This window comes from Phyllostomus discolor, chromosome 3 (assembly GCF_004126475.2).
Source record: "Phyllostomus discolor isolate MPI-MPIP mPhyDis1 chromosome 3, mPhyDis1.pri.v3, whole genome shotgun sequence".
Taxonomy (NCBI): Eukaryota; Metazoa; Chordata; class Mammalia; order Chiroptera; family Phyllostomidae; genus Phyllostomus; species Phyllostomus discolor.
Genome location: NC_040905.2, coordinates 200,019,973 through 201,173,405, shown reverse-complemented (window position 1 = coordinate 201,173,405; position 1,153,433 = coordinate 200,019,973). Strand labels below are relative to the sequence as shown.

General features: G+C 45.0%; 3 protein-coding genes, 3 long non-coding RNA genes and 1 other non-coding gene across 17 annotated transcripts; 1 reads left to right on the top strand and 6 right to left on the bottom strand.

The window, feature by feature from the left end:
• Positions 1-16,926: 16,926 nt before the first annotated feature.
• On the bottom strand, positions 16,927-27,008 carry LOC118499789. Its single transcript, XR_004902324.1, has 3 exons — positions 26,980-27,008; positions 25,875-26,490; positions 16,927-18,157 (listed from the first exon to the last, which is right to left on the bottom strand). It is a non-coding gene; the product is annotated as an uncharacterized LOC118499789 (long non-coding RNA).
• Positions 27,009-58,385: 31,377 nt separating this feature from the next.
• On the bottom strand, positions 58,386-71,000 carry TLR4 (toll like receptor 4). Of its 3 annotated transcripts, XM_036022138.1 has the most exons (4): positions 70,608-71,000; positions 67,793-67,852; positions 66,283-66,449; positions 58,386-63,032 (listed from the first exon to the last, which is right to left on the bottom strand). In XM_036022138.1, exons 1-4 carry the CDS (start codon positions 70,698-70,700, stop codon positions 60,770-60,772), a joined length of 2,583 nt encoding a protein of 860 aa, XP_035878031.1. In that variant the 5' UTR covers positions 70,701-71,000; the 3' UTR covers positions 58,386-60,769. The 3 variants fall into 3 exon arrangements, with proteins under 3 accessions (XP_035878031.1, XP_028385115.1, XP_035878032.1); XM_028529314.2 differs by lacking the exon at positions 67,793-67,852 and having other exon boundaries at positions 70,608-70,999; XM_036022139.1 differs by lacking the exons at positions 66,283-66,449; positions 67,793-67,852 and having other exon boundaries at positions 70,608-70,999.
• A 240,642-nt stretch (positions 71,001-311,642) lies between these two features.
• Positions 311,643-1,133,255, top strand: ASTN2 (astrotactin 2). 3 transcript variants are annotated; one of them, XM_028509080.2, is made up of 23 exons: positions 311,643-312,260; positions 427,314-427,501; positions 491,932-492,316; positions 549,453-549,605; positions 595,693-595,800; positions 642,047-642,193; positions 669,952-670,119; positions 695,251-695,335; positions 695,844-695,918; positions 696,684-696,809; positions 785,655-785,805; positions 816,541-816,707; positions 833,152-833,340; positions 895,894-896,018; positions 900,129-900,233; positions 903,239-903,418; positions 958,284-958,549; positions 988,833-988,966; positions 992,552-992,700; positions 1,087,575-1,087,716; positions 1,118,487-1,118,587; positions 1,120,268-1,120,451; positions 1,131,321-1,133,255. In XM_028509080.2, exons 1-23 carry the CDS (start codon positions 311,825-311,827, stop codon positions 1,131,556-1,131,558), a joined length of 4,002 nt encoding a protein of 1,333 aa, XP_028364881.1. In that variant the 5' UTR covers positions 311,643-311,824; the 3' UTR covers positions 1,131,559-1,133,255. The 3 variants fall into 3 exon arrangements, with proteins under 3 accessions (XP_028364881.1, XP_028364873.1, XP_028364890.1); XM_028509072.2 differs by having other exon boundaries at positions 696,672-696,809; XM_028509089.2 differs by lacking the exon at positions 549,453-549,605 and having other exon boundaries at positions 311,644-312,260; positions 696,672-696,809.
• LOC118499787 lies at positions 392,215-393,654 on the bottom strand. The gene is made up of 2 exons (XR_004902322.1): positions 392,353-393,654; positions 392,215-392,315 (listed from the first exon to the last, which is right to left on the bottom strand). It is a non-coding gene; the product is annotated as an uncharacterized LOC118499787 (long non-coding RNA).
• Positions 727,804-727,939, bottom strand: LOC114514502. The gene has a single exon (XR_003686069.1). It is a non-coding gene; the product is annotated as a small nucleolar RNA SNORA21 (small nucleolar RNA).
• Positions 925,056-937,239, bottom strand: TRIM32 (tripartite motif containing 32). 7 transcript variants are annotated; one of them, XM_028509116.1, is made up of 2 exons: positions 937,117-937,239; positions 925,056-928,066 (listed from the first exon to the last, which is right to left on the bottom strand). In XM_028509116.1, exon 2 carries the CDS (start codon positions 927,987-927,989, stop codon positions 926,028-926,030), a length of 1,962 nt encoding a protein of 653 aa, XP_028364917.1. In that variant the 5' UTR covers positions 927,990-928,066; positions 937,117-937,239; the 3' UTR covers positions 925,056-926,027. The 7 variants fall into 7 exon arrangements, with proteins under 7 accessions (XP_028364917.1, XP_028364934.1, XP_028364909.1 ...); XM_028509133.2 differs by having other exon boundaries at positions 937,177-937,227; XM_028509108.2 differs by having other exon boundaries at positions 925,056-928,069; positions 937,117-937,225.
• LOC118499788 lies at positions 925,056-939,070 on the bottom strand. Its single transcript, XR_004902323.1, has 3 exons — positions 939,057-939,070; positions 932,077-932,081; positions 925,056-925,328 (listed from the first exon to the last, which is right to left on the bottom strand). It is a non-coding gene; the product is annotated as an uncharacterized LOC118499788 (long non-coding RNA).
• Positions 1,133,256-1,153,433: the final 20,178 nt, after the last annotated feature.

Genomic DNA, 1,153,433 nt, shown 5'->3' with positions numbered 1-1,153,433 from the left:
GTCAGGGCTCAGTGGTCACTCCCTGCCTCCAGAATCCTGACTGTGGACCCCCCTGTAAGAGTATTTGCCCCTCTGACTGGTTGTCCTTGCCTTGGCCAGCCCTGTGATGGAGGAGCTCTAGCCAGCAAAGAGGCAGAGCCCAGGTCCCCAGAGAGGCTGGGCATACACCCCCTTGAGCTAAACAAATCCTTTAGGCCATGCTCCCTAGCCCCTCTGTTTGGGCCTGACAATTAGCTCTGTGTTTACAGACGGAAGCAGGCTCCAGCAGATACCATTAGTCCCGACCTCGTGGGGATTTATTCAGCCTATTACCATGACTCATGCTTTAGTAATGAGGCCTCTCTTCCAAGGGTTCAGTGCATTGCTGCTGGCACCCTTCCCCTCGCTTCCCCCAGTGTCTGTGTTTCCCCCAGAATTTCCTAGTTTCCTTCTTAGTGTCAGCTACCATTCTGGGGTGTCTGTAATTTCTACCTTGCAAAGAGTCAGAACTTCAGAGTCACTCAGCTAGATCAAGTCTAGACACAAGTTGTGAGGAAATCACATTATGAAGAAGATGGGCTTATTTTCTAGAGAGACCAGAGGGAGTCTTGGACCTGCTGCCACGAAGCCAGATCTGGAAGAGTGTTTATATCCCTTTACACTGTAATTTAGAATGTCTGAGGTGGAAGAGAACTTAGAGACTGGTAAATGTCTCAGGACACAGAGGCCCAGGGTGGGAAGGAGACCGACCCCAGATCTCACAATGAGCGGCAGTTAGGTCTTAAACTTGTGACTTTTGATTCTCCTTTCCTCCCTACTCTTTTCACTTATTAATTCATGTATCCATTCAAGCAAATATATGAATCAGGTGTCAAGGGTCAGCCGAGACTCTTAGAAAACTTCCAAGACTCTTCAGGTTAACTTGGTCCTTACCTACTTTTTGCACCTCCTGAAACTTGCACATATTTACCAACATTATGGGCTTTAACGATGCATTTGTAATCTTTCACCGAGGTGGGTGCATCTCCTCCCTTAGACTGGGATCTTCGAGATGGAGCCCTGGTCGTATTCACTTTTGTATGCCAGGCACTGGAACAGAGCAAATGCCGAGTAAATGTTTGATGAATGAATGAACAAGCTTTGATCTTCTGATCACCCAGCAAGCATCAGGGAGCACTACAGGTTCAGGAGACTAACCCCTTTCCCAACTGCCTCCTGGAACTTGGTCCCAGCTCTTCTGTGGGCAGACATCACCCTTTCTGTTGCCCTCCTGATCCTTGATTTTTCTCAAACTCCCTGGGGATCTGTGCCACCTTCTCTCAAGAGCCCGATTAGTGTTGATTTAGAAGCTGATGGAGATTTATTTGAACCTGAAGTTAAAGCAATAAGCCTTTGATCCCCTGGGAACAGACATGGCTATTTCCAAGGTTCAGAGTTCCCTTTGCCTATTTTAGTGAATCACGGAGGGCAACGTGAACCAAATACAGCTTTGAAAAGAAGCAAAGCTGGGTCATTAAATTCTAGGACAAAGAAGGAAAAAGAAAAAACCAGAGGGGTGTTTAACTTACCTGCCAACCTGATCTGGATGCTCTTGGGGTTACCCAGTGCTTCCGAAGTCCAAGGGGAAGGATGGCTTCAGGGGAAAGATCCATCCCACTCCCGAGACAAAGATCCACAGTGGGCTCTGAGTGGGCGAGTCCCAGATAGGCAGCCATTTCCACCAGGTAGGCTATAAATCCAGCCTTTATTACCTTTTATTATGTTGTTTCAACAGACTCTTAAAGACAGCACAACGGTCGGTTGATAGCTGCACTAAATCTTTTTCATTTTCTCCCCATATTACTTTCGCCTCCTGGAATTTTTTTTTCCTTTCTCTCTTCATGAGTCAAATTTTATTGGTCTTCTCTAGAGGATGGCAGTAGAATAGAAACGTTGTTTATGATTGGGAAACAAAACCCAACAACCCCCCAAACCCCAAAACTGTGAGCAAGCAGTGAATGTGTATAACCTATATAATGTATACATTTTATTTGTGGCTAAATGTATCAGAAAAGTAGACAAGTATAAATCCAATTACAGGGGTGGGGGGGTGGCAGGAATGAACTTAGGGGCAATTTACTGCTGAGGTGTCAAAAGGCTGAGATGAAATAAAAATAAACTAAGGATTACAATTCTTAAAAGCCCTGCTTAAAGAACAAAAAGTTTTAAGGGCTAAAAAGTAGTTCCAAGAATACTGGGGGATAGTAAAGTGGGGAAGAGAGAATAGAAGGGAGGGGAAGAGAAGGGAGAGGAAAATGAGAATGAGTTAGGGAAACAGATTCTAGGATCTTTCTGTCTGAGAAACATTGTCATTGCATTGGATGAAGCAGTTATTCATCAGACATATCTTCAACCAGTTCTTCTTTCCTTTATCTATCAATTATTATCACTTCTTAGGGGATTGGCTACTGAATGCCTGTTTCCTTACTAGCCATTGTTAACTAGGACTCAGATACATACAAATACCACTCCCCACCCCGAAGCAGGTGTTAACAGTCACCATTCATTGAAAACCTTTCAACCTACCTTCCACTTGCTCTTAAAGAGCCAGCTGTCCGCGCTCATTCTTAGGACTGCCCCCACTACTCCGATATTTCTCTGAGGCCCCTGCCCTCTCTTCATGCTGTCCCATGACATTTTTGGTCCACCAGACTTGGAAGACAGGTTTCCTCTTTTAGCGCTGATTGTCAGTTCTTTGAGAACTTGGAATCACGTACCTTCTTGAGTTAGGCTGCCTTGTCCAAAGCTCGGAACTATCATTTACTGGTTGTGTGATCAGCTGCAAGTTCCAATCCCCTGGGAACACCTGCTAAATGGGGGAAATTCCATCCATGTTGTGGGGTTGTAGCAAAGATTACATGATACCACAGATTAAACATAGTGGTCCTGCCCTGTTGTCCAGCTCTATGACCCTCTCTGGCCAAGAGGCAAGAGGTTCTGAAGTATGTTTTCCTTCATTATGAAACCAGAAAAGGTGGTGTGCCTGCTGCCTGTCACTACCAGAACCAGTAAGTAGAGACAAGGATTGAATCTTTATGGGTGCTTTATTCAGGTGGCTGGTGACCTGAGAAGATGGCAGCTTATGTACCCTCAAAAACTATCTTAACATCTCATTTCAAGCCAACTTTTTTATAAGGAGAAGGAAGGGTAGGTAAGGGTTTGGGGAAAAGGCTAATTGGATGAGTTGCAGTCCCACAGTGATTTGCCTAGTACTTCTTTATGTGTTGATCAGCAATTCTTTATCTGCAGCATGGGCTGTCCCTCCCTGTGACACAATGGCTCAGGTACTTGCAGACCCCCTGGGCACAAAGGCTATATTGCTTGTGAGCCTCCTATCTATGCATTCTAGTGCCTAGAATAACAGCTTTCCAAAAGCATTAATCACTTAAGCCTATCAATTAAGGCTAAAAATCTTTAACTCTTGAGTTCCCCTATTAATTAGAAAAATAAATACAACCATAATACAGTGGCTATAAGCTCAGCCTTGGTACCCAGATTTCATGGATTTGAATACAAGCTATATCACTTACTACTGTATGACTGGGCAAGTTACTTAACCTCTCTTTGTTTTATTTCCTCATTTGTTGGAGAAACTAACAATACCTACTATATAGAGCTCTTACAAGGATTAAATGAGTTACTTCATGTAAAGTGCTTAGAACAGTCCCTGACACATATGAAAGTTTTAATACATGTGAACTAGTATTATTGCGATTTAAATGAAATGATACACATGAAAGACCTAGGCACATAGTAGGCACTCATCATTTATAAGATAAAGTCTTTCCATTCCTAGAGCTGAAGTCTATTAACTCAGATAACACATTGCAAGGAAATGGAATTTTTATCTCCTGTACTCAAGGTGAATGATAATCCCATCATTACCAAGTATTTGCTTTTCATTTGTATTTTCCTTATGCTTCAATATTTTGTTCAGGTAGAGCACCCCATCAGAATATGCAAGTGCCCAGAACTTGCATATTCACCAGAATGGAAACTTTTGTTGTTCTAATAAGGAAACCAATTCTTCAGGCCTTGTTAGAATTGCCAAACAGGGTTTCCTGCTGGGCCGTTTCATTTAGTTGGCATCTCCTACTGAGAGACACTGGTACCATTCACAGAATGGGGAACGGGGAAGACAGACAACTAAATGAGAAATGCCAATTTAAATTTGTCATCACTTTCCAGAGAATACGAACAGATTTTTTTTAACAGAATGAGTTTTAGGCGTTAGGCAAACTCATTGCATTTATATATGTCAGAGTTAAACAATAAACCTTAGAAATCATTTAATCCTACAATGGCATAGTTCCAATTGATTGATGGCAGCTACTGGGATCAGTAAAGAGAGAATGATTCTGAGGCTACTACCTAGCTTGGTGGGAAAGTGCTGTAATCCATTAGTGATGTCTGCCATGGGGAAGGAGTTAGTGTTGGATTCAACTTGCTGTGGTCTTGCTATTCCCGATCTAATCCAACATGTTTTTACAGATGGAAAGACTAACTAGTCTGCTGATATTTTCAGATTCCCTATATTGGAAAAAGAGAGGTTTAGACTACGTTCATTTTTAAATGCCATTTTGATACATGCAAATTTACTGAGATATAAAGAAATGAATATAAATAAGAATGATTTGTGTATTTTTGGCAAGCAATTCAATATGGCTAAATAGATTTTATGAACTCTTGAATAATCTCTGATTTCCTGAATAGTTTAAACCATCTTTTTTCCACTCCTTTTGGTAGCTTTGTTTTCAATTTTTATTGCCTATAAAACATATAAAATAGTCTAATACTTGTTAAAATCTCTGATTCTAAAATATGAAGATGTCTAAATAAATTAGACTTTACTAGGAATTTAGCAATAAACATAAAAAAGAAAAGCATAAATGATATTCACAATAGTCTTATAAGAGCTTTAACTTAAAGAGATGTTTTTCAAGTAGTTCAAGGATTTGTGGGGTTTTGTTACAGTTTCTGTTGTTTCCCTAACAGTAATATTAACTAGAGGATTTTTTTTAAAGCACTCATCTTTACATTCTCATTTGGTCCTCATATTAGAGGGTCAAGTGTATGAAGGAGGCATCAGAAGTGGTTGTATTCAGCTTTATTCCTCTTTAACAAAGGAGAAGTTAGGCTTCAGAGATAACTGGTTGGAAATACCAATTAAATAATTTCTCTCTCTGTCTCTCATTTTGTGAGGAAATCAGAGATTACAAAAACTAAAGTCACTAATTTGATACAAAAATCTCAGCCTCCTACATCTCTCCCAACAATTCTAATAGCCTTGGTTGCAAAATATCAAATATCAGGTTGTAAAATATTAAATGCTAGATGAAAGGCAAAGAATTCCAGAATAATTGAATGAGGAAATTTCCTTCTGGTGGTGGAATCAGAGAAGGATTCATGGATTAGAGGGGGCTCGAGTTTGTTGTCAGAATTAGATAAAACAGCCCCAGAGAAGTTTCAGGAAAATGGTATAAAATTCTTATCTTCAAATATAATAGAGAAGAAGATACTACACAGTTGGAGTTAAATAAGAGGAAGGCTATGTCTGCCTCCTCATGTTTCTGGGCTGTTATTTTCAAAACGGACATGCAGCAGCTGAAAGAAGTCCTACTGTAGGCAGTGACCCTGCTCAAACACAGCACAAGGTTTTTAATGACAAACGGGACTGTTTCTTCAATGAATTCATTCTTTACCATTTGATTTCACTCCTAGACCTTTCCTCCATCCCACTCCCCCCCCCCATTTTTCCCTTGCTTTTTGCTTCATCATCCTGGAAAGAACAAGGATGTCTATCTCCCAGTGTTGGTGTGAGGATCATTACTGACATAAAAAGAGCACCTGGCAGATAGTATGTGTTCAGTGCATTCATTTTCTTCCTCATTTCTCATTGTCAGAGGCACCTATCTGACTGAAAAGGAAATATTTTCAGTCAGAAATAAAGAAAATATTTGATTTCCCCTGAGTAGAACCAAGCCTGTAGATGAGAATATCAATGCTGACATTGAACTTTGTGTGCAGATGTGACATAGGGTAGAACATTTCATCAATTTCTAACACCATTCAACTGGAGATGTAGGTAGATCGAGAGAAAAGCATGGAAATAACTCTGAATTAAGTCAACCTGGGAAATTGTTTAACCATGAAAAAAAATCACTTTATGTCTACAATACTTTCCAACTTGCTCTGGCAGAAGTCATTCTTTAGAAGTTTTACTAAATATTTAATGAGCATGAGGCAAATAACACATATAATATGTATAAGAAGAGATAATGCTGCTGTGATAGGTTTTATTTCATTGACTAAAACAATTATTATTTTTATTTTTATTGAATGTGTTGGGGTGACATTGGTTAATAAAATGATGTAAGCATCAGCTGTACAACTCTATCACACATCATCTGTATAATGTACTGTGTGTTCGCCACCCCAAGTCAAGTCTCCTTCCATCACCATTTACCCCCCCTTTACCCTCTTCCACCTCTTCCTACTCCCCTTCCCCCGGTAATCACCATACTGTTGTCTGTGTCTACGAAACTTCATTATTAATTATTATTCTTCAAACTTAATATGAACTCAGTGTACTTAGGAAAGAAAAACTGGAATTTTTGGATTTCATGAGGAAAAAAAGATATAAACATGCATCTTTACCTAGATCTATGCTTGTGTAATATGGATGCATTTATTTTTTTTCAGATATAAATGGTACATCTCCTTACTATATCAAAATAATTTCTCAGTAAAAATCCTTGCAGGATAGATAAGATGTTATAATAATTAACACACTACTTAATACAGTACACGTGGAAGTTTCTAAAGTACAAAGAACTCATTTCTACTATTAAGCTGTCTTATCATCACCTGCCCCACAATCTTTTTAACGCCGTATGGTTTGCTAAATAAAATATTTTCAATAGTATGTATGAAGGCTTATTTTAGCTGGCAAGCTACGATTTTACAAACTGCCACTATCAATCAGTGTTCCTTGGATACAAATGTTCAATTAGGTATTAGAATAAAATTTCTCTTTGAAGAGGTAACATGTTGGTCTGCCATTATTGTAACTTTGGCAGTTTATCAGGTATCATCAGGATTTTAGTAGAGACTAAAAAAAAAGAAGAACACATTCTGTTTCTCTGGGAGGATGGCTGGAACATAAGAGCTACCTAGAGAAAGTCAAATGGTTCAGTGGTTGTTTGGAGTGGAGGCTGGGATGGTGCAGGTCATCTGAAGTGGGATAGATATAGGTAAGGGAAGAGAGTTGGTCGTAGGGCTAGAACCAGGTATTGGGCACAGGTGCCCACAAACTTTCTTTCATTCATTTATTTAATAAATATTTTTGAACATGTGCTATGTAAGCATTATGTAACACATGCATACATACATTTATATAACAGAATCTGTATGCAATAATAGTAAACGCAAAGAGCAGAGCCCTTGTCCCTTAGAGTTTATGGTCTAATGCACTCTTGCTAAAAGTGTGGTTCCTGGACCAAAAGCATCAGTAACATCTAAGAGCTTTTTAGAAGTGCAAATTCTCAAATCCCACCCACGATGCTTCAAGAAACACAGGGTGGGGCCAGTAATCTGTGTTTTAATAAGCTCTTCTGGAAATTCTGGTCCCTGAAGGTGAGGCTGGCACAAAAAGTGTGAATAGGCCCTGGCTGGCGTAGCTCAGTGGATTGAGCGCGGGCTGTGAACCAAAGTGTTGCAGGTTCGATTCCCAGTCAGGGTACATGCCTGGGTTGCAGGCCATGACCCCCATCAACCCCATATTGATGTTTCTCTCATTCTCTCTCTCTCTCTCTCTCTCTCTCTCTCTCTCTCTCTGTCCCTTCCTTCTCTCTCTAAAAATAAATAAAATAAAATCTTTATTAAAAAGTGTGAATAGGAGGCAGAGCCTAAAGCGGCATGCAAGCTCTGGATAAGGTTCCTTGATTTCTTGCTTGTCTCTTGGCCAACACATCATTTGGTTCTTCTGTGATGGTGCCTTATACCTAGAGTCCCAAATTTTCTCCCCTAAAGAATTCCTGAATGGTCCCTTATTTATTCCTTCCTTCATTCATTCACCCTACAAATACTTGTGGAACATTTCTGTTAAACACTGTTCCAGGCATGTAGATGCAATAGCAAAAAAGGCAAGTATTATCCTTGCTCTTCTGGAGTTCAGGATCAAAATGAGATCTCAGAATATGAACAATAACAATGAAATAACTATAAACATTATGAAAGAAAAAGTGTTATGAGACAGAACAGACTATGTGTGGTTAGGGTTGGGCACAACTTAACTGGAGAGTCAGTAAGTACCTCTCTGAAGAAACCATGTTTAAGCGGAGATGAAGGATGAAGAGACATTATCCAAGAAGAAAGACTAGGTAGTGCAAAGATCTTGGGAGCGAGAACAACCTCAGCATGTTCAAGAAACAAAAAAGAGCAAGTACAGCTAGATTGCGGGAGGTGTCTGGTTTGAGATTGAAACTGTACGGGTTGGCAGAGAACAGAGCATGCAGCCTGGGAGGACACCATGAGCAGGAAGGAGATTCAATTGAAATGATCATTATGGTGGCATGAAGGAAAACGGATTAGAACAGAAAAGTGAACTCAGGAAGACCACCTTGGAGGAGACTGCTGCTCAAGTTCGTAAATATAATGCCCACCAGAATGGCATAAGAGGAGAAGGGGTCTAACAGGTGATACAATGGCCTAACAGGCAGAGTTCCTGTATCAGGAGCAGGCTGTCACTCATTGGAATGGCTGTCAAGCTGTTCAAACTCTGAGATTCACCCCAGACTTGATAGCTGAATAGAGAGAAGAGTGTTCACCTACATGGACCTCTTGCAGTGAACCTAGGCTCAGATGTCTTCTTAGCCCATGTGCCATAACCTACACTTACTGGTTAGTTTAGTTCCCCCCTTAAGTGTTGCCCTCTCACTGTTCTTTTAAAGTGCAAATCTCGTGGGGAATTAAAGCTCTGAACTGTCTTTAATAATGCTGAGCACATCACTTTGCTCCTGACAGAAGCAGGTTACAAGTTTCCTTGGTTAGGACGTTAAATGCTCTGACATGACCTTGGTTTCCCTCTGACCCAGGTCAGGACAAGGATGTGATGTGACTGACACTTCTTACCCCGCACGTGGCCCCTGGTGACTGGAGGTTGACACCTTCACCAGCCCTCCCCCTAGGGTGCCCAGTCATCTCCCCCCGAGGAGCTGACAGCACATCGGCAATGCTGACAAATGACTCATTTCCAGCCACATAAAATGGATCCAATCTTCTTTTCTTTGAAGCCTCACAGATTACCTCCTTCACCTCCAGCTTTTCTGACAACTTCGCCCCAGCAGTGCATGATGTTAAAAATCACACTTATCATGAGAGAGCGGATCTGGCACAATTAGAGTTCAGTTTTCATCACGGATGTTGATACACTGGAATGGCTTGCTTAGATCTCCGCTCTTGCAGGCCTGGGACTCACACAGGGCAGAGTACAGCACCCATCGCCCTGCCCACTGTACAGCACCCCCCCAGGGGGCGGGAAGAAACTGTCCCCCTGCATTTAATTCTATTTGATTGCGGGGTACCTCCATGAACTGAGTCACCCAAGCCCCAAAACGAGGTACTAACTCAGATTCCTTTCACACCGCTTGGATAACCTGTCACCAAGCTCCCTTCTTTCTGTTGCTTTGGCATCTGTCCAGTGTGCACTACCATGCCCCTGGAGCACATTGTCATCACCCTTTTTTAGAATATTGCAAAACCCTTGACATCCGTCACTGTCTTCAGTCCTGCCCCGGCTAGTACACTCCCCAAAGTAATTGTTCTAAAATGCAGATTGGCTCATCTGCACTCACTGTCCCCAAGACTTGGATAGCTTCTTACAGACTCCGGTATGAAGTTTTCATCTTGGAATTCAAGGTTTTCTGTCATTGCCTCGCATGCCTCTCTATCCCAGGTCACCTCCCCCTGATCCTTTAATGCCCCTAAGTTACCGAGTTACTTGCATGTTCCCCTCTACATCCTACTCTTGGATTTCCTTGCATTTTTGCTCAAGCTCGTTCTTATCTGGAATATTTAGTTTTCATCTTTCTTAACCTCAGTAATACCGTCTCATTCTGCAGGGCTCACTTAATTTCCAAGAAAAGTTTTATGACATGCCATCCCAAAGGGATTAAGGGCCCCTTTCTGAGGTTCAAAGACTCTGTGCCCCCATCTATCCTACCATGAATCTCATTAACATATTGGTTCTTTTACTTGTCTTTTCCCCCTCTGAACTATGACCTCCTTAAGGGCACAATAGAGCCTTATGCACTTGCTATACCAGAGACGCACACAGTGAACAGTGGTTAACTGTAGAGCTCATCCTTTAGGCCTGTAGCTCAGCCCTGATCATGGTTAGTGTGTGTATTCTGACCCTCCATATATGACACATTTTAGCATCTCTCACCCCACTTGATCTTTACAACAAATCTATAAGGAAATAATTGTAACCAATTTTACAGACAAGAAAATTGACCCTCAGGGAGGTTGAGTAACTTCCTTGTTTTCATGCCATTAGCACACAGAAGCGTAATGCATGTGTATCCACCAGGGGAAATCGACATGGATTTGAGTACAAAGTGGTTATAATTATAGAGCTAGACCTGGAAGAATAAGAAGAAATGTGTCAGTTGAAGTGTGGTGATTGGAAAATTATTCTGAGAAAAACAAAGAATATGTTCCTACAGGTTGATAACAACATGGTCACAGAGCTGAAAAGGAGGGAGTTAAGAAAATGTTCTGTCTGAATGTATCTCTTACTGTCTGTGTGATCTAAGCCAGTTTCTTTGCCTCAACTTCCTCATATGTATAATGGGAATAATAAAAGCTCCAAAGTTCTGAGATTGTTCTGTAGATATAATAAAATAAAAGTATATCAATCCCTAAGAACATTCTCTGACGAACAGCAATGGCTCAATTTATGCTTCCAACTTTCTATTGTTGTGGAAGAAACTGCTTCAAAAGTAGTGCTGCCAACCACTTTACTCTGTGCATGAGGGTTGCAGGCAGAGCTCAGCTGGGCAGTTGGTCCATGAGCCATGTGGCATTGACTGAAGCATCCACATCTAGGTTGACCTCTGCACTCAACGTCTGGCACCGAGGCTGGTGTGGCGCTTGTGCAGGGAAAGGATGTTGGCTGTCAGCCCGACGCTCAGCTCACGCTGTTGACCAGACCAGACAGAGAGTGGCCTCTCCGTTGGCTTGGGAGAGGCCACTGTGATTTATTTCCTAGACAGGAGAGAGAACTGAGCGGAGCCAAGGCTCTCATTAGGCAGCCTCAGAAGTTGTACAGTGTCACTTCTGACACATTCTCTTGGTCAACGAAGTCATTAAGGCCAGCCCACAATCAAAAGGAGGCAATTAAACTCCACCTTTCAATGGAAGGGTGACAAAGAATGTATAGCCATTGTTAACCTACCATACAAATAGCACTACAGGAGTGATTATAACATTTAGAAGCAAGAGCTCTCTTCACTTCTATGAAAATATAGAATGTGCATGGAAAAGGGACATAGAACTGCTGAGAAACTACTACGCCAATGTGGTAGAGTTGAAGGAACAGCGCTATTTCAACCTCTCCACTACACCCTGCAAAGCCAGTGAGAACGAAGCCAGTGGATTTCCCAGCCCCAGGGGGTGCATATATAAACCAGGGACTCGGGGGCAGCACTCTCTGCACAGAAGTGAGAATGCTAAGAGCATCCCTGGGATTTCTTTTCTGAATCACCTGAAATGAAGCAGGAGACTCTTTCCAGCCTTTTTCTGTCTCTTACATGATGGAGGTCACACTGGGTTCTTTTTCCAAACTGTCGAGGTAAGAGGATAAAAGGTCTCAGCTATCTTAGCCATCACAAGCTAGAGTTACTCATGGGGAACAAAGCAGGAGGCATAAAGAGGACACAGCAAAGTGGATGTTGTACATAAAAGACACTTGCTAGCACATTGTGGTTCACATTTCTTCTCCCTACTGACTGCTCACTTTTTTAACCATGCTGGGTTTTGTTACCACAAGATATGCATGGCCTCTTTTCAGTTCATTGATCTGGTTTAAAAAAAAACTTTGGGGGCTCTGACTTGCTCTTATCTGTTAATTCTATTTATGCTGCTATTACAAGTTTATACCCTGAGAAAGACATAAGTAATTCAATGATTTCTACTGTTCCGTTATTCTTATAAATTCCTGACACCAATAACATATGTAAGTAAGTAAGCACAGTATCCATTCAGAGACATACTTTCTCATACTCACACGTACAAACACATGCATATGGGCTATCAATACGTCCTGGATCACCAGAGCCAGTCATGGATTTGCCCTTCTTCAGGTGTAATTATCACTCAAACACGTGCACACTCACACATTTCATTCTCAAACATGTCCCATGTGGATGATAAACCATAGTCACCTTAACTTTTAAGTATACACTCCCCAACAAAACATATCATACAAACACACAGAGACACACATACAGACATACAAATACATACCAGCACACTGAATTCCCCTTCTCCCTATGAACACACATAAAAACATTCAACAGTTCTAAAATGCACGCACACGCACCAGAATGCACAGATGCCGTCAAATTCTAAAAGCACACTTTCAAATTCTTACCTAAATCGTCCTTCCCACACTAAGAACTCACACCCACTCACACGGACACTCACAGATTCTCAGACCTACAAACCTGTAAGACAGAAATCTAGGAAAATTTTGTATAAAGAAAAATGAAAATAAAATACACATAGACATGCATGCTAACACACCCTTCACTATTTTTTATGCCAGTGGCAACTTCCAGAAAGCTATAGCCACCTCACGAACACAGAAATACCCATGCCCGAACGAACGCCTCACACATACACATTCTGCAGACAAACCCAGGCATGTACTTTTAAAAAAATATGGTAGAATCAAGCAGCTACTTGTGTATACAAAATCAGGTCTAGAACATAAAAGAAATGCACCTGTGCACAGACATCCACACTTCAACACACACAGACAAACACACTTCTGACCACAATCTCCTTCTGCCCACACTTTTTCCTCACTTCATCTTACAGCCCAGACTTCAGTCAGATGAACATCAGCTCAGAAATGTCCCTAAACAAATGAGTGTGACCCAGACAGACCTCCCAGTGCAGGTAACCCCTTGGCCTGAGATGGCTCCTACCTGCCTTGTCACTCAGACTCACTTCCCTGGCCACCAGCATAAACTCCAGAAACACTTTTGCAGATCTTTCATTGGTCCCCATCGGGACAGACTAGGAGTGCTAGAAACCTCCGAGGGCACAGAATTTTCACACAAGGAGGATGACAGTCAATAATGAAAGCAAAGGCCCCAGTGCCGAGGGAAAGGACTGAACTTGTAGTCAGAACCTTGGTTGCAGGCATTTCTCTGCTCTGAATTTAATGCTGGGGGACCTGGGGCAAGTTCCTGTCACTCTCTGGCCCTGGCCTCTCCACCTGTGACCTTAGAGGTTTGGACTTGACAGTTTTCTTCATAAACTCCCTAAAGCTGTAATTCAAAATATTTGAACATTTCTGAGTCAGAAACTGCTAGCACATAACATGCCCTTATTTCAAATAAGGGCACTGAGCCCTTCTGCCTGAGTGGGGCAGGAAAACGAGCACAAAATTTGGAACTGAAAAGCCTCCGCTCACATCTTTGTTCTGCCTTGAATTAATTAAATTACCCTCTAAAGTATTTATTTGGTTGCTACCCTGTACCAGGTGCTATGCTTGGCATGGGACAAAGATTGCATGAGACAACCCCTCTGTCTTTACCGTTTATATTGGGAGAATGATCCATCAACAAAGAACCTGAGTATAAATTATTTAAGTGCTGTGAAAGAGATATGATCACATATAATTTCAACCCATATCATTATATTATATTCTACCATATTATTACGGTGTTCTCATATCTACAAAATTCCACCTGCATCTTCTTTTTCATATCCCCCCACTTCTTGTCACACACATCTCGACCTCTGATGAACTCCAGGCAACCTCCAAAGCTGCTCCCCAACCTATCCATGTTTTGGCATTGAGTCTCTATTTCTCGTATGGCCAGAAGGGCTGAGCAGCCCATATCCCGTTCCTGAAGTTGTACAGCATTGCACGGCACTGATATTTAATTTCATTACTTTTATTCATCCAGCCTTGGGTACTTCAGCTTGTTGGGTTCCAGCCGCGATTAATTGGCAGATCTCCCACTGACTCCTGATTAGCTGTTTTTGATTAGGGCCTAATGACTTCATTCGGTCCTGAATTCAAGGGGACAAGTTGCAAAACTGCCAGCAAACTGCTCAAACAGAATTACATTTGCTCAAGCCCTGAAGACATCACTTAAACTCAGCATACACTCCCTCGTTCCGCTTCCTCATTTCCTCGGACTGCATGGCACAGATGTGAGAGACAAGGGAAGCTGGCGATGCAGCTCCTGGCTGCTACAGCAGATGTCACGAGAAGAAGGCCTGGAAGCTGACAGCCTGGCTGCTTGGTGGAAGCCACCCGCCACAGCACTAACGCCCACACCACACCCAAAGGGAAGGCTTTAGCATGTAAGCATTTCCCTGAAGTCTTTGCCTTTCACACGCACTGCTTATCTTCTCCCGGAACAAGATGGACCCCCCTGACTTTTCCTGGGAACAAGATGGACCCCCGACTTTGCCTGGATCATTGGTCAAACATCTGGGATTCCTCAACCTGGAAGCTTTGACCCATGGCAAAGATGAGAGACATGGAGAAAACAATCCCTACCCAGGATCCAAACTGACTTCCATTGCTGCAAGTCCCAGACCACAGCCTCTGATGGTCCACACTAAGGAGCAAGATGGTCTGATACATAATCTCGCCTCAGCACGTGAAACCCCCTGGGTGTGTGCTTAATATACAGAGTCCCAACTTCAGAGGCCCACCTCAGAAGAGTCTTGTCTAGTCCAATATTTTATTGTACAGATTTCTTTATTTTTAAAAGTAAGTAGTTTGACAAACATTTATTTAACACTTAACCGTGTGCCAGACCCTGTGTTAGGCTCTGAGAAAACACAAGACTCCATCCTTGCCCTCTGAGAGCCGCTGTGTCCTGGGGACACAAATTCTTTGACTGATAAGTCCACACACTCTAGTAAGTGTCTAGGACATAGTGAGTGGTAACTACAATTTGATCAAACTCTACACACACGTGCACACACACAATACACATACATGAGAATCTGCTAAACTGCAAATCATTTCAAATGCAGTTAAAAGGGAAAGAATTTTTCATTACTCCAGCCCTCAAGGTGTTCTCCCAAGAGAAAACTGTTGTTAGCAGTCACTTTCAAATATTTCATATTTATATGCACACATTTTTTAATGAAAAAAAAGTGAAATTCAAGGAGGGAGAGAAAACAGGGAGTTGCCCAGAGTCACAGAATGAAATGGTGATAGTGGAGGTCACTATGGTTCCCAGCTTTTCGGTTAGGAGAAAACTTGAATGGCTTTGCCTGGCTCAAGAGACTCGTCCGGCAATCTTAAGGTTGGTAGATGCGGGCTTAGGAGCACTACACCTTGCAAACTAACAAAGAGCTGAAAGTAGATTGTGGCAAGGACACAGGGTGGTGGGAGGCAAGCCACAGAACTTCCCAAAAGCTCCTGTGACTAGAGGACATCATCCGCGTAAGTTCCTTCCAGAACTGCCATGCCGCCTCCCTACTTCACGTCTGTTTCCATCTTACAAAGGTTAAGCGGGGCATTGGGTAGGTCTTCAGAGTCTGGTGCCTACCCTCACCCGGCCTTCACTTCTGCATCTGAGCCAGCGTCTGACCCCAGGCCATCCCTGAAGCTGGCTCTCCCTCTACCACTGGATGATGGGGTTCTATTCCTGCTCCTATGTTTCCTGAAACCCCAGGCCTTGTCTGTGAACGCTTGGTGTATGTTGGGCCTTTGACACTTCACAGAGTCCCCTGAGTACAGCGATTGTCACAGTAATAGATGATATATATAGAATGGCCTTGCAGTGAGTAAGGTAGCACAGTGAGAAAAGCATGAGATTTAAAAACATACGTACCTTGTCTCTAATTCCAGTTTTGCCATGACAATTGACTAAACATTCATCAAATTACAGAGCTCCTATAAAATGCATTTTTTGTATAAAAAGAGAATTCTCATATTTACTTTCCAAACTTTTTTGAGGATTAATAACACAAGGAACTTGTAATGTGTTTAATGTCTAGTGGATCCTCCATAAATAGTAAATATTTTAAAATTTTATTTACTAATATCTCTCCTACCCAGTAGAACATAAGCCCTCAAGTCCAGGGGTCACTCTTTTTAATGGATTTAGTAACCCCAGCATTTAACACTGTGTATGGCACATAGTAAACCTTTAATAAACATCCACTAAAAAAGAATGAATGGGAGAATGAAAAAAAATGGCAGTTTCTGATTACTGGCTAAATCAGAACAAAAAAAAAATGAATTGTGGCTTTGGTTTGGAGAAGGATGAAAGGCATTTCACGCTAAAGAAAGCTTCCAGGCAATGGCAAGTGAGTGTGAGAAGCCAAGGCATTTTAAGGGAATGTAGAAAAATCAATGTACGTGAAATATAAGATTCATACACATCACTCATCCGTGAGATGTTACTTAAGACAACATATCATACAGAGCACATCTTCAATACATGTTTGATAAATGATGCTGAAAATAATCACCCTGCACTGATGAGAAAGGCTTAAGTGACCAGAGCAACTTTACAGAATTCAGTCAGGACTCTAGGGTGGGGAAGTCACAGCATGGGGTCACTTTGTGTCGTTTGCTAGGGCCCCCGAGAGGCTGACACAGCATTCCAGGCAAACAGTGGGGCCCGCCCATGCCAGGCAGTAACAAAGCAAATAAAGGTGCAAGGGTTGCTGCCGCAATAAGACTGCATTTGGGTCCTGTACAATCTTAAACACACTGTAGTTTGCTTTCTATGTCTTTAATTCTCTTGCCCTGTACAAATTGAACAAATGGAGGTGGCAATACATTGATGAGGTGCACCAAATTGCATTTTCTTCAGTGTGCTAAATTAAAATTTCTCTACCAGCAAATGAAACAAGAGGGATTTCAACCAGGCACTATCCCTGGGGGAACGAGTCATGCACACTTAGTACATCTGAGTCGGAACGTTGGAATTTGTTGTAATGTGTGGAGACAGGCAGGAGACGGGCGGCATTTCTGAAGGATGGGAGAAGATGGAAGGGGTGGAAGCAAATAAGCTGGCCCTTGCCGAACCTCTGCCATGATTCTGCTGTGACTCGTGTCTTCTACAAGAGCATTATTTGTCATTAGACCTGTCATTTATGGAGCACTGGCCAAGCGCTATGAACTATATACTAAGCACTTTACACACATTATTGAAGTTAATCTCCAAAACTGCCTTGCGAGGAATCAACTCCAGGTAACAGATAAAGAAACTTGAAATCAGATGGGCCAGTTCATTTGCCTGGTGTCACATTGCAAACTGGTGACGAACTGGGATTCTAACACTGGTCCCTAGGATTCCAGAGCCTCGGTTCTTTTTCTTTTTTTGTTTATTAATCCTTATATGTAAACTCATATTTAACAAAACAGCACATTTATATTTTCTTTCTATGCAAATCAATAAGGTTTATTTTTCAATTACCCTTTGCATTTGATATTATTGTGTATTCATTTTGGGTGTACAGCACAGTGATTAGACAATCAAATACTTTACAGAGTGGTCCCCCACTATTGCAAGTACCTACTTGGCATCATACATAATCATTAAAATATTATTTGCTGTGTTCCCTATGCTAAACTGCATATCCCCGTGGCTGTGTTGTAACCACCACTTTGTACTTCTCGACCCCTTCACCTTTTCCACCCAGTCCCCCACTGCCTCCCTTTCGGCAACCATCCGTCCATTCAACGCCTGTGTTCTAAAGCTTTCACTCTGCTGCCTTCTCTTGCAAGGCCTGGTGCGAGGCTGTGCTGTAGGGCAGAGTGAGGATTTTTCTTCAGCGATGAAGCAGACTACAGTGAGGAATTATGTGTTTGTCAATATCCTACTTTGCAACCCAGGAAATTTGAAGCAGCTTTCAAAAATACCTGCAATGAAATTGAAAACTATAAATACAGGCCAAATAGAGGAACCTGACCAGAGTAAAAAAAATACTGGAAGCTAGATATAGATGTCTAACATATAAAGGTTATTAAACTTAAGCAGCAAAATTAGTTTGAGTACCTTGTCTGATGAAGCAAAAAGGAAAACACAATTGGTTCCTTGATGTCTAATATTTATAAAGAAATATACCAATTCTTCAGTGGAAACATGTGGATAAAAGTTTATCATCCAGTAAAAGATGATAGTATAATCAACAACCATGCACTGAGGGTTTACTACATGTCAGTCATAGAGCTAGGGGCTAGGTATGTGGTGAGAAACTAAACAGGCATGACGCCTGCCTCTTACAGCCTACAGTCTAGTGAGAAGGTAGCTCTAAAACAAGCACAGTGGAAATTTCAACTATGCAAAGAGGTGTTGATACACCGAATTACCTAACTCAGTCTGAGGAGACCAGGAAAGATTTCCTAGTGGAAGTGATATTTAACTAGAGGCAGAAATTATATTTAAGCAGAGGTGGGACGATGCATATTAGTTAGGCAAGTAAAGGATAAGGACTTGGTGGCATTGGTCATTGGGCAAGGGGATGTGACTAGCAGAGAAATAGCATTTGCAAATGCCCAGAGGTATAAGAGAGCATGTTATGTTCGAGAGCCAGAGACATCCAGTGGCTGTAACAGAATAAAGGACAGAATGAGAGAGTAGACCAGGACACCCAAAACCAGAGTGTGCTGGGGTCAGTTCGTACCAGCTGGCAAGAGCCCGTTGTGCACATCTCTTCCGGCTAGGGTAGTAGCTTGAAATCAACCATCGTGGGGATATTTGTATCCCGGGAACTGACGAGCACTATGCATGCAGGACTCTTTACTTTCTCCACAAGCACTGCATGTGATTATATTTTAAAGAGGTAATCCTGCCAAAGAAGTCCCTTGGAGAGAGAATCAGCTGAAATTGAGAATCAGCTAAAATTGAGGAAATCAAAGAAGGCTTCTTGGAAGAGAGAGCATTTGGGCTGATGATAACTGTGAGCAAAATTCCAATCCAGCAGCTTGAAGACACTGAATTCAGAGATTTAGTCAGCAACCAACAAGTGGGAGAGAAGCACAAATGAGGGAGAGGCGATGTGTAGAGATGTAGTATCCTTCTTAGCTACTAGGGTAGTCCAACAGAAGTTGGTATTGGGAGATTCAGTAGGCAATTATTACTAATCGATCAGCAGTCTGATATTCCAGAAAAGGAATCTGTTCTCCTGAAAGAGGAAGCAAGACCATAAAATATCAAGCAAAAGTAAGTCCTGCAGTAATGTCAAGCTGCATAGATCATTTAGACAGGGACCCAAGGATATCTGGGGCCCACAGTGAGGGTTTCCTTCCCAAGAAAATGCAGAAACCTAATAGCTAGGCCATAAGGGGGCAACCTACTTAAATGTAGAATGCTCTCACCTCTGTTTGGCATCTCCATACTTTGTGATGTGTCAGGTAGGTTGGAGCTGAGGCTGCATGGGAGGTTTGTAAAGAGAGGCGGCAAAAGTAGGAGTAGGCGAGGATGTGGTGATGCAGGGACAGGGATGACTGAGCGAACAAAGGGCGAAGGCAGGGAAGAGCAGGGGAAAGATGCACAGCAGTTTTGCTTAAAGAAGAGTGGCAGTTCTAGGAGATAAAGTTAGAAAGGTTAATTAAGTCCAAGATGTTAAATGCCTCAGATACCTAGCTAAGATGCTTTGACTTTATATAGCAGTCAATGGGAAAGTGGGCGGGGGCGGGGGCAATGGGATTGTGCAAGTAGAACCTAGATGTGCCCAGGGCCACGCTCGGAGACTAGTCTTGTACTGATACACGTGCATGGGACTGGACAGGAGAGAAGCTGGGGGCCATGCGTTCTTACAGAACTCAAGCAGCACTACAGTATCAGAGTGCATTTCTTTTTTTATTTCTTTTTAAAATATTTTATTTATTTATTTTTAGAGAGAGGGAAAGGGAGGGAGAAAGAGGGGGAGTGAAACATCAATGTGTGGTTGCCTCCCATGCACCCCCCTACTGGGGACATGGCCTGCATCCCAGGCATGTGCCCTAACTGGGAATCGAACCTGTGATGCTTTGGTTTGCAGACCTGTGCTCAATCTACTGAGCTATACCACCCAGGGCAGGGTGTACTTCTACAAAGTAAGGAAAACAGCATTTGAGCTTGGTGAGCATCATTCCTCACTACTTTAAGATCTTTTGCTCTTCTCATATATCCTTCCTCTGTCTCAATCCACCTATCACTTTCTTGAAAGCCTTCTTTCTTTCTTTCATATGATTGTTGTATGAGAAACTCATGCATTAGGGAGTTTGACTGTCTTATAGTTTCCCTCAAAATGTTAAGTTCTGTGCTATGTAATGTGACCATGGTCTTTTCCAAAACGCATATACTGTTTTTCTGTGTTTTCCTCTCTTAAACTGAGACAAAACATCGGCAATAAGGTTGTTAGTTTGACAAGGAGCCCTCTTATTCCTTCTAAATGGCTACACGAGATGTCCTATTACGATTACAGAGAAATAGCACAGAAGCAACTTGACCTCAGAGCTCCATCCTTGGCATACTTAGATGTCATCACTATGGAGATAAATACTCTCAAAACCAAGCATTCATGGTGTCAACAGATGGGTTTTGGCATCAATTCAATGCCAACAGGAATCCCCAATATGGGGTGCATGGAAGGAGGAAACTTTATTCAGTGCCAAACACCTCAATTGTGAAAATGACATGGCTATGAGACAGCCCCGGGAACAGAACCCTCTCATGTTAGAGAGCTCTGCTCTGTTCCTTGCTGGTTTGCGCTGCTCTGGCAAAAAGACCTCTTCCATGTTTCAGTTCCACTGGGAAAATGCAATCTTTGATGGAAAAAAGAAAGTGTGCTCTCAGGGCCAGAGGGAAGCTTGCTTTTATATATAGAAAGAAGGCATAGCCCCTGGTCCCTGATTCGTTTATCTTCATGCAAATGAGGACTTCAAATCCTTGCAGTTTTATTGGTCCAAACAGCACTTTCTTGATTGATCAGAATGGAGCTGCTCTGGTTGGTTGGTGCTGCACAGCTTTGATTGGATGGTGAAAGCCTCGATCCTGTTGGTTACGAGAGGACTCCAGTAACTCCTTTATAAGGGCTGGCTCAGATGACAGAAACATGGTGCAAACAGGCAGTTCAGTGCAGAGGCAGAGGGTTCAGGGCAAACTTCTCCCTGAAGTGCAGTTTGCATGAGAGACCCCTGTGTAAAAATGGCTGCGAGGCTCTGGGGTATTTTTTTGGTTGTTGTTTGTTTGTTTTCATTTGAGCCCAGTTAGTCACCAGGAGCCCTTCTTAGTAGATGTCTTTTTTCTCAGGGTTCCCAATGAGTATAGTAATATTCCTGCATTTGAGTCAGAAGATCTGGATTTAAATTTTGGCCCTGCCACTTTGTAGTCTGTGATTTTATACAAGCCTTATAGCTACTTTGAGCCTCCGTTTGTGCCTCTTTAAAATGGGATGAATAGCTCTGCCTGGCCTGAGAGAGTTATTGTGAGGATCAAATGAGGTAACACACAAGAAAGCTCTTTTTCAAAACTGCAAAATGCTGCTCAAATGACAAGAAGCAATTCCGTCATCGGTGGCTCCTTTTCTTTGGGAGTTCCCATGTACGTTCAAGACCAAATGAGAAGCCTCGATCCACACAGTGTATGTTTACAGACACTGGAGGGGCCGGCTGACCTTGTAGACCTCAGAGAAACCACAATCTTCCTCTCTTCCTGGTACAGACTTTCTCTCCCACTTGAAAGGTGAGTTTCAAGGCAGAGATAAGGAAAGCGGCCTCAGGTAATAAACCCCCCTCCTTGCCCCCACTTGCCTGACTCAAGTTGTAGATGGCTAAGGAAGTGACTTCCCTGGCCCTGGGAGCTCTCCCCTCAGCCACTGCTGGCTCTGCCTTTTGCAACCTCATCCTTGGAGGCTGAGAAAGGGAAAGGGTGCAGCCTCTGCAGCCTCCTGTCTGGTTGGATCCAGGAAGGATATTGTAAGCTCTTCTTCCAAGACTAGGCATCTCTTTCAGAAGATCTGAGGAGACATTTATCTTCCTGACACACCAATCTGTCAGCCACAGATGAAGATAAGGAGATAATGAGCAGAAAGGGAAGGGAATGCATCCAATCTGATGGGCAGGGAGTATGTTCTGGGGGTCATGGCATCCTCCCCATGCTTGAGAAAGAAGGACAGCTTACACAACACTCATGGAGGTGGAGGGAAACATGGCAGGACACCTGGAAAGAGAGTCAGAAGAGCTGGATTCAAATTTCAGCCCCTTCTCAGCTGGGCAATCTCTCTGAGCTTCAGTTTTGGGTCCATGAAATGGGAATGTTACTTTCCTAACATTACACATTGGTCTGACAATTCAATGATGTAAGAGGTATAAACGCATCCCCCACTGTGCTTTCCCTGTGCTGCCATAATGCCATCCCTCTGAACTGTAACCCAGTCATTGCATCAAAACTGACCTGTCTGTGTGGTTGATAAATTTACCCACCAGTCTGGGCACCTGACCATGTTGGTGCAAATGGTGAATTTTTCACCCTTCTGATAAAATGCAGTTGCACATTGTCAATCACCTGGTATGTCTTCATTCTTTGTTCCGAAACTAAAAGGGGTTTTCCAGCATCGTGCACGTCTACACAGGATGAGAGAACAGCCCTGGAGAAGACTGAGTGGACAGGCTCCATGAACCTGACCCCCACTTCAACTAGAACAGACCCCTCACCTGTGTTACATAAGCGATTTCCTAGCAGGGTGGCTTCTGAGTAGTACAGAGTTGCTACAACGGGGGGGAAATGAAAATATTTGAAAACTACCTTGGAAATGCAGGGGTAGTGAGGGGACAACCCAGGGCAGGTCTCTCCAGAAGCTTGCCCAGAGCTTAGCATATCCAAGGTAAATGGGTTAGAAGTAGGGAGATGAATAAACAACGATTGAACAAATGTTTTAAACAGAAGACGGAGCCCACGACGGACGCAGGAAGCTCAGACATTACCGACCTGATCGCATCTCGCTGCCCCCACACATACACATCACCCGTCTCTGCCGCTCCCCCAGACGTCACTGCTGCTGTCCTGCGCATGTGGGCTCCCTGCGCCCCCACAGGAGCTGGTGAAAGGGAAGTCAAAAGCACCGGCATCCTTCAAGGAAAGCCCATTTTCTAGGTGTTATACCAGGAGAGCTTTGGAATCTCCGTGATCCCCCAGAAGACGCAGGACAATGTAAACAATGCTACCCAGCTGGGCCCAAACCCACCTTTCCCTTCGCAAATGAGCGTCAGCAGTAACAGCAACACCACCCACAACAGTGGCGTGCCGGGCTGTGCCGAGTGCTTCCCTGTGCTGTCCCTTTCCCCGTGCTGTCCCTGCAAGGCAGACATCAGCACCCTCCCTTTTACAAAGGAGAATGAACAGTGGGCTCAGAGCAGTGAAGAACCTTGCCCAAAGTCACATGCTGTTCGGTAGCAACGCTGACATTTGAGCTCAGATCTTTCTTGCACTCCCAAACCTAATGTTTCTATGTTATACTAAGCTGACTTGCTCGTTCGATATGGTGTTAGACCATCAAACAACCCTGGGTACCACTTCTCTGAGAAACGCAGTGTCACACAGGTTTCAGGCTACGGCTTCAGCCCCCTCCAGCCCCTTTCACTGACTCAGACTGGTGCCTGCATGCAGGAGTCCTTAGATTTCTGCAGTGATTCTGGTCAATGTATGATGCATTTAGTCTCTTTTGGCATAATCAGTTAAATATTGAAAATGGGACACCCCCCCCCAAAAAAAAGGAGTGAAGACTTGCATGGGTAAGTGAGTAAAGGAGAAATTAAGCGAATGAGTGATGAATGAGTCAGGCATCCTACAAAAGAGGGAAATCCAGCTGTTGAGTGAATGAATCATATAGTCGAGGCTAGAATTTAGGATGGAAACTGGAGGATTATATGATGAGCAAGAAGGGGTGGTTATAGAAGGGAGGCACAGAAATTCTCACAGGAACAATTCACAGTGGAGGACACAGGCTTGTATCATATAGAACAGGATGATGGCTGCAGAGATCCGCTCTGGGGCTGCTTTGGATGAATGTGACAGGTAAACAGACACAGGCAGAGCTTTCAACCCTGGTGGAGAAGAGCTAAGACGCCCCGCTTGGTGCCTTTGGCGCAAATCTCGCCGCAGGCTTCGCTCCAACCTGTGTCATCAGGAACAGGACCCAGGTAATGGAAGAACCACAGGTCCTGGGAAGATCAAACACACACGCTTTTATGCCTCAATTAACATTCTCCTTTTAAGGCATTCAAACACAATTTAGTCTTTCTCCACTGGGCTGGGCGAGACATAAAGACATGTGCAGGGTCTGTTTGGAACACAAAGCCACGCGTGTCTATAATTAACAGTTTCCTCCTCCTAAAAAGGAATGGGGCTTCGGTCTACAACATAGCCCGTGTGTAAGAATGGAAACCGTTCAATTTACCGGGTACTGAGTGGGCTGTCTGCCCGGGACCGTCTGTCAGAGCTTGATAAAGCTTCCCAGGCACAACAAGTTTGAGGCAAGGAATTAAGAGATAAGCGTTCTAACCAGGAAGAGGGAAGACAAGGGGCGGGGCAAAGAGAATGAAGATTCACCACGTGTGGGAAGAACATCCACTCGGAGTCAGCAAGCCTATATTTAGTTGTGTACTGGAATTGCCACTTTCTGGGTCGCCTTGGGAATTCATACAGATCCTTAATTCCTGCTTTCTTGCAAGAAGGAGATAACAAGACTGCCCCTGGGACTGTTGCATTGAATTTATATTCTTTTTTTTTTTTTTTCTGGGAAAGTGGATTTCAGTATGCTCTTCCAGGCTTACACCGATTCACTGATAAACTTCCTGTGAAACCCCGAGAAGGTAATTGTCCTTCAGACAGAGAAGTATCCTGGAGCAGAGTACTAACACTTCTTTTTTTAAGCCAGTACAATCTGCGGAATGACTTGGGGTGTCCTGGGGTGGACCCATGCTCCTCATACGGAGAACTGCGTGCCGCTTGTGACAGGGCTGACTTGGAACGAGTTGGGTTTATAAAGGAGCCTTGAAGAGTGTTAAAGCACGTATCCTAAGGAAGGGCACCGCAGAAACGAGCTGGTTCAAAGGAAAGCACTGCAGATCTGTGCACTGATTAAACACACACACACCCCAAAAACAAGCACTCCCTCCCCAAATCTCAACCTTTGTTTCAGGGAGAACTGACATAAGCTACAATGCAAAGGTGCCGTCTTGTGCTGCTGAGGGACAGGCTGATAGCTACAGTGTGTCAGGCATTTTGTCACTGCATGTCACCACTGTATTCTCCCCGCCCCCCATTCCCCCGCCCCTCCCATTCCCTGCCCCGCCCCCCCCCCCCCCCCCCCAATCCGGTTGTGAGTTAGACAGCTCAATCAGGGGCCAAAAGGCCTGGGACAAGACAGGAAAAGGGGGTTGGTTGTCAAGACTCTCCCGTCCCCACCACGTACTGGATTTCAAAACCCCCAACGGGGTTTGAACCGTCCTATTTAACTCTACAGCTATCTGTATACCGTTTCCTTCTCCAAACGGATCCTTAACTAAAACGGCATCACTGAGTTCTGAGACAGAGAGTCAGAGACAGAAAATTATATATATATCCCAAAGAAAAAACTTTCAATGCGCTCACTTCAAAGAGTCCATTCATCCCGCAATGACCAGTGGGAACTGCAGGAGTCCGACGTTTCCTTGGTAAATAAAGGGATGGGAACGGTGCGCAGGAACACCCACCAGACAGACTTCTTCCTTTTATTCTTTCTATAAACGCAGGCGAGAGCCTCAGAGGCAGGCCCTGGGGGCCACCCCGCCTCCCTGAAAAGCAGAAACTGTTCTCCAGTGCAGAGCCGAGGGAGCCCAGCCTTTCAAAGCCCCGGTTTGAAAGCGGCCGGCGTCTTGAAAGGAGGCTCAGGTGGAATTTGCTTATTGGTGCGGGCTGCACAATAGGCAGCATGCCGGCCGCATCCGGGGCCCTGCGAGCGAGCCCTGCCCTGGCAGCCCCCTTGCATCTCCGCGTACCTCCGCGCTGCCCCGCGGAGGCGCTGGGCTCCAGGCGGCCTCCAAGCCTGGATCCCGGGCATCGCCCGCCTGCATGGCACTGCCGGGGAAGAGCCCGCACTAATGAGGTCCACCAAGAGTGGTTCCTGTGGCAAGGCTGCCCTTGGGACTTCAGGGCATCGGGCTGAGTTTTCGGTTCTTCTTTCAAGGTCACTTACTTGAAAGTTTCCGTGTGAAGCTGTTGAGAAAGCCTGATAGATGTCAAGAGAAGAAAGGACAGCAAGACTTAAAAAAAATAATAATTTTTCAAAATCCCAAAACATCTAAAAAATACTTCAAGCAAAGAAAAAGAAAGATAATTTTAAAAAAAAATTGCTCAAGTAATTGAAAAGGAAACACTGAAGGTACTAAGAGGCCTCCCCCACCCCCATACCTGGCCCGTTACATTCTAACAACAGCGAGAGAGAGAGAGACTTGGGTGAAGGATTGAAGCTTTGGACTCCCAGCAATCGAGGTAACACCCAGTCCAGGGGAATTAAAAGGACATGTCACCGATGAGAACTGCAGTGGCTTCTTAGCATAAACCACATATTTCCTCTTCGGTGTACGGCCAAGTAAGTGTGAAAACTGTCCTGCTAATCACTTCCCCATATTGCTGGTGAATCTTCAAACACAGGTTTCACTTTGCTCCCACCACACAGGAAATCAGAGCTCAGAGAGGTCAGGTGAGGGTTACTGACCCAAGTTAACACCGCCTGTAGCGCCGAGGCCTGGACCCACACAGGGCCCTTCGTTTCTCAACGAAGCCCATCCTTCATCCTGCAAGTAAATAATTAACTAGGACAATAAACAAGCACGTGAAACAAGGAAGAAAACGGGGAAAGCACTGGCTGAGATCGGGCTCCAACCCAATACTCTAAATTAGAGATGCAAACCGCGATTTAGATGCCCAGCTCTGTAAACAGCATCCGTGGAGCACAAAGGCCCTGCAAGCCTCAGTGGGAGAGGGAATAAGAAATCAAACAGGGTTTCTGTGCCCTAAAACTTCATTGTTTAGTAGAGAAGTAGTATTTGCACACACACGTAGCAGAGGTAGCAAGGAGAGGAAAGAACAGGACCTCACCTTTACTAGGAGAAAGGTTGGTCAGAGTGATGGCTGGTGATTATCAAGCAGAGGCCAAAAGTGATCAATCCCGGCGCTACGGCCTCCTCTCTGTGTTGCCTTGGGCACATCATTTAACCTCTCCGTTCCTTGGTATCATGAACAATTGAGTTATTATGAATTGTAAAATAAATAATATAGATGAAATACGTAAACCAGTGCATACTCTGTTTTAACTGTTTCAAAATGTGAATTTCTGTTACTTTCTCCAAGCCCTGGTGTGAGCATTTTGCATTTATAGCCTTGTGAAGTCTCTATGACAGCGCCATGAGGTATGGGAATATGCCCTTAATTCCACAGGTGAGGAAACTGAGGCATTCAGAGTTTCTGCACCCCCCAACTCCCCCCCCCCAAGTTCACTCACCTAGTAAATAAGGACTAAACTCCAGACCCAGGTCAGTCTACTCACGTTTACTCTTTCCATAACTATTCAATATTGCCTCCCTGAACTTACACCAGGAGTGCACATTTAAGCTTGACTCAGCCACAGGGTTTTAAACACGATTTAAACATTTTCCCTGTGCTAGTCACCTGCTAAGTGTTGGGAATGCAGAGAAAGACAACACAGCTCTTAGATCCACATTCCCAAGAGAACATCCCATCTATCATATTCCTGTTGCAACTGAAGTTTGCTTGCTTGTTTGTTTGTTTGTTTTTTTAAGCATTCCAACGCTAGCGCCCACAGCTCTCCAGTGCAAGCCTTTACTTCACACGGACTCCTGTCTCAGGCTTAGTTCTTTCTCCCCCAGCCCACTCTGTCTACAAGATAAGACTGAAAAATTTGAAACTCAAGGTAGTAGTAAAACATGACCCAAAGAAAGGGCAGTTAACTCCCACAAGAAGATGTAATAGACCTCTCAACCAATACAAAGATCGTCTTACAACATCCTCATGGTTCCTGGAAACTTCTAGCGACAAGAGAGTGACTGCCTTTGGGGACAATCCCTTTCCATAGGCACACAGTTCCAAGTCCCAAGGATGTTCTAGTGTGAACCTAGCGTGTAAATTCCACCTACAATTCTAGTCTGTCCATTGGAATGAATGTACCAAATTAGCATGATTGCTCTTACCCTGGCTATTTTTTTTAAGGTGTGCCTGTCCCTTCCCCACCTTAATTTTTCATTCTTTGAAATTGGCATCTTGAAATTGCCAACATACTAGGTCCTTCCTCAGGGAATATGATTTTCAAGCATATCAACATCTCCAATCACTCTCCTGAATAGGGTCTACAACTGGTCACCGTCCATCCCAAAGTAAGAGAGGGGCAAAATTCTGGTTCCACGAGAGCTTAGTAACTAAACTTCTATTCGGCATTTTACTTTTCCACATGCTGTCTAAGTTTGCATTCGCTTTCCTCCACCTTGGGAAGGGAGGGTTTGGTGCCAGCAGCAATATTGTTAGTTCATCTGCATCTCTGCTGGGGACAGGAGGAGCAGGTAATTAATTGTTTCTCTTCTGGGCTCGGCAGCGGGCTTTCTCTGGAAAAGTTGAGCATCCCTCATCCAGCAATGGTTTCTGCAATTAAAGCTATCCACAGCCAGGAGTTTGATTAATAGCTGGGAGGTTTCTCCTTTGCTGACAAACGGAAAAAAAAAAGAGAGGGGAGAGAGAGAGAGAGAGAAATCAGATAGGGGGAAGCTGAGCGCATTTGCTTAGCACAGGGCCTGGCGAATGTTCTTTCCCAAGAAAGAGCTGCAGCACGTTCCTAGGGACTGAGGGGGTGGGAGGGGGAATCCCTTAAAAGTTTGCAAAGTAATGGATCCAAAAACAGATGTGCCTGTTCCTTGGGAGCAGAGCAGAAAGGGCTGTAATCGGCAGTCTCTGGAGCCGGAGAGGATTACTACTTACATGGCGCAGATGGGAAACTAGGGCTCAGAGAAGGGCGCTGAGTTTTCCCAAGGTCACACAACCTGCCAAAAAATCAAGGCCAGCTGTTGCCGAACTATGCATTTCCCAAAGTCATTGAGTCCCTTTGTTCCAGCTGGAAGGGGCGGGGGGGTAAGACAGTTAGGTTTGATGATCGTAATTAAACAGACTAAAGCCCAGAACTCTGCACCCCACCAGTCCAGCCCTCTCTATGCCACACCACAGCCCTCCATGGCAGTGGATGTGTTCAGTGACTTAGAACGAGATCTGCAAGAGAGAATTTGACCACTTTATAAATTCCACTCACTGTTCCTCGTTTCTCCCTCTAGAACTGTCCTGAGTAATTAAAATGTCCTGTTTCCTTGGAGATTAGAAGACAATGACCCTCTCCTAGGCAGGGACTTCTCTCCCTGTTGAGCTTCCCAAGTTCCCAGACCTCTCCTGAAAGGACCTGGAGGGGATGGGTTGGGGGGCTTGAGAACAGCTGGCCAGTGAGGGACGTCTATGGGCCATGGGGCTAAGCTGTCAGCCCCAAGGCAGGCCAGCGAAGGCGCGTAGGAAGCAGAGACTGAAAAGGTAGATGGAGGCTTTCCAGAATTTCAGGGGGCGTGGCAAGGGTCAGGAGGCAGTGCACGTGTACATGGTGTTATATGTCAAGGCAAAGAGCAAATCAGAGATTAGGGCATTCAAGAGATATCAGGGGAGCCAGGTATGTAATGGTATGTAAGGCCATTCCCTGTGAATTCTTGTGGATGCTGTATTCACAAGTATCCACAGAGCCAATGAGATGGCTCTTGAAAGTCCCTAGGCCCTATTCCCACAGGCGTGCTTCTGTTAGATTTAATGGTCCTGCCCTCTGAGAGCAGGGTGTGATACAACCTGGTGGACATAGAGACTCTCCGAGGTCAGAGGGCTAGTGTGTCTAGGAGAAGAAAAGCCATACTGTGTCTCCAAGAGCGACACAGACCCTGGATGTCAATGTCAACTGTTCTTCTGAGTGACATGACCTTAAAGAACTCAATTTCTGAGCCTTTTTTTCCCCTCAGCTCTAAAGTGGGTTTTAGTAATGATTAAATAGAATGATATATTTACAGTACTTAATATGGTACTTGACACAGTTATTGGTAAAAATCATAATAGTATTTACTGCTACATGTAACAATAGTGATAAACTAAAACTGGTAAGCCTAGTAAATCCCCTGGGGTGGAATGCATTGTTCGCGGCACACGTTAAATAAGAAATGGCAAACTCCGGTCTATGGGAGCAGTTCAGCTCACCACCTGTTTTTGTAGACCCTGAGAACTAAGATTGGTTTTTAGACTTTTTAATGATTGGAGAAAACGCTTGAAAGAAGGATACCATTCCCTGACCTATGAAAAGTATTCAAAATTTAGTTTCCAGTGTCCATAAATAAACTTGTACTGGAACACACCTGGCCGTTCATTTACATTTTGTCAGTGTCTGCTTTTGAGCTGCAAAGGCAGCACTGACTGACTGAATAGTTGTTACTGAGATTGCAACACAGTGTGGCCCACAAAGCCTGCAATATTTACTTTAGGTCCTTTACAAAGGAAGTCTGCTGGCCTCTGGATTAGATCCCCCTGCCGTGCCTCTTGCCTGCCATCTCTTTTAAGCTCAGTGCAGCCCTGCCCTCCTTGGCTACACAGGCTGTGCACTGGGGAGTTTTGCAAGCTCTGGAGGGACATGGTGACCCCCCAGGTACAGCATCTACATCCTTTCTCACAGGCATGGTGACAATTCTCCGTGGGAATGTGGGCCGATAGACCAAGGTCTTCAATTAGCTACAGGGAGTTGAAATAACTATTTTCCCCAGAATGTGTTGCCCCGCCCCCCATGCAAACGCACGTGTTCCTCGTAAGGTCCTAACAATTCAAGTCATTAGTGGAAAGGAATCTCACCCGTTTTATTGCTATAGTTACCGAGATTGCAAGTTTAGATGCTGTATTAGCAGTAAGTGCATGGTAACAATGGAAGTCAGGGAGGAGGGGACAAAAAGGATTCTGGCTCCAGTTTCTCCCCACAGCATCCTTCAGGGCAAATATACCAGAGACAGTTTGCATGAAATTGCAAAGTTGGCGGTTTTCTTTTTTAAAAAATAATCCAAATAATTGCTTTAAAATCTCCTGTCTTCCCCTGACTGGTTAGCCCTCACGCGCAGCTCACCTCATCCTGAAACAATGAAAAGGAGGTTAAAAGAAAAATAAGTGGTCAGGGTTACCATGGAAACCAAAGTGGAAGGCAAGTGAAAGTCAATTTCAGGTTTAAATGCATATGAAGCAGATGTATGTGTGTGGACACATTTGCATATAGATACCCATCTCCCCTCCTCTCTGCTATCCATAATGTGTTCTGTTCTTCCTTCCAGGCCCACTTCAGGACCCTCCACCTCCAGGGAAATTGTCCTGACAATTTCAAGCCCCAGTAATCTCTCTCTTCTGCAACTGCATGTGAACTGCAGTCTGTACACAGGAACTGACCCCTACTTATGCACTGCCCTGGTAAGAAATCGTAAGAACATTAGAGGTCATTGAATAATCCTTTATATATATGTGTGTGTGTGTGTGTATATATATATATATATATATATTCCAGTAGAACTAATACCACTGAGTGCAGTTGGTAGGGTATGTGAATGTCTTACACGAGATGAACAGCAATTTGAACATTTCACATAAAATGTCGTGTGGTGTGCTTTGGTGTGATATTATTATGTTACAGAAGCACAATAATAGATTTTGTAATAACAGATTTTTTTAGGTGATAAAAAAGAGGTTTTATTTGTGCTGCACCCTGTATATATAATGAGTTGATTGATATTAGAACAAATAATTTGCGTTGCAAGGCCTAGGTCAAACACCCATTTTCATATGCCAAGAACAATTGCTAGTTATTATTATTGTTGTTGCTACTAATCTTTAAATGCACAATGATAGCTTTCCCCTGTTGATTTCAAGGGGAAACTTGAATATATCAGAAAGGTGCAAAAAGGCAAGATGAAGGAGGTTGGGGTGGGGGAAACGTTAGTGTATGGAAAACAGGTGAAGGACCCTGGAGCTTGGATACAGAAAAGATGCTCAAAAGAGGTGTTTCACTGAGTTCAGTTCTCAGAAGCGAGACTTGAGACAGAACATATCCTGTGGCACTTCAGAGTGCAAGAACAGGGGCAAGAAGTGAAAAGGATGGGCCAGAGTTTGTGTTTCTCAAGGAAGGACTTACAGAGCTTTAAAGCTGCTCAACATTAGAAAAGATTATCCTGTGAAGTAGTGAGTTCCCCAGCACAGGAAGCATTCAAGTGGATATTGACTGTATACATGATGACATTGAGGAATAATTTATTAAGTACAGGAAAAGTACCATGTATTTAATAAATTATAAAGAGGAAGTAGAGTTTGGAATGATGGGGGTGGTGGTGGCAAAGAGTGATGAGAAATGTGCAGAATTGGGTCAAAGAAGCTAAAAATGCAGCTCATAGATGGAGCACAAAGAACTGTGTTTTGGTTTAATAATATTGTTGCAGGCATAAGGACCCATGGAAGGGTTTGAGTAGAAAGCGACATGATCATTGATATGCTTAGAGTAGATTGCTCTATTGTCTGTGAACAAGAAGGGGGGCTGGAATGTGCCCCAAGAATGTTACACAGCAGTACAATAGCCCAAGTGATGGAGGCCTGGATCAAGGCAGGGGCAGCAGGGAGAATGAATATCTGGGGTGGTAGGCACTTATATCAAAGCAAAAGAGACAGGCGGTATCAGCCAGTTCTCCTAAACTGGTCCCACTCACCGTCTGCCACTCCCATGTTTTCCATCCTGCAAAACAAACCAGCCTCCCTTGTTTGCAAGAGCCGGCTCGGACTGTCATCTGGGTTGCGAAGGTTGCAGTCACCTTGAGTGGATTCCCCACGCAGCTCAGTGAGGAGCTGAGCCTCCCCTCCGCTGCTCTGTCAGCTCCACTTTGCATCAAAACTGCTTCATATGTCACCAAGTTAATAAAGCTGAGGATTGCAGTGCTGCGTCAGGCGATGCTGTGCTCAAACTGGGTCAGCAAGAGCTGTCTCTCCAGCAAGACCTGGGCTCCTGGTGTCCCCACAAGCCAGTGACTCATTGGCCACCTCTCCCCAGCCGGCTTGGAGATGAGGTTGTGATAACTGCCTAGTTCGTCCCTTCTATTCAGCAACTCCAGGGGTGAATAATTCCAGACACTGTCTTTGTTTGTGCTCACAGGATGGCAAGATCTTGCTTTTTCAAGTGCCTTTTGAATCATTTCTTTTCATGACAGAACAGCTACAAGAAGTGAAGAATCAGCTATGTGAAACCCAAACATGCAGGTTTCCCCTCTGCCTCTCCAGGCAGCCCAGGGACAAAAGGGGATCAAAGGGGCACAAACAGATACATCTTAAGGAAGAGACACATAAAACTCCACTGTGGAAGGAACGGTCATGCAGCGGGGGAGACAAGGATTTTCAGGGCATCACAGGAGAACGCTGTCAGAGCCAAACAGGTCTTTATGGCTCCTCATCCCATCTGCCCAACTCGTTTTACAAGACAAGGCCATCGAGGCCCAGACAAGGGAGGTGAACTGACTACAATCACACAACTAATTTGTACTAGAGTCAGAACACGGCCGATTATCTTAGGGTTAATAATTACCAGCTTCCATTTTTGAGTGTTACATTTGATTTACACTAATTTCCTCAGAACGAGGCTTATGTTATTTGCTGGGGTGGGGGGAGGACAAACAGCCCAACCATTAATGCCCTTCTGTGCGAGCGTTAGAAAGCAACCCCTATCTTGCCGTTTTCTGAAATGTGGAAACTGATGCCCAGGGAGTGCACACCCCACAGCTATAAGGAGTGGAGTCACAGAATTGAATTCCAAGCCCTCGACTTTTGTTTCAGGACTCTCTTCCAAGCCATCGTTTTTCATTATTCTTGATGTGTCACACGGTGTCCCCATCGTACTTTGCGTTCAATAAATGCTTATTAAATGCATAGTTGAACCATTCTATTCCATAGATTAAATCATGCTCCCAGAAGGACACAGCCCACTTGGTAAATTGCTGATACATAATAATCAGAAAAATGTTGGTATTATTCACAAAAGTGTCAGCAAAGCATGGTGGATGGGGAGGTATTGTAATTTGAGTTCACTTTTGTTTAAAAAAAATCCCATTATATTTTACTTTTTCTCTGTCATTTTCATAAGTATGAGAAATAAGTACAAGGAAATAAAATGAAACATTATAAGTTGTCAAAACTCCAAATTGTCTGGGAATTACTACTAGAGACAGCCAAATTTACCAGATTACTCTACTGACTTGCTTGTCTTCCCGCCCTGATTTGCTCTGATGTTCAAGTCTGGGGCCATTTAACCCTGGACCGATACCCCAGCCTGCTGCACACTTGGGAACGAGCTCTGAGTCCAGCCTGTAGACATGTGCAAAGTCCAAATCAGCACCTCAGGGCCTCAGCAGCCAGGCAGTCAGCCTGCTGGGCCAAGTTGGACCTGGTGCTACATGCCAAAGTTGAAGCTTGGATGGCCCTTACGTATGCCCCTGCCTATTGCCCGATTATGGATACTGGGTCTTTGTGTTCATTCATTCATTCATCACAAACTTAGAGTGAACACCTGCCAACTGTCTTCATTCTTCAAGTTATTAATAACTATAGAGAGAGAACACCTACTATTTGCTAGGCATTGTGTCTGGTACTGAAAAAACGATTAAAAAAAAGGCAGTTCTCCAGCAGCTCACAGTCTGAAACAATGTGTAAGCAGTATACCTGAAAGTAAATTGACAGCTACAAAATGAGGTGATGAGACCTACTAAGAAACCATGGACAAAGTCCTCTGAGAACAGAGAGTGGAGGGTAACTGGTTCTGTTCAGAACAATGGGGAATGATCAGAAAAGGTTTTGCAAAAGATGCAAAAAAAAAAAGGAGTCATGAAAGACACATTCCAAGTGGGGGGAACAGCAGGAGAAAAGTCAGACATGACATGCATGAGGGGCATGTCACTTTGGAGAAAGGCAAAAGCATCCCAGTATTGTTAACTCTCAGCACTGAGTGTGTATGATGGCATAAGCAATGAGTTAAGTAGTTTGCACACATGATCTTATTGAATCATCCCTTTAATTCTGAAATCATCTGTTTCATAGATAAAGAAGGGTTTGCCATTGTGAGGCAGTTGGTGACTGAAGGTTGCATAGCTAGCAAGATGAACCAGCAACTGCACATCCATCTGTCCACCTCCAAAGCCTCATTCTTAGACCCTACACTGGGCAGCTCCCCCACTTTGTTGATGGGAGAGTGGAACCTACAGAGGTGAATGCCTTTTTTGAGGATGACATGGCGGTGGCATGTAGAATCTGACACTAGGTCCGGGTCCATGTTCTCTGTGCTACCTAACCTGTCACTCTGTGCAAGATTTGTTAAAGAGATTTCAGTGTAGAGACGGGAGCATTTTCTCCCTACAAGTTAGTGATGAGAATCCAGCTGCTCAGCCCCTAAAATGGGTGTTACACTTATGGTGCATAACACTTACATCAATGCAAATTGCCCCGAGTTCTTTGCAACATGAAAGAAAAAAAACACCCAGCCAGACGAGTTTCAGGGGGAAATGAATGAGAAAGACAAATAATGGGCTGATGGAAGAAGGATTTGGAGGTCCTTCGGGAAGAAATGGGAAAGATAAAGGCAAAGGATTTTAGGCTGAAGCAGTGAAAGCACTTGGGAGTTGGGGAAAGGGGAGGCAGGAAGGAGCAAAGGATGTACAAGATGTAAGAAATAAAGAGGACAGTGAAGGCTGCTCTTGTGTAGAAAAGCAAACAGCACACATCAGTAAAAATGGCTTGGTCTGAAACCCACAGAGGAGGAATGGGGAGGGGAATTGTGAGAAATTAATGGAGGAAAAAGAAGAGAGTTGAGACTAAGAGTCCCGCTGGTGATGGAGCGCACGTCCCACTAGGAAGAGAAATGCATGACTGAGGAAGTTACTGCCTGAGAAACAATGTATTAACGCAAAGGGGAAAAGCTAAGAGGCTTAGAAAAGAAGCTCTGAAGGATGAAAATAGAATTGCAGATACACAGAAATCACAACTTAAGGTAAAGGGCATATAATACAAATTGGAAACAAAGTGTGTAGACTCTGAGTGGCAAACAAGTGGAGATAATTTGAGCATAGGAAAGAAGGCAGTGTAGACTGAGAAAATATAAATGATTCATGAAAAGAGCAAAGATCAGTAGCTAACATTTATTGATCACCTGTGATGTGCTCAGTATTTTACATATGGCCTATCATTTAATTCTCTTAACAGCCCTACCTTGTCAGCATATTTAGCCATATATTCCAGATCTGGTAGAAATTGTGTCTTGACTAAGCTCACACCTCTAGTAGTACTAGAGCTGGGACCAGAACTGAGATGTCCCTGTGTCCAGGGACACAGCAGTGTGTCCAGACACACTGCTTTTTCCTCGTTTCACCCATCTTTCATCAGGATCGGTGAGTGACACACTGGTCACTATGGCAGAGTCACGTAAGTTTGGAAATTCTACGTAATGTACACTTTTCTGTTAAAATACAACCAATGGACAGACATTTCTCCAAGGAGGACATACAGAGGGCCCAGAGACTTATGAAAAGATGCTCAGCATCATTAGCCATCAGACAGATGCAAATTAAAACCACAATGAGACACCACTTCACACCAGTCAGAATAGCCATCATAGACAAATCAACAAACAAGTGCTGGCAAGGTTGTGGAGAAAAGGGAACCCTAGTGCACTGTTGGTGGGAATGCAGACTGATGCAGCCACTGTGGAAGACAGTATGGAATTCCCTCAGAAAACTAAAAATAGAACTGCCTTGTGACCTGGCAATTCCACTGCTGTAATTATACTCCATGAATCCTGAAACACCAATTCAAAAGAACCTGTGCGCCCCAATGTTCATAGGAGCACAATTTATAATAGCCAAGTGCTGAAGTGCTGGAAGCAACCTAAGTGCTCATCAGTAAATGAGTGGATCAAAAAATGTACTATGGTACATTTACATAATGGAATACTATGCAGCAGAAAGAAAAAAGGAGCTCCTACCCTTCATGACAGCATGGATGGATCTGGAGAGCATTACGCTAAGTGAAACAAGCCAGGGGGTGAAAGACAAATACCATACGATCTCACCTTTAAGTGGAATCCAATCAACAAAACAAACAAGCAAGCAAAATATAACCAGAGACTTTAAAATACAGAACAAACTGACTAACCAGAGGAGAGAGGTAGGAGGTGATAATGGCTGGGGGGGGGGGGGGAAGGGTCAAGTGAAGGAACATGTATAAAGGACCCATGGACAGAGCCAAAGGGGGTTAGGATTGAGGGTGGGAGGTGGGGATGGGTGGGTTGGGGGAAAGTGGAGGGGGGAAAATAGCGACAACTGTACTTGAACCACAATAAAAATAAGTAAATAAATTTTAAAAAATAATAATAAAATAAAACCAATGGACATATTAGACGATATGAACTGATTTTCATAGTCCCCAGAACACAAAGATCACTCCATAAATGTGGATTTCTACAATTTTACTTAGACATCAACTGGACCCTGAAAATCGATGTGATTTTTGTGTGAGCAAGAAAGACATTTTAAAACTTAGAGGAAAAAATGTTATGACTTCTGATCTCTTGGCTACTGAGAGCTGATCATAAGCATCTCTTCCCAACTGCATGTTTAGTGACACCATGCTGGTGTCTTGAAATTAGTCACGGTGGAAATCTTTCCACCACAAAAAAATGGCAAACCTTGGCCCAGCTTTCTACTCCCCTCCCCCTGCCCCTGGGGAGCTGGCACTAAACATGCACCAGCACATCAACGAATGTTCCTCATCTAGGTGGGAAGATGCGTGGTCGCCATTATATAAAAAAAGAACAAGCATAATTTTTTTTAAATGAATTTGCCTTTCCCCCAAAGAGACATACAAAAGTGTACTTGTATAGACCAGATGATTTTCTTGAAATGGTGGAATATGAAACGGTGTAACAGATTTATTTGGGAGATTTTTAAGTATGAAGCTAGATGTTTAAAACTGGAATTGAACAACAGATATTCAGACACATGTTACAATTCTGAAGCACAGTAGTGATGTTTAAGAGAGTAGCTTCTAGAATAAATACCTCAGGATTTAAATTCTGGCTTTGCCAGTTACTAGCCGTGGGATCTTAGGCCAGTTAATTAACTTCTCGGTTGCAATTTCATCTGTAAAATGAGGGTAATAATATTCCTGGGAGGAAGTCAGTAGGACTCTGTGAAGCGATGTAGGTCAAGCGAGTCACACAATGCCGGGGACACAGAGATCACTCACTAAGTGCTAGCTTCCAGGACTATACTGAACCAGAGACGGGGCCTGGGAAATTAGTACAACGCACATGCAAGTGAGAATAGAAATGGTGAAAGGCAACAGTGCTCCTTTCCTGACCATTTTAGGGTAATAGCTGAAATTATTCTTTCAGATGCTGGAATATTTGACCACAGCATGTAGGAGATGCTTAAACTTCTCTCAAAGTAGAAGACTGAAAATGAATGAAGAAGTTCTCTGTTTTCTCCCCAGGGGATAAGGCAGATGGTCTCTATCAGTGCTTCTTAAGTCTGCTTGATTATCAGAATTGCCCAGGGAGATTTAAATATATATACACACATCCTTCTGTCCCTAACTCAGAAAAGTGTCTCTAAGTCCTTAGGAGCTGGAGTTCATACACCTCTCTTTTTTCCAAGGCACCTTCTCCTCAGGATATTTTTGACCAGCCAGGATTGGTGACTGTCCAACTACATCGGAGCTCTGTGTCTATAAATCAAAGCGAAGTTTATTTCCTATCCAGCTGCAGGCCCGGCCACACCCCTGGCAGTTTGTCTTGCACCAACCCCTGCTCTGGCCCTAAGGGCCACTGACAATCAAGGCTGAGCACGATCTGGGGAGTCACTGCTTGCAGGGAAGTTCCTTCCAGCATGGATCTGATCAGGTTCCCACAAGAACGCTGTCTTGTACTGAATCTATGTCCACCGATAACATCCATCTGTCACCATTTGATCTCTCAGAGAAGGGCGGAGCCCAGGCAGAGTGTAAGGAAGCACATAGCCCAGCACCCTGGGAGTGTTTGGAAATATCCGGAGGAGCCTTATAAGCCAGGAATCTTACTGGAGTTCGACATTGACAGTCAGCGAGATCTGCTGTGGTAGGAGAAGTCTTCCCAGCCGACATGGAGTTTTAGCTGGCCCTTGAAAGGCAGAAGGGTTTTGAGGAGCTAGAAGCTGGGTGTTAGGGAATCCTAAAGCTCCTGATTCTAGGAAGGGACAAGATCAAAGATGAGCTTTAGTTTGTCACTCATGGGATGGTGTGGTGTTTGGATCGAAGAGGAGAATAATGGAGACAAGCGATCTCTCCTGCAAGAGCTTTGCATACCTGGAGAAACCCACGGCACCGGCAAGTGAAGGCCATGAGAGCAGTGGGGACATTTCTAGAGACCCTAGTACATGCCCCATGTACCTCTGTTGTCTAACTCCACCCCGACCCCGCCCTGAGAAGGTAAGTACCCTTATCCTTACTTTACATGGGAACACCTTGAAGATAAGGAAGGTTCTATGGCTGTTTCAATGCCACAGACTCAGGAAGTGGAAAAAAATCAGCGTTTGGACCCAAGCTGGCCTATCTTTAAATCTCAGGAGCCTTGAAGCGTATGATTACACCCCAGCAACACAAAGGAAAATGTGGCAGAGCAGTCATTTGCAGAGGAAGCAAGGAGAATATGTAGATAAAGAAGAGGAGGAAGTTAGAAAAAAAGAGAAACACACACACACACACACACACACACACACACACACGTGAGAGCCCACCAGTACTTATTACAGTCTAAGCAGGCCTGTTCCACTGTCCTCTGGCTAATATATTCTAGAGTGGCTTTAGAGGATCTCAGAGAGAATGACTTGTCACCTTCCGGGAGGTGAACAATAGCATGGGAATTACAGATAATCCCACTGTCCTCTTCAAACCCTCCAAGAGACTAAGATATATATAGGTTTGTGGTTGTTTTTTTTCTTTTTCAGGAAAGGTTTTTTATTTTTTTTTCCTTTTATAAGCACTGGCTTAGATTGTCTCTTTTCCCTCTCTGTTTGGCCAAATACAACTGGAGACATGATGAGAATGAGCCTTTGCTAGAGGGTAATGAAATAATAAAAAACAAAGCCATGCACATTTACATTCAGAAGGGGCTCCTATCTCTTCCACTTGGGGCCTTTGCTCAAGTTAAATTACCGTCTGCCTGTTGTCGGCCACAGTTCTCTACGTGTCTAGTACCTGAGCTATTAAGATGAATGAGTGGAGCCCACGTGTTGGGTCAGTCCACAAGAGACATCACGGGTGCTGCCTTCTCTCAAAAGAACAGATTCTCTTTTGGTCCTGAAGGTCCTACTCCATGCTTTTTGGGATGGAGCTATAATGAGCCAAGTTTTCTAAGGTTTCTTGATCTCTTCGTTCCTTCTGAGACAAGATCAGGAAACTCTTTGACATTCATCGAAGCCGTTGAGGGTGCGGCCTCCATGTTCTACTGCCTGGTCTTTGACTCCGGTGTTTCCCTCTTTAGTCCATCCACCACACGTCCCCTCAATGACAGAGCCAAAGCTCATTTCTGGTCTCATCCCATCAGTGAAAAGCTTTACCATTTCCCAAAACCTTAAGAAATTTCAGAGTCCTTCAGGATCTGCTCTGCTGCCTTTCCACCATTTTCTCTTCTTTATCTCATTTATATTTTCATCATTGGAAATAATTATAATAATAGGTATTACTTACTGAGGGCTTACTATGTGACAGTGTGCCTGTCACATTCTGTTCACTATAGCCATTTATTTTATCCCGTTGTAATTCTCATAGGCAAGTATCTGCATGATGATCATTTAACCAGGCAAGGTGATAAAACTTAGGAACAGAGAAGTTAAGCAACTTGCCCTGGTCACACAGCTGATGAGTAGTAGATGTAGCATTTAGGTCTGTCTGTCACCAAACCCCATGCAATTAATCAGTGATCTTTACCCTCTATGTATCATACCCACAAGGTCACGTCTCTCTTTCTTTCAGCTAAATAATGAACTCTGACAGATTAAAAATAGTGGGCGGGGAGGTTTCCCTGGCCAGATGGCTCAGTTGTATGGAATGTCATCCCATAGACGAAAAGGTTGCAGATCTGATCTCAGTCAGGACACATACCTCACACCTAGGTTGTGGGTTTGATCCCCAGTCAGGGCACATATGGGAGGCAACCAATTGACGTTTCATTCTCACGTCTCTCCCCCACCCGTTTCTCTCTCCCTAAAAATCAATAAATATATCCTCAGTTGAGGGTTTTTTTTAAAGAAAGAAAGAATAATGCTTTTCGTCCCCATTGTTTTCAACCCTAGCTGGAACAAAAACATGGCAGGCATTCGGAAAATGTTGTCCAAGTTGTATTATATGATATTCTATCTCCTAGTGGTAGGGAGAGACATGGCGAGAGCCAGGGTCTAGCTCCAGACTAGTTCAAACCATGCTTCTGTGACTGGATTTGTAATGAACTAAGGCCACGTTGGCAGCTGCTCTGTGCCTTCCTTTCCTACCTGTGCAATGGGGTTTCGGTGAGGAGTAAATGTTTTCATTCACATCTATTACTTTGAAAGCCCTGATTATCAGTTGGCTGCCGGATGACCCAGAACACTTTGCATGCACATTAGGAATGTACCCATCACACTGCTCTCCTCTGTCTACTCTGCTAGACCTTGGCACTCCAGAGTGAGGAGGTCATGCTTTGTTAAGGTTTTTATATCACTCCCCCCTTCAGGGCCTGGCACATAGTGTAAGCTCAGCCAAGGTTTTCCAATGAGTAGTCACAGAATTCTGGAGTTATGGCTGTTTTACCACTTAGGCTATCCAGGACAAAAGGCTAGCAGATGGGGATTCTCGGTTGCCCCCCCAGCTTCCAGGCCTGTCAGAATAGCATTCCACTTCTTCCTGGTGCCACACTCAGCATTCGCTCAGCAGCTAGTTACTAAAGCTGACCATGCAGGGACCATGTGCCAGGCATTATGCTGAGTGTCTTACACACCTCACCCCATTTCACGTAAACACTTCACATCACACCCAGTGCATTAGAGAGAAACTGGTGGACAGCACAGATGAACTACACTCCCATGGAACTACATTCCCACAGATGAACACAGAGGAACTTCTGTGTGCTTTCATTTAGCATTTCCTACCTCCCAGAAGCTCAGCCAGTGCCTGTGGAGAGTCGAATCGCCAAGCTAGATAAAGAAAAAGCCTCTGCAGGGGGCTCCCCCTAGAATGGTGTCCCTTCGCCAGAACACAGGCTTTCTGCCGCAGCCTGGCCCGGAGCTCCCGATGAGTAAGGGCAGGATCCGGCTGTAATTGCCCTTCTGGATAAGCCTTTATTTCCCAACCAAACACCTCTCAGGAAGCAACAACTCTCAATGCTTCTTCCGTATCACACGTAAAAATGATGAACCAATTCTCATGCGTATTTGGCTGATTTGGGCTACATTTAAATATTTCTATCTGTCTGTCAACAGAGCTGTCAAACAGTAAAATGATACCCTTGAGGGAGTAGTGAGTCCTATTGTTAGAGTCTTGAGCATAATCTGAACAATCATGTATAAAAGATATTTGGGGGCAAAATGTGGGAGCCCAGCCTTTGGAATCAGACACACATGGGTTCTAGCCTTACATCTATCTCACTAACTGAAATTCACTAGCAAAGCAATTTGAAAGAATCAGGTCAATCTCCCTCAGCATCAGTTTCCTTCTCTGCCAGTGGTGGTGATGACCTCTACCTCCCACGGTTTTGGGGTGCATTAAATGGGGTGATTGGTGCATGTAAAACACCCAACATAGTGCACCTGGTAATTGCTCAAAGATTTCTTTGTTTAGTATCAATGGAATTAATATTTTTCATTAGTATAGATTTTATTCTTATTCTCTTATGGTAATAGAAGGAAGTCCTACATTGGATATAGAATGTTGACCAAAAGCCTCTAAAATTACCACGCACACACACAGTGACCAACAAGAGCTAAATGCTTAACAAGAAACCCCAAAAATAAAACGGATTCACGTAGAGCTGCTCCAATGAATCCCTCCCTTGTTTCCCTACCTTCTTTCCTCCATCTCTGCCCTTTCCTATTACTATTAACAGTAGTAATATTCATAGCATTTCACTGCTACAGGTGTCTTCTTTATACACAGCAGCAGTGTGCAGTGGGACAGTCAGATCTGGCTCAGACCCAGGTCAGGCCTCTCACTGATGCTATGACTTTGGTCACAACAGGAGGCTAGCTGAGAGACACAGGGGAGCCCAGGCCTGAGTCTGCCAAACCAATGTGCCTGTCATCCAGAGCTCTTCGGAAGATGTGTTTTCTTCTGGTGCTTCACATTCTGTCTCTGCTGCTTAACTGGCATCCCCTTGAGGGCAGGAGGCAGTTGTCTCTTCTCTGTGTACCTTTCATCATCTGTTCTAAAACTTTGCATTCTATAAATGCCCTCTGGCTGCTGTCTCTATAGCTGCTAATTTCTAGATGATGGATTCTATTTAACTGAAATGTCTACTCCAGGAAAGCAAAACTGCCCTGTCATGAATTTTTGACACTTTGGCACAATAATAGGGGAAGGAGAAATTACATAACCCTGTTATGCAACCGGCAGCAGTTGTACAGTCAGTGACACATTACCATCATCAGGGTGACTCTCCATCCCTGAGGTCGTAACGACCCAGAATGGCTCCCTGTTTCTTGAAAGAGAGGGTGGGGTCACCTCAATTCCCGGAAAGCTTTAAAAGCAAAACAAATAACAAGTCATATTACTTCAAGTCTGAGTTATAACTTCTCCAGCTTAACAGCAGGTTCATAGCAACGTGAGAATGAGAACTTGGGCCTCTTAAGTTCCCCTTCAAGTGCTACAATCCAGCAGTCTGAAGCAGGGGTGTCCAACCTTTTGGCGTCTCTGGGCCACACTGGAAGAAGAAGAGTTGTCCTGGGCCACACATGAAATACATTGTGACATGTAATAAAACAAAATCTCATATTGTTTTAAGTAAACTTGTGATTTTGTGTTAGGCCACATTCATAGCCATCCTGGGCTACATGCATAAGGCCTGTGCAACGAAATTACCTGGGGCCGATCCAAGATGGCGAAGGAGTAAATGAAAGCTACCCTAACCTTCTCCCAGGACCAACCTGGAATTACTTCTAAATTGTAAAGAAATCATCCAGAATATCCAACTGAACACTATCTGGAGAGAAGCCTTATAACCACAGACAGATAGAAGATATCACTTTACAACAATGTGATTCGTAGGACTTGCAGAACAAGCACCAGAGTGCTGGCTGGACTCCCATGAGCAGCACCTGAGGTTCCGGAGGGATACTTCAGTGGCCAGGGGTTTCCCCTGAGAAGCGTGGGGTCTAAACCCCAAGCTGGCCTCCCCAGCCAATAGCACCAGAAGTGGAAAGAAACCAAGATAACACCCAGCTGTAAAAAAGCAGCAAAGTTTCTGTCTGCCAGGCAGAGGTAGCTGGAGATACAGAAAGCCTCTTAAAAGGCCAATGCACAGAATTTCATTTGTAGCCACTTACTCTGGGCACAAGCAGAGGGGAGGCAGAGTGGACTAGAGATGCTTGAGGAGAGTTTGGGGCTGGTGGCTCTGGGGAGAGAACTGAAGGAACAGCTATCAGGATCCCTGTGCTGAGTCACTCCCCAAACTGCAGGAGTTGTCTCTCTCAGGCAGAGCAAATCCCTCCAAGTGGCATCAGCCTGAGGGGGAGCAAGAGCACCAGCCCCTACAGGAATTACTCTGCCCTACCCTGTGAAGCTTAAGCCCTGCTGCTACTTACAACTAGATTATATTAGCAACTGATCAGTTTTAGCAGCTGATCAGTTTAACATCTGAGGCAAAAAATTCAAAGCAGCCAAATGGGAAGACAAAGGAATGGACCCCAAGTGAAAGAACAAGAGAATTCTTCAGAAGAACTAGATGAAAGGGAGGCAAGCTATTTATTAGAGAGAGTTTAGAGTAATGATTATAAGGATACTCAACAGCATGGAAAATATATAGAAACCATAAAAAAGGACCAGTCAGAAATAAAGAATGTAATATATGAGATAAATAATACACTGAAAGGAATAAACAGTAGGTTAGAATCAGTGTTTTAGAAGACAAGATAGATAGACATGCAAGCAGAGCAGCAAAAAGAAAATAATAATTTTTAAAAAATGAGGAGAGCTTAAGAAACATTTTGGACAACATGAAGTCTAACAACATCTGCATCATGGGAGTAGGAGAAGGAGAAGAGAGTGAGCAAGGGATTTGAAGAACATATTTGAAGAAATGACCAAAAACTTCCCTAATCTGGTGAAAGAAAAGCCACACAAGTCCAGGAAGGTCCAAACAAGTTGGACCCAAAAAAGGCTTATACTGAGACACATCATAATTAAAATGACAAGGCTTAAAGACAAGGAGAGAATCCTAAAAACTACAAGAAAAAGCAGGTAGTTTTCTACAAATGAGCGACAAATAGACTGCCATCTGATTACTCAGCAGAAACATTTCAGGCCAAAAGCGAGTGGAGTAAAATATTCAAGGCAATGAGAAACATGCACCTACAACTGAGGCTACTTTACCCAGCCAGGTTATCATTTAAAATCGAAGGAGAAATAAGGAGCTTCCCAGACAAGAAAATGTTAAAAGAGTTAGTTAACACCAAACCAGCAGTGCAACAAATGTTGAAGGACTTGCTTTTAGAAGAAGAAGAAAAAGAAAAAGAACAACAACAACAAAAACAACAGAATGATACAGTCCAACAATAAAATATCACTACATATGTATCTATCAATAATCACCTTAAAAGTAAATGGCATAAATGCTCCAACCAAAAGACATAGGGTAGCTGACTAGATAAGAGAATAAGACCCATATATATGCTGCCTCCAAGAGACTTATCTCAGACCAAAAGATACACACAGACTAAAAGTGAAGGGATGGAAAAGATATCTCATACAAACGGGAAAGAAAATAAGCTGGGGTAGCAGTACTTATATCCAACAAAATAGACTTTAAAACCAAGGCTATATAGTAAGAGACAAAGGACGCTACATAATGATAAAGGGAACAATCCAACAAGAAGGTATAACCCTAGTAAACACTCAACATAGGAGCACCTAATATGTAAAGCAAATCTTGTTGGGCATAAAAGGAGAGACTGACAGAAATACAGTCATAGCTGGGGAGTTTAACACCCCATTGACTTCAATAGATAAATCTTCCAGGCAGAAAATCAACAAGGAGATGGCAGCTTTAAATGACACACTGGATCAAATGGCTTTCATTCATATCTTCAGGGTATTTCACCCCAAAACAGCAGAATATACACACTTTTCAAGTGCACATAGAACGTTTTCTAGAACAGACCATACATTGGGACACAAAAATAAGTCTCAATAAATTTAAGAAGATTAAAATCATATCAAGCATCTTCTCTGACCACAATGCTATGAAACCAGAAATCAATCACATGAACACTGAAAAACACACAAAGCCATAGAAGCTAAATCATGTTTAATTAAACAGTGAATGGGTCAACAATGAGATCAAGGAAGAAGTCAAAAGATACCTTGAAACAAATGAAAATGAGGACACAACAATCCAAAAATCTGTGGGACACTGGGAAACCAATCCTAAGAGGGAAATTCATAGCGTTAGAGGCATAGTGAAAAAAAAACAACAACAACAACAACAAAAAAAAAAAACAAGAGAAAGCTCAAATAAACAATCTAACTTCACATGTAAAAGAACTTGAAAAGGGACAACAAACAAAGCCCAAAGTGAGTAAAAGGAAGGGAATAATTAAGATCAGAGCAGGAATAAATGAAATAGAGTCTGGAAAAGATACAAAATCTTAATGAATCCAAGAGCTTGTTCATTGAAAAGATAAACAAGATTGACAAACTTCTAACCAGACTCATCAAGAAGAAAAGAGAAGGGACCCAAATAAATAAAATCAGAAATGAAAGAGGAGAAATAACTGACACCAAAGAAATACGAGGGTTGTAAGAAAATATTATGAACAATTGTATGCCAACAAACTGGACAATCTGGATAAAATGGATAAATTCCCCAGACCATACAATCTTCCAAAAATAAATCAGGAAGAATCAGAGAATCTGAATGGACAGATTACACCTAATAAAATTGAAGCAATAATCAAAAACTCCCAGCAAACAAATGCTCTGGACTGGATGGCTTCACAGGTGTATTTTACTAAACATTCCAAGAAGAACTAACACTCCTCCTTCTCAAATTATTTCATAAAATTCAAAAAGAGGGCGGGCCCCTAAACTCATTTTATGAGGCCAGCATTATCCTAATCCCAAAACCAGATAAAGACACTACAAAGAAAGAAAATTAGAGGCCAATATCCCTGATGAACATAGATGCTAAAATCCTCCACACAATATTAGCAAACTGAATACAGCAATGCATCGAAAAGATTATATATGAAGATCAAGTGGGATTTATTCTGGGAATGTGAGGTTGGTATAATATTCACAAATCAATAAATGTAATTTGCCACATAAACAAAATGAAGGATAAAAACCACATGATCATATCAATAAATGTAGAAAAAGCTTTTGATAAAATCCAGCACCTATTTATGGTAAAAAAAAAAAAAATCTCAGCTAAGTGGGAATAGAGGGAACATACCTCAACATAATAAAGGTTGTATATGACAAACCCACTGCCAGCATCACTCTCAACTGGCAAAAATTACCAGCATTCCCCTTAAGATCAGGCACAAGACAGAGATGTCTGCTTTCACCTTTCTTATTCAACATAGTGCTGGAGACCTAGCCACAGCGATCAGACAAGAGGAAGAAATAAAAGGCATCCAAATTGGAAAGGAAGAAGTAAAACTGTCTTTATTTGCAGATGACATGATACTGTAAATAAAAAACCCCAAAGACTTCACCAAGGAACTATTAGAGCTGATCAATGAATTCAGCAAAGTAGAAGAATACAAAATTAATATCCAGAAATATGTTGCTTTTTTATATACCAATAATGAACTATGAGAAAGGGAAATTAAGAAAACAATACCACTCACAATTGCTTCAAAAAGAATAAAATACCTAGGAATAAACCTAACAAAGTATATAAAAGACTTGTACAGACAATTACAAGGCACTGAAGAAAGAAACTGAAGAAGATACAAATAAGTGGAAGTACACACTGTATTCATAAATAGGAAGAATTAACATCATTAAAATGTCCATGCTACCCAAAGCAATCTATAGATTCAACACATTTCCTATAAAGATTCCAATGATGTATTTCACAGAACTAGAACAAATGTTTCAAAAAATATATATGGAGCCACAAAAGGCCCCACATTGCAATAGCAATCCTGAGAAAGAACTAAGTTGGAGGAATCATGTTACCTAATATCAAACTATACTATAAGGCCATAGTAATCAAAATGGCCTGGTACTGGCATAAAAACAGACACATAGGTCAATGGAAAAGAATAGAGAGCCCAGAAATAAACCCACACCTTTATAGTCAATATTTGACAGAAGAAGGAAGCACATACAAAGGGCTAAAGAGAGTTTATTCAATAAATGGTGTTGGGAAAACTGGACAGATACGTGCAGAAAAATGAAACTAGACCACCTTCTTACACCACACACAAGAATAAATTCAAAATGAATCAGACTTAAAGACCTGATTTGTTTTGAAACCATAAAAATCCTAGAAGAAAAATAGGCAGCAAAATCTCAGATATTGCTTATAGAAATTTTTTATCAGATATATTTCCCCAGCCAAAGGAAACAAAAGAAAAAAATTTTAAAAAATGGGACTACATAAAACTAAAAAGTTTTGCACAGCAAAGGAAAACATCAACAAAATAAAGAAACAGAATGGGAGAACATATTTGCCAATACATCTGATAAGGGGTTAATATCCAAAATTCATAAAGTACTTATTTACAAAACTCAACACCAAAAAAACAAACAACCCAATTAAAAAATGGGCAAAGAACCTGAATAGACACTTCTCCAAAGAGGACTTACAGATGCCAGTAGACATATGAAAAGATGCTAATGTCACTAATCATCAGAGAAATGCAAATCAGAACCACAATATGATACCATTCACATCTGTCAGAATGGCTATCATCAATAAATCAACAAACAACAAGCACTGGCAAAGTTGTGGAGAAAGGGGAACCCTTTTGCACTGTTACTGGGAATGCAGAATGGTACAGCCACTGTGGAAAGCAGTATGGAGATACAAAAAATGAAAAATGGATCTGCCTTTTGACCCAGCAATCCCATTTCTGGAAATATATCTGAAGGAACCCCAAACACCAGTTCAAAAGAACATAAACACCCCTATGTTCATTGAAGTGTTATACAATCACCAAGATATGGAAGCAGCCCAAGTGTCCATCAGTAGACGAGTGGATGAAACAACTATGGGACATTTACACAATGGAATGCTACTTGACCATAAAAAAGAAGAAAATTTTACTCTTTTGCAACAGTATGGATGGACCTGGAGAACATTATGCTAAGGAAATTAACCAGTCAGAGAAAGACAAATACCATATTCTTTCGCTCATATGTGGAATCTGATGAACACACTGAACTAACAAGGAAAATGGGGACAGACTCACAGATGGAGAGCAGGCTGACAGATATTGGGAGGGGAGGTTAGCGGGTACAGGGATTGAGCTAAAGGGAAAAAGGACTCATAGACATGGACAACAGTGGGGTGATTGCTGGGGGAGAGGGGTACAAAGGGACTAAATGTTAATGGAAAAACAATAAAGATTAAATTAAAATTTATTTTTGGAAAAAAAAGTTACCTTGGGTTTTATTTTGATTGTATCCTCCCCATCTCTCAACAAAAGAGATGACTGAGTGATTGCTAAATGCCTTGCACTTTGCTTGTATTAACTCATTAAATATGTGATTCTTAACTGAAAGTTGAGCCAACTGAGACAGCTTTGATAAGTGACTTTGCCAGGGTCAGCTGATGCCAATTAACTCTTGGCATATAGCTATGTCTCCTAGAGTGTCTCTTTCTCCACGCTGTGCTATGGCCACACTCTTCTGCCCATGGTTTCCCAGACGTATCCTTCACATTCACGCCACTCCCTTTTCTAAGAATTCCTCTTCCTCATACTCCACCACAGTCCGTCTGCAGAGCTATTCTTTTACATTTCCGGCTCAGTAGCACCTCCTCTTTAAAGCCTTCCTTGACTGCTTCTGGGCAGAACAAACCACATCCCATGTTGACATAACTCTGTGTGTGCGTATGGATGTGTGCATGCGTGCCAATTATTCGTTGACACACATCCCTCACCAAATTGAATCTGGGAGCGTATCTTTGTCATTTATGTTTGCAACCTCCTGTATCATGCAGTGTGCTCAAAACAGGATGGCTTTTCCATAAATGTGGGATGGAAGGATTAAAACAATGAAAAACTTACAAGGAGAAAAAGTAAGGCCAGAGCTTTACTTCAACTAATTAAACTGCCAACAATCTGAGAAGCAGACATTAGTGTCCTCATTTTACAGCCCAGGCAAACAAGACAGATACTATAAAAGTTAGCATCAGAACACAGATCCTTCTGATTCCCAAGCTTGTGTTCTTCCCAATACATTAGAAGAAAAGGCACATTCTTTGGGGAATGCAATAGGCATTGCCACATGCAAAAGCAGTTAATGGAGTTTACAGATAAGAAGGGAAGGAAAAGAGCAAAGCGAGAAAGAACATCAAAAACTAAGGATGGTGGACTACTGACAGTTCAAGGCAGAAACGAGGACACAACATCCTAAGCAAGGACCAATGTAGTGCCGATAAGAAAGTACAAAAGAAGGGAAGATTGCAGCGACATTTAGACAGGTTAGAATGGCACCGGAATGGAACCCCGGGTAATTGGACAAGTATGCTTCAAAATTGTGTCAGGAGCCAGAAGAGGGTGAAGGGCAAAGACAGGGCCCTGCAGCAAGCGAAGGAGGAAGAATGATTTAGAGGCAGATGCCACAGCTCAGGAAGGGGGCACTTGACCCCGTCGCTTGAGAAGGGAAGTGCCTGGAGGTCTGGCAGCCTGGCCACTGAGTATGTCTTTGCTAGCTGTTGGCAGTGGCATATGGATGAGGGATGATAGCAGCCCCACAGTGATGGAAGGGATCATTGCAGATGGCATTTTAAGAAAGAGAGCAGGAAGAAAGGAGGAAGCAAAGGTCTCTGCTATTACCAATCACCAATTGTGAAATTTATGCAGAGTATTCACTGTCAACTGGCAAGAATTCACAGATGGCAAGAGGCAACCGGGCTTGAACAGTGCCTCCGTAGTGAACCATTCAGGAGCCTGTGAGATACCACTTCAAATATGAAGTGTGGGAAAGAAGGGTAATTGCAAGCGTTATAGTGTAAGCAAGTGCTTGAGCGTAGACACACTGTAGTTTTCTCCCTAAGATCATTCAAATTAGCCAAGTAACACATGGCTGGGCTTATAGAGATGACATATGGATTAATGTAAAAGTTTCTTAAATGTGGAGGCAAAATGGGAGGCATTCTCCGGATTATATAGTTGAACAGAAGAGGGGCCCTTCCTTCAAGTAATTTTAAATCCAGTACATATTCATTTCTCCCATTTATGTAGCACTTTTATAAATTTTGCTGAATCCTCTGTTCCATTTGATTCTCCTAGCTGTCACAGAAGTGACTCCATAAACCATACACCCCTGAACAAAGACACAGAGACGCAGGGACAAGAGATCAAGGGACTGAAATGAGAGTGGCACGGCCACCTCACCATCCCATTATCTTAACCCTTTCTTCCGTAGTCTTTCGCCTGCCGCTTGATTTGGTTGATGACTGAATCTTTTCCAGAAATGAGGGAGAACTGGGGCAATTATAAATGCAGGAATAAACCACTTCTAAATTATCGAGTCTTGTATTTTCATACAGTGTCAGGAGTTTTTAAATGCTAGAAGCACGTGTGAAGGGTGGTGGAATAGCTGTATGATAGAGTTCCACCTCTAATCACAGACTACAGTTGCCAAGAAGGACATTTATAGATAAGGAAACCAGTCCTGGAGAGGTAGACATGCTAGACTCTCAGAGCTTGCCTGACCCTCAGTGGCTGTTGGATCCATTGCTTTCCAATAGGCAACCTTTTCTCATGGTACTCTGAAACCTGTTTTTACATTTGCATACTTCTTATATTATTTATTTTGTTCTCTGTTTTTATAAAGGCCCACATTTTAAACTTAAATACATATTTTAAGGAATCATATTCCTCATGATTCATAAAACCTATTATCAATAGAAATTAACCATAAAATATAGACATAATTATTAAAGTTAATATGCTCGTCTGTTAGCCACATAGGTCATCTCATTTACCAACATAGCACATTTTAGAAAATGCCAATCCAGCCCAAGTGTCCCATTTTTCAGTAAGAGACTTAAGTCTAGAGAGAAGGTCTGAACACATGGCCACCACCTCTGCTCACTCACCTGATCTCAGCAGGTAATATTCCAGTAACAGTGACGCTCAATTCTCCTACATGGACAAGACGCTGAGGCCACAGCCCCTACAACCAAAGGTGATGTGTGCAAAGGACTGAGCAAGACCCAGCAGTGAGCAGAACAGCTGGATTCACCATGCTGCCACCCATTTCCAAGGCTATTCTTTGCAGGTAGGAAGTTTCTATGGCAGGGTTTCCTGCTGGGGAGCAGTAGACACCTCCAGAAGACCCATTGGACTTAGAGGGCACAGTTATGGAATATCAGCTTTGAATGCTCACTGCCCAAGCTCCCCCCAGCAATATTGAAAAACAGTTCTCTGGGAAGAGACTGACAAGGAAGTCTTTGCAAGGGAGATGCTGGTGTTTCCCAGAGAAAACTATTATTGGAATCTTGATAGTCAATGTTAAGCTGAATAATCAGTTTGCAAAAGAGAAGCAGACAGGTTTTATTTTGAAATGGAACATCAGAAATATAAAATTGGCAGCAGATGCCACAAAGGGAGTCCAGGGCAGACCAAGACATTTTTCTGGTATGAGCTGATGCTCGGTCTCAGCTATCCTAGAGCATGAAGAAGGGAAATTGGCAACACACTAGGAGGAACTAGGAGAACTAAACAATTGCCATGGTCACAACATCTAAATGGGTATTGTAAGGTCAGCATCACACGGTCCAGCTCTGGTATTCCAATGAGTCTGAGCTAGTGGGATCAAGAAGCAATTTACAGTGTAAAAGAAAGAGAAATTATCTGACCAATGGGGTGCCTTCATTCCTTTCACAATAAGGATTATCTATTCCATTCTGTTGACCTTGTCTTGTCTGTTATGAATCTTAGCAATGAATCTCAAGGACAAAACTAGCAACCATAACAAATGTGTGGGGTATTATCCTCTACCTTCTATTATAATTGCCGTTCCCAGGTCTGTCTGTGCATTGAAATGACTTGGGGAATATTTTAAAATACAAATTCCTTCAACTCAACCTTTGATTCTAAATCATAATTTCCAACAATAGGGATCACAAAGTTATCTTGAAAAAATAGATAGGCATATACAGTATAATTAAAGTCCTCAAGTGATTCTTAAGTCCAGCACTTCTTAAAAAGTCAGAGTTGGTAAGCTTGATCATCTTGATATATTATTTCCACTTTTAATGGTTTTATTGAAACCATCTCAAATGTAAGCTACCTGAAGTCCTTGGTAAAAATAGACTGAGTACAAATGAAGGTTGAGGGAAGAGGCTAGAAGAAGATAGAGTATATGAGAGAGAGAGGGGAGAGAAATTAGGCAGTAACTTCAGGATCTTGAAACAGAGATGACTCTCTAACCTTTGGAGAGAGACTTGTTACCCATCTAAGAAATGAAGTTAGAGACAGTTTCTCTGGGGATTTTGTGAGAAGTTCAGAGCCTCTCAAACTGTGTCACATAATTCTTTTTTTAACTCCTTTTTTTCTATAAAGTGCCTCCCAGGAAATCCCATAAATAGGAAGACTGTTCACTCCTTTTTGTGAAGGTGGGAAGACCACCAGGAAAGAGTTATAGAGAAAGATGAGACTGAGCCTCAGGACGAACTAGGGCCCTGTGCCTGTGTCTGCTAGCAGGGCCTTGGGAAGATGGAGGGAGAAAGTGCTCAGAAGCAGGGAGTAAGAACCAGGCCGGGTTATTTTAGGTCAGTTCTGCCTTGCATGGCTCAGGGGAGATGGGGTGTTGTTAGTGAGAGACAAGAGCTCAAATTGGCAGCTGACTGGTTTTGATTTAATTATATAGTGCGATAGTTTCTTAAGAGCATACAACACATTCTCTTCTCCTAAACGTGGGTTTAATGTTCAACAAAACACTTCTCGCATAAACAACATGTCGTTTCTAAACCCTTATTGCCATTCCCAGAACTGCTTGCAGCCTTTCAGAACCCATTATTTTATAATTATAATCAAGACTATTAGGACAGGACAATTTGTGCCAAAAAGCCCATTTACACTCAGAATTGTCACTTAGCACTGTCACAGGGAGGTATCATCTCTATTTCTGTAGAAATCAAGGAGAATAGCAGACGTTGCTTTTTAAACCTTCAATTTCTAAAGGGCATGGGAGTTACTGACCTTGTTTAGATTATTTTCCAGTCACTTCTCTGACTTCCTCTGGTAGTACAGCGGGGACACCAAGGCAGCTATTATTGTGGTGCAAAAAATGCACCCCTGGGAATCGGGCCAGTTGGTTCCACATCCTAATTCTCTCCCTTCCAACTGGGAATCTCACTCTTTGCCCTCAGTTTTTCCATCTGAAAAATGGCATAGCTACCAATACTTGCCAATCGAATTTTTTCCTCTTTTTTAAAAAATTGTTGTTCAAGTACAGTTGTCTCCATTTTCCCCCCTCCGCTTTCCCCCACCCCACCCATCCCCAACTCCCACCCTCAATCCTAACCCCCTTTGGCTCTGTCCATGGGTCCTTTATACATGTTCCTTCACTTGACCCTTCCCCCCCCATTCCCCCTTCTACCTGCCCTCTGGTTACTGTCAGTTTGTTCTTTATTTCAAAGTCTCTGGTTTTATTTTGCTTGCTTGTTTCTTTTGTTGATTGGATTCCACTTAAAGGTGAGATCGTATGGTATTTGTCTTTTACCACCTGGCTTGTTTCACTTAGCATAATGCTTTCCAGATCCATTCATGCTGTCATGAGGGTAGGAGGTCCTTTTTCCTTTTCTGCTTCATAGTATTCCATTATGTAAATGTACCATAGTACATTTTTTGATCCACTCATTTACTGATGAGCACTTAGGTTGCTTCCAACACTTCAGCACTTGGCTATTGTAAATTGTGCTCCTATGAACATTGGGGTGCACAGGTTCCTTTGAATTGGTGTTTCAGGATTCATGGAGTATAGTTACAGCAGTGGAATTGCCAGGTCAAAAGGCAGTTCTATTTTTAGTTTTCTGAGGAAATCCCACACTGTTTTCCACAGTGGCTGCACCAGTCTGCATTCCCACCAACAGTGCACTAGGGTTTCCTCTTCTCCACAACCTTGCCAGGGCTTGTTGTTTGCTGATTTGTCTATGATGGCTATTCTGACCAGTGTGAAGTGGTGTCTCACTGTGGTTTTAATTTGCATCTGTCTGATAGCTAGTGATACTGAGCATCCTTTCATATGTCACTGGGCCCTCTGTATGTCCTCCTTGGAGAAGTGTCTGTTCAGGTCCTTTGCCCTTTTTTAATTGAGTTGTTTGTCTTTCTGGAACGGAGTCATGTGAGTTCTTTATATATTTTGGAGATCAAACCTTTGTCTGAGGTATTATTGGCAAATATATTTTCCCATATGGTTGGTTCTCTTTTCATTTTGTTACTGTTTTCTTTAAACATGCAGAAGTTTTTTTGATAAGGACCCATTTGTTTATTCTTTCCTTTATGTTCCTTGCTCTAAGGGACATGTCGGTGAAAATATTGCTGCGTGGATTATCTGAGATTTTCCTGCCTGTGTTCTCCTCTAGGACTTTTATGATGTTGTGACTTATATTTAAGTCTTTTATTCATCTTGAGTTTATATTTGTACATGGTGTAAGTTGGTGGTTGAGTTTCAATTTTTTACATGGAGCTGTCCAGATCTCCCACACCATTTGTAGAAAAGACTATTTTTATTCCATTTTATGCCCCTGCCCCTTTGTCAAATATAAATTGACCATAGAGACTTGGGTTTATTTCTGGGCTCTCTATTCTGTTCCATTGATCTATATGTCTGTTTTTATGCCAGTGCCAGACTGTTCTGATTACTGTGGCCTTATAATATAGTTTGATATGAGGTATTGTGATACCTCCTACTTTGTTCTTCTTTCTTGAAATTACTGTGGCTATTCAGGGTTGTTTATGGTTCCATATAAATTTTTTTAAATATTTACTCTAAATCTGAAATATGTCATTGATATTTTAATAGAGATTACATTGATCTAATTTTAACAAATTAATTAATCACAGATTAAAGCAGTGGGTCATTGGTATACATGTAGAGAAGATCTGGGCCTATCTGGATGGACCTGTTGGCACTGGAACCTCCTGGGAAAGAATTTACTCCATCAGAAAAGAGAGTTGAAGTAGGAGAGACTTAGTCCATCGTTGTTGGAGAAAACGGTTGGTTTCAAGTACCTGATGCCTCTTACAGCTCATCCTCCAGCCTGACACCCATCCTTCAGTTTAACAATCATACCTGGCTCTAGTGTTGAGCCCTGGCTATAATGATGGGAAAATAAAACTAAGGAGCAGTAACATTCCAATCTGCATATGAAACGGGGGGAAGGCATTAGAGAAACCATCTGACATAGTTAGTTGGCCTTTAATATCAGGTGCTGGGTTTAAATGCAAGCTCTGAAATTTACTACCTGTGTGACTTTAAATAAGTTACTTACAGTTCCAGACCCCTAGTGGATAACAATACTGATATTACTAGTGCCCATCACATAGGCATGGTGTGGGAATTTAAATCAGATGGCCTACATAAAGCATGAGAAGAAAACCTAAAAATAACCATTAAAGATAACTATTATAAGGCAAGTCCTCTTCTCCACTTCTGCAAAGTGACTTTTGAAATGTTTGGAGTTAAGGAACCACATGGAAGAAGTGACTGAGAAAATGGTGGATAACAACAGACATAAGGAACAGCAGAGGAAGTCAAGAGCCCCCAAACTACAGTGGTGTGGGGGTTGGGGTCCTTGTCTGGGAAGCACAGAGGACAGCACGCCCTATAGAGATGGTTCTTCATTAACTCATCAATTCTTCCAGTAAACAAATGCTGACCATAGGCCATCGAGCTTAGGGCTGGGAAAGTGAAGGATAAACAGACATGCTCTCTGTCCTCACAGAGCTCTACCATTCTTGTGAGGATTCTTTGTGAGTTCCTGTAAGACCTTCTAGAATCCTGTTGGTTGTTTCTAGAAAAGCTATATAGTCCCGAAGGAGGCTAGGGTCCTGACAACCCCAGGGGTGTAGGCCAAGTCAGAAAGAAACTGTCTGATTCCAGTCACAGGCCTCCTGTGGTCCCACAGGTTGGGAAGATGGTCATAGCTAAAATGCTGTTATTGGAAAGACCACACTTAGTATTTTTCTTTACGTCATCTTTATAAAGTCCCAGAGGATCAGTCACTGATACAAATTGTGTACCTTATATTAAACATGTATTATTTTAAATACTTACAACAGCTTTACAGAGTAATAGTCTACCCTCTTTGTATATTTAAGTAGATTTTCAGAGAAGGGAAGCGCAAGTCACCTGTGGGAAATAGTAAATGTGAGTTTTGGCTTTCTCCAAAAGCCACACTGTTTAAAACTAAACTATCTCTCTGGAGTTTGGATGGGAAACAGTATGCTAAGGGTTACTCTTGGTGTCTTTCTTTCCTCTTTTTGTTCTTCACCCAGCTTTTTGAGTTATTATTGATTAAACGTATTGTTCATATATACTATGGTTGACTCTCCTTCATGCCCTTCATGGAAAGAAACGTGTTATAAATAAATCATGCAGTATATATAATATATACACGTATGCATTTGCCTAATGATTCATGGTCTCAGTGAAAAATACTTGACAAGTGCCAACCACACACAGAACAGCCAGGGTTTCACTTCTCATTTGCCAGCGCTAAGCGTGAAGCAGCAAGGGGTAGTGGAAATTGCGCTGCCCCGAGAGACCCAGAGGCCCATGTGCAGGCCCAGCCACTCGCTTATTCTGTGGCCTAAGGACAATACATTTACTCCCTTGAACATCAGGTTGCAAATCAGTAAAATGGGGAGACTACTTCTTAGCCTGCTGTTTCACCTGGATAACAAGAGATTCAAGTGTGGTTACAACTGTGTACATATGTTCTACTTTGCAGGGTATTACACACATTTAAGGCTTTCTAATTATATTAATTTCTCTATTCTACCCTTCATGTCTCTTTAATCCAGAGAATTTAAATGAATTCAAAAGCCTGACCTGGGCCTACCTTTCCTTTTTCTTCCCCTTCTGCTTCAGTCATATCATTTCTTTCCTTTCTCATCTGGGAAATTCTGAGTTTTCAGAATTCCCATCTGGGAGAAGGGGCTTATGGGAAAGAGGCCTGTATACCAGAACCACCCCAGTCATATTTTGATTTTCCTCTTTGGAGCCTTGTATATTTGCTTAAACTGAGACACATATGCAGACATATACTCAGATATGAGCCTGAGCACACTTCACGTATGGCCTGGACATACACAAAGACAGGCCTTCAGGCTACTCAGATTCTAACGCTGGTACCTGTGTTTAAACAATCACATACACACACAAGAGTAAAGAACTCAAACAGCTATAGAGTTCCACATCAATGTGCATATCACCCTTGCAAAATACACATTCTTGCCCATCCGGATATGACCACACAGGCACACCTCCTCTTCGTACACACAGACACAGCCAAGAACACATAGAGGCATGTGCACAAATATATGCATCTACTTTCACTAGCACATTAAGACCTAGACACACACCCAGGCATGTTCAGCAACTCCAGCCATACTCAGACCAAACTATATACTCTGAAACACTCAGGCACAAACACATTTCTGCACGTGGCCGCATTTCCAGTTCTGACAACTGTATTTTCCAAATGTCCTCATTGCTTCCTTTGATGCACCATTCTGAGAAAGCTGCGTGAGTGTGCTTTTCTGAGAACTCACCTTACCGTGACCCACCTTAATCCGAGGGGCATAATTTTCAGTGAGAACATCTACTCTTTCATAAATGTGGTCACAGAGCGATGCCCAACAGGAAGAACAGTGTGTGCTCCCCACCTTGAATCATCTCACAGTCCCCTGAGGGATTCACTGTCTCATCAAACGATGCTCATTTAATGCAGAAGAAACCTTGGCTTCAGCTCCTGTCATGTGGTCACCCTGGCTGCATCAGTGCATGTTGTCCCCAGATCGTCAAGAAGTGCTGAGCTCCAGAGGCCATCCTGCCCTTCTTGCACCCCAGATTGCTCATTATGAGACCGGGAAGATGGACGTCTCTCCCCCATTACAATAAGCACCACTTTCAACCAAATTATTTAAATGCCACCTTTATGACTGTCATACCTTAGTAGGCAATATATTTAAAATGACATCAAGTGACAAAGTGACAAAGTGCATTTTACACATTTGCTTGAAAGACAGTAGTTAAATAATGCATATTTCCAGCATATCGCTGACAACCTTATTTAGTTCAAGGTTTATAGGGAAGACGTGTAAAATGAGAACTGAGTTTATAAAAACCAAATATATCAAGGACTATTAGTTAATAAATAGAACACGCTAAAAAAATGACCAGGATTTTTGTGAATATGTGTTACTCAGGTTTCCTTAGGAAACTGGTGCAAGGTTTTAACCTTTGTAAGGACACTGACTTGAAGTGGAGGGAGGATCTGAATCATCATCGTGTAGAATTTAAATTGTATTCAGTAGAAAAGGGAAAAGTGAGCAAAGGCTCAGTTTAGTTGAAAGTACCACTACTGCTGTGTTTTAAGTTGGACACAGTGTAAAATACAAGGTGCTTTCCATTCCAAAGGCTCAGGTGAAGAATTACGTCCTTTTCTGATGTCACAGGGGCCAGTGTCTTAGTTATAATTCAATTGTGTGGAGTAACAGTTGAGTTGACTGTCTCTATCATGAATACCTTAGCTGAGTTGGTTAAACCATCCAACTGGGTGGAGATTCTGTATTTCAGCACAGTATTTACTCCCTTTGCACTGTGAACCCCATGAGATCAGCAGGCCTGTGTATCTTGTGTACCACTGAATCACCTTCCCTGAGTGCAGTGCCTGCCATGTTGCAGTTGAACAAGTAGTGAGTCCATGAGGCAAGAAGCACTTGAGGAGTATTTGATCCTCAGATGGGGGTTGTTGCTTCATGGTGGCTGCTTTCTGCATCCTCCGTTCCTTCTGGACTCCACGATTTACCATCCAGCAAGGCTTTTCTGAGTCGTCTCCAAAAGATGTGCCGCCCCAGGACACTGTCCTCCCACTCCAGGTAAGTGTTCCTGCTGAGAAGGCGATACAGCTCCACCTGCTGCCGGAGCAAGGACTTCTCCAACTTCTGCAGGACAATGAAGATGATGCCGGCATGACTGCTCAGAAACTGCCAGGTCTGGGCAATCTCATACTCAAAGATGCACCAACGGCTCTGGATGAAATGATGGGACACAACAACAATAACCTTGCGGCTTTTGTGGAAACCTTCCTGGATGATGTTGGCAGCAATGGCTACACCAGGAATAAAGTCTCTGTAGTGAAGGCAGAGCTGAAAGGGGGGCACTCCCTCCTCCAAGTTCTTGACCAACTCATTCCTCACCCAGTCCTCATCCTGGCTCGAGTAGATAACAAAGGCATCGTAGGTGCACTCACCTCGGCCATACTTTTTGCAGCCAACCAGAAGCATCAGGTGGAAATAGAACTTATAGACCAGAACTGCTACCACAGATACCACCAGTACAGAGAGAACTGACACGCTAATGATAGTCTTGCTCATCTGACAGGTGGCATTTCTAAAACTGAGCACAGACATACCCTGCATCTCGAAAGGTTTCGCACACATCATTTGCTCAGCTCCCGCCAAGAGATTTCTGTGGTCCTGGACCCACTGCAGGAAACCCATGTGTTCACAAACACAAGCAAACTCATTCTGGGTAAGATTTAAGGAAACTAGGCTACTTGGTAAATACTGTAGTTCTTGACTCTTGGCAGCCACTATATGATTAAAACTGTGATCCAGAATCTGGAGAGGGAGATGTTTATAAGAAAGTATATCCAAAGAAAAGAGGTTGTTGTGACTCATATTCAGCAACTGAAGTTTAGGGAGTGAGCCAAATGCCTCCTGGGACACTTGTTCTAGTTGACAGTCAGAGAGGTCCAGGAAGGTCAAGTTTGTCAAGTCTGTGAAGATATTTGGAAGGAAGTCATCCTCAAAAGTATTGCCAGCCATTTTCAAGACTTGGAGGCTGACCAAGCCTTTAAAGATGCCCCGGAAGGCAACTCGTGTGTTAGTATGAGAAATATCAAGGTAAAGGAGGTTTTTGAGTGATAGGAATACTGAAAAAGCACTGGCCTGTTTCAACTTGGAATTCTGGAAATCCAGATATTCTAGTTGTTCTAAGCCCACGAAGTTTGTACTCATGGTAATAACATCGTTGAAGCTCAGATCTAAGTGTTTCAGTCTGGTTGTCCCAAAATCATTGTGATGACAGCAGCCCTTAAAACTCAAGTCATTTCTACTGAGATCTAGAAACTCAAGGAGTGGTAAATCAATATCAGTAAAAAGGGATATACCTTTGTTGTTAGTGAAAACAAACTCTTTGAGAAAGGCAAGCTCCAGTATGGGAAAATGTTTCAAGTAACAACGAGTCAATTTTAAGTTTTGCCATTTGAAATCTTTAGGAGGAGCTCCTAACCTGCGCAAACGGAGATTCACCAGAGAAATTGTAGAAACATTTGCCAAACAATCCAAAAAGCCAAGGTCATCCTCTGGGAAGTCGTCGAAGTATGCTATTCGGAATTCTTCAGTAGTCAAATTGCACAGTCCCTTTAGGGCAGATTTGTCCAAGTTTGGTATGATCCTTTCATTTTTAAATTCTCCCAGAACCAACCGATTGATTCTTAAACCAGCCAGACCTTGAATACAAGTTTTCATTATATCTGAACTATTAAAATTACTTCTCAAAGTCAGTTCACGGAGCTCAATTTTTTCAAAGGCACCTGGTTCAATAAAGTCTAAAGGGTTGAGGGACAGATCTAGAGCGACTTTGAATGCGGGCATCTGACGTAGAACCTGCGTGTCTCTATGAGAAATATTTTGGATGTTGTTATTGGAAAGGTCCAAGTGCTCCAGGTTAGTCAGGTTAGAAAAATATTCGGGTAACTTGAAGGAATTGATGAGATTGTGAGCCACATTAAGCTCCTTCAAGGTTTTCAGGTGTCCAAGGGGCAAGACCTCCAGAGATGCCAGGTTTATCTCCACAGCCACCAGTGTCTGTAAACTTGACAGTCCGGAAAAAGCTCCCACGCCTAAACTCCGTATAGGGTTTCCCGTCAATATCAAGGTGGAGAGATGGTTTAGGCCTTGATATGCATCATCTGCAATCATTTCGATTTCACACCTACAGGAAAAACAGATACAGATTATATGTTTATGATGGATAGAAAGCCCCAAATGGAAAAAACATCCCCAGTCCCCTAGCTTTGACATGCCATATGATTGTGGTAGGCAAAGACATCAAACAAACCAATGAGGGCATGAACAAATAAGAAGCTTCACAGCCTTGGTATTAGCATACTAGTCACAATGACAATCTGGTTTTTGTCATACTAGGTACACATGTTAAGCAGAGACACCACATCCATCAGTAGGAAATCAGTTAAAGATCAATGACTGGAGCACATAAAGAATGTATGGCTGATAGAGTATGTAATAGCCTTTGGATCGACTTTTGCCATTCCCTGCCACAGGTAACTGATGGTACATCTGATCGGTACAGATGATACACATAGTTGTTAGTTGTTAGGTAGAATAAATGACTGATGAATATCAATTTCCAAGATATAAGAAGGTATATACCTAAGTGCCACAGATACCCTTAGTGCTGATGAAAGGTTGTAGTTATCACAGGTAAGTGCTAGTAACAGGTGATAGGGGTGAGTTTTGTGGAAGAAAAGTCTGCTAAGAGAGGCTACACCCAGAGAGCAGAATCAGACAAAAGGGATCAAAGCAGGTTTCTCTGAGGACACTTAAGTTGAAATTTGTAAGATGACTAGGGATTAACAAGGGAAGGAAGCAAACACAACAGCAGATACAAAACCCTCAACTTAGAGGGCAGCCACCATACAGGGAGCAACCATGAGAAACGGCTTCTTCGTCTGGAGTACAGAGAGAAATGGGGAGGGGTGTGAGATGCGGTTATGGAGAAAGGAGGTTACAATAAGGCCCAAGGCTTTCAGACCAGAAAAAGGATTTTGAATATACCCCAAGTGAGATGGGAGCCATGCTATAAACAACATTCATCAAGGTGTCCAGGACATAAAGCTTTTATCCAGCCAACAAGCAGGGAGCTTATGGTCAACTCTTCCTGGCGCAGCAAGTGCCTGCCAGTCACAGTTTGCAAATGAGCCCTTTCCAATTCCAACCAAATTACATTTGTAATGGTCCTGCTTGCCCTGTCCCCTTCAAGAGGTTCACGGGCAATAAAAGCATTTCAGTTCAAGCTTTTATTGTTGCTTGGTAACGGGATAGAGTGTAGTGGGTGCAGTAGAGAGGACAATGGAAGACAGATCCAAGAAATGTACGTTCTGGTGTCTCCGCCTGTCCTTTCATATTGCATGATCTTGGGAGCTCCTTTTCCCCTCTGCCACATTTCTAAACGAGGCAACTAAACATGGTTGTTTCTCAAGTTGGTTTTAGTTACATGATTCCATAGCCCACAGTCTTGTGTATATTATCACTCTATGCATCGGGCAAGACTAGAAGAGTCTTGCTGTGTCTCTGTCTCATCAAAGGCTGCTCACCACTTTAGAGAAATAGAGTGCTAAGATGAAGAAAGCATTGAACTTGGAAGCAGGAGATGTGAATTTGAATCTCTGCTTTGTAGCCAACAAGATACATGACCATAGATAAGTTACTTAAACTCTCCAAGCCTCAGTTTCCTTGTCTATGAAAAGAAAAAATTATATCAATAGGATGGAAAAAATGGCTTCCTGGTCCATTGCAAAGCATCCTTAGAGAACTAGTTAAGTTACTGTATGTGAATATTGTAAAGCAATAGGAATAGGCAAAGAATATCCATTATACTATCATTTGTCCTTGCCCTAATTCAGAATATCTTACTGGCTAGCCAGAGGGGAAGCTTGAGCACATATTTAAGGCTCTGAGGGAAGTTTCTTGGGTAGGTGATGAATCACAGATGAATTATAAGGGACACTGTTTGATGAAAAAACTACTTATTTTAAACAAGGGGAGGGTTGGTCTGTTGACCTCAGTAGAGTTCTTGACAAAATTCTTAGTGAGAAAGCCAAAGTTTAGAAAGTCATGAAATGCCATAATAGTAATAATGCTTTATACTTACAAAGTCTCCTTTATTAAGGTTTTCCATATATATATATATATATATATATATATATATATATATATCATATTAATATTCATTATCACATTGAATCCCATGGGGTAAGTTTCATCATTTCTATTCCACGGCTATGAAAACTAAGACTCAGGGGAATGAAGTGACACGCCTCAGGCCATGTGGCTGTAAATGTTGGCGAGGACCTAGCTTAGGTCCTCTGACCCCACAGGGCTCTATAAACCACACCACTGCCTTTAAAACGCCCAATGACATGCTCTATCATGAAGTTGGAATATGAAACATCAGGTGCTCATTCTTCTACAGAGATATCTACTCTAGAAGAGTGTTTTAATACTATGCTGTTAGTCTTTATTAGGACTTTCCATAATAAAAAGCCGTGTATGAAATGCTTCTCTATTTTTTCACAAACTGTTAACAGAGAATACAGTTCATTATCTAGTCCACCAGCTAAACAAAGTTCACTATTTTTAATAAGGCTCCTAGCCAATTTTAAGATTCGGCCCCCCCTCCCCAAATAACGATAATAACTGAACCTGCCCTAATGAATGATAGAGTCCCTGCATCAGAAAAGAAAATCTTAGTCACTGTTTACTGGCCACAGCAGATGTTTTCCTCTGATCTTGTCATCTTTCTCCTTGTGTCACTTGTAGCTTCCTAATGCACTATCCTCTACTTCACTTTCAATATTCCAGACATTATTTTAATCCTACTCATGAAATTGGTCTTGACTATTCAGTGCAAAAAAGACCCCTTTCTGAAAAACACAATGTGTTGCCTCTCGTTTGCTTATCACCTAGTGTTGTACGTTGCCACACTTATCTCATGTTCAAAATCCAAAATCAAAATCAATGATATTTGTTGAATGCCTATTATGTGCCCAGCACCATGCTCAGGATTTTAACAAATTAACTCTTTCAAGTGGATATACCCTCCTTCATAGCTGGGGTTAATTATATATCAATGTACTCTTGTTTCTAGAAGAGCGTTCAACATATAGCAAGTGGCCCGTAATACTTGCTGATGAAAGAGTTTGAGTCAATTTCCTCTCCTGACTTAAAGGAAAATTCAAAGATAGGATTATCCTTAGAAACTCTCTGGTTTAACTAGTCATGTCCACAGATTTTTATCTGTGAAACTGAGAACTGTAGATAGCAGGTAGCTTGCCCAAAGTTGTAGAGCAGTTAAGACATCTATTGAATAAATGAATAAGTGAATGAAATGATAGAACAATGAACATTTTACCTTGTGCAGTGTCTAAACACTCATTCATTACCTGGATAAATCCAGCACCTGCAGCTCTGGGAAGCTGGAAAAGCTATGGTTGCCTAAACACCTCAGGGCGTTAAAGCTCAGGTCCAGTGTCTTGACTGATGTGGAGATGTTACCAACGATTTCGTAGAACTTCAGCTCCACGCACTGGTAAGTGATGTTAGGAGCCACCTGCAATGACCATACATTAGAAGCAGTGTCTTACAGTATACACTGCAACAGACCTTTCCCAGCCTAGGCCAGAGTCTGAGAGGCCTCTAGTGCAAACACAGGGACCAGTCAGTCTTCTTTCATCCATCCTCATCCATCCATCCATTTATCTACTCACTTCATACTTCTAAAACATCTTACTCTAGATTAAGAAGAACACCCACCATGTACCCAATATCCTAACCCCTACTATAATAATAGCAGCAGTTAGCAAGAAGCAACAGAGTATAGCGATGAAGAGCTGAGGCTCTGGAATCCGAAAGCATGGGATTTCACCTCAGCTCTTCCATGTGGTTTAGGGCAAGACTTTGTTTTCTAAGTAACACCCCGTTTTATACAGCCTGGGGAGACTGCCAGTCAAAGTGCCCAGACCTACCTTAGTCATAGCCCAAGTTTTGTCAATTGCTTCTGCCCCTTGACTTAGTGACATTTGAGCAGGTGATACAGAAATGGGAAAGAAATCTTGGAAGTGCATGGACTCCGATGGTGGAACCTAGTAAATAATGTCAAGTGCTTTACTCAGCCTTGGTTCCTGTGTTAGTTTCTATTGTATTTTCTCAAATACTTTGTAAGCCTCGTTCTCAAAAATCCCGTTTAATTTCTGAATTCTCTGAACACACAACCCCTGACTATTTAGTCAGGGGCACTGACTTCTTTTCTCTTAGATTCTCAATGTTTTTTTAAAAAGGGGCAACAAAACACAAGAGTCATCCAGTATGAATGAATCAAAATTATACCTATTTTTTGACAGATCAGCCAAAAAAAAATGTCTTTTGGCGTGCCACAGAATTGTAGTAATTAGTTTATGTGTGCCGTGAGAGGACAAGGTTGAACGTTGCTGTTGCTTAAGCCAACTAATTCTGACTTTCTGTTCTTAACACCAACAGCATCTGTTAAAAGGATTAAATGAGATAAGGTATTTAAAGAGATTATCTCAAAGCCAATTACAGCGTAAATGATCAATACACATTACCATTTACTATTATTAGTTGTTATTAATTCTTTACTATATACCAGTGTATTTGTTGTTATGTGCTTTAATTTAATTTTCAAATAAACTTTCTAAAGAAGAATTCGGAGATACAAGAGAAGATGCATAAAGTCTCACAGGGCCCACGTGCAGGTCCTCACTCTATTCACGTCTGTTTAAAGGTTAACGGGAGCTTCCCGGACTACACTGTCTCCGAGAGGGCGGTGCCGGGCACTCTTCTCTTACCCTCTTTTATCCTCTTTCATAGCAAATACCCCCGTCTAACATTATGCCGTCCACGGGATTGCTCCAGATTATTGTTCATCTCCCTTACCCAGTTGCAAGGTTTGACGCTCTTGCTCACTGCTGTGTCCTCAGCACTCAGAACGGTTGCCTGGAAAGTGGCCGATGCTTAATAAATATTTGTGCAGTAAGTGAACGAGTAACTGATTGAATGGAGGTGTGTTTAAATCCCAGTTGTAGGCATTTTGTGTTTAGTGTTTGGAGCAGTACAAAGACCCACGCGATGTGGCTCCAGGCCTCAGTGAACTCACAGTCTGGAGTAAGGGTTAACACGGGAGCACAAGTCACACTACTGAAAAGGGCCAGTAAAGCAGGCTTGAAAAATATTTCCTCGGGCTCAGAAAACATAGGGATCAATTATGGTTCAGAAAATAAGGGAGATCAGCTCTGCGTCCAGGGATGGTAGAAGGCTCTGAGAAAGAGATGATTTCCAGGTGGGCCTTAAAAGGATGAGCGAGATTTGGATACACGAGAAGAGGGAGAAGGGAGAGCAGTGTGAGTACGGAGGGGGGAAGAACTGGGTCGTACCAGCCGGCACGTGGACGGAGTGGTGAAACCCTGAGCCTGAGGGGAAGCCAGGTCTGGATAAGGAGGCCCTTCTACTTTTTCTTGTGGACATACTTTTAAATCTTTTGTCACAAATTGTGCGACCACTGTGTGCTAAGAACTGAGATACAGTGATAAATAAAGCCCAGCAATGACCTTGCCCTCTTACAGCTTCTATTTCAAAGGGAAAGAACATGAACAAATGAGCAAATACACATAACACAATTAATGCCCCTTTTTATTGCAAAATCATAAACATGTAATTCTGTACCATAACAATATCATACTGAAGCATACCATATGACATTTTAGGAGAAATGTTCAAATTGCTGTCTTTGGTAATAATAAATAATAAAGCCACACTCAAGCAGGCGTTACTTCTGACAGACCCTGTGTGTGTGTATCTATACATACACCATTGTGTGTGTGGGTATACACACCATTATATATATATAATACACACACACACACACACACATACCATTACATATATCTATATAACACACCTATATGTATATATGTATATGTATATAAAATGGTATGTTATAAAAAAACAGAATGGCATGAAAGATTAGAGGCAAATATTGGGATGGGGAGCTAATATTGGAGATGAGGTGATCAAGGAGGACTGCCCAGAGGTGGTGACACTGAACAGACATCTGAATGAAATGAAGATTGAGTCATGAAAAGTTGTAGGGCTGCCCTGTCCTAGGTGGTAGCCACTAGCCAGTCACCCAAGGCTACTGAGCATGAGAAATGTGGATAGTCTAAACTGAGATAGTAAATGTAAAATATATACTAAAGGCAGTACCAAAGAAAGAATGTAAAATATCTTATTAATACTCATAGTTTAGTATAAATTACATGTTAAAATATTTTGAATATATTGGGTTTAAAAAACTATGTTTTAGTTAAATGTATTATCTGAATTAAGTAATGTCATGAGGCCTACATGATATCACCACTGGGCAGCACTGATCTGGTGGAAAATCATTCCAGCTGGAGAAAATAGCCAGTCAAAGGCCCTGTGCTAGCATACGGTCCTGATAGCAATGGAGAGTTACTGTATTTTTAAGGAGGGTAATTTGTTAGAACCAAACCTCAGGAAAAAACAGCTGCAACAAATAAATAACAAAAGAAAATGTTCAGAGTAGATTAAAGGAAGGGGCTATGGACTCGGGAGAGTAGTCCCCATTCAAGAGTCAAGGCCAGGGGAACTGAGGACCTGCCCTAGGTTGGCACTGAGGGCAAGGGCAGGCGTTGGAGACAGAGAGACCATAAGGCAGAAGGAAAGGGAGTACCCAGAAATGGGTATGATTTTATCCAGGGGTGACCCTGATTGAAGGATCTCTTCCCCTCAACCTAACAGCAAGAGAGTCACAGAGCAGGGGACAAGGTGTAGGGCTGTGGGCAGGGAATTGGGGAAATAGAGGACTCCAGGATAACAAATTCACCTGTTACACACTAAAGTCTATTTCCCCCAGGCCCTTCACTTCAGGACTCTGGCTGGTTACAGTTTTATAGAGTTCCTGACCCCGCCAACACCCTCAGTCCTCTGACTCTTTGGGTGTTACTATGGGATTCCAAAGCAATTGCGAAAACTAGAGATCCATCATGAATGTGATTACGAAACAGCTGGTTGATGTTTCACAAAGAAAGAAAACATTGCATTGGCTAACATTTTATGTCTTTTCTCTTTCTTTTTTTTTCCCACCCTCTCTTTATTTCTCCCTCTTTCTCTATTTATCTCTCTCCCTTTTTAAGTCTCTTTTCTTTTCGTCCTTTGGATAGAACTATGACTAGGTTCAGAAGTATGAAATCCACTTGGAAAGTTTCTTTCTACGAAAAGACAAAAAAAAAAAATCTCCCAGAGATTGAAAGGGGCAAAGCGACTGCTTAAAGCTGAGTACAGACCACCAGCAGAAAGAAATGACAGGAAACAGGCGTCTTCCAAGTCTTTCCTGAAGTAGGTATCATTCCCATTCCTTTAGAGATGGGAGAACTCGTCTCAGGCAGGTTTTATAACTTTTTCAAGGTTACACAGCCCAGAAACCTAAGAACAGTGACTTTAAGCAGGTCCATCTGATCTTAAATCTTAGATGAGACAGGGGATGAGCTGCCTGTCAGTGCCTTATAACCAGGTTTATTTGGTCCCTGTGGCTTCTCAAGTCTTGAAGGTAATTCGAGACCTTTTTAGAAATGAAACTAACCAGGGCATACAGTGAGACGTTCTGGGCAAAAGGCAGTTTTTCAGAAACGAGACAAAGCGCACAGGAGATGAACGGACCCCGAACACATACCTGCACGTAAGGGTCCCAGCTCTCAGGCCTCAGGCAGGAGAGGAAGGCCATGGCTGGGATCAGAGTCCCAGCCAGGCGGGTGGCAGACATCATCCCGGCATTTTCTGCAACCAGAACCGGCTCTGCGAAAGCATGACGAGCTATAACTGCCTTCCCCCGGGGCAGCCTCAGGGGCACTGCTCTCTTCTCTCCCTCAATCTGGTGCCCCAGAGCAATTAATGTATTCAAAGCAGCGCTGGGCTAGGGGCAAGAGGAAGTGAGAGTGGCAACCTTAGCATTCTGGACTTTTGTTTCTCTAATATTTCTCTCCCCTTTCTTAGGAGGGGAAGTTAGAAAAAGAAGCAAGTGTCTGAAGACCAGTGGCAGGACGAACAGCAACAGGAAGCTGGCTCTCATCCCAGTAAATCACCTGATCTCTCAGCATTCGCGAACTTAGGAAAGCAGTCAGACTGGTCCATCTGTGTAACTGTTTAGGATGGTGGCTTTCCTATAAGGTTTCAGTGGTGGAAACTTTCTGTATTCCTTTACTAGGGCTGCTATAGCAAAGTATCACAAACTGGAGGGTTTATACGACGGAAATTTATTGTTTCCACACAGATCTGGCAGCAAGAAGTCTGAAGTGTCAGAGGGGTTGATTACTTTTCAGGCTCTCTCCTTGGATCGTAGATAGATAGACAGCCACGCTCTCCCTGGGTGTGCACGTGGTCTTCCCTCTGTGTGTTCCTGTGTCCTAATTTTCTCTTCCAATAAGCACACCAGTCATACTGGATTAGGGCCTGATTGTATGACCTTATTGTACCTTTAACTGCCTTTTCAAAGACCCTATCTCAAAATACATCCACCTTCTGAGGTTACATCTTTAGCATATGAATGGAGGGGGTGCACAGTTCAGCCCACAGCTCCATCCACCCTGGGAAAGAAACTCCTGTCTGTGCAACTGATGCAAAATAAAGCTCCAGGGACACAGAGTTTGAAAAGTACAGAAATGGAGGGAAAAGATTAGATTGAAGAATCAAGTGTACTGAAACGAAAATCCAAGATGGGTTATTTATGCCCTTATGTCATTGGTCAAGGCATGTGAAGTACCAAGTCTTAATTTCTGGTCTGAAGAATGGAATAACAATTTTAATTATAACAGAAGCTGAAATCTATGAAATTCATAGACTTAAATCCATGTGACAGGAGTCAAATGATAGAAGCCACTAAGCCTTAGTTTTTTGGTCTTTAAAATGCAGATAATCACATTTGTTTTGAATGATTGTAGTAAGTTAATTTACATAAAATGCCCAGTCTAGGGCATGGTTCATCTGTATATCCCATAAATTGGTAGCCATTGTGATGATTAAAAATATGAATAAAATGGGAATAAATATGTATGTCCCTTCAAGGATTGTCATGGAATTAAATAAATGTATTTGTAACGCTTTTACAACAGTGCGGGGGATGTTGCAAGTACATGTACATTTCTGTTAAATGAGAACATAGTTTAAAATGCAGACGTTACTGGTACTGTGTCCTAGATAGTTCTATCAAGATGTCCTGCGGGTACCCCAAATCCAACATATCTGAATCAGGTTGTGAGGGAGCATGTCATAGGGGACTGGGCACCAGCTCTTGTAGGCTTCTTCCACACAGCTGTATGATTAAGCTAAAAGAGTCCCCGTGTCAAAACTTTGCTTTAAGGGTTCATTGAGACCACGTTAGGGTCTCAGAGTAGTGCCTGGCCCACAGTAGGTGCTCAATAAAATTTAGTTGTCTGGAAAGTGAATGCCATTTGACATCCACATAGTCACCCGAGATGGGAAGCTCTTTGGCTTCCTCCTTTCTCTCATCACATGTATATTAACTATATTTTTCTTATTTTCTGTATTCTTGATGCTCTGGCACGGGGTCTGCTGAGGATAAACTGTCCCTCCCAGGGCTAGCCCATTCATAGAGATAGCAAGTGATTTCCCTGGAGTGAACTTTCATATGCAAACTAACCAATCCAAAGCCCATGGCTGAGCCACCTCCTCCATTTGGCTTTAATGCTCTAGGAGGCAATATTCTTCTGCCCTTATCATCAGAGGGCCAGGTACCAGGCAAATATAGAAAGCTCTTAAACCGCCCCCACCCCCACCACAGAGCCTGCTAAAATTATTCAGAGTAGCCAATCTTAGACCTGCTTACCCTGTCTTTCCTTGCCTTCCCTGCAGAAACCACAATAAAGTCTCCTGCCCATGCCTCGCCCTCTCCCCTTCTGCCTCTTGAGGACCCCCAGTGCTTCCCCATGTGGCCCTGCATGGTGTGGTGTGCCCCCTCCTCTTGGGAACGGTGAGTAACAACCTTTCAATGGTAATCATTACTTGATCTATACTTCTCACCACACCCCAATAGTAAGACCTACATTTTAAAACAAAACATTCTACCAAGTGAATGTTTTTATAGAGACTTTTTTCTATAAAATAATTCTAAAATGCCCATCTTTATTTCAATTTTTATTACTCCCCTTTCTTGTCTTAGGTTAGCACAATACACTGTTGTTGATGGGTTGCCCAGGGACCAGACTCACCTCTTCCAGTGTCTCAACTCTAGCAAGCCACCTTTATCCGGAAATTAAAGCTATCTTTCTAAAATGCAAACTGACTTACCGTAACAATAATATTATAATAGTGTTCTGAGGCTGTGCACTGCCCAGACCTCAAGCTTCTTGGCCTACCCCCAGCCCACTACACACACACACACACACACACACACACCCCACTCCACTTCATAAGAAAAGAAAGTGTGTTATTTCAGGCCAGACATAACTAGCCCCTGTAACGAGGACACAGCCCTTAAATGAATAGAGTAATATACATGTGTAATGGTGCAAATCCTCTTTCTTCTTGCATTTGAAAGAAAACCCTTTGACAGTCAAGATGAGGCCTGAGAGAAGGGGTTCAAGACAATCTCCTAGACTGTGTTTTATGAGATAGTACTCCATGATTAAAAGAATTTGTGCTAGTCTAACCTTGTAAAGAATGTTCATTTTTTATGGGATTACCACACTGCCGTTTACTGACCTGAATCAAAGATATCTTGGCTCTGTGTGCCTCTTCCAGGAGATGGGCTATGTAGCAAATACAAAAGAGAAACTTTAAGCCCTGGTTATTTGCTTTGGTCGATGGACCCACCACTGCAGTGTTACAATGAGATAAGACACCAGGGATTGGCTACCATCCTGAGCCCATAATTTCCACTGCATTACAGTCGTAATGACACCTTGGGCACAGTGTAGAGACTCGGCCAAGGGCATGGGAAGCAACTCGGTTTTCTAGAAACCCTCTTCCTGTGGGGCGAGGTCGACTCAAAACCAATCATCCTGAGTCAGTGGAAGAATCCTATCTTCACCAGCATTCTGGAAAATGTATTCACTATTATTTGGCAGGTACTGAAGATTCAGTACTAAATAATGATAGAACAAAACTGACCTGTGTTAGATTAGGCTAATTGCTGTAATAACCCCCAAGCTTTAGTGACTGAACATAATAAAATTTTATTTCTTGCTCGTTGAATTCTCAGTGAGGAGACTCCTGGTCAGAGGTCCTCTGACAAGGGTTCACGGGTCCAGGCTCTTTGGCTTTCACTCTGCCGCCATACTCAGCGCGCGGCCTCCGAGTCTGCCGCACTGTGTAAAAAGAGCGTGGGCCAGACACACAGATATCAGCTACCCCTGCCCAGACCGGGCACGCCTCCTCTCGGCTCCCACTCCATTGGCCAGAACTAGTCCCAAGGCCACGCCCAGTGGCCAGGGCTCTCTCTCTATCCTGAGTTTCAAGCCTCTTACCTCCACCCGAAAATCATTCACACGTATGCACACACATGCGTGTATGAAAGCACAGAGTCACTGATGGGTAACACTTCACAACACCAATTGTATTCCGTACGATGAAAGGAAACACGCGCCTTTGTTGTTGATCGGTGGGTTTTCTGTGTCACAAACCTAGTAACCCGGAGTATCTGTGAAATGATGAAAGGAAAATAATGAGGGCGCAAACACAACACAGCCTGGCTCAGTGCAATGAGGCCCCCGTAGTTTGGCATATCTAAAAACCAAGTCTGATGCTACCCGACAATTCTACGTTTCACATTTTTTCACATTCTACGTTTCACATTTTTTCACATGTTAACGTGTCTCATAGATGACAATATATGGCCATTATAATTGGCAGAGTTTTTTTTTCTTTAACAATGGCAAATTAAGTAATGGTACTTTTTACAGGCTATAGTGTCTTACACTTAATGAAGAAAAGTTTGTCCCTAAGAGGAAGAGGAAATACAGGCTCTGTTGAAGAACAAAATGGAAACAAATGGTTAGACAGAGAATAAAGGGATCTGTTTCCTAAGGACACCTTAGGGCATGTACTCAACTAATGTGTATTTTGCCTCTAGAAAGGGACATAGAATCTCAGTGGTGCCTATTTTGACCTGTGTGAGTCTCCTTTATCCTTGGATACCCAGTATCAGTTGTGTCTATTAACACGCCATGGACCAGTGTTCCTATGGTCTATAGTATAGAATTGCTGCTCTTAAACAGAGGCATAAAGGGTACAGTATTCTCCTAATCCGTGTGACCAGACTTCCTGTCTCCAGGGCTGGGTCCTCATGTTGAGCACTGCCCTGTGCACCTCAGAAATTTTCTCCCTAATACCCCTAGTACCTGAGGCAAGTGAGTGCACCCCCACCAGGGCTAACAGACTAAGTAATGCCTACTCCTTCCCGTCCCAAAATGTGTGTGATGTTTCCTGTGTTATTTTAAAGTTATGTTGAATTCCCCGTGTCTGTATTGTCTCTCCTTACCAGTAGAATTGAAACTGCATGAGGGTAGAGGTTTGTTCAGTGTCCACAGGTATTGAGTGCATGGGTAGGTGCTTAGTAAATAGTTGATGAATGAATCAACAAATATCTGAATTTGTTTTCACTGTGTAGCTGGCATTTTACAGCACTTATCATCTTTCCATATCAAGTAATGTAACTCTCTTATAAGATAAGGGGTTATTCTAGGGCTTCTCTTTACTTTTGTACCTTCTACTATTCCTTGGGATTACCTGTGCCCCAAGTTAAGCTACACAGAGAAGCAGAGACTCATAGCAAGTGGATTAGGATGAAGGCCCTTGTTGCAGTAAACACCACCCCTTTCCTGGGGTAGAGAAATCCTCTTTCTCCCTTTTAGTCATGACCTTGAGGCAGAAGCTGGTTCGTTATGGCCAAGAGACTCCTGCCTCTCTTCTGTCTCCGTACTTCCCCAATCTCCCAGTGACTCTTTGCTCGTCCATTCAGACCCAGGAAAAACATGCTGTAATGTGGAGAGAGTTATTTTTAAAACATTGAGTTATTTTGTTTACTTCCAAGCATCATTTCCCGATATGACTTATTTTTAACATCACTGAGTTTCCTTAACCATGAAGCAGAAATTACCAGAACCAATAAGGAAGCCACTGTGGGAAACCTCACGGGTGGCCGTCTCTATCATGGACTGCATTGTAGCCCATTGGAAGGACTTTGCATCTTCTTGACACCTGCCCCAGCCTTTCCCAGACTGACATTGTGTCCACACAGTGACCACCTGCCATGCCCGAGAGGGACTGTCTGCCTCTCCCACCAGGCTTTTAGCTCCTTGATGACAGCAGCCAAACTTTGGAAGGTTAATCTCCAATATACTCCATGTCCATCACAGTGCCTGGTACCTCGTAGGAGCGCAAAGCATATTAGTTTACGTCCCCGACTGTGGCAATAACTTGGGGTGATAATAGCAACTGATAACTTCATAGACAGGCTAATAAGATCCAAGAGAGGACAGATTGTATCTGTCACATTTATAGCTGCAGCCCCAATGCCTAGTCACTACCAGGTATAAATTAGTGCTCAATGAACATTGATTGAATAACAAAGAATGAGTAAGTAACATATAATCAGCCTTTCCCTTGACTGTTGGTCAGTCAGATTTCTCCTCTTCTTTGTAACTTCTCTCATAGAAGATGAAAAAATAAATTGAAAAAAGAATCTCGGCCCTTTTTTATAGAAAGCAACCTATGGCAAAACACGCTGAGCTCGTGTCTGCTACAATCCTGTGCTAGACTTGCAGATCGCATCACAGCACATCCTTGTGGACAGCACAGGCTTGTGTAAGCCAGGGCACAGAGCTCTGGAAGGAAACAGGGATGGGCAAGAGCTGGCTGGTTAATAATTCCACAAGTAGCTCTCCTTTTCTCCTGTCTCCCACAGTAGAGGAATCCAGGAATCTAGAGATGATCAGATGGGAAAGTGATGAACAAATATACAAACTGGGCAAACAGACATGGAGCACAGAATAGTATGTGGTGAACACCTTCAGGTTCAAGAGACATAATTTAATCAATACTGAGTGTTGGAGGCGATGCAGGACTCAGGCTACCATTCCTAGAGGGGTTGGCTTACCTCCGCACCCTGCACAGATCCCCAGCTTTATCCCTGGCCTTTACAGAAGTCCTGTGTGTGTGCACCCCCTTCCGCTGCAGACAGCGTCATCCCCAAACTGGTCCACGGACCCTGGGTCCTTCACAATTCTCTTCCTTCCAAGGTCTAGGCGTTATGTCAGCTACAGGATGCAATATAAGTTGTTCATTTTTTCCTGCTTGCCAGTGGGTAAAAGAAAGGGGAATCTACCAACCCCAAGGAGAGGAATGTGGGACAAAGAAACCCTTGTGGAATGGCCATTGTGGGCTAAAAAATAAGAAATAAAAATTTAAAAACATAGACCAAGCGAATGGATGCTTGCATGGTGAAGGAGAAACTCTTTTCAGCCAATTATATTATATTTTATGCTCCTATAAATACTTGCCTCCTTCTTGCTTTGAGTCAAAGTTGGAAAAAGAAAAGAAAAACATTTTCTAGCACCTTGATCTTAGAAGGTTTAGGCACCAGGGAGTAGGCAGATGCAGAGAGAGAGAAAACAAAAGGCTTAATGTGACACTGTGGAAAGGAATTGTGCTTTGGATAACATAAAATGTGTTTAGCATTCTAAACATAAATATTCTTCTATTTTGACTCTGCCCTTCTGATCCACACTAAAGGGACCATGCCTTTCTCATCTTTGTCTCCCATAGAGCTCAGCCCAGAGGACTGTTCAGAGTAAATATGCGTTAAATGTTTCCTGAATGGCACAATAAAGGAATAATCTCAGTGATGAGACATGGAATAATAACTGAAATGCATGGGCTAAGCATTCAATTGGCAATCTCTACTTTTAATACTCCGTCACTGCCTACCTGTGTGCCTTCGGCCAAGTCACTTAACTTTGGTAGCCCTTAGTTTCTTCTATATGCAATGCTCCTTTTAAGGAGAAAATGAGGTGACATAGGCTAAGACCATGACAACTTATATTTTTTGATTTATCTTAATACTCACTGGGGAGTTCTCATTGCTCATGGAAGAATAATATCCAATGCACCTTTCTAATCACAGATAGCTTATTCTGGGTTGATTTCTTCATATCTTACGTCTTTGAGTTGATTTGCATTTCCCATGATTTGAAAAGATGGAAAGTAAATGGCTGGTGGAGTTCTTATTACTTTGTATGTTGCAGTTTAATTCCCACAAACTATTTTCTTCACTAAAGGAGCACACGCCACCTTAACCAGGACTACTGGAAGTAGAGTATGAAGAGGAGGTGGGGACTCAGTATGTCTGGGAAGAAACCTTGTCTTCCAAGGCTTCAGGCTTCGTTCAAAGCTGATGTGCATGCAGTTGTCTGGCTCCTTCTCCAGCGCTGCCTACTCCTAGCCGATATACCCACACATACCAGGTCACAGTGATCTCTCTCATCTTTCTCTGAATTTCTTTAGGAATATTGTCCCGGTCTTTATACGTACTTATCTTTATGGAAAGGCATCTTCTCATAACTCATATCCCTTCAAGAACTCGTCCAGGATAGGAACCTTACTTTGCATATATGTGTATTCTACATAGCACTTCAGCCTGTAGTAAAAGGTAACTCATGGTAAAAATGAAGATGTGGAGAGAGGAAGAGAAGGAAAGAGGGAGGGAGGGAAGGGGGGTGGGTAAAGGAAAGAAGGGAGGGTAAGTTTTTAAAAGTAAAAATTGAAAAACTGCCCTGGCTGGCGTAGCTCAGTGGATTGAGTGTGGGCTGCGAACCAAAGTGTCGCAGGTTCGATTCCCAGTCTGGGCACATGCTTGGGTTGCAGGCCATAATCCCCAGCAACCGCACATTGATGTCTCTCTCTCTCTCTCTTTCTCCCTCCCTTCCCTCTCTAAAAATAAATAAATAAAATCTTTTAAGAAATTGAAAAACTATGCATAACTCTCCCAAAGTAAAATTATTTTACATTACAATATAGCACAATGAGAAGTTCAACAATTATGCAGCTAAAAAAATGAAATCCTCGTTCTCTCCGGAATGAAGTGAATGCACTCTCCATTTCCATGCACTAGAGGCATCTGGGACTGCAGAGTCAGGGCTGCACAACAAAGCTCACCCGCCCAGCTGCCTGGGGCCTCTCAACAGACATTTGCTTTGTTTACGCCAACCGCAAGCCTCTGCTTCTGCCTCTGCCCCTGCCTCTGCCCCAGTCCAGCTGGAGAACACATGCTGGAAGATGGGCCATTCTAAAATTTCTCCTACTCTTGGTGGGTGATTTCCATGAAGTTCCCTCATTTCCCTGTAACTCCTTCACCTTTAAATGTGCTGAAAATGAGTTTGAATTAGACTCAGAGCCATATGGCCAAGCCGAGGGGCAGCATATGGCTGTAGATTGCTCAGTGCTGATCTATAGCATCTTTAAGCTCTCTTTACACAGGAGGCAGTGCTACAGTCAGAGTTCTGTATATCAAATTGCTCTGTCCTCCATGTGGGAAAATAAGACTCCTAGTATGGCATCCACGTTAAAGCTTGTTTTAGCTTTCTTGGTCATGGTGTGGGTAGAGTACAGAGAAATATTAATGGGAAATAAATTGTTAGGGGTAGAGATTCAATCTGTGCCCTTGAACTATGGGCAGCCCGATAGAAATGTGACTTGAAGTCAACATAAACTATGTCTCACCCGCCAACATATGCTGTAGATCAGTCCCACGGAAACACGGGACTTCCTGCTCAACAGTTAATCCAATGAGATGGCAAATGAAGAGACGAGTTCTGTGGTCAAAGCATGGAAGCTAATTTCTTTTACAAACCTAAAGATCTGAAGAAGGGGAGTACAGAGGAAAAGTGGAGAATGAGCTACAAGGAATCAAAGAGGAAGTTGAAGCACACATAGGGAAGGACACAATTGAGGGTCTGTCTCTGAAAACGCTGGGCCAGTCTGTCTCCCTCGCCTCACTTCACTAGCAACACCATCCATATTGCGAGGACAAAGAACACTCTCCTAACTGAGTCAGGTTCCAGAGAGCTTGACTGGGATCATTGCTATCGGTTTGACTATGCCCCACCATTTGTCTCTTTTCAGTCAGGTTTTCAAGGAGGGAACCTCTTGTTTCCATGAGTAATTACACTTTTATAAATGAAACCCAAAACTTAGTTATCCATGTCAGCTGGGTACTGGAAATATCAGAGGGAACTCCTTGTAAAGTATATGATTGTCTAACCACTATGCTGTACACCTGAACCTAATACAAAATAAGGCTGAATATAAACTATAATTGAAAAAAATTAAATTAAAAAATAACTTAGTTACACAAATATACTCTTTCATACAATTAAATCTGGCAGAGCCAGAACTCAAATCCAGATTGTTTAAAAATTTCAGGTGCATATATTATCTAACAAACCAGCCAACTGGATGATGGGGAAATAAATCCTTTAACCTGGAAGGAGGAAGAATCATTCCAGAATACCCTGGGAAAGAAAGACAGACAAGGAGAGAGAATGAGTTTTAGAATTTTGAAATACAATAAATCAGTGTGATTCTTGCCATCACCACTGTTGCATTTTTGAGGTCCAGTTTGTGTTTCAGAGAACAGCTTTGCTAGCTGAACCATAACTGGAGCCCTAAACAGCTTTATTGAAGCTGTGCATACAATTCACCCACGTAAAGTGTGCAATCAATGGTGTTAAGTATATTCCTTTTGTATGGCCAAATAAAGTTATATTGTTGGGTATACCACAATTTGGTTATGTAGCTATTAGTTGATAAACATTTGGTCTGTTTACATCTTTTGATATGATTAGTAAGATTGGTATACATTTGTGAACAAGTTTTTGGATGAACATTGTTTTACTTCTTCTTAGGTACATACGTAGGCGTGGAATTGCCGAGTAATATGGTAACCGTATTATTAATCATTTGGAGAACTGCCAGCTGTATTCTAAAGTGACCATTTAACACTCCTGCCAGTGGTCTAGGATGTTCCTGCATGTCCTCACCAATGCTTGCTGTCATCTGTCTCTTTTATTATATTCATCCTATCAAGTGTGAAGTGGTATCTCCCTCTGGTTTTGATTTGTATTTCCCTGGTGACCAGTGATGTCAGGCATCCTTTCAAGTACTTATTGGCCATTTATATACCTTCTCTCAAGAAATATCTATTCAAGGTCTTTACCTATGTTTTAATTGCATTGTTTGTCTTTGCATTATAGAGATGTAAGTGCTCTCTATATATTCTGGGTGCTAGTCTTTCATCAGATATATAATTTGCAAATATTTTCCCTTATTCTATGGGTTTTCTTCACTCAATAGTATTCTTTGAAACACAGTGCTTAAGTTCAAATTATCATTTCATTTTTTTTTTTTTGCTTATCCTTTTGATGTTACATCTAGGAATCCATTGCCAAATCTGAGGACATGAGGATTGGTCACTAGTTTTCTCATAAGAATTGTATACGATACTGTCCAGAATTGGACTGAATCTATAGATCAAGTTGGGAGTTATTGTCATCTTACCAGTTTTAAGTATTTCAATCCAACTAACAATCTAGTGATTATCCCATTTCAGTCATTATACTTTTCAACTCTAGATTTTTCATTTCGTTCATTTCTATAATTATTGGACCTATAGTTTAGTCTCTATCTCCAATAACTTTACCAATATGTTCCCAATTGTCATCCATCACAAACTCTATTGTTTTTGAGATAGCTCTTGAGAAAGTCTCCACCCTCCTTTGTAAATGAAGTCAGTTCTTTCCGGAAGAGATTAGGAGCTATCTGTTTAAGGTTTACCTCTCCCCTATGCAAATCTCTGAGCCAGGGCTCTGAAACTGGAGATTGCCCAGCTTCTCTCTGAATAATAATGCTCCCAGTTGTGGGAGTGGACTGCCCAGTGGAAGGTGGTGACAGAAGCATCAGGTCTCCCTGCCTTTCTTCTCCCAGCTTGGAAGCACTGCCTTACAAGTTGGCGCAAGGGAGACTGGCCTCTCAGTACTCTCAGTGGAGCATGCGCAAGGTAGCCTCCATCCCGCTCACGGAGGCTGAGCAAAAGAAAAGAGCAGTCACCGCTTGGCTGCACTCACACAGCACGTAGCCTCAGAACAGGTAGGTGGGGACACAATGGGTAATGCTGACACAGGGCTCCCCATGGAAACATGGCTTCTCGACTGGGTGCCTGGGGAAGGTAGAGTCCTATATTCTTGATAGCATCAACCTGGGGTCCATTTCTTTTTTTTTTATTATTTTAATCATTGTTCATATACAGTTTTCTCCTTTTTACTCCCAATCCAGTCGCCCCTCCCACCCTCCCCATTTCCCTCCCATTACCACCCTCCCCTTAGCTTATGACCATGTGCCCTTTAAGTTTGTTCCTGTGAACCCTTCCCACTGTCCCCTTAAATTCCCTCTTCTCTCCCCTCCGGTCACCGTCAGCCTGTCCTCTATTTCAGTGACTTTGGTTATATTTTGCTTGTTTCTTTGTTTTGTTATTTAGGTTCCTGTTAAAGGTGAGATCATATGGTATTTGTCTTTCACTGCCTGGCTTGTTTCGCTAAGCATAATGTTTCCCAGCTCCATCCACGCTGTTGCAAAGGGTAGGAGCTCCTTCTTTCTTTCTGCTGCATAGAATTCCATTGTGTAAATGTACCATAGTTTTTTGATCCATTCATTTACTGATGGGCATCTTGGTTGCTTCCAGCATCTAGCTATTGTAGATTGTGCTGCTATGAACATTGGGATGCATAGGTTCTTTTGAATTGGTGTTTTAGTGTTCTTAGGATAGAGTCCCAGCAGTGGAATTTCTGTCTCACTGAGGTGGGAGCGGGAAGTGAGGGAGCCTTGGTTTAGGTAATATGGATTCTCACTATTCCTTCATTTTCTTAAGTAGATGTTCCTTTATTTGCTCTATGACCTTTGGACCACTTCCGGAGAATAAATTTTTCAAAAAATAATTTTCACCAGTTTCTAAGGGAAGTATGTCTACAGACCTCCTCATACTGTCAACCAGAAGGGGAACTTAAAAGTAGGTAATGTTTATACTAAAGTTAATATCCTAAAAATAAGGCCAATTATAGCACAAGCAATGGGCAAACAGAAGAACAATTGAGAGAGGGTAACTGGCGCATAAAAACAAGGAAAGAGATGCAAGAAAGGCACATAGTGGAGAGAGAAATGACAGCAAGAAGTCAGGAAAAGCAGATAGAAAAAAAAACAGTGCAAACAGCCACATTTGACCCAGGTTGGGCCCAAATGAGTCTGGGTGTGGAGCCGCTGACAGGATGGCATTGCTCACTCAGCCCTTCATCACACTGACTCACCTTCCAGCATCACCCAACTATGTTACATGTTCATGTGTCAAGCATCCTAAAAACGATCTTGAATTTTTATAAAAAATACGCTCCATCCCCCCTTCTATTTCAACATGGAAACCCTCCTATCCTTGAAGGGTGAGCTCAAAGGTTGCCTCCTCCACAATGCACCCCTTATCTCCCAGAGCTGCTGCGAGGTCTGTTCTCTCCATTCTCTGATGTTTCTGAATAACTTACCTGTATCTCTTTGGGGAAATTATTACCTTTTCCTTCCCTCCAGACTACCTTTGCTCCTGCTCATTCCCCAACCTATTTATCTGACAGAGATCCTTCCAATGCAATTCTATTTTGTTATGTAAACCAGGGCAAACTAACAATTAATGAGCTTAGTTAGTACAGATACATAATTTTTTTAAAGTTACGGAGTGAGATTGGCACAAAGGTATGCTCATAATCAGGCTTCACTCCACCAAAACAATAAGTAACATTGAATGAATGAATTGAACAAATGAATGTCAGAAATAATGAGATGAGCACGTTACCAGATTGGCAAGCTGAGAAAAGCAACTCAGTGACCTTGTGGAGAGTGGAGCAAAGGCAGAACAGGGAAGGGGGACTCTGTTCTTCCTGGTGCTGTCCCTGAAACCTGTCGTGTGATCTTGAGCAAAGCACCTATGTGGGTTACTTCATCCACGGGGTGTTTCCCCCCCCCCGTCCAGCATTTCTGGTGTGCTATGCAAAGAGGACTATAATGAAACAAAATAGGAAGGGTAATAAATTCCCAGATTCCCAGCTAACATAAGCAAGACCATTTTTATACTAAATGAAAACATATACAGAGAAGATGTAGCTATAAGATATTACATACTTTACTTCAGCTTCCAAAAGGACGTTTTGCTCCTTCTCCTTCAATTACACAACCAACTCAAACAAAGAGCCTATAACTACGAATTTTTTTTTAACAAAGAGAGGACACTGGCCATAATATCACAATTTGGAAAATCTTAAAGCTCCAGAGATTTCAGCCTAGATAATTGGATTAGCCTCTCTCACAAATGCCGCTACCTCCCATGCCCATGGAGAAATCTGGTTTCAAATTGCCGCTCAGAGTTGTGAGGGACCCCAACATCGCAATTAAACAGCTGATATGAGAACGAGGAGAGAGGAAAATGAGAAGGTGAACTGGATAATTCTGGGAGGAAGGGAATTCAGTTCCTTCACTACACAAAATATTATCTTCATTTAAGCACAGGTTGTCAGATACAATCAGCTCCAAATACAAACATAAAACTACAGCAACAGATAATTTAACAAAAAATATCCAATTTCTTCATGGGGGATTAAAATTTTAATATCGAACTATACAAGAGAAATTGAGGCCTATTGGATTTCTCCCAGCTCGCAGAACACACCACTCGTGGGTTTACAATAAAGACGCCTCCAAATGAAGCCAGGCTTCCTAATGACAGTTTGCCGGCAGCTGTCTCTGCCAAATGCCAATAAGATAGCAGAATCCTACTGACCTCGAGAAGAGAAGATACCTCCTACAGATGTGACACGGTAATAGACTCATCATGTCAATCCCTGACCTTCCGAGAGTTTCATCTAGAATTGCTTCTCTGCTCAGAAGTCATGTGGCATTATCTATTGAAGGAAGAATCTACTTCTAAGGAGAAGGGAGGGAAGTTTTCATCTTGCACTGAAAATAATTCCTCCCCAGACAGTTTAGAAACATTCCTTACACCTTGGAGAAGTGGTTTGGGTCAAATCTGGGGGTGATAAATGGTGAGGAATGGAGAAAAATTCATATAGCAGATTTATTCCGCTTGAGTAAAAACATAGTGGCAGAATGGAAATAGAGCATATTTTGGATACAGGAGGATTTGAGTTTGAATCCCTGTTTCACATTTACTAATTGTGTAACTTTGGGGCCTCACCCTGTCTCCATCTGTAAAATGGGGGTAAAAGTACTTGTCTTATGAAGTCGTCAAAAGGATGACAGAATGATATGCAAAACATCTAGTATAATGCCTGGCATATAGTAGGTATGCTAGAGGTGCAAGATGCTATCTTTTCATGGTTCTTTTATTTATTTATAACTTAGAGTGGTCCACACCCCTGATTTTTTTCTCTGGATATTATTGATGGGGATTAAAGCAAATATTCATGGAGACCCATAGCCAAGATTGCCCAATCTACCCCACTGCTCCCTGTTTAGCACTCCCTTTATCTTGGATGTATACTAAGCCAGTGGCCTTAGGGATAGAAAAAAGGGCATTAGATCCAGTGTCAGGAGACTTAAATTGGTTCCCTCATTCATTCACACTATGACCTCAAATACATCACTTGGCCTTTCAGAAAATTAATGATCTCACCTGTAAATAGGGATGCATCATCAAAACTGTGCACTCTGCTGTCTTGCTTTCTAAGTCTTCACTAACCTGCATCTGTTTCCCAAATTACACAACTACCCTATATAAAATTCCCAGCCCTTCTCTTAAGTCTGGATAGCCTTTTATATTTAGAAAGTGCTTCCACACTCACTGACTCATAATAAGCCCCACCAACTAATTCATCTGCCCAGCACTGTGATGCAAGGAGCTTTTCACTTGAATCAGACACTTGAACATTTTCAATGAACTAAGAAATGAGACACATACATAAATGTACTTAGAATAGTTCCAGATGCATAGTGAGGTTAATAAATACAAATTACACTTATACTTTAAGTAAATTATAAGATCTTTGGTAAAAGAGGCCATATCTTTTATCTCCCAAAGCAGTTCTCTGCAAATCACAAAGTGCATAGGACAGAGCTGGGTATAGAGGGGATGCATCCAAAACATCAATACTAACTAAATGAGTAAATTGTTTGTAGAGATAATCTTGGAAGCGAAACACCTTTTAAATAGTCAATAGTAGAGGTCTTCAGGAGTTAGGAGAAGAGAACGATCTCCCTAGAACAACAAAGAGATTAAATAATCCTGTGTGGGTGGGAGGGGCTGTTCTCTGTGGGTGTGCATGTGTGAGCACTTCCTCCAGTCCATGTCCAGCTAACAAAAAGACAGCAAATCTGCACAGAAGTCTATGTATCTGTTTTCTGAAGCATTCCTGCTGAAATAAATGGTAGCCTTCATGAAATCCACTGAAAATGGACACCTTTTGGGGCTCCTAAGACTCCACTGAGGAATGCGAATTCAAGAGCATACCCTGGGGTTGCGTAGTCTTTTCCATTCTTCGTGATTTTGAGTTCTAATGTCATCTCCACACAGATTTCTCACAACCCATCTAGAAGTATCTGAACCTTTTTCTCAGCTGAGAGGAGCACTACCTCTGTTTCTCCTCATTTTCGCATTTCTTTCATTATCTGATGTTATTTATGCACATGTCTTATCTCAAGGCAGCACGTGTAGTAACAAGGGTATGCGTTTCAGAATCAAGCACATCTTGGTTTAAATTCCAATTCCATCACTTATCATGTGAGTATCCTTGGGAAAATTACCCGAGTTAATGGGAATTACATGCAAGAGCCACTATTGGGAGAATAAAATAAAATAGTACATGTAGACATTCAACCAATGTTCCTTTCTTTCTTTTCATCCCCTTCTTCTTCTCCTAACTGTATGACTGTGTATTCCTTGATAGCACGCATGCTTCTGCGACAGTAAAATGCCTTTCTCAGAGAAGGCTGAGCATTTATTTAAATTGTTCTCCTCCTCCAGGCACACTCTGAGCATCCTTCAGAGTGTTGAATACCTTTAAGACACAGAAACTATCTTCCTACTCCCATCCAACCAAAAGTGAGGTATAGAGCCCTCTGTTAGGAAGGAAGTTAACCCTTAGAGGAGTGGACAGGTATTAACTGAGAAGAGTGGGAAGGATTAGCATTTTGGTTTCATTCTTTTCTAATACTTTAAAAATCAAATGAAACAAATAAGCAAATAAACAACCCCCTGTAGGTACATACAGTGATTATTCCTGAAGAAGTAAAACCAATTAGTTCATAGAAGACTCCAGTGAATTGTTGTAGAAGACATAAGATTAAATGAAAGAGGACCATAGATTATACCTGACTTCACATTCAACAGAAGTATGTGATTTCATAAGTGATCAAGGGTTAGGAATACCTGTTTGAAATATAGTTTTTTTTCATGCAGTGGTAATTGGCATCTATAATTAATGCACACACACAGAGAGATTCAAGTACAACATAAACACATTCACATACACACACCTGAGAGTCAGGGACCTAAAGCAGTCTGTACTCCGGGGGGAAAACAACTAATTAAACTGACAGGTAATGAACATCCAAAGATAATTACTGATAATACTGAGACACACATCTGATGATTAAGAGGAATACATTCCATGCAGGTGATTAATAAAGAGGCAGGCAGTGTAGAGATAATATATAAATGATTAATAACAAAACTCTCTTCGATCACTGAGGGAAGGAGGAGGGAGGACCCAGGAGTTTGTCTTTCACAATAGCTGTCACTAAGAGGGTTGTGTGGCATTGAGAAAACCAGGGAGAAACTGGGAACAGAAGTTGCAAACAAATTATCGAGTGAGTCGTTGAACCACTGTGTTCAGTGTCCTCATCTGAAGATGGGACAAGATGATAGCTCTGGCCTTTTCTGGCTTTATTGAGAGGCTGATTATCACTGACTTCTTTAAGCGTCTAGTTTCAGATAATGAACATACTGGGTGAGAGACTGGAGAAAGAATATGTCGAAATGTTTTATCCTAAAGATTAAGAGAAGCAAATGTTGAATATTTGCCAACATTTGGAATCAAGAGTCTCTCAGGTTCAGACTTCAAAGTGCTGACTCAGGTACCGGAAAGCACGTGCTGAATAGCTCTCTGCCAACCTCACTTATTTGTATGTATCAGACTGAACATGGCTCCATCTTCTTAAGGATGATGCTTTTTCAAAGCTTAGTTTCCTAAACTATTTCAGCAGTAATTTCTCTTCCAAAAATAACTATTCTTAAATGGAATGGAGACCGATTAGAAATCTGACTCTGTTTTTTAACATGTTATATGTGGAATTCTCGAAAGTTTTTCCTTAGATTTCCCTTGCTTTCTTTGACTTGTAAGTCTTTGAATCTGATACACAGAAGAACAAAAAGGAGAAATGAAATGTTGCTCAAAAATGTGGATCTAAGTAATTGCGTGACAAGGATACCTTTGGCAAAGCCTCTAATGTAGTCTTTCCAATTTGCTGACAAGGGAAATGAAAACATTAGCTTGATTTTTGCTAACGAGAAGTAGGTTGGAGGAAACTAGGTTAAATCTAGCCCAATACTGAACACAGGACTCGGAATAAAAACATTTGGGACATTGGCCCCTATTCCGGTCACCATGAATTTGAGAAAGTGACATAAGCTCTCACTGTATCAGGTGGTCTTCAAGGGTTGGCAGTATAGAATTCCAGAGTTCTGGGACTCTTTTGGGATTAAACACATTCATGACGAACAGAACATATTGGTGTCAATCCCAAACCAATGACGATAGGAAGTCAGAAGGATTTTTCTCTTTCCAAACAGATTCTCCATTAGTATCCCAAACAGAAGGAGGGCATCATGATGGACAGATCCCTGTCATCTCCGGATTATTTTCCCTGATACTATTAACTCCTTGACCTTTAATTTTTTTGAAGAAAGTGTATAATAGGGGAAAGAAGGGAAAGGGTCATCAAGGAACATGTATAAAGGACCCATGGACAAAGCCAAAGGGGGGGAAGGACTGAGGATGGGAGGTGGGGGAAGGATTGAGGTGGGAGGGTGAGGGGCAGAAGTAGTGTTGAGGAAACAGAGACAGCTGTGCATGAGCAACAATAAAATAAATAAATAGACACACAACAAGCAATAACACTTAAAAAAAGAAACTGTTCTGTTTCCTTAATATGTGAAGATGTCTCAGAGGAAAAGATGTTTTGCTAAATATTTTGAGATGGTGGCTGCTTAATTTGATTATTTACAAGATTTGTACACATTTTTAAGATTTCACCCTGCTTGAATAAATTAATTAAAAGGTTATCTGTTATGTAACTGCACACAAAACACTCTTCCCAGATAGAGCCACTCTTGGATGTATTTTTTGCTAACATTATAAAAGCCAAATTTCCCCCCCAAACCTTGTCCCTTTAAGTAAAAGCTCCTCCATATTTGGCAATTAAAACTGGGTTGAGAATAAACAAATCTTTCTTGCACACTTCTTATTAAATCCCCAAAACCTCTTTGTAAATCACCCTTAATGCTTCAGGCAAAATTATATTACTAAAAATGTCCAGCATTACCAGAATTTATTACTTTTTTCTCCTGGTCATAAGACCTGCAACCTAGGGAAAGTCTTCATTAGGATCTAAGCATTGTGGGTTATTTTCCAGAACCTGTTAGGAGTTAAAGCAGGAGAAAGTATATACACAAAGAACAGACGTGCCTCGCCATTTTGATGTTGTCTCTATCATCACCGTCATCCCCATAGCAAAACTCTCACAGCATTCTTCTCTTTCAGGCACTGTTTTGAGTGCTTTACACATATTAACATCATGAAGTAGAAATAAAAATGTATTCACAGCTTCCATTAGAAAAGCTTAACTTGTAAATGTCCTATTGAAAATGTCCTCTCTTGACCACTCAAATATATATCCATCCTGCAAAAAGCTGTCCTGGATTAAAAGTGCCACTCAGTGGTGATGTGTTTGTGCATTAAGGGTACTTCTTTCTTCTTAACACTTTCCTTACCCACTCTTAGCCTGAAAGGTGTTTGACTTCCAAGGTATCTCCACAACCAATCCAGTAGGCATAGTCGTATTGCCTCTCGCTAAGTGGAGGTTTAGTTGTTTCAACCTCAGAGCACCTCTCTGTGGTAGATTGTAATATAGAATCATGGTTTCCCTTCCCTCCCAACTTCTGTCATTATTCACTGAGGACAAATTACACTTCTCTACCCCAATGACTGGGGGTTTGACCGTGCAACTTTCTTAACCATGGAAACAAGTGTGAATGTCAAGGACAACAGAGCAACCAGAGGCTTTGTGTCAGCGTGTCCTGTTCTACTTTGTCTCCTGCACTCTGGCTTTGCACCATAGGAAAATCCTACCCTTGTAGGTACTACTTCCTAAACATAACACCTGGGATAAAAGACAGATGGGGCCAACCTGAACCAGCTCATAGCCTGAACCAGAGCCTCCCAGTTGACTTGCAGACATGTGAGAGAGAAATGAATGTTTGGTACAAACCAGTGAGATTTGGGGCATAGTTTGTATGCATCATTATTGCAGTATTGCCCACCTAATACATGTTGATATGTCCATAAGTATGCTCATTAACTCATTTGCTCCCCTCACCTTCCGCTCCCAAATCTTGCTCAGTTACCTTCAGTAAATCTACTTTCTCCCTTCAGTTTTTCCTCCAGGTTCTATTTATGAGTCTCCAAAGTCTCTAACCATGATTAATAAACATGAATAAGTTCTGCTGATAAACCGTCATCAAATAAAGAGAACTACAGTATAGTTAATTAGAAATTTAAAAGATGGTTTTAAAATGACTCTATATACAATGTTGTCATTTTCATATTTTGTGTTAATGCTATTTTTGCAACACTAGGTCCAGGTTGCCTAAGCTTAAAACCTTCCTTCAACCCTTAATAGCTCTGAGATCTAGACAAGTTTCTTAAACTCTAGTGTCTCAGCTTTCTCACAGATAAGTGGGAATAACAATAATATTTACTGTGCTAAGTTCTGGGCAAGATGAAGTGCATTCATAGATATAAAATGGCAAAGCAAACAAACAAAAAACCCATAAACCAGTCCTGTAAAATACTAAGAAATCCAATAGTTTGGTTATTAATGCCATCATGACCATCATCCTCATCATCTATAACATTTCAGAGCTGGTGCATGGTTTTAAACCTACCTTATGTTTTAATTAGGTATTTGTGAATGTGCTTGAAATGCGTGGATGCCTCTAATTCTTTCTTACAGGAAGATGTAATTATTACCTCTCATTCTAGATAGTATATTGCTAGATTCAAAGTACTTTAATTATTTTGAAATAATATCCTAAGGACAACTCTCTAAGGAAAAAAGGTCAAGTAGTAATACTCAAATTTTAATGATAAAAAACATAAAGCTATAAAGGATTCAGAGTGAAATCTCCCAAGTAGCTGTGTCAGAGCTTAAACGGAAAGAACTGGTTTATAAATAGACTCTTGGGAAAATATTTGTTTAAAAAATGAATATAAAAGTCTTTAACAGGCTGGCTTCCAGGGCCCATGTGCCTCTCAGAAAGTCTGGATCCTTTTTCTCTTCTTCCCCCTCGGAAATTCTTGTTCATTTCTTGCTATCAAACATGTTGAGCTGGCTTTGAATAAATCAACTAGGGAGTAAAATTAGGTCTTGGGACTTGGTCTCCAGGATTTCAACTGTCCCTCCGGTATTGATTACTTCTGATCTTTAAACCATCTACTGGATGATTTTCCTCTCCTCTGTAATATTCCAACCTTATGCCTTCAATGTTGTAGACTGTCCCCTCTGGTTCATCCTGCCCGGAACCTGTCTAGGTATCATGTTCATTTCTCTTTGCATGTATCTACCTTTATCATACACCCGACCAGGACTGCCTCCAGTTTTCTCCTCAGCGGGACAGCATTTCTTCAAGAACTTGTGTCAATGTAATTGCTTCCAAAAAAGTACCTCTGCTTTGCCCCAACTCATGCTGGCCCATCCTTTTAGCAAGCTGGCTCATCCTCTTAGTTTGTAAGCAATGAACACCTCTCTACAGTAAATGTCCCCCAAAAGTCTGAGAATGAAGTGATGATTAAAATCAAGATGGAAAAATTTCCATATGTGTGGCTATACATCTGATGATGATTTTTCAAAAGAATTAAAATATAAAATATTAAGTACTTTGAAGAAAAATTAATTTTTGATCAGTCATGGTGCATTTTAGTATTTTTATGAATAAAGATGACTAAGGAGAGCAGGGTAATATCAGTATTAATATTTTATATAGTGTCCATCATATTTTTCAAATATCTCTAAAGCAATCACATTAGCAAAGTTTAATAGACATTCATATTTTAAATGAAAATATTTTTCTCACTATAAAATAGTAATATGTGGCCACCTGGAAAAAATGAAAATAGTGAGGTAAAAATAAAAGTAAATTTTTAAAAACCCTTCTTTGGCTTGTTTGGCTCGGTTGGTTGGAGCATCATCCAGCAAACTAAAAGGTTGTGGATTCAATTCCCGGTCCGGACACATGCCCGGGTTGCGGGTTCGGTCACCAGTGGGGGCTCGTGCAAGAGGCAACTGATCACTATTTCTCTCTTGCATCGATGATTCTCTCCCTTGCTTTGTCCCTCCTTTCACCTCTCTCTAGAACAAATAAAATGAAACAAAAAATAATAATAAAAACACTCTTTGATCCACCCTAGTCTGCATGTGGTACAACATGTGACATAATTTTGCTAGTGTTTCTCTTTTATATTACATATTGCATTTTTTATTTACTTTGTCTGACACCAAGTTGGAAATACGTAGCAACTGTATAGAGAACTATGGTCTACACTTCACATATAAAGGAATTTCAGCTCACAAAGATAAGTGACTTACTCAAGTCAGCATGTGGGAATAAGCCTGAAAAATGCAATCTTTTCCACGTCCTATAAATACCGTGTTCGTGTCTTCCCCGTTTTTAAATTCTGCCTACAGCCTCCTTCTGTGTGTGGAGAATTCCCTCTGCCTTTTCTGCCTAAGAAATTATATAAATCCTTAAAACACACATCAATTCAGTAAGTAAAATTTACATTTGGAGTCCATGACTGGTAACCGGTGGAGCCAGGATTTAAACTAGGTCTGCATAATTAATTGTATTGTATCACGCTGCCTCACAGAGATCAGAAGCTCCATAAAAGCCCCTCTTTCCCAACTTCCCCCTAGGATTGTCTGCATGAAAACCATGCCTGTAACAAAGAAAGTGCTGTTCCCAGATATGCCATGCTCTGCTCTGCTGCCTGGGCCCAGTTCTAAGCCTATGAGACTCCTCAGTTCCCATTTGCAAAATAGGAATACCGATAGCGCCTACTTCCTAGGATTGTCATAGAAATGAAATAAAATGATGCAAGCCCCTGGCACATATGAAGACTCAATACATTGGAGATTCTTTTCTTTTACCGTGACAACAACAATAAAATAATTGGTGATTATATCCAGGGGCTTTTGTGTTTTCCATGACTTCCTTTGGCCTCTATAATTTTCAACGCTAAGCTGGAAAATACCCTGGGCTTGTTATCATTCCCCCTGAGGGATGTCAGCAAACTTCCTTGAAGGAAAGAAAACAATTCTAATGCCGGTACCTTTATGCAAAGAGGAAAAAAATGAAAGAAAAAAAAGGCAGGCAAGGGGGTCAGGTTGTCACAAGAGCTTTCCCCAGAGCTGGTTGCTCACCATCTGTCGTGCTGCTCTGTTGCATCTCACACTTCCAGTACATCTAGTCCTGCATGTGTCTTTGCGGGAAAGGATGAAAAGAAAGCAGAAAAAAGTATTCTTTCAGCTTAACACAAGGGGCAGGACAAACAGGACAAAGGGTGAGGAGACAAGAGGAGAGGCGTATTAGCAGGCTTTGTGAGGAGATTAGGGGAAAGACAGGGGAAAAAAGGGAAAAGAGAAAGAAATGGGGGGAGAAAGAAAAGAAAGAGGAAGTAGAAAAGAGAGGAAAATGAAAAAGTAAAAAAAGAGGAAGAATATGAGCAAAGAAATAAATCATAGGAAAGAGAAAGGTGAAGAGGAAAAATTGGAATAATAACAATAAATATGCACCCTGGCTGGTGTAGCTCAGTGGATTGAGCAAGGGCTGCAAACCAAAGGGTTGCTGGTTTGATTCTCAGTCAAGGCACATGCCTGGGTTGTGAGTGAGGTCTCCTGGGAGGGGGGGCACGTGAGAGGCAACCATACATTGATGTTTTTCTCTCTCTTTCTTCCTTCCCTTCCCCTCTCTAAAAATAAATAAATAAATAATTATTAAAAATAAATAAATAAATAAATAAATATTGGAAAGGGGGAATGGAAATGAAATTGAGGAAAAGAAGACTCAGGAAATAGTAAAATGAATAAAAGTTGAATGAATAAGTGAAAAAATGAAACTGATGGGAAATAATGTGGAAATTGAAGTGAAAAAAGGAAAAGACAAGAAAGAAATTAGAGAAACTGAAGGGAAGGAAAATAAATGTAATGAAGGAGAAAACTGACATAGTGGGTACTGGAAATTAAGATAATTACTACTCATACTGTCTTCATAATTCAGCCTGTCATAGAAAAGGCCATAGATAGGGTGGCTTCAACAATGGACATCAATTTTCTCAAAGTTACGGAGGCTGGAAGTTCAAGGTTAAGGTTTCCAGCATGATTGGTTTCTGGTGCAGACTGTCTCCTTGGGTTGCAGAGGGCCACTGTCGTGCTGAGTTATCACACGATGGAGGACAGAGAAACAGACGCAGAGAGCTTTCTGGTATATCTTCTTAGAGGAACACTGATTCCATAATCAGAGCCCCATCCTGAGGACCTCATCTAAGCTAATTATCTCCCAAAGGTCCCATCTCCAAATATCATCACCTTTGGGATTAAGGCTTAAATACATGAATTGGTGTAGGAATGCACTTCAGTCCTTAGCAATTATTATTGATAATAATACACACACTAATAACAGACAGTGGAAAGAATGGAGTTATGGAACTTACAGAATCAGTGTTCCAAATAATACACTCTAAGATAAACATGATAACTTTGCAAAAGAATTAAAGAAAGATATCCATATTTTCTCTTTTTTTGCTTCTAATAGTATATAAGAAGTTATTTTACCCTGAATGCTTCTCTCTTGGTGCCACAGTAGACCAGTCCTCTTTTTCAGTTTGTGATTTTAAATGTCTTAGGTGATTTTGCTTGCCAGGGGTCATTCAATTGAAAGATATTTCAGGATATTCCGCAAATAGCTGAACTTCCAAGGTCCCAGTAAGTGTTTCTAGGCAGACACATGGAGGGGAGAGGAGAAGCTGGGTGGCCTCTGTTCAAGGACTTGGAATACTGTTTTGACCCGAATCATTTAACAAGCACAAAGGGAGCTTTTGTATGAGGAAGTATCTGAAAGAGATATGAAGTAATCCTGGATAAATGAAGAATAGTCCACAAGAAAGACGGAGCCTAAAACCAAGAATTGCATCAGTGTATAACCTCACCTTTTAACCTTGATCAAAACCATCCTGTGTAAATAAGCCCTATTCTTCCCAGCTCTGAAAAATGTAGCAAGTTGAGATCTGCTCAATTGCATTTACTTGAACAACAAGGAGAAACAGCAACTTCATTAAAACTTAAAATCTGCTTACCTTGATATGATTTCAATGAATTACACCACAAATACTTTGTTAATTTTTATGGAAAGGAAATCCCTGAAAACTCAGTAGCAGATGCTTGAGTTGAATAAGCCCCAAACAAGCCGTATTATATATCATTACCCAGTGCTGGGTATAGAATGTACTTCTGTTAGGGAAAACATACTAAATACAATATTTTTTCCCAAAAAAAAGAAGAGAAAGTAAAAACAGAGCAAGCTTACTTCTGGGAATTAATCTTACAGTGACGTGCAGAGAAAAGAGAGCACCTGGCAGACCACAGGTGTTGCAATCCAAGATCTTTAGGGGTTGAGTTAACGGAGGCATAATTTACGCAATTTGATGTCCTTGCTGAAATTCCACAGACAGGGAGAACACCATTCCCTATTTTAACGTTTGGAACCATATACCAATAATAATAATATCAGTTAAAAGTTTCCAGTAGTTACTAATATGTCAAGGACTAAATGCCTTATATATGTTAACATACTTATTTCTTGTAATATGAGATGTGACCGTTCCCATTTTACAGATAAGAAAACTGAGGCACAGAGAGGTTAAGTCTCTTGCTCAGTGCTTGCTGGGATAATACTCTGAAAGCTGACTAAATAAAGTACCTTGAAAGTGTGACACAGAGAATTTCTTGACCCACATCCAACGAACAGGTCTGGGAGTTGTTGATCGATATATCCTCATAAGACAAAATAAACCAAAGATTCTGTTATGGACTAAATTGTGTTGCCCCAAAGCTTATTATATGTGAAAGCCCTAACCCCCAAAATGGCTATACAGTGGTCCCCCTTGATCCAAGGTTCTGCTTTCTGGTTTCAACTTTTATCCAGAAATAATGAATGGACAATTCCAGAAATAAACAGTCCCTAAATTTGGAGTGTCATCCTGAGTAGTGTGACAAAATTTTATACTGGCAGCTCCATCCCACCCAGAGCATGAATTGTCCCTCTTGTCCTGGCTCTCCTCAGTCCTCCAAACCTGAACCTGACCCTGAACCTGAGAATCATCAGTTAGTGGAGTAAGGAGGGGTTTGTCTCCAGCCTGTATTCATATCCCAAACACATTAGAATTACTTAGGCCCTGCCTACTGAGGGTGGTCCACAGAACACCAACATCAGCATCACTAGGGTGACTGGTAGAAATGAGGAATCTCAGGTCTCGCTCTGGATCTACAGAATCAGAGCAGGCATTTTCATGAACTAACCAACATTAATGTGCACATTCAAACTGAACAAGCCCTGGGTCAGGCTTTATATAACAGAGTTGCTTGGAAGGGCAATAACAGAGCTTAAGGAGAAGGGACACCACCCTCATCCAAGTCCCTGTGGACAGAAACTCTGTTAGAAACAATGCACCAAAGAGCTCTGGGGAGTCCCTAAAATCACCATATTTAAGAGGGGAAGTGAAGGATTTAAAGGGGGAGGAATAGGAACAATTAACTTAAAGTGTTGTTCCCAAAAATTAAAAAAAAAAAGTGGAACCACGAATACTTTGAAAAAAATTTACAGAGAATCAAAATATGTATCACGTATAAGCACAGCTGTTCTGCCTGGAATAGCACAAAGAACTTCAGGACTCTACCCAGTCCAGCCCGTAGGCACCTCCACAGAGGTATAGTTTGAAAACCACTGGCCTCGATGCACTTGCTTTCATGGGTCAGTTGAGGTGTGAGCCTGGTGGGAGGGGCTTGAACTTAGACTCTTGTCCTGAGCTGAACCAAGTGAACAAATCAGTTACAAATCAGGGTGTTCTGTGCACTTGCACCTAGTTTAGGGGTCAACAGATGAATGCTCACGCCATGTGACTTGCAGGCCACTTCACGCTGGGACACAGCAGATCTGTGGGTGGTGCCAGCACTCAGCTAAAGCATTAAGGCATTCATGGACAACCGAGACAGACCAAGCAATATATCACCTCAGTGCCTAATGAAGTGCTTCCCAAGACCTATTACACAGACCTAATACACCAGGAAGCAGATGGACCTAGGAAGGAAATGAAACTCACAATCGCTTGTGCAATCATTTAAATCGAGGGAGTTGGGCTTAGAACCAAATTATCATTGCTGGTCCCTCAGACACATTTTGAGAAGTCAGGGAGAGGAGGAAGTTTATTGCAAGGCATTACCATTTTTTGTAAATGCAGGTGGAAATAAAGGGATTTCCAGGGACGAAGGCCTGATTTTCCACTCGGCTTCATATTTAATGGAAATGAGAGGCTGAAGCTGGGGTCAAATGCAAGGTCCCATGGAAGATGAAATACATGCAAATGTCCAGAAATTCAAATGTCTGGTCCCAGTGGCCCCTGAAACCTGCAAAGGGCTGTGCAGACTGTCAGTATTTGAAAATTACATATGTACAAAGTAATACATATATCTAATGGATGAAATATATTTTTGGTAATTTTGAATATATAATATCAATGCTAACTATAATTATAACCAAGTTTCACTGAACGGCAATGGCTGATCTGCTGTAATTATTGGTAGCATGTGGCTAGCTTCTATTTATTGTGTCTAATATCTGCCAGGCATTTCGTGTGTTATAACCTTATTTACTGCTGATTCTCCAGTAGCTAGAACATTTCCTGGTGCATAATAGGGGTTTGACATAGATATATGAAAAGAATGTATAAATAAATGAAAATTCTCTCCCTAGTCCCAAAGGATAGTTAGTACTATTTTCATTATATGGAGAAAGTAACAGAGACTTGGAGAAACAAAGCATCTTTCTCAGGATCAAACAGATACCATGTGTCAGAATCAGCATGGGGCTAGACCTCTTCCCAGGCTACTGCAGGGACCTGTATACATGTGCACATTGTCACGACAACTAGGATTTTGAACACTTACTTTGTGCCGGATACTCACTACCAGCTTTATACATTTCATTTCCTCTCATCCTCCTCCCAGTTTTGTATAAGGTCGGTACCAGTACAGACGCTCCTCTACTTATGATGGGGATTACATCCCCAAAAAACCATCCTAAGTTGAAACTATCATTTAAGTCAAAAATGCATTTAACACATGTTGCCTACCAAACACCATAGCTTAGCCTAGCCTGCCTTAAACATGCTCAGAACATGTACATTAGCCTACAGTGGGCAGAGTCATCCAACACAAAGCCTACTTTATGATAAAGCGTTGGGACATCTAGGAATTTATTAGTATCACTTTTGCACCACCATAAAGTCGAAAAATCGTTAGGTGAAATCATTGTAAGTTGGAGACCATCTGTATTCCCATTTATAAAGAAGGAAAACAGAGCTTTACAAGACTAAATAATTCCCCAAGTCTTCCTATAAATATTTGATACAGGCAGATGAAGCTGACTCCAAAGCCAAGATACTCATCACTATGCCACTCACCATGTCTTCTCCCAACGTGCACACAAAACACACATACACAACAAGGCATCCATTACAATGCCGACAGGTAACAGTACACCTTGGTCTGAAATGTTAACTGTGGATACAAGCCTTAGAAGAGTTTATTCAAATGTGTGCGAAGAGCTAGTGAGGAGAAAATCTACCTATTATCACAGGATAATAAATAGGTAGAATTGTTATTCTAACTTAGAACGCTCCAGTTGGTTTTCTTTGATCTGGCCACTAAACATTATGCAGGCTTTACTAAAGAACTTACGACACATCTCCCATGTGTACTATTTCCCCAGACTTTGAGCCCTTGAAGAGCAGGAACTCTGCTCTTCCACTTTCGTCTCCCCTAGCGCGATGCCTGCCACACAGAGGTTCTTACAAAGTTTAGAATGAAACAAATTAGCAAAACAATGGCTAGTGGATCTGCCTGTTCTTCCTTCCAGTTCCAACATTATTATTGAACATGATTTGAATAATCTTGAGAATAATAATACTCCCATGCTAAGCCATCCCTTCTTGTTTCCTCTTCATAGTAGCCCTAAAGGAAGCATAAGAGGCATTTCATGGTGGCCAGCCCAGATGAAGAAGTTAACAAATGGAAAGAATGAGCCCTGTCTTAATAAGCCCAGGCCCCAAAAGTGGTGGAAGAGCTGCCACTGAAACTGGGTTATACCATGAATCTAGTGAAGCCAGATAAATGACTGGCCACTTTAATGGAGATTTGGCTAGTTCCAGTCATTGCCAAGAGCACAAGTAGTTAGTTCTCCTTCGGGAAGTAATAGCTGAGTGATGTTCTCATCTGTACCCTCTTAAGCAGCAGACAAATGTGGGAAGGTCCCAGGATAATATTGATGTAGCACTCGACAACCTAGCAAGCACTTTGCTTTCTTGATTCCATTTGATCCTCAGCAAGCTGGGAGAATGCACACGTGGGGAAAACAGGTCCAGAGAAGTTATCTGATTTCCTCAAGTGCACAAAAAATACTGTAATACATGGGATATTCTGGCCCTTCCTAAACATGAAGCAGGTTCCATCTGCCTCCTAGCATTCTGCGGTCTAGCAAAGCCAGCACTACTTTGATACCAGACAGAAAAGTTCAGGTGCATCTCTGACCCTTACCATCAGCATAGGTTTATGTAAATAATTTAGGAGCATTAACTCCCTCAGCCATAATATAGGATGGTACTCTCTTCTTCCCAAGGTCAGTTTTGAGGACTAATTATGATGGAGCATGACATGTCCTTGCACATGTTAAGCTTACTAGCTGTAACATCTATATCTGTGCATAGACTTATAGATCTGTTCTTCTTTGCCTTCCTCCTGAAGAATGTGCTTAGTGTGTAGCGTGACCACTCCAGTGGCAGAGGGAGAGGTTCTGAGAAACTGTGGAAACAGCGATGCAGGCCAATGGTGGACAGGACCAAAAGGCAGACTCCCTGCTAGCATGCCTAAGAGGCTACATGCACTGGGGTTTTTTAAGAGAGGAAGCAGAAACAAAGTCTTCTCCCTTATGGCTGGGGAGGATCAATGTGATTGCAGAGGGTCTACTTCAGGACAACCCAGAAACACAACAGGAAGTGGATGGCTCACTCCAAAGAGGGCCCATTAAAGGTTCACTAAATTCTACAGGGGACTCTTCATTCCCTTCAGAGATTCGTGCCTTAACTCTCACCTGCATCCAGAGGCGGATGGGAAAAGAGATGACATTCTGGGGAAAGAATCCTAAATGATATGAAGAAGAAGCACATACGGCACTTTGAAGTTTCCAAAATGTTTTTCTCAGACACATGTTATGGCATGTGGCTCTCCCAGTGCTCTGAGGAGCAATTACTACCCCCTCCAAGGCAGAGATGGAATTGGAGGTCACTTGATAGAAACCATGAAGTTAGTCGGGGACAGAGGTAGGGCCTGGGCCTGACCCGTGGGCCCCCTCCTCAATGTTTTGTTATTTTTAGAACACGCTGAGTTTTCCATCCCCCAGAGGTATAGGATAAGACACTACACTGAAAATAGAGCTATATTTTTAATATTACATTATCGTGTCTGAATCATAGCTTATTGAGGGAAGATTGTTTTCAGGTTAAGGTCCAAATAAAAAAAAAGATGACCCAGATTCCAGCATCTAAGTCTTACAATTTTATATGCCCTTACCTATAAACATCACATGTAACACTATTGTGTGAGTGTTCTTATGCCGTCCTCAGACTCAAGGACTCTATAAAAAACAGTCCCAGCTCCTTCTCTTTGGTCCACTACCATGTCTGCCAACCTAGAAAGAAAGAACTGTGCAAAAGACGCTGCAACTGAAAATTCAGTGTCCTGACCTAACAGCCATATCCATGTAGCGTGTGTTGTTTGAGGAGATCCTAATGGCTATTAGGAAGCATTAATATTTTATTTCTTCACATATACATTTTATTTTAAGTGCAATAAACCTTTTTCTCAGTTATAATCCCTAATAAATCCAATGAACAACTCATATCAGGCTATGGCTAAGTACCGTTTGCATATTTTCATAAGCAAATTCTAACAAAAGTCTCTCATTAAGATATATGAAGAGGTACAAAAAATCCATAGGAAGCTTTTTCAGCCACTATATTAAGTTCAAACAAATGACATGTGCATAGAGTTACATGTTGTTGAAAGTCTAAAATTAATATCTAAAAGATTCATTAAATGCTCAAACATTTAATTCTAATAAATAGTGATTACCTTCCCACCATCTGTCCTTGTCAACATATACAAAATAATAGCATTTTTCCCCACGATAACTGGAAGTTTGCGCATGCAAAGGATATCCAATAAAAGCCCAGCCAAATAAATTCTGTAAATGCAAAGACATGACTGGCTGGGGGCTCTAGGCCTTCTCATCCTGGCCCCCATCGGTAGCTCAGTGGGGTCTCCCAAGGGACTGTACGATCTGAAGACATGTATCCCATTTCAGTTCAATCCAACCAGAAGACTCTCATTTAGACCCCAACTTTCTCAATATATAAGCCCACGCAATGTGGCTTCCAGGTTTCCGAACAGGTAGAAGATTAAAAGCAAAAAATTAGAAGCTGGGTAGAAGGTGATTTCCCGACAGTAAGCAAGGAGACAGACAAGTCATAAACGGCAGGCAGGGGGATTTAAGAAGCTACATAAATGGAGCTATTCAGTGAAAGGGCAGAAACTCTGCATGCCTCGAGAGCATGTCCCTCGTGAGAATCCAGTGAGATAATGGATGGGATCATCACACGTGGTGCCAGGTGCGGCATAAGCACTCACTGCATAGAAGCCACTGAAAGATGCTGGAAGTGAGGAGTTGGTGGCAGTGCTGTGGGTAGGGTACGGTGTCAGAGCACATGCTCTCATGCTGAATTCAAACCATCACACAAAGACAAAAGGAAATCTCTCCATTGCTACTGAAGCTCTCAGAAAGATTATAATCGTTTTGAGAGATTCCCATAAAAATTAATAAAAAGGAGAGCATGTTCTCTAGAAAAGACTAAGCTTCAGGTTTTGAAAAGCGTCATGGAAGTAAGACATTTCATTTTCTGGGAATGCCAGATGAACAGTAAAGGTCCTGTACGTGTTCCCCATTGCAGCCTGCTTTTACCTTTGATTAGAGGTTATGTGTCTCTAATCCCAAATCACCAATTTTCCCATCCAGCAGGTCAGCCAAGCTTTTCACTCAGGGTGCTATTTGCACTTGGTTCTTGTCTGCTTTCCACATTCACCCCACCCACTCATCTAATGTATGGGTACATTCATGTCTTTATGTATTGCCTAACTCATTCCACAGAGGGTTCCAGGAAAAACATACAAGCCGATAGAAATAAAAATGAAGATCAGAGAATGTATTTCAGTGGAAATATCTGCTTGCAGGTAGGGGCCAGTCATGGTGGGCATGTCTGGCACACAGGTGGCCCAACTGTAACCTAAGTGCTCAGAAGCACTCTGGGAGGGATGGGGTGGTGGTAGTGAAGGGAGACAGTGGGTGGTGTGTTTGTTCTACAGGAAGATAAAGACAGCTGAGTCAACTGACCCAAGAGTGAAATCTAATCATCAAAGGGAGTGACAATTTTAGTTATAGTACTATGGTTGTTTCTCACACCTAGCCAGCCAGCTGGCAAGGCGGGAGTGCTATAAGTGAACAATACAGATTCTCATTCAACTAATTCTGTTAAGCCTGGCAGAACCATGTACACTGCTGTAGGTCCTCTCGGACAGACTATAGCACAAAGAGGGAGGGGAGTTAAATATCCCCTTCAACTCACCTCACGCTGCCAAGAATCTTTTGCTCTGTGGTGACTCAAGTGTCATGGCATGGTGACACTTGGCAGGCGGGTCAATTGTAACCATGAGTAGGAAACTGAAAATCATCAGAAGAAACTACGGTGCATGGTATACAGGGGAGCAGGAATTCCCTCCCAGGAGAGCCTTACTGCGTGGAAAAGATGGCAGCCGGGGGGAGGGGGCGCACAGCAGGTGGTGATAAAGCGGGGTGGCCACCAGTCAGGGTGTGGTTCTGTAGACTACTATAGATCTGTGTGGGGCCAGACTTCCTAGCCTTGCCCTCCCTGCTGCCCATGTATGGGTCCAGGCTTTGCTCTCCCCTTTATTCTTGCCCTCAAAGGACTGCTTTGCCATTGCTTTACTGGCCCTTCGCATGTTTATGATACAGAAAATAGAGAAAGAACCACAGAAACCAGAGGCATGCAGCAAAGAAGAACAAGAGGTCGCGGGCTGTGCTGGAGACATGTTCTCCTGAAGCACAAAGCAAGGCTGCACAGAAATGGGATGGAGGAGGGGTTTTTTTTGTGTGATGGTGAACAAGCTAGGATGTAAGAGATGTGCCCAGGAGGGAAAGGGGGGATTTTAATGAGTGTGAGTGTAGTCCATGCATAGCTTTGCTATCACGGTGTTTGAGGACTACAAGTAAAGATGATGATGAGGTGTGTTTGGAGGGCAGGACCATGTTGTCCCCTGTGGTGCTCGAAGACTGGACCATGAAGGGCATGTCTTCAATGGTGTCATCCCACCAATGTCTTTTTGACCTTCTGAGTGTGATTCCGCTGTCCAGCAGAGCCACAGCTCCTCATGGAGCAGCGGAAGCTGCAGAAAATGTGTTCGTGAGCATATGTGAGAAATTCCCAGGGACTCAAAAGCTGCAACAAAACACTTAACAGGGGAGGGAAGGAGAGGTTTTCTTCCAAACGAGAAAAATTGTGCAGATTCTGTGTTAGCAGGTGGATGCAGGAGCTACTGCAATGTGAATTATTGCTGTGAGTAAATTCACCGGCTGGGAAGGTAGGAAAATGTGCATTCTGTGTACATTATAATAAGAGGGTCCCCCCATGTATTTACAATGCGATTGTTCCTGATCACCTGAAAGAAACAGAGAAATTGCTTTAGCATGGAGGAGGAAGCACGCTATGATTTGGCTGGCACCTCAGCCTCATCTTTCATGCCTCCTTCCCTTGCAGTCTGCATTCTAGATCTGTGGTTCTCAGCTATAAGAGACGTTTCCTCCTCAGGAATATTTGGCAATGTGTGGAAACCCATTTGATTGTCACAGCTGGTGGGGGAGAGTGGAAAATATACTCGCATTTAGTAAGGAGAGGTCAGGAATGTGGCTAAACACCCTGCAATACACAGCACAGCCCCCAGAGGGCAGTCCCTACAACTAACCCGCATGCCTGCAGCATTGAGGGGGAGAAATATGACTCCAGATGCATCGAATTTCTTGTAATTACTCAAACATGACTTGGCTGGGCATCTCCAGGTCTGTGCTGTGACTGTAATAACGCTTCCTTTGAAGCATTTCCCAGACCCAAGCAACCGTCAAACAGTCATTCCTCCACACTTCCACCACCTCTCACCATCTTTCCAGACCTTTCGCAAAATAACTTCTTGGGTGCTCTTCCCTGGATTTTGCCATTTTGTGTATACTTTCATTACGGAGATATTATAATTATTGGTAGTTTCTTAATATCTCCTCTCCCCCCTCTACTACACTGTAAGTTCACCAAGGCAAGTCGGGGCTAGGTATTTTTAGTTTTTAGTTTAGTGTTTTTTTCTTTAATCTTTGTATCTGCAACTCTTGGCATGGTGTGATCAACAGTAGTCAAATGGATAAACAAATAAGTCAATTGATCTCTAGAAAGGTATCTTTTATTTTTGAAATTGGACAAAATGATATCTGTGCTGCCTTCTCCACATATTTCTTGTCATGATTGAACGAGGTGATAGACAGTCAGTTTGTTACTGAATGTTTCATCATGATAATAGCTTCCATTTACCAAGCACCCTGTATGTGCTTGCCACGGGTAGGATGCTCTGCCTGCAACACGTCAAGGAATGCTGTTATCCACCTCTGGCCAATAGGGACAATTATGCATAAGCCATTAAAGTGATTTATCCAAGGTCACGGAGTTAGTGAATAGCAGACTCGAGGTCCAAACCCAAATTTTGGGAGTGGGGAAGGAGTATAGACCCTGATGTCACTGCAAAAATCCAGGGGTTCAAAGATGGGAGACTTCCTAAGGATAGGACATTTATCCAGTCAAGGAAAACATTTTTTTTCTGTCACCTGACCCACACTAAAACCTTTCTCAGACAACCTAGAGTTTTAAAAGCACAATTACCCCACTCGATTAGTGAGAAATGCTGTTCCTTTATGTATGAAAGATATCTCATTGTGGCAAATATGCATTAGAAAGCCATAAGATATGCATTTATTCAGTTAAATCTAATGTATTATTTAAGGTTTGGTGTGTGATATTTACCACTAGCAAATGGTAATTAATACAGATTATCAGAGTCTAATTAGGTGCACAGCTTGTGAAGATAGCCAGTTGCTTGGAAGGTGCAGCTATGACATACTCTACTCTGGGCCAGTATATTACAGGGTCTGGCCATCGACACCAAATGTGCGCTTGACACCTGGAAGCAGCTTTAGAGCAGATGGCTAGACCTCACACCATGACCCCTGCAACTGCTTGCGCAGGCCACTGCCATACCTTGGAGCGGGACCGCTCACTCGTGAGAGTTTCCTTAGAATCATGCACCCTCTGAGCATCGGTGGCCCCATCAGTCCACCAATCAGAATTAGTGTTCATTAATAGTTCGTTGCTTTCTCATTAAACCACCCATCTACAGGCTGCACGTAGGAGACAAGGGAGTCCTTGCGACATTCTCTCTGTAAGCAAGCACTGAAAATCTGGCCTGTGCCAGACTTCACACTCAGCTCAGAGAATACGGAGTTGGATGCGCCAGGGCCTCTGTGTTGGGGATCAGGGTTATACAAACTTCTAGGGCACAGATTTTAGCATCCCACAGTCCAGAGGGATTTATCAGCTATGTGATCCCAGGCAAGCCACTTTAACCCTCTAGTCCCCAGTTTCCTCATCTCTTTCAGGGAAGAACCTACACCTACTCCTCGGGTTTTTGTTTAGTGCCACTGTTTTTGACACTAGATACCAACCCGCCCCCTTGCTCACGCAGGACCATTCTTTGCGGCCTGCTTCGTGTTTCCCCCCGATATTCAATCACACCCAATATTACTTGATTTTTTCTTTGTTCAGACTTCACAAAACCTTAGGTTTTCCCGTGAAAACAGAGTGAAGCATTAGTATTACTTGTCTCATAGCGATATACCCTTGCTTAACATCTGTATCAGAAGCCTTTCTCTCCCTGGGCTCTCTGCTGCTTGCTCTATCCCACCAGGTACGGCTTCTCTGCTCTCCGCGGTCCTCAGCTGTTTGCTCTCATCTCGGTCTTCCGTGCTTTTCATCTCAAAAAGAAATTCCTGAACTTTCTAGGTCACGACTCGGCTAAGGGATCCTTGAAATATCCTAGCCCCCTAGGCTGAGACCTTGCCCATTTGCATGGGACGGACTGGACTTGATTTGGGAAAAGATGGGCTTGATAAACTTTCACTGGCTACGATCTGTTTCATGTGAAGAGACGATTTCCTTGTGACTGAATGAGGAGGGGAAACAAAGAGTTACACAGCCTTCCTTACCAGATTTAAATCTCACAAGGCGTTGTAAAAGGCAGTCTCTACGCTGCTGGGGTAACGGTGCCTTGTAGCTGTGGACTATTTTTGTTGTCAGGCTGGAGGGCATTTTACCAGAAACAGCTGCTGAGATGAAATATTTAGCAAAATGAAATAGAACAATGTAAGTGATGACTGTCTTAGTATAACTATTTCTTCCCGAAAGAAAAGTTGAAATAATTGCACTTGCCACCAATTACTCTTCACCAGAACCGTGTAATTAACATTCTCCCACATTAGCGTCACAGTGAAGCGAGCAAGCCCTCTGAAGGAGGGACATCCTTCCACTCGGTCGTCCTCCATTCCTCACTCACCCTGTTTTTCAGCAGACGGGCACCTCCCTTAATCCCATAAACGCCTTGCAATTGCCCCAACTTTTGTTTTTTTCTCTCGTCATTGCCTTAGTCTAGAATGATCTCCCCGCCTTCCTCCATCTATACCTGTCCAAATCTCACCCATCCTTCAAGGCCCAACTTAGTAACAGTTAACTTTTTTTGGGTCCATGCTACATCTTAGACACTGATTGGCTGCTTTATACTTACTGAATTGTCATGTCAACACTGAGGGAGTACTGTTGTTATCCCCACTTAATGGATGAAACAATTGGATGAGAGGTTGATGGACTAGCCCCATATCAAACAGCTAATATGAGGTGGAGCTGGGATTTGAACCCGAGGATGGAACCCCAGAGTCTCATGCTCCAGAGCCTTCTGTGATTGCCCCTAGAATGCTCTCCTGCCCTTGGACCTTCTTTGACACTTACGTTCACTTCTCCTAAGACATTGTTGTTATTCTTCCTTATTCTGAAATTATGTCCCTCTTCCCTTTCCCCTACTAGACTAGATGAGGGCCAAATCTACCTCAGTTTTACCTGTTTAATTTTTTAAAGTATACATAGTAGGAACTCAATAAATATGAAGCATTGAAATGGTGGGCCAGAACCAAAATGCACAATTTTTCTGCAGAATGGATGGATTCATTTTTATGTTCCAGAGGTTGCTCTTAAACAGCATAAATCCAGGGACATATTCTGTGGTTAAACAAAGGCTTCTGCCTCTCATTTCTTCTATGCAATATTTAGACTAGAAATGTTGGTTTATAAGCAGACTGATTATGTGTGTATTGGGGACTTAAAAAAAAAGTAGGAGATTTGTTTCCACAGCAGGAAATAAGGCGGAGGAGAGGAGGAAACTGAAAAGAAGCCAATTTGTTTTTCTTTTTTAAACATGAAAATAAAAAGAATATAATTTAACCAAGAAATTATCTTCAAACGCCCAGGGAACACCCGGCCTGTCCAAACAGACGCAACCTACAAACGTTCTGCATGTCTCTGTGGGTTGTTAATTTGGTGCTGGCAGAGGAGGGGGAAGCATTCAAAGTCCAGAAACGCTCAGAGGCAAGACAAGAGGCAGAGGAGCCTGCAATTGAAGTGTGTGTGAAGCTACCAAAGCTGTGTGTCCAAAGACCCAAGGTTGTGAGCAATTTTCCGTGCTGGTGGTGTGACAGGGGGAGGGACTTCTGTCTCTTAATGACTCCAGCAGCTCTTGGATATAAAGTGCCTTAGACCGTGCCACCTTGCTATTAAAAATCACCTGGGATGATTACTAAACACATGGAGTCCCAGCCTCCATCCCCAGCCTGAGTCAAAATCTCTCCACGAGGCACCTGAGAATCTTTAAATTTGTCAAGTCCTCCCTTGTGGCTGAGGACCAACCGAGACAGGGAAACCCTGCCTTGGGTGATGGACACTGAATTCCTATTTTGTAACAGGTTGGGGTGCAATGTCCAGCCTGAATGTCCACATGGCCAGGGTAAGGTAGCGGAAGGAAGAAACCTGTTATTCTTACAGGCACAGTTTCATGTCATCTTTTTAAGAGACAGATATCACTATTCCCTTTTCATAGACAAAGAAACTGAGGTTAAGAAAAGTCGAGCAGTATTATCCATCCGTCTGTGGACATTTAGGACACTTCCGTACCTCGGTTATTGTGAACAGCGCGGCAATAAACATGAGAGTGCGGGCACCTCTTTGAGAGCCTGGTTTTGATAGGAGACTCAAAACTTGGAAACTTTTAGCTTAAGGCAAAAAGTTATGTCTAGCAAGTAATGTGTATGCTAAAGCTTTTGTCTCAGAAACTATAGATAAGGCCAGTCCTGGCTCCTGGGAAAGCAGCCGACCTCCTGGGGCACAGCTAGAGATTACCACCTGGGAATAAGTTGGAGGCACCTGGGCCTTTGTGTTCCAGGGAGCGCAGAGGGCCACCCTCCTGGGAACAGCCAACTGCCCAGGGCAGGAATGTTGCAGCTTCTGAATCTCAAAGCCTTATTATCCTCCCCCACCTTATAAAAGGACTAGCCTAAAAAGAGAAGGGAAGATGGTCTGTTAGGGTATGAACCCACCATCTTCTCAGATCACAGGCCATCTGAATAAAGCACTCACAAAGATTCAATCGCTGTCATTGCTTATTGGGTTTGGTAGTGACAGGCAGCCTGAAGGCCGGTGTCTTTACCAGTTACGGTTTCAATTATGTTGGATAAATACCCAGGAGTGAGAATTGCTGGATCATATGGTAGTTCTACTGCTAATTCTTTGAGGTCCTAAAAAGGAAGGAAATCCTGCAACATGGGACAACTTGGATGGGTCCTCGATGACAATACGTTAGGGGACATAGGCTAGCCACAGGACAGAAACCGTATGATTCTAGTTCTGCGAGATTTCTAAAATGGTCAGTCTCATAAAAGAAGAGAGTGTTTGCCTGGGGCTGGGGAATCGGGAGTTGCTGTTCAGCGAGTGTCCAGTTTCAGGTATAGAAGATGGTAAGTCCTGGAGACCTGCTGGACCACACCAGACCTGTAGTTCACAGGACGGAACCTTGCCCTTGAAAATTTGTTAAAAGGTTAGATGTCATGTTAAATGTCCTTACTACCATTTTTACAAAATTCTATACTTTGGGTCTGCTTACTGTTGCCTCTAGACACCGTGTATCTATCTCAACGCATTCCTGGGGGAGGGAGTTCCATCTCACTTGGCCTTGGCCTCCACCTCTGTGGGAGGAGAATGGGTCAGGCAGCCCCTTGATCTGGTTGGAGGTAGCGGGTGGGCTGCACGCTCCACCCAGGCTGTCTGAGCCTCAGTAAAATGAGGGCGATAACAAGTGCTTCGCAGAGGGTTTCAGAGAATTCACTTCCACAGTGCCTATGCCATTGTTTCATACATCCTAGTGGCTAGCACCAAAGTAAATTATTGTTTTTATCATGTTATTGTGATCTGGATCTACACCAAGCTCACAGAGGTTATTGTATTAAAAGAGCCAATCATAGCGGCCCACCCAGGGTCCCCGGGAAGGCCCTGGCTTCAGAGGCAGTGCACGCCATCCTTCTGTCCCAGATGCCGCAGAAACGTTGGATAGCTGCTTATTATCTTCCGGCCGTAATTGATTACGGGCTGAGAGTTGTTTTGTCGATCTTCCCCCACAGTCCTTGAATAGAAGACTAGTAAATAATAATGCTAATAAAAAAACACACCCACCACACACTCTCAAATCCCACCCACACAGCCTCCTCCTACTTGTGTCTCTTTGAAAATGCTATTTATGAATACCAACGTCTGGAGAAAATGTTTCTTATGTTGCATCACCAAGAGTAAAAAGAAAAATACAGTAAATGGAAATGGTTACCTTGGCTCCCCACCTCTGGGACCCTCCCTGGCAGTAAGCCAGGGACCAGAGGGGAGAGAAAGAATGGGAGGAGGAGGGAGAAAATCCATGCCCGGAACTTCCAAGCCAAAGGGACATGTTATTTTTCTTTAACATTAACAACACAAATCAATTTCACTCAAACTCTAAAAGCAGAAATGAATGGGGGAATTTGACTGGTAATGTTTAGAAATAAATGATGTCTAGAAATTGATTGTGATTTTTAAAAATGAGAGCTTCTGCTCTTTTAAAATAAAAAAGAATAGCTACAATTTCCCCCGACCCCCACACACACCCTCGAACACCTATCTCATCGGCTCCCCACGCCCGTGTCCTGCACATGGACCTCCGCTCTCTCCGCTGTAGCCGGAAGGCAGGCTCCCCCCTGGGCAGCAGCGTCCCAGACTCGGGCGAATCTAGGCTTTCCCCCACTGCTCCCACATTGCCTCCCCCCTCCTCCGCCCCCAATACCACGCACACAGAAGCACGGACCCTTCCAGCATGCTTTTCTTTCTCTCCTTGGGGGGACTGCCCATCCAGACCCTAGTGCCTCGCTCTCCCACCAAGTTTCTATTTGAGAGTAACAGAGACGAGGGGAACCAGGGGTGATGGAAGGTGGAGGCGGGGGTGCTATTCAGACAGGGAAAGAGCAAGACAGACATGCGGGGAGAATGTGAGGGGGCTGTGTGGGTCTTTAGGAGTCAGAGAAAAACACAGCTTTAAAAAATCTAACTGGAAACGCACTTTTTACCAACGAGTCTAGTGAAAGCATTTCCCTAAACCTGGGAATATTCTGGGAATCTATTCTCTCCCTCTCTCTATCTCCCTCCAGTGCTCTCCCCTTTTCTCTGTCCCACACCCCACACACAGAGAAGTGGCCTGAGCTACGGCCCATGGCAGCATCGCCACCTTTCGTGCTATCACATCTGGACATGTGCACACACACCCTGTCACACACCCTCACAATATCGAACTCACAATTTGCACTCACAATCTCACACACCATCCCAGACACACAGCCTCACATACAGTCACACACACACACACACACACAGCCACACACTCCGTCTCACACACACGGTCACACGCTCCCCTCATAGGGTTGTCAGGGGAGCAGACCACTGAGGAGGAGCCCTGAGTGAGGCAAGCCCAGACCGAAGGGTGGGGGCTGGTGCCCTTCCTCCACCGTGTGCTCCCCCAGGGGCTCTGACAGCCTTTCCGTCTTTTCCACCATCACCTTGTTCCTTCTTCACCCACGGTGGCAACAAGCCACTGCCACTCAGCCACCGCAGACACAATCTGCACAGAGCAGAAAACATTTGGAGACACTGAGGGTGGAGTGTTATAAGTCAGTCCTCTTATTTTTAAATATGGGTATAACTCAAAGGGGCTTCTTCCTTCACCGGCTACACCTCAGAAAGCATACACATTATTTCGAAGGATTCCGAGCAGACCAGAGATTTAGAATGACGGCACCTGCCCTCCCAGCTCTGAAGGCTGCTGTCGTCTCCTAGAAGCCCATTCCAGCAGCCCTGGCCTCCGGTCTGGGGCACACTTGTTTCCTGGCCTTTTTTCAAACGTGCCCTTTGAAAGGGCTGGAGGCTGCTCAACCCTTTTGTGGCCCTGCACTGCCATCGCGTGGCCTAAGATAGCACTGCAACCACTGAAACTATAAAAACCACTGACGGCTTGAGTGGGTCTGCGATGTGGAGGAAAACCAGGGCTGACCTCAAACAGATGCTACATAGGATGCCTTCCTGTTCCTATAAGGAGTTCTGGCATATTCTGAAAAAGGCATTTGGATGGCTTTTACACGTCTTTCCATCCGCTAGTCTCTTTTCATGGACTGCCTCCCCCAGTCTCCTCTTAAGTACTACACTAGAACACAGACAATGAAGATACCGAAATTGTTCAAGAACTTGCTTACCTTGGGTTGGTATTAATTCTGATGGAAACTACAGCCAAGCAATCAAGAGAAGGCTGAGACTCAGAAGGGCAACGGTGGCAGAATTAGAGAAGATCATTAACAGCAAAGATGAGTCATTAGAGACCAAGGCTAAGATCAGTCACACCCTCGTATTCCCAATTACTACTATGCACGGATGTGGAAGATGGACGGTCAAGAAGGCTGGGAGGGAAAAAAGCTTGATTTACTTAGTTATAGCATTGGGGGAGGGCTCTGTGGATACCCTAACCGCCAGAACGATGAAGAGGTGGGTCCTAATGCGGATCAAGCCTGAGTCATCGCTGGAGGCGCAGAGGACAAAACGGCAGCTGCCCTGTGTTGGGCACGTTCTAAGAAGGCAGAGGTTCTGTGGGGAAACACAATAAGGGTCACCGGCAGGACACTGACTGTGGAGGTCACTCATTCCTAGGGTCACCGGCAGTCGGAGCCCTTACACGCACACAAGAAACTTGCTCACGTGCCCAAGCACAGTTAACCTCTCCGACTGCCAGGCACCTGTTTGGTTTCACTTCCTGTGATCGTAGCACTTACCGAAATTCTAAACTGCACGGAGATTAACTGTGGGTGCATCTCTCTCCCCTGCCAGGCAGTGAACTGGCAGATGGTCGTGTCCATGTTTTTTCGCACTTCGCAAATAGTAGGAAGCCTTTAAATGCATACCGAAGGCAGGGGGAAATACTGTAAATGAAGGACTCACTAATTCCTCCTCTACCCCACACCGACTTGCCGCTGACCCCGTCTTTACTCGCCCCAGCACAGTGCAAGTGCCGTGGAGGATACCGCTAAGAAGCCCTGCACTGGAAGTCAGAGCCGGGTTTTGCCTGTAGGAGCTTGGTGTCCTTGGGCTCATCACTTTCCCTCTCGCTCGGCCTTGGTTTTTCCAGCTGCAGAGGGCGGATGGGATCAGACAAACCACCAAGATCCTATTCAGGCAGAAGACAGGATAGTTTTTTGTTTGTTTGTTTGTTTGTTTGTTTTGTTTTTTAATCAGTGTTCAAATACAGTTTTCTCCTTTTTACTCCCAATCCAGTCCCCCCTCCCACCCTCCCCACTTCCCTCCCATTACCACCCTCCCCTTAGTTTATGACCATGTGTCCTTTAAGTTTGTTCCTGTGAACCCTTCCCACTGTCCCCTTAAATTCCCTCTTCTCTCCCCTCTGGTAAGACAGGATAGCTTTAAACAATCCTGTGGCATAACTAGTGACTTTAAGTATACTGGGTGGGTCAAAAAGTCTGTGTGTTGTTGTTTTTTTTTTCATACGATGGCTCTACTAGTGCTTAGTTGTCTTGGACTTCACTTGAATCAATTTTATCTGAATTGGGACAGCTGTCATACCAGCTTGTATTTTTTCTTTTCTAATCAAAATTGTTGAATTTTTGAGTGGCCATTTTCATACTGTACACAGAAGAAAACATGCAATATTTTCAGCATATTATGCTTTATAATTTCAAGAAAGATAAAAATGCAAATGAAAAGCAAATAAAAAGATTTGTGCAGTGTATGGAGAAGATGCTGTGACTGACCAAGTGTGTCAAAAGTGGTTTGCAAAGTTTCGTGCTGGAGATTTCTCTCTGGACAATGCTCCACGGTCAGGTGGACCAGTTGAAGTTGATAACAGTCAACTCGAGACATTAACTGAGAACAATCAACATTATACCATGTGGGAGATAGCCAACATACTCAAAATATCCAAATCAATAAAGTTATTGTTGAAAATGAAAAATGTGTCTTTTATCTTACGGAAAAAACTGAACGGACCTTTTGGCCAACGCAATAGAAAGTGAGACAAGAGGCACCATGGTTTCAACCCTTCCCCACTCTCCCGCAGGCACAGGACTTGGTTCCACAGATTCGGCACACAAGAACTATCTGGAAGAACATATCTGGAAAAAAAAAACAAATTGCAATGAGACAAGCAAAATGGCCACAGAATGGACGTGCACGGCCAATGTCACCTAACCCCATTCACAATCGCCTTTTCTATCTCCAGACAGAAGCCGGCTGCAGCAAAATGTGTCCTTGGCTGATGTAACCTGTGGTAGACCCTTCAGACAAAGCCTCTTAAAGGACAAGTCACACTACCAGCTAACAGAATCCGGCTCTGATACAAGGGGAGGATGGCCCGTGGGACACAACAAGGATCGGCCAGGGAAGGCATGACAAGGCAGACATGAGCCGTGAACAACAGCTACTAGCCCCTGACTCTCAGCCTGACTTCAGAAGCCTCTCTCAAGCTGTAATGCAAATGGATACCACCTGGAAAAAATCACCCTGTTCCTGTGACCAGGAACCTGAGCAGAAATCTGTGATTGGTCACATCCTGTTTCATAGATTGTTAGACAGAGTCCAGTCTAACCTTTTATTTTCACAGGAAAATAAAGCAGGAAAGCAGGAAAGCGCAAGTGGTGTCCAGAGAGACCTCGTCCTATGCCTAGCAGCGGCCCAAGCACATTATGTGTGTTTAATAAGTCACTCAGTACAATGGCCCATTGGCGCTCTTCCTTCCACAAATACTATCAGACATTCTAGCATTAGCTGGGAACGAGGTTAGACAGATATCTATTCCCAGTGCGACCACTTGAGGAATCATTACCCTGGACGCACAGAGCCAGAAGCGTGGATATTCATGGCCTCCAGAGAAATAGTCACTGTGAAGCCCTCAGAGTTAGTCGGTGAAAGGCTTAGAGCCGTAATACTAATCACTGGCTTATGCATCCCTTCTGCGTATGTTTGTCTGATAAACAGGGTTATGATTATTTCATTTGTAATGGACCAGAAGGAACTGATTTTGCCGTGGCCGATGGCCAGGAACTGAGGGTACTGGGGCCATGCATTTTTCAAAATGCATCTCCAAATAAAAGAGAGTGGCCAGGAGTCTTCCTTTCTTCTTGCCAATATTGCATGCGCTTCTTTTCCTATTGAAATGGGATGGATTATCTCATCCCATTGCCCTGTTGTCTCTGGGTCAAGTGAGAGGGCAGAGGTCATGGTAGACTCCTAGGAGCATGGAGTTCACAGGGACCGAGGAGATGGACTCATCAGGGGATGAAAAACATATGGTACCAGTATTGCCATGTTCTCAGCTTCTACTCGCAGCGGACTTGCAAGCCCATCAGGCCATTTATATCTTGAAGCATCTCCTCAACACACTGTTCCACATGAAACAGAGTTGGCAGTTGAGACGCAAGCTTTTTTTTCAATTACAGTTGACAATACACTATTACAGCGTATTACTTTCAGTTGTATAACATAGTGATTAGACATTTATATATAACTTAGGAAGTGATCACCCTGGTAAGTCTAGTACCCACCTGACACCATACACAGTTATTACAATATTAGTGACTATATTCCCTATGCTGTACTTTACATCCCTGAGACTGGTTTTGATGACTGGCAATTTGTAATTCTTAATCCCTTCCCCTTTTCACCCATCCCCCCAACTCCCCTCTCATCTGGTAACCATCAAAATGTTCTCTGTATCTATGAGTTTGTTTCTGTTTTGGTTTTTTGCTTTGTTTTGTTTTTTTAGATTCCATGTATTGTAGTTGTCTTTCTTTGTCTCATTTCACTTAGCATAATAACTTCTAGGTCCATCCACGTTGTTGGAAATAGCAAGGCTTCATTCCCTTTTATGGCTCATATTCCATTGTTGATTCATACCACATTTTCTTGATCTCTTGTCTATTGATGGACACTTAGGACAATGCAACCTATTTTTAACTTCTGAACCAGAGATCTTCGTTGCAGTTAGGATCGGAGCTAGACTCCGATGTTCTAATATCTAAAATATTCCTTCCCTTTCTCTCTCAATTGCAAGCTTCCTGGGGAAGAGCATCATTTCCTTTTTTTAACTTGAGATTAAAGAAGATTCAATCAATACAAGGGCTGCATTTCTATTTAGCTTCTGTCCACCCATAATGGGGTCTAGAGCAGGTCTCTGCACTCTGCCTTCAGGACGTTACCAGTCTGCCGCATGCAACTCTGGATGCCTCACTGCCATTTCTCAGGTGGCGGTCAACGCTGAAAACGTCTCCTGCACTCCTTCTACCTGAAGCTCTGCTCAGGTGCCGCACTAGCCCTAGGGATTCCAGGTTTGTCTTTGTATAGAACCATCTTTATCCCCAGTGAACACTAACTTCTGCCACCTTTGTTCTTACGTAACATTTTGTTATGCACCTGAACTAGACTTCACTTAAGTTACTTGTGTATTTGCCTATCACTTCCACCAGACTATGAGTAACAAAACTCTAGAAAATACTTTATTTGTACAACAACTACAGGGTGCTTAGCATAATATAAGCTTCCAATGAATTTTAGTTGGATTAAATAGAGTTCCTAAAATCATTACGAGTAAATGTATAATCACAGAACTTAAAGCTAGAATGTCCCTTAGAGACCATGTGATCCAGGAGGGGAAATAAGCTTAAAATTAATCCTAATTAGTTGCTAGTGGCTGTCTGGAGCAGCATCTTTTACATGACTCAGGTAAAGTTCAAGTTCAGTAGGAAAGAGTATTGCACTGGGTTTGTGATGTCTGCCAGGAGTGAGAAAGGAGGAAGTACAACATGTAAGCCCCTAAGGCCATCAGGGACCAAGTCCACTCCCTGCTAGTGAAAGCCTGCATAACAGAGTAGATGACCTGGAATTTGGACTACAATGTTGAATTGGGATGCTCCACCACAATACGGTTGTATCTGTTTATTCAAATCTCTCACTCTCTGGGAGGTTTAGTTTCATCACTAATGAGATTAGTGTGACAGTTCTTTCTCTCCTTAGCTTGCCAGATTCTTAGGATGGTTGAGAACATGGCCATGAAAGTATTTAACAAACCATAAAATAATGTATAAATGTGTGATGTTCCCATAGAACACTGACCTCAGCGATCATTCAGTAAGGGTAAACAGAGACTCCAACCCCAAATACATGCTATTAGCCAAAGCTGACAGGGCACTTAGATATTCAGGCATGCTCCTGGTCTGAGACTGACCTCTCATATGAGAGCTATTCACATTTGGCCATCATATACCCATTAACCTGAACTCTTTTAGGGAGCGAAGACCATTCAGTCCAGAAAACAATTGTCTTGTCACTGGTATTACTCACTGGAAAATACTTATGTCTCACTGGTTACTAACCAATGGCACTTGTACCAAATGAAATTTTTTTCATTCTCTCTCTTCCTCTAGGTTCTATGGCTGGGTCCTAGTTCATGGGTTCCTTACCTCTATTTTGAGCTATTTTGAGAGCTTGTTTGGAGGTTCTAGCAAAGGAAAGCAGCTACTTGTATACCCTTGACCAAAAACTGGCCATCTCCTCTAGTTGGAACGGTTGTCCTCTTCCACCAAGCACACAGGTTTGGGAGGGATGCACTTGGATCAGTGAGGGAGGAAGGGGACACCGGCCTAGCCAGCCAGATCAGCCTAACCAACCCTGGCAATCAGTGGGGTGACAGATGTCACAGCCAGATCACCCTCACATCCTATTTTGAGCTATTTTAAATGAGGCTCCCATTTTCTACTATGATCCCACTGAATACAGCCTTCACAGAACCATCTGAATGATCCTTCAAAAATACAGTACAGTGCCCTGTTACTCCTCAGTTCAAAAATCTTCAGTTGTTCTCCAGTGCCTTCAAATAAGGATCTGGCAAAGAAGCCTGCTACACAGCAGCCTCTGTGCACCTCCCAGACTCACTTCCAGCCATTCTGTACTCATTTAGTTTTGTAGAAAGATCCTTCTCATCACCTTTTCTGATGTTCTCATATTTCATGGCTCTGGGTCTTTGTTAGCATTGCCTTCTCTGACTGATAGGTCCATCCTTTCGTCTCTAATTGGCAAAATTTCATTTATTATTTAGGATAAAGTAGGAATGTCATGTCTAGTAGGATTCCGTTGTTCATTCCCCTAGGCAGAACTTGTCACGCCCACCTCTGTGGTACTCCCGTCACTTTGTACACACTCTACCTAGCTGTTCCACTCAAGTTTTGGCTCTTTGCAGGGTCCAGTTATCGGGCAACAGATTGGATCCGATTGTGCACCCCTTTTTTGTGTTCTGGAAAATTCATTTAGCATATTTTGAATGATCCCACTGTAACACGATCATCTGTTCAAATGCTGATCTCCCCTATGAGACAATGAGCTTTCTAAAGTGCAAGACCCCTTTCCTTCTCATCTTGCAGTCAGTACCCACACAGCAGCCTAACCTGCTTCTAAATCAGATCATTCTACTCTCCTATGCAAAACATTCCAAACTTGCAATAAGATCCTAGTTCCCTGCCACAGCATATGAGGCATCATCAGGTCCTGCACAAGCTGGCCCCTTTTAGGCCTCCAGCCTCATCCCTTCTCACCCTTATCCTCACGCATTGAGCTTCCCTTTGTTCCCGAAAGTAAACTTCTTTCCACTGTAGGTCTTTGCACTTGTTGTTTTGATGCTCCCCCTGATTGGAAAACTGTGCCCCAAATTTCCACAAAATCCAGTAGCTAGATGTTGATCTACCTCTGAATGAGAGGTTAGATATGAAAGAAAAATTAATAAAAGTCAAATTCACCCAGGCTAGGAGAGACGGACAAGCCAGGAGAAAATACTATTTTAATGACAGAGATAGACTAGAAACTGAGATGACTTATTAGTTTTTTTATTCCACTTGCCCAGCTCTTTCTCCGAATTCAGTGTGCCTTAGCTTTCAACTCTCATGTCACAGCTGTTTCTTTGGCAAGGTATCAGATGACCACCATGTCTACACCAGCTCCAACTCTAGGCCCTTTTCACCTGTTTTATTTCCTGCAGATCACTTACCACTGTCTGAAAGTATCCTTTCATTTATCTGTTCAGTGCTTATACTTGTCTACTTTCACTAGAATTCAAGCACCTTGAGGATGGCACGTCTTCATTTTGTGCATCCCCATGTTCCCAGGGGCTAGAAGCGTGCTCATACGAGGCACTCAATATGTACACATTTGTTCAGTGAGTCAATGACTTCATCTGGTTGCTCTGTAAATGCCCGGTGGATGAATTAGTTAATAATACTTCTTAGGAGGCAGCAAATGACTTTTTAAATTTTAAATCAAAATTGTTTTCAGTAACCTTGGGATAAATTATTCAAGTTGTAGAACATCCAGAAAGATTCTTGACTCTTTCTCATGTGAGCCTTATCTCTGTTAATTTGTCTTTTTAAGCAGAGAATGACAGAGCAGATGCTCAATCCAATCACAGTAAGATCTTCTTAGCAGTCCTGGACATAAATAAACTCTCTTGTTGGTGCCGGGGTTAAACCTGCTGTCCAAAATGAAGTTTTAACATTTTTCAAAGACTTTATTGCATTTCCCTTTATTTCAATTTTCATGAATTTTTTTCCCACCCTTCTACCCCCACCCACATATAAGCCCAGAGAGAATTTACTTCACTAAATGTTTCATGGGCCCAAACCAGCAGCTGCTTACCCAAGGGCAGTAGAAGGAAGGGAGAATCAGAGCATTAGGTGAGTGCAGGTGAAAAAAACAGTCATTGAAGAGTATGCAATCGTCCATCTGGCATATAGCCAGACTCCCTGCCACCTAAGATGTCTCTACTCCAGACTCTACATGCAGGCAGAAGGGAAAAAAATAGATTAGTTTTTCTTCAAAAGCAGAGAGCAAGTAAACCAGAGAGATTAAGTGACTGGCCCAAGGTCACCCAACACTCTATGTCCAGCTGTGAGACCTGAGGAGGTCCCTCCAATCAGCAGGTCTCCCTATGGCTGTTCTGGCACTTGGCTACCTGTCTGTAATATTCCTGGCTCTGGATGAGAGGAGAATTGTGGGGGGAAATAACAAAGTCAATACAAATCAAACCCCCTCAGACCCTGAGGGGATCGACAGACCAAAGGAGACCGTTTATTAGTGTGTGAGACAGCACAGCGAGTGAATGCATTTGTTAGTTATTGGTTTACACTTACCTGGGTCTTTCTCAGAGCTGCCCAAGGCTCTTTCAGACTTAATTTTAAAGTTCTAGAGTCTCTCATGGACCTTTGTGGGCCTAGATGCATACAAAAGAATGGTGCAAAGATTGTAAACAAGGCCTGTTGGGTAATATTGGGCATGTAACTTGAACATGGGGGCTGAACCTGTTTGCATACCAAAGCCTAGAGGAGGGTGCCATGGTCCAGGCCAGGACAATTAGAGACACCCCAGCTCTTCTCTTCCAGGCTACTGTGATTGGTTCAAAGATAAGCATATGACCGAAGCCCAGCTAATGATAGCACTCCCTAGGATTTTTTCAGAATTGCCTATAAAGATGTTTTCCTTGCCTAGGATTTCAAGCTGTAAGGATAATGTAGGCTTGGAGCTATGGGGTCAATATCCCAAGGTCCACAGAAGCTCTCTGCAGAATGTGGAGACGAGCTTCAACCGGGCTGAAGATTTGGGATGCTGAAGGGATGATATGGGCTTTATCAATAAATTTGCAGAACCTTCAGCATCTTCTACACACATACACACACACTCCCAAAGGTGCCCACCTTCCTTGTCCATGGCAGGCATCCCCTGCTCCACTCTCCTGGGGATGTGGCTTCAAAAGCGCCTCTCTGCATTTTTCGCCATGCATTCTCTCTGCTCAGTGCCCTTCATGTGTTGCTGCCTCTGACCTCTTCCAAAGGCTCTTCCATCTTCACACTGTTCCTCCTAGTCTCTCCCTACCTATCACTGCTCCTGACTTCCCCCAGGGAGGTAACCACGTTTCAGGTCCTCTTGGGTGCTGGCACCATTCCTTAGAGCTTGTCACTGCCTTTCACTGCGTCTCCCACAGTATGGTAGTGGAACACGAAGGTGAAGAAAGACACCAAGTGCAGACTGGAGGGCTTCCCCCTGGTAAAGTTGAGGACACTAAGGCCCAGTGCATTTCAGTACTTGCCTAGCAAAATGTAGCTAGTCAATAGCAGTCTTGAGACTTGGACCTGGTCTTCTGACATTAAATGCCATGCTTGTAATGCTGCAGAAGTAATCTAAACACTGAGAAAGAGTTTTTATTTCTCTTTAATGTTTTTTATAAAAAGGCTAAAGAGTGGTACATATCATTTGATAATATTTTTCTTTTCACATTAAAAATACATTTTCTATAACAGATTTCATAAATTTGTCTGATTATAAAAATCACCCAGGGCACACAATAAAAATACATCTTTCCATTCTGCTTTCCTGGAGATTTTGATTCATTAAGTCTAGGGTGGGGCCTATGCATTTATAAATTACCCCAGAGACTCCTATGATCAGACAAGTTTGTCAAACATCCGACACGAAATGCTTTTTATTGGCTGTATAGGATTTAATTATGTAGATATTTCACAATTTAATTTACAGTTCTCTGCTGGTAGATTGTGGGTTTTAATGACATTTTAATACTGAAACAGCACTGTGACGATCAGACAAATGCACATCTCCAGTTATTTCCGCAGAGAGACGTAGCACTTTCACTCCCCTCCCCAGCTCCGTGGCTGAGTTTCCTCTGCCTGGAGACCTCGTCCCAGCACTTCTCGAGTGCAGGCAATTCCAACAGTGTGGCCATTCAGGGACTGGATACAGGCTACAGGTTAGGAAAAAGGAGGCACACCAAACACAAATGTATTCATTTAATTGTGTTTTTCTTAACATTTGCAATTTATACACATAAATACCCATTAGCAGTATACTAGCTACTTTCTTATATATTTCATTTGATTATCTCTGCAGTCCCACAAGAGAATATTACCCGTATTTTACAGATGCTTATAATTGAATTTGAAAATGGTAAACTTCCCCACCTAGTAGTGATATATATATGTACATATATACACATATATATGCCATATATACATGTACATATATATACATATATGTGTATATATATGTGTGTGTGTGTGTGTGTGTGTATATGTATACATATGGTTTTCCAGAAGGTATCCGGCCATGAACTATTAAAAACAGGGACATTTATTGAAGAAGATACAAGAAACATTGCACATAGGACAATGATGCCTAAGTCCCCTTCAAAGTAGGCGCCTTGGTACCTCACACAGTTCTCCCAATTGCCATCACTTGCCCTGTTATATTTCCTGAATCTCATCAATGGTCTGAAACCTCTTCCCTTTCAAAGATGATTTTAGTTTTGGGAAAAGCCAGAAGTCACAGGGAGCCAAACTGGGCTGTAGGAGGGCCGAGACACCTGGGTGATTTGAAGTTTCGCCAAAAAATTCTGCACGAGACGTGATGCGTGAGCAGACACACTGCCGTTGTGAAGCTGCCAATCACCAGCTGCCCATTGTCGTGACCTTCTGAATCGTCCAAATAGCTTCCACAGATCAATGTTCAAACATAACGCAAAACTTGATGCAGATTCGTTATTCTACTCACTCTGTCATTTTCAATGTGACAGCCACACAGTACAAATGCTCACTCAGTGGCAGCTACTGGGTGGCATCATTAGTACAGTGAACTCATCATTGTTCACACATGCACATTCCGTTCCACTCTCCTAGGCTGCCAAGTTACATCCATATCGTGCAATGTATTCTCGTTATATTAACAATGGTTGGACATTTTCCAGACAAACCTCATATATATAATACTATGTTATGTTAGATATATATATATATATAGTGATATGTAATATATAATATTGTATTATATTATGGGTCAGTACTAAGTATGTATCTATTTTATATCTTTTAATCTTCAAGAAAAATATGTCATAAGGTATATACTTATAATAATTATTATTACTATTATTATTATATCAAAGGTAGAGTTACTACTATTGTCCTCTTTTTTCAAATGAGGAAATAAAGAGAATCTCAAAGTATTTGACGATGTAGTTCATTTGTAGATTGTTTCTGTTTTCTAACACACTATAAATGACTTCAATTTGGCTATAATTGAACACTTTTTTTATATTAAAAGTATGTCCCCTACACCTTCCCTAAAATTCCTCTGAAATATGTAACTTTCAAAAGTCAAGGAGCCATCAGAGGGCTTGCACTTCTGGAAAATGAGGGAGCCAGCCCCTATCACCTGAGTCTGGGATAGAGATAAGGAGTCTCTCCCATTCCATTTGGCAGAAACCAACTAGAGTCCAGAGAAGAAAAATGAGTGTTGCGCTCTGAATGGGGCTTCCGTGTGATTTCAGCTTCCTGTGAAAAACTGAGGACACTGAGGCTGTACAGCAGATGAGAGGTGAATAGGTGGTTAGAGAACTGTATGAGTTTCATCTTAATTTTTGTAGGAAAATACATCAGGTAACCTTTGTTCCTACTCTGCTATTCTCAATGGAATAATAGCCTAGTGGTAGCATAGGGAGAGGGCAGACTTGGGGGCCACATAGCTATAGATTTGAATTTCTCCTTAATAACACAGTGAACTGGAACTGATCCTGTCATCTCTCTGAGCCTCAGTTTCTTCGTTTGCAAAGCAAGACAAAATCTAATTGGAGGATGGTTGTGATGATTAAATGTGATTATGTGACTAAAAGGCACAACACATGTGGATTCACAGTGCACTCTTATTAGATCATTCCTTGCTTTCCCCCAAAGCTCCTTCTTCAGAGTGTGTTTGCTTGCCCCCCCCCCAGCAGACTGTGTTCAGGGAAGCCCTCTGTGATACACAGGATGGTTTCTGAGGAAGGGCTCATTAGACAGAGGCAGCTGTTACCAGTGCTAGAACAGGAAGACCCCTCAGTCTTCAAGTTTTCTTTTGTAGACCTGAAAAAGTTCAGAGCTTATAGCAAGGAGACAAATTCCAATACTGTAGTTTCAACCCTGATCTTAACTAAAGAAGGGTGGCTAAGTCACTGTGGCTATGAATGGTATTGTTCTTAAATGAAAAAATGATAATACCACCTTCAGAGCAGGAATATGATGCACGCCCAGGGAAACACTGGTGTGCACATGCAGGGTTAGCACACCTTGGCTCTCATTCCGACTCGACTCTGCCACACTGCAGCTGGACCCGGACACTCTGGGTCCCTAGACCAATATCTACCTTATTACAAATAAGAGCCTTGCAGCTTATGGTTAAAATCTCTTCTAGTTCCATTGTGTGATGCTGTGACTTGACTAAGGATCCACTAAGATAGAAAAAGTGTACATTGTCACATCCTCAGTCTGGGTATTTCTACTTTATATGGTTCTATCAGCTCAGAGATTTGTACCTTATGGATTTCTGCTTGTTGGGGTTTTTTTGTTGTTGTTGTTGTTGTCTTGCATGCTATCTCCAAAATGCAACCATTTCTAGATTCCTGGAAAACCCTCATTTCACAGGTGTCCTAGGGGATTCACCTACTACCCCATCAGTGGTTTCTCTTGCTGTGAAGTTTATCTAGTTTAAATTCACAGTTGTTTCTTTTTCATTGTTTATCTATTACAGGGGTCCCAATTTTCCCCCCGTTGCTTCCCCCCCACCCTGCCCACCCCCAGCTCCCACCCACAGTTAATCTCTACCCTGTTGTCCATGTCCACAGGTCATTTACACGTGTTCTCTAACTAGACCTTTAATTTATACTATATTGATTAAAAAAAAAACCTTATTTTTCACATGTCAAGAGATCTGACTTTAAGTTCCATCTATTCTGCTATGTGGTCTATGGCTAGATGTTCCCTCATGGAAATCTCTCAGAGGACATAAGTTAGAAATTTCTAGGTCTACCTTTCAGTGAAAGAGAGAAGAATGAGTCATTGCCAGTGCAGCAAGCAGTTCAACGCCCAGAACTCAGACGGTAAGTCTGGGTGACATGGATCGATGAATAGCAAAATTATTGTCTAAATTAAGTTATTCTTGGGAATTGATATAGCTTAGTCTATAAAATCACACAGTTCGAGATTCCTTTGACCTGGAAAACATCGAACTTGACACAGGATGTGGAAGTCAGTGAACCCTGAGCACATTTCTATGACATGTAGCAGAGATAAAAGTTACCTGTGCCTTTATCTCAAATACATCAATTTCTCTACTTCCAGGGGCCTTCGGAGAACTGAAGCTAACGCACACCTGAAGGAAATTCGCATTGTCATTTTTCTTCCATCCTCGGTCCCTGCCTGAGTTTGAGCTAGCTCACTGAAACGTATTTCCCTCCTGCACTCAGGTTTCTGTACACCTAATCTGTTGTAACAATGCATGTTTTTCTACCCAGGATCTAGTCACTTGAATCCAACTCTGCCTGATATCCAAATCTGAGTTTTTTATTTCTAAACACATGAGCCATTATATGGCTTGTTTTTTCCCCAGCCTGTTTTGAGTTATGGTCCTGTCTCTTGCAAATGCTGCCCAGCGAAAAAATTTTCTGCCTAATTAAAAAATAATATTTGCTCTTTCTACCTCATAGGTGTGATATAAATAGCAGATAAATGAGTAGATTTTGATCACTAGCCTTAGTTTCTGTTAGAGGCACCGCACTAGGAAATGAGACTACAGTGGAAAACAACACAAAGTTCTTACCCCAGAGGAGCAGACAAGTTGAGCAGACCAGGGACCACAGAAATAACTACAGCACCGCCTGCCTGGCCACAGTCCTAATAAAGTTATGAGACAAAATGAATTGGTTTCCCTAGAGAAGATAGAAGAGGTGCTACAACAGTGATGACATTTGGACTGGATATTGAAGGTTGATTAGAAGTTTTCAAGTAGAGCAATGGCTCTCAGTAAATGGCATTCTCCCAGACGTATTTCTTCGTCCCATCTTGGGGTGCAGCAGGGATGCTGCAAAACATCCTAAACCTCACAAACAGCCCTCCCAACAAAGAATTATCCAGCTCCAATGTCATTAATCATGGGGTTGAGAAATTCTGAAATAGAGACATTAAAAGAAAACATTACAGAGCAACATGAACATACAGCCAGGGATCATGATTATTCCAGAGTGATGAAAATATATTAATGCAGGGAAAATGGGTTGGAGGCAACTGACAACTGATCTTTGACAGTAAGAGCTTTGAACATCATCCTATATGTGCAGGAAGCGAGCACACTTCTTTCAAGGTGGCAGTTAGAAAACAGGCATGTGGTGGTGGGCATACTGGTAGGGGAACAATTCTACAAGGTGACCAGTTCCTCAGTCGTGACTTTGATTGTGTGCGGCTACTGAAAATTGGTAACAGTCCCTACCAGAGACGATCTTAGAGAGCTGTGAGGCTAGATCAGTAAGTTACTCACTTTACTACTGAATTTTACTAAAATGATGATAGACCTATTGATGATACAGGAAACCACTGAGTTTGGTTTTTCTCTAAAAATGTTTATTGGATTTTAAGCCAAGCAGAAGGCCTCCCTGCAAACAGCCTTTTCCACCTCCCCTGTGCCATTTATTCCCTCTCTTTGGACACTCTGCCAGTTCATCTTGGAATAATTAAATGTTTTTATAATGAATCAGATGCTGGTGACAGGAGCCAGATTGACGACTCTGGAGGAGGAAGCCTGAAGTACTCACGTTCCTCACACCAAGATGACAAGGAGAAGAGTTATGTGTGCTGAAAGATTTATCATCAAGCTGTCCATAGGCACCTCGTTGGCCTCCAGAAAGTGGTTTAAAATTAGACACAATCTGGAAGCCTGTTAGAGCCAAGAAGGAGTGCGTCGTCATGTCGATGGTCTTTTCTCTCGTTACCTTTGGTGGAAGGCTTTTGTGGCTTGTATTCAAACAAGGTCTAAAATTACACTCAAAAGGCTGCACTTGGCCTTGTCCCACCTCTCTTCACGGCCATCTCCCAATTTTAACAGTCACTGGGTTTTAGAGTTTGAAGAGATTACAAAGATCACATAGCTCACCTGTTTCATTCTACAGACGAGGGAAGTGAAAGGCAGAATCAGATTCGTGACTTACCTGGGATTACCCAAGCTATCATAGAGTGAGCTGGAGAGAATTTCTACTTCTTTTTTCTCTTTTGAATGCTGTCCCACTCTACTTATTCTTTTTTTCCAGCTTCATTGAGTATAATTGACATAAGATTGTGTGAGTATAAGGTATACAACATGATGATTTAATACACATGCTCATACATATTGTAGAATGATTACTACCATAAGATTAGTTAATATATACTTTACCTGACATAATTACCACTTTTTTTTGTTTTTGTTATGGTGGCTGTAAGAACATTTAAGATCTATTCTCTTAGCAACTTTCAAGTACACAATACAGTATTATTAACTATAGTCACCATGCTGTACATTAAATCCCCAGAACTTATTCATTTAATAATGAAAGGTTTGCACTCTTTGACCAACATCTCCTCGTTTTCCCTGACATCCAACCCCTGGCAACCATCAGTTCCCTCTGTTTCTATGAGTTTGGCTTGTTTAGATTCCACAAGTAAGTGAAATCATATAGTATTTGTCTTTCTCTGTCTGACACATTTCACTTACCATAAATGCCCTCAAAGTCTATTCGTGTTGTTACAAATGGTGGGATTTCTTTTTTATGGCTAAATAGTATTATATTATGTATGTCTCTCTCTCTGTATCTCTCTCTCTCTCTCTATCTATCTCTTTCTCTCTCAGGCCTGTTTGGAAATAGTCCAGTCATTATTAATAATAACAAGAATAATTTGTGTGACATTGATATAACCTGGCAGCCAAGGAGAGGGGACTAGAATGTGCATTCATAAACAATGACGACTTCATTGTACCAGTTAGTGGGGGCAGTAGACACTGTTGGGTGAGCATGTGTATTGTACAGCCATTGCATTCAGAATGACTGAGCAAGTAGAGCAACAAATCTGCATCAAATTTTGTATGAAGCTTGGACATTCCTCCACAGAAACTATTCAGATGACTCAGAAGGCTGCAGCTATGGGGAACTGGTGATTGGCAGCTTCATCACAACAACATGCCTGCTCATCCATCACATCTTGTGCAGAGTTTTTGGTGAAACATCATATCATCAAGTGACTCAGCCCCCCTCTTACACTCCATATTTTGTGCCCTGGAACTTCTGGCTTTTCCCAAAAATAAAATCACCCTTGAAAGGGAAGAAATTTCAGACCATCAGTGAGATTCAGACAAATACAGTGAGCCAGCTGATGACAATTGGGAGAACTGTGTGAGGTCCCAAGGTGCTTACTTTGAAGGGGACTGAGTACGTTGTCCTATGTACAGTGTTTCTTATATCTTGTATCTTCTCCAATAAATGTCTCTATTTTTCATATTACATGGATGGATACTTTCTGGACAGACCTCTTGTGCATGCACACACATATATCACTACTTCATGATATCATTTTCTTAGGGTTTATTCACAGACCCAATTTTTCTTAAGCGGGTGTCCCCTTAGCCAACCTGATTCCCACAACTATGAATGATAGTAAAACTACTATGGAGAAGCTCGTCTGAACTTGACACCATGCTAGGCTCTTCACCTGTATTAACCCTGAGTCTGTAACAATCTTGGAAAATAAAAACTACTATTACAGTTCTATAACTGAGATGAAAAAACTGGGTCTCACAAAGCTTAGGATGCCTAAACAGCATACAGCTAATTCAAAGTTCAAAGACAAAACATGTATAATTGTGTTATGCCATATAGTCTACCCAGATCTGCTTCGAAAATGATCCCTCTATTTTTTCCACCATAACAACTTCCATGTCCCAGTGGCCCTTTTCTAGCAGATATCAAAGAATCAAGCTGATTGACAAAATTCACACTTTTTTAAAAAAGAGAGGAGACATTTTCCCCATTTCTGTTGTTTCTTTCTCTGTTAAATAGGCTAAATTTGCATTTTGCACATGGTCTTTCTCCCCTAGTTTGTTGAGTTTTGTTATCAGGAAGGGGTGTTAAATTTTGTTACTTCTTTTCTGCATCTGGTGAGATGATCATGTGAATTTTCTCTTTTATTCTAGTAATTTGTGTAATTACGTTGATTGGTTTTCAAGCTATGTAGAACCAACCTTACATTGATGGGATTAATCCCACGTGGCTGTAACTGTAGTGTGTAAACATTTTTATGCACTGCTGAATTTGGTTTCTAGTATTTTGTGGAGGATTTTTGCAACTATATTTATAAGGGATACTGGTCTCTCTTTTTTTGTGATGTCTTTGGTCTCATGGAATAAACTTTTCTTCTATTTTTTGGAAGTATTTGAGAAAGATTGGGGCTAATTCCCATACAAGAGAAATTACAGTGACCTATCAGCTCAGTGTGGAAAGAATAACTGGGTATATGCAGCCTCCCTTCTCTTTCTTTCCCTTGTGAGTGGACTGCCCCTCAGAAGGGACATGTTCTTTTCAACTTCCAGTGTCCTTGTAACAGGGTGCATGCAGCCGAGAGGGGAACCCCAAATAGAGGTTTGTAATAAGATCCAGAAGAGCTTGGAGATAATTAGCTCCACACCACAGGGCACACCTGCTCAGAACGCTGGCAGCTGTAGCCAATTATGGGAGAAGCTGGAAATGGGGCTGCAGAAGATTGGCGCTGGGATTTAAACCCAGCGAAGCAGCCATTTGGGGTCTCTCTTTGGGACCACATCTCTTCTCTTGAGAGCACGCACCTCTTCTTTTTTGGGACTGGACATCTCTCTTTTAGGACCACGCATTTGTTTAGGACCACGCGGCTTTGGTGTCTTGGTTGAGACCATTCGGCTTGGGTGAGAGTCAGGACCACGAGGCTTTGGAAGTGTTCCCTTTTGCCACATGGAGGGTGCCAGGAGGACTGTGTGCATTTGTGGGGAACAATAGTTTGTTATTTCAAATGAATAATAAATCCCTTTCCTTTTCACTGAATCTCGGGCATTGAGAGATATCTTTCCTTTGGCGGCTGACCTAATGAACCCCGGGGGGTTCCTTTCCGGGAATAGTGTATTGCCCATTGAGGCCCCCCTTGTTGCTCTGTAACACCCTGAGTTTCAATAAGGAGAGGCCTGTCTGGGCCTAACATCATGTTAGTGCCACTGTCACTGGTGTGTCTTTGTCTAACCCTGGAGTCAGCAGTAGAAAGACCACTGCCTTGCAGCACAAACCATGTCCTTAATATCTCCTTTATAACCAAGTTCATGCTTTGAACTCCACCTTAAATCCAAGATCTCCTCTGGGAAGAAAGATTTTATACATCGTTCAGGTCTCCTTGGACTCTGAGAATATTGAAAACAGAAGTTTCTGATTATGTCTCCCTGGAAGGGGAGTAGAAATAATCAGACACAGGCATTAACAGAAAGAATATGGGATTTGGAACTTCAATACTTGAATCAAGATGCAAAATAAAATACGCCACATAGTGTTTTGCACGTACACATGTTTTTAACCTCTTCGCTCCCCCGTGGGCTAGCTGTTTAAAATTCCATCCTGCTAAGCCCCTGGTTCCATCTCTGAAAACGGGAACCAAGTTATACAGTTTTAAGCCCCACACGTTGTCTAAAGCAGGCGCTGGAGCGTACTCTCACAGGCTCGGGAGGCTGATTTCGCACGCCGCTTCCCATCTCCACTTCTGACTGGTGAGCCGAAATCCACGCTGGTGGGAGTGATTTCCCTAGGACACCAGGAAATGTTATGCAAAGGCTTTTTTTTTTTTTTCCACCCGGGGAACCAGTTGCTAAACACTTCGCAGCACGCCTAATCCAACCTTGTTTCTCACTAGCATATCCAGTAGTCCCCCCACTTACCCAGGGTTTCACTTTCCAACCTTTCAGTTACCCACAGTTATCTGTGGTCTGAAAATATTCCATAACAAATTCTAGAAATAAACAACTCAGTAAGTTTTGAATGGCACTCTGCTCCGAGAAGCATGGTGAAACCTCGCGTGACCTGAGACGTGACTTCCTTGACTCAGCGTCTCCGCACTGTAGCCACGCCCTGCCCTTAAATAACCTTGATCTGGGTCATCGGATTCAGCGCAGAGGTACGGCAGGGCCTGTGGTCCAGTCACCCTTATTGCACTCCCCAGTGTCTCCAGAGCCCGAGAGTAGCGACGCCTGTCAGTGTAGCTATGCCAACGAGAAGCCGGAACGCGCTTCCCACAAGAGAACAGGTGGGAATTCTCAACTTCATAAGGAGAGAAAAACATCCTATGCTGAGGTAAGATCTATGATAAGGGCAAACCTACTCCTGAAAGTGTGAAGGAAAATAATTTCATGCATGTTTCGCTGTCACACCTCAAACTGCACAATCTATGACCGCAGTATGTGAGAAGCGCTTAGTTAAGATGGAAAGAGGCACTGGATTTGTAGGTGGAAGACATGAAGTAAAAGGGATACAGCTGGTCCTCAGATAGCGTTGTTCCATTCAACATCGTTTTGTTATACCATCAGTGAGGGAACAAAAATCAATTCCTGGCCTGGGCCCACCATCTGTGTGAAGTATGTAGGTTCTCCATGCCCATGTGGGTTTTCTCCAGGGACTCCCGTTCCCTGCCGCGTCCCCAAGATGCACATGGGCGGCGAATTACCATGGCTCAGTTGTCCCTGTCTGAGTGACCGTGGCCGTGTGTGCGTGGCCCTGCGATGGAAGGGCACCCCGTCCAGGGAGGGTCCTGCCTGGTGCTCTGAGCTGCAGGGAGAGGCTCCAGACACCCACGAATCCCAGCGGGAATAAGTGGACTGGGAAATAATTATATTCCTTGTTTTTATCCATCTTTCTTAAATGGGTGACTCGTTCGCATTTATTTCAATGTTTAATATTAGAAGTGCTTGGGGTCTTTATTTAGAAGTTTAGTGATGTTTCTGTGAGCAGAAATATGCTCTGGGAACTTAACTCTTATTTATATCCATGAGTCAGTGGCAAAATTGGTTCCATTACATGTCGTTACACTTAAGTCGCGGTTTCCTAGAAGATGGTGGTGATGCTGAGTGAGGACTTAGTAGGTATATCTGTATGTATAGGGTTTGGGATTATCTGCAGTTTCAGGCGTCCACTGGGGGATCTTGGGACAGGGAGGAAATACGGTGCATAAAAGCTGATACTGCCCCTCTGTCCTCAGCTGAAACTTCACTGTGTCGAATTTATATCTTGTGAAAAGACAGGCGAAGGCAAGAAAAATGCAACTCCACTTAGTTTCCTAAGAAACGCAGTTTCTGTGATTTAAGATCCCCTCACTCCATTTATCTCTTGCCATCTGCAGGTTAGAGAACTTAGTCATCCACGTGAATAGATGTCTTCCAGTTTCTTTGTGGTCCCTTTCCAACCAATTCATCTCCCGGGCTACTCTTGCAAGGATAACAAACCAATAATTAGTATGGCAATTAACAGTTTACAAATTGCTGCCAGAGCTCTATTTCATTTTATCTGCACAACTCTCCTATCGGTGGCGGCTTTATCATCTACATTTTACATTGAGAAAGCTGACTTTCAAGAGCAAATAAAACCCCCTGTGCCTTTGAACTACTACTCTCTTTCACAACCTTGAGGTAATCAATCAATTGTACCCTTTATCTTTATACTTAATCGTTTCCTTTTGAGGATCTTTTCCCCTTGTACTATAAACATGCTCAGGTCTCAGGTACTCTTTAAGAAATAACCTGACCTACGGTTACTCTCTATTAATCACCCAGTCTATGTCTGTCCTTATCGGTCTATTTCTAGGAAGACCAGGGCACGCTGGCTGCATTCATGGGCCCCTCCCCTCTTCTCCCATTCACTCTCCAACTGCTCTTCAAAAGGAAGACAGGGTAGAGATTGTATAAAATCATACAGTCTCAAGCGAGACAGATCTGCACTGAATCTGAGCTCTGTAACTGATCAGCTTTGTGACCTTGAATCAAAAACTCTTCTGTAACCCTTAGCTCTGGCCTATCAGTGGAATTATGGTACCTATTTATTCAGTCTCCTTGGCTGCCAGTTTATATCAATGTTGCACAAACCATTCTCGTTACATTAACAATGGCACTCTTCCTGGACAGACCTTGTATAAACACACACATCTATATCTGTGTGCATATATATGTTTCTCATGTGTGTATTCATTTCACATTACTAAGTGACTATATAAGAAAAATACTTTGGAACAGGATAATAAGAGATGTAGCTGTCAATCACACAATTATAAAACCGAAGGGAACTTAGGCCCAATCCCTTTATTTCACAGAGGAGAAAATTGAAACTCAGTGAAGGGAACTGACTGACCTGTGACTACTCGGTGAAATAGGGCCGGAATTGAGACAAGAACTCTGGTCAGCTGACACACGGCCTGTGTGCTTTTCCTTTTCTATCCCTCAATACTGAAGCACAAGATGTAGCTCTGACTTTCTCTGAAATGTTTCTAACTCCATTGCTTAAGACTCTGAAATGATTTATTTTCTCTAGGCACTTTTCAGTCGACCCTTAATCTCCATCACTCTTGCCAGTGTTCACATGAAATTTTAAAATCCCATTCTCTTGGGAATGAGGAAGATGTGCTATCCAAGTGCCCAAGTTAGAGGGGGTCTCTTCAATGAGTGTGACCCTAATACAATCTATAACGTGACCAGGGTCTGCAATTGTGGTGACAACTAAAGAATTACCCCAATAAATATTTGACGTGATTTTGAAAGCAATACAAAAACATTTCATTTTTTTGCCTACAGCTTCCTCTGGGAAGTAGGAAAGTAAAAGGACATTGGAAGGCAAGATGATAGTGACATAATTCTTTCTGGGGCAACAAGGGTTGTCCAGCACTAGATAGATTTCTCTTCAGATACAAAGAGGTATCATGCTGGGCTATGAGTCACTGTCCTACACATCAGTGATTTTAGGATACTTGGGATACTATCTTGTGAAATGAGTCATGAGGTTTTGATAATGAACAATTTCCTGAACTTTGCCATCACAATTTTAATAAATAATCTTTTCTGTGATGCATCAATTCTTGACATTTGGTTTGTTTGCCTTTTCCAGTACTTTAGGATTTCTATTTTTGATCTCAAAATTCAAGGATACAAGAGTGTGAAGGAGGCTTAAAGCTTATGCCCATTCACCTCAGTCAGTTGATTGGATACTCTTTAATATCGCTATTGAGAAGTCACCAGTCAGAGTTCGTGTGGATTTTTCCATTGGTTAGCAGCTCACTAACTCATAAAATAAACCCAGTTACTTCATGGTAGTGATGACTATGAAAACTGTCTACTTATCTGAGCTGTACCTTCTATAATGTTCGATGATCCTATTTCTTTCCTTTAGAGCCATGTAGGTTTAAATCAAAGTCTCCCTTCCTCTGACAAAACATTCACTTCTAACTGTTCACAGACAGACCCCACTGGAGACTTCCACAGCTTCCACTATGTCCCAAAGGGGGCCAGCACTGAACACTGGCTGATACAGAGAGTAGATGCCCATTGTCTTGGTTTAGATTGCCCTAGAACCAGATCTTGAGATTCAAGTTCAAGTAGTTTATTAGAGAGGTGGCCCTAAAAAAAAAACAAAAGACTATAAGGGGTTAAGGAAGTGAAACCAGGTTAGGAAGAAAACCACTGGAAAATGACTTATCAAGCAAGTTAGCACTAAAGCCAGCTGGCACCCATGTGGAACACACGCCTCAAGATTAGCCACGAAAAGAGGGAGCTGGGATTTTTATCCACCCCCTGCTATCAGTCATTGCTTGAAAAATGCTTGAGGGTTGCTTTTTGAGAAATATTAACTCTCCACTGCTTCCAACCTACTACTGAATAGGGTGGCTCCAACAGCCAGAGAAAACCCTCAAGCAAAGGGGGATATAGGTGCAGTCAGTTGGAAGGCAGCCAGTTTCAGTGAAAGCAATATGGGCTAAGGAGATATGGATGGACATTGACAGTTTCTGCGACTCCCATTCAACGTTAGCCTGAAGAATGGCGACATCCAACAGTGAAAACACTGCAGCCTGGTCATGGGCCGTCATACGGGAAATGTGTATCTCCCTTGGCCCTGCTCCGCAGACAGAAGACATAGAAATGGGGGATAGATGGTGTAAAACCTAGACCATGTTCTCCATCTACCTCTTCTAACTCCAAATCAACTCAGCAGGGATCTAAAAACTGTGGCCAGTGGGCCGAATCCTGCTGGTTTCCATTTGGCCCATGAGCCTGGTTAGAAGAAAAAATTGTTTTAAAGAATCTAATTTCAAGACATTTGAAACTTATATAAAATCAAAATCTCAGTGGCTATAAATGTCATTGGAATACAGCCACACTCATTCATTTATGTATTGTCTATGGCTGCTTTCACACCACAACGGCAGAGTTGAGTAGTTGCAACAGAGAACATATGGCTTACAAAGCCTAAAATGTTTATACTTTGTCTCTTTACAAACAAGCTTTTCTGGCCTCTGCACTAGCGCCTTGGGTAGGTCTAGACTGTACCAGCAAAATGAGAAGACAAAAATCTAAAAGAGAGTTTGAGGTTAACACTGAAGCAACTGGGAATAAGAATTGATTATGGCTGTGGTGGGAGGAGAGTAGGAGGCTAAATGCGGACAACTAATTGAACAACAATAAAATAATTTTCAAAACAGAATCGACTATAATAGCTAGAGTGCTCTAGTATCTAAAACTGGCTCAGAAGTAAAGGAACAAGCCCATGATGTTTTTACTGAGACTTCTGTAGAGTATAGTTGGGGAAGTTGTTGGCAGAATTAAAACTACTTCATGTTTACACTCAAAAGAGTATCTGTTCATAGACTTGCATGTTATTATATAAGGTCTGTCCGGAAAGAGTGCAGCCATTGTTAATATAAAGAGAACTGTTTGTGCAACATCAATGTAACCTGGCAATCAAGGCAAGTGGACTGGAATGCACATGCGTGTCCAATGATGACTTTCTTATACTAGTCAGTGGGAGTGGGGAACACTATTGAGTGAGCATGTGTACTGTGTGGCTATCACATTCAAAATGACTGAATGAGCAGAGCAACGAATCCATGTCAAATTTTGCATTAAGCTTGAACATTCATCCACGGAAACTATTTGGATGATCCAGAAGGCCACAGCTATGGGCAACTGGTGACTGACAACTTAATCACGACAACACACCCACTCATACATCACATCTCATGAAGAGTTTTTTGACGAAACATCAAATCACCCAGGTGTCTCATTGCCCCTGCAGGCCACATTTGGTGCCCTGCAACTTCTGGCTTTTCTGAAAGCTAAAGTCACCTTTGAAAGGGAAGAGATTTCAGACCATGGGTGAGATTCAGGAAAATATGACTGGGCAGCTGATGGCTATTGGGAGAACTGTGTGAAGGTCCCAAGGTGCCTATTGAATTGAACAGGACTGAGGCATCACTGTCCTATGTATAATATTTCTTGTATCTTGTATTGTCTTTAATAAATGTCTCTATTTTTCATATTACATGGTTGGATACCTTTTGGAAGGAACTTGTATATGTTTACATTTTTTTTGATGTCTCCTTCCATTTCCAATGAAGCACCGTGACCTTATAAGCCAGTCTTCAAAGCTGGCTCCTGTCTACACCTTTGACCAGATCACCTTCCACCCTCTCCTTTGCTCTCTAGGATTCATTGTCCCCTTGTCTCCACTGTGCTTTCTCTTCCTCAAACACAGCAAGTTCTCCAAGCTCTGTCCTTTTTTTTTTTCCTGTTCCTGACATCCTTCTCCCACAGTTCTTTGGCAGGCTTATTTATTCTTGTTTCAGTTCCCAGCCTAGTTGTCACCCTTTAGGGAAGACATCTAAACATGCTTTTCTTCACAATACTATTTGTTTTCTTCAGAGCCTTGATCTTTATCTAAGGTTACATGCATATTTATTTCATTACTTCTTCATTATGTGTATATAACAGACTGTGAACTTCAGGAGAACAGAGGTTTTATCTCTTGTTCATCACTGTATTCTTGGCACCGTAAAAAACTGCATATTGTTCTTCTCTCAGTTTTGCTGTGAACCTAAAACTGCTCTAAAAAATAAATACTCTTAAAAAATTTAAAAAGATAATTGGCCATTTAAAGCAGATACAATAAGGCATTTTGGGACTTATAATTAGGAGTAAAATGTCTGAGAAAACTACAACAAAGATCAAGAAAGAGACGTGAAAGCATACTATGGTAAGATTCTTATACTGTACATGAACTGGTGTGTCATTTGAAGGTAGATTGTAATATGTTACAGTATAAACCCTAAAATAACCATTAAAATAACATAGCAAAGAGCCTTATCTAATAAGCCAACAAAAGAGATAAGACAAAATCATGGAAAATGTTCAATTAGCCGAAAGGAAATCAAAAGAGGAAAGGGGGTTAAAGAATAGTTAGGACAAGTATTAAGAAAATACCGGCCCTGGCTGGCATAGCTCAGTGGATTGAGCGCGGGCTGTGAACCAAAGTGTTGCAGGTTCAATTCCCAGTCAGGGTCCATGCCTGGGTTGCCTGCCATGACCCCCAGCAACCACACATTGATGTTTCTCTCTCTCTCTATCTCCCTCCCTTCCCTCTCTAAAAATAAATAAATAAAATCTTTTTTTAAAAAAAGAAAATATCAAGTAGTAGCTTTAAACCAAATCACATTATTAATTACATTAAATATAAGTTATTTCAATATTCCATTTAAAAGGTAAAGATTCTCAGAATAGATGAAATAATAAGACCCAACTATATACAGCAGGTTCTTGACTAATTTTGTTTTATTCAACATTGTTTCATTATAAAGTTGATGAGACACCTTAGGAACTTAATTCTTGCTTATATCAGTTAGCCTCCAGTAAAATTGGTTTCATTACACATCATTTCACCTAACGTTACAGAACCTATCAATGACATGAAGTGAGAATTTACTGTACTATCTGCAAGGAATAAGCTTTAACTATAAGAAGGCACAAGTTACAAGTAAAAGGATGAGGATAGACATACCCCGCTAATCAAACAAAAGCTGGAGTGGCCTTATTTATATCACACAGAGCATCAAAAGAGACAGCCGATCATCAAGAAAGGTGGTAAAAGTATTCATTCCTTTGTATAAGTTTGAAAAAAAAGCATTACAAATAAAAAATGGTTGTATATATTAGGTACTCGTTAAATCCTTGTAGAATAAATGAATGAAGGAATAAATGAATGAATGAACAAATAAATAAATGAATGAATGGCTTTTAAGAAGTCAGAATAGAAAATCATAGAACATTTAAAGATATCATTATGGTACAGTTGGGTTGGCCTTACAGACCTGGGCATGAACCTTAGCTCTGCTGTTTAAATTAATATTTAATGACAGAAGGCAAATGTCTTCATCTCTTTGAACCCATTTCCTTATTTCTGAGTTGAGATAACAGTACCTACCTATGTGAAAAGTTGTAAAAATCTACTGGATTTTAATGCTTGCAAAGTCCTAGGTAGAGTAAGTATTCACTTAACATTGTCAATAGGTTCTTGGGACTGCTGAAAATTAATGTGAAAAGAAACCAGTGTTACCACAGGCTAATTGATATAATCAGGCATTAAGTTCCTGTGGCATGGCATCAACATTCTAACAAGCAACATTGAACAAAGTGACATTATTCAAGGACCTGCTGTACACAGTAGGGCTAAGTACAGGGTAGCAGTTCCTACCTCTGTCATTATCATTAATTTTAGGCTGAGGCTGAGAAAGGTTTTCTACAGCTTCCAAGGTTTCTAACCCTGGCTCAAATCCTGTTGCTACAAAGGCACAGAGACCCAGGAGCAGAAGGAGCTTAATCCCAGCCTCACTGCAACCTCAGCTGCAGAGCCAAGACAGGGTGCAGATCAACCGTGTCCAAGTTCTGTGCAATTTTTACCTTACCAGCCTGCTTCTGTCTTAACACCGGGCATCGACGGTGGGTGTTCTCCAGAGATCTGGGAAGTCAAATGCAATGTCATGGGTGAAAAATCCCTTTGCTAACCAAATAATGTGTGTATGAAACATTTTTGCAGCAAACCCAGCGCTGGTGTCTCGCATTCCCAGAACAGCTTGCAGCCCAAGCAGAGCTGAGCCATGCTGAGGGTTCGTATCATACTCTGATTTTTCTAGCACTTATTTAATATTCCTGTTCAAAGCCTTTCCTTATCCTAAGACTTTAAGGCTCACTCTAAACAAAGTAGAATGATGACTAAGTCATCTTGGCCCTGCTCCCTTCCCCCTTGAATATGTCATGAGAATGAATCTTCTAATGTCTCTGGAACAAACCAAGTTCTGCAGACAGAAGCTCTCTGTGATAGCAAGGAAGGGGAAGGGTCGAATCAACAAACATGGGTATAAATGACCCATGGGCATGGACTGCAGGGTGGGGATTGACTGTGGGAGTGGGGGGGGGTAGGCAGGGCAGGAGAGAGCAACGGGGTAAAACTGGGACAACTGTAATAGAATAAACAATTCTAAAAAAGGAAAAAAAAGTGAGGATTACTCTGCACTAAATAATAATTGGCTCAGAGTTAAGATTTGACTATACTTCTGTGTGGCAGTGAATTCCCTCAAGAATTCAGGGGAAAACATGATAGACCAACGCTATGTGTTAGAAGAAGCACTGGGCGCTGGACTGGGAATTCAGAGGCCTGGGTTTTAGTGTTGCCTCTGTCAAGAGATCTCTGAGTGACTTTGGGGAGCTCCTGAAACCACTTTGGAAGTCAATAAGAGGAGGAGGTTGGAACAGATTGTCTCCTTCCCTTCCTAGTCTGTCTTGCTGGAATCACTCACCAGATATGAAAAGGCGAGATGAGAGATGAGCAGGCATACAAGGCTAAGGGGCAGATGCAAAAAGGAGTGAAGAGGGGAGCAGAAAACCAAATTAGAAGGAAGATGGGGTGAAATGAAGACTAAGTCAGTAGGGGGAGGCTGGATGGAACTTGCAGATCACTCTTAGAGATGCAGTGCACTAGAGGCTTAGGAACCGGGCAGCTGAGAAGATGGGCTCACACGCTTGAAGAGCCTCCGTGAGAAATTGTGTTAATGGAATTTGCACACAGTTTGCCCCTTCCTCATACCTTCTGCCGCCTGGTGGATTATCATCCAGACTGGAGTGTTTCTGATCTCATCTTATTTTCTTCCGAGAAACAGACAAGGGCACCAAGACCATCTGTTCTGGTACTCCCGTCTGGATTATTCTCCAGCAATGGGCTTGCTGAGGGAGGGAGGGAGCTATGTCCTCACAGTTTCTCTCCTCTTGCAAAAAAAAAAAAAAAAAAACCAAACAACAAAACCTGTAAATCCAGTCTCACATGCACTAGCCTCTTGTCCCCTGTCAAAAGCACCGCCTTCACCCTGCCACCAAGCACACAGCTGGCAACAGTGCTGTTTCCATGGTGATAATGAATGGCAACAGGCAGTAATCAAAAAGGGTCACTGGAGTCATAAGTCATTACAGATTGCATTTAAAGGGATACAGCCATCTTTACAATGATAAATGATTTCTTTATAGCCTCTGCCTGCTTCAGTCTCCCAGAGAAGAAAGGTTTACTAGCCATTTGTTTTGCATGTTTACAATTTTTGTATGTCTTGCCACTTGGAGAGTGGAATCATATTGGCCTATATTTCCATCAAGATTTCCTAAGCACAGTTGATAGCCTCCTGCACGCTAAGGTTTAGGGCGCTTAGAGAGGCAACTCAGCCAAAAGTCAAGCCCTTCCCTCATCCCAGGAAGCACATAAAATTTCTGTGGCAGATTCGTCTATCAGGTTCTTCACGGCATTGGAGTTCCAAGTGTCATAATGAAAGTCAAATAGTTCTAGGAATTTGACATCTGCTGACATTTGAACTACATTTCAGAATAAGAATGATGGGAACCTATGTTGAATTTGGGCTCAGAATGCATGGGGTTTGAATGGCAGGCATGGCCCCAAAAGGGTGACCTTGGGCAAGACCTGTAAAATTTTGAGCATCAGTGTGTTCATCTTTAAATTAGAGATGATAATGAAATTATCATCTTAGCTTGGAAGGTTGTGGTGTGGGTCAAATGAAAGAATAGATTAGGAAACCGTATATAAACCACACAGTGTTTTCTTAAATGTAAGATACTTTTTAAACATTATTTTAAAATGCCAGGTTTAGAAGTGACTGTAACATTTACGTAGTAAAAAAAATATTTTTCCTGCTTTAGACGAGGCTGGGTAGGGACAGGGTACTTTACTGTGTGACTTTGAGGACATCACTTGTCTTTTCTGAATGAGTTGTTCCCCATTCTGTAAAATGGGGATGTTAATTTCGGCTCTGCCTGATGGATGGCTAGGTTACAGTGAACTTCAGACTAAATAACACATATATAGGTGTTCCACACACAAACTGTTCAGTATTACCTGAATGTAAGCCACATCATTTAGCAAGCATCTTGTAAAAAGAGGATTGGATGGGTAATCACATTCCACATTTCTTTTCTTTCTACAAACCTTCCATTTCTGACCTAAAGTAGTGTCTCATTAAAGTCCAGTTCTCCATGATGTTGAAGATAAATTCCTCATTTCATCCTTTAATTTATACTTGTGTCTTTACTGTTTCTTCTCAGTCTGCAAAACAAAATATTCTGTAGTAGCTATTGACAACTTGAGACCAAATGAACATGTTAATATAAAACAGACATTCATTTGATCTGAGGAGCAAGGGGATTGGTCCTCAAATGGTTTTTACATACCAGATATTCCTCACAGCTAAACATACGATTATTTTTGAGGTCTCTTAGTGAACTAAGATGTGGACTAAATTGCATGCTATTAATATTTCTCTCTGACCGTTGGTCTGTTTTTTAATTAGGCAACAGCCAAGGCAGGGTGCAATTTAGATACACAATGATCCATCTTCTACGTTAAGAGATATTAATAATAATATCTGTGATTAATTATGCATGTCACCTAACAGACGTCCTAATTCAAGTACAAATCAGCCATAGCAACCTGAGAAATTCAGCTCTGCTTATTCACATATTTGGAAATGTGTGGCTGTGGCTTCTTAGTATCTTTACTGCATAAATCTTATCATTAAATTCACCTTTCAAATTATCTCATATTCAGTGGCTATTGTAAAAAAAAATACCTTCTACTGCCTTGCATCTGGAACTATAGAAAATTATATTTTATCTGAAAATAGCATCACTAAAGGTTTTAATCACATAAATTCTTATATTATTATAGAAACTTAATTTGGATTCTTTTATGTCATCAAACACATCAGGTTAAAGATGATATATTTCTTGAACCACTGTCATAATTGTTAGTATTATCATCATTGTTATTGTTGAATTTCTGTTACTGGGACTGATTTGATCTTATATTTCAATGCTGTAAATTAGCTGTTCCATTATACAAGAAATGGTCTTATAGAATTTTGCATTTAGTTGTAGCAAATCTCTGTTCCTGCTCCTGGGAAGGGTGATTACCACATGTGCTTTCCTAATAGAAAAGAAAAGTGGAGATGGCCTAGAGAACCTGCAACCGTCCTCTTCCACCCAAGCCGACCCCCTCCCGTGGGCATCGCCCCACTCTCCTGCTGAAGGCCAGTCTGCGCCCACCGGCCGGTACAGCCCAGCTCCTTTATCTTTCATGCTCATTTCCTAGTTTGGAGCAAATCACATGACAGAAGGCATACTCGGTCTTGAACTTCTCCTCTTGACTTGCAATCCATCCTGCTTTCTTCTGGCTGACGTCTATTGACTGGAAACAGCAACTTGGCACGTCGTTTTTCTGTTTTCAGCCTTGCTCTCATTACTGCAGTTACAATGCAATCTTCTCAATCTTGGCACTATTAATATTTTCGGTCTCATAATTCTATGTTGTGGGTGGTTGTCCTGTGCACTGAGGAATGTCAAGCAGCATCCTTGGCTTGACCCATTAAATGCCAGTAGCGTCCCTCCTTCCAGCTGTGACAACCAAAACTGTCCCCTGGAGGCCAAAATCACCCCGACTTGAGAACCACTGGCGTAAAGGGAGGTCCGAACCATAATATCAACAATCCTAATATTGAGACAAACAATAAAACCCTGTTTAGTAGATTACATAGGACAGTCAAATGCTGGTTAGAATTTGAGCTATTTCAAAAAGATAGCTTGATTGGAAAATGAATTAAAGTGGAGAAAGATCAGAGACCAATTAAGAAAAAAATGCAACAAGCCAGGATCAAACTAATTAGAACAATAAAAGTTGTTGGGCTCAGTGAATAATCATATGGGGTTAGAGAGGCGAAAAGAATTGAGGTGACCTAAAGCTTTTGACTTGGAGGACAGGAATAATTGTGATTCTGTAATCAACCCTGGATTTATAATTATCTTGCTTTATTAAAACAACCAGGTAACATCGCATCTCATTTGCTATGCAGTGAGCACCCGGAGGACCCGGTGTGTGTCCTACTTACCTTGGAACCCCTGTATCTACTCCATACCTAGAAGTAAATAATACTAGTAGTTGCCTTTTATGGAAAGCTAAGCAATGTACTAGTACCTATATTAGGTACATCTCCTATAATTCATGCGGCAGTCTTTGAAAGGTCAAGATTTATCCCCATTTTATATTTGAGAAAAATGAGAAGTTGAGAAGTGAGGAAACTTGTCCAAAGTGACATAACAGATTAGTGGCAGAACCAGGCCTAAAATCTCAATCTGTCCAGTTCATTCCTTCCTTTCTCTCTTTCTCTCTCTCTCAAATTGATTTTAGAAAGAGAGAGAGAGGAAGGAAAAGAGAGAGAGAAAACATCAATTTTTGTTATTTTACTTATCTATGCTTTCATTGGTTGATTACTGTATGTCCCCTGACCAGGGATCAAACCCACCACCTTGTATCAGGACGACACTCTAACCAACTGAGCTACCTACCAGGGCCATCAGCCTCTCTTTTAATTAAAAGCTTGCCCTGGTTTCATTTGTCTCCTCACCCCTCAGCTAGATGACACCTCTTTCCCCTTTCCTGACTTTGGCAGAGTTTGGGGCTCTCTTCTCCTTTTCCTCCTTCTCTCCCCTCCTCCCCATCCTCCCACTTTCACTCCTACTCCTGCCCCTCCCCTCCTCCTCTTCCTCCTCCTTCTCTCCCTCCTTCACACCCTCTTGACTTAAGAATTTCTATCTTCTGCACAGAAGGGTGATTTTCCCCTCTCTGAAGCACAGAGCAACAGCTCAGCAACTGCCCTAAAGGCATTGGAAAATTGGACGGTTTTTACAAGGCCAGAATGTTTGGGCTGAATATCAATGAATCTAAAACATGATCCATTAATGTACCTTTCACCACCACATGTGAGTTAAATGATTAGGAGCAAAATTGCTCAGAGCAAAACTGGGATATTTGAGCAGAGCGAGAATGTTAGAAAAAAAAAAATGGCTGCAGTTGGTGTTTTGCAACAGCGAGTCTGGTTGGTTTTCCACTTCTGCAGCTGAATGCTCAGCACCTGTATCTGTGTAGGAGTCTTCCAGGGAAGGGGGGGTTGCGTGAGCACTGAGAACGCTTTGTCATCTTTGTGTTTCATCCAGAACAGTAAGTAAACATGATGAAGACTGCACTGTGAACATCCCCCTGGAGGAGAAGGGGGTGGGGCTGAACTAGCCAGCTTAAAGCTAAAGCTGGTGAATTCACCTCATAAAATTGTATACCCAAAAGTCAAGGGTTAGGTGGCCAAGGGGTCTCTGGAGGTTGTGACTTTCACTCACTCGGTAATGCCATGTGTCTCCATCATGGGTACTTTTGTGACTGTGAATTAATGAGTCTCTGAGTAAAATGTTTGACAGATATTGGGTGTTCATTAAGTGTTTTGTCTCTACCTCCACTTAAGACATATATTTTTATTTTACTGAAGTGTAAAGTACATGCAGAAAAGTACAAGGCTCGTAAGTGTGCGGCTCAGTAAGTGTTCAGAAATTGAGCTCAGTAAAATGTTCAGGAAATGTCCACAATGCTCTGATCAAGTAACAGAATGCCACCAGTCCCCCTGAGGTAGCCTCGTGCCCACCCCAGACACTGTTGCCCCAAGAATGAGCCCTCTTCTCCGTTCTAACGTTATACACAGGAGTTGCCTGCTTTGGAATTTTACATGAATGGAATTATACAGCATATACTCTTACTTATGTCTGACTTCTTTGGCTCACAATTACACTTATGAGAATCCTCCATCTTGTTGAGCATAGCTGTCTCTTCATCCTTGTTGTTGCAGGCGTGTTCCATTCTGAATGTGGCCGTGTATATTCTAATAGATGGATATTTAGTTTCTTTCTATTCTCAGGCGATCAGAGATAACTGCCTCATACACATGGTAAACGTGTATACATTTTTGGTAGAGTATATATCTGGAAGTAAAATTGGGTCATACTATTGGCATCTGTGCAACTTCAGTATATTCTAGCAAAGAGGTTTCAAAGTGTTTGTGCTGATGACACATGTCCATCAGCGGACCCTAGAGCCCCATTTGCTTTTTACTTCTGTCTGCCTTAATATCATCAGTCCTTTACATGTTAGCCATTTGGGTAAATGTCTAGTGGCATTGCATTTTGGTTTTAATTTTGATTTTCTTGATGAAGAGTAGTGTTGAGCATATTTTCAGATAATCATAACCTTTTTTATCTTCCTTCATGAGTTCCCTAGCACTGTTTTCTTATTAGCACCCAGTTCTTAAAATGGACAGCTGAGACTCATTATTCATGAACTCTGTGATGTTCTCTTCATGAACATGTGCAGAATGGTGAAAAATTTTATTCCAATGTGCATGCTCCCCACCCAAGATCAAACAAAGTGATGCTCTGCCTTCTTCCTGCAGCTCTCACACTATAAACAAGTGTCCTCCTTTGTGCGGTACATTTGGTGCCATGCTTGTTGCATTTCTGTGCTTTTGTTGGTGATTTCACTGGTTAAACGGTGCCTAAGCATAGTGTGGAAATGCTGTCCAGTCCTTCTAAGCTCAAGAAGACTCTACTATGTCTTACAGATAAAATAAGTGAGTTAGATAAGCTCTTGTCAGGTATGAGTTATAGTGCTATTGGCCATAAGTTTAATATTAATGAATCAACACTATACATTAAATCAGGTGTCTTTAGAAGAAGCGCACATGAAACGAGTTGACATATTGATTGGTTGATGAGAATGTTGTGATCAGAGCCTCAGTTTGCAGTAATTTTATAGAACATAACCACTGTCAATAATGAGAATGGACTGTACTTGACAGATAATTCCTCTTAGCAATCATGTGGGCTCCTTAGGATGGGCATTAGGTCCCTGTTTGACCGATGAGAAAAGTGAGGAAGGAAGAGGCACCTCTCTTTCCCAATACTGCACAACTAGCTCATTGAAATTCCAGCGACATACCCAGGCACCTGGACTCCCTGCCATGATTTTCTTCAGTGAGTTGACCTTCGTGGTCATCTCTCTTCAGCTGTATTCTGTGGACTCCACAACAGACATCTCCAGATCAAATGAACATTTGAACCAATTTCCTTATCAGTTTGTAGGCTGAATACAAAGGTTCTCTTAGTAACTTCTCTCTAAAAGAATGGGCTTCAGCTCCCGTGGTTTGTAACTGATTACATAAGTAACAGCAAAACAAGCTAAGGCTGGGCTCTGAGATCCAGCACAAATTCTGCCACTTACAAGCCATGCAGCCTTAAATGACACAAGCCCTCTGAGCCTGTTTGCTCAGCCATATGAGGAGGGGACCCAAAAACTGGAATTTATTTATAAAAATTGTGCACTTACTCTTACATGTTTAAACTTCGGTCACCTTCAAAGTGCTCTCCATTTGATGCAATACACCTATCGAGACCTTTTTTTCCCCGGCTCAAAACAGTTTTTGAACTAGTCCTCTTTGATGCCTTTTAGTGCTCCTGCCATTTGTTAGTTTGCTTCACCTCTTCCACATGGACAAAACATTTTCCTTTGAGGACTTTTTCTATCCAGGGAAACAACCAAATGAAAAAGTTACCCTGGCCAAATAAGGAGGGTGAGGCATGGGGTGAATAAGGAGGGTGAATAAGGAGGGTGGGACGTGGGAGGGGGGGTCATGCTGTTTTGGTCAAAAACTGCTGAACACTCAGTGCGGTGTCGGCAGGTGCGCTCGTATATCTCTCATCATGAAAATGGGCAAATGCATTGACAGAGTCTTCAAAACAATGCCGGCAGGTGCACTGCTACAGATGGGTTTCTAGAACACGCACCTAGCAGGGGAAGCCTGTAGGACAAGGGCCCCACCCCCCCGGAAGATAATTCTGTTTTGAGCTCCCTCCCTGGTAAAATAGGGATGGTAGTCCCTGCCTACCTTTCCTCAGAAAATCACTCAGTTTCTCAAATTCAATGGGCCAGGCACTGTACTAAATACGTGGAGAGATACAAAAAACTAAGTAAATACAACTGTGCCCCTTAGGAAACTGGCAACTTATCAAACAGGATAAAGAATATATAACTGATAAAAACAGTATATCATATACTTGAGAAAGCAAAGTGTTATTGAAACGAGGAGAATGCTTTTCTTTTGCAGGTATCAGGAATAACTCCAGGAAGAGGAGAAACAAAGTGTGAGGTAAGTCTAGAAGTATCAATATTAATGTTGATAGTTGGCACTTATTGAATGTTTACCATGTGCTTAACCCTTTGCAATACCCTATTGTGCCCATCTAGCCAAATGAATTATGTTAAATTCATACCATGGGCTATGGCACGGCCGGGTTTCCCAGTCTTGGCACTACTGATATTTGGGCCAGATACGTCCTTGTTGTGGGGGACAGCCCTGTGCATTTTAGTAGCAGCATCTCTGGCCTCTCTACCCGCTAGATGCCAGGAATGCCTCTCCACAGTTGCAAAACCAAAGTTGTCTCTAGGCATTGCTAAATGTGCGCTGGGGAGCAAAATCACCCGGCTTGCAAACCTGTATGGTAAGAAGTAAATACACACGGTGTGTTAGAAAAGGACGTGATTGTTCACGTCAGACAGACTTGGTCATTCAAATGTTCTTCCATTTGGGCAATTCTGGGATGTCTTTGCCCCCCTGTTTCCTCACCTGTAAAATGGAAGTAGTAATAAGAGCAACTACAACAAGCAACTGAAATAAGATTTGTAAAGTGCTTGCTTTGGCACCAAATAGGCATTGTAGAAAGAGTATTATTTTAATTTTCCTACTATAATCTAAGATTGAGAATTATCTCTATCTCCATGTTCTAGATCAAACCAGGCACAGAAGGGTTAAAGCATTTCCCCAGGGTTACTTTGCCCTCAAGGTGCAAAGACCTGTTGACCTGCCTGGGTTGCTATAACCAATAAGGATGTTTCAGGAGATCAGGGTAGAGTTGGCAAGAAAGGAGCATGGTGCATAAATCAACCCAGGAAGGCAGGGCCTTGTATGGGGTGCAGACCAGTAACCGTCATGACACCCCATTGCTACGTTTTAGGTATGAGGGGAGGAGGCTCTTAATATTTTCACTGGAGAGAAAACTTGGACCAGGGGAGAGCAAGGAACAAAATGAATGGAGAAGAGTGTATTGAAATTTAAAATTCAAACCAAAGGTATAATTTTATCAGCTCTCATTATAAACACCTAATCATTTGCAAAATAACTCTTAAAAACAAACCTGGAGGTTTAATGAGTCAGTCACACCTTCAATTTTTCAGTGTCAGACTCCGTGCTGTTAAGAAGGGATACCTGTTATTACCCCATATTTTTTATGCAGAGATGCAAAGCAAGTAGCACATGGAAGAAAAATAACCGTTTTATTAAAGGTGGCAATAAACAGAACAAAGGCGAGATTCGCTTTCATTTAAGCAGCAATGAGAAGTTCCTGGGCTCTAGTCACAGCTCTGCTGATGGCAGACTCTGTGACCCTAAGCATGTCACCTCTCCCAGCCACACCCTCTGGGCCTCAGTGTCCCCACCTATACAGTAGAAAAAAGGAATTGTGTCCATGTGACCAGGTCATGTTCTGGCTAGGAATCTGAGTTTGCTCCGCACTTTCGTGCTCAGTGGCACCCTCTTCAACTGTCTGCTTGTTTGTCTGTTTGTTTGTTTTTGTTTTTTTATTATTGGTCAAGTAGAGTTGTCTCCATCCCCCCCACCTCTCTCCCCCACCCCACCCACCCCCACCTCCCACCCATAATCCTACCCCCCTTTGCCTTTGTCCATGGGTCCTGTATACATGTTCCTTGATGACCCTTCCCCTTCATTCCCCTGTTATCCCCCTTCCCCTTCCCCTCTGGTTACTGTCAGTCTGCTCTTTGTTTCAATGTCTCTGGTTGTATTTTGCTTGCTTGTTTGTTTTGTTTATTAGGTTCCACTTATAGACAAAATCATATGGTATTTGTCTTTCATCACCTGGCTCACTACGCAGCAGAAAGAAAGAAGGAGCCCCTACCCTTCTTGGCAGCATGGATGGAGCTGGAGAGCATTATGCCAAGTGAAATAAGGCAGGCTGCCTGCTTGTTAAAAGGCTGCCATGTTGCAGCCCTGGCTTGGCAGGGCACTGAGATTTCCAGAAGGAAATGCAGCCCCGCATCCTGCACTCACCACTCCGACCCACTGATCTACCCCATTCCATCTTTGATGACAAGGCAGGCTTTTATCCTGTCTTTCATCCTTTCTGCTTCCTACAGCCCACTCAGCTAAGAACTGTTCAGTTTCCAGAGCCAACTCAGGCAGCTACAAAGTATGGGAGCAAGTTGTCTCTCCCATTGCTATCTCAACACCTCACAATTAGAAAGGTTTTCTCTAAGCTCTCAGACATCCATAGCATTTTAGAACAGAGAAGGATCACAGAAACATCCAGACTTGCTTTCCAGGTGAGGAAGCTGAGGCCCAAGGAAAAGACAGGAGTGCCACAGAAGACAGAGCTGGTCCTGCGGCACTGGGTGTCTCAGCTGTCGGTCTGGTTTTGTTAGTCCTCTTCTGAGCAACCAGGAGTAACATGTTTTATCTGGGCTTTATTTCTTATTTCTTTATAAACAGAGAGTTTTAAGTTTACAATTTTTTAAATGGTAGACAAAACAAAGAAAAAGAGATGAAAATTAGTGGAGTCTGCCATGATTAGCTCCTGTTGAAGAACTGGGAATGTTTACTGTTAGTTGACATAAAATCTACCTTTGATTGACAGTAACTAGTTCCTAGAATGCTGCCCACTGCAGGGCACCCACAGCCCGCGGGGCACGTGCAGCTCAGGATGGCTATGAAAGGGGCCCAACACAAAATCATAAATTTACTTAAAACACTGTGAGATATTTTTTGTGATTACATGTTGCAATGTATTTAATATGTAGCCCATGACAACTCTTCTTCTCCCGGTGTGGCCCAGAGACACCAAAAGTTTGGACACCGCAGGATTACAGTTTTGCATTAAGCACCACACATCTGAAACAACATGCTCCCATTCAGGTTTTCATGCTGGGGAGGCTCTGGCCTCAGTGAGGGTCTGGAGTTTTGTTCGCTAATGAATCCCAAGTGCCTAGCACAGTGCCTGACACATGACAGGTGCTCAATTAATATTTGTAAAAGGGCTTTCTGGTTCACACGGAAATGTTAGCACAGCTTGTTTGGGTGGATATCGGGTAGAAAAAACAAAAATGCACTCAACATGACACCAAAATACCTGCCTTCTACCCTCAACATCCTGCCATTTACTTTTTACTTGGGCAAGGCATGTTTTCTCACTGAAGTTCAGTTTCCTAAAAATGGGAATAATTATTACTAATTTCAGAGAGTTGCAAGGGTTCAGTGTATTAATGGATGATAAAAAAAAACCCTTCAAGTTAATAAATGATAAAATGCAGTACTGGATGGAGGGGCAAAAGGGGAAAATCAGGGACATCTGTAATAGTGTCAGCAATAAAAAAGGATGAATATGTAATGACACAAAATAAATGAATAAATAAATGTAAGTATGAGGTATTCAGACTACATAAAATAGGTTTTCTTTTGGTTCACAGGCTCGCACTCAATCCACTGAGCCACACCAGCTGGGGCTAAAATAGGGGTTTTTTTTAACCTGAGGATTGACCTCAGTATTATATGGTTTTATTTATTTTTCTGAAAAATGGTTCTCAGCTATTATCCAAGTCTCAAGGACATTCAAGATATCTGAAATTAAGCCACTATCCATATATAGTGAGTTTTTCATAATGGCAATTGGAAGTTATTTAACACATCCTGGTTGGTACGTAAACTCTCTGATTTCTTGGCTCCTCACCCAGATGGCTCACTTCTTCTATCCTGTTATCCAGCTCCCAAGCCCCCACACTTGTGACTTTGCTGTCATAACTACCTGTCTTCTCCAATGGCACCCACTGGTGGTGCCTCAGCTTGCTCAGTTTCCCTCTCCAACCTTGTACTCCCAATATCTGCTCTGATTTCAAGTGATATTAACCCTCTGCTTCATTCATACCTTCAACTCCTTTGGTCAAGTTTCAACTGCCTTGGTTGGATTCAAGGCCATAACTGTAGCTGCCATCCACCTATAACTCATGCCTGTCTCATTGTAGCATCATCTTTCTTTCCTGCCTGTCTCCCTTCAGCAAAGACTTATGGGCACCATATACTATGCCATAAATTATTTATGAGTTAATTAATGCACTCATCCAACAATTATCATCTGAGTGCTTATTATGTGTCAGCAATCAAAAATAAATCCCTTCCCTCTTGGAGCTTACAGATCAGAATTCGGGGTAGAAAGATGAATAAGATCTGGGTGCAGCCTTCACGATGGACACACACTCTTTAAGGTTTTGTGGGGCACTGATTTAGAATAAGGCCAAAAACTAGCCTTTGCTTTATAGACAATGGGGAATCGTTGAAGTTTTTAAGCAGGAGAATGACATGTGCAAAGTGATATTTTAGGAAGTATAATCTGGTGATAGCTACGGGGTAGACAGAAAGTGGCAGATCCTGGGAGCAGGGAGGCTATTACTGTAATTGTCAAGGAGAAGGGTAATTAAGGTCTAGGCTAGCACAGTGACTTTGGAAATAGAGAGGAAGTGCAGGCGTATCACGAGGAGTCAGTACGATGGCGTGCGGAACAATAGAAGAACGAACAAAAGATGATCCCAGCATCTTAACAGACAAGTAGCAGAATTTCCATCCCATCTCCTCTGCTCTCCTGCCTGTTCTCCCCGATCCTAGGTAGTTATGTGGCTTTTAATATTTCCTTGGCATATATTTTAAGCTTCAACTGCCCTGTCTTCATCCATCGCCCACACTGTCATTAGAGGACTTATGTGAAGAGGCTGAACGTGAATGGAGAAAATTGCAGGCTTGGATCGCTCAGGTGTCACCCAGAAAAGATTCTTTCAAAGGTCATCCCCTCCTCCCTCAGTATCTAATGACCCCTTCACTTCCCTTAATGTCCCGTCCCTCATTGGATATCAATTCTTTATTCAAAGGAATCAACAGAATACCCCTATTTTGTCTGCTGCCCCACCAGGGCCAGCAAGAACCTGAAGAAAACATAGAAAGGCAACCCGAAGAGAAACAGCCAGCAGGACAAGAGATGGAGGACATGGGAGGGACTGTCACCTGGCATCACAGCCTGCTGAGCATCGGAGTGCATCTGATAATTACCAGTTGGCAATGGGATCCTGGCCCTTCAAGAAGGCCAGGATCTGGGGAAGTATATAGTGATGCTTGAGGCTTCCTTGTTGATTCCTCCTCACGTCTCCATATGTGACTCTCCCAAAGGACCCCCATCCCCAACACACAGTGGCCACTCTTCTTTCAGTATTTCAGACTCTCTCAAGGACCTAGGATTCATCGTGACCTTCAGTCATGGGATCCTGAGATGATCTTGCCCTTCTCTCTTTCTGCCCATATCCCCAACAGAGGAATTGGTGGTGTTAGGGATGGGCAGATCATAAAAACCTTGCAATTCTATGAAGATCTCTATGTTTATTATCTGCCTGGAACCCTCTGCTACCCTTGTCCCTGTTGTTGGGTTTGTATTAGAAGTAGGGAAGGCAGCCAGACAAGGGTGTCAAAGAAAATGTAGATCTACCTTGATCACATCAAGGTAGAAGGCAGGATCACCTCAACAGTGTAGTCACCATTAAAGCTGCTTCACCTCCAAAGAGTTTTTGTAGGCATCATCTGATTTAGGCCTTGCAATGATCTAACCTGGGAGAAAGCACTTACTCCCATTATACAGCCTGAGAGAAGTCAGAGGATTGCTCTGTGTAATAGGCCCAGCCGGTACCCTCAACCAAAGCTCCAAAAGTTTGGTGCTTCTCCCATCCCCGTTTTCTTAGGGACATGGGGGGTGAGGGAAGGTTAAGTTTACTGACTTTCAGACTTTTCCTGGAGCTCATTCTGTGCTCCTCAGTGCCTCCAGGGTGTCAGTAGATCACTGTTGGGATGACACACACACACACACATGCACGCACATGCATGCACACAGACACACACAGACACACCCAGACACGTGGATTGGTAAATAAGGCAGAATAAAGTTCAGTACACTGTTGTGCAGTTTACTCTGTGCCTACTATGGAACTGAATTGGAAAGGAAGAGGAATCTCATATCCCTTCCACCTGTCAGGACTCTTCTGCTTCTATGATCTCATGTAACTGTGTTAGGTTGCTCCAGAGAAACAAAACCAATAAAAACTAGGGATGGAGGTAGAGACAGAGACAGAGCTAGAGACAGAGACAGAGAGGTCAAGATAGAAAGATATACAGCGGTGGGCAAAGTAGGTTAATAATAATAAATAATAAACTCTATTTCATGTACCCCTGTATTTGAGGGGCATTTTTATTATAGGAATTGGCTTAGGCAGTTATGGAGGCCAAGAAGTCCCCTGAGCTTCCATCTGCAGTGGGAGAACCAGGAAAGCTGGTGGTATAACTTAATCCCAGCCCAAAGGCGGAGAATCAGGGGAGCGGAGGTGTAAGTCCCAGGTAGGAGAAAATAGATGTCTCAGGTTTCCCCTGCTTTTGCCTTTTGTTCTATTCTGGCCCTCCAGGGATTGAATTACCCCGACCCACATTGCTGAGGGCAACCTCCTTTACTCAATCTACCTATTCAAATGCTAATCTCTTCCCTAATAGCCTCACAGACACACCCAGAAATAATGTTTTACCAGCGACCAGGGCCGCCTTAGACCAGTCAAGTTAACACAGAAAAGTAACCATCACACTGCCACGGTATTCTTTAGATTCACAGCCATTCATTCCACTGATGTCAATAATTGGCTGCCATTATTGCACAGATTGCTAGGACTATTACCTTAAAGTGTCCTTGGAGGTGTGTACCCAGAATAGGCACTGAAGAGTTAGGCTGGAATCTTTCATTATGCTCTTTACCCATGAGAGTACTGATGTTCAGAGAGGTCAATTTATTTGCTCACGGTTATAAAGACTACAGTAAACTCTGCGGTACTGAAAGGGAGCAGGGTCCATTGTTCATCCAGGTGTAAAATAGTGTGCCTAATATATTGCTATTTGTGTTGGGGGCGGAGTTTGTTTTTTGCTATTGCTATATACGTGTCTCTGAGAAGAAAATACAAGATATTGGTAACTCAGGTTAAATCCAAAGAGGAGCTGAAAGCTAGAGAGAAAGGGAAATTTAGATTTCACTGTCTACCCTTTGTACCATATGAATGTTTTGGTTTGTGTATATGTATTATTTGAAAATAAAAACATAAAGCTTGCTGAAGTTAATAATTCATTGAAGTGAGATTCAAACCCAAAGCTCAATATACCTGGAGAAAAATGTGTTGAAATAAGTTTTACTGGGAATGTAATAAGAAAAAGCTTAGACTGGGCCACACAAAAAAAAAAAGGTCGGGAGCAGGCTTGTAGGCTGTAGGTTCAAATGGACCAGGATACAGAGGTGTGAATGGCAGTGGCATGTCTGGAAAATGGTCTTGCTAGGACAGCTGACATGGGACATCCCTGCCGGTCTGTAAGGCTGAGCGGAGGGAGGGCGTCAGCTGCTGAGGGGCCCAAAGCCTGAGCTTCCCACTTTGGACAGGACTCAAGCTGTCGCCAGAAGAAGGTTATGTTTGAGAGCCACTTTCCTAACTGTGAGCATTATTAGCAATTGTGTCAAACTGCCTTTTCCTAAAGGTCTTCCCAGGGCTGCCAGAGCTTTAATGTTAATTGGACAGATTGTCTTTGGATTTGAAACACAAACTGTGATTAATGAAACAACTGTGAACGAGTGTGGCCCGAGGTGGTTTCTCCACCTTGCTCCTCCCGCTGGTACCGATCTGAGGAGGGCTTGCTGTGCTTTTTTGACCACAGTGCCTGGTGTGGGGAGATGGGCAGCCTGCTCTGAGAGGGGTGGGATTTTTGACCTGAAGCTATCTCCGAGATCTCTCCCTTCCTGCCCCTCATTTGGAGATGGGCAAAGTGAGCCTCAGGAGACAGTCTTATCTAAGGCAACACAGGGAGTGGTAGCAAAGCAAGGCTACAACCTAGGACCAGGGTTTTGTTCTGCAAATATGTTTAACTCCTCTGTTCTCAGGCTTTTCTAGCTTCTTTTCCTTGCCTTTCCCAGCCCTTTTTTTGATCTGACTTGCCTCCATCGCACCAACCCTCATGCTCTAAAGTATGTCACAGGTGCATCGTTTCCTCCATCTTCTTTAGGACAGGCCTTTCTTTACTCATCATTGGTAAAAGGTTGTCTGGTGACAGAGAAATACTGACATTAGTATCACAGAAACCAGGATCTGTTGTTCATCTCTACTGCCTAAGAGCTCTGTGATTTGGGGCAGTTTCCTTAAACCTAAAAGCAGCATAAAATGATAGTTACCTTATAGGATATTACCAGAGGTAGGCATTTGATGTGTGTGAACTGTTCAGCACACAGCCTGAGGATCGTGGGTGCTCACTGCATGGCAGTCACTTGTCCCACCTGCTTGGTTCTGTTTGCTGGCTCTGGTTTTGCCTCTCACCATAGATCCGTCCTCATATGGCTGCCACGGGCACCAAATTAGGCTTGTGCTGGCCCTTGATTTTTAGTTCTGGCATTATGGCAATCTGAACCAATGCATACTGTCTTCCCTTTGTCTATGATGCCTAGAAATGCACACTAACTTCCGAGAGCAAGTAAATTAAAGACAGAACTAAGTTCTGTCTTAGAGAAAGAAAGCATTTGGGTGAATATAGTTCATGGTATTGACCAGGCTCAGGGAAGGGCAGAGTTTCAAGACAGAAGACAATTGAGTTACCCCATGAAGATAGGCCACCTATCAAGCAGAACTCTTGGCTTGGATTGTTATGTTAGTGAGAAATAATATTTATTGGATTAGAAACTAAAATTTTAGAATCTATTAGTTAACTATAACAGAGCCAACCTCAGTAATAATAATACCTTACCGTAGGATACTAGATGTATATTTATACTGTATATAAAACATGAATTACTTACTTTTATATGTACATGAATTATTCATAATATTCTTGTTGCTAAGTTCACATTAAAGATTATATAAAAGAAGCAATCTGCCCTTACCAGTGTGACTCAGTTGGTTGAGTGTCGCCTGCAAAATGGTAGGTCGCCAGTTCAATTCCCAGTCAGGGCACATTACTGGGTTATAGGCTAGTCCCCGACTGCAGCACGTGTGAGAGGCAACCGATTGATGTTTCTCTCACACATTGATATTTCTCTTTCTGTCTTTCTCCCTCCTTTCACCTTTTTCTAAAAATAAATATATAAAATCTTTTTTTTAAAAAAAAAAGAAGTGATCTGTGTCGCACTTTTGCTCAAAACTTAAGTACGGCAGCAAGTGAAAAGGCACATATTTTGTTCTGTTTTATTTTGTTTTAGGAGTACCTCTGTGTGCCTTCTGATAACTCAATTCTTTCACAAATTTTCCTTGTTCCAGTTGCCAAGAACTACCTGTCCCTATAGCTTGTCATGGAGCCATGTGGCTATCAGATGTGTCATTTATTATGAAGTCTTCTGCAGTACAGTTTTCTCATTAGCCTGCAACATTTAAGATAGTGTGCCACTCCCCTTCACTGAATCATTTTCATGATGTCAAGTTAAATTCTTAATTTATCAATTAAGTCAATAAGTTAATTTCTTAGTCCATGAAAATATCTTTTGATTACGACCCATTGCTGAGATTAAGTGATTTTTGTCATTATAAATGCTGAAGTACTAAGGAATACAATGGCAGATGCAGAAGAAGTATTGCCATTTTGACGTTAGGATGTGCAAGCTACATGCCGCCCAAACTTGCTTACCAACACAGGGAAAGTCAAATGCTTTCACTTGGCACCATAAGCTGGCACTGACATATTTATAAAAAACAAGTACAAATATGGGCTTTGAAATTAGATGGTAGTCTCAGTTATAGCATCGCAATTTGGAAAATCTAAGGAATGCTAACATTAATTATTTTTAAGTCATCATCTAAATGCTCACTCCCCTGCAGATCCAAAGATAAATATATTCTCTTTGACTTTTCATTGTAATTGTACAAAATTGAAAGCAAGGTAACTACTCACCAGACTAAGACAACAACTTCTGGAGTTAAGCTTTCTGAGTTTGAATGCCACCCACTTTAAGATGGGTGATCTTGGGAAAGCTCCTTAGAATTCTGTGTTTCTCTTTCCTCAAATGTAAAACAGTAATGGCCATTTTGCAAATAGTGTCTGTCCCTATTCATCTGCACACTACCCTGACCTTCTAACTTCTCCCCTGTATCACAAGGACTTGCTGAGTAGAAACTATATTTCCTGCACCTCCTCACAAGTAGGGTTCCAGTGATAGACCCCACGGTGGCAGTGATGCTGGGGGCGGGGGCAGGGGGCCCCAGACAAGGAGCTTTTTCTTCAGTGAAGGTGGTTTCCAGTTCTTCTAATTACTGAGTAGCTCAGTTATATACACGTATATTTGTATTCTTGCTTTGCCTAAAATACCTTAACTGGTTTCTGTTTTTGTGATTCTACATTGCTGATCAAGTTCTTGTATCAACATAACAGGGTTACCATGAGGGTTCACAGAAGGGATGTAAAAGTATACAGAATATGGCCAGAAACAGACAGCATTCACTAAACGTTAGCTTTTGCTGTTGCCACAGTCATTATTCCCTTGAGGATGTGTCTCATGCTGCTTTTCGTTCATATATGAAGTCATCTGCGGTGATTTCCTGGATATTCACTGGAAATGGTGTTTTGGAGATAGTAGATTCTGCTACAGCCTTCAAAGACTAAGGGGTTTAGTTTGCTTTAGAAAATAGAAGATAGAAGATAATGTGGCTGGGTGCAAAATGAAAACTCTGTCTTTTAGCAGCTCAAGTCTCAGTTCAGTTCTTTTAGCCATAGCTGGTTTATTGAAACTCTACCCAGTGCATGAGTGATTCAGCTATCAGAGATTTGGGAAGAGTGTATATATGGAATTGGGGCTCTAAACCTCTGTGTCTGTCTTTTGTAAGATTTGTCTCTCACGTTTCAGCAAATGTGATTGCTACAAACAGTAGTCTCTGTTTGTGGAGCCAGAAAAGCTATAAACATTCTATCAGAGCTCTGACTGCCCTGCGTGGTGCAGACCAGGGACTGCCCGCATGCTAAGATAAGATATGAACAGAAGAACCTCATTTTTCTTCCAAGTGTCTACTCTCCCTCCACAATAAGCCTACTTTTTGTCACTCTCCATTACCTTGAAGTATGTATTTTTGTCCATTGTTTATTGTTATTCACCGAAGGGCTAGTCTGATGGAAGTTTATTTGGCCATTTGTGGAAACAGCAGCTGCTATGCACACTGTTACTATTTCACTGGCATAAATATATATGCGTATTTCATTATCTATTGCTGCACAGAAAACTACCTTGGAACTTAGTGGTTTAAAATAACTCACAATTCTGTTGGCTGACTTGGCTCAGCAGGCGACGTCTTTTGCTCCTTGTGGGGTTGGATGAGGTCTCCTTCTCAACTGAATTCGGCTGTAGATGGGAGGGGCTAAAAGAGGTTAAAAGAAGACTTGGATCACATATCCAGAACCTTGATGTTCTTGCACCTGGCCTTTCATGTGGCCAGCTTCACGTGGGTTTCCTGTCTATACAGTGATCTCGGGGTAGTTGGCCTTCTTACATGGCAGGTGGCTTCACAAAGGGTAGAATCAGAAGCTTTCAGATTCCTTAAGGCCTGGGATCAGAAGCCCAAAATATCACTTCTGCTACATTCTGTTGGTCAGTACAGGTCACAGGCCCAGATTCAATGGACTTCACCTCTTGATCAGAATGATGACACGAGCATGCAAGAAAGAGAGAGATGCATAGCAGCCCTTTTTATTTTGGTGGACTGAAAGAAGAAAGAGCTGTTCAGGAGTTTTTCTGTTTTACCTGTCATATTTTATTTCTTAGGTGTAAGGCAAAAGAATAAAATCTAAATATTTGTTAATTCTGAGTAGCTGAATAGATGGTGGTTTGCTATATTACTCTGCAGTGCTTTGTTTGATTTGGTTTGTGTGTTTAAAATTCTTCCAAATAATAGGCTCATAGACTTTGTGAACCCCTCAGGCTGTATCTGTGGGAAGCACTGACTCCCCTTGATTGACACAGATTCACAGGTTCTTCCTCTTCTGTCAGTCATGGTACTGAGATGGAGGGGAAAGATGACCCGTGAAAGCTTGTCTAAGCTCTGTGGTCCCACGCTCTTTCTGCTGTGTCTGGGATCACTTCATTCCCAACGTTGCTCCTTAATCACTCTTCTAGTCATTCTAGTCCAGAGCAGCTTTTTGTTTTCATGCCCTGATCTCTGCTCCTTGCTCTACTCCCCACCTCATTATCAGAATCTGCTACTCTAGTTTCGATCACTTAAAAGCAATCTACTCTTATAGCTGTGTAGACATCACCCAGCCAACAGGCATCTAGCTCCTTCAGTATCCATCAAGCTAAAGAGAGTGATCAGAGAAATTGCAGGGACCAGGACACTCTCCACAGGGGTCACCCTGGCCATTTTCATCCTGTAGTCCTACAGAGGAACATTTCAAATGGATCACTCTGGAATCCACAGGCCAAGACTTCTGAGAAGCTTTGCTGACTTATAAAAGAAAATTCACATATTACGCAAACTTTCTATCTGCTTAAATAGAAATAATAATAATCTAATATAGGAAAATATCCTACAGAGTAAGTTTAAAGAGCGTAGGTGTAAGGTATCACTCAGATTTATTTGTGAGACTAGAGTATTAGAAACAGCCTAACAGCCTCTGTGTGGGGGAAGAATGACATAAATCACAGTACTTCACCATTTTAACAATTCAGGTAGTATCATGGGAGAGTGCCCATACTGATTTAAATTAAAGTTAAAATTTGTATAACAGTTTTTAGAGTCTTATAATATGGTCCTGTTAAAAATAGATTTTATTTGAGTGTATGTATTGTTATAAACACAAGAAAGAAACACACTAATAATAACCTCTTTATTGAATGCCTCCTATGTGTCACATACTGTGTGTGCAATGTGCATACACCAGCTTCTTAGTCATTCCTCACAACATGGGGTTCTATTATTGCCATTTTACATACCTGGAAACTAAAGGTAGGAAAGCTAAGGAACTCATCCATGGTCCGGTAGGTAAGAAGTAACAAACTTTGTACACACTCTTTGATTTGCTTAACATAAGTGCCTGTAAACTTGGCCAGTTTACAATATTGCTGAACATCTTACTTTTCAATTTCTATCACAATAATGATTATCTTACTTTCTGTCTTTGCCTGTACTCTACTGTCTTCCTCCAATATTGTTGGCAGACTTCCTGAAACCCTGGTGAAAAGTTTTTATTGGACCATTCTAAGATATGGTCATATTGGCTGGAGACACTTAAATGTGTGTTTTGAATAGCTTAAAAATATCCATGAATATAAAAAGGATATATTACCCCATCTCCCAGGGGCTCTGCCCCCAAAATGGCCAGTATTTCCACTTTCCTGTGTATGTCTCCCTGTTAAAATTTATTCATACCTAAGCAAATAGATATTCCTCTCCATCTTTTTACACAAATAATAGCACACAATTCATATTAATCCTCATTTTCTATATGCCAATATGACTTACAGATAATTTCATCCCTGAATGTGAGAAGATTCCTCATTCTTTTTTATAGCTTCATAGAATTTCATTGTATGCAAGTCATCTATGTGTTTAACAAGTCACCTATCCATGGGCATAGAGATTGTTTGCAATTGTTTGCTCTTACAAACAACGCTATCATATTTTTATTATTTTGCATATTCTCCATACACTGGGCAATTTTTTTTTGCATTTCAGTTGCATTTTTACCTTTCTTGAAATAATAAAGCATATATACTGAAAATGCATATTTTCTTTCATCTTCAACATTAAAATGATACACAAAACTCACCAATTTTGATAAGTTTTTTTTAATGCACACTGATATGATAACTGTCACAATACAGTCTAACACAATTGTTTCTGATGAAGTTAAAGACAACTAAAAGCTGTGAGCCTTCTTATAAAAAAAAAACAAAAAACAAATGAACTTTTTGGCCAACTCAATACGTTACACTCAGCATCAGAATACACATATTTGGTCAAGCACCAATGATACAAATATCATAGTAGACCATATTCTTGGACAAAAAATAAGTGTCAACAAATTTAAAAGAATTGAAATGATATAGAATGTGTTCTCTGTCTACAATTGAATCAAACTAAAAATCAATAACAAAAAATAAGAAAAAACTATTTTTGAACACTTGGAAAACAAACAACAAACTTCTAAGTTATTCATGAGTCAAATGGAAGTCTCAAGGGAAATAAAAATATATGTTGAACTTAATAAAAACAAAATTACAACAAATCAATATTTCTGCATCAGGAAGAGAAAAATTAATACCTATAGCACTTATATTTAGAAGGTGGGAAAGATCAAATAAATAATCCAAACTTCCACATCAAGAACATAAAGAACAAAATAAACCTAAAGCAAGTAGACAGCAAGAAATAGCAAAGATAAGAGAAAAAATAATGTTGAAAACAAAAACAATTTCTAAAAGGATGAATAAAATTGACAAATCTCTATCAAAACTGACAAAGAAAACAAAGGCATAAATTACCAATTTCATGAATGAATAGGGGTATGAGATCCTAGAAGACATCAAAGAGTAGTAAGAACACTATTAACAACTCTGCACACATAAATTTGACAACTGTAGATGAAGTGGACCATTTCCTTAAAAAACACAAACTGTAATATTTCACCCAATATAAAACAGATAATTTGAATAGTCTTAAAAGTAAATTGAATTCATAATTAAAAACTTCCAAAAATGAATCTGCAGATTCAAATGCTTTCAAGAGAGAATTTTTCCAAAGGTTTAAAGAAAAATTATTATTAATTCTACACAATGTCTCCCAGAAAATAGAACAGGGGATAGCACTTTCCAATTCATTTTATGAAGTTAATATTACTCTGATTCCTATCCCAGACAGTACATATATTTAAAAAGGAAGCTACAGGCATATTTCCCTCATGAATACCAATGTGAAAAATTTTAACAAAACATTAGTACGTAGAATTCAGGAACACTTAAAAAAAGAATTACACACCAAAATCACGTGGGGTTTATCCCAGAGACACAAGGCTGATTTGATATTCAAAATCAAAGTAATTCACCATATTTACAGACTAATGTAGCAAAATCACATGATTACATTAATTGGTACTAAAAATCATTTGAAAAAATCTAATGCCCATTTATTACTGAAAAACTACCAGAAAAAATAGAAATAGGAGTGAAATTTCTCAATTTGATAGAATCTACAAAAGATAAAACAAAACAAGACAAAAGCTAATCTAACATTTTACGTAATGATAAAAGACATTTTTTTCTGCCTAAGATCAGGAAGAAAACAAGGATGTTCATTCTCAACACTCTGATTCAACATAGTATTGAAAGTTCTAAGCAAGAAATGAAATAAAAGTCAAACACATTGGAAGAAAGAAATAAAACTGTTGTGTTTGCAGATGACATGATTGTCTATAGAAAATCCAAGGAATCTACAACAACAGCAATAAAATTCTACAACTGATAAATGAATGCACAGAAAGTTCCCAGGATAAAAGTTAAGCATACAAAACTTAACTGTATGTTTTTATATATTAGCAATAAATACATTGATATCAAAATTAAAAGTACAAAACCATTCAGAATCACTGAAAAGTACTTAGGTTTAAATGTAGTGAAACATATATGGGGCTTGTACATTGTAAACTATTAAACACTAAGGAAAGAAATCAAAGAAGATTCAACTAAATCACCATTTCATGGATTGAGAGACTCATCATAGTAAAAAATGTAAATTTCCTCCAAATTTACATACAAGCTTAACAGAATTTCCATCAAAATCTCAACAAGGTTTTTTGTAAGTACAGACAATATTATTCTAAAATTTATATGAAAAGACAAAGGACCCACTACAGTTAAAAACAATTTTGATTAAAGAGAATAATGTGAGAGGAATCAGCTGACCTGATTTCAACATGTATTATGTAGCCATGGTAATAACAAATGTGCAATATTTGTGGAGAAATAGACACACTGATCAATGAAACAGAGCACATAACTGAGAAACAAATCCACATGTCTGACCAGCTGTTTATTGACTCAGGTGCAAAGGCGATTCATTGGAGGAAGGATGACCTTTTCAACAAACGGTGCTTATGGCAGGTGGGCACCCATAGGCCAACAGAAACAAAGAAAACACACACGAAAACACCAACCAACGCCAAGAATTTTGACATAAACCACACATCTTAAAGGACTCAAAGTAGATTACTGACTTAAGTGTAATGTAAAACTTTTAAAAAATGTAAAAAAATATCAGTGGGATTTGAGCCTAAGCAAAGAGTTCTTATATAAATGTGCAAGCACCTACTAAACGAGGTGTGGAAGCCACAGAGCACCTAGGTGTGAGTGAGGAGTTCTTCATGCTGATACCAAATGTATGATCCATAAAAGGAAAGGAAAATAATTGTGAATTTATTCATTGGACTTTATCAACATTTAAAACTGTTTTTCTGCAAATGCTCCTGTTAAAGGAATAGAAAGATGATCTACAGACAGGGGGAAAATACTTATAAGCCACATATTTAACAAAGGACTCATTTCTAGACTACATAAAGAACCCTCACAACTCAACAATAACAATGAAAAAATTCATGTAGAAAATGAGCAAAGGTCATAAACAGATGTGTTACCAAAGAAAATATGCATATGATAAATCACACGTAAAAATAAATGTTAATGTCATTAGCCATCAAGTAACTACAAATTAAAATCACAATGTAGTTACAGTATCTTAAGCACCTACCAAATAGCTTAATTAAAAATAGTTATATTAAAAACTGGTTAAGAATGCTAAGAAATGGAGTGACTCATATGTTGCTGGTGGGAACATAAAATGGTACACTCTGGAAAATATTTTGAGTTTCTTTAAAAACCAAATGTTCAGCTACCAAAAGACCCAGCAATTCCACAGCTAAGCATTGATCCCAGAGAAATGAAAATTTATGAGCACAACAAAATCTGCACACAAATGTTCCTAAGTTCATAGCAACTTTATTCCTAGTATCACCAAACGGTAAACAACCCAGATGTACATCAGTGAGTAAGTGAATGGTTAAACAACTGTGGCACACCAGTATCGTGTGCTACAACTCAGCAATGAAAGGAATAATAGATACACACATCTCCGGATAAATCTCCATATAATTATGCTGAGTGAAAAATCCCATCCCCAAAGGTTACATCTGTATAACCCCATTTCTATAACTTCCTGGAGGTAATAAAGTTATAGAAACGGAGAACAGGCTAGAGGTGACCAGTGGTTAGGGAGGATGGAGGTGCGTGTGCCCGTAAAAGAGGGATATGTGAGACCGTTGTGTTGATGGAAATGCTGTACCTTGGCGGTATCAGTGTCAATATCCTGTGTGTGATACTGTAATATACTTTTGCAATATGCTGTTATTTGAGAATATTGGATAAAGTATACATGGGATCTTTCTATATTATTTCTAGCAACTGTATGGGAATCTACAATTACTTCAAAATGAAAAGTTTCATTAAAAACTTACTGAGCTTTCCTGTCCAAGAGCATGGTCTGTCTGTGCTCTGGGTCAGGTCTCCAAGAACACTGTCCAGTTTTCCTTGACATAAATCTCGGACATTTCTTAGCTGGTGCTTCTTTAGATTGATTCTTTTCTTCCATTATATTTTCTGTGTGTTATTTGTATTTATGAATGTTACTTATTTCAGTATATTAATAATGGTCCCATTCACTTTATTGAATGCTATGATTATTTATAACAGTTTTTATTTTATTGTCCTAGGTTTTCCAAGAATAGGATCATATTATCTGCAGTAGTGATAGTTTTACCTATTCATTTCTAATATTTATGTTTTTGATTCTTTCTCTTTTGCATAGCACTAACACCTTCTAAAAAAAGATGAATTAATAGGTGTGGGTTTTGTTGCCATTGTCGCTTTTGTTCATGGTGGGCTCTTTGTTTCTAACTTTAATGAAAGTGCTTTTAGTGTTTAGTGTTTCTCTCCATTAAGCAGAATATTCATCATATTCAGGAAATATCCACGCCCAAGAAATGTTGTTAAATAGCGTTGCATAATTTTAAAAGCCCCTAGTGAAACATTACTGAATAGAAATATAATGCAAGCCATAAATGCAAACCACATAATTTTAATTTTTCTAATAGCCACATTTGAAATAGTAAAAATAAACAAGGCAAACTTGATTTTAATAATAGCTTTATTTAATTTGGTGTATCAAAAATATGATTTTAACATGTATTCACTAAAATAAGTTTTTATATTCCTTTCTAGTATGACGTCTTTGAAGTCAATGTATATTTAACAGTTTCAGCACTTCTCCATCAGGACTTGCCACAGTTCAAATGTTCAATAATCCTGTGACTCTAGTGGCGACCTTCCTGGACAGCATGGCTCTGAGAGGGCTTCATTATTTTCAGGAGAAGGCCTAAACGCCTTGCCTTAGCATCAGATGGCCTTCACAGGATGTCTCCTGCTGGGCAACCTGTGTCATTGCCTCCTCTTTGGAGCTCTGAGCATCCAGCCCCTCTGCTTAGGCACTCTTCCACCTCCTCTTGACCTGGTTCGCTCTTATCTACTCTTCAGCTCTGAGCCAACCCCACCTACTCCCAGGAAGCCTTCCTTGCTTCATGTCTGGGTTGAGTTCCTGTTCTCTGCATTCCCATCAAAACCTGCTCCCATTGTTTTTCCACTTGTTCTTCCTGAGATCGGGGATGTGCTTCCCACATCCCTCACACATAGCACAATACACATAAGGTAAATGTAGCATAATGAAAGGCTGTTATTCCATGAGATACAAGTCTTCACGCAGAAGCGAGGAAAACAGTATGTCTTCTTTGTCTTATGAATAAAGAAAGAGAAAGCATTAAACACAGCAAAGTAGGAGGCAGACTTAAAATGGAGTCTTAGAGGTGGGTGGATTATTAGAGAAAAAGAGCAACATGTTAGGCCCAAATCAAAACACGTAAGCCGTGACATCTCGGTATCAAGGTTGCAACGTTCACAGAGGAGGTGCAGAGTGTATGGGTGTATGTTCACATCTAGCCGGGAAGGGAGATGTAACTTCTAGGGAGAAGATAGTAAGATGTATGGTTTTCTCCTTCAATGCCCTGGGCCACTCTAGGTTTCAATGCTTCTTTGTTCCCTTGGTTGAGGTAATGACATGAATAAAGTATCATCCAACAATCACCGCTCTGAAACTTTACAGTTACAGTGCCCCATTGGGGTGACCTTTTAATAAGGGAGATCACTGCACATGGAAACCTGGAAATGGTGTTACTGAAGTGTTTCAATGCTGTCTTCCTCTCTGGATTGATCTTTTCCATTTCTCACTTTCTAAGGCATATTTCATAGTTTCTGGTTCATCCTGTCACCCTCTAATGGAAGGAAGATGCATTAGCTTTCAAAACTGACAGCCAGCATGACCCTTGTAGTTTGTATCTTTGGAAAATTACTGAATAATAACAACAATAACAATAATAATGGACACTGTGTACCATACAATATGTGTCAGGCATTGAGCTATGCCCTGCATCTACATCATCTCATTTAAATGTCACAGATTTTACAAATAAGTAATGTTCCCAAGGTCACACAGCTCATAATTAACTGAGCTGGGACTTGTTCCCAATATGTCTAATTCTGAAGCCCACACGTTCATGCATTATAATTTATTACTTGATATTTATCAAACTATACAGAATTCTATTACTGAAAATCTCAGCCATCAATCTTTGCTTTTGGCCAGCACCAGATCATTTAGATTTCATTGCAATTCACTTCTCTTCAGGGAGAACTTCATCCCCGTCACATTTGGCATTTTGATTAGACCAAGGAGAGATGCTTCAGTGTTTCTGCTGCTTTCTCTCCCGTGAGAAGATGGGGGAAATGATTGACTCAGACCCTTCACATATGGCGCCCACAGCAGCTCACAGTCAGAGGCCTTCTGTGTAAGGGTCAATTAAGATGCGTGCTTCATTGTAAACCAAGGAAATAAAGGACAGATGGAGGAATTCGGTCACAGTGACTGAAGGCACTTTGACAGCTGCTGCGGTGATTACATCACCAACCACTTGGCTTTTGGTGAAGATTGTATCTTGATAACTCTTGAGGAAAAGCAAAAGCATTTGTCTTTGCGATATCCATCTTTAAAGGTTAACTCATGTAGGGTAAAATTATTGCCAGGTCCTAAATCAGTGGCACTAAGCTTTGACTATACATTAGAATCCCGGGTTACACATCCCAGACACCAACTTCATCAGAATTGCTGGGGATGAGATCCAGGCATCAGTACTGATTATGGTCCTCCTGGATGATTCCAATGTTCCTAAGTCAATAAGAGAACCACCACTCAAAATAAACATTTCTCTTACCTTATCTTAGTTGCAAAGTTACATATGCTTCTACAGTTTTATTGTCAAGGTCTGAATTATTTGTATTGCAGAAAAATATGGTCTGTTCAATATAAATCCTTTGAATATTTGATAATTTTTTCTATGAGTAACTATGCCATAATTGCATACATATAGAGAGATGATTTATAGATAGATAATGCTATATAGAAGTATACTTTGTATAATTTAGAAAGTTTATATTACTAATTTTTGTGTATAGTCTATATACATACAGGGTGGGGCAAAAGTAGCTTTACAGTTGTCCATATGGTATAAAATACAATAATAATGTAAACTGTGCTTCATATACTCACAGCTGTAAACCTGCTTTTGCCCCACCCTGTAAATGGGTAAGTGCTCACACATATGTCAAAACTTCTTAATTCTGTTTACTGCTTTCATCTGTCTCATCTATCAGTTTTTAATAAAGTTAATAAAATGCCCCACTAATGACAGGATGTTTGCCAAATGCAAAAAATGATACCAATTTTTTAAATTTTGAGTGTATCTTAAGTGCAGCAACATTCTTTAAGTTCTTTATATATTTTGGAGATTACACCCTTGTCTGGGGTATCATTGGCAAATATGTTTTCCCATACAGTTGGTTCTCTTTTAATTTTGATACTGTTTTCTTTAGCTGTGCAGAAGCTTTTAATTTTGATGAGGTCCCATTTGTTTATTCTTTCCTTTATGCCCCTTGCTCTAGGGGGCATGTCAGTAAAAAAGTTTCTTCGTGAAATATCTGAGATTTTCCTACCTACATTCTCCTCTAGGACTTTAATGGTGTCACGTTTTATATTTAAGTCTTTTATCCACCTTGAATTTATTTTTGTATATGGTGTAAGTTGGTGCTCAAGTTTCATTTTTTTGCACGTGGCTGTCCAGTTCTCCCAACACCATTTGTTGAAGAGGCTATTTTTATTCCATTTAATGTTGCTGCCTCCTTTGTCAAATATTAATTGACCATAGAGACTTGGGGTTATTTCTGGGCTCTCTGTTCTGTTCCATTGGTCTATGTGCCTGTTTTTATGCCAGTACCAGGCTGTTTTGATTACAGTGGCCTTGTAGTATAGTTAAGTGTTGGGTATTGTGATCCCTCCTACTTTACTCTTCTTTCTCAAAATTGCAGCAGTTATTCAGGGTCGTTTATAATTCCATATACATTTTTGAAGTGTTTGTTCTGACTGCACTCTAAGAAGACAAGGAATCCAATTAAAAAGTGGGCAAAGGACTTGAACAGATACTTCTCCAAGGAGGACATACAGAAAATCCAAAGACACATGAAACGATGTTCAATATCGCTAGCTATCAGAGAGATGCAAATTAAAACCACAATGAGATACCACTTCACACCAGACAGAATGGCCATCATAAACAAAACAACAAACAACAAGTGTTGGAGAGGTTGTGGAGAAAAGGGATCCCTAGTGCACTGTTGGTGGGACTGCAGACTGGTACAACCACTATGGAAAGCAGTATGGAACTTCCTCAGGAAACTAAAAATGGATCTACCTTTTGACCCAGCAATTCCACTGCTGGGACTCTATCCTAAGAATACTAAAACACCAATTCAAAAGAACCAATGCACCCCAATGTTTATAGCAGCACAATTTACAATAGCTAGATGCTGGAAGCAACCTAGATGCCCATCAGTAAATGAATGGATCAAAAAACTATGGTACATTTACACAATGGAATTCTATGTGGCAGAAAGAAAGAAGGAGCTCCTACCCTTTGCAACAGCGTGGATGGAGCTGGAAAACATTATGCTAAGCGAAACAAGCCAGGCAGTGAAAGACAAATACCATATGATCTCACCTTTATCAGGAACCTAAATAACAAAACAAAGAAACAAACAAAATGTAACCAAAGACACTGAAATAGAGGACAGGCTGACAGAGACCACAGGGGAGAGTAGAGGGAATTTAGGGGGACAGTGGGAAGGGTTCACAGGAACAAACTTAAAGGACACATGGTCATAAACTAAGGGGAGGGTGGTAATGGGAGGGAAGTGGGGAGGGTGGGAGGGGGGACTGGATTGGGAGTAAAAAGGAGAAAACTGTATTTGAACAATGATTAAAATAAAAAAAACATTCTTTAAGTTGTATTTGCTTAGTAATTTTTAAAAATTTTACTATTAAGTAATGTATTTCTTTATCTCTAGTAATGTTTTGCCTTGGATTTCATTTTGCTGGTATATTGCCTCATTATGTATCATTGTGTTAATACTTGCATAATATATCATTTGCTTTGCTTTTCAAACTTAATTGTGTGACTTTAAGAGGTTCTCTTTTAAGGAATATCATAACAAGATTTTAAAAATTTGTTTTGGTAGTATATTTTATAATGGCAAATTTTATTCACTTGTACTGATAGTGATTACTTACTATTAATCACTATTATGATTACAGATATAGTGGTTACAGATATATTTAGATTTGTTTCCACCTTCTTTTTTCCTTTCCTTTTTTTATTCTGCTAGGATTGATATATTTTCTGTATTTTTTATTCCCCTCTGAAGTTTGAGGAATGTATTTTTTTCAAATACATAAGTAACTATAAATTTTTAAGCATGACTATTGTATTTAGAATTTTTAAAATATTTTTCTGAACAAAGAAAATAACTTAGAACACATTATTTACCACTGAACTCCATTCCCAAATGACAATCATTTTTAAGAGTTTGTTTTACATTTTTCATACAAAATAATTATTAATTTTACATTTAAAGTTAATTAAAGGTACTAGAATTTTATCAGTTCTGGTTCACAGAATTTTTTCTATTATTTTTACTCTTTTGAACTTTTACCATTGTTTCTTAATCTCACACTTTCATTTTGGTTAGCATTTTTTTTAAATAAAATTTATCTGTATATTTTTCTTCCAAAAACAGTCTAAAAGTTTTAATGTCTCTTAATATTTGCATTCTAAAAAATGCTTTATCTTGCCTTCATGTTTGACTACAAATTTAGCTGTATATAAAATTTTGAGTTGATACGTACCTTCCTTTAAAAGTGTGAGATATTATCCCGTATCTTTGCGTCATAATTGTCAAAGGGATGGGAAATATCTCTTTGCAGTCTAAATTTTATTACTCTGTGACCACTTTGTCTTTTATCTCGGGTAGTTTTTAAGAGTATATTTCTGTCCCTGACTGGGTAGTTTAGTCGGTTAGAGTACCGCCCCAATAAACCAAGGTTGTGGGTTCGGTTTCAGGTCAGGGCGCATGTAAGAATCAACCCATGAATACATGAATGAGTGGAACAACAAATCTCTCCCCCGACCTGGCCTTAGTTCTTCCACTACATTCAATAAGTAGGTGTTTTTGTTGTTGTTGTTATAATTTATTCTTTCCTGTGGATCTTTCGATCTGTGGACCTATGTTACCTCAGTTTGTAAAAGGCCATTAATTACCTCTTCAAGTATTTCTCCTTCCTTTACCTTCATTAAATCTTCTGGAACTCACCCTGGCTGGTGTGGCTCAGTGGTTGAGTGCGGGTCTGTGGAACAAAGGGTCACCAGTTCGATTCCCAGTCTAGAGCATGTGCCTGGGTTGTGGGCCAGGTCCCCAGTAGAAGGTATGTGACAGGCAACCATACATTGATGTTTCTCTCCCTCTCCTTCTCCCTCCCTTCCCCTCTCTAAAAATAAATAAGTAAAATCTTTAAAAAATAATTTTAAAAATCTTCTGGAACTCTTATAGGGCTTAAGTTGGAGCTTTTCCAGCTGTATTTCAGATCTCTCTTTTTCTTCCTTAGTTGCTTCTTTGTAGAGAATTCTGGGGAAAGTTCTTGTTATTCCATTCCAAACCATTATTTTTTATTGCTTATTAGCTAGATTTTATTCAATCTTTGTTTTCTATTTAAGTGTATTCATTTTTGAAATTTCTAATTGATTCCTTTTTTTTATGTCTTCATTCTCCAGTTTCATTTTGTGTGCTTGTTTTCTCATTTCTAATGTAATTTTAAGTATTTTTTTCCTCTGTGGTCCACCTACACAGTCTTATTATGAATCCTTGTCAAACATTTTAAAGAAGTATTTTAATTCATAGTGCACTCATGTTTTGATTATTCATTTTCTTAGCTAATTCTCTTAATATTAACTTGCCTCGTCGGAGAAAGTGTGTGTGTTGGTAGTGTGTGTTGATGTTTCCCTCCCTATTCCTAACCTCACCCCTCCCAGTATCCTCCATGCATTTCTATGCAAATACTCTCTGAGTGACGACTGTACACCAGTTTCCACTGAAGCGCTGGGGATATCAGGTGTGCAAGACACACAAAAATGGAGCTTCTGTTCCTTAGGGAGGACACAGACAATAAATATAACACATGTAAAAATCATGTCGCAGGTTAATGATCTTGTCACTGCTCACACTCGTTCCCCCAGGGCTCCCAGCCCAGAAGGCTGGTGGAGAGCTCTTGTCCTGCAGTGACATGGAACGGCACCATTCACAGTGAAGATCAGAGGCTGGTGCGGGTCCCTGACCTGTAACCTGTTCATGCCCAGGCGAGTACAGACCTTAGAGAAAGGCTCTAAAAAATACAATTCTTATATCAGTTTGACAAAGCAATTTTATTTTCGTCAGATCTAACACCGGGAAATTTAGCCTTGTATTTTGTATGTCTACTTTTTATTTCATTTTTCAATTTGCTTTCATTGTATTTTATTTTTTTTAAAAAATGCTCTGTGATTATATAAGAGGAGGGTGGGGAAAGCTGTGTTCTTTCAACACAGAGATTCTGAGAAGCATCGATATAGTTCTTTGGATGTGAGAAATAAGCCAGTAGGGGCTTTGTTAACTTCTCGATCGAAAGGTTCCGGGGGTATGTCTGTGTCCTCTCCCCTCCGTAAGCACGCAGCATTGTTGAAATCATAACCCGCAGTGGCACTTGAAATCCTGTGTTGTTCATCTTCCTTTTGTGGGGTGAGCACCTGAGCCCCAACTTTAAGCAGTTAATTTGCCACAGAGCATAGAAAGGATTCTCCAAATATATCTAACTCCGCAATTTGACAGAAATACAAGTTATTTTTATTGTAGGACTTCTGCTTCGTTCCAACAGATCCCTGAGAGAAGGAGGGAAGAGAGTGCTAAACCGACTGCCAAAACTTCTCATTTCAAATGTTGGCTCCTCCGACAACTTCTTGATGACCTCTGAAAGTCACTTATCATCTACAGTGCAACCTTTGCAATTTTTACAATTCTTTGAGACAAGTAGGGGTAGGTTGTTATTATTTTTTCTTCCTTGTAGATAACAAATGCTAGCCTGTCATAGTTAATTTGGGGATTTTACTCAGTTTTTGTTCCCTTAAAAAAAAAAACTCCATGCATTCATAATCTTATCTCTTCTGCTTCTGTACATTTTCTTTTTGTTTCTTTCATTTTTATCTTCTTCATAAAATATACAACTTTTGTATAAAAATTTTTGTCATTTGCTTTTGGTATCATAGGGTTTGTATTTTTGAAGATTGACTGACTTTTCATTAAGTGGTTTGGTAGAGTGGAAATACTTTAGTCCAGGAAATGTATGAGTATTTATTAGTTTTATCTACCTCTGTTTGGGTTTTTTTTCAAAGAACTGGGGATACAAAAAATTTTAAACACTCAGCAATCCTTTAGTGCGGCAAATGGCACCAGAAGCAGGACTAGGGAAGCAAATGGAGAGAAAGGGCATTCTCTCTCCCTTCATAGCTCTTTGTTCTGTTTTTTAACATTGTAGCTATTTAATTCTGTGGAGAGTTTAAAAATGCACTATATCTGGAAAATGCATAGAACTTCAAGTTGTGCAATATTATTTATATCTTTTTAAACAGAGTAGTAGCTAGCATGTGCTTTAGACCCAAATGTCTACTTATTATATGCAATAAATTTAGTAAACTCCTAGCTTTGCTTCCTTTTTTTTAAAAAAAGGCTTTTTTATTTATTTTTAAAGGAAACTTTGGAGCCACATATCAATGATAGCACCTAATAAAATTTTACCTTCGAGCAAACCTCATGTATATAAAATCAGAAACTATAGTGCCAGGGCTTTCTATTAGTACCATCCATTTCATTATCATTTTTCCAATTTAACTTGTGTTACTCTCAGCATACAATGCCTATTTTAAATATTTAAGCACTTGCTGTTGACATAAAAATAATACTGAAAAATTGAGTTGACACTTCTGTTGAGGATTATGGCCCAGAGCAACCCTAACACTTGCACCAACCCCTACGCCCCAGGCCAGGTGGTGTTGAGTCTATAATACAACGCCTTTCCTTAAATGAAGGTTTAGCTTTGATTTACACAAAACATGAAACAACCTGTCTTTCATCAGGTGCTTGTTTGACTTTCCTAATACATTTCCATTTTAACTAGATTATGTCTCTATCAAAGCAAAAGGAACGTGACCAAGCTGTCAGGGCCTGGGGGACACACCCCCACCTCTTGGGGGTGGGTAGGTACCTGTGATCTGAATAAAAGGGACCCTGTTCTGTTTCTCTGCAGCCCCACCTGAGACTGCTCTCCCTTTGCCATACCCCAGGTTATAGACATGTTCCACATTGTGACCAGCTTTAACCTTACTTAACTGGCTGTCATGTATTACTTAAAAGAAAAATAATTGGGAGAATTTTATCTTGTGGAAGGATCCATCAACAAAATTACCAAGCAAAGTAAGAAAGACTACCAAAAGTCAAAAAATCTCATTCATATATATTGATATATTTTTGGTAACCTTTTAGTGGATTTATATCTCCTATTGCTCAGTTAATCAGAAAATGACTATTGCCGGGTTTAGTTGGTAGCAGCCTTGGTTTCCTATTTATAATATAGCTGTCACTGTAGACACATGCACGTATACCTGCAATGTCTTTTTCTTATTTTTTCTTTTCCCCAGTTTTATTGAGAAATAATTGACATACATCATTGTATAAGTTTAAGACATATAGGACGATAGTGTTATTTACATGTATTGTAAAATGATGACGGCAACAGATTCCGCTGAAATTCATCTTCTTAGGTACGCATGATAAAAAGAAAAGAAAAAAAATTACTTTGTAATGAGAACTCTTAGGATTTACTCTCTTAGCAGCTTCTTGTGTATCGTGCAGCAGGGTTAGTAACAGTCTCCATGCTGTACATTACATCCCCAGAACTTCCTTATCTTACAGCCGGAAGTTTGTACCTTTTGACCACCTTCCTCCAATTCTCCCTATGGCCCTCTCTTTTCCCCTGGTTACCACAGTTCTGATCTCCCTGATCTCTCTCTCTCTCTCTTTCTCTCTCTCTCTCTCTCTCTCTCTCTCATCCACATAAAAGTGAGATCATATAGTTGTTTGTCTTTCTCTGTCTAACTCATTTGACTTGGCATAATGCCTTCAAGGTCCATCCATGTTATAACACATGGTAGGATTTCCTTGTTTTTATGGCTGTATGATACTCCATTTCATATATATGGACATAAGATGAAGTCTTTTGGGAAAAATTCCAGGCAGATTTTTCATATTGTCTACTTCTGTAAAAAATGTCATTGAAATCTTAATAGGGATGACATTGAATCATCTATAGATGTCTTTTTGTAGCATTGGCATTTTAATAATATGAACACAAGATACCTTTCCAATTATTTATGTCTTCAATTTCTCTCATCAGTGTCTTATATTTTTCAGAGTAGAGACCTTTTACCTCCTTCAAGTATTTTACTGGCTTTGATGCTATTATAAATGAGATTTTCTTCTTCAGAAAATTTGTTGTTAATGGGAGAGGATCATTTTTGTAAAGAAGGAAAACACATTCAGCAAAGTGCAGTGACTTGCCCAAGGCCACCAATTCAGACAAACCGGGGTCATTCCCAAAGTTCTTAGGCGCTGCTTCATAGTTACCAAAGTTGGATGGACTCTTCTCCTTAGAAATACAAAAGGCGGTAAAACTCAAACATTGTTGCAAAACACCAGCACTCTTTTCATGGCAAGGATCTGAAATCTTGTCCCAGCTGGAGAAGACACACTGAACGCTGCCTGTGCCTGCTGTGTCATTGCTTGCAGATTACGGGTGTAACAGCCAGCATGCTACCAAACTATTCCCCATTGTCAGAGGGTAGACGCTGTGACTGACAGGCACTAGACAAGGCAGGGGAGAGCACATAGCCTTGACAACTGACAATGTGTGTTTACTCAGATACTGCGTGGAAGCTGCCAGGGCAAGGACCTGACTTGCCGTGAGGCTGATCTGTGCGATCCCGATGTGCTCATCGTTTCCCCTCTCCCTCTTGCATCCCTCTCCCCACTGCCTGCCGTCTTTTGTACATCCCGAATCCAACATCTAGCTACATTCTCTTTTGTGAATATAGGACAGACTCTATTTCAAAAAATTACAATAATAAAGAAGAATTCTGTACAACAAAGTTATGTCTGTACTTCGCTATTTGACTCCCGGAACAATGCTTTCTTTATCTAATTACAACAAAATGTGAGCTCTTATACAATTCCCTCGAACACTATCAATTTAATATTCATTCTCACAGCAATATTTTCTCATGGGTGCATCTCTCATTGAAGATGAAAATGCACATGAAAGTTTTATTTGGTTGATCTTTACAATAGCCGTTAGTTGATTATCAAAATTATTCCCTTTTCACAGATTAAGAGATTGAGAGGTTCAAAAAAGTAAACCAACCAAGACTCCATAACCCCTAAAGGGCAGGAATCAGGGAATTTGGGCTTCTAAATATGCTCTCTCCTATATAATATTCTTTTGCACAAATAGCTCAGGAAACAGAGGGTAGTGGCCACGGTAGTTGTATATTTCATATCCTGCCATCAAAGACCCAATGCCATGTGAGTAAGCTGCTGCCTTTAATATCCTCTATTCCCTTTTCCTCTCAAATAGCCCTCCTGCCAAAACAAAATTAGGAATGAAAATAATGACACTGTGAGCAGAAAAGGAAATGGGTATGGCACCTTCCCTCCTACTCCGGTTTGAAATATTAGAATCTCATTGCAGACAGGAGATCACCCCTGTTCTACCTCCAGGTCTGGCACAGCACTGGTTTCACTGAGCCAGGGAGGGCAGAATAGTGAAACAGATAGTTATGGAGTCAAACAGAAGTAACCCTGCCTTTTAGTAGACATAGAGCGAGTTGCTTAAAAGCTCTGAACTGCAGCTTTCTAAGCTATACAAAAATACTGATCATATCCATATATATATGGATATATATATACACACACACTAGGCTGTGCAGATTAAGCAAAGTATGTCCAAGCATAACTTTTCATAAACAGTAAAGGATTCTACAAATATTAATTCTTATTTTGTCCATTTTGCACTCTTCCAAATAGCTAAAAGTCTGTTCTACAGAGTGGGTTAACTTGTAGAGAGGCCAAACTGTGGACACATGTGGTAATAGCAATTGTAATTAAAATAGTGTGACCGTGGGGAAATTACTTAACCTTTCCGTTGTCGCTGTGCTCCTCACAGAACAACCAAACAACATTATCCTCACTCTCACCTTGAGATGAGCAAGGTTGTATATAATTAGGACTCTATAATCACACATTATGATCCTGAGTCTTGTATGTGTGTGCACGTGTGTGAATCAATGTGTGGGTGTTTTCACTCTCCTGTTGCAAATGAAATGTAAATTCCTTATAGTCAAGAACCATAGTTCTTCTGGTCTGTAACTTTTACAGCACCGAGAAATGGAAATACAATAACTACTAGAGCAGGATGAGACTTTAGCCTCGTTTAGTCCAACTCCCCTCATTTTATAGATAAAGAAATAGAGGCCCAGTAGACAGATGACAGATAATTTGCCTAAGATCACACAGAAGAGGTTGAATTTAAACCAGATGTTTTGATTTCAGCTCCTACATCCATTACATCTTAGAGTTGATATTTGATATATATAATTCCAAACAACTAAGAATAAATAAAAGGCATTTACATTAGCATTTCTCATAGTAGAAAGCAAGTTCAATGGTCAAAAATATTGTAATAAATGCTGTACTTCAAGAGTTTTGTTTCTTCATGCTAATATGATTTAAGGATCTCCAAAAGGTAGTAGGTTAGTTTTCCTGAAGTTATTTGAACAAATAATCCTTTTGGAGGAAAACAGCTATGAGAATATGATAAATATCGAATGACTAGGAATGGATAAATGAACAAAAAATAGAGAATAGTATCCTAGGATTTCAGCCTAAAACTTGATTTCCTGTTTTATACAGGCTTTATAACCTGCCAGCCATAACCTGCAGCTATTCCAAACTCTGCTTCCGTTTGCTGGCTTCTCCCCTTACTGCTCGTCCCAACAGTGCCCTTCCCCCCAGTATTCACAGAGCTGAAATGGTCTCACCATTTGTGGCTCCACTCCAATGTCACCTCTTCAAAGACCTCTCTGATCACTTAAGTAAAGTAGCACCACTTGTCATTCTGTAGCACAGGACTGTTTGGTCTTCTTCATATTCACCGCAGTCGCTGAAATGAGCTTATTGTCTGACTTCCCCAGAAGAACACAGGATCCTTGATGGCAACAATTTCATCTAGTCTACTTCTGCCTCCCCGGCCCACAGAACAATGCCTAACACGTACTTGTTGATTCTTCAGTTGGTGGGAAGTCTCTACGCTCATGATGATCTTTCAAACTGGGCAGCTTTGCCCTCATTTTCTAGTGAAAGAAACGGAAACACTAAGGGCAAAAGCATTTGTCCAAGACCCCACAGTTTTCAAAAAAAGAGGGGACTAGTCATCTTTCACCTGTTCAGGATGATTTTTCTAGACTCCATCTGCGGGTAGTTCACTAATTTTACATAAACAAGGTTGTTCTGTTGCTGTTGGGGGTGGGGGCTGTAGTTGGGCAGAGATGGGAAAGGTCTGAGTGTATCAAATGCCAGTCAGTGAATGTAGCACCCTTAGTCATCAGAGAGGAACTCGACCATGCAACCACAATGTGCCTTTTCTCCTGCCCATGTCCAGACTTGTTCCGGGAACGGTCCCTTCTGACAAGTCTGGGGCTAGAATATTCTGGAAGGCCCTAGGATCACTGCTGTTGCAGCTGCCAACCTTCTCACACTGATCCTGCATTCTCATCAGCAGCCTGCAGAAGCATTAGGAATAAAGGAGAGGAGGGTGGAAGCCTCCTTCTGCCTTTCTGCTGGACACCGGTGGGCTTTGTTTTACCAGTGAAATTTGTTTTTTAATGCCTGGGAAAGAAAGCCGATAGTTGGCAGAGTAAGAGTGACCCCTACACATGCTTCTTCCTGTGGGGACTTGGAATAAGTTTCTGTTTGTTGATTTTCTACAAGGTCAGATCTGGCTGAGATTGGCAGAGGTAACTATTTCCACCTTTACTCTGCTGCCAAGTCAGGAAAGAAGCTGAGTTCTGGCCTATTTTTCATGTCAGTCGAGACAGGTAGAATAATTCCAAGGTCACCCAGAGAAATCAGATGTTCTTAATAGTCTGAAATGTTTGACTTAATATGTGGCACTTGTCATTATTAATTCATTTAATATTTATAGCAATCCACAGAGTAGGCATTGTTACTTAAAATGAGGTTTAAACCAAGAGAGGTTGAATGACTTGTTCGAGATCACACAGCAAGGAATTCACATAGAACTTGGACCTGTGGATGTTGGACTATCTATGCCTCCACCTGGGTCAACCCAGCCAAGCACTGCTTTTGGAGAAGAGGTTTCCCTTATGATCATCCCACTGTCACATACTGTCACAAGAGAATGTTCCCATTTCGCACATAGTTATGGGTAACACCACCCAGAATCATTCTGTACAAAGACTCCTGCATTTCCACGCCAGCTTCCACCTCTGTCCTGAGTCCTTGTTGGCCATTTCATATTACTCATCTCCAAGCAGTTTTCAAGACAGGTGTGACTCCAGCTTCCAGCAGGGAAGTGCAAACGGCGAGGACAAGTCAGCAGCAGATCTCAGGTCCAGAATGCTCGGCTGTCCCTGCAAAATCCAGAACCCACAGTCAGTGCCATATAGCTCAGGGCAAATGGGTAGTAAATGAATGGTCTCCCAACAACCCTTTCCTCCTGGGTAAATGGTAAACGGTTAGCCTGATGGGGAGTTGAACCACTTCAAGCTTCAGTTTCTCCTCCATAAAATGGTAATAATAATAATTGTACCTACCTTATAAGTCTACTGAACAGACTACCATATACTGCCATGTATTTTCTTCATTATACACGGAATTATTATATCCATGTATACCCACATTTAGTGTGCATTATACACAGGTCTATTATACCCATGTATAATGTGCATCCTTATGTTTTCCTAAAAAATTTGGGCAAAAAAGTGCACCTTATACATGATAAAATATGATAAATATATCAATGCATATAAAGTATTTAGGGCAAGTCCTAATGTTTAGTGAGAACTCAACAAATTGTAGTTTTTTGCAGTTTTTTTCCTCAATTACCATTTTAATGGGCTGATTTTACACGTCATTTTAATTTTCCTGGCTAAACACTTGGGAATTGTTTGATTGCCTGCATTCTTCAGGAGATTACTCTACCTGCTTTTTGCCCCTCTGGAAATGGCTAGGGACCATGTGGCTCACCCCTTTCCAGCGCCCTGAGACCAGCCCTCTCCCAGGCAGAGCTGCTGGGCTTCCTCCAGACATGTCATTCCCTGAGACCCAGCCAGCAGGTCTCCGTGGAATGATTAATGCTCAGGAAACCCTGTACACAAGTGCATGCTGGGGGAGAGGAGTACAGTGTATTCATTTCTGTATCTTCACATCTGGCTCATGCCAAAGACAAAGAGGGTACTCAGTATGTGTCTGCCAAGAGAGTGTCTATGCAAATCAAATCCATACCTTGTTGTGAGCTCCTTCATGACAGCAAACTGCAACAATATCAATTGAATGATGAACATGCTTAGACACTGTGCTAAGCATTTTATATACAAACTGTTAGGAAACTTACAGAACAAACCTGTGAAAACACACTACCATGATCCCCATTCCACAGATTCCAGAACTAAAGCTCACAGTGGGAAACAGTAACAGAGCCAAGACAGAACCCAGGCTGTTGGGCTCCAGGGACTGTTATTCCAAGGAAACTGCGGTGAATATTTCTTCCCTTCACCCAGGGCCAGAGCTCTCACTATTGTAGCTGCAACAAATGGGAAGCCAGCCGTGGGGGGCTTACTGCTGCACCAGGCAGTAAGTACAGCTTTAGTCTTAGATTGTGCTGCTTGCCAGGTTCTTCTTCACATCGCTTCCAGTCATTTCTCGGAGCCCACACCCCACCCCATCAGTTCTGGATCTGCCCTCCGGGGAGGTACACGGAAGCAAGGTCGCACACTTTTCCCGTACATTAATTAGCCTTTGAGCTGTAATTAAATCAGTCTTCTGCTTACTCCAAGCTAGAGAGACAGATCTTAAGCAGGGGAAGATATGTTAAAAACTAGTTAGTTATTATTTTTTTAATCTATGACCATGATCCTGGCTAGCACTTTATAGTTATTAATGTTTTTTTCCTAAACACTTTTTTTAAACACCTTTTTTTTTGTTTAAAGATTTTATTTATTTATTTGTAGAGAGAGAAGGGAGGGAGAGAGAGAGAGAGAGAGAGAGAGAGAGAAACATCAATGTGCAGTTGCTGGGGGTCACGGCCTGCAACCCAGGCATGTACCCTGACTGGGAATCGAACCTGCTATGCTTTGGTTCGCAGCCTGCGCTCAATCCACTGAGCTACACCAGCCAGGGCCTCTTTTCCTAAACACTTTTTTATCCATATAATAAGTGTATGCCTCTAAGGTTTCAAACAAAGACCATTCCCCATGGCTGTTTTAAGAAAAAAGGCATCATCAGACTTGCAAACCACACTACTTACCAGTGTAGTCTGGCTGGTAAGTCCTGCATCTGTATTCCATGCAGGTAAATGGCAGTCTGGGGATGATTTTGTGGATGGGGATTACTTCCCTTTGATTTCTTCCCCATGAAAACTGCATCATGCTAGAATGAATGCAAATGGGAGTCTTCGTGATAAGAGTAATCTCTGACACACTAGGGAGAGAGCTCTTGGAAAAACTGAGAATTATTAGTGAAATGATCATTTTGTTCTTGGGGATCGGCTCCGGCCTTCCCTTTAACTCTGTGACTGGTCATGGGTATTATATGGGGACAAAAGTGGAATAAATAGCGGGTGTGAGTCAGGGAAAACAGCATTATGCATTGCATGGGGAGCTTTGGTCCCACTGCCTGTAGCATATATTGTCGGTGCCATACCCCCTTGGCCGACGTCAAAGAGACAATTCCGGTACACGCGATCAGCTTCCTGTCTCTAGCACCTATTTGCTTCTTCTGAAGGCTGTCTCTGGCTTCAGAAAGGGTAGCAACCCACATGTGGGGCAAGACAGAAGATCTAACAAGTTAATGATCCCAGGAGCAAACTTAACCCACAAGGGATGGGAGTTGGTAGTTAAATACCTCAGCGTCCTTGCCTTTCTTTGGGACAGTCGTGAAGTGTGCTCTACAGTCTCAGAGAGGGTCCCCAGAGGGGACTGAGTGTCAGCTACCCCCCAATAACTTATCCGCTATTGGCTTTCCTCCCTTTCCTGGACCATCTGCTCCCTCCCCCACCTTGTTTCCTGGGACTGACTGTCTCCAGGTCACTGTTTGCACTCAAACCCTTGCCATAGTGTCTGCTCAAGGAGAGGTCCAGCCTTAATGGTGCTCTTACTAATATGGGCATAGTGACTGTACCCTACTTTAGAGGGTTACTGGGGAAGTTAGTGTTTGCAACATTGTGGCATAGAGCCTGTAACATCTTGATAGCTGTTCTCATTTATTTCCCTTTCCCTCCTCCTGCTGCTTCTCTTCCCCACTTTCTTGGGGTGAGTGAATTTTATCCAAGACACAAACTGTATTAGTCATCAAACAAAGCTTAAAAGCAAACAGTCAAATTGAAAGTGGGGGACATGAAAATAAGTTTGAGTTTGGAAACAAATGTTCATGCCTTTGATTAAGTCAAATTCCCTACCAGGGGCTCACTTTCATTGGGTGCGGGCTCTCCTGTGGCTGCATGCGAGTGGCTTAAACTGAACAGCTTTCGTAAGGGACAAATGAGACACAGAAATAGTCTACAAACTACATATGATGTACAAAGGCAGAAATAGGTATTTTTAAGAGTAGTCAGAAAACCATGATGTTATCAGATTTGGGGGTCTTGGGCAAGGGTCAACAACATATGGTCCAACACCTGCTTTTGTAAGTAAAGTTCACCAGAGCCCAGTCATGCCCATTTGTCTGCATATTGCCTGTGGCTGCTTCTGCACCACTAGCTGGAGTGGATAGATGCACCAGAGCCCACGGAGCCCACAACGGGTGAAATATTCATTATCTGGTCCTCCACAGAGAAACTTCCCTGACTTCTGTTCAAGGACATCGCTCTGACTTTTTCAAAAATGTCTAATGTACCAAGCAAAGCATAAATAGGAAAATTATTTTTGTGTCTTTCTCTTATAATCCCACACCATGCATAATATATGCTGTCCCATAGTTTCCCAGTTTTATTTCCCTTTCCTTTGCTTTTTGGTCCAAAGAACACTTTAGTGGGCAATAGAGCAGAACATCCAAAACCAAAAACAAAGCCAGCCCTCCTTTCTGAATTATAAAGGAGATATGAATATTCAGGTTGGAAATGACAAGATTTGACAAGGCAGTATTATTGACCAATAGTAGCCATCACAGCCCTATTTTCATCCTAATGGAAAAACACAATCCCTTCCAAGAGTCGTCCAGGCCTTTACGGCTTTATATATAACAAATGTGAAACATGATCATTTTTAAAAACAACCCAAATTATACATAATGCATGCTCATATTCTAAAACTGATCTGTTAGAGATGCTAAAAAAAGATTGCATGTATTTCAGTTTTCCCCAAAAATGTCTCTTTCTTGAACACCAACTTATTTTTTCTCTCTTACAGAGCTCCGGAAATTTTGGAGATCAACCTAAAAAATAAGATAAAATAAAAAAAAAAAAAACATGTCTGAACATGTTATCCCACTGCCAACAAACCTCCAAAGATTATCTTGTTTTACAGATTAATTTCAGACTTTGATCCTCCACGTCTACTTAACTTTTCAATCTTGTCTCCTAATAACATCCTCGCCACACTTCGCACACCCAGCGCTGTGCTCTTTTGCTGCCATCCCCGGAACCACACACTCTTTCATCCCCAGGTCGTGTTCACATCGTTCTCTCCACCTAGAACAACTCCCTTTCCCCACGTTAATCCTTCTGAATGTCCCCATTATCACTGCCATCCGCATCCGACCTATAGCCCCAACGGCCTTCCCCCATTCTCTTTGTCAGAATTAATCTCTACTTCATTTTTCTGTCTCTCAGTTTAATAGCCCTTCCCTCTATCCAGGTGCTTGAGCCCAAAATATGGAACCATTTTTATCTCTTCCCCTCCATCAACCCTCATGTCCAACCCACCTCCCAGCAGTGCCCGTCCAGCCCTCCACACACGGGTTGACTCTGTCATGCCCACTGTAAGCCACGCTCATCTTCGTGCTGGACAGTTGTTTGTCTGTCCTTCTCATACCCATTCTTGGTTGCCTCCAAACCATTCTCCACTCCACTCCACTAATCTTTTTTAAAACACAAATGAGATTATATCCATACTCCATTTCTGGTGGCCTCCTCTTACATTTGGAGTAAAATTGAAATACCTTCATGAGTCCTGGAGTGTAATGTGTGATCTGGTCCCTATGACCCCCCTCCAGCCGTTCTCCCACCAACTCCAGTCCTGTGCTAAGTGCCAGCCAACATCGGAAACTTTGTGATTCTTTTCTCTCCATTAGGAATACTCTTTACCACACTCTTTATCTGCTTGTCCAATGATTTATGTATAACAAGCAAAAAAAGTGAACTCATTTGAGATGTTTTTCATAATTCCTAAAGCCAAATCAGGGTGTCCTTCATTACCTTGCTTTACAGCACTTGGTTTTCTTACTTCACAGACTTATTGCAACTCACTATTACATATTTTCTTATGGGTAACTCTACAATGTTGTTCCTTCCTACTAGTCTGTAAATTTATGAACCATGTTGTCTTTCTCAGCACTCCATACTTGGTGCCTCTCAGTGCTTAGGACACAGTAGGCCCTTATTAAATATTCACTGAATGGAGAAATGAACAAATGAATAATTGAATGAATGGATGAATTATGTGTTGTATTGAACATATATAACACAGTTTAATTCAAGTTACTGCACTTATAACAGCTTATCTGATAACAGGTATTTTTATGGGCCTTCCTGTTTCTCTTTCTGAATTGCAAGGGTTCATGGTCAGGCAGCAGCAATTATGCACTATGGCCTGTCCCACAGATCCTAAAAACTGGGCCCTCCACAAATATAAAAGAAGAGGAATCAATTGCGTTCCTCACTTGACTACCCTATAACGTCCTTGAGGACATAAGCCTAATGAGTACAGGGTGGGGTGAAAGTAGACTTACAGTTGTCCCTATGGAAAATTCTACAATAATTTACAAATAATAATATAATTATAAACTCTGCATTTTTCATACTCACAACTATAAACCTACGGTGGCCTCACCCTGTACAGCTGTTAATCTATAGTACCTGGTATATAGTAAGTGTTGAATAAAATAAAACATTTGTCAATTCCTTGGGATATACTGAAGTATTCAATTACATAAGCTCTCCCCACCCCTGTGAGTTAGGGACCAGTCTCCACTCACAACCCCACAGCAGTGCTGGCATTAGGGATTTCCCTCTCTTTGCCTTAAGATTGACTGTGTATTACTTACTTTTTATCATATTTTATCTAACATTTTTATGTATGTAGAGTAGGTGGTAAGATGAATCTTTCAATACATGCCCAGGACTCCATTTACTGGGTCTGAGCTAAGTCTGAAAACATGAGTGAGTTAATCGGACTGAAAGAAGAGGGAAGGATCTGTCAGGTGGAGAAAATGTATAAGAAGTGGGAAACAGCATCACGGGCTCCTTCTTGGCGACCTGGCGCAGATGGTGCCTGGGGCTCCACGTGTCTCTGGCAGCCTGTGCCCCAGCGCCAACAGAGGTGCCTGCTAGGAGAGTCTGCACAAAGGTGAGACATGAGTGAGAGATGGAAGTGGGTCGGAGACAATGGCTCCGTATATCTGCCACGAAACCAGGGATATGGAATAAATAAGTGGATCTTCTCTGATCAACTCTCAAAACTTGCTGGGCTTGGGGCAGGCTCAACAGGACACTACTGACCACAGTGGTGCCCGACCTTATAAACCATGTACCTTATGTATGAGTATGAAGTATGCACGTTCATGTGCCTCTCTCCAGAGGGGATTCAGGGCTGGAAAGCAATCTTCCTAGCAGAACATGCGGCTTTTCGAAAGTCCGCGTGGCTGGCCTCTCATGGTGCATGTGGGCGGTATAGAAACTTGGCTCCTGAAGGTGTAAGGAACTTGGTGCCAGGGAGGGGGCAGTTGGAATCTGGAGTACCTGGAAGAGCTGGGGCGGGACAGACGGGACATGTGCTGGAGCAGAACACCATCCTTGCTATTCAGGGAAACTGCTTCTGGAAGATGGTGACTTAGGCCTTCCATGCACCAGGGAAGAGAAGGCCAATTTGTGAGGAAACTTGAAGGTTATAATCTGGCTTCTCAGAGCCCCAGGCTCCTGGGAAAGACCTCAGGGGTCACCCTTGGGAGCAAGAGCAAAGCTGAGCTAAGAGGTCCTCCCAATCCTATTGCTAATGGAGTTGCTTCTACTTTTAAAGGGGCTGGTAGGGGAAGAGGAGAGATTTTTTGTAGGTTTTTGTATAAATGGCCTTCTATCATGGCTTTTGTAACTGGCTTCTTTCACTTTAGCGTAATGTTTTCCAGATTCACCCCTGTTGTGACATGTCTGGGTCCTTTATTCCTTTTCATGGTGGAATGCTATTCTAGGAATAGACCACATTTTGTTTATCCAGTCACCTTTTGATGAAATTCAGTTGGTTTTCACGACCTGGCTATGACAAATAATGCCACAAACATTCATGAGCAAGTTGTGGTTTGAACACATGTTTTTGATTTTCTTGGGTTTGTAGTGTTTTACATGAAAAGGGTTAAACTGCTCTCCCTTTCCCCCTCTCCTCAAAGCTGCTTTGTACCACTGACTGCAGGGAATGGTGGGATTACTGTTTCTTCAGTGGGAGTATGAATACTCCTTGGTGTCTGTAGTGATGTGCTGGCGGGACACAAGGCTGAAGAAGAGGCATGGTGCATCCTCTGGAAGCAAGCTTATCTAAAGGCTGGGGGTGGGGGCATGGGGGCAATTGCGTTTCTATTTTGAATACAGACGAATATCCAATATTTCATTGATCCTCAAACATTCGTATTGTAACACCGTTGAAATTAGAATGCACATCACAATCAATGCTGTGTCACAGTTTAATTTGCAGCATTTTTCTTACTTTCGTAGTGATGAAACAATAATGTGTCTTACAATAAATACATCTTCAATTTTATGGATTTTTGGTATTATGGAGTACAATCTACAATCCATATAACATTTTAAAGAAAAGAATGGGGGCTTTGGCGCTGCTTGGAGCTGGCTGCAGTTTCTACAGACTTCCCTGACCATTTCTTGTCCCCCGGGGCTGTGGAATGACGTGGGACTGGCCGTGCCTGAAGCCCCAGGTGGGTGGCTTTGCATGCCCACTGTAGGGCCTTATCCGCTCTCTCTGACTTTGATTTGGTTTGCACCCTCCACACAGGCTACCAAGAGCACAGCCCTCTCTCTAGCACCCTACTTCATTGATGGGGAATCCCCCACCCTATCTCCTCACAACACTCAATGTTCAGTGACTTGGTGGGTGCTCCTGAAATCAGGGGATCCACAGTGCTCCCCATTAGATGCTGTCTTGCCTTGGTACTTAAACTCATGGTAAGGGTGTGGGGACCCCTCTTTGAGAGTTGATTAATTTTGGTGCTTGAGAGTTGTCCTGTCTTGATACATTCTGCCTTGCGAGAGAAGCATATTTAGCAGAGGGAAAGGAGCATTGTACCACTGCATTCATTCTCGATAGCAAATGACAGGAAGGCGAAAGACAGGCTGAGACATGTTACGAAAAAACAAAATCTATCAAAACCATATCTCCTGGGAAAAGGAGAAGGAAATGAGAGTATATAACCTAGGGAAGAGAATACTCGTGATGTGTGTAGTAGGGGTAGAAAGGAAACTATCTATAAATACATGAGGATATATTATGTAAAAGCAAGATTGGGCGCATATGAGAAGGAGCCAACTGTCGGTGCAATATGAAGCTTCGTGCACAACTTTGTAATAATTGGCCTTGGGTAATATGGGGACTTTCAGAAGATCTCATTTCTCCGAGAAAGGAGGAGTTCAGGCAAAGCTGGCTCACTATCAGTTTAAAGAGCTACCTAATTGAATTTTAATAGTCACTTAAGAGATAGAACTTCATTTTAGCATCCCTTTAATCTTGAATTTGTAATGACTACAGGTTCTGTGATAGGGGAACTGAGATCCTTCGTTGTCCTACAAGAAAGGCAGAATGTACGCTTTGACAGCATTCAGGGCCTTTTGATTGAAGCTGAAGCACAACCTAACACAGCAAGATTTCAAGAACAATAAAAGGCTCAGCCCTCCTCGCTCTGGCAATGTCTTAGTCATATAGATTAGGGGTCATGAGTCACATCATCCTCCTCTTCAGGAGGGTGACATCTTCCTCACGACTCCTAGGCCCGTCTGCAGGCTGCGGCCAGGCCTCTGAAGTGTCTGCACCCACATACCACCAGGGGGGGAACTGCTGAACACAGCACCAACAGCATCCAGACCATCTCAGCTCCTCCTTGGCATCGCTGCAATTTGGGCAAAAATGTCCTCTTTCAAGACAGATGACCGTCTTGCCAGCAACTGCCTGCATTCGACATGCGGGGCTTGTCACCAGCTCAGAGCTCGGAAATGGTGCAGGCAATTTCTACTTGCTGTCCCATCTCTTGCTTGCCCACACTCACGCCAGCTCCTATTCAGCCCTTCCCAAGACAGATGTGACATTGTACACACTTTACGACCACTAACACAGCAGGTGCTGTTAGAGACATCCACTACCACGTTAATAAGAGTCCTAACGAAGAACCCAAATAACCTACCTGTCACAGAAGTTTTGTCACCCCCTAAGAAAATTAAAGTGGCCTGTTTTCCCTTTGTCTCTCCTCCATTCCTCCTGCCTGCCTGCAAGCCTTTCTTCCTTACGTGTGTTAGTTCTTTCAGAGTAGTTTCAGCAGACTTGTATTCGGTTGTGGTGTCGCCTCGCCATTTGCTGCGTCGTTTGTAGGTTGTCCACTGAGCCAGGAAACAGAAAACCTGGGTAGGAGTCCAGCATCTCTTCTGCTTCTCCCTTCAGCAGAAATCTTCACTTTAAGAACCTACCCCAGGCCAAGTTTAAACGATGCCATTGTCAGGGGTTGCAGACCCAACGTGACCTTACTCCTTTAGTGCTGGCTACCTCGCAGATTTGGAAATAAAGGGCAAGCGCCCCACCCTCCACTAAAAATGCTCATAGCGGGACACAGGGGTCAGAAACCTTTTTCTGAAAAGAGCCAGACAGAAAGTAAATATCTTAGGCTTTACAGTCCAGACAGCCTCCGATGCAACTGTTTAGCTTTGCTGCCCTAGCTCAAGATCAAGATCAAGATCGACGATGTGTAAACAAACGACTGTGACTGTGTTCCAATACAACTTTATTTATAAAAACAGATGGTAAGCCAGTTTGGCTCTCAGGAGGTGATTTGTCAGATGCTAGTCAAGTGAGAGACACAAGCAAGTGATCATATGGTTGCAGTGTTCAGCAGTGAGTGATGTGACAAGACGGAAGCAGCTCAGAGGGTAGTTGGGGAAGGCTTCCTGGAAGAGGTGACATTTGGATCATAACTTGAAAGATGAAGAGAAATTTGATCATGTGCTTGCCTTTTCTTCCTCCCCCTCCACCATCTGCCTCAATAGACTGGTTACCTATTATTAGACTCCCGTAGATTTTGAGGTCTCTGGGAGGTGTAAGTCCATCGTCTTCATCTGTGTATCTCCAGGGTCACCTTCCTGTCTGTATATAATCAAGGCTTCATGTGTGTTCATTGGATTAAAAGGTATTTAACTTTCACCTGTTTTGACTACTCTTCCCTTTGTGTTTTGGAAAGTGGCATTTCTGCTCCCCTCTGTGCTACAGCCTGGTGGAGACTTCGTAACAAGGCAAAGGAGCACTTACAGTTTGCTGCCTCCTGGTGCCTGTCCTGGAGCCAGACTGCATTTGGTAGCCTGCTCTGCCACTCACTGGCTGTGTGACCTTAGCTGTGTCACTTAACCTTTCTGGGCCTCAGTTTCCTCTTCTGTTAAAAAAGAACAAGGATAGTATTTACCCATACGATTTGTTACAGGGATTAGATGAGTTAATATCAATAAAGTATTTAGAAGGGTTCCTGACACAAAGCAACTGTTCATCAAATGCTGGCTATTATTAACATTACAAAGCTAGGCCTAGTTTCTTTATAATACTCTTGCACCTCCACGTGGGTTGGGGGGAAGGCTCTGGTAGCGGCTGACATTCATTTAAAAATTCTAACCAACTTCCTAGCTTCAGCCTTATTTGTTTGTTGTTTTAATCTCTCTGCCCTCCACTGCTGCACAAGGAGAGGAGTTGATTGGCAGCTGAACTGTTTAAAATCAATATAAGAAGCACTTGGAGATTAAAGCAATTTAAGCAAGGCACCGGCTGGGGTTGGGAGCTAAAACCGCTCTTGAAGGAAACAAGCGAAGAAGATGAAGAAAGTGGGTCAGAAATGAACCAGCATGAAACAGTGTGCATGGAGGTGAGATTACAACAATAGAGCAGCATGACTTTTTCATCAGAGAGCGATCGTTTTTTTCATAAAAAAATAAAATAAAATAAAATAGAACCCGGAGCCCTAATCTCAAAATTGCCCCTGCCTAGTACTGATTGTTCTGCAGATTTAAACACACTCGTCTGTGCTCTCAGGGCGCTGCCACCGTGCCCCACACCCACACTCACTTTCCCCCTCTGATCTCTGCGGGAGCTTCCTGGCCAGGTAGAGATGGAGAGGTTGCATGTCAGTCTTGCTGCTGACATCCATAACACCAGACCCACTGGGACTGAGCCGCAGGGGCCAGGCAAGGGGGTGTGAGAGTGCCATGGTGGACAGCCACCTCCACAACTGCGAGTGCCCCAGTGAGACATTTGATTCAGGGGCACAGTGGGCTCCACTGAGGGGAGCCGAATCTGCCTGAAACCTACAGTACATTCAAAGCCTTCTGAGTTAGACAAGAGAACCCCAGTGTCCCCCTTCCCTGCTTGTCTCTGATATACACCAAAAGCTCTATCTTCTGTTCAATCTTCTTTATTCCTATTGCCCTACTCAGTCTGTACATTAGAAGCTAAATGTTTATGGACTTGACAATGCTCCGTGCATCTCCCTGACTCTAACTGTTCCCCCGCCCCGGACCCTAGTATCTCCCTATTTATACTACAGATGGGTGCCCCACTGGGTTAATGTCATCCCTCATAAGAAATTACATGTGTATAATAAGCAAGAGGTTTTCCATTCTTTTGACTCCTGGATAGATTACTTAATTCTTCATACAAGGCAGGTGATTTTTCATGCTCAGAAGGTTGGGGCATCTAAGGATCTTGGTTCGTGACCTCCATCAAAGAAGACCACTCATAAAGGAAAGCATTAAACCACATTTCAAGCAGGATGTGGTCAGTACTGTGGGTTTTATTCCTATGCACTTTTGGAATTTGTCTTCAAGACACAATTTCCACCTCCCCCCTTGAGAGAGAAAGGGAGAGAGTGTTTTACAGAAGAATATTAATGAAAATATATCATGAGAATAATAGAATAGAAAAATCACAATTTTCTAACCAGCAAGAAGTAATCGATTCAGTGAAGGGTCAACAATAGAAGTTTAGACATTGAGTAAAACGTTCTTGAAAAAATAGGATATTCGTGAGATTTCAAACTATAATCCCACAGGTCCCTTCTTAATTAAGGAATTAAGAAGTGTCACCTTAGCCAAGTGATCAAATTTAGCAGCACCAATAATGGAATAAACTGGAATTATGTGCATCCTGGTGTGATTCAAAGTCCATTATATGATATCTTGCCAAAACTGTTTAACTTGAATCTATTCATGAGGAAACATATCTCTATAGGTAGATATATTTTAAAGTATGTAGGGTTGAAATGTTATAATGCCTACGAGTTACTTTCAAAAGATGCAGGGGAATAAAAAGTGTGTGTGTGTGTGTGTGCACAGATAAAGCAAATGTAGCAAAATGCTAGCAATTATGAATCTAGATGAAGAGCATACAAGCATTCATCATAGTATTCTTTCAGATTCTCTGAGAGTTGGACAGTTTTTCAAATAAAAATTGGGTGAGATAGAAGAATCCCCCACCTCTTTACCTCTTTTAAAATGAAACTATTCCTTATAGGGTATCCTGAGTGACGGGACAACAGTGCCTAGAATATCCCTGTCCTTTTTTCTCCCTTTACCATTAAAAACGGTTTTGCCTTTGTCACTCAGTTTTCCACCGCACCCCATACCTGTTTTTTTTTTGTATATATAATAAGGAAGACTTGTTTGGGCTGTTGTGATACTGACCCAGGATAAGAAAGAGGAGAAAGTGATGAGGGCTAAAACTGGAGAGGACTTCGCTGAGGGACTACGGGGGAGAAAAGAGGCTGTCGCAGGAAGGAGGGCTGACAGAACTCATGGGGCAGACTGAGTGTCTGCCCCAAGGTAACCCTTTGGCAGGACCACCACCACCTTTTGCTTATTCTCTTTCATGACCTCAAGCCCTCTTACAACCCACCCCTGGTTGCCCTAGCCTACTAGATCACACCCACCCAGTATCAGCGACCTGAGGTGGGGGCCACAGGTGCCCCTACATCTGATTGAACACCCCCAGCCTCCATCTGGAAACAGAAACAGGTGAAACCGTTTTGAGGCCTCCTCCTTCTGATTCTCCCTTCCAGAAATTCTGGCTCATACCCTCTTGGGCCCCAGTGGAAAGAGATCTTCTTCCTCCCACATTGTCCACCTGGAAGGCAGGGGACCCAAAGACCTGTGGGGCTGCCTTCTTTGCCATTGCCAAGCGGAGTGATACTCCAGAGGCCTTTGCTCTCTTATTTGCCTTTTGAAAATCTCCAAATGTTCTGTTTTACACAGCAAGCAAGGTCTCTCCAGTATCCTGCTTCTGTTGCTATTGCTGTTGTCTCGCCCTTTAATTAAACCTGAAAGCCAGGCAGGCATGTTTGAGCCCGAGGTAAACCACAGTCAAGCAGAATCGGGGCAGGGTGTTCTTCCTCTTGAGAGCTGGAGTCTCAGCACAAAGCCCGAAGCAGAGAAAAGAGAAAATCAATAGTCCTCAGCCAAACTGATTTTCAAATGGTGCTTATAATGAGAGAGGGAGGTATGCAGTGAAAAGTTCTTTTCTTGAGTTGCTTTTGTCACTGTGTTCATGGTCTTATGTTCTTTGCCCATCAGTCCAACTCGCTGTTTAAATGTTTGCTGTAGATCTATATAATGATTCGGTCAGAATAGTAACAATTACCACCTTTGGGGTATCTCCTATTGGCTTGTTCACTGGGCAGTTGGGGGGATCCTATTAAGTACATAGCAGTGTGTTAGGCTTATACCAGTTGGGCAAAAAGAATGTTTTTTAAATCGTGTCACAAATATATAGTTACCTGCGTTGCTACATGTAGAATGGTAGGCATGATCTAAGTGGAGGACTGACCTAGTCCAGTTGGGAGAGAGAAGGTATTGGTGAGGAAGTGATATTAAGCTGAGATATTCAAAATAGTGAGGTATGAGCTAAGCAAAGTGCGTGTGTGTGTGTCTGTGTGTGTGTGTGTGTGTTGTGCATATGCTCAGACATGTGTAGGGTGTGTAGATGGGTGTAACTGGGAAGTGGAAAAAGTATTGTGGGCTGCAGGGCAAGGGAAGAATGTGGGCCGAGGGTTGCTGCCTTCACAGGCTCTCTTGGGTAAAGGAGAGAACCATGGGAACCAATAGAGCAGGCATGTGCTAAACGATGGTAGCACTCTTGTGTCTTTGAGGAGATCTAGGCAGGTCCACTTTACCCAAAAGCATCTCCATTACTCGGTGTCAGAGGAACATTAAATTCTGTCACTATCACCACCAGCCCAATCTTGGCATTCTCCTTACCTCTTACTTTAGAGTGAAAAGGGTAAATCATTTATTCAATGATTTTTCCCTCCCAGGGAATATTTATTGAGAGCCTACAATGTGCCAGGCCTAATTCTAGGAGGTGGGGTTACAGTGGTGAACTCAACAGGGGCACTTCCTCCCTTCATGCACCACTGAGGTCATTGGCACTCTGTGAGATCAGGACTTCCCGGAAGTGCTGTCAGGAGAGCATGAGCTTGGCCCTCCAGAGTAAATGCCTTCACTCTTTACATCTGTTGCCTGCTTTGAGTATAAAATGTAGACAGGCTGGGGACAGTATTTCTAATAAGCGGTGCTGGGAAAACTGAATATCCACCTAGGAAAGAATAAACTTGGGCTCTTCTTACATTCTATACAAAAATTAACTCAAAAATTGATCAAAAACTTAACCTTAAGAGTGAAAACTATAAAAGCCATAGAAGAAAATGTTGGGGAAAATCTTTTTGATGTTGTATTTGGCAAAGACTCCATGCATAGCACACTAAAAGCATAGAAAACCAAAAATAAGTAACTAAATTGAACTTCATCAAAATTAAGAACATTTGTGTATCAAAGAATAGTATCAAGAAAGCAAAAGACAACCTCCTAAAGAGGAGAAAATATTTGTAAGTCATGTATTTGACAAGAGATTACTATCCAAAATATATAAAGAATCCTAAACTCAGTAGCAAAAAAAGAAAAAGTACTCCATTCAAAAACGGGCAAAAGACTTGAATGGATTTTTTTCCAGAAAGATATACTAATGAACCATAAGCACATAAAAAGATGATCAATGTCATTATTCATTAGGGAAATGCAAAGAAAAACAACAATAGGATACCACTTAGCACCTATTAGGACAGTTATAATCATAAAATTGGAAAATAATAACTGATGACAAGGATATGAAAAAAATCCAACCCTCATGCATTGCTGGTGGGAATGTAAAAACGTTGCAGCCATGATGGGAAGCACTTTGGCAGTTTCTCAAAAGGTTAAACATAGAACTACCATGTCATCCATCAATTCCACTCCTTCATATGAATCCAAAAGAAAGAAGCAGAGCCTCAAACAGATATCTATACACCAGTGTTTACTGCAGCATTATTCACAATATCCCAAAGGGAGAAACAACTCTAGGCCCCATCGACAAATTAATGGATAAAAAAACCATGTTATGTGCATACAATGAAATATTACTTAATATTAGAAAGGAATGACATTTTCATGTGTGCTAAAACATGCATATACCTTCAAAACAATATGCTTAGTGATATAAGCCAGGTGGAGATGGACAAAGAGTATATCATTTCACTTACCTGAGAGATTTTAAAAAGGCAAAATTTACAGATACAGAAAGTAGAATAGAGGTCACCAACATCTGGAGGATGGCAGGGTACAGAGCATTTGTTGAAGGTAATGAAAAATTAGGGGTATCAATAACAGTGGTATTTAGCCAACATTACAACTGTATTTAATGACACTCAATTATACACTTATAGGTAGTTAAAATGATAAATATTTTCTGTGTATTTTACCACAATAAAAAAAAACAATGGAAAAAGAATGGATTTTTGAGGATTTTGAGTTCCCTGGGTAAACCAAGAAAGGAGATAAGGAGCATTAGGAACCAGGTGAGGAAAAAGGCGAACGTGAGCGTGCACAGGCATGTGTTGTTGGAGATGTGTGCTCGAGAGAGAGGGGTGACTAAAGGTGCTTGAGTCGGAGGGGGAGGTAACCAATGAGAAAATTCAGGTGCTATGATGGCCATGGGACTTTGGTGGCCTGGAATGTTTAAATTTACCTGGAATTTATGCTTTTGTGTGAGGGAGACAGATAAATACCACCTCTCTCTTCCTCATTAGGGGAAAAAGACATTAGAGAGAGGCAAATGAAAATGAAGAAGACTATGAACCCCCCAAACTGAAACATTATATTCTGTCTATTCCAATCGTAGGTTAGCAACATTGTGATTTAAATTCCATCAGGACCACAGATCTCTCTGTGAGTGGAACACGGTGTACTTCAAGTAAAAGCGTCTGAGTCCCAGGATTCAAGGACAGAGAGAAAGGAAAATCTTCAAGAGGTAAGATGAGGATGAGATAAATAACTTAAATGCAAGGAATAAAAGAAAGACATAACTAGGGAGAAATGGAAGAACTTCAAGAGAATGCTGGTAATTCTAGAGATCAGCAAAGATGTAAGTACATGATTGTTTTCCTAAGGCGGTGAACTGATGTGTTCGAAGACACACACAGGACACACGTAAGGAAACACCATTCCTTCAGCAAATCTTTTTATTTTCTACTCAAGAAAACACAATGCAAAATGAAAAAGAAAATTGCCTATCTGCCTTCTTGCCCCATTCCTGGGGTGGGTTTTTAATTTGTTTTTTCCATTTCCGGAAGCAGCGAAGACAATGGCCCACGTTTCCATCTTAAAAGAGGTGGTGGGTGTGCATGGTCACCCCTGTCAGACTCTGCAGATGAACCCTGCACGCAGCTTCTCCTCAACGTCTCGTTACAATGTCTCCCTTTCTGTGCTGGGTTCTGGGCCTGCGCCCCCTCTCTGGCAAAAACACTGAAAAGTAGGTCGAGTTTCTCCTTTTTACTGAGAGGAATGTGACAAAGTAGTAAACAAAACATGTCATATCATGCCATGAGATAAAAAGACTACAGAATATGTCAATATTTATTCTCTAATTTTTTTTATTGTTGTTCAGTATAGTTGTCTCCATTTTCACCACACCACACCCCCTGCCCCACCCATGCCCACCTCCCACCCTTAAGCCTATCCCCTTTGGTTTTGTCCCTGTGTCCTTTATAAATGTTCCTTGATGTCCCTTCCCCTAATATCCCCTATTATCCTCTCTGGTTACTGTCAGTTTGTGTACTTTATTTCAATGTCTCTGGTTGTATTTGACTTGCTTCTTTGTTTTGTTGATTAGATTCCATTTATAGGTGAGATCATATGGTGTTTCTCTTTCACCACCTAGCTTATTTCATTTAGCATAATGCTCTCCAGATCCATCCATGCTGTTGCAAAGGGTAGGAGCTCCTTCTTTCTATCTCCTGCATAGAATTCCACTGTGTAAATGTACCACAGTTTTTTGACCCATTCATTTATTAATGGGTACTTAGGTTGCTTCCAGTACTTGGCTATTGTAAATTGTGCTATGAACATTGGGGTGCATAGATTCTTTTGATTGGGGTTTGAGTGTTCTTAGTGTATACTCCCAGCAGTGGAATTGTTGGGTCAAAATGCAGTTCCATTTTTAGTTTTCTGAGGAAATTCCATACTGCTTTCCACAGTGGCTGCACCAGTCTGCATTCCCACCAACAGTGCACTAGGGTTCCCTTTTCTCTACAACCTTACCAGCACTTGTTGTTTGTTGATTTGTCTACGATGGCCATCCTCACCAGTGTGAAGTGGTATCTCATTGTGGTTTTAATTTGCATCTCTCTGATGGCTAATGATGGTGAGCATCTTTTCATGTGTCTCTGGGCCTTCTGTGTGTCCTCCTTGGAGAAGTGTCTGTTCAGGTCCTTTGCCCATTTTTTAATTGGGTTGTTTGTCTTCCTGGAGTGGAGTTATGTGAGTTCTTTATACATTTTGGAGATCAGACCCTTGTCTGAGGTATCATTTGCAAATATGTTTTCCCATATACTTGGTTCTCTTTTCATTTTAATGCTGTTTTCTTTAGCTGTGCAGAAGCTTTTTATTATTCTCTACTTTTGTAGTAAGTTATATAAATTCTCCCTTGAGACTTCAAGGGCTCACACCTTGTGTTCCATATTCTTTAGGTAACAATGCATCAAGTTAACTCTCGTCCCCAAATGAAGGAATAATCATAATTATGAAAATGGCCAAAATGCCTAGGCTTTCAGGGATAGCTTTTCTAAGAGTCTCTGATATCTTTTGTCATTTAGTTTTTCTTATTAATTGGGAAAAAAGTGAATGCGGTACTGTGCAAGGTAGAGAAATCCTTACATTTGTCCAGGAGTCATGGTAAGTTAAGGAAAGAAGCTGGTGTGTCCTAGGAGCATAGGGTCATTATAATAATGGTCAACTCATATATGCACATATGTGTATAGTACGAGGTTCATGTGTTTTCAACTTTATGCATAATGACCTACAAATGAGGTAAGTTCTAATTCATCTCAGAACATTATAGTCACCAATAATACTCTTAGCTCTTGAAAAAAAATCACCCAAATATTGCAGATGCCTTTTGCAGAATGCCATTTACCCTAGGCGAATAAAGAAATGCTAACGTTAGGGAACCCATAGCTTTGAAGGTTGTGACCCTCCCAAGAGCACAGACAGAAGTACGTGCCAATTTATTCACGTGGATACACACGGTTTTTCTGGGCAGTATTGGAATCACCTCACATTTTCTCACCATCTGAGGAAGGGTCATCTATAGCATCCACTGTAAAGACAGTTTAACAGAAGCAGCAGCGAACAGGTCTCCAGGACTCCGAGCTAAGCTGGGAAAATGGAACACTGTGGTCCAGCCGTGTACACTCAGGAGATGTGGCTGCTCAGGGTAGTTACAAATTTAACGCAATTACTCGGAAGAACAAAAGTAAAAGGATACCAGGGGGACTCATGTCTGGACAATGTTTCTTCCCAAGCAGATCTTACTTTTTATACCCAATAGAGATGTTATAAATAAAATCAGACCCAAGACATGAAGGCACAGTTTTCATCCAGTTTTCTCTTATTACCTCCCTAACTACTACCAATTTTTCTTCCTGTATGGGCCTACAAACATGTCTCATTTTGAAACAGTGCTTTCTATTTTTCTAAGCCTATAAAATAGTTTTATTATCCCTGTGGTTATTTTGCCCAGTTCACACTTCCAGCGCTTTGGGCACTGATGTCCTATTGGAGAGCCTAGCTCATTTTATAGTAGGTAGGTGCTGTCTGGATCTTGCACTGTGAGCCATGGCTACACATTCCCGTGACCAACCCCCCTCCTGCCTAGCATGCCCTCTAGAGCAGAGCTGGTTGTCCCCCCCCCGCCCCTGCCAAGATTCTTTTTGCATGTCTACATGGTGTCTTACATTAGTTTAACACAGCGCTGCGTTGTGTGGAATTTTTAATGCTTGGACGGCCTCAGAGCAATTTGGGGATGTTTTATCTACCCCAAAGCCACTTAGGTCTATGGTGAGACTTAAAATGCTCCGGTCCTCTACCTCGTATCTTTCACAAATCTACCCCCAAAAGGCCTCAAAAGGATGCGCCTTTCTTTATGTGGGATTGCAATGATATCAGATAATTCGTTACTCCAAATCAAGGTATAGAAAGTAATTTCTTGGGAGTTTTCCACCACTCAGAATACCCGTAAGCACTTACTGAAGATACTCATTTTAAATAGAGATACTCACTTTAAATGTATAATATCACTAGTTACACACCAGGATACTTTTCAAAAATTGTGCTCACACATCAGTCAGCTCAGGTTTACCATGTGCCATGTTTGACACAATAATTATCATTAGCACATTGACAACCCACTGGTTACCTTCTTCACGTAATAAAGTAGAACAATAGAATTCTGTGGTTGAAATTCCCAGTGCTTATCCATATCTAGTCCCATATTCCTTCCAGGCCCAGGATAATACTACATTTCCCTTGTAGTCAGATAGGACTGCATGTCTAGCACTGGTCAAAGGGCTGTGAGAGAAAGTGATATCATCATCTCTGGGATGAAATATTTGATGGCCAGTATAAGACCTCCTTTCATTTTACCTGCCACGTTGACCGTGGCGGCTATGTATTCTAGATGGCCTGGCTGCAGGATGGTGCAGCCTTCACCAGCCTGCAGCACTGTGTCACCAAACAGTGGTTTCTTGCTCTTGAGAGTCACCTGGACTTCCCATGAGTGAGAACCATACCTGCATTTTGCTAAACTGAGATTTGGGTCTTGTATTTTTATTACTGCAGCAAAATCTAGCCTTTCCTTCTTAATAAAGATTTCTTCTATAATTAGGCACAATGTCATCTGGCTCTACTTCCATTTACACTCAGTATTCAAGTTAAGACCAGGTATCTCTAAGATTTAGGGTTCATGGCTCATCTCTGTACATATACCACCCAGTCTGCCACAAACAGCTACACAAGGCTGTATAATCTGTATGAGGGTCTACGATCTACATGCACTTCCCACAATCCAAGTTCCACGCATGCAAGTGTGTGGAGCACTTTAGGTAAAGGGAATGTCCCCTTGAACAATAATAATCCTCAACAGAAGTAACAGGTTTATGGGGACTAGTAGTGAGGTATTGCTTTCATAATGTTTTATAAAAATGTTGTGGTTTTACAGCAAAATCATTTATGAACCTGGCATTCTCGTTCACTAGTTTACAGGTTGCTTGCAAGAGGGGTAGGGGGTATTCTGCCACAGGCTGTATGTCATTCATGTTACAGGCGTTCCATTCTGAGCCAAGAGCCTAGCCAGGGCGTGGTCTTCTCATGATGGGGTAGCAAAAGCACAAGAGACCAAGACAAATCAACTGAACACATTTCTCTATTCATGGCTTATCTGCTAGCATATCATTGGCCATAGAAGCCAGATGTACGCCCAAAGTGAATGTAGGGGGTGTGGGGTGGAGATGTGTACTCCACCTACTCTCCTTAAAGGCTTGTGAACCCGTGTGAAAAAGAGGTATGGGTGTAGAATTCTATTAAAGGGAAGGAGTAAAAAATAGGTAAAAAAAATCTTTCTACCAAAAAAAAATCATACTGGAATAGGAAAATTTAACTAAAGATCTTTTATTTCAAATGACTATAAAATCTTATATTATACCTTCCCATGATTCCATTCAGCTAAATATTTCCTGGTCCTCAAATATTTGATCTTTTTTAAAAGAATTTACATATTAATGTGTTTACTTGTTGATTATTTATTTATGGCTTTTTCTGTCTTGGTGTTCTAGTAGCTAATCCTTATCTTGTATCCTATTTTGGCAAAAGACATTTTAATTTTACTATATATGGGCTTAAACTTTTTGATAAATCATAAAATTACAGATGACTCCTGATTCAATGAATGGGCTATACTATTGCTCCCCTGAATTGTGCAAACATACACACAGGGTCCAGCACAAATAACACCCCTTTTATTACAAAATCATAAGCATGTAATTCTGTAACATAACAATATCACACTCAAGCACACCATATGACATTTTAGGTGAAACATTCAAATGAAACCCATAAATTATTACACCCATATCATTACCCTGCCAACCACACTCAAGCAGGCCTTCTGCTATACCCTGTATTCAACACAATAGGGTTTTTTATTTTCCAGATTAATAGTTGTTTCTCTTGGGGGTTTTTGTTTGTTTGTTTCTTTTTAAATTAATATACCAGTTGAGTAAAGTAATTTTCTGCTTCTCTGTATTGTAATTTAACAAAGAAAAATTCTAGAATTTCTGGAATCCTAACTTGTTTCTCATCAGAAACATTCCTTGGAACCAGCCGTAGGGAATGGCCCTCCCAATACGTGTACTCCATCCCTCTCATCCACCCCTTGGTGCTATGCGTCATGAAGGTATGCACTTGGACAGAGTCCATAAAGTGAGTATGAGAAGGCAGGCAGACAGTGATACAACCATCAACTAGCCTGCTAAAGTTTCAGTTATGAGGTTTTGAGCTGGGACTTAAAGTGTCCTTTGGAGTGAGAGTTGGGAAGGGAAAACCATTTAACATTCAAAATGTGTGTTGAATCTCGGAGCATATGAGCTGTGATCTGAGTTATCTGATCCCAATTATTAAATATGTATTAAACACCTACAAAGGAGGACCTCCCAAAACTGAATTATCTCCTAGAGGGCGGGCCCATGTAGTACAGGCTTCCCCTGCTAGGTGAGTGTTCTAGGGACCCATCTGTGTCAGTGCACCAGCTGACGTTGTTGTGAGAGGCTATGTTCGGCTTCAGTGAATTTTTTAAACACTTTTTCAATGTGTTTGTCCATTTCACAATGGTGATTTACGTGCATATCTGCCCACACCATGCTGAATGTTTAGCAGTTTTTTGACCCATTGTGGCAGGACACCCATGCCCCACCCTCCGTATTCATCTGATTTCACCCTGAGTGCCTTTTTTTTTTGTTTTCCTGGATGAAAAAAGTCCTCCAAGGGAAACATTTTGCCAATGTGAAAGAGATGAAACAAAAAACAGCAGAAGCACTAAAAGTCATCAAAATTGATGAGTTCAAAAACTGTTTTGAGCAGTGGAAAAAATATCTTGATAGGTATATTGCATCAAATGGAGAGTACTTTGAAGGTGGCTGAAGTTTAAACATGGAAGAATAGATACACATTCTTTTATAAATAAATTTTGGTTCTCCCCCCCCACCACCTTGTATGTCTCAGGCACTGTTTTAAAACCTGGGGATATAGCAACAACAACAACAAAAAAAACAGTCAACAATCTCTGCCTTTATTGTGCTAAATAAACACTTTTATTGTGCTAAATAAACACTTAGGATCACATTTTAATGAGATCCTAGGGAACGAGGAAATAATTGTTTAATAACTTTCAAAGTAAGACTCCTACTGATAAACCCTCCATGGCTGCTTTTACGTGGGGCATACCCTCCTAGTGAGACTGAGGAAAAGAATGGCCCTTCTTCCTTTATTACTTAAACACTAGCAGTGAGGGTGGTCCCAGCAGGTTGAAATATTTTTGTCGTTTACAAGGCTGCTGTTGGAGACATAAAAATGATAATAATTAATGTACTTTATTTCTCCAAGCTCTCCTGATTATAAGCATACACAGTCTCTCCTGGAGATATTGATGTAATATGCCTTGGGTGGGGCCTTGCATTAGGATGATGAGTAACAAGCGGCTCAGTGATTGTGATGATCGGCTAGCCACGTTTGAGGAAGGGTGCAGGGCATAGGTGTTCAGGCTCTGAACCTCATCTTTTAAATCATCACAACAGCTGGGGAGTGTGGTCATCTTTGTCTTTCTTTTACAAGAGTAGTATTTATAAGATCACAATGTAAGTGACAGATCTCAAACGGGAACCCAAAGAATGTCTCCAAAGTTTATACTGTATCATAACACACTGACTTTTTAGTTGCTCACTAGTCCATTTGTTCATTCATTCATTCATTTGTTCATTTATTAACTCATTAAATATTTGTTTCAAAGGATATTTATGGAGTAGAATCCTAGGGACAGATGGTAAGGAAAAGGGGAATGAAACTCCAGGTAAGATCCAATGAACTCAAAGTCTACAAAGTATTGCAGACTGAAGTCCATGAAACAGCATGGTGACTCCGAGGAGAGAACAGTCAGTTAAAGCTGGGGAGATTCCTCATGAAGGAGGTGGCATCTTAGAGTGTGCGCAGATGGGCACAGGGGGCCAAAAATTCTAGGTAGAGGGAGCAGCATCAAAAAATCCAGAAGTCAGAAAACAGAGATTACAGGAAATCACAGGACTAAAGAAGAGAGGTTTTTGTGGCCACGCACCTAATTGTAGAACATTTGAAATGGCATTTAAGATTGACAGATTTCGCGTATGTGTCAGAGAGCAGAGTCTTCTTGAAAATTCAAAGCTGTAGTAGCACAGGGCCACCTTTCCCCCTGAGCACAGTCTGCTGCAACTAAGTAAGAGCTGCCCTTTTCATAGGGAGCATCTACTCTCTAATTCTCTTGGCCCGGTGTAAACGCTCCTGTTATCTGTTCAGCCCTCTGTGTGCATATGAGTTCAACCCTCTGAGTAGCAGACATAAAGTATGTGGCAACAGATGAAGCTAGACAGATAGATTGGAGCATTGGCAGGTTTCTTTCCCCAGGGGATCAGTTGATGGAAAAGGCAGCTAAGGGTGCTGAACTTGTCTGCTGTTAGTTGCTTCAATCAGCTTTTAGCACTTTCCTCTGTGAGGAGATGGAGCCAGGATGCAGTGACAGCCCGGGACAAGTTGACTCCTGCCCAGGAATTTATAGGCTGCTAAACCTGCTGGGCAGATAGTTTGCTAGACAGAAAGTGGGCATCTGGGAAGCGGGTAGGGCTGTGGAGTTGTGTACTTGACCAAACAGCCTTTCCTTAAACAGGTAAAACTGGTTGGTGATAAGTGAAGTTCTATTTCCCCATTATTAACAATACCTTGGGGCCTGTTCCGTGACTTAAATGTTAGCTCTATTTAGCCAGCCAGGTAAATACTAATGGCTCAGTGAAGGGGAAGACCCATGAATTTCTAAGATTGGTTTGGCATTTTCTTAACCTAGAGATAAATGCTGGAACACATTTCAAGGAAAGAAAAAAAAAATGAAAGAGGGAGAGAGAGAAACAGAGACAGAGAGAACTATAAAAAGAGAAAAATTCAATAAATATTTATTGAACACCTACTGTGTGTCATGTACCTTTGCTGGTGGTCAAACTGGTGACCGTATGATAGAGAACATGCTAGATGTGATTTTTTGGCAGAAGACAAATGCTATAGAAGTTATTTGTCTGAATACAGAAATACATTGAATGTGAAGGCTCTGGGTCAGTTAACCCAACAGTAGATGGAAGAAACTGGGTGATGGGATTCAGCCACTTGTGCTCCGCTTAAACACAGTTGAAGACTGACTCTCATTCTAACAAATGACTCAAGGAATATTGACTCAGTTCAGGGCAACTGATGTAATGACACATGCAGGAGGTTTGGAGTCACCAAGTCCACAGTTTAAACTGTGCCCTGTCACTGAAAAGCTCTGTGGTGACAAGCACATTTCTTTGAGCTCCAGTTTCCTCTTCTGTAAAAGAAGAATCATAACTCCTTTTACTTGATCACGCGGAGTTTTGGTGAGGATTAGACGGTGTTCCTTTCTCAGACACTCGGTAGGTACTTTGAACACAAGAAATCACATTCCGCCCTGACTGGTATGGCTCAGTGGGCTGAGTGTCAGCCCTGCAAACCGAAAGGTCACCCGTTCCGTTTTCAGTCAGGGCACGTGCCTGGGCTGTGCGGGCCAGGTCCCCAGGTGAGGGTGCGTGAGAGGCAACCAGTTGATATATCTCTCACATATCAATGTTTCTCTCCCTCACTTTCTCCCGCCTTTCCCCTTCGTCTAAACATAAATACAATCTTTTATTTTTACAAAAAGGAAAGAAATCGCCTTCCCTCTTCAGCCTTCTTATTGACATTTCCCAAGTCCTTAGCAATCCCAGCTACTTTTGTTTATGCTGGAAGACAGAAGACAAAATACATCCAGATCCCCAAAGCTGTAAATGAAAGATAATGAAAAATACATGTTCTATCGCTCCCTTATTCGGCTTGTCTGTGTGTTATGTCTCTTGATGCGTGCAGGCTCCCCTGCTCTTCCCCGACTTCAGACACTGAACTTTGGGTCCCTGTCACATCAGTAGCACCAACTAATTCCATGCAGAAGTCTGACATTTCCAGCTGAAAAAAATAAATTGATTAAAATTCAACGGGCATGTAGTGTTCGGCATTTAAAGGTTGAGGAATCTGGGGAACTATCCACTGGAAGATAATTCAACATTTAACGTGGGCGGCGGCCCCCAGGACGTGTTCTTTCCCTCAGTTACCCGAGCATTCGACCGCTGGGAGCGTCACTGGGGCAAATGTGATTACAGCTTCAGGATGGGCTGTCCTTCTGCGGTGTCCTCAGTAGTTGGGCTTCTCCAGAGTAAGGAAACATTGGTTTGACTTTCCAAGGACTGTGTCTTCAATTTTTGCTAAGCAAGAAAGACCCTTTGCTTTCCTTGCTTGAGTTCTTGAGCACTGCCTTTCTTTTCCTTTTGTGGTTTCCAGGATGAGTGCAAACCAGTTGACCTTTTGTTTTAGAGGGAAAGATGGCAGAACATCTGTAGTCCATGAGCTCCAAGACTTGGCTTTATTATGCCTGCCATACATTTTGGTTGACTGAATAAATTAAAAGAGCAAGGTTAGGCTCTTTCAGAAACTCTTAGATCTTGAGCAAGTTACTCACTCTGGTCTTCAGTTTCTGTCTTAGTAAAATAGGGACAGTTATGCCAATTGCATGTTCGCTTTATGCTTTGTCCACTAGATAGTGATCTTCTTTAATGCAGGGACTTGTTTTTTTAGGTCCATACACTGCCCCATCCCTGACAGTGCCCAGCACAGTGCCTAGGGAAGGGTAGGTGGTCATTAGTTTAAAATGAATTAGAATCCATGCCATGTAGCAAGAATAATGGAATGCCAGAAACCTAGGTCTAAATCCCAGTCCAGTTACCAATGTGTGATGTTGTTAATGGGAGAGACCTGATTCTTCTTGCCAATGCCATAAAGAATTACAGATCAGCAAATTTATTAGCATGCAAGCAGGGTTTATTGGTGATACATTCTCAAGGAAGGGAAGGGGTCTTACTGAGGTGAGTGGGGGTGAAAAGCATAGGTTCAGGGCAAAGCAGAGTAATGAAAGTAAGGGCAACCAAAGGCTGGAGGTCCTGTGTTCTGAAGACTTTTATAGTCACCTGAGATGGGGGCGGTGAGGGGGATTACATGTCGATTGACAGGTAAAGGTGGTACAGGCTTTGGACGTGGGGTGTGAATACCCAAAGGTCTTAATGGGCTTCTTCCTTTGGGCACTGTGAGTCTTCTCCGGCCTATCAGGCCTTGGGGTGAAAGCAGTTTCAAATGCTTTCTGTCCCAGATAGTAGAGGCAATACTTAGAATTTCAAGGGCTTCCTTCCTTCCTGCTTTGGTTTACTATTCATCCTATCTAAGTGCCAAAAGGCGTGTCTTGGTAACCAGGACATTAGCCACTGGCTAGCAACAGCAGCGCAGTCTGAGTTCTTCCTGTGCTATCTCCTGCCTCAATGAGATCTGGAGGTCTTCATTTACTCACCTGTCAGAGGAGAACTTTATGTTAGAAAATCTCCAGTGTCCTGTTGAGTTCTGGTATTCTTTGATACATATTCCTCCTGTTTTATCAGGACTTTATTTAGTAGAAATCATTTACTGAGCCTTAAAGGTGACTTGAAATTAAAGCAAATAAGTGAGTTATTTTGAATATATGAGCTAACAAGGGATGACAGGACTGCTCTTTGCAAATATCGAAAGAGTTTTTATGATGAGGCTGTTGAGCATTCCTTCTCATTTTTACTAAGAGGAATAGGCTTCAGTTATTACAGGCAAAGTTGAAATTAGATATACGGAGAGATCTCTTGATTACTATGGGGATAAAATGATGCTTGCCTCAGTCTCCTCTACAGGTGAGAGCTAGAGTCCCCGATGAGTCAATCAATGAGTCAAAAAATATTTGCTAATCCTGCTTACTGCTCATTTTCCTCTTCAGAACATTTTACTCAAAGTGTGGATTGGAAACCATATGCATCAGTATCACCTGGAGCTCATGTTTAAAAATGTAGATCCTTAGATTCACTCCTATTGAATCTGACCCTCTGGGACTAATTTCTAGAACTGGCATTTTAATAAACTCCACCAGGTGACATTTCTGTGCATCCTAAAGTTAGGCAAATGCTGTTCTTGAGTTTAATAGCTTAAATAATATTTTTCTCCCAACCTGGTAGCTATTAAAATGATAATAATGGCAGATACTATTTGTTGAACACCGACTATGAGACAAACATCTTACTTATATCATTTACAACAGTCACACTTGCTCTGGAAGGGGGTATGACCCCACTGAAGAGATGAATAAAACAGGCATGGAGTGACCAAGTGACAAGGGACTTGGTCACTCAGAAAGGGACAAGATCAGGGATTGAACTCTGGTCTCCTGACTCCACAGCTGCTTCCTTGACATGCTGGCTTTCCAGGAAGGGCGTTCTGTGAGACTCATGTCCTATAGCCATGACCTTGATTGTGTCTGAAAGCGGAGAGGAGGTAAAGAAGGTCACAGAGAGGCGAGCTCATCCATATTCAGTCTGTTAGTTTCAGAGAGGAAACTGCACAGGAGATGGGTCTCCAGCTGCCTGCAGAGATGGTCAAGTATGGTCTGTCCAAACATTCACAGATGTTTTTTTCTTTCTTTCAAGGAGAATGGGGGACTTTGTGTGTGATGTTACTGTGACCCCTACAGGTTACTCAAAACAGGATAAGCTGATGACCTCCATTACAGATCTTAATCCAAAGGAGGAACTACAGGGAGTCACTTCCAAATGGCCCCCATTTGCATTAGTCCTTGTAATTGCAAAGTAAAATCTCTCTTTGATTCTCAGTTTTTAGAGGTTAGCAAAGATCATGAAGAACCTGTCCCTCCTCACTTTCAACAAGAAAGGATAATATATTGTTAACTGGCAGAACTGAGAATTTCACAGTGAAAAGTCAAATAACCATTTATGCCCATTAGCAATGACTACCTGAGAGGTTTGTCAGAAGTGGAAGGCAAATTTGAGACGGGCGAAATGGATCAGTGGTATACAAACACAGGTGATTCTAGGAGACTCTTAGTCCTTCCCTAACTTCTTCTAGATAGCAGCAATATAGACGCAGATCTTCAGCATGTTCCCAACCTAATTCATTAAGGGGCAAAAAGTCACCCAACCAACTCATTTGTAATAGTTAAATGAAAACGTTACTGATGCAGGGGAGTGGTTGAAATGACTTCATTTCTCACTGAGGTCCATTCATTCAGTTTGCCTTGATTGTCAGACTAAGAGGACTGGAAGCTGCAGAAATAACTCAGTAATAGTCCTATTTGGAAAAGCTCATGGTCTTGTGATTCATTGGCTATGTGAGGAAGGAAAAAAACCAATCCACTACTGGGGAATTCTCAATTTGGAAGAGATGACAGGACAGGATTATGTCAAGAAAACGAGATCAAAATTAAGGTTATGGGAGTGGGCAAAGGGCATGGCCATGAAATTGCCTGGGTGCCCTTGGATAAGTGATTTAACCTCTCTGGATGCTGGTTTCCTTATTTCAAATATGAGGGAGTTGAATTAGGTGATTTCAGTGGTCCTTTCTGGCTCTAACAGTCTATGATTCTACTTCTATTTTATAAACACATAAGCCCCTAAATGTAGATGTATGACTTGTCCAGACCTATTTAGTAGATTTAATAGATCTAAATCTAGTATAATATTACCCCACTGCTTGGAGAATTTAAAAATCAGCTTAGAATCTAAGGCTCCTTAGTGAGAACCTGGACTAACCCTGCCAATTTAGAAATGAAGACACTAAAGTCCCGAGAGGGAAAAGAACCTTCCCAAGGTCACATGCAAATTAGTAGCTGGCAGCCTTCGAAGACAGGCTTCTGGAGTCTTAGTCAAGGAGGAAGCCAATCCAGTACACTTCCCTCCCTGCCTTGCTGCCTGCACACTCAGTACTGGGTACTTATTCAGAATAGATTTTTAGCCATAAAATCACTTTATTAGTTTTGGAACACAAAATGTATTATGTATGCCCAAGATTGCTTTTAAAACCAACAAGTTTATTGATAATATGAAAGGTTCGGGAAGTACGAAACATAAGAGAATTTTTTTCCAAATGCCAAAAGTATTTATAGAAAAAAATTGTCTTCTGGCCATGTTTCTGCACTTCATTTCTTCATATCTGTAACTTGATCTTCACTTAAGGACTTTCAGAAATATTGTGGAGGCAGTCACAAAAATGGGAGCAGCTATAGAATTATGACGTTGGTGTGGATGAAGTTAATGAAGCTCATTGTTTGATTATATGATTTTGGATGCTTGTAGTAAAAAAGTTTAGATTTAGGCAATAGATGAAATTCATTGCATAAAATACATGAAATGTAGACAGGTAGGGCAAGCTTCAGGTAAGGATTGATCCAGTAGAACAACAAGGTCACCTAGAAAATCATGTTCTTTCCTGTCTCCTCTTTCTACCTCAGTATGGATTTCATCCTAAGCTTAGTTTCTTGTATATTCATGAGGCAGTTGTTAGCTACATATTCCCTTACACTGTCCAATGAGAGACAAGTACTCTTTTTCTTCTGACTGACCCACAGAGTTTGAACCTGACTCTCATTGGACCAACTTGGGTCACTTATCCATATTGATCCAATGAGCATGAAATATAACAACTATCATCATAATAATATTATATTTGTTGGCTAATTGAAATAACTTCTGACTCTTTGAGATGGGGGAGAATTTAATTCCTTTCCAAACTCCATGGATACTACATTGTGGTTAAGAGGAAGGATGGATGTTGGAGAGAATACCACAATGTATACTGCAATACTGAGGGTAAAGGAGATGCTTCTGTTGGTGAGGTAGGTGATGAAGATGACAAAGCAGTGAAGAAGAATAGAGATGATGAAGGTGGTTATGCTGATGAAGGAAGTCATCAAGGTAATAGAGATTTTAATGATAATGATGGTGACAGTGGTAGAGAGGTACTAAAAGTGAAGATGTTAATGAGGTTAATAATAAGGAAAAAAGCAATGGCCAACATTCAGTGTATTTGCATGTCTATCACATGCATTCTTCTTAATTAATTTGTCCCTGGCCACAGCTCTTATTTTTTCCCGTTATATAATGGTATTGTGTCCCCTTTTCCTAGCCACTGATGATTAGCTTGAGAATGAAAACCTGATCCAGGAAAACTGATTCACAATTTGGGCTACCCTAAATGAATTGGAATTTCTATGAAGAATTTTCACTATGACACAGTTGTAGTCAGATGATGATGGACTTTTGAAATGGCAGGCCCAGTGTCCCTTATTGTTACCTATTAGTACCTATTGTACCTATTGTTACCTATTGTTACTCAGAATTATTTGTTCCCCCCAACTATTGCTGTGCTTCCCTGCTCCATATCCTCCAGTCTTTGCCATGTGACACACCCTAAGTAATATAATATAAGCAGACATGATGTTAGTTTCATATTTACAGAAGCTTTCAATTTGATCACATGTCTTGGCTGAGTTCTCTTGCTCTGAGCCACCTCTATGAGAATAGCATCTCCCAGATAATGGTGTCTCCTTCAGCCTGAATAGCAAAATAAGAAGACGTGGAATCCAGCTAAGTCTAATGGAGTTGACCCATACCCTCAAGAAATATAAGTGAAAATTAAATACATGTTGGTAAGATTTTGAGGTTGTTTGTTATACAGCATAATCTACCTAAAAGCTAACCAATCCATTAACATTTGGGCCTGGAGTTAACAACAGACTTTGCAAAGCCACATGCAACTATAGATATGACGGAACAGAGAACCCGTAAGAAATTACAGGAAGTTGGTCTGCAGAAGTAATTAAAGAATATTTCAACATTTCTCTCCTGCGGAGAGCTGAAAATACAAAGTTGGGTCTCAAGACATTACAGTGGCAAGGTGAGCGCAATGCCAGATGCAATAGCCCCTGTGTAGCATCAGACTCAGACCGAATAACCTCATCCTTAAACTTGTCATCAGCAGAAGCAGCTCCACATTGGGACTTACCCCAAGGCCTGCTATTTATTTACTTTTCAGCTTCATCTGTTGAAACCAAATTGTTATATTTTAAACCTCCAAACATAAGGAGGGAAGAGAGAGAGATGAAGAGCAAGCAAGAGGGAAGTAAATGAAACGATAGTATTGTAAGTAAGGGTCTCTTTCCTCGTTGGCTTATTTCCTTCTAAGATCGAGTGAAAAGGGCATCCCACTACAATTGACTCAATTCTCTTTCTTACTGAGGACAATATTTCCAATAAATCAAACCTTCATCAGCATGGATCCTATTTCCTAAAAGTTATCTTCTGACTCAGTCACAAGGTTTGTTAAAATACGCATATTCCGTGGCATTTTCTCTATTTTCTAGGAGATAGACTTTCTAAAGTTAAAAATTTCCATAAATATTTTGAAGCCTGCCTTGTTTTTTTTAATATCACTTAAATATTAGATAAATACAAGTGGAAATGTAAGAGATTATCTCTGTGGAATCCCAATTTCCTCATCTGTAAAAAGGAAATCATATCTATATGTTAGGGATCACGTGAGTATCCTATAAGAGAAAGTGCGGAGGGCGCCTGACACATAGTGAATACTCTACAAATGACAACTGTTATCAACATTGAGGGAACGAACAGGGTAGAACCGCTGAAAGAAAAAGATCGGAAAAAGTTGTAAATTCAATCACAAACACAGAGACCCGTAAGGAGCTGTTTGGGAGGAGGCAGAGAGTAAGCTATGCAAACACCAAACCTGCCCAACGCTGACAGGAAAGGAAACCCAGAGTGAATTCCATCTGCTTTCTGCCGGCACCTGCTATTTATTTACTTTTCAGCTTCATCAATCGAAGCCAAATTGTTGTTTTTTAAACCTCAAAACAGAAGGAGAGAAGAGCGAGAGGTGGAGAGAGAACACCAGTGAAGGAATTGAGACAGTAAAAGCTAACACTTCCTGAGTCCTTACTATGTGCCAGGCGCTGTTCTAAGTGTCTTGCATGAATTAATACATTTACTATTCACGATGACTCTACAGGGAAATTACTCTTGTTGTCCCTGTTTGATAGGTAAGGACTAAAGTGTAGAAATATTCAGTGAATTACCCAAATTCTAACAGCTGCTAAGAGGGAAAGTCAGCATTCAACCTAACCAGTCTGGCTCTTTAAATCCCTACCTCGTGTGAAGTGGAGAAATATCCTGGGGGAGGGAGGAACTGGAAGCAGAATATCATCTATGCACTGAGGTTGAGCAGATCTCCATATGTGGGGTGGAAAGCGGTCTGGTTTGATAGCAGTACAGTTTGAGACCCGTTCCTGATTCCTTTCACTTACAGCTGCCATTTGGTTTATGCCTTTGGAAAGTTCAGTAAATGTCTTTGAACCTCAGTGTTTTCATTTGCAAAATCTTGTAGTTTTCTAATTCATCTCTGTGGATAAAACAATAAGAAGACAACACTTATCTGAGTGTTGTAAAAATCAAATTGTGTCATTTATCTAAAGTAATTAGTGCACAGTAACTGCTCAAAAAATGATAGCTGTTATTATGATAATTATATATTATTAAAATTAGTTGGAGCAAAAGACTCATGAAAAAGAACAATATTTTAGCAGCTCCTGGTGGATGGCGAGGGTTTTCATAGGCAGAAATCAGATGGGTTGGGTGTCCTCAGAAAAGGGAAATCATGAGCCAGCCACTGTTGTAGAAAAACACAGAACTGATGTTCTGAATTCGCTATTTCAAGAGTCAGGGAAGCGTGTGATACAGTTTAGAATTGCATTGCTGTAAAAATTGTTGAAAGGCAACCCTTAGGAGCTTTAGCATGGCAGACCCTCGGTCGTCTAGAACTTTTACTAAGTGGAAAGACACTCCCAGAGGGATCTCCATGCTGGAGGCTTTACTGTAGCGAGACACAGATCGACCATGATCTGTTTCGGCAGCATTGCCAGGAGTGTCCACCCGAGACTCTCTCCTCCCAGAAATAGTTAGCTTGTCCGTTTATATGCTCCTGAAGCTGTTGGAGGAACCACTGACCAATGCATCATGGGATCAGACTCTAATGCCAAAATCTTGTATAAACTGGGCCCAGGTGTGGTTTAAACTCCCCAGACACATCTCCTCATGTATCCTTCTTTATCCAAAAACCTGTGACTTAAAAAAGCAACAGCTTCCCCCACTGACCCAGCATATAAGAGTAAGATAGAGACCAAATAGCTGGGAAGGACAATCCTACTTAAAAGGAGGAAAAATGGAAACGCCACAGACATCACAATCATGCATGGGTCATGGGTTGTCACGTGTTGTCACGTCTGCTCTAATTTAGGAAAAGGTAGGGCCTTCTTTTGGGGTAGGGTCTTCTTCCTGGGAGTGGCTCCTGAATTTATCCCCCTCGTTGGCTCTTCACTTTGCCTTCTGGGACCTTGACCCCACCCTCTGAGTCGTTCTTACTGTTTTATAAGAAATGGCCCTTGTTTACAACCAAGTAAATTTCTTAGCCTGCCTCCTGCCTATAGGAAGCTGGGGGCTTAGAGGTCTTTTAGAAACATGAGCAATCTTGTCCCTTTTAATGTAAGCTGGTGGTCCATCACTGGTACAACTCTTTTGAAATCTTTATGGGCTTTCTCCATATCAGTGAAGAAATGTGAAATCGAACGTCCAATTCATTTGGCAGAAGCAGTGGCTGCCATGCTTGTGACGTGCCACTCTTTAACCATGTGTCGTGTGCTAAGCTGCCTTGGGAAAAATGCCTTTAAGATTCTGAGAAGCATTTTTCTGACTGAGGGTCTCCTGGGCACTACTTTAAATCTTTCGGGTGTCTTAAAACCACACTTTGGATACCGTCAGGCAATTTCTTACTTTATGGATTATTTAAAATTTTAGTGGAGGCCAGATTTTTGGCCAAAAGTGAATATTTTATTCATGATTTTTCACATATCAATTCAGTGCAAAATGAGGATTGGAAATTTATATCCATCTTCAAGCATTTTGGACTATGTATCCTAGTTTTTTTTTTTCTATATGTTTTGGCTTTTAAAAATTCCCAAACCAGTATTACTCCAAAATCATATCAGATTTTAGTGCCTTCTTGACCATATATTATTTCTTAATCCTACTTCACCAGTACCTTCATAAAATGATTATAATTTCCATCTTACAGTTAAGAAGAAACAGGCTCAGAGAGGTTAATTTTTATTCCAAAATTACACTGTCATTAGCATAACCAGTGTTTAAACTTCAATTTGTCTGTCTTCAAAGCTAGAAAATGGACCATTTTACTCCACTGTGTCTCATCAGAATAATCTTACCCTCTGGCCTCACACTTTACAATTTACCCATTGTGATCTCATTTGATCCCTTTTAATCCAAGCCTGACAAATTGGAAAAGGAGGAATCCCTGTCGTGGCCACATAGTTGGCTAAACTAAAACAAAAACCTCCTCTTCTCTCATCTTCATTGACAAAACAAACATATGTAAGTTTAACACTTTCTTTCTTCCCTGTAGCAAAGCAAAACAAAACAAACAAGGAAAAAACCTATTCGGGGATCATTTTGAACCAACTAACCTAGATTTCTTGATAAACAGCCAGGCTAAGTACTTCTTAATTCTTAACGTCTCTCCCAATTTTTGTTTCCTTTAATTGAGTTTAGTTGATTTGTGCAATAGGAGAGCTGGGACGAGATGTCAGACTGGACCTCCTTTGTGCAAACTGGGCACTAGCCTTGCACACGTGTGTGGCCATTCAGGCTGACCTCAGGACTTAGGAGAACCCAGACTCCAAAACCTGTAGAAGTTATCCTCTACTATTATTTTTAAAACTTTACTCAACTGTATACAATATTGAATTTAGACTTCTGTTCATTCAACATTTTGAGCTACCACCTAGTGGCACTGCATGCCAGCCAACAGTTCAGAGTGGGTGGCTCAGCCACATCCTCTGTGTAGCAGGGCGTGTTTGTCCAAGTGATTGCCTTCTTTGCCGCCCTTGGACCTTGCTGTCTTATAATTGTGAATGGAAAGTGGAAAAATGCAAGTGCTGCTACTTGTAGCAAAAGCAGAGTTACCACAAGCTTAATACAATCAAAGAAAAGATGGAAATCACTCCAGCATAATGCTTCAATGTGTGTGTGGGCTGTTTGAATGTAGGCTCCATCACATACTAGCTGGATAACCTCGGGCAGAATGCTTTTTTGTCTCCTATCAAATGGGGATAGTAATAAAATTCCTTTCTCCCAGGTTGTGTGAGAATTAAATTACATAATCATGAGCAATGTTATTGAGAGACCCCATAAGGCAGTGGTTTTCAAGGTAGAGTTTCCTGGCCAGCAGCCTCAGCATCAACTGGGAACTTTGAAATATACATTCTCCAGCCCCACTCCAGATCTACTGAGTCAGAAATTCTGGTAGTGAGCCCGGTAACCTGTGTGTCGCCAAGCCGCCCAGGTGTTTCTGAGGCGCCCTAATGCTGATGCTGCTACAAGCTGTGATAGAGAAAACCAGGCTTGGAAGTTAAATGATCTAGATTCAAATGTGGTTTCTGCTTCTTACTAATTGTGTGACTTGGGGAGAATGGTACAGCCGACATGTCCGTGCTTCGGTTTTCTCATCTGCAAAGTTACACAATTTACCTTTATCCTAGATTTTGTGAATGAAAATTTTAAAAATGTATCTGTCATATAGCAGATCTTCAGTGCATGGTACCTGGTGTTTTGTGGTTTTGATTATTGTTTTATTTTTTTCTGGCTTTAATTGCATTTAATCCAATTGGCTTTAGAATTACTTGTGAAGAAATATCAAACTTAAGGAACGTGTATGAAATATTGAAGCTATATCAAGGAGATTTTTCTAAAATGAGAGGCAACTGTGAATTGTATTTATATTCTAGCTGTTTGGAAAAGGACTCTCCCCTACAACATGATAGTTTTATAGTCTGATATCTGTACTTTTGACCATTATACACTTTTTAAAGAATAATATTTTAAAATGTACTATACTAGCAAAACATCCCTGGCCCAGAGCTAGATTTTCTCACCAGGGAACCCGTGCTCTGACAAGAAGGTAGGGGAGGGTAGGCAGAGAAAGCGGAAATCTCCAGTGCCTGGGCGTTAGGGCCCTGAAGGCTGGTCTCACTTAGTACAGCAATGCTATTTGCTTCGACTAGCAGCTCACTTTAAGAGGTGCTGCCAGAACAGGGAGCCCCGTGCCCTCTTAGGTACAGCCTGAACAGGTGTGACCAGCAGGCTCCCTGAAGGCCTCTGCACCTGCCAGCAGGCAGGCATGGCGAAGGAACCAAAAATAGAGACAATGGGAGAAAAAGCAACTGTGGACTAAGCCAGAGGGAGCCACTCCTGTCTGTGCTGGGCCAGGACCCAGAGCCGAAGCAAACCCTCCTGTAGAGGAAGATGGAAAGGGCACCGTGGATTGTACCCCTCATCATACTTCTGCCACAGTTCATGTTTTTGTCTCTGGACAAGTCTCTGGCCCCTATGTGTTCCTCCATCTGAAAAGTAAAGAGAGCTGCTATCAAAACCAAAGAGTTTAATGATTTGTATGTATGTCAAAAACCTATCCATAGTGGATGTGTTTTCTGAGAAATGTCCTTAACCATGATGTTGACTCTCCTGCCAAACCCCAATCACCACTCCACCCCTAATGCTGGTGCATATCTCCGCATGTACCACTGCTGTTGTTATAGCAGCACTAGCATCTTCCCATGCCTGATCCCGGGCCTTTGTCTACACCCCTGAGTTACCCTAGATGGCTGTGTTAACCCCCTCTCCCAATGTTTGACTATATAACAGCCATTGTCATGAATGCCCTACCCGTACCTTTACCCACAGCATTTAAGAGCACCTCTGATTTCCTAGCGTGTTGTAACTTGCTAAACTTCCAGAAGAAAGGTAATCCCCCCACCTCCTTCCTCTTTATTTTGTTATCTTTCCATTCATTTCCATCTCCTCTAAGACTGTTTTTGAGAGAGAATAAACATGATATAGTTTGTAGTTGGACTTCATCATGTTACATCATTTCTCTGAAACTGAGTTTCCACATCCATATAGCCAGGATGGTAGAATACATACAGGTCTGTCTGGAAAAAGTCCAACCATTATCAATATAATAAGAATGGTGTGTGCAACATTAATGCAACCCAGCAGCCAAGGAGAGTGGACTGGAATGTGTATGCATGAACAATGATGACTTCACTGTACAGTGGCTTCACATCATAGTGGGGGTAGTAGATGCCACTGAGTGAGCATGTGCGCTGTGTGGCTGTCACATTCAAAATGACTGAGTGAGTAGAGCAACAAACCTGCATCAAATTTTGCATTAAGATTTACCATTCCTCCCCTGAAACTATTTGGATGATTCAGAAGGGTGCAGCTATGGGCAACTGGTGATTGGCAGCTTGACAATGGTACATCATGGTACATCATGACAATGTACCTGCTCATGTATCACATCTCCTGCAGAGTATTTTGTGAAACACAAATCACCCAGTTATCTCAGCCTCACTACAGCCCAGATTTAATGCCCTGCAACTTCTGGCTTTTCCCAAAAACTAAACTCACTTTTGAAAGGGAAGAGATTTTAGATCATCAGTGAGAGTCAGGAAACTACAATGGGGCAGCTGATGTCAATTGGGAGAAATGTGCGAGGTCCCAAGTTGCCTACTTTGAAGGGGACCAAGGCATCATTGTCCTATGTGTAATGTTTCTTGTATTTTGTATCTTCTTCAATAAAATGTGTCTATTTTTTATATTACATAACTGGATACCTTCTAGACAGACTTCATACACCTCATACAACCATCTGAAATATTAGACAAGAAAATATATATAATATACTTAGCACAAAGCCTGGTGCATAGCACTCAACAAATGAGCATGAATTTTACCCTTGCCATCATCATCATCATCATCATCATCATGAGCTTATAGCGGTCACCTCTGGATGTATCTACTTATTTCAGGTCTGTCTTTCTTCAAGACTGTAAGCTGCATGAGATCATGTACCCTGTTTTGCTGATGACTGGTTCTGAACCCAGTGGTTGGTACACAGAGTTGGCTCAAATATTGGTGAAATGCATGTTGGAAAGCAGAAGCTGGGCAAAGACTTTTCAAGTATGGTGTGTGTGTGTGAGATTATGTGCATGCACGAGTGTGTGTGAACGGTGTGTTCCTGAGTGTGTTTCTGCATATGTGTACTGCAGTCTTGGGAGTCTAGCTTTCTCCTCCACTGCACATGTAGCTCTGCCTCACACTCAGAGCCTCATCAACTGGAATGGCTCTCTGGGGACTTTTTAGTGCCGCCCTGTTTTAGTCCCTTCCCCACGCCACATGACCTGCCTGCCTGCCCTCATCTGTACAGAGCCACAAGATTACAGCTGGGGGCATTTATTACATGTGCTTACTAATTGATGTGAATGATGATGGCTAAAAATTGAGGAGCAAAAATAACCAGCTCACCCACAGTCGATGTTTTCAAAAGAAAGAACAGAGAATGAAGGCCATTTACAAGATGTTTGGAACCCCCAAAACACAACGGTGCAAAAACATAGGCACCAAGAGCTGTTCATTTCGCCTCAGCCATATCATTGATCTATTCCCAAATGTGTGCTGAGAATGCACTGTGTGCCAAGCACATACTAAGTTCTGTGGTTATAGAGAAAATAATATGAGTCATTGTTGGCCAGCGAAGGGGCAGGGGCCGGGGAAAAATAACAGAATTACAATACAATATGGTAAATATGACTATTTGGGAAGCACAGAGCACTGCGAGAACCACAGCTTCCGGCTGCATGAAGTCAAGGCAGTGTTTCCAGAGGGAGCAGCATCTGACTGAGCCCAGTTGCACAGGACAGCTGGGGTTAACCCGATGAAGGTGAGGTGTGTGTAGACACACACAGGGTGAGAGATCGCGATGCTTGCTGGGAAATCCCCATAGTTCAGTGAAAGTGCCGATAATGACAGCAGTAATAACAATAATAATAAGAGTAATAGAAATATACTAGCTAATGCTTCAATAGCACTCACCATGTGCCAAACCCTGATCTGAGCATTTTACATATTGTCACTCATTGAACAACTAGACTAGAGGGTTCTAGGAGCTGAAAGGAGTTGGGAGAGGTACAGTTCAGAAGTAGATGGTTCCAGATCTCGATGGTTTTGTGGGTAGGCTTCAGGAATTAGGGCTTGACTATGGGATGATGGAGAGTTATCAAAGGGCATGGCTTAACTTTCATCAAGCACATGTTTTAGAATTGTTGTTTGCATCACTTGGTGAGGGATAGATAGGGATGAGCTTCAGACTGGAGGCTGGGAAAGCAGTGAACCGGCTACTGGAACCGTCCAGGTGAGAGACGTGTGCACCTGAATCAGGTAGCAGAGCTGAAAGAATCAATGCAGACTGACTTGCCAAAGGCCACACAGCTAGGTTCAGGGCCCTTTTTTTTCGAGCTTTATCGAGGTATACTTAATATATGAAACATTTCACATATTTAATGTGTTCCTTTCGATGAGTTTGGTGAGTTTGAACATATGCAAACTCCAAGACTATAGTCTCTGCTGCACCATGTCTTTCAGAAATCAACAGACTTGGGCTGTCACTGACCCCACCCTCTGGCCATCACCATTTACTAGCTGGGTCCTCTGGCCTGCCACTTTATTTCTCTGAGCCGCAGTTTCTTCGTGTGCTAAATCATGGTACTGAGACCTGCTTTGCTTACATGCAGAACTAGTCAACTTATTTTTGTGCTTTACAAATATTAAACTGGGATGCAAATGTGAGGGCTTTATTATATAGTTAAAGAAGAGGAGAGTGAGGAGTGTGAAGATGATGAAAACCACACCTTTCCATAAACCTTTTCTTTGCTTTCACAAACCAGGCACTATCCACTTATTAATCTCTTGCAGTATCTTGCTCTGACCTCCTTTCCACTTCTAGAAAGAATTAATTTCTCTCTCTTCTCTTGTCCCATTAAAACTGTGCTCCTAACCCAGCCTTTACATCAAACACCTCGTAGTCCTTAAATAATAATTAATTCTATGTTGAAGATTACTGATGTCTGCTTCAAGACCTGCACTCCCCAGTGTTCAGGGACTATGAGGACAACTTAAAATATATGTACCCTTATGTTTAAACTTGAAGACAGAGCATTTTTTTTGCTGTGTTATTTAAGTATTCAGGATAGAAGTTGCCAGCTATGGGAAATGACTATTTGCAATATGTAATTTGCCATCCAGACAAGCTCATTTGGGCTTTGACATTTGACAGAGAAAGGTCTGGGAAGATGAGCCGTTCCGAAAGGGTGTCTCTGCATCTGACACTGCCTGAACTTTGGTAGGCTGATTTTTACAATCGCCAGATCATCAAAGGTTAAAGTCATTTAAATTCTCCCTTTCCTAACAAAGAAAACAATATGCAGCAAGCTGCCTTAACCTGCTGTCCTCAACTACATGCACTGGCTGGGACTCAGGAAATTCTTAATGTCTGCAAAATGTGATGTGAAGTCGGGCAATGTTAATCTACCAAACTGCTGTGTGCACTTTCTGCATCCTTTCCTCTCATGCAAAATTCAGAGTTCTGCTACTCTGATGAAAGCTGCTCCTATCAATAACCCTTCCACCAATCATCCAGCCCCCTGTTCCTTCTTTTCCCAAATATTCTTGGGTCATTTGGTGGCAGGCACGGAGCTTGGCACTGGGTACATGCAGCTGAATGGGCATCTGCTGTCCATGCTTCTATCCCATCTCTGTCCTGTGAAGCTGCAAATTCTTCCTACTAGTATCCCTTCCCCTTTTTGCTCCAGCCCTTCTTCCATAGACACATGGGAACACTTTGATAAAGCACTAATGTGATTGCTTCCCTCCAGTGACTGCAGAAATTGCCATTACGCAGCTTCGACTGGGACATAGAGCCTTTAGTCTATTAATTCATTTTACAAATAATTATTTAGTATACAATCTATACCAGGCATACCATTACAGGGCATTGGGAAATATAGCAGTGATTAAAATGGGCAACAGATTTTGCTCTCGCAATAGACAATTAAATAAGTAAATAAATAAACAAAGAGCACAAAAACAAATACATGGCTTTGAACTCTCTAGGAAACAAACACTTCTAGAAAAAAATATAAGATAGTACACCCAACTTAGGTTGGTAGGAGGAGACCAGGGAAGGTCTCTGGAGTCTGAGGGAGTGACAATTTAGGTAAAGCCTAAAACGTGAGTCAAAGATGAGAAACTTCATGGCTTGTTCAGGACAGCATGGCCAAAGCCCACTGCTCAAAGAGAGAAGGGAAGGTGGACAGGTAGGCAAGGGCATGACTATGTAATACCTTAAAAGATGGTCCTCCTCATCTTATATGAACATCCCCTGATGTTCAATGCTAGGGAAGTTTGAAAAACTACGGATGCCCATTGTCCCGAATTAATTCACCTTGACTATCATGGGGAGGGGCCTGAGCATGCATTGATTTAGAAAGCTCTCCAGATGATTCAAATACACAGCTAGGATTTATAAATTGGCCCAAACTCCCTCTATGATTTCATCTCTGACTCGCCTGTCAATCCCCTAACACTAGTCCATAACACCTGCCCCTCGTGTTATGCACTAACCACTTTCAGACCACTTCATTTCTACTTGTTGAATTTCCTCAAATTAAAATTTAATCTCCTCCCCCGGCCCCGCCCCCACCTCCATATTGGCTAGGGATGTCTTAAGCTGCATATCACTAAAATCCTGACTAAACATAGTTTAAATAAACAGAGGCTCTCATTACGAGTTTTAAGGTTAGTGTTGCAATGGAATTCTATGCAGCAGAAAGAAAGAAGGAACTGCTACCCTTTGCAACAGCATGGATGGAACTGGAGAGCATTATGCTAAGCGAAGTAAGCCAAGTGGTGAAAGACAAATACCATATGACCTCACCTTTAACAGGAACCTAATCAACAAAACAAAGAAACAAGCAAAATATAACCAAAGACACTGACTTAGAGAATAGGCTGACAGTGTTCAGAGGGGATTGGGGAGAGAATTTCAGGGGAATTTCAGCAGAATTTCAGGGGAATTTCAGTGGAATTTCAGGGGAAAAGGGGAAAGGTTTACAGGAATAAGTATAAAGGATACATGGACAAAAACTAGGGGCCGGCAGAAATGGGAGGGAGGATGGAAGGGCTGGGTGGGTGGGCTGAGGTGGGAGTAAAAGATAGAAAATTGTACTTGAACAATAATTAAAATAAAATTAGTTTTAAACATTAAATAAATAAATTAAACTAAAAGAAAAAGGTTAGTGTCGGCTGGCATTGGTTCAGAGGCTCAGTAATAGCAGGGCCTGCAAGTCAGCCTTCAGAGCAGGAAGAAAAGACGAAAGATGGGCCTCACGTTCCTCTCATCAGGAAAACAAGTGTTTTCCTAGAAGCCCCTTGTGTCCCATTGGCCGTATCTGTAGGGTAAGCCAGTCTTAGGGACAAGGGAGGCTGAGAGAGTAAAGGGTAGATTTGAAAGGACTGACTTAAGTTGACCATGTTTCATGACATTGGGCTTGGTGCTGGGGTTCTGATAAAAGAAACAGGGGAAGTAACTCTTGCCTAGATGACAACCACTACCTTCCACTCGTGCTCCTAATCTGCTTGCCGCTTGCCGAATGAAAGCTGTGGTTCACAGGATAAGTGTTACATTCCCAAGGGAACTGGTACTAGAGGTTAGGACAGACAAAATGAAATAGCAGTGGCTCTTTCCCTCAAAGTGCTTACACTCAATCTTAAGCTGAGGAACTTTTTGTGAGTGTTGAATGAGATAAGGACAGGAGGATTTAGAAAGAAGGTAAAGGGCACGGGTTTGCATCTTTGTGAAACACCACACTCTAGTGGTCTGCCCAGATTTCTCATTTCGTGGTGTTCTATAAAAGTAAAGGATTTCAGAGAAGTAGGGGACCAGAGATAGGGAAAGACAAAAACCTCTTGGATGACCCTAGAGGACACAGGACCTAATAGGCTTTCCTAGGCAGGCAGAGGAGAAAAGGCTTCCAGGCAGCAAGAAGGCACAACTCCAGGCCCACTGGCTCTATCTACAGAGTTTAGGTGGACGATGACACTCCAGAAAAAGGGGGTGCCGAGCTCTTCCAGGATCAGGGGTTAAAATCACCCTCCTCTGTGGTCAGCATACATTATGTTCCCAGAAAGGAGCTGCTTCTTCCAAATGATTCTTTTTGGACCATGGGCTTATATTTGAACCCTATCCCCAGATGTCCCCAGCACTTAAAAAAAAAAAAAGAATGAAAAGAAAACCTCGTTTAATCAATTTCCTTTCTGCTCTGAGTGGTAGAAGACACAACAGGCCCTCGCCCCAGGGAAATGTGCTCACCTTGCTGCTCAGAAATGCCGGTGGGAAAATTAATCAAAGCCCATCTATTTTCAGCTCCTGAGCCTAGACTCCTGTGGTTGGGAGCCCCTACTGTCTATGGATAAGTTTGATGATAACAATAACTACCATTACCACATTATTTCATTAAATCCTTATAACCTAAAGAAGTGTGGTACGTTTTTTTATTATCCGCATTTTTGGGGTGAGGAAGTGAAGGCAACAGAAGGTTAGGCAGGTCTTAGTGGGGTGTTTGGGACTAGAATCAGCCAGTCTGGCTCCAGAGCCTGTGCTCCTAATTAGCAGTCAACTTCCTGCCATAAACCCATTACAGTATTTTGCCTCCCAATCTGGAATTTCTTCCTCATACCCACTTGGATTCTGTCTTTTGGTGTCTACTCTAAGCCCAGGTCTATAACAAGCCAAACATCTTATCCACTCTGTATTCCCAGGCCACCAAAGTGAGTCACCAACAACCCATGAGCAGCTGAAGAACAAGTTGTCATCTTTCATTCTTATCCCATCTTTTCACTGTCTCTCCATTCCTTTGTTTATCCCTCCTGTTGGCTTTCTGTCTGGCCTTATGCTTGCCTCTTAAATTGGACTGACTTTGGCTTTCACAGCTTTATCTGCCATGCATTTAAAACATAAGGATTGTCTGACTTGCCTGCCCTGCCCTCAGAGGGCATGCCCCTGATGCTTTGGTGAATTTTATTGAGCCAGTTCAAGTCCTAATGAGTCAATTGTCTGCTTCAGTCCCTCAAAAGGTGGTGCTGTTTGCCTTCCAGTTTTGCTTTTGTTATTGTCAGTGTTTATTTTTGAAGCTAGTGTTCATCACATTTTTGATTTGTATCAAGCACTGTGCTAAGCACTTGCGCTGTTGGGTCTCACTTAATCCACCTCTCTTCAAATCCTATGGAGCGAGAATTAATATTACCTCTATTGTGCAGACAAAAAATTGAGCCTCAGCAAGATCCAATCACTTGCGCTGGGTCACACAGCTGTAAGTAGGCAAGCAGGACCCAAACCCATGTCTGGCTTCTAAGGCCTCAAAGAACAAGCTTGAATTCTCCTTTAAATAGTAGCTGAAAATTCTCACATTCCCCTGAGTCTTCTATAATTTCAATAACCACAGGTCCAGCCACCACTCATCCTCTGCTGAGTTCACCTGCATCTTCTCATCATCCTTATCTCTCCTCAGTGTTCCTGGTGTCAATCTGATTTTACAGATTGGTGTAAACCTGTATTCACTACTCCAGGTGTGGTCTGATTAGCATAACATAGGTAGTTGGCCTGTCACCTGCTTCATCTCCTATGGTCTATTTTTGGCAATGAAGTCATACATTATTTTTGGCAGCCCCGAAACCCCCAATCAACAGAATTGACTCCAGAAGGAAATTGCCTTTGAACATCTCTACTGTTAACTGTGAAAATGGACAAAGTGAATGGAAGTTGAAGAGATACTAGGAGAAACAATGCCTAGTGACAAAGACTGTTAGGAGATTCTTTTGTGGTAGGAGGAGAGGTGTTGTTTGCTGTGGATACATAGGTAAGATAGTACCCCACACTCAATGTCAGTGACCCAGCTTTTGCCTGGAAATTCCCCAGGGGGGGAGGCCATCTTGAAGCCATCTAACGTACCTACTGTTGTGTTCCGCTGCGTAGTTAGTGTTCTTGATGCTGGGCCCCCTTGGTCCTTATGACATAATAGAATCAAATTAAAGACCCATTTACCAGCTTTACTGCTGATTATTTATAATACTCTGGTTTCAAAGTGCTTCTTTATAGAGTGCTTAAGCTGCCATCTCTGGATAGACCTTGCCATAAATGCCTTCACATGCACGGCACATTATATCCCATAGCTGCAGCAAAAAGGGAAAAGATTATTCTCAATTATTTCATATAGTCTGTTTTATTGTTTTATTGTAATAAACTGCCATACCTTATGCCACTTTAAAATCAATAGTTTGGGTTAAAAATAATGAAACGTGGCTATTAATCTTGCTTAGCATTTCTGCTATTACTTTCTGATAGTAAATCTGTGATATAGAGAAGGTAATAATTATTCATTTCCAATCAATAGGAACGTTTTCAAATGCTCTTATGTGTCCCATTGCTGTTGCATCAGTGGGAGCTGATAACAATGGGGGCATAGATTTGAAGGCTCCCAGTTGGCATAGATGTCTCTGTGTCCTCCCCGCTCCTGTCAGAACATGCCCCAATTCTCATAGTATCCTTTTTAATTTCTTACGTCATGAAGTACTGAGATGCCTGGGCTTTGGAGTCAAACAGCCTGAGCTTAATTCCCAGTTCTAGCACTCATCAGTACCCTTTGAATGATCCCCAGCATGGTACACCTAATTAGTTGCTGCCTCAGTCTCCACTTCTATGAAAGGAGTATGATAATGTCTACCTTGCAGGATTAGTGTAAAAATTATGTGCAGTACTTCACAAGACATCTTCTCACAGTGTCTGACTTGTGGTACGCACACTAGAAATAATAGCTACTATTATGATTCTCTCTTCACTTCAGGATGACGAATGAATGGCAGATAGCTTTGTTTCCAAAGAGCTAGAAGCAAAGTCAGGGGGAATGGATGGTGCCATTGCTATCCTTTTGTTCTTTCATGTCAATCTGGCATAAGAAGATCCAGCTGTGCTCGTAGAGGTACTCAGCATCTGGACTTGACACCCTGACAGGAGAAATTGAGCCATCAATGTGGCTGTGATGCAAGAGGCCTTTTAACTCCCAACCCTTTGCTCTTCTACACAGTCTCTGTGGAGACAGTACTGGCATGAATACATGGTTTTGTCAGTAAATACTCTTTGATCAACGCTCAAGTCAAATACAAGAAGAGTGGAGATGGTGAATGCTTAAGCCATAATTGATGGCGTGGCTTTTTCCATCTTGTTTAATTTAATTCAACAACTGTTTATTGAACAGCTAACACGTGCCAGGAGAAAGCCTAGGTGTTGACAGGTAAAGAGACTCCAAGATTAATAAAACACCATATTTTCTGTTCAAATATCTCATGTCACCTAAATAACTTGAGTCCAAAGTGCAGAAAGAAAGATTGATTATCTCTAGTAGGGAGATGTTATTTCAACTAAAGCATGGATGAGTAGATCTTCATCAGGGAAAATGGAGGAAAAAAAGTATTCCAGGGCAAGGGAACAACAAAGACAAATGCCAGAGGGTGGGCCAACATGCATCTCAGTCTAACTGTACCAGCACAAACTCCTTCTAGATTCCCTGCTGCCTGTTATGTATCTCCGGACTCCACATGTGTCTGCCTGAGTTTCTAGTCTACTCATTATATTTTCCTATCTACCTGAGTCCTAAAGCTATACTACAAAACATTTGTACTTTTTCTTGAACCTTATGCCCTCTATTTTATGCCTCTCTAAGCTTGCATTTGCTATCTCTTGGACTCAAAATTGATTTATCCACCTGAAAAACTATCCTCCTAGAGGGACTCAGTGCAAATATCTCCTCTTCCATGAAGGCCATCCCTCTCATACAACCAACATTGTTTGGAAGGGATATTCCTACACCATTCCTCTCTCAACGCCACCTTGCTTAAACAAAGCAAAACAAAACAAAACAGTGTTACTAATCTGTTTAGGTTGGATTCTGGAGCAGATGTAGGGACAAGCAGCCCAAGATATGACAACTGAATAATGCACAAAATTTTCATGCTCTCTTCTATATTCTTCCCTTTCATTGCAGATCAATAGGTTAGTTGATCAAACTTGAAACCTCCCCTTCTTTCTCCTATCAGGAACTCTAAGACTTTGGTATTAAAAACACAATCCATTAACCACCAGCACCAGGGAACTTGAAGAATTCACATTCTTGGGTCCCACGTCAGCACTACTAACCCAGAGTCTGCACTTTAACAAACTTCCAGGTGAGCCCCTGCACATTAGGAAAGTACTACTGCTCGAGGAGGTTATCACTTCAGTGTCAGACAACTAGCTGGAGAGTGTGGCTGTCAACCTGGGCCACGTACTAGAATCACCTGAAGACTTTTAAATCCTGATTCTCTAGTCTGCATCCCAGACTATATATTTCAAACCCTTTTTGGGGTAGGATCCAGGCAGCGGTGTTCTAAAAGCTCCCACATTGGCTCCAGTATGCAGTCAAGGTTAACAGACACCAAGCTAAAGGTAAGATTTGGATTTGGACATGTGAGAGAAATAATCTCCTTTTCTCCTGCCCATCCCAATTTAGCTTTTCATTCTAGTCCAGTTTAACAAAGAAATCAAATCTGGGTTTCTGGCAAAAAAAAATAAATAAAGAGGATGTTTGATTTGTTATTTGCTGTCATTGTTTATGTGTTTATTGTCCTTGGAAATTCTTGCAAGGAAAAGGCATTTTATGCATCTCCTAGCCAAATCCCATTGAATCCTGTTGCAATAGTTAATGATCATTAAAATGAAGTTTGAACCTCTATGCTAGTGAGGATAGAAATGTCATTGACTGAAACAGAGGACATGGGACAGCTTGGATTCAGGAGAAAGCTTTAAATGGACCACGCTCTGTCTCCTCTCTTTGTGAACACACATCACACATTCTCCTTTGATTATTCCACACTGTGGTGTTCACCTGTTGAACTCAGTGGTTGAGTTTCCTCCTTCTTCAATATGGTAGATGAAAATATCTGACCGGAGGTTTGAGTTAGTCCATATTTCATACAATGAAGCAGTAATGGAAAAAAAAACCCATTAATTCCCTGTGATGATATCATCAAGAAAGAGGGAATAAAATATCACCCTATGATGTTGGTATTATTGGAATAACACAGGGCAAGCATTTATCTGAGTCAGGGGCAATGGCGGCTGGTTCTAAACCACTGCAATAAGGAAGATCAGATTGAATTATCTTCAGCTGTGATTAAAGATCAAAGAAGATTTTTTAAAATAAACCAGTCTTGTTTTTCTTTGTTAGAAATGGTTTGAGTTAAGCTAGCTGACTAAATAGAGATGGGAAACGGAAGGTCTTTCAATAAAGCAGCCATGCAGAGGAGAAATAAAGAACGGCCAAATGTACTTGAGGGTGGCCGGTGGCTAGGTGGGTGGGCCTTTAGATGAAAGCAGGACTGAGTCTGGCAGGCGGATCTTTGGAAAGGCAGTCAGGGTGTGATCTGGCCCTTTGGTGCTGGGAAGAGTATTTTCAAGAATAATCATAATGATAATATCAGCTATCACTTTCTGAATATCCACTATTTGCCAGGTACTGAATTAGATGCTCCGAAACATTTAATCTGGTTTATTTGATTATCTGACTTTTAAAAAAGACCTTGCAGAGCAGGTATCATCTCATTTTTTTTAAAGAAGCAGTCTAAGGTATGGAGCTATTTAGTAATTTGTTCAAGAAATTTATGGAGCTAGAATTTTAATCCATCTTACTCTTAAAACCTATGGTTATTTTCACAGAACATTGTTCCTTCTAATTAACATGATTAATTCTCAACATTGAAGTGGCAAGGGAGTGATGCCCCTACACATCGCTTTGTGAATATGACACTCTCTCTAGAAACAAAAGCACATTCGCTCCCATGTACAAACTTTAATGAAATTTCAGGGCAGTTCCAGACCCTCTAAATCCATAGAGCTCCACGTTAAGAAACCCATCCCCCAAGACTTAGAGAAGTAATGAGTAGATGAGAAGGAAGGAGGACAAACAAACAAACAAAAAAAAAACAAGAGATAGTTTCTAAAGAATATCTTGGACTTGCTTTGTTTGTAGCAACCATATTTCTGGAATTTGGTTCTCTCAAAACTGTTGTAAAAATTAGCATGTAACATATATACATTTGTATAATTGCAAGTTAATGCTTAAACAATGCTATCAGCCAAACCTATCTGGAAAACACACACAGGATGGCACACACCTCGCTGTCATGGTCACTGTCCGTTAAAAGCCACGCTCCGCTGTGGCTGTGAAGTGGCCTGAGCCACCTTGACAGCAATGCAGGTCACTTCCTGCCCATCACATCATACTGTCACCTCACTCTCTCCACATAATGGAGCATGCTTTATTACAGTGCAGTGGTTTTGTTTTTAATGGATGTTCACTGAAAGTAATATTTTAAAATGTGCTACAGTCCAGTGTCCTATATTTCCCTTGACTAATTTGAAATAATACTGTGTTTCACGTGCAGACACTCAGCCTGTATGCGCCTCCCATTGTTAGCACCGGGGCATGGGCTTCCCCTGATTTCACATGCATGCATAACATGCACGTGGCCCTGTGTGGCTTCTCTCCAACCATCCTGCCCTGCTCTAGTCGTTGTATTCAGTTATCCTTTCTTTGAGCATGTCTGTCATTTTTGTCTTAATCTGATATCACCTGGATTAATTTGATCAATTTGTACTTGAGAAAAATTCCGCTTGACCTGGACAATGCTGCCGCCCTCATGGACAGCATGGGAGGGGTTGGTAGTTTTAGTCACAGTTGAGGATTTAAACTGTGATAGGTCTAAACAGAAGAAAGTGTAGGCTTGGAGTTTTAGAATTATACCTTGTAATAATTGGGGATGTTTTGATTAGGGACATTTGTCCCACTTGATATTTATATTAGATATTTGTGCATTCAACTGATACATTAATTGAATTCTTAGTATGTACTCGGTCCTAGGGATCGTAAGTAGAATTTAGGAGAGCACTAGGTAAGAAGGCAGAGCACTTGAGTTTCAACAGCCACAAGAGCAGAAAGGGCTGCCACTCACTAGGGGCTGGTAGTATGCTGTGTGAGTACTGTGTAGACCCTGTTTCATTTATTGCCAATAACATACTCTCTCACAACTCCAATGTATTTAATATCCTATTTGTAGGGGAAAGGATGGAATTGCTACATCTGAAAAAGACAAGAAATTAGATCATAGCATCTAATGCTAAAAAGGATTCTGGAGATTATTCATTTCCATTCTCTTCTCTTGCAAAAAATAGACCAAGAAGGGACTTTGCAGGAGTCAGATACCAAGATAGATACCAAGCTGGGAATAAAATCCAGGCCTCCTGACTTTTAATCATGCATTAATTCATTCATTCGCAAATGTATTGAGCACCTACTTAGGAGGCATCACAAATAAACATCTATATAGTAATGAGCAAGACAAGCACAGTATTTACATTAGAGAGGGGGAAACAGACAGCCCACAACTACAAAAATAATCACAATCATGGAAAAGCTTCACAATGAGAAGTAGTATTCCAAGACATTTAGGTCAGTAGGGGGAGGTGTTGTTCTCTCAACACCACAAAATCTTCAGATAAGCATTTCCCAAAGCCTTTTCACAGCACACTAGTTGTACACTAGTTGTGCATGAAATCTGAATAAATGGCTTTGTGGTTCAATAGGTTTAGAAATGTATCATATGAATCCCCTCTTCAGAAACCTCCTGGTACATAGGCTCTGAGAAGTCCTTCATTACTTGAAACAAACAAACAAACAAAAACCCAAAACTGTTTAACACTAAAACTTCCCTTTTATTTGACACAAAACACTTTTTTCAGGTGACATTTATAGACATGCAGAACTCTGTGATGCAGAGAAGTGAAGTGCCTTTCTGCTGTGTCTTAGGGCAGAAGAACCAATGGAAATACCAAGATAAAGACATAAAAAACTATCATTCTTATGACCTTTACTTTTGTAGGTCAATTAGGCATAATACTTCCTTCCACCACAATCATAAAGCCCCTCCTCTTCTCCATCTAAAAAAATGCACACATTTCTGGATGGCGTAGCTCAGTGGATTGAGCGTGGGCTTCGAACCAAAGTGTTACAGGTTCGATTCCCAGTCAGGGCACGTGCCTGGGTTGCAGGCCATGACCCCCAGCAACCACACATTGATGTTTCTCTCTCTCTCTCTATCTCCCTCCCTTCCCTCTCTAAAAATAAATAAATAAAATCTTAAAAAAATTGTTTAAAAAAAACAACTCAGAAATGTTTCCTTAATATTTGTTTTAAAAAATGCACACATTTAATTTAACATGTTTCCCAACTGTACCTGTGGAAACTGCTGCCGATGGCTGTGTCCATGTCATTGCCGGTTGGGAATGCAGACCACCCTGACCAAGGCCAGCTTTAGAATGACGTCAACACTGCAGAAGGCAGAGCACTGAGGGAGAATTCAGGGCCTTGATGACACCACAGAGCCAGCGAATCAAACCGAGTTGAAGTCCACCCTACTTCTGAACTGCTGGCCACTGTGACTGAGTTATCTGTTCCTTATAAGACTCTCATCCCACTGATACATCAGTTCTGTGCTACTCCTTGACTCATGCTTCTCCCTCTCCAAGTGGCTCTTCTTATATCTAAATCTTGCTCAATTACTATTTCCTCCATTATAAGCTCTAATCCCTATCTCAGAGGTGTTTGAATAATGTCCATCATGGGGGGGGGGGGGCAATGGCCATTCCATCCTTTGTCACTTTTCTGATCCATTTCTTACCTAACCAGGGGAATCCTCCTATCTGCCTCAACCAATACCAGCAGTTCCTGTGAACAGTGATTCATTGTAAATTAATGACCACTTCATTCACTAACTTAAATGGTTCTCTAATAAGTATCCATCTCCCTGGATTGAGTCCCCCAGTGTGTTAGATCTCTAAGTTTCAAGGACTTGGATGCAAAAAGGAGCCCCTGGTCCTTGCTCCCTATGAAGACCCCATGAGAGAAAATCACATTTTAAAAGAGTTCTTCTTAGAATATGGGTTTTAGAGTCACACAAATTGTGATTTTTCACCTTGAACTTGCCACTGTGTAACCCTGAACAAGTTGCTTAACATCATGCTTCTCAGTTTTCCATCTGTAAAATGGGTATTGTAATCCACACTCAACTGAAAGTTGAATAGTAAATGAGATCGTGTACATTGTGATTAGCCACATTCCAGGCACATCAGGAAATCATAGTCATGATTGGCATCTTTCGAATTATCTCTAATTCCTGGTATTCAAGGCCTTTGTAATCACCCTCCCCTGGTGACTCAGTCCTGGCAAATAGAATAGGCAGGTGGCCGCTTCCATGATTGGGCTACTGACGCTGTCACTTGCATCTTGCTGGGCTCCGTTGACTCTTCCGCTACTACACTGAACAGTCCAAGGAGCAAGAAGCAAAGGGTGGCCTCAGGCCAACAGCTAATGAGGAACGGAGGCCTTCAATTCAATAGCCTGTGAAGAATCAAATCCTATCGACACTCACTGAGCCACCCTAGAAGGAGATCCTCCCCCAGTCAAGGCTTCAAATAAGACTGTGGCCCCAGCCGAGAGTGTCCTGGCAGCCAGTGTGACGCTGAAGCAGAAAACCCATGCCCTGATTTCTGACCCGCGGCAACTGAAATGATAAATGTATGTTGTTTTAAGCAACAAAGTGTGGCAATCACTCTTTAGGCAGCAACAGATAATGAGTACAGTTGCTTCCCGTCTATTTCCACTGTTGCTTCTGCTACTTTTGTCATTGTTAACAATAGAGAAAAGAGTAAGAGCCTACCCTCAAGGTTGCAGGTCGTTATTGAAGATTTAGCCATCCATAATCTCAACATTTTTATCATATCTTCTATTTGTCTAAATTCATTCAAAATTTCAGCATTGCTTCCTACTCGTTACTATATGCATGATTCTTTTTAAAAAATCATTAAGCGCTTACTACCTTATGTATTCCAGTCAAGTGGTCGATTTAGGAGCCTCAGTCTTACTCGTTTTTGGCATCCTTCAGTCCTAATATGTTACTTATCATTCACCTCAAGCAGATGCATCTTGGGAATGGTGCCAAACTACTCCTGAAAACTGGCTTTGTCAGCGTGACTCAAGGCTGAGCCTATTGCCTTCATCTACAAAATGGGGGTAATTCTCCTCTCCTCAGGGTGTTGTTTTGAGGTTACGGTGAAAGAATATTTATCAAGCACCTAAGCAGCATGTCAACAAAGGTATCTGTCATTTCAAAGCTCTCTTCTGCAGGAATCACAGTATTTTAGAACATTATGAATCTTAATCTGCCCTAGAAAATTATGCTGAGAAAAAGCAAAACTTAATCAAAAGTGAAGAAGGAAAATAAATGGCTCTAAATTCACAACAAACTCTTTAGGTTATTCTGGGACTTCATTCCTACAAGATTCCACACATATAGAGCTGTGCATTCTTTTCCTTCAAGGGGGAACATAATAGGCTCTTCTTCTCCTTTGGGAGTCTGGGGTGGCCACACAATGGGACAAAATTGGCCCATTTTGGGGGGATTCCATGGTTTGGGCAGATTGCATGGCAATAAAGGGAGATGGAGTAGGACCTGGGACATGGGCTCCAGTAAGGGCAACTGGCCCATCGATGCAAAGTGCCGAGAGGCCTCAGGAAACTCGGGCATGGTCTGGTAGCACTTAGGGTTCCAACCCAACCAGCAGGGTGTGTCGGTGACATGGGGTTCCTGAATCCAGGTCTGCCTTCTCTGCATGATCTGACCACAATGACTGGGCTTGTTTTCTGGGAAAAAAATATATCAAGAGATAGGTAGTGTTGTGTGGGATGGGGCTTCCTTCTCTAACATCAATATACAGACAAATCACATGGGGATTCTGCTTCAGTAGGCCTGGAGTGGGCCTGAGACCCTTGCACTCCTGAAATGCACCCAGTTATCCAGGTGGTGCTGAGTAGCTTGTCCGTGGATCACATTCTGAGTAGCAAGGGTGTAGAGGAAAAATCATGGGCCTTGGAATCAAGCAGAGCGGGGCTTGAGATCCGGCTCAGCCATTTCTTAGCTGAGTGACGTCAGACAAATCACTTAGCAACTCTGCACCTCTTTTCTTACCTGGAAAAATGATTTTACTTATCTCCTAGTGTTGTGAGGAGTATAGGGAAAAATATGTTTGTAAATGCTTTGCAAGGTTTAAAATGATAAATTGTAGGGAAAGGAAGTTTTCTATCACATCTCCTTACGCTTCCCTGTCTGTCTATTCTGTTAGTAGCCAGTCTAACTGGTGAGCCCCCAGGACATTGAATGGGCCACGTTCGTTTTCAGGGTTACTTTTGGCTCCCATGTGGGAAGCACGCCTGGGCACATTGTTGCCTCCTTGGGGAAAGATAAGCCACACCTGTCTGTATGTCTTCCCCATTTCACGCGTGCTGATGCATGAGTAAGGAATTTATGTCGTAACCTCTTCGCAGACTCAGCCACTCGAGGAAAAGGGTTGAGTAGGCCAGCTTAGATCCCTAAGCTTCATGCTGCAAATAGGCTTTCATCAGAGCTCATCATTGGAGGGTCCTGGGTATTGGTTTAGCTATTAATAGAGAAAAGCCTTGTCTCCTATATGGATATTTCTCCTTATGTACATATTCACCTGAGTTTAGAGCCACCAGAGTGTGTGAGCAGCGGGCTAGGCTTTGAGCTTTATTAAATTCCTGGTTTAATACATTCCAATTTTTCAAAACCTCATCCTGATCACCTAACTGCAGCTGACATCATTCTACCTCCACCTCCACTGCTCCTGTTACATCGCCATCCCTAGCAAGACTCAAACCCAATTTTATTCAATTCAATTTGAGTGGAATTTACTAAGTGTCTGCAGTGTGTCCTCTGCATTTGTGTTGTTGGGTGGATCAGGTCCATTCCAAAGGTCTGAGTGCCGGAACAGCTCGCCTCAGGGACTGGAGCACACTTGCATCTCAAGTGGGGATTTCCGTTGGTCCAGCGTCAGGAAACAATGGGGGAAAGCAAGGTTGAGAACACCTCCATGCCAATGGGGTCTCCTCTAGCTTAGAGGCAGGCCGAGGGAGGGAGGGAGGAGGGTGCCAGCCTAGACACAGGCAGCACCAGCAAGTACAGTGGCTCACACTACCAATGGGATTCTTATCTAGCTTGGACACTATCTGAAATTAAAATCATACCTGACATATGAGGCCCTGGAAGAAAGGCACTGTGCTTTCCCCACCTGAGATTATCTCTCTAGTTACTGTTCAATAAGACGAACTAACAGAGAATGCTCCCTCTAGGCCATGGGCTTGGGAGGAAATTCTTCTGGTAGTGGCTCTGGCGGAAATTGCAGCACTGACTTTTGTTTGGAAGGGATCATGTTTGTGTCTGGCCCCAGAGTAGATGTCATCTTGCCCCAGTCCCTTAGGCTCACTCAGAACGAGTGCAGTGCCTTACTCATAGTGGTTGTATATTGCACCCTGCTAGTTATTTACACCCATGGTTCTCATTGAATCTTGCAAATAACTACAAAACAGACAGAATTACTAGTCCCATCTTACAGTTGAGGACACTGAACCTCAGATGGTGCGGGACTGTTTAAACGTGGATGAACTTTGGATTCTAACTCATGTCCTTTTGACTCTGTCACAATGCTGTTTTTTCTAGGACTAAAACATAAACATTTTAGGCTTTGTGGACTATCAGGCCTCTGCGGTGACTACTCAACTCTGCTGTTAAAATGTGCAAACAGCCACAGATAATGCACAAGCGAATGCGTGCAGCTGTGTTTCAATAATGTCCCACTGTGTTTATTTGCAAAGCAGGCAGCCCGCCCATGGACAATAGCTTTGTGACCTCCCTTCTAGAATGCTCCTGGGAGTCCCACCCCTGATACTAGGTGATAAGCCAGGTAAATGGGCAAATAAACATGGATGGCCTCTGAGTTTTGATTTTGTCCAGTAAATACCGTGTGGCCCAGGCCTGGCTCCAGGTCCTAAAGCAGGTGCTGTGATGTTTCCTGTGGCAGACAGGGCCACATCAATGATCAGGTGTGGCATCGCCTTTCGTGGAGGCACGTACGACCTGGTAGAGCACAGCCCACCTGCTCCTTCACGATATGACCCATCATTTAACTGTAGGACTTTCTATAATATAAATAGAGACTTTGGAGTCCATTGAGGTAAATAGCAGAGCCCATCCTCAGTCACACTTTTGGAAAAATACAGAGATGATTTTTTTTCTTCTGGGCAGTTTTCTTATCGACCCTCCATAAAGGCAAAGAGCAAAATATTAAGCCGTAACTCCAGGAAAGCATTTCTGCCACTGGCTGAGATAATGTGACTCAGGTATGTCCTTTGCTGTGGAAACTGGAGATGAATGGATAGTTAGCATGTCTATTAGACTTTCTCTATCAAACATCAGATATCATAAATGAGCTTCTAAAAAGGGCTGGCTCTCATTCGATTTACAATCAAATCCTCTAACAAGAATTTAAAGTGCAGATAATCTCTACTGTGGATTGAAGTAAAACCCATAGACTCTGGCCACCGTGTGATACCGAGAGGTAATGATACCATTCTTCTGGGAACACTTAAGAATGAATTGTTTGCTGCTTTCCCAGAGAAACAGCCAAACCACTTCAGTACAAATGTGGTTAGAATATCAGCCTCTCACAGGGATGCCTTTGCTTGGGGTTGGTGGAGACCAAACTCAACAGAAACCAGCGCGTGCTGGAATCCAGAAAGAATGAAGACCTGAGAGTTGAACAGGAAGCCTGGCCAAGATGTAGAGGGAGAGGGCTTGAGAAACCGCCTAGAATTAATTTTATCGTTTACGCCCAGTTTCAATGGTATGGTGCAGATGTGGGCCAGCCTCACCTAGAGAAAAAAAATGGCCAGTATAGAAAAAGAAAAGGGACTTGTGTGGTGAAAGATCTGAACACAGTTAAGATTTTTAATTAGTAAAAACAAAGTTGTACTCAAGAAATGGTGAAAGAACAGAGCAAGAGCAGTATGTAGAGTAACTTGGAAAACTGCTCCGTGAGAGACAATCCCAAGAATCGGGAATCCAGCCATTCAGTCATTCATTCACAGATTCATGCATGCGTGTTTTTATTCATTTATGCACATAAGCATTCATCTATTCCTGGATTAATTTGCATAGTAGGCTTCCAAGATATACTTGAATGCATAAGTACACAAATTCATTTATTCATCCATGCACAAAGTCGTTTATTCATGCATCCATCTAACTTTGCTTTACTTCTTCATTTAGGGGTTCTACAAGGACTCATTAACGTTGTTAATATATTGCAATTTAAAATTTACCATACAGCAATTTAAAATTTACCACAATGTGGTGCAGGTGGTTGGAATATTGTCCTATAACTGAAGGATTGTAGGTTCGATTCCCAGTCAGGGCACATACCTAGGTTGTGGGTTCAATCCCTGGTCAGGGAGCTTACAAAATGCAACCAATTAATGTTTCTCTCTATCATCAATGTTTCTGTGTGTGTGTGTGTGTGTGTGTGTGTGTGTGTCTCTCTCTCAAAACAATGAAGAAATATCCTCAAGTGAGGATAAAGAAAATAAAATAATAAATAAATACAATAAAATAAAATTTGCCTTATAAAAAGCTATGTTTGGAAAGAAGGTGATTTCCTAACTTCATGGAATACATACTGAAAAGGGGAGAAAAAAAGAGAAGCCTAAAAAAGGCTAAATATGAGATCAGTTAAAAAATATATGTGTTACAAGTAAAGCGTTGTGGAAATTCCCAAGCCAGGGAGATTTGCTTCCATTTGTGCAGAGGCATGGACGGTGGGAAGCACACTGTTGAGGAGAAGGTGGCCTTTAAGCTCAAGCATGATGAGTAGACAGAATTCGGACAAGGGAACCATGTGAGCAGATGCAGGGAGTTGAGGAAACACAGTGGGGATGGAGAGAAGGTGCTGAGGAGGAATGGGAGGCTCTGTATGGGTGCAGCACAGGGACGGGATACTGAGAGAAGCCTGGTAGGCCAGTGAGAGTCAGGTCACAAAGGGCCTTAAATGCCAGGCTAAGGAACTGGGACTTGATCCTGTAGGAAGTGGTGAGCTGCTCACGGACTGCAGATAGAGATTAAACCATCAGAAATGGGCTAAAGGAGCCCTGGCTGGTGTGGCTCAGTGGATACAGTGCCACCCTATGAACCTAAAGGTTGCTAGTTCAATTCCCAGTCAGGGCAAATGCTTGGGTTGTATGCCAGTTCCCCAGTAGGGGGCACTCAAGAGGCAACTACACATGAGTGTTTCTCTCCCTCTTTCTTCCTCCCTTCCCCTTTCAAAAAATAAATAAATGAAATCTTTTTAAAAAATGGGCTAAAGGACATTTACTTATTTTGGCTGTCGTGCAAAAGGGGCAGAGAGGACAGCAAAGAAGTTATTAAGGGAAAGATATTGAGGGGAAGACCAGGAGCTATAAGAGAAGAGATGTGTAAGACACATTAGAAAGATGTTCTGATAGGATGTGAGATCTGGTCAAGAAAGAGAGGAGAAGAGCAGGTGTCTGTGGAGTTTCTGGTCAGATATCCAGGAGAGCGTAGTGCATGGTGAACATGAGGACGGAGCACGGGAAGGAAGAGGAGCTGCTGGGAAGGAAGGAGCTGGAGCATGGCCTGGATTTGCCGTAATTCTCATGACATTGGCCAACGTCCTTGGAACAAGAGACAAGTGACTTTGGGCTCTGCCTGAGCCTGCCCACCAGAGTGCCTCCTCCTCCTCCCCCTCCCCAGCTGCCCCATCGGCCCCAATTCCTCTTACCTCGGACTCTGCGAAGTGCATCCTCCAGGAAACAATCCGGGAAGGCCCCTGGTTACTAGGGCGGGAGGACGGGGCTGGGAGCTGGAAGGGAGAATCGCCCACAGAGTGACTCCTCCAGCTTGCCTGTTTCTACCGCGTCTTCTCAACCTTGGCCTGAGCTAATGAACCTCGGAGAGCAAAGCTGTCTTTTGTTTGTCATTTTGAGGTTTTCCGGTTGATTAAGATCTATGCCAGCAGGAGGGGAGAAATTCACCAGTAATTCTTAGTTTGAGCATCACAGGGCATTTTCATTCCTCCTGACAAAATGCTGAACTTAATATAAAAATTCTGTCCCATCTACTTTAGATGAGAGAAATTGTTAAAAGGACTTTTTCTCTTCCTCCTTTTTCCATTTGGATTGTTATTTTTTTTCTCCTCCTCTTATCATTTTCCGCTTTGTTTCACACCCCCTGCGAATCCGATTTCTTTTAAAAGAGCATTGAATTCCTAGCTATAGGGAAAAACTACAAGCGAATGTCACTCGGCACGAGGCCAAGAGAAGAAAAAAAATGGTTAGTGACCCTTCAGGGGTTTCCTTTTCCTCATCAAATCCTGGTCTTCAGTTTTCCGTGGACCGTGTTGTCACCAACCTCCCTCCCCACCCCCCACCCCCAATGCCTAAACTGCAATCTTGAAACCCCCAACTCCTAGGAAAAAAAATTGTAGCCTACACAGCTTCAGTCTTCTGAGGAAATGTAATTATCTCAACTGGCATGGATCCAGAATGCAGCTCCCCCATGGAAAAGATTTCTTATGAAAGATTAAGTGGTAACACATATGTCAACAGCGCTCCTAGCTCTGGAGTAATTCTGAGCAAACGAGAAAATGGCAACAGTCCCTATTTCCAATTTGGAAAAATCTCCTCAGGTCTCTTTCCACCCCAGGTGGCATCAAGCCCTTGAATTTGCTCAGGTTCTCGATCTAGGGATCAAAAAGACAGGTGAGGGGGACGGCAGGTTTATCCATGGTGAGCTTTAAGGGGATGGGAGCCAAGGAAGCAGGTGGCCAGCAGGCAGCCTATGAGGCTGGCTGCTGTAGTGACACTGCCAGGGCCACCAAGACCTGCTTAGCCTGAGCCTCCTTCCGTTCCCTGTAGCCCTCTCCTTGGCCAGCATGGCAACACTGCCCTCTGCTGGCAACACACAGTTATCGCGACCCACCTGAGATCAGATGGCCAAGGTACAATGGCTGGGAATACCGTGGGAAGAAATGCTTGACAACTAAGCAACCTCTAGAGTCAGCTCTTGCGTGGCTAGAGTGTCAAGGGTCCCCATCTCTGATGTCAGCCTTAACACAGGGATGCGGAATCAGACAGACAGTCCTGCCATGCATTCACTAGGTGACCCCGAACAGGCGTCATCTTCCTGAGATTCAGGACAAAGGAAAAGTCGCCTACGTTATTGGGGGTATGATGAATGATATCTCTTCATTGGGGTGACCATACATCCCAGCTTTTCCAGGATAGTCTCTGTTTATGCCTGTGGTCCAGGTGTAATTATTAATAGCACCCCCTTTTCAGTCTTTGGATGGCAAACGATATGGTCAGGCTATCCAAAGCACAGGGCACAGTGCCAGATGTAGTAGTCACTCAGTGAACCCTATCCCTCTCTCCTTGACTAAGCTACCGGTCTTCTACGTGATCTGCATGCCCATTTTAAAGGGACAGGTGATGCAGTTTCCTTGCGCTGTGTGTGGGACAAACTGGACACTAGCTCTCCTGCCTCCAACTAAGAAAGCTGCACTGCAGTGTCAGGGAAAATTCTCTGCTGAAGGGGCTAGGAGACATAGAAAAAAACCAGGAAGACAGCTTCCAAGGGTGCCCTGAGAAAGCACCTTCACTCTGTCTGCTACCTCTCAAAGGTGTGTTTTACCTTCTTCGTGGGATTGTAGCCAGTCCCAAATGCAGCAATCAGTAACAAAATACACTATTAGATGTTATCTCACTTTCAATGGATACCAACCATCCACAGTTGGAAAATATCTCTTAAGAAAGAAAATGCAAAATTGCAGCATGTACAGGCCCGTAGCTGCATAATACGCATTTATTCCTTCCAAGCCTGAGAAATGTAAGGAATCATTGAAATGTCTACCACTGTGATGGCTCCCATCAGTGACAATGGCCAAATTTTGTTGCACCGACATTCCTGATGGGAAGCTGGCACCAATGCCAGGGTAGCAGCTGATCTGCATATCTATTTACATAAATTTGCATTGGTGCAATGTTAAACAATAAACGCTGATATTAAGGGAAGTGATTTTCCTCCAGACTGAGTCATCTCAACAGAGCCCAGCAGTGAAGAGCACAGTCTCTGGAACCTGGCCTTGTTATCTCCCATGTGTGCGACCTTGGACAAGTGATAATCTGGTTACACTGTTTCCTTACCTAGAAGTGGGAGTAATAGTGGTACCACCCACTGCAGAGGGCTGGTACAAGGATTAAATAAATTAACTTGTGTCAAGGCTTTAGAGCATCAGCTAGCCTATTAAGTGCTTAGATATTAGCTACTGTTCTCATCTCAGCGCCAGTCCGTGGTCTCCCACCACCAAACTTAGTAACAAGGCTCCTGATTCCTTCCCTCTATGTATCAAAAAAAGTTGGAAATTGGAGGCTGGGAGGGATCTCCAAAGAACTAAACTGTCACTTTCAACCTTTTATTTTATTCCTTTAAAAATAATCATGGAGTCCTTTTTAAAAACGAAGCTTACGCAGCAACCGAGCAAGGGGGCGGGGGTGGGGAGGGCATGAGCACTGTGGCTAAGAAAATGGGCCCTGCAGACAAGCAGGTCTGATTTCCAGTTCTGGCAAAGCTAGCTGCTTTTTAGCCTTGTGATTCAAGGCAAATGATTTACCTTGGCTTTAATCCACCATTTCATAGTGTGGAGAAGAGCAATAGTAATTGTAAATATTTCATAAGGTTGTTATGAAGCTAAATAACTTCACACCTATTGAGTGTTTCGTGCAATGCCTGGCTCATAATGAGGACCCAATAATTATGTTAACTCTTGAGATTTTAGCATGTGAAGTAGACGCAAGACAGAGCCACTCCACTCGAAGCAAGGCAGAGAGAGAACTAGAATGACCCAGGACAGACAGAGAGGGGGCAGTGCGGGGAGGAGGGAGTCCCATGACTTTGCCGAACATAATTTAAAACCTCCTGACTTAAACCTACTCTGGAAACCGCTTTCCAGAAAGCCCCCTGCCCCGATCACACCTGGCATTAAGCCTCTTCTGGCACCAGGGTTCTAATTCTGCCGCTGCCGCTTTCCGCGGTGACCGCTCTTCTTTTCCTTGTCCTTACAGCCGTAGCCCGGAGACAGCCTCTGTGGTTTAAACACCTTTTTCCAAGCCCTATTAAGCAGAGCAAAAGTGTGTGGCATCCCCTGTGGCTGGCGCCCAGTGGGGTAAAAGTGTCCTGAACTTGCACTTCTAACGTCTCTTGCTCCCTTTCTGAGCCTTCAACAGCTCACAGCCGGAGGGGGAATGAGTCATTTTGTTAAAAATAAAAACACTATAATCTTCCCTCTGATGACTTTGCTCACGATCGCGGCAGGCTGGCTCTGATATGGGTTCCGGCAGCCGGGGACAGCCAGTGGGCACGGGGAAGCTGGCCTACCTGAAACCGCAGCTTTGCCGCCACCTCTGCTTTCCCGAATCCCTGGGATCCAGCCAACCCACGCTGGCTGGATGGTGGGTGGTGCAGGGACCTAGACGACATCAGCATGGGGTGGGAAGGACGGCCAGGTTCTAGAAGAGAAGGGTGCTGCTGGGCCCAAAGGTCACTCGGGGGCCAGAGGATAAGACTCACAGCCCACAAGGAGCAACTCCAATCTGTTCATTGTACTGAGACCCAGAAGTGGAGAGGCACGTATCTCAGATCGCTGAGCTGAGAGTCAGAAAAGCCGGACAAGGGTTCAGGGCCCCCGTCTACAGTGAGTGGAACCATTGTACTGCTGTCACTAGTGCCATTACTTCTACTTGCTGCTCCTGCTTCCTTTTTTAAGACAATCCTGTGCAGGAGGTACTATTATCATTCCCATTTTATGGATGACAAAACTGAGGCTTAGAGAACTTAGAAAACTAAGCCCCACCAGCCGGGACATGTGGTGAAGCGTATGAAATCAGTTAAGTCTGGTCCACAGCCTGACAGAGCTGTCAGGTCCTGACTCCTCGGCTGGGGAGTGGAGGGTGTGTTCCTTTGCCTGTGCATGCGCCTGCATGGGAACAAGCACCCCGTAAATGTCTATTGAGTTCACGTGCGGTGAGTGCACCCATTTCTCCCAATAGGGCCCGATCGTCCCCTCTAATGGAGGACAATGGTGACCGCTATAAAACTTGGGTTAGAACAGCTCCCTCAGGCCGTTTGGAGCAGCATCTCTCTGCTTGCCCTGTCAGACAGCATCCACATCCCTGACTTACACTCGGGCTCGTGAGAGGCAATCAACGTGAGGGCTAAACTGGAAGTTAATGAAGCCATGACCGTCGCCTCAGCCTCAGTTCCGCGGTGTGGCTTTGGAGAAGTCACTCATCTTCCCTGGACTTGGATTTGCTCAGCTGGAAGGAAACCAGATGGTCTCCCAGGGTCCCATCTGATGACAGCTTCACTGAGGCGTGGTGTAAGCAAGGTTTCCCAGCCTCGGCGTGACGAGCACCCGGAGCTGGACCGTTCTTCGTCCTGTGCTCTGTAGAAAGCTTAGTGGCACCTCTGCCTCTACTCATCAGGTGCCAGTAGCCCTTCCGGTTGTGACGCATGAAAATATCCCAGACATCGTCCCATGTCTCCCAGGGTGGAGGGCAGGCAACGCTCCTGGTGTGGAGTGACCCAGGCTCTTCCCTGCTTTTGACATCACCTGTCTCAGTGTCCTCAAGTGGGTCCCTTGTCCTCTTTGGGCCTGGCCTCTCACCGGCAGCAGGAGGATAATATTCTAATCACACCTCATTTTATTGGGCTTTGCTTTATTGGGCTTCACAGATGTAGCATGGTTTTTTTTTTTTAACAGATTGAAGGAAGACCAGCAACAAAATTATGACTCACTTTACTGTGATACTTTATTGCTGTGGTCTGGAGCCAAACCCACAATATCTGCATGGTGCGCTTGTGTTCGTCCGGGATGATGGGACCGCAAATGTGCTCCAGTTTGATCCTTTCCTACCTGTGTGATGGGTGGAGGTGATGAGGAGTTCAGAGAGCCTAGTGCTAAGGGCCGGGATACAGGCATGTGACCATCAGGATCCATTACGTGATGGGAGTATTATGTTCACTGGGTTTGTAAAATCTCAGTCAATTTTGCAACTCCAGGAAAATCGTGTCTCCAACAGTCTACCAGCCCAGATGTGCACACTGCAAATTCCTCACTACCATGCTCTGTCGGGTTTTTCAGGGTCTGACTCCTGTCTGTCTCCCCAGTTCTTTAGTTCTCCCCCTAACCTCACGCCATCATTCTGCTTGGAGCACCTCTGACAGGAATGCCATTCTCTCTATCACGCATGATAATAAACTCCAGGTTTATCAGTCCAAATGTGAGCTTAGGCATCACCTCCTCCAGGAAGTCTTCCAGTGCCCCCTATGTACACATGCAACAGCTAGGCCTTTTTACCCAGCACAGTGGCCACCCTGTGTGAGACTCGGATATGTAGTTCCACTCCTCTAGGCTTCAGGCTTTCACCTGTAAGACTGGTTTTGTTTCTCTGTAGAACCCTGACTGATACGAGATATGAATTATCATTGTCATCCTCTGTTGTTCACACACCACTCGGCCCGGTATGTATCCCAGAAACTGTGCTAGACTCCAGGATTGTAAGGGTCAGACACGATTTCTCAGTGAGCCTCAGGGGCTGGATTCTGCCTCTTTCTGATCTGTGACCACGAGCTTCTCTAGAAAGTGGGCATGAGGTGTAAGGGTCCTTTGTAATCTCAGAAGTCACTCAGTCTGTGTAAGGGATTGTTGTTGATAGCAGAATCGGGGGGACCACCGCCAGTTCTGTGCAAATGGCGAGCCCTCCAAGGCCAGGAATTTGCTTTGCCCGCTACCACTTGCACCTGAGCAGGGCTTTGTTGACTGAACACACGGAAGGCCCCACTTTCTCAGTGGCTGGCTCAGAATGCCAGGATATCTTCTGTCCGTTTGCTCATTGAATGTACCACACAAGGGAGGACAAAGCTGTTAAAGCTTGGAGAATAATTTTTTTATGAATTTCTCCGGAGCAATTGTTTTTCTTTGAGGGGCAAGTCACCCTGGCCAAGTGAAATCTCACGCAAAATCATGCTATACAATATCGGAGCCGTTCTGGTTGAAATGTGTATGCATGGCGGCGAATGGTACAGATCTCATAGATCCCCCATCCCACCCACCCTGTCTCTTCTTTTACTCCCTCTCTTTCTAACTTTTCTTGCAAACCTTACATCTCTGGAGAATAAAATTCAAAAAGAATCAGTCACAAATATTTTAAGTAAAAGTCTGATGATGAAAGAGCACTGTGCAAGGAGCCTGAAGGCTTCAGCTGAGACTTCATTCTGCCTGTGACGCACTGTGAGACATCTGGCCGGCACTTCCCTTGCCTGTGCCTCACTCTTCCCATCTGTAGAGTGGGAGAGGTGGAAAAATACCGAATGGTCCAACCAGATGTAATGGTGTGAACAGATGAAAGAGGCACTTGCGTAACTGATCCATTTCTTCTTCCTTTTGTAATATTCCCTTTTATCTTACTCTCCTGTCCCATCTCTGTTTTCCTGAAGAAAGCAAGAACCCAAGGGGACCCAGTGACGTGTATTTGGACACTGAGCATCAGCTGTAGCATCTAAGCAACTTTGTGTGGTTACTGTGGCAACCTGAGCTCCTGAATGGTGCAGCCAGGTGCCCACACAACCTGATCTAAAATGGCAAGGGAGGCAGCAGTAAAACCTAGCAGCGGGGACCTCATGTTTGGCTCGAACAGGATGAAGGCACGGTGCCGGGGCCACGTTCCAGGCAGTTAAAAGAAATATCAGCATCTGTTTGCCAACTAATTACAGAACATCATTCAAACATCATCCAGCCAGAACCTGCCCTCTGGTCCTGACTGAGAACCGTCTTCTTTTCTCCTTCTTCCCATTACCCCGCTAACATCAAATGAACATCTTGTACTTGAACTTTTCTCGGCATCAGCTTGGCTCTGGGGGGACTTGCTTTCCCAAGACGGCCTCTTCGGCCACAAACACGTGTACCTCTCCTCTTTGCCTGATGTCTTCACGTACGTTTATCGACTCCGTGCTTGTGTCTGCATCCTGCCTGGTGTCAGGGAGCCGGCGAACTTAACACGGAATCTCGCTCCTGCCTCCCGCCGCTTTTTCTGGAGGTAATCTGGGACACCTTCTCCAAGTCGTGATTTTCATTTCCATTATGTCTGCTCAGTCAGGTTCCCAGATTTATGAGAAAATCAAACTGTCCTATGCATTTTAATGTGCATTACAAGCTATAAAAACATCACACAAATTTTAGTGTTTTTCTGGTTTAAATAGCTATTTACATTTTATAAAAACCCTTTTACTTCCACGATCACTTCCCAAATCAAGTTTCAGGGAAGTCTAGTTTTATGAAATGATAATAAATGTGCTCTAGGGAAAAAAAATAAATAAAACAAATAGAACAAATAAAACTGAAATTTTTAAAGATTTATTTATTTATTTTCAGAGAAAGGGGAAGGGGGGGAGAAAGAGAGGAAGAGAAACATCAGTGTTTCCATGCCAGAGAAACATTGATTGGTTGTCTCTCGCATGCCCCCAACCAAGGACATAGCCTGCAACCGAGGCATGCGCCCTGACCAGGCATTGAACCAGCGACCTTTTGGTTCGCAGGCCGGTGCTCAATCCATGGAGTACCACAAGCCAGGGGAAAGCTAAATGGTTAATTATGCAAATTTCTTTATGCAGACCTTCTCAGTGCCTTTAAGCTATAAATGCTGTCTGACTCATAAAAGCTTTTTTCTCTCTCAGTAATCACTTATCATATCCTGGCACTAGGTTATCAAGAAATAAAATAGAGTTACCTAACTAACTACACTGCCTTTTATTAAGAGAAGTATATTATAATAACTGCATTAAAACTGGAGAAGTTAAGGCATGTAAATCTAAGAAAGTAAGACAGAAGTTAGATCATTTCAATTTTTTTCCTGGACTCTGCAGTTATTTCTCTTCCTCTCTCTCTCCCCCCCCCTCTCTCTCTACCCTTTCTTTTGAGAACCATTTGGTGCTAACTTTCCATAAATACAGACTTTCATGTCTCTGTCCAGATCCACTGAATCAGAAAGTCAGAGTGGAGCTCAGCAATTTGCGTTTTACCAGGCCCTCCGAAGTGGCTCTGATGCACGCTCACATTTTACCTGAAATCACCGGTTTAGCTACTTATTAATAGGCCCTCTCTCCATTCCAAATGCCCCAGTTTGGACAATAAATTATATGGTCACACTAAATATAGCTATGCTGCCTAAAATATTTTGTCACATAATTCCCTTCCTCTCGGCAAGCAGCTGCACACACACACACCTGGACAGCCCCCTCCCCCGCACCTCCCCTGGGAGGCGCTGGACAAAGGGACGCTCTGGCTGCTGAAGAATTAACGCCAGCCACAGCAGAGTGTCCAGGTCCGTGCTCTGACATCCTGGACAGGGTCCTTTCTGCTGGATCCGTGCCCTTATTATGATGATTAAATGATTACTGTGTCAAGTGCTTAGCACAGTATCTGCTACACAGGAAAAATTCACTAAATGGTTGCTATTTATATTCATTTTTCTATTTTTACTGGCACCTCTATGTCAGAAACCATGGTAGGCTCTGTGCATTAAAAAGTGAAGCAGACAGACATGATCTAATTGGAGATACGGACTGCCAACAGCTATGATACGAGGTGACAAGGGCTGTGGTTGGACAAGCAGGGGTGCAGCACAGAGAAGGGAGGGGTCAACCCCCCTGGCCTTGGCAGCAGTGGGCAGCGGTGGGGGTGGGAAAGTAGGCAGTTTCTAGGCAAAAGCAAGACCTGCTCAGCTTGGTTGAAGGTAATAGTTGGTCTGGAGAAAATGGGAATGAATAATAATGATAAGAGAGGAGTCTGAATGTGTTGGTAGAGACATAATCATCAACAGCTTTTCTGAGCCATGCTGGAAAGTTAGAAAATTATTTTGAGGGCAATAGGGAGCCATGGAAGAGTTTTCAGCAGAGGAGTAGCTTGTGTAGTATCTTATAAACCTCACCCGACTAGGTGGCTGCACAGAACTGAATGAGAGAAGACTGGGGCTACGAATGAACCCCAGAAATAAACTGGTGGTGTCCTGGAGGAGGAAATTGGAGTAGGCATAGAACAGTGTATCTATAATCATATCCATTGAGTTTTGCTTCCAAGTAAAATAAAATATCTACTGCTTTCTCTCTCACCATACCTTAGTAGATTTAGTTTTAGAAAATAAAATGGTAGCACCACTATCTGGCCATCTGGACCCCTAAATGAGCTCTCGTTTCCATTGTTCTTGCTATCTTTATTGTCTAGACCTTAAGCCTCAGAGTCACATCTAACAAATGGAACATTTGTGAGCCATCTAAATATCTAATGTCTATATATTATCACTGGTAAATTTATTGCAATATTGTGATTTATAAGAAATACATATCTGATTGTTCAAATGACCAAAGTATATTTCTCACATATATTTGGTCTAAAATTCGTGGAATTGCCTGAGCATGAAAAGCAATGGAAACATCTTTTGTCATAATAGCTGCTCTCTTGTACTCTGTTTGTGGAATAAATGCAGTGCCATAAAGGTGGAATGGGTGTCTGTGTTATTCCTAACCAGCCCCTTTCCACCACCACTGGGTTTGTGCTAGCTAATAAGGTGACCTTTGGAAAGCATCTGAGGATGGGGGCATGGTTGCCAAGGGAACCAACCACACAAATAGAGGGTTGCAATGCTTTCCTTGATTTCCAGGGAGGGGAGAGGGACTGGATGTTGAAGTGATCAACAGCGGTCAATGATTTAATCAATCTCACCTATGTAATGAATTAGGGAGCATGTGGAGATTTAGGAAGAGTGGTACACCTGGAGAGGACATGGAGCCCGGCACCATTCGGTTATCTAACGCCAATATTTGAGCCCCCCCTGCATGCGCCCACTGTCCACCGGAAATGCAGGAGCAGGATGGCGCAGCGAAGAGAGGAAGGAGTGTATTACAGGGCTGGCCAATCCGAAAGCAGGTGGGTGCCTCTCCTGAAAGCCCCTACTCCCCACTAGCGTGTAGGTTACAGATTATAGAAGGCAAAAATCACCAGACACCCTGAGTTAGGGGTTCAGGGTCCTGTTAAAAGCTGATGGGTCAGAGGTGAGGTAAAAGTAAAAAACTGTTTTTCTCGGTTCCTGAGGATATCTCTGAGGTCTGCTCTGGCATCCCCCTGTCTAGTTTCTTAGAAAAGTAGCCAGAGAGGTCATTCCACCTCAGGTGCAGGAGCTGAATTGTGACCGAGGTCAAGATGTTATCTTCAGCCTCGCCAGAGGTCCGGACAGTGTGGCCGTTTTTCAGGCCCCAGCTATTGTCTTCTGCAGACTCGGGGGATGATAACTGTCAGGGGGAAGGCAGGTCTACTAGGTGTGTAGAAAGCATGGGGAAAAGCATTTCTAAAGCTATTGTCAGAAATCAAATCAACATGATGAGGACATTTGTTTTCACTTTTCCTATACCTTGCCCTCTGTATCTCTTCCATCTGGCTGTTCCTGAGTTATATCCTCTTATACTAAACTGCTGATCTAGTAATTAAAATGTTTCTCTGAGTCCTGTGAGCTGCTGTAACAGATTAATAGAATGCAAGGAGGGGTTGTTGGAACCCCACCACCTGTTTCCAATCAGCTGAGTCAGAAGCACAGGTGACAATGCAGGCTGGTGCCTGGTGTCTGAAGGGGTGGTGGGGTGGGGGGGGGCAGCCTTGTGGAAATGAGCCCTTAACCTGTGGAATCTTATGTTATCTCCAGGTAGACAGTGTCCAAATTGGCTTGATTTGTACAACACCTAGCTGGTATCTGAGACATGCTTGGTGTGGGGAAACCCCCGCCCCAGGTACGCACACACAGCTTAGAATCAGTGACCAGAAGCTTAGTCATTTTGCTTCTCATTTGCTGTGTTGTAGAAGTCTGTGACTTAGGCCAGGTAAAACTGGAAATGGAGGCTCAGGGAGGGTTGGCCCTGTTCATACAGATGGAAAGATGCCTGGTCTTTTGTCTGCAAATTCCACTCTCTTCTGCATCACCAGGCTGCCTCCGACTCATGCACCAGAGTGTGAGGAGGACACTGGGAGAGCCAAGATGGGACAGACAGAGGTCTGGGAAGAGCTTTGAAATGAGTTGTTACATCTGTCTGCACCTCCGTGTCCTACCTAGGCTCAGGACCAGTGATGCCGAAAAGAACAAAGAAAAGAGAAAGAGGGAGGGCGAGATGCTGTGTCACCCTCTCATATGGTGAGAGAGGAACGGTGGCACTAGAGGATTCATGCCATCAGACCCGGAGCTCCTGAGCAGGCTTAGATCCTCCCCAAACTGCCCCAAACTCGACTGCAAATCTTTTTCTGAAGACTGGTTCAGGGGAAAGAAAGCCACAGCACATTATGAAAAGCTCTAGGCTGAGGCCCACGTCTGCCATTCCTTGCCAGGCAGCCTCCCTCCCTCTGAGATTCAGTTCCCCCATCTGCAAATGAGGATGCCAATCATACCAACTCCCAGGACTGTGGTGAGGACTATTCAGAGGTTCAATGAAAATAATGCCTGGAGTTCTCTTTGCCCAAAGAGCGGCATAACTCCCTCCTGTACCTTCCACCTTTCTGTCCACCCCATTTAAAATTGTAACCCTCCTTGTTGGTCCTTCCTGCCCCGCTTCTGGCTTTACTTTACCCCACAGGATGTACTTCCATTTATCATGGCAATATTTTACTTGTTTATGTACTGTGCCCCTACCTTTCACAGGAGAGCAAGGATGGTTTGTCTGTTTTGTTTATCATTTAATCTCCAGCGCCTAAAAGAGTACCAGGCACAAATGAGGCATGCAGTAGGTACTCATTGAAAGAAGGCTGGATGAATAAATGAATAAATAAAACTATTTCATTCACTGGTTTTCTGTTTCCAGAACCATGTGTTATGCAACCACAACTTCAAATAAGCCAAATTTGTTTCTTAATATGCAATATGTGAGTACTGTCTCACATAAATGAAGTGAACACTACAAGAATACAAAATAAAATTACTCAATAATTATGGCAATAAAGGAAAGGCTTCATTCAGAATCCTGAGCCCTTTTCATCCCAACAGAGAACCACTTAGCTGCATAATCTTTCCCATCGATCCTATTCAGCCTCAGGCATAGAAATGTTTAGATATAACAGTAAAAATGATGGTGGTACTTACTATGTGCCAGTGTGTTTCTAAACACTTGTATGTCTTAACTCATTTCATCTCCACAACAACAGGATAGGGTAAGTGTTATTTTTACCTCCATTTACAGATAAGGAAACCAAGACAGAGTTACTATTTTTTAATATATAAATGGGTCATGCTAGACCTACTTGGTTCACAGTGTGCTTTTTCCACTTAAAGTATGCCGTGCATAGTTACGCACACCTTGGTATTTAAATTCAGACACCATCTGTTCCTGCTATAGCCACTCCAGTAGTATAGGGCTTTCATTTCAATCTGTCCACTTACTGGTTTGTTTGTTTGTTTCACTTGCTGATTTTAATCTGGCCCCATCCCCTCACATTTGGCAGCTGGACTGACTGCCCTCAAAACACCATCGGCATCCCCCCCTCCCAGCTCCTCTCTGTCTCTGCCCTTCCCTTGGGGATGAGGTGCAGGGTGGTATCTCCCAGTTTCCACCCCCAAGGTCAGTTCAGCGCAGGAGTTCCCATAAGACCCCTCTGAGTTTCTGTCCCATTCGCACCAATATTTAATGACTTGCTCCTTCGCATCAAGAAATGAATCACTTCCCACTACATGGGGTGTTAGAAGGTAGAGAGAGGAGAACTTCAAACATTCTTTCAAATCAGGAAGTCAAGCACAGGGAGCCATTGCAGCTATTTTCACTAATTTGCTGACATTTTAAAACCAATCATTCAGCCACTTTAAGCCTCCAGTTTCCCATAAGTTAAACGATAGTAACTCCCACCTTACTACCTCATGTGTCTGAAGTCTAATATTTTGGAAGAATCTACATAATGATGATGAGGCATAACAATCCCTTACACTTATGCAATGATTTATAACTTACAAAGTACCTGTTGAAGAGGACTGTGTCCTCGAGCCATAAAATTTCAGAGGAACCTCACAGACGAGCATATCTAGTGAGTCCCAAACTCTCGGCTTCATGCTCCCTGGCAAGAAGAACCCAGCAGGTATAATGGCAGTCCATGAACTCTCTCTTAATATTTCAAAAATGCTAATGGGAATCATATACTTCCCAACAAAATCAGACACGAATTGCTCTTGGTGCAAGTTATATCAACTAAAATCAGTACTTGTTGGGAAACTAATTGTCCCTTAGTAAGTGTAACTTAATAGATATAACCTCTTGAAATATTGGGGGGGTCTGTGGAAAGAAAGTTATAGAAGGGAAACTCAGTAGTGAAATGATGAAGGATTTGGGCCACAGAGATCCCCGCATTTTATAGATGAGGAAAGTGGAACCCACGGAGGCCTCTGAAATCCCTCTTCTTTAGCACCGCTGCTTAGCCCACGCGCCCTCTCCTCTGTTGGACATGCGCACTGGTGTCCTAGCTGGTCCTGGTGTCCACTGCCCCCTTCCATCTGTCTTTAGAACTGCAACCTTCCACACCCAGATTGGTTGGCATTCTCTGGTGCCTCCCCACTGCTGCTAAGCTAAGGCACACTCTTCTGCTAGCACACAAGCCTCCTCATGGTCTGGCCTCACCATCCCTTGGGCTTTACCTTATGCCCCAGCTGCACATAACGGAGTTTGGTCTCTGAATGTACCAGGGACCTCTGTATCTTTAAACAAACCGTCCTCTCTGTAGAATGCCATTCCTCTACGTGTTTATCTATCAACTTTGACTCATCCTTCTAGTTTCAGCGTCATCACACCTCCTCCAGGAAGCCTTCACTGCCTACACTTCTTCACTCCAGGATGGATTGAATGCCTTCTCTGGGCATGTCAGCACCCCGTGCTTCCATTTAACAGGCAGTTCTTTATGGTGTTTCTATCTGCTCAGTAGACAGGGCATTGTTAGTAAAAATGACTTTCCCAAGATCACATGCTAAGTCTTCTCCTGGGTCAGGGGCTCCATGTGCTGTAGAACATGGCAAGGACTTTGAAAACTCCAAGCCTTTGTCCACAGATCTCATATTTTGAGGGGGGTGGGAAATGCCCCACATAGAATTTGTTAAGGAATAGATGTAGGCCTGCCAAAGAGGAAGGAAGGTGCCTTTATCAGATTCTGCCCTCCAGATCAGAAACACACAGAAGAGGTGTCATGCCCAAAGCCCAAAGTGGAAGCATCTCTTAGGCAGGGGCACATAATACGGCTTGGCCATTTGGCCACAAATACTGTGCAGGAGCTTACGAGGCCAGAGAGAGCCCCTCGCCTGTTGCAGAAACCCCCGAGAATGAGTTGGGAAACCTGGGGTACCATCGCATCAGGCTTACTCAGAGGGCATTATTGTCCTTGACTCTGCTTTCTGAGTCAAGCGCCGTGCCACGCGGGGAGACAAGCGCCTACTCTGCTCTGCTTACAGGAGAAGAGCCGCTGGCCACCGAGGCCTTGACTTTTAAAGAACCCACCTTCAACAACGTCAAGGCCTAGCCTCTGGCTGCTGCTTTAAGGAATAAAAAAAGACAGTAACAAGGAAAACGATCCCCCAGACTTATAATTAGGAGATGCACACTTGCTATAATTTGACTCTACATTTAATTCACAATGTACTTTAATCTACATTATTAGTACTTCTAAAAACCCTGAACAGCTGACAAGCCAGAGACACTTATAACATTGTCTCTCTCTCTCTGTTGTTTTTTTTTAAATGAGAAAACAGGCTAGAAGACGTGAAGTGACTTTCCTGAGACCTGACTGAAGTGTGGAAGGCCTCTGTGTACTGGGGGCAATTAATCAGGAAACGCCACGCTTTACCACTACTACGCTGTGGACTCTTGGGCAAGTTACTGAACCTCTCTGGTCTTCCACTTCCTTTCCATCAGAGGGAGACATAATATAATATCACTCTCTCGGGGCTGTTGTGAGATAAAGTGAGATAATGTGCCTAACACAGTAATGAACACATTACTGATACCTAGCATTGAAGGACCGTAGTTCACATCTCTTCATCCTTTCTTAGTCACCCTGCCCAAATGGCCCTGAGGCTTTGGGTAAATCATTTAGCTTTCCGGGCTGCAGTTTTCCCTTCTGTAAAAGAGGTTCTAGTGTCCTTATACAACCTATCTGGATTTCAGTTCCCTCAACTCCAAACTGGGAGGAATAATTACAGATTCTCCCTTATAGGGTTATTCTGAGGAGGAGAGCAGATAATGCCTGGAGAGACGGTGCTTGGCCCAGAGCCAACCCTAAATATAAAATAGCTATTGTCACTGTGGTTGTTGCTCATATTATTATTATTAGCCACTCCCGTTGTAAAATGGGATACACGCACTCTCACTCAGTACAGTAATCAGACTTTAGTTATATTTGGATCCAAGGGACATAAGAACATTTCTATACTATCAAAGCCTCCACATCCTTCTTCTTTCAGCTGACCTTAGAGAATCACAGACTCACAGGCCTGGAGTGCTTTTCAGCAGCTACCTACCTGCCCTCTCCAAGGTTTGAATTCTCTCTACAATATTCCACCAAGCAACATATACTTGAATATCTCTCATGATGGGGACCTCACCACCTTGCACGGTAGCTCACTCTATATAAAATTCTGTGTGCTAAGCTCTCCTCAGTTAAGCCAAAAATGCAAGTCTCAGTAGCATTTCCCCTTTGCCCCATTTCTACCCTTCAACTCTAGCTGGATCCACAGAGGTCACCCAGAATTTGCAGACGCCAAGTTTCAACGTTTTTCTCCAGACTGTAACAAACTTAAATCTTATTTGCTGGACATTTTTCCCTCCCTCCTTCTAAAAAAAAATCTTAAGCACATTTTGCCATTCGAAAGATTTTTTTTCCTCCACGTCTGCTGGTCCCCACTGGGATGAAAAGCAATAAAAAGTCAAAAAGAAGTATAGGTTTGCCTTCTGGCTTTGTCACTTAGACGAATAGCCCCGTAAAAACCAGTGAATGCTATCGGTTAAAGCAAACTCTTTCCTCTCCCCCATACATTTCACCGAGTTCTGATGCAAGGGGTTTGGACAGGAAACCCTTTTTCTGGAGATGGATACTTTGGTGAATTAAAGATTTTGCATTAAAAAGAGATCCTGGTTATAATATCTTCCTGACAGTTGCATTTTGCCCCCCCTGTTTTGTGACTTACATAAATAAATCACAGGGCAGGCCCTCAGCTGGAGAGGAGATATCTGGGAACATTGTCTGCCAATCAGGGCATAACAAAGAAGAGAGCAGCTTCCAGCCAGTTCTGGCACATAGGGAAGGGTCTGTCTGTGTGCTTTCTCCTTCCCCAGCCTGAGCTTCTACGCTCCCTTCTTCTCTTTTTAATTTTTTTTTTGTATTTCCAATCAGCTTCTCCATCTGGCAAGGGCTTCAGGAAGTCACCTGAGCAGACAACATGAGAGGATGTTATAATATTTCACACTTTCCAATGAAAAATATGCTGGTTGGGAATGTTAATATGTCATCACAGATAAAGTGTCTCAAAACTTGCGGGAGAATTTTCCATTAAGACATGGGGATACTCGGAACATACACTCACCTTGTTGGAAAACCTTATCAGGCAGGTAGACAGCACATGGTGTTAGGGAAAGATGCTGCGACAGCACCGGTGGGACTGTATCTCCTGCCCTGCCAGGGCTTGAACATGAACTTGAGTGCAGAGTACACACAAAGCGGGGAAAGTGCTTCTGGATCCAGTGCTCATGTCTCTGACCAGTGCAAGCAAGATTAGGAACTAAAAGGAGGACACTGGCCTTGGGTGTATGTGGAAGAGGCAGAGGCTGGACGTCAGAGATAACCTTGAATTTTTCTCCCGTGAGAATGGAGCCCCATGGGCACAATAGAAAACCATGAGCTAAAACATACCTTTGTGTTGCAATGCATTAGTTATAAAGTATATCCTCACCTATTGTCTCAGTGGACACTGCATTTATGGATTTAGAATGAAGTTACCCTTTTTGCAGGAAGGTATGCTTAGAGACAGTTGGTTTTCAAATGCAGGTCGTCTTTCTGTCTATGGCCATATCACTCTGAACACACTCTCTCTCATCTGAATGTAGTAGGTCTCTCTAACTCCAAACCCAGTGCTCCTTCCACTAAAGCACATATTTTTTCAACAGGAAAGAGAACAAGTGTATTGTGGGAAAAATGGTAGCGGGGTGAGAATAATGGCTAACAACAAAGAGGATGCTGATAAATTAACACATGCTATTTTCATGTTTGAAATACTAAGAAATCTCTCATCAAATCCTTACAACAGCCACAAAAGGTATTAACATGTTAATTTTATTTTGCAGACGAATAAACAGGCTCATGAGGTAAAGTGACTTGCCCAAGGTCACATGAGAGGTTATTCAAACTTCACTGTGGATAGATTTTAAATTCCTGCACTCCTATGAAACAACGGAAGAAGGAAAAGAAGTGGGAGAGGGGTGAGGAGCAGGATTTAGGTGGGGGACATGTGGAGTTCAGAAGCAGTAGGGAAAATTTGTTTATGTAGATAATCCTTTCAGACCTTCATTCATTCGGGGGCTCTCTTTAGGCAACTGGAAACTAGCAGGGGTCTGGCCTTGAGGAAAGATGCTGGGGGCAGACCTTCAGTGACAGCTATATCCCCAGCACACACGTACTGAGCACCCAGTGCATGCAATTCCTGTACACACCAAGGCAAGCTGGCTGGGGAGCCTGAAAAAAAGCCTGGGACTTTGTGATGATTTTGTAAAACCACTTGGTAGCTTTGCTGATTCCATTTCAGCAGCGTGCAGGGGGCGGGGTTACCATGAGTGGTGCAGGCACAATGGGAAGTGAGGAAGGACAGGTAACAGCAAAGGATGAAGAAGTGTATGGTTGAAAGGACCACGGTAGCAAAATGGCTTCGAGGATTGTCAAGGTCAAGGGGCTTTTTTCCTTACTTCTGTTAAGGTAAGAATTGAACATTTTCACGGTCTACAGAAGGATTCAGTGGAGAGGGAGAGATCAAATATACAGAAGAGAGAAGAATAAGCAAGTTCAGACCAAAGGCATTGTTGGAGGATTGCATTTCTGAACCGAGGGCCACTGCCTCTAAGACCCCAGGCACAATAAAGATTTGTGTCAATGAATGAATCATATCAGATTTCTGGAGTGGGAAGATGTCAGGGTAGCAACAAGGCAGACTTGGGTTCAAATCCTAATTCTGTCACTTTCTAATTCTCTGATCTTAAATAAATCAATTAACCTCCCAGAGCCTCAGTTTCTACATCTGCGTAAAAGATCCAAAACAGCTATGTCTTCACCCAACTCTTTGGATTGTCCCAAAGCAGAGATTCCCAAGCTTGCCTGAATCACAGATTCTTAAGTATCTCAGTATTTTTTTTTTACAGGGCCCCTAGACCAAAACAAAACAAAACAAAACAAAACAAAACAACAACAAAGTTCCACGTATTATGTGGTTGCATTCAAACAACTTAGTAATCATGTATGTCCCATTAAAGAAAAAAAAACAACAGGCCCAAAATGATATCACTTGTGCAAAAGGCCATTATACCAAATTTAGTCTTACCTGACCTAATCACTATTTCTACATCTCCCAGAAACACAGTCTTCATCAAGTAGTGTAGAACTTTCTGGTCACTATCAATGAGGTAATCTGTTACAAGGGGCCTCTCCATCCCCTCGGGTGCAAGACAAAATGTGCATGATAAAAACCCTTGCTGTTCCCATCTCCCCAAAGGCTCTAAAAATAATTCTTTTATTTTGTTAATTGCTCTCTTGTCCCACCCTTCTACCTCTAAATACGTCCTACTTTGTTCAGCTGCTTGGAGCAACTTCCAGTCGCTAGATGGGATACTGCCTGATTTATGAGTCACTTAATAAGGCCAATTAGATCTTCAAATTTACTCGGCTGGATTTTTTAACAGTCCCGTCACTTAATACACATAATTTGAGGGAAAGACAATGCTATCATTTCATTCTTACGTAAACACAACCACATACCCATGGAATACGCACAGCACAACTTCTAAAAACTTGGAATCGGATGAAACCCCTTCATCCGCATTTCCTGCTCCACACTGATCCTTATAAGCCACTTGCTTTTTCATCACAGTATCCCCCTAAAACCCAGAATCCCATGCGTATGATGTCTTTGAAAGGATTGCAGCGTGATCCGACGTTGAGATGGTGAACTCTCTCACTCCCTCACCCCATTGCGTCCCCAGGGCTGAGCCGATGTCAAATATCACTGAATTCCTCTCTAACGTGTCAAATGTCTCTCGGTGTCCCGCTAAGTTTTCTGTGCCCGCCTGGTCACCATGGACCATTTAGGGAACCATTATTCTAAAGCTTACCTTAAATAATATGTGTATAGTACACACTTTTTATCAATTGCAAATTGATTTTTTTTTTAAGTGGAACATCCAGGAGGAGAAGGCAAGGATGTGTGAGGCGGACATCTGAAGACGAGCCCTGGAGGCAATTGCAAGCCTAAAGGAGAACTAGGCTCCCCTATCTGTTAGAGAAATGCACAGCAAAAACAACAATGAAATAACATTCTCGCCCATCCAATACATGAAAATTAAAGATTGATTTCATATAATTATGGATGAGGATGAAGGAAAATAAAAACCCTCTCATATTGCCAGTGAGAATATAAGCTTTTGTAGCATTTTTAGAAATTAAGCTGGAAGTATCTAAGAAAAATTTTAAAACTATATACCTTTACCGTAGCAGTCCTACTTAGAGGAATTCAGCATGCAGAAATAAAAACACCACTATACATGAGTAGATAGGCAAGGATCTTTATTAGATAAGTATTTATCATAGCATAAAACATAGTCTGAAACCCCCCTGAATGTCCATCAATAATAGAATAATTCTCATGCACCTGCTCTATGGAAAGTTGTTCAGTTATTAAAAGAATGAATTAGATCTGTGTGTATTGACAGAAAGGGGTGTCTGTGATATGTTGTTAATGAAAAAGGCAAAATGCAGAGTAAATAGGTATAATAGGATATTGTGGGGGTATTGTAAAGAAATAGAATATAAAGAAGCCTATATTGATACAATATATGGAAGGGCCAGGTGGGACAAAAGCTAACGCACTGTACCTGGAAGGGAAGATCACTGGTTTTACCTGTGTTCATATCTGAGTTGTTTGGCAGGTGTCAGCCTACTCGCCAGCACTTATTGCCCTTCCTAATTGAACAGAAAACCCAATGAAGTGTTTCCTCCCCCCCCCCCCCAAAAAAAAGTGCATTTGATATGCCCAGCACTGTGCCTGGAGCAGAGTTCCTAACAAATAATTTTGTAGACCTTAGCGTTCTGTCTCTGGTTTTCTTTCTGTGTACCTCTCTTTACCTCTGTTGCATTTCTCTCTGTCTAGCTATATGTCTCCCCCTCCCTTTTCCTCTCCAGTCTTTCCCCTCACTGTTCTGCCCTATCCTGGGGACACAGAAAAGAAGGAAGGCAGGGCACCTGCCCTTGAGGAGTTTACAATCTGCTGGGTGGAAGATTAGCACATTTCCAGACAGAGGACGGAAGTGGAGGGAGACGGTGCCAGATGGACTTAGTTTTGATGAAGAACAGAGTAAGTCATCCAGTAAGGAAGGGAGGACGCTGAGGATGTATGGGGAATGAAAGCGGCCCAGACCGCAATACGGAGTCCACAGGAGATGAATGGAGGGATTATGTTCCGTCATCCTCCCTGGGTGCTTTCGACATTCGTCTTCCTGAAGGCAGCAGCCTGGCTCAAGCACCTCCCAAAGCCTCTTCAGGATCCGATTCCTTCATTGTTCGGGTCTGTGTCTAAGACGTATGGGCAGATGGACCCCTTCCCCTACTTAACGCTCAAACTTTTCTATGTTAGCTGTGCTCAGAGGCCAACCATTCTTACCCATTCCGCCCACATCCTGCTTCACCAGTGAAGAGAAACATCAGACTGTAACCAACTGTCCCATCCCAGCAGCCTGGACCCCCTTCTCTAAGTACCTAAGGAGGTACTTAGCTAATACAGTACGGTCCTCTCTCGTAAGCACCCAGCCGATCAATGTTCCTGCACCAGTTATGCTTCTCTCCCTAGCAACAGTCTGGCAGAGACAGAGGGGTCAGATGGCGGGGTCCCTGGGCTGGGATCCCACAAGCTGCGTCCCAGTTTTCCAGAATAAACTGTCAGGAGCAGCCTCGGTGCAGTTTCCTCTTTCCTCTCCCCAAATCCCTTTTCTGAGTCTGAAGAAACGGCTCGGCCGCCCCAGGGGGATCAGCCGGCCCCGGGGACAGCCTGGCCTGAGAAGCTGCCGTCAGGCCCCATTGTCTGTGTCCTGGGACAACTGCCAAGGCTGAGGCATCTTGGCCGGGGATGTGGAAGGGCCCTGTTCTGGTCCCATCTGTTCGGAGTGGGGGAGAGGAGCCAGATCTCCTCCCTCTTCCTTCTCCCCGCAAACCCGAGCTCCGTGGATGAGTGGCTTTTCAGAGATGAAAAACCACAGTCCTGTCAAACAAGTCTTCTTGGTTTGACAAAGATAGGATCTAAATATAGAGAGGCCTAGCTGACCTCCACTGCAGGGCAAGCAGCCCTGACTGGCACGTGGCTCCTGGGGGCCCGTTTCCGAGCGTGGCCTCTAGCCCAGTGCCTAGGACGTAGGAGAGCCTCAGTGAATGTTTCGTTGAACTGACTTCTGAATCCTGCCTAACACCCCTCCCCTCCCAGCAAAAATCTGCTGTACAAACAATTCCATAAGACCCACTGATGCTGCCCTAGTCACCTCACTTTCTGCCACAAATGGCCTTGGCTCCCCTCTAGTGGGGACCATCCTTACAAAAATACTACCACCTTCAAAGAAACGTCCCTGAAGACTAATGGGAAGACTAATGGGAGACTAGTGTGTATATTTTACTTTTCCATGTGTCAGGCACTGTATATCCACTAGTTATTCAATCCTCGCAATTTCAAGGATACAGTTACTCCCATTTTATAGATAGGAACTTTGAGGCTGAGAGGTTAACTGACCCATCCAAGCCCTTGCTATCGGAAAATTCAGGTCCATTTCCCTGCCCCATGGAATGACTGATGGAGAGATTCATGCTGCCAGACCCCACTGGTTGCCATGGTTTCCCCCAGATCACTCACCTCAGGAGCTCCAGACCCCTCCCTTGGTTTAATTGAGAACCATGGAATGATGCTTCTTGGAACCAGAAAGAAGTCCAAGGGAGCACAAAACCCAGCTCCTGTTTTCAAGGAGACAATATGGTACTCAGATGGTATTTAGTTTCCTAGGGCTGCCATAATAAATCGCCACATATTTGGTGGCAAAACAACAGAAATGCATTCTCTCTCAGGTCTGGAGGGCAGAGGTCCTAGACCAATGTCTTGGCAGGGCTGTGTTCCCTCCACGAGCCCGAGGAAAGAACCCATCTGTGCCTGTTTCTTGTTTCCGGTGGTTATCAGCAACTGGCACTGTAGGTGCATCATTCTGGTTTCTGCCTCTGTCTTCACATGGCCATCTTCCCTCTGTGTGTGCCTGTGTCTTTGTGTCTGAATCTTCTCCTTTCTCTTACATGTAAAGATGCCAGTAATTGTGTTTAGGGTCAGCCCTAAGCCAGTATGACCTCATCCTAGCTGGATTACCTCTGCAAAAATCCTGTTTTCAAGATGTATTTATTTATTCTTATACAGAGGGGGAGGGAAGGAGAAAGAGAGAGAGAGAGAGAGAGAGAGAGAGAAACATCAATGTGTGGTTGCTTCTTGCGTGCCCCCCACCAGGGACCTGGCTCCCAACCCAGGCATGTGTCTTAGACTGGGAATCAAACTGACAACCATTTGGTGTGCAGGCTGGCACTAAATCCACTGAGCCACACCAGCCAGGGCAAAAAAAAAACCTGTTTTCAAATAAGATCATATTCTGAAGTAGATATTCTTTTGGGGAGACACTATTCAATGCAGCACAGGTGGTACAGCATGGTGCCTAGAAGGATGGACTCAAGAGTCCGGTTTCCTGAGATTGTTACCCCAGATATGCCACTTGCTCACTCTGTGACCTAGAAAAATCTCTAGCCTCTCTGAATGTCAGTGTCCTCAGTTGTAAAGGAGAAATCATATTAGTATCTACTTCCTTGGCTAGTTAGAAGGAGCCACTAAAATCATCCATGCATAGAGCTTAGCCCAATGCCCGGCACAGAGGAAGTGATCACACATTAGCTCCTTTCCCTACATCCTTGTAGGCAGGGGTATAGGCTCTGCAGTCAGGTTGCTGGGTGAAATCCCGATCCATCACTTTCCATGTCAGGAAGATGGACAAATCCCCTAACTTTTCAGAGACTTGACTTCATCCTGTGTAGAATCAGAGTACTGATTCTGTCTGCCTCACGGGTTCTGGTGAGCAGCGCATGAAGTAATTCAGATAAGGTGCATCAGAGTACCTTGCATGTAGCAAGTTCCCAATAGATGGTAGCTATTGTGATATTGACGCTCCAAATTTGAATCCAAATAATATTATGCATTCCTGTCATGCATCATGAACGGGCTTAGCAGAGGGGTCCTGGGATTCTGGCAGAGAAACACCAGAACTTGGTGAGCACCGGGGAAATCTGCTTTTCCCCGGAAGGGAGGGAGCCACGAGCTTGATGTACTGAGGCCAGACTTGTCTGCCCTTGGCAGTGGTTCAGAACTCTGCAGCCCCCTCCTCTGTGGTTGGCTCACATCCAGTGAATACACAGGGCTCTAGGGGCATGACCTCGCTTCTGGGCTGAGCACCCACTATGAGTAGGCGTGCACACACACACACACACACACACACACACACACACACTTCCACCAGTCTCCAGCTGCCAGATGAAGGTGACTTCGGGGACCTGGGGGTGGAGAGTGGCCAGGGAGCTGGGGGCGGAGAAGCAGCATGAAGCTCATTAGTAACTGACTGCTCTGGTGGAACAGACCTCTCCCAGGGGGCCATAACTCTGTCCCTGAAAGCAAGAATGATGACTGGGAGGTGGCTGAGGCGCCTGCAGCCCACCTCCGCCAGGCAGTGCAAGCAAAGCTGAGACCCTGCCTTCTCTAAACCCCCAGCATATCTATGGAAAAAAAGAGGCTCAGCAAGAAACAAAGAAGGGGCTGGGGAGGGGGCGCATTGGAAAGGAAAGTGAAAAGCATGCTACAGGGCTTCCTTTAAGCAGGCAGCAGCCCTACTGACGCAGTTTCTGAACTTTCAAGATCAGGGACATACATAGTCCCAGTCTTGAAGAGGCAGCATAGTGTGGGGAAAAGATCGTGAGCTTTGGAGCCACATTTCCTTGAATTGTATTGGGTCACCATGCTTCTTGGTGATGCTGAGTAACAGTCTCTTTAGGTCTTAGGTTCACACTTGTAAAATGGTGGTATCTATTTTTCATAGAGACTAAATGATTTCACTTACGCCAATGTAATTCATATTGACTCATCAAACAGCTCAGCTGTCCCCTCTCTCCCAATGAGGTCCTCCACAGGCCTTGGTTAAGTGTCCCTACTCCACGCCCTGCCAAGCCCCTACATGTCCCTCTGCCATAACATGAAAGCTTTGTTGCTCGATTAATAAGTTCGTGTTTACTTGTCTGTCTCCCACTGGTCTCTGAGCTCCCTGAGGACAGAGAGTGTCTTGTTCATTTTGGCATTCTCAGTGCCCAGCATAATTCCTGGCACAAGATGAGTGAATAGATACATGAATGACTCTAGTTGGGTAAAGAGGAGTCTAGGAGATAGGTTTTTAGGCAGTTGCTATAACCAAAGAGTCTGGAAGGCACAACGGAGGGATATACTGATGAATAATGTTCTCTCTCTCCTAGGGAAACTTTAATAGAAGTGTGGTGAGGAGGATGGCCGATAAATGTGGAAATGCCACTATGCTGGGCACTGTGCTCTGAATTTTAGATTAATCATGAGATTATTTTCCATCAACTGTTGTTATCCTCCTTGTGCATGTGATAGAACTGAGAGGCTCAGGGGGATGAATGAACTTGTCCAAGATCCCAAAGCTAGGAAAGTGGCAGAGCCATAGACTAGAACTCTGATATACCTGGCTAATCAGCTTACATCCTTTTCTTCAGGCCCCTTTTGATGTAAAACCAAGCTGTTGGAAAACGGGTTGCTCAAAAAAAAAGGCGAGAGCAGGTGTAAGCAGGAGTTGAATTTTCTAGGGTTATTAGATTCATACCTTGACTTAGCATCTTGCCTTTTTTCCTTCACCCGTACCTTGGCTAAGAAAGTGCCAGATAAAGCATTTTGGACATTGATGTCTCAGGGGGCCCCTGATGAATTAAAATCCTGTTTGTCAGGAACAGATATTCTTCCAGTCCTGATTATAATGGAAGTGACGTTGTGGTTTTAGGCCTCTCAGAAGGGCCTGGGGCTGTGAGGATGCAGAAAGAAGAAGAGAGAAAAATATCCTTGTTCTCTTCTCAGAAGGAAAGTATTGAATGGATATAAATTGACTGAAGTTGAGGAGAAGTAAATGCCTTGCTGTGGGCTGAGGGAGAATCCAAGGGTGGAGGCAGTCCACTGCTTATTGAGCCTTTGTGAGGTGCTGGGGGCATTACATGTATTACCTCTTCTCGTTCTCATAAGACTACCCCATTTGACAGGTGAATGTGAGTCACGCTGCTGGTGTGTGGGGCAAACGTGGTTCATACCCAAGCATAACTAGCTGCAAAAGGCACTTGCCGCAGTAAGAACAACAAAGCAATAAAAATCTTTGCCATGAGAATAAGGCAAAAGTGTAGATACTGAGACACAAAGTTCAACCTTGCATAGGTACTAGTTTTGTTTTGTTTTGTTTTGTTTAGTGTGGAATCACCTGAGTATTAATTCTGATTTGCCTGCATCCCACTGCTACCTCTCTTACTTCATTTGACCTAAGAACAGTACTGGCTTTGGGATCCTCATGATGCCCAAGCAACAATGACAATAAAACCCCAAGGACATAATTAAAAACATACATAAAGATTTAACTACAGGATGTTCAACATCAAACTGCTTATAATATATAAAAAACAGAAGTCCCCCAAACACCCAGAAGTAGGCAATTGAACTAATAAACTACGACACATTATATGTGGAATTCTATGCAGCAATTACAAATTATTCACGTGTCAATATTTAGGAAGACAAACATGATCGCGTGTTTATAAGACATATGTTAGTTTTTAAAAGCAGATTGTAAAATTATATGACCATTGTCATTGTAGGTGTATTTTAATTCTTTTTGATTATTAGCATCTTATCAACTTTCTATAATGAATATGTCATTTTGTACAAAGCAAAAATACTTAGTACTTATTTATAATGTATATAATAAATATTCCAGCCTCAAGGGTCCTTCAGTTGTAATAATGAAAGGACCCACGTATATGATAACAAAAGATAGAAAACAAGGCTTAAGTCTGCAGAGAAATTTGACTGAATAATTGGTGGCTTTGTTCAGGGAAAGGGGAGCACCTGCTCTCTGTGTCCCCAGCGGGGACATGTCTGAATGACAGCAGGCTGGATTGCAGGTGAAGTCAAGGAAGGACCATCTGAACGCAGCACGTGGGGCTCCTCCAAAGACCCACAGACATCTACCTGGTGGATGTTAATAATCATCACGGACAGACCAACCAAGAGCAGTCCTCTCATAATGAAAATGGCAGCACCAGCAATGGCTACAGCTATGTGGGATATGTGCCATCTGCCTAAGATAATTGAACCTTAACTATTATGGGCTATCCAATTAACATATGAGGAAACAGAGGCTAATTTAGATGCCGAACAGCACATCCAGAAAGTAGCAGAGTTGATCTTGGAACCTCGGTTTCTCTATTGCTAACATCCAATATTCTCATACACCATACTGATTTGCTTGGCTTCCTCTTCCATCTAAAAATAGTCTTCTCACCAAGCTTGCCGCAGTGCCCAGTGTTTTCTTTAATAAACTTGTTAAATTTTAGGATACTTTTAGATTTACAGAAAAATGTAAAGACAGTACAGAGCTCCCATATAAACCATACCCAGGTTGCCCTATCACTAACATCTCACATTAGCATGTAGCAATTATTGAACTAATATTAGTAAATTATAACTAGTTGATGTCTACTTCCCTAGTTATGCAGGCTTCCTTAGTTGTAGGGTTTTTTTTTTTTACCTAATATCCTTTTTTTGTTGTTTGTTTCAGGTTCCCACACTACATTTATACTTCAGATCTCTATAGCCTGCTTTTCACTGAGCCATTTATGTATTGGTGTGGGTCCAAACACTTGGGGGCTGTTTCTGTTCCATCACTCAACGTATCTATTTTCTTCCACGTACCATACTGTCTTGATTGCTGTAGGTTTATTATAAGACTTAAGATCAGGTAGTGGAATCTTCCAACTTTGTTCTTCTTCAATATTGTGTTGTCTCTTCTAAGTCTTTTGTCTGTCTATATAAACTCTATAATGATCGTGCAGTACCTACGGAGTACTGCTGGGATTTTGATTCTGATTACATGGAATGTATAGATCAAGTTGGGAAAATACTGAAATCTTAACTAATATGAGTCTTCTGATCTGTGAATATGAAATATCTCTCTTATATTTCTTTCATAAATGTTTTAAAGTTTTCACATACAGATACTATAACATCTTGTTAGACTTATACTCAATATTTCATTTTATGGGTGCTATTATCATGACATTTTTTAGAATAATGCATTAGTGGTATATAGGAATGTAACGGATTTTGTATATTATTCATGTGTTCTATTATCCTATTTATTAGTTTCAGTAGTTTTTAAATTGATTCTTTGAGATTTTCTACATAGATAGTGATATCATCTGAAAATAAAGATGATTTTATTTCTTCCTTCCCAAGCCGTGTGCTTTTTATGACTCTTCTCTGACTGCAGTAGATGGGACTTCCATTATGATGTTGAACTGAAGTGGTGAGAGAGGCCATTCTTGCCTTGTTCCTGGCATTAGGAGGAAAGCACCCTATCTGTCACCATTAAGGATGATGTTGCTGTAGGGTTTTGTACATGTCCTTTATCAGACTGATGAAATGCCCCTCTCTTCCTAATGTTCTGAGGGATCTTATCATGAATGGGTGTTGGATTTTTTCAAATGCATTTTTGGTGTCAATTATATAATTTTTCTCCTTTATTCTGTTTATATGGTTAACTAGTTTGATTTCAAATGTTCAGCCTGCTCTATCTTACATACCTGAAATTAATCCCATTGGGTTGTGGTATATAATTCTTTTTATACAATGTTGGGATTTATTTGCTAATATTTGGTTGAGGATTTTTGCCTCCATGATCATGAGCGATATTGTTCTATAGTTTTCCTTTCTTATAATGTCTTCTTTCAAGTTCTGGTATTAAAGTTACGCTGGCCTCAAAGAGTTAGTTTGGAAATGTCCTCCCGACCCCGATTTCTATTTGCTGGAAGAGATGGTGGAGAATTGCTATTATTTGTGCCTGAAGTGTTTGGTACAATTCACCAGTGAAACCATCTGAACCTGGTGTTGTTTGTTTGTTTGTTTGTTTGTTTTAGTTGGGTCAAGATTGTTCATTATTGAGCTGATGTCTTCAATAGATACTGGGATATTGAGGTTATACATTTCTCTTTGTGTAAGTTTTGGTAGTTTTTGTCCTTCAAGAAATCAGTCCATTTTACATAAGTCATCAAATTTATGGCCATACATCTTTTCATAGTATTCCTTTATTTTTCCTTGCATGCCCCTGGAATCAAAAGTAACGGCCCTTCATTTTTTGATGTTGGCAAATTGTGTCTTCTCTCTTTTCTTATTGGTTACTCTGACTAGAGGTTTATCAATTTTCTTGATCTTTTCAAACAACCCACTTAGGCTTTTGTGGATTTTCTCCAATTATTATCTGTTTTCAGTCTCATTGATTTCAGCTCGAAGTTTTATCATTCCCTTTCTTTGCCTGCTTTAGTCTTAAGTTATTCTTTTTTATTTCTTCTAAATTTTGTTATTTTGCAATTACAGTTGACACACACTATTATATTAGTCTCAGCTGTATAAATAGTGATTAGACATTTATATAACTTATGAAGTGATCACCCTGATAAGTCTAGTACCCACCTGACACCATTCTTAGTTATTACAACATTATTGACTATATTCTCTAGGCTGCACTTTACATCCCCGTGACTATTTTTACAACTGGTAATCTGCACTTTCTTATCCTCTCACCTTTTCCACCATCCCCCTACCCCTCTCCCATAGGGCAACCATCAACTTGTTCCCTGTATCTATGAGTTTGTTTCTGTCTTGTTTGCTCACTTATATTATTCTTTAGGTTCCACATGTAAGTGAAATCATATGGCATTTGTCTTTCTCTGACTGACTTATCTCACTTGGCCTAATACCCTCTATGTCTATGCATGTTATCACAAATGGCAAGATTTCATTCTAATTTTATGGCTGAGTATATACTCCATATATATGGAATATTGTATATGTACCATATCTTCTTCATCTTCTTGTCTATCAGTGGACACTTAGGGTGCTTCTACATCTTGGCTCTTGTAATGAACACATGGGTGCATATTTGCTGGATCATATGGCAGCCCTATTTTTAATTTTTTGAAGAAACTCTATGCTATTTTTCATAGCAGCTGTACTACTTTATAATCCCATCAATCATGTACAGGGGTTTCCTTTTTTCCATATCCTCTTCAACACTTGGTTTTGTTGATTTATTGAAGATAGTCACTATTCTAGGTATGAAGTGATATTTCATTGTGGTTTTAATCTGAATTTCCCTGATGATTAGTGATGTTGAGCATCTTTTCATCTGTCTGTTGGCCATCTATATGTCCTCTTTAGAGACTCATGTATTCAGATCCTCTGCCTATTGTTTAATTGTGGGTTTTTGAGGGGTGCGGGTGTTAAAATTTAAATTTCTCTTCTTTCTCTAATTTCCATTTCTCTAGTTACCTTATCCATCTGTTCTTGCATGTTGTACACTTTGTTATCATTAGAGACCTTAACATATTAATCATGGTGATTTTAAATTCCCTGTCTGATAGTTCAAACATCTGTGTCATATCTGAGTCTATTATGATGCTTGCTTTGTCACTTCAGACTCTGTATTTTGTGTTACTTCTTGACATGTCTTGTAATTTTTTTTGAAAGGCAGGCAGGTATTTGGTAATGGGAATTGTAGTAAATAGTCCACCAGTGTGAGGATTTATGGTAATCTGGTTAGGAGCTGGGTACATTTAATCTTTAGTGTAGTTTTGGGTGCCAGAGATTTCAAATTCCTCTAGCGTCCTTCTTTTTATCTCCCCTCTTAAATTGGGGGTTCCCTAAGTACTATTTCTGAGAAAGAGTTATCTTTCAGATCTTTCCGTTGGAATCCACTGTCATTATCTGGCAACCCTGTTGTTGTGCTGTAAGATGGAGAGGAAGGAAGCTATATTAGTGTCTATTGCTGTGGTAATGAATTCGAATAGACATGGCAGCTTAAAAGAGAACACATGTATTCTTGTCATTTGGGAGGACTGTAGTCTGAAGTCCGTTTCCCTGGGCTGAAGTAAAGATGACAGCAAGGGTGGTTCCTCCTGCAGGAAAATCCATTCTCTTGACTTCTAACTTCCAGAGGCCGTATGCATCTCTTAGCTGGTGACCCTTTCTTTGAATCCCTCCAATCTCTTGCTTCTCTCTTCACATCTCCTTCTTCTTCCTTTGACCCTGACCCTGTTGTAAGGACCCTTGTGATTAAATTTAAGGCCCACCAGGATAATCTATCCATCCAAAGATTATTTAACTTAATTATATCTGCAAGTCCCTTTTACAAGGTAAGAGAACATATTCACAAGTTCTGGGAGTTAGGGTGTAAATTACTTTTGTAGGCCACTACTCAGCATACCACAAAAGCATTCTGGAATCTTCTCATTAAAACTGTGTTTTACTGAAACTGTGTCTTAAGGTTGTGACCTTCACAGGTACCTTCCAGAGCTATGACTTTTTTTTCCTACTTGCCCCCGTCCCCTTTCCTGGTGGAAGCATTCCCAATCAATTCCCTGGAATCCCAGATCCCTAGTGACTCTGCCCTTCTTCTTTCTCCTCTTGGGTGAGAGAGAAATATTAGAAGAACTGGAGAGATAAGAAAGTCCTTCCCTTCTCCAACTGGGGGTCCTAGGAGTTTTTCATGATGATTTATCTCTTCCCATGCACCTGCCAAAGAAACATTGTTCTTCCCAGCTGTTCAGAGTGAGAATCTCTTGGGTTTCTGGAAGTAAAGTCCATAAAAGTATAGACAGTCCCCTAAGATTGAGGTCCCCAGGCATTTTTCACTCCCATGCTGGTTCATATTTTGCCACAAGTTAGTCTGGAAGTTATCATCACAGCATCCTTATCTGAGGGAGGTCTACTTTTGTCTTTCTGGATGAGACTGTGTCTCCAGATTTCAGAGGGTCAGTTTCACCCTGCAGCCTCAATTCTCTAATAAGTTCAAGGGAAGTCATGGTTTTCAGTTTGTCCAGCTTTTTCTTATCATTTGGATAGAAGTGATTACTTCCAAGCTCTTTACATATTAGAACTGAAATCCACTGTCCACAGTTTTTACCATTCAAATTCCATTGCTTTCAGGTAAGTCCCTGGCATGCCTTAAGTCACTATATCAGTTGTATACCGTGTGGGAATGAAAATGGGGTCACTTTCTCACATCAGTTAATAGAGGTGGATGAGGACTTGGCCCCAAATTCTGCTTTTCAAATGAGAAAATTGATCATCAGTGAAGGGAAGGGAGTTGAGTGAAAATACACAGTGAAATCCATCTATATTGGTCTTTGAGACCAGTTTAAAATGGTATAACTTCTGGGAATATTTAAAAGCAGATTTCCAAAGAATAATTCACTAAAGATGAAATGTCAAGCATGCCTTAATTGGCTTCATATCTCAGCACCTAGCAACACTTATGACACAGAGCAGATGCTCAATTAAGGTTTTTTGTTTTGTCTTTTAATGACTCAATGAGATAAATAAACAGGTCATTTCATGGTCTCTTACATTCAATTCTATAAATGATCAAGATCTTTTCTGCTATAAACAATAAAACCACAATTACATATTTAATTACAATTATTTTTTTAAAACTGCAATTATATATTGGACAGATCTGGTTTCTGGTAAATGCATGCTAGGTATTTTTTCCCTCTACTTTTCATTTCTCTCCATAAAGTCGCAAGAAGAAATGTTATACCTGAACTCTCCATTGTCTGTTTATATGAGGTAGCAACTCCTGCCTAACAAACCACCTCAAACCTAATGACCTAAAACAGCACACATTATTATTGCTCTTGAGTCTGTGTACTAGCAGGGAAGTTCTCATCTTCGCTTGCCATACCTGTGTAGCTGCCCACAGCTGTGTGTCAGTGATCCAGCTCTGCTGACTGTAAACTGTTCCTAGTGGCCTTAGCTGGACTCCCTTCTTTGAGGAATCTGATCCTCAAGGGTTAGCCAGGGCTTTTGATGTGGCTGATTGTTGGGTCCCCAATGAATGTGAAAAAACCCTTCAGGAGGCGTAGACTTAGAGAGAAAGATCATGCTGCCACTTCTACCATATTCTCTTAGCCAACGTCAGCCTCAAGGCCAAGTTCAAGGGATAGGGGACCAGACTACCCCTTGATGGAACTGTGGCAATTTCTGCACTCACTCTACAAGTTTCTTACATTGGAATTATTTCTCTTAAACATTCCAACTGCTACTCAGCACCATATTGTATGGGTGCTGAGTTTAGAACTGATGAAAAAGTTTTAAAAAAAGAAATGTAAGGCCATTTCTCTGGTGGAACGATATTTAAGAAATGTATTCAGCCCTGGCTGGTGTGGCTCAGTAGTTGAGTGCTGGCCTGCGAATCAAAGGGTTGCCAGTTCGATTCCCAGTCCAGGGCACATGCCTGGGTTTCGGGCCAGGTTCCCGGTGGGGGTCATGCAAGAGGCAACCACACTTTGTTGTTCCTCTCCTTCTCATTCTCCCTCCCTTCCCCTCTGTCTAAAATAAATAAATAAAATATTTTTTAAAAATGAATGTATTCAGTCACAAACTTTCTGTAAGTAAGTCACCAAGGGACCTGGGTCTCTACTGCACTGAGAAATGGTGTCGCTGAGTAACACGCACGTTCTAATGATGATGATTAGGTCTTGGCTGGGTGGCCTGACTTTTGAGATAATACAAACATCACCCTGGAATGGAGAATTCTAAATATCAGACCCAACTCATTCCTCTGACTTTATAACTCACTAATGAAATCCATCGTATCCATTAACAAAGCATGTCATATGCTTTGGGTCTAGGATTCTAATTTTTTGCTTCCTCTTCCTGGCACCTTTGCAAACTGAGCTAATGACCAATAGGACTTTCATATATATCACATCCTTTGGTCCTAAAAACAGCCTTGCAAACTGAAAACAGACTGTCACTCCCATTTGGCAGGTCGGATCATGGAGGTACTACAATTTAGCTAACCACACTGCTGGTCAGCCATGGAGCCTGAGCGCTCTCTGGGGTTTCCTAACTCCTGGGCTCACATTTATGGGAGGTTATCTTCCTCTCAAGCACTGCCCTCTGAATTTCAGAAAATAGCCAACTTTGGGTTTGAACCAAGGCTTCCCTGATGAGCCACTGTCTCAACTACCACGCTTGCAACTGCCACCATTGTGGGCTTTAAAATGCTTTTTTACAGACTGACTCATTCACTCCCTAATTCCAAGGGGGCCTCAGGAATCTGAGGGAGAGATAAAGGAACACAAAAATGAACAACAAATCCAAATCCAGTTACATTTGGTATAAAGAAAAGAAGTGATTTTTCCTCTCTTCCTACCCGGGAAAGATATAAAGGTATAAAGAACCCTCATTAACTTTGTCTTATGCTTATTATCAATAATAATAATCAGAGCTGGTGGGTCAAATGCTTCATGGATTAAATTATGAACCCAGTGTTGATGATGTTATTATTCAAAGTAATGATGGCGTGATTAGCTGCTGCTTTTACATTTTCGCCTCCCATTTGAAACCTCCACTGATTAATTCTCATAATACACCCTATTTAATTAAGTCTCTTCATATTTATTTTGCAGGTAGTAAATTAAGGCATGCAGAGGTTAAATGTATTCCTCCATACCACTGACAGAGGTTTCTGGACCTGGAATCGGAGCCCTGTGCCTGGGATAGCGGGGCATGGAGGAATGAAAAGATCATGGATTTTAAAATAGAAGCAACCAGGTGTGAAGCCTGGTTCTGCCTCTTACAAGCTCCCTGATTTCGAGCAAGAGATTTACTCTCCGAACCTCAGTTTCCGCTTGTGTAAGTGACCCGGCAGGATTATGGTAAAGAAGTTCCTGGCATGTAGTGGGAGGCACTCAATCAGCCACATTTCATTTTCTTCCCTACTCATTCCTAAAAATCTCTTAAAATTAAAAAAAAATGAAACTTCCCCAAAAGAGGGACTCCTGAAGTTGGCTAACCCTTTGGTCTACCGTTGCGTTAATCCAGCACTCGCTTACTGAGTACATTTTGTGTGCACGACACAATTTTCAATGTGGCAAAGAAACAATCTTCCCATTATCTTGCTGCAAATGGTATTTGGTCCTTGCTCATATCTTGCCTCAGTGGATTAGAAATACAATAAAAATTCCTAAACCCTACCTGTCATTGAAGAAACAAAGTAAAATGTTCTAAAAACAAAACTAGGAGGGGATAGTTTCTCCACAAGTGTCTCTGCTTAATAAATATATTAAATGAAAGGTGTTAGAAGCCTGAAATTTTTCCTTCCTATTGCTTGTGAATAAAGATGAGGAATAAATATTAGCTTAGGCTGACGTTTCCTAGATACTTGCCAGCAAAGTGTGGACCCCAGCATCGCTCCTCTCACTCTGAGTGTGTATTCCTTACTTCCACCCACATGAACAGGCAGGAGGAAGGATATAATTTGAAAACCTGGAAAGGCGAGAAGATATTCAAACATGACGAAAAAATTTGGATGAACAAAGGCATCATCATCTCCACCAGCATCAGTACCATCATCCATACTTTATTGGATTCTACTATATTTCAGATGTTAAAATTCTATTTATTCTACATGGAAAACCTACAAGAGAAGCTTCACTTTAGCCATTTTGTAAGTGGTGATCCTGAATGCAAAGACATAGAGTTACTTCAGTAAGGAAACACAAATCAAAACCATAATGAGACACCGCTTTATATCTACCAGGATGGCTATATTCTTTTTAAAGAATTTTATTTTAAAAAATGAAAAATAACAAGTGTTGGCAAGAATGCAGAGAAATTGGAACCCTTGTACATTGCTCATGGGAATGTAAATGGTGCGGCTTCTCTGGAAAACAGTTTGGCGGTTCCTCAAAGAGCTAAATGTAGAACTCCGTTTGACCCCACGCATCTCTTTCCAGGAATGTTCCCAAAATAATTGGAAAGAAACAGGGACTCGAACAGATGCCTGTACACCAGTGTGTATTGCAGTATTGTTGGAGAAGGTCATCAAGAAGACGTGACTGCCAGTTGGCCAGCAAGCTGGATCTGGTCCATCAGTGTCTCCTTACCCCATCCCCTATCCTTGGATGTACCTTCTGCCCACTGTTCCCATGCAGAGGGCTACTTTCAAGGATGCAGCCCTAAGAGGGCAATGGATTACTGAGACCACCTGGGCAGAATACATGAAGACCTTTACATAGAGGATGGGTAGAGATCTACTCATCTTGTGGCCGCCCCAGCCAAGCCTTGTTCGTCAGCTCCCTTGCTTATTAAAGGTGCCACCTCCCATTCTGGGGCAGCCTGTCTCTCCTTGCCCTCCATAGACAGTGGCCACTATCACATTCCACCCAGACAGCTCCAGAGGTTTCAAACCAAAAGGCATTATTTACAATCACCAAAAGGTGGCAACCGCCCAAGTGCCCATCAACAGATGACCGGGCAAACCAAATGTGGTGTGTTCATACACTGAAACATTATTCAGCCTTTAAAAAAGATGAGATTGTGGCACATGCTACAACAGGGATGAACCTTAAAGACATGGCACAAAGTGACATAAGCCAGACATAAAAGGACAAATACTATATGATTTCACTTATATGGAATAAGATAAATTCATAGAGACAGGAAAGTATATGTGAGGCTTTAGGGGCTGGGGGGGTCATACATGGGAAGGTTATGTTTAATAGTTTCTGTTTGGGGGAATTAAAATATTTTAGAAATAATGGTGATGATTGCACAACACTGTAATCATTGATTGCACAACAATATAATTATTGCCAATGAATTATACATCTAAAGTGGTGAAAATGGCAAATTATATATATACACACACACATATATACATACAGTACTCACTCATTTTAGTATTCACTATAAAAATAGTAGCTACTGGAATACCTAGTTCCTTGCCCATATTCTCCTACTAACTGGCTGGTGGACCTTGGAAGTGACTGACACATAGTCAATGATGAATGAGTAACAGTCGCTATTGTTGTTATTGTCGTCACTGTGTCAATAAACTAAAGCAACTTGATTTGAAAACTTCTGAGGCTTCTTTCTCTTTTATGAGAAAAATGAGGAGAAAAATCAATCTGCAAATCTACCTTTCAACCCCCCTCTAGTTCCTCTCTAGGGAAACTTTTGTCCTAACTTCCAAAGGCTGTACTTGCTGTTAGCCATAACTTTCTGTTTCCCATGCTGGGGCAGAGTTTCCATCCCTGGTCCCCTCACCCCTCAGGTGAGACCAACTCTTTCATGGCTCAGTGAGCAAAGCTTGAAATAATTAAACGTGACAAGCCTATTGCTTTCAGAGTGAGTCCAGTTCCCAAATAGTGGGGTTGATATTCCCCCGACTTATGACAAGAAATGGGCCTGACAAGTGAACACCCAAAAGGAGGCCTTTCAGAGAATTTCAGGCAGGTGGAAGTTGAGCTTGTAATAAAAACTGTCCTGCGTGCTGCGATGTAGCTCACATGAGTGAACTACATCACTCGTCGACAGAGAGCCAGACCTGTCATCTGTACTAATTAAGGGAAAGCCAGTCGGAACTCGAGAAGTGCGTGTTTTAGAATTCAATTCAAGTCCCTTTGGGGACATGATGCAAATAGAAAGATACTCTTTGGAAACTAGCATATAACACGCTAGTTATAGCACAGTGCTTGTTAATTGCTCTCTTAAGGTGTCTAATTGTTCTGTGCATTCTCTATTATAGCTTTAACTTACTTGGCAAACTTCACAGATAATGCAAAAAAGAATTTTATATACTCAAAATTAGTGGACACTGAAAATAACAGCGTTACATGGAATGACTTATGTGCAGCTTCTTATGACTCTGTGTGGAGGAACTGCCATTAGCATAATGTTCCTGGCCTCTCATTGGTGGATTCTGCCCAAAGAAATGGGCGTGCAAAGCTCAATGTGCATCTTTGTTTGTTTTTTTCAGGTCTCCCTGCCTGTCCGGAAGGTGCATTCTCAGCTGCCCTTTGCCGTGTGCTAAGCTTAGTTGGGCAGGTTCGCTCTCCGAGGTGGAGGCCGCTGTAACAGCAACTGTGCAGGTGAGCTTACCTTATTTATGGATGAAGTACTGGCAGGCCCATTTGGGCAGTAGACCCAAAGCCACATAATCCAAGAGCTTTAAAAGAAACAATAGCGGTAGCCTGATTTTCTCTTTTGGCTCCTGTGTGCGTGTCTCTCTCAATTGGTTCTCAAAACAGGTAGAAAAACAAGGTGTTTGGTTTTTTTTTTGAAACAAACATGTGTCCAGGATGTGAGCCTAAAATCATCTCATTGTGTCTCCATGTGGACTAGGGAAAACTGAATATTTACATTTTGTACACATTTATGTGAAGGTCACAAGACTGAAGGTTAGAAGACCCACATTCAAGTAGAAGCTCTTTGTTGGGAGGCAGGATGGCCTTTGGAGCCCAGTCTGCCTGGATTAGGATCCTAGACCTGCAAACTAGTATTTTTACTAACATCTGGCATATTCCATAACTTCCTTGTACCTCCTATTCCTCTTCTGTAAATGTGAGAGAATAATGCCTACTATGTGAGGCTGTAGGAAGGGTTAGATGTGACGGTATGTTTAAAGAACTTGGCACATTGCTGGCGCATAGTAAATGCTCAGTATATTATGCCATTAGAATAGCTATCATTTTTTTTCCCCCTTGGAAAAATTATTTTCCCTCTGACAGCTTCTGTTTCTTCATCTGGAAGAAAAGAAGGACCGAGGCTCTGATCCTTATAAAGTCCTTCTCAGTCAACTGTCTATGATTCAGTTTTGCAGACTCTGAGAGTAACTACATGGTACATGTAAATTAGAGTGTATGTTTGAGTCTAGGGTTTATATCTATGCCCCCAAAATGTTTGCTTCCTGTCTAAATCTCCCAAATTTAACCATTACTGGCAAACACCAACAGAGGGCATCAGGGTTTAATTCTGGGTGAGTTGCTCCTGGAGGCTGAGGTTCTAGTTGGCTGACAGGTCTCTCAGTAAAGCTCTAAAGTGCTGAAGATGTCACCCTGCTTCTGCCACGGCAGGCAGCTCAGCCCTTCCTTCCCATCTGGCACTGGGGTGCCTGCTTTGACTTCTGTTTCTAAAAGTTCCTCCCCTGGGGAGGTCTGCCTTTGCCTGGGACAGGGGATGACGGCATTTACAGAAACAGAACAGTGATTAATAGTGATTAATGACATCTGAGTTCTCTTGGCTGAGTGCTGAACTGGGGCATGTGGGTGAAGCAATCTGATCTCCCCAAGTCTGCTCTCATGTCTAAAATGACACCAGGGAACCTTCCAGCAGGCATGCAGAGTGGAACAGCCAAAGCCCAGAAAATGGTGAGCAGGGAGCCCCGTTTCCACACCCAGTGGCCTCAGACTTCCTAAAGGAGTGTGGTAAACAGTTGGACTGCCCCATGCCTCAGTTTACCCCCTTGCTAGAGGTATAGTTGCACTTTACTTCACTTGATGTTCCCATGGAGACCTGTGAACATCACATGAAGGAAAAGTCCAACATTTAGAGCCAAGTGTCTTGGTATGATCTCTGTTACTTACTAAGTACATTCTTATACAACAAACAAATTCCCAGAGCCTCATTGTCTTAATCTGCAAAATGGGAATAATCCCATCACAACTTTCTTTTAGGATGGTGTTGAGAAGCAATGGGGAGGGTGTGTGAAAACATATCCTGGAAAAGTATGAAATGTCTACATAAAGGGTGGACCCTCATCAGCATGTCTCGTCCTTACAGTGCTTCCAGTGGTGGTGGCAGTGGCATGGGCCACATCTGCTGGGTTGTTACCTCACTCAGAGATGCTGGTGTGGATCATTGTGAAAGGCATAAGCTGTGGAGTCACATGGTCTCAGTTTACATCTCACCTTGCCATTTACCTTGGAAGTCACTTGCAATCTTTAAAGTAGGCATAACAGTAGGAGCATTGACCCCAGGTTTTACAAGAAACATGCTGGATGTTGCATGTAAAACATTTAGTGCAGGTCCTGGAATTGAGTGGAGGCTTAATAAATAGTGGTTATCACAATTATTGTTTCTTTCTAATGAGAGGAGACATTATGAAAGGATGTTCTAATGCCTCACATCTGGAGAGCCTTTCCAAATGACCATGACTCCCATATCCCTCCTTTTCCTAAGCTGCCTTAGCACTTAAGGTCTGTGGCCAGCAGCTGCTAGTTGTCCCTCCCATTATCATTTTATATGGCTCGGCATTTGAGTAGGAACTTGTATAAATTCTGTTTCCACTTGTCACCCTGGGTCTACATACTGGACTTTGTAAACCCCTCCCCTCCAGAACCCCGAATATTTACATTCTTAGGTAGCACTGCAGAGTTGTAAGGGTCCTTACATGACTCAATCCTCTGATGCCTGAACAACTGAGGGCCAGAAAGGGGAAGGGACTGACCTAAGGTCATTGGTCCACCATAACAGCAGGAGCTGGACAAAACACCAAATAAATCTATTTTGCTTATTCCTTCTTTCTACTACATTATACTGACTTTAAAAAGAAGTGAATCGTATTAGTGATCTCCTAACAGGGCTTCGAGTTTGGAAACAATACTAGGACCCATCTAGAATATTCTCCTGTCTCCAAGTTGACCTTCCTAGGCACCGTTCCAGGGCTAGGCAATATCTGCAAACACGTCTAATAAAGTGCTTTGAAAGGTAATGCGATCATCACTGTATCCATGAAGGAAGGAATGTAGGAGGGAAAATGAAAGGAATGAGGGAAGGAAGGCCAAAAGAAAGCAAGGAGAAAAGGAAGGAAAGAAGAAAGAAAGAGAGGAAGGAAAGGAAGGAGAGGAGGGAGGCATGGAGGGCAGGGAGGGAGGGAGGGAGGGAGGGAGGGAAGACATTAGATTCTCCCTTAACAGCATTGTACTTATCATTTCACATACATGTAGTATTTTATTTAATCTTCAGCACAATCATATTAACTAGAAATTGACATTCCTGACTTCCAGACGAATAAATTGCTGCTTAGAGAGGCTGTTGCTTATTGTAGGATTCTCATCCAAGTCTGTGTAGGACTTTTAAAATTGTACCTCCTCAAATGAAGGTGCACACATTTTCAGGGACATGGTTGTATGAGCCCCTGGCTTTAGACTTGCAATTAAAAACATTTCCCTCGGCTTCCATTTGAGACAGTCCTGCTTTTGTTCATTTGTTCAGTCATTTATTCACTCCTTCTATCATCTATTCATTCATTTAATAAGCATGTGTTACATACCAATTGCCACAGAATATGTGTAAGCCTCAGGGCTGTTCCTATCCATCCAATCTCAGCATGGTAGACTTGTCTGTTCTGTACCTGCAAATACGTGCACATACATACATGCACATAGAAACACAAAGCCCCTGGATTCAAATGCAGATATGCAAGGTCGAACACTTGTACTGGCCAGCTCTCTGCATTTGGTGTCTTTCCAGACAGGGGCCCGGGAAGTTGGAGCTTGCAGTGCCCTGGGGCCAGGCCTTGGAATGTCCCTAGGAATTATCCATGCCCCTGCTGCTATGTCCCTGTCCTGTGGGATGGGCCAGTTCCCTCAGACATTCCACTCCAGAGGGAGTTTGATGGCAGATCAGGCCACAGGGTGTTTTCAGGTCTTTGCAGGCTGACCTGGTGGGAGGAAAAACTCAGGGAACAGAAGGAAATGCATGCCACAGCAAAGGGGGTTCATCCGTATAGATACATACCAGGGGGATCAGCCTGTGGTCTAGGGAATAATTTCCTCCAACAGGGTACAAAGGAAGGAGTAGTGAGCTGTCCTGAATCTCATAAAAAGTTATAAAAGAAAAATTAGCTGATAATATGTAATAGGATATTAACTAGTAGTAGGGGATTAGACAAATAACATAAATAATTATAGTCTAGTAAGAAAAATAACTTACATTGTTCTCGGGCACTGAGCTAGGATCTCTACACTCATGTCTTAACAACAGTGCTATGAAATAAGTTCTGTTAAGTCTGTTTGTAAATATGAGAACACAGGAGCTTAGGAAGGCCCAGTGAGTTGCCTGAGTTCAGTCTTCAACCACTTTCTTAAACTGCTTCTGTTTTTTGTCTGTAAAATGTGACTGTGGTCCTGCTGGATTGTATCCGAGATCCCTCCACCTGGCTGATCGGCGGCATCCCTCACAACACTATTGAAAAGTGCAATGCTTAGGCCCCTGAGAGCCTAAATGAGACTCACAATGTGCATTTTGCACAATGTCTTGGATAATTGCTAGGACCAGCAAGGCCCTCATTTCAGGGGATCCCAGAAGACATGACCAGGTCTCGGATTCCATACGTCTATGTCCTCTTAGCTGTCAGCTGAGGGGTAAGAAAAGAGGGGTGGGCCCCATGGGGAGACAGCTGAACCAGGGCCCGGAGCCAGTCTCAGTTCTTCCCCCATGGGCCTGCCCATAAATCTCAGATTTTTGGGAGTGGAGCCAATGCATATCAGAAGCGTTTTTCCCCCAAAGCAAGTAATGTCTGCATATGTCAGGTAAGTGAGCAGCAAGACTGTACAGGCTTCCCTGGCTTTGCATGGGAGCAGCTCGTCCGGACTCACAAGACATGTTCTCTGAGCACTAACATTTGGCACACCCAGAGAGCCGGTTGCTGGTATCCCCTTCCTCTTTCCACATCCATCCTCCTCTACCTGGGCCAGCCTTATCTTCCTCCATTGTTCTCCCAGAGCAAAAGGACCATCTGGGATGAGCCAAGAGACCTTGAGTCTAGTTCTAGCTCTGACGATCACTATCTGTGTCATACCATTTCTTTTCATTTCTCACTCCTGGATCTTCATTTGGCTTCTTGAACTTTAGAAGTGGTAAGAAAGGTAGCCTTTCTTTACTCAGCTGAGGCTTGGCCTCAAGTTACCATAGCTGCATGTATAAAGACAGAGGCTCTGGAATCAGACAGACTTGAGTTCATGTCTTCTCTCTGCCACTCACTGGCTATGCAACTTTAGTCTAGTCACTTTACCTCTCTGGGCCTTACTGTCAGCAGCTGGAGACCCAGCACTACTGCCAGCCCCACTAGTTTTCTTCCATTGCGGGCTCATGCCCAGACCTTCCACCTCAGGGTCATTGTACAGCGGGTTTTCCTCTGCCACCCCCCTCTCATCACCAGGGAAGCCCTGCTCATTCTCCCTCCCATCTGACACCAGTTAACACCCTCTACCTCTGTGCCTGGTTTCCCTCCTCTCTGTCCATGAACTTGCACTTACCTCCAGAGTCCAACAGAAGTCCTGGATATTGAGCTTTTTCTGGTAATGAGCTTGTCTATTTCTTTAGGTTCGACTGTCCCTGTTTTACTTCTGGCTGTTCTAAGCAATGGTCCCTCCCTGCACCAATTCCGATCCTCACCAGCACTTCAAAGGCTACCCCGGTGCCCACAGACATGTGTCCTGGGCATTAACACACCCTGGGTGAAAACTTAGCTGACAAGGGACCTCCTGAGCCAGAGAAAGGTAAAAGGCCCTTGGGGAAAACAAATCTTCATTTATGAATTTACTTAATGAGTAAACATTTATTTTACCAGCCATCCTAGTAAGAACATGGATGTCATTATGAAGAAGACATAGTGGCCTCAGACCTCAGAATAGTGATGGAACAATGGGAAGACAGATAACTAGACAGAAGAATTCACAACATGGAATGAAAGGGAAGTTCAGGGGCAAAGAGGAGGGGGCACTACCTCAGTCAGGGTTCTCAGCCTAAAACAGTTCCACCCTAACGGAATCTAAGCAGAAAAGGAATGGGTGAAAATAACGATTAATGGTGGCTTACAGAGAACCAGGCTCATATACCCTATGAGACCCAAACCAGGGTGGAAATATGCCAGCAAACCCTATCCTGCCACCCCCTGACCAACGATGGCAGCGCACACCAACTGCCCTGGGTGCTGGGACTGGCCACCAGTACTTCCCCCTTCTGTGGCCTGACTGCCAGGTGCCTCTACTGTTGTTCTCACCAGGGAAGAGATTTGGGACATGTCTCCTTCCTTATGTCTCTGACTTTCTAATAAATGTCTAAACCAATCGGTCAGGCTGGAGCTGTAACTAATGGAATTGGAATAAAGCAAGACCTTCGTGAGAGAGGGGGAGGGAGAGAGAGAGAAATATCAACAGTTGCTAGGTAGCTGAAAATGCAAGAGAAGTATCTATAACTGATCCCCACTGGAGAATTGTAAAGAATGGAGAGTGGAAGGGACAGGCTTCTTAGAGGTATTGATATCTCTGCTGAGCTCTGAACAAGCGAAGAAGTTATCCAGGTAAAGGAGTCCAGGGGAGTGTTCAAACAGATGGAATAACAGGCGTATTCGCTTGGAGATGGGGAACAGCCATAATTCAGTGTAGCTGGAATAGATTTGGAAGGGGGATGGCCTGAGTTGGTGGAGACAGGTGAGCAGGGCCAAGGACATTAAACCTTCTGGGCTGAGAAGCAGAAGGAAAAGCAAGGCAGCCAATGTTCTCCAGGGAGACCCAAAAAAGAAGATGGTTGCATGTTCCGATATCATCCCTGTGTATCTGAGGTTTCATGTCTCCTTTTATTCTTTTATGGAAGACACATCATTGAAGCTCACTTAAAAACTTCCTGTAAGTAGAAATCTCTCACCATGATGGCGAATTTAGCCCATGAAATCACACAGGTGTGGGCTGTTTATGGAAGCATGAAACATTCCTTGCAGAAGACATTATTTCATATTCATGATGGAGACTTCATCAGACTCCCTCTGGAAATTAGCACAGGAGCTGCACTCCTCTGCCTCTCTGGTCTGTAGGGCTCACCTTGCACCTCTCGACCTGGGGAAGGTGCCACTCATACCCTATCTCCAACACACAGACGTCCTCAGTGGCACCCATCCCCACCCACACCTTTCTCACCGGACTTCCTCTGTCCTTGATCACTTCACACACCTCATGTTCTTAGATGCAAATACACTGTCTATTATTACAATGCGAAGCAAAGAAAGCTCTGGATGTTTTTCACGTGCAGAGATTCCTTTTCGTGAGATTTCTCCAGAGGGGGAAGCTGGAACATAATCTGGGTACTTAGCATTACTGTTTTATGAAAAACTACAAGCTTCTAACCAGAGCTCCTCTGCTCCCAGGGGACTCCGTCTCAATGCCAAATTAGTAAACAAGCCAAATCAGGGCCCCTCAAGGAAGCGTCCTTTCCCTGAGACAAGGTTCACACCAATAAGCAAAGTGTGATGTGACATCTCTCCTAGAACTTGCAACTTCAGCTACTTATCATGGCAAGTCATGGGATTCACAGGGGAAAGACCTTGTTCCCAAGCTATGTGAATCTCTCTGTCCGTGAACCTGGGCTTAGTAGAAAGGGGTGAACGAACATCTGTAGAAGACATTGTTTTCTTGGTTATGACCCAATTTAAGGCAAGAGAGAGGGGGAGCATTATCTACTAAAGCACAATAGGACTATGTACAAACCACTTTCTCTAAGTCATTTCTTTGCCTTTAAAATGAAGAGATAGCAAGGAAAATACGTTCTTTCCTCCATGGAGTACTGCTTCTTAAGGCCTTGAGTGCAGAACCCTTCCCTCTAGGCAAATATCCCAACATCTGAAAGGGTGGTCATCTAATGATTTTCAAAAGCACTTTTGCACCAGGACCCATTGGGGTGCATCTCAGAAAGTTTAAACCCCGGGGTCTGAAACGTCATGAGAGCAGGCAATTCGGCGTGGCTGCAAATCCCCTGTGAAGAGGTTCTGAGGAGCCACCAGGACCCGAAGCTACTTTCTCATTTGTATTTAGTTTTATTTCTCTTCTCTGGTTCTTCCTTGTCTCCTGTCCTCTCTCAGTCACATGTACCCTCTGTCTTCTGCTGCTCCCTGGCTCCTGGTGGCTGTCACAGCCCCAAGCTCTCAATTCCTTTGTCCAAACAGTGCCCACCAGTTACTGACTCAGTCTTCCCGTTACCCAAACTCAAACTCTGAAAAGAGGAATCTGATTGTGTCTGTGCCTGGCTGCCAGTTCCAGTCTGCTCTCAGCAGGCGGCAGTCACCACTGGACACCCAGCAGAGCTGTGCTCATTCATCAAGGGTTACATAAAGCTAGCCTCCCGGAGACAGGATAGGGGCAAAGCTGTGTCAGCCATCTATTGCTGTATAACATTTCCCCCAGAACTTGGTGACTTAACGTAATAATAAATATTTATTATCTCACAGTCTCTGTGGCTCAGGAATGTGGTAGCAGCTCAGCTGAGTGGTTCTAGCTCAATATGTGTCATGTGGTTTCAGTTGAGATGCAGCAGGAACTATAGATGTTTGAAGACTTGACTGGAACTGGAGGATTCACATCCATGGGGCTCACTCGCACGTGGGCTTTTCCCAGGATGCCTCAGTTCCTCCCTGCAGGGGCCTCTTCACGAGCTTTTGGAGTATCTTTATGGCACGGCAGCTGGCTTTCCCCTGAGCGAGGAAGCAAGACAGACTATGCAGAACCCACAGTGTTTTTTCTGTCCTAGCTTTCGTAGTAGCACACTATCATTTCTATAACATCCTGTTGGTTGCACAGGTTAACCCTGTTTGTGGTGGGAGGGGACTATGCAATGGCATGAATACCAGGTGGCCAGCTTGGCTGCTGGACTACTGCAAGAGCCAGCATTAGTACAAGTTCCTAGGGACAAAGATAACACATTTTCACTGTGTGACCCATGCCAGGGTTTTTCCTTTGGGTAATCAGGAAACTATGTCTTGATTGATGGTTGCCAGAGGGGAGGGAGTTTGGGGGGCTAGGTGACAAAGGTGGAGGGATTGAGAAGCGCAGACTGGTAGTTACAAAATAGTCACAGGGATGTAAAGTACAGCATAGGAAATAGAGTCGATAATATTGTAATAACTGTATGGTGCCAGCTGGGCATGGGAAATATCAGGGGAAACACTTTGTAAAGTGTATGATTGTCTAACCACTACGCTGAACACCTGAAACTAATACAAAATAATAGTGAACGTAAACTGTAACTGAAAAATTTTTAAATATTTTTTTCAGTTTAAAAAGAAACTGAATTCAGCATTAGAATTCAGCATTAGAAACCAACTTTTTGTGCCACAGAGGGGTGACGGTGTACGGCTGGCTAACTACCTATTCGTGATTTGTAGGACACCATTCACTCAAGAGAGCTGCTCTAATTTCCCTGGAAATGTGTTGCCGGGCCCCTGCGGTGAACCAGGCCTGGCTCAGCGTGCAGCTCTGAGGAGTAGTTGCCCATATCTATTAATTGATGACAACCATTGATAGGCTGTTCATTGGAGGCAACACTTGTAAAGAGAAGGCAGGTGAGGAGCAAAGAAGCACATGGCTTCTATGTGGGAAATCCAGACGTTCAGTAGCTTTGACATCTACACGTTGGCCACTTTTTCAGAAGCCGGAGTTGGCAGGGAAGCAAGGAGCTTAAGTAGAAAATAATAAAAGAGAATTGTATGTGCTCGGTGCCAAAAAGGGATGATTCGAGGGGAAAAAAGGTTAAATTCTGAAGTCTGGGCTGGCAAAATAATGTGTGCTTTACACCCCTTATGGATGCAGAGAAATATCTTGCGGCGAGACCAGAGGTCAGGAGACCTGGCTCCCTGTCCTCAAGTCAGGTGCGCTGTGTTTGGATTCTCCAGTATCGGGTAGACCAGCACAGAGAGCTGCATTTGGAATTTTGATTTAATTGTACAAAGAGTCGTTACAAAGAACTTTGCCCCTTGAGAGCAATGCAAAATTGGATAAGAATTATCGTCTTGCTGAGCGTCTATTTTCTCATCTGTTAAGAAATAATAGTAACCACATTGCCTACTTCTTGATGCTGTTTCAAGTATCAAGTACAGGAAAGCAGTTATGGATTTTAAAAAGTTCACAAAAGCTCCTTGCTGGCCCAGTCAGGATTGGGGCCCTTGCAATGCTTGGACTTTAAAATCAGCTGCTTCTCCTTCAGGCATGTGGGTAGGGTTAGGGTGAAGGGGTGTTCCAAGGGCCAGACACAGACATCGGTAGAGTTATTGAGTGATAACAGCACTAGTAATAATCACTCTCATTTGGGGCTTTATGGACGTATGAGGACCAAAGGTGCAATGAGCCTCTCTTTGGATCCAAGTGTGTGAGAAATAAAGCTCCAGATCTGTGGGCATGTGCTTCTCTTCTGTGGCACAGGGACTTGCAGGGCGCTGCTCTGCAGGGAGCAGAACGAAGAGTGCAGGTGCAGGTGATAGAAGAAAGAAGTCAGGGAGAGAGACAAGGAGAGGGTCCTGGTGCTGTTCCAGTCATCTCTATGTCCAGCTGCGTTCCTGCCCTTGGCTGCCTCAAGTCCGTTGGAACTTATGTTGGGTGGAGGTCTGATTTCTGTCATTCAGAATCCAAATAGCTCAAGATAATGTTGTTCCTGTAAATGAATGATTTGTTTTGATTTATGGTCCCAATAAATTGGATGTTGGTGTTCTTAAAGAAGCTATTGTATTATTAAGAGACATAAGAGGAGAATGATTGAGTGTGAACCCAGGATCCAGACCACGGCCTCAAGTTTCTGGACAAAATTCCTAACCTGTCTGTGACTCTATCTAGCAAGTGCTGCTGCTGCTGCTGCTGCTGCTGATGATGATGATGATGATACCTACCTTAGAGGATGACTGTGAGAATTCAATGAATTATTATGTGATGAAGGTCACTTATCATAGCTTCATGTTATGGAAAAATACATTACCATGTCCCCAGAGCTGGCTTCAATTTGGACTTAAAAAAAACCTATTTATCATTATACCCATACAGAGGGAAATATGTCTTTTGAGTGCTGAAAAAAGTCATTGTTCTCTGCGGTAATGGGATAACCTCAAGATAATCAAATGTTCATGTTGAAATAGGCTACTGTTGCCATGTGGAAGATAGCTGAGACACCAGGGTTCAGATGGGAAGTCCCAAGTGAAAATGTACATCCATGCTCAAAAATCCTGGAAATAGGGATTGATAATTGAGATTCTGGCTGAAGCATGAGAACAAAGATGCCCTAATTAAATTCTGCATAGGAGCTAATTAACCCATTTATGTGTTTTCTTCTCTTGTGCAATAGGGGAAGCACATTATCAACATACACATATTTGCAGCCTATTCATATATTGTGTTTGATTTTTCACCCTTGAGTTGTGTGGGAGGAGTGAGATGCCCTTCACAGGAGCTCCAGGCCATAATTCATCTGTCCAAAGCTTCCGCTTAGTTTTGACACCGGCTCTGGGAAGCTCGCACATGCTTTGATCTTCAGGCAGATCGTGGAAGTCATCCCGGAGGGCTACTGCCACTAATCAGATCTGTTTCTTGACACGGGTCCTTCAGACCACCCCTGAGCTCGTCTTTGCCGTCACCTTGAGGAAAGGGCGTTGGTTCGGATGTCCAGTGTGGGCAACCCTCCTGACCGTTCGGCATTCAGGGAGGCTCTCCTGCCCCCCATGCCAAATGATGGGCAGGCAGGGTGAGTATCACAGGACAAAGAGTCCCCACGCCCATTCCAGGCATGTGGCAAAGGTATTTGCTTCCTCAGGAAGAAAGTGATTTACCTGTGGGAGAACACTCTTTTGGCAAAGTTTGTGTAGGAACAGCTTTGGTCTCTGCAATTGTGTGTGATGTGTGTGTGTGTGTAAAGCAGTGAGAGTGAAAAGTAAAGACACTGTGAATACCACAAAAGGGCACTTCTGTATGTGAATGCTCGAGAACATAGGATGCTGAATGGCTTCAGACCACATAAATGAATGTGTGCCTGATTCAGCACAGCCTACTTGTTTCTTCTTCAGAATTAGTGAGCCTGCATTATCATTGGCTTTGTTATGTCAACCTTCACAGGGAAGACATAGTGTTAGAGGGAAATGGGTGGGAGAAAAGAAGAAAAGAAAATACATAAAAGATCAGTGGGAGGGGTAGGAGGAAGGGAACAAAGCAAATGCATTTGCTTCAAGTTTTGAGTTGTAAGGGTTTATGAGGACTCAGTACTTTAGTGTAACTAGTTACAATTGCATAGTTATATATGCTTTGCCATTGGCCCCGTTATTGCAATATTAACTTTGTGGTTATTCAGCCTAATGTTCAAATTCAGGAAAGAAACAGTTTTCCTGAAGGCTCTTGATCCTTAGCGATTTAGTTCAGTTGATTTTGACGTAGGCTAAACATGTAACAAGTGCTCTTCACTTTAGGTGAATACAAGTTTATGCTATTACCAATTACTCGTTTATTTTAAAATTCACCACAATGCATACTAAACCACAACAGGAGTTTTATAATCGAAGAAATTAATGTCTTTGGTCAGTCAGGAAGATACTTCTTAATTACAGATCATTCACATATCAAACAGTCATAAATTAAGACTCCACTACACAGTTCACAGCAGGCTAAGTTAAAAGCAGTTGTGGGTTTTTTTTAACATATTCAAACATTTTCTCAGTCTAGAGCGTTGCCTACATTGGGTTGGGAAGGAAGGATTCATTGGCAACTGCAAGGTCTGGGCCCCACCCCCAATTGCAGAGCAATGCGTGTGGCCTTGGGCACGTCACTTAGCCCCCCTGAGCCCTTGCTTCCTTTTCCGCCTGTAGAGTGAGCGTCACAGCGTCTTCCTCACCTGCCTCCTACTGCTGCTGTACAGAAGAAATGAGGTTCCAGCTGTGGAAGTTCTTTGACAAGTTAAGCCTCTGAATGAAATGCAAGTTTTTATGGATTCTGCACACACATGCACTATTCATAATCATGAATAAATAATGTACTACGTGTTGAATATGCTGCAAGTGTTTTGTGCTTTGAATGCATGTGCCTGGAGATACCAGCCCGTGAGAGCACATAATAGGTGTCCTCTGTGGGTTGTAACCTAGGTGACACTCTGCACACTGAGCTGCACCTGTGCTCTGACAGAGACAGCGGTGCGGAGAGAAGAACTTGGCAGATCCACATGACTGAGGCAGAGAGAACAGAGCCATACAATAGCAGCACCCAGCCTGCCCCTCAGGGCCAAGCTGAAATACCGCTGTACCCATATAGCTTTCCAGGACTCCTCTTTCCTCTAAATGAGAATATTAATTTCTCCTGAATCTATGCACTTGTTTCACTTTATTGCTGCAACCCTGAACTTTAAGCACCCGAGTCACCTGACCCCCCAGGATTCAACTGGCACCAAATGAATAGCATCCCTAGCCCTCTCTGAGTTTGTAGCCTCCATTCCAAAACTTTCCCCTGACCCTGACTTGGTCCTCAGAATAGATTCCACCCTGTTTGTATTCTCCTGCTTTCCAACATCAAGTCAATAAACATTAGCAAGCACCTGCTATTTCCTAGAACTGTGCTAACTAATGGGGTACCGCAATGGGCAACACGTCATGTCCCTTGTCCTTGTGGAGGTTATAATCTAATAGGGTGAGAGACAGTTAAGCAATCCCAATCTTCAGGCTGAGGAACCTTTGGAGAAGTTTTCAGGGAAGATGATGTCCTCTCTGAGATTGGCAGGATGAGAAGGGGTTAATCCCATGAAAATAATCAGGTAATCAGTTCAGGAAGAAAGAAGAGGCAGAATATTCCAAGCATCACATCTGGGAGTTACAAAAGGACCTACTACATGTCAGGAATGGAAAGACCTCTATTCTGGGCCAAGTTAAGCAGTAAGCAAAAGATAACTTCTTTACCGATTTCTCCATTTCCAGCTTCACCTTGTCTGGCACCTTTGCACTTGATGTGAAGTTCTGCCGTTTTCGTTGAGATTGAAACTTCAGCTCCAACTCCCTCCTCCACAACCTATCAATCATCTCCCCAGTTTCACCCTATAGTTGGATCACTCCTTCCCTTTGATCCCAAAAGGGACTTGCTATGGACTAAACACGTGTGTCCTCCCAAACTGGGAGCGACGGACCTTTGTTGTCTGAGTCCCCCATTCTATGCTGGTGTGCGTCAGCTGCCCTAAGGCAGGATTTCCCTGCCCTTGGAAATGGAGACTGGTCTATCTGAAGTCTTCTCTTCCATGTAATTTGTATTATAACTTTCTGATTTGTATTTCCTCCCAAGTACTTAGCACAGTGCCTAGCAATATATTTTCCATAATAAATTTCTGTTGTGCCACGTTTTGGTTTAAAAACCTTCAGCGACTCTGCATTAATCTTCAGACAAAACTCTCCCTGTAACACAGCTCACGTGCCCAGCCCCCATGAGCCTGCCAGCCTCGCCTCTTCCCCCTTCCTCTCTCCTCCATTACACCGACCGCTCAGTTTCTCCATTCCTCCTTGCTCTCCTTGCCTTTGAGATCTCGCACAGATTCCTGCAGGCTCGCCCCGCCCACCCTTGCCCCACCTCCTCACTCTTCCTTATTGATAAAGTCTCCGTTTCTATGCCACTTCTGATGTCTCTTCTCACTTCTGTTCGAACATGGCACTTACTATGCTTTACTGAAATTGCTTGTTGAAATGTCTCTCTGTGCTGCTATCTCAGCCTTGGCATTGCTGATATTTTGGACTGGGTAAGTCTCTTGTGGGGGCTATCCTGTGCATGGTAGGAAGTTTAGCAGCATGTCTGGCCTGTACACATTACATGCCACTATCACTTCCCTAGTTATGACAACCAAGCGTATCTCCAGGCATTGCCAAATGTCCTCTGGGAAACAAAAGTACCCTCATTTGAGAGCCCCTGCACCAGACTCTTCAGGAAGCAGAGAGTGAGCCTTATTCACTACTCTGCCCCCGAGCTGGAATGGAGTAGAAGGTGGTTAATCAATCACACGTTGCATGAATGAAGTTCCTTCTGTACACTCCTACTGAATGAATGGATGTTGGGAAGAAAGCTGCGTCAGAAGCATTGGTTGTTCGGAGCCCTGTGGTTCTCTTACTGAATAAGGGGGAGCCACACAAGCTTGGTGGCCTTCTCACTCTGGGACGGCTCCCCTCACTGCCTGTAACATCTGTCCTGTTGGCAGCAGGTTATCTAGTGCTTCATTCCCTTCACCCCCCACACCACTTTGGGCTGCCCTGTCCACCCATTTCCCACCTACAGAACAGAAGAAAAGGTGCAGGCTCCCTGTGCTTCTTCCTGCATCAAAGATGTTTAAGCCTTTTATACGAATCCTGATTAATTAACAAGGGCGCAGAACTTACAAGCATTTCAAGTTGCTTTTATCTCTGGAAGAAAATACGCCTTTTGGCGGATCCTTTCTGTTCACTGTCTAGTTCAGCATTTCAAAGGGCATGCTTTGATGGGCTGAGTGGGTTACCATTTCTTGTGTGTAAAGGGCAATGACTAGTAATTAAGGGACAGACCCCCTTATGTCAACTGAAGAGAAAAAATCAAATTCAATCTCAGCTTCATCCAGAAACAACTTGTGCTGGAGCTGGAGGGCTGTGCCTGGTGTTGGAGGGCAGAAGCGAGGAGGAAACAGGGCATGTGACGTGGCTGCATCCCTTTGGCTTCCGGTAAAAAGAAACCTAACATTTGTTGAACACCTACTGTGTGCTATGTCAGCTCTCCCGCAATCTCTATGAAAGAGTTAATATGATTTCATTTTACCGATTGAAGAATCTAAGTTTTGGAGATGTCCGAAATATAACAAGTTGGCCAGCTGCCTTTAGAATATGGTGGGTCTGACTATATTCTTTCCTCCAAATTTACATTCCCCAGCACCGCTGTATGCCCCCTGCTTAGCTATGCTTACTAGAATGGGACAAAAGAAGGGTTTATTTTATCTTTGTGTGCAAGTAGTTCATTCACCCCATAGGCAAAGTCTCATCCACTCAGGGCTCCTGTAGCACGTGATACTCACGTTCCCACCATAGGCCTCATCACAATGTTTTGTTAATTATGCTTTGTTGTGTCCACCTTCCCATTCGAAGTATAAATGCTTAGCAAGCACAGACCTTGGCTTCCTTATTGAATTCTGTATCCTCAGTGTTTCACACAGGGACTGGCCCAGAGCAGTTTTCAAGAAATAGTTGTTGAATTGAATATTTACTGAGGCTCTACTATGATGAGATTGCTAGTTGCTTCCAACACCTGCGTATCCCTTTGTCCTTAATAACAGAATTCTCATTCATAACCAGAAAGCCATACCTCCAACTAAGTGACTAAAAAAGACATCTGCAGCTGCTTCGCAGTCAGGAGTGACTGTGAGACTGAGCCTGGAACACGAGACAGAAGCAGAAGCCCTGTAATGCACTTCCACAGCCTTTTCTTACTCCATCCTACTACTTAGACTGTGCATGTGATGGCTGGAACTCATGCACCCACTTTAGACTGTGCAATTCAGAGCTACACCTAGGGATTCTGAAGCAGAAATATGGCAGCAATCTGGGTTCCTGATACCACAGAAACACTACCACATTTCTGCACTGTTTCCAGTCTTGTTTTATGTGAAAGATAAATAGATTTCTATCTTATGAAATGTACTGTTTTTGTTTTTCTGCTAATTGCTACTGAACCTAATCCCTAATGATAGAACTACTCAGTGTGGAACACTGTTCTAGGGGATTGTAAAGCATGCTAACATAGCTATCCCATGCCTGTGTGGAGCTCACAGCCTGTAGGAGAGCTTTGATGCATCTACATCTGATGATTATTTGACACATGACACTCCAGTCTCATTAATGTCCTTTTAAGAGAAGAAAAGATAAAATGCTCAGTGGGCTATGAATCAGGACATACAACAGTGGGCAGGACCATTAAAATGTTCATGGAGGAGACTTCCTTAAATTTAGCCTTGAATATTAAGGAGACTTGGGATCAACAGAGAATGGGATGAGGTTGAACACCCAAGGAACAAAGATATAGGATGTGTTTGGGGGAAGGCCAGAGATGCTGTTATGTAAAGTGCATTCAGAATGTGTATCCTGTAATGTTAATGAGCACGGGCTCCAGAGTTAGATGTCGTTGGTCTGAATTCTGACTTGACTTTTTACTAGCTATGTGACCTTGGCTGAACCTCTCACTCCTATGGGCTCCATGGTTTTTCCATCTGTAAAATGAGAATAGTAACTTCTGCCTTCTCAAGTTGTTGTCAGAATTAAGTTTATATGTCTAGTTTATACGGTCAGAATATAGCTGTTAGAAATATGCACTCCCTAAATGGATGCTATGACTGTCATTTCAAGAAACTACAAGAGCCCCGGCTGGTGTAGCTCCGTGGACTGAGGCAAGGATCATGGGTTTGATTCCTAGTTGGGGCACATGCCCAAGTTGCGGGTCAGGTTCCTCAGTGATGGGTGTGCAAGAGGCAACCATACATTGATGTTTCTCTCTCTCTCTTTCTCCCTTCCTTCCTGTCTGTCTAAAACAAATAAATGAAATCTTTAAAAAAAAGGAATTACAAGAGATCATTACAGCCACAACATGCAGAACCATGAACGCCAAGTTAAAAACCTTAGACCATGATTATACAGGCACCAAAAAGCTGCTAGAGGTGTCTAAGCAAAGTTGCGGGTGACATGATGAGAGCTATTTTGGGGGAAGTCTTAGTGTGTCACCATCTTATTATGCTTTGTCTCACCCCCTCACCACATCAGCCTACTGACCTGCCTGCCCCCTCTTCCTGGGACACACCAGCACACGGCAGTTCCCTAGGGCTCTCCTGCATCGGAGCTCCCTGCCTGATTGCTGATGTGTGCAAATACCTGGCTGCTTTCCAGAGACCCAGAAAGGAAGCCCTCTGGCTCACAGCTCCTGGGCCTGTTGTTCCCCTGGGATTTGCTAAAGCATGTGATTCCTGTCTCACTCTTCCACTTCCTCTGCCCCAAATTCGCCTGCCCTTGCCCCCTGGGGAGTGGTGTTACCAGTGCTGACACTCTGACTCTCAGTCCTGAAATATAGGCCAGTGATTACATCATAGCTGGGTCATTTGAAGCCTGTTTTCCTCCTTGGTGACAGTCGGAACCATGCCGCCTTTGCGAGTGCCTGCAGAGACAGGTGAACTACAGACGGCCTACCATTCTGATTCCCCAGAATTTACAGGTTGAAGTCCTGACCTCTGATGTGGTGATATTTGGAGATAGAGCCTTTAGGAGGTAATTAGGTTAAATGAAGTCATGAGTATGGGGCTCTAATCTGATATAATCGGTGGCCTTATAAGAAGAGAAAGACATCTCCTTCTCTCTCTCCCTCTCTTGCTCCCCCTCTCCCATGCCTGCACACACACACCAAGGAAAGACCATGTGAGGCTATAGGCAGAGAAGGCCGCCATCTGCAAGACAATGAGAGAGAGAGCTCATTTCAGACACTGATCTGGTTGGCACTTTGATCTTGAACTTCCAATCACTAGAACTGTGAGAAAGTCAGTTTCTGTTGTTTGAGCCACTCAGCCTATGGTAAGCTGTTGTGGCAGCCTGAACAGACCACTACAGTGGGTGTGGTACTGACTGTCGGGAGCCACTGAAGACCGCTGCACATAGCATCCCTCTGCTGATAGCTTAGCAGTACCCTCTTAGCCTTCTACACCAGCTGATAAAAGATGAGCTGCATTTCCTTGTCAGATTCCTGGTGACCAAGCTCAGAATCCAATGATATTGACCATTTAGCAGCCAGAAAGAGAATAGTTTCCAAACGTGCCCCACTGACTTCTAACTTACATTTTAACATTTTAAGAATCTTTCATTTAAGACGTTAGCACCTGAATGACCAGTCAGACACAAGTAACAGCTACAAAAAATATTAGAATATGGGCTATGTGAAGCCAGAGGCCTGCATTGCTCCAGGTAAAAATAGAATGGGAGAAGTTAAAAATTTTTTTTCTTAAAAACCTACATGAACATTGCTGTTTCACCCAATTTTTACTCCTTTGTGAGACAACATGGAGATGAATATTCATGGCAAGAAACGTGAGGTTTTGTCCTTGAGAACATAATTATTGTTGCTACTTCAAATTTCATTAGCACTTTATATTTGTGAAGCCCATTTTGGAGAGTAATTTCGTTCCTTTCCTTCCTTGCCTTTGTCCTCCATGCCACATCCCTCCCTAAGCTCCCTGTCCTGTTCCAAGAGCTAAATCAGACACCCATTTTTACAGAAATGAAAAATCAGGAGCGAAGAGAGGAACCGGCTTTGGCACAGAAACAAGCAGTGGTGGCGATGGAAGTGATTACTCCGAAAACTTGCTCTGGTGTTGTCAGGGCATCGTGTGTGGATGGTCGGGGGGCACCTTTCTGGTGCAGGGGGTTCACGTGGTGTCTGTTGCTCCACTTCTGCACCCCGACAAGGAGCCAAAGTGGAATCATTGATACCTAGTATCCCTGAGTCGACTTTCTCTACCTGTGTGACTGGTGATCTTAAACGACGTTTAGGACTTCAACTGTCAGGAACTAAGACTTTTCTGACTGATTGAAGAGGTATGAAAGGAAACGACTCTTTATTCAACAGCTGCTATATGCCAGGCACTCGGCAGTAGTACGTGTGATTCTCTCTACTGGATACCTGGTGTTGCATGACAAATGACCCCTGCATTCAGTGGCTTGAAACAGTAATTATTTATTATTATAGCTACATGTCAGTGGGTTGGTGGCAACCAACTCTCTGGGCTAAGCTCATCAGTGGTTCTGGGAGTGGGCTGGGATTCAGCTGTGAGCTCAGCTTGGCTGCAGCACCATAACTGGGAGACCGCTGCACCACGTTTCTCATCCTCCTGCTGAGACCAGTCGGCCAGCCCATGCATGTGCTGCTCCTAGGGTGTGCACAAGCATAAGGTAGAAAGCGGGAAAACATGAGGCTCAAAACTGGCCCAAGACCCTTTCTGCCTCATTCTGTGAGTCAAAAGGAGTCACGTGGCCAAGTCCTGCCTCAAAGGGTGGAGACATAGGTTCTGCCTCTTTAGCAAGAGGAACTGCAAAGACACCTGGCAAAGGCTGCAGACACTGGGAGAGGTGAGGAAAGGGGGCCCTGCATTCCTTGCGCATGTGACTGAGGGAGTACCTTGCTTAGCCTAGGCTGAAGTCCGAACCAAGTGATTTGGACTCTAAAGACCTGTTCCTTCCTTTACATCTGTCTCCTCCAGTTTGGCCTTAAAGGTCCACACTTAAATTTGCATCCTTACTTTCCCAGCACAAGTTTGTTTCAGTAGGAACATTCCAGAAAGCTACCCTTATGCAAGGACTTTTCTTGTTATGGCATCAAATAATGAGAATTATGATAAAGAAAATGATAGTGGCAATGATGATGATAGCTTTCATTGACTATATGTCTAATCTTGAGTTTAGAAGGGAATGTGAAGTAGTGGTGGTAACCAGGAACTCTACAGTAAGACTGCCTGAGGTCAAGTCCTGGCCCCATCTCTTCCTGGCTGTGTGACTCTGGATAAGGGATTTCACCTGTCTGAGCTTTAGTTTCCCCATGTGTCAAATGACAATACTTAGAGTTCCTAGCTCTTAGAATCGTTGAAAGGGGTAATTGAGATGAGAACTCCTTCACAGCATTTAGCATACTGCCTGGTAGATTGTAGGGGCTCAATAAATGTTACTATTATTATCTTTATTGTTGCTGCCCTTTGTTAAATAATGTCCTATATGATGTACATGCATTACCACATTTACATTGCACAGTGGTTAGAAAATAGCTTTCTGTTGAGTTTTGCCTACCTGACCTAAAAGTTTATTTTCTTATGACTGCTGGTCCCATGAGGGTCTTTTAGCATATCAAAGTGCCATTTATGGAAGGTAGTATAAAATCTAACTCCTTCTCTCAAGCCAAAAGGTGCCAGTTTTGGAAACAGCCATGCATTTCTTTTGGGGTGTCATCCCTTGAACCCCCAAAATGTTGCCTTTTCTCTCTCACAGTCCATCTGTACTAGCCACCTGCTCTTTCAAAAATAGAAACACAAACAATAACAGCAGCAAAAACTTTAGGTGATACTAAAGCACGTGCTGAATGAATTTCACTCCCCAGTGGCTGGTGTCCAAGGTAAGGGAAGGTGGACGTAACTCTTGGCTCTGTGGATGCCTTCTGTGATATGAGAATTTCAGCACCTTGGTCCTCTCATTCCTGGAGCTCCCTCTGTTGTGAAATAGGAGTCATGAGCCACAGGCTACCTTTGGAGCGAGTAGGTAGGGTAGGCAGGAAAATGTGACAGAAATGCTTAATCATCATGAAAAAACTCCTAGGAAAGGACATTGAGATTAGACTGTCAGCCCTGGGTGTCGTGGATCCCGGTTTTGATTTACAGACGATAACACCATTGAAGCTCAGCATGCTGACAGCTTCTTCACAACAGTGGAAAAGGACAGAGGTGTCACTTGGCAATCAGAAAATGACCAACCAGTGCCAGTCTCTACAGATTTCAATTTTACCCCTTGGGTCAGCTTCTTCTACTCATTTTCTTCAAATGGATGCAAATTCCTCCCATCTGTCTGGGGATTTGCTCTTAACCTGAGGTAATGGGAATCAGCAGTGAAAGAAGGATCTTTTGCTCTTTTCTGTTCCTTATCACTTCTCTGATTATTTTGGTGCCCTCACATGCAATTCAAGGATAATCAGAGTTTGAACGTTGACTACATTAGGAATCCCTGATTCTCAAGCTTTCCCAAGTCACCGAGGAGCCTTGGAAACCAAGCCTGCCTGGTTTGTTCAACACTGAATACAATGCCTGACACAAAATGAGTACTCAATAAATTCTTGTTGAACTAATGAGTCCATTAGTCTTCCTGATTCTTGAATCTCTCTCTGGAGCTCTTTCATCACTCATTTATTCATTTATTTATATGTTCAATAAATATTATGTACTAGGACTTGGCTTGGGATTTTTGCATGAGTGACAAAAGATGAATCAGACCCTCGCTTCAAGAAACTCATATACAGGAGAGGAGATGAGACTTGTATCAGTCTGTTATTACTGCAGTGATGCTGTGTGAGAAAAACCACTCTAAGACTCAGTGGCTTTAAATGGCCTTCATTTATTCTCACTGAATAAACATCTGAAGGTTGAGTTGGGGACCTTGCTGATTTAGGCTGGAGTGGTGAGGCTTGTCTCCGCACTGTGGGTTAGGTCCAGCTCTGCTCTCCCGTCTGTCATCCTACTTGGGCCAGTGACCTAGACAGGGCATCTTCCCCTCATGACAATGCAGAAGCACAAAGAGGCAGCCCCACTACAAAAGCCTTGGCTCCCACCATGTTTGCCAATATCTCACTAGCCGAGTTCAACACCAGCAGGTTGTGGAGTAGCCTCTCTACTCACAGTGAGAGAAGGTAGAAAATGAATAAATGAATATTTGCTGGGCAATAATCTAAAGCATCACAGCCTTACATGAAAATGTCATATGTAATAAAATGTTAAATGTTATAAATAAGCTACATAAGAAATAAAGACATGTAAAGGGGAAAAACTACTACATGTAAAGGATATGATGAGAATCAGAAATGGTCTTGAAGGATGGATCCTAAATGTGCATGCGGAGCGCTAGTCAGAGAAAAATAATGTAGACAGAGGTAACAGGGGATTTGGAGTATGTACCAAAAATGGTAAGGACATTTATATCGATGAGAGCATAGGTTATATGGAAAAAATGTGAGAGAGTATATCAGAAGGTTGTTTGGGAACTTAAATATCTTGCTAATGGGTTACATAAGACCTAGCACAACAGAAATTAATTAGAGAATAACAGGTGAGAATTAAAGCTAACAACCACAAAAAAGTACATAGTGTCTTGGCAAGGTAGGTGTTAGACAATATATTAGTTCCTAAGCATCTCCATAGATGTCAGGGAGAATGAACTATCAGTAGGCCAAGGTGATAAATACTAGACATTACACGTTTTCAAGTATTATTTTTTCCCAGTGAATCTTAGTGGGCATCTCAGCCCTCAGGCTTAATGGCGCGACTGCAGCATGCCCCTCCCTGCTGCAGCTTCCTCCTGCTTTCCCATCCTGTCACCTGGAGCAGAAACCCCTCCCGCCTTCCGAGGGGAGATGCCTCACCAGCTGTTGGCTGGCTGCTCAGAGAGAAGCAATTCTGTTGAGGGTCTAGAAGACCCGATGCAGGGCAGGAGGGAGTGCTATTTCTATCTGTGTGGTCTTGCTCATGCCTCAACCCATCTTCAGTTTAAAATGTGACTTAACATTCATAAGAACACAACACACGATGTCAATAGGCCATTGTTTTTAAGTTACAAAATATACTCTGTAATGAATAACTGCATGCATTTGTTCATTTATTCAAATACTTATTGAGCACCTCCAGGGTATCGGGGACTTTACAAAATGCTGGGCACATAGCATTGAACAAGAGAAGTAAAATATCTTTCCCCATAAAGCTTGCATTTCAGTGATGGAAACAATCCATCAATCAATCTGTGAATCCACTGTAGTGGAGAAAATGTCGACATGGTAAATACGTGAGTTCTTTGGAGACGGGAATCATGGAAGTCCTCTTTCTGAAAAGGTGCCTGCTCTGAGACTTGAACAGCAATGAGGGAGATGTGAGCACGCCCTCTGCGCCAGCCATTCAACCTGGGATGCATGACTCAGCACCCCCCTTGCCTCAGTTTCCTAATTAGAAAAAAGATGATCAAATACCACCTTCTTCTTAGTCTTCATAGGGAGATTAAACGCGTTATTATTTGCAAAGTGCTTAGAGCAGTTCCTGGCACATCAAACAACTTCCACCTAAAGGTGGAGACACATGAGCAGATGCTCTCACTGCTCTGGGTACAAGGTGTGAAGAGCAAAGAAAGTGGGGTGCCTAACCCAGCCGGAAGCATCAAAGATGTTTTCGTAGGGGGAGTGATGTTAAATCAAAGCAGAGAGAAGGGAAAAGAACATTTACTGAGTACATAGCTTTTGGTGCTAGGCAATTTCTCTTATTATTTGTAGAATTTACTTTTCACAACAACTTTGTGAGCTAGGTATGATTATGCCGAGATGAAGGACCATATCAGTGTTTATATACTTAATCCATGATGTTATGGCAGAGTGGACATTCTAAACCAAGATACCTTATACTAAACTAATAGCAACTTTTATTTCAACCACTGTTGCTTTTGACCAAGAAGGTTTAGGGTACTATAATAGCTAACATTTATTGATTATTAATATAAGCTCATGCTTTTAAATTAGTAGTTCATTTAATCCTCATCCAACTCCACAAAGTAAGTACTTCTGTTGTTGTCAGATTGAAAAAAAGTTCAGAGAGGTTAAGTAATTTTTTCAAGGTCACACAGCAAGTATTAGAGTCAGGATTTGAATTTAGACAATCTGATAGTAGGACCCATGCATTTATAGTAGGACCCATGCATTTATCCATGGTCTATGCTGTGTCTTACTTTAGGGTGAAAGAAGCTTGGGTTAGGAGTTGTAGGACTTGATTCAGGACCCAATACTTCAAACTTGTCATCTACCCAAGTTGAGTAAGTTGCATCTTTGAATTTTACTCTTGTCATTTGTAAATAAGGCTAGAAATTCCTGTCCTAATGGCTTGCAATGTTATGGCATTAAATGTTATGTTGATGATGGCAGATGCACTCAATGTAAGTGGAAATTATTGTTAATTCTTGTTGTTGTTATTTTTATTTTAATGCCCAGGCAGGGAATTGTGGAGGTGGCCAACAGGGACAGTCATTCCCTGAAAGGGAGAAAAATATATAGATGCCTTCAGATACTTGGTGAATTTTCATGAAACTTGCCCCATACGGTTGCCCCAAAATATGGAATTTGAATCAGTAGGTGGTAGATTCAACAAGAAATATGTAAATCAGTACATTCTATTGGTCAGAGCCAACCAAAGATAGAACCAGTTTTCAATGGAGATAATGAGCTCCCCACTATCAGAGTGTGCAAGCTATAGGACCTCATGGCAGGGGGAGATAGCAGTGGGAAAATCTGCATGCTGGGGAGGCTTACACCTGGACAGCAGTGATAGGTGCTGTGCTAGCTGCCCGCTCTCCTCTCTGTGCTCCTCAGGTCCATCCTCCACCTAAAGCCAAAGTAGCATTTTAAAAATGTATATCTGACTACGCCATCCACTTATGTAAAATTGCCCATGGCTTTCCACTGAAATTAGAATTAAATCCAAACTTTTTACCATGGCCTACATGGACCTGAATAATCTAAGCCATACTCACTTTATGAGACTCATTCGATCCTTTCTGAGTCTTCTGTCCCAACTCTCTAGCCATATTGACTTCAACTGTTTGGCTCCTGGAATTTGCTGAGTTCTCTCTCAGAGTCTTTGCTCTTGCTGCTCCCTCTCTGCCTGGGATTGCTCCCTGACTTCTATCCCTCACCATAATGACTCCTATTCATCCTTCCATGTTTCCAAGTCATTGCCACATTTTCAGAGATGCATCACCAGGTCCTCAAACATAAATTCATACCTCTCTCAGTATTTTACTTCATAGAACACTATTCTTTTCCATCACAGATCATTTCATTTTATTCTCTTTTGATTGTGGTAAGGACAGATAATGTGACATCTACCCTCTTACCAATTCAGTTTTGTTCATTAGGACACAGTGTTGGATGGCAGCTCTCCAGAACTTAATCATCTTGCAGAACTATAACACTGTCCCCCCCCCCCGCTGAATAGCTGCTCACCATTTCTTCCTCCCATATGTTCATTTTTGATGATGTGTGTTTGTCTATCTCTTGACTAGGCTATGAGCTCCATGGGTGCAGGGCCATTTTGGTCTTGTTCATTCTTGTATCTCTGTTTCTGGAGCCTAGTATTCCATTGGATTCCATGCAGGAGAGAGGAAGGGAAGAAAGGGAGGGAAGAAGGGGTGGAGGAAGAAGGAAGGGATATTTTGAGTTTAAAACTTGTTTATCTTTTTGTCTCTGTACACTAGAGTTTCAGTTAAATAAAAACACACCACCACCACAACAAAAAGATATATATATATATCATGGTGTCCAGGCATAGGAAGAGAGACTCCCAGTAGATTCTTCTGGAAGCCTCTCTAGAATGAGATGGAGTGCAGCTGGACCTTCAGGAGACATGGAGAGACTGCAGAGCCCCAGCCTTGCTGAGTGTGCAGATTATCATACAATAGTCATCAAACACAGCTTGGTAAGTGGGTCAGGGGTGGGGGACGTCCTCTGCTTCTCCGAGGTCCATCGGATCCTGGCCCTGGGAGTTATGTCTACACAAAGCTCTTTTAGATAGTGACAGAAACAGTGCAAGGAGACCATGGAGTTGGGAGTTAGGGCAGTGAGACCTCTGCTGTAATGAAAAGCGCAGGAGTCTTGACAAGCAAGCAGGCTTGGGGTTTCACCACAGTTCATCAAGCACGCGAGCACCTGTCTCTCAGTTTAATGCTTGAAGAGATGAAAAACTTGCCCAAGCCATCAAATAAATAAAGTCAGCAATTGGGAAAGCTGGGATTTGAGCCCTGGTTCTTAAGGTTGCTAAACAGAGTTACTTAAAAATTAAAAACCACGTGCATACTATAGTGTGCATCAACAAACTTAAAGACACAGACTGTGAAAAGATATCTGCTCTCACCTATGTTCAAGGACACACAGGTTTAAATGGCAGAGCTGAAATTCAACTGTGCAAGAGATTGTGCTTTTATCATTCATTCATTCATTCATTCACTCATGCAATCATTATTGGCCTAATTCATGCCAGGCAGCAGAGAACAAGACTGACAGGATTTCTGCTCCTGTGGAAATTATAACTAGTGTTATCTTAAATCACATCCCTGCAAAGTGATTGTGTCATCCCTGCTAAAAAATTATGGAAACTCTTAACCCTTACACTGTATGGTCTTCTTGGAGGTCATGGTGAAGATGTGATTCCTGGTGGACCCATGAGCTGGACTTGAACACTGGGCAATCAGAGGCTCCCTAACCTTTCATCTGTCCTTGAGAGGTACATTCTGCCCACCATTCCCATAGCCTGAACCATTTCAAGGATGCAACTCTGAGAGAGTAATGTGTTGTTGAGACCATCTGGGCAGTATATGTGATTGAACCCTGTTAAGGCCTCTATATAAACTCTTAAGATTTTTGCAGGCAGGTGCTAAGATCTACTGGTCTAAGGTTGCCCAAGATAAGCCTCACAGGTAAGTTCCCTGCTTGTTAAACCTGCCCCCTACCAAGCTGGAGCAGTCTACCTCTCTCTCTCTCTCTCTCTCTCTCTCTCTCTCTCTCCTTGCCCTCTGTGTGTGGGAGCCAGTTTTAAGTTTTTACCTAAAGAAGTTGAAGGACTTTATTAGATGTAAGTTGCCCAGCATATTGCATTTTCTGTGTGTTTGCAATTCTTCCCATGTAATGCAGGGATTAAGGTGGTTGTAAAAATTAAATAAGAAACTGTGTTCTGTGCCTAACTCATAGTAGGCATCCAGAAAATGTTGTAAAAATAGTCACTCTATGCTGACATTGCCTTCACCATTTCAAAATATAATAATACGAATAATGTGATGCAGAAAGAAAAATGGCACAGTACTCTATAGCAGAGAATAAAGCTTACACTTTTTATTAGTAATATACATTCCAATGCACCAGGTTAGCAGTTCAGCTTGAATAAAATATAGAGCAGATACTGCAAGGCTTTTACTTTTTTTAAACTAAAGCAGGGTCCCAGAGAGAAAAGATTCCAGACAGGAAGAAGATCCTAAAATACAGCAGTAGTAGGATTTGGAAGAAAATAGATCCAAAGGAACACCCCTCAGTAATATTGTTAATGGTGAGAGTAAATGAGTATAGCAAAGGAGGGAGGAAACAAGAATAGGTCAAATGATTAACTAGGCATGGAGGTCGAGAGATTTGGGCACAAGGAAATGAATGATGGGGGTGAATTAAAGATGAGTGCGCCTGGAAAAGAAAATGCAAAAGGATGAATAAGGAGAACGAGAGAGAGAGACTTTCAAGGAGGATTGGGAGGATTTTGACTAGACGGCGGAAGAAAGATATGAATGACTGCAGTAAATCACCGAACAAGAAGGGGTTGATTTAGAGGACTGTGAGCAGGGAAAGCAGGAGGTAGCGAGAGGTATGAGCTGGAGATGAAAGATAATAAATTTGAGAATTGTTAAGGGAAAGAGTCAGGGAAGTGCTGGGTTGACGCAGAAATCAGTCAAACAGATGCAAGTTCAAATGAGGAAAGACAATGGTGATTAAAATATTCTTTCATTTTTCATGAACGAGAAGTTAGACAATGGCAAAAGTTTGCTCTAAATGAGACATAGTGGCAGGGTTCTGAAAAGGGGAATGAGGGATGGAGAGATGAAGGCAGAGAGACAGAGAGGTCACTGAAGGGCCAAGTAAACATTGGGAGGTAGAATGGCGCTACTGTTACTTAGGACTGACTGTGTGCCAGAGAACACTGGGTGCCTACATTTATATTTGCTGGCTCATCCCCCCTTCCTGTTACACTACTTGGAGAAAAAGAAATTAGGCTCAGAGAGGCTGTAACTCACTCAAAATTAGCCAACTAGTAGGCGGTAGGGAAAATAATTTGAACTTACATTTAAGAGATGTCTCTGAGTCAAAGAAACAGATAACAGTAATAGATGTATTTCCAGGGATCTATTTTGGATACATCAACAGTAAAATGAAAAGCTCCAAGACTGACTCTAATGTTGTAATTGATCCTCTACCAAACTGATGGAGCTGGAATCCACATGGGTCACGATGATGCTGAGGGGTTGGCAGACCTAAGACAAAGGAGCATCGGGGGAAGGTGGCTGAAGAGAAGGAAAGGTAAGGATAGGCTGGATGATGGATGGAGCCACCGTGCTGCAGGGAGCCTGGCAGAATTAAAGGGACAAAGTGAGTTACAGAGAGGGCAGTGATTGAAGTGAGAGAGGATGAACAGTGGGGATTTGTGGGTATGAAGGGGAGTGGTGGACGATTCAGCTTAGATAGAGCAGAGACGAAGCAGGAGGTATCAAGCTCTCCTCCTGAATTGGAATTTGGGTTCTAGAGGTCATCTTGAGTCTTAAAGAAAAAAGACTATTAAAAATTACTTGATTGTGGAAAGCTGAGGAGGGAGGAAAGAAGGAAAGTCGAAAGGAAGAAAAGGCTGGGGGAAGGAAGGAGGGGCAAACGGACAGAGGGAGGATCATGCACTCATTGTGGAGAACCAAAGGATGGCTGGTTTTCATCACTGCAGAATTATGACTAGTGCCTAGTGCTTTACCTTTCTGAGAGTAAAAAGTCAGTAAATACATGACCATTCATGGACAAAATGCCTGTTTTGTGTCTGTACCTATATCAGTCACTGTACTAGTTTGTATGAACAGGGTGGGAACTAACACACAGGCATTCTTTGACCTTTGGAGTTCCCAGCCTAGTGGGGAAGGCACATCAGGGAAATATACCAATACATGAACAGGTATTAAAATATGGAATGTGTATAATTTAAAAAATCTAAGAAGATATTAAAGGACGCAGCAGGGAAGATAGAGAGGGCCTAGTTTAGATCAGATGGTTAGCCTTCTTTGGGCAAGTGCTTCATTAACTGAGATTTATAGCTACGCAAGAGGCAGCAAAGTGAAGTCTGAGGGGGCTCTCTGTCCAGGCAGAAGGAAGAGGCTATGTGAAAACACGGGGGCAACGAGAGCTTAAAGCATTCAGGGACAGGAAAGGGACACCAATGGCTGGAACAGAGTCAAGGCGGTGAGGATCTTGTGACATGGGGCTGGGTTGGGAAATAGAGAGTGAGAGACCATACAATGTTTGGATTTACTTATAACGTTCATGAGAATCTAATGTGGGTTCTATATTTTCATACATGGGGTCTCATTTAATTCCTGTAACCATCCTGAGAAGCAGGAGCTACTTTCCCCATTTCACAAATGAGCGAGTGAGAGGTCTAGGAGGGGCATTGTAAGTGACTTGAACCTTTAGGTAAACAGAAAAGGTGATATCTAAACCAAAGCCTGTTGCTCTCCCTCATCCCTGCTTTTCTGACTACACTAGGCTGCTTTAGTCAGGTGGTATTCTTTTAGAAGGCCTAAAAGAATAGTATAAAGGGAAGGGGAGAAAAATGGTGCAAAACTCCCTAGAAAGAAAAATATGAAATATGCAATATGAAAGATGAAGCAAGAGGAAGCATTTGCTGGGAGGACTGGGACGGAGTTAGAAAGAATGTAAAGGAATTTCAGATCATTGGAGTCAGAGATGGGGGGCACAAGGAGACCCTAGAGGGGAATAAATTACATCAATGATGGAATGGAATGAATTAAATCAGTAATGGGATGTGACTGAGTGAAGAGGGAAAGAGAAGAGACAGAAGAGAGAAGCTGAAGGGGAGAAGAGCGGTGTCACTGGCCGTAGGACAGGACATTAGAGTATAAACAGGGGAGGCCCAGTGTATGGGAACCAGTGGGGAAGGTGGCACGCTGTGGCAGGCAGAGCCAGGATGTAGGAACCAGACAGGTTGTGTTCCACCACTTGATAACTACATACTCAAAGTCAGCTTTCTGGCCCTGGCCAGGTAGCTCAGTTGGTTAGAGTGGCATCCCGATACACCAGGGTTGTGGGTTCAAATCCTGGTCAGGGCACATGTAAGAAGCAATCAGTGAATGCATAAATAAATGGAACAACAAATTGATGTCTCTCTCTCTCTCTCTTTCTCTCTTCCCCCACTCTCTCTCTAAAAGTCAATCAGTACATTTTTTAAAAAAAAACTCAACTTTCTCAGCTTCACCAAACCTCAAATTCTACATCAATCAAATGGGAATAACAAGCCTATTTCCTCCAAATGTTGCTGGGACTATGCATCTCAGCAGCAATGATAAATTATTGAACACCTACTATGTTAAGTTTGACGCATAATTATTTTTGAAGCCTGGCTGCCACCAGAAGGCAGGCGTTATCATCACTCATGGATACACTGTGTACAGTTTTGAAGTAGCAAAATATGCATTCAGAAATGCGAGTTCTTTTCCTGTGGTCATTTCAGATTTGACGCTAAAGTTGGCCCTCCTCAAAATGAACGGCAAATTCCTTGCCTGCCTTTTCTGTCTTGTCTTTAATCACCCCCTCTCCCCATCATTGAACTTTCTCCATTTCCCTTCCCATGCTTTGCTCTCTCTGCCCTCTATTTGTTCCCCATTCTGTGTTCTCACATTCTGTGTTCTCTGTGTCTTAGTTGCAAGCAACAGATACCAATTCTGGTAATGTAAGCAGAAGCGGGATTCAGCACAGTGTGTCAGATTACTTAGAATCTCGAGGATGGTGTGGAATCTGGGCTTAGAGTCCATAGGTTCAAGAACACCACTCCAAACCACAAGAACTGGCCGTGGAGATGTCTCATTGCAGCTGCAGCTGGGCATAAATAGGCCAATTCGTACTCTTGACACCAGTGACACTGGGGTCTGAGCAGTGCTGTTAGAACCATGTTTACAAACAATGCAACCTGGATGTAACTGCCTCAGCAGTTGCCACTTTGGTCCCCAAGTGGATTCTGCCTGATTCCAGCTTCTTTCCTAGCATCTGGGGGAGGGTTGAGTCTGATTGGTGAATTCTGAGTCATGTGCCCAAGTCCTAGCTGCAATGGAGGCTGAGAAAGTGTCTGGAAATTTAAGCCTCTTCATGGGAGGTCGGGTGAGCCTCAGAGAGTGAAGCACCCTCTGAGGTAGGAAAAGGCTTCATTCAGATGCTGAGCAGTTGCAAAGAATCCCAAATGCCAGCTTTAGGCTGGAATGTCCACCCCCGTGCTACTAATGCTTCATGGCTCAACTCCAACACCACTTCCTCTGGGAAGCTTTCTTTGATTTCTCCAAGCATACGTTTCAAAGCACCTCATAAAAGAAACACATGTCTGCCTGCCTGCCTGGTATCACAGATATTTCTGTGCCTGTCTCGTTCTCACATCACCCCCGACCCCATCATCATAAGTTCCCCAAGGGCAGGAGCTGTGTTTATCTGTCTCTGCATCCCCATACCGTGCCTGGTAGGAGCCCTGGAATATTTGGTTGCGAATGAATGAATGAAAGCGTTGGTCACATTGACAGGCCTTTGTACCAGAGGTCCATGAAGGACTTGCACAGACTCTGCCTTACATAAGGGAGCCCTTTTTTCCTGGTGCGCACTTCTATAAATGGACTATGTCAGCATATTTGAAGAAAGGGGCATAGAGAATCAGAAAGCCCCATTGCAGAGGATAGTGGCGGATTGTAAGGGTACAAAGGCGAGACTGAGCGAGGCAGGGTGACATATTTTGGAGGGGTAAATGAACCGAAACAGGCATCAGAGAGGCAGGAGATGATTGCGAATCAGAGGATTTGAAAGGCCAGGTCCTCCCCCCACCCTCACTCACCCCAAGTTCACAGATTAGTAAACTGAGACAAGAGAACCATACCTTGCAAACCCCAGAGGGGAAACAGACCCAGAAGTGCTCCTGCAGATGTTTCGTTCACAGTTTCGATGGGTGGGCGTTTCCAAGGTCACCGAGGACAGTGGGATTGAATGGAAACAGTGAAGATTTTTGAGCCTGAAGTTCAAACTGCAGCACTTCTGCTCTTTAATTGTGTGACCTTGGGGAGTCCCTTCACCTCCCTGACCTCCTGATCTCAGTTTTCTCATCTGGAAAATGGGACTCATAATATCCATCTCGTTGGATTATGATGTTGTATAAAAGCTAGCGTATGTGCACTCTAATGTGCAGAGAATGCTTCATAAACATTAAGTCCAAGGGCACAACATAGGTTTTGATGCTTCCCCCTTTTCAGTATTCAGCCTTTGTCCAAAGTCATAAAAATATACCTACAATGTGATGGGAGAGGGGAAAAGGCAATTCGTGGAAGGGTTAAAGACAGAAAGAAGACAAGAGGCAGAAGAGGGAAGAGAGAAGTTAATCCAGAGACCACATAAAGGTTGAAATGGGCAAGCGTTGCAGATTGATGGGAAATGGCTCACAAATTATTATAGGGGGAAAGCGTTTATGAGATTAAAGTCAAGATGAGGAAGAAGGAGATGAGTGGGGAGATGAAAGAGCAGAGAGAGGAAAGGTGAAGAAAAGGCGGGGCGGGGGTGGGGCTGCGGAGAAGGGGGGCTGCTCAGGCAGTTGATCCCTGCAGAGGAGACGGCTCCCTGGGGGATCCCAGGTATGTGGGTCAGAGGCGGCAGCAGCTGAAGGCCAAAGGCCGCCGTGTCTGGGGACCTAGGTTTACAGCTCAGCTTGACTCTAGAGGGAGGACTGGGAGTGAAGAATGGGTGAACAGATCCCTCCTCTGGGAATGGGGCAGAGGAGGCAGAAGCCCGTGGGAGCCCTAGGCGGAGAGTAGCTCATCTCTTCCTTCTCTCTCTCTCTCACCCTTTTCAGGAATTTCACACAGGGAGCAGAAGCAGCCAAGTAGAGCAGCTCCAAGCTAGGAGGAAGGATCCAAAATAAAAGCGCGTGAGTGGGCTGGATTGCAGGGCGGCAGCCAGGGGGGCCAGAGTGTCCTGGACAAGGCCATTTGTAAGCGTAGGGGCTAGAGGGTGGAGGTCCACACCGCTCCGTCCATTAGAAGTTAGTGGAGCTGGGTGGAGGCCTGGGTGAAGGGGAGGGGTGGGGTTCTGGTGGTGAGAGAGAGATTACATGAGTTGTTGGCAAGTGGGTGGGGAGGGGCCCTGAGGCCACAGGGATTATTTCAGAAACTAGAAAAGGACACAGGGGTACAGGACTTGTTATTGGGCTTGAGGGGAGACAAAGTTCAGTCTCGCCATCCAGGGGCACCTTCTCCCCTCAAGAAGGCGGGGCCTGGGGCAAAGCTGCACTAAGGTGCGCCCCCCGGTGTAGCCTCTGGGTTGAGCCAGGCGTGGGGTACAAGTGAGTGAGGTGGTTTGAGAAGGGGGCATTTGGGGGGAGGCATGCGCGGGTCTCTTAAGTCTTCGGAATTTGGAGAGGAGTGGTGTGGCTCAAGAACACTGTGAGAGAGGCATTGGGGGATCCTGGGAAAGGAGAGGGGGGCGACTGGGATTTGCGCGAGGCCGGGCGGAGCCTTCGAAACGCTCGGGGTCTACTGAGAGAGCTAGAGCGGGGCCGGGCGGCGGGCCCGGGGAGGCGGCGCGGGGGGGCGGGCCGGGCGAGCGGGAGGCGGAGCCGGGCGCTGGGGGCTGCTGGCGCGCGGCTCCCACGGCTCCTTTGCTCTGGCGTCCTGGTTCGCTCCTGCGTTCGCCGCCGCCGCTGCCACTGGTTCCACCTCCTTCGCCGCCGCTCGCAGCACCGCAGCCCCGCCCGCCATGGCTGCCGCCGGCGCCCGGCGCAGCCCCGGCCCCAGCTCGGGGCTCTGGGGGCGGCCGAGGCTCGGCTTCCACCCGGCGCCGCCACTGCTGGTGCTTCTGCTCCTGCTGCCGCCGCCGCCGCTGCTGGCCGGCGCCCCCGCCGCCGCCTCTCGGGGGCCAGATAGCCCCTGCCGGCTCAAGACGGTCACGGTGTCCACGCTGCCCGCCCTGCGCGAGAGCGACCTCGGCTGGAGCGGCGCCCGCGCCGGGGCCGGGACCGGGACCGGAGCCGGAGCTGGAGCCGGAGCAGCTGCCGCCTCGTCCCCGGGCTCCGCCAGCTCCTCCGGCGGCACCGCGGAGTCGCGCCTCCTGCTCTTTGTGCGTAACGAGCTGCCGGGGCGCATCGCGGTGCAGGACGACCTGGACAACACCGAGCTACCCTTCTTCACTCTGGGTAAGGCAGGGCGCCGACACACGCGGGATCCCGAGGAACCGTGAGCCCTAAGTGAAGCCAGACGGGTGGGGGCGCCTTGGGGATCCCCGCCCCGGGCTGCCCGAAGCGGGGTTGGGAGAGGGCAGCCGAGGGGCCCGGAGGGCGTACAGGTGGTTGGAGAGGAGTGTGGGGCAGGAGGTCCCGCAGAGTGCGTGGCAGGTGCCCGGGGGCGTGCCAGCCCGTTTGCGGCGGAAACCTGTGCCTCTCCGTCTAGACGTTGAGCTCCGCTGTGGTCCGTACCCGACGCCCCAAACCCCATGTCGCTGAGTATCCTCGAGCCAGGGCCGGGGAAGTCTCCGGCTCCGAAGCCGCGTGTGGGTCCAGTGGGCAATGTCACGGCCGCCCGCAGTTACCGCCCCTTCGCCCTCGCGTCGGAGTTGTTGGCTGTGTTCTTCCGGATAGGTTTTCCCGGGAATCGGAGGGGAGAAGCTCCAAGTAGAATCACCCGCTCTCATAGACGGAGTTCCTGAATGCGTTAGGCGACCTTGGCCAAGTCGCTTCCGCTCTGGGCCTCAGTTTTGGTCATCTGCGAAGTGCGGCGGGGGAGCGCTGAGCGATGTCTGAGCACTGGAACTCAGAGCCCAAGGTTTCCACTCTCAGGTTGTGGGATTCCCCCTTAACCCTTTGCCTTTCCACCCCGCTCCCAGCCGGCAGCAGGATTGTCCTAGCGTCTCACTCACCGGGCTAATAATAATAACTAAAAGGCAAGAAAATGGAAGGGGAGAGGATAGGGTGGGGGTGGGGCTGGAAGTGGGGGCTTGCACGGAAAAGTTAACCAGAAAGTTCGCCAGCAGCTTGCTGCCTGCTGGTTCCCAGCGCGAATCCCAGAGGAGTCGGCCCTTCGGAGGAGCTGTGGGAAGCGCGGCTGATTTCCCACCCGGGTAATTGATAGCTTAATTATCTCCGAGAGCGTTTACAAAAACGCTGTTCCCCCTTTGCTCTCCCGCGCTCGCCGTTTGCTCGCTCTCCCCTCCGCTCTTGGGGACGCGGGGCGCGATTGGTCGCCGGAGTCTGGTCAACAACAGCTCCTGGGTGGCGTGGGGGCTCGCCTGGAGACTCCCAAACTCTCCTGACCCGGATCCGATCCTTGCTTCCTGGGATCCGGCTTAGCCCAAGCATCGCTGGGGTGATGGGCCTTCTCGGTCAGCACCTTACAAATCTCGATTGGACCTCTGAGGTTAACTCCTTGCTCGCCCGAGAAGCCCCAAAGAGTAATTAATGGACTAGTCTCCTCTCTCCTGGGAGCCATCATATTTTTAATGTATTTTTTGTGACACCCCCCCGCCCCCCACCGCAACACCCGCCGCCCTTTGCCTTTCATGCTGGCTGCCTCTGGAGGTTTGAGCGAGTGCCAGACACTCTCGTGCTCCGAGCTGGAGCCTGGGGTGTTTGGCCCTTGGGCTCTCCCCAGCTGGCTGTAACCCGAGCGTACTGAGCTTTCTGAGAGGCAAGGCGGCAGAGCGCCTTGCAGGTTCCCAGGGGACTTTCTTGGCGGTGCGTCTGGTGCGCGACACACACACACACACACACATGCACACGCATACACTCAGACATACACACGTGCACCTGTGGGGCCTCGCGTTCCCAAGGAAGGGTGTGAGGGTGGAGACGCGGTTGCATAGGGCGAAGAGCTGACCTTGGGCTCAGGGACATCTCCCAGTGTTGCCCCCAAGGGGACAGAGAGAGTGTCCATTCCACACCACTTCCAGTCTCAGCCTTCTTGTATCACCCCTGCAATCTCTCTACAACGGGGTGCATGGGAGGTGAGGAGTGCAAATCTCTCTAAATGATTGGTCAAATGAGGGGGAAACCAGACATTCTTGGATATGGTGTTACTTGGTAGTGAGGACCCCAGAGCATTCCAGTTCCCCAAGAATGTGGAGGGACCCAGTCCAGTGCATTAATAGGAGTTGCCTCCAAATTCTTGGAGCTGGCAATCCCTGCCTTTTTAAAATCTGTATTTCAAGAGGGAGTGAGTGACTGGGACAATTGGACAAGCTGAGCGAGGAGCTAAACGAGGAGCTGAAAGTCTGGATTCCCCTAGGTTCCCCACCCCCAGGACCTGTGAGTTAGCTCCAGAATCTCCTGGCTCCCTCCGTTTGGAGCCAGTGCCTTCTCTGGTGCCTGTGGCTGAAGCTGGGGACTGACTGCCCTGGTGGAGCAGCAGGGTGCTGTCCACCTTGAGGGCTCTGAGCCCTTTTGGATGCATGTGGAGAATTGGGTTCCCATGTCCTCCTCCCCTCAGTGCCCTGGACTGGCAGCTCACAGTACCCGTTCTCCCCGGGATTTGGCTAGCGAGGTAGTTACCAGATGGCCGAGCATAGCAGGAGCTGTGTAGGGAGACGTGGGCTTTTTATTTGTGTTGGTCTTCCACTGTTTTCATGTAAACACGGAGCGCACAGTGAGCTCTGGGAGGGCCAGGCTGGCTGGAAATGAGGGCTGCTGCTTGTTGTGGGGTGGTACAAGTCATCTGTGGCCATATCTACCCCAGGGTCCTGAGGCAGCCTCATCCCATCCCCAGACCTTTTAAGCATTCTTTGCTTAAAAGCTGAGTATTTGTGTCTGCTGGTTTAGGTGCGTCTTTCACTACTAACTCAGGAGTTCAAGGTCTTTGGAGATGGCACATGCCGCTTCCAGGCATGCTGTCAGTAAATGCCAAATCCTGCCAATTGTGGGGTGTGTGGAGCCACCACTAGGGGGTGATGGTGACTGCCAAAGCCCTCTGGCTATGCTGCTTGGGGTTGTGGGCCTGAGTTGGTGGTACTAAACTCTTCTTGCCATTAAAAGGTGTGGGTGATTGAACAAATAAAAGGTAGAATTCCCATTTTACTCAAGTACAGCTGGGGAAACCCAATGTAATTTTTCTTATACTGTCTACCATCATCTTTCACCAAAGTCACCTGCATGCCTGGCCCCACGTCCCTCCATTGTGCCACTGTCATTTCAGTTATTGGCTGTGTTATTGATCATGCCTCTACTTAAATGACTTCTGTGAAGGTCTCCTCCTCTTCGTATTTCCATTTTCCTATCGTGTTCCAGCCTGCTTTATGTAGATGAAAGTTTCCGTCAGAGGCGAAAGATCCCCCAAGTTTCTGTGCTGGGCTCTTCTTTAGAATCTGGTTATAAGTCAAAGGTGTTGACAAGGTGAAGTTCACTGAAAGTGATCAAGGAATAGCAATGTGGGGCTGAGAGCTTTACTCTTGCCTGCCATTGTCAATTCACATACAACATATGGAGTGGGCACTGTTGTTATTGCCATTTGATAGGTTAGGGAGCATTCATAGAGAGGTCGAGCACCTAATGTAAGGTCAGACTGTGAATAAGTGGCAGACTTGGTACTGGAGTCTCAGTCTACCATACGCCTACATTCTTGGTAACTGCTAAATGGGCATCCTGAGCCAAACATGCGTTGAGGTGCTGCTTATACATGTATGAAGGGCATGTATGCTGGTTATACATGTATGAGGGGCATGGTGTTGCATTCTGGAGAGATATATAGCAATCAACAACATGACAAGAACATTTTCTCTAAAGGAACTTCAGCTTACATGAGTGAGCCGAAATCTGGGAGTTCAAACGTGAGATATGAGTTCAGTTACCTCCAGTGACCCCGCCAGCTTCAAGTTCTGTGATTCCTAGGATGTCAGAGGATGTTGAATTTAATGGTGACAGAGAGTGATGGAGGTGACACCGCATTCAGTGACACCAGGGTGGGAAGACATCTCTGGGAGAAGGCTGCGGACACTTCCTGCACGGGAAACATCCGGCGCGAGGCCTTGAGGATGTGCTGGAGAAGTCGAATGCTCTAACAGAACTTGTACACTTACTGTTGGTTGGGATCTGGAATCCCAGCACTGGCCCCCAGTGACCTTGAACAAGTCATTTATCCCCCAGAGTTTCAGTTCTTTGTGCTGTAACATGAGTGGGTAGATGAGCCCTAAAATAATCCTTAGGTGTAAAGATTCTATGAACTTGAAGTGCTCTGACCTACTCTGTCACTCTGACTAGCTCCCCTCGCTTTTCCCGGGCTCCTTTGCTCTGCCGGTAACATGGGGGTGTTGGGAAGGACTGATTGAACAGGAAGAACTTGAACGGGAGTGACTGCCAGTGCAGGGCTTCTGAGGTGAACCTGCATCACTCAGTCCTCATCTGCCCCCAGGCAGCCCTGGAGTTTGCTTGTGGATTTAGCTTTCATGTCTGCAGGAAGGGAAACAACATCCTTCTTCCTGGGCTTGGTAGTGGCCAGGCTGCTCCCTTTACCTTGAGTTAGCAAAAGGGAGGGAAAGAGATAAAATTGAATAAGTCTTCATTGTCAAAATTTCTTACTAAGTTGCCTTGTCATATAAATGACCCAGGTGAGGCCTGTGCCCTGCATGTGTGGGAGGGCATGTGAAAAAGGGAAAACCAGCCAGTAATAGAGGGTCTGGCAGAAGTCAGGCCTGCTCGAGTGTGGTTGGTAGGGCAATGATATGGGTGTAATAATTTATAGTTTTAATGTGAACATTTCACCTACAATGCCATATGGTGTGCTTGAGTGTGATAGTGTTACGTTACATACAGAATTGCATGCTTGTGATTTTGTAATAAAAAAGGGGTGTTGTTTGTGCCTGACCCTGTGTGTTTTTATGTGCGCCCACATGAATGGATAGATAGGGCAGTGTCCTGAAGGTCCGTCCCAAAAGAATGCTCTTTGCAGGAAGCTGATCGGCCTGCGTGGAAGAGAAAGACACGGTCTGGAATGCTAACTTGGTCAGGTCTACAAAGATTCCTTAAAATGCAGACAACAGTGAATATCTGGAGACGAAAGCCTCTGGAAGGAGTGAGGGACCAGGAGCTGGGTCCAAAGGGTTGTTAGAAGCAGGAGTTTAGGCTAAGAATAGTAGTCTGCAAAAGGCTGGATCAGCTGCGTTCAAATGTCAACAGGGAATGAGGAATGTGCTTCTTTTTTTTTTTTTTTTTTTCCTGCCTGGTTTAAAGGAATATTCAAAACGTGCAGATACTGAGGGGAGAGAGAGAGTTCAACCCCACCCCAGGACACGTCCCAGGGAGCTGTCCAACAGCCCAGCATTCTGACCCTTAGTGAGAGTAGGGCCACGTGGGAGGAAGCCTTCCAGCAGAGGCTGGGTGGCTTTGGACAGGCATTTGGAGAAAGGACTAAGCCCAGGGCGTACACAGGCTGCTTGCCCTCTTTGGTTTCTGTTGGATTCAGTAGGTTGATGCCAGTCCTTAAGAGGGAGGGAGAACGGATACAAAGAATAGAAAGCTGGATTTTCGGAAGAGATTTCTGACCACAGAGCAGTATTTTTACTAGATGTATGGGTGAGGGAGGGATTCTGGAGTGGATAATAGAGAGAATTTGATGTTTTCAAACAAAGCTAGATTTGTAAAAAATATATGTTATTTGGGCACCGGGTTTCTTATTACTAAATAAAGTGTTTGGGCAGCACTGTTCTGACGTTCCAGGCTTCTGGGACATAAGTAAGGGCCCTGGGAGTGGGCAGAGAGGGGTGTTCAGTGGTCCTCAGTCTGAGTCTTTTTCCTGTTTCCAATCTCTCCCCTCGCTCCCTCCCCACCCCTTTTCCAGCTCAAATCAGATGAAACCTATTTAAGACTCAGGGCAGGGAGAGACGTACTGCCCACCGTCAGGAGGCACTCTGTTACTGAGAGGGTAATGGGGTAGGGAGAAAGGAGGATTTGTTTCAGTTGCATGAGAGAGGCTCAGATCTGGTCAAGACCAGCCGGATTGCTGGTTCCGGGGGTCATTTTCACCAGCTGAGATGGCACAGTTCTGCGAACTTCGAAGTGACCCTGAGCTAGATGGTTTTCCTGAACTGAGCCCTCAGGCCGTATGATCATTCTATAAGTTTCATTTGCAGTAGAGTGAGCAGCAGGTCGGACGAGACCTCTGGCAGGCAAAGCGTCCTGCTCCTCACCCCCTTGCTTCACTGTAAACTAGTCCTCGGCCGACACAGGACACTGGGACCACATGTGCTGAAGGGAGAAAAGGTTGTCCAGGGACAGTGACTTCTTTGGGCAAAGTCATGAAAACTGTCACCACAACCATCAATACTGAGGGACTCAAAGTGTCACCGACTCTTGGAGCTCATTGAATCTGCTCCTCATCTTAGGTGGTAACACTGGGGTCCAGGCAAGGTGAGGAAGCTGCTTACGGACCAGCAGTTCAAACTCCAACCCACTGGCTTTTCAATCCTACCCCATGCTTCTTTCCATCACAAGCATCGGACTTCTGACCCATGGCTTTGAGTTTAAACACATTTCCGTGTCTGCAGCTTGGTTGCACATCATAAAATGTATCACCTTCTCCTCCTCCCCCTGCAAAAACCAAAAATGCAAAACCTCCCAAATTGATGGAGAAAAATATCTGTAGGGAAGTTGAATTTGTTCTCCTGCCCAAGTATCCAGCTGGTTGGCTCCAATCCCTCCTCAGAACCTGAGCTGGTCGGTTTTCGTTTGCGGGGAGGGGGAAGCCTCATTGCCTTTCACTGGCTGCCTTTGGGGTGAGCGAAGAAGCCTGCTCTTTCTCAGGAAAGGAGAGAAAGGTGGGAATATAACCTTGAAGGGAGCAGTGTTACGGGGATGCTACTTCCTTTCCAGAGCTGCTACTTTCCCGAGTTCTCACACTGACCAGCTAGTGGCAACAGAAGATTAACTATAGCAAGCGAGCTGGTTTTTCTTTCCTTCCAGCAGAGCGTGCAGCCCTGCTGCCCCAGAGGGAGGCAGGCAGCAGTGTTCGTCAGGACTTGCTCTGCTCCTCGTGACTAGCACGTCCCTGTCACTGGCTCTTTGCTGTCCTCCGTAGTTCTTTTGGACAGCGACCTCCATGAGCATGTCCCTCTGGATGGGAGGGAAGTATTAGTGACTACAAAATTCAGGACTGGAATATTCGTAGCTTCCTTACCGGCACATGTGAGCAGCTCAGTCTGTGAGTCAGAAATCGATGAAGATGTTGTATGTTATAAACTGCTAAGGTTTGAACCACAAAGAGGAAACCTTTCTCCGTCCCCATTGTTGCAGAGCCGGGCAGGTCAGACCTCAGCACCTCTGTCCGAAGATTTCACAGTCAGCTCCCTGGTCTGTGTGTGTACCCTGATCCTCTCTATGCCATCGCCTGTACTTGCAGACAGAGTGATTTCATTAAAAGTCCAAACATGATCGTGTCTGTCCTCTTCGAAAGTACCTCACTGGTTCTTCTTAGTTCTTAGTACGAAGTACAAGTTCCTTGTGGTGGTAAAAGGTCCATGGTCAGACTCTGTTCAGACTGCCCTACCCTGCGAATCCTTCTCTCTCTCTTTTTTAAAAAATATATTTTATTGATTATGCTATTACAGTTGTCCCATTTCCCCCCTTCTCTTCCCTCCACCCTGTACCCCCTCTCCCACCCACGTTCCCCCCCTTTAGTTCATGTCCATGTGCCATACTTATGAGTTCTTTAGCTTCTACATTTCCCATACTATTCTTGCCCTCCCCCTATCTATTTTCAACCTACATTCTATGCTACTTATTCTCTATACCTTTTCCCCCTCTCCTCCTCCCACCCCCCTGTTGCTAACCCTCCATGTGCCCTCCATTTCTGTGGTTCTGTTCCTGTTCTAGTTGTTTACTTAGTTTCTTTTGGTTTTGCTTTAGGTGTGGTTGTTAATAATTGTGAGTTTGCTGTCCTTTTACTATACATGTCTTTTCTTTATCTTCTTTTCTTAGATAAGTCCCTTTAGCATTTCATAAAATAAGGGCTTGGTGATGATGAACTCCTTTAATTTGACCTTATCTGAAAAGCACTTTATCTGCCCTTCCATTCTAAATGAGAGCTTTGCTGGGTAGAGCTATCTGGGATGTAGGTCCTTGCCTTTCATGACTTGGAATATTTCTTTCCAGCCCCTTCTTGCCTGTAAGGTCTCTTTGGAGAAATCAGCTGACAGTCTGATGGGAACTCCTTTGTAGGTTACTGTCCCCTTATCTCTTGCTGCTTCTAGGATTCTCTCCTTTGTTTTTACCTTGGCTAATGTAATTATGATGTGCCTCGGTGTGTTTCTTCTTGGGTCCAACTTCTTTGGGGCTCTCTGAGCTTCTTGGATTTCTTGGAAGACTGTTCCCTTTGCCAGATTGGGGAAGTTCTCCTTTATTATTTGTTCAAATACGTGCTCAATCTGTTGCATTTCCCCTTCCCATTCTGGTACCCCTATAATTCGGATGTTGGAACGTTTAAAGGTGTCCTGGATGCTCTTAAGCTTTTCCTCATTTTTTTTTTTAATTCTTATTTCATCATGCTTTCCTGCTTGGTTGATTCTATCTTCTTTCTGGTCCACTGTATTGTTTTGAGACTCAGATTCCTTCCTTTCACTATTGGCTCTCCTCCGTGTATCTTCCTGAATCTCTTTTATGGTAACCTGCATCCTTTCATCTAATTTGCGGCCAGAATCAACCAATTCCGTGAGCTTCCTGATCACCAGTGTTTTGAACTGCGCATCTGATAGATTGGCTATTTCTTGGTCGCTCAAAAGGATGAGTCCTGGGGGACTGATCTGTTCTATTGGAAACATATCTTTCCCCTGTCTCTCCTCCCCCCCACCCCGCCCTGGTTGCTCTTGTTACGGTGGGGGGCGGAGCCTTAGGTTGTCACCGGGGCTGGGCACCCTGGTCACTAGATTGTGACTTTATATGCGGGGGCGGGAGCGGGGACGGGAGGGAACAATGGCGGTAGTTCTGCTCTCCTAGGCTCAGACCCTTCCTTGCTTGGGATCCTGGGCTGCGAGCTCTGCCCTGGTCCACAATCACTGCCCCACTGGTTCCCCCAGCCGCAGCTTGCGTACTCAGGGATCACCGCTGCGTTCTTGCGCCCCGGATGGCTGTCGCGCCAATTTCGCGCCAAACCTTCCCCCGACCTCCGCGCGGCACGACCCGCGCCAGCCCCGCGCCCGCCCGGCTCATCGTCTCCTACCAGTCTGGATGTACGGGTCTACTTCAACTTCTTGGCTGTCCGACTTCCATTCAGATAAATCCTCTGTCAGTTCTGGGTGTTATTCTGACTGTAAATTATTGTTGTAAATTATTGTTGTTCTAATCTTGGTTGTGCGAGGAGGTAAGGTGCGTCCACCTATTCCTCCATCTTGCCGGAAGTCCCGAGGGCTGAATCGAATCCTTCTCTCCTGTTCTATAACTCTGCCCCACCCACCCTGGGAAAATTCCTTCTTACCTTTTAAGACTAAACTCAAATGGCAATTTATGTTTGAAGTCTTTCCTGACCTCTTCACACTGAAGTTGAATATTGTGGGCCTTGGCACCCACTACCAATGTAAAGATTATGATCGCTGTGGTCCCTGAGCACCCACAATGTGCAAGGCCCTGTTCCAGGTGCTTAGGACCCGTCAGAGAACAAAGCACAAGGATTCCTGCTGTCCGAGAGCTCATATCCAGGAGTGTGTGTGCGTGTGTGTGCACACTTGTCTGTGTACACATATGTATGTTATGTGGTGGGGAGAGGGCAGTAGCAAAAATCATAATATAAATATGAAAATTACGTAACATGTGAGGTGATAAATTCCATGAAAAAGGGCAAAAAATGAAGTAGGGAAATTTCTGCAGCAAGAGATTGGTTGTAATATTAAGCAGGGGAGAGTGAGAAGAGCTTATTGGGAATGTAGGATTAGATCAGTCCTGGATGGTGACGAAGCAGTTGGCCAACAAGGTATCTATTTAGGAGAAGAGCGTTCCAGAGAGAGACCAGCTTCGGTAGAGCCCTGACTCTGGAGCACGGTTGGAGTGCTCAGGGGCCAGCAAGAAGGCCCGTGCTGCCCAGTGGGGTGTGCAAGGGGGGAGGGTGGGCAGGGAGGGCAGGGCAGGACAGAGGAGGACTAGTGGAGTCATGTAGGGCTGTATGGCTTGCCTTCAGGATTTGGGCTTTTACTCTGAGTGAAATGGAGAGCCATGCAGGATTTTAAGCAAAATGTGTGTCAATATCCGAAATGTTTCAAAAGAATTACTCAGGCTACTTCGTAGCGGGGTGAAGATGGAAGCGGGAAGGCCTGTACTATCCAGGTGAGATGATGCTGGCTTGGAGCAGAATGAGAGCAGAACTTACTTGTTTTTTTTGTCTGCGTTGCCTAGGGATTCATAGACAGAGAACATACCTCATTCAGTCTGGGGCTGCGATGACTCAAGTGTGCTTGGCATCTTAGATGACTAGAACCCTGGGGTTGCCAAGCATTATTCCAGAATCCATATTGAGTAAAATCAGGGAGGAGTGGAAATTCCATTCATCATCATTAAGGCTAAGCGGGAATGCCTTCTCTTCCATTAAAGATTTCCCTCTTTGGGGATCCTGTAGCCAAGTTCTCTACTTTTCCCTGCCTTTGTATTATTCTGGGATGCTTATCAGATAAGGAATGGGACCAGTTTGATTAGAGGAAAGACCTTATCTTGGGAATTATGGAAGCCAGATGAGGGATTGGAACCTTTGTGTTGTGGCAAACAGAGAGGAATTGAATGTATTGCAGGAGAAGACCCACACTGTGATTCTGGGATCATCACATGTCGTAAGTGGTAGAGTAAGGACATGATCTGAATGAAACCCTTCTATACAAAGATGGGGAAATTGAGGTCACCAATACAAGGCAGTGGGGGAACAAGGCACCAGTTACTCATCTACTTGACTCCTATTCCCATATGTTTTCCTCCCATCTTAGAGAAGGACAGCCAGGCCACCGGGGATGAGGGAAATCGATATTCTCAGATTTTATCATTTTGGCATGGGGTAGACTATGAAAGGTGCAACTATTTATTGAATATTTACTATTCCCCAGATGCTGTGTTGGTACATCTATTATCTTATTGTATCCTTTCCACAATGTCAAAGGACAGATTAGATTTGTCCCATGTCACATGGGAGCACTGAGGCTCAGAGGAATTAAGGAACATGCCCAGGATCACAGAGCTATTATTCCACAGCAGAGTGAATCCGAACTCAGTTGTGCCTGGTTCCCAACCCTGTGTTCTCTCCGCCTCCCGTACTGCACATAACCAGGACTGTTCTTGAGTTTTCATCTCTTTGACAACCGGTTTTCCATCTTCCCTCTTCCTCTTCTCATTACCAAGAAGTTAGAGATGTTTCTTATATAGGAACTTCCAGCGCAACAGCCTCCCAGACCTGAGGGACTGACACCTTGTTTTTGTGCTGCGGGAAGCTGACTCAGCATCTCCTCGCTCATCTGTCAAGAGCTCAGTGGGCGCCTTGTCTCAGTTTTTCTAGATGCTCCTCATTATCCCTGTGCCTTCTTGATTCTCTTCCTCCTTTTCTTCCTCACCCCCCCTCCCACCTCTCCTCCCTTCCATCTCCCCTTTCCACTTCCCTCTCTCCCCAATGCTTAGGGAGTCCCCACCCTGGGCTAGGCAAGTGTCATACTAGGAGACTTGGGAATTAGTCCATACAAAAACTCTGCATTCCCCCCACAAAACTGTCAAGTCATCGGTTGTCTGAGATACAGCCCTTACTTGCACTTTTCTGTCACCCCTCTGCTGTAGCCCAAGGTTTAGTGTGGTCCACCCCATGCTGCTTAGCAGCATTATGCAGTTTTTATGTTTCCATCTTGAAAATGGGATTTATGCATATGGGATATATATAATATTTACACATATTATGCTGTAAAAATACAAATAAATAGTGTGCACTTCTCCTATAGTATCAGAACTGGGTAAAATAATGCCTTTGAGATCCAGCCTAACACCCTCATTTACGTAGTTAAGAGAAGTACACTTTGAACGTTGCACAGGTATTCATAACAACTATCCCTATCCAGTGGAGCATGTGCCAGCGGTGATAACCAAAAGTCCTGGGTTCGAGTCCTGAAGCACTAGCTAACTGCAGACTTCTGTATGCCACCGCTCAGAGCCTCTGCCCGCTGGGAAAGTGAAAACAACGTAGTAATCACTACTCTGCATTTCTGGGATCATTATTTTTGGAACGCCCACGGTAAACTACATTGTACGCAGTGCCCAGCACAGCACTCAATTTTTAGTTACACGACACCGTCTACGATCCTCATAGAGATAGTCCTGTACGCATCCAGAGTCTGGTCCGCAGTTTGTGCTCTTAGCACCTGGAATTTCACCCCCGCCTTTTTTGTTGTTTTGAAAGGAGATGGAGGTATGAATAAATAATATATGCAAATTTCCTTTCCCTTCCCCTTTCTTCCCACTGCAGTCTGCTTTGCTTAGGTGCCTGCTGCCCTCCCTCTTCTCTCCCCAGCAAGGCGAAACAGAATGAAATTAACCATTGACGTCTGCTGTTCTCCAGGAGCTGGGGAAGCGGGGACTCCGGGGTTGACTGAGGACAGTGTGGACAGAGAAGCTCTTAGAGGCTGAGTCTAAGGCAGGTGGGTGTCGAGGGAGGCAGGCGGGACAGGATTCTCTCCCTTCTGGTGGCGGCAGGCTGACAAAGCCTTGCTCTCAGGCGCCCAGGGAAGTCACGAGTGGCTTTGCAAGCAGCCGAAAAGGGAAGGAACATTTCCATTAGCAGAATCAGCAGTAAAGAGATTTCCAGTCACAGTAATAGCTGTATTTGGGGGAATCATTTCAGCCGAGGCTGTGGGCGGAGGAGGGGAGGGGGCGGGGCGGCAGGGAAAGGCGCGGGGAGACGTCTGGTCGGCTTTCAGCAGCCGGGAGACAGCAGCGCAAATGGGAGCCAGGTGCCAGGCGCAGCGCGACTGCTCTGGAGCCCGGCGGGCCTTTGGGCAAACGTTTCGGCTCTGTTGTTTCCCTCCAAAGAGACAGATCCCCATTCTCGGAAGTCCCGGTGGAAGGCCGCACACTCATCCTAGGCTGCCTTTCCTCTGATTCCCTGGGTGACTGATTTCAAGACTTCAGAGACAGCAGCAACTTCCTAGTCTCCTGGGAAAACTCCCCGGTGATGGTGATTTAGCCTCGTTTCTCCTGGCGTTAGCTACTCCGCAGAAGCACCTGAGAACCCGCCCAGGTTCTCACTCCCAGACCTGCTGAGTCACCGGGGAGGGGCCTGGGAACGTGTATTTTAGCAAGTGTACCCACTCCTCGGAGGACCCTGGGTGAAGTGGTCCCTGTGTACCTTTTCAGCCTGGCCTCTGGACATCCCCATTCACACTTGATGCTGTAGTCTCACCGACGACTTGCACGTGTCTGAGGGCACCAGGCATGATCCTCCCACCCCGTCTGACATCTGAACAGAAATGCTGTTCTCTCTGGTTGGAATGCTTTCCTCGTCCCGGATTCACCTGGCCAACTCCTGGCCTTAGCTTACTATTATCTCCTCTGAGGAACCTTCTCTTTTTCCTCCGAGGCTTAGATAAAGGTGGTGTTTTTTGCTTTTCTTTTTTTTTTTTTTTTTTTTGCCTGAGTGCTCATATCTCGCTGGTAGGGTTGCCATATTTTATTTTATTTTTTTAAATATATTTCATTGATTATACTATTACAGTTGTCTCAACCTTACCCCCTCTGCCCCCTGGTGCCATCATTCCCTCCAGCAATTCCCCCCTTAATTTATGTCCATGGGTTGTTCATGTAAGTTCTTTGACTTCTCTATTTCCTATACTATTCTTAATATCACCTTGTCTATTCTGTAGCTACTAGTTATGTTTAATCTCTGCACTTCCCCCTCCCAGCTGATAACCCTCCACCTGATCTCCATATCTGTGATTCTATTCCTGTTCTGGTTGTTTGCTTAGGTTTTTTTTTTTTTTTTAGATTTAGTTGTTGAGAATTGTGAACTTGTTGCCATTTTAATGTTTATAGTTTTGATCTTCTTTTTCTTAAATAAGTTCCATCAACATTTCATGTAATAATGGCTTGGTGATGATGAACTCCTTTGGCTTTATATTGTCTGGGAATCACTTTATCTGCCTTTCCATTCTAAATGATAGCTTTGCTGGATAGAGCAATCTAGGTTGTAGGTCATTGCTTTTCATCACTTTGAATACTTCTTGCCAGGCCCTTCTTGCCTGCAAAGTTTTTTTGGAGAAATCAGCTGATAATCTTATGGGAACTCCTTTGTAGATAACTGTTTTTCTCTTGCTGCTTTTCAGATATTTTCTCTTTATGTTTAAATTTTGGCATTTTAATTATGATGTGTCTTGGTGTGTGCTTCCTTGGGTCCAACTTCTTTGGGACTCTCTGTGTTTCCTGGACTTCTATGTCCTTCAGCAAATTAGTGAAGTTCTCCATTTTTTTTTCAAATAAGTTTTCAATTTCTTGCTTTTCCTCTTTTCCTTTTGGCAACCATGTGATTCGGAGATCAAACGTTGGTACGTTTGGAGATGTCCCACAGGCACCTTATAGTATCCTCTTTTTTAAAAAAAATTCTTTTTTCTCCTTGCTGTTCTGGTTGAATGCTTATTTCTTTTTTATGTTCCAGATCATTGATTTGAATCCTGGCTTCATCCCTTCTACTGCTGGTTCCTTGTAGATTTTTCTGTATTTCACTTAGTGTAACCTTCATGTCTTCCTGGGTCTTTTTTATTTTGTTGCCATACTCAATTAGTTCTTTGAGTATCCTGATCACCAGCATTTTTGAACTCTACATCTGATAGGTTGGTTATCTGATAGGTATGTTTCATTTAGTTCTTTCTCTGAGGTTTTGTTCTGGTCTTTCGTTTGGGCCATATTTTTTTGTCTCCTCAATTTGGCAGCCTCCCTGTGTTTCTTTCTGTGTATTAGGTAGAGCTGCTTTGACTCCCTGTCTTAGTAGTGTGGCCTATTATAGAAAAGGCACCTGTAAATTGTGTACGGCAGAGTGTTAGGTAATTGCCAGGGTAGGGCAACCCACTTCACTTCTTTGTGGCTGTGTGTGTGGGGAGGGCTTAGAGAGGGGACAGTGCCACTGCCTGGCTTCTGGAGGTTTGCCCAGTGCTTGCTTTGTGCAACTGGCACCCTTCCAGCTGTTTCCCTGGTGCTAAATTCCAGAGGGGGTGGGTCTGTGTACTTTTTAAGTCTGTGTGGGCTGTTTATCAAAGTCTCTTGAAAATCTAGCAGCTTCTTCCTCTGCCCCCTGCCACCTGCCCTCCCCCGCTCTGTTTTCTACAGCCAGAAGTTATGGGAATTTATCTTCTTGGCACTGGAGCCCTGGGCTGTGTGGTCTGGACTAGGGCTGGGATCGCTCACTCCCAGGGTATACCTCCTGATTTTTATCCACCACACGTGGATGTGGGACTGCGCATTCTGCTGCTCATGCCACCGCTGCCTCTCCACCGCAACACCACATCTCCATGCCTCTTCTCTCGCCTCTGTGCCTCCACCCCTCTCACCCCTCTGGATGAATGTGGCTTTAAATCCTTGGTTGTCAGACTTCCACACAGCTAGATTTTCTAGTGGTTCAGGGTGTTATTTGTTTTGAGATCTAGTTGCAGTTCTTTCTGTGGCTGCGTGAGAAGGCAAAGCATGTTTACCTACTCCTCCATCTCGATCAGAGGTCAGTTGCCGTATTTTATTAATAAAAATAAATATAAATAATAAAATATGGGATGCCTAGCTAATGTCTCATGATATGGGGCAATGATATGAAATTTAAATATCAGTGTCCATAAATAAAGCTTTATTAGAACACATGCCCACTCAGACAGTCATGTATGTAATTGCTATGTTTGCTTTCACTCTACAGCAGCAGAGTTGAGTAGTAGCAACATTGACTATGTGGTTTGCAAAGCTTAAAACATTTGCTGACTGTCCCCTTACAGAAGAAGTTTACTGACTGGCCCCTTTCAGAAGAAGCTTGCCAACTGTGCTCTATAAAGCAAATCAGATTTCTTCACTTTCTTGTTTAAAAGCTTTCATTGTTTGCCATTGCTCTTAAGAATAAAATCCTAATTCATTTTCAGAGTTTAGAAAATCTTTACAAATTTGCATTTTTCTCTGCGTTCATCTTCCATTTTCTTCCTTGCTCACAAAACTCATATATCACCTCCTTCGAGAAGTCTTCCCTAACCATAGGAGCACGCTGGTACTCCTTTGCTCCGTAGCTTTCTATTCCATATATTTTAAAGAAACCTTTATGTGACAGCTCCTTGAAGGTAGGGCATGTGGTTCATCTTTTTGCTCTCCAAATTATATACTGCAGGACATAGTAGGTGCTGTGTGGATGTTTCCTGGCCAAATGAGTGAAACATGGACAGGAATAGGGGTGATGGCTTGTGAACAAAACCTTAGAGGGTACTCACCTCATCCGGTTGTTCTGTTGTGCAGTAGGAGATTGTGCTGAGGATTCTAAGAGGAACTTTTTAGAGCAGGTGGAGTAGTGATTGACACTCAGCACATGCTACCTAGGTGTTTGTTAAATAAGCAAAAATAAATAGGCCTGTGTCTTCATCCTTGGGACCTTCCCATCCCCACTTTCTTTGCAGCTGGAGGGAATTTAGGGCAATTCAAAGGAAGTCCTGTGAATAAAGACCTTCATGGAACCCAGAGGGCAGTGTAATCTGGCGGCCAGGACTCGGGGGTGAGGAGTCCTGGGGCTGAGTCCAGTTTTACTGGGTGTGGTCAAGTCCTTGTAGCTTTCTGGGCATTCCCTGGTTTCTTACGTGATGAGATTAAACCCAGCCATCTGAGAGGAGAAGTTCTCCTCAACCCTCTGCTGCTCAGCAAGGGCCCAGGAAGGAGAAATCCGTCTCTCAGGGAGCTTCTGAGTTGGGAAGCTATTGCAGCAGCATAAAGACAACTCCTGCCTCCCCCTCTGCATCCTTCCTGGGGCCTCTGAGGATCCAGCCCTCAGCTCTGAACCCAGGTGCAACTCACATTTTCAGGCCCAGTCTCACACTAATTTGTTAGACAACCTCCTTCAATTACTTTCTCTCCACCCTCCCCCAGGGAGGGAGACTGGAGAAGCTGGCAGCCCAAAGTAACCAATTACCTGTCTGCCAATAGTAGGACTCCTGCCGTCCCTCCCTCCAGCGCTTCATTTCTCGCTCCACTCTACTCTCCTGGCCTCTCTAAACCACCTCTCCAAACTGCGGAGGCCTCTGGGGAAATGTCCCCGTTCACCAGGTACCCTACTTCCAGTCAGGGAACAGAAGGCCACCCCTCCCCCCAGAGGGACAGCAGATGGGAAGGCTGGTGTCTGAGAAAAGACAGCTGCAAACCTTGGAAAACCAAGCAGGTTTGGCTGGTTTGCTCGATATCAGACTCTGCTGCATTAGGAAGCGAGTGTCTTGAATTCTAGTGCTGTTACTGTCATTCACTGGCTATGTGACCACAATAAATGACAGTTCCTCCTCAGTCTAAGTGAGTATTATCAGAGCCAGTAGTCCTTCAGGAAACTGGAGAAGATTGGGCTGCTTTAGAATAGTTCATGAAAGCCCTGGCTGGCGTAGCTCAGTGGATTGAGCGCGGGCTGGGAACCAAAGTGTCCCTCCCAGGTTCAATTCCCAGCCAGGGTACATGCCTGGGTTGCAGGCCATAACCCCCAGCAACCGCACATTGAAGTTTCTCTGTCTCTCTCTCTCTCTATCTCCCTCCCTTCCCTCTCTAGAAGTAAATAAGTAAAATCTTTAAAAAAAATTAAAAAAAAAGAAAAAAAAAAGAATAGTTCATGAGAGAGGAGAAACCTTCCAGTCTTGTCCTCTGTCAGAATCCCAGGTGCCCCTAGCTGCTCCCATCACATAGGCACTCAGTAAATAGTTGTTGAATAAAGGAATGAACAGATGGAAAATATGTGTGATCGGACATTGCTAAGCACAAGTTATCACAGCTTCAGATTCCTTTGCAATACAGTGCCCTCATTCATCAGTCGTTATAATCAACCGGGACTTTTCTGGGAGGTGAATTCTATTTCTGTTGCTTAGATTAAACCAGCTCACCTAAAACCCCTTGTCCTCCTTAAACTCCTCTTGCCTGGAGCTCAGCCCCTTTAGTCATTTTTAGTGGTTCTTCCATCCCCCAAACCTGTGCTGTGTCGCTGGGGCACAGACATGCAAGGAGGTAGCAGTCTGTTGGGATAATAACATTTGCACTTTTCAATTAAAAAACTCCTTTTCATGGGTATTTTTAGTATCTGCATATTACAGATGAAGACAGGGCCAGTCAGAAGGATCAAGTCAATTGCCAAGGTCACATAGTAAATGGTATTAGCTGTATTTTTAAAAGGAATCTTTATATCATTATCATGAATGGAACACCAGAATAACTTGCTATAAATAGTATATAGCCTGTAAAAATAATGTAACTATTGAAGTTATGTGTGTATATATATTTTTTTATGTGCTGCCCAAATTTATCTCTTATACCACACCTTGGTAAACATTGATCTAGCCCAACCATTCGCATGAAGATATTCAGTGAACATTTAAATTTTGCCCACTTAATTGTTAAATTTTCCTCTAATATATACATTAAATTTTTCCCTGCCTCATAACTACTACCTGTCTTTTAAGATCCAGTTAGAATATACCTTTGTTACTTCCAAGATAGATTTCCTTGCTCCTCCAAGAGCAGTTTTATCTCAAACACTTTGTATGTTCACTGCAATTTTGTATTTTCATGGAAATATTGTGATTGTTTAATTGTCTGTTTCTTTTGCTAGTCAGTAAGCTTCCTACGTTAAATATCATGCTTCTTTAATATATTTAATTCCAGCAGCTAGTTCACGCCTGCTTATTAAATTTTTAAATTTAATTTTACATTTTCACAAGAAAGATTGAAAAATACAAGCTTGTTATGACACATTCAAACCCTTTAGAAATATTATAGTAGAAAAGGTGAAGGTCTCTGCCCCACCTAGTCTCATTCTGCAGAAGTGGCCATGACGAAGAGTCTGCTGGGATCCTTGTGGGAGGTGGACTATATCCGTGCTCGACTAGTCACCTTTGGCGACGAAACAGAGAAGAAGTGACTTGTCCAAGGTCACTCTGCAGGTTTTCTGCAGGCAGTTCAGGGACATTAATGACATTGCCTTTTCATTAGGGTACTGGCTTTTCAAGCTCGGTTCCATGATAGATCAGGGCAGCATGGGTTGCTCTGGGATTCAGCTAAAGAGATGCTTCGTTTTTTATGTGTGTATCACTGGGTCTTCAATTTCATTGGAACAAAAGATCCCACAGCTTTAAAAAGATGTTCCATAGGCCAGGTTCTATGTCTGGACTACAGAGTCATCCTCCATGCCCCATGCACACTGTATTGGAAGGAAGATGGTCAGTGTTCTTGCCACAATATTTTATGGAGGTAGCATGATTGCAGAAAGCTCACTGACCATGTTATAGTTAATGTTAAACAAGCTTTACGAAACTGCTCCTCACATGGTCAGGCCCCAGGACCTCCCTCCAGATTTTCTCCAGGCTTCAGAAAGGGTGTCCTCTTGTTTTTTGGCCTTTTACTGACCCTTCACTACACACACACACACACACACACACCGATTTATAGTAAATATATATGTACATGCATAGTAAATATATACATATATGTGTATACATACACACATACACATATGGCATGGGCATATGCGAATGTGTTTATGTGTGTATACATATAACACATGTGTATAGATATAACATACACATACATAACTATGTACACATATATACATACATATACACACACACACAGATACATATGAGAGAGAGAGAATATGAAAATAATTTTCCTGTCTGGAGAATTAAAAAAAGAAACTGAACCCAGCAAGGTAGGGGGAGGGGCCAGAAAGGGAAAAATTATTACAAGGAGTGTGGGGTGGGTGTCTCTTTCTCCCTGGCAAGGTATTTGACGTGACTGATCAAGCAGTTCTTCCTTAAACATTTTTCAGATTTCAGTGGGAGACAGACTATTCAGGAGGGGGTTACCTGCGTTTGGGTTGAGCTGCTTGCCTTGGAAACCCTCCTTTAGGAAGCCATGTGCGTTGGTAGCTGGTCAGTTAATAGAAAAAGTCTATTAAAGCAGGAAATCATAAAAGATAATAATGCACCTTAAACTTCACACTTTAACTTAAAAATACATAAATGTGTACACAGTCGCCAATTATTTGATGTAGCCAAGGGCCTCTTCTCTTAGGCTGCAGCTGTCAGCTGATTGGAGTCCCTTGACACCCTCCTTGTATAAGCCATTCCCATAATGCACCGCATATGATCTCCAGCGTTTCGTTAAAGGGGACTGAGAACTTAAACATGCTTGCCAAGTCGTTCTTCTAGAGGTTTACGATTCTTTCTAAATTTTTACAGTTGTTGCACCTGACTTAACAGCAATATTAGGTGACTTTATTTTCACAGTAAAATCAACTTAGCCCTCATAGCAACTGCTTCCTTGTGATGCTAGTACATTTCTAATTTTCCCAATATTTCATTACATTTTATAATGATAAGAAACACAGCAGGCATAAACAGGTTTGGGGAACACGCCAGCTCTCTGTAAGAATACAACTCAAGTGGCAGCGACGCCCTAAGGATGCTGGAGAGGAAGTCACCAGTGTGGCAGGACCTTGAAGGTTCACATGCCCCCCACCATGTTCACTGAAGCATTATTGACAATAGCCAAGATATGGAAACAAATCTGTGTCCGTCAGTGGATGAATGGAGAAAAAAGATGTGGTGTGAACATACAATGGAATACTACTCAGCTGTGAGAAAAAGGGAAATCCTGCCATTTGTAACAATGTGCATAGACCTTGAGGGCATTTTGCTAAGTGAAGTAAATCAGACAGAGAAAAATGGATAGTGCGTGATACCACTTGAGTGTACAATTTGAAAAAGCTGTACTCATAGAAATAGGGACTATAATGGTGGTTACTGAGTGGGCGGTGGGGGGGACCAGGGAGATGTTGATCAAAAAGTACAAGCTTCCAGATATACAATGAGTAAGTTCTAGGGGTCTAATATGCCGCATGGTGCTGTAGTGAGCAATACTGTACTACATACTTAAAAGTTGCTAAGATAGTAGAGCTTAAAAGTTTGCACCCCAAAAATCAAATGGTAATGATGTAACACAGTGGAGGTGTTAGCAAATGGTATGGTGGTAATCATTTTACAATATATAAGTGTGTCAAATCAACACATTGTACACCTTGAATTTACTCAATGTTATATGTCATAATGGTAAAGCTGGAAAAATAATTAAAAAAAAATAAGAGAAAGAAACTGCATTGCAGAGTCAGGACTCAAATCATTGGACTCTCACCATTCATGCCACCCCTTGGGACTCCACAGCAATTGCCACTGATGCTCTTTTTGTGTGGGGGGGCCTTTTGAGGGAGACACCCCCACACTTTTCCTGCTTTGCAGATGAGCAAACTGCGGTTCAAACAGTGACGCGCTCTAGCACAGGTGAGCTTAGCAATAGTGACCTAAGTAGAGTTGCTGTTTAGTTCTCAGAGCATGTCGCCTTCCTGAATGGCGTTCCAAATATTTCTTTGCTTGGGGAGTTTTTCATTATTTTAAAAAATAATTTAAACTTATGAAAGAGTTTTTTTTTTTCATCTATGACCACACCTGATCTTTCCATTGCCTTATAAGGGAACTAGCGCAGGATTTCCCCTTCACTCCTCTTTGCTGTCCCCACATATGCCTTCCCATACACACGTGGTTTTTTAGGGGCTCTCTGTAACTGTTCCTGTGCCAGCCCTCCAGGCCACCCAGACTTAGAACTCTCAGGACCCTCAGACCTATGCAGACCCACCCTCTCATTGCACAAAGGGAGACCAAGGGCCAGAAATACCTTGCCTAAAGACGAGAGGCTGAGGCTGCTTAGGGATGTGGAGCTCAGTGCTGCCAGCCTGTGTTCTTTACCTCCGCTGGATGCTGGGTCGCTTGCATAGCCCTGGGTCTCCCGGACTGCCTACTTGCTGGAGAGGGTGGGCAGTTAATGAGAGGGCAGTGTGTGTCAGCTGGCTGCCAGGAGTTCCCATGTTTTACGAGGTGCAGAGTATAATTCAGAATCCATTTTGAGGATGTCTTGTCTCATAAAAAAAAACCCTAGCAGGAATGGCTGGGAATTTGTTTTGACTTCCCCGGCACATGTTAAAAAATACCTCTTCTCTTCATCTTATTTTCCTCTTTTTTCTGCTTCCATTTTTTCCTGCCTAATTCTCGCTGGATGATAAGCTCCTGGTGGCTCATGGGGGTGGTATTTGGGGAAGGGACCCTGCTGTATAGGTTAATGGGCTGGCAAGCGGTTGTGAAAAAGCTCACCTTTCTTCGGTGATTGATTCTTCCTCTGCAAAGACATCAGCTCAGGAAATGACTTTAGGGAATCTGTCTTACACTATTATAGTTAGACTTACAGATGCCATTCTTATTTTAGGCAAAACAAGGCTTCCATATAGTCCTCTGTCTTGTAATGCTATCGCCGCGGCTCCTTCCTCATTTCCCCTAGCCTCTGCACGTTCGAACATCTCTCTCCCAGTCTCTTTCAATCCTGCTCCTGTTTCTCCTTGAGCAGATACTTCATATCTTCATATGCTGCCTGAAGGATCACTTCCAAAGGTCATTTCTCCCTTGCTTTGAATCCTCAGTGGCTCCTCACTGCTTAATAGGATTAATAGCAAACTCCTTGGTATCTGCGCCCTCGACCTAAGGACCCTATCCTTCTCTCTCACTGCTTCTCTGCCTACACTTCAGCCAAACTAGGTTTTTTGCTGTTCCCAGAAAACAAGCTCTGCTTTCACATTTCTGGGACTTTGCTCAAGCTGTCATCCGTCACGGGTGACCTTGTTCCCCTCGGCTTCTGCTGGTGGAGCCCTGTCTATCCCTCATCAGCTATTTTTTGATGGAAACATCCATCCTTATCGCTTCTTCTTCTTTCCTCCCTCCCTTAACTTTATTCAGAAAACTTTATTTAGGTCCCTTTTAGGCCGCCTCTCATAGGAAAATGTGTATGCCTGTGTCTTATTTCCTTCTGCATGTGCATCGTCCCCACATCGTACAGTAGACAGCGTGCCCACTTGTGGCTGTTGAACACTTGATGTGTGACTAGCAAGACTAAGGGACTCAGTTTTAAATTTAATGTTAATGAATATTTAAATGACAACAGCAGCACGGATATAGAACATGTTCACCGTTGCAGAAAATTCTGACGAACGGCTCTGCTTATGAGATCCTTGAGGGGATCGCTGGAGTTTTGTCTTTGCTATACCCTGTTCCGAGCGCTGGGCCTGTTATTGGATAGGTGTCAATACACGTCGGTAGATCGGACATTTCCAGCAAGACTGTTTAACCGCCAGCCTCAAAGAGATCCAGTTGTAAGAAGGAAATTCACAGCAATTTGCTTTTAAAAGACACCAAGGTTTGCTAATTGAAGTATTGCTTCATAAGTTTTCTTGTGCAAAGTCTGGTACATCTTATAGTCCAACGCGTCATAGATTAATTCATTAACGACACTGGCAGACCTTCTTGGCCCCCATGGGTCATTTCCCAGCTGAGCCTTTTCTTTTTGTCACCGTCTCCTCCCTCCCGGCCCAGAGCAGGTCCACCCACAGCTTGGCCTTAGACAGAGGGGCCCAACAGGTCTCATTCCCTGGGACGCAGGTGCCGATGGAGCTGTCTAACATGAACGCACAAGTTTAAGCTTCCGTGATTGTTTCATGGAAGATTTATGAGTGTTTCTTCGAGACAGAACTCCTGAGAACTCTCCCCTGTGAGTTGCTGCGATGGGAATGGAATGTGAGAGTTGCTCTTCTCTCTCCTCCTCCCCTGTCCTTCTCTCATTCTCCTCTTCTCCCCACACCCCGCAGTCTCCTCTTCGTTCCCACTTTCTCTTTAATCTCTTCTCTTTTCTCTCTGCTTTCCTCAGTGTCTTCCTCTCCTTTTTTTCTCTTTAACATCGTCTTATTCCTCTCTCCCTGTCTCACTCTGTATGTCTGTCTATTTTTTGCCAGTCTCTCCCCATCTCTCTTGGTCTGTTCCCCACGGCCTTGAAGTCTGTTTAGCATTCCTGAGTGTCCTTGAAGTTACTCCTGTCTGTCTACCTGACCACAAGAGCCAGCCTGAGCGAGCCCCTTGTTGACCAACAGAGCCCACGCACAGCTCAGAGCAAAGGAGAGAAGAGGTGGGCAGGGCCTTGTGGGGTAGAGCTCTCTCACCTTGTCTCGTCAGTCTCGTCAGGGGTCCCACACTGCTGGAAGGGCTGCCGCCCTCATGGCCCCTGTCGTTCCCTGTGATTTTAGGTGTCCTCCAGGACTTCAGAGGCATCCCTGGCCACTTGATGCGTCTTGTACAAATTTGGCCGTGACTCTGATTTTCAGTGTGGGTTGTGATTTTGAGAGCAGCTGGTAAAAGGATCTGGAGGTCTTATTCCTGTTTTGCTAAATATTTTAAGCTCTTTTTCTGCAACTCTGGTGGGCTCCCCTTTCTCGGCCTTGGCTGCGCTTGCCATATTCACCACCAGCCCTATTTTAAAGCTCTTCCTTCAGGGCATTAGAAACATCTGCTGAGAAGTTTCAGGAGAAAAGTTTCAAGAATGATAAACCTTCTCAAGAGATCATTTCTTCTAAGATTTCAACCCTTGGCTATAACTCACAATGAAATGTACCTGAGCCAAGTTACCTTCTCTCCCAAATATATGTGTACCTTCTTGAGATTGACCTTAAGGGCATATGCTTGGTTAGCTTGTGGAGTTAGTAGCACTAACTAGCTAAGTTAGCTTGTGGAGTTAGGAGTTAAAGGAGCAATTGGTATTGAGTCAAGAGGATTTCTTATTTCAAAGAAACAAAACAAAAAAACCCCAAAATGACAGAAGAGGAGAAGGAGGAAGAGGAGAAGGATGAAGGAGGGAAGGTGAAGACAGAAAAGAAGACAGACTAGTAATCCTTTGTGCCTATCTGCAGGGTGGACTTAAATTCTTTTCTATACCAGTATGTTCATTGCAGCACTATTTACAATAGCCAAGATTTAGAAGAAGCCCAAGTGTCCATCAGTAGATGAGTGGACAAAACAGCTATAGTACATTTACACAATGGAATACTATGCAGACATAAAAAAGAAGACAGTTTTACCACTTACAACAGCATGGATGGACCTGGAGAACATTATGCTAAGTGAAATAAGCCAGTCAGAGAAAGACAAGTACCATATGTTTCAGTCATATGGGGAATCTAGTGAACAATTGAACTAAGAAGCAAAATAGGGACAAATCCATAGATATAGAGCAGGCTGACAGCCCCAGGGGGTTGGTGGCTGGGGGTTGGAGGGATCAAGCAATGAAGAGAAAGAACTTATGGACACAGATAACGGTGTGGTGATTACGGGGGGGTGAGGTGGGGTTGGAGGAGGAAGTGGGTATGGGGGCATAAATAGGGATGGAAATATAAAATTTAACTTTTAGAAAATGGTTGAAATAAAAAGGAAAAATGTGGAAGTATCTCTTGTAACCCTTGGATTTATCTCTTTGTTTTCTATAGTTTCAATGTTTAACCTAGGACCAAATCTTATTAATTTTTCTCCCGACATATCTTTTGAATCTATCAAGATTTCTTTATATCTCTACCCTGGTACAAGTTCCTCTTATCTCTAACAGGTAATTCAGTAGGCTGCTAGCTGGTCTCTCAGATTCACTGCTCTTGCCCTTAAGCCCCACCCAGCCCTTCCCAATCCTCCCCTGCTACCAGAATGACTATAAACGTGAGCCTCAAATCATGCCTCTTTTCCGCTTAAATTCACAATATTCTTATAGTGACATACACTGTTCCGAGTGAAGGTCTGCAAGACATTCAGCCTTAGCTGCACATTAGAATATTGGGAAGCTTTTAAAAACTTCAAAACCTAGAATGGACCCTAGGCAAATTAAATAAACATAAATGGGAGTTGGACAGTTTGGCAGTTTCTTGAAAAAACTAAGCCTATTCTTCCCATCTGATCCAGCAATCACATTCCGTGGTATTTACTCAGATGAGTTGAAAACTTATGTCCCATGCAAAAACCTGCACATGAATGTTTATAGCAGCCTAATTTAAAATTTCCAAAACTTGGATGCAAACAAGATGTCCGTCCATAGACGAATGGATAGATAAACTGTGATACACCCAGGCAACAGAATATAATTCAGTGATAAAAAGAAATGAGCTGTCAAGCCTCCAGAAGACATGGAGGAACCTTAAAATCATATTGCTAAGCAAAAGCAAATCTGAAAAGGCCACACACTATATGATTTCAAATATATTACATTGTGGAAAAGGCAGACCTATGGGGACAAGAACAGGATGCTTTGTTAAGGGCTTGGAGGACGGAAGAGGCAGGCAGGTGGAGCCCAGGGGGTTGGATAGCAGGGAAATTGTTCCAGAGGTACAGTAAGAATAGACAATTTTCAACTTTGTCAGAATCCATAGAATGCATGCCATAAGGAGTGAACCCTATGAAAGCTATGGACTTTAATTCACCAAATGTATTTATATTGGCCCTTCAATTATAACAAATGTGCCATACTAATACGAGCTGTAAAGAATGGGGAAAACCCTGTGTGTGTGTGTGTGTGTGTGTGTGTGTGTGTGTGGAGAGAGAGAGAGAGAGAGAGAGATGGTATACGGGAATTCTCTCTGTGCTTCCCCATCAATATTTCTGTAAACATAAAACTGCTCTTAAAAAATAGTGTATTAATTTAAAAAAAAGTCAGGGCCCTATCCTAAGCCAATTCAATTAAAATAACTAAGCATTACCGTTCTGTTTTTAATCACGTATGGTAACTTAGGGATGCTAAGACACAGCCGGGATTGAGGGCCACTGCTCAGAGGGGCCCTGTTCTCTATTTTTACTCCGGCTCTTTTCCTCTTGCCAGAGGCCCCTCCCTGGCTATTCAATCTAAATTGCACCCGGATATCTGTCTGTCTGCGTTTGGTGTCTCTAGAGTACAGACTTTTTGAGCATAGGGACTGTGTTCAACACTGTGCTTCTCAAAGCATTTGCTTCATCATCAGTGCTCAGTAAGTAAGCATTTACTGAGCGAATGAACAAATGAATGCACAGGTCCTACAATTTAACAGATTTCTCCTCACCGACATCACGGCCAGTCAGAGGACACTGGGGACAGTGGTGGATGGCTGGGGACTGGGACGAAGTGTGCACACGTAAAGGGGCTGCAGAGCACAGAGAGCTTACTCACTTCACAACCCATGAGCATTCCCCTCTGTTCCCTTTGCCCTCTGGTCGGTGGCCTGAGTCTGGAGTTTAAGGTGGGGAATGGATGAGTTAAATTTGTCTCTGTCATTTCCATGTTCTTGCTCTGCAGTAAAATTAGGGATTGTTTGGTCAAACTGCAGTGTGAACACAGGTAGGTGCATTTTCCTATTACCTGCAAGTGTCTCAGGAGTGAATTCTGCTACTGTTGGAAACAGCTCTCTAGTTAACAAGCAAGCTGAAAGAAGAAAAACCAAAAGCCCTTCCCCTCCGCCTGCAACACCAGTCCCCTTCGCTGCTGCCTTCATATAAGAAATTAAATTGTCTTTAGATTGTGAGCAAAGGTAAAAGCCGTGTAGAAACAGGATATGCATAGGTGCTTTCTGAAACAGAGAAAATTGCAAAAGGTTTCTTTAATCTTTACTCAGGTAGGAGAAGAAGACACACACATTGGAGTAGCACCGTAAGGAAGCAGTTAAGAATTTATCTTGTTTTTGTTTGGCTTGAGTTCCAGCCCCCAGTAAAATATCTGGACTTGTTTTTCTGCACGTTCGATAAATCACTTGATGGCCAATGAGGAGTGGCTGATGTCAGATTTATGGTGAAGGACCCGAGGGCAGGCTAGCCTGTATGTTCTGTTGGAGGATAGACAGAGGAAGGCAGGTGACTATATTTTTGTTACCCATGAGACTTAGGAGAAGAGGCTGGAAAGACATGGTGGAAGACTAAGGAGTAAGGACTCTGTTAACATGGAGCTGCAATTGGTCACCAGCCTGGGGAGGCCCAAGCTGTGGTTGAAGAGTTCTGATTTCTAAAGCTGGGTGCACTTCTAACTCTCTTGAGTACTTCGAGGAAGCCATCCACACATTCTAGAGCCGTATCAGTGGGGTGGCACGCAACAGAAAGGAAGCCTGTTCATCTAAGCAAAGGGCCTTTACGGGAAGGATTGGGGTGGCTCCCAGCAGGATGGAAGAAGCCGGCTCAGAAAGAGCAGCTTTAGGGGTCCAGGCATCCCCACCATGATAGAGGGGCTCTCTGAGTTCCGTCCTTTCCTTCCTGGCATCTGTGTCCAATGGCTCAAAGCGGCCGCATAATTTACCTCTCATGTAGGGAAATAGAGGACACCTGGATCGACATTCTCTCTAGACATGGTTGAGAGGAGAGTTATATATTGAAAGGTGAGTGTGGGAGCTGGTACAATGGTTGCCAAATAGCAAAAGCGTACATGTCCTCATCAGGGCCACTGGTGTTCTCAGCTGTAAGATAACGGTGTTTTTCCAAACCCTGTTTCAGCACCAGAAGCTTCAGGAGGCACCGACTTGCTCTGGCTGAGGGGGCCCCAAGCCCTCCCTCCAGGCCTTCTCTCCTCTTAGCCCCGAAGTGGCCCTGGAGATGTCCCTTTAGACCTAGAGCTCCAGGAAGTGCAGTTAGACACCACAGAGCTGGGGGATTTCCAGGGCCCTTTCAGCTCTGGCCTTTGCAGCAAAGCAGAGCGTCTAAGTCAGGGCTCTGTAGAGCCCTGTGTCGAGGAGAAGCTGATTCATGGAAGTAGCTACAGGGCTGAGTGACTTCCGATTTGCTCAGCAAAGACAGTGACCTTGAAGTGGACTGCCACCCTCATGCTCCAACCATGCCCAGAAGACTCGGGGCTCCACATCTCTCTCCAGAAAGTAAACCTTTGCTTAGGGGAATAATACTAAGAAGTACATTGGATTCTGGGTTTAAAATCTGTTTCCATCTCTAGCCTCATGTCCTGCCCTTCTCTCTGTTCTGTGCTTTTCTGTTTTTGCTGGGCTTCTTTCAATTCCGGTAATGGAACGATCTCCCTCCTGCCTCTGGGCCTTTGCACAGTCCGTTTCCATGGCCTAGAAAGGTCTTGCCTCCACCTCTTTTTGTCCAACGGACTCCTGCTAATAGTTTCTGATTCTAAATTAATGGCACTCCTTCAGATAAGCCTTTCCCAACTTCGAAGCTTAGAGCTGGTTTCCCTGCTTTATATATAAGACCCTATTATGGGTAGCACTTAATTACAGATTTTGATGATATATTTATTTCCCGTTGATGTTCATCTTTTCCACTATACTAATAAGCTCAGAGCATAGGCAGGGGTCATGTCTTTGTTAGCTGCTATACGATTGCCCTGGCTGGATAGCGCTCAGCTGGTGAGAGTGTCATCCCGATATGCCAAGGTTGTGGGTTTGCTGTCCAGTTAAGGCACATATAAAAAGTGACCAGTGAATATATAAATAAGCAGAGCAACAAAGTGATCTCTCTCTCCCTCCCTCAAATCAATAAATTGAAAAAAAAATATGTACGTGGAGTGAAGAAATACACATAGAGAGTACGGTTCTCAAAGTGTTGATTCCAGTTTGGGGAGCTTTTATTGAACACCTTCTGTATAGCAGGCCCTGTCCTAGGGGCACAGTTGGGTCTCTGAATAAGACGTGTTGTAGATCCAGCCCTTGAGGTGCGCATTTTCTTGGGCAGGAGAGGTTTTTTTTTTTTCTGCTCTCTAATCCAATCCCTAACTTATCCCAGGAGGCCAGCTGAGTGTGAGCTGTGTAGGAGTGTGTGAGATGTGACGGGTAGGCAGTCCGGGAGGCCCAGAGAGGCCAAGGGCTCAGAGCAGGGCCACGTAGTGAGTTAGTGGCTGTGTCAGGGTTAAAACCTGACACGGGCCCACTGTTCCTCTGCGTCTCCTTCTTGCCAAGAGTAATGCAGTGAGTGAAAATGGATTTCCTCGCACCCGACACAAAGTCCTGTCCTTCTTTCCCCTAGGAAGAAAGGTGTGGCTGACTACGGACAAAGTGTCTGGGCGCAGAAAGAGGAAAATCGGGGCTGGGGGGCAGTTAGCCCAGGAAGGCGCTGCCACACCTGTGGGTTTCTCCCATCCAGGCTGCCCCCAGCGGTGCCTGAGGCAGCTGAGGAACTGAGCTGGCTCCTTAGGGTGGCATGCCCCCTGCTGTCACACAGGGAGACATTCCTTTGGGATCTTGGCAGTTTCTGTGACCTCACAGGGCTTGCCTTCTCTTGTGTGTCCCTGATCTTTCCCCAGTCTGCCTTAACTTCCCATCTCTTTCCCAGCCCTCTCTTCCTGAAACACAGTCTGCAGACAGAGCGTGCTGCATGCTGGTCCCAGTCGTGTTGACCCCCGAGTTGATGAATCCCGACGAGGCCAAGGCTGCATCAGCTTAGTTTAGCTCTGCTGGCTAAGAAGGGTGTCGTGTTTCTGGGTCATTGAGACTCACCAGACCACAGCAGCAAAATGGGCTCATTCCTTCTGACTCGCCTATCTTCCACCCCATTTAACCTTGCTGCAGGCTGCCAGCAGCTTCCTGTGTACAGGGAATAGCTGCTCATTCCCGGCTTCCTCCAAGCTGGTGACAGAGGGTGGTCCTGATGGAGCCACAATCTTCTTTGACTGCAGGCAGGGTTTCTATGATTGCGGAACCAGCTTTGTTATTTTCTTCTCATCTCAGAGTATGAAATGTCTGCTTTCATCCCCCCCCCCTTCCCTCCTGATCTTTGTCAAAGAGTGACAGCTTCTCTAATTAGGCAGTTGAGGAGGTAACCTTAGCAACTTAGAGCTGGCAGTGGAGGAAGAGACAGGGCTCTAGGTGCCCCACCTGCCTGAGCGCTGGGCAGTCCTGGCAAGGCAGCATTGCCCCCTTCATACATTATAACCCAACCCCCACCCCTGCCCAGCTGGGGCTGCTCCAGAGCCAGGGCATCCTCATGGCTTCTGAATTCTGATGAAAACTCCTACATGCAGACAGTTCCCCACATCTCTGTTCTTTTTCTGTTTAGTTCCCCTTTCACCTGTCTCTCCTTTTCTACCTCATCTTCTATTCTCTCTCTTTTCTCTTGGTTAGCACTCCCCTCATTGAGCCACCTCCACCCAACCTGGACACTCCTGTCCCTTTGGTATTAATCAAACAGCTGTCAGTGTCTCCTGTGCTCCCTCCTCTGCACCCCCGGGACCCCCACTGCTCTGTGCTCTGCCTGACTCCCCTCCACCTTCCAGAGCCCTTCCCTGGGAAATCTTTCCTATTTAGTTCACCCCCACTCTCCCGCATTCTCTATCAATACATATTCATGCCTGCCCCAAACTTCTCATTCATTGCTTATTCTGGACCACATAATTTAGAAACAGTTCATACAAATTCTTAGTTCTTTGACTTTTTACACTGCAAGCTTTTGTGGGTCTGCAGAGGAGACCCGATAGGAGAAAGGATCACCTATTCCCTTACAGCCTTTTCATGGTTAGCACGTTAATAGGAGTGATGTGTACTTATAATTCATGAGCTTACTCTGGAATAAAAGGAATGTTATGATCTCTTTGCTGAAGTAAGGGTGTCAGGAAGCTTCAGAAATTATGAGAATATATATCGTGGAATCTATCACAGTGGGCACTCAGTCTATGGAGACTGAGCTGTAATAATGAAAGGGGTGTCAAGGTAAGCTTGTGGCTGTCTTTCCCTGTTCTCCAGTCTTCCCAAACTCCCTTTTATCCATTTATTCTTCCTGTCATCTTCCTACTGATTAATTCACCAGACATCCACCTATCTGCCCATCCATCCATCCATCCATCCATCCTCTTAGCTAAGAATTATGGGATGAGTATTCTGAAGGAACATTCAGGCTAAGAGAAGTGGGAATGGGAGGAGTGATGTATACTCAACCATAACCGAAGCCACGATCTGACAAGAGCAGTGAGAAAAATGCCCTGGGTCCTCCAAGCAGGCAAAAGCAGAGAACGCTAATTTGGGGAGGACCTTTGGAGATTGTCACCTTCAGCTCTCACAGTGTGTAATGTGGTGTCCAGGGCCCGGAGGAAAGGACTTGCTCCAAGTTGCTTATCAAGTTCGCAGGCACACCGGGGTTGGATCAACGGAATGGTGGAGCTGAAATAGGTCGCTCGGTTTGCTCCTCCCTCTTCCCAGATGGACAAGCGAGACTCAGAGATGGGAAGGGACTAATACTACAGCTGTTGTCATTCATCTGGCGGCAAAACTGACATTTAAGCAGAGATCCGTCTTGTTAGGCTTAGACATGTGTTAAGCTGAAAAAGGACTAGTGATTTGCTCAGGTTAAGGTTATCTTAGGTTTCACTTTTGTCTTTGAATCACCCTTGCTGTATGTACTTCCTCCAACCAACCACCCTACTTGACCGGACTTCCCAAGATGCCTTGCGTTGGGGCTGACACCTGACTCGGCAGCATCCACCCCTTTTCTTGCAACCCAGCATAATGCTGTGGGGCCGTGCTATCTGCTTACCTTCTGGAGGACTACCATTTTAACCCAGTCCAGCCTTTCCAGGCAGCCCAGTCTCACTATGGAGATTTGGGGCTCCTTAGAGACATTCCCAGGCGGCCCTGAAGCTGGCAGCTGAAGCCAGTTCCCAGGCGCCGAGGAGACGAGGTTCTTGGCTGCTGACCGGAGATAAGTGGAGACGTAAACGGTGATTTTCTGGCCTGTAAGCCCCTGTTCGTGGATTTCTTCTTTTAATGGAAATGCAGTAAATAAAAGCTGTTTTCACAATGTGCCAAGCAACAGGTCAGGAACATCTGAGCCACTGGAATTGATTGGAGGGAGCTGAGCGTAACAAATCTCCCCAAATTGCACCCAGCTCCACTTTCATCAGCTCCCAGACGGCATCCCCCAATTATTGCACAAGGCAATTATTCCTGAGCTAGAGCTTTTGGAAAATAAAGCCATACTTTCATTGCTCCTTGCTAAATAGAATTTTTCCCCTCATTTTTGGTTAGTGTTTGAGCCCTGATTGAACCTCACCCCTACTCCCCTTCAACGTTTCCTTCCCCATTCTTTTAGGCTGAATTCATTCTCCAAGGTTCATTCGAATGGTACCTCCTCCAGGGGTCCATTCTCCCCACCTCTATGCCAGGATTTCAGCTCAAAACAACAGTGTTAAATTGAAGTTAAATTTACACACAGCGAAATGCACAGCTCTCACATGCACATTTCATTGAGTTTTGTATACATGTGTATATACATAAGGCCATTTCCATCACTCCAGAAAGTTCTCTGGCCATCCCTTCCAGTCAGCCCATATCCACCCACAGGCAACCACAGGACCGGTATCTATCACTATTTATTAATTTTGTCTGTTCTTGACCTCGTTATAAATGGATACAGTCAGTACAGGGGACAGAAAATTATGGCCTTCGGGCCAAACATAGCCCATTGCCTCTTTCTGTATGACTTGTGAGTGAAAGAATGGTTTTTTAGATTTTTAAATAGTTGGGAAGAAAATCAAAAGGAGAACGATATTTTATGACTCATAAAAAGTATATGAAATTCCAATTCCAAACTGTTCATAAATAGTTTTCTTGGCCAAGAGCCACGCTCATTGGTTTATGTATGGTCTGTGGCTGCTTTCACGCCGCGAGGGCAGAACAGAGTGGCTGGGCTAGAGATCGTCTGCCCTCCTCCTCCAAAACGAACGTGCTCGTTATCTGGCCTTTGACGGGAAAGGTTTCTCGACCTTGATGTGGCATGCTTTCTTGCTTCTGAGGCCATTCCTCTGTATTATGTTTTTGAGGCTCATGTATTGTTAAGTGCATCAGTAGTTTATAAGTGGCAGTTTTTAATCCCTTCAGCTAGATGTTGCGTTCCGCCCCCTCTGAACTCTTAGAGCAGGAAGGGAAAACTGGGTGCGGTGGCTGTGTTTCCCCCCCACCACTGCCTCTTTGTGAGCACATGCCTTGCATTCCGGCTCTGTCACCGTCTGTTTTCCTGAGAGGCCTGGGCTCAGGCTCAGAATTCGTCTTGAGCCCGTGCACCAGGCAGTCACTACTAATAGCTCAGAGCTGGTTGTGTGTTGAGAGTCACTCGCCAGCCCTTAGCCTAGAAGCATTAGAGTATAGAGCATAGAAGCAAAGAACTTTGGTATCAGACAAACCTGGATTTGAATCCCTTCACTGCCTGTTACCATCTCTGTGTGTTTGGGCAAGTTACATAGCCCTCTCCAGCCTCAGTTTCCCTTCCTAAACAGTGGGAGAATAATAAAATTGATCTTATTGGTTTGTTGAGAGCATTAATAGAAACATGGATATAAAATGCCTTGTTCAGTCTCTGGCACATAGGAGGTGGCTGACTAACTGTGTCGGCAAAGCAGACTTTTTCTATTTGCCTAAACTTGCTGACCTTCCTGCTGAGTGAGCTCAGTGACCTGCTCAGTCATCCACTCCCCAGACATCAGTCATAGCCTGTTTTCTCCATGTACACGCCCCACCCCCATCACCCTCCCTTGACCTGACCTCTGTTGCTTTGACCTGTGTAACTGGTCACCTTTTATACTGTCCTTAACTCACTCCAATTCATGCTGTCCACCATAGGCAAAGTGAATCTATATAGGACACATACAACTCCTCAAAAATATCTCTTTATTTTGATGATAGAGACCAAGTCATTTAATGTGGCCTAAAGGGCAGGCACAATCCACCCTTGCCTACTTTCTCGTCTTGTGTGTTATTACTTTGTCTTGTTCACAACATTCCAGCTACGCTGTAACCTCGATCTCGGTTCTGAAGAAGCACAGAACTGCATGTCCACTCCCGTGACCTGCATGCACACTGTTCTTATTTTCACTCTCATCACTTTGTTAATTTTTTATCGATATATAACTTGCATATCATAAAATTCACTCTTTTAAAGAAAGTGTACAATGCAGTGGTTTTTATTATAATCACAGACTTATGCAACTACTGTTTACTTCCAGAACATTTCATAACCCCAAGAAAAAAACCCTAACCATGAGCACTTACCCCTATTCCTTCTTCCCCCAACCACTAACCCACTTCCTGTCTCTAGGGCTTTTGCCTGTTCTGGATGGTTCATATAAATGGAATCATATAATATGTGGTCTTTTGTGACCAGCTTCTTTCACATACAATAATGTGTTATAAGTTCACCCACGTTGTGGCATGTATCAATACTTTATCCTTTTTATTGCTAAATATTTTCCACTGTATGGATAGAACACATTTTCTTTACCCACAGATCACTTCATGTTTCCTGAACCTACCTTCCCTGCCATACACTCTCACAACCTGTTGTTTCTTGCTCTTTAACATCTTCTACATTAGCTTTTCATCTTTTTTCTGACCGATAACATTGCCCATTGTAACCTGTCATCCAACTGTCACATTGATCTTTGTAAACTACTTTAAAAAAATCATGATATTGGGAAAACATCCATGGCTGACTATGATAGTAGAAATAAAGCGCACACATTTGAGCCTTTAAAAAATATCCTCACCTGAGGATTTGTTGATTGATTTTTAGAGAAGGAGGACGGGGGCAGGTGGAAAGATGTGGGGGAGAAACATCAATGGGCTGCCTCCCATCCATGCCCCATCTAGGGATCAAACCCGCAACCTAGGTATGTGTCCTGACGAGGAATCAAACCTACAACTTTTGGGTGTACTGTACAGGACAGAGCTCCAACCAGCTGAGCCGCCTGGCCAGGGCTTTTGAGCCATTTTGATGGAAGCCCATCAAGCTAATGTGTACTTACTAAAATACACATAAGGGAGAATAATTGTGAAACTTCTCTTTTACCTCACGTTTGAATTCTCTCCCTTCTTTTGAGTGTTTTTGGTACACATCTTTCTGCTCCTAATGCGCTCTAAGCTCCTGGAGGACAGGAAAGCATCGTATTCATCTTCGGGCATCCCACTGCCCCTCTCACGAGTGTCTGATTTAAAGCAGCTGTCAGTAGATGTTTGTTCACTTGGATTAAGGTTTATTATTCCTCCCATGGGAAACATTTCCATGCTAACAGAGGCCTACGAAGACCTAACTGGAGAGATTAATGGTGGAATTCCAGGCATCTACAGCAGGCAGGTTGGGAGATATTTTTAGAGCCAGACAACCACCATCATCTCACCTTGTCAAGGCTTTGCTTCTGCATGAGCTTGGGCGAGCTCTTCTTGGATCAGTTGAAGTCGATTTAGTGACTCTCCTTCTTTCCAGATGCAGAAGAACACCAGGTGCCTTTTTTCCTCCAAGGGGCATCTTGCCTTACGTGTCCCCTTTTCTGCAGGTGATCCCTGGCTCCAGACTATAGACATGGGGGGGGGGGCGCACATGGAGCCCTTGGTTCCCGATGACATCAGTTTGATGCAGAGACATATTTATTGTTCCTCTTGATAAGTTCAGAAAATTTGAAGGGAGGGCACAACATTGAAATGTGAAGAATATTCTCAGACTTTCCCAAATGCTACCCGGTAGGTCTAGGGTAGAACAGAAACTTGAACTTCCAGCGTTGGGACACATTCAACCTAGTTGTCTCTCAGCTTTTCCTGGAGTGACATCCATCTTAAAAAGGAAGACAAAGAATAAGTATTTATTAGAAAGGAGCAAGGGGAATTAATATCTGGTGCTCATAATGTCTCCATGGGAAAGGTGGTGCTGTCCCCGCACTGCAGGTGAGCAGTCCGAGGTTTAGAAGGAAAAAGGGACGTGGCCGAGGCCCCAGGCCATTCAGTACCAGAAATAGCACCCGGACCCGGCCTCTATAGCACACTGCCCCCAGGGGTCTGAGGATGGTTCAAGCTCCCCTGCATCTAGTGGGAATTTGCCTTCATAACCAGGACACTCAGGGACAGCACACCTTGAAGGTGGTGGGAACAGCTCTGGACTGGGTGCCGGGTGCTCAGCTCTCCAAACCCACTAAGGGACCCTGGACAAATCACCGCTGCTGCCTCTGCCTGTTCTCCCCCTTGGAGAAATACAGGACTCGACTCCACCTGCCAAGCCTCTTCCTGTTCTCATCCTCTTTGGAAATGGGTCTCATTTTAAAAAAATTATACTTTTATAAATTCCATAAATAATATCCAAATCCATACTTTCGTAAAAATATAAGCAATAACATTACTTGGAGTAAAAAGAGACAGTCTGCCCTCGACATCCCCTGTCTCACTCACCTTCCCAGAGATAATCACTGTTCAACAGTGTAGATCCTTCCCAATTATTTTTCTCTTTATGGACATGCACCTGTATCTGCAAATCCAAGTATGCATCTGCATTTTTCCTTCCCTGTATGTGGGACCATTGCTGCGTGTATTATTCTGACACTTGCGTGTGTATGTTTTCCATGTAAACATGATTGGAAATCTTTCAATATCAGTACATTTGGATCTACTTCATTATTTCTAATGACCTTGTTTTGGAAATAGATATACTATAATTTATTCAAGCCATTTTCCTACTGGTGAACCTTTGTGTTATTTCTAATCTTTTATTGTTAAAGATGTATTGCAGTGAAACTTTTTTGTACATGTAGCTTTCTATTGTATTTCTATAGGTTAGATGCCTGGGGGAAATATATTATCAGGTCCAAGATCATGGATGGGCATTGCCAACTTGCTTGACACTGCTGAATTGCTCTCCCAAGTAGCTATGCCAACTTACGCTCAAAGAGTGTCCAGGTGGGATTTTAGATTGGCAACAAGGGGAAGGGACTCTCTGTAAGTTTGGGACACTGCCCATTGTCACCCTTCAAGTGACCCTCTACATGCCAGGAGGGATTCTGTTCCCAGGTGAGGCGGGTCTGCTCCTGTGCCTCCCGCATCTGGTTTCCTGAGGTTTAGTGCTCACATGGCTTCCAAAACAGGGCTTTAGGAAAGGCTTCCCAGGACAAGGAGGCAACTTGATTAACCTCCTGCCCAGCTCAGGGCCCTGGGTTTCCTGAGAAGGTCCCAGTCGATCGCCAGGGGCTGGCAAACAGCTGACTAATAGGGTCCCTGGCATCTGGCCTGTCTCAGAGAGCGGCCGCGTCCCTAAGAGTTCAGAAGGCCGCAGCTCCCTCACCCATCCCTGACAGAGACCTACCACTGAATGCCCTGAGTAATGCAGTGCATTTACCTCTCTTTGATGGAGGCCTGTGTTTCTTCCCTCACCTGAGTGCTTTCCCTCCTTTGTCTGCCCAGAGCCTCTGAGCCTTCTGCCAAGCCTTGAGGATGGGCAAGTGGGAGGGGGAGTGGTTGGTTTTGTAAAGACTAGTTGCACAGCTAGAGATTTTTCTTCAAACAAAGCCCAGATGTCTTCATTATTTCTCACTCTAAAACCTGAGTCAGAACAGAGGAGGTGAGAAAATGAAAGTGCCCACATTTATTGAGCTCTTATTATGTGCTGGATAAAATGTTGGGTACCACATAGGCATTACCTTGTGGGCTCTTCCCAAGAAGCCATCATTGTGCTATTTTTGAATGAGGAGGCTGAGCCCAGAGAAGTGACATAACCAGCTTATGACTGGAGTTAGAAGACCAGGGACTGAAACCCATGTCTGTCTGATTCCCATGCTCAGGCTCAGTGCCTGTCCTGCCTCTAACCCTGCCCCTCCCCAGCTGCTGAGAAGGATTTTTTTTTTCACTTATAGCCACACTCATCAGCATTCTATTGTACTAACCCCCAGTTATGTAGTTTTCAGGATTTTCAAAGATGCAAGTGTCAGATCATCCACAACCATTTCCCACCAACCCAGGGAATGACCAAGCTCATCTTTTTTTCTTCTTTTTATCTTCACCTGAGGACATTTCTTCATTGCGGAGAGAGAGAGAGAGGGGGGGGGGGAGAGGGAGAGAGAGAGAACATTAGTATAAGAGAGAAATATTGATCGGTTGCTTCCCTTACATGCCCTGACCCGGGATCAAACCTGCAACCTAAGTATGTGCCCTAACTGGGGATTGAACCCATAACCTTTTGGTTTACAGGTTGATGTTCCAATCAACTGAGCCGTACCAGCCAGGGCCACCAAGTCAGTCTTGAGACTTTCCTGATGATTATTCATTTGGATTTGGCTGTTCATGCATTTGCATTGCCAAATGGCTTATCTGTGTGTGATAGTTTCCTGGGTAAGGGGGAAAAGTGCACTTTGAAGTTAGACCAATTTGGATTATGATTCTTACCTTGTCAATTATACACATATCCCAAAACCTCACTACCTCTGTGAATATCAGAGTCTTTTTAGGATGATGGGGTTATTATTCATGGTTCCTACTGTAGTTAAGTGTGCTTTGGCTACACCCCCTCTCCCACCCAAGATGTCCATGTGCTGATCTCCTAACCTGTGAATGGGCTATGGCACACGATAAAAGGGACTGAGCTGATGTGATTAAGTTATGGATCTGGGGATGGGAAAGTGATCCTGGATTATCCAGTTGTGTCCAATATAATCACAAGGGTCCTTTTAAGAGTGAGTCACCAACATTAGAGTCAGAGAAGGAGATGTGAAGAGAGAGGCACAGAGGGACTTAAGAATGCTGTGCTGCTGACCTTGAAGAGGGAGGAGGGGTCAGGGGCCAAGGCATACAGCTCTAGAAACTGGAAAAGACAAGAAATTGCATTCTTCCTGAGAGCCCCCAGCAGGGCCTGCCGCCCTGCTGACACTCTGGTTTTGGCTCAGTGAGACTTGTTTTTGATTTCTGACCTGCAGAACTGTAAGATCGTAAATTTGTGTTGGTTTATGTCACTAAGTGTGTGGTAATTTATTACAGCAGCAGCAGGAAACTATACACATCCTGGCTAAATGGTGGGCTTCTTAAAAGTCTGTAAGGCAGACAAACTGTAGTTTGAATCTCCTGCTTCTCTACTTACAAGCTGTGTGCGCCCTTGTGCCTCTTTGGGTCGTTGTTTTCTCGGGGGCAATATGGGGTCCATGATGACTCTGTGACAGGGTTTATGAAGATTGTGTGTGATCATGTGCTGAGAAAATGCATGGCACAAAATAGAGGCTCAATCATGAAAGTTATTCTTGCAGACCTGTAGCCACGAAGCGGTGGTACACACATTGGATGTGGATGGCTTTGGTGAGCTTGCCTAGTAGAGTGGAGAAAACATAGGCTTTTGTGCTGAGAGACACAGCTTTGAATGCCTCCTCTGGTGTTTGCTAACTCTGAGACCTAAACCTCTACGAAAGATGGTGACTCGTCCGAACATACATTTAGGCAAGGTTGAGTGAACACTGTGCAAACTCTGGCTCAAACATCCCACTCTAGCTGGAGCTCCTAGAGGGCAGGGCAGGGACTCCTGCCTTGTCCATCTCTCCGTTCTTATGACCTAGCACAGTATGTGGCACTGAGCTGTGCATGGAGGTGTTTGTTGCTGAAACTGAACTGTGATGGAAGGGTGTTTGGCCTAGTATCATCAGAGTAAACCCCAGACCTCCGAGGACAATAGGACAAGGGATTAGGAAGATCCATCAGGAGAAAGAATTGGTTTCACAGGTTGGCCTGGTGGTCCATTGCAAAGGGCAGGATGGAGATCACAGTAGTTAGCTGGGGCTTGACCTAATGGGTTTCCAAGTCTGGAATGAGGGTGTTGTCTTAACCCAGAGACTCAGGCTTCTGTCCCGACTTATTGCTTCTTTATGCAATGCCTATAGCTCCTCTTCTGTCGCTGCTTAATGGTGAGAAAGGAAGCTTGTCTGGGCCTTACTTCTGTTAACCCCAGGTCTCAAAATGAAGCCTTCCTTGAACAAGGTTCTCTTTTGCCCAGTACCTTAGCTCAGCCCTCCCTCATACTTTCTACTGACTAGCTGGAGGATTCGTAAAATGACATTGTGAGAGGCTTTGAGCTCCATCACACCTGGTGCCTGCCCTTGTATTTGAATTATTTCCACCATTATCCTGTGTTTATTGCCTTTGAGCTAATTTTGAGACTTCCAGTCATGCAGCCTCTCCCAGTCCATTTGAATTAATTTTGCGAGAAGCGTTTTTGACTTATCGTGGTCCAGATTAAGTCATCTGTGATCTTTTCATCCACCGTCTCTGTAATTCTATTGAAAAGCTATCATGTTTGTGGGCTGTGATCAGTGCTTTTTTTTTAATATAACCTTGGCTTTATGCAGCCTCATAATTCCTTTGTTTTCCTGGCTTGTGTCCAATTTGTTAATCCTTGTTGTAGAAGAGCAATTAAAATGGTAAGTCTTGGGCCCTGCCAGAGTGAGGCACATACTGGGGTCAAATCCCCGCTCAGGTGATAATCAGTGGCGGCCTTCAGACGAGTTGCTTCCTCATTTTGACACCTGGCTTCCTCGTCTGGAAAATGGGGAGAACCCAGGCCTGGCTTGCAAGGAGGTGATTGGCTGGGAGGTTCTATCTGAAAGTGCCTGTCACGTACCAGCTGGCAGCATGTCCTCCTTCTCTGTCAGTTCTTAAATAAAGATCCTACTTCTTGTATTTTCCTTTCTGTCTACAAGATCAATATGACATTTGATGTTTTAAAAAATTTAAGTGTCTGTCTGGCCACCGTTCCTCTGTGACCTTTTAAAAATAATGCTAACTGCTTCAGTAACACCCTGGGACACGGGCTGTCTGACCTGCTGGTCCAAGTTTCCCCCCCAAATCCCTAAGCTTTCCCTTAACTGCTTTCTGTCTTAGCTGTTCTGCGAGGTCTTAATTACTTCCTAATTGTCCACATTTCTTCTCTTTTCTCTTTTCCCCCCTTTTTTTCCCCTGGCAAAAAGATAGATTTTCTTTTTTTTTAAAGATTTTATTTATTAATTTTTAGAAAGGGAAGGGAGGGAGAGAGAGAGAGAGAGAGAGACAGAGACAGAGAAACATTAATGTGCGTTTGCTGGGGGCCATGGCCTGCAACCTAGGCATGTGCTCTTACTGGGAATCGAGCCTGGTTCGAAGCCCCCGCTCAATCCACTGAGCTATGCCAGCCAGGAAAAAGATAGATTTTCAAAGATGGGTTCAGGATCTTTGCCACTTTTGAGTCATCATTAATTTCCTTTCTCCTTCATTACAAGGGCAGGGATATGTCCAGTTTGCTTTCCGACTTCCCACTTGGATTCCTTCTAAGAACCTTGATAATCTCAGCATCTCTGGAATTGCATTTTCCTTCCAAAGAGGCCTTTCTGAACAGATGCTCCTAACTCTGTAAGAGCACGTGTTCACTGGTCTGTGTCTCATAGTTTGACCCAAAAGTTTCTCACTGCAATGGGCAATAATTTACTGATGTTCCCTAAATGCAGGTCACTATGTGAGATCCCAGGGATGCAGAGATGAAGATAACTGGCCTTGGTTTGAGTGGCTCATGTAGATAACCACGCACTCAAGTCACATATAATGACATGTAAAAGATCCCATTATTAGCTAAGAGAATGCAAGCCAGACTTAGGGAGTGTGAGCAGGTGAACATCAGAGAAAGCGATAGAAGTGTGGTTTTAACCAATTTTTCTATAAGCCATAATTTCTGCACCTGCAAAATGAACGATTAACAGTAACTTTTTAGTTTGGACATGAAACTAGGTATATGTTTAAATGTATGGCTTGTACTTAGTACTCAATGATTATAAATGTGCTTCTTCACTGATGATGATAATAGTAATGATGGTGATGTTAATGACAGGAACAAAGAATGTGGATACTGCCTTTTCCCACACTCTTTCAGGTGACAGATCACAAAATGCCATCATTCCCAGTGTAGAGATAAGGAGACTGTGTCTCAGAGAGATTCAGCAATTCACCAGACATACTGCTATAACTTAGAAGTGTTAGAACCATGGGAATCTCGTTGAAATTTTCCGGTCCCAAGTTTTCGCTTTATGCTTATTTCTTCCAATGTGCTTGCAAATAAGAACCTGCTTGATGAATTTGTGAAGCATTCCTCCATGCAGCCAGCTTCAGCCAGGAGTTAGCAGGGAAGAAGTTATGAGCTGTTAAGCCTCAAGATACAGAGCACATATTAGCTAGACTATATTCTTTTGAATTATTTTTGGTACTAGGTGAAATTTATTCAGTAACTTCTGTGTGTCAGGCATCGTGCCCGTGTGCTTCACATTTATCATCTCATTTAGTTGTGACAACCTTTGGATGTAGATACTATTATTCTTCCCAGTTATCAGATGAAAGACTGAGGCCCAATGAGATGAAGTGAGTTGCCTAAATGCGCATAGCTGATAAGTGGCAGCACTAGGATTTGAACAGTCCATATCCAGTAACACTCCATATCCATAGTAATCTAGGATTACTAGATAAATAACCTTGAACTCTCAAATGTCCCCATGAATAGGGTCTATGTTGGCCATTGCTGTGGAAGCCTTGGTAAGACTTGCTAATGAGCACCAGTGTTTGACCAATCAGAGACTCAGAGGCTCTCCTCTTCCCTTCTCGCCCTCTGAGGGAAGAGTCTATGAGTCATGAAACAACCAAGGGACATCTGATTGAGAGAGGAGAAGCTGGGCACACAGCTAATCCACCAGGGACATAATCAGCCTTTGAGTCATTGCATTGGCTGCACGTTAATGTGCCCATACCGGCCCTGGGGACTGTAGTCTGGCCTTGTGCAGCTTCTGCATTGAGGATGCTCAACAAATATCAGTAGCTGTTTTGCCGAGTAGTTTTAAAGATTCCCTGAAAGCCCTGCTTGGCCAAGGCCACACCACCTACCTCTTGATAAGAGGAGGGAAGCTCTTTTCAGATAAACAGTCCTATGGAGATATGAGATTTTGGGGAAGGTGAGCAAGTGTAGCAAATACCCCATCTGGACACAAGAGACCAGTCACTGGCATTCTGAGGTTTTTGGTGCACTGCACTGGAGTGGGGCTTCCTTTCTCTCAGCCTCAGTTTTCTCCTTCAAAGAATAAAGAAATGTCACTAGATGACTTTGCAAGGGCCTCTGTGATGTGGCATCCTGTGATCTACCTGTGCGTTGACGTCTAGCAACAATAGTGATGAAATTTTATGAAGTGCTTTCTAGCTCCCAGACACTGTCAAGTCTTTTAGGTATAATGCCATCAATCCTTGCAACAAGCCTGTGAGGTGAGACACTGATTTTATGGATCACAAAATTGGGGCTCAAGGAGGTTGTAAGTGTTGCTGAAGTTGGGATTCAAATTCTCATCATCTGGCTCCTGAGTTTAGCTTTATAACCACCATGCTTTGCTACCTTTCAATCAGGCTTCCTTGAAAACAGTGCGCCCCAACTCACTGTTGGCAGGTGAGAGGACACTTTTACAGGAACAGAACTATGGGAACTTAAAGCATTGCTATTTTTGTTCAAGTTTTGCTTCAATGAGGGAGGCAAGGCAGGGAGTGATATTGCCATATTAAAAATACATGGGCCCTTTTAGTTCCTGGGTTGGGGGATGAGCTTGAATTGGAATAGACAACTTCCAGTTGTGTGTGTGTGTGTGTGTGTGTAGGTGTGTAGCATCATGCTGGATTTAGTCTTGGCTCCCCCTTGGGTAGCCAGGGTCACGTGACAGTCCAGGGATGTCCAACCTTTTGGTGTCTCTGACTCACAGTGGAAGAAGAATTGTCTTGGGCCACACATTAAAAACACAAACACTAATGAAAACTGATGAACAAAAAAAGGATTTAAAGTAAATTTACGATTTTGTGTTGGGCTGCGCTCATAGCCATCCTGGGCCACAGGTAGCCCCTGGGCCATGGGTTGGACACCCCTCAGAGTTGAAGAGTTCAATGTAGGGGATTAAAGAGACTTAGGTTCAAACGCCAGCCATTTACTAGTTGCCATGTATTGACCACATAACCTAATTACTCCCATGCAATTTCTCATTTATAACATAGGAATTCTAATAATCCCCGCTTCCGAAGTTCTTGTGCAAATCAAATGACCGAATGTAGGTAAAGTGCTTTGTAAACAGTAAAGGTTTCTTTGGATGATTGAATGTGGCCTGGAATGTGGAGAACCGTTAGTGGGTCTGTTGTTCCTCATCTGTGCACCTGTCTCTCACGGCCACTCTGATGCCTGGCCCACAGCTCCAGAGGCTGGGCCCAGAGGGGGAAACAGTGTGATTGATTTGCTTTGCATTGACTGTGCTCAATGAAAAGTTGTTTCGTTTTGTTTTTTTTTTCCCTCCTTTCCTTCCTTAGTCTTGGGAATTATATTTTTCTTAGAGTGCTGTTAATGGAAAGCACTGAACCAAATTCCCTCAAATTCAATTTGGCTGCCTGAGTTGTCAGCTCTCCATCTACTACTCTCCCCAAGCTCATCCATCCCCACGCTGGAGCCTCCGCATTTGTACTCACAGTCTTGGGCTTCCACCCTGGGCTGATGGAGGGGAGGCGATGTGGAGGGAACTGGGCGGTACCCCCGGGCTCAGGGCTGGCCTGCAGCTCTGGCCCTCTGCTTGTGAGCTGGCTCACAATGACCCAGCAGAACTATATGCTTTCCGTGCAATGAGGAGACAGCCTGGGTCTGGGAGAGGCCAATCAGACCCAGAATCATTGCTTGGGTCCAGTCACTGGCATGTAATAGCTGTGTGCTCTTGGGGAAGTCGCTTCACCTCTTAGAGTCTCCACATCTGTGTTTCTTATTTACCAAGTAATCTCCTGGCCTCAGAAGACACGTGAGAATTCACTTGCTCACTCATTTATTGCTTTCTTTGTTCTTTTACCAAATGTTCACCAAGTGCCTGTAGTGTTCCAGGTATAGTGCTAGGTAGTGGCGTTATGCCTCTGCACAGGATACATTTCCTGCCTTCAAGGAGTATTTAGTCTATAAGGATGATAGATAATACCTAGCAAAGAGGTAATTTTAAAGTCACATGAGCCCTGGCTGGCTTAGCTCAGTGGATTGAGCACAAGCTGTGAACCAGACATCGCAGGTTCGATTCCTAGTCAGGGCATGTGCCTGGGTTGCAGGCCACAGCCCCCAGCAACCACACATTGATATTTCTCTCTCTCTCTCTCTCTTCCCCCCGTTCCCTCTCTAAAAATAAATAAATAAAATCTTTAAAAAAGTCACATGAAATGTAATATAGCAAGAATGGCTTGGGTCTTCTGGTTAGGCAGGCAGGAGCTTTAGTCCCCTCTCCACCACTTATGAGCTGTGTTGTCTATGGGAGGTTATTGGAGCTCTAAGAGCCTCAGTTTCCCCCTGAACAGAACAGGTGCTAGCACCTCCCTGTAGGGTTATTGTCAAGATTACAGATAATTGTGTTTACTGCTCACTGAACAATGCCTGGCCCCTAGAAAGAACACAATAAATGATAGCTATTATTATTAATAATGATAATATTAATAATGGATGGGAAAGGGCTTTTCTAAGCTACAGAACCCTACACAAATATAATGAATCATTATAATCACGTTACACAGAGACTCATTTTCCAAGAGATTCCAAGAGCAATAAGGATCAGTGGTGCCCAGAAAAAATAACATTATCACCAACAAGAAGAACTTTACGTTTGAATAGCACGGTTCGCATTTTAACAAATAGCCACGGCAGGAAAGAACACTTAGAGAACGTGTTAATCTGGGCTGGACTGGACTTTTGCTGGCAAGTATTATCTTGTGTCGGTTATAAGATTTTCTGTCTTCATTAACAGCACCTTCGTTTCCGCTTAAATAAATGATGATTAATATAGATTTGCTCCATTTTAGGCGACCTAAGTTCAGGCAGGATTGCCCTGCAATTGAGGTTCGGGGCATTTCTTAAGCCTGCAAATGATTATTCTCCCTGCTGTGTTAAATGCACAGTAATCCTAGGAGACTTGGCCGGCTGTGGCTTTGTGGTAATAGGATTTTATATTTATAAACCAATGTTAAAAATGTGTTATTTTTACATGTAAGTTGTTCAGAGCAGAATTCTTAAACAACCCATGCCAATCATTATTCTGGTCCCTGGGAAACCAAAGCAGTTCTATAGATTAGTATCGACGAAAGAGAGCTGTTCACCATTACCTTATAATGTCGGGTTAGGGTACTGTCTCGCGCCCGCTTGCGTCCTTCACCCAGGGGCAATTTGAAAAGCGTGTGTTACACACGTTCATACACTGGGGAAATTAAGAAGGGTTATGGAAAATACAGTCACATGCTTAGCCTCTCCAAACACATGGCGGTCGTTTATTCTAGATCCATGAGAAGGAGGCACCGGCTCCATAACGGAAACGATGTTTTAGAATATTTTTGGCAGTTTTCCCCACCATGGCAGTGTTCCCTGAACATGGGAAAAGAGGTCATTATTTAGTATATTAGCCACCTGTAGTAGTTTTTTTTTTAAAACGCTCCTATGACTTTTGTTTTTGTTTGGTGGATTCCTCTTTAGTTTGTACTGAGTGTGAGATTCAGAATTGAGTGTGTGTGTGTGTGTGTATCTGTGTGCACACAAGTGTAGGCTTATGGTGTGTTTCCCAGAATTCTAGATCAACTATTGTACTTTTCCCAGGTGAATGAAGAATAACTACATAAATATTATACTACCCTGGCTGGCGTAGCTCAGTGGATTGAGTGCGGGCTGCGAACCAAAGTATCACAGGTTCGATCCCCAGTCAGGGCACATGCCTGGGTTGCAGGCCATGGCCCCCAGCAACTGCACATTGATGTTTCTCTCTCTCTCTCTCTCTTTCTCCCTCCCTTCCCTCTCTAAAAATAAATAAATAAAATCTTTAAAAAAATATTATACTACTCTTTGTGAGTCTCTGATTCTTAGTTGCTCCTTAAGCCATTCCACTCCCAATGGTGAGCTACAGGAAAGTCATTTTTGATTCACCCTCACTCTTCTTGTGATCTGGTTGAGACCTGGGATCGCTATTCTGTTTTATAAGCGAGAAACAGAAGAATGACAAGTGGACATTGTTTGTTGAAAGAGTGCCTCCTGCACACTGTGTAGGGGAATACTGTTCAGAATTCATCGTATGGAAATAAGGTGGCATTGCAGAGACAAACCTTGCAGGTGGATGGGGGTTGGCTTCTAGTCCCTCTTTCCCCAAGGTTTATGCCTTTACTGAACCTGAAAGTAACATTGGGTGAAAGCTAGCCAAGTTCTCCATGTCCAAGAGGAGCCTCGGTGATTTTATACACAACTTAGGTATCTATGTGAACTCAATCAAGTTTCAGAAAAATTGCAAGAGTTTATAAAGCATCGACCATGGCTAAGGCATGGTGTTAGGCTCTGGGGAATCAGCTGTGAACAAACAGAAAGGACCTCAGCCTTCAGGAGCTTCCCATCTGGAAGGCAGGCAGATGTAGGAAGGGAAGTAATTCATGTGCTCGGTGCTTATCATGAGCAGGTCCCTCTGCAAGAGCTTCCTATACATCCTCTCATGTGTCCTTAAGACAACCCTTAGAGGATGGGGAACATGTGCCTACTTTGCAGAGAATGACTCTGAGACATAGAGGTGTTGGGAACAGCAGAAGGTTGCAGAGTCAACACTGCACGCCGGATCTGGCGGACTCTCGAGGCTCATGCTCAGAACTATCCCAGTGCCTCCTCTTCTATCACTTAATCTGTGAGCCTCAAGCTCCTCATCTGTGAAATGGCACCGCTTCACCCAGAGCGCTGTTACAGGACATTGCTGAGAGAAGCTTGCACAATAGTATAACATTTTTATTGTGTCTTGTTTGTGTTTATTGTTGTTGCTCCAAAACAGCACTCAAAATGGAGAAGTAATGAAGTCCACAGAAGACTGAGCCTCCATTCTGCTCTGCAGACATCCCTGCTAATTAATTAAAGAAGTCACTGAAGAAGATGAAGTGCATGCTATTTGTGGTTCCGAGCAGGTGTTCTCAGGAGCTGGGGCTGCTGGAGCAGGGAGGAAAGTGGGTGGTTGCAGCCGCTATGGGGAGTTCAGGCACCAAGACCAAGGTCATGAGGAGTCTAATCCGAAAGACACAGGGAAAAATTGGGCCCATATGTTACAATAAAGGCTTATTCTTGTGTTATGGGGAGATTTTGGGAGAGGAGAAAAATTCTTATGGGATGATCACGAGCAAGGTGTGAAAAGACCTAAAATTTCATCCCAGCTCTATATCTTAACTAGCCAGGTAACCTTGGGCAAGTCTTATTACTTTCTGCTTGGGACCCCAGTTTTCTCATCATTAAAATAGGGAACACAGTCTCTGCTATGCTTCCCACACAGGGTTAATGAGGGCATCAGAAGAGAGAATAGAATTGAAAAGGGTCTGTAAATTGGCAAGTGCTCCATACATGTTATTTTTAGTATTAATATCATTAACATTTATCAGCTGATCAATGACATCATCAGTATTATCATTGTATGCATTCATGGAAACACGGAGTTGGCTAGGTTGAGTCCTGGAAGTCATTATTTTTGGAAAATGAAATGTATTCATTTCTTAAGTAAACATGCAGTAAGCACCTTCAGTATGTAAAGAACTGTACTAGATTTTGCAAGATGAGTAAGACAAGCCCTCTGCCCTCAAGGAGTTTACAAGGGAAAATGATCAGAGGCCTTGGATAACTGTATAAGATGGCTAAGTCTTGCAATGTGTCGGGAGCGCCGAGCAAACAAAATGCTGTGTTAACTCGTCACATTCTGCTAAGGCGAACCAACTGCCTAGGAAGTGCTGGGATAGAGCTCAGAGAGTAGCACCCACAGCAGAAAGAGGAGTGTCCGCCTGGGACACCTACCCACTCCCAGGCCAGTGCCTTCCCACTGATGTGTCCAAGCTGTCTGTGCTCTCTGCTACAGTCAGACACTCAGGCCCCCCATCATCAGAACACGGCAAGCTTTCCTGAGAGGGTCTGCTTGCTGGCCAAACTGTAGTACTATTTTGTCAAATGTTTCTGATTTCCCTCCTTTCTGGCTACCTGCTGGGGTTGTCCTTCCTGACCTACTTACCGTTGGGTGGTTGAAGTTGCAAGGGACGTTTTATATGCTACTTGTGGGCCAGAACATTGACCTGTCCGGGGAAGACTTTCCAGAGTTCTTTCCTTCCATCTCACCTGGAGATTGGCAACCTTTCTGGTGGTGGCCCCATCTGCCTGGGTCATTGGGAGACTACGGTGAGTTAGCGTCCCTCTCCCAGCCTGGGATGAACATATGGCGTGTGTGAAACATACACCATTATCCTCCAAGCCCCTGAGGGGTGGAAGTTATTACAGAGGCATACTCTAATGTTGACTGGTGTAGGAGCGATGCTGTGACAGATGTGGGCAGAAGAGAGAAATGTCTGTTCTTACTTATTGTGTCTCTTTATAGGGCTCTCAATGATGCAGTATTTGGGGGCTCAGAGTTCCTGATATCCCTGTGACCCAAGTGTGAGCCCAGCTCCATCTGTATGTCTAGGATGCTTTTCTTGGGCTTACGCAGCTAGCATCTTTTCTTCTTTGAAGAGACTAAGAACTTCATTCCCTGAGGCATAACTGCCTCTTGCTCTGCAACCACATTTTACACCTCATCCCCCAGCCGTTTATCTACCTCCATAGTCTTTCTTGAGGTGCCTCATCAACAGCGTTTGGGAAAACTAAGTAAATCATGCCTGCCTTTTATTCCATACCTGATTAAACTTGTCAGAGAATTCAGGCAAGTTTGAAAGGCTCGTATTTTTCTCTGCTCACAGAAAGGACCCACCTGGCCTGCTTCTTGTTTTAACCTCCCATCTGTGATACCAAATGGGAATCAGCAGACTGTGGCCTGTGGCCTGCAAAACAAGCCCTGGTGAGGAGTTCTGAGAGGGGGAGTTTCATTGTGTTGATACCCAGAGGGAGCCATTAATCAGGTTGGGTCCTTGGGCAAGTCATTACCTCCCTGGCCCCACCTTGATTTTTTAAGTTATCAGAAGAGTGCTGGATCACATCAATTTACTCTTCTGAAAATGTGTGTTGGGTGTGTGGCCTATCACAGGGACTATGGAGGCTTAAAGGGGAGACATATATGGATCATGTCTTCAATCACATGGTTCCTAGGCTAGTGGGGATGGGTAGGTAAGATGAGATATAAGTTATTATGAGTGAATCAGAAAGTGTTAACTCAGGACTTATTACCAACTGTAATGCTGGTAATGGCTTTTATCCATGTTTAAGCAAGTAAATATACAACAGAGCAGCCCACATTTTGTATACAGGGAAACTGAGATTATATACAAAAGCAATCCTAGTGGCTGAGGGGAAAAAGTATACTCACGAACATGGGTAAGGCATGGGTGCTTTAAGGAAGGACTGATGGCTGATGATGTACAAGGTCTTTAAGGCCTGGATTCACCCTGTCTGTCCCACACCTCCATGCTGTGTCCCCAGCCCTGTTAACAGATCCTCTTTAAGCAGCTCTGCTCTCTTTTCACTCCTCCTTGTATCCATATGTTCAAATCCCACCCACACTTGCAAGCTGGGGCACCTGGCACCAGTGACCTTTCCTGCCAGCTTCCCACAGTGCCCCCACCCCAGTTTAGGTTCAGCTCATCTTCATTGAAACTTCCTGTGTCACACACCCAAACTGGGCATTTCCACACGTGCATTGTGTTTTGTCCTGATGGCGATTCCTTGAGAAAATAATGGCCTCTTCTTTAAAGCTGAGGAAACCAAGCCCCAGAATGAATAGAACTACTGGCTGCAGGTCATCCTGATTCTCATGGGGGCAGAACTCCAACTTGGCTCTGCAAGACCCAGGCTGGCGAGTGGCTGGCTGGCTATGCCTGACTGACTCCCACTTTGGCTACAGCTCCTTTCTTTCTCAAAATAAAAAGGAAAGGCCCAGAATTATATGTCCTCCATCCCCTGGGGGTCACTGAGGTGCATCCAGAAGGAAGCTGCATCTTTTACCTTTTCATGAATGCTAAGCTTTAAGCCTTTTCCCCCCACTTCTTTTTAGCGTCTCCCTTCCTCCTGCAGTCTGATTTGGCACAACATTTTCCTTGGGTAGAACACTGAAGCCAAATCCCCGACGGAAGTCACCGGCATGGCGGCCCCCATTTATCTCCAGGCCCCTGGGATTGAGAATTTATTTGTGATCTCAGGCCTGGGCAAGATTTAGAATAATTCAGGGATTTAAGTCCTGAGGATATGAGAAATAAATAATGTCAGCCATTCTGCAGAAAGGGTATAATGTGGAAGAAAAACTAAAAACTGTGATTATATTAGAAGGAAAGAAATAAATCCTGGAAATTGCTAAGTCATCCTGGAGCATTGACTTTTCAGATTAAAACGTGTGTATGAAGTGTCGCAGGTTCGATTCCCAGCCAGGTGGTACATGCCTGAGTTGTAGGCCACAGACCCCAGCAACCACATATTGATGTCTCTCTCTCTCTCTCTCTCTGTCTCTCTGTCTCTCTCTCTGTCTCTCTGTCTCTCTCTCTCTCCCTCCTCTCCCTCTCTAAAAACAAATAAATAAAATCCTAAAAAAAACCCATGTGTATGTGATGATCTGATGAAATCTCCTCATCTGAAAGGTGAGAAGAGTGGGGCCAGGAAGGGCAGGGACTTGTCCATTGTCACACGGGGGACCATCTAACAGCCAAACCTCGTTATCATGCTGGCTGCTCAGTCTGGTGTCCCCTGCACATACGCGCTATGGGTACAGGGTCATGGAATTGGAAAGAAACTTCAAGTGACTCTGCCTAATCTCTAGAGCTCATACGACCCTGTGCTGGGATGACTGCGCTCACATCTCTCTTCATTAGACTAGCAGCTCCCCCAGGGCAGGCGTCATGTCTTACACGTCTCTCTGTCTCCAGCATGCTTGCTCTCTCCTTTCTCTGGTGTAGTTGCCACTCTTCTTTCACTGGCTGCCTTCTTCTGTTAATCCTTACATCCTAACATGATGAGGTATTTCAAGTACGAGACCCTCTCTTACCACCAGCCAGGTCAGACACCCCTGCTGTATATCCTCTTATTCCCTAGATTGTTTCCTGATTTCCATGTTACACTTTGATGTCATTACCTGTTTAATTATCTGTCTTTCTAGCTAGAGTGTAAACTCTGTGAGAATAGGGATTGTGGTTTTCTCATTTATTCTTGGTGTTGTTCGCCTTTTTTTTCCAGTAAGTATGCTCAGCACAGGGCCAAACGTACTCAGTAATTGTTTGATAGATGCACAAAGTGAAACCAACATGATCCTAACATCAGAGTATAATCCAAGGATCTCTGAGCTCTGGACAGCTGCCCACATACCCTGGGAGTCAGAGAGTCATTAAGACATTCATTGATTTCGTCTACTTCATGTTTAGCAACCAGTCAAAGCCTATGGGTTTTGCATTTGCTTTTGCTTTTCATTCTGTGGTTTATTCCTGTTGAGAAAAGCTGCTACCTACTGTTACTTGACTTAACTCCTGCCTCTTCATTTCATTCTTCATTGAGTTGCTCTTTGGTTCGTGTAATCATTCGCATCTCTCCTTTCCTGACTTTCAGGGAAACCAAGGCTCAGAGAAATGAAGTCACACCAAGACAGAGTGGCCAGGCCAGAATCGGGTCTGGAACCCCTAACCTTGCTCCTTTCCCCTGCCTTGCTCTATTTAACATCTAAATCCCTGTATTCTTTTTTCAACTTCTATTATAATTGGAGAACAGCCCAAATCTGGATGGTAAGTAATACTGGAAGTTCCTGTTAAATATTCATGTAAAAACTTCACAAATACCGACTACGTCCTAACACTGTGCTGGCTGCTGACCAACTCCCATACTCCCGCAGGGACCCATGGCCTTTAAGAGCCATGTGATTCCACAGAGTTAAGGCGCAGATGCTAATTCTTTGCATGGTATTTTGATGGCACTCTCTTTATGTACCTAGGTGGGTACATGGAAGGTGATTAACAGTATCTTTTAATTCTGATTCAAATGACTAAAACTTTTATTCCAGAATACAACAGTTAAATCTTGAAGAAGGTGTTTGCCATTCTTGAGCCAAAGAAAGGGAGGGAATATCAAGTTTGTTACTCTCCTTAATAGGTCAGTTATTCTCATTAATAATAATCATCATTTCTTGAACTCGTATTGATTTCATTGCTTGCAACCATTTCTTTGCTTTACTTGATCCTCAAAATACTACATTAAGGTTTAAGCATCTTCTTTCCATTTTAAAGATGGGAAATCTGAGGTTCAGAGGTGTGAAAGGACTTGCCCAAGGCATAGCAGCAGGGAGGGGAAGAACTGGAATGATAACCAAGGAGTCCAGAGTATGAGACTGATCCTCTTACATTAGCCAGTGTTTGTTATGAATTGTCACTGTGTGTTGCACAGGACAAAAAGGGCTCTGAGAAACATCAGGATCCAACTAGGATTATTCATAGAGTAATTATATTTGGGTCAAAGTCAAACTATACTTCACTTGCCCCCAGTTCACAAGTGATGGAGACTGACATTTCAGGAAAGGAGTAGTGGGAGCTCAGTTGGGCTGGGAAGGTTCTTAGAGAAAGGTTGGATTTAGGAAGGGAAGTTTTGAAGGATGGGTAGAACTTCCACCCATAGACAGGGAGATGTGTGATAGGATGAGGGAAGCAGAGGGAAGAGATAAGGTTGAAGAGTTTTGGGGGGGGGAAGCTATTGAACTGTTGGATGTGACTAGAGGAGACTGCATTTCTCCAGCAACCCCATGAGCTTTCTTCATTTCCCTGCTCTTGGGATTACTAGAGAACAGATGCTGAGAAAGTCACTTTCAGACACCGCCTGTTGTAAATTGCATGATAATTTCCATACTTCATATCAGTTCCACAAGAGGCTGGTGGTCTGCAAGTTTGTAATTAGAAGTGGTAGCCAGGGTGATGTAAAAACGATTATTCCCAGTTTAATGTTGGCCCCTTTGTCATTCAAATAATTGGGTCGGAAATGGGATTTCTCATCAGATGTCATGCCCAGAATCAGAGCTCGCAACTCCAGGACTAAGGTATTTGTAATGTGAGAGTTCATGCAGGGAATGTGACCACAGCCTACCCCTTTACTGTACCCTGATTTGCTCTGTGGCTCTGTGCATGTCTGTGCTACCTAACCTTTCTGACCTTTACTTTCCCTCTGCAGATTCTTAGAAATCATGCTGCCCGTGCAGAAGCAAATAGGCATATCCTGGGTTTTGGGCGCACTAGAAGAAGGTGGCTTCTTAAACACCAAAGATGAGAGGCCCTCCTTACAACACCGATTTTACTATAGGGAGATTTTTGATGGGACCGTCCATACTATTCTACATGTTTGGTATCAAAGTGCCCTTTACATTTACAGATGCCAATAACTCTTCTTTTTTTTATAGACAGGAAACTAGGGCCAGAAGGAAGTGACTTGCCCAGGCCATTGAAATGCAGGGCTGAATTTACTGCAGCCTGTAGCTCCTCACTGCCATTTTCACCCCTCAGGATGTTACCTAAGTGCCCAAACTTCCTCATGGATCCCATTACAGGGAAATCCTCACAATGGTGCCAGAACTTTCACTCTTAGAATGCAAAATTAAAGACTCCAGCTGGACTAGGCAGGGTGTGGATTAGGCATAAAAAGGCCTGCCTAACCAGAGATCAGATATTGATTGCAATCTCAAGGGAACCATTATGTCTCAAGGCCCCATAATAAGTGTGATTTTTGAGATGGAAAAAATGATGAAGCTAAAGGTGACTTTAATTTAGTTTTGGCAGCTGTGCATAGCCAAAGGGCAAATGCCCCCATGCACCCAGCAGCTTATTTCCAACTCTGTCCCTGATAATTCCATGTAGGAGTTCATCAGAACATAGCTGAAAGCACTCTTTCCCCATTTCACTAATCCTCATTTGCTCATTTCAGCTCCAGATTCAATGGCCACAGTTTGATAATAACAAAGTCAGCACCGAGGCCAGCTTTACAGCTTTACAGGGCCGACTTTAACACTTTTGCATTTTTGGGTCATTCCTCTATAACATTTTTTAAAAAATTATTTTATTTCATTATTTACTCTAAAAACATTTAATAATTGTGTTGGAATATAATTATATTAGTAATATAGACTGAAACACTTTCTTTGGCCTAGACATAAAATTATTTTGGCTATCACTTTTTGGAAAAATGCAAACATTTACATTGGCCCCTAAGACTGCTGTGGGCCCTGGACGCAGTGCCTGATGGGTAAGGCAGCTCTGCCAGAATGCACCTCATACTCAGTTTTAGTGCTTTGCTTGAAAGAGGGTTACAGGTTCTGCCTCTCTGCATGGCTCGTGTTTCTCACATTCCCAGTGTGAAATCCAAAGAACTTAGTCTTTTTTTTTTAACCAGTCAGAACGTGTGGACTTTATTTGGATTCTGATTTAAACAAACTGTCAGAGAGAAATAGGACATTTATGAAAATTTACAAATTTGATTTACTGATTAGGTATTTAAAAATAGTAAGACTTGAATTTTTTGCAATAATGATATTATCATTATGCTTTTTAAAACTTTTTAATTTTTAAAAAAAATTTCTCTTTTTTACATTATAGTTGACATTCAAAATTATTTTGTACAGCCTAGTGGTTAGACAATTATATACTTTACAAAGTGATTCCCCCCGATATTTCCAGTACCCAGCTGGCCCCGTACATAGTTATTACAATACCATTGACTTTATTTCCTGTGCTGTACTTGATATCCCTGTGACTGGAACTTGGTCTGGTTTTAATGGCCAGCCCTGCCACTCGCAGTAAATGATTTCACCTCTTATAACCTCATTCAGTTTTATCATATCAAACAAGGGATAATGATCTCAACCATGTGGTTTACATGTGATAGCCTGTGTGTGTAGCCAGGCAAATAGGGCTTGGCCATGTGGTGCCTTGACACATGATTCGATAATTAGTGTTGAAGGAAACAGGTTTTTATTAACATGGTTCCAACCTTGGCAGGGAGGGGCTGAGGCACTCCTGCTCAGAGCCCTGTTCTCCCACGAGACCCAGCACTTCCCTTGCTCCCCAAAAGGCTGCAAGCCAAAACCATGCCCAGAAGTTCCCCGTGTCCTCATCTGTGCTTATGCCGGCTGTGCAAGCAGATCTCCGTCCTCTCTGGAATGTGCACTGCGGGTTTCAGTGTTGCCATCCTCTCGCAGCAGCTCTGTCCTTCAGGATCTGGGGTACGTTGTCCTCAGCCCCCATGTAGTGGTTCAGGGAGACGCTACCTTACACTGGATCACAGTGGGGTCCAGGGAGGCACAGCCCCAAGAAAGTGACTTCTCCGTACACCCTTCAGAGAAGCAGAAGTCTGCAGCCCAGCATTCCCGGTCCCAGTTCAGCTTCAAGCATGCCTCATGAATCTGTGCTTGGTTAGGCAGGGCCCTGCAGCTCTGCCAGCTCCACCATGGTCTTCCCTAGCCTGACCTTCTCCCCCTCCAGACCTCATGCTGCCCTCTCACGTCTCTCTCACTCACTCTGGACCTCTTCTCTTTGTGGTGGACTCTGCCCTACTCCCTTTCAGCCCACCCCATTTAAATGCTCAGCCCAGGACTTCCTATGTGATCTCACATCCAGCCCCTCCTAGGGTGTGTTACCGTCCACCATTTTTGCCAGTTGCCCAGTATCTTTTACCTTCTTTTGGCTGCTGCCATCTTTAGTCAGGGCAAGAGTTCCCAGTAACACAGGGACATCCGGGGTGGGCATCTGCCTCCCCTGGCTATGTCAGGAGTCACACTGTATGTTCTTAAAGCCACCTACACCTTTTGCCCTGGGCAGCATCCTCTTCCCTTAAGGGGGGAGCACAGCTATTAACTTACCATTGTCATGCAAAGTATCTTAAACCTGTATCATCCACTTCCCTCTTCCCCCAGTCAAGGGTTGTGGGGAATACACTCTGCTATTTTCAGGGGATCCCTGCTCTGTGCCACATTACATATGAAAGATTTCATCAGAATCTTTCCTGGAAAATCTAACTCATTTCAGTTTTTTCAGATTTTGATTTTATCTTGGAGACTCTTGCTTTGGATTACAGTGTCCGTTAGCAAGTCAGACCGATTTGGAATTCTTACCTTGGCTCTAACCCTATACCTTTTAACTTTGAGAGGACATTTCCTCTCTACCAACCTAGAAGTTTGCATCGGTAAAATGGGGGCTATAGCACTGGTTTCATTGGGGGCTGGGGGAGGATCTAGTGAGAATATAAGTTATAATACTTTGTAAGCATTTGCAGTCTGCAGTTTTTAACAGTTCTTCCCCTTACTCCTCTGTCCCCTGCCCCCAGAGCAAGTTGCATCCTTCTCTGGCTTCTTTGGGGAAGGAAGCATTTTTCATTAGCAGTGCTGTGAACGGACAAGTGTATAATCTACCACTTTGGTGATAGCCTGATGCCGAGCCACTCCCGTGTCCTGCAGCCTCTCCCTCAGCAGCAGGCAAGCCTCTGCTCCCGATTTCTAATTCCAGCTGCTCAGAGGTAGCCAGAGGAAGTTTGATTGCCGACAGGCTCTGGCATCACAGCAAGATCCAATCAACTCTCTTTCAGTGCAAGAATCCCCCTCAGATTGTAATCAGGGTCCATTCTCTTGCTTCCCATCCGCTCTGGTCCTCAAGAATGGGGACGGCTTGTTTTGCTTCTCAGCCGCAGCTGTCACCCTGTGCCTCTCCCAGGAGCCAGGCAGCCTGGCATCTGGTCAGCCCCTTGTGCACCATGTTACATGTGGCGGGCCAGGTTCTCTCTCTGAACCCCGGTGCCCATATAGAGGTTTGTGTTACTCAACATGTAACATGGCTGAAAAAAAGAAGGTAAGAAAGCATGCTTGAAAAATAATTGGTAAATGAACTGTTGTCATCATACTCAGAAGCCATTATTTTTGTATGCACTTGCAACAACTTCTTCAGCCCGAAACTCTGCTTGTGGTGCAGAATAGTTTCTACCATGAAGAAGTAGAGCAGTTTGTTTGTGCAAGGATACCTGAATTTCTCTCTCTCTCATTCATTCATTCATTCATTCACTCAACAAATACGGAATTTGTTGACCTTTCATTCTGTGTCAGGGACTGTCCTACATAAACTATATGTAGGAACTAAAAGAAATATAGTTCCTTTACAAATAATTATTAAACACTTACCTGGACCCTGGAGGATAGATTAATTAATCCACAAATACATATTAGGAGCTTTAGATATGAAAGGAACCATGGATAGAACTGTGGGGTAACAGGATACAGAGCTTAAAGCCTAAAGGAGGAGATAAAAATTAAACAAATAGTTTCCTACATAATTATTTAGACACAGTTAAAAAAAATGCCTTGAAGGGAAAAGCATCAAGTATTTTGAAAATTTACAGCTGGGCATTTATGTGACTCTGGGAAATCAAGGAAGTCTTCCTTCCATAAGCTAGAGGTGGAGTTTTCGTTGGTTGGGGAGTGGGTTCCGGCAGGGAGAAGAGAGGTTTGAAGGCTCGCAGCAGGGAGGAGCCCCATGCATCTCAGGATGCTGAGAAGGCCATTGTGGCTGGAGAGAGGGAGGGATGATGGGGCCCTGAAGAGATTGCCTGGGGCCAGATAATAGGAGATCTGGTGGAGAGGAATTAAGACCTGCCCTGGAGCAACCCAGAGATTGTTAGAAGAGAGGTCAGTAACAACATAAGCATAAAAGCTGCAATATTTATTCAATGCATGGGCAGTCAAAGGAGGGAGTTGTTATTTCAGGGGTTTTGTTTGTTTGTTTGTTTTTTGGCTTTAGGAAAGTATTCAAAAAAGGGAGTTCCAGTTTTAAAAAATATGGGGGAGTCTGCCAAGCAGCTCTTGTAGAAAGGTGAGGAGCACCCAACTCAAAGGGCGTAGCCCATGCCAGGTCTATGGAGAGCAATGGCTGGTGGGTTTAGGGAGCTGACACGTGGTTTGAATGGGGCAAGGGGGGCCGTGAGAAAGAAACCAGAGGAGAGGCAGGAGCCAGGCAATGAGTTTCATGGGATGCTGACTTTTAGTGGGGTTTTACCATGTGGATTTTTTTAATTGACTTTATTTTTTAGGTCAGTTTTAGGATCACAGCAAAATTGAGTAGAAAGTATAGGGAGTTTCCCTGTACCCCCTGCTCCCCACCCGCAGGCTTCCCTGCTGTGAACACCCCACACCAGAGTGGTACCTTTACAGCGGAGGGACCTACACTGACACTCGATTATCACCCAAAATCCGTAATTGATATTAGAATTTACTTCTGGTGTTGCACACTCTGTGGATGTGGACAGCTACGTAATGACATTTATCTGCCATTATTATTCATGCAGAACATTTTCACTGCCCTAGAAATCCTCTGTGTTTCTCCTGTTTAACCCCTCCTTCCCCCTAACCCTTGGCCAACCACTGATCTTTGCACCGTCTCTGTAGTTTTGCTTTTTTTCAAAATGTCACATAATCAGAATCATGAATTATGTAGCCCTTTCAGATTGGTTTCTTTCACTTAGCGTATGCACTTAACGTTCCTATGGAGTGCCATGTTCGTAAAGCAGATGACATGGTCAGATCTGCTATGCTCAAGGCTACTCTCCCTGATGGATGGATCGGAGGCAGAGGCGAAACGAAATCGAGGAGCCAGGTTGGCGGCTGGGCTGGTCATCCCTGGAGCTTTGGGTCCACATTTTTTAAATCTTTTCCATCGCCAGGTTATCATCGTTTTGTTTTAATGTCTCCTTAGGCATCTGTGCTTCCCTTGATATGTGGCATCCACCAAGTGACCCTTATTTAAATATAGATTAATTACACTTAAATTTTAGTTGCTCAAGCACTGAAGCTGCATTGCAGGTGCTCAGTAGCGGTGGGTGGTGAGTGGCCACCCTACTGGACTGTGCAGACATAGAGCATTTCTGTCGCTGCAGAAGTCTCTTTTGAACAGCCTCAGACTAAGTCTTGGAGGACCTCTCTATGGCGTGCTCGAAAGTGTACAGACTTAGGAGTCAGAAATGGGTTTTAAGCTGTCAAAATATTTATTTGTGATGTGATTTTTTTATTGTGGTAATATATATCTATAGCATTTGCCATTTTAACTCTTTTCCCTTGTAGAATTCAGCGGTATTGATTACAGTCACAGCGTCGTGTAGTCGTTACCATTAAGTGGTTCCAGACCCTTTTCATCACCCCAGCAGTGACTGCCAGTTCCATAGACACACACCCCCCAACCTTTTATATTCTCAGTCTACTTTCTGTCTCTGTGAATTTGCCTATTCTAGGTATTTCACATAAGTACAACTGTTTATTGTCTTTTTGTGTACAGCATAATGTCTTCACACTTCATCCATGTTGTATCATGTATGTGAACTTACTCCTTTTTTATGACTGAATGATATTCCACTATATGGATATGCTGCAGTTTTGTTGATTCATTCACCTGTTGGTGGACATTTGAATTGTTTTCTACCTTTTGGCTTAGTGATACAACTTTGAATAATCTATTACTGTAATGTTCTCAGGCTTCATGCCAGCGAAATGGGTATATTAATCCTTAAATCCTAGGGTTATTGTGAGGATTAGAAGACACATCAAACATAAAGCACTGGCCCCTGTGTATCAGAAGCTCGATAACAGTGTGCCCATGTTGATTCTCTCAGGGTCCATTAGCTCAGCTTTGATTCTTCGGCTGTAGAATATTTAATTTGACCTCTGCATGTTTAATGTGTCGGAGGTTTCAGGTTGGTGGAGATAATACCTCTCCAGTGTCACAAGTCCGGGGATGCAGATGATGACCCGTGGTCCTCATTAGACTAATAATCCCTCTCAGGGGAAGTGTGGTGAAAATCAACACTTGACATTTAAAGGTAGATGAAGTCATAAGGAGATTATGACTTGGCCTTGAAGAACATTTCTTGGACCCGATTAGAAAATCACACGAGACAGTAATTGTTTTCTGGGGTCAGACCCCGGGTTCTCTGCAGCCCGGAGCTGGAGGCACAGACTCTGCGTTCCAAACGACTGTTTCTCTCTGATGGAGGCACATTAGGATGTCCAGGGTTCTTCTCCAAATGGACTCAAATGATAGGATGTTCTTATATTCAATTCAATTAAAAGGATATTAAGTAGTGTCTTACTTCAGATACTTTTACCCATATCCTAGAGGCCTAGACAATGAAGACTTTTAATTATCTCATGTGACAAAAAGTTTGGAGGTAGGTGACCTTTCGGCTTGAGGCATCACTGCCCAGGGTTTGCATATCTCTGGTTGTCTTGGCCTTCTCCTTGAGGGTCCAAGGTGGCTATTGTGCCCCAAGATTTGTGAACTAACACAGCATCTAAAGCAGGGATGAAGGGGCGGGCAGCAAGCAGAAAACAGAACTCTCCTTGGGAGCTTTTTCCTTTATTAGACAAGAAGTCTTTTCCAGAAGTAGCTTCAAAGATTTTGCTTTATGACTCATGAGACATGAGTGAGTCACATGGTCTCCTCTATGTGCAGTGGAGTCTGGGGAAGTGAGCTTTTCATCCTTTAGAGGGAGCAGTAGATAAGGAAGATGTGGATAGAAAATGAGCACTACACAGCCAGTCGACATTATTTACCTGAATACCTGTGTTGCTAGGTGTGACGAAAACCTAGACACGGAGAAGGTATGGTCCCTGCCCTCAGGGAGACATGCATGTTTTCAGCAAACCAGAAAACTGTAAAAATGGAGTGAGTCCTAAAAAAAGGTGCATGAGAAGAAAGCTGGGCTGTAGAAAATTGAAGGGAGGAATGATTCACACTGTCCGTGTAGTCCTGGAATCCTTCATGGAGGCAGTGGCCAGGGCATGAGGTATTCAGGGATAGTGAAGGACGTGGGCTCAAGTCAAGGCAGCACAGGCTGAGAGAACAGCATACACAAAAGCACAGAGTTGGAAATTCAGGTAGTTTCTTAAGGTGTAGGTGTGGAATATCTTTGGTAAAATGCAGTAAGGAGGGAAGGGAGATATAAAGGTAGTTCATTGCCTCGAGTGCCAGGTTTAGGTGTTTGGACTGTTCTGAAGACACTGGGTAGATAATAAGGCTTTTGAGTTGGTGTGGCCATGATCTGTTCCTCCACATCTTACTAGTTCTTAATGTCTGGTTTGATAGATTTGCCATCATGGATCAATCTTACGTTTCTGTGACTCCATTTCTTAGTTGTACCCAGCGGCCCGCATTTTTCCTCAAATTCTCTGAGTAGTAATGTAGACATTTGGTGTGCAAGCCGAGCTTCCATCTTTACGACTCTCGTGCCTTCAAGTCAACCACATGAAAAGCAGCTTCCCTTGCTCGCGCGCAACAGAGAAGCCAGGGCAGCGCAGGGCCGCCCAGGGGCTTCCCTGTGAGTCTACTGCTGGCTTCCCCACTTGGCCGCCCAGTACTAAACACGGCTTGCTGCTGCTCTGTGCCAGCTCATCCGCCTCGGAGTCACTTTGGTCATATCCGAGAGTCTTTCTCTGCTCTAAATCCTTCATTGACTTACTAACATTCTTCGCCTAACCCAGAAGAGTCTTTCTGCTGTCGTTTGTGCTTCGCAGCCCCATGCCTCTCTGCCTAGGGTGCCCTCCCACCGCAGGAAGGACACGGAGGACCCTGAACACATTCTCTGTCTCTCTGCGCATGTGTCCCTCTGACCACAGCGTCTTTCTCTGGTGTTTATTTTCCTCTCCCCCAAACTGCTTCATGGGAGTAGTTAATCTCTCACAACCCTTCCTAAGCACTGTCTTTTTTTTTTTTTCTTAGACTTTTCCATTTTGGAATAGTTTTAGGTTTATAGTCAGTTGGCATAGATAGTACAGATATTTTCTATATATCCTCGACCCAGCTTCCCCTAATATTACACTTTACATTACAATGGTATGTTTGTCAGAACTAAGCAATCGACATTTGTACATTGCTATTAACTAAATTATAGGCTTTATTGTCCCAGGACCCAATCCATGTTGCTTTTAGTGATGATGTTTCCTTGGTTTCCTCCAATAGGTGACAGTTTCTTTCCTTCCTTCCTCCCTTCTTCTCCCTCCCTCCCTCCCCCCTTCCTTTCTCCTTCCTTCCATTCTAATTCTTTCTTTCTTTTTTTTTTTATGACTTTAACAGTTGAGAAAGCACTGGTCAGTTGTTATAGAATGCCCCTCAGCTTGGGTTTGGGTATTGTTTTCTCACGATTAAAGAGGGTTTCTGGGTTTTGGGGTAATGCACGGCAGAGGTGAAGGGCCCGTGTCAACAGGTCGTCCGGAGAGTGTGTGGTATCAACTTGACGTTAACCCTGATCACTTGGTGAAGGTCTCCCAGGTTTCTCCACTGCAAAGTTACTCATTTTCCCTTTCTTTACTCTACTAGAATCAAGCCACTACGTTCAGTCTACGCTGGACAGGAGAATTAAGCTCCACCTCCTGGAGGGAGGGGTTACCTTTTTAGAGCCTCTCTCGGCTCTTGAGAGCCAATGAGCTCTTTCCTTTCAGTGGCTGTTGGGCATTCACCTGTCTGTCCTCCCCCAACTAAACAGTGGGCTCCCAAAGGCAGGGGAAGACTAAGTCTTTGGCAACCCCCTCAGCCTTCAGTCTGCTCTGCTTTGGAGCTTACCTTTTAGGTTTGAGGACAGAAGATAAAATCCTTTTTGACCCGGGCGCCTGAGGATCAATGGGCTTCCCGGCATGCTTCACTGCCCCGCCTAACTCTCACTATGGCACCAGTTGCCACTCGATAAATCCATAAAGAGACGACTCAATTGTTTTGACTTTCGTCCACCTTTTCCAGTGATTCTTCTTTTCCAAGCTAATGGATCAGAGGGAAGGGAGGCACACAATTAGATGCTACACAGACTTTCTTTTTGGGCAAAGACAAATGCCTCTGTGTGCTGACAGGATAATAGAACATGAATTAAGAGATCAGTTATTAATGAGATACTCCAACCTAATGTAGCAATGAAGCCCTTGGCTTTACGTAAAGTGTTTGGCACTTGTTAAATAATGGCTGAGATGTCTTTTCTTGTGTCTCTGTTTCCCACAGTAGAGTAAACCTGGAACGATCTAAACCAGACTTTTTCAAGCTCTGGTCCAGAATAAGTGTAGAAAAATGGCTATCCAAACCCAAACAAACGTCTATACAGACACATTAGAGATTCATACTGTAAATCAGCATTTGAAGTGACTAGACTCTGAGCAGCTTTACAGTCAATAGACCCATTTTTCTTTCCTTATTTGAACATTTCCCAAATTTATCTGACCGTAGAATATCCCATTTCCTATTAATGTCTTATGAATACAGGGTTCCTTGGAATGCATGTTCAGAAAAATGCCTGTTGCTAACACTGCCCAGCACCTCCTGGATCATGTCTATGCACACGGAGAGTGGGGAATTGAAATAACAGTCTGTACAGTTTTAAGGGAGATACAGCCAATACTTTGTTTTTGTCCTCAGTTGTCTTGCTTCTTTAGCTAGAGTAGTAAATTTTAGGTCATGATACCTGGGAAGTTGCCTTTGGCCAAGTTGCTTTGTCCTCTCCACCCTGGCAGCTGGGTTAGCCTGAGCTTCAGGCCCAGGCTGAGCAGGCCTCCCCAGTTACCTACCTACTTACTTACTTCTAAATCGATTACACTCCTCTCTGACTTTAAGCTCAGTGTTGTGTTGGTTGAAAACATTAAAAATAATGAGAATGTAAATAAGTTAACTGCAATCTTTTGATCTGGTAATAGACTCTCTGATTTGCATTTTTTGTTGTCCCGGATTCCAGCTAAGCAGCATGGCAGGGCTCTGGAATCTAAATTAATATGCCCTTTTAGTCTTCAGGAAGCTGGACAAATAACACCCAGGTCCCTGGGCCTTCGCTGCCCTTTAGCACATGTGCCCTTGTCATCTGGTGCTGAGGGCTCTGCTCCAGAGGTGTGAAGTCGGGTGCACCTTTTGCTCCCTTTTAGCAATTCACAGCTGCTTCTCTGCTCTCGAGAGTCTACTTCTTGGTGTGGTATAGCCACTGTCTTCTCACTTTTTATTTATGGCCTGTTTTTTTTTTTTTTGTCTCTAGAAACACATCTGTAGTTGTGTATAAAGGACAGAGAGTTGAGTGTAATGGAAAAAGGGAAGTACACTAGATGAAGCGGAAGACCCTACTAACTAGCTGTGTGATTCTGAAGGGCATTGTTAACCCCTCTGAGCCATGGTCTTCTCTTTTGTACAAGGGGAGCTGGTGATAGGCTGCACACACAGGGTTGTTGTGATAGTGTAAGGAGTGCCCAGCATACAGTGTGCACAGTGCAGAGCTTACTTTGAATGACGGGGACAACCTCCCAGGGTGTTGGTGAGAGCGAATGAGATAGTGAACTGGGAAGTGCGTCTCTGTGGGAGCCATTTATGTGGGAGCTATCATTATAATGTATTTATTTAGTAATTTCTAAAGTGTCTCACTCAACAAACACACCTCTCCATGAAGCCTCTTAGCCACCATAGAGAGTGCTTCCCCACGGTCAGCCCCTTTAATGACTGGGGAGAAATGTTGCATGTGCCTCTTCTCTGTGACCTCACCTCCATTATATTTTCAACAGTGTTCCACTCCAAAGCTCCCTCCTTGGATGTCCTTGGGTACCAGATATGCCAGGTCATTCTGCCCCAGATAACACCCACCACTGAAACAGTAAGATACCCTTCAAGTTGGAGGTTGGTGGTAAATGAATAAGTTCTGACCAATTTAATGATAACTGGCTGCATCTTTGACTCTGATCAGTTACCTTGCATTTGATTTTCCCCAAGAGTCAAAGGGATTATGCATGTATTGAGCGCAGATTTTTTTGGTCAGCATTATGTTCATTTCTTCACATGTGCTCCCATATACTCCTCATAACAGACTTAAACATGTAGGTGTTAGTGTCCTCGTTTTACAGACAATGAAAGTTAAGTTCAGAGAAATTAGGTAAATTGATCCAGGTCGGCAGTTGCAGGATTTGAACCCAAATCTGTGTAATTTCAGTACTCAGGTACTATGCACATCGCTTTCAGAAAATAGTGGTGGCTCTGGGCAGATTCATTCACACCACTGGTAGGAGAAGATGGCAGAGAAAATCTAGGGAACCTATCTTACTCTTTCATATAAGGTGGTAGAGTAGTTTTTCTTCCAAAGCTAATTGCTTATTTCTGTTTAATGATGTATCAGTAAACCTAACTTCTGTTCTTGGCTTGGCCAGTGTCTCTGTTCACAAAATGAAAGAATTGGGCAACCCTTGCTGCATGAAGATAATATAATTCTAGAGAATGAGTGTAGGGGGGAGCATGTTAGGGCTTGGTTTGTTGGTTGGTTAGACAAATATTGTCTAAATAGGTGGTCAAGTTCAACACTTAGTAGGAGGTACAAATTTGAGCTCTACTTGAAAACTAAGAAATGCTGTATTGGTCATACTGCATTTTCTATTTGCTATGCCTTTCCTTGATTTGATATCTGCAAATCCTTTGAAAAGTCACCCAAACTCTAGTGGAATAGCTTATTGCACTGGAAAAAGAATTAGTACACACGGTACTAATGATACCTTGACTATGATACCTGTAGGCCATGCAGCATGGGACAGATTTCATAATGACCCTGAAATCCACAGGGGAAATGGGAATATGAAAGTAAAAGAGAAGAGGGCAAAAATTACGGAATTGTGGAGAGAGTTATTCTCCCATTGCATCTTGTTCATTTCCTCTATGACACTTACCACCGATTGTAACCATGCATGGATTTTGGCTTTGTTTTAATTTGGGGGAAAGGACAGACTGTCTGGGTTTGAAAACCTAGCTCTGTCATTTCCCAGCTGTGTGACCTCAGGCAAGTTCATAGTCACAATTTCTTCATCTATCATCCGTGGATTTTGCAAGGTACATGGAGAGCTCTCAAAAAGCAGCTGTGGTTTTGATTCATATTTGCTCCCCCCCCTCAGCCTCCTCAGGGTTGTAAATCCATAAGGGTAAGGATGTCATCTATTTTCCACTGAACATCCAGGACCTAGTACACATATTAGGTACTCAACATATATTGTTTGCATGGATAAGAGAATGAATGTAAAAAATAATAAAGAAAAACAAACAGAAAACAGTGAGTGGCTATGAAGAACAAGCTTTTCAGCCTCAAGGAATCGGCGGACAACCAGCTGGGCTCTAGGCGGTCACCCTCTGCAGAGAGCACAGATCCCAGAAAAAACAATGGGCTGGCCTCTTCGTTTCTGATGGACCCTCAAGGGTAGCCCTGGCTGTTTTAGGATCCTGGGTCTCTTCATGGAGCCACAGTCTGCCCCTTCCCCAGACGGAAAACCATACCCCTCAGTCTTGTGCAGGCTGCCTATGTCAGCGGTGCTATCCACATCCCGGAGGAAAAACAAACAAACAAAAAAACACAACTAAGTTATGTTTGGATGAAAAATGCATGGGGCCCTTAGGAAAAGTGGGTGACGGGAGGGCCGTGCTCGCATTAGTATTGCACGCAATGCCTCCACCAGGCGGTTTCCCTTCCCTGCCCTCCTCCTGCCTCGCCCTTTTCATTACTCTCAGGTCTAGAGTTGAAACCCAGGTTTATTCTTTCCTCTTTCCTTGGCTTGAGGCTCAGGGATGAAGACATGAAAACAAAATAAATCAATGAGGAGTTGGGGGGAATTGTGTCAAGGAAACAGAGCTTCCTAGTCAAGGAGATAGGCTGTCTGTGATTCCGGGTTGCTCCATGGAGCGTGTGAGCACGGGTTGTGTGTGCACACACAAATTAACACCGCCAACCCTGGATGCTGCTGTCTTCCGGAACGTAGACATCTTCCCCAAATGTTTGCAGCCCTGAGGGTCAACACAACCCTTCGCCGCCTGGGATTCCCAAGGTCCTGGGGATGAGGGAGGCTGGGCAGGGGAGGGTCTCTGGGGTTCTGGGCTTGTTTTGGCTTCGAGTCTCTCCACACTGCCTGTGTTTTTTTTTTCATCAGCCTTGGTGCATGGCGTCTTACTCCCAACCTGCCTGCAGGATGCATTTCCATGTATGGGGGGCCTTGAAGTCTTAGCAGTGCTTTGGTGTAGGGTTTAATTTTCTCCTCTTATGTTACTTTTGGGGATGAATTTTTTCTTCATATGTTTGTGTGTGTGGCTGTGAGATTTAGCTAGCTGCTTTTATCAGTCATGCTATTATGCTGGGGATCTCTTTCTTCTTTCTCTCCCTCTCTCTGTTTTTCTCTCTACTAGAACTGGTGGGCCCATCCTGGGAGTTGCTTTTCCTGCTTCCAGATTTTTGGGAGTAACATCTAAGAGGAAGACACTCTGGGTGATATTTTCTGAGTAGTTCCAGCTCTTCATTTTTTCTCCTTCCCTCTTCTATTCTATTCCTACTTTCTCTGGTCTACACTGCCTCCTTTGAGCTCTTCTTTCTAATTTTTTTCTGTGTATTCTTCATTCACTCATTCATTCATTCATTCATGGAATGCGGGGATTAAGCCAGATGCGGGAGGGGTATAAAAATGCAGAAAGCACTAGCTCAGCCTTTAAGAAAGTCACATTCTAAGAGGAAAGATAAAATTGGTCTAGAACTAACTAACTAATGCTGGGTAGGATGGGCTTAGGAGGAAGGCAGTGAGCAGGAGAGTGGACAGCATAGGCTACAGGTGGCAACCATAGGGTCAGTGGGCCGAATCCAGCCCTCCACCTTGTTATATCCGGCCCGGCACCTTGTTTCTACCTGGCAGCAGTGCCAAGCTCTTGCTTAACTGTTAAGGAGTAGTTACATTGAAACAGTCCTAAAATTACCTTTGGTTTTTTTTTTTTTGTTTTTTGAAGGCAACAGTGAGGCTGATGTGGCCCCCGTTGAAAATGAGTTTGACACCCCTGGTCTAGGCTGTTGAGAGCTGGGATCCCCACACCATATGTGTGGGTGGGGCTGGGGTGCTCTCTCCTCCCCTTGCTAGCTATGCGATCTTGGGCAACTTACTTAACTTCGCATCTCAGCATTCCCATCTATAAACAGGGGTGAAAATAACAGGATGTAGTTCATAGGGTGTTTGTGAGGATGCAATGATGCTCTTCATGTACAGCACGATGCCTGAGCCTCGGTTAGTGCTGCACAAACATTATCTATTGTTACACTTTTCAATGCCATCCTGCCAGTTCAGCTAATCATTGCTGTGAGTCTCTCCCAGGGAGCAGCAACCTCAGGCACTCGGGTGATCTGAGAGAGCTTCTTGGATGAGTTATTTTCAAACTGATTCTTAAGGATGAGTAGGCTGTGTACCAGTGAACTTGGGGTGAGAGCTGAGTGTAGTTCTAACAAAGGGAACGGATGAGCAAAGTGACAGAGGGGCCCTGGAGATTTCACTTTATGTCTGTAGAGTTTAAAAACCTTCCCTGGGTGAATTATCAGGTGTACCCGCCTGCATCCTTAAAGTTTGCACTAGGACTGTGAATAGGAACAACAGTGTGGTAGGCTGAATAACGCTTCTCCTCCCTCCAGATAGCCACATCCTACCTAATCCGTGGAATTTGTGAATGTTACCTTATATGGAAGAAAGGTCTTTGCAGAGGCAATTAAGTTAATGGTTTTGAGATGGGGAGATTATCCTGTATTATCCAGGTGGGCCCCCAGAGAAAGCAGGAGCCTTTAGCAAAGAGGGAGGCAGGAGATTTGACTTTAGACAGAAGGGAAGAAGGCAGTAAGCATGATCACAGAGGCAGAGTCTGGAGTGCTGTGGCCATAAATCAAGGAATACGAGTAACCACCGGTTATGGACTGGAAGAGGCAAGGAACAGATTCTCCCATTGAACCGCCAGAGTGAGCGTGGGTCTCCTGACACCCTCGTTTTCGCCCTGTGAGACTGGTGTGGACTTTTTTGGCCTCCAGAAATGTGAGAGGTGCACTTTCTGTTGGTTTAGGCCACAGAGTCTGTGGTACTTTGTTACAGCAGCCAGAGGAGACAAATACACATAATAACAACAACTGTGTGTGTGTCCAGCCCAGCCCAGCCCAGCCCAGGCGTAGCCCCTCAGTAGATGTGCTGTCCATAGGTGGGGATGAAATGATAGTGGACAGGACTGCGATTGGTTGCCTCCTGTGTCTTGAAGCCTTGCCTCTCCTGTGCTCCGCCTGCCTTGTTTTTTCTGCGGGAAGGTTGAAAGAGCACCCATGCTCTGTAGCCATGGTGACCAGAAGCCAGCTTTGGATGCTAGAATCAGGAGAGATTGTCCAACCAGCCGAGCTCATGAAATTCCCATGCCCCTTCTCTTCTATGGTCTCACAGTATGTCCTTAGACTGGACCTCAACGCCATTGAGCCTGTGGTTTTCTCACAGTGTCCCCCGACTCTCTGGGGCTCTCCAGAGGAGATACTATTAAAGGTGGGCAGGGACACAGGTGTAACGGGTTCTTGGCCGTGTGCCCAGTTCGTACTCACTCTCATGCGTCTGTCATGCGTTTGTTATGCGTCTTCTAATTCTCCATAAAGCCGTGCTTAAAGAAAGGATCCTGTTCTGAAAACACAGTTTGGAAAGTTCTAAATGACACAGTCAAGTTCACCCCACTCACTCTGACACTCAGGAAACAGGGACCCAGCTGGGGGAAACAGATGACCAAATGTTCTTAGTAAGTGAGTAGCGGCACTAGGAGTTCAAATGGAGGTCTCTGGGCCCAGGCTGTGGCTCAGTTGGTTGGAGCGTCGTCCTGTACACCCAAAGGTTGCAGGTTTGGTTCCCGGTCAGGGTGTGTGGTGGAGGCAGTCAATGGACATTTCTCCCTCACATCAATGTTTTCCTCTCTCATCCCCATCTCCTTCTTTCCCCCTCTCTCTCCTTTCCTCTCTCTAAAATGTATAAACATATTTTTTTTAAATTTTAAAAAGCAAAGAAAGGAAAATGGAGGTCTCTGGGCTCCTCCTCTGGCACTGAACGCCCAGCTCCACGCTAACACACAGGGAAGGGGGTTGGGAGGTAGGGCTCACTCTGGGAAGCTCTGCCTCACTGATAACTAGCCTTTCCCAAGTCCTGTTCACTTCCCACAGGCTTCTCACCATCCTCGCCACATTAACTCGAATTATCCCACCAAGCACGTACCGTTTTTGTTTCATTTTTCACCTGCTAAAACTGGTCAGGGCTAAGTGACTGGCCAACAGTCAGGCAAGCTAGACATGGCAGAGTTGGGGATTCCAACTCCTGACCATCTGGCCCTTTAGCTTCAATGTGCTTTCATCGCAGAAGCCCACGGTCAGAGTCACAGAATGCAAATGACTCTGTGGGTGTGGACCAGGCAGGGACCTGCATTCTGTTCACAACAATTAGGGAATAGCTGTGTTCTGCTTTGTAGTGTATGACAGGAAATGGGGATGCACAGTATTATCGCTTCATCCATGGGGAGAGGTGATAGTTGACCTGGTCCCCACCCAGCCAAGCATAAGAAAACAGCCATGGTGCCCTGACCGGGGTGGCTCCCTTGGTTGAGCACCATCCCACAGAGGGAAAGGTTGCCAGTTCGATTCCTGGATATATGCCTGGGTTGCTGGCCAGTCCCCGGTTGGGGCCAATCGATATTTCTCTCACACATTGATGTTTCTCTGCCTCCCTTCCTCCCTCCCTTTCCCTCTATCTAAAAATAAATAAATCAAATCTTTATTTAAACAATTATAAAAAAGAAAATAGCCATGGCAATCGCTGCAGACTTGGGTCCGACTTCCGTTTGAGTCAAACAGCTCATGTATTCTTGTTTCCCTAAATGAAGGATGCACTCAAGCAATTGAAAACAACTGTGGGACAATCTTGTTCCATTACGTCTAATGGAACCGAGTGTTCGTGGCACACAGTGTGTGCCGATAGTTTGCAGAAACAAGGTGAGATTTCCCATTACTCTGAGGATGGATGAGACGTAAAATGAACTCAGAGACTTCTCACTTTGTCACAATAGAGCTAGTGAGTCACATGAGAAGATTTGGGGGAACACAATGCAGTTTTGGTTTCTGCTTTGCAGCCTCCTGTATACCCTATGCCTTCTTTTCCATGCAGTTTTCTTTTCGCTAACAAATCGGGTGGCAAGAGGTCCATATAATAAGGCCCTCGTAAAAGAATTCATCCTGCTGTTTAAGGAAATGTCACTGCTGTTTGCAGTACCAGGACCACACTCTGAATGTGGCTTCATGGTTTTTTTTCCTGACTGTTTTCTACTTTACCGTCATTGTTGTTTTTCTTTCTTTTTCTTCCTCTTCTTGTTTTCTTAACCTCTTGCTCCCGAAGAACAGGGAAGTCTCTGCCGCTGGCGTGGAGGCTGTGTCTGCCTCTATCTCTCGCCATCTGTCTGTGTCTCTTGTGTGTAAAAATGTTTTGGCAGATCGTTCCTGTCTCCGTGAATAAAGTGCCCATGACAGAGCGAAAAGCAGCGACCAGAAAAGAAACTATTTGATTCATGAACATCGACTCTCTCTGGGGCCCATTTCTACCTGGGCTGTTTCCTTCTTTCTTTCTGCCCTCACTTTTATTAAGTTGTTTTCTCCTTGGAGCATGACAGGAGATTTCCTTGCTCAAGGACTTTAAGAGGCACAAAATGTCCCATCTCATACAATGCGAGAGCTATAGTAGTTCCCAGAGAGCATCCGAGCCCCTCTCTCTTTCCACTCCAACTTTAATAAAGGATGATCTTGGGTCTCTAGAGAAGCCAGCATCATCACGCGGGGCCTCCTCCTGGTTGTCAAAGGCACCAGGCTGTGTAAAGGCCCTGTGGGGTTATCTAACTGGGGTCCCGCCTGGCTATGTTGCTGATGGGCAGTCTGAGCTCCGGAGGGATGAAGGTCACGTTGTAATGGCCGCCCAAGGTCACACATAATAGTGTGCTGAGCTGGGCCTTGCTTTCACTTTCCACCTCATCACATAGACATAAAGGGATGAGTATGTCTTGTAAAAACAGTAGCATGCCTTTTATGGCAGTTTACAGTTTAGATTAAGAGCTTCCCCGCCTGTGAACTCATTTGACCAGGGTGCCAGTGATTCTGTGGCATCTGTGACAGATGAAGACTTCCATTCATGTCTCCTGGTCACAGAGATCAGAAGGGAGGAGAGCTGTCCAAGGTAACACAACAAGGAAGGGGCCAAACCGGACTCCTGCTCTGTGGGCTGGGACCCTCTGCTTCCGCTGCTGATGTTCAGCTTCAGCCCCCACACAGGGCTTACCCTGGCAGAGACTGGCCACTGTGGGACAATGAACTGACTCTTTAGAGGGCAAGGGAGACTTCTTCAGGGTATACAGGCATGTCTCCTTCTGCAGCCGCTCTTCCTGCGCACACAGGCCCATGGCCGTACCCCCCACTCTTTCCATGTCACTTTCTCTTGCCATGCAGGGGTGTTGGCGAGGGCGGTTGGCATGATGTCTGGGAGAATTGTCATTTATACTTACCAACCAGGGAACAAAGCACAAGGATTCTTCTCTGGGCTTTGCACCTCAGTAAACACCACCAGCTTGGGTCTTCTCTCTCTTTAAAAAGAGATAATTTTTGGTCATAGACACTATTTCCAGACGTAACAGATCAGTGCATTAAAAAGCCATAAATATTTGATCAGCAGTTGGTCCTCAGAGAGGGTCCTGCCAGAAGAGCTGAGTGTGGGGGGGTTGTTGTGTCCCTCTCCACCTTTCTCCTTTCACCCTCCTCCCCCACTCACCCCAAACATTTGGATAGTCTATTTACTAATGAACTCAGTATTAATGTATTCATTTTTCTCCGTTAGTGTCAGATTTCATTAGGAAACAGGGGAGGCCTGACATTAATTGTATGAAAAATGGGTCTCAGGGAAGCTCTTGGTTCTTCTTAACAGAGAAAGAGTTTCCCCAGAAAAAAAGAAAAGCATGTTGTTTCTCCGCTGGTCAGATGACACTGGGGATGTGGTAGCAACAGATCGTGTGTGTGTGTGTGTGTGTGTGTGTGTGTGTGTGTGATCTCAGTGGACCCCTCGGAGTGGGAGACAGTTACCTTGCCTCGCCTGCCTGGGTGATACATAGATCCCACGTATCCTTTGGATCTCCGCGCCGACGTCATATGGCGTGGTGGAAAGAGCCCTCAGTGTGGAATTGGACTCATTTAAAATCTTTCCTGACCCTTAAAATTCTGTGATGTGGAACAAAATCAGTTCCTTTCTGCGAACCTCACTTTCCTCATTGGCAAAAATGAGAAATCGAATATTGTACCTTCTATCTGTGTCATCAAGAGGAAAATTACGTGTCTTGGAGTTAGATGTCCAGACTGAATTTATAAACTGTTGCACCACCAGAAAGTTGCTGTCCCTCTCTCATCCTCAACACCCTCATTTGAAAAATGGGGGCACTGCTTTTAGTTCAGGGGTTGTTACTGAAATTGAGTGAAGGCCCTGGCTGGGCAGCTCAGTGGGTTAGAGTGTCGTCCCAATATGCCATGGTTGTGAGTTCACTCTCCATTCAGGGCGTATACAAGAGTCAACCAATGAATGCATAAACAAGTGGGACAACCAATCTCTCTCGGAATCAATAAATACAATTTTTTTTTAAAAAGGAAATTGAATGGAATAATTCTTGCAAACCCAATCGTGTGCCAGGCAAGATCGTGCACATGGTCTTGGGCAACGTATGGTACAGGATAAAGAAATGAAAATGACCTCTCTTTTTGTTGCTCTTTGTTTGAACTCCTCAAAAAACATTAGGATGGGCCTAAGGTGCAGGAATTTTGATCTCTGGAACCCAGAAGTCAAGGTTGTTTCCCTGCTACTAAATAATTATAACTCCCTGACTAAACCTTCGAACTTATGGCTGCCTTCCCCCCAGGGGCCTCTGTGGGTGCATCCGCGCAATGGGGACTACCCATTTCACGGTAATTGGTCACGTCCAACAGAAGCACCGTGGGGATATGTTGATTTCTTGGATCCCTCACATTAAATGTGATTTGCACAGATGTATTTTTAAAACCTATTTTCATTAATTCAATGTTAGCATTATTTATTCCTGCTCATGTGTTTGTTTATTTATATTGCTCCTCTTCCCCAAAATAATGTTTGATGGCTTATTTATTCATGCACACTATGACAGCTAACAGCATCAGAGCTAAGGGGAGAAACAGAAGGTTCCTATTTTGAGGTATGTATCTCATGGTGTTTTGCATTTCTCTTTAGATTCACCCTTTGTGACTAAAGCATGCAGTTGTGGGAGAGTGATGCGTCATGGCCCCTCTCAGGGCACAGACACCATGGGCCTGGAGCTCCTGAGTAGAGAACAAAGGGGCGGGAGACCATCTGAGAAGGGGGAAGAGTAACGGGGTAGGAGTGTTACTGCCAAAGAATCAAGCATCCTAGATGAGGTAGGGAATATTGTGGGAGGCCTAGGCTGGCTGCAACCAGATAGGCAGTGAGTTTGTGGGAGTTGGTATGATGCTTTCAAAGCACTCAGCACACACCAGGCACCGAGTAAATATGAGGTATTGTTATTACTTACTGGGGTCTGGGGACTGAGATGGATTTCCCCCTACGATAGGAGGGTACAGGGACTGTGGCAAGCTTTCTCCAGTCCCTGTGGGGAAGCAGAGAAGCAGGGCCTGTCTGCCTAGGTTCCAGGCCCCCGAAGCCCTGACTTCCCCTTTTCACCTCTTGAAGAACTTTATTTAAGTCTTTTGAGCTCTCCCCAGCTGAGTGTCAAGGAAACAAAGAGCAAATTAATCTAGGCAGGAGGGGGTGGAGGTTAATTTGTGTAAAAGATGAGTGACAGCTTACAAATGGATTATTCCCCATGCAGTCTCTCGGGAGCTCTGTGTACGCATACACATGCACATGCACACCCATGCCACACTCACAGACCATGTATGAACCTTCTTCCAACTCATGCCAAACCCCAGCATGTCCTATCTGAGCCGTTGGTTCATGGACAGACCTAGAAAAGAGCAGAATGAGAAGATTTCTGTGTGCCTGGCGGTCTTTTTTTTCTTCTTTCCAGACCTCCTGCCTCTTTAGGCTGCCTATACTGGCTGCCAATTTATTTAACAGAGCTGTCGTGTGTTGTTAATATTGTCAGGATTTATGGGCATCACTAAATGTGTGCCTAGAGTAATTTTTTTTCCTTTTCTTTCTTTTCCGTTTCTGTCCAGAGAGCAGCATGGAGGGGTGAGCAATGAGATTTCAACTCTGGGTGCAGGTAGACACGGGTTCAAGCCTTAATGCCAACACTGCCATGCTGTGTGATATTGGGCGAGTCCATTTTTTTCTATTGCTCTGAGTTCTCCATTTGTGTTATCAGATGGGTGATTTTTATGATGATTGAGTTAAACGGTTCCTCGTTCCATAAAGAACAAGACTTGAGAAAGTCCATTTGGTTTTTTGAGCCTCAATTTTCCTATCAACAAAGCATACATGGGGATGGAGTTAAAGGACTCTTACAAGTCTAATTTAATACGGAGGTTAATGAAATGGCCTTCCTACAACCCGGGTGCACAGCCAGCTCTTGGCAATCAGTGTCAGTGGAGACCCCGATCATTCCAAACCCAGGATTTCTGTGTTCCAAGAAAATCTGTACCTATCCGAGGGCTGTAACTTTAGATTGACCTTCCTAACATGGGGGTGTCTATATTGTGTTCAGGCTCAGCACTTCCCAAACACAGGAGCGTGAGGTGGAGAAGACAATTCAGAAAATTGTAGCAATTCTGGAGGTCACCATCCTCTTACTTTTCTTTCAACATATGAGTGCCTACTGTTCCAGGCACCATTCCTGATCCTAGGAAGCCAGAAAGATCCAGTCACATACCTATGGCAGAGAAAGAAACACAATACACAAGCAAATGAATGCATATACACTGACATTTAAGATAGCAGGAAGGGCTGTGTATGAAGAACATAGAACAGGGTGATGTGGTAGAGTGCCCGGGGTGTGCCGGGTGGGGGGTGCTGTGTTCGAAAGTGTCATCAGGAAACCTGTGCCAGGAAGTGGCGCTCGAGCAGAGACTAGAAACATGAGAAGAATGAGCCCTAGGCAGGTCTGGGGAAAAAACATTCCAAGGAGAGACGGTGGTGAATGGACAGCCACCACGGTTGGGGCACGCTTGGTGTGTGAAAGAAATTGAGCAAGAAGGCCCCTGTGGCTGGAGCTGGGGGAGGAAAGGGAGTCAGCGGGGAGCAGAATGATGGGAGGCAAAGACGAAGATGGGACCAGCTTTGTTCGTCATCATCGTGCTCCCCTGTGTCAAAGGAAGCCCTGACACGCACGTCTCACAGCATCCCTGCACTATCCCCCGGGTGAACGTTGTTGTCCCCAGGCTGCACATGAAGGGAAGTCCCAAAGAAGCAAATATGTGGCAGCCCCAACCTGGAAGCAGGTCTCCCTACCTCCAAGTGCAGTCTCTCCACCAAACCACGCTGCCCCCGCAGTCAAGGGCATTGAGGAAGGACTACTTCCTCATCCTCTCCCGTCCCTTTCCTCCCTGGGAAGAGGAGCAGCCCGACAGGAAGGGACTGTCAGGGGCAAGCGACAGCAAACTATGTCCCCCCACCACCAATTTTATTGGAACACAGCCATACCCCCTTTTCACATAGCGTCTATGGCTGCTGTCCCACCTCAGTGGCCAAGTTACTGCTAAAGAGACCACATGGCCTGCAAAGCCCAGATTATTTACCAACTAGTCCTTTGCAGAAAAGTTCGCTGGCCTCTGGTTTGGAGCATGAATCGGTGAACAGAACCAAGTTCTCCAGCCTAGCCTGGAGGAACGTGTGATGTGGAGAGGGAGGAAGACTGGCTCCCTGACCAGCACTAGTATTAACTTACTCTAAGGCAGGGGTGTCAGACTCATGTTCACCGGGGGCCACATCAGCCTCGAGGTTGCCTTCCAAGGGCTGGATGTAATTTTAGGGCTGTGTACATGTAACTGCTCCTTCACAGTGAAGGGAGAGCTTGGCGCTGCTGCCGGGTAGAAACAAGGCGCCAGGCCAGATGAAACAAGGTCGGCCCACGGGCCTTGTGTTTGCCACCTGTGCTCTAAGGAGTTCTTTTCTTCTCTTCTTCTCCCTTGTATTTTCCATCCTTTTCCTTTCCTAAGTTATCTTATGTTTAAATGTGAAGGTTGGATAAGATTGGTATCTTTTGAACTATCTTAGCAGTATTTTTGATTACAGTCTTATATGGAAGCCCAGTATCTAAAATAGAATTTTAAAATTGCTCTAATTGACTTGGGGTGTTGAACACACACTACAGTATACAGATGATATATGACAGAATTGTATACCTGAAACCTATATAATTTTTAACCAATGTCACCCCACTAAGTTCAACAAATAAAAATTAAAAATATGAACTAATTGAACCTCCCTAGCTCCCTGCAGTGGCCCCTGGGTACCTTCATGGGCATCTTTAGGGTGTGGCACTTTGAAGGCAGCTTGAAAACCATGAGGTCACATCATCTGAGGGTCTGCCCCAGCTCTCACATTCCCTGTTTATAAGGAACACAGGTGGGTAGCTCATATATGGAGACACTGAGAAAATCAGGTTTCTTCTATGTAAATTAATCTTTTCTTTGGAAAGAGAACACCTTATTTTTCCTCTCTGGCTCTCAGTGTCCTCATTTATGAAATGAGCACAGCCGTCTTCACCTCCCAGAACGGCCTGAGGATTCAGTGAGGTGTGCATGCCAGGACCAGGTGATGAGGCGGAATAAACAGGAGTGGGGAGCCTCCTAGACCTGGGTTCAGGCAACAAGTTTGTGTTAAAAAACAAACAGCTTTATTGAGATATCATTCACATACTGTATCATTCACCCATTCAGAGTGTGTAAGTCAATGGATTTTAGTGTGTTCACAGATATGGGCAGAATATCACTGGTCAGTCTTAGAACATTTCATCACCTGAAAAGGAAACTCTATACCCTTCCACGGATACCTCCCTAAGCAACCACTAATCCACTGTCTGGACATTTCATGTAAATGAAGTCACATAGTATGTGGTCTTTTGTGACTGGCTTCTTTCACTTAGCATAATGTTTTGAAGTTTTATTCATGTTGTAGCCTGTGTCAGTACTTAATTCCTTTTGTTAAAAAGATTTTATTTCTTTATTTTTAGAGAGGGAAGGGAGGGAGAAAGAGAGAGAGAGAGAGAGAGAGAGAGAAAGGGAGAGACACATCAGTGTGTGGTTGCTGGGGGCCGTGGCCTGCAACCCAGGCATGTGCCCTGACTGGGAATTGAACCTGCGACACTTTGGTTCGCAGCCCACGCTCAATCCACTGAGCTACACCAGACAGGGCAGTACTTAATTCCTTTTTAAGACCATTTAATATTCCACCGTATGGTAGCCTATTGACTATTGTAAGCAAGGCTGTTATAACCACTTGTGTATAAGTTTGTGTGTAGGCAGGCATCAAGCCTTGGGCAAGTAACTTAGGCTCTCGGAACATTTTCTCCCCATCTGTTAAATAGGCTGAGCCTATATATTAATACTTGTGGGCTTACTGTGAGGGTTATGTGCTAAGGGGACATGTGCTAAAACATCTAGCATACAGCTCGGCACGTTTACCATATATCACCTGAAAAGGAAACTCTAGGATGTGGAATATATATCTGATAAGTAGTCGTTTGCTGTTATTATGAGACAAGGCAGGCTCTCAAAGAGCCACAAAAGGGTTCCTCTCTTCTCTTCTTCCCCTTTTGCATTAAATTTTGAGGCTTCTTGGTGGCAGAGAGCTGCTCCCCCATAATGGGCCTTGTATTTTCCAGCTTTTGAGGTTCTGTTTCCGACAGAAGCCGAGGAGCCTGCCCAGTGAAGTCTGAAAGGAAATTAGCATCTTCGAATATGTGTGAAAACTAAATGGAGCATGAATGGAGGGCTGTTAAGGAGAGAGGAACTAGGAAGGCGGTGGAAAGATGATAATTTCTTTTTGCTTCCCAACTTTAAAAGGGTAGAGAGACCCTAAGTGGTATTTTTTTTTCAGCAAAACCCAGACATTTAATTCACAGACCTAGGTCCCCCCTTATTTCTTTGACAGGCTTTTGGTTCAATGTTCAAAAGTTCAAATGGGGAAGGCAGTTAATAATGTGCACCCATAATAGGCCGTGTGCTGAGCGTACACTATTCATTAGTCATGTGTTCTTTATCAAACATTTACCGTGTGTAAATTAATTTTTGCTTGTGTGGCTAGATAGATAGGCCAGGGAACGAGCAGACACAGCTTTTCCTCCATGAGGCGCAGCTTATCTCCTTTAATCCTCAGAGCCCCATTTAATGGGTAAGGATGCTAAGGCTCAGTAAGTTTAAGCCCGTCTAGTAAGTGGTAGAACTCTATTGGACTTCCTGTCTGCCTCCAAAGCCCTTGTTCTTTCTGTGAACCCACACTGTTTGGGGGTAAACAAGACATAGGAAATGTGATTCCTGTATCAAGACACCTTTAGCCTCCACTGTGTAACTCCTTCGCCCTGTGTTAGTATTGATCCAGCTCTGAGTGACAGGGAATCCAGCATTCCAGTGGCTTGCGCAAGAGAGATGCTTGTTTCCGTCATTGGTGTTCCACGCCGTGGGACACAGTGTCGGGGGCCTGGGGTTCTTTTAGCTTGTGGCTCTGTTGTGCATGTCTGTTGTGTGTGGCGTGCATCCCCCAATTCCCCTCGTAGACCAATATGCCTGTCCCAGCAAAACCTGTCGTGTCTGAGTTCTAGCCTGTGAAGGAGAAACGTGTAGGAGAAGGTATGTCCCGTCGCTTCAGGAATTTTCCACAAGTTAAGCTAAGTTTCACTTACATCCCGTTAGCCAGGACTCAGGTTTGTAGTCACAGCTGGCTTCAAGGGACGGTAGACACTGCCCGGCTAAACTTAGGGGGTCCTATTACTGCTGAAGGGGAAGCCGGTGTTTTTGTGGGGTGGGGAGGGGTGGGGCCTGAGCCCTCTATGCTGTGCTGTCCTTCTCTCTCTACTTGTATTCAAGGAGGCTGACACAGAAGGGGATAGGTTGTGAGGAGTGGGCAGAGAAAAGGTTATTTGGGCTGGAGGCAGGGTCTTGCACCTAAGGTCAAGCTGAAGTGTTGAAGTCAGGACAGGGGGAACGTGAGCCCTTGGTTCCTTTCATGCCTGGAGTCCAAGGATTCATGCCTCCCTCTCTTCCCTTCTGTTCTCTGCATTGGAATCACTGACCAATCCTCAGGAAGTCCTCCAGGAACCAACCTAGAAGGTTGTGGAGCGGGACTCAGGGTGAAAAGCTCCATGCTGTGTTTCCATTCGTCCCTGACATGTGGCTAAGCACCCTGTCTCTGTGTCTTGACTGGACTCATTTCTCACCATGCCATTTGGGTCTGCTGAAGCCTTACACAGAGTATGTCAAATGGTCAGGAGTTCTCTACCACCTTTAGGTCTCAGAATCTCTCCCTCTTGGGACCTGGCTGGAGTGACCTCATGGGAAAGTGTAAAGGGAACAGCTAGGTTTGCTTGGGTAGGCTCTCCTTCAGGGACACGGCAGCCCCATCAGCTTATTTCCCTGATAATGTGGGAGCTGTAGGTACGGAGAAGTGAGTCCCCAAATGGGCGCACAGTGATGAAGAGCAAAGACTGTGGTGTCCCAAAGACCTGAGCTTGAGGCTGTGCTCTACCAGTTACTGGCGACTTTGTTGGAATTCCTTAATGCCTCCGAGTCCCCGTTTCTTCGCTTGGAAATAGGAATGGTAACAGTTCATACCTTGTAGGGCAGCTTGAGGATGAAAAGTGGTAATGCATTAGAGGTGCCAGGCACAGGCTCCTAGGACAGTTTATGCTTAAAATGGTTGTCATGTCCATTATTATTTTAGTGTGGAGCCCAATTCCTGGGACACCGTAAACAATGAATGGTAGCTGTTATCATGACAAGCTCCTGGCTTTTCTGGGCCCTGCATTTATGACCCCAGCAGCAGCTGAGCAGGCCACTTGATATGGCATCTTCAGAGCTAGCGCCTTTTGCCATGTGGTCTTGGAGAAGGAAGTGAAAGTATGGATACCGCCTCTCTTTTCACCTGCTCACCAGGCTTCCCCTCCTGTGTCTCTTAGTTGATTAAAAACAGCAGGGTGTCTTCTCCCCTTTGCTACTGGTTCTCCTTCTTTCTGCCTTCCTTCAAAACTCAATTTTAATTCATCCTAAGGTGACAGGGACCTTGAACGCATGTTAAAAAGTAAGGAGCTGGAGAACAGTGAGTTGGACAAATGAACTGCTTCGTCTGGAGAAGGCAGGGCAGCTGCCTCTCGCTGAGAGCCATGACAGTGGCTTGGTCTGCCTGCTATTTTTTATGTGTCTGCAGTTCTTTAAGGGCAGTCAGCTCAAATACCTCTTCTTCCTGGAAGTCTTACTAGCCCTCCTGTAGAAAGAAGGTCACCTACCCCTGATCCTCCAGCTGGAAGTCACCCGTTTCTGCTCTTCTGGGTATAGGTCACCTTTCTCTGTCCCCCCTGCCAATGGTCACCCTCTCCTGGCCCTTCAGTGAGAGATGAAGCTCCCATGACCCTCTTACCAGAGGTCACCTGTCTCTGCTCCTACAGCAGGAGGTCACTGTTCCCTTCTCTGAACTGCAGGTTAGACCCCACCTATAGAGGCTGGACTTCTTGGGATGTGACCCAACCTTTCAATTTACCTTCCTTTCCCTTTTAGTCTCCAAGGTCATCCACTCTTCTGAGACTGCTGTTCCTTCCCCTGTGTGGTAAGGATTTGCCCTCAGTTCCTTCATGAAGCAACTTGTTTAGCTCCATCACTTTGTGCCTTTCTAGCTGGGTCAACCTCCAGACACATGATGAGTGGCTGGACAAAGGCACCAAGTCCCAGCCCTGAACCAGCCTTAGCCTCCGTGACCCTTCAGCCCTTTTCTGTGTCCATTCCCCTGGAGTGAAAAATGAGGCTCTTAGCAGTCTCTGCTGTACATGGGGTTCGAGGGAGTGAAAGATTAATTAACAGCCATCAGGAAAGCACTTTTCCCCCATGTATACCTAGATAACCCAGCAATTATAATGTGTACGTGATGGGAAACAGCAATGGCCATTTAGCTTGAGGTGTTTCCAATGGCAGGTCAAGGTAGAAAGGTGATTTCAGAAGTTTGCATACATATTTCCAGCTTCATGGCTCTGAGGAGCCCCAAAGGGTCCCAAATCTGGCTTTCCTCCCCTTCTTCTTTTTGACATTATTTTTCATCCTCAGAGACTCTGCATATTCTGTACTATCTGCCTTTACCCCAATCTACCCCATTTTATTGTGCTTTCAATTTCATGTATGTCCTTAGGGACACACAACTGGCCCAAGCTCCCCGATTTTGCAGATGTGACCCCCAGCCCAGGGAAGGGAATTGTTCAGGGTTATGTAACAATTACAAAGACTCAAGACAAACCCAGAAGATTGATCCCAGAACCTGAGATCTTTAATCCCACCATGCGTCTTCTCTGTCGTCCGTGCTTCTGAGCTCTGCTGGAGTTACTCAAGCTCAGCCTTCCAGCTTTGATCCTGTTCACTTAGGTGGAGCACGCAGGTACTGAGCAGTTAGTGTATGTGAGGCTCTGTGCTTGGCTCTGAAATGACTGAAACCCTGCTCTCAAAGGGTGCTTGGTACATACTAAGGGTGCAACCAGTGTTTTGAATGACTGCATTCTTCATCACTGCATCCCCAGCACCAAGCACAGTGCCTGGAACATGGTCCTTGCTCAACAGAGTTTTACTGCAGGAGGACGAGTGAGCTCTTAGCAACCTCCCAAGGGGCTCCTGCGGTTCTCTGTATACTCCCAGGTGAAACTTCCCTAAACACAGCACTGATAGCTCTACCACTTCTGTTCCTTGCTTGCAAACTTTTAGCAGCTGCCCTTTTCCTAATGAACATATATGTACTTCTTTGCTTGGCATACGCAGCCTTGTCAGACGGGGGCTCAGCTTTCCTCCCCTCACGGCTACATCCTTGAATATATACTGTAGCTAAAATGACCTGCATTTCCCAGCTACATCCCAGGGTGAGGCTTAGATGTTCCCACTGTCTGGAATGCATGCCCCCACTAGGTCCCAAATGTTCTAACCCTTCGCATCCTTGAGGGTTTAACTTCTATCCACCGCCCCTATCCACTAGTAGAATGTTTATTTTTGTACTCCTTCTTAAGTGTCATCCTGCCTTTGAGGACCTTCTTGTCACCACCACGTCACTACTTTTCTTTGGCGCAGCCCAGGTACCTGAGGATACTCTTGGCACTGGCAGCACTTTCTCACCCTTTACTCTAGTGGCTTGAAGGGCCGGGATTGTGCCCATATCCCCAGTTCCAACCTCCTAGTTCAGAAGTGGGTGCTCCAAGACGGTCTTACAGGAGTGAAGCGATACACAGTCAGTCCCTTCTGCATGAAGTCTTTCGTCTGCCCTCCCTCCCTCCCCGACAGCCACCACTAGGAGTGATCTGTTCATTTCTCACTGCGGAGTTTTCTTTGTGCAGTTTGACCCTTCCACCTGCACCCGTCGGCACCATTTACATGCCTGTTTTGGTCCTGTGATCTGTGATCAGCTTCCAGGGTTTAGTGTTGTAAAGGGGGGAGGGCGGGCAGCAAAAGTTTGTTCGAATCTTGGCTGCACCATCGACTTGCTCTGGGACCTTGGACAAGGCCGCCTTTAACCGCGAGCACGGTTTGGTTTCCGCGTCTGGAAAGGAGGAACTGGACTAAAATTAGCGATCGCACGCCGGCTGCCCACAGGCTACAGCTGGCACGCAGATATCATTTTGCTTGGCTTGTAAAATAGTTTGTTTTTAAAAAAAAGTGGAGAGGCTTCCAAAATGAAAAAAAAATTGAGAAATTTCACACAGCAGCTGGATTTCCAGCTTCTCGGGGAAAAATGAGAAAAGCTGCCAAAACTGGGCTTCCTTCCTGCCTGGCGCTGTGCTGCTGGGGCTGCGGGGTTGTCTCCTCCCAAACCGGGGTGAGCTCCCTGCCTCTCCCTCCCACAGCTCCCGAAGGCCCAGGGTCACTTGTCATTCATCATCATGCACATCCTGCCGATCTTTCTTCTCTCCATTCTACCCCATTCATGTAACTGCCTGCCTGCTGTCTGTCCTTAGGCTTTGAGGTTGGAACCCCTGACTTAGGGGATCGTCAAGGTCCGTTTCAGCTCTGAAATGTGCAGTTCCGTCCCGTTCGCCCACTCAATTTCTCTCACACCCCTTTTATTTTCTCCATCTCTGAAAAAAGTCCCTAACTCCTGCTTGGTCGTTTGTCAGAGAAGGGGCGGTGGGGAAGTGGCATTATCTTGACAGTGGAACATTTTCCCTTGCTGTAATCCCTCCGTGTCCATCCTAATTGCTTCCTTATCGGTCTGCATGAGGACCTACAGCAGGAAATTAGTAGGGGAATTGATGAGACAGTCGTCATCCTTGAGGAGTCTGGTGGTAACAGGAGACAGGGACAGGAGACTCCGGATCCGGGAAGGAGAGGGGGTTCTGGGCCCGTGGGCCCAGTTCCTCAGTCACATGGTCAGTCTAGGTGGGCCCAGCTCAGACTCAGGGCTGCCTGGGCTGGCTGCTGTCATGAACGTCAGAGAGGGTGCCTGGAGAGCTCATGGTGATGGGGGAGGTAGGGGGAAGGCTTTGCTGTCTGTGTTTGGTTTGGGGGCTAGAAGGTGGGAGGTGAGCCCCGCACCGCGACCCCGGGGGGGGCCTCATGTGGATCATCTGCAATAGTCTTGTGCTGTCTGGACCTGCAGGAGTCTGGCCTGTCATCAGCCTCTCCCACAGGGAGCAGGGCCAAGAATCTACACTTCAGATGGCGTCTCTTGTCTGCCTGTTTCATTATTAAATAAGTTACATGGATGATGCCACAGTCTCGCCCACCAGCTGCTCCAGCAGCATCTCACTCCTGTCTTCCCAAGTTTACTGTCCCCGAAACGCACCATGCATTGTCTTAGACACACTGTTTCGGAGAACACCCAGCCCATTCCTGCCTGTCCTATAGGGTCGCCCAGGATAAGTCTTGCCTTTATAGTAAGTTTCCTTCAACCCCCTCCTCCCCACGGCCTGTAGGCCCTTTCTCCTTTTGGAGGCAGAGAGCCAGCCTATGTGTGCCCCGTGTCTTCTCTTCTTTTTCTGTTTACTTATTTATTTTTTGAGAGAGGGGAAGGGAGGTTGAGAAAGAGAGAGAGAGAAACATGGATATGAGAGAGAAACGTTGATTGTCTGCAGGTACTTCAACCAGGGACCAAACCCACAACCCAGGCATTTGCCCTAACTGGGAATTGAACTGGTGACCTTTCACTCTGTGGGATGACGCCCAACCCACTGAGCCATACCAGTCGGGAGTCCCGGTGTTTTTTAAAGCTGCTTACATTTCTGCAGTGGTTCCACTTGGATATCAGGAGAAGTTCCAAATCCAGAGCGTGGTCTGCGTGGCCTGGCATGAGCCAGCCCAGCCTGCCTGCCTCTCCAGGCTTGTTGCTTGCTACGGCCTGCCCCTGCTTCCCCAAACCCATGCACCAGCCAGGCGGAGTTTTTCCTCCCAGTTTTTTAAGGATCCAGAGTCAGCATTTCTTCCTGGATGTTCACATCTGCTCACTCTGGATGGAACGCTTTGTTTGTCCTCCCCTTGGAAACTACTTACTCTGTAGCTCTCGGTCCAGGTGCCATGCCTTCCTGTGAGCCTGCATGACCGTGGCTGGGTGGCTCTTTTCCTTTGGCTCCCAGGAGCCCTGCACTGTGCTCACCCCATCAAGTCCTTTTTGCTATGGCCTTGGGCACCCAATGGGCTGATTGGTACGTGTTTCTCCCCCGTTAGAAGGGCACATGGTCATGGCTGTCTTATTTCTCACTGTGTCTCCCAAGTCTAGCATGGGCATACAGCCCACTGTTAGGCACTTTGTTGATTGATTACGTGAATTGATTTAAGTATAAGTAGAGTCAACTCGGTTTTACCCTGCGTCTTTATTTCTTCATCTACCAAGTGTGTGTGTGTCATAATGTCTACTGCCTACAACAAGGACAAAAAAGTAAAAATGTACGTGAAGTAAGATCAACAGCATACCTGCTACATGCTTCCATCCAAGGGAAATAATTAATATTCAGATGAGAGTCAGTCCTGGGTATATTTCACACTGGAAGCATGCTGACTTCTAACACTGACCGTTTCTTTGTGGTCACGGAATCCTCCCGCGGCCTCTCACAACCTCTCTGAGTGAATCCAACGCTGGTGATTTAGAATGAAAGCAGGAGGTGATATTGAATTCTGCAGAGTTGGGGGCTGGCGTGGACCATATCACTCACGGCATTTGGGGGTCCTAAGGTTGGCAGTCATGTAACATTTTGGGAGCTGAGATCCATGTTCCCCAAAGAGACTCTGTGTGGGACAAGCTACAGCCAACACATCGATTCCAGACGTTGAGTGGAAACGGGGAGGACTACATGGTGGTGGTGGTGGTGGTGGTGGTGGTCTGCCTGAAGGAAGGTCTGAATTGATTGCCTGAGGTGTCGGTTTATACTTGAGAATGTGGCTTCAGGGGTCAAAGGTGGGGCAAACAGACTGTGGCCCATCAGTTCAATGCAGCTGACTTTCAAAGCAAAAAAGAAATTGCTCTTTTCATGGTATTCGTGTGTGCATGCGCACGCGCACATAAAAATGGCACGCTCTGTGTCTGCACCAGACCCGTTATGAAAATGGATGAACTTCAGCCCTCAGGAGTGTCAATCTATCATCATGGCTAAAACTAAATTAAAAAAAAGTCTGCAGAGAGGAGGAATTGGAACACCTTAGTATTTTTTTTAACCTTTATTAAATTCTGGTCTTGACTCTAGGAGAAGGAGGGAAAAATATCATTGTTTCTATTCCAGCCCCCGAAGGTCCCCATTACTGGGTAGGTTGAAGGAGTATAATAACACCGCCAGAGACGAGAAAGTGTGTTGAAAATGCCCACAGTCTTTAATTTAGGCTCGTGCTGCTGCAGGGAGAAGCTGGGCTGCTGGGCCGGAGCCCACCTGTGCCTGTGCTGGAGGCTGGGCACACACATCATCACCACCCACACCTACCGGCCTGCTGCTCCACTGCCCAGACTCCACGTGTTGGGCCCTGGTGAGAGGAAGGCCTGGGTGGTCTCAGGACCCAGGACCCAAGGGCCGAAGGCCGAGGGCTCTGCAGTTGGGCTACTTGCAGGAGCCAGGCAGCAGAGCATGCAAGTGGAAAGACAGAAGGTCAGACTGGCAGCATGAGAGCCTTACCGGCTGAAGTTCCCGTCTCGTTGTGTCATCTGTAGCCTGTGAGACACTGGATGAGTTCTCTCTGCCTTTCAGGGAGTTAATTACTCTCTAGAAACACGTGGTAAGGATAGCCTATGACGCAGCAACGACATCTATGTGAGAGTGGGCTGAGATAGGAGGCATGATGGGCCTGGCATGTAGTCATGATGATTAAGTGCTGACATTCTGCTCATGCATTTATTTATTCAGTCCCACCCCTTAGTGTTAGCTGCTAGGGATTTAACTGTGAAGGAGGCAGGGACCCTGCCCTCAAGGAATGCCAGGTTTAGTTCAAGGGTGCAGAGAAATAACCACGTTGTGATGAAAGAGGACCACAGCTTGCTTTCAAACCAGGGACATGTCTCTCTGCCATCCCAGTTGTAGGGGACCCTGGGTGGTTTTGCAGAGGAAATGACCCTGAGTTGAAGAACAGTAGAGAGCTGTGAGGTGGTGTGGTGGGAACGGGGCAGGAGCAGAGATCCCAGATAGAGGAAACGATGTGCAGGAATGGGAGGGGAGAGATACCATGGTGTGTTCAAGGACGTGGGATTAGCTCTATATTGCGAGATTAGCAATTTCTTTTTATTATTATTATTTCTCTAAAGCAATGGGTCCCGATGGGAAGCAGTTTTGTCCCTTTGGGGACACTTGGCCACATGTGGAGATATTCTGGGTTGTCACAATTGGTGAATGGGGCGATGATACTAGTATCTAGTAGGTCAATGCTGGGGATGCTACTCAGCATCCTGCACTGTGCAGTAGAACCCCTGCTGCAGGAATTATCCAGACCAAATTAAACAACCCCTACCCTGAAATCAGGTTTCTGGGCATCAATTCCAATATTATCAACGCAAACCCATGGTGTCGTAGAGAAGTTATGGGGCTGGGGAGTGGGCCGCCAGTGTCTTTCGCTACAGGCCTTGTGGCTCTTGGGCCTCACCGTGTCCGTGTCCAGATCTCTTGGCTTCAGTTTCCCAATGCGGGGGGACAGCTGGCTGAGAGCGGGTCCAGACCCCTCGTTTACTTGCGATGCCATTCTGTGAAGCAGAAATGGGACAAGGTGGTTATTCCCATTTTACAAGGCAGGGAAGTAACTTGTCTGAGGCCGTGCAGTAATAAAGTGGTAGGATCCAGGTTTTATTTTATTTCTCCTGCCACGCTAAATGCCTTATTGTGCTGCCGAGAGAAGGCATTAGACTAAAACACAGGTGAAAACTGATTGAGACTACGCTTTCACGTGGAAGGTGCGGCTATGGAGCTGCATAAAACACCCCATTATGGGGCCTTGCACTGTATTTAATAAAAAATATATATATGTGTCCAGAGGGGAGCACAGCCCTAATGATTACTTTGATCTTATCAGAATAAATGGTTCTCTTAAAGCAAATGACTCTTTCCTTGGAAGAGAAGGAAGTTTTCCCAGGAGTCTTTGGAAGAAGCAATTTTCTAAGTGCTGCCCTATATAAAACAAATGTGCCTTAATTTGCCTCCCACAGTGACTAGCTGGTTCCCCTCCCCTGAAAGAATTAGCAAAGCCAGTGCCAGACTAGGTCCTTCTGGAGTACTTTACTTCCACAAAATGCTTCATAACAATAAGGCCTCGGGAGGTCTGCAGCCCCAGGCCTGTTGCAGGGCAGCACCTTGTGGGAGAAGCAGTGGCAGCGAGTGACTGAGACACAGGACTCAGGTTATCACCCAGGCTGGGGACCTGCTGGGGGCAGGTCCATGGAGATGACCCTTCCCCTTTGGGGGCCTCAGTTTTCCATCAAAAAACAGGGCATTTGGATACGCTCATTCTGAGGCCCCTCCAGTGTCACATCCAGAGGCTATGTTGGTTCTTTCACACCTGGAGTCTGACAGGGAGAGTCCCATGCTGGGTACACAGAAGAGGGTGGCATTGCACAGACAGCACAAGGCTAAATTAGCCTAGACCTTGGATGCCGGTCTGCCTCGCTTCAGAGGCTCTTCAGCATATGGGGACTCTCCCAAGTGTCTTCCTCCTCTGGCCAGGAAGAACGGAAGTCTAAATGGCCCAGGCTTGAGTGGGGGCCTGGGGAGTTTAGAGTAACCGACACTGTAAAGAAGGCTGCGGTCCTGTTGGATTCAGATGCACAAGGATAACCAGCACTTAAAAACCGTAGATTTTTCTTCCAGGCAGAGTTGCAAAGTGTGCTACATATAATAACATGTCTACCTGGCTAGTGTGGCTCAGTGGATGGAGCACCAGACTGTGAAGCAGAGGGTCACCAGTTCAATTCCCAGTCGGGCACGTGCCTGGGTTGCAAGCCAGGTCCCTGGTGGGGGGCACATGAGAGGCGATCACTCACTGATGTTTCTCTCCCTCTCTTCCTCCCTCCTTTCCCCTCTCTCTAAACATAAATAAAATTAATCAGAATTAATAACATCTCTAATCCTCACAAAATTCAGAGACAGAGGCATTGTTAGTAGCTACAGACAAGAAAACTGAGGCATAGAGAACCTGAATAACTTTTGAAAAGCTTGCAAATCAAAGATTAGCTGAGGTGGGATTTGAACCCGGTCAGGGTGGCCCCTGAGACGATGCCCTTACTTCTGGGCCATACTGCCTCACGAATGAGTATCATGTAAGCTGGCAGTGCAGTTCCACTCCTGTGGCTCCAATAGGGATCCAAAGGAAAGGGGAGATATTTTTGGCCGCCTTGGTGTCTTGCTGAGCTCCCAGCATCTCCAACCAGGAGTCTGACTGCCCTACCCACACTCAGTCTTGCCAGCTCTCTGCCCTGCATCCCAGCCCGTGTCTGGGGTAGACAGATAAGGGGTGGCTCTCGGCCTGCCTTCATGGCATGTCAGGGGGCCTGGCAGTGCTGCTGCTGTACCCTCGGCCCAGCTCTCCGGGAATCCTGACATCCGTTCTCCTGGGGCTGGGCATCTGAGAGGCGGGTCTCTGCAGCGGGGTTAATGGGTGGAGGCGCTGCTCCCTTCCAGAGACTCTGCAGGCTCCCGGGGGTGCTTCCAGCGCTTTTCCTAGAAGGCCCAGGACCTCTAATCCCAATAGTGCGGGGAGTTAACAAACCAGCCCGGCATCAAGAGGTATGAGTTACAATCTTGGTTCTGCTGTTAACTTATTACTTGAAACACAGAAAAGTTCATATGAGTCTGTGAAATGCCATGGGCCGTTTAGGAAGGTGTAATCACTCTGGTTCCAGCTGGGCTAGAGGTTCTCAATTCAGGGGGTATTTTGATGGAAAACACCAGGGCACGTTGGGTAAGTATTTGTTGTGAGTGTCATGGATGCGTTTGAGGGAGCCAGCCGTGCTGAGAAATTCTTCTCTCGTGGGTCTGTTACACTGTCTCACATTCAGATCCTTCTCAGTTCTTTCCATGCGGACATGCCTCCCAGGAGTTTTCTTGCCTGACAGGTGGCCTCCAGAAATGGTCTCGGGGATATTTTTAATCCGTAGGAGCCTGTACCACCGCCTGTAACACTATTACAGGAGGGCAGGTTTTGGTGACCAGTAAAGATCTGAGAGACTTGGCCATTAAAGTGGCACTACTCAGGTTGGAGCTGCACAGGGATGTGTCAAGAAAATCCAGGGCTGAATGAGGTTTGGGGAGGTGGAAAGTGACTTTTGGGTCTGGCCATTGACACCATTCTCCGAACCCTGTATCCTTATGGCTAATGCAGACCCTGATCCTCCTAGGATGCTGTTTGTTCATCTATGTATCACTTCATTTAAACGTTTAGAACGAGGGTACAAAGGTACGTAGACTAACTCTGTGTGTATCTACCAGTGAGTGAAACAGACAGTTGTTAGCAGTGTTTTATGAAAACAATAAAATCCAAAGCCCCAGTAACTACGGATTGGATTCTCCATCCTTTGCAAGCGAGGTGTCCTTGGGGATTCAAGCCTTAAGGCGGTGTCTAGCAGTGCATTAAAAACCTGTTAAAAGCCTGTGCCTGTTAGTTAGGGAAGTGATACATAGTGTTTTTGTTCTTGAAAAGGAGGGGGTTTGCGGGAAGGGAGGGGTGGGAAGGAGAATTTAGGAAGCAAGGACAGAAGTTTCCAAGTACAAAGGAAAAAGGAAATGCAGAGAAAATTGAGGAGGTGGAGATGGGTCTCATTGAATCTGGTTGTCAGGGCTGTCCGTACACGTCCTGTTTCCAACCTGCCTCGCCACGCCCTGGTCCTGCTCCTGCGTGGTCAGCCATGCCTGTATCCTGAGCCTTGAGTCCCTCCTCAGGCACTGGTAGTGCCTGTCGGGACCGGGCAGTACCAGAAGGTCATGCCTCAGAGAGGTTTGGTGACTTTGCAAGGTCACCGAGAAGATAGTGGCTTCAACTTGGCCACCAGTGACACCTAATGACTTGTATATACAAGTATATCTTTAACCTGGGATTTTGCACTTTTGTGCCCAGAAATCTTCCCCCACCTTCATCTGGCAAACATGGTCTTCCCCTCATGACTGCACTTAGACGTCATTTGTCCAAGGGACTTCCCATGGTGCCTCTTTAGGCAAAGTCAGTCATTGTCTCCTCGGTGCCACTGCTCTGTCCAGGTCCTGCTTCTGGGGCTGCACGTCTCACAGTGCATTCTGGGGCATTTGATGCGCTGCATGTCCACCCCACCCCTCTGAGGCCTCCCTGGGGCAGAGGGAGGCCTAGTCTGAAACCTTCCTGTCCTTTGAGTCTCCTGTTATCACAGGCTGCCTTGGAGCTGGAGAAGTAAATATGAGATAATACAAAACCAAGAGCCAAAGCCCAGGTTTCTATCCACTGCCCTGAGAACCCGCTGTCACCACACACGTGCCCTCTCCGAGGCTCTTTCCATCACACCCCCACACAGGGGCGTCAGTGCTGAGCAAGACGGGCGGAGGACATTGAAAATGGCCCGGTGCCTTGTGTGTGAAAAGCTGGGTGATACAATGAATGAGGTTTCTAAACATGGGTTCTTCTTCAGTGCTGGCTTCCTCTCCTTTGTCAGGAGTTTGGCAGGGAGAGAGGAAGTGACATTAAAAGTGAATCCATGTTAATAAACAAATGGGTTCCAGCGAGTCTCTGGATCTGCAAACTTCCGTCTAGGAGTGAGACGTCATGGAGACAGGCGGGGTGGTCACCGGGCCTCGATGCATTTTCCACTGGTCTGTTACCATTTTTATTAGAATCTTGAGAGGACTGAACACATTTCAAAGATTGTCAGAAGCCTTGGACTTCTGATCTCTTTATTTCAGAATAGCAGGCCTGAGACCCAGGGAGGGAGAGGGGATTGTAAAGTCAAACAGCGTAAGTCAACGGCCAGGCTGGGTAGGCGCCTTGAAGTACCGGCCCCTGTCCTAAGGGGCTTCGTGTGCCAAGACTAGGTCAGAATCCCAGACCTCAGTCATTTCAGGACATCATCGGATCATCGGATATTCTCCAGATACATGTCTTCATTTTCTTTTTTACTTCGTATTTGGTTTTCTAAATTAATGCATGTATTGTAAATGGAAACTTTAATGTCATCGTCATAAACGGGAAACCAGCATCACTTGGAAAAGTGGAAAGCCACTATAAAAATAGATACAGTGGCCCTGGCTGGCGTAGCTCAGTGGATTGAGCACGGGCTGCGAACCAGGCATCGCAGGTTCGATTCCCAGCTAGGGCACATGCCTAGGTTGCAGGCCATGGCCCCCAGCAACTGCACACTGATGTTTCTCTCTCTCTCTTTCTACTTCCCTTCCCTCTCTAAAAATAAATAAATAAAATCTTTAAAAAAAATAGATACAGTGAAAACAAACAATGCTATGTGCATTCTAGCCAGCTGGGGCTAACAGCCAGGGGCATGTGAGCCTGGGGCCTGCTCTCTCCAGGTCATCAGAGACAGTACTTGCTCCTTGAGGTCAGCATAAGGACTGGAAAACACAGACACGGATATAACCTTTTCCCCTTGTGATTTTCTGTTCATTCATTGGATGAAAACGGACGGCATGCAGGCATGCGCTGCACCAGCCTCCGCGCATTTCCTCACATTTGGAAACCTTCCCCTAATGTATCAGCCACAGGAGAAGAGCCTTAGGGGCAGAAGGGCTTTTCTTTTTACATGAAGCACAGCTCATCTCTACTGAGTGCTTACCCTGGGGTCGGCGTTTTACATATTGTTCCTCCTTTGATAAATCCAGGCAGGTGCCCTGCTTAAAGATGGGGAGACTGAGGGTCTCCTAGGGACTCAGCCTCCTAGGGACTAATTGGTGGGGCAGAGTTCCACTCTGTGTGTCTGGCTCCAGAGCCCTGCTCTTGACCTTGCTGTTCTGGTCCCAGTGAGGGTGGGGCTCTGAGGCTCTTTGGGTTTGTTGTTCTGCTGGAGGCAGGCCAGGAAGAACTTCATTAGATGAACATTTGCCTAATAAACATTAACAAACACGTACTATGTGCCAGGCACTGTGCTAGGCTACAGCGTTGAATACAACAGGCGAATGTCTTGCATCTTTGGAGCTCACTTGCTAGTGTGTACGTGTGTGCATGGGCAATTCAAAAGCATTAGTACATCGGTCAGTAAAGAGGCCTATTTGGAGAGTAGGTGGCAGGCCACCCGGTTGATTCTCTTGTACTTGCCCATCACACGTTGGTTTCTCTGGGCCTGTTTCTGTCCCGCAGTCTTTGCACCTGTGAGACGAAGGGGTAGATACGATGCCTGACTGCCAGACTCAGAGATGCTGGGCAGGCGTGTGCTTCCCTTTTGCTCCCGAGGCCAGGGAGGCTGTGGATGATGACTGCAGGGACTTTCACTGGGGACTGGGCGCGAGGAGCCAGAGTGACTGGCATCTGCCTCTCGGGGGGCAGTGTGGCCCTGAGAATCATTTCTGACTGGTCATGAGCGGAGTCTGCCAGAGATGATTTCATTAGGAGGATAAATTTAGGAATCAATTATAAACATTCTGTTGTCTTCCTCAGGTCTTCTCGTAAAGTGACTTTTTTTTTCTTCTTTGTTGAGCTGACCATTTATTGAGGGCTCCTGCCTGTGCCTGATGCTGTACTGAGCACTTCACATGCATTATCTCAATGAAGCTCTCGACAATGCTGTCTTACATTGGGCCCTTCGGCAGATCCAGGGGTGAGGGGATGAGTGCAGGTGATTTATTTGGGAGATGGTCCCAGGAAGCACCAGCAGGACAAGTGACTCGGGGAGGGGAGTGAGTCCGTGAAGGGTGCACAGCTGACCAGGGCACTGCTGTGGGCCTCTGAGGCTGAGTCCCCGGAGGAATGCTGGGGGACAGAAGAGAACAAGGACTATCCAAGCCGAGGCATGTATCCTTTACCTGACTTCCTATCTGTCATTGACTAGGGGTGGAGGGATGGGGGTAGGGGTGGGGGAGGGGGAACTCCCTGGCATTTCTGGCCTGCCCAGGATGGGGGTTAGGAAAACCCTGGGCAGAGCGCAGGTTTCGACAGGAGGAAGCCCTGTTGACCTGTATGGAAAGGTGGGTGCCAAGGAGGATACGGGCAAGGCACAGACAGGGTCAGCTGCACCCCCTGCCAAGTTAGCACCATCACTAACTCATTCAGTTGGAGGGAACTGAGGCTCAGAAAGGGGAGGTGTCAAAGACACCGTGAGCTGCAAAACTCACAGGGTCTGTTGCAAATTGAGAGCATGAGGCCCCTTGTTCAAATATGAGTATGAGTATCAAGATGGTGACAGCAGAGCCTTAGCGTAAGCATGGTGGGCTTCTCATTGCCAGACCCTCCGTGACTTCACAGGCCATGAGCCCATGCAGCTGTCTCTGATCAGAGGTCTTGGAGCTGGTAAGTGACACCTCTGCAGCCACTGGTCTGCCATCTCCAGCCCTGGTCTTTCTCCCCCAGTGGCTTTGGGAGTTTTCAGAGAAGAGTCCATGGAAAAGGAACCTGGATTTTGTTTGAAAAGGCTGCTCTATTTTTTTCTTAAGTACATCCCTTCCTCCCTCTGGGCCTCAGTTGGCCCATCTATAAAATAAAGGAGCTAATACTGTTGCCCCAGGGATGGGAGGATCAACTCTTTCCCCCTTGCTTCCCGAGAAGAGCTCCTAGGCACCTCCCTTTCACCCTTTCCTGTCTGCTTTCCTGCTTCCTGGGTCAGTGACCTCAGGCAAAGACTTTCTCCTCTTGAACATGAGTAGCCTGCAAAGTATACTTGAAAGAGTGAGTGTCAGGCTTGGGGTCCAAAGGGCAGGTCCTAGTCTCAGTCCAGACATTTATTGCACAGTGACCTTGGCCAAACCACTTCTCTTCTTCCAACCTCATTATTGCTCTCTTAGGATGGCCTCTTAGGTTCACCCAGCTGTGCTATCCTGCGCTGAATAGCCAACATTGTGGAAAACTGGCTACCACAGGTAGTAGGCGCAGCTGCGGGAGTGGCAGTAAGAACATCTTAGGGCAAGGATGACGGAGTCAGGCTGAAGGGGTCTGCACGCTGCCTCCGCTGCCGCAGTCCTGTGTGATCGTCACGTAGTGTCTTCCTTTCTGAGTCGGTAGGTATTTGTGTACATGCAGACACATAGATACATGAGTTGATAACAGGATGTGTTAGCTGTCTTAAAATCTAGTTGTGAGAATTATGTGAGAAAGTGTGTGTCGTAGGCTTGATGGATAATTAATTATTGCTCATCATTGTGAGTAGACTTATGGCAGAGAACAGGTGATGCTGGAGGTCATTTTTGCATCTTTCTTTCCTCATTGATTTGGAAATTGTGTAGATATTTTTAAGAGTACCTGGTCAGGATTTAACGTGATGTGTAAAACAGACACGAGCCCTGCTTGTCCGGGAGTTCCCTGGGTGGAAACCCCGCCCTGCCCCCTTGGCACCGTCAGTACCTCCTGCAGGGCCCAGCACAGAGGGGCGGGTCAGAGCACGCTATTGCGGCAAAAAGAAAGATGAGCTCTACTGCGTCTTGAAGCTCTTTCCTTTCTTCTCCATCTTCTCTTCCTCCCCATTTTCCCAACATGGTTTCATTCTTTTGTGCTCACCCCCCCCACCCCAGACCCTTTTCACCTAAACATTCTCTCCACCCTGATCTCCTTCTCCTATTCCCGGGTCAGGCTGGAACTGTCCAGAGGAACAGTGCCTCTGAGGGGCACTGGGCACTGGTCTGTGGAATGAAACTCTTAGAAATGCATTTGAAATGAGGGAGATTCCAGACACCAGGCAGTGACACCTGGCTGGCCAGCTCTTTTCCAGATTCACCTGAGTTTAGAAAGGGCTTTGGGGCAAGCCAACCTGAATTCAGATCTTCACTCCTACTCCTTATTAGCTGCAGTGGTACCTCAAGCATGTAGTATCCCAGTTTCTTTCTCTGTAAGATGGGCTAGCGTCTAGCTCCCGTGAGAAAGTGCTGATGATGAAATGAATTGCAGCGTGGGGTGGTGCCAAGCACGGTGTGTAGCTGTGAGCAGGGAGTGAGGAGTATCCATGCATCACTTCTGCTTCTGGATTCTGCTGCCTCCAAGCCCAGGGCACCAGCTCTGCTTTCCTGCCAGGCCTCCCGCACAGCACTGGTGAGCTGGAGCCCCGTAAGAATGTCACCAGGACTGCCCAGGGCCCCGGCATCAGCAGGCCTCTTTCTGCCTGGTGTCAGTACGTCTCTTTCAAGGACATCAGGCCGAGGGGATGAAATAGCAAATTGGTGGCATTTTTCCCCGGTAACGAAATCAGAAAGGATTAGGTAGATGGACAACTCTGGAACAGGGACTTTTCTGTTCTCTTCTGTTCCATGATGGCCTGTCAGTCGCACCAGAGAAGAGGAAATAGCTTTCAGAGACTGTGTGGGAGAGGATTCGGTCTTTCTCCTTGAGCATAAACCCAGGCCTCTTGGAGGACAGTTCCAGAGTTATTCCTGGGTCTCAGAGGGATGTTTCCTATGTCAATTGTGTGTCTGTGTAAGTGAGAATGTAAATGAGAGTTTGAGCATATCCTTAGGCTAAGTGTACCTGTATCTATAGGCATGTGCATGTCTGAGTACATATGTGGATTTCTGTTCATGAATGCAGCCATCTATGTGTGAAGACACCAGTGTATACACATGGATGTGAATTTTAACAGGCAGTGTGCGAATGGGGTGAACCAGGAGAATACACTGTGAACATGTGCATGTGAGGAGCCCTGCACATGTGTGTGGCCTCTCTGTTGTCAAAGTGTCCATATATGTATGTGTCCATGTACATGTAGATACCTGTTTATACATGTTCAAGAATGCGTGGATGTGCATGCATACACAAATACTCATGGTGCCAGGTAAGGAAGGGAGCAGTTTTGCAGAATGCCCATGTGAGTCTCCATGCAACACCATATATTCTGCAACATTTGTGTCTGTATTCATACATGAACACATCCATCTGTGCATTCATGCATGTGCATGAGACAGTGGCTGCATGTGAACCATGTAAGTGTTTGTGTGGGAAGGAGGTGCAGATGTTTTCCTGGCATTACACAGACGCGGACTCCTGAGCAGCTGCGCGTGTCCATGAGCTCACTGTGCTTTGGGAGCACAGACACATAATCTGGGATGTTCCCCTGGCTGGGCGTCTCTGAGGGTATTTTTAGGTTCTGCAAACTTGACTTCCTGGGCACCTAGGACTCCCCTGACCTGATTCCCTTGTATATGTTCTAGAGATGATATATCTAACTTTGTCCTCATTCCCAATGCTAGCAACCTGCCTAACGCACCTGCTTGCCACATGGGCATTCTGGCAATGGGGTTCCTTCTAGGACATTTCTAGTATATCTGTCATGCTGGGGACAGGCCACAGCGGTGGCAGTGGTGGTAGGAGTTAAATCACCCAATTGTTAAAGAGAAACATGCAGAAAAGGCGAAGAGCCTGTCATGGAGGTTCACGGGATGAGCGGATGGGATACCATGTAAGTGGGCCCCTATCTCTCCATTCCCATTTATCATTGTCATGTGACAGAACTGACAGCCCGCAGCCTGGATTCCCCTGCACGGTGTGGGGCGGAGGGCATCGTTCTCTGTGTTCTCTGACAGCCTGGCAGTCTCCATTGAGATAGAGAGTAAGGTCCCAGCACCTGTCTCACTAACAACCTTCTCTAGTAAATCCCCTAACGGCCTCTGGGGTAGCACGATTGCCCCCATTTGATAGGCGAGAAAAGTGAGGTTGGGAGAGGGAAGCACCTTTCCCTGGTGACACACAAGCCCGGGGCAGAGCCAGGAGGCTGCTCAGAACCTGGCCAGCAGAGTCCAAGAGTCTGTCCTTGAGGTCAAGAGGCTGGATTCCCACCAGCCCAGTTCCTGACTTACCATGTCCTCTGGAACAACTCCCTGTCCTCTCTGAGTTTGTTTTGTTTTGTTTTTAATTCTAAATGAGCAGCGGAGGCTCAGGGAAACGGTGCCTGAAAGCTCCCAGCAAAGGACCCTCCAGAGTCTGGAGTGAAGGCTCTCCAGACACATTTGCTGAGTTGACTTCATCTAAGTTTAGTCCCTAGATTTTTGAAGTGGAGCCAAAAGGTGGGGTGAGGCTGGGGGAGCAGTGACAATTCAGAGGTGTGAAAATTCCTAACCCCACACTGTGCTGATAGTCTGGGTTGCACCACAGTGCCCTGTGGAGAGGCCATGGGATAGATGTGACTCCCATTCTGCAGAAATTTGCAAACACAGGAAGGCCCTTGTGCTTCCAAGCCCACACTATCTGGGGTGAGAACGCCGTATCTGTGTAGCGTAGAGGAGGTGGTAGTAGGGGCAGCATGCACTGTTGCAAACCTTACGGGGCAAAGACCGGTGCCAGGCCTCATGCCGACACTTTATCCCAACACTGTGTGCACGTGGACTTAGTATCCATCCGCCGTGAGGATGTTGGGAAGATGAAATCAGATGGCAAGTGCAAACAGCTGGGCACAGAGCCTTGCATATTGGACTGCTTAATAGGTGTCAGTCATTCTGTTATTTTAGATCAAGTGGCTACATGATGCCAGGTGCTGTCCTAGGCACTGGGACCCAGGGGTGAATAGGACAGTGTTGTCTCTGCCTTTTGGCATTCACATGACAGTGATCATTGTGACATTATTCTGTCCAGTTTTTGTGAGGAAAAGGAAACCTTGAGAAGTTCTGTGATTTCTGCAAGGTTACTCAACGAATAAATCAAGTGTCAGAGGTGGGAACCCAGGTGGCTGGTTTTGGAGGCTGAGCCTGACCCTGTGCTCTATTTGAGTGCCAGGGCATTACAAACTGGAGGGATTTTAGCCTTTTTCACTGAGTCACTCAGTTTCAGTTTTCCAAACATCTTTCATCAGATTGATTAGAATTAAAATCATAATTGTAACCTTGGCACAGGGAGCATTTTATTCAGTGTATCTACTCAGGAGTTTCTCGCATTACTTATTTCTTCCAGTGACCTAGTGAAGGAATCAGGTGAGGGATCCATCTGCCCTCCCGTTTGACAGAGCAGAAGACTGAGGTGCAGAGGTACCAACTCCTCACCTGAGCCCACAGAGCCACGACCAGAGTGGAACCTGACTTTCCCAGCTGCTGCTAACCTGGCACTGTGGGAACAGCATTCCATCCTCTCGCTGGGGAGAGGAGTCTGGCATCTGAATCACATAAAAAGGCATCCAGAGAGTGGTGACAGGAGTCCTCATGCCTGGCTCTGTCAATCACTGTCCTGGTCAGGAGGGACATCGGGCACCTGAGCCTTTTTCTCACCCTTCTCTGATGCTGTCAGAAAATCAAGAGCATCCTTTCCTCCTTCCACTCCCAGCCCAACACCCTCTCATCAGCTGTGTCAGATCTAAATTGGACTGAGTGGTGTGGAACTGTAAGCCAAAAGGGTCCCATAATCCTTCCACCAGTGGCCTGGGCCTCTGCGCGCCAGAGCTGCGGAGCCGCATTATAAGTAATGGTCACGGAGTAGATGCGGTCGAGGCTGCTGTGAACACATGGAACAGGCGTGGAGCTTGTTTAAGGAACAGATAGGCCAGTTATGCTCCCGGAACTGTGCAGTGGGGCCAATCAGTGCCTACTCGCTCTCTCAAATCAGGGCCTCAGAGGTTTCGATGAGCAAGAGGACGCATTGATGGAAATGTGGCAGCGCCCCACCTCGGGGGAATTTTCCATATTTGTTTATTTCTGTTCTGTACTGTTTATTGAGAGTTAGGTGAGGCAGCCAGGGGACTTGGCCTGTAGTGTTAAGCAGCTCAGAGACTTGGGGAGCAGGTGGTAGGTGAGGTGTGAAATAACTAAAGGGACGATTACAGTATTGTGTGGAAGGAGGCACTGAGCAGGGACACCCCCCTGCCCGAAGCCTTGAGGGGAGGTGGGCTTCGAAAAGGAGGAGGTCTCTGTGTTGTTCTTTAAGTTAGCTTTGCTGTGTAACAAACACCCGCAACACTTTGTGGCCTAAAACAATCTTTACCTTCACGGTTTTGTGGGCAGGTAGTTCAGGCTGAGCTTTGTGGGGCAGTCCTGCTGGTCTTGGTGGATCTCCGCCCGGCTCGCTCACGTGTCTGTGGTCATCTGGCAGCTTTGCTGGGAGCTTTGCTGGGAGCTGGGTGGTCTAGGGTGGCTTCCTTCACATGCCTGCTGGTGACAGGGGCAAACGGGCTGTGTTTCTCTCATCACCCAGCAGGGTTCTCCAGAGAAGCCAGAGAGAGTAAGCCCTGGTGCACAGACACTTGGCAAGGCTCTACTTTCATCATTTTTGGCATTGCCATGTGGCCAACGTGGGTTCAAGGGGAGGAGTAATAGACTCACCTCTTGATGGGGGATCTGCAGCACCCCATACATTGGTGCAGATGTAAGGAGGAGAAGGATTGTTGGCTGTCGAGATGGTCTACTTACAGCTGACTTCTGAAGATTAAGACTTAGGCAGACAAAATAAAAAGTGAGAAGGTCAGACTAGGTAGAGAGAACAGCGTGAACAAGAGCATGGAGTTCCGCTTCTAGAGGCAAACAACAGGATGGGAAGGACACATCAGGAGACAGAGGCAGGGCATGGGATGTTTCTTGTCATGGTTTGACCATAGCAAATGCCATTTGGTCCAGGCTGCTGCTGTTTTGATAGATGCTGCAAGGAGCTATAAAGTGGGGTGGGGAGGGCGAGCAGACCCTTATTGTCTTAGGCTGAGAGACCTTCACCTGGTTCCTCCCACGTCTGGGTCTCAATGTCTCTTAAGTGTCTTCTCCAGTCACCGTGCCTCAGTAATCCAATCTGTGAAATTGGATTAGGGAGTCTCACCCTCTTGGGCTTCTATTTCAATCTTGTACTAGCCCGTATTTATCGAGCACCTGCTAAATCCTGGACTAGTGAGGTCAGTGAACCAGGGAACGGAGTAGAAACCTGCCCGAGGAGTTCAGAGTTCGGAGCTCAGAGGAGGGAGGGAGGGGGGCATTTTGGGCAGAACTCTTCAGAGAGGTCCCTTCGGCTGGGTTTTGGAAGGTGGGCCATATCTCTGTGTGCAGAAGAAGAGATTAGGGCATTCTTTGGAGGCTGGCGTGCTGCCTGGGGACGGTAGACTGGGGCTTGGAGTACAGAGGCAATGGGTTCAGTCCGATGTCTGGCATCATGATGAATTCATCACATCAAGGTATTTCTCCAAGTCTGTCCTGTCCCACCTTGCTGCCAACAGCTGGTGTGGTTAATGGCAGGTACATTCACTCTCTTAGTTTCCACTCAGTTGCTGGTTTTTACAGGGCTAATTCCCTCCCTCCCACACAGCACAGCACTGCATGGTGCCATGCTCTCCTGATGCATCACATTTTATTGCCTGTCACATCCCCATCCGAGTGTGTGGCACCCAGATGTGGAGCCCTCTGGGCTGAGGCGAGGGTATGGGGGATTAACAAGTCTGACCCAGCAACGGAGGCCTAAGGAGCCATCTTGGCAGCATCTTTGGAAGAGGCCGAGGGAGCCCCCGGAGTTAGGAGGGAATCTACACCCTGCCCTCCCCTGCCCAAGCTGCTCAGTCACGTTTGGGTAGTCAGCGAGGACCCATCCCTCGCTTCTGTCTCAGTTCCCTTGTAAGTCCTTGTCTTTGACCCCGTGGTATTTATGGAGAGCGCTGAATTATGAGGCCGTGGGACTTAGGGCAACCTGTCACCCCTCTCTGGACTTCACTTTCCTGATGAGTAAATTGGTAGATTTTACTGATCTCCATCCCTTTATACTCCCTTTCTATTATGATTCTCGATGATTCCAGGCCACAGTCAATAGGGATGATTTAAAAAGGGGGGGGGGCTCTGGGGACCAGATGGAAAGGGTTAAGAGACATTTTTCTGACTGAATTGTGAACTTTTATATCTGTGGCCTCTGCCTCCTTTTTCTCTGTGTCAGATACTGTGTCGTTTCCCATCACTCTCAAAACAACCCGATTCTCCTTGTCTTGGCCGCGGTGAGATGGAAGAGGCGAAGAGAAGATAGACAGCCGACAGGGAATATGCATGTGCTGAACACTGTCCTAGGCTCCTCCAAACCCGTCATCTTCTTTAATACTCACAACCATCCTAAGGGGTTGCTTTTGTGATTCCCATTTTCCGTATGAGGCAAGTGGGCCTTACAGAGGTCAACTTCGCTTGTTCGAGGTCACCCAGTGAAATGCAGGAAGGAGAAAAGTGCTCTTAAAAATACATTTATCGTAGCCCTGGCTGGCATAGCTCAGTGGATTGAGCGTGGGCTGCGAACCAGAGTGTCGCGGGTTCGATTCCCAGCCAGGGTACATGCCTGGGTTGCAGGCTATAACCCCCAGCAACCGCACGTTGATGTTTCTCTCTCTCTCTCTCTATCTCCCTCCCTTCCCTCTCTAAAAATAAATAAATAAAATCTTTAAAAAAATACATTTATCGTAAGAGAGAATGCTTCATACTCTCCTCTCCCAGGAGAAATTTGCAGTTTACAAACAGAGGGAGCAAGCACTTAACCCTAGCGATGACCTTATGATGATGAAGGATGAAGAGCATCTGATTGACCTGGAGGAAGCCTGTCCTGGTCCTTTAACAAATTCCCCAGCATGGACTGGGTCCCTCAGTCTTTCAACTCCAATGTGGAAACTTCTTTTCTCAGCCCAGTTAGGATAATAGGAACAATGTGGGATTTGGAGTCGGGAAACCAGAGCTTGAATTCATGCTCTGTCCCTTACTAGACGGAAAATCTCAGGGAAGCCCAGTTGTCTGTTGAGGCCTCAGATATCTCAGCTGAAAAAAGTGGCTATTCTACTATCAGTCCTGTACACGTGGGGTTTCCATGAAGGCTATCTGAGACAATGAATGAAAGCCCCCGAGCCTGGTGCCTGGCACATAAGCAAGTATTGGTGACAGTTAGTCCCTGTCTGCAAACCGTTGTGTAATGGAGGAGGGGAAAGAAGGGCAAAAGTCATTGACTAGATGGATTATAAAAGGGGAAGGTGATGGAGGAGAAGGGGAAGGCAAGGAGGAAGAGGAAGGAAGAACTAAGAAGGAGGAGGAGAAGGAGGAAGGGAAAAGAAAAATAGCTAGCACACAGAAACCAAGGATGTGTAGTGAAGCTAAATGACTAAGAAAGACCACACAAAAAATGCAGCAAGAATCGGGGGGAAATGGTTCAGGAGAGAATAACTAGGAGTAATGAGAATCAATTCCATCAACCCTCCATCTATTTTCAAATCTAATCTAAAATGATATGTTTTTCTCCCTTGCCAATATCTCTTAATTCTTCTGTTCCCCTCCCTTATTTAATCGGGTATAACTGTATTATTTATCTCCACCGAATGGCTGGGGAAAACAGTTCTGTGTAAAAGATGCATTTCCCAAAGGAGGTGGGAACGGGCAGATTGGGGGCAAAGGCAGAGATAAGAGCTGACAGATGGGGCCGCGATGGAGGAGGTCTGACGTACTCCTGGGACATTCCTCTCCTGCTCTGCTACAGGGCCTGGCTGTGTGTCACTGCCCCCACCATCTCTGTACTTTCTGTTCCCTGCCCTAGACGACCTCCCAAACCCGGCGCCACTGGGATGCCATCCTGTGGGCATTTCCACTGCCCTGACATCAGGATCTCTTAGATTTATGAAGCGTCCAGATTGTAGACACTGCCTGCTTGCCTCACCCAAACCCCTGATAAAGGAGGAGCCTTAGCTCACCCCTCATGTGTGCTCCTATAACTCCCCTCACATCTTCTTTCTTGGCCAGTAACACATGATTGCGTCCTTTGTCGATATTTTCTTTTTATTGCTCTCCTAGATTGAGATTTTCTTGAGGACAGGGAACTCATAAAATGTGTATTGAGTGATGCATTTATTCAACAAATATTTGAGCACCTATTGCATGCTAAGCACAGAGGATAGCAATTACCCAGACAGACACAGTCTGCCATGAATGAATTAATAATGATTAAATGGATGAATAAATGAAGAAACTGAACCAAGGGGAAATGCTGCGGCTGCTTAGTGGGAACTGAGGAAAATCCAGACTAGAATGGGAGGTCTGTGAGGGCAGCCATCAAATTTACCTTTTCATCCAATCTATTCACAAGACCTACACTGGGCCTAGCACATTTTAGACAGAAGATAAATATTTATGGGAGGTATGTTGTTGGATGATGGGGATAAAGATTGCATTTGCTGTCAGGGCTAACTGTGAGACTTTGCCCAATTCCAAGCATGTTGCTAGGTATGGTCTTATTTTCTCTTAATTGGAAGTTAGATGTGATATAAATAGGACACATCATTGACACTCCTCCAAGACGTTTCATATAAAAAGAAAGAAAATCATAGATGCTTTGTGATTTGTCCTCAGGTAAACCAACTAGTTGGTATGAAGGCATCATACAAATCTAAGCTGTTAACTCCAAATTCACTGTCCTTTTCACTCCCCAAGATGTGTGATTATTGATTATGTCAGAAAGACTGGGATATATCCATCCATCCATCCACCCACCCACCCCATCCATTCACCTTGTTATTTTAATATATGGCATGTAAAGAGCTTCATTAGCCTCTGAACTAGAGCTTGATCTCATGGCATGAAGGAGCCACAGCTGGGACCTAGCGCTTTTTCTCATGCTAGGAGATAGTTCACAGGTAAGAAGTGGTGGCCCCCTTTGTACTTTCCTCTCCGCAGACTCTCTCTAGCATCTCTGTCTGTTTCCTCTGTAGCGGTACGCCTCTGGATCTTCTGATGGCACCCTCCCACTGCACCCCTTGGCACACTTGCCACCCCCTGCCTCTTGCCTTTGTGCTAGTCCTCCATCTGAAATGCCCTATGTCACATGGCTACTTGTTGAAATCTTGCCCATCCTTTAAGATTCCTCCAGGAAAACTTTCTAGCTCCATTGAGCATTCATCTCCTCTCTAAGCTTCCCACTTTGATTTATACATATTTATACCATGCTTTTTCTCCCTCCCTTGGACCGAACTGTCGAGGACAGAGTTCCTCAATGCCAGATCTCAGAAAAAGTTGGTTGCCTAAATGAATCTTTAAAATGAGCATGTATTTGCATCTGCTACAGAGATAATATGGATTCTATGTAGAAAATGTAGAAAACAATGAATCAGACCATGATTAAAATCACCTCTGATCCCACCGTTTAAAGATGATCATTGTTGATGTTCCCATATATTTCTTTCCAGTTGTGTATACACATGCTTACGTCTAAATAGAATCAGATAGTCGTCTTTTTTCTATATAAATATTCTCTTTCTTCATGACAATGCAAGCTCATTGGAAGTTCAAGTTCTGTCTTTCTCTTCATTTGCATTCTCCAGGGTGCCTGAATTTGAGTCAGATGCAAAGTAAATTTCTGTAGAGTTGTTATGTGGGAATCAAGCCATCACTGACATCCGGAATTGCCATCTCTTCGCTCTGTTCACTGGGGATGCCCATCTGAATTCAAATATGCAGACAGCTCACTGCAACTCACCAAACATTTACGGACCCCTCTACTCCGTATTTGGCCACTGTGTCAGGCACTGGGCTACACAGATGGCTCTGGTGTATCCTTGCGCTTGAGTCCAGTGAGAGAGGACACCACATAAACAGACCACTTTAGCATAGATAAATACCAAGACCAAGGCTTTGATAATATAGATGCTATAATAGTGTATGTGAATAACATGTGACAAATGGAACAGGTGAATGTTTACTGAGGGTCAAGATTAATGCTAATGCTGAAAGCTGAATTGTTTGGATCATCTCATTTAATTCTCACAACCCTATGGGCCAGGTTCTATTATTATTATTATTTGACAGATGGGAAAACCAAGGCACAAAGGAGCTAAAAAGTTTGTCCAAAGACACATAGCTTGAACACAAGGAATTTAAATTATGCAGTTGGTCTCCAGAGTCTGTTGTGATCTCATGCAACATGCAATGCTTTCTTTTCATGGAGGCACAGAGCAACACCTAGCTCAGATGGGGGTCAGGGAAATCTTCCAGAGCAGGGAGTGGGGTTTAGTGGGGGTGGTTATTCCAGGCTCTGAAAAACATCTTCAAAGACATTGAATTAGGAAACAACCTAGTATATGTGGGAGCTTACATAAACATTTGATCAGATTTAAATTATAAGTGCAAGGAAAGAATGAAAAGGGTAAGGTTGGGGGGTGGGGTGGGGAATGCAAGGACCAGGGCTGTGAAATTAGGTTTATTCTGAGGGAAATCAGGAGCCCTTGAAATGTTTTGAGTAAAGATGCGACATGGCCACATCTACAAGTTATAAATTTTATCCTCGTCATCATTTGAAGGACTGTTGGAAGGAAGGAAGCCTGGAGGCAGGGAAACCAGTTGGGGTCTTCTGGGTGGTCTCCATTTGCCCCTTGAGATACAATCCTCGACTCTTCCCTCCCTGCTCTGTGCCCTGGAAAACTGACATGTATGACGTACTTGACCTTGGGGTGTTTGGTTGCGTCAACCTGTGTAAGCCACGTGTAAGGGATGAGCAAGAAGAGGAGGAGTGAGGTTGGAGCACTTATTATCCCACTACCTGTGTGGTGGCCATGCTTCTCCTACAGCTCTGGGTCTTTCAGAATTTTATAAACACCCTCTCCTCCCTTTGCCCCTTCAGGTCTAGGGTGGTGACAGCTCCTTGCTGTGGCCAGTCTTGAGGTTCTTCATTGCTGGTCTGCCTTACCCCTGCCTGTGCTGATTAATTTTTTACATCAGCTTGACTGGGCCAAAGGATGTCCAAGGAGCTGGTAGAACATGGTTTTGGCAAGTGTCTGTGAGAGTGTTTCTGGAAGACATTAGCATTTGAATCAGTAGATCAAGTAAAAGAGAAAGAACTTCATTCAGGTAGGTGGGCATCATTTAATTCATGAGGGCCAGAAGAGAACCAAAAGATGGAGCAAGGGCAAATTTGCTCTCCACTTGAGCCAGGCCCTCCACCTTCTCCTGCCCGCATGCATCAGCACTGCTGTTTTGGGGCTGCTGGGCTCAGACTCAGACTGGGACTCACACCGTGAGCTCCCCTGCTTCTTAGGCCTTCGTGTGTGGAGTAGAGCTATGCCACTGGCTTTCCTGGTCTGCAGCATGAAGCTGGCAGATTGTGGGGCTTCTTAGCTTCTATAAGCATGTGAGTTCATCCTTCATAATAAATCTCTTTCTGTGTATCTACATATGTCCTACTGATTCTGTTTCTCTGGAGTACCCTGACTAATAAACTTCCAAAACCTTTGTAGATGGTCCCCTCTTTAAACACTTCCCAGTTACCTTACTGAGTATGTCTTGATTTTTCTGATGAGACCCTAACTGCCACAGAACCATTTGAAGTAGTCCTGAGAGATGCTAAAGGTTTGCATTAAGGCAGCCATTGCAGAGATGAAAGTGAGGGCGTGGTTTCAGATATATTTCCTGAGCGTGCTCAGTGGGACTCGCTGCATGGAGATGACCACCCACGACTGCTGGAATAGCTAATGACGAGGGTGGCTGAAGTCAACGTCACTGGCTCATACTGTTCCAACTTTTTCTGCCTAGGCAGTGAGTTCATCGCATAGAATGTCTGCTCCCCATAGCCAGGCAAAGACTACTTGCAAACTCATCAGAAGTGCTCTCTGGCCTTCTGTAAATAATCGGAAGGAGGGTCAGCTGGTGCTGTGGAATCAGAGGGCGGGTTAGTTGGCCACTTGGGAGATGTTACCAAGATGGCTGGTGATCAGGAGAGCTGCTTATTTTCATAATGACCTTCAGAAATTAAATAAAAATACAATGAGCACCATAGATTAGGAAGAACAAGCCAATTAAAAGCACAACATGCCTCTGGGATTTTTTATTTCTTTTCCAGAAGGCTGAGAAGCATGCGTGGCTGCTGAGGCAGAATGGTGGCCTACCCAGAATCGCTGATGAAGGCTGATCCTCTAGCTTGGCTTTAGCAGAGTGGTTGAGGGGATTTGAGCCTGTTGAATATTTCACGAGTTGCGGCCCATGGAGGGGGTGGGAAACAGTAAAAGGTGAAAAGACAATCCCTGCGTTTCTTTATGATTCCAATATCAAATCAAGCTCTTTGTGGCGGGAGGGAAGCAGGCACTGCAATCAGCCCACAGCCGGAAGGCATGGTGCACCAATTCTCCCACTTTAATATCTGCTGTTTCATTTTATATTCATCATGTCAGCATAATCTGCCTTTATGGGAATCGTCTTGGTTCCCGACCAAATGTGTTTAGTCCCCCTCTTGCTTTAAGTTTGATTGTAATATGACTTGAAGAATTCAATGAAATGTTTATAAGGAAGGACTAGGGGAAGAGGAAAGGGAAAATGCAATTGGAGGATCAATCAGCAGGGACTTTCAAGAGTGGGCTGTGGTTATGCCACTAGTTCTTTGACCTGTTTTTAATGGACAAAGGACTGAGTCTCCGACCAAGTGTACTCTGCTGATTCCCAACTGCACATGGGATCAAATATACTCTATTACCAGGCATTCTAAAGCCCTTAACTCTGTGTCTGAACTGCATTTTCAACCCCACATTTTGCTGCATTCCTACATAAACACATGGCTTCGCTGTCCTGAGATTCCCAGCCCCTCAGCCCCTGTCTATGCCTCCTTTCCTCCACTGGGGACCAACAATATACCAGTCCTCTGCAACGCTCATATCACCGTGATTTGGGAGTAGTTCTTGGTCTCCAAGCTAGAGAGTCCTGTCCCACCTTCGAGTTCCCAATGAATCTTTACTTACTCTTTATTTAATTCTCTAATGAAGCTTAATACTGCCCCCCTCATCTTATGGATATGTGTTAAGTACGTGTGTGGATTCATCAGCAATTCAGTAATTATTTACTGAGCTCTTACTATGTGTCAGGAGATACTGAAGTGCTTGAGATGGCAGGAAATGATACATGCAAGGTTCCTGCTCTCCTGGAAAGAGAGGCATTAAAGACATGCTCAAGAAGATAAATATGCTACCCTAAGAAGCCCAAAACACCAATTCAAAAGAACTTTGCACCCCTAGGTTCATAGCAGTGCTGTTTCCAATAGCCAAGTATTGGAAGCAACATAAGTGCCTGTGAGTAGATGAATGGATTAAAACCTGTGATACATTTATACAATGGAATACTATGCAGCAGAAATAAAGAAGGAATTCCTACCTCTTGCAACACAGTGGTTGGAACTGGAGACTTCTATGCTGAGTGAAATAAGCCAGTCAGTGAAAGACAAATACCATATGATCTCACATATAAAGAGGAATCTAATGAACAAAATAAACTAACAAGGAAAACAGAAGCAGAGACATGGACATGGAGCAGACCAACAGCTGCCAGAGGGAGCAGGGAGAAGGAGGAACTATGGAAAGAAGGGAAAGGGACTAGTCTAAGAACATGTGTGAATGACCCATGGGCACAGACAACGATGTGAGGATCGACTATGAGAGCAGGGGTTGGGGGGTAGGCTGGGCAGAGGAGGGCAAAGGGGGAGAAAAATTGGGACAACTGTAATAGAATAAACAAGAATAATAAAAAAGGAAAAAAGAAAGAACACATGTACGGTGAATTTCTCATAGAGACAAGTGCTGTAGAAAGTTTTTGTGAAGTGGATATAATAGAGAGTGGAGGTGCGTGTGGTGCTTCGGCAGAGTGGCCCAGCCTGTCTGCGCAGGTCTCCTTGGGACTGAGAGACAAGTGCTGAAAAGAAGCCAGCTTGCAGCTCTGGGTGGAGGGTTCCAGACAGACCAGACAGAAAGTATACATCTCCTGGGACAGGAGGCAGCCTGGTGTGTTGGAGGGGCAGTTGTAAGTCCTACAGGGCTGGGGCACATGATGAGGAGACGAGAATAGCAGGAGGTGGGTCAGAATAATTCACAGTATCATGGGTCACATTGAACGGGGAGTGTGCGCATGTGTGGACTGGGAAGGAGGGGCAGGATTTATTCTGCTGAAGGACTCTGAGCTTCCTGAAGGCAAGGCTGCATCCCATTTGACTTCATATTCTGAGCTACTAAGTTGACTGCAGTGGAGAAGGTCATTGATAAAGTGTGTTGAACGAATAAAGAAACACAGGAATGAATGAATGAATGAATGAATGAGTAAATGAATAAGGCCTTCTTGTTTCTGCCAAGACAAGTTTCTTTGTGAGGTCTCATGCCCTTCCTCCCCACCCCAACAGCAGTTTCTTTCCTTTATAATCGAGTAAGTCCAGAACTGTTCCCTGTGATTCAATATTTACTGTGTTTCACACACTGTTATTATCATTTAACGTTTACTGTCTGCTGACTGTGCAGTCATCACCGTAGCAAACAAAGAGCTCAATCTAGTTTTGGTTCCAGGGCTAATTTAGTCAAAGAAAAGGAGACGTTGTAAGAGCCACTGGCATCATAGAAATTGCAGACTGGAAATCCAGCTTGGTACAAACTCACCAGTGACCTTAAGTAAGTCGTTACACCCTCCGTTTTCTCATCTAAACATGCTAAGGGCAGACCTCTTCAATGGTGGGATTTCAGGCACAGGCTGCGGGGAGGTCTGGGAGGAAGGGACCCAGGTTTCAGCAAGCATTCCCTAAATGACTCTGCCCCCATCTATACCACGATGTCTCAGCCGGATGCAGCCTGCCCTGGGTGTCTCTGCTGGTGTCATCCCAGAGCCTCTTAGCTCAATAAGTGCCCACCCACCCAGTGGCACATGGATCCTCTTGCCTGAGCCACCAAATGAGAGAGAGCTATTTCCAGAGTCAGCCAGCTCTCAGGCTTGGGATCCCTGGCCTCTGACTCTTGGCTTTTATGCACTGAGAGGAAAAATGAGTGAGGTGCTGAGCCAGGCCATTTATTGATACCATAAAGTTTCCACCTTGCCATGGCCCAGCTGGCTGGCTGCCAGGGAAGCCATGGCCAAGGTCCTGGGTGCTGAGACTAGGAGGTGGGGTGGTGGGAGGAGAAAAGGAGCTGACATGAGACCGGCTGCACAGATGGCACACCTAACCTGTCTCCTATCCTGGGGCCACACAGTGAGCTCTCGGGGTCTTCTAGGGCTTGTGTGTTCTAGGATCCGATGAACTGTTGTGACTATCTCCACCCTGCTCAACTCTGGGTGCACCAAGGGAAACCCAAGCAAGTTTGCGCTTGGACTGACTTACTATATTCTGGTCCCTTTATGTTTCACTTAGAACGAGGTGGGAGGCCATGAGAGGCTGCGAGCAGAGATGTGCCAGGAGCTTATTTATGCTGTGGCAGGATTCCTCTGGGTTCTGATTGAGAATAGACAGGAGAGGCAAACATGGAAGGAAGAGGCGAGTTTTAAGAAACCCTAGCAGTAAGCCAGGCAGGAGAGACTGGTGCCCCAGCCTAGGCGTTTGCAGCAGAGGAGGTGAGAGGGATGACTTCTGAAGGGCTTTTGAAGGATTTTCTGGCGGACTAGGTGAGGAGTGGGAGAGAAAGCAAGCCATCAAGGATGTCTCAAGGTTTTCTCAGGGAAGCTGAAGGGTAAATTAGATCCTATCCTTGTGAATAATAATGACAATAAATATTAATAGCTCACTTTTTATAGCACTTATTAAGTGCCAGATGCTCTTCCTCTGAGGACTTTTATTTGTGCACCTCAAGGAGTTAGAGTAGATTGGAAAAGGATGATATAAGGATAACGCAGTAGAATTGGGTGCACAAACATCATCTCATGTCTTCAGGGCAACTCTTTTGCACTAGACGTGATGGGGGCTGCGGTGCGGTGTGGGGAGAGCTGACTGGGTAAGAAGTTCTGACTCAGCCTTCCCATCAGTCCTTCTGTGTGTGTGTGTGTGTGTGTGTGCGCGCGCGCGCGCGCGCAAGCATCCATGCATGTGTGTATAAAGTCTTCAGGGACTGTACAAATACTGCCTCTAAGTCAGATTCATGTCTTGGGAAGAGGGTTCAAATTTCCAAGCCCCAGACACAATTAAAGCTACTTGTCTACTGCTGGATGGCCTGTGTCTCCTATAGTAACTCTCACCTGAGTGAAGACCTGATTAGGTCCCAGGAATACCACCCACCCTTCCCGTTTCTTCATGAGTCCCACCAATAGGCCTTGTCTTCTAGCACATTTTCAGGGACACATCCCTTTAGTAGACAGAGCTGTGAAAAGATTGCATGATCCCAGTGCAAGGACACTTTGGATATTTTATCTATCAGCCTTCTACTTAACAAGAGGGTATGCAGGTATGATTATGCTGAATGGAAGTACTATTTAACATTATGTACATAATAAAAGTATGTACAGAGGGAAAAGCAGCACAGAGGTAATAGGAACTTCAAGTCAGGTGACTTTCCAATGTACTAGATCATCCTAACTTACCTTTGGGTACATATGAGAACACTGGGGTCTCGTGGTGGCTTTTCCAGTGTTTTTAAGCCATGGAAACCATTGTGCTGACACACCTGTGTTTGGGAGTGCAGTACATACCCTGCCCAAAAGTGGAGCTGCTCTGATCGAAACAAAAGAGCCAGGCCCAGGGCCACCCGCTTGCCCGGCTCCTTTCAGACACAGGATGACTCTGATCTCTTTGGCCGGGCTGGTGCTCTTGGGCCTCTCCAGCCCTGAGGTTCTGCCATTCTGCCCTGAGTACTTCCAGCTCTGCCACCAGGGAAGTTGCACTCTCAACACTGTCCTCCCTTCATCTCCTTTTTCTGTGGCCTCAGAAGATTTTGAGCACTTTGACCCTCTTGCTTAGTTTGATTTTTGTTACTAGCATAGAAGGAATTGCCTTATCATGCATGGTGCTATGAAAAAGGGCACAAGGCGGACCCAAGTTCAAATTCTGCCTTTGCCTTTTTGTTGCTTGGGGTGAATCTTGGCCATAGTTGAGCCATCTATAAATGCAAGTGATGACCTCTGGCTCATAGGTTTGTTGTGAGGACAGGCATCTGGTACAAGGCAGGGACATTCTGAGCTGCAGAATAGGTGTGGCTCCTTCCCTCCCTAGAGCTCCGAGGCCAGCATGCAGCTCACCCAGCCCCTTGGGTCTTGTCTTGCAGAGATGTCGGGCACGGCAGCAGACATCTCGCTGGTGCACTGGAGGCAGCAGTGGCTAGAGAACGGTACCTTGTACTTCCACGTCTCCATGAGCAGCTCCGGGCAGCTGGCCCAGGCCACTGCCCCGACTCTCCAGGAGCCCTCGGAGATCGTAGAGGAGCAGATGCACATTCTCCACATTTCCGTGATGGTGAGTGAGTGGGAACGAGGTGGGGGTCCTGGGGGGACAGGGGAGGGCAAGGTGGAGAGAGGATGGAGGGGGAGGCAGGGAATGGTCAGCAGATAGTGGGGAACAGCCGGCCAAGTGTGAGAGGTGAGCATGATAAAGAGAAGGTCAGATGGATTCCGTGATGTCACTTGGACTGATGCGTACCCATCCATCACCTGTCAGATGTGACAAACTAATTGCGCTTCAGAGAAGGAAATAAAGGGTCTCCAACTCCTTGGCCTTTTGGCTGACATCTCTGGGAATAGCTGTTTAACATCTGTCATGTGCTTGGCCTGCTTTGCTGAGGGCTGAGGTTTAGTACTCCAAAATACAGCTGGCCTTTCCAAGAATGGCTGAACACACAAAACTGGAACGAAAGCGGAATGGGGCTGTGCTTTCCCAAGTGCCCTGGATGAGTCAGGTGCTTTAACCCTCACAACACTCCCTGCAGCGCAGACAGTATGGGGTGGTGGCCCCTGGACCTGGGCTGGGCATAGCTGGTGCAGTTGTACCCAGAAGCCCCTCGTGGCCCTTGCTTTCTAGTTGTGAATGCTAGAAAGTAGGCAGAGAAACTAATCGAAGCCACACAGCTAGTAAGAGAGGGACGTGCTCTTCAAACCCAAGTGTGTCTGGCTACAAAGGCTACAAAGGCTACAGAATGACGTCTTCTGAGCTCTTTCTCTCAGTGTGAGGCTTTGATGCCCCTCTACCACCAGCCAGGCACTGTGCTGGGCACAGCTCTGGACTTGATCTCATTGTGTTCTCATCAAGAATGCGTGCAGTCAGATATGTCACCTCCATTCTGGGGGTGAAGTTATGGGCACAGAGAGGTGAATGGCCTTCCACCTCTGTTGGTTCCATAATCTGGGATTTTCTTGAATTTGTTGCCTCCTCAGTGAAGGATCCTAGGGCAAAATCACGTGAATGGTCATCTGAAGTGTAAGTGGGTTCCTTCGTGTATGGTTTCTTTAAAAAGCTATAATTAATGACTTTGCAAGTAGACGGTAAAAGACAAATTCAGTATGCAGAATGTGCAGGGTCTACTTGGCCAGGGAAGAGATCAGATAATAGCTCTGATGACATCCCCCAGGGCTTTTTGGTCCTCCAGCCTCTCTTAGGCTCTTTTCTCCTTTTGCACAGCTCTGCCAGGTGCAGGAAGGTAGGGCATATTACCCCCAACCTGTGTGTATGGCTCTGAGAGATGAGGTGATTGGCATGAGGCCACAAAACCAAGTAAGGCTACCACCCACCTCTTCGTTTGTGCCTTCTCTTCAGCAGTCAGCGGTTTCTTGGAGAGTCTGCCATGGAGCAGACCTTTGCTTTTGGTCTTTGTTCTCCCGGTTCCTCTTCAGCTAACACTGTGCATTAGACATTCTGATGAGGGCTGAGTAAGAACTTGGAAGTTTTCTGTTTTTGGAAAAACACACACAAACTGCAGCTAGACAGCAATGTTAATTTTGGACCTAACACGTGCTCATCACGTGGTGGAACAAATCAAGGCCTTTGTGTTATTCATGGAATGAGTGTGATAGACTTTTCCCATTTATATATTTAGCAAATGATGCAGCCACATGTCAGGCCAAGTGGGTGCCTGCATGCTAACTTCGGGGTGCAAGGTTGTAAGTACCTCCGGGGACTTGCTGAGTTCATTTTGGAGCCTGGGCACCATCTAATATTGAGAAGGACTGAAGGGACATGATTGTTCTTCTTTTAACGTTTGAGAGAAAGGCTCAGTTTAGACTAATATTTATTAAGATTTGTGTGTGTGTGTGTGTGTCCTGGCACAGCACGTACCTTCTTGCTATAACCCAGTAACCTAGATAGTACTATCTCCATTATAAATGACCTTGAATGGGCTGTCTCTGTCTCCCGGCCCAGTATTAGCTCCACTACATCAGACTGTGGGGGCTCCTCACCTCTTTCTTCTGCTCAGTCAGATCAGCTTGGAAGGAAGAGTTCGCTGAAGCCCAGATGTCTTTGAAGGTCTCTGTCATTGAGGATGTGGCTGGCAGAGGGGACCACGAGGAGGATGACACAGTCCAGACCCCCTGTGCCCATGCGCCACCGTGGTCTAAGTCTACCACCTTGTGGTTCGACCAGTTCATTTCCTCCTTTGGGGCTCCAAAATCTGGATCTTTCCTGCTCTTATCTCACCCTCAGGAGACAGAGTCATGCCCAGGAAGCTTTGAACTCTAAGGCATCCCAGCCCAGCCTCCCACAGGTAGGACACACCTCAGAGGTCTCTGCCTTCTATCTGGAGTTAGGGTGACACGGAGATTATAAGCATAGGTTCCAGAGCCCACATGCCTGGATGTGAAATCTGCCACTTAATTAACACTTTGAGTTATCCGTGCAAAATATGTAACCCCAGTGCCTTGCTTTTATCATCTATAAATGGGGGTTATGCTAACACTTATTGTGTAGCTACACCAAGTGCTTTGATCAGAGGAGTTTGGTGAATAAGAGCATTTGCTGTTATTAGTAGAGACACTTTTATGACCCAGACGTGCTGATATATTATATTATATTCTTTCATTTCATGGGTGGATAAACTGAGGTCCAACTATAGGTTAGAACTTGCCCAGGATGTCCCAGCCAGTCAGCGGGGCTTGGCCTGGAGACTAGGCCTCTCTGTGACTCAGACTATGCCCTTGCTACTCTGGCCACAGACAATTTAGCAAGAATAAAAATAGTGTTTGCTCCTCCTATGCCTTCCCCACCCCCCAGCAGCTATACAGAATGGCCTTGACTTGGATCGGTTTCCCCATTTCAAAGATGAGAAATCTAAAACTCAGGGAGTTTAACTGACTTGACTAAGGCTGCATGGCTAACCAGAGGCAGTTCTAGGGGGAGGCTTTTCCCAGGATTCCCAACTCAGGTCCCAAGGCCACTCATGAGACCATGACTCTTCCTCTGTCAAATTCTGCATCATTTCCATCTTTGGTGAAGAGCTGAGATCATTTATGAGAAGATCCAAATCACTCAGTCAAATCTTAAAGAATTCTGGAGTCGGTCAATGTTCTTCACTCCCTGTTCTAAGCACAAACTCCTGCCCATCCATGCAGGGCAACCAGCTGTGGCTCAGCCACTGGAACCTGCTACTTCCATGCCCACTGGCGTGGAACCAGCATACTCTTTTGAGCTTGATAAGACCTCAGTCGATCATCTCCTTGTCCCAGAAGGTTGTGTCATCTGACTACTCATATCCTAAGGGTCCTGCAGTGACTCCAGGTAAGAAATAGAAAGTGGAGGGTCATCTCCACCATTCTGCTGCTCCAGCTTCAGCTACTCTGAGCAGTCAAGTGCCCACCTCAGCCATGTAGGTGGCATGATGCAGAGAGAAAGGGGATGAAAAGAAATACTGGATTTAATGTGTGAGAAGAGAGTTCAGACCATTGAAGATACGTTTCTTTCCAAGGGACCATCCCACAGAAAATGATGAAGACATGTACTGGTGAGCCCCACTGAAGGGCGACTAAAGGGGCCAACATTGCTGTTCATGACTGCACAATGGGCGAACCTTTCAAAGTGTTTGAGCTATATAGCAGTGGAGTGGACTGAGGCAGTGGGTAGTGAGTTCCCTGTTTCTCTGGGTATGCAAGCCGGAAGCCCTATTCATCAGGACTTTAGGAGGAATAATAGTTCAATTAGATGATGATTGTAGTTGCTTACAACTTAGAAGATCTATGATTCCATGACATAATGTATGGAAAAATACTTTGAGGATTATATCATGTCACATAAATCTAAGAAACTACTATTACTGTTCTCAATCTTTGTTTAAAGGATCTGTGTGATACAGGGATAATGCTTTTTAAAGCTTTTTGTGAAAATGGCTTTAGATCACTTACCCAACCATTGCATTTATTTATTCACAGTATATCATGCATTCCTTAGTTTATTGATTTAGTCACTCAATCATGCAATGGTTTACTTGCCTACTATGCCTAACGATGAAAATTCTATCTGCTAAAAAGAAAGGAAAATGAAAAAAAGCTTTAAGAAATCGACTACAAGCTCAGAAGAAGCCGACTATATGAGATCTGACTGCCAAAAGACTAAGTTTTCTGTTCAGCTCATTGTAGAGGTCCTGTAGGACTTGAAATATTTTGCTTACTTTTGGGGATTACATGTCAAGAGGAACAATAACTAACTAGGAAAGTTTTGAGAACATAATCCAGACAGTGAAGAACCTTAAAATAATCATGCTAACAGCACTGTTATAATGCTTAGTTAGTGTTATAGTTACTGACACAAATTTAAGTCATTTAATTCTTACAAGAATCCAAATTCAACATATCATTATTACTCCCGTTCTAGTTTTGAGAAAGTGTTGGCACAGAGAACGTAACTAATGTGCAAGAACTAGGCGTCCCGAGGTTTACATCTGGCTCTGTGACTGACTTACTGGCCTGTGCCTGGGGCATGTACCCCCTTCTTCTCCCATTTCCTCACCAGTAATGGGGTAAAGGGGAAGTGTCTGCCTACAGGGCTGCTGCGAGGATCACCCAATGGGATATACACTGAGTGCATAGGCTAGCGCCTGACACATAGTAAGGTCTCCACACACATGTTACCACTCTGCTGTTTATGTCTATGTTGGTTTCCTAGGGTTGCCAACAGAGCACCACCCACTCAATGCCGTAAAACAACAAAATCTGATTGTCCCCCAGTCCTGGAGGCTGGAAGTCTGAGGTCACGTGCCAGCAGAGCCATGCTCCTTCCACAGTGGCCAGGGAAGGAACAGCTCCAGGCCTCTCCTGGCGTCTGCTAGCTCCTTGTCTCAGGCAGCATAACCCAGTCTTCAGGAGGCCTTCTCTTGTGCTCATGCCTGTCTCTCTGCTCGGATTTTCCTTTCTTTGTAAGGACACCAGCTGTTCCTGATTGGGGTCTACCCTAATGACCTCTTTATAACTTGGCAACCTCTTTAACAACCCAGCCTCCATATAAGGTTCCATTCTCAGTTACTGGGGAGTAGGAATCCAACATGTCTTTTTTTGGAGGGAGCACAGTTTAATGGATACCAATAAACGCCATCGCTGTGTTATTCATAAGCAATATTATGGAAGGATGCCCTGGACAACCGGGTAGGAGAAGCCAGGCTACAAAGACTTCAGGCCCAGAAAGAGGCCTTTCAGAGAGCAGGCAGAGTAGCGGGGGCGGCATCCTGACTGAGACGGACTAATTTAAAAGGGAAACATGTAGTGGTGAAAAAGCCACGTGCTACACACAGCACAAAAACCTGCGCCCTGGGACTCAGGTGTCCCAGCCCTGCCACTCACGTGCTCCATGACCTTATGCAAGTCACATTCCTTTCTCAGCCTTAGGGTCCCCCGCCGTAAATTGAAGTCATCAAGATTATACCGGTTGACAAGACGTGAAGTTTGACGTTATAATTATCCCAAGTACATTTTTATGTAAATGGGACATAACTCGTGAATCCTGTTCATTTTTTTTAACAGAAAATGGAAGATTTAAAATCACAATCTTTAAAAAAAAATTAATGTACATCACATGAACCTTACAGCTTGGCCTTGACTTGTCTCAACAAAGCTTCACTAAATGCCTGCAGGGTCTCTGACTAGGCTTATGGGAAAATTCGGAGAATGAGCCATGGCTTCTGTCTATAGGAAACGTGCTTATCTACCGCAACAGTTATGTACACAGCATAGGGAAGAAGGGTGAGCATGGAGTTTGGTGGCAGGAGGCCTGGTTTCAAGCTCAGCCTCCACCTCATACCAGCTGTACAGACTGGGACCGGTCGTCACCTCTCCTCAGCTTCTCTTTGGGTCATTTGCAACATGGAAATAAAATTAAAACCATAACACTGAACCAAGATAATGCACAAGAAAGCATTTGGGTAGATTTTCCCAAATCAATGAAACTGTAAAATAGGGTTGGAAAGCTGGAGCCGAAAGCACCTTAGACCCTGCAGAATGCAACTCTTCTAGACCAGCCAGCTTTCACTAGTTCGTTCTACAAACAAATCACGCATCTCAGTGACTGGCCAAACAGCATTTCGTTCCTCATGCACACTGATGCCCCCAGTTGTAGTCTCTGTGGCTCAGCTCTGAATGTCTTCTCACTCTGGCACGCCGGCTGAAGGGAGCCCTGGTCTGAGAGATGTTTGGTGTTCACGGCAGAGGGAATGAGCAAATGCGCCAGCAGAAATCCAGGACGCTTCCCACAGCTAATGTTCAGACATGGCTCTCTCACATTCTGGGGGCCAAAGCACATCACATGGCCAAGCCCAAAGCCGATGGCAGGCGTAGGTAATCCTTTATAGAGAACGGACACGCTGACATTGCAAATGGCAATAGACTGTCCTTCACCTTCATTCTGCAGATAGAGGAATTGAGAGCGGAATATGGGTATTGTCCATCCCTATGCCATTGACCTGGGCCAACAACCAAGCCCGGATAGAAAAGGTTACAGAGGCATCTGGAGATAGCAACGAGTAACTCAGGAAGGGGGCCTGAGAGTGTTGTAGTTTTTTTTTTTCTGGCTAAAATGGAGTGTAGGATAGACAGGTAAGAAGAAAAGAAAAACAATCATAATGTGAATCAGAGGGAGGCAGACAGAAACACAGACGGGAAAAGTAGACGTTCATCAATATGTATTAGGCAACTATTCTATACCAGGCATGTAGAAACTATCAGGGAGATAAAGGGAACTTGAGAGAATGGGAGCCAAGGACAATGAGAGATGTGCAAAAAATAAAGAGAAATGAGGAGGAACAGGCATAAAAGGATTTAACAATAAAAGCAGGGGCAGGGAAAGAGGAAACAGAAAATAAAGGCACAGAAGAAGCCACACAGAGAGAAGTAAACAGGGAAAGAGAAACAGCAGAGGGAGAGGGGCCCATACCCCAGTCCGAAGAATGAGTGGTAGAGGGGATGGAGCGTTGATGGGAGGGGCGCTGGGGTGAGTAGGAAGTTGTGGAGGAAGTAGGGGCAGAGGGGCAGCATCCAGACAGACTGGGCAGGCCTGAGGTGGGGCACCAGGCACAGTGGATCAGAGAACAGGCAGCAGAGGAGGAGGTGGGCGGAGCTGCAGAGCCACGTCCTGCCATAGGGAAGGGGGCGGGGAGATCCAAACACTGCAGAGAATTAAAGCAGGGAGGGGCAGACAATTGGCAGGAGAGTGAAGGTGAAGGTCGCCTCAGGGGCCATTCTCCACCTCCTCTGATGCAGCCTTTTATTTCACACTTTATTTTTCTTCAGGAACCTGGGGCTTTTGTATGTTATTCTGACAACAGTGAATGAATGAATGAATGAATGGTGTGTGTGGTGTGTGCATGTGCCGTGCAGTGTTCACGTGCCCCAGGTCCTCCCACAGTCACACCTGGGAGGTGGGACTTTGATACTTCCACCACTCCCTTCCATGAATCCCCCTTTGTCCCCTCTCCCTGATCCTCAGAAGGCAGCCTGGTCTGGTGGAAATAGTGTGACTTTGGGGACATTGAGATATAGGTTCAAATTATGACTCTTACATAGTTGCTCTGTGTCCTTAGCAATTCCTAAACCCCTGATCTTTACCGTCTCCTGAATTTTCCACATGGTGTGGATCTCATGTTCATGGGGCTGAGGAAGGAACAAATGATCAAAGACACATGAAATACCTTAAAACAGCACTAGAGAAGGTCCCTTTCTTTTCCTTTTTGCCTTTTAAGTTGCTCTCTCCTCATGCTGGGCATTCGCAAACTTCCTTTGAACTAAGTTGGGTAAGAGCTGTTATCGATTCTAAAATACTGATATAAATAATCGACTAAGAAAATAAATGAGATAGAAGAGGTTGTTATTCCTCACAGTAGAATCCCAGTTAATAAATGTAGAAAGAAAGGGGAAATAGAAAATCACCATTAGAGAGTCACCACTGTGATAATTACCAGTGACAAGAGCCACTGATGTGGACCGCAATGAATGGGCGAAACTTCAGAGGAACCGGATGTTTGCAGAGTCTCAAAGTATCACCCCCCCCGGACATTTATTCATTACAGAAAGAAAAGGATGGCTTTACAGTGGAGAATGTGGTGGGATACCCTTGTATTAGCTTTCTAGGGCTGCCTTAACAAAATGAACTGGGGGCATTAAAACAACAGAAATGTGTTCATTCCCTCACAGATTTGGACACCAAGAGTCCAAAACCAAGGGGTCAGCAGGACTGTGTGACGTCTGGGGTGTTTTTGGGGACAGTCCATTCCTTGCCTCTTCGAGTGTAGGGCCCCTGCTACTGTTCCTTAGCTGGTGGCTTCAGACCTCTGATTTCTGGTTTTGTCTTCATGTCACTGTCTCCGCTGTGTCCTCTCTTCTGTGTCTCTCATGAGGGCATGTGTCATTGGATTTAGGATCTCCGCCTTGAGATACCCTTAACTTACTTATCATTGCAAAGGCCGCTTTTTCCACCTGAGTTCACACTTAGCAGTTCTAGGGGTAAGGGAGTGACTGTGCCTTTTGGGGTGGGCCTTTCATCTGCCCCATTACTTAAACCAAGTGATCGAGGTTAACATCACCAGAAATCAGACATCTCGGCACCGTGAGTCTCCTGATGGGGTGCACCGAGAGAGCACGACGACATTTCTGTGGTAGTCTTGACGTAATTGGGCAACCTCATCCCGACCATGAGAAAGCATCAGGCACACATGGAGTGTGGACATTCTACAGAACAACCGGCCAACACTCTACAAAAGCGCCGGGATCACGAGAGGCGAGTCTGAGGTATTGTTGCAGGTATGAGAAGATTGGAGAGAAATGAAAGCTTAATGCCACATGGGATCCTGGGTTGGATCCTGGGTTAGATCCTGGACCAAAAGGAGGATATTAGTGTAAAACCTGGTAACATTTGAATAAGGTCTAGCATTGTATATTTGTTAATGTCCCGGTTTTGCTTATTCTGTTTGGTTATGTGAGACATTAACTTTAAAGGAGGCGTGGTGAAGAGTATAGTCTGTGCTAACTTTGCAACTGTTTGTGAATATAATCATTTCAAAGTAAAAGACAAAGGAAGAGTGTTGAGTGGGGACTGCCTGGTTAGAAGCTTGACCTTCCTGCTCAAATCTCAGTGTGACATCGGTTGCCTTTCTGTCCTGTGCCTCAGTTTCTTCCACTGTACGCTGGTGATGATAGGTTCTACCTTCTGGAATTAAAACGAGTTAACATCCTACCATACAACTACACAAATATTATTACATATCAACGCCATTAATGCTGCTGTTGTTATTGTATCCAGTTCGCAAATGAGAAAACCAACACCTCAACAGTGAAGACAGCTTTCTCCCAGGATTACACAGCTGGGGCCAGCGCCCAGAATCAAACGTAAATTTCTGATTCCCAGCCATTGCTCACTCTGAAGTATTTCTTCCTCCAGGGGCAAGGATTGTGTACGGACATTTTAGGGACCCGTTGCCATGATCATTGAATTACACAACTCTCTTCGTTGTGAAGGCGGGCCCGATCTTGGACTGTGGAGGACAGCAGCTGGTTCTCCCCGACCATGAACACTTAAAAGGGGGAAACGTGGAAATTTCGGATGTAATTCTAAAAAAAAAGCTCTTTTGAGCTCATGGAATCCAACTTCTGTATTTTAGAGCGAAAACAAATATAGAAACGAAGCCTGTGGGTCTCGAAGAGTGACTCAGTCGATGTCACGTGGCAGGTCCATGTTCCCATCCAAATCTCGTGATGGGATGTGTGTGTGTGTGTGTGTGTGTGTCTTTCTAAATCTCCCGCAGCTGTGATCTGCATACTGCAGACAGCCCCTCACTGCATGTTGGGGGAGCCCTGGACATACAGGCTCAGCCCAGCAGAACTTCACTGTACCGTGGCAATCATCCTGTGTGCAAATCCACCAGTACTCGCAAACAGTTACCCAGGTCAAAGTTCTGCTGCTCCTGTTCCCCAGCTCAAGGGTGTCTTGAATAGCAAAATCATACTGGTTTTTTTCTCCTTCCCTCTCTTTTCCCCTCCAATCTCTCCCCAGTGAAACATAACATTAATTACAGCGGTTAACAGAAGCTCTGTCTCCATCACTGCCTGCCACCTTCTGTGTCTTGGCTTCTGCCTCCCAAGTTTCTCTCCTGAATGAAGGGCGGGGGTGTTATGCAGATGCCTGATTATGTTTACTTACCGTTTCTCTGCCTACCTCCTTTGTGCTGAATTCCAAGTCAGGCAGAGTCAATATTTTCACTGGGCGTGTGCGTGAGTGTGAATGTGTGTGTGTTGTTTGTGTGTGCCTGCCCCGCGATCTAGCTGTCATGTTGAGCTAATTGTGTTGTTTCCTCTTGTGGGGAAGGAAATCTTATCTGTTTTGGATTAAAATTCAATGAAGGTCATCGCGTCTGGAAAACTTACCAGACTGCTGCAATTAATGTTCATTTGGCTTTGATAAATTGGAACGTTCCCCTCAATAGGACTGGAGTGGGTTTCAGAAGCAATAATTCTTCCATTAACTCAATGATTCTGCCTGTGATGGAGGACCTTGTCCTGCTTTTGTTTGTCATCTGTCACTTGGAGGAGCCGGGCATATGTCGGAGATGATTTATCGTGATTGCAGTGCCTGCTTGTATCCAAGCATTTAAAACCACTAATTAGTTTTGCCCCCTGTAAATTGCTTGATTAAACAAAATGTGAGGTTGGAATTAAGGGAGGAAAAATATTTGTGACTCAGTTTTCCCTCCTGGGTTTCCACAGCTAGGCAGTTATTATAAGTTCCTTGCAAGGGCTGGTAAAAATAAATCTCAGAAATAGTACTGAGCACTTACCATATGCCAGGGAAGATCCTGGGAGTTTTATGTGTTTTATTTTACTTAATACTTAAAACAATTCTTTAGGGTGGTCTTTCCCTAACACCTGGAGGAGACCGAAGTCCATATCAGGGGTGTCAAACTCATTTTCACTGGGGGCCACATCAGCCTCGCAGTTACCTTCAAAGGGCCGAATGTAATTTGAGTACTTTATAATTGTAACTACTCCCTAACTAGGGGCAAGGAGCTCGGCTCTGCCACTGGGTAGAAACAAGGTGCTGGGCCAGATAAAACAAGGTGGAGGGCCGGATTCTGCCCGCGGGCCTTGTGTTTGCCACCTGTGCCACAGATGGTAAGCATTCCATCCCTTGCATTACGACAGTGTGTTAAGATTTTTAAAAATTGCCTAATATTAAAGTTCTCCTGTTTACTGTTGGTATTTCATTAACTGTGGAGCCAGATCTTTTTCCTAGATAAGAGTTATTATGGTTGTTTGTTTCAAAGGCAGCTTTGTGGGCCCTGCCCCAGGTATGCCCGATATGAACGCCTGGCTGGCGTGGGGTTCTGGGAGTCCGCATTACGGCCAACTCTGCTTTGAACGCTTGTGCACGAGACAGGCAGAGAGTCACTGACCCGCACCTCACCGAGACCAGCAGTGAGGAAGTCACAGCCTCGACCCACTCATTGTTTAAATTTTTACTTCCTTCTCACAAAACCCTTCCTGGCAGACGTTGCTATCTCCACCTTACGATTGAAGTGTCGAGGTATAAAAAGTTAGCTGGCCTTGCCCAAGGTCACACAGCTAGGAAGAGGCTGAGCGGGGTTCTCTCGCAGCCTGCATTTGCCTCCCGGGCTGTGAAGTCCTTGATTTTACATAGCATACCCATCTGGTCTGCACCTGTCCTTGTCCCACTGCGCCCCAGCCCCCCTCCCTTCTCTAAAATTCGGCAGGGGCACACGCAGAGCGGCCCTGGACTTTCCCTGTGGATACCCTCTTGCGTTTCTGTTTTATTACAGTCCTTTTGTGTCCTGATGTTCCCTTGATGAAGTGTCCAGAGCCCCGCCCTGTCTCAGCATTCCTTAATAGGGAATGAAATACGTTAGCGTCTGTGCCAGGGGCTTTGTGCGAGACGGTTCCCGGAGTCCCCGGAGGCCTTCTAGGGGGATATGTGGGGCTGCCCCCACCTCTTTTCATGGCAGACGATCTCAGGTAAAGGAAGCTCACGTGCAGGGCAGGTCTGTGCTGTTGTAATTATTACAGCAGCGTGGACAAGGGGACAGGGGAGTCCGCCAGACCTCGGTCAGTCGATAGGACTGGAGTGCATTCCAGAAGCAGTAATTCTTCCATTAACTATTACTAACTGTGTGATCTTGGGCTAGCTACTTGCCCTCCCCAGCTAAATAGGTGGAACAATAGTACCTTCTCTAATAAAATCATTGCCAGGAATGGAAGCCTTCATGTTAAGTGCCAACTTAGTGTCTGATACATTTCTCAATAAAGTGTAGCTGTTCTGAGAGCCCGAATACTCACTATTGACCATGAATGTGTACAGGACCTGCTCCTACTTAACACCTCATCAAGACCTCCTGACAATATATTAAGTAGCTGTTCTTCTTAATGTCATTTTATAGCAGGGCAGGCTGAGGCACCAAAAAGGTGCTTGCTTAAGTTCCCGCAGTTTGTCAGTGCCAGAACAAGAAGTTCTGGAACCTCTGCACACCTGGTGGGGTGTGCCTTTGGTGGACATTTGCCTGAAGTTAAACTCCAGGGTGAAATTTGGGCTGGCCACTGCCTTTTTGAGGTTCAGAGTGGCAGCTGTTCCCCCTAAATATAATACGCTGGCGCTCTAACTGCTAATGTGACTGCATTTGGAAATAGGGCCTTCCAGAAGGTAATTAAGGTTAAATGAGGTAAAAGAGTGACACCCCCATCCAATAGGACTGGTGTCCCTATAAGGAGGGGAGGGAGGCCAGCCGTGCAGGTACACAATGGCAAGGCCATGTGAGGATACACTGAGAGGCCACTGTCTACAGCTGGCAAGAAGGCTTTTACCAGAAACCATCCCTGCTGGCGTCTTATCTTGAACTTCCAGCCTCCAGAGCTGTAAGAAAATAGATCTCTGTGGTTTAGGCCGCGCAGTCTGTGGCATTCTGTTATGGCAGACCGAGAGCTGTGGTTAGTGCCTTCCAGCCACCCATGGCTGAGGGAAGCTGGAATAAATATTTTCCTTTTCCTCTGCTCTTATTCCTGGAGGAATAGGGTAAAAGGAAAATAGGGGAGGAGGTGATCTGCAAGCAGAAAGGGAACAGGATGGAATGGGGAGGAAGGAGAAGAGACAGGTTTTTAGAAGACAGGGAGTGCCTGGCATGTAACCACAGCTCAGTAAACTGTGAGATGGATGGGTTGGGAGTCAGATGATCGGATCTCGTCATGCGTTATAGCTGTGAACTTTTCATAGCATCTTAGCACCGGGTGCAGATTCACAGGTTGCAGGGAGAGGAGCTGATGATAACAGCTTCCACTTAGTCACTGCAACTGTTTTTTAAGAGTGCATTTTGCATGCCAGCATGGTCTTTGTCACATACCACTTTATTGAGACTTACAAAACTGTTAACACTCATTCACAGATGAGGGGTGTGAGAATATGCCCATTTGATGGATGAGAAAACTGAGATTGCCCAAGGTCACATGGCCATCCAAAACCTGGGGTCTGCATCTTGAGCCAATGCCGTCCCCATCAATGCATTAAGACCAGTGAAATCAGAATAGTCAATGTAGCAGAGAGACCCACGCCTTGCTAGGTTTCTCCTTCTCTATTTACTACCTGCATGACCTGGAAAAGTTGTCTAACCTTTCAGAGGCCCTCCCAGTGGTGGAGAGAGACGTCAGTCACAAGGTGAAGTGCTTGGTGTCTCACCTGCAGGAAGGGCTCCATGAACGGACACTGTATAGTTGTGCAACCTTTTTGCATCTCTCCTATCCTGTTCCCTGAACTTTAAACTGAGGACAGTAGCTCATATCTTAAGAGACTGTGTTGAATGAGATGAGATAACCCAGGCAGAATGCCCAGGGTAGTGCTGGCACATAATAGACATCCAGTTCATGACAACTGATTATTATTACCTGTAGCCTCTCAAACACCAGACAGATGAGAGAGACCTTCAACTTGGGCATCTCTTCAATAAACTAAAGGCCAAGCTGACGTTTTCCTGGCCTCTTCCACCCCAAGCTGCTGTCGAGAGATCCTTGAGTGGAGAAAGGCCAGCAGCGATGGGAGGTGACAGCTCGGGTCTCAGAGCTGCCCCAGGGACCATCTCCTGCTCCTCGGAAGGTGAAGACAGGGCCGGTCTGACCAAGTATGCAAAGTGAAAAATGAGGTTGTGGAGTAGCGACAACATCTGTGTCATCGTTTCTGCACCAGGAGGTCAACTGGCTTCGTAAACTGTGCCGCTGCCAGAGCGCTCTTTGTTTAGGAATTAATTAGGAGCAGCAGAGAACTGCTGCCCGTGCAGATTTTGGTCTCTGGAAGTTGTAAAAAGCAGAGTGATTTTAATCAAATGAATTTTTCACCCTTTCACACTACTGAAAGGGCTCTTGCCCTTTCAGAGTGGGGGCCCCGGGAAACAGGCCTTGACGAGGAACACCTGAGCCCCTTCTGGTCCCACCCCGGTATGCCCACACCTGTGGCTGCAGTCTGCACATTAGTAGCATCTAGGTCTTCATAATAGCATGGTCTGCTGTGTGTGCGCCACGACAGTGCTAAATGCTTTCTCCACTGTTACTTTATCCAGTGTCCATGACGGTCTTGTGAGGCCGCTGGTTTAGTTACTGCCTTTTAAATGTGAGACAACTGAGGCTCAGAGGGGCAAACCCTTTTTCGCTCAGGCTTCAACCAGGGTTGTTGGAGTTCAAGGTCTCTGCCATTAGCTGCTGTGCTGTAGCAGAGTGTCCTCACCTTCCTGATAAAAGTTCTCTAAAAGATCCATTTGTAACGGATATCCCAGTATCCCTTAAACGCTGAGTGAGGAATTTTGAAGAGCAGATCTTATAAAGCACTGGGATTCTCGTGGGGGCCAGTGAGGACCATTCGTGCTTTCATGATTCAACTCTGTAGATACAGAAGCTAATTACTCTCCACGAATGCATTTCACCTTAGCAACAATGATAATATTAATGCTGGCTAATGTTTGTGCAGTGCTTTGGCAGTTTCAAGGCAGTGTGGCACATCCGCTAGTGCAGCTCTCTTCAGAAGCATGCTCGGGTATTTAGGCACTGGCATTTTCGCTACTATTAGCCCTTGTCGAAGCTTAGAAAGGTTCACTGTGTCCAAGATCACACAGTGACTCAATGGTAAAGCCAGCCTCCTTTTACCAAATACCTTGGCATCCCCTGGGCATAACAGAAAGGTTAGGGATGCCCCGAGGTGGCAAACGGGGAAAGGCTCAGGGCAGAGAAACAGATACAATGATGGCCCGTTAGAGGCACAAGCAGCCTTGAAGATCTCTGTTATAAAACCAGTGTTCATTGAATGGAACTCATTTCTTCAAACTTACACAGCAAATTGGCATGACCCTGGTGATAACAGAGGGAAGAATTTGGATTTAAACCCCAAATTTTCTGTTACCTCTACTTGTGAGTTCAGGCAAGTTAATTAACTTATTTGAGCCTTGGCGTTTTCTTCTGTAAAATAGGAAAGCCACTCCTGAATAGGCATAAGGATTCTCTGAGGTGATGTGCATGAAACTGGTGGCACAATGCGTGTCACGGAACGTGACCATTAAATGACAGTCACTGGGACAGAGGACAAAGGGGGAAAGCTCAGGGGCTTGGGGCCACACAGGCCCGAGTTCAGCTCGAAGTTGTATCCGTTCCATGACCTTAGAAAAATTGCTCAAATCCTCCTGTCCTCAGTTTCCTTCTATCCATGTTAGAAGGATGGCTATACCTGTGCCTTTTGTTTGCTGTGTGAATGAAAAGAATTCTTTTCATTCTTTATTAAAGAATTCTTTATTGCTGTGTAATAAAGATCGGCCCTGGGCCTTGCTCACAGCGAACCTCTACTCTCATGGGTCTCAGCGTGCTCCGCTCCTCCCATTTCATGGTTTTGCCGCTCAGCTAGATGAGATGTTCTTCAAGCAAAGAAGGGAAGCCCGTGGCTCCCTTCCTTGAGCACCATTATTGACATCCTCCCTTTGGGCGCCGCCGCTAAAAAGCAGTTCTGGATTCCAGCCATTTCTATAAAAATCTTCCCAACTTTGTGAAGTGATATGTCCCCCTTCAAGCACAGGGCTCCAGGAAAAGATAGCATTCAGTGTAATTAAATATGCACTCCTACCTTTGGGAGATGCATTGGGGGGATTCGTCTTTAAAGCGCCATTCTTGCTGCAAAAACACCTGTTATGCAAATGGTGCTGCGTTAGTCTCTCAACTGGGGGCCAGGTTGTTTTCTTAGCAGAGCTACTGTGAATCCATTACACCCCATGTGGCACTCCATGCTCTACCATCCTTTGTTTTTTTTCTCCAGTGTAAGCACCTTGGAGTCTTAATTTGGCTTCTCTGATGAAGCACATGGCTGGGAGAAGTGCTTAAGTTAGTTCCCTCATTGGAGAGAATACCTGGTGGGAAAAGACTAGAAGAGAAATAACATTTATTGAGCAATTGCCATGCACCAGGCAACTTGCTGAATGTACAACTATGCTCCGCTATTCAATCTCACCGTAAAGATGCAAGGTAGGTATTTGTGTTGTTACTTCACAGATAAAGGCAGCTGAAGCCCAGAGAGGCAACGGTTTAGTTATTTATACAGCTAGTATTTCTTGAACACCCACCCGCTGTGTGGGGATTTCTCTGATAGGTCCCTGGAATTGTGTGATCTGGCCTTGAGGGCTTAATGACAGTGCTAACTACCCAGAGTCTGACTTGTGAGTGAGGACAATAAGTGACTTGTCTAAGATCACAGTGTAGGAACTGGCAGAGCTGAGATTCCAAACCTAGATTTGCTAGAGTCTTGTTTTGATCCCTTTGAAACAAGGAGGCCTGGAGCTTATTTACTCTTTCAGCTTCACGGGGCATCCCGTGTGCACAAGGCCCCATGCTAAACACTGCAGGGGTTCCAAGGTGAAGGCTGCCATTGCCTAGGGTAGAGAGGCCCTGAGTCAGGAATTTTGGGAAGACAAGGTAGCACTGTGACAGAGGCACAGACCAAAGGCAGTGGGAATGCAGATGAGGAGGAGATGTCTTCCAGACAGAAGAATCAAGGAAAGCTTCCTGGAGGAAGGGAAAATTGATCTAGGTTTTAAATTGTGGTGTGAATTTGATCACCAGTTAGGAATTTACAACTTCTGCCTCTTAGTCAAGGTCTCTTTGTGGTAGAGAATATTGGCAAGAGCCTGGAGTCAGGGATGTGTTCCACACTCACTCAGTTTCCAAGAGGTTATTCGATTCCTAGCATCTCTTTAACAGCAATTCACCTGGCATTGACTACTCTGTCCCACGGTGAGGATGGGGACCGATCCACAGGTGAACAGGTATGGCTCCCACCCATGGAAAAGTCACTGATTAGAAAGAGGAGGGAATGTTTAAGTTATTCTCAGTTAATTCAGGGAAGACTTGGCTAGAGAGGATGAACTTAATTATAAAGGAACCCTATAAACTATTTATTCAAGTGCTTTTCAGCATGTTACATCAGAAAACTTTCCTGAAATGAAATGTTATAACAGACCAAAGTGGATCTGCTCTGGCTGGGAGTTTGGAGGAGTTGGCTGGGGGGTTGGGGCTATGGGCAGGATTGGGTGTTTAAGTTAACCCTGCAGATCACCAAAGCTGTGCGCTAGTGAACGTGGCTAGAAAACTACTGAACAGCCCTCCACAGCACCCTGCCCCCCACCTTGTGTAACAGATGGAGGAACTGTGCCCCAAGAAAGGAACTTTCTCAACACTTGAGTCAGTGAGTGAGCTGAAGCCAGGAGCCAGCCCTCTGTTATGCTAACCCAAGGCTTTCTACAACACCATTGAGAAAAGAAATGATTCTCTGTTTTTATTTGGTTTTGTATGTTTTTAAAAAGCGTTTTACTTTGAAATCATTTTAGACTTAGAGAAGAGTGGCCAAAATTACAGAGAATTCCCATGTACCCTTTAACCAGCTTCCCCTAACGCCAACATCTTCCTTAGCCATGGCGCACGTGGCCAGGCCGAGAGTCTGACACGGATGCAGCGCTGCCAACTGAACGCTTCATTTCTGTTTCCCCAGTTCTGCCCCTCGCGGCCTTTTCCTCTTCCAGAATCCAGGCTCCGATACCGCCTTGCATCAAAGTCATCTGGCTCCTTAATCTTCTCCTCCTCCGTCTTTCCTTGCTTCTTATCACATTCACACTTCTGGACAGTCCTGGGCAGGCGTTTTGCAAGATATTCCTCAATTTCAGTTTGCCTGCTGCTTTCTTGTAATTACACTGGCATTACAGATTTGAAGGAAGAACCCCACACAGGCGACGTGCCCTTAGATCACATCCTATCAGGAGGGACGTGGCACCCACAGGACTTACTGCTCATCCGTTCACCTCCATCGCTGGTTTAAGATGCTGTCCTCCTGACTTCTCCCCTCTAAGGAACATGTTTTTCTTTTTCCGTACTCTATTATTGGAAGTGATTACTAAGTTCAGCACATACAGAGAAAGGGACTAAGGTTTGCCTCCTGGAGGAATGAGTGTGCCAAAGAATTTGTGGATATTTGCTAAAAACACCACAGTAATTAATGACTATTTTGGAGAGATACTTTAGACTCTGCAAATAGTCTGCTTCTCAATACGGTTTTCCCCACTAATTTTAGCATTCATCAGTGGATCTTGCCTGCAGTGATTTATTACTGCAGTGGAGAAAAGGGATTTTAAAGCAAAAGCAAAAACAAAAACATAAAGGGGAAAAAAGAGACAAGAAAGGAAGAAAAAAATGATGTGCACTTATCAAAGCCACCCTGTTTTCTAGTTGGTAGACCTGGGTCAGTGTGGGTGTCAGGGAGAGAGGGGCAGCATTATCCTCACCAGTTCTGCATCATCCCCCCACGAGACCTTCTCTTTGCCATCACCATGGTGCCATCTCTCAGTAACCGGCTCCCTCTGAGGCTAAGGGAGGCTCTGGGACTCTGTTAGCAAAGGTCAGTGTGAAGCACTACCGTAACACCTCACTTGCCCATCACGCTTCTCCGTACCCCCTGGATTTCATTTTAAAATACTCTTAGCTAAGGGAGTGGATAAAGCTGTCTCTGAACCTGATAGTTTCTATGCTTCCATGTGCATGCATGCATGCATATATGTACATGTTACATGTTGTGTGTGCCTTTGTGCCTTATACATATGTTTATGATTGTGTCCCATGCCATTCAGGGAGGAGAGATTTACAGATTCCCTCCTTTGCCTGTTTCTTAGCTTTGAGCAGTTCCTGTGAGCAGCTCGACCCCTTGCTGAGGTTCCATAAGATATTTTCCTTTCTTTCTATATATTTTTTTTTTTTGATAAAACATGGCCGGCTCAAAGATCAAGCATGAGGAAGGTGTATAGGCTGACACATTATGGCGATTTCTAGTGTGAGTCACTGGGAATGAATGAAGCAATGTCAGACCAGCACATTTAGCCCTTGGAGAAAACCTTAAAGAAAAGGTTTTTTGAGGACTTTGGGATGTTGTTTGAAACAATGAGGTTGAGAGGAAGTATTTCAGACAGGAATTAGAATGCAGGACTCAAAGGATATTAGGAAATTCTCTACCCATTAAAATATTGATGGGATTCCTGTCCATTGGCCTGGGATTACGTCTGATACTGAGGAATTGTTGTATAGGGATGTGGCCACTTGCATTGGTAGAGTGATCAAGAACTTGAATGGTCTCTCTGTGTCTTTAGCATCTTGAAATGCCCATACAGGTAGTAGTAATAGCTTTCTTAATTGGTCAGTGGGTTGGTTGGTCCACTGGCTGGTAGCTTTTAGATTCTGTCTAATTACCATTGGGACTGTGTGGCAGACCCTGTTGGGGTCCAGCCCAGATTCCCTCAGCACTAGGCCTTTCCATGATTGCTGGCTCAGCTTCTGGGTGCCAACAAAGAAGTGACTCTGGGTAGAGGCTTTCTGGCCACTTGGTATCCTCTGCTTTTTCGTGAGGCAGGCCAGAGCACCTGGGATTCATTGGCCTTGCAGTGGCAGCCCTAAAACAACGATTGTTGAGGGCTGGATTATACTCCCTGCCCTTGCCCGCCCCCCTTCCAGCAGGATAAACTTCTTGTAGCCAATTGTAGTATCTGACTTAATAAACCATCGCCTGGCTTCCTGCCCAGCCCTACTCTCACAGCAGTGTTTCCTGGAATCATCTCTCAAGTGATCGCTGGCACCTGAATCCTTGTTTTCTGAATTTCACCTGGAGAAAGACAAACTCATTGGGCTCCTTTGTGGGCTCTTTGACCAGGAAGTTTGGGCCTGGGAGAGGAAAAAAAGGGACCTCAACTCTTAAAATTGAACACTATTGGGGTTAGGGAAGTTTCAATATCCTGTTTTCTAGGAGTCAAAGATCTAGCATCGTAGAGTTTAAACATCAGCTATGAGGAAGGCTGGTTGTATTTTTTCTTCCCCTCCTCATCTTTCTTCATCGCTCTCCCTTCACAAACTTTTCCATTTGCACCCATGGAAGAGGACAGTCCTGAGCTTAAAAGCTCTGGCCTATTTTTTCCTGACTGAATATAATAATAGGTAACACTTTTTGAGAGCTTAGTACATACCAGGCACTATGCCAAACACTTTTCATACATTAGCTTGTTTATTTCTACAACAGCCCTGTGAGGGAAGGAGTATTATTATTTTATCACGAGGAAGCTAAGATTGGGGAGATTATGCAATTGTCCAAGGTCAGGCAGCTGTTACAGGCGAAGCCAGGATTTGAATCCAGGCTTGTCTGAATCGAAAGCCTGCATTTTACTCCTTACCTGCTTCTCTGTATCATGAAATTCAGGAGATATTACTCTAAAGTCCTCTATATGCTTCAAAACATGACTCATACGAACTGGGTGAGTGTGGAGGGAGGGGCAGGGAAGTGGCTCTGTGGCACCTTGGAAGAACACGTGGATTTTATTGGACAGCAAGCTGAGTGCAGTGACAGTGTTCAACAACAAACAACAAAAACGACACTTTCTTTTTTCCAATTAAGGTTTCATCAATATGCGTCTCACTTAGAACAGGGATGTTCTGAACTGGTTAGTCATTTTTGGGAATACTGTGCTCAGATGTGGCATTATCTTTTTTTTTTTTTAAAAGATCAGAATCAAGTGTGTCCAGGGAAGATGAACCGACCACAGGGTAGTGAAGGAGTTCAAAATCACATTACCACAACTCTCAAACTATCTGGGAGGATTTAGTCTGAAGAAGAGGAGACTTGGGGATCTTGGTGAAGATTACTACGTCAAATCCTAAATATTGCTTACGGCAAGGTCAGGTTAAATTTGTCCTGTGTGGCCTTAGCACATAAGAAGCAATGGGGAGCCCTGGCCAGTGTGGCTCAGTTGGTTGAGCATCATCTAGTAAAATGAAAGGTCACTGGTTCAAATCCCTGTCAGAGCACATACCCAGGTTGCGGTTCAGTCTTGGCTGGGGTGCGTTCAAGAGGCAAGCAATTGATGTTTCTCTCTCACATGGATGTTTCTCTCCCCCTCTCTCTCCCTCTCTACCCTTCCCTCTAAATTTGATCAGCATGTTCTCAGGTGAGGCTTAAAAAGAAAGCAATGGGGAGAAGGTACATGGCAGCTGATTTCACCTATATTTTACAAAGCTACAATAACATAAGTATCCAAAGTTGGAATAGAATATTTTAAGAGGAAGTGTTTACCCCACCATGCCTGTGTTAATGAGGTTTTTTATTTTACTTTGAAAGTGATATAAATCCAACTCAAACATGGCTAAGCATCAAATAAATGCTTTAATTCCTCAAGGAACTGATGTATCTAAGTCTACCTTTAGTGCAGGAATAGTAAGATCAAAATGTCCATACAAATTCATCAAGAATATGTCTCTATTCCTTCACTCTGGTTTCCTTTTGGGTAGATTTCACTGGGCAAAATTGCTCTGGGTCTTTTGTAATAAGATTACTCGATACTGCAACATCACCAGGATGAAAAAAAGAGTGCTTCTTATTTTTAACCAAAGTGTGTGAGCAAAACATCATTTGCTCATGTGTCCACCCCTATGCTAGTTTTCAATTGATGTTGTAACAAATCACCGCAGACTTAGTGGCTTAATACCATACAGGCCCATTGGCTTGCAGTTCTGTAGTTCATGAATTCAAAACAATTCTCACTGGAGCAAACTTGCCATGCTGGTGACAGGACTATGTTCCTTCTGGAAGTTTGAAGGAAGAATCAGTTTCCTTGCCCTTTCCAGCTGGTAGAGACTGCCCATGTTCCTTGACTTGGGGCCCTTTTCTTCCATCAATAAGGCCAGCAAATATGAGTCAGATTCTTCTCAAACACTCCACCCTCTTCCTCTGTTGCCCTCTTCCATGTCTAAGGAGCCTTGCGATTATATTGGGCCCATCTATATAGTCATTGACAGTCTACCTATCCACACAAGTTATCTGGTTAGGAGCCCCAATTCCCTCTGCAACCTTAAATCTCCTTTGTCATGTACACTAACATTTTCACAGGTTCCAGAGATAAAGACATAAGCATCTTTGGGGATTACTCTGCCTACTGCAATCTCTGGACCTAGACTCAGGTAAGCCAGAGCCGGGCCATGGGGCTGAGAGTGTTGAAGGGTGTGTCTCTGAGTCTCTTAAAGGAAAATCAGGTCCTTGTTGCAAAAGAAGTGGGAAGAGATGCTAAGGAGGTTAAAAAACATCAACCACCATGTGGGGTGGAATATTGAGTATTAGGTAGTAGATGAAAATAGTGATTGTAAATGTACATATTTTTGTATTGTGTTGTTTGAAGACCATATTTTATGGCTGTGCCTCACTTCAGAGACAGCAAATAGCTGATTGTGTCAAATGACATAATTTTTATCCCCTATTTCTAGCTAAGGTCCTGAGAATTTCTAGCCCCCAATTTACCATTTTGTTTATTTGGTTCCCGGGCTCCTAGGTGATGGAATCTACTAGTGAGAAGCACAGGAGACGTTTTAGGAGACATGCTGGGGCACTAACTTATTTTTTCAGACTGTAGAGTCCAGGTGTTCAAGCAGGAGGCTTGACTGCTAGGATGACGCCTAGCAAAAAAGAACTTGATATAATATATATTAAGAAACAAAGAAACAGTACTATCTTCCTTGCCCGAGAAGGATATTTTTAAGGGCACGTGTTAAAAGAGTCCATGAATGAATTCAGTAATGTAATTCTAAATGGACAAAGTTCTCTAGAGGAAAAACAATAATAAAACCTATTCTTTCCAAGCTTTGCTTTAAGAAAATCAAAGAGTGTGGGGCTTCCCATAACTGAACATTTTCCCCCTCCTTGCCTGCTGCTAGCTGAAATTGGATGGGACCAGGAAATTCTAACCAATTTTACTCCACCACAGGTGCCTGGTGTGATACATTTCCAGTCAAATGAGCACTTTAGGGTTACAGATGGTGGAAGAGACAGAAAGCAGAGGTAAGAGTGAGGAGAGAGAGTCATGGGAGACATTTTAGGGGAAGTGATGTGGTATTACATTTTTTTTGTCTGACTTTAGAGTCCACAATATTCAAGCAGGAGGCCAGGTCAAGCACTTGCTGGGGAGACCTTTGCCAGTATAGACAACTCCTGAACAGTTCAGGCATAGCTATGAAAGTGTGGTCACATCCTGCATATGCACCTCACGTGCTGAAAGTTCTTTTAAGCGGAAGATACGTTGAACACATCAGCTGCCCCAGCAAAGAAAGGCCTGAAGCATAGCTAGTAGGCGGGGAGCTGTCCCAGGTGCTGAATATTCACTTGGCCAAACTACTGCTTGACTTGATTTCTGCGGAAGAACACAGCTTCAGTTTGTCTTGGTTCCTGTTTGTGACCAAAAGCACGTCTCTGATAATGCCTCCATAGCTGAATGAGAAAGCCTAGGGTCCCTCCTTTCACCCTTATATGTGACTTTTTTTATCACTAGAATGTAAACTTCATGAAAGCAGAGACTTGGTTATGTCCACTGCTCTGTCTGCACTGCTGAGAAGGATGGTATTTAATATATTAGGCACTTGCTAAATGTGGGTCAGACAGATTTACTACTCACATTGTCTTCACTTTTCCACTCATTCACTGGGCTGATACATGCATATACATGCACATATAGACATACCCACGTACATATATATCCATATATATACATACCCACATACAAACATACATGCACAAAGAATCAAAAGAGCTACGGAGTATTTCTGTAGCACACTTTGTGATGTGTGGGATACTTTCCAGGTCAACCTACCCAGTCAATTAAGCTGTATCTTACTTGTCCCTGTATCTGTGTCGAAATCCATGTCTAGATGGCACAGGGTAGGTGCCAAGTATTTCTTGGTGAAGTGAACTAGGTTAATTCCACAGGATAAAAAAAATAAAGTTCAGAGAGAGATGGATGGCCCAAGGTCAAACAACTGATGATGACAAACTATGACATGTCCTCTACCCCCTCCTTATGCAGTGCCTAGCTTCAGACCTCTCAATTGCCCCACTTTAGTGACTGCATTTAAAGGCCACCTCAAGAAATCACAATTCCTGACCTTTTGATTCTTCCCAATAACACTGATGTTGTGCTGACGACAGGTAGGTTGTGGATCTCTGTTATATATATGGATTCTGACAAGACTTGGTGCAACTGATTTGTATGTTAAAGGATATGAAGTATGTTACCGAGAAGTGAGATTTGGAACTGAAACGACATTGCTTCCAGTCTTCCCTCAATCTTAGCACTTGATTTCCAAGATATAGAGTGGAATGAGGAGCTGAGTTTCTAATGATGGGGCCTTAGATGAATGGCAGGAATTGTCAATCTACTTAATTCATACCAGGCTTCTCACGCTCATTGCACACAGTGTTTGGCTCAAAGGAGCTCAATGCCCAACATATTTAACAGTTGGCAGGGGCAGAATCCCTGCCATCTTGCTACTCTGCATTAATGTGTCCCATTGAAGGAATAGATGGCATTTAAGCGGTGTTGGGGGCTCAGGATTAAAGTTTGGCTACAACTAATTCCCTTCCCCTGAGGCTGTGAAAACTCAAAAATCATATATGGGAGACGGGCTAGTAGGAGAAGAAAGGAAAGAAAGCAGGAAGAAAAGAAAGTTTCGGGCATAGAAGAGGGTATGACATAAAGAGGTAGAAAGCTCTTATTGAGAATTCACTCTGTACCTCATCTTATGAAACTCATTTCTACATTCATTGTTTCAATAATTTGCATCTGACACATACTGGGAGCAGGGATGAATGAATGCTTTTAATCTTCCGAATCCTTGAGGATCCCATACATGCATTTTACTTGGGAAGAAACTGAGCTGCAGAGAAGTAAAGCGTGGGGCTCCTGGGGGGAAGGTCTTGTAGGACAAGAGCCTCCATTGATAATTTCACCCAAGAAGGGCTCTGAAAAGCACTGAGAAGATGAGAAGGTATATCCTGTATGAGTAGTCACACAAATAGCCATGGAAAAGTTACTTGTATTATTTTCCTCCTTTTATATCTGAGAAAGCAGAAGATTAGAAACTTGAGGTGTCTCATTCAAAGTTACACATTCATTCTACTTTTATTGAGTGTCTACTCCAGGGAACAAGTGGAAGAGGCGACCCCTGCCCCTCCAGGATCTGTTAGTGCAGTGTCTGCCTTCTTTGTGGCCAGCGTCCTCTGGATTCAAGGATGGTAGATGCAGGTGAGGTGGAGAACAGAGGGGAGCAAATAAAGGCATTCCAGGCAGGGGTCACAGCACATGCACCGCCAGAGGCTTCAGGATGCGAGGCCACAACACTTCTGGGGGAATGGAAATGGTTTGTTGTGACTGAGGCGCAGGTTGCTTGGGGAAGCATAGTGGGTGGTAAGGCTGGGGAAGTCTAATGGTAAAGACTTGGATTCTCTCCTGCAGGCTGTGGAGAAACAGCAGATCAGTACAAGCAAACAAAGAATGAGCTTTAGAAACAAGAGTACAAAGTGGCAGAACAGGCACGCGAGGCCCTGTGTGAACTTTTGTTACCGGAGTCTGGCTACCTCCCCTGCTACAAGCCATAGTGCAGACGACAACCAGGCAGGTGTTTCCAAATGAACAGGGAAAGGCGACAAATGAGTAACCCAGTTTGAATCCGAGTTGGGCGCTAAGAGGCTGAGCTGCATGCTAACAATTTGCAACATTAAATTGAAATTGGGTCTGATTGGCTGGAAAACACTTGGCCTACATTAATGCCTGAGGAGACTCTCTGGGTCTGATTAGGCTGCACATTTTGCTGGGCTCCCCCCCTGGTGATCCTTCATTATTCATGTCAGCAACAGGCCTGTCAGCCTCCCTCTACCACCAAAATTAATGAATTGAACTTCATGACCCACGCATTTGATGGGAGGAGGCAGCCCAAGGCCGTGGGGATGGGCCATAATTGTTCCTTCCTTCTTCCTTCTTCCTTCTAAAGGCAAGACTAAGCCACTCCTCTCTCTTCCTTTTACCTTTCCCAGCTGCTATATGGACATGGTGGGAGGTGACAAGGGGACACAGAAATAAAATGATGAGGATAAAACACCTGGCACATGGGAACTCAACCAGCCCTTAGAGATATAGTTCCCCTGCTCTCCCTGCTGCATAGCTGGGAAAAAGGAGGCTGGCCCTGTGTGTCACAATGAGAAAACAGACAGGGACCAAAATGAATCTCTGCTCCTTTCCAGTTTCCTCTATTCGATACCTTGATTCTTCCCCTAGACTGCTGTTTTATTCCTCGCTCCTTCTGTTTTGTGAGAATGAAGAGTTGTGTGGCCTTTCCCGGCTTGCCAGTGGAACCAGACTTCAGCATCTCTACTTTTTCTCTGTGTCCTCCGATTCTGATATCAAAGCCAGACTTTCCTGGGATGGCTGCTGTCACAGGGAGAAAAATGAGAAAAAGACAATAAATGGTGTTTCTTGCCTAGAAAGAAACTTCAAGATTACCTTCAGTTTCACCTACAACATCCCAGTCATGTGACCTTCAAGTTTTAGTTTGTTGCATGGCTCTGGTGCCGGGGAACTCACTACTTCCTGAGGTGAGAGGCCCAATGTCTCTTTTGGGACAGTTTTGCCTATTTAGAAAGACCTCTTCCTGTTGACCTACTATTTGTGTTCGTATAGCTTCCACTCTTTGCTCATAGTTCTGCAGTCTCTGGCAGTGAGGCATGAATCTATTTTTATTTATTTCCAAGTGGGAGTCCTTTGGGTGCTTGGAGCTAGTTTTCATGCTTCCATGCCCATAAAGTCAAATGATTCTTTTCCAAACCCCTGGGTTTGATCCATTAGTAAGATATTAAATCTATTCAATGAGTCAGGACCAACATTTTCTGCAACAAAATAGAATGGGATGGAATAGAATGCAATACAGAACATCAGGGTGGATTGCAGAGAGTAAGGGCAAGCCTTGTTTCCAAAGTTTTGATGTTTATGTGGTGTGTGTGTGTCTGTGTGTGCGTGTGCATGTGAGTGTGTGGACTGGGTCCCGCTGAAAAGTGTTTTCTTCCACATCTTGGTTGTTGTAAACAATGCTGCAATGAACATGAGAGTGCAGGTATCTCTTCAAGAGTGATTTTATTTCCTTCAGGTACGTACTCAGAAGTGGGATCGCTGGATCACAGGGCAGTTCTGTTTGTATTTTTATTTTGAGAAACCTTCATACTGTTTTCCATAGTGGCTATACCAGTTTACTTTCTCACCGACAGTGTACCAGGGTGTGTAAATGTACACAATGTTATTTGTCAATTATATCTCAGTAAAGCTGGAAAAATGTTTTCTTACCATGTGTGGTGCTATAAAAGTATTGCAAGCAACATCGTTCAGAGTCTTCCCTTTTTTAGGCTAACCCTTTTTTTAGAACTGGATATAATTCTAGGTTTGTAACTAGATGCCTTCAGCAATTACTTAACCTTTCTGAGCCTTGGTCTCCCCACCTCTTGCATATAGACAAAGTGGCATGTTTCCTCTCTCCATAGCATTTTTTGAGGATCAAATATAGCATTGAATGTGAACCTAATTTACAGTGTGAGAGGGACCGAGTTATCATAAGTGGTGGATTTGTAGTAGTCATGGGAGAAAGAATAGTAATGATTTTTCTTCTATCTTCTTCCTTTCTTCCTGCTTTTTTATGATTTTCTTTTTTATGTTTAACACAGTCTAGATTTCTTATTTTATTTCATTTTAAATCCAGGGATATCATGACTCGGGAAGTGAACTTGGGTTTTGTGAACACACAGACCTCAGTTCAAATGCAGCCTCTTCCATTCATGGCTCATGTAACCTTAAAGGCCTTTTAACCTCTAAGCCTCAGTTGCTTTACTTTCATATGGGAAACCCAGAACCTAGACAATGACAAGGTTTCATGATTGAATGAGTTATCCAACATACATAACACATAGTAGAAATCAATAAATAATAGTCGTCTTTATCCTCTCCAATCACCTCCCAGCTTCCCTCTCTTTAGAGAGGCTCGTATTCATGTAGGTTGGAGTCAATCTCTCCACTTAGGAGTGGGCTGAATCCAGATCCACTAAAGGGAGATGTGTGTGAATCTCTCCAAGAGGGTCCCTTGGTGGCAAATTTCTCTCGAATGCCTTTCTGGAAATAGTGGCATTCCTGAGGCTTGTGCCAGCCTCAGGATTCCAAGAATTAATGTTTGTGCTCCCTCGTTTTCATATCAGCTTTTTCATGAGGAAAGGAGAATATGTTCCCTGGGAGGCTTGGAAAGGGGAAGCACAGGGCTGTAACAGGATTTCTGGCTGAGGCTACACCACGCCTTGGGTCATGACACCTAAGTCTCCATTTCCCCATTATCACACGGAGAAATGCTCATCTCTGCCTGTCTACCTCACAGGCTGGGTGTGAGCATCGTATGAAATTAAGAATGGGGTATTGGTTGCAGCATTATTTTCAATAGCCAAGATATGGAAGCAACCCAAGTACCCATCAGGAGATGAGTGGATAAAAATCCTGTGGTACATATGTACAATGGAATATTACTCAGTCATAAAAAAGCGTGAAATCTTACCATTTGTGACAGCATAGGTGGACCTAGAGGGTTATTATGCTCAGTGAAATAAGTCCAACAGAGAAGGGCAAATACCATATAATTTTACTTATATGTGAGATCTAAAGAGCAAAATAAATGAACAAACAAAATAGAAACAACCACAACAAAAAATAGACTCATAGATACAGAGAACAGATTGATGGTTGCCAGAGGGCATGGGCATTGGGCGGCATGGTGAGAAATGTGAAGGGATTAAGGAGTACAGATTGGTAGTCAACAATACAGTTTAAGGGATGTGAAGTACAACATAGGGAATATAGTCAATAATATTATAATAACTGTTTATGGTGCCAGATGGTACTTGAAGCATTGGGGGGACTACTTTGTAAAGTATATGGTCGTCTAATCACTGTGCTGTACACTATGCTGAAACTAATACAAAGTAATATGGAATGTGAGCTATAATTGAAAAATAAAATAAAAAAGAATATTAGGGTTTTTACAAATTAAACTAAGCCACCATAATAAACAGTCAGCATAAATACAGTTAGCTACTTGTAAGCCAAAGGTGGCATCATTGATATTCAGTAACTAAGTCCACAGATAGACCTACCCACATTTTAGAGGTACTGTTGATTCTTATATCTTGCAAAATGTTCAATTATATATTTTTATGTTACATTTTTAACCCAAACTTATTTTATAAAATATGTGCACTTCTCTCTCAAATCCAAGTCTCAATTAAAGTTTACTCAGTAAAATAATATGACAAAAGAGAAAATGTTATTCTCTTACTTATGTTAAGTAAAAACATGAGAAAACCCTAAATAAACAAACAAAAAAAGGATAAGGCAATGGTCTGGTAGTGATCCAAATGAGAAAATGAGAGGAATTTATTTTTGTGGACATCATTTTAATTCAAACCAAATGTGTTTTATTCCTGGAAAGATGGCCATCTCTAGATGTGTGCTTCCAAAGGAGCAATTTTCCCTGCCATGGGCTGTGCCCTTTCCACACCGAGCCTGAGGCTGCATCTCCACCAGGAGCTTGTCAACCCTGCCCTTCAGTGTGGGACTTGCCCGGGAGGGCCCCAGCCAGACCCAGCTCTAGAGGGAGCTCAGCTGCCTTTCTCCTCCCCTCCCCTTACTTTGTGTTACTTCCAAGTGCCCTTGAGTTCTGGCCGGATAGCTCAGTTGGTTAGAGCGTCATACCAATACGCCAAAGTTGCAGGTTTGATCCCCGGTCAGGGCTCATACAAGGATCAACTGATGAATCCATAAATAGGTGGAACAAAAAATTGGTGTTTCTCTCTCTCTCTCTCTCTCTCTCTCTCCCTCTCTCTTTCTCCCTCCTCCCCTCTTCTCCTTCCTTCTCTCTAAAAGCAATAATTTTAAAAAAAGAAATTAAAAAGGCTGATGCCAAGTGCCATTGAAATCCCCCCTCTCATGCATTCTGTACTGCAGCTAAACTTGGCACCACAGTGTTTTTCCAGTATACTCTGCAGCTCTGGACCTATTCCTGTATTTTGCTCACACTGCTCTTGGTTCCTGAGTGGCAGAGGAGCGACTTCCTTTCCTTCACCTTTGCAGGTAGATTCATCTCAGAAACCACCTCCTGTGAGGCCCTCTGCTTCAAAGACTCTGAGCTTTAAACAACCTGGGTCCAAATCCCAACACTAATATGTATCTCTGGGTGACCATGGGCTACTTCTGATCATGTTTCTTCATCTGTAAAATTGGCCCACCACCAACAGTCTCTCACGGGAACAGTGAGGATTTAATGTGATGTTGTGTGTAAAGTGCTTTAGTACATAAGGGGTGTTCGATATAACCCCAGTGAAGTTAAGAAATGACCTGTTTTCTGTTATATCCCCCACCCTGGGTTTGGCACACAGCGGGCATTTGATCAGTATACACAAATAAATTGAATTAATCAAAATTTAAATGATTTCCCTTCCATCCTTTTTCTGAAAGCTTAGAGGGGGCCCTATCATTGCAGCCCTAAGTAGCTGTCGCCCATGACTAGGTGTCTGGAAAGGTGGAGGTGGCCACACAGTCATCCTGGACCCTCACCCTCTTCAGCTACAGTAGCTCCAATTGTTTGTTCAGTAATTATTAATGTAATAATATCAGCAGGGACTTAATTTCAAGAGGGTTTCTCATTCCTAATAACTGGAAAACAGCTTCTTTATATCAGTACTTTTTGAAAGATGGGTTGAAGCCATTAAGGGGATCGTGAAATATCAAGTACCTCACAACAACTATTTTTAAGAGAAAGGGAAGAGAATATGAATGAATAGATTCTAATAGAAAAACAATGGAACAGAATGCAATGGAAAAGAATAAACTAGACCAGAATAGAATGAAGTAGAATAGAAAACATTGAAAGCAATTGAGTGGATTATAAAAGGATAGAATGGAATGGAACAGGACATTGTAGAATAAAATGGAACAGAATAACATTTTGGCCTACACCCATTGTCGGAGGCTAGTGTTTCTGAGTGTGTGAAACTTTTAGGGCACTTACGTACGTATATATACGTGTGTACAACTGTATGTATTTATTATGTTGGGGGCCAATGGGAAATAAACTGAATGCCACCATGTTACATTTTGGTAGCCAGCCATACCCTTGTTTTATTGCCTAAGCTGATGTAAAGCTTTCTGACCAGAAACTATTACTGATCCCCCCATCTGGGTCTCCTCAGCCCCAAAAACCAGGGCCTGGCCCCTCCTGGATGGATACTCAGGATCTGTTGGTCACCTCAAGTACCTGAGAAGTTACTGAGTGTCGTTGCAGTATTCCTACAAAGGTGTGGTGGCTGAAGTGGATAGTGGATTTAAGGGATGTGTCAGTAATAGTTATAGTAATAATAACAGTAAGCACTGCTTAAGGTTATTGGCCACTGCCTAAATGTTTAGAAAAGGCCCAGGCACATAGTAAATGCTCAATAAATGGTGGCCTTCATCATTGTTATTGTACCTCCACAAGGACTACCACTTAATGCTTACTTAGGTGCTTCAGTCCTTTGCCATTTATCCCTCACTCCAACCTTCAGAGGCAGCTATTCATGCCCCCATTTGCCAGATGGGACAATCTGAGGCTCAAAGAGACAGTCATTTATGGAAGGAAGGACTTGCAGCAGAAGCAGAACTGGCCTTGGAACCCTTGCCCCCACCCCCCACCCCTCTGTCAGGTTCAGGAGTTCCACGCTCTCTCAGCATGTCTGGAAGCTGCTCCAGGCAGGCGAGGCAGACAGCCATAAGGGTTCAGACTCAGAAAGGCCCCTGAAGCTGGTAGTTCCTGTCGAGAAAAGCCTCTGGTGTGCGGCTGCATCCGGATGCCAAGCAGAAGGTACCGGGATGGATCAGGCAACTGGATTTCCATGGCCAGTCATCCCCAAAGCTGACCTCTGCATTATACTAGGACAGGCGGGTGGCAGGGAGAGTTAGGGTCATCACAGACCTGCTCCTCCCCATCATGCCCTGGCCCCCCCTTTGTGGCTACTGTGACACAGACATGACATATTGCTTGGTCAGGGGGGACAGAGATAGCCAGCAACTACTGTTGGACTTCCACGCTTCCATTCCCTTGAACTGAATGGATCAGGTGGTCCCTGCTTGTTTTAGAGATGTGATGAAGATATGAAAGGAGCGCAGGCAAAGGAGGAGACGGAGGATTGATGTCGTATATGTGGGGACACTCCCCTTTGGTGGCAGTGTCCAGCTGCACTGGGGTGGCTGGGTTCCTGCTGTGCTGCCTCTTTACCTAGCCCTGGGGAGCCTTTCAGCAGGAGGCAGACATCCTTGATGGTGGCTGCGCAAAGGTCTTTGGGCATGGCCCCAAGCCTGGAGCTCTGATTGCCGCAGGGCGTTGCAGCGGTCATCACTATCCCTGGCCTCATGGCCCACCATCTCCTCCCGCCCACTCTTCCCATTCCCTTTCCTTGCTGGAGAGAAACTGGGCAAGACGAACAGATCTTGGCGACTGCCGTGGCCCTCAGAACCAGTAGCCCCAGGTGCCGGGAGTTCCATAGTCTCATCGAGGGGCACATTGCGTGTCCAGACTCTAGGGCTGCAAGAGAGCCCTCCGGCCATGGTCAAGAGCTCTGCTTATCTATGAACACCCAACGTATCAGGTAACAAGCTGGACACAATCTACACCTTCTCTTCAAAATGTCATAATTATCAAAAGTCTGTGACGCACTGGTATCCCCTTACACAGAGGAGGATGCTGTGACTCAGAGTTGAGGAGATTACCTATCGATAATAAATAACAATGGATTGCTTCATATAGCACTTACTGAGAGCCAGCGCCCATCCTGGTGGTTCAGGGCATTATTGTGTGGCATCAGTGTTCACGCAGGACTGTCTGGCTTCTGCAAAGGCGTAAGGTTGCCCAGGACCTCGGAGGGGCTTTGGTGAAAAACCTGACCCAGGTTTAAATCCATGCTCCCACATTATGGGCTGCCCCATCTCTGGCAAATCCCTAAATCTCTCTGAGCCTCAGCTTCCTTATTTGACAGATGAGAGTGACGGTAACTGCCTGGCACAGTTGTTGACTAAATGGTACAAGACATCTTAGTCCCTGGAAAATATAAAACACTCTAACAACAGAACGATTTGAGGATTTTTTTAATGGAGTTGGGCAAATACCATAGTCAGGCAACAGTGGGCCATTCACACCAGGCGGACTGAGACTAGATCTGGCCTGGCGCTTGTCCTCTCCGCGGCGGTGGGTCTGTGTCTGGCATTTCGAGGGTATCAGTAAGCAGTGGTTGAACAACTCTGGGGCATTGATTGACTGAATGAATGAATGCAGTTGAACTAGGTGTTGTCCGCATCTCCGTAATTTCTTTTCAGGCTGTGTTGGAATGAAAGCCACTACCATCTGGTGTGCCTCTCCAGGTCTGGCCTTGGCTGGGCACATGTGTGTAGAGCAGGGGAGCTAGAAGTACTTACTGTCCAGGGGGTCAGCCTGGCTGTGCCTCCCCTGTGATCAGACACTTACCCCCATCACCGTTAGGCAGTGCCACAATCTCTTCCCTTTTCCGAAGACATCTCTCCTCCAACCCATGGAGGATATCATTTTATCAGAGGCTGTTCTGGAAAAATTTCAGTTTGAGTGACTATTTTAGCCACTTCCATGTAGAATCTTCAGACATCTGAACACATCTGCCTTCTTAGATGTGAGTTCATCCTCCTGTGACCCCTTCTGCCAGTGGGGTCCTAAGTCTGGGGCTGATGGTCTGCCTGAGGCCTCAGTTCCTTCGGAGGACCTTTCTTCTCCCTTCATCTTACTATTCCCTGGCCTAAACCATCATCTTCCCTGCCAAGGAATAGCGCAGCTGCCACTCCACTCTTCTCCCAGTCTCCAGACCCCTCTCGGATTCATTCTCCACACTGCTACTACCACGGGCTTTCTAAAGCCAAACCTTATCTTGTTTCTTGCCAGTAGGAACTAAAATGTCAAAGCACCCCATCAGGCATAGGAAGGTAATATAGCATTGAGTGTTAGAGCAAGTGTTTTAGACAGATTGAAATTCATTCATTTATTTGACGTGGATTGACTTTCTCTCATGTGTGACTGTTGTAAGTACCAGGTATTCAGTATGAACAGAACCAAATTGCTGTCCTCAGCAAGGAGGTTATGTTTTTGTCAGAGAGGAAGGTAATGAAAAAATACATAAATTTATTTTATATTATCAGACTATAATAAGTGCTGTGAGGAAAAATAAGGTAGAGCAATGGGCTGGAGAATGCCAGGTGGATCTATTCTAAATAAGGTGACCAGGGAGCTATGCGGCCGTCTGGGGGACATAGATTTCCAGGCAGAGGGACAGATATAGGTTGACATTCTACCTTTATGGCTTTCCATTTGTGACCTTAGGCAAGTCATTTCCTCTCTGTTGTCCTCAGTTTCTCCTCTGTAAGACAAGGATGCTGTGATAGTTCTGACTTCTTAGCTATACTCATGGAACCCCAGCTTATTTCGGACCCAGCCTCATCCCTGACCACTCCCTGCCTGGTCCAGCCGCATAGAACCTCTATAGCCTCTTTCCATCTGCTCTTCTCTCTCTCCCCGTGGATGGTCCTCTGCTTCCCTCCTTCATCTCTCCGCCTCACTCCCTTCACCTGGGTCACTCAGACTCAACTTCAGATACTAGTTTTGTTATCACTTCTTCCTGGAAGCCCTTGGTGCTGTAGCCCAAGGCCTCTCTGTTTCCTGCCTTCCTAGCACTGCCCACAGGACTGATAGTCCCTTTGCATCTCATGACACTGAGATTTGTGAGACCCTCTAAGCCAGTGTTCGACACATAGTAGGTGCTCCCCGAGTGTTTGTCGCCTACTGTGTGCCACATGCCAGCTCTGATGGCCTGGGAAAGCTCACAGTTGCATGGTTTTGATAGAGATCAGGATCAAATAATGATTAGAAACGTCTTTTTCAGGACACATTTATTAATAAATTAATAGATAAATGGAAGTGCTTATTAAGTAGTAACTGAAATAGATGGCCAAGGAAAAATGGTGACTTACCAAATAAAAGCACCCCTTACATGTGTGAAATGCTTTACACATGTCTTTTTGCCTTACGGTCTCACTTGATCTTCATAACAGATTTCTGAGATGGTTAGTGGGCAGACCTCAAAGGGCAAAGAAACATTTGTCAAACAAGATCAATGAGGTTGAAAAGAATGGGACCAGCGCTCAAACCCCACATCTGACTCTTAGCTCATTGCACATTTCGCCAGTTCCTACGTCTGAACCACTGAAGACTCTGGGTATGAGTGTGAACATTTGTGTGTGTGTGTGTGTGGGGGGGGGGGGGGAAGGGCATTTCAGAGGATGCCTTCTGGTCCCCGCTGCACACGGAAGTCCGTGCCGGGGCAGCAGGCAGTGGAAAAGCCCAAGGCTCTGAGAATGTGTCTCCCACAAAGCTGCGTTGGCGCTGAGTGTGGGTGGTTAATGAGTTGATTCTCTAAGGAAGGGGAGGGAGGAGATGAGGAGGTGATGACATACTCTACAGAGAATATGTCCTTGAGGGCTTTTGCAGGGAGGTGTCAGCAGACTGAGTAAAGGAAAGCAAATGGGACAGGGGCAGACACGTTGGCCTGGGGATCCAGAGACCTGGATTCTGGCTCCAGCTCTCTTACCTTTTAGCAATGCAGCTTGAGCCAGTGCCTTCTTTAATCTAGGCTAAAAAAAAAAGAAAAAAGAAAAGATTAGGTCAGTGTTTTTTTAAATCATGTTATTTGGGACATTAGGGAATTGTGGCCATGCTTCTGGGCCAAGGCAGTGGGTGGGGTGGTGAGGAAGGGACCATACACCCTCACTCTTACAGAAACTTCCCTTCTCTAGGTTTTGTATATGGGATTTTTAAGTATAAAATTTCATTTGAACAAAGGGCTCTGCTACAAATGAAGTTTGGGAACCTCTGGCCAAAACGATCTGAAACGGCCTTCCAGTTCGGACAGTGTGTGAAAGGAGCGTCAGGGTGAGAAGGGAAGCCTTCGATTTCAAATCCTCAGCTGGGGAAGGAAAGAGGACAGGCCGCAGGGGGTGTGGGGCTAAAGAGGGGAGGTGGAAAGAAGCCACCATCATTGTCTGTGACTGAGATTTAAGACTGGGGAGAACATGCTTCCCACACATGCTCGCTTTCTTGATTCTTTTTTCCAGGATTTTATTGCCTTTTTTTCCTCCTTTTCCTCTCTAAGTAACTACTTGAAGAACTTGATAAGACTTCAGCAGTCATGAATTATTAAGCTATAACTTTACAAAGCTACGTACTTTTATTCTTTTACAAATATGACTTAGAGATGTCGACCATGAGAACGGGTGTTGTAAATACTCATTGGAAAGTTTATTGGAAAGTGAAAGTCTTCGCATGCTGGAGGTAGCTGGGGGTCACAGAGAACCTCTGGTCTAATCCAGTCATTACACAGATGGGGAACTGAGGCCTGTGGACGGAAGGGCCTTGTCCAGTGTCACACCATTAGCAGCCTGATAGTCCAACCAGCTGAGGTGTGGTCCCTGAATGGGGGGGACACAATACCGACTGATTCAAAGAGGCTAACGTGGGGGTTGTTGACCTTGAATTTCAGTGCATATTGCTGACGTTATATCTTACAGTCTTTTACTTTTTCCGCGTGCCTGTTTGGGGTCTTTAATATATGCTGCCTTTCTGCTTTTTGGCCAAATACGTGGCTGTGAAAACTGTGCAGAAACCACACGCACTCTGCTCCTGTCTCTGGAAAGGTGCAATCAACACAGACCTTATTTTGTTGATGTTCAAGATCACTGGACAAGGGCAAGGGGCCAGCCCAGTTCCTGAACACACATCTGTTCAGACCTTTCCTGCTTGAAAATTTCCCTCGGCCATGAGGAAGGAGCTGCCCTTCGGGGTCAGAGCACTTATTTCTTCATCCTACGTGCATGAGATACCCAGATTAATCCAGGACTGTGTCACGGACGAATTATCCCGGACCTTTGTGCACTGCTTTTCTTGCCTTTTTAATGTGTCTATCTTCTCATCCAAACAGATTAACAAAAAAGAAAGTAGGTATTCAGGTAGCTCAAGGGAGAAGAAGCTAGCTCACCCCTTCACCTGCACTTGAAACTCCCCAAGGAAAGAGAACAAGAAGACATGACATAGTTGAAAAATTATTTTGTTATTGATATCCTTTCATCCTTTGGCCAGTAGACTTTTAAAATGGGACAGAGTGGAAGGGTTTTTTCCCCCAAAAATGTACATTAAAGAAGAGGCTGGGGGAGGGCCAGAGCCTGGGACCCTGCAGTGCAGGATGCGTTTCCCTGAGCCATAGGCCTTCACTGCTTGGCCCTCATTCGCTGTTGCCCTCGGACCAGTCTCCCTCCCCATCCCTTCACCACAGTTTCCTGCAAACTGTAGAGCCTACTTGCCTTGTATGTAAGATCCTTCCCAACTGAAAAAAAGGAGTGTGTGTGTGCACATACATTTCATAATGCAACAGTGTTCTGATGTTAAAGTATTCCCCCTTTCGTCCAACCATCCATTCACCTATCCATCCACCCACCCATCCATCCATCCATCCATCCACCCCTCCATCCATATTTTACTGAGTATCTACTAAATATTAGGTACCCTCCCATGTATAATGATGTTCAAGACAGAGTCTTTGCTCTCATGAAGCTTAAACTCCAGCAAGCGTTTTAGATCCAAACAAAATTAGGATGCCCTTAGCAACCTCAATAGGCAAGAAACTAAAAATTATTTCTTGGGAATCTAGTTATAAAGTACTCTTGCCAAAAGTATCGTGTTTGTTCCCTGGGAACACTTTCACATATATTCTTAAATGGCCCTAATGATGACCCCCTGTAAAGTCAGCAGAATTGAAGAGAGATTTTGTTTTGTTTGCTTTATTGATGAAGGAACCAAGTTCTAAAAGGATGAAGTCGTTTTCTGTAGGTTCCTACAGGCAATTAAGGCTTTGCAGAGAGACATAAACATAAATTGTCAGGCTTTCTTTTTTTTTTTTTGGTCCAGGACCATGATGGGACAAGAGGGAGGAAGCTTTTAGTGGGCTACCGAGCTTTAGGGCTAAGAGTGCACAATAGAGCTCTTCTTGCATTTGTCGTCTTTGGAAGGAGGCTCTCTGAGCCCTACGACCAGCCTCTGATCACAGTGCGAAGACCCGACTATCACTGGCAGAGCAAATTTGGGCTACCCAAAGATACCAGCTCTGGGGGGGGCCCCGATTCTTCCCCTCTCTTGGCCTCAGGTCCCGAATTTGCACGAGTGTGCTGATGCTTCTCTGCCCACTTCCCAGTGGTGTTCAGTGCCCAGTGAGGCACAGCCGGCTCCTTGACCATGACCCATGCAAGGCATCATGTCCTTTCATTCTTGCTACACAGTGAGGGCTCGATATTGTTTGCTGGATGTGGGTCAGGAATTAGGCAGGGGATGGGGGAAGGGGAAGGGCACAGAAGCGCTGCTCCACCCTAGGAACTGTATCCGGTGTTGTTTATGTATTCTTTTCTCTGACCCTCCCATCACCCTGTGAAGTGGGTGCTGCTCTCCCTGATTACAGATGAAGGGACTGCCGATCAGAGAGGTTAAGTAACTTCCCTGCCTCACTCAGTGGGGGGTGGATCAGCCCTGGGATCAGAATCCACAACTGTACTTTCCCTTTGCTCCCCGTGTCTTCCTCAGTGACAGAGGGTCTGTGGTGGCAGGTGTGTGTCCCATAGCCAGGGAGAATCCTGGCAGATGAACCGTGTGCCCAGTGGATGGCCTTCTTTGGAGTCCTCAGGATAAGGGAGGCAAGCCATTCACCCTTCCTTTTTCTGGCTTTATCTTTACAAGTGCTTCTCATTGGACATTCTCTCCTCGCATTTTCAATGAACCTAACTTTCTGATTCTCTCTTATGTGTCTTTCCCATTCTTTTCCTATTTTTCTCTCCAAAATTCTGAATGGTCTCCCTTGTTGTTGCCTTGCATCTTTGCCCACTTCCAGGATGTTCTTTTGAGTGGTAAATTTGACCTGTTTTTTTTTTTTCCTGTTTCAAATCTCTCACAAGGTAGTACCTTTGCTTACTCTAGAAGTTCCTTCAGGATCAGGGTTAAAACAATTGCCCCAGGATTAGTGTCCACTGCCCCTTTATTCCAGCAGCTCTCAGCTCTACAGAACCACCTGCCACGTGGTAATCGTCGCTGCACCTGCTTGCTCACCTCGGCCCACGCCCCAAACACCAGACTGGAGGGCATGCTTAATTCACCTCTGTCTTCTAGCTCCAGTACAGCACCTTGCACATACTGGATGCTCAGTGATTATTTAGTAAATTTAGTGAAGAAATGCATCAGATGCCCCATTCTCCCTTATGTCTGTCTTTTCCCCCAGGATTTAGAGATCGGGAGTTTGAGTTCTAATGTGTACTGCCTGTTTGGGAGAGATGCCAGCAGGAACCTATCGAAGTGACACTCTCATAGCATGTTTTACAGGTCACAAGCCATTTTACACACATTAACGCTGTTTGATTTCACAGCAGTCTGTGAGCTCAGAGGTGGAGACTTTCGTTCCATTGCACAGAGGAGGACACTGAGGCTCAAAAGGGGCTGCGTGACTTTTCCGGGGCCACGAAACCCGTGGGCCCTGATGCCAGGATGTACAGCGCGCGTGATTTCTGCTGCTCTGGACCTTGGTTTCTCCCTGAACAAAGACTTTGTATCTTAATTACAACAAGCGAGGGAAGGGAAAGCCAGGGTAATTATTGGTGACACATTAAGCAAGTGTGAAGCTCTTAGAAGAATTGAAACGCTTTCTTTCTGTACCTTCAAGGACTTTTTCATTACGCCTAACTCCTTACATTTGTATATCAGTTTAGACATTTGCAATGTGATTTTCTTTTCAACCCCAGCTCCACTTGCACCTCACATGATTCAATGGGATGGGCAAGCCCATTTTTATTTGCCTCCTCTGTGCCGTGTAGCAGGCCAGGCACCAAGGATGTAGTTGCGAGCAGTCAGACGTGGCCTCTGCCATCCTGGAGCTTAGAGTTGAGTGGACTGGGCTAGTAATCCACAGTTACAGTAGGGTGTAATGAGTATGGTTATGTTAGTTCTATTGGGGTGCCCGCAGCATAGGATTCTCTGTAGCCCAGAGAGCCCTAGACAAGGGGTGGCTGGTGAAAGTTTTCTGAAAGAAGACAGAGACCTAAAGAACAAGAAGAGGTTAATAGGTGGGGAAGAATGTACTAGGCAGAGGGGCAATGTGCTAATACCAGGAGGCAGAAGTAAGACAGGCTCAAGGTTAATAACGCACTGTTCATGAGAGCTGAGATGAGGGAACACCCTGAATGTCCACTGATACATGAATGGACACACACAGAAGAAATCACAGTACAAACGACATCATGGATGAACCTTGAGGACAATATGCTAAGTGAACGCGGCAGACACGGAAGGGCTAATACTGTATGATTTTACTTATATGCAGTATCTAAAATAGTCACACTCATAGAAGCATCGAGTAGGATGGTGGTTGTCAGAGGTGGGGGGAAAGGGAAAGGGGGAGTTACTATTCAACTGGTATACATTTTTAGTTACACAAGATGAAGCAGTTCTAGAGATCCGCTGTACTACATAGTGCCGGTAGTTAACACTGTATTGTACACTTAAAGTCTGTAAGGAGGCTACGTAGATCTTGTGTTAAGTGTTCTTACCTAAACTGAAAAACAAAAGGTTGCGAATAATTCCAGAGAGTCAAATGAAAGCCAGGGAAGGGGATGGACTGGCTGGAGTCACCCAGGGGATTCAGGGCGGACCTGAAGCCAAGCAGAGATGCTCGCCTCCCGGCCTGTGTACAGCCCCCATGGCCGCACTGAAGATACCCACTTTTCAGCAGGCAGACACGCATGTTAGAGGAAGAGCCTGGTCCAAAAGAGCAGTTATGGCGAGACCCAGCAGGCTCCAGCTGTCCACACCCCAGAGCCCCTGAGCTGCATCCCACTGCTACTCTGTACACTGGGCCGCCTGCCACTTGAAGATTAACGCATCTGCAGTAGTGTGTTGAAAAAGATGTGCAGTGGCATTCAGATAGCAGGTTTATTAGCCTGTTGTATATCCATCCGCCCAAAGTTCTGACTAATCAACCTTCAGATTAGGGAAGGATTAATTGATTGCAGTATTAGTACTGGGCACATTTAATTGAAATGGATACCCTTGCCTTTATGAACAGAAAGCTTATCCATTGCTGTTACATAGAGAGCATGCCCTGGCCCATGGATTTTGCTGTCAGGGCCATTCTGGTGGAGGCCGCGGAGGATGAATGGAGGCCTTTTCTCACCTTTGTTGGGGCTGTGGCCACCCTCTTCTATACTGGTTGTCAGTTTACTGCACAGTCATCTTCCGACAGGACGGCGAGCTACTTGAGGGTAGCAATGTATCAATTAGCATCAGGTCTGACTCCATAGAATGAGAAAGCCAAAATAATTGTGACTTAAACAAGATTAAATTTATTTTTCTCTCCTGAAAAACAAGTCTGATGATAGAATAGGTAGGGCTGGTGTAGCAGCTCTGTGATATCTTCAAGGACTCCTTCCTTCCTTCCTTCCTTCCTTCCTTCCTTCCTTCCTTTCTTCCTTCCTTCCTTCCTCTCTTCCTCCCTTCCTCCCTTCTTTCCTTTCTTCTGCCTTTTTCCCCCTACCATCCTAAGGTGTAGCACCCATCCTTATGGTCCAGGATGACTGCAGAAAAGTCAGCCATCATATTTGAACCCCAACCAGCAGGAAGAGAGAAAAAAGAAAGGGAAAAGGAAACACACCTCCCAGCTAAAGCAGCTCCCGTTAAGGATTCTTTGGGGAAATCACAATACTTCTATTTTCTTCTATTTCAATGGCCAATATCTAAGTCTCCTGACTGAGATGCATTAGCTGAAAGTGTACCCGTTGAAATAAAATCAGGGTTTGTTACTAAGGAAGAAAACAAGAATGCATATTGGGCAGGCACCTTGAAGTCTTTGACAGACTGCCTAGGTCTGATTCAGCTTCAGTGCCCGTCACAAGGCCTTCCTTGCATATCATGGGCAGGGTTCAAACATGTAGGTCAAGAATTTAGGTCGGATAAACCTTGGTATAAATACTAGCTCTGCTATATACTAGCTATATAGCTTGGGAAAGCTTTGTTTAATTTTCTAAGCCCATTTTCTTTATTATGGTAATTGTCATACTGACTTTTATAAGGTGGTTATGAGGAGTGAACGAGTGAATTCTATTAAAGTGCTTCTTAGCAGGGTTTCTGGCACATAGTGAGACCTAAATCATTTCCATTGATAAGTTCTAGGATTGTTAATGATTGTTATTACCATTGATGGGACATGGAGGTGAGTACTCTGTCCTGTTTCAAAGAATTCTGGGTTTGGAGTGAGAAGACCTATGTTTGAAACCCAAATAATGGCTCTGTAGCCTCTGGCAAGTCACATAACTTGTTTGAGACTCAATCTCGTTTCTGGAAAATAAGGATAATTAGATCTACACTCAGCTATGAGAATCAAAGAATGACTTTTCAGCACCCCACAGGACTCTGAGGTGGTGTTTTGTATCGAAAAATCACAAGCTGGTGTGGACAATTTAGTTTTGTATCCCAGCTCTGCCACTTTTTAGAAGTCTGAGTTTGACCATATCACCTTGCTGATCCCTGGTTTCTTTTGATTTTTTAAAAGATTTTATTTATTTATATTTAGAGAGACAGGAAAGGAGGGAGGAAAAAAGGGAGAGAAACATCAGTGTGTGAGAGATACACCCACTGGTTGCCACTTGCACACCCCCAAATGGGGACTTGGCCTGTAATCTAGGCATGTGCCCTGGCCAGGAGTTGAACTGGTGACCCTGTGGTTCACAGACTGGCACTAAATCCATTGAGCCACATCAGCCAGAGCTGGGCCCTCGTTTCTTTAATGGTAAAAAAGGAGTAACAATAGTTTCCTTGCAGATTTCTTGCACAGATTGAAAGATTATCTATGCAAATACTAAGTGCCTAAAAAATAGAAGACTAAATAAATGACAGTGATGGTTATGGTGACGATGGTGACGCTGCTGCTGCTGAGGGTGAATCACTCAATATTTGTGGATAAATGAAAGAATGAATGAGTCAGTGAACAAACTAGGAGCCTGGAGTTAGTGTACCCCGCCCTTGCAGAGCCACACAGAAGGGAACACAGAAGAGCTAAGCTCCCTGTGGGATTCCCCACCGGCTTGTGCTCTGGGCAGCCTCAGCCTTGTGCGACAGGTAGCACACACCGGCAGGCTCCACACGTATGTGTTGAGGGGACTCCCTTAGGGAAGGCTTATCTCCTCCCTGGAGCGCAGGTTCCCCAGCCAGACATCGCTCGCAGTCATCCTTAGGCTCATTTGTCTCCGGTTGAAAATCAACTCCTGGCAGTAGCTGGGGCTTCGTCTGTGTCTCTAGGCCATCGGTTATGCATGTTGCTGGGCAGGGTACCATAAAGTGTTTATTACACAGAGTGTAAGATTATAACATTACTTACGCGTTTCTCCTCTAACAAGAGGCGATAAAACATTTATGGTACCTCCTGCCCTCATATCTCTCTGTTCCATTCCCATGTTGTTCTTCCTTTTCCAGATTCCTCCGGACTTTCCTGTATTAGGGACATCAAGTACTAAAGACTCAGAGCTCATTTGGTACAGAGAGAAACTCAATTATATCCAGTAGCAGAGTGTAAAAGGAATGGCGGTTGGAGATATATTTATAGGTTGCATCCTCTGGGTGGAAACTTGCCAATTTTCAGTTCAGCAATCTATGGGAATGCTCAGGAGGGCGTCGGCCGGCTCGGTCGGGGGGAACCATTCCAAGTGGGAAACACTCTCTAAGAGGATTTATAGTGATGCAAATGTCAGAGCCGGCTCCAAATTAAAAGAAACTAATTGGACCCTGTAGAACAGAGTTGGTAAACTGGGACTCCAAGACCGTATTTGGCTGTAGATGAATCTCATTGTGTCTACAGTTGGGCCACCCAGTTTTTTAAAAATTTCAAAAAATCAAAATTCAAATAAAAATATAAATTGTGTATGCGTGTGTGAAACTCACATGCTGTATCTATTGTGGGTCCCCATTCCTGATAGCAAGAATTAGCTGGATGTCTTTCTTTATTATTATTATTTTCCCATTACCATTTATCTCACCATACTTTTTTTAAAAAAAAATATATATATATACACACATATCTATCTAAATATTTTAAAGATTTTACTTATTTTTTAGAGAAGGGAAGGGAGAGAGAAAGACAGGGAGAGAAACATTAATGTGTGGTTACCTCTCTCATGCCCCCCACTGGGGACCTGGCCCACAACAAAGGTAGGGGTCCTGACTGGGAATTGAACTGGCGACCCTTTGGTTTGTAGGCCGGTGATCGATCCACTGAGCCACACCAGCCAGAGCCCTTTTGTTCAATATATTTTTAAAGATTTTATTTATTTATTTTTTTAGAGAGAGGGGAAGGGAGAGAGAGAGGGAGAGAACATGAGTCGGTTGCCTCCCACACATGTCCCCAAGAGGGGACCTGGCCCACAACCCAGGCATGTACCCTGACTGGGAATTGAACTAGTGACCTTTCGGTTCACAGCTTGGTGCTCAATCCACTGAGCCACACCAGCAAGGGCCCATCATACCCTCTTCCATCTCCACCCACCTCCCACAATCACACGCTGTTGCTCATGCCCTTGAGTTCTTTATCTTGTTTGCTGCATCCCTCCTCCCCCCAAATGACCCTGCCCAGAGCTGTCAGCCTGCTCTCTCTGAATCTGTCTCTATTTTGTTTGTTAGTTCAGTTTGTTCATTAAATTCCACATATGAGTCAAATCACATGGTACTTGCCTTTCTCTGGCTCACCTATTCCTCTTAATATTTAGCTGGATTCCTGTAGTAGGCATGCCTTTAGAAAGATCATATGTGTACTCATTTGCCATAGTCCCTACCATGCCCTATTGTGCCTTTCCCTATATCCTGCTCACTTCCCTATTGATGTCCTCTGAAAATATTCGTGTTTGGGCCCCTTCTTCACAAGATACTCACTGCTTGAAGTGATACACATGTGAACATAACCTCTGACTTGAGTAAAACCCGATGGATCCTTTAGAAGATATTCCTGGCTTGTGGAAGTGCAGTTGTCAAATTTCCTTCTAGTGGAAAGCACACCCAAACTAATCCATCAGCAAGAACTCATGAGTCATGCAGACTCTGAGGAGCTACGGTGTCAACTCTGAAAGGCATCAGAGAAATACATTCACCTCGGTGTTGTTTTGTCTGCTGGGCTGAATGAGTTCGTGTCATGGCTGATGGTCCCACTGGCTTTGAATGGCTTCAGGCTCAGAAAGAGCAGCTGGCATGGAGAGAATTGTCTTTTCCTCCCTCTCATCTTCTGTGGCTCTGTCATGCTGCCCAAAGCAGAAGCCCAGAAAGCCTCGGATGGACAGGAGAACTGTAACCAGGACTGAGGCAGTCAGGGAGCGAATCTGAGCCTTATGCTAAAGCCCTGTGATGTGCAGAAAGTGGGCAGAGGGAACGCCGCAGTGTGCCGTGCTGAGCAGTGTCTGCCTGGGAGGCAGGAAGCTTGGGGTGGATCCTTTTAAGCCCCTGATGTGTCCAGTGAGTTTGGGCAAAACCCTTTCTAAACCCCCCGAGCTGTACACTGCCCCCATTTGCAAAATGGGGGTTGGACCAGTTGAGCTCTAGAAACCCTTCCAAAGATCCTTATCCTAGAGAAAGAACTGGCGCACAGAGATGGAGAGCGATGCAAGTCTGTAAGGAGGTTTATCTAAGGGCTGCAGTGGTGGCTCCGAATTAACAGCGACTGCACTAAATTATTCCCCCTGCCTGGTCTCTCGGCCCTCTGCTGTCCGTGGTGCATCCCCAGCCCCATCTCTTTCTCCTCCCCCCATCCTCACTCTGTTCTAGCGCAGCCACCTCCTGTTCTGGGGGCATGCCATGCATAAGCCATGGAGCGTATTGCTTCAGCCTCTAATGACCTTTTCTTTATCCAGGCAGAATCCTGCTTTTTCAAGGCTCAGTTCCTCTTCCTGGAAACCTTTCCTGTCCCCTTCCACCAGGGCCCTTGCCCTAATTCGCTTTGTGGTTTGGTGGGGGAGGAAGCACCATTTCTGTGGTCCTCGGTTTTGCTTTCTAAGAAATTGCAAAGGTTCTACCTGGCTTTCAGACAGCTGCCTTCTGCATCCCTCCCAGGGGCTGATGAATGGGAGTGAGATGGGGTGCGGTGCCTCTGGAAACCCGAGACAACACTATGCAAATGTAAGCTCTTTATTATTATTCCTAACACCAACCGCGTCTTTTCTCCAGAGGGCACCCAGAGCCACTTGCTGCCCCCACAGCAGTGGCCCAGATGTTGCCAACGTCTGTCTGCTTCGCAGGGCCTTTTACAGAGAGAGAGAGAGAGAGGAAACAAAGGAACAAGGAAATACTGTATTCTAGAAATGTGTGAACACGTTTCATACCGCCTCCCGCTGTCCCTCCCCCGCAGGTAATGCCTGAGGAGGAGGGGCCCCTCCACATTCATCTTCAGTGCTTCAGGCCCCTGCCCAGTGCCTGGCTTGAAGGAGTTCAGGAAACCCTGGAGGCATTGGTGGTAGGGACTCACGGAGCTGCCTTTGCCCGGGGGGTGATGCTGTCAGCCAGGGATGGCAGGGCCTCTCCATCACCCACGTGGGGACTCGTGAGGGGCTCGAGGTTCAGGAATCTGAAGTCTGAGACTGCTTTGCTCTGCCACCTTGGGCAAGGCTGATACATGCTCCGGGTCTCGGTTTTTACAGCGATAAAATAATGAATCCTTGGTTCTACAAAGACGATTTCCCTGCCTGACTGATCCTGGATTATTACAGAACATGTTGCAGCTGGAAAGGCTGGAGAAAGTTTAACATCTGCATGTGAAGGGAACATCATTGTTTGTTTGTTTGTTGCTGCTTGAGAGAGTGGCAGCTTGGCAACTCGGAAAAGAATAGGCGGTGTTTTGGTGGTGCTGCTGGGCACTGGGAACTTCACGCACCGGAGCTCCTTGACTCTTTGCAGCAACCCCCTGAGGTGGGCACCCGCACCCCTGCGGGTTAATCCCTAATGGTCAAATTGAGAATCAGAGACAAGGATTCACAGTTAACTCTCTTCAGTCACACAGCTTGTCAGAGAAAGACTCATTCAAAATTCTGTCCAGGGGGCTGTGCAGCCGGGAGGGATGAGCTTGTCAGCACTGAAGGGAGTCGTGGAAGAGATTCAGCCACAGGCTGGGCCGGAGCCAGAGCTCTGGGCTGTGGCTGCATTAACTCATAGACTCATAAGGATGGTCAACACTGGGAGGATCCTTGGGCACCCATCTGACACATTTCCCTCTTATTGTTGGGGGAAACTGAGGCTCTGAGAAGGGCAAGGACTTGACCACTGTCACTCATAGGACTCCTGGAGTGAGGCAGATCTAGGTGTGGCTTCTGTCTCCGTCACCTGCATCCGTGACATCTCAGTGTCCCTCAGTGAGTGCTGCAGAAGTAGAAGGTGCCAGTTGGTAGAAGGTACCAACCTTGGGCCACGGCCATAGACCCCATGGCTGGAGCAAGGGGCCCAAGGGCACGCCTGGGAACCCGTGGGGCCACGGAGCAGAGCCTCCGTGGGTGTGAGTCTGCCCTTCCCTCCTGGACTGTCCCTCCTGGACTGTACCTGGACTGTACCCGCTGCTCCCTGGCAACAGGTCCGTGGCAATGCAGGGCGTCAGATCCATGAGCCAGGGGTCCTTTCCTCCATTGAATCTCAAAGTGTCTGTGCTGCACCCAGCCTCACCCTTCGCTACGGGTCCGGCGTTGCCTCAGGCACCGAAGATACAAAGCAGGGCACAGACAACACCCCTGCCCTCACGGAGAGGACGTCAGCCCACAGTGAGAACCACATGTTGGAGTCAGCCCCCGGGGTCCCAGTCCTGCCCCAAGTGCCTTCTTCGTTCACGATACTTTCCGGACAAGTGTCCAACTAACTCACAGCCTAGTTTCTTGCACTGCCTGCTGGCTGACAACTTTTCTAGCTCGCTCCCTCCAGCCTGCACTGAGGCCTGGCTGTCTGTGAGCTGACTCATTGTCTCAAAGTTTTCACGTATTATCAGGAAACAGTCCTCACGTTTTGGTAATGATGGAAGGCAGGATGGGGTGTGTTGCTGAGCTCTGGCGCACAGAAGTCGCGGGTTCTCAGACCCGAGTGGCCATGCCATTGGCCACTTGGGGCCTGGGCTTCCTGGTGTGTGTAGTGGGTCTCAGCTCTACCCCAGCCCCATCGCACCTGCGTCACCAGGGCTGTGAGGCCCAGGGCTGGATAAGACAGATGCTAGGCCTGGAATCAGAAGCACCTGCCTTTAGCTCCCTGGAAATATTGAATATTCTGAAACTCGCTTATGCCCCTGTAAAACTGGTACAGAAATACACTTTCTCCTTATTTCAGAGGTCTGCAGACTTCAGGTTAGGACTAGAGTGAGAAAATGAAGGTCTCACCTTGGACACAGAATTGAAAGGATTGCATTAACATATTATTTACTTTGATTACTGAAGTGCTCCCCTCCTCTCCTTTGGCATCCGTTTCAATTTTGCATGTAAGATGAGTCCTCACTGTCCTCACCAGTCCGAACCTTGTTAATTAACCCAGCTGCTCAGGTGAGCAGCTACAGCAGGGAAAGCCCTTTAATCCTGAATGCAATGCAGATGGTGCAGTTTTGTCGTATTGGTCGTTTGTTTTATATTGTTTGCTGCTAGTTACAGTCATCCACTTTTAGATGGGAGGGGAGTTTTCTGGAGGGCGGAAGAACCCCTCTCAGATTTCCTGCTCAGTTTTACAGATCTGGGTTCTAGTAACAGGTCTGCTACAGATGAGTTCTGTGACATGGAGCAAATGGTTTAACCTCTCTGAGTTTCCTCATCTGCAAAATGGGTGTACTAACACCAGCCTCACAGACTTCTTGTGCAGACTTAGTTAGATAATGCATTTAACTTGTCAGGGCTGGTGTCGTCTTGACATTCCCCTTTGCAAAATGAACGAGTACTTTTTCCTAGTTGCATGTCATTGGGCCCTAGAAATTTCAGACTCCTAGCCTCCACTTGAACTGGAAGAGTTTTTGTTTTTTTAAAGAAATGGGTGCCCAACTAATATTTCTATAAAGGAAAATGTTTACACACACAGCAATAATCGTAATTACTTTGGCCGACCTTAAAATGTCTGAGTTCTTTTTCTTTAATTTCTGACAGTTGGAAAGTCAGACTTTATTTCAGGAAGATAAGTGTGTCTGTGTCCACTGTGTTCCCCTGCCGAGCACGGTGTGAGCAGGGAGGGAATACATGGCCTGCTCAGGAGAGATCAGCTGGTACCGGAGGGGCAGGCCGGAGACAGGAGCCGGGGGCACGGTGCATGTGCTGGGGAGTGACACGTGTGTCCTGTCTCTGCTGAGTTATTAGTCTTTTTTCTACCCTCTCTTAGTTCTTTTCTTTCTTGGCTGAATTTTCTTGGTTCACATGTTATGGTTTATTCAGAGACTCTTGGATCTAAATAATGGACCTTGATATCCTTTCCCGGTATAGTGGGCTGAATATTATCCCCCGCCTCAAATTCATGTCCACTTTAGACCCTCAAAGGTAACCTGATTTAAAAATAAGGTCTTTGAGTCTGGCTGGCGTAGCTCAGTGGATTGAGTGTGGGCTGCGAACCAAAGCATCGCAGGTTCGATTCCCAGTCAGGGCACATGCCTGGGTTGCAGGCCACAGCCTCCAGCAACTGCACATTGATGTTTCTCTCTCTCTCTCTCTCTTTCTCCCTCCCTTCCCTCTCTGAAAATAAATAAATAAAATCTTTAAAAAATAGGGGCTCTGGCTTTGGCCGTTGGGGCTCAGTTGGTTGGAGTGTCCTCTCTTACACCAAAATGTTGGGGGTTCAATTCCCAGTTAGGGTGCGTATGGGGGGCAACCAATTGATGTTTCTTACATCAGTGTTTCTCTTTCTCTCTCAAATCAATAAACATATTTAAAAAGTAAAAATAAAAATAGAGTCTTTGGCCCTGCTGGGGACCCTGCTGGGTAGCTCAGTTGATTAGAACATCTTCCTGATACACCAAAGTTACAGGTTTGATTCCCAGTCAGGACACATACAACAGTCAACCAATGAATGCATAAATAAGTGGAACAACAAATTGATGTCTCTTTCTCTCTCTCTCCCTCTCCCTCTCTCTCTCTCTCTCTTTCTCTCTCTCTCCCCTTCTCCCTCTCTCTCCCCCTTCCTTCCTCCCTCCCTGTCTCTCCCCCTGCTTCTCTCCCCCTTCTCTCTCTCAAATCAATAAAAAATAAATAAATAAAAATAAGATAACGTCTTCGTAGATGTAATCAGTTAAGGATTTCAAAATGAAATCATCCCAGACTTCCGGTAAGCCTTAAATCCAATGACTGGCGCCCTTATGAGAAGAAGAGAGGGCGCAGAGAGACGCATGGGAGGAACAGTGGTGTGCAGATGGAGGCAGAGACTGGAGTGATGCTGCCACCAGCTGGGAAGTCCCAGAGGCCACCAGTGGCTGGGAGAGTCACAGAAGGGCCGCCCGCTCTGGAGCCTTTGGAAGGGAGTCCCTGGCCAACACCTCCGTGTCAGACTTCTGGCCCCCTGAACTAGAAGAGAATAAGTTTCTGTAATTTTAAAGCCACCCTCTAGAGAAGCCTAGGAAACTACTATCTTTAGAGAAGATATCTTTAGTTTGTGGTGATCTTTAGAGAAGCCTAGGAAACTACTATACCAGCTTCCTTCGAGGCCCAGGATCGAGTTGAGATTCAGAAACAGGGACTTTCTCTGGGGCAGTCCCTATCCCACCTGCACCTGTTCTTCCAGGCCATTCTGGTTGGTTCACAGGCTCTGAAGGGGGCAGGAACTCAGGCTTGTTGTTCTTGTGGGAGCTCAGTCCCCTCACCAATATGGGAAGGATGTAGCTCTATGACATGGGCGCTCAAGTGAACCTGGATCGAACTGTGAGCTTTAGACCATTCCTGGGATCTCCTAGACCTGACCCTTTCAGCCTGAGGCTCTGGTAGTCCCCCAGATCGTATATCTTCTTGGATGTCTGCATTGGGGAGCTAACACCAACCCCTGTAGGCTGTGATGTGCTGGGGCTTTGGGCCTGGTACTTCACCCTGGACTGGAGCAAAGAACAATGTATAGTCTTGGAAACCCAACTGGCACTGGATCTGAGGGTGGGCCTTGGAAGGACTTAGATGCAGAGTCGTAGGCAGGGAGGGGAAGCAGGACTTGGAGAATCTTCTTGGGGTACTCAGCTTGTGACAGCAGCATCTCAGGGAACAGATTTTGAGGTATTGATGCTCATGGTGGGGTAGGGGAGGTTACCAGTGTTACAGTTGGGAGTTTCCCTGAACAAGGAAAGAAAAAATGGTCCAGCAGGTTCTCCTGCAGTCTGTGCCCCAGGGCAGCCTGCCATGTTGGCTGAGAGTGGAGGGCACCTCCCAGATAAGAAGAGCAAGGCAGCAGGTGGCTGGGCAATTTTCTCCTAACTTGGGGCACTCAGAAAATACTGAGTTGTGTGTTTTTAAAATCTCCATACTCAGTAGAGCAGGAAGCTGAGGAGCGGAAGACGAGCCCTACCTCTCAGCCCTGGTGGGTGCATCAGAGACACTGAGCAATTCCTACTTCGGCTCCTGTCTTTGTACAAAGGAGCCTCTCTTTTCCTTTTGCTTGGTGTTTTGTGCCTGATGTTTTGCCCTGAGTAATTACCTTTCCTGGGGTTTTCCTGATCAGGCCCAGCGAGGGACATCCCAAGGCCATTGCATCATGCCTTCAAGACAATTGCCAGCTCCATCACCAGGGTGTAAAATTTTTTTCTGGGAAATGGCAGCAAAACAAGGCCCTGAAAAGACTCTTTTTGTGAAAAAGCTTGGTGGACAGACAAGGGGCATGTTGGGAATATTGGAAAGCCTCTAGGTTTGCAGCTTTGCTTTTTGTGACGTCAGTTACTCTCTGCTCCAGTGGCCGCTGGTGTTTGGTGCCTTCCTTCTTTCTCACCACTTCTTTTACTAAGCGTTCCTGTGTGTAAGTCATTCTGCAACATAGAAAGTTCTCTCATAAACATGATTCTCAGTGGGGGTTTTGAAGAAAGAGGAAAAGGAACTCGTTATCAGGGTTTTTTAAAGGTGTGGAAACTAAGGCTTGGGAAGGCAAAGGGGTGGCCCAAGCGAATCTGTGACAGCCAGGACTTGAACCCAAATCCAGTGCTGTTCGAGCTAGGTCGTAGATGCCTCCGTTCACTGAGAGCTCGTGATTTCCATCCAGGTGGGGACGAGGAGTAGTGAAGACACGTAGCTGTCAGCATGCTCTCCGTGAGCGGTGGTTGTGCATGAACAGTCGGTGCTGACAGCGCCTCACCTTTCTGCTTTCTAGTTCACTATCTCCTGAGAATTCATAAGTAAATAGATGATTAAATAAGCCTGGAATCCAGACCAACTTCTCCCAAAGCAGGCAGAAGTAGCCAGACAGTTGTCATATTTGCCTCTTAATTACCCCTTAAAACCAGTCTTCCTTCCCCTGCCCTAGAAAACAACTAACAGCGGTGTTTTATCTATTTTTTAAATTAAGTATCTTTCTGTCCTGGGGCAGGACTCAGAAATTATTCAACCCCAGCCCCCTTTAGGGGCTACTAGGCCATTTGGGGGAGGTGCATCCACTCATTTATCCATCCATCCATCTATCCATCCATCCAAAGACCATTTAGTAAGCACCAACAAAGCACTACATTATTTTGTTGCAATAGAATAATAAACAAAACAGAGGTCTCACCTTATGGAAGTTCTCTTTTATTAGAGTCATAAACAAAATTAGCTCATTAATGGAAAACATAACATCAGGGGGAGATATTTATATACTACAAAGAAAGTTAAAGCAAGGAAAAGAGATGGGGTTCCTGTGCTGGAGACCAGGGTCAGGGCACTGTCCCCAGGGGGGTCAAAGGAAGTCTTCCCAGGCGAGACTCGGTGGTAGACCAGCACTCCCGGGCCTGCCCCCACACCAAACTTCCTTCTCCCACCCATGATGTATAAAGAAGCCAGCTCACCTGGGAAGCCCCCTGCCTGTATGAAAGTTATTTTGCATGTGTTAAGTATTGGCCCTACGTGGCCTCCAGCTTTTCTTGAGTCTTAGTAAAATGCAGTGACCCACCCAAAGGGTCAGTGCCAGCATCGGTACTGGAACCCAGGGCTGTCAGCTCCAGAGCCTGCATCTTCAACCACTGTGCTATGTAGTTGGTGATCTGGTCTTTCTGTCAAATTTTGGATATGAGTATACTTGGTTGGATGGGCCAACTCAGTACTCCCCCACCTTTGAACTTGACTATAATTGAAATTGTAAAGAAGTCATTTTTATTCCCTCTTCCTCCCTGTTTTGCACTTAAAGGCTATAGGAAACTCTTCTTCTTACTGTGTTTCCCTCCAGCATAGAACTTATTGAACTGTGCATTACAGTAATTATCTGCTTGCTTATCTATTTCCCCAAATTAACGTGGAGCTCTTCTCAGCCTTATCTGTGTGTTCCTAAATTCAGGCAGAAGGATTGGCGCAGGATCAAAGCATAACAATAATAGCAGGAACAATCTAAACAGTTACTACCCTGTATTGAATGCTTTCTGTAGGTCAAGGGCTGCATGATATATTTTAGCTTTTTTCTTTTTAAAAAAATTAAGTTATTAGCCCTGGCTGGCGTAGCTCAGTGGATTGAGTGCAGACTGTGAACCAAAGTGTCGCAGGTTCGATTCCCAGTCAGGGTACATGCCTGGGTTGCAGTCCATGACCCCTAGCAACCGCACATTGGTGTTTCTCTCTCTCTCTCTTTCTCCCTCCCTTCCCTCTCTAAGAAATAAATAAATAAAATCTTTTAAAAAAACATCCTAAACTCTATTTTTAAAAAAATTAAGTTATTTTCTATTTTTATTGTATTTTTTCCATTACCACTTAGTTCTCTTATACCCTCTTCCTGCCCCCCTGCAGTCACTACACTGTTGTCCATATCCATGGCCACGTCCTTTTCCCTTTTTGCTCAATTCCTCCACTCTCTAACCACCCTCCCATAGGTGTCGTCTGTTCTCCATCTATGAGTCTGTCCCCATTTCCCATGTTAGTTCAGTTTGTTCATCAGATTCCACACATGAGTGAGATCATACGGTATTTGTCTTTCTCTGACTGGCTTACTTCACTTAGCATAATGTTCTCCAGGTCCAGCCATACGGTTGCAAAGGATGAAATTTTCTTTTTTATGGCTGGGTAGTATTCCTTCGTGTAGATTCCCATCTTACATGTGTCATCTTACCTGATCCACACAGCATCCCTTTTGGTGAAGGGCCGTATTCCCATGTTGGACCTGTGAACACTGAGCCTCACAGGGAGAATTTTCCAAGGTCACACCTCTGGGTGGCGGAGAAGAACTAGAAACCGCGTCTCTCTGTTTCCTGCTATTTGCCTTAACCTGGCAAATGAGTAAATCAGTGAATGAGTACAAAGCTGTTCCCTGGTCACCTGGGTTCATCTCTTTATCTTCATGACTCAAAGAAGAGGAAGAAAACCAGTCCCATCAAAAATGCTTTCTCCCACCCTCTGCCTTCATCTGTCCATCCTTCAGAGTGGGATTTCAGACAGGACTCGGGGGGCCACCTGAGGATGTGGTGTGGGGTACTGATTTGTGCTAAGTGGCTCCTGTGAATTATCTCCAGTGCTCTCTCACACACGTGGAGAATTGCCAAACAGAGGAGGTATATTTCAGTCACCTGCCTTCAGAGAGGCATTTATTTATTAACTCCTTCAACAAGCAATTGAGGATCTACTATATACTGTGCACCATTCAAATGTGTTAGGAAATAAATAAAACCTTGCCCGTCCCTTCGCTGCCTCTCAGTGTCGACATGCAATAAATGCATAATGAGGGCTGTCATTGTCAGGCACTGAGCTACAGCGCAGATACACAGAGCTGGGTGAGGGTGCCCTCCAGGGGCGCTCGGGGTGATGGGAGGGTGGTTGGCAGATGGAAGCATACATCACTGAGGGGCCTGGCAGGTGGTTTCTTAACCCAGCTGGGGAGAGCGGCTTTTAGAGAGGCTTGTGGAGAACTCATGACCCAAGAGCTGAGGTTCAGGCAGAGTGAGCAGCGTGAGCAGAAGCAGAGATGACGTGTGAGGTGGTGTGAGGGATACAGGACATTGCACTGCTGTAAGTACATGCGTATACCGCTATACCACTGGGCAGGATGCCCTAAGAATATATATATATATATATATATATATATATATATATATATATCACCTGTCCAGTAGTGCTTTCATGTTTGCCTTTGCCTTTCTCACCTAGAATATTAGAACTGGAATGGTTATTACGAACCATCCAGTCTCACTCAGTCCCCGCCCCCTGGGAGGGGAAGTGACATGGTCAGGTAGGAGACCATTAGGAGTGAACATGAGAATGAAGCTGGGAAACTGTACACAGAATATCTCATACTACCGTGGAGGGGAATTGGTGGCCTTACCGCTACTTTGTGTATAATTTTTCAGGAAACAAGATCTTGTATCAGTAAAGATGTTAATAACCCCTGAGGTGCACTACTTCTAACCACTATGCTAAATGTGTTCCATACTGCAGTCGCATTAATCCAGCCCAAACCCTCTCAATTAGGAGCCGGGGACCCAATTTACAGATGTGAAAAGTGAGGAAACTCAAGTGAGGTACCGAAAGACACAGAACTGAAACATTGGAGAGCCAGGGCTCAAACCCATGTCTGTCTGACCCATGGGCAAGCACCGCCGTCCCCATCTTCATTAGCTCCCTTCTCCTTGATAAATCACTCTAGGATTCAGAGCGATCCCCCAGGATTTGGCTTCCGTTCAGATCTGACCTACGGGTGATTAAGGAAGATCGATCTGGGTGGGGAATGAATATGTTCCAAAGAACCACTGAGTTTTCACATTATTTCCTTGGCATTATCCTGGGAAATAAAATAGTATCTCTAATAGATACATTATAAGTAGATGATTAGTTTAAAAGAAAAATGTTTCATGTTCTATAGTGGGACCTGATTAAACAGGTCACCTTATGTCTGTCTAGAGGCAGAGAGATGCCTATTGATTAATATAGGTAACTATAGACATAGAAAGATAGGTGTGAGGATATTTTATACACATGACTGTATGCACACTTAGATTGCATATGTACAAATCTTTATCTGTTGTTCTATATTTATGTTCTCCTACTTGTTCACACGTGTGAACTTACCACTTCATTTATTATGTGCTAGGGTCTTTCCTAACCTTCTGGGAGCTTACCTAGGAAAAATTAACAAAGGATGGAAGTAGACTCCTTCCTAACCCAGTGACAGAACCCATACCTCATTGTCATTGTTGGCCCTTGCCTGCCAGTCAAAAATCAAGTCTTCTCACCCCTCGGTGTCTCTGTCATTTCTGCTCCATTAGCTAACTGCCCACATCAGCTGCCCTGTTCAAGTCCCATCACCCCTCCCCGCACTGTTGGCACTGGGGGCCGGGTGATTCTTTGTTCTGCGGGACTGTCCTGTGCATGTAGGATGCTTGCAGATTCTCTGCCCACTAAATGCTCTCCCTCACTTGACAACCAAAAATGTCTTCATTACCAAACATCTCCTGGGGGACAAAGTTGCCCCCAGTTAGGAACTGCTGTCCTACACTATTAACACCTGCCTCAGCCAGCTCCCTCTCTAGTCTCTCCATCACGCACATCCAATATGATCTTGATACCTCTGCCTAAAGACCGGCCATGCCGTTTGCTGTCCAGCTCTGACCCATGTCCCATCTCATTCTCCTGCAGCTCCCTCAGGCTCCAGGGTGCATTTCCAGTCCCTGAGACAGGAAACCTGTTTCCTGGAAACCGCTCCAGCTGCAAAGCCTTACCCCATTGATTCACCACCTCGTTGTGTGCTCGCAAGAAAGCTTATCTTCTGAGCCTCCACTTTGTCATCTCTAAAATGGGTATAATCTAGCCAGTAGGGGAACTACATAATGAGCATCTGTAACTCTATTTCAAGGTAGACAATGCTAAAATTCCCGAAGTGAGGGTTAAGACGAATCACTGTGGACATTCAGAGGGTGAGAAGTTCCTTCTGGCTGAGCCCGGAGAGGGGAGATCCCCGAAGAGCTCGCCAGGGAGACTGCATTGAAGTTAGCTGTGAAGTCTGGGTGGCGTTTGGACATGCAGATGTGGGAGTGAGGAATAACCATGTAGGCAGCATTCCAGGCACAGGAAAAGGCGTGAGCAACATCTCAGGACACTCACTGGAGCAGTGAATGACAATGTGCTTGGATATTTAGCACTGTGCCTACTCTGTTGTAGGCACTCAGTACAGTTAGTAGCATGGATGAGGGAAGCATACATTTTGAGTAGAGAATCACAGAAGCGTGAGTTTTGAGCCTAGGTTATCCACAAAGTAGAAGCCTGATTGACAATAACCGAAACTGTGAAACTGCAGGACTCCCCAGCTAAGTTGATGGGAAGAGGCTTTGTTCCCAGTTGTGCCTCAGTTATGGTAGAGAAGTTGGACTGCAGACCATGCAGCAGGGGGTGCAAAGCCTGGGAGGTCCAGAGTGTATTAAAATTATCACCATGAAAGGCAATGGCAACCAGACTTAGACCAGCCATAGGGTGGAGAGAAGAAGGCGGTGGCGTATTTCTCAGCTGCTTAGGGGGGCACTGACTCCATATTCTGCCTCGAATACCATTTTAAAATGTTCTGTAAACTTGGTTAGGTCACTTCTCTTTGAACCTGTTTCCTTATCTGTAACACCAAGGGTTAGGACTATATTCTGAATAATCCCTCCTGCATACACACAGACTAAAGCCCGAAAAGAGACTTCCCAGGGAGCTTGAAGGCCCAGCCCCTTTCCCTACGAGCTCTGTCACTCTGCAGATGGCCAGGGGACGCCCAGAGCATCAATAGTCCCCAGTTATCCCGGGGCTGGCTGTCAGGGCCAGACGTAAGTGGCGAGAAGAGAAGGACATTACTTGGGAGAATATGCATGTTCACAGCTCTGAGGATTAAAGGCCCGTGTTCTTATCACTGCTGAACAGAGTATTATAAATCCAGTCTTAGAATACCAAATCCCCTTGCAGCTCGGCCGTTGTGGGGGAATATTAAAAAGGCCACAGACAAAAATAATCAGTTTCCAAATGACACATTGTCAAATAAAGCATTTCTCACATTATCCCTTTCTTCCTTTTCTCTGGCTTCTTCTCCCGTGCCTGGATAGAACATGAAAAATAGATTAAAATGGGTCCAGGCTGAATGCAGTTCTGACTTTCAGAGGGCTCTCTCGGTGGGGTGATTTGGGGTGCTGTTTATTTTCCACCATTCCATAGTTTCCAGTGTTTACAACTGTATGCACAGAAACCAGCTGGAGGCTCCAGCACCCAGACAAAGGCAGAGTAGCAAAGAGGGTCCTGCAAGGTTTGATCAGGTGCCCTGTGGATGCTGCGGTCAGAGCTGACACAGGGACTGTGGGAGCACGTGCCTCTGGAGGGATTCACATCTGGCCAGACATTTAGGCTTCTGGGTGTTTATTAAGCACCTTCTCTGGGGCAAGCACTGCCTCTGAGGCTAGGTAATTGGTAGGGTGAGTGGCGGCTCAGGACCTAGCGTGGGAAATTGGTCAGCCAGATGGCTGGATTGAGGATGCACAGCACCGCCCTGGCTTGGAGAAGCAGAGGCATCCCAAGGAAGTGATTCCCATGCTGAGAGATGGCTGGGTGAGTAGAGGTGAGCCAGTGAAGAGGAGTCATGTATGTTAGTGTCCAGGGCTGCCATCCCAACAACCACAAATCGGGGGGCCTCAAACACTGGCCATGTGTTCTCCTATGGTTCAGGAGGCCAGAAGTCCAAACTCAAGAAGTCAGCCAGGTTTGCTCACTCTGGAAGCTCTGAGGGAAAATGTGCCTCATGCCTCCCAGTGTCTTCCAATGGTTGCTGGTGATCCTTCATGTCTCTTGGCTGCTAGATGCATCGCTCCCATCCCTGTCTCCACCTTCACATGGCCTTGTGTGTGTGTGTGTGTGTCCTTTCCTCTTGTTCTAAGGACACCAGTCACTACATTTGGGGCCCACCCCATCCAGTATGACTTCATTTTAACCAGGACAACTGCAAAGATCCTGTTTCCAAATGAGATCACTTTCTCTCTCCCACCAAGTGAGGTTGCGGGTAGATATGAACATTGTGGGTCATTGTTCACATTGTTCACATTGCGGGTCACACCGCAGGGAGTGAGGGAGGGAGGCTCTGGGCTGAGGGAGCAGCCAGTGTGAAAGAGCTCAGAGCATCACGCTTTGGCGGACCCTCGTCGCTCGCTGTGGCTCTGGGACAGGGTATCAGCTGGGGCTTGTGCAGAGCTGAGGCGTGAAAAGGAAGGAGGCCTCTAGTCGTGAAGGGCCTTGGATGCCAGGCTAGGGATCTAGACATTATTCTGAGGGCCATAGGGAGCCAAAAAAGGGTTTTAAACAAGGGTGTGTGTCTGCACAACAGTTTCGTTTCAGAAAGAGGAATAGAGAGGCTGAAGTGAGGAGGCTGGTGTTCATTGACTTGGGTGGTGCCAGAACTTTTATCGTCTTGTTTCATCCTTGGCATAACCGGTCCCATTGGGAACAGTCAGCACACTTTATAGGTGAGCCTGTTGCAGCCCAAGGAGGTAAAACTCCATAGCCAGCTTGCTTCACTCAGCCAACAGGAGGCAGGGAAGCCAAGAGTCCCATGTTGGCTTCTGTGTCCCATCACACACTCCGCCCCTGACATCACATACCCGTCCCCTTGTCTGTCTCCACTGGGGCATCTGAGACTCACTGCCAGCAACGGAACAGGAGGAGCAGGCCGATCCTGCTTTAGATTCCAGAAGCCATGGGGACACGCATTTCTTCTCCCATCCTGTCTTTTCCACCCTCTGCCTGCAGCTTAGTGAAATTCAGACTCGTCAGCCCGAGACCTGTACTGCTGGCAGTCTTGCAGAAACCGACCCCTAACTCCCAGGCTGGCATTTTTATTTATGGAACTTGCTGCTACTTCTTCAACACAGTCCAAATTGAATTTGGCACTAGGTCATCTCTGAGGCCAGCAGGGCCTCAGCTCGCCACCTCTGGAGCCTTGTCCTCTTCGTAACATGCTTTCTAAAAATGCACAGCCCTCTGCCTGCATCCTCTTCTGCCTCCTCCGCTCCCTGCTCACCCTGCAGCGTTTTCTCCTCCACCAGGGCCTGTGTTTGCTTCTGGCATGTAGACTCAGTGGCTCTGGTCCTGCTCACCTTCCCAGCAATGGCTCCTGCTGTTCTGTTTGCTTGTTGCTGGAGAAGGAAGTCCACACAGAATGGGGACAGTTGTGCAGGAATGCAACCACCTGAGCCAACCCAGATGAACACAGATCACAGTGTCTTTGTGAACCTGGTTACTCATCTGCTTCTTTTGGATCCAATGTCCCACCAGAGCAGAGATGGCCAAATGGTTCTCTTGAGCTCCTTGGCTTTTGAGCAGCACCCTTCAAGTTGTAAGGGCCATGGACGCATGTTCAGGTTTGATCTGCACATCGACCTGCAGGGTTGCATGGGTCAGTTTGTGACCTGTTTTCCATGTTCCAGGCACTCCATATCCATGATCTCACTTCTCAGCTCCCTCTGCAAGCATGTTTTCGACCCAGTTTTTTTTTCTTTTTTTAAGATTTTATTTATTTATTTTTAGAGAGGGAAGGAAGGGGCGGGGGGGGGAGAGAGAGAGAGAGAGAGAGAGAGACAGAGAGAGACATCAATGTGCGGTTGCTGGGGGTTATGGCCTGCAACCCAAGAATGTACCCTGGCTGGGAATCGAACCTGGGACACTTTGGTTCCCAGTCCGTGCTCAATCCACTGAGCTACACCAGCCAGGGCACGACCCAGTTTTATGAATGAGAATATGGTGATTCAAAGAGATTCAATCCATTGTCCGAGATCTCCCAGCTTATACGTTGGCAGCGTGAGATTTTAAAGAAGGCTGTCTGACCCCAAACCTTTACTCATAATTGTTTGCTATACTATTCCAAGTATTGTCCAGTCCAATGTACAGATGAGTGAACTGAGGGTGCACAAGGGAAGCTGGGAAATTTGTGATCACACGGTGAGAAAGCTCAAAGCTGATCCAGGACTGCAGGGGTGACAAGGGAGGATTTTGGGGATGTGATGGGTCGGGAGGGGCCATTGCTGCAGGTGGACTGTTTGATTGGGCCTCATCTCTCCCAGGTCATTGTTGGTCCTGGAATCTGACCCCAGTGTCAAACACCCATAATTGCAGTGTGCACAAGGGGCTGGGGGTGAAGGGCTCTGGACCAGACAGGATCTGACCCTTATAGTGAATGAAGCCCCCAAAAGTGGGAAGAGAGAGGGCTGAATCGGTCAAGGAGACTTCTCCAGAGGCGTCAGTGAGCCAAAACCAAAGCTTCTCTGAATACGCAGCCTCAAGATGTGCCCATTGAATCCTGGATTTGAAAATAATCTTTTCCTTTTCCCTTCTCAGGACATTCTCTCTATTCCTGCACCCTGAGCATCTTTTCCCTCCCACCCCTAAGTGTCTGTGAACCACTGGGCTGTAAAATAGCCAGTGGCTGTGCAGCAAAGAGCTGGGTTCAGATCCCTGCGTTACCACATCCTGGCCTTTTGCCCCAGTTGGAACTAGGATCAAATTGTGTGTGACTTCAAGCAACTTACTTAACCTCTCTGAACCACCTTTTCCACATTCTATTTATACCATAGAAATGCAAAACTCTGTCACATATGACTGCCTTTACATCTTTAAGATAAGATAAAATAACATGAAGTAATAGTAAGGAGAAAGGCTGCTATTTTTTTTTTACCAAGTGTTAGGGTTTTTCCTACATCCTTTCTTTCTTCACTCTCCTTTCCTGTTAGCTTTCCTTCTCACTCATCCTCACCATGTCTCTTCCTTTCTTATCTCTGATGCAAGAAACCCGACAACTAATGTCATGTCATTTGTGATTTCTAGACACAGAACAATCATATGATCTGTGGAGGGAAAAAGGATCTGTTCTTGTTTTTTTTAGGGCTCCAGAGGTGATAAGCTATACACACATTTTACATTTTTGACATGTTGCACACACATACATAGAGAAACACATACTTACATCTTTGTTTGGTTTGTGTCTCTAGTTTTAAGTTCTGGCATCTAGAGAAACCTTCCTGGGGTTTCACGGTCAAAGTCAAGGCAGGGCTATTAGGCATACCTGCTACCTGGTCACCTATTAGCCCACTTACCCACCCACTCCCCATCCCCGATGGAGGTAATGAATTCTAGCTTAGTGAGCTGAGGGCCTTGGAAAAATAACACAATAGATTTCCAATGCGGTCAGCAGGATAGCCGAGCCATTTCAGTGAGTAATGTTTTTCTTGGCTTACACAGGTGTTCTGAACAGCATTCATCTCTCCCGTCCCCCACCCCAATATGATGCATCCAGGGTTAATGTCCGTCATCTCTGTTAGATGTTACACAGGTAAGTTATTAGAAAATGCCCTTGCCATCAATGAGATCATAGTCAAGGAAGAGCAATCAGCCACGTGGGTGTGGTTGAAAGAATACAGGCCTTACAGCTAAAAAGCAACACCAAACCAGACACAAACAAATGAAACTGAGATTCAGACCTCACCCTGCTACTCAGCACCTGAGTTTCCGAGTCTCGGTTTCTGCACGCCTCTCACCCGTACAATAGAGGGTGATCCTTTCCCGCTGTGTGGACTTGCAGAAACACCCAGCAGGGACTCAGCAAGGGAGCCTCCAGTCTCCCGGACAGAAAGCACCATGTGTAACAAAGAAAAGCAGGGTGACTGAGAGGGCCTGTCCCTTTCATGGGATATGTTTCTGGTGAATGAGCGGAGGCCGGGAAGATGCAAACCGTCCACCTCAATCACTGGACAGGTGCTGTGGGAAATCCAGGCATGTTTTGCTAATAATACCCCGACCCTTTAAAGGAGCTCACAGAGTGGGGTATTTCGTGAATCTCCTGAACCACATAAGATGTGTTATAATATAGATACTTCAGCCTATTCCAATGTAATGTATGGCACGCAGACTCAATCCAATTCTTACCAGTTGGCCATGTTAAAGAAAAGTGAACTTGCCCTGACTGGTGTGGCTCGGTTGGTTGGGCATGGTTCTGTGAAGCGGAAGGTCGCTGGCTTGAGGCCCTGTCAGGGCACGTGCCTGGGTTGCAGGTTCAGTTGCTGGTCAAGGCACGTACGAGAGGCAAACCGATGGATATTTCTATTTTACATCATTGTTTCTCTGCCTCTTTCTCCCTCCCTTCCCCTTTTTCTAAAAATAAATAAATAAATTCTTAAAAAAAAACTCTTTAGTTTGCCTTGAATTTCTGATGAAAGGAGCCCTACCCCTTGTTGTGAATCAAATAGTAAAATATATCATTTCTGATAATGAAGGAAATGCAATTCTATTTGACTTATTAATGCTCTTACATTTGCAGCAGGATGGAAATGGGAGAGCAAGGCTCAGAAAGTGGGAGCAAACGTCCTGGGGCCATTCCGCTGCTTGGAGGCAGTGTGGGGGCTCAGGCGCTCCCTGGTGTGAAGCCACAGCCCTGACCCGCAGGACCATTGTCCGTCTCATGTGCTCCTTATGGCAGCCGTGTGAAGAAGGAAGGGCAGGGCGTCTCACTCATACTCATACATGCGATAAGCCATGCTCAGAGAAGTCAAGTTGTTTGCCCAAGGTCATACAGTTTATTGGTGAGAAAGCCAGGTTGGGAGGCAGTGTTCCTCCGGCTTCCAGACCATGACTGGTGGTTCCTGGGGCTCTTTGAGCCAAAGCCAGGGGTCTAGGCTAAGTGTGGTGGAGGAGAGGAGCCCCTCTGGTCCTCTCGTCCAAAGAACAGTGGCCCATTTGCTGTCCTTCTTCCCTCCTGCTCCAGGGTGGCCTCATCGCGCTGCTGCTGCTGCTGCTGGTGTTCACCGTGGCACTGTACGCCCAGCGGCGCTGGCAGAAGCGTCGCCGCATCCCCCAGAAGAGCGCGAGCACGGAAGCCACTCACGAGATCCACTACATCCCGTCGGTGCTGCTGGGTCCCCAGGCCCGGGAAAGCTTCCGCTCCTCCCGGCTGCAGGCGCATAATTCCGTCATCGGCGTGCCCATTCGGGAGACCCCCATCCTGGATGATTATGACTACGAAGAGGATGAGGACCCACCCCGGCGGGCCAATCACGTCTCTCGCGAGGACGAGTTTGGCAGCCAGGGGACCCACACCCTGGACAGCCTGGGCCGGCCAGGGGAAGAGAAAGGGGACTTTGAGAAGAAAGGTGAGTCCTCCGTGTTGTATCCCGCCTCCCAGGGGTATTTTGGGGAGCTGGGAAGAGGCGCAGGAGCAGGGAAGTTGGGGGCACTGCTGTTGTCTTCTGGGCTAAGCCAGTTTGGATCCATGGCCAACTTTTGTTGTGTTATCAGAGTTTGTCTTCTCCGGTTCTTCACTAGTGAAGGGAGAAATAAGAGTGTCAGTGTTACTGCAATTGGAGTTTTGAAGAGCATCTGAAGTTACATAGTCCCACCTCTCTCAGGTGTCTCTTGATTACTTCCTTTGATGGCCTTCTCACTACTCAGGAGAAAGCTCATTTCATTTCCAGATGCTACAATTAGAAAGTTTTTTTCTTATATTGAGTTGAGATGTGTTTCCCTGGCCCTGCACATCCACAAAGAAAGTAAATCTTATCTCCCTTCTCCAAGGCATGTGTTGGAAAATTTGACAACAGAGAAAAAGGTACCTTGTACCTTCTGGAAATGAATCTAATCCCAGTTTCTTCAGCTTGTCTCACGTGGTGTCTCTTTCAGATGTTTTATCATTTTGGTCACTGTCCCCTAGATGGAAAGTCTAACCTTGTGTTTCCTGGAGCATAACACCGGAACCGACACTCCTCTTCCTCAAGGTCGGGGTGCTCCCACGCAGGGTGCAGTGGGGCTCTCACCTCCCTCCTGCGAGCTCTCATGCTTCTGTTGATGCAGCCCGAGATCACATTTATATTTTGCAGCTATTCCTGGCTCGCGCTGGAGTTTTTGATGATAAAGACCTCTAAATCTTTTTCATATGTGCTATTGTAATGACACGTTTATTGAGTCTGTTGGAAGACAGTTAATGATTTGGACACACACACAAGTGTTCACACTTGTCTTTATTGAGTGTCTCTGGCTCCAGTTTGTTTATAGATGGGATTTGGCTGTTTTTCTCTAGATAAATGCTACAAAGGTACCATTCAGCTTTTTCTCCACATTGTCTTTGTGCTGCTGATGGTCATGGTGGGTGAAAGGTTGGCCTGGAGGTCTTGGTCCTGACCCTGACTCCCTCTTCTTCGTGAGCCAAGAGGATCCTTACTGCTTGGCCCAGCCCCGGGCCTCTGAGCTCTGCATTTTTCTCCTCTGCTCCTAAGACCTTTCCTCTCAGATGCATCTTTTTATGATCTCCCCGCCCCCAGCCAAAACACACACACACACAGGCGCGCGCGTGCGCGCTTCCACAATGCTCCAGACGGAGAACACCAAACGTCTTCAAAGTGGGAAAGCGGGTCAGGGAGGCATGTCACCGACAATGATCGTTTGACCTCCTCGTCTTCCTTCCCACCCTCCCTTAGCCGAACTGGAAGGCGATAAAGAGTCTGCGCCCAGGAGGCGGAGTGATACACACGTTAGGTTTACCATCCGGTTTCACTAGCTCTGAGACCATGGGCAAGCTGTACACGTCTCTGCCATTGGAGGGGCGTGATACTGTATTCAGCCCTTCGGTGCAGTTAGGAAACTTAGATGATACACGTGAAGTGTTTGGTACACAGTCAATGTTCAGTACACACTTCTGGTACTGTTATTCACACCATCTGTCTTCAAAGTTGTTCCACTGTGTCAGACACCATGACAGAGACTGCAATAGAGGTGAGGAAAGTAGAACCTCTGTCCTTGACATTGCAGTTATCCTCCTGGGAGAAAAACAGGGATGCGTGTTAGGAAACGAAAGCTGAAGCCCGAATGGTCCTGGGCCTGTGTCACACAGCAAGGACGTGGTGGTGCCGAGCTAAGAGCCCAGATGCCTGACAGCCAGCCTCAGCCTCCTGGCCAGAAACCTTGCTATAGTTACCTGTCCCACTCACCTTGCATCATGGAGAGGTCCCTGTTCATTGGGAGTTGGGGCCATCCAGGTCCTGTGCTCCTTGAAGAGAACACACACACAGTTTTGCAATGTCAGCTGCTGTATGTATTTTAGTGGCCTGTGACGCCTGTCTGTGTTGCTGTCGTGGTGGTGTGGTGGGGGGTGCAGGTACCTGAGTCTTGTACAACAGAGACGGCCCAGAAGACAGAATTGTCCTGGATCCAGAGGGCTCACAACACAAATCCCTGAGAAGTAGGCAAAGGTGCTCTTGGCCCTTTTTTCTCAGTGAGGTACTCTCTCCCTTGTATTTTCTTTCAAGCAGAACCCTATTCAAGCAATAACAAAGGTAGGCCCTTATTTTCTGAAATCTCAACTCTAGCATTGAGAAGCACAAAAGAGAAATCCCAAGAGAATGAATGGTGGATGCATGAGAAATAAGCCCCAGGCCTCCTTGCCAGGCAGCCAAGTAGGGTGGGGGAGAGCAGAGTTCATTTGCACCATGCCCTTCAGTTCAGTGGCTACAAGCCCTTGAGCAGAGCTCTTAGCCACCTGGCAAATCCAGGCCTTCATCATCTCACCTGTTTTCATTTGAGCAAAATTATTTTTTCAGGTGTGCTTCTGAGTGGGCTTTAAAATAAAGTACAATTTGAAATCAAACAAAGCACTTTGTTCAATATTGTATCCCAGCCACCACAAGGGAAGGAGAGGAGAGATTAAAGCAGGGTGGGAGCAGAGGGCACACTTTTCCTGACTCTGGGTAGGACGCTGCCCACCCTAACCGTGACCACATGGCTGCTGGTGGCTGTTCTTACAGCATTATGGTCCCCAAGCACCTGGTCCTCCTTTTCTGGACAGGAGAGGACAGTTATGTGGTGGCATGCAGAGCATCTAACAGTAGCAGCTCAGAGAAAACTTGTATTTTGTTGCCTCAGGTGGCCCTGGAGAGAGAACCATGAAGCTGTCTTTTATGGGGTGACCTGGGCACAGCCATGCATTTGATCAAGAGTGGCAAGCATTCAGAGGCTGGACAGTCCAAGTGAAGGAATGTGAAAGCCCTTCGAAGTTACCTTGTTCAGGGCTAGTCCCACCTGTACACTTCACACTTAGAATTTACCTATAAATTCAAACCGCTTCATCACACTTGAGCTCTCTGCACCTGCTTTTCACTTGAACCTGCAAGTAGTTGAGGGGCAGTCTGGAGAGCAGAGGGAGAAAGTTCTTTACTAAGTGACAGCTGCTTGGGTTCCCAGACCCTACACGGGTTTGACATTCAGAGGATACACACCTCCAAGGTTATACTCTTCACTGAATATTGAAGTTCTTCTGTGCCACTTGGTAAATGGCTCACAGCCCTGACCCACCCCTGTGCCCTCATGCGGCTTGGCATTCCCAGCACCTCCCCAAAGACCTCCTGAAGTCCCCACTGACCAGGACTAGGGTGGCTGGCATCCTATTTTGCTAGTTAGTGCCTGTGCTTTAGAAGATCTCAGCTCTTGTGAATATCACCCCTGATATCACCTTAGAAATGAGAATTTAATCATGTGTTTGGTACATAACAGAAACAAAAATGGTACATTGTAATTCCCAGTTTCCTTATCCATCTTTAAAAGCACGTCTCCCTTCCCTGAATATTATGCATGGAAGTTCAAGGGAATGAAAGCAACAGATTTATCACTTTATCATAGGGTAGTAGATAGCCGAATGGGTTCTTAGTTTTGTTTTATTATTGTGAAAGAAATGCATACTCTTTATAATGGAAGGAAAGAAGGGGAGGGAGGGAGGGAGGGAGAAAGGAAGGAAGGAAGGAAAAGGGATGGAAAAAAATAAAAGAAAAAGTGAAAGAAGGAAAGCAAGAAGTCTGAGCTGTGTAAAGCAATAACTAAAAGTCTGACTTTGTCTCTCCCTCCTATCCCACTGACAGGACTGAAAAGCTCATCCTTTATCATAGCTTGATTTATATTCTCCTAGCATTTTCCAGTGTACACAGGTATACACTGATGGGGCCATCTCCGCCACATACATCATTCTGAAGTAATCTGGTAGTTTACCAAGCAGTGTAAGAGAAGCATGTTTCCACGTCAGCCCTGCACACCCGTCTTATTCTTGTTGAAAGCTGCATAGGATCCCGGAATATGAGTATATGAAAGGCATCAACATTTATTTTACTGCCCCAGTTGTTGATCATGACCGCAATTTTTTGCAGTTATAATAAGTCAATAAACATCCTGTACTGACACACGCATACACACACATATGTGTGTATATATCTTCCAAAGTGTGAGGCTATTTTTGTAAGGCAGATGCCTAAAAGCATCATCTAGGCATCAAAGAACATGCATTATATACATTTGTAATTATAAATTATACATTTGTCATTTTGGTACGTGCTGTTATATTTATTCATTTTAAAAACTGGGCTTACTCTCTCGAGGTGGGGCTGCATGTACTCCCCCACACTGATCTGCACAGCAACCCGCTGCTACTTCACATTGGCTGTTTGGGCATCATTGTGGACCCTTCTGGCTTTTATCTCTATACTTGCCATCGTTTTATATGTGCAGGCTTCTCTTTTCTTTTTTTTTTCCTATTAAACATCAGTCCAATAGGAAACTGATTGTTCTCTTTGAACAATCAGTTCAAACAATTCTTCTCTTTGTGGAAAGGCAGTCCCCACAGTTACCTTGAGCTAGGATTCCTTAGGTGAGGTGATGCAGAATAAAGATTTGTTTTTGCTCTCCTACTTTTATTCAGCACCTAGGGAGGAAGAAGGAAAGAGAAGGGGCATCATATACCAGTGGTGGCCCCCAGTGACAGATACAGAGGGGTCATGCACTCTCTGGCGTGGTCAGTAGCCTCACCTTTGGTGTTGCTCAGGATCACACACCACAACCCCTGAGGGTGAACGGGACCTTTGTTGAGAGGATGGGGAGGAAAGGATGTTGACTGAGTCCCTATAACAACTCCACTGCTGTCCTATCCATGATCTCATTGAGCCATTTGTAATTAACCCCGAGGGGAGGCTGGATGGAAGGGTTGTCCAAGAAACCAGTGCTGTTGCTGCTGCTAATATCAGCTGACCGCTCCTTAGTGATAACCGCTGCTCTGGGAACTTTCCATGGAATTATGTCATTTACGTCTCACCATAACCCCATGAGTTATGCACTAGTACTGCCCCCACTCTGCAGAGCAGAAGACTGAAACAAAAAAGGCTGGAAAGGCCGGTCCAAGGTTACACAGACGGAAGGGGGCAGAGCCAGGTTGAACTCTAGCACGAAAGCCCTCACAGTTGGGGGCTGAGCTGGGGTGTGAACACACTACACCACACTGACTCTCCTGATCCTTGGGAAGACGCCAAGCTCTTCGGGCCCATGGATAGCGAAAGCATAGCGACCGTGAGCTTCCCAGAAATCTGGGAAGAAAAATAGGTAATTAACATCTGTTCTCCGAGGCTGGAAGCTGCTTCATGGTAATTCTGAGCTCAACTGGCAGAAAGGACTTTGCAACAGGGAAATCCCCGTTTTTTTGGAGTGTTTGGAGTGGTCCCCAAGGGTGCAGGGAACTCATGTGCAGTGTCAATAAAGCACTCTGGGGTGACAGAGAAGTGAGAAGCTGCTTATTAACTCACCCTTCTGACAGCCCTTGTGAATGCCATGCAAATGTCATCCTTGTACAGTGCTTTCTGAAATTTCGGAGCTCTTTCTTGTCAACTCCTTATCCAGTGCCTTATCTTGGTATTTAGACGTCTTCGCACAGAGGCTCTAGCCTGAGTTTGCAGCCCCCTCACCGCCACCCCTGCCCATCCATCCCCTCTTCAAGCCACATGCATCTTCCTGATGTCCCCCCAGCACTCATCCTCACATACTTTCCTGCTTGCTTGCATCTCCTCCTCATCCATTCCGCACACAGCAGCCGCCCTGTTAGGATGCCTCTGGTTACAGCAGTCTCCTGCCTGAAGTTCTTCCAGAGTTCTCACTCTGCTTGACCCTCCCTCTCTAGGCTCCAGCCACAGTGGGCTTCTTCCTGTTTTTTAAACTTGCTGTGGTTCTTCCTGCACAGGCCCTTTGTGTATGCCGTGATTATCTTTGCTTGGGCAAATTCTTCTCTTTCCTTCCCCTGTCTTCCTTGGCTGACTGACTCCTCATTATTCTGGTCTTAGCTTGAATCCTACCTCATCAGATAACGTTTTTTTTCTCCATGAATTCTCCTCTTTTGTCATCTATCAACGCTCCTGTTTGTTTCCATACTAGTAGTTTTTATTGTATTTATTAAATATTTTAAATATCCCTACTAGACTCAGTTCCGTGAGATTAGGCACCAGATCTGTTGGGTTTGTTTCGTGCCCAATACAGTGACTGGCACATAATAGGTGTTAAAGTATGTGTTGGATTAGGCCCTAGCTGGGTGGTTCAGTTGGTTGGAGCATCATCCCGTGCACCAAAAGGTTGCATGTTCGATCCCCAGTCAGGGCATGTACAGGAGACAACCAGTCAATGTTTCACTTTCACATTGATCTCTCCCCACCCCACCTCTCAAAAATCAAAAAACCTATTTTGAATGAGAATTGACAAAATATGTTGGGTTAGTAGATGGAGGAATAGACAAATAAATGTTGGATGGATAAATACATGTCTTAGAACCTTCCCACAGGTTGGAAACCTCTGCCTGGAGTACTTACCCTTTTTCTGAGCTGTACAAACCTTATGTAATGTTTTCAAATCAATATCTGTTGAGTCTTCCCATCCCAATGTTTTCCTCCCATAAGGAATAAATTATCAAAATTCAGATGTCATCTCAATACAACTAGACGTAATGGGACCATAACTTGAACCCAGCTTTTCCTAATTCCCAAACCCAAGCATGTCCTGAGGATAACATGCATTAATTCTGTTTGTTTGTTTGATCAGGAGACGTAAGATATGGCCTTAGATGCTAGCCAGCTAAGTTTCTTAGCGCTGCTTTTATCAAAAATGTTGAACACCAGCCACAATGAGACATATATTTTGCACTGTGGCCACACATGCATGCATGTGAATGTGTGTGTGCCTATCTGTAAAATAAGTGTTGCAGAATACTTACCCTTATTACATGCGGCATGCTCTGACATTTTCTATTCTTTTTATGTTGCCTGTTAAATGCTGGTGTGAGCCACTGAATGGATTTCACAGTTTATGAGTGGGTCATAACCTGAATTTCAAAGACCTTTCCAGCCTAAGAAGGGCTATATTGTGTTGGGAGTTCCACAGGGGGACAGATCTCCGGATCACCGGATCTGTGCTACCATCCTGGAGGTGCTCCTTGCCCAGAGATATGAAGGACCGAGGTGAATGCAAGGCACTGAAGGTAAGGCGCTCATGGAGGAGCTCAGAGTGGTGCTTGAGACAGGCAAGGCCCACGTGACAGCCATATGTCTTACCCACACTGTCCCTGTGGCCAACCCTTTGGTGTCTTTCCCCCAACCCTCTGGCACACTGGTCCCACTGTCTCCACACTTGCTCTTAAAGCTGCCGACCCTGACCCTCCCAAAGGACCCTTGTCTCTCCGTTGTCTTCTTTCCTTGGATGTTCTTTCTTCTGCCCCATACTCTCCCCACACCGAGGTTCTTCTGCTCTGCTCCCTGCTCGGGAGCCCTCACACATCCTTCAGGTTCCGCCTCAAGGCCTCCCGTTCCCACCTGTCCTGGAGCCCCAGGTGCAAGTTCTCAAAGAGCCCGAGGAAACTCCATTTTTAATGACAGCTCCTGTTCAGACAGAGCCTGTGAGGGCACTGCCTGACCTACCTGGGGACAAGAGGAAAGCAGAAGGGGCAGGGTTGTCTTAACCAGAGCAGGACTGCTTTGAACTGTTTCATACGCTGGGGCTCCACAGAAGGTTATTTTTGAAAACTAGGCTGTCCAGCATAAAAAGAAAATAAATTTTGATGGGACTTTCTTACACTGAAGTGCCCTGATGTTGTCCCTATTCCCACTTCTTGTTCAGAGCACTCTTTGAAGTCTGCATTGTGTAACACCCCGGAGCCTGTTTGGTGCCTTCCGTCTCCTCTTCGCCTCCGTCCACCCACCGTTCCTACAGACAGATGTGTGAATTTTAGTTCCTGCATCTTCTCTTGGGGTGCACCTCTCCCTCACTACTCAATCACCTATTCACTCGTTCACTCACTTTTTTTTTCAAGAGATGTTTACTCAGCACCTACTGTGTGCAAGACAGTGTTTATGCAGAAGATACAAAGCCAGATGAGAAATAGTTTTCTCCTTAGAAGCACACAGTTTGGAAGGGGCATACAACAGTAATAGCTGCTTTATTTTATACAGCCCTTGAATATTTATAGAGTGGCTTCATAAACATCGTATGATAAACTCTGGGTGCCACTGAACCCTTTCTTGAGAAACAAGGAGCTTTGTTTGGGCTCAGAAATTAAATCACTCACTCCACGATACAGAGAGTGCTGTGGTGAGGCTCCACTGAAACCCACTTTTCTATAGTTCAAGTGTATTACTCTCTTTGTGTTGCCACATTATATTTATCCCTGCAGCATCCTGAGTATAATTTGGCAAACAACTTCTTACATCTAAATTGCCCTCCCCCTCTTAATTTTAAAGATCATAAACTCTTTGTCTTTGGAAATATTAAAACAAGATTAGGGAGCCATTTGTCAAGGATGGTGTAGCAGGGCTGGAGATTAGACACCGTTTAAGTAATCCCTTCTAATTCTCAGATTGTAAAATTTGAATTTAATCTGTTTCCACTCCATTTTCTTCTTAGTACTTCTTGGAAAACAAATTGGGATAAAATCTGTGGTTGAAAATGTAGGTCCCTTAGAACTAGCCAGCCTGGAAAAGATTCAGAATTGAGAAGTGTTTTGTTTGTTTGCTTATTTTTGTTTTTTTTTATTAACTCCAACTAATCACTGGTGGAATGGAAAGAAGGAAGTCCATTTTTGCCCCATTTAATCATATGCATAGTGGAAGACCAGACCCTCACTCTGCAGGGAAGGTTTTTGGCTTTGATTTCTAGGATTTGGACATTGGCCCCAGGGCCTAAAACGCCCAGGCTTGGCGAAGCCAGAGGGAGCTGAGCTTCCAACAGACAGGAGCTCGGCATCCCCAGACAGCAATGCTCTGAGCTGTCTGCACACTCTCTAAAATAAGATATAGACAGAGATTTGTCATGGAATCACAAACAGGAATGTCACCAAAGCTGTCGCCAGAGCCCCTTAAAATGTCACTTCCCGGCATTAATTGCCACGATAGCAAAACAAACGGACATTCTCTGAACATTCGCTCTTTCCCTCCTCTCTCATGGTCCTCTCCTTCTCTCCCCAGCTCCCCTTTCTCCCAGCTCCCACAGAGCCCCTTGCTCTTTGTCTCCAGGGACCCTCGGGGCATTCTGACTTGATTAGACCGCGCCAGGCAAGGCACCCCCCTTACCCCCCTGCACACTGACAGGTGAGGGCGAAGGAAGCTTGATAAATGTCAGAGGCTGAAGACACCGTTCCCTGATTGATCAGAGCCGGCGCAATTTCCCAGCAGCCAGGGACTCTGTACCTCCCATCCTGGCCGCCCTTGAAATGGCTGGAAATCACCCAGCGGGGGCCTGCCGGTGGCTCCGAGCCCTGGCAGCTGAGCCTCATGCCTCCCACAGGCAAGCAGCCTGCCTCTCGCTGCCATAGCGTCCCCCGTCTGCCTCGGGGATTCAAGAAACCTCCGTTCTGACCCACGGTGATGCTTGGCCCTGATTTTTCCTCATATTTCCACATTATGAAAGTGTATGCTCACTGTAGAAAACTTAAAAATAAAGTATGAAGTAGTATTTTTCAGAATACCTCATCAAATAGGCACAGTAACTTTTCACCAAATTTTTTTCTTCTTTAACATACTGAAATGAAAATATTTTTTATTTTTTTATTTTTAATGAATAGTATTTTGTAAGTATTTCAACATGTTTATTATTCTTAACTACCTCATACTTTTCTTTATTGATGTACGTTTCAGTTGCTTCCTGCCCCCTCCCCCTTTCCCCCTGCTATTTTGTTTTCATCAGGAACAAACATTTTGAGGCTTAAATTTGTTTTTTTGCCCTTTTGTATTATTTCCTCAGGCTATATTGCCAGGAATGGAATTATTGGGTCAAATGGTCTGAATGTTTCAAAATTCCTGACATATGTTTAATTTAACATTCCTGCATCAGGAAGTCTGGGTAAATGGATAAATATTTGTTAAATAAGAAAATATTTTTTAATTTATTCATTTCATAACTTTTAATTAAGTGCTTACTAGGTATCAGGCACTATGGAGGGCACTGAGGATAAAGAAGTGAATAAAATATTTATAAGTCTATTTCTATTGAGCTTACTTGCTAGTGGGAAAAGACCATAAACAATTGAACAAGAAACAAATTACATAAAGAGATATAATTAATTATAAAAATAAATATTTTATAAATCTATAAGACTAAATAATATATAATCATGTAATATATATACAATTATAATGAGTTATATAGATATAATATCAAATCATGAGAATTACAGTGGGGTAGAAATCCAAGAAGGAAGGGAATAAGGACTCTCAGGAAAGGCCTCACTGAGGAGGTCATATTTGAGGACCAGTGCGCACATTTAAATATTTGAGGGAAGTGTTTCAGGCAGAGGGAACAGCAAGTGCAAAGGCCCTGGGGCATCGGTGTACTGGGAACCTTTAAGGAGTAGGTAGAGGAAGTATGAATAAGAAGCACTAGAATAAATTGGGTCACAGTGACATTGAAAAGAAGGTCACACGGGGCCTGGTAGGTAAGGGTACTGGCTGTTGCTGTGAGTGAGATGAGAAACCATGGGGAAATAGGGAAGTAATGTTTTAGAAAGGTGGTAAGCAAATAAGGCCAAATGAGAAGGAGGGGCTGAGGCATGGAGTTGATATTCAGAAGGGGAGAAGCTGGGGAGACCAGGGAATAAGGTTGCACTCTGGGATCTTACAGGTAGGATTTAGCCCCTAGCGATGTTTGTTTAGCTTGCATTAAGAGTACCTTTTACATTGTTCAATAAAGTTGCCAATATTTATAAACCAGGAAATTTCACATCCCAATCCCCATTTCTGTCTCCCTTGATTGTCGGAGGACCTAGAAACCCCAGGGCTCCCAGCACTTGGCAGAGCCTCACGGTGGCCCCAGCTTTGGAAGCGCTGCTCCCTCCACTGCAGCACAGCCGCCACCTTAGCCTAGGTCTCCCCGGTCCCTGTGCACTCCTGGACTCTGGTGCTGCCCCAGAGGAAGCAGGGGTTGAGGTAGCCCTTGCCATCTGAGCAGCTGGAACAGCGAAGCCCACATGAGCAATAAATCCACCTCCTGCTTAGTATCTAGATGGGAGAACATTATGAGCTCTAGGACCTTCTAGAACACACGAGTATCTGCCCCCAGTGGTACAATGAGAAGGGATGGATGCCCACGTTGGTGGCAGAAGAAGACATCATTCTCTGTTCTTTCCAACTTTCTGAGTTTTGGGTTTCCAGCCAGACAGAGGCAGCAGATCAGAGACAGGAGAACTCGGAGAACTTTGGCAGCAGAGCTGAAAGTAGTTGAGAAGCTCAGCTCTCAAATCAGACACACACCAGGGTCAAGTCTCGCTTCTGCAATTTATAAGGTGTGAAAACCGGAGCAACTCACTACTAACATCTCTGAGATTCAGTTTCCTCAACGCTAAAATGTGATTACTTTTTGCAGGATTCTGGTGAGAATTAAAGGAGATTATGTAAAATATTTAGCACACCTGGCTGGCGTAGCTCAGTGGATTGAGCACGGGCTGCGAACCAAAGTGTCCCAGGTTTGATTCCCAGCTAGGGTACATGCCTGGGTTGCAGGCCGTAACCCCCAGCAACCGCACATTGATGTCTCTCTCTCTCTCTCTCTCTCTCCCCCGCTTCCTTCCCTCCCTAAAAATAAATAAATAAATAAAATCTTTAAAAACAAACAAACAAACAAAAAAAGCTTTAAAAAATATTTAGCACAGTGCTTTGCCTTAAGGAACAAAAGCCATCACTGTTCTTTTGTCTGAAATGCTTATTGTATTCAGCAAATAGAGGCCCAGAGAGGGGAAAGGGTTTGTCTGAGGTTGCACAGCAAATCAATACTAGATATGTGTGTGCCTTAGGGGCTGGAGGTGGTGGAGGTGGTGGCTGTGATATGGACTATCTAACTTTCCAGCCAGTGTCATCTTAACATTTCCACCCCCACCCCCTTCTGAAGGGGTGCTTTTTCCATCCAGTTCCTGGATGTGTATCTTGGTTCTGACACAGTCCAGGAGATTACTACTATGTACTGAATGAATGAATGAATGAATGAATTCATTCATTCCTGACTGGAAGGGCTCTTGCTTGGCTCCCTATAGGAGAGTTGGATGGGCAGTGTCTGTTGAGCTGGCTCTTGCCAACCCCATGCCCTGAACACAGTTAGTTTTCTTTTCTCACGGCCTCATGATTTTAAGTCTCCTCTATCAGGCATTGCTCAGCAGGAATAAGGCTACTGTCTCTGAGGGTTTGGATGTCTGGCAAACAAGAAATTTTTCCCCATTGTCTCAGGTGTGGGGCAGGGAGGACACAAGGAGTAAGAAGCAGGGTGTGGGCCTTGAGGGCCAGCGCTGGGTTCCAGGCCCCTGGGGGAAGGGCATCCACAGATGCTTAGTCACGTGCAAGTGCAATGCTACCCGCTGAATGTGGACAGAGAGGCCAGAGACCTGCACGTGAACAGATGACACCCACCAGGTATCTGGCTCCTGTGCAGCTCTTAAGATGTGGCTGACCTTGCATGTGGCCCATAGAATCATTGTCCTCGGCATTTCCAAGTTGGGCACTTATCGCATGACCTTTTTCTTCTGCATCTTGAAGTTATGCTACCTTAAACAGGTTGTTCGCTCTCCTCTGTGCATGTGTCTTCATCTGTGGAATGAGAGCTGGAGAAAAGAACACCCGTGTACCTTGGCCAGGAGCCATTCTGAGTCGGGTGGTGTACATCCCTTGTAGGGTAAGAGTCAGGATTCTGAAGAGTTCTGGGCCACTAAGTTTCTTGCAGTAGCACTGGGATAAGGAAATCGGCATTTTCCTTCCTTGGCTTGGCTTTCTTTACTGGATTAGAGACCAGTGGTCAGGAAAGTGGAGAAGACTGCCCACTGTTTCTCTTCACCCCTACTTTTCTATCCCCCCAATACTGTATGGCGCCAAGACTGTGTTACTATATATAGGCTGACTTCAGAAAACTCTGCGGCTGTGGAAAGGGGGATGGCCTAAACTTCCTTCTCTGGACTAGGAGATCTGGGTTAGAATTTAACGTGACCTGCCCACTCATTTTGACATCTTAGACTAGTCACTCCTTTTTTCTAAACCAGGGGTTCTCAACCAGTGGTGATGTTGTCATCCCCCCGTCCCCATTTTACTGGAGGCATTTTTGTTTGTCGTGACTGGGGAGCGGTGGGAGGGGCTTCTGGCATTTAGTGGGCAGAGGACCGGAGTGCTAGTAAACAACCTGAAGTGCCCAGGACAGCCCCCCGCAGTAAAGAATTACTCAAAATGTCAATATTTCCAGGGTTTACTTGTCACATTGGTGAAATGGAGCTGCCAGGTTCATAAGAATGTGGGACAGCTGCCCTGGCCGGGTGACTCAGTTGATTGGAGCATTGTCCCATTGACCGAAAGGTTGCAGGTTCGTTCCCAGTCAGGGCACATGCCCAGGTTGCGGGTTCGATCCCCTGTTGGGGCGTGTACAAGAAGCTAATCAATTGATGTTTCTCAGCCCTGTCTGGCGTAGCTCAGTGGATTGAGCATGGGCTGGGAACCAAAGTGTCCCAGGTTCGATTCCCAGCCAGGGTGCATTCCTGGGTTGCAGGCCAGAATCCCCAGCAACCGCACATTGATGTTCCTCTCTCTCTCTCTCTCTCTCTCTCTCTCTCTCTCTCTCTCTCCCTCCCTCCCTGCCCTCCCTTCCCTCTCTAAAAATAAATAAATAAAATTTTAAAAAAATGGATGTTTCTCTTTCACATCAATGTTTCTCTTTCTCTCTCTTTCAAAACAATGAATAAATGTCGTTGGTAAGAATGTTAAAAAAAAGCGTGGGACAAGCAAACTATTATGGAAGTGAATGCTTTTTTTAATAGTTTTTATTTATTTTTTTTAAGATTTTATTTATTTATTTTTAGAGAGGGAAGAGAGGGAGAAAGAGAGAGAGAGAAACATTAGTGTGTGGTTGCTGGGGGCCATGGCCTGCAACCCAGGCATGTGCCCTGACTGGGAATCGAACCTGCAACACTTTGGTTCATAGCCCGCGCTCAATCTACTGAGCTACGCCAGCCAGGGCTTGTGAATGCTTTTTATGTAAACTGGTATACTACACAAACATGAGATGGTGAAGTTATTGTGGCATTTTAAAGCATCATCTATAAGAATCTACCTCAGGGCTGTCTGAACAGCTCTTTTCCCAGATACCTACTTGGCTTATTCCTTCTCTCTCTCCAGGTCTTTCCTCATGAGTCACCTTGTCATTGAGGTCATCCCGGCCACCCATAACAGACAGCACAATATACTCAGTCACATGCACACATACCACATTCTCTATTCTTTTCTTTCCTCTTCTCTTTTTCTTCATAGCCTTCGTCACCATTTGACCCACTATACACTGTTGTGTGCCTGTTTGTCTGTCTCCCCTTATATGTTTTGTCTGTTTTGTTCAGTGTTGTTTAAAAGATTGCCTGGCACAGAGAAGACAACAAGTAAATACTTTATGAATGAATGGATAAATTGAATGAGTAAATGACTCAGTGAATGGCTGACATTGAGTGTTTTCAATCAGCTTGTTCAGGTTTCAAAGAACAGGCTGGTTCCGTTGATGAGGATTTAATTTTAGTTGCAACAGGGGTGACATGAGCTAGTCTGTATGGGCCGAGCTCCATATTAGCACTTAATAAGTATTGACACATTTAATCCTCACAAAAGAAAAAGGTATTGTCAGGACCTGCAATTGCTCCCTTTTTCAAATGAGGAAGCTGTAGCTAGGAGAACCCATGTGGCTTGCCCAGGACCAGTATTTTTTTGTGTGTTAAAGCCAGGATTCGTACCTAGGGCTGCATGACCTTGGGATGCTCCCTCCTCGCCAACGCTCTATGGCCTTTACTGTTGGAGAACACAGGGCCCAGGGCTGATCATAAAACAGTCGCAGATTCATGGGGAAAGAGCCATTGCTAGGCTATAGCTCTGATAAATTCATGAACCAGCGTCCCTCTCTCCTCCCCTCTCTGGCCCCCCATCGGGAAATGACATCTCTTCATCTCTTAACCTGGCTCCTGCCCTCTCACAGCTTCCGGTCCTGGCTCCTCTCTGTTCCTCAGGAGATATTCTCTCTCTGTCTCACACTGTCTTCTTGTGTTTCCTATTCAAACACTCCACGAGGACATTTGTCATACTCACCATGGGCAGATCCTCACAATAGGCCGTGTCATCATGCACAGGCTACTCCGGGCGGGGCCGTCTTCCTGTGCTCAGGCGTGGAGCTCTGGTTCCACTGGCACTGCCGATGGTGATGGTGGAATCTCAGAGGACTGAGCAAGGCCCCCTCTGGGTTCTGAAGCAGCTGCAGCAACTGCGCACAACATGGGCGTCTGTGGGGATGGCAAACCCTCAAAGCCTCACGTCCTGTCCAGCACGGTGGGGAGTCCACCTTCTCAGGTAGGACTAGAGTGCCTTGCCCAAAAGAACCTGGTTTGTGAATAGCTCAGCTTAGCAAGGAGATACATTAGGGAAACACAGATTATTTTCTTAAATCATTCTTTATTTTATAGAAGCATTCACCACAGGATTCTTTTCAATATCTAGCACCCCACCTGGGCATGCCAAAGAGGGTGGCATCTAACCAACTTCTAACTTACAAAAATGTTTGAAGATATGCTAGTCCAGAAACCCAAACCAAACCATGCCAGCAGGGCATTCTGGGAGATGGCAGGCTATGGGATGATGAGTTTGGAATGGGGCAGACTTGGGTATGACTCCTGTACCTATGTAGCACCTCAATCTTGGATCGGTTAACTCATCTATTTAAGTCTCCGATTCCTCTTCTACAAAACTGGTTTAATAATAATGTCAGACTTGTGGGGTTGGTTTGAGAATGAAATTTAATAATATATGAAGAGCCCGGAGCAGAGGGCACCTGCCATAAATATTGATGACCTTGGGAAAATCATATCCCCTTACTGAGCTTCAATCTTTGCAGCCTCAACTATTACATTCTTCAGTTTCTACCCCTGCCACCAGAATCCTGAGGCTGTGGCTATTCATATGGCGTGGGACCAGTGGGAATTGAGCCAGAACACTGTGCCATATGCCTAGCTGGCATGACTGATGGGGTGTGCGTGTGCGTGCGTGTGTGTGTGTGTGTGTGTTTGTGAACTTATTAGAAAAACCAGGTCTTTAAGAGTAGGAGAGGAAGAATTTCACTCTTGCAAGCCCTTATCTCCTCATACCTCCTTGTACAGAAATGATGCCAAAGGCAAAAAAGGGCACCAGCAACCAGCATTCTAACCAGGCTAATACAGTTCAGGCGCCAGCCTCAGGCCTCTTTTTATAGCCTCCTGGCTCCAGGACTGTTCTGTAAGTGGCGCAAGGAGGTCATCAGAGAGAGAGATCACTTCCTCATCATTTCCCTTGGGAACGAAGCCTTTGGAGACCAGATGCATCCACTTCATTATGACTCCGTTAAGTGCAGCTTGATTGGTGCTGTTCATCGCTCCAGGAGAGCTGCCTAGTGGACACACAGGCAGCTCAGCACAGCTCTGTCCCGGCCAGCTGTGTTCTTGGCAGTGGCCGTGGCTCTCCTGTGAGGAGAGAAAGCAGTGGGAGACGGAGAGGAGGGTGCAGAGGAGGAATGAGGGAGCCTGGGCTCTGCCGTCAGCATGTCACATGGAGTCCTCGCCTTCCTGGAAGGGAGCCTCACTGCTCAGGCTGGTCAGGGGCTCTGTGACATTTCTGTGCTCTTACTCAGCTCTTTCTGTGTCACTGTCCCAGGAGGAGGTGCCATGGGTTTTCTAAGACTGCTCCCGGGTGTAGGTGGCTTTGGTCCTGGAGTCTGAGTGTCCCCTGTAGGATCCTGCCAAAAAAAAAAAAAAAAGAAGCAATTTCTGCACTGTAAGAAATTTCTTATGTCCCTTAAGAAATAAGGAGGGAAGTTAAAGAGGGGACTTCCCTCCTGTCCTTAGAAAATGAGATTTCCCCCTCTTAGAAAAGGGTCAGAGGGTGGTAGGGAATGTTCTGATCGCAAGGGCTACATTTTGTAACCTTCATTGCCTGTGCATGGCTTTGGGGAAAGGGGATGTGGGTTTCCCGAAGTAGGAGAGTAGGACTGGGAAATGTGGGCAAAGAGCCTTCAACCAGGATATTGAGGGGCAAGAAAAATCCAAGAGGGAAGATGAAGAGATGAAACCAAGATCTCTCTGTAGCATGGCGCTTAGGCATGTGGGCTTTTGGGCTAGGCTGTCCCTGTTAACGCCTGGTATTTTCTGATATTTACTAGCTGTGTATAACCTTGGACAAATGAGTAAATGGCCCATTCTCTTCCTGTCCTTATCTTTAAAAAGGAGGAGATCAGAGCATGCATCCCTGAGTTTGTTGGACTAAATGAGTTAAGACCTGCCACAGGGATCAGAGTGCTTTTTACAAAGAAAAGGCTCAGTCGATGTTAGTTATTGTCATGTGGTAGGCGTCTTCTGCAAATAGATCAGGCACTTTCGATGCTACTTCGTCTGATTCTCAGAATAACTCAGCACTTCATACATTCATTCACTCACCAAACACTCCTGAGGACAGAGCAGTGAAAGTGACCAGCGTGACCCCTGCCCTCAGAGATGTCACCCTGTAATGGAAAGACAGACTTGAGACCCTAACCCAATTATCACACAGTTACTAATTTACCTAACACAGTGTGGCTGGGAAGGAAATGCACTGAGCGCTCTGAGAGAGGAAACAGGGTGCTTGGATGTCCAGAAACATCTTCCTGAGGAAGGAAGGTGTATGCTGCAGTCAAAAGGGCACGTAGCCTTTGGCCCAGTGAAGACTGAAGAACAGAGGATGCGATTTTTGCAGAAAGAAAAAATGCTTGGCTCGTTCCGTGACCCAGAAAACCAATGTGACTAGAAAACAGTAAAGGGGACTGGGCCAGAGCATTCTATTGTCCATGGATGGGGAAACTGAGGCACAGCAAGCTGAAGTGGCTTTCCGGAATTTATAGATCTGGGATGGGAGGGGTCAGTTCTGCCTGAGATGACAGCGTTTCCTCTAGTCCCAGGAGGAGGAGTATCATAGGAGCGGATCCTGGTTTGCTTTTCTAGGGAAGGGAGCGCCTCTGTGTCTGGGCTGAGGGTTGGTGGAGAGGCAGGGCAGTGGCTTAGGAGGTGACGGGGCAGGCCGCACGTGCCCAGCTGAGCTGGGACCTTCTCTGGTCTAATTTCCTTGGGGTTACAGGGTAGAACTGGATTAATCTCAGAATAGCCCTGTCCATGCTCCAGGGTTTAATATCTCCTGTGTGCCCTGGGTCATCCTTGGCACAGGGAGACCACTCAGCTCAGATCAGTGGTATGAAGTGTTTTGGTTTTTTCATATCTGTGTGCATATGTAGTTTTCTTCCCCGAGGCGTGCTGAGTTTACGGAGCAAAACACACGGACTTAGGTGAAGTCTTATTTATTTTTTTGAAGGCATGCAGTACAAAATCATTACTCTCCCTGCATAAATATGCATGAGGCTGGCCTGCTCTCTCCTCCTCAGGAAGCATGGCAGGGTTGCGGAGGGAGTGATGGGGAGAGCCCCATGTGAATGGTGTCAGGGCCCTGCCCATGGTGGCTGGCACCCCATTAATCAGGGGGAACAGCATTCTTGTGAACTGTGAAATTGGCAGGCTCTTGACAGCTCTGGGCCCAGTCGAGCAGGGACTCTTATTTCACAGCTGGGAGGTGGCCATGTGGTGTGAGGAAAGAGGGTGCTGGGCTCAGTGGGCCAGAGCGGCCATGCTCCCCTCTCCGCCTTCCCAGGCCCCAGATGAGTCCTGCTGGGAGTGCCTGCCTCTTAATTAAGGTGAGGCATGGGAAGAGGGAGAGACTGGCAAGAGCAGGAAAACTGAGTGATACTGGCCGTCACGACAGACACGTACTGAGCACCTGCCATCTGCTGAGCTCCAGGCACTGTGCCCTGCAGTCTTTCTGCATTCCTTTGTTTAGTCCTCCTGGTTCTTGTATAGAGTGTCATCAAGCTCCCCATTTTACAGACCAGGAAAAACAGGACCCGAGGCTGGGGCTGGGACCCGTGTCCCTGTCTCTGTCTCACTGCAGAGTCTGTGTTTTTAGCCACTACACTAGCTATCTACACCACACATAGCTAGCCCTCCAGCACGCTATGAAAACAAAACAGTGAGAGAGCAGCAACGCAGCCATTCAATGGCCATGTCCACACTGCACACTCCACGCAGAAGCTGGAGTCGCTGTGCCAAGCGGTGGCTTTCTGGGGGACTAATGCCATTGGCAAGTTCATGGTGTGTAGGGGAGATTTTAGTAAACAGGTACTCACAGCAGGATGACGTATATTTGAGAGTGTGGTCAGTGTAAAATCTTAGCTGTGACATTACCAGTTCTGTGATCTGGGACACATTTTATTTAGCCTTCCTGGGTTTCAGTTTCCTCATCTCTGAAATAGGTATATGAGCATACCCAAATTAAAAATCACCGTGGAGAGTAAGTGAGGTATTCTGTGTCAGGTGTTTAGAACACTGCCTGGTGCATAGTCCAGAAATTACTGCTGGGACGGTGTTGGAATGTGGATATGAACAGGTATTCTAGAAGCACACAGAAAACAGCATTTAAATGTGCCTAGGATGTCAGGAAGGCTCCCTCAAGGGGTGACATGTTAACTGAATCCTGATGATAAGAGGTTCATCAATTAACCCGAGTGACAAGGGGAAGGGGTGTGCAAAGGCCCTGGGACATGCAAGAAAGAATGACATATTCTGGAGACTGCAAGAAGTCCAGTGTGGCTGGAGCAAGGGGCCAGGCAGAGGAACAGCAGGAGGAAGAGAAAGAGTGGCCAGGCCACAGAAGCCTTGAACTTTATCAGTACCACTGGGCAGCTACGGAAAACTTTTAGGGAGGGAGTGCCATGCCCTGATATTTTTCTTCCCAGCAAAATTATTAGGGTGGCAGCATAAGTGTAGATTAGAATAAGGGCAGGGAGGTCCCTGGGAGACCACCACCGTGATCCAATGGGAGATGAAGAGCTAGCAGGTTCTAGTAGTAGATGCCACAGTATGTCTGGGAATGGACCTCCCTGCGTTTTATTCAAAGGTCTTCCACAGACATGCCACTTGATTTGACTGAGGCACCCTGAAGTGGACCCCGGCTCCCCTTGTGTCAAAGGAGACCCAGTGACCTGTGGGAGAACATTCACCTCCTACATCCTAGAACCTTAGGAAGAAGGGTAGAGAGGGAGGAGGAGTCTGGGGTAAGGAGATGGCAAAACAAATGGAGGCACGAGTCAAATAAGTCCCTAAACACTGATTTTCAACAAATCTGTGTGTGAATGTCAGACCTACAGTGAGGCAGGAAGGGAAACCTGGGGTTGGGGATGTAAGAGAATGAGACAGGCCCTGCCACTGCCCTGGCCCAGCAAGCCTGGCGCACAGCAAGTATGGGGGGCACCCGTGATGTCCTTGGGTTGCCCTTGATTTATCGAGGGAAAAGGGGAGAGTCAGGGCAGCAGAGAGGTGCAAAAAGGGGGAGCATCTGAGAAGAGGAAGGGGAGAGACTTCCTTTGAGGAGCAAGGAGAGCCCCCCTGGTCTCTTTCCTATCATTGCAAACCACGGGTCTCCCGTGGGGCTGGCATCTCACGTCGTGTGGTGTGTTTTATCTCCAGGCGACTGTTCCATCACGAGGAAGATGGAAATGGTAATATGCTGGCTCACTTATCTCTTCTCCAGCTCATTATATATACAAATATAATATTCAATGCATGTGTGGTATTTTACACACACAAAATATGCAGTTGATCCTTCCACTAGATGTTTTGAACTGCGTGGGTCCACTTATATGCAGATTTTCAAAAATGAGAGCTGTAAACCTATTTTTTCCTTCTTATGATTTTCTCAAGAAGATTTTCTTTATTTTATGGTATGAATATGGTGTATAATACATATAACATACAAAATATGTGTTCATGGATTGTGTTACCAGTAAGGCTTCTGCTCAACAACAGTAAGGTATTAGTACTTAAGTTTTGGGGGAGTCAAAAGCCATGTGCAGATTTCCAACTATATGTAGGGTTAACCTGAACCCCTGTATCATTCAAGAATCAACTTTATATATATTTCATATACACTGACACATGAAAACATGTATAGGAATATGTATAATATACATATAGGTATGTGTGTATAATATATATACATTATATGTTATAACCAATGTATTGTAGTATATATTATATACTATATAATATATACTATACAATATATACTATATATATTTTATATATAGGGGTGTGTGTATATTTATGTACACACACACACACACACAGTGTCACCCCTTCCAAAGTAGGAATAAGCTTCAAGAAAGATGGAATTTGGGCTCTGCTCACACTCACTCTGTCCCCAGCACTTAGAACGTCTCCTGGCCTATAGGAAGTCCTCAATACATACTGGCTGAGTAATGAAAAGAAATGAGCTAATGGTGTGGGATGTGGACTGTAGAGGGTTGTGCACATGTAAGTTATCCGTTACTATTCTTGTGGGGGAGTATCTGTCTTGCCTGTCATGTTTACAAAAGAATAAAGGGAGAAGGAGAAGGGAGCTAAGGGCTGTGGGAGGGCTGGGGACTGCTCGGTTCACATCCACAGCGTCAGCCTCCCACGGAGCCGGCACCGTGTGTGGGCGGAGGGCCCAGGAGCTCCCTGCCTGCGGCGGTGTGTGTCTAGTAATTTAATTCAGGCCCTTGCGGCTCCGTGCAGCCCAGCTGGGCCCTGTCCTCTCCCCCTGCAGATGCTGTTTGCGGCGCTTGGTGCTTCGATTCCCTCGCCTGCTTCTTCTCCGTGGCCTTGTCAATTAGATGGGAATGCACAGGGTCTGCTGCCAGGCTGGGCGACCCCATAGGAGCCCATCCTGTCCTGTCACCCAGGTCTGCAAACCTGGCCCTGTTGGCCTCATGCCTTCCAGGGTGTGTTGTCACTTTTCTGCCTTCCCCTGAGCAGTTAGTGGGCAGTTTGGGGAAATCGCTGCCACTTTCTGTTTACGATGTTCCCTGGTGTTGGACACACAACTTTCCTTGTTTTTATGTGTTGGGGTTAAAGCCCATCTACCTCATGATGCCATCAAGGTTGGGCACACAGACATGTCTAAAACAGTGTTCGGGAATCGTGATTATAAAAACCAACTAATTTCCCCGTCTCCCCTTTCCTTCTCTTCACCTTTCATCACTGAGCACCTGTGTGTGTGAGGCACATTTCAGACGGTGGGGACAGAACAGGATCAAAATAGACATGTGGCTGTCCTCCTGTATTCCAAGGAGGTAGTAGAGGGGAAGACATCAATCACAGCAACCCATTCATAGAAACTTCAGTGCAGGGTGGTAATAATTGGATGATGGGGAGAGGGGCACGGTACAGAGTGAGAAGAGATGTAACTCCCAAGGCTTCGAGATGGGTTCCAGCTACAAGGGACACAGTGAGGATGGAGCGGAGCGAGAAGAGGGGTGAATGATAGGCAATAAAGTTAGAGATCCAACGTGGTCCGAGATCACATTGGTGATGCTGAAGAGCTGGGATTTTGTTCTCTCTGTGACTTGCAGCCCTTGGAGGGTGTCAGGCTAAGGAGTAGCAAGTTCAGGTATATGTTTGCAAAGGGACCCTCCTGCTGCTCAGGGGAGCTCAGAGAATGTAGGGAGCAAGCATGGAAGCTGGGAGAATGGCTAGGAAATTGCTGCATATAACAATAACCATAATCACTACTGTAAACACAACTGGTATGTGTATACTCCATGCATTACATTCACGTTCCTCTCAAAGTAAGGCTGCCTACCCAGCAGGGAGAGTTTATATCCGTGGTTCAGTACCTGCGACTACATTCTGTTCACTCATCTCCAGAACAGGTGGTTTTTAATAGGGGGGCGGGGCTCACGTTTGAGTTTTTCCCTAAAATTATTCGCAAAATTCGGGGTGTCTTCAATTGCTTGGCAATAGAATCCGTAGCTTTGCCACTCAAAAAGTCCCCAGACCTAAGCAAGAGTCATGAACACTAGTTTAGCTATTCCAAAAATGTAGTTTCTGGAAAAGTTGGGTATTCAGACAGCCCACTCCAGACCTCTCAACGCTGAGACCAACCCTTTTGACACTAACGGGCTCTGCGGTAATGACATTACAGCAGCACGATGGGACGTCAGCTTGTCTCAGCTCTGTTCCATGCTCTCCCACTCCATAGCTGTAGGAATGCGGGAAGGTACTGACCTCCTTTTCCTCAATTTCCTGATGCCTGAAATCGGATAATAAAATAAAGCTTGTTGTAAAGTACTAAATAAGTTATAAAGCATGAAACTGTTTAGAACAGTGGGGTAGCCTCTATAGCTACTGTTTTTATCATTAGACTCCGTTTCTGAGAGCATTCGTTGAGGACATTGTTTAATACCTTACACAGGGCACAAAGCACGAACATCAGCCTCAGGAATCAGAACCAAGATTGCTGTGTGCTCTGGCCAGATGGGTAGTTTAATTTAATGGGAATCTGAATCTTATAGCCAGTTTCCCCTCTTTGGGCTGTCTGTTGCGATATCCAGTCTGACGTGAGGCTGAAGTGCTAGGCAGTGCACTGGACTTTGTAAGTTATAGACATTGGTTTTGAGTCCTACCCTTCCCCTGGGCTTCGTCTTTTTATCCTTGTATGTATTATTATTTCTCTTGAATTACATCCTTTTTAAGAATCCTATTACACTTTATTTCATTTTAAATTACAAGCTACCTTAACCATATAATAGAGTTAATACAATAATGTAATATACACATATTTTTACTGAGATAGAACAAATATATATGTAAAGATCAGATACCTTTCATAAATAAGATTTTGAATTACACAACTAAATCATCTCCTCCATTGGTTCTACCCCTCGTTACTCTATAATGTTGGCATTTTTCTCTTATTTGAATGTTTATACTTTCACTTCATATATAATATCCACGATCATAACTCAGACTTTCTTCTGTGTTTTGTTTTTTATCCTCACCAGAGGACATGCTTATTTATTTTAGAGAGAGGGGAAGGGAGGAGGAAGGGAGAGAGGGAGAGAAACACCAATGTGAGAGAAACATTGATCGGTTGCCTCTCGTGTGCACCCCAACCAGGGACAGAATCCGCAACCGAGGTATGTGCCCTGACCGGGAATCGAACCCACAACCTTTCAGTTTATAGGATAATGCTCCACCTAACTCAGCCACATTGACCATGATTGCTCTGTGCTTTTAAGTGTAATACCTTCCAACACTTTCACCAGCAATGTATAAACTACCATTTTCTAAAGTTCTCAACAACACTTCTTATCAGATGATTTACATTTTGCCCATCTGTAGAATGTAAAATTACAACTGCAATGCTGATTTGATTTGCATGTCAGAGATTACTAATGAGGTTAAACATCTTTTATTAAGTTTTCTTCTTTTGCCAACCTCCTGATCATATCCATAGCTTTTTTTTCCTAATGTGTTGTCTTCCTTTTTCTTAGTAATAATCATTTGGAAGTGTCTCCTTCCAATGTATGACTTCCATTTTATTTTGTTAAGAGATCATTTTCTCATTTCGAAGATTTTCATTTTAGTGCCACAAAATTATTTTTTCACTTCTAGTTTATACTTCTTGTAATTTATGGGAGAAATCTCTCACTATACTAATGTCTTAATGATGCTCCTGTGTTTTCGTCTACATTCTTAAGATTTTGCTTGTTACATTTAGGTTGTTAGCCTTAATGTATATGAGATGATTTAGAGATCTAATTTGCTTTATTTTTTTTCAAATGGATAGCTAGTTGTTCTGTCCACTCTCTAATACTCCATCTTTATTCCACTGATTTATAATACTGTATACACGGAGGTCAGTTTCCTGGCTCTTGCTTCATTTTTATTGGTCTGTTTATTGAGCCCTGCTCCGGTAACATGCTGTTTTTAATTATTATAGTTTTATAACATCTTGCTATCAGATAGGTCAGGACTCCTTAATTGTTCTGGTTTAAGTGTCTTGGTTATTTTTTGTCTTTACTCTTCCATACGAATTTTAAACCAAAGTTCTCCAGTTTGAGGAAAAGCTCTGCTGTGATTGGGATTGGGATTGCATTGAATTTACACATTACTTTGCAAAATTCACAAAACTGAGATTTTGCATTCATGAAATAATATATCTCTTATTTAAGCTTTCTTTTACATCTTTGAATACAGGCTTAACATTTTCTCTGTCCACATATCATACCTCTTTTGTTATATCTAATTTCTGGAAGCATCGCCACTTCTGTTACTATTGCAAATTATATCTATCTATTTTTATTATTTTTCTTAATTGTTGTTTTCTTATGTATAGAAATATTAGTTTTCCATTGGTCTTAAATACAGAAAATGCTATTCATTATTTATTACTTTTTGCCTCTATATTTTTCTTAATTTCTCTGTGTGTGTGGGGGGGATTATATAATCTACCATTAACAGTTGTTTTGCAAACCTGTGTATCTTGCATTAGTTTTTTCTTGTCTTATTACTCTTATAGGATGGGACTTTCATCACTGAATAAAAATGATGGTAGAACATGCCATTTTTGTTGTTGCCATTAAAGGGAATAATCTTAAAATCCTGTCATTATGTATTACGTTTCTGTAAATTTTGGTAGATAATTAAATAGTAAAATTTAGGAATCTATTGAAAGTTAAGAAATTCTCCTTCTATTCCTAGGGTATTAAGACCTTGAAAAATCATGATTGGGGGTTAAATTTTATTAAATATTCTTTCTGCATCAAGGAGATGATCATGTTTTCCCTCTTGACCTGATTGTATAGTGAATTTCAATAATTCTCTTAGTAAGACATTCTAACATTTTCTAGCATCTTTGATACATTTCAATATCAACATTGTCCTACCTACATGAAACATAAATGTCCACAGCCTTACTTTGTATGCTATCATGCTATTATGTAAAACTACTTATATGTATAAGTATTGTATGATATAGGGGGTATCTCATAAAGTTCGTTACAATTTTTGCCTAAATATATCTGGGCCTGATATCTTTGTTGGTTAGATGTTCATCTCTGTCTACCTGGTTCAATTATTCATATTCAGTTTTCTGTTTCTTCTGAAGTCAGTTTTGGATGAATTTGCTTAAAATCACTGATTTTTTTCCAAGTTGTACCATTTTGGGACATAATGCTTTATGTTTTTAATATTATTTTAAAAATATTTAGCAGACCTGGTCGGTGTGGCTCAGTTGGTTGGAGCATGTCCTGTAAACTGAAAGGCCCTGTGTCTGCTTCCTGGGCAGGAGCACACCTAAGTTGTGGGTTTGGTCCCCAGTCAGGGTGCATACGAGAGGCAGTCAGTCGATGGTCCTCTCCCCCTTTCTCTCCCTTCCTTCCTGTCACCCTGATCTCAATAAGCATGTCCTCAGATGAGGATAAAAAATAATGTATTTAGCAAATAGTTTTATATATGTATTTGTATATGTGCATGTGTGTATATGTGATAAGCATGTGTAATTATATGCATGTACATGTTTATGTGTCTCATAAATAAATATTACAAATCTCTCTCATATCTATAACCATGTCCTCATTTTAACTCCAGATATGGATTTATTTGGGTTTCTTCTCTCAATCTTGTTGGTGTTATATCTATGTTATTATTATTTTTCAGTTAGGTTATGGTTTGTTGCTACTGTATATACTTTCTTTTTTTATATCATGAGTTTCTGCTATCTTAATTATTTTTCTCTATATCCTTTGCTATTATAAATTCTTTTTAAAAAATTTCATGTACTGATTGGTTGACCTCAGAGACGGAGAGGAAGGGAGAGAGACAGAGAAACATTGCTTTGTTGTTCCACTTATTTATGCATTCACTGGTTGCTTCCTGCGTGCACTGTGACCAGGGATCAAAGCCACAACCTTGGTGTATGGGGGTGATGCTCTATCCAACTGAGCAACCCGCCCAGGGCCTAAATTTGTGAATTAAAAGCCCACCTCATTAATTTTCAAACTTCCTCCTTTACTGTATTTGCCTTAAATATTTAACTTATAAGTATTGCTTTATCTCTAGACATCAAGTTTTGCTATATCATGTGCATGTTATTTACTTATAAATATTTTTCAAATTTATTTATTTCTACTTTGAACAATTAATTATATCAAACATTTTTGTTTAAAATCCCAAGCATACATTTTTAAAGCTTTTGTTATTGACACTAATTTTTACCATTCTTTATCATAGAATATAATCTGGATCTATTAAATTCTTAGTTATTTGTGGAAGCTTGTTTTGTTCCCTGGGGTATAACTCCTTTTTGTAAATAATTCCTGTGTGTTTTAGAAACATAATATATTTTTTAATTATCAGACAAAAGATTTCATGTGTAACCACTAGAGCCTTCTTGTTAATTTTATTAACCAAAATTTCTGTATCTAAGTATTTGTATGCTGGCTTTTTGTTTTTGCTGTTATTGTTTCGGAGACAGATGTGCTAAGAAAATAATGTGTTAGATTGCTTTTTTTTTTGAAGTTGAGCTTTTACCACTAGGTAATGAATATCTTTATTGCTAATAATGCTTTGCCTATTTCTTTTAGTTAGTATTTTTTCTAGTATGTCTCTTCTTCATCCCTTATCTTCTAAATGAAAGAGCCAGGCCTCAGAAAAACAAGTAGGCCGTTTGGCTCAGAAAAGAATCAGTATTCAAAACTGATTATCTGACAGAAAATTGATACCTGATCGATGCTGAATGGAGTCTGGTTTCACGCACCTTGGCCCATGGCCAAGTCAGCTCAGGTGAGGGACTCCGGAATGGCAGCGGGAGCGGGAGGCGAGCAGAGATTGCTCATGTCAGCTTCGTGAAAGATGGGGCTCTTCTCTGCTTTGTTCGCTGCTCCATTGCAAACACCTAGATCAGTGCCTGGCCCTTGGCAGGTGCTCACCACATATATCTTAACCGACTGACTTGTTGAATGGCACGTTCTCAGCAGATCATTTTGAGTTGCCTCTTTCCCGTTCTTGAGCAAGAAGAGGCCTGGATAGACTTACTGCCCACCCTGCCATTTTTTTTACCAGCTATGCGATCACTCACAAGCCACCGCCACCTCCCGGAGCCTTAGGTTAGCTGCTGCAGGAATGGACACAACAGGACACATGGTCTCCAGCTGGTGAGGACTGGATGAGGTAATGCATGCAAAGTAATAATCCCAGCTAACTTTTGAAGGACAACATACATGCACTAGAGTATATAAATTACACAAATCTTAAGTACATTCTTGATGTTTTTTTACATCCGTGTATGCTTATGTTAGCACCACCTAGGCTGAGACTTAGGCCTGTGCCTCTTCACGTAGTGGCCACTGAAACCTCCTTACATTACTTAGACTTAGAACCTCAGTTATTGGGTCACACAAGCCACATTTCAGACACCCAGTGGCCATGTACATGTGCCTTTTGTGTTGTACACTGCCGACTGTGTGATGCATAGACTGTGAATAACTTTATCACCACGAGAAGTCCTAGCGGGCCACTTTATGATAAAACGCTTCTAGCGTCCCTCCAGTTTCCTTCTTGGACCTGCAGGCCACATCCACCTCTCAGAAGTAACCACTATTCTGGCTTTTACCATCAGTTGGTTTTTCCACTTCTTTGTGTGTACGGAATCCCACAGTGTGCATTCTTCTGTGTCCAGCTTCTCTTTACTCACCATTATCTGTGAGAGCCATCCATCTTATTACAGGTATCCGTAACTCATTCTTTTTCTGCTGTCTAGTGTTTCATTATGTGAATTTACCAAACTGTATGTATGTCCGTCCTATCTTCCCAGACACTAACTTTTATGTCATTTACTCTAAGCTGGGCATGGTGCTAAATGTTTACCCAGGTTAACTCACTTTACCATAATATCTGAGTCCTTTGAGATAAATACTGTTGCCATTTGCATTTCAGAGGTGGAGAAACTCCTGAGCAGAGAGGTTACGTCACACAGGTAGGCCGGGAGCCCCGGCAGGCAGGCAGGCAGGTCCCCCCTGGAGCGTGTACTTTTTGTACAGTACATTCACCCTCTCACCTGGACTTTGGCAAACGTCGCATCCCTGTGAGCATTTCAATTAATTGGGCCCAAAGAACAATTTCCATTCCACGTTCCTCTTTTTTCTTTTTCTGTTTCGTTTCTGGTTTTAGTGTACTTAGCTTGTATTCCTCTGCATCACCCTCATGTTGTCAGAGATTATTCCCAAATCTGTGCTATTGAATGTTGCGAGAGCTCGAGTCCTTGCGGTGCTCAGGCCTTGAGAAGGGCGTGCCTGGGGGGGGATGGTGCAGTCCGCCCGTGGAGCCAAGCCCGGAGGCACACTCCCTCCTCCTGTGCAACCAGGGGCAGAGCACATGGCCAGGCTTCTGTTCCTTTGTAAATAAATGTATTTGTGGAATCTAGTGTGGGCACGGGAGAAATATCCCCTGGTGTGGCATGCATTGCTTATCTGGAGTGTGAAAAAGCAGAGTGGTTTTGCAAAATCAGGTCACTCTGCTCCCTCTCCCCGTCCAGAGGCCAAAGTAACAGAGGGTCTGAGGGCCAGCAGGGGCCCTACTCAGGGCATGTTCGCCTGCTGTTCCCTCTGCTGGGATTCTCTTCCCTGTAGCTACCCACCTGGCTGCTCAGTGACCTCCGCGGGGCTCTGCACAGATGTTCCTCTCTCCACAAGCCTCCCCAGGCCTCCTGGTTTTAAATAGCATCCCCCTTTCCAGGCAACTCCTGTTCCTATTCCTAGTCTAACCTTCTCTTTAGTATTAGCACCATCTGACATAGCCTGTATTTTACTTATTAATGTGTTTATCCCACCTTTCCCCCATGAGAATGTTCAGGAAAGTGGGGGTTTTATCACTCTTCTTTGAATTCCAAGTGTTTACCTCAGTGTTGTCACATACCAGGTGCCAGTCAATATTGACGGCTATTTGGTGCTGACTCAGTGAACAAATGGGCAAATTCTGAATCATGTCAAGTCTCAGTCAGGTGTGGGGGATACATTTATTGAGGATGGTGGATATCAGTGATACATGAGCATATTGCAGCTGGGGCCACCACGAGGTAGACATGACTTAGAATCAAATTAATACTCTCAAGCAAAGGAAAAGAAGAGAGGAAATGCTATTTATTTAGCACTTACTATGCGCTAAATATGAACCCATATTATTACTATTAAAACTTTACTCTTAGCCCTGGCTGGCATAGCTCAGTGGATTGAGCTCGGGCTGTGAACCAAAGTGTCGCAGGTTCAATTCCCAGTCAGGGCACATGCCTGGGTTGTAGTCCACGGCCCCCAGCAACCACACATTGATGTTTCTCTCTCTCTCTCTCTGTCTCCCTCCCTTCCCTCTCTAAAAATAAACAAATAAAATCTTTAAAAAAACTTTACTTTTTAATGAATGCTTACAGTATAGCTAGCAAGTCACATGAACTTGTATGTTTAATCAGAGCCATGACCTTTGCCAGGGAGGCCTTACCATACTTGTGCCACAAGTGGGATGCCGGTGACAGGCCCGAGATCGCAGAGCCAGGAAGACTTGGAGCAGGGATTGGAACTGAACGTGGGCCGGCATCAAAGTTGCTCACTCCCCAGAGCAGCTGCGTGTTCAGAGGGATTCCTTCTGTTCTGCCATTCAGAGCTCACTTGGTGCAGAGGCACAGGCTCCCTTCCTCCTCTTGTAGTTTGGTGCTTGTATGCCTCCTCCCTCCTTGGCTGGGAGCTCCATCCCTTCCCCCGGTGGTGAGTTAGAAATAGTCCCATTTATCTCTGACGTCTCCCCCGCCCCGCATGGCTGGGACAGCCCCCAAGTATCAGATGGTAGGCGCCCACAGAATGTTGGTGGAAGTGAGTTGTGCCTAAGGTTGGTTCTGTGGGCCAGCGTGTGCTAGCGATTCTAAGCCCCGCTCGCCGGTAGCACCCTTCTGCCGCCTCATCCTGTCATTGTTTGGGGGAGCAGTCTGGGCTCTCTTTTCTCATCTGTGTTTTAATAATTAATACCTTCTGCTTGGAAGTGAAGTTTATCCAAGAACAATCATAAGCAAATGAAAGTTAAACTGTGAAATTGTGGTGGAGAGGGATAACAGGGCGTCACTATAAATAAACCCTGAGCCCATGTGCCTTTTATTATTTTGTTGACTCACACCCAACTATGAATGTTTGATGAAGCATTTTAGTTATTTATGAAGCCTGTCACAGCAAACAGAGGCATTTGGACCCAGTTCCCCTCCCTGCAGCAAATAGCTACACTTGAAACACAGAAAGAGCCCCTGGGTAGAATGTGAATGACATTTGTTTCTACTTCCTTTTTTTTTCCCCACCCTCAGGCAGGAGGTATTTAACATTGCTCTAGTCTCCCATTAACAGCCTTTATTTATAATTACTATTGCTTATTGAAGACCTAGTCTGTGCCAGAAAATCCGTATAGTTATTTCCCACACTATTACCTTAATTCTCCCAACTCTTCAAGGTAGGCGTTATTACCACCATTTCACAGTTCGGAAAACTGAGGCTCAGAAAGACTGTGTATCGTCTGAGATCGCACCAGCAATTAATGGACTGAGGCAAAACTTAAAAGTTTGCTTGTCATTCTTTAACCAGTGTTTTTCAAACTGCAAGTCAGGTTCAGTTTATTCAGTCATTGCATTTAAAAAACATGAAGAAGCAAACTGCAATGAAGTAAGATTGAGAACAATGAAGTAGGGGAAAAAAGAAAACATCATAACATATCATACTGGTCTTGTTTTATGCAACTTTTGTTTTCTTGGGCTAGTCATTTTCAATCGGTGTGCTGCAAGAATTTTTAAAACATGCAGTACCTGACTAGTCAGGGGCACTGACCTCTTTTCTCTTAGGTTGTCAAAAAAATGGCAACGGCCTGCACAACGATAGCCATCCTAGATAAATGAATCAAAATTATACCTATTTTTGTCAGATTGACAAAAAAAATTGTTTTTTGGTGTGCCGGAGAACTTTAGGAATTAGTTTTTGTGTGCCACGAGATGAAAAAGGTTGAAAATTGCTATCTTAGGCAGCAACATAAAATGCACGTTTTGTGATGGGTTTCAATCTGATGCGTTAGAGAGGCACTGCTCAGATGCCCAAATGGTTTCCCTGCCCCTGGGGGCATTTGGACCCGTGTGGGTTTTTTCCGGGGTCTGCAGACAGACTTCAGGGTGTGGCCCCCGGAAACCAGTGGGGACTGCAGACCGTGGTCTTGAACTGAGCATTTTTCTAAGCAAAGGGCTCTTTCACTAACTTCTCAAGGATGTTGAGTTCCAACCACCACATAAAAGTTAAGGACCCCTATACTTCATCAGGTTACCCATGAGTGACTGTGAGTATAAGCTCTTCCACTATCCATTTCCTTGTGGAAATGAAGATAACAATGAAACAGCTTTTATCCCTGTTAATTTAATGTGCACAGCATTTTCAGGCTGTGAAGTGTTTGCGTACTCATCATTTTCTTAGCCCTTCCATCATTACCCTAGCTCCTCCTGCTATCATTTAGCCCCTCCCACCACTGTCTTAGCCCCTCCCACTGTCCTTTTAGCTCCTTGTGGCAACTTTGCAATTGAGACAGAAGCATTGCAACCCCTATTTTAGAGGTGAGGAAATCGATTTGGTTAGTGGCCACTGTTGAAGGTCTTCACCCTGCCACCCTAAGCACTGCCTGTGGTCCTTTGTTCTAAAAGCGAGTCAAGCAAATCAGATAATATTTCCGAAACGGAGTTAAGTTTGTACCACCCTCAAGACTAAAAACCATTGTTTTAGGATGAAGGCGAAGTCAGATGCCAGCACAGATACCTTTTCCTCAGGAGGACGTGCGCTCACCTCCCAGAGCACATCAGCTTTCAGCTGCGTGCGCACAGAGCCTCCCGCGCAGCTCCGGCCTTTCAGGAATTTGCTTGCGTTGTTGTCCATCTCTCTTTCTAGTATATAAATCCCATAAGAAGAAGGTCAATGTATTTCTCGTTCAGAGCCTGCTATATAATAGGTGCTTAATATTTGCTGAATGAATGACTTTTTTTTTCTGACTTACAGCCTGTTTTGTCCACCACACTCTAGTTGATAAGAGACGGTACTATTTTCAGCCAAATTGTTAAACTCCCAGAAAGTCATTTCTTGGTTTATGAGTTCATGCCTCCACATTATTTTCAGCATTTATTATAATTTGATTTTGGGCATTGCTCCTTAACATGACATTGTATTTGGAAAGGTGGTTAAAATGAAGGAAGACAGATGCAGTGGTTTTAGAGAATTTATTTAAGTCACTCCCAAACCTCCTAGATATTAAAATGTAGTAATTCCCAAATCATGTGTTAATGATTATATGGTAGATGACTCAGCACTGTATGGATTTCATTTCTTCTTAAACTCACAAGAATTTAGCAACTAAGGAAAATATTTTCAGAAAAAATATTGTAAACAATACAATATAGATAGATAGACTGACAGATAGATACATACATACATACATACACACATAGATAACTAGAGGTAGAGAAATAGGTACAGATTATAGTGCATTTGTGAAATGCACAGGATTTTTCAGGGTCCAGCTGATGCTGTTTGTCTCTGTTTGTCCTATGTGACCTTTCACCTTCCCATCAACCCAAGGCATCAAGAAGAAAGGATGTTATCCCACGTCGTGTGGCCTGTGAGGAAACTTGAGGCAGAGAGACAGAAGGAGTCAAATGTCATGTTAAACTGCTGGTATCGGGCTGGACTCTGAGACACTCTGGACTCTTTGATTCTGGCGGGTTTTGTAATCTGCAGAGAAGAAGATATTGAACACTAAACAAGCATATTGAGAGGAGAATTAATTGGTGCTATGGGCCATTACCAGGGGGTCCAGAGGGTCAACAAGGATATTTCTGAGTAGCAGAGACCTGATTGGAGGACAGGTGGCACTTAGTGAGGGGAAGGCAGGAGGCTTGAAGATGCTGCAAGAAGTTTGACTTGGCTGGGGGTGGATCACCAGGAAAGGGGTAGTGGCAACTTACGGAACGGGTTTGCTCACCAGCGGAGTGCAAGCTTTTCACTTTGTCCAAACGGGAGTAGGAAACTACTATAGGTCTTTAAACCTGTCAATCAGAAGATCCCGTTTGTAGTTTTAGCCAATCAGATGGACTCTAATGGGGATGCTAGGTTAGGGAGGTGAGACTGGAGAGGAGAGAGACAGTGGAAACAAGCCACAGGAGTTCCGGGCTAAGGAAAAACACCTCAAATATCCGGCTTTGTCCTTGGGATTTGACCTCGCAGACTCCATATCTAGAAGCATCTTTGGTTTGGGTCTCCTTTGCATTCTACTGTTACTGGCTGAACACACTCTGGAGTCAGAGAGCGCGGTGCACATGCTTGACATTATCATCAGTATCATTGCTAATTAAGACCCAATGCCTGTGTATTGGGTGACAAGTTAACTAAGTCACTGTTTGTTGTAAGTGCTAAAATAGATACTTTTTATTCCATGATTATGTTCCAGAGACTTAGAAACATTGGGTAATCAGGGTATTACTTCAAGTGCAGATGTTTCTATAATAGCTTTAAAAAACTACATTTACTTTGTGTTAGGCATTATTATGTTTTCGATCTAGTTTCTCATTTCATCGTCCAGACAATTTTGTAGGGAGGTGGTGTTATCATCCTATTCGGATAGGCATGGAGAAGAGTTCAACAAGCAGAAGTGACTTGCTCAGCAACTCACAGCTGAATATACGGAGAAAGGGGGTAAGGTTTTGCTTGCGGCTGGAATTTCAAATATCTGTAGGACTCCGGTTGCTGGGCTAAGGGCATGTGGAGAATAAAGAGTAAATCCCACAGCCCTTGCTCTCAGGAGCCCACCCCGGTCTTCAGTCTCCTGGCATAAGTAGTTCATGAAAGGAGTGACTGCTGCACTTTCACGCTCTGTGGTGCTGTGTGCCATGAGAGGAGCAGGGAAAGAGGAGTGGCAGCTGAGAGGTGAGGGACTCGCTTCTAGCTGGGACAGCCAGGCAGAGCTACACTGAGGCTCTTGCAAAGGAGCCCAGGCCCCCCACTCAGTAGCTTAGCCTTGCTTCTTGCTGGCTAGGCTAAATTATTCCATTGGACTGAACCTCCCTTTGCTCTTCTGTGAGGCAGGGGTAGCAATACCTGCTTCGCAGAGGTTGAAATAAAGTGTTGAATGCAATGTATATAAATCGTACAAAATATGTGGTAACTGTTCAGCAAATTCCACACACCCTCTACCTGAGTGCATTTGCATATGGCCAGAGAGACATGGAGGGGGCAGGGCAATAGAGGCAAGGCCTTTGAGGAGTAGGTCATGGCCTCTGGAAGCCATTGCTTGGCTGCCACGTGGGCTGTGGGGGTGACAAAGGTTAGGAAACTTAGTGGATGGCAGTGTGGGCTCTGAAGTCAGACTGAGTGCTCCAACACTTGGAGAGTTAGTTAAACTCCTTGAGCTGCAGTTTCTTCATCTGTGAAATAGCCATAATAAGAAGTTATTTAACTCATAGGATTATTGTGGGAAGTAAAAGAATCCAAAAATGTGCTGAGCGCAGCGCTGATGTCGAGAAGGCACTGAGTTGACCTTGGCCATCACCGTTTGTCCTCCTGCATCCCTGCTGAGAAGCAGATGTCCGGTGGGGAAAGGGCAAAGCTCCCAGCAGAGTTCAGGCAACAGCGGGGACCATTTTACCGAAGCCTGGCACCTTATGGCAAAGCCAGAAATCTCTGTGTCTCCTGCTCACAGGAACCTCGCCTGTTTCCGTTCATCCCCATGCTTCATAAAGCTGTTTTATTAACAGCCTCAAATTCAGCCATGAATAACACACTCAGAGCCCACTGGCAGCCTAGAGGGGGTGCGTGTGGGGGTCCAGGGAGACCAGGAGGCTGAAGATCTATTTTGACTTGATGGTTATTGATCTTTCCCCAAACTTCATGCCACATTAGGCTGGGATTCTGCCGTGTTTTCATTAATGCCAGAGTGCAAACGTCCTCCAGGCTTCTGTGCACTTTTCATTTGTACTCGGTGACAGTCTCACCAGGTGTCCAGGTGATGCCCTGGAGTGTGAATCCATAAAAACAATCAGTTAGGTGAGGCCAGCTCAGAGCAGCAAAAAGAGCAGTTGACTACAAGGTGGGTGGCTGCCTGCCTTCCTGTCCTGCCCCCGCCCCCGCTGTCACCCCCACTCTCTGGGACTCGGGTTTGCCCTCTGTAAAGGATGGCTTTAGAAGTTCCCATCCTTCTAAAAGATGATACCTCTAAAACTGACTTTGAAAACTAAGGGAAGTGACTCTAGCTGGGGATGTATTTTAATACAGAACTTGATATCTTAAATCATTTACAACTTAATTGTTTACAAATGAAAGTAGTTACTTAACCCACAAAGGTCAGTGCTTTGAAACTCAGAGTTAAAGTGGCGAGTCCCTGTTAATGAATCCATTTATTCCTTCACTCACCTGACAGGTGCTGATGGCGAACTCTGCGCCCGGCACTGTGTGAGCTGGAGAAAGACTGGAGAAGCCGTACTGCATTATGCAAACACGGTCTTTACTGACGGGGGAAATCATTTCCAGTTGGGAGAGGTGGCAATCATGCATCCTTGCAAATATATGAAGTTATAAGAGCAAGGAGTCCATGATACTAGGGCTGTGTGTAGAAAAAAAAAAGTACCTAACCTACTGGGAAAAAGACTTAATGGCCAGTCCAAGTTTGAGCTTAAAAAATGCATTATTTAGAATCACAAATTATACATATCGATTGAATCATGGTTATGGAGACGGCACATGAGCTAGGAGATAGAGATGCAAGTCAAATTCTGTCACTTCTCTGCTAAATAATTTTTATTTGTATGTGTCGTGATGATTCTATTAAATTAAAAACAAAAAGAAAGCCTCAGTTGGAATGCGAAAGGCTGTATTCCTGTCATACAGTAGTAAATGTAACAAAAATAGTAGTAGAAAGCTGCATGTTGTCCAAATGTGGCCCATAGGACACAGTCATAAAGCATCTTTAGTTTTGTTTCCTATTATCCCTTTATATTTGTTGAGTAGTATTACATTGTTAGTTTCCCCTCTGCTCCTGTATAAAAACAGAATGGCTTTTCTGATGAGCACTAGGTAATGCAAATCCAGCATTTACTTAATGTAGCAAAACACAGTCCAATTCAGGGATGGCTGATGTCGTGTACCAACCAACCCTTAAGTCTCCATTCCAAAAGGAGAGCTCCCTTCCGCTCCCCCGACTAGGGCTGAAGTTGTCTCTGCGGCTCAGAAAGGTGCGTGAATGGAATCTTGCTTGCTTTCTCTTATTTATCTTTCCCCCTACATTTTAGCTGTTGTTTCTGACCCCTGTGGGGCTGGAGTATGGATGAGGATGGAGGCTAAACAAGAGAATCAGGAAAGGCCTGACTTGATTGGCTGTGCTATAACTTGACTGCGGCAACTTCAGTGCACCTGACAGAGTTGTAGCTGGCTCTCTGAAGGTGTTTTCCTGATCTTAGAGACCAGCCCCCATCCAAGGGACCGCCACTCTGAGGTCTCCTCATGTAGTTGGGTGCATCCCTGCTTCCCTGTGTTCATTCAGTGATTCTCTGACTCTAGTAATTCCTCCAGCTTCTCTGTGATGAGGTCTGTTCGCCCTCCTAGGCAGTCATATTTCTCAGAACGTCAGATAATTCTTGGTAGCTAACACTTGGATGGTGCTTACAAAGTGCTAAATATTTTCCCCATTCAATCCCCACAATGCCCTATATTAGTATGATTACTACCTTCATTTTTACAGGCACGGAAACTGAGCCTTAGGAAACTTAGTGAGCTCTGGCTGCGTAGCTCAGTTGGTTGGAGCATTGTCCCAATAAGCCAAGGTTGCTGGTTCATTCCCCGGTCAAGGCACATTCAAGAATCAACCAATAAATGCATAAATGAGTGGGATGACAAATTAACCTCTCTCTCTCTCTCTCTCTTTCTCTCTCTCTCCCCCCTTCTCCCTGTCTCCCCACTTCCCCTCTCTAAAATCAATAAATTAAATAAAAAATTTCAAAAAAGAAAAAGAAAGCTATGGCAGTTTGCATAAGATCTCATGGCTAAAATGTGGAGGACCTAAAATTTGAACCCACTCAGTTTAGCTTAGAGACTTTCTTTTCACAGCTCTTCTGCATTCATCCCCATGCTGATTTTCTCTGGCTCACCATCCTCCCTGGGCCATGGAGGACCTTCTGGGGGTACAGGCCGGCCAACCCATCTTTCCTCCTTTACATCTCCCTGTTGGGAGCTGGACGCCAGCTCACTGGGCAGGGGCCACACACAGAGCTCTCTGAGTAGTGCTGTGAGAGCCCCTCTCACTGGGATGCTGGCAGGGCAGGCACCCCCTTCCCCAGGACAGAGGAGGTGGGGCTCCCCATAACTCTGTTTCCCAAGAAATTGCCTACATATTTCTTTCTTCAAAGGTCATTTGTCATTTCCCTGATGGGATTGAGGGGTTTAATCATTCACTCACTGGTTCTTACCCACTTTTCATGTGATCTACTGGAGTGTGCTGTCCTCCACTCATTCTGATGTCTGATACATGTTGGTTTGGGGTCTAAGCTAAAATTTCCATTTCTTATTGAATTGTGTGGGTGAATTATGCACTGTCTTTGTTGCTCTCTTTCTTCCTCTTTAACATAAAGATAACACTGCTGTATATCACACATGGTTATTATAGGGATCCACTTATAGAATAAATCTGGAATTGGTTAGATAAAACCAAAAAAATCTCAAAAAAGTGTGGAAATTGTTTGGACAGTTGTAACTGTGACCTGTGCCCTTTTCTCCCTTTGGAGATTTTCTGACTTTGTTTTCCCTTTCTGGAACCTTGCTCTCTCACCCCCCGATGTATGAATCTCACATGGTCTTTAAGAGTCAGTTCAAACGCCTCTTGCTCTGTGAAGTTTTCTCAAACCTTTAACTCCCAGCCCTTTGCTGTACCTGTGATGAGGTTTTTTGTTCTGCCCGCTTTGAGAAGAGCTGCCTTTATAAACCTTTCCCAAGGAAAACTACAAACACGGAGGCTCATTATCATCCTCCTCCTGGTACCTACGTATTTTGTGCCAGGCACTTTAATAGATTATCTTGGAGACTTGAGCTATTTTGGCAAAGTTGGTATGCTTAAACCAATTACATAGATGAGATTACTAAGAATTGCAGAGGTTCGGAGACCTGCCAAAGCTGCACAGCTGGAAAAATACGGAACTGAGTCAGCGGTATTTTTTTTATTCCAAGTCAAGTGATATGTAAATAAATAAATATATTTAAATAATTTTTATTATGTTTAGTACCAACATCAAACCACCACTGCCACCCATCATCATCATCATCATTTCCTTGTAGCTCTCAAAATCATTGTCCCCTCCTCAGAGCCCAAGACAGACCTAGATTGGTGCAGGCTGAGATTTTTGTGATGCATGCACAGAGTACTTATAAGCTGGGGTTCACATACTTGTCATTTTATTTTTAAAAGAATCTTTATTGCTTGACTGTTACATTCCAGTCAATACTCTAGGTGCTGTGCTGGCGATATACCTAATAGTTAACCAAATAGACAAGATCTTTGCATTTCTTTAACTTACGCCGAGAAGGGTTGAGGAGGGCAAAATAATACACTATGTGAATACATAATGTAATGTCAGGAGTGACATGTTTAATGAAGAAAAATAAAGCAGAACAAGGTGTTAGAGCATGAGCATTCTGTGTTTTAAAACTCTGTTTGAGGCATCTCAGTCACCTTCTAACAGGCTTCTTAGGAAGATGGGGTCAGTATTTCTGTCGTTTATACTGATGGGAAAAGCTCCAGGTCATATAACTCACTACGACTCCTGTTTCATCAAAGCCACCTCCTGTTGACCCGACCCCTTACGCTCTAGGAACTTTGACTTTAAGTGGTATTGCTTTCATGGGGTAATGGAAGCTTGAAAGATGTGTAAGTGTGCTAGGTTAGATTATTGTTCAGCAAATATCCACTCTCCAACAGCTACTGTGAGCCAGGCATGCTTTCCCATCTCATTGATATTGGACTTGACCATTTGACTCACTTTGATCGTTGGTGTGCTAGCAGGTGTGACACAGTGAAAGCTTGAAATGTGCTTGCACCGTGGAGTTTCCTTCTTGTGCCTTGTCAAATCTCTGTGGGGAGATGCCCCACATAGTCTGCTGGTCCAAAGAGCATGAGAGACTCACAAAGTAGACTTGAACCCAACCTGCAGCTTGCGGCCAATGAAGCCCAGTCCGAACAATCTGACCCTCACTTGATTCACAGACTCAGGGATGAATACAGTCTTGAATGGGAAAAAAATGCTGGTGGGGTATTCAATGGCAGTAACTAGCTAACACTAGAACCCAGGATTACATAAATCTCTGCTTGCTCAACCTAGCTCTTTACTTTGGCCAACTTCTTTAATGTTTTAGACTCTAATTTCTTTATCTATAAAATGATAATAAAAAGCAAAGTTCATAGATTTGCCTTGATAAAGAAAACATGATGTATGTGAAACACGTGGCATATGGTAGATGCTCAATAATCTTTTTCTCAATATCCCAAAGCTTTGAGCATGTTTCTTGGTTTTCTGAGCGAGCTGAGCTTCGCAGACATGGACTCTGGCCAGCTGTTCTGGACTGCCCTGGCCTTTTCCTTTTCCCTTGCCACCTTCACCAGTCTTCATTCTTCTCCCCCAGTATTCAGTTCAACACTGTTTCGTTTTTGCCGGAGAAATTTCAATAAGTGTGTAGCATTAGCTGGATAGTCCGTGCTGGCAGTTGAGCTCCCAGTGTGTGTGTTTATAATTATGCTGCATTATCTTAATTACAATAATGTGAGGAAAGGAGTGGGGTAGAAGGGTTTAAAAAGAAAACTTCAGAAAAATGTCCCATGAAAAATAACTCTTAGTTAGGGGAGGACAGGCCTGTGATTGTGGTTATAATTGGAAATGGTACTATTAATAAAATACTTATTCGTTCTATATAATAAAAAAATGGAAGCGCTTTGCAATTACCCAATTTCAAATGAAATTAACATTCCATGGCATTTCCCGTAAATGGTCGGTTGGCACACTTGGATGGAGACAATTAGCTCGAAGTGAATGAGGGCTGCAACTGGAGAGAGGCTGAGGGAGGGAGGGTCAGGCACCTCCAAGTGCATGAAGGTGGTGAAAGGGATTTAGACTTTGCTGAAAATGGAAAACACTGAAGGTCAGAGTGGGCCTTGTGTTCAAGAAGAGCGGTGAAACTTCAAGGACTGGTCCCACCGGGCAAGCTATGGAGATATTCCGAAGCTTCTTGAACAGGTAACTCCAGGCACACAAAACGACTTGGCGTTTTTTGAACTGAAGATGACTTTGGACTTCCGCCTCTTTGTATATGCCACCTAGAAAGACTCCCTTCTCCTTTGCTGTACCACACCCGGCATCAAAGTACCGCTGAGGTCCCTATGCTTTGAAGGTGGTGGCTAACGTCAACCAGACAGGTAGGCATCTCTCTCCCCTTGGCTTTCTGGATGTGGAATCCCCCATCCTCCTCCAGTCCTTTTGTTTTAGTGGTTGAGTCACCAATTAACTGGAGAATTATTGTTCATGTCCAGCCTTACTCAATCCACTCTTTAATTTAACTTCATCTTGGTATAATTCATTGCATCATTGGGCTTTTTTTGAGAGCTGACTCTGAAATGCCACCTGAATGATAAGGGCTTCCAGCAGGTTTCCTACTGCCTTGGATCCACGTGGCTTTTTTTTTGTTGTTGTTGTTGTTCCAGTCTGTAATTGCTAGAGATGTTCATGTTTTCCCTCCACTTCCCTTTTCTGTATTCAAGTGCAGTTCAAGATATAGATGTTCCAGCCGTAAAAAGAGGCAGGTGGGAGGTTGTGGGCTTTCTCTTGTCAGTGTCTTCCTTTCTCAGGCATCATTAACTTATTACATACCAGTGGAGACTTGCCAGTTTGCCGCACCGCTGATGACTTGGCTGTTGTATCTCAGCTTTCTTTTGCCTAAAATCAGATAATGGATCAATTCTTTCTAAGCCCAGGCACATGGACAACAGCGTTTGTGTCTGTGTGTGTTGGAGGAGCTGAGGAAAGGGAGCTGGGAGTGCTATCTCCCTAATCTTGAACATACAAGGGCAAAGTGAATTTCTTTGGGTTTCTGCTAAGAAGAAGACAATCCAAATTAAGACTTCCTTAATTCCTCTATAATTACTGAAAGGCAACTAGAATAAAAATTAGAGCCACCCTGTTCCTCTCTATCTTTAATACTTGAGTCTCTTCTCTGTTATTTTTGGAATGTGACACCTCCACCTGATTACTTCCAGTTTCAGAGGCCTTACCACCTCCGCAAGCCCTTCTTTCCCTCTTTAGAAAGCTCTGTCTCATAGTGGGCTCATAAAATAGTGATATTACTATTAGGATTATTAACAACATTATTAATTTTAAGATCTTGGTTCTAGACAGCCCTCCCACTGAGCCCCTAGGTTACCTTAGTGATCCTCAACTAGGGTTGATTGTTTTCCTCTCAAGAGGCATCGGGCAATATCTGAGAACACTTTCGGTCATCACAACTCCAGTGGGGGACTACTCGCGTCTGAGTGGCAGAGGCCAGGGATGGTGCTAAACTCTCTACAATACATAGGACAGGACCCACAACAAATAATTGATCAGTCCCAAGTGTCAGTGATGCCAACATTGCAAAGCCCTGCCTTAGCCAAGAACCTTAACTGTCTCAGGATCTGTTTCCCCATATGTAAAAGAGAGATATAAAATTAGGTTTGCTTCACAGTATCATTGAGAATTACATGAAATTATATTTGCCAAGCACTTTATTTTTTTAATTTAAAAAATTTCAGCTACAGTTTACATACAATATTATATTAGTTTCAGCTGTACAACACAGTGATTAGACATTTATATAACTTATGAAGTGATCACTTCAATACATCTGGTATCTGTCTGACACCATACATAGTTATTACAATATTATCGACTATATTCTCCTTGCTGTACTTTATATCCTTGTCACTGTTTTTATAACTGGCAATTTGTACATCTTAATCCCTTCCCTTTTTTCCACTCATTTTAGCAGGTTCCTGGCCCAGTTTTAAGCACTCAAAAAATTAGCTCTTGTAATTATCATGAATATAATACATGAACTACAGTGCATGGCACAGAGCTACAGTAATAAGAATGTTAAATACTAGTATTAAATGTTGTGCTGGTACCACAACCATTCAGATGATTGAAGACCACTCATATTTACCCCCTCACAGTGTCTTATTTGTTTCTTATGATAGTGTTTACAAGCCTTCATATCAGTCTAGCTCCTCATATCTGGACCTGCTCTACTTTGCTAATAATATTCTTACTGTTACACTCAGTTCTTAACACAATCCTGTAGGTGTGGTCAGAGCAATGCACAATGGAAATGTTCTCATCTCAGTTCTAAGACTTTATGCTTTTATTAATGTAGCCTAAGACTATATGTTACTTCCTCATTGTTAACTCCCACTGAGGTCCCTGATGCCCAGGTTATTGAATGGAAATTGCATACTAAAGAGAGGAGGGAAGAACACCCAGCAGAATGTGTGTTTATTACTGGAGAAGACTCCAACCCAAATCTGCTTGGTCACCCACATCTAATCCAGGCATGAAGGGTCCGTATTTGGAGGTATAAATTAGGAGGTGACTGCTAAGAAATAAAGGGTGAGGAAGGGGAGGGAGGGAGGGAGAGAGAGAGAGAAAGAGAGAGAGAGAGCGAGCACATACTGTTTATGATCATGGAACACCCCTATCCGAATGGCAGCTGGAGTGGGAGCCTCCTCCCAGGCCTGTCAGAATCTCCAGTTGCTACCAGTTGAGCTTGGTTGGAGGTTCTGTCACAGCCTCTCTGTCTTTTTCTTTTATCACATCTCACTACCTCACCGTGCACATCTAGCAAAATGAGAGCATGCCTCAAGCCCCACCCGCCCATGCATGCAGGCTCCTCATACAAATGTCTCCCTGGGATGGATCTCTATTATTTCACCAAAAACATCAGAGGAAGAATTTGTCCTGCTCCACTGAAGACATGATTACCTGTCCTCTTTACTGCCTTAGCTGAGTGTTTCAGCTGCTCCCTGGAAAAAGGATAGAGACAGAAAAAAAAAAGGTATCTAGAGCTGAGCTGAGCCAGTTTTAACCAGGACTAAATAAGAAAGGAAGAAGGGAATTCAGGACTATCTAGTGAGGGAATAAGACTAATTTCTGAGATGCCTATGTGACCCCACATCCACATGGCACCCACCGATGCATGCTTGGGATGCCCTCCCCCATCCCACGGGCTTATTGACCCCTTTTCTGTTCCTCCCACATCTTCCTTTTGCTCTGCCTCCTATTTTGTATCATTTTAGCCATGGCTAAGATCATAGGTGTTAGACAGGCTTGAACTCCAGGTCAAGCTGTGTCCCCATAGGAGGGATACCAATATCACCCACTTTCCAGGCTTGTGGCGAGTGGCAATGAGGTCATGGTACCTGGCATAGAGTAAACACTCAACAAGTCAACTAATATGACTTGAAGGTATCACTGGTGTGCTTATTTACATCTTTCTTGTAGATGACCTCATCTGCATTAGTAAAGGAAGAACCACTGAGGCAGTGCCTCAGAGAGGCAGTGCCTTTGTACTCAAGGGTGAGCAGATGCTAACAGGCAGATCCAGGATTTGAACCTCAGCATCAGGATAAAATAATTTTGCACCATTTTTTTTACCATTTTGTTTTGTCTCACCTCTTTGTATGTACACTGTCTATTTGATTACAGATGTGAAGAGAAGCATTTAGAACCTCACTGTGCCTATCTAGCAAAATGAGAGTATTCCTCAAGCCCCACCCACCCATGTATGCATGAAGGTCTTTATTAGTCATAATGAAGGGGCAATGTTGCCAACTTTATAGTGGTCTGGCTTATCAAATGTTTTAACATGCATCTCATAGACATTTTGATTTACCAAGGTTCTGAGAAGCTTGTTGAGGCATCCCAAGTCACACAGCAGCGAGGCTAGAACTGAAGATCTGGTCTTCTTCCTCCACACCTGCTGGGTTTCTATTCAGGATTCTCTGCTTTCCCTCCCCCAATGTGGGTCTCCAGCTTTCTGCTTTCCTTTCTGTGTGGTGGTGGCATGTAATCACGGATAATAAAGCAAGCCTGCTCTAGCTGTCAGGTGGAAATGGGAAATTGAAATTATAAGTCATTAAATGAAAAATCCCGAGCCTTATAGTAACACCAACTCAGCCTCTATCCATTATTGTCTATATATTTAGCCAGTCTATTTTTAAGAGTTTAATATTGAGAAATAGGACATTCTTATAATGCAGCTACATTAATTTCACTCCAAAATCTCTGCCATTTGCTATCGTTGACTTACATGTGTTTAAATTTATAACCACCCTTTTGCACTGGGAAGATTTGTCCTTAATTTAAAGGGTGACGGGTGAAAAATCTGCCCATTGAAGTAGTAAGAACTGCACACGTTTTATAGTCATTTCTCTGGTCCCCCCCCCCCCCCCCACCACCACAGCATGGGTCAGTCATGCCCCTTTTCCACTGTGCCTATTTTCCATATTCCTCATTCAGTACCCAGTTATATAGACTATAGAACATGTGCTCATCCATTCAGCAAACATAGCTCGAACCCTGAAGGCTCTCAATAGATGTGTTAACAGTCTTAATGCCACTGAAGACACACGTGGATTTTAGATGGTTGTCATCTCTGCGATCATTCTCCTAATTATCATTAGTATGGTCTGAAGGGAAGCTGGCTGAGAGGGGTCCTTTCATCTACTCCAAAGTCATTTCATTAAACCATGTTTATCAGTCCCACTCCAAAATAAGCCATGAAGTAGTATTTGAAGGTGTTTGTCCAGCTCTGCTATTTATAGGCTATGTAACCTTTGAAAAATTAATTAACCTTGGTGTACATCACTTATCCATTTGTAAGATGAATGTAATGAAATGTATCTTGGAAGGTTGTGTATCAGTCAGTTCTTGCCACAAAAATGCTGTGTAACAAGTGATTACAAAATCTTAGTGGCATCCACTAATAAACATCGATTTGTCACATATCTGAAGGTCAGATAGAGTGTTGTATTCATCTCAGGTGGGTTGGCTCACCTGCTGAAGGTTGGCTGGGGTCAGTGACCTGGGCTGTAGGGGTCAGATGACTCTGTTCTGTGTTATAGAGCTGTGAATCTTCCATGAGGGGCTCATCTTCCTTGAACCAGCAGGTTAGCTGGCACAGGTCCTCCTCATGCTAGTAGCAGGTGTACATGTGTGATGCCTCTTGAAGCCCAGGCTCATAACTGGTACATCCTGATTTCTGCCACATACCATTGGCCAAAATAAGTCACAAAGCCAGGCACAAGTCAAAGGTCAACGAGTACTCTCCATCCCTAGTGAGGCTGTATCAAGGCTGTGGGTGCAGGGAGGGGTAAAGGAACGAGGCTAATAGTTCCATAGACTGCAGTCAGTTATCAGAATGACATTAAATGATGTTGAATGATGGCTATAGTTACCTTAAAATAATGCCTGTCACATTATAAAGATTCCATAAATGATAAATGTTATTATTACAGTTGTGCTTGTGACTAATGAGATGATCTTGGTAAATTGAAATATTATGTTTAAGTGAATCTTGCAATAAGATAAACCAGAACCCTGGCCAGGTAGCTCAGTTGGTTAGAGCATCGTCCAGTTGAGGGTTCAATCCCCAGTCAGGGCACATAGAAAAATCAACTAGTGAATACATAAGTAAGTAGAATAACAAAACAGTGCCTCTCTCTCTCCCTCTCTCTCTCTCTCTCTCTCTCTCTCTCCCCCCGCCTCTCAAATCAATAAATAAAAAATTAAAAATGAATAAAAATTAAATAAATGTTTTTAAAAAATATAAACCAGAGAAGTTCAAGGTAACTCTGTGGGAGAAGAAGTGAAATCAAGAGGATGCTAATTTTCTGGGGAGGGAGGAAATAGGGGTAAGAGCATGGGACTTTCTTGTCTCTGCCAACCAGGTGCCAGAAAAACAGCTTCCTCTTTGGTTCATAATGATGGCGCTAGACCCTTGTCAGAAACAGATATATATCTTCCCCAGTGTTTGCTACAATAGAACTAACATTTGTGACCTGGTGATTGGTCTCTGAAAGGCCAAAGCACACACTTCAGAGCACGACACAACAAGCAATGAAAGGAAACAGAGGCCCATGAGCAGTACCGTATTTTCAGGATTCACGTTGCAACCGTACATATCCAAGTCCCAGGTTATAGCTAGATCAGGGTGTAACCGTGATGGGCATTAGCTGAAGGAGAGTGGATGGAGTCCCTGGATAGTACAGGGGCCAGGGATGCTAGTGAAATTAATCCATGAGAGGACAGCAGGGAATTAGAGTCCACTCTTCATTCAAAGGCCACGAGTTACCCAGTAGGGAAATGGAGAACTTCGTGTGTGTTAAGCCTCAACTTGGTGCAAGGCCCCCTCTACAAGCTTACCTCAAGCTCATCATTTAGGCTGGATAACAAAAATGATAATACAGGCTCTACTTTATTGAGTGTTTAATCCATTTGAGGTACTGTGCTAAATACCTGGCATATATTATTGCATTAAATTAAATGGGAAAAAAATCCCACAAAAACTCACAATGCGTCAGGGAGATTTACGCTTGATTGTTTACAGATGAGGAACTGGAGCTTAGAGAAGTTAAGGAACCATATCCAGTATCCCATGTCACATAATGTGTTAAGTAATAGAATGGGAGTGTGAACCCAAGTTTGTCATACACCCCGTGTATCTGAGAGAGCATTAATAGGAAAGGATGGTGAGGTGGGAGGGAAGGACTCTCAAAATAGTTGGGTTTTTGGGCGAGGATCTGGGAGAGTTATCCCCTCTTCCTAGCTTGAAGATGGACTTTCTTGGTAATAAAATTATGCTCTGAAAGACACAAACTCTGTGGGATTTTTCCTACCGTCCTTGCCCCTTCTGCCTGCTGACACTACTCTTTATATTGTCCTCTTTACCTGGTGTAGCGTTCTTTAAGGCTCAGCCGGGTTGGCATTTCCTCTGGGGAATTTCGGAAGCCTTTTTGCTCACAGAAGTAATCAGAGGGCACATTTTCAGTGTTCTTGTCACACGTCTCTTTTTATCTAGACATTTGGCACAATCTATTTTCATTGTCTTGTTTCTTTCGCTAAAGAGGGTCACCTTTTAAAGAAGGGACCATGTTCAGATCATCACCCTGTCCCCAGTGTGCCCACCTCTGAAACAGTGCGCAGTAATGGTGTTGGATGAAGAATTCCCAATGCATAATACAGGTGCCCTCCAGTGCCAGGGAGTGCTGAGAGCCACACGCCTGGTCTTCCTGTGCCTTTGCAGAAGGGGTGGGTCTAGGAGAGGAATCACACTAGTGACTCTGGATCCCGTCATATTCTGGACATAGGCATTTCACTACGTTTCGTGGAAAATCCAGATTTGTTATGATGAATGCTTTAAGATCTTTAGGCATTAATGACAGTAAGTCTCATCTTGAATGTAATACTTACTTTGTACCTGACACCATGGTCAGCATTTTAGCATTTTATTTAATCCAAAAGCAGCTTTCTGAAGTCAGAATTACAAAACCCATTTTAATACTAGGAGAAGCTGAGGCTCTGAGTAGCTAAGTGATTTGCCTACATTTCGTAGCTGGTAAGACACTTGGCTAACATTCCCAACTGGGGCTCATTCCAGAGCCTTTTTCTATAGCTGCGCCTTGCCACCAGGTGGTAATAGCGTGACCAGGAAGTCTTTGCCCCAGCCTGTCTAGTCACTTACTCTTTCTCTCTTGAATGGGACTTGTCGGCTTGTCACATCAACTCCAGCCTGACCTTTGAAAGCCCTCCTTTGCTTTTCGGGCTCCATAAAATGGAAGGTTGTAAGGATGGCATTAGGTGAAAGAAGTGAAAGTGCATTGCACACTGAGGAGCACAGTTCCCTGTGGTTATCGCTTCAATATTACTGAGAGCATATTTTATTTGCATTCAGAATTACAGGGCCATGGAAGAGGAAGCGTCTTGGAGACCATCTGTGTCCTGGTTAGGGAGAATGGAACCAGCTCCAGAGTGCCTGGAAGGGACTGTGTTTTTTAACCAAACAGAGGGAAATATCACTAAATGTAATTCCATCGTTCAAACTCAGCACAGTTCTCCAGCAGAAATTATGACCACCCTACAAGTCTGCAGTGTTCACTGGCATGCTCACGGTCATATGTATGACAAAAGGCTAGTTCTGTGTTTTCCAATTTATATTTGTTGCCATTTGTTAATTTGTCTTGTCTGCAGGCATTTGCTTGAAGATAAGCTGCACCAGGCATCAGAGGTTTTAAGAAAATATGTGGGAGAAAAAAGTACAAAGTGAGAAAATTCTATCCATCAACTTTTTATCCCTGAGAATTGGGAGGAGGTGGCCATTTGAAAAAATGTGTACATAGGTTGTAAATGTGTTCTACTGGTGGAGTGTTCTCATTTGGCTTAGGAACACCGACTGTTTTCTTCCTCACTTATTTTGTTTCCATCACCATTTATCCCCCCTATACCCTCTTTAACCTCCACCTACCTCCCCCCTCCCCCTGCAATTACCACTCTGTTGTCCATGTCCCTGAGTTCTTTCTCTATTTGTTTTCCTTTTCTGCTTGATCCCTCCGTGCCCTCCCCCCAAAGGCTCCCCAGAACTGTCAGCCTGCTCTCCACCTGTGAGTCTGTCTCTGCTTTGCTTGTTAGTTCAGTTTGTTTCTTAGATTCCACATGGAGTGAAATCATATGGTACCTGTCTTCCTCTCACTGGCTTATTTCAAACTTATTTCCATTTTTTCTTTCCATGAAGTGGTGACTTCTATAGGAGACTCTCATAACTTCCAAGTTTCATGTTTCTTTGCATTTATATCATGTTTTCCCAAATGAGGAGCACTTTAGGACTGGACCATCTTTCCTTATTTCTGTCCTTCCAGTCCTGGCCTTTGAGTGAGCCCAGCCCAAAGCCAGGGGATGCAAACTGAGGTCTGGATTAGGGTTCATCAGAGAAACAACCAATATGAGATACAGATACAGGCTGGTTATATACATCCTATCTCTGTCTGTAGAGTTGACCCTTGAAGAACATGGGGGTTAGGGATGCTGCACACCCCCTGCACAGTAGAAAATCCACACACAAATTTTAAATCTATGTATTTACTGAAAAAAAGAATCTGTGTATAAGTGGAACTGTGCAGTTCATACTGTGTTATTCAAGGGTCAACTGTATGTATTTATCTATGTATATATCTGCATCATCTCTCTATCTATATCTATTGAGAGATTGATTGATTGATTGTTTAAGAAATTGGTCAGTATGATTGTAGAGGGTGACGAGTCCAAAATCTCCAGGGTAAGCCGGTGCACTGCAGACCCAGGGAAGAGTTGATGTTGCAGCCCAAGTCTGAAGGTAGCCTGGTGGCAGAATTCCTTTTTCCTTAGGGGAAAGGTGATCTCTGTTCTGTTAAGGCCTTCAACTAATTGGATGAAGCCCACCAACATTATGGAGAATAGTCTGCCTTACTGAAAAATCTTACCAATTTAAATGTCAGTCTCACAGAAAAGTGAGCCTGACCAAATGTTTGGTAGAATAATATTTGACAAAATGTGTGGGTTCCACGTCCTAGACAAGTTGGCACATGTATTAAACATCACAAGATCTGGAGAAGCAGGGGTGAGTGGAAATAGGGGACGTGAACATGAGACCTTGGTCTGCTGCTTACTTTTATCATGACTTTGTCTCTTAGTACTTCTAGTTTCACATCTGTATAAAAGGGAGAATATGTACACTCTAAAATAATTTCCGAAGTGGATGTGTTGTAATGAAGATGGCTTTCAAATGAATGAATGAATGAATGAATGAATGAATTGAATCATGGCACTAAAGGGTGAGAGAAAGTTGGGTAATGACTGCTCTCTCCTGAGCATATACTAGTTCTTGAAGCTTTGTTACACAATTTACATACATAATTATGTTCAGTCCTTCCAATGACCCTGCCAGCATCTGCAGAGGAGGAAACTAAGGGTTATAAAAAAAAGGGAGTGAATCAAGGTTACACAATGGCAGAGTGTATATTTGAACCCTGTTTTACTTGCAATCAGCAGGATGGCTTGCTAATGCCCACCTGCACCTTGGTTCTCTGAACATAGTTCTCTAATGAGACAAAACTGGGAATATGGGCTGTGAGCTCAGTTTAGTGCCTCCAGGTTAGACGGTCTTAACCATCAGCTCTGAGCAAAATTCTTCTGACATGGCTAGTCAGTCTCCAATCAAGGTGAGCCCCTGGCTCCATCCAGGGCCAGGCTGCCTGGGGCTTCTTGCCCAGATGCTTTAAGAGGGGCTGGGCTGTCAGAGTTACTTTTCAGGTCACATCCAGACTCCAAGACTGAGATATATCCATCTCCATCTCCCAGGCAGGCCAGAGAGAGTATGTGTGGAGTGATACAGTGGGTGGATCCATGTGATTCATCGCTGTAACCTGGATCCAAACCCTAGGTCTGCCATTTCTAAGTTGTGCGACCCTGAAAGTTGATTTGTTTCTCTGAGTCTCAGTTTCCTCATTTCTGAACAGCAGCTAATGGTACTTCGCTTTCAAGGTGGTTAGGAGGAATCAATGAGGAAACACAAGGAAATGCTAGTCTTCTGGCTTGGCAGAGTTGGTATTCAAGAACTGTGGGTTTTCACCCTGGTTGGTGTGGCTCAATTGGTTGGAGTATTTTTCCATAACCAAAAGGTTGCCGGTTCTGTCCCTGGACTGGGTTGTACGGAAGGCAACCTATCGGTGCTTCTCTTTCATATCAGTGCTTCTCTCTCTCGTTTCCTCACTCTCTAAAAGCCATGAAAAATGTCCTCCGGTGAGGATTAAAAAAAAGAAAGAATTGTGAGTTTTCTTTCGGCATAGGCTGAATGAGTCTAGAAAAATTAAAGAGGGTGATAAAGGTGATCCAGGAACTTGAACCTGAACTTATATGAGTTTTAGTGATAAACCATCCCAGGCTGTAAGGGGGGAGAGAGGAGCTGGTGAGAGTTTTATGTGGGTTGTTGAGTATCATCGTGGACACGGTGTGTGGTCTCTGTTCTGCAGGGCAGAGTATCACACAGAAGCTTGCCTGGCATCTGGAAACTATCACGTCCCTCATGCCTTGGCAAAGACACCCAGGGTCCAACTTCTTTTCTTCCCTTTTTTCTTCTCATGCCTTCTCTGTCCCCTCTCCTGACCTTCCTATCCCTCCCTTTCTTCTCTCTCTCCAGAGTTTTCCTGCCCTCTCTTCCTCTTTTCACTCTCCTTTGCCTCTTCTGTTCCTATTTCCTACCCTTCATCATTAAACACAATTTTACTTTCCATTCTTGCTTTCTCTTCCTCCTCCTTCTTCCCTGTTCCTCTCATCTGCTCTCTCTCTCTCTCTCTCTCTCTGTCTGGGCCTGGGGACGAGGCCTCCTTTGCTCAAGCCCCAGTGGTTCATTTCATTGAATTTAACAATCTCTCATACGTCAATTAGAAAGAGACAGCTTCCCCCATTTTCTCCCCTCCCCCCCCTTTCCTGGGCCTGCCACGATGCTCAGATCAAGCACCATCTGTTGCATTCATCCAGGCGACAGGCGAGCATTTTGCTGCTCTGGGGAGGCAGAGCTCAGCGGTACCAGGAGGTAACGTGGCTTGTTTGGACAACTTGATATATTGATATTGATAGAACTACCGAATGGGATTGGGAGGGCTGGGGTGGGAGGGAGAGTGGTTCACAGGATGAAACAGGCTATGGAGGAGGGGTTTGCACAAGCACAACCCCCCCTAAGCCTGTCTGGGCTTTTGGCACTGTTGCCAAGGCAAGAGCATTCAGACAGATGGAAGGGATTTTCTATAGTCAGGATCAGAAACTTTGCAGCTCAGGGGAGCAAACCTCCCCTCTCCGTGTCTTCCTCTCCTCCCGCCAGTCAAATCTGCATCTGCTGGGGAGAAAGTAAAGCGGAAATAACAGGATGGGGTAAAGCTGACCTTTAAGAATTACTGAATGTCAGAGTCATGATGAAAAGGAATGATCAGTCAAGGTTCTAGACGGACAAAGAAGGCGCCCTTCAATGGGATCTTTAAAAAAAAATTCAATGAAGTGACTATTTATAGAGGTGCAGGCAGAGTGAAAAGAATCTCCATGGGGGCAGTGAGGAGCTAGGGATAAGAATGACCAGGAAACCACTACCAACCCTGTGAGCTATGCAGAGGCAGGGAGAGCAACTAGTTTTACTGGAGCCTGTGAGAACGGCATCTGTGGAGAAGGGGCAGAAGCTGTAATGGTCAGGGGTCCAAGTCTTTATCAAAATATGACATAGAAACAGGAAGGGCAAAGGATGACATACCCCCAAATTGTCTTTCCATGTGCTGAGCATCCCACTGGGCAACACCAACTAGTAGATAACAAGGAGCCACGAAGCACCCCAGAGAGGGTCTGCTCCAGGACACAGAGTGGGGCAGAATGAACCTGGGGGTGGAGGATAGATTTGGGGGTACAGGTGGAGAACAGACAGTATAGATCGGAATGTTGCCTACGCTGCGCCATACTGTTCTGACTACTACAAACACTCCCTCTCCAGCTATTCAAAGGAATGCACGTACAGAGTCTCCATAGCATCCCTTTCTCTCTTGTGAGTGCAAGATCCACATAACTTACCGTCTACTCAGCGCCTCCACTTAGACATCTGGAAGACACGCCGAAGTTTTCCTATCTAAAACATGTTCTCTTCCAGGGTTTCTCCTCAAATCGAGGGGTACCATCATCCTGGAAGCCTCTGTGGTTTCCCAAAGATCAGGAGTCATACTCTTTACCTTCCTTTCCCTTGTCCACCTTTTCCAGTCACTCACACCTTTAGAGGGAGTTGTAGCTGAGAACTCACTCTGATGTGCACACTTCTCTGTCTCTACTAATCTGTTTCTGTCTCTTCTCTCTGCTGCGCGCTGTCCACGTCTTTATTTCTACTTCCGCTACCCTACCCTGGCTACTGTCAGCCCACATGTGGACTCTGCACCGTCTCCCCGTTGATCTTACATCACTTCTGTCTTTCTGCAATGAAGTTTGCTTTCTGCTATCAGAGCAATCTTCCCTAAATGAAAGTCAGATCAAGTTACTTTCCTAACTAAAACCTGCAGCGAGTTCTGTTCCTCACAAGGCGAAGAACAGTTAGGGTCAGGGACAGGGTCAGGGTCAGGTTAGGATTAGGACTTCTCTCCAACTTTGTCTCAGGCCACGTCCCAGCGTTTCAGGCCCAGTGGCCATTGTAGTCCCTTCTCATATTCCTTCCTTCTCCCGGGGTTGGGGGGAATCTTTGTTTAGACTCTTCCCTCTGCCTGTTTTGCTCCTTCCACTTCACTCTCCCACCCCTGCCACTTCCTTCTCACTTGATGAACACGTGTTCTTCTCAGACCTTCACTCTGCTCACTTCCTCTACGGAAGTTTCCGAGATTTTCCTAGACTATGTCATATTCCTCTAATAGGGCCTCTTATATCATCTTTCATGTCTGTTTTATTATATGTATCTTTTGTACATTTTACAGTTCTATGTCAATCCTCTCATTAATGTTAGCCTTCCTGCCCAGGGGGTGGGCATCAAGAATGGGGTCTTGCTTGCCTGTTTTCCACTATGGTACCTTGTAACAGACTGCATGGCTGTGTCCCCTGCACATTCACACGTTGAAGCCTGCATTTCCAATGTGACTATGTGTTAGTCTTCTTGGGCTGCCACAACAGAGTGCCAGAGACTCGGTGGCTTAAACAACAGAATGAACTTGCTCACTGTTGTAGAGGCTGGAAGTCCTGCATCGTCGGGGCCTGGCTTTTACACAGCTGTCTTCTCAGCATGTGCTCACGTGGCCTTTCCTTGCAGCTGTGTCCATCAGGAGAGTTTCTCTTCCTCTTTTTACAAAGACATCCATCCTATTAGGTTAGGACCCCACTTTTATGACCACATTTAAGTTTACCTATTAAAAGCTCCGTCTCGGAATACAGTCGCATTGGGGGTTAAGGCTTCAAGATATGAAGTGTGGGAATACACAGTTGAATCCTCAGCTCAGACCATATGCTGAGTTGCTCTAGGTATTGGACCACAGTATGGCACAACCTTTACAATTTGGGGCAAATCACTCTCCTGTCTGGGTTGAAAGCATCAGGATTGGGCAAGACAGTGCTTGTCAGAGTTGGACTGTAGCCACTGGCCGGGGGGCTGTGCATCCCAGGCTTGGGATTTGGGATCTTGGCTCACCTTTAAGTAGTCCTAACTGAGGCTATCTGGGGAGAGAGATGGCAAGACAGGCAAGTGAGGAAGTTATAATGTCACCACATGGTTGGTCTGTATTGCTATTTGTCTTTTCCATAGCAAACATAGATTCTCCACTGCATCCCCAAGATGGGACTTCTCACAGAGCCCAGTGCCCCAGCCTGCCTTCTGGGTAGGAGCTACCCTGCCGACACATCTGCCAGCTGATGCACTTTCCCGGGAGAACAGGAGCTCCTTAGAAATCAGTATGGGGATGTTCAGAAACCTTCTTTGTCCTGTCTAGTGAAACCCCCTCCAAAAAACAAGGAGTTTTGGCATATCCCATCACTTGGCTTCAGACAGCAGGTACCTCAAACTGAAGAAATTTCCCAGCCGCTAAAGGCAGGGATGGAGGGCGGGCTGAGCTGGAAGGTTTCAAAGTCGGAGCTCTCCGTGGGACTTCCTGAGAACAGAAGCACTGAGGTCATTCAGCCTTGTTCCTTTTCTTCTCTCTCCTTTCCTCTCCTGGCCTCTGCCGTGACCTCTCTCCTTCCTACTCAAGCTTTTCTGATTTTTTCCCTTTCATCTTTCTTCTTTTTCTCTCTGTCCTACTGACCTCCCTTTTTCTATCCTCTGGAACTTTCTACCATTTTCAGTTCTAAAACTGTGTGAAAATGTGGTTACTAACAAATCACGGGGCAGGACCAGTGGACCACTGGACCGGGAGTTAGAAGGCTTGACATTGCCACATGCAAGCTCGGAGTAAGTCATAGGCATTATTCGGGGGCCTCAATTTTCTGAAGTAAGACGGGGATGTCGTACCAAGTGATGTATGTACCACAGTACTGTAGTTTTTTCCCCTGAAATGTGGTTTGACACATGTGTTGCTGTCTCCCTTCACTGCCACTGTTCTGGTTCAAGCCACGGTTGCCGCTGGCTGGCTCCTGCCGGAGCCTCTGTTCTGGCCTCTCCCATCACTTGTGCTTGGGTAGTCCAGGCTCCTGTTCATAATTGTTATCAAAGGGACTTAACATGAACATGCTGATTTTCTGTCGAAAACCTGTCAGTGATAAACTTTTGCCATTAGGATACAACCTAAACTCTTCAGTGTTACTTACTTAGAAGGCAGTCTGAACCTTCAGCCTCATCTCCTTCTCACGTGCTCTGTTGCAGCCAGAGTCGGGAGCTCTGGAGAAAGGAGCAATGGAACTCCTTTCCATCGCTTGGGCAGCGTGCTTTTTCTGGCTTCAGGTCTTTGCACATGTCTCTCCTTCTACCCAGGATGCTCTTATCCCAAATATCTTTAGGAACCCCATCCTGATCCTGCCTTCTTTGCTCATTCCTACTCATTCTTAAAATTGCAGTGAAGATATTGCTTCCTCCAGGAAGCCTGACTTGACTCCCAGAGATGACCCTTCTTAACGCTCCTCTCATACTCTGTACTTTCCTATGACAGAGGTTTTGCACAACGTTGCAAATTCCTACCAAGCCATGAATTTCTTGAATCATGGATTGTGTCTTACTTTTCACTGTCATATCGTGAGGGTTTGAGGCAGTGCCTGGCTAACATAATAGGTATTTAATAAATAAGTGTGTAAGCCAGTACATACATCTATACTGGCCCTGTGCCTTCTGTGTCATCCCTGGGTTAGGGAGGGAGTTCCAGGGACTCCGGATCAAGCCCTAACCTCAGCCCCATTACCCACCCTGTAGCTGCAGCTGAGGCGACGCAGGAGACAGTGGAGTCCCTGATGCAGAAGTTCAAGGAGAGTTTCCGCGCTAACACACCCATCGAGATCGGTCAGCTGCAGTCAACGCCACGCAGCGCCTCGGCAGGGAAGCGGAAGCGGAGGAGCAAGTCACGAGGTAGGCCCTCCTACCACCTTTTGCCAGGGCCTTGGTGGGCTCTCCCCAGTTTCAGAAGATACCAGGAAGAGCTATGCCCTCCTCCCTGTGCTCACAGAACTTGTGCCGCTCTCTCCCCAATGCATCATTTCAGTGGAGGCCTTGAAGACAGCGGACCTGTGCTCCCTGGGCAGAGCTGAGGTTTCTGAGCCCCAGTTGCCTCATCTGAAAGTGGGATTGCATCATCCATCTTTTAGAGTGGTTGAGAAGATTAGCAATAGTCTATGGAAAGTGCCTATCATGGGACCTGGCAGAGCAGATGCTCTTTAAATTGTAGCTGGTGTCATTTTGGAGATGGCAAGAGAGGCAGAATGTTCCCCTGGAAGGATCCTCAGGCTGGGATCCCAGAGCAGGGTTCCATCTCATTCTCTAACAGCCTGAATGACAGGATAGTCAAGAGTAGGAGCACTGTATGTTAGACAGAACTGGATTCCAATTTCAAATTCAAATTAACTAACCAGGTCACCTTGGCAGGTAACTCTGCTTCTCCAAGCTCCCCCCATCTCAGCACACAGTCCACCATGCAATGAAAAGTAGATGTTTCCCTCATTGTCCTTTTCTTCCTCCTCCCTTTCCTCCACATCATCATCATCATCATCATCATCATCATCACCCCTTCCTTCTTCTTCCTCCTCCTGTGACCATCCATGTGACTTTGTAGATGGGACAAATCCCTTTATCACTGGCTGCTTTCCAAATATCATCTCATTTCTTTCAGCCCATTCAGTAGTCTCCAGCTGGTCTTCGCCTCTTCTCTTTGCCTGTCCTTTCTCCGGTTCCCATTCACTTGGTTCTTCCCATGCCACTGTCCTCTTTCAGAGCTTCAGTGGCTGTCCAGTACCTTCAGAAGTGCCCAAGCTTATGGGGATGCCATTCAAGGCTACCAGAGAGCTCTGCTCTCTCTGCCCTCTCTTCTGAATCCATGTTCTCCATTTCCATGGTTTGTTCCATACCATTCTCTCTGCCTGAAATCTCCTGTCTGGACCCTAGGAATAACTGTGGTCGTGTGTTGACACTTATTCTAAGCAGCAGGCCAAGTGCTCTCTGTGTCTTACCTTTTTTGATCCTCAGCAACCCTAAGAAGCACGTACAGTGAAATTCCAAAATTTCCATTTTGCAGATGGTATCGCTAAGGCACGTGCTGCTGTAGTAATCTGCCCAAAGGGACATCCTAGTAAGTACGACAGCCAGGGAGAACTAAGAGGTCTGAGTTCCAGACTACAATTAAACTACCATGTCCTGTACTAGTGAAGTCCTACCTGCCTTTCCAGGTTAGCTTGAAGGGCACATTTCCATGGAGACATCACGGACTGTCACGGTCACAGATCACTCCGAACCCTCCTATGTGTGACTTCTCCCACTTCTTTTTACCTGTGTTAAACACCGATTTTCATTTTTTTTTTGTAATATAATTTTCTTTTGTCTGGCTCTCTCCTTAGCTAGACAGAGAGTTCTTTGAAAAGTGTTACTATTTGAATCATCTTTCCGTTTTTGGGTCTAAATCAGCACCTGCACACATGGTGGACACTTGCTATTCGTTAAGAGAATGTCTAGGTGTTAATCTTGTGAAATGCTCTATCCCAAAAACCAATATCTGCGTGTTACGCTGAGGTCATAAACTGAGGCAGAAGTTGGTGGTAAAGTTTCTTTTTGGAACTCATGTGGTCAACCCCAGTGTAAACCATTTGAATGATAAAGAACAGATTCTTTGAGGTCAGCAATGCCTGGGAGCTACTTTGAGCCAGGCTGATTTCAACTTGCATGGCTTTGGAAGAGACATCCAATGTCTCTGAGCCTCAGTTTCCTCTTCTGTAAAATGGGGACGCCAGTCCGCACATCAGAAGATTGCTATAAAAATCTGATGAAGTGATGAATGTTGACTATCTTGAAATGCTCAGTTGATGTTTACCAGGAACTGAGTAAATGCTGCTATATTTGATCTGGGTGGGACATTGAGGGTCATTTGGAATTCTGCTTAGACATACCTATCCATCTTTATTCCTCCACTGCTCACCAAGAATCACCTTCCCTTACTTCTACCAATACAGCTCCCATAAATATGCTTGATTCCAAGTCTATAACCTCCCCTTTCTTTACCAGCCTGAATTCATTTCCTTAGTGTGATATCCTAAGCATTTTTATGCCACTGAATTCTTCCCTCAAAAATTTCTTTCATGCATCACAACTGTCCTAATGAGGCCCCTATCATTAGGCATTTGATGTTTGTAATATTTCACCATCATAAACCATACCACATGCAACTTTTTTTTTTGCCCAAAACTTGGCCTTTGAAACAGGCCTTGATCTTTTTTATTCTTTTCTCTTAGAGAGCAGAATTTCAGAATTAGATAATTAAAGAAAATCTGCTGTTTGACTTAGTCTGTAATTAAATATCAAGTTATTTCAATTTACAAGTTAAGTGGGGCCTAAAAACCATTATGACCACTAACCCATCTCTGATTTGCAACTATGCCCTCCTTGAGACTCAGCGTCCTAAAGGCAGCCAGTATAATCTTTTTAGAAACATAAACCTGATAAGGTTGCTCTCGAGCATTCATTCATTCAATGGTTTCCTGTTTTCTGTGGAATACAATCCAAACTCCTTGCTGTGGCTTCAGGCCCTGTTCTCTCTGTCTGGCTCCTGTTCCCTTCACTCGATTGTCATTTCCTTGGATTTCAGGCACATGGACTCCCTTCCTGTTGCAAGAACACAGAAATGTTCCTCCACTTTAGAGTCTGAGAACTGGCCTTCCTTCCCCTTGCCATGCCTCTTTTCACCCCCCGGCTGCTCTCCTGGCCAGCCCTTTCTCACCTGTCATCTCTCAGCTCCACTGTCAACTCCGCAGAACTGACCTCCATGGCGACCCAACCAAATGTCTTCCTCCTTCCCACCCTCAGCCTGCTACTGTTACCTCACCCTTTTGTACTTCTTCCTTAATATTACAGCCTAAAATTACTTTTGTTTGCTTTTTTACTCTTTTCCTCTCTAAGACGTGTTTCATATTCTTAAACCAAACATGTAAAAATATTTAACAAATATTTGTTGAATAAATGAGTGCATTAACCTCAAAGGTCACTGGAAAGTGTCCCAGTTTTCTAACTATCAAGTTGATGTTGAAGGGGGACCCAGGAGAGACCAGAGCTTCCTGGTACAAACCTCCTGGGAACCCTGCCTTCCCCTAGAGAGAGGCTCAGTGATGCACAGCATAGTAAATGTGTTCAAATGGACATTGTTAAAATGATTTTCAAAACGGCTGATTAACATTGTGCTTCTGATTGTGCTACCACCATGGGATCAGGTCTTTGCAAGAGAGAGGCCAAGGACAGTGTACACTAGCCCTGCACATCCCAGCTCACACGCTTACCACTGCAGGTCCTTGAGATTTTTTGGGGTCAAAAGAACTTCATGGTTAATAAAAGTGTGGGGAATTCTGCACATGCCCTCTTCCTCTTAGAAATGTCCAAATGCATCTTAGACTATTAAAGACCCTGGAAAGTCCTGCACTACAGAAAGCAGGGTTTCTTGGTTTACCTCAATGTCTACGACGTCATCTTGACCACAGACTCTATTCCTTATCACCTCCGCACCCCTACTCCTGCATCATTTATTAACATCTTGAGAAGCAGAAGCAAACACAGGAGCACAATTGTGGAAGTGCTCTATTATTAGCTTACACTGATCATCAAAAATCTCAAATGTGATGGTCCAACTTCCTCATATTCCTAACTTTCACAGTCTCTTTCCTCTGCCTGCCACCAAGGTAGCTGTGAGCCTCCTGGCCCAGAGCGGGAGCACCTGGCCTCCCTCTGCTTCATTAGGCTTCGCGCCCAGCCCACGGTGCCCAGAGGTGAGCAGCAGAATGAGTAGTGGGAAGCCGTTGTCATGGAATGGAACACGTGGTTAAGAGTGGGCCCCATGTGTTTTTGTAGCAATGGCTGCCTCCCGAGAGGACCGTGGATGCTGAAATACATCATCCTTCAGCAGACAGGAAGACAAGCAGTGGGGGACTTCCATGCTGCCTTCTTCTCTGTGGTGGGGTTTTATGGGGCAGCTGTTGGGTAGTCATTCCCCCAAGTCCATGTGCTTTGTAAAGGAGACCTTGACATTCAAATGAAGCAGTGTCAGATTTCTCTGGATGTGAGGCAGGGGTTCCTGAGGTCCAGTGGTCTTTAAAAGCAGGAATTTGTATTTGAAATTTGACTCAACCATTGGCTAACTGAATGATCTTCAGTGAATGAAGAAGCTGTGTTTAACCTCCATTTTCTCATTGGTGTAGTCCAGTGCCTGGCACACAGGTGACCCTCAAAAAAGAGTAGCTAATAGCCTTGTTGCTACCCAGGTCCTACTTGTTTGACCTCCACAGGCTCACACATCCATCCCCTCCTCCCTAAGCCACTGCCTCTGACTTGACTGATGTTTCTTTACCCATCGTCCATATCCTTCCATCGTCCATATCCTTGCAGCAGCCTCTCCATCCATGAACCCATCTTCCATTCCGATGGCTGGAGCAGTCTTTTGCAAACACACTACGTCTGGCCGTGTCACTCTTCAGCCCAGAGTGTTTCCCTGGTATTCTGTCACTTGTATGGGCGACCTCTCAAGCTTTTGCAGTGATGGCAGATGAAAATCAACCTATCCCCAAAGGGTCTGTAGCTATGCTCAAGAGACATTTGTCATAAGTCCCAAATCCCAGTTTCTATCTTTAAAAAAAATTCATGACATTCTATTGGGTTGGCTAAAAGTTCATTTGTTTTTTTCCCATAAGATGGCTCTAGTAGCACTTAGTTGTCTTTAACTTCACTTGAAACAATTTTGTTAGATTGTGTTGTGACAGCTGTCATATGAGTGTGCATTAAAAAAACGTTATCAAAATTGGTGAATTTTTGTATAGCCATTTTAATATTGAAGATGGAATAAGATATGCAACATTTTTGGCATATCATGCTTTATGATTTCAAGGAAGGTAAAAATGCAACTGAAATGCAATAAGGAAAAGATTTGTGCAGTGTATAGAGAAGGGTCTGTGACTAATCGGAAGTGTCAAAAGTAGTTTGTGAAATTTCATGCTAGAGATTTCTCGCTGGACAATGCTCCACGGTCGGGTAGACAAGTTGAAGTTGATAGCAATCAAATTGAGACATTAATTGAGAACAATCAATGTTCAACCATGCAGGAGATAGCTGACATACTCAAAAAATCAAAATCAATAAAGTTATTGGTGAAAATGAAAATATGTCTTTTATTTTAGGGATAAAACTAAACAGAGTTTTTGGCCAACCCAATATTTCATAGTATGTGCATAGTGTTTTAGTCTAAATTATGTTACATTATTTGTCAGTTAAGTTATTTAACATTTTCTCAAGTCTTTTTTTTAAAGATTTTATTTATTTATTTTTAGAGAGGGAAGGGAGGGAGAAAGAGAGAGAGAGAGAGAGAGAGACATCAATGTGCAGTTGCTGAGGGCCGTGGCCTGCAACCCAGGTATGTGGCCTGACTGGGAATTGAACCTGCGACACTTTGGTTCACAGCCCGCGCTCAATCCACTGAGCTATGCCAGCCAGGGGTATTTTCTCAAGTCTTTAGGGAACAATGATATCTTGGGAAGACGACCCATCCTGATGCTGATCATACTTGGATGATACGGTACCATCCTCCCAGTGTTTCTGTGGGATCAAAGGAGATAATACTGGGGAAGCGCTGAGCACAGAGCCACATTGAACCTATGTGCTCAGTGACTTTATTGCTTACTATGCTTATCACTACTGTTTTATTATGACTATTAATTTTGTCAGTATCATTACCCATTAGGCATATGCAGGCTCCAGCACAAATAATGCCCCTTTTTTATTACAAAATCTTTTATTACAACATCATAAGCATGCCATTTTGTAACATAACAATATCATACTCAAGCACACCATATGACATTGTAGGTGAAGTGTTCACATTAAAACTGTAAATTATTACACCCCCATTATTACCCTACCCACCGCACTCACGCAGGGGTTACTTCTGCCAGACCCTGTGTTGACCCAGTTTTAGAATCTGTAGGGTGAAGGGCTCCCTGTTTAACAGGACTGAAAAGTTGCCACAGCCTGTTATACAAAGATCCTTTCCAGCCTGGCCTCCAGCCTCCCCCTGGGCCCCTCTGAGGCCAGAGCCTCCGTGTTCCGTGGCCTATAGCACACCGGCCGCTTTCCCCCTCTCCTAACATGCCTTCCTGTGCGCACTCATCGTGCTGCCTGAAATGTGCTCCTCTCCTCCCCTCTCTCTTCTTCAGGCAATAAACTGATACTCACATTTTCAATTCAGTTGCAAAGTCTTTTCTGTGAAGACCTCCCGCCCCCATCTGGCCCTCAGCCCTAACTCAGCTGAGTGAGTCACTCCTCTTCTGGGCACCGGACACCCTGTGCTGCTTTCTGTCACAGCCCTTATCAGTCCATCCCAAATCAGGTGGACACATCTGCCTCCCTCCTTACTTCAACAGTCCCATGAGGGAAAGGATAGTGATCTATGTCTCTCTGTAGCCCAGATGCTTAACACAGATCTGGCATAGCATAGCCCTGTCTGAATGGAAGACTGGATGGATGGACGGATAGATGGATGGATGGAAGGAAATAGTTGAGTTTTTCATGGCATACGAAGGGTTAACAAGACATGGTACAATTAGCATCTACTGAGCATGTATTTTGCTCATCAAGTATGTCTCATGTAGAAATTCCCTCAGATTTCATTCTGCAAGAGAGGAAATTCAAGTTTTGACAGGTTCGTTGACTTACCTAAGTAAATTCAGAGCTCTGACCAAGCCAACATCTCAGTTCTCAGATGACTTGAGTTTTAGCCTTAGCTAGCCAGACTAAAGTCTTCGAGCTGTGAAACTGTAAAGGCCTTGTCTAAGTTCTGGAAAAAAGTTGTAGCTTCTCTTGCAGTAGCAGGTGTTTCTGTATGATCCGTGCTGCTATAAGGGTGTTCAGCAGCTAGGAGATTCTGGAAAGTGAAGCAGCTCTCTGAGTATACAGGCAGGAGTGTCCCCTTGCCAGCTGTCTCTGGCCTCTGGAACCCCTGCACCGGCTGGTCTCATGTCCTCAGGAGTGGCAACCCCAGTGGGTGTGCCACTGTCCAGTGCTCTATGAGATTTTGTGGCACTTGGGCAACTTTCTTTGGTATGTCACACATGTAGAAGATGTGCCACCCGGATCTCTGCCCAAGGGCACTTCATCTCTTGGAAGGGACAGGACACAAGCCATTTGCACTATAATGGGATACAGGGGATGGGGTGGGCTGGCCTGGGGTGTTTACTAGACTGGGAGAATAATAAAAGAAGGCTTCACAGAGGAGGTGGGATTTGAAGAATGCATTCCTGTTAACCAGGGAGAGAGGTTGGGAAGGCATTGCTGGTAGAAGAAAGTCAATATAGGAAGGCACATGCAGGGCATTATGGGAATATCTGGAACACTGTGAACAAAGAAGATGCTGGTAAGGTGGGCAGACACCAGATCCACTGGCAGAAACAGGCCCTGGAATTCCCTCCTGCAATTCCCAGCTGCACCCGCCCCTGGGAGGAGAGGTGCATTCTGGCTCCTTCATCCTCCCTGATAGGTAAGCCCCGATGTGCTCTTTTATTGTGAGACTCTGAGCCCGGAATGCAGACTGATTTTAATATATTTTTTCCTGTTTATTAGTAACTGGCTATAAATTATTCACTTGGTTGGGAAAAAAATTCAGAAACATTAATGGCTTTAAATCATTTGCCTTATTGGGTTGTTGCTATGCTTAAATATTGAATAGGCAGTCAACAGGATCAGTCTTTATTCATTTGGTTCCCATCTTTCTGTTTCCCCCTCGAGCACCATGCCCCCTCCAAGCCTTCCCTTCCTACCCAGGAGTTTGGGTGGGGCTCTCTGCTCCTTTGCCAAAGGAAGTTCTGACACTGAATAATCAAAACAAAGTACAACGTTAAACCATGAGAGAGTTACAGGGATACAAAGAAGTCGGCATAGAGACCCCACATACCTGGAGTCTAGTCCTACATCTATGGTGGAAACCCCCTTTTCTCTACTTCTGTGCCATTTCTCTAGCTTGATTTTCTTCCGTCTCCATGGCTGAGCGTCAAAAGCCTGCTTTCCCTTCAAAGCATTAATGATTCTCTCCCCATGAAATCTTTTCAAAATTTTCCCTGAAAGCCATTCATAATTCCTCCAAACTTTGATAACCTCTCCTCTATCTTCCTTATGATACTTGTCATTTGCTACCTTTTATTAGAGTAATTAATGGCCACTTCTCCCTTGATTAATCTCCTTAAGTATAGTGACTGTTTCCAGGTCATGCCTTGCTTCCACATAGCAGCCTAGTTCCTGACAAATAGCAGATGCTCAATTAATGCTTGATGAGTTAATGGGCAATTAACCAAATGGGCTGCGTGATCTTGGACAAGACCTTCAAGCTCCAGGCCTCAGTGTTCCCATCTAGGAAGCTGTGTGGCTTTGTGGCAATGAACTCAGGTTTTGGCATCGGACCTATGTGGACTCATATCCCAGCTCTGCCTCTGACTCGCTCAACTTTGGGAAATGACTTATTGTGCTAATCACCATTACCCAGTCTGCAGTTTGTACAATCGGCCTCCTCATAAGGAGGTTGGGAGGATTGGTATTAATGTATGCAAAGTGCTCAGCAGGCTGCGCGGAACACAGTAAGTACTAATAAATCCTGGTTGCTAATTTGGAAAGCAAAGGTGATGGGCTAGATCATTTCTACAGGTCTCCTCCAACTCAAATGGTCTTTGACGATAAATCTGATTGGAAGCATTTATTGTCTCATGTGAAGTCTGGTATTTAGAGTTAGAAAACCTTGTTTGAACACCAGCTGTTGAGTTCAGTGGCTCCTCAAGGAAACCGCTTCATCCTGGGATTCCATCCCCAGTCCCTGGGGATGTGATGATACCTGCCATTCTTGTTTCCCAGGGCTGCACTGAGGATGTGTTGGAATGCTTATGGCAATGCTCCTTGAAAGCGCTTTCTAGATCACCTGCATCCTAGAATCAGAGCCTTGGCATCTTCAAACGCCAAAGGAATTTGAATGGCATGCATGTTTGATCTGGGAAACTTTTTTGGGAGGCTCTGGTTTTCCTTTCCTTGGCCTCAGGCCCTTCCTAAGAGATGCTGCCAGGGCCGGTACCCCTATACCTAGCCATCCCCTGGCTATGCTGGACTGAGGCACGGGAGTGCTGGTTTGTAGTCAGAGCACACAGCTGCTCCCATAAATCTTCCCTGATGTGTGTTTCAGAGAAGTTTGCGTTCCTGAAAGGGTATGTCTCCTCCAGGCGGTTTTCTTTGTTCATCTGAAATATGTCAGGTGCCTATTGGTTAATTCTGTCTGGCCTGGCTGGATGGAGAGGCAATTGCAAGCAGCCTTAAACAGAAGGCTCTGGACCCGGTCCTGGTGGGGACACAACACTGGGATATTGGACCACTTCATCAGAGTGGTCCAATACTATGTCAGTGAAAGTTGTGGCAAATAATCACCCTGTGGCTTTGTGACTTAATACAACAACCATTCATTTGGCTCTTAATTCAAGCATTTGGATGGGGCTCAGCTGGGCGGATCTTCTGGTCTGGGTGCAGCAGGCCCATCTGGCCTAGGCCATGTTCCTATGGTCGGCCAGCTGAGGCTGGGCCACAGGTGCAGGGCTCCAAACGCAGCAAGAACAGGAGACCTCTGCGGGACCTCTGAGGCTGCAGCTCAGAAGCCACACGTCATTCTTTCTGCTGCACCTGTTTTCTGGGGAAAGTCGTGAGGCCATCTGAGATTCAAGGAGTAGAGGAACAGACTTCATTTCATGAAGGAGAAAGGGACAAAATATTGGGATAAACTTTGAAGCCTACACGTATTGATATTCCATGAAGCCTCTATGTTATGTTAAAACCTGGGCTGGTCCTCTAAGCCTCATGAGGTAATCATAATCGTTCCCACTTTGTTGACAGACAAACTGAGGCTCAACTATGTGACAACAACTAGAAGTTGGTCAAGGAAGACCCAGACTCTGATGCTAGTACTTCTGTAGCTGACCGAAAGACTATAGGCACACCTTGTTCTAGTGCATGTTGCTTGATTGAGTTCCATAGGTGTTGTGTATTTTACACGTGGGTGGCAATACCCTCCACCAGCGAAAAGGTTAGGACTTGGTTTATTGCAGTGGTCGGGAACTGAACCCGCACTACCTCCGAGGTGTGTTGGTACTCTCTTTTGTACCTCTGCTATCTTGTCTCTCTTCAAGAGTGCTGAAGAGGCTTTGATCTCAAGCCATTGTTAGATACAGCCTGGCTTGTCGTGCATGGAAGGGCAGTAGGGTTGGATCCTGGCTCCATCCTTGCAAAAGCCTATGGTCTGGTGCAGGATCACCAGCAAATGTTTTCAGTAAAGGTCCAGATAGAAAGCATTTGAGGCCTTGCTGACCAAAAGGCAAACTTGAATATAGTATGTAGACACTTACATAATGAGAGAACATTTTCTGTACATTTATACTGATGAAACTCAATATATAATAATAATCAAGTACCATTTTTTGTAACATAATTCTACTAATGAGAAGAATGGAATTTATGACACTAAAATATGAAGTTCATATAATTTTCATATCTTAACATCTTCTTCATTTGATTTGCTTTAACCACTTGAAGATGAAAAATGATTCTTAGCTTGTGGACCATACAAAAACAGGCAGTGGGCCAGATTTGTCCTGCAATCCACCCAGTATAAGGGGGTGTCTCAGATTTGTACTTACAGGATCCTAGATCTAACCCCATGTGACTGTCTCATTGCTGCGTGACTTCAGGCAAAGCCTTGATGTCTCAGAGAAATTGTTGCCTCAGGCTTCCAAGCACATACTAGGCGGAAACAATTTCCAATGTTCGCTTAGTCAATCAGAGGTGGAAATGAATTTCAAGTTCATCTAATCCGATCCGGTTTTAGATGTCAAGAATGATAGAGGGGAGACCTCATCCGTGCCACAGAGAGGAACTAGAAGACCCAGGAACGGAAGTCCCCAACCTACCAGATTACTCTCTTTTCATGCCGTTGGAGCATGGAAAATCACGTAGGCTCTCCCACCTGCACTGGAATTGACTGCTGGGGAACTGGGATGAAACACATTGTTAGAGGCTGGCGGCCTGGGCTCTTTTCTGATTCAACTGTTACCAAATGGGTAGATCACTTAGAAGGTTACCCGGAGAAGCCCTGCCTTTGTGCACACTGGAGATAGACGTGGTTAAGCGCGCTGAGGATGTAGGCTGGAGTGCGGGAGCCCTTAGCAGGTGTCTTCAAGCTGTGCTCCAAATAGACGCTCGGGGAAGGGTGCGGGGGATGTGGCTGTGAGTAGTTGGGTCTCTTTCATCCAGCTCCTGTATTTATACATTGGCCTTCAATGTTTTGGAGGAAAGTCCTGGAATATATGTCTTTAAATATAGAAGGTTTTTTTTTTACTTGTAACAAAAGGTCCCGTTCCTATGTGAAAAGAAAGCTGGCAAATTGTGTAAACCTACAACAGCATGGCACACACAAAGCTGATGAGTCCTTCTTCCTTCCACACACACACATGTGTACACACATGTACCAAGTGCTGGGTGAAATATAACCTTTTTATAAATGTAAGTTTATTTCAAAAGTAAAGAAAGAAAACTCCTCAGGTGTAAGGAATGGGGGAGAAATTCAAGGCCTGGGCACTGAGTTTAGAAGTTGAGGTCATGGTGACTTCCACGGGCAGCAGGTGAGCTGGGATCAAAGTACGGAGAGGGCAGGAGGAAGGAAAAAAAAATGAAAGGTAACGTTGTAGCAATACGCCCAGGGCATCAGTAACCACAGTAAATACAATTTGCATGTTAAAGTTCAGAGATAGCTTACATTCAACAAACCCGGTTATACCATGTTTAGAGATTTTCCTAAAACATGGACACAAAAGCTTGACAGTGAGGGAAAAGGAAAAATACATAGTAAGCAAGTACTAATCAAATAAAACCTGGGAGGAAGTATAAATAGAAGGCAAAATACCCCTGTGAAAATGCCTTTGGCATCTTGTGAGGGATTGCATTGAATCTACAGGCAGCTATGGACATTTTAATAATATTAATTCTTCTAATTCTTGAAGACAGGATACCTTTCCACTTATTTCAGTCCTCTTCGATTTTTTTTTAATCAGTGTCTTACAGTTGCCAGTGTAAAAATCTTTCACCTCTGTGGTTAAATGTATTTCTAAGTGTCTCATTGTTGTTAACGCCATGGTAAATGGGGCCCTGTTCTTTGTTTCCCATTCAGATAATCCACTCTTAGTGCGCACAAGTGCTAGCGATATTTGTATGCCAATGTCGTATCCTGCAGCTTCATTGAATGTGTTGATTAGATCTAAGGGTTTTTTTTTTTTGGTGGAGTCTTTAAGATGGTATATATTAAAATCATGTCATCTGCAAAGTAAAGTGTTTTTCAGGAACAAGAGTGTCAGTAATTAATCATAAAAAGGATGGATCACCAGGAGACAAATGCAGTCGGTGCTTACGTGCAAGGACAGCCCGGCGTCAAATTATGTAGAAATAACACTTGGGAGAAGCACACCAAGTTGGTGAATAGAGAATCAAAGGGAAAGATTTTGCAGAAATCTTCCTATGAGATCGAGTAGGCAAAACAATACTATAGAGAAGTAGAACTGGGCTACTGAAAGTGTGGCCAAATGGACAGGTATACAATTCTGTCTTCAAGAATCAGAATTTAAAGATTTTTCTCAGGAAGGGAGACATTCTCCTTATGGGTCTTGGCACCTTATAACTTTAATTTTCTGGCTTTGGCCTCATTTTGTGAAAGTTTATTTTGTTTACCACGATGACCCTGTGACATTTATGACTAAATGTGGTTTAATTTGTATCCCTCTGCAAGACATTGCTTTCCATCAGGGGTGGGAGTTGAGGAAGCCAACTGTGTGAACTGAATTTATTTGGATTTTGCTTTCTGGGGGGACAGTGGGTAGAGAGGGGGTGTGGCTGAAAGAGAACACTTCCAGGAAAATGGTCCCTGTCAGGACAAAGGAGTAGTATTTTGTTTCAATCCATAGCCCTCATAGTTCTCCTTCAGGCCCTAGAAATAGCCCATTTTGTTAGGGTAGCTTCTGGGAACACAAAGGCCCTATGTGTGATGGAGTTGTGAAGGTTCTGGGGAGTAGCCAGAACACCGACCTCCCTCCCCCTGGCTCTGCCAGCCTGGTTCCCTGGCCAAAGATGCGGGCTGAGCAGGGGCGGTGCGGTCCCTTCAGTGGCCTGTTCTGACATTGGTAGCTGTGTCCACAGATTCTAAGGTGGGGAAGGGTCTTGAAGAAAATCTGCTTTCAGGCAGGACTACATGGAAGTAGTTTGACAGGAGCTTTAGACAGGTGGTTACCCTGATAATGACAGCACTCCGGAATGGCTAGGTCTCTGAAAGATTCTCTGGCCTCATTCTAAGATCAGCTCCTGTGGTCCCAGTACATTCCCTGTCGTAGGATGAGTCCTTCCTAACTTCTCTCTAGTGCTGTTGCTGAGTCTCATTTCCCAGATTCCAGCCCTTCCTGCTACATCCCCCTCTGTGACCTCCAGCGTGACTTTCATTCATTCTTCCAGCTGAGTGCCTACCAAGTGCGAGACACCCCGCTAGGCCCTGAGATGGGAATGCAGACACAGTGTCCCTGTCTCTGGATGCCGTATGGAGGAGGAAACAGGCAGGCAATCGATCAAGCAAGGAAGCATTCAAGTGCAACAATTACAAATTGTTGTAAGTGCGCTGGAGGAAATGACCTTGGTGTTGACCATTTAAGTTGTCCGCCAGGCCTGCAATGAAACCAGTTCGGCTTCCTCCCTATTCCTTGCCTTGGCTGGAAACCACCACTGCCCATGACCCCTCCAGCCGAGATGACATTACAGGAGGAGCGGATCCCAAGGCTGGTGCTGTGGTTTGTTCCTATTCTGTTCCCTCCTTTGGGATAGATATCTGATAGCAAACAACAGCAATAATCGGCCACCTATTCTGTGCCAGTCACTGTTGTAGGTGCTTTGAAGTGTGTTATTGTAACCACCTTTCTATAACCCTATTTTGTAAAAAAAAAAAAAAAAAAGGAATGTTTGGAGACAAGAGTTGAGTGGGCCAAGCTCACATGGTCAGTCAGTGGTGGAGCCTGGATACAAACTCAGGCCTGTCTGCTCCCAGCCCGCTGTCCTTTCTCCCACGTGGTAGCTGTGCCTTTGGCAGTGCTTGCCTCCGAGACTTGCATTCACATCACCTGTGTGGGGTCTCTGCTCATGCGGGTGCGTGCACACACACACACACACACACACACACACAGGCCTCAGAGGTGAGACTGAAGTTTGGCAGAAATAAAGGGCCCTTTCCTGAATCCCTTAATTATCCTGGTGGGGATATGCACTCATTTTTCTTGCCTAATTATTATTAAGAATATGCCATCTGTGTAAATTAGATTTTATGATTTTGCTGTAAACTTTTGTGCAATTTAGTTTTTAAAAAATCTAACCTTTATCTGTTTTTTCTGATGGGAAATGTTGGTTTAATGTAGAAGGTCTAATTGTCCCCACCACATGTTAGGAACCCAAATGTAACTAAACATTAAGGTTAAATGATTATATCACAACTTACTTGGTTTGCATTTTACATCCAATTGAAAATACAAACCCCTCGCCTCATTAATCCTTTGCAATTCAGTCCCCCCACCCCCAATGAAATGATACTTTTGGGACACATTTATATCCTTTTAACAGCCGCCTGACAGTTCTGCTGATGGAGTTTGTATCCAACTTTGTTACTGGATGGTGACAACTCGCCCTGATGGATATGTGTACCTAATTATTCTCTCACAGTTAGACTTAATTAATGCTTGCCCTCATCATAATCGTGCAGCTAGCGAGCCTTCACTGCAGGGGCAGTTAATGGCAAAAGGATTTCGGTTTTAGCCAAGAGAGATTCCAAAAGGCTTTGTGAAAACTCGTACTTTTTTAAGAGGAAAAAAAAAACGCATCCAAGCCGGCTTCATTTCTTTCCCTCCCCACAGTAATGCCACATGTAAATGGATTTGAGGCCACTATGGGCATGGGGTTGTTAAACCTAATTTCAGACTAAGTATCACTAATAGGAGCAGCTCCGACAGACCCACAAGGAAGATGTATATTTTTTAATATCTTAGCGTAGAATCGTGGTATCCTTGCTTTATTCTGCTTATGTCTCTGTACAAAATATGTATTTGTGTATTTTTCTAACTAACTGTCTCCCCAAATGCTACCCAGCATTTAGTAATAAATAGCTATGAGAGAGAGGACATATTAAGAAGAAATGACAGGGGAGACAAAGGGAATTTGAAGATAAGATTTGGAAAGAGATTATTAGGTAGACCGTAATAAGGAGAGGGAGTGTGCACTAATAAAACCCCATTAGATGGGAATACGTTACAAATAATAGGCCCCAGTCCACCCTTGTGAAATATTCATGTGCCATTTGCTTTTGATTACCATAACGGCAATGCCTTCTTTTTGCACAGAGCTTAACAGTTTACAACAAGTGCCCATGTTCATGATCTTGCAACAACCCTGGACGTAAGCAGAGAAGCGGTCACAGATGAGGAAACTGAGACCCAGAGAGGTTGAGTCACTTACCCACAATCACACAGCTAGAAAGAAAAAGAACCTGGCAGTGAAGCCACAGCGTGTGAAGCCAAATCCATTGATGTCTACACTACCTGTGCCACCTTTCTTTAGATCTGAAAATGCACGCAAGGAGGTTTTAAGTGAGTGGCTCGAACAGCCATTCCTCTGTGCCTTCATTTGTCTTGCTCTAAAGCATCAGCAGACTCTCAGCTAAAAGATACCATCTGACTTAACAGTAATGTGATGCTACTTACTTTAACGATTACATACAATATTAATGAGCGTTATTACTGTGTGTTATTATGGGAGCGTTCATCCAGTAAGATCTGAGAGGCCTCCGGGAAAATGTGGCCACTGCTTAAATGCCTTGACCTTGAACCCCAAAGAGGCCTAAAATAAATTACTCCAGTAATTCAGGACTGTGGAATGGGAAATGGGTACTTAGAAATCATCCCATTGTACAGGTGAGAAAACTGAGGCTGTAGAGAGGGTAAAGCGATTTCTCTACCATGAGTTCATGAGAGTCTGGGCCCCCGGTCCTGGTTTACTGACTCCGAGTTTGTATCTCTGCCCACTACACTATAGCTATAACCTTAGGCTGGAAGAGGCCTAAGAAATCTTCTTTTGGACAATGAGAAGCTGAGGCATGGACTAGGGCGGTGGTTTACTCAGGGCCACACACTGACCCAGAGGCAATTGTAGGTCTGAAATTTTGTCTCCTTAATTGTGAATTCAATTCCATTTAACAAATATTCTTTGTGTGAGTGTTATGTGCCAGGCATATATTATGTAGTGACAACTGCCTACTAAGGCGCAGACAGCCTTGTTACAGAGATGGGAGGAAAGAATGTGCATGGCAACTCACCCTTATTTGGCACTGTGGGTAAGAAGAGTGGGGAAGTATTTCCCAGGGAAGTCCAAGTTCAAATTTAAACCAGATGACCTTGGAGAAGACAGCTGAGAAGTGGTAGAGTGGGAAGGGGTGGAGAAGGGTGGGGAGAGGGGAGTTACCACCCTTATTACAAAAATCTCTTTGCTTTTCTCCTACTGTTGTTACCTCTCTGTGTCCCAGAAGATAAAAATTTGAATTGAAGAATAAAGACTAGTTGCCAGTAGAAGGAAGTCTCTTACTTCTGGCCATCACTTTACAGTTTACAAAACAGGAGCATCACCTGCTGCCATGGTGTCCTTGTTCACCAAGGGCCTACTGTGTACCAAACACCATGCCCATCTTCCAATGTGTCTAATCTACACAATATCCTTCTAAAGTCAACATCATTATGATTCTCATTTTACAGATGAGAAAACTGAGGCTCACAAGGCTAGGCCCCCTTGCCAAATGCACACAGCTGGTCATTGGCAGAGTCTGGATCTGAGCCGAGATCAGTGGAATCCCAAAGCCCTCGGGTAGAGCATGGAGCGTTGGAGACTAGAGGGATGCCCATGAGGTCAGCCTCTGAATCCCTGTGGCCCTGGGACAGTCCCTCTCAAAGGGGGATTCCTGAATGAGCAGCCTCTGCATCCTGTAGAACTTGACAGAGATGCACATTTGCAGGCCCTGCCACTCTGCAGGGGAACCTAGCGGTCTGCCTCTCAACTGCTTTTCAGGTGATTCGGCTGCAGGGCTGTGTGGGAGCCCCTGCGCTAGGAAATGACTCCCGACCTTGGTTCCTTTTTTGTGGAATCTCAGGGCCAGAGGGAGCCTGCAGGTCACTGAGTCTCACCCCTTTGTAGCTTTGTCCAGCTCATCTGGCCTCTGTTGTCTGGATTCTATTCTATTTTACATGGAGGTTCAAAGCCAGCTTAAATCAGGTCAAGGGCTGGAAACTTCTTAGCAGGCTCCGGGGACCGTGGGCATGTTCCGTGTGGCTCACTGAGCTGTGGCATGTGCCTGAACCGCTAAAAGGGAAGGGACAAGTTCCATAGTTGCCCTTGTTTGCCTTCTTCCCTCCATAAATTCACTCATTGATAACCCCAGCCAGACTGCCTTGCTGACTTATTAAGGCTTTTGTTTAAGCTGTTACTGAGCAAACAAGGGGAAGAGATCCTGTCTTTCTGTTCCAGGGCCTGACCGGCTGGCTAATCAAGTCATACAAGGTCTGTCCAGAAAGTATCCAGACATTTACTGAAGAAGATACAAGATACAAGAAACATTGTACACAGGACAATGATGCTTCAGTCCCCTTCAATGTAGGCACCTTGGCATCTCACACAGTTCTCCCGGTCGCCATCAGCTGCCCTGTTGTATTTTCTTGAATATCATCAACAGTCTGAAATCTCTTCCCTTTCAAAGGTGATTTTGGTTTGGGGAAAAGCCAGAAGTTGCAGGGCCCCAAATACGGGCTCTAGGTGGGGCTGAGCCACCTGGGTGATTTGATGTTTTGAAAAAACACTCTGCACAAGATGTGATGCATGAGTGGGTGTGTCGTCATGACGAAGCTGCCAATCACCAGTTGACCATGGCTGCGGCCTTCTGAATCATCCAACTAGCTTCTGCAGAAGAGAGTTCAAGCTTAATACAAACTCGGATGTAGATTTGTTGCTCTATTTGCTCAGTCATTTTGAATACAACAGCCACACCGTACACTCAAAGCCACCTACTGCCCCCCCCCATCCCTTGCTAGCACAGAGAGTCATCATTGTTCACACGTGCACATTCCAGTTCACTCTCCCTGGCTGCCAGGTTACATCGATGTTGCACAAACTGTTCTCGTTATATTAACAACAGTTGGACTTTTCTGGACAGACCTCATGTATCCATTTATATCTTACCTTGAACCTCTCCTCCTTCCCCACAAAGTGGATGACCAGGGCACCCTTTCTAGTTCTGCCCATTGAGCAGAGCGGTCTGTTTTTGGCTTACATCTGTGTATGGAGCCAATACCTCTGTGTGATATCAGCTTGGCCTTCCACCCACCCCCTCTAGCAGGTGGTCATTGATGAAAGGTAAATGACAGGTGCCTGTGGTGGATGACATGGGATCTGGGCCATCTACTTGTGTAGTTTACCTGTGCCCTCCGACCTGGCTTGGGCCTGAGTCTGGTTGTGCCAGTTGCCATCTCTCCCACATGACTTGGTGGATCTGACAGAATCCAGCTCTTCATAAGGCAGCTCTGGCTTCTTGGTCTCTTGATCGGACCCAGCAGCCCACCCCGGGAGCATCTCCCCCTGCCTGCAAATGCATAGCTGTATTCTGCAGATGGCGTGGCCTTATTCCAGAAGCTTAGGGGTCCACGTTGTAAGTCTCCTAATTGGCACTTGCGATGAACTGAACACAGTGCTTATGACCACCCGTGGCTCTTATGCTACAGGGGCCACTGGTTCAGATGGCGCAGATGGCAGGGTCTGCGCCCAAGCCTGACCTACTACAGAGCCTTTCCCTCTGCGACTCATTCAGAGCTGGCAGCCTTCCCTGCCGCTGGGAAAGCGGGTGGGGGAAGTGTCCTCAACTGTTCCACACACTGCCTTCAGAACCCAAAGAGGCCTCCCAAGCATTCTGCTTCCTCCTGCAAGTATAAGACGCAGGGATTTCTAATTTCTTTTGGAACAGATGTATGGCATGCCAGAGACCACAGACGTCTAAACACTTCACTGATGTGGCAAACCCTGATTCTTTATCAGATTTCCAGTGCCTTCTGGAGCACATATGTCTTACCAAGCTCTTTAATGTACTTTCACTTTTGTGCTCATCTGGTCCAATTATGATGCATCAACACAGTGGACCAAGGTGATGCTCTGCCATAGACCCAGGGGGCGCCTGACCCTTCGGACTGGTGGGACAGAGGGTAGGGCAGCTACTACAGCTCTGTGGCAAGGCGTGAATGTGTAGTGCTGCCCACCCCGAGAGTGGAAACTGCTTCTGATCCCCCTTCCAGATGGAGGTGGAAAAAACCCTTCTTTCCCAGATCCATAGCCACAGACTGCCTGAGGCTGTGTTAATTGACTGTAGCGTAGACTCCATATCTGGCAGCCTTAATCGAGCCTGCAATTTGTTTGAGTTCGTGGTAGCTCACCACCTTCCTCCTGATCCATCTGAGTTTTTGAAGGGCCCAGCTGGTGAATTCAGTGGAGATATGATATAAACCACCATCCTACTTCTTTAAGGTCTTCAAGAATATCGTTTATCACATTCCTTGCTCTTAGGATGTGATATTGGGTCTGGTTTCCTCTCTTGTCTGGGGCAGGAGATGTCTCTAACTTGCCTTTCCCACTATGATAGCTTATTCCAGAGGCCAAGGGGACAATGGGAAGAGGTTCTGACAAGTATTGCACATGTCTGTGTAAATAATGCACTCGGGGACTGGGGAAGTCATTGTCTCCCTGAGAAACAGACCTGGGTTAAGACTCCATTCTCTTCCCCGGCAGTGCATATGTGCCCCACTCTATGTACGCCTCGTGTCCCTGGGTAGAAGTGTCAACCGGTATTCCACTGTCTTTGAAAAAAATGACATCTCTCTTACCTGGGTGTGTGGTTGCCCAAGTAAATAGCAGTAAGTCCCTCTGAGGAGGGCCTGGAGAAACCATTGCTAGGTATTGGGTTGGCCAAAAAGTCTGTTTAGTGTTTTTTTTTGTAAAATAAAAGATGCATTTTTCATTTTCACCAATAAGTTTATTGATTTGGAGATTTTGAGTATGTTGGCTATGTCCTGCTGTTGGCTTTTAGTGGGTAGAGGCCAGAGGTGCTATTAAACATCTTCCAAATGCACAAGACAGCCCCACAGCGAAGAATTATTTGCCCAGAAGGTCAATAACACCAAGAAACTTTGCAAATCAATTTTGACATGTTCCATCAGTCACAGCACTTTCTCCATACCCCACACAAATCTTCTTTTTGCATTTCAGTTGTGTGTTTTTCTTTCTTGAAATAATGAGGCATAATATGCCAAAAATGTCTGCCTCTCTTGTTCCGTCTTCAATATTAAAATGGCTGTACAAAAATTCACCAATTTTGATAAGTTTTTTTTAAATGTATGCTGATAGGACATCTGTCACAATACAAGCTAACAAAATTGTTTCAAATGAAGTTAAAGACAATGAAGCACTTCTAGAACCAGCGTGTGGCAATAGCTGAATGGACTTTTTGGCCAACCCATACACTCGTAGCCTTTCTCTTAAGCACTCAGGCTCTCCTTGAATCCACCGATTCAAGGTCAGACCTGAGACAGGTCTGAGGGCTGGTTAAGGCCTGGAGACTGGGCATGTAGTAGAGGCTTAGCAAACACTGGTCATCATAACACAGTGACTCATTTTACCAAAAGTGTTCACAATGTGTGTGGGAAGGTGGAGTTTTCAGTCATTCACACACAGATGTAGAAGCCACCAGCTTCTTCTGTTTCAGGATTCTCTATCCCACCCCCATACCCAATAGCAGCCAAAATATTTTGTAATTGTTCAGTGTTTCACTATTGCATAATCTTTGAATACACATTCTCCTTTAATGCGAAGCAATAACCATGCAGTATTATGGAATTGCCTTTTCATCTTCCCATGCTATTTTTCTGTTCACCTGCACCCGGCAAAGTCTACCCATAGAACAGCTTTTAACGTCAGGTTCTCAGCTTCTGGGGAAATTCAGGGTCACAGGCTGCAACAGAATTCCCTAATATCTGTCACTCACAAATACCTTATCTCCAAGAAGATCTATGAGGCAGAAATACATGTCCCTATTTTTCATACTACAAACTTTTTTTTTAATTAAAAGAGAGTAAAAAAGGTTAAGTAATTTTCTCACCATCACAGAGTGAGGAAGAAGCTGAGCTCAGATGTAGTCCTCCGTCACATGTTTTCTCCAGCACTCATAAGAGTGAGCTTTATTATGGACTGTGGGGGGAGAAATTCTGGGACTGGCGGATGAGGGAGCATGGAGAGGGAGGTGCAGGAGGCGGCAGGGGCCCTGGAGGCCAGCTCCTGGTCTACCTTTCCATCAGAGCACAGCCCACACAGTCCGGAACAGGGGCCTTCCATTTCTGGCAGCCCCCAGCCATGGCACTGTCATTCCCTGTGCCTGAAGCTGTGTCCTGGGAAATGCAGACCCATATGGAAAATAACACATCGTGCCTAGCAGAATGAAATCCGTTTCTTTCATTTCCTTCATTTCTCCAGAGAGTTCTCACATAACTACACAGGTGAGTTCCTGGAACATTTACAGGCAGGTCCCCCAGTTATCCATCGGCAATTGGGTCTGGGAACACACCCCCTACCTCCTACCAAAATCCATACTCAAGTCCCTTATGTGGAACAGCACCGTATTTGCATATGACCTATACAGTCAGCCCTGTTGTTGCTGGTTTCATATCCACAGATTCAACCAACTGCAGATCGAAAATATTTGGGGGGGAAAACAGAAGGTCCCAAAAAGCAAAATTTGAATTTTCCACGCACCAAGCACTATATGCTGACACATGAATGAAGTGATGTGTAGGCGTACCCTGCTGTAGCATATGCAAATATAGGTTATATGCAAATACTATGCCATTTTACATGAAGGACTTGAGCGTCAGTGAATTTTGATATCCGGGGGTGGGAGTGCTCTGGAACCAGTCCCCAGTGGATCCTGGGGAACAACTGTATTTATAATAGCCTACAGCTGGATATGCCTCCCCATTCCTCCCTTCACGTGCACTCAGCCTAGTGTTCAACGTGTGGCAATTTCAAATTTTGCTTTTTTGAAATTTTCTGGGATTTTTTTTTCAAATATTTTCAACCCGAGATTTGAAACCTGCAGATACAGAAGACCGAGTGCATGTGTTTGCAAGACATTTCTAAACCTACGTGTCAATCCTCTCTTCTTTGGGGTGGGCAGGCAGACTTGAGAATGTACCATCTTTCCATCAGCTGTGCAGCTTTGAACTTTTCCACGTACTTTCACGTGCATTATCTATTCATGCCTTCCACCGAGAAGTGTTGAGTGCCTGCGATATGCCAGGCATTCAATTAAGCCTAGAGAGCATGGTGATGGAAAGACAGAGATCCTAATCTCCTGACCAGTCTGTCCTGATGGAAGGGAGAGGCAACAAAGCATGGCATCATCTCCAATAATAATCAATGTTATGAAGAAAAATAAAGCATGGCATAGGGCATGTGAAAGTGGAAGAAGGAGGTAACTTCTATAGCGGTGGTCAGGGAAGGCTTCTCTGAGGAGGCCACATTTAAGTAGAGGCCTGCATGAACTGGAGAAAGACCGTTCCAGGTAGGGAAGGAGCAATGTCATGACCCTGAGGCAAGAGCAAGGTTAATGTGTTTGATGAGCAGCACAAAGGCCAGGGTGAGTGGAGCACATGTGTGAGAAGAAGGGGACAGAAAAAAGTACGGTTGGATTGCCCGTTCTCTGGGAGAGAAGGACAGGGGCTGTTGGCAGCTGCCATAGTTTGGCTTGAGCAAATGCAGGACTGGAGATCACGTTCTCTGGGAGGGGGAAAACTGGAGGTGTAGCAGGGGTAGGAGAGGTCATCAAGATTTATGATTTACACCTTGGCCGGGTGAGAGTATTTCATCTGAAGTGAATAGTAGCTTTGCAAAATATATGGGGAGGATGGAATTACTTCCTCTTATAAGGGAACAGGGAAGTCACGTGACTTACCTGAAGCCACATAGCGACATTGATAGAAATGGAATGAGAACCCCGGATACCTAAGTCCAAAATCTTTCTGGCGAATCCCTTTCTGAATGACAGTAAAATTAACTGGCATATTTGCCTTTGATGGAGGTGTGTGGGGAAAGGTTGAAAACAGTTTGATTTTTGTTGGTTTGCATCACAGCTTTTTTAAAGGGAAAATTCGTCTGCATTGTACCCTACTGTCATAAGATTCAGGGGCCTTTGGGTGTAATCTCAGACCCGGAGGGCCATGAAGTTCACCCGAAGATTGCCAGACTGCCACGTTCGGAGGAAGGTGCTGCGTGGTGGCAGCGTTGTAAAGATGCTATTTTCTACTAGGATGGTAGTGGCAGGGGCGCTGGTGGGGGATGGCTGTGAGGGGAAAGGAAGAAGCAGACTCTCCACACGTGCTGGAGTATTTCTGTTTGAGATTAACAGGCTGATACATCAGCAAACAGGATTAGTGTGCAGAGCGTCTCTTCAAAGCATTTGCAGCACCGTCACTGGGGAGTGCAGGTAAGGACAACTCCTTCCGCATTCCTTCTGGCCATGGGGAGGTTAGCACCTACTGTGTGTCCCGTACCAGCAAGAAAAGTCCCTTGTTCACATTTTGAGAGAGTGTGGGAGAAATTTCCCCATTTGTCAACAAATTCTCTCACCCTTTCCTACAATCGCATTATGGGCATAATGCTGAGTATTAGAGCTGCTTTGTCTTTCTTTTTCCTTCTTTTTTTTTTTTTTTGACTTTTTACTTTTTTCCCCATATCCCTAAGCTATTTAAAACCCTAAAGTGGTCCAAGGGAGAAAAGAAGGTGTGCAAATAACAAATTGAATTTAGTTCATTTCACTTGGATCTGAGCTAATTAAACTTGGCATTTATTTAAAGCCCTTAGTGTGTCTGCCACAAAGAATCGAAAACCTTTCCCAATGAAGGGCATACCGAGGTTCCTCATTCTAAACAGAGCCTTTTTCTCTCTCTTCTTCATCTGCCTAAGACCTTGATTTCTCCAAAAACCTCACCATTTTCTTTCTTTTTTAAAAAAATATAACTACTTCATCATTGTTTTTTTTAAGATTTTATTTATTTATTTTTAGAGAGGGAAGGGAGGGAGAAAGAGAGAGAGAAAGACAAAAAAACATCACTGTGCAGTTGCTGGGGGCTGTGGCCTGCAACCCAGGCATGTGCCCTGACTGGGAATCGAACCTGCGATGCTTTGGTTCGCAGCCCGTGCTCAATCCACTGAGCTACGCCAGCCAGGGCTCAAAACCTCACCATTTCACCTCCCATGTTAAACTAGCCTGTTGTTCACAAGAGGTGCAGGTGAGCAGCAGTGAGTATAGAGATTTAGGCGTTGATTTTGAATCAGCTCTTTTACTGTCATCTAGACATGTGACCTTACACAGCAGTTCCATGACATTCTGCTTACTCTGCCTATGTCAGGGCAACGGTAAATCGGCCTACTCAATGAGGAACGAGACTTGCCTGGATTCTCCTGACCATGCACATGCGCACACACACACATTGTACGAGTGATGGATGGTTTTGGTCATCTGACTATCAGGGGACAACTCTGCTGGCTGCAGGACAGCTGTTAGGTCATGGAAGGCAGGCAGATCCCTGTGTAAGCCTGACTTGACAAGCGGGATCTTGCAAAGATTTTGACCCAAACTTTTACCGTTGCCTCCCGCTTTCAGCTTTCCCCATCATTGCACTGGGCAGAAGGAGATGTTTCTGATGAAATCTTAGACCTTAGCCCTGTCTCACGCTTTGATAGTCCAAAGTGACGGAGATTATTCGAGGTAGCAGTTCTTGAAGTTTGTTTTTCTGAATTATTTGTTTGCCTATTTATGGTTTTTATTCAACTTGTGTGGCCAGGAAGAGGCATGGAAGATAGACATGCAGCACCTCCATGCTGCTCAAAAGTGTCTGTTCCCACCCTCCTGGTTTATGTAGGACCACAGCATTCTACATTCCTTTTTCAGTTTCTACTCGCTCACTGTGGAGCTAAGCCTGGTGCTCTGTTTTTCCTGGGCAATGATATTCCCTCCACTCTCATGCCCCCCCCACCTCCACACATCTAACCTAGAACTGTGACCGTTCTCTCTGCTTGCAGGGAGCTGGAGCCAGCCCCTACTATGGTGGCCACAGCTCCTGCATTAACCTATATAGTATGGTCTTATCACATTTCATCTTGTCACCTTATTTCATAACCACTGTCTCCATCCAAACGTGAGTTCTTTGATATGAGGAGCCATATCTTATTATAATTCTAGCTTACTCCACAGGATTCACGTAGAGTAGGCATTTAATAAACATGTTGAGTAAACACAGAAATTGAGTAAAATAAAATGACAGATATTTGCTCAGTACTCCACGATTTACAACACCCTTTGAAGTCTTGCAACAGTACTAAATGTAGATGATGTTCCCATTAGGCTGAAGAGTTTAATGAAAGTGGTTGCTCACCCAAGATCATGGTTGCAGTTATTATTGCTGCATAATCAATGATCCCAAGACATTGTGGCTAATTTTTTATTTTTCCTTTGCCCCAAAGTTGGTGGGTTAGGAATTCAAATAGGGCTCGGCTGTGCAGTTCTTGCTTAGTCTTTCATGTGGTTACAGTCGAACACCAGGTGAGGCAGCAGGCATCTGGAGATGCAGGGGGACTAGACATCCCCATGGTCCCCTGGCATGGCTGATAGCTGACAGCAGCTGTTGGCTAGGAGCTCCCTCCGCTGGGCTGTTGACTGGTGCTCCTGCCTGTGGTCTCTCCAGCGTGGTAGCTTGGGGCAGTCAGACTTCTTGGATGGTGATTGGCTTGCTCAGTGCGGCCCTCCTAAGAGAACCAGATGAAGCTCATGGCCTCTTCCGACAGGGCGCTGGAAGGTATATAGCCTCCCCTCTGTCATTCTTTTTCAGTCCAGCATGACAAGCCCGCACGGATTCAAGAATAGGAGAGAGCTCATCACTCAACGGGAGCTGTGTCAAAGAATTTGGGGGTCTTAGGCTTAAAACCACTATAGTAACTGAATTAAAGAACTGCACTCCAAATCCCATTGTTTTTTGCTACCTCATGATGGATATTATTCTGCTGAAAATACCTTATGAGAAATTATTGAATTGACTGTTCCAGTGCCATGCCTGAAATGCAGGGGAGAAGCGAGAACTCTCATCGCTTTGCGATGACTTCTCTGCCCGGAAGCCTGACCAACAAGGGGAGGATTATTTGGAAACGATGTGTCTTAGGCAAAAAATACATCTTAGTCATACATTTAACCAGCAACAGGATACTGGCCTTAATCTAATAAATGCCATGGACTCCTTTGTTTTAATTTAAAATGACTCATGTTCATTAAAAAAAGTTTGTAAAATTCCTAGAAATGCAACCAGAAAAATACAAATTTCCTGTAATGCCATCACCCAAATACTACTTCCAACAATTTTGCTCTCATTTGGTCCAAGCTGGACTTACAGTTTTCTATGTACAATTTAAAAATCAACTTTATTAAGGTGTATTTTCTGTAGAATAAACTGCATCAATTTAGAGTATACAATTCAATGAGCTTTAGAAGATGTATATACCGGTGAACACTTCCATCATCCCGAAAAGTTTCCTTTGGTGCTACATCCTTTTTTCTACCTACATCAGGCAGCCAGGGATCTGCTTTTTGTCACTATACCTGGGATTTGCCTTATCTAGAATTGCATACAAGCGGAATTACAGTCATACCTCGGTATACATCAGCGTCAGAACTCATCACATCTGTAATGTATTTATCCACCAAAGGACTTGTATCCAGAATAAATAAAGACTCCTGATAATTCTATTAAAAATTAATAGAAATGTCACCCATGACATTTTGAGGAGAAAAAAATGTTTCAGCACTAGGCACTTGCTCAGGGCTCCTCAGACTTGCTAGAACTTGCAGGAGTCACGACGCTGCCCAGCAAGAGAAAACGCTTCATCGTTTGGTACTTGTCGGTTTTGGCATTTGTCACAAGACCTGGAACAAATTAACAATAAGTACCAGGGTACCAGTGTGTACCAGTGTATACGGTATCTAGTTTTTGTGTCTGTAACATTCATGCAACTTAATGATTTTGAGATTCATTGATATCGTTGCACATATCAGAAGTTCCTTTTAATGGTGAATAGTAAGTATTCCATTATATGGACATGCTTTATTTTATGTATTCATCTGTTGATGAACATTTGGGTTGAGTCCAGTGTTTTGCTATTGTGCATGAATCTGCTATGGACTTTTATGTTCTAGTTGTTGTATGGACATGTGTTTTCATTCCTCTTTAGTAAATAACTATGAATGGCACATCTGGGTCATATATTTGTTGTGGGTTAAACTTTGTAAGAAACTTTTTTTTTCAGAGTAGGTACAGAACGCACAAGTTCATCTGAAGCATGTGTAGGTCTCGTCTGCTCTAAAACCTTGTCAAAATTGATAAGGCTGGTTTTTCTAAGACATTTAGCCATTCTAATGGTTGTGTTGTGGTATCTCGTGGTGGTTTAATTTCTACTTCCCTGATGACTAAAGACTTTTCCCTGCTTATTGCCATTCTTGTGTTTGTTTGTTGAAGTATTTCTTCAAATTATTTGCCAACTTTTTAAACTGGGCTCTTTGTCTTTTTTAATAGAATTATCAGGAGTCTTTATTTATTCTGGATACAAGTCCTTTGGTGGATAAATACATTACAGATATTTTCTTCCATTCTGTTTCTTGCTTGTTTTTTTATTGGTGTCCTTTGGAGATCAATTTTTTTTATTTTTATCAGGTGCATTTTATATATGTTTTTCCTTTCATGATTTATGCATTTGATTTTCTAGCTAAGATCTTTACCTGTGCCACAGTTAGTAGTTTTGCACTTACATTTAGTTCTATGATCCATTTTGTGTTCACATGTGTGCATGGTATGACCTAAGGGCTTATGTTGATTTCTCTGAGCACGTGGCTCTCCAGGTGTCCCAGAACCATTTGTTGAAAAGATTTTCTTTTGATGACTTAAAAATCAGTCGTATATGCTTCTGAACTCTCTATTCTGTTTCACTGATCTATATTTTATCCTTTAGCCAATAATATACTCTTGGCTACTGTAGTTTAATAATAAGTCTTGGAAACAGGCTTTGCGAGTCCTTCAGTGTTATTTTATTTTAAAATTGCTTGACTCTTCTGGGTTATTTGTACTTCCATATAAATGTTAGAATTATCTTGTCAATATCCAAAAAGTAAAGGCCTGCTGGGATTATTACCAGGAATGTACTTAACCTATAGCTAAACATAGTGGGGTAAATTACTTCAAAACAATATTGAGTCTTGAAATCCACAAACATGGTATGTGTATCTCTTCATTTATTTAGGTTTTTAAAAAATATTTCTCTTAACAGTTTTCTGTTGTATTGAAGAGATGTTGCACGCCTGTTCTTAAAACATATTAAGTACTTAGAATTTCTTGCACTATTATAAATGGAATTCGTTTTGAAATTTTATTTTCCAATTATTTGCTGCCTATATATAAACATATAATTAACTTTAAAAAAACTATTTTATTTATTTATTTTTAGAGAGGGAATGAGGGAGGGAGAGAGAGAGAGAGAGAGGGAGAGAGAGAGAGAGAGAGACAGAGAAACATCAGTGTGCGGTGCTGGGGGTCATGGCCTGCAACCCAGGCATGTGCCCTGACTGGGAATCGAACCTGTGACACTCTGGTTTGCAGCCCACACTCAATCAACTGAGCTACGTCAGCCAGGGCATAGTTAACTTTTGTATACTTATTTTTTTTTATCTTCCAGCCATACTAAAGTCCCTTTTTTAATAGTCATTTTGTAGATTCCTTGCAAGTCTTTCTCTAATCAATTATGTCATCTGCTAACAATAACAGCTTTACTCCTTCCTTTCTAATCTTTATGCTTAAATTTTTTTTTTTTTTGCTATTGGAATAGTTTGAACAAAGAGGTGTGTGTATGTTTGATTTTCAGTGGTGTGACTGGAAGTACAGGTTCTCCCTCTCCCCGAGTTTATCCTGTTTGGTGTCCCCTGAGCTTTGTGAATTTGATAGTTTACCTCTGACACTAAATTTGGTTCATTGCAATGATTATATCTTTATTTTTTAAAACTCTGTTTTCTCTTCTCACCGTCTGTGACGCCAGTTATCTATATCTAGAACTTTTGATGTGGTTCCCACGAATTCCTTAGACTCTGTGATTTTTCCCAATCCTTCTTCTCTCTCTCATCAGATAGGAGAATTTCTATTCATCTGTCTTCAAGGCCATTGATTATTTCCTGTGTTAATTTCATTTTATTAAGCCAATCCAGTAATTTTTTAAAAAAATATTCAGGTAAGTGTTTCATTTCTAGTTCTAACAGTGTTTGCCGCACCTACAGTGTTGTGTTCAAGTCCTTGTGCCTCTGGGTCGTCTTAGGTTGGCCTCGGCTGCTTCTCTCTCGGGAGCCGATGAAAATTCCCCGGTTTATCACATGCCAGGTAGTTTTGGATTGAATGCTAAACCTGTGGATTCACTGTATGAACATTTTTGCATTCTGTTTCTCCCAAGAATGTTGTTTTGTTTTTTGCAGGCGGTCGGCTTGGTTGGACTCCAGCTGTCTTGCCTGGGGAGAGCAGAGGTTGTTTTGTTTTCAACCAGCCGAGCTGGTTGGAGTCTGCCTTGCCCCCCAGGGCAGCCCAGAGTGGGGAGGGGAGCAGAGATGTGGGCAGGGATTACACACAGATTGTGAGAAGCCGCTCTGGGTCTCTCCTTTTCTTCCTGGTTGGTTGATCTGGAATCCTCAGTCCGGAAAGATGGCAGGTTTTCTCTTGGTGTGTCAGTTGCCCTGAGCCATAGTTAAACATTATAACCTTCCCTCAGGACAAAGCTGGATACACGGGAAGGTCACCCCGTCTTGCCTGCTTTCTCCAAGTTTCAGCTCCTTTCTAAAACATACCTGCTTTTGTTTACTTCCAGAGCCCTCAGGTAGTGTTTTTTTTGTGTGTTTTGTGTTTTCTGAATTTATTGCTGTTGCCTGTAGGAGAGTTGGTCTGTTAATATCCTTACTCTTCCCTACCAGAAGCAGAGCCTCCACTATATTCAGTAGTACTCATTTTACAATACAGATTTTGCCTTTTTAACCCCCTTTCTTAAAATTAGCATTGGACACAGTATTTTCTATAATAACTTATCATCCTCTCGGCCCAGTTGATACTCCAACATAATTAACCATTCCCCTCCAGTTGCCCATTAAGGTTATTTTCCATTTTCTGATATTTATAAATAACATTGCAATGAATATAATGCTGCACAAATCTTCTTCTGTATTTAGGGTGTTCCCTTGGGGTGAATTCCCAGAAGTGGGTCAAGAGGGATGGACGTTTTTAAGGCTCTATTTTATGTTGCCAAATTGCTTCCCAAAAGGGTCGTACAGATTTGCACTGCTTGCAGCAATTTAGGAAAATAGTCATTTCATAAAACCCTGCCAACACTGGATATTATTAAATGAAGAAATAACATTTCTCTTTTAAAAGATGAAAAATTACAACCAAGAATTTATGAACACATATACACATCATATTTTAATGCCAGAGGATAGATTTTTCTGGTTTTGTGACTGGGGACTCTAAAATGAAATAGATGTAGTAAGAGAGGAAGACACTGAAAACTGAAATTCTGAAGAAATATTTAAAGAGAATAACAATGAAGGAGGGATTTAGGAAGCATGAGGGAGAAGATATGTTTGCACGGAAAACTAAAAGATAGAAAAAGGGTCAAAAATCTGTAACAGTTTAGTCCAAACTTAGGAAAATGCCCCCACCCAAAGGCTGAGACTTCAAACGTCTCAATGCATAGTGGCCAAATGAAAGAAAACAAAAATAAAGCAAGCTTTTAAAACTAGCTTTGGAACAAAAAGAACAAGAAAATGATTGTCCCGTTGCATGAAATAGCCGACACCTTACTACGAGATGAAAGTACAAAACTAAATCCATTCTCCATCTGTCAGATCTGTCACTTTTATCAAGAAAAAAAAAAAACCCTAAAAACTAGGAAAGGCAGAATGAAGATGTGTCATAGGGATGGAGTACTAACACACAGAAAGGGTTCTGCGTATTTACTTTGAAGTGTCTGCCTCAGTTTCAGGCTCCAGCCCTGAGCCAATGACTTCTCCTTGGCTCCAATCATTTGAAGGTATATGTTTTCAGAACCACAGAGTTAGTTACACTCACGGAAGAATCAAAGTTCTACGTCGAGAAGGTTCTAAAATCCTGAAGAAGGACAAATCTTCTCCTGCTTTTAAATAGTTGATGAAACACTTGTGAAACTTTATTTCCATTCGCCAGAGCAATAAGGTCAGTTTACAAGGTGACCGTGCGGGAAGGGAAGTGCAGAGCACTCGCTGGGTTCGCTAAGAATAAATCACAACCGGCAAACTGCACTTCTACTTTGACTAGTTTCGTTGCGTAGGTAGGTCAGGGAGATATTGCAGGCAAAGAATATCTGAATGTCAGCAAGATATTTGACAGAGCTTCTCATAAATATATTAGTTTTTACATGTATTCCTCTGAATATTCCATCTCCCCACAGAAGTGCAAGCCCTGTGGTTGTAGGGAGTATTTCTGTCTCATTTCCCAGGGCAGAGCCACTTCCTGGCACGCGTTAGAGACTCAAAGCTGATATTTACTGAATGAACAATATATTTTTATTTCCAAAGGGGAAACTCGTAGACCACTTGGTAGGATAGTCTGCTGGTTCATTTTTTATTTGATTTCATGTTCCCAAGGAGTTTTTATTATGGGACTGATGAGAGCTCTCTAGCCGTGAGCTGTCAGATTCTATTCTCCGCTCAGGCCTCTTCAACGCTGGTGTCTGTGCCTGCGATCAGGGAAGACCTGGCACCGGATGCCGGGAATAGCAAGGACCCCTATTAGACTCACCAGCCCAGTCCCTTCTCTTTACTGACTGGGTGGCCTTGCCCAAGGCAGATAATCCCTACGGACATCAATTTCTTAATAGTCAAACAAAAATAGCAGCATCAACCTAATTATACTCTTACATGTAATGTATGATTTTAACATGCATAAACTTCTCGCCCGTGGCTAGATGTGTTGTAAACACTCAATAAGTAACTTGTCATTCTTCTTCTTACATTCAGCTCCTTTTTGATTTACCCAGTTCACAGAGGGGCACGTAGTCAGGGAATCAGGAAAACATGAGCTCACAGGATTAGGACCGTAAAAATAGCTTGAGACACTAGAAGAAAAGGCCAAAAGGTACAGATGCAATTTGGTAGTACAAAATGTTCTTTACTTTGGTTTAGAAAAATCGATTCTACAAATACAGGATGGGAAAGTCCAGATTTAGTTGTAGTGCCTATGAACAAACAACTGGGGCCATACTGAATCCAGCCAGCTGCCAGTAAAGCAGCAGCAGCCCTGGGCTGTGTTGTTCTAAGTCCCCTGCTCACACACAGGCAGGCAGTAGGCCATGTCTGCTCTGCGTGCGTCAGATCGCCCCCGGACCATCGTGCCTAGTTCTGGACATCAAAACTCAAAACAGACTTGAGCGAATTGGAGTTACGTTGAAAAGAATCCAACACGCTAAAATTGAAATATGGGATGCATATCAAAATCATTGAGATTGGAAAACAATGATGTAATACCCAGGGTTGTAGAGGATATAGTGAAATAATCACTCCCATAGAGAGCCGATCAGGATGAAATTGGTGTAACCTTTCTGGAGGACATCTCGACATGATCACAAATATTAAATGTGTCAATATCCTTTGATCCAGCAATTCGTCTTTCTACTCTCAAGAGATTCTACACATGGGTGCACTGGGATATGTAGAAAGATGTGTCTTTAGGAGCAATATTGTAGTGAAAAATTGGAGACAATATAAAATTTAAACAATGGGGAAATGATTAAATAAATGGTGAAACATTGATACAGTGGAATATTGCAGACATTAAATGTTATTGGAGTCAATACCTAGTGACATGGAATAATGGGTAAGATATATTTTATTTAGCTTAATTTTAATTCCACAAGTGACCTAAGCTCTATTAATACTTTGGTGGCCATAGGTATACATACAGTTATAGATGAAGATATTGATATACATATAAATTTAGGTATACACCTAGATGTGTGCATATGCATACATATGTATGTAATTTGTGTAGTAGCAAAAGTACAAAGCATGTAGTTGGATCCCAATATGTGTTTCTGACATAAATGAATGAATAGATATATGCTTAGATATTTTAAACAAAATTTACCAGATGTACTCACATTACAAGACAATAAAATCCAGTTGTAAAAGAATGTGTATAGATTCATGGATAAAAAACCAGAAATAAGGGAAGGGAGTTGGAAGTGATAGTATTTGACTTTTATTATTTTCTTCTTTGTGCTTTTTTATTTCCTTTAATTTTCTATAATAAATATGCATTGACTCTATAACCCTCAAATAGTCATAGTTTTTGTAAAGCGTATGATATAAGGAATGTTGATGGTATTAGTAGGAATACTGAGCTTGGATGGAACGTTTATAATGGGCACAGGAGCCATCTCCAGCCCCCTGAAGGGCCATTGTATGGGGTCATGAAATCGCCCGAGCCTGGATTCCAACAGGCTGGACATGGCCTAGGGTGGGAACTGCCGGACACTTGATTCTTGGCCAACCTCACAGGCCCCCACCTGCTCTTTTATTCTCTTGTACCTTCCGATCTGTCTCTGTGTTCTAGTCTCTGCCATTTATGAACTGTATGACCTTGAGCATGTCACTTGTAGTGTCTCTGACCCTCATTTTTCTCCTCTTTCAAATGGACACAACACTTACCTCATACAATAGTTGCAAGGGTCAAATGAGTTGTTCTCTTTAGGAAGGACGTAAAGGTGTGGTAAGTGTTACATAATATTTGCTAGGTGGTAATGTCTTTTTTAGTCATATAGTGTGTTAGTAACAAGACAGACCTAAGGCCTGGGTCTCTGGACGCCTAGTTCATTTTTCCATTGCCCAGAGCTGTCATAGTGCAACAGGTTGCAAGGAGTGTGGATATTTTTATAGGACTGCACAAGAGAAGTTTCCTGCTGCGTAATTCCCCACCCTGAACATTAGTGCCTTAAAACAACAACAATCTTCTTATGCTTGTGGATCCTAGGAGTCATGAAATGATAACAGAGAAAGGGAAGGTAGGTCGTCTCAGCTTCACAATGACCAGGACTCAGCTGGAAATACTCAAACATCCATCGGTGACTCGGATGGCTGGGGGCTGGAATCAACTAGAAGCTTCTTCCCTCATATTTTTTTGCCATTTGTACTGGGATGTCTGAAAAAGCTAGGCTCAGCTGGGATTGTTGACAGGACCATTTACACTCGGCCTCTCCATGTGGCTAAGACTTCTCGCAGCCCGGTGGCAGGTTTCCAGAGTGGGAGTGAGCATCTACAGGGTCAGTGTGTCAAGACAGCCAGGGGGAACCTGCATTCCATTCTGTGACCCAGTCTTAGAGTCACTTCATTTGCAGCCTCTTTGTTAGAAGCACACCCCTGAAGCAGCCCAGACTCGAGGGGTGGGAATTAATCTCCATCTTTGATGGGGAGTAGCCAAAGTCCCATTTCAGAAGAAAACGTGAGATGGGAGGTTTTGTTATGGGCATCTTTGGAAAATGCAGCCTCCCACAGGGAGCAATGGGATAATCCAGAAGATGAAGCTATACTTTCGCGAGATACTGAGTTAAGTTTGATTGGTGAGCTGCTTCTCCATGGATAGTGTTTTGGGCCAGAATTTGAGGATAACTTGAGATATCTCCCTTCTTGGGAGATGCCCATCTCTGAGATGGCCATAGTGCAGTCAAGGTCAGGAGAGGGCTGAGCTTCCACTGCAGCAATCAAGACAATCTATTTTAAAAAATAAACATAACTTTGATTGTCTTTTTTATTACTAAGCATTATATATTCATTGGAGGGAAATTAAAAATGCAAATGAGAAACAGTAAGGAAAAAAATTTTAAAGACCCCAAATCTTACTACCCAGAGAATAATCACTAGAGCACCTTAATGTATTTATTTCTTTGTGTGTGTATGCATACATTTGCATACTTTATGTGTGTGAATTTTTAAAACAGAACAGCCTTGTTTTGCACTTACAGTTTCGCAGTATGCTTTTTCAAAGGTCATAGCGCTACATCACGAACGTCTCAGAATAACTTTCACTTTTCTCTCATTTATTTTTCATATTAAAATGGATTTGTTTTTGTTACCCGCACTCAGTGGCAATCATACCAAATATCTGCAATTGTGTATGAATTTACGTGAGTGAAATCCCTCTTTGCATTCTTCTCTGTATACTTTTTCACGCAACGATATATCACGGCGAGTTTGCACGTCAATAAACATAGATCTGTGTCACTGTATTTAATGGCCTCATAAAAGTCTATTTTAGAGATAGGCCATCATTTCTTTATTCAGCTCCCTATAAGTGGGCCTCTGGTCATTTCCATTTTTTTTCCTGGAATTATAAACGGTCATGTTTAATTATATTTTACCATAAATATTTTTTTAACCATAAATATCAATTAAAAAAAATTTCAACCTGAATCCCAAGAATGTTGTAGAATCTTCCTTTCTGGGGGATCAGATAAACCAGTGTTTGAATTCAGGTCTTCCACTTGCTGGCTGTGTGACAGCAGATACAGAGCTTCACTATGCTCAGCCTCTGTTTCCACATCTGGAAATGAGGAGTAGGAACGTAACTGGGCAGCGTGCCTGGCACTGTGCCTGGTGTATAGTAGTACCCCCTGGCAGGTAGTAGCTGTGGTCAGAGCAGGCCAAGGGGGTGGCTATGTACGAACATCTGTGTTGCAATCCCAGAGCTCAGAATAATGGTGAGTTGTGGTTTGGGGGGCACTGGCAGTTTTAGCTACTTTTGTCCTCTTTCCAGGACTGGCACCATTTGCATTCCCTGGGCGGTTGGGGGTCAGATGGGTTTCCACATTCCCAAGCTACATGTTTCTCTATCTGGCAGAGTTCTGGGCAATCTAAAAATGCAATATCGCTGTCACCAGCTCAAGGAAGACACAGAGCCTGAATAATTTAACATGTCACCACCATCCATCATGATACCAAGAGTGTGGGAGGTGGAGTGTGGAGGGGTGGGCCCACCGGAGGCTGCAGAGCAGGTCTGTGGCCAGGACAGCCTGGTTACAGAAGGTAGGCTTACAAAGAAGAACACTGAGTTAATGTCACCGGCCCAGGAAAGACTACGCAGCCTAGCTTCTGCTCCAGCCCATCCCATAATAGGATTTTGAAGTTGTCCGGATGCCCAGGTTTGCTCCAAACTTGGGCCCGGTTTCCTAGTTTGCTACCACGTATCTACGTCATCTTGGGGAAGCTCTAAATACCTCTGAATATGTCGGTTTATTCATCAGCAAGATTGAGATAATTTCCTTGTAGAGGGCTTAGCATCCTGCATGGGATATGTTAATTGCTTCCTCACCAGAGAGTTAGCTCCGAAAAGTCAGGAAGTTTTTGTTTGTTATTCAGGAAGTTTTTGTTTATTATTCAATGCCGGATTCTCAATGTCTGGAGCACTGCTTGGTACAGAATGGAGACTTAGTGGATAATTGTTAAATGAATGAACACACAAATGGGTAAATGTTGTGATTTTTTTGAGATGACCAGCTGGGTCCAAGACAGACTGAATGGTCACATACTGCATTCTTAAACACTGGGTCAGGACTTGGGATGCCTGAACTTGGCCCCTTTCAACATGCTCTTGAATGCCTTCCCTCTCTCTCTTTTTCTCTCTCTCTTTCTGCAACTCCTCCATTCTCAGTTCTGTCATCAGTCTTGTGATGTTTCCAAGAGAACACGGGGTCTATTTTTAGAAACATTTTATTTATTGAGGTAAGAGTCACGTGACTTAACATTAACCATGAACTGTTTTAAAGCATATAATTTATTGCCATTTAGTAGATTCATAGGGTTGTGCAACTGTCGCCTCTATGTAGTTCCAGATATTTCCATCACACCAGAGGGAAACCCCACACCCACGATTGTAGGAGACCATTTTGAGTGGCGTGGGCCCAGTTCCCAGTGCAAAGCAAGGTCCGGTGCACAGGACCCACGCCCATGGATGGGTTCTTCTGTGGGGAATCAGGCCTGCAATGTGCCTAGGCTGCTTTGAGTCTTGCTTTTGCTAAAAACTCCCTCACCCTGATTTGCAGCAAACATTTACTGCAAAGTAACTTCCTAAAAGCCATGCTAAACCTTCCAAGGACAAGTGTAATGTAACCGGTTCAACTACTTTTCCCTTTTCATTTGCAAATATCCCTCTTCTGTGATGTGATTAGTGGCACTGGCTCCTTTGTTTTCTGTAAAAGGTAACCACCCTCTGCTACCAGATATAGTAAATGAGGACCATCCTGTAATGTGCCGAGAAAAAAGAAATAAAGGCCTGTCATGGTGGAGGCCTCGGCTTTTGGCTCCTCTTGAGAGCCAAGCTGCCAGCCCTTTTCTTCCACAGGACTCGGCAGTCTGTGTGAATGTCTCTTCCCCATCCACAATGTCAAGGACCCCATGAGCCGGGGTCCGCATCACATGATCACTTTCTATTTCTCTTCTTCCTCTGCGCAGCCCTGGCAACCACCACTTCCTGTCTTATGGGTTTACTCATTTTGGATATTTTATATAAACAGAATTGTGTGACATGTGGCAATACTTTATGTCTGGCTTCTTTCACTCAGCAGACTGATGGCAAGGTCCATGCCCACCCACAGTGCACCATGTCAGCATTCCCTGTTTGTGGCTGAATAATATTACGTTATAGAGATCAACCCCACTTTGGTTATCCATTTATCAGTTGATGGACATTTGGGGTTTTTTTCCTGCCTTTTCACTATTGTAAATTGTGCTGCTATGAATATTCATTTACAAGCATCACTATGTATTGGAATGCCCTATGTTTAATTATTTTGGGATGTCCCTAGGGGTGGAATGACTGGGTCCTGTGATAATTCTGTGATAATTGTCAAACTGTTCTCCACAGTGGTTGCACTCATTTGCATCCCCACCAGCAAAGTATGGGGGCTCCAATTCCATTGGAATTGGGGGCTACATCTATTCCAAGACCAGTTATTTTCTCATTATGCTGTTTATGGTCAACCTAGTAGATACAGAGTGGTTGTTTTCTTGTGGCTTTGATTTGCATTTCCCCAATGGCTGATCTTTTCAGGAGAACAGAGGGTTTTCAATGAGACAAAAGCAAAGTTCAAAGTTGGGGGCTGTGCCATTTGTTAGTACCTTGTGTGATCTTGGATAAGCAACACTGATATTCTGAAGGTTGCTTTGCCCTCAGTAAAACTGAGATGATTCTTACCTCTCAGACCCCTTCTGAATGTTGATGGAATACTGCATATAAAGTGCCCAGAGTGGTGCACATCACACTGTGTTATGTGCTTAGCCCTTTTCTTCATGGCTCCATCTCAGAACACTCAGGACCAGAAGAACCAGGGGCTCATGGAACAAGGCCAGAGAACCTTGTGGTTCCTAGTCTTGTCTCTTGCCGGTCTCCAATCATTCTCACTTTCTCTCCACTCCTCAATGGAAATTCTTGAGCAGCCCTGATTAATTAATGGTTGTACCGCAGGTCACAAAATCAAGTGTCATATGGAAATGCTAGCAGAGGGGGCCCTTTCCCATTCCACTGAATCATCTCCAAGTCAATCTGTAATTGGCCTGTGGCCCCTTCAGATTTCATGGACATTCAGAGGCTAGATGCCCTGGGAGGCCGCCCCCTCCCTAGGGTATCACAGAAGGCAGGAAGTCACCACTGCCACCCACCAGTGCTTCCTTTTCTCCTAATAAACTGGGGTGAGCACTGAATAAATGAATGTGTCCTCACCAGCCCTTTCTTGTTCTTTGTGTTAGCTGTTTACATGCACTAAACAGCTTCCCTCACCCTGCCCCTGTGAGCTGAGAGTGATGGCCCCACTTTTAAAAGTGAATCCAGAGAAGTCGGGTGCCTTGCCTGAGCCCACTCAGCTGGTGAGACCAAGAATTAGAACACAGACTTCTGGCCAAGGTGGAGTCGTAGGTAGACACACTATGTCTCCTGACACAACCAAAATAAGGACAACAACAATTTGGAAACAAAAAACAACCAGTACCGACAGAAAATTGAACTGTATGGAGGTCCAACAACCAAGGAGTTAAAGAAGAAACATTCATCCAGACTGGTAGGAGGGGTGGAGTTGGGCAGCTGGGCAGAGAGCGGTCGTGGCAAAGCGGAGACTGGTGGACCCTGGGCATGCAGGGCAGCAGCTGGTGGACCCAGCAAGGCGGCGGATGGTGGAGCACAGTGTAGTGCACACACAGCTGGCAGACTGTGTGGTCCCACATTCGTGTGCAATTAAACCAGGCAAAACTGGGGAGCGAGACAGACCACACAACCCAGGGTCCCAGCACGGGGAAATAAAGCCTCAAAACACCGATTGAAAACATCTGTGGGGGTTCAGGTGCCAAAAGAAACTCCCAGCCTCACAGGAGAGTTCGTTGGAGAGACCCATAGGTGGGTCTTCAGTTCCCTCAGGGTCTTAGAAAGGACACAATCCCACCCACACAGGAATCAGCACCAGAAAGGCCCAATTTGCTTGTGGGAAGTGGGGGAAGGGACTAAAATCCGGCAGAGAGTGGAGCAAACACCATTGTTCCCTCTCGGACCCCTCCCCCACATATAGCATCACAACCCAGTGACTGGGTTGCCCCACCCTAGTGAACACCTAAGGCTCCACTCCGCATACCTAAGAGGTGCATCAAGACAAAAAAAAATGGCCCAAACAAAAGAATAGATCAAAGCTCTAGAACAAATACAGCTAAGCAACGAAGAGGCAGCCAACCCATCAGATGCACAGTTCAAAGCACCGGTGATCAGGATACTCACAGAACTGGTTAAATTTGGTCACAAATTATATGAAAAAAATGAAGGCTACACTAAGTGAAATGAAGGAAAACGCACAGGGAACCAATAGTGAAAAGAAAGAAACTGGGACTCAAATCAATGGAGTGGACCAGAAGGAAGAAAGAAACATTCAGTCAGAAAAGAATGAAGAAATAAGAATTCAGAAAAATGAGGAAAGGCTTAGGAACCTCCAGGACATCTTTAAACATTCCAACATCCAAATTATAGGGATACCAGAAAGAAAAGAAGGAGAGCAACAAGGGGAAAAGTTATTTGAACAAATAATAAAGGAGAACTTCCCCATTCTGGCAAAGGAAATAGACTTCCAGGAAGTCCAGGAAGCTCAGAGAGTCCCAAAGAAGTTGGACCCAAGGAGGAACACACCAGGGACATCATAATTACATTACCAAAGATGAAAGATAAGGAGAGAATCTTAAAAGCAGTAAGAGAAAAGGAGACAGTTACCTACAAAGGAGTTCCCATCAGACTGGCAGCTGATTTCTCAAAAGAGACCTTGCAGGCAAGAAGGGGCTGGAAAGAAGTATTTGATGTCATGACAGACAAGGACCTACATCCAAGATTGCTCTATCCAGCTAAGCTTTCATTTAGAATGGAAGGGCAGATAAAGTGCTTCTCAGATAAGGCCAAGTTCAAGGAGTTCATCATCACCAAGCCCTTATTTTTTGAAATGTTAGAGGGATTTGTCTAAGAAAAAGTAGATTAAAAATGTGTAGTAAAATGACAGCAAACTCACAATTATTAACAACCACACCTAAAAAAACAAAAACAAAAAGAAACTAAGCAAACAACTGACACAGGAACAGAACCACAGAAATGGAGCTCACATGGAGGGTTAGCAACAGGGGAGTGGGAGGAGGAGAGAGGGGGGAAAAGGTACAGAGAATAAGTAGCATAGATGGTAGGTAGAACATAGACAGGAGGAGGGCAAGAATAGTATGGGAAATGTAGAAGCTAAAGAACTTATGACACTTGGACATGAACCAAAGAGGGGGAATGTGGGTGGGGGAAATGGGACAACTGTAATAACATAATTAATAAAAAATATATTTAAAAAAAGAATTAGAACACAAGTCTGACTTCAGTTCCCTGATTTCTTTCTACAGAAATGCTTGACCTCTCATGGTGCATGGGTTAAGCCAATACAGAAACCTGCTAGACGCTTAAATGCCTTAGGGCAGAGGCAATGGCTATTGTCTTTTAATGGAATCTGAGATACACCATTTTTCATCCAAGTCACATTAAAAAATGATTCAACATTTTAGTGGGGCCTGTGGCTTATTCATCTCTCTCCTGTGCCCAGATCCGGGTCCTTAATTAAGCTCAGCAATAATGGTTGTATAAGTGCCGCTGGAACTGTGTCCTCCGACATGATGGGCACAGGACATGTGGCTAGTCTCTATGGAGATGTGCTTAAGCATAAAATATACACCAGATTTTGGAAACTTATTGTGCAGAATGTATAAAATATTTCAGTATAATAATGATTTTACATTAATTACATGTTACAATGACAGTATGTTGAATATATTGGGTTCAATGCAATACATTATGAAAATTAAGTTTTACTTTTTTAATGTAGCTACTAGAGCGTTGAAAACTGCATGTGTGGCTTGCGTGATATTTTTATTGGATAGATTGGTGCAGCGGCAGCCTTGCTGAGCCTCAGTCTCCATTCTGAAAATGATACCTTGGAACTTAAGGAGGGAGGTCAGGGTCAGAGGTGTGGGAATGGAGGGACACCTGGAGAAGACCCCATGGTCGTCACGGGCACGATGTCTGTGTGCTTGGACATGTGGGATGGTGGAAGCTTCCTGAAGTTCTAGCTGAGCCCGATGAGGGTTCCTCCCAATAGCACAGTTACAGAGATTCAAGGGAGGAGCAGTGAGAAGTGGAGAATGCACCCTGGCTCTGGGAGCAAGTAACAGACCTGCCGGTCCTGAGGACAAGTCTTCACGCTTTTGCCACCGCTCCACCTCCACGCATAGTAGCACGCATACTCACACACACACATGCACTCATGCATGCTCAGGCTTTTCAGTGACGAGGCAGGCTTTGCAAATAGGCAGACCTGATCTCCATTCCAGCTCTCTCACTTCAGTTTATGCTCCCTCACCTTGCATCACTTCTCCAAGACCCGGTTTATTCATCTGTTAAACATGGTTCATCATGCCTTCCTCACGGGGTTGGCTGTGGACAACGAGGCGTTGACTCGTGGTTTATGCTACCCCTGCATAGAAACCAAGGGGAAGGATTCCGCTGCCACTGCCTGCATTGGAAGGAAGTTTCTGCTGTTTGCAAGCTGTGCAACCCCGGGAAAATTACTTAATTTCCTTGTGCCTACATTTCCTCGTCCATTAAAATGGGAATAAAAATAGTAACCTACTTCTTAGGGTCACTCACTGTAAGGATCAAATAAGTCAATTCATGTGAAGGGCTCTGCCTGGCAGGGAGACAGTGCTATACAGGGGTTAGCTTTTCTTATTATATCTGAATTGCCAAGTGACTTTTTATTACCCCCAGTAGGCTATCCCAGTAAGGAATGAATCCCAACTGACATGTTCATCGTGGCAGGGGCAGAACAAGTCATTTGTTTGGAAGAGAGGATGGGAGGGAGGGAGGGTTTAGCCGGCACATTTAAAAACACTTGAGGTGGCACCACAGGGGGTTGTGGGAAGGGCCTGGGGTGGATGCCTCACAGGCACAGGTCCCTCCCTTTTTCTCGGCTGCCCAAAACACAGCTAGAAGGTTGACAGATGCTTCCTGTACCTAAGGCAACTATTTTATCAGATGCCTTTATTTCCCCTTGGCTGAGAATTATGTACACATAAACAAAAATTCTCCCTCTCGCTCCCTCCTTCCTTCTCTCCCTCCTTCCTGACTTCCCTCCCTCCCTCTCTCCATCCTTCCTTTCTCCCCTTCTCCTTCTCCTTCCCCTCCCTTCACTTTTCCGCAACAGTAAAATAGTCTGATAGCAATTTAAAAAGCCCTATTGGCCTCCGCAGAGCTCTCTCCCCCACCGCTTCCACAGTCCCCACAGGGCCTCTGCCAGCACCCTGTGAGGAGAGCCTGCAGTGCGCAGCTGCGTCTGGTGTATTCTGGGCAGCCCCCCTGCCCCCCCCCCCCCCCCCCCCCCGCTATCTCCAGGCCCTACCTTAGTTCCTGAGGATTGGGGAAGTGTGCACTAAGGGGCGGGGGGTGGACCGTGACCAAAAACAAGACACGTTTGGGGATAAAGATCAGATATTGGACACTTGTACTCATTGTAGCATACTGTCTTCAGGAAGGGGCAGGGCAGGCATCAATTTTTTTCATTTTATAGAGCTTTAAATGGAGAGACAGTGTTACAAGTGGTTAAACGTTTGCACTTGGCCATCGCTCATTATTAGCACATCACTTTCCTTTGCTGAACCTTGGTTGTTTCCTCTGTAAAGGGTGCCTCCCACCTCCCTCCTGTGAGTCTGCAATGAGATGGTATTCACAAAGATAGTAACACAGTATTTGGCACCTTGATGTTTACAGGACAGTCCGCTTTCCCGGAAGTTCCCTTCTGAGTTGTTTCTAGGAAAGCAGTTTTCACACCTGAGAGCCCGTATTTGGAGCTGGGCAGACCAGCCCTGAATCCTCACTCTCCTACTCATCTTCTGTGTGGCTTTCAGCAAGTAACTTGCCCATGCATGCCTTTGTCTTTATTTTATTATCCAGTTTGTAATTACACGTTCCTTGTGATGATGGTTATATATAATAATGTACAGACATCTTGTAGATACAGAGTAGATTTCTCACCAGGTTGCTGGAACAAGCGAATGAGTGAATGAACGAACGAATGAATGCATAAGGACAGAATTGGAGAAAGAGTGTCTGTAGGTTGGCTTTCTGTGCACTGAAAATCATTTCAATACCCTACCAGAGGAAATGACATAGTAAATCCTTTCGTGAATTGAATAATGGTTCCCTCTTCTAATGTATATTTTTCCTTTTTTTCTGGTGAAATGTTTCAGTGGGTAATAGGTTTTATTGGTGCTTAATTCAAAAGATGTGAAACATTTATAGTGAAGAGAGATCTCCCTCTGTCCCCATCCTTCAACTACTGAGTTCTCCTTCCAGGACAGCCACCTCTGCCGGACTCTTGCGTCTGCTCCCAGGGGTAGTCTACTGACGTGGGTGTCTGAGGCACCACACGAAGTCCCTCTTCCTCTCTGCCCGCCACGTGCCCCAGCATGCTCTGAAGCTCTGCCCTCAGTGTTTCCTCTCGAGCGTAAAGGGTGTACCAATCCTTCAGTACACATCCTGCGCTTTATTTTTTTTTTTTTGGTAGCAGTTAAAAAATACAGAAAGCACAGAAATAAAAGTTTTCCATATCCCTCCCTGCAGGGTTAACTGCTACTAGAATTTGGCATATTTTTTAAAGATTTTATTTATTTATTTTAGAGAGGAGAAAGAGAGTGAGAGAAACATCAAGGCATAGTTGCCTTTCATGCACCCCCCCCACACTGGGGACCTGGCCTGCAACCCAGGCATGTACCCTGACTGGGAATTGAAATGGCAACCCTTTGGTTCACAGGTTGGCACTCAGTCCATTGAGCCATACCAGCTAGAGCAAATTTGGCGTATTTCCTGTGATTTTACATTACAAGCCTTTTTTCTTTATCATTGTTGTAATCAGCTGTCATAGCGTATGAATGCTCCATAGCGTACACTGCCCCATTTTCTCTGTGAACCTCCAAGTTTGCCTCTGAAGCACCCTTTGCACCCATCGCCTCCTCCCTATCCTCAGCGCCCATGGCTTCACTCAGACCGGTCTCCTCTCACCTGGTGATTACTGGGCCCCCTAGCCGCTCACCCTCCTTGGTACCCATTCTGAGAGGCCTGCATGCCCCTGTCGTGTCCTTCCTGGTGTGCACAGCAATGCACTTATTCTCTTGTTCTAGAACCTACCATGACATCCATCCTCAGTGTGACACTTAGGCCCTTCCACTAGGTGGCTCCAGCATGTCCTCCCCAGGCAGCGCTCTCCCTGACGTGGCCTCCACCGGCCCACCCCCCCTCCCCCACTCCAAGGGATGCTCCAGCTCTTACCTCTCCTTGGAACTCCATTTCCTAGCACTGAACCCCGCCCCTCATCCATCCTTCCAGCCCCGACTGAATCTTCCTTCCTCCTTAAGCCTTCCCAGGTCGTTTGCGTTGTGATGCATTGCTCCCCTGATATTCCCAGGGTCTTACTGTATGGAAAACCTGGCAATGAGTTAGGTGAAAGGCACCATGGGATCCCATGTATCACCTTGACTAGCTTATGATCCCATGGGTGGCAGGGCCCAGGTTGTATCTCTGTGTGTCCAGTGTCTGGCGCTGGGCCTGGTAAGCACCTGACTGGAATGTGTATGAAATTAAGTTATCTTGATGTTTTCTTAGAGGCAGACTTATGGTACTGAGCAACAACATAGCTATCAGTTATTTAGTAGCTACCAAGGACCAGGCATTTTACATATACTATCTCCTTTAATCTTTAAAACAATCCTGCAAGGCTAATAGTTATCGTCCCTGTTTTTAGAAGAAAGAACCCAGGGCCCAGAAGGGTGATGCCTTTCCTCAAGCTCACACCGCCCCGGGGCTGCCGAGCCCTGGTTAGAACTCAGATCCACCTCACCGCAGAGCCCAGACTCCTTCCATCAGTCATGCCCACTCCGACTCCGGGGTCACTTGGGATTTACGGAGCGAAGTCCGGGGATGGGGTTGCTGACCTTGGGGATGGGTGAGGGAACCAACAGGCTTCCGGAGGCCGGTGATGACTAACAGAGTGTGTTTCCTCACAGGGGGAATCAGCTTTGGGAGAGCCAAGGGGACGTCGGGGTCAGAGGCAGACGACGAAACGCAGCTGACGTTCTACACGGAGCAGTACCGCAGCCGTCGCCGCAGCAAAGGTACCAGTGGCCTCAGGGAGGTTCCAGAACCAGTTTGTAGGAGGAAAACATGGGAAGCAGATTTTGTGCTTAATGACAGACCCTGAATCTTTCTCAGCCTGGTCCCTGTCCAGTTTACACTGAGCTTGGCATTGAAACCCTGGCTAGGCTAGTGGCCATCGTTATCTCCGTCCTGCCTGTGCTTTCTTTGCCGCCTCACTTTCCAAAGGACTTAAAGATGGTTTTTTAAATTTATGCAATTTTTTTTCATCCAGCACAGGAAACAAAGTAACTAAGAGAATCAGATTGAGAGGAAAATAGGAAGAAGGAAAATGACTTCCATGCAGGTTAAATCGATGCAGGGTAATCTGTGCCATACTGTATGTAGGGTTGTTCTCAGAACCTAGAGATTTTCAGCAATCCAAAGGCCAAAGAAAACATGTTCAGCAAGAAAAGGGACAGAGGCTGTGGGACAGAACCAGAGTTCATTCAGGAAATTCTGCTTGCCCGACACTGAGACCAGAGGAGAGATCTCCAGTTGGTCCCTAGAAACATGACATCATGTAACCCCCAGGCTGTGCCTCCTGCAGGTGGAATCAGTATCACTACGTGATTACTGATCTCAGCGACGCCCGGTCTAAGGAGAGGTCAAAACACTGAGGCAGGACTCCCTAAAGGCCTTAGGTCCATGGCTCTCCCTGATAGAATGTGTTCTGAAGGGACAATGGGGCCTATTTCAGGCCATTACCTGTGGATGTAATTCCTCACCCCTGAGTGTTTTTATAAGGATGGGAAATCAGCAAGTTCAAGATTGCATTCTGGGAAGAGAACTTGGGGTGCAAACATGCCAGTGACTGAGGATGGATCCATGGGCTTAAGCCAGGCCCTGGAAATGATCAGGGGCCCCCTGGCAAACATGCAAACATGAAGGCAGCTCATCGAGGCACACGGAAGCCTGTGACCCCCTACCTTTCCAAGAAGTGGGCTGGGGAAGTGTCTGTGGTTGGGAAGAGGAGGAGACTGTCCCCCACAAAGTGGTTCTGCATGCATTCCACCTGTGCGTGATGGTGTTCAAAGAACTCCGATCACATAGCTTCTCTGGGCTCCTTTTGCCCTTAAGCAAGATAACTACCTGCCTTACGCTTCAGTTTTCTTATCTGAAAAGTGGGTCTTGTCACTGCCTCACAGACACTTGAAGATTCATTTTGGTTATGATTATTTGAAATATGTATCATAGTGCCTGGTATATATTAAGGGCAAAAGAAATGGATGCTATTAATGTCAGTTCAGTTCTCGCTGTTTTCCATATCTCACTGTTCCTGGTGCCTTTCAATGAAAAGTCCCCGGGTGGGAGACATCTCCATTGGCATATCAGCTGGGAAGGTTTTGCAGCCTCTCAGCCATTAGAATAATTGGGCTCGCCTTTCCCTTCTTCCCATGTCTCAGCTGTCTGGTATCTGCTGCGTTGGAGATTTTAAAAGTTGGTGATAGATGATTCCTGACCTGTCGTCTTCCTCTTCCCACAACAGCTGCCAAAATTCAGGCTGGGGACGGTGGTGGACCTTCTCTGTAAGACTGGGCTATTTATAGCTAATTGGATAAACATCCATCGCTGAGCGTTCCTGTCTTAAGTGGGAGTTAAACTTAAAAAAGAAAAACAAAAGCAAGCCTCAGAGTGTGAGATAGACAATTTGGCCCAGTGCCTCCGTGCACTCTAAAAGGCCGACTGTGTTTCCAGGATGGTGAGGGTGCCTGGGCTGTGGTGCTGCCCACACACCTTCCTCCTGGCCCTCTTGCCAGCTGAATGCCAAAACCACCTGCTTTATCTCCATCGTCCCCTTAGCATCCACTAATGACAAGTCCCTCTCCCTCCACCTCTGGTGCCCCCAATCTTTCTCTTCCTCTTCATACCCTGGGTGTGTTTGCTTGCCTGTTTGTTTCAATTTCTTTTTTCTCCACCATCCCTCATCTCTTCTTCCCTCTCTCCCCTGCCATGGCTTTCTTCTCTTTATTGTTCCATCTTTTCTTTGTTTTCTTCTGTGTTCCCTCTTCTTCTCTCTTCTTACTGTCTCCTCTTCTCCTTTGCCACCAATCTCTGCTCTTTTCTCTAGCTATCCCCTAGTGAGTCTTCCCTCCCTCCTTCCCTCCCTCCCTCCCCTATAGACTTTAAGTATTTGTTAAGCACCAACTATGTGTCTGACATTCTTTTAGGCATTGGGAACACAAAGCAAGCAAGAATTTTTTTAAACTCTACCCTTGTGTGGCTTGCATTATATCAAAAGATAAAGATAGTAGTTGGTGGCAAAGGCTAAGGAGAAAATGCAGCAGGGAAGGGCACTGAGAGAGGAGCGAAGGAATCACGAGTGTAGATTCTCAGAGCGTAAGTTACCAGGCCCCTTTTGCAGAATCACGGGGAACACATTCCTGACACTGTGGCCAATGTTGTCAAGGCTATTACTGCTGGTGCTGCTGCTGCTATGGATGTTTGTTGAGCATAGAAAGTGAACTTGGTCCTGGTAAAACCTCTGCTCTGGCTGAATAAACTTACAGCACGATGCCCATGCCTAGGAAGATCTGTGGCCCCTTTTGCTATTTCTTATGTATTGTGCAGGAGTCCAGGCATCTTTAGGGCTCACTGCCCTAATGGGGAAAGTACACAGTACAAAGGTGAGTGAGGGGAAGTTTGGGAGTTCTCAGATAAGAAAGCAATGGAACAGACAGTATTAAGAGCATGGATTCTTTTTTTTTAAAAAATCATCACCCAAGTATATGTTTGTTGATTTTAGAGAGAGGGGAAGGGAAGGAGAGAGAAAGGGAGAGAAGTATCAATGTGAGAGAGAAACATTGATTGGTTGGCTCCCGTGCCCTGGCCAGGGCTCGAACCCCCAACATAGGTATGTTCCCTAAGCAGGAATCAAATCTGCAACCTTTTGCTGTATGGGATGGCACTTCAACCATCTGAGCCACCCAGCCAGGGCAAGAGCATGCATCTTGCAGTGGGCTGCCTGGTCCAAGTCCCAAGTCCCAAATCCAAGTCCCACCACTTGCTAGTAGTGCCATCCTGAATATGAACCATAAGCTCTCTGTCCATCAGCCTCCTAACGGAAAAATAAGGACAGTAAAATGAAAGCTCTGGGGGTTGTTCTAAGAATTAAAATTAATTGGTACCTGTAACACACACACGTGGGGCTAAGGAAGGAGAGAAGTCCCAGTGAAGCTCAGCTCCTGGGCCAGAAGCATAGGACCGAGTGTGTGGGCGCATCTCAGACCTGCTGCCAGTGCCCTGTGTGACCTCAGTCAAGTCCCTCACTTATCCAGGCCTCCGCTTTCTCATCCGGAGCCTGGGAAGCTGTGACCTCTGAGGTCAGCGGGACTGGCTGTGTACCTGTGGGGATCCCCCACTCCTGAAGTACGCCTGGCTCCTGGCTCCTGCTCCTGTGCGTCGTGTCTGCCTCCTGCATGCCCATTGTATTTCTCCTTTCCTGGTTCTTGTTTTGGAGAAAGTACCTGCCCCTGGCATGAGACTGGCTTCTGTCATCTTGGTTGGCTGTGCCTTCATCCCCAGGCCTGCCTTCACGTCATCCCAACCTCCCCGGGCCTCTGCTACCACCATCCTAGCTCTTCCTTAGCAAATGCAGTGGGTCAGGTGTCCCCTGTGGTCTGCCCAGGGCTGGCTGTCCCTCTCACAGAGGAGACGGTAGAGTGCAATGATGTAGAGGAAGAGAGACAGAAACATACCGGGAAGGGTGAACCCAAAGTTGGTTGAAAACAGTCATCTCATTGCACTCGGAACCCATAGTAATTCACCCTGCCCCATTCATTTCCATCTGGAAACAGAATCAGGGTCGTGTGCCCCAAATCTAGGGCCATGTGAACTTGGGTTGGGACATTCAACTATTGCCATCTTTAAAAGGCTCAGAAGGAAGTAGTGACTGGAGCAGTGGTTTTTAGTCCCAGATTTGCCACCATTTTTCTATGTGACCTTGGCCAAGCCACTGCCTGTCTCTGATCTCACCTTCCCAATCGATACGTAGAGGTTGAAAAAGGATGCCTGAGAACAAGTCAGTAGATTCTGGTGAAGGTCTTTCTGAGGGCCCCACAGGGGGCCGAGTGGTATGGGGGAGGAAGTTAGAAGGCATTGGAAGGAAATGTGTAACCAGATGTTACCCAGGTTTTGAGCGAGAAGAGGGAGGTGGGGGAACACCAGAGAAAGGTGGGCAGGCTCCCTGGAAGAGTTGAAGCTGCGAAGTGACCTGGGCCTAGGTTTGGCTCTGTCATTAGCCACCCACATGACATGAGCCAATGATCTCGATAATCTTGTCTTTAAAATGGGGTAGCAGCCCTGTCCATTGTGGCTGAGTTGGTTGGGCATCATCCCGCAAAAGTGAAAGGTCGCCGGTTTGCTTCCCGGTCACGGCACATGCCTAGGTAGCAGATTCACGTCCCCGGTCGGGGCACAGAAGAGAGGCAACTGATCGACATTTCTCTCTCATATCAGTGTTTCGCTCCTTCTCTTTCTCCCTCCCTTCCCCTCTCTCTAAAAATAAATAAAAATTTAAAAATTTAAAATGGGGTAGCCATACCTCCCTCTCAGGGTAATTGTGAGGATTAAATGGGAACATGAGCAACTCCTTTGTAACTAGAATTCTTGCCAATAAGTTATCCCTTTTTCCATCGCAGCCATCCTAGCCCCTGCCGCCTACACCCTTTGCTTAAAAACTGCTAAAATCACCTTCTCACTGGTCCCATTTAATTGTATTCCAACCCAGTCAAGACTTAAGTAGGGATCATGTTGCTTCTCTGGTTAGAAGGTGGGAGGGGACCTTCCTACTACCTACTAGCCTCTGCGCGGCCTGGCCGGCCCATGTCCCCAGGGCTCTGTCGGTTCCTCCCACTCGGGCCTCTCCTCCAGCACTCCCACGGCTGTCCTGCCAGAACCGTCATCACTGTTCTCTCCTGCAAACTGTTCTCTCTCTTTCCCCTGCCCTTTGTCTCATGCCCACGCACTCTGACATCTCCACTCACACGGTAAGTCTTCAGCTCAGCCATCCCACACTGAATTTCCCTGTTTTGTTCTATGCCTGCTCCTGTGTTCTTCCCCCTCTGTAGATTTCATTGCTGGGATAATTTTACATCTGCAGACATAGTGTTTGTAGGCTCCACTGAACCGGATGCTTCCCTACCTTTTCATCCCTGGCACCAAACACGAGGAGGGGTGCGTAGCAGGAACTGGGTTAATATTTTTGAATGAATGGGTGAAAGAAGCACCTGGCCCAGGGTCTGAGTTTTTATAAGTGCTCAGGTGGATGCTGCTCTTCTCTCACCTCCTCTTGTTTTCTCTCACTCCATCGTCACTTGCTGGAAATGGGCCTGCTCTCCTTTCCCTTCTCCCCCCTGTTCCTGGGGACCAGAACTGAGGTGTCAGTCCTGCTCCTTCTTCCACCTCAAGGTCATCGGGAACATCCTCAGGTGACATGCCTGGTAGTGGGGGGAAGGCCTGAGTTCTAATGGTGAAAAACCCGCTCTGTCTGGGTTCCTCAAGCACATTGGCGTATGTGAGGTTTGGAGGAGGTAACAAGTCCAGGAACTCCCCTGGAAGAGAGAGATGTACCCCGGGCTGATGGCAGAGAGAGCACATGGAACAGGAAAAGAGAAAAATCTTCAAAAGGGTTTTCTGACCTAGCTCTCTCTCTTTAGCACATCCCATAAAAGAAATAGAAGTGGCATTAGACTCTGCCAGACCTGGCCATGAATCCTGACTTTACCTCGTCTCCTTTCTATGGCTGGGCTTTTAACACCCAGGCACTTCCCTCGGTACAAAATAGAGCTCCTAATACCTTTGTCACAGAGCAAGCAAGCCTGGAGATGGAAGGTTCCCAGACTCACCCAAAGGTGCTCAAGAAATCTTGTTCTTTCCTCCTGGAATTGCCCTTCCCTTGGTAACATTCTGAACCCCAAACTAAATCAGCTAATATCTTAATTTGGGCAGTAAGAGCCCCTGGAAAAGAGATGTATGTTATAGTCGGAGAATCAACCCTCTGAGCCTCTTGCTTCTCTGAGCTTCAGGTTCTTGGTAAGGAAAACGGGGATGTTATTCAAAGGTATCTGGTATGGCCAGGTGGAACCCCACTCCAGAGCAAAGATCTGTGGTCATCAAGGTGGTGAGCGCACAGAGGAGGAGAGACAAAGGGACTGAGCAGCAGACACTGAGAGACCAAGATGTGTGTATCTGGTGGGATTTCCTAGAGCAGCAGCCATTTTCCACAAATGGCCAATTAGTAAACGTTTTTTTTGGCTCTGCAGACCATGTAGTCACTGTTGGCCTTGTTCAACTCTGCTGTTGTACCTTGAAAGCTGCCACAGACAACACATAAATGAATGAACACAAGTATGTCCTAATAAAACTTTATTCAAAAAAACCCCCATAACAATACAACAGTTTGCTGACCCGTGCCCTAAATAAACCAACTGCGTCATATAGGAGGCCCTCACCTGTAGGGCTGGTCCAGGAAGCATGAGTGAACACACACAATGATTTGTGAGATAAATCTGACCTCATATCATCCATGACCTTGCTGCCTAAAGAAGTCTATTTGTCAAACAAGGACTTCTATGTTTGGTTAGGTAAATAACCAATTGATTCATCACTTGCTTGAGGTTTGCTAGTTCTCATGGTGTTCTCTAAAACTAATGAAGTAGCTGGGCATGGTAGGTGCCCGCTGAGCAGAATTTTGCCCTGGTTAACCAGAGATGACACTACACACAGCAAAAGACACGGGGCCCGGGGTTAGGAGGTGCATATTGCAGTCTGTACCCCGAGCCCTCACTCACTTAGTGACCCTTGACAAACATGCCTTCTCGGAGCCTCGATTTTTCTATCTGTCAGACAAGGATATTTATGCCTCGTGTCATCAAGTCTGAAGCTGATTCTAGTCTAACCTATATTTATGGAACAAACACCTTACTAAGCATGATGCCGGGCAGTGTGGGAAGTGGGGGTGGGGGACCCCAGCCTGAAGGTGGATATAATCTCCTCTGGGGATGCAACTCATACAAATAAGTGATGCCGAACAGGATACGCTAGTGTATAATTGAAGGTCCAGATGCAAAGTGCAGATGGCGTGTCCAGCCCCAGGCGCAGCGCTGAGAAGGAGGCAGAGCAGAAACAGCGGCTGGGTAATTCCAGCCGCGCGAGCACCCAGCAGGGGCTTCCCTGCCCAGCTCTGCTGGGGACTGTGTGGCCTTGGGCTCGGCCCTCTTCCTCTCTGCTGGCCCTTATTCTCCTCATCCACGGGCTGCTCAGCCAGTTCCAGCAAACTACGTTTTCTGATTCCTAACGCTATGTACTTTCCTCTAAGCTTTGCTAATTATAATTAGTTCACCAGCAGACAGAACCAGGGCATGAATGTCCCTGGTTTTGCTTATTTCTTTGTTTTAGTTGCTTCTTCACTTTGGCAGTTCTTAAGCTGAGATTTTTCTATTGTGATAAGAATCCTTGAATTGCAAACAAAACTTTGTGCTAACTCATGTGGATGTGTAAACTTTTTCTTTTCGATTCCCGCCTGATAAAGCAGGCACACACATGCACGCACACACATGCATGCACACACAAAGGAGTCCTGTTTCAGAGGGAAGAGAACAGGTGAGGGAATGTTTAAGCCATAACTGTGGAAGAGGAGGCCTTTGGGGACTGAGGGTAGGAGACTGTTCTGAAATACAAGCTGAGAACTCAGAGGTGGGGCAGAGGCTCTAGGAATTGGGAGTGGTGGGGTGAAAGCTGAGCACCCACAGAGGAGTACCTGCCAAGTATGAGGACTTGGGTGGGGATGGAAGAGATGCCAGAAACTGAGTTGGGTCCAAGTCTACGGCTTCAGGAATAATGGAAGTCGGGCTGTCCGAATAGGCAGGAGCACCCTTTATCCGTCACTTCTCATCAAACCACAGGGTTTTTTCAGTCCTAAATCCATCCAGTCTTCTCTTTTATGCACATAGAAACCAAGACTCAGAGAAGGGAAGCATTTTCCCCAACATCAAGATGTTGCCTTTTCAAATGACAAAGCTGGTGGGACAAAATGTTAACGATAGGTGAATCTGGGCAAAGAACAATATATGGGTGTTCTTCGTACTCTTCTTATCCTTGCAGCTTTTCTATGAGTTTGAAATTACCTCCAGATTAAAGTATTAAGTAAATGGTAGTCCTTCTGGGTTGATTATAGGCTTCAGAATCGGCAGACGGGGTTCAAATGCTTGTTTTGCCTTTTCCTAGCTGTGTGGCTTAGGCCAAGGCACGTTCCTTCTCTGAGCCTCAGTTTCTCCTGGGTAAAGGAGGATACATCTAGTATGAGTCCTTCTACTCTTCCTTCCTCTTGTTCTGAAGATTAAATAAGGTACATATGAAAGGACAAGCTTAGCCGAGCTCACCGGCCACGGGATCACTGTCCACTACATGGTAACCAGTTCAGCACAGCAAATCAGTGCCTGAGTCAGGCACGGCTCCATGGCCCTTTTCCAATGTGCCAGCCTGGAAGTTGGTCTTGATTCAGAAAAAAAAAAGGACACATATTCATTTTCAGTAAGAGCCTGAATTTGATGGGCTGGGCCTCTTGCGGACATTGTGAAATGGCTTTCCCCTTCACCACCCTTGTCCCCTGTCTGAGGACAGCCTCTTTCATAGGCACGTCTGCAGCCTGCCTTCTGCCCACCTGTAGGGCAGTCCCCTAGGACCCGCTGCTCCAAAGAGTAAATACTGAAGACAGATCAATGGGTGTTTAATCATCCTCGAAGCCTTTGTAGTGAGAGTGACCTGGAAAGAGTGACCCAAAGCCCAGGTTTGGAGGGAGGGAATGGTGTCAGAGATGTGGAGCGGGTGGTCCTGGTGTGGGGGATGCAAGACAGAAGCAAGGCCCTTATTTCTCTTAACCTCCTCCACCCAACTGGCTGGCTGCTCCCTGCCCAACAGGGATTCCTGCTGAGGACAGTGTGACTGGAGTTCATGACAAAGGGGACCCCAGAGGTGGACAGATCATCACCTTCAGGCTGGGCTTATCAGGTTACCCTGGGGTGTGGATGTGGGCATGTGGAAAGCGGGAATAGGTCAGAGCAGGGTGGAAAGCCAGCAAGAGTGAGTGCTTGAAGAGCTTTTGAGGAGAGATGGGAAACAGGGACAGAGAGTAATCACAGAACTATGGGAAGGCCTAAGGCTTGGGTTCCAATCAAGGGGCACCCCTGTTTGGTTATAAGAACTGAGCAAGCCCTTTGGCCTCAGTTTGCTCTCTCTCAATCAACAAGGTGTGAGACTACATTCTCAGCAATACTATTCTGACAGCTCATGATAGCTAGGAGGGAAAAGGAGAAAAGCGCAAAGAAACCGCATGTGATTTATTGAACTCTCTAGTCTGATCTGTGCTCTTTACATGCATCATCTTATAGAAATCTAAACAATACCGGGAGAAGGTTTTGTTTTAATCTCCATTTTACAAATAAGGAAACTGAGATTTAGGTCACTGAGGCTACTATGAGGTTAGGATTTGCACTTAAGCTCTTTGATTTCAAAATCTGGTCAGATCATTACATGATTGAGATAATGCATGTAAAAGGCCACGATACCTGGTAGAATCCCATATCTGTGCTGGTACAGAAAACCTGATCAGATCCCAGAGAAACTTCCTGCTATCAACTCTAACCCCTTTAAAGAGTATCAGTCTGGGGGGATTTAGAACCAGGGATACAGGTGGTCAGACCAGCTCAGGCACTGAGAAACGAGTTCAGTATGGAGAGGAGAGAAAAAAAAAACAGCATCCGTGAGGAACAAGCCTTCTGGGCCACCACCAACAATGGGGGTCCTGGTATTTGGTCAGTCAGGAAAACATATGATGAAGGAAACTTCCAATGCTGTGCTAGAGCCAACTCCTATCACTTCGTGAGAGCCAATTTTACTCATCACTCCTGACTCTGCTGTGAGTGGTGTCAAGTTTGCAGCTTATAAGCAAGCACTGTGGAAGTATTTACACCGTGGGAATTGGCAGACACTTCCGTGGGTGTTTCCCCTTCTTCCTCAGAGAGCACATTGTTAAATATGAGCCAGCGCACCCCTGAGAATAACTGTCAATAAGAAGTAAGAATTTAGCCACTGACCTTTTCCTAGAAAAGGCCCAAGTGATCCAGAATCTTTCTGAGGGAATGATGCACTAGGCTGGGGACAAAGCAAACCACAAACTCCAAGGGTCCAGGGAGAAGATCTCTTCCAGAAACAGAAGACAAGGTCAACTAGGGAGGCTGGATATTTAGGGCCTTGCAGCTAGGTAGTTTTCTGGCCTCAGAATCACTTAGAAAGCTTTTTTAAAATAGGATTGCAGACTGGTAAAACCACTGTGGAAAACAGTGTGGAATTTTCCCAGAAAACTAAAAATGGATCTGCCTTTTGAGCTAGCAATTCCGCTGCTAGGATTATATCCTAAGAACCCTGAAACACCAATCTAAAAGAACCTATGCACCCCAATATTCCTAGCAGCACAATTTAAAATAGCTAAGTGTTGGAAGCAACCTAGATGCCCATCAGTAAATGAATGGATCAAAAAATTATGGTACATTTACACAATGTAACTCTATGCAGCAGAAAGAAAGAAGGAGCTCCTACCCTTTGCAACAGCGTGGATGGAGCTGGAAAACATTATGCTAAGCAAAATAAGCCAGGCAGTGAAAGACAAATACCATATGATCTCACCTAACAGGAACCTAAACAACAAAACAAAGAAACAAGCAAAATATAACCAAAGACACTGAAATAGAGAACAGACTGACAGTGTTCAGAGGGGAGAGGAGAGGGAATTTCAGGGGAATTTCAGGAGGAAAGGGGAAGGGTTTACAGAAACAAGTATAAAGGACACATGGATAAAAAACTAGGGGAGGGTGGAAATGGGAGGGAAGAGGGGAGGGCTGGGTGGGTGGGTGGGCTGGGATGGGAGTAAAAGATAGAAAATTGTACTGCAACAACAATTAAAATAAAATTTTAAAAAACAAAATAGCCAGTTCCAGCCCTGGCCAGTGTGGCTTAGTTGGTTGGAGCATTGTCCAGTAACCAAAGAGTTGTGGGTTTGGTTCCCAGTCAGGGCACATAGCTAGGATGCAGGTTTAATCCACAGTCTGGGCATGGTCATGTATGATCCCTGGTCCAGGTGCAGACCCCAGGCCTGGGTGGGTACAGGAGGCAACTAACTGGTACTTCTCTCAAGTGTTTATGTTTCTCTCCCTTCCTCACTCTAAAATGCAATGAAAAAAAATGCCCTCGGGTAAGGGTTAAAAATAAATAAATAAAAATAGTCAAGTTCCGAGTGCCTGTCTCAGACTCACTTGTCTGCCCAGAGGGTCTGGGTGTCGTTCTGCACTGTGGGCAAATTCCAGTTTCCAGCCCAAGTTGAGAACCGCCACTCTACAGCTTCCTTGCCATGTTGGCCACCGGCATCCCCCTGCTCCTGTTTTGACACTGGGCCCCCCTGGAGTGTATCCTCCCTTTCCCAAGACAGCCACGTGAGAATAACAATAACGAGAGGGATAACAACGCACGGCAACCATTTATCGAGCGTCACTTTTGTGCCAGGTCCACTGCATGTTTACCGATGGTCCTCTATGACTCTGCATGTATAAAGCAACGCAACTAAAACCAGGAAGATAACTTCTCTGAGGTCATAGAATCAATAAGCTGCGGGACTGATGCTTGAACCCAATTTCAACTGGTCCCAAAATCTATTGTCACAACGCCCCGGGGCTGTCCCCAGGAGAACGTCATAGATATTTACTCCTTCCCTCTTTATCCTAAGTCTTGCCCTGGTATTTAGCCTTTTGTGATTTGTAGTAGGTGAACACATTCCTCCAGAGCATTCTAGGAGCTCGTGCAGGCTCTGTAGAGAGATTCTGTTTTCCCTCACGGGAAGATGAGATGGGAGTTTGGATTTCTCTTCCGGAGAGAACAGGAAAGTGCAGAACCCTCGCTTTGATCTATGTCTGCATTTGGCCCTGTTTAACGAGATATTAGAGAAGAGAAAATTATGTATTCAGAAATTGTATTGGGGTAAAAAAAAAAAAAAGCTCTGTCTGATATCTCTCTTCTCTCCCTTTCAAACCTCCGAGGAAATAGACACTGGTTTCTCTTGTGTTTACTTTTTCTTTTTTTTTTTTCTCTTAAAGGTCCCTTCCACACTATCTCTTCCCAGCCCACAGAAACATCGAGTACTCTCGGCAAATGGGGGTCCCTCAAATGCAGTGAGGGAGCCAGACAACTTTAAAAACTCCCTCCCAAGCCTGTGGCAGCTCCAAAATATTGTTAAAATTGTTTTCAGTTCTCCTCCTCCTTCGCCATGAAAACCAGCTCAGCCTCTGACAGCCTGGCGTCGAAGGGAGGGAGACGGCTGTCAGGAATCAAATGGGAGACCAAAGGCGATAAAGCAAACATGTCATCTTTAGTTGCTTACACTAGCGAGAAGGAATAATCAGTCTTGCGCGCCTTGTTGTGTTTCAGCTGGGCTCAGCAGGGCTTCTCCCCCTTCTCCTTGCGCAGGGACAGCCTGACCGTCCGCGTCCAGCCCCACGCGTGAACACTCTTCACAGTCCTGTCGGGTGACCAGGATTCTCTTACCCCGCAGAACCCGTCCCTGAGATAAAGAGAACAGGCTGGGCGCTGTCACCTGCAGCGGGCCAAAGGCTGTGACCGTGCTTGGGCACATGACCGCAGTTAGCCCTGACTCTTGGCTTGCAAGATCGTGGACACGTTAGGGTACCTCCCAGGCCTCAGTTTCCTCCTCTCAAAAATGGAGGAGATGTGCCTTTACGGGATTTATGGGGTGACTAAACAGAATCATGTGTCCCATGTGAAGGAAGATAGAAAAAAAGGCTGAGGAGGGTACATCGACCCAGATTGGGAAAGGCTTTGAATGTCAACTTCATTCATTTCATTTACTAAGTACCCGATTCTGTGGAGACTCTATGCTAAGGACCAGATTCTTAGTGGAAGAGAGACCCATAGGTGGCTCCCCTCATGAAGCTCATAGTCTCGCTGGGGAGGGAACAAGAGGGCGAGAGCACTTCACAAGTAAACACATACGTGAATACATCACTTGAAAATCTGAGAAGTGCCTCTGAAGGAACGCTAGAGGGAACTAAGTTGTGAAAGGCGTCTTGGGGAGAAATCAGTATTAAGGATGAATTGGGGGTGGCCAGGGGCTTAACCCAGGTATCTCCATGTGAGCAGGAGAGAGCCTGCATTTGAACCTTATGTGAATTGGGGCACCCAGGAAGGTTTTTGAAGAACAGAGAGGTCCATTGTTCTCTTTCTGTTTTAAGAAGATTGCTCTTTCCACAGTGGAGAAACAGCTAGAAGGAGCAGGACTGGAGCAGGGGACCAGCTAGGAAGTGTGTATTTGGTAGAAGGAGGGCACTCTGGAAGAGCATGGGAAGGGCTGGCTGTTGGTGAGATGTTAACCTACAGTTGGAACCTGGTGGCTGATGGGCTCTGAGGTGGTGGGTCTTGCTGAAGGTGAGGGTCGCAGATGGTGAGCACTCACTTCTGGCGCCGGAGCTGGAGAGAATCATGATGCTGGGAAGGGCCACTGGCAGGTGTTCAGGAGAGAAAGGGCTGAGCTCAGTGTTAGACCTGCTGCTGCCTTCGAGGTACCTGTGGGGCGTCCCGGTGGACACCGCCAACCAGATCTGAGCTCAGGAGAGGTCTGACGGGGAAAGAGCAGTGGGGGTCACTGCTCTCTGTATTAACTCTCTGTTTCACAGACTTAACATCTCCAAAAAATATACATTTATTACTCGAAGTAGGTCAGGAGTCCAGTCCTGTTATAACTGGGTTGTCTGCTTAGAGTCTCAAATAAAGGAATCAGCTGGGGCTTTTTCCGATGAGGTCGGGGGCCCTCTTCTAAGTGCATGTGGTCACTGACAGCATCCAGTTCTCGTAGCCACGTGGCAGGCATGCGGGTTTGCTGCCACTGTCAGCCCGCTCTTATAGGCCACTCTCAGGCCCTTGCTCACGGACCCTCATGGTGTGGCCGCTGGCTTCTTCAAGACCACCAGGAGAGCAACTTTTACACTTGGGCTCTCTTCCTTCAAAGCCTCCATCTCCATGAAGGGCTCACCAGCTGCAGCCAGACCTATCCAGATAAATTCATTTATGTTTAACTCAAAGTCAGCTGATTTGGGACCGCAATTACATCTGAAAAAAAATCCCTTCATCTTTGTCATAGAACATAACTTAATCACAAAGTGATATTCCATCATATTTACAGTCCCTCCCACGTTCAAGGGGAGAGGACTATCCAGAGTGTGGGGGAGTTGAGGTTTTTGGGCCTCCTATAGGGAGGTAAGTAAAGGCATGAGAGGAGGAGACTGATTATCCTAAGGGGAGGAGTAAACCAGGCACTGAAGAGGCCGAGGCTGTGCCCCCTCTGTCATGGGTTCTGGGTTGCCAGCGTCCTTCTCTCAACATCTCAGGTACAGTCAAACCACCTGGCTCCCCATGGAAGGAAGCAGATGCCACAGCTCAGAGGCATCTGTCATGAGACCAACTAAGAGGCTGAAGGACACAGGGGTTCAGGAAAGGTGTGTTGCTAACTCCACAAGCAAGACAGTGTGCAGCGCCCTAGGTCACTGAATCCAACCGATTCTGTGCTGGACTGGTGAAGAACCTTTTGTGCCTGGCTCCCATTGATCAAATTTGCTAACCATCTGCCTCTTCTATTTAGAGTAGATTATAGAAAAAAAATGGAATCAACTGTGGCCCTTGCACTCAAATGCTGGGGAGACTTGGGCAAGTCTCTTTGGTTCTGCATCTGTTCAGGTGGGAGGCCGTGTTTGAGTAAATTGCATGCACGGCCTCCACAACCTCTGAAACCTGTGCTTATATTCATTCGATGCACACTGCAGGTCCCAGGAACAGTGTGGCTCTCTGGGGAATTAGGGGTTAATAAGGCATGGCTCCAACCTTTAGGAAGCTGCTTCTCTGATTGTTGTCTGTCTGCAAAAGTTCCGACCAATGACTGCTGAAGTCATCTTCCCACTCTCAGGACATCCAGGGAACTGACATGCTCCAACCATTTCGGGGGTGGCATGCATATGGTTTTTATCTTTTCTCACCAGTGTAAAATAATGCAACAATACTACTAGAAGAAAATGGGGGGGGGGGAAGGAAACCAGCAAGAACCTTCTAGACCAAAGAGCTCATTTATTTTTCCCCATCCTCATTTACATATATATCCTTTCCCATCAACACATAACTGTAATCAGCACACATTTGCACTTCGTTTTCACTCAACATTCTGTCACGACTGTATTTTTTCCCATGACAGTAACAAGTTTTCATGACACTCTAAACCTGAAGATAGCCATTGTGGCATGATCTGTAATGCCGAAAAATTAGAATGAGCCCAGATGTCCAACAATAGGAGAATGACTGAGTAAATTGTAACGCATAAACCTCATGGACTATTATAGAGCCAGATAACTGTGAAGGATGATTTTTTAAGAAGGGTTGAACTTAAACATCACAATGATTACTTTCGAGGACAAAGGGAACAATTTATTTGAACAGCATGTGTAGGCAAATCATAGTGTATTATATATGTATGCATGTATTTATCCTTCTGTCTAGCAACTATACACTGCCTATTTCCAAAAGAGATTTCAGGCGAGTGGGTTTGCTGGAGACAGCCCAGTGCACAGTCTGAAAGCCACACTGTTCCTGGAGTCTATCTACAGTGTGTGTTACAATGGTCTATGGGGCCAAACACAGCCAGGTACGAGTCTTGGCAGAATTGAAGATTACTCTAACCTACCGGTCCCTGCTTCCCTCAGCTCTGTAATGGTATACTCAGAGGTCCTCCTTCTAAGAGTGGTTTTGAGGTTGAAGTAATATAAAACAAGTACAGCATCTAGCACAGTTCCTGGAAGGCAGTTAGTGGCGAATGAGTGGTAGCATCCAGCCCTGCCACTTCACTTGACACACAGGGAGACTGTGTCAGATTATCTTAAAGATGGCTTATGTCTTTAAATTCATTTGAAATCTTGAAGAACATTGTCCATCCCTGCCTCATGATTCATTCAAGCCATTGTGTCTGGTCTTGGGATCCCTGGAGGCACGAAAGTATTTCATCTTTGCCTAATGTGGGAAAAATAAAAGAAAGGATGAAGAAGAATCAAACTTAATATCCAGGTGGAAAGGGCCCTGGACCATGAAATGATCATATAATTGGCCCTTGAATGATGTTTTAAGTACAGGGTACTTTTCCCTTTTAGCATGGTCCCCAACCCCATATACATAATAAATGTGCTGAGGCTTCACAAACAAATGTCTATCCTTGGACCTCAGCGCAGAGTGTGATTTAATAGGTTTGGGGTAGAGCCTGAGCGTCGTCAATTTTTGTTTAAAGCTCTCCAGGTGCAGCCATGGTTGAGCGGTGCCGCCTTAGGAAACTACATCAAGATGGATAAGACTGGTGGTCCTTGCCCACAAGGCATTTTCAAGCTAGTAGAGGGAGCAAGAAATAATGGGGAATACCAGATCAATCAAATCCAGTGGCCTCAGTCTCTCTCTGGTAAAATAGATTATCATTTTACAGTGTCCTTCTTGGCCCTGCAATTCTGCGATGGTAATGGCAAGGCACTTAAAAAAGAAGTAGTAGTGCAAGCCATGTGCTAATTGCTAAGGCAGTTTGGAGTGAAGGTCTCGGGTCGTGTCGGGTGGCTCTCCAGGGGGAAAACTTTGAAATAGTGCCTAAAGACATAGTGGTGGACAACTGGAAACAAGGAAAAGAGAGGCCCCTGCAGTCTCTGAGGGAGGTCTCAGCAGGTGCCCCACCCTTTCAGCCCAGGGTGACTTCAGTGCACGACTCTTCCCAGAAGCCTGCGGCGTGGGTCCCGGGAAGGCAGGCATCAGTATAGCCCAGCTTCTGTCCTTGGGGGGTCCCACTGTCTGGTCAGGGAAGACAATCAGATGGGCGACTACAACAGAGCAGAGGGCGAAAAGGGCCGTGATAGGGGGTGGTGGCGAATTCTGTGTTAGCAAAACAGAAGAGCGCCTGACTGGTTTGGTGGAATCATGGCAGGCACACTGGCACAGGAAATAGGCCGAGGTTTGAGGAACAAGGCAGGACTGTTGAGGGGAAGAAGGTGGGAGGAGATTCTTGGAGACAGAGGGGACCGAATAGAGTGAGATCAAGCAGAATGCCTGGCAAATTTAGGACTTCAAAATAATTTCTCTTGACCAAAGGAGAGAGGGAAGAAGAGAGGAGGGGAGGGAGAGAGGGAGTGAGGGAGGGAGGGAGGGAGGGAGATGTCTAGTTCATTTCACCGAAACATAAAATTTGAGGAGCAGAGCCCTGGAGGTGACACTAGCTAAGTGATTTGGACTTTCTCATGATGACAATGGGAAGCCATCAAAGGGTTTCAACAAGGAAGTGATGGCTTCAGATTTCTGTGATAGAAGGGTCACTCTAGCTTTCATGGAAGCCAGGATGGAGGGGGCGAGAGTGGGGTGAGGGAGACCAGTTAGGAGAAGGATGTGATAATTCAGGTGAAAAATGACACCATCTGGCCTAAGGCAGGGGCAGTGGGGAGGAAGAGCATCTTTTTTATTACAGGATATAGTCAGAGGCCACACCCACCCACCTGCCTGAAGTGGTCCAGCCCCATCACCATGGCAACAGCCTCTTTAAGGTCCCTGGCCAGAGACAGGATAACAACTCGTACAAATGTTTCTGGAGGTTCTCTCCCTCTCTCTCTCTCTCTCTCTCTCTCTCTCTCTCTCTCTCTCTCTCTCTCTCCCTCCCCCCCCCCCCCCTCTTTCTGTGTCTTCTTTTTACCCCCTTTGATTATATCTGATCCAGCTTCACTGGGTAATTGAGTGTTTGAGAGTGAAAAATTATCTCAGAAGCTTGGCCCTTATCTTGACAGCGAAGCTGCACTTTTAATTTAATTTTGTTCGGAGACACACTGGTAACAAATTTTACTAATCGCCCGGCTGTCGCCTTCCGCATGGTAAGGAGCCGAGCCGTTTGTTACCAGGCAGCCCCACGTAAATGCATGTGGGGGAGCAGGCAGGGGACAGAGGCAGGTTGGGGAGGGAGGAAAGGACAGCTGCAGTCAGTGTGGGTCAGGCTGGGGCTGTGCCATCGGGTGCGGAATCAGAGATGGGAGGCCAGCTGTGCGACACAAAGTATAAGGGGCTTGTGAGTTTCAGTCACAGGGGTCCTGTCCCTTCTCCCTGAGCACATGATGCATCTCGAGGTTCCTATCTGTAAGGTAGGGACTTAATGCCCCCTACCTCTCTGGGATGTGAGAATTCAATGAGAAACTATAGAGTAAGTTAATAACACACCTAAACATTAGGACATTTTCAGCACTTAACATCCTTAAAGGAAAAACTCGGGCATCCTATCCAATGTTTACATTTCATTCAGAACATCTGCCCCAGACTATTGTCCTGGTTCTACTTGCTTTCCTCCAGACATGGGAAGCTCATTCACTATCTAGGCAGACAATAGCTCTGACTCTCAGAGTTGTCTTGCTTACATTGGCATGCAGTGCGCATCCCTGAAGATTTTTATCCAGTCTTAGCCCAGTCCTGCCTTCTGGATGCCCTCAAAGAGCAAACTTGCAACCTCCTTCCTAAGTGAGCCCCCACCTTGGGTTTGAATATGGAAATAATATCATTTCTGCCCACACCCAAGTCTTCTCATATTCAGCTAATAATATTCAGCAGTAATCAGTGCTAGAAAAGCTCTTGTAAGTCATGTAGCGCAACTTTGCATTGTACCCATGGGGAAACTGAAGCCCGGGGGAGAAGTTTAGCAATAGCGGTTCTGTACTGAGCATCCATTGTGAGTCAGGCACATTGCGTGTGCTGTCTCATTCAACCTTTGCAGCACCAGGTCTCTTTCTGTAGATGGGGAAACTGAGGCACGGAGAGGAAATGCACCTTGCCTAAGACCCGGATTTAGTAAGGATCATAGAATAGAGATTGAAGCTCATGTCTGACGCCAAAGCCTGTGAGCTTTTCTGTCGTAGTTTGCCTCCAACTGCACAGCAACTTGGTCATAGAAGTGAAACTAGGAATGAGGGTCCCTGACTTTGGGTCACATTGCCAGGCTCGAAACAGGGGCGTCCAGAGGGATTCTTGTGTAAAGAGTGCCGTGGCTTCCTATCCTCTCCGTAGCATCTGCACCAGAAAGCAAGGGGGATCACAAGAGGGGAAAAAAAAACGATCAACAGTGTGCCCACCCCTCCCCCCACTGCCAGACTCCAGGCCAAGGATCCTTGTTTCTGGATTTATGAGCCTTCTTGATGTCTCTCCTCCTTTCCATGTGAGAGGGCTTGACTCCTCCCTCTCTCAGCTAATTAAAAACCCCAGCCTGGCCTGGCAGGCAGCCTTGGACCGCGGGCTCCTTGGACCTACTGCTCCGATAAATCACGTCCCAGCCCCAGCGTAGGGAGGCTGGAGCATGCCTCAGAGGGGCTGGGCCCATCCTGTGCTCGCTGCTCTGGGAGACTTGGGGCTGCCGCCCATGGACCATGTCTGCCCCTCCGCATCTCAGCAGGGGCTTCCTTAGGCAGAGGAAGGTAGGAGTCACCCAAGGAAAGCTGAGAGGGTACAAGGGACACCAGAGGCATCTTCTGAAAGCAACTGTCGGGCTGTGTTCTTCGCTCAGACACCTTTGATGGCTCCCTCTTGGCCCTCGTGATAAACTCTCCCCTCTCAGCCTGACACTGGGTGACATGTAGCACAGCGCTCGCAAGTGTTGCCTTTGGAGATGGACAGACCTGCTTGCAGATTTGGGCTTCACTGCCTGTTACCTCGGACATGTTACTTCACCCATCTGTGTTTCATTTTCTCCTCTTATCTGGTGCATTTCATGGAAATGAAAGTGACATATTGCTAGATATACATATACCTACTTACGTATGCATGTATAGCTGTATGCATACATGCATGTGTGTGCATAGAATTACTGAGAACTCAGTGCGGCGTTGTACACACAGGCCCCAGCATAGTTCTTGACTCCGCCCCCAGGGCAGTGGAGCGTAACAGGTGCAGCCATTTCCACCTGCCGTGGCTACTTCTGTTCCTACTGCTGTTACCTGTAGTGAACATCAGCCAAACCTGCCTCCCTCACCTTGACTTCGGTTCCCTCTTGTGCACAGACATCCACAGAGACGCCCTGCACCTGTGTGCTGGTGCTGTTCCATCAGCCTGGAGTGCCCTGTCACCAGTTCTGTCCAGCAGAACCTCACTGTCCTCTAGGCCTGGTTGGAGTTAACGTCACCACCTTTCTGAGGCTGATCCCTCCAGACAAAATGTCACCATGGCGTGTTACCTGTGTCTCTTTTATTGCTGAGTCTTTGTCTCCTTTGTACAGTCACGGTTAGTCCTGTCTGTCTGTGTGCCCCTCTGGAAACCAGGGACCAGGGGCAATGACTTGCTGGCACCTGTACTGCCCGTGTCTGCAGCTGTGGTTGCCGTCGTAGGGATACAGTAAATGTAGCCCATTAGAATAAGAAGCCGAGATAACCCCACTCCTCGTATTAAGGTACTTTTTCCCCTAATAGATCAGAATGCTTTATTGCTCATTCATCCTGCTATTCCTGGCAGGCGAGGGCCAGCGATAATAAAGGCTACCACCTGGTCTTAGCTGGTACATGACTTCCCCAGGCCACCAAGCTAACCGTTTCTACAGACCCGAGTTCAGGGCTTCTCACTTTCATTTCAGTCTTCAGTCCACCAGGGCAGGCTTTGTTCCATCCTTAGCCTCACCTGGTAACGCCTGGAAGGATCTCTCCAGTTTTGAATTACTCTTGCCTTCTGTGTTTTGTGGAAGTGTCTGGAAGAGAGAATTTCGGCTCCATCTGCTCACCCCAGGGTCTACTGCTGGAGTTACCCAGGAGCGCCCCCCAGTGGTTGTAGACATAATTTTTCACTCCTCCAGGAGGAAAAGCGCCTTTTCCAATCATGCATTCCTCAGTCGTGCCTTCATTAGTCATGCGTTGGGAGTGGAATACATGTTTTCCTCTGTGGTAGGTGCTGGAGATATGCTATGACTCAAGCCTAGTTCATGGCCCTGGAAAATTTACAGCCCACTGGGAGAAGGAGGATGACATTAAAACAGAGATTTAAAGTTCTGTGTGATAAATAATACAATGGGCGTAGGGGGTGTCATTGCAATACAGAGAAGAGCCTTCCAACCTGGTCTGGGATGGAGGGTGCACAAGAGGAAGAGGGGAGAGAAGGATTTCCTGAAAGAGAGGAGATCTTGGAGCCTTAGCTGAGATGAACCTAGCGATGTCCAGGAGTGGAGTGAAGAGAAATGCCCGTCCAGTCGGTAGGCGCTCCTGGAGGCAGAAACCTGGGCTGGGGGTGTGGTGACCAAGGTCAGCCAGGCCCAGTCACAGAAGGATGGGGGCGGGGGTGGGGGGGAGCAAGCACTTCCTGGATACAAGCAGTGGGGGTGCATTAAAGCCCCTTCATCGGAAAGTGTCTAAACAGCTGCCTAACCCAGTTGGCTTCTTTCTGTGGTTGCTTGCTTTCTGTGATTGGCTGCGAGATATCTATTGTCTTTGACTTCCTCTTTGTTCTCACACCTGCATTGCCTGTCTTCCTGTTCCCCCTCTCTGTCCTTCTCCTTTGTAGAGGTGTTCTTTTCCTACGTCCATCTCTCGAGTTCTTTCATTTTCTTTGTTTTTAAGTCTCAACTCTGTTTTGCCTTCCCTGAAAAATTCCTCTTGTCCCCACCACCAGATTTTTCCTGGGATCCCTAACCTTCTGTAGGCTGCAGAGCACTGGATTAGCAGTCAGAGTCCCTGATTCTGCCATTCCCTTGCTGACGGCTTGGCGAAGCCATTTAACTTCTCTGTACCTTAGTTTCATCCATTGTTTTAAAAAAAAGTTGGACTGTGTCTGTATCATTATATTTCACAACTCCAGGAGCCAATTTCGATTTGGATGCCAGCCCATAGATCCATGAGGACCGGGCCCCCAGAACGGTGCTACCGGGGCTCTGAACTAGACGAGCCCTAAGCATCTGTTCACGCTGGTGATTTTACTGTCTTTATCCTTCCCGTCTCCCTGGGTCCTCTTCCCCCATGTCTCCCTCTCCCTACGCTTGTTCTCGCTGTTCTTCTCAACTCTAACTAGCGCCAGACTGCAAGTTGTCTGTATCCAAAGGAAAATGCTTACAAATAGAGAGAATAATCTGTAATTGAAAGATGTTGGTTTGGGCAGAAGGCATTTGTTTTCATACTCACGGCATCACAATTCACAGTGTCTCAAACCAGCTGAGACTCGAGAGACTGTATTAGATACAATCTAGAGGACTCCCAGTGAGCCTGAAGACGGCAACACAATAAATTCAAGGCTGGGTGCTATTCCGGGGATGCTTCACTCTGGAAACAATAGAAAAAAGATGTTATCACTCAGCAAATAGATTGGGGGGATCTTGTTGGGTGGTAGAGACTCTAGGGTTCTGTATCATGTATCCTTCAATAGATGAACTTGAACAGTCCTAAGTTCAAGTCCTCCAGTGGCACTTGCTGCCTGTGACACCCTGAACAATTCATATCCTTCATATTTAAGATCTGAATCTGTAAAATGGGAGTGTAGCATTATGGTGTGAAAGGAGTTATTGTCCAGATTAATTGCATGAACTCATTTAATCTTTTTTTATTTCCATTTTAAAGATGAGGGCTCTGACATTGAGAGATGTTTGCTCATGAGAAAGTGATAGAATCAGGGCATGCACTTAGGTATGTTCGAGCCCAAAGCTGGTGCACGTATGACATTATACTGCCTTGTGTCTGGGCCTGAAAACCTTGAAAGTTTGTGATTTAATAGACTTTAAGTGAGGGGAGGGGAGGTTAGTAGACAGGCCTGGAGATGCAGTGGGCGTGGGTTTCTGTCATTGGAACATTACATTTTTCATTTCGGTTCACATTAATCCCACAGACATTCCTTGTATGGGCGCGATGGCTCCTGGGGCCCAACACGGAATCCCTGTGTCTGTGCTCGAGATGAACCCAGTATCTGATTGGGCAGAGGGACAAGCAATTAAAATAATGGGTAACAGATGCCGAGGCAAACTTCAGGGGCAAATTCACTTAGGGGCACCAAGGAAGCTGGGATTGATTCTGGCTGGGGGCTCAGTTAGAAAGGCTCACACACAGCCTAGTGGGAATATTAAGGGTGAGCCTTAAAAGAAAAGTTGGTCCTCACCACATGGAAGAGGTGAACAAGGACATTCCAAGAAGAGGCGAATACTAGTTTCCTGTGGCCGCTGTAACAAACTACAGCAAACATGGGGGCTGAAAGCAACAGAGACTTACTCTCTCATAGTTCTGGAGGCCGAAGTCCAACTTCAAGGTGTTGGCAGAGCCGGTTTCTTCTGGAAGCTGAGGCAGAATCTGTCCCATGCTTCTCTGCTAGCTGCTGCTAGCTGGTGGCTGCTGGCAATTCTTGGTCTTTCCTGCTGTGTCTTGTAGATGCATCACCCCAATCTCTGCCCCTGCCTTCACACGGGCTTCCCCACTGAAGGTCTCAAATCTCCCTTTGACTTTCTCTTGTTAGGACCCAAGTCACTGGATATAGAGCCTGCCCGAAATCCAGGATGCTCTCATCTCAAGATCTTGAACAAGATGTATTGAGATACATCTGCAAACAACCTTTTTCCAAATGAGGTTACAATCTGAGGTTCCAGATGGGCATGTCTTTGGGGTGGGGGCTATGATCGAATCCATGGTAAGTGGAAAGCAGAGAAAATGGTCACAGGTGTTGGAAAGCAGCCAGATGGGGCTCCTGTGTCAATGACAGGGGCACTTGGGGACATCTCGAGGAGCCTGGAGTCTTGCTGTTGGGTGACACAGGAGCACCCTTTCTCTCTCGACTTCAGTTTCCCCATTTGAAACAACACGGTTCAGCTAGAACGATCTTTAACATCTTTCCAATGTTAATGTCCTGTGATCTTGAACTCAGGCAACGATTGTTTTGCCCACAAGATTTCAAAATAATAATCCGGACAGGAGCTGGACCACGGCAGCTCAGAGGAAACACCGGCTGTCCCTGTGGCCCTGGCAGGACTGTGACAATGGTTCTCTAACATTGCTGTTACTCTTTAATCGGGATTTGATTTGATTTAACACGATCTTCTGCTTGTAAAACACCTTGAGATGTTTGTGTGTTGCGAGTGCGTTCTGGAAACACCAGCTTATTGTATTAACAAGTCTCGGCCTGAACATAAAGGGAGATAATTAGAAACAGCAAAGCCCCTCCACACGCTCAGGGCGGTCAAAAAGCCCTCGGGAAAACAATGCTTTCAGCTGCTTTCATGTCTCCGAAAAGGGAAAGCTGTTGGAGCAGCCCCAGTGGAGAGCAGCGCTTGTTAGGGTCATGGGCATGCTATTTATAGCTCTCTGCTAGCGCTGCCTTTTTATCTGGCTCTTGTGGTCCTCTGGCTCACAACACCCCTGTAGGTCTTTGCTACAACCTCTAGAAGCCCAACCTAGGAGCCCACTGAGTGGCCAGAAATTCGTTGTTAAGATCTTTAGACACACAAAATGTGCTTCCTCATAAAAACAAACAGGTAAACAGGGGCAAAGTTCCCAGGCTTAGCCCACAGAACTTGACCTTCCTCCCTTAGTGAATCAAAGCCATCACTGAGTTATGGAGATGCCCACCAGGTGCCCCGACACTCCCAGAATGGTTCTTGGCGCTGAAGAAATACACTTTCAGGGTGAGAGGTTATAAACTGTGGTTATTTCTATGAATAGTTCTAGTGGAGGATTAACCATGTGATATATCTGAATTAGAGCTGTGCCCGACCTAGCAAGTTTATAATGAAAATCTTCGGTTCATGTGGTTGGGTGTCAAGGTTATTTTGTAACAATTGTTCTTATCCAGAATGCTCACGAAATAAGAGAATAGAGTAGGGTGGGTTAGCATCTGAGGCTGAACACAGCGTTCTGCTTACCCTCTACTCCGGGGTGTGCCCGAGGCGGGGCAGAGTAAACGTGGTGGTTTGGAGCCACGGCGAGTTCCTCCAAAGTTTTCTGAATCCATCGTCATCCTGCAAATCGATAGGGCTATGAATAAAAATTAAGTTTCCAGTCTCACCCACAAGCCTAATTAACCTGTTATATATGAGAAGTATGAGTAGTATTGCATTCACTACACATAAATATCCTGTATGGAGTCAATTTTAAAGAAATACATCTTCAGTATTTCTGTGCGGCGTGCTGGAAGAGCGTGCGTGTGAGCGTGTGTGCACCCACACGCAGCACCACCACTGCTCCATGGCATCAGCATCCATCCGCAGGCACCTCGGAGCACGCGTGGGGCCTGCGAGTAGATTCCGTTGAATATATAGCTCCTCGCTCGTGGTTTTTGAACACCTTCTCTGAGTTGCCATCTGCAGGGACAATGGTTAACAGTTTATTGGCAGGGGGGGTGTTTAAAATCCTATTTCTCATTTCGTAGGTGTTATGCAGGGCCCAAAGACTGTATGTTTAACAAGTCACCCGAGAAGGGATTCCGAGGCAGGGAGCAAGCAAAGCTGCGCCTGCTCAGTAACGTGGAGGTGCTCTCGAGAGCTCCCTTTGAGGCGCTGGGTGTTGCAGAGTGGTTTGGGAGCAGCTGTCCAAAGGCAGCGGTGGCCCTGTGGTTACCAAGGTGAAAGGGTGCTCTAATGGTGACTGGGTCAGCAGGGAGGCAGAGGTGGGGGGCACCCTGATAACTCTACAGACATGGTGCTAGAGGTAGGCTGGGCACTCAGCAGCCTCGCTGTAGGGCCAGCTCCTTGCTCTGTGCGGTTCCATGTGCTGCATGAGAGAGGGCTCATCCTTTGAACTCTGACCTGGCTTCAAGTCCTGGGTCTACCACTTAGCAGCTACATGGCCTTGGGCAGGTAATGCAGCCTCCCTGAGCCCCTTGTCTTTGCTCTGTAGAACTACAAGCAATATGGTAATGAGGTTTAAGCAAAATAATGATGGTAAAAAAAACAAGTATACTACGTGACACAGAGTAGGTTTTCAAATGTTTGCTTTCCTCCTCTCTTCCTTCTTCCTTCTCCCCTTGCCCAGGGGTGAGAACTCTGAAGACCAAACAGGAGGTCTTCTCTCCCTCTTCGTCCTTCTGTTGAAAGTTCGAAAAGGACAGTATTTATTTCCTCGCACAGAGAATGTAAACAAGCCGCAGCCCTGCCCGGCATTAACAATTTATACGACAAATCACATCATGTGCATTTGTAACACACGATTTACAGCCTCCCACTAACTTCAGGATTTACCCACTTGACTCCCTTCTGCATGTCAAGGACTTAAGCTGGACCCTTAAGATGCTTTTAAATTATCTGTGTGCAAAGCTACCACCTAGAAACAGACAGGCGGCTTCTCCCCAATGAGTCTATGTAAATTTTTAAATAATACAACTAGACGACAAATCAGCAAGGCAGATTTTGGAGGGCCTATTTTTCCATAAAGATAGCAGAAGAATAAATTGAATTGGAATTGGGCTGAATTTGAGTAAGCAAGAATTAATGCTTTGTAAAGGGGAGGGTACAGCTGAGGAAAGTAATACACATGGATCTGGGCTGTTCTAATCCCACGCTGCTCTGGGCACTCAGCAGAAGTCACATGTATTTATTCTCAAGCTAATAACTGGTCGAGCACCTACCGTGCGCCAGACCCTGTGTCACCAACATTGTGAATGCTACTCCGTGGGATCCCCACAGCCACCAAGGAGGCAGGGGCGGCTCTTGTCCTCATTATGCAGGTGAGGGAATGGGGAGAGTATGTTCTGATGCTGAGTTTTGGACCCTGATGACACTTACTATGCACAAAACACGTACTTCTTTTGGGCAAATGGGTTGTCACCCTGGACCTTAGCTTCTTCCTTCAAAAATGGCATCGGCCACTGAAGCACTTGGCTATGCATGGCTGATTTTGTGCTTCAGATTCATCTCTTGATGCCCGCAGTACCCATCACAAAGCAAGCCAGGGACTCTCAGAAACAGTGTTACCTCCTCTGGCTGTACCATGAGGCATTTTTAGCTTATATTTTTCAGATGCTATTCTAAGCAGGGAGAGCATATTAATTTATTTCATTTTATAAAGGACTTTACTTATTTTTAGACAGAGGGGAAGGGATGGAGAAAGAGAGGGAGAGAAACATCGATGTGTAAGAGAAACATCGATCGGTTGCTCTCACACACTCCCAACAGGAGACCTGGCCCACAACCCAGGTTTCTGTCCTGACTGGGAATCGAACTGGCAACCTTTCAGTTTTTGGGTTGATGCCCAACCCACTGAGCGGCATCAGTCAGGGTTAATTAACTTAATCTTTGACAACAATCTTCAGAGTACCGATATACAAAAGAGGCCATTAAGGCCAAGAGAGGTTACATAAGTTCTCTGAAGTCACACAGCTAGTAAGTGTTGAGCTGGAATGTAAACGTGGGTCTTCCACTTCCGGAGCCAGTGTTCTCCTTGTATAAGTGCATCAATAAACACAACTTACATTGCCTCATTGACTGCTTGAGTAATTTAATGTGCTTGTAGCAAATTTGTGTACCGCACACTATTAGATATATAAAGACTATTGGTACAAAGTGTACTGTTTTCTGTATAAGGTTAAGAAAGACCTCTCTCATACCCAGAGCTGACTAGAGATGGAATGGGTTGTGTTGCAGGTGAGATCCCTGTTCTAGGACGTAAGCAAGGAACAGCTGGATGCTACTAAGGATAATCAAGAGTAAAGTGGGGTGATGGGGTCGACTAGAAAATAATAAGGAAAAGAAGAGCAATTATAATAACACATATCATTCAGTGAGTGATTGCTAAGTACCAGGCACTATGCAAAGCATTTACAAGCATCATAGCGTGTGTGCAATATTGCCATTTTATATGCAGGGGAATGAGGGTCAGAACACTCAAGGAACTTGCCTGATCTGGATCCTCAGCGAGTGCTGGGGGCAACACAAACCCAGGTCTGTCTGACCCCAACCTCTGCCATCCGGCCCTGAAATTCTTAGAGTTCCTAAAGAAGAATCGGTGAGCAGTTGGAACTGTGACCTAGGTTGCTGCATGTACTTCTGACTTCTCTGAGCTTTGAAGAGAAACCATCAGACTCTCTGCCCCATTGAGGTAACTTGATCTAACCCAGGGGTACGATAGCAAGCTGGCTGTCTGGCGGCGGGGAAGGTAAAAAGCCTTATGTGTAGTGTTTTCCAACTTCCTTGGTATAAATTCTCCTACCATGTTCACGGTCAAGCCACTGGCTTTAACAGCTGCGTTGGAACAGCCCTAAATATTGAACAGTTTGCTCTAGTGAGCCAATAGGAGCCAGTTCCAGCACTCCATGGCCCCAGTCCCACCCATGAACCAAGGACACACCTCTCACGAACTTGTCTTCCCTGGATGCGCCGTGCCTTGCACAGTTTGGCCCATACAGGGAATATAGGGACTCGTAAATGCTTGTCAATTAAATAATGAACAGCTGGATGATAAATGAATAATGAAAATGGAGAAGAGAGTGGGAAATGTCTTCAGCCCTGAATTACAAAGGACGTGACATCCTCTTACTAGGAGATTTTGTGTGTCTGTCTGCACTTCTCTGTGGTAATGAGCTGACCTGTTGGAGAAATTCCACTTGGGAGAAGAGTTTGGGTATACATGTCGAAGCACTACTTAACTCCTTCCCTTTCTACTTCCTGATGATCCGGTCCATCACAAACAAGCAACTCTACCTCCAAATGCACCTTGCATTTGATGGTGTATCTTCATCCCCAGTGTGGCCACCGCAGTCAAGTCAGGCCACTGCTTGCTCCTCACCACCACACTGGCAGTGACACTGTTCGTCCCCACAGCCAGCTAGAGCATCACAATCCATAACTTCATCAGGCCCCCTCCTCTTCAGCCCCCTGCATTGGTTTCCCTGCTCTCTTCTGGTTAAGAGCGAACTCCTTGACTTGGCATTCAGACTGTGGCACGGCCCTGGCCCCGGTCCAGACTCATCTCATGTCAGCCATCACTTTTTCCGCCTCTCCCACCCTGGAAGACCCATCCCGCTGCTTGGAACACCCTTCCTTTCCACCATCAGGACTGAGCTTAACTGTCCCTTTGTAAAAGCGTTACTTGTGGTACATTTTTATTTCCACCCTGTTCTCCATCCTAGCATGAAGAATCTGAATGTAAACAGTATCTTCACAAATGATAGATCCACATCTGTGAAGTCCCACCCCCACTAGACTGACCTGTTCATGAGGGTGGGGCTGTGTCTGTTTCTGTTTCCATTCCCTCTGCCTAGCCGTATTGGAGAGTTAGCTACATTGGGAGGTTTCCTGTTCTGGGCCAGAAGGCTGTCACATGGGAGGCAGGGTGGCAGAGTTTCAGAGGCTGAACTCTAGGTCAACCCTTCTGGGTTCAACATTTACTAATTCTGTGATCATAGGCAGGTGGTATCATTCATATGCACTCAGTTTTCTCCTCTGTAACATGGATGTAGTAAAAGCAACTCCATCACCGGGTGGTATAAGGATGAGAGGAGATCATTTCATATAAAGCAGAGTCCAGGACTCAGCACAGAGAAGTATTGAATGCTGGTAGCTGTTGTCATTTCATTTTGAAATAAAAATCATACCTCGGCTGCATTTCATGCCTACCCCGTTTTCTACACCAGCAAGGTACAGAGTGGGCTGTGGCTCCTTCTCCTTTGGAAAGATCTCGGGAAGCCTGCTCCTCCTCTCTGAAATAAATGATTGGTTGAGGACTCTGTTGATTTATTCATTTATCCATGCTTTCCTTAACCACATTTTTAAAAGATTTTATTTATTTATTTTTAGAGAGGGAAGGGAGAGAGAGAGAGAGAGAGAGAGAGGGAGAGAAACATCAATGTGAGGTTGCTGGGGGCCATGGCCTGCAACCTAGACATGTGCCCTGACTGGGAATCGAACCTGCAATGCCTGGTTCACAGCCCACACTCACTCCACTGAGCTGTGCCACCCAGGGCATTCCTTAACCAAATTTTGATTTAGCTGCTACACAGTCCTAGGCCCCATGCTAGAGAAAAGGAGGCAGAGTCCAAGCTCTTAAGGATGGTGGAGCCTCAGGCGGGCAGGGGGATGGCAGCTTCTATGTTCCTCTCTCCCCAGTTGTAGGATTTTACCAAATAAGCTTTGCAAATAGTCATTTGGGAGATTGTCTGTAACTTTGTTGTCTGTACTCCTGTCCTTTGTAGTTTGACATATGGAGGAAAGGAGACAAGGAGGACGTGTGTAGCTCCTACAGTAGACCAAGGTATTATTATGTCCATTTTATTATTTGAAGAACCTGATAGTTCCCAAATGGTAATGACCAGCCAAGGTCACGTAGCCAGAAACTGGTGAATCTGGGAATTTGAGCTCTGCTGAGTTTCGCAGTAGTATTTTCTCTTCTTTGAGCTGCTGACTACTAGAAAACCAAGGAGGAAGCAACATTGCTAATGCTGATCCTGGTAGATGATTGAAATGGAAGGAGAAATTCACAGTTATGATTCCCAGGGCTGCTGTTATTTCTGCTCTAAGCCTACCTACATCCTAATCTCTGTTCTTGTGCACTTACACATATATTCACATTCTCACGTATAGAAACCTGTGTAGGTTTCTATAAAATTTAGTAGGGCTTCTATTCCAGCTCTTCAGGCTGTTCAGATGTGGACATTTTATAAATAAATACGCGCTAATGTTCTTACTATTATGGCTGTGCCGTAAAGTTAACGGCACATGCCCGAAGCTCCAGGTCGTGCGCAGCATCTGAATTCCCGTAACTTAGGGAACCACGGCCAGTGTGTCCCTGTCATCTCTACCGGAGTGATGCCTCAGCACAGCTGCTACTGCAGAAATAATCTGTGCCCTTTCGTCCCAGCACAAGGATCCGAGTGCTCCCAGGGGCGGGATGGGGAGCATTGTCAGAAATGCACAAGGGTGTGTGACTTGGATGCATCGTTGCTGCCTAGCCCTTAGTCTAGGAGAAACTGTGGCAGTTCACTGGGTCTGGGGGCTCCACACATAATAATAATAGGTGTCACAGCTAACAGTCACTGAGCACTCAGTATATACCAAGCAAAGTGCTGAGGACTTTAACGCTTACTGGGGCATGAAGAAATTAAGTACCTTTCTCAGCGATATTAGCTAAAAATTACTGTGTCTTTCGGATTATCAGCCGCTGTGGTAAAAAGTTACTGCTTTAGCTCAGGTAATCATGTGAAGCGGGTATTATAAGCCTTCCTGTTTTGCAAATGGGGACACTGAGACTTGGAAAGATGAAATTATTTGTGCCAGCATCCTCAACGAGATCTGGGCAATGCTGGTGCTTGATTACAACTCCGTGGGACCCTACGGGACATGTTCTTAGCTCTGCCTTTGTATTGATTCTCTTAAGTCCACATTGTTGAGAAATTATTGAGCTGGGCTTCAAGCCTAATTTGTCTGATTGCAGAACTCACAAGCCTTCCATCTCACAAACTTAGCTTCCAGGATTGATGTGTAAACAGTCTTCCAGAAAGAAGTGACTTGGTAGAGATAAAGGGAACTTCCTGTTGCAGGAAGCCACCCTGATTTTGTCCAGCACACTTCGGTGGGTCCTTCCTCTTGTCTCTTACCAGGTTACGAGGGATGAAGGTAACCTGGCAGTTATCCTGGTACAACGACCACCTTACCTCACCTACCCGACTGTGGTCCCTCCAGGTTTGGGCTGTGCCTTGCTCCTTGGGAAGTCCTACAACTTGCTCAGGGCATAGCACACACCACGTGCTCAGGGGACCTTTGTCAAATGAATGGAGGTCTCTTCTAAACCTGAAGGTCTCTGAATATTTTGCTAGGAGTAGGGATCTTTCTCACCAGTTACTCATTTAAGCAGGTCCCAGTATTAGTTATCTACTGCTGTGTAAGATTTTACCCTGAAATTAGAAGCTTAAAATGACAAACATGGATTACCTCAACAAGCATTTATTTATTGACATTTGTTATTGCAACAAACATGTATTCCGGGAGCCAGGGATCCCAGCTCATGTAAGCAGTCTGCCAGCTCAGGGTTTCAGGGTTTCCAAGAGGTTGCGTGCAAGCGTCAACCAGGGCTTATCTCCAGGCTCGACTGGGGCAGGGTCTGCTTCCCACATCCCGCATGTGGTTGTTGTCAGGACTCATTTTCCTGAGAGCTGGGACCCAGAGGCTACCTGCCTTCCTCATCCCGTGGGCCTCTCTGTGGAGCGGGTCACCACCTGCCATCTGGCTTTATCAGAGCCAGAAAATGAGAAGAGGCAGAGAGAGTAGGGAGAAAATGGAAGTCCCCATCTTTTGGACACTCGTCTTAGAAGTGACATGTCACACTTTTTGCTGTAGCCTATTTGACAGAGTCAAAATGTTAAAGGAGGAGATCGAACAGGGTGTGAATACCGGGAGGTATTCAAATCTCTCTTTCATTTCAGGTGACTCATGCTTATTTGTCTCACAGATTTGAGGAATGGCTTGTCACCAAGCCTCGGGGTCTCAAGTTCTACCCAGGGTGTTCTTCAGCCTCCGAGAGTGTAATGTGCCTGCTATGCTTACAGACTGACTTAGCAGAATAAGATTTCTGCCTCTAACCCAAGGGCCTCTCCTTGCCCTCCACTCCAGAGGCCCAGCTGTAGATCTCATCCATCATGACAAGGTCTTTGGATCCCACTCCTGGGAATTATTCCCGCAGTGTCCCCAGCATTCTGGTGTCTGACACTTAGTAGATACCAGATCCCTGTCGACAAAGTGAATGGATGAGGTATGTTTTAGGTTTGCACAATGCCAAGAGGGCTGGCTGGAAAGGACTGGAGACATCCTCTGGGATAAAGCCCTCCCTCCATGCACTGGGCCATGACTTCCTGTGTGAGCTGCTCCCCACCCACCTCTCTGGCCTCTTCTGCAAACACTGTAATCCGTGCAACTGCTGCTCCCACCGTGCTAGTGTATGGGCAGTGCCCTGTCTGCCCTTGCTGGTCCCTTCTCTTAGACCACAACTTTTTTTTTTCCATTCTTACTCTTCTGTGGCAAGTCTCAGCTCTCAGGAATGGTTTCCTGGTCCTCAAACTGGACTAAGGGCCCCTTCCTCTGCACTTAACTTTGTCACCATGGTGGTCCCCTTGCATTACATTTTTTGTTCAGAAGTCTGCTGCCTCTCTGGACATTGAGACCCCTGATGGCTCAGATCTCTGAATCCCCAGGTCATAGCACAGAGCTCAATGCAGAGTTGGCCCTGGATAAGTATTGAATGAATGGACTTCCTCCCAGATGGAGAGACAGAAGTCCAGAGAGGGGTGGGGTCTGCTCAGGGCCCCACAGTGAGTAATGGCAGAGCTGGTAGGTATTCTGGTTTGGTCTGTAGATTCTGAGAACAGCGCTCTTTGCCCAGCCCCTCCCCTTGCCCCCAAAGCACTTCCTTGCTGCTACAGAATAAGACAGAATGCGGGCCTGGCAATGTCCCTTAGGCTAAGATCACTATTGTTCTTTTGGAGGTGGCATATTTAAACCAGCAGGCTTGAAAGGTTTAGGCCCAGAATGTCAGCCTGAAATGGCTAGAGGCCTCTGTGTGGAAATGTATTTAGGCAGAAATACTTCGCAGGAACATTTTTTTCCTCACTTCTTTTTTTCTTCTTTTATCCTCTTTTATATTCCCTGCTCAAAGGTCTAAAGGCAAAGCGGTTTATCTCCAGATGGCTGTTTAAACACAATGCAAATGTGCTCTCCCTGAAATGTGAGTGGTCTAAAGAGGGGGCGATGGATTGGAAAGCCAGAGGGGAAAAATGCCCTCCTTGAATTAAAGAGCTGGAGATGGGTGTGCTTATTTGAACAAATTCCCCAGATATTTAGCAGCTGAACCCACACCCAGGAAAGGGCAGGGTCCTCTGTCTCCCATGGGTCCCTAGTGCCTTTCTTTGCTAGAATGAGGATTTGGATACTAGGTAAGACCCTTGATCTTGGAATGCACGTCCTCAGGCCAAAGGTCCTTCCGGTTTCTTAGCCCTGCAAGGGAACTGCCGGTAAACAAGCCTGCTATGAAGCAAGAAGAACACAGATGTTTCTGGCCAAGCAGACCTGCCTTGAATCCCAGCCCTGCCTCTGACTGTGCAGCTTGAGAAAAGTGTCTGAACGCTCTGAGCTTCATTTTCCTCATTTACAAAATGGGGACCATGCTACCTAACTCAAAGAATTCCTTTAAGGACTGAGTGAAAGGATGCATGTCAAGCATCTAAGCCAGTGCCTTGGTTCCCAATGGCTTCTCATGTGGAATGTGTTTCCTTTCCCTTTTTTCTGGGTTTGCATGTCTTCTGTAATAACCCTATCAACAAGCCCCTCTGAGACTTCCTTGCTTCAAGGCTAAGTGTCTCATATCCTCCAACTGCTATTCCCTCCTGACAAAATCATCAGTCCAGCACTGGTTACTGTCTTCAGAGCATGGACCCCTTGTCTATGGCTTATTCAGAGCATCACACAGACCTGAGTCATAATGCCAGCTCTGCAGTGTATTAGTTGTGTGACTTTGAACATACCACTGCTCCCCGAGCTCAACTTTTCCGATCCATAGAATGGGGATCCAAGAGTTGTTGTGAGGAACTGACTGAATAATGGAATCAAAGGGTCCACTAGAGGCTTAGCGTGTGTGTGAACCTTCTCTTAGTGGAAACGCAGTATCCATCTGTCCACATGGTCTTTCTCCCAGTTTTGACCCATCCCAAATTTATGCAGGCAGTTTCCTGAAAACAAAGGTCAGTCTCTACATTTATTGGTTTTACATTTGATGATGACGATGATGATGATGATGATGATGATAGTAATGATAGTGGTGATGATAGTGATGATGATAAAAGCTACTGAAACCAGAAAAGCCAGCATTCATGCTGCCTGTCACCTACCAGACCCAATAAGCAGAGACAGAGATTGAATCTTAATGGATGCTTTATTCAGATGGCCAGCAATCTGAGAAGACAGTGGATTTGTGTCTTAACAGACCATGTTCCATTTTCTTTCAAGCCAGCCTTTTTTATAAGAGGGCAAATGTATCGGTAAGGAGTCTGAAATTCAAGGGAAGAAAGTGTAGGTAAGGGATTTGGAATTTAGGAAAGAGGTTAATCAGATAAAAGCTGCGGTCCAGCAATTTCCCTAACATCCTCTCATGCACTGACTGGTCATTTTCTTTATCTGTGTCCTGTGTCCTAGCTGCAGACTGTCTGTCCCTGGAACACGAGGGCTCAGATACCACCTTGATTGCCTGTAGTCTCTTCTGGAGCACACAGGTCAATTGCTTGTGGTCACCTGAAGTCAGGGTGGGTTGTACCTGCAGTTCCTGAAACAGTAGCTTTTAACATGCATTAACTATTAGGCTTATTAACTATCACCTTAGACTAAAATTTTCCCACTCTTGTGTTCCCCCATCACTACCATTCATTGAGTATCTACTATTCAATGTATATTTCCCTATTTGATCTTTCTCACAACTCTGTGGAGTAGACGTTATTCTCATTTTACACATTAGGATAATGAGACACGCTGAAGGTCAACTGGAAAATGACAGACCTGGGATTTGAACCCAAGGTTCTCCATCTTCAAAGTCTGTGTTCTTCCATTACCTTAATCCACTGTGCTTTAGACTTTGCACCAATCTGCTGAGATTGTTTTGTGGGAATATCTTGTCATGGTTCATTTTGATTGTGTATTGACATTGATCAAATTAACCTAGTTGGACCCACATGACATGCAGGAATGCGTAGGATACTGTGGGCAGCCCCGTAGGCAGCAGGAGAGGCATAAGAGGTACTGTTTTGTTCCAGAAGATGAGAACAATACAACCCTCCCAAGTGGTGAACTGAGAGGCACTGTTGGGGCATCTGGAACAGAAAGGATCTGGGTCTGGCTCCGGGCAGTGTGTCTTTCGAAAGGCTGCTCTCCTGGCCTCCCAACCTTGACATGATGGGTTAGACTGCCCCACTAAGCTGAAGTGATTCCTCCAGCACTGCCCTTCCGGCTCCATGCTTGTCTCCCCCATGTAGGCATCCAATGACAGAGTCTGTGTCTAGAACAAAACATGGACAGGGGACCTATTTTCCAACTTCAGAACCGAAGGGTTGCCTGGGAGAAGAGGGATGGAGACTAGTTTGTGAACTCTTGGAGGCAGAAACATGTTCAGCTGGTTATAGCTCTAGCAGATCTTCATTTAACACTGTCAGGGCCCTCAAGCTGAAGGTTAAAGTGAAGGGAGACTATGTATTACTGATAAGAGCTTTGAGAGCCAGAGCATGATGTGAATCCCAGCTTTGCCACTTGATAGCCTTCTAGCCTTGGGCTAGACTCAATTGCCTTATTTGTAAAATGAGGAGCTAACAAAACTTTATGATTGATTAAATAAAGTAATATCTGTAAAATATTTGGCACAATGTGTTATACATAGTAAGTTCTCCAGAAAAACTTAGCATCATCAATGACACTGTTTTTTGTTGTTTTTGTTTTGTTTTAAGCTAATCAAGCACCATTTTAGATGATGTTCAAATGCAGGTTGGATAACCATGAAGAGGAGCATTGTAGGGTGCTGCCTGTATTGTGTAATATATCAAGGTCAAAGCTCCTTTCATCTCCTGTGATTCTGAAATCCTGTGATTCAAATTAGAACAGATGATACTTGGGACAAGAGTTCAGAAGAATTTCAGGTTATCGTGAGTTGCAGTGTTCTAGAAAGACTTCCAGGAAATGAGAATTCTCTGCTCTTGAAAAGTTAGTCTACTTCTGATGTACTGAGTAAAGCAGGAAGGACAACACGTGAGTGTGGGGAATGCATGCAGTCTGTCACAGGAAAAGAGATGGGTGAATCTGACTGCAGGAGAGGGCTTATGGACCATCAGGCAAAGCCTCCTTTTCCATTGTTTCTTAGGTACAGTCTGAGAATTGGGAGAGAGAGGTGAGGGGGAAGGAGCACAGACATTTGAGGAAGCCCTCTTCCTTTAGAAGCAGGATGGCATAATGGAAGAAACACTGAGTTTGAAGGTCAATACGTCTCAGTTCTGTCTCTGTCCCTTGCTAGTTCTGAGCCCTTGGGGAAGTCAGTTATACTCTATGATTTTCCATTTCCTTTAATGTCACATAATGGCAGATTTGCTCAGAGTTGACAGTGGACATACGGAATAAAAAAGACTATAGGTAAATGGCATACCTGGTTAATACTAAATGCACAATAAACATTATGTCTCTCCTCCTTCCACGAACCTTGGACCAAAGTCCAGTGACATTTTCTAGAAGAATGCAACAGTGACTTGGCAAGCTGAAAAAAAGCAGCTAGAAATGAGCGTTTTATGAGATGGGAGGTGATTGGCCCTGGTCTTTGTTGGTAGCCCTGGAAACCTGTGGTTGCTCTTTGTTCTGTGCCTTTGGAGCCACTGCTTGGCTCCCAGCTTGTCTTTGCCACTCGCCTTTCCATCAGTGGTGTGGGCTGAAATCAGTGGTGCAGCTGAGCAAGAGGGTGAACACAGGATCAAGCATCTGTGTCTTAAAAAAAAAGTCAATCCCAGCTGATGATTACCTGTGAATCTGAAACCCAAACGCCACCTTTCTTTCCTCCTTCTTTCTCAGTTCCTTCTGAGCTTTTCTCGAACTTCAGCTTGTTTGAGTCATCTCCATGGCTCCTTATCTGCACACTGAAAATTCATCTATTAATTACAGCATCTTTTTCCTTCCCCTAATGCATTCTGTCAGCCTACTAAGTATCAGTTAAATAGTCTCATTCTCATGGACTGACCCTTTGTACTTGCCTCTTTTCCTTCCTTGCATGTCTTTTCCTGTGGCTCTAAAACTCCATTATTTTTGAACACCTGGGAGCCAGAAGAGTGCAGGCATTGGAGTTAGATGGTTACGCTTGGTTTCCCATTTTTGGGTGGAGGCAGTACCCCCTGACTTGCCATGCTGTTGAGAAGTTGGAATGCATGTAGACTCTTTAACATAGTGCCCGGCATAGGGGCCACAGTTAATTTTGGGAGATGCTGATTTACAAACAGCAGCCTTTATATGTATTGTTACACTAGCTCATTGTTTTCTCTACTTTGTTCCAGAGAATAATAGTTCTGCAATATAATTAACACTTTTAGAAAACATTGGGCCCTGGCTGGCATAGCTCAGTGGATTGAGCACTGGCTGGCATAGCTCAGTGGATTGAGCACTGTGAACCAAAGCATCACAGGTTCGATTCCCAGTCAAGGCACATGCCTGGGTTGCAGGCCACCGCCCCCAGCAACCACACATTGATGTTTCTCTCTTTCTCTCTTTCTCCCTCCAATCCCACTCTAAAAATAAATAAATAAAATCTTAAAAAAAAAAGAAAACATCGGGTTAAGTTCTGCTAAAGGGAATTCAATGCAGGTGTTTTGAAAGATGTTTAGCACAGGATACATGATGTGCTCTAGCACTTTAAGAGATGGATGAAAAATACAGCACATGTCAAAATTTTTTTGAAAATGAGAAACTTTCCACAATACATTTTGGTTGGTGGCTAAAATTACACTGACTCTTTGGGACATTTGGATATACTTGTGTGATCAGTGGGGTCAGGAGGTGCGGGGCCCAGATTTGAATCTTACCTTCAAACCTGGCCAGTGAGACCTGGAAATAGTGCCACGGAAAGAACATGAGGCTGTGGGTCAGGACATGGGGCTTCCAGGCCCACTTATCCCTTTGGTGCCTAAATGCAAGTTCACCATTCCTTCTCTGGCTCCTCGTTTGTGTACTGGAGACAATAGCAAGGCCTACTGCCTAGGGTTTGGGTGAAAGGTGAATGAGATATTTAGGAATAATTTGAAAAGTAAGAACTGAAAAAATATGGCACTGTCTGGGCCATTTTCACCACCAACACCACTGTCCCCATCTCTACTGTTATCATCTTGAACTTCCCTTCACATTCCCAGGCACAGCCGTCTGTAAGTGCCGTAGAGAAATCCGAATAGCCAGCTTCTGTAGCCCATTCAGCAACTGTTGCCAGGGGGCACCGCAATACAAGCCTGCGCTATAGAAACTCTTCTAATTCCTGGAGCAGAGCGGGCCAAAGGTGTCTCCCAATGACTTCACACATAACCATATGGCTCCAAGCAGCACTCTGAGCTAGTTGAGGCCATGTAGTATATTCTGAGGTCAGAGAGGAAGAGAAGCACTGTCTAGCTAGCCCCTCTCACCTTCTGCCCTCCTTATCAAGTTCCTGTTGGTAATTAAGAGAGGTGCCTTTGAAAACCTGAGGTCAACATCAGGGGGGATGATGAGGCCGCCATGAGTCCACCTGTAGTCATCAGAGGACCAAAGGGCAAGCGGAGGTCTACAAGCAGCATGGCGGTGAGGATTGATTATTCTGCAATCGGGCCGTGTCTAGCATGCTGATAGAGAAGTGAGTTATGAATTCAAGTGGAAAAATGGAGTTTTTTCCATTTCCACCCTGTTACCTTTGGGTTGCGTAGCCTTTGGCAACTAGCGGCCTCAGTTTTCTCATGTGTCAGTGTGGCTGATAATAGAGAGTATCTCATGCAGTTTCTGTGAAGGATAGGTGAGAAGTTGCATGTAAAAATTTTAGTTATATTACTTAGCTCACACATGGTTTTATAAATGTTAATACTGATGGTGGTGCTGATCGTGATGATGATGATGGCATATAATTTACTACGAAAGCCATTGTTAAAAGAAGTAGACTAAAGAGACTCAACAAATAACTTCAGCAAAATAAAGCCAACAATGTTTGGTTTGGAGGAAGGAGGCCCAAGGCAGCATAATTTCCACCTTTAACTACCTGAATAGCTGCCCCAAAGAGGAGGTGTTAGTGTATCCCATTTGACATGGACAGCAGAAACTGGCTCAGTACCACTGTCTGAGAGTAGAATCGTTGCATGGTAAGGGTGGAGCTGGCTGTCTCTGCGAGTATGGAAAGGCTGGATGAACACTTGCACAGATTTTATCAAGGAAGAACCTGTGGAAGATGGGAGATTGGGTAAATTACAAATGATTTAAAGGATACTGTGGATTTGAGAATGCCAAGATCAGAGACCACAGAGAACACAAGAAACTAGCTCGTGGATGAGATGGAGAGGACATGACGAAGGGAGACCTGGCCCCCGGTGGGCAAGACGGGGGAAAGGATGTTTTGTTTGGCACATCGCACTGAAGCGGTGTGTGCAGAACCCAGACATGAGTCAGACAGAGGGGAGGGAGCCACCGTTCCTAGAGTTCTGAGAAAGCCCCAGTTTCAAATAGTCTTTCCTGCTGCCTCCAGTGTGACACTTGCAGTTGTCAGGCGACGTGTCCCAATTTTAGTTTCCAGAAATAAACAGAGAAGCACAGAGGTACCGCAGCTCAGGTGTGACAGGAATCCCAGGAGGCACTCAGCGAGGTTAACGGGGCGCACCAGTGATCTGCCGTGGTCACCCTGATATACAGGATGATTGGCGACTTCTGAAGGGCTCCTTGTATGATTTCTGGGCTGAGGAAAGGGAACGAATACCCTTGACTAGAAAAGAACCAATAGCAATATTCCAGTACTAGCACCTCTTGGTAGAATAGGGAACAACATGTAAACATTCATTCATTCATTCATTCGCTCATTGAATAGATGTTTATTGAGCATGTAGTATATTCAGACATACTTGTAATCACTGGAAATACAGGAAGGCACAAGGTAGGAGATCTGGCACATAGGAAATGTACACAACTTAACTAGTTTTTGAATGAATCAATTCCCAGATAAGGACATTGAAGCTTAGGTGACCAACTTCTCCATGGGGGTTCGCAGCTACGTGTAAAAGCCAGAGTTCCAGCTTAAGCCAAGGTGCCATATGTCCTATTGATGTCCATTTAAATACACAGTGTTGGACAGTGAGATTTTGAGGAATTGAGATGAAAGAAAAGCTAGCAAGAGCGCATAGATCCCTATGTGTGTGTGCTTGGCATTGTGATTATCTTCTCCCATTTAATCCACACAGCTTCTTTGACTGCTAGAGATTAGTGTTGCTGTTTTATACATTAGAGCCCTGAGGCTCTGAGAGCGGGGGGTAACTTGCCAAAACTTAAATAACTATTAAATGGAAGCGTTTGTATATAAATTCCTATGTCTAGAACCAAGTCCCAGCCGATTCCTCCTGGGATCCTCCACCCTAATGTTTTAGGGTCCTGGAATTCCTGTCCCCTGCTCAGCCCTCCGGCCTCACCCCCATATGCCATTGAAAGAAAGAAATCACTTCTTGGTGTAGAGAAAGAAATTACCTCTTGTGCCCCAGAAATATCAAGAGGAAGGAATCAATGGGTGTGTGGCAGCTTTAAGTTTTCCACACACAGTGCTCTGATGGGGTTAGATCTATTTTCTTCATCGTAAAATGTGATTGATTTAATTCCAAATTTAACTTAAATTTGATTTTCTTCTCTCAACCTGGCATTTCCAAAGAGAGAATCAATCAAACCCCAAATTATAGGCAGCACATGGATCAACAATGCTGAGTTATTTCCTGTTGAATTTCTCCAGCAATGCATTTTGTGCCACCCTCTTCAGCTGTGCGAGGAGTTGAAGGGTAAGAGGGAGGGAGAATGAAAGGAAAATTAGGTTATTAACTTTCTCCAGTTCCAGCAATCAATATGCTCTGATGACAGTCTCTTCCTAGAGCGCCGCTCACTCCCCTGAAGGTGATGGGAAGGGAACTGCAAACTGCGACAGAAACCAGGAGTAACCGTGACCCCGCCCACCTGAGGTTGCTCAAATCATGATCTGGAACTCACATTTATTAAGCCCTTTTTTTTTAAATTACATGCATTATTCCTATTTTGTTCTCACATCAGTTCTGAAATAAGACCATTGTTCCCATTTTTCAGATGGAGACATTTTGTCTTATCAGGGTTAGATCAATTTGCAGATGGAGATATTTTGTCTTATTAGGGTTGGATTAGTGGGTCCCTGTGCCCTGGAGATTTTCTGGTTCAGCCAGGATTTGAACATGGGCATGTCTGGCTCCAGAAGCCAAGCTCCTTCTGCCACTGCATGAAATAGGAGGTAGTATGATTTGGGGCAGGGAATGGAACGAACTGGTTCTAATTCTGTCCCTGCCACATACACACTGGGTGACCTGAGACAAATCATTTCTCAGCCCTGCTCCCCTGTTTGTAAAACAGGGTAGCAGTAACATTTCGCTGTAAAGATTAAAGGAGGTGATTCTTCTCCACTGAAATGTAAGCCTCGAGGACATTGGCGGTTTTGCTTAATAGCATTTCCCCTGTACCTAGAACAGTACAGGGAGGTAGTTGATGTTTAATAAAAATTTGTTGACTGCATGAGTATATGGACAAATGCATGGATGGATGGATGGATGGATGGATGTAAATGCTAGCCATAGTGTCTGGATCATAGTAAGCACTTGAAAAATGGAGGTTCTCCTCTCTGCCCCTGCTTCCTACAATGCAGTACAGGACCTGGATGAGGAGGGGATGGATGTTATAAGAGAGGTAGTTTCCACCTGGCCACTGTCTACAGCACATACTCAGTGCTAAGAGCTGTTGCTCAGTTCCCTGGGCCAGGAACTCCTAAAAAGTCACCTCTGTTTGAGTCCCACTGTGAAGTTTCTGCCAGGTCCAGTTGCCATGGAAACTCCCCAAGTCCCTGTGGCTACTCCGCTGTCATCTGGCCTGAGTGGAGACTTCACCTGCATGCTTTCTTCTCCCTGGACTTCAGAGACAACTGCGGTGATTCAGGCCCTTGCTGAGTAAATGACTGCCCCGGGATACAGTGTATTCTCATTCTGCCCTCCCTTCTCTCCCTCCCTCTGCTTACAACTCCCCCTTCAGTCTCCACTCATTTTGTCTTCAGTTTCTCTAAAGAATAATTCAGTTCCCAATATGTTTTGATAATAGGTTGGACAAAGAGGAAAGTAAGTCCTGATTTCTGCCCTCAGTGATAAGATGAATACGGCCGTCTGGCTTAAAAATGATCATCTGCCAAGGGCCTACCACGTGCCAGAAACCATGCAAGGCACTGGATGTTTACTGTCTCATTTCGTGCTTACAACAATCTTGAAAGAGACATCATTTTATGCCTGATTTTTAGATGAGAAAGCTGAGAGTCATAAAGTTCAGGTGACTTTACTCCTTACCTCATTGTCTGTCTTTTTTTTTAACATATACTTTTTAATTTTTTTTATTTATTGAGTTTGAAAGAGAGAGAGATTTGTTCTTCCACTTATTGATGCATGTATTGGTTGTTTCTTATATGTACCCTGATTGGGAATCTAACCCAAAACCTCTGCAAGGTAGGATGATGCTCTAACCAACTGAGCTGCCCAACCAGGGCTTCCATGTTAAAGACCCTGCATTAAAGACCCAGATGTGAAGGTTTAAATGACATAAGGGTTGCAATTCACCCAGCATGAGTCCAGGGAGAGAGTATGAACAAATGCCATTCTTGCTGCTGAACCCTCTTTCCCCACTTGAGAAACCAGTCCTGTGGAGCCTCAGAGGAATGTCTGGTAGTTGGTTAATTAATGAAGGGAGTGTCTTGATCAGATCCACTTCTGTTGCTATATTGGCCAAGTCTGAGAGATGCCTTCTCGGACATGCTGTTGTCCACCCAGGGCATCTGCCTCACCAATGCCAGGAGCTTCTAACTACATCGCACTCTCTTTCTGGACCTGGTTTACCTCCCAAGAACTTGTTCATGCTGGACTCATCCCAGCATCTTCTTCCCCTCAGAATAGACTCCACAGAGTCTAGAGCAAAAACTCAGTGCTGCTGCTGCTGACCATTATTTGGGACTTTTGTTAAATATCTAGACTCATGGTAATATGTTGACATTTTAAGGAAAGACCTGTGCAAGGCATCGACTCCTAGTCTATACTCTTTCTAGTAGAAAACATTGATGTTAGCTTGCTATGCCATCTAGCTACTAAAATGTTTATATTATCAAAATTTGAAATAGATTCTTGTGGCTCCCAGATGAGAGATAAAATGTGTTCTCTTTTTTGTGCTCATTTTAGGTTTAGGGATTCTTTATCTCCTGACACCAGAACCATTGCTTTAATTTCATCTACTCTTTCATTTAACAAATCTAATGACCACAAACATAAGAAGAGTCTCTACCGTATGTTATGCATTTTACTAAGACTGGCAGTACAGTTAAGGATCCTATTCTTAAATTAAGAAAGTTCTAGGTTCCAGGCTGTGAGGTTGGAATAAGAGGCAGCAAGAAAATGATGACAGGATCCCTTCTCTCAAGCAGCTCGCTGTCTGTTAAGCAAAGTAGATATCCATACAAAACTCCCCCAGTGGGCTGTCACATGGGCTCTCGATCCTTTAGAACCCATCAGCCTGGCAATGTTGGCTGTTTAAGGTTGGCGTGCTTTTTGATTAGTTAGCAACTGTGTCTGGTTGCTAATACTGTTACTTTCATCTCTGGAAATTATGGTGCATTTACTGACAGATACTGTGCTGGGCATTGGGATACAGTGGTGAGCAAAAGACACAGTGTTTGCCTTCAGGGAGTTTACTCTAGTTACCATACTCTAATGTTGGAATAAGGTATTTTGGGAAAAACATCAGATGTAGGCAGTTTGTCTGCCTAAAGGGAAAAGAATTTATATTTATTATTAATCTAAGTGAGTGATGGGGGCAAGGAAACAAGAGGAAAAGAAATAACATCTGTGCTAATATGAGCAGGATGGTGAGTGTTGATGGTGGTGGCACTGTAGCAATGCAGCTTTGCCCACGTCTGGGCCGGGTGCTAGACAGCCATAGGAGGTCCAAGCATAAGGATCTGTCATGAAAGGTCTCAGGTCCAGGCTGGTGAATGTGGATTACATCCTGTAGCTGGATGCTGTAGAACAGCTCAAGGGGTTCAGCAGGAAATGGGATGGGAAGGAGTGTCTACACCCCCCTCATCCCACAAGCAAACAAAACAGAAGAGGTGAGGGTGAAGAGGGGAAGATGCTAAGGACATAGACTAAATTAGACGGCATGGCTGTTTAGATGCTACAAAGAGGAAGACAGGAGACTGAAAGATGACATGTAGGTTTCTGACCAGTTTACGTGGTGGTATTTTCAATAAGTTGGACAGCCCAGGAGAAGGAGGAGGAGGCTTTCGGGAGAAGTTAACATGACCAGCTTTGAATATGTTCTTTTTGTCATGCCCACGGGACATCAATAGAGAGATGTCCAGGAGACTTGGGCATAAAGGTCTGCTCTAAAGGAGAGCCCAGTGGGTGATAGAAATTTGGGAGACTTCGCTCTAAAAATGATAATCCAAACCTGGAAAATAGATATGAATAGCAAAACCTAAACAGTGAGACACAGTGGGGGCTCAGGACATAATCCATGGATTATCTCTTTGCTGGCCCAGTGGTCTGCTTGCCATGAAGATCCAACCTACTGATTCCATTGAATCCGTGAAATTGTCTTTCATTTTCCCAAGCAAAACTCCGCTCCCCATCCTACACCCTCTCTACTAACTCTTAACACAGCCTGCCTTGAATTCCATTTAGCTGTGGAGAATCCTACCTGTGCCCCAGCCTATAATTTCCTGAAGAGCAGGAACTATTCTTGTTCTGCTATGCGTTTTTCTCCCATAGTGGGTGATCAGTAAAGGCTTGTGAAAATGATTTGAACTCATCAGCTTCTAACAGTTTCTAAAATGGAAATCCTTTTAAGTAATGGACATTATATTCAATATAGACAGGATGCCATTTAATCATTGCAACAACTTTGTGAGCTGTATAATATTATCCTCACCCTGCGAATAAGAAAACTGAAGAAACAGGTGCCACAGCCAATGAGGGCTACAATCCAAATTTGAACCCACAATTGTCAGCCTCTAAAACCTGTGCTCATTGCACCCTATGGATTCAGCAACACAGTGTCTGTTCAATGGCTCCCAAAGACAGTAGACAGTTTAGCAGTATCTAATCATTAGCAAGAATGGCCATCTTAATTGGGAGTGGAGGAGTGAAAATTGCCATGACTTTCGGGAAGCTTTATTTCTGTTGTCTTTAACAAAGCAATAACAAACCCATTTGTCAGAGAGTTAAAACAAAACCAAACAAGGGGCCACTGAGATGTCATTGCGAGCACAGACTTTGGAGAATATGCTTCCTTCTTCCATCTCCCCATTTGGAAGACAACAAAATTTCCAGATTCAATGCTATCCCCACTTTCTCACCCATAGACTTAGGTGTCTTTGTGTGTCTTTGTGTTATTAGGTTTGCTGAAAAGCCCAGTGAACAAGACAGCGCTGACGCTGATTGCTGTGAGCTCCTGCATCCTGGCCATGGTGTGTGGCAGCCAGATGTCCTGTCCACTCACCGTGAAGGTGACTCTGCATGTGCCTGAGCACTTCATTGCAGACGGTAAGAGCTGAGCATTGGAGATGCCCCACACCTACTGGGCACCTCGCACCCTTGGCTGGTCAAATATCCTCCATGTATAACCCAACCCTAGGATTACATTACAGGGGCAAAGGGACATTCAAATGCCTTGGAAGAGGCCCTTATCATTTAGAGTCCTGGGTTATTTCAATGCAACTAAAGACTGCTTTTATTCCATGGGCAAGGATATGGTCTGTTAAATAAAGAAAGAATTCCAATGTGAGTGTAGAAAGATTGAGCTATATCATAGAATCTATGGTTTCTTATGCTTGTGGACCCTATTCCAAACTAAAACTGCCCCCCCTGCAAAACTGTATTTAGTAATTAAAAAATATGACAGAGAGGATTGTATGAGCATTGTTGGAATTTCCTGAATGTCCTGAAGAATACTCATATCTCATTCCCTGTAAATGTACTTCGTAAGTATCTTATATCCTGCCATTTACTCTTCACTCAATTAATTTGAATTAATGAGACACTGTAGTCACTATAATTATTTACAAAGTGTGGTCTAAGAAACTGATTAAGGTGCTTGATATCTATTGCTAAAGTGCCCTCCATAAAGTTCTTCTACTTAACATACTCTAAACTGTCGTTCTTACTTGGCATTACTGTTTTCAAGTACATTGAAGTTTGTCATAAATGCAATAAACACGGCATATCCTAAGTATGCAGCTTAATGAACTTGTACACAGGAGTCCACCCAAATCAAACCATAAAACATTTCCAGCACCTCAGCTTTCTTATGCTCCTTCTCAGTTAAGGCCCTCCCAGAGGTAACCACCATGTTAGTACCTTTGGTTTCTTTAAAAATATGTATTTTCTCATTGGGTATATATTGAATGTTTTTGAGATTCTAACCCTAGATTTGTCAGCTTTATCTCAATGTAACTCAATTTTATCTCCAATTTTTAAGTTTCAGTGCTCAGAACTTAGCACCAATTCCTTCAGTATTTTCTCTTCGTAGTGGAATTTCCACCTCCTGTCTCTGAAACACCTAGACTTCTATTAATACAACCTGTGATTGCTCCTACTTCATCATGGTTTATGCCTATCAAATCATAGGTGAACATAAAAATTAATGATGGACATACAAAAATCATATGTAAACATAAGACAGGCAAATGTGTGAGTGGGAAATGGCAGAGGGAGAGAAGAGGAATAATGTTTACAGAAGCAACCACTCAAGAAGATCTCATGGCTCTTGGGGTTGGAAGAATCACCAGAACCTGAGTGTGTCTGGAATATCGGGATGCAAGTGTAAGAGTGATGGACATGAGATTGGAAAAATCAATAGGTCAGATTCTGACCACTATTGAAGGCATGTGAACTTATGTCTTATCCTCATTAATTACTACTCGTTAACTGAAGAACACGGAACCATTCAGATTTTCAATATTTATTTTCATGAAGGTCTTAAGGAGCTAAGTAACTTGCTCAAGGTCATGGTAAATAGTTTAATGACTAAGAGTAGAGCCTATAGAATAATACAAACATGGATTCAACTACTCGTTCTGTTGTCTACCACTTGTATAGCTAAGCGAATGACTTACTTCTCTGAGATGGAACACAGCCAAGGCAGCTTTTTGCTTTTCTCACCTTCCCCCATGAAACTGAAGCTAACTACAAAGCTGCCAGCCCTTTCTTAGTGGAGAGAGCTCCCAGCTCAACTTACATTGAGCTGTCCGTGGTGCTGAAGTCCTGGATGGGGCTGAGTAATGGTTCTGGTCTTCAGGAAGAAAATGAATTCTGCCTTTCCGCCCTTGTGTTACAACATAGTTATACTTGATACTTAATGCCCATTATAGGGAAAGGTCGGCACAATATAGCACTTGTTCAGAGCTCAGCTGGCAAGAACAATAAATACTTACACAGCCCCTATCCAAACCCTTGGCAAGTATTATCCCTTCCTCTCCTGAGCCTTCTCAAGGCCACTTGTGGCTTTTTGCCCTGCTAAGCACATAGTGCAGAGATGGACTGGGTTGGCTTCCAAACTTAGCACTGTGTTTTCAGCTGTGGTCTATAAATCATCTGCATTTTGTTCATTCTGGGATGATGATCCCCAGAATAGTGAATCATATTCCCTAGGAGTGGAGCCCAAGTATTAATGTTTTCAACAAGAACCTTAGATGATCCCTTAACAGAAGTTTGAGAGCTGTATCAATCTCTCTGTGTTACTTTCCTTCTGTCTCACAGATGTAATCACTCCTTGGCACCCTTTAAGGCCCTGCTAAGGGGCTTTGGTTTCTTCCATCTTAGGTTTTTATCAATGTCACAATAATGGAGCTGCCTCATGGCACAACTGCAGTGGTTACCCACAGCACTGACTACAATGTGAATGACACAGTATGAGTTTTATAATAAAGCAGACTTCATCACATGGTTGTGGGCATCATCCAAATTGCCATGCAGGTAGCATTATTAATGAATGGTAATTGCTTAATATTAAAAAATCATGTTAGTTCATGCATCCCTTGAGGCACTCAATGTAGGTCAGGGTATATTCACCCAATATTTTGGCCATCAGGAGAGACAGCTTTTAAAGGACTAAGTTATCCTTATTAACTGGGTAAGATGGTTCCATTCTAATGCAGGCAGATAAATTACAAGTAGAGTTCTCTATTCTCTTTTTTCCATTCTGTTTCATTTTGTTCTGGGAGTTGTGCTTTGAGAAGGTGAATGGTGTATTTGAAGTTATCCAAAGGAGAGGATTTGTAGTCAAGATACTGGAAAAACATTGTAGATACCTAGTGACCTCTTAAAGAAAGGATAGAGGAGAATCATTCTATAAGAGTTCAAAGAACCTAGAAAAAAGTGAACTTAATATTATCGAGAATGTCTATTATAAATATTGCAGTGTTCAGAATACTTCACATGAAGTTAGTTATTCAGCTCTCAAAGCAGAAGTGTGAGGCAGGATTTAGCATTCTCCTTTTGCATACATAGAAAGCAGTTCCTAGTGATGTTGAATGATTGCACCAGACTAACACACAGAAGTGAAGCCTTGTATGAAAGCCCAGGTGTACCTGAATCCTGGTCCAAGATCCTTCCATGCCCCACACTTACTCAAAAATGGCCATGAAAATTAGTATTTACCTTGAAAAGGGTTCCAGTTCATTCTGGAAGTCCCCAGGGAACAAAATTAGAAGTATATTGGTGATGAGGATGGTCAGAGATGGGAGAAGATTGAGCCTTAGTCTAAAAGTATTTTTACTTTCTGAGTTTCAGCCTTATTATCTGTGAGGCAGGGATAATAACCGTAGTTATCTTATAGAGTTATTGTGATGAATACATGAAATAATGCCCATAAAGCTTTTAGCTTAGTACCTGAGACCTAGTAATGGCTCCATAAATTGTATAAATGTTAGTAGTTGTTATAATATATTTTTAATATTGGAAGGGGGCCATTGCAATGGAATGAGTTCCCCGTCATAGGGAATTTTTTGAGAACAGATGACCGCATTTCTCTGAAGCTGTAGAAGAAAAGTGTAGGGATGCACTGGGCTTGGGTACATGGTATTTTGATTCAGAGCTGTTTTACCTGAATATAAACTTTAAACTTTAGAACACTTTAAAAAACACTTACTTTTTAGGACCTGCAGACCCCTTATTCTTTACTGTCTCTCCCACGAGCATCATGCATTCTTTGCCGAGGATCAGAAATGGAGTGAAACTCGGGAATGGGTGAAGACCAGGAGTGTCTCTTGAATACTTCACTTGGCTAAACCACACTTACATATACACACAAGGTTTTCTTTAATGTCAGCGTGCCCATCACATTGAAATCTCCACACCAAAATGTCTGTTTTCTAAGGTTGAGTTAAATTGTTAGCACCATGTGTTGGATTTTACTCAGGTGATATTCAATTCTTCTTTGTTTCCTATGACTGAGAAGCTCGGATCTAAAGGTTCCTTGCCAGCCTGAGAAATCATCGAGTCAAAATGTTCATCATTAGATGGCCTCGTTTATTAGTGTGTCACACACGTAGCTGCTTTTGAACACAAGATTGTATATAATGAACTTGGTCTACATTTACTTGCTTCCACCCCTTGTTCATGTCTTTCAGTCAGGAGAGTGAGCTAATCTGTGGCTTTGTGCCTTTCGTGAGGATAAGGCTCATAATTGACTTCAGAGCCAGCTTGCAGTGATTTGGATACATGGAAGAAGTATTTTCAAGTCTGAGAGAGGAAAATGGCGCCACACTGCAGGTGGCTGCTGATTGACAAACTACCAAGCAACTTGTCTAAAAACAATAGCTTCATGGATACCTTATTCTCTGGAATCATCTGGGGCTTTGTTTTTTATTTTATTTTATTTTTAAATTACAGTTGACATTTGATACTATTTTATATTAGTGTCAAGTGTACAGCATAGTGGCTAGACAATTATATAATTTACCAAGTGATCCGCCTTATAATTCAAGCACACACCTAGCACCATACATAGTTATTACAATGCTCTTGACTGTATTCCCCATGTTGCACCCCACATTCCCAGTGTTGATCGCAGACCTGTGAATACCATGAACCGTGTTCAGGAGTGAATGTTCTCTACAGTGTGACCTCTGCCTTTTTTGTCCTTAACTTCTTTGCACACCCTTAATGCTGTTTATACAAATAGGTTGTCTTACCTTGTATCTGCCTCTTTATGTACATTTGCCTAAACATCGCTCTCCACCAAGAGTACCCCACCTATTTCCATATATTGTAGCCCTACCCATTTCTAAGGCCTTACTTTAATTTTCCCCTTCCTCTAGAAAATGTTCTTTAACAAATGCCCAAAACTTCTCCAAAGAAAACCCCAGTCAGAAATAATCTCCTCTTCCTTGAAAATTACACAGAACTGTATTTCTTTCTAAGGATCCCATGGTCTTCTTTCCGTCACTGTTATTGTTATGTACTGTATGGCACTGGGCAACTGTTGTAGTCCTAAGAACTGTCCTCCTGCATTAAATCTTGCCTCCCTCCAATATTTCCTCAACATTGCAAACACACTGATCTTTTAAAATAAAAAAAAATCTCAACATGCTGCATTTTCCCATAAAGCTGTTCAAGTACTTGTTACTGTACTTGTTATAGAGACTGAATTTCTTAACACAACCTTTAAGTTCCTGCAAGATCAGGCTGCTACCTGCTCTCTAGCCTCATCATACCACTCTCCTTACATTGGCTCCTTAAATATCCCTGGCCGCTCCCTGCCTCATGGCCTCTGCCAAGGTTGTTCTCACTGCCTGAAAAATTTCTCCCCACCTCTCCTATCCAGTTTCTCCTGGACACATTTCATCTTACCCTACAGTGATTGACCTCTTTTGTTCATATCTTAACCTCTCTTAGGTCCCCTATTAATCATTTTCCTCAAGCCCTGCTCTGTTCCTTGATTGCACGTATTTCAATTTGTAATTATATACTTCTTTAGTTGATGTTGGAGTCCTTCACCCTCTTGTAAGCTCCATAAGGATCAAGATTATATTTGGTTGTTTTGCACATTATGTTCAGCACCTAGGACAGTGTGCATGTAGCATTAGTACTAAAAAGAAATTATTTCTGTAGCTTCACTTAAATGTCCTCAAGGGCAAGAGCCAAAACTTATTCCTGTCTTAACCTATTGTGATACCCGACAGAGCTTCTGACTCACTAGACATATAATAATTTTGTCTGCAAAACAAATAAAGGTAAGGAGGGCAGGTGGGTAGACCAGATGCTCCAAGAAGAGATAACCTAGGGAATGACACTGCAAGAAATCTGATGTGGCCTCCTCTTCTGTGATTGACTCCGCTCCCTCAGGTTTTTGCTCCCATCCTCCAAGATAAGAAACTTCAATCAAATTCACATTTCTCCCCCAACATCAAAATGAAACCAGCTTTATCCCAGAGCCTAGGAAGAGAGGGAAATATAAATTGAGCTGAGATTCAGAACACCCAGGTGGGAGGTGGTGATGAAATACCAATAAACCATATTAATGTGCTGAAATCAAGAAGAATAGGTTGAACTCCAGCTCAGATTTAATAACTATTCACAAGAGAGCTCTGGGAGAAGGCAAGGCTAGGTTTCAGTCAGAATTAAAACGAGATCTGTAATGGAACTGGTAACATAATTATAAACTGTGAAAACTTTTTTTTCTCTCCTTTTTGTACTTAATGAACAACTTGCTCAGTAATGGCCTGGAGCTAACACAGGAAGCTATGGATACCCCCTTCAGTGGAATTGTTAGGGTTTTGGTTTTTGTTGTTTTGTTTTGTTTTATATTGTTTTTTTTTCCTCAAACCTCTTCACTAGGAAAGTCCAAACCCACAAAATCATGGAAGGGAAAACTGCTTCAAGCCATGTCTTCCTTAAATACTAACTGATCCCCAGTTTAAAGGGACGAGGGCACTGAGGGAGAACAAACCCTGGAAACCCATCCAAAGCAGCTGAACATGTTCAAGCTTTTAAAGATATCACAGCAGCCAGCTTGGTTGGGATTTTTAATGACATTCTCCGCTAAGATGTTAGCTTGGCGTCCAACCAGGATGAATTGTTACTAATTTCCCTTCTTAACAATAGGAATAACTGAGTTTGACGTCCAGAATTAGAGACTAATTTCTGTGTTTTGATAGCAAATCAAGTCCAAAAATATGTTTCTAGAACTGAGGGCAGAAGATGGTTGAAAGAGGCAGGGAAATGTGGTTTTTTCTCATTAGTGTTTCCGTTCTGCTGTTGTGAGAGGAAGGCTACTTTGATTTTAGGACTGGGAGGAGAGAATGGTGAGTGGGAGCTTTGATGAGATGGAGCACCCTGACTCCCAGTTGGGCTCTGTGGGTGAATTCATGCATTAAGACTTTCCACTGACTCATGGAGTTAGATGTTCCATTATTATTGGCTTGGTGTTTGCATGGTAATGGAGGTTTGAGTCAGTGGTGCAGTGCTGGGAGACAGAAGGTAACATGGTACAGAGGTTAAGCGCATTGGTCTATGACCTAGGAGATGTGAGTTCTACTCCCAGGCCCTCTCCTTTTCAGTTTTGTGACCTTGGGTACATTAATTCACACCCCTGAGCTCCAGTTTCTTCATCCAAAAGCAATCTTCATACTTGTTGCCTCAAGTGAGTGTTTCTAGACTGACGAGCGTGCATGACCTTGGCCAATGGTGAGAGTACAATTATGGCAACATAGTTCTGTCCATAGCTTTATTATTTATGAAGACAGTAAAAGGGTTATAAGGAGGTCTTGGTGGGTCTAGCCAAGTAAGTAGAAGGTACAGCTTCAGGGAGACTTAGCTTGGTCAGCAGGAGAATTTACTGGTTAAAAACTCCTCAGTAATAATACTAATCCATTGTCATATATAGTGCCTGTTGTTTCCTCTTCCGTCTTCTCTCCCTTCCTGTGGTCAACAAATACGGTCATGCTCAGCATACCAGTCAGTGACGGGGCACATGTACACTGGTGGTATACCCAATGACCTGGGTATGCAGTGGTCTGTGCCATCTAGATTTGTGTAAGCACTCTGTGATGTGTGCACAGTGATGAATCCCCTAACGATGCATTTCTTAGAATGTATCCCCATTGTTAAGTGGCATGTGACTATATCACACATCGCCTTTTCTGCAGCATACTCAGATGTTAGGGAGGCAGGGGTGGATAAAGCACACTCTCTGGCCTCCCCCTTCACCCAGCAGAGGAACTATGAAATGCAGTGTGGTCATAGTGGAGGTTGCACTGGGCACTGTGGGACCATAGAGGAGGGGTAGCCACTCCCCTACCCCAGGCTGGAGATAGGAAGGGATGTAAGGAGAGGATGTCTTGAGGAAGCACTGCCAGAGCTGGGTCTTAGAGCCACTTAAATTACCTGGAGGTGGGTGATGGGTGACAGCAGGCTTCTCAGAGCGGACATGCACCCTGCTATTCAAGCCTCCCTAAAACTGTGATGATATTAACAGCACTCATCACTGGTAACATTTACAGAGCATGGCTCAGTGACGGGCCCTGTGCTAAGTGCCTTGCAAAGTATTATGTCATTTAATTCTATTACCTGATGAAGTAGATCCAGGCATTATCCCCATTTTAAATTTAAAGGAAACCAAATCCCAAGAACTTTACATGGCTTCCTGAACATCACACAGGCAGGAAAGGGTTGAGAAGAATTATTCTGAGTTAGCAGCTACAGGAAATGTGGTAGACAGAGAATTCGATGACTAAGATTGTTGTCTAGCTCTGCTGTGAATTCACCATGACTTTTGGCCACGTCTGTACTTCTCCATCCCTTTGGGTTTTTTTTCACTGCAAAATGTAGGAAGAAAACAAGATGGTACTTAAAATTTCTCCCTGCCCTAACATCCTAAAAATAGAATGAGAAACGTTGCGGTTTAGAGTTACCCTTTACTCATCTCATTATGTGCGTGACCTTCGAAGTGTTTATGCAACCACCTCTTTAGCATCCCCAGTCCTCTTTCTTCCGACTCTTGTTTGCACCAGTCTGTAGCCAGGTGCTCCCCTGAGCAAGGATCTTGGGAGCAGAGGCAGCTAAGCAAACCTTTTGCAGCCCACAAGTTGCCATTTGAAGAAAGCTTAGAAGGATCACAGAAGGATCACAGCCAAGCTTGTGCAGGGACTGAAAGCTCCCCAGGCAGCCGGATGGAAAAGGAAGTGGTGGGTATCCAGGCCGTAGTAGGATAGATGCCTCTCCATCTCTAGCTTCCAGCATCAGTTGCTCAGGGACCTTGAACATCTCGGATGCCAGCAACAGTATGGGAGGGGCAGTATGCATCATATTCGGAGGGGAAATGATGAGATGGGAGGAATAATTAAAACCTGCATATCCCTCTGGCCCCTCCACCCTCTCCCTGTACATCCTTCCCACTTCTCTGCCCTCTCCCTCCCCATCCTGGCTCTGGTGCCCTTGCTGTTTGGCTTTTCTCCTCAGCCACTCCTCTGGATTATCTAAGCCAAATATATCTGCAGCTGCACAGCCTTGGGTCTTTTGGCAGCTCTTGGTGACTTTCTGAGCCTCTGCTAAAGACCTGGGTATCTTACCCTTAGCTGGAATCATTCCTGAAGCCCCGAACACCCCTGCACCCCATATATCCCTCCCTCTGCTTTAACCTTGGTTCGCACTTGGCCTTTGTCAGTGAATCCATACGTAAGACTTTCTGCTGACTCTTGCTAAGCGCTGGGACTCATATTCTAGGACAAACTCGGACACCGTCAACCCTAAAGCAGTATGAACTTTAGAATCAGGTTCCAATCTGCATTCCTTCACTAACTAACTATGAATCTTAGGCAAGTTACCTCCCTCCTTTGAACTATCAATTTCACCACCTGTAAAAGTACAGCTTTCAGTCCCTATGTCACAGGATGGTAATGAGGATGAAATCGAGGGTGACATGAAAATATACCATAACAGGTGCTTGGTAAGTGCTAATTATACACTCAAAGGGCTCACAGATTTTCTGTAAAAAAGACAAGGTAGCTATAAAGCCATAGGCTATAATGGAAGACAAATCATAATCTGGACCAGGTGGGGCCTATCTAGACAAGAGTCAGCAAGGTTGCCAGGGAAGCCTGGAGGGTTTCCCACTGCACAGATCTGAGCAAAGCTTTAGGGCGCAGAGGATTTGTCTCATGGGAAGAAATTGGATGGTCATTGAGGGCCGGGCATGAGAGCGCTTGCTCTGTTGGAGATGGTGGAGAAGAGTGAGGACAAGAAGGGAGCTCTTCCAGGCAAAGGGCACAGCATGAGCCAAGCAGGGGCAGGAACCCAGGGGCTCCATGTGGCGTGCACAGGACAAAGGGGAGGAACAGTAGGAAGAGCAGGGCTCTCAGTGCTGGGCTTTCATTGTGGAGGTGATTGTGGTCATGAAACCTCTGAAAGATTTTAAACAATGGAGTTTAGGGGTCACATAGCTTGTTCAAAAAGCAATGCAATGTGTCAACTAAGACAGCAGGCTGTAGAGTCGGGTACATCCGGGTTCAAATGCTGGTTCTGTGAATTCATAGCAGTCCAATGTTATACAACCATCCCGGCTTGTTTCTTAATCTGTGCAGCAGGCATAATAACAGTAGCTCCCTCTATGGAAAATTGAATGAGATAATATTTGTCAAATATCTAGCAGAATGTTTGGCAAACTGGAAGCACTCGGTGATATTAGTTTTTATTGGCATTATCATCATTATCACCCTCGTAGTCTAAGATAGGTCTTCCTGTTAAATGGTCCCGAACTTTTCCTTTGGCATTTAGCTCATTTAAAATTGCTTATTCGATGTCTCAGAGTCTCAGCTGCAGGATCACACTCTGTCTGGGTTCAGTGCCTTGCTCAGATATTGAGCTAGTTATTGCATCTGTAAGCCTCGGTCTGCTCATCTGTGAAATGGGCATAATAACAGTAAACCATATCAAAGGGCAATCAGATTACTGCCTAGGATATGCTTGGCTGGTGCTTAGCACTGGTCAATACTCAGTAAACAACAGTCCCAGCCAATGCTACTTTAAGCCCTTAGGGGCAGAGAGTGTATTGGTCTTGTTCCTATAAAATCTCCAGTGCAATAAGGATACATAGACTGACTGTACAGGGTGTAAAAGGTGAGCCTGAAGAGACAGCCTGAAGGCAAGGAGCCTATTGGGGTCTGTTGCATTTAGTCTGCGTGATAATATCTCAATAAGGGCATTTGAAATGACAAAGAGGTTAAGGGAGTTCCTGTAGAGCTAGAACCAATGAAATTCAGCAACAAACTGCAAGGAAGGGGCCAGGAGGGGGAAGGGCCAAAGAGTTGCAAGGGTTTTAGCCTTCTTGGATCCCTGAGAGGTTGGTGACTCCAGACCTCAAAATAAAAACACTTGCCCTGGCTGGTGTAGCTCAGTGGGTTGAGCTCAGGCCTGCGAATCAAAGGGTTGCTGGTTCAATTCCCAGTCAGGACACATGCCTGGGTTGCGGGCCAGGTCCCTGGTGAGGGATGTGCAAGAGGCAACCACAATTAATGTTTCTCTCCCTCTCCTTCCCTTCCCCTCTCTCTAAAAATAAATAAATAAAATCTTTAAAAAAGGAAAATAAGCCCTGGCTGGCGTAGCTCAGTGGATTGAGCACGGGCTTTGAACCAAAGTGTCACAGGTTCGATTCCCAGTCAGGGTACATGCCTGGGTTGCAGGCCATGACCCGAAGCAACTGCACATTGATGTTTCTCTCTCTCTTTCTCCCTCCGTTCTCTCTCTAAAAATAAATAAATAAAATCTTTTTTAAAAAAGGAAAATAAAACACCTTTGCCCAGCAGTGAACGGGGATGGTTAGGAGTATGAGCACTGACTCCAGAGTACCGGGGTATAAATCCTGACTCCACCTTCCCCGTGATGCCGCTTTGTCTTCTGAAAAACAGGGAGCCTGATGCCCTCTGGATCAGTCTGACTGTGAAGATTCAATTGTTGTTAAATGCAGGAGCCTGCCCACGGTAAACACACTTAAGGGCTTGCTGTTCTTACTCTTATTACTATACCGCTCAAGTACCAGCTTTCTTATGCGCGATCAAGAATCAGATGTTCACCTTTTAGCTATGCTTGTAGAGAAAAAGAAAAATGCAAGCAACTTTGAGGAATACACAGGATTAGGACCTTTACAAATCCTTTTTGGATGAACGTTATTAGTAAGACATGCCACTGTGTTCTGTGAGCAAAATTAATTCTCCAGATCTCTGAAGGCTGCTCTCATGAAGGTTTGAATCATTTGACCATTATTTCAGGTGATGTCTCACTGCTCTGTCAGAGCCCAGACAGAGGATAGAGAAAGTGATCTGTCCCCACCCTGACACAGATGCTGATGTCACCTGTGAGGGTGAAGGCCCTGGGCGTGGCCATTTCCTGTCAAGACCCAAAGACAGCATTGAAGTGCTGGGCACAGGACCTGCCAGGGAAGCAGAGGCCTGAGCAGCGGCCCAGGAGCCTGGCCATCAGAGCTGGTACCACCTTTGAAATCCAGCATCGATTGGAAATGGCAGCTCCTGCCACTGTAAGAGGAAAAATGTGGGTACAGGGATGCGGGCACCATGTAGGCATGTTGCATCGCAGCCATCTTGGCCAAATTTTCTAAATTGTAGACCGTGAGAGGCAGAATATATTTTCAGCCATGTCTTTTGCCATTTCCCATCCCGTGTGCACTTTGCCCAAATAATGTGGCCATTTCCTGAAGACCTGGGCTCTGTTTTTGGTCCTTTATAGCCATTCCTTTTCTTTTGCTTAAATCCTCTTTTTCCCCCACTATCCCCTAACCACTGCCCCTTGGTGCTTCAGCATTCAGTTTAGATGTGGCTACACAGCAGAGGAGTTGGGGACCCCTCTCTGTGCTCCTGAAGCTCCCCATTTCACCTTCATCACAACCCAGCAGGACTCCGGACACCTTAAAATACCCACCCCCAACCCCTGATTGAGGAGTTGGGGTTTTTCCAGCACAAGATGCTCATGCTTCATTTCTGTAGTGCCCTACAGGAAACACCACTTTCTTTCACTGGAAAACAACAATAAAAAACAGCAAACCACTCCCCCAGCCCCCACTTCCTGCTAGTTGGCACTCATGAGAAGTTTCAGCATCCCAGCTTTAACCTCTTCTCTCCCCTCCTCCCCCACCCTGCCCAGTCTTCTTTCCACCCCACCCTCTCATTGATTGCTCTAGGCTTATTTTCTGCATCTTCCTGGGTGTCCACATAGCTCTGCTTCTTTTCCTCTGCCTGTGCCCATGCTGCCCTGAGAACCCGGGACAGGCTGGCCTCTCTTAGACCTGCCTCTCCGCTCTGTCTCAGACACAGCCCCGCTGCCCGCGCAGATTCCATCCGTGATGATACCCCAGAAGCCAGCTCATTCAATCATGCCCGCACCCAGTCCCCAGTCTCCAGCCAACCCTTGTTGGCTCATCATTTGAGCCCCATAATTAGGGCAGGATTAGAATTTTACTTAGTGGCCTGAGTATTTGAAATTTCAAAGGCAAGGTAGACTTTCAGGTAGCGAGTGACAATTATTTTTTGAAAGAAATTTGCTCCCACCTTCCACTCATTTGGTTTTCAAAATCAGTGTCCTTCTCTGTTGCCATAGAAAATGCTGCCTGGGGAATCTCAGGGCACTTTCCCATAATGAAACTGAGAAAGTCAAAAAAGCAACACACCAGCAAATAATGTTCCTTTCCGCCCTGGTATACTGTTGGTGATTATGTCTCAGAAGAGATCTTTAATTGTTTCATCTAAAGAGTACGCCACTTTGTTCCTCTGGCCTGTCTCTTCATAGAGCCTTGTGAATTGGATCCAGCTATTAGCAGCTCCTACTAATTTCCTCTGAGTCTTGCTGGCTGAAGCACCGGGCTTGGAACAACTTTTAATTTTGTTTTTAATTAAATTTCAGTGGTTTCAAATCACTCACTTTTAATGTCATTTCTCTGCAGCCATGAGAAGCAACAGGAGGCTTTGTGTTCTCGCGTCTGCGCGTACACAGTCTGATGTGTCAGTGGCCACGGCGTGACTAAAGACTGACTCCTGGCTGAGGTCCAGAGCAAGAGCAGGCAATTAAGAAAACAAGAGTTGCAGAACGAGAATGAGCTTTTGTTTACACTGTGATATCCAAAGCTAATACGTTGTTTAAGCAGGAATCTTGGTTATTGTGTTTGTTTTTGCCAAATTGTGTTTGCACAAGACAACATCCTTTTGTGTTACACAATAGGATCTCAGATATGTGTAAGTAGAAATAGTCTAAGAATAACTAACACTTATTAAACATTTATTATGTGCCAGGTAATGTTTTAAATTATACATATATATATATATGTATACACACACACACACATCTCCTCATTTACATTGAAAGTGAGTAATCTGAAACAACAAAAATTGAATTTACATATATTGCTTTCCCACATTCCTATGAGATTAATATCCACAGTTTTATAGCTGAGAAACCAAGACCCATTTAACTGGATCATTCTCATTGGTTAGTTTGTGTCAGGGCCAAAACATGAGTCCAGCCGCCTGACTCCATGTTTCTGCCCTTAAACACTGTATTAGATTCTCTCTCTCTCTCAAAACACAAAGGGCCTGGTCATCTAAATGAATTTAACAACAGCAAACACAGAAAATTGACTGGTTATTTGAAAAAGTGAAATTATGTTAGTTTATGTTTGGGCTTTTATGTGGCCTCCGCTACTGCCCATTCCTGTTGTGTAAATTGTGAAAAAAGCACCATGGAGCTTGGTTCAGAGTCACAAAATCATGGTTTGAGTGTTTAACTGTGCTCTTTTAGATACTTAGCACCCCAGAAAAGACAATTAAGTTTAAGAGCAAAAGCATAAATATGCACTAAATGACCTGTGTATCCCCCAGTTCACTTAACTGAACTATTATGTTCTATACTGTTAGTTCCAGCTGAAAACAGAGCCCAACCTATTTTCTGTCTCAGAAACATCACATATACCATTTTAGTTGCATGCTCGCAAATAACATTCTTTCATTGATACCACCACCCTGCCTTCCCCATGGCAACACATACACACACACCCTGTTTGGTACTTACAACAGCTCGGTTCTTTCTCCACTGTGGCCCTTATTTGTAGTTATACGAGTGCTGGTGCATTTGCTTGTTTAATGCTCATCTCCTACCCGACACTGTATACTCTCTGCAGCCAACTGCTATAGTTTTGTGCCATTTTTTGTCCCCTGCAGAATATCCAGGGGATATTCTCATAACCAGGCCTGGCATATACATGGTGTTCTATGAACATGTCTAGACTATGCAGATAAATACACTCAGACTTAAACACAGCCACCAACCGGCTGAAAAGTAAAGTGACAACAGAAGAAGTATAATAGATAGAGGCCAGACATCTGGACTTTAGTCCCAATTTGTAATTAAAGAACTGTGTGTGACTTGGGCAATGAACGTCTTTCCTTCCCCCAACATCTTCATTTATGAAGTGGGAATGATAATAATTCTATAGCACATACATGCATATATAGAGGGTATAGTGTAATGGAATGCTAACCACTCAAAATATTTTACATTAATTAACTTACTTCTTCTTGACAATAACCCTGGAGATAATAACTGTTATTTTTCTCATTTTTTTAATTGGAAAACTGAGTTCCAAAGAGAGTAATAAGGTTGCCCAAGCTCACACAACTACTGAACAAAATTTGTCCAACTCTAGAACCTCTAATATCCTATGCCTTGAGGGTCAAGTGAGATTGGATATAAAGGTGTTACACAGTGTTTTAATTGTTAAGAAAAAATTGCCTGCTACTGTGGCTCATTAGTGGGACTCGGGTGACATCTGAAGCACTGTTGGAGAGTGCGAGAAGAAAACCATGTGGATTCCTTCTTTTGTTTCCATTTGATAACACTAAGGCAATATTCTTCAAATAGCTGAAAGTACCATTTGTTACTCTATCCATCCATCCATCCATCCATCCATCCATCCATCCATCTATACATCCATCCAAAATGTTCACTCATTGCCTGCTAAGTACACGAAACTCTGCTAAGAAATGGCAGACTGCAGATGAGTTAGTCATGGATTGACCTCAGAAAGCTCACTGTCTTCCAAGATAGACAGATATCAGCACATCAGCATGTCCCAAACCTTGCCACATGGGGATACTCAGTGTGTGTGTGCCCAACTCACATGCATTAGTAGTGACACTAATGTAAGCAGAGAGGTGTACATATGAGGCCTCTGAGAGCAAAAGAAGGACAGGCCACTTCCAGGTGAGAGGACAAGGGGAGGATAAGTTTGCCTTTTGCGGGCTGGGTCTGGAAGGATAGGTGTGGTAAGGGGGATGCTCCAGAAATATGGGAACAACCTGAGCAAAGACCAAGAGAGTGGGCTCGTGATGATATGCCTGGGAGGAAGGAGCGGCAGCATTTGGTCCAGTGATGCCTTCCTTCCACCAACACCTGTCATGTTCCAAGGGAAAGAGAATGCATTCCTTAGTCTCTAGGGACAAAACGAGAAATAACAAGCACATTTGGTCACCTACTGTGCATGTGATTCAATACTATGAATACACACACACATTCTATCCTTTATTCAAACCTTCTGAAGTTGTTGGAATTATACTGGTAATACCACTGCTAGTAATAGCACTAGTAGTAGCAGCAGCAGCAGCACACTTGTTACAAAAGTGATACAGGAGTGAATGAAGTAAATATTAAATATGCCTTCTTTCTTTTATATTCCTGGACCTAGTCTGTTGGATGGGTGACTCCGTGTAAATTGTTCCAGAATTTTTGATTGCTGCTATCCCTACACCCACACCCCCAATTTGCTGTTTGTTTGTTTGTTTGTTTGTTTGTTCAAAACCTGAGATAAGATCCTATATGTTCTTGGGCACTATGTGCTTTCTTCATCAACCATCTCCATGTGCCTTTGTACGCAGGAGTGAGGGGTAGGCATTATCATCCCCCTTTTATCAAAGAGGAGCCCCAAGGCTCCCCAAGTCAGGTGATGGGCATAAAGACTGTTGGCTGGTAGGTGGCAAGGTCAAGGCTTCAATCAGTCTTGTCTGACTCTGAGGCCCAGTGCCTGCAAGCCACATCCCACCGACCCAATCTGGGAGCAGAATGAAAAAGTTCATCCTTCATATCTCTTAGAGCAGAAACGTGGATCTCAGCCATCCTGTATCCTGTTCATTTGGCCCTCAAATAACAATCGTACCTTTCTCTCTAACCTTCCCAGTGGGGTTTGGCTGGTGGAGGGCTGATTGCTGTGAGCGCTACACCATGGCTAAGCTGCGAGCCCCCTTTATTAGGTTGCTCCAAATAGCAATATTATATTTTTAGGCAGCTATTCTCATCCACGCCTGGCAGTGAAATCCATTCCATCAATATAACTTGAAACCTCTGGTTTTTGGAAGCTTTGCCCTGTATAGCCCTTGGTAGCATCATAAAACAATTAGATTTAGGCTTAGCATTAATTTGAATTATTGTCCAGTTTCCAGAAAATATCTTCTGGAAACGTCTGGAGGATGTATGACATGTCTTTGGAGACATTAAGTATTGAATTACAATATTATGTCACCTTCTCTCTGCCATTTCTCTCTCTCTCTGTCACACACTCTCAACATGGTCTGATTTATGCTTCAGCCACGACAAGAAGCTGAGTACTTAGAGGAATAACCAGAGATGGATATTGATAGACACCAAACACACACACACACATACGTACACACACACGCACACACACACCCCTTACTGGTACAGATAGTGAAGTGAGAAGAGCAGGAGGCAACCTGGTGTTACAGATAGAGTTCCAAACTGAGAGACAGGCGGACTCAGTTCTTTTTTGGAATCACCAACTTCCTAGCTGTGCAATTTAAAACACGCACCTGTAACCTTCTCGAACTTCCTTTTCTGTAGAGTTGGGGCTAAAAGTAACACCTGCCCTCCAGAGTTATTCCCAGGGTCAATTAGATTAATAACAGCAGTAAAAACCCCCATTTGGTGAGTATATCAAATAAGTCAGGTACTCACAGTCACATTTAATATTCAGTGTAAATGCTGCAAGGTAAATATTGTTCATCCACTTTTAGATGAGGAAGCTGGGAAAAGAAATATTAAGCATTTCTCAAGGGCATTCAGACAGAGTTAGTGGTAAGGGCACTTTTTGAATCCAGGTGTGCCAATTTCAAGGTCTGTTTTTCCCACTTAATTTGTTCCTGGACAAAAGAGAAGAGAATAGGAAGGAGGCCAGAGAGAAGGCAACACACACACCTACACACAGACTCACAGTGGGAGCCACAAAAGCAGGCAGGTGCCTGGGCCTAATTTGGCAATTGACATTGAACCCACAATGTATTAATGAAACAGATCTGGGAGGCATTGCTAATGTGGTTATTATTAGGGCTCACAGTTGTGAGCCGTCTTTGCCAAACAGGCCCTGATGTTTGCGCAGATATTTTTGGAACAGCGAGAAGAAGTGCGTTTTGTAAAAGAGGGTGAACCCAAAGAAGTGGGAGCAGGACGGGGAACATGGTTCAGTTGGTGGATCTGGAAAGTGACACAGTGCATTCATTTCCTTTGTTAACCCAGTCAGCCAGTCCTGTCTTAGCCACACATTGTGTATGTTCTCTGTACATTCATGTGCCGGGCATCCTTCTAGGGTCTCTACAGTGCTACCCCACACCCGAAACACATCTTAAAGTAGCATCCCTCGTCCCTGCCCTACCCAATTCTCCCTGCGTATTAAGAAAATCACAGGAGATGCTGCTGGCATAAGTTGTGAATCATCGTAGGGGAAAACAAGCATACTGGTTAGGCAGGAGAAAGGTGGTTGTTTTGTTGCTGTTTTAAATGAAGCTGTTGTCTTACTCTGTCCCAGGTAGGACCACTACATTGCACAACTCTGGGAAACACCATCCTCGTAGGATACAATTATTCATAGAATTATATTAGCTTGTGTGTGTACATATATGTATGCAGAGATACCTGGACACACACACTTACCCAAATGTGTGTGTATATATATATATATATATATATGAAATACACAATAATATATATGGTATATATGGATAGACGTACAATTATATATAGAATACATTGTTGGCTATGTAAATTTTATCCCCTGGAATAGTATGCCTAGAACACAGGCATGTCCTGTATTTAGGCAATTCAAACACATTTTATGTAATGGTTATAGAATCTCTATGAAGTATTTCCATTGTACAAATGAGGAAATGGAGGAGGCTCACCAAGGTCACGTGATTGTCCCAGGGTCACACAGCAGCCTGGTGGCTGGGCTAGGATCTAACCCATGCTTGTTTAACTCCAGAGTCCAGCTCTTTGCCTTCCATCTAAGGTCATGTCTGTCTTGGCAGCTGACAGAGAGGGAATCTTTTCAAAATTAGCAAGTCAGAGCTATAGGACCTGTGAGGTTTGGGATTAACTGTCCACTGTGCTCACTCAAGAATTACTGATCTTTGACCAAAAAGGAATCCAGCACTGCGATTGGGTTTGATGCATACGTTCCCAATGACATAACAAAAGAAGTTAAAATAAAAAGAATTGTGAATTCTTAAGTAAAAAGCCCATAGGTTCCTTCCTCTAACCACAATTCTTCTTTAAAAACTTAAATGACTTGAAGTAGAAGGAGAAACATCAGGACTTTGTTCTTCCCACTGCCTGCCTTGGTACTGCATTTTTAGATCCCTGGGGAGAAAACAATCACTTTATGAAATGTTAGCACTCTAAACCCTTTTCCCCCCAGACCTAAACGCCCCTGCCTGAACTTTGAAGCAAGGCCAGGGACATAGAAGGGCACGTGGTTCCGCGGCAACCCCTTTTAGCCTGGCTCTGATCACCGTTTGCTGTGGCGACGACAGGAAGTGGCAGAAACAGAACAATAGCCTGGAGTAAATGCACGTCTGTCTGCCTCTTTAGGGAAGCCTCCTTTTGGGGAGAGGAAATGCAGCTCTCATTGATACAGCTTCATTTGGATATTGCTGTGTTTCTAACACGGAACATTTTAAAGATATGAGGGGCCTGTTCCTCGCCGTGCTCCTTTTTAGGGATGTTTAGTGACAGATTCCTCCACCTCTGAAGGGTATTATCATTTCACACCCCCGTTGAGGGAGCTCTAGCCTGGTGACAGACAGCTCACATTTCTCCTCAGGATCCATTCTTGATCGTCGGCCAGAAATCCTTGGACAAACCCCGAGCTAGAAGTCACAGCACTCGGATTCTGGTCCAGCGCCAGCACTTTCCGGCTCTGTTGCCTGGAGAAAGTCAGCTCACCTCTCTGACCCTCACCTCCCTCACAGCGAGAAGATGTTGGCAGTCCTAACGTCTGGGTTCCAGTTTAGTTATTTCACCAATCCCAGTGGGACCTTGGGCCCATCCCTCTCCTTCCCTGATCTCAAATGTGTACAACAATACTTCCTTAAAATAAGAAAATTGATTCTTGGGGGGAGCACAAAAATTGTTCTCTTCTTATGTTCAGCACAAACACAGCACATAAACAGATATGCAGCATATCGGTGGTACTAAAATTACATGGGTGGCAAGTGACTAGGGAAAAAAAAGTCTAAAAGCGCTCCTTAGTGGGGGATACTGAGAAAAGAAAAAAAGTTGAGAAACTGAACTAGAGGAACTCAAAGTTTCCTAACACTCTTGAAAATTAAATATATAACTTAGCATCATAAAATTCTGATCTCTTCTTCAGAGCTTTAAGAAATAGTGTTTCCATGTAATGAACCAAAAAAGAAAGAAGTTGACCCGGTGAAATAGCCACTGGAATGGCTTAGTGTTTTCCTAGTTTTCTCCTTCTTTTGGTCATCTGCTTCACATGCACACACTTTACCCTCCTACCTGACTGCCACTCCCCCTGTTCACCCTGGGATATTGGCCACGTTTGGAACCAGGTCAGACAGCAGACTGGGCTTCCGTGGAGTGGATAAAAATAGCTTAGTTCAGACTAGGGTTTTTATCCTGCGCTCCACAACCCCCTGAGGGCTCCATGGATAGAACTGTGTTTCAGTTATTGGTTCAGTTACTAGGTATTACATTTTATTCATTTGGAAACTTTCTCCTGAGAAAGGATCCATAGGGATCCATGGCACAAAATAAAGGTTAATAAGTGGAGAAAATAGCAGGCTTAAGAGATAGCTGTCAAATAAGACAGGCAGTGTATTAGCGTGCTAGGGCTGCCATATCAGAGTACCACACACGGTGAGGCTTAAGCAACAGAAATTTATTTTTTTTAACAGTTCTGGAAGCTAGAAACTCAATATTAAGGCATTGGCAGGGTTGGTTTCTTCTGAGGACCTCTCTCCTTGACTTGTAGAGGGAATCTTCTCCTTGTGTCTTTCCCATGGTCTTCCCTCTGTGTTTCTGTGTCCTGATTTCCTTTTCCTATAAGGACATCTGTTATATTGGAGTAGGGCCACCCTAATGACTTCATTTAACCTCATTTACCTCATTAAACATCCGATCTCCAAATGCAGTCATGTTCAGAGGTCCGGGAGGTTAGGACTTTAACATACGAATTTTCGAGGTGGACACTGCCAGCCAATAAGAGGTAGAGAAAGTACAGAGGAGTAGGTTGAAGTTGACTCAAGGAAAAGGGGAAGAAAATGACAAAAAGGAAGAAAGGTGTGAGGAGATCAGGAAGTGAGGGCACAGAGGTAGGTGTCTGAGGGCTCAGAGACAGTTTAAGAGAACTCACGCCACCCCGTGACCCTACAGGCTTGTTGCTCTCAGAGACTGAGTGGTCCCAGTGGTCCAGGTTTTCTCTGCCCATTCTCACAAACCCTCCAACTGCTGCTTTGAGCCTCATGTTTGCAGAGTTGCAGTCCTCACTCTTTAAATAGCTTTCAGTCAATAGTGGTGGAATGAATCCAAGCCTGACTTAATTCTCCATGGGTGTATGGGGTGGGAGGTAGATGGGCTCCTCGTTTTTACTTCAATACGACTTGTTTTTCATCATGTCTTCTGGAAAGATAGTTCCCCCAGGTTCAAGACCGTTACAGGTGGAATCTGGGGGATACACGATGTAACAGAAGATAGGAAGTCTCTAATTATTTTGCACCCAGAAACGGGGGGGGGGGGGGAAGAAGGAGAAGTACTTTCGGCCAGAAAAATTCCCTGAGCTTCATTTGTGAATAGCACCTTTTTGCCATGTATGGAATCTTTCATTCCCCTGTCCCCATTCGGCACTGTGTCCCGAGACTTCTTTTGAAACCTTCTGTTCATGATTCTCAGGGGTCTGTCTTGTGATTTAAGGCGTAGTGAAGGGGATTTGCACCTTCGCTCTGGCTCTCCAGGCAGTTTTGTTTGGTGATACCTCCTCCCGTGGTATTTTTAGTTCTCATCTCTAGCTTTCTGTTTCTTTGGGGGCTAATTTGCCTCTGGCTTTTCTTAGAACACTATGGAATGGCCTGAGCTTCCCAGCTCACCCCTGATCTATGCTGCACAATTACAGAAGCAGGCTCATAATCAATGTAATTGAAGATCAGAGTTAATGAGGACCTCCGTGCCTGTGCAGTCCCCCGAGCAACGCCGAGCTTCAGATGCTAGATAAGGAAATGATTGGGCTGAACTGAAAATCCATTTGGCTAATTAGATGATGTATATTCCCACAAGCCAGTGGGAGAAATATATATATATATATATATATATATATATATATATATATATATATTTAAAAATAAGGAAACATGACATTTTGAAGTTGAGATTTTGGTAAAGATTCATTTCAGAGTCCTTACTCGCTGGGGAGATTGATTTGAGCACAAAGAATCTCAGAGCACCCACACAGAGGAGGGTACTTTTGACCCAAAGCCAAGAAAATAAAACAGGGATCCATTGGAAAACTAGAGAAATATGAGACATAGGGAATATACATTTTTACTCCTTTCCTATGTATTTATGTCCAAAGTAATGCTCGAGTTTAGCCAGAGTTGTTTGCCTGCCACTATTTGACCTTATTGTGTGATACCTCTCTCTCTCTCTCTCTCTCTCTCTCTCTCTCTCTCTCTCTCTCTCTCTCTCTTTCTCTGTCTCCCCACACACATACATACACACACAACCCCTCGCCATCTTGTGATCCTCTGCTACAGCCTGAGCACTGTGGAGATTACAGAGTTAAATAAGGCATGGTCTTTACCTTCAAGAAATGTGCATTCTAGATGAGGTAGTAAGAAAGGGGGAATGGGGAATAAAAAGCACTCATGATTTGCATTAGCTTCGGCATCTCTGGATTCCCTTCTTCAAGTTCAAGTTCTCAGTGGACAGATGCCATATTTTAATCATCTAGTCACCCAGATCCTAGGACAGGGTCTAGCACATAGTAGTTATTCTTTTTGTTAGATGAAAAATATAAGAATGAATGAAATAATGAATCTATAACAGCATATATGAGGTCCGTCCAGAAGGTATCCAGCCATGTAACATGAAAAATACAGACATTTATTGAAGAAGATTCAAAATACAAGAAACATTGTACATAGGACAATGACTCTCCAGTTCCCTTCAAAGTGGGCACTTTGGGACCTCACACAGTTCTCCTAATTGCTATCAGCCGCCCTGTAGTATTTTCATGAATCTCATCAATGGTCTGAAATCTCTTCCCTTTCAAAGGTGATTTTAGTTTTGGGAAAAGCCGGAAGTCACAGGGTGAGAAATCTGGGGATGTAGAAGGGCTGAGTCACCCAGGTGATTTGATGCTTTGCCAAAAAATTCTTCATAAGACATGATGTGTGAGCAGGGGCATTGTCATAATGAAGCTGCCAGTCACCAGTTGCCCAAAGCTGTGGCCTTCTGAATCATCCGAATAGTTTCCACAGAGGAATGTTCAAGCTTAACACAAAATTTGATGCAGATTTGTTGCTGTACTTGCTCAGTCACTTTGAATGCGATGGCCACACAGTGCACATGCTCACTTGATGGTGTCTACTTCCCCCACTGACTAGTACAGTGGAGTCATCATTGTTCACACATGCACATTCCAGTCCACTCGCCTTGGCTGCAAGGTTACATTGATGTCACACAAACAGTTCTCATTAGATTAACAATGGTTGGATTTTTTTCTGGACGGACCCCTCATGTAGCCACTAGTTGAATGGAATACTTTCTAATTATTAGAGTTATTAAGCAGAGTATGCACCAGATTTGAAGGTGAGTCTTAAGGTACAAATGCCACCTCAGCTTTTGCCTAGCTTATTGTCACCCTTCATATCCCTCAAGGTTGGCTTAACAGCCAACATTTCAGTGATTTCTGTTTGACTCCCCATTTTTCTTCTCCTTATATCGAGACAAGCCCACCCCTTTCAGGCTGTTCTTACCACATTCTAGGTCGGATTATAGCTATCTATGCATATTTGATCTCCCTTGTTTGTCCTTTATTTTCTTGATGGAGTCAGTCTATTTCTCATTCTCTCTGTCTATTCCTTGTGCAAGGAGGTGTTTAGTAAATGTCGGTGACATGAACACATGAATTAAGTCTTGGTGATTACATTTGCACAGTTACTTCCTCTCACTTTCTGATGTGCCATCTCTGTGCCGTATATCCTCGCCTTGTCATCCTGAATCCCTCTAGCATCTCCACTTTAATCATCCACATCACAAGCCTGTGGGTTGAATAAAAGCTCAAGAGACATGACAGTGAAGTTTGAGTTTTGGTTGGAACCAGGGAGACTCTGAAAGGCTCATTTTGTATTCTGGCTCTCGCAGGATGAAAAGAAGTTAAACTTTGGGATCAATGTGGAGGCATACCTGCTTCACAGTCCCATGATGAAGTGAGTTGAACTTCCTTGTAGTCAAGGTTGGAACTTTGATTTCATTAATTCACTCCACAGACATTCACTGAATTGCCAGTATGTGCCAGACATTTCGCTGAGGGCTTGATTGATAACGACTCATGAATAACTCATGACCTCTTCCCTGTAGGAAATCACAGTCTATCAGAGGAAGCAAAAGCCCTCCCACACGGCAGGATATGCACTGAAGGAGCGTGCACAGAGGAGTGGGAGGGCCACAGAAGGCAAAAGATCCCAACCAAAGCCCCCAGTTCTCAAGACAGCCTGAAATAATGGGCAGATCCCAGCTTTGGATGCTGAAAAAACCTGGGTCTGGCTTCTGCTTTGGCCACGTACTAGTTGTACAAATCTGGTTAAATCAATTTTTCTCTGAACCTCACATTGTCTTATGTAAAAATGGGGAAATACTTATCCTTCAAGGCTCCTGTAAAGATTGGTAAGCAGGATGTATGACACGTTCATCCCAGGGACTGCAACAGAAAGGGCGTTCAAAGGATAGTCACTCCCTTCTGTCCTTAAAGCAACAGTTGACTTTGTTAGAATATCTTTTTCAAGAAGTTGAAGACTACCTGCTTTTTAGTTAGTTCCTTCCAAAGAGACTCACATTTCTCATAGCTGAGAGAGAGATGTTAACAGGTATTGCATTCAGAGCTTCCAAGTTTGTGAGAAATCCAAATAGTAGGCAAAACAGCTCCTGTGAGTTGAGATTTCACAATGTGCTGGGGACTTCCCATATTGGAGTGAATATTGTATGGAACTCTTCTGTGTCCAGCTCTCTCGTTAGAACGTAGGCACTCACGTTTCCCAGCTGCCAGGATTGTGGGTACTGATTTTCCCAGCTGCCAGGGTTTCTCCAAGTCTTTCTTAGAGAACAGTCCTCCATTGAAAGGGACTACTTCACTCAAATTTGTGTCTCTCCCCCAGAGATAGCCCACAGTCTATGACTGGCTAATGTTGAGGCGCAATGGCCTGACATTCTTGTTTTGATTTGGAAAGACTCTGAAGGACCATCCCAGCCCCAGAGCTCCCTAGGAGATGACCTGAGGTCTTTGCTGCAACTGTATGACAAGTCGGCTACTCTCTGCCCAATGTCACTTTGCTCATCCCTCTACAAGAGTATACCTCCAAGTCCTCCTGCATGCCAGTCTGTGCCTTTGAGTCTGATTTCTGCAGAATCTGACCCAAGACAAATGCATTGCCTCACTTAATCTTTACATGAACCCTGTGAAGAGGGATTTGGAGTTTACATTTTTCATATGAGATGACTGAGAATTTGTTTTCTTGCCCAAGTTTACAGAGCTAGTAAGTAGCAGAGTGAAGTTCTGAACGCACGTCTTGCTGACTCTATTCTCTTTATCAGTGCACTGTAGCTTTCCTGAAATAGTGGGATTAGACAAGATCAGCCTTGGGACAAAATTCAATCGTTAGTGAGAATAAGTACAAAAATTATCCATTTAAACAGCATGACTGTGCTTTTTAAAAGAAAAATCTGTGGTTGATACTGATGTTCGGCGCCTTACACAAGGACCCATGTGACATGTTTCTGCTTGGGCTTAGTTCCAAAGGGGAAAATAAATATGGCTTTGCAGATAGATTTGCATATCTACCCTTGCCAGAAATGTGAAATATGGAATCCAGCAGACTTCTTCTTTCTTGTTTGGCTGCCAAAGATTTTTAAGGCCAACTTCAAATACGGTCATTTTCTTCTCTCTGAGTCTGATGTTATCTACTCCTTTTGCCTTTCCCATGTACTCCTCTTTCGTCCTCACCCAAAATTGCATTGTCTGCTGTGCTTTCACTTAAGAACTTACTCTATAGGATGATATACATCCTGACATTTGCATTAGAAAAGGTAGCATTGCCTGCCATGCCCTTACCTTTTCAGGGAATCTTAGATTCTCAGGGCAACCAGGTAAGTCCCACCTCTCTGGCCATTGCCCCTTAAGCCACAGCAGGGCACCAGAGCTTAGAGGAACCCAACCATTGGTCTGATGGGTCTGATGGGACCTGACAGAAAGGTTGCTCTCAATCCCTTATGATGCCTACTGACTGAGTCCTTCCTTTGCAAACGTAAATTGCACACATGGAAAGGTTTTGTTGGTGGTGAGTGAGAAAGAGAGAAGAAAGTACAGGGAGAGAAGCTAAGTCATGTTAATTATAAAATAATTTAAGGACTCCTGCTGCTGAGGTCCCTAGATCTGCTGTGAATCTAGAATAGCTCTCCAAGTCCAGCTTTGTGGAGCCTGGTCCTATTTGAACCTTTGGTTCTGCCCTGTAAACTTTTTCCTTTGGTTTATTGCAAAAATACATGCACTACCATTTACACACTATATGTAGCCATCCTGAATGGGCATCTCTTCCTTGTCCCCGCAAGAATATATGTGTGTGCATATATGTGTGTAATCCATATATATGCATATATACACACACATATAGGGTGTATACATATGTATATGTGTGTGTGTTAAAGAACACTTTAGAACATGAAATGCAAAGCTAGGGACTTTTGGTTGGCCTACACAAGCTTTCCATAACAAATTTAAGCCATTGTTTAAACATTGGTTGATTATAATAAAAGCCTAAATTTTCAGCCTCTCCTGAAGCACACCCGGAGACCTGCCACCGCCGGCCTTCAGCCCCGTGCAGCCAGAGCTGGCTACAGCGAGGCTGCAGCTGCTCCCTGTCGACAGAACTTGCAGTGGCCAGTTCACCTCATCTTCCCCTATTGTTTCCCAGCATTAAAGTGTTTTTCATTGCACAGGTGCTGCTTTTTTTTCCTTAGAGGTGCTAGAGATTTCTTTGAATCTCTCCCTCTCTCATGGAAAAAAAAAAGAAAGAAAGAAAAAAGCTAAGCCAGCAAGCCAGGAAGCTATGCTGTTTCTCTAGTACTCAGCTTATCTTTCCCATTGACTTGCCCACCTGGCCCCTGTGGGCATAGTGACCCCTGTTCCAGAGGAGATGCCTAGGTGGCAGGGGCATTAGCTTTCTTTTACTTTTAAATTTTAACATTGAATCAGTCTTTGCTAGGACAAGTCCAATACTGGCTAAGCACTTTATGTACACTGGTTTACTTCATTCTCACAGTAACTCTAGGAGGTGGGCCCCATTAATATTCCCATTTTTAGGAGATGTGAACAAGGGCCAGAAGCTTTGAGTGACTTGCCCAAAATCAGTGGCTGGTAAGGCTGAACTCAGGATTTGAGCCCAAGTCTCTTTCAGTCGTAAGGGCCTGACTTGTAATCATTAAGTTGAACTGTCTCTTGTGTCTGATTTGTCTCCATCTCTGCTGGCTGCTGACACCTTAATCGGCACATTGTCAGTGCTCTGTAAATGTGTACAGACAAGTGAGAACAGGGGAGCTTGGGTGTGTATTGTGGGGGGGGGGTGACTTGCACACACCTGTCTGTGTTCCTGGCCTGCAGCAGCAGCAATGACACACGCCTGAACCCTAAAATCAGGGAGAAAGTAGCTGTCTTTCTCTCTGTTCATCCACAGGGAGCAGCTTTGTGGTGAGTGAAGGGAGCTACCTGGACATCTCCGACTGGCTAAACCCGGCCAAGCTGTCCCTGTATTATCAGATCAATGCCACCTCCCCGTGGGTGAGAGACCTCTGCGGACAGAGGACAACAGATGCCTGTGAGCAGCTCTGCGACCCAGAGACTGGTGAGCCTTGGGCAGGGCTGGAGGTGGAGGGAGGGAGGATACGGGTCGAGGGATGGTTTGCACTCCTTCTACCTGAAGAATCATGGCTTTTGAGTGGTTGATAAGGGGCCTTATGTGAAGGTCCATCAATCCGATTGGTGCTCAAACTATGTGCTGCCATTGGCTGGCGAGAGAGAAAACTCTCATGAAACCACAGAACTTCAGAGTTAGAAAGGACCACAGAGAGCATCTCATTCAACTCTAACAAAGCAAAGTGTCTGAATGTCATCAGACATTCCTGAGCTCAGAGCCTGTCTCCCTTTCACTAGCTGTGTGTTCTTTATATCATTTTCCCAGATGTTTTGGTATATACTTGATATAAAACATTATGTAAGTATAAGGCACACAATGTGGTAATTTAATATGTGCACATGTACATAGTATGAAATGATTACCATAGTCAAGTTAACACCTCCATCACCTCACATATCACTTTCTGTGTGATGACAGCATTTAAGATCTTAGAACCTTTCAAATATATAATGCAGTGTTGTTAATTGTCTTTACCATACTCACTCTATGTGGGGAGACATTGGCCACAGGTATAGACTACCTGGATGTCCTTCAGTAGGTCACTTCCTCCCCCTGAGTCCCACAGAATGGAAATAGTATCTGTCCCACAAGCCTGTTTTTAGGATTAAATGAGCTAATGATGGAAAGCTCCTAGCATATTCATGTATTTGTCCATTTGACAGATATTTATGGAGTAGCCAGGTGCTTTTCTAGGCATGGAGGACACAGCAATGAACAAACAAGGCAAAATCTTTGCCCTAATCAAGTTTAAATTCCAGGGAGACATTAACTCTGTACTGTCTCACATGGTTGCCATTAGCCACATGTGGCCATTTAAATTTAACTTAATTATCATTAAACAAAAGTAAACATTCATCTCCTGTCTCATTTTAGGTGTTCCATAGCTATGTGTGACTAGGGCTCCCTCCTGGACAACTCAGCTGTAGGCATTTCCATCACCGTGGGAAGTTCTGTTGGGCAGTGCTGCAGCAGACAAGCAGGCAGATGTGTGTGCGAGTGTGTGCCTTCTGTCAGGTGATGGTAAAGGCTGGGGGAGAGCACAGAGCATATGGCTGCTAAGCTGGGGAGGGGGTGGGGCTTGTTGTTCCATAGACAATGGTCAGGGAAGGCTTCTCTCAGAAGGTGACATTTGAGGAGGCACTTTTGAAGAGGAGGAAGCCATGCCACTATCAGGGGAAAGATCTTTTTGTAGGCAGGTGGACAAGCAAGGGCCAGTGCTGTGGGCAGGAGCACAGGAACTTGTCATTGGTTTAGCACTAACAGGAGGCCTACATGGCTCTGGGAAGGGTGGGGAGGCGAGGGGGGAGGGGAGCAGGAGGCAGACCCGAGAAGAGGAAGGCTGTGGGGGCGAGGTTTCAGGGTCTTGATTTCTGCAAGAGTAGAAATGGGCACGTAAGCTCCCTGCATATATTTTCATGGGGCTTGACTCAGACCCACTCTGCAAAATTCGCTTCAATTTATTACATTCAATTCAAGAAAGATTTCCTTAATTCCTACACTCGTAAGTCTCTGTGTTAAATGCTATGAGAAATCACAGACAAACTGGACAATGTTCCTGCCTTCATGGATTTCACATTTTCACAGAAATCAAAAGAACATCCTCATATACAGCCATTATAAAAGACACACTATGGTGTAAATCAAGAGCAAGCACTAATAAAGTACCTCATGCCTGGAGAACAGGGAGAAATGTGTTCTAGATGGGGATTTCAGGAAATACATCACGGAGAAGATGTCCTGTTCACCGAGCCTTATAGAATCGGTCGGGAGCATGAGGAGGAAGGGTGCTGTAGCACAGGCAACTTCATGATTGACAAAAGAGGACGAAAGTTTAGAATGATTCCAGAAACCAGAGAGCAGTACAGCTGTGCTGTTACCTAGAGAGAGTGCTGCACAAAAGTCAGAGGAAGAGGACTAGGGGAGTGGCAGGGGATGAAATTAGAAAGGTCAAATGGAGAGAACTCATAGAGACAAGGGTCTAAAGATTGTGAGAACCACCAAGGGACTTAGTAAAACTATGTCGGCCACTGAAATGGGGAGCCACCCTGCACACCTGTCCAATTGTCTGTGAAAACACCCCACCCCAAGGGAACAGCTGGACCTCCCCTCTTTTGCCTTTCATTAGGAATTAGGATTTGTGGGATGTCATGAAAAAAACTAAATTCCCAAGCCCTGTACATATTCAAGCCTTAGGTATGTTGAAGTTGGCTTAGCCTCACATAAATAATCCCCTTCTTCTGTGGGTGGGTTATATGGGGTTGAACAAAGTCATGGAGTCCAGACATTGCCCATCATGCCTTACAAGTTTTATTGAATGTGTCCACTGGAAGGGTTGTTCCTCCCAACTGAGTGGCGGGGTGGGCGGAAGCGGGGAGATGCTGCAGCTGAAGAATATATAATTGTCTTGATGCATGTGTGGACCTGGCCAGGTGCTCCTGTTGTGTGCACCAGAGCCCCACTCAGGTGTGTTTTTCCAGGGATTTTAACAGTCAGCACCACACATAGGCCTAATTATGTGATCGGATCCATGGTGTGTAGAGCTGGCTTGTATGGACTCATGAGAGTTGATTATTCTGATCTCTTCCCAATTCTTTATTCAGTTATATCATGTAGCTAGCATGGAAATGGGCCATTGTGGGTGTACTTATGCCAACAAAATTAGTAAATATGACAAACCTTTGCTTATTTTCCCGATCACTGCACATTTATCTTCAAACAGCGGATGGGATGAGAGCAGACCAGTCAAGGACCAAGGTCAAGAAGTGCCTCAGTGGAGGCCCAGTGAAGGCTCGCGGTGCTGCCAGAGGGAGGCATTATGCTCCTTTCCAGAGCAGACTGCCCTCACTCTTTCTCTCTCTGAAGATGCAAAGGGAACACTCAAGGGCTACTTGCTATAGTCCCATAACACGCAGCACCAGACAGTTCAAATGATTGGGCTTTGTCTCTTAAGGATGCCCTCATGAGTAAGTCTCATTATGAAACGTCTTTATTAAAGGTCTGCACATGTGTGGTGTCATGCTAAATTCTATACACAGAATCTTTGATACTATGGCCCAAACCACATGAGACAATAGCAGAACACTAATTAATTTAGTCATTAACCCATTCACGTATTTATTTCTTCATTCGAGCATTTAGTCAACCAGCATGAAACTGGACTTATCCTTTGGAGTAAGACAGAACCAGATTCAGACCCTTGCTTCTATGTTCCCTGGTTGGAGGGCCTTGGACAAGTCACTGAACATATAAGAGCCTCGTTTTTCACATGTGTAAAAATTCATTGAATAGTCCCTGTTCTGGGGGGATGTTGTGAGAATGAAAAATGAAATTTAAAATGCCCTTGGTGTAGTGCCTAATATACAGTGCATGCTCCGAACATGGCGCTTAATGTTATTTTTATAATCATTATTCAGTCACTTGTGTCTTGACTTAATTAATTTAATGAATTTTAAATAATGTAATAAATATTTTATGAGACACCTTTAATCCAGAAATGCACCATGGTGTTAGAGTATGTAAGAAAAACTTAAGTTATAGTCTGTGTTCTGGAGGACCTGACCACCTGAACGTGAAGCTTACCATAGTCTGGACATCCCCATCTGCTGGACTTTCAATTAGTCCACATGTTGCTTTTAAACTTGTTCAGTGAAAAGAATCCCAGGCTCTCAATCCTAGTGCCAGCTTGGCCACAGATTTGCCATTTGATCTTGGTAGTTTCACATACCGTGAACGTCATATTCCTTCTCTCCAACAAGAGCTGAGTGGACACATACTTTTAATGCAATCAAGGTCTGTAGAGACCATCTAGCCTTATTGAATGAGGAGACCGAGGGCCACCAAGGCTGAGTCAGTGGCCCACTGTCACTCAATTAAGTTAGTGGCAAGATACAAATTGTGACCCTGAATAATTTCTGAGATATTTTCCAGCTCAAAATTCATGTTTCTCTGACCTCCTAAGCACTAATAACTTAGAGCATAAGTATGATTGAAACAATTTGAAAGTGGCATTCAGAGTAGATTGAATTTTCTTTTAAATTGATATAAACTTCAGTCATGTTCACCATCAAATTCAGTTTATCTTTGTGTCTTCAGCAGCCACTTTTCCTTTGCAATGGGAATGAAATGAAAATACACCCTGTGTAATTATATTATATATATATATATATCCTACATCCTGCTAAATATCTGTAATGTTCACAGATTGTTTCTATGATCTGCTGAGCCCTGTATTGTTAAAGTTTAAAGGGACACAAGGACTTTACAAAGTTGTAAAGTCCAAGAATTCACAGAGATGGAGAATGTCCCTGCTTTGAAGGAGACTGTAACCCGGGAAGGGGGGGAGGGGGCCTAGGTAATGGAGCAGATGTGTAGGGTTTCGGCTGAGTAGTGCATAGGTGAGGCATGCAGTTAAATAAGCAGGAGAGAGCCAACTTTCTGTCACACCAGAAAAGAGAGATTTGTATGTGAGAACATAAATTTTGTAAGAACTTGGCCTTTGTTTTTTTTATTTATTGCTGTATCACAGGGATTGCAACAGTTCCTGTACCAGTGCATTTTTCTTGAATGGATGAATGAGGAGTACGTTTCAGTTGCTGAAGTGTCAAGGCTTGGGCAATGGATTGGGTTGCAGTGTTCTGGTGTCAGGACCATGGATAGCTCTCTGGGCACTAACTATGTTATTTGAGCTGAGTGTGTTTTTTGCTGAAGACTTTTATCTAGTACAGCTAATTCTCTTCGGAAAGTCACATTCTCTCTTGAGATGGTTACTAGTCTTTTTTGAACTAAATTAAAGTCAGCTCTATGTTTATCTGTTCAGGCTTGGTCTGTGTTCAACTATGCTGTTACTCCAGTGGGCCTCAACTGGGGAAATCAATCCTTCGTGAAGTGAGGCACGCTGATTCTCAGAATCCATAATGCTCTCTGTACCTCATCATTCCTTGGTCCTGAACTTGACTAGAACCTGATTTAAACAAACCTCGTCTAAACTGATTGTCAATTGATGGACCTTGTGCCTTATTTATTCAGACATGCAAGATAATGGAATCAAACTTTTAAAAACCATTTCCAACAAAAGCCATTCAAGCAATAAAAACAAACCAAGGTTGTTCTGCTTGAAGTCCATGAAATTAATGTTTATTGTAAAATCTCATTTATCTCACCATATTGATCCATTTGGTACAGGTTCATTATCTATACATAGCAGATGGGGGTGTTAGACGATGGCATGATATAGCTTATATTTAAGAGAATCATGGTGGAGTTTTGATGAGACATCAAGAGGCTCATGAACAGTGTATACAATTTATTATGCACTTATTGCATATCAAGCATCATGCTGAAACTTTGTATAACTATCTTGGTTTCCATAACAACACTTCCAGGTAGTTATTATTGCTTCCATTTTCCATAGAAGAAGCTGTGCCTTAAAGTAGATGATTGGCATTTCCAAGGTCATGTACCTACTAAGTATCACAGCTGGGATTTGGACCCAGAATGAGTGACAAGCTACCGTTTTGAGGAGTCAGTGTGTGAGAGTTTGCTTAGCAAAGAGAGAGGCACTCTGGCATTCTTGCTTTGATAGGTATTTGCACAGAATTCTCAGAGGCAGGTATGAATCTTTTGGACAAAGAATTTATAGAATAAGTTGACTTGAAAAAAATAAAATGACCCAATTAGACTTGGGACAAGGGAAAAGCACAGAACTGAACAGTGGAACTGTGACAGCATGTATGACTTGCAGGGAAGCCATTTTATATCTCTGTTTGGGAGTCTTGCTATATTTGGTTTAAATGGGTTGTAAAATGTTATGTTGTGGAAGAGGGTTGAGGGCCTTTGAAAAAGGACAATCTGTGTCAAAGATAAGGTCATAAAATTTCAGAGAGCCTGCACTGGCAAGCAATAGGACCGACTGCTCAAACCTTGGGAAGGACAAGAAGGTTAGAATGGGCTACAAAACAGACTACGGAAAATGGTTTCTTAGTGGGAACTTGCCAGTCACACTGAAGTTTCAAGGCAATCTTTGCTTCTGAGCTTGAAAAAAAAAACAGGTTGTGAGAGATCTGATGAAATCTCATAAAGTTTCATACAGTAAGATAATTTGAGATTTCTCTCATTATTATTTTGTTTTTTTTTCCAAGAAAAAATCAGGGAAACTCTCAGCTTTTGAGAGTATAATTTATCACAAAAAATAGTCTAATGGCATTTAAATGAAAGTCTATATTTAATTTTACTCAACAAATGTATTGCAAAAATATATTAGACCTCCAAAAATGGTATATGTCCTACTATTTCAAAAAATATTCCAGGAAACTTCTAAATATATTATAATAGCATTTGAGCAATGATTATCAACAAACCAGGGTATGAAAAAAAGAGACGGCGACACAAGTATAGGTTGGAGTTGGGAGTGTAATTAGGACACATAGTCCATGTTGTGGAATGTTTTACGTGTGTTGCTGTTAAGTCCTTTTCCATAGCCAATCTGATAGGACCTGGCAGGTGCTGTTCTCTGCAGGCCAAATCTGCTGTCCACCTACACCCATTCCTTATGAGCCACATTTCCCCTTCCTTTCATGTTTCAACTTAAGTGTCACGTCCTCAAGGAGGTTTTCACTGACACCCTACACTCAGTTATTCTGCCAAGCTTTATGCTCCATTCATGCACTCAATTTTTCCTTTATAGTAAATAATAATAATGCACATTGAACCATGCAAGGCTGTGTGTCACATACTCTTCCAGGCACTTCACACATATGATCTCATTTAATTTTCTCTATAACCCTGTGCAGTGGACACAGTCAGATTTTAACTACACCAAGAAACAAATTATTTTATATATATGTATATACACACACATATATATATATACACATATATATGCCAATATTTTATGTGCCAGTAAGGGGAAAACACTGTCAATAATAACTGTAAGATACTCATAATTACCAGACAAGTCCTTGGGAAAGGTCTGTAATGCAATGCCCTATCATCACCATGTGCAGATGAGGGAAATAAATCACATAAGTTAATGGATTTCCCCAAAGTCACACATCTGGGAAGTCTAGGTGAAGTTTAGATTAGAATCCAAGAAGTCTGGCTTCAGAGTTTAACCTCTTGACCACTAGCCTCTACTATCAATAGATAATTGCTGCTTGTAATTATAAACTTGTTTGTGTGATGTGGTGTTTAATTACTAGCTCTCTGAGTGACTGTATGCTGTGTAAAGGCAAGGGCTGTGTCTCTGTCACTCACTACTTTGTCCCCAAAACCAGCCCATTGTCTAGCACACTGTTGATGTTTGATAATGACTAATGGAATGAATGAATGGAAAGAGAAATACTCGATTTGAAGTCAAATTCCATGGGCTTCACTCCTAGATCTGCAATTTTTTTCACGGTGTGACCTTTGACATGTCACTTTGTTCTCTGGGCCTCCATTTCTCCATTTATTACAGAAAAGGAATTTACATTAGAGTTCATTTAATTGCTCTCAGATTCTATGTACTGCAAACTTCATCAAAAGCAATGCTCTGCCCAACTCTGGCTTTGGAAGATGTAGTAAGAGGATGACCCATGCTTCCTGACATATTGAAGGATAGTAAACATTCACATAGCATACTGGGACCGACCTAAGTTTCTACTCTCAAGAAGCATGTTGTGGTTGTCAGAAACTTGAGCTCTGGATTCACATAGACTAAGGTTCAAATCCCAGCACCTTCATTTTGGACCTGCATAACTTTGGGCATTTTGCTGAGCCTCTGTTTTTCTCAACGGTAAAGTGATGCTAATAACATCAACATATCAGTCTTCGGAGGGGTATTATGAGGATTGACCTAGATAAAGCATATTAAGCACTTAGTACAATGTTTTGTACACAAAGCTCAACAAACATGAGCTAATATTATAGTGGTGATCAAAACATGAATTGAATTGAATGAGCATTGTAGAATTTTTTTGTATCATCTTTATTTTTATTGTTACTTGTTATATTTTTCTAAGATTTTAAAATTATTTTTCTATTACAGTTTTCTCAATTTTCCCCCCTTGCCCTCCTCTGCCCACCCCACCCCCTACTCCCACAGTCAATTCCCACACTGTTGTCTGTGCCCATGGGTCATTTGTACATGCTCTTTGACTAGTCCCTTCCCTTCTGTCCCTCATTATCCCCCTCCCTTCTCTTCTCTGGTCACTGTCAGTCTGTTCCATGTTTCCATTCCTGTGGCTCTATTTTGTTCACTCATTTATTTTATTAATTAGATTCCTCTTACAGGTGAGATCACGTGGTGTTTGTCCTTCACCAGTCGGCTTAGTTCACTTAGCCATGTGTTGGAAACAGCCGAAGTGCTCATTAGTAGATGAGTGGATCAAAAAGCTCTAGTACATTTATGCAATGGAATACTACACAGCAGAAAGAAGGAAGGAACTCCTGCCTCTTGTGACATCATGGATAGAACTGGAGAATAGTATGCTAAGTGAAATAGAAATATTTTTTATACTGTGAGCCTTAGCAGTCAGGGAAAGCTTTCTGAAGGAGGAGGGACTGGAGTTGGATTGTGAAGCAAAAGAATGATTGTAACAGAGGTACATTGTCTAGTGTGGTAGCTATTAATCATATGTAAATTAATTCATACTTACCTCATTTCAGGTGCTCTGTGGCTGGCTATGTGTGGTGGCTGACATATCAGCGAGCACAGATATAGGACATTTACATTATTGCAGCAAGTTCAAGTACATAGTGCTGTGATATAGTGTGAAGAGCAGAACTATATTTCATATACATGTCATTTCATTCAAAACATTTATTGAGTAACAGTGTTGGGGTAGGTACTGTACTTTGTGCTGGCGTTCAACCGGGAGCAAAGCCAGACCCAGTGTCTGGCTAGATAGAGGTTAGTCAAGCTCAGGGGTCAGCAAACTACAGCCCACAGGCCAATGGCTGTTTTTCATAAATAAAGGTTTGTCAAAATATAGCCATGCTGACTAGTTTACATAATGCATAGGATTGTGTGCTACAACAGCAGAGTTGAGTGGTCATGACCCTATGGCTTGCAACACGTGGAATGTTTACCAGCTGGCCCTTTACAGAAAAAAAAAAATTTGTCAACCTCTGGTCTTGTAGATTGCCTTACTGCTTTGACATCCAAGTTAGAGAACTGACTTCACTATTTATTCATTCATTCATGTATTTGTTCATTTGACATTCAGCTGGTATTTATCAAGCACCTAATGTAATCAGGATGTCAGGCGCTGACAATGAACAGAACAGATAAAAATTGCTACCATTGCAGAGCTCATGTTCTAGTGAGGGCAGGGGCAGACAGGTCATTAGAATATATTCAGTAACAAATACAGAAATTGTATACATGTTAGAAGAGGATGTGCTGTTTTTATTTTAAAAGGCCTGCAAGAAGAAGGGGTGATGAATATGGAAGAGAGGAGTGATTGTACATTTAATTAGACCGTTCAAAATAGGTGAAGGGGACAGAGCATGCTTGTGGATGTCTGGGGACAGCATAGTCCAGGCGGAGGGGGCAGCCAGTCCCCTCTGAGGGCACACTGTGCCTCATGTATTTGAGGAAGATCATGGAAGAGAAGGTGGCTCAGCTTCACCAGATACTAGAATATAAGATGGGGTCATAGAGGGGCCAAAGGGTCAGAGCCTGTGGGGCCTTGAGAACACTGTAAGGATATCAGCTTTCCATCTGAATGCAATGGGCGCCTCAGGAGTTGCAGACTTATGTCATCCAACTTCCCTTTTAAGAGGCTCTCTCTGGCCACTCTATTGAGAAAAACATGTAGGGACAGAGCAAGAGTGGTAGGAGGGAGACTCCCTAAGGGGATGATGGGATAATCCAGGCCAGAGATGATGGTGGCCTGGACCAGGGTGGTAGCCAGGGAGGTAGAAAGAGTGCTTGGAATCCAGATATTGTAGTTAATTCATTGCAGTTATTTAGTGAGCACTAATTATGTGCCAGGCATCGTGCTGTGTATTGGGGGTAGTAAGCAAAAGCAGCTGCCCTCTCTGTCTGTTGGGACTTTCTCTCTAAGCAGTTGTTTTCATGCTTTGACATCGGAGATAAAGAATCATTGTCTTCCTTCCATGAGTGTGAGCTCCAAGACCAGTTTTCACACTGTTTCTAAAAAAAAGAACCCAGGAGTCCTGGTTGGGTTGCTCCGTTGTTTTGAGTATCATCCTGTATACCAAAAGGTTGCGAGTTTGATTCCCAGTCAGGGCACATTCCTAGGCTGAGGTTTGATCCCCAGTTGGGGCACGTGTGGGAGACAACTGACTGATGTTTCTCACATCTATGTTACTCTCTGTCTCTGTCTCTCTCTCTCTTTCCCTTCCTCTCTCTAAAAAATCAATAAATATATCCTCACGTGGGGATTAAAAAAAAGAAAGGACACAGGAGAGGATGACACTTCTTAGTCTGCTCAGGCTCTCACAACAAAATGTTACAGACTGGGTGGCTTTAACAAGTGAAACTTATATCTCACAGTTCTGGAGACTGGACGTCCAAGGTCATGGTGCCACAGAACTGGTTCCTGGTGAGGGTTCTCTTCCTGGATTGCAATGGTCAACTTCTCACCTTCTCGTTATGTCCTCACATGGCCTTTCCCATGGGTGTGCACGCACAGTGAGAGAGATATGTCTCTCGCTTCCACTTCTTTTTTTTAAGATTTTATTTATTTATTTTTAGAGAGGGAATGGAGGGAGAAAGAGAGAGAGAGAAACATCAATGTGCGGTTGCTGGGGGTCATGGCCTGCAACCCAGGCATGTACCCTGACTGGGAATCGAACCTGTGACACTTTGGTTTGCAGCCCACGCTCAATCCACTGAGCTACGCCAGCCAGGGCTTTGTTTCCACTTCTTACAAGACCACTAATCCCATCATGAGGGCACCACCCTCATGACCAATTCTAACCCTAATCACCTCCCAAAGGCCCCATCTCCAGATACCATCACATTAGGGATTAGGGCTTCAACATAGGAATTTGGCAGGGGCCTTGGGGGGGGGGGGTCTACAAGCACTCAGATCATAACAGACGCTGGTGACCTAGGTAGGAGGAGAGAGAAGGGAAACACTGGCACAAAATTGTGATGCAAGGGAGACAGTTGACTAGAGCTTTGCTGTAACTATTCCAGTAGGGTAGGAACTCCAGTGAGGTGAGTAAGGCATCTCAGGCACAGAATCTAGAGATGTGCTCATTCCTGGGTGTCAACCCTGCACTTGCACAACCCTGAGTGCCCCCTCAAACTAGAGGAGGAAACATTGTTACTTCAGCACAGTGGCCTCTCCACCCCTCCTCCCGAGAAGCCTTTAAAGATTCTTCTGCAGGGGCACACAGAGGGGTCAAAGGGCAGAGATCCAGGGCTGGGAAGAATCATGTAGACCATCGAGTCCAGTCGGCTCCTTCCACAGATGACAAGGGTGAAGTTCTCCGCCTCACCCAAGTCACTGGGTAACTTAGAGGCATAGTGGGGGTCTCCTGACTACCATGCTGAAACTTGGTTTCCCGAATATTCGAGAATGTTTTAAGCAGTCAAAACATTTTATCCTTGGGGTGCAGGCTCCCAGCTGCAGCTGGAGCCAGTGCCTTCAGGAGTCTTGACAACACGTGAAGGTGGCATTTGGCTTCTGGCAGAGCTTTTCCAGATGTGTCTGGTAGGCTTATGATAAGATCCACTCATTCATGCAAGTAAGTGATTCAGTGCAGGGCATCGGGGGCAAGGCTGGTTCCGTATAAGCTTCCTTATTGCCTGTCTTTCACACATATCGAGTCCTCAGATTGAGTCAGTCACCAGGAGGGAAGCAGGCAAGGCACTGCTACCACCTTTAATTTGCTCAAGGTCAAGCTGCCCACTTGGTGGGCTCTGTATTGTTGGTTTTTTTTTTTTTTTTTTTTTTTGGAGAGGCAGCCAAAGCAAAATGGATAGAATCCAGGCATAGAATTCAGACAGACCTGGCAGACCTTGGCTCTGCCTCTAAGTAGTGGTATGGTTTTCAGCAAATTGCTTAATTCCCCCCAAGCCCCAATTTCCTACCCTTTTTCATCAGAAGAAAAGGTATTCACCTTTGCTAGGTTATTGTGATGATTATAATCAATACAAAGTACCTGCTACATTATATGGCAAATACGCATATTCAACGCATGGGAATTATTGAATTAGGGGCAAAAAGAACCTCCACTGTTGGCAACGCTTAAGCCACAAAAGGCTTAACCATGACGGATTGGAAGGTGTGATGACAGATTCTGAGCACAAGGGGATTCCACAAAACCACTTAAAACGCAGCACTTAGCAATAGCAATAGCCTTTTCTGGTGTTTTGATAGCATCGCCAGGGAGCCAGCCCACTGCACCACACTGTCCTTTTCCTCTCTCTTGACAGGAGGCCTCTGATGAGGAGTGTGTGTGTGTTGTGTGTGATTCCATCCAAGCCTCTTGGTTACAGTATTATGACACTTCACTAAACGTTCCTGTAGTGGCCACAGGGGTGGGGAGGCACGCCAGGGTTGTCCCTCAGGGCAGGGCAGCCAGAATTCAAGCCGCTTCACACAAGTTCAGCACGGTCAGGTGGCCCCTCCCTAGAGAGTGTGCATAGCCTGCTGCTAACTCTCTAATGACCGAAAATGGACATAGCAGCCGATCCTAACTCCCTAGTGAAGCCCGGAGCAGGCCACTTGGACGCACGCTGCTTAATTTTAATGATTCACAATGATTCTCCGTCATATACCCGTCAGGGTGGTATAAAAATGGTTTGTAAGGAGACCTGACTAGGGGCAGTAAACACACAATCCAATATACAGATGACGTATTATAGGACTGTCCACCTGAAACCTATATTATTTTATTAACCAGTGTCACTCCAATTAATTCAATCTTAAAAAAGAGAAACTGATGGGAACTTGCACTGTTTTTTCAATTAAATTGTTGCCAGGAAGTAGGCGCTGGCCAGGGTATGGGGTGAGGGGCGGGGCTTGAGTGTGCTTGTTGGAGAACAAGGCAAAGACGATGAGGGGTGATGGGAAGGGAAGAGAGAAGAAGAGGAGGGACATGGGAGAAACCAAGAAAAAGAGGAAGAAGAAAAGGGGGGGATGGAATTAACAGGACGTGAACGTAACCTTTGTTTGAGGCACCGTTACATGCCATGTTTTACATCATCCTCAGATTAATGCCTGAAGTAGACGGACTCTCCTTTTTTGACTCCTTTTGTGGATGGAGGAGATTAACGTGGGTCTGGAGGTTTGCCTGGGGCTTCTGACTCAAACTCTGAGTCTTTTCACTGACAATGCCATGAAGGAAAGCAGGGCCCAGAGAAGGGCAGGGAGACAGCCAGGGCTACAGAGCACACACAGAGGGAAAGAGGAAGAGAAGCAGAGACCAAAGAGAGAAACTGAGGCAGCTACAGAAACACAAAGACGGAGAACAAAAGACAGACGTGGGGAATGGGGAGAACCACAAAAGAGAAGAGAGGCCCAGAGGAGGGGGGAGAGCAAGAACAGGAATGTGAGTATCATCAGCAGTGAGATTAGAAAAGTGAAAATTAGCTGGGTTCCACTGAATGTGCACGTTATGTAAAATGGTATAATGTTCCAGATGGAAAGACCTGGAAATGACAAATCTCCAGTTTTCATGGAAGCTCCCTCTGACCCTGACCATCTGCCTGTCTAGCTGAGGCTGAGGTCACTCTGAGTGAGGGACCCTCGGAAACACAAGCACAAGTCACATGCTATCCACAGGCTCTCTTCATTTTCCAGTCCCTGACCAGACAAAAGCAAAGGTCCCATCTGAGGGGCACCTGGGCCCCTTGCTTCATGGCATTGAGGGCACGAGCAGGTCACGTGCACGTGGTCCGCTGTACTCAGTGCACATCTGGAAAATAATTGCTCCTTTTACTTTAATTTTATAAATGAATTTGGTTTTAAACTCATAAAGATAGCTGATGCTTGAAAAAGCCATCAATGCGTCTCTTTTGTAAAGAACTCTTTTGCAAAATGAGTAATTACTCTCTGCTTAATTTATCTTGTATTTTTCACTTTGCTGTTTCAGGTTTTGTTCAAGCAGGGAACAAGTGCATGATAAATCATCATGTGTTCTCAATAGACTAAGTCTATATTTTATCCTCACTGCACCCTTGTGAATGGGAGAGGACAGGGCTTATGCTCTCCATCTTCTAGGTAAGAAGGAGGAGACCGAGAGGAAGAAGGGGCTTCAGAAAGGCCACTTATTAGCTGGTGGGGTAACAGCTACAGGGGCCATGGCAGTGACATGGACCACATAACCTCGTCTCACCTCTACCCCCGTGAGCTCCACTAGAGGTGTGGTAAGTGGCCAGGTACAACCTCCAAGGTGGGCTGTTTTCAGTGAGACACAGGGTCATACTGAACCCCCTTTATCTTACCTGGTCTAGTGTGGTCAGGTCTGACTCCAGAGTCAGGCGGACCTGAGTTTGAATCTTGACCCTGTTTCTTTCTTGCTGTGTGTCCTAGGGCCAGTCATTTTTAATTCCTGGGAGCTTCCATTTCCTCATTTATAAAATCAGGATGACATTAGCACCTGCGTCACAGAATGGTTGGATGGATTAAAGGTGAAGAATTGGATCAAACATGTCAGCTTAATGATATCCATAAGCAGCTCTGGGCTTTTCCTTTTCACCAGGGTATAACCGAGGGGTCCAGGACGAGGGCTATATAGTTAGGCATGAACAGTAAGACAGCCAGTTCCCTCCCTAATCATAAGCATAGCAAGAGCAGGTTATATTTGTGGAGCCCATACGAAGAATAGAGCATCATTCATGTTGTTCAGTGATGGGGTAGGCATGACTAACCTCATTGTAGAACTGAGGAAACTGAGTCATGGCCAGAGATAGGAAATACAAAGTCGTGGAGACACTGGGTAACAAATGCAGAGTGCAGACCCTTTTCTGAGTCCGGTGCCCATTTGGTCTGCTGTAAACTGCCTCTCTCCGTGCACAATTCTTGGACTCATCGTTTGAGAATGACTGTTTTTGCAGAGGGGACATGGAGCGTTCTCAGAGGCTGTCGCCTCACCCCTGCAGAACTAGGGCAGGGTTCCTCAGTGTCTGTTAAACCCTCCGGCTCTGCTGATGCAGCTGATCTGGGGACCCCGCTGATTCGGAGAAACAGAAGGGCCTGCAATTTCCCATTCACACTGTGACCTACTTTTGCACCTGCCGTTGCCTGTGTCTGGAAAACTCCTTCCCCTGGAGAGAAACGAAGTACAGCCCGGGTTTCTGGAACCAGGCTGGCTGGATTCCAGCCCCGGCTCTGACCCTCTTAGCGTTTTGACCTTAGGTAAGCAAGTTACTTAACCCCTCTGGGCCTCAGTCTCCTCATCCAGAAGAAGGGGCTGAAAATAGACCCTATTAACATAGGCTTGTCATGGGGGTCACATGAGTCGATATAAATAAAGAACTTCCAACACTGTCTGGCAGTTAGGAATCTCAGTGTCCCCTCATTCTTATCCCTCTTCCTCTTCCCTGATGTGTCCTGACCTTGGGGCCCTTTGCACACACTCCCCCTCCATCGCAAGTCACACCTCGTGACCACACCGTGTGGTAGTGATGCAGTTCCCTCTCAGTCTCCACCCTCGAGTGTCAGCCACTGGAAGGCAGAGAACTGGGGGGATGCATTGCTGTACCCTGACCCCTCACCGTGCCAGGCACAAGTGGTCTGAAGAAGTCAGATCTGAATTGAAATAAGGCAAGAACCATGTGAGGAGAAGAGAAGAACTAACAGCAGGAAGCTCAGTAGGGGAGCTGCAACCAGGAGAGACAAGGGCATCAAATCGGGGAGGTCAGGGCTAGGGTTTGCCCAGCCTGGGCAACAGCAACAACAATGATTGCAGTGCTGGCGGTAAGAGTAGTAACAGCAACAACAACCACAACAATGCCTCCACTTACTGAATGCTGCCTCCCTGTCTGGCGATGGATGTGGTAATCGATTGTAATATGTCTCTAATCCTTGTGACAGTTTTTAAAATTGGGCTTAGGCTGCCCATTTTCTGATGCAGAAACTGGGGTGCAGAGAAGTACAAGGACTTATCCAGGATACTCAGGTCATACATAGTGGACCAAGGATTCAGCCTCAGGTCTTTTTGATTCCCAGGCCAGTGCTGATCCCCTTCACCAGGCTGTATCCTGTGCCCCGCCCCCCTCATCCCTCCCAGGTTCACCTGAGCAGCGTGGATGATGCAGAGCTCTGGGGTGAAGGGTGGGGAAGGTTCAGAGAGGGTGACCCCCACCCAGCAGGCCCCACTCTGTGCATCTGTGTCAGGAATCCCCGATTGGCCAGCTGGAACTGTGACACAACTGTGCCAACCAATCTCAGATTGGTCAATCCCAGATCCTTCCTGGATGTTGGAGACGTCTGCATTTGTATCTGCTGCAGGCTAGTAGTGAGGTTTTTTTACCCTCCTCGATCAGCCATAATTTTCAGGGAGTCTCTTACCCACATGCTTTTCTTCCCAGCATGAATTTGCACATAATTGTGCGAATGGTGCACCCAGAGATGGAGGAGGCTACGAAGAGAGAGAATGGAGCCAGTGGAGCAGCTGAGTCCCTGAAGTTGGGGCCCTGGTATGACCTGGCTGGTGGCTTCTCAGAGCCCAGGCCACCCCACATGGCTGCCCACGTGAGTTGGGTCAATCCCAATTAGTCTTCATGTAGCCTCAATTAAGGACTCTGATCTCCATCAGATCCGATCACCCGTCTGTGCCACCAAAACCTTTTGGCCTCTATTGTTTTTCCTGTTCTGGCTCCCAGAGGTGTGCTGGTGGATTACAACGAGGGGCCAGCAGCTGGAATGCTGGTGTCCATGTTTTCTCAAGTGCTTTGAGAACAAGGCTGAAACGTCTTATTCCAGCAGCATGAGGGAAAAAGGGACATCAGAGATGGCCAAGGGAGGTTGCCTAGATGTCAAGACCAAACTGTTTGCTATACAGATGGAGAAGCAGCTGAGTCCCAGGGAGGGAGGGGACCTGCCCCAGGTCACACAGCACGTTTGGCTGTGTAGACCTCTAAGGAAGTCATTCTCACTTCATAAGTGTCTGAATTCTATTCTCTTACTACTTTCTTTTCATCCTGTGTTTCTGCCTCCCCAACTCCTAGCCCTGCCACCCATATCCCATCCCCTCCGCCAGCCCCTAGGGGGATCCTGACTTCAAAAGATAAGACTAGAGTGTGTTGGAGGAGGGAATGAGGACTAGAATTTGAATACAGGTTGGGAGGGTATTTGGGTATCTCTGATTACTAGCAACTCATAGGTGGAGAGACTGAGGCCAAGGAAAGTAAAGTGATTTGCTCCAGGTTGCCCAGGGGTCAGCATTACAAAATGTATTTCCTGGTGATACTGCTGGCATTTCAAACTGCCCAGATCATCTCATTCCTTTACCAAGGAATCCTTCTGCCACTTAACTTTCCCCTCACCTCTTAGTTGCTCTCAACCCATGGTCTCCCCTCTGTTGAACCTGCCCCTCTCCTGTTCACAGGCCCTGCCTTTCTCAGGGCAGACCTGCTGCAAGGAGCAGGTGCTAGTCTGCAGGTGGGTCTCAGATGGTTCTGTTCTGGTGACTAAACCCAGAGGAAGTTAGAGCATGAAAGGTACAAAGGAGGGAGAGTAATTGGTAAGGTTGGGAAGATTGGCAGAGGCCAGTCACGAAGGGTGTCGAATGTGAGACTAGGGTGGATGAACTCCACTCTGAAAGCAGCTGGCAGCCACTGAGGGTGTTTCGGATGAGCCCTGGGTGCAGCTGTTCTTTGGAAAGATAACTGGCATCCAGTGAGTTTAGAGGGGGGCAATGAGAGCAGGTCCCCAGTGATAAGGCTTTTTCCATGGCCGTGCACATGGACAACGCTGAGGGCCCGCACCAGGCCAGTGGCGTTGTGGGCAGGTGGGAAACGATGGGTCTGAGTGACAACAAAGAGATCGAAGAATCCGAGGGACTCAGCTACCATTTGCATGTTGCGGGTAAAACAATCAGAGTCCAGTCAAAGATGTTTCTAAGGTTTCCAGTTTGGGAAGAAAGCAGGACCATTATTCATGGAGACAGTGATATATATGTCTAAGGTGCATCGGCAGCTTTGGCTACACTCATGCTTCCTAACAAACAACAACACTTTATTGTGAACAACTGTAAGCATTTTTGCTGTTTGTTACCATCTGGCTGGGCTGATCTAATCAGACCTCAGCTCCCAGTTCACGTGGTATCCAGCTCTGTTCCACATGCCCCTCATCCTCCTTTGATCAGCTGCTACTTGGAACACGGTCTGTTTCTGGCAAGAGGCAGGGACACAAGAGAGCAAGCCTAGCCACACCGCACAATTTAAACCTGAGCTTACATCCTGACTGCCACATCCCATTGGACAGATCAAGTCACGTGGCAAGCCTGAACACAAAGCCTAGGGAAGAAATTGTATTCTTCTCACCATCAGCTGTGGCAAGAGTATGAATGCAGACTACTACTATAGAGAAATGAGGACCTGACACCAATAATTCAGTCTTCCACAGGGTAGATTTACCTTCAAAACCCCTGATTTCTTAGTTCTGTGCCCTTTTCCATCTTTTGTAAAGCATTCCCCCTGAGAATAGCCACATAGCTTGGGAAGGAAGAATCAGAAAGATGCTGGGCTGGGATGTTCACTCTTCTCTTCATAACCTTTGGCAGCTTACTCACCCTCTCCAAGCCTCAACTTCGTGTTATTTAAAGTGGAGCCAATAAGCTTTCCTCCCCGTGTTGTCATGGATACCAGAAATTGTGTGGCTAAGGTCAACACATAGTAGATGCTCAATTAGCAGAGGGTATGATGTTACCCCTGTGTCTGACCCCTACTAGTAGAAAATCAGTGCAACTGCCCCTCGTCATATAGATATTATGGATTCAGTACAGCCCTGCATAAAGTATTTTCATTTGAACAGTGGCTATTTGGAAGAGTAATTCTTAACCTTTAGATATAGTGAAATTCAGAAATCAGCAAGATGAGATTAGAGGTTGCCTTCTTCTCTTACCCTTATGGTCTAGCACATGATCATTGTCAAAATTAAATGCAGCTCTCATTTCTCTTGCCCTTATGGTTATGCCCATTATTGTGATGTCTTGTGATTATGTGAAAATCATGAGCTTTGAAGACCTGACTATGACCTTGGGCAAGTGACTAATCAAGTCTGAGCTTCGGTTTTCTTATTTCACAATGGGGACACCTTCCACATTGTACTAGTCATGGGTGTGACCTGTGAGATGACATACAATAACTTATTTCAGTGTCTTCCATGAGTCCTAGGACAAAGCAGGCCCCCAGTCACATTATGGCTAGCCCGTACGTCCCCCATCAATGCCTGGCCCTGAGCTGGACCCCAGCAGCACAGAAGTGAAGAGGCTCTAGGTAGGTCACCCATTCAGAGTCTGAACAGGAAAGGGTGCCTTGCACACTTCCTTGGTGCTCTGGGGGCCCAAGGAGGTGTCTTTCCAAGCCACAGCGATAAGAAGAGTAAATAAGAAAGTGAACAGCAGCCAGTGTCTCTGGCCTGTGATGATAAGTGATGACTGAGTTGGAAGCAAGTGAAAATGGAATCACAGGAGGATGACAGGTGGGAGGAGAGGAGCCAGACGGCCAGGCTGACTTGGGAAGAAGGCTTTGTACTTACCTAGCACCCTCGGGGCAGGTGACAAGCTCCTCTGAGCAGGGTGGGGCAGGGACAGAGCGGGCCAGCACCCCCTGGCCGACGCCCGAGGCCTCTGTGCCTATCTCTGTCAGTAGGAGGAACCACAGAGAAAGCCAACAGGTGCTAGTTCCGGCCTCATAAGGATTGGCCTTGCAGATTACTTCATTAAAGCTGCTCCAAGTTGCAACTTTAGTCCTCAGATAAGGAATCTGAGGCCCCTTTCTTCACAAAGGGCATACACTGAAACAGAAACCATCCTTCATCTCGAAAACATTTTCTCTTTCCACTGTGACAAGACACTACATCGGCCCCTTTTATTCAAGGACGATAGTAACAAACGATAGTTATGAGGTTTTCAGCAAGAAGAAATGTGCCAGAGAGGCCTCTGAGGACTTTTCTCATACATCACCGGCCTTTGCCGCAGATAGGTGATACCATCATTGCAGATGAGGAAACAAACTCAGACAGGTGAGGCGACTTGGTCAAGTTCACGCAACTTATAAATGCCGAGAGGCAGGAAATCCTGATCTAAATCCAAAGCCAGATGATTCCAGTGCCCACGGTGCGAACCATTACACCAGCCCGCCAGCCTTCCACGATGCCCAGGAAGGCATGGTCTGCTTCGGAGTGATTTAGGGGAGCCCATACAAGACTAACTCAGATTGTTTGTAGTTGAGGGACTCTGTTATTTTCTATCCCAAGCATGAATGGAGTGAGAATGCATGCAACAAAAAACGAGAATTCAATTAGTGGAACCTAGGAGACATAAAGAGTAAATATTTTTGAACCATTGCAACTCATCTATAGCTGATAATAGAGTTCTAGTTACCAGCATGATGACAATCTACTTAAGTGAACTTGCCTATGGGAACGACTTTAATGAAGAGATTAAACTGTTTTTGTAAGTTCTGTGGTATCAGTCACATATAAATGTATGTCTTTAAGCTGTTAAGAATATTTCAAATTCATTATATTAATTTTTAAAAAAAAATTCCAGTTTGTAAATGCAATACATTGTCATTATAGGAAGCTCGGACATGTCAGAGGAGTACCAAGGGGGGGTGGAGAGAATTCCTAGGAAATTTTGCCAGTGATAATGTTGAAGGGTTGAGACCACCAGTTCAGTGAAAGGTCACAGCCAAGAGCCCTGGGTTCGAATCCTGCCCAGTCCAGAGGCAAGTCCAGGGATTTGTCCCAACGCCTTTCCTCTCTGAGCTTGTTTTCTCCTTCTGGAAAATGGAGCTGGGCCTCTTTGAACTAGATGATCTCTGAGAGCTTTTTCTGCTCTGATATGAAATAGAATTCTATTTCAGACATTTTATCAGCACTCACGTTTACACTTTTCATTTCCTTGGCAAATACTTACCATGGATGTAAGAAAATTCTTTCTAGTCTTCAGCAGATCTGTCATTATTCTAAATGAAGTCTGCCTGAATTTATGAAACTTAGAATATATTTATATATTCACTAGCTCACCCGTCTATCCACTCATTTAACAAATACATTGCCTACCCTTCATCAGGTACTGTACTAATTAGTAGGATATGGAGATGATTAAGGCAAGGTTTCTGTGATCGGGAAACTCCCAGGCTAGTGGGGAAAACAGTCAAATTAAAAAAAAATGTTTCCCTGTCCTGCTGGCATAGGCATTATGATTGTGAAATGCACCCCCTTCTTTATTGAGGTGCCAGGAAGTGCAGCAGGTGCTGGATGCAGTGGTGAGCAAGATGGATGTGATCCCTCCCTTGAAGGAGCTTTCACAGTGGCAGGGGTGCGGGGCATGGGAACCAAGGTCACTGTGTGCCCCTGCAGCTGTTCTTTGACAGCCTGGCTGCCTTGCATATTGCAGAGGCAGGATTGTAGCGAGGCCTCGCCCAGGCAAGGGTTCAGTCCTAAGCTCTGGTAGGCAGAGGCTGGCATCTCGCGAGAACGAGATGCTCAGATGCAAGTTGTGGAGAGTAGGCTGAGCCGGTGAAATGGGAACAGAGCTCGATAAAGCCGATAATCATGGCATTGATGGAAACCTTGCTGCAGACACCTGGCCCAACTGCTGGGAGAGATCAGAGCTAAGGCTAAAACCAAGTGTGCAGAAAGCAGGGGTTAGTGAGTTGGAAAATCACCTCCAACGACAGACTCTCGTTGGTGCTCGGGACTGAGGAGCATCTAATCCAATTTTGTATTGTGTGGATGGGGAAACTAAGGTGTAGCAAGGAGCAAATCAGTTAGACAAAGTCCCTAGAATTAACGTGTCAGCATAGGTCAGAATGCAGGGAAAGGGAAAGGGGAGGAAACAAATGTATCTACCTGAACCGTGAGCTTCACCCTTCACTACGTCAGTGTAGTCTGACCTCAGCTCTGTGAGCGTGCCAGTGCTACCACTCCCAGCCTATAGATGGCAGAACTGGGTCCAGGAAAGTCAGTTGCGTTTCCCAAGACCACATGTCTAGGGAGAGAGAAAGGAAGGCCTGGAATCCAGGCCTGTCTGCGGCCAACATTTGTGCACTTCTCCCTCTGCCTGGCTCCCCCGTTCTCCAGGCAGCCTTAGGGGGGCCTCCAGGGTGGCCGCCTCTCATTTGCAAAATACATATTTGTTGTATAATGAGCATCAGTAATTAATGAGCCATTCAGAGGCAGGGGAAACTTGCCTCGTAAGCACATGAGAAAGAGGAAAATAGAACAGCATCCTTGCATAGATTTTTCACTCTCACGAATATTCCCCCAAGAGGAGGGAGAGGAGGGAAAATGACCTGTGCCCTTTCGGGCAGGGTCACTGATAGGAGAGACAGGCGCCCCGGCTGTCACCCTCTCCCAGCAGCCCTCTTCGCGCGCCCCAGCCTGACTCCCCGCCCCTGTGCCAGAGGTAACCCTGTTACCTCTCCCATTACGAATCAGGAGGACTGTGGCTTGTGGCAGCTCATAAATCAGTCCTGGGAGTCTCGAGGACAAATCCTGGGACTTTTAATCTTTGGTATTAGACACGTTTAACGTGGTGAATATTTCATGAAGGGACTGTTGCATTTTAACACATCATTAGTGACTCCTACCCCTCCCACTCTGGCAAATTATTCTGATCCGAATCTCAAGGATTTCGGCCCTCCCTTCCATTAGTTTTACCTCCAGGAACAATCGTTTCCTTAGGGCGCCCACATTCCGTGGGCGCACGTACTTAGAGCGCCCACATTCCGTGGACAGCGCCGGCATGATGCCGGAGGGGAGGGCTGCAGTGACCATCCCTGCCTGCGGGCAGCTCTCTCCTCATTTCCCAGGCGTCCGGGGGAGGGGAGGGTAGATCTCCCCGTCTGCTCGTCTCTCCTTCTGTCTCTTAACAACCTGATTCTGAGTATTTCAAACACTATCTCTGACTCCTTCTTCACCCCCTAGTCTGTCTTACCACCTTGTTCAGCTAACATTTATTAAGGCCAGACTGATTGCCAGACATTTGCTAATGCTAGATTCAGTGGCATCGTAGTATATAAAACAAATGAGAGGGTTATTTTTAAACACCCAGAATACTTTGTATAAGGCCAAATGTGTAACATTTATAGTGAATCAGTGAAAGCAATAAGTTATTTGATGAATACAAACATTTTGAAATCAGGAGTGATAGGTGATAATTGTACAACTTGGGCGACCCTGGCGTCAGAGTCACTGCCGTGTTTTGTGTGGGTGGCACAAGGTTGGGAAAATCTTGATTCGTAAGATGTAGCTGTAAACAGCGTGGGCTTGTTAGCACCTCGATGCACCGTCTCAGCATCCTCCTCAGTGACACAAAGATGACAGGAGGTTTGATTTTGAAGGAGGCCTGCATAAAATGTAATGTGAAGGTGCTCTCCAGTGTCCTAAGTTCTAGCATGTAACAAGCCGAGTGTTTTGCCTTTAGTTGTGACTATAAAAGAGGTTTTAAAATAATTTTTAAAGAAAATTAAAATCTGCAAGTTGCAAAGTCCCTAAATCTCCCCCACTGCACTATATACATTTCTGAGAAACACAGGTTGCAAACTCTCGGGTCAGACCACATCGAATGCCTGTGAGACTGAAGAACTGTGGGTACATGTGGGGTGCTCGTGAGTGTGACCACCAGAAGACCGGGAAGAAGGCGACTTGACAGCAATGGTCTGCAAATTCACTGGAGCCATGACGTCATTGTTCATTCAACCCACAGTGCTGAGCGCCTGCTCTGTTCTGGGCAGTGAGCTAAACCAGGGCCCTTCCCACCAGCACTGTCCAAGGTGTGTTCCCCAGAATGCTAACCCTGTGGCTGGCTCCACCAGCAAGCTTCCCAAGGTGAAGTGTGTTTGCGGAGAATGGCAGATGCGTCACCGCCATGCGGAATCACACTCCACGGGCTCTGAGAAAGGCCGCAGCATTTCCCAGACATTTTTTAATACATAGAATCTCCGTCAAGCACCTGTGAACATTTTACAAATGCACCTTTAGAGTGCACCTTTAGACTATTTTGATTTCCATTTAATCAGAACCTTAAGGAGTCTACAGTGGTGCAGGACAGAGAGCTTCTGAAAGCCCTTCCAGGATTCTGAACTCTGAAGATATACTAGGAAATGAGACATCGATTCACCACCCCAAATGAGTTTGCCCGATGGGAGGAGTACACGTAATGTGGAGTAGGATGCTGGCAAGAATTCATGCAACCAAGCATAAGACATGGCCAGGGGGGAAAATGATGTATGAACACACGGGTGGATGAATGGATGGGTGGGTGGATGGATGGATGGACGGATGGATAGGTGAATAGGTGGGTGGATGGAAGGGAACAAGAGAGCAAAGGAAGGGAGAAGAGGAGAGGAGAACCAATTAAAGTAAGCTAGCAACAACAAAAACAAAATAAAATCTGGAGATAGTAAATGAAAACAATTTTTCCAAAAGGGGAAATCAAAAATATTTGTAGGAGGTTAACAGTTTGTTTTGGGCTTATGAGTGAACACGGATTGATTATTCATTCACATGGAGAGAATTCAATTTTCTGATAACACATTTAGTACAAATGCACTTTATCGTAACTTAAGTATTTGAATATAGGCCCTTCATTTGTGGCACCAGGTTGCTTTCTGTTCCCCTCGTGAAGCCATGAGCTCCTTCAGCAGCTGGATTGTAGTACCTCGCTCTCTGTGTCTCCAGTGCCAAGCAGAGAGCCTAGCGGGGCGTCGTGGTCGGGATTTGTTGAATGAATGAGTGAATGAGCAAATGAGTAAACTCTTTAGCAGCAGCCGTGGCGAGTAGACCAGCAAACCCTCTCCCCACGGGCCTTTTCTTAAAATGAGGAGCTCACTTTATTCTCTGAGAACGCAAGGAAACCAGGGGAGAAGGCTATTCTGAGCAGGCAGTATTTCACAGGAATGTTTTCTCTCTTTGCTTACAGGAGAATGTAGCTGTCATGAAGGCTACGCCCCTGACCCAGTCCACAGGCATCTCTGTGTGCGCAGTGACTGGGGACAGAGTGAAGGGTGAGTGGCAAAGGGCGTCGGGGTCGGGGCAGGGACAGTGAAGGACCGTCCCCACCTTCTCTGTGCTGTTACCAGAGGCCCCAAAGCATTCCACGAAGAGGACTCTTTCTCTGTAACAGTTTTATCTCTGCAAAACCCCATGGAAGTGAATCCTATTTCCCACTGAATCACACTTTAGTATTCAAGGCCCATGATGACTCTTCCTAGAGAACAAATGCTGAGGTTTAACACCCCCTCCCAAACCACTTCCTAAAGGGGACTGATAAAGAGAATCAGTGTTTTATACGTACCTCTAAAATGGACAAAGTGGAATTTAAAGTGCTGAGTCCTCCTATACAATGGAGACATTCTTTTATAATATACAGAGTCTTACCCGATAATTACTTCTGCAAAATTTGGTTCTGTTATATAGCTACTCTTAGGCAATGTTCACATGTGAATTCTACCTGCTTCTGACTGATATCGTCTCCTGTCTCCTTTTCTTTTCCTCCTGCGATTCTTCCTGCAGGCCTTGGCCTTATACCACACTTGAGAGGGGCTATGATTTGGTGACCGGGGAGCAAGCCCCTGAAAAGATTCTCAGGTGAGTTGAGAATCCTGTTGGGGCATGCTGCTGGGGCACGGAGAGGGGTCTGCTGGGGAGGTGTGGCCACGGGTGCGTAGGCGATGGAACTGGGCCCTCCCAGGCTGTCATGAGCACAGAGGAGCTTTCGTTGGCCCAGAGGCACCACCGTGGCCTAGGTTACTATGGAGATCTAATTCTTATCTGGGTGGCATCTAGACTTAAAGACTCAGGTACTTAAACTGCAAAAGGCCTTATTGATTTTCTAGCGGTTTAAAAATATTCTGTAACTGTAGAACCTGCTCCCGCTACCTCCATGAAATCTGGTGTGAAATGTCAATACGTAAGCTGATAAAGGCGTACAGCAAATTAAGTGGCAGAACTGGAAATCAGATTTTGGTTCAGACAGATTCAGAGTCTGTGCCCATAACCTTTGTGCAGACACCCTGCTGACTAAGTCGTCACTTAGGGAGCTCTGCTGCATGCCAGGACCGCTTGGGAGAGCGGAGCTAAAAGGGTCCGTGTCATCGCAGGGCCCGCTGTGTATTGGGAGCCAGGACCTGCACACACATGGGCTGCATGATAAAGAGGTTTAAGAAATGACCATCCCAGTGTGAGCAAAGTGGGCCCAGATTGTGCCTTGGAGAATGGAGGGGACTCAGTTGGGTGGGGAAGTGAGAAAGGGGCTGGGAAGGAATGGGGGGAAGGGACCCGTTTCTTCTGTTTTCACTCTGCTTCCTAGGGAGTTCCCCAATGGAAACTCTTACATTGCAGGTCTACTTTCAGCTTGGGCCAAGGACTCTGGCTTCCGGTCAGCAAAAGCTTCGTGGTTCCGCCTGTGGAGCTGTCCATCAACCCGCTGGCTAGCTGCAAGACCGACGTGCTGGTCACCGAAGACCCTGCTGATGTCAGGTAGGGAAGTCACCTCCGGCATCCTCTGGTGGGGCACTTCTTGGGGCACTGGAAGCCCCTCTGTTCCAGGACCACAGCCATTCCTGCAAGGAAGCAGGCAGCTGCCTTGTACACGGTGTCAAAAACGCTGTTAAACAGGCCCACTCCATCCTCTTAAACGTGCCCTCTGCTGATGGGCCTCGCGCCTTGGACTCCAGCACTGTGACTCTCTCCTCTGGGGCTTCTGTGAACTGTGAGAGAGGCTCACACACTTTCTGGCACAGGGTGGGGTCATGAAGGGCCTTATCTTACAAAAGACCATTGCTTAATAGGATGTTGGAGAGTCGGGAAAGTAAAGACTGGAGGGCGAGAGTCTTTCTCCTGGGACTCGGGTCCTGGGAGCAGACTTGGGGCTGCTCCCTTGGTTCCAACTGCCCAGGTCACATTTATATGTTCTTCGGTCATGACGGGATGGAGACCACACCTCTCCTCACACGTTTTATACCTCGTACTTAACTTCATTATAGACGCTCTCCGCTGTGTTCTGATTGGTCGCTTACATATCATTCTGTCCCATTATGTGGATAATCTAACACGGTCAAAGAAAATAACTTACTTAGTTTTTTAATCCCCAGTTCCCAGCACATATTGGATATCTACTAAATGTTTATTGATTTAATTAAACCAGCGGTCTTAGATTTGATCCTAGCACTATTTTGTAGTTTCCTACTGCATTTTTTTTCTTTTTCTCCCCCCGCCCTCTTAATTTGACGAGGAGAAGCATATTAGAAATTTAAACCTTATAAAAAAAAGCCTCCGATTGCACTTTTGGAACCGGCTTCTATGCACGAGCCAGTTACTGGCCCCCGAACCGGGACTTGGTGGCTCCAGGTCCCACTGAGTATTAGTCCGCCCCTGCAGAGCTGCCCCTGGGTCATTCTCAACTGGGATGTTGTCACCTGTGTCCACGGCGTCTGATCAGAGGCCCCTGGAACCCGACCCTCCCAAGTTATAGTTTGGTTTTTCTCATCTTCTCAACTTTTCATGGGGGGATGAACCTGACATGATTTCTCAGGCTGTTGGTATTTCCTGAAAGAGGTAGTCTTAAAAAAAAGACGCGATTATGAAAGGGATAGCATTTAGGAAATGAAGTGGTAATTATGAAGAACTGAGATGGTTTCAGGCACATATAAATTAATAGGTTTTTATTATTTCCATGTTTGAGAGAACTGAAGTAGATGACACCTTAGTAAAGCATGTATTAAGGTTCGTCTCCATTACATGTTTCAAAGATGGAGCAAAGGCCATCTTGTTGAAAGACTGTTCTCAAAGAGACCCAATGACCTTGCCTGAAATCAACTGCCAGACTCTCCACTAACTTCCCTCAGAGTTCTGTACTGTTGACATTGAATGTGAACTCAGTGGTGCTAAAGCTGTCAGACTGGCTGGTGGTAGTTCTCACTCTGGGTTAGGATCCCATTGCGACCATGTATGAAGTATGTGGTCCTGGTCACATTCAACTTGCCAAGTTTCCATTTCTTTGCAACATGAGATAATAACGGTGTCTTACTAACATCTCATTACATCTTTACATCAACCCCAAGAGCTGGTGCTGTTACTGTTTCCATCTTACAGAGTCAAATCTAATCGGAGTCATAAGGGTGATGCCTTAACTAGTTAAGTAACAAGGTCAAGTTTCACCCCAGATCCCTTCAGCTCCAGAACCCTTGTCCCTCATTATTCCATTGAAACACCTCCCAAGAGTTATAATGATTAAATACTATAAGTAACTGCTGGTACATGACATACTCCCAAAGTTACATTATACCAATTTTAGATGAATTGAATTCCTACTACAGTAAAGTTCAAGCAGAACCTGGTGATGGGGGGAAGGCGGTGTTGGCAAGGTCATGTACTATGTCATGCATAGTACATGAGAAAGACTGAGAAAGCAGCTGAGAAAGAGCTGAGAAAGACTCTGATCTTTGGGTAAAATAGCTGGTTTTCCTCCTTCAATCTGAATCATGTTAAATACCAGCCAGCCAAGGAGGGGCCCAGAATGTCAACCTTCAGGGACTCTAAAATGCCTTTGGAAATGTTAAAAAAAAATAAGAAAAGTATAAATAGTAGAATGCATATCAAGGAGAGTATTGGATGTAGTTGGACGGATACTGTAAAGCACTGTAAGCAGTGAGACCGTTAAGGGGCGTGGTCCAGCAACAATTAGATGCTCTGGAGCTCCAGCTAGAGATGCTGTGCCTGGTTACGTGGGGGGTGAGCTTTCATCAAGTTGGGACCAGAGCGGAGCTGCTCAGAATTGCAGAGGGGATGACAATCTGCAGCCGTGGCCCTCCTTCTCGACTCTTTCTCAACAAACCAGCAAGCATCTCCTTTAAAGAAAAGTTGTACAAATAGTGTAAGAGCCTTGGTTTGATTAGGGCACGAAACTATTATCCTGCTTGGGGTGCCCACATGCCTTTGTCTGGGCTTGAAGCAGCCACAGACAGCCTTTTAAGTTTTATCTTCACTTTACCTCTCACATGCCCACTGGTTTCACTGCAAGGGTGGAAGAAAGATTGTGTGATCATCACCAGTCAAAGAAATCTGTGCTGGGTAGGCTGAGTTTTTCAAGCTGCAAAAAATAAAACTTGTTTGACATGCTTGGGCCCAGGCAAGCGTATCATGGGCATGTAAAGAATTAATACGTTCTAATCAGATGATATGTCAGAAATTAATAACAGATCATAATTATAGATAGCCAATAATATGCCGTAGACTCACCACAGAGAGATTAGGGGGGGAAAAGCTGTGGAAAAGCAGAGTCAGGGAGAAAAAGATAAGCATTCCAGTAGGATGGGAAAGGAAAACTTAAATGTGCTTTGCTAGTTGGTTTTTGCTTTTGTCTGTGACAGGATATTATGTAAGTATGGGATCTTCTCTATGGGAGGCAGAGCAATTTAGCAGCGAACTGTATGGGCTCTGCCTACCTGGGTGGCTAAATTTAAAACAAGTGATGAGAACAAATGTCGGTGAGGACAGGGGACAACTGGAACTCTTGCATCCTTGCAGTGGGAACGTCAGCTGGAATGACCACTTTGCAAACCTGTTGGGTAATATCTACTTCCGTTGAATAGCCTCAGATTCTGTAACCCGTCAGTTCCACTCCAGATAATACACCAAACAAAAATGTGTATAATCCAATTAAGAATACTCATTTGTACTGCTAAAAAGCTGGGCAAAATCCACAAATTGGCAAAGACGTAGATATTGGAATTACAGAATAATCATATTGTACAATGGAATGCTATTAATTATTAATGTTACAGAACACAACAACCCATCGCTCTTGATGAATGTCACAAAGATCACATTGAATTATGGAAGCCAAACACCAAGCATAGAATTACTATTTTGGAAAGGGGAAGGAGTCAAAAGTTACATGCAGGTTTACAACTGTGTGGGGGGCATGGGGGTTGGTCCCCCTAACTCCCGTGTTGTTCAAAGCTCAACTATATATGTTTATATGAAGACAAAACCAGTAAATACTAATATATGAAGTTAGAAGAAAGGATAGAGATTACCTTGGCATGGCAAAAGGGGCAATAGCACGGGGAAAGCATGAAAAGGTTTCTATGATGCGGATGATAGTTAATTCTTGCTCTGGGTGGTGGTTGCATGGGTGTTTTCAACCTATAGAAATGCACCAGCCTCTACAGATATGATTTGCCACCTTTTCTCTATGCATGCTATATTTTGATTATGCACAAAGTTTATTGTGTGAACTCGCCCATTGTTTGAAAGGCATAGGCTGTGGAGTGCCAATGAACTGCCTGAGTTCAGACCCCAGCTCCACCACCTGTGTCCTGTATGAGCTTTTTTGTAGCCATTTGCCCCTGTGGAGAATGCACACAGTATCCATTTCTCATAGCAGGGTGGTGAAGTTCAGTGGCATAATACATTGTGAAGCACTGAGTCTGGCACATAGTGAAGTCTCTAGAAGCATTAGTTATTACATTTGCTGTTACTGTAGCATAGTGTTGCATTGTTTTTGTTCTCTTCATCTTTTTAGTTATCTTTTGTTTCTTTTGCCCAAAGGCCACACCCAATCTATGCTGCATCTTAAAATCAATAGTGTCTTAGTACTGAGAGCTCACATCAATCCCTTTTCATGGGTTTTAGGGGAGACTTCAGTGAGTATATGAGATCTAGTACAGTGTGGTAGGTCTGGGGGCTTTGTGTGCAGGGAGATATTTGCAGAATGAATGAAGAGGCGCATGTGTGGCACACACAGAGTGCCTTGGGGGGGGTTGTAAAAGGAAGGGAAAAAATCCTGACCAAAGGAGTTAGAGAAGTATTTTCTGGAGAGAGAACATTGGCAATTAACCTGGGATTGTGGATAGCATTTGGCTGTGTGGAATCTAAGGCAGGAGGAAAGGCTTTGAAGTCTGAGGCGCTGAAGAGCCAAAGATGAGCACTCTCTCCTGGACAGCCCCCAGGTCCATTCTGCCCTAGCAGGAAGCCTCTGGGAATGCGCGTTTTAGCACTGGAGATACTAATGATGTCAGCCACAAAGGTGGAGGCGCGGCGCGGACTCTGGTTCGATTGCAGATAGTTCCTTTCAATTCTGAAAACTTGAGCTGGGCCCCTCCTGTGTGCCAGGCACTGTGCCAGGGACTGTAAGTAAACAGAGATGAATAAGGCATCTCGTGGTGTAGCGAGGGGCATGGAACAAGAGACTGACTTGAGAGATGAAATAAGATCCTCGCAGGGGGAGAAGCGTTGCAGACAACACTCGTTGCCACATACCGGGCCTTTCTCACCATTTCAGCTAGAGCTGGCTCTTCTTATAAGAGAGAGGCGAGCGTAGCTATTATAGTTAGAATAATAATCCTCCGCAAAGCCCAGCTTTTGGAGCCCCTCGGTGATTTCTCTGTGATCTCAAATCAATGAAAATGAATTGGCGAAATAGTGCTGGATCCCTGCACATGATGGAAAGAATTACGGGATGTCAGGATGCAAGCTAGCATTGCTCACTTGGTGACCATTTTCACCCCGAATTCATTCCGAACGGAATTAAGGGTGACTCTTTGTTCCTTTGGTCTTTCCATTTCAACACTAAGAATTGATTGAACACCTACTGTGTGCCAGGCTAAGTATTGGAGATATAAAAAGGTTAAGACAGAGATCCCAGTGCACTGGATGAGACAAAATTGCAGACAAAAAGATGCCACGCTTTGTGACAGTTGGGAAGGAGAGAGGGGGAGCTTGAAGCAGAGAAAGGACACAGGGAGGAGGTGATTAAACTCACCTGGGGACTAGAGGGAAGACCCTGGGGACTTCTGAGCCAAATTGTGAACTATTAGCAGGAAGTCACGAGGTCACTGGGTCTCGAAATGTGGTCCTTAGATCAGTAGCATCAGCATCACCTGGAAACTTGTTTGAAAGGCAAATTCTGTCTCCATCCGTGGCAGACTGATAATGGCCCTCAAAAGTATCAGATTCCAATTCCAAAGAATCTAGAAATGTGACCTTACGTGGAAAAAGGGTCTTTGTAGGTGTGATTAAGAATCTTAAGATAGGTTGATCACCCTGGATTATGTGGATGAGCCCAAAGTACCATAACAAGTGCCATTAGAAGACAGAAGTGTCCCGAGTGCTTTGCGGAAATGAGCTCATTTGACCTTCAGCCGTTGTCAGCCCCATGTGATGCATGAGGAAACTGAGGCACGGAGAGGTTCTGTAACTTGTCCAAGGCCACAGAGCCAGTAAACAGCAGAACCAGGGCTTGAACCTGGGACTCTGACTCTTTATTCCATATTCCTCGTCGCTAGGCTAGGATGCCTTTGCTGGGCCCGTATTGGGGGACATTTGCCAATCTCCCAGTGCTTTCGGGGGAAGTGTTCTCATTAGCCAGACATGCATCGCCAACCACTGTTGAAACCAGAAAGGCTGGTGGGTGGTAGGTAGGATAGTTCCCTGGGGGAAGTAGGACAGGCTGTGAAGGGATGTGGGGCAAACAACAGTAAGCATAACATACCCAAACCCCCCACAGATGTTCTCCCCATGGACAAGGCATGTGTCGAAGTGCCTGATGAGGGAAGGTCCAGTCCAGCGTGCCTGGACTGCGGTGCCCAGGGCCACGGTGGCAGGAGGGGAGGAAACAGACCACGGAAGCCTTTTCCTCCCTGTCCCCTCTGTTTCTGTGCTCCCTGGCCTGGCACAGTCAGCAAAACCCGGGAAGGCTCCTGAGGAGGAGCTCACCCCTCCAGGGCCCCTAGCAGATGCTGTCTGCTCCAGGTACCAGAACCTGGCTTTGGCCCAGCAGCGCCCCAGCCAGAAGCAGTATGTGCAGGAAGTGTGGACCATCGGACCTAAGGCGAAATCCTCCCCAGAAGCATGCTGGGTACACGGCTGTGTGAGGGGCATGGTTGCCATGGAGACCAGAAAGAGAAGACAGGGTAGGAGAGAGAGTGTAGGCCTGGGGTCCTGCACACCTGGGTGGGAATCCTGGCCCCGCAGTGTGCTCCGTGAACTTCTTGGGCCAAGTCAGTTTACCTCTGTAAACGTCCACTTCCAAACCTGCAAAATACAGGTGGCTGTGTTCCCCCCAGATTTTGTGGTTAGGATTGCATGCCATGTATAGAATAACTCGCACAATATCTTCCATGTGAGTGCTGTTCAGCAGGTATGAACCACACGAGGCAGTGGGGTCAGGGGATTCGAGTCAGAGTTCACGGTACAGAAGCCATACAGAGAAGAGGTATGTCATCCTTCCTCTGGGTCCCTTTAGACATCAGTGGCAAAGGCAAGGAGGGAAAGAACGGGAGGCCCCCAGGATGTGTGCAGCAGGCAGCAGTGAGGTCGGGCCAAGGCATGTGATGATGACGTTACAGGATAATAGGACCCAGATGGGAAGGCCCCAGGCAACAGAGTCTCGGAGAAAGTATCTTGGCAAAGGCTTTGTTTGGTTTAATTCTCAAGATGCCTCCCTCTTCCTGGAGGTCAGTTCATGAGTGTATGTGTGTGTGTGTGTGTGTGCGCACGTGCAGGTGGGCACACTCATGGCAGTCAACCTAGATGTGCATTTCTCTTCCCAGCGGGGATGCTGAGCTAGAGGTGGGCTTCTTCAGTTCTTACTAGCGTCTCAACCCCATCATGATTCTGCCACTTTCCCCTTCGTCGCCAGTTATTCATGTAGACATGCAGATGGCCCCAGAGGGCCAAAGAACTTCAACCGGCAGCCTGCTTACCTGCTGGAAACACAGCAAACAGGAGTATCTGGGTTTTTTAAAAGATTTTATTTATTTATTTTTAGAGAGGGAAGGGAGGGAGAAAGAGAGAGAGAGAGAGAGAAACATCAATGTGCGGTTGCTGGGGATTCTGGCCTGCAACCCAGGCATGCACCCTGGCTGGGAATCGAACCTGCGATCCTTTGGTTCACAGCCCATGCTCAATCCACTGAGCTATGCCAGCCAGGGCCCAGGGGTATCTGTTAAAGAGAATGGAAACAGTTCTGGATCCAAAATGACTGAATTCAAATCCCAGCTCCACCACTTCCTAGCTGACCTTGGTTAAGTTACTCAAGCTTCCTGAGCCTCAGTTTCCTGTCTGTAATTGAGAATGGTGATTGCTGTTATATCTTTGGATGTTTTTGAGAATCAAATGAGAAACATTTAAACTCTTCGTCCCCTAGTTACAAATAATAATGGTTAACATGTATTGAGCACTTACTGTTTGTTAGGCCCTGTCTAAGCACTTTTCGTGCACTAGTTCTGACACTGCATGACAAGTCAATGATGGAGTTACTCCTGTTTACAGACGAGGAAACCGAAGCACACAAGGCGTAAGCTATTTGCCCAACATATCACGGACTGTGAGCGGCAGAGTCGGGATCTGAATGCCAGCTGGGTGGTGAGCGGTCAGTAAATGCTGGCTATTGTGGAGGCAGGATTCTCTGTACGACTGAGGAGCCGGATGATCAGACTTTCCGTCTCATCCACTGTGCGTGTGGGTGTGCATTCCATGTCAGTGGGGGACGAAGTATCACAGGGGCAAAGGGGGAGCCCACGAGGGAAACGGGGAGTCCTATGGCATTCACAGCTGGGTTCATGGCGTTTGGGATCGGGATTTGCCCTGCACCACGGTACGCCCGCCTTCTGCCAGGAGAACGAAGCCCCTCTGAGAAGCGTTACCAGAAAGAGCTCCACGCGCCCTCCCGAGCAGGTCTGCTGTATACCCACATCTCTTCACAGCCTCGCCGCCTGTCATTTCGCCAGCGAGCCTGGAGACAAATATATTTTCCCCCATTTTAGTTTAGCAATCATAATAAAAGTGAAGTCTATTAGGATGAGTTTCTGCCCAAACTCGGTAAATCTCTTCAAACGCCGTTCAGCCCCAGATTTCTGTTAGTCTTGGCCACGGGGGAGGCTGTGGCATGCGCCGACTGTCAGCTCCAGTGAAAGGCCCGTGACACGGGCGCTGCTAAATGAAACTAAAGTGGAAACTTTGGAATATAAATATTAAAGTGACCCCGGCTGGATACAGGGGAACCAGTTAGCTAAGCTCCTCTCTTACATGCAGGGGATGCTAAATTATTAAAACTTTAATAAATGTAATAATAAATATTTGATGTTGAATTATGGAAGGCTTTGCAGACACAGTGAAACTGAGAAATGACTTGTTATATCTGCATTAGTAGTTAAACCCTTTCAAATGGGACTTCTGATGTTGAGCTGGGACTGCCTCCCTTTAGAAGAAAAGAGAGAGAGAGAAGGGAGACACAGCATGATTCCTTTGCAAGCAGGGTGAGCTGGGCATCAGGACACCTGGGTTTCAGGCCTGAATCCAAAGTAAAGACAATGATGAGTGGTCTTTTGGGCACACCTTTTCATAGATGACCCATACAGCCGTCTTCCTGGGTCAATGCTGTTTTTCACTCCCCCTTTCACAGGGGAGAAAGCTGGTGGTCTAAGACCTTAAGCAGCACTGTTGGTGAGGAGATGAGTCAGAATTTGACCACAGGTTTCTGATCTCAAGACCTGGCTTCATCCATCATCTCACCATGTCTGTTGTCCTCCCTTGCGAGGTGGAAACCCTTTCTTTATCAGGGGACAGCAACCAGTTCATCAGGGGACAGCAACCGGTTTAAATTAGCTTCATGACCACTGCATTAGGAGGGTGCCGTGGTCGCGACCGGAAGGGTGAGAGGTCAGCGTGGCCACAGGGGTGAGGCAAGAGGAAGGCACCCCACAGCGTCAGAATGCCATCGCGCCCCTCGGCATCATTCCACAGTGGCTGCCTGCTCTCCGTCCTCCTCGTTCCCACCCTGTGGCCGTGGTGTGGTCATCACAGTTCCCCACGACTCTGTGTTCTTACCACTAAAGAGCGAACGCTTCTCTTTCTCGAGTTGTTATTTGGACAATCCTGGAGAAGGAATCTCACTGGCCTGGCATGGGTTAGGAGCTCCCCTGCAGGTTGGTCAGTCACCTGTGCTTAGGGGGCAGGATCCCAAAGGGCAGACGCAGCCGTGGGAGGAGGTGGGAGGACCACGAGCTGAACATCCGCTCCAACCCATGCCCTCAGAACCCTCCCTGGGCTTCCGCTGATCCATTTACCTTGGAGGCTGAGCTAAATCAGAGATGGCAGCTATCAGACATCTCACTGCCAATTCAGATAAATGAGTTAGGGCTTCCCAGGATATCCTGTTGGAAAGATTTCTGAGGCTACAGGCAGACTCAGCTGTGGAAAGTGTCGTGATCAATCCCTGGTGCTTGCCTTGGGTATCGGGCGGGGGCTGTGGGAGGAGGGGCAGGCATTTGCGGTCTCTGCACTTGGGGGCATCCCGGGGTCCTTCCAGTTTGGCATCTGATTACTTGATGACTGTATTCACCTGCGGAATGAAGAGAGATTTTTTTGCTCGCTGAGATGTAGAAGATAGCTAGTCAAGGGGATGGGGCTACTGAAGATGAGTTAGAGACAGACCTGTCTTTCCTTATTTGCCTGTTTTTATCCATCTATCTGTTCTCTCCGGGGGTATAGTTGGATAATCTCATCGTGATGCCAATAAGTTTCCCGAAATAAATTTCTGGCTTGAGGCAGAGTTGAAGCCTCCATACAGGTGCTTCCTCAGTATTGTCTGGCACTATCATTGTCACTTGTAATGTATTAAAAATGGAACACTCCAACTTCAGCTGTAAACAGACCACCCACAGTGCAGGGGACCTGAACTGCATCTGAATGTTCCGGGGCGTGTTTGAGCAACTGTAAGCCCTAGCAGTGACCTGCTGCCATCACATCGATGGTTGTAAGTCGATAGAATCCCCTCTGCCAGCCCTGGTCTCACTCACCTAGGCAGACGAAGCTTTAGATTATATCAGCAGCAGCTCAGGCATAGTGGGCACCAAGAAGAGCTAAGATGAGCAATGATATTTGACTTCTAAGACCCACTCTTTCCTTAGTGTATCTCACTCTGCCAGGTAAGTGCCACTCCACTTTGCACCCAACACACACACACACACACACACACACACACACATTAGTGCAGAGTCTGGTCAGAGAGATGATTTGGATATTTCAGTGACTCCTTAATTGATTTGGATATTAATCAAGGAAACCAGTATTAAAGACGGTCCCAGCAGGAAGCTGATGGCATGTTCAAGATGGGAAAGGTTTAAAAAGGGGCCATTGACAGAGGTGGGGGGAAGTTCTAGGAAAGCAGTAAGACAGACGCAGTACACTGTGGCTCCTGTCAGCGGGTCAAGGTGAAGGTGAGGTCACCAGGACCCGGAGAGAGGATTCCATGGAGAGTGCTGCCTGACAGGAGCTGTGATGTTTGGTCAAGGGACACAGCGGGAAAAGAAGCCAAGGGAATCAATGCCCCAGACTCACTCATCCACCTCCTGCCACACCTTCTGCTGGTGCCCCCAGTGGGCCGACCCCGAGGGAACCCGGACATCTAGAGGGCCCTTTGAGGCATTCCATCGACGTCAGCCTACTGAGGCACGAAGCAGGGGGAGGAGGAGCCAAGGGCAGCTGTGGAGGAGCTAATGGAAGAGATCCGGTGTGAACACCAAGCCCATCCATCCTACCTTCAAAAGATCCTCAAAATGTCCATGCCCATCCACCTTCCCTGACACCCCCAGGCTCAGAGCCTCCTAAAGTCTCCCTGCCGTCAGTCCCCACCCCACCCCCATGCACATGCCCTGTGCAGCCTCTGCACAGAAAGGCCATGCCTCTCTCCTGCTAAAACCACTTAGAGCCCCAACCGCATCCCTCACAGGCCTGCACTGCCCTAGAATAAAAATCCAAACCGTTTCCCCTGGTGCACATTCGCACTTCAGAATCAGGCCCTCACCCGCTTTGTGCTCTCACTTCCCACCGTGTCCCCATTGCCACCTCCTCTGAAGGCCACACACTGTCCTGTCTCCACACCTTTGCTGGTGCTGACTTCTGCCTGAAGTGTCTTAATACTTACACGCTCCCTGTGAACGTGGCACACCACCCCTCATCCATCACAGCCTTGCGGTAGCATCACTTCCTCTGGGTAGCCATTCCTGACCATGTTCTTCTATCCTCCAGAAGCGGAGACCCCTTGCTGCTTTGTGTAAGCTGCTGGAATACGTATTTCTTAATTATGGACAGCACGTGGCCTTGCATTGTAGTTCAATTGTAGAAGAGTACTCCCCCTCTGCCCCCACCTGGTGATCTGTGTGTTCCTGGAAGACAAGGATTGAATCTTCACCGTCTTTGCTTTCCCAGTTCTAGGCACAGAGAAAGGACGTAGAATGTTTTGATGACCCCAGTTGGGTGTGGCCCTCTCGGCACAGTCACGGGGATATTGTGGATTAGCAATAAATTGTTCAAGAAGTGTCTTTACACTACCTCTGAGCATCACTCCATCCCCTCACATAAAAATGTCCTTAGCATCGCACAGCCCCATTAGCACTTTCTGCCGCACGGTGTTTGTTGGGTTATATTATAAAATCCATATTGTCTCAGAGTGGTCCAGATAACACCATTACTTCGGGGTTAGTAAACATGACAACAGAAGCAAAAAAGAGGGTTCCCTAATTTGAAAGGTTTGAGAAGTCTGTTATAAATGAAGTTGCTACATTGATTTCCTCGGTGGCAGCCTTCCCAAGGACATTAATATGTTAATGAACATCGTGAATCTTCAGGGTGAGAAGTCTGCACACTGCAGTCTCTCCAACACTGTCAGACGAGGTGTGGGCTCGGGACCAGCCTTCCCTGATGCCCACTGCAGGGAATGCCACGTTAGTCCCTTGAGGCTCAAAGGCTACATGCATTAAACTGAACGTCCCAGAAAGAGGGATCTAGTTCCCAGGGGCTCCCTTTCGGAGCACACACACTTTGTTTGGGAAGGAGAGGTGGGACCTGGCCTCTTCTGTTGGCTTGTTGTCAGGCCAGTGGGCCACCGAGTTCTGTGTCTGTCTCACGGGGCCTTCATGGGGGTGGGTGCAGGGTTTGGATGGGATGGGCATGCTTGGGGATACCGGAGAGGGAACAAATCCTGGTCAAAAAGAATGTAAGATCACCTAGAACTGGCAGAGGAGAAAAAGGAAGTTGCAAAGAGAAAAAGCAGTGAGAGAAAAGAAGAACTTCATAGCAACCCAGCCTTTTAAAACTTAATTTCAACATTACACAGTCGCTAACAGCGCCAACTCCAACCCTGAATAACTCGACTCAGACCCCCAGCTCTGGCACTCACTGTGTGGGTAATTGTGGGCAAGTTATTTTAACCTCCCTCTGCCTCAGTTTCCCCATTTGCAAAATAGAGATAACTGCACCTGCCACACAGGATTGCTGTTGAAAATCAAGTGAATCGATTTAGGATGTGTTTGGCACAAAACTGTTGGCTATTACTGTTATTATGCTATTATGGTGATTTAGCCCAAATTTAATTCAGTGCAGGAATCCTGATGAGGATCTTTCAAAAATCTTGCCTTTTCAAAAGGAATTGTGGTTCATGCCCTTTGTATACTCTCCTTTCCCTTGGTGGGGTTTTGTGATCAGTAAGCACTCAGTAAACGCGCAATGATTGACTTACTGGGTTGTGAGTCAAAGATGGTTGAGAAAAGAGTGAGCGTTTCACAGCAGTGTTTCCCACAATAGCTAAGATGTAGAAGCAACTCAAGTGTCCACTGAAGTCTGCGGGGATAAGCAAGATGTGGTCTACCCACACAATGGGATCTTATTCAGCCTCCTAAAGGAATTGAATGCTGGCATAGGCTACAGCACGAATAAACCTTTCAGACATTATATGCCAAGTGAAATAGGCCATCACACGGAAAGGACAAGTACTGTATGGTTCCACTTATGTGAGGTACTTTCAGTAGTACTTTCTAAAATCACAGAGACAGGAAAGTGGTAGTTTCCATGGGCTGAGAGGAATGGGGCATGCGGCTGTTGTGCAGCGGGTCCTGAGTTTTGGTTTCGTAAGGTGAAAAGCCCTGGAGGTGGATGGTGGCAGTGGTTGGCAACACTAGGAAGGTACTTCAAGTCACTGAACTGGAAAATGGCTAAGGAGTGATTTTTGTTATGTGTGTTTTACCAAATTACCAAAATATTTTTAAATGGGGGGTTGAGAATAAGAAAATGGGAGAGAATGGTTTGGAGGAAGCATGCATGTCTGTCCCAGCCAGCCCTAGCGAGCCACGCCAGGCCCCTCCAAGGCATCCGAGGCGCAGAGCTCCTGCAGTAGAGGGCGTGGCTCGTAGCCCGACTCTCCCCCCTCCCCCCCTCTGGGGATGTACAGCCTTGTCCACATCCTCCTCTGTACAACAGGACTGGGTTATCCACAGTGAAATGGGACAGCCTGAGCAGGCACGTGACTTGGATCTGGATGTGCACCCTGGGGCTGTGCAGGTGCTGGATGTTGGATGAGTCAGCGGTGAGGGCGTCCAGTCTAGCAGGTGAACACAGCATTTGGAAGGCATGATGGGAACTAGGGAAGTCCATGGTTCCACATTCTTCAGAAGGGCCTGTCTTCAGGGAAGGATGAGCTTCTAGAGGCAGAGAGGAAAAGGCTCCCTTTCTTCATCTGTAAAATGGGCTTCAAAGGGGATGGTATTCACCCTTATGGGACATTTGGCAATCTCTGGAACATTTTTGGTAGCCTCAATTGGGAAGGTGCTACTGGCACCTAGTGAATAGAGGCCAGAGATGTTGCTAGACATCCTATAACGCACAGTGCCCTACCCAATAAAGAATCACCCGACCCCACATTTCAGCAGTGCTAAGGTTGAGAAGCCCTATCTTAGATAACATTATAGTAGCCTCATTGAACAGACGAGGAAGCTAAGGCTCAGGAGGTATGATTTCAAATTTATGTCCATTCCACTGCACATTTCAAAGATCCAGTTCTAAAGGGGTCAGGGTATGGGGCAGGTTAGAAAGCCAGAAACTGAAGCATGAAGAGAAAAGCAGGCATGCATGGATTTTTGCCTGGGGAGATAGGAATTAGTTTCAGGAACAAGGCCGTGCTCTGGCCCAAGAATGAGCTTTTGGAAGCCTTCCCTCTGGATCCCATGGGAACCCTGCAGAGCCTGGGCTGCTTGTGTCCAGCGCCCGGCTGTGGGAGCAAGTGGTAGCATCGCAGGCAGGGCTGACAGCAACCACTCCTGCAAAGTGAGCCAGAGGCACCCGCCCTCCCTTGCTGTGATGGATTTTGAACATTAAAAAAAAAGTTTATAATCCCAGCCAGGCAGGCATAAAAAACAGCGCCTCTGTGCAGAAGCAGCAGACATGACTTATGACCCCATCACCATGGCAACGGGAGCACAGTGGGCACATGCACAAAAGCGCCACTCTAGCCTGACAGGCCTGCGTGGGGGCCCTGATGGAGAGGCAAGTGTTCCGGAGAAAGGATGTATTCCCCGGAACTCACTGCCCATTTGTCTTCATTCTGCACCTGAGCGAGCCCCTGGCTTCTTCCCCCCAGCGCCATCCTCAGCCAACAGGTTGCTTTCCTCCCTGTGTTCTGCGTGAGAAGGTGATTTCTTCGTTTAACGGGCCCTCCAGAGGTTCACAGAACAGGCCCGTCAGAGCCCGGGAGGACCCTGCTGGGCGTGCCTGGCCGTGCTCCCTCCGCTGTGAGTTATGATGATGGCTTCCACGTCTTCAGCACCAATCCATGTGGGCACCGGGCAGATATTTCTTCCACAACATTGGCAAATCGGCCTCTTAGATTTTCTTCCTGCCTCTCTAACCCCTACCGGAAGCCATCCTTTCTGCCTGCAGCTCAAGTACATTCCTCAAGATTGCAGACCTGCTTTCAGCCTTTCCATCGCTCCCCTTTGCCCATTGCCAGAAGGTGAAGCCTGAGCTTAGTGGGACACCCAGTCCTTGGGGCCTAGCCCTGATTCTGTCTTCAGTCACATCCCCAGGTCCCTCCTAGAGGGTCCAGTCATAGTGTGCTTTTAGCTCCTCATGCCTCTTGTTCCTCCTGCCTAACCACAGGCATCATCTGCCTGTTCATCTGGCTGTCTTCTACTCATCTGTCAGGGCTCAGAATATGGCACCTCCTCCAGGAAGCCTTATGTGATCTTGGAGGTTCAGTGTAGAAGCCCTATGTCTGCCTGTCCACAGCATCTGATATCTCCCCATTGCCGAATTCACCCTCACCACACAGTGCTACTGTGTATCACGGCTACTGAGCTCCATGACACCTCTCCTACATGGTCGGGCTCCCTCTCCCTAGGCACTGCCGCCAGTTTCTCACTGCACTTCCTGCTTCCTTCTTGCCACCCTCAAATCCATGCCTCGGATGGCAGTGTAAGGGATGTTTTTTCCAACACCAATTCCTACTCATGTCATTCCTGATTGAACCCTTTCTGTAGTCTCTCCCTGCCCTTATCAGAAGCCCAAAATCCTTGCACACCCCCTGTCTGTATCTCCTGCCTCCATCCTTCAATGCACTATATGCCTGACCCACATTTAAAGTGTACAATGTGATGATTTGATATATGTGTACATTGTGAAAGGATTTCCAGTAGGCTGGGATTTTCTTTGGCAATAAAGGACATGAGCAGGGGATGCTTGAGGAACTTTGTAGATTAAGTGATAGTCCTGTAGCAGTGATAATCTCCTGAAGTCATTACTGTATTATAGTCATAAGAGATATCTTTGTTTTTAGAAAATGCACACTGAAGTATTTAAAAGTAAGAGGGCATCACAGCTTTAAGTCTCAAATAGTTCAGGAAAAAATAGGTGTGTGTATATACCGTGCAAACACACACCACACACATTCACAACTACACACATACACTACTTTGTGGTGGCACTCAGCAGCAATTTTTAAAAGTTGCCAGTTGGTTCAGAGAGAGAGAGAGAGAACAGAGAGAAAATGAGATAGAGGGGAGAAAATAAGAAACATTAGAATGTATGATTTCTCTAGTTTAATTCTTCATTGTCAAGATTATTTTGCCTATTCTGGGTTCCTTGTTTTTCCATATGAATTCTAGGATAAGCTTGCCAATTATTATTAAAATAAAAAAGGCAGGGATTTTGATAGGGACTGCATTGTACCTGTAGGTCAGTTTTGAAGAGTATTGCCATCTTAACAATATTCAGTCTTTTAATCCATGAGCACAGGGTATTTTTCCATGTACTTAGATCTTCTTTAATTTCTTTCTGCATTGTCTTAGTTTTCAGGGTAAAAGTCTTGCATTGTTTTGTATTTCTAAGTATTTCATTCTTTCTAATGTTATTAGAAATGGGCTCATTTTCTTAATTTCATTTTCAAATTGTTCATTGTTAGTGTATAGAAGAAATACAGTTGATTCTTGTATGCTGACTTTTTATCCTGAATCCTTTTTTTAATTCATTTATTAGTTCTAATTGTGTGTGTGTGTGTGTGTGTGTGTGTATCCCTTAGAAATTCCTGTATCTCAAATCGTGTCATCTATGAATAGAGATAGTTGTATTTCCCTAACAGTCTGGATATATTTTATTTCTTCTTCTTGCCTGATTTCTCTGACTAGAGCTTCCAGGATGACCTCAGTAGATGCAGAAAAGTTTATACTTACTCTTACAACTTTTCTATAAATCTAACATTACGTTAAAGTAAGAGGTTACCCTGGCCTGGTAGCTCAGTTGGTGAAAGCAGCATCTTAATAATACCAAGGTTGCAGGGTCATCCCCCAGTCAGAACACATGTAAGATTCAACCTATGAATGCATAAATAAGTAGAACAATAAACCGATATTTCTCTCTGTGTCCCTTCCTCTTTATAAAGTAAATAAGTAAATAATACTGAAAGTCCTGCCTTACAGTATGCTGACTTAGTCAGTCTGCGGGGGCACTTAGCCAGTGGCTTGAAAAAAAAAAAGAAAGAAAGAAACCACTCACGTTTGGTTCTAATGTTCAGCCAGGGCTGACAAGCTCTGGATCAGCCTCTCTGAAAAGCGGCCTTTTTCCTTCCCCATCACAGCCACCGGGCAATGCTGAGAACCTAGTGTCAGACCTGGGACTCAGGACATGCTTAGTACAGAGTACCACACAGTTTCGTTAAGAAAAAAAATACCCTGTAGGCAGCAGCTACCCCGGAGGACATTGTAAAATCTCTCCACATCCTTATTGTCCAGCTGCCTGGACTCCAGAACCAGGAGCCTGAAAATTCAAACTGGAAACTGAGTGTGCAAACACAACTAACTCGCCCAGCCTCCTCAGGACCTGCGGAACTGCCAGAAAGCTGGCATTGTCGGAGCATCTTCATGGTCCACCCTCTGCCAGAGTGGTTCCCAGGAGAACACACGAGGGTTCTGGACTCAGGCAGATTCAGATTGAATGCTGACTCAAACGCAGCCTCTTGGTGTGTCTGTGGGCATCTCACTTAACCTTGCCAGGTAGGCCTCAGTTTCCTTGAGTAAAAACATGATAACTGCATCTTCTTTCGGCGGTGGAAAGCCAAGGAACTGATTCATTGACACCAAGCAATCCGCAGTGAATAAGCGCTGTGTCCGCCTCAGTGAATGGGGGAGTTCAAATCCCCGACAGGCCTCCTACTCTCAGATATCTGTGGAGGAGCTGCTGGCCCTGAGATGGAGGAGATCTGAGAGACAGTCCCCTTTATTGCTTCCTTTCAGGAGAGAGAAACAGAGGCACAGAGGTGACATGGGACTGCCCACAGTCACACACCCTGGGAGAGTGGAATAGGCCATCTGGGTCACCTGTCAGGGGCTCCTCAGATTTTACAAGCAGCACCTCCCGGGCCCAGCCTGACGTCCTCTCTTCTGAAGTCATGGGTGGCCGAGCAGGAATCGGGCCCCTGATTGGAGGCTGTGATCAAAAGCAGGCTTGAGCCTTGGGGAGGCAGCTCGAAAAGCTGTTGTTCGGTAGAGGAGACACAGGCTTGAGGCCAGTATCAGCGGCCCTCGGCTCCTGACAGCAGGTATGGATGATGAATGGGCAGCTTAACGTGATGGAGCAAATTGATCATTGCATCACCGACCACAACTTATTCATTTCTGCAAAGAGGGCAATTCATTACCCGGCATGTCACACTGCCCATGTCATCGCCAGAGATAAAAGCCCGAGGCCTCAGAGCCTGCGCTTCTCATCACATCACACCTCTTCTTAACGGGCAAGCCAGGATGCTGAGACAGTGCGGGGTGCTTAAGGCGGCTCCGGTGTCTTTCTTAGCTGGTGCAACACTGGGGGCTGTGTCTTCTTCTCAGGGAAATGAATAGGAGCAAAACTCAAGGGCTTTTTAGCTAATCAACAATAGCAAATGAATTGCATCATTCAGCCCAGCCTTACACTCTCCAGAACACGAGGCTGAGAGGGATTCTGAGACCGCATATGAACTCAATCAGAATGAAAGCCAGAATCGATTAGTGATGGTTGCAGCCGGTCTGGAAAAACTAGTTAGAAATACATCACGTGTAATCCTCCATTCAATGATAGGGATGGTTGGACTCTTTCATACCACTCTCAAGTTCTGTCAAATACTAGACAGCATTAAGAATACACTAAAAAGCAGTTAAAATAGTGTGCAGTTATAAGGCAATTAGTAAATGCTGGTCTTTCCTTGTTATTTCATTCAATGTACTAGCTCTCGACTACAGTAGCACAACCCACAGTTTTGTCCAAAGAAGTTTTCAGGTAAGTTGCAAGAAATGTAACACTTAAAAAAAATTAAGTTTCTCTGGTTTGTAATATTTGAAACTTCAGGGTCTCAACCCTGAGGTTAGATAAGTTACAAAAAATATAATAATAATAATAGCAGTACTCAAGTTTGAAACTATTTTCTTTTTTTTAGAGGGATTTTTTAAATATAGTGGATTCAAAGTGATGACTAAAATAGTAGCCCTCATTTGAGTTCTGGAATGCTTTCTTTTTTTTTTAAATGGTTTCTGGTTGGGGACTTTTTAAAAAAAATATTTATGTATTTTTAGAGAGGGAAGGAAGGGAGAGAGAGAGAGAGAAACATCAATGTGCGGTTGCTGAGGGCCATGGCCTGCAACCCAGGCATGTGCCCTGGCTGGGAATCAAACCTGTGATGCTTTGGTTCGCAGCCCGCGCTCAATCCACTGAGCTACGCCAGCCAGGGCTGGAATGCTTTCTTGAGTGAAAGAAACAAAAGTGTGATCATAGATAACTTGCTGGTGATAGTTAGCATATTCACATGTTCCCACTGACCGAATGAATGTGCAGTATCTCCATGAACTTCTGTCTCCAAATAGACTCCTGGACTTCATCTACATCTGCCCCTCTCCACTGAACTCCAGGACGTGGCCTGGCCCTCTGTAGCCTAAGGCAAACTCTTCTGCCTGGGCTCTGGACCTCACACACTCCAGTTTATTGAAGGACCTCACCCTGCTATACTCTCTGCCTCCTTTATTGTTTCAATAGAAACCAGACTGTCTTCATAGCAAGTGACAAAAGTCAACGCTCACCAGCTCGCCTACAAATAGGAACCTAGTGAGGGTCATGATTGGAGTTGACTATGATAGTGATAGTTTTACTTACCCAACACCTAGAAAAACAGAGCTCTCTCTGTCCCTCCCTTTCTTGTCTCTGCTCCGGTCTCGGCACTGACCACATTGTTTTTGTGCCCCCATAAGGTATAAGGCATGGACGCCAGGAAGTCCCGAGACATCTGTCTTACGTCTTGAAATAAAGGACACAGAGAGCATCTCTCTTCCTCCCTGTGTTGTATAAAAATCCCAGGGAAGGATTTGTATTGGCCCAGCCAGGTGCTCGTGCCCTTGGCTGGGACAAATGCTGATGAAGGGAGTCAGGCACTATGATTGGTCAAGTCAGGCATATGGTGTGGCCAGGATGGCAGGTCACTTCCATATTTGCTCCTGATGCTTCCCCCACCCATAGCCATGTGGAGTGAAAAAGAGATAATACTGGAGAAGAGAAGGAAAAAGAAAGTTGGGTGATGTTGCCAGAACAAGATGGGAAAAGATGCTTTTCAGATGAAAAAAGAAAAAAAAAACTGCCTGTGACAATATTTAATTTCTCCTTCAGTACTGGCCTTTTTATTTTTTCAGTATTTAAACATGCTTGACCACATCTCATTAAAAATAAATAATGATCATTGCAAATACAATAGTAATGCTCTCTTGATCATGCTTTCTCAGCTCTCCACTTACCTCTCTCCCTTTCTTAACAGCCAGATTTACTGAACAAATGATTTATTTGTGTGAGTTCCTAGTCACTTTTTAGCTCACTTAGAAATAGCTTCTTTAAGCCCAATGGTTCTTAACCAGGGACAGTTTTGCCCCCACCCCCTGGACAAATGGCAACACCTGGAAATAATTTTAGTTGCTACAACTGGGAACACCTGGGAATAATTTTAGTTGCTACAATTGGGAACACCTGGGAATAATTGTAGTTGCTACAATTGGGAAGGTACAACAGGCATCTATTGGGTAGAGGCCAGGTGTGTTGCTAAACATCCTACAATACACAACACAATCCTCACCCCCATAACAAAATTCTGAGTAGCCCAAAATACTATTGGTGTCAAGACTGAGAGAACTCTTGGTTCCTTCTCATAAAGCTATCTCCTTCATTTCTGATTGCCTTGCATATTACTTTGTGGACCTCCCCAAGAGACTATGCAAACTCTCAGCTGATGCTGAAATAACAACTACCACCAAGCAAAGGGGGGAAGGGGAACCACACAACCTGCCATTTATTGAGCATTTGCCATATGCCAGGCAATGAGCGAAGTGTTTTTCATGCAGCTGCCATATCTAATTCTCACAAAGACATTCTAAGGTAGGTACTATTATTGATTGTATTTCAAGTCACACATCCTTCTCTCGGGGCAAGCCAAGATTTCAACTCAAACTATCTGTTCCAGGGGCTGTGCCTTTGACCACTGAGAAGTAAAGGCCCCAGAACCCCTGGAACCCTCACTGTGTCCAGCAAGATGCTATGAGGGTAGGCTCCATCCTTCCTCCTCCTAGAGCAGCCCCCCTGGATATTGACACATTACAGAATTGGGCATGCCCTGACCCTGCACCCAGCTCCCGGCAGGCTCTAGTACCTGCACTGGTTGCGGCTGGTCTCAGCTCATCATTTTTTCTTTTTCTCCCAAAAGAAGATCTTGGCATTCCTTTAAGCAGAGCTCTTTCGGGAAGAAAGAGGGAGAGAGAGGAGGAGGAGCGGGGGAGGGAGAGGGAGAAGGAGATATGTAGATAGAGAGAGAGGAATCAGCATTTCTCTAGCAAATTTTCAAACAGTGATGACACATATGTTGTAGAGAACTCAAGTAAAACTTTAAAAATATATCAGTTTATGTCACTTCGAAGCAACAAATAATCCTAGCACTGGAGCCGACGTATCATAAAGCGACGCTGCATTCTACACGGCCCTTTGGGATAGGCACCAAGCACAGGCGTGTATTCAAGCCGCAGGAAGTCCAGGGCTTGCCAAACTCAGTTGACCTTGGGTCTCTTTTTCACGGATTATTGATTAACGGTTTGTTGAAGTATATTTTGAGGAGTGCTCATCTAATTACTGTGGTTATAATACAAAAATACACCAAAATACACATATCCCGCCCCCCTCTCTTGCAAACACATGCACGCACTAGTAATGAGCATACCGACGGCCCAGATCTTGGTCTCTAAATACCATGTTCACTCAAAGGAATCTAGTCTCTTTGAAGAATTGGTTGATTCCTGGACTAGGACACGGAAAATAAAACATCTTGTCTCAGAAAGAAAGTCAGAAAGATGGAAGCATGTCAAAGGACCCAAGAGCCAGCTTGGAAAAGGTTCCATTGGCCAAATGTAATACAATTTGGGCATCAATATAAATAATTATAGTAACATTATAAGCCAGTCAATAAAATAGGAAACCATCTTTCAATGTTAATCTACTTAATAAATAAATACACTGAGTATTCGATGAAGAAAGAGGTGTTTACATATTTTCAAAGTACCCCCCAAATAACTACAGAGTGGGGAAGAGTTATTTTACAGCAGAAAAGACTGACTGGCAGGCAGCGCCTTGATTAAATGAATGAAATGAAATCACTCTGAATGGGGCCATTTAAAATCATGTGCCACCTGTCAGGGTATCCTGACCAGGAACTATGACTTGGTTGATACTCTTTTCCAAAGATGCATTACTTAAACTTGATAATGAGGAAACATCAGACAAAAACCCAAATTGAAAGAGGGTGGTAAGTCAAAAGCTTTGTCGCTGTAAGAAACATCCAAACCTGTAGAGGATTTTTATGAAAATTTATTTGAGCCAAACAGAAGATAACACCTGAAGCAAGATCTCAACAGACTGAGATAAATGCTTCAGAGAGTACATTTTTCAGCGTCTTGTCTGCGTTTGAGAGTAAAGAGGGAAAGTGAGAAAGATTGCCTGAAGGTGGAAGGTAGCCACACAGGGATGGGATTACGGGTTAGTTAAGATCGTGTGCTATCCTGGGGGTGGTCACGTGGAGATTGGGTTACACGCTGGTAAAGATTATGTGCTCTCTTATGGGTGGTTAAGGTTTACTTCAGAGGAGTGTTAACATAGATGCACAGAGACAATGAACACGGAGGGCTTGCTTAAGGCAAAGATAAACCTTTTACTAAAAAGTTATATGCCTGGGGTATGAATACCCACATATTTAGGAATTAATAATCAGATCACTCTCTGAGGTTACTTTTCATAGAACCCCTTTTTTCGTCTACAGTTTCAAGATTACGAAAGACAAAAAAAAAAACTGAGGACACATTCTAGACCAAGAGACATGAGAAGTAAAGGCAACGCATGATTAATTCTGACCTGGATCCTTTTCCCTACAGGATATTTTGGAACATTTGGTAAAACTTGAATGGGACATAAAGGTTCTACAGTAGTAATGTATCAGTGTTCATTTCCTGATTCTGATAATTACACTGTTATACATGAGACTGATTTTGTTTGTGGAAAATACTGCTCCAAGTGGTCGGACTAATAGGGAAGTTGCTGGTTGGCAACTTACTCTCCAAAAGTTCCTTGGAAAAGATTCTTTGGCCTGATAGGGAATCTAAAATTATCCCTTGAATCAAGACGTTACTCTGTGAGAATGAGTCAGTTTCTCTGCTGGTCAAATTTGGATCAAAGAAATCTTTTCTTAGATATCTTCAAGAGGAATAAAAAAGTATAGCCTATCTCCCCTTCCTCCCTTATTTCAGAAGAGCCTAGTGATGGGGGATACCCAGAAGCACAGGAGAGAGAAAGTCATGGAGATGGAAAATCAAAGTTGTTTACACATTAATTGCTTGGTGAGATCAGCCATGTGTTCCCTTTGGGAAACCACAGGTATCTTCCCAGAAGGAATACCAACCTCATCAACTTTCACTGGGATGTCTCTAGGAGACTTCCACATTCATTATCCCATTTGTTCCTCAAAGGGTCCCTACAGGCAGAATACACGGAATATACGAATCTTACTCCACACCCCAAGAAACTAAGTCCCCCCTTCAGTGAAGCGACTTCCCAACGCCACACATCTGGCAGATAATGATTCAAAGAATCACACCTAGAACTGTCTCATTCCAAAGACCCTTTCGAGTTTACCCAGTGCCTTCCAAGATACACATCAGATAGACTCCCTGCAAGAAATAGCAATGGTCAGTCTAGACCTACCCGTATCATTCCTCACCTCTCCTCATGTCCTGCATTAGCTTAATACATGGTGGAGAACTTTGTCCTGCTCTTTCCTCTCTTGAAATATAAAGGCAATCTCGTTTTTGGCAAAGTGCATACTTGTGGCCAATCACTTAAGCTAATTGAAGCCTGTGATTCTAATTCCAGGTACGGAGGTGGGGAGTGGGGTGGGGAAAGCCTTCACAGATAAAGGTGGTGCATTAATCCTCTGCTCTGCATCATCGGTCCTGGACACTGTTCCCATGTATCTGACCTTCTTCCTGCCCCTCAGCACCCCCCACTTCGAGTTCTCGAGATGATAAGATCCTTTTTCCTTTCTCAAAGGCTTGATCCTGAGTCTTACTGAACAGCAGTTCAAAGTTAGACAAGTTTGATCCCCCTCACCCTGCCCTTGCATTGCCTTCCTCTCCTTCCCTCCTTGTTTTATTATCTTCATCCTTCATCCCAGCGCTAACAGTTGACGATCATTATTAGATTTCAAGAAAGTTGTGCAGCAGAGGAATTTATTAATTTTTCTCCTTCAGCTACAGAAAACCAATAATCATTATCAGAGAATTTTAAAAGAGGGCAAAGAGAGAGGGGTTTAAGTTGGGGATGGGGAAAATAAACAGATGTTCTCTAGTTCTGAGATGTTTTTAAGGTCCAAAGACTCTCCCGTTTTCTCACACCAGGTTCCACACAAATTGGCAAGCAGCCTCGGAGATGGGAGAAAACTATTGTTAGGAGAGATTACTGGGGGCTTGGGTGTTCATAAAAGGCTTCATACAAGAGGTGGGCTGGAGTCTGTTGGAGGGAGACAGACACTCATGGTCATTCACGGAAAATGCAGGAAGGAACTGTGTGTGTGTTGCTCAGGACTGTGATTTCAGCACTAAGAATAGTATTGAAAACAATTATAAACCTCAGTAGATTTGTGTTCAACAGAAGGGAAGTGGAGGGAGGAAAGGAAGGAAGGAAGAGTGGGAGGGAAGAAGGGGTAATGAATGCAGGCTAGTGTAAAAATCAATAGAACTATAAATAAGATTGATTCTAAACCTCAGTTTGGTTGCGTCTTAACTTTGAGGGCCATTGCTTCCCCATCTCCCACCAATATCATCCTCAGGAAAAAGAGTAAGCTTTCTTTGGTAGGCACTGACTCCCTACTTGGCATTCACTGCCCCTTTCTTTGCTCATTAACCCAGGTTTGGTGCAAATATGTACCCTGTGACTCCAGGCAAGGTGAGCCCCATCCCCTTCTAAGAGCCCCATCATGATCTGTCTAAGCCAATGTGGTGGATACTCCCTAGCAGTGATTGGTCAGGATTGGTATGGGAACCTCAGTCCTAGCCAGGGAGGCATATGAGGGAGGGTCTTTCTGGAAATTTTCTCCTTGTTCTTGAAATAGAAACACCATAGAAGTGCTTGCTTCCTGATTTCAAACTTGGCCATGTTGGTCCAGGAAGTCTGAAAATGTTCTGTCCCCTTCCTCCCTTCCTTCCTTCCTTCCCTCCTTCCTTCCTTCCTTCCTTCCTTCCTTCCTTCCTTCCTTCCTTCCTTCCTTCCTTCCTTCCTTCCTTCCTTCCTTCCTTTCTTTCTTTCTTTCTTTCTTTCTTTCTTTCTTTCTTTCTCTCTCTTTCTCCCTCTCTCTCTCTCTCCCTCTCTCTCTCTCTCTCTCTCTCTGTTTCTTTCTCCTTTTCTTCTTCTTTTTTTCTGTTTTAGTTTGTCTGTCTAACTAGACTAAAAATTCCATGGAGGCAGGAGCAGTGTTCTTTTCATCTTTGTATCCCCAAAGCTAATCACCATGGTAGGTGCTCAGCTAATGAACAACGCTGATGCACATCTCCAGTCACTTCACTAAACTGATGGTGAAGTCAGGGCAGTTTGTATTCATCTGTTGGCCTATTAATCCCCGAGCTGCCAACTGGACACTGGGCCCAAGGCAGGTATCTCACAATATACAAACAATACAGGGTGGGGCAAACGTAGGTTTATAGTTATGAGTAAAAACCAGTTTATTCTTGTATTATTATTTGTTAATTATTGTATTATTTTCCATACTTTTGCTCCACACTGTGTTCAGAAGGGGAGACAGAGCATTGGAAGATGGAAAGATCACTGCAACCTCAATTTTACTGTTGGAAAGTGTAAGTGCTGGGTCCCTCTCAGAGTGCATTAGCAGTATCCCCTTCTGGTGAACGGTCAGTCACATGTTTGTGTCATACCATTACTGGAAAGGGGACCTGGCCCAGAGTGGGTCTGCCTAAGGCCAGCTGGTAGTGTGTGGGTGCTCGACTTCATGCAGAAAAGGTGTCAGAACCTAGGTCCAGGTGATTTGTAGAGGATGTTTATTAAAGCTGGGGACCGTGAAACAGGGAAGGGCCTGGGATAGAAGAAGGAACAGGAGATAGACTAGGTAGGGAAACGAGCCTAGGCTGGGCTCTGGCTCACTGAGGAGTCAGAGTAAATGGGGTCTTGGGGGCAGGTTTAAGGGGTTAGCCTAGAGTGAGCTGTGGATTGCAAGCCTGGTGAGGTGCCTTAGAGTTTGGGAGGTGTGTGTTTGTGGGGCAAGCAGAAGGGGGTGTTGGGAAAGGCTGTGTGGGCATGCTCCTAGGAGGGAGAGCATACCACCTGCCTTCCTGAGACCATGAAGTGAGTCATCTGGGAAAACAAACCCACACTGAGTGTGCCAGAGGGTAGAGATAGAAAACCAGGGCCTTTGACAACACAGTGGGGCTGCTGAATCGAATGACTCTGAAATCCTCACCATCCCAGGACTTTCTGATATAAGCAACAATCCCTGTTTTATGGATTAAGCCAATTTCAGTCTTACTTTTCTGCTTCTTCAAGGTAAAGGCATCCTAGTTAATATAGGACCTGCACCTGATATAATCCAGTCCCTCACAACATCTCAAGCCTCATCTCCCACCAGCATTGCCAGCCCTCCCTCTGTTTATCAGCCACATCCCATTGTCGGTGATCCCCAAACACATCTGCTGCATGCATTCATATCTTTGCCCGTGCTTTGCATTCTGTCTCCCCTCCCATGTGTCTGTAGGGCAGATCACATCTCTCCACAGGTCAACTGAGAAGCCACCTTCTCAGAAAACCTTTCTACCTCCAATCTGGGGGTCTATAGCATGGAGGTAAAGGCATGGACTCAGGAGCCAGGCTGCCTGGATTTGAGTTCCGGCTCTACCACCTACTTGCTTTGTGGTCTTAAGCATTTTGCTTGATCCTTTTTTCCTATAGTTTATTCCTTTGTAAAATGGAAATAATAATAATACCTCCTGTGCAGGGTAGTTATAAAAATGAGATGAGCTCTTCCATGTAAAAGCACTGAAAACAATGCCCAGCACACAGCACTACAATTAGGGTTCCGATGGCCTGTTTTCATGTCTGTCTTCACAATGAGCTGGTGAGGCTGTGAGCTCTCGCAAGGTAGAGATTTGTTTTCTTCATTTCTTTCTCCTTGACACTTCTCATTAGAGCCGTGTACTGCTAAAGGAAGCGCTTAAAGCAAAGCAAATGCAGTCCTATGGGATGGGATAACAGGGGCTGAAGTAGGGTGGAGAGAAATGGGGTGCATGGGATGGAACATGCAGGTCCCGTGGGAGGCCAGCCCCCTGACAGCCGAAGATACTGCAGAGCCAAGTTTTACTGTGCATCGTGCTCTGAATGTCAGGCCGAAGGCATGGGTTATGTCTTGAAGAAGTTAGGGAAGCACAGATGAGCTTGATCTGCAGAACTGCACAATCACAAGTATATCCAGAAGATGAATCTGCCTTTTTTTAAGAGCTTTTTTGAGATACAATTTACATACCATAACACTCACCCAGTTTCAGTGTACATTTCAAGAAGTTTGGATAAGTTTACGCAGTTGTATAAGTGTCGTCGGAATCCACTTTTAGAGCAGTGGAATCTGGCTTCTCTAGCAGTGTGGGCTGAACTGTAGACGGTCGTACACGAGCAGGCCACATAGGCCCAGCCTTGTAGGTTAGGCCGGAAATGAAGGTGGTAGCAGCAGGAAGGAGCATCTGTCTTTCTTCAGTCCGAGGGTCTGAAGGAGGGCAGTGTTGACCTTAACCTCTGACTCCCTCACTCACAGGTGTACCTTGAGTCCTGGATCCTGCAGTCTTTCCCCTTCCCCTCAGGCCCAGTATTGATACCTAATTTATTACGTAAAATTTCCTCTCTTCCTTCCCTCCAGTCAATGAGTTCCTTGATATTTAAGATCATGGATGATCGACCTTTTCTCCCCAGTTCATACCTACTGGCAGCAGGACCTGGCACACAATAGGTAGAGATTTAAGATGGTTTGGCCACTCAACCATGCCATTAGTTGTAATTCTGGCTTTGAATCCATTGTGACAGTGGGTTGACATTCCTGTAGTTTATATCCTTCCAGGAGAGGGTATGGAAATGGGACAATGGAGAGGAGAGTTATGAACATAAAGGCTTTGGGTCAAGTGCATCAGCCACCCGATCTTTTGCAAATGCTGCTGTTGAGCTGTTCCGGAGCCCTTTTGCTTTGTGCTGGGCTGCACTTGGCTCCTCGTTGTTTCAATCTTTTTCACTCCACGAGGCACCTAGAAATGTTCTTTAAAAGTCACACCACTTGTCTCTGGCAGCTTCTTCAGTGCAGAAAGATCTGTTCAGGGAAGCCCTCACAAGCTGTCCCCGACAGGCAGAATGTGTGTGCACACACGGGTATCTGAGCAGCAAATCAGTGTCTCAACTTGTGCAAGAAACATGGTCATTCTTCGCAATCACACAGTCTTAGTATAAAAATGATGGTGGCGTAAGCATTTGGGAGCTAGAGGCAGGGCAGGGCCAGTATTGTGGACCCCAGAGTGCTATCTGGGTCTAGTATTCAAGAGGTCCAGAGCCAAGGACCAAGTCATGAAAGTTGGTTAAGAAGGATGAGAAGCCATAAACCCCTAAGGGGGGTTGGCAGGACGGGTGTCAGAGAAGAGGGCTGGGTCAGACAGGGGACCCAGCCATGGGGAATGAGAGGGATGGAGGGGTTCAGAAAATTTCAAGGTGAGCTGAGAGGGTTCTTCGCTGTGGCTAGAAAAGGGCCACGGCTTACACCGGACCTACCAGCACTGAGAGCTGAAGGCCTGAGGGCACACTCCCTGGGAGTTGGCACCTCTGAGTGCCAGGACCACACTGGGTCCGTGTGTGTGTGTGTGTGTGTGTGTGTGTGTTATTCTTCTCAAGTTTTTAGGGATTGAAGGGACTGTTTTGGTTTATTGCATTCAATTTTTTTTAATAGAGAATCAGAATCAGAAAGATGCTGCAGTTTGCACAAGGACCTGAATGGAGTCTATTCGTAGCAAAGCCAGGACTGAGATGCAAGTGTTTCATCTGCTCGGCCAGCGTTCTCTCTGTTTGTCTGTTCATGTTGAGGGGCTGAACGTCCTGCTCTGTTCTGGTAGTGCAGATCCAGTGGTCCCAACCTGGGTGCCCAACTCTGCTGTCACTTGGCGTGACATAGAGGCTCTTGTAATGGAGAGGCAGTTGACATCCACATAAAGCCTGTCATCTGCTAGTAGTGTAGTGTCCATGTTAACTTCTTAGTTTGGATAAGTGTGCTGTGGTACATGGTGGTTAATTTTATGTCTCAGCTTGACTGGGATGCAGAGTGTCCAGGTATTTATTTGGTCAAGCATTATTCCGGGGGTTTCTGTGAGAGTGTTTTTAGATGAGAGTAACATGTGAATCTATAGACTGAGTAAAGTACTGTATTTTGCCATGCACAATGCACTCCTCCTCGGTCCAATGCGCACCCATATATTTTGGCCCAAACTTTCAGGAAAAAAAAATCTTTTGTTTTAATTTTTAAATTCAATTATGTCTTTGTTTATATTTAGATACTTGTATTTTGTATTATAAAGGAATTTTAGCACTTCTTTTTGAACATTTGGTACAAGAAAGTTTATGTAACAAATAATTACAAAACACAAGAACAGATACAAGGCATTTCAGGTACTACCCATGTATAGTGTGCATCCTTATTTGTCCCTCAAAAGTTAGGGCAAAAAGTACGCATTGTATGTGGTAAAATACAGTAGATCACTTTCCCTAGTGTGGGTGGGCGTCCTCCAATCTGTGGAAGGACAGAACAGAACAAAAGGCTGGCCCACCTGCGTGAGAGGGAATTCCCCTGTCTGATGGTATTCACCCTGAGACACCGGCTCTACCTGCAGCTGCCCGCCAGCCTTGGGACCCAAAAGCAGGTTTCAGCCTTGCAGCCTCCATAATGACATGAGCCAGCCCTCCGTCATCAGTCCCTTCCCATCTATCGCCTACCGCTTCTGTTTCTCTGGAGAACCCTGACAAATACAAATCATTAGGTAGGTTGTTAACATTTGGGGCAGTTGGGTGAATGGTATAGAAACTCTCTGTGTCTTTGCACCTCTTCTCTAAACCTAAAATTATTCCAGTGTAAAGAGCTTCAAAGGAAATAAAAAATCAGGCCAGAGTTGGCAGTATCTCAGAGTAACATCATTTCCCAAACAAAGGGACATTAAAGAATACAATGGTCAACGATGGTGCTAAGCAGTGTGCTCTCAGCATGACTTTCTATCCCAGACTAATGGCCTCAGTTTTCTCTGTGTTACCAATGTCTAGCTGAATCCTTGGGAAGCCTACCTGGTGCGTTTCTTATTTCTTCCCTCCGCCCGGGCCCCTTGGAGCTGTTGCTGTCCTGAGCACAGGTGTGGGGTATTGCTCCTCCCTCTCCAGCACTGGGCACAGGGCCCATGCAGAGCAGGCTCCCACTAAGGATTTTATCACAGTAGTCAATTTGAAAAAAATATATATGAAAGAATGACATGAATTATCTCGTTTTTGTCTGTATGTCTAAAATACAATTAGCTATTTTTTTAAATGTGTGTTTTTTTTGAACACCACGGATTGAAGCGAAACAACACGACACGCTGCCACTTCCCCCAAAAGTGGTGTTTTTGCTTTGCCCTTCCTTGATGGCTCAGTGAGTCGTCAGTGCAAGGCCTAAGGTGTGCTTTTCAGAGGGTTTCTTCTTTTTTTGAGAATTAAATGTGTGATGAACCCTTTGATCAATAGGATGATGGCAGAAGAAACTAGGCAATCCCATTCTTAAAGGGCTGACAGCCCTGCCGAGAGCCTGGGTGTTGGAAAATAGTAACAGTAGAACATAGCTATTATAACAAAAGTAATTATTTGTACTGAATATTTTACTATGTGTTGGCTACTACACAGGATTCTCTATATATTATCCTTAAATAATCTCCTGTCATCCTTAAACAAGGCGTTGATGTTGGCACTGGCATTGTCTTTGTCGTGCCAGATGGGACAGTGGAGACTCTGGGAGGTTAACTTACCCGCCCAACGGTGCATTTCTAATGAAGTGGCAGAACTGGGATTTGAACTCATGACTGGCCTGCCAGCCAACCTGAACTTTTTACTACAGTCCTATATGATCTTTCTGAGTTAGAGTTACTTTTTCACACATTTTTTTTTTTTCAATAGAATTGTTACCCTAAGAGAAAGGGTCCTCATCATATTTCTCTTTGTTCCTTCGTATCACAGCTAGGTACACAGAAAAGAAAGTAAATGCTTGTTGAATGGAGGAAGTAAAGGTTTGAGAACAATAAGGGCTGAAGGAATCCCTTCCTGGGAATAGTCTTTTTTTAATGGCAAGAGCCGTATCTCAGAGAGATGATCAATCCTCTGCAGGAATTATCCCCCTGTGTACTTAAAAGTAATGAATTGCTATCAGTCTGAAGAAAACAATATTGTGATAAGATATTAAGCCCCAGATAATGAGCTATGGTTTGGGCCGACGGGCCATCCTCAAATGGGGCCAATCGCCAGCCATGGTCTCCGGGGTCCTTTCCCATTTCAGTTGAAAGGGGAACGGCGGATAAAGGCCTGAAAGCAAACTTAATGTAAGCACTGACTGGGGCCAGGGAGGGTTGCGGAGGGCCTCTGGAGTCTGTAAAACTGCCATCCTCAGCTTTAGGGCAAAGCAAAACGTGAGAAATAAATGTCTGTGTCTCCTGTGGACAAAAGGAATAGCATGTCTGGGGTGGGAGGGGCCTGGTTTTGGAGGGTATACTTGGAAAGAGACAAGGAAAAGGCCCCACCATCGTGAAACCTGCGTTGTATTCCTACTTGCATTAATACAGGACCCGGGAATTTGTTACCTCGTAGCCTCCTGGGGTCTCAGTTTTTCTACCTGTAAATTAAGGATTGTAATAGTGTCCTTGTCTGCACCATAAACAGAGCTTTGTGAGACTGAACCAAGGTAATAGGCATAAAAATGACAGCAAATGTACAAAGTGCTATTCAACTGTATTAACAGCACAGTGCAGTGTGAATTAGGTAGCATAATAGAAAGGAGTACAGGTACTAAGGAATACCAGTACATATTTCTGTTTCTCTGTTGCATGATTGAACAAAGGGAAGCTGCCTTCTTAAATCTCCCGGAACTTCAGTTTCCTCATCTGTAAAAATGGGATCAATGCCTATCTTGTAAGAGAAAATTGCAAATGGTATGTGAAAAGTACTTGGCACAGGGCATGATCTCAAAGTGCTGGTACATATTTTATGAGTTTCTTTTTGGTGTATCTGCATCTCCCATTAGACTGTGACCTTTCTGAGGCCAAAAATATATATTTATCTTTGCAGCTGAGTCTAGGGCATTGTCTGGCAAGGCAGCATAAAAAAATAAGTATTTATAAAATGAATTTAGTACCAGGATCAACTAGGAATTAGAGAAAAACAATTATTAATTTAAAAAAATTTTTCAATTCCGACCCTGGCCACAGTGGCTCAGTTGGCTGGGTGTCATCCCACAAACTGAAAGGCTGCAGTTTTGATTCCTTGTCAGGGCACATGCCTAGGCTGTGGGTTTGATCCCTGGTCCGGGCACACAGGAAAGACAACCATTCAGTGTTTCTCTCTCACATCGATGTTTCTCCCTTCTCTTTCTCCCTGCCTTTCCTCTCTCTCTCTCAAAAAAAAAAAAAAATCCACTCCAGGGGGTAGGGAGGATATGGGATGGAGGGAATGAGGAAAAGGGACTCGTGGATATGAACAACAATGTGGTGATTGCAGGGGTGGGGTCGGGTATAAAGGCACTAAATGGTAGTGGAAAAAAAAAAACAATACAACCATGATTAAAAAAGAAAAGAATAAAACATAACAATTTCAATTCCATTTGCACCTTCATCTTGTCCTAAAATTTAACTACGTTTCTCTGTATTCACCCTCCACAAAGTAAGGTAATTGTTAATCACTGGAAATGCTCATTTATTTATTTATTTATTCAACTAATAAATGTCCGTGGAGGACCCACCTACTGGGTATCAGACTCTGAACTAGGTGATGGGGGTAACAGATGGTGCCAGTAGATAAGGGATTAGGGGACAGACAGATTTGAAACAGCCCAGGATGGCATCTCCTCTCAGAGAGGAGCCCCAGCTGAGATTGGAAGGAGAGTAGGAGGCAGAAGGCAGAGGGGAAATAATGGGTACCACACTGGGGTGCCTTTGGGAAATGCAAGTTGTTCTAGACTAACGGTTGTTCTGGGAGTGAAGGTTGATGGCAGGGAGTAAGGCAGGATGGAAAGGAAGCGAAGAGAGAGAGGCCAACCACGAAGAGCACAGTAGATTATGTCCAGGGATCCTGCCTTTTTTCCTGAGAGCAACTGGACACCATGAAGGGATTGGTAAGGAGGAGAAAGAATTACTGGATTTTCCTTCTAGAACCATTATTCTGGCTCAGTGTGGAAGATGGATACAGAAGGAAAGCAAGGTCACTGTGTTAGAGTTGGCTGAGCCCAACCTTTTTCTGAGAGCAGATAATAGGCATATATTCATACAATTAAACCAAATTAGAAATCTGACACATATAAATCGAAACAATGATGGGTCATTCACACCTTCTCTTTTATTCAAGGTCCCTAGAGTCTTATGAATGAGTTCTCACATCCAACGATTTGTCCAGCCCCTAAGGAGATAGGCAGGGCTAAAGCACCCACCTCCACTGACCATTCTTCTTTTCCACAGACGTGAACAAGGTGCCAGGCCCTGGGCAGAGCTGTGCGAAATGATAGCAAGGTGGAGAGGTGCACGCGTCCATGTGTTATCCTTCAAAGTAGACAGTGGGGAAAGATTGATACCACAGTGTTCCAGGACTATCAGAAAGTCCAACCTTTACCAGTTGAAAAGTCCTGGAAGAGAGAAATGTCTTTTGGGGCATGTCCATTTTGTGCCTGGTCATGTACTGGGTGCATCCCCATTCAACAGCCTAGTAAGATGCCTGAGAGCATGGGCTTAGGGGCTAGAGAGACCTAAATCCAGTGTCAGCACTGGCACTGACTGAGTGACCTTGGGCCCGTCATTTAACCCAGCCCATAGTTGTTGTGAGAATGACAGGAGGCCATGCGCGTAAAGTGGTGATACTAGGTACCTGATCAGCACACAGTAAGTGTGTTTGTGACGGTGGTTGTCATTGTGCTGGTTGTAGCGGTGGTAATCCTAGGTGGCCCATAGCTTGGTGATTAAGAGAGCACCAACCCCGAAGCCAGAATATATCGGGATAAAGTCCCAGGTCTGCCGTTCATCAGCCATGTGAACTTGGGCCACCTGTTCAACATCTCTCACTCAGTATCTCATCTGTAAAGTAGAGATGATAGTCATACTCATCACAAAGGATTGATAAGAAGATTAAATTTAATGAATTACGCTTGTAAAGTAGGGAAGACGGTTCCTGGAACCGGGTAAGTATAAATCAGCCTTAAGCAAATATAAAGCTAAGAAATGCTTAAAACAAAGGGGTAGAGCACGCATAACCCCAATAAAAGAAGAACCGCTTCTTATCTTGCAGAGAAGAAAACAGAAACAGAGAAATAACATAAGTTGTCCCTGTCACACATCCAGTAGAGGGTGGAAATGGAATCTGAATCCAGATGGCAAGACTAGTGCTTGTGACTGGAAGCCTTATGCATTTTCTGGCTCATCTCAAAGTCCAACTGTGACCCGAGAAGGAGCATGCTTCCGCAGTAATGAGAACCTTGAAAAGCTCACATTTAGTGAGTGTCTATTTGCTAGGCTTACACACTGCCTTGTGTAATTCTCACACAACCCTATGAGCTGGCAGTATTATTCTCCTGTTAAAGGTGAAGACAATGAGACTCAGAGAAGTTACGTTACTTGCCTAAGATCATACAGCTGTTGTAAAACTAGCAGGCACAGGACTCAAATTCAGGCAATGAAACTATGAAGTCTGTGCTTTTGTGTACTGGGCTTTCTCACCCCTCGTCCCCAAATGTGTTAAATGGTGAGATTACCATCACGGAAGTAAGTTCAGTGTCTTGTTGTATTTAAGATGTGAGACCTGGAAGTGTGTGTTGAACCAGCCAGGCGTGAAGGTTGCTAAGGGAATTACCATTGATTAGCACCATTTGTAATTACTCTTAACAACAACGTAGAGAGAGGGGTGAGTATTATTCCCCAAATCTCATTACAGACGAGAAAACTAAAAGCTCAGAGAATTTTAAGTAACTTCCCCAAGTTTGCACAAAGGAGCTGGGTTGTGCATGCAGAACAGCCTGAGTCTAGAAAACTCAATCTATCTCTCCAGCAGCCACTGTATTCAGGGTGCATATAAATGTCAACAGAAAATAATGGAACAGCCATCATTTGTCTGCACCATGCCTCAGCCTGCGGACTTCAATGAATTCAAAAGCCTTTTTTTTTTAATAAGGCCATCACTTAGGTGTTTACCAGCCTGACTGACTTCATTATGCTCTGAGGCTTACTGGGGCATTTCCTTCCCCATAACGTTATCTTCATGCACTCTCAGGCCTGTTAATTGCAAAGCATTTTTTGGTGAATTAGCTGCAGCTGGCATGGCTCCTCATGGGTACTCCAGGGTCCTTTAGGGGACTTGGAAGAAAACTTGCAGAATATGGGCACCTCTAAGGCTACTGAAAAACAGAAACCGGGTTTTTTTTTTGATTCAAAGCTTGAAGGTATCTCTTTGGAGCCATAGCTCTGTATTGCCAGAGGCAGGGCTGACATCCAGCAGATATGGCACAGCACACTGTGGTGGCTCTTAAACTATTAAAGTGCATCTGGACCATTTCTTCCCCTGAGTGCTCCTGACTACCCCAAACCCTCTGCAGGGACTCCCCAGAAGTCCTCTTGATCCAGAAAACAATTGACATAAAAGAAGACCCCACCACATTCAGATCAATTGACGGGTGGTGCAGTTCAGGGTCTCACACGCCCATTGTTCAGTTCTTGACTGTTCTCTCTGCCTGAAGACGTTGTTTAGCAAGAGGACAGAACTGCTCAGAACAGTCAGACCAGGACCATTCACATTATCCTCTCAGCAATATTTTTGGTCTTCTGTCCCATCTTGCACAGATTCATGTGGATTCTAGCATAATTGGGATGTTCTACCTATTGTGTTTAAACGGTGGTGGTATTTCAGTCGATGCTGAATTTTTTTTTTTTCTTCTTCTTTTTTTTTCTTACTAAAATTCAGGAAATGATCTCGGCCAATAAGTAATCGCTTTGAAAATGTGGCCATCTCCTATTTGTTAGGTTCTCTTTCATCTGGTTCCCCTCCTGCCTTGTGAATTGAATGCTGTGGTTTAATTGCTTAAGTGCTCTTGCTTCTAATCCAAACTTGTCTCGGCCTGCCTGTCTCAAAACCATGAAAAACCGAATGGCGCGACGGCTCTGCGGGAAGGGACTACCTCCTGCCCACATTTGTCTGGCTTCTCTCTTGTCTGTCTGCCTGGAGCGGGCCAGAGGGGTGGCAAGGAAGCACACACAGAGCCACGCCATGGTCCCAGAGGGCCAGTCTTACCCAGTCCTGCCGCAGCACGGATGGGAGGAACGGGGAGCAGGTAATGAGAAGAAACTAGGAGGGAAACAGAGTAAATTGAGGCCATTTGTTTTCAAGGAGCTGGAATTAGCTCCTGTCTCTCTGAATGCCTGTAAAAAAAATCCCTGCCCCCTTTACTACCACAGGTGGGATTCAGTTAGTCTTCAGTGACAGAAAGCCAACATAAAACTTGCTTCTACGTGAGGTGGAGGTGTGTATCTCTTGGGTACAGTGCAGAGGTAAGGGTCCAGCCTGGAAGGTTGCCCTTTGCTTCAGGAGTACTGAGAGCTGCAAACTCTGGCCAGCTTCTTACGCCTCCATCCATAAGGTGTGGCTCCCGGCAGTGCGCTCCAAGCTGGGACTGCAGCCACTGCAGCCAGGCTACAGGCAGTAGGATGGAGGCAGAGTGCAAAACCAGCTGTCTCCCCAGGAGGAACCCGGAGCTGCTAAAATGTATCTGCACATATATCCTGTTAGCCACAAAGTAATCTCCTGGCCAACCGCAGCTTCTAGGAAGGTTGGGAATGTGATTTTATTCAGCCATTGGGGTCCACTCCCGGTCTTTTTGTTGTGATGTGGTATCACATACCAGGCTGTGTGTCTGTCTCCACCATTAGACTGAACTCTAAGAGGGTGATGACTGTATCTAATTCATTGTTGTACACACACCACCTGGCACTGGGTTTCACCTAGAAGCGGTGCTCAGTGGGAATCTTTAGAAAGCACCTGCACCCAGTTTTGTCATTCCACAGCTTAAATCACACGACAGTGTCCCATTGACCTTGGCGTCAAATCCCAGCTATTGTCACGGCCTCTGAAATGCTATCCCTCTCTACTCACGTGCACTACACCCCCACCCTTCATTCTCATGACTCAGGCAGATGGTGTTATTTCTGTTTCCACAACTCCCCATGCTGTTTCTTCTCCGGCCCTTTATTCTTTAAATTCAATTTATCGGGTGACATCATTTATTAAAATATATAGGTTTCATGTGTACAATTCTATAATACGTCATCTGTATATTGCACTGTGTATTTGCTACCTCAAGTACTCCCCCCACACCCCGCCCCTCTCCATGTAATCACCGTACTGTTGTCTGTATCTATGAGTTGTGTTGTTTGTTTGTCCACTGACCATCCCTTCACCCTTTCCCCTTTTCACCTTTTGTGTGTGCAGTTACCTCTGCCTGGAATGCTCCCCTGACCCACCATTCGTTTCTCATTTCTCTTCACTGAGATCTCGCTCAAACCTACCTCTTGCTAGTAGCTCCCTAACGTTGCCCAACCCCACATACGCCTGCCTCACCATCACTCTCCAGTCTCTTTACGCCATAGGAGATGTGGCCTCATATCCTTTATCGTTATCTGAAATCGGTGTTTGTGTGGGTGCAGGGAGGTAGGTAGGTATTGATTTACTTGTTGGCTCTTTGCCTTCCAAGTTGGAATACAAATAAGCCCCTAGTGGGCAGAGATCTTGCCTGTCTGTCACTCAACCGTGTCCTAGATATCTGAAAGCAGTGTTTAGGAAGCTGTTCAGTAAGCATATGCGAAATCAGTTGTAAGTTAGCCAGTGGTCAGATTATATCTCCAAAAGTTAAATTCCATTCCTTTTCTTCTTTTTGTTAATTACAATTCTGCCCTCAAATTTGCAAGTAAAACCTAGAAATCAGCCTTAAAATCTATGCACGTTTACAGACGTCTTGCCTGCTGCCTCGCTCGCAGGATAGGAATCTTGCCTTCGTCCCACCTCCCACGAGACGGGAGGCAAGTCTTCACTTTAGGAATCAGCTCCATAAGTGTCGCCAGCACGGGTAGCCTTGCCACGCCAAAACTACCCATCCCCATGTCTAGGCCATGACAAAATCATCAGAGGGATAGGCAGATGAGCCCAGGAGTACAGATTAAACACCAGTTGAGAGCCCTGGCTGGCATAGCTCAGTGGATTGAGCACAGGCTGCAAACCAAAGTGTCACAGGTTCGATTCCCAGTCGGGGTACATGCCTGGGTTGCAGGCCATGACCCCCAGCAACCGCACATTGATGTCTCTCTCTCTCTCCTCTCTCTCTCTCTCTATCTCCTCCCTTCCCTCTCTAAAATAAATAAATAAAATCTCAAAAAAAAAGTTAAACACCAGTTGGAATACTACGGCTTAGAGAAGAGAGACTCAGGGAGGTGGAAACCAGGAGTGTTGAGCAGATACCTTTCCTGGTATGTCTGCAGGCTGATGCCTTGTTTCAGAGATGATGAAACAAAAGCTTACAGGAGAGGCAGGGAGCCTCAGTGGTGTCTTTGTGGAGCAGAGTAAACCAGGAGAGACTGTAGGAGATGAGGTCAAAGAGGCCACAGCAGGAGAGGGTGAGAGAGAGTACAGACCCAGGAATAACCAGATTACGTCAGTAACCCAGTGAGCAATGGACTAGGGAAGGAGAAGTGGGGATGGAAAGGAAAGTGAATTCCCAAAGCATTGTTGAAAGAGATTCAGAGCCTTAGGAAGCATCTAATGGAGAGAGGAGGGGTGGGCTATTGCGAAACAGAAGTAAAGGTCAAGGATGATGCTCTGACAATGTCTGTCCTGGGAGTTTGCACAGACACCTTAAGTCTTTATCATGCATACAAAGTGCTCAGTAATATTTACAGAATCAAATCCAATTTTTCTCATCTCTGCCCTTCTACTACTGACGGAGCTTTTGCTCTGTCCCAGACTAACTCTAGGGTTCCCTGACACCCAACCTGGGATGACATCCCCTCGTTTTCACCTCCAGTCCTACTGAATAAAACCTGACATCTCTCAGGACCTGCACATGACGGGTGCTGACATGAGGACTAAATCCCACGGCAACAGCCAGCCGGCACTGGCGCCTGAGGCTGGCCCAAAGTGGCAGTCTTCAGATGTGCAGCTTCTCCAGACTGCTTGGCGGCCACTTCCTCGTAGCTGGCAGCTTCCAAAGACACGGTCTTGTTAGTACGCTCTCCGGAGCCAGGCCAGGAGTGGTACATGTGGAACACTGACCAAGTGGACCATCCCAGGGGCACCCACCTGAGTCCATGAAGCCAGTCGGGCTGCCCTCACCTCTCTGTCGCTGTCCACCCCTTTCTGCACTCATCACAAGTCCCCATTAGCTTCAGCAGCAGGAAATCAGCAGCCTCCCAAGTACAACCAGCAAACTGGACACCCTGGACCTCCAGCGAGCATTCTTCCCAACACATCCCAATTGCTCCATTAATATTCGGGGACTGACAGCTCAGATTGACTGCCTCATTAGCACGCGTCATGTGGAACTCTGACAATAATTAACACTCAACAGTCTCATTTGCTGGCCTATCAGAGACGTATTCAATCAAAAATGTAATTTGCCCGATGCCTCCATTTAGCTTAGGAAGACTATTCCTTCAAAGTTTTAAATAGTCTAATTAAGAGGGAAGAATAGAAAGGGAAAATTATTAACAGTATAGGTTTAATGTGAAATTGCTGGAGCGAATTAATAATGCAATAACCATTTTTAGCAGCTGTCTATTAGTTTGTGGGCCAGAGTAATTCATTAGTCAGCGAAGGGCTGTTCAGATGAGGCGGTGGGGAACAAGTGCCATTTTGTCTCCCCAGAGCGCTGTGAACTTCGTTTCCCTGGATTTGGGGGTGATCCCTAACACTCCAAAAAAAGAATCTCTGCCTTGCTGACCTCCTGAGAGGACGATGGATAACGTGTGGAAACCCACAGCACCTAGCAGGTGGATGGCTGCCCCAGCTGTCTGCACAACTGCAGGGCCAGGCTCATGGCGGATGCTGGTTTCTTCTGCACCTTCCCGATGCCTCTCTGTACCTCTCCACCAGTCTTCCATCTCTCTGAGTTATCCTAGTAGTCAGCTCTTTTAATACAGTTTTCTTTGTTCCTGTCTTGCTCATCTCTCTAGTCCCTCGTAAACTCGCATCCACTTTGCCCCCGAGCAGTGCCTAGCCTTCGGCCTCGCCCAGGGGAGACCCAAGTAACTGCTTCAGCTGGAAGTAGGTGTGAGATTAGAGGAGGGATAGTTGTGACCATGAAGATCCGTGAGTGAATGCAAGTTCAGGGGTGTGTGACGGCTCATGAGAATTCAACTCTATCTAGGCGCTTTTTCCTTGCATGTCACCTGAAGAAGCCAATTGGTGTTTTCATAGGAAGATATCAAATGGTTAAATGCTGGAGTCAGTCATAGCTGAGTTTGCACTTCAGCTATTTCCTCTTTGTCTTGTAAATCCTTCTCTGAGGCTCAGCTTTCTCATCTGTAAAACAGGTAGGATTAGACCTACTTGTTGGGCTGTTGTGTGGATCCAGCAAGGTCTTGCACATAACACACTGCCATATAGTGGCTACTCAGTAAGTGGTAGCTGTTATTTAAGTTCTTCCAAGTGTCATTTGGAAGAGAGAGGCAGTGGGAGACTTGGGACAGTGATGGGGAGGGAAGATGAGATGGGTGTAGAATGTTATGGGAAATGCTGAACTATAGCACGTTGAAAGCAAGAAGATACGGTGGGGTTGTTGCCCCAGCATGAAAGGGTATGTGGAAGGAATTGTGGCCAAAGCTAAATCAGTGTGGTTTCCGGGGAAGGAATCACACCACAGGGGGCTGTTGGCACTGACAGCCTGTTATATGTATTGTCAGTCACTCACTTGTTTATTCCAAGGACACTTCCTAAGTGTCTGCCACTGGCACGATGCTGGGCTGCCAGGGAGACAACAACACTTCAGAAAAGACCCCTACCCTGAGACGCTGTGTTCAGAGAGGGAGACAGCACTTGGGTAGACAGTGAGCTGGACCCCAGTGGAGGACAGGCACTGTTCCTTGGCAGCCAGTAGGTATCAAAGGGATAGGTTGGTAGAGGTTTCTGTCATAACTATCTACTGACTGTGGCCAAGACCATTCTAATAGATGGAGCCAGTCCATCCAAAGCAGTGTGCTCTAGAGCAACTCACACGCGTGATGTCAGGTAACTGAGTGACCAGAGCTGGCGGACGAAGGAACCTGAACACCAGCGAAGCGGGAAAACAAAACCACCCACTTCCCTTAGTAACGTGAATCTAAAAATAATAAGCTCCATGAATGTAAGGCTTAACACTGCATTGCTGTATGACCACGTGACAAAACTGCATGCTCAGGGCTCTACATGAATTATGTCTTTGAACCATAGGCATCCATCTTTCGGGAGATAAGAAGCTGTGTATCTTCACGGAGGTTCTGATGAGGGAAGTGGTGGAGATTTGGCCCAACGAAAGCAGAGGTGCTGATGGATGGGGACAGAAACGCCCTGCCCCCTTGCGCCTCTCCGCTAAATGCTCCAGTTTTCTGAACTATCCACAAATAATGAAAGCGAGTCTCTGTAGTACTCATGTCCAGCCTGCTCAAAGGCAGACTGCTCAGGCTGTCCTCTTTGCTGCATGCCACTAAGTTATTGCCCCACACTTGTAAACACAAATTCACTCTTCTTAGACTCCTGCTCACGCTGTTCTCTCGTTCCTTCTCACTCTCTTACAAATTGGTTTTGCTTTTATTTCTAAATAATGGTCTCATGACTGTCTCCCTCTTCTATAGTAAGTGCCTGTAACTAACTGAATAGCTCTGAATTGTTCTCTGATAAAGAGCTGCACCTAGGTTCATATGATTAGGAGAAGCTGACAAGCAGTTCCTGCAATACCAATGGAAAATGATAGCAATGCCAAGTACCTACCTACACTTGTTTTATGAAGGCAGAGCTGGTGACATCGGACCTGATGACACCAAGGCAGGAACAAAAAGAAGGGGGAAGCATAGGTCTTGATAGAACAGATAAAGTCACCAAAGTCATAGGAAGTACCAAAAAGAAATCTCTGATTTGGAAGGAGGATGGGTGGTGGATGGTAACAGATCAGTCACCTGTGTAAATTATTGGAATCATATATATTTAAGATTTAAAAAAAGATTTTAAGAGCTCTGATGAGAGAGAAATTCATTTACAGCAAGGGGTCCTAGGAACCTCACTGCTGGTTCCTGAACTGTCTGTGTTTTTTAAAGATTTTATTTATTTTAGAGAGAGGGAAAGGGAGGGAGAAGAGAGGGGGAGAAGCACCAATGCATGGTTGCCTCTTGCACCCCTAGCTGGGGACCTGGCCAGCCACCCAGGCATGTGCCCTGACTGGGTATCGAACCTATGACCCTTTAGTTTGCAGGCCAGCACTCAATCCACTGAGCCCCACCAGCCAGGGCAACAGTGTGGTATTTGAACTAGGCCTTGGTGATTGGACAAGGAATGGCATTTCAAACCAGGGGACAAAGGAGTGTAGGCCACTTTGGATGGAGCATGACAAAGAATGAAGGAAGTAGTTTTGGAAGAAGGAATGGGAGTTCATCATTAAGGACCTTATTTCCAGGGTAGAGTATTTCACCTTGACTCTACAGACAATGAGGGGACACTGGACACTTTGGAATGTGTGGGGGGGTTCGCTTGTGTAGGGAGGGAGATAAGAGAGTGGTGCAGGGAAGGAGAGGCCACGCATGATCCAAGCTGGGTACCAGGAAGCTTGGTCTTCCTTAATCATTCATTAGGCTACAATATGTACCAGAAAGGGTGCGGGGAGTAGTCGTGCCAGGCTTGGGTCTGAGAAACCCAAAGTAGTGCTCAGAGACTCTCGATATTCCAAATGAGGAGGCAGTTCCTGGAGCCCACCCCCAGCTCCTTGCAGGTGTATCTGTGAATCAGGGGCACCCATGTGAGCCTGGTGTGTTTGTACGCACACGTGTGCACCCACATTTCCTTCCAGGCAAAGGCGAAGCAGCCTGACGCCTGCGTTGCTCTGAGACTACAAGGCCATAGACGATGAGATGTGGCAGGAAGAAGCACATCTCTGCTTCATTAAAAAGCTACTTGAAAGACAACTACCCACGATAGGTGGCATTTCTCTCACTGGGAGATTCCTCACCCTTCCCCACAAGGTTCTTAAGAAGCAGCTGTTAATGTAAAACACTTAACAGAATGCCTAGTACCTCCTAGACACAGAATATATCATCACTGTGAAAATGAATAAACAGAAACCTCATTTAAATGAAGTCCGAAGGCTGGGAGAGAGAGAACTCTCACACATCACGCAACGCACAACCACTGTACCCTAACAGGAGGAGGCATACCTCACACCTCCCACAGTAAGGGATGCTACTTAACTGCCTCAGCAGGAGAAGGCTCCTCCTGGCCCAGTAACAGCTTAGCCAATGGGAGACTGCCACAACTCGGCCAATGAAAAGTCTCTATACTTTGAACTTTCAGCTTCCTCCCAAGGACTCTGTTTACAGCAGCCCCTTGAAAGTCCATAAAAGAGCGTTCCAGGCCTTTGTTTCTATGCACCTGCAGGTGGTTTGCGGTCAGACTGTAATTCTTTGTTCCAAGGGAAGCCATTTTTTCTGGAGCACTGTCTGGCTATCTGATTTTTTTTAAGGCCAGGGTCCCCGTTACCGTGATGATGATGAGGGTGGTGGTGCTGGTTGGGGTGGCAGTGACGTTGTGTGGCTAGAGCCCTGAGCAGAGTGGTTAAACAGAAATGCCAGATATTTTGGGAACTGAGATCGAGAAAATGATTCCTAATTGTTTAAAATGTTTTCACTTGTATGTGGAATATTTTATTTTATTTTATTTTTATGCTGTTTCTATTATAGTTGTCCCAATTCCCCACCCCACCGTTGCTATCCCCACCCCACCCCACTCCCCTCCCATAGTCAGTTCCCACCCTGCTGACCATGACTCCTTGTTTTTTTTTTTAACATGAAGAAGCAAATCGGGTGCATTTGCTCAGCATTGAACTGAGGGTCAAGAGACTTGGGTTTTAATCATCCACTGTCTTTTTTCTATCTGTAAAGTGAGAAGTTAGATTTTTAAGGATTTTCTCAGCTACGGCCTGTTAAGCACCTTGGTCGACTTGTCCCGGGTCACACACAAGTCAGAGGTAAATCTTCAAGGCCTTTCATCTCAGTCCTCCAGGTTTGGGGGCAGGCAGGTCTTGGCACCACAGGCAAGTGCACACCCCTAGTGAGACCTGTTCAAGGACAGAGCACACCCCTCTATGACATGGCGAGCTCCCTGGCCCTGAGCAGAGCCTGCAGGCCACTCTGCCCGGGTGACCCAGTAAATCCCTCACGAGGGTCAGAAGTTGGGTTAAGTCTCCTCTGCAAAGTTCTTCCCAAGTCTGAGATTTAAAGAGTCTAATTTTAATTCTTGGTGCCTATCCTCTGGCTCCTTTTGGGATGACCCCATCCCCAGTGCAGACCAGCCCTACATTTGATGCCCTGAAGCCATCGCCAGCCCCAGGGGCTCAAGCTGGTGGACAGCTCTGCCACACCTGATCCATGAACACTAGGTAAGAATCACAAAACAGGGGCTGTTTCCCCCAGCGTCTTCCTGCTCACTCACTTTTTCTCAAAAAAAAAAAAATAAAAATGCAGAATGTCACCACCTTTCCATAGGCAGAATCTGATTTTGCGAAGAAAATTCCCCACGAAGACAAAAGGACAAGAGAAGTCACGGACCATCAGTGGAGGCAAATACCTCATTGCAGAAACAGGATCAGCCCAGACCTGGGGGCAAAGAACAAAATGCAAAGCCTTTCCTCCAAAGACTAAAATGGCTGGTCGAGGTGGCAACCTCCAGACATGAAATGCAATTAGAGGGATCTATAGCCCAGGAGAGACTCGACTGCTGACCTCCATCCAGCTGGGTGAGCCCGCCCGAGTCCGTGTGTGTCTTCATCCACAAACTGGACTTTGATTAGAATCTTGGTGTTGTAGTCTTGAAGAGGATACACTTGAGATTTAGGCAGGCTGTGTTCGAGTCTGAACTTTAATGTCCTCATCAATGAAGTGGCATTGCCGACCCCCACCGCTTAGAGTTTATTTTCAAGTAAGCAAGGGTCACCCACATCTCTGGAAGATGATGAATACTCACTGAACATAGATCCCTCTCTGCACCCCCTCTGCCAGTGTAAGGTCTCTTCCTATCTGCCTGTCTCATGACTCTATTACATCACCAATTTTTAAGAAGCATTTTCAAGCCCTGGCTGGTGTAGCTCAGTGGATTGAGCATGGGCTGCGAGCCAAAGCATCACAGGTTCGATTCCCAGTCAGGGTTCATGCCTGGGTTGCAGGCTACAGCCCCCAGCAACTGCACATTCATATCTCTCTCTCTGTCTCTCTGTCTCTCTGTCTCTCTCTGTCTCTCTCTCTCTCCCTCTTTCTCCCTCCCTTCCCTCTCTAAATAAATAAATAAAATAAAATCTTTAAAAAAAGAAACATTTTCAGAATCAAAAGGCAGAAATCTTTCATTCACCAAACTTACACCCCACCCCAAAAGTATTCATTGTTTAGCAATTTGATATACACACTTCCAGAACTGTTGACTTGCAGTTACATAGGTAACTTTTAACCCAAGTGGGGCTACACTGTGTATTTTTTCTGGAACTTTCTCTTCTACTTCACACAAAAGTTTCAAGATGCCTCTACATCAGTTCACACAAATCTACATTTTCTTTCATGGCTGAGTGACATTCCATAGTACAGGTGTATCATGGTCCACTTAACCACTGTCCAAAATGGGTCTTTAAGTTAGTGTATCTGTTTTGCTATTAGAAATAGTGCTTTAATATATGAATATTAAAATAATATCTGCTTTGTGCATGTATTTCGGGCCAATGTTTGAGTTCCTTCAAGTGGAATTATATGGTCAAAAGAAAGTTACTTTACATTTTGATGGGCACTCTCAAATCCCCGAAACTATGATCCCAACCAAGGGTTAAACTAGTCATTGTTGAACATACATTGATTCAAAACCCACTATGAGTCAAGCATGCTGACCATACACAAAGTGAATCAGACACAGGCCTTCATGGAGAAGCTTCAAGTTTGTTATGGATACATGATTCATAAACAATAACAATTCCAAGTATAATAAATTCAGGCACAGCTCAGGGTTGATAAGGGGCCTCTGGGGAAGGTGGCTTTGGACTTCTTGGTAAAGGACAAGAGGGCTGTAGGTTAAGTTGTTCCTAGGGGAGTCCCACCTTCCAAAGAATGATCAAGAAAGATTCTCAGAAGGAGGTGGTCCACTGTAAAAGACAAAGGAGACCTAAACAGGGAAATATAGAAGGGCTGGCATTGTCCATGGGCATGGGGTCTGAAATAAGGCAGGCTCTGAGGTCTGATAGACTCCAACTCTGGATCTGCTTCTTACTATCTGCAGGACCCTGGGCAAGTAACTCAACCTTCAGGAACTCCAGTTTATTCATCTGTAACATGGAGGTAGTAAACCTCATCACCTCAGAGAGTCAACATCCATCATACCTCCACATACCTAAATGAGCACACACAAGGTACCTTAGTGTTTGTTGTCCTAGAAAACGGGGTAGAACAATGAACACATCACAAAAACTCCTCCTGCCCACGTGGAGCGCATAGCACATTCTAGCCAAAGGTGAAACAAGGCAGGCACCAGATGGTCAAGAGCTGAACACAGTGCTTAGAACACAGTAAAGCATGTTCTGAGGCAAGGAGGCATCATGAACGTGAGGAGGGCTTAAAGGGGCAAGTAGCATGTTGACCCAGGACCTTTTAAGAGAACCTGAAAGTTGTTTGTTCCCATTCTTCCCTTTCTTTTTATCCTTTAGGTGGCCTCCTTCGTGTTCTCCCCTTTAAATTTATTCCCTGCTAATGTTGCCTCTTACAGGAGCTAAAGAACAACCCTTTGGCTTTTATGCCATTAAAATTATTTAGAGCTTCTGTGTAGAACACAGCCAGCTGGCTGGGTTTCTTTGAGCTTGACAGATTGACTGGGGGGAGAGGGGATGGGGCTGCCTCTCAGATCGAGCCGTGTGCTCAGGAAAAAGGTCCCGCTTCATCCACCAAAACTGGCACTGTCCCGGAGAGGAGGAGACTGTTTGAGCTCAAAGACTTTACAGAGAGCTTCGGATCCAGCCCCCACTTCTGTTGTACAGCACTGGGAGGAATAGGAGGTCATATTGGAAACTAGACTGGCCGATTTTAACAACTGAATTGCAAGGAGCAAGGAGGGGTGTTCATGCAACCCACACTCTGAATGGCACCATACACTAATTCCCAACGTATCAAAATGGCTTTTCAAAAATTGACACAATAAACTGCAAGGATTGTTCTGTGGTCAGCAGGACAGGAGGGGCCTTGTGGCTTTTAGGAAGCGAGTATGAGACCTCCTGACCTTCACAGAGATGCACCTTTATTCACAGGTCAGCACATCTCGGAGGATAAGAGACAGTGGGAAAAGGGTATGGAATTTGTAAGACCTTGAAAGCATTCACACGGTGAATTCCAGGGGAGCAGAGATATTACCTATCAGCCACATGACAGGAAGTTCCGTTGATCATGGAGGCTCTGTTCTCACCTCTTCAGCCTTTGGGGGACCAGAGCCCCGAGACGGGACAGGGCTTACCAAGGTCACATAACTAATTAGAAACAAAATTAATTCCAACATTCAGGACTTTTAAACAGTCCTCCTGTCTCCAGCCCCCATCCCTACCACATCAGACGTGTCCTGTTCTTTAATCCCAACCCGACTGAAGAGGTAATCTAGGCACTGATCACAGCGAGAATAACTGCTATGGGTTTAGCCTTTGCTTAGCGCCAGGCTCTATGCCAAGCCCTCGATGGACAATATCTCAAAACACCCCGTGTGGGAGGCACAACTCTTAGCCCCATGTCAGAGCTGAGAAAACCAAGAGTCAGAGAAATTAACCAACTTGCAGGGGGAGGAAATGACATAGTAAATAAACAGCAGCAATTTTTGAACGTGTAGTTTTTATTTATTTTCCCATTTATAAAAGAAATCCCCAGTCATAAAAAAATGGAAAATAGAGAAATTTTAAAAACCTATTTTTAAGGCCCCATGCAAACATAAATATTGGTTGATACATTCTGTAGTGTTGCTTTTTTTAAAAATTTGACTATATATGGTGGTTTTATTTTTAAAAGACTGTAATTATATGTCCACACAATTTTGCACCTGGCTTCTTTTTATAACTCGAGCATGTTCGTGTTTTTATGCCATCTCTGAAAACATCATTTCTAATGGCTGTATAACATTCCCTGCAATGGATATGCCAGGGAGACACTAGGAAGAGACGTTATGGAACCTGGAAAAACACTTAGAGGGAGATGGAAGAAGCTGGAAGATTGACGTTTGGAGGCAGAATGTAAATAAGAAAAAAGCAGCCCTGGCTGGCATAGCTCTGTGGATTGAACACAGGCTGCGAACCAAAGCATTGCCGGTTCGATTCCTAGTCAGGGCACATGCCTGGGTTGCAGGCCAGTGGGGGCCACATGAGAGGCAACCACACTTTGATGTTTCTCTCTCTCTCTTTCTCCCTCCCTTCCCTTCTTTAAAAAAAAATAAATAAAATCTTTAAAAAAATAAAAATAAAAAAATAAAATGAAGCCAAGTTTAAAATAAGTCTTGGTGTGTGGTAGGGTAAGTCTTTAAAAAAAGAAAAAGAAAAAAGCAAGGGAGACGGAGAGAAGCCCATGGGATTTGGCTGTTACTTGACTCACAGAGTATTTCAGGCAGGTTCTGTAGGGGGGCATCAGCCTGCGGGGAAGAGCTGGAGGAGAGACTTTTCAGGAGACTCAAGGATTGCTCGAATTTCTAGCCTGGATCATTGCAGAAACCTCCTGACCCATTGGCTAGCCTCTAGCCTAGTGGCATGTGACAAGAGTTTCCGCTGAGTGCGAGGGCTGCCCCTCTCCACCTACCTACCACTCCCAGTCAGCACCTGCAGGAAACCGACCTGCTCTACAGGCCGATGAGTGGGTGTCCTCTCCCTCCACCCCTGCAGCTCTGGGTACCTTGCCTGTCCAAGCAGGTGTGGGCAGGCACCATTCTACTGTGTTCACACTGGAGTGTCGGCACCCAGCGCAGCACTAGGCACACAGTTAGTGCTCAGGTAATTCTACTGAATTAACGGGTTAACTGATTAACTGGTTAATTAACATGGACTCCCTCACTCTTTCGTTCCTTTGCAGTGCTTTCTCCTTTCATCTTTGCGGGTGCTGATCGCTCATTAATGTGCACAAGAATCATCTGGGAACCATGCTAAAATGCAAATTCTGATTCAAAGGGTTAGGAACGCAGCCTGAGATTCTGCATTTCTCACAAGCTGCAAGGAGAAAGCTATGCCTCTTCAAAGCACAAGTTAGGAAAGTTGATTGTTGCCAGACCCAGGCATTTTAGCATCTGTACGTTGGTGTGTTCATTCATCATTCATTCATTTAGTAAATACAGACTGAACACCTACTATGTTCTGAGCACTGCCCTTAGAACTAAGAACTCAGTCATGATCCAAGTAGATGCGATCCCTGCTGTCTCAGAGCTTATGGTCTAGGTGGAGAGACTGTCATTAATCCAACAACTCACCAATTAATCAATATTTGCTAACTGAGCTATGTGTCAGAGAAGCAGTGCAATGCTATAAGGAAGTTAATTGGTATTGGCAGGGGGTGCCAGACAGCTTCTCTGAGGAAGTTGCAATTGATCTGAGAGCTAAAAGATGTACAGGGTTAAATAGGGCCAAGGGGCAGGGGAAAAGCATTTCAGGCAGAGTGAACAGCATATGCAAAGACTCTGTGGGTGGCAAGAACATGTTAAGTTCATTGCGATCTCTGAAATCTGTAGGAGCTCATAAGAATCCTTGTTACTTCAGAAGAAGAGAGGAAGGGAGGAAGGAAGGAAGGAAGGAAGGAAGGAAGGAAGGAAGGAAGGAAGGGAGGGAAGAAGGGAGGAAGGGAAGGAGTATTCCTAGAGAAATTAGCACCTTTGTTGCCTAAATGGCTAAAACAATTGCATTTCCTAAAATACTGAGAAAACTTGAATCAGTGAGAAAGGTAAGGTTGGAGATGTGTCTCTCTGAAGAGACACATCTACTTTGTCCACATAATAAGGACATGTGGTATAGCCAAAAAGGGTACAGGTTTTTTATATTTAGGAAGGCCAAAGACCTGTATTCAAATCTTGCTCCTGTCACTAACCACTATCTTGAGCAAGATATTTAAACCTGTCTGACCTTAGGTCCATTATCTGTAAAATGGATATAATTATACAGTACCTAGCTCAGAGGGCTGTGATTGGATATTTTTGAGGTAACTTATATAAAGCAGCCACTCAGTCCGTTTCTCCTCCTCTCTCCTGGCCTCCTAGCATTAGATGCCCCAAAGTGATGTCCAAAGGGCCTCGCCAGCACTTTCTATTGATGGTGAGCCATCCATAGTGGGGGGAGGTACCAGTATGAAACCCCAACGTGTAGAAATAAGGTGATGCTCCAAGGAGTAAATGGTGAAAAATCAACTTCTAAAGATTGAGTTGTGCCCTAGTCTGCTGGTCAAAAGGTCTTTGTCAAGGAGAAGGCTGGTCACAGCCAGGGGAACTGCATGGTGCTTCAGCTGGTCTAAAGCTGTTGCTACAGACATGTGGAGATATCGGTCCAGGTATTCACCTTGTAACAAGGGCATTGATGTGTCTGCAGGGTGAATACTCCCCCGGGCAGGAGAAAGGCAGCCTGGAAGTCTGGCCAAAATGGGCATCCTTGAGAGAAAACGTTTGCAAAGGACACCCCATACTTTGGAGGAAGGGGTTGTGGAGCTGCCCCGAATCCTGGGCTCCACCTGTGTGGATCTGAACACAAATATCCCAAGGCAGCTTTCAGAGTTTTGCTACCAGACTGATCTGATGCCAAAGCCCAGACATGTCATATGCTGGCTTTAGGGCTGTAGGCTGGTGACTTCTTCTCAAAGAACCGTAGGTGACGGATCTATAAAATGGGGGTCCCAATATCTACCTTGAAGGGCAGTGGCGATAATTAAATTAGCCAGGAGGTGTGAACGCCTCCACAGTACTCTCTGCCTTAGGCGGTGCTGTGGCAATAGGGCTAGAGAAGAAAGGGCAGCCGCCAATGAAGGTGGCCTTGACCCTGTCACTCAGCGCTCGCTGACATGCACATCCTCCTGCCTCTGTGAGCCTCAGATGTGAAGGGTGTGAGCACCTGTCCACGATGGGCTTCTCACGATGATGATGAAGATCCAAACATATTAGTAAAGCCCTTCAAGGTGCCTGGAATGTGTTGGCCCTCACTAAAGGGTAACTATATTATTTTACTAATCTCCTTCTTGTTGTTATTTGTTAAACAATAGGGACTGGCACAAGCTTAGTTTAAACGTGAGGTTAAACGTGAGGCCCCTGCAGGGCCAGAAAGAAACAAGACTCAGAAATTAGATGTGTCCTTCTGAAGTTCAGAGCTGTTGTCCTGCAAGCTACTGAAGATTCACTTGGGTCATCTATTCTATTCCCATTTTATAGATAAAGAACTGAGACCCTGGAAACATAAGTGCCTTCCCCATGTTCGAGTAGCTAGTTGGTAACAGACTGAACTGAACCTGACTTGCTGTCCAGTGCTTTTTGTACCACATCATAGCAACTCTCATTCAACAGCTTTCGAGTCATTCAAGAATCTCATCACCAGCCCTGGCTGCCATAGCTCAGTGGATTGAGTGAGGGCTGTGAACCAAAGTGTCGCAGGTTCGATTCCCAGTCAGGTACATGCATGGGTTGCAGGCCATGACCCCCAGCAACCACACATTGATGTCTCTCTCTCTCTCTCTATCTCTCTCCCTTCCCTCTCTAAAAATAAATAAATAAAATCTTTTAAAAAAACACCAAAAAATTCATCTTAAAAAAAAGAATCTCATAACCAAGGCCCCAATTATTTCATTCATTTACTCCACTCTTCGCATAACAAGAACTGTGCCCCAACTAGGCTGCTCTACTTGCTATTAATTGAAAGTGCCCCATGTTTTTTAGCCCCCACACCCTTGCCCATGCTGTTCTTTCTGTATAGAATCCCCACCGCTCCCTTTGCCTAACAAATATTTCCAATAACCTGTTCCTTTTCTTTGCTTCGGGGCTCTGGAGCTAGAGATGCACCACAGAGGTATGCTATGAGAGAATGTGAATCTTCACATCTTCCCAAAGCATGAGCCCCTCACCCCCCGTAATTTCCATGAGAAATGGATATAAAGCAACTCGGCCCGCGTGGCTCCACTCACCTTCTCGCACACGCCCGAGAGTTACGAGCAGTATAGATTATTTTAATGATAGTATTACTTCCAACTGCGTCTCTCCCATCTGTTCTTCTCCAATTATGAATGCAGAAACCCAGCATGTGTCTCCATTCTGGCAGTAGAGAATAAAATATAAGTGCTATAAAAGAGAGTGTATTTTTTGAACAATACAGTTGGCACCTGTGAAGCTTGCCTTGTGTTTCTCACTCCCCTGAATCTTTCAGAGGGAACCTCCTTCAAGTAAATGCCGCGGCATGCCCCAGGGGTCCTTCCCCTTTCCCCAAACACAGGGCTACCATGACAGGACAAAGCCAATGGAGTTCTGTCCAAGAAAGAGACTGGGGTTCTCATGGAAATGGCCCAAACCAAGGTGAGAAAAATACAGAGTCAATGGGAAGTCTGTTTGCCACATCAAATGACGAGGTAGGGGTTGAGGTTGGGGGAGGTTGGATCAAGCAGGTTCCAAGTATTTTGGCAGAATTTAAAGAAGTAGAAGCCTGGCAGTTGAAGTAACCTGAAAGTGTCCACATTCTTGTTTTTGTACTTGAGGGAAAAATGGCTCAGAAAGGCTAGGTTACCTGTATGAGCTCACACAGCAAGGAAGTAGCAGACCAAAGTTCAAATGCAACTCTGATAAGGACATGGATGTTCTTAACTGCTGTGCAGACTCTAAGACAGTGACCCCGACTCCCAAGCCCCAGCCACAGGTGAACTGACGTTGGGTTTGCACACCTGTACCTACAGAGCTAAACTCAAGCTGGCCTCGCTCACCCCTGCCACAGGCAATAGTCAGGATTAGACACAGAAAGGAAAAGAAAGGGCAGCCAAGTTCTGGATTTCAGAAAACAAATCATTCCTCAGGCACAATACACTTTGGGGAGGGGGGGATGGAGAAATCCCTTAATGTTTTATTAGAGGAATTCAACAACTACAAATATTAATAGCAAGGCTATGAATTATTTAAACCCTCAACTACCTAAACCAGCCTATAAATTAAACATGAAAAGATTTTTTTCCGAAAGAAAGGCCAGGTTTTCTCTTGCTTATTTCTTTGCTCTTAAGAAGAAAGCAAGCTGACCTTGGGTTTATTGAGTACCTACTGGGTGCCAAGTGCTCTGGGTTTCTCTGTTTGGAGAAAGCCTAGGAGAAGGCGAGATTATCAGTTGCTTTTGACAGATGCAGGAAACCGAAAATTTGAGCTGGAAAGAGATTTCTCCACAGGGGGAAGAGATTTCTCATAGGGGAACTGAGGTTGAACCGTCGTTTGCCTGGATTCAAAACCATCTCTTTCCACTGCACCAGGCTGCCTCTCGGCAGAAGGACCCGCACAGGGGTGAAGCAGAGGCCGTAGATGCGTCACACAGAGCAGAGGATAATCCCCTACAGACCCCAGTGCCCTGCTCACAGCAGCTGAGGCCCTGGAGCTAGGATGCCAGGAACTAGTCACGCTGTTATTGTTGTTGCTGTTAGGTTTCTAGGTGAGCTTTCATTTTTAACTAATTTTAGATTTGCAAAAAAAAATTACAAAAACAATACAGAAAGTTCCCATTAGTCGCTTACCTTTTTTCCTCCACTGTTAAGGTTTTACCTTTCCACAAAACATTGGTCAGAACTAAGAAACCATTCCTGGTGCATTACTACTAACGAAGCTCCAGACTTTATTTACATTGCACTCATTTTCCCAGTAATATCCTCTTTCTGTTCCAGAATCCAGCCCAGGACATGGTATTGCACTTAGTTATCATGTCTCTTCTGGTTGTAGATGGTTTCTCAGTCTTATTTTTTTGTTTTGACCTTGACAATAGCAAGGAATACTGGTCAGGGATTTTGTATAATGTTCCTCAGTTGGGTCATGCCATTTCTACCAGCTGTGGAAGGATGGATAATGACTTAAACTCTCCCCTCTTGTTGTGAGCGTTAAATGAGATGGAACATGGGAAGCCCCACCCAAGGCCAATGCTCTCAAGCATCAGGACCATTATTTTGTGAGTGAAGGTGCTGTGGAGTAATTATTTGTGGTGCACTGTAGGGCATCAGGTTGCTTGGCTGTAAAACCCCAGAATCCCAGAACAAGAAGGACTGGTAGGCTCATTTGATCTGACCTGCCATTACAGCTTGACCTATTACAAGGCAGATCGCTCCAGCAGTGAGTCATTTACTGTCTTATAAGTCACTCACTCATGTCGCCCTCGAGCCATGAGGGCTGGCCTTCTTTCTCTACCCCACTTCGAATCCATTTCAGGTCTCCTAGGAATCCTCGTCCACTCTTTTCCCCTACAGAATGACTATTTTATTTTTTCCCTTTTTGTGACATTCTAATGCAGTGTCCTACCCTCTCCTTCCCAATGGATGCCCTTGCTTTTTATTGCACAGAGAGACGTAAGTAATGAAAAGATTCAGGTCCACTAGCTCACTGGTGTCATGTGTCCTGTATGCTGCCTCCCCTATATGCAAGCGCTCAACTTGAGCTGCAGTGGATTTATTAGAAACAAAGGCAGCCTAAGCTTCCGAGATCTTCACTTGCCTGGCCTTCATCAGTGTGGAGGCTATGGGGGGTTGTAGAATATTTGAGATGAAAATGGAAACCAGGAACATACTAATGTATGTAAATATCTCATGCAAATTACCCACTGCACGGTTCTCAAGGTGATGCTGGGTAATGTCTCAAGACATTTTTATTTATCACAATTGTGGGGGAGGGGATACTTCTGGCGTCTAGTGGGTAGATGCCAGGGATTCTGCTGGAAGAAACATCCTACCGTGCACAGGATGGCTCCTCACAACAAAGAATTACCTGCTCCAAAATGTTAATCTTGGCAAAGACTAAGAAATCCTGGCCTAAAGAGATCTCAGAAGAGAGATACGTGCATCTTTAAAGGGCTTTCCATTTGTTATGATTTCTTTTCTTGTGTATTCACTTCCAGGCCTAATTTTGAATTCATGGGTTGGGATTCTTTTTCTCAAAGAGGCCTCTCCAAATTGCCTTGTTTGGAGCCCACACATTTTGAACTGTCCTTGCCGTGGGTCACCGGACTCACGCTCCCCCACCGCAGGCTTTGTGCTTGCAATTTCTCTTCTCTACAGCTTCGTGCCAATCTGTGTACGCGTGTCTTAAGACCTCTCACCTGACATGACAAAACAAAACAAAGAAAACAGAATTCTTTCCTTGACCCCTCTTAATGAAATGGCCTCCACTCCATTCTCCTCCCACCTTTTGCAGCCTCATCCCTCCAAAGAGGTACCTGTATCCACCACCTCCCACCCTACACCTTTCTTCTCCCTTGAATCCATTTCCATCGGGCTTTCAACGCCCACCCTCCCAGGAACACACTAAAATTTTATTGTCAGTGTTTCCCCCTTGACCTCCATCTTGCCAAATTCCAGCGACGGATGCTCAGTCTCCATTTGCTGGACCCTTTGCCTTGCATGACATACCCGGTTACTTCTTTCTGCTAGAAGCATTTGCCTTATTGAGCTTCCACAGCGGCACTCTCTCTTGGTTCTCTGCCTGCCTCCGAGGCAGCTCACTCCCTCCGGCTGCATCTTCCCTGCTTCCTGACTTGTAAATGTCAGAGGGCGCCAAGGTGCAGTCCTCAGACTTCCCGTTCCCACGGCGATCTCATTCAGCGTCCTGCTTTTAAATGCCAAGTACCTCCAGCCCCAACCTTATAAATGCCTCCATTTGAATGGCTAATGGGCACCTCAAATAGTCCATGTCTGAAACCAAACTCATTATTCCCTCCGCTCGCCCCGCCCACAGTCTGTCCCATCCTGGAAAAGGCACCATTACACCTGATTACTGAGGCCAAAACATTTGGAGTCACGCTTGACTGGTTCTGCCCCTTGTATCCATCTCCAGACTGTTAGCAAATCCCGTCTGCTCTCCCTTGAAAATAGATCCGTTATTCAAAAGTGCCTCGACCCCTTCCATCAGTCTTGTAGTTCAAGCCAGCACCATCCCTCACCTGGGCGGTGACAGTGGCCTCAAGAGTGGTCTCAGCTTCCACTCGTATGCATCCCCACCAAGTCCACTCTCCACACAACAGCTGGAATTATTATTTACAATAAAAGCAGATCATGTCACACACACACACACACACACACACACTCCATACCCGCCCAAATGCAAGCCCATTCCAGTGTTCTTAGAGTGAATCCAGTATCCTCTCCACGGCCGAGACCCTTTCTGATCTGTCCCCTGTGTACCTCTACCATTTCCTACTCCCTCTCGCGCATGAGCACGACCCGTTTACTGTCCTGCCAGGACTCCACACCCGGTTCAGCTGCACTGACCCCTGTTCACAGAACAAACACTCTGCTCCCAGCTGTTGAAGGAGCTGGTTCCATCGCTTCACCCAAGTCTCTTGATTCTACTTTGCCTGTGCCTAGTTTCTTTGTGTATACTGTATATATTATTATAACATTACACATTATATGCTTATGTTGTATTCAATTCGATATACCCAGCCCCTAAAACAATACACAGTGGCTGCTTCCAGCGAACAAAGTGGATGTGCCGAATGCATGCTAGTTCTCGCCCTGCCTTTGCCCGTCTCCTGTCTGTTGTGCCTGTTGATCCCAGCTTCCCTCAGGGGGCACACAACAGAAACCACCAAACTAAAAAGAGACCACTTCCTAGCCCTGGCTGGCGTAGCTCAGTGGATTGAGTGTGGGCTGTGAACCAGACATCGCAGGTTCGATTCCCAGTCAGGGCACATGACTAGGTTGCAGGGCACAGCCCCGAACAACCGCACATTGATGTTTCTCTCTCTCTTTCTTTCTTTCTCCTTTCCTTCCCTCTCTAAAAATAAATAAATAAAATCTTTTTAAAAAAAGAGACAACTTTCTTATCTAGGCTGAAGAGAGTGGTGATGATGGGGGTGATGGGGACGATGGAGATACCTCTGACGGTGAGGAGAAGTATGGAGGAGGTAGCTTCTGTTTATTGAGTCAATTGTGTGCCAGGCTCTGTGTAAGAATTTACAAATCATTACTTTGTAGTAGCTCAGGGATGTGAGTCTTCATGCCCATTTTCCAGAGGACAAAACGGGCTGACTCCGAGAACAACAACTTGCCCACGTTTATGCATGGCAGAGCAGATACCCACCCTGATCTGTTTACCTCTGAAGTCTGCTTCATCTTATACCAGGTCCTTTCACCTTGCCTTCCCTTCCTGAAAATGTTGGCCAAACATTCATTAGTCAACAGGAACTGTGGAAGCACCAGGGCTCCGGCTCGTCCAGCTGCCTAGCCTGTGTCCCTTCCATTATCCCACACATCTCGGCCTGCACACCTTCATGCTTCAGTGTTGAGGTTCCGTGGCCAGAGGTCCCTGCCTTTCAAAGTGAGAGAGGGCTGATGCCACCAGCACCTGCCTAAATACCCACTTCTGGGCATTCTCGGAGGCTCTTCTAGTCTTGTGGGGTGTGGCTCTCTCCAAACGGTGCCTCCTAGAGCCCTTGGTACCTGAGCAAGACAGGATCTCTGAGGCTGTCGGCATCTTATGGGTGGGCTGAAGCTCAGGGGGAGGGCAACTTGTTCCAGCCCTCCGGTCTGTTAGTGGTGGAACTGGCCTTAGGACCCAGTCCTGTGGCTCCAGGGACCAAGCTGTTCCCATAGCCCAGCCTTTCCCTGTGGTACCTGACTCCTGCACTTCTCTGTCACCCTCTTCCCCCCACTCCACTCCCACCCTTCGTCGCCACCTCCACCACGTTTTTTTTTCCAGTACAAATTGTAATGGTCTTGCTCTTCCATATGAGCAAATGGATCCCTGTGCATGGTACAGGTGTTGGTAACAGATATTACCTGCCATTTGTCTTTCTTAATCACACTCTGCTCCTGAAATGCCACCACTTCTAGGGTGAAATATGGTCCCCATGTAGCCATGCATAATGCCAGTGGGAGAGCCCACAAAGGCAGGCCTGCCTCTCCAGATGAAGATGCAAGAAACTCTGCAAAAGAGGTTGGAAGACTTTCCTGGGCCCGAGGTTTGGGCAAGCTGCCATTTCTTGGGGCCTGCTTAGAGAACTTTCTGTGGGGCCGCAGCTTATTCTCTTGTAGCCTGGGGGATCCAGACTGAAAATGGATGTGTCTTGTCCCCCAGGAGAGCCAAGCTTCTAAGCTGCAGTTAGAGGAATGCATCACGCAGCCCTGTGACCACAGGCCAAGGGAATAGGGTAGCGGCCCTCCAAATTGCTGAATCCATCACCTACACTTTTCAATCAGTCAGTAAATACATACTATGAGTTCCAATGCACCTTTCACCTCTTCCTGGCTGAGCGACCTGGGGCAAGTCTCTCAACCTCTCTGAGTTCTCAGTTTTCTCAGTTGTGTAAAAGGAATACTTGTTCTCAGAGCGAGATGAGACACTCTTAATAGGCTACAGTAATAGTTGTTCAATAAATGTTAGCAATTGTTACTGTCAGTCGGTAAGAGAATTCATGGAGAAATGCTCACTATAGAAACAAAACAGAAAAAATAACGCACAGAAATTTTGGAAGTTCATAGGTATTTACTATATTTATTGCAATAATAATAGTAATGACAGAAGGCTCTCACTTAAAGGTATTTTTAGCATCCTTGGCTGATCCTTTTTTTTTTCTCCCTGGTTTCTGTTTTTCCTCGACTCAGCCATATTTTCCTTTGCTTTTCTAAAAAGCATTTCAAGCATCCTACTGACTGGCTGAATGACCTCGCATAAGTCCCTCCCTGTTTTGATTCTGGGCTGGCATCTCCCCTTTGATCTATTCTAGCCCACACTCCCTGGGTGGCCAGCGCATGCTGGACTCCAGAGTGCAGACAGGAGCAGGGTCCAGGCTGCACCTCCTACAAGCTGACTGTCTGCAGGGGGTGACAGGCACATAAACAAACCATTCTCCCTCTAAATGAAAACCAAAAGCATTACACCTGGGGCTCCCTAGACTCCTAGATTTTCATGGCGGAGGGTGGGGGTGTCCTCTGCCCACGGAGGGGAGGGGGGCAGGGAGAGTCTGGGGGCCTGGAGCACCATGTCCTGCCCCCACCTGCTTCAACCCAGGAGAGCAGCTCCACTTTCTTGTTTCCAGATCCCACAGAAAGCAATGTTAGAATAGATGGTTCTGCTGCTAATTTCTTCTGAGCGTGAACAAATGATTCGTCTGACCTCTGGGCTGATGGCCCAGGATTTGCTCCCCAGATGTGTCTGCTGTACACATCACGCATTTGATCCTTACCCCTTGTGCTGTTTAGAGAGCTCACCTGGGCCTGGCTCCCTGCCCTCCCCTCCCCCCACGCCCAGGGCCCATGCAGCCTTCCCTGGTTATCTGCGGCCTCCAGCACAGAGCCTAGCACACAGGCGGTCGCTCCCTGGACATTGGCAGAAATCTGAGTCTTGGCTGGTCAGTGGAGCACAGGGATCTGCTGCTCCTGTGTGGCCGTGAAGGGCGTGCACAAAAAGATGAAAAGAGTGAAAGAAAGTTCGGAGGAGACTGGTTTGGGTTTAAGGCCAGAAAACATTTTCTACGTGTCTCCTCATAAGGACCTGTGATTCATTCCTAGGGTATTAAAACTAAAAAAACTGGGCACTCAGCCCCATGTTTCCCGGGCGCGTGCTTCTGGGTTCCCTGAGTACTGTGAATGTTGGGGGTCCACCCAAGGGCACCTGCCCTTCCACAGACACCCAAGGAAGCTGCATTTGAGCCGTACCTTCCAGGTTGTTGTGAAGGGATACTTGGTGGTGGAGGAGGATACACATATGTGTTGAGTGTCTTACTGTATTGTGGCACTTGTTAATAATACTTGGTCTTATTATGCCTGGGTTTCTATTTGTGTTCTTGCCCTGGGCACTGGGAATGTTAGGGGTGGGTCTGTCTGCTTAGGAAGAAAAGGCAAAGGCAGCCCAGAAAATGAGACGGACCTGGCCTTGCACACTTGCGTTCACTCAGCACACCTCAAGAGCTGGAGTTGCCGGTGGCGTCTTTAGAGGATAACGACTGTGTGTCGGGCTGTAGTGATGGGCCATCCTGCATGCAGGGCACGTTGCTTTCCTGGCGGATTCGTCAAGCCTCCCCTCTCCTTTTGTATCCTGTGCATGTCTTGGTAAAGTGCTAACTGTTTTGTGCCGTTACAAATGCCCCTTTTGTGTCTCACCCACTCCTGCTGATGGCTCTGTGCAGCCCACCAATAGGTTGTGCATTTATTTCTGCTAGGACTTTTCAAAAGGAACACACATTCTTCTGTACGAGAAAATCTGCCTCCCCACCCACCCCCGGTCCCTCCAGAAGTGAAGTCCAAGATTAGCTCCCTGGGTGGGTTTTTTAAAATCTCCTAAATTAGCCAAGACTCAAGAGGAAGGAGGGGGGGTAGCAGGAGGCTTTTGAGGTGGGAAGGGCTTCCGAAGGCTGGGCTTGCTCCTCATTCTCCGCAGGAGATAGGACCACAGGGGAGCCCTCAGAGGGCTTGCGGGGGAGGGTGTTCGGGGGTGGGGTGTGCTGGAGGCATTTGGCAGGCCTCATGGTCGCCAATCACACACACACAGCTTTGACGCTGCTACCAAATGAAGTTCTGGAGCATACAGTCAGCCACAGGAACGCACTGGAGGACGGAAGGGTGTCTGTCCGTCACACAGCCTCAGTCTGGAGTTTCTTTTGGTAATCCTGCTTGTCACGTGATTTTTTAAAAAAGAAATGTGAGTGGTCCAGACTTTGCTGCTACAGAGTACGGATTCCACTCAGCAGGGGGATTGATAATTGGCACTTCTAGAGCTCAGCTCTTCCACTGTGCCGAAACAGACATTGTCATGAGTGCTTTACACACATTAGCTCAAGTAATCCCTGCATGTCCAGCCCTCTGGGCCAGGGGATGTCATTATTCCCATTTTACAGATAAGGAAACTGAGGCCCAAGGGACTTAAGTAAATTGTTGGAGGTCCTGCAGCTAATGAATGACGTGGGCAAGATTGGAGAGGGCCGGCAGCCTGGCTCCCAGGCGAGGCCTTAACCACAACACCTGGGTGTCTTAGATGGCAACAGCCTGATGGGACTGAGGGGAGTCCTGCAGTCCTGCCTGTTGCCTCGTGGTGATACCCTAGACAGTCTGTCCTAGGACGCAGCTACCACTGGCCTGATGGGAGGGTCTGCCTGAGGACATAGAAGCCTCCTACAGCCTTAAACCTTGCTGCTCCTTCATCCTGAAGAGACACAGATTTCCCAGGGGCTCACAGCAGAAATCCCAAATAAGAGAGGCAGACTGAGACTTCTAGATGCAAGTAGTGATGAATGTGAGACTCAAACATGTAGCCAAAAGCAGAGGGAGGGGATGGACACCGTCCTGGCAGAGACCCGGAGGCAGGTGAGAGCAGTCGGCTGTGCCAGAGCCAGTGAGCACATCCACAGGGGTTCTCGCTGGTCGGAGAGGCAAAGAGGCCTTTCTGGAAGTGCCTCCTTTGGGCTCCAGACCTCTGCATGGAAAGAAGAGAACCTCAAACTACAGCCTTAATGACTGTCACATACCACACCCTGGTCTGAGCTCTTCAACTGTGTGCTTTTATTTAATCCTTCTCACACGGAGTCCGAGTCCGGAGAGGGAATTTGTCCCCGTGCCTAGAAAGAGGAGGAGGCAGGCTCGGCACTGGGGTTTGGATGTTTCCAAGCCGGGCCTCTCACACCAGCACGCTGGCATTAGACCCGCCTACGGGAGTGATTGAAATGCTGCCAGCAAAGCTCTGACCATAGCGTTCCAATTTAGGCCTGGTGGTCTGGCTTGAAGCAACCCCATTCTCTTGATCATGTCTTTTGTTTATAAATCTCCAACCGGACAAGGTTCAGCAGGAGTGGTTCAGCACGCATGGTTCATCTCGGTTCTGCTCGGGTCAGCTAGCGTGGTTCACCAGGGCTCGTGGGACACCTTCCGAGATGTCACACTCCCAGGAGCCAGGGCTAGCTGCCAATGGGGAGGGAGCTCAGGTGGGGCTGAGGGCCCGGTAACTTTCCAGCTGGGCTTCCTCCTGCACTGCTTGGGCTCCCACACAGCACGGTGGCTGAGTTCCAAGAGAGCGAGGTGGAGGCGCATGCTCACCACCTTGCATACATCCACTGGACGAGACTCACTTGTTCTTACTGAGCACAGGAATCAGCTCTCGGCTGGCTCCGTTCTTAAGGAGGTGGGACCAGAAGCAGGGAGGCTTTGAGAGGAGACGCCATGGATGGCCAGACCCTGGAAGGCTTTCTGGAGTCCGTGCTCTCCTATCGAGGCCTTAGAAACTCGGGCCCAGTTTCCACAGCATCAGATTCCCCCAAATTAAACAGGATGGCAAATGAAGACTCTATTGATTTTCTGCTCGGGTCAATAAATAAGATAAATTGACCAGAGAGCTAAATAGTGATCAGGGTGAACCAAACATCAACATTTACTAAGAGCAGGGGGAGGGGAAGCGTACACATCAGAGAAATGGAGGTGCTGATAGAGCGTTGGAGCAGCGGCGTGGCTTCCAGGGAAGGTCTGTGTTGGAGAATTAATATTTTACTCAAGTCTTTACCAAAAAAGGGGGAGCAGTAGAATTAAGTTACTATCATAAATTTTCACTTAGTCATATTTATTCCTGGGGAGATGGATTGATTTTTTTAAGGAATGTCATTGAATTAAGTGCACAGATATGATATACCAGTAAGAGAGCTGCATTGGGAGCTGGAAGCCTGGGTCCTGGCTTGTGCCTTGTTAAGAGCACAGAATCAAATATCGCTAACTTTTTGTATCTTCTCTGCCGAGCCTAGACCCGGGCATACATACAGATGGAAGAATCTTTCACTGAATTTTATGCAGCACAGCCGTTAGGTCAAGGATTTGGGGTGCTGGTAGTTGATTTGGGAGGGGATGCCAGGAAGCAGGAGAGGGACTGAGATGAGACAAGGGAGGGAGGAAAGCCGACAAGGGTGTGTTCAGGAATGTCCCACCGCGTGGGAAATGAGCGCAGCCTCATCTCACTGGGGAGACGGGGTGGGATGAACCCAGAATCTTTCCACCAACGGGCAAGGGTCCTGGGGTGTTTTCCCACTAACTCCATTTCTTGATGGTTGGGTGATTCGTTGAGGGCATTCCTCAACGGATTCAAGCACAGACCACTCCTGAGCTGCAGCTGACCACTGTGGAGAGCCAGTGGAGCTGGGGACACAGGTGAGCAATCACGCTGGCTGAGGGACTGGAAAAATGAGCTCTGGGCATAGCCAGCAGCCCCCTCCATGTCTCTGGGCATAGAATCCAACTCTAAAAAGTGGGCTTTTGCCCTGGCTGGTATCGCTCAGTGGATTGAGTGCGGGCTGTGAACCAGTGTCGCAGGTTCGATTCCCAATCAGGGTACATGCCTGGGTTGCAGACCATGACCTCCAGCAACTGCACATTGATGTTTCTCTCTCTCTCTCTTTCTCCCTCCCTTCCCTCTCTAAAAGAAAAATAAAATAAATAAAATCTTTAAAAAAAGTGGGCTTTGCATCTTTATATCGCCTCCATGCCTGAGTGTCAATAACTCTGAAAACCAGATGGTCAAGCCCAGGACCCAAGGATTAGAGGCCCTCCGGGAAACTGCCTCTCACACAGCCGAACAGGATCCGTAATGAACATTCCACTTGTTAGCTTTTAAGTGTCAGCTTCCGAGTCCTCGAATCTGTCCACAGAGGTGCACACGAATCCGGTGATCGCTGAGGCATTGTTTGTAGTAGCAGAACGCTGGAAATAACCTAAATATCCTTCAATCAGGGCCTAACTGAATAAAATTGGTATATTCACATGCCGGAACGTTCTCCTGCAGTGAAAAGGAATGAGCTGAATCTTTATGTGTCAACACGGGTAGAGCTTCAAAAATGTTTCTGAGGGAGGAAAAAAAGCAAGACACAGAATGTGATATATATATATATATATATATATAGTATGGCACCATTTAAGAAAACACGCACACATTGTAGCTCTCCTGTGGATAGGTTACATATATGGAAAAGTATTTTAAAGGACTGAAAAGTGGCAACACAAACTCATTTGGAGTTATTTCGGGAGGACGTGGAAAGATTTAAACCACATTTACATCGGCGGCTACTTTTGGGGAAGGGAACGGGCAGACTTGGGAAGGCTAGGGCTAGCCGTGAGGAGTGCAAGTGGGATAGTCAAGGGGATTTTCGCTTCTGGGCCCTTGTCCTCATTTATGACAGCAGAATTGGTTTGTGCGTTTTTAACTCAAAACGATAAGGAGTGTCTAGTACACAGCCTGGGATCACAAAAGACTACATGGTCATGTAGGAGGAGTTCAGGAAATGGAATCGTACCTAGCAATTCTAGCAAAAATTTCTCTGCTAAGAGCCTCTGACTCCCCAGTTGCAAAAGACACGTGAGATGCTGACTTTATAAAGCTGAGCGCCCATTAAGTGACCTGTTGTGCCTTCCGTCTGGGGCATCATTTCCGTTCACCTACTGTGTGTTCCCTGCTCTTTTGAAAGCAGGATATGCATGTTCTTGCTGTGTTTCTTATACTTAAAAAAAAATCATTCCTTTTTTGTGTTGAAAGGTGAAGTTCCTGCCGGATCTCCGTGGAAACAGACATCTGATTCAATGGCCTCGGAACTGACGAGGTTTTTAATGCTTTCTTAATTGTCATAGTGTCAGTCAGCTCTGGAACTGAGCAAGCTTTCAGCTGAACTTGAATGTGTCCTTTTGCCTAGCTTTGCGGGTGTCCGTGAGTATGAAGGAGCAGCCAGTCCACAGTGGGAACACCAGGGGGTGGGGTTGAGGTCAGAGAGCACTTGATGGCCCCGAGCTGGAACTGCTGGGGTTTAGAGGAACTGGAGAAGTTGCCAAGGCAGAGGGGCATCTTCTGCCCAAGCTTTCCGAGCTTTCAGGACCTCCTCTTTAGTAGGCTAGCCCTCCGCCTGGAATTCTGTCTCCTCCGCCATTGTCCATGCTCACCTCCTACTTTTCTTTATGTCATTTTCTCCATTACCCTTCGTGCATAACTTCCCCCTCTCCCCACCCCATAATAATGATCGTGATGATGGCAACAGCTACCATTTATAGAAAGCAGCATTAGTAACCAGCGGTCGTGTTGGGTTCTCATCTCGCACAGCAACTCTGAGAACCAAGCATCCATATTCCCATTTTATGAGTGAAGATACTGAGGCTCAGTGAATGGGAAAAGATTTGAATGGGGAGGGGGTCACCACCACTTTCCAGAGGCTCTGCTTTGTGACACCTTCTTCTCCTTATCCTGTTCACAGCTTCCTGGACTCTGTGGTCTCAGTGCCCTGTGTTTTGGAGAGAGAGAGGGAGAGAGAGAGAGAGATCATTTTCAGAGATTTTCCTTGTTGAGGATTTTACTCCTTGGGCATAATCCTTGGAAACAGATCAGGTTTTAAAGTGAAAACACAGGTCTGAGAAAAACAACAGAACCCTGTGAAATGACCCCATCCCCCATAGGAAGATGCATTCTTCAGGGCAGGAGGCTCACCATTCAGCTAGCTAACCGAACAAGATGAGTGAGGAGGAGGGCCTGACAGCTGGCCACCAGGGCAACGCAGCACAGCTGCATGGGGCAGGGCAGGGCCCAGCCCTCCAGCAGCTTCCAGAAGAGTTCGCATCACACAGGCCCAAGGGCCCTTTCTCTGTCTGCCCTGCAGGCTCTTCAGAAGAAAAGACCTCTCGCCACCAGGCTGAGCAGGTCCCCACCTGCTCCCTTTTCTCTGCTCTTCCCCCCTCCCCTTCCTTCACCCCTCTAAACCTTCACCTCCTTCCCACCTCCCTTTGCTTCTCAGTCTCCACAGGAAATAAGGAGGGGGAAATAAATTTGCTCTGTGAGGGACACCAGAATCCTGGTTTTTTTCTTTAGGGTTTCTTTGCCTTGGATTTGCTCCTTGCTTGCTGGGGGGTAAACCTATTGACTACATCAAAGAATTTTTTAACTGGAACTCTTGAAAACCAACATAGAAGTGTAAGATAATTTGTCCAAGGCCAACTAAGGTCAGCCATGGCTGTCATTGGAAGTGAGTTCTGAATCCAAAACCTTCTTCTGGCTACTGAGTGTGTGTGCGTGCATGCGTGTGTTTAAAGCTGCATCATTCTTACAGCAACTTTGACTTTATCTGTCCTTTCATGATCGCTGTTTATGTGCATGAGCCACACGGAAAGCAGGACCCAACTCGCGTTTGCCTGTGTATCTTCTGGCGTGCTTACCACTGTGCCAGGCATCGGATAAAGGCCAGTGAGTGACCATGGAACAAATGGGAGAGTCAGGGACTACCTTGGTGTGCTGACCCCTAAGCTTTCCTTCACGTGACATCTCAGTGCAAGCACCCGTGTGCGTGGGGTTGGCATTCTTCTGGTACAGGGCAGCAGCTTGAAGGCAAGGAGACTGCGTTCCAGAGACCAGAAAGGCCAGCGCAGCCTCCCCAGCCAGGCTGAGGGAGGTGGTTCCAAATTGCTTGGATAACTGCGATGTGGCTGCTTTGATGATCCCTCCTGGGGAGAAGGTCACTGAGATAAGATTGGCCTTTCCTAAATTGCTCTGAGAAAGTACGCTAGCTGTAAAAGTTCCTGCAGGAAAATATATTTGAGAAACGCTGGGTTGAACTAAGTTAAGCAAGGTCTTTTAACTTCAGGACTTTCCAGAACCAAGTGCATACTGTAGTAAATGTGCAAGAAGGGGGGAAAAAGGAAGGTAGCATTTCCCCACTTATATAACCATGGAAACCAACGCTCCAGAGCATTCACATCACATGGCTGCTCTCCCACAGGCAATGGACGAGACACTCCATCCCCTTACTTGAAGTGTAAGTCAGGGGAAAGAGACCAGTGAAATTACCTAAAAGAGCAAGTAAGAACCATTCCTCAAAGAAGAGGGCCTGGGTGAGCCAAGACAAGAAGTCCACCTTTTTTCCTTTCAGTAGTCTGGTTTCACAGGCCAGGTGAGGGGGCGTTGTGAAGCCATGCTTGACACCTCTCTCTCTCTCTCTTCAAACTCTAAGGAGGTCTGGACTTCAAAGTGCTTCCTGAGTCCAAACCCTTCTCCCCACGGCCACCGCCTGAATTACTGCAGCGGTCCCCTACCTGTCCTCCTTACTTCTGCCCTTGCTCCTCTATAGCTTTTCCTCAGCAAAGCAGCCGCAGTGTGCCATTTGAAACTTAGGTTGGGCCATGTTTAGCCTTTTTCTGAGGCCTCCAAGAGCTTTCTGGTTCTTTCAGAGTAAAAGCCAAAGCTCTTCTGTGATACGGACACCCGTTGCTTTTTGAACATTTCGCCTCTTACTGGTGTCCCCACTTCTGGCCTCGGGACCACTGATCTCATCCTTCCTCACACACCGGGGCTGTCTGTGTCTCCAGGCCTTTGCACTTGTGGCTCCTCCTTCTTGGAAGGCTCCTTCTCTCTCCTCTTCCTCAAGTTTGTGTTCAAAAGCCCTATTCTTGGGAAGGTCTCCCCTGGTTCTCTTATTTAAAACTGCCACCCTCACCCCTCACACCTCCACACTCCAGACTCCCTTATCCTCTTCTTTTTGTTTTTTAAAGGCACTTATCACCTCTATCATACGACATAATTTGCTTACTTATCATTTTACTGATCTGTTTTCTCCCCCTCCATCGTAAGCACCATGCTGACAGGGGTCTTGATTTTATTTTCCGAAGTATACTTAGTCCCCAGAGTGGTACCTAGCCCATAGTAGATGTTTGTGATTGGTTGTGTTTTCCAAAGGTAACCACAACGATATCCCCTATCCTGCATGCACTTCTTACAGTGTGACCTTGCCAGTCCCCCCTGCCCCCCGCCTTGAATGTTAGGGTCTTTGTCCTTTCTTCCTTGAAACTGGCTTAATGTGTATATCGACCTCAACCAATAGTATAGATGCTGCTAAACTTAATGATAGGGTTATGTCCCAATAAACCCATTGTAATTTGAAAATATCATAAGTCAAAAATGCATTAATACACCTAACCTCCCAAATAACATAGCTTAGCCTAACCCATCCCAAACATGCTTAGAACACTCACATTAGCCTATAGCTGGGCACAGTCCTCTCACCCCGTGAATACCCTGTAGTGTATGGGCTGCTTACCCTTGTGGTTGTGGGCTGTCTGGGACCTGTGGTTTGCTGAGATGCCCAGAATCACAAGAGTATCATGCCCAGTGTATCACTATCCTGGGAAAAGAACAACGTTCAAAGTAGTTTCTACCAAATTAGTATTGCTTTCACACCATTGTGCAATTGAAAAATTGTAAGTCAGGCCATCATAAACCAGGCACTGTCTATATTAACTTTGCTTTCAGAATGCACTGGGTCTCCGAGAGCTCTGCCTGAACGCTCCCTCTCGCAGGGCCACTTTCATAAATGCATGGGAAGTAAAATGCCTTGGCTGTAAATAAATAACACAAACCGAATGCTTCCGAAAAGCCAGTTGCTTTCACATCCTAACAACTGCTGGGTTGCCTCGAGCCATGACTTGCCTGGGAGTTTTCCTATCAGACCTTGGATTCTAATCCCAGCTCTTCGCAGACTAACTGAGATGTTGGGCAAATTACCTCCCCTGAAGTTCTGTCTCTCCTCCATAAAATGAGGATTCAGGATGGTTGTTGGAATTACAGATGAAGCAAGCCAGCTCACAGCGGGATGCCGGATCCTACTGTTATATGATTACTACCACTTGGCTTTTTATTTTTTCCTGTTTGCAGTAGTCCCTCCTTGTCCTCAGGGAACAATACCTGAAACCCCCATGGATGTCTGAAACCACAGACAGTACTGAACCGTATATATATCCGTGTGTGTGTGTATGTATGTATATGTATATATACACAAATATGTATATATATGTTTTACACTTATATTCCTATGATAAAGTTTCTAAATTAGGCACAGTAAGTGATTAACAACAATAACTAATAATAAAACAGAACAGTTATAGCAATGTACTGTAATAAAAATTATGTAAATGGCTTTGGGTCCATTATTAAGTGAAATAAGGATGACTCGAACACAAGTGCTGTGACATCCCTGACTGCTGGTGTCATAAATGAGAAGGCAGCTGAGTGGCTCTCAGACAGGCAGCCTGTGCCGTGTGGGTGTGCGGGACAAAGGGGCAATTCACGTCCCTGGCGGGACAGGGCAAGGTCTCACCACGCTACTCAGAATGCTGCGCCGTGTAAAACTTACAAACTATTTTATTATGCAATTTTTCATTTAATATTTTCCCACCAAGGCTGACTGCAGATAAAAAGCGAAACTATGGCTAAGAAGGGAGTATTGTAATTGTAATGGAGTTATTATCTGTTTATTTATTTTTTTAAATTTTTAATTTAATTTATTGGGGTGACACTGGTTAATAGGATCATAATAGGTTTCATGCATACATTTCTGTGATACAAGATCTGTCTGTTACTATTGTAACTGTGACGAAGTCGTCGTGTTTTTAAAAAGAGCTATTTACAATACAAGAGCATGTGGTTACCTTCCAAGGTCACCAAATTGTCATTTGTCCTGTGTTCAGACCCGGCACTTCCCTTTGGAAAGTCGAAACTAAAGGCTAGTTGAGCCCCAGGTCCAAGGCAGAAAGGGGACCCACGTGGTTCCTGTCTGGATCTGGTAGGTAAATGTCTGTTTGGTATTGGGGTCCCCTCTAGCCCACGTCCCAGCAGGACCAGCAGGGAGGCGTCTCTTGGGCAGTATCTTTGGGAAGGGAAGTATGGATGGCTGGTTGTTACTGTCTGGAAGCTAGGAGGGAGAGCCATGAATTCCCAGCACACTGTGAATAATTGCGACATTTAGGGCACATTCGTACTAAAAAAGTACTTGCTGTTTATCTGGAATTTATATTTAACTGGCTGTGTAGGTGGCAAAACAGCACCAGATGTTAACAGGCGGAGTTCATCCGGACTTCAGTTCAGCAACCTCGGTACTGGAGTTCGTCGGCTGAGAGAATTCAGAGCCGAGGAACTGAAACCACAGCGAACGTTTATTTAGAAAGTCGCAGAGGTAGGAAAAGGGAGCCAGCTGGGCGTGGGCTCAGGAAGCAAGTTCCAGAGGCGAAAGAAGGGCCCTTGAAGCCTTGAAAGAAGGAAAGCAAAGTACACTCGAGAAGAAGATTTGAGTGGGTATGCTCTGGAGAGTGAGAGTGGGCCGGGTTCTTCTCTGGAAGGTTTCAAGTCACGACTTGGGGGGAGACCTCAGGAGGCGTGCCACTAGACTGTTCATCAGCGTTCCGGGCGTGCCCCTTCAGGGTCACGGTCTCCACCTCCTGGTCAGCGCCAGGGCAGGCAGGGGTGAGGAGTCAGTGCAGCCGGTCCCGAAGTCAGCCATGGCCTTGCTTGCCTGGTCTTGCTGCTCTTCTGGGCCTGGAGCTGAAATGCAACTGAGGCCCAGGTGTATTAGATTTGGGGCAGAACCTCAGTGTCCTGGGGGCTTCATGCTCAAGGGCTATTCTCCGGGCCCCTGGTTTGTTCCCCCTCTGAGGGGGTCTAAACCACATGGCCAGTGATATGTCTGGGAAGGAAAGGTCACAGTCCTTTCCTTCCCAGGCATAGTAGTCCTGGGTAGGAAAACAAGGTAGTCCTTGTTTTCCCAGTGTAACCCTTTTCTGGTCCTGCTCTGCCCAGGCCTAACCGCCTACCACAAGTGCCCTGTATTGTTGTTTACTGAATCTGGATGTCAGGCAGCCCTTTGGTGACTGGAGCAGGTGACGTTTGAGCCAGAGGCTATCTAGGGGAAGAACAGGCGTGCTTGGATCAAGGATAGCTCTCTTTGGGCAGTGGGATTAATGGATTTGTTTTTCTTTTCACTTTTCAGTGTTGTCTAAATACCTTACAACTTCTCTAATTAAAAAGTAGATTAAAAGTTGATGAGCTGGATACAGTGCTGCATGGTCTGACTGGGACCGACATTAGTCTCACTTTTCTTCCCTCTCTCTCTCTTTGTTTAATCCTCACCTGAGGATGTGTTTATTGATTTTTAGAGAGAGAGAGAGAGAGAGAGAGAGAGAAACATTGATCGGTTGCCTCCCGTATGTGCCCTGACCGGGGATCAAACCCTCCACCTTTTGGTGTGTGGGGTGATGCTCCAACCCACTGAGCCACTTGTCCAGGACTATCTTCTGTCTTTTGCTTTTACTAAGCCTTCCCAGAATACAGACTCCCAGCTGCCCCACCCAGTTTAATGAGCTCCCCCTCCTTTGCCTCATTAACACGTTATCCACCCTCAGACCACACCCTGTGTGTGTTTGTGAGAGCAGTGATAACTCTGCAAGGGTACCCCCACCCCAAAAAGAGGCTGTCACATGGACTCTGACTTTCTCACACATCAAGGGTATTTTCTCAACTAATTTATTTTAAACAGCTGCTTGGGGAAGATATATTAAACTAGATCAGGAATTACAGGTAAAGTTGGTAGAGTTGGTAATTTACAGGTAAATTACAGGTAGAGTTGGAATCAAGTTTTTTTTTTCAAATGAAAATACAGCAATAGCAATATTTCTAAATTTACTGTTTATTATCAGGTATAATATGTGATTTTTAAATAAGTGTGGGTATTACTAAAGTAATGAGTGAAATATTACAAGTAAATATGTGATTGGTTAGTTTTGATTTGTAAGTAAAGTTTATATATTTAGGGAGGTCAAATGACCCTTAAAATCTTGTCTGGAAGATCGGGGAGTGGGATGAGCGGTCTCATCTTCAGGAACACGTGGGAAGGGCCTGCTAGACCCTCTGAGCGCTGCAGGCTTCTCCCTTTGAGACGTTTCAGTAACGGACAGCTAACATTTCCTGCCTCCCCTTATCCGCGGGGCATTCCCAAGACTCCCAGTGGTGCCTGAAGTCACAGACAGTACCGACCCTTGTGTATACCGTCTTTTTCCTGTGCATACATACGCCATGATAAAGCTTCATTTGTAAATTAGCACAGTAAGAGAGACCAACAACAATTCCTAAAGTGGCACAATTATAACAATATAATATAACACAATTATGTCGATGCCGCACCTCTCTTTCTCTCTCTCATCAGATAACTAATCTGATAACCCAAACATCTGCTGTGACTAACCAGCGAGGAGCCCGTGCAGCGGGGATAAGCTGGGCAAAGGGAGGATCACATCCTGGGCGGGACCACGTGGGGTGGCCTGAGATGTCATCACGCCTCACAGAAGAACACTCAGTTTAAACACTTATGAGTGGTTTGTTTCTGGCATTTTCCATTGACTATTTTTGGGCCTCAGTTGACACTGGGTAACTGAAACCGTGGAAAGTGAAGCCACAGAGAAAGGAGGGACTACTGTAGTTACGGCGCAGCCTGTCCTGAATGCTGCGTCCGTATTAGTTTGTTTCCATATTCATAGCAACCCCATGTCAACGGTGGTGTTGTTACCCCTGTTTCATAGTGGAAACCTTAGGCTGTCTGGCTCCAGAGCCTGTACTTTAAATTAAATATGTATCTATTTAATTTCTATATAATATATATTTAATTAATATATTATATTAATATAATATATCATATATTAATATATATTTGATTAATATATTGTATTAATATAATAATGTATTATATATTGATATATATTTGATTAATATATATATTCACACTGAAGCACACCATAGGACATTTTAGGTGAAATGCTCAAATTAAACTTACAAAATATTACACCCATATTATTACCCTACCAACCACACTCAGGCATGTGTTACTTCTGCCGGACCGTGTGTGTGTGTGTGCGTGTGTGTGTGTGTGTGTGTGTGTGTTTTCCTTTTTTATGGGAATGTCAACCACATATGGAAGTAGAGAGAATAGTGCAATGGATCCCCATGTGGCGATGACCCGGTTGTAATAACCTCGCCTCCTGGCTCAGAGGCCACGTCTCGATGGAGTGACACCCTCTGGCTCATCATAGCCTGTTGCCATAGACTCTGCCCTCATTCAAACCCTAAGCCCCCCACCTGTCTCCAGTGGGGCATTGGGCATATCCCTGTGCATTAGTCTCCATTTCCTCATTTATAAAATGGGAGTAACAGAGTTGCTGCTTCACAGGTTTATGGCCAGATAGCAGGTGTTAAGCACCATGCTCCCTGTTTGACACATAGGAGACGTGGCGTTATTGGATTACTGTGCATCTTCCCTACGCTAATTTCCACTGGCGTACACTGGCTATGGTGATGGAACACCGCTGAGCCGTGGGTATTCCATAAATGTCTGTGAGTCGATGGAAGTGCAATGGCTTGCACCTCAGCCTGAGAGCTCTACCACATACGGCTCATGGTCTTCCAACAGCGAGATTTTCCTGCCCAAGTTAGTAAGTAGGACTACTCAAAACCTTTTCAAAACATGAACCGTCTTTAAGAGAAACTGTATACTCATGCAAATGTTAAGGTACCTCTGGCTACTGTTAGCAAAATACACCAAGCCATGAATACATTAGCTACCTCAACTCCGTGCACTGGGATTCTAAGAACCTTGCCTTGATGCCTGGGAGCCTGTGGGGTTATTTCTAGATGGACTGGAATCGCTCTGTTGCTGTGAAGGCTAGCAGAGAGCAAAGTACTTCCTGTGCTAGCCTCCAGGCCACGGGCACCAGACGGACCTTTAGGCCAGGCAGAGGAGTAAAATCTCGAAGAAAATTAATGATGAATTGTCTTTCTGTGAGCAGCTGCCTCGGGCAGGGCTGCGCTCGTATCCCACCTCTGCCACTTGCCAGCCTGACATAGGTCACGTCCCTTCTTGGAGACGCTGTTTGCTTCTTTGTAACATGGAGACAGGAATCAGGAGACTAGTTACAAGGCAACGAAACAGTCTTACAAATTTCACTTCTGTGACCTCATGTCTTCCTCAATCAGCAGTGACATTCACAACTTGGCCTCCTTTTTCAGGCAAGAAAACTGAAGCTCAGAGAGGTTAAGGGACTGACTCAGAATCACACAGCTTTTGCAGGGTGCTTAATTTTAAGTTCTGTGTGCCAGCGCACTATTTGATAGCTAAATGTTTGGCTATCATTTAAAGGTGGTGGTGGGGTGGGTGGGTGATGAATGAAATCCTCTTTGGTTCTGTGCATGGAATTGAGATGCCTGAGTTGCCAGGGGAAGTGGGTTCTTTTGCTTGTATTCTGCAGTCACTGGAAGATTTCCTTTAACTACCATGTTGAGCTATTGCTAGCAATTTAAAATGTTTATGTGAGTCCCGAACGGCCAATCATCTGGGTGGCAGGTGCAGTTAGAAACATCGAATGAGAAGGGAGTTTATTTATAATGGGCCTGATGAATCCCCAAAATGAACTTGTCAGTCAGACCAAGAAATGTAACAGTGAAGGAACAGGAAATTAATGATCGTTCCCCTGGCATAGACAGGCATTCCGACACGGAGCCCGTGATTTGCTGGCTGTCAGCACATTTCTCTCCTCCCCAGCCTGGTTGGTAGTTATTGCTGTCAATAGCAACTCAGTTCAATACCTCAGAAATGTGGATCAATAAACTCAGCACTTGCTGGTTGAAATGAGGTTTAGCGTTATGTGGGAGCGGAGGAGGGAGGATGTGGATTCCTTTCCCTTCCTTCCTCCCTTCTTCCTTCCCTTCCTCGCCTCCTACTGCAAACATTTGTTACACTGGGCACATGTCAGGCCCTGTGCTGATCACTGAGGACACACAAAGGAGAAAAACAGATGTCGTGAACCAACAACCTGCTCATGTGCCCTGCCATGTGCCTCAGTGGAGATGGGTGGGTCCAGGATCCAGGAAAGTGGACAGGCAGGTGACAGCAAGCCTAAGTGGCTGCATGGAGGAGGCAGTAAGTGAGCTGGGCTCTGGAAGGTGAATAGCAGTCTACCAGCTAGTCATATGAGAGGAAGGTCATGTCCACGTATTCAGAGATACAGTGGGGAGAAATGGCATGTCCCTCCTTCCTCTTGCATTATTTTCCTCCTCCTCTTTTTTTTTTTCCTTTTGTTGCTTTGTTTTCCTCAGGAATGAGCCTTTGGTGGATTTTAACACTGTCACTTTGGGGCAAGACAAATAAAAATGTGAATGCTGTCTTCATTTTATGATTATAAAAAATATATAATCTATATTGTGCCAGTAAACCCATCAGAAGATCTCCAAGGGCAAGAGGTACTGGCTCTCTCTACACTGCTGTATGTAGCAGCCCGCACATAGTAGGCATGTAATGAATATGTTTATTTTAGAATGAATGTCAGAGGCTTTGCATATGTTACCTCGGATCTGCAGGTACATCAAAGTTGAATGAGATGATATATACTGTTACCTCCAAGAAGTGGTCAGCGTTATCCTTTTAAACTGTACACCAGATCATTACACCCCTTGCTCAAAACTCTCCAATGCTTTTGCTTTGTACCTGTAATAAAACTGACACCTCCAAGATCCTCAGACCCCTGCTGCTCCTTACAGAGCCAACCATGCCACTGCCTCTGGGCCTTTGTACCCGCTGTTCCCTCTGCTTGGATCATGCTCCCCCAGCCTGGCTCTCTCCAGCACTTCCTTCTGCTTCTGTTCAAACATCCTTTCCTCCCGCTCCTCACCCCAGGAATCTCTGGGGTTTTTTTCCCTTCCTTCACTTATCATTCTTTTATACTATGTATTTGTATGTTTGTTTATGCCTGTCTCCCTTGACTCTCAATAAGTACTTGCTGCATTTGTCTTATAAAATTATATGTATGTATTCCTAAGTGCAGCAACCCTGTGACATAGGCATTAATGTCCCCATATTCACATAAGGAACTTAGAACATAATTAACAACAAAATCGAACACTTGCCCTACACTAGATACTATGTTAACAACTTCCCTTGCATTATCCCCTTGGATATGTCAATGACCCTACAGGCCTCCCCCAACCCCCTTACTAAACCAGCACACCCCAAATAGCTCACCCCAACACCCCCTAGCCCCCTTCTTTCATCGTAACTGTTTAACTCTTAAGCCACTTAACCCTTTAAGGCTTGTTCATTTGTTCGGAGTTTCTCTGCCTGCTAGAATATAAACTTCAGGAGAGAAGGGATCCTTTTTTTATATGTCACAGTCTTTGTTATACCTAGGACCATGCCTGACATGCCATAGATGCTCAATAAATATCTTTTGATATTTCCGCAATATTCTTCCCCCACTAAAATAGAAAACCCAATTTGCAGAAGAGGACAGTTTCCCATGCTGCCTGTGCGCAGCGTGCATTTGAGTACTTTGCAAACAGCGTGTTCGTTTCACCCAGTTCCCCAGACACCCTGCACGGAAGCACTGCTGTGATGCACGCCCAGACGAGGCAACTGAGGCTCAGAGAGGGTGGTCACTCCTGCAAGCCCATACCCTGGAGAACTTAAAAAAATGTTTTTATTTTTGAAGCCAAAGACTGTCCTTCTTTCACCACTGCAACACATGCCCCTCCAGCAAAGAATGATTTTGGTGTGATCGTAGCTGGATTTTAATTTCCTGCCTTTTCTTATCTGGACCCATGCTTCTGGGTATATTCACAGGCTGACGGATATTCAGGAACAGCTATCTCCCTCAAAATGTCACTCTAGAGAGGGGGTCTCAACCTGGGGTCCATGCTGGCCATCCATGAAATCATATGGGGACATCATACATTGTTACTTTGCCAACCTCTCCTTGTCATTCAGTATTTCCTTCTACCTATTGTCTCATGTGATGCAGATGTCTTAAAAAATGCAGTTTATGCTCATCACTGTTTCCAACTTATGGCTGTTGTTACCTCTGTTAACAGATCTTTTTATTTAATGTGTCACTGAAGAAGCATATACGGTTATATTATGATAATACAGTTGGCTTTTTTAAGACTGTTTTGATAAGTGGTCTCTTTTGCAACGCTGTTTTCATTTGATTTTAGCATTTAAAACCATCATTCTAACATGTGCCCCATTCGCTTCTCCAGGCTGACAAAGGGGTCCTGGGCCCCGAGTCAGGAACCTGTTCTGCAGCCCTGAGTGATGCGTAGGGATTGATGTACGGCAACCTGTCCGCAGTGACCACCACCACCACCACCACATAAAAGCGAGTGTGTTGTAGAGCAGTTCACAGGAGTCTGCACTCACTCACGCCTTCATTTGTTAACTCGTTCACCCAATAAACCTCTGGGTGCTCACAATGCTCCCAACACTATGCCAGGGCTGCAGGGGGCATGACACAGCCCCTGTCTTCACGGATCTTTTATTATCTCATGGAATCGCCATGGCAACCTAAGAGTTAGGCATTATTGTCCATGCATTTCCATGCATGAGGAAACTGAGGTTCAGAGGTTGAATGAGTTGTTCACATTTTTTTTCTCTCAGCTAATAAGTAGCAGGACCTGGGTTTGAGGCCAGGGCTTCTTCATGATAACACTGTGGTATTTAGTCCTGATTTCCCGGCTGGTCGCTGAAGTCCCTTGATTTCCTTTGATGCAAAACAGTGGAAACAATGGAAACAATGGATATCCCCTCCCCTCTCCCCGGGGCTTACATTTCCACCTTATCCTTCTTGGGAAGCCCCATGTTGTTATTAGAAATATGAAGCTGGAAGGACCCTTAGAGGTCACCTCATGCTTGTATAAATGTGGAGCCTGTGGCCCAGAGAGGGGGAAAGACCACCTGGGGACAGTCTGCAGAGCCATGCAGAGCAGGACCTTGCAGGGCTAGAGGACACAGCCCTGCTTGTGCTGCAGTGGTGGGCTGTCCTGGCTCCGGGCCATCCCCTCTGCCATCCCACATCACCGGGGCTCCACACTCCCTGGGCAGCAGGCACGCCCCCTGCTGGGCTTCCCCAGCAGCTGCTCCTGAAAGCCCAGTGGCTTCCCATCTGGGCAGCCCGGCTTGGTGAGCCGCTCTTGGAGCCTACAGCTGTGCAGAGAGCTTAGTGACTCCATGTGGCTATTTCATGAGTAAATAATCCTCCAGCCTCAGCATTTGTCACTGAACCTATTATTTTTTCTTCTTAATATAATGATGGGATTTGCAAAGGGCAGGAAAAGGGGTGGGGGATGAGAAGACCTTCTCTGACTCTATGACTGAACAGTTGGAGCAGGCACAGGGAGGAGGGACCGGCCTCAGAGGTGAGATGGACTCCAAGGTCATGGTGCATGTGAGGGGGAGTGACGGGGGGGTGGGGTCATACTCCACCCAACACTCCTGGGGAAGGCCCTGGTCTGAGAAAACTTCCTCAGGCCACTGGCTGGCTTGGCTTCAGGGCCTGACACTCTCTAGGGAAACCTTCTTCCCCCCACACCCAACTCCCACCCCAGTTCCCTAGATTAGATTGGCCCCTCTGCAGTCTGCTCTCATGGCACCCTGTCGTATTAAAGCATCTGTCACAGCTATACCTGCATGGGCGTAGATACAGACATAGACAGAGAGGCTGACATAGAGGTGTAGACATACAGATAAGGAAATACAGACATAGATGTGCACGTAGGCACAGACATAGGCATACATAGATTTAGGCACAGAGAGAAATCATTGCTGGGTGACTCTGTCCCATTAACTGAACTGGAAGTTCCAGGAGAACAAAGCCCTTATCTGTTTGGCTCTTTCCTGTTTACCTGACCTCCAGCCCCTATGGCCAGTGCTGAGTAAATATCTGTGAAACGAACAGATGCGTTTCCAAAGACACCAAACCCTTGTAAAGGTCCCCGTTGGGGCCTGGTGATGAGGAGGGTCTTTCATAAAACCTTTTCTCTTATTGCCTGCCAACCATGACTCTGTGAGTTGAATATTATTGCCCCCATTTCACAGACGGACAATGGATACCCATAAGCATGTTCTCTGTGCCCCCAAGACCACGCAGCTGCTGGGTCTCATTCGTCCCTGCTCCTCTTCCTTCACCAGCTGCGCTTATTCAGTGAACAGCTGGGGCATGCCCAGCGTGCCGGGGAAAACGAGAGGACTCTCAGCATGCAGGAAGCCTGTGAGCTACTCAAAGACACAGACACGTGCCGGAAGCTATGCGACCACCCTGCACAGCAATATATAGTCTTGGCCTAAATTCATGCAAGCCATACTTGCTAGAGGAAGGGGAGTAGTGAGTGTCAGCTACAACATTAGTCCCGGAACGTCCGACTGGAAAGAGCTCCTATAAGGAAAAAGGCCGAACACCATCAGGATTGGAGTCAGACACCCTGGAGCAGAGCCCTGGCTCTGCTACTGTGACCCACTGTTGACACAGGGCAGCCCCTTCAGTGCTGTAAAGGGTCAGGTCTTGCATGCAAGTGTATGCATTTCTTCTTTAATCAACAAAATGGGGATTAAAAGCAGCAACCACCTCATGAGGCTATGGTAAGAAATGAGATAATGCATGTTAAATCAAAGTTCTCCTGTCACATAGTTCTTAACAGATATTTGCCATTGTTGTTACTGTCACCATGACATCAAACAGCCTTCCCTTGGAAGCTAGGCTCTCCTACACAACCCTCCCAGGCGGTTGCCCTCCCCCCGGTGCCAGCTTCCTACAGTGGCCAGCTGCAGTAGGACCTTGGGAGAGAGTGGCCCCTTGCTCAATAGCTCTGCCTTTCAGAAAGCCCAAATCTGCCTCCCTGTGCCCACTCACCCCTACCTGGAAACCTTTCACCACCTAATCTTCATAAAGCAGTGCCTTCTGCCAGTCACTGTCCTAACGCTGTACCCATGTTGCAGGTGGGCACAGGTAACCAGGTCCTTAGTGATCATGAACAACGAATTGAACCAAACACACAGAGAGTTTATAGCAGAGAGAGAGAGAGAGAGAGAGCAGATTTATTAAGCGGTAGTGTACTCCACAGAACATGGGAGCGGGCCAACTCTGAGCAAAGACTGACCTCAGGGGCTGGAGGGATTCTATTCTTATAGGGTAGATAGTTCCGGGCTAGTTTTGGCAGGGTTCTATTGTGCATGTGCAAGTAGTTGCAAGTAGTTGTATTACTTTTAAGCTCATGTGCTCTCCCATGATTTTACTTGATTGGCCATAGGGGAAGGGGTCCCACAATGCTAATTTATTATAATGCTATTATAATGCATTATAATGCTATAATGAAGCAGGGGTCATGGAGTATCTTCTGTGCACTGTAGTCATGATTCCCGACGATTCGGTGCTTTTCTAGAAAGCAGGGACAACTGGTCTTAGAACAAGGTCTCTGTCCTGTATGATGTCCTCTATCTTAGCCCTGGGGCACCTCTGGAGTGTCCTGCTTCCTGAGGAACTGGTCTTAGAATGTGGTTTCTGTTCTGTGTGGATGTCTGTTGTCACAGCCGTGGGGCATCTCTGGAGTTTCCTCCCTCCTGACCATCTCCTGCCTCATCTACAGCATCTTCGGCTCATGTCCAAACAGCTTTAATCCTGGAAATAGTGGCTCCACTCCTATAAAATGGGGATGAGCCTGTCGTTGACACCATTGTGTTTTTATGAATATTGAGCAGGTCGACATGTGATGCTCAAAACATTTTGTGGTGTGTCATGAATGCTCAATAAGTATGAACTTGTTGTGGCCATGAAGATTTTTATAAAATGCTAATCTAGGCTGTTAGTCTAAATAAAAGTAGCATCTGCTTATAGAGCCTTTTGGGGGCCACCCGTAGTTCACAGGTGGAAGCTCAGAATCTCCAAGGTCTGGGGCACAAAACCTTGTCTAGCCTGGCTGACTGGGTCTTGCCATGCCCGACCTCCTCCTCAACACTCCAGCCTCTTTGTGTGGCTTCCGGCTGCCCCAATCAGGGTATATACTCACATACAGGCTTCTACCACCAGGCCCCATATTCTGCCCCTCTGCCTGGAACGCCCTTGCCCCACACCACCCTCCTTCATGTGGCTCGTTGTCCATTCCTGCCCATCCTTTATGTTTCAGTATTGCCTACTCCAGAACACCTGTCTGCTGCCCCACTTCCCAGGGGAGGAGGGCTCTTCTTTATGGTCTTATGGCCTCAGTGATGTTGCTAGGTTTATCTTTTCAGTTAGTTGGTTTTTTACTGCCTCCCTAGCAGGCTACATCACACCTGTTCCTGTGTCCCTCAGTGGGGGACCAGCTAGCGCCCAGAGAAAATGAGGCATCAGTGGGAAACTTTAAGTGAGGAAATGGACAACATGGGGCCCAGGTCCCCCTTCCTCCTTCCCGTCTCCTGCACAGAGCGCCTTACATTCTCAGGGCACAGTTCTTGCACTTTTGAGGGGCATTCGGATGCTATTACTTACTACCGGTTACTGGGCACAGTTATTGGGCATGTATTGTGTGGGCGGGGGCGTTTCACGTATGTCATCTAATTTACTTCCCATCCTAACGCTGCCAGCTAGGTGTTAATGTTGCCGTTTCTCAGAGGAGGAAATGGAGGTCTGAGTTTAAGGGACGTGCACACGGTCTCATAATGAGAGAGTCTGGGAGACAAATGTGTCTCCACGATTCTGCACCGCTGCTCATGCCGTGGGGGCTCCGAAGGCTCCCCGAAACCCAGGATCATCTGGGGTGGGGTGGGAGGGGAGCTTGATTTTTATCAAATTCCATCCTAGGTTCCTCCCCGCCTGGGGACTCAAGAAACAAGACTGCCGATTGCTATCAGAGGATGATTAGTCTGTACCCCAGAGGTCTTGTCACACTCTGGGCTCCGTGTCATCCATTCACACCTCTCTCTGAGTGACGCGGACCTTTTCTGGGGTTTATGAACAGCAGGTCATGTCCGCATCTGTTCCTGGCCACTCTGCCTAACGCCCACTCTGCGTGGGGCTCAGCCGACTCAGCCAAATGGACCCCAGGTGATGCATTCACACTGGAACAATCAGGTCGAGAGGGGACGGCAGCCTGACTCAGCCTGGTGAAGTCTGAGTGACTCAGTTCTGAAAGCAATATTATCAGAAAAAAAGAATTAGAATGTCAGAGCTGCTTGGAAATACCTTGGACAGTGTCTAGACTTAATAGAAAGAGAGAGAGAGAGCGAGCAAAGGATAGCCATAATCTTAATCAGCTCAGTACCTGGCACGCAGCAGGTGCTCAGATGTTTGCTCATGAATGAACGAGTAGATTTGCATTGGGTTTTAGATTTGGGAAAACGTGTATCTATGCACCATGTCATAGCAGTCTCAAAATAATTCTACATGGCTGGGAGCTAAAAACAAAATGTTCTCACCTTATATGTAAGCAGACTAAGATGCAGGACAAGCTTCCTGTAGGAGAAAAAATGTAGGTTCTGGAGTTGGACCTATCTGGGTTCAAATCCTAACTCCAACACTAACCTGCGGCTCTTCCCACGTGCAACAGGAAATAGCAATCCAGCCGGCTGTGTCTTTCTGTAAATGCAGTTCCACCAAAACATAGCCACACTCATTCATCGCAGTTTGCATACAGTCACTGCCTAGTCTCTATGGCCGCTTATGCGCTATAACAGCAGGACTGAGTAATGGGACAGGCACTGTGAGGCTGACACAGCCTGAGGTGCTTGCTTTGGATTCCTGTAGAGAAAAGCTTGCTGACCTCTGTTCCTCCCGGAGTGTATCAGGCACCTAGTGAACATTGGTCTTCCCTCCTCTCAAATGAAGAAGTGGCTTCCTCACGGTCCTTTCTCTAAGACTTTACAGGTCCTGTAAATGCCACCCCGTGACCTCAGAGTCTGGAGTCGGAAGGGCTGGTGGAGGTTAGGAACACTGGAATACGGACCCTGGGCCCAGGGTCTCCATCCTGACTCTGCCCTACTGTGTGAGCCTGAGGACTTCCCTCCGAGCTGTGAGCAGTGGACTGGACAGTGCCGCCCCACCACCCCAAATTCATGTCCACCCAGAACCTCAGAATGTGACCTTGTGATGAAATAAGAGCTTTGTAGGTGTAATTAAGATGACATTGTATTGGATTAGGGTGGGGGCTCACCCACGGATGGTGTCACTGAAAGAAGGGGAGACACAAACAAAAAGGCCACGTGACGGTGGAGGCAGGAATTAGCGTAACGCAGCTACAAGCCCGGGGATGCCAGGGGTTGCCAACAGCCATGGGAAGCAATGGAAAGGCAAGGAGGGATTCTCCCTGGAGCTTATGGGGGAAGCGTGGCCCTGCTGACACCTTGATTTCGACTTCCAACCGGCAGCACTGTGAGGGCATAAATCTCTGCTGTTGTTTTAAGTCACCCAGTTTGTGGCACTTATTATGGTAGCCGTAGGAAACAATTACACCATTTCTCCCCCTTCAATTCCAACATGGAGTGAGGCCACTGTGGCGGGCACACAGGCTAGGGGGCGCTGCTGGGAGATATGCCACCAAGGTGGCACAGACTCTGCCCTTCCAGTCTTCCTCCTCTAAGGCGCAGGGGGGCTGGACACAGGTTGTACCAGCTTTCCTATAATAAGAGCTCTGGCTTGCCTACAGACCCAGAGCACGCTGGACAAACATGACCTTGGCTCGAGGAAAGCTTGGGACCTGTTGCCAGGCAGATGGGCATGCACACCTGCTGCTTACCCGTGTGAACCAGCGCAAGTGACGTAACTTCCCCAGATGTGGTTCCTCTAGCTGCACGGTGGGGGTGGAAATGTGTTCCTCATAGTGCTGTGGACACAGTCAAAGGAGGCAGCGCAGGACCGAACCTCCCACAGTTCCTTGCACAAAGTAGGTGCTCTGGAAATCGTAGATGAGGAAGGTGACATTGGCAATGATGTGGTTTCTGGCAAAGTGGGAATCTCACCCAGGCCTCCCTGTTATCCCAGCTCACCTCCACACACAGCACCATCCCCCTGATCCCTTTGCCCCCTGTGATTGGGTGGGGCAGCTCTAAGCTCCAACAGACCCTGCATCCTGCACTCAGCAGCCAGAAAGAGCAACAGGGCCCTGCATTAAGAAAATGCCAGCGTCTGCCCTGAGCTCCTTCGCTCACTTGTGCCCAGATGCGCCATTTCCCCAGGCTGACACAACCACTTCTCCAGACAGTCACAGCCGCTGTGGCAGGTCTTTGTGTTTGAAATAATATTCCCCTCATGTAACTGATGTTTCTGCAGAGTCAATCCTTTTAATGGCTAACAGCCTTCTTATTTTGTACGGATTGTTATTTATGTACAAACCTGAGCTGTTTCCAGGTTCCAATGGAAGGTGTCATTTGTTTTTTCTTGTTTTTCTTTTCTTTTCTTTCATGTCTCTCTGGAGTTCTCTATCTTTTCTCTCAGTGTTTCTCTGTGTTCTTTTCCACTCACATTGAGTTTTTATCTTCACTTTCATTCTCTGTCTTTTTGTCTCCTCCCCCCACCCTTTCTCCTCTCCCTCTCCTCCTCTGCACGTGCACACATCTGCTCCATTTACCTTCGTGCTTTCTCCTTGTTGAATCTCTGTATTTCTTTGGTTTCTCCCTCTCTGTCTTTCTCTTAATGTAGCTTTTATTTTTGTCTGTCTTGTCACACACTTTCTCTGCCTCCATCTTCCTCTCTTTTAATCTTTATATGATGCTCTTCTGGCTCTCTCTGGCTCTCTTTATCCATCCATCCATCTCTCTCTCTCTCTCTCTCTCTCTCTCTCTCTCTCTCTCTCTCTCTTTCTTTCTTTCTGTCTCTCTAGCTACCTATCCATTGTGTCCATTTATCCATCCAAATAACCATTTATCCATCCTTCCATTAGCTCATTCATCCATCCACCTATCTGCTTACCCACATACCCATTCATTCATTCTTCGATATACCCACCCATCCATTCATTCATCCTTCCACCCATCCTCTTCTGGATGATTGTATTTCTGCATCTTAGTTTCTCTTCTTTCTTTCTGCAGCTCCTATACATGTTTATCTTTTTTCTCATCACACTTTCAAGATTGTCTCTCCCTCCGTTTTTATCTCCTCCTCTCACTTGCCACGTGTTCTTCTTCCTCAAAGGATATTAACATTTTAGTGGCCTTTATGCGGTCTCAGGACCCTCAACTCTTTCCGTGATTCAAGAGTGACAAGTCTTCCAAAGCCTTCAGTGCAGGAACTGTTCATTCTTTTCCTCCAAACACCTGTCACGCTGACCTCACTCTGTACAAAGTTAGGAAGCGAGGGGTAATCTGGCAGCTCTCCCAGCATCTCCTCCTTTGTCCCTATACTACAGCCCTGAGCACGGAGCCTGTGGAATAGGAACCCAGAGGTGGGGCTGAGCAGGGAGTGTCCTGTTGCAGAGACTCGGTAAAACTATAGATTGGTGGAGACTGCACCCATGCTTTCTGATGTTTTCTTTGTTTCATTTGAAAAACACTTCCTTAGTACAAGTTCTTACCAGGCTTTGTGCTGGGGGCTAAAGAGGGATGAGTAAATCCTGAACCCTTCACTCCAAAAGTTTACAGTCTCTAGAAAACTAGAGAGCTGATGACCAAGATCAATAAGATAATAGAATAAACAATGTTCTCGAAGAGAAAAGAAGTTAATTCTGGTTGGGGGAAGAAGGGGAAGTTTCACCAAGGAAGTTGTAGGTAGTAAGTAAGCTCTGGGGAGGTGAGCTTTGCCCAGTGTCACTGCTACATTCCCAGGATCTAGAATAGCCGTGATACACAGCAAGCACTCAAAAAGCAGTGCAACACATGAATGAGTGAATGAAGAAATGAATGAATGAATTGGAACAGTTTGGAAGGATTCTTAGGAATTTGTCAGGGAAGAAAGTTAGAGATGAGCATTGTAGACAGAACAGCATGATTTAAGGATCCAGAGGTGAAGGTGCACACCATATTCAGGTCTCCTCTTCAGAGCCAACCCACTCATCCCCAGATCATGGTGATGGTCCACAGCAGTGTCCCGTACTAGGCACTGTGGCTTTCAGCCCCAGGGAACCACCTTGTGCAGGGAGACCCCCTTCCAGGTGGCAGCCCTTGACCAATGAATGGCTGACATAGTGAGGCAGAGTCCTGGATCCCTTGCCTTCATTACAGACATCTCTAAAGAGTCATCCCAGCTGCTCCAAAGCTCCCTCAGGACCAGCTGAGGCTTATGACCTACACAGCATCAACTGCATTGCAGGGCAACCTCTCCCTTGCCCAATCCTGCCTGGCTTGCTTCCTCCAAGTATATCTCAGAGGGCTCCTTGAGAACCCCCTTTTCTGCAATTCTGTTTCAGAGGAAGTTTTCAGGGAACCTGACCTAAGGTGGAGTATTTTTGTTAAGATTTTTATTTATTTATTTTTTAGAGAGGGAAGGGAGGGGAGAGAGAGAGAGAGAGAGAAGCATTAATGTGCAGTTGCTAGGGGCCGTGGCCTGCAACCCAGGCATGTGCCCTGACTGGGAATCGAACCTGCAATGCTTTGGTTAGCAGCCCAAGCTCAATCCACTGAGCTATGCCAGCCAGGGCTTAAGGTTGAGTATTTAGGGAATGAGAAGAGGTCTGTCGCTAGCAGATAGAGAATGTGAGCATAGGGTAAATGTAGCTGGATGAGCAGGCAGGGACCAGATTATAGAGGACCTGGAGAGCCAAGGAAACTCATCTAGAATTTCTACTATAAGTAATGGAGAGCTGTTGATCAATGGGGTGTCTAATTCGAGCTGGAATTAACCAGTTCGCTGGCAGTCAGTATGAAAGATAGGGTAGAAGGCAGTAAGACTGGAGACAGGAAATGAGCTAGGAAACCAAAACCCAGAGCTCCAGGCCTGAGGGGCAAAAGAATGGGAGTAGGCAGGAAGGGTGGTCCAGAGACATCACCAGTAGTGCTCAGCGACCTCTTGTTGCTACGTGTACACACACAGGCGTCTCCCCTCTTTCACAATTCTGGATCCCGTGAGTCCCATGTCACAGAGGGGCACAGCGCCTCTTCTCACTGGCCGTGGTGCCCCTTTAACATCCCCTGCGACTGTGGGCACCTTGGGTATCCCAGTGCTAGACTGTTCCTTCTGTGGACCTTCCTCAGGAAAACAGACTCCGGTAACTTCCATCTGTATCTCTTATCTAGTAGAATTTTGAAGATCCATGAATCATGGAGTCTAGTCCAGTTGTTTCTCTCGGGAACCTCACTGGGGAGGAATCGTGTGTTTGCCTGGAGTCCCGTGACCTTTCCACCCAGTCTTGACGGTGTCATTTGTATGCAGCACGTAGGGTGCTAGGGTCAGCTGGAGTCTTCTGTTTGTGTCTTGGCTCTGTATACGCTGTGTCATTTGGGGTAAGTCCCACACCTTTCAGTTTATAGCCACAAAGTCAGAACAGGAGGGATATGCTCATTTTGAAGAGTTACCATGGGGAGGTCTGAAACCTGTGGAAACGTAAATAGTGCAAGTTAAGAGCTGGGCAGTGGGAAGAGCTCTGTTTAGACTCAGACGGAGCGTGGCACAGACGTCCGTTCTGCCACGTTACAAGTGGGTGGCCCTCAGCAAGGCGCTTCTCCGCCTTTCTGAGCCACAGTTCCCGTACTGGCCAAGTGGGATTTGGGTGCCTACCTTCCAAAATTATGAAGATGGATTAAATAAAGGATATAGCCCTGGTCAGGTGGCTCAGTGGGTTGGCACGTCATCCTATACAACAAAAGTTTGCAGGTTGAATCCCTGGCCAGGGCACATACTAGGTTGTGGGTTTGATCCTCAGTCAGGACACAACCAATGGATGTTTCCCTCCCTTCCTCTCTCTCTAGAATCAATGAGTATATCCTTGGGTGAGAATTAAAAGGAAAATGAAATAAAGGGTATCATGTTCCAAGTATAATCTTACTTATCACAACTAGACACACATCAGATAATAAACCTCCTGAAATTTTTTTGTTTCTCTTCTCATCTTTTTAAATATATTTTCTTGATTATAAATATAAGAAATGACGATATCACATGTAACGAACACCCGTTTAAACTTTTTTGAAAAATCCAGTGACCCAGATGTCTCTGGGGTTTAACCATCATCCCCTTTCTCTCCAAGGGAAGAAGCGATGCTGTCCACATACTTCGAAACCATCAACGACCTGCTGTCCTCCTTCGGGCCGGTTCGTGACTGCTCTCGGAACAATGGCGGCTGCACTCGGAACTTCAAGTGCGTGTCTGACCGCCAGGTGGACTCCTCAGGATGTGTGGTAAGTGCCCTTGACCCGTGCACGTGGTGCTAGCAGCCCAAGGAGACGAGGCTACTTGCTGGGGGCCCCTCCCTGCAAGGGGGCGCTGGTTCTGGAGGATCACACTACTCCCCACTCCTACCGCTGTGGTCTTCGGCACACCAGGCTACCTTGGCTCCCTCCTCTGTAAAGTGGGGCAATGGAACCTACCTTGCAGAACTGTTGAAAGAATGAAATAAGTTATTAGACCTTTACTCTCTGGTATGCAAAAGGTGTTTGAGAGCTCCCAGCATGGAGCTTGCAGCTCATTTGGGAATGGGGAGGGTGTGGCATGTCTTATAGTGTGGGGGGGACTGTCAATGCAGTGCCCAGAAGAGAGTTTTATAGGAGACGGGAAAGTTTTTAGAAGGCTTCCTAGGGAAGCTGGTGCTGGAACTGGTTTCAGAAGATGGGTCGCTTTAGGACAGGAGCAGGGTGGCTAAAGTGTGAAGAGAGGATGATGAACTGGTTCGTGGGGAGCATTCACCCTTATAAGTGGGAGAAGCACACAGAGGAGGACGTGTGTTGCCCATGGAAGAGATGCCAAACCTGGTGACTTCCCCCCCGCCAGGAGTGACCTAGGGTGCGTATTTAAAATGCAGGCTTCAGGATTCCACCCCAGAAATGTTGATTCTCTAGAGGGCCGTGGGTCCCGGGAACCTGGCTCTGTTAACACTCTAGTGAGCAGGCATATACGTGTGGGGGATGCAGGGGGTGTGTTGGAGGCAGACTTGGGGAACACTGCCCCGCAGGCCACACCCCTTAGCCTGGCATTCAGTTCCCTCTTCATTCACTTTACACTGGAGCCAGATGGAGCCACCGAGAGGTCACACTGGCCTGTTTACCGCCTCAGAGCCTTTGGTCAGGCCGAGTTTCTTGTTTGTTTGTTTGTTTTTCTTCCTAAGGTGAATTGCCCCCCCAGCCCATTTAGCAGGCAAGTGGACCTCTCCCAATGGTCCTTCCAATGTCCTTTAGGGAGCCTCCCCCACCCCCGCCTGGCGAAGCCGCCATGTTCTTCCAATGGTCGTCAGTGCCCTCTGCACCTGCATCTGTTATGTCACCTGCGGTGATTCACAGCACAGCCTGGCTCCGTTCCAGTTCACCTCACCTGAGAGGCTGAGGGAGAACCCACAGAACCCGTGGGCCCAGCTCAGCACCCCGGTAGTGCCTGTCTTGGTGAAGGAGGAAGAGAGGAAGAAGGGCAGCGGGGGAGGGGCGGGCGCAGGAGCGGGGTCCCGGCTCTGCACTAGGCTCCGGGGAAGCGGGATCTTCGGAGGCCAGCACAACAGCTGGGAAATGGTCAGCGGTCAGGAGACCCATGCAGAGAAGCTTCTGGAGAGTGGGGTAACGCAGTGAAACTGTATTTCAGCCTCAAAGATCAATGTATCATCAGAGGTGGATGGGCAATTGGAGAGTTTATTGATTAGAATCCTTAGGACTGGAAGCGACAGAAACTCAGGTGAAACTGGGTTAGGCAGAAAGAGGAAATGCACTGGCGGGTGGAGGCCGAGGCCCAGCAGGACTGGGAGGCTCGCACGGCATCATGGGGAGCCCTCTGCTTCCCTCAGCACCGCACCCTGCTCTGGCCAGTCACGCCTTCTCTACTCAGTGCGTCCTGCAGGAGGAGAACATCTCTCCCAGTTCCTCCTAATGTCACAGATTCCATCTCCACGGGCCAACTTGGTTCTCAGGCCCGTCCCTGTGCGAATCCCTCCGGTCAGGGGGAAGGACGGGGCTCATCCCAGAACCGGTCATTCCTGGGGCTGGGGCCTACTGGCCGCTGCACCCAAAATACGTGGCCGTGAGTTGGAGGAAGTTGTGGACTCTCAGGGGAAGGTAGGGTGCTAGCAACGGAAAAGGGAGCTGTGGGTGCGAGGTCGGGGCGCATCAGCAGCTGTCTGCTGCACAGCACTGCAGCCCCACCCTTCGTGCTGCCTGTTGCGAAAGTGAGGCCAGGTGAGGGGGAGGAGGGCGCGCCCAAGTCTTTAGAGCGATACAGCGGGCAGACGACTCAGAAGGGTGCCCCAGATCCTTGGTGTTGTCTCCAAAGCATGAGGCCGATCCTTCTGAGAGGATTAAGTTGTCCGTCTCTTTTCCCTTTATTCCATCGGTTCCCTTTTCCTGAACTAATTAAGCTCCTTCTTGAGGATAGACGTCCCAGAAGAATGAAACCTCAGAACGCAGAGAGAGGTGTGTGTGTGTGTGTGTGTGTGTGTGTGCGCGCGCACGTGTGTGTAGGCAAGAAACGTCTCTTTTTCCCTCTCATTAATATAAACCAGAAAAATGAAGAGGAAGAGACGAGAGAAGGCAGTTTTGGTCCCTGGAGGTTAAGAGGAAATTCAACAGTGTGATGAGATTGTCAAAGACCTTCCTCTCTAGATGCAGGAGCTAACGTGAAGGCTGCAACTTCGGGGCTCGACGGATGTGAGGCAGGCTCTTCCCGCCACGACTTCAGGGGAGACAGATAGACACCAGTTTTGACACTGAAATTTAAAACCTCTCTCATTGCTCTGTAAGCTCTTCCTCATGCCTACAAATAGAAACTTTTTCTTACAGATCCTCTTTTAATAAACGCCATATGGCAAAAAATAATAATACCTTATATTTTTAGAATACTCGTAGGGTTCTCAAGGCACAGGCACGTCTACGCCCAATAACTAGCTTGTCTTCACAACAAACCTGGGCTGCTGTTTCCCTCCTCAGTGCGGCAAGCAAATGGACTTTTCAAGGTTTCACCACAAGGTGGCAGAGTGGAGGCCCAAGAACAGGTCTTCAATAGTATTCCTTGTGGCAGGGTCACTGGTTTTCCCTCCTGGGGAGCTGAGAGGAGAGGGCAGCAAAGGACATTAGAGGGAAGGCTGGTCTGGGTGAACTGGGCATAAGCCCTGACTTGGTCATTGGAAAGCTTTAAAATCCATGTAGACCTCATTAGTCTCAGTTTATTAATCTTTTAAAAGGGAAGCCATTGCTCTGGAACTCATAGGTTTTCTGAATAATCAAAGCGTTGTAACTGTAAATGATCTGGGATTGACAAAGTGCCGTTCACGTGGGAGATGATGGGGCCACAGTTACTGATGTTTCCGTGTACCGGACATGGGAGTTGGGGCCACAGAGTCCAGGAACACAATGGTAGTGAAGGTTTTTAATGTTTCTGTAACTGGATTTCATTCTGTTCTGCTCCATTCATGGGCGGTGGAAGCTTAATCCTAGTCGGTTTGCGTTCTTTGCCTCCTACTCCTTCCTGAACATCGAAGCCCAGGGGGAGTGCGGCATGCCGGAGGCACGGCAGTGTGGGCATGATTGCTGGTGGGCCATCCCTTATCAGTTCTAGGGCCTGCTGCCCCAGCTGGCCTCTGTCCACCACTCTTTCCTTCAGGTACATGCCAGGACCGCTCTGTTCCCATCTGATGTGCAGGTGCGCGGTCCATCCCAGCACCTGCCGCTCTGTTCTGCTCGTCTCTGCCGCAGGCCATTTGAGTCCAGCTGGCTCTGTTCCTCAGGTAGCTCTTCCCCCTCACCGGGAGCGTGAGGAATGTCCAGCAGCTCTTCTTACACCCCTCTGAGGCCATGAGGAGCTGAGGGGAGCTGGCTGAAGCCCTCTTGACCCATGCAGGCCATGAAGCCCCGTGTGTAGGTGGCTGCTTGTGTGCCAGGGAAGAGCACACGATCACACGTGTCATCCACGAACCGCTCCCCGGGAAGAGAGGCGCAGACCCCCCCTTTGCCTTCAGACCCCTCACCCCCACCTGATTTTCGGTAGCCCCCACCCTCTTCTCTGCCCAGTGGGAATAGAGCCTATTCACCGGCATTTACATGGTCATCTCGTTTGACTTCCCACATTCCTCTCTGCCCCGGACTCCAATGGCCCTGGTAGGTGGGCGGAGGCCGCTTCTCTAACAGATCACAGAGTTTTTTGTCTATTATTATTATATTATTATTATTATTATTATTATCCTTCCAGTTCGACCTCAACTTCTGAAACCCCAAATTTTAAAAAAAGAGAGACTTCTGTGCTTGGTTTTCAGGGTGTGCCGTGGGCATCTCCTTCTGAGACCATGTGGTCCTCGGGTGTGCTGTTGCCCAAATCCGGGAGGGGCGCAGGGTGCGTGACGGGCAGAATAATGGCTCCCCCAAGGATGTCCCCATCCCGATGCCTGCACGCTGTGAATTTGTCAAAGGGGGGGGGCTTCAGTTCACATACAAATTACCAGGGTGGACCCCCTATAAGAGTCCTTGCGTGTGGAAGACGGAGGAGCTGAGGAGTTCAGAGCGATGGCGCATTTGCTAGCTTGGAAGGTGGAGGAAGGGGGTACGGCTAGGGAAGCCTCTAGAAGTTAAAGGCAAGGCAATGGGACACCACCCCCCCGCCGCCATGCAGCCTCCAGAAAGGGAATGCAGCCCTGCCGACACCTGGATTTCGGCCCAGGGCCTATAGATCTGTCACACGATAAATGTGTGCTGTTGTAAACCAGCAGTTTGTGGCACTTTGTTACAACAGCAATAGAAAGCTGATGCGTGGCTAATGATACTATGGAAAGGAAGGGTGATCCAGGAGATGCTATATAAAGAATTAGCCCGTTATTTTGGTTCTCAGTTAGCTCTGGGGAGACACTCGCCTCCTGACCAGGGATGGAGGGAGTAACAGTGAATGAGCAGCCGGAGGGGGAGGGAGGCTTGTGTTCTCAGTGCGCGAAGGAGTAACAAATTGTTATCTATTAGGAACACATAAATCTGACAAATATAATTATACAAATGTAATTATGTTAGCGAGGTAGTTTGAAGAGCAAGCTATGTTTCCATTTCTTGTGGGTGGCAGTATAAACATTGCAAAATTTTAATCAAGGTAGAGGACAAAACCCAGGAAAACCCACTGCGCGCATTTAATCATGCTGTTCTGTGGAGGACACTTCCCCCTTCTCCGAGGTGCTGCTGCCCCTGAAGCATCTCACTCAGGCTGTTCCTCTGTGCTGTCCTGCTTTTCCCAGCTCAGGGAGAGGTCCTTTGGTGGACTCAGCCCCGGATAATTAAGTGGTTGAAATGGATCCTCAGCCCATTTTGAAACAAATGTCAATTCACAGTTCACCCTTATGGTCCAGGGATCTGTTGTTGCATAACCAACGGCCCCCAAATTCAGTGGCTTAAAACGATTATTTTGTTTCCCTCACAGTTTTGAGTGTTTAGTAGCGTGGTTTGCCTCTGATCCAGGACAGGGGGTGGGGGGTGGGTATCTGAGGCTGGAAGATTCGCTTCGAAGAGAGCCCCTTCCCTTACCTGTCTGGTGCTGGGGCTGGGAGAGCGGGCGGTTGATCCTGCCTAGGCTGGATCGCCACCGGGGGCTGTTGACTAGAGCGCATGCCCGTGGCCTCTCCATTGGGCTTGGGCTTCTCACACCAGGAGGCTGGATTTGCAAAGAAAGCTTCCCTAGGTTAAGTGTTCCAAGAGCCTAGGCAGAAGCTGCAAGGCTTCTTAGCACCGCATTTCAGAAGTCCCAGAACATCATTTCTCCCATGTTCTCTCAGTCAGACCCGTCATTAAGTTTGGCCCAGCTTCAAGGGGAGGGAACAATGCTTCACCTGTCCATAAAAGGAGTAGCCAGGATGGTGTGGCCACCCTCACTCATTTACCGATAGCATGAATTCACAGACCAGGGCTGACACAGCAGGAGGGGACTTCTGAGCAGACCAGCACCTCTACCATTATACCCCAAGGCCTGGGGAGATGCAGGAATCACTCAAGTGCATGTAGGAAGCAGTGGCAGAATCAAGAACTGATCCTAAGGATCCTTCCTCCTAGTGGTATCTTCCCACAGTTACCTCATAGCGTCAGCTCGGCCGCTGCAGCAGGGCACAGACCTAACTGAGCAGCACGCCTGCGTCCAGGACTGTGAATGGAACAGAGACAAGAGCCCTGCCTTGTTTCATAAGCCAGTTCACAAAACAAGATGCCCTTCAGCAGAGCCGCATTTGTGACCTTCAACAAATTCACTCCGTATTTCCGCACAAGAACATCTAACAGGGCTGATGGGAGTAGCGGGGAGAAGGGAGGTGGTGATAGGAAAGACCTGGCACTCATTAAGCACCAACTGTATGCCAGTTCCCTTATGTTCACGGCAGTGAATGCTTGTAACTATACTCCTCGATGGGTATCATTATATCCATTTTACAAAAGAGGAAAAGCTGGTAATAGAAGAGCAATCATCCATGTAGTGACTGTGCTGGGCATGATTCTAAGTGCATTGCTTATTTTAGCCAATTTAATTCTCACAGTCATCCCATGAGCTAGGTTTTATGACTGTCTCCACTTTACACGTGAGGAAAACGGAGCTGCCTGGTGGAAAAGGAGGAAATGTGAAGAAGCCCAGAGGAAGGAGAGGCACCGTGAGGCAGTCCAGGGTCTTCAGAGGAAGTTCAGGCAGGGGGAGGTGCCAGGGTTGCAGGCTGGCCGGATCCTGGGGAGTGACGGGGTCTTTGGGGAGGGAGGGGTGTCTGGTGTCAGCTCTGGATTCCACACCAACCCTCTCTGCTCCACCCCCTACAAGTCGCCCAGCCACATCCTCACCGCTCCTTCGCCCTCTTTTTTCTGTTTGACCTAACATGCCGTCTGGCCTCTAATATATTAGGAAGACCTATAGGACCCCTCATTGCCCTGAGATGTTGAAATGCAACAAAAAATGCCGCCTTTTAAAAAATCAAGATGAATAAGGATAGGAATTTTCATTCATTATAGGTCAGGCACCTCTTGGCCCTGCCCAGCAGGAGGGAAAAACCGGAATCTGGATCAGTCAAGAATCGAGAGGCTGCTTCCCTCCACTCCACATCTTCCCCTCCTCAGCCACTTAATTGGACTCTAATTAAGCAAACAAAACTCGGGGCTGGGGGAGACACACCAGGACAGGCGCAGAATGAGGGGTGATGTTGGAGCACAGCCCAGGCACTGCCGACCTGGGAAGCCCAACCCTGTCCCTCTGCCTGGTGTCTGCACCCGCCCCCCCACCCCGGGCAGGTGGAGTGGGGCTGAGCCTCAGTGGGTCCGGCCCCTGGGAAGCGGTTCTTTCTCCCCAGAAACAGACTCTCAAAACTTCGTCCATCCCTGCAGATCAGTGACAGGGGGTGTGATGGGTTCACAGTACAACCAGGGACAGGTTTTGCCAGAGTCAAAATAGGACTGATGTTTGCCACATTTTTCTTCCAAATGTGTGTGTGTGTGTATGTATGTGTGTGTATATATATATATATATATATATATATATATATATCTTTAGAAATAAACAAAGGCAGGAAGCAAAGCATCTTTAGGGAAACTCAGCCTGTACTCTTGGTTTGGGAATCAGTATTTAATGTTGGGACAGCTCCCATGTGGTGTCCTTGTCAAGTTGCTCTTTGATCAGGCAGGGAATTCTCTGTGCACCTTCATCAGTGATCCTGGTCCTGCTATTCTTATTGATAGCATTAGTGAGCTGATGCTACTGATAAACAAATCAATGCTACCAATACTATCAATCTAGTACTACCGATGGAGACGATAGTTTCCTAATGCTGTTACGTGCCAGACCCTGGGATGAATGCTTGAAAACAGCATCCCATTGCATCCTCACGGCTGCCCTATGAGATGGGCACTACTGTCACCCCAGTGTTGTCCGTGAGGAGAGAGATTCAGAAAGGGGGAGAAACTTGCCCAAGTCCAACCAGCCAGGCAGAGGCGGAGCCTGTGTTCTTTTCACTCATCAGATGGCAACCCCCAGAGGGTGAGGTGTCTCACCAGGATACAGCCAGTGTCCCTAGTGTTGGGGACCACAAAGGGAGGGGCATTTCCCTTTGTGGGGACTCCACCCTCCTTCAATGTCCAGGACTCCTTCTGTCTCCTCTGCATCTGAGAATCCGGAGGAAGATGAAAGAGAATGAGTGTGGGGGAGGGGTTGGGGGTGGTCAGGGAAGGGAAACTGTGCCGCTGACCTAGCACTGGCACACAAAGGCTCCAACTTTGGGGGTGAAAAGGGAGTTTTCCCTCCACTGGGAACTCTGAATTTATATCTTTTCTTTCTTCCTTTCTTTCTTCCTTCCTTCCTTCTTTTCTTTCTTTCTCTTTCTTTCTTTCTTTCTTTCTTTCTTTCTTTCTTTCTTCTTTCTTCCTTTCTTCCTTTCTTCCTTTCTTCCTTTCTTCCTTTCTTTCTCTCTTTCTCCCTTTCTCTCTCTCTCTCCTTCCTTCCTTCCTTCCTTCCTTCCTTCCTTCCTTCCTTCCTTTTCTTTTGCAAATTTCCAAAAGAGCCTTCCTCCCTTCCTGGAGGGAGGGGGAGGGGGAGGGGGAGGGATGGGCTTTCCAAGATTATAATAGGTGGCATTCTCATAAAGCCTATGTACCCTTTAGTGACATTGCATATTTCATTCTCTGGGTGACCCTTGAAGCCTTCTTTATTCCTCTCAGCACCACCCCCCCCCCCTGTCATTTTGTCTCTTTGGGACTCGGATTTGCTGGGTGTGATGGTATTTCTGGTAAGCTGGTTTGATTGTGTGGAAGTCACTATCTGTTCCAGTCGGGGAGCAGTCCCCACCCTTCCAAAGGCAAAGACTTCACCCCCTGATTCCTGGGAGAATGGTGTGGCGTGTAGGAACAAAGCCCCCTAGAGGCTGGGGTGGGAGCTGCCGTCCTGGCTCTGTCTCCTGTTGGCTGCAAGCATGGGCAGAGTCACTCGTAGGAAAGTGTCAGCCATTCCTGTAGCCTGTACCCTGGAACTAGAGCAGCAGTTTGGGACCAGCCTTAGGGAGGGTTCAATGTCTCTTTCAGTCCCTGAAATCTGTGATCTCGTGAATATACAGGGTCCGGCAGAATTAAGGCCTGCTGAGTGTGGTTGGTAGGGTATTGATATAGGCGTAATAATTTATACTTTTAATTTGAGCATTTCACCTACAATGTCATATGGTATGCTTGCGTGTGATATTGTTATGTTACAGAATTACATGCTTATGCTTTTGTAATAAAAGATGTTGTAATATAAAAGGGTTGTTATTTGCACCAGACCCTGTGTATTCCCCAAGGGCAGAAGTTCTAATATTAGCAAGGCCTGAGGGCAGAATGAGCAGCCTGGGGCTTACCATGTTGGCTGGTGGAAAAGTAAATCTACAGGGGGAAACTCTCCATCCCTGTAGTAATCACCTCCAGCGTGACCCTTGACATCTTAATTGTATTTCATGCACTTGCCTCGAACACCTTCCCAGCTTTGGAAAGGTGCCCCAATGAGGCAATGCAGTTTCTCCGGCCATCGCCTTCACCCACAGGGGACCAGCGTTCTGTTTAAGAGCACAGTGTCCGCCCTTGGAGAAACCTGGGCCCGAAACTCACTCTGTCACTTACCAGCCATGTGGCTTTGGGACAAATCACTTAAGGCCTCTGAGTCTCGGGTTCCTGTTGAGTAAAATGGGGATAATAATGCCTGACAAACTGCTATTAGGGCTAACGGAGATAATGCATGCATAATGGGCCGGCCCCCTGCCCTAAGCAGACAGGAAACACGGCAGCCGTTATTTTGTGATACTTCACGCAGGGACCATGATGGTGGCGGCAGCGGTGAGGAGGGCTGAAATCACCTGAGTGCTCATTATGTCCCACAGCCCCTGAGAGGGGTCTCACTGTTATCCCTGTTCTTACAGATGGGAACACTGAGGCAGAGAGAACTTAAGTCACTCACCAAGGTTCACATAGCTCCGAAGTTTTAGGGCGGGGACTGTAAACCGAGCTCCCAAAGCCAGAACCCTTATTCTTAACCAGGGTGGATTCTTCAGCACATCATCTGTCGTCATTGCCTAATATTCCGTGGAGGGAAATACACCATCGTTTACTTGGTCTTATCGATGGCATTTTGAGGGTTTCCCACTTTAGTCTATTACAAACAAGGTTGCTGCCAGCGAGCAGAAGGCTCTTTCTGTGCTCTGAGTTAATTAGTTAGACTAGAAGTCTACAAGGACAGTTTTCAAATTACATTGTAATTTCATGATTTGGGGGAAGGTGTGGGATGGGATTTTGTGTTAAAAAAGAAGCCGCATTGCTTCTGGTTTTCCAGATGATCCTTGTGTGAGGGTACAGGTGTTCTTTCAGGACGCCGTTCAAGGGCAGGCTAAGGCATTGGGCTAAGTGGATCCTTGGGCAGAAGAGGAAGAAAGTAAAAGTAGCTCTTTAGGGAGGAGAGCCTGGTGACATGTGCAAGACATGTGTGAGAGAGAGTCCAGACGCAGAGGGTCAGCGCGGAGCAGGGTGAGGGAGGTGGCCGGACTGTCGTCCCCATGACAATGGGAGGGGGGTCAGAAACAGTGACTAAGAAGTCCTGGGTGGGTGTGCTGGAGGGCCTGGGAAGACAGAATCCATGGCTGCTGGAATGCCAACAATGAGACATGTTTTCTCCTCGCCTTTTTTTTTGTTCGGTAACCCACACTCATTGTAGCATAAAACAAATTCAAACACTGCTGAAATGTACAAACCGGGGTGCTCTTTCTCTACCGCTCACTCACTGACTTCAGAGATAACTTTGTCACGCTCTGGTCTATATATATATCTTCCTATACTTTTCCCCCCTCTGCATATGCAAATATAAATAAGAATTTATTTATGTAAGTTTAAAAACGGAAGCACAAAAATCATACAGTAGTGGGTTTTGCGGGCAACTTTCTATATCAGAACTGCATGTCTTTATACGTGCTTTTCAAAGAGCACGTCCCCTTTTTTTTTTTTTTTAAGACAACTGACTCCCTGACTTAATCCTAACAGTATATGAATGTTTTTCCTTACCTAAAAAATAAAAATGAGCAAATTGAATCCAAAAGCGCAAGAACTAAGCTTGGCTTGAGTCCAGGTGGCCTCAATTCTAGTCAGGGACTCACTGCTTCGTACAGTGTGGCATCCTTCTTTTATCTTCCTCATCATTCTTGTATTTATTTTTTATTATGGGTCTCGGAGCACCGGGATGAGAAATGATATCATCGTCGTCATCATCATTATTAATTTGAAAATATATCCTCTTCCTTCTGTTTTGCAACTTCTCATGGGCTCTGCTTTAATAAGCCTTCACCTACCAGTCTAGACATTTTCGGAGACCACAGAAGTTTTCCAGGGCTGGCAAACAGTTAGTTTGGGGCACGGGTGGAAAGAATAAACTGGGCTCTCACTGCCAGCTATGATCTTGGAAACTTTTAGCCTCGAGGGTAGCAAACCGAGAAAGGGTCTCAGAACACTTAGCAGCCTTCCTCCTCACTGACAAAATAGTAACTGGGTAGAATGATATGTGTTCCTAGGGGAGCTGGCTAATTAGGATTCTGGTCCAGGGGAGAGGACAGACTTGGCCTTGTGATACGGAGTGGGTTCAAAGCCCTGTCCCTGGGAAGCTGTGTGGCCCTGAGCAAATTGCTGAATGTATCTGAGCTCTGTTATCTTGTCCATAAACTGGGAATTATTCCTGCAAGTGAAGCGTTGTTGGCTAAGCCCAGTGCCAATAGCTGGGCACAGCTGGACTCAGTTCCATCACCCGCCTCTTCCAGGGCCAGTTGCTATCGGATAGGGAGGAGCTTGGGTGACCCAGGAAACATGGGATCCTTTTCTGGCTTTCAATGATCTTTAAGGATTCCCCTCACCATCATTGAAGGGAGGGGTGATTTTTGGAACCTACCATCCTGGGGATGATATGAGACCTAGGTAATAAAAGGACCCTGTGGCTCACTCTGGCTAGGTGGCTCAGTTGGTTGGAGCATCATCCCAAATACCAAAGGGTTGCTTACGGGTTTGATTCCCTGTCAGGGCGAATGCCTAGGTTGCAGGTTCGATCTCCAGTTAGTGCACATGTGGGAGGCAACTGAATGATGTTTATCAATTCAATGTCTCTCTCTCTCTCTCTCTCTCTAATACGTGTGTGTGTATGTATCTATATCTCTATATCAATATGTGTGTGCATATATACAGCATATATCTATATTTGTTTATTTACTTATTTATCTTCCCTTCCTCTCTCTCTAAAATAATCAATAAGCATATCCTCGGGTGAACTTGATTCTTTTTGGGGCTGCTTCCTTCCCCTTCCTTAGTCCATAAATCAAATCTGTGCTTGGGTCGCTAGAGGGAAGACCCAGAAGAGCAGCCTGTATGACAGCCAGTGGGACTTCACCCCCTCCACGCTTTCCCTGGGGAGCTGTTCCTCCCCGCACGGTAACCCTGAGGGGAAGACAGGGTTCTCCATATGGTGGAGTTTCAAGCAGGAGTGTTGTCACCAACCTCCATGATTTTGTCGTCGCCTTGTTTAGATAATGAGGCACTTCAACTAACAACATATTTGTTTCAATTTTAAGATGATAATATGCACTATAAGAACGTGTAGAATGCAGAGAGGAAAGGAAGAAAAATATGACACCCACTAACACCGCCTCCAATAACCACCACCAACATATTGATATTTACTTTTAGTAGATTTCCTATAGGATCCACATTTAGCAATATGTGAAATACACATACAGAAAATGTGTAAAATGTTGCAGCCAGTTTCATCAATAGAAAGATAAGCATTGCACATGTAACCGTCACCTCAGTCAAGGATTAGAACTGCCTGTGTTTGAGAAGCTCATGCATGGTGTCTCCAGTTCTCATTTTAGCCCCTCCTTCCCCTGGAGAAGTGGCCACAGCCCAGACTTTTACACTCATCGCGCCCCTTATCTTTTCCTCATAGTTTCCCCACTTATGTCCACATAGAACTTTTTTTTTATCTTGGTGGTGGGTTCTACAGCATTCAGTACCTCTCATTAAGCTATGGAAACTGATCTCCACTGGTTGAAACAAAAACTGGTGATCAGTTGGTTTGCAGTTTCATTTAAATTTTAGCTGCATTCAGAGTGCAACTATTGTTTGGACACTCTGTGAGGCCCCAAAGTCATGGCCACACACTGTGTCCAGGCTAGCTGAAAACTTACAGTCTATCTACCCGACCAAAAGCGGCATTTCGGACCCTGCCGCTGTGAAGTGCACACAGATACCGCCCTCTGGCACATACACAGGATGTCCTCTCCTGTTGGTTCACTCTGGTGCTGTATCTGGCCTAAGCCACTGCCTCCCATCCTTTGAATCACTGGCACCACACGAGCATATTATTTATTTTCTTCCAGCTGGTCCAAAACCTTGCCGGCTTTTTCTACGGCATATTTTAAAATGTTACATTCCTGAGTTCATTCTGGGTGAGAGGAAAAACCTTTCAGGCAGGGGGTGAGGAGACATAGAGTAAATGTTTCTGGAGATGTGGCTGAGGTGTCGCTTGGATCTTAGATCCACACAGCACCCCGGCCCAACAGTATCGCTGTCCTCCTACTGCGAGTGTGACGAGAAGTGGTGTGCCCGGTGTCACTCAGATCCTGACTGGCAGCATCGGATCAGAACCCAGCCAGCGCTGAAGGACCCTGGTAACCTTGATGGAAAGGCTAAAAGCTCTGGTCTGGGGCAGGCAGGCTTCCCGGAGCACGGGTTCCTATTGCACTAATTGATGACACTGGCAATGACATATCGATGTTCTCGTGTATACAACAGCACCTGGACATGGGCTGCTGGGAGAGTTCAGAGGGATGGCGTGCACTCATCTCAGCATCTGGCTGACATCTCATCTCAGTAAATAGCAGAGAGGATGTCAGACAGGATGCTGGGGAGGTGTTGAAAGCGAAGACGGGAAGCACACTGCCCTGGGTGGACTGGAGGGTGAGTGTTCAGCTGTGGGTGGCAGCGAGCGGAGAGGGTCAGGGTTGGTGCTGAATTCTCCGCCCACTTCTATCCACATCAGACTTGAGGAACCTGGGGGTTCAACATAAATGGCATGTCTCTATTCAGGGCTAGACTTTTTTTCTTCTTGTTCCTTCTCTTAAATTGCTCTCTGCGACAAAAAAAATAAAATATGCGAACTGCCTAAAATTACACTCTACATGCGCTGGATAAATATATACCGTCAAAAGCATATGTTCAATGGCTGCTGCTCCATGCTTTGCAAAGCCAGCTAGCTTATAGAATCATTTCTCATGCAGAGTCCAGCAAACCGATGGGAAGGCATGGTATGAAGACCCCAGCCTCAAGCTGCAAATAAGTTTTAGCTGCAAAGGGCGGGGAAGGGGAACCAGCAGTGGAACCCAGCAGGTAATGAAAAGTCCACACTTCTGAGGAGCATCGTGGTACCTACACCATCAGGCTGTGGTTAATATTCTGGGTTAATATTCTGAGTTAATATTCATACACATTTAGAACAGTGCCTGGCACATGTAAGCACTGTTAAGTGTTAGCTATTATTGTTATTAATGAGCTATACAAAGGCTATTTATTATCATCACCAGACAGTTATTGAATAGACATTCTTCAGGGCTGCTGGCAGATTCACCTGGGCAAGCGATCCCTGGTCTCCCTTCTCTCAGCCCTCGGTGCTTATCTGTACCACATAAAACCCTTCAAGGTCAGTAAGGACGGTTCTTGCTAACCTTTCTCCCTGCGCCCACACCCTCTTTAGGATAGGTGCTCCATGAGGGCTGGGGCTAAGGCTTCACAAACTTGGTGACCCAGAGGACAGTTGGCTTTGATGATGAAGCAGTTGCTGGGCAAGCACACCTGCTCCACACGGGGTCCTGGGGAGCTCTGAGGAGACTTGCTGAAGGCGTGGCAACTCGCGCCAGAAGGGTAACCAGCCATGGGAAGACGCAGTGGGGATGGAGTGCAAGCAGCATTCTCACTTGCTCCCCTAGAGCAGCGGTCCCCTACCTTTTTGGCACTGGGGACAGGTTTTCCATGGGTGGGTTGGGGGGACAGGAGGCGGAGCACAGACGAGCTTCCCTGGCAGCCTGGTTCCTCACACGCCAAGGGCTGCTACCAGTCCACGGCCCCAGGGTTGGGGACCCCTCCTCTCTGCATGGTTCCCCAGCTCAGGTGCCACCTACTACCAGAATCTGCCACCTGACCTCCCTTGGAATTCTGCCAGCCTCTTGCAGAGAATCATGGGCTATGCAAGCTGTAAGGCCCCGAGAGAGCAGCTGCCACCTTTTGCATCAAACAGATGAGAAGACGGAGGGCCAAAGAAGGGAGGGAAGTGCCCGAAGTAGGAATTGTAGCCTGTGTCTCCCAATGCCCTGGTTCTCTAATGGGGAAGTCTGGTGACCCTGTATCCAGAGAGCTAGCCATGAATATCATGCATGTGCACAAACCCAGCCGTGCATTTCAGCGGAGTTGCATGTCAGCACTATTCTTGAGCATAAGCCATCTTGGACTATGACTTCCCTCCCTCTCGGGGTTTACCCAACTTCTCTGTTAGCTCTAAATTCTCCTGGAGATCAGGGACCACCATGCATCCTGTATCTGTCTCCATAGGACAGGGGCAGTGCGGTGTGGGGGAGGGACCATGGGTTTGGGGTCAGACACACCATGGTTGCACCCCCGGCTCTAGTCCTCAAAAGCTGAGTAACACAGGAAGGCACTTCTGGTCTCGAGGCGGTCTCCGCTTCTGCAAAGGTGGGCTAACAGGAGCAAGCTCGCGGAACTGTGGGCTTTCACCAGTGGAGTAAGGAAGATGCCTGGCCTAGTGTCTGGCCCCTGGTAGGTGCTCAGAGCATTTGAGTTTCCTTTCTCGCGTCTTCAGCGTTGTGTTGAATGCTGCCCAGATGGCTGGCATATGGGGAGAATAGCTTGTTGGTATTTCACTGGAACTCACGCCAGAACTAAGCAATGCAACCAGACATTTTATTGCGTTCCAAAAATATCACCATGCATCAAATATTGAGTGGTAATAATGGCAATAGCTGAAACTTTGATAACAATAGACAGTTTACCCATGTACCAGGTGCTCTGCTAGGGACATCGTCAAGTGTCTAATTCTTTTTCCCCCAGAACAATTCTGAGTAGGTACAATTAGACTCATTTTGTATTGAGAAAATTGAGGCTCTGGGGTTAATGAAGTGACTGGCTAACATGACACAGCTAGTCAGTGGCACCAGCCAGGTCTGATTCAAGCCCAGGCTTGCCTGACCCTCAGGGCCAACCTCAGGGGGACTCCCTGCCTGGTGCTGGGCACTGGGATGGTGCTGAGGAGAGGGAGCTGTGTGTGTTACACTCTCCGGAAGTAGCCCAGGGACTCGTTGGGCAGACACACTATGAACCAGAAACCAGCCCTCCTGCTAGAAGGGTAATTAACAAGAAAGGGAAGGAAAAAACGATGCTGGCTGGTTGTGAGCATCAAAAGGAAGGAGGAACTTCCACACAAGGGTTCTTGTCCTGTCTCTGAGGGAACTGAGTGTCCCCAGCAACCCCAGGAGGCAGCTATGTAGTATGAGTCCGTTTTAAAATGAGGAAACCAAGATCAGAAAGGTGTGTGACTTGCCCATTGTCATGCAGCTAGGAAATCACAGCATCTGCATTGGAGTCCATTTCTTTAGTCTCCTCAGCATCCCTCTGCTTCTGAAAGTCAAGATAGGATCTATAGAGCGGGGCTCTTGAGCTGGAGATTTAGAATACATAGGGATCTTTTTGAAGAGGAAGGCAGACCAGCCGAAGGCAGAGCATGGGCAGATGGTACTGAGTATGGACCCAGGCACTGCTGGGTGTTTGCCTGGCTGATGATTGCCAGACCCCGGTGGAGGAACAAGTGAGGCAGGGTGGCTTGGGCTGTGTGTCTGGGATCTCCCCTAGGGGCTGGAGTCAGGCTCTGCCTTCTCCACTTGAGGCCCCAGGCCCCCTGGTGTGGCCCGCAGCTGCAGCCAGCCCAACAGTACCAGGGTCTATTGATCCCTTAATCCGTTTTTGCATGCCCACCCCTCCCCTCCCTGTCAGCATCACAGCCCAGCACAAATTGAGTGGCAGCCGAACTGGCACGAGTTGATTAAAACTCCTAGTAATAACGAGTTCTTGACTGTTCTGGTTGTCCAAATCAATGTCGGCAATAACGGACAGGCTCCATGGCCCTGTTGACAGATTGAGGCTGAGGAGGGAGAGGGTGGGGGACTGGCAGGGCCTTCTCTGCTCACGCCCATTCCAGGAAGTACTGCAGAGGCCCCCTGAGACAAGCAGAGCCCCCCCCCCCCCCCCATCTCAGACTCTAATCAAAGGGAGGGTGCACCCTGAAGGGCAAGCAGCCCTTCCTTAGCTTGTGTGCTCGTTGGCAAGTAACCTTGACTGTGCAATTGCTGTCGCTTAGAGGTGCCAGTGAGTGTTGTTGTGGGGACTCAAATAGATAACACATGGAAGAATATTCAGCACATGGTAGGTGCTCAAGAAATACCCGTTTCATTTCCTTCCTTGCTTCCTTCCCTTCCTTTTCTTCCCGAGATGCTCTGTCTGATCTTCGTGTATCCAAGACTATCCTGCCAGCAGTCTCTCTGAGTCCCCTCGTGACCCATCACAGTGACCTTCCCCCAGGGTTTTTAGAATCCTGGCATAGCCCTGGCCAGTCTGAACCACTTGTGACATTACAGCCTCCACTTCCATGTGGATCAAAGGAAAGAGCACCTCATTGATCATCTGGGAACCTTGACTGTGGTCCCAATAGGCCTCTCCCTTGTTGTGTGACCTTAGGCAATTCACTTGGCCCCCTTTAGGCTTTAAGTTCCTCATCTGCAAAGTGGACAGGATGATACTCATCCTGCCTTAATATTATTGGGAAGAGCAAAAGCTGCTTGTGGTAATACGAGGTCTGCCTGGAAAAAGTCCAGCCGTTAATATAATGAAAACAGTTTGCATGACATGGATGTAGCCTGGCAGCCAAGGAGAGGGGACTGGAATACGCATGCATGAATAATAACGACTCCACTAGTCAGTGGGGACAGTAGACACCGTTGAGTGAGCATGTACACTGTGTGGCACTGTATTCAAAATGACTGAGCAAGTGAGCAACGAACCTGCATCAAATTTTGTGTTCAGCTTGAACATTTCTCCTACGGAAACTATTTGGATGATTCAGAAGGCCGCAGCTATGGGCAACTGGTGATTGGCAGCTTCATCACAACAATGTGCCTGCTCATGCATCACGTCTCATGCAGAGTTTTTTGGTGAAATATCAAATCACCCAGGTGGCTCAGCCCCCCCTACAGCCCAGATTTTGTAACAGGGTGCAGCCAAGAGGGGGGCCCCAAATAGGGATTTGGAATGGGGTCCAGAACTCAAGGTGTCCAGGAAATATTAGAAAGATATATAGGATGTCCTCACCCCGCCCCCCAGGTGTGTGTTGGGGGAAGAGACACATGGAGCAGGAGCATACAGGACTGTTTTGTACAGCAATAGCTTTGCAGCTAACCTCTGGCATGGTCATTTAACATATCTATAACCTTTAACTGGTTTCATAGATATGTTAAATAGCTGTGGCCACATTTTGAGCCAGGGGGATGGAAGTGACTTCTACCCAAGATGTAACTGGGGGGCAGCTCCCCCTTGTTACAGTGCCTGCGTGAGAGCTTGGAAAAGATTGGCTCCATGCCATGGGGCCACACCTGCCCAGACTCACTATGGCAGCCCAGTAAAGCTGGAATAATACAGGAATGCTGGCACGTGTAACTGTTGTAGGAGGAGTTGGAAATGGGGGTGCAGAGGAAGGTTGGTGCGGGGATTTAAACCAAGACTCGGCAGTCATGCAAGAGAGAGAACCACACAGCTTTGGTGAGAGCCAGGACCACACGGCTTTGGGGTGCTCCCTTTTGCCATGAGGCTTAGTAAGCAGGAGAGACTTGGCCTGGAAGAAAAGGGGTGAAAGGACTCTTGCTCGTGGGCCATGAGGAGGTGCCACATGGCTTTGGATTAACTGGAGATCGTGGCAGCAACACAGCTGATGGTGCCGGGAGCCTGAATCATGGACTTCTACTTCTTTTCCTGAGATCCGATACCCCAGACTAGGGCAGAGGGGGAAGGAAGCACTGTGTGCATCTGTGGGTATCCTAAAAGACGTTAATATTTTAATGAAGACATTGGGTCACTACTTTAAGTCTGTATAGCTTTAAATAAACATTTCCTTTTCACAAATCTCTGGCATTGAGAGACATCTTTCCTCTGGTGGTGGGCAAAGCAAACCTAGTGGGGGGTTCTTTTGGTAATAGTATATCATACCCCTCCCCTTGGCCCTGTTCTGTAACAATTTGGTGCCCTGTGACTTCTGGCTTTTCCGGAAACTCAAATCACCTTTGAAAGAAAAGAGATTTCAGACTATTGATGATTTCAGAAAATACAACAGGCAGCTGATGGCGATTGGGAGAACTGTGTGAGGTCCCAAGGTGCCTACTTTGAAGGGGACTTGAGGCATCATTGTCCTATGTACAATGTTTCCTATATCTTGTATCTTCTTCAGTAAATCTCTCTCTTTTTCACATTACATGGCTGGACAGACCTCATATTCCTCCTACCCTCTCCATGTATCTGGTCCCCTCCCTTTGCTCCTGAATGTATTTCCTGTGGGGTCAGGGGGAGGTCAGGATGTAACAAAGTATCCAGGACAGCAGATCATTTTTTGAGGCCCTGCCATTGTGCTAGGCCCATGTCTGGTTGGGAATCCGGGTTGAGTTTCTCACAAGCCCCAGAAGGTAGGAGTTCCTCTCTCCGGTGTGGAGAAATGGAAACTGAGGCTCAGCAAGGCACACAGGTAGAAAGTGAGCCAACTCCCCTCCTGGTTTATGGGATCCCATGTGGCTGCCAGTGAGCTAGGCCTTTTGTGAATGTCTAATCTCACCTTTGCGGCAAAGTCTCGTTTCATCTTTAGCACGATCTCTAAGGCAGCGCTAGGAGGCAGGACCGTTCGTAGACAGTGCTATCATTCCACCTGCGTTGGTGATGACAGAACTCGGATGCTTGCTGAGCCCTTAGAGGAGGACAGGCCTTTGCCCACAATTAAGTTGAGAGGCATCCTTGTGATTTGCTAAGGCATGCTAATGTTAATTGTTAATTGTTAATGTTAAGGCCGCCTCAGTTAATTCAAGGGAAATGCTGTAGAGCCACTTCTCCCCTTTTCACGAGCCATAGTTGTTTTGACAAACACCCAGCAGCTCAGTTGTCCAATTCCTTCATGTTATAATAGAGGAAACAGGCTCAGGCTCAAGAGAGTGGGGTGCGCTTACCTGAAGCCACCCAGTGAGTTAGAGAGGAGGCCAGGCAGCGCTGGAACTCAGCTGCCGGGAGAGCCGTTCCTGTGCATTTCCTGAGGGCTTTCTAGGATCTGGCGTCTTACCTGCAGCATCCATTAGCCTGCCACACCTGCTTTGAGGACGTTTTGTGCATAGACATTTTAGGATTACTATACACTCTTGGTGGATGACCATATGCCAGCCCAGGAATACCTAGTGGGGACCCCCCACTAGGTTCACTATGCCCGCATTATCCATTTCTTCCAGATGGAGAAACTGAGGCTCAGAGATGCTAAGTGGCTAACTCAGAATGAGCCAGTAAGAGGCTGGGTTCAAGGCTGGAGTTCTTTCTATTACCCCACCCTACCCCTCAGGTCCAAGATGACAGAGGATGTCCACACTCATGTCCCCCAGGGCCCTGTAAGAGGGGCTGGGCTCCTCTCCGGTGCCTCAGGAAATCCTCCAAGCTTTGAATTTGGTTGTTTTTTCTTCCTGCTCAGAACAGCTGGCCCACCTTCCAGACCTGGGGGCGGGGTGGTAGAACAGCTTATTACAAAATGTGCACTTGGAGCAATTTGCATTCTGTGATTAATGAACATTAAAATGCATAATTACAAACAGAAACAAATGGCTTGGTGCTGATGAAAAGTTGGGCTGGGAAAGAGGGAGAGCAGGCTCAGGGGATGGAGGAGGCTGGGGGAGGGCCAGCCAGGGATAGGAACAGCCGGGAACCCTCAAGGCCTTAAGGCTCAGGGACCCAGGCCCAAGGTCTCCCTGTGGACCCTTGTCTGAGCTGGAGCAGAATGGGAACTGTGAAGTCCTGGGACCCTGCTGACCAGGGTTAGACTCCCCCCACCCCCAACCCCAGCTCTGTCTGTACTTACTGTGAAACCTGTGGGCAAAGGAGCAGCCCTGCAAGGAGTGGGGTCCTTACCAGATAGGCCAGCCTCTCTTCTCTGCCCACTCCTGGTCCCACAGGGCCTGCCTCCCAGGGCTCCTTTTATGAGCTCTAAAAAAGTGCTTACACATAATTGAATTCACTAACCAGTAATCTCTTTAAAGTAGCAAATCAAATCACTTCACTCCTCTGCCAACAACCCTCCAATGCCTTCCAGCTGTACTTGGAATAAACTCAAGATGCCTTCTCATGACAGAAGTCAGGTGAGGGGTGCGGGGAGGGGTGGATGGCAACTTTGTCTAAGGACCATGTAGTAAATATTTTAGGCATGAAAGGTCACCTGTGGTCTTGTTTGTTGTTGTTGTTTGTTTGTTTCTTTTGGGGTTTTTTGGTCTTATATTCTTTCTTAAAGAAACACAAAACTTGAAAAATGTAAGAAAACATTCTTAGCTCTAGGGCTGTACAGAAACAGGCTGTGGGGGAGTAGATGCACTTCCTCTATTCGTCCCACCATAGAAACTAGGAACCCTGTAGGTTATCTATAAAACAAACATGGGACTGTGAAAAGTGGAAGAAAGAAGGCAGACCAGCTAGGGATTTGGGGACCCAAAGAAAGATATAGTGGCCAGTGTCTTGGATTTTCTTTTTCTCTCATATGTCTCAAATTTGGAGTTGAAGGAGCCAGGAACTCAAAAACACAGTAGGTAAAGATCAAAACAAAACAAAAAGATACAACACTTCTAAAAGCTGGGTCTTTTCAGCCAAAGTACCATAAACAGGGCAACCTAACAAGGCAGAATTTTTTTTTAGACAATACCATTCTGCTCCAGCTAAACATCACAGGAAAAAAAACAAAAACCTAACCCCTATTAACAAAGGACAAATAGGAGCTAGACAAACATCCTTCTGAGGCTTTAAGGACACAGGCCTCCCTTCTCAGCCATCCCCTGTCCCTGCTGAGGAGATATTGTTACAGAACAACAAGGGGGGACCAAGGCAATGTACTATTACTGAAAGGAACCCCCCAGGTTTGTTATGTCCACCGCCAGAGGAAAGATGTCTATCAATGCCAGAGATTCATGAAAAGGAAACATTTATTTAATGCTATACAAACTTAAAGTAGTGAGCTAATGCCTTTATCAAAATCCCAAAGTCTCTTAAAACACCCACAAACACACACATTCCTTCCTTCCCCCTTTGCCCAGTCTGGGGTACCATATCACAGGAAAAGAAATAGAAGTCCGTGGTTCAGGCAGCCCCCAGTTCTTCCCAGTAATCCATGTCGGCTGGTAGGCCTCCCTCGGTTCCCAGCACCATCAGCTGTGTTGCCAGGACCTCTGCTAAAGCCGGGTGGTGGCTCCCGCTTCTAAAGCTGTGGGGGTCCCCACTCTGGCAAAGCCGTGTGGTTCTCTCTCCCAGTGCCGAGGGAGTACCCACTCTGCTAAAGACCGAGTGGTTTTCCCGCTCAGGGCTGCAGGAATCCCCACTCAGCCCAAACCGTATGGTCCTCTCTGCACAAGGGCTGCCGAGTCTGGGTTTAAATCCCCGCGCCAATCTCCCTCTGCAGCCCCATTTCCGACTCCTCCTACAATCAGTTACACCTGCCAGTACTCTCATACCCTTCCAGCTTCACTGGGCTGCCATCCTGAGTCTGGGCAGGTGTGGCCCCATGTCATGAAGCCAATCTTCTCCAAGCTCCCACTCAGGTGCTGTAACTTGGGGGACATGCCCCCCAGTTACATCTTGGGGGTAAGTTACTTCCATTCCCCTGGCTCAGAGCATGGCCACAGCTATTTAACATATCCATGTTGCCAGTTAAAGGTTATAGATACGTTAAATGACCACACCAGAGGTTAGCTGCAAAGCTGTTGCTATGCAAAACAGCTCTCAGTGGCCCTGCTCCATTTGTCTCTTCCCCCAACCCACATCTGTGGGGGTGGGGGAGTGGTGAGGACATCCTAATATTTCCTGGACACCTTGAGTTCTGGGCCCCATTCCAAATCCCTACTTGGGGCCCCCTCTTGGCTGCACCCAGTTACAATATCAGAGAATCCTAGTAAGGAGGCAGGACTTTAACCCTCACTGAGAGGTAGTGAGCAATCCCATCCCAAGCTGATCCAGTGTCATTGAAAATTACATGGAAAGCCTGGAGTTTCACTCCTAACCTGTAGCAATGAGGCCTCCTTCCTCTTGCCCCTGGGGTGGTGCCATAGAAGGCCTAGGAGAAAGTGAGGACAACTGACCAGTGATCAGTAGTAGTAACGCCACCACTTCACTTCCCGCCCCGCGTGGTGTCAGTGGAGGTGCTGCAGCTGGGTGCACCCAGCACTCTCATCCAGGAACAATCATCAATAAACTCCTAGTGGGTAGTCAGATTCCCACCACCCCTCAGCAACAATGAGGACCCTTCACTCTTCGTTATTTGAGGAAGCCAAGTGGGGAAACTGGGATCCTACCTCCCCATCAATAACAAGGTGAGCCTCCTGCTTTTTCCTGTTGGATCATGTCAGAGGAAACCAGACAAAATAAAAAAGGCTTCAATAAGATCCACAGTTAAAACATAATGCCCCAAATGCCCAGATTTCTGCCAAGAATCACTTACCATATGAAGAACCCAAGAGATCCATAACAGAATTAAAAAGAAAAAAAAAGACAATCAATAGATATCACCATCAAGATAGCAGAGGTATTAGAATTAGCTGATAAATATGTTAAAATAGCCATCATAAAATGCTGAAACAAGCAATTACAAGCACAAAATGAATTAAAAAAGAATAGTCTCAGAAAGTAAATAGAAGACATAAATGAAAGGCAAATGGAAATTACAAACTGAAAATATACAATAATTTAAAAAAACAGTGGATTGGCTCAACAGCAGACAGAAAGGATAGGGGAAATAGCCAGTGAACTTAAGGATAAAACAATAGAAATTACTCACTCTGAACATCAACAGAAAGTAGACTGAAAAAGAAAATAAATGCAGTTTCAAGATCCTGTGGAACTGTAAAAAAAGTCATTGGCATCCCAAAAGGAGAGAAGCAAGAGAGTAGGACTCAAACAGTAGTCAAAGAAAAAAATGGCTAAAAACTTCTTATATTTGGCAAAATACATAAACATTCAGATTCAAAAAGCTGAGTAAATTCCAACAAGGACAAACACAAAGAAATCTACACCAACACATCATAATCAAATTTTGGAAACTATTTTTCATTTTCCAAGAAGAAAATCTTAAAAGCAAAAAAAAAAGAGATGCCTTGGCCAGTGTGTCTCAGTTGGGTAGAGCATTGTCCCATAAGCCAAAAGGTTGCAAGTTCGGTCCCCAGTTGGGGTACCCATGAGCATCAACCAATCGATGTTTCTTTCACATCAATGTCTCTCTCCCTCTGTGTCTTCCTCCCTTCCCCTCTCTCTAAAATGAATAAGCACGTCCTTGGGTGAGGATTATAAATAAATAAATAAATAAATAAATAAATAACATTTTGTGTATGAAACACAGTTTGAATGACTGGAATTATGAAAAACCATGGAACCAGAAGGAAGTGGCAAAACATTTTTCAAGTGTTGAATAAAAGAGAACTGTCAACTCAGAATCCTATGTCCAATGAAATATCTTTTAGTAGTGAAAAAAATCAAAATATTCTCATATGAAAGAAAACTAAGATAATTAGTGGTCAGCAGACTTACTCTAAAAAAAGGGGGGGGGGCAACAAACTAAAAAATGTTTTCCAAAAAGAAAAGAAAGAACTAAAGAAGGAATCTTGAAACATTAGGAAGGAAGGAAGAAAGAACAGTTAGGAAAAACAGTGTCTGATGATGACATCAGTAGGCTGTGACAAGTTACGGAGACCTGGAACAACCACTAAAAACCACATAAAGACATATACTCGCCCTGCCTGGCCTAGCTCAGTGGATTGAGCTCGGGCTGCGAACCAAAGTGTTGTATGTTCGATTCCCAGTCAGGGTACATGCCTGGGTTGCAGGCCATGACCCCCAGCAACCACACATTGATGTTTCTCTCTCTCTTTCTCCCTCCCTTCCCTTTCTAAAAATAAATAAATAAATAAAATCTTTAAAAAAAGACATATACTCAAAAACACTGTAGTAAATCAAAATGGAATCCCAAAAATGTTCAAGTAACCCAACTTCATGCTTTCTAAAAGAAATTCACTTCACATATAACTACTTAGGCAGGTTGGAAGTAAATAGATAGGAAAAGACATATATAAATCAAACCAAAGCGGGAGAAGCAATAGTAATGTCAGATAAATTAGGCGTTAGAACAAAGGTACCAGAGAGGGGCATCATGTGATCATGAAGGGGTCCTCCACCAGGAGTGTCTAGTAATCCTAAATGTCTATGCACCAAACTACAGAGCTGCAAAATAGGTGAGGTAAAACCTAACAGAGCTTAAAGGAGAAAGTAGACAAGGTCACATTAATAGTACCCCTCCTTCCACAACTGACAGAACTAGACAGAAAATTAGCAACGTTGTAGAATAACCGAACAACGTTATCAACCAGAAGGATCTAGTTAACATTTATAGAACACATTGCCCAGCAACAACAGAATACACATTCTTATTTTAAGTGCCTATGGAACACATACCAAAATAGACCATAGCCTGGGCTATGAAAAGTCTCAACGAATTTAAGAATTCAAATCATACAGAGTGTTCTCCTGCCATAGTAGAATCGAACTAGAAAGCAGTGACAGATAACGGAAAACTCTCTAAATACTTGGAGACCACACAACATACTTCTAAATAATTCATGGGTTGAAGAGGAAGTCTCAAGGGAAGCAAACAAATAAATAAAGAACACTGAACTCAAAGAAATAAAAAATAACAAAATCTGTGGGACACCGGTAGCATGGTTATCTGTCCTTTTATTCGTAACTTACAGGGCAAGAAAAGGGAATAGAAGGCCTACAGAGCAGAAAGAAAAAAGAAATCCACCCCCATTGGCAGATCAGATGTTTGTCTAAATAGAACATCCCAAGAAGTAATGACTGAGTTCAGCAAGATCTCAGAATACAAGAAAAATATGCAAAATATCAATTGTGTTTCCATATACCAACAGTGAACATGTAAACATCGAGATCAAAAAGATAATGCTACCTGCAATCCCTAAAACATAATGAAACACTTAGATGTAAATCTAACAAACCGTGAATAGTACATATATGCTGAAAACTACAAAATGCTGATGAAAGAAATAAAAAAGATAAAAATGAATGGAGAGACGCATGGTTTTCATGGGTTGGAAGACTCGATGTAGTGAACATCTCCATTCCATCCAAATCGACATAAAGGTTGAATATAATCCCTATCAAAACCTCAGCATGATTATTTTTCTAGGTACAGACAAGATTTTTCTGCAATTTATATGAAAGGGCAAAGGAACGAGAATAGGCAAGACTTATTTTGAGAAATAACGAAGTAGAAGGAGTCAGTTGACTCTATTTTCAGACTTAACATAGTTTCAATAATCCAGACTGTGTGAAGTTAGGGGAAGAAAAGACACAGAGATCCATGGAACAGCATGGAAGACCCAAAATGACCTATGCAAATAAGCTCCTTTTTTTTTTTTTTGCAGAAGTGAGAAAGCAATTTTATGGAGGGAAGGGAGACTTTTCAGGAAAGGGTGCTAGGGAAGGTACACTTACATGGGCAAAAAATCAAACCTCAATGTAAGTCTCAGACCTCATGCAAAAATTAAAGTACGCCACAGAATTAACTGTAAAATATAACACTATTAACATTTCTAGAACACGTGCGTGTGCACATGAGAAAATCTTTGGGATTGGCAAAAATGTTCTTAGATTCCAAAGTGCAATCTATAAAAGAGAAAAGGATGGATTTTTATCAAAAATCAAAACATTTGCTCTGCAAAAGCTCATTTGAAGATAAGACGAGTTGCAGAGTGGGAGAGAAAATATTTGCAAACCACATGTCTGACAAAAGTCTAGTGTCTAGAAAATATAGAACTCTTTTAAAACTTAGTGGTTTAAAAAAACTCAATCCAATTAGAAAATGGGGAAAAGACATCAAGAGACATCTCATTGCAAAGGATACACAGACTGAAAATAAACACCAAAGATGTTCAGCATCATTAACCATTAGAGAAATGCAAATTAAAACCACAGTGAGATATTACTGCACACCTACTAGGATGGCTAAAATTAAAAAAATAGTGACATCAAATACCAATGAGCATGTGGAGAAACTAGATGGCTTATCCATTGCTGGTGGGGGCTTAACATAGTACCACCACCCCACACAAGTTTGGCAGCTCCCTAAAAATATTAAACATGCACCTCTCGTATTCATTTCTTAAGTGCCTGTTACGTGCCAGTTGTGAGTGAGGCACTTTAGATGTTTGGAGTTTTTTTTGTGTTTGTGTTTTTTGTTTTCCGGAAATGCCTCCAGGAGAGGCTTTCAGATTCCCATGGGGAGGTGCTGGCCTAGATGCTCAGTATCATAAAGCCTCCGTGAAACTTAGGCTTGCTTTCAGTCCTCATGTGCTTGTCTGCAGGATGTCTGCCCCACAGAAGGAGAGGAAACTAGCCCTGGCTGGCGTAGCTCAGTGGATTGAGCGCAGGCTGGGAACCAAAGTGTCTCAGGTTTGATTCCCGGTCAGGGTACATGTCTGGGTTGCAGGCCACGGCCCCCAGCAACCGCACATCGATGTTTCTCTCTCTCTCTTTCTCCCTCCCTTCCCTCTCTAAAAATAAATGAATAAAATCTTTTAAAAAGAAAAAGAAAGAGAGGAAAGCATGGCTGCAAGGTCGCAAGACAGGCGCATGCTGGTGCCTGGGCAAGAGCTCTAATGGTGTTCTTTCTAGCATCCTGGGACACCTCCCTTCTGCTCCAGGGATACCCCCTCCCTCGAAGACTTCCCTGGCCAAGGCCTCCCTGCTCCAAAGTTCCCCAGTCACTCATATGGGCAGAGTTTTCATCTTTCCTTTAAAAATGTACTTCTTCATGCTTGTAGTATAACTAGATCTTTTGTCTGACACACACACATATATTATTTCTTATTTCTTAAACGAGATTCTAAGTTCCTTCGAAGTATTCATATCTGTTGCAATGTAACAAAGGATCCCAAATCAAGGAGCTTAAAACAAAAAGCATTGTACCAGTGTCCTGGGGCTGCTGCACCAAAAGACCATGAAATAGGTGGTCTAAGACAAGAGAAAGGTATTCCTTCACAGCCTGGGGTCCAGGAGTCTGAGATCAAGCTGTCATCATCAGGGCTGTCCTCCCTCCAAGGGTACTAGGGGAGAATCCTCCCTCACTTCCTCCAGCTTCTGGTGGCTGCAGCCTTGGTTGATTTGTGGCCACATCAACTTGCCCTCTGCCCCGCCTCCACATGGCCTTCTCCTCTGTGTTTGTAATCTCTCCGTGCCTCTCTTATAAGGACATTTGTGACTGCCTTTAGATCTACCTGGCTAATCCAGGGTGATCCCCTTATCTCAAGATCCTTAAATAAATCACAAGTGCAAAAACGGTACCATAGAAAGCAAGATTCCCAGTTCCCAAGGGTCAGGGCCGGGACATACCTTTGGGAACATTCTCAGCCCATCACACTACCTCCTAGGTTCTCTGTAAGGACTGACTAAGTAAAAGCAGGCAACGTGTTTAGATTATACCCGGGTTATAGAACATACTTTTTAAAAGAACACACGTGGTAGGGAGTAAGAGGAGGGTGGGGAAAACGGTGAGTAATCCCTTACCCCACTTATGGGCCGTTCCCTGGTGAGAAGGTCAGTGGTTCCTTCCAGCACTTGTCCCTGAGTTTCTGCAGACAGACCGGCCCAGCCCCAGTTCCAGCAAACGGCCCAGAACGCCCCTACCCCCAGGAGCCCCGCTGTCGAACAGTGACTGTTCCCAGACAAGCAGAGACCTTCTCTGAGCTCGTATTAATATGTACAGCACTTCGCTCGCATGGAAAATTGATTTTTTTTCTTTTTAAGCACAAAATGTGGCTAGTTTTATAACCTTTCCGCAGTTTGACAAAGGCCATTTATAACCCGCTTTCTCCCTCACCCTCCCTGACGCCAGTCTAAAATGTCTCGAAGAACTCCATCTTGCATTGGTAATTATGAATTCTTCTTAAGCAAAATTTAATTTCCAAGAGGGCTGACCTTTTGTGTGTGACTGTGGGTTTCGTAAATTAATTTGTGTGTGTGTGTTGTTATTGATGTTGGTCGGGAGCAGGGGGGCCAGGGAGCTGGTCGGGAGGGGGGAGTGCATTGGGAGGGCGTTTTAATCAGATGTGCACAGTGATGGATGGGGTGGGCTGGTCCCCGGGTGTTAATCTTTGTGGACAGGAAATGCCAGCAAGGTGACCGAAATGGAAAAAAAAAACAAACCTAGTGCTTCGTTTTCTGTCCCGAACATGAAGGGTTGGAATGGCTTCCCGTTCTGCTGGACTGGAGATGAGTTCAGCCTCATCCAATGATGGAAAACTGAACAAATAAAGCGCCAGTTGTCCCTACAATGTGAGATCTTCCTTTCACGGGGCACTTAGCTGGTGCCAGGCATGCCTTTGTGTGAGGTCACTCAAGGTTGGGATCACTGAGGTTTCTTAAGGTCCAAAGGGCAGCTGCTTGGCTGCATAGGGGAGCATGCACATCGCTGGGCTCAGCGCCTTGACTTTCAGCTTAGGGAAGATTCACGTCATTGTTGTTGTTTAGAAATCACTGCTTTACTTAAGCGGGAGAGCGATGCTACGTAAAAATATTGGCCTGATGGCCATTAGGAGGATGGTGTAGAGGAGGCTGGGCTGGAGGCCAGCAAACTGGTTAGGAGGCCTTTGAAGGCTCCTGGTGTGGGTCTGCAGGTATCTTGTTTAGGGCTCTAGGCACAAGGATGGAGAAGAGACAAATTTGCAACAGGAAGGAAGAGAACTCACATCTGATGGGTACCAAGTTAGTGCCACATTTTGAAGTAAGGTGGACACCTCCATGATGTGACTTGAGCTTCTAGGTGTAGGTGCTGTGCCCATGTCACAGATAAGGAAGTTGAGGCTCAGACAGGGTGAGCATCTTGCCTTGGATCACACAGGAGAAGGGAAAGAACTTGAATTTAAACTCATATTGAATCCTGGTTGATGTGGCTCAGTGGATTGAGCACCAACCTACAAACCGAAGGGTCACCAGTTTGATTCCCAGTTGGGGCACATGTCTGGGTTGCAGGCCAGGTCCCCAGTAGGGGGCATGTGACAGGCAACCACACATTAATGTTTCTCTCTCTTTCTTCCTCCTTTACCCTCTGTCTAAAAATAAATAAAATCTTTTAAAATATATAAACTCATATTGGGTAGGAGCTCTTTAAGACATATTATCCAGCTGCCTCTCCAAGGGACCTTTATAGCAGCAGACCTTATTCAACACTTACGATCACAATAATCAAGATGATCCCAGCAATGTCAATATTAACAGCAGCTAATATTTGCTACACAATTGACCCATGAGCCACAGCTCAGGTGAGAATCATTATTCTCACAATTCTATGAGGTAGCTACTGACAAAAGTCCTATTTTACAGGTGGGTACACTGAGGTTTAGAGAGGAAAAGGGGCTTGTCCAAGGCCACACAGCTATTAGTTGGCCAAAGGAAACTTTGAACACGTCGCATGGGCACCCAACCCATATACCTTCTCGGAAGGTGGGAGGGGAGGGTGTGATGGACCCGCCACCTCCTCAGCCGTGACTCCTCTGTCGCTTTCTCTCTGAGCAGTGTCCCGAGGAGCTGAGGCCCATGAAGGACGGCTCTGGCTGCTACGACCACTCCAAAGGTATTGACTGCTCCGACGGCTTCAATGGTGGCTGCGAGCAGCTGTGCCTGCAGCAGACTCTGCCTTTGCCTTATGATGCCACCTCCAGCACCATCTTCATGTTCTGCGGGTGAGTGTTCTGAGGCCCAGCCAGTTCCTTCCCAGGGGCGGGGGATGCAGAGCAAATGCCCAGAACCACAGCTTGGCCAGGCTGGGCCTGACCTTTAATGAAGTGGTCTTTTTCCCTCTGCCCTCACAGCCCAAGAGGCAGGTGGCAAGAATATATTTATCTTCCTGATGGGTATTGGGAGGAAGAATAAATAATTGGTCAGTAATTACAGTAAGTGTAATGCATGCCCAGCCTGCATCCTAAGGTCAGGGTTAGTTTCTGCTGAAGCCTCCTGCCCCTTCTGCGCCCCCTGCAGGCCTGGTTCGGGTAGTTAGGAGACAAATGAGGGCACCAAGAAGGCTTAGACATAGGCAGGTGTGGCATTAAGAACACAGGCTAGGCCCACGCTTTCAACCCTGGGTCTGCAGGAGTTTGGCAGCACCAAGTCCAGGGCTTAGCCTCTCCGTGCTCTAAGGCGCTTGTCGGTAGGGATAATTCACTGGGGAAGGGAACGTGGAACGGAAACCATGCAGACACATGCTAAGAGCTCAGTGGAGTTTTAAAATCAGCCTGAGACAGAAGGAGGGGGCACACCTCTACTGACTTGCCGAGTGGCCTGGGACAAGTCACGTTCCCTCTCTGGGCCAGAGTTGGACCACCAGGGACAATAATGCCTACCGTTCCTTCCAGTTCACCTTGTTTTCCGTGACCGAGGACTCAGGGGTCATTCCCCCTTCACACAGAGCATCTAGCGCAGTGTTTGATCCCCAGCAGTCACTCGAGACAACGGCAGCCCTTTTTCTTGTCTGTGTTCCCTTTCTGGGGACGTCTTTGTATTAGAAAATGTCCTCACTTTTTGACATTCTGTGACTCAGAAAAATAATCCCATGCTCAGAGGGAATGTTAGTCCTATACTGAAGTATATGCTTGGTGTGCTACTAAGGTAGAAAAGCAGATTAAAGGCCTGCAACAACCTTGCCAGTCTTGCCTGTTGCGGAAAGGGGGGGTGGGTGGAGGGATGTGTATGGGTTTCATTTCAGTTTAACAGAAAATTAGTTTCACCTGCTTGTTTCTAATCTGCAGGGTCCCATTTTCCTTGTGGGGCTTATTCCAGAGTTTCCCTCTCCGCCCCAGTTACACTTGGGGCTGCAGGTGCCTTCCAGCAGGTGTTGGAGGAACTCACCTGAGATATGTATCAGTAAAATAAATAAGCAATAAATTAGTGTATGCAGAACTGAATTTATAGCCGTCTCTCCTCAGCTTAAGTGACTGCAGAGCCACGTTGGGTAAATCATGCACGGGCTGTGGTTGGAGGCTCGGATGCAGAATCAGATGGGTTCTTATCATCGTTGTTTTTCTCCCTGTGTGCTTTGGGGGAGGTGACCTTCTGTGGCGAAAAAACCACAGTGACAGCAATAGTGACTCTGACTTAGAAACTATGGCTGCCCTCTGTCCATAGCACACTGCCGTGGTCAAGGGGAAGGATTCGATCAGTAGACTTGGGTTCTGATCCTAGCTCTCCACCGCTGAATCTCGCAGACACTGGACCTGATTGTCAGTTTCCTCATCTCTAAAATTTCATAATATCTGCTTCATGAGAATGATGGTTGTGAAGAGTGCAAAGTTACTCTACATTTAATAAAACTCCATGAAGGGTAAGGAATGTACCCAAGGTCATTTGGCCGGTAATGTAGGGTACAGCCTCTGGGTTGTGTGCCCTTGAACAAACTGTTTAATGTCTCCGTGCCTCGGTGTCCTCATCTGTAAAGTAGGGATAATAATAGTTATTATGAGGACTAAAACCATTGCATCAATTGCATCGCAATGTACATGAATATTTGTCAAGTCCTGTGGACCCGAGCCCTGCACCATTAGCATGATATGTGTTTGTTAAATACAAGTGAATGATAGTAGTGACCACAGTCCCCCTCTTGCTCAGAGACCGTAGGGGCTCATCTCTCGGTTTTCAGGTCTGTGACACAGGGGGGAACTAACCTTTCTTACAGGGAAAGGTCTCTGAAAGTCGAAATTAAACTGAATGGGTAGGAGTAGGCCCTGACTTATTGCGGTCCATTCAAATGCTGATAAACAGGGCAAAAAACAAAAGAAAACCCAGATTTCCTAAAACCAACTGTACTGCCCATACATTTTGAAAATTGCGTATTAAGGACGTAAATGAGAAGTTAGCCACGTTTGTTAGGAGCACTATAAACAAAACAATGAAAGCTATTAGCAGGTACTTGTGCAAAAGTTGATCTAAAGAGGTGGTGTACCCTCAGTAGGTGGGTGGATCAAAAAAGCTTTGGTAGTGATGACCGGTGAGGCTCCGTTGGCTGGGCATCTTCCCACAAAGTGAAAGGCCACCGGTTGGATTCCTGGTCGGGGCACATGCCTGGCTTGTGATTTTGGTCTTCAGTTGGAACACGAAGGAGAGGCAACTGATTGATGTTTCTTTTGCATATTGCTGTTTCTCTTCCTCTCCCTCCCATCCCCTCTCTGGAATAAATAAATAAATAAACTATATTTTTTAAAAAAGCAGTGGTACATTACACAGTGGAACACACCTCGGCTGAAAAAAAAAAGGGAAATTTTACCTTTTGTGACAGCATGGATGAACCTGCAGAGTATTATGCTAAGTGAAACAAGCCAGTCAGAGAAAGACAAATACCATATGATTTCACTTATATGTGGAATCTAATGAACAAAGTGAACTAATGAACAAAATAGAAAGGCTCACAGATACAGGAAACAAACTGACAGCTGTCAGAGGGGAGGGGGGTTAGGAGGCTGAGTGAAAAAGATAAAGGGATTAAGCAAAAACAAAACAAAACAAAGCAACCTCCTACAGAGAGAGAAAGAGTGGTGATTACCAGGAGCAGAGCGGGGTGGAGGAGGCAGAAGAGGGTAAAGGGGGATAAATGGTGATGGAAGGAGACTTGACTTGGAGTCGTGAACGCACAGTACAACATGCAGGCGATGTCTGATAGAATGTACACTTGAAACCTATATCATTTTATTAACCAATGTCACCCCGATTTATTAAAATTTTTAAAAAGAAAAGAAAAAGTGAAAAGAAAAAGGAAGTGGCATGCTACTGAATTAAGAGAAACAAACCCTCATTCAAAAGGACCTTCTCAACTTGCTTGAAGCCCTTTGACCCTGAGTTTAAGGTTTAATACACCCATTTGCAGCCAGGTTTATAATAACAGAGAATACTTATTGAGTGGTGCTCTGTGCCATGACTGTGCTGTGTGTTGTTTTCATTAGCCCATGGTCTCATAACAACTCTACGAGGGAGGTACTATTATGATCCCCTTTACTGCTAAGAAAACCAGGCACAGAGAGGCTCAGTGACCTGCCCAAAGTCACACAGCTGGTAAGTGGGGGCATCGGATTCAAACCCAGGCTTGTGGCTTCAGTCTCAGTGAAGACAGATTTGAAGTCACTGCTGGCCACTGGCCACTCCCGGCCGTATGGTTTTGAGATATTACTGAAGTTCTCTGAGCTTCCTCTTTCAAGTGGAATCAGCTGTGACTGTAGCGCCATTGTGCAGATTAAAAGCAGCTAGATATGCACAAGGGCTGGCCCGCTTAAACACTCAGTAAGTGACAGTTATAATTAGCCTCATAGGTATGAAGCCATCTCATTTAATCATTCAGTGACTAAATTGGATGCCTTTACCTCTCCATCTCCAACAGCTACAATATTGCCTGTAGCTGTTGGAGATGGAGAGGTACTATGTGTGGATGCCTCACATAGTAGGTGCTCTATTAGAAATTGTTCGGTGAAGCTCTTTAGTTTACGTGGCTAGGGAAGTTCTTCCCAGTCCCGCCTTTCTGACTGCATTTCTAGCTAGGTTTCTCTTTCCTGAATTAGGCTTCTTGGCTTTGGCTTCTGGGGTTTTGATAACATTGTTTCCTCTGCATCTCCCCTCCTCCTCCTGTGTATCCTCACCATTTGTCTGTGGCTCCTCAGCTTGGACAGCACTGTGTCATCTTCAAGTGTTGGTGCAAGGAGGGGTCACCTTCTCCAGCAAGACTTCTCTGAGCCCCATGGGGGAGGGGTGCAGGGGTGAGAGGTACAGTTACCCTGGAGCTGGGTCATAGGGTACCTCCTCCGTTCAAGTGGATACTATTTACATATTGGCTCAATAATTATTGAGTGGGGTTAGGGCATGCAAAAAAAAGGACTTTTTGTGTGTAATTTTGCTTTGTAGTTTTTCATTTACACCCACAAGACCATCTTGCAAGGCAGAGGTCCATTTACATTTGGCCTTGAGTTCTAATTTGTTCCTGTGAAATGTTAGCACCTCTTGTACACTGGACCTCTGGCTAGCTGCCCTGGTTATCAGCCCCTACCCAGGTCAAGTTCCCCGAAAGTGAGTAAAGAATCCTTTCTCTGGGGTCACTTAGCCTCCACAACCCTGTGCTTCTTCTCCCTGTGGTATAGCCCCACTGCTCTGTTTGACTTACCTGTTTTACCTGTTTCTAGTCTGGTTTCAGTCACACTGTGAACACCCCATGAGCAGAGACTGGGTCTGAGTCACCTGTGTGTCCTCCCCACCTGTCATTTTCCACTGCTTAACTGCACCACTGCTCCGCTTCTTCAAAATCCTAATTGTTGAGTTAAGGGATTCATCTACCTGAGATTTGTTTCACCTACTCTGTGCCCAGTCCTTTGTGGGATGCTGAGGATGCAGAGAAGTATTGAGCAGAAGCCTGTGCCCACCGGGGACAAAGGGGCCATTGGGGACAGGTGGCCGAGCCACACTTGGTCCTGATTGATGTCGACAGAGCACAGGTGCCTAGATGGTAGAGCGAAGCTAGTGAATTCGAGAAAGGTTGATAAGGTCATTGGATACTAAGCTGAGGCACTTAGAATGAAATCTTATAGGTGAGGGAACATTACTTTCCCCCAAGACCTTGGCAAGTTACCTAGCAACCATGTCTGCTTCGTGGGTGTTTACAGTGTAGACTGTGCATTCTTTCAAGAGAAGTTAATATTATTCACATAAATCCAACCTGTAAAAAAATGTATAATATACAGGCAGCACCTACCCGAGCCATTTGTAAGGAGGGAAAGGGTGAGTGAGGAAATGGTTTCGGGAGCCTGAAATGGGAGAGTGTCTCGAGATGACATAAATTTAACTCTATGCTAAATTTATATCATTGTCCTTGCTTGAGGAAAGGAAGGTTGTGTTTGTTTGTTTTTTTCCCCCAGAGGGTATACATGTTTTCCTGACTTAATTCGCTAAGAAAGATGTTTCCTACGTGCCTGTGTAAGAAATAGTGAGCCTGTCATCTACGTTTTTGAAGTTTCAGCATTTCTCAGGGCATTTAGAGGAGGAAACAGACAGGTCTCCTCCTCTTGTAGCCAAGAGGTACAGTAGCTGCTTTCTTCTGATTTGAATATTTAATGTTTTCAAGAGTAATTTCACTAAAATGTAATGAAAACATATTTTAATACATGAGCTCAAAAAAGCATGTCCAGCCTCGAATAGTAGCCTATCTGTTTAGTGTCATTTTTAAGTGATTTGAAGAAGGAGAGGAGATAAAGTGTATGTATTTTCTATTCATCATTAGATGGAAGTTGTTTCTTTTCCTTGCCAAGGCTGAGTCTGCTCTCACAGCAGAAAACGGGGTGGAGACAGCAATTTGAATTTTGACTCTTACTGGCTAGATGCAGAGGTTGGGGGCACTCGTTCGGGTATTTGTTTTATGATGGTTCCCTGCTTTGGGGTTGGGCCTGAGCTGTGACTTCTGATTGGAGGACGCAGAACTGACCTCCCCTCATTAACATAAAGCCGTTCACCTCTCATGGTTAACACAGAACATCCCCCTGTCAAACAGGTTCTTGTCGAACATTACCACCTCGCGTTCTCCGCTGTTGGAAAGATTTTCAGGAGCTCGGTGTAAGACGTATTCCCAGGCAGTTGTCCAGGCAGGGGTTTCCTAGTGTGGGTTTTGTACAACGTTAGGTCCCCAAGCTGCTTACTGACAAGAGAGGGAAGCTTGGCAATGAAGCCCGCGTGGGAAATCGGCGCTCTGGGGGCCTCTCAGGGAAGGTTCCCGGCGCATCCGGGGACAGTGAAGGCTCTGACAAGTCCTGCAGTGATAACACTTTTGTTCCATAGATTCTAAAGGTCCCACGTTTTCCACATTTTAACTTCCCTGAAATTATGATATATTTCCCTGTCGGTATTTTGACAACGTTTAATTAGCGATCTTTTTTTTTCATCTTTAGTGTTAGCTGAAATACTAGGGTTTCTTATAAGTTTTGGGGGTCTTCAGGTAGATGCAACATGGTATATAATTGAGCTTGAAGTTCCTCATGGAATTATGTTTTTTCTTTTTCCTCCCCTTCCCTCTCTTCTAAAAAGAATTCAAGGGAATATATTACCTTCAAAATAGCTCTTCTAGAAACTCTTAAGTTGACCCTGGTTTGGTGGCTCAGTTGGTCAGAGCGTCGTCCTGATACACCAAAGTTGCAGGTTCGATCCCTGGTCAGGACACATACAAGAAGCAACCGATGAATGTGTAAATAAGTGGAGCAACAAATGGATGTTTCTCTCTGTGTCTCTGTCTCTGCCTCTGTCTCTCCCTCACTCTCCCTCCCTTTCTTTCTGTTCCTCTCTCTTAAAAAAATCAATAAATTGCCCTGACTGGCATAGCTCAGTGGATTGAGCACAGGCTGTGAACCAAAGTGTCGCAGGTTCGATTCCCAGTCAGGGCACATGCCTGGGTTGCAGGCCACGGCCCCCAGCAACCGCACATTGATGTTTCTCTCTCTCTCTCTGTCTTTCTCCCTCCCTTCCCTCTCTAAAAAATAAATAAATAAAATATTTTTTAAAAATCAATAAATTAAAAAAAAACACAATAAATAGTAGTGTACACAGCTGGGCAGCCATCTGTGATAGACCCACGGGGCGGGGGGGACAGAAACTCTAAATTTTCCCATGAGGGAAGCCTTCAGATGGAGCCTTCTCGGAGAACAGGTTCACTGAACTGCATTTTGGGTCATGCTGGGGGGGTCCCAAGGACCTTCATGAGAGAGACTCCTGTGACACTGGTTAGTGGGGTTCATACGGTATCAGATCACCACTGCTAGGACCCAGAGGGTCCTGGTCCTGATGCCAATGAGCGTGTAAATAAGTGGTGGTGGGGGGCTTTCTCATAGGTGTCAGGACCAGTACAGCTCAGAAACCTCTGTTTCTCTCTCGCCTTGGTGGCAGGACTCTTAGATGCAGCCCCGACATTGGTGTGAGTCTATATGATGTGCAGTTTCTTGAGCTCTTTTTGCCTTTCACTTTTCTCTCTTCTTAATTTTTTCTAGGATCTCGTTCCCTTCCTTGTTTAAAAATAAATAGTTTCTAACACAGATATGTCGATAAATTATTGATTCCATAAACCACTGAGGAATGAATGAATGACGGAGCAAATACACGAATGAATAAATAAATATTCTACTCTTGGAAATGTGTGTAAATGCCATTCTCTGTAGGTCCCAGTTTCCCCTTTTGAAAAACAAGCAGATTGGAAGAAGTTATTTGTGCTGAAGTGGAACAGGCACTGGATTTGGAGTAAGAAGATCCAAGTCAAGACCCTGGTGTTTCTAAAATGTTCATGGGATCTTGGTCAAGGAATTTAAAATGTCAAGCCTCAGGGTCCTCAGGGACAAGGCTGAAATGAACGTACCCAATTTCCCGATGCTGCCATGAGGATTAAGTAAAAGATGCTCTTGACCAAGCACAAAGACGGTTGCATGGTACAGTCTCTCAAGTTCCATCTCGTTCTAGGATTCTCTGTGCTGTGATGGGCTTGTTAAGGGTAACACATTCGTTCTCTTCAGCTAAAATGCCCAGTTTGTATCTTTGCACTTATTTTGTGTTTTTTTTTTTTTCATTTTGGCATATGTATAAATACAGCTTCATGAAGATATTGGCAGGTTTCCCATGAGCCAACACTCTTTAGAGTTTCTGTAAGAAAATCTCCCAGACGACAGAGTGTTCTAAAGGAGCCCTATATTTATGTCGTTTGGTACAAAAATAAAATTTAAAAAAAAAGGAACCAACAACTAAACAGACCTTTGCATAAATCATCGTGTGCCCTAAGGTGGCTTAAGGGAGCATGTTGCTCACATTTCAAAACTGAGAGGAACATTAGCCTTTGTGAGTCCCTATTTTTTCCTCCCTGCATCTCTTAGGGTCTTACTAACTTCCCCAGGCCTCTCATCCCCTCTTCTTCCTCTCCCGCTGAGCCAGAATCCTTTCCTACCCCTAGGCAAAGGAAAATCACCATGAACCTGCAGCTGTAATAGGGCTAAAAGCACACACACGACTCTCAAACACACTCATACACCCACGCCCTGCAATATGAACTCCCGGGTGAAGTTCCTACCACCACTATTGACACGGCATAGCTCCATGGGCAAGTCCCATCAATTCTCTGCACCTTAGTTTTCTTACCTGAAATTGGAAGCTGTACCTCTCTGTGAAGGTTATGCATTCGTTTCCTAATGGCTCTGAGATAAATTACCACAAAACTCTGTGGCTTAAAACAACACAGATGTATTATTTTATAGCTTTGGCAATAAGAATGCCTAAAATCTAGGCATTGGCAAAACTTCAAGGCCAGAGACACAGTCTCTCTTTCTCTCTCTCTCTCTCTCTCTCTCTCTCTCACTCTCTCTCTCTGTCTTTCCTCCCTCTTCCTCCCTCCTACTTCCAAGTTGCATCTCATTCTCTGACTCTAACACTCTTGTCTACCTTATAAGCTCTTATAAGTCTCCTTATGATTACATTGAGCTCACCAAGATCATTCAGGATAATCTTCCCATCTCAAAATTCTTAGTCATACCTACAAAATTCCTTTTGCCACGTAACATAACATATTCACAGGTTCTGGGGATTAGGATGTGGACAATTTCTGTGGACCATTATTCTGTCTACCACAGGTTGTAATAAGGAGCAAATCAGTCACATACAGAAAAAAATTATACTGGACTGTGGAATCATGAATGCAGGGCTGAGCTTTGCATGTGTGTATATGTGTGTGTGTAAGTGTGTATATGTGTGTATATATTTGCACATATGTGTATATATTCACATCATGTGTAATAAGTGTGTGTGTGCATTTGTATATTTACACATGTGTGTATGTGTATAACATTTTCAATGAATGGCACATAGAAGTTCCCAATTATGTAGTATGAATAAATTTTTGTACAAAGAAGAGTCAAAGAAGGGCGGCTCTGCAGACCTTAAGAAACCTAGATCTAGAGAGAAGCCAGAGCCACTGCAAATAAATTTACATTCCTTGGAAAGTGTCAATGGGCTAGTAGATCAGAGAATAATCATAGATAATAATAGCAGAGTCATAATAACACTAGCCTTTGCAACAGCTGATGCATTCACTGGCTCCTACATGATAGACACTGTTTTATCCTTTAAGTTATCTCAAACTCTGGCATCAGCTCTATGGTAGGGATTAATATTACTTCCATTTAATAGATTATGACACCGAGGCCTAGGGTCGTTTACAGATTTCATCAGGGTCATATATGTATGACCCTATGAGGCTGGTAGGTAGTACAGCCTCAGTTTAAGGTCAGGTTTAATTAGATCCAAAATATGAACTTGACACCTTGTGTCCTCCTTAAGTTAGGGGTATGAAATCTCAATAAATTCATCAAAGTAGAAATTGTACATGCCGCATTCTCAGACTAGGATGCAATACTATCCAATATTATCAACATCAAGCTTGCAAGTGAATCTGTCTACTTGTGGATTACAAAAGGATGACCTTCTCAGTAACTCTTGGGTCAGGAAAAGCACAGACTCAGATCACCATCTCTTGAAAAAGCAGCAGGAGCTGGAAGGCTGCATATCCACCTCCCTATGTGGGCACAGTCATAGTCAGGAGCCCTATGGCATTTATTGAGGAACAAGAAAGATTGCAAATAAGCAAGTGAAGGCTTCAACTCAAGGGACCAAACAGGAATTTCAAAACAAAGTCAAAGACAGCAGTAGGAAGGAATTAATACAAATAAAAGCCGAGATAGATGAAATAGGAAAAAAAATCAAAAGGAGCCTCATCAATAAAATGAAAAGGCCTGTTCAAAGGAGAGAGAAGCAGAGAACGTAAATAAGCACATTAGAAACGAACTAGAGACGTAACCATAGAAGCACAGAAGATAAAACAAATTTAATGAGGATACTGTATACAACTCCATACTAATACATTTGAAAGTCTTGATAAAATGCAGTATTTTCTTAGAAAATATAAATTACCAAATTTGAGTCATGATGCTCTAGAAAATCTAACTAGACAGATAGCATAAAATAAACTGATAAGAGAGCTAAAGAACTGCAATTGAAAAGAAGACATCAAGCCCAGGGTGTTATAGGCAGACCCGACCAAAGCATCAAAGAATGGATAACCACGGTTAAGACTGTGAGAAAGTGACCCAGAGACCACAAAGCAACCTAGAGAAAGGAAGTAAAAAAGACAGCGTTCTAATATATTCAAAATGCTCACATAATTCTAACACCCACACTGGGCAAACACATACTTATCCATCTAGAAAAATCTGTAGACATATTGGAACCGATGTGTTCCTTGTGTGGTAGGATGAAAAATCAATGTACAAAAATCAGTAATAGCTAGCTTTGCTCAATGTCAGCAATAACTCACTAGAAAATATGAGGGGACACATCAGAGGAAAACAGATCTTACTCCTGAAGTGGAAAAGACTGTAATAATGGAAGCTATATGTTTTTCATGCTGTATTTCAAACATAACTCATTTTAATCCTAACAGTGGTGCTATGAGGTAAGGACTTATTTATAGTGAACAAAGGAAGTACAGAGAGGTTAAGCATTTTGTCCAAGGTCACACAGTCAATAAGTGAGAGAACCAGGATCGGGACTATGGTGGTCTGGTAGTCTGCATCTAAAACACATGTTTGTAATCTCTAGAGCATAGTGCATCACACAAATACCTATGAGGGACCACCCCCCACAAAATATGGGCAAGATTCTTTTTTTTTCCAGATATGGGCAATATTCTTATGATCAAAAGTCAATGCCTTTAGTAAAGGGTTTAAAGGAACTTTTCATTAATGGAGGTGCAAACTATGTTTTCTGGATTACAAGACTCACAACTGTAAAGATGCTATATCAGTCAGGATAAGAGAAGCTATAGTGCTCTAGTAAATGATCCTCCCAAACCAGAAGCTTACACACAGAGGTTAGTGCAGTGTCCATGCGAGGTCCATTGTGATCAGGCATCCTTCTTCCATCCTGCAGCATGCATCTAGATCAACGGGTCTCCGAGCTGGTCATAGCAAGAGAAGAGAGGGCTTGAGAGACACACAGGCTGTTTGAAAGAGCTGGGTCTGCCAGCAACTTGTACCATTTCAGCACAGATTCCATCCTTCACAGTCCTGTCACGTGGTCCCTCCAGCCCAACTGCACGGGAGGCTCAAAACCGGAGTCTACAGTGCATCCGGGAAGAGGACCCCGGAGGCCACGCCATCTCTGCCACAGTTGTCAGCAGTGCCCAGCATGGAGTTGGCTCTCAATACATATTTCTTCAAGGAAAAAAAATTAAACTGTCCCCCAATTTACTGTGCAAATGCAATGCCATACCAATCCCAAACTCCACTAGGGTTTTATATGGAACTTGACAAGCCCACTCTGAAATTCATCTGAAGGGAAAAATGAGTAAGAACAGTGAGAAAACTTTGAATAGAAAATTAGTGTTCGTGGTAGGGAGGAGACTTACTTTGCTATATCCAAACCATAGTATATAAAGCTATAGTGATTAAACTAGGGTGGAATTATTGCAGGAATATACAGATCATCCAATATGGAAAACTCCAACCATGTATATACATGGTATGCATAGGGATATAGTGTATGACAATATAACATTTCAAGTTAGTGAAAGGATGGACCCTCCAAATAATTATTATTTATTATAAAAATAATTAAGTTAAAATAGCCACTTCTACCATGCACAAAATTTAATTCCACAGATTAAATAACTAGAGATGTAAAAACTGTATGTATTAGAAGAATATACAGAAAGCTGTTTCATCATTTACAGTTTCCTACGCATTGCACAAATTTCAGAAGCAATAAAGGACTGCGATAGAGAGATTGTAAGATGTCAAAAGCAAGATTAAAATACAAATACCAACTGGAAGAAAATTTCAACATATATGGAAGGAAAAGGGTAACTATTCACAAAATTTGCAACACGTGTATGAGCCAGTGAGGAAAAAGACAAGCATTACAATAGAAAAAACGGTCAAAGCACGTGGCAGGGACAGTCTGCAGGAGGAGAAATGCGCATGACTCTGGCACGAAAAGATGATGAACCTATCAGTAATCAGGGAAATGCAAATCCACACGTAAGTGAGTTATTTTCCTCCATCCCAAATTGGCCATAATGAACATGAAAAATGTGGGCAGCGGGCTCCCTCATTCATCAGTGACAGAACTGTAAACTTGTAGAGTCTCTGCAGACAGTCATTTTAGAAGATCTATCAAAATTTTGAAATTCCTAAATCATTGACCCAGCAATTCCTCTTCTAAGAATCTCTTTTACAGAAATACACACAAGTGCATTGATATATGTACAGAGATCTTTATTATGGCACTGTTTGTGATAGCAAACAGCTATAAACAACCAAAATGCCTATCAATAAAGATTAGCTAAAAGCATTATGGTACATTTATACTGTGCAATGCCAAATAACCATTAAAAAGATAGATCTCTATGAATTCTGATTTGAAAAGTTGTTTAAGAAATAGTATTAGGTACAAATGCTTGTCTCACTATATATGCTGTCCAGAAAAGGTCCAACCATTGTTAATATAATGAGAATGGTCTGTGGGACATTGATATAACCTGGCAGCCAAGGAGAATGGACTGGAATGCACATGCGTGAACAATGACAATTTCACTGTATTAGTGAGTGGGGGTGGTAGACACCGCTGAGTGAGCATGTGTACTGTGTGGCTATCACATTCAAAATGACTGAGCAAGTAGAGCAACAAGTCTGCATCAAACTTGGTGTTAAGCTTTAACATTCCTCCCTGGAAACTACCCAGATGATTCAGAAGGCCACAGCAATGGACAACTGGTGACTGGCAGCTTCATCACGACAATGTAGCCACCCACTCATGCATCATGTCTGGTACAGAGTTTTTTGGTGAAACATCAAATCACCCAGGTGACTCAGCCCTGCTACAGCCCAGATTTGTTGCCCTGCAACTTCTGGTTTTTCTCAAAACTAAAACCACCTTTGAAAGGGAAGAGATATCAGACCATCAGTGAGATTCAGGAAAATATGACAGGGCAGCTGATGGTGATTGGGAGAACTGTGCCAAGTCCCAAGGTGCCAACTTTGATGGGGACTGAGGCATCTTTGTCCTCTATACAATGCTTCTTGTACCTTCTATCTTCTTCAATAAGAAGTCTCTATTTCTCATATTACATGGTTGGATATTTCCTGGACAGACCATTTTATCAATCTATATATTTAATATGTATCTATAACTACATTAATAAAACTTGGAAGAATACATAATAGTTAACAATGATAACCATTGGAATAGGAAGTTAGAATATATGTGGAGTGGGAAATGAAGAATTTCCACATTTTACTTTGCAGACTTCAGTAACACTTAATCATTTACAACAAAAGGGTAATTGTGTGTGTGTGTGTGTGTGTGTGAAGATTGAGAGCCAGCTCCATTTAATAAACTATTTCTCATATTTGCTGGAAACCTCCTGATGCAAATGGATGGATTCAGACTTCGTCAACCACTTGCCATGTTCTCTGTATGTTTATATAATTCACTTTATCTGTACTGCAACTCTACTAAAGGAGAGTTACTTTAATTTATCAAATGCAAAAGAAAGGAAAATAGACTGGACCAGGGCGCCAGGACAGGACTTCTTCCAAGAACTTTCCATTGCACTTTGGGCAAGAGCATGTTAACATTAGGAAGATAATGACTGTGTCTGTGCAATAAACTGGGGGGTAGAAGAGAGCAAGAAAAGACTGACAGCTTGCTTCATGCATGAGGTGTTCCTGGCTTTTCACTGGAGTGATCCTGGGTCAAGTTTTCAGCTCTGCCTTTAGTTGGGTTTTATGTCTCTCCTACCAGCTACTGGTTCTTGCAACCTGAGAAGATTTTCTACCCAAACCTTCTCACAGAGCCCCTTCCTTCTTTCATGTGAGTGCCTGAGACTCTTTGGACTCAGATTCAGTAGATCTTTGCTCCACCTCACGGAAGAAAGGCAAAGAAGAGACTGCCTGCTTTCTACTGCCTCCAACAAGAACAGACTTGCCAGGGTCATATCTTGCAAATAGAAACAACTGGATTTGGAGAAACAAGAGTAGGAAAAGATGCCTTGGTTGTTACACAGATCTGAATCCGAATGCCAGCTTTGCCATATATGGTATGACATGCTTTATTTCTTGGCTTTTCATTCTGCTTCTGTGTAAAGCAGGAATGAGCAGAGCTGAGACCTTTTTTATAGTTAGAAAATAGATATGCAAAGTACCCAGTGGATGTTATATGCTCAATAAATAGAAACACCACCATTGTCACCATTACTGCAGTTATTTTGTTAAATGCCTTGCGATTTCTAATTGTTTTTGCTGCCAATGTATCATGTGACCTTTGTGGGGGGCTCCCCATCTTTCACATATGAGAATAAGTCTACCAAAACATGATCTGCTTGGGGAGGAAAGGTGGTCAATCTCTCAAAGGAGAAGGGCCTTGAGCCTGTTCCTCAATGGGCTTTTATTGGGTTCAGTTTGCATAGGAATACAGGGCATATACTCAAAGCTCAGTCATTGTCAGGCAGTGATGATTAAACAATAGATAACATTCAAAGAACTATGAGGGATTATTCTGAGTCAGTGTCAGATAGGTAAGGGCCATAAAACGTTGGGGAAACAAGCTCATTCCACACTTGGACCCTTATCACTTAAACTGAGGGTATTAGCAAAGCAGGTTTCACAGGATTTTATGCATTCTTTCTTAGGCCTGATCGCCCAGGGGAACCTGCCCTTTCCAGCACAGGGTGACACCCACCACCAGCATTATTTCAGGTTTAAGTCAGTTGGGGAATGCGTGCAGCCAAGAGATTAGGAGACTTTTTACAGATAGAATGAGGACTCAGGCTATGTCAAAGCCGAAGGGTGAGGTTCCATCACCCCCTTTTTCTATAGTCCCTCAAGTCTTTCCCTGATGGCCCCTTCTCGCCATGCCTGTTTTAGGTTGTCCCTCTCTTGAGGAATCTTACCTGTCATTGGCTAACTGGTCATGCACTGGGGGCCAAGCAGGGTGACGTAAAGAGGGCAGAGGCGGAGCCCCTGCTGGGGAAGATAAGCTTTGTCTCCTTAGTGGATTACAGTCCCAAGATCTTTTGACTCAGCCTTAGCCATTGGAGGTTACAGCTTCTGAAACGAGGCAGGGTGGCTCCCAACAGACCTTCTAGTACCCTAGTAAATTAAGGTAAAATAGGAGTGTCTATCCCATTTCACATGCGAGGGATGAGATTGAAGGAGTTAAATGACTTACTGGGGGTCAGATAGGTCCAAAGGAACGAAGATGATGTTTATACAGATCTTTCCAGTTGTGGAGCTCTTGTCTTATTTGTTATGTGCACCCTATCCCTAATTCCTAGCAAAGGACCACGAGCAAGTGAACACTCAAAGAATTCCAGTTTCTGGGTTGATTTTTCAGGGACCAGTTTTTCTGCTTCCTCCTTTCTCCCCATGCCTCTTTGAGAGATTTTTTTTCCCACTGCAAACCTCAAAATTGCAAGTATTGTTTCCACATCCCATTCAGCTGCCTGTTTGGTCCATCGAGGAGCCCATCCTGCCTCAAAGGGCCCGTCTGCTGTCAGGCTTGGGTAGTTACAGACCAGCAGAGGCTGCTAACGTAGCTAATTGAACAGAAACAGCAGCAGCTGTGTGCGCACTGTCAGTGGTCCTGGAAGGATCACCTCGGAGCTGCAAGCACAATAAAAACCTTGTTTTTGCCATTGTCTTCAGCCTCTGTCGACAGATTCACTGGGAATAGATTCTGGTTTGAGGAACTAGTTGATAATTCCCAGTGAATTGGTCTGTCATGCTTTTTAAAGTCTGTGTATTTCATGGAAAACAGTTTTTAAATTTGCTTTGTGCAGGGATGTGCACTCTGGTTTCCCCCTCAACTCCGCCAAAATGTCACAAATGACTTTCCTTGAATTTACCAATTTACAGGATTAATGTGCTTTTCTCAAGACACCTGTGTCCTAGATAGACTCCAGCCAGAATAGCTGTCTCCCTTTCTAAACTCTGACCTGTTTTGCAGGCAAAGGAGGCTTTGGTTTTAGGTCACCTCCAGTGGGGACACCCAGCACACGGAGCTAACTCTCGGCTCTGTTTTATCACGCAGTTGTGTGGAGGAGTACAAGCTGGCTCCTGATGGAAAATCCTGCCTAATGCTCTCAGATGTCTGCGAGGGCCCCAAGTGCCTCAAACCTGACTCCAAATTCAACGACACCCTCTTTGGAGAGATGCTACATGGTTACAACAACCGGACCCAGCATGTGAACCAAGGCCAAGTCTTCCAGATGACCTTTAGGTATGGGGAAGACACTTGCACTTCATTGGTTGAGTTACTGACCCAAAATATGGGTGGGGGAGGAGCCATGGGCCCCACTGAATAGAGTCTTCTTACACTGGCAAGCATCTCCCACACTCGCTGATGCCTATACCCATGAGGTGTCAGAAGTTAGAGCAATTCACTCCATGAGGTTCCTTTTCTACCAATCTAGCCCTTATTTATCCCATTTTTCTAACTTTGTGCGTATATTTTTAAATTTAATATTAAATCATCCTGTAAGTACAGTTCATGGATTTTTTAAAAAATAATTAATCTTTCAGTCTATTACAAAAGAGGTGTCCTGTGTAGACTATTCAAGCAGTACAAAAAGAAAGACATTTAACAAAGTGGAAAATAAAATTACCCTCACCCATAAATACACAGAATTAACATTTTCTTGAACATTCTTAAAACAGCCCTCTCTCCCCCTCTTCCTCTCTATCTGCACATTCTGCATGCACACACATGCACACCAAACTCAGTAAAGCTGTTTAGATATTGCTTTTTTTCCCCCTCAACAATATGTCAAGGACCTGTCTCCCTGTTAACAAATGCAGGGGCATATGAGAAATTAAAAGATGAGACTGCTCTCTTATGAGAATAGACAGAACGGGGACTGGGCCGGCCAAATTGCATGAAGATTAGACAGGCAGTCCCGTTGCAAACGGCTTCCTGGGAGAGTTGAAGAAGCTGGAGCTATTGTATCTGGAGAAGAAAGACCTTGGGTGGGATGTATTCATGCCTCAGAATTTGAAGAGCCATAATATGGTAGAGTGGGAAGAATTGTTCCATGTATAAGAAGTTGCTTTTTTAAAAAAACAAAATGATACTTTTAGACAGCTTTGCATGAATACATGATGGGATATTATCACAAAGCACGGTTCTCCCCACCATTTGAGGTTATATCAACAGAAATCAGAACTAATAAGAAACATCACAGTAATCACCATCCTTATTCCATCATCTAATTATTAACAGTGGTCATTGCAGTAGGGGTGGTAATACTAGCTACTATTTATTAAGAATTACTATATATCAGGCTTTTATAATAATAATAATAATAACAAGAACAATAATAGCCACTAACATTTCTTCAACACATACTGAGGGCATTCTAAGCACGTGTAATCCATTATTTTATGTAATCCTCAAAAGGGTCTGAGGAAGCAGGGGCTATTATTATCCCCTTCATACAGATAAGAAATGGAAATGTTAAGTGACATTCCCAAATCCCCCTTCCAGGAAGTGAGGGGGCCAGGAGAATGCCATTTAAACTGCATTAATAAAACCCTTTGAGGCACCATGACCTTCATTTTACAACAGAAAAGTTAACACCAGAGAGGTAAAGTGATTTTCTCAAGGTCACCATCTACCGAGAGAGATGTGAGTCTTGCTGACTCCAAAGGCTTGCTCTTGTCCTCTAATTCAACACACCTCATTATCTCCAATTTCAGAGAACTAGAATGGAACTGTGAATTCCCTAAAGTCATTCACCTATGTAGGTATCACATGCTCTTTGAGCATCTCATATGTCCCAGGTACCATGCTGGTTACTTGGGTGGGATACAATGGAAAATGAGAGGAAAATGACCCCGTACCCTGTGATGCTAGGTATTGTGTGTGTGTGCGTGCGTGTGTGTGCGCAGGTATGTGTAATCGTGATCTTCTGCATTCAATTAATTTGTGGTAGGTAGGTACGATGCAGTTAAGTTATGGGTTCCAAGAAAGCAATTAACAGCGGGATCTAATTTAGTTTAGAGAGTAGAAGGAGCACATCTGTTGGACTAGAGAACAATAATGAGGCTTTGGAGTCTACTTTGCAGATGAAGTAGTTATTTAACTAACACCTGGAAGAGGCGTGGGGGTTAGCCTTGGAAAAGGCTCCAAGCAGAGACAGATATTCTAAGAAGGAAAAATCAAATCGGTTGACTTCAGGGAATGAAGTCTGGTGAGGTTACGGCTGAGCAAATGAGGAAAGCAAGGTAGGAGGGGAAGCCCAAGCAGTAAGCAGTGGCTGATTATGGGAGTCTTGCAGGCCTGGTCTTTATTCTCATAGCAAACGGGAGGACTCTTAAATGCTTAAGAGAGGAGAGCATGTGAGGATTGCACTGTATTTCTCAGCCTCACGGTGGCTGCTTGGGAAGGAGACTGAGGAGAGGGCGGGGTGGGAAAGAGTGAAATGGAGGGTCAGTTAGGTGGCTGTTACTGAAGCCACACGAGACTGTTGGTAACTTCAAGCAGGATGATGGGAATACTATTGAAGGTAAAAAGGAATATTGGCAGATAGTTGTGAGGTATAATGGACAAAGTCCAGTGAGCAGTTGCAGGCAAAAGGGTAAGGTTGAAGAAGGAAGCAAGGGTGATGGAGTGATTGGCAGCCACACAGCAATTTAGTGGCAGAGTCAAGCCCTCCAATTTCCAGCGAATTGCTTTGTACTACTCAGATGCTCAAGCAGAGGCGGAATGCTACCTTATTGGAAAAACTCTCAGAGAAATTTAAGGACAATCTGGATGAACTACTCAATACGGAGATTGTAAAGTACTAGTTTTCTACAGTATTTTAAAAACAAAATCTCTGAAACTGTCTTTAGTATCATGATAGATAGAATAGTGCTATGTGAGACCCAAAAGAAAAAAAAAATTAAAGAAATTGTCCCTTGCCTTTGAGAAAGGAATTTACAAGCTTGCAGATAACATGTGGTATTGAAAAAAAATGTCTGAAAATTTAATTTGCAGTGTGGTGTTCCAAGGAATGCCAGTGGTTTCCAGAGGGTTCCTGTGTGAAGACTTTCAAAAGGAATTACAAGGAATAAGTTGTGGTTCCATATAAACTTTTGGATTCTTTGTTCGAGTTCTGTGAAAAACACCATTGGTATTTTGATAGAGATTATCTTGAATCAGTAGATTGCTTTGGGTGGTATGGACATTTTCGTGGTACTAACTCTTCTTACCTGTGACCATGTTGTATGCTTCCATTCATATGTATCTATTTCCATTACCTTCCTCAGTGTCTTAGAATTCTTGAGCACTGATCTTTTACCTCCTTGGTTAAATGTTTTCCTAGGTATTTTTTGATGCAATTGTAAATGGGAGTGTTTCTTTTATTTTCTTTTTATGATAGTTCATTATAGGGGTATAAAAATGCAACCAGTTCACTGATAAAGGGCTTCTTAGAAGATGAGGCCTGTGAACTGGAGTCTGAAGACAGAGAAGAGCCGTAAGGGCATTTTCCCATCCAGGAAGGAGCCCACAGAACCCCAGGCATACGGATACGCAGGAGGGACAGTCGAGGGAACAGATCTCCAGACTGACTTGGGTCCAAATCCTGGTCCCACATGTGACAAGCAGTCTCCCTGCCTCCTGTTTAAAAAGGGATGTTTTTAGCCCTGGCTGACGTAGCTTAATGGATTGAGCGCAGGCTGTGAACCAAAGTGTCACAGGTTCGATTCCCAGTCAGGGTACATGCCTAGGTTGCAGGCCATGACCCCCAGCAACCCCACATTGATGTTTCTCTCTCTCTCTTTCTCCCTCCCTTCCCTCTCTAAAAATAAATAAAATAAAATCTTTTTTTAAAAAAGGGATGTTTTTATCAGATGCTAGGCACAGTGTATATTTTATATAGTTTGATTTTCCACAACGGCTTCCAGAGTGACTCCATGTGATAAACGATCAAAGGCACTAGCTCTCATTCTCTGTGTGAAGATTAGCTTGGTCCAAAAGGAGGACCCACATTGGGTTGTGAGATGCTAGATTGAAAAGGGGCTTCGTGGAATCCAAGGATCTCGTTTTATATGTGAAGGGGCTTGGTGAAGGCCACAGAGCATGTCACTGCGGAGCAAGCCCATGATCGCGGGTCTCCTGATGGCCTGGAGTGCGTGCCTTCCCACTACGGACACACTGCTCAGCAGTAGGGAGCTCGGCTCCTTCAGGCTGGCCTGGGAGGCTCCAGGATCAGACAGAATGCTATCCCATCGGGAGCTTTTATTCAGCCTCAAACCCTCTGTTCATTGTTCCCAACCATTCAGTTTTAGGTTGTCTCTGTGAGTAGACAGGGTCTGTGTCTGCTCTGATTTGCTCGTGGAGGGGAGTAGAGTGAAGAGACCACACTTTCTCTTTGACGAGAGCCTCAAGATTTAGAGAACCTCCCAGACTACCATTGTATTAGAGTAGCCCCTTTCTCTTAAGCTCTGCCATCCTTGGCTTCCGTTAAGTGTTCTTTGCAATTATTTCCATCTTCAGACTGTGTCACCTCTTGGAGCCACATGCTAAGGCAGTTGACTTCCACCATGCAGCTTCTGATGAGTCTACATATATTTCTTTCAAGTCTCCTTTCATGAGCCCCAGACAGGGAGGGCATGGGGGTCAGGGGAGGATTGGGGGTGTCTGCAGCTACTTTGTCCTCCAAGTTCAAGAAATTAGTCCTGCAAAGTTTTCAGCATCAAAGGCAGTTGTCATTTCTCCCCTTCTTTTCCTCTTTTCCCTCTCTTCTTCAAGTAATCTCTAGTGTAGCCCTCCAGAGTAGCCGGCAGGCACCCCACCAGCTGGCCTGCCATATGCCTCATTTCCTGACAACTTTCTGGCTCGGGATTTCAAACTTCCCACCAGCTAAAGAGTCTCCTGTGTGACAGCTACAACTCTGCTTTGTTCTTCTCCCTGCCCCTGCCCCTGCCCAGATCCCCACACCCCGCAACTGCTGAGAGAAGACTGGTCTGCATTCTCGTGTCCTCGCTTGAATCTCCAAAAAAGCAACCTGGATTTCTGCTTCTCAAAAAATCTTACATTCCAAGTTTCCAAACTGGGCAAGCACTTAAAGTTTAACTAGTTCAGAACTAACTTCTTGCGGTACAGATGGAGAAACTGAGGCCCAGGAAAGAATATAACTTGTCCAATGCTCATCACGATTTGGGGTGCCTCAGAGACTAAAAGGTAGTGTTTGTGACTCCCAAACCAGTTTTTTTTTTGGTTTCAGGTTGTATCGTAAGGGATGCATATATATAACTTCTAAATACCCGTTAGTTGCATGTGGTGAAAAGAGATGCCTGGTTTATCCCTGCTGTCTCAGAGAGGGAAGACCAGGTGCCATGGAAAGATGTCAGATTCCTAACTGAGGAGGGATCTGAGCAGAGGCACCTCCAGAAGCAAGATTCTGCAATGATCCCTTCCTGGCCACCTCAACAGGTTGCCCCATGCAGGCTGCAGCCTGTCTCTGGAGATGAGCGCGTAGAGATGTTTAGAGCTCTGACGAGTCCAGTAGTTACCAGCTAGCCACCGTGCATGAAGATGAAGGGTAGCAATCACTAAGAGATGCACACAAAAAGGTAGAGGCAGGGCGAGGGTGATAAAGAGAAGCAGTCAGACAACTCAGAGCCCTGGAGAGAGAGACCAAGATAGAGGAGGCATTTGGCAAGACCCTGAGTGACAGGAAGAGAGAAGGATGAGCACAGAAAGAATTAAAGCAGTGTAGAGTGGGGACAGGGTTAAAGAGATGAGGGGACAGATGGGGAAAGGTTTGGAAGAGAGTGAAAGAAAGGAGGGTTCAAGGAGAGACCTGCAATGATAGAGAAAAAAGACCCACTGTTCATACTACAGTCACAAGGGAATTTATTCTCAGGAAGGAATGAGGGTTGTTTTAAGAGGCTGGCTGGTGCCAGGAGGAGCCCTGGATTAGGAATCAAGTTCAGCTGGAGATGAATGGACATCAAAGCCTTTAGTAAACTGTTGGGTTCTGTGGAAATGTGAAGAGTCAAAGACCACACTTCCGAATTGCCTCTGAGCCCAGTAAGTGATACTCGGCTTTGCGGGCACTAATCCATTTCGCTGCCCTGTGTTGTTCTGAGTGACAATGCAGGGTCACTATCAGAATCCCCTCCCCTGAGCTCTTGATCAGTGAGGGAATGGGCAGGCTGTTGGTGTGAGATGAACTCATCAAAGTCTGGTAGTGTTTGATTTTTTAAAATTTATTTGATTTTGACTTCCTCCCCTCCCCATCCTCATCCATCCTACCTCATTCCTGTAAGAAAGAAAGGTCAGCTTTGGTAATAGATTGCCTGGATTTAGATAAACATCAGGCAAGAACTATTATTGAGCCTGGAGTCTCAGAAATTGCAGCGAGGTGAAGTTGCTTGGGAATAGGGCTGAACAAATTAGAACGGTAGGTTTTGCGAAAGCCCTATCAAAAATAAGGCAGTTCTGCCTGCAGCTGATATTTGCTCATGAGTCTTCAAGAATGACCTACAGAAAGCATAAGGAGCTCATGAAAGATTTGCTAGGACGGCACTTTTCAATCAGGTCTGTTCCTCCAATGTGCATATTGAACAGCATAAGCAGACAGTTTGGGGTAAGACATGTGATTTCAGGTGAAGGCACCACCAACCCACACCTGGCAAAGAGCTTTCTATAAGGATTTAAGGAAGGTTGGCTTTTGCCAGTGACACTACCTGTTCCCTAGCTGCAGGTCCTGAGTCCTGCAGCAATAAGATGCTCAGGCCCATCTTATTAAGTGGCCTCCAAAGCTTTGTTTTTTTTTCCTAGTGCCTTCTTGGGAGATAGTTGTACTTGCTGCTTCTGGATCCTTTTTCTCTCTCTCTCTTCTGTCTCTTCCTCCCCCCACCTTTAGCCATGTGTACAATTTTTTATGTGCCAGATCCTGTACCCCATCCTTATATTCTCTCATTTAATCTTTCCAATACCTATTGCAAAGGAGCCTTAACAACTTAGCTTTACAAAAAAACACAAACAAAACAAGAAAATAGATGTAGCAACCAGAATGTATTAGGTAATGCCTGATAACAGACCACTTCAAAACCTTGGTAGCTTCCCAGACAAGGGCATGTGTGTTACTCATACCATGCACCCCACACATTATGGTATTTGGGAATCAAGGTGCACAGAAGAATCAGCCTCGTGTGCTTCAGCGGACTCTGTAATAATGGGAAAGACACTTGGCTCTCCTCACTTCCCCATAGAGATGACAGTCCACTTGCAGTTCATTGGTCTAATCCAGTCTCATGGTCACAGCGCCCCTCAAAAGGTTGATCAGGGACATTCAGTCCTATCATGTGTTGAGAAGCAGAGACCCAGAAATGTGTAGGACATCAATACCATTTACTAAACGCTGCTAGCCCATGGGTCTAATAACAAAGCCCTTTAGCAGGGTGCCTGCCCGGCTTCCAGCATCTTCCACCTCCGTATGACCACCTCTGAAAGCTGTAGGATGACCTTTGTTCTCTTTTTGTCAATTTCCTCACTTAATTCCCAAATAACCATAGACTTTATAGATGGCAGAACCTTGGGGAATATTTTGTAGAGAACACCCAACCCGTTTTGCAGATGAGATGCCTGAGGCTCACAATGTTTATGTAAATTACCTAAAATCATATAGCTAGTAAATAAATAAGCCAGGATTCCACCTTCTAGTACGTTGGGCTGTACTGGCTATCTCCACACTGAAGGCTTAAAGACACAGGATCCAACTTCTACACTCTACAAATGGTAATGTCAAGGCCAAGGCTCATAAACAATTAATGGCAGAGTCAGACCTAGAAACTGTTTTTCTGCACTCTCAGGCCTGGGTTTTTTGCAGTATTACCATGATCTTATTGTAACAAGGGAAAGCAAAGAAGGCTGGTGGTGGAGAGATTGCTAATTAATAGTGGCATTAGCTTTCAGTTTCCAAGACTATTCCCAAGCCGCTCTGTGCAGTAATATTCTAGCTCTTGCCAAAATCCTCAATTTGCTACCTGGAGCCACAGCTATTTTTGCTACCTTTTAGGGGGACCACTGAGGAGATCTTAGAAGTGGACCCAGGACAGAAGTTGGAGGCTGAATCACAGGAGTTAAGGGGCGATTCTCCCTAGGTTCTGACTCGGGCTGGCTGCAGAAGAACCTTTCTTCTGTGTCTCCATTGCCCCGGGGTTTCCTGGCACCGTGTGTGGGAGTGAAGCCCCACGTGTCCGGTGCACCGTAGGCCGCGGAAGCAGAAAGCTGTCTCCACTCCTGTCCTGCCACTTCCTGCTCTATTGCCCTCGGCCATTCTCCCCTTCTGGTTTCTGTTGCCTTTTCTTTAAATTAAGGTTCAGGCAGAACTTACAAAAATTCTGAGAGCTTTCAAGAGAGAACACAGCACTCGTTTCTTCTCTTTCTTCTCAAACCCTGTGGCCAGGGGCTTCACAAAGCCGTTCCTCCTCTGCCGACCACGTGGGGCTGCACCAAGACATATCAGTGATTTTTTCCCCCAGTTTAGGAGACCAGGAGAGTGATTTTCACTGGATTCCCTGGAGCCTCACATTATCCAGCAAGGTAGGGATATCCTGACCTTGTGTCTAAAATGCCCGGCGTTAGAGTTCGAGTCCTAGTTTGCTACTTGTCAACTCTGTGACCTTAGGCACGCTAGTTCATGAACTAGATTAGCAAGAGTAACCGTAATCCCCAATGGCTGGTGGTGCCGTGGTGATTAAGTGAGACTGACACCTGCACTGTCCCCGTTTTCTGCAGACAGGAAGGACTCAGGTGCTGTAGGAGGCTGCTGCATCAATAACTTAGAAAAAACCTTGGGCAAAGGCCACTCCCATGTGCACGATTCTGCAGGAACTTGACCCCTTTCATGGCTGGGACCCAACTCAGGGTGTCAGGGTGCAGCCATGAAAAGTAATAGGGTCCAAGTTACACATCAGTCATTTCCCAGCTACGTGGCTTTGGAAAAATCTCTTAACCTTTCTCAACCTCAAGATCCCCAACTGTGAAAATAGGTTTCACCTCAAAATATCCTCAGAAGTCTGTGGTGAAGATTTAACGGGCTAATAAGCAAAGGTCCTGGACACAGTAGGCTCTCAGTAAATATTGTTTTCTCTTCCTTCAATGGTATCTCCCCACCCCTACCCCCATTTCCAGACACATACAGTAGAGGAAGACTTTGTTGTTGTTGTATTTCCCCCAAAACTCACCTCTGGACCGGAGCCATGGTCATCCTCACCACTTCCTCCAGCCAGCGCATGTTTTGGTGAATACAGTGCTTTGGTGAAATGCCCAGGGCAGGAACAGAAACACAGCGCTTCATGCTCTGCGTCTCTTGGGGTATACAGCTCTGTCGTCGGGGGAGAATGGACAGCAGCCTGGGGTCACCTCTGTGTGGGGTGTTAATCCAGCCTTTGGAAAGACATGATCTTGCCAATCGATATGTTGGATCACCTAGATGTGTCCTAGAGGGTATCCTCTTTGTTCGATCTGAATGGTCCACAGTGAAATGCATCTAATTAGAAAGGTGGGACTTAGATGACCGTGTGTCTTGTGTGGGACGTCATAATGGGCCTGGGCCCAGATCCACAAGTTCCAGAAGTGCGTTCATCTTCCACCTCCAGGATAGTATTTACCATATAGATTAGAAGTGGCGCATCTAAATTGGCAGAATGATGGTTAACCAGTAAGCCCTACTGCTCTGTCTGCACATGAGTCTTGCTCACCGACTCCCTCTCCTGATTTCCTTTCCTTCTCATCAACTCATCACACCCTCTGGGCATTTCTCAATATCCTTATACATGATTGATAGTGTAAAACTATTTTTTCTTTATTTTTCAAAGCCTGTCTTTGAGGAGTATGGAGAGAGATTTCTCCCATGGCACAAGTGAACAGAGCAGGTGGACTGTCATACTTTTTACATGAGAAAATTGAAGTTTAGAGAGGTGAGGTGTGGTATCCAATGTCATACATCAGTAAAATGATGGAGCCAAGACTCAAGGTCTTCCCTGTTCTCTACCCTACAGCCTCCATGCAGCGTGGGCACGTGCACATGCATATAGTCCCCAACCACGTGATCCTCAAAGTGCAGGGGAACAAGAAACAGCTATCAACATTATACTTGAAAATCTTATCGAAAAGTGGGGATTTTCCATATGTCTATTTATAGCCAGAACTGAATACACATGACTCACGCTAGTGCTTCTCAAACTCTCAAGTGCATACAGATCTCTAAGAGATCCTGCTGCGATACAGGCTGTGGTTTAGTGGGTTGTGGGTAAGGCCTGAGACTCTGCATTCTAAATGAACTCCTGGGTCTGAGGACCAGCTTTGAATAGTAAGGTGCTAAACTGAACTTGATGCTAGATGTGAGCCTAGGTTATGCCCAAGACTGGAGAAGGATTATTGCTCCTCCATTTGCCTGTTTGAAAGCAGGAAACAAATCCCAAGGCCAATGGCACTGGAGGGTGGTGGAGTCCCACAGGAGTCTCCCTCCACAGTAACCAAGTACAGAGATTGTGTTTTTGATTTGCATGTGGCGGCCAAGGCAGACAGTGCTGGCCTGCAATCAGAGTGCATAAGGTAGAGCATTAGTGCGTAACAGCACAATATATTGTCACATTTATCTGTCCATTCATTCTGCTCACTGATGGTCCAGGGACGCCCTGAGCATCAGCGCCAGTGCACAAGGCACTTGTCCTGACTGCACTGTCCCGAAGCCACATTTGGATGCCCAAGTCAGAGCCTTCTCCGCGTGCCTGCAGCGCTTTTCCAGCCATGGTCTGGTGTGGCTGAAGGGACTTCCCAGTGGAGAGCTTGGCTGCAGTCTGCTTCAGGTCAGAGGTGAGGACAGACTCCCAGGAAAGTAGGAGAATATCCATTTAGGAGTAGACATTGGCCTGGTGAACTTTATCATTAAAAGAGCTGAGATAAAACTCTCATACTGTCCACACACATTAGTTTAGTTGAGGATAAAAAGAAAATCATAAAATTAAGACCTAGTGAAAGATGCCTTCTATTTTGGGGTATAGGGGGAGCACGGTATTGAATTGCAATCCATGGTTAAATATGACCTCTCTAGCCCTGACTGGTGTAGCTCAGTGGATTGAGTGCCCACCTGTGAACCAAAAAATTACTAGTTCGATTCTCAGTCAGGGCACATGCGTGGGTTGCAGGTCAGGTCCCCAGTGGGGGGTGCATGAAAGGCAACTACACATTGATGTTTCTCTCCCTGTCTTTCTCCCTCCTTTCCACTGTCTCTGAAAATAAATTTTAAAAAAGACCTCTCTAATCTTTCTCGCTAATTATAGTAAGAGAGAAAAATAGCCATTTCAATTTTTTATGGGTTTATTCTCAATGTTCACATCTCTGAATATACCAAACATGGTCATTTTATGAGGAAAGGAAATTATACATAGTATATTCAGAATGTTCTCCAACTAACCTAAAACTGTGTCTCTAATCTGCAAAAGGTGGTAAAACAACAAAAGCAACCAGGTCCATTTCACTTCTCCCTTACCCCTTCCTTTTCCTTCTTTTTGTTTCTAGTTCTCTGGCTTCAAAATCCCTGACTAGACTCTGTTCTTTTTCGAGGAGTGGGAAGCCCATGTGAATCACTGAGGCATCTGAAGCAGAGACAATTTTTAAAGAGCCACGATTTCACTGGGCTCACATGCAGGCCGTAACTCAGGCAGGTCTAACAGTTCAGAAGGAAAAGTCCAATGGGGAACCTACGGAATAGATAAGGATAGATTGTAATTAGCACAGCGATTGCAATTAGCAGAGCAATTGTAATTAGCACAGCGATTGTTTGGTCATAACGTGTGCTTCCAAAGTGACTCCAGGCAGTTTGTTCTTCTAAGTATCTTCTGCCTTTCCTGGTGGTCTTGTTTACAGTGCTAATATACTAATGTGCTTAGCAATCTCTTTTATAAATAAACACCCCAAAGATACAAGCCAGCCCAACCCCTGGCCAAGCATTAGGAACCTTAATTAATGGAGGCCACAGCACTGAAATTCTACTCGATTTGCATTATGCTAAGGCAACACTGGTATATTACTCTCCGAAGAAAGCATAGCGCCTCAGGAGTCATTTGTTACTGGTACTGTTGTTTTCTTTTAATTACAGGAGGGAGTGGGATGATGCCCAAGGACAGCACTTGAGGTCAGAAGGTCCAGGCCTGGCTGTCACCACTAGTTCTCATTTAACAAGCTTTTGTTCAGTGCTTGTGCTGTGCTGAGCACTGGGGATGAAAAGATGAAGGAGATACTCAGGGTTCTTGCTCTTACACAGGAGGGCCACTGGCCCAGACGTGGTGTAGGTGAGAGGCAGGGAAAACCCTGAAAGAGATGCTGGCTGACAGCTAGAGGGAATGATTTATAGTGAGCTAGGTCGGAGAAGGCTCCAGGCAACTAAGAGCACAGAGCATCTGCAGACCCTTGAGCATCCAGGGGCATCATGGGCTTGCAGAGATGAACCATGGCAAAGGATGGGCATGCAATCGGGAAGCGTTACTTAAGTACCACAGCAGCGGGACCATTTGTGGTTCTACGACTTTACACAGTCTTAAACCTCTCTAAGCCCAGTTTGCTCACCACTAAATCAGGGAACATTATAATTCCAATCCTAGAGGAGAATCATCGCAGGCAGGGAGAGGTGAGGAAAAGAGCCAGGTTAAAATGCTTTGTAAAGTGTAAAGACATGTGCAAATGTTAGTGACATTTTCCTAACCTGAATCTGAGGATGTGTGAGTGACCGCTTACTTCGTTCGAATCGTTCTCCTGGAGTGTGCCTCCTGGCACACTTGAGATCACGTGGGTGCAAACTCATCAGCGTTACTTTCTTTGTATTCCTCCCAGAGAAATGAAAAAGTGTGTCTGTTCTAAGATCACATTAATCAGCCCACACATGTGTATCAAGAAAATTAATTTTTAGAGAAATATTTCCATTTCAGGGAGATGCTCTGAATAGAAATATACTTAGTAACAATTCTAATGAAAGCTATGATCACAGTTATTTGATATGAATTAATACGGAAAGCTGCAAGGGCAGTGGTTGGGGTTTTATGTAACATCACCACTGAATAATTACTATTAATGATAATCTAGTGGAACACCTCAAAGGTGGCTCTTAAGGGTCCAGCATGAGCATTTATTTTTATGCTTCCTAAGATCCCCAGAGGAGCCCATTAAGTGTGCAATTAATTAGCAGGCACAAGTTAAGAGCTGAAGCTGCAGGCATTTGGGTAGCCCAGTCCTGTTTAATTCAGTATATCCCGGACCACTTTGGGAGAACCTTAACCCTCAAATCAGCCATCCAGCTCTCTCTGTTGTGTGAGGGGCCTGGCGCTGGCTGTGACCTTGAAGATGCTTTAATTTGTTTTGAATGCTTTCTAGAGTACAAGGAAAGAAATAGGATACAGGGCTTAGTCTTCCTTGCTATCTCATAGTTCAGAGAACAGAGTTACACCAAGAGATGCCCCTTCAAGTTTCTGTCCATTTCAAACCACATCAAAGGAGTTAGTGAGGACTCAGCCACTGGGGATATACAAGCCCAGAGGCCCTACAGGCATGTTGCCGCTGTATTTGCAAAGGAGGTGGAAACCTAGCCTGCCATTAAACTTCAATGCAACTACATTGTCTTTCAACCTTGTGATTCAGCCAATAAATGTACATTGAGTATTTACTACGTGCTAGGTTCTGGAGATGCAAGCTGAACAAGACTTATCTACTCAAACATTGGTATAAAGTGGAAAAGAATATATGCTTTTGGGGGGGGGGGTACTATGTAAGTCTGTTAGATTGCAATAGCCCAATAGCGGTGGCCTTGAATAAAGTCAGTTATCTTGAATACCTTAGTTTTCACCGAATGTTCTTTTATTCTCTTTTCTGATCCAGGATCTTACCTAGTGCTATGACTATCAAAGCAAAAAAGTGCACCAGACAAGGTCAGACAGGCAAGGAAGAGTTTATTCAAGGCTATTGCAATGGGGGAAAGAGGTCTGAGCTCCATTCCATTGAAACAAAGGATAGGAGAGTTTTCACGGCTGCCCTGAGCACGTGGAAGAGTACTGTAGGGCTTGCCAAAGTCCTGTGCATGGGCAGTTACTCTGGAATTTGCAAATGCATTTCTCTGCTATCCTTCTTGATGATTGCATTCCAAAGTGGTGGCTCCCAGGTCCTTGAAAAAGACATTGCTGGATTGTAACATTGGCAAGAGGCTTCTTAAAAGATTTACATGTGAAAGGGGCAGAGGAAGAATTTACAGTGACACACTGCAAAAGAAAATGCTCTAAGAAAAGGGAGGTTGGGGACCTAGAGTCAGGATTCAAAGCTTGTCTGAAGTTCGGTCAAGGAGGGAAATTTAAGGCTGGCTTAGCCACTGCCTTACCTTTATTTGCCTGTCTCTTTGGGTTCCTCTTGGCTGTGACAATTTGGTAGGCCTATTTTTTATAGATAATGAATTCATAAAATTCAAAAAACAAAAGAATATAAAATACTTCCAGTGAGGAAAGTTAATCCTTTCCCTGTTTCCTTGTACCCTTTTCTCTTGGCCTTCATCCACTTTTATTAGTTTCTTGGGTATCTTTCCACTGGTGTTTTTTTTTTGTAGGTAAATCCAAGCAAATAAGATTAAATATTATTTCCCCCCACTTTTTCACAAAAAATACATAAAATACATTGGTTTTCACTTTTCCCTCCCTTAGTGATATCTCTTAAAGATCCTCCCATGGACAAACTTTTAGCACTGACCCAGACAGTGTTTTAACATAGGAATCCCACTGATGAATGCCATCCCGCGCCCCCGGCCCGCCCCAAGAGAGGAGGGGCTCCAGGGAGGTGGAGAGAACTGGGTTAGGAGACTGGTGATTCTGCCTCCTGGGCTGCCAGGCCTCACACACACGGTTTCACCGTGGTCAGCCTAGTCTCCTCACATGGAAAATAAGGTCCTTGGCCTCAGTGTGTTGCTGTTGAGACAAACAAGGTAACAAACGTCAGGAGCCTAGTGCCAATAAAGGTGATGCTAGTAGCGGCAATGGTAATAATATTAGTGATGACAAACACACAATACCTACCTGCACCAGGGGCTGTTGTCTCTTTTATTCAATCAAGAACATTAACTGAGCCCTGGCTGGCATAGCTCAATGGATTGAGCTCGGGCTGCGAACCAGGCATCACAGGTTCGATTCCTAGTCAGGGCACATGCCTAGATTGCAGGCCACGACCCCCAGCAACCCCACATTGATATTGATCTCTCTCTCTGTCTCTCTCTCTCTCTCTCTCTCTCTCCTTCCTTTCCCTCTCTAAAAATAAATAAATAAAATCTTTGGAAAAAAAAGAACATTAACTGAGTACCTATTATACAGGGTGGACAAAAGTAGGTTTATGGTGGTTCATATGGAAAAGTATATAATACAAAAATAAGTATTGATAGTATAAGAATAAACTCTGTGTCTCCCATACAACTGTATACCAACTTTTGCTCACTTCCGTATACCACTCATGAAAAGATCAGAATACAACAGTAAATAAAACTCATAAAGAAACCCCTATCCTCCTGAATTATTTTCTAGTGTAGGAGACAATCAACAAGTAATGTGTACTATGTCAAGGGGTCACACTAAGGAGGAGAGTAAGGTAAGAGGTCTAGGGTGTCTAGGCAGGGGATTCTCCTCAATCGAGCTGGACAGCAAGGAGCTCTTCGATAAGGTGACATTTGTGCAGGGTCCTTAATGGGTGAGACAGGGAGCCTTGCAGAGAGCCAGGGCACAGCTTGCAGGCCGAGAGCACAGCAAGACCCTTGGCATGTTCTGGGAACAAGCAGCAGCCCAGATGGATGGGACATCGTCAACGAGAAGAGACAAGTGGTAGGAGAAAAGGCTGTGAAGACAGAGGTAATGGATGTCCAGTGGGGCCCTGTGGCAATTTGTGTCGAGTCCTGAGAGGCACATCAGGACAGTCAGTGCTTTGGATTTTACACTGAGCGAGAAGAGAAAGAAGCCAGTGTGTGGTTTGAGCTTCTCATATTTTGAAGAGGCCCCTCCATCTGGGGTGTGAAGAATAGATGCTAGCGGGCTGGGTGGAAGCAGAGGAAGACATTCCAAGGATGTTGCAGCGGCCCAGGTGAAAGACAGTGGAGCCTGGTCCTAGGATTCAGCACTGAAAGAGGAGGCCAGATTCTGGGCATATTCTCAAGGCAGAGCCACAGAATTTACTCATGAGGAAGAGGAAGGAGGAAGCAAGGTTGGCTCCTTGCTTTTAGCCGGAGCATTTGGACAGATAAAAGGGCCGTTGACTGCAACAAGAAAGACCATGTGAGGAGCAGGCATAAAGAAGGGGATAATAAACAGAAATTTGGTTTTGACCATGTTAATAAAATGAACCTTTCCTGTGGAAAATGCCAGTTGTTTTGAAAAGTAGACAACAGGTAATAAAACCTCAGGCACTCATCACCCTGCTTCCCTCACCATCGTCTGGTCTAATACATCACCTAGAGGGATGTCTGGAAGCCAGAAGAGAGGCCACGCTAGAAATGCAGATTTCAGATTATTTAGCATATACATGAGACAAAATGAGGGAAGATAAACTCACCAGGGAGTAGGGAGAGAAGTGGAGAGCCCCAGCCCTGGGCCCAAGGAGATGAACAGCCAGCAGCAAAGGAGGAGGAGAGCCAGCTCCTGGGGACAGAGGCCCCTCCATGTGGGGTGTGAAGAATAGATGTTAGTGGGCTGGGTGGAAGCAGAGAAAGACATTCCATGGGTTTTGCAGTGGCCCAGGTGAAAGACAGTGGAGCCTGGTCCTAGGTCTCAGCTGAGAGCAGCTTCTCCTATTAAAACCCATGTGGTTCTTGCGACGGTGTCACGCAGAGGTCTGACACTCATTTTCTCAAGAGCATTCAGCTTGTAGACGGTGGAGCCAGGGTGGGAATCCAGGCGGTCTGACCCGAAACCCATGCTCAAATGTCCATTCCTCCTCCCTCCTCCACCCTGTGGTCACACATTCCACTCCTGGGTATCACTGTGCCAGGCTGAGGGACTTGAGAGTAGTGGAGTAGCAGAGTGGGAGAATGTTATAAAAATCCGCCCCTGTTAAAAGTGAGCCAGCAATGCAGCACATTATGTGTGTGATGGACCACCCAATTACCTTTGTCAATAACTCCACACTGCCTAAGAGTATTATGATGATAATAATTGCTGTTTACCAAGCACATAGCCGTGGGTCAGGTACTCGGCAAAGTGCTTCAAACGCTTTAATTTTCACAAGTTTGTGGAGATGAGCCAAGGTTATATCCACTCTGTATCCAAAGACACGGAAGTTACAGAGCTTAGAAAGTGGCAAGGGAGCAGCTCTGTTCTACTAAAGGCTTTGTGATCACATTGTTCGAAGGAAAGGGGGGAGGGGCAGGAGGAGCAACATAGGCTTTGGGGTCAAGGAGATTTGGGTTCACATCTTAGGTCTCTGCGATGTGAGCTTGATCATTGACCCACCCAGTCTCAGTTTCCCTTTCCATAAAAATAATGATGACAACATGTCTGTGTCGGGTCCTTGTGCTATTTTTCCTATGAAATATTTTAAAAACCTAAATAAATACCTGTGCTGATTCTTTAATGTCTCCCTTCCCTACTGAAAAGAGAACTGGGGCCATCGTTGGCTGTTCATTATTGTAAATCCCCAAGGCCTAACAAAGTGTCTGCACAGCTAAGATCTTGACAATTGGCGGTTGTGAGTTAGAATTTGATTTTTTTAAGTTTCCGTATCAAGTACATGAGATCTGTAGGGCCGAGAAGCCTTTACATCCATCTGCAGACGGGGGCCCACCCTCGCTCACAGCACTTTGCATGCTTCTCTGCTTTCTACTTCACTTTCCCTCCACGAAGCTGAGGCAGTTAGCTTCATGGTTTGATGATGAGATCATGACTTGGACTCAGACATTCCTGGAGTTGAATTCAACCTCTGCTGCTGTGTGACCGTGGTCCGGTCACCTGACCTCTCCGAACTTCATTGTTCTTCTTGTTACAAGGTGAATATATTAACTACTTCATTGATCTGGTAGATAAATAATAGTGTTTAAATCGATGAACTCATGGTAGATGCTCAGTATATTATACTTATTTTTCTTTTCCATCCCTCAAACACAAAGCATGTTTATTTGTATACTCAGTGAAAAAAAAATAAACAGGGCTTCATGCGTGCACTGTGACTAACAAGCTGGACGGCAGGGAGAAAGAAGGAAGAAAGGAAGACAGAAAGGTTCTATGAGCTTATCTTTAGGACTTAAAGAAATCAGTATGTTCATCCATTGAACTAATATCCTGCATTTACTGAATTTTAATCACTGTGCAAAGTGATAGAGACACAAAGAGAACTGGAGAGTTGTAGGATATGCCCGTATTTGTAGGGTGACCATATATTCCAGCTGGACTAGGACCGTTCTGGTTTATGCCTACTGCCCAGAGTCCTGTCTGGTTTAGCATTTATCCCAGATAAAAGTCACCTGGATTACAAGGAAAAGACAGATATTTATTCAAGTGAAAGTTAATCCAGTAAGCTGTGCCAAGTGACATGGGGAAGTCAGGGTGCTCTGGGAACAAATGGCAGGGACCCACATGGGTTTAGGGGTCCAGGAAGATGCTCTTCAGGAAGTGATGTCTAAGCAGAGATAGAAGAGGTTATTAAGTGAAGGGGGGAAAAAGAGGACAGAGCAGTTAAGAGTCGGTACAGAGAGCATATTACTCCAAATGTAAAGACTAAAGGAACTCAAGTCAGTGGTCAGTGTCCAGAAAGTAGAAGGTATAGGGGTCTCTTCCCTGGTCTTCATTTACTCAGTAGGTCCTTAAAGGGGAGAATCATCTTTCTGGGTCACTTTGCCCTTCTGCTATGGATGGCAATCCCCAGGGAGATGGAAGAAGAATGGAAGTTTGTGGAACATGCACTCCTGGGGTGGCCCAAAGGGACCTGTCACCAAAGTGCCAAAAAGGAAGAGAGAAGAATGCCTGTCACCCCAAAATTAGTTCTCTTGAAAACATAGAGGGGAAGATTTTGTTCCAACAAAGTTATGTTAATGTTGTCAAGTTGGTGCACTGGGTCGCTGAACTGGCACTTGGGGACTGTCACAATATTGATGGGGAGTTTGGCAAGTTAATTTTAAATCTGTCACTTCACTCATCTATGACTCCTGCTCCTTAATAAAACTCCATGGTGATTGTGGGCTCAGCTGACAGCTGGAGAGTAATTTTTTTTTAGTCTGAGACTAGCGTGGAATTATTCTTTCTCCTCTCCCTTTCTCTTCCTGCCCACTCCTTCCTCCCTTCCCCAAAATCTAGATTGCCAACCTGAAACCAGAAATCCGCCCCCCCTTTACAAAAGAGGTCCCATTGTCGGGGCCAGCATAGGGCCCTGGAAAGGGGTATAGGCTTTGCAGTTAGACCAACTTGGGGTTGAATGATGATTCTGCCCCTAAACTAACATTGCGATCTTATGAAAGTCACTTGAAGTATCCGACGCTTTGTTTCCTCTGGTTGTTGTGATATAAAATAATACATGTCAAGGCACTGGCTACAATTCACCACCTGCCAGGTCCCTTTCTTCCTTTCAACAATGTGCGGGATATGAACTGCAGGTATCTCAGCCTGGACCCAAATGACAGGTGAGCCAGAGCTATTCCTCCCTACACACCTTTACTAGGTCAAGTGCTCAGACAGCATCAAGAAACCTATGGAGGAATCAGAAGGAATGTAATTATAAAAAATGTGTAACACTTTTAAGAGCCCCAATGAGTTTCTAATGAGCTTTTTGCTCAATAGACGAATAACAGTTCTCATAAAAACCCACCTCTCTGAAACTACAGCCATTTTCTCCACACCCACAAGACTGTTTGCTCTGCTGGGGCTCCTGAACCAATGCATATTTCCAAGAAATTATGCAAACATCCAAACAATGTAGGATTGTGCCATTTGCTTCTTGGGTTCATTTTCTATGGCCAGGGTCCTATCTACTCTAACATAACGTACATACCTGCTCAAGTCCCCAACTTTAACTCTGATTGTGCATGAATTCAGTTCTACCCCATGTTAAATCTACACTTTCCTTATCAACTTGGACTTCACTTATTTTTCTGGCTCTCACATGCCGCTCCCTCTGTAACCAGCCTTCCGGGACCCAATCAGTTATACTGGCTGCTCAGTGGGCAGCCCCACTCAGCCGACCTGCTCCCCGCTCTCTCTGTAAAAAGCAGGTCTGGGTAATGTGTGAATCCATTGTGGCACATTTGCCATTCCTTCTGGAGGTACTATTAGCAACTACATATGGCAGACTCTGTGTTAAGTCCAAGTATTTGCAGAAGTCAATAAAACACTCACAGTCATGGCAGGGGCAGCAGAGATGAAGACAAATAAGGGAAAGGAAGGGAAGAAACCCGCAATGATGGGCATGTTGCCCTTATTCGTGAGAGTCTCTTTGAAAAATTTTTTTCAGTTTTATTTTTCAATTATATAGAGTCTACATTTAATATTAGTTTGTATTAGTTTCAGAGGGGTAGTGTAGTAGTTAGAGAAACATCAGCTTTACAAAGTGTTCTCTCCAGTATTTCCAGTACCCACTTGGCACCATACCTACCGTATTTTTTGGACTATAAGACCCACCCCCCCATTTGGGAGGCGTAATGGTTGTTAATGCTTCTGTTGAGTTCTCTTTACATTTACATTGGTGAAATATTATGTTATTTATGTTATTAAATATTTTACCACATTTTTTTGCTTCAAATTTTTTTTCCTACTTTCCTCCCCTAAAACCTAGGTGCATCTTATGGTCTGAAAAATATGGTAATTATTACAATATTATTAACTATATTTCCTAAGCTGCAGTTTACATCCTCAGGACTATTTTGTAGCTACCAATTTGTACTTCTTAATCCCTTCACCTCTTTCACCCAGTCCCCAAACCTCGGTCCCCTCTGGCAACTATCTGTCTGTTCTCTTTATCTATGAGTCTGTTTCAATTTTGCTCATTTATTTTGTTCTTTAGATTCATAATTGAAATCATACAGTACTTGTCTTCCTCTGACTATTTTACTGCACGTAACATCCTCTAGGTCCATCCATGCTGTCGCAATGGTGAAAATTCCCTTGTATCCAGGGACCACAGCTTTTTAATCTCCTCCTCTATTGATGGGCACTTGGGTGGCTATTGTAAATAATACTGTAATGAACATGGGGGTACACAGGTTCTTTTGAATTAGTGTTTTGAATGTCTTTGGATATGTACTCAGAAGTGGATCACTGGGTCAAAGGCAGTTTCATTTATTACTTTTTGAGTCCCCTCCATACTGTTTTCCATGTGGCTGCACCAAATGAGATTCTTTCGATGCCCCATTGAGGACTCAATCCTAAGCTCCTCTTCAAGTTACTACCTTCTCTTGCCTCCCTTTGTAGGGACACACTCCTTAAGAGAATCTTGTAGCTTCTACTTTGTCTCTTTCCAGTTGCTTCTCACACCTTTCTAATTGGATTCCTCCCACATCACTCCCCAGAAATGCTAGTCTAAACTAGAGTCACTGGTGATAGCATCAGTGACCACAGCAGAGTGGTTAAGAGTGCTGGGAAGAGAATGCCTGGGCTCTGGTCTCAGCTGAGGGTATGTACTAGGTAAATGTGGTTCATCATCTATTGAAAGGATGGGAACATTTCAGTCTTATAAGGGGCTTGGGGACATAGCAGGTGTCTACTTTTTATTAATTTCCTTTGCAACTTCCTGCCCTCCTGTGCTCCACCCTGATCACACAGCATTTGCAGTTATATGTTAGTTTCTTTGTCTTTTTGACTGGTTTGTGAATTCCTTTTTTTCATGTTATTTTTCAATTACAGTTGGCATTTAACATTATTTTGCATTAATTTGGGTGTACAGCATAGTGGTTAGACTATACTTTACAAAGTGCTCCCCTAATATTTCAAGTATCTACCTGGCACCATATTTAGTTATTCTAATATTATTGACTGCATTCCCTATTCTCTACTTTACAACTCCATGGCTATTGTCTAACTACCAATCTGTACTTCTTAATCCCTTCATCGATTACAAGTTAGTGTGTAAGTGAGATCCTGATTTAGCACCCAGTGAGCACTGTGGAGTTCAATGAACAAATGAGTGAATGAATTAACATATGAATGAGGGAATTGGTGGGAATGAAAAATGGAATGGAATATCCAGTGGATGGCTATGTATGAATATATGTTTGTCTATAATTAATATGTATATGAATATACATGAGGATAAATGCATGATTAAATGAACCTATGAATGGATTCATGAAGAAATGAATGAATGGTAGGATAGATGAGGGAATGGCTGAGGGAAGGAGTGTCATTAATGGAATGAAAAAAATTACTGAATGAAAAGGTAAATGAATGGATAAATTAATTATTGCCCCCAGGAGGACCTAGAAGGAACTGGGACCTCATGTTAGCCAAGGAGTGCCCTAAAAGGCACATGGCTTTGGGAGAAATGTGTGTCACTCTGGGAAAATGGGAAAAAAGAGGCTGGGAGATGAGCAGAACTAGTGATATCTTTCCTGTAGTTTGAGGAACATTAAGAAGTACTACGCAGCAAAGAGAAAGAAGGAGCTTCTACCCTTCTTGACAGCATGGATGGAACTGGGGAGAGATATGCTAAGTGAAATAAGCCAGGTGGTGAGGGGCAAATACCATATGATCTCATCTTTAAATGGAACATAATCGACAAAAGAAAAAAGCAAGCAAAATATAGCCAGAGACACTGAAAGTAAGAACAATCTGACAGTAGCCAGAGGGGAGGTGGGGGGACAGTGGGGAGAAGGGTTTTCAGGAACTACTATAAAGGACACATGGACAAAACCAAGGGGGAGGGTGGAAGCAAGAGAAGGAGGGGAGTTTGGCTGGGGTTGGGGGGAGCAGTGGGGAGAAAATGCAGACAACTGTAATTAAACAACAAAATAATTTTAAAAATTAAAAAAATAAAAGAAATAAACCAGTACTTAGAATTTGCCATTGTGCTAGGCACTGTGGTCAGGGAATGCTAGAAAACAGAGGAAATGGGGAGAGGGCACACAGATTACAGGGAAGGTGGTAGGGATTAACTGAGGCTGGGAAACTGAGGTGGCATTCTATTTGTTACAATGTCCTTCAATGTCAAGTTTAAATTGTAACTGGCTTTTTAGTGTATAACAATTATCACAATAATTAGCCATTTCTTTCCTACTGTTTCTAACAGTATAGAACAATCCATCTTTGACTTCTATCTTGAGATTCCCAAATTTCTTCAAAAGGAGACTAGGCAGGATCCCTCCCTTCTTTCATTTGCATTTGCCTAATCAGCAGTTCAGATTTAGCCCCCTTCTGCTCTCCTTAAAAAGTTTAGACAAGTAGCAATAAATTGTATACATATAGCAAATAGTTAAAGCAGAGGGGTAGATTTTAAGTTTGTTAACAAGTGACTCTAGAACTCTAGTAAAGTCACTATAAGTGGGTCAAGGGAAATTTCCGACCACGGGGAGTATACTAGGTTCTGCTTGCGTGTGGAAGGAGGCATAGCCGGTCCTCAGAGGAGAGAGACGCCAGTGAGCCCTGCATCCTAGGACAGCCTTGTCCACGGCTGCCCACACAAAGCATGCTGGGCAATCATGGAGCATGTCTTCAGCAATCATTTTCAGAAAGTCCCCAAATATTTTCTCAATGGACATTTTAAAACTTGGCTGTCAAATAGAAGTCTTGCATTAAAGAATAATAGTCATTATAGGAAGTATTGCAGACTTTGAAAATAAGCAAGATGATGCCTAAAGAACATAAAGGAATTCCTCTCATTATAAAGCAGACAAAAAGGAAACAGGCCAAATTCAGAACTCGGATCTCCCAGATTATTGTCCTTTCTGCTGCTCATTTTCCTCTTTGTTCCAAAATCGTTCCTCTACTTTGGATTCCAGAGGAGGTTTCTTAAGTTGTGGTGCCGTTCCTCTGGATTCTCGTTTCCCAACATCGATCTTTGCTGCTCATGATGTGGCAGCAAGCCGGCAGCATGGCCCTCACCTGAGAGTGTATTGGAAATGTAGAATCCCCCATTCCCCAGGAGATCCACTGAATCAGACTCTGCATTTTAACAAGATCTCCAGGGGAGTCATATGCAAATTAACATCCCAGAAGAACTGAAATAGGGCAATGCTTCTCAAACTGGTCCCTGGACTAGTACCTCAGCATCACCTGGGAACTTGGTGGAAATGCACATTCCCAGGCCCCACTCCAAACCTACTGCATCATAAATTCTGCAAGTGAGACCCAGAGACCTGTGCCTTAACAGCCATCCCCTAACCCATTCTTGGCCACACTCCTGACCCTTGTGACTCTGATGCACTTAAAGTCTGAGGATGTCTGGTCAAAGAGAAAAGCACACCAGTCATTAGAATCAGACACACCTGCATTGGAACCCACATTCTTCCTCGTCCAGCCACTCCCTCAGTGGCCCTCAGCTCCTTATAAGCAAACCGGTGATGATGATGAAGTGGCTGATGGTGATGATATCTGCCCTGTAGGGAGCCTGTGATCATCAAATTATCCTTGATCATCCTGCCTCTCCTGATGTCCCAGTGTCTTCCACTATTTTCAAGATGTCTGCCTTGAAAATAGTCACAGTTCTACCTGTGATCCCAGTGGCTTTTCTGGCACTCCTGTCCAGGCCACAGAGAGGGGTGAGAAGGTCTCTGCACCCGGCCCTTGGAGCAGTGCCATGGGTCAGCACCCGATGGCTCTGTTCTTCAACCAGAGCCATAGCAGCTCTAATCCACATCACACAGCTGGGGTCAGAGGCAGTTTGAATTAGTTTGGCAAGCTGGACGTCACACGTGGCACTATTCAGGATTTCGCTGGAGCTCAAATCTGTAACCTTTACTACATCCCCTTCAACCACTAATTTCATAAATTTGTCAGGAAAAGCTATCAAGTTGTCCAGAACGATTTGTTCTGCATGAACCTCCGGTGCTCCTCATCACTCACTATTTCATTATCTCTTGAATGCCTACAGATTTTCTGTGGGTACATTCGTCCAATTATTTTACTAAATATTGACACTACGCTTACTGGACAGTGATTTTCAGGATTACCTCTTATTAGCCTCCTTGGAAGACCAGTTCTGCATTTGGTCAATTTCACAGTTTCACTGCCGCCACCCCCTGACCCTGCGCTTCCTTCTGTATAGACCTTGCAACTCCTGCCGGGTAACATCCCCTGTTGCATTCAGACATCAGTATTTCTCGGCCTTCGCACCCCCAATGGATGTGCCCATAACCAAGGCCATTTTACATATCCTTGCAGGAAACTAGACGTGGAAACAGCCTTCAGGAGGAGGCATATTGTGCGGAAAGAGCCCAGGCATACTTAGCTTGTAAACCTGGTTTCTCCACCCAAGTGTGTTGTGACTTGGGGCAGGTGACCACATCCCTGAGTCTCGACTTTCTTTTTCCCTTCAGGAAAATAGGATTAAGTAAACGTCAAGGGGATGACTAGAGGAGTTAAATAGGACAAAGTTCACACGTGCTGCACTCTGCCTGCTCAGAAACCGGTGCCTTATTAATGGTGGCCCCCTGTCCTGCGCCTTATCAAACACCCTGCTTTTACAAAGGAGGGAGCAGGTCTGGGAAGGAGGCATGTGGAAGACAGCACAGAACGTGAACCCCACAGAAGGCACGTCTCTGAGTCCCTGTTCTGTGTAGCTCCCTGCCCTGTTAAGTATACAGAGGTAGATGTAACCCCGTGCAGGGGTCAGTTGTCCAGCAGAGCATCGGCTACATCTCAGTCCCCACTCACCCTCCACAGGGCACCCTTGTACAGCGTGCAACCGGCACAACTATATGTAGAAACCCTGTGTCTTCCCCCCCTTCAAAGCCTCTTCCAGCCCTGGGATTCTCTGATCAGTCTTGCTGAAGTCTGAGCTTTCTTTCCTTTGCTTTTGTGGGTGAAGACAGTGGGAGAGGAAAGATGAGCGGGTCTCTAAGGGTATCTCATACAACTGCTTTAGTAAAACAAACATAAAGAATGGGTCCACGTTAAATTAATTTCATTGATTCTTTTTTTTTTCTTCTCCTCCTTTGAAACCTGAGTGTGGAGGTTATAATTAGGCCATTTATTGTCCTCTGCGGAGGGACTTGGCAGAAATGCCATCTTGAAGGGCCTGGAGTTCCTTGTTTACATATCACCCTTCAGGACTGGATAACAGATAACCCTCCTCTCCGGCCGGAGTCCTATTCCATTCCCTTTTATTATGTGTCCCTGCAATTCTATTGCCTGCTCGCGGTCTCGGTGACTCACCACAGTGGCTGCAGTAATGATGGCTTTCAGAGCTCAGCTAATGACGCAGGCACTGAGGTGTCTCCAGACCCAACAGCCGGCTGAATCTCAATTTAGCAGGATTTGAGGCCACGGCGTCATGCATTATGCATGAACGCGTGCCTGCCTGTGTGTACCCGTGCATGTGGGTTTGTCAGAGGGGGGAGGGTAGGGGATTCGCATTTGTGCCCAAGACCCTGCATATTGGTAGTCACAGTGATGAGATGTCTGATAGGGCAGAGCGTTTCCTGGGAGATTGGCGGGAGGGGCTGGAGAGTGATGTTTGGTAAATATGAACGAGCCTAGCCTTTATTAGGAAGACAGAATGGCCGACTCATTAAGAGCTGGGCTCTGGAGCAAGATGACCAGGGATCATATCCTATGGAAGCCGTTTACTAGCTGGGTAGCCTAGTGCTGAGGAATTAAGACTCAGCTTCCTTATCTCCATAATGGAATCATAGTCGGCTGAGGGAATTACATAGAATAATGCAAGCGAAGCTCTTTGTCCTGCACCTGGCATCATAGGAAGTGCCCGGTTAGTGTTGGCCACTCTCAGAAATGCTTACCCCTCTGTCAGAAGGAAATTTCTATCTTCAGATCCCACACAGGTGTCTGCATAGACCCAGGATACCTCCTCTGCACTGAGACATGTGACTTGGCGGCTGTAGAATAGAGAATACTAGAAGCAACAGATGTAGATTCTCAAGGTCATTGGGTAACCTTAGGCAAGCCTCTTCCTGACCTTGATCCCCAGCCTCCTCTTCCATAAATGAGGGGCCAGAGTAGGTCAGACCGTGTTTCTTGGAGGGGCATGCAGTCTTCAGAAGAGCCCCAGGAGTCCCAGAAGGGCACAGATTGGGGGTGGTGGGCTGGAGAGTACTCCATCTAATATCCGTTCTATGTGTGGGAGTTGGAAATAGAAATTCTGCTACAAACCCATCATTCTACAGCTTCCTGGTGGAAGGAGCCAGACAAGCAGAAGGGACAGCGACCTTTCTCTCAAACTATAAAAAATAGTTATGCTGGGGCTGCACAGCTAGTTTGGGAACAAAGCATGTCTTAAAAGTGTGGGGGCATCCTGAGACTGTCTATCTAAGCTAAGGATCTGATTCTGTAGGCGGGGAAAATGGGTTTACAGTCAGAAAGAGCTGGATCAGTTCAGGACTGAACACCCTACTTGCTCGGTGGTATTGAACAAGATTCTTAACTTCTCTGAGCCTGAGTTTTCTCATCTGTGAAGTGCGGGCTCCTGCTGCAACACATGTTTTTTCTTCCCCTCTTCTCCGCCTGAATTCTGGATTCCATAGTTAGTCCTACTCTTTAAGGCCTGTCCTTAAATGAAATTCTCCCTTGTGAAAGGGACACGATCCCACCAACCTTCCTTGTCATTAGCTGTCTTCTCTGTGACCCTGTTTTCTCATGACCTCACTCAGCTATAGCATATCCTCCCTTGAATCCACATACCTCTCGGGTAACAGTTTGGCTGGAGACTTCCAGAAAAGGAAATACTGCTATAGTAGGCTGGAAAGTCCATTACAGGGCCCCTTGGGCAGTACAAGGATGTGTTGGCTCAAAGATGAGGCAGGACTTTGCAGTGGGAAGTAGGTATATTCCAAAGACTAAGGACCCCAGACCAGACATGGAGCAAAAGTTTAGAGACAGAGCTCTAGCTCCTTGAGGGGAAGCATTAAGGACCAAAAGAACAGGGCTTCCTGGGCAAGTTAACAAGACGATTATTGGCTCAGTGTCCAACTGGTTCCTGAAGGGAGAATAAACTCAGAAGCCAGCCTAATTTCTTTCTCTTCCATTCCTTCCTTTATTTCTCCCTCATTTTTTTAAATTAAAAACCTTAGTACTTCTAGGAAAGCCTCTGGCTAGCCGGAAAGACACATTCGTAAAGAAATAATGACCGTGCCACTCGCAGTGTGCTTAACAGACATGAGTACCAAGTGCTAACGTGAAGCAAAGTCCCCAGAGCTGTGACCTAGAGGTTCATAAATTTCCTCTGGCTGAAATTAGGTCCTGGTGGCTGCAGCCAAGATGAGGCTGCTGTCTGGAGTCACGTGATTCTGGTGTAGCGAGAGGACAGCTGTGTTGGCAGGGGGTGCGGTAGGGAGGTCAAGGGAGAACACACCCTTGAGAGTAGGACTGATCGTTTTATTTATTTATTTTTTTAAATAATTTTTTATTATTTTCATTTTAAAGATTTTATTTATTTATTCCTAGAGAGGGAAATGGAGGGAGAAAGGGAGGGGAGAGAAACATCAATGTGTGGTTGCCTCTCACGTGGCCCCACTGGGGACCTGGCCCGCAACCCAGGCATGTGCCCTTACTGGGAATCGAACCTTCAACACTTCAGTTCACAGCCCGTGCTCAATCCATTGAGCCACGCCAGCCAGGCTAGGACTGATCATTTTAATCCATGGTAAACTTCTGACTGACAGTCTTCTAAGGGGTAGTGTACATTCAAGGCTTAGCTTGTTAATTCTAGATCACTGGCTGGCCTTTGATCTGAATGCTGCTTTTTTGCCCTCAGCTTGTGACCACCTCAAATCTAATTTTTGGGTTTGCAATCCTTTAATCGTGTTCTTTATCACTTTCCCCAGACCTGCTGAGAACCTAGGATCCTGATGTTTCACAAAAAGGGTATATTTAATCTGTTTCATAAATGTTATGGCATGGATGCCAAACAATCAGAATGGACCCTGGAACTATCAGACTGACTCTCAGCCATTAACAAGAAGAAAAGGTGTAGTCATGGCTAGTGGTAGAACCTTAGCCCTGATGCAGAATCCACCCCTCACTCCATGTGACTTAGATATTTCCTGCCTGCCTACACTCTTGGCTGCCTAGCCTCTTGGTCTTGACCACTTCTAAAAGGATGTGACTGTATTCCAGTTGTGTAAGCCCACTACCACTGCCCATGGTTCTGTATGGAGCCTGACACTACCCATAAATCTCCCCATCATCCCACCATTCCTTGGGGAGGCCTCCTGCCCTTCAAATGAAGAAGATATATCTTATCCCTCATCTCATCTCATTTACATATATAATAGACAATTTCAGGTAATATGATTACAAAGACAGTATACACTATGGTGCCTTAGATGCATTCATTCATTTATTCATGAGCCCCTGCCATGTGCCATACTCTGAGCAAGGTCCTAGAGATGGAAACATGAACCAGGTGCTATGCCTTGTCCTCTGGGTTACTCATGGACTGGCAGGGGCAATGCCAGCATAAGCTAAGTACAAAGCACTCTTTGACATGTGTTATAGGAGTAACTACCATTTATTATGTGCGGAGCCCTGTGCCAAGAGCTTTAAGTGAATTAGCTGATTTCTGCTTCACAACAACCCTATGAGGTAGGTACACTATCCCCATTCTGTAGATGAGAAAATGGCAAAATTGGGAGGTTAAGTGACACAAGTAGTAAGTGCCCTGAACCAGGTCTTGTCTAGTCTGACTGACACACTCACTAGCCCACTCATTTAATCATGGTCCTCTGCTTGTTACTACAGAAGCATGCACATACACACACACACAAAAACCAGGGGCACATGATATAGCCAGGTCACCTGAAAACATTCCTCAGTGGTGATACCTGAGTCGAACCTTAAAGGGTGAGTGGTTGTTAGGAAAGAACAAAGGAACAGATATTTCACGCAGAGAAATCAACAGATGAAGAAGCACTAAACTTAACAAGAAAGCATATAAGACTCCAAATGGTTTGGTTTTTTGGGAACATGAGAGTCAGTCTTTGGAGGGAGAGGTAGGGAGGTGATCAAAGTTGCATAATGGTTTCTTGAAGAAAATCTCACTTGGAAAATTAGTTTAGGGCCCTGGCCAGGTAGCTCAGCTGGTTAGAGTGTCATCCAAATATGCCAAGATTGAGGGTCAGATCTCCCTCTGGTCAGGGCACATGCAAGAATCAACCAATGAATGCATAAATTAAGTGGAACAACACATTGATCTCTCTCTCTCTCCCTACCCCATTCTCTCTCTAAAAAAAAATCAATAAACTGATAAATAAAATTATTTAAAGGTAATTAGTTTAGGAAGGAAAGAAGTTTGAAGCATGTGAAAGTGTCTGTGGGGGAACCCTCCAGAGGGGCTTTCTCAAGAACATTTTACTGAAGAGTCTTGCCTTTCCCACAGGGAGCTCATTACCACCCTGAAAAATCGGCACGCAAGTTTTTGTACGCATGTATCTTCGAATGTGAAACTAACAAACTGGAGGGGAAGATGGGAAAGGGAAGGGCCTGGAAACAAGGGCCCATAAGGAAGTGTTTTAAGTCCGGAGCTGTTGCTCCTGAGCAGCAAACTCTCAGGGGAAAAGAGTTTGTGGGCGGGAGTCGAGTCTCCAAGACTGTGACGAGATAGAAAAGGAACGAGCCCCGGCTTAGTGGTCAGAGAGGCTCGTGAGACCTTGGAGAGAATGCCGTCACATCTGTGGAACTGGAGTTTTTTTTAGGGTAAAGGGGGAACTACTTAGTGGGTTTGTGGCACTATCCTGAAAATTAGAGCTACGGTATGTAAGGCGCTTGGCACAGAACCAACACTCAACAGAATGATAGCTGCTGGCACTGTGATTGTTGTCCGGTGAAGGATGTAGGCCAGGGAAGGACAAGTGTCACAAAGATTGGAAGGCACTGTCCAGTCAGCCATGTTCCTTCCAACCAGGGAAAGCCCTGTGCAGTCTGCATGGTCTACACCACAGTGCAGACCGGCACCACTGCCCATCCAGGGTCTCCAGTATCAGCTGGGGCCTCAGCACTAGTGGGCAATTCCCTTGCTATTTTCTTCCTCCTCCCAGGCCTGTAGTGGCTTCCTTAAACTTTCAGAGCCCATGTTTAAGCCTCTAACGTAGCCACAGCCTTTCTTTCTCTTCTAGACCATCAGGCAAGAAAGGGCATAACTTCCAAACTCCTTCACACATACCTGCATGCTCACCCACTCCTGTCTTAAGGAAAGGGATGTGCCCTCCAGTGCCTGCTACTTACTTCATCCCCTCAATCTTTTCAGTAACCTCCCTTTGTCCTTAAATGTCTCCACCTCTTCTATCGTTCCCCTGAGCCCATAACTGTGTTTCTCTCCTCTCGTCCCCTCTCCACACTCCCGAGCCTCCTTCAGCTCCCACCTTATGTCTCCCCTTCACAGCCAGCCTTCTCAGAAGGGAAGTCTGGGCAAGTGGTCTCCACTCCCCCACTCCCCACTTGTTTTCCACCCACTGCAGCCTGGCATCAGCACCTGCCACCCACAGAGAATGTTTTCCCCGAGGCCAAACGTGCACCCGTTCGTGGTTACGCCTCACTTTTCTCCTCACGCCAACTCTCCTCTTTATTTAGCACCACAGTTCTCCCTCTCTTGAGACCTTCTGCCCTGGCTTCTGTGTCCAGCATCTCCTGGTTTTCTTCTCACCTCCACAGACGCATCCCAGCCTTCGTGAGCGTGGTCCTCCTCACTTGTGTCTTCTTTCTGCTTCCCTCTCCATGCATGCTCTGTTCTGAATCTGCATCCCCAGCCTGGGTCTTTCTTTAGAGCTAGTCAGGTATTTCCAACCCCCTAAGTGTGCTCTACAGTAGCGATTTTCAACCCATGTGCCACCGGAATTTTTAAAACATGCAATACCTGACTATTTAGTCAGGACACTGACCTCTTTTTCCCTTAGATTGTCAGATAAAAAAAAAAAATGACAGCAGCCAATTCATTTGGTGGAAATGAATCAAAATTGTACCTGATGTTTTTTGTCAGATCAGCAAGAAATACGATATATTTTTCAGTGTGCCGCAGTATTTTAGTAATTAGTTTATGCGTGCCATGAGATGGAAAGGTTGACAAGCAGTGCTCTATGTGCTGAGCAAACAGCCCTCAGAGTTGAGAGTCACCAGCGTATAGATAATGTTTAAAAGTAATAATTTTGGATGATGTTGTTTGGAGAGAGGACAGATGGTGAAAAGAGCCAGGGCAGCTTATCCAGGGGTGGGGACAAGAGAAGAGCCCAACTGAGGTGACAGAGAAGGAGAGGCTGGGGAGGCAGGAGGAGGAGGAAACACCGGTGGGGGGAGCGGGGTACAGGGGGAGGGTGGCACACTTCCCAGAACAGACTTCAATAAGACAGTTTGGTCCTCTGTGTCACATGCTGCTCTGAGGTCAGCTGACATGGAGCTGGGCTTCAGTGAGCTTGGCAAATTGGAGGGCACCAGTAACCATGGAGGTTGTGGAATGAGTGTGGCAGAGGCTGCTGGGAACGGGTTAGAGGAGGTGGCCTGTGAGAAATTGGAGTCGGCCGGATGACCCCTTTTCAAAGAAGAATTTTGCTAGAAAGAGGAGACAACATTGGGTTGTGGGAGTTGACAATTTACCATAATTGTCTTTTTACCTATATGACCCCGCTACCGGGCCGCTGAGTGCTTGAAGACAGGATCATAATTTGTCTGCGGCATTGTATTTTGCTTTCATTTTCAAATACGTGGGGTTTGATACAACATAGGTATTTAGTGACTTTTGCCTTAAAAAGGGAACAGGAACCATCCACATGGACACAGGTTGTTTACGGTGCTAATGAGCTCCCTTACCCTAGGTGTGCAGTCAGGAAGTGGAGCATTTCCTTCCTCCTCTCCCTCCCTCCTTCCTGCCTTTCCTTCCTTCCAGGGATATTTACTACATGACTCCATTGTGCTGTGCTCCCACTTCTGAAACCCAAGAGTTCCAACATCATAGTCCACAGTACCAGCTGCAGGGACCCCTGATCACAGAGGGCATCTCAACGCAATTCACCAGGGGTTTCCGTGCCTCTGTTGTGATATGTGAAGGATGGAAGACACCAGAAAAGAGGCCCGTGCAGTACCAACATGCCTCGGTCCTGTTGACAGCCACAGACACGCTGTTTATTAGTGTCTCGCTGTTACCGTGCTATTAGGAGCTGTCAGCTCCTCTGCGCCTCCTCTAATGCGCTCCTCGGCTTTGAAGTATTTTGTCAGGCCCACACACACCTAGAGAACAGGGGTCCAAGTTCAGCCATATGTCTCTTACCGTGCGTCTTCCAAGCCTGTCTCTGGGCCTGGTGTGTAATTAGCCCCAAACAATCACCCGTGCCTCTGCAAGCCTCCCGTCCCGCTCCTCACAGGAGACGGGCTCTGCTGGGAGCCGGCGCAGAGCAGCCAGTCAGTGCGGCGCAGGCAGAGGCGTGAGAGGCTGGAGGGCAGGGAGAAGGATGGATGCCACCTCAGGCAGTGCTGCGGGCCTGGTCCTCCCCACCTCCTGGCCACGCGTGCTTCTAGGTGTGTGTGTATGTAAATGTGTGTGAGGTTTTTTGTGTGTATAAGTGTAAGTTTGCATGTGCCTTCTGTGTATGTGCCTTCATATATAGGAGGTCTGTCCAGAAAAAGCCCAGCCCTTGTTAATATAATGAGAACGGTTTGCATGACATCGATGTAACCTGGCAGCCAAGGAGAGTGGACTGGAATGTGCACGTGTGAACAATGATGACCGCACTGTACCAGTCAGTGAGGGCAGTAGACACTGAGCATGTACGTGTGTTGTGTGGCCATCACATTTGAAATGACTGAGCGAGCAACAACTCTCCATCGCATTTTGCATTAAACCTGAGCATTTTATAATGGAAACTATACAGGTGATTCAGAAGGCTTTTGGGGACAATGCAATGCATGCAGCACAAATAAAAGTGTTGCAAAAACACTTCAAAGATGGTCAAGAATCTATTGAAAATGATCCATGTTCTGGAAGGCCTGCAATAAGCAGAACACCTGAGAAGGCTGCATATGTACAGGCCACAGTCAATAAAGATTGGTGACTGACAGTGCGAGAACTAGAAGCTGATCTGGGGATTCCAAAACTACTGTGTCTGAGGTTTTGACGCAGGATCTTGGCACGAAACGTGTCATAGCAAAATTCATTCCTTGGCTTCTGCTACCGAAGCAGAAGGAACATCGTGCTGCAGGTGCTAATGCCTTAATTCAAACCTCTACCAATGAACCACATTTTCTCAAGGAGGTCATAGCAAGGGGACTGAGGCGTCATTGAACTATGTACAATGGTTCTTGTATCTTCAATAAATGTTTCTATTTTCCATATTCCATGACTGGATTCTTTCTGGACACACCTCCTATGTGCATGTCTATGTGTGCCTCAGTATACATGGGTGTGATGTGTATTTATATTTTATATGTGAGTGTGAATATGTGTTGCCGTGTGTTGATGTGCATTGAGTGTGTATATGTGGTGAGTATGTATGTGAGCCTATGCATATGGGGGTGGGAGGGACGGAGTGGCTGCGGTGGGTTGACATCTGTCGGTCACAGCCCTTGGCCATTTGTCCAGGATGTCCAGCCTGCCCCTGCTTCTGGACAGGAACTGTTACCAGTGAACGTTGACTGAGACTTGCTACACCTCAGACTCTAAGCCACTTATTGGTTTAATATTTCATAGCCTTTTTAATAGGTAATATTAGACCTCTTTTCACTAAGGGATGGAAGGGAAAATTATTTGCCCACGGCCACACATACTTTATCTGCTCCCCCATAAAGTTAACATACATTTTTATAGAAAATCCAAGCAATATTTTTTTTTAAAAAAATAAGAAGTTAAAAATCACTGGAAGTCTCATCTGTGTGCGGCCACCTGCACATTTTAGTGGCCTCCCTCCCAAATACCTCCCTGTGCTCGTAGTCACGTGCTGTGTGCACCACAACTCGTAGAAGTGGGTGACCCAGCATTTGCTTGCTTTTCTCACTTAAAAATATTTCCTAGAGATCTTTCTGTTCTACTTTATAAAGACCAGCTACGTGTTTTTAAAATGTCTGCACAGTATTCTGTTGCCTAGACTTATAATTCATTTGATCAATCTCTTATTGATAGGCACTGAGATCTTTTCTAGCTTTTCACTATCATAAACTGTGTTGTGATGAGCATCTTTGTCAATGCGGCTGTGAACATTGGACTGTCTCCTTAGGATAAATCCAGGATTAGAACCTCTTTGGCAAGAGGTATGCACATTTAACAATGGTTGATACCCAATACCGCATAGCCTCTAGAAAGGTCAGATCGGTGTACACTAAGTCCCTGATGTCTGCTTGGCAAAGCACTAAGCCAGCCAGAGGGGATGCACCTAGTGTTGTCTGGGATCCTGCTTGAACTCCCCGTGCTGTCGTAGGCAGTAGGCTTTGTGTTGCCTCAGGACCTTGCTTGGTCAAGGATTCAGGGGCCAGGAGCTGTCTGGAGACTCCGCTGCAGGGTACCTGCAAGACAAACAAGGGAAGCCAGAGAAGGGGCCTTTCTCTGCAAGGAAAGGCTCATTAGGCTGCTCTGCCACAGCGGACAGTGCTCTCAGGTAGAGCTTGGCCTCCGCTCAGAAGGAACCCTCTTGGGCTAACACGCCCTAATTCAGTCTCATGCTGTCCTGGCCCTCACATTTGTCACTAGCAAGCATACTGTAGAGCCACTGCACTTCATATAGTGTCTCTGCAAGACAGAGAGGATTGTTACAGGACTAAAGAGGGGGGGAAAGTAAACAAAGCCAGAGTGGCTGGCTGAGTATGCAGGCGCACACATATGCAAAGGTACAGAGGGGCCTTTCGGAAGAAATGAGGATCAGATGGATGCCTGCATTAGACCATTATTATGTTTTTAAAATAAATACTGCCCTGACTTTCAATTAAGATAACAGGAGGCAGTTAAAATGCTCAGATGCCTGAAGTCACATAAAGGTGGGGAGATAATGATATCAGAAACAATAAATGTAAGTTTCTTATACTCCAAGATTTTTGAATGAGCAGATGAATGAATGAATGAATGACTTGCATTGTAAAGTTGCCACAGGAAGGCTATTATAACTGAGAAGTAAATGGGAGTGGTTTGAGTGTTAACTCCGTCAATTACTCGCTGTCATTGCAAGTTGAGTTTGCTAAGGCTGTAGAATCTGGAGTTCAACAAGCAGGATGCTTATCAGGGCATGGCTGTGGGGTTAACACCTGTGGGAACAGGACCAGGAAGAAGATGTGCTTCCCTGCAGACTCAATGACAGCCTCGACTGACCCCATGGGGAGCTCTGGGCTGAAACGGTCCTTCAGTATCGGCTCGAGCTGGGCCCAGATGTCTAGGCTTGCAGTGAGAGTCGTGGGTGTGGCCACCAGGGCACGTCAGGGTCTTGGGCAAGGTGCCTGGTTGAGTCTCACGCAGTCCCTGGAGCGGCTGACAGCTGAACTCGGTAGACTAGCAGATACCCGGGTTCTGGGACGACAAGTCCTTACCCGAAGGGGGATCTGGGTGGAATATCACAGTGTCAGGCACACTAGCTCTATGGCCTCTGACTGGTCCTGTAATTTCCATGATCAGCTTTCTTATCCATGTAATGAAGAGAATACTCCTTGTATAATAAGAATACTGGAAAGAGTAAGAGGTTCTGTAATTGGCCCCCAAGGGATCCTCGGTACATTCCCATTCTCACATCTTCTCCTTTAGGACCCCTCTGCAGCCTCTTGCCTTGCCAGAAGCTATAGTTGTCTGGTGTATTTCTCCCCTTCACCCGCATCCCAATTTCCTCGCTCAAGGGCCTGGTACAGTGCTTTGCATGACACAGAGAAGGGAGTTGTAGCTGAGCTTACTGAGTATCGGTTGCGAGCCAAACAACACACGGCACTTTTTCTGCCTAGTGCGTTCTCTGCTTTACGTACAGGGGAACTGAAACTCAGAGAGGTGAAGGATCTTGCCTTAGGCCACATAGCCCGTCATAGCTCGAGTTGGGAAGAGGTGAGAATCCAGGTCCACCTCCCCAGCTCCACACCCCCAAGCAAACCAGGCAGGGTTTCCTCTCAGCCATCCTTTCTCAGTGAGTATTCCCTTGCCTGTTTTCAGGCAGTCTGAGTAATGACGGTTGCCTGGAGAAGTAGAAATTCAGGATATTTGAAGGTGGCCTTCAGGGGCCCTGGGCTGCCATTCAGCGGGAGGAAGAGGCGAGTCAGTATTGATTGCAGGAGCAGTGTGCAATGGAACACAGCAGTCCCCGGCTGCCGGCTGCTGGCAGGAAACCGCCGGCAGCGCGTACGCAGACATCCCCCAGTCGCCGCACTCAGGGGCATATTTACACTCATTTCTAAAACAGAGGGGAGTGTATCTTACCGGTGTGTGTCTATGGCTGATACCCACAAAGGCTGGGAGGGGAGAAATGTGATAGAACAGAGCGGCTACCCCCAGGCATGTGTATCCTAAGTAGCAACAATGAACTTACTGTGCGTCAGACACCATGATGGACACTGTGGGCAGCTTCAGGCTTGACCCTCCCGTAGTTTATAACCTGGTGGAGAAGTCAGCCCCTGAACCCAGACTGCCAGTTGTCTTCAAAGAAGGAGGAACAATGGAGGATTAGAACGAGGTAAAAAGAGAATGAGCTTTCAAGTGAAGCAGGCACAGGATTGGAGCAGTTTTTGTTCTGTGTCTACTTGGGTGGTGACCTCATTTCTCTGAGCCTCTGTTTCATTGCCTGTAGCTAGGGAGGGCCCCATGATTTAATACGTCAATCTGTCTAAAGTAGGGTCCATTGCAGGCATGTTCCGGTAAAACTTTGCTTATAGACTCTTACGTTTTGAATTTCATACAATTTTTATGTCACACAAGCAGTATTCTCTTTTTGATTTGTTTCTCTAGCCATTGAAGAACATGAAAACTTTTTTGTTTTATTTTGGTTTTTTGCCTGTGGTCAGTACAAAAACAGGCTGGGGCTAGGTTTGGCCCAAGGATGGCAGTATATCGAAGGCTAATCTGAGACACAGAAGCTGCGGGGGTGCTCTGTGGATCTGAGTTCACACCACTTTCCGTTCAAGTGACTGAAGATCCAGATTCGCTCTCCTGGCAGCCCTGAAAAATGGGCAAAGAAAAGAGGAGTATCCCCATCTTAGACATGCGTAAATGGAAGCACAGGGAGTCAGGGGACTGTCCAAGTTCAGTGCAGAGAGTGAGCAACAAAAGCAGAGCCTCGAGGCTCCAATCGTGTACCATCCTCTGTTTCTGTGTGTGTGCAGCGGGAATGAGAGACAGCCGTGTGAAGTAGTGATTAGACCCACGAGTGCCGCTGTAATTAAATAACTGATAACTGATACTTCTATAGTGCCTTAGACCTTGTAGGTCACTTTGACACACATTATCTCATTTGTTCTTCACTAAAACCCCATGAAGGAGGTATTATTAGTAGCTCCTGATGCTCTGCAAAGTCACAGAGCCGGCAAAATGGCAAAGCCACATCATTGCACCTGCGAGTGTCTGCGAGGCCCTAGAGACCTAGGCCTGTTGAATATTGCATAAGAGCCAGGCTCCCTCCAACTGGAATCCTCAGCAGTCCCCTCGTTCACCTTCTGGTCTTCCTTCGGAATCCATTTTCCATGCTGCAGCCAGAATGATCTTCCCCAAATGTCACTCCTCTGCTCCTAACTCGCCTGCAGTCTCCCATTGTGCCCAGGACAAAGTCCAGCCCCTTAGCTTGATGGACAAGGCTGCAGGTAACTGGGTGCAAGCCCGTCTCTCAGGCTTCCTCAGTCACTGCTCCTGGCCCATTCCTTTCCTGGTATCATCTGTTTCTACTGAACTGCATGTGGTCCCCTGACGTTGCTGGGGTCCCTCTTGCCTCCCTGACTTTGCATGAGCTGTTCCCTCTGTTTGAAATGCTTTTCCAGTTTCTCTGACTAATATACTCTAATTCACCCCTGGTGTACATCAGGGGTATGTCACCTCCTCTGGGAATCTTCCTTGAACACCTCTTCTCCAGAACGATTAGTCCTCCTCTCCTCTCTTCTCCATCAGAACCTTCCTGCAACAGGGGCCCGGTTAACATGTCTGTCTCTCCAAGTACATTGAGAGTGCCCAAGACACAGTATGAACTTCATGGGTAGGCATGTCATGAGTAAATAAATGAATGAATCACCTTCTTGAGGGCAAAGGATATCTTTATTACTGCGATCCCCTAGAGCCTAGGTTCGTGCCTGACACACAGTAGGACTCAGTAAATGTTTTTTGAATAGATAACTGGGGGCCTGGATGCAGAAGCAGACAGACGGGTCGATGCGGGGCGAACGGAGTCCACCCAGGGCGATGTGTCAACCCTGAGCGAGCAGCAGGCATAGTTTGCAGGGGATCTCTGCCTGGTTCCCACTCTGCCGTGAGCAGCAGGCGCCTGCCAGAGCTCCCGGCTCCCAGCTCCCCCTCCGGCGTCTCAGCACATCTCCTCTTGCCTAAAATTACTGAGAAGCTGCGTTTCCCCACCTCCGCGTCTCCTCCCCGCCTCCCCCCACCCTTGAGAGTAGGGTTGGTGTTCCTACAGATGTTTGTATTCTCAGCAGCTGATGAAAATATTCATTATCTTGTTAGCTGCCGAGGGGAAGGAAGTGCAGATTTGCATTTTCCCAGCTAATCAGGGTGGCACAAGCCTTGCCTGTCACCCAGGCCCCCCGTCCCCGCCCCCTCCCCCAGGCCCTCTGCAGGCATGGAAGGGGGGTACTCTGCCCTACAGACTTTACCTCTCTCCCCTTCCCCTTCTCAGGCACACTCTAGAAGAGAGAAAAGAAACCTGGGAAGCCTGACCTATCTGTACACCCTCCCGTATTCACTCCCCGAAAATGATGTTTTAATGTATCTCTTCCTGCCTGCTCCAGATCCTCCGTGGCTCCCAGCTCCTTATCTGCTCTGAACTGGCCAGCCTGGCTTTTATTCTCTAAGAGCAGGGTCTTGTATCTGTATGAAGCTTTATACATCACAAAGTGCTTTTAAAATCATTCATGAGCTCATTCATTCTAGCAGGTATCCTTTAAGGTTGGTGCTGTCATTACTTTGGCTTAGTGTAACAGACACCTGAGGTGAAATGACCGACCCACCACTAGGCTGTCACTAAATGATGTTGGGGGGAAAAAAGCTGCCCCCTGCTTCCCTGTTTAAAAAGAAAAAAGAGCCTTAACTCTACCTGGCACCAACTTGTCTTAGTGGAGGCCCTTGTCCTGGGCAAAAACTGGGACTTTGAGATCAGGGTGTGTGTCCCAGACTTTGGCAGTGGCCTGGGCATTGTGCATGTGGACAGGAGAAGAGACCCGTGTGTATGAAGTGTGTGCACCAGTGTTTAATAATCATATGAATCATATAATGTCCTTGGGCGAGCTCATGAACTTATCTGGATGGTCCTTCTCGTATGTTTAGGGAGGTGTCGGGTCTGGTCTCTTGTACCTTGTCTGACTGATGAAGAAACCAGAGGAAGAGAATGAGACTAGAAAGAGAATGTCAGGCATTAAGTGGACATTTAAATAACAGACCCAAGGTTATCCAACCGTCTTCCCAGTCATTTCATAAATACATGTCAAGCACTTTTATATGTCAGGTACCACTCTGAATGTTGGCAGTAGCAGTTAACAAGACAGATAAGGTCCTTGCCCTCATAAAACTAACCTTCTGGAAAGGAATGGGGATGTGGAGGCAGCCAAGAGAAAAATCAACATATATTTTTGGTGGTAGGAAGGGATATGAAGAAAAATAAAGCAGAGTAAGGAATTGGAAAGTTTTTTTTTTTATACGAGGTGGTCCTGGCAGGCTTCTTGTAGGAGGCAATAGTAGAGTAGAGGCCTGAATGATGTGAACGGGGAGCACTATGCGAGTGCAGGGAAACAGCGTAGCAGACAGAGGGAATGGGGAATATCCTGATATCTCACTGGCCAGCTCAACTACCCAGCAGAGAAGGGCAGGGTGGGTAAAAGGACAAGAGAGGCAACAAGACACCAGTTCTAATGTCAACATTGCTTCTTTGGAGCCCTGGGACCACAGGCAAACCTCTGACCCTCATTAAGCCTCAGTAGCCTCATTTCTGCATTGCAAACACTCTCAGTGCCTTTCTCGTGAGGCTCTTGTGAGATTTGGGGAGGGGGGCAGGGGGAATGTGTATATATAGCTCTTTCTATGATGCCTGCATGGAATCACTGCTCAATAAATTAGCTACTAGTACTGTATAGGACCAAACATCCAGGAAAATGCTGTTTTTGTCACACACGCTTCTGCTATTTCAGCCATACATTTATCCAGCACACGCTGAGCCCATATCACACAGCAGGGTGCATGATAGATATTAAGAATGTGATGGTTCCTTTATTCAACATGTATTTGCTTGAGTGTCCACTAGGTCAGATGCTGTTCTAGGCACTAGAGATGGAGAGAGGAGTAAGACCGACCTGGGTCCTGCTCTTGGGAACCTCTGCCTTGGTGTTCTGAGGCTTCAAGTTCTTCTGCCCCTAAGCTGTCCATGGACCCCAGAGAAAGCTACAAGGCCACAGCTGCCAATAGCACACCTGTGCGTGAATGGGGAAAAGGGGACTTCCCTGGGCAGACACGCACCTACGTGGGCATCGGGCCCAGCTTGCAGAGTGAGGCTGGACTTCACCCTCCGCAGGGGCACAATCTGCAAAACCATATGTGGAGCCCCAAAGAGCCCCCCTCTAGGGACAGGACTCTTCTGTTGACATTGGTCAAAGTAGCCCTTGACGCTGACTGACTTCTTAGTCTGGTGTCCCCTGAAGTAGGGGCTCTGTCTCCCTCAATATACCAGCAACCTCTGAGAGGTAGCACACATCATCCAATGAGCCCTGGAACCCCGAGCATGGCATGTGATGCTCGGGAAACGGCAATGTGGGAGGAGAGGAGGAGCCCTGGGGTCCGGTCCATGATGTACCACAAACTGAGGCTGTTTAGTCAAGGCCCTTCCCTCACCAGCAGTGAGTGTCCCCATTTCATTGTTCCTCACAACGGCATCAAGAGTATTTGTTGAGTCCTTACTATAGTCCAGATACTCTGCTAAAAAATCTGCATAAGGGATTTCTTTTAATACTCAAGCAACCCAAAAGGGTTGTCCCCAGGTTACAGATGAGGAAACTGAAGCACAGTGGGAGGCCTGGACTAGATTCCGATCTCTCTAGCTTCTTCCAGTCCTGGCATTCAGTGGCTCTTTGATTGTGGTATTCATTCATTCATTCATTCATCCATTGATCCATCCATTCGTTCATTCAACAAATTCTTGTTGAATATCTATCATTATGTCAGGGACTGTGACAGGTGCTACCTGTATTTTATTTCATTAAATCCTAACAGAATGGGAGAATATAACACTTACAATTCATCCCACAAATGAGGAAGCAAAGGCTCAGAAGAGCTAGTTCATTCATTGGGCCAGTCAACCTTCTCTATGCAACACCTCCTGTGTGCCAGGCCCGGTCCCACATTCTGGAGAGACAGTGGTTCTGTGCTAGGAAGACAGACATTCTGTGGAATAACTGAGGATAGAATTTGAAGGGCAGTGGATAACCAGAGAATGAACCCTGCATTCTACCACGCAGGTAGGTCGGCCTCTTTTTGTGGATGCTTGCCAACACTCACAGATGGGGGCCTTATGACAACGTGTCCCGGAGTCGATGCAACCACCATAAACACCCCATCCTCAGGTGGCCAGAGGTGGCCCTCTCCATCCTCAAGTTCTCATGCCCTCAGCCATTTCACTCCCTGAACCCTGGGGGTGCCCTGCGACCCCCATCCCCACCACACTCCCCATAGGCCAGGAGCTCCCCATGGCTTTAGTAATTAAGTTCACACATGCCAAAAAGAAAAATAGCATCACAGATGCGGTCGCAAATTTTAGCTAATTAACCATATGGCCTGGATTGCTGACAGAGTGGGAAGGCACTCTGGGTAAGTGCTGGTTTCCTGGTTTCCTGGGGGGAAGGAAGGATATTAGGTGAGTCACCACATTCTACAACACAAGGGCAGAGACTCCAGGCTTGCCACCACCTGCCGGGAGTGGCCCCATCTGCCTCCTCGCTAGGAGCTGCTCTGGAGAAGGAAGTCCCCACAAGATGCAAGGAGGGAGTCTGGCCTTACAGACAGGAAACACCTCTACGAAGTTCAGGAGATGCTGTGAGTGGGAGCACTCTGTTTTGGGTGCAGAATGTGGAGAGACAGATCCAGCACGTGCAACAGTATAGTGGCATAGTAGATAGCACATCAAGAAACCTCAGTTCACATCCCAGAGTTGTCCCTTACTAAGCTGTGTGATGTTGGAAAATCGGCTCAGCTTCTCTGAAGTCAAGCCCCTCGGTCTCTTTTAAGTGCCAAGTAGAGGGATTGGAGTCAATGATGACCTTTTTTGTTGTTTTTGTTCTAAGCATCTCAGTCGGAGATACTAGTGAACGAGAGAAGGGAGGAGTTGATAAACTATTATTAACTACAGTCCATAGTTTATACTATGGGTTTTGACAAGTGTATCATGCCATGCATCCACCATTACAGTAGCATATAGAATAGCTTCGCCGTCCTAAAAATCTCCCATGCCACGTACTTGTCCCTCTCTGAATTCCCAGCAGCTACTGATCTTCTCCCTGTCTCCACACCTTTGCAATTTCCAGAATGTCATGTAGTTGGAGCCATGCAGTATGAACCTTTTCAGCTCCTTTCACTTAGCAACATGCATTTGTGTTTCATCCAGTCCTTTCCCTTTCGTGATAGCTCATTTCCTTTGATTGCTGGAAGATCTCCCATCGTACGGTTCTCTCAAAGTTTGTTTACCCAGTCAACCCACTGGGGCATAAGTTGGCTGCTTCCAAGTTTTGGAATAAGGTCACCATAAACATTCAGGTGCATGGATTTGTGTGGACACAAGTTTTGCATTTTTGCGGGTAAATAAGAAACTGCCAACCTTCCAAAGAGACTGGACCACTTGGTGCTCCCACCCAGCAGTGAACTCTTCCTGTTGTTCCATACCCTTGCCAGCATCTGGTGTTGTGTTTTACATTTTAGACTTTCTAATAGTCATGTAGTGGTAATTCATCAATACAAGTGTGTGCACCTATTCATATGCTTATTTGTTGTGTATCTTTTTTGATGAGGTATCTGTTCGGCTCTTTTGCTCCTTGTTAAAAAATCTGGTTGTTTGTTTTCTTACTGTGGAATTGTTAAGTGTTCTCTGTGTAATTGGATACACATCTTTTATCAGATAAGTGTTTTGCAAATATTTTCTTTCAATCTGTAGCTTGTCTTTTCATTTTCTTAGCAGTGTCTTTCACAGAGCATAAGTTTTTAATTCTACTAAAGCCCAACTAAGTTTTTTTTCTTTAATATGTTTTGCTTTTGATGTTGTATCTAAAGAAAAACACATCACCAAACCCTCTTTCATTAAGATTTTCTCCTATGTTATCTTCTAGGAGTTTTTTAAGGTTGAGTTTTACATTTAGATCTATGATCCTTTGGGGTTAATGTTTGTGAAAAGTATAGGGCCTATGTTTAGATTCGTGCCCCCATGCCCCGCCTGTGTGTGGCTGCGTAGTTGTTCCAGCACCGTTTGTTGAAAAGACTCTCCCCATTGAGTTGCCTTTGCTCTTTTGTCAAAAATTGGTTGACTAGTTTCGTGTGTGATTGTTTGTGGGCTCTCTGTTCTGTTCCACCAAGCCATTTATTATTTTACTAACAATACACCGTCTTGATTACTCTAATGTTGTGATAAGTCTTAAGATCAGGTAATGTCAATCTCTGACTCTGTTTTTCTCCTTCAGTTTGTGCCAGGTAATTCTGGGTCTTTTGTTTTTCTGTAGTAAGCTTGACAATGAGTTGGTCAGTCTCTACAAAATAAATGACTGGGATTTTATGAATCTATAGATCAAATAGAGAAGAACTGACATTTTAACAATATTGAACATGGAATGTCTTTCCATTTAGTTCAATCTTTGATTTCTTTCATCAACATTTTATAGTTTTTTTTGTTTTTTTTTAAAGATTTTATTTATTTATTTTTAGAGAGGGAAGGGAGGAAGATAGAGAGAGAGAGAAACATCAATGTGCGGTTGCTGGGGGTTATGGCTTGCAACCCAGGAATGTACCCTGGCTGGGAATCGAACCTGGGACACTTTGGTTCCCAGCCTGCGCTCAATCCAGAATCCAGTCAGGGCTTCCTATTCTATTCTTAACCTACTCCTTTTCAGTTTTTCTTACGTAGGCCTTGTACATATTTTGCTAGATTTATACGTGAGTATATCAACCTATCTAGTGCCAGAATAAATGGTGTGGTGTTTTAAAAGATGTTATTTATTTATTTTTAGAGAGAGGGAAGGGGAGGGAGAAAGAGAGGGAGACAAACAGTGATGTGAGAGAGAAACATTTATCAGTTACCGGGTGCACATTCCCCAGCTGGAGGCCAAACCCACAACCCAGGCATGTGCCCTGACCAGGAGGCAAATCAGCGACCTTTCACTTTATGGGACAACATCCACCCAACTGACCCACACCAGTCAGGGAGTGGTGTTGTGTTTTCATTTTCAAATTCCTCTTTTTCTTTGCTGGCCTATAGAAAAGAAATTGACTTTCAGATATTCACCTTGTATCCTGAAACTTTGCCGTATCACTTATGAATTCCAGGAGGTTTTTGTTGTTGTCGATGGATTCTTTGGGGTTTTCTCGTGCCGATTGCATTTTTTAAACCCACGTCACATTAAATAATAAATAATAATGAACATGAGCACACAGTAGGATGTGCCGGGCACGCATCATCTCATGTCAGTCCACAACACTTACAGTCACCAGTATTGGTATTGCGTCCCCATTACAAATGAGAAAGCTGAAGCTTAGTAGGGTCTGGCAACTTATCTCCAGTTGCAAAAGGCAGAGGCAAGACTTAAGCTGGGTCCTTCTTCCTAGGAAATAAATAATAGCCATAATAATAGCAACCACCACATACTTAAGTATATGCCGGGCTGTTAAAATTCATTGCCCCTTTTGATCCTAATAATTGAGTCGATAAAAGTAGGTACTGTTAAGGTCCTCATTCTACAAATGATGTAACTGAGGCTCCTGAAATTAAATAACTTGCTCAGGGTAATATACCCAGTGAGAGGAGGATTTTAAGACCCATTCTCAGTGCTTATGGGTAGAGTTATTGCAGACGACCCTGAGGCTCAGCATGACCATGTGATTGCATATGACAACATGACCAGTAACTAACACAGCTGGATGGAAGCTGGGGTTTTAGAACCTGGGTTAAGTTACGTTTCGGTGTCAGATTTTGAAAAGACCACAAATTGTGTTCGTTAATTGGATTTCTATTGTCCCAGGTACTTTTTAAGTCTTGACATCCATTGGTTTTAAGGAGCACTTAAAAACCATTTCCAGCAGTCCATAACAATATGCATACTTCACCTTGGCTGTAATGTAAATGGGCTAATGGCCACTCTGGCTGGGTTCTGGATGTGGCAGCAGCTGATGTCAGTTCTGTGGGGATTAAAAAAGAAGGGGTATGAGAGATGGTCAGGGCTCCTCATTAGCAAGCACACTGTTGCAGAAGGCACATGCAAATACTGCTGCCTTTCTTCTGCCTTTGGGGGTTTTCCTTCTCCATGGCTAATGACTAATAAAAAAAAAGTGAGAAGGAGAAAGAGGAGAGAGAGCAAACAAGAAAGCAATTGCTATTAGATTTCTTTTACTGCAGCAGGTTTCTCATTTTGCAAAGCTCATTAGAGGTAGCTGTATGGAAAGACTTCCAAGGTGCCCTGGGGAGAATGGGAAAGACAAAAGGAAAGGAGAAACTTTCAGAGATGGGATCCAGCCACGGATTTACACCAGAACCAGCTGTCCCTGGGCCACGTGTTCTGATTCTAAAATGCACCTCATGGCTTGGTTTTAAATGTTAACGCTAAAGAAAAAAAAAATTCTTCCTCTCTAAGGAACTGCGAGGGATGGTTATAAATGCATAGATGCCGTGTGGTCAGTTAACATGGGGCTTTGATATTTCCTATCTGTTGGTTTAAGTTAGGAGTCCTGAAACATCTTTTTTTCCTTTAATTTGGAGTCTGGCCTCCTTCAGGTTTAATTTCACAAACACTTTGGAGCATCTTGTGTGTATCTGAAGCTCTGCTGGGAGCTGGAAACAGAAGACGCAGCTAGTCCCTGCTCCCAGTGTCGGGTAACAGACAACTGCACTAATGTTTTCAGTGCCTGTTCGGGTAGGGAGAGATGTTCACGCGCGTGGTGCAGAGGTTGTGTCTTAACATGAGTGACTCTCCTAGAGATCAGGAGTAGGGTATGAGGTTAGGAAAGAATCAAATCCACCAGAAAAAAAATCTATGATGTAAAGAGAAGACCTCCCAATTAGCAGCCACCTGCCCTGAGCCCTCACTAAAGCTCCATCATGAGACTAGGACAAGCTGTGGGTGCTCCTGGATAGGTGTAAAAGAAGAGAATTCCAGGTCCATGTCAGCTCTAAAATTTGATGCTCTTTTTTTTAAAATTCCTAATCAAGACAGACATTTTGAGTCCTGGCCAGGTAGCTTAGTTGGCTAGCACATCCTCCGGATAAGCCAAGGTTGCAGGTTCAATCCCCAGTCAGGGCACATACAAGAATCAACCAATAAATGCATAAATGTTTGGAACATCAAATAGATATTTCTCTCTCTCTCTCTCTCTCTCTCTCTCTCTCTCTCTCTCTCTCTCTCTCTCTCCCCCACCCCTTTTCCCTCTCCCTCCCTCCCTCTCTCTCTAAAATCAATCAATAGAAAAATATATTTTAAAAGACGGTCCTTTTGAGAATGTTAACTGAAGCTGCTAGACCTGGGCTCTGGGCAGCAGCAGGAGCTGCCGTTCCCTGAGAGTCTGCTGTTCTCAGTCTCCTGCTAAGCAACTCATCTCCTGGACTCTTTTCATCTTACGGCAAGTGTGAGAGGCTAGGAGGATTCGTATTTCCCTGTTTCCGGTGAGCAAGCAGAGACCCAGAAAAGCTTCAAAGTTTAGGGTTTAACCAGAGCCGTACGGGGAATGGGAGGGGGAACCAGGGGGCAAATCCAGGGATATCTGGCTGTGAAGGCTGCTTCACAAGCATGAGAAAGCAGACAGAGTTCCCACCTTGGGAAAGTTCTCTCAGCCCTCTCTGATAGAGACAGCTGGGGCACCCCGATTCCTCGAAGAAGAAATGACCCCACAGGGAAAAGAGCCCTGCCCCCCATGTCCCCCCCCTCCCTCCCTGGAGCTGGGAAATGACTTGCTCAAGGCCGCATGGCACGTTAGTGGCACAGCTTCACACACCTGGCTCCCTGTCCAGGGCAGGACTGAGGGGCCGTGAGCAGTGGTGAGGGCACCCTAGGATTCAGGGAGGGCAGGGGGAGTCAGGAGCCCGAGGCCTTGAACTCACTGGGCATGTGCTGTTGCCCCCTACCCAGGAGACACAGAGAGGAATGGTGGCGTGGGGGGGGAGGGTCCCTTAGAATAGAAAAGAACATGAGACTGTGAAGATCCTAATTGGGCTTGAAATATTTTTAAAGATACAGGGATATTGGTTTCTACTGTCGACTATGAGAAAATAAGCAGGGAGCCCCCTCAGGCATTGAGGGAGGAAAAATGGAGCCTGCAGTGAGGGGCTGGGGCTGGAGAGGGAGGTTTGGGGTAAGCAGCGCCCCTCCGTCAGAGGCTCAGCTGCCACCCGGGCCAGGCACTCCCTCACTCGCACCCTGCACACCTGTGCACGGAGCTGACTTGGCGCTTTTGGCTGCACCAGGGCTGTGTGCTCTGGGGCAACACTGACTTTCCTCATGTACAGCAACTGAAAAACAGAGATAGTGATAGTGCTTAGAAAAATGCAGAGGCTGGAGCTAGTGATGCCAGACTTTCCCCTCCACTAGCTGTAAAGTTTTATGTCCAGTTCTCAGGGCCTTTGAATCCTCCCCTTGAGAACTGGCAGAAGTTCAGCAAGCGGCTCCAGAGGGCCCTGTGACAGCAGCTCAGCTCATTTCCCGTGTTAGGACAGGACGAGGAATCCCGGTGCTGACACACGCCGGCGAGGAAGTGCAGGGGAGAGGGGCGGAGCAGAAGATAATGTTTCTCTAGCCTGCAGTTTTTTTTTTCAATTTCAGGGATTGCATTTACCAGGGCAGGAGTTAGTGGCGGCCATGCCTGGAATGCTTAAGTGAGTTTGGTGCTGCTTGCGAAAGCCGTTTTGCATTTAGAGAGGGAAGACGTGCAATGGGTAACCCAGGCAGTGTGTGTGTGTGTGTGTGTGTGTGTGCGCGTGCACACACACAGCAGCCTACAAATGAGGGTAGGGCAGGAGAGAGAAAGACAGGTGTGAGTGTGGTTGGAGAGGTGAGTGGTGGAGTGAAGCTGTCAGCCCTGATTCCATCGTACAAGACCCTAGGAAAGTGACCTCACCTCTCTGAGCCCTAGTTTCCTCACCTTCATCACGGAGATGACATTTGATGTGTAAGATTGTTACGTGCCTTCGTCTGCTTGGGCTTCTAAAAAAAAATACTATAGGCTTCAATGATAAGCATTAATTTCTCACAGTTCCGGAGGCTGGAAAGTCCAAAATCAAGACACGAGCAGATTCAGTGTCCTGGTTCACAGATGGCACCTTCTTGCTATGCCCTTGGCAGAAGGGACAAGGAGTTCTCAGAGGGTTTGTACAAGGGCACTAATACCATTCATGAGGACTCCACCTTCATGATCTAAGCACCTCTCAAAGGCCCCACCTGCCAGTGCTACTACATTGAGGGCTAGGTTTTATCATGTGAATTCTGGGGGCACGTAACATTCAGTCTACAGCAGGAAGGTCGGAAAGAGAAAGCCTGTGAAACCATTCATGGCGTGTACTCGATGAAGAGCAGTTACTGTTATTAGTGAGGGCATTTCTCTGCGACATTCTATCAGCGCTGGAATTTTCAATGAGCCAACCTTCACTTTTCAGCATTTCATTTAGGGGCAAAAAGAAACATTACTAGCACATTTCTGCATAGTTCTTAGGAACATGGAGTTAGACCTTTCAACCTCTAGCTTACGAGTTCTGTGCACTTGACCTCCTTATACTTGTGCTCCCTCACTTTTAAAGACGTGGAATACAAGTACTTGCCTTGCGAGTCATTGTGAATGTGAAATGAGATATGTGCAAAGCCCTTAGAGTAATGTCTAGCTCATTGGCAACAATTAACAGATGGTAGCCTTAAAAACGATCCTTGTTATTGCGTGTGCTGGTTGTTTAGGGAAGAAGGGGAGAGATGGGAAGGAAGGAGGAAAAGAATAAGGCAATGACCCAGGCTCCGTGGGATGAGACAGAGCTTGCAGGACCACAGCTGATCAAATTGCCTCCCCTACATTTCCATTCATTCATTCACTCACTGAGTAAGCATTTATTGAGTTCCTAGTGGGTGCTTCAGCCACTGTGCCAGGGCTGGGTGCACAGTGGAGAATAAAACAGACGTGGTCGTTGTCCTCTGTGCCTTTGATCCACTGAGGGAGACAGGGAGTGACCAAGAACAGCAGTCCAGTGGGAAAGTGCTGGGATAGGGGAAGACAGGAGCTGCAGAAACGAAGAGAAGGGGCATGAACTCCTACACAAAGGGAGAGACATCGACAACACCCTCCTGGAAAAATGGAGCTTTTAAGCAAAATAGCAGACCGTAAGATATCCACGTTTTAATCCTTGGATTCTATGACTAAATGCCTTTAAATAGCAAAGGGTGATTAAGGGTACAGGTGGAAATAAGTTGCCAGTCACATGATTTGAGAGAGAGATTATTCTGGATTATCCAAGTAACCCCAAGGACCCTGAACGTGGAAGAAGTGATGTGCTAACAGAAGGACTCGCCTTGCCTGGGCTGGCATTGAAGATGGAGCCAGGGAGTGTGGGCATCTTAAAAAAGCTAGAAAAGAGCTCCCAGAAAGCAGACAACCCTGCCGACACGCCGATTTTAGCGCAGAAACCCATTTCCCACGTCTGACCCACAGAACCGCGTGACGATAAGTTTGCGTTGTGGTCAACCACTGAGGTTTCGGTGACTTGTTATGGCAGCGACAGGACACTGACACATGGCGCTGATGACATGTTTGAGTTGGGATCATCATCTCAGAAAATCACGCTGGCAGTGGGATGGTAAACGAACGGGAAGGGCAAGGCTGGTTGCAGAGAGTCCGTCACAACAGGCTGCCTGGTGGTCCCCAGGAGAGGGGATGGTGGTCTAAATCAGAACAGACAGCTGTTAATGTGCTGTGTTTCTGCCAGGCCCTGGAATCAGGACGGGTAGATGAGGTGGGCTCAGAGCACAGTCAGACAAAGAGACCCGTGCAACCGAGAGCTCCTGAACTGGGATGGGAGACACCTGCAGAGAGTACCCATACCTGGCAGTCTCTGGTGGTCTTGAGATCGGAGCCAAAGCCAAGTGGTGTGGAAGCAAAACTGACATTTCCTCCTAAGAAGGGGCTCAGGGACAGCTTTCTGGAGGAGATGGCACCATGAGGTCTCTCTGCTTGCAAAGAAGAATCAGGCTCAGCCCCTGCTTTGAAGGAATCCACAGTTCAGATGGGGTGTGGCAGGTGAAGTGGTCTTTCTGGTTAACCTTTGAGGACATGCATAGTGGAGGCAGCTCTGGGTTGGGAATCAAGAATATGGAGGGTAGCCAGGTCTGGTCCTGCAAAATCAGGAGCCTTTATATAAGTCACTTCTCCACCTTGCCTGCCTCTGTCGTCTCTCTCATCCTTTTCGTGAGTATTGGCCGAGGTGAGAATGGCCCTGTGTGGGGACCACTGTTTAGCCAGTGAAGCAGCTTTGCATCCATGACCCTCGAAATGGCCTGGAAGGTAGGGATCATGAGCTGCATTCTGCCCAGGAAGAGTCGGCCACCCTCTCTCTGGAGGAGGCTGGGCTTTCATGAAATGCTGGGGACTCTACATGAGCTCTGGCTGTCTTTCTGCAGGTCTCACACATAGCAGTTGAGCTAAGATGGGCTGAGGCTGGTGGAAGCAGAAAGGGAGCAAGGGTTTCTATGATGGGCCAAGACACACGGGTCTGTTCTCAGGCCATGGTCAATGAAAACAAGGGTGCACAGACGGCTCTGGTGCTCAGTGACAGGGAATCGGGGCACAGGAGCCCCTGGGGTCAGTGCTGCCCAGCACATCCCACGACCCCTTTATCTACTCTCTACCACGTGCAACTGACCATACGGCCCTGCGGGCTCTCCTTCCCAGGTCTCTCTCAAATCGGTGCCTCTCCTCAATATTGCCATACAGCATCTCCATTGTGTCTTCTCTGCGTTGCTCCAAAACCTCAGAACTGGTCTGTTCCCTCCAGTTTTGTCCCTTTTCCAACCCAGCCTCCACCCTACATCCAAACAGTCTTCCTAAAGCTCCAGTCAGCTCCAGTCAGATGGTATTGCTCTCCTACGTAAGACCCTGGCCCTCAGAATGAAGCCCACCTTTCCTCAGCATCACTTAGAAGGCTCAAAAGATCTGATCCCTACCTGCTCCTGTCCAGCTCACCTTTGCTTTGTGCTCAAAGCTTTTACATCTTAAATCCCAGCTTCTTTCAGCATCCACAATGTGCTATGTGAGGGCACTATATTCAGTCTCAATTCCTCGCTCTCTCATGTGTGCACACACACCCCTTTGGACTTCTGTACATCCTATTCTTTCTGCTGGGCCCCCCCCCACAACTCCCTTTCTTGACCTTTCCCTGGATAGTCCCTTCCAATCTGTCAAAACTCACCTCCTCCAAGGAGCCTTCCAGATCTCCCCAGTCACTGTCAAGGGCCCCTTCTCTACAGTCCCTCCATCTTTAAACCTCCCTTATGAACCTTCAACTTTATCACTCTGGACTATGACCATCTCTTTAGTAATTAGAAGGTTAAAACACTTTTCTATTCTAATTCAATTATGCAAAACGCTGTAGTCTTCTCAGTTTTTTTAAAGCTGACATACTCTTTCCCTCAGTCCATTCCATTGATAGCAAAAAAGTATTTCAATGTGCCAATTAAGGATACAGAATATCGGGACTTCCGGCCAAGATGGAGGCGTAGGTAGACCCACTGGGCCTCCTCACACAACCAAAACTAAGGACAACAAAAATTTAGAAACAAAAAAAAAACAACCAGAACAGAGAGAAATGAACTGAACGAAAGTCTGACAACCATTCATCCAGACCTGTAAGGAGGGGCGGAGTCAGAGGCCTATGGAGAGGGGTCAAGGGGTCCCGGCAGGAAAATTCGATGGCTATCAGACACGGACGTGCAGGGCGCAGGCAGCAGTTGGCAGACCCCAGAAGCGCAGGGGCAGCTGACGGACCCAGTGGCAGACCCTGGGTGTGGGAGGCAACGAGCACATCCAGTGAGGGGCACAAGGCAGCTGGCTGTTCGCAGTCACACATTTGCACACAGATAAACCAGTGACAACAAGCCGCAACACAGACCGTGCAACCCAGGGGCCCAGCGCCAGGAAATAAAGCCTAAAAGCACCAATTGAAAACACCTGTGGGGGTTGAGGCCGGGAGCATCTCTCAGCCTCACAGGAGAGCTCCTTGGGGAGACTCCCAGAGTCCGAGAAAGTACACAAGCCCACCCACCCGGGAGCCAGCACCAGGAGGGCCCAATCTACACAGGGGACTGAAGTCCTAGAGAGAGCAGAGCAGACACCATTGTTCCCTCTCTGGCCCTGCCCGCACATACAACGTCACAACCCAGTGACTGACATGCCCCGCCCTGGTGAACACCTAAGGCTCCGCCCTCATATGCAACAGGCTCCACCAGGCCAAAGAAGAGGGGCAGAGGGAATGGCTCAAACAGAATTAAAAGCCGCTCAGTCAGTACTTTTAAGCAAACGAGAGATTGCCAACCTATCAGATGCACAGTTCAAAGCACTGGTGATCAGGATGCTTACAGAATTGGTTGATTTTGGTCACAAATTAGATGAACAAATGAAGGCTATGATAAGAGAAATGAAGAAAAATGCACATGGAACCAGTAATAATGGAAAGAAAACTGGGACTCAAATCCATGGAATGGACCAGAAGGAAGACAGGAACAACCAAACAGGAAAGAATGGAGAAATAAGAATTCAAAAAAATGAGGAGAGGCTTAGGAACCTCCAGGACATCTTTAAACATTCCAACATCCAAATTATAGGTGTACCAGAAGAGGAAGGGGAAGAGCAACAAGTGGAAAAGTTATTTGAACAAATAATAAAGGAGAACTTCCCCATTCTGGCAAAGGAAATAGACTTCCAGGAAGTCCAGGAAGCTCAGAGAGTCCCCAAGAGGTTGGACCCAAGGAGGAACACACCAAGGCACATCAAAATTACATTACCCAAGATAAAAATGAAGGAGAGAATTCTAGAAGCAGCAAGAGATAAAGGGACACTTACCTACAGAGGAGTTCCCATCAGAATGTCAGCTGATTTCTCAAAAGAGACCTTGCAGGCAAGAAGGGGCTGGAAAGAAGTATTCCAAGTCATGAAAGGCAAGGACCTCCATCCAAAATTGCTCTATCCAGCTTAAGCTTTCATTTAGAATGGAAGGGCAGATAAAGTGCTTCTCAGATAAGGCCAAGTTCAAGGAGTTCATCATCACCAAGCCCTTATTATATGAAATGTTAAAGGGACTTATCTAAAAAAAAGAAGATAAAAATATGAACAGTAAAAAAAGACATCAAACTCACAGTTAGTAACAACCACACCTAAAACAAAAGCAAACTAAGCAAACAACTAGAACAGGAACAGACCCACAGAAATGGAGATCACATGGAGGGTTGGCAACAGGGAAGTGGGAGGAGGAGAGAGGGGGAAAAGGTACAGAGAATAAGTAGCATAGACAATAGGTAGAAAAGAGACAGGGGGAGGGCAAGAATAGTATGGGAAATGTAGAAGCTAAAGAACTTATGACACATGGACATGAACTAAAGGGGGGGAATGTGGGTGGGAGGGGGTGGGCAGAGTAGAGGGGAGTGAAACGGAAAAATGGGACAACTGTAATAGCATAATCAGTAAAATATATATTTTTAAAAAAGGATACAAAATATCCTCTTTAAGGTAAGTATTTAGTCCATTCCAAGTTCAATTCCCCGCCAACACACCTGTTTTTCCCTTACCTGGCAGTCTCTCCATCCCGTCCTCAGGGCACAGATGGGTGCTGATGGGAGAATGTTGGCACAGACATGGTCTGCTGGACCCTTGCTGGTAGTCACTCTGTGGTTTCTTGTTTGAGCTTGGCGCTGGACCCTCGCGTTGCCATCCATGGTGATGTAGGCAGTCTTGGGCAGTCTTTTGAGGGAGGCAACATGTCAGAATCCACTATCAAAGTCCAAAGTCACAAGGACCTCACACTCTGAAGCCCCCTTGTTCTAATTTCACCCCCCTTCTGCACCCCTGTGTCCATGATCAGGGGGATAAACAGGGTGTCTCATCAGCATCCTTCTCTCTGTCCTGTGGGTACAGGACTGAAGGGCTGATTTTTGCTAATCTCTTGCTCACCTGTGGCCACTCACTCAAGGAAGCTACCATTGGCTTATTAGATAAAGGGTCTCCCAACACCCCCCCAGACTATAACCTGATCTGGGGGAGCAAACCCCATTGCTCCTGCTCGCCTGCCCTGGGATTCCCCCCAAACCTTTATCAGTATCTTAGGAATCAGTTGACACCACCCTCAAGGTTGGAGTGAGTGGGGAGGGGGCGTTGACTCTCATGTCTGAACTTCTAGCCTCAGTCCTCTCTCCTCAGCAATCCCTCTCAGCCCTAACAGCAAAAAGAAGAGTTTTCTCCTTCCTTTTCCCCTCTGGTGGGGACTCCCCTCAGGTCACAGCCGGCACCATCTACATTAAAGTGAGACTGTGATCGGACTTGGCCAGCCTTGGCTTTGATATCTAGCAGAAGCTTCATCCCCAGCACAGGCTGGCTTTCAAAACTATTATCTAGCTCAAGACACTCCAAAGCCAGCTTTGAGGTGCAGAGCTGAGCAGTGACCCCCTTTCTCCAGACGGTCTCTGCTTTTCTTCCTAACGGATGCACGCCTTTGATGGAGCAGGTGGGTGCCAGGGCCAACTAGCATTTCTGGGGGATGAAAAATGCTTCAGTTTAACACTTGCAAAACCATATTCGCCTTGCACTCATGTGCACGCACAGGTAGGACGCATTTGTCTGCATGTCTCCAGCCAGGCTATGGGCAGCCTGAGAGCAGGGGGTGTCTGGTTCGTCCTTGTGTTCCCAGTGCCCCTCGTGTAAGAGGAAAGATTTGTGGAAGGGAGGGAGGGAGGGAGGGAGGGAGGGAGGAAGGAAGGGTCAAATGAAAGAATGACTAAGTCTGCAGCGCATGACCAGGGGACTTAAATGAAGACCCATCGTGATGCAGCAGACCCCATGAGAACAGGCTTTCTAATTGTTCCCCAGGAAGGGCAGAGCTTGAGGGTGGGCTTTGTTCAAATACTACCCGACCCCAGAGGCTCCTTCGCCTGCAGGATGGGCAGCATCTGGCTCAGCAGCGCCTTTCAGTCTGGGGTTCAGAGAAGTCGGTGCTGTATCCCAGCCTCCCACCCCTCCCAGCTCCAGAGGCAGGGAGTGGTAGCTTCCCCAAACCACCCAGCCAGACAGCGACAGAGCCACCATCAGAACAGGTCTCCCAGCTGCCCAGTCGCAGAGGAAATCACATCTCGGCCAAAGTCTCCTCCCCGCACGCACGGGGCAGAAAGGCCCATGTGCAGGGGGGGCGAGGGATGGAGGAACGTTTAAACCAAAGGACACGTCTGCATCAGCATTGAGAGTTCACCACCACCCTTTTCAGTGGCTTTGGGCGGCCCGTGGGGAAAGTGGCCCCTTCCCTGTAAACTCAACAGCTCCTAGTGTTCCTTCACTAAGAAAAGGCTGCAGACGCGCTGGCTTCTCCAGGATGATTTACTTTCCTGAAATACCTCAATTTAAATGCTAATTTCCCCCTGAACTGAGGGTTGATGGGCTCCAGTGTGCTGGTGGCTGTGTATTAATGTATCCAAAACACTCACACATACTCTTAAAAGGGGGCAGCCAGAGGGAGGGACAACCTGGGGGAGGGCAGGAGAGGGTGGCGTTCGGTCCCAGCACCCCTTCCTGGCTATTGCTGTCAGGGTGGTTGATCAGAGGGAAACGGACACGGTGCATCTGATGTGGACATGCCCGGCAGGTTGGCGCCACTTTGAGGTCCCATGCAGGTGGCATGGAGGGTGAAGAGGCCTGGCCCTCACCTGCACATACAATCCGACAGACACTTAGGGCGTCAGACTGTGAGCAGGCACTGGGCTGGGCTCCCTGAGGCTCTCCAGAGACTCAGAATTCATTGTGGGATTCAGGAAAGGGTACGGACATTAAAGATACCTTTCCATGAATCCTCCGCCCAACCCCTCAAAGTTAAACTCATGATGCCCTTGGTTCAGATGAAGTCACCAAGGCTCACAGAGCACAAGTGACCTCCCCAAGGTCACACAGCCAGAACTAGGATCCGTGTCTGTACGACTGTGAGCCCACGACCCTTCTACTACCAGACCCTGGGCCACTTCTGGAACTCACTCACAAACGAGGTACAGGACAGGGAAGTGATAGCAAAAATGTATTCCAGCTGGGGGGAAATGAAATGGTGTTGTGGAAGAGGTGGTATTTTCACGAGGCCTCTTGCCCCTGCTGGCATTCCTCATCCTCTGTCCCTCCACCACGACGTGACATGAATGCACACCCACGCACGCCTGCACACGGAGAGTGGGAGGTCTGACCGACCCTGGCTAAGAGAGAGCACTTTTCCTATCTGGTCCCCACTGGCGCAGGGGCAGGGGCTACGGGCCTCTCATCTGAGCTCCGCAGGAGCCATGGTGCCTACGCATGTAAGGAGTTAGAGGAAGAAACTAGCTTCCTGTGGAAGAGCTGGAATTTCAGGCACAACCCCCTTCCTGCCACGTCCCTTGAATCCTGAAGCATGCTGAGACCTTGTAATAAAACATCGGAAAGGACTGTGTCAAAATACATAGGTCATTATATGCATTACTTGCGCTCTCGGATTCCTCCCTTTGGTTCCCTAACAAATGTTCATTGAGCGTCCAGTTTGTAGGCAACACGCACAGTGCTAGGCCCTGGGTGAGGAGTGGCAATAAATGGGACAGACCCAGTCGTGGTCCCATGCAGCCGGAGTCCAATGGGACGGGTAAGTGTTCAGTACGGTCCCCACGAGCCCGTCTGTGGTTAGGGACTGTGAAGCTCTTCACGGAACAAAATAGCAAGGTGCTGTGAGAGAATGTAACAGGAGAGCTGATCCTGGGACGATTCCTTAAAGGCATAGAAGAAATGTGTGGTCTGAAGGGTAAGCAGGGATTGGCCAGGTGCGGGGTATGGTGGGGAGGTGGGCAAGAGCTTTCCAGAAAGAGAGAGAGAGAGAGGGAGGGGGAGAGAGAGAAACCTCGGTCAGCCCATTTCTAGGGAGCGAGTATAGCCCATAAGAGGACCTGAGGGACAATCAGTGCAGCTGGAGAAACGTGGGCAGGTGGCCGTGCTTATGGAATAAGGCAGGGAAGTAGGCAGGGGCTGGGCTGTGAAGGCCTCGGAGACCCCCACAGCACTTGCCTTCCCTCCTGGTCGTCGGGAATGGAGGCTCCTCCCCCGACTTCCCAGCGCTGTCTCCCCCATGTGCAGAGCCATCTCCTGGACAGAGGAGGCCCCATTCAATGTGGGCTGGAGGAGGCCTTTCACTCCCAGAGCTGTTGAGCCCACGGGGGTCCGGGATCTATTTTTACAATTTGATGAATTGTTTCCATATCCTATCAACCCAGAAGGAACTGTTTTTATAGATACTTGTACATCCATATAAAGAGATCATGGATGTAAAATATTTTCATAAATATAAAAATATCTATGAAAGGTTTATAAAAGGGGGGAAGGTTGATCTAAAGGAACAAGAGCCCTGTGGCTATTTGAAAAGCAGGGTCCAGTTTTGCACGCGCGTGCACACACACACACACACAGGCATCCAGCCACATCTACAGGCACACGAGCACAGTCTGCTCTGACTGTGAACAAGGGAACTACCTGGTCTCAGGTAAACCCAGTGACCGAGAGCACAGGCTCCAGATTGAGGAGCCGCTGAGTGTGTGCTTGCCGAGGGCAGGACACGAGGCTGGGGGCCTGATGGTGCAGCGAGGTCTCGGCTCCACTTCCTGACGGCGGACCTCAGCTGGACAAATCCCCTAACCTCTGATCGTCCATGTCTTCATCTGCACGATGGGAGTAGAGCAATAGGTGTCTCACAGAGTTCTCGTGTGGTTACAACGACACACGCACACATATACACCTAGATAGGGTTGGCCCCCGAAATTGTTCTTTTCTGTAAGGTGGCTCCGGTAGCACTTCGTTGTCTTTAACTTCATTCAAAACCGTTTTGTTAGATGGTATTGTCACATCAGTGTGCATTTCACAGAACGAATCAAAATTGGCAAATTTGTGGGTAGCCATTTCAATATTGGAGGTGGAAGAAAATACGCAACATTCTCAGCGTATGATGCTTTATGAGTTCAAGAAATTTAAAAACGCAAGTGAAACACGGAAATAGATTTGTGCGGTGTATGGAGAAGGTGCCGTGGCTGCTTGAACGTGTCAGAAGCGGTCTGTGAAGTTTTGTGCAGGAGATTGCTCCCTGGACGATGCTCCACGGTCAGGCAGACCGGTTGAAGCTGATAGCGATCAAATTGAGACATCGGTGCAGAACCATCAGTGTTCTGCCACATGGGAGACAGCTGACATACTCAAAATATCCAAACCAATAACGTTATTGGTGAAAATTAAAAAAAAAAATGTGTCACGTATTTTACAGAAAAAACTAAATGGACTTTTTGGCCAACCCATTATATCTTGGCACACTACCTAGAATATAGATGATGATCAACAAATACGATCAATCAATAAATGTGACACATTCTTCTTCCTATCTCCCTATTATTAGGATTCGTTCGTTGCCTGGTCGTTTTTAACTAGACACACAGACACTCACTCACTCATTCACAGACTCTGAGAATCTGAACTTGGTTTCTGACTGAGTTCCAGCCAGCACCCTGCCAGCCTCCGCCTCACCTCTCCCAGGTAGGTGGGTTCGGAAGCTGCTCTCTGGGTTCCCACTGAAGAGTCTCAGCCCAGGGGAACTTGCCCTGGCGGAGGTTCCCGTGTCTGCCTCCAGAGACGGCTAATTGATGTGAAGGCCCTGGGCGCCCTCTGCTGGCAGAGGCCTCACAGGACGGCCGTCGCCCCTGTGGCAGTGAAGGGGCTCGCTCTAGGGAAACCATCCTTGGTCTTTGCTGTTGCTGTCCCGTCCCTCTTTGCTTTGTCCTTGCCTCCCTCCCAGCCTTCAGCACTGGCCTGTGAACTCCCACCCTTCCATCTTCTCCCTTTTTTCTCAGGCGCTTCTTCAAGACCTTCCCTGATTCCTGGAAGTTCAGGAGGAAAGCCTTCCTCCAAGCAGGAGCATCCTGAGCCAGGCCCCCAGCCATCCTGAGGTTCCCACTGTGCTCCTCCCAGTGTCCCTTTGGGCTTGGATTTGCCCACAGTCGGAAGCCTGGCTTGGCCAGAGGCAGGGGGACTGGAGGAGGGGTGCAAGGGCGCAGAGAGGATGGTTCTGTGCTTCCCTCCTGCGGGATTATAAAAACAGCGCCAGCGAGGATTTGACATGAAGATTCGGGTTTGCAGGAAAATCAAAGGCTAACAACAAACACACACCTAGACAGATGCCATGATCACAGGCACACAACATAGCACACTTAAATATACACACACGGACCTCAAAATGCACCACGATGCCCGAGCGTGCCTGGCAGACAGTCCCTGGCAGACAGTCCCTGGCAGACAGTCCCTGGCTCGGCCCTTCCCTCACCAGGTCTGCAGTCAGGCAGACCTGGGTTCCAGTCCCAACTCTGCCGCCTCTTAAATCCGAACCTCATTCTCCCTCAGCCATAAGATCAGGACAGTAATGATCTCGCAGGTGAAGGTTAAATGATGAAAAGGATGTAAATTGCTAAGCCAGATCCTAGCAAGTTGTAAGAACTAATAAATAAAGGGTCAGGAGTGACCGTGGTAATGATGAAAATGAAGATGCTGGGGTGTGGAGGTGGGGGTAACGTATCCTCCCCTGGGCTCTGACCTCTGGGGTCAGGCATGGAGAGTGTTCACTAAAGAGACGAGTGGATGGTGAGTTGTGCAGGTCCCTGGGGCAGGGTGTGCAGGAATGTGGGGGTGACCCAGGCCTCCCCACTGATAACGCAGCTGCTTTTGAAAGGCCAGAGATCCAGGTTTCAAAGGCTTTGGCATCACGGATTGCTGTTTTCCTCTTTCTGATGCTCATTTCATGGGTGCAAACGAAGTGATGAACATCCCCCTCCCTTTGTTTTTCTCCTCCCCTCTCCTCCCTGTCTCCTCCTCTCCGATTACAATCTGTGTCTGTAACTCTGAGGATCTCAAAATCAGATCTCAGTACAGAAATGCCCTCGATGCTCTCCATGCCACATGGCCATCAAGTTTCCTGCTTGCATACTCCTAGAAACGGGAAGCTCACTACTTCCCCTCAGCAGGCCGTTCTGTTTTCAGGCAGGTCTGTTTTCTAGAAGATGAAAGTCTGCCACTCTGTGGCACACTAGTACTGAGCCCTGCTTAAGATGACCCTTCCTTGTCCAGGGCTCAGTAACCTGAGGCCACCCAGGGGTCTTTCTCCTGTATCCCTACAGGTAAGGGATAGAGGCACCCCGAGAAGTTAGGGCAGGAGGATTACCAGCCTGGGAGCTGGGAGCCCTGGGGTTGAGTATAACCCATTGGTTGTTGTGGAGTGAGTCACTGCCCTTCTCCAGGCCTTGGTGTCCCGCTCTCGAAAAGGAGGAGTTTGATCCAAAAGATCTCTTAGGGTCCTTCTACTTTAACATACAAACTCCCTTTCCTTCTTTTTTGAACGATTTTATTTATTTATTTTTAGATAGAAGGGGAGGGAGGGAGAAAGAAAAGGAGAGAAACATCAATGTATGGTTGCCTCTTGTATGACCCCCCAGGGACCTGGTCCACAACCCAGCCATGTGCCCTGACTGGGAATTGAACCAGTGACCCTCTGGTTCGTAGGCCAGTGTTCGATCCACTGAGCCACACCAGCCAGGGGAAAATACTCATTCTTTCAAGCCTTCCTTTCTCCAGTCTAACCTCACCCCCTTTTCCTTCAAGCACTCCATGCTGTTCTCAGTTCCCTCACAGCCTGGTTCGCCATCACCACTGCTCGTGCAAGGGGGTGCTGAGCAGCCAAATACACAGTTTATAGAGCATCAGACTGTGTCCTACGTAACTGAGAACTTTAGCCCATTAAGTGTGTATGAGGATGCTGAGGTCTCACTTTTTAAACAAGGAAACTGAGATGGTAAGAGGACCAGTAGCTCGCTCAAGGTGGCGCAGCTGGTGAGTGACATTGATCCCCACCTGCTCCATTCTGAGCCTATCATTAGCACCATGATCTCAGAGCTGGGATTTCAGCAGCCAGCGGTGGTGCAGCAAAGCCACCTGCCCACTCCTGAGTCTCTATTCAGAGTACCAGCCTCCTGCCCCAGCACCCCCCAGCAGCCCCCAGCAGCCTCCGCTTCCTCGATTTGGCAGTCTCTCTGCTCCTCTCCGCAGGGAGAACAACTTCATCAAGGACTTCCCTCAGCTGGCCGACGGGCTGTTGGTGATCCCGCTGCCGGTGGAGGAGCAGTGCCGGGGGGTCCTCTCCGAGCCCCTCCCGGACCTCCAGCTGCTCACTGGTAAGACACACACGCGGACCCCTCCCCAGCCTTCCAGACCAGACACACCTGGTCTCAGGTGCATATCAGTCCTCAGCACCCCCAAGACAGGCCCCGCCAGACCTCCCCCTTCATGAGGGACCTGCCATTTCTGAGGCTCCTACTATGTGCTGGCAGAACTAGGGGCTGGTCTGGGACTCCAGGCACTGAGCTCCGGCCAGATCTACTCTCAGCAAATTTCAAGCACACACTAGAGTATCCTTAACCGTAGTCACCATGCTGCGCAGTGCATCTTCAGAACTCATTCGTCCTGCATAACTGAGCCTTCATACCCTTTGACTGACATCTCCCCGTTTTCCCTGCCCGCGAACCATTCTACTTTCTGCTTTTACGGGTTGAACTTTTTTAGATGCTACATATACATGGACCAGGTAGTATTTGTCTGTGTCTGGTTTATTTCATGGGGTTCATTTTTAAACCATTCTAAAAGAAGATCAGTGGACGCCCCCACTCCGACCACAGCCCGTCTCACTTGAAAGCAACTTGGTTTTGATCATCAGCGCCGGGCCATCTGCAGGGTTATTTTTCCCATTTTGCAGATGAGGACTGTAGACTCAGAGAGGTGAAGACACCAGCCCAAGGGCACACAGCAGATCTGTGAGGACTAGAACCAAATGCCCTGGCTCTGGGTCATCTGCCCTTTCTACTCCGCTCTGCAGCTCTCTCTCTGTTACTGACGACCTGTCCTGTGCAGCCCCTCCCGAGGCTCTGGATTTCTGTCCCACCTCACCATGCCTCCCAGTTCCTCACCGCCTTGTCCGGGTTCCTCTCCGACCCTGTTCGTGGGGACTTTCCTAAGATGGAAGGGCCCTGAACCTGACTTTTTGATACAGTAGTTGATTATCTCAGCCACTGCCCAGGGGCAAGGTCAGCCTGAGGGACGATTGAGCCATCTTGCCTGACAGGGACTCTGTCCCCTCAGGGATGATCCTGAAACACGACAGGTTTAGGTTCCATTCCCTCTATTACTCTGGCAAACTCTGGAAACCTCGCACAAGCCGCCTGATCTCAGACCACGGAGAACCACATGTGTTGAGGGGCTCCTGGGGGCCAGCCACCGTGCAGGCGTTAATCCGTGCAAACCGCCAGGCTGTTACGGTCCCCTCTTAGACTGGTTAATGAAGCTGTTTAACTCATCCGAGGCCACACGGCTGGTCTACAGTCGGGTCAGGACTGAAGCCCGGTTGGCCTTGATGCCAAAGCTGATGCTGTACCCAGTATTCTGCACCACCTCCCCGACCTGTCCCGCTTCAGGGGGGCCCAGATGTGGACCACAGGAAATAATGGATGTAAAAGTGTTTCATAAAATATGTCTAACAACTGCTGTGCCTCCCTTAATTTTCATTATTTGTGAGGTCACAGAATTTCAAAGCTGACATGGACTGTAAAGGGCTCCTAGTCCACTCCTCCTTGCTGGTGAGGGTATCAGGTCTGCAGCACCCGCGCTGAGTGGTGGGTCCTCTTGCATATCCCCAGTGACGGGGAGTTCACCACCTCCTGCAGCCATGTTGCCATGGTCCATGGGGAGGTGCTGTGCTCTAATGGGGGGACCCTGGCTCTGTCACTGATTGTTGGGTGTCTTTGGGCAGTTTCCCTCTCTGAGCCTCAGTTTCTGCTTCTGAAAAGATGGGATATAGCAATTATTTTTTTAGGGCTGTGGTGAGAATTAGAGGTCATGGATGTGAAATGCTGGGTGCACTGTGGTTCCACATGAGTAGCATGAATTTTTAGGATGATTCATTTGATTTAGGGGCCTTTGGCAGTGTCCTAATGAAGGAACTATTCCATTTCAAGAGTTATTTTTTTTAATTACCAGGAAAAAATACCTTCCCCCATCCCAAAGCTCCATTCTACCCCAACCCCTGGGTGGAGGTCTAGGATAGAGCAGGGAAAGACGAGGCTCAGGGCCTGAGGAAGACCAAGGGTGGTGTCTGAATGTGCGAGGGCCAACACCTCGTTATTCACTGAGCGCCTGCTGCGTATCAGGCTCTGTTCTAGGCTCCGCAGAAGTGGGGAAATGCAGACCGCAGTGTCAACCTCGAGAAGCTGGCATTCAGCCGAAGGAGTCTCATTCCCTGTTGGAATCCAGAACGGGCCAGGGATGAGGGGCAGGGAGGGTGGGGTGGTGACCACTTCCAGGAGGCCTGGGGTGGTGGGCTAAGAGGCAGAGAAGACAATTTGGGCAATTTCTTGGTAACCAGAGGTAGTATTAGCCTTTTCTTTTGGATGTATCAACAGTCTACATGCTCTGCCCACCTCTCCTGGGATGGACCCACTTGCCGGTAGCCCCTCCACGCTTGATCTGAGCAAGGGCGAGCATGAATGGAGGGGTAGAGGCTGCCTGGGCGCTGGAGTCTGGTTTTCCTGCACAGACTGCGGTCTCTGCCGCGACCCAAAACACGCACTCCACCCCCACCTCCACCCCCTCCCCCACCCCCACCCATGGTCCTGCTCTCCCCGGCCTCTGCAGGGGAAGGCGAGGCCATGCAGAGCAGATAAACAGAGAGGACATGTTTATAACAAAACAACCTCGCTCCAATGGACATATCTTTGGGGATCATGAATATTTTACTTTAAAATGAAAGCCTCTGAAAAAAAATTATATTATGTTTGAAAAGGCTAAGGAGGGGAAAAAAAAGTTGACAGTAATGGACAACTTTAATACTGCAGTAACGTCCAGGAAGAAATCACTTGTTCCAATGCGATTCTCATTTTAATCTCAGCACCAAGCATCTCTGTGAGCGCCTCCACACCAGGGGGCAGAAGAAAAGGACAGGAAATGTGCCTGCCATTTGCAGAGGAGATGTAACAACAGTAATAATAAGCAACGATGTGACTGGCCTTATTCGTGTATTTCTTCTCTGGTTGTAAACAAAAGAGTTGGAAATGCTCAGAGTAGGAAATTTAGAAAATGGAGAAGACTATAAATCAGAAAACAAGAATTTTTTATACAACCTCCACCCAAAGTTAACCACTTGCGGACATTTTCTTGTGTTTTTTTTTTTCTTTTTATTATCTTTTAAAATTATTTTATTGTTGTTCAAGTACAGTTGTCGGCATTTCCCCACCACCACTCCCGCCCCTCCCAGCCCTCCCCACCTCCCTCCCCTGATCCCAACCCCCTTGGTTTCGTCCATGTGTCCTTTATAGTTGTTCCTGAAAACCCTTCCCGCCTTTCCTCCATTATCCCTTCCCACCTCCCCTTGCTTCCCCAAAATGTATTCTTTGGGACGTGAGTTCCAGTGGATTCTGTGTAGAAAATGGGTTCCGTGGTCAAAGAAGTTTGCAAAATGCTGCACGCCACCTTTATGGAGCTTTTCCATGCACATTCATCTATTCAAAGTCCTGAGACACTGTAGGGTTTCAAAGTGTTGAGCTTTGTTTAGCCGGCGTTTCTCAGTCTTGCTTGAAATGGGAACCTTTAACGTGCATTTTGCACGATACCTGTGACTAGCTCATGTCCCCGTGTCCGGAAACAGTGGCCTATACACAGGGGCCAGCAGACAGAAAGTGCCGGACGGCAACCGTATTAGGATTTTGATGCGGCCCCTGTTACTGCTGTTCCGCCCTGCCGCCGCCCTGGGAAGGCAGCCGTTGACAGTACACAGTGAACGGGCTGAACTTGAGTGACCCTGGTCCTTAGTACAGCATTTCCAGTTACCTGATTTGAGTCTCCTAACGTACCTGTGGCATAAGGTCAGCAAAGGTTAGCGGCAGGGTCAGATGGGGAAAATGAGGCACCGAGGTGTCTCGTTTCCCCTGGCATGTTGCCAACCCGGGCGGATGAGACCGCACATGCGCTCTAGTTCGCAGGGTACAGGGGCCTTGCAAGCTGTTTCGCAGAGACTAGAGGCAGCCTTGGGGCTGAAGCGGAGGCCGGGAAGAGGCCTGGAGTCGGGCTCCAAATAAAGTCGTCAGCCCCGTGAGAGCCCGCAGTTCAAGGCCCAGCCCATGCGCATTTAGAAGTGGTCAACACCCCAAGCCCCAGCCGGGACTGCAGGATGGGGGTGGGGGTGCGACTCGAGGCCTCTAAATGCTGGGCTCACGCGGCCTTCTCGTTCCCTCCCCCAGGAGACATCAGGTATGACGAGGCCATGGGCTACCCCATGGTGCAGCAGTGGAGGGTCCGGAGCAACCTCTACCGTGTGAAGCTCAGCACCATCACCCTTTCAGCAGGTGAGGACCTCCACCCCCGGAAGCCAGGGGGCTTGGCGCTAATACAGCACCTGTGTCTGAGGACCTAGGGTGTGCCAGGCTCTGGACTGGCACTGCCGGAGCCTGCCACCGGGGAGCTCACAAGGAGAGCAGATGGACAAGCAGACGGACCGCAATATGGACACACCACGGTAGAGCCAGCACAGTGATGGGACAGCCATGGCGAGGCGTATCCATTCTGGGAAGTCAGAGAGGCTTCCCGGAGGAAGGGGGATCTGAGCAGGGTGTGGGAAAATGAGCAGGAGGGAGGGTAAACGGCAATCTATGCCCTCTTTATGTTCTTGAAATAGTTCAAGTTTGTGGGTTGCAAGTTCTCGGGCTCTGACTCCTCTGGTGTCTCCCAGCTGATTTCTTTTCCTGCCCTTCTCTGTACAACAGTAACACATACGCCCTCCCAACACACACACACTTATGCATTGTTCACACTTCCCCATGGGAACCCTGAGCCCGAGCTGGTGGTGACAATTTGTAGTTCCCAAAAGGGACAGGTTCTTTCATGCCTCTCTGCCTTTGCACACGCTGCTCCCCCTGTCTGGACCTCCTTGCCCAGGGAACCCTGCAACAATCAGAGGCACCCCCCCTCATTCTCCCTTCCCCTCAGGGTAACTCGAGAAATCCCCCCTGAGCCGCTACCTCTAATGGAGCCCTAGCAAGTGCTTGATTCATAGCTGAATCCTTCCTGTCTCACCCGCAGATCTGAGGCTGCGGACGGGGCTTGGGTCCCGTGCGCCTTTCTTCTCTGTAACAGAGAATCAGCACATGGTTGGTGCTGATGTTTCATGATGGAATTAAAAAATATAAAGGAAAATGGAAAAGTAAGGAATGGGTGAAGGACTTGGGAAGCACGGGGCCTGACCTAGGGTTTTTTGCCCTGGTACTTACTTAACACTCGGCCACTGGGTTATGGTCCCCGTGTGTCCTCATGACCCACTATATCATTTCTTACCTGGTCTTTTTCCGTGTCCTTTGTTCGTGAACGTGTCACTTGTTTAGCCTGGGAATCAGAGGACTTCACCCTCTGAGAAGTACAAATAGTAATTACTAGTGACCTCGGCCAGAACTTCCCAACATTGTATGTCTTAGGACTGACATCAGTCCTGCCAGGAAGGCATGTGCAATTCTTCTCTTTTTTCAGATAAGGCAACGGAGGGTCAGAGAGGTTAGGTGACTGGCCCAAGATCACACAGCTAGGGCGTGGCGGAACAGGAGCAGAGCAGGGATTTGATTACAGCTTTGCCTGCCTGCATAGAGAGCCACGGGGCATCTCCATGGTGTTATTTATTGCTTCACAGACACCACCTCATCATTAACACGGCTGTATTAATTACCCGGTTGCACGAGTTAACGGGTTGATGGAGAGAGATTGTTCCTCTAATCAGGCGCCCGTTCTTTGAACGCTGTTCCGCTCCCCCCACCCACACCCTCACATCACACTTGCGAAACAGACTGTGATGTTCCCGCTGGAACTACAAAGGTGGATCTGCTCTAATTAATCAATAATGACACTCCCGAGAACCCCCTTGTAAATAAAAACGTTGGCAAATTGGAGCTCATTTGTAATGCGGAAAAGAGCTTGCTCGTTTACGTTTTACCCTGATGTGGTGGAGTTGGTGGTTTCTGCAGTAACGGTGATTGGTGTGCCGGCCAAGTGCTGAACTGGGCCCTGGACCTGCTTGGGGTGGGGGCGGGGAAGGACGCATGTGCCGACTCAGAGGCCAGTGGGAGGGAGCTCATGTGTTCGAGGTGGAGCACTTTGGAGGTACAGAGAAGAGTTCCACTGGCCAGGATTCTGGGAAAGGCTCCTCAGAGGAGGGGTGACCTCCCAGGGTCTTGACGCACAGGTGGGACTCAGGCAGGAGGTGGGAGGGGGTGGAGTTGGTAGCACGTGTGTGTGTGTGTGTGTGTGTGTGTGTGTGTGTTGGAGGTAAGATAAGGGATGGAAATGAAGAAAGGATAGTAGATATCCTATGTCATATTTAGGAGACTTGGGTGGCCATAAAGCCTGATGCAGGTGGCTCATAGGAGATGGCCTCGGAGGCCTGGGATGCTGGGATAGCATCACTGGTTGTATCCAGTGGCAGGAGGGGCCCAGGAATATCTTAAGGCTCCCAGAAGAATAGACCTGGGTGTTGGAGGAAGGCGAGGGAAGGGGAGCAGTGGTTGTGGAGTGGTTGCAGCGCCCCATGCTGGGCACCGAGGACTGAGGTCTCTTTGGCCATGGACAAAAGGCAGCAGAGCCGCAAAGAGTCCCTTGGCAATGCACAGGAGAACATATGGCTGTGTAGGGAGGCCGTGGCTGACACAGAAAGGAAATTGGCGTCACAGGGAGATAAGCCAAGAATCAGATAAGAGGAAGCTGAGTATCTGCCAAGCCCAGGCCAGGGCTGCCCCCGGGCTGTAGCTGTGGACAGGCCACGACCAGGATGGCTGGGTGCAGTGGACAGTGCACGCACTTTGGGGTGACAGCAGCAGTGGGCTGGAGTCCTAGTCACCCCTCGGGGCTGGAGGACCAAGGCAAGTCCATGTGCGGTCTGAGCTTTGACTTGCTCATCTCCACAGTGGGGGTCATTGTGGTGGGCTGCAGAGCTGGCGCCGGGGTTAAAGTACACAAAGTGAGTGGAATGTTTAGCGGAGCGCCTGATACATGTCAGTAGCTCATCAGCTTTGATTTCCTGATTGTGACTTTCAGGGCCCTGTGATCCAGGGCAATGAGCATTAATTAGTCCTTCCTACCCCATCAATTCCCTCTTGATTGGTGTCCTGTGTGCCCACCAGAGAGCACGACCTCTGCTTCACGGTCGTGCACGGAATGCTGCTTGTGTTTGGACCAGTGCAGCCCTCAGGCTGATGCTGTGGTGAGGGATAAGGCACCAGACCCACGCTAGAAAGAGGCCCCTGCCACTTATAATCTGCCAGCCACCAACCTCCACACTCTGACCACCTCCCCATGCTCGTCCTCCGTCCAGGCTTCACCAACGTCCTCAAGATCCTGACCAAGGAGAGCAGCCGGGAGGAGCTGCTGACCTTCATCCAGCACTACGGCTCCCACTACATCGCGGAGGCCCTCTACGGCTCCGAGCTCACCTGCATCATCCACTTCCCCAGCAAGAAGGTGCAGCAGCAGCTGTGGCTGCAGTACCAGAAAGGTAAGCCGGGGGCGCTTGCCGGGGGTGGCAACCACTTGGGGTGTGGACATCAGACTGCTGGGGAGATAGCCGACTCCTGGCTCTGCAGTGTGTGAACTGTGCAGCCTCGGGGCAGGCCCTGCCTGTCTCTGGGCTTCATGGTCACCACAGACAGGACGAGGGGCCGAGTGGTGGTTTCTGAGTTTCCTCCAGCCGGGGGTTTTCTAAGCTCCAAGGCGGAGGCCTGGACTCCGGAACCCTGAGCCTCTGCAGGCTCCCGTCTCCCACTCTCTCTCCTTGAAACCTCTGCCTGGGGGGAGGGCCGTGGGGAGGGGCACCTTCTTCTCTCCAGGCTGGCTGGAAGAACCCAAGAAGAGCCCCAGCTCCTCTGGGAGCGACCGCTGCATGTTTGAGGGGATGGTTTCAGGCCTTTCCCAAGGAGGGGTGTTACCCTCAGGGTCGTCACCAGGTCTTATCTTCCCTGGACTCTCAGCTATGACCAGAGCTGGAATCTCCCAAACCAGAAGGAGACCAGTCTGTGCTGCTCACCTGGGAAAGCCACTCCCCTGCCACCTCAGTTTTCCCTTCCTGTGACATGGGTACACAGGTAGCTATTCTCGGCTCCCTCCCACATTAAGGGGATGTACGTGCTGTACGTAACAGCATTTGGAGAAAGATAGAAATATCGCATCTGTGCGTTATGTATTTTATTAGGTCCATGTGTTCATACCCCCATTTCACAGATGAGAAAACGAGTCACAGATATGCCGAGTCAAGTGCCCATAGGACAAACAACTAATAAATAACAGGATGAGGGCTACTCCCTGTTATCATTGTTACTGCTATTACCAGTGAGTTTGAAAAAGAAAGAGCCTGGATGGAAGGAAAGGGTGAGGAGTGATGTCAAAAACGTCTTTGCGCCTTGTTCCTATGGCTCAACCAGAACTGGTGAAACCACAGAATGTGGAGCAGGAGGGACCCTGCAGGTCTCACTGGGCCCAGCTCTCCAATGTCACAGTTGGGAAAACCGAGGCCCGGAGGGAGGAGGAAGCTTGCTCAGAGTCACCCAGGAGCACTCCACCCAGCGGGGCAGGAGAGCTGGGGTGGGGGGTGCTGCACACTCCCCATCGAGCGCCTCTTACGCTGCCCCTCACCCCCAACTGGGTGAAGCCCTGACCCACCGGCAGTGGCATCTCCAGAGCCTCCGTGTTGTCCTGCGGGGCCTGCTTCCTGGTGCGGTCCCACCCTCACTGCCTCCTGTGAGCACTGTGTGTGGCTCGGGGTGGTTTATAGGCGCAGGGGACATAATTGAGTTGTCTGGGAATAGCTCTGTTTTATGGCTGTGACAATGACGGTCTTTAAAGAAGTGCATTAAATCAATAGAAGTCTCGTCGTGCCACCCTATAAATAATGTGATACATCATTAAGCAGGGCAATAAGCTTCAGGACTTTGAGGTAATACAATTAGGTTATGTTTATAAAAACCTTCGCTCATTGTGGCCACTGAACTACTTTGCCTCATCCCGCATGTGGGGCCCAGGACCCCGCTCCAACGCTGAATCCCTCCCGATCTCTACCCATAGCCGCCGTCTTTTCCCCTCCAGAAAAATCTCTGTGTCCGTATCGGAGACCACGGTGTCTGTTGCACGTAAGGTGGGGAAGGGGGCGGAAAGAATGCAGCCACAGCTCAGGCCTCTTCAGGACTCAAGGAGCCTTCCTGCTTGCCAAGCACTTGCTCGGTGAACTTGGCCTGGTAGCTTTTCTCTCTGGGCCTCAAGGGCAGATGAGCTTTTCCTTCTTCCCTTACCCAAGCTCGCTCCCAAGAAGAGCACAGAGGGTCCCTGAGGCCCATGTCAGCCCGCTGTGTGACTCTCCCTCTCTCTGGCCCCACCTGCTGTGGCCACTCAGACGGAGCATCAAATGCTATGGTTTGATGATATTTTTAATTTGGGGTTGATGCTGGGGAGGAGGTGGATGAGAGACTGGGGAATGTTTTTTTTAATTTAAATTATATTTTATTGTTTATACTATTATAGTTGTCCAAATTTTTCCCCTTTCGTCCCCCTCCCCCCACCCTCTCAGGCAACCCCCACACCGTTGTCCGTGTCCATGAGTCATGCATGTATGTCCGAGTGTTCAGAGGTGCTGGGAATTTTCCCTTGAAGAGTTGAAAGGCCTCTGGACTCAGATAGAGTCGGTGACCCTTCTCTCTACGGCCACCAAGGAAGGGACCTGTGCTAAATGAGGGCCCCTGGGAAGCAGGTCTGAGGAATCTGGGTGTGGAAGCTCCTAGCTCTGGGGGCGGAGCTTGCGGGAAGAGCACAGGACCGAGGAACAGTGCTGACGTGGGCAGACAGGACTTCCTGTCCCCCTGGCTCTTCCAGAATCCCTCCCTGCCAGGTATCCCCGGTTGAAGGAGCTTCTAAGTCTCCGTTTCCTCCTGTGCTAAAGGAGGGGTAGTCATTCCCTAGCATGGCTTTTGGGAGAATGAAATGAGATAATGTGAGTAAGATGCCGGGCATAGCAGGTACATGAACAACAGTAGCTTAAATTAAAACAAAAAAAATTGTGGGCACCCGCTGAGGATTGCAGTCCCAGCCACAGCTCTCATTTCTTCCTGTGAAGTATCTACCTCACGAGAAAGGATAATCCCTGCACATTTTCTTTCAGTCAGAGAGGGTGGGGGTTCCGGGATTCTTTGAAATCTGTGTTCAGCTCTAAACAGTGGTTATCTCCTTGACTGGAAGGCCAGAGAGGGAAGAGGAGGTGGAAGGAAGAGACCAAAACAGGGCAGGGCTAACAACCCCAGACATTTGCACAGTGCTTTACAGTTTATCATCATTAATCCATCGGTTCCCTGCAGACCTCTGCCAGGTGCTCGGGTACCACAATAGACAAGATGTGAGCCCTGCCCCCACACTGTTCCTTACCAGCCTGTCTGAGCCTTCCAACAGCGCATCATTCTGTTAAAGACTCTTTGCAACCCACTGATAGCTGGAAAGGGGGGCAGGCTGGCACATGTAGGGAACACAGTCACTATCGTGTGGGGGTTCTTAGCTTTCGATTTATGTGCTAATTCTGACTAATCAGGGTGGCTTGTCTAGACCACTCTGTAGAGGTAATTGGGATCATCGAGAAAGCTGTGATTAATTAGCACTGTCTGCTTTAGGAAGCAGGAGTAGTGGTTCATACATGGTATTGTTTTTCCTGTAATAGAATGAAATGAAAGCTAGAACAACAGGCCCACCTCTGACACTGACTCCAGAGGGCCCCTGGGCATGCCAAAGAGGACTAGAAAGATCCAGGCAGTAAGGTGGGGCTCTCTACTGCCAACTGGCGTCCTGAGCATCTGGCTAGTCTGGAGTGGGCAGGAGCACTGGACAGGTCAGTTACAGGGTATCTGGCAGACACTGAGAAGAGCTGGGTCCCAGCAGGCAACATGATGAGTGTGGAGGCTGTTCCACCTGTCAGGTCCCTTTAATACCCCTCTGCTCCAGGGTGCACCCCCAGCACCGTGTGAAGTTTTGAGCCTCTTGCCCCGGCTTAACAGTTTTACTACATGCTTTTGTGTCCTTGGATATACCTATAGTTTGAAAAGTTACCTTTCTCGCAATCAGGGCTTCATTTCACTCTTTGACTCAATGATCACATGCTCTCCCTACCTGTGATCTTGATACATGCATCCTAAATCATGATTAAAGACTCTCTGTACAAAGTTAGCCTTCCTCTGGCTTTCTTGGATAGACTTCCTCATTTGGAGATAAAGTGCAGGTTTTGTGGTCAGATGGATCTTGGTTCAAATCCCAGTTCTACTTCTTAGCAGCCATGTGACCTTGGGAAACCTGATTGACTAAGATCAATTGTCCCATATGCAAAATACAGGATCCAATGAGCGAATAGACAGATCAATGATGGATTCATATAGCACTGAGCAGGGCACCTAATTATTATCTCGATTCAACCCATTTGTTATACAAGTAGTTGCCGCATCCACTCAGGAAACCATGTTCCCAGGAGTGTGTGTGTGTGTGTGTGTGTGTGCGTGTGTGTGTGTGTGTTGGAGCAGGGGAAGTTTCATGGCTGCTGATTTACTCCCATCCCTTGTTACTCGACTCAGGACCAAGGACAGGGGCAGATCCACCGAGGCTTGAGAGGGGCCCGGGTGAGTGCAGCTGCAGAGACGGGGCCAGTGGAGAGGGATGGAGTTGTGAGGCTTTGCTGGGGAGATGTCAGAAGGGCTCTGTGATCTGCACTTGAGTCGTCCCCTATCGTCCTCTGTTCTGGGTGGAGAGTGATGGAGGCAGAAACTACTAGTAGGATAGGTTTCCTGAATTTTCAGTTGCCTGTCTTTTTCATGAAGAAATTGAATACGGAAGGTGAGGGATATGTGCCTGTGAAGGAATTGTTTATTCTGGGTGTGTGTGTGTGTGTGTGTGTGTGTGATAGAAATCGAGAGACAGAGGTAGGGAGGGACAGACAAACAGAAACAGACAGAGAGAGGTGGACTGCAGAAGACAGGAAGAAACAAACACAAAGAGACAAATGAGATGAACACGGGGAAATGCACAAAGAGAGCTGGAGAGACCAAGGACATGGTAAAGAGAAAATGTATGTAATTGATACGCCTTTTTCAAGTGCAGAGGCGTGGTGATCCTGCGAAGGGACATTCTCCATGGCGAAGGTCGCACTGCTCTGGAGCTTAGATTGGGAGAGGCCGTAGTATAGAACTGTCCCCTCAGATAAATGCCTGTTGCCACCTTTAAAAGATGTTTTATCTCTATTATAATTTCCAAAAACTGTCCAAGAGAATGAATTTCTGTATTTCCATTTGCATTACAATGTGCTTTTGAATGTCAGCTGCAACATTTCTAGACTACTCTTTAAAGGAATGTTGGCAGCTTGAAAGGCAGCCGGGGGGTTGGGCTGGGGAGAGGAGAAAGGGAGGAGGGAGAAATGTAGTCAAATGTCACCTCCTTTTGTGAGGACAGGTGTGGCCAAGGGGGCCGACGTGAGCCAGAGAACTCTCCTGGGCATTCATTCTCCCGAGGGAACTTGCTTCAAAGACAGCAACCAGACATGAAAGGAGTGGGTCTGGAGCTGAGCCCTGCGTGGGTGCTGATTTATTTCCCCAGGGACTTCACCACCCAGGGGCAGTCTTCAAATCCTATGTGTTTGACCTTTTGTTACCATTTGATGGAGTTGACTACTTCCAGCTTGAGGCATGGTACGGGTTTGCTCTGTGGTTCCCACTCGCTCGCCCCCAGTTCCTACCTCTTCCTTCTCTGTCTCCTTTGCAGCTTCATCCTCCCCCAGCAAACAGTGTGCTTTCACAGGCCCCGTCCTTGAGGCCTCTCTTCCTGGACTGCGTCCTCTCCGTGGGGCATCTCAGCCGTTATTGGGGCATCTCTCTGTTATTGTCCCTACACACGTGACTCCCACTTCTCACCTCCGCCTCCCAGCTGTCCTCTGATATTTGCCATAATGCCAGCTCCCCTGCCTGTCCGCCTGAACTCTGCCCCATGCTGTGTAGTCCCTTCCCAGTGTCCTCGTGAAAAGCAACTTCCTGCTCAAAGGTAGAACCAGACAAAAACCAGACACGAACCAGACACCTAGGGACCTGGGAGTGCTTCTCAACATCTTCCTCTCCCTCGCTCCTCCCACTTCCAAACCACCCCAAGTCTTCTCAGTTTTAATTTCCCAGTGGCTCTGGAAGGTGCCTGCTTCTTTCCACCTAGCTGCTGCCACCCCCTCCCACACTGACTTCGTGTTTTGCCTGGAGTCCAGTGCTGGCCTCCTACTGGTCTCCCTGCATCCACTCTTGTCCCCCATCAGCCCAAAGCACACTACAGCCTTGGGATCAGCCAGGGTTCTCCCGAGAGACAGCACCAAAGGATAGGTAGGTAGGTAGGTAGATATTATATAAAATATTGATATATAGCATATATGTGGTATATTCATATATATGGAGTATGAAATGTATATATTATACATACATGAGGAATTGGCTCATGTGACTACAAAAACTGAGAAGTTGCAAGCCAAGATCCGCTCAGCCGACTGGAGACCCGAGGGAGCCCATGGCATAAGTTCCAGTTACGAAGCTGGCAGCTAGAGACCGAAGGACTATTGTTTCAGTTCAAGTCCAAAGTAAAGGAAAGACTGATGTCCCAGCTTCACACAGTCGGGCAGAAGGAGCTCCTTCTTATTCCCAGGAGGGCAGCCTTGTAGTTCTGTCCGGGCCTTCAACTGATGTGATGAGGCTCACCCACACTGGGGAGAGCAGCCTGTTTATTCAGTCTGCTGATGATCTTGTCTAGAACACCCCTCACGGATATACCCAGAATAATGCTTGACTACTCTCTGGACATTCCATGGTCCAGTCAAGTTCACACACAAAAGCAACTCTCACGAGATGTCTCTAAAACATGATGGCGTGTTCCATCATGCCCCTCCTTGGACGAAAACTCCAGGGTGCCCTGTCATTGCCCTTGAGGCTGATTTCCAAACTCCCCACCCTCCATGGCCCTCTCAGAGCTGAGGTGTCCCCAGCCATCATCCTCTCCAGCCCCACCTGCCCTCACACTCTCTGCCTTCCAGTCACACTGAGCCTCACAGCCCTCAACCAGCACATGGGTCAGAGATCTCAGCCTGGCTGCGTTTGTCTATGCAAAGCCCCAGGGTGGCGGTGGGGCTGGCCCTCCCCCTCCCCTCACACCTCTGCTCCTGTGCAGGTGCTTGTGGGGTCGCCCTAGCTCTGGGGCAGTGTTTTTTTCATGCAACGGGCAGAGATTCCAGAGGTTAAATGTGAACTGGACACTCTCTAGCCTGCAGCACGCCAGAGGAGAGAGCCGACTTATTTCTCCTCAGAACTATGCAAAAAGATGATACAGGATGTGGTTCATTTAACACAAATAGGCCCATGAGAGTGTCATTTCTGCCAGATGAAATTACCAAAAAAAGCATTTGTTCTCCGGTTTAGATTGAGTCCATCTGGAACGGAACACCCTCGTCTTTTTCCTATTGGTGCGTACCAAGAATAATAATCCTGCGCGTGTGCTCAGCGCGTTGCCTCTCACAAAGCACTTCCACACTCATTAGTTCGTCCCATTTCCTCCTCATAACAAGCCTGCAGGTAGGCATTCTCGTCTGCATCTCACACTTGCGGAAACTGAGGCTCGGAACGGTGAGAGGAGTTGTGGGCGTTCGCCCCGGGGAACTTGGCAGAGCGGGGATTTGAGCCCAGGCTGCCTTAATCACAAAGACCGTGTTCGTCCAACGGTAGGCCACGGCAGACTCGGGGAACCCTTGAGAAGTTGGCATCCAGCCCAAGGGAACTGTCTGTACTTCCAAGGAAAGACTCAGAGTTTTAGACCCTCAGCTTGGACAGGGGTTGAGATACTCTCTTTGCTCATGGGTACCCCTCAGCCCAACTTGCTTCTCTGTCCTAACTTTGGGGCAGCATTGCGAGGGAAAGCAGAGCCCTAACGCAGAGCTGGAAGAGGCCTCAACAGTCCTGAGCCGGGCCTGAGCTCCTCTTTCTGTGCCAGCCATGATCAAGTGATAGTGACGACCTGAAACGCGACATTGACAGAGGTTCCAGGTCAGGACCAAGCCTGGGGGAAGGAATGCAGAGGCCACATAGCCATGTCTGTTCTGGGTGTGAGAGCAAGAAATAGTGACTCATGGGTAGGGTGTTTCCCATCCCCGTCTAGGCTAGACACCCCCCTTCTACAGATGGGAATGTTGAGGTCGGTTTCGGTAATCGATTAGAACCTGCATTGATTTGCAAAGGAGGAAGTTTAATCGCTAGCTCCAAGCAAGGTTGGGTCTTCCCCCTCCTGAAAACTCAGAGCAAATGCAGGCTCCAGGTTGCCAAAGCCCCTGACATTCTCAGAGATGGCAGAGCAGTGGATGGCCAGATGGCCCATTTTCCCGTTTCCGGACACACACACACACACACACACACACACACAAAGATGGTGACCCTTGAACATCACAGGTTCAGACTGTGTGTTTAAACACCACAGGTTCATTTTACGTGGATTTTTTTTCAATAAATACTATGAATGTATTTTTTCTTCCTAATGATTTTAATAACATTTTCTTTTCTCTACTTTACTTTATTGTAAGAATACAGTATATTCCACATACATACAAATCTTATTATACACGCAAAATATGTGTTAATTGACTGTTATGTTATCAATTAGGCTTCAGGTCAACAAAGCTATAAGCAGTTACATTTGCAGGGAGTCAGAGTCATGCACGCACAGGCGCTGGGTGCCCTTAATCCCTGGATGGTTCAAGGGCCAGCTGTACCTCGTTACTGAAGCACTGGAGACTGTCCCCATGGTCCTTTTACTCAGGGGGAGCGATGAGAGATGGCCACTTTGTAGACGAATGGCCCTGATTCCACTTAGGCTGGCCCAGACCACTCTTGTTCGCCGTCACAGCCGCATTCCCGGGAGGCGGTGCAGAGGCTGAGGGAGCAGGATGGTCAGAGCCTTCAGTCTTGCACTAACAATGTGCACTTTCCCTGGAGATGAATACAGAGCTTTTGTTCTCTTTCCGTCTCTCTCTAACTCCGGCCCCTGAGTGAGAGCACAGTGGTCTGCAGGGAGCAGGGGGACTCAGATGGAAGCTGTTGCCTTCGCCAGCTCATTATCTGCAGGGCAAACCCACCAGCCTGAGAGCAGCCTCACTCCTCTCGCCACAGGGGTGCTTTCCCTCTCCCTCTGCCTCTCCTGTCCTCCTGCATCCCTCCTCACCCATCCGTCCTTCCACAACAGGGCTTCGAGCCCCCGTGTAGGTCAGGCCCCATAGCCGGTGCTGAGGATGCCAGGGTGAGTGAGACACACTCTCTGCTCGCAAGGAGCTCGGTCAAATGGGAAAGGTTTTCAACAGAGGACAGTCCAGTGTGAGCCTTTTGGTAAATGAATGCTGTGGCGGAAGAGGAAAGCGTAAGGTGTATGTCTGTGTGGGAAGGGTCAGAAGTGGAGGAGGCGAGGCTGGGAGATGGGACCTGAGGCGCCTAGAGTGGGCTGGGGGTTTCCTTGGGGGAGACATTAGTCCAAGCAGAGGCCCCCAGCCAGTGGGGGCATTTGCCAACTGGAGATCTGGGCGGGGCTTCCGGGGGACAAGATGCAAAGCTGGGTGTGCAGGAAAGCCTGGCGAATGCAGCCCTCTCTGACCTTTGGGAGCAGTGTGCCTGAATGCCCTCGGGTGCCCCTGAGGGATGCTGCTGTCTTCCGTGTGAGAACTCTGCTTGTCTTTGAGCCTTTGTCTCCCAGGTCTCCCAGAGAGACTGCCATTGTCTCTGTCCCCGGCTGAGAGCTCAGGTTTAGGATCTCCAAATGCCTGGAGTAGTGAGAACCAGGGGCTGGATTGGGAGGGGAATAGTTGAAAAGACACCTGGACCTTCCAGGGTAGTTATGAAGGTGATAGGAGGTCCTGTGATTAGCTGATAGGAGCTCAACACAAGTCAGCCTTTGTTGCCTGCTCCTCACCAAAGGCCCACCTTTCAACATGAAACAACCCACAGACCAGCTGTGTGTGAGTCATCTGTCCCATGTGCCAAGTGTGTGACCTCAGGTTAACTGAACATCAATTTGTTCATCTGTAAATGGGTATACTAATGCTTGCCTCACAGTCCTATTATGAGAATTAAATGAAACAATATTTCTAAAGTGATTATCATGACATTTGGCGCATAAGCAATGCTCAGGAAATACTACCTGTTATTATTACCAGTTATTATGAAATGCTCTTAAGTCAGCGGTGATTATTATTACTATTAGTTTTCCAAAACAAAAAGCCTGATGATGTAGCACTTGCCAGTCCTGAGTACAGTGGGCTAAGATATAAGCCCTCTTCCCTCCAGAACTGAAACCGTGGCTGCTTCTCCCTGGCGAACCTGCCTGTTTGTGAACCGAGTCCCGCCTGCACCTGGAGATGGGGGTGCAAGTTGAAGTCCTCAGAAAGCACAGCCTGCAGTCCAGCGGTGGGGCCAGGAGAGCACGTTTGCACAGCTGAATCTGAAGCCTGTGCTCTGGTCAAGAAGAGCGTGTAGTGGTGTGTGTGTGTGTGTGTGTGTGTGAGAGAGAGAGAGAGAGGGAGAGTTGAGAGAGGGGTAAAAGGAGAGGCAACAATGACTGACTTATACTGAGTTCCTCCTATGGGCCAATTAATCACATGACCCCAGATGTCTTCATAGCAACCCTATGAGGCCAGGAGAATTATTCCCAGCTTGCAAATGAGGAAAAGTCATCTGCTTAGGGCCCCATGGCTGGTGATGGGCAGAGGCAGGATTCGGCCCCAGGGCTGTCTGACTCTGAAGTCCACGTGCCCTCCTGGCTCCTTATAACAACACCTGTGTACCGGGAACTGCCGCACGCCGGGAGGCACCCTGGGCGCTTCTCCTATACCGCCTCATCTGATCCTCACAGCAGCCCTCTCACCTGGTCTCTGCTGCCTAGGAAGCTGAGGCTCAGGAGGGGGTAGGATATATACTTCAAAGGCATAGCTGGCCAAAGACATTCTCTCTTGCCTTCTCTTTCTTCCACCTTTTCTTCCTCCAGTCCTCTCCCCATCTACGTTTTGATATTACTTAACCGCAGTGGGCACTCCAGAAAGAGCTCTGTCTGAGAGGCACTTCTCTTTCCCCTGCACTGATCGCGAGTCCGTGTTCAGGAGGAGTGAAGAGGCAGGCAGACCAGCATGACTCCAGCCTGAGTGATGTGGGCCAGCTGCCTCCAGATCCTCGTTTCCCGGCACCACTGTGGCTGTGGGTCAGGGTGCAGGCTCCGCCCGAGCCAGGCCTTGGTGTTGACTTGACCACTGATCCATTGGGGTGGAGCTGGCCTTGACCGTCTTCATCTGATACACCAGTCCTGGACCCCAGGGGTTTCTCCTTAGGGTCCTTGTGGGTCTGTGCTTCTCTCTTCTCCCATCCCACAGATGCCCAGGGAGATGGGAGGATCCTTTTGGAGATCTTGGTCCAAGAAGCCCCTAAGGTCTAGGGCACCAGAATCATTGAAACTCACAACTGGAAAGATCCTTAATTCACTACATCTATTAATATAGTAGCGAAATAGGGCTCCAGGGAAAATAAGCAATTTACTCAAAGAACACTTTTGTAGTGAAAGGATTAGAACTCAAATGAACTCCCTCTCTTCCCTCCCTCATCCTAGAAAATGTGTTGAAAGGCTATTTGAGACCACGTGTCCAAAGGTATCTCTTTTTTGTTTGTAACAGTTTTACTGAGATACCGTCCATGCCACACAATCAAAGGTATCCTTTTGAGCTTCCAGTGGTGACTTTGCACCAAGACAAAAATTTGGTTGAGTTTTCCAGAAGGGAACACATCGCTTAGTCATTTTATAGATGAGAAGACTCTCTAAGGAAAACGCCGTCTGAGGGATGCGCTCCTCCCGCCTTTCACCCACATCCCGTGTTGTGTTGCAGCTGCAGTCAGTGATTCAGGGAGGCGGCTGGTGGGAGGAGCAGGAGGTGGCATAACCAGCTGGTGCAAAATGTGACCCAAAGTGTTCATCTGTATCAACCTACGAGCTCCGCTGGCCCCTGCCCTGGTTTGAGCCAGCAACAACGTTAGTGCCTGCTTATGTTTTGGATGCTGTGCTGGGTGTCGTAGATGCAACACTAAACTAAATGTCACTCGGCCTTCACAGAGCTCAGCCGAGTCTTGGAGAGAGATGGGTAGTGAGGATATGACAGTGCAATATGTAAATGCTGGAAGGAAGAAACCCAAAGTGTGACGGGGCCAGCTGACTTGAACTGTGTGGTGGGTCAGGAAGGTCACCCCCGAAAGCCTGGAGGAGGTTAGATTCATTCAGTAGACAGAGGTGAATAGAGAGAGGGAAAGCGATTCTGGTAGCAAGAAAAGTGTGTGCAAAGACGAGTCCTAAGACGAGGGAGGGAAATGTGGATTGCACAGATCACCAGAGAGGGAGGGAGCAGTGATGAGATAAACCTAGAAACGTAGTTTGCCAGGAACCAAATCCCGCTGATGTGTGGGCCATGCTGAGGAACGTGTCCTTTTATTAGGAGCAGTTTCAGGCCACTCGAAGGTTTTATGTATTATTAGCGTTTACATTTTAGAATCTGCCTCTGGCTGGTGTGTGACAGGCCTTGGTTTGGGAAGGGAGGAAGTGTATACGGGATGCCAGATTAGGGCTGGGCAGGTGAGATAAGAAGTGGTAGTGGTGTTTCAGGAGACAAACAAATAGCAGCTTATATTTTAGTCGTTGTGAGGACGAAGAAAAGAATAAATGCACGTGAAAAAATATTAAGTTGCTAGTTTGATGGGAACTCTATGATTGAATGGTGGGAGATGAGAGGGGAGAGAAATGATTGGATGTGGGGACAGGGTTTCTGGCTTACGTGCCTGAGCCCATGCTGCTGTTCCTTTAAGTGGAACAAAAGAAGAACAGCAGGTATTGGAGAGTCCGGTTCAGTTTTAAATATACCGAGTGTAAGGCCTCTAAGGGATATCCTCACGTAACACACCAGCTCACAACTGGCACGTTAGTTGGCCATATTAAGCAAGCAGTTGGATACACACACACACGCACACTCTGCAGGTTTGGGACCTGGCTGTGTAGATAATTGAAGTCGTAGGAGAAAACGGTTATCTTCCAGAATAAAAACAAAGTTCCCCTTTCACAACTCGTGTCCTCAGGGAGCTCCTTCTCTCCTGCCACGCCCGCTATTGTTTCCGAGGTTTTATTTGGAGAGGCACTAAGGTCATTCAGAGTCTGCCCCCACGGCTCCGTTGGGGCCAGCTTTTACTGGAGTAAAATGCTGTGGGACGGTGCAGAATAGTCCTTGTGCATACAAGTAGGCTGGAATTGATATTCCCCATTTCACCGAGGAGAAAAACGGACCTGTTTGGCCACAGCCTCCAGAGCAGAAGGGAATAACGGAGAGTTTCAGGGTTTTTGCTATATCGTGTGTTCCTTTCATTCAGCTGGCAATTCATTAGCCTTCTGTGGAGGGTCCAGGGCCTCTGTGCCCACGTGTAGGTGTCTTTTCTTCCAGTGTGTCAATCACGGCCAGTTTCGTTATCCCAGATGCAGCCCCCTGTCTCGGATCGGGGGAGATGCGGCGCATGCCTGCTCCCTGTGCCCTTCGAGCCATGCTGTTTTTAATTTAACTTTATTTCTGACACTTTTACAGAATCATTAAATCTGTCCAACATGTTTCAGATGCTGGGGCCTGAGAGATGTATTATTCCTCTTAAGTGTAAATATTAAATGCCATTTCATAAAAACGCATGGTTTTATTCATGAGGTTGCTCAGAAATGAAATTCGCAGTTTTCATTTATCACATTATGATGTTGTTTTCGATGTTTAACTCTGAACGTTTGATGTCACTGACATCTCGAGACGGGCTCCCATCTAACATGTGGCTCAGAGGATGAAACCGATGATGCCACACACATCAGGAAGATATAAAAAGATGTGTCACTGTCATAGGGAAGTTTTCCAGGGAGGGCCGAGGTCCAAGAAGGGCTGGAGAGACAGGGGGAGGAGCCTGGCTTGGCTCTTACGGAATAGCTGGGGGTCAGAGTGGGGCTGGGGTGGGTCCCCACATGCTGGCTGGCTGGGGCTTACGTGGTTTGAACCTCTGTCTCGGGCATCAAGGGTGAGAGCACCTAGGCTTCCTTATCAGCTTGCCAGGATGTGGGGCTGAAGCAGGGCGAGGAGTGGGGCTTGAAAGCCGTCAGCAGGCAAACGTCAACAGTGGAGCCAGAATGTCTATTGCAGTTCACCCTGAGTGTTCGATCGCTGAGACATGTGGGGTCTCCTTTGATTGGACTTGAACTTGTTTGAGTAAGCTCTCGTGTCATTCGATGAGGCCTGCAGCCTGCGGGGGGTGAGGGGTGGAAGGTCCCCTCAGCTGTCCGAGAGCCCGGTGCTGTGTATTTTGAGGAGTGAAACGCTGCTCTGGTCAGTGTCAGTAAGTGTCTGAGGGGAACAAGGTGTGTCTTCACAGAGCCTTCCACTGAGGATCTGCAGTGTGTGGAGACAGGTGTCCCCTCGATTGATGTTTTTGGTGTCTGTGAGACAAGAGGGTCCCGGGGCTCTTCACCGCACAGCAGCAGCTGTGGTTGGGGAACGGTTGCTGCCGTCGACTAGACCAGTGAGCAGGTCCCTGGCGATGGCCCAAGAGCACGCAGGATGTGCCGAGCTGCTGGCTGACTGTTGCCCAGAGCATCCAGCGTGACGTTCGCCCCAGGGTGCTGCTGACCCGTGGGCCCTGTCCCATTCTCAGGAATGTCCCAGTCAAGGACCGCCAAGTGGCAGCTCTCCAGCAAATGCCATCACATACGGTGGTGACACCACCTCTGAAGTAGATAAACTTCCCTTGTCCACATGGTTGATTGAAAGGAACTCCCCAGATAGCGAAGGAACCTGGCAAAGGAGGCAGCCTTCGCCAGCACTGTGGCATCTGGCAAAGGACCGAGGGTGGGGAAACATTCCCTCTTACAGACGGGAGATGCCACAGGGCCCGGATTTGGCTCTTTCCGGCAGCAAGAAGGCCTCAGTGGCTGTGCTGAGTGTTCAGGGTGCGGCTTCCATGATCCAAGGCATAATAGGTAGCTGGGTACGTCAGCCCGGCATGTGGCCAGCAGTTGCACATTAATGGCGTGCATGTAGCATGGAGCTGAGGAGTGCAGTTCCTTGTCCCAGAAGCCCATGGGCAAATAATGGCTCTCATGTGTGGTCCAGAGGCCCCAGGAAGCATGAGAGGACATTGCTAAAGACTCTGCAGGGAAGGAGTCTCCAGGTGGCTCTAATGAGAGCATCTGCTGCAGTGCAGTTTGGGCAGATTCTAGAGCCTTCCTTCTCTTGCACAGGATCCCAGGCAAGTTGGGTCACTTGGTGAGTAACAGCATGAATGGACTTCAAGTTTGTTAAAGAAATATGTTGTCGCCAGACCCCAGAAGGCCTAAAAGAAGCTGGGCTTGTTTTAACACTGAAGATGCTGATTTTTGACAATCATGGATGGAATGGTCCTTGGCTAAATGTTTACAAATTCCACCGAGGTGGCAGGGCCTTGTGCTCTGTGTGAGGCAGTGGCCCATCCCTTTCTGAGCTCTTTTGTGAGTGTATGTCCTCAGTGAGCGTGTCACACGAATCTGCGTAGAAGGGATGGGATAGACGCGATGTCCTTACTGTGCTCCCAGAGGAGCTGGGCGCAGGTGAGATCTCGTCTGTGAAGACTGTGTGTGAAGGCGTGACGGTTGAGGTGCTCATGGGTAGCCAGGGAAAAGGGTACCGTGTGCCTTTGAAGAGAAAGGCACACTGTGGCGGAGAGGTTGGTGAACTGGGAATGAATGTAACATATTAGCTACATCTATGACTGCAAAGTCTTGGCCCGTTGTTGATGGGCTGGAATTAGTACTTTCAATATCAGGTGTGGGGGCCTTCATGGGTGGGACCTCAGCTTTAAAAGCTTGCCGTATCCATCACGAGACATCATTCATTCTTCCCTGGTTTAAGCACAGGATAAACTGGACTATGAAATGATAAAACGGAGGGGATAAGCACTTTTGTCCTAACTAGGTCTTTTATACGGGTTTCAAACCTCAACGGCCCTTGTTAAACTGGGCCATATTAAGCTCGTTAAGCAATGGGAGGAGAAGGTCCGTGTGGTCCCATTTTGGCAAGCCAGTTGTGACAGAAACTTAATTGGACTTTAAGTTATTACTGACTGCGTCAGAGTGTTCATGCCCATTGTGGGGTATTTTAGGGTAATGGGTGCTGTAGCTGTGGGGATATTAGGCAAGGCGGTAGTTACAATGATTAAGGTGAGGTATACCTATTCATCTTCCTTACGTGTCCTGTAGTGTCCTCAGTAACTGACCTTGTGTTTCAGGGGGCAGTGGTGGGTTTTGAAAGCTCTCAGCACCAAACACTGAAAAAGGGAGTTCAGACTCTGTCGCAACACTGTATTGAGGTTACAAAACTCATTTGGCTTAGGCTTTGGAGGGGAAGGAACTGGATATTAGTTCAGGGTTTTTAAAAGGCAGGACATTTATTTCTGAGACAAAGGCCATCAGGTATTCCCATAAGGAGATAGGGTACAGTATGGGGGCGGGGGGGGTGCGTTTTCAAACTACACCTTCTCCCTCCACCTCGGCCCACCCAGGTCTCCAGGGACATTCTTGTCCGCACCCTGCCAGCACCATGAACATGAACCCTCACGGAGCCATGGCCACTGATAGGAGTTGTACACACGGTGTAGGGCAGGAAGAAGAGAGACACTGGCAACTGAAAGGAAGGGTCATGGACAAGTGGATCCTTTAGACCCTGCAATGCCTCCTCACCCTTAGGTGGTTTGAAATTCCTGCTGGTACCAACTTCTCAGTTTTCCCGGTGCTGTTGCACCTTTCTCCTTGAGACTCCCTGCACTTGCAAGGCCCTTCAGCAGCCAGGGCATCCCCACGAGAAGCAGTCTTTTCTCAAACACATGGTGCTCCATTTCTATCTCGTATCATTTATATTATTCTTCGGCATATTGGTGTTATTTTTTTACATACCTTATCTTTCCAGCCAGACCACAAGCTCCCTGACTGCAGGATTCATGATCGATTCATCTTTTCATTCATTACTCATATAATTACTGCTAATAGCAATAAATAATAGATGGCTTATATGTGTTAAATGAGTAAATGAGTAAACGAATGAATGGAATCTCAGATCTTAACATTCTGTGAAGATACACAGTGGCGTTATAACCAGGTAAACTGAGTCAATTGCCAAAGCAAATTCTTGGTTTTGTCTATACAAGGAAAGACATGCACTTGACTTACACTCATACAAACTCTTCACGTTTTTAATCAGGATTTCAGCGAGTTACTAAGTGATTTTCCGTTGAGGGAAATAGACAATTTTTCCTCACTAGTTTCACGTAACCGTTCTGTGGCAAAAATGTGGGTAACCTTGAGATGCATGTAGTTTGTTATAATATAAAAGTATTTACCACTACTGAAAGTTTATGACATGTCTGGAAGTCTGCTACTTACATCCATTATGTAATGGATGTAAGAATAATGCAGTAAAAAGTATCATTTTTATCACTAATGAGGAAACCGAGGCTCCGAGGCTAAATGACATTGTGGTCATGCTAATAAGTAGGGGAACCAGGACTAAAGTCAGGATATTAACCAACTCTGGATTCCTAATTGGGTCGAATTGTGGACCTTTCTTTCAGGTGCGTGTGTGTGTGTGTGTGTGTGTGTGTGTGTTCTCTTCCTGTATTCATGTTTCTTTTTCTTTTGCTGGTTACTGGATATGGTTTGATGGGCAGGTGTGGAAGGAGGGGGGAGAGTTTTCTTTATCCTGCTCATATTTATAAGTTTCTTCCTCCAGAGAGTTGCAAAAAATTGTAAGCTACCATATAATATATTACCTCTAACCTAACCATGAGATTTATGGTTTATTTTAATTTTTGTAATTGTTTGAGTTAATGAATGTTGACCTGGAGGGAAAAAAATCCTTTTATGCTAGTATCTAGCCATTTACAGAAATAGCTAAACATGCATATTTCAGCGTTTAAATACTTTAATGAAATAACGAGCCTTTAGGTTTTCTGTGGAGCCTTCCTACTGGGATACATTGTTGAGAATGAGCTTTGCCTGTGCCCCTCCAGCAACCCCCCTTTTCCTCCAATAGACTTTTAAATTAAGAAGCCACGCAGCGCAGTTGCATCACCGATGCAGATCAGGAATCTCCCCCTGATGTTAAACAGAAAAACCCGCATCAGCTCCGCAGGAGAAGGAAGCCTCTGCCCCATGCAGTGGAAGTCACGTTTTCTGAGCACCTCAGGAAATTGTCTGAATTAGATACTTTTACATATGCCATCCCATTATCTTTTAATTCTTGCAACAACCCTTTAAAATATAAGCTACCATTTCATTGCACCAGGTGAGGAAACTGGACAGAGTGACAATGGCTAGCTAGTAAGTGACCCAAGGTCACATTAGTTGGGATAGAGTAAGCAACTGGCTCAGGGTGGGGCTGCCAGGGTCCTTCTGCTACTGCAATGTAAACACAACAAAATCACAGCAAGGATTATGCAAAATCATTGGGGGGAAACTCAACTACAATTCTAGCTAAGAAATTAAAACCATAGAGCCGCAAGGGGATTGTAGTGATATTCAAGTCCAGCCTTCCTTATTTTACTGAGAAACTGATGCAGGTGTGTGGCGATCACCTGAGGGCCACGGAGCTAGTTAAGAGGCAGAGCGGCTCTTCAGACCCAAACCAAGCCCGGTGACTTTCCCACTGGAACATACACACTGTCGATCCCGGAGCTGCCTCACCGACTTCAGACTTAGCCTGAGTACCATGAATATTAATGATATTGACAAGATAAAGCCGTAGGTCTGGATTCTAAGTGTGTATTTTGCTAAACAGCCTCCTAGCTCATCTCTGCCATGCTTGTAAAATTCATCCAGGCATCTCCTGTTTCATATCCGTAATTATCTGGAGATCCCTCGAGGGGCTGCACATCCTGAGTACTAATCAGCAGCCTAGCCAGGTGCAAGCTAGAGAGCCCTGAGTTTCATGCTAGGCTTCGCCTTCCGTTTCCCCTCCTGCAGAGCAGGGTAACACTTCCCTTTTCGGAAGCCATTCGTTAGTCCTAGATTAAAAGTACCACTACTTAAGCATGACTTGCGCTGCCCACAGGAACACTGTGAGACTTCAGCCAAGTCTATGCTACGGTCTGGAATAATGGAGTGCCCCTCTGTGGACTCTCTCCAGAGGCAGTATGCATCGCCTTCGGGCCTCACAGTCTCTCAGACACTGCCTGTGCCTGGCCTTGGAGGAAGTCCAGGGCAGTGCAACACTAGGTTTCAAATACTAAAGACAAGAAATGCTGTGAAAATAATTTATGAGAAAGTAGACACGTTAATAATCGGTTATCATTCTTCTTTTCTGAAACCTGGCACAGTGCCTGGCTCACAGTAGGTACTCAATAAATATTGAATGAATCATTGCTCCAGAAACCTTATAGTCTATGTAACTACTCAGAATGATAAAGGAAAGCAGGGCCTTAACCAACTGGTAAATCATTTGTTTGCCTTTAGTTTTGTTTTTTTTTTGGGGGGGGGGGTTTTTAATATACCTTATAAAAGGGCTTGCCTGAGAATATTTACCCAATGTAAGGGGGCTGTGTTAGGAAGACTCAGGTCACTGGAGGATCCCTCACCATTGAATCAAGTCAATAAAAGCCAATTAAAATCTGAGGACATGCTCCAAATTAGACACTATGTTATGTGCTTGTCGCTAAATACTAAAGTTAGTCCTCAGTAAAGCTCAGGCATATGGGCCAGTAACTGCAACATAATTATTTACACAGCATGAGAAATGTGAAATAGGTAGAGCTATAGTAAAAAGGAACTGGTGGTCAGATATGTTTGGGACTTGTGGCTGGGGGAGGTGATGCCGGAGAAAGGTTCTGGTTGCCCAGTAGGAATCTGCAAAATAGCGAAGATGGAAGGTATTGGTTGGAGTAGTCAGGCAGCCTCATGACACTCTTTTGAACAACTCAATGAAAGATGACAGTGATTGTGCCCAGGCTGGTGTGGCTCAGTGGATTAAGGGCTGGCCTGCAAACCGCCTTTGGTTGAATTCCCAGTCAGACTGGGCATGTACCTGGGTTGCAGGCCATGTTCCCAGTAGGGGGCGCTCAAGAGGCAACCACACACCGATGTTTCCCTCCTCTTTCTCCCTTCTCCTCTCTAAAAATAAATAAATAAAATCTTTTTTTAAAAAAGCCAAGAACTCACCCAAATTATAAAAAAAAATAAAAAAAGACAGTGATTGCTCTCATTTATTGAGTATGCCGAGAACATTCACATCTGTGATCTCACATCTTACACCCTTCCTGGAGGTAGGAGTCATTTGCATCATTTTCCAGACGAGGAAGGGTTAAATGGCTTGGCCATGGGCCACATGGCTAATGAGGTAGGACTGGAAGATAAGCAGTGCTGGAGCTCAGTGGTTCTCAGAAAAGGTTATGCAGATTCACAAGGGTATTGCAGTGGCACACAGGTCAGGTGAGGGTTGCTAAAGTGTGCTCCAGGTCCACAAGCCTGCCTCAACCAGAGCAGCTGCTCTTTGATCTATTTTACATACAGACTTGCAGGCAAAACTTTATTTGAATAAGGGCACTGCTGTAATGAGCAAACGTTTCTTCGGGTTATTATACTCTACAATTTACTCAACAGGGTAGAACTTAACTTTACCTAAAGTTGACTGTACTAAGTACAGCTTAAAATATTCACATCAGGGGAAAAAACATTCAGAGCACACGGATTCCCATTCTGAGCCAGCAGAAGCCTGCCCTACTTGAGGGCCGGGGCACGAGTGCAGTCCGGAGATGGGCAGACCTACGGGCTGACTGCCAAGTGATAGCATTTCCTTCCAAAAGCATCAGCAGCGAGAGGATCCCAGGCCCAGTGTACATCAAGCCAGCCCATTTCTTAGCTGCAACCATGTGCCAAAGGCCTCAGCCACTGTTATTGCCTCAGCAAGTGCCCCCACTGAGAGCCAAGACGGATCTGCTGTCAGCCGCCAGCACAGATGAAGTAGCTCTGGTAACTAGTGGAGTCATTTGCGATGCACTTTTAATTGGATCAGTTTCCTCTCAAGTATATACAGTCTTTGTAAATCAGATGCAGTTTCATAATCAGAACACAGGCCCTTTCTCCAGGTGGAAAGCACAAGACAAACGAGTTCAGTGTCACTTTCTCTCCTTTCCAATCCTTTGGCAGTGATTACAACGGAAGCCAAAAACAACAGCCACCACCGAATATACAATTTTTAATAGCTCAGCTCAGCAAATTGTCTCCATGAAAGCAAGGTAATAGCTCTCAGGCTTACCGTCTGCCCTTGTACCTAAAGAGCAAGAGACTGCTTAGTAAACACCAAAGCTTGAGGAACGTTGTCACAAATTCCCTCGCCCACGTCTGGTCTTAAAAGCATAAGGCTTCTTCCTTTTCTGAGCTGTGATGTAAGGGCGGAGCAGATGGTGGAAGGCTCCGTTTAGAACAGGGTGTGGGGGGCTGCAGACCTTGGGGGCTGGTTCTTTCCACGTGTGTGTGGGAATGAGATTTGGATCATCTTCTCAATTCATTTCATTTCTTTATTTGTTTGATTTCGGGGGTGACAGTGTTCATAAAATCATACAGCTTTGAAGTGAACAACTCAGTAAACCATCGTCTGCACACAGCATCGTGCACTCATCACCCCAGCAAAGTCTCTTTCCCCCCCCATTGTCTCCCCCTTCGCCCACCTCCCCCTATACCCGCCCCCTTCCCTGTGGCTATCAGTGCACTGTTGTCTGTGTCTGTGTGTTCCATATCTCTGTGTGTGTTGTGTGTGTGTGTAGATGTATTTATGGGGTTTTGCTTAATCCCATCATCTTCCTTCATCCGGCCCCCAACACCCCTCCCCTCTGACAGATCTTTAAATAACGGTGCTGTGGGCTGAATTTACAGCTGGGCAGGTCCTTAGTGCTCTCAAAGAATGCAGTGTCAGACATGGAAGCGAAACAGCATGGCACAGTTTATCCATCTCCTCACCTCACAAATCCGATATTTAATTAAAAGACGAATGCCAGAGATGAAGAAACAGGTTATCAATTATTTAATGCTTGAGAGAGGAACGGAAAACCAGAAACAAAGTGCTGTACACTCACTTGAGGAAAATACAGAGTAAGGACCCAACGATTCCGTTTCACTACGGAAATGAGGTGTGGCCCCTCCCCACCTTGCTGGTGCCAGCAAGTCCCACAGACAACGCTCAGCACAGGTCGGCGGGGACAGGTGGGATGGGAAACGGTGAGCTCCAGAGACTATCCAAGAGTGTCTGCTGTGACTGCATTGGCATTTCTGATCTGGCGTAACTCCAATCTGTACGATCCTTTAAAGGGCAAGCACCTTCCAGACTAAGGCCTTCAACACCAACCAACGAGGGTCAATCCATTCTGTCACATCTGCAATTAGAGACCACCCAGAGATGGCAGGAAACACCTTGGTGGCACTAAGCAAAATGAGCTTTAACACTGGTAAAGGCGGTCAGACCTGAGACCCCACGCCACAAGGATACAAGGTCTGAAGTGTCACGGAGAGTTGGAGCAGACCCCACTGGAGCATGCACCCTGAGTGCAGCAGAGTTGAGGAGAAAGCGTCACGGATGAAATGCACTGAAATAGGAGGGAAATGGTGGGCCAGGGCCTTCAAATCCAAAAAAGAGTCAACAAGGGTGCATTCAATACAAGGGCAGGTTTCAACTACAGGGCAACGGCTCTCTACTGAGGCCTTGGAAGTACCTAAGTTCTCATCAGACTTCAGCTAACCCCGTCATGGGTCCTGTTTGAGGCAATGCATCTGATGAAGCTCTAAGTCTTGGGGGGGGGGGGGGAGAAGGCAAATAAAAACAAAACCTAAAATACCTTCTAAAAGTCTAGGACTAGCCAGCTGGAATGAGGACGTAGGCCAGGCCTACTCCACAGTACTACCACCTATGATGATTAGCAACCGAGGAATAAGGGAAGGGAGGCTGGGGCACGGAAGAAACTTGTATTTCTCATTCCCTAGGGGGTGGAATACCTTCTCAGGTGGTAGGTGTAAATCTTGATGCAATGATCCCAACAGTCTAAGACCAGCAGCTGCCCCTTAGGAGTGAGGGCAATGTCCACTGGACAGGTAAGCCCCTCTCGAATAAGGACGCTAAAACCCCCACCCTTAGGAAAGTGGAGAATTTCTTTGCGACTACTGTCAGCCACGATGAGATCGCCACGGGCATCCACACACATGCCAGCGATGCAGCGGAAGTCCTCATTCTCTGAGAAGAAGTGGCTAATCTGGCGGCCCAGCTGCCCGTCAGAGCTCACGGAGCCAATGGAGAAGCCACCCTCCAGGTGGTGCTCATTCTGACGATTCTCCAAATTGAGGCCCAAGCCCTGGGTGAAGTAGACGGTGCCCTCGGCGTCACAGGTGACAAATTTGGGGCGTACGGCACTGCAGAGGCAGCTGTATTTGACCACCCCTGCTCCTCGGTCAACGGTGAAGCACCAGAGCTTCCCACCTTCCACATCAGTCACCACGAACTGGCCGGACGGAAGGGCTGTGATGCCCCAGGGTTTGCTTAGCTGGCTCCTGTGACATGCCACGCAGTGGCCATCCAAGGTGTATACCTTGAAGGAGTTGTCATAGCTGTCAGTCACACCAATCAGCCCGTGGCAGTTCATGGCCACCGAGAGAGGAGTGAGATTGGGCAGATCAGCCCCAAGGAAGCTCAGCACAAAGCTATCGATGCCACTGGGGCTGCGGCGGATCTCTTTCAGGAAGCCTTTGCGGGTGAAGACTTGGATACGGTAGTTGCCGCGGTCGGCCACCAGCACCTCACCTTGACTGGTCACGTAGAGACTGACTGGCAGGTTGAACATGCCTGGAGTGCTGCCCTTGGCACCCATCTTCTTGAGAAAGAGACACTGCTGAATACTGGAGGCCGCCTCGGACCCCCGCTGCTTAGCAGGTGAGGCCCTGGGGCTGGCACCCGCTTCCTCGGGGCTCACGTCCATCTCTCTAAATGTAACAGAGGTGGAGGCTGCAGAGGCTGCAGCCTCCATGGCCCAGGAATCCTCCATGTTGACTGTCCGGGGCTTCTTAACAGCCTGCCCAATTTGGAGGGGGCCCACGTGGCCCACCTTGAGGAGCTCCACGTCCTGCAGGGTAAGCTCTCGGGGCAGGTTGGCAGTGAGCTCTGGCTCCTCCTCGTCAGCTGTCTCCTCCAGCAGAGCCACATCTGCCTGCTTGATCTTGGCCAGGAAGTAGTCACAGCGCGACACAGCCTGCACCTCCGCAATGTTGAGCAGGTAACTCTGCTCCTCCACCGCCTGACTGTTGCACTTCTCAGCCTCGGCCAAAGAGCCTGTGAAGAACTTCCGAGAGCGAGCCAGCTCTTCCTGGACCCTGCGCTCCTCGTGCCCGTACTCCTGGAGGACGGCTTTGTACCGTGCCTGAAGGTCCTTGGACACGGCATCCAAGGCTACCTTCCGCCGCTGCAGCTCCCTCACAAGTTCACGCAGATGGGCCAACTTCTCGGCAAAGTCCCGGCGCCGCTCCTCCGCTGCCTCTTTCACGGGGAGTGTGCAGTGGCCAGGAGGCTGGTGGTCTGCCTCCCGGCAGGGCTCACACAGCACCACGCCGCAGGTCCGGCAGAACTGCCGGGGTAACCGCCGCCCGCAGGACCGGCACAAGAGCAGCCCCACGGCCTCACTGAGCCCGGCCGTGTCAATGATCTTCAGCACCGTCAGGTTGTCCGTCAGCTGCGTCAGGCTGGTGATGCGGGTGATCTTGCTGCAAAACGGACAGCGGACGCCGTTGATGCTGCTGGCCAGCAGCTTCTCCAGGCACTGACGGCAGATGGTATGGCCGCAGTGCAGCAGCTTGGGCCGCAGCTGCTCCTCTGTGAAGGACTCCATGCAGATGGGGCATTCCAGCACTTCCCGGAGGGCATCCAGGTTCAGGTGAGAAGCGGCTGCCGCGGCCATCGCTCTTCCTGAGAAGGGTCCCGCTAGCACAGCCCGGAACTGAAGAGCTTACCAGTCATGCTCCAGAAGGTCGAACGCTGCTAAGGAGAAAAAGAAGCCATTATTCCACTGCCTGTACGAATTAACTCACTCAAGAAACAGAGAATAGCTACTGTCACGCGTGCAGTCAGTCCTTCACTTATTTAGCAAATATCTATCGAGGTCCACTCTGTGTTGCATGATGGTGACACACAGGGAAACAAAACAGATGAGGCGTCCATCCCACAGTGATAAAATGCAGGATCTGGAGTCTCTGACACACAGGTGTGCGGCCTGAAGGAAGTAACCTAAGCTTCCCAAAGCTCAGTTTCCCCATCACCCATTTATAAGATGGAACAATAATGCTGCCTACTTTATACAGTCCTGGGAGGGTTACATACCACAACGAATGTGGTGCACTTAGTATCGCACCTGACAAGCGGTACCTTGATACGTGCTGGTGATCATCTTTACATTTTGTCTGCAACTCATGATTGCTATTAGCAGCAAAGCACAGAAAAATGATGCGCAGAGAAGGATTACATGCACATTTCTGCCAGAGCACAGTGGGTGGAGTGACGGACCCAACCTGGAGGAGACGGGGGAGGCTGCCCCAAAGCTGTGACCCTCCTGAGACGTGTCATGAAATGAGCAAGGCAGCGGGGGACAAAAGCGGGGAAGGCTTTTTTGTGTGTTATGTAGAGTTTATCGTGTCACGTTTGGGGACCTAGGAATCACCCAGAGAAAGAGAAAATTAGGATGATTAGCAAAAATATTCAATCAGAAAAATACATGTAGTTTCCATTCATCTGGCCTCCTGACTACTCAGCTTTCCAACCATCGAAGTAAGACTAGGCACCATGCACTGCACTAGATACTGAGGTTTTCAGAATACAAGTTTTGTCCTTCAGATGCTCGAACTTCAGGATAGGAGACGAAAATATAGGTAATAATAATCAGAGCAGAAAATGGTATCAAAATGAGGTATAAAGTAAGGTTGATGGAGGCTCAGAGGAATTCAGTCCAATTGGAAGGGACAGGGGACTTTTCTGAGGGGAGGTGGCATCTGATAGGGATGTGGAAGGATGCACAGACATGTGGAGATGGGGAAAGGAGCTCCAGGTAAAGGGCACAGTGTTAAGGAAGGTTAGAGAGCACGGGAAAGGACAGAACTTCAGTAAATTAGAAAGAGAACAGAGAACACACAGCTGTTCTGGGTCTGTTTCTTCATCTGTCCTTGTAAGGTTAAGGCAAGTCAAGCATTAAGTGAGGTAATAATATATGTAGTATATAAAAAAAAGGCTAAGACAAGACTTAGCACCAAAAAGGTCTTAAATAAATTTGTTTTCTTTCCTCTCATCCTTAGGTTAAAATTATGGGAGAACAGAGCGTTTATACTAACTGGTTTGGGAATTGGGGAATGATTACAAGAAGTCCTCATAGCCAAAAGGAGCCCTTTGAACTTCATTTTGATGGGTATAGTGAAGCAATGCATGTTTTAGAGTGGGGAACTGATATGTGCAAAGTTCAAGTGGAGCCAGGGAAAGGGTTGAAAAACTAGTTTGGAAGCTATTGCAAAGTGCCTGGTGGAAGTACTGGGGAGCTGGAAGTAGTAAGCAGGTGGTGGAAATGGAGAGAAGATGCATTTGAGCAATATTGTAGAAGTACAATCACTGAGATTTATAAACTGAGTGGATTAGGGTGGGGAGGTGGTGGAGCTATGAGAACCACAGACTCAAGCTCAGATGACTTTAAATATGGTCATGCTTTATCGAGACAACTTATTTTAGGCTTGGAACACCCCCTGCTTCACACTGTACATGCCATGAATACTCCCACCCTCCTCAAGCCACATATGCTCATGAAGTAGAACCACACAATCGCAGTGCTCTGCAGCCTTATGTCATTGTCACTTTATATCCCAAAATAAAACGACTAGATTTGGCAAGGTGAGGCACACAGGTAAATTCACCTCTGCTTAAATGCAAATCCGACAGCGGCATTGGTGCAGTCTCATGCTGTGCAGATGGTCAACCATCATGGAGAAGGAGGAGGTGAAGGGCAAGTCCACTCGGTTTTAAGGACAATGCAGTAAGCTGAAGAAAGCTTTGCAAATGTCATAAACTCTTTTTCCAGGCACACAGAAGGGGAGTCGATGCAGAGATACACGTTACAAAATCCCCTACAGTTAGCTTTGGATTGCAATCTGACAGATGCACGATTTAGTGAACGTCATTCCCACCTCCCTGAAATCTAGTTCTTTTTTACTGGAGGAAACAGTATACATCTAGTACCTACTGTGTGCCAGATACTATGATCAATGCTTCACAGAGTCCCATTAATCCCCAGAATGGCCCTCGGAAGTAAGCACCGGTATTCTGTTGTACAGAGGAGCAAACCAAGGCTCAGGAAAACTGGCTCAAGGTCACAAAGCTCAGACGTGGTGCAACCCTGCCCAACAGACATTTCCAACTTTGCTTAACCCAACGCTACTTCAAGCTGTATTTTTTAACTGTCATGTAGCCCTTCGTAACAAATGTTCTCTAGACTGTACTCTGGGAAATGCAGCCGTATAGCATATATTTTTCTCCACAAAGAAAAAGGAACAATATTATGAGATTTAGCTGCTATTGCGTGCTTCATAAGCTGAGTGACCGACTCCCGCACAGCAGCGTGACAACCTGTCACGACTCAAATCCATACCTCAAGGAAATAACATATTACCGCATATCATGTACCTGTAAGGTCTCAGGTAAATATCTGGAACTATGAACGCTGAATTCTGAAATGCCACGAGTCTGGGGACAACAGTATAGAAAAACTGACCGAAACCTAAACTCAGGATCCACACAAACCTCAGGTCTAAACCAGTGAAACAGCTTCGGTCCTCCCAGTATCTGGGACAGCAGGCTGAGGGCCACATTCGGTGTTTGGATGCAGAGCATGCTACCTTCCACAGCACAGGGACATCTGTGCTTCCCAGAGCTGGCACTACGGATCAGCTAATTAAACAAGTCTGCCAACTTGTAAAAATACCAACAAATTCTTTCCCTGGGCTGCGGGAATATCGTATCATTTCCTTCAGTCATCCTGCCTCCCAGGCTAAGGTATCCACTTTAGAAAATGTACTTACTCTGCCCACATCCACACTTGAGGTCGTCTCAGCTGCCCGCACCTTCCCTGGGCTCGGCGGCGGAGACAACATCCAGGACTCCTTCCCCGGAGCCTGCGTGCTTTGCCAAGGAAACGTGAGTTCCCGTCACTAAAGCATCAGGCATGGGGGCAGCCTCCCTCAGACCTGAAAGCAGTCTGAACCATGCCTCCCAGTCACTTCTGTGACCTGTGGGGGCAGGATCCTGGCCGCACTGAAGCTAGGTGAGAGAAGGACATGGCTGCTCTCCTCCAGGAGGGCACAGCTGGTCATTGTGGTTCATACCGAGAGTGATTCAGATGGAAAACTCCACTCAAACTTGGTTTCCCTGAAAAGACGAGACAGGTGAAAGAGCCTGTCTTACCATCCCAGGTCTTTAAGTTAGCCGCCCATTTTCTGCCAGCAATAAAATCTAAAACCAATCAAAATGAACCCCCAACATGTCATCTGTAATACTGGCTGCCTTCATGAAACTTCCAACATTTCCTCTTCGCTATGTACTGTCGGCTTCTGACGCCTCCCCTTGCCTCTGTGTACCCCACCCTTTTGACCTCACGGCCAGCACTGCACATCCTAGATGACGGGAGCCCAGCTCTTCAGCTCCAGATGAAAACCTGCCCCTTAACATGTGTTTGCTACAGCTGCCCTGAGTTAGGAAAACGTTATGGTCAAAGCTTAGCCCGATCTAGCCACTTCTGGCACCATCGGGCTTTGCCCAGCCCGTGACATAAATAGCCAGAGTAGCAGACAGACCAGGGACCACATCAGCACTGTCATCTACAAGTTGTGGGACAGTAGACAGGTTATTCAGCTCCACTAAAAGTGTTTTCTAATTTTATAAAAAAGTTACTATGACAACTAGGGATAATGCACATAAAAGTGCTTAGCCTGGAAACTGGCAGGTATGCAATGAAAGACTGTTACTGAAATTATGATAAATGGCAACCAGGAAGAGCGTTAACTAATAATAGCTAGTACTGGCATAACAAGACCTTCAGTTTACAAACTGCATTTTGAAAGGATGAAGACTCCTTGCTCTCCCGGCACAGAAAGATTAAGCTCGGAAGGAATCTGGTTGAGGACACCAAAGAGGCATGCTAGAAACTTCCAGGCGAATAAATCCAAAACTTCTCTTGCTTAGAAAACAAGCTGCCGCAGCTCAGTCTTACAGGGACCCAATTTTGAATGCTATAATGAGTAGTGATCTCAAAGAGTACGAGAGACGAGTAAACTGAGAACAGGGGACAGAAATCAGGGCCTCGTTAATCACATGGCAGGACCGGGAACAGTGGGCTTAGGAGTCATGCTTTCTAGGTTGGAATCCCAGCTGTACCACTTACCGTGGAGCCCTGGGCAGGTTCCCTAACCTCTCCAGTTCTCAGTTCACCTAAGAAAAAGGGGCTTCAAAATAGTATTTTCATCACAAGGGCCTTGTAAACATTAAATGAGATTGTATCTATAGAGTGCTTAGGGCAATACCAAGCAAAGTGTACAATTAATTGTGCAGTAAATGATAGTTGTTTAGCGGCAGCAGCGGCGGCCACCACGCAGCCAATAAGAAGCAAATAGGCCCTTTTCAACAGGCAGACCATACCCAAGACGTCAGAAACGCACATGTCAAAAATAAACATTCTGAGCCTTCCTTGGAGATTGTTTTACCTGATCTCAGAATAAAAGGACTAGAGATGACCTCAGGTTTCAAATCTCCATCCAATGCTTGCATTCCCACCAAGGGGCAGTTTTTGAGATGTCTCTATTCCCTATACTATCAGCCCCTTGTGGGGGGGGGGGGGGTTAAGCTATGAGCAAAACTGGAGAATTTTGGTAATGAAATAAAACTTTACTGAGTACCCACTATGAGTTAAGCCCCATGAAAACACTGGTGACATAATTTCGAGCAGAAACAGACTTCAACAGAGGTCCTCACCTAAAAACCAGAAGACAGGTACACTGCCCTGGTTTGACTGGGTTTTTTGTAAGGTTCATTGATCATATTTCCTTTCATGAGAGCTTCCTAAACTGCATTTGTTCCTTCTGCATTTGAACGGAATGCTAGTCAAGTGCAGAACCGTCTCCAGGCCACCAATGGGCACTCTCTGGGAGTGGCGAGCAGGGCCGATGTTAAAGACGGCGGTGAGGACCCCACCTGACACCCTGTCCCGTGTAGAAGAGGATTCTGAAGTTTACTGAGGGCACTTAAGGCACCTTGCAAACAGCGGGGATACACTCGACAAGTAGGGAAACACAGGACTGATCTCAAAGCTCTATCAGTCTGGGACACACGAAACCCCAGAAGAAAATGCTTGTGGGAAAGGAAGCTTTAGCTAAAATATGTCAATGACAGGTTCAATCAATAATAGTTTGCTAGAAAAATGCTTGCTTGTTCTCTTTCTCTAAAACGGACGAACCTACAAAGGTGCCTTGGCATCTCCCACACACGTGTGGGTAATGATCAGTGCTGCCAATGTGACTCCGAGACTGCAGGACAAGGGGAAAAGCAATGGTCTTTTCTCAGGGGACCCCCAACTCATCTTGACCCACTCGACTTTCCGTCAGTTCCTTTCTCTGCCTATGACACACGGTAATTGAATCCTGAAATTCTGATGAACGGTTCAGGAAGCAGATCCTGGGAAAGGCACAAGAGGGGATGGGAGTTCGGGGAGCCTGGTGCTGGACGACTCAGAGTCACTGAAATGTGGTGAAGCAACACTCAGCATTCCTTTCCTTCCTCTCATAATTGCAACCTCTCGTAAAATGACCATTTTTTGAATGCCAGGCACCTTTTACCCGTATCTCTTATTTTCACAATAACTATTTGAAGTATGTGTTACTCCTCTTTATAAATAAAGGAAACCAAGGCTCAGAGACAAGCAATCTGCCCAAGGTCTCAAAGCTGATAAACAATAGAACTGAAGTTCAAATCCAAGTATGTCCACTCCCAGCCATAAAACCACATCATCTCAAAAGATGTCACAGCTCCTGAGCTTAGTAGGCTTTGGGCAGTGTGGCTGAGAGGCAGGTGAGCTGTGCCTGGGAATGACTTTGAATCTGATTGTTTGACCAGAGGCGCACTGGGGGGGAAGTGCCGCAGAGGCGGCATCATAGCAGTGTGCACGGACAGGGATGCGCTCAAGGGTCTTATAAATTTCTGACTACCAGCTGCTCACCAGACATAAGCATGTGGGTTCTGTAGTGTTGGAAAAGCCCATTGTAATAAAATGAGTGAAATGTAACTTAGGGGTCGGGCAGAACCGGGCATGCCTCCCTGCTTTGCCATTCACTATTTAGCCTCAGTGAATCATTCCACCTAATACTTTTCTCATCTGTGAAATGGGGAATAACACCTGGATTATTGGCCAGGTAACTGACAGGATTGACAGAAATGATGCATATAAATAAGCATGCAAGATCGCAGCTGATCAGGGCAAACACGTGCCCAAGATCAATTAGCAGCAGAGGAAGGATTCCAGACCTCCAGCCTCTGATTCCCAGGCTGATTCAGCTTCCATTACATATCGTCCTTAAGGGTGTGTGTAAATATTCCGGCTAAGTCTAAGGGTGCGTATGAATATTCCAGCCCAGTCTCTTGCCTTCTGATCCAGTTCTACAATGTTTCTGAACTGGCTTCAGCAATGCTCTAGCTAGTCCTGGAGCCGAAACAACAAATGCTGCTATTCTGTCCCAGGGGAAAGAAGCCAAAAGATAAAAGAGATCATTCAGGACAATAATTATGACTGTCTTCAGCCTCAGTCCATTCCGTGAGGTATTTTTTCCGCCAGTGACGTCCATACCTCACCTTCTCGTCGCTCCCACTTCACCCAGTCTGCTAACCTAAAGCTCCTTCCCTTATCTATCCACCAGTCTTGGTCTAAGAGCAAATCAAGAGCAAAGTTCAGGGCTACTTCCTGCCTAATCGGATAGATTATTTGATATTCAGCAATACTCACTGGGAAATCCTTTCATTAGAGGGGTATCAGCTCAGATAATAAGACCGAGCAGGCCCAGCAAGGATAAAGCAAGGAAAGGAGGAATATACGGGGTTTCAGAGATCTGAGTAGGAAGGAACCCGGCCCTGCCACCCTAGCTGTGGGAGCCTGAGACAAGTCACTCCTTATGTCTCCGTTTCCCTGTGAGTAACACTGGATACAGTAGAGCCTACTTAGTAGGGCCGTTAAGAAAACTAAGTCAGCATCAAGATCACCAAGTCAGGAATGGAAAGAGCTAGGATTTGAGTCCAAGGCACCCCACTCTACAGCAGGGTTCCTCAACTTTGGCACTGTCGACACTGGGACAGGCCACTCTTTATTGTGGGGGCTGTGCAGTGCGCTGAAGGATGTTTAACCGCATCCTTGGTGTCTACCCACCAGAGGCCAGTGGTACCCCACACCCCAGCTCTGACAACCAAAAATGTCTCCAGGTTGCCGAGTGCCCCCAGGGGGATAACGGCGCCCTGCTTAGGAACCACTGCTCCAGAACTTGGCACAGGACCAAATGCTCCATACGTATGAGTTCCCCTTGTCTCTCTCCCAGCCCAAACCCTTCATCCACAGAGCCGCCGCCTCTCTGAGCTGTAATGGACTTTATATAGGATTAATTCAACCTACTTACTTAACCGACGAGGAAAATAGGGCCTGAGATCATGTTCCACTCATCCCCTGGAGGTCTCACATACCATCTGCTATCTCCGCTTGGAGGGACAGGCAAACGAAGCTTAGGTAGATGACCTTCAACAGTTTCCTGCTTCATCCCCACCTTGGACCACTGTCTTCTCCCCTTAGTCCTACCAGTTTCAGCAGCCCTGGTTTCACAGGGATCATGAAAGGGGGTGTTTGATTAACGAGTGAGGGAGAGTCAACCTCTCACAGAGAAAGTCAGGCTCCTTCAGGATTTAGAATCTGTTGCTGAACCCCCTGAATGCTTCACGCACTCATGGTTTCATACATCACTTCTAGGTCCTGGAGTCCCCAGAATCCTCTTTGTTTCCCCCGCAGACTTAAACGCCTTTAGCAACCCATGACACCAACTCACACATCTATTCAGAGTACTTTAATTCTATAGCCCAGTTATGACATCCCCCACACCTCCATTCAATCCACCCCAAATCCAGTTGCCAACCCTCTTACAGTACGGAGCTCAAGTCTTTAGGGCTCCATATTGCAACCCTCACCAATTCTTCGCTCACACGCCCCAAGTCCCTGACACAGATCCTTTCATCTGTTTCTGAATCTGTGCGGCCTTCGACCCTGCATTCCAGTTTAACACCCCAGTCCCACGGCTCAGATTTCTCCCCTCCTTTAATCCCATCCCCCAGTCCATCAGGCACTGTGCCACCCTCAAACCTTGTGTCTTCTTCTGTACCCACCCCCACCCATCCATGTGTTGTCCTCCAACCTTCACCAGCTCCCTTCTTGCAAATGAGGTACCCCTTCCCACTGATTCCTCCAAGAACTCGTCCCCCTCAGTTTTCCCCAGATCCCATCTAGAAAATGCTTTCTCCTTACCAGTTAGCATAGTCTCTAACCCTGCTTCCTCTTATGCCAGATCTTGCAGCCCCAGAATCTTAGCGCCCCAGATACTCTTAAATCTCCTTAGACTCTGCACCCGAAATGTCATCAGGACTCCCAGATTTCCTTCGTATTCCCGAAATCCTGCTGCACCCTGACCCCTCAAAGGCCTGCATATCCCCTCCCATCTCCCAGATGCTGCACCGCGTCTCTCCTTGGAACCCCCACATTACCGCATACCTCCCAACGTGATGCATCGCAAAGCTTCTCAGAGCCACCTGCTCCCCGCCCAGAGAAGCACGTCCTCCGAGCTCCTCGGTCCCATCGAGTCCCTCGCTTGCCGGCCCCCTGACGGCCCCACCCCCACCCTGGTCCTGCCCCTCCGATCCGGTCCCATACCCTGCCATTCAGGCGTGAGACGGCCGCTACACAGCCTCCACACCCTGCCGCTCACCCGTGGCCCGTGACTCCAGCGGTGGTCCCTGGTCCCCAGACCCTCCTTCCCGCCCCCTACCTGACCGCCAGCGGCTCCAACGCGTCAACTGCCTCCAGCCCACCCACCCGCTGCCCTCTGCGCACGCGCAGCAGCAACCCCCTTAGCCGGCGCCGATTCGCAGAGCCAGCTGTCTCTCACTGGAACCTGCTTCCTGAGGCATGCTGGGGTTTGTAGTCCGTCAGATCTGAGTACTCCGAGCCCCAGCAACCAGGTAGGGGCAAGCTCTCAGCTGAGAGCTGTGGGCCTTGGCAACACCTAACTGAGCTTTATCTCTGTTGTAGTGATAACGAAACTGAGGTGAAAGGGGATTGCCTACGTTCACTCAGAGAGTCGGGAGTTAAACCTTACTCCAATCTGTGTCTTAACCCCTTTGCTAAACCATGACCTCCAGGAGTGGTCCTTAGCAAAGCCATGGCACCTCACAGGATGGCCTGTCTGAACCTCAGCTTTGCATCCTGAGAAATGGGCCGAGGAAAGGGTACAAGTTCCACCCTGGGGCAAGGACAGAACCTGGACTCACTTAGAAAGGTAGTGCTTCTGGACCCCTATTTCTCCCAGAGACATGCGGAAGCCTAAAGACAAGTTTATCTGATGAACAAATTGTAGTTTTGAAGGAGTTTTTTGCCTACTCACTCAGGAGGCACCCTCAGCAGACGTAGTTGTGGGAACAGACTCTGTAGCTCCTGCCCCTGCAGATTGAAGCTACCCAGTTACTCAAACCCAGGTCTAGCTTTGGGGTAGCAGGGAAAGGGTAGGGCCTTCCCAAGTGAGAAGTGGTCTGGCCTACTGGCTGGCTAGGGAAGACTCACGGCACCTTAGTTTGGGGCCAGTTACTGGTTTCTGTAGGTGGCTGTATAGTTTAGCTTAGGAGCAGGAAGGGGTTTGATGTACAATGGACTGGACTTGAAATGCTACCTAGGTGTAGGACCTAGTACAATGACAAAACAACAGACAAAAACAGTAACAAAGATACTCTCTGAGCACTTAGTATCTGGCTGTAGCCGAACACTTCACATGCGCGGCTGACTTAATCCTTGTTAAGACCCTATGAGACCAGCAATTGATGCCCAGGTGATTAAATGACAAAGCCACATGTTCATGAGTATAAAGCCCAGATTGGGAGCCAGTTCTACCTGAGAATCTACCCTCTTAACCTTGTGTAACCTCTCTGCCAACTTCTCTATGTCTAAATGGAAATGAAGTTTGCTATAAGGACTAAAATTATTACTATATAGTGGTTTGCATTTAATTAATGATCAATATATAGATTTAATTAATGGTAAACATATATATTGTAGTTAGCTCTTACAGTCTCTGAGCTGCTGGTCCCAGAAGCCCCAGCTCCCAGAATTTCAGATAGTGGGGGAATCGAGAGGCTGGATTGGTATATTTCATGGTCCCCTTTGAGCAGGCCTGGGGGCTCTGTGTGCCTGGGTTGGCATAGAGCTCCGGGCCTATCTGAGGTGTCAAGGGTAGGCTTGCAGAACCCAGGGCCAGCCAGGGTTTGACCAGACAGGCCAGGAGTGGCCTGAAGAGGGAGCTCAGTCAGGGACTAAAAGGCCCTGGGGCAGGTTTTGCCTGAAATTAGCATAGACAGTGGGGGCAGACAGACCCTTGCAGGGCCAGGAGAGCAGAGGTGCTTGCTGCTTCTACTTTTCTGGGCTCCTGGGAACTCCAAGATGCTCACTGCATGCTCATCCAGCACCAGGACTTGTAATTTGGTGACTTCTCACCAAGCACTTACCTGATTGGGCTTGAATTCTCCACTGCCTTGCGATCTTCACCAGTGGGCTGTGAAATCCCTGAAGCACAACACCCATTTGTTGTCATATCTGTTAGCACAGTACCCAGAGTTGCTGAGTGAGTCAGACTCAGAAATGTGATCTTTGGCAAATCACATTCCCTGTCTGACCTAGACTCATTCTAGCTGCAGAACAGCCCAGTGGGATCAGCTGGGTAAGAGCCAACCATTTTTGGCACACCAGCAAGATACCGGGTACCTCACAGATATTGTCACAAGTCAGAATTAATCCCCTCAACAAAGATTTAAATAGAAATCCGTAGCTCCATCTTACAAAAAGGCCGCTGAGGTTCGGCAAGATTAACTAGCTTACTTGCAGCTGCCTCCCCGGGAAGTGCAGGGCTGGGGTACAAACCCAGGCCAGCCAGGCCCATGGCATGCTCTGGACCACCACCTAAAGACTACGTGCATTTTTTAACACCAGCTCTCCTTTTCTGGGAGGAAGCTTTGCTGGTAAGACTCAAAAGAGAGAAGAGATGACACTGCTTAGGAACTCAAGGAATCCAGGTCAAATCACAGCTGGCATGACCACAGGGCACGATCCTGCCAAGGCAAAGGCACTCAGATGACCTATTGTGAGCAGCGTCACCAGAGAACAGCCCTGATTGTCCTCTGCCCTGGGTTTCTGCCATGTTGGAGACTCAGTGTGGCCTGTGTCACCAGAATGGCAAGCAGCCACTCTGGACAGGGGCCTGGGGTACTTCTGCCAGCCCTCGTGTCAGGTGGGGGAGAAGGGGAGTTGCTGTCAAATGTTTTCTCCCCGGCCATGAGACCTTACTTATACCCTCTCCTCAGACCAGTTGGGGAGTTTGCACCCTGTTTGTTCCCTAAAACACAGTTACCAGCCCAAAGTCTCAGGTCAGGACTGGTGATATTTTTATACTGACGTGACCCCACCATCACAGAGAGGAGCTAATGGTTCTCCTGATAGTCTGGGGATGCAGTTCAAGCATGCCTTTACACAATAATAACAACAATGACGGGTCTTTCTGACAGCTCTTTCTTTTCTCGTAAAAAATACTGTGTTTGACTATCTTTTTTAATATTCAAATTACTTACCACTTCATTACTATACTGACTGCAAAAATCTCACAGTGAAATACACACCCAAGGAAAACGCACTCATTTTAATTGTGTGACTTTGCATACCCTGGTACAATGTTAGCATTCCTCATGCACAGAAACATTTTAAAAATGTTCTTTGTGGAGCACTTTAAATACAAATGTACCTTAAAGATACAGTGGTTCCAGTTGCAGATCTCTGCACTAAAGCGAGTACCAGGACAAAGCAAGCCACAAGAATTTTTTGGCTTCCCACCTAGTCTATTAAGGGTACAATAGCATCATCTAAAAACATGTGTATACCTCAATTAAAAAATACTTCATTACAAAAAGTGCTAACCATCATCTAAGCCTCCAGTAAGTCATTATTACAATAGTAACATCAAAGATCATGATCACAGGTCATCATAACAAATGTCATTTAAAAGCTTGAAATAGTGCAAGAATTACCAAAATATGACACGGAGACATGCAGTAGGCAAATGCTTTTGGAAAAATGGCACCAATAGGCTTGCTTCAAGTCGGGGCTGCAACGAACTTTTCACTTGTAAAGGAGCGCAGTATCTGTGAGGCACAAAGTGAAGCACCACAGAAGGAGGGTCGCCTGTACTCTCTCTATTCAGGATTTGAATGTAACGGCTTTTCATTTAACATTTAAACCACCTGAGTCAGTTACTTAGGACTGTCATAGGCAAGTATCACAAACTGGTGGCTTAACATGTGAGAAATTTGCTCTGTCATAGGTTTGGAGGCTAGAAGTCTGAAATCAAGGAGTGAGTGTGGCCAGGCTTGCTCTGAAATCTCCAGGGGAGGGTCCTTCCTGGCCTCTTTTAGCTTCTGGTGGCTCCAGGCATTCCTTGGCTTGTAGTAGCATAATTCCAAGTCGTGCCCCTGTCTTCATGTGGTCATCATAGTATCCCTCTGTGTATGCATGTGTCTGTTCTTATAAGGATACCAGTCTTATTAGATTAAGTATGACCTTTGTCTTACCTAATTAAAACTTCAGTATGACTTCATCTAACTAATTACATCTACAGTGACCCTGTTTCCAAATCAAGGTATATGTTCTGATATACCGGGGGTTAAGATTTCAACATACATTTTGGGGGGCCACACTCCAACCAGCAACATCACCCTATGAGCTAAGGATTGTTTTCTCCATTTACAATGCAAATCTCTAGTTTAACCTCTCTTTCATTCTCTTTAAGGTGGGGATAAAACCTAGCTAAGTCACAAGGTTTGAAGGAGCCAAATAAGATATTGGATTTTAAGCACTTTCATTTTAGCCTGTTGCCTAACATGTATTAATGTTAATTGTAATTATTATTATTATTAAGTTTGTTTGGTAAGTCCACCATTATGTAACAAAAAGATGAGGCCTGGAGTCAGACCTGGTCAAAGCCCCAGTCCCACCCACCTGCAAGATCCTTTTGGAGAGTAGATTAGAAGATCATTTGAAGTAATGCTGGGTACCGTGTTGCAAGACAAGTTACATATCCTTGGACAACTGGCTTAGCCTCTCTGAACTTTCTATCTCTGCCAAATGGGAATAATAATGGCTATCTACCACATGGGGCGCGGTTGTAAATGTTAGATGAATTAATAGAGCTAAAGTTTTTAGAGTTTTTAGAGTGCTGCCTAGTAAAGCGGTCTATGAATGTTAGTTACTATTATGTTCTTATTACTCTTCTCAATAAAATATTGTCCCTCTCTTCCCTTATTAGCAACTGAGTTCTGAGGAGGAAGTGGAACCTCTTGCTTATAGAATGGAGGGGCAAAAAGCAAAATTCTAATTCATCCTAAGCAATTTTATCTGAGTCTAGAAGTTTATGATTGCTAGAATTTTCATGAAATAATATAAACTGACATCTGTCTACCTTATGACTTACCTATCATCATGTAACAACTTCCTTTAAACCTTGCGGTCTGAAAGTGACCTACCTTTCTTATCGTACAGTTTCTCTGAGTGAGGAATCTGAGTACAGCTGAGCTAGCTCCTCTGTTTCACAGTCTCTCACTAGACTGCAGCCCAGTTGTTGGCCGGGGCTGGATTCTCATTTGAAGGTTTGACTGGGGAAGGATTGGCTTCCAAGATCACGTATGCAGTCGTGGGCAGGATTCGGTTCTTTAAGGGTTGCTGGACGGAGGAGGGCCCCCATCCCACGATGGCTTGAGGTTCCTTGCCACGTGATTCTCTCCATGACAGCTTGTTTCATCAAAGCCACCAAAAGAGAGTCTGTGAGCAAGACAGAAGTCACAGTCTTTTGTAACCCAGTCGCCGAAGGGATATGCCCTCAACGTGGTTGTGTACTGTTGTTTAACAGCAAGTTACTCTGGTGAGGGTTAGGGCTGGGTTTTTGTTTACAGTCACAGGTAGGGTTAGGGTTCGCTTTGAGGCTACGGTTTTGGTTTGTATTAGGGTTCAGGTTATATTATGGTAAGGGCTACTTTGGGATTTAGGGTTAGGGTTAGGTTTTGAGTTAAATCCAGTGGGAGAAAAAGCTAGTCACTCAAGTGGAAGCAACGGTAACAGGCAGTGCCTATCAGGAGGTGAGATCCCGTGTCAGAGGCTCCCCGCCTCCCTCTTATCCTCTGCCTTCCCCTCTCCTCATTGCTCCCTCTCTCAGTTCCTCTTCTTTTTCTCTTGATCTTGAGGTCTTATTCTGTGTGTTCATGTGCATATGAACGTACAGATTCACCTATATGTCTGTCTGTTACTGGTCTACTTTCTGCCGAAACTCTGACTCTAACTTCCGAGTGCCGTGCCCAACCCTTGGGTTTCTCAGTCTAGCCCAAATCTGGCACCTGATAAACATTCGACAGATGTTTGAACTCAATTTAAATCTACAGCATGAAAGAGCATTTCAAAAGAGTCCGCTTTCTGCCCCACTGTAATATAACATTTTATCACTTATATTTAGATAAATATAAATACTTACAAAGTTCCCCTTGAACCTGTTCATACAGTTATGATGATGCTGAATATCTAACAGGTATTTTTCTACTAAATATAAGTTTTTATATTTTACCTATTTGCCATGGAAAAAATGTTGGAAGAGAGTTTTCCTGGCCTTCGTACATTGTCAAACTGACCACACTTTGTTAAGTTGACAAGCTGTCTTTGAACATTTAACCATCACAATGAGATTACGTAAATGCCCCTGTGCAGGGAGACTTTTTTGGTTTGTTGTCGTCATTTTGTTTTGTTTTTTATTTCCTTGCACTTACATGGAAACAGACGATTCAAAATTTTGAAACTTTGTATAATGAATCACATATATTTGTGTGCATTACCCAGACCCAATTTGTAATGGTTTGAACAAGTGTGGCTGGTCAAAGGTCAGCAGTCACCAAACATTGGCCAAGGAGGTGCTTGACAAACACTAGTAGCATTGAAGACTTGCCCAGAGAACGTTCCCTGTGTAGTGTTACCAACTGCAGCGCAACTCAGTGCTATATGAAGACTGCTGGGAAATATCCCACGGGCCTTACTTCTGCCAAGTCCCACCTCTCAACCCCAGTCCAGAATTCCTGTCCTCTGGGCTCCAGGATTTCAGCCAGCTTTCTCTTCGCGGTGGCTGCCATTGCTCCCTCCATCCACCGGTATCTGTAAGACAGGCTGGCAGCCGACAAAGAGACAGTCTTTGTCCTCCACCCCATCTGCATTTCTACTACACATATTCTCATGTCACAACTATTCATTAGTCTAATTTATTTGTCTACCAATAGGAAAATTTTACTGCTGTTTAAACATTTTTAAACATAATACAAGTGAAAATGCATTTAGAAGAAAGATCCAAAACAGCACATAATGTAGATGTGGGAAATCCCTCTTCATTCTACTTCCCAGCAATAGTTGCCTTTGGAGATTTTATGGGGTTCTTCTAGCAGCCCTCTTTTCTCAGCGTTTTATCGAGAAAAGTGCACACGCACGGAGAGAAAGTGCCGGAGGGACTCCCTGTGTGCTCGTCGCCCTGCAGTACTTGTCAATGTTTTGCCAACTTCGCTTCAGCTGTCCCTCACCTCCCATTCATTCTTCGTTGCCAGCGCCTTTTAAAGCACATCCCAGATATCATATCCTTCTGTAAATGGTATGATGTCTCAGTGCGTCTCTAACAGAGCATTATTATTTTTTTTTAAATCAGTTCTTTTTTTTAAGATTTTATTTATTTATTTTATTTTTAGGGAGGGAAGAGAGAGAGAGAGAGAGAGAGAGAGAGAGAGAGAGAGAGACATCAATGTGCGGTTGCTGGGGGTTATGGCCTGCAACCCAGGAATGTACCCTGGCTGGGAATCGAACCTGGGACACTTTGGTTCCCAGCCCACGCTCAATCCACTGAGCTACGCCAGCCAGGGCCAGAGCATTATTTTTTAACAATCTCGACATCATCATTACACCTAGCAGTTCATATTCAAATTTCCTTTCTTGCTTCAAAGTAGCTTTCTATGGTAGGTGTGCTTAAAGAAGGATCAAGATACATGTTGTACGGGGTCCTCTTTAACCCGTAATAATTACACCTGTAGTTTTGCTGGCATTTGTTAAAGATACCGACGTCTTGTTTTTTAGAATTTTTGGCACTGCACATTAGCTGACTGCTTTCTCTTGGCGTTTTTTACCTTGTTCCTCTCCCCCAGGGAGTCATCACTTCATTTGTCGGTTTTGCTTTGAGGACCCCTTTTGTAGAGTGATGAAGACTATAGACCACCTTTTCAGAATGATCTTTGTAAGCGCATAGAATTCAATACATGGGGACTACACGAAAAAGAAATTATATCAAGATATACTTATCAAAATACAAAAAGCACACAGATTCTTGGAGTAATATATGGGCTCCTTTGTTAATGGCAAGATTTAGTGGAGTCTCATAGTTGTAATTTCTAAGTAGGGTTGAACATAAATAATTAAAATAGTTGTAACAACTCTAATGTGATAGAAATATAGGCAAATTTGATTGTGTCCAAGTCACAGGAAGGGCTACATACACTACTGTAGTTCATTGCCTCCATTTATAGTTTAAGGAAACGCTACCCTGCATGTAGAGGATACTGAAAATAAAGATGTATTTTTCTCCACACAAGTTCACAGACCCTTGAATTCTGCCCGTGGGACCCAGGAGTGCCAGCTGAAGAAGACAGGCTGTGCCCTTGCCACGGCGTCACACAAAAGCACTAATGTTTGGGTTACTCCTTTTAGTCGTGTTAAGATTATGCTGCTGTAAGTCTGATCCACTGATTAGAAATATTCTCATCAGCCTTTCTCTTAATGGTTTTAGGATTCATTGATGGTATCTGTCTCGCTCTAGTCTGCTAGACTACAAAATAGTAATTTTCTAATTCTGTCATTCTCCCCACCTTTCTAACCTGCAATAGCTCCATGGATAAAAATATGGTTACCCTGAAATCCAGTTCATCTGATGAAAGATTGACTAATATTTGACTCTTTTATTAATTTTCAGACGACTGAGCTGGTTTCTAGCCAATCCCCAATGGTGACCAAGGAGCTTGGCTTGTTCGCTTTTTGGTTTTGATTTGAAGAACATTATGCGTTACAGGAAATTTATCTATTTGCTCTGTTTCAATCAGTTTCAGTCATTATCCACTTTGATGTTCCATTCGTTCAACGTCCCCAGTGGAGGCCCCCCTAAACTGGCTTCTATGTCCTTTCGAAATGACCACATTAATCTTTGGCAGCTCTCTTGCGTTTTGGCATAGCAAGCTGTCCCAGGCTCAGCTTGTACCACACCTATGACTTCCAGACTCGGGGTAAGGAAGTTTTCCAAGAATCTTTTGTTCCTTTGAGTGGGAAATGATATTTAAAAACAAGAGCCTGGGCATTAAGAATATTTATTACTATTAGGTTGCCATTGCTACTAGGCCTTTTCCATGGACACAGCTATAAAAGGCTTATTTTTTTAAAAGAGAAAAACAAATTATAAGTTTATGTAATTTCTGTCTGAGATATCAATGTGCAGAATATTTCCTCTTTGACTTTATACCTGGATCGGTCACCTTTTATACTGATGATCTTAGCTGCTAATGACAGGAACGTAACGGTTTGTTTGCTATAGCCCACAATATGGGCAGAATAGTTGCAAAATAAACAACATCAATATTAGAACCAGCGATAAGTCCACTGCATCTAGTCTAAGATTTATTTTCAGGTTATTTTTTCTTTGGAATATTTCTTATCAGGCATGTGGAATCAAAATACCCCATTTTAAAGTCACTCAAAATAATTATTTTCTCTGTGTGGTTACATAGCTAGCTTTTTTTTTTTTGGTTTGCATATAATTTGTAGAGATTGTTTTGTATTTCTTCCATGATTTAAGAAATACATATAATAACTCTTTGTAGTTTTGAAGCTAAAACTTATAAAAAACAATACATTCAAAAATTCTGACTTCTATCCTGGCCACCTTGACCCCATTTTCTTGCTCCCTTTGTGGGCAATCATTTGTATTTGTTTTAGTTAATTGTTTCAGTGTTTTTTTTAGTGAAAAATTACATCTGTCTATCTATCTGTATAATCTCTATATCGGTATACGTTGTTTATGTCATATATATCCATATAATATGGGCATGTTTATATTCCTTCTTTCTTACACCAAAAGGCCTATAAACGTTTCTGCACCTTGACTTTCCCATTTAGCAAAACATGTTTGTGATTACTCCAGACCCTATGGAAAGATTGTGCTAATTCCTTTCAAAGTACATGAACTCCACTGTGTGGATGCACCATAGTTTTTGACCAACTCCCTATGGATTATCCATATTCTGATTTTTCAGGGTTTTATTACTAGTCACTATAATGGGCAGAAGTAACAGAAACTGCACATTCAATGTCCAGAATTTATAACTGCCTGGACCTGAATCTCGGGTACTAGAAAAATTTCAGGCAACTTAGCATGGTGGAAAAAGGTTTACAAATAAGACAGGTTAGGGGGGAAGTTCAGTTCTCCTGGGCCCCTGGTTTCACTTCTGCCAGTTTCCACTTCCTCATCTTTAAAATGCAGTAATGAAGCCAACCCTCACTGTTGTTAGGATTAATACAGACCAAATGAGATGTAGTCTGCAAAGCAATGTGCATATGAAGTCACAGTTATTAACATCAATTTTACTGATTTCCTCAGCAATGAGACAGGGAATCCCTGATGAGTCTTTGTGCTTTATTTTAATTTTTAATTGAATTTAATTTAGTTTTTAAAATCTTTTTTAAAGATTTTATTTATTTTTAGAGAGGGAAGGGTGGGAGAGGGAGAGAGAGAGAGAGAGAAACATCAATGTGCGGTTGCTGGCGGCCGTGGCCTGCAACCCAGACATGTGCCCTGACTGGGAATCGAACCTGCGACACTGTGGTTTGCAGCCCACGTTCAATCCACTGAGCTACGCCAGCCAGGGCTAATTTAGTTTTTGATGGGTGGACTCATTTATCCCTTTCCCTGACTCTAATGGCACAGCTACAAGGAAAACGGAAGCTAATGGGAGAAGTATTTGTTTTCCCAAAGTATTGCTTGTCAGCACAGGTGATGTTTTAATCTGGGTGTTGTTAAAATTTTGGTAGAAATAGGTGCAAGCGTGGCAGCGAGACTAGAGTCCCCCTGGAGTCCCCTTGGATAGTGATCAGAGGGTTCACACCAAAGCCTCCAAGTGACCCCACCCCAGGTTCACGCCCTGCTCAGTGTTTGAGCCAACCTCCCACTGGCCCCGGGGCGTCCTCATAATGCCTGTTGGCCTACTCTCCTGCCAAATGGCCCTGTTCTAGCAGGGCGATCTGGGAACTTCCATGGGAAGGAAGTCATTAGCGTCTCAGAGGCTTCGGCTTGCTCATCCCTGTCCAGAAATGATTCCTTTGGGCCCTTCCTCCTTGACCCCTAGCCCGAGGAGCTACTGGGAGAGGGAGGAAGGAACTGAGGAGGAACTGATCTTGGGGATAAATTTTGAGCACAGTTTTTTAAAAATATATTTTATTGATTGTGCTATTGAGTACAGTTCTTAAGAGCAGAGGAATGGGATCTCAGAGAGTAGAAGGCGAGCTTCCCATTCATCCGGCTTCTGTGCTCCACCGGGCAGAAAAGGAGCTTTTGGAGTCAGACCCTGAATGCCTGGTATAGCCTTGGGCTGCAGTCTGTCCCCTCTCAGAACCTCAGTTTCCCTGGCTGTAGCATACGGTTATAAAAATTGTAATATTCCTCATCCAAATCACGATTGTGAGGATTCATGAGGTCCTTAATGCCTTGTGCTTGGCAAAGAGGAGTAGAAGCCCAGGGAATGTGGATTTCCTTTTTGCCCTCTCCCTTTTTCATGGACTTGCCCTGCCATATCTTAAAAATAAAACTAGGTTGTCATAACACTAGCAACAGTAAGAACTGAAATTCCTTGGGTGGTATGGCATATATTCGTTTAAATTCTAACAGCAACTCTGCTTTGTTGGGGATGTTGTCCTTATTTTATACATAGAAGAGCAGAGGCTGCAAGAGAGAGAGAGAGAGAGAGAGAGAGAGAGAGAGAGAGAGAGAGAGAGAGAGAGAGAGGAAGTCTCTCAAGCTTGTCCATGGTCAGGTTCAGAGCCTCGGCTAGCCCATGGTCACCATCTGTATGATTTAGGGACTGGTGCTCTGTCGCTTGGATTCAACCCTGTGGGCACAAGCTCGGCTGGGGGGCTGCCTGAGGCTGGTTTCAGTTTTCACTCACCCTCCTGTGTTGTCAAGTTATGCAGCACCCAACCCACACAGCTGTACCCAGAGACCCCGGGTGCCTGCATAGAAATTCAAACCTTGATCTGCCTCCCATTCAGACAACATCCTTTCCACTGCTGCCTGGGAGGTCATCTCCTCCCAGTACCTTCAGGATCCTGCTCCACCAACGGTCTCCCCTCTGCCTTATCTCCACCCCTTCCCTCTTCTTCTCTTCTGGCTTCTCCTTCCTAGCTGATATACTCAATCAAATCTGTACTCTTGGGTACCCCCAGGACTGGAACAAATCATTATGCATAATTTCACTACTATGATCCCTTTCCTGTGCCTAGCTCCAACCTGGCCCTGAATTGGCCTTTCTAAGCAAATGCTTGTTCGGAAGACTTGTGCTTTCCACTAGACTTCCTTGTGTCAGAGCCCAGCCTTTACGGTCTTCTCTGCTGCACACACAGCAAGTTGTTTTGCACACAGTAATCGTTCTCTGGCGTGGAAGAACCAACGAATTTTTCCCAAGAGCAATCCTCTTAAGCAGGCACTAGAGGGCAGCAGGAGATCACACATGGTCTTCTTTTAAGACTCCCATGAAGGGCCAAAGCCTACCTTGTCTCCAGAGGCAGGAGGAAGTGCTAAGCTTCACTGCTGAGTGAAGAGCCAGAGGGATAAAAAAAAAAAGTGGGAGAGGGAAGGGACTCTGAGCACATCTTCGTCTGTGGGAAGGCCCACTTTTGGGTCCACTGAGTTGAGTTGCTCTGGGATTCTTTGCTGTGTCTCTTACTTTCTTTAGGACAAATAACACAGCAGAACCACGTGGGTATTTTTGTACCTACAAAAGGTGTATTTTTATATCATGATATATACCGAACAAGCAAACCAAAGATATCAGCCACCTAGCCACCTCTGGGCTACTGGTCCGTGTCCAGGAGTCCCTGGCCCACAAAAAGTATGACCACCCTCAGAGATGTAACTGCTTCCTCAGAGACTGGACCACTTTCACTTGAAACAGGCGTTTTCTTCTCAAGTGTCCTCCATGTCCCAGTGAGCCTCGGATCCTTCACCTGTAAAGGGGGGCTGCGACCTCCACTGTGCAGGATGATAGGAAGGACCGTACGTGACCCAGGTGTAAATGAGCCAGGGCTGCACCCCACATTTGATGCTCAGAACAGTTCGATGAGGAATGAGTGTCCCCACTTTACATATGAGGAAAGTAAGGTGGGAGCAGTGAAGTGACTTGCCCAGGCCCTCAAATCAGATCGTCTAATTCAAGAGCTTTAGATATAAGGATCCAGTTTTACCCTTGTTTGCTGTGTTCCACTCTGTAGGAAGTAGGTGTTCAAGGAGAAATTCCTGGCAGTGTGGTTAAAGCACCAGCAGATTACCAGGGAATATTTACCATTTCAGATGGGCACGAAAATTGAAGAATACTGGGGCAGTGGCCAAGGGCTGTACCAAATGACCTCCAATGATGCTCTTGACAACCTAGAATTTGGAACTAAATCGCTACTTGGGTTCTGTTTCTTATTGATCCTCCAAATGTTCCAAGATTTAGGTACTAACACTATGGACATTTTACAGAGGAGGAAATGGAGGCTCAGGGAGGTTAAGCAGCTTGTCCAAGGTCACCCAGCTGGAAACTGAAGAGCCAGAATTCAAATCCAAGCAAGTCACTGTGCTATAGTTGCCCCTCTGTGGTTTATAGTTGCCCCTCTACAATTAGGTTTATCACTTGTGTATTTATGGAAGAGGCGGTGAATTAGGTTAGATTAGGAGATCAGTTGTCTTAGAAATCGGGCAGTTTTATATACCTGTCTTCTTTTCAGTCTCCACTACAGTTACCCCTTTCATTCCTCAAATATGCACACCATACACAGGCTCCGACATACACACCTGATCAGAAGCCTCTCAAGCCTGCCCCATAGTTCCTGGGATGGAGAGTTCATCCATCCCACCTAGTTGGTTGATTGATTTTAGCATCCTCACCCAATAGGGGGCAGGCTTGAGTACCTCAGAGAAGACATGCAAATAGCATCAAGTGCGTAACTCTGGGTCTAGCTAGGCCTGATGCTTAGGATGAGAAATAAAGTTCCTCAGTGGGAAGCCATCTAGATATAAACGGAGCTGTCCCATAATGGAACTCAAGATGTAATGAGTTCTGCATCATGAGAAGTGTCCAAAAGAAGTTGGAGGATGATTGGGTGGGGAATGACTCATTAGATGGAATTTCTGACTAGGTGACCTTTGAGGTGCTTGAGTACTCATGAGATCCTTTAGCCCACGGAAAGAGGTGGGGAGCCTGGAGGTGTTGTGGGGGGAGGGGGCAGGGCGGGAACAGGCAAGGTCTAAGTATTTGCAAAAGAGAAGACTTCTTGTGCAGGAGTGAGAATTAGTGCTGCACAATAGAAGGAGCAGTAGAACCTGGTATAAAACACTAGACTAGTTATTAGCTGTGTGGCCTTGGACCAATTACCTTCTCTCTCTGAGCTGCCACTTGTACATCAATGAAGTAAAGTTAGACCATCTGTCATGATATATTGACGTAATGGATTTGAAGTCTGATAAGTGTTACATGAGTGCAAGGCATTAAAGGAGAAAGGGGTCAGATTATACATCCATCTATTCAATTATTCGGATATTGACCTGCACACTGTCTACTCTACATCAGAGAGTGAACTCTTGTGCCGGGGATGCAAATGCTCATTAAACCAGCATGGTCCATGCCCTGGCTGGTGTGGCTCAGTGGATCAGGCATCGGCCTATGAACCAAAAGGTTGATGGTTTGATTCCTGGTCAGGGCACATGCCTGGGCTGCAGGCCAGGTCCCTAGTTGGGGGCATGCAGGAGATAACCACACATTGATGTTTCCCTCCCTTTTTTTCTCCCTCCATCTCCTCTCTCTAAAAATAAATAAATAAAATCTTTTTTAAAAATCCAGCAGAGTCCTCACTCTTATGGAGCTCACAGTTTAGTTGGGGAGACAGATACTAATTTAACTAGAACATTAATTAAAGTTAAAAATATGGGAAGCCCTATAATGATATGATGGTGTAAATGGTTCAGTTAATAACACAAGTTGAGAATAATCAAAATACAGTTTACGAATATGCAGTGTTCAAAAGTTCAGGCATACCTCAGGTATATTGCAGGTTCATTTCCAGACCACTGCAGTAAAGTGAATATTTCAATAAAGTGCCACACAACTTTTTGTGTTTTCCCAGTGAATATAAGTTATTTTATACTATACCCATTAAATGTGCAATAGCATTATGTCTACATAAGCACTTTTTATGCCTTCATTTAAAAATCATTAATCACTAAAAACATGAAGACCCTCATCTGAGCTTGCGGTGAGTTAGCATCGTTTTGCTGGCGGAGGGTCTCACCTTCAGTGCGGGAGAAGCACAGTATCGGAAAAGTGCAATAAAGTGAAATCCAATAAAGTGAGGTTTGCTCTGTGTGTGTGTGTCAGTCTCCACACTGTTTGTAATGTATTCAGTGGGATAGTATTCCCCTGCTGCTAGATGAAAATTTTAGCAGGGGACATCTAATCTGTTATCACCTTCGTGGAATGGACAGTGGTAGAGGCATTTTTAAGTTGCTAACACAGTTTCAAATCAGGAATTAGGATGCCCAGTCCAAGATTTTAATCAAAGTTCTACATCGGATTCTACACCTGACAAGTGGAATCTCCTTTCCCTCCCCAGCGGGGGCCTTAAGAGGTGGAACAAGATTGGCCTCTGTGCAAGATGCCTACCTTGCACTCCTCTGTCTTCTCCCTCCAAGGTCAAAGCAGGAGAGAGAAGTGGCAAGGATTAGCAAGGTCACCTTTGCCCTGGGACCCTTCTACCTGACTCTGTGTTTTCTGGTCCTGACAGATTTTTTAAACTAGCCCTTATTCTGGGGGGCTTTTTAGTGATCCCCATTGCTGGGGGCTTCTTCCAATACCTGTGATTTCTTTTTGGCTGGCTACTGCTGATCTCCCTCTAACTTCCCGTTTCTCTGACTGCCCACCCCTTGGCAATCCTCACTGTGGGGAACCCTCAACCCTTTAGAATTCTTGGGGTGAACTCAAAACGGATCCAGGACAACTCTTTCTTCTATGGGTTCTGCATCTGTTCCAGGGAAAATACTAATGCATTTTTCACCTTGGCAACCTCTGGATTTGGGGCTGATTCCTGTGCAGCCCCTCCCGTTCTGTGGCCACAGCCCACGAGAGCTTTTGCAGGTGGCGTGAGACCCTAGCCCACTATCTTCCCAGTTGCCAAGAACACATAGCAAGTTCTCCAAGAGGCGCTCTTGAGGCCCCTTCTCAAAAAGTTGGGATTAGAAGGTAGCACGTTCTACATGTCCCACCTGGGGTGCTGGGCACTCTAACCATCAGGTAATAACAGCTCTCTGCAAAGTAAATCTTCCCTGAATCCGCCCTGTCTGCTCTCTGACCTCGTTTTATTTCCTTGTTCTGGCTGGGCTTTCTGGAGTAATGAAACAAGTCAGGATTCATCTCCTTTGTAAATTCTGCATATAGGGGCTTGGCTTTGGTGCTTCGCCTCTATTCTCTCTCGGTGTCTCAATAGAAATGTTAATGTTAACATCCTGTTGCAACAGCGGTAATAGTAATTATAACAACCAGAGCAACAACAATGATAATAGCTAACCCGATGGAGTGCTTCACCTGTGCCAGGCACCTTATTTAATCCTCACAATCACGCTTTCAGGTTGGTGCTATTATTTGTAGTTGGCACTCTCATGGTGCTGAACTTTGACCGTTGGGCTGAGAAGTTCGGGCTGCACAGCACGCGGGTGCAGGCCCTGTCGGTGGCATCTCGGCTGGCTCCTTTCCCTTTGTTGAGGACATGTGTGCGGGTCCTTGAGTCAGGCCTCCGAGCCATCGCTTCCCTCCAACACGAGTCCGTGACTCGGCCTCAGAAATGATCCCGTTTCAGCAATTCCTGGGAGGCTGTTGCTGGACCAGAGGCCATTCTTCGTGATAGAAAAGTCTCAGCCTCTTTCTCCCACCCTGAATGTTTCTAATTTGAGCCCCTCTGGTCCCTGTGGAGCCTTTAAATGCTTCAAGTGCAAGCCTACTGCCAAGCAAGCCTGTCTGACTCGGGAGGCAGTGCCCCGAGCTGCTGCTGAATATTGAACAAACATTCGCACGACTTTGGCTCTCCCAGAAGCCCTCAGTCTGAGGCCTTTGTTTTGTTTTCTGGATGAGGGCAAGTGGTGCCATCGCCTCCTGCCGAAACGCCCTGGCTGCCCTCCCAACAAGGAGTTGTCACTTCAACTGAGGCTTTTTTTTTTTTTTTGGTGGCAACAAAATAATACCCAGCAGGAATTTGGGAGGAGAAAAAAGAGAGTTCAGTTGGCAGGTTCTCAAATGAATGGGCTGTAGTGTCATTGGAACTGAATTGGGCTTGAAACCAGACATGATCCTATTTTGGAAGCATTGTTCAGAGGGATGGGAAATGTGAACAGAGGATAAGTCTCTTCAAAAATGCTCTTTATCCTTGCCTGTTAAAGGCAGCCTGTTTTAACTGAACTCTCCCATCCCCTCGATGGCAAGGACCTGTGTGAAAACCTAGAGGGAGTCAAAACAACTGGCAAATGGATCCAGCTCTTCATCTGTTAACTTTCCTATTGAGAAAGCTAATTTTGCTTTGGGAAGAGGTCACTGGATTAGGAGCCATCAATTAATTATCAATGGTGAAATCCACAAATCTTGGCTCTTAGTCTCATCCATGCTTTGATAAGAGCACAACGATCAGGGTATGTACCTATATTATAGAGTCAACAAATATTTATTGAAAGTATTATCGAATGCCTACTGTGTGCCAGGTACTGTGGAAAGTGGATATGAAAGTCAGCAAGATTCATACTGTTTGCCCTTCTGGAAGTTTCAGTCTGGAGACAGAAATAAGTGATAGGTGGTATGAAGCTCTTTAATGTAAAACCCTAATAAAGACTGGTGGCAGGGGGATGGAGTTTAGGCAAGGCCTTGCTGAGGAATTGCACTTGAACTAAGATCTGACGGATGGGTGGGAATTAGCCAGGAGAAGCCAGGAGGTAGGGGTGGAATGGGGGGAAGCAGTCTGTGCAGAGAAGAGAGAGCATTTGCTGAGACTGAGAAAGCGAGGCACAGGGTATATGCCAGGAACTTAATGGCCAGTGTAGCTGAAAGTAAGAGAATTAGGAAGAACAGGATAAGGGATCTGATTGGAGAGGCAGACAGGTTGTCTAGGTCCCGCATTACCTGTATGCCATCGTAAGGCTCTTGGTCTTCATCCCAAGAGCAGTGATTTGCCATGGAAGAGTTTTAAGCTGGAGGAGAATATAGGTTTCACCTTTTTAAAAAAACTGTAGCCACAGGGTGAGGTTGGATCAGGAGGAATTAGCTTTAGCAGTTGTAATGTCTACAGAGGAGTAATTAATGGAATGGCTAATGGTCTTCCCTATTGCAGCTTTCATCCAGATCATAACTTAGGCATGACACAAACTTTGCAAAGAGAATCATTGTTAATAAGTGTGCACGGGACTTAGAGGTAAATTCGTTTCTCCATTTAGGTATTGGGCTCCTTACTTGTTCAGTAATGGAGCTGGACCAGACCATACCCAAGTGCCCTCCCTTTGTAAAACCAACCCTTAAGTTTGGCTGTAAATTCTGTGCTGCTACTTCAGTGCAGTTTGCAGCCCGGACTCTGGGCTTCTAGCTCCACTTGTTGACCTGATAGACTGCAAAAGCTAACGATTTATTAGACGAAAGCAGACCAGCAAAGATCTATAGCTTCTTTTGTTGTTAAGTGGGTAGTTATATCTTTAACCCAAAGGCAACGAGTATTTGTTTGATCCAGGGGATTTCTTACTCCCAGCACCACACCGCATTCCTTCCCAGTTAAATGATGTGCATGTAGCAAGTGCTAGGAGAGGCTGCCCATCTGTGTTTTAAAATAAGAGATAAAAACAATGGTGAATTGATCATCAGTCTGGGGTCATGTGCTGAAAGAGTCACTCACTCACTGTGTGACCTTGGAAAGTCCTTTTCCTTCTTTGGGACACAATTCCCTCTTGTTTAAAGTGGGAGGATTGTACTAGATTAGTATTTTTTTTTCAAAGGTGTGCTTTTCAATAGTTTTTGAAAGATGTTTGATGGAGAAAAGATGTCCCACTTTATTTATTCTCCTTGGAGATGCACAATGTATAAGGGCATTGATGGTCTAATTAATTCCAAAGTTTTCACTTTAATGCATCCGTCATTAAAGTAAAAACTTGAATGTGGCTCTCTGTCAGAGATTCCGTTTTCCCATCTATAACCTAAGGCGAGAGCAGAGGTTTCCAAACTTTTTCTGCAAAGGATCAGATAGTAAATATTTTAGGCTTGTGGTTCCATGCAGTCTTTGTTGTAATCACTCAATTCTGCCATTGTACCCATACACAATAAAAAGAATGAGGGTGGCTGTGTTCCAGTAAAACTTTATTTGCACTACCAGGCAGCGAGCTGGATTTGACCCATGGGCCATAGTTTACTGACCTGTGGGTCAGAGTGTGTGCTAGCTGCTTCCTAATGTCCTTGCAGCTCTAATATGCCCTCCCCCTTCCCTCCTGGATGGGTATTCACTCCCAAGTCTGAAGTCATTGTTCTCCAAAACTATCCCTCTGGACTCCCAAAGTCATCGTCTTCTTTCAACATGTCTGTGTATAAGTCTGTCTCCATCTCCCCAGCTGCTGAGAGGCCTTCTTCACAGCTTTGTTTTGTTTATCTTAGTAACTACCCATCTTTAATCCCTCTGAAGGATTGGTTAGCTGGAATACGCCTCGTCTTCCTCCCCCGGAGCCTTTGATCTGATGTTCATAAGCATTTGCTGACAGCTAGACAGAAAAGGTGGAGCCCAGATCCCAAGCCTGAGGGCCCAGAGAATAATGAATGAAGGCTGCATTTATTTGTATTTCTAATTGGCAAGCCCATTTCCAATTCAGCTGCGTGTCATTGCAAGCCCAGAGCCAGAGAAGGAGACCACCCTTCTTCTTCTGCCAGGACCTGGTGCCCAGGGACCCTGGCTCCACCGAGGCAGGAGCTGGCCTTGATGTCACCAGGCTTAGAAGAAGCTGCCATCTGTAGCTCTGCCCCTTGGTGCAGGGCTCCCTCTGTTTTGACGCTCAGACTGTGCATTGCACAACTTTGAAGATACCATTCACATAATCCAGGACGTAAATAGAACCCTCTGGATTGTACAAATCACTCTGCTTCCTCAAGCTTTTTGATATAGCCACTGAGCTCTCTCCTCTTAGGACATATTATGTAGAAGGCTAGTCTAGAAAACAGAGAAAAGTGGAACTGCTCTGTCTGAAGTTGAGATGTGGGTTTCGAGTTCTTCTGCCTGCTTGGTTTTCCTCTTGCCCTTGTCAAGTAGCTGCTGAGATGCTTCCAAGGATCCCTAGAATTCCTCAGAAGAATTTTGGAGCCTTTAGACTCGATCATGAATGCCATTCTAGCCATTCAGAGTTCAGTACTCTCCCCTCTTTCACTAAGTCTCAAAGACATACTTAGCACCATGCCAGGCACTGAAGATGAGGAGGGGACAGGACTGGGAAACATGGCCCCCTGTCTCCAAGACCTGATTATGGGGTTCGAGAGGTCAGCAGAAAATGGGAAGAGACAATGAGCTTAGCAAGATAAGGTCTTATAAGTGGAGATACTTACTCGGAAAAGAAGGACTAGGGAAAGGAGACACTTCCTGAGGAGGGTCACACTAGAATGGGGCATGGGTGGGTGGTACAGATTTGGGGAGGCAGAGGGGGAAAGCAGGCAGAGTAAGCAAAGGCACAGGTGTGGGAGATGCTAAGTGTGTGGATCCAGAGAGACAGAACGTAGAGGGCATGGGTGAATCCGATCTCAGTGTGCATGTGAAGAAGGCAGGAAAGGAGTTTGACCAAGGGAACAGATGAGTGCAGAAGGGAAGGGGATGTGATGCCTTTTCAAGACAGGCCCACCTCCTTCTAATACAGTTATTACTCACAACTGTTGCAGCTGGTATTATTAATCCCACTTTACAGAATTAATTACTACAGGCTCTTGGAGATTTCTCCAAGGTCGATGGCTATTATCAAGTAGCATTGAGATTTAAACTGAAATCAACTTGACTCTAAAGCTTGTGTTACCCCTATTACATGGGACTTCATGAAAAATACAGGACTGGAGGTGATTCATAAAAGAAAGGTAGAAATTCTGTAAATTAACAGTAGACAGGAAGGATTTCTGGCTGGGAAAAATATTCGTGCATATTAACATTTTGCAAGATCCTTGGAGAACCCTCTAGTCCGCCTACCATCTTTAAGTATGGAGAAAGTGAGGCCCAGAGAGAGCAGTGGCGGGGGGCACGTTTAATGTAAACAAACAGTAGAACAGGACTCCATTCTGGTCTCTGAACCCTCAGGCCAGTGCTCTTAATAAAGCATCATGAACAAACCCCTCTACCATCTTTTCCTTTTGCAGTTGCTACCAGCTACCAGCACATCGGACTCTTTATGGGTTCAAGAGCCTGACCTTTTGAACAGTACTGAATGTATCTCTCCCTCCCCAGAGACCACGGAGTTGGGCAGCAAGAAGGAGCTCAAGTCCATGCCCTTCATCACCTACCTCTCAGGTCTGCTGACAGCCCAGATGCTGTCGGATGACCAGCTCATCTCAGGTGTGGAGATCCGCTGTGAGGAGAAAGGCCGCTGTCCATCCACCTGCCACCTTTGCCGCCGACCGGGCAAGGAGCAGCTGAGCCCCACACCGGTGCTGCTGGAAATCAACCGCGTGGTCCCCCTGTATACCCTCATCCAAGACAATGGCACCAAGGAGGTGAGCCCCCTGCCACAGTCACTGAGTCAAATCGAAGTACCAACCCACCCACCTCCTGCCCCATGAGCCCTTGTTTGTTGGAATTGTAGTCATTGGCATCATCATCATCATCATCATCATCATCATCGTGATAACTGGCATTTGTCAATGCCTCACCATGTTTTACGCCCATAAGTAGCTTGGTAACACAGGCTGCTATGACCGACAAACTCTCAAATCTCAATGGCTTAATACAGTAGAGTTTATTTCTTTTTTTTTAAAGATTTTATTTATTTATTTTTAGAGAGGGAAGGGAGGGAGATAGAGAGAGAAACATCAATGTGCGGTTGCTGGGGGTTATGGCCTGCAACCCAGGCATGCACCCTGGCTGGGAATCGAACCTGTGACACTGAGTTTATTTCTTGTTGTGCAGAGTCCCACATAGAATGTTTTTTTATGAGTAGCTTTCCTCTGAGAAGTAGTGCAGGGATCCAGCCTGTTCCATCCGGTGCCACATCAACTTGATGTTTCCACGTTTGAGATGGAAAAAGAAAGAACCTGGGGGGTTGCATGGGAGTGGGTTTAATGGGCCGAGGCTGAAAGTGGCAAATGGCACTTCGCCTCTCATCCCATTGGCTAGAACTCCGCTGCTGGGCACACCTGTCTGCAGAGATAGGGAAACGTGTCCCACCTGTGTGTCTAGGCGAAGAAGATGTGGGTTTGGTGAAAAACTGGTGGTATCTGCCTCAGTACCATACTTAGATTATCTTATTTAATTCAACCTTCAAAGCTATGTTTTTCTGACAGATATCGGGTGGATTCATATGAAATTGCAGACACTGGACCATCTTTTACTTGTAAAAATGGCAATTCTATAGGGTTCATTTTGATGTCATACCTGTTTTACAAGTGGGGAATCCTCAAAGATATTTAGTGATCTCCTGAAAGTTGGTTTGCTCCAGAGACAATGGGCTTAATTGTAAAACTATGCCTGCTCTTTTTCCTCTTTCTGCGTCTCTCACTTTGAGTGGCAGCACTTCAGGGCTTGGTGGGACCATATGCGTGATCTGGTTCACTGGTTTGCAAACTCGTGTTCATGGCACACTTTTCCAAGTGCAGCCTTCAGGAGCCCCCATTCATAAAACCAGGAATAGTGATGCCACAACTTCTGTGAGGAAGGGGAAGGTGGCTAAGGCATCTCTGCTTGGTTCCCACTCTTCTCTCTGTGGAAACTCCTTGGCAGCTCTGGAACTCCAAAGGAGAGAGTCTGGCAGGCCACTGACCACCACATCCAGTAGGATGCTATGAAGATTGTGTCTCTTCCATAGCATCCAGCTGGGCTGAGTAAATGCCAGAGGGTGGTGAGGGAGCAGGTAGGGCTTTCTATAGGACAACGAGGTGATGAGAACAAGGATGAGGAGGCATATCAGGTAGGCTACCTGAGGCAGAAAAGAACACGGTCCTCCCTCCGTACAAAGGCTGAAGTTCCCCATGGCTAAGACTAAGATATGGAAGGAAAGCAGAGATGAGGCCAGCAGGGTAAGGGGGAGCCTGGTCACTTAGGATATCGTAAGCTAGACCATGGAGTTTGGATCTGTCTGGAGGGCCTTGAGGTGCTGAAGATAAATGATCAGTAGGAGGCTGATAGGATTAGATGTGTGTGGTGGAAGGAGCCCTCTGGAAACAATCCAGACAAACAATCCAGACGATCATCAATGGGATGGAGTTATGGTGTGGAATATGCATACAATGGAATACTGGACAACAGCCAAAACAAATGAACTGTAATGACTGTATAAGATGAATGAACATAATGTTAAATGAAGAACACGAGTCCCAAAGATACAGTTTAAATAGTGTGATACCTTTTCTACTATTTAAAGTTAAAAAAGATACACGTGCACTCTTCCTACACTACCTTTTAGAAATAAATACAGGTGCAATAAACCATTTAAAAATGGAATCAAGGAAATGATGACCATCGGATTCAGGATGATGGTGATCTGGAGTCAGGGGAGGCAGGCTGATGTCAGGAGGGCGCTCTTGTTACATTTAAAGTAGTCAAGTCCCTGGCTGGTGTTTTGGGCGGTGGATTTGTGGGAGTTTATTAGAATATTAAAACTAGATAGTTAATTAACTAACGCTAACTTGATGTTACATAAAACATAACCATGTGCAGTGCAACAGTGAGCCTGAGTCATGAACCAAGCGTTATAAGTAATCTAATCCTGTGCATCAGAGGTCCCCTAAGTAATGCCAACAGAAATGCCAAGTATGTATATACGAGGACTGTCCAGAAAAAGTCCAGCCATTGCTAATATAATGAGAATGGTTTGAATGGCATTGCTGGAACCCGGCAGCCAAGGACAGTGGGCTACAACACACATGCACGAACAATGACGACCTCACTGTACTCGTCAGTGGGGGTGGTAGATGCTGCTGAGTGAGCATGTGTACTGTGTGGCTGTCACATCAAAACGACTGAGCAAGTAGAGCAATGAATCTACATCAAATTTTGTGTTAAGCTTGAACATTCCTCTGCAGAAACTATCCAAATGATTCAAAGGCCACAGCTCTGGGCAACTGGTGACTGGCAGCTTCATCATGACAATGCGCCTGCTCATGCATCATGTCTTGTGCGGTTTTCTGGTGAAACATCAAATCACCCAGGTGACTCAGCCTGGATTTGGTGTCCTGCAACTTCTGGTTTTCCCCAAAACTAAAATCACCTTTGAAAGGGAAGAGATTTCAGACCATTGATGGGATTCAGAAGAATATGACAGGGCAGCTGATGGCAATTGGAAGAACTGTGTGAGGTCCCAAGGTGCCTACTTTGAAGGGAACTGAAATATCATTATCCTATGTACAGTGCTTCTTGTATCTTCTTCAAGAAATCTCTCTATTTCTCGTATTACATGGCTGGATACCTTCTAGACAGATGTTGTATCTCCACACCTCAGCTTCAGGGTGAGAGGACATTGTGGAAGTGTAAGAGTGGAAGCAGGGAGACCTGTGGAGGCTCTTGAAACTTCCAGTAAATGCCAAGGTTGGTCAGACCATTGTGTGTGTGATTGAAAAAAGCAGCATGTCGATAGCTGTACAGGCCTGAACTCTCCCTAATCAGCTGCCAAGGTGAGTGAGGCTACGAACAGCCCCATGCACTGCTCTGTGAGCTTCCCCCAGCGACCGTCATTCTGGGCCATGCTCTCTTCATCTGCTATGTGGCACAATACAAGCCCAGTCCCAGGAATTTTGTGACGTGTTCTTGGCACATGTGTGGTGGCAGAGGAGTGCTAGCTCCTTTCTTCTTTGCTTAGTAGTCTGATCACCCATGTCTGAACAGTGCCAGCTTCCCTTAGCATCATTATAATACTCAGCTCTGGAGGTTCAGTGAGGTCTTCCTGAGGTCCATTCTCGATGTGTTGTCAGAACGGGTGTGGAAAGTGGCCACTAGGTGTCACTGTTCTCCTTATGGGAGATCTGGAGCCCTAGGCGCCCTAGTCATTGATTCATTAATTCAGTAAGTCTTTTTGAGCACCTACTGTATGCAAGTACTATGTCACACACCCTGAGAAGTAAAGACTATGACAAGTAGATATGTCTTTATCTTCATGGGGTTTACAGAATTGTGGAGGAGACAGATATTAATGAAACAATCACACAAGAAAAGACAGACTATCTTAAGTTCTAAGAAAAGGCCAGGGCCATGGTCTGAAAGTGTGTAACTGGGGCCCTGTGGGGTCAGGGAAGGCTTCCCAGAGGCAGTGACCTTGAAACTGAATCTTTAGTGGCCAGGTGCACGAAGTGAATGTGGAGGCGAGGGCTTGGGAGAGGGGAGACATCTGAGCACAGGCTAGGTTGAAGGCTCAGTCCCTGCCAAGGCCTGAAGAATAAGCAAACACAGCCCATTTCCCTGAGGAATGAGTGACAACAGTGTGGCAAGGGCTGAGACTGAGGGACTGCTCCACAGGCAGTCCTGAGCAGAGGTGGCAGGACCAGACGCGGCAGAGCGTTGCAGGCTGTGGTGGCAAGGAGGTTGTCCCCGGTGCTGGGGAGCCCTGGAGGAGTTCAGGCAGACAGACATGGGTGCTGATTATCAGCTCTGAGGGCTGCGCCTCTTAGTCACCCCTGCGCAGAAATGGGAGAGCTGGTTGGCTGGAGCTGGCTTTCTCTGAGTCTCCACTTGCTTTACCCCCAACCTCAAACCGCAAGACAGGACTATTTCAAGTTTCACGGCAGCCTGGGGGCTATTGTGTCTTAGGCATTTCCCAGGGAGCAGGCTGCGGTGGGAGTGAGTGGGACAGCCCTGTTGCAGGCCTGGAAATGGCCCTGAAGGAGGGCGCTATGGCTGCTGAGGGAGGTTGGTGTGCTGAGAGAGTGGCTGCTTTCATCACTTGTTTTCTTATCTCCTCCTAAAACCCCACCACTCCTTCGCCCCTGGTTTCTCCATCTCTCTGCCTTTCTCTGCAGCTGGAGGCAGGGCCACGTGCATAAAACACACAAAGAGGCCTGGACTCCAACGTCGAATCATAGCAAGGCTAGTGCAAGTCCTTTTTCTTTCTGGCCTTTCTTTTCCCACGTGAGAAAAAAAAAAAAACAAAAACAAAAAACAGATAGGATGAGTGAGTTTCTTTCAGAGCTTCTTGCAAGAGACTATGTCAAAGTGGAATCAGATAGTGTGGGCTCTGCATTCCACCCAGGTTGGGGTGGGGTCTTGCCTTAATCCCCTTTTCACTGTGTGATGCTGAGTGGCCTCCCCAAACCTCAGTTTCCACGTCTGTAAAATGTGGTTTCATAATCCCTGCTTCATGGGAATCACACGAAATAATGAGTGTATAGTGCCTGGCTCATGGCACGTAATGGGCGACATTTTTGTATAGTGATAAAATATATTGTTGGTCTAAACTGGCCCCTTCCTTTTTTTATGCTTCCTTTGGTACCTTCTTTCCTAGGTAGTACTCGATACCTTTGCAGATGCCCAGAGTGCTAGAGTGGGATCTGTATTTTGTATGGGAGAAATCACTGGTTAACCCAGAAGGGCGGATCACAAAGGGAGGGAATTTAGGAACATTTTCCCACTTTAGAAACACTTGTAGAACTTATATTCCGTAGATAAGGAGTTAAACACGAGTACAATGATTTCCTCCTCCTGTAGCCCTTCCAGAGCAGGATGGAGCCACTCTTCTGTGTGAGAACTCCCAACATCTTGAGTCATTTGAGTTGCTGAGTCAGCTCCCGAGTCCCATTTTATGACCCAGTCAAGAATATCAAAAAGGGGTTAGGACTTGCCTGAAGTCTGTGGGGGCAGTTCTGGCCTCTGATGCTGGACCAGGGCCAGGGTGTGCCGTGGAGAGCCTTGGGGCCATTGGACACTGGCTCCTTTGGTGGCTGGGGTATCCTTGGGCCCAGTGGAGAATGCATGGGAAAGGATGATGCCATCTGTCCCAGCTGGAAAAGAACCCATCATTATAGTTCATGTTGTGGTTTTGAACAAGCAAAGCAGGAAAAAATGTCTTTATGATTAAAGGGTTTGATTAATATGTAAATCTCCTCCCTCCACCTGTTAAATGACCCATGCACAGCCCAAAGCCACAGAGCTTGGCTGAGCACAACTAGTACTTAATGTGCAAGACTCTGTGTGGCTGTTTAATTTAGCCTTTGGGTGAAGAAGAGGCGACTCCGAGTGGCAGGGACAGAACAGTGTCACGGTGAAGAGCCAGGCAGAGCTGGGTCTGAATTCCATCTCTGCCACCGACTGTCTGGGTGACCTTACTTTTACTCACGTGTAAAAAGTAGACATTACAGTGTCTGTCCCTCTCCATTTCGGGGTTCAGTGTTTTCTGTGGAAGATCTAGAGAACTGGGACATGTGGGCCCCAACCTCAGTCTGTGTGTGACATTGGACACGAATGCTTCTGCTGCTTGGGTCTCTGTTTCTTTATCTGTGTGACAGTACTGGTTAACTTGACCCACGTTCCCCTCAGGCCTTGTGATTGGATCGGATCCAGCTTCTACCCTGAAAATAAGGAGAATGTTGAGGTTGAAAGAGGCATCCTGGGACCTGAAACTTCTTTTTCATCCAGAGAGCTTGCCAGTTTGACTCCTGCGGTCAATATTGGGAAGAGAAAGACAGGCTTATCTTGTGCTCGATCCCAATGCCAGAGCATTTATGGGTAGAGAGGGGTGTTAAAATCGCATCCTGTTTATTTTCCAGATCAACCTGTCTATTTCACAAATAGTCAAACCGAGGCTTAGAGATGAAGAACGACTTGTCCAGGTCTCATGGCCAAGTCTGAACTCGAAGTGGCCAGGCATGGCTTCCGACCGCAGGAATAGCACCTCTCTGAGGCTCGGCTTCCTCCTCGGTGAGGTGGGTGGTGCTAACTTCCCCACGGATTCTCGTGTGGAAAAAGTTAGGCGCCCGTTTGCTGTTGTTTTGCAGACTCTACAATACTCTATAGATCTGAATAATTCTTTTCTAGAGCTTGGGTCCCCTGACTTCTGATAATGTGAGGGGGTCCCCCCCCCCGCTTTTTTCCATCCTGCCCAAGGGAGAGCCATGTGTAATTTTGGTCTTGTTGTGGTTGTTTAACCTTCCAGCAGATCCTCCCTCTCTGCCAGAAAGACTTGTTTTCTCTATTTACACTTCTTGGCTCAAACAGAGAAGAGAATTCCAAATGACTGCTCTTTGAAAAGAAATTAACAGCCAAGATTGTGTCTCCCCCACACACACCATTATTATTACCACCACCACCAGTATCATTAGCACAGCCACCCTCACCACGACCACCATCACCTTGCACTGGGCGCTGAGAGTGTGCCAGCTCCTATGCTGGGACATGGGATACAGAGGGGAATAAGACATAGATCGTGCCTTCAAGGAGCCCATATTCGAGTGGATGAGGCAGAAGAGCCACATAAGTAACTATAATTACTTGCATATGCTACATTAATGCATGATTTATTTTCAACAATACAACAGGCATTCCAACGGTGTTAGAAAAGAGGGAGAAAGAAACTCTGGAAGGGAGAATCTGGATAAGATTTTTGGGGCAGGGAAGGTGGATGTGGGCAGACAGTGGAATAGCTTGAGACAAGTCTGCTGCTGATAAAGATAAAACTATCTATTAGATACACATTATCTGCCAAAAACATGGTGCCAAGGGCTTTCCTGCTTTATCTCATTTAGTCATTTGGCAACTTTAAAGGGAAGTACTATGTGATCCCTCTGTGACAGATGAGGAGACTGGGCCTCGGAGAAGCTGGAACCCAGGTCTGTAAAATTCCAAAGCTAGTCTAGGCCAGAGCCGGAGAACAAGCCTCCCACCTGCTTTTATAAACAAAAGCGGTGCAGCGTAGCATAGCCACACGCAACCCTTCGCAGATCAGCTGTGGCTGCTTTCCTGCAACAATGGCAGTGTCGAGCAGTAGCCACAGAAGACAGGATGATGCGCACAGCCAAAAATGTGTACTGTCTAAGTCCTCTACAACAAACGTGCGACAGACCCTGGTCTAGACCCAGACGTCTTAGAAAAGGAGAGGAAAGTTATGTCAAATACTATGTGCCAGACAGAGAAGACTAAAACTCGGCAATTAGTTTTTAAGATTTTTATTATTAAATATATTAGGTTAACATTGGTTAATGTTACTATATAAATTTCAGGCATATAACTTTACAGCACAACATCTGTATACTTACTCCGTGATGTCATTACCACCCGAAGTCTGTTCTCCTTCCATCACCTTACATTTGACCTCCTGTACTTGCCCTCTTCGCCTTGGCCCCACCACCCTGTCCCACTGGTAACCATGCTGTTGTCTGTGTCTGTGTGTTTGTTTGTTTTGTTGGTTGCTTTTGGCTTTGCATCCCACATGTGTGTGAAGTGATGCAGAAGCCCAACTAGTATTGAGTACCGACCATATCCCTGGCATTTTGAAGTGCTTCCTGCATGTTAACCTGTGTCCTTTCCTCTGCCCTGCCACCACACATTTGAGGTACACACTGTTATGCCCGTTCCACAGATTCAGAAGCAAAAACTTGAGGCCCTAAAGAGATAAACCATTTGTCTGAGATCACACAGCTAGTGACCTTTGGGGTCAAAGCTCAAACCCAGATGTCTGTGTCCTGTGACAGGCCTGAGTGACAGGCCTGAAAGATTCAGGAAAGATAACACTGGAGAAGTGGCATGCTGAAAGCTGAACTGTGGACCAGTTTGAATGCTGTGCTGAAGGGTTTGGGTACCATGTAAACGAGAAGGAACACTTCCAGATTTGAGGACAAGGGCAAGTGATGTCTAGCTGTGAGTTTTAGGCTAATGGCTACAGCAACAATTGAAGGGGGAATTACAGGGACCAGGGCTGCTTTTTTGGCAAAGGTTATGCACTTGGGCTCTTCAGATCCCTGATTTTAGAGGGTCTTTGCATCTCCATTCCCAGAAAGGTTTTACAGAATTATACGTTATTGTAATTTTTTTTCTGGTAAAAAGAGAAATGGCATCAGCATATTTTCTAAACGTTCTTAACCCACATGACATAGAACAGTAAGATAAGGGGGCCAGTACGTTGCCGGTGTCCCCTGCAGAAGTGAAACGGGAAAAGCCAGCGTTCATGCTGCCTGTCACCTCCCAGACCCAATAAGCAGAGACAGGGATTGAATCTTTATGGGCACTTGACTCAGAGGGCTGGTGATCTGAGAAGACAGTGTGTTATGTACCCTAACAGACTGTCTTAAATTCCATTTTAAACCAACCCTGTTTACAAGGAGAAGAAAGTGTAGGTAAGGGGTTTGGAATTAGGTAAGGGAAAAAGTTAACCAGATAAAAGCTGCAGCATCCTTGTGTCCTGGGCGGTGGTCTTTCTGTGTCCTGGGCGGTGGACGTCTCCAAAGGCTCAGGTACACTCTTGATTGCTTGCAGGCCCCCTGAGGCACACAGGTGCAACTATTTATGGTCTCCTGGAGTCAGGGCGGGTCACACCTTCAGTTCCTGGAACAATAGCTTTTTACCTGCATCGATTGCTAAGCTTATCAGCTATTACCTAAACTAAAATTTTCCAACTCTTGAGTCCCCCATCAGAAGTCCCCATATGTGATGTCTGAGAGACTCAATTCAAGTAATTTTAACAAATATTTACTAAGGGTCTCCTATGGGCCAGGCCCTGTTCTGGCCATTTGGGATACATTAGGGAGCAAAACAGGCATATATTTCTACATCTGGACACTTCATTTGTGCCGGAGTATGTGTGGGAAGCATAAACAATCAGACTAGTAAATGATACAGTATAGTATATTAGAAAGTGAGGAGCGGGGGAGGAAAGCAGAACAAGAGAAGTTAGAAAGGAAACTTGGAGTTGTGGAAACTTGGATCTCAGAGTGTCTCCAAGTCCATGAGAATCACTTGGGATGGGGATGGGGAAGCGTTTGTTAAGAATGCAGATTCTTGGCTTTCTCTGACTGACTCTTTCTCTGGGGGATGAGTCTGGACTCTCCATCTTCACAAGCTCCCCCGGTGAGTCTGATGTTCACGAAGCTCGAGAACCGCTACCCAAAATCATTGTTCGTATATCTTTGGCCTTTCTCATTGTGAAATTCCTTCAGGGATTTCCTTGCTTAGGGATTAAGAAAGTCAAGTACTTCTTCTTATCCAGCATAAATCTTCTCCGCTGCTGTGGGCCACTTCCTCTTCATCTCCCTTGCATTCTGAGAAGGAGGTGAAGTGGTCAGGAACCAGACTGTCAGGCAATCCTTGGCAAGAGGGAAGATCAAAGAAAAGAGGGGGGAAATAATCCGCGTATTACTCAACATGCTCACGGTCAATTACAAAAGAGGAACTTAAGGCTTGGCTTCCCCGCTTAGCAGAACTGGAACACATAGCTATTTCGTGAGACCAGAAGTCTACCAGATTCAATAGGATATACAAGACATTCAGACTTAGCAAATACAAACAGTTTGCGTGTCAGAGATTAGAGAGTTTATGGATTTTTTTTTTCTACCACATGGGACATTGAATTCAGTTAGAAAATGCAATAAAAAGGAGAACTGCAGGATGTCTTTCCCATGTAGTTTTTAAAAAATAAATTAAGGTTTATATTTTATTTTATTGTATTTCTTTTTTTATTGTTGACACTGTTTCGGATGTCCCCCACTTCCCCGACTTCTCCCTCTCCCCCCTCTACCCATCCTCTGCCCCACCCTCCGCCCTTCACTGCATTGTTGTGCCCTTAGGCCATGCATATATACATATAAGTTCTTTGGCTAATCCCTTCCAATCTCCTCAACTACCTCCTCTCTGAGATCTGCCTGTCTGTTCTATGTGTCCATGCCTCTGGTTTTATTTTGTTCTTCAGTTTATTTTGTTCATTGGATTCTACATGCTTTACAAATAACAACCAGTTACTGAGTACTTCAGTGGCACCAGGAGCTCAGCTCAAGCTCTTCATATACTTAGCTCCCCAAATCCTCTCACCAACCCCGCATGGTGGGTTCTGTTGTTATCTTTCTTTTCCCATCAGGGGAACTGAGGCATGGAGAAGTCACATCACTTTGCCCCAAGGTCCTTCAGGTAGGAACTGGCAGAGCCAGGGTTGGCTCTGCTAGTTCCTAGCTTTTTCTCACTTTGCTGAGCTTTTCTCACTTTGCTGCTCTCTCTCCCCTAGCTACTGCCCTTCATCTTTTCAAATGAGGTGCAATAAATGGAAGTCTCATGTGTGCTGTTGGCACCGTCACTGTATTATATTACCTTCTCCACCTACCATCTTTATTTCTTTACTTAATGGCCACAATTTCTTTTTTAAAATCGACCAGTTCTGCTCTCTGCACTGATTCACCCTCATTTGTTCCCATATTGGGCCCCTGCATCCCATGGAAATATAAGGGCTTCTCTTCATTGGTCAAACATGTCTTTTAATAGTGTTTTCTATCTCAGTTCTCTTTTTTTAAGATTTTATTTATTTCTTTTTAGAGAGAATGGGAGGGAGGGAGAAAGAGAGGGAGAGAAACATAAATGTGTGTGGGAGATACATCCGTCAGTTGCCTCTCACACACCCCCAGCTGGGGACCCAGCCTGCAACCCAAGCATGTTCCCTGACCAGAAGTCGAACCGGTGACCTTTTGGTTTGCAGATCAGCACTCAGTTCACTGAGGCACACCAGCTGGGGCTCTATCTCAGTTCTTGTAATCCCAAAAACATTAAGACATCTTTGATAAAACTCGTATCTTCCTGTCTACACCCAATTGCCCTACACTACAACCCATTAACAAATCCTATAGCTTTTTCTTCTTAAGAATTTCTCAGATATGTTCACTTTTACCAAGTCTGGTCGAAGTCTTGCCTAGATTATTGCTGGAGCCTCCTAACTGGCTAACAATGAACGTTGCTCCCTATAATCCAACCCTTTCCTGGTAACCAGAGTGATATTTTCAAAACTAAAACTTGTTCATATCACTTTCCCTATTCAAATTTTTTAACTGGCTTCCAATTGCTCTTGGGATGAAGACTAAGGTGTTTACCATGACCTGGACCTTCGAACTCCTTAAAACTCATCTTGTACCCCTACTGTCCTGGTTGTCTGTGCTGTAGTCAGAGTGATCTTGCAAGTTTCTGGAAACAGTGCTTTTTATCATTCCAAAGAGCCTTTGCACATGCTGTTCCCTCGACGTGGAATGGTTTCCACCCCTCCCCTGACTTCTGCCCACTGAGCCAACTGCTACCCACCTACCAGATTGCCGAGGCGTCTGGATTTGATAAGGCCCCCTTTGGCTTGTGTACTTACTTTCTTGACTCTTTTTATCTTTCTTCCATAGCAGTTATGATAGTTTCTAATTGTGTTTGTATGCTTTGTAATTGTTTGATGCCTGTCTCCTCTTTCTCCTCCTCCACATTTTATGGTTTTCATTAATGATGGCAACTGCGCCTTTGAGGGAGAAAGAGCAGGTAAACTCAGGAATGCAGGCCCTGGACAGGCATTTAGTCAAACTCTTGTCTACATCTTGATTCCTTTCTACCACACCTTGAAAAGGTTCTGGAGCCTGTGTTTGAACATTCTCAGTAACAGCTTGCTCAGTGACCCCTTGCACCCTGCTTCCCTCACTTCTAGAATATCCTTGCTTATATTGAATCAAAATATTTAACTATTCATTAGAGGGTAAACTCCATTGGACCAGGGTCTCAGCATTGCAGCAACAGCTTTTAATATAGTGCCTGACCCATAGTAGACATTCAGGAAATAGATTGTTGACAATGAATGCATGGATGAGTGAAAAACAGGTGAGTTGCCAATTTGCACTGGTATGCTTACCTGTTATGTTCACATAGACTGGCTTCCTTCATCCTCTCACTAGGCCTATGGAGGTTTCAGTGCTTATTTTACAGATAGGGCAACTGAGGCTCAGAAAGGGTAGCTACCACCCTCTGAAGCCCCACAGGGCTAACAAATGTCCGAGCCAGGGCTGGAATCCCTTTTCCGGCTGTCCTCGCGACCACTCATTTATCACACAGCCATCATTTATCTAAGGGTGTCCTGCAAAGCCTGGCCCCGCCAGGCAGTGCTGGGCTTCCAGGAACAGAGTGAGCTGCAGACCCATCCCTGTTGGAGCTTAGCCCTGCTCACAGCAGGCTCCTCTCGGGTCATTAGGCAACTTCAGTCTGCAGGGGTGCTAAAGGCCTAGGGAGAATTCACAAACAATTCACCTCCTTCTGTCTATTTCTCTCTAATCTAAGAAGGAAAAAAAAAAGGTGTTCCATATGTGCCTCCCAATCCACCAGGCAGATGCAGTGAGCACAGCAAGTGTTTATACTACTTACTACACAGCCAGTCGGTCTGTGCAGAGCCCTCGTGCTCGTCAGAGTCACGCCACTCCTAGCATTTCGGAGCCGCATGGGTCCAGGCCACACATGCAAGTCCTGGGAAGGAAAAAAATTCCTCGAGAAACAAGGCTTCTCTCCCCGGGACTAGGTGTTTCTTTTCATTTTTAGCTTCATTGCCAAATGTTCCCATTTGGGGGGAGCCCTGTTAAATCTCTGGATCTTCTGCTACCCAACCCCAAAACAACTGAGTGTAGAAAAGTATGACATATATGAAGGTAGAAAAAATAATGTAATGAACTCATCCCTACCACTTTCTAGTTTAACGGTGATCCACTCACCCCTGCTCTTACCTCAAATATTATATCATTTTATGTGTAAATGCGAAAGTTTGTATTTTTAAAAGATAAGAACTAAAAGAAATCGTCCATACCTTTGCCATGTTCTCCAAATTAACAGTTTTTCTAGACCATCCTTTGCAAGCGCCTGTGTCTGAATATTCCCAACCAACTGCTTGCTCAGTGACCCCTAAGCAGCCTGCTGTCACTACTAGGACATCTTTCGTTTATCCTGAGTCAGATGCTTTCCTGTATGCTTCTTATCCTTTTAGTGTTTAGTTCCGTCCATCAACACGGCACAGAAATAGTCTCACCTATGGATTTAGAGAAAGAGCACATGTTTTGGAGCCCGAGAAATGAGGGTTCAAGTATCGGATTTGGCAGAAGATCTCTGTGTGCCTTTGGGCGCATTACTTAAGTTTTTCGGTTTCCGTTTTCTCGTCGGTAAAATGTGATTAATAATACCTACCTTTTAGAATTGTTTTTCAAATTAACCAAGATAATCCTCAGAAGGTGCTTAGTAACAATGCTTGGCACATAGAAGCAGCTCAAGTAAAAGGTAGTCCTCTCTCCTGGTTCTAAGTGACAGCCCTTCCGGTACTCGAAGACATGTTAGGGCTTGACTGGACTTTTCTTCTGGTAAACAGCCCCAGTTCCCGCCATAGGTTTCCATCTCATGAGTGCGATTCTTATCTCAGACTGCCTCCTACCCCAGCCGTCCTGATTATCCTAGTTTCTGAAGGAACTCCAGTGTGCTGTGTTCTTTGTGGTGATGTGTGATGTATGGTACTACCGAGTTTCTATTAGTTTAAATGGATTATGTCTGAAGAGCACTTAGCAGTGCCTAGTATGACTAAACACTCAGAGGGTACACAGAGGCTGCATCACGTGCCCACAGAGTTAAAAGCAGACTCTAAGTCTTTTGCTTCCACACTTTCGGGTTTGTCTTGGATCACACTTTCTATCTTTACTGCACATAGTAGGAATTCAAAATACCACTTTGGTGTGGCTATAGGAAACTGCAGCTTCGAAGGAGAAATTTCTTATCAATGTCCCATAGCCAGTAGTTATGGAAGCAGGATTTAAGTGCATTTGTTTTTGGTAGCATGGCCTGTGGGCTCAACGTGTAAGCCATAGAGATGACCTCATTGTCGTCTCCCTCCTGTGCACTTTGACATGGGCAAGCCGTGCTGTCAGCAAGTAGCCTCCTTGCATTCTAGATTCCTTCCTGTCACTTTTTGTTTACTTTCCCTTGACAGCGAAACTCCTCGCTCTGTTCTCGCCTCTTAGTGATTTCTCAGCCCCTTGGAAGCTGGGTTCTGTTTCACCATCTAATTAGAGTTCTTATCCCCAAACTCAACAAAGACCTTCTCTTAACTCAATCTACAACCCTTTCTTCAACTCTGTTTTAGGATTAATCCACTCATAAGACTTTCTGCTCTTCCACTTGACCTTGCCCAACCTGAATGTTTTCCAGAGAGTCTTGCGTCCCTTCGAATAGTCAGAGGGGATACCAGGAAATGGAAAGAGGGTAGCTGCTTGGAGATAGACAAGTACACATCCGTGAGGCTCAGTCCACCCCTCCACAATGCTTCTCCCATGGTTATTGTTTCTCAAATGTGCAGATACCTATTGGCAGGTATATTTGCTGATTAGTAGATACATTGGTATACAGTAAGTCCTCACTTAACGCCATCAGTAGGTTCTGTGATATTCAACCAAATGATGTATAATGAAAGCAATTTTACCATAGTGTAATTGATAGAAACCAAAGTTAAATTCCTGTGGCATCTCATCAACATTAAATGAAACAGAGTTGAACAAAATGATATTAACCGAGGACCTGCTATATATAATACTCATGTATATTTATATAAATATACATAGATTTACTTAAGTTTTATCTTCAGAAGGCTATTAGTTATACTCAAAATAAACAGACTTCTTAGTGAGGTTTTGAAATTTTAGAATTTTAATGAGATGTCATGTATAGGGCTCAAGTTTTGGAGTCAACCAGGTACAGACTTGAATTCCAGATTTTATACTTACCTGTTAGATGACACTGCACAGGTGACTTAGCCTATTTCAGCTCCATTTTCTTATCGGTAAGATAGGGATACTAAGAAGACTTGCTTCCTAGGATGGTTCGGGATATTATATAAGATGATAATGGTAAACAATGGGAGGTATAAGAATCAGATGGTCCTAGACCTACATTCTCAATCCGCCACATACTCTGGAGATATAACTTAGATTCCCAGGGTCTCAGTGAGGATACTACCGAGTTTCTGTCAGTTTAAATGGATTACGTGTGAAGAGCACTTAGCAATGCCTGATATGATTAAAAACTTGATCAGTATTAACTGCAGTTTGTTTCCTCTTCCTCATCTTTTTTATCTTTCCTCTCCTTTTCGTCCATCCTTTTCTCTTCTGCTTTTGCTCTTGCTTCTACTTAAAGCTTCCAGCACAGAGTAGGTATACAATAAATAGTAATTGCCTTAGCCTCAGGCATCCATTGATTAAAAAAAAGGTACTTAGTTCATGGAAATGAAGAAAGGCATAATTATCCAAAGGCAAAGAATCTTGTTTCTGACAGTTGGTTTTTAAGGATGTATTTCCCCCCACTGGAACGATATTAATAGTAATTATTATTATTATTATCATATATGTACCCAGAATTACTTTTGTCTATAAATATTTATAAGTAACAACTTTATTATGTTCATCAGTTTGATTCCATCTAAAGAATACCCAAGTTCAGAACTTGGTCAATATAATCATTTATAAATCAAATATAGATATATGTGTAGATTCATATATAGAACTGGCATTACTTTAGATACTTTGTAAATGATCCTTATAACATTCCTTAATGATGAAGATGTTACTATATCCCCATTTGACACATGTAGAAAGTGAAACATAGAGGGTCCAAGTCACTGCTGTCTGTTTGCTTTGTGATAGCACTAAGATTGAATCCAGGGATTTGGTTCCAAAGATCATACTCTTAACCTCTAGGCTGTGCCCTCCCTCAAGCCTGTGTGATGTCCTTTGCTGGGTTATGGGACCTAGACTCCTCCTGTCCAGCTTGCCGTAGTGGGAGTGTAGCTACAATGAACCCGAAGGTGGAAATCTCCCTTTGCACAACCTCCTCAACCAAATATCTAAGGCTCCCTTTCAAAGGCAAAGATAAGCTCAGTATGAGTCTCAACTAAGCCTGTCCCCGTCCTGTCCTCTGACCTTTCTTTCCCTGCCCCCACCCATAGGCCCAACCATAGAAGCCACACCATCTGGAGAGACTGCCTCCTTCAGATGCTTCCTAAGGGAAAACTGGTGTACTGGAAATATTAGGTCACCCGTGGCCACAGAAGGGAAATTCTGCAGCCCTTCATTCAGGAACTCACCATTAACTTAAGCTAGCGTATAGTAACATTAGCTCCACAATCTCGGACAAATCCTCCACTTGAAACCTCCCCACCTGCCTCTCATCACCAGATGTTCTGACCACGGAGAGAGGAGTTGCTATATCTCAAAGGGCAAAGGGCCTTAAAAGACAGGTCTTGTGTGTTGGGTGGGGCTGGGATCCTTGTCTAAAGGCTTCCCTGAGGAAAAGTGTCTGAGTTCTGTCCAGGTTTCCTCTCTCAGGATGGAGTGGGCCAGGAACAACGCCTTGTAGAAGACAGGCTCTGAGAGGAGGGGCCATCCTCCGAAGAACTTGGATTCATGCGAGACTAAGAAACCCTTGGCAGTTCAAGGTCACAGGGCAAGATGCCTTGGGAAGATGACTCACAGTTAGATGGATGAGGCTACTGATATGGCTGTGTCTTCTCCCAGGAGTTATAACTGATGTTTCCTATTGCTCATAATTGGTCTGCTATTCATCACTTTCATAATTGCTATCAGCTCAATGACAGGCAGGACAAATGGTCTGGAGATAGTTTGGAACAATGTAAGCACAATCTATTGCTCTGATGACTGAGCAGGTCTACTAGGATAACATAGATTGGACATCCGAAGAGCTCCCAGTCTTCCATTCCTCAGAGTTTACCATTCATCCATGCAAAACTTATTCATGCAACAAATAGTTATGGAATATCAACTTTGAGCCAGGCCTTGTGCAAGGAGCTTATGATACAATAAGGCAAAGAACTCCAAGTGCAATGGAGAGAAGGGACATCCAAGGAAATAATTCAATAAAATATTATAGTTCCCTCATAGACGTGTTGCCCAAGGTACAACAGGGACCTTCAATTCTGCTGGGAAGTCAGAAAAGAGTTTCCAAAAATGATTGCAGTTGTAGTATCTCTTAAGGAATGAGTATGATTTGATCAAAGGCAGAATGCAGGAAAGACATTATAAGCCAAGGGAAACCACATGCAAAGACACGGTGGCATAAAAGTTTATTTCCCGCCTGGTCCATGACAAGTGGTTCAGTGTAGCTGGTATGTAGGACTGGGGCAGGCTCTGGCCGTGGGGTGTGAGGCCACAGACATTGTTTGGTACTTCTGTGTGAAGAGCTTTCTGTGCCAGGCTGAGAAGTAGAATGTTTATACGTGTATTAGTCAAAGCTTTTAAGTGGTAAGAAACAGAAACTCACTGAAACTTCATAAGCAAAAAAAAAGAGAGAGAGAAATTATTATAATGATACATGGATTTCTCATGTAACTAAGGGCAGAGCACACAGCTGAACTACCAGCATGCAGGGAGGTGCTCTGAGTGGTGATCCTGAGTCTGCCGCCTCTGCCTCTCCCTGTTCTTAAGTCTGTTGCCTCTTTCTCTTCCTCCTCCCCTTCTCCATCTCTCTTTCTCTCCCCTTTCTCATCTTTTCTGGTCTCCATTCAGGCAGTTCAACATGATAAGGCCACCCTAGCCAAGTCCAGCTTTTTATCTCACACCAGTTGAATCACTCAGAGATGCCAATTAGCATGTAAATCTAAATTCCCAGAAAACAAACAAACAAACCCTGACTGGTCCAATTTGAGCCAAATAGTCAATTGTAACTCATGGGGCTCACTACCCTTGGCCAAAGAAATGTTATTTGGTTCAAATATGACCACCAAACTGTCCCTTATGTCTGATACTAGAAAGATACCTATTAACATGCTACGTATTTTTTTTTAATTCTCTAACTGGAGTTCCCTAACCTGGGGGATACACTCTGAGCCACACGATAAAGAGGTCAGAGTTCTTGAAAGTCATAATCCATAAGAATCACCTGGGAGTATATTAAATCACAGATTCTGGAACCTCTCTCCTAGGGTTCTAGTTCAGTGGGTCTGAGTTTGGCCTGGGAACCGGAATTTCTAACAAGTGCTTCGAGTCATTAATGAGGCAAGAGGTCCAGAGAATCACATTACGAAAACATTTGGAAGGAAATCTATTGTTTTAATATTAAAACCAACCCAAGTCTATGGTAGAGTAGAATGTGCAATTTGCATAACTGGTTAAGATAGAGACTTTGAAGAAATTTTGCCCTTGTCCATTCTCACATTAGGGATGCTTTGTACAAAATGCTTAAAAACCCCTCCATATTTTACTAGAGGATGTTGGAGTGTTTTAAGTCAAGAGCATTGGCTCTTAGGTCTCCTGGGCTGTTCTCAGGGGTGAAGTTAGAAACTAGTAGGAGCATGACGGAGGTTAAGAGTACAGAATTACCCTGAGGCGCTGGGCAGAGAAGGAATCTTCCATGCCAAGGCCAACGTGGGGTGAAGGAACAGAGAGAGATACAACAAAATTAAGATCCTTAACGTTAATTAACTTATGATGGACCCATTGATTAATCAACTACTGGGCCCCTAATCTATGTCAGGCAGTAGGGACTGAATAGTAAATGAAGCAGACAGGGCCCCAACCTCAATTTGTGCACCGTCTATCAGGAGAGACAGAGGAGCAGTGAAATAGACAATAACATATAACATAGTAAAATACATTTTACTATAACAAAAGGTGGGGGAAGATGTGTCATAAAGAAAGGTACCTGTCCTGGCTTTAGAAGGTTAGAACACTCTACAGCCTACCTAGCTGAAAGCCGATGGCTTAGTCACTGGGGCAATTACTGAGTGGGGGAGGAGATTCCAAGGAGAGGAAATAGCATGTAAAAGGTTAGAGGTGACAAAGCATGGCTAGAGAACAGAGCATTAAAAGGGTATTGGCAAGAGGTGATGCTGGAGGGAGAAGCAGAGGCCAAAGATTTGGGGGTCCTGACATTAACACAAAGGCATTCGAATGACTCATAGCCATCCAGTAAGAAGTGGCAGAAGTCTGTGACCAGATAGGCCCAGGTCTTCAGGGTAACTAACCCAGGGTCTCGTTCGACACGAGAACAGGCACCTGAGCTGGCTGCCTGGGTAAGATTCAGCAGAAGTTGGGCAGCATCAGTGGGAGCTTCACGTACTTCTTGCGTGCATGGTGTTGCCAGAAGGTCAGGGCCTCAGACCTAAGCACATTCAGCACCCTTATTTTACAGATGAGATAACCAAGTCCCCGAGAGGCAGGCGGACCTGGCTAGCATTGTACAATTACTGGCAGAGCTGGCATGAGCTCTTTCCTGAGTAGCTCTTGGCTGGCCAAGGACCTTGTATCCAGCCTAGAATCTGGATTAATGCAACCTGGAGAAAACACTGCAGAGTGCCAGATCCTCGGGTGCCACGTGGGGGTAAAATTCCAGGGACAAGTACTAGTACATTTGGGAAATGCTGGGTTTTATACATTACCTTCTTAGGGCTTCCTGGTGACCATTAGCATATAAATGGCTCTGAAAGTTCTACGTGGAGCAATCTGTTTGGTTTTGTTTTATCTAGTCTTTTACATTTATCTGACCCCGGGGACAACCTTCCCCACCCTACCCCCAATTCTTTTTAACTCAAATCAGTTAATATCCCATTGAATTCCTGTCTCTGGAAACACACTTTGCAGTGTTGTTCTGGGGTATAAGGACTTGGGGACTGACCAGAACAAGGGTAACTGGTCACCCTTTCTCCTCCTGAGAATATGTCATGTACCTCAACTCCTATCTGTCTTCAGCGTGTAGGAAAAATGACCAGGGTAGAGAAGAGGATTCAACCTTTGGAATCAGTCTTGTGTTAGAATGCTAACTCCAAATCATCGTAGATTCATGACATAGTTCAAGTAGTGGGTCACAGGAGTGCCAAACTTTTCTAAATTTTAACTTTTTTCAAACACTGCAGGGAGGCAATGCAACCTAATATACAGGATTACATCAGCTCGTAGTGGTGAAGCTTTAGGCTCTGGAATTTGAAGACCTTGGGTTCGAGTTTTGCTCTGCCAAATGCTGGCTGTGTGGCATAAGAAAGGACCCCAAACTCACTGGGGCCCCAGCCTCATCCTCTGTACCATGGGAGGGTTAGGAGTACCCAGTGTTACTGTGGAAATGAATTGACTCTCTTCAGGGCAAACACTGAGCCGTGTGTCTGGCATGTGTATGCTAAAAAATGCTCGCTGTTATTGTTAATGCATTAAAACCTAGCACGTCATCTTCTACATGAGATGGATGAGAGCTGAAATATGGGGTGAACTGACAAGAAAAATAGCTCCTTGCCTGAGGCTCATAGAACCCTATCATCTTGCGTCTGTACATCTTGTGAAACAGGCAGCTGACGGAGCCCCGTGCAGGAGTGTCTCAGTGGGTTGTGTATTTATTTCTCTAATATTTTTTCATTAGCAGAGGTAAGTGTGGCAAGAGCGGGGGTTTGGCTGGCTCTAAATGTCTTCCCCCTGTCACCCAGATTAACAAGCTGTTCTGTCAGGCTCTCATCATTCAGGGGAGAATGGTTTGAAAAGCCAAGTTCGTCCTGACAGAGGAAATTAGGTGTCGTTTACGTGATTTATAGAGCCACAGATTAAGCTGCACAATTTCTCATGTAGGAAATGGGTCCTTGCCAGCTAGTATTCCTTAGGTGTATGGCCTTGTGATCGAGGGTTGGGAGTGGGGGGGGGTGTCTCACTCTGAGGCTGAAAATGGGGCATGGAGCAAGGGAGGTCTGGGAAGAAAGCCTGGGCTTGGAGTTAGAGACTCTTCCATGTATTATATCTGGGGGACCCTGAGCCAGTGTTGTCTGTTCTCTGACCCTGCACTTGTCTATCTGTGACAAGTACTGTGGACAGCAAGAGCGGCTGCTACACAGGTTGCTGAGAGGCTCATAGGAGCTAACAGATGCCCCAGCACCAGGCCTAGAGTAAGGAGATGCTAATAAGTGTCTCATCGCTTCATGCCACTCCTCCCTCCCTTCAAAACCATCAGTGGCACACTTGTCATCTGTGTGACCTCCTCTGTAGAGACAGTGTTGGCTGGCAATTAAAAAGGCTTTATTTTTTTAGAGTAGTTTCAGGTTCCAGGCAAGGCCGAGTTTATTTGTTTATTGGTTTACTTTTACATTTTTGTGTTAAAGTATAATTGGCATATATTAGTTTCAGATGTATGACATAGTGTTTTGACTGTTTTACACCTTATTAAGGCTTAGGATGTGGAATAAATAAAAGAAGAAAGAAGGGAGGGTGAGGGGGCAGAGAGAGAGAGAGAGAGAGAGAGAGAGAGAGACTGCTCCCTGAGTTAGAAGCCACCACCACTGTCCACTATCTCCTGACTGCCACTGATGCTCCAAAAAGAAGAGATCCAAGTGGTCAACCCTGTTTATTTAAAAAAAGAATCTGACCGTTAAGTATCACATTCTTATATCCTCCCTGCACGCCCCCCACCAAACACGCACACTGGCCCTCCGCCGCCAACATCCCACCCCAGAGTTTGTTACAATCGATGATGCTGCACCGACACATCTTTATCCCTCCAAGTCCATGGTTTGCTTGAAGATTCACTCTAGGTGTGCATCCTGTGAGTTTTGGCAAATGCGTAATGATGTGTATCCACCCTGACAGTATCATGCAGAATAGTTTAATCACCCTAAAATCCTTTGTGCCCCCCTGTTCATCCCTCCCTTCCACCCCTGGCTGGGCAGGAGTTTTTGAAGGATTCCAGGAGGGAAATTGATGGGCAGCTTCCAGAAAAAGCAAAATCTAGGACACATCAGAAAGTGATCAGAACCAGCAATGCTCTGGACTAAATGTCCAACTGAAGAAATTACAGGTGTCAGTGAGGGACTTACTGAGGTCACACAGCAAGTCAGTCAGAAAATGTTTGAGTTTCCTGGGATTTTCCTATGTCAGTCACTCTACTCTTTTCATGCTCTGTATCCTCCTCTTCTGGGATTTTATTCACTCCTGTGGCTTCTAGTATATTGAACCGTATGCAATCACTGACATTCGACCTATAAAAAATGGCAGTTAACGATGGTATTTCCAATGGTCCACTCCCGTGGGCACAGTGCTAAACCACAATGCATGCTAAAGGTGGGGGGAATCAGTAGGGTGAGTTATATTTTGTAAAAATAAATCGTCTTCGTCAGAGGGTTTATGTGGAGGTTTTCTATTTCAGAGCAGAGCACCAGCTCTAGGGCCAGGTCAAATCTGGAGCCTGGGTTCAAATCCTGGTGGTGCCACTTACTAGCTCTGTGACCCTGGACACAAATGTAAAATGGACATCATAACCATACCTACCTCACACGTCGTTGGGGACATTAAATGAGTTAGTACATGTAGAGTACCTTGGGTTGTGTTCAGGAGTGGACACGCAAAGCATGGAGAGAACAGTGCCGGGCTTGTAGTGGGCATCCAGAGGGGCTTCTGCTTCTGCCTCTGCCTGAGCTCTGCTGTGCTGCCCTCTTCATATCCTAGTCCCTCAGTCCTGGTCCCTCCGGAGAGATCAAATGTGCAGTTACACACCGTTACTGATCCCCTCCAGTTAGTGAGACTGTTGCTCATGATGGGAGTGGCTGCGAGAGTGGGCCTCAGGATCCAGTGACCTGAACTCAAGTTCTTGGGCTTCCAGTTTGTTTTTTTTTTAAGAATAAAGTTTATTTTTCTTAATTTTATTTATTTATTTTTAGAGAGAGGGGAAGGGAGGGAAAGAGAGAGGGAGAGAAATATCAATATGTGGTTGACTCTCACGTGGCCGCCCCTGGGGACCTGGCCCGCAACCCAGGCGTGTGTCATAACTGGGAATTGAACTGGCACCCCTTTGGTTTGCAGCCCGCACTCAGTTCACTGAGCTACACCAGCCAGGGCTGTTCTTCCACTTTTTAACTGGGTGGCTTTGAGCAGGCTTTTTTACCTGTGGAAGCTCAGTTTCCACATCTGTAAAATGGAGATGGTTTCAGCAGAACCTGACTCATAAGACCGTTGGCAGGATTTAATGACATAATGTAGATTAGCATGCTTAGCACACTCTCGGTAAATGTTGTTATTGTGTGTGTTTCCTCCCCAATAGCGCAGCAGATTAGAAGCTTAAAGCCAGTCCAAAGATAGGCAGCCTCATGCAGTGAATGTTAGTTGGTATGAAAATCCTGGGTGGTTTCTGCCAGATTCTTGTGATGTAAACATAGACACAAGTCCCTTCCCCTCTTTGGGCTCCTTTGTTTGCGAGGTTGCGAGGGGTCGCCTTTCAGGACTCTTCTAGATCTGAAATGACAGGAACCTGTAATGATGAATATGCATTTATGCACTTCAGAGCTCCCCATCTCCTGGGATATGCATGAACTTGAGGTTTTTACTGTCCTTTCCTCAGCTGCCCCTCAGCTGCTATATCCTCCAAGCAATCTTCTAGCATTGTTCAGAGGTGAATAACCTGCTGTTCCAGGCATTTATTGCTATATCAACCTCCCAACCCCAACTCCATTAAAACAGCAACGACTATTTTATTATTCTCTCTGTCACTCTGGGGGCTGACTGGACTGGGCAGACCGAGCTGGGCAGTTCTGACTCAGCTCTCCCATGTGGTTGCAGTCGGCTTGGTGGCTTTGGCTGGAGCCATCTCAAAGGCTTCCCCATTCACATGTCCAGCAGATGACCTGGTGGTTGGCTAGGACCTCAGCCGGGTCTGTTGTCTGGAATACCTACATGTGGCCTCTCCATGTGGCCTGGACTTCCTCGCAGCATGGTGTTTGGGTTCAAAGAACAAGCATCCCAAGAGACATGTGGAAGTTGCCAGTGTCCTAAGGTCTGGACCCAGAAATTAAAGTGGCAACATTTTTTTGTTGTTGTTCAAACAATTGTAGAGCCCAGACTCAAGGGGAGGGAACCTGGATTCCACCCCATGATGAAAGACATGTCAAAGATACTTAGGGTTATGTTTTAATGTCACCACACTTGCCTGTCTGCTCTGTTTGGGAGAAAGAAAACTTAAGTCAATTACCATTACCTACTTCCCTTCCCAAACGTGTTCTCATACTGCTGCTTAATTATGCAGGCATCAGTTTGTAACAAGGTGACCAGTTACAATCTCCTAATTGTCAGGGCACATCGGCATTTGTTATTGCATTCCCAAAGAATGGGGGCTCCAGTCCCTGGTCTCCACCTCCTATAACTGCCAGGGAAATGAGTTACTGGCACCTCCTGCAGTCATTACTACAGGCTGTGCTGATGACTGAATGGCAGATGGCCCAGGTAGGTCCCGTCCCACAGGTTTAGGCTGGACCTTGTCTGCCTCTGCAAAGCACTGCTACAATGCCCTCTTCAGTCCTTCCTGTGCTCATCAGTCCCAGTTCCTCCTGACCAATCAAACAGGTGGTCATCATGGGCTTAGGAATTAGTCTCCCTGCAAAGCTAGGATGTCAACCAGTTTCTTCCCCTCCATCTCTCTCTAGTATCCTAGGAGGTCCTTATTTTAGACCTTCAAACACTTTCTTAGCAAAAACTATCAACCCTCTCTCCCAAGCAATGATTTCAAATGTCTTCAAAAGGGATTCCACTTCTTATACCCCACCCCAAACCCCATTTCAATGGCTTCATTTCAGTGGCTTCATGGAAATGTAGTCTTTTTAATGGTGACCAACTGCTTTTTTGTCATCACTTTTGCTAGAAGAGTGAAACAACAGCAAGTGTATAAGTTTAACCCCTGGCAGAGCATTCTATTACTTGTCTCTGGAATTCAACACATATTTTTGGGCCCCTACTATGTGTTGGCTCTTGCCTGCAGCTGGGGACATGGAGATAAAGCAATATAGTACCTTGGCCTAAAACAATTCACAGTATGATAAGCAAGGAGGGCCCATCAATAAGCAAGTTGCAAGGAAATGTGAAATGTGCAAAAAATGGAATGAGAGGAGGGAGAGACGAAACCTTCCAAGTGTGGCTGGGTCCTGATGGACAAGTTTTCTGGAGTTCAGCAAGGAGAAACAAGTGGAGATCAGGCATTTTAGACTGGAGGCGGAACATGACATGAGGCTTGGTATGAAACAATGCATTACTATTAGAAGATAGTATGTCTGGATCAGAGTGGGCACAGCAAGGAGAAGACGGAAGATGAGCCACAGGACGAACAACGAAGGACTTTGAAAGTCAGGGTAAAGAATTGGAGGTATTGTTCAGGTGGTGGTGGGACTTCCGAAGGGCCCCAAGCAAAAGGGTGGAATAAGCAAGCAATTGTATTTTAGAAAGCTGGGAACAGTGGCACTGGAGCTGGAAGGCCAGGCCAGAGGCTATGACTTTTGCCTAGAGAAGAAGCATTACTAACCTGTACCAGGGAAACAGCTGTGGGACCAGGGAAGAGAAATTGGTTTGGGGACATGTTATGAGAAAAGGGAGGAGCCCAGGCTGACCCTCTGTTTTTGGCTCGAGGCACCAAACTGATGGGCGTGCTGTTTACTGACATTGGAGATGCAAGTAGTTTTGGAGAAGAAGAGGATCTCACACACACATTCTCTTGGCGTTTCGTCATTTATAGATCAGTTTCTTTCATTCAGCATTCTTTGTGAACTTTTAGTTCAATTCGACAAATACTGATTGACTTGTTATCTGCTGGGTACTGTGTTAGGCACTAAAAGGGGAGCCAGAGGTAAAAAAAGGTAGTAGTTATTTTGTCTCTAGAAGGCCTTTCACCTCAATTGCAATGGGTTGGGCAGCCGTAACACCAATCTTGTGGAGCTAATAAAACCCTTTAAGCTGTGAGTAAGGACTTTGGGCCATCATTTTGGTCAGACAGACCAGAACCATCTTGATATCCAGAATAACTGACTTGGTGTCAACCCTGAGCATAATTTTTAGTGTAAAAATACACTTATTGTAAACATAGAGTATGACATTTAATTCATGACATTCTCTGTAGATGGCCCCAAGTACCTTAATGAAATATGGAACGTTTACTTATAGTTTAAGATGCCTAAGACATTGTCAAACTTATTGGAGCTGGAAGAGCCACTTCCTTTCTATCTCCCAGCCTCTTGTGTGTGTTACTTCACAGCACTTGAACCACATTAATTGTAATTGTGTTTGTCTTCACCATTAAACTCTGAGTCCTTTGAAGTCAGCAACTGGGGCTTTTCATCTCCTTTCTTAGCATTTACACAGCACGTGGTTTGCAATGAGTGTTTACTAAACTTAATTAAATCTTAAAAAGTATGTCTTCTGTGTCCTCATTTTGCAGATGGAGAAATTGAGGCTTAAAGAGAGGAATAATTTATCCAAGTTCAAATATGAAAGTAACAATAGAGTGAAAAATAAATCCTAGTTTATTTTGATTGCTTCACATTTTTGTGGCTGTTTTCGCCTCCTGCCCGGCTTGGTTTGCTAGCTAATTAGCCAGAAGTTGGAAGCCTTTACAAGTTGTGGAAATGCAAACCTTCTTTGTTATGAAAACCAATGGCCATGCAAATATAGCCCTTAGCCCTGTATTAAGTACGGGATTTGTTTCTTAAGTCCCTTTACTTACTCAAAAGCCAGGAGTCAACAATGCCTCCAGTGTAAGGTTTCATCTCCCTCGGAGAACACACACAGACGCACACAAACAACACATAAGCACATGATTCAAGCAGAGCAGCTGAAAAGGATGTTTTGGATGAAATCTTGGCATTTATTGTTCCTGTGCGACCTGGGAAAGTCAAAAGTGCCAGGAATCAGATGGACTTCAGTTCAAGTTCTCACTCCTCCATGCTCATCGGCAAATGGACATGAGTCCCATCTCAAAGGGTAATTTTGAGGATTAAAAGGAGGAAGAGTCGTTTTGTCACAAAGTTGCTCTATTACCTTGGACCAGCCATCGAGTCTTTCTGAGCCACTGTATCTGCATTGGTAAAATGCGTTAGATGAGATGATTTACAGAACCCTTGAAACTGGAACATTCTATGATTGTTTTCCCCCCGAGAGCTAATTGGATTCAGCATGGAGTGTTGCAAGGACTGAAGACGTAAAGAAGGAGCGATCTTTCGCTGACACAGTGCTGGCCTCTGCTGCCTTGCTGGGGCTCCCCGTTTGATGTAGGCCTTTTATCAGGGTGTGTTTGTGCTCGGTCCAGGGTTCACCTGGCCATTGCACCCATCCCCATGCTGTTCCTCAAGATTTGGGAAAGAGCCAGTGGATATGGAGACTCACAGACAGGATTTCTTCCCAAGAGCTGCTTGGATGGTGAAACTCACGAAGTCCAGAGAGATTTTTCTGTTTTGTTTTCCACAAGCTCAAATGACTATTGATTACAGAACACACATACACACACATGCAAAACCCCAAAAACACATACACAAACAAAACAGGATGTTCTCTCTCCTCCCCTTGCCGGAGTCTAAGGCAATCACTTACCATCTGCGTCACTTTCACCGATGGCCCTGGATTGCACCATTATGGTAATTAAGCCCTTCCTGCTGGCTGGAGATGTTAGAGAATCCTGAGTCATGAGCAGTTGTGCATGCTAATTTCAGCAAGGGGGAACCTGCAAACGGAGGGAGAAAACAGTCTGTCAGTCACCATGACTTCATGCCATCCCATCTGGTTTCTGTCCTCAGAAGAATGCCCCCTCTGATGCTGTTGGGAGAAGGGATACTTGTTCCCAGAATAGGTCCTGACTTGCAGTAGGAACAGTGCTGTTAACCATGTGCCAGACCCTGGCTCACATACTCGGTGTGCAAACATAGGGTGGGGTATATGTATAGAAGTTGTTCATCTTAAATTCAAATGTAACTGGGCATCCTATTTTTATTTATTAGATCTGGCATTCCTACTTGGGGTTAATCCACTGGCCTGTAGGGTTAAAGAAAAAAGATCTGAGTGTGGAAGTCAGAGTTCTGGGCTGGGATTCTACTTCCACCGTGTACTTGCTGTGGGATCTGGGGAAAATTGCTTCCTTGCGCTGATTCCTGGTTCTCTCAACTGTAAATGAGGATCATCATATCTGTATCTCAGTACTGTTGTGAGGATTACATTTTGTAATGCACCTTACTCTGTAATCGGGTGTTCTGTGAGCATTCGCTTTTATTATAGTTCTTTTTATTTGTTTGGGTTACTACTCTTAGTTCAAGAGAAATTAAATCATTTGTTCATACCCGAGGAAAGGATAGGGGGAAGAACATATGGCAGGAGTAATCGGAGCCTCCCCATTGTTGGCATGGGGAGAAATTTGAGGGGTTTACACAAGAGCGTTCTTGTACGCACCTTCTCCTTCCAGATCTGTGTGCTGGGTAGCTGGGTAGCTGGGTAGGCAGACCCCAACTCACTTTATTCAAACATGCTGTATTGGAGTCTTTGGAACAATGTAGAATGGAAAAACTGACACCTGTGTAATCAGGTGTCCTTGGTGATAGGCAGTGTGAAGCTTTCATTTAAAAAGTGTACAGAAAGTACAAATAAAAAGAAAGGAAGCATATAGTTTGTTACCTCGCAAAGGTGTGAGATCAGCATTCTCTGGATGCCCTACGTCTCCAAAAGGAGCGGTGAAACACTCTGAATGCCCAGTGCCTTGAAATGTCAGTGCACACGGGGTGACTAAAGCATGAAGCACATCTGAGCCTGCGCCTCCTGGTTAGTGTTTCAGTGTCCATTCATTTATTCAGTGAATATTGACTGAATGACTGCATTCTGTCCTGTGAGAACACTACGGGAATTAGGCGTGGCCCATGACCTTGGCAGGACCAGAATGGGTTGGGTGACACAAGCAAGGCAGTGTGGTGGGTGGGTGTGGTCTAGTGTGTTACGGTGGCCAGGAGAGGGGCATGGTCCCAGTCTGAAGAAAGCCAAAGTAGGGTCCCCAGAAAAAGGAATGTACCACTTTAAACCAAAAGAGTGAGTTGTAGGAGTACAAGGGGCTGGGAAGGAGGTGGGGGGTTTGGGCAAAATTCCAGCAGAGAGAAAAGAATGTTCCAACGAAGGTCGTGAAGCACATTGCGATTAAATAGAACATTAATCATCACTGAGAACAAGGGTCATCAAACTACGGCACTCAAGCCAAGTTTAGTGAGTTGCCTATCTTTGTAAATAAAGTTTTATCGGAATACAATCATGCCCATTTATTTAAAGTATTGCTTGTGCCGCGTTTGTACTGCAAAGGCAGGGTTAAGTAATTGCGGCAGAGGCTACCTAGCCACAAAGCCAAAAATATTTACCGTCTGGCCCATTACAGAAACAATTTGCTGCCTCCCGATTTAGAGCGTACTTTACGTGAGCAGGAATTCACTGCTGGTGCAAATTTTAGTGGTTTCAGGAAGGTGGATGGTAGCGTGCAGAGGAATGTCAGAGGAGTGGTGACAGATGAGCCTGGGCAGGTGCTCAGGAGCCAGAGCAGGGAGTTGTGACTTCATCCCAATGGCCATGGGGAGCCTCTGAAGATTTCTAAGCAGGGAGGTCAGACTTCTACACAAAGCAGTGTAGCAAGATGTTTAAGAAGACGGAGTCTGGAGCCAGACAGCCTTGGATCAGATCCCAGCACTTTTCTTATTAGCTTTGAACCTCAGTCAAGTTACTTACCTCCTTTGTGACTCAGTTGTCCAATTTGCAGAGTGTGAAATGATAACAATGATAATTACACTGATATAGAACTAGTGTGTATGGTGGTGAGGATGAAATAAGTGAAGGCAGGTGCAGTGCCAGGCCCAGAGGAGGTTCTCAGTGGGTGCTGTTACTGTCCTGGCTCAGCGATTGCTCTGGCTTGTTGGGTAGAGAATGGCTCCGAATGGGAAAACCTGGCAGAAGAGTGCCGGTAGGGATTTAGACACCAGATAGTGCCTAGGAGGGTTGCTCTTAAATTTTGGCCAGCTACTATCACATCCACTGGCATCTTCATGTTCAATCTCTCCACCATTGCCATCATCATTTCTTCTGTCCTCTTCCGTTGCAGGCCTTCAAGAGTGCACTGATGAGCTCCTACTGGTGTTCAGGAAAAGGGGACGTGATCGATGACTGGTGCAGGTGTGACCTCAGCGCCTTTGATGCCAGTGGGCTCCCCAACTGCAGCCCCCTCCCGCAGCCGGTGTACGTATGTATGGCCCCTCCTCCTTTGGCCACCCTTTCCCATGGACCCACACTCCTGTCCTGCCAGTCCAGGCTATGACTTGCTTCTGTTCTCGGGGTGTGTCAAGAGTTCACTGCGGTCTCTGGGGCCTGCCTCTTTCTTTAAGAAAGCTGGGAACTTTGTTAGGACAGCAATTGGCTCAAGGGTAGACACTGATAGTTCAGCGTCTGAAGTATTGTGCTGTTGTAATGATATTACTTGGTCCATCATTACTTCCTTGTCTCTTCCATTCCGCCAAGGTTCACATGGCATTGACCGCTGCTTTGGTGATTCCTGTGTTGGACACTGGGGCTACTGAGATCAAGAAAGTGTAGAACCTTCTCTAAGAAATGTCATTTTACTCATTCGTTCCATGAATAATTTTTGAATACCTGATGTATGTTGGACACTGGGAAATTCATCAATAAATGAATTAGGCACAGTCTGTGAACTTAGGGAGCTGACTGTTTAGTAAAGGGGACAGATGTCAAAGCCAAAACAGGAAAATAATATACAGTTAAAAAAATTAAGTAATGAAACCAGGACTTCCAGCCGAGGTGGAGGCATAGGTAGACACACTGTGCCTCCTCATACAACCAAGATAGGGACAACAACAATTTAGAAACAGAATAACAATCAGAAGTTAAAGAAAATTGAACTGTATGGAAGTCGGACAACCAAGGAGTTAAAATAGACACATTCATCCAGACTGGTAGGAGGGGCAGAGTCAGGTAAAGAGGGGTCATGGAACAAAGAGTGTTGGGACCAATGTAGGGCATCCCAGGCGCGCAAGACCACAGTGGGCAGACCCTAGTCCCGCAAGCGGCAGCTGGCAGACCCCGGCCGAGGGGTGGCAACCGGCAGACCCAGTGAGGCAGTGATTGTGAAGCAAGGCACTGCACACAAGGCGGCTGGTTGACCAGGCGGTCCCAGGGTCCTGGCACCAGGAAATAGAGCCTTGGGGCACTGATTGAAAACACCTGTGGGGGTTGAGACACAGGGAGACTCCCAGCCTCACAGGAGAGGTCCTTGGAAAGACCCACAGGGTGCACAAGCCCACCCACATGGGAATTAGCACCAGAAAGGCCCAGGTTGCTTGGGGGAAGCAGCAGAAGGGACTGAAGTCCTACAGAGAGCAGAGAAAGTGCCATTGTTCCCTCTCGGGCCCCTCCCCCACATACAGTGTTACAACCCTGCAACTGGCATGCCCCTTCCTGGTGAACACCTAAGACTCCGCCCCTCATACATAACAGGTGCAACAAGACAAAAAAAAAAAAAAGATGGCTCAAAGAGAAGAACAAATGAAAGCCTCAGAACCAATATTTTTAAGCGACTGAGAGATAGCCAACCTATCAGATGCACAGTTCAAAACACTAGTGATCAGGATGCTCACAGAATTGATTGACTTTGGTCACAAATTAGATGAAAAAATGAAGGCTACAATAAGTGAAATGAAGAAAAATGCACAGGGAACCAATAGTGATGGAAAGAAAGCCAGGTCTCACATCAATGGAGTGGACCAGAAGGAAGAAAACAACATACAATCAGAAAAGAATGAAAAAATAAGAATTCAAAAAAATGAGAGGCTTAGGAACCTCCAGGACATCTTTAAACGTTCCAACATCCGAATTATAGGGGTACCAGAAGGAGAAAAGGAAGAGCAACAAGTGGAAAACTTATCTGAACAAATAATAAAGGAGAACTTCCCAATCTGGCAAAGGAAATGGACTTCCAGGAAGTTTAGGAAGCTTAGAGAGTCCCAAAGAAGTTGGACCCAAGGAGGAACACACCAAGGCATATCATACATTAGCCAAGGTAAAATAGACACAAATACATTAGCCAAGGTAAAAATGAAGGAGAGAATCCTAGAAGCAGCAAGAGATAAGGAGACAGTAACCTAAAAAGGAGTCCTCATCAGATTGTCAGCTGATTTCTCAAAAGAGACCTTACAGGCAAGAAGGGGCTGGAAAGAAGTATTCCAAGTCATGAAAGGCAAGGGCCTACATCCCAGATTGCTCTATTCAGCAAAGCTTTCATTTAGAATGGAAGGGCAGACAAAGTGCTTCTCAGATAAGGTGAAGTTAAAGGAGTTCATCATCACCAAGCCTTTATTATATGAAATGTTAAAGGGACTTATCTAAGAAAAAGAAGATAAGAAGAAGACGATAAAAAACATGTATAGTAAAATGCCAGCCAACTCACAATTATTAACAACCACACCTAAAACAAAAACAAAAACAAACTAAGCAAACAACTAGAACAGGAACAGAACCACAGAAATGGAGATAACATGGAGGGTTAGCCACAGAGGAGTGGGAGGAGGCGAGAGGGGGAAAAGGTACAGAGAATAAGTAGCATAGACGGTAGGTAGAAAATAGACAGGGAGAGGGCAAGAATAGTATGGGAAATGTAGAAGCTAAAGAACTTATGGACACATGGACATGAACTAAAGGGGGGGAATGTGGGTGGGATGGGGTGTGCAGGGTAGAGGGGAATGAAGGGGGTAATGGGACAACTGTAATAGCATAATCAATAAAATATATTTAAAAAAAGAAAAAATTAAAAAAATAAAACCAAAGAGGGGCTAATGGAGAGAGTCGTGTGGGGCTGCTCTAGTTAGAGGGGAGGGAGGTCCTCAGGGGAGTCTGGATGGGGGCCAAGAGTCGCATTTTGGGAAAAGGAAGAGCACATGTGGATGCCTGATGCAGGAAGTCCACACTGAGGAAGCCGAGGAAGGTCAGTGTCAGTGGAGGACGGTGATTGAGAGGGAGAGTGGTGCAAAGAACAAAGGTGAGCTGAGCAGGAGCTGGTATTGGGGAACCGGAGTCCCCCACCACCCCTCTGAAGGGTGAAAAGAATGACATTAAAGAGATAGTGTGGTGTATTGGCAAGACAGAAGGAAACTGGACTGAGGACAGGCAACGTTACCATCACGGTTCTGTGCCCAACTTGGTGCACATCATTTCCCTTTTCTGGGCCTTGCTCTCCCATCTGTCAGGTGGGGGAGCTACACTTCCCTCTCTCTCAGGAGCCTTTCAGTTTTACCCTTTAATCATTCTGTTATTTTATTATTATTATTATTATTATTTGCTTCATAAAAGGATTTACCAGAACTCCTGCCCTCTGTGAGGGAATATTGATTTCAGAATATTAAACAGTTGACTGATGTATTGGAGAATTAAAAATGGCCGAGAGGTTGAAAGCTACTGTGTTTGAAGGTGCTGCCAATTGAATTGACAAGGACGCATCACTGAGAATATGGTTTAAATAAATAGAAAACTAATAAACTTTCTGTAAGCGCATTTTGTGTGCTTGGATTAATTTACTGGATTCCAAATTGATTCTGAAAGGTAGCTCTTGTTAGTACCATTTTATGGACCAGGAGATTGAGATTGCAGGGGTTCTAACAACTGCCCAAGTTCGTACAAGGTGGTGGTGTGGTGGGTTGAATCAGAGTTTGAACCCAGGCTGAATCCCATGCTTTTAATCTTGACACATGCAGACTGTTTTGGGGTTCAGCCCATTTTGGCTGACAAACAAACACCCTTCCCTGTCACTCCCTCTAGGCTGCGGCTGTCCCCAACGGTGGAGCCCTCCAGCACCGTGGTCTCCCTGGAGTGGGTGGATGTTCAGCCAGCTATTGGGACCAAGGTGTCTGATTATATTCTGCAGCACAAGAAAGTGGATGAATACACAGATACAGACCTCTACACAGGTAAGGAGAAAGCTCATGGTTTTCCCCAATGTCAGGATAATGGGACAAAGGAGGGAAACTGGACATTTCTCATGCCTTTGGAGACTTGGTGTCATCTGACCTAAGAAGGAATTAGGAGGTTTTATTATCTGGTGATTGTCACCTGGCTCCCACACCTGTGTGCTTTTTGGTATGATTTCAGAAGGGAAGGATAGCAAATTGTATTTGGAAAGAACTGATTCTCTGAGTTGGATCCTCCAAGTCATATATCAAACGGTTAGTTAATTTAGAAGGGGATTTGACCTTTTCTGTAAATATATTAACTCTGGGACTGAAATAAAGAAATTCAAGGAATTGTTTTCTCTAGTGAGAGTACTGAGGTAGTTGTCTTTAGTGCCGGGGAGGAAGAATTTGGAAAAGATTCTGACATGCAGGAGAAGATGAATGAAGTGGCCCTTAGGAATGTGACATTTGGTTGTAACTGAGAGTGCTCTCTAAGCTCTTCTAAATGTCGGACACAGCCGAGAAGCTATGTCATCCTGGAGGTTGGGTCTGCCCAGGCAGGTCTGGCTCTAGGGCAAGTTGGGGGCCTGGGTGCATGGAAGCTGGTCTTGCAGCTGGGGCCATGAGGGCAGGCTTGGTGCTCAGGTGTCCATGGGTGCTGCCCTGATGGTAAGTTGGGTCAAAAGCCTGGGTCTGTGGTAGTGAGCCTAGTGTTGAGCCCAGAGAAGAGCCTGGGCTCAAGGGTGCTTGTTTGGAGCTGGGGTTTATGGGAGCTGAGTAGCAGACTGGGTCACAGGAGCCGCCTGAGGCCATGGGAGCTGGAGGCACCAGGGGAGGTTGGGGCCTGTGTTGGTGGGAGTCCGCTGGGAACCTGGTGCCATAGGAGCTTCCGGGGCTGCGAGAGTCAGCGGCCCCTGGGGTGAGCCAGGGACTTGGGTTCACAGGAGCCTAGCCCATGGAGGAGCCCCCTACAGCCATGGGGGTCAGCCTGGTGCTGGAGTGGGCTGCTCTGGGGTCCTTGGTGAAGTTGGGTGCTCACTTCTCTCTCCTTCTTCCACAGGGAGGGCTTCTGTCTCTGCACTGGGCTGCCTAAGCTTGGGGGAGGGGTTATGGGAGTAATGCGAATTTCTCTTTCCTATCCTCCTCAAATTTTCTATTTTTGCACTTTACCTGGGTGCTATCGCCCTTCACCTGGAAACGTTAGTTCTTCTGCAAGTATTTCTGGGCATGGATAGTGGTTCAAGTGGATCTTTCTGGGGCATGGTGGGATGGTTAGAGCAGGCAGGAAGTGGGGATGAGTGCTAGAAATTTCTATGCTGCCATTTTGCTAATATCACCCTCTGAATGACTGCGTACCAATCTTGTTTTGTGATCAGATAAATGAGTCCAAGGGAGGTATGTGACTGTCCCTACAGCCAGTAGGTGGCAGAACCAGGCTTTCCAACCAGGCCCGTGGCCCTCCCAGCCCAGTGCTCCTTCTTCAGGTAACATCCCACTGACAGTGGAAGGCTAGATGCTAGTTTGCTGAGGGGGTTTTGCTCTGTGTTGTTTTAATTAGAAATGTTTATTTAATGTTCTGTGTCTATGGACATAATTGGAAGGAAATAACTAAGATCGGGACAGAAATCAATGAAATAAAAAACAGTGGAGAAAACAGATGAAACCAAAGTTGATTCTTTGAGAATATAAATTACATAACCCTCTATCCATATTGATCAGAAAAAGAGAGAGATGAGACAAAAATACTAATATCAAGAATAGGAGAGGGATATCACTATAAATTCCAGAATAGACAATAATAGAAAGTCATGAACAACTTTTTGCCAGTAAATTTTATAACTTACATGAAATGGACAAGTTCCTTGAAATCCACAGGCTACCAAAAATCACTCAATAAGAAATAGATAATCTGAATAGTCCCATAGATACTAGAGAATTAAATTAGTAGTTAATCTTGGAGAAAAGCTCCTAGCTGACAATTATAGACGGTCCCCAATTTATGATGTTCAACTTACACTTTTCAACTTTACAATGATGCAAAAGTGATATGTATAATAAATTGCATGAAGTATCCAACACTGTATTATAAATAGGCTTTGTGTTAGATGATTTTGCCTAGGTGTAGGCTAATATAAGTGTTCTGAGCATGTTGAAGGTCACACACCACAGGTATGTGTACAGGGGTTTGGTGGAGGGAGACAGTGCCTCTGTTTCCTCCCAGCTGCCTCTCATCACTGGGACGGAGCTGTGGGGGGAGGGGATAGGCAAGAGGCGGAGGCCTCCTGTCGCCCCAGACTGGAAAGGAGGAAATGGCTTTACTGGGGAGGAGGTAATGAACCTGCTTTTATTCCTGCCACCCACATACTGTCCGTGTCCTAAGTGGGGTACCATGGGCTCTGTTACTAGATGTATAAACATCTAGAATTGTTATATCCTCTTGATAAATGGATCCCTTTATCATCCTGAAATGGTCACCTGTATTCCTGTAATATTTTTTGCTCTAAAATCTACTTTGTTTGATATTTATATAAATACTCCAGCTTCCTTCTGATTATTGTTAGAATGGTCTACCATTTCCCCTTCTTTTACTGTTCTATCATTCATGACATTACGTTTAAAATGTGTTTCTTGTAAGACACCATATAGTTGGGTCTTTTCTTTAAAAATGTAATCTAATATTGTTATCTTTAAATTGGTGCATTTAGACCATTTATATTTAATAAGATGTTATGGTGAGGTTTAAATGTGTCATCTTTGCTCTTTGTTTTCTATCATCCCATCTTTCTTCATTCCCTTTTGTTTTTTTAAAATTTTTTGGATTGAGTAGTTTTATGATTTCATTTTATTTCCTTTGTTGATTTATAAGCTGTAAGTGTCCTTTGTTATTTTACTGGTTACGTTAGGTGTACATGCATATGTAACACATCACAGTGTGCCTTCAGGTGCTGTTATACAACTTTCATATACATCACAGGAACCGTTTAATAGTGTACTTTGGCCCTGGCTGGCGTAGCTCAGTGGATTGAGCGTGGGCTGTGAACCAAAATGTCACAGGTTTGATTCCCAGTCAGGGTACATGCCTGGGTTGCAGGCCATGACCCCCAGCAACTGCACATTGTTGTTTCTCTCTCTCCCTTTCTCCCTCCCTTCCCTCTCTAAAAATAAATAAATAAAATCTTTAAAAAAATAGTGTACTTTGTCTTCTCCCCTCCAAGTGTTTTTGCTCTGTTGTTGTACATTTAACTGGTGTTCATGTTATGCATTCCATAACTCATTGTTATTATTTTTCCATACACAGTAAATTATCTTATACATATGTTCATATAATAAGGAAAATAATTTTATATATTTATTAATGTAGTTACCATTTTTGGTACTCTTTATTTCCTTTTTTATTTTCATATATCCACATTTTCATCTGGTTTCATTGTCCTTCTGCTTGAGCATTGTATTTTACTATTTCTTTTATTTCAGGTCTGTTAGTGATAAGTTATTCCTGCTTTCTTTTTTTTTGGTAAGATAGTGTTGCTGGGTACAGAATTCTTAATTGACAGATCAAAAAAAATAATTTTAAAGTGTCACTCCTCTGTTTTCTTATTTGCATTTTTCCCAATGAGAAATTTGCCTATATTTCTATCTTTGTTTATCTGGTTTCTTCTAAGATTTTCTCCTTATTCATGGTTTTCAGCGAACTTACCATGGACTGTGCTTGCAGTTCATTGAGCTTGTTGGATCTGTGAGTGAGTTTACAGTTTCATCACATTTGGAAAATTTGGAGCCATTATTTTTAAAAAAATATTTTTTTCTCTGTTCTTCCTTTTTCTCCTTTAATGACTCCAATTGCATATGTAGTTAGCCACATGAAGTGGACCTTTGTTTCATTTTAAGAATTCTTTCTTCTCTTTGTTTCATTTTAGATAGTTTCTAGTGCTATATCTTCAATACCATCCTCAAAGTCTGATCTATTGTTAATCTCATCTAGTGAATTAAATTTTTTTTTAATTCAGACTTTGTAATTTTCACCTTTAATTCAGTTTATGTCTTGTTATATTGCATATCTTAACATTTTCAACATATGGAACAGAGTTATAACTGTGTTAATGTTTGCTCATCCTAACATCTGTGTCATTTCTGGATCAGTTTAAATGGATTGATTTCTCTCCTCATTTTGGGTTGCACTTTCCTGCTTCTTTGTATGCTAGGTGAGTTTTGATCGAATGCCAGACATTGTGATTTTTGTGTTTTTGGTTGCTGAATATTTTTATTCCTATAAATATAGGTGGGGCAAAGGCAGGTTTACAGTTGTTTGTATGGAAAATAATAATACAAGAATAAACTCTATGTTTTACGTGCTCATAACTGTAAACCTACTTTGTCCCATCCTGTATTTTTGAACTCTGTTCTGGGAAACATTTACTTGGAAACAGTTCGATTCTTTTGGATCTTGCTTTTAAGATTTGTTAGGTGGAACTGAACCAGAGCAGTGTTTAGTCTAGAGCTAATTATTCCTACTACCGAGGCCAGACCCTTCTATGTCCTCTATACGATGGCCCACCAATTATGAGATTTTTCAGTGTTGCTGGTAGGAACAGACACTAATTCTGGCCCATGTATGAGCACTGGGCACTGTTCCATCTAATCTTCCCAAATTGGTAGGTTCCTCATATACATTCATCTATCACAATTCTGCCAAAAGAGATCTGTGGAAGGTTGGGGAGCCCTCCACAGACCTCTTTAATTTTCTTTCTATACAGCTTTCTCCTCTTCCTTACTGTACCCTAGAAACTCTAGCCACTTGGGTCTCTGGGACTGAAAACCCTGTGTTCTCAGTTAAGGGAATCTATCAGGCACCCTTCTCTTTGTACATTTACCTGGAAACTCTCTAAAAATAGTAATTTGAGGAAGTTTTAGGGTTCACATAATGTGTTTTTTATCATTCAGGATCTCTGTCTTTGCTGCTTGGTTTCCAGTTTGAAAACTTGTTTTATGTACATTTCTTTTATTTTTAAAGAATTTCTTAATGTTTTAGACAGGAGGGTAAATGATTCTTGTCCCCATTTCTCCATCTAGTCCAGACACGGGAATCCAAGATTCATCCTCTGGATAGTCCAAAAACCAGTTGCTCTGATCCAAGACTCCCCGTATTTTTTTAATGCAGGTAAAACTTGCTTTCTTTTAGTTAGTTGGCCTGGAGTCACCTTACACAGATATTATGTTTTCTTTCCTGCTACCATTCAGAAGCTTGAAGGTAATGACATAGTACTTGCTCCGTCTTTAAAGCTTCTGCTAGTCCTTCCTCATGCCACTTGACATTCGTTCTCCCCACTACCCAGTATTTCAGTGGGCAATTGTCTTTAAAGAAACAAGATACTGACTCCTGTGTCTTTATAATTTGGGATCTTCCCACAGTGCCCAATATACATAGATGTTCGATGTTCTCTGAATTGAATTTTATATGGGTAGACATATGCATGTCTTACCTTTTCAACCCTGACATTAATTCCTTGAGTGCTATAATGTCTTATGTAGTTTTAGAGACTACCTGAGTACATAGTAGGCCTTCTTAAAATGTCATGATCAGTCGATGCTATAGGTGGAATATGAAGCAAAAAACTCATTGCTTTGCCTCTATGCCACATTCCCAACATCTCAACCATCTGGAAACTGAACCTGGCCCAAAGTTGAAGATTTCAGCTCATTTGATTGAGTTGTTTTTTTTTTTTTTTTCTTGGAGCATATAAGCCTAATGAAGGACTATGGACTTGAGAAAACCTGGCTTCTGCTTTCAGTTTTCACCGTATCTCACTGAGAAATCTAGGGCCAGTCCACATCCTTTCCAGGTCCCTGTCTCCCTCCCTGTGGAACAGGGGAAATACCACCTACTTCACAAGCCACTTTGAAAGTCAAATGTAGCTAGCACAGTTCTTGACACAGTAGTTACTAATAAATTTTAATTGCTTCTCATTTTCACGAATTAAGAAGATGAAAAGGAGAGTTACATGTTAGGAAGAAAACAACAAAATAAGGTTTAAGACTTGTTTTGGATAGAGAATTAGGATTACTCACACATTTGGCCAGGTGAGGCCAGAACAGGGAAATGTGGCCTTTCTCCTGTGATCTCTCTGGATTTCTGCTGGCAGCCAAATGCAGCACTGGAATTGTTTATTTATTTGTGAGCTCATGTGTGCGTGTGCACAGATATACATGCACACACAATCCTGTCTCTCTCTCTCTCTCTCACACACATACACACACAGGCACACTTTATGGCTACCATCTGTTCAACACCCTTTTGAACTAGCTGCTGAAATGCTTAGGCTCCCTCCTTGTATGCTTCCCCTGTCTGCAACCCCTTGGTTTGGCGCCCTTTTTCTTTCCTTCAGAGAAGCCGTGGCTCTGTTGGTTCTGCAACCCTACTGGGAAACTGAAGCATAAGTACCCCCCTGTTCCATGTGTTTGGAGCAGAATGAGGCTTGTTTTAAGGGGTGGCTAAATTCCCCACGTGCTAATCTGTCATCAGGATTAAAACCAGACATTTGGTTCTTTCGTGTGGCCTGATCAGAGCAGTTGGCATGGATTTCAGCCTCTCGGGCAGGGGTAGATGCAGGAAGGTGGGAATAAGAAGGGGGCTGAGGCACAAGCGGATTTAATGACTCCCCATCTCCTGTTTGGCCTTCAGAGGAAAAGGCTGAGGAAGGGGAGGGACTTGTCCAGAGGTTACACACGATGACTCAGTGGGAGAGTAGGGGCTGGAAGAGGGGCTCTGGTCTCTTGACCCGCTCTCCCCACTAAGTCCCAACTTCTCTCCACCAGTCCCATTACCCCTGATGTGGTTGGCTGTGGTTGAGAATAAACTGAGAGAGGCAGATGGAAATTAGTGGACAGGATGGGATATAGAGCCACCTGATGCCAGCTAAAGGGTTCTGACCTAGTAAGGAATGTAGCCTTTCAGACCTCTTGCTTCTTTGTCATCACTGCTTTTATGTATGCCAGCTTCTGAGAACCCCTAAAGATCAGAATAGAAGGACCTTGAGGTTTGATGACTCCACATGTCCTGTTTGACCTATGGAGAAAAAGGCTGAGGAAGCAGAAGGACCAGGGTTCAGTTTCCTCCTTGGAAGGATCAGAATGAAGACAAGAAAGGGAAGGGTCTTAGCCAATGTCATTATCTCCCACTGCACTCCTCTGCATTTTCTTCATCATCTACTGGATTTTTCTTAACCTTTTAAAAATCAGAGATTTCTTCCTCTCACCATGGGATCCCAAGCTTTAGCTTGTTTGGTTCAGGGATGGGAGGCCAGCTGGCTCTGTTGGCCTCCCCACTGTCTCCCCACCCTCCTCACAAAAGGCAGCAACATCTGGAGCTGGTCAGTGCCCCTCTGTGTCCTGGCATCTGGGAGCCGGATGGTCTGCTCCCCAGATGATCAGCACCAGGCTCTTCTGCTGCCAGTTCTCAGCTCTTGTCTCTCTTTCCTCCTTCCTCTACCCTTTCCTGACTTCCCACCACCTCCTTCTTTTTCTTTCTTTGTGTGTCTCTTTCTATCTTTCTCTCTGTCTCTTCTTGTGTCTTTTTCACTCCATGCCACCTTCTGCCCTTGCTGCAGCCTATCTGTTGGTGTTTTTGTCTTTCCAGGCTGGCTCAGGTATAAGTTGCTCATGTAGACTCATTTAGATCTAGGTCACGAATCATGTCCAGAATGATCAGAGGACATCTCTAACCACTCCCATCCCCATTTTATATCATCTTTCTCCTTGTTTTCATTAAGTCTAATTTGCAACTGAAAAGACACCCCTGGCCCTCCTCCCATCTTAGACATTTGACTGAAGACTTTCTCAAGTGAAGGGGAGCAGTTGTGGAGGTAAATTTGTGTGGAGAATAATGTAAGGTGAGGGACAGCAACACCATGCTCCCCCCAGGAGCGGAGAGGATGGATGGTGGCATCGGCAGCTGTGAGGGACCAATGACATGGGAGCTGTGCATGAAATCCCGTGGAAATTATGCACAGCTCCTCAAGCAGCACGGGCCATGGCTGAACCCTACGCTTTGTCTAAGGAGTTAGAGGGGCCCTCACCCGCCTGCCGTCTGCCTGTGCTGGACCAGCTTGATGGAGGTGATGTCATTGGAGACCGGGCCCCACTCCCTCAGCCAGAGTGGAGGCGGGGTGGTGAGGAAAATATGTTTTACAGGGTGAGGTACAAACCAACATGACTGCAAACATCTGGAACTGATCTTAGGTCCTCAGAAAATGTTTCTGTCACTCCAGCTGCTCCTCGGGTGAGAGGCTTCTAAAGGCAAGGACCTCCAAAGGGAAAAGGTACTTGGAGGGTCTTAATTCTCTCCCTTCCCCCATGCCACCCAACCTGCCCTCTCTGCCACAGAGTATTTTTTTTATTACGGTTCACAAAGCGTACTCATTCATGCCATTAATGTGTGTGGAGCTCTTACTAGGGTCCTGACACTGCAGAACAGGCTGGGCAAGGCCTGGTAACAACACAGGTATGATTCCTATCCTCATGGTCTAGTAGGAGAAAGATGTAATTCGGCAAGGAATCACTCCACAGCATGATAGGTTTTTGAGCTAATTCAGATGCTGTACGAGCACAGCATAGGGTCTCCTCACTCAGTCTATTGGGGTCAGTGAAGGCTACTCAGAGGAAGTGAGGTGACTCATTGCGATTCTGGTCCCTGTAATTAATCATACTGATCAAGCTCTCGTATTGAAGACCACCAGCCTTCATGTGGAGCTTACCCCTTTGGCTGAAAAAAAAAAACTGCCCTTCAGGTCTCACCTCCTTTCTGCTGCCACCTGTTGCCATACAGGATCTTAGAGGCAGCTGCCCATTACAGATGCCAAGAAAAGTTCCCTTTTCCTCTGCATCCTCCAGAACCTCCTTCCAGGCCAGGGAAGAATCACAGTAGGCGAGTGCCTGCCTTCCATCCAAAGTCTTTGTCAGTAGTAAATGCACCCTGCTTTTATGTTCATGAAACTCAGTTATTCCTCAAAAGGTAATGTAAAACAGAATCCAGACTTTATTGAATCTTGCCGCTCCTGAAACTGATTGTCTGAGTACCTAAGCTGTTGGTTTGGAGCTTTCTCTCTGTGTGTGCCCTTGTCATCACAACAGATGAGCTCAAATCCACCTGGAGGCCCTGTCCAACAGTCCACTCTCTCATTTCCTTACTGTCGCTCATCTCCAGGGGACTTTCTTTCACTCCCCCTCAGCCACCAATCCCAGGTCACACCCTGGACTTGGTCCGCACGTGATATTGTCCCATTGAAAACTGTTAGTTCCAACATCCCATTCTGTAAGCATAATCCTTTATCCTGTCAATTGTGTTGATCTCCCACTCCTGCTGTGCACATTTAAATTCGACAGGACTTCCAGTCCCTTGGTATCACCACCCAATATGTGGTGTTTTGTTACACCAGCCCAAATGGACTGACAACGGAGTTCTTGCCTCATACTTTAATCACCGTTAATGGCCTCCTGATCTCCCTTTACCTTTCTGCCCTTCAGTTGCCCGGACCCTTGGACACATGCAGCTCTCCATCTTCTCCTGTGCCAGTGCAGATAGTCAGCTGGGGAAAAGCACACAGCTGAGAGTATTTGACACCAATAGCTCATCAGTCACCAGTCAAATAGGCTTCCCCAGTAATCCTATTAAGCTTACCAATTTATTTTCTTCTTCATTGTCATTAAACTCCTAAAACCCCACCCTTCCTTCTTTCTCAACAGATAGCCTTGCCTTATCATTCACAGGAAAGTGGTATGAAAGTAGTTCAACTTCACTTTGTAACTATTTTAAATCTGTATGCTTTTGTATCCACACTCTTTCCCTTTCCTTCTGATGTTAAGTAGGAGGTACTCTTTCTTCGCTAGAACATTAAATCCTGTCTTGCACTGTTTTGTATACCTTCCTAAATTCCCAGGAAACTTAGCCTATCAGTTTTCTCCCTAAATTTAATCTCTCCTTCTTTAGTAGATTATTTTTATCATCATTTAAATATGCTCATAAGTATTCCTTTTTAAAACAAAGAAAAAACATTTCATCTCTCACCACCATAATGATTTCTCTTCTTTATAAACACACTTTCAAAAGTCAAGTCTTCAGGGGGTCACTTCATTTCTTCATTTTCTATTCATTCCTCAGCTTATTTCACTCTCTCCTGCTCCCACCAAGTTACTGACATTTCATCTCTTTTACTAACATAAATATCTGTTACCTCCAGGGACTTTTCTTGTTATAAACTTACTTGATACCTTCAAGCATTCTTCAGGGCTGACCATTCTCCTCTGAAACCTTTGCTTCTCTTGGTTTCTTTGATGCCACTCTCCCCTGGTTTACCGCCTGCCTCTCCAGTTCAGCCTCCCTTGTTGGGTCTTTTGATCTGTTCTTTAACTCTTAAAGCTCCTTAGATGTTAGTCTTGTATCTTCTTTTTTCCTCAATTTAAGCTTTTTATGTGCCACCATATCTACTCCTGTGGTGGCAATCAGTCTATTCACTGCCCTGACATTTATATTGCCACTTCATTCTCCTGAGCTCTCCACCCACATCCAACCGACTATAATCATGTGCCATCTGATGTCTCACAAGTAATTCAAACTCAACACATCCAAAACTAAACTTGTTACCATCTCCCCATAAACACACTTCTATCCACGTGTTTATTTACTCCCTCTATAACTGGTACTACTGTAAATTCCATTCCTTGGAGCAAAACCCCAAAGTTATTTATTAGCTTTTTTTCTCTTGTTGATCCTGATATTCAATTCATAACCAAGTTATTTTGCTTTGATCTCTATCATCCCTTCTATTTCAGTGTTATTAAGATATAATTGACATATAACATTGTCTCCTAAATCTACTTCTTTATTTCTATTCTCATTTGTTTAGTCTAAGTCGGCATTCATCTCTTGCAATCACCTTGTAATTAGTTTTCAATCAGCCACTTTTTACCCCTTTCTGTTCTCAATTCGAAAGCCACAGTTACCCTTCAAAATATAACTTTTTATTATATCCAGTGCCTGGAATACCTTGGATACACAATAAATATTTTATGACTATGTCTGATTTATAAGTACCCCTTGCCTAATTTAAACCCTTTGGGAGCTTTTTATAAATCTTCTAACTAAATGGAAAAAATTGACGTGGCCTACAAAGTTATGAATTATTGTCACTGCCTTCTTTTCTGTCCTTTTATCTACTCTTGATATCACCAATTTTCTCTGCTACGTGGGTCTATAAACTTAGGTCTCAGCTCACATGCCACTTATCTGAATCTTTAGATTAGATTTGGCCTCTCATTGGTCATGTAAATTTATAGCATTTAACACTTGCTTGGTAGCACTTATTGCAGTTTTGATGAATGCACTTTGGTTTGTGGGGGAGAGGGGTGTAGCATTTTCTGGACTCACTAAAATATTAGCCCCTCCACGGTGAGTTGTGTTCATCCTTTTCATCACTCTACCCCCAGTGCCTAGCAGAATCCCGGGCGTGTAGTAGGTAAAGACATGGAGTGTAAGCAGGAAGCAGTGAGATGGATTGAGGGCTGAGGTGTGGAAGAGAATGGAGAGAGTATGTCAGGTAGAGGGATGAGCATAAGCAGTGGCCTTACGGAATAAAAGGGCGGTGTGGCTGCAGGAAAGGACTCTAGAAGGGAGGAGGTTATGGCGATGTTCAAGGAATGCTGAAGATGAAAACTTTTATCACCCTGGCTGCTCTATTGAAGATTAATTGAAGGACCTTTGAACCTGTTATCTCACTTTATTCACAAATTAATCCTTCCAAGTGGAAGATCATTATCATCTCCATTTTACAGATGAGGTAGTTGAAGGGTAGTTTTGTGAAGTGTTTGGTTGAAGGTCACACTTCTGAGAAGAGTAGGGTCAGGAATTGAGTTTGGGTCCCCTGACTCTTTAATCTACATTATTTTCCATTGTGTATTGCCAGTGTAATGCCAGCCAGTGGCAAGAAGCTCCTAGATTTGGGAATCTAGAATGGCCAAGTGGTCTTTTTTGCAAAACTTCGATGCTCTAAGAAAGGATCCTATGCAGCATCACGGCTTAGACTGGGTAGCCCAGTCTGGATTCTAAGGTCCAGTCTGTAGACCAAGGTCCAGCTTCCATTGTCCAGTTGGAGGGATGGCTGACTAGGGGCTAAGCAGAAGCATCAAAGAGATAGCCTCAAGGTGAAAAGTGAAGATAAGAAAAGGAGTACAGTTCCTCCCATTCCTCTGTATCTACAGAATGGAGGGGGGAGTTGGTTTCAGGAACCCCACAGATACAAAAATTGCTGATACTCAAGTCCCTTATGTAAAATGGTGTAGTATACACATATCGCCCATGTACACCCTCCCATATACTTGAAATCATTTCTAGATTACTTATACCTAATACACTGTAAATGCTATGTAAATATTTGTTACACTGTAGCATTTAGAGAATAAAGAGAAAAAGCTTGTGCGTGTTCAGCAGACATGGTCCTCATAGGCCTGACTGTAGAGTACATGTCAGCAACAGCATGACATTATTTCTTCAGTATTTTCAGTCTGTGGTTGGTTGCCTCTGCAGATGTGGAAACCATGGATACGCAGGGCCGATTGTACAGCCATCAGGTCCCTTCTTTCTCCCTCAGATATGAAAGGTGAGAGGGAAGTAGGATGCACCTCTAAGACATTTCTAATTGACTTTTTAAAAATCTTTGTAAATCATGTCTCCCTCATACCTTGGATCTGCCCTCTTTTACTTCTCCATGAGGCCACCCTAGATATTTCTGATACAACTTTTTCCCCGGGCTTCCCTGCCTGTAGTTCTGCCCATCTATTTAATTTCCCTCATTCTGCCAGAATCTTATCTGTCTGTACCAGTGTTTCTCAAAACACATGCCCCAAATGTGAATGTATTAGGGGGCAAAAATGAGGACTAACCACCAGCAATTCCCAGCCTTACTGTGAACAGTAAATGAAACAATGCATGGTGCATGTGGGATGCCTGGCCCATGGGCGACATACAGTAATCCCGCATTCTTCTTCCTTTGTCCTTACCTTCCTCTTTGAAAGCAGACACAATTACTTATCTGTAAGAACTGCCCTTAGGCTAGAGGTAGCAGACCAATGGCTACATAGTATATTTAATTTTTTAACAAGTCACAGTAATTCAAAATGTGGGCTATTTTTACATGAAATTCTGGATTCCTGGCTGAAAAAGATTAGGTTCTAGCAATCTCAGACTCACATCCCCAGATGGAAGTAGTAGGTAGCAGAGGTGAGCTGCGGCTACCCACTTTAGAGAACACATGTGAGCTTTAGTTTGTCCTAGTTCCTCTGTTCCAGGTTGTCTGACATCCAACTCACTGCATGAATTTGCATTACCTGCTTCACCCCTGTAGATACTTGAACTATGTGACGTCTCTAACTTTGGCCAGGGTCTGAGAACACCTTTCTTTGAGAGTTTTTGTATTCACCAAGTCTTGGGCTATCTCTGTCTGTTGTTTGCTCATAACAAGGGCAGAGGTGTTGAGCTGACTGTTGAGTAATAACACAAATGTCTTTTTAAAATTGCTTCATTTTTTGAGTGCTTGTTCTGTTCCCCCCCAAGACTTCTACCTCTGTGAGCGTATATCTCTCTGGTTCAGCACTGTATTTGTTTGTTCATCCTCCCCCAACAGAGTTTGGTGCACAGCAGAAGCCTAATGGGTAGCCCCTAAAGGAGTGCACTGAATGAACCCAGTAGTGGTGGAGCGATAAGCTCATTTAATCCTGCAATAAATCTATGATGAAGTCACTGTTGAGATTACTTTCCCAAAAGCAGAAACTGAGGCTCAGAAGTAGCCCACTGGGTCACATACTTCCAGACTCCTAAAATACCACACTTACACGATCCTTATAGATCAGTTAAACCAGCTCCCTCAATTCAGATGAAGAACCTGAATCTCAGAAGTCAAGTCACTCCCCGTCATTCTCCCGGTGAGTCAGATTGGGCTAGCACAGTAGGCAGGATCTCCTGGCTGCCAGCCCAGCATGGGTTCCCATACCATGTGCCCTTAGGAGTGTCCAGGTTGGATCGTTCCGCAAATCCCATTCCCAGTCTTCAAAAACTTCTTGGAATTAACTTCCCTCTCCTTGAGTCATCCTGTCCTGCCTCCCACGGGAGAGATTCTGGGTACATCCCCGAAGTCATTTGAGATGAGATCAAGGAGTTGTGTTTACCTGACCTCAAACTCCTCAGGGATAATTCAGTCTCCCTGCCCTGATCTGGCTACACCCACCCCAGTAGGGAAAGGTAAGGGTGGAGTCCCCTGAAAAGAGGGAATTTGGTTATGACCAACAATGAAGAAAGACCAGCTTATCAGAGAACAAGCATGGGCCCCACTGTAATTGCCCTTGAGTCCACAATGGCCAGATTGTTCTCCAGCTCTTCTTTGGAGACCAATGGCCCATTTCAAAGCCTCAGGCACGGAGGTCACCAATGATGTAGGAGCGCTTTCTACCACATCCGAGTGTTCACTTCATGATTGCAAAGGGGCCTTTCAGAATCTCAGGAAATCTGGAAGAAGCAGGGAGTTCATGGATAAACCTCTACCCCGGGCCCCCTCCAACCCCTCACCCCTCACTTAATCAGTGGTGAGGAAATAAGACTCAGAAAAGTGACTTGACTTAGGTCACTCAAAGTTCACGAATATAATTCTGCACGTCCTAGGAGACACATCAAGAGTCCTGGAATGAATCCTGCCCTCAATTCTGACAATTCGAGTGCCAGAGAGTTTGGTCACAAAACCAATGGATTTGGGTTCACTCACATATTATTTCAGACCCCTGGGCAACAGTCATCCTCTGGATGAGTCTGAGTTCTGGGGAGATGAACCTCCGAGAAAGTAGCATGTCATGTTCAAAGTCTAGAAAGATGGAAGCCATACGTTCTAGTAGGTGAGAGAATACATTTCTTTAACTAACCATCCTTGAGAGGTATTTTCTTTATGTTTGGAAAAAACAATACAACCCAAGCTATTTCCCTTTTTGAGCTGCCTTTTGGGAAGCTGATGACAACAACACAGAAGGGCAGTGACCACATTAGCCTCTTTCTCATCCTCAGACACATCAAGCTGGTGACTTCACACCTACTTCCCCCTGGTAGGACTTTCTGCCCTCAGGCGTTGGGGTGATGAGCTCCTTCAGAGCATTTGGTTTCTTCATCCCACTGTTATCTTCACTCAGAGGCCTCCCTGACCCCCATCTACATAAGGTCGCGTCTCTGACACTCCTTGTCACATCCTCCAGTATCACTGCCCTCACATCACTTATCGTTCTCTGAAATAATATCATTTATTTGTGGTTTTGCCTGTTTATTTTTTTGTTCTCCTGCTCTTGAATGTAAGCTCTATAGAAATGAGGAAGGACCTCATCTGTCTCTCCATGCTATATCCCAAGTACCAAAAATATGAATTACAGGAGTCCCCCTGCCCTCATCCATGGTTTCACTTTCCGTGGTTTCAGTTACCTGTGATCAACTGAGGTCCAAAAATATTAAGGGGAAAATTCCAGAATAGGAATTAAATAGGTTTAAGTTTTGCATTGTCTTGAGTAATGTGGTGAAATCTCCTGACGTCCGGCCCTGTCCCACCTGGGATGTGACTCTTCCCTTTGTCTAGTGTACGCAGGCTGTATGTGTGCTACCCTCCCATCAGTCACTGAGTAGCCGTCTCAGTTATCAGATCCACTGCTGCTGTATTCCAGTGCTCGTGTGTAAGCCATCCTTATTCTGCCCCAGAGTGGCCCCAGAGCTCTAGCGTATTGGCGCTGGCAGTTCAGCTACGACAAAGTTGTGAAATGCTTCCTTTAAGCAAAAAGGTGAAAGTTTCTGACTTAATGAGGCAGTTTATCATTGTATATCATCACAAGAAGAAAGGTAAGTACAATACAATGATGTGTTTTGAGAGACAGGCCACATTCAAATAACTTTTATTATGTTATATTGTTATAATTGTTTGATTTTCCTATTAGTTATTGTTGTTCATCTCTTACTATGCCTAATTTGTAAATTCAACTTTATCATAGGTATGTGGATATGGGGGAAAAACACAGTATATATAAGGTTCAGTACTGTCCAAGGTTTCCAGCATCCACTAGGAGTCTTGGAATGTATCTCGTGTGGAGAAGGGGTCACAGACCTCTGCTATTGTCAGAGGTCATGAAACCTGGCAGTGAACCCACCAGTTAAGAAGCCAATCTAATGAGCCAAAGTGCACCTGAAGCAGGAAGAGTAGTACTTATTGATTACCTGCTCCATACCAGGAACTTCAATTATAGAAAAAGTGCAAAGCTAATTAAAGGGAGAGCAAAGAGAGCCATTGTTTATTGCGCACTTATTTACCAGGTGCTTCTGTATAATGTTTAATCATCAGTATTATTCTGAAAAGTAGTTGCCATTATCTTTATTTTACAGATGGGAAAGCCGAGGTTTAGAGAAGCAGAGTCACTTTCCTAAGGACACATAGTTATTAAGTGACAGAGCCAGGATTTGAAGCCAATTATTTCTCACTCAGAAGTCTGTGTTCTTTACCCTTACTTCTGATAGCTTCCAAGGAATTCCTAAAGGGAAAAGGATTATTTTTTTTAATGAAAGAGAGGAGAATATAATGAAAAATAAATCAAATTTTAAGGGGTGTTTTTGATTGGGAGCACGGGGGGAGTTGGGCCTTGTTTTCAAGGCAGAAATCACGGGGAAACTTAAGCTCTGAGCCACTTGGGTCACATCCTGGGCCAGGGACTGCACGTCTCTATGTTTCATGCATTGGGTACAGATGTGCTGTCATCATGTGCATGATGAATCACACCTGAGGAAGGTCAGCTCTGGCTGTTCCGCAGCAGCTGAGCTTCTCAGGGGAGTTCCAGGCCCGTAGCAGAGGGAGGCCTATTCGACGAATATGCTCAACTGGCTGAACCTAAAGTGACAGAAGAAAATCAAATGTCAGTGAGATTGGACTCTCCTAACGTTTCTCACCTAGAAGCAGCTATGTCTGGAATGTTTGGACAACCGTCTCGATGATTATGTAGTTTAGAAGTGGGGCTTTTCTCCACACGCTAAGTTGAGACTAGTGGCTCGTATTTTTTTAAGTCATTTCGAGCTGACAAGCAATCACAGACTATCTACTCTGTACCAGAGTTGGTTCCAGGCCCAGGGGAAATGCCAGAGGCAGTTAGCTGAATTATCTAACTACAATTAAAAGTAGAGGACGTGTGGTCATCCTGTTTTTGGTTTGTTTTTCATGTTGATTAACTTGAAACAGTCTGAGCAAGGATCGGGAGCAGGTAGTTTACATGGTAGGTGCACAGAGGAAACGGTTTTGGGGGAGCTTGGGCAGTGGCACCTGGAGAGAAAGCCAATGCTGGGGTTGTGCTCACAGGGTCCTTCCTGAGCTAACAACATGGGCTCGATCCCACTGGCACCATCGGCGAAGGAGACAAGCGTCTCCAGCATTATTGCCTGAGTGTGTGAAGCTGGAGTGTGTCCACTCTGGCTCCCTGCACTTCTGGGTTCTGTTTGCCCATGTGAGCTGAGACCTCCCATGGCATCAGGGAAGGCCTCAGGGCTGAAAGCAGAGATGTGCCTGGCATGTGCTGGATGTGGAGGTTGCTGGAACAGCACAACGTGAGCCTCAGCTCGCGCTGGAACTGTCCACTGCAATGGAGGCTGAAATCAGAAACCAGGTATGTGCGGCCACCCCAAGGGTTTCCCTTACATACTCATTAGAAAATGTGTACAGTACATGGAACAACTTACAACACACGCCAAGCATATTGCTGTGTTCTTGGAAACAAATGGAGAACATGATAAATGCTATCCCTTCTCTCTTAGAGCACTCATTCTAGGGAGAGAGAAATGAAAAATAGACAACTACATGACAATATAGTAAAAATGAAATATGACTACAGAGATATAGAAACTTACAATGGAAGAAAGATTAGTTTGGGTTGGGGAAGTGGTGACCAAGGAGGCTCTTTTATTTATTTTTTTAAAGATTTTATTTATTTATCTTTAGAGAGGGAAGGGAGAGAGAAAGAAACATCAATGTGCGGTTACTGGGGGTCACGGCCTGCAACCCAGGCATGTACCCTGACTGGGAATTGAACCTGCGACGCTTTGGGTAGCAGCCCAAGCTCAATCCACTGAGCTACGCCAGCCAGGGCTTAAGGAGGCTCTTTTAAAGAAAGTGGCCTTTGACCTCAGCCTGGAAGGACGACAAGAGTTTCATTAGCAGAAATGAGCAAGAGGAAATTCAGACAGAGGAAAGAGCATCCACCAAGAAAACCATGAAGACAGAAGAGAAAAGTGCCCCCAGGAACATAACACGAGAGAGACTGGAGTTTGTGGTCAAGCAGACCAGAGCCTTGAATGGCAGAATGAGGTATCTGAGCCTGTTCTCTGGGCCATGGAGAGTCACAGAGCGTACTCATAGGCCTAGGCTGTGCTTAGAATATAGCTTCACATCCCGAATGTGGCTAAATGCAAGGGAGGACCATGGGTGGTTGCAGCATGGAGCAGGCCCCGCCAGTCTTGGCTTATATAGGGCCTTGGCAACAGAACAGAGGCTCTAATTTAGACAAGTGGGATCAAGGTAAAGATATAAAGCAGGTTAGCTCCCTCCAGACATTCTCTGCCTTTGACGTCCACATGGAGAATGGCATTAGCATTCTATTCCGCCAACCAGGACAGTTTGATAATTTTTAATTAATGTGTGGCCTAGTGAGTTTCCTCAGCCTTCATCCATCAAACACTGCATCATGCCTTCAACAGCGGCCCACACCCAGTGCCTCGGAAGCCCATATATCATGGTCGAGGCAGGGAAGCGGATTCCCTTTTATCTCCCTCGCAAGAGCACAGATGTTTGGAATGTCAGTAAATGTACCCAGCCTTCTCTGGGGTTCAGGCACAGCTTCTCCCTGGATGACCTCTTTGGAATCCTCATTCCCAATGCATTCCTGGCAGACAAGCTCTCCTTTTGTTCCTTTAGAGCTGCCTCTGCCTCACTCCTCCAGCCCATGTGTCATGGGCAACACATTTATGTGGCCACATCTGCCTTGTCTCAGCTGCTCAGGCCATGTGCGCAGCAGATTCATTGGTGTCTGAAAACATTTTATACCTGAATATCCTGACGCATGGCTTCTCTTTAGGCTTCGGCCCCATCTCTGCTTTATCCCCTGAGGCAGGGGAGCGACATTAGGAAGGTCTGGGTTGCAGGAGTCCCTGTGTGATCTTGGGATTCCCTGTGGACCTCCGTTTTTCTCTCTCCGAAATGAGGTGGTTGAAACTGATCACCTCTGAGGTCTCTCTGTCTTTAAGGCTTTACGATCTCAAGCCTCTAGGATATTAAATGCATATACTATTCTCTCTCCTTTCATTCATTCTTGGCAGAGCGCCTTGATTTTTTTGAAATTCCTATGGAAATGTGACATTCATACACGAAAGGACAATGGCCCTAAGTTTACGTCTTGATGAATGTTCACAAAGTGAACACAGCCCCCGTAGTAGAACCCAGCTCAAGAGCCAGGACGTTGCCTGCCTCCCAGGAGCTCACGTTCCCACCCAGGCACAGCCCCTTCCTCCAGGGTAAATCGCTCTCTGGGCTTCCATGAACAGAAACTAATTTTACCTGTTTTTAAACTCTATGGAAAAAAGAAATTATAAGATGGTACACATTCTGTTGTGCCTGGGTTCTTTTGTTCACCATGTTGTGACATGCTTTCATAGGGTAAAAGAGAGTGGTCGCTTTCTATTGTTATTCTTCCTCTGGTTCTAAAGGGAAGCTCCCATTTAAAAAGGTGGCAGCAGTTTTTATATCTGGAGACAGCAATTTAGCTTAGATCTGAGCCTTTTTGTCAGGGAAAGTTCTTGTGAATGTCCTGTCTTCGATGTGTAAAGGTAAGGTCAGTAGGTAACCACTGATTGCTCTGGGCAAAGAATGTAATAGAGGCATTTTATGGCTTAAGAAAGGCGCTCCCCCCAATATTTGTTGTATACAGCTCAAGGGTAGAAGCTATGAAAATCTGATGATAAATCCAGGAGCTGCTGGAAACAAATGGGTGGAACATCCCCATCGCCTTTCCTTTGTGAAGGACAGAGCCTCTCAGGTGGGTTAAGATTGTGCCACGTGTAGGGGACCCAGCATGAGGGAGGGAGAAGTTTGACAGTGTCTCAGGCTCAAAGCCAGTCTGCATGGCCTCCTTGGTGCAGTGGGAATGACTGAGCATGAGCGTTGAAACGTAATCTGCAGCCTTGCAAGCCTACACGTGGGCCTCTTGTGGCTGAAGGAGTGGGATCATCCGCCCTTGGAGAATCACAGTGGTCCAGATCAGGCAACGTTCCAAAGCCTCCTCCTCCACCGTGACCTGGCATCGCGCCATCCGCAACGCCTGTTTTCCATAGTGATGTCGTGTGGCAGTGACAGGGATGACAGGCAGAGAATTGGAAGGAGGGCCCTTTGAGACCTGAGGTAATTCTCCCTTCTGTCTCCGCGAGGCACTGGGAAGCCTTGACTGAGAAAACTTCTGGAATGCTTTCACAGCCCGAAGGGAGAGGACTCAGCAGTGCATGCCTGTGAGACGAAGAGAGCAATCATTCCACCGTGAAAAGGAATGTTTGTAGTTCAGGTCGATGGATTTGTCTCTAGATTATACATGAGTTCATTCAACAATTACTGAGTTTGTGTTAACTGTATAGTCAGTATCTGGCACTGCAGTCTGTTCCTTCCTTCAGCATTCTTCCATCCCTTCTGTCTCTCTTAGTGTAACTACTATGGTGACCAATGATTAGAAGGCTCCTTGTGGCTGAACCCCTTTCAATATGGTTGATGATGGAGCATTTCGTGGGGAGAGTTATCTTTCTGGGAGAAGTTAAACACGGGATAGATATTTGCAAATTATTCGGATCATTTTATCGCTGTGGAAATCTGTTGCCTTCCCTCACATCTACTTCCCCAAATCAATTCTCTAGATCTGTTTGCCCACTGGAAGAAAAAGAGAAAATTGTTCTACCAGTTCATGTATAAACACAGATTGTGTAGGACTGTGTTTCCCAGACCCCAGAGGGTAAACCTCTTTTCGTTTATTTATCCTGCCTAAGTCTCTATGATATGGGTTGGCCTCCTATGTAAAATAGAGAACCCAGCCATTGTTCAAAAACATTGAGGTATAATAAAACATCTATTTAAGACCTGTGCTTTTTGTTGTATTTAAATGAGGTTCTTCAATTAATTAAAAAATGTCAGTGCGAGATGTCGGAGAAGAAAACTACCATTTACTGACCCTTTGGTATAATAATACTCAATAGTACCAATGAAGTAGGAAGTGTATTGCCCATTTTATTACTGAAATGCTAAGCAGCATATCCAAGGCAAGTGGCATCCAGCGCTCACCAACCGTCATTCCCAAGCAATTATAACTGGCTTTCCTTCCTCCATGAGGTGTTTCCCGATTCCCACCCCAGGACACATTGCAGTTCTGTGCCCTGGGATATCTTTGCTCCAGAAATCCTGGCACAGGCACCACCTCATCCGTTGCGTCCGCCTCCACTGTCTCGACTTGGTGAATAAACAGAGAATTTTCGGTTCCCAAGGCTGTCAGTTGGCTGTATTTTATAAGTTCTAAATTTGCTGCTAAAGTGTTTTACAAGATACAACCAAACAAAAGCAAGTCTTTTTTCAGAAGGTCACAGTTTTGGAAGGGCGTCTTTTGAGTTTTAACACTACGGCTGGGCATTAATTTTTATCTGAAGCAGAACTGAATTTTCCCTCTGGGTTGTTGGGATGGGTTTTCAACAACCAGTGTCATTTGGGATCCTGGAAAGCGCAGGGTGGATATTTTTGGCGTGATTTAGGCCCAGTGCCTCATTCTTCAGTTGACTCAGGTTTCTGGGTGGAGTTTCAGTTTTGTAGTAAGACTCTGGACCCAGGACAACAGTCTGGACAATTTCCCCTCAGGTCACTCTAATGACCAAAAAAAAAATACTGGTAACCTTTTCACAGGGAAGAGGTAGAGCTTCAAATTCTTGTCTGCATGGAAGTATAGTCACTTTACGATGAGAAGAATAAGAGCGAGAGAGATGCCTGAATGCTTCTCTAGACAGGCTGAGCAAGGCATGAGTATCTCTTGCCTTTGGGTAATGCCTTCTATTTTATAAAACCCTGTTCATGGGTCTCATCAATGACTTTCAACAGTCCTGTGATTTAGAGTATCCTTGGACTCATTTTTCAGATCTGAAAATGAAGACTCAGAAAGGAAAAGTGATTTAACCAAGGGCACATAGTAAGAGGTGCGGGAATACGAAGGACTTACTGCCACCCAGCCACCCTGCAAGGATTTGAGATTCCAATAGTCAATTCTTTCAGTAACTCCTAGATGCGTATCCCATCATTCTCACTGTAAAAATGGGAAAACTGAAACCTAGGCACGGTAATGTGGGTGGCCCAAAATGAATTAGATGGCTCCGTCTCCCGCAGACATTATCCCCGACTGTCTAAACTTGAGTCTATACCAGTGCCCTTCTTAGTAACCCTCCACATTAAAAGAACAGTTCCCTTCAAAGCTGGCCTAATATCTGGCTGTTCTCTAAATGTTTTGCTTTTTGACATGGCCTGTTGGGTTTAGGAAGGCAGGGTTTAACAGCTGTGAATTGGTGGTTTCTAGTAGACAGGCAAGTGTTGATGAATTAGCAGAATCATTAACTTGTGACCATGGCTCCTTTATAAACTTAATGATTTTTTTAAAAGATTTTATTTATTTATTTCTAGTGAGAGGGAAAAGGAAGGAGAAAGAGAGGGAGAGAAACATCTAGTGGTTGCCTCTCACACATCCCCAGCTAGGGACCTAGCCTGCAACCCAGGCACGTACCCTGACTGGGAATTGAACCTGCTACCTTCCAGTTCACAGGCCAGAGGCACTCAATCCATTGAGCCACACCAGCCAGGGCAAAACTCAAAGATGTTTATTCATAAAGTTCTCTCATTCTTGGAATCAGTCCTTAATTAGCCAAAGTCTGAAGACCTTAGAGTGACCGCCGACATTTACTGCATATGTTTGCATGTTGGACATGCTCTGAGAACATCAACTATACTTCCCCAAGTCCTTACAGCAATTCTGTGAGCTATGAAGTCTTACTCCCTTTTTAAAGAAGAGGATACTGGTGCTCAGTCAGGTGAAATCACTTGTCCAAAGCAGAACGGGTATTTGAACAAGGTCTGTCAGAGTCTCTGCCCTTTCTGGGTGAGCCAAATTGTCTTTCCATTACTGAACTTAGATGAAGGAAGGGGCTTTAGATATTAGCCCACTTCCTTTTAAGGGTGTGCAAATTAAGGCCCAGGGAGGAAATGGATTGTTCATTAAGAGACATTTTCCCATACTCTGCATTAGTCTACCAAGTAGGCACGGAGATTGGCACTTTCAGATTCTCTGGGCCTCGGTATAAAGCTCCTTGATGCCAGGCCAGTTGTCCAGAGAAGAATCAGAATACACTTAGAGCTTACCCAGGGGTTCAGGGCAAGGGGAGAAGAGCCACCCTCAGCCTCACAGCTCTCTTACAGCCAGGACCTCGCCTCCAGCATTGTGTTGGGGACTGGAACATTAAACTTTGGAGGAGACACACCATTGAAATTTCCCTGGAAAATTCCTTGTAATGAACAACCCACCCATCTCTCCCTGCTCCTCTCCTTCCTGAGTGAGACATAATCCTAGCAATTGGCTTATGTCACACCACTTTGTTTGAAGAGAATAAAATTTTTCCTCCTCTTAATGGAGTGATTGAGCCATTGTGACCTCACAGATCTAATCTGGAGGTGCAGTTGGGTTATATTTGGCTATTGAGACATAATAGGAAATAGTCTTTTTTGGAGAGTTTGGGTTAGAGAGAGTGATTGAATCTTTATCTCAGTTGCAGGCTTTGTTCTGGGGTTTCTCCCACACAGATGGGCTCTGCTAGCTTGGGAAGAACCCACCCAGTGACTGTCTCTGAAGTAAATGCCTGCACAGCAAAGACTGGGTGGACTGTGTCTGCCCTCAGCTATGTACTGGTTTTCCCTGAGGCCGTATCTTCCCGGCCATCCCAGACGCAAGGTTTATGAATGGGTGTGGTAGAGCAGGAGTTCCGGACATCAGATTCCCTTTGGTTCTGACTTCAATTAAGCTACCAACGTTCTTTCTCTGCATCCTTTGGAAAGCTGCTTCTTTTTTTTTTTTCAGGCTGTTTCCCCATCTGACAAAAAAAAAAAAAAGGTGGGGGGTGAAAGGAGGGGTGAGAATCTATGTCTGCCACAGTTCTTCTTTTGAATGAAGGTCCTAAGGCTCACTGAGGATGATTCAATCTACCCAACATGTGTGCTGAATGTCTACCGTATGCTCAGAACCGGGCTAAGTGCTGAGATTTCAGGGGTGAACCCGACTAGGCAAGAACTCAGCCTTCTTGAAATTTATAGTTGACTAGGGGAGCCAAACAATACAATTGACTTTAAGCACAGTGACTTCTGTGGAGCGGGGAGCGTGGCATTCCATGGTAGCATATAGCAAAAAAGTTTTAACCTATTGTTGAAGAACTGTTCTTGAAATAAAGTCAAAATGTATTTATGGAGCCCCAAACATCTCAGTAGAACAGATCCTTCTTAGCAGGACAGATAACATTGCTAAAAGGTCAACTGATTGTCCAGCGCGTCCAAGGAGAATGGAATCATTGTAGGTTTACTATGCTGTCAGCAGCAGAGGGGTTTGGAGACCCCGTATGTAGTGGAGCTGGACCACTGAAAGCTTAAGGGAATACCTCATTCTGTATTAATGTGATAATTTGCTTAATGCCTGTAAGCTCCAGGAGAGCAAGGCCCAAGTCTTTGTCACTCAACATTGCATTCCGATATTCTAGTACAGTGTCTGGCACATGCTTAATACTTAACAAATGTTGTTGAATGAATGCGGTTGAGAAGAGATGAGACAGGAGCCAGATCACAGAGGGATTAGAAAACAGGCTGAGCTGTTTGGACTTCATCCTGTAGGCCAAGGGGAGCCTTGGAAGCCTTTTGAGGAGGATCAGAAACAGGATCAGAGTGGCACTTTGGAAAGGAAGATAACTTTTCTAACCCCCGAGATCATGGTTTCCTGTTTCTTTAGCCAATCTGTGAGCTTCCTGGTGGTTCTTTTCTCATGCTTTCTTGTGTTTAGCACAGTTCCACACACAGCGCAAGTGCTCCGGGAACATTTGTAGCATGAACGAATGGATAAATGGACAAAAGCACACAACAAAACCAGCTGGGTAGACGGAGAGTGTCGGGCCCAACACAGGCTTGGAATTAGTGGTGTGAAGTTTAAAAACCTCAGTTCTATCATTTATTTGCCATGAGAAGAGGCAGAGGAGAATCCTTGGACCCTTCTGTCATTCTCTGCATAGTTTATAACAAAGCCCTGCATATCCCAGAGCTGCCGGAGCCCACATAAATCGTCTAGTATAACCCCTTCATTGTATAGATATGAATATCAAGCCCTGGACAGTGGAAGGGGTTGATCCCAGTTTCCACCGCAAGTTAGAGGCAGAGCTGGGACATAGCCCAAGTCCTCTGGTTCATTTCCCTTCATTCCCATCTGGACAGTGCAGTTATCAATGAAACTGGCTTTATGATTTCCAGTATTCTACAGGTAGAATGGAGCCTCACGCCCTTAAACATTCACAAAATCAAATGAAATTATTCTTTCAGCTTGCCTACTACATTCCTTTGGGCATTCCATTCATTTACCCAAAAGGTGTGATGAATTTATTTTTCAGGGTTTTTTTTTTTCCTTTTTCTTTTCTCTCCCCTTCCCCAGGGAGATGAATAGTCAGAAGGGATAGGATTAGCAAAGATAAAGATAAGATTCAAGGGAGAGGCTGCTCTTGCTGGGTCCTGTATTGTATCAATAAACTTAAACTCCCCTAAGGGCTTGTGGGCCCAGGCTGTGGAAGGATCCAGAATAAAAGAGGAGAGTGGGTGAAGGAAGATGATCATCACGGAGTTGTCACACAATGTCAGAGCGAGGACATGCTCAGACACCGTCTCACTCCGCTTTCCCTTTTTGCACAGAAATGGGGCAAGATCGGCTCATGCCACGTGGTTTCGGTGCAAAGATAAAATCAGCTGAACCTGGCTCAGATACAGAAGGTGAAGGTGGATGAAGATCAAGAATGTTATGTACATGGAGGGGGATGTTCTTCCTTGGGAAGTGGGCCTGATTAAGGTAGAAGATCCTGAGTTCAGTTTTGGATGTGTTGAATCTGAGGTTCCTGGAAACTTTCAGATAAAGATGTAGCAGGACACTGGTCATGAAGACAGGAACCATGGGAGAAGGCATGACCAGGCAATAGAACTTTGAGAGTTAATCAGATGAAAGGTGAAACAAGTCACGTGGAAAACATTGTCTTGATAAAGTCAACGGATGGAAAGAAGTGGCCTTGGGTCTGAGTCTTCAGTGACCCCAGCAGCTAACTTCTAAGTAGATGAGCCTGAACCTGCAAAAGTGGCTAAGAAGGAGCAACCTGATAGGACAAGGAGGCTAGGGAGATCGGGGCAGCTTGGCAAAGAGCGGCTCAGGGAGTGAGGAACTGGTGAACGATGGGAGACTCAAGTTGCCCAGAGTCACTGTAGTCGTCAATGGCAGATCCCAAACTTGAACCCAGGTCTGTGATTCCAAAAGCCATGCCCCTTCCAAAATGCTATATGGTGACCCAGCTGTGAGACAACCCAGATGGTAAAATGTCCCTCATTGCAAGCGAAACTGTCCTCCCCCTTCCCGACTCTGGCTCCCTAGACCCCAAATGCCCTCAGAAAAGACTGAGGCTTAACGGAAGGAAGGAAGGTCAACCAGAACTTGAAACTGACTCCGAGAGCACTAAGGCTCCTTTCTGCCAAACTTTCTCCCCACCCCCATCCCCGGGGACAGGAGGCCAACAAAACTTCAATTCACTTGTAATTGCTCCACTCCCAGAATTAGAAGGATTTTTTTGTTGTTATTGGTCTCCTTCTAACACCCTCAACTGATGCCTTTACAAAACTGTTATTTTAGGGCTGTTTGGACTTGTTTTCTACATAGCTCTTGTTTTCTATTATTTCTCTCTTTTTCCAGGGTTCAGACTAATTAAAGGAAGTGTAAATCACACCTCGTTTGCACAAAATACCTTTCATGAGGTCTGGAAGCAATTTAGCTTCTGTTTGCCAAAGATCTTTAGGAAAGAAGAAAAAAAATCCCCTTGGTTTAAAAAAGATTAATTTCTTGGTGCCAAAAAAACCCATTAAGTGCACCTCCCATTTCTGGGATCTTTTATCGTTCTCATGTGAAAATGGCAGCCCGGGGGGTGGGGGAAGGAGAGGAATACCAGGCTGGCTCGCAATTACTTCTGGCCCTCCCGTGCCACCAGCTTAGCTGTCCTGCAGCAAACAGCAGCTTTAGAACACAGCCTGGTCTCACAGGGCACCCGAAGGGAAGGGGGGGTCTGTCACTGGCTGTCTTCTGCTCCCCTTCCCCTGTCCTAATGTCCAGTCACTCTCCAGTCGGTGTTCTTCCCAAGCCTATGGGTCCTTGACCTAGGATGAAGCTTTAGTCAGTGAGGCTCTGGAGAAGAGGACAGAGTTGTCACCTTGGGCTCCCTCTTGCCCCCTGCATCAAATACCTACTCCCTATTTAAGTTCCCATCGCCCCTCCATCCTGCCTCTTAGTCCTGCATCTGTCCACCTTTGCTCTAAGAACTGCCCCCGCATTGCCTCTGAGGTGTTAACATCCTAGAATGTGGCACCATGAGGGGCCACTCGTTGCCTTCTAACATTGCATTTTATGGATGGTGGCATTTAGGGCCAGTCAGGGCATGGTTTATGTGTGGACCCACAGCTGGGGCCCAACAGAGCCAGGGGTAGACCTTGAGCCAGACTCTCAGCTCAGTGCCCTTACCACTCACTCCTCCCTAAAGACGACTCTCTTGACAATGCGGTTTCAGACAGCAAGGCGGCCGTGGGGAAAGATGCAGGCTCGGATGGGGTGTGCTCTGTTCATCACCTTGTACCCTGAGGATGCCAGCATCCGTCTCCTTCTCCTAAAATCAGTCATGGGAGGAGAGAGATGAGCTAGGCCGACTAGTAAGGTAGATGTGGTAGAACACAGAAGGGAGAGAAAAGCTTTTGATTAGATTCTGTATTCAAACCTTAGCTCCTTCTATTTCACCTTTCTAGGCATCAGTTACCCCATCTATAAAACAGGGATAATAGTACTGCTCTCCTGGGATTGCCGGGACAATTAAATGAGCTCATGGGTATAATAAACCCATATCTAAGGATCAATCATTGGAGGCTGTGGTTTTTCCAGGTGCCTGCCTGCCTTCTTAAGAGTGAATCAAAACCTGCTATGTGGCTACTTCTTGGCCTCCTCTTCCTCCACATGTGGAATTTACTTCATAAGAAAATAAGTAAATAATAATACAAACATATTTGGGACTTGTTAAAGCATGAAATTTTCAGGCTGCTTTTCTGCTGATCTGAACCTTCTGTAATTCTTCTGAAGGTGAGAAAGCTCCATGGGCAAAAATAACTTTATTTGAGAGTGTATTACATACTTTATTTCCTCAGTCAGTATTTTTCCCATTTGAAAAACCCAACATTACAAAAAAAAATAAGTTGGAGGGGAGGGAGGGTGTGAGGAAGAAGAAGCAATGGTTGTCTTGGGGTTGGGCATGAGAGAGAGAGAAGCCCAGGCTTTGGGTCCAAAATGTGACCCCTGCTACTTCCTACTTGTATGATTTTACATGTCATTGTTTTGTTTTGCTTTTCTTGCTTATGGTTTCGTAATTTCAAAACAGGGAACATAAAAGGCATACCTGGAGAATTAAAAAATGTATTCACACTGTTAAATAGAAGAAGTGAGTGAGAGAGAGAATTTCAGAAGAAAAAAACGGATGCATTTCCTTAAAGGCCCCTCAGAGTCAGAAGGGCAGCGAGTTCAAGCCCCAGCGCTAGCAATGGCCAGGACTTACCCTTCTGAGCCTCAGTTTCACAATAATGAAACGACCTTGTTCCTGTCATCTCAGCACACTGCTCGTTAGCCTCGGGCCCTGTCCTGACCATTGCTCCCCTGAGTTATTGTAATACTTTTCTAGCTGCTCTCCTTGTCTTCATCCATCCTTCCCCTGTGTGTCGGCCCTCTGATTTTTACTTTGCAGTCACGGGGAGGATTCAAAAACCTGTCATAATTCTCCTCTGCCATCAGAATACGGCCCTCATTTCTTGGTGTGGTGTTTAAGATTCTCTAAAATCTCACCCCTTCTTGTCATTCCAGCCTCATTTCTCCTCACTTCCCTGGTTGCAGCTGGCTCCCTTACCTCTAGCCTCTGCATATCACAATCCCTCTGCTAAACCACCCTGCTTATCCACCCACTGTCAAGAGCCTCCCCTTCAACTAAGACCATCTTACGAGCTCGTCCCTAATTATTGGACTGATCACTTAGGTCAAGCGATAACCTCTCCAAGCTCCAAAATGCCCTGCTATAAAATGGGGGTGTTCATCTCCTCTCCACAAGGTTGAAAAAGGAATTACATGACCCAGTCAGCACAACTGACCTGGTTCAGCACGTGGTGTAGACTGAGTACTTTTCACGGGGTTAGGCCTCCTCTTTTTTATTCTCATCACCTGCCTCCTCGAAAAGGCTTCACATTCAGGCTGTGTTCACACAAGCCTAGCGCCCAGCGCAAACCTGTCCTGTGTCTTTCTCTCTCCCTGGGCTGCGAGTTAGTTCCTTGGGAGTCCTCGAGGTTCTGTGCTTGGATTCTGACTTGAAATATCAGCTTTATCGCTTGGCTGCATTCATCCAAGCCTCCATGCCTTATCTCTAAAATGGGAACAATAACAGCACCCACCTCACAAGGTTGTTGTTCGGATAAAGTAAGAACATGCACACAAAGCACTTAGCGGGGAGTGCTCCTGGCACACTGAAAGAACGAGATACAATGTTTGCCATTAATGCTGTCATTATTCCTATTGCCTGGCCCAGAGATGGCACAGTGATTGTTGAAAAGATGAAAGTGCTTTTTAAGCAAGGGGGAGTGTGGGATGAGTTTTCTGATGGTTTTCAAAGGAGAGTCGGTAACAGATCTAGGGTGGGGCTTGCTTTGTGTGATTATGGGATCAGGCCAGGGCACTCCTTCCCCCTCCCCCCCGCCCCAAGCTCTACCCTCTCCCCCTTTTGTTGGAGACTTGGGAAAGGGAGATGCCCAAATGTGCATCCTGGGGCAGGCACAGGCATATGCACAGAGAACCGAGGACACGTGAGCCAACAGGGCCGTGCCTGCCAATGTGCCGTAATCCTGTCCTGGAGCATTTCCTGCGCTCCTGCCCCAGCCTGGCATCCTCTCCCGACCCTGCAGCCCCACCAGCCAGCAGGGCCATCCCCTTCTAACCTGGCCTCTTATGGGAGCACCCTAAAACACCTTGCCTTCTCTGGGTCTGACTGGAAGCTCTTTTTTTTTCCCCTTCCTTTTTTGGCTAAACTGCCATGGGCCCAGGTGGTAGACCACCCTGAGTTTGAATTCCAGCTGCCCTCCTTACCAGATGTGTAATCGGGTCCAATGACTCACTGTTCCGGAGCCCCAGTTGCCTTGCCTGTACAACAGGGGTATTAATCCTCATTCACAAGACTGTCAGGAGGGTTAGGTGGAAAAATGTAGGTAGTATGCCTCATCAGCACCTGCCATCACGTAAATGCTTCTTATGGGGATTAGCTCCCCTTCCTCTTCCCGTCGTTTGCACTTGCATCCTGAGCTCAGCTCTGCACCCGCCTCCTAGACCTAGGATGAGTTCGTTTCCTGTAACTGGGAGTGTTCAAGGTGGGGCCAAATGGCACCCAAATGTGGACAGAGGGGCCAGGCCCAGTGACCTGTCGGGTTCTTCCAAGTGTATGGTTCTGCTACTCTGTAAAAATACTCCCTGAGTTGAGACAGTCGGTGTGCTCTTCTCTTCCCAAGCGGCTCACTGGGGGAACTTAGCACTCACATCCTCCCACCGAGCTTCAGCACACAGGCCCCGATAGAGGGGAGGCACTCAGGGAGTGTTTTGCGGAGTAGAAGATTAAGGAGTTAGTTTACAGGACTGTCTGCATGAGCCAGTCCCCCTGAGCTTTCTACTATGGACTCTCTTACTCAGTGCCCTTCCTACAGGAGCTGTGTTAGGAAATCCAGTTAGAAGTGCTTTCTCAGCCTAAGACTTCGAGACCAACCTCATATTCACTGAACACATTTTTATTAATCACATTTTAATTAATTCAATGAGTCGGGCTAGGTGCTTAGTGGGGATATGCCGTCTGCTCTTTTGCCTTTTCTCTGGCAATCTATAAATCAAGACTCAACGAAACCTACAGAATGTGGGGGGGCTTTGGCTCCTGTCATTTCCCCACCCTCGTCTCCCATCACTCCTGTGTAGGGGCCCTTTACTCAGCCACACCAGCCCTGTGACCCCTTTTCACCTTTTCAGGCTTTGTTACTCTTCTGAGTTTCTCTTTTTGCATTATAGTTTCTAGAATGCTTTGGTCTTTTAAACTGTTTCACTTTGGAAAACAAAGGAAGAAAAAAACAGCTTGGCTGCTGTGGCTAGGTGGATCCAGTGCCCTTCTGTGAACCAAAAGGTCACCAGTTCAATTCCCAGTCAGGGCTCATGCCTGGATTGCAGGCCAGGTCCCCATTTAGGGGCGGCAGATCAGAGTATCTCTCACACATCTCACACATCAATGTTTCTCTCTCTCTCCTTCTCCCTCCCTTCCCCCGTCTCTCTCTTTTTCTCTATAAACAAACAAACAAACAAACAAATAAATAACTATCTTAAAAAAAAAGCAAAACAGCCAAGCAGGAGAGTAATATTGTTTTAAGAAACGCAGTATCCGGGTTGTGGCAATTTAGAAGGGAGAATGGGGTGTCTCCACCAAGCAGGAGGACTTCAGAGTAAAGCACTGAAGGTCAGCTTAGAACTCGGATGAGAGGAAGGAAGAAGGAGGGCATTCCAGATGCAAGTGCAAAGCCATGATGACCGAAACTCGTACACCATGCCCGAGGACACAGAGATAAATGTAGTGTAGCTGGAGTAGATGTTCCAGAGACCAAGGCTTGAGTCTTAGATTGAGGTCAGAGGTACAGGGCCTTGAATGCCAGGCTGGAGCACTTGACTTTTATCCTGTCCCATGTGGAGACTACCAAAGTTTAATGGGCACGGATGAGTGCCACTGGGCCTGTGCCAGAGATAGAAGAACAGAGAGCTTGCTCTGATGTGTCACTTTTGATGAGTATGAGGACTTCTGCAAATTGGCTTGGCTGTCTGCAAAGGGGCAGGTGGGCCACACCCTGTTTATAGAAACAGGCAGCATTTTAGCATTGGCCTTGACTTCTTGGAAGGAGACAAGGCCAATTCCTGTTTCAGGAGGGGACTAGGTTTGTTGTCTTACTCTGCCTTTCCGACAGACTAAATCCAGGCACGTGCTCACAAGCACCCTCCACTGGGACTGGTGAGCTGTTTATTCAGCTTATCTCAAAAGCAGGTAGCTTTCTTCCTGCCTAGCTGCAGTAAGCTCACCCTCAGGGCTTAGAGCACACTTGGGGTGGGGTTGGGTGGAGTGGGAGACAAAGGGAACAGCTCTGAGCAGACCTGAGGCCCTGAGCTGGCCTTTGAGTACACTTGTACTTGTACTTGAGCTCAGTGCATTTGTATAGAGACTTCCAGTCCAGAAGGGGCTTCTGTCCCCCCTACCCCCCATCTAACTCAGTAGCTGGAAAACCAGGGCCCATAGACTGACTGCCTATTTTATAAATAAAATTTTATCGAAACACAACTACATGTTGTTTATAGCTGTTTTCATGCTACAATGGGAATGTCAAGTACTTAGAACAGAGACTGTATGGCTCATATGCAGAAAATATTTACAATCTGTACCTTTGCATTAAAACGTCACTGATGCCTGAATTAACTAAGCCTTCTCCATCCTCCAAAGTGTACTTAAATTCACCTCCTCCAGGAAGCTTTCCCACCTTCCCGGTTCTGTTTTTTTTTTTTTTTTTTTTAATTATTTATTTTTAGAGAGAAGGGAAGGGAGGGAGAAAGAGAGAGGGAAAAACATTGATGTGCGAGAGAATCATGTATTGGTTGCCTGCTGCACGTCCCCAACCGGGGACCTGGCCAGCAACCCAGGCATGTGCCCTGACCAGGAATCGAACTGGCAACCTTCTGGTTCGTGGGACGATGCCCAACCAACTGAGTCACACCAGTCAGGGCTCAGTGAGTGTTCTTACCTACCTTTTATGTGTGATCCTGCTTAATACCTTACTGAGTTTCAGTACCATGTTTTTCCCTCTTTCATGTGTATTTTTATTATATTTTATTGATTATGCTGTTTACAGTTGTCCTGATTTCCCCCCTTTGCCGCCCCTCCACTCAGCACTCCCCACATTCTTGTTCATGTCCATGGGTCATGCATATAAGTTCTTTGGCTATTCCATTTCCCATACTGTACTTTACATCCCCAAGGCTATTCTGTAACTACCTGTTTGCATTTCTTTTTTTTAAGACTTTATTTATTCATTTTTAGAGAGGGAAGGGAGGGAGAAAGAGAGAGAGAAACATCAATGTGTGGTTGCTTGGGGTTATGGCCTGCAACCCAGGCATGTACCCTGACTGGGAATCGAACCTGCGATGCTTTGGTTCACAGCCCATGCTCAATCCACTGAGCTATGCCAGCCAGGGCTGTTTGCATTTCTTAATCCCCTCACCTCTTCATCCATTCCTCCATACCTCCCTCCTATGTGGCAACCATCAAAATGCTCTCTCTATCCATGATTTTATCTCTGTTCTTATTTGCTTAGTTTGTTTTATAGATTCAGTTGTTGACAGGTATGTATTTATTGCCATTTTATTGTTCATGGTTTTGATCTTCTTTTTCTTAAATAATTCCCTTTAACATTTCATATAATAATGGTTTACTGATAATGAACTTCTTTAGTTTTTTCTTGTCTGCTTCTTCATGACTTTGGATATTTCTTGCCAATCCTTTCTAGCCTGCAAAGTTTCTTTTGAGAAATCACCTGACAGTCTTCTGGGAACTTTCCTATAGGCAACTAACTATTTTTCTCTTGCTGCTTTTAAGATTCTTTATCTTTAACCTTTGGCATTTTAATTATGATGTGTCTTGGAGTGGGTCTCTTTGTAACCATCTTGTTTGGAAGTCTGTGCTTCCTGGACTTGCATGTCTATTTCCTTCACCAAATTAGGGAAATTTTCTTTCATTATTATTTTTAATAGATTTCCAATTCCTTGCTCTTTTTCTTCTTCTGGCAGCCCTATGATGTGACTTTTGGACCCCCTGAAATTGTTCTGGAGGCTGCTTACACTATCCTTGGTTTTTTTTTTCCGATTCTTTTTTCTTCTTGTTCTGATTGGTTATTTTTTGCTTCCTTATATTCCAAATCATTGATCTGATTCTCAGCTTCATCCACTCTACTGTTGTTCCACTGTAAATTGTTCTTTATTTCAATTAGTGTATCTTTTGATTCTGACTGGATGTTTTTTATGCTGCTGAGGTCCTCACTAAGTTCCTTGAACATCCTTATAACCAGTGTTTCGAACTCTGCATCTGATAGATTGCTTGTATCCATTTAATTTAGCTCTTTTTCTTGAGTTTTGATCTGTTCTTTCATTTGGGCCTCGTTTCTTTGTCTCCTCGTTTTGGCAGCCTCCCTGTGTTTGTTTCTACGTATTAAGTAGAGCTGATTTGACTCCATGTCTTGGAAGTGTGGCCTAGTGTCATAAGTATCCTGTAGGGTACAGTGGCAGGGCCTCCCCTAAAACCCAAGGAGTACTCAGGGTGCACCCTTCATGTTAGTTGAGTACATCCTCCTCTTGTAGTTAAGCCTTGGTTGCTGTTGGCAGGTCAATAGGAGGGATTTACCCAGGCCAGTCAGCTGCAAGGATTGGCTGTGACCACTTAACCACCAACCTCTACCCTCCATGGAGAATCGGCTGTGCAGAGGCGGGATGGTGGTGCTCAGATGTGGTCTGTAGTTGTCCACTGGGTGCACTGGCCCTGGGGTTTCCCAGGTGTTGCAGGTCAAGGTCAGCTCCCACCTGTGTTTTGATTGGGGTTACCCTGGCCTATGCTGTAAAGCAATCTGAGATGGCTGCTACTTGTGCTGGACTTGGAGATTCCCAGGTGAAGCTAAGCTGTGAATCTAGACTGGCTGCTGCTAGTGCTGGGCCTTGGGCTCACTGAGGCCAGCTGTTGCTTGTTTGCTAGAATTTAGGTGGTTGTGAGGCATGTGCCAAGACCAGCCATTCATATGGAAAAGCAGCTTGAGGGGGCTCATAAGTTGGGTGGAGTGGAGTCTCTGAGAATCTCCAAGGCAGGTCAAAAAGTCTTAGCTAGGTTGATAGAGTCTCAGATATGGCACCAGCTTGCTGGTTCTGTCGGGGGAAGGCCCAGAAAAGAGAAAATGGCCTCTGCTCACCTTGATGCCAGGAACTTCAGTTCCCTGTATGCCCCTGGTGGCTTTCAAGCTGCTACCCTGGTGATGGAGTTCAGAGGGAGTGAGTCTGAGTAGACATGAGAGTCCATGTGTGGGTTCTTTAACGTGAACTGCTTTGGGCTCCATAAGTTTGTTCCACTGACTCAATCTCCACTGGCTTTTGCAGCCAGAAGTTGTGGGGACTTACCTTCCTGGCATTGGAACCCTGGGCTGGGGGTTCTGATGTGGGACAAGGGCTCCTTGCCTCTAAGATATCCCACCCAAGTTTTTATCCACCACGTGTGGGTGAGGGACCAGCCTGTTCTACGTCTGCATCTGTGCCCCTTCTACCAGTCTGGATGGCTGTGGTTTCTTTAGTTCCATAAGGAAATTACATTGACTTCCATTCCACTTGATTTCTGCTGGTTCTGAGTGGTGGTTGTTCTGTGTTTTAGTTGTAATTTTGATGTGGTTGTGTGAAGAGGAACGCCATGTCTTCCTATACTGCCATCTTGTCTGGAGATCCTTCATGTGAATTTTATTTTTATTTTATATTTTTTAAAGATTTTATTTATTTTTAGAGAGAGGGGAAGGGAGGGAGAAAGGAAGGGAGAGAAACATCAACGGGTGGTTGCCTCTCATGCACTCCCTACTGGGGACCTGGCCCGCAACCCAGGCATGTGCCTTGACTGGGAATTGAACTGCTGACCCTTTTGGTTCACAGGCCCTCACTCAATCCACTGACCTACACCAGCCAGGGCCCTCGTGAGAATTTTAAAAAGGCCCTCTCTAAATACTGTGTATAGCTCCTGTGGTCAGGGACCCCATTTTAAACTTCCTTTCAAGTTTTGCTGAGCAGTAGTGAGCAAAGTAGAAGTGTGTGTGTGTTTTGGAGAGAGACACACTTGGTGTCACGTCTTGCTCTGTCATTGATCAAAATGTCATGAATGTGGGATGAGTCACCTCACCTCCTTGAGCCTTTCCTCTCCTCTGTATTTAGCATTTTAACATTCTAGCTAGCTATCCTTATAAGACCCAAAGAGGTAAATTGAAACAAACACACAAAGCGAAAACAAAACATGTGACTGTTGTGAGCAATGGGAATTTAATGGTACTTGTCTTATACGAGTTGGGATCTTGCTTTGTCCAGGTGTAAATTTAAATGTTCTCTCTTAAATTCCTGGGAGAGAAAACAATTCTAATATTCATGTCCTTCAAGAAATACTGGGTGCAGTCTCTCCCTTTCTCAGAAATTTGTAAGACATATCATCATATTCAAGACTCTGAGACATCCTGTGAGAAACAAGTTTGTTTAACTTCACTTAACCTTGTATTTTAAAAATTCATTTGGCCACACCTTGAAATAACTAGTAATGCCTCATGAGAGCCGATGTTCTGAAAAAGCACACTTTGGACCTACTGGGCCAGGTGGTCCCTAGTTGTTTCTGCAACTCTGTCATACCAAGTTTACTGAAACAGCCATTGCTTATCAACCTATTTTTAATCACCAGCAGAAGGAATGCAATGAAAATCTACCTTTTTTTTTCATAAAATAGTGCCACTGAGGCCTGTTTATTCTATAAGTCAAGAAGTAGTAAATTGCCTGTCCCCCAAGCTCATGATATTTGCCAGAGACTTTTGGAGAGTTCTGCATTTCGGGGCAACTCTTGAGGCTCTTGGACTCACAAAGCTGGGGCATTGCACGTGCTGGGTGCATCCATGACCACTCTCTTTTCTCCCACGAAGTGAAACCCTCTCACAAGGGTGCCTTTGACTTCCTTATGTTAATCCACTGGAAACTTGTCGGTGGGCATTTTGCACAGCTGACCTCTCTGTGTGAAGTGAAACGCTTGGGTCTCAACCTTGGGTTCCTGTTGCAAAGGGAAAATTGAAGCCTTGGGGAATTATGTCAGGGGGGCGCAGGGGGAGCATGAAGTCATCAAGGAAACGTGGGTTTGAGATTCTAACTTGGCCAAATATAAATGGGGAGCAGCCATTAAGCAAGGGCCAGCGCATGTTTTGCAGTCTCATTTCAGTGGGGCTGGGGCCTGAGTAGTGGTCAGAGAAGTCTTCCTTACCATCTATTCCGGATGTATCTGGTGTGTGCTGCATGTCTCAGTGTACTGAATAAATAACCCCCTCTTTTGTTCTCAAAAGCTTCTCACTTGGAATGAGAAACCACTTGGTCGCTTCCCTTTCTAAGGCTCTTTGCTAGCCAAGCTGGAAGTCTCAAGGGGCATGTGGATAGAAAGAGGAAGCCCCATTTGTGAGGACTGCTCATGGCGCAGGTGGCCAACAGAGGGCGCTCCCACACCACACAACACTCGCGCCTTGGTTCTGGGCAGGCCCAGGGAGAAGGCGGCCAGCTGACCTTTCTCCAGGCTGTTCTTCCGTTGCCAGAGCAGCAGAGGTGTCAGCTGAGAACGGTCACAGCCTAGGGAGGAGAGGGGAAGGAGGGAGGCTGGGGCACCCGAAGGGGAGGAAGAGCTGACAGGGGAAACACAGACAAACATTTCACAGAGACAGAGATGCAGGAAGTAGACAGCGTATGCACATTGTACCTACAAACACAACAAATGCAATACACCCAACACGGACCGAGTATACAACTAAGAGGTTTTTTTAAAAAAAAATCACAGGATGTGGAACCACAACACACATGCCATCCATTGCACACAGATACACACGACACAGTCATCTCACCCAGCTAAGCAACAACAAAGACAACACGCAGAAACGTGCACATCAGTAAACACACCAGCCCACGGGGACATTCAAGCCATGTGCAGTGTACAAAGGCAGATAACAAAGACACCGTGGTAAGCACACAGGCACGCACAGTGGACCCACAACACATGCAGAGACACCCAGCTTCAGGATAACACACCACACACAACAGACGCCTCCAGAGGCATATCGTAGCAAGCAACAGAAGCACAGGCAGAGGCAGCTCTGCACAGGCATATGCAAAGACATATGTTACGTGCATATGCGAAGACATACGCCACATTGATCTACCCAACAAACAGGCGCACGTAACACATTAGATATCATCCACTCGCACAACACACACCACACTCCACACAATGCTCACACTCACTGTATGGGCACAGGTCCACATCCATCCAAAGCACTTGGAATTCAGTACATGTTTCTATGTGAGGAAAGAGAAGGAGGCCAGAAATGGGGTGGGAGAAGAGAAAGGAGGCTGAGAAATGGAAAAGAGGACAGGGAAACAAGGGAGAAAGGGGAAGAGCCCCAGGGAGGAGCCTGGAGACCAAATCAGCTGGCCTCGTCTCCTCGCTCTGGTTTCAGGTGATGATGCCCTTGGGGAGGCCACACAGATTTGGTGGCTACGGCTGGGGCAGTGGTGCCACCAGGGACGTGAGCCAGCAGCCTGGGCCCAGGGCTCGGGCCTCCATTTCAGCAGGGACCGCAGTTCCCTCTCCATGGGTCCCTGCACCTCTCATCCGTCCCCAGCACCAGCCCCGCTCCATCTTATTTCATCCCGACCCGAGAGTGGCTCATGGTCCGAGGTCTGACTCTCCCCAGGCAGCAGTATCGAAAGAAACGTACCCAAACTCTTAGGATGTATTTTTTACCGCTTTTAAAGTGTACTTTTTTTAAAATAAAAAGGATCACTTGAGTGATCCTAAGAAGGATGTCGCTCCAAAGGAGACAGGACAGGTCAGGATGGTAAAGAAATTGGCAAAGCTTGCTTATTATGTAACTAAGCAAATAAAACTCACTTCCTGGAATCACAGGGTTTCCAGCGAAGCAGATTCAGATCAGCAAACCTTGTTCAGCAACCATCCTGGTCCAGACCAATGCCGGGTGCTGGGGTGTGGACATGAGAGACTCAAAACCCACCTCCCAGAATATACAGTCCGACGAGAGAACAGGAGTATAGAATGCAAAGCTGACAAAACAAGGGGTGAGGGGTTATGTAAATACAGGGGTGGACAAAAGTAGGTTACTACTAATAATAATTAATACAGTAATTCATCAATAAATAATAACACAAGAACAAACTCTGTTTTGTGAATTTGCCACTGTAAACCTACTTCTGCCCACCTTGGTGTATAGAATTTCATTCGTTTTGATTTGGGAAAGAAAGAGGGAACATTAATCGAAAGCCTACAACATGTAGTCTGTCTAGTACTATCTATGCATTATCTGGGTTAAAGCTCGTAATGCAAACTCTGGAACGTAGAGCTTAAAAGCTCCAAGGCTATCGATGAAGCAACCAAGGCTGAGCATGCAAAGCCACCTTTCCAAGGCAGCTCTAGTAGGAAGCCCAGGTTCAAACCAAGCAGTCTGACTTCAACGCCCCCTGTCTTTTCTACTGCATGGTAATAATTAAGTGTTTCCTCTGGCTGTTCAGATCTTGAGCAAGAGCCAACAGAAAGGGGAGAGATTCACTTAGAAGGGACTCTGTGTTGGTGGTGGGGGGTATACTTTGGAATGCCCCTCCTGCAAGGAGAAACCTTGGTTCGTGCAGGTGCTGGTCATTTCCCGAGGGCTGATGGTGTCCCCAGCCTCTGGGCCTGGTGTCAGGTCCCAGTGAGGCCCCGTGTCCTCACACAGTTCAGCCCTCAGCTCCACCGTCATGCTGCCTCATGTGGGGGTGGGGTCAGGGACACGTCTCTGGCTTCCTGGGTGTCTTAGGTGTGATGGGCCAAGAAAAGAAGAAATGGCAGGAAAACAGGCAAGCCCGAATGAGGATCGAGGCCGAAGAGATCCGAGTGCTGTCCTCCTGTTCCTGTGGTCTGAAGCACAGCTTCCTTGTCTGTGTCCCTGACTGTCCCTCGTGGGTCGTTAGATAAGGACAGGGGCGGAAGGGACATTTGAGGTCACCTGGTCATTTTTACAGGCAGGAAAGCTGAGGTCCAGTAACGTGCCTTAGATTATGACCGTTAGGTTTTGATTAATAACCACATTAGTTACTATTAATCAAATACTCAGTATTGTGCCAGGAACTGTGAAAAATGCTTTGCATGTGTTACCAAATGTTGACATTGCTCGTGGAAGGCAGGCACAAGACGTGTCGTTTTCACACGTGAGGAAACCAAGGCTCAGAGACATGCAGTGGCTTGCCGTGGGTTGCGCAGCTCATCAAACACATCGTTAAGATGCAAACCCAGCCTGTTTGACTCTCAGCAATCACTCCTAACTGCTCTGGGCTGTGGCCTCCCTGAGCAAGCTAAAGACTAGAGCAAGGGCCGTGACTCCCTATTTAGAGAGCACTTAGGTCAGAGAAGGAATGTCTCATTCAATGTCACAGAGGCCATGGTCAACACCCAGAAGCCCCCACTTCTCATCTGCTTCCCTTCCTACTGCTCCCTGGACCCACTGTGGCTCCATCACTTCTCTCCTTTCTGAGTCAGTAGAGCAGCTAATGCCAGGGTCAAAAAGGCCTCCCCTTACTTAGAGAGGGTGCTTTTGGAATACTAGAGAGTGGTACTTCTCTGTCCTGGGCATCTTTAGCCTGTCACCCCATTGCTAATGGTGTCCCAGTTGGTTCCTTTGTGAAGGGGAACCCTCCACCTCTCGAACCCTTGAATCTCACCTGGCTCAGGTTGGTCAAGTTCTTGTTCCAACTTAGGGGACATTAGCTCTCTATATTTCAGACCTGGCTCTGTCTGTGTATGTGATAGTTGGCCCTAGGCTCCGAGAGGAACCAGACTCAGGCTGGTGAAATACCCTTCTGAGAGTCCCCCCACAAAGACTATCTGCACTGAGAATGGAGGGCCATGTGGTGAAGCCAGGAGGCCACTGTCTTCCGATATCATTGTTTATTCTGGTGGGATCTGTCTCTTACTCAGCAAGGGGATTTACGCTGGGGTCGCCCAGCTGTGTCTGCAGCGATTTGGCCGCAGTCTCAGAGTCCCAGAATGAGGTCAATGGCTGCTTTTGTTTTTGAATATATTTAATTTTCTCCTTTACTCTCCTTGGTCTTGGGTCTTCCTTAGCATAAAACACCTCCCAAACTCCTCCCGTGTGATGAGTTCACTGTGGGCTTGTCCACTGGTGCAGTCCTGGGCTGAAATTCCAAGCATCCTTATACCAACAGTGAAGGCACCCCACACTTCCCATTAGGCACTTCCTAATCTCTGCCCCCATTTGGGAAGGAGAAGTGAAAAAGAGCATTTCCCACCTTTGGGGACTTAATCTGAGTTATTATGGCATCTAGAGCAAGATGCTTAGATCTTGGTCAAGAGACAAAGTGCCTGAATTATAGTTTTAGCTCCACCATTTGTTAGTAGTTTAATTCCATCCTTAAAATGGAATGATAAACCCTGGCTGGTGTGGCCCAGTGGATTAAACATCAGTCTGTGAACCATAGGGTCACTGGTTCGATTCCAAGTCAGGGCACATGCCTGGGTTGTGGGCCATGTCCATAGTAGGAGGTGTGCTAGAGGCAACCACACATTGATGTTTCTCTCCCTCTCTCCCTCCCTCTCTCTAAAAATAAATAAATAAATAAAAATCTTAAAAAAATAAGATGGGATGATAATGATACCTCATGGGGTTGCTAGGAGATATAGTATAAAACAACATCTCAATGAATGCTAGCTACTACTTTTGAGGCCTCTTTCATTATTATTATTTATCATTTATTATTATTATTATTACTACTACTACTATTAAAGGTGCAGCCTCTCTGAGGCTTAGTTTCCACATCTACAATAGGGAGACCATAATTCTCACCTTGGTATTTGGGGGTGTGAAATGAGAAAGTGCTTAGTATAGATGTGGTAGGGAGTAAAGGCTCAATAACTAGTAACCATGATCTTTATTCCCTCCCCACCTCCCTTCCTCCCTTCCTCTCTTCCTCCCTTCCTTCTTTTCTTGAGATAGTCCCCATAGCACCATCTTCCAATCAGGTGTTACCACTTCTATTTAAACCACCTCTTACTGGTCTTGCTATTTTTTTGCCTTTACTTCAATCCATCTTCCATGTCACAGCCAGAAAGTTCACCCAAGGCCGTTTGGGTATCCCAGGTCTTTTCTAAGAAAATAGCAAATGACCACTCTCACGTAGCAGGACTTATATTTCTAGAAATGTGAGAGTCCCCACCTCCCTTCTGGACCCATGGAGAAGCCACTGACGCACAAAGTGTCCAGCCCAGTGACCTGGCAGAGACTTCCTGGGACAGAGTGAGTGCAGGGCACCCTTGTGAGAAGAGCACTCAGGAGTGACGCAAACAGGGAGGGCTGCCAGAAGATGCCTCGCAGACAGACAGAAACCTAGGCTTGCAGCCTCCTGCAGGTGTGCTAGAGCTGGTTTGCACAGGGTCCTGAGGGCAACTGTGCACCCCTCTTCCCAGTGCCATGCTCAGTGATGTCACCGGGCTGGTGTAAACTTGGAAGTGGAATTGTGGTGGAAGGGTTCACATCATGGAAATCATCCAGTGCTACAGATCAGCACCACTCCACACCCACCCCCCTGCCCTTTTTGTCCCCAGAGAGCCAGTTGTTAAACATTTGCCAGGATTCTGCTGAACCTCAATCTCATCAGCTGTTCACAAGTCATGTGAGCTCTTTGACCCTCAGTTCCGAGTCGTAGATACATTGAGGACAGTGTGTGAGTTTGCCTCCTCTGAGAAGGAGATTCTGAGAGGGGATGAAACATGCAAGGATGTCATTAGGGGAGACACCTATGTGAGAGAAGCTGCCAGGTGTGTGAAGGCTGGGAGATCCACCAGACTGTGGTGCACATCTTCTCCTGAGCGAAGGAGAGGGAGAAAGAGGGTTTTAAGGAAGTTGGCAGAGCCGTTGAGAAGTCCTCCAAACAGTCTTCCATCTGAGGAGTCCTGTGCCTCCCAGGAGCAGGCCTGCCTCCTTATCCCTGCTGAGCCCAGGCACCGGCTGGGAGTCACTCGTAGGAAACATGGCCACCGTGTGCAAAGGTGGGGATGGAAGAATCCGGAGCACTCAGACGAGGGCTCTGGGCTGCTTGAGCCCCCAGAGCTGGATTCCCAAGATGCATTCTCATGGCCAGAGACAACACATCAAATTCCACTGGATGTATCACATCCAGATCACATCATACACCTCTAAAAACATATTTTCCAAACACCCAAATCGGTGCCAAATACTGTGCTGAGACCAGGGGATGAAGAGGCTTGAAACATGGTCCTTGACCGTGGGGGACCCATACAACGGAGACTGACAAGTAAATGAACACGTTCAGGGTCATGTGAAAAGTAACAGGATGGTGAAGAAGCCTGCCAGTAAAGATTGTGTAGAAAATTAAGTGGTTTGATGATCCTTGAGTGAGTCCAGTATTGGTAGAATGGGAATTCTAGACAGAAACGTTTTCAAAGAGCAGAGAAGATTCAAGGGCTTAAGTGTGATTCAACATAGTTTCAACATAAGATATAAGAGTGGAATTAGTGAGAAATGACCCTGAAGAAGGAATAAAAACCAGACAAGGCTAAGGAACAGGATACATTTATTTATTTTGTAGACTAAAGATAAGTAAGGAGCATTACAGACTTTTCTTCGAATGCATATTTTAGGATGATCACTGGCCACGGGGTGGAGGGTGGACTGGATGAGTAAGACAGGAGGCAGGGAGTCCGAGCAGAAGCAAAGCCCATGTGGGAAGGAGATCCAATCAAGTGGCACATTGAGTTTCCACGAGTAGATGGCTGTTGGATTTGAAAGAATATGAGAGTGCAGAGTATATGACAATGTCCAAGAAGCTACCTTGTATAATACATACTTGTAATCAAGTCTCTCTGTAGATGGTCTAGAGTCTAGATCATAGTTTTTGAACTTTAGCTCATCACATATTAGTGGGTCATGAAATTAATTTACTGGATTATGGCCAACGTTTGAAAAAATGAATAGAATCGAACAGATCAGGTTCTATTACATGTAGCAAAAGTAATTGTTATTTCATAAAAAATTTGTTTCATTCATATGTACCTGTGTGTGTATACTAGGTTGGAATGTAAAATATATGAATTACAGTAAAAAAGAAAACATTTGAAAGACACTTTCTGAGGCTATGAGCTTTTGTAGGTCAGGGATTATATTTTAGAAATCTTAACTGAAGGAATTATAGAATTGGGAGAGGCCTTTGATTCTAACTGACTTAGAAGTTTTGTGCCTTTCAAGATCCCCCGCTCTGCCTCTTTCCGTTGGAAAGCGATGCTTGGAGAAGTTAAGTGATTTCTCCAAGATCAGATAATTCTCATGATATCCTTTACAATGCCTGGTTTGAGTAAGAGAAATGAGTGGATCAATGTATGCCTTTATGAATGAATACAGATTATAAATGAATATAATAGCAAGACCTGAATAAGTGAATGAATGAATAGATGAATTTATGAATGAATAATTAAATGACTGCATAACTATGAAAAACTGGGTGAACGAATTCACAAAGGAAGAAAAGAAAAAGGTGAGAGGGGAAAAAGGCAAGTAGGGAGGGAGGAAGGAACGTCTCAAATCCCCTCGCAAACACTGAGTCTATAGACTCCCAGCCAAGGATTGAAGGATTTCTGAATGACCCCAGGCAGGGGACCACAGCCAGTTGGAATTAATCCTGTGGTCAGCACAGAGATCGGCCAAACTTGACCAAGTGATGACGGCCTCGCAGTAGACTTTGTTACGCGCCCGTTTATAGGGTGAGCTATTAACTGGCAGAACATGGGGGTAGTCAGGCGCCTGACATCAGAGGATGAATGAGGTGTTTGGGGTGGGGAGAGATGGGCTCTTTTCCCCAGCTCTGGTCTGCTGAGTCATCCCCGGCTTTGAGGGCTGCCGTGACATTCTTCACCCAGTCCCATGACCAGGAGCCAACCAGTTCCTTGCACCCTGGGGCCACCACAGAAAGCTGCACATCTAGTTCAGGGGAGAAGTGCATTAAGGTGAAAGCAAGAACCCAGAAAGCCACCTGAGATCACTAAAAGTTAACCAAGCCTAAGTCATTTTAACTATTTGAATCAGATCTAGGCTTGGATCTGAGCTCCTCTATTTATTCACCGGGTAAGTCCCTTTACCTTCTGAGCTTCAGTTTCCTCGCCTACGAAGTGGGCATAATATTGATCACGTTTCTATGATCCATGTGCTTTGCAAAGACTTTATGCTAAATAAATGTTTATTCTTTTCCTCCCTGCTTTGTCCTTCAAATTTCCTACACACTTTATTCTCTCCTTAATTCAGCAATTCAATAAAAACCTCTTGAGTGCTCCTTGTGTGCCAGGCACCCAGTGCTGGGGACACAAGACTGAAACAGAGGGACAAAATCCTGGATTTTATAAAGCCAACATTCTGGAGGGTGGGGTCACAGTGTCGTGTAACTCCGGGACAGCACTTACACAGTGCTGAAGGATACCTCTAGTAGGAGGAGGAAACAGATTAAAAAACAAACAAACAAACAAACAAACAACAGAAAAAATGATTGAACAACCCGAAGGAGATGAGGGTCCTGGGGGAAGAGTGTCCCCAGCAGGGGGAAGAGCAAGTGCAAAGGCGCTGAGGTGTGAGTGCGTCTGCTGTGTTTACGGGATGGCAAGGGAACTGTTGTTCATGTTGCTCTCTCGTTCGCATTCCTTTCCCTGCCACTCTGCGGGGGGAGTTCTTAGTTAGCCTGCAGGCCCAGCTCTTTTTCCTTGGGCACCTGGGCCACTCTGGGATGGCCTGCTCACATCTGTCCTTCCCCTGCAGAATAGAGATTCCATGACATGAAGATTCATGCCTCTCTGGGCCATCTCTGGGAGAACAGGCACTGAATGACTCCTTACCAAATGCATTATTCAGTGAACGAATGAGCCTTCTGAACCCCCTTTCTCATGTCTGCCTTATCAGCGCCTCCTCATTCCTCCATCCTTCTAGGTCCTACATAAGACTGTATTCTCTAAGAATCACTCTTTAACTTAACAAGATCATGCTTCCATCTTCTTGACCTGAACTCCAAATTCTTCACAGAAGAACATGAGTCCTGTGGGATTCTGATGTGTGAGCCATGGAACGTAAAAAAGAGTTCTGAGATCAATTAACTTGGGAAGTTGTTGGCCAATGAAGTCTAAGTGGGTTTCTTTATTCAGTGACTTCTCAGAGACTTTGCTATGGTAAAGGGCATTGTGAATCTCAGAGAGGGATTCCTGCAGAATGTTTCTAGATGTCTTTGACTACAATGCACCTTTTCCCAAAGGAGCGATCAGTCGGAGCCCACTCTGGGAAATGCCATGTTGAAACTCCACTGGGACTCTCCCAGCTTTTGGAATATTCTTTGGTTTAACCTCAGCCCACCAATGGCATTCCAGCTGCATGGCCCAAGGCAGTACCTTGGCTTTGGTTTCTACCTCCTGCTTGCCTGCTGAGAAAAAAGGCTGCTTGTGAAGAGAAATGACCTCAGACTTTAAATTTTTGCTGGCCAGCAGGGAACCCCTAATGCAACAGAAAGACTCACAATTACAAGAATTGGGAGAAAGCCAAGGGAATGAAAAGGGGACACCCATGACCCAGGCCATGGAAGAAGAGGGCATGGCTTTTTCCTTCTTACCCTCCATAGCTACCTTCTCAAATAGTCTCAACAGTGGAAGTTTGGCAGGTCAGTTCATGCCGTAAAAATTGAATTAGTGGTGCTATGTAATGGATGCAGCTTGATACCCAGAGGGATGGGATCTTTATCTTCGCTCCCTGGCACTTGTGGGAGACGCCAACAGGTCCCTCCAGATTTTGACAAGGAGGCTGTTAGTTTTTCTCCATCTCATTTTGTATGTGTCTCCAAGTTGTTCTCTGTTTCTGTTTTTCCCTTTGATGGTCTCCTTTGTCTCATAAAGTTGGAGCGACTTTTTTCTGATCTGGAACCCAGTGATCCAGCTACACTTTAAGATGTGCAAATTGCTAACAGGGGCAGGGAAGAGATGAGGAAAATGCAACTGATTGTGCCTCCGCTTATTTTATTTTACTTCAGTTCAGTTTAAGACAATGGGCATTTCTTGAACTTCTCCCAGGGCTCTCATAATAGACAGCCACCCTGAGAACTTTCCAGCCTAGTAGGGAGACTCACACAGAAAGGTGAACCAATGCATCGTGATGCTCACTGGATTGGAGGGTGGAAGGAGAGAGGGGGCCTAGGTGGGAAGGGTCTGAGGGTTTGTGCTCATGGGATGACTTGAAGCAAGGATCCTCTCTCTCTCTCTCTCTCTCTCTCTCTCTCTCTCTCTCTCTCTCTCTCTTAAGAGCATTGGTTTTTAACATGTGTGCAATCTCTAGACTTATTTTTCCCAACTCTCTCAGCTTTATTCAGGGTTCACCTGCACATGTCTCTGTCCAGCCCTCCCAGCACAAGCATGGATTGCTCTTTCCTCCAGTGGTTCCCTTGCAATGCCATTTGTGATGTTGAGTTGAAGTTACTCTCACTTTTTCTGAGTAGCTTTCTTATTATGTGCCTCCCATCTACCCCCAAATATTAATATTTATTAAGTGCTGTGCCTCAAAAACAATTTAAATTTCCATCAGTGGATCCATGATAAAATTGTGTGTGTGTGTGTGTGTGTGTGTGCGCACACATGTATGTTTTGAATATTATCCAGCCATAAAAATTAGGAAATCCTGCTTTTTGAGACAACAAAGATGAACCTTGAGGGCATTATGCTAAGTGAAATAAGTCAGACAGGGAATGACACATACTGTATGATCTCACTTAGACATGAACTCAAAGAAATAGAGAGTAGAATGGTGGTTGCCAGGGGCTGTGGTTGAAAGGAATGGGAACATGTTGGTTAAAAAGTATAAATGTCCAGCTATAAAATAGATAAGTTCTGGGGATCCACTGTACACCATGATGACTATCGTTAACAATGCTGTATTATATGCTGGAAGGATTTTAAGAGAGTAGACCTTAAAACTCATCACCACACACACAAGAGGCAACTGTAAGAGGAGGTGGAGGTGTTAACTAACCTTACTGGTGTAATTTCACAACCTCTATTACTACATGTATCAAATCATCATGTTATACACCTTAAACTTATATAGGTTATCTGTCAATAATATTTCAATAAAGCTAGTGGGGGGAGAGAAATAATCAGTAATTAGCCCCCCAAAAACAAAAGTTGCACAAGAAAATAAATGTTATAATAGTATACCCCTGGCTTGACATGAAAGAAAACTATGCTCTAACATAGTATGTATTTGCATCTTCACTTACTCAAAAAGTACTCCTTGAATGGCCCCTGGGCCCCCAAAACATTCTGTAGAGTTTGGAGATGTCTGTGTCAATAAGCAAAGGCCTACAGGAAGACAAACACATTAACTGAATTATAAAATTAATTAACGCACAGTAGCACCCCACCACACACAGTTTTGCTTTCTGTGGTTTCAGTTACCTGTAGTCAATCACGGATCAGAAATATTTAATGGGAAATTCTAGAAATAAACAATTCATAAGTGTTTTAAGTGTGTGCCATTCTGAGCAGTGTGATGAAATCTTGGGCCATCCAGCTCTGTCCCACCGGGGTGTGACTCATCCCATTGACCAGCATGTTCTTGCTATAGACTCTCCCTGCCAATTAGTCACTTAGTAGCTGTCTCGGTTATCAGATCAACTATTGCGGTATCACAGTGCTTGTGTTCAAGTCACCCTTATTTTATTCCATAATAGCCGAAAACCCAAGAGTAGTGATGCCAGAAATTCAGCCATGCCAAAGAGAAGCTGTGAAGTGCATCCTTTAAATGGAAAGGTTTGCCCGTATAGGGAAGAACACACTGTTCCATAGGGCTCAATACTATCTGTGGTTTCAGCATCCACTGGGCATCTTGAAACATGTCCCCCATGGATAAAGGGGGCTGCTTTATAAGGAAAACTATTTCTGAAAATGGAACTCTCATGTGCTAAGCACTTGAGACTGTAGTGAAGCTGGAATGATGTAATCACACCCAAGATTACTGTGACGGCGGGAAAAATGAGGGTGGCGAGAAGAGGAGGGAGGATGGGGAGGTTCAGAGCACCTGGGTCTATTGTTAGGGCTTCCAATGTTGATGCTAAAGAGAATGGAGATATGGAGAAGAGCTGGATGCTCCATGAGGTGCTGGACTCCTTCTTTAAGAAAATCACGACATTCTTGATGACCAGAAAAATGCCTGGCATGAAGGTACTCAAAAAATGTTTAGTGAATGAGTGAATGACTTAGTGAATTAGTGAAATGAACGGATTCTATTTTACAAATATCACTGTGCTGTTATGTGGAGTATGAATTGCAAGAAGGTAAGAGAAAGAATGTACATAAGCCAAAGAAACATGTAATTTGTGTAATGGCAGCCCATTTTGGATCTCACTGGGCTGTAGCGATCTGTATTGTACAGTGACTAAGAGTGGGGTCATTGGAGTCGGACAAGCCTGGGTTCAAATCTCAGCCCTGCTACCTATTAAGCAGCACAGGCTTAAGTATGTTGATTTCAGCAATTTTTTCTTTATCAACAAAATAGGGACAATAATACTAACTACTTGTTTGACTGTCATGAAGATTAATTTTTTTAAAGAATATAAAAAGTGCCTGGCACCCAGTAACAGTGCATAGAGTAAGAAAAACAGAATAGTGTAGAGGCCAAGAATGCAGGTTCTTAAGTCCGATTTCTAAGGTTCAAGTCATGATTCTGTTACTAGCTGTGTAACCTTGAACAAGCTCCTTAAGTTCCCTGCAGCTCAACCCCCAATTCCTTATCAAAAATCCATGACACTAGGTGTGTTTCTGGACTCAGAATTGTTTTGCTAAATTTTTAGGAAGGTGATGCAGCGCACATACCATATATTTTGTAACATTCCTGCTGGGCTCTGGGACAGCGCCTTCCATAATCAAACACTTTTTCTGCCGCTATACATCTACTTCCATAGCACTCAGTGGAGTTAAAGAAAAAAGACCACAGAAAGCTCACAGTGATGTGAGGTCAGAATTGCTGCTAATTAAATTGTGAGAAAATCTGGCTGTGCGCTCCGTCCTCATTCTCTGCACCAGTAGCCTAGAAGCTGGTATAGAGATATATTTATTCACCGTGCATCTGTTGAGTTTCCTCTCCTTAAATTATGTTCTTGTCTATCTGGTCTAATAAGATTCCCAAGGTGTCAGCCTTCTGAATTGGTCCATCAGATGGAGTAAGATGAGGGCAAAGAATTTATACTGGAGCAAAGGCCCAGTGTGGCATTTCCAAGAGTTCTTGTGAGTGCAGCATTTCACAACTGGGGGAGGAGCCATGGAGGTCTCCTACAGCACCCCCGGGGCTTGGCCTTCCACAGGGCGCATGCTCCTTTGTCACTGGCTGGCAAGGAAGAAGTCCGTTCAGGAGGGAGAACTGTTTCCTCTACTCCCCAAATGTAACCTCCACAAAGGCAACAATATATTGTTTGTTCATTTTGTTTGTTTTGTTGACTGGTCTGTTGTAAGCACAAAATGACCGGCCCACATGGGGGTGGAGGGTTGGGATGGGAGGGGCATGAGCACTTTATAAAGTATAAGATTGTCTAACCACTATGCTATATATCTGCAACTAATGCTAAAAATACTGACTGTAAAGTCTTTGAAAAATAATTTTAAGAAGAATTATTGGCCCATAGTAGATAGTAAATATTTATTAAATAAACAAAAAAAGTTGAATATGAATGAGCATTTATTAAATATCTACCAGGGCCCGGCAATTTTTCATAATTTCTCCAGTTCTCTTAGGAATCTTATGTAGTAGGTAATGCCCTCATCTGTTTTACATCTGAGGAAACTGAGGCTCAGACAAGCTACCATCAGCAGGATCCACATCTTGGCCTCAGCCCTGGCTCTTTCTTCTGTGCCCCAACATACCAGGTGCCTAGTGAGAGATAGGCTAACCTGGTATTTGGCTGCCTTTCAGCCAGAGCAGACCAAGGTAGGGCAGGTGGGTTCAGGACGGAGATGGATGCTGAGCTGGGTGGTCTGAGAGAGTCCTGCCCAATCAGAACCCGTGGCTCAACCAAGTGGAGCAGGTATGACTTTCTCAGACCTAATATCCCTGCACTGCTTGGATTCACTTCCCTGAGCTGAGTGTCCTGGGCCAAAGCAAGGCCGAGTCGTTGGCCTGTGACTGTGGGCTCTGTTCCTGCCGAGAAGTGGTCCGTGTCCTGCCATAAGCTTTCTTGAACCACAGAAGAGGAGGAGGGAACCTTGTTACGTAATTCAGGCTCAGCCACTCGCTAACTGCATGACTTCAGGCAAGTCACATTTTGCTCTTCTCACCCATACAGGTAAAAACGGGTGGCCACGTTTACCTTGCAGGGGTGTAGAGAGAGTCGGAGACAGAGATGCAGAGTGTGCAGCGCACTTTCTGTTGCGTGAATAAGCCTTCCTGTGTGGCAGCTGCCACTGCTGTTGCCGTGTGTGTCGTTATTTTATCTGAAGGCCTCCAGCTGGTTTACCGCATCATGGGCTGAATTAGGGACCCAAGAGGAGTGGCGACTGTGTGGTGACAGTACTCTGAGAGCCCCATGAGGATGCAGACAGTGTCCTCCATCCCAGTCCCCATCACACAGGATGAGGCTCAGGGTGAAAGCCCAGTGCTCGCTTGCTGAAAGGCTGATGAGTGGCAGACTGGATATGAACCTTCTATTTCTGTGCTTACAGCTCTGTAATGGGACCTCGGCAAAAACAAAAGTCCAGCAATGTATATGCAGTCATGGTTCCTTGCAACATGGACAGTGCTTGAAACTAGTGCAAGTGTAGAGCTGACAAGGAACCGAAGAACAAAATGAAAGGGGTGTGTGTGTGTGTGTGTGTGTGTGTGTGAGAGAGAGAGAGAGAGATAGTGTTTTATTTGTCTGTATTGTCACTGTGCTTCTTTCCTCCTGGGGGTTTGTAATTGCTCAGAGACATAAAAATATTACATTTGTTTATATATACTTAGAAGAAAGCATGGGAAATATACACTGAGATGCCAACAGTGGTTATTTTGAAGTGGAGTGATTGCAGGTAATTTTTCCCCCGCTTTGCTTACATATACTTTCCACTAGCCCAGTGCAGGCCCGTGTAGTACTTAGGGAGTTTATGGAGAAATGTGAAGGGACTCAGCCTGAGATCTTCCAAATTATAGTTCTCCCACTTCTTCACCAACCTGTGTTTTCTTTAAGGACAGTCTCCAAGGGGCAAGGCCCTGTCTGAGTGAAGGGCAAGAAGGGCATGGAGAAAACAGCCGTGGCCGTCTGCGCTTAGACATGTAGGAAGCAGCAAAAAGGGGGAAGAAAATATTATTTATGGGCTCCTATTACTTGCTACCCACCGTGCTGAGTGCCATAATCACACTCTTATGTACTTCACCCCAAAACACTGCAGAGTTGGGTATCATGCTTCCCGTTTCACAGAATGAGAGGCTGAGACTTAGAGAAGTTAGGTCAGCACCCACCCCCCAACACACATCACATGTCCAGGAAACAGTAGTCACGCAGACTGAGAACACTGGGCCTTTAACCGTCGCATCGCTAATTGGCACAACCCTTCGGGGCACCCAGTGGTGCCAACATTAACATATCTCTTCATCTACATTTTCTGTATATATTTATATACATTATGCATACACTATAACTATAATAGGCACATGTACATATGTGTATATACATACACTTAATGACTTCAGCTCTCTAGGTGCTTACAGGAAAACAAATGGGAAACAAAGTGGGAAAAGTTATCTCGACACATAAATATGGTCATGGGTATATATTTTCTTATGACCCAGAGTTACTGGGTTCAATTTGGGGAGATTTGTGTCTGGGACTGGGGCACAGTTCTAGAAAGCCAAGGCTGGAAGGAATCTTGTTGATCATTTAATAGTTATCAACCTCTTTCTTTCTCTCCTTCTTTCTCCCTCCTCCCCCTCCCTCTCTTTCTCTTCTTCTCTCCTCTCTCTCTCTCCCCCTCTCTCACCCTTCTTTTTCTTCTCCTCCTTCTTCTTTCAATACCAGCAGAATGCATTGCCAAGCAGTTTAGGAAAGTGAGTGGCTGAGGGACCCAGGCTGAAGCCTCCTTTTCAGCACTCACAGGTGCTCCTAAAGAGCCCTGTGCCTAAAAAACCATGCACGTAGGTCTCCACACTTGTCACCGATGAGGCAACACAGGGCCAGGGACGCAAAGACACTTCTCCAAGTCTCTCAGAAACTTCTTAGCAGAGGTGAGGTAGGATTCAAGCACTCATCTAAGAACTCTCTTCACACTTTATTATAATTATTCATTCCAGTTTTCTATATTTGCTGATGGAGAGTAAGGTCCTGGAGGGCAGAGACAGCATCAGGACGGTTCTCTGCTGTCCTTTCACACCTGGTCTGAGTCACACACCTGGTAGGTGTTGAACAGAGTGTTGCTGAGTGGACGAGCAGATGGATGAACTCAGTAGATTCTTTCTGCCCAGCCAGGGGGCTGCCATGCTGCGAGTTCATGATGTATCCACAGAATTCACAGAACTAGCAGCCCCTGACTCAAGATGCTAATTATCCTGAATAATCATTGACTCCCTGCCACAACCTGCCCAACTCGCACCCCCCTACTCCCTGAGGCCTTTCCTCAGTCCACAGCCAGGAGCTCCTGTCATTGGCTGTCAGGTTCACAGTTGAACTTCTGTTTTGTTTTGTAAGTCAGTGGACTCCATGTATTGTTCAGTGAGTATTGAATCCGTGGAGACATGCGTCTCCCTCCTTCTCCTCCTCCCCGTCCAGAGCTGGGGACCTCTTCCCCCCGGTGCCTGCAGAGCACACAGTGCAGTAGCTGCCCTGGAGATCTTGGTGAGCTCTGATGGGCTGGGGGCTAAGGGGCAAGAGCTAGAGTGTACTGAATGAAGAGAGGAAAGCCTATCCCATCCCACCTAAACCCTGCAGTTTGGGTTGTCCTGGTTTCACCCTCCTGATCTGCTCTGTTCCAGGCCAGGGTGGGGAGGAGGAGGCTTCAGAAGAAGGGGCCTGCAGCGGGGGCCCTGACTAGCTCTGGCGCAGGGATTCCAGCTGCACATGAGTGGGCCGGCCTGTGCAGCTGGCCTCGCCTCCCTTCTTGGCCAGGGAGCAGAGAGGCCCAGGCTGGGGAGCTTGGAGAAATCACAGGGCCTCAGCCTCTTGCTGGGGTGGCCGCTGGGCAGCTGTGGGCTGTTCTCTGTGGCTTCTACAGTTAAAGTGCACTGACTTTTCCCCGAGCCTCTGTGGCCCTGCTTCGCATCTTTACGGGCAACTGGTCGAGGAGAATAAATACTCCCGAACATCTGGGTATCACTGTATACAAGTTAGTTTTCCTGGAAACCCAAACCTGGTTTCCCTGAAAACCAAAGTGCATTTGATCCCCCTAAGAATATTCTGGCTGGCAGTCTCAGAGTTTGAAGCGCTAACCCTGACATCTCAGAGCTCCCTTCCCTGACGGACCCTGCAATTTCTTCAAGCACAGCTTCTCCCAGCCCTCGCTCCAGCACCAGCCTCCCTATTCTGTCCTACCTGGATTATTATTAACTTAATGTGTTCTCCTTGAAATTGACTCATCTCCTTTTCATTATTTTTATTTTCAGTTAAATCAATGACTTCAAAGGGAAATGTATACCACTACCAGTAAATGGAAAACCAGGATTACTTGCCATAATAGACGACAGCTCTAAAAATCAATACAATAGAAACAAAACAATTTTATATAATTCCAGACGGATGCTGTTGCCTCTGGAACGTTCAGAGCCGGAGCTTGGTTTTGTCTCTTTGAAAAGAGGGAAGGTTGGCAAATGTGGCAGAATTGTCGAGAATAGCAGCACTAAGCCAAGCCATTCTCATGACTGAATTTGAAGGACTGAAAGAAAACTAGAACATTCCTTTTTTTTTCATTAAATGATTTAATTCTTATGTGTCCCACATTTTGGCAAACACTGTGTAACCCAATAGAAAGTTTTGTTTTACCAAGGACTGGACGCTGGTCACACTGTAAGGTTGTACAGCGGTGGGATTAGCCCCAGGACACTGGATTTCAGAGAAGGTCCCCCTGCCCCTTAAGCACCCATCAGCTGGCCCTTTTCGCAGGAAACACTTCACTTTTCAGCTCTGGGACCTGATCCAGTAAAGGTGTTGTCAGAAGAAAAGGTTGCATTATTTTTTTGTACCATGACATTCTGTGTCTGTGGTTTTGCTAAGACAGATATTAGGGTTTCCAAATTCGAGATACCACTTCCTATTTTTATACCTCATCTAAGAAGTGCATTGGAATTAAGTGACTATTATAGTGATACCGTAATCTGGGCAAAATTATAAAAATTTAAAGGCAAAACAGTCACAGGCATGCTGAACTTTGACTATGAATAGATTAATCATTCATTCAATGCTTATTTGGCACCTTACGCCTTTACTTACAACCACCTGCCGCTAGTAGAAGGCCCTTTGGAGCCCGATATCATGTTTGTCCATGGCTTTTGCTCCAAGTCAAATAATCCAGGGGCAAGCTCACCCCAAATTTGACTTTGCCAGGTTTTGTAAGAGAGGGAAAAGAGGCTGTAACTTTTGTTGAGTGCCAGCCATGTGCCCAGGGCTGTGCTAGGTAGGTGCTATAATTGGGACCCCATGCGTAGAGCAGAGGAGACTCAGCAGAAGTGCTTTGCCCAAGTCATACCAGCCTGCACAGGGAGACCGCTGACTGGGGCTCAGCTCTTTCTGACTCCAAAGCCAGCACCCTCCTCACTGCTTCTCGGAGCTTCATGCTCACGAGCATTGTGAGAGCACACAATTGTACTCACACATGGTTTCTAGTCTAGCTCAGGGCCTAACACGGTGCTCTGACCCAGAGCTGCTGCTAAGTGAATAGCTGCTGAGGATAATAGTGATTGACAGGTGGGGGAAGTTGAGGTCCAGAAGAGAAAACTGAAGGAAGATAAGCACTGACCCTTGGCCCAGTGCTCTCTGAACTCCACAACCTTACCAAAGGCTCCTTGGAGCTGAATGCTCTGAACCTCTGAAGTTGCATCTTTATATATATATATATATATATATATATATATATATATATATATATATATATATATTTTAAATTTGGGAGCTAAAATGGAGTGAGGTGAGACTGGTTATTGATCAGACTTGTTTTAGAGTGAAAGGCAGACTCCCCGGCAGCTTCCCTGGCGCGTCTGCAGACTTACAAGTGTCTTCCTCAAACAGGCAGACTGTTAGAAAAAGGAAATTTTAAAAAATGAAATGCATCAGCAAAGAGAGGGAGAAAAACACCTGCTCTTCAAGACGAGGCTTGCCTGAGCTGGACTCGGACATCTCTGAAGACTCCCAGCCAGGGGAGGCCCTCAGCTCTGCCGCACCGGGCCACACTCTCTGATGCTGCCTCCGTCTTCTCTGTGCTGGGCCCGATGCCTTCTGTCCCACTGCCCCCCGCCCTGACGGAAACTTTTCCTTCCTCTTCCTAACACCAACAATTCTGTGACTTCCACATGAAGCTCTGAAGGCTCCCCAGGGGCCCTTGGCTGTCCTGCAAGGTTGGGATGCTCATTTGCTGTGCCTGTGGCAGCTTGGACCAGAGTGGCCAAACCCACACCTGATCCCAGGGGATGCCGAGTCCCAGGGCACCAGGCCTGGGACCTGCATCTTTCCTTTGAGTGCCAGACTGGGTTTATCACCCCAGCACACACACCAAAGCCACTTAGCTTGAGGAATACCATGGTAAGAATTAGGAATCAAGGGTTCAAATCCCAGTTCTTCTACAGCTGCTGTGTGAGCTCCAGCAAGCCTCCTGCTCTGTCTGGTTCTCAAAATAAGGAGTTTGGACTAGACTCGTAGTTTACAAAACTATGTTATTAGAGCCTGAGGGAGCCTACAAGGCACCCCAAGAGCCATGAAGAGAGGCAAATCAGACTAGTCTCTATGTCCACACACCAGCTGCTATTAGCAGAGTGTCTTATCTGTACCTGCTGAGTTTTTCTCATGAGATCTTATTAGGAATAAGTGGCTCTCTATTTAAATAAAAGGATTTGAAAAATACATGTTTTCTTAGATCACATCCAGCTGAGACCAACACCCCCCCATACATGCACATCCAAAAATACACACACAGAAACACAGGTACACACAATATTCCCTAAGAAAATAAATGAAAATGAACAAAACATATTATTTTCCTAGTAGTATGCCTGTTTTAGATGATAGATTAACTGACACATGGGAAGGACGTTGACTAAAAAATGCTTTTCTCACTCACCACGCCTTCACACATTCCATGAGGAAAGAATCTGAGAATCTCTGGTGTTACAAGAGTCCAGTGGGCCAAGTTTGGGAGGACAGGAAGCAAAGTGTTCATGGATGCTTTATTCTTCTGAAATTTATTACAGCCAAAGATATGTCTATAAATATGTATACATTCTCTGTGTATATGCATATATGTGTATGTGTATGTATGTGTAGTTGTACATGTATGTTGTATATATATATATTGCATATGGCAGACTACTTGGAAATCTGTTGGCTTTATCGTTATGGATACAGCTACAAACTTGGTTAGATATCATCGTTGACTTTTCTGTGTCTCCCCTCATTCTCCACAGCTCTTCCTAATTTCTGAGAATCTGAGACGGGAAGGTCCTGCTCCCTTGATCCCCAGCCTGACTTCTTACCCCCTCATTTTCTACTATTCAGCCTCATTGAGCTGCAGGGGTCCAGGGAGAAAGGAGATCTAAACTGGAGGGATGGCAGTGAGGATGGAGGGGGAGGGATAGAATGCTGCAAGGTAGAATCTGTGGGAAAGTGGAGACGGTGATGGGGTGTGTATGTGTGTTTGGGTGCGTTATGCATACGTGTATGGTGTGTGTGCATGCCGTATATACAGGTGTGTGGTATGTACGTGTGTGCTTATGTATGTATACATGTACATGTGATACATGTGGCGTGTGTGCTGTGTATATATGTTTATAGTAGACATATATGTATGTGTTTATGTGTGTATGTGTGTGTTTGGCGGGTGGTAGGTGATGTGTGTATGTATGTTGTGTGTGGTGTGTATGTATATATATGGGGTGTGTGTTTGTGTGTGGGAGTTTATGGTATGTGTGTGGTGTGTGTATGTGTGCTGTATGTATGTGTGTGTGTGGTATGTGTGCGTGTGGTGGGTGATGTGTGTATGTGTGCTGTGGGGGGTATATATATATGTGGTAGGTCTGTGTATATGTGTATGTATGTATGTGGTATGTGTGTTTGTGTGGACGGTGTATGGTGTGTATGTGGTGTGTGTGTGTGCTGCAGGGTTGCTGGAGAAGACTGAATGGGCAGAGTGGATATAGACTCTGAGGTTTGAGCCAGGACCACTAACTGTGTGGCTAGAACCAGTAACTGTGGGGCCAGTTTCCCAAATGGAAACCAATGGAGGAGAAGAGGCAATCCTGCAGGGAAGCAAATACAGTAACTGATAGAACTGAGTCCCAAAAGAGTCCAGGGGTGGGGCTTCAAGGATGTGAGCCCCATGGGAGGGGCCGACCTCATAGAAGTGGAAGGGTGCCGTGGTCCTCTCAGACACTCCTCCCCAGTCTAGGGCCCAGATGCAACAGGACAGGAGGACATGATGAGCCAGGGCAGAAGAAAGGGAAGGGGGTACATCCATTGATTCACTCCGTATTCTCAGTAAAGGTAATGCTGAGGAAGGGGCACACCAGGTTGGGAGGAGGAGAGAGGACTTAGATCAGGGAATGGGCCAAAGCCTTTTGCAATGTGTGGTCCATTTACATCACAGTCACCAGGGGGGAGCATTTTAATAATGCAAATTACTGGGTTGACCTTAAAGCTACTGAATCAGAATTTCTGGGAATCATTATTTTTTATATACTCCCCAAGTGGTTCCATGTCTACTAACCTTTGAGAGTCGCCATGGTTGACAATTTCCTTGGGATGACGAAGCCAAGGAAACCTTTTCCCAAAGCATCCTGCAGGCCCGCAGAAGGCCCCTTCCCTCCCCACTCCACATCCTGGCTTCCTGGGAGAGGCAAGGTGGGCAAGTTTGCCCCCAGTGCGTTCCCCTTCCCTTAGGCCCACAGGTGGGTCCCCTCGTGCCCCAAGGCTGACATGTGCTCACAGCGGAGCCAAGCCTGTGTCTCTTCCTGCAGGCACAGAGCCCTGGAACAGGAGCAGGCACCCAAAGGCCAGGAGGGTCCCAGTTCTGATGAACCCCGGCCTTGGCCCCAGCTACCCTACACCAGACAGGGCCACTCTCCCATCTTACAGACAAGAAATTCTGTCTGCCTCACAGCACTATGAGGAGGAGGAAAGGAGATATTCTGAGTGTGAAATTACTTCGGAATTGCCAGCCTCGGTTTCCCCATCGGGGAAAGAGCATTAACAGCACCCTTGCAGCTGCAGCCTTGCAGGGTTCACTCTTGTTTTCCCTTCCTTCTCTCCTGATCTCCACCTCACTCACACTGCCAGGGGTGATGCCACAGCTACCCTAGGAGGTGAGAATTGACATCTTTCTTGCAGGTGGGGGTGCTGTGCCTTACAGCACAAAGACAGCAGGTGGTGGGGCCCTGATTAAAACTCAGGTCTGCTCAGAGTCCACAGTTTGTGCCCAGAGACACTGTACAGATGTAAATCCAGTCACCCAGAAACTTTCAATTCTGTGGTCTCTTGCAAAAGCCCAGGGTACTCAGTATTGCAGAGGAGGGTCAGGACACTTATGTGGAATTACAGAAGGTGAAGGGAATGATTCTGACTATGGGGAGCTGAGAGGACCATTTGGCAGGAGTAAGATTCACACGGGAATGTTTTGTGTGAGATTTTGCAGCTAAGGAGCGAAGGTGGGAGGCTCCTACTCGCACTTGGGGAAGTAAATGGACTTACGGGTAGATGAAAAGCATGGAGGGGAGTGGAGAGGAAGGAGCTATTACAGGAGCAGATGTGGCCTCGAATGCCATGCTAGGTAGGTTGTCTGTGGGGGAGGGCACACCAGCAGCAGTGTGCACTAAATAGGGGCCCGGAGGCAGGGAAACATAAGCCTGTTTCCGAGTGGCCCAGCTGGTAAGCATGGAGGGAGCACAGGGTTTCCAGCCCCAACTACTCCCTACCCCTCACTGGAACCCTTTTGTAAAGGTTGTAGGGCCCCTCTGCTAGGATCACCTTGCAAAAGAGCATCCATCCTGCCTGCTGCCCGGATTGAGCAAGAGGCTGGAAGCTGGCTGAGGAGGCAGCAGCTGTAAGTCAGACCGCCCCCACGCAGGCTCCAGCCCAGGCCTGGGCCCCAGCTGGGGTGGGAGCTCTTGCCCAGGTTACACTGGCCAAATAAGTGCTGCGCAGCCAAGAGTGGCTCCCAGCCGCCCTGGCTCATGGGAACGATCCAAGTGGTTCGTGCCCTTGTCGTGGCTTTTCTTTGTCTATTTGTTGCTCCTCAACGTACCCCCCTTTTCTCCCCTTCCCTCCTAATTTTTTTCTTTTACTTCCTTCTCTTTGTCTTCCTTTTTACAATCTGCCCTTGTCTGCTTTTCCTTCTTTATTTAATTTCAGCTTCTCACTCTCCCTCCTTTTTCTTGCCTACGTTTTGTTATTTGTAATGTGACTCAGGAGACCCAGGTTTAGACCAGGCTACCAGTGACTCATTAGAAGACTTTAGACTCCACCCTTCTCTCTGGGCCTCAGTTTGCCTGTGTGTCCTGTGCGGCAGTGTGACTAGATGGCGGTCTGAAGCAAAGAGCCATCAGGATTTCTCTTTCTACAGTTCTCTGCTTCTACCCCTTCACCTCTTTCGTAGAATCATCAAATGACCATGTCCACAAGGCTCTCGGAATTCATTTAGGGTCATGGATCTAGCCCCTGGCTGGCTGTTGGAATCAACTACTGAGCTTCTAAACACTGCTGTTGCCCAGGCCACAGATCAGAGCCATCCGAGGAGAATTTATGGGAGTGGGATTCAGGCATCATTTCTTTAACTTCCCCCCGGTGATTATCTTGTGCAGTCAGGGTGGGGAATTACTGATTTAGAAGCTGCCCTAGCAAAAAAAAGAAAAAGGAAGAAGCAGACACTGACATTTGGTAAAGGTAGAGGAAATGAGGCCCTGAGTGGGGAGAGGAGTCCTGAACATGTCCAGGGTCACAGGGCGCATTAGTGCAGACAGGACCAGAACCAGGATGCCGCCATTAAGCAAATGCCACTGCCTGCAGTGGGGCCAGGCAGGAGGGCAGACTCTGACTCTGCCAGAGTCTGGCTGAGAGGCAGGGCCCAGCCACGGCCCCATTAGGCCAGGCATGCCTTACGGGAATCGCTTCTGGCTCCAGCTTAGAAAACAAACATAGCGCTTTGGTTTTCTTTGGCTGTATCCCGAGGTGGGAGAGCTAGGAGGAGAGCACCTGAGGACGAGGTGGGAGAGCTGGGAGGAGAGCACCTGAGGACGCAGGTTGGCTGCTCTTTTCCCAGTCGGACTGGGGCTGCCAGATGGGGAGGACTGGAGACAGGTGGGCAGGGCCACTTGGAAGGGGTAAGCTGGGGAGTGCATGCCTCTAGCAGCTGCCAGTGGGCGGCCAGAGAATGCATCCCACACAGGAGACGAGGCCTGAGAGGGGAATGGGGACTTGGAGCCTCAGCTGCACTTAAACCTTGTACCTGGACCTACCCCTAAGCATAAGCTCTCAGGTGGATACAAGCCTCACTCCCTTCATCCCTGACAATGGTTATAGTGGAAGGAGACCTTGGTTGGGTTCTTCGTTGTAGCTGCTGTTCATCGAGTGCTCCCTATATGCCAGGAATTATGATAAATTCTTTATACTTTACATATAATTTTCATGTGGACTCTTCACAGCTCACTGAGTTAGGGATGATTAGTTGGCCCACCTCACATATGAAGAAACAGGATCGGAGAGATGAAGTCCACTGGTCTAGGCATATGGCCCTACAGGTACATAGTAGAGGCAGAACTCAAGCTCAGCCTCTCAGCCACTGTGCAATGTGCTTTCACATGGACCAACAAACCTGGGTTTGATCTCCACTCCTCTAATGACAGGCCAACTGTCCTTAGGCAAATTAATTGACCTGCCTGGGCCTCAGTTTTCTCCTGTAAGTTAATGCTTGTTCTGCCTATTTCACATGACTGGTGCGAGGATCAAATGACCGTTGGATAGAAAGAGGTTAGTAAACAACAGAGAAACACGCAAGGGGAGAGATTATTGTTGTTATCTCCAAACACAGCTGTGTCTACATGCAGGGAGCCACCATCACACATACACCTGTCCACACTCGTGACCTTGGCCATCTCTGGCAACCCCTTTGGTTTCCCAGGGCTCAGGTGGAGGAGTAAAAGGGGAGGAGGGCAATAATAAGAACCTGTTTATAAAACACTTCATATCCCTCAGATGAAAGCTTCTAGATAAATATCATGGCACCACATAAATAAAGCCTAAATGCAATAATATTATTCCTGTCCTCTCCAGCCAGCATGGCTGCAGATGTTCTCATTGAAGCTAAGGGCGGCTGGGCGAAGTCCAAAGAGCAAGGGCTTCTGCGTTGGAGTGGCTGGAGTTCAACTCCCGCTCCTTCCGTGGACTGGTTGCATGGACTGGAGGCTGGGGACTTAGCCTCTCTGAACCTCAGTTTTGTCATCAGAAAGTTGGGAATAAGCCACATCTAATACATGGCTGCTACAAACAATTCAACAACCCCCTGTGCGTCTCCGTGGTGTAGGACTCACCACACGACATACTATTTACCTCTTGATATGCCTGTCTTCCCCACTCTTCTGTCAAGTTCCAAAAGGCAATAACTGCTTCATTTTGATGTGATGGGATATAGTCAATCAACGTCAACTCCCGTTCTTTAGTTCTCACAAAGGCATTCCACCTTTACACTCCGAAGCCAAAGTTCAGACCCACGCCTGTCTCTAACTCAATGCATTACTCTACTAGAACAGAGAGCGTGGAGCTCAGCACTCCTGACTTGCTGAGATGTTCAGGCTGTGCTGCGTGTCACTTTTCTGATGGGCACGTCAGCTGGCATCTCTGAGACTCAGGTGCTCCACCTCTGAAATGGGGACAGTGTCCCTCCTACACGCCTAAGTCCTTGCTAAGAGGACCAAATATGATCCTACCAGTGAAACTCTTTTGCACATTGTAAAGGTTTTGGAGCACAGAAGTGGAATGTTACATGTCGTGGGAACTCATTGTCTATCAGACTGATAAATTTGCAGTGTTACTTCTGCTAGGCTCTGGGCACCCTTACCTCCGGAGTCCTTTCCCCCCATCATCTAAGACTCAGTATCTTCAGCACTTTGGGTTGGAAGATTCAGGCATCAGCCCTGCCCCTGCTGTTCCCAAGTCATTCTCACCTGTGTCTGCTTGCTTCCCGTATGCCACGGTCCTCGAATCTGAAACACAGCTTACCTGCAAAGCCGGAAACCGGAAGTTCAGTCTGACATCCTACTCTAGATCTCACCCTCTGGATAATGAAGAGGTTTCTGTCAACAGCTCTGAGCGCTCACACTGTGAGCACATCTTACTTCTCGAGGACAGAACAGGGACTGGGACAGATTTAAGTGGCTTTTCTGAGGCCACTCGGTAATAAGGTCTGTTTGGCGATGGAATTGTGCCTTTATCTCTTTATCCCCACTGCCTAGCACGGGGCCAGGCCTGCGCCCTGTGTTCAGAAAGTGTGTGCTGAATGCATTCTGACACTGGCCACATGTGAATTTGCTTAAAATGTTTTTCCTGCTAAAAATTGGGGATTTTGAAATTGGATTTTAAGAAAGATTTCATTTGTTTATAAAAATCCTTAAACCATGATTTTCAAATATGTTCCTCAGCGCTTAAGGGATCTGTGGCGAGACCTCAGGGTACAGCAAGCTGTGCAGCACAGTAGCCGAGGTGGGGAGGGGAGAGGTGTCGGGCACAACCCAGTGGCCCTGCTGCCACGCATTGCCATGGAGGTCATGTCTGTAAGGTGTTTCGGAAAGGTGGGTCCTACTGCTTTGAAATGCTTGAAAAACGACTGGTGTAAGAGAATGAAAAGGGGCTGGAATATCCCAGATGAGGCGCTGAGTAGAGCATGGTGGGATGTATGGGAAGACTCCCACTGGCAGCTCATTCACCAATTTGGGTAGTAACACTTTCGACAGGAATCTTTAGGCACTTGGGCAGGAACATGTGTGTAAGCTACAGACGCTCACTGGCAGCCAGCCACAGTGAGGGGTCGAAACTCCGGGCCCTCTCAAACTCTCTCTTTCCTTGAGCATAGCCCGTGGCCCCAGGCAGGCAGCCCCCTAGGCCAGGTCTGGCATCCCTGGCTGTGAGTTGGCACATCTGGAAGGTGCCTGACTCTGGGCCAGGAGCTGCTGGGCAGTCCAAGAACGTGGCTGTCTCAGTGGCTGCAGAGGAGTAGGGCCCATCCATGTTTGTTCAGGTACACAGGGAGCTGGTGGCTGGGCCAGGAGCAGCAAATGGGCATGCCCACCAAGGGTCTCCTGGCTTGGATTCTGAAACCAGCTAGGGAGGACATTGCTGCACTGGGAAGAGAGGTGGGGAATCCTTCTGAGGCCTTTTTATGCTTCATGACTTTTTATGTCCTTAAGACAGCCACAAAAAATGTCTCTCAGCTTCATCTTCTTTGCCATATTTCCCACTGATTTGGCTCCTAGAAAACGGCTGTTTTATTTGTGCCTGTGGTCAAAAGGCCTGGCACCCAGTGCCTAATCCAAAGTGTGACCTTTGGCGTCCAAAGTATTAGAGTTCTGTGAGCCCTTCTGGTGTTTCAGTGCAAACTTCTAATACTCCTAAAAAAACTAATTGACTGAACAACTCCAGATCAAAAATGTGTAACTATCACAAATGTTGTAGATTTTGTGTCAAAAGTACAGGAAACCTACATAAAGTAGAGGAGTCCAAATTATCCTTTCCTTTATTCCTGGGATGTGTAAATATAGCAAATCACCCATAAAAATGGAAAAAGAACAGGTGAACCATTCAGAGAAAGACCTATCACTCTCATGTTTAAGATACCTGTATTCTTTATCAATGACAGTTTTTATTGATAAAGTGTGTGTGTGTGTGTGTGAGAGAGAGAGAGAGAGAGAGAGAGGGAGAGGGAGAGGGAGAGGGAGGGAGAAAGGGTTATAGTCATAGGTGACTAACTTGATTAGACATGGTGGGCCTCTGGTGTCCTCTCCCTCACTACCTAGGGACACTCCATTTCTCATGCAGCTTTCTCACTTTGCCCCAGACAGGGCATATTCTTTAGTATGGTTGCCTCAGTGCAAGTTGCAGGGTTGATTCATCGGAGACCACTAGAGTGTCAGCCAAAAAGTGCCCCTGGAGAGTTTTGAGTGCAACCACCTTAATTTACAAACAAGGAAGCTTCTTCCCAAGTGCTTCTGCGGGGGATTTGATGTTGCTAACCCACTCCCCATACTCTCTGCTAGAACTGGACACTGTTGTGTCCTGATCGGGGAGACCACAGTGGAGGGATCAGTCAGTCATGCACTCCAGGTCACGCTGGCTTTGCAAGGGGCAGTGACAAAGTCTGAACTCCACGTCCTCATCAGTGCTTTCCCACTGGGCCCTGTGGTTCAGCAGAAGGTACCAAGAGGAATCTCAGAAGCATCATCACGACGTCACAGATAGTTCTGTGGCCAGCGGGTTTGTCAACAGGTCCCACCAAGGAGCTGGGAAGCTTCTATCAGCTCCAAATTCACACGAGAGAAAAACAAAATTCCAACATAATGTTGACCATCTGTGGATGAGGAGGATTTTTCAAGAGAGGCCACTGGAAAGGGGAGTGAGGAAAATAAAGTCTTGTCTTAAGGGAACGTGATTTGAAAGGGATCACTGGATCAGCTAAGTAACATAGGCTATGGCATAACAGTATGTTATTCTACCTTGCTGAGCAATTTCAAGCTCCTTTATTTTTAATCGTATTGTATTGTGGTAAGAACAGTTAACTTGAGCTTTCCTCTCTTAGCAAGTCGTTAAGTGTACGATACAGTATAGTAAACAGTAGGTACTTGTTGTACAGCAGATCTCTAGACCATACTCATCTGGTAAAGTCAAAACTTTAGGACTATGTTTAGGCCTAGGAGTATCAGTAATTCCCCATTTCCCCTTCCCCCAGCCCCTGGGAACCACCATTCCACTGTCTGTTTCTATGAGTTTGACTGTTTTGGGCATCTTACATAAGTGGAATCATGCAATATCTGTCCTTCTGTGACTGCTTATTTCTCTTAGCATAATGTCCTCCAGGTTCATCCATATTGTCACATTGCAGAATTTCTTTCTTTTTGGAGACGGAATAATGCATTATTGCATATATATTCCACATTTTCTTTATTTGTTCATCTGGTGCTAGACATTTAGGCTGTTTCAGTATCTTGGCTATTGTGAACCAAAACCACAATGAGGTATCAATTCCCCCATGTTAGAATGGGTATTATCAAAAGGACAAAAGACAGTACATGTTGTCCAGGATGTAGAGAAATTGGAACCCTTGTACACTGTTGGTGGGAATGTCAAATGGTATATCCACTGCGGGAAACACTATGGAGATTCCTCAAAAAAATTAAAAATAGATCTACCATATGATCCAACAGTCCCACTTCAGAATATTGAAGAAATAATCAGTGCTCCTATGTTCCCTTACGCTTCTTTTTCCTTTATGACAATCTGTTTGAAAACTGTGTCATAATTAACTAAACAGTGTAGCCGTCTTCTTTTATGGTATTGTCCTGAAACCCATGAGTATGAAGAGCTCCTCTCATTTCCTTCAAATCTTTCTTATGTACCAAAAAAAAACCCGGAAAAATCTAATGGGATGGCCCTTAGGATGCATATTTAGTTGAACTAATAGTCAATCTAAATTAGTTCCAAAAAGCAATATACTGTCCAACACAGATACTATATGATTTTTTCTGGACATTCAAAAGATACACATGAAGGTTATTTCAAAAATAATCTTCTTAAAACTGCACTTTGATGAATGGGACTGGTGATGGTCTTTCAGATCTTCAAAATGTTACCTGTTTTTTTTCCAGATTCTGAAACTTAGCTTTGTTCATATTTTTCTAAGTTATTCTTACAGCTGACAATAAACTTACATTTTTCCAATGATCTGTAGCCTAAAATAATAAACATATCAACTTGAAATGATCTCATTCTAAACAACTTATTAAATTGGAGTGATAGGACTTATCATGCCCCCTTATAAAAATAGATCTTAGAGGATCCACCTTCTAAACCACTAAAAGTTTATGCCACCTTTTTACTTTATTAAGAATCATATGATAATATGTATTGGACTCTATTATAATTTCTTTTATAATGTAAATTAACAAAACTTTATTTTTATTTTAAGGTTATTTTTATTTACAAGTTTTGAAAAAATGTACATTTTTACATGTGTTACTTGTGCAAAGTTAGATTTACAAGAGCGATAAGTACCCAAAAGGTGACAATGGAACATTTAGACAGAACTTTTACAAGCCTTGTCCCACACTGCTACTTAAAGGTACCCTCTATTTAAAAGTGTAAATATCCAAAGAAAGATCACAAACACTGACCTTAAGGTCCTTATAATATTGAAAGGGAAGAAGAGACTAAAGTATGCAGCATTAGCTCAGGTTCTGAGTGGATAAGACTTTGCCCCAGATATGCTCCTTTCATTGGTTAATTAAAACTCTAAAAAATGAGGGAGAGTATAAATTTGTCCATCTAAGGTAGCACTGTGCCTTGAAAAAAATGAAAGGGTCACCAACCTTTTTCTACCTTAAAAACTAATGGTTGTTTCCATTCCTCTGCTCCCGTACCTCTTTAAAAAGCAAAAACCCAGAAGACATCCAGTACAGTCAGTCGTCCCTAGGTATCCATTGGTACAGACACAACCATCAGAGGCTCGACTGCCTAGTACACATCAGCCACAACACAACATTTTCACACCCGTAACCCAGATGTTTTAGCTCTGTGGTTGGTTGAATTCGTCGATGTGGAGCCTGCGGATACAGAAGGTCTGAATCTTAGCATGGGTGAGCCCAGTGAATATCTTGCAAGGAGAGGATGTGTCAGTTACTACAGTTGCTGTACTCCTTTGGCTGGGTCCTTTAGCATTCTCTTTCCTACCAGTAAAAACCATCTTGTAATTCAAATTGGTTAGATCTTAGAAACTTAACATTTTTAACTTACATTTCTCTTTCAAATGGATATTTATATAGATTTGTGTCCCTGTTTTCTATAGGACATATTCTGAACACTCTTGTGTAAATCCAACACAGGTGTTTCAGCCAGGAAGGGACACTTCAGCAATCATTTTGTTAAAAATATCCTGGTCATCAAGCTATGCAGAGGCACCACTTGTATGACAATTCATTTAAGAAGCTTAGTGTAAAGTATGGTAACCAAATACTATCCTAACGCTGGAGATGAGATACATAGAAAAGGAGTCAAGCATTAGTAATTTTTGCACGCCACCCAAGGACAGTATCTTTGATCTCATAGAGGGTGTTTTTGGATGTTTGAGGAGAAGACAGAAGGGGTAGGGAAAGCTTGGGGAGGAAAGATGGAAACAGCACAGTAACTATTTTGCTTTTAATGAAGTAAATGTAATGACACTGAAGAATAGGAAGATGACATCAATATATATTTTTCTTATGCCCAGCCTCTTCTTTTGCTGCCCCAAACTCAACAATCACACTAGATACTGTTCTCCTAGGACACATGGCTGGGTTGTGGGTTGGATCCTGGTCGGAGTGTAACTGGTCAATGTTTCTCTCTCACATTGATGTTTTTTTTTCTCTCTCTCTCAAATCAATAAACATATCATCAGGTGAGGATTAAAAAACTTTCTTAAAGGCAAATTATAAATATGTTATCAAAAGACAGCTCATTTTAGAAAAAAATGTTTATAAAAGATTTACATGTAAGGATGTTCACAACAGGGAAATAAGAGAAAATCATTACGTATCACTATAGAAGAAAGCTATTTACAAAATATTACATGGGATGTCTTAATTAAAGCTCTTCTGGCTATCGGGGTGTGGGTATCTTTACTGAGAAGGAGAAGCCTGGTAAATCAAGAAGACTCAGAAACAGGGCAATTATTAGGCACCACAGGTGCTGTTCTGTCAACCTTTCAGGGGCCCATCACCCCTTGCCTCTGCTTATGGAATAAAGCCACTGCCTCAGGCCAGTGTTTCAGCCAGATGCCTCTCTTCCTAGTCTGTTGGTACTGCCAGCTTTCATTTCCCGAGGAAAAAGTATGACTGGGCCACCTTGGGTTACTTAGGACAACCAAGGCTAAAACAGTGTAGGGCTAGGTGAGTTGGGACCAGCGTCGGAAGTAGAGTTATGGGATGGGCAGGATGGGTAGACCATGCAGTGTCTCATCTCTTACAGAGTTCATGGGCATGTGCACGTGTGTGCATGCACACTGTGTATTTATTCAAGCAGCAATGAATGTAAGAGTACATACGCAAATGCTGTCACATTATTATACATTTGTGTGTGTGTGTGTGTGTGTGTGTGTGTGTGTGTTAGGTCTGGCAAATTTATGTTTCTGTCTTTTCTCTTAAATTTTCTGTAACAAACATTTCATTTTTTCTAGTAAGAACAACATTTAAATTATGTTTAGTAGAATTAATTATCATGATGGAAAAGGGTATTGCACATTTATTATAGAATGGGAATACAGAAACAGGAACAAATCACTCAGAATTATACCAGTACAAGATAATCAGAATTTTTGGCACATTTCCTTCCCAGACAATGCATATTCTTTATATAATGGAGAACATAAAATTTTATCTACCTTTTTTATGATACGGTAAAAGTCAAATCTTTCCTTATAGTATTACAAACGCTTTAGTGTCTGTTTAGTCCAGGTTTTATTTATCATTTCTCCAGTGTTAACATTCAGGCTTCTAATTTCTCACTTGCTTTAGAGACTTCTAAAGTAAACATGAGCCTTTGTACTTTAGACGCAAAAAACCTTTTATGAAATCTGGTGGCTAAAAGGAATTCTGGAACCTACCAAAAAGGATTTACTTCTCTGATGGAGCTTAGAAGGCAGTCTCTTCTTCTGTTGTGTTTCTTTATTTTTAAAGTCTTATCTCCTTCTGAGCTCCCTCTGAGGTTAGTGCTGTAGATGTCCTGGTTGACACCCTGTACACTGATCATCAGGAAGTCACCTACAAGCTGGACAATTATACCCCATGGAGAACTCATCCAGGGGCCAACACTGTTGCCCACGCAGCTGGTTGTGGTGGCAAGAACAATCTGACCAGAGCCCCAGAATTCTCCCTCTTATTGTGTTATTCCTTTCACTCTTGGGTCTCTGGGGATCTGGGGTCCAGAGAGGAGTAAGCAATGAAATCTTTAGGTAATCAAAGGAAAGGTACAAGAAATCATTTTTACTTTTCTCTTTCAGTAGAAGATGTAGACAGATCTGACATTTTCCTCTTTTCCTTATTTTTCAAGCCTGTGATCTGGAGTAGGATCTAATGAATGGTGAATTTCCCACTGGACATGAATAGAAATTTAAATTAGAACTGGAACATCTGAGAGCCAAGAGCATCCTTAGAAACAAACCTACTATAGAAATATGAAACCTTAGAAATGGAGAAGGAAAGGGGTATTTCACAGCTAGTCACTGACTAGAAAAACCAACCCGAAGTAGCTGAGACTCATACTGTATTTCATCAAATCAAAATGCCATTGATTTTAAGAGCTACTTTATTTTAAGTGCCATTAAGGAAGAAAAGAAAATGCTGCCAACCAAACTATAACCGAAAGCTTCTTACCAATTAAATTTTTAGGTTTATTGAAATAGTTCATTTATTCTGATTACATTTTTATAATACATCATTCTTGTGATATAAAAGTAAAATAAATGTTCACATATTATAAAACTTCTTCACATCCAGCTTCTGCCTTTTCTGAACCACTTTTTGATTAAGGGTCATTGAATTTTGTGTTTTTCCATATATCATTGTCTTCTTTGCTAGCCAAAGGATTGGCTATGCTGCATTTCTTTCTTTCCTTATCATAGTTTTTTTTTAATGGCCTTATTGAGATATAATGTACATACCATAAAATTTGCCTGTTTAAAGTGTACAATTTAATGCTTTTTAGTACAGTCATAGAGTTGTAACTATCACCACAATTAATTTTAGGACATTTTTAACACCCTCAAAATAAACCTCATCCCCATCGGCATCTACTCCCTTATTCCTCTCACTTCCCCAATCTTAAACAGATGGTAGTCAACTTTCTGTCTCTATGGATTTGCCTATTTTGGACATTTCATATAAATGGAACCTTACAATATGTGGTCTTTTGTAACTGGCTTTTTTACTTAGCATAATACTTTCAAGGTTCATTCATGGTGTAGGATGTATTAATACATGACTCATTTTTATCACTGCATTTTTTCAAAGAAGACCCCATTATTATTTCTGGAATTTTTCTTCAAATATTAATCCTGGTACTTTTCCTATCTTACCAGCAGCTTTCAGGGAAGGATGTCAGACAGCATTTGGGATTCATGTTCCTTTCACAATTAGTTCTTGAGTAGTTTGTGTCCTGAAACATCGAGGGCTGTCTGTATCTAGTTGACCCGCCAGGAATGACATCCAAGTTCACACAGCTGCAAACAGTGGTATCTGCAACCTGGATGACAGAAACTATTTGTACCTCATCATCACTTGTAGGACACATGTGAATTTCAGATATATTGAAAGTATGTGTTTTAGGAGTAATAAAGCATGGAATATATCTCTAGTATTTTCCTTAGATCAGTGTGAAGTGAGTTTACACTGCGCTCCAACAGACAGAGAGACCTGGACACACAGACCAGGGATTGAAGAGATAGATGAAGTCACAACTCAAACATCAGAGACACAGCATAAATCCCCTCCAGGTGCGTGGTTCTCTGTCCTTGGGCGCAGGAATCACCTGGAGAGCATTTTTCAATATGAAGTCACAGTCACAACCCTGAAGATCCCTTTCCTGAAGATCCCGAACCAGAATCTTTTTCTCTATCTCCTTCCTCTGTTTCCCCCTTGCCTCCTCCCTCCCTCCCTCCCTTGATTCCTTCTTTTGTTCCTTTCTTCCTTTCTTTTTCTTAGATGCTAATTCAGGACTGGGGCCACAACCCTGGCTCATGCCTGACAGATAAGCCAGAGGCATCCTAGTCACCAACCAGGAGGCATTATCATACAGTGAGGTCAGTAGTGACTTTGGAGCATATAGATCTTAATTCCAATCCTCATATGACCACTTAGGAGCACTGTGATCATAGGTAAATTACTAAGCCCCTCTGAACCTCAGTTTTATCCTCTGTAAAATGACAGCAGCCCAGAAGGGTGGTTTTGATAAGGCTGTGGAATCACACAGGAGAGCGCCTCCTGTTTACACAAGACACTTCTCCCAATCCCAGCCACCCTGGCTCTGGCTTTCTCTGGCCTGGATCATGACCTCCACCCCTCAGTACCTAGGACTTGAAATTTAATCTTTTGGTTCTATCCTATTAAGCCGTTTCCCCTGTGGCAGCTCCTCTGATTCTTTGATAGTCAGATAGTCAAAGGAGTTCCCTGCTCTTACCTGTCTGCTGTGGACACTGTTTCCAACTCCTGAACTGTCTTTACACCTGTTCTCTGAGACACTGCTGGCGTCTGAGAATTCTAAGGCAGTGGGGTTCCATCCAAGTTAAATTATTCACTATCCCCCAGGGCTTCCCTCTTTGTTTGCAGTTCCTAAGGTCTCCACCACCCATGCACGTTACACATGCCACTCTGTCTCGCATGATATCCATAGGGGTCCCAGGCAGAGAGAAAATCTGCAGTTCTTCAAAATATGATAGAACTGTCAAATGAATGTGGAGTTACCAATGTAAATGTGTGAAACCAAAATTTCAGTTCTGTTTGTTTCACCGTTGTGTAAACAAGGAGAAATTTCGGTGAACAGAGAGGCCAGATAAAAGGAAAAAGCACCTATGTGCAAGAAGAAGGACCCTGAGCCACGTGTCAGAACTTGACAATAGTGGTTGTTTTGTTGCTGTGTTTCAGCACCCGTGGCTTTGCATTTAGGACATAAACACCAATGAAAGGTGGTTCTGTTTTGAGGATTATAGTCTAGCAGCCAAGCAGACAAGGGCATGGACAAATGCAATGCAGCATATTCTGTGTTTTCAAGGGAGAGAGTGTAAGAAGGAATAGAAACAAAGACTCTGCTCCTCACCCAGAGCAGAGGAAGAGGTGGGGGCCAGAAGGTGCCTCTGCTTACATTATTATGTAGTTATTGAACAAAAGGCTATACTCTGTCTTCACCTTTTATCTGGGCATGATTTCCTGCTTTTATAAATGCAATAAAAATATTTATGCGTTCATTCATATATGTAGTGGCTGTTATATGCCATGTATTGTCCTAGGTGCTGGGTATTCAATGGACAAAAGAGAAAAGGGCTCCACCACTGGGGATGGGATTCGTCAAACGCAGCAGAGAGATAAACCAACATGCGTACATAGGGAAGTCATGTTGTGACAGGTTCTATTAGGGAACAATTAGATGTTATGAAAAAAATATCAAGAGAACCCTAATTGAGTTGATGGAGAAGGGTTCATTCTCATGTTGAAAGAAGTCTTCTGTTTCTTAACTCTTGTTTAACTCATTCGTTTTCTTAATGTATGCCTTTATCAGACATTTCTATTCACTTGTGTTGGGTCAGAATGGGATCTGAGAATCTGTGATGTAAATATCAGGCTGGGCTTACCAGGACATGAAAAACCCAGGTAGGGAGGCTTACTAAAAAGTCATAGTGACACATTTATCTTGTTCCAAACTTAACATTTACTTCCATATCTCTTGTTATATTTGTTACTCACACCAGCCCCATGCAGCAAGTATACAAAGGTCTCTCTGGAAGAAGTCCAGCCATTTTTGTTAATATGAAGAGAATAGTTTTCATGACATCCATGTAACCTGGCAGCCAAGGAGAGTGGACTGGATTGCACATGCATGAACAATGATGACTTCACTGTACTAGTAGGTGGGGGCAGTAGACCCCATTGATTGAGCATGTGTACTTTGTGACCATCACATTCCAAATGACTGGGCAAGTAGAGCAATGAATCTGTATCAAATTTTGTGTTAAGCTTGAACATTCCTCTGCAGAAACTATTCACATAATTCAGAAGGCTTTCAGAGGCGATGCAATGAAGGTAGCACAAATAAAAGTGTGGCAGAAACACTTCAAAGATGGTCAAGAATCTGTTGAAAGTGATCCACATTCTGGAAGGTCTGCAATAGGCAGAACACCTGAGAATGTTGAATGTGTATGGGCTGCAAACAAAGATCAGCCACTGACAGTGCAAGAACTAGAAGCTGATCTGGGGGTTCCAAAGACAACTGTGTCCGAGATTTTGACACAGGATCTTGGCATGAAACATGTCCTGACAAAATTCATTCCATGGCTTCTGCTACCAGAGCAGAAGGAAAGTAGTACTGCAGTTGCTAATGACTTGATTCAAACTGCTACCAATGAACCAGATTTCCCCAAGAGGGGCATAACTGGAGGTGAATGGTGGGTCTATGGCTATCATCCTGATATGAAGGCCTAGTCATCCCAATGGAAATCACCTGGTTCTCCATGCCCAAAGAAGGTGTGGCAGAATTGCAGCAAGATCAAACCCACGTTAACTGTTTTTTGATTTGGAAGGTGTTGTTCATCAGGAGTACTCCTTTCCAGGCCAAACAATTAATAAAGAGTACACCTCAATGTTATTCATCAGTTGAAAGATGCAATATGTTAAAAACAGCTGCAGCTGTGGGCAACTGATGATTGGCAACTTCATCATGACAATGCACACACTCATGCATCATGTCCTATGCAGAGTTTTTTGGCAAAACATCAAATCATGCAGGTGACCTAGCACCCCTACAGCCCAGATTTGGTGCCCTGCGACTTCTGTCTTTTCCCAAAACTAAAATCACCCTTGAAAGGAAAGTGATTTCAGACTGCCGATGAGATTCAGTATAATATGATGAGGCAGCTGAGGGTGATTCCAACAAAGGATTTTGCAGAGCGTTTTGAACAGTGGGAGAGACACTGAGAGAACTGTGTGAGGTCCCAAGGTGCCAGCATTGAAGGAGGCTGAGGCATCATTGTCCTGTGTACAATGTTTCTTATATTTTGTGTCTTCTTCAATATATGTCGTTATTTTTCATATTACATGGCTAGATCATTTCTGGATAGGCCTCATGTAATTATTTCTCTCATACTACAGGTATGAAAGGAGGGGCTTTTATAGTTTTCCACAATATGGCACACATGCCTGTAGGAGGTGCATTTATGCAACCTGAGCCTTCTGCTGCCCTGTCCTTTGTGTGAATGAAATTAGCACCTAGTAACTGGTCAACTATGGATTAGAGAAGAGGGAATGCAGAGGCTGTTGAGGGGGTTTCAGATCAAGAGGAGCTTCCTAGAGAAGATGGCATTGAGCTGGGCCTTGGAAATGAACAGGATTTCTGTAAGGGGGACTATGCTGGTGACAGGCAGGAGGGTATGGTGAAGTGGACACCAAGTAGAGGCAACAACAGCCAAGGTGTTAAATTGTGAGCTCCATTTGGGGATGAATCCAGATGAGATGGTTTGTGGAGAGAGTAGATCAGGAATAGTGGTTGGGTCTTCATTGTTTAGGGGGTCCCTAAAGAGCTTTGATCTTTTTCCGAGGCCCATGGTGAATGATAACTAAGGATGTTTCAGCAGGGAAATGGTATGGGAAGAGATTGCCTTAGGGCTGGCACCCTAGGCAGGATAAAGGAAAAAGAAGTGAGAAAGCTCCCTTGGCACATGGAAAATTCTCAGTTCTTCCTTCTGCCACTGCTGTTGAATACAGGTGGCCTGCTTCAATAAATCTACTGTGCTTACTGCCCTGGGCTGACATTATCACTGAAATCCAAGGGCCAATGGAAGAGATGAGGTGCATAGCTTTTGTATATGGATTTTAATCTGATGTTTGATTTATTAACATGTCACGATGGCTATAGAGGGCAGAAAACATCAGTGGTGTTCAGTCTGTCAGGCTGGACAAAGGTGGAGAAGGTGAGGAAACCCTACCCCCTGCGCTGGGAAGCTACCTGCCCCTGTGCTGTGCCACTTCCTTCTCTGTCACACCTTCCACCTCCTCCCTACCCTCCATGAGGAGGGCCCCACACAGGGGCATGATCGGTACCACATATTGTCCACATGTGTTGCAACCATTGTTCTCTCCTAGTTCTCTTTATCTTGGAGTCCGTGCAGTTTTGAATAAGCTTTTGGAGCAGAGTTGCCTGGCCAGCTTTGAGGCAGAAGCAGACGCATCTCCACAGAAAGGCCTGGGACCTTGGCCGTGGAGCCCTGAGAAGTGAACACCCACTTTCATGTAGGGGTTCACATCCTAACAGACTGGACAGTTACTGTCCACTCTTCAGAACTGCACAGGGCTTGACAGCTTTCAAAGTGATTCTGCAAACGTTCTTTCCCTTTAAGCTCAGAAAACCCCAAAGAAGTAGGAGTTTTCATGCCTGCTTGACAGATCAAGAAACTGAGCCTCGGAGAGTGCAAGGGTCATTCAACTAATACAGCAGGAAATCTGAGACTGAAACTGATGTCATCATGCTCTAAACATAGAGCTCTTTCCATGACACCATGCTGCCTTGCAGAGCCCGGTGCCAGGCGGCAAGGGAGAGGTGTTTCTGGCACCTCAGCACGGAAGGGAACTCTGACCACATTTTCCCATGGAAACATTTTCACCCGCGGTGGTTCAGATCAATGGCTCGAATAGTAAAGCCCTGTGTTTCAGCAAGGCCCTCCTTGCCTGCTCGTCAACTGAGTTACATTTCACATAGTGCCCACCAGGCAGGACTATAACAAAATGAAAAGACGCGTTTTCTTCTCTGAAGAAGAATGCAGACATTTGCAGAAGTCACTCAAAAATAAGAACTTCACCCTTTCTCCCACAGGGAATCACTTTTCTTCTCTTTCCTCCAGGCTGTGCAATATATTAGAGATATTCCGTCGATGAAGCGGGGAGGCAGCGTCCGTAATGGTTTAAGTTTAGAGTGAACAGACTTTATTCCAAAGCAAAGCATCTAAGCTATGTGGTTTTTTCAAAGCATTTTGGCCTTTCTCCCCTTGCTGAAAACCCAGCTAGCACTGGCCAAAAATGTATTCCTTGCGTATGCTGCCCCCGAGACAATGTTTTCCTCGTGGAACTCAGCTCTGACTCTCTGCCTGCCTTGCGGAGGGCTGGTTCTCGTTATGGGAGGCTTTTGAAATGGCAAAGTAATAATTTGTGAAGTAAGGCCCATGAACTGCTTGGGTTTAGCAAATTAGGACTTTAGAAAATAATATTTGAAGCAGGCGTCAAAGGCCTGGTTAAAAAGGAAGGGCCATGTCTACCCAAGCCAAATGTGCCAGCCGTCTCTCATCTAAACCTCTTCTCTGCCCCCGGCCTCATATATGTTCATTCTTAGAGCCTCCCTGAGGAATCGTAATTATCAGCATCACGAGCCTCCTATTATTTAGGGTCTACTTTGGACTAAGGACCATTAGGATCTTTCTATGTAATTATTGTCTTGAAATTTAAAGCCAAGGAGGTGGGTTCTCAGAGAAGTTCAGTAACCACCTCATTTGATCACCTCACTGAACTCACCTGACACCGTGGGTCCTCACAGAAGCTCTCGGGAGACTCTGCTACCATCTGTGTTGTATAGGTGAGAAAACTGGGACCGAGAAAAGCTGTGAAACTTGCCCAGGTTTAAATGCTAATGAGGTCCCTGTGAACTGAGGAACATGGGATGGGAAGGTGGTAGAGATGGGCATGAGTGAGCTTGATGCAGGCTGCCTGAAGATTGAGTTTGCAGATGGACAGAAAGAACCTATTAGACAAATACATAAGGGTGGACAGAAGTACCTCTTTAGGAAGGTACCAAGAACAGGAAGAAGAGGGGAGTGACTTTGGTCTGGGAATTTATTCATTCATGTATTCATTTATTCTAAAAATCTTGAATATTTTCTAGGTGCCAACACTGGGGTAGGCCCTGGGAATATTGTGGTCCAGAGGGGGAGGCTTGGAGGGATACTTTTCCTACTGTTGACATGTTCATTAGCATTTAAATTCCATAGAAAAGTCTGCCTCGGTTCTAATAAAACTCTGTTTTGATCCTGTTCTGTGACCTCAGACAAGTAACCTTTTCTGTGCCTGTTTCTCTGTCAGGGAAGCAGAAGATTCACTTTAAAAGTTTCTAAGGCCCTGGCTCTGCTTCTAAGGACATCAGGTGATAGCACCCCAACTGTGCATTTGAGGCAGACAAATTATTAAGAGGCTGGATTGCTCTCAGTTCTGATCCCAACACTGTTGTTCACCAGGGAGTTTGGACATGGTTGTTGACCTTGCATCTCCATTTCTTCAAGTGCAAAATGAGCACAAAATGATTCCGACTTCAAGTGTTTCAGTGGCGATTAAAGAGATGTAGCACCAAGCACAGTGCCCGGCCTATATAGCATGTATACACACCAGGGGCCATGTTTCTCTTAACACCGTCTTCCCAGATCAATCCCCAGGGCTCCTCTAGGTCCAAGAGTTATTTCAGTAGCTGGGAGACATGGCATCGAGAGAGGGCAGGTGAGTCACAGAGGAAGTCAGAGCACAGCCCAAATTCAATGCCAGGTTCCTTCCTCTCACGGACCTTAGAGTCAGTGAGTCTGATCTGAGAGTCAGTGGGTCCCTCCCTCCCCTGCAGGACGTGGCTCTCCCAGGATGCCAGTGGAAACCTCGGGGCAATGAAGTAAGCCATCACCGCTTTATAGAGCAGAAGTTACTCTGAAAGGGCAATTGGACTTCTCCTGCCTGACTCTCTGGAGCCTCACAATGGCAGTCCCTTCCTGCCTTCTTCCCACCTTCTCTCAATTTGATACCAAATCTTCCCTCCTTTTGGCTGTTGGTGGCTGGTCTGGAACGGGGGTGCTCCGCTGCCCCCTCACAGCCTACAGACAGTGCTCTGGTTTGTGTAGAGGATGGCACTGGCAAGCCTGTGTCCGGGTGGAGAACACATAGGGAAATCCCTCCTAGCACCTCCATGCCCTGTGGCTTCTCACCTACACAGCAGAACCCCAGGTGACACCCACTGTCCCCCTGTATATTTGGAAGTGAATGGCTTGATAATTGGACATACACCGTGGTGGGATGGAAAGAACTTTGGATTTGAGTCTGACAGCTCACCTTGCCAGTCTCTTACCAGTGGAAGGGCTTTGGAGCTGTTTCTTTAACTCCCCAGGCCTCAGCTGATTCATGTGTAAAATGGAAACCAACCAGAATGCCGGCCTGCTGGTCTCTTGGTGTTTTGTGTGGAATTATGAGTTAAGTCATTCAATACATACTTATTGAGTATCTACTATGCACCAAACCCTATTCTAGAAGTTGAGGAGACAGCCCTGAACAAACCCAAATCTCTCCTACTCATGGAGCTTATGCTCTAGTGAGGGTGGGATAGAATAGTAAAAAAAAAATGGATGTACAATGAAAGGTCAAACAGTAATATGAGCTGAAGAAGAAGAAAAAAGCAAGTATAGGACTAGAAGTTGGGAGAATGCCATTTTATTTTATTTTTTAAAGATTTTACTTATTTATTTTTAGAGAGAGGAGAAGGGAGGGAGAAAGAGAGTGAGAGAAACATCGATTGGTTGGCTCTGGTACACACCCCAAACAGGGACTGAACCCACAACCCAGGCATGTGCCTTGACTAGGAATTGATCTGGCGACCTTTCACTTTTGTGTCATGATTCCCAACTCACTGAGCCACACAGGTGAGGTGGGTCAGGGTGAGGCGGGGCTGGGGGCGATGTCATTTTAGTTAGGGTGATCAGGGAGTGCCTCTCTGATAACTTGACTTCAGAGTCATTGAAATGGGGTCAGCAGAGCAAGAGTCCAAGGGGCCACATAGGTCTTGCAGACCATGGTGAGGAGTGGATGGATGTGAAATGCTGTGTGCACTGTGAAGTTCTAGCCCAATGTGAGCATCCTGAGCCAGTAGTCACTTCTTGCACTGGAAACAGCATATTTTATGCATGGAGGGTGAGCATTGGGCCAGTTTATATCCCATTAAGCCTCGACATTCCATCAGAGTGGGGATGCCGATTCCCCTTTACACAAAGAATGCTGAAGACAAGACGTCCAAAGACAGTGCTTTGCCTGTTCTGGCAGATTCCTGGCTTTGACTTTGGTTTCCCTTGCTCCCCGCCTTTTTTTCCCCAATTTTGATGACTATCCACATTTGTTTTCATCCACCAGGTGGCCAAGAGGGAGAGCTGGAAGTGGGGAGGCACACTGGGTACCAGGTTAAAACTCAGCTGCCGTTACCATAGGGCCCCCAGAGCAGAGACTTCATGAATAACTCATCCAGATGGCTCCATTTATCAGCAACTCAGTGTGGTTAAAGGAATGAATCAACTCTAGACCCTGGTAAACACACAGGACAAGAAGTCAGAGAGCTGCTTTTGCTTTCATTCTTGGCTGGTGCTTCCTGGGACGCGATTGGAGTCAAATCACTTCTTCCAGCTGGATACTGATGCCCTATACACAAGGTGGGGTCTGGTGAGCTGGGACGGTGTGTCGTGAGGATGTAAAGTATTGCATTTGTCTTCAGAGGATGGCAAGGCATCTCTGACCTCTGCCCTTTGCTTGTAAAACTCAAATCTCAGCTACACAATGAGCTGCATGACCTTAGGCAAGCTACTGCCCTTCCATGAGCCTTGGTGTCTTCATCTGTAAATGTGGGGAGATAGTTCCTAGAGTTCTTGTGAAGTTGGAGTATGATAAACTGCATGAAATACTGGATGCATTACATAAGGGATTGTGAATGATCAAATAGTAATAATAATTACAATAATAACAATTATTAATACTGTTATTAGTTGAGAAAGCAAGGCCAAAATGCAAGCAATAGTTGGAGTTATATCCCACTTTCAAGGGTTCCTGTAGCATCAGACATAATTAAGTACTTAATAAACACGAGTTATTATTATACTCCTGTTCTACTTTAAGTAAAATGGTTTGTCTTAGACCCTAGCAGTCAAGGTAGCTGCTTCTCTCCTCTGGCTTCCCCTCCCCTATGTCTCACCCTCCTCTCTGCCCTGACCTTGGCTGATTCCCCTCCCAGGAAGGCCACATGCACAGGTTTTACCGTGTGGAGTGCTGCCACATCCCATAGGTCACCCTTCCAATCATAGACGTCATCGATGTGTCTTCATTGGTAATTAAGCGTCTTGCTCTAATTAATCAGAATGTCTAATCTGCACAGAAATGCCATGCAGGCTAGCAGGACCTCTCTAAGCTTCAGGCTTCCAAGCTGTAAAAGGAAAGTCTGAACAGATGATGCCTCAGGCTCCCCTTGGCTTTGGTCCTTGCAGGTTCGGCTGTGGGCACTGCCCAACCTGTGGTCATGAAATCAATCTGTGTGACCTTGGACGGGGGAACTCTGATATGGGCTGTGACACCTTGGAGACTTGTGGGTCCCTGGAGCCTTTGCCTTATACATAGGTACCCATAAAGTGGGGGTGATAATCCTACCCTCCTACCTTCCAGGGTTATTGTGTGGATCGAATGAGAGAGAGTTCTTTGTAAACGTGAATGAGCTGTACAATTTACAGGGATTACTTATGTACACACACACACTCACACATGCACTGGTATGTGTTTATGTATGTATATATAAATGTATGTGTATAAATATATATGCATATGTATATATTTTATATATTATATATATGTAAAGCTGTAAACTCTCAGGACTATGTATGAATTAGAAACTTATAAACCATGTTTACTCATTCAGTGTAACCTAACACGTGTATTAAACAGTAGGAAAAACTGACCAGCCAAATTTTCCAGGTTTAAAAATCCTTTTATAGCTTTCATTGTGGATTGAAGAGAGACCTTGTTTCTCCTTCTCTGTTTAAAGGAAAATTTTAATATAAACAGGGAAGCCAGGGAGTCATTTTGCTAGAGAGCGAAAAAAAAAATCTGTATATGTGTGGGAGGGATGGATGAGGGGATTTGGATGAAAATGGTCACAAAAATCACCCTGGTCAAATGCTCAAGGGCATGAATTTTGGGTGGAGGCTCTTCTGGCCTCTGAGCATCTCTAGAAAGTTCCCTCTGCCTATGGGATTTGAGGATCTCCTCAAGCCAAGCTGTGGGGATATAGGGCCTTCAGCTGCCTTGGTTTTTGGTCCAAAGCTAAAGAGGGAAGAGAGCAGCATCTACACTTTGGGCTCAGGGTCTGTCCAGGGCACTAGGTAAGGCCATGCAGAATGGAATGAGGAGAAGTGGCACTGGTGAGCCCTGGGGAGAGCCAAGGTGTGTGCAGTGCTGGCCAAGCATCGTCCTCTGTTCTTCACCTTGTAGGGGCGGGTCTCGGTGCCAGGCCTCTCATGCTGTACATCTCTCTGCTTCTGTCTCTCCTCTTTGTATTTTAAAAAAGAGTTTATTTATTTATTTTTGGAGGGAGGGGAAGGGAAGAAGAAAGAGAGGGAGAGAAATATCAATGTCTAGTTGTCTCTCACGCACCGTCTACTGGGGACCTGGCCCACAACCCAGGCATGTGTCCTAGACTGGGAGTTGAACAGGTGACCCTTTGGTTTGCAGGTCCACGCTCAATCCACTGAGCTGCACCAGCCAGGGCTTCTCTTTCTATTTTTGTCTTGCTGTTGTCCATTCCCTTTTTGGATGATATCCTTCCTTCCTAACTTCATTTCCCTCCCTCCCTCCCTTCCTCCCTCCCTCCCTCCCTTCCTCCCTCCCTCCCTCCCTCCCTCCCTCCCTTCCTTCCTCCCTCCCTTCCTTCCTTCCTTCCTTCCTTCCTTCCTTCCTTCCTTCCTTCCTTCCTTCCTATCTTCCTGTTTCTCTTGATCTTGATTTCCTTCTCTCTGTTTCTCTCTGTTTTAATCTCTACCTGTTTCTCTCTCTCCCCCTCTCTCTCTCTGCCTCTCTCTCCCCCTTTGCCTCTTTCTCTTCCTGTTCCTTTCTATTGTCTATTCCTACTTCATTCAGTCTCTCTGTCTCTGAGTATTTCCTGGCTTTACTTCTCTCTCTCTCTCACTCTCATTTGGAAATCTACCTCTCTTTGCCACCTCCCAGATCCCACCTCCTTCTCAGTGATTCACCTCAGCCTGGTGCAATGGTGTTGCTTGCACAACCAGAAAACCTGACTCATCTTTGCCAGCCTTCTCTCCAGCCTGCTGTAGGGCCTGGGCACAGAGACAGAATGAGGAGGGGGTGCACATTTGTGTGTGTGCATGTGCCAGTGTTGTATGCAAGTGGGTGGGGGCAATGGAATGACCTCAGGATCTCATTCTGACCCTCTCTGGTACCTTGATGGGATTGTCGGAAGCCACCTTTGAAGGGCCCTGGTCAGATTTGGGTTTGAAGCTTGGTCCCACCCTATGGGGGAAGAAGAAAGACAAACGGAGGTCCCTTATCTGCTGAAGATGTCTCAGCTACCTGCTAACTGCAGGCTTTCAGGTTTATATTTAGAAAAGGGAGGGACGCTGTGGGCATTCAGCAGTTTTTAATATCTGGGCAGCCCTGGTTTGGGAGGAGCAAGAGGTGCTAAATTCACAGGATAACCCACTTTTCCTCAATTTCTCCTCTCTGTTGAATTTCTCCTCTCTCCTTACCCAATACAGAATGCTCCATGAATTGTTATTTTTCATAATAACAGTATAATAACGATAAAGCGGCCATTTATTGACTGTTTCACCACGGGCCGAGCACTGCTATAAGCGCTGCATACATCGTCTAAGTTAGTTCTCAATATGGTTCCACCGGTTACACTCAGATGGGCATTTTCACATCCACTGTACAGATGAAGAAAACGAGGCTCTAGGGAGATGAAGCAACTTGCTCAGAAGAGTCATTTGGCAAAGCCAGGATTTAAACCCAGAACTGAGCACAGTATTGCCTTTGACACTGGTATTTGACACTGGTGTCTCAATAAATGTAACTGTCTAAATCAGTAAATGTGCAGAGGGCGCAACAAAGGCGAGTGCCTCATCAGGCACTTCAGGGGGTGGCTGTCAGGCCGTCCTGGTCAGGGCTGGGCTCTGAGCCTGCGTGAGGGAACAGAGGCACGTGGTACAGCTGCTAGAGCCCTGAATGAGGAGGCAGGGCATGCAGGCTCTAGCCAAGGTACCTCTTCAGGTGGACATATACCTTTCCCGAGCTTCAGTTTCTACCGTAAAATGTGAATTTGTACCTCTACCTCATCCTGCCTACCTCACCAAGCACTTACAAAGCTTAACTATGATGAAAAGGTGAGGGCATGCATTGTAAACTGTGAAAGGTTTTCTAAAAGGAGAGGGCTTAGGAAGAGGAAGGCAATCCTCATTGTAAAGAGAGGATTTGGGCCGCCAGCGTGGGTGCTGCGGTGATTCGGCAGAGGTTTGAGCCAGGCAGGCATGCCGGGGTTGGGGAGAGAACAGTTCTGGAAGCTCCAGTCCCAGGGAGCCAGCTGTACGTTTCTCTGCATTTACCATCTTCGTGCCCCCAACGCTTTTCTCCTTTCCTGCGATACAGAAATTCCTCTGCACACATGTGGGTATGTTTCTGTGCCTTTACCCTGGTGAAAGGTTCATCCCCACACTCTGTGTGCGTCTTGATGTGTTGTTAGGTCTAAACACCCACAATACATGCCTCAGTTCCTGGCAAAGCACGGCCTCCTCTCCCTACCTCTAACTCCAGAAGCACCCATCTGACATTGTCCCCATCTTACAGGCTCTCTGTGGATTTCCCTTAATGAACACTCTTCACATATGCATCACGCTTTCCAGATTATAAAGTACTTTTATAGTTTTATGGACTTAGTTTAATTCACTCCTCCTGACCCCCTTGCAGAGTAATGCTGACATCCTCACGTTAGAGACAAGGAGATGGAGGCCCATCGAGCAATTAGGAAGTGCATGTTGGGAAAAAACCGCAGGCTCTGGAGTTGGATCGCCCTGGGTTCAAGGCCTAGCTTTGCTATGTAGTAGCTGTGTGGTTGGGCAACCTGCCTTGACGCTCTGAGCTTCTTCTTGTCTTCTTCTTCTTTTTTAAGATTTTATTTATTTATTTCTAGAGAGGGAAAGGAGGGAGAAAGAGAGAGAGAGAGAAACATCAATGTGTGGTTGCTGGGGGTCATAGCCTGCAACCTAGGCATGTACCCTGACTGGGAATCGAACCTGCAACACTTTGGTTCGCAGGCCTCGCTCTATCCGCTGAGCTACACCAGCCAGGGCTTCTTCTTGTCTTCTTAACAAACCGAGAATAATCAGCCCAGCTCTGCGAGATTATATGCTGTTTCATCGCATCTGTGGTCAGAGGGGCTGCTGGGGCCCACCATCAGCACTCACGGTGCCTGCCGTTTCGCACAGAGCGGGAGATGTTCAACGGGGCTCAGCCCAGAGGAAGTTGGAAGTATGCAAGGAACCGAGGCTCCGATGAGGAGCACATTTTGTACAGTTGGTTCTTTCCACTTCACAATAGTGGAGCACCTAGGATTGAGATTTTTCAAAAGAAAAGAAAGAGAAGAAAACCCTCCATGGATGAGGGCTGTGCCAGCAGTAAACACACACTGCGGTCCTCAGAGAGTGATGGTCAGGGGGCGGGCCTTGGCTCTTCTCCTCCTTCTCCTCCTCCTCCTTCTCCTTTTCTGCAGTCCGGTCCCCAGGTCGGCTCTCCTCACACATGCTAGCAATACCCTCTCCTTCTCTGGCCAAATGTATTAGCATCATTTATCCTCGGGAGTGTGGGGATGACGAGGGCTTTTAATGCCCCTGATTAATCCAACTATAAGAAAGGGCAGACTCCATTAGTCAAGTGCATGTGACCACTGAGGTTAATATTATTAAATTCTGTATTAATAATAAGTTGCAGGACTCTGGTGGGTCACTCATAAAAGCAGTCAGTCACTATGGCTCTGCCTTGCTCAGCTGCGAACGCCACAGGGAAGGAAGGGGCTGTGTGCTGTGTCTGCAGTGGGTAGTTTTTCCCCTGGTGCCTGCTGGGTGTTCAATAACTGTTTGTGAACTGCTCCTATAATGGGGCTAACAGGTCTATCCTAGGCTTCAGTGAGGAAGGCTCACCAATTGCTTTTTCTGTAAGTTCCTTAAAGGCACAGGTTGGGTTTTTGTAGCAGACCCCCGCCCCCCCCCGGGCCAGGCCGTACCCTCCTGGCCCATGGCCACTTCAGGCACAGGTGTGGTGGGCAGGTCTGTGTACAGCCAGACTCACCTCATGCTGCCAGTGACATCAAATGCATGCTCCTAGCTTCTGCCCATGGCCTTGTGCAGACCGAGGGGGCAGTCCTGTGGCCATGCACAAGCATAGCTGAAAAACACAGTGTGGGAAAATTTACCCTCCTGGGGAGGCTCTCACCCTGTGGTCATCAGGAATCAGGGGATGCATGCTTTAGCTCTCCGACTGTTGGCCAAACAATTCTGGGAGACATCTCATTCACATCTTAGAAGGTCCCTGTGGAACAGAGCCCCCTCACTCACATGAGTAAACTTAGTGACGTACCCCTATATTCACTTTTCCTCTCCCCTATCTCATCCTTCCCTTTTACCATCCCCGCTTCTTAGAATTGCCTCCCAAATAAACCATCCACACCTGAGCCCTTCTCTTAGGCTCTGCTTTCCAGGGATCAGGGACTACAACATTCTTCTTCATGTTGTTCACAGTCATCAGCTCCATTTACAGTATGCACTGAATACATACACTCCCTGGAAAAATATTCACGGAGAGCCTTCTGTGTTCAGGCACCATGGTGAGGGAACAAAGCCCCTTTCTCGTGGGGCTTACAGTGGGACATACAGATGGCATTTTAATGCCTCAGTATATGAGAGAACAAGGTGAGTTTAATGAAAAGAAATGAAGTAGGGAAAAGGGACAGAGCATGATTACATGACATTAAGGAAGTGACATTTAAGCAGTGATCTAGGTGGGGAGAGGGGCTGAGCTATGCGGAGACCTAGGGAGGAGCTCCCCAGGCATGGAGACCCGGGGCAGGAACGTGCTTGGCCTGCTGGAGGTGAGGGAAGGGTGCCAGCGTGGTCGCTGTGAGCGAGCAGGGAAGGGAGCACGAGCGATGAGGTCAGAAGTTGGGGCCACAGGAAGCCTGGCATTGGAAATACTCAGTGATTTCTGTTCAATAATGGACTCTTTGTGTCCCTTGCCCTGGGTAGTGTTTTATGATGGAAAAGGCTCGGGTTCTGGAGTCTGACAGCTCTGAATTTGAAGTCAGCCTTGTTATTTAGATGGAGTGTGACCTTGGGCAACTTGCTTAAGACCTGCGAACATGTTTTTTCTTTTTTTTTCAAGTATAAAGTGGTAATCATAAAATTGACCTCAGAGAATTTATATCTGGTAGGATTCCTGTTTGCAAGGAATAGAAAACAAATGGAAACTAGCTTTGGCAGAAAAGGGAAAATATTGACACATATATTTGAAATACCCATGGGTATATTTGGCTTCAGGCGCACAGATCCAAGCCATCAAGTGATGTCATCAGGACCTGGTCTCTCACCCAAGCGTTAGTCTAATTGATAAGGCCTTGGTCACTTGTTTGTTTCTTTGTCCTCTGAGGTGGAATAGCAGGTCATTGATTACATGTCCATCTCTAGAAGGCGGAGGAGGCCTTAGTGACACATAAGTCCTATTGACTGAAATTGGGGGAGAGATGACTCCTCAGTGGAAAACTAGGGTGCTATTATATTAGTAAAAGGAGACATGGGTTTTAGGGAGGTCAAACCAACAGCTGTCTACTTAAGGACTGGTGCAACAATGAGCCAAAAGTCCCTTAGCACGATGCCTGGCACATAGGAGCTCTCAGCAGACATTTGCTAGACCACCATGTCCTTTTCTGGAGGACTTCTTTCTCTGATAGTCCCTTCTCTCCTGTGCCATGTGAGTCCTGTCCACTTTTGAAAGAGGTCACACCAGAGGCAGGCTGCCTCTCCCAAAAGCATACAGATGTCAGGTGCTGGTGTTGGGGAGAGGGAGGTGGGGGACATGAGACTTCAACCAGGGAAGTTCATTTTCCAGAATTCTACAAATACCTGCATGGCCAGCTGTATGCCGGGTACTGGTGCCATAGAGGTGCCCCAAACACAAGTCCTGCGCAAAGCATTTCACTGTCTGCAGGCCGGTGTGCATTAGTGAAATCACAGGCTTTATCTCTCAGATGTCCTGGTGCTAGCCTGGACTCTCATTTCTAGGAGGCTTTTGTTAGGCAAGTTGTTTGACCTACCTTGAACCTATTTCCTCATGTGTAAAAGCTCAATTAACTTAATTCATTAGGTTGTATTGAATGTTATTAATCAACAGGGTCGTTTTGAATGTTTAACCAAGACGATGTAAGTAAAAATGCCTGACACTTTTGATGCCATCTCATAAGAACTAAATACACATTCCTTTCTTTCTCCTTCTTCCCTCCCTTTTTTTCTTTTCCCCCCCTTTTAAAACTTACTTTCTTTTGGGGGGAAAAAAGGAAGTTCTAGGGAGTTAGGTATCATTCAATGTATCTCAAAGCAGCAGAGTTTGACCACTAAAATGTTATGAGACAAATTGAGGGGATGTGATGGGAAAGAGGTGGCAGCGTGTGGGGGCACTGACGTGGTAAACCATCCATGTAGCATGGATGCCGCATGTACTATTTATTCCTAGGTCAGTTCTCCAATGACCTCCTACTTTCCAGATGAAGAAGCAGTCCCTGAGAGTTTGATTATCCACCCCTAGATAATATAGTTCGTAGGTGGTGGAGCCTACCTTCACACCAGGTCCCTTCTGGCCTTCAAACCCACATCCTTTGCCCTACCTCGCATGGCCATGAGGCCATCAGGATAAGGCAAGTACCACCGCACACTGTTTTTTTCAAATTAATACAGTATCATGTTTTGGAAGAAAAGAATCCACTGCAGCTGATAGAGCCTCAAGTGTAAGGCCCCCCCAAGAAGCATTCTGTCACTGACAAGGTCTTATAGTGCATTTCTACATTTGTCCAAGTAAAAAAAAGCTGGGGAAAATACAGCACCCTGCTTCTCCCTGTGCACCCAGCAAGGAGCAGCTGCAGGCTAGGGAGAGGCCAGCCCAGGGTGGCCTCTAAATCCCCTCGGCGTTTCCTGAAAAGAGTGTGGAGTCCTGAGTGGGGACCTTGCTCCCCACCTGGGCTAAATAACTCGCTGCTCCCTCCCTTTCCATTTTGGAATTTCTTTGCTGCTTTTCTCCCAACCTGGTTTCAATTTGCTCTTGTGGCCAGCTTTGACTGTGACCTCAATCAGAGGGAGAGGGTGAGGGGAGAAAGAGAGCGAGAGGGAAAACCGAGGAGGAAGAGGGTTGAGGGAGTGATGAAAGGAGTGGGACAGAGCATGGAGGCAGGGGGCGGGGCCTGTGGAAAAATTGTGCCGTGCTTTCTTGGGTTGGTTCTGAAGCCTCAGCAGAATCGTGATTGACCCTTTCTGTGGATCATAATGAGAGCAAGGCTTGAGTCTGAGTGGATAAAGAAATGTGTGGGGGTCTGGCCCAAGCCCACTCGGGTTACAGCCCCAGAAGAGCCATAATGGGGAACAGGCACATTCCTGTACAGCGACTCCCAACTCCCTATCTGTTTTCAAGGAAAGAAAAACAGAAAAAGAATGTTAGAGTCTTGGACAGGCATGGGTGAGGCGGCGGCGGCAGCCTGGGTCTTGGAGGGTTCTGCCATAACAATGCACCATGGAGGAGGGGACAGAGGTAGCCAGGCCTAGCGTCCTAGTGGAGGGCACGTGGAGCTCAGAGGCAAAAGAGCTGGTTATTATGGACTCTGCCCCAAGTGGCTGCAAAGCCCACTGGGGGTACGACATTCCTGAACATCTGTATTTCTATCAGGGAATGTGGCAGAGCTTTAGGATTCAAACATTTCAAGCAGTAAAACTTTTAAGCCAAGCTCTTTATTTTTTAAGTGATTTTTTCCCCAACCTAAATAAAACACGGGCCATCAGTATATAAAACAGATTAAAGTGGAGTTAATCCAGTTGAAGGTCAGTGTGGGTATAGAGGAGACAGACTTAGCCCTGCCCCCAACATTTGCCTTTCCTTCTTACCCCCAGAGTTCGAGAGATTCTAATTTCCAAACCACTGTTAGGCTGGATTACAGACTGCAAACCAGCTGAACACCTTCTGTCGTTTGTCACTCCTGGACTTTTTATTGTTCCCACAGGTTCCAAGTTTAAGAAGACAGCAGGGTGCAACTGTGTGCCTAGCACACTGCCCGGCACACAGTAAATGCCCAGGACATAGAGTTCACGCTCATGCTGAATAAAGTTGGTCAGGAACTGAGGAGTGAGAGCTCCTGGGGCGGCTCTGGAAGCTCTTCAGTTCTTGGCAATGTTACCACAAATGTTGGCTGCTGCGAATTATTCAATAGGATATAGGAGTTAAGAGATCAAGGCTTGTTCCAAATCTACCTCCCATTTTGTGTACAGCCATGGGCATGCCACTTTCCTTCTCTGGGCTTTAATTTTGTCACCTGGAGAAGGAGCAGGTTGGATACAAAATGTCTAGGGGTCCTTATCTCTCTCTTGGGTTATGACAACAACAGTAACAAAAACAATAATGACAGTTGAGAGAGTTTCTGTGCTCCTGCAATATGCCAGACATTGTGCTGATTGGTTTCCTAACAATATACTATAATTATACCCATTTTACATATGAGAAAATAGAAACAAGAGAAGGCAAGGCAAGCTGTAAGTCGGGGTGGACCGGAAGTTAATCTTAGGCAGTGTGAATTCAGAGCCCAGCCTATTAACCACTGCACTGTATTACTGTTTATTCAGTGGTACTGCTGCCAGATGTGGAGTATGTTATACTGTGGAGCCATAATACGTGTGTTGAATTGTGCTGAACTGCATTTGTGCATAGAGAAGTCCCAGGCCTTTCTTACTCCCGCCTCCTCTAAGTGAGGAAGGACAGTGAGGGGTTGCCTCAGTCACCTGCCTCCATCTAGGTTGCATTTAAGCCTTCTGGAACAGAGCGCCAAGAAAAGCAATATTACAATTTACTTTATGGGTCAGTTCTTGTATTTAACAACCCTTCCTGTTGTCAGATTACAAGCTGTAGAAGGTCAGGGACCATTTCTTTTATTGTTTCATTCCTCAAGCCCATAGAGCTAAGAGAGTGGCGTGAATTCAATGGCAAATTGAACAGAACAGAGAGAGCTTGCTTTCTAACACGGCCCCTATTTAAACTTTCTCTAGGAGGCAGCATAGTATCAAAGCAAAGGCATGGCTTTGTTGTTAGGATGATAAGGGTTCAAATCTCAGCTCTGTCCCTTCCTAAATTTGTAAGCATAACCTCAGCTTTACAGTGGAGATACTAAAATTTAACTCATTAGGCTCAAGTACTGTGAGGATTAAATGGAAAAAAGAAAGGTTGCTATTAAATACTAGTTTTCTTCTTTTTAATTCTTTTCATTCAAAACTCTTTACATACAGATAATTCCAAGTGGAACCAAGACCTAAATTTGTCCTTGGCATGACTAGTTATATACTCCGTATTAACCAGCTTCTTAACCGGAACTAAACCTGCAAACCTTAGCACTGTGTGCCAATATTTTGGGGTCATGTGCCCATGGTCGAAATTACTCTGAAATGCATGGAAATACCTGGAAAGCTATGCCCATGTGAAAATGAACATCAGCCATCTTTTGGCCTGAAGACAATTAATGTAGGCCACGGTTTACTAAGTTCCCTCCTGAGGGGCCAGCTTTTTCAGTGGCTCTCTGGAAACAAATTGAAAAGTAGACAGACATGGATCCAAGCTCAAAGAAAACCAAAGTAAGCAGCCAGGCTTGGGACCCTAAGAAACCAAGAGTAAAAAGCTCTCACTCCATTCAGTGAATGATTCCATGTCCCCCATCCCCCACCCCCATTTTTTTCACCTCCTGCATTGCTTTGGTACCTGTGGAAAGAGACACATTGTTGGTTTATGATTTTACTACAAAAGAGGCTGACCTAAGAGGCCTAGAGAAGAAATAGGGTTGCCAGAATCTGTGATGAAAAAAAAGGGTTTCATTTACCTCTTTATTTTCTAGCAAGACCTCTGGTTTTGGACAAAGATTTTCTTCCTAGACTCAGCTTTTCTTTCTAGACTCCAAAGTCATAAAAGAGTTATTGGTCCCTTGTTACAGAAAGGAAAACTGAGACTTTAAGAGGTTAAGGGATTTGCAATAAATAGTGGAAATAGAATTCAGTCCCAAGTCTGCCTGGCAACAGCAGCTGAACTTGCATGTCAGTGACAGCCTGATCCAGACACTCGCTGGCATCTACATATCAAGGCCATGAACTGTACGTTGTCTTTTTAAGAAGTGGAAAACAAAAAAAAACACTACCCATCAGATCTGTTGTATTGGACCACAGGGACCAATATGTTACAGAACTGCTGTTCACCTGAATCCCAGGCCCAGCCAGACACTTCAGTCAGACAGGTGTGACATGATTCATTCACCTGTGAGTGGAGAGTGAGGTTGTCTTTGAAAGACGCACAGGAAGCGATCTGCATATTCTGCCCACCCTGTTCCCTGGGAGAGAAGTGCCATGTGGCTTCTCTGGGTCTCAGTCTTCTCAGACACTGTCCCATTATGGTTCCATTAAATTGGATTGCCCTTACGCCCAGGTAGAGAAGACAGAGTTGCATAGACGTCCTTCTCTTGCTTATTACTGCAAATAAAAGCAAGTGGAGCCCTGGCTGGCATAGCTCAGTGGATTGAGCACGGGCTGCGAACCAAAGTATCACAGGTTCGATTCCCAGCCAGGGTACATGCCTGGGTTGCAGGCCATGGCCCCCAGCAACCGCACATTGATGTTTCTCTCTCTCTCTCTCTCTCTCTCTCTCTCTCTCTCTCTCTCTCTCTCTCTCTCTCTCTCTCCCTCCCCTCTCTCAAAATAAATACATAAAATCTTTAAAAATATAAAAAAGCAAGTGGAGAGTGGGAGGCCCTCCATGTCAAGCGGGAGACAGAGCAAGGACCCAGCTGTGTGGAGGCCTCCTGTCGTTTTGTACTGTGTGGTAGAAAATACCACGCATGCCTGCCTGGCTCCGAAATCATCCAATTTTAGAATTTGGAAGGGAACTCAGAGGCCATTTAGTCTGACTCATTTACTCTATCTATTTTTAAGTAAATTGTATTGATTTTTCCCCTTGTTACAAAAGCAATACATGCTCATTGTAGATAATTTTTAAAAAATAGAGATAAGCAAAAATATAAGAGGAAAAGTACCCATTATCTCACTTTCCAGACAAAGCTACTATTATGCATTTGCTGTATTTTTCCTTCTCTCTTTAAATGGATACACATGTAAAATTTTCACCCCAAATTAGATTATTCTGTATTAGTGTAACCTGTTTGTAAACTTAATATATCATGAATATCCTTTCATATAACTCATATTATTCCACAATATTACTTTTAGGGGCTGTAAAATGTTCCATTACATCACTGAACTATAATTGATATTACTGTTTCTATATTGTTGAACATTTAATTTCTAAATTCTTCCTAGTGTGCGTTTCCTCATAACTTAATCTTCATGCACATCTACATTTTTATTTTATTTTTCAAAAATCCTAATGGTTACTCTAGCACCTCCACTTTACAGAGGAAAAAACTACGGGTCAGAGATAGGAATTTAGTTGCCTGAAGCTATCCAGCAAATTCTTAACAGAGCTTCGATGAGATCTCAGGGTTCCAAATATTCAGTCATTCTTTCTAGTCTTTATCAAATATTCTGCATTACTTCTATTTCTAGTAAACTTCAGCTGCTTTCTAAAATCTGATGACTAGGTGACTTAAAAATCACCATGTCCAGGACACTTGTTCTTCTCCAGTCCCTTTCTGTCCCATGCCCCTTCATTGCTAATCAGTCATGGAGTTCTTGCCTCCTTAGCAGGACCAGGTCTCTGCCCACCACAACACAACACTTCATAAATTTAGGGCCAGTGCCTTAGAGTGACCATGTGACATGAAACCTATCTTACATTCCTAGTCCAACTCCTTCATTGTACAGGAAATGCAATTCTAAAAAGGAGGGGACTTACAGAAAGCAATTCCCCACTCTAGCCTTTTCATGCATTTCGATTACCCAATAATTTACCTCAGTTGAGCCTTGATAAAATAGTATAAAGGTAGGTGTCAATATCCCCACTTTACAGTTGAGAAAGTTCAGGCATAAATTTGAACAGAGAGTCACAGGGCTATGTACTAATCTGTGTCATTTTCATATCTTGTGCTTATTCTGTGCACTAATTTTCCTAATAATGGCATGCAGACATCTGATGGGACTGGACAGTGGCAAGAATGCCCACTCACCAAGGCCTGAACTGGGGAGCTTATCTTTCTCTGTCTCCCTCCAGGAGAGTTCCTGAGTTTTGCCGATGACTTACTCTCTGGCCTGGGCACATCTTGTGTGGCAGCTGGTCGAAGCCATGGAGAGGTCCCTGAAGTCAGTATCTACTCCGTCATCTTCAAGTGTCTGGAGCCCGACGGCCTCTACAAGTAAGACATGCTGAGTGTATGTATGTGGAGTGTGAAGCAGACAGGATAGTTTTCAGTCTGGGAGGCAAGGCATAAATGGTTTGTCCAGGTCAACCAAATGTCCTACATGCCAGCCTGTGTGTGCACCCTGAGATGCTAAGCTATAAAAGTGTCCATTGAAGAAGTGTGGCCATAACGAGTCACAGAATCATACATGGTGAGTGCTGAAGGGCTCATGGAGGCCAGAAACTGAAAACCATTCCTCCTACTGATGAAGAATCTGTTTCCCAAGGAGGGAAAATGGCAAGTTAGCAAGGAAGTTGGCGACCAGTGTGCCTGCCTTGTGTTTTCTTTGTTTTTCAGTTCTGTGGTAGCTCATCTGAAAAATATATTAGCATATCTGAAGTATATATACATGATATATATACACACATACACACATATATACATTCATATACATGCATATATCCATATACACACAGACACACACACACACACACACACACACACACACACACATACAGATACACTTTTAGCAACAGGTCCAGCCAGACCCTCAGAAATGGCAGCATTATCACTCCTTTGTAGAGAACATTAGAGTCTTTGCGCCAAACTTCCGGAGATGAAAAAGGATGTCACTCTGAAACGCATCTGCTCATCTCAGAGGGAAAAGGCACTTATTGTTTTGTTTCCCATCTCAATGAGTGTTGCCACATGTGGCTGCAGCCATCACAAGCTGCGATGCAAAGTTCTAGAAACCAGTTCTAGAAACCAGTTTTCTTCACGCACCCTGATTATGAAACTATAGACACCTCTCTTGCCAACCTAGAAAGCTGCATTGTTAACAAGGTGAGCATTATCACAATTTTTACAATCATTCAACTCATTTTTTTTCTTTTATTCTATTCACTCACTTAATGATTCATTCATGTATCCACCTGCCCAATCATTCATCCCACCATCTACCCCTTTCTTCCTTCCTCCTTTTATCATCCATCCATCCATCCATCTACTCATACCTTTTATACTCCATCCTTTCACTTATTTGTTCATCAATTCTTCCATTCATTTACATTTTTATTGACTCACCCACTACTCCTTTACTTATGCAGCAGACATATTTTGAGGATTTCCAGGGTCTTGGTACTGTGCCAGAAAACGTCAGTGTGAATGCGATTAAGACAAAGGTTCTAGGCTCAGATAACTTGTAACCTAATTATGGTAAGAAACACCACAGAGTGTGTATTCAAATCTGGCTTTGACATTTTTAGATAAATGACCTTTAGCTAAGTTGCTGTAGCCCTATGAACTTCAGTTAAAAAGAAATAATAAACCTGAGGTTGCAGAGTTGCATGAAAATAAACAAGAAACATCCTAGCACAGTATCTTAGGATGTGACCAATAAATAAGTATGAGTCCCTCCAGCACCTGTGAATCCCCCTTACCACCAAAACATTCTCTCTTCACTCCTTCTGGAAGACCATGACTTTTCTAAAGACCACGGTGCTCCTGTGAACACTTGACAGATTCAGACTGATTGGTAACACCCAGCACATCATGCACCAAACTCAGGAATATCGCTGTGAGCTAAAAACTGGGCCTCTAACTTTGATTCTGCCCCTGACTGTCTCAGGGATGTGGGGGCCCAAGTTTTATTTTATGGAGAATGACAAAAATTAATTAGAGACAGACACGGAATCTCCAAGGTGCAATAGGCTATCAGACCTATTTCAGTGAGATATCTGGGTAGGCTTCACAGAGGGGGTGGCATTTGCTTCAGGGCTGAGTCAGGATCCAGATCTTGAGAGTGTGTGTGACTCTATAGCTTCTTATGGAGCAAATGCTGACACCATCCGCTGGGGCTTTTGGATCACTGCATCTATGAAAAACAAGTATGGGGCTAGATGAAGAGCTATAAACTCCTCTCCAACGAATAACAACTATAATTGTATATAGAAAGTAGCAGTTTTAAAAGATTTCCTGATGGTGGGCCTTGGGTTCCCCTGTTCCTAAGGGTGTAGACTGAAGGGAGATAGACCTGGGTTCAAATCTCTGCCCTGCATTCTATCAGCTGTGTGATGCTGAGTAAGCCTCTCAACCTTCTGGGCCTCCATTTGCTCCTCTGGGAGCAGGTAGGTAACACCCTACCTGCTCATGGCCAGCTCACTGGGACCCCAAGGGCTTTTGATGAGATAATGCACAAAAGCTTTCTGCCTGGTGATGAGTTCCCAGTAGGAGCATATGTGTTAGCTATTAATACTATTGCTCCTGTTGCCCTTGTTGTGGTAATAATTCATTTCAGCTTCCTCCCCCTTCATTCTCCAATTGCTGGGAGAGACAGTATTTCGCAGAGAGGGACAGAGCCCTGGCATGTGGTGCCTGGAACTGAGACACAAGTGGAAGCCCCGTTTCTGGGTGACATTGTGGGGACTTGGCTTTAGGTAGGCTGGAATCCTACAGGCACATCGTGTAGAAAGCAGCAAAATGTTTTATGGCACCCCAAAGGCAATTAACACTGAGAACTGACAAATCACCTGCCATCCCTTAAAAATGAGGAACATTCTTTCCTCCCCTCATCTTTTTCTCACTGACGGGCACCCCCTACCCTCCTCCCACCTCTTGAAGTAGGATCATCCTTTCTTTTTCTGTCCTGGCAATGTGGTTGTGATGAGCATGTCATGCCTAACTCTGAATACTTCCTTCTTTCTTTGAAATTGATTGGATTAATGGCCCTGGGACCTGGGCCACTCTGACAAGGAGCCAAGGTATTGTTTGGACCCATCTCTTATCCCACTGGCGGCTGTCCTCCCCTGAAGTCTGACCGACTTGGTCTCGAGTTTAAAATAGTTTTAGTGTCTCTTCTTAGGGGTTCTCGTGTTCCGCTTGCTTGTTCCTTACCAAAATTAGTTTTATTCCTCTTGAGCCAAAAGGGTGAGGGTTAGGAAAGAGCACAGGCTAGAAGCCTAGGGCAAGCTGAGCTGGGGGCAAATCCTGATTCTCCCCCCTTCTCCTAACCTGCCCTAGAGAAAGTAATTTTCCACTGTTCTATGCAGCAGTTGCTGCTTCTGCTGAAAGAGGACTGCCTGGTGATTGTTCTTATCTCATAAGGTTATAGGGAAGAGTATTACGTGAAAAACTCCACCAAGGGTTTACCAGGTTGCCTGGCCTACAGGAGGCCTGTGGGAAGTTAGTGACTTTCTTCCTCTTTCTGCTCATTCTCCTTGACTTAATTGCTGGTTATCTGTCTTCCAAGGACAGTCCTAAAGGAGCATTATCCTATGAGACAGGTTGAGGTCCTACTATCCCTGGAAAGAATGATCATCTAGGATCTTTTGGGAAGAACTAGGATGAAAAGACAGCATGGGTCCAGACCCCTGAGATTTCATTAAGGACAGGTGGGCACCAAAACCCCTCATCCACGCTGCCAGGGAATGTGATGGAAGGATTGGGGGGTCACAGTTGTGGTGGACCCGTCTCTCAAGCAGGAAGTCTGGGTTCATATCCCAGTCCCACCACTCCTGCCTCTGAGGCCTTGGACTAAATGTTCTTCTCCTTGTTTTGCAACTTCAGCATCTCCAAAATGCAGGTGCATGAGATAGACCCCCAACTTGAGAGTTCTTAGAATGCATAGTTTTACCATCAGATTTGTTCTCATGTGCTCTCTTCTCCTCCTCTCAGGCTCCCACCTTTCCAACTTTTCTACTGTTCTCACTTTGGTTTTGCCCTCCTGTGACTTGCTGCACCCCTGCCTGTCTCTTCTGCCTTTCATTCCCGCTCCGTGTGTTTTCTGCACAGCATACCATCTCTGTCTGCCTGCCGTTCTCCCAGTCACTCCTTCTTTGCCTTTCTATGTGTTAGTCCCTTCGTTTCTGTTTCTGTGTGTCTCAGTTTCTCTGCTGTTTCTTCTTTGAGTTTTGTTCTCTTGCACACGCTCTCTCTCTCTCTCTGAATCTGGCCCCTCTCCATCCCTACTGCCTCTCTCCACCCCACCTAGAAAGGCAAATTGCTTTTACAGCCCGTCCATCCATGCAATTTTACATAGCGCCACAGGACTGAGACCAATTGGAAGAGTGAAAGTCAAGGCTGATTTTCTGTCCTAAGCTCACCCTGGTGCAACAAAGCAGAAACATCAGCACTTCAGCCCTGTTTAAATTGAATTTTCTTGTCTGTTTCATTTGTTTTGCTTTTGAATGAAAACAAACAAAGAGCAACAGAGGGAGAGGGTCCACAGCAGGTCTGACAGTGTGGCAGCTCCTGCACCCTTGGGCTGTTGGAATCTGACTGTGACCCTGAGAAGGAATCTCTCCTCAGCAGAGATGAGCCGGGCCAGGCTGGGCATTTGTGGTTCCTGCCCTCGCCTGGCCAGAGGCCTAGACACCCTTGTTGTTGCCGCTCCCCAATTTCCTATTACCCGAGGTAATTAGCCTCTGTCTTGTCTTGGCTGCCTTGCCTTTCTCTAATCATGGATGACTGCCAAAGGGTCCTGAGCAAACACACAGTGGCAGCCAGGCCTGATTCCTGGGGTGGGGGGCTCATTCCCACACATTCAGAGGCTTGCCCCAGGCCCGCCCTCACCTCCCTGGCCTCAGCTCTATGAAAGGAATGCCAAGGGAGCCTGGGTACTGTAGCCTCGTGCCAATACCCGTGGTGGGACCGGAGGCTCAAGGCAGATGCACCTTTTTAGCAGGCGTGGGTGGAGTTGGAGGAAAGGGGTGGGGTGGACAGAATACCAAGGCCCTGGAGTTGTGAAGGCATTGTGAAGAAAGAGCCTGGGGTCAGGGGTCAGGGGCCAGGCAACAGTTCCTACCCTTGCTCCCAGTGAGACCTGACGGCAGTTCCGCCCCTTCCTCTGGCCTTGGTGTTCTCATCTGTGAAACAGAAATGTTAAACTCCGAGTTCTAAGACCCGCACACAGAGGTAGGGGTGCAGACTCCACAGCAAAGTCTCAAGTCTCCGTGCCCCAGTACTCCCTGGATAATAGCAACGGTCATGATAACCGATTTCTTGAGCATTCACGACATGCCAGGAAACTTGTGGAGTATGTTACATGTGCTATCTCACTTAATCAGCACCGTAACTATGGATCTTGGGGCATCATCAACACCATCATTGTCATCATCATCAACATCATCTTCATCATCTCCTGTTTCACAAATGAGAAACTGGGGCTTGATGGAGCAAACATTTCGCCCAAAGTTACATGGCAGGAAGAGATAGAGCTGAGATTTATACCCAAGCTGACCCTTACACCCATCCTCCCCACCCCTCCGCCTACATGCTGTCTCTGTCCTGTCCACTCACATGGAAGGAGTTGTTAGAAGTACCTGGTAAGGGATGAACGAAGACTGGAAGAGGGCCTTCTATCTTTAAGCAACTCTGTTTGCTGTGGGAAAGAAAGTAACTTTAGGGGCAGGAAGACCCAGACTGGAACCTGCAGATCTGCAGGGAAGGTACTTCACGCCTCACCTTCTTCATCTATAAAATGGAACTAATCAGTCGCATCCTCAAAATGGAGAAAATGAATTTCACTTCGGCGAGTTGTTACAAAGATTAAACTGGAGAGCACACAAGAGTGGAGTTTGACTTCTTCATCAGGTCATGAGCCCATGAAGGGTTATGGTGATCACACTGTCAGAGACCAGCACCCAGAGGGCAAGAAATGTTTAGATCAACATGCCCCTCCCCCACTCCCCACTGCACGTACATATTGTTTAATTAGGCCTTTGAAATCAGACCTCGGCTCCAACATCCACCCACTGTGTGGCCTTGGATGAATTTCTTAACCTCTCTTGAGTGTCAGTTTTTCCCTCTGTAAAATGGAATCATATCTGGCCTTACTTTATGAGATGGTGAGGCTTCAAAGATCTGAAACGTGCAAAGAGCACGAGATAGTGTCTAACTCGTCAGTACTTCGTACGTAGTGGGAGAGGAGTAACTGCTGTCAGGACTGTCCGTGATTACACCCTTTACCTAGTCTGGGGCTGCCGCTGTTGACACCGATATGCTCACAGCATTGCAGTAGGACAGCAAGTCAAGCCCTACAGTCCTGGCAAGTGCCACACAGTTACAGCCTGAGTCTATGCAAGCCCCCCCCTCATCCCAGGGATATCCTCCCAATGCTGTTTCTGAGGTGCCCAGCATCCCCGGCTCTCATCTGCTGAGGAGCTTCCCAAACTGCCATGTGTTTCTGCAAATAAGTCCAGGCTCCTGGCCCACAGCTGCTGTTCCAAAAGCCCAGGGGCCTTGGAGCCATGCATGGAGGATTGCTGGGTTCCTCATCACCCCCAGGACACCCCGCTTGCGCCCAGGCACAGCCTGGGCAGCACAGTGCAGAAGCAGCCAGGGCCACCACCATGGATTTTGTAATTATATATTAGATGAAATCTCAAAGTTTCCCTTTATTTACATTCCTACCCTACCCTCTTCATTTCCTCTCTTCATGCCAAAAATCAGCACAGAATTTACTGGAAACAGTGTGAAAGTCATCAGGAGCCCTCCAGGGCTGGGTTTTGAAAGAGTTTGCCCAGATGATGGGAGGCTGAGACCTTCGGGTTACGCTGCCTCTGGCCCAAAGCAGCCACATGGCCTTGGGCAAGGAGTGTCCCCTTAGGAGGCCTCCAGTTCTCCCTTTGTGGGAGAGGGATGGAATGGGACCATCCCCAAGGGCCGGTTCATGATTTCAGAGTCTGTGCATCTCAAGAGATAATGGAAGAAAGAAGATGGCCTCAGGCCCCTGGCAATGACAGAGACAAGGGGTTGCTTGGGTGGAAGAGCTTCATTCAGCTCAAAGTACACTACTTATCCCCTCTGCAGTTTTGCGACCCCCGTCTGCCTAGTGGGCCTCCTGAGCCAAGTCCCTGATATCACCCGACCAGCTTCGGAAGGGACTTTCAGCTCCCGGGAGAAAGATATGCTCAGAGGAAGCCTTCCGTGCTGACCAGGGATCCTGGGCTGCAGCCTCTGGGTCCATGTGAGCTGAGGCTGAGGCCAAGGTTGATCCAGGACACAGCAGGGAAAGGAGCCAGCATGGGCCTGACGATTCCTGCCCTGCTCCCCGCTGGCTTTTTCTTCTCCCCGGTGAAACTTCCTCAGTCGCATTTCTCTTCAGTGCTCCTTCCTTCCTTCCTTCCTTCCTTCCTTCCTTCCTTCCTTCCTTCCTTCCTTCCTTCCTTCCTTCCTTCCTCCACCCCCATTTTTCAGCATCCTCCTTTTATTTCCCCTTTTGTTTATTTTTTGTTATTGTTTCTGTCTGACTCTTTTCTCTTTTCCTCCTCTCTTTCTTCCCCTTTACTTTCTTGTCCTCTGTCTTGCTCTTGGAGGCTCCCCCTCTCTGTGCCACTCTGCATTCTATCTGTCTTGGGTCCACCTGCTCTCCTTGCATCTGCCTCTGTCTCCTTGTCTTATCACTTCATCATCACTTCTCAGTCTTTGTCTTGCTAGGTCCCTGGTCCTTTCTTCTTCCATCCTCCTGTGCATCTTTAATCCCCTTGTTTCCTGCTTTCACCCCAGCCTAAGTACAAAGGTCTGGGTGTATAATTTGACTCTGGGGTGAACAGCCCATTGGGTGTGGCCAAGGGTCCTGGAGCTTGGCAGGGGCCTCTGATGTCCCCAAATCCAGGTGAAATGTGCATTTTCCCTGGCTGTGGTGCCCTGTCTTATTGGTCAGGGGGTGAAGGTAAAGGGGGCAGCCTAGCCACTTAAAACTCAATTCCATCTAGCATCAGGTCATGCTGACCTCTCCAAAGTGCACAGTTGGGGCCCTAGAGAGGGGAAGAGCTGTCCTCAAGCCAGAAGCAAACACAGCTGTGCGTCCCAAGCCAAGAGAGACTCGTAGAGGAAAAATAACCCTGTTTTTCAGCCGACAGACAGCGAGGCTCCTAAAACCTGCTGGGGACTCTCAGGCGGGCTTTTTCTTTCCTCAGACTGTGTCAGGATTTCATCCAGGAATGGGACGCCAGCCAGGGTTCCGGAGGGACAGGGCACAGACCGCTCATGTGAACTCGTGCAGGGTGGAGGGACGGGAGCTGAGGCCATTCTGGAGAGCTAAGCCTTGAGTGCCGGGTGGAGGAGCTGGACTTGATCGTGCAGGCAATGGGGAGCCAGCAAAGGCTTCTGAGGACGAGCAGCCTATATTAAATCTGTGTTTTGTGGTGGCACCTTCTAATCTTAGGCTGGGTCCTCACACATTGGGGGAGCCAATGAATGGTGCCCTTCCCATGCGAGTCGGGCATATGCTGGGCCAAAGTGGAGCGGCATGGGCTAAGCCCAGTTCTGGAAACATCAGAAACATCTTTTCCTATTCTTAGTTAACTGACTGCAGTGCAGAGTGCTCAGGAAAAGGACATACTGGGTGGGCATCTACAATGCGCCTCACACTAGGTACTTGGGATTCAGAACCCTAATGAGTAAAGGGAGATAAATGGTGATGGAAGAAGACTTGACTTGGGGTGGTGAGCACACAGTATAGATATAGATGTATTTGATGTATAATAGAATTGGACACCGGAAACCTGTGTAATTCTATTAACCAATGTCACCCCAATAAATTCAATAAAAAGGGAACTAATGGTGCCAGACAAGGTCTCTGCCCCCATGCTGCTCACAGCCCAGGCAGGTGTATGATGGTTCACTTCATGCGCTGATGGGAAAGTCAGGGGCTGGGGCAGCATCGAGGAAGGACTGCGAACCCAGCCAGGTCTACCGCGCAGTCTTCCGGAGGGAATTAGAGGAGGGGGTTTAACTGTGGTAAGCTAGAAATGGAGCAAAGGATACTTAGCTCCAGCTAATCATTAATATGGGAGAATGGAGACCCAGCGTTGAACATTTTTCCAAGCCATAAATTTAGGTGTTTAGGTGAAACCTCTTAATTAGTACTTTCAGGCAACAAGTGTACAATTGGTCACATAAGCCAAGTTTGGAGTTCACCATTAGCCTGCATGTCATCAATTTAGAATCTCTAATCTAGATCCACTCCGTCAGTGTACAGATGAGGAAGCTGAAACTCCAAGAGTCCCAGAGGCTCCACAGTCAGGACAGAGTCAGGATTAGCACATTGGGGTCCCAACACCCAAAGCCAAGGCTCTTACCAGCTGGCCTTGACCCCCACCTTCTACCTTAGGTTGCCTTGTTAGGGGAAAAGAACAGGAACCGCTCAGCACGTGGAGGGTTCCCGAGTAGGGTCACGAGCCACACTAGGCTCTGTCCCCAGCTTTGCTGCCCATGTACCAGGCACCATGGACAGAGAGTTTTCGCTTTCGGAGGTTCAGTTGCTTTCTCTCACTTTTCCCCGCATCCACTGTCTTAGTGGTGGGTCCCTCGCTGCACACTGAGCGGCTGCCACTTCCCGCTCCTGACTCCCACCTCCATCTGTGCAGGAGACTGTTGTTGTTAGTAGACTTGAAGTCATCCCTGGGAGGGTGTTAGCAGGCTGCAGGGAACCACTATCACTGATATGTGGCAAGACAGAATCCATATTTCTGGTACTTTTTCCTGCTCTGTTCTCCTTTGTCCCAAAGGCAGACTCCCCCATGTACCAAGAGCCCCCCTCTGCTTTCGAATTTGAATCATGGCACTGTAGAGCTGGAGGCCTCAGACATGACTGACCCAAACCTTCCGTCTTTATAGGAGAAACTGAAGGTCAGAGAGGGCCCAGGGCCTGCCCTAGGGCACTCAGGGAACCAGTGTCAGAGCTGGGCTGAACCAGCGTTCCCGGCTTCACTCCAGATGACCTGCTGTTCTCTTGTCCTAGGTCTAATCACACGGGTGCCCTGGTCTTGGGTGTCCGAGAGCCCAAGAGTCTAGGGTTTTTAGTCAGACTGTCCTGGAGTCAATTCAAACTTTAGACACTTTCTGGCTGTAAAAGGTACTTATTTTCCCTGGGTCTCTGTTTTCAGATCTGTAAGGTGAAGATATTGATACTTCCTCTATTAGAGTTTTGTTGTAAAACAAATACAGAGAGAGTAGTTAACACGTGCAGAGCTCCCGCGCATAGCATGTCCAGCACACAGTAGGTATTCAATATGAAGAACATACCAAGTACATGTGTTTCCTTAGTAGGTCTTCATCAGGGATGACCATGAAGGGAACTCATGCCCACTATGCCACGGCTCATCTGTTCTCTCCAAGCACCTCCCAGGAGCCCTTTGGACCTGAGATGTGGCAAATTCAGGATTGTTTTCCCCAAACACTTAACATAAGAAGAGGTACCTCCCCTCATTCTTTTGTCCTTATACTTTCCTTGAAACCAGCTCTAATATAGTGCTCGTGATCATAGAGAACTAAGATTGTAAGTCATCAGAGTAGTTCCGGTTTTAGAAACCACATTTTAGAAATCCATGAATCCTTGCTACATGGCCTGGTTTTTGTAGGTACTCAATCCAGCAAACACCAAAGGTCAGCAATAGGGATTGCAGGTTGAATGGATGGGGTCAGCCCTTCACGTAAACAGCTGTAGCTGTTGGCCGAGGCCCTAACACTGACATGCCCCTGCCTGCCTCTCACAATTACAGTCGGCCGTTTATCAAGCTGTACTACCTGCCACGTAATGTGTCAGGATTTTTATGTCCACCAACATGTTGAACCTTCACAATATGGTACCCTCTAAGGTAGATATTGTACTATAGTATCTCCATTTTTATATATAAAGAAACACAGACAGAAAAGCTAACTGACGTATCCAGGGTCACCTGATCAGCCAATGGCAGAACCAGGAGTCTAACACAAGTCATCTGGCTCTAGAGTCCACACTTGTAAATTCTTACACATTCCTTGCGTAGGCAGTGGTGTGGCTGAAATTAGAAATCTTATGGCTCAGATTGAAAGAGCTGTGCCCAGTGTTGGGGGTAAACTTGTAAGCAGCTAACTATCCTGGGGTACAGGGTAACTTGCCCCATAATGAAGGCATGGGAGTTCTGAGGGGACTCTAATCTCTAACAGCCGGTGTAACTTGGGGGACGTACAAATGCTGGGTCTGGAAGAATGGATAACATGGACCTTTTAGGATCAGGGAAGTTGCCGCATCACAGGCAGAAGCAACAGCTGAAGTAAGGACCAGGAGGTGGGAAGTTGAAGGGACACATAAGGGAACAGCAAAAACCCAGGAAATATATAGTATATGAGGATGGGGAAGCAGCACTTGCAAGATTTATATATAAATATATATGCAGACCAATGCACTATTAATTCATTTTGAGCAGCAATGAGCAGGGCATACACAGTCTGGGTTTTAGAATGATCTCTGTGGTGCACGGGTTAGAGTAGGGAGACGTAGGGGGCTGATAAAGTAATCCTGGTAAGAGGTAAGGAATCTGCTATTGGAACAACAGCAGAGGCGGGGCGTAGAGGAAGAAGTAGCAGAAGAGAGTCATAGGATGTGGTCACAGGATGCTGTCTGTGCTCACAGTTTTCTTTGGGACCTATCAAAGGACAACCAACCTGGTTTCAGGTCCTGACTACCACTTAGTAGTTGAGTAACCTATTGCGGGGGAAAAAAACAACCTAATTTTTTGAGACCAAGCTTTTTCCTGCATCCAAAAAGTGGGAGTAATAAATTCTACTCCAGTGCACGTGAAATCTTTAAAAAGTATTCTATATGTCAATTGCCGGCACCTAGTAGGTCCTTTATTCCTATCAATTTCCTCCCATCCTTTCCATTTGCTGCAGTCTTACAGCAGCCAGCATTCATATTCATCTTCCCCCTCCACCCCCTTACTGCCCAACTTCCCTCTCTCTGTCCCTCTTTCCCCAGGATGCCAGAAATGAAATAACATTCTTTTCGTGTTTGTTCTAAAGCTCCTGGCAGCCTTCCCATAGACCCCTGGCTGGGTCAGGACTCATTTGCATTAGCATGTGTGAGGCCAGCACGAAGGGGAGGGAGAGGCCCTGTTTTCAGGGAGTTTCATCAGGCATCCATGCCAGAAAAAGGAGAAGTTACTATTTCTTTCTGGGAAACATTCACAGATTCATACCAGCAAGGAGGGCTGGGGAGCTGTCTCGCTTGTGGAGAGGTTAGTGGGGGATGAGCCGCGTGCCTGACTCCCACGACCTTCTCCCACTCCTCTCCTCCTTATCACGGTCCTGCCCCCACAAATCGCTCCTTCAATGTGTGGAGTCATTTCAGACCATGAATAGATTGTTCTTAATCCTATCTATGGCTTGTAACAGGGAGAGAGAACGCGGAGGCAAGGAAGGCCCTCAGAAACTGCAGGCTAAATAAGCAGCAATTTTGCTGGCTTCGAGATGGATATTAAATCAACAAAAGCATCTTTTTAAAAGAGGGAAAACAGCAGAGGTGATCCCTAGAGTTGTTTTTTTTTTTAATTTGTTTGTTTTTGCTTTAATCCTGTGAATTTTTTAAAATAATACACTGTCTTGGAGTTATACTTTCTTCCAGGAATCTCAGTAACCTTGTCCAAATCCAGATACCCACCGGCAGGCCAAAGAGAGTCCCCCGGAGGCGTCTGGGGAGCACCACTAGCACCGTGAAATGTGGCCCAGGAGCGCGCTATTTACAGAGGGGCAAGCCGAGTTGCCTGGCATTTTGTGAGACAACCTCCCGTAACTTTCCGTTACTCTTTTTCAGTTCCTAGTCCAGCCGTGTCTTCTTCAGGCAAGGCTTTGGCCTTCTGCCTCCTAATAGTATTCATGTAAATACCTGAGGGGAAAAACAAAAGAATCAGGATAGGAATGGCTGTTACTTAGAGAGTTTTTGACATGCGAGGCCCTATTCTAAATGCTTTCCACATATTAACCCCTCCTTCCTTTCAGTAGCCCTTTGAAGACAGTGTTTTATTGTCCCCATTGTACAGATGAGAAAACCGGAGCCCAGAGAAGTTGAGAAATTTGCCTAATGCCATGCACTGGGCAGTGGCAGAGCCAGGGTTGAAATTCAGGCAGGCTGGCTCCAGGGCCCAAGGTCCAGGCTCCACGGAAATCGCATGAGCATGTAAGGAGCCTACCACACTCCCGGCCTCGTGCTCTCACCCATCACACGGCCTTGGCACATGCCGCGTTGTTTCTTCATCCTCCAGTTCTCAGCCCAAATGCTGCTTTTTCAGATCGGCCTCCGCAGAACCCATCGTCTGAATTATGTCCCCATCCCTTTCCATTATTATAGTGGTTACACTTTGCAATGGCCTATTTAGCCTGTGCTTAAGTAGACCTGATGGTCTGTGAGGCTGAAGATGGTATCTGTTTTATGTATCTATTTATATTCAACTGCACACATGCAGAAGGCACTCGATATATATTTATTGGATAAATAGATTAATCATAGCTCTTATCCCATGAGACAATTTGTGTTCACCCCTCACTGTAGAGAAAAGGAAATAAAGGCCCACAGAGATTTATTTCATAAATGGGGAGAGTCACTGAGAGAGTAAACGGCAGAACTAGTATTTGAAAGCAGGACTTTTCTGACCTCAGAGCCCATGCTCAGAGCCTCTGCACTGTATTTCCTGCTGCAGAGCCTATTACAGGGGGCCAGTAGCAGGTATAAGACATGGTGGCTGTCCTATAGAGCTCCCAGTTTTACTGGGAGGGGACAGATGTGTACCCAGACTGCAATACCAGAAGCCAATTAAAATCGGCGAACTGATTCTACAACATCGTACAGATCAGCTATGGAAAAAGGTGCGGGGACAGGGTGTTTTGGAAAGCCAAGGATGACCTCCTCCAGCCTTTCTTTACTTATCCAGTGCACACTTACTCCTTAAGGGAGTGCTCCAAGGTAGCATCCTCTTGTAAGCTTATTTGTTCTTTTTGTTTTCAGGAGTTTGCTTCTTTCTCAGTATGGCTTTGCAGTACCTTCCAGGGACCCAGAGGTAAACAGCACATTGGCCCTGCCACCGTGGAGTTCACAATAAATTGTGTCCCTTGGATATGAGAGCTGAGAGGAGAGAATGCCTCTCAGCCCAGTGACAGCAGTTCAGGAAGGGAGACAGTTTAGTTGGGTTTTAGAGGATGAACAGGATCAGTAAGATAAAGACAGGGAGGGGAGGGGAAACTGTTTTCCAGGAAGATGGAGCCACAGGGGCCAGGTGAGAGAGCCCTGGTTGCATAAGCAGGCAGTGGTAGAGGTTTTGCTGGCTGGTCACTAGGTTGAGCTGCAGAGCCAAGCAAGGGACAAGAGTCCACTATAGTCCTGTTAACAATAACAGTTACCTTCTAAGACAAGAAACCACTGTAGTCTTGTGAACGATAATTACCTCCCCCAACCAGTTCTTAAGCACTTAGAAACATTAAATGTATGGTTAAACAATACTTGTTTAATCTTCGCAGCAGCTTTCCGAAGCATTTTCTGGAGGATGTGTGAGTCTGGACTCTTGGATATAAGTGACAGAAACTCAAGTCACAGTTGCTACCGGAAAAAATGGAATTTATCCAACAGGCGTGCTGACTGCAGCCCCAGCAGAATCCAGGAGCTTAGATGATGTGCTGAGGACTCTGTCTCTCTGTCTCTCTGCTCAACTTTGCTCTGTGTCAGCTGTATTCTAGGGTCAGTTCTTAGAGGGGGAGATGGGTATGGATCTTGGCAGCCACAGGCTCAGATGGCCCTTCGTGCCTGTGATCTCAGAGAGAGACACACCCTTTTCCTAACATCCCCGCCAATCTCAGGAAAGTAATCTGGTTGCCTGGCTCATGTGATGTCACCACTTCTGTGGTGGAAGGCGAGTGCATCAGACAGACAGTGCTGCCCAAATCACAGTGAGAAGTGGAGAAATGGTTCTGAAGTGGATATGGGCACCATACTTCCAGGAAAAGGAGTAAGAAAGGCTCGGTAAGGGAAACAAACAAAAATTGTCGTCCTTGGAGTCTTACCACTTTCACTCCATAGGCGAGGACACAGAGGCTCGCAGAGGTGGAGCACAGAGCAGGGTCCATCCCCCTGGATCCTTAACCACTGCACTGCCCTGCCTCACCTCACAGTCCACGCTCTGTCTCAGGAAGGAGGAAAGCCCCACAACTCACAAAAATGGACTAGGCGAGGAGTGCCCCAGAGAGAATGGGCTGGCGTGAATCTGAAGCAGGGTGCTGCAGGGCACTGCCCAGCAGTCCCAGCCTCACATTCAGGCTCCAGGAAGTGTTTACTGAGCCAGCGATGTCGAGGCTCCTTGGTGGGAAGGGGATGGCGTGAAGGCAGGCGGTCTCTCTGAGCAGCCGGAGAGCAGGAAGGTCTCGGTGCTGCCTCACTCCTTGGCCCAATCCAAACCCCACAGAAATTTTTTTTTTCTGCCAGAGGGACAGTTTTGTCTTCAAAGTCAAGGTGAATGCAGCCCAAGGAGGCCTCGACCAAGCAACTGATGAAGTGCCAGCTCTATCACGCTGCCACTATGTGTCTGTCCTTGATTAACAAGCCCCCTCCCGACCCTCCCTGCAAACATCTAATTCCCTGAATGTGAAACATGCACAATAAACCCTGCTTTGTCTTGCTTTCAAGGTTATTTTCGTAATAAGCTCTGTGAAGTGTAAATTGATTGGCGTCAGGGATGCGTTCATTTGTTTTGCTTTAATCATGTAAAGGAAAATAAAATGCAGAAAGTACGGAGACAGCACAATAAGCCACCATGTGCCCACCATGCAGGATTATAATACATGTCAGGACTCTGTCACATGTGCTGCAGAGGTTGCTTTTCTCCTAACGCAAGTTTAGACCAAACACTTGAAGCCCTTACGCATCTCATTCTGCTCGCCCCTGCCTCCTAAGACACTTAAATTTACATCAGTCTAGTCCAAGAGCAAAATGAGTTTATATTTGCTTGTTTATGTGTTTGCTTGCTTTTTTGGCTTTTCAATTCCACCATCATTCCTAGCCTCACATGTTAGCTATTGAAAGTATAGCTGCTTCCAGCTGACACTTGCTGTTTTTAATATTTATTATTAATATTTGTTTAATTTCTGTAACAACCATGTATTTAAAAGCCAGGCACAGAAAGTCCCACTGGGTCTTGTCTCTCTTGGGAACCTCTTCATCCCCCCCACTTTTTATGTCAATACCTGTAAGAATATAAATAAATATTTTAATAATGTATTTTTCCAATCTCCTGCTTACGCAAAGTCTTACGTCACTGAGAGCTTGTCCAGCCGTGGCGAGGTCTTATCAGGGCTGGATGCCCCAACCATGCCCAGCCAGCCCGTTGTCCTTACTCTGGTAACTCAAGGTTTCTAAGGCCAATGTGTCTAGTCGACCAGAGAGGCTTATCTTCCTGCAGCAAAGGGAGCCAGATGGCAGCATGGCTCTGAGATACTAGACAAAGGCTATGTGGGGTCACTTGAGTTCACAGTGGCAATCGGACCTGCTGGCTGGAGCAAAGAGGGGCTGGATGGTGGCGAGTGTGCAGCCATGGTTGTGGAGGCAGGCAGACCACGGTTCGAACCCTGTACTCTGCTACACTTCAGCAGGTATCCTTCCAGAGAACCTGCTGGGCTCTGAGCCTGATTCTGCAGCCTGCAGCTGGGGAAGGGAGGGGCAGCTCCCTTGCAAGTTCCTTGGGAAAACAGGGGCCAGGCATGTAGCATCTGTATGCTTGACACTTAGCAGACATAGTAGCTGATGGGAAGAAGTGGTAAGCTGTGTTCTGTGGGCAAGCAGAGAACAGGACAGTGTAGCCCAGAGAGCAAGCATTGGAGGAGTGAGAGGAGAAATAAATATTCAAAACACAGTGAAAATTGCCTAATATAAAAGCTGTCTGGGGAACCCACTGACAGTCCATGCTAAGTGGAGGGGAGGCAAGGTGACACTTTTGGGGAAGGACACTCCACTCTCGGCACTGTGCTGAGTCCTCGCTGAATCTGTTCACTGTACTCAGTGTCTGTACAGCACACTTTGGAGGCAGGGGGCCTGGGTTCAAATCCTGGATTTGTCTGAATTTACTTTGTGACCTAGAACAAGTTGATTGCCCTCTCTGAGCCTTAGTTAAATAAAGGGTTAGATGAGCTACTTGACAAGACTATCCTGGTGCCAGTTTCTCACCTTGTGAAGATGCTTTGGGTTCTCTGTAGGAACTCAGAGCTGCCATATACAAGGTTCTCCTCGATGCTTTCTGGGCAGCTGCCTGCAGCTGCTCTGCCGGTCCCCTCTCTCTGTTGGGAGTCCTTGCATTGTGTGTTTTCATCGTCACCCACCTTTTATTGGAGAGTCGATCTTTAGGTCATACTGTTTGCTCCACCTAACTTTACCACCATTGCTTTGGCCTTCCTAAGCTGCTAAGGGGAACAGCTCCCAGCTTTCACTAAGGAAAGACTTCACCAACTCCCTTATACCTACTCTGACTACTTTCACCAGCGCCTAACTTTGTCTCCTGCCTTGGTCACCATTCATTCATATGGACGTGTCTTACCTGCCGGGTGTCTTTTGGGGTAGTACCAAAGTGTGGTTAACTCACAGTGGGGGTACTGTATAGCACAGAGAATACAGACTTGGGGGCAGGTAGGCTCTGGGATTGGAGCCTCCTCTGCAACTGACTACCCATGTGGTGCGGGATCTCATTTCATTTCTCTGAGACTCTATTTCTTTATCTGTAAACATGGATAAATATAGATAATATGCTCTACAATCTAAGACTGTTGTAAAGAATAGTTTAGGTAATACATAGCCAATGACTGGCAAAGATGTTATGTATATATGAGGTAGATATATCTGGTCTAGTTAAGTAAATCAGGAGCCCCTTGAGAGGCAGGGGCTGTGTTTTATTTCTTTTGAACCTCTTCTCACACAGTGTCCACTGGTGCAGAGGGTTGCTGGGCTGCACCTGCTTTTATGACAGCTGCAGCCAAGGCACTTGGGTGCACGTAGACTTCTAGAAATGCTGTGCAGTGAACAAACAGCTGTTTAAGTAGACACAGAGGGGCTAGTCTCCCTAAGTCTTTGAGCTTGTGAAAACTGTAATCCTCCTCCTCCTCCTCTTTCTCCAACCCCTCCAGTCCCCAGCTTTCCAATGCTGAGTGTGGGTAAAAGAATCCACCTTGCCCTGAGCAGTACACATGTTATTTCTTACATCCTACCCCCAGTCCACACACATACACACACATGCATGCATGCCTATTCACATGCACAGACACATGGACATTCACATCTGTATCTTCATTTACTCTGTAAATATTTGTTGAAGACTTACCGTGTGACCTAGTACAGTTTTTGCCACTGCGGATCTATCGGTGAAGAAAACAGAGTATATCTTCGTTACTGTGAATTTTATATTCAAGTGGGATTGACAGACACATCAATAACTATAACAAACAGGAACATTGCATAATGTATTTGAAGATCATAAGTATTTTGAACAAAGTGTAGAGCTGGGTAAAGAGTAGTCTAATGCACTTCTAGGTGTAGCAGTTGGGATGGCATTGAAATGTAAAAGGGAACCTTGCTGAAAAGTAGGCATTGGCGCAAAGATTTGAAGGAAGTGAGGAAAGGAACCGGACAGAGAACATCTCAGACAGAGAGAGGAACCCACGTGGGTTGTTGGGAGTGTGCTAAAGGTTCAAGGTGAAGCCACACTGGATTGAAAACAGGTTTTCTTTTCTTTTTTCGCTTGTTTGTTTGTCAAAGAGATAGAAAATTCAGATGAGGGTCATTAAAAACAGTCATTCTTACCATGGGTGGAGCTGTTACCATCCGTCAGGAATTTGTCCAAGGGCATATTCTCTACTCTGAGGAATCCTAACAGCCCCTGAGAGTCCAGAACTGTGTTTATTTTATTGACAAGGAAACTGAGGCCGGAGGAGGGAAGGTACTCACCCAGCGTCACATAGCCCATAAGCAACAGAGATGGTGTTTAAACTCAGATGACATTTAAACTCAGAACTTTTTCCCTAAGCTCAGACTCCTACTTTTACAAATAAATCAAATTGGTAACCACCCCCTTCAGGTTTCATTAAAGTCCTCTGTTTTCCCTTTCAGTAACCCTTTCTGCTTACGTGAGCAAGTCAGGGGCAAGGAGTGGGGCGCAGGGTGTGTGTTCAAACCCAGAATTCGGGAAGCTGCCGATTCAAGAGACACGGGCACCAAATTCCTGCCACGACCACCTTATGGAGGCAGGATCCTTCTAAAGTGACATCGTATTTTTTTATAGAGCGTTTTATGTATCTATTTTAGATCTACTTCACAGACCATGAAATTTGCCCTTAAATTCCCCCTTTTAAAGCATACAATTTAGTGGATGTAGGACATTCACAAAGTTGTGAAATCGTCACAGCTCATTCCAGAAACATTTTAATCATCTGAAAAAGGAAGCTGATGCCCATTGCCAGTCACTCCTGTTGCCCCCTCCTTGCGGCCTGGCAGCCAGGAACCCCTTTCTGTCCCTAGGAAGTTGCCTGTTGTGGACATTTCATATTAATGAAATCGTACAATGTATGGTCTTTGTAGTCTGGATCCTTTCACTTAGCATAATGGTTTCAAGGTTCGGTGGCATTGTAGTGCTTTTTATGGTTGAATAATATTCAATTGTGTGAAATTACAACATTTTCTTCATCCATTCATCAGTTGATGGATAGTTGAGTTGCTTTTCACTTTTTGGCCATTAAAAATAATGCAGCTATGAAAATTTATGTACAGATTTTTCTGTGGACATGTTTTCTGTTTTGTTTTGTTTTGTTTTGTTGTAAAATTTTTAAAAAGATTTGATTTATTTTTTGGAGAGAAGGGAAGGGAGGGAGAGAGGGAGAGAAACATCGATGTGTGAGGGAAACATCAATTGGTTGCCTCTTGCATGTGCCCCAACCTGGGGTGCAGGGTGGCTTGGCCTGCAACTAAAGCATGTACCCTGACTGGGAATTGAACTGGCAACCTTTCAGTTTGTGGGATGATGCCCAATCCACTGTGCCACACCAGTCAGGGCTATAGACATATGTTTTCAATTCTCTTTGGTATATACCTAGGAATAGAATTTTTAAAGAGACTATTCTTTCCCCATTGGATTATCTTGGCAATCTTGTTGAAAATCATTTCATTATAAATGAGTGAGATCATTTCTGGACTCTCAGTTTTACTCCACTGATCTATATCTATCCTACCTCAATATCAGACAGTATTGATTACTGCAATGTTGTAGTAATTTTTGAAATCAGGATGTGTGAGTCTTCGAAACTGGTTTTCTTTTTCAAGATGATTTTGGAGTAGCTTGTCAATTTTTTGCAAAAACACCTCCCCTGCAAAAAGCCTGAGAATCTTGATAAGAATTATATTGAATCTATAAATATATTTGAGATTATTTCCATTTTAACAATGCTAAGTCTTCCAGTCCATGAACATTTATTTAGGTCTTCTTTAATTTCTTTCAATGATGTTTGTAGTTTCTAGTGTATGTGTCTTACACTCCCTCTGTTACATGTGTCCCTAAGTGATCGATTCACTTTGATGCTACAAACAAATGGAATTATTTTAAATTTTTTTCCTAGTGGTTTATTGCTAGTATATTGTAATACAATTGACTTTTGTATATTAACCTTTTAACATGTAACCTTACTGGACTTGTTTTTTTTTAAGATATATTTTTGAGAATTCCTTTGTTTGTCTATATAAAAGATCCTGCCATCTGCAAATAGACATAATCTTGTATTTTCCTTTACTATTTGGATGACTTTAATTTCTCCTTCTTGCTTAACTGCCCTGTCTAGAACCTTCGGTACAATGCTGAATAGAAATAGGGAAAGTGGACATCCCAGTCTCACTCCTACATCCCAGTCTCGCTCATATGCAACAGTAAAGACTAAAAGGCAGGCTTTTAGTCTTTACCGTTGCATATGGTATTAGCTATGGGTTGTCCACAGATGCCCTTTATCAAGTGTGGGAAGGTCCCTTTATTTATAGTTTGTTGAGTGTTTTTATCATGAAAAGCTGTTGAGTTTTGTGAAATCTTTTTCTTTGTTTACAGAGATGATCATACAATTTTTGTTCCTTATTTTATATATATTTTTAAAGATTTTGTTTATTTATTTTTAGAGAGGGAAGGGAGGGAGATAGAGAGAGAGAGAAACATCTATGTGCAGTTGCTGGGGGTTATAGCCTGCAACCCAGGCATGGACCCTGGCTGGGAATCGAACCTGCGACACTTTGGTTCGCAGCCCACACTCAATCCACTGAGCTACGCCAGCCAGGGCTCTGTTCCTTATTTTATAAATACAATGTATTATATTTGTGGACTTTCATATGCTGAATCTTGCTTTCATGGGATAAATCCCACTTGGTCATAGCATATAATTTTTATATGTTACTGGATTTTATTCATATCTTGTATCTGTATTTATAAGGGATATTGGACTTTCCTTATGGTGTCATCTGTCTTTGATGTCCGAGTAATACTGGCTTCATGCAATTTTATATTTTGAAAGATTTTATAAAAGATTAGTATTAATTGGTGTCCACATTTGGTAGAATCACTCGTAAAGACATTTGGTGACCCCACTGTTTTACAGGAAAAGAAAGCAAGGTGCACAGGGAAAACTCCCCCCAAGCTCATAGGGTTGACCAGGGGCAAAGCCAGGGGAGTCCAGGGTTCAAAGCCAGTAGTTCGCAGTGTACATTGTCTCTAGTTCTCCTACTACTACTACTGAAAGCAGGTGTTGTCAAAATGTAACAGATGAAGAAACTGAGGCTCAGAGGCTTACAGTGACTTGCCTATGTACCCAGTGGCTGAGCGGAAGCTCTAACGAAACCTTTAGAAAACAATGGCCTTATTGCTCATGGCACCTGACAGGAGCATTGCCTTTGCCCAGGGGGTTGATTCTCAAGAAGCATTGTTCCCACTGTATCTTCCTTGGGTACCCTGAATAAGCAAGACAGGCAAGATAACATTTGCTCTATGAAGCACTGTTCTAGGTGTTTTCCATATTCTTTCTTACAACAGTCTTTTGAGACAGGTATTGTTGATTGCACTTTACAGATATGGAAACAGAAGCCCTCACAGATGATAGGAGTAGGAAACAGAGACATGACACAAAGTGAGCCCTACAGGCTCCAAGTGCAGGGCTTGTCCTTGCTCCCTAAACCCATCCCTCCACCCACGGGAAAGCGCAGCTCACACGTGAGATGAAGACTGAGCTCAGCTTGAACTAAATAAGAGCCATCCTGCCTGAAAGTGTTCCCTAACTCAGTGCCCAAGTGTGAATCCAAGGTGGTGGCCTCTGCTTGGCCTACTCCCTCTGGACTTGGCTTTGGCAAAATGCAGTCTCAAAAGGCACCGTGTGAGAAGAAAAAGACTTTAGTGAGATGTGTGAAGAGGAGCCATGTCAGTGTTGAAAAAGGGTGACTGGTGATGGTGTTTCTGTACTAAGAACTCTTTCTTGTCAAAAGTCGGGAACATAGAATTCATCCTCTTAATAAATTAACCTCCTCTGAACTGTGACTCAAGACTCAGTTGGGACCAATGAATACCTAACAAGTCTATCTATTTGGAAACAGCACTGGACCTTTAGTTAGGAGACCTGTGCCGGCGCCTGGCTGAACTATATCTGTGCGGTCTTTGGGAAGTCAGTTCAAATTTCCATGGCTCACTTGCCTCCTTGTAAAATGGATTTAATAATACACACCCCTTAGGCAGTTGTAAAGAGAACAGAAGATGACTGTATGGAAGCTCCCAGCACTGTGTCTGATACGGAGTAGGTGCCCAGGAGATGGGCATGGACTCTTTAAGGTACTTTCACATAATGACCAGGCAGTCTTCACAGGATCCCTGTGGGGTTATCGATAGGTGCTTGAGGCATAGGGAAATCGAACGGTCTGGCCAGAGCCACATGGCTCATTAATAACAAGGTTAATCCCACAGATCATGTCCTCTCTCTCAGTCCAACATACTTCCAAGGTATGCTTTCCTGCAGAACATTCTATAACTGAAGTCATTTAAAAATTCCTGTTTTTTTTTAATCTCAGTTTCAGAGAGTCTGTCCACTATGCAATAAAGATATAAGAAAAAGGCCACAATTTTCTTTAAAGACCCCCAAAATGCAAGTTGAAGTAGAATAATCAAGCATTCGTGCTTAATTCCTTCCTTCACTTGAAACCATAAAATTGGCCTGTGTCTGCTTTACCCTAAAACAACCTATCAAAAGATGAACACTCTCCAACTAAGAAGTATGGTCGGTCCAGCTATGTGTTGTCATGTATTCCACTCCTTGAAAATGAAGAGGAGGAGAGGGGGAAAGAGAAGAGGAAGGGCTGAGAAGAAAAAGAAGGACAAGGACAAGGACTGCTGTGAAGCCAAGTGCCAATCTGAATTTTTCCTTCAATAAGTGTCAGACTGTACTAGGCAGATGGATGAATGAGCTCCGACAGGTGGTTTGCATAGTGTTTGTATATTCAAATCCCTTGACATGTTCACTCCTCTAATGCTTTTTGGGTGGTGAGGGTAAGGATCGTCACCACTTTTTAAATAGGAAAACATGAGATTCTTGTAGGTGGTTGACAGTCCCGAGGGGTACAGCTGAGAGGAGACCCAGGTGGCCTGCCTGCCCACGGCTTAGTCTGGTATTTTAAAGAAGGAAGAAGGGACACACCTGAAGCCAGCTTAGGCAGAGACAAGAATAAATCCTCACTGATGTGCTCATAGCACTGCATCCCATTTCTCGTTCACCTGGCCTTATCCTTGCTGAGCGCCCTGAAAGCAAGGACCTCACTCGTTCTCCATGAGTGTGTCTCCCCCGCTGAGCAGGGTGCGGTGCACCTGGCGAGTGTTCTGTTGGTACAGACACACACAGCAAAGTTGCTGTGAGAACCACTGACTCCTCAGTCAGGTGTCAGAGGTAAATGCATCCTGCTTTCATTGCAAATCCTGCTTTCATTGTAAATCTATGTAAAAGTCAGTACTGCCATCACCCATTTCTGAGTTCTGGTGTTCTTGGCACTGTGAACTTGAGGGCGATGCTCACATCCCGTTGAATCTCGGGGACTTGGCGGGCAGAGCAGTGGCTGTCCAGCACTGACTCTGGGTTGCTGTTCTCTTTGCCTGAGCTTCACACCAACATCAGTTTCAGACTTGGCGCCCCGCTCTGAGCTCTCTTTGCTGCCACCCCCTCCCCAGTTCTTTACCTGTTGTTAGCTCATGGACTTGGAGGGGTTGAAGGGAGTGCAGATGGGGGGAGCTGATGTTTAGGGTCTAACCAGACTGCCCCCCCTCTGTCCCAGGAAGGGCTCCCCAGTCATGCCTCGGATCGGGTTGTTTGCAAAATAGAAACCAGGACTCTCCAGTCCTTAATACCATGATGGCCTCTCTGCTGGAATTCACTCTTTATGTTGGTAGAAAGCATGGCTTCTCAGCCCCAGCTGGGAGATAAGAAGTTTGGTTTTCGGTGCTGGGTGGGGGTTGGGATGGGGGTGGGGGACGTGGGTGGTACCTGTGGAATGGGGCAGGGATTCATAGCAACCCCTGGCTGCCCATGCCCAAGTCTCACTTTGATACTCCTGGATGGAAGCAGAACAGATATTTTGCCTGGTGAGGCACATCCAGCTGGGGAGAACTTCCCACACCTGAATTCTGGCAGTTGGTGCATACCCAGTGCCCTCATTTGACATGCTGCGAAGCCTGGGGCAGAGCACAGCAGTACTTGCCCAAGGATGCACTGCTTATTCAGCGTCTGAACCTGAACTGGACTTCAGATATTCATCAGGCAGTTCTGGCATAAGACCTGGAGACAGAAGGGCTTGGTGACCTCGGATAGTCACCTGAGCTCACCGAGCCTGTATGCGAAACAGGGATGACTTCTGCCCCAGTGTCAAATAACATAACGTATGCAAATGATTTTATGCTGAGCACGGTTGAGGCTCTAGATCAGGGTCAACACGCTTTTCTCTGAAAGCTCAGCTAGTAAATATGTTAGGCTGTGTGGGCTGTATGGTCTCTGTTGCACTTACTGAACACTGCCGCTGCAGTGCGAAAGCATCCACAGGCAGGATGTTTTAAGTAAATGAGTGTGGCAGTGGTCCATTCAAACACTATTTACAAAAACAGGCAGCAGACCAGATGCCTGGGCCCCTGGGCCATAGTTTGTGACCCCTGCTCTAGGTGTGTGGAAGTTGTTACAGTTACTATTGATGACATAACAAATGACCTTAAAACGTAGTGTTTTAAAACAACCATTTGATTATGCTGATAGATTCTGTGGGTCCAGCATGAAGACAGGCCACAGCAGGTTGGACTGTGTTTGCTCCATGACATCTGGGGCCTCAGTTTCAAGGATTTAAATGTCGGGAGTGACTTGACTACTTGGGCTGAAATTCCCTGAAGGCTCCTTTACTCATCCGTCCAGAGCCTGGGCTGGGGGGACAGCCTGAACCCCAGGACTGCTGAGGTGCCTGCAGTGGCTTTTCCATGCGGCCTGGCTTCATCACACCAGTGTGTCTTTCATGAGGCTCAGGGCTCCAAGTGGGAGTGTTTCAGCAAACAAGGTGGAAGTCGCATAACCTTTTATGATGCAGACTCAAAAGTCACCCAGAGTCTCTTCCACTGTGCTGTTAGTCAAAGTGCTCGTGAGCCTGCCCACATTCAAGGTGAAGGGACATAGAACCTCCACCTCTCAATGGCAGCAATGTCAAAGAATTTGTGGAAGAGGGGGGGCACTCATTTTAAAACCATTATAAAAGAGATTAACAATTTCAACACATACACACACACATTAAATAATGGTGAGAGCTTACATGACCATTCACCACGTGCCAGGTGAGTACTTTATCCCTCTCATATCTTTTTGAAGGTGGTAATAGTATCATCACAGTTTAAAGATAAGAAACACTGAAGAACAGAGAGATTAATTAACTTGACCAACATCATAAAGATAGTAGATTGTAGACCCAACATTTGAACTTGGGGAATCAGGCTCCAAAGACTGTTCCAACCACACACACCACACCCTGCTTCATTGTGGTCGTGGAACGAGAATGCTCTTCCTACTCACTGAGCAGAGCTCGATTAAGACCCTGAGTCTGTGGACTGCCAGGTGTCTAGCAAGTTTTCCTGCCGATAATCAATTACAGACATTATTATCCACCCGCTTGGGGTCCAGACAGTTCTGTGTACCACCATGGGTAGTCAATGGGAAGAAGGATGATACTTAATTATGTTCATAAGAAAGGTAAAGTATAGGTGGGGGAATTGAATTCTGATTTAATTCTCACAACCCCATGCGATGGAACCTTTGTCACCACTTTACAGATAAGGAAACCAAGGCCCCTGGTTAAGTGCCTTCTTGCCTAGTAGCTCATGGAGTTGCTGTTCAGACCCAGAGTAGTCTGATATGCAAGCTCATGTTCTTTGCCGTACATTCCAATAGAGAAAGTTCTGGAATGGATAACACTGTCTCTTCCAAAAGGACAAATCCCTGGTCTCTGGAAGAATATTAGATCTAGCCTGTCCCTCAGAGGTGGCCTTGATTTAGTTCTCTCACTACAGGGACAAGTGACTGAGACCCAGGGAAGGGCAGTAGATGCCCCTGGCCTTCCACCTGCTCAGACCCAGAGCTGGAGCTGCCACATGGTGCTGGGAATGGCAGGGAGGGGAGCGATGGCAGTTGGAGGTTGGGGGGGGGGGGGGGGGGCGGGGGGCAGCAAACTCAGGGGAAGTTGTTTGCCAAAACTATGTGGAGGAAAGGAGCATTTTACAAGACCAGGGCTTCTGGCCTGGAAACATCTGTTTCCCTTCAAATCAGCAAGGAGACTTTTGCCTCCCCAGAATGCCTAAATCATGTGGCGGCTAGGGAAGAACAGGCGTTGGCCTGGAGACTTCAAACGCATTCTCCCGTACTCTCGGGGACCTGGTCCTGACTCGGGCCTCTGGGGCTCTGTCCCTGCTCTTACCCCCTGTCAGATCCGTGAGAAGCTCTCACCGCCAATTAACTTCTCAGTTTCATTCTCTCACCCCTGCTGCGAGGAGGTCTGGGGTCTTGGATGGGACCAACAACAGCTTCCTCTCCACCCACCCTCGTCTGATCTCCACTAGGACAACTAACTCTGGGTGTGGGGGGTGGGGAGTCAGAGCCCTGGGTTGTGGCATCGTAATAACACTTCAGAGAATAAAACCCACAGCAGTCTCTCATGGAGTGCTGGCACGTGCCAGGCAGCATGGCAAGCACTTCCATACCACATTTCATTCATTCTAAAAATGACCGTATGCAATGGGATGTAATGTTATGACTTCTATTTTGTAGATGAGTATGTTGAGGCAAGGCCTCACAACACATGCGGAGCCAGAATGTAAAACTAAATCGCCTGATTCCAAAGCCATGTTCTCAGCTATTCCATTCTTCCACCTCCTGTAATGACCCTTTAGTCTAATCGCATTTTGTTCATTTTTACAGATGGAAAAGCTGATTTCTGTAACCGATTTCCAACTCATAGTTGATTGAGTCATTCGCTCAGCCTGTCATTCATTCTGGAAAGTATTTGCTGGGCTCCTCATGATTTCGGTAGATGAGCACCGGATATAGGTGAAGAGAGATGGGTAGAGCCGTATTCTGGTCCTGAAGACGCTCACCTGCTCATGGGGGCAACAGAGAGGTGTGCAGGCACTGACCTACGTTTGTGACATGTGCTGTACCAGGCAGGGTATCTTGCAGGGAGAGAGGCTTCCCAGAGGAGATGGGGTTTGCTTCAAGGACAAGGTGGAGTAGGGCAGGGGGAGAAGGGGGACCCAGACAGAGGATACAGCATGCACAAAGGCAAAGAGGTGGAATCTGAGTTCTGGAAGCATTAGCAACCGGATGCGGTCCTATTGAGAAGCAGAGTTGGGAGCAGCTTGGTAGACAAGGCTGGATCTGTGGCCAGAGCTCATGTGTGACTCAGTGATAGATGACTTGCTATTCAATGAATGAACATCTAGACCCAGCATTCAGGGTCCCTGGTAAGAAATTTGGGCTTTGTCCTGAGGATGTTGAAGAAACATTGAAAAACACTTTGCATCTGAATAGTCAATCCCAAGGCACTTCCCCACATGTTGAAATCTCAATACACAAGGACCATATTGCTTGAGGCAGCCAGGATTTCAAAGTGCACAGTCTGTGGAAAAACTGGGACAGGGACTCAGGTTTTCGGCCACCTTAGCCAGTCAGTGTTCTTTTCCTTGAAACAAGGTCAGAGGAAAAAATAGCAAGCATTGGAGCCGGGAGCTCCAGGTTCCTACGTAGCCAATCCACTTCATCCGTGGAGCACCTCTTATAATAACAGTGCCCCACAGGTGTGGTGGGCAGGACCACAGTCAGCCAGCTGTGCATGAAGCAGGGTAGTGCAGAGAAGAAGCACAAGGAAGAGTCAGAAATCTAGTCATTGTCTTTACTCTGAATTTATTGGCAACGGGTCCTTGCTCATCTTTGTTCTTTTTGGGCCTCAGTTTCCCCACCTGTAACACGCGGGTGCGGAGTTTGGTGATTGCTCAGGAGTTCTAGTTCAAATTTCACTGGATTGCAGCCTGTCTCAGTGGGCAAAAGAAAATGAAAGAAGTGAGCCGAAGGTAGCTGACACCTGTTGTAATCCCCTGAGGAACACAGAGGTCTGACTGGGCCCTCTCTCAGTCCCTGTCGCTCCCACCTCGCACTCTGCTCCAGGGGCATGCACATGGGTCTGTGTTTCCATCTCTCCCTCTCCCTTTCTCTCTCTCTTCCCCACACCAGGGGCTGCCGTGCTGTTCCCCTCACAAAGAGCCCCCGCCAGGCCCTGCCTGGTCCCCTAACAGCTTTCAGATGTGTCTCTGGAACAGTTCTACAATTACAGCTGAGACAGGCAGAAAGCGTATGGCCTTGTGACTTTTGACCCAGGCCTGTGAGGTTGACATCTTCCTCTTTCTCCACCCCTCCGCCCCCACCGGCAGGGTGGCCTGAGGCCTCCTCCATCCTGAGGCCTCCACTGACACGTTTGGTTACTCTTTTAACACAACTAGAAGCTCCTTTCCGGGAGCAGAGATTGCACCAGGCCTATTAATGATCATTACGTCATTGAATCCCGATCCCCAACTTGTGAAATGTAGATCATTTCACCCTATTTGACAGGTACAGAGACTGAGGCTCAGAGAAGGTGGTGTGACTTCCCAAAGAATGCTCAGCCAGCAACTGGGGAAAGCAAGGATTCTATCCAGGTTTTATACCCCGAAAACCTAAGACTACTTCTTCCCAGAGTACCATTATTCATGCTGCCTAGCTAAGCAGAGAGGTGACCCTGGACCCTCTTGTGGAGAAAACGTATTGCAGAAGCACCATGGAAACCTAAGTAGCCAATAGGAAAGCAGTGTTAAAAGTCCACCTCCTCATGTTTCCAGGCTCATTCACATATTCCATTCACTCCAGCCTTTTATGTTTCCCTCAGTTGAAATGCATCCTCTTCTCTTCCACTCCAAGGATAATACTTTCTAATGTGTACTGCTGCACAAACAAGTGCTCTTATATGGTCTTTATAAAAATCTGCATCATCCAAACCACTTGTCATGCATCACTCCATGGAATCCTTGAGACAGCCCATGCACTGTCTCCCAATTATTCCCATAATGGTGATGCAAAAACTGAAACAGAGAAATGAGAGGTGGTATGCTTGAGTTCATTCATTTACTCCCGTATTTACTGAGTGCCTGCCATGTACATAGTACTGGGTTACATGCCGGGGCTATAGCAATAGCAAGCTAAAGTATACATGTGTTGGGAGCTACAGGCTGGGGGTTGGCTCCTGCCTCCACCACTTTCTGGATGGGTTGTTGTATGGGTAGAGAGTGCTTATACAGTACTGTCCTTACCTCCCCACTTTGCCAGTTGCTTATTCTCACATCCTGGAGCTTCCTTGTGATCTTGCTTTCAATCCCCCTGCAAGACTTCCCCAATCTGAATTTGCCTCATACAGCACTTTCATTTCACGCCCGTGCACACTGACCTGTGAGGTGGGCAGCAGCCTGCGTATCACAGGTGCCTGATGCTGTAGACATCCTGGAAATGTAGGGACACATCTTCTACCTAGAATAACTGAGACTCCCTATCATGGCCCACAAGGTGTCCACTGATTTCCCACATCATGTCATTTTGCCATGTCCACACCAGCTGCCTATTCCTCCAACAGTCTGGGATCCTTCTCTCCTCAAGGCCTTTGCACTTACTGCCCTCCCCGCTGCCTGGAAGGTTCTTGCGGGAGGTCTTCCTCCCATAAGCCAGTTCCTTATTATTCAGTTTCCAGCTCAAACCTTTTCTCCACGGCAAGGCCCTTGTAGGCAAACCTGTCTGAAGCATCCACATTACCTTCTACATTAGTCTTCTTCCCCTTATCCTATTATATTACTTCTCGCATTTACAATTATACCATATTTTGTTTACTTCTTTATTCTCTTGATAAAAGCAGGGACTTTGAATCTCTTGCTCATTATAACTTGAGCCCCTAAAATAATTCCTGGTACAGCGCTAATGCTCAATGAGTATTTTTGAACTAAGTGAATGGAATAATATAAGTGAGTATGCCCAGCTATCCAGGATCACACTGGGGTTCACTTCTGAAGTGCTGGACTGAGATGGCCCTGTTCCTCAGTAACTATGAGCCCATGGAAGGATACACAGTCCAAGTCTCAGCTTTCTCATTGGTGAAATGTAGGTGATAATAATCCCTGCCTTCTAGGCTGGCTTACTTGTAAATTAACAGATTAAGCATAAAGTGCCCAGGAGGCAGTTGGTGCTCAGTAACTGCTTTATAATTATCTCTTTTTCCCTCAGAATCATTTTTCCAATAGCCTTAATTTTCTTGATCACACCCATGCTATGATTTTTTTTGTTCCTCTTTGCATTGATTGCCCAGGGCTTCTCTGAAGTCACAGGCCAATGCTCTGTTTTCTTGCTGTGCCGTATAGGTTCACTCTGTATGCTGTGGATACACGAGGGAGGCACTCGGAGCTCAGCACAGTGACCCTGAGGACAGCCTGTCCGCTGGTAGATGACAACAAGGCAGAAGGTAGGTGACCCATTTCTTCGCTTCCCAGGTGACTCCCATATTATCTCTAAGTTTTATATCCACCAGTCACTGACCACCAGCCCTTTTCCACCCCCACACATATTAGCATTGGGAGGAGAAAGTGATGGAACTGAGGGAGGAGGAACACTGAGCTAAATTAATCAGCATCATGAAGAAAACCCAAAAAGACCAACAATACCTTTGCCAGTGGACAGACTTGCTCCTCTTTTATAGAATTTGTCTATGTTTTGATTTAGAGTCAAGAAATGATGGAGGGCCAGAGCCCCATGACTGTGTCCAGACCCTCAGTGTAGACTTCTTAGAGACCAATTACTTTTGTTCATTTTGATCTGTGCAGGGAGCTGGCAAATCAGTGGCACCTAGAAGACCACTTCACCTGCCGCACCCATGCACACATCACAGCACTAGATTTCCCATCTAGCTCAAGGGCGGCCTCAGAATTCTCAGCTTAGAGCTGCAATGAGCAGCTATCAGTCAGAGTTAGCATTCAGGATTAAACCTTTTTGCTGTTCCTGGTCCGTGGGGATGTAAATATGAGGCAAAACACCTGCCAAAAATAGAACCAATCAACGAGCTCCACCATACACTTCATTCTTGGGCAATGTGTAGATGCAGTCTCTCCATCAGGACTGGCAAAGGTATGATAGTAGCTTACAGGTCCTGGTGGCTCACTTCAAGTTGAGCAAGTATTTCCTAAGAGCCCTCGGACAAGATTGCAGAAGAGACATGGTCCCCACCTTTCAGGAGCTCACATTCCAGAGGGAGAGAGACATTTCTGCCAAAGGCTGGGTGACACATGTTTTGTGTGCAAGCAGACGAGAGGAAATGGTGAGTGTTATTCAGTCTCAAAGGCAAAGGGGTTTGAGATGTTTTCCTGATAATTTTATTGTATCATTACTACTTAAAAATAATACATTCACATCATTTAAAAAAGAAGAAAACAAGTCAGAGTAGAAACTAACGCAAAGTCAATGCTCCTCTCATCCTGTATCCAAATCCCCCATACTCTCCTAGAGGCGACGGTTGTAGGCAAAGATTTGGTGACATATATAAATTTTGATTAGAGTCTTCAAATGTGAAACGATGTGCCTTCTACTCGGAGAGCAGCCATGATGAATTGAAGCTACATTAATTAGTAGGAGTAGCTGAAGGAGTATGAATGGCCATGAATGGCAAGCAGAAGAGACTGAATTTTCTTTGAAAGATTTCTGAATGGAGGCCTATCAGACCTGCTCAGAGAAATATGTTGGGAAAATAACAGAGGGGAGATGGAAGGAGATTGCAAGATGAGCTCAACAGTTTAGTTGAGCCTGTATACTTGTTTGAAACTTTACATCAAGTCACGGGCACAACACTTATGTTAACAAGTAAGCCTGCAATTATGAGCACTAATTTTGTGCCGAGCCCCCTGACAAGTACAATACTTTATATCAGGATTTGAAGTTAATCCTCCCAGTGCCTCTCAGAGTCGACGTTGTTATCACCAGCTGATAGGAAACCTGAACACAGCGAGTTAATGACATATTCAGGATAGAACTAAGGTTTGTCTGCTCCCAAAGACCACACATGCACAAATATGCCTCTCTTGTTGCAAGGCATGTTTCCATCCCCCCTTTTGCCTGCTGTCCAGTGATCTGTATCTGCACTCTTCCCCCTCAGAGATAGCTGACAAGATCTACAATCTGTACAATGGGTACACAAGTGGCAAGGAGCAGCAGACTGCCTACAACATGCTAATGGAGGTCTCAGCCTCCATGTTGTTCCGAGTCCAGCACCACTACAACTCTCACTATGAGAAGTTCGGCGACTTCGTCTGGAGGAGCGAGGATGAACTGGGGCCCAGGTATGAGCATGAGTGTATCTAGAGGGGTAAATTTCTCCTGGTTTCATGTGACTTTACTGGACTCTTTTCCCCATAGGCTGAGAGTGGGCTTTATCAAATAAATGAGGGTCACTGTCACCTTAGTCATGTCAGGACTAGGTAGACATGGGACAGAGGCAGGGAGAAAGAATCTTGGAATTTTAGCTTCCTGGACTTCTGGAATATGAGATAAGAGAGAAACATCAGTGCTCTTTTGATTAATCAATCGCTCCACTTGCCCAACTTCCACCTCTAGCCTTAGAGATGGGACTCATCAGCTCTTTGAGGGGCTATGTCCTCACCAAGAGAAGGGAGAAGCACAGTTGGCAGGGCTGTGGCCCCTAATCCAGGGCTGTTTCCACTCCTCCATAAGAACCTGAGATTTTCTGGAATGAAGTCCAATAGAGACCATGACTAAAATTACCATGTTTTAAGGCATGATTTTTGTCACTAGCAGTTACTATGTCAATGGCTATTCTAAGTGCTATTCAAATGTATTACTAAGACACAGTTGAAGGCCCTGACTGGGTAGCCCAGTTGATTAGAGCACCATCCTGACATGCCCATGTTGCAGGTCCCATCCCTGGTCAGGGCACATACAAGAAGCAACCAATGAATGCATAAATAGGTGGAACAATAAATTGATGTTTCTCTCTCCCCACCAAAATAAAAATAAGAATAAAAGGACACAATTGCCATCTTCTGCAGCTTAATAAAGCTTAATAAAGCTGCAGAGGAAACTGTGGCTGCATTTTATGCCTGGCACCTAACAACATCATTCATTCGCTCATTCACTCACTTCTCAGCACATACTTGTTAGCATATCTTACATGTTACATGGTTGTTGACCATGCAATGGTAAAAAGGTGGAAGTGATCCCAACCTATTCATAGCTTACTTGTTGCAGGTAATTAAACAACTAATAGCAAAGAATAGAGTAATAAGTGTCATGATAGCAAAATAATAAGGACCCTTTGGGCAAGAGAGCCATGGGTACCTGGTCTGAGTAACCCAGTAAAAACTCCTTCCCAAAGGCTGAGACTCTGAGGCCTATAGAGTGAACTCGGGTCAGGAAAGTGGAGGGAGCAGAGGATTGGAGGGCTTGGCGCAGAGGGACTCCCTGGGAAATGCTCTGAAGAGATAAAGTTACATTAGAGCAGGGCTTCTCTCTCAAATTGTGATCGTTTGCCTGCCACAACTGCGATTTTTGTCCTGTTACCCTACCGTATGTATTTTACACATAGGGTATGTACATGGCATTTAATTGCAGTAGAAAATTAAACCTAAACATTCAGTACAATGGGAAAAAAAACCCCAAAACAATGCTGCTCCATCCTAGAGGAACCCAAGGTCCTCCCTTCATGAAGGAGATTGGCAAGTGTTAGAGAAGTACTAAAGACACAGTCCCGAAGCAGCACTTTTTAAAAGTAATCTGGAGGAGGGGAAGAGCATGAAAAAGGGACTCTAGCTGTTCTTCCCAGTGTGAGTCACTGCCGTTTAACCCAGGGTCTACGGTCACTCTGAGCGCCACCTCAAGTCCTCTCCCCGCCCCACGGGAGCTCCTTCTGCACTCTGATAAACACTGTGTGCACAGGAATGGGATGCATTTCCCAATAGTTGGAGCAACGTGTGTGACAGCAGGAGTAGTAAAAGGGAAGAAGGGGGAGGTCAGCAGGGGCCAGCTCTGAATGCCAGCTAAGTGGGGTTAAAGAGTTTGGATTCTCTCCCTGGGGGTAACAGGAAGCTATTCAAGTGTTTTTCATGGTGGGGGGTGGGGGCGGTGATGTTATTAGATCTTCAAGGGAGAAGATCCCTCAGCCTGCATTTGGAAACAGGGACTGGGGAAGTCCAGACAGGAGGGAGGCAGTGAGGCCCTAGAGGCTGCTGTGCTAACAGCCCGGGAGAGACAGTGTGGTGCTCTAGGCCAGGATAGCATCACTGGTGTTGGAGAGAATTGCACGAGTTCCCAAAATACTTAATGGGCAACATGTTGTGCTCTAAAAAGCTTTCCAATTACCCTGTAAGCAGGAAAACGTAGGGCATCCTCCCCATTTCATAGATGATAAGGGATCGGAGTCCCCATGGGGTTCAATGAGCTGCGAAGAGCGGAAATTTTTTTTTTCATGGAACCTGGATCTGTCCTGAGCCCTCACCCTGAATCCTCACAGCAATTGCAGTAACCTTTCAAGAATGTGAGGCCCTCAAGGGAGGAGATGAGAGCTCAGTCGTGGGGTAAAAGGGATCTCTCCCTAGGTTGGGCCTTATGTGTTCTGTTGGGTCCCGGACTACAATTTCCCCCTTTCATATGAAGAGAAGGCTGTTTAGATCAGTGCTGACAGAGGGCAGAAGAGCAGGCACAGGTGAAAGCTGCTGTGTGAACCTGAGCTGCCATCTTGCCCGGGGACAGGTGTTGGCAGTCTACATCATGGGTTGTCCCGAGGGTGCAGGGAGTTTGGGTGGAAGCTAAACCCCACTCCTGACCTTGTCTTCACAGCCTTCTAGGATCCTTTGTGACCCTCCAGGATCTAAGTCTTCTGGGAGGGGCCCGTGGCTGCCCACAGAGGCAGGACAGCACACTTGGCAATGCACTGTGATAACTTGCTAACCTCCGGCCAAACAGTCACCAGCCACCGTCTGCCAACCACCACCAGTGAAACACAGCTCCCTCCTCCTTTGGTCTGACATTCCTCCAACATTGCACACCGGCATGTCAGCAGGAATCAAGGCAGGTGTATCCTCGCCCATCCGGGCACTGCTCATAAACTCGCTGTGTGGTCTTGGGCTCTGGCCCGCACTGGCCCTCAGTGTCCTAAAGTAGGGGCCCACTAAACTAGGATGAGCTAGTTCAGTGGCACTTACTATTTTTGTTTGGTCCATGGAAAATTGATTCTGTAAATAAATCTTACACAGAACCCCAGGTCTAAGCTAGAATGACATCTCCTTAGAATATTCTTAATACTTCTACTCATTCACTCTATAACATCCTCATGTCTTAATTTTCTGAATTGTAACTATTAGTTTTAGTTTCCTATATTGCATATATCTTTACTTATATCTTAGCTTTCTTCCCCACGGTAATGTCAGTTTGTGTAGCCAGTGATCTTTTATGTCCTAATGATCCTTGTAAGTAGGTGCTAAGTCATCACTTGTTCAATAATTGAGTAATGGGATGAGTGGATGTGTGGACCAGATGACTACAGAGTTGTTCTGGTGTTAGCCAGAGAGTGTGGTTTGGAGCCCTACCCTCTGGGTGGGTCTCTTCTTCCACTCCTCACTGATACCAAGGGTCCTATCGGCTTCTCTGAGCTGTCAAAGATCTATAGATCACAGTGGCAAACAACTCCATGAATTCCACGAATTCTAAGGTCTTTGTAGCTCAAAAATAGCCTTCAAAAATGCATTGTTTTCTTGCAAATAATAAGAGACTTGAAGAGACCTCACTTCTTGAATTTGTTGATTCATTGATTCATTTAATGTGCTGTCTATGTGTCCGATTCTGTGCTGTGCAGTGGAATAGACAGCCTCTGCCTTTACAAGGCTCAGCATCTAGTGAGGAAGAGCTGGGAAGCCAAGGGACCAGTGAGTCCCGAAGGTCCTGGAGACCAGAGAACAGACACCATGAGTGTCCTTTCCCCTCCAGCCCAGCACATCCTATTTCCCGGGGACCTAGGTTGACTTGGGTCATCATAAGAGTGTTTCCCAGGAGCATCCTGAAGGCTGATAGCATGGGGTAGGCTCTGGCAGGATTCTCTTGGTATATATTCACCAGGTACCCCTGAAAGTGGGGTTCCATATCCCCATAAAATTTTTTAATGACAAAAGGGCATCTCTTACCTGTGCCTAATAAATCTATCAGGCCAATGTCCTCCAGAGCCTGGTTCCCGTGTCAACTAGAGGTTACGTCAGACAGCTGCTCCGAGAAGACATGCTGATACCCAGCTGTCCCAGCCATACGGTTCCTATTAGGAGACTTGAAAAACTGAGCTCATAGGTGGCCAGGGACCAGAATTTGCTCCAGTCTGAATCTCCTTGACCACCCTTGGGCCTCTTAATTCTCTCAGTTAGATTTGACTACAGTGGTAGAGTAGGGAGAAGAGAGTAAGTAGTTGAAGAGGTTTTGTTTTGGTGGAATTGATCTCTCTAGACTATGACCTCAGCCCGACTTCCTTCCAAGGCAGACATTGCTAATAGATCACAGAAATCATCACAGGCTTGGGTCAGCCTAGGATTGTTCTCAACATAGCCAGATAAGAAGCTTTTCCCCTCTGAGGAGTTGGCACATTCTATGAGCATAGTTGCCATGTCCTTAAGTGAAAACAATCAAGTCTGCGATGCCACAGTGTACTCTTTTAGCCCAAGATTATATTAGCCCCTTCCTTCAATATTTTGGATTATTTCTCCTGGAATTTGTAGAACATTTGAGAACAGGAGCAAACTTGACTTCCAGGGCCATATTCCTATAATCTCAGATGCACTTTTAATTTTTTTCTGCATATTTTGACATTTCTGAAATCAGGACGGATTGTGCACATTCAGTCATTCAATGTATTTTTCTATTTTCTTGACAGAAATAGCATCTATTACAATCAAAGATATCTTAGAATAGATGAATGCAACAGCATAGGGCATACACATACCTTTGCGGATACAGGTGTGGATATGACACAGACAGGCACATGAATAGGGAGCCTGATACAGGCTTAAGGATATGGCTACCTCTGCATAACCACAGCTCCATTTCCATCAACTCTGCTATGTTTAACAAATATATCCTCTGTGTTTGTTATCTGTTTACACTTAACAATACAAGTCAAAGTCTTTTCCTGCAGACGCATATGTAAATATGTTGTCTTTTTGAAAGGCCCATTAGCCATGCAGTTGTATGAATTTATCTCTGTTAAAGACAGCATCTTCTTTGCTGTCCTAAACAAATCCGTATAAACATTTTGCCCACTTTCTTAATTATTTCCCTAGGTCTACGTGATGCTCTTGTGATGTTTAGTTCCCCTTTTCAATCCTGGCTAGAGAATTGCTATGTTTTGAAAGCTAAGGACTGAAAATTTCCTCGGTTCAAGGCAATGCCCCCTTGTTAATGCATTTTTCTTGCACAGTCAGGATCCGGACACCTGGAGATCTGTACACTGCCATATGCTGCCTAAGAAGCAGGTGGGAGACACAGGTTGAGCACCTACTCTGGGCCCAGACACTTATCTCTCATTTCATCTCCTGAAAAACCAGTTTTGAAGTTTAAGCAGCGGATAATCAGTGACGTTAAATGAATTGCTCAGTGTTACACAGCTCATAAGTGTCAGAGCCCAAATGCAAAGCATCATCTTCCGATATCAAACCTGTGTCTCGCCCGTTATAACATATTGCATCCTATGATGTATGCACAAATAAGGGAGAATGTACCATGAGTCTCAATAGAAAAATTAACAGAATGCTTCAGCAACAAAGGGAAAACATGTTCATTTTAGCATGACATCAGTGCATGAACAGACCTCAGTGAATGCAGTTCCCTCATCTTAGGAACTGAATTCTTTGGCAGTTGAGTCACAGCAGGGTCTGTTGTGAAGTGTTCATCAGATGCTCAGCAGATGGTATTTTCCTATGAATCAAGCCCCCTAATTTGTTGTAGATTAAAAACAAACAAACAAGCAAACACATCATCTATTCCAATTTCCACTACCATTAGGCTCTGCCATGGTCTGAATGCTTGTGTCCCCCCCAGATTTGTATGTTGAAGGCTAATCTCCAATTCGATGGTATTAGGAAGTGGGGCTTTGGGGAAGTGATTAGATCATGAGGGTAAATCCCTCATGAAAGGGATTAGTGCTCTCATAAAAGGGACCCCAGAGAGAGCCCTTGCCCCTTCCACCCTGTGAGGGCTCAGAGAGAACGTGCCATCAGTATACTAGGAAGCCGGCCCTCATCAACCAGCTGTGTCTGCAGGTGCTGTGCACCTGGACTTCCTAGCCTCCAGAACTGTAAGAACAAGTTTCTGTTTTTTTTATCAGCCACCCTCTCTGTGGTGTCTTGTTATAGCAGCCTGAATAGACTAAGACAAACTCTTTTCTAAAATGTAATTGCCTTTGCTCATCTCCACTGAGGGGAACCCACTGGAGATATGGAAGGGTTCATTATACACTTAGAGAAGTTGAAGTTTTATTTTTATTATACTGAGTCAAAATTTGCCTTCTCTCAATTTTAAAATGGCTCTGTGGGTAAAACTTGGGTGCCCTGCAGCAGAGATCTGAGACCCTATTCTCTCACCCTGTTAACCCTGGTCAAATCATTTAACCAGCTGGAGGCTCACTTTTACCCTCTGAAGACTGGGAATAAAGTACACACTCTAGAATTGTGGTGAGAATTATGTTAAAGATGATGTTGCATAGGTTTTTAGCACAGAGAAGGTACTCAATCAATTGTAGCCATTGTCATCCCTGACTCACTTTTCCCACCACTTGACTTTAGTTACCATAACAACATAACCATTTGCCTAAATCCCCCTATCAGTGGACACATTCCACTCGCTTTCAGCATTTCCTCAGAAGGCTTGCTTTTGAGACAACCTTCAGAATCATGGTCTGGCTACAATTTGAATATATCCCTCTTACCAGAAGTGACCAGGGTTCTTCAGATGGACCAGGGCAGCATAAGTGAAGTGGTTACTACTCTTAATCTGCCCTCTCCACTTACGGAGGTTGTGTTCCAAGTTTTAGCAGCCACATCATGCCCTTGATCCTCATTAAGCTTGAGGTCAGCTATCACAGAGACATTTAAGCTCAACTCAAGGAGGCTGGGAGGAGGGAGAGGGGCCAACAGGAATGTTTCCTTATTGCCTCTCCTCTTCCTCTCCACTCCAAGCCCCCTTACAAATTAGGTCTCTGTGCGATAACTGTGTCAACAGCGGATTGGGTAATAGTCCTGGGAATAGAATAGTTGGTCAAAGGTTCTACAATTCCCGGAGAAGTGGCATCTGATCCCAGCCCCTGACTCTTTCCCAAGCCAGCCCTGTCTCAATCTTGCCAGCTGATACAACCAATAAATTAATGTGTGGTGGCCCTCTTTCACCTCTTGCTTCCTATCCCAGAGGGTTTGAGTTTTGTCTGCAATGAGGAAGATATCATTTTCAGTATTTGAGAAAAGTGGTCACTCTGACCCATGACCTCTACCTCCAGGGAAAGCTTGGAGCATGCCTGGCCTTTCCTTTATGGATCTCTGTTGCCCACAGCTTATTACCCAGAACTCTCACCTTTGGTATCTTGCTCCCCCTCCTCCTCCCCAGCCTTTGAGCACCTCCGACCCTCCTCTCCATGGCTTCACCCTCTGAATTCTTCTGTCTCTGTGGCCTGAATGCAAACCAATGGGCTGGGGTGTTGCATATGGTGGAGAAAAAGCAGAGGTCAGTTAAGCAAAATGCCATTGGTGTAGTGCTGATTGTGTACAGATGCCTGTGCCAGATGCTTATCTGTGCCAGTCGTTTCATTGCCACCTAACGTCCCCACAAGAGAAGCGTCTCTTTTCCAATTTACAAATGAGGAAGCTGAGGCTCGTTGAAGAGCAGTGACTCGCACTAATTCGCTCTGACACCTGTGTGCTTTCTCTTATCAGATGCTACCCTGAGCCATGGCTAGCATGTAGTGAGAGCTAACCAAATTACCCAGGCTATCTTACCCTCTCCCAAATTCTGTTATTATCCCCCTTTTCCTGACATGGTCACTAAGAGTTAGTGGCAGTGAAGAGCTTGCTCGTGATTCACATGTCTAAGTGGTAGAGCTAAGCTTTGAATCTGGGGCTTCAGAGCCAAATGTTTCATCTCAGCTCTCTCTATAGTCCAACTCTGGAGGGGCTGTCCCCTATGCCTCTCTGTCTACCTGAAAAAAAAAGTTTACTCATTGAAGACCTAGCTTAGATATTACACCATCTAGGAAGACTTCTCGGAGCCCCCAAACTCAGGATTAGGTGCCCATTTTATATATTCTCATAGCACCTAGCATGTTCTTCAACCCAGCACTCTGCCCCTGTATTAGAAGCTGTTACCATTTTTGTCTGGCTGTCTCTTACCACTGACTTATGAAGATGCCCAAGGCTTAAACCAGTATACAAATAATGCTGGTGGTGGCAGACGTGGTGACGATGGTGGTGAGGTTTTCCAACACACATGAGGGGCTTACTATGTGCCACACAGTTTCCTAAGCATTTTACACGCATTGCTGAATCATCGCCATAACTCTATGAGGTAGGAAATATCATTCCCTTTTTATAAATGAGAAAACAAAAAATAAGGAGCTGTGTGAAAGCACGGAGAGAAAAAGCAAACTAGCACCTCTAAGAACAATGACGCCTGGATGTGTTCCCTACCTTGTTCTGGCTGCCTGTCTTGCTCTCCCCCGGTTCGATTCTCGTCAGAGCAGCCAGGAGTGTTTTCAAACACTGCGGCTCTCAACCTGTTGTTCTGCTGCTTGACACCCTTCAGTCACTTCCCTGCTTACCCTGAGACAATAATCATAGACATCATTAATTGAGGGCTTATTATTGATTGATTCATGCTTCTTTTTTTATTGTGTAAACCACCCTTGCTGATGGATGCACTTATTATTTGCATCGTATGGGTAAGGAATCTGAGTCAAAATTGGTTAAATAATTTCACCAATACCACAGAACTAGTAAGTGGCTGAGCCAGGATTGGAACCCAAGCAGTCAGGCTCCAGGGCCTGTACAGTGCACCATTATTTTATACACCCAGTTTCTGAGCTTCAAAGGCACTTCTTGGGTTTCCCACTGTGCCCCTACTAGCATGCCAGCTTCCAGCTCTAAGTTTTCAGAATAAGTTCCAAGTAATCCCTCATGTCTATGCCTCGAACTGTGCCTCCTATTATGTGTTTGCCCTCTGCATTACCTGACTATTCCTCTTATGAGACTCAGCACAAGCTCCCCACCTACTCAGGTGTCTTCTTGGATATCTCCAATCCTACCTAGGCACAGTCCTCTCTTTTCCCACAGATCCGGTGCCTCTATAAATCACTGCTGTTGCCACTTGTGTTGTGACTTTTAATGTGTCTGTCTTCCCCACTGGATGGGGAGCTCAGCCATATAATAAATGCTCAATAAATGAGTAGCCAATGACTTTATCCCCTGGGACTTTACAACAATCCCATTTTTCAAGAGAAGAAACAGGCTCAGAGGCATTAAGTAAGTTTCCCAAGGACGCGGAGCTGGTAAGGAACAGAGCAAGAACTCCAGTGGGGAGGGGTGAGGAGTGAACTCCTCAGGCTGCTCCCCTAGAGGTGCCTGCCGAGAGGGAGCAAGGACTGTGGGCAGCGCAGCCACTCAAGTGTGATTACGAAGCTATGAATTCTTGGCACCTCAGGAAATATTCCAGCCGAGTGGTGAACTATACAAAGAGGACTTTTTGAAAGGCGCCTTGTAAATTGTGCCCACAAAAACGTACACACATAAGCCCAGCCCTTTTCCAGCCGCCATGCAGGTGCCCGACACAGTCTCCCATTTGTGGGGTCTGTTGTCATAAAACGTCCTACCTCCCGGAGTCTCCGAGGGGCATGGAGAGGACAGCAGGAGGGAGCCTGTTATTTAGCCCCTTGGGATTCCTGAGCATCTAGAAGGTGATAGGATGTCAAGAAAAGCGGATTCCACAGGAGACAGGCACATTGGCAGGGAGTGGTATGACCAAGGAAAAGGACATTCCTTTCCCTCTCTAAACCTATTTCCACATCTTTAATGAGAGCGCGTCAGACTGGGTCATTGGTTCTCCACTGGGAGTGCCCTTGGCATCTGGTGGGCAGAGGTCTTGGGATGCTGCTAAATGTCCTATGACAAAGAATATTCTTGCCTTTGACAAACCCAGACTACATAATCTCAAAGATCCTTGCTAGCTTTCATTTTCTGTGCAGCCGTGACCTGTCCTTGGGGACCCTCCCTCGGTGCTGGATGAAGTAAATGATCGCCACAGTGCACAGTGATTCTTTCTTATACTACTGTTCGTTGTGACCTTGATCCTGAGACATCCTCGTAACTATTCTTTACAACAGTAGCTGCCATTTATCAGGTGCTTACTCTGTGCCAGGCTTTGGGCATTTCTCATAGTTAGCCTCACGGTCAGTTTAAGAAGGTGGGACCGCCATCCCTGTTTTAGAGAAGAGAAAAATTAGATACAGAGGAGTTCTGATCTGGGGGCATACATGCTAGGCTTTGATGTAAGATTCCCAGATTTCCTGCCTGTGAGAAAAGAATGTGAGGGAATTAGAGAAGCATGAAAGCACAGTGAGAGAGGGACTTGTGGGTTTTCAGGGCCTAGATTCAAACACCCAACTCCAATGGTCACCTTGATGTTTGACCTTGGCCAAGTAATGTCATTTCTCCGAGCCTTGGCCTTCACACTTATTAAGTGTGAATACAAATAAAAATATATCCAGGGCTGTTGTAAAGATTAAATAACAAACTTTAAATATATGTTAAGTACTTAATTTCTAGCACTATGATGTCAATGTATCTTGGTTATTATAGTTGTTGTTTATTATTATAACAATTTCTACTGGGTAAAAGTCCCAAAGCTGATGGTGTTATCCCTCCTAGGACTCTCCTCTCTTAGTAGTAAAAATGCTAGGTCAAAGGTTATCCTGCTTTTTCATTTTTTAGACATTGCGCAGTGGAGAGGATAAGGTGGTTTTTGAGTAAGTGTTTGAAGTATCACACTCATGTCAGGAAGAGATAGGAAATTGCTGGGACAATAAACCATAATTTGTCTGTTGGTCTGTATTCAACCCCCAAAGACTCCACCACCCTCCTTGACCTGGGCTTCTCCTGCTACTGTCTCCTCCCCCCTTTCAGGAAGGCCCACCTGATCCTGCGGCGGCTGGAGAGGGTGAGCGGCCACTGTTCCAGCCTCCTGCGAAGCGCCTACATCCAGAGTCGCGTGGACACCGTGCCCTACCTTTTCTGCCGCAGCGAGGAGGTCCGGCCTGCGGGGATGGTGTGGTACAGCATCCTCAAGGACACCAAAATCACGTGCGAGGAGAAGATGGTGTCCATGGCCCGAAACACGTACGGGGAGTCCAAGGGCCGGTGAGGGAGGGCGCCACCCTCCATGAGCACAGAGACTCTCCGTGGCAGGGGGAGCAGTACTCTTGTGGATCCTGGGGCCTGGGTGGGCTGGGGACAGCTGAGGATGCGCTTGGCAATGAGGCTTGCCAGCAAGGCCAAAGCAAACTCTCTCTCTTGTGGATAGCCAACAGAGAACTTTGCAACCACTGGAATTATCCATTTCACTCTATCTTTTATTTTTTTCTAAGATATGATTTGACTCTATCAAAAAGTTTCTCCTTTTTAAACATTTTCTTATGGATGGTGGTCAGTTCTGAGGCGGGAGCTTTCAGGTGGAGACCAAGCGGCCTTTCCTCTTCTTCCTTCCTGCTGCCCTCTCAGCTTCCTTCCAGCCATGGACCCCGGCAGGAGACCTGTGGAGAGACAATCGGACCTCTTCAGCATCAGGAAGAAGGCCCCACAAATTGTTGCAGTGAGGAAGCTTGGGTCTTGAGAACTTTTTTTCCCAGATGGTATTGAGTTTGCAGGACCCCTGCCTCTTCCTGCTGCCTGGGGGTCTGCCCAGAGTCCCTGCAGGACTTTCCATGCATTAAAAACTCCTATTGTCTCTCTTTCTGCTTGGGTAGTGTTTCTTACCAATGGGGGACCGCTGTTTATGCCCTCAACAAATACATGTTGATTGTATGTTATATGCCAGGCACCGGTATGGGACGCAAGAAGGAGAAACTCCCTGCTCTCAGGGAACTTATCATCCAGTGGAAATAGAGAAATCATCTGGTGATTTCAGGCTGGGATAGGGGAAGAATAGAGGTTCTTTGAACTCACTGTTGGGTCATTAGACAAACTGGAGGGTCCTGAAATGCTCTTTTGAAAAAGTGATACCTATGCTCAAAGGATGGGGAGGGAAAAGCCAGACAGAGGGAAGAAGCCTGGGACTTGCTCCAGCCAGATGGAATACCATGAGCAAAAGCCCAGAGAGAGGAGAAAACGTAACTTATTCGAGGGCTGAAAGCACTTTCACTGAGAATAGAGATTAAACTAGGAAGTAACAAGGGGTAAGGCCACAAGCTAGGCAAGGCTTCAGAAGCCTTGAATAAAAAGTTTGACAGTATTTGAAGTACCTGAGAACCACCAACCACAGAACGTTCACAAGAGTGAAATAGCCTACTTGCTCTTTATGAAAAGAGAAAGAAAGAAAAACATTCCTGCTATAGGGTGGAGGTTGGAGTGGACAAAACACCAAAGAGGATGACTTGTCATTTTCCAGGCAAGAGGTGATGACAGCTTGGATCCTGTAGTCATGGCGGAGACAGTCCACCTTTGAAATCTTTTAAATGACACTTGAACTGCTTCCAGTGTGTTACCTGGGAGGAGAAGGAGTACAAAGAGGCATTATAGACTTCTAACATCTTGACATTAGCTCAGAGAAGCTGGCTGGCTAGAGGAAGTGGAATGTAGGTGAGACCTTTTACAATGCAAGGATGACACCTGTTACAGAGAGGAGTTGGGCACTGCGGGGGTTCAGAGAGACAAAGATACTGAATGTCAGTAAAATATAAATTGTTAAAAATATGCCAACTTCTCAATATTAATGAGTGCTGATGAGATCAATAAACCCCTTTCTGTAAATCTACATAGGGAGGTTATTCCACGCCCCCCAACCTGGACAGTAATCCACATGGAGAACCAAAGCGGAAGGAGGTAGTTCCAAATGACTCAGGTCCCTAGAGATCCGCTTAACTTCCAACAACCTAAGCACAAAGGTGGTCTTTCAAGAAGCTTGTGTGATTATTGGATTTACATTTCTGGAAATATATAGGTGGAGTTCAGATGAGTAAATTCTCCCCACAGTGCTAATGACTTTTCAGAGAGGAACCAACATCTTACCCACCCACCCCCCAAAAAAAGTAATAGTCACCATTCATCATGTACTTGCCTGTCTTTGTCAATTGTATATTTTTCAGTTACGGTATAAAAGAATACCATAGACTAGGTGACTTTTAAACCATTTTGTTTCTCATAGTTCTGGAGGTTGGGAAGTCCAAGATCAAGGTGTCGACAGATTTGGTGTCTGGTGAGCACCCTCTTCTTACTTCATAGGTAGCAGTCTTCTCCCTGCATCCTCACTGGTGAAAGGGAAAAGGGAACTCTCTGAGGCTTCCTTTCTAAGGGTCCTAATCCCATTCACCAGGGCTCCACCCCCACAACCTAATAATCACCTCCCAAAGGCTCCACCTCTAAGTACCATCACATTGGGCATGAGGTTTCAAGATATAAATCTGTGGGGGGACACAGGACACACGGCAAACCCTGTTCTAAATTCCTCTTGTATATGCCCTTTCTTAAACCGTAGGTCCCGAGCCTTTGCCGAGTCTCCTCCTTGCTGTAGCTTTCCATTGTCTTGACCCAACCTGAAGAAAAATGTAGCTCAACTGTTGCAGAAAATTAAACTTCCCAGTGTGCTGGGGCGGTGGTCTGAACCTGGTTAAGTCTGAATCTGACTGCTGCCATTCACCAGCTATTACTTTGGGTGAGTAAGCTGACGTCTGAACCTCAGTGTTGTTGTCAACAAAATGGGGTCAGTGGTAGTCCAACCTGTTGGATTCGTTGTGAGGCCTGAGCAATAGAGTGACTCTAGTGCATCCGACACACTATAGAGTAGTCTTTTCCCCTTAAGAGAGACAATAGGCATAATGCTATGAATCTTGGGGTGATGGCTAGGAAATTTTGCCTGGGAAAGGTTTACAGAAGCCTGATTAAGAGATAGAATTAATAACTAACAGCCTTGAGGTCTATGAATTGTAACTTGTATAAAAAAATTAAGTCAGAGGAGTGGCCATGATGGTGGAACTTAACCCAATAGCAAGAACTCCAAGGAGAAGTCCGTGGTTTTCTTTAAGGCTCTCAACAGACAGCTGTGGCCTCTGGATAGTTGCTCAATTGGCCAAGTTAGCTGGCCCCTGAGAATATCTGCAGTCAGTCTGTCCCCAGCCCGTCCTTCTGTCCACATCCCTCTCTGGTTTCAGTCTTTGTTTCCTGGCACTGTGGAGCCTATTGCCCTTACCAGCCACCCTAAGGCTCTCCAGAGTGAGATTCCAGAAGCCTGACTATACAGGTGTATATGTGTGTGTTTGCCCTGCCATGACAAGAAAGGAGGTTAGACCAATATTTGTTAAGATGTTTCACTGGAAAAAGAAAAATAAAAAATATTGAAGTGTAAATGAGGCTGCTGGGTCCGGCACCCACCCTGGCCTCTGCATGGCCACAACATGGATTCATGTGCTGCCACAGAACATGCCAGGGGAGCTCATGTCCCACTGTGCTGGCAGAGATGGGACTTTTCGTGTGGTCACTACCATGGAGTAAAGAAGTTGTGAACACACAGAGTTGTATATTGGGGTGCACAGGAAGTCTCCCCTAGATGACTCCCATATACTCTATGGTTAAAAAGTGTCTTCTTTGGGTAGACTTTACGGTAAAGAGTGAACTGCATACACAAATGCTGATAACTGCTGTATATGGTATCCTCATCAAATCAACAATTCTACACACACGTGTCATTTAACCATGTACAAAGCAGTCCATGTGCTGTTATGATTACCATTTTACAATGAAAGGAACTGAGGTTTAGGCAGGTTGAATAGCCTGTCCCCAATCTTATAGCTACAACAGTAAGCAATGATATTGAGATACTGAAATCTAAACTTGGACAGACTAAGTGTTTTGAATTGGTGAGCACTAGGCTTACTACCTCCTTGGGCAAATGCATGTAATGCCCCATTCTTCATCTTCAGTCAAAAGCTAAGTCCCTCTAACTTTCAACCTATGTCTGAGTACTAATTTCTGGGTTTGGTGTACTGAGATGAACGGGAACCAGACCCTTTCCTTAAGGAACTTCCTGAACTTAGCTAACTAAATACGGTGTGATAAAATCAGACATTTTGGAGTCATGCCAATGTGGGCTTAAATATTGGCTGTGCAATTTTTAGTGAAAAGGGGCAAGCTCAACATGATCTTGCTAAAAGGAGGCTCAGGCTAGCTGACATTAAATTATCCTCCTGTAGCCTCACTTTCTTTACCTATAAAGGGGTTAAAGACACTACCTCAAAGGACTATTGGAAAGATTAAATTAGGTAATATATAAAGTTAATATTATATATATTTATATAATTATTGGGTGCTTGAAAACAAAAGTTCTCAATAAATAGCTATTACAGTGGCTTATTTATGTGAGAAAGAATGGGTGCAATTAACTCTGCCATTGGAAGGCAGGCCTCAGGAAAGCCTTCACAGTCAAAGGATGTTCAGTTAGTGGAGCAATAGGGAAAGGGCATTATGAATAGAGAGACCAACATATTGGTCTGAGGGATGGTGAGCAACTGGTGTGGGCTAAGACGTAAAGGCTGTGTTTAGAGGGGCTGGCAGAGGCATACCACGCTGGCCATTGAAAAGCATTGACTTGAGCATGGGAATGTTCCATGGGCAGAAGAGCACTTTGAAAAGACTCTACTGGCTGCAGGTAGGAGAGTGGGGAGAAGGGAGACAGCCAGTGGCATGGAAACTACATAGGATAGGATAGGACAGGACAGAATAAGATAGGGTAAGATAGGTAGAATGGATAGGATAGATAGGATAGATAGGATAGGATAGGATAGGATAGGACAGGATAGGATACTAGATTAGTATTGTTTAAGAGGGAGGCAATGCCTGAACCAGAGCCATTGCAATGGTGAGGCTGGATCTGAGTGGTATCCAGGAGGTTGAGTCAACAGGACTTGCTAACTTCTCTTTGCCCTCTGGTGTCTGAATGCTAGAGTAGGCAGAACCAGTTGGGGCATGAAGTGGATGATAAATCACATGTCTCAGTGGACAGTGCATGCATGAGGCATGATTTACATCATGCAAGTACAGTAACTGGAACATATTAGAACCAAAAATATCATTTAACTTAATGTGGAAATCATGCATGGACCTGTGTGTAACTATGTACCAGTGTGTTATGACTTCCAAATGCAGGCTTGTGAACCATAGTGACGGGCTGTGTAAAGCCAGCGTAGAATCTTATGGAGGAGTGAGACACCAGACTTATGGAAAGAGTGCTAGATTCTTCCTCCTCATCATCTCCTCCCTTTTCTCCTTCCCCTCCTCCATCATTATCATCATCATCTTCATTGTCACCACCACCACCATCATCATCACCACATCCTCACCTCATTACCATTATCATTTAATTGAGTGCGTACCATATGCCAGATTCTTTACATATGTAATATTTTACACTCCTCAAAACAACTCTGTGATACATAAATTATCATTCCCACTTTATAGATGAGACAATTGAACCCTACATGTTTTAAGAAACTCCCTGGCCTCATACAGCTAGGAAGTGGCAGAACCAAAATTTCAACCCAGGTGTCATCAGACTTCAGAATTTTAACTACTATACTCTGTTGCCTTCTGAGGTGAGGAGCTCTGGGGCCTAGGCTTGCCTCTGTAGCAGAGTGGCTGGATGGCCTTGAGCAAGGACTTTGTGGGTCCTGGGTTCTCCATATGCCTCCACCACATGGGGAAGATGCATGTTCCATGGCCATGTGGGATGATATTAGATGGTGACTCATATACAAGGAATATTTGTCACCTCTCTCCCTTTTATCTCCACCACCTCCCTTTGAAGTTGACAAAGGCAGAGTGACTGTCTCCACTCGGCTAGTCTAGAGTGGGTTAAGATCCGAGTAAGGCAGGAGCAGAGCCTGCACCCCCAGCCAACTCTACTGCCCTAGAGACAACTCCAGTCTCACACTCATGGTCATACAAACCACTGGTTGCTAAAGGTCCAAGAGCCTTGGACTAGTGGTCTTTCCATGTCTTGGTATTCTCTTCTGCCAAATGGGGAAAATAGTAGCACCTCTCAAAAGATTTTAGGGAAAATGAAATGGGTCAACATGTCAGATACTTAAAACAGTTCCTGGAACATAACAAGTAAGTGTTAGTTGCTGTTATTCTTGTACTCAACACCCTATCCTGTAGCCACACTGAAAAATCTGAGTGCCCTAACACACCCTCCCTCTTAGCCTTGGCATGTGCTGCTCCCTCTGCTGGAATTGCCCTTCCAGCCTGGCAGACTCAGCTGAAATTTTCACTGGCTCCCCAAGACATTTTGTCACTCCCAGAAGTTGGTAACTCTTTTCACTGAGGTCTTATAGTGGGGACTCCTTGCCTCCTTCTAGCATTCTTCTCAATATCATTGTTCTGTTAGGACCATGAACAACACAAGGTCATGGACTAGGTAAGATTCTCTCTGTTCTTGGAACCTTTCATTGGACTTAGGTCATAATAAACTTAGCTCACCAAGTAAGATTGAGCTTGATGCATAGAATGAGGGGACCCTGAGGGAGGATCCCCGGGAAGTACATGCAGGCCTAGGATCTCGTGAGAAGAGTGGCCCTCCCCATGTACACCATCAGTGCAGCATACAAGGGGACTGGAGAGAATGCCGTAGCCAGTCCATGGGCTTTATGTGGGGGTGTGCTTTTTAATAGGCCTCTGCCCGTAAAACTGCCAGACCCTGAAAGGCACTCACTGTCTGTCTCCCTTTGGAAACTTTGCTGCATGTATTTGTACATGCTACAGCCGAAGCCAAGCTGATCTGTTTTCCTGTTTTATAGGAGTTGGCAGCAGTGAAGGGTAAGGGGCTACAGGTGTGCTCTGATGGACACGTGTGTGTGTGCACGCATGTACATTTGTTAGAGAAAGAGAGAGAGAGAGAGAGAGAGACAGAGGCAGAGACAGAGTCAGGATGAGATGAGGAGGCTGGGCAAGGAGCTATTAGTTCTGGGACCAGTGAGCCCCACAAGTGGGAAGGTAAGATTCAGATTCCGGACTCAGCTCTGGCCCTGACAGGCTGTGGGATCCTGGGCCAATTTCTGCCTCATGTTACTCTCAGTGTCTTTTCATAAACATATTGACTATACTAGAACATCACTGAAGAATCCTTCAGCTTGAATATTCCAGGATTTTCAAGCCCTCAGGGCCCATAACTGGAAGCAAAGCAAGTACACAATTCTATCAATGTGCAGAGGATATCGAGGTTTACAAAGCAAACTCCCAGAAGAGAAAGCTGCTCTGACTGGACCCCCCAAATTCAGGATGGGGGTTCCTGCTTTGGGTTCTCACAATCCCCGCACTTCTGTGATATTTGTACCTTGCCCATTGAGTTCTCATTAACCCTTTAGGTATCTCTTGTCCCCTAAGAGGTAAACTTCTGGGTTGGGCCATGTTTAATGTCTGCCCAAGACAGGTCAAAGCATACCCCAGGTGGTCAGAAAACATGCACTGCTGTGGCTCTACACAGGCTCAAAACCCCTGTTATTTGATCAGTCTGCTGATCATGATCAGGGCTCATGACCGTTAGACAAGGGGAACTGAGGCTGGATTAGTGTTTACACAGGGTCTCTGGCACAGGCCTTTGGGCTTCCTTCTTCTGACCCACAGAGCAGTCCCCTTTGCCAAAGGTCCATATATAGGATTGCCATGGTGGCCCTAGGGGGCTGAAAGACCACCTATACAGGAACTGGAAAAAACGTGCCCAACTGTAAGGCCTCAGCACTTTTTCCTTTGGCCAGAGAGGCAGGTGTCTTGGGATTCAGATTAGAATGACAAACTTTGATAACAATAAGAGCAATAATTGCCATTTGCTAAGCACTTTCCAAGGCTGGGGTCTCTGCCAAGCGCAATACTTATAGTATCTTATTTAGTTGCCACTCGCACTGAGTAAACGGTCAAGACTACATTTTACTGAATGAGTCCTGAGACACCAGGAGGTTAGGTGGTGAGCCTCGAGTCACACCCTTTGCAAGAGCTAAGACACAGTTCTAACAAGACACAGTGATGCTACAGCTCTGTTCTCCTAGCCATGGCAGAGGCCAGGGCTCCCACTTTAGACAAAGGAAAGCTGAGGGCCAGAAGGAAAAAGAACCTGTCCAAGGTCATGCAGCTGGCAGAAGCCATAGTGGAACATTTGCTGATTTTATCTCCAGTGCTTTCCTGACCTCTCAGCGACCTCAGGCCCGTCCCCTCTCCTGACGTCTGGGCAGGTAGGGAGGGGCGGAGAAGAAAGCCTTACCTCTGTTCAGGAAGCAAGGCCCATGCCAAATCAGGCCAGCCTCCCCAGGTGGTTCTGTAGTACAAATACCAGCCTGATTGCAGTTCACTAGGTTTTATGATCAGGGATGACGTAGTTTCTTCACTCACTTGCAGGCTATTCAGCTCCACAGTCAACGAACAGCCTTCCTGGGGCAGCACAAGAAAGAGGCGTGTGTTTTAGAGGGGCCATCTGCAGGGAATAGCAAGGCTGGCCTTGCCTCATCGGAAAATAAAAACATGACCTGTTTTTAGCTGTGTGGCCTTGGGCAAATGTCTTCTGGTGGGAACCTGATCTCCCATGAAACGTAATTTGGAGACTTGAACTGAAACATCCTAATGATTTGGGAGGCTTGGGGGGAATACAGATTTCTAAGCCCCACTCACTGAGATTTCAATGTCTTAGGAGAAACCCGGGAATCTGTGGCCTTGCATGTTTCCCAGGTGACTGTGATGCATGTCATGTGTAAGAGCTATAGATCTAGATGTTTTCCAGGAACCTTTCCAACAAGATCACAGACAGCTTGTGAGTGTACATGGAGACCATACCAAGGCCTGATCTCCTCTCCAGATACACATGGCTAAAGGAATGTGCTCCTTTGTTGGGGTTCAAGAGAATAGAGTGGAGAGGCCAGTTTTGTCTTCATATAAAAGTGTTGTGTGTGTGAGGTGGTGAGCTTGCCATCAACAGAGAAGTACAAATTGAGGGTCAGCCAAGTTGAAGCTCGGGTCCATGTGGCAAGGCACAGATTAACTACAGAAAGAACTGCTAAGGGATAGAGTAATTCTGAGGAATGATTACCAGTCTTTGGAGCCAGACAAACTTGGATTTAAATTCCAGCCTCCCCAAACATGGGAACTTTACAGACCTGGAATTCAGTTCTTCCATGCAAAAAAAAACAGGAATCACCAGATTCATCTACTTCCCTGGGACATTGTAGGGAAGACATTATAAATAAATAAGAAAGGGCCTGGCCAAGAGCCTAGCTCACAGTAGGTGCTGGTGGTTTGCTTTCTCCTAAGTGTTCACTTGTCCATTCCTTTGGCATCACTATAAGTTCCAGGAATACCTAACTTTGGGGAGAAAGATCTTCTCACCCAACCACATATTCTCTTACGTAAGACACCAGACTTTGTGCTAAAAACAAAGCAAACACGCACAGAACAAAAGATGCAGAAGTTTTAGTGGTTGGCTGGGGCATCGGCATGGGCCAGAGATGAGAACTTTATGCCCTTGTTCTTTTTAAGTCCTAAGTGAAGCTTCCAGTTGGGGATGGGCCAAGCTCAGGGCTCATTCTGCACCTCTGTAATTAATTGGGTTAGTGGTATTTGGTTTGTTTAATCTGCTTGTCCCAGTGTCAGTTGGATCTATCAGTCATGGAACACACTGCAGCCCTCAACGCTGGGCAAAAACAAGGCTGGCACCCGATTGCATAGCCTCTTCATTATCCCAATCACTGCATAGCTCAGTGTCAAGTTTAAGCCTCCCATATTGTGCCCCTGTTCTCACCCAGTAACTTTGTGTCTCATGTCTTACACCCAAGCAATGCTAAGTTTCTTGAAAGTCCCCACCCATTGCTTATTTTTCTAGACCTCCCTAACTTTGCTCATTTGGCTTTCATGAGCACACATACCCTTGCTATCTTTTTTCTTCTGCCTAACTCTGTTAGGCCATTGCAATGTCTTTTTTTGGCTACTGAGCAATAGTTACTGCTTCTCAGCAACACCCTATTTTCTTGGAAGAAGTGGGTGGAGAGCCCATTGGGGATGGTGTTGGTAGAACTTAAAGTCTTTTAATCCACCATTGAAGATGATTCTTCTCATCACCCAGGCACATGACCTGCTTGTGCCAACCAGTCTCACTCCCAGGACTCAGACTCTTAAGCAGAGTGAGGCAGGAAAGGAGCTTCTGGGTGTGTTTGGTTGGCTGTAGGTTCAGGAGGAGATGTCTTAGCTCTTCTTGCTGCTGGGCCTCTGTAACAGTCTGGCTTTCTAGCTCCTTCAAGTCTTCTTCTCCATCCTCCTCTCACAGGTTGAAATCTATGGGCCAAGCTCCCCAAATGCTTGCCATAAGTTCTCTTTCTGCCAATTATGTTGCTGCTGCCTACAACCTATGAATCCTGGCATAGGTAGTCAACCATGATTCAAGAGTGTCGGGGTTTTTTTGGAAGCCTTCCTTCAATTCCCAGATAGCAGGCTCACTTATTCATTCATGTTAGTCCCATACAGGACTTACTATGTGCTTGGTCCAGGGATGGAGTCAGGCAACACAAAGACTAGGTACCCTCTCTTCCAAGATCCCCAAGTGTCTATGTTAGAGGCCTAACAGAGCATGTCAGGAAGCTCTGGGTCTAGAACTGTCTCTTGCTAAAGCTGTGTGATCACCAATGAGTGCTCCATTCACCTCTGGGCCTCCAGTACCCAGCACAGGGCCTGGCACGTGTTTAATGCTAAATAAGTGTGTTTTGAACTGAACGGACTTACTTTGGGGGATTGCCTACAAATTTGCCTCAGCCTTAAATCCACAACTGCTTTGAAGACTAACCCAGTGTTGTATTTGGGAAAGCAGAGAGGAAAAAAATGGTCGGGGGGGAAAAATCGCAATGGATGTGTGTTTCAATTCAATGGAGCATTCTTTTGCTGTTGGCCTAATTTAAAAAAATCACATTCTAGCAGTAGCCATGTCCCACTGAAGGTTTTGGTGACTAAATGGAAAGATTTCATCTAGGAGTGCTAGTAAAAACCTCGGTGAAAGGGATTCCCATTCCCTCCCTCTCTCCATACTGCATCTCTTCCCATAAGAAGGCTTAATGGACCCTCAGTGCAACTCTGACATGATGGAAACTGCGAAGAGATGGAGTTTCCACACTGGGCAGAGAACAGGGGAATGTTATTCTTCTTGCTCCAATCCTGGAACCAGCAGGCTGCCCCCGGGTGGGAGGAGGGGCTGTGCTGGAGGGGACAGGGCAGCAGAGGTTGGATGATGGAATGCCAGGCCTCCAGATGTTTGCTCCTTGCAGATGTGTCCGAGATGGCTTGGCCCACACATCTGGGAGATAATCATCACTGTGGCTCACATCTGGAAAGCACTTTACAGGCTATGAAGTTCTCTCACTGGCGTCTCTAATCTGATGCCCACAGCAAAGTGGGCAGAACAGATCCCACTGTCCTCATCAGACCAGTTAGGCTCCCAAAAGTGTCACATGTCCTTGCTCAGGCAGCAAAAACAATAGCAATGACAATGAAAATAATGAAAACCAGCACTTATGAAGCACTCACTGTGGGCCAGGCACTGGTCTGCTGTGTTGCATATAGAGTATTAGTCATTGACCCTACATGGCATCTCTATAAGATGGATGTTTTTATCCCCACTTTAAAGACAAGAAGAGCAAATGACACAGGGGTCTAGCAATGTGCCCAGGATCCCAGAGAGAGCCTGTGGCAAAGCCAGGATCCAAGCCCAGGCAGTTTGCCCCAAAAATCTGTTCCTCACTATTATTTCATGCCTGCCTATCAAAACTGGGAATCAAAGCAGGTCTGACTCCTAATTTCACTTCACTGTTTATAGCATTGTGTGAAGGTAAAGCATGATTCTGGTAGGAGACTTGCGTTCATTCACTTAAACATCTGCTGGGTAACTACAATATGCCTGGCACTTAGTAGGGCCACAGATTTAAGGGAGAGCAGTCTTACTGCCCCATTATATTTGGCTTAAGTGCCTTGAGCACCATGACCATTCTGGCTCCAGCTCCTGAAACAGTGCATGGTACATGTTGGGCACTTGCTAGATAAGTATCAGATGAATGCACTGCTCCAGCTCTTGAGCAGTTCACAGTCTAGAGGACAAAGACTTATAAGTGGACATATATTTTATTACCCATTAAAGTAATTATTAGATGTCTCTTAAAGAGTGCTGAGAGCTGCAAGTGTGGTCTGGAGATGGAATGGATGAGCATGAGGGTGGGAGTTTTCAGGCAGAAGTTTGACACCCAGGGCATGGCGAGGTAGTGTAGGTGGAGCATCATCAGAGAAGGCTGGAAGGGCAAGCAGTGATGTGTAAAGAGTTGGGGATTACCTTATAGGGCAGGGATCTCAGGGCCAGGTTTGGCCTGTGGGCTGCAGTTTGCCGGTCCCTGTTGTAGGGTGTTGGGTGCCATTGATGCAGTGTGATCAGATTACTTCCTTTCTTTACTCATTCCTTAAAGGTGTATGGAACACTTACTGTGTCCCAGGTAGAGGAGCAATTTCTTCACTCTTGTTGCTTACAGTCTGTTGCAGCAGGAAGAGTCAATTATAGGGGCCTGACAAGCCCTGTGATAGATGGAAATGAGGGGTCATGAGGTCGCAGAGAGGAACCCTAACCCCAATTTGGAAGCTGAACACATACCACACTACTTCAAGGAAACAATATGTGAATTCTGGCCCAAAGGATCAATAAGAGTAAATGGAATGGGGAATGATAGAGGGTTTGCCAGGTTGGAAGGCCTAGAAGGAATCGAAGGCATAGGTTGTGACAGGAAGAGATGCAGGAACTGAGGCCATATGTTAAGTATTTGCTGTGACAGTACCACCCAGTAGCAATATAGCATGAGTGACAAATGTAACTTAAAATTTCCTGGTAGCCGCATTTACAAATTGAAAAAGGAGTAAAATTATATTTAATAATATGTTTTACTTAACCCCAAATATTCAAAACATTCTTTTCAACATGGGATCAACATAAACAATTGTTAATGAAATTTTACATTATTTTTTGGTACAAAGTCTTTGAAATCCTGTGTATTTCCACATATAGCCCATCTCAATTCAGATCATGTGGCAAGTGCTCAGTGGCTATATGTGGCTAGTGGGCCACTGCATTGGACAGGGCCCAGCTAGACCATTCAGAGCCGTGGGGGCCATCAGTAGAGTCAGGGCTGCAGCTTAAGTGTGGGGAGATTTTTATGTATCTTTCTGGTAGCAGGAGAGCCTGTTATCTTCAAGTTTATGACTTCCTTCTGCCAATCATCCTGGGACAGGAAACTCAAAGAGGAAAGACAAAAAGCAGGAGAAAGGAAGAAGGGTGAGTGGCCAGCTTTGGATGGGGAAGAAGGAAGTCTGTGGCTTTGCCAGAAAACCCATGAAAATCGAAACTAACAGAACTGATTTTCTAACTGACTTAGGTGACAGTTGTGAGGTCAGATGACTCGGTGATCCTGGTTAGGTGATGGGGAAGAGTAAGCCCGGGGAATTCCAGTAATCGCCAGCTGTGGAGTAACGTAACCGGTGATCCTCTCATTCAGAACCCGATAGTCTCAAGGGAGGGAGGACAGGTCCATTGAGGAAGCCACCTCGCTTTCCTCGCCACAGATTGGAGGTTCATCGGGTAGAAGCCATCACCGCCTGAGGCAGAGCATTTGGCACTTTCTCACCTCTGAGCCTGACCTAGCTTCCCACTGAAACTCGCTAGGCCTCCTGGGTGAGTGATCTCGTCTTATTTATGCCAACCCCTGCTCAGGTGCGCAGCTGTCCTTCTGTCTGTCCTGTTCCCCACCTGGCATCAAAAACTTTAAACATCGCTTTCCACTCAATTAACCAAACTCTTATCCATATTTGACTCTGTTTATCCAAACACAGGCAAAGGGGATGTGCTAAGTGTTGGGATTACTGATTTTTTTTAAATCGTATTTTTCTATCTTGAACCACATGGCTCAGCCTTAGCTTTGGGGCTCTTTCTTCCATGAATAAATGAAAAAGATTCACAGTTGACATGATTTTTATGTTGGCAGCCTTGACCCAAATGCTGAACGATTCTGTTCCCGTAATTGGTTTAGTTACAGCCTGGAGTTTACATCACTAATTGGATCAACATGTGTTTTCTTCACGAATGATACATGACTCGGACTCGGTCCAGATTTGTTCATATCTTTTTCAAACAGTCACAGAAGACCTACTGTGAGCCTAGTGATGCTGGGTGAATGAAAAGCAGCTTCTGTGTGTTTTCGAGGAATGGAAGCAGTAAGCAAACAGTGGGTACAGGAGGTTACGGCAGTTTTGGAAAACATAGGGGCTGGTTGGGATTCACAGTCCTGCCAGACATGCTGGGCCTAGCAGAGGCTTCAAGGGGCATCATTAGGCCTAGCTATGTGTGAGGATTCCGAGTAAGATTCCCTGGGCTCAAGTTCAGATTTAATCCCTTACTGGTCATACGACCTTGGGAAAGTTGCTGAAAATTTCACGCCTCAGTTTCCTCATTGATCAAATGAGAATATTGATAAATTATATTTATTTCAGTGGGCTATTATGTATATTAAGTATTAAATGCGTGTAATGTATTTAGAGTCATATCAGGCATATAGCAAGCGTACAATCAACGAAAGTTATAATAATGATTACAAGCTCACCTAAGCTGAGACCTAAAGAAGGAGTAGGAGTGAGTTTTGCATAGTTAAGGGAGGGTGTTCCAGGTAAAGGGCAGGGCCTGACTTCAAAGCTCAGAACGAAGAGAACATGGAATAATACTATGGTAACTAAAGGGAGTTCAGTTTATCTGGATCACAAAGTGGTGGGGGGCTAGGTGGTGGTGAGAATCATCGCAAACAATAAGTTTAACCAGGGGGGCAGACCCCACAGTGAAGGGTGTAGGCAAGCTAAAACTTAGGGCAGCTGGGTCCTTGAGAACCTAGCCTGTTTACACATCTCAGGCTCTGAAGACAACTTAAATTTACAGGTGAATGGAGCCCCAACGCCCGATGCTTTGTCTGTATTAACACGGGTTCCGGGGAAACTGCAGATGTTTGAAATGAAAGCATTTGGCAGGGAGCTTTGTGGAAAATAGTTTAAAAATATCAACACCGAGAAAAACTTGTAAAAACTCAACAGAAAGCCAGTCCCCTAGTGTAAGAGAAATGTCAAGTTTGGGTTCAGGTCTTGGACGGTGCACTGAACGTCTGGAAACTAGGTTCTCTCTGGATCCTTGGAAAGAGGTTTTGACATTGGTTTCTGGGAATTGCTCCTTCCTGGCCTGTACTGGCAGAGAGGAGGTGTGTGCATGGGTGTGCATGTGCACGTGCCTGCACACACACACACAGATCAAATGGATGGATAGATGTGTTGTGTCTCTTTGAGGGACTGGAGAAAATGGGACACGTGGTCACTTTTCTTCCAACATGTGGTCTAGGCTACGTTGATGTGTTTTTAATCCTGGAAAGGAAAATGTTCTATATAGTGCAAGGGTATCTAGGAGAATGAGCATTTCCTTTTCCTTGCAAAGTGTAGACGGGATCCTGGTAGGAGCTACAGGGGAGGACCCCACCTTCTAGAACTTGTCAACAGATATCTCTGGTATGCTCCTTCATACATTTAAAGGAGGAAGAGGAAATGGGGGAGATAATATAGAATCCTTCAAGTCGATGGACCTGAAGTTTTTCTCAGCCAACTCCTCTTCCTTCTCTTTTCCAAAGCCCTCCTGTTCTTCAGGACTCATCTTAAGAGCTCCCTCCTCTAAGAGGCCTTCTGGGGTTTTCTCCGACTCCATTTCCTGTGATTGTTCATGTGTAGACCGTCTTCTGTCCTTACCTAACTGTTTACAATTCTCTGAATTCATCACTGTGCATTGTCCCACCAGCATTCTCTTGTCTAGGCTGTACCCTCTGCCCAGAGCATGTGTCTCTGTCTTCTTGAGCTGGCTGACTCCTACTCATGTTCAGAATTCCGTTTGATCATCCCATTCTCATCCTCAAGCCTGAGAGGGATTCAGGCTTGACCTCTGACATTAGAATTCAAGATTATTTTCACTCTGTTGTATCTTTAGCAATAGCCAGGAGACTCCCTGAGGGCAGGGGCCATGTGGTGCTTATTTTATCTGTTTAGGGTGCCTATCGCCTAGCATAGTAGGTGTGTGAGTACATGGATTATTGAGGGACTGGCATCTGTGGTCCTCAGAGTATGGCCCCCTGATCAGTAGCAACCATATCTTGTGGAAAGTTTCCAGAAAAGCAAATTCTTGGGCCCTACTCCAAAACTACTGAATCAGAAACTTTGGAGGGAAGCCAAAAAATCTTCACAAGCCTTTCAAGGGATTCTGATGCATGCTAAAGTTTGAACGCCACTGGTCTAGAAAAAAGCAGGACTGGTGGGGCGGGGGAGGTGATGGGCCACTGTGATGAGAATGCCGCAATTCCTAAGAGGTTCTGCTGATGGTATGGCTTCAACAGAACTCAAGGACATCACGAGACATGGAGAAACAGTTTTCACTCTGTTAGGAGGTGAATCCTGGAGATTCAGTGGGCAGTTTTCTGTGGATTGAAGCTGTGAAAGGATTCATTCAACTGTCCCTAGCTGTCATGACACATATCTTCAACACTCAATTCCATTTTTTATGAAAAAAATGAATTGCTATGGGTTTGATATGACTCCCTCATGGCCTTTATGTCTTTTTATGTCTCTTCTTTGGTCTCTAAACACCCTGGACTATACAGGTGTCCATGGCAAGTATGTGAATTCTGAAGTAAATCACACCACCTCTTTCTCCCCTAGTCCTTGATATCCGACCAATCTCCGATGCTCTTCTACCACTTTCTACAACTCTCTTGACCCCACTGTTTTTTTCCCATTGTTGCCCATCACCAACAGTTTCCTTCTCACCTGGGCCGCTGCTCCAGCCTCCTGTCTGGCCTCAGTACCTCCTGGTTCTCCCTTGAAACCCTTATTCCACACAAAGGGCTCTCCCTCAAAATTGAAAGTTGTTCCTGACATCCCTCTCTCTGAAAATATCCATGTCTGTCCATCACCCACTGAATAGTGAGTGAACACATTAGCACTGTAGCAAAGCCCACAAATCCCTGCCCACCCCTGTCAGCCTGGCCACCCTAGAGCATGACGGTTTAACTTCCCATAGTCAGTACCCACATCTTTTTCCCTATGAACCTTTTCTGGTGGCCTGAGCCCATTCTTCCTGCCAGCATAAGGTATAAATGTTCTGGAGGAGAATATTGCCCTGGGGAAATACCTCAATGGGAGTGAATGAGTAAAGACCCCAACTCCCTAGCTTCTCAGGTGGGGTAACACTGAGGAGTGTGCATTCCATGGGTCCAGAGTTCCCAGGGGGATTAAGCTGCAGTGGTTCCCAGGAGTGACATGTTTGCTTCCACACCCTCTTTTGGCTACCTCGCCATCCTTGTTTCACACCCCCTGTCCTCTACTGGTAGCCTCTGGGATTGTCATCCAGATAAACTACTTGCACTTGAATCCTTGCCCCAATGTTTGCTTCTGAAGGAACCCAACCTGTGACACACATTTACAAAGCTTTCAGTAATTTGGTGTCTACACACTTTTCTGGAATTAACTGGCACCTTTCTTCTTTGTGGTTCCCAATTTGTTCTTATCCCCAATCTAGATTCCAGTGGCCTGAACACTGGCCATTCTGCAAAGAAGCCACATCCTATTTCAACCTCTTGGTCTTTGCACATGCTGTCATCTGGGCCTGTAATACTTATAATTTTCCCTCTGGGATGGTGTTTCCCATTGACAATGCTGCAGGCCAGTGACCTAGTTTCTTGTCTCTGCAGTTGGGTGGTAAACTCTGTGAAGGGCTATGACTGTGACTGTCTGTATTGGCCACCACTCTTATCAGTGCTTAGTCTAACGCACTGCACATAGTAATGCTCAATAAATGATTGTTCAGCATACACTTGAATAAACAGATATATTTAAAAGTTAATAAATGTATCTTGTGAAGTATTAAGAGGTGTGTGTATGGGAGGAACTATGATTCCAACAAAGTGACACCCATATATTGTTCAAGGGCGACATTGGTCACCATCTATGCGGCCTCTGGGAAGATTTATGCTTGGCTTAGAGAGCTTAACAAGGGAAATGAAAGCATTCAGCTAGGCAGGTAGCCCAGGCCATCTTTGAATGGTGCAGCCTCAGAGCAATGTCGGGATAAGAAACTCTCCACTCTCAGGGGTGAACCGTGGCCAGGCTACATGTCAAGAAGAGAGAAAACAGAAAATGAAAAAAAAAATTGTAGGCCTTGGCTGCATCATTTTATCTCTGGGCATGGAACCCAGGCTTCCCAGACCTCACAGTTCATTTCCTCCCATCAAGACGTTGGTTGGGGAGAGCCCAGATCCCAGGCACCTACTGAACAGGCCAGCCAGCAACGTTACTCTCTCTTCTACTCAGGGACTCTGAGCAAGGGACAAGGTCAGGCTCTGAGTGAGTATCTGTCAGTTTCCCCATCTGCAAACTAGATTAGATTAGATTAGATCAGTTGCTTTCTCACATGTGCACTCTTTAGAACCCTAAAGCTCTGGGTGGTTGTGGCTGGGATGATCCTTAGTTGGTTAGAAGAGATAAAGATGGGTCAACTAGGAGTGTCTCTCATCTCCTTTTTTATTGGATTTGATTGGCATTTTAATGTATTATTGCACTTGAAGAATGGGTTACATGGCCAAAGTGTCTGGAATCTTTGGCTGACCAGATTACATCTGGGTTGGCCTCCTAGAAATATGAAGCCCAGAAGGGAAAGGCAGACATCAAAGGCGGCATTATCACTGCATGGAAGCTTGCTGGGTGAAGCAGATTAAAAACTGGTCTAGTTCTCTTTAGGGTTAGATGAGGTTCCCAGGACATGGACCTCCTTGTTTTATCTTCCCACTTCTCTGTGGCATTTCCTACAGATCCACCATGGTACTCAATTTGAGAGCAATAGACCCAGGCCAGCACATTTTCATCTCATCTTGGCCATCATTATCTCCATTGACCAGATAAGGAATCACGAGGCTCAGAGGTGACATGGGTGGTCCTCAATCACAGTGCTATAAAGCAGAAGAGCAGAACAGCAGAACTGCATCCAAGAGTAGTCTTTATTCTTCCAAAATATCAGCACCCATTGCTTCCCCCCAACCCTTTGTATGGTCAAGTTTTGTGGTGTTTTAAGGAATTATTGTTAATTTGGGGAGAAGTGTGGGTGCCGATTCCTTCTGCTGAACTGAAGTAGGGTCTTACTCTACTTTCAATTGCCCCAGAAAAATGTCTTCTTTTTAATGGAGCATTTTTGCCAATGAATCTTTTTTTTAAATGTTTTTTAAAAATATTTTATTTATTTATTTTTTAAAGAGGGAAGGGAGGGAGATAGAGAGAGAGAGAAACATCAATGTGCGGTTGCTGGGGGTTATGGCCTGCGACCCAGGAATGTACCCTGGCTGGGAATTGAACCTGGGACACTTTGGTTTCCCAGCCCGCGCTCAGAATCTTTTTTTAAAAAAAGCTTTTATATTGGCATATAATCTACATGCAGAAAATATGTGCATTTATAATAAGTGCTTCATGAATTTTCATAAACTGATCCAACTTGTGTAACCAGAACTTAGAGAGAGAAACAGGATACTCCCAGCATTCCAGAGCCCTCTTCTTGCTCTCTCCCAATGACAGCCCTGTCTGCCTCTCGGAAAGGTCCCACTGTCCTGGCTTCTACCAGCACGAGTTCCCCCCCATTATAATTTTACTATTATTGCTATTCATGCATAGGTTTATTATTTCAGACTATTTTAAAAAATCATTTGGGTGAAATTCACATAACAAATTAACCACTTTAAAGTGAACAATTCAGTGGCATTTGATATATTCACAATTTTGTGCAAACACCACCTTTATCTAGTTTTGAAATAATTTCATTGCACTATAGTAAAACCCGTTACCTATTAATTAGCTTCTCCCCATTCCCCCTTCCCCAAGTCCCTGACGACCACTAATCTGTATTCTGTTTATGTGGATTTATCCATTCTGGATATTTCATATAAATGGAATCATATGATATATAATCTTTTATGTCTGGCTTCTTTCTCTTAGCATAATGTTTTGGAGGGTTATCTACTTTACTGTATATACAAATACTTTATTATTTTTTAATGGCTGAATAATATCCCTCTGAGTGTACCACAATTTGTTTATTCATTCATCTGTTTGTGGGCATTGAAGCTGTTTCACCTTTTGGCTATTGCGAATAGTGCTTCTATAAACACGTGTGTACATGTACTTGTTTGAATATCTGTTTTGGGGTATATATCTTGGAGTAGAGTTATGGAATTATATGGTAATTCTATGTTTAACTTTTTGAGGAACCAACTGTTTTCCACAGTGGCTGAACCATTTTCTTTCCCACCAGCAATGTACAAGGGTTGCAATTTCTTCACATCTTCACAAACACTTGTTATTTTCCATTTTTAAATAATTTATATTCATCTGTTGTTTTTGATCTTTAGAGAAACACCTATTCAGGTTATCTGCCTATTTTTTTTGGATTCCTTTGTGATTTTGTAATAGTTCTTTATATATTCTTGATAAATGATTTGGAAATATTTTCTTCAATTTCTTGATAATGCCCTTTGGTGCACAAATGTTTTTAGTTTTGATGCAGTCTAAATTTTTTTGTTGTTACTTATTCTTTTGGTGTCACATATAAGAATCCATCACCAAATTCAAGGATGTAAGGATTTATTCCTATGTCTTATCTAAGAATTGTATGGTTTTACTTTGTAGTTTTAGGTCATTGACCCATTTTGAGTTCATTTGAGTATATGGTGTGAGATAGGGGTCCAACTTCGTTCTTTTGCTTGTAGATACACAGTTGTCTCAGCACCATTAATGGTGCTTTGCTTATTTTTGTACTTCATAAAATAGAAATTGCATAGTATACACTTTTTGTGTCTTGCTTTTTTATGCTTATCATGATAGAACCACGGAGGGCTCAACAGGAACATTAGTTGATATTACACACATGATAAAAAACACCTATGCTTTTATATTTTCCTGATAGCTCATCTTAGAAAATAGCTAGCTGTCCCCATATCCAAATTTTATCATTTAAAAGGAAATCTAATAAGAACTCTTCTTTCTGCTCTATTTTCCCATAAATCCAAAATTTCTCTGAAAAAATAAAGTCTATCAATTAAAAAAAAAAGGAAATCTAAAATCAGTCACTAGCACTGGTGTACAAGGAGTTCCTAGACTCCCAGAGTGTTACACACTACAGATCCTTTTGTCCAATCTCACCATTTCATAGATGGAAAGTAATCCTCTGCCCATCCACTATTACCACTTCCATCCAAAGAGCCATCATTTCTTCCCTGGACTACACAATGTCTTCTGACTCCCTACATCTGCTCCTACCTCCCTCAGTTTTCTCCTTCACAATGCCATCTAAGGGATCTTTTCTCAACCACAAATCTGATCATGTAAAATTCTTTCTGAAAAAAAAACACTTAACAGCTCCCCACTGCTGTTAAGATAATGCCTGTAATCCTCAATATGGCTCATCCTCTCATTGGTCCACTGTTACCCTCTCTACCCACTTTCTTAGTTCATTGGCCTTTTATTCAGTTTCTTGAGAGTGTCGTGTTTATTTCTTACTTAGGATGCTGCATCTATTGGTCCCATTTGCTGAACCTATCACTTTTTTTTTTCCACATTGCTGACTCCCTCCATCTTAGAAAAGATGGGTGGCTTGCCCTAGGTCACAAGGAGCAGATGGTAGTTGAATCTGGTTCCCCCGATTCCTACCTTAGACCTCATTCCTTGAGAGGGCTTAAAACATTTTCTCAAAAAAGCAAGGCTTCTCCAGAGCTGAAGGCTACACAGGCTGTGCTTTTTGCCCTAGGTTCCCATGGCTGGCACTGAAGGTTATAAACTGGATAGATCTACCAGTGCCAGTATAGCATGATAGAACGTCACCACCATCTTTTTGTTTGTTTTTTAATACGACTTTAAAACCACTTT

Bases quoted from the DNA above. Each gene is read 5' to 3' on its own strand.
- TLR4 (XM_036022138.1), bottom strand. From the start codon at position 70,700: ATGATGTCTGCCACCCGCCTGGCTGGGACTCTGATCCCAGCCATGGCC. The intron at 66,450-67,792 runs GTAAGGGAGATG...TGGTCATTGCAG, and splicing joins GCGTCAAACCTTGCAACTGG to GTGGCTCCTAACATCACTTA. The intron at 63,033-66,282 runs GTAATGAATGAG...TTTTTCCTGTAG, and splicing joins CAGGTGCTGGATTTATCCAG to GTGTGAAATCGAAATGATTG.
- ASTN2 (XM_028509072.2), top strand. From the start codon at position 311,825: ATGGCTGCCGCCGGCGCCCGGCGCAGCCCCGGCCCCAGCTCGGGGCTC. The intron at 670,120-695,250 runs GTGAGCCTTGGG...CTTTGCTTACAG, and splicing joins GCTCTGCGACCCAGAGACTG to GAGAATGTAGCTGTCATGAA. The intron at 896,019-900,128 runs GTAAGACACACA...TCCCTCCCCCAG, and splicing joins GGACCTCCAGCTGCTCACTG to GAGACATCAGGTATGACGAG.
- TRIM32 (XM_028509116.1), bottom strand. From the start codon at position 927,989: ATGGCCGCGGCAGCCGCTTCTCACCTGAACCTGGATGCCCTCCGGGAA.